This window comes from Caretta caretta, chromosome 2 (assembly GCF_965140235.1).
Source record: "Caretta caretta isolate rCarCar2 chromosome 2, rCarCar1.hap1, whole genome shotgun sequence".
Taxonomy (NCBI): Eukaryota; Metazoa; Chordata; order Testudines; family Cheloniidae; genus Caretta; species Caretta caretta.
This window is the reverse complement of record NC_134207.1, coordinates 142209727-143363159: the sequence shown is the minus strand read 5'-3', so window position 1 is coordinate 143363159 and position 1153433 is coordinate 142209727. Positions and strand designations below refer to the sequence as shown.

The 1153433-nt window shown below is 42.9% G+C and overlaps 1 protein-coding gene, 2 long non-coding RNA genes and 1 other non-coding gene across 4 annotated transcripts; 2 read left to right on the top strand and 2 right to left on the bottom strand.

Annotated features, from left to right (window-relative positions):
• Nucleotides 1-333152: 333152 nt before the first annotated feature.
• On the bottom strand, nt 333153-990256 carry SEMA5A (semaphorin 5A). Its single transcript, XM_048839567.2, has 22 exons — nt 989832-990256; nt 809843-810043; nt 763270-763369; nt 705158-705203; nt 618111-618173; nt 596694-596792; nt 593406-593619; nt 563001-563286; nt 560991-561126; nt 552661-552865; nt 525636-525843; nt 511553-511670; nt 500662-500843; nt 497253-497396; nt 488019-488166; nt 412382-412607; nt 400628-400846; nt 378840-379010; nt 371236-371391; nt 352408-352455; nt 349657-349868; nt 333153-346734 (listed from the first exon to the last, which is right to left on the bottom strand). The coding sequence occupies exons 2-22, from the start codon at nt 809973-809975 to the stop codon at nt 346615-346617; spliced, it is 3234 nt and encodes a 1077-aa protein (XP_048695524.2). The 5' UTR covers nt 809976-810043; nt 989832-990256; the 3' UTR covers nt 333153-346614.
• On the bottom strand, nt 689568-691777 carry LOC142070833 (uncharacterized). The gene is made up of 2 exons (XR_012666756.1): nt 690947-691777; nt 689568-689780 (listed from the first exon to the last, which is right to left on the bottom strand). It is a non-coding gene; the product is annotated as an uncharacterized LOC142070833 (long non-coding RNA).
• A 239-nt stretch (nt 990257-990495) lies between the features above and the next one.
• LOC142071115 (uncharacterized) lies at nt 990496-1083010 on the top strand. The gene is made up of 3 exons (XR_012667095.1): nt 990496-990890; nt 1016110-1016212; nt 1082331-1083010. It is a non-coding gene; the product is annotated as an uncharacterized LOC142071115 (long non-coding RNA).
• LOC125633122 (small nucleolar RNA SNORD123) lies at nt 1015948-1016016 on the top strand. The gene has a single exon (XR_007355509.1). It is a non-coding gene; the product is annotated as a small nucleolar RNA SNORD123 (small nucleolar RNA).
• Nucleotides 1083011-1153433: the final 70423 nt, after the last annotated feature.

The following is a 1153433-nucleotide window of genomic DNA, read 5'->3' as shown; positions in this document are numbered from 1 at the left end:
TCTGTGGTTCTTCATAACTAATTATTTTCATTTATTCACAGACATTACTGTAAAAACCCGCATTGCTGTTTGTGTGGTACTGCTGATTTATTTATCAAGATGTGCTGAGCAAAATCCCTGTATTCACAAATTCACAAGGTGCTTAGTGTTCCTAGTTAATTTGTTAGGGTGACCTTCAAAATCATCAGTGATGTCCTTACAGTTAAACTGTCAGGGGCAGGCAGAGGTCCTTGGGGAACTCTTAATGCAAACCTTTAAGTAAACTTCCTGGAGAACAGAGAAGCCAGATAAATAAATAAATATATAAAAGCAACCCCCACACTCAGTAACTGGCATTTAAAAGGAGATTAGATTTTAGTGCTGTTTGTCGTGTGCACTGGTGCTGACTTTCCAGTGTGCCGGGGGGCGGTACTCGACCTCCAGCTCTGCCCCAGACTCCGCCCCCCACTCCACCCCTTCCCCCAAGGCCCCACCCTGTCTCTTCCCACCCCCCCTCCTGAGCACGCCACACCCTTGATCCTCCCCCCCCCCCCCCCCGCGCCTCCTGCATGCCTCAAAACAGCTGATTGCAGTGGGTGGGAGGTGCGGGGAGGGAGGGGGCTGATAGGTGCTCAGCACCCATCATTTTTTTCCATTAGGGCTGGATTACCCATGGAGTCAGCACCTATGGTCCTGTGTCTCAGTACAGAGATGATCACGTCTTTTCTTCTCCCTTCAGGGCTTGGCTACACTTAAAACACTGCCACTGCACCACTGGAGCACACTGGTGAAGATGCTACCTCTGCTGATGGGAGGGGTTTCTCCCCAAGTGGTGGAAGAATTCTTCTCCCATCAACCCAGTGCTGTCTGTGCTGGGGTTTAGATCAGTTTAACTGCATTGCTTAGGAGATTTTTCACACCCATCACTGATGTAATTATATCAACCTGATTTCCTCATGTAGACCAGGCCCCAATTTCCTTGTGTAGGCCAGGCCTCAGTATCCCTAAAACTAGTTTTTGTTCTGGTAGACTCAGAATTTCTGAATTAGGTCAAAAATTAATTACTGGACTAACTTATCTGACCCATTTCTAAAAATAAATTGTATATACAGAAGAATCAATATTAAATTGTAAAGTACAGACCTTTTGAACCTAACCTTTTAATTATCCAGGTAACATGAATCATTGTTTAATTCCTCTGGAGATATTGATTTTAGACCATTCAGCACCATTTGCATTTCCTGTCAATCCCACTAAGATAAGCTTCTCTAGTCCTTATGGACTGGTCGGATAAATATTTGTTTCACATTTGAAAAACCAGCACTGCACTGCATTAAATAAGCTACTTATGGCTATTATTTTGCACTCTGGATTATAAAGTACCAACAGAATTCCTGTAGTGGACTAAGAGATTTCCAGTAGAGAAAGGAGACAATAAATGTTCAGTTTATTTGCCTTTATGTTTTAAAGATATAGTCCTTCCTATTTATTCTTCTGTAAACCTTCCTCAGCAGAGACAGAAAGCTAATTTATTACAATGTGTCTACTTCCTCCTTTTCAGCATCTTACCTGGCAGCACTTGTGAAAATGCCAGCCTCTTTTAGGCCTCCAGCCACTAAATGGCAGGTCCCAACCTGCAGTACCATCCTTCAGGGAAGTTGCATCTCCAGAGGAAGCACTGCTGGGAATTATATGAGACTTGATGCACAATGCTTTGGATCCAGAATGGCAAATTCACAGTTCATATAGGGGCTTGGCATGCTTTCAATAGCATTCCCACCAGTGTTGCCTCTGAAGATGGTGTTTCTAGGAAGGATGTCACTGTAGATTGAGTCCTGCCATTTATTGGCCAGAAGCATTGCAACTAGTGCAGCCAGATACGATGCTGGAAAGGAGGAAGCAGATCTACTATAATAGCTCCTTTGGAAAGTACTTTGAGACCTACTGAGAAAAGTGCTATATAAGAGTTAGGCATCAGTACAGATGCTGATGTTAGATGAGTTCTGCTGTGTCTCTCCTTGAGTCCCTTCTGTGATGTCCTGTCCCCTTCCACATCACATTCAAACTTCATTGCTCTCCATCATTTCACTTCTGACTACATCTCTGGTCTCATCTCAACTCCTGTCACAGACCATCCTCCTCTGCTAACCGTAATCCTTCATTCATCTACTCACTCTTGCAAATTCATGCCTTTTTTTTATACCATGTTTTGACTTCAAACAGCCTCCCTCCTGTGTAGCTACTGATCTCCACCTTCAGGTCCCTCCTCTGAACTCATTTATTTCATTTAGCATTCCAGCACTAATCTCTGCTTGGACTTTTGTGTGTGTGGTGTGTGTGTGTGTGTGCTACCCTTGTGTTTATCCCTGTTTGTGCTGGAGGGGAAAGTGAGTATTCTGATGTGATGTCAGAAATAGGGTTGCCACTTGGCCAGTTTTTAACTGCCATGGCCAGATCTTTTTACTGCTTTGCTGATTAAAAGATTTAAAGTGATTTTTTTTCCCCACTTGGGACACATTAGATCTCTGTAAAATTCAAACCCCCATATTCCGGACTCTGGTGCCTTGTTAGGATAAGGAAAGAAAAATGATTAAAATAGCATAAAATTCACATATTTGTGTGTATGTGTAAACTGGGTCTCTAAAGTATTTTAGCAATATTATCTATAACTGGCATAGGACCCTCTGTGTTGTTGGTGACGATGGGGTGGCTAGTGGCCAGATTTTCTGTCTCAGAGGTGGCAAGCCTAGACAGCAGGATCTAAAATGACAGGTGATTTACTCAACAGTGAAAACATGGTAACACTAATCCCCAAGGTATAAAACCCAATGTAACATTTATTAATAATGACTAAGGGTACAATTATGTCTCCTGCAAGGTTCCAGCAACAGGCAACAGACTCCTGAGGGGGCCCGCCTCTGTGTTCCAGTGATGGGCGACAGCTTCGTACTGGAGTGTGGGGGAGGAATGCCTCGGGTGAGTGGCTGGGAGTGTCCTGCTTTCTCTTTGGGAAATACGGTCACCCAGCAGCTTCCAGCTGCCACCATGGGCAGAGGGGAAACTAACCCCACAGTTCCCAGCCACCATGGTGGCAAGGGAAACCATGGAGCCACAGCAGCAAAAGTCACAGATAGGTCACAGCTTCCGTGAATTTTTGTTTATTGCCCGTGACCTGTCCGTGACTTTTACTAAAAATAACCATGACAAAATCTTAGCCTTAATTATGACTTAACACTGGTGTTCCTAGAAATCCTTCACTTTGAGCCAGCTGATGGCTCAGTAGTCAGAGCTCTGTGCTACCATGTGGCAGATCCAGCTTTAAGGCTCACCTCAGTCAGTAAGTGTTGTAAGGAACACAGGAATTCCATTTTCTTCCTCTGGAAGCAAGTGACTGCTTTACTGTTGTCTGTCTTATTTATCTGTCTAAGACATTTCTAATTGTATCATAACTATCATATGTAGGTACGATGTCAGTATCCCCTATCTACACGACTGTGTTTAGGATAACATAGTCATGAATGTAGCTGCTAGCCCTCTCAGCCTCACATCCACTGACTGTGGTGCAGTTCCTACTTGTTCCGAGAGGATATTTAAATTGGGAATTGTGGTGCTAATTATATAAAAGTCTTATGCCTCTGCTGGGAGTTGCCCTTCAACCATAAATTCCTGGACTCCCTTGCTTATCTGTCCTGGCTGGGATATAGAATCATAGAAATGTAGGGCTGGAAGTGAGGTCAAAGAGAGATCAAATTCACAAATAAGCTAACAACGAGAAGGAAGACAGTCTTGTCGTAGAAGCACAGATCTGTGAGTTTGAAGAATTTATTCTTATTTGTGGCATACCACAGACTTCCTTGTGTGACCTTGGCCAAGATACTTAGGTTCTGTCTTGATGGGCAAAAAGGGTGTTTTTTAAAACATTGTGTTAGCGCAGTTGAGTTAGTTTAACATGACTGAAAAGCTCCATCAAGACACAGGCTACACATCTAAGCACGTTAGTTGTCTGAGTTTTAGCCTCAGGAGGAATCAAGATATGGCTTTGAGCCAAAATTTTCAAAGGAGGCAAATGAAAATAGGTGCCTACATTCCATTTCAATAAATGTAGGCTCTTTTGAAAACCGCAGTCTTAACTACTCCAGGCCTCAATTTCTCCATTTGTAAAGGGGATATATTTACTTACCTCACAAAGGTGATTTGAGGCTTCATTCACCAGTGTTTATAAAGTGCTTCAAGATCCTCACCTGGAATACAACCTTACTGGAATGAAGAGCAGAGTATATTTTTTACAGTCCTGTGCAACCCTTACTGTTGTTTTTCAAAAAGGAGTCCCATTATCCTCAGCTTTCTTTTCTTTTCCTTTTAAAAAAAATAGGTTCTAGACTCATGGCTGTGAAAAAAAGCATGAAAACATTGCCTTGTTGTCTCTCGCCTCAGACTGTAAGCCCTTAGGGGCAGGTGGTGGGTTTTTTTTAATGGTATATGCACAATTGCATCTGATCCTTGATTACAGTACAACTAAGTTAAGGCAGTAGAGTTCTATCAGTGTAAAGTCATCATGAAAAATGGGGAAATCATGTCTATAGTAGCTAGATTATTTTTATTCTGTTTTTTTAAATGTGAAACACAAGATTGTTTTCACATTTGTGAGCTCTACAATTGTAGTTATTCCCATGAGGTAGTCCATTTCAGTTGATAGTAGAGTTCATCCATGTCACTGTAATGCTGTGGCTATAAAGGTGATGTTAAGTACAAACCAGTGGCAATGCAATTATGTCTCCATGAGATATTAACTGCTGTGTTACTGTTAAGGAAGAGTTGGAGGGAGAGGTGAAGATATCTTTCCCTTTCCCCTATAAGTTGTTGTTAGGAAGAAGAGGTTTTCCTACCTGCTCACTATAGGTACTGCTAAAGGATAAAGCCACATTTGTCTCTGGAGAACACATTAGAACCCCCTCCTGCAAAGGGCTACCAGCGGCAATCTCTTTCCATGAGCATTCAAGAGATAATGGGTGACATGCTAGCTCCCTTTGGGGTCAATGGCAACAGTCCCATTGACTTAAATAGGGCTAGGATTTCGCCCCATGTTTACACTGATATAAATGTTTGCAGAAAGCAAATTCACAGTTGCATGTGAGTGTATTTTTGGAATCTGAATTTTAAATTCAGTATGGAGGGTATTCACACTAGAAACACTTATATGCTCATAAGAACATAAGAATGGCTATACAGGGTCAGACCAATGTCCATCTAGCCAGTATCTGTCTTTTGACAGTGGTCAATGTCAGATACTTCAGAGGGAATGAGCAGAACAGTACAATTATCGAATGATCCATCCCCTGTCCTCCAGTCCCAGCTTCTGGCAATCAGAGATTTAGGGACATCCAGAGGGTGGGGTTGCATCTCTGACTATCTGGGCTAATAGCTATTGATGGACCTATCATTCATGTAATCTTTTTTTGAACCCAGTTATACTTTTGGCACTCAAAACATCGCCTGGCAAAGAATTCCATAGGTTGACTGTGCGTTGTGTGAAGAAGTACTTCCTTTTGTTTATTTTAAACCCATTGCCTATTAATTTCATTGATTGAACCCTGGTTTTTGTGTTATGTGAAAGGGTAATTAACATTTCCCTATCACTCTCTCCACACCATTTATGATTTTATAGCTCTCTACCATATCTCCCCTTAGTCATCTCTTGTCTAAGATCAATGGTCCCAAAGTTTTTTAAAGCCCTTCTCATATGGAAGCTGTTTCACAGCCGTAATCATTTTGTTGCCTTTCTTTGTACCTTTTCCAATTCTAATATGTCCTTTTTGAGGAGACACCAGAACTGCATGCAGTACTCAACTTGTGGGTGTACCATGGATTCTTATTGTAACATTATGATATTTTCCATCTTATTATCTGTTTCTTTCCTCATGGTTCCTAACATTGCTTTTTTGACTGCTATTTCTCACTGAGCAGATGTTTTCAGAGAACTCTCCTCAATGACTTCAAGATCTCTTTTTTATGTGGTTACAGCTAATTTAGACCCATTATTTTCTATGCATCGTTGGGATAATTTTTTCCAATATGCATTAGTTTGCACTCATCAACACTGAATTTCCCATGCCATTTTGTTTCCCAGTCATCCAGTTTTGTGAGATCCCTTTATAGCTTTTCACAATCAGCTCTGAATGTCACTAACTTGACTAATTTTGTATCATCTGCAAACTTTGACACATCACTGTTTACCCCCCTTTTCCAAATCATTTATGAATATGTTGAACAGCAAAGATCCCAGTACAGGTCCTTGGGGCACTCCACTATTTTGATCTTTCCATTTTTCAAACTATTTATTCCTTCATTTTGTTCCCTATCTTTTAACCAGTTACCAATCCATGAGAGGACCTTTCCTCTTATCCCATGACTGCACACTTTGCTTAAGAGCCTTTAGTAAGGGACCTTGTCAAAGGCTTTCTGAAACTCTGTGTACACTATATACTCTGAATCACCCTTGTACATGTCTGTTGACACCCTCACAGAATTCTTATAGATTGACAAAACATGATTTCTCTTTGCAAAAGCTATATTGACTCTTCCCCAACATACTGTGTTTCTCTAGGTGTCTGATAATTCTGTTCTTTACTATAGTTTCAACCAATTTGCCTTTTACTGGAGTTAGGCTTACTGGCCTGTAATTGCCAGGATCGCCTCTGGAGTCTTTAAAAAAAATCAGCATTATATTAGGTATCTGTCCATTATCTACTATAGAAGTTGATGTAAATGACAGGTTACATACCACAATTAGTAGTTCTGCAACTTTATATTTGAGTGCCTGGTGACTTATTAAGGTTAATTTATTAATTTGTTCCCAAACCTCCTCTATTGACTCCGGGACAGTTGCTCATATTTGTCACCTAAAAAAATGTCTCAAGTATGGGAATCTCCTTCATATCCTCTGCAGTGAAGACTGATGCAAATAATTCAGTTAGCTTCTCTGCAACAGCCTTGTCTTCCTTGAATGCTCCTTTAGCACCTCCAGTGGTCCACTGATCGTTTGGCAGACTTCCTGCTTCTGATACACTTTTTAAAAAAATGCTTTTAGTTTTTGTCTTTTGCTAGTTGTTCTTCAAATTCTTTTTTGGTCTGCCTAATTATATTTTTAGACTTAAAGTGCCAGAGTTTATGCTTCTTTCTATTTTCCTAAGGGGGATTTGTCTTCCAATTTTTAAAGGATGCCTTTTTGCCTCAAACCACCTCTTCTACTTTGCTGTTTAGCCATGCTATGGTTACAAGTAAAAACAAAAAACAATGCTTTCTACTGTCTAAAACTTAATTTCAGCAAGATATTATCATTGTCTAAGCAGGTTTCTCACCAGCAGTCATTTTCCAGCTACTCTGGCCTTCCAAATCAAGACAATCCAGTTTTCATAGGCTGAGAGGGTGCTGAACCCTAAGTCACCTCATTAATAGATAACCAAAATGGTTTTTTGCTTGTCTCTATATTCCCCAAAGTTCATTGTCTCTGTTTCAAGAGGTAGGAAGGCTTCCTGAGGTGCAGATTCCATCACTGTTGTTATTGTTAAGTGGTCTTCTACCATGCTTGTTAGCTTGGTGGCTTTGCTTACTTTACATGTAAATGTACTTGCATTGTCCTCTGATGGTGATCAAGGTGGTCAGATAAGTAAAATCTCATTCCTTTTTTTAGGACAGACTGAGCTTATGCACTACCTGCCAAACACATTTTAAAGAATATATTTTCAGCGCACATCTATAACTCTTTCTATATGTTCCATACATGCACCACACAATGATTTTGGGGGCCAGCATATTACTGATTTGCATTTGATACCTTACATGACAACTTTTAGCTACAGTGTGTTGGGGTGATGAGTGTGTCAGGCCTGGGGTGAGTTATACTATGGTGTGCCCTCTGCCAGTTAGTACTGAGGGGCTTCCCAGGTCACACAGGGCTTCCCAGATCACATTGTTTGCAAACTAAATCAGTGGTTTGGGGACTATTTCTAGGGGGTGCAGATGAAACCTTAGTTATGTATTCAGTCTGTAAAAACAATCTGCTAGCAGCTTGATCTTATGAGAAGGGACCTCATCCAAACTGTTTGAAAATGCTGGGGAAAGAACTTGCGGGAAGTTATCTTGTAAGAGATGGGGCAGTGCCTTGTTAGTTCGGCTTAGTGTCTAAAAAGTGTGTTCTGATTTCGGTTGATATGTAATATTCTCTCTCTGTTCCACATGAATCTTTGCTCTTTCATAATAAACTTATTCTTGTTTTCACTATTTATACATGAAGGTAGATGCCCCGGATTCTGAGAGGTAAGGGAGGAATGAGGAGGTCAAGGAGAAAGAAGGATGCACAGAGAAGAGTCACTGAGTGGTGCGTCCCAAGGGACATGTGATGCTTCATTCCTTATGTCTGTAAAATGCCTGGAGCCCTTCAGATGGAAGGTGGTAGGCCAGGGCAGGGTTGGGTCATTAGTCTCTGTTATGACTGTCACCACTGCAGGGCTAGTTCTAGAGGTGGGACAACCTTGGACTTTTCCTATATGGCTTTTCAATTTCCATTAAATCCTTAGTATTAAAATATCTAAGTTACATTTTCTGTGCTTTAGGGAGGTTCTTTTCTTTCCTTCTCCTCGATTAGCTCTCCATTACTGATTTTGAGATTGGCTAATCAGTCAATAAGAAACCTATCCTTACACTATAGCAATTTGTTTGATTAGATCTCAAAAATCTCACACATAATTCTAGTGGCTATTCAAACCTTAGACTCTAAACTCAATTTATTTGAATCAGTGAAGTTAGATCTGGAACAAAGAACTTCAGCTTCTGAAGAAAATGTGAAAGATCTAGGAGAAAAGCTTAATGAAGTACAAGTGCAAAATGAGGCTATAGCAGAATCACAGGTCCAGTCTAGCTGCTGTGCACTGCTAAGAAGCCATGAACTCAGTGTAACTGGCTTGATAAAATGGCTTTACAGTTGCTTTGCATTACCAGAGCAGCGCAAACCAGACAAAACATACCAGCAACCCTTGGTCAAAATATCTAGTGGGGGGGTCTAATACATGGTAACACTTTGTATACTGGAGGATTGAAGGTCATGGAAAAATTTCTAACATCTACCAATATAACAATATTAGGTATTACACAAAGTTTGGAAGGGAAGGAATTATTTGAAAAAAAAATCTGTTTGCTGAATTCCCTTACCAAACTTGACCCTCCACCCACATTAGTTATCTTAAAGTTATTTTTTAAACTGTCCAGAGGAGCTGATTTGTCTAGCTCAATCAGAACAGTTGCAATAATTAGCTTCACTGTGGGCTTAGTAGCACTGGGGTAGGAAAAAAGAAAGGAGTATACGGTTTTTAATTAAAAAAATGCTTGATACCAGCAAAGCTGGCCAAAAATCATCAAAGAAAATTACTGGTATCAGGCTTTGTGTACCTGACATTAGGCTTTCAGACTTCAGTTTGCTTGCTGACATAATTGAAACATACAAGATGTTGTAAAATATCTTTATTTATTTACTAGCAATGTGGATACCATTGACTTTTTAAACACAGTTTAGGTGAAAGGAAAGCACGTTGAAGGGGAAATGATCTGGGGAACCTGATGAGCCTACTTTAGAGAATTCTGTGCTAGCTGACTCTGAACAGCTGATTTATTTGATGGTAGATTATTTACATATCTTGATACATTATGGTGCACCCTGCAATGTGACTATTTTTTGAGCGGTCTTTGAATTGCTGAGAGTTCTTTCTTTTTTTCTGTTATCTCTGTGGTAGTTTAGAGAGCTTCTATGATGGGGAAACTTTTTATTGGTTTTGAGCTTTGTGTACTTAAGAATTCATAACGCATATTTTGCTTTGTTACAATTGCATGATTTTAATTTTACTTAAAGGATGAATAAAAATATACTTGAAAATGTACATATCATCTCCATTGTAGACTGGCAGGATGGAAGAGGTAAGCGGTGTTAAATATCCATGCCCATTACTGTTGTATTTATGTTGTCAGAAGTAAAATAGTGTAATTTTCTAGTGTGTCATGATCATAGTCTTCTTAATCCCTACAAACATACTCTGAGTTTGGCTTCAACATAAAAATGCCAATCCTGGTACCAATAGTACCATATTCCACAAACACCTTTAATGATTGATTGATGCTGGCTAGAATGCATTATACCTCACTATATTGCAGAGCTGAAGCTAAATTTTAGCAGTGCCTGCTCTGCTATAGTGAAGATTGGTCATTGCTTTCTTTTCAAAGATGAACGATTCAAAGTGCTCTAAAATATGCATGCTTACTTGGTGCAAGGAGATGCACCCCTGTATTCAGACCCTGCACACTATTGTAATACTCTTTAAACCTTTATAAAATATGCCTTGTGAGGTGTCATTTGAAAACTAGCAACTCACTGGTCAATAATATCATGATGAAATTTGGGTAGCAACGTTATATGTAAAGTTATAAACATAAGCTAAAATTAGGTCTGAAATGTGTTTACCAGATGTCATAAATATAAAGGGAAGGGTAAACCCCTTTAAAATTCCTCCTGGCCAGAGGAAAAATCCTCTCACCTGTAAAGGGTTAAGAAGCTAAAGGTAACCTCGCTGGCACCTGACCAAAATGACCAATGAGGAGACAAGATACTTTCAAAAGCTGGGAGGAGGGAGAGAAACAAAGGGTCTGTGTCTGTCTATACGCTGCTTTTGCCGGGGATAGACAAGGAATGGAGTCTTAGAACTTTTAGTAAGTAATCTAGCTAGGTATGTGTTAGATTATGATTTCTTTAAATGGCTGAGAAAAGAACTGTGCTCAATAGAATGACTATTTCTGTCTGTGTGTCTTTTTGTAACTTAAAGTTTTGCCGAGAGGGATTCTCTATGTTTTGAATCTAATTACCCTGTAAGGTATCTACCATCCTGATTTTACAGAGGTGATTCTTTTACTTCTATTTCTATTAAAAGTCTTCTTGTAAGAAAACTGAATGCTTTTTAATTGTTCTCAGATCCAAGGGTTTGGGTCTGTGGTCACCTATGCAAATTGGTGAGGATTTTTACCAAACCTTTCCTAGGAAGTGGGGTGCAAGGGTTGGAAGGATTTTGGGGGGAAAGACGTGTCCAAACTACGTTTCCCAGTAAACCCAGTTAGAGTTTGGTGGTGGCAGTGGATATTCCAAGGACAAAGGATAAAATTAATTTGTACCTTGGGGAAGTTTTAACCTAAGCTGGTGAAAGTAAGCTTAGGAGGTTTTCCTGCAGGTCCCCACATCTGTACCCTAGAGTTCAGAGTGGGGGAGGAACCTTGACACCAGACAAGTCTGGGTAAACCAATGTCTCAAAGACAAAGGATAGGCTGACAAAGTTAATGGGCAATCACCTGTCAAGTGGTCATTCTTTGGCAAGGAAGGGGGCAAGAATACACTGATCTATATTTTAGCAAACAACAGCATGAAACCTATTTCATCACTAGACTCCTTCTCTCCGATCTCACAGCAGAAATGTACTTTATCTAGGAGTAACCCTGAGAAAAATGCTTTTCAGCTTTACAATATAGTGAACTATAATAGTGAGGGGCAAACACATTCCACAGTATCTCTCCCTATCCATATCTCTTCCTTTTTCACCAAGAAGACAAAAGAACCAGCCTTTGGACTTTGTGGGGGATCCTGACCTGAAATTTGATCAGACCTGTTGCTGGGAGCATGTGGTAAGAATTTTATCTTGAATCAAGTCTAGTTTAAGTTTTAGCTCCAGAAAGTATTTTATTTTTACTTCTCTTTTAACTATTTCTTCCTTTAATGCCTTGTTCTTGTACTCACTTAAAACCTATCTCTTTGTAGTTAAATAAACTTGTTTTATTCTTTAATTAAACTAATCCAGTGTTGCATTCAAACTCAGTTGTTTGGGTAATGCCATTTAAAGTAGAAAACTGTTGGATTTTGTTTCCTTACAGGGCCAATGGATCTATAATATGTGAATGGCCCAGGAGAGGGCTGAACTCATGTTTTGGGGAAACATTCTGGACTGGAAGTGTGTTGGGGTCACCCTGAAAATAGTAACCCAGGTTGGTGGAAGCCAGAGTGTGCTGTCAAACAGCAGGCTTACACAGATACTCAGGGTATGACCTGCATGTTGTCTGGCTGTTTGTGAGGGACCCACGTTGTGAGTTACAGCAGCAAAACATTGTGAGGCATCCCAGGTTGCAGGTCAAGTGGTGGTCATCCCAGACAACCTCTCATTGGTCGGGATTGTACCCCAGAATGTCATACTTGGATTGTGCCTCATAAGAGTACAGGGTAGGGTTATTGGTCCAAAAAAGGGGTTGTTTGACTAAGGGTTTTCTGAGTGAAGGCTCCCTAAAAGCAGAATTTTACAAAACCACCTGTATATAACATTTTTTGAATACACCAGGGGCCCAAACTGGCTCAGTTGCCCAGCACTTAGCTAGTACACAGCTCACAATGCCCCTTTGGGAAAGCAACAATGAAAAAATTCCAGACTTTACAGATTGGATCTGGAGCTCAGTTTGTATCAACTTGAGGAGACAGACAGAGTGAAGTGCACATGTGCAGCAAGACTAGAGCTCTATTATCAGCCAGAGAGTTTCCAGGCAGTTTAATATCATAGTAATTGGGTGGCTCAAGCAGACATATGGTCCCTGACACTCCAATCCTGGGTTATATATATGCATGGTGAGTTTCAGTCCTAGCTTGGGCAGCTGATAGAGAATACATGTGAAGCATTGTGGAAGGGCACAACGCACTATTGGGTAACCTTAACTCTGCGTTAATGAAGTTTTAGGATATTTAATTACTGATCCATAGCTTCTTCATAAACTATTCTGAACAATATACCCCTACCTGTCCAGTAAAATGTTTCCATCTTCAGATAGCTTCAGTGACTTTTCACATCCAGCCACAAGTGGATCAATGAACTCATAGTAGGATATCCTCACATTCCATGAAAGCCTCCTTTCATGCAGTAAGCCTTGCATAGGCCAAATGTGTTGCTGCTCTGAAAGGTCATTTAAATTTGCTTTCAAAGCTGTCAGTTTGATTTTGCAACTTTATTCAGTATTCTCAGGCTAACAGTGTCATTCCATCAACTGCTATCTCAATAGTTTGAATTATTTCTTGAATTCATGTAATATAATTCCAAAATTTTCATGTTTCTTCCCTATGGAAGCTCTTGTGGCCTCCAGTAGATTGGATCATATTTAATTTTAATAGGTTTGGGGTTACCCTGGATTCTTAGGATACATTTACACTTCAAAACAACCTAGATAGTTGCAGGTTTCAGAGTAACAGCCGTGTTAGTCTGTATTCGCAAAAAGAAAAGGAGTACTTGTGGCACCTTAGAGACTAACCAATTTATTTGAGCATAAGCTTTCATAAGCTACAGTTCACTTCATCGGATGCATACTGTGGAAAGTACAGAAGATCTTTTTATATACACAAACCATGAAAAAATGGGTGTTTACCAAAGAATAAATGGACACAAATCAGATGTCAAGAATTATAACATTCATAAGCCAGTCGGAGAACACTTCAATCTCTCTGGTCACGCGATTACAGACATGAAAGTTGCGATATTGCAACAGAAAAACTTCAAAACCAGACTCCAGCGAGAAACTGTTGAATTGGAATTCATTTGCAAATTGGATACAATTAATTTAGGCTTGAATAGAGACTGGGAGTGGCTAAGTCATTATGCAAGGTAACCTATTTTCCCTTGTTTTTTCCTACCCCCCCCCACCCCCAGACGTTCTTGTTAAACCCTGGATTTGTGCTGGAGATGTCCCACCTTGATTATCATACACATTATAAGGAGGGTGATCACTTTAGATAAGCTATTACCAACAGGAGAGTGGGGTGGGTGGAGAGAAAACCTTTTGTAGTGGTAAATACCCATTTTTTCATGCTTTGTGTGTATAAAAAGATCTTGTGTACTTTCCACAGTATGCATCCGATGAAGTGAGCTGTAGCTCACGAAAGCTTATGCTCAAATAAATTGGTTAGTCTCTAAGGTGCCACAAGTACTCCTTTTCTAGATAGTTGCAGGCAGACATAGGGCCCGGGGCAGAAGCATGACTAGACACTCAGCTCCCTGTGTGGACCTAGTGGATCAAGGGCATTTAAAGAAGTCTTTTTTATGAGATAATTGTCAAATAAAGGAAGGTCTCATTATCTCACCTCTCAATTACTGGAGCAGCCTTTTCTCCAGCAATGACAAATGTATAGTCATCTCCATTCAGAATGCTGCTGCAAAGATCATTTTCCTAGCCCCCTCAAGCTTCCCCTTCTTTGTTGCATCAAACATAAGCTACTTATATTCACTTTCAAGGCCTTTCATGGCTAAACTCCACCCTACCTATCTTCTCTCATTCACTACCAAAATGTTGACTCTTGCCTTCACTCAGCCCATGATGTCAGCCTCTATTGCCCACTTGTTACATTTTCAAACAAGCTTCTTTGTTCTTTCTCCCATTCTGCCTCTCACATTTAGGAGGAGCTCCCCATAAATATTCACAAACCTACCTATTTATTCACCTTCAAATCTCTCCTTAAAACTCTCCTTGGTTGCGATGCCTACAAAATCATGAGTGTGGTTAGATTGCTGGCATGCTGAAACCACTGTCTATCATGGTGACCATTGCTTTCTCATTGTTTCTTTGTACTTCCCTGTCTCTCTATACCCATCTGTTGTCTCTTACACTCTAGGTTATAAGCTCTTGGGACAAGGACCATCTTTTTGTTCTATGCTTGTACAGCTCCTAGCACAATGGGGGTCCATGCCCATGATTGGGGCTCCTAAGCATTATGATAATACTATGAATAGAAGAAAACTTAAGAGAACTAGGATGACATGCAACTAAAAGGCATTCCACATACTAATTCACCTGTGTAGCCCTATACTTTATCCCCTCTTGTGTATGCACACACTACACACTTTTTGAGAGGGATATTGACATAACGCATGACATGGTGATGGAGTGAAAGGCAACTGATTAAATATATTTTAAAATGATTCAAATCAAATGCATTTATGGTAAGACATTATAATGCATGTCTCTGCAGAAAGCTTTGACGTATCAAACAAATCCTAGGACATACCAGGGAATAATTCAAAGAAAGACATAATCATAGTTCAAGTATTTACACATTAAGTGCCTTAATATAGTAGATAATGGAATAGGGAAGAAAAAAAGCAGTATCTAGGCCTTCCATTGCTTCTCAGGTACTGAAATGTTGAGTTTTCCCTCATCTTTTATCTACAGTGTTGAACTATTTAATATCAGGAGCTGAGTTACGATGTATTTTCCTTTTATTCTGTTTGATGATGTGCTCTAGGATTTGTTGGATGTGTCAATGATTTGCTGCAGTATGAGGGTCCATTCGCTCATTCCCTATTTAACTCCTGATAGCAGAAGATAATGAGAATATAATTCTGAGCCTTTTAAATTTTATCTTAATGTTGTGCCTCAGGAGTGGGCACTTGATATTTCTATGTAGGGAACAGTCAGATATAATCAAATTATTTTGTAACATCTCTGGAAATATCAGTGTTCCATAACCATCTCTTGCTGCAGATGATTTTCATGTTCATTTAAACATCAGATAGTTTTGTAGACAATATAACAAAGAGAAGCAGCTTTTAATAGCTGGGAAGTCACTTAGGCCTGGTCTGCACTACACAATTAGGTCGACATAAGGCAACTTGCGTTGAGCTAATTATGTCAGTGTACACACTACAGCCTTGTCCCACCAATGTAAGTGCCCTGCTACATGGACATAATAGCTCCACTTCCATGAGAGGCACAGCACTTATGATGGTGCTGTTACGGGGAGGCAGTGTCTGTGTAGACACTTCATTACTTACCTGGGCTGTTGGCTGTCTTGTCAATTTCATGGTTCCCCAGCTATGAAATTGACAAGCAAGCTGGGTAGCAAGAGCCTGACTGGCCCTGGGGAGCAGGGAGCCAAGAGCCCAGGGAGCAGCAGGGACCTGTGCGGAGCCTCCCCTCCTTACTACCCCCTTCATTTGGTGGAAGTGCTCCTGGTGAGGACATGCATCACTGACAGAAGGAGGGTAGTGTGGATATCAGCCACTGCAGTAATTACTGTGGTGGCTGTAAGTCAACCTAACATACGTCGACTTAGGACTGTAGTGTAGACATGCCCTTAGTCATCAAACAGAGTCACAGAAAGCCACAAAAGAATTAAGCAAATTGGTATGAAGAGATGCACGTAAAACTTTTTCAGAGCGTCAGCGGGAAGCTTGTGGGGGTGCTTCTTCTGTGTTGCCTCCGTTCTGTGGAGAGAAGCCATCATCTTTTCAGAGCACACCTTTCACATGAAACATATTAGAAAACTATTATATTACTTTATTTATCAAGTCAATTCTAGCTATTAGTGTCATCAAAACAGTGCATCAAGATATGAGCTATACCATCAAAGCAGAAGATTTCATTACATCTATATGGTTATGGCTGCCTCTTAAGATAGCTCATCTGACTGTGTATATGTGCCAATGTACTGGGAAATTACTTTGTATTTTCCAGGGCAAATGGAACTGCAGTGTGTTGCACAAAAACTTACCCAACAGTGAAAAAGAGGGGTTAGAAAAGGCCTCTTCAGAGGGCAAGTTATCCCTTAACTGTCTGCTGCAAGGTTTCTTGCATTTTCCTCGAACTAGATGGGCCACTGCTCTAATCCAGCATGAACAGCAGATTGGCTGACTCTGGAGGAGTGCTCCCGACCTTCTCCCTTTCTCTTCCCCCATCACACTTATTTGTGGGAAAGTAATGTAATGTCAGGAATCTGCAGCCACCCACACTGTCAGTGGTTGTAGAAATACTACAGGAAGCTAAAGGCTAATCTCTGGTGTTTCATGGGGCGAGTATGGCGCCTTAAACTCCAACCTGAATAAAAGGGAGATCGCAGTAACCCCAAACCACGGTGAGCTAGGGCCAGAGACAGACTGCTAGGTCCCAAAGAACAGCCAAGCTTGGGATGAAGGTAAATTAGGCTGGGGTTGCATGTAGTAGTCTTTTGGGATGATCTTTGTGTTAATAAATCAGACCAGAAGAAGGGTGAGATGACTGAGAGTGCAGCTTTTCCCTGCAGCAGAGCGAAGACTCCAACAATCTGCACAGGAAAATAAAAATGTTTCCTGACTGATCTTGCATTTGTTTTATGTTCCATGTCTTTTCCTCCTTGATCAGTATCAGATGAACAGGAATAAAATGAATCTAAAACAAACCTGAAGAAAAATGTAAAGCAAGAAAATGGTTTTCTCAGTTACTCAGAAGCTTTGGAGAATAAGAAAGGCAATTTTAAATGCTGTTTTGGGAATTTGAAACTCTGTGGTTTATTTGGATTCCTTTGAATTCTAGACACAAAATGAAACTCATTGTATAGGAACCCACATGATTTGAAAGGGAATAAAATGTGCACAGGAATCACTGAAGTGAAATCACCAACGTTGTACAAAACAATTCTATCTGCACGGGTCCATGTATTGATGCCTCAGCATACTTTTCAGAGTAGTAGCCGTGTTAGTCTGTATTCGCAAAAAGAAAAGGAGTACTTGGGGCACCTCAGAGACTAACCAATTTATTTGCACATAAGCTTTTGTGAGCTACAGCTCACTTCATCGGATGCATTCAGTGGAAAACAACATACTTTGTTCTCCATGTCCCCATGGCAAGTGAGCCTTTCTGGTCGATAGGTCAAAGGTCTTGCTCCTGCATTAGTTCCCGCTAGCACACACCCCTGCCTCTATGCAGACTGTCTCAATAGCCACTCTCCATAGCATTATCAGTACCTCATAAAAATGCCTCTACCACTGTCCTCAAGACCCCTTCCCACTAGACAATGGGCTCCTTTGTCTACATAATCCCTATGCACCTGGAGTGCCTGGCCTATATAGAGCTGGGAAGGCCATCCTCTCTGCTGCTATGCAGTTGGCAGAGTTGTGTATCTCCTTCCTGAAGGATGCTGAGACATCCTGAAAGTCTCACTAACCTTGGAAAATGTTGTGGCAGGTTCCAGCCAGTATAGTTTAGTTATTCTGGGTGGAGAGGGGGCTTGTGATGCCATCTTTCCCCAAAATCCTAGCTCTGTGGGAGAGCAGAGGGGTTCAGCTAAGCCACCTTATGCTACTGCTGTTACTGAAACCTGGTCTACACTATAAACTTAGGTTGACATAAACCGCGTTAAGTTGATCTAATAACGTGTGTGTCTACACTACTGAGTCCCTTCTGCTGACATAAGTGGCCTGAAAAGTTGACTTTTCTGTATTCCACCTCCGTGAGAGGCATAACACTTGATTTAACATCCATGGGTTGACATGGGGATAGTGTAGACACTGCGTAGTGTAATTCGAATGAATTGGCCTCCAGGAGGTGTCCCACAGTGTTCCACTGTGACTGCTCTGGAGAGCACTTTCAACTCTACTGCACATCAGCCAGGTACACAGGAAATAGCTGCTCCTCTGTTAAAGCCCCAGGAACTTTTGAATGTTCATTTCCTGTTTGATCAACATGGACAGCTCAAAATTACAGCTGATCATGGAGACTCAAGGCTGCAAACGTGCTCCAGCATGGAGTACACAGGAGGTGGTGGATCTTATTGCTGTGGGGGGAGAAGAGTCTGTGCAGGGAGAGCTCCAATCCATCTGAAGAAACATTGACATCTATGCCAAGATTGTGCAGGGCATGGGGGAGAAGGGCTACACCAAGGACATGCAGCAGTGCCACATGAAAATAAAGGAGCTTTGGCAAGTGTAATGGAAAACAGGGGAGATGAACAGTTGTTCTGATTCTGAGCCACAGACATGCTGCTTCTATGAGGAGCTGCATGCAACTCTAGGTGGTAACCCCACCACTACCCCAAAACACTCTGTGGATACCTCCCAGGTGCCCCGGGAGACCTCGAGCAACAACGAGGAGGACAATGTTGATGAGGAAGAGGAGGAGGAGAATGTGAGGCAGGCAAGCATTCTCCTTGACAGCCAAGAACTGTTTTTAATCCTGGAGCCCATCCCTTCACAGGACCAGTTCACGGCAGAGTGTGATGCCAGGGAAGGCACCTCTTGTGAGTAGACACTTCCAAACAAACTGTAGGGGTTACAAAAAAGTAGGTGTAGTAGGTATTGGTGGCCACTCCAGAGAGGCAGAGGGTGCTCTCTGAAAAAGACTGTTTATGTGCATGGGGATGGTCCAGTAATCCTCCATGGAAATCTCTAGGAAGTACTCTGCAATCCTTTGCAGGTTTCTGGGGAGGGCAGCCTTATTTCGTCCACCACAGTAGGTCACTTTCCTATGCCACTCCGGTGCTAACTCTGCTGGCATCATTGCAGCACACAGCAGTGCAGCATAAGGACCAGGTCAGTACCCAGACACTTGCAGCATCTGCTCCCTTGCTGCCTCTGTTACCCTCAGGAGAGTGATATTGCATAGGGTCACCTAGGGTAAACGGGGGGTGTTTTCAGTGCTAGCCCTTAAACCACAAACAATTCAACAAGTAATCTGCCCCCCCCCCCCGTTTGGTGAAATTTGGGTCACACAATCACGCTTTCCCAAATATGCCATGGTTGTGGTTGAAAGGGATCACCATGTATTGCAAGCAGCATTGAAAAAAAAGGTGCGGTGGGTTGGCCTTCCTGTTTGTCTCTCTTCCCCACCAACCCAGTGCCACTTTTGAAAAACAAACTATTTGGGGCATGGGGGGCTTTACACTGGTGCCTGTCCTCAAGCGCCAGCCAGGTTGCTAGGGAAAAGGGGGCTTTTCTCAAGTTCCAACCTATGATCCCAAGGATGTCTTCACAAAAAAAAGCAGCAGCACAAGACCTCTCACCCAGGCCTTGTGTCCTTAGTCACCATGGCTGGAGCAGCAAACTGACTCTTGCAATAGCCAGCAGAACTATTGAGGCGTGTTTTTTTTATAAAAATTAACCTTGCACCAGAAACAATATATGCACTGTCAATGCTACCCTTGTACTTTGCATTCCTTGCATTCCTTGCAGCTGAAATCTTGTCTGTCGGCGCATTCTCCACACTGGTATAGAGACTTTCTCAGATTAGAAGGCGGAAAAAGAAGAATCGGGAGGACATGTTCAATGAGTTAATGCATGCCTCTGAGAGTGACATAATGTAGCTCAGAGCATGGAGGATCACACTGTCTGAGAACCTGGACATGGACTGAGAGGACTGGAGAGTATGCAGGGATCAAGAGTTTGCTACACAGGAAGAGATGCTGCAGATTATGAAGGAGCAATCAGACATGTTAAGGCATCTGGTTGAGGGTCAAGAAAGGCAGCTGGATGCTAGAGTCCCTCTGCAGCCTATGCTGAACGTTCTGCCATCATCACCCAGTTATACATCCTCCTCCCGCAAACATCCTATGAGGTGGTGGGCAGGGGAAAGTTCAGTATCCCTTGCACTCAACACCAAAGGAGGGTACAAAGACCAGAAGGCGACCATTCCCACACCTTTGACTATTATTGCAATGCATCTGTAAGCAATCTTTCCTTGTTTCTTCCCACACAGTGTTATCAGCCCTTCTGCCCTAAGTTATCTTACTTTTCTTTGCTGTCTCTGTGTGTTTGTGTGCATAATAAAACTTAACAGAGAGGAGAAAAGGCTCTTTATTCATTCAACACCTGGTGGTTGGTAGGGGTGGAGTTCACAGGGGAGAAAATGCAATGGAGGGGACAGTTTGCTAAGGAACAACACAGATAGGTGTCATATTACTCTGGCTCATTGCTGAAACTGGTTTTCAAAGCCTCAAGGAGATGCAGAACTCCTTGATGTACTCTTCTTATTGCCCTGGTGTTTGACTGCTCAAAATTGGCTGCCAGGTGATCTGCCTCAACCCCCCACCACAGTGAAAACTTTTCTCCCTTTGTTTCACAGATATTATGGAGCATACAGCAGGCAGCAATAACAATGGGAATATTGCTTTCACAGAGGTCTCACCTAGCAAGCAAACAGCACCAGCGACCTTTTAAATGTTTGAAGGCACATTCCACCTCCATTCTGCACTTGCTCAGCCTATGGTTGAACCAGTCCTTACTGCTATTCAGGCTGCCAGTGTACGGCTTCATGAGCCATGGGAACAAGGGATAGGCTGGATCTCCGAGGATCATGACTGACATTTCAACCTCATCAATGGTTATTTTTCAGTCTGAAAAGAAAGTCCCTGCTTGCATCTTTCTGATCAGACCTGTGTTCCTAAAGATGTATGTGTCATGCATCTTTCCCGACCATTCCACACTGATGTCAGTAAAACGGCCCCTGTGATCCACCATGCTTGCAAAACCATTGAGAAGTACGCCTTTCAGTTTATGTACTCTTTGGAAAGGTGGCCTGGTGCCAAGATAGGGATGTGCATGCCGTCTATTGCCCCACCAAAGTTAGGGAACCCCATCGCGGCAAAACCACCCACTATGTCCTGCACGTTTCCCAGAGTCACTACCCTTCCTAGCAGAAGTCTATTGATTGCCCTGGCAACTTGGATCGCAGCAGACTCCACATTAGATTTACCCACTCCAAATTGATTCCTCACTGACCAGTAGCAGTCTGGCATTGCAAGTTCCCACAGAACTATTGCCACTCGCTTCTTCACTGCCAGAGCAGCTCTCATTTTAGTATTGCTGTGCTTTAGGGCTGGAGAAAGCTCTTCACACAGTTCCTGGAAAGTGGCCTTCCTTCCGCATTCGAACGTTCTGCAGTCACTGCTTGTCATCCGATAGCTGCATAACCATGTAGTCCCACCAGTCAGCGCTTGTTTCCTGGGCCCAGAAACTGCACTCAACAGTGTCAAGTGATGCGTGACTGTTGCCAGCAACTGTAAATTGCTCCGCTCTATGTCTTGCGTGGCATCACATTGTTCCGTGTGGCTGCTTCTGTATCGGTTGTGTAAATACAGCAGGATAAGACGCAAGGTGTTTGTAATAATCACAACAACAGTGTACAGCTGAGTGGGGTCCATGCTTATTGTGCTATGGCGTCTGCACAGGTATCCCAGGCTTTTGAAAAAAAGCGCGAAAAAGGCTTGGTTTGTTTGCTGTTGATTTCAGGGAGAAGGCAGGGAGGGAGGTAAGTGTATCATGGGAGGCTAATGCCATGTTCCCATAACCACTCACGCCAGTGTTTTGGTCCCATACAGCACTGCAAGCCCAATGCAAAATTCCACTTGGCTATGTGCATTGTGGGCTATCTATCCACAGTGCAGTCCTCCATGCGTAGATGCAAGTCCTGCTAGTGAGGATGCACTTTGCCGACACAGTGAGCATGGTGTGGACATGCAAGACCGACTTGCTTAAATTGGAGGCTTGATGTCGGCTTACATAAAGTCAACTTAACTCTGTAGTGTAGACATGGCCTGAGAGTCTCTCCTTCCATTGGGAATTATGCCAAACCTGCAGGTACAGTGGACCTGCAGATTACTGAAAGCCCAGCCCATGTAGGGCATGTTGAAATGGCAGCAGGATTCCGACCACCTCTGCTCCAGTGCCACCTGTCATGAGTTATAAGCTGCTTCGCTGCTGAGAACATTGAGAAGATAACTTGAATGTCCTGGCTAAAACATAAACACACAACACGCTGCCTGTAGGCACCTATCCTGACTGTTTTAGGTAGGTAGTGTGGGAAGTCATACAATGAACATTGGCCCTTGCAAGCTGAATGGCTTAGGAAAGAGTCCCACATTTGTATGGACCAGCCATGGAAGTACTGTACTACAAGGAACAGTGTTAAGACCAGTTTTACTTACCATCTTCATTAATAAACTAGGAGAGGGAGTAAACAGCATGTACATTCACGTACAACTCTAAACTGGGAGGAAATGAATAAAAGTGAAATAGATGACAGAGAAATACAAAGAGAACTAGAGAGATTAGAAACATGGGCAGTAAATAACTTCATTATTTTACATATTATTTATGATGCAGCAACACTAACATGCTATGTTGCCTACAGACAGGTTGAAAGACAAAGTCCCTGCTCCCCAAAGAGCTTGCAGTCTAAACAGACAGGACAAAAATTTCCAGAAGTTGGAGGAGTTGAGAGGGGAAGCAGTGTTCTTCAAGTCAAATTAAGCAGCTCTTTGTGAGTTCCATAATGTTTGTCTTATTTTGTTTTGTTTCCTCTGAAGGAGCCCTTCTGCCATCTGATTTGTCAATTCCACAAAAAAAGGAGAACTAGGGGCTGTAGGACTTTACAAGAAGTGGGTTGTAAGGAGTAGCTTGAAGGAAGAAAATATGGAGAAGTGGTGTACTGGTTAAGAAGGGGTTTTTAGGAGTAGTGGGATTCATAGAAGAAGGCCTAGAGACAAGGGCAGGAAAAGGTTTCAATGGGTTATGAGACACAAAAGAGGTTAGTTGTGCAGCTTGAATAGAGTAAATAGAGAGGAATTACAAAGACACAAGAACAGAGAGGTAGGCAAGAACTTGACTAAGGGTCTTGAAGGCAAGGGCAAATGGCCTGAATTTCACTTGGAAGGCAAGGGAAAAACCTCGAGGTGGAGGGATTTGAAGTGGGGTTGGGAGTAGTCAGAGAAGCACTCAAGGTAGGTTGTTTTTGCAGTAGCATTGTGGATAGAATGGAAGAAGCTGTGGATGAGATTCTAGATACACTGGGAATATTCTGAAACATACTTAATAGAGGAGACAAACTTGGGAAACAGTAATGCTGAGACAAATACAGATGATACTGGACAGCCAATTAGTTATGAGTTTGCAATGTAAGATGCTTGCAAAAAGGCCAAAGCAATTTTGGGTTGCATACATAACACAACACAGAGCAAGGGGTTGATAGCCCTTTACAGTACAGGTCTGTTGCAACAGCACCTGAAATGTTATATTCAGTTCTAGGAACAACATTAGCACACATAAATTGACAAATTGGAAGGGACTCCAAAGAAAAGCAACCAAAATTATCATAAGGTTGAAGAGCTGACTTACAATGAATGATTAAGCAAGCTAAATAGCATAGCTTGACTTAGTGAATTCTAAGGGGGTATGTAAACAATCTCAATATTTGTGGAGTATTAACACAAAAGGAGAATATTTAATTAATGTAGTACATGAAGATAGAAGTAGGAATAGTAGGTGGAAACTACGAAAGAGAAACTTCAGGTTGAACATCAGGGAAAACTGATGGTGAGATGTATTCTGGCTGTGGAGTTGTATCTCAAAGGACATGGCGGAAGTCCAATTGACTGGGACTCTGAAATCTAGACTGGACAAGAAACTAGAAAGTGTACCTTATGAAATAATCCTGCAGTTGCAGGCAGATGGGCTAGATGATCTAACAGGCCTGTCCTATCTCCATCATATCTGATTCTATGATACCAGTATAATTTTATAACCCAATTGTAGTCACTTGTCTGTTCAAACATCTTTCATTCTACTACTGCTTCTCCATGACACTCTCTGCAGAGAGTAGCATACTATCCATATTACAGCCAACAGATCACACAGCTCTCAGTTATTCCATTGAAACAAGTTACTGCAGAGAACTATAATGTGTCTGCATACTGGTTCTAAACAGGGCTGTATTTTGTACAAAATAGAATAATAGAATATCAGAGTTGGAAAAGACCTCATCTAGTCCAACCCCCTGCTCAAAGCAGGACCAATCCCCAATTTTTGCCCCAGAACCCTAAATGGCCCCCTCAAGGATTGAACTCACAACCCTGGGTTTAGCAGGCCAATGCTCAAACCACTGACATTGGTACTGATAAAATGCTGAGGCAAATAAATAAGTGAACTGCCACCAACAAATGCTCCCAAAAAGCATTTTGTGCATCTAGTCAATAGGATAAAATGTTATTGTAAAAATATTCCAATAAGCTCTGCTGCTTGAATGCAAACTTTTAACTTGTTATAGGTCTCCTGTTAGTATTCTTTTCTGAAAATGAGATCTCTTTACATTTACTAGCTTTCCAGTAAAGCAACAGCTGTAATTACATATTCACTCTTAAAATCTCATGTTCCTGATTACACGCAATAAAACTGTCAAGAATAGTTCTGTTTCCTTGGACTTTCTACATGCTTTGATATTCTAATAGTGGACCTGGGTAAAATATCCACAGCTGAGCATAGTTAAATAGTTCAGATTTAGTTCTACAGAAGTGCCAAAGAGTTTGCCTTCTGAAATACAATACTCCTTGTATACACTGGCACATAGTTGTAAAGTCCACCTTAGGAAATAAGGACAACTTTTTGACAATCATTATAAACTACCCCAGATATATTGATAGCTTTAGGATGTTGAATTAAAACAGGTCACTGGTTTGTTCTGGAATGACAGCTCCTATTAATTGTGCTTATACTTAGATAATGTCAAGATGAAGTTTAATCACTGGATGTGAAGTTATTATTTATTTTGGAGAGTAATTCGTCCTTCTTATATAATAGTTCTCTTCCTAGACTTCCTAGGACATTTATTAAATCACAAAGATCTAAATGAGTCAGATCTAAGGCCTATTGAAGCCTATCCATTGTCTTGGATGGACTTTACATCAGATTATATGAATAGGATGGATCTATTCGGAACTCTGACAATGTCCTTGTGGTATCCAAAGAAAGCTCCAGTACCTTTCAACTGAATATTGCATAGCTAAATATTTGTTAAAGTTCACATTATAGCAATTTCCTGGAAAGAACCAATATATTTAAATTTATGTGAGGATTTTCATTATAACATGCTGTTTTCACATGATAATAATACACACACACACACCCCAAGGTCTTATTCTAATGCAAAGTAAATCAAATACATACAGTGCATATCAAATTATCAAGTGACAAGTACATTTCTAAAGTATAACAATAAGCTAATCTGCTCCAATTGCGGGGAGACGGAAACTGAAATGGGCAAACTATTATAGAAGCTTTCTTGGAACTCATCTTAGTAAGTTACCCTTCTGATATATTTCATTCTACTTACTGTTGACTGAACCGTATGTATTCTCATAATACTCTTTATTAAAACATTTTTCTCTATCCGATGTTTCTGCTTGAAACTTTCACCATTCATCTTGTAAAATGTTTAACTTTTCATTCTGTTTTACTCAGGAGAGCAGTAACAACATCTGATTTCTGGCCAAAAAGACCAGTTCTGGAATATCCTCAAATAATTTTTGTAATAACTCTTGACGTATATGAAATTGAAATCTCCATGATGGGGATATCTGAAGGCTACCCCATGTCATATGCCATAACATCCCCTTTGCCCGTAGAAGTTTCCAGAACTATTAGGTTTTTCCTCAGAAACATTATGCACTAGTCTGGAAGTTGTACATGATCAGTATAGTATTTTAAAATTAGTACATTTCAGTTACACTGTTCTTATGATTACCAGCTTGCTTTTTCATACAGAGTCTATCTCATTAACACTGATTCCCAGCACTACCCTTACTAAAGAGTGTTCGTAATGTGTTGTTGATAAACTGAGCTCCTGATCTTACTCTTCATTCCACTGGTCTATGATCCAAGATGGACATGACATATCAAAAGATTAATTTATTTTCAGTAAAGATTCTCTTCTATCTACTCATTCTGCTGTATGCTGTTTAAAAAGCTACATCATATTTGCTCTCAATAATAAATAACCTGGCCAAACAGTATTTGTGTCTTATGTCTTCCCAGGACATAACTGAAATAATATCCCCCAGGTACATCTATTTACCACCCAGTGGGCTCCAAGACCCATGGGCTGCCTTCTATAGACCTTGAGGTTCCATATATCTTTTAGCGGCCCCACTACATGAGGTGAAGGAGGGAGGAACAAGGGAACCAGCTGGGCAGACTGAAGGGAGGCCTCTCTCTGAGCCCTGGCCAAGACTATTCCCATCTCTGGATCCTAGAGACAGACACTACAGAAAGTTAAACAGAGTTGAGCAATGACACACTGGGTGAGATCTTCACTCATGTAAATCACTGTAGCTGAGCTGGAGTCAATTGAGCTATGCTGGTTTTCATCAGCTGAGGATCTGACACATAACAGTAGCTAAGCTCTGGAATAGGCTTCCAAGGGAGGTTGTGGAATCCTCATCATTGGAAATTTTTAAAGACAGGTTGGACAAACACAAATGGTCTAGGTTTACTTGGTCCTGCCACAGCACAGGGAGCTGGACTTGATGACTTATCTAAGTCCCTTCCAGACCTACATTTCTATGATGCCGTGATTCTAAAATATAAAAAATTACAAAAGTCAGCACTACTGATACAAAGAATAAGACAAAGCTGCTCGTCTCCTTGAACATCACCATTCAATGAGGGCAAGTGCAGAATCCATCACACTGTTAGAACCACAAAGCTGGGGATTCATCTGTTCAGCTCTGCAGAAGAAGTGGGGAGCGTAACTAACACCACACCTCCCGTATGTTCCTCATTTTGAAGAAGTCATTAATTTTAGACCCACAGTTATCCACACAAATGTGGTGTGGTCTCAGATCAGAAATATAGAAACCTGGAACTGAGGAACAGAAAGCGCTATTTTGACTAAAAGAATAAGTTTCACATTATTTTACATTTCCTGCATGTATAATAATTTTGTGTTCCTCATTCTGGGCCTTTGCCTCATACAGCTTCCTGCATTTGCACCTTGGCAGGCTGAGAAGTGTGCCTGAAGCTCATAGGTTATGAGAGTAAAAAAAGTTTGATGCATTTGGAGCATTTGGCCAAAGGTCTGTGATCCCATGCATTACTTTATATACCCATAACTTTAGTGTTTACTTTCATATATTTACTGTATAAAGGCAGGGAAATGCAGAGATGTTTCTTGGCTTAAAGACTACAGGAAGTAATATAAAAAAGACAGACTTGATGACTTGATAAAAGAGACAAACAGCTCCCCTAAATCTTGAAGGTGTTTTTAATGCTCTAACCTTCAGAAAAATACCAATTGTGGGAATTTAGTAAACCAAAAATCATTAATTAAATGTCTTTGCTCGTTTTCTAGATCTATTGTAAATGCAGAAAGAACAATCTAGTCTTCACTTTATCCTACACTAGAAGCCTTCTCAACATGGGGAAATGGAAGAGTTTCCAAATACAACTGTTTTTTTCACCTCACTCTCCTTCTAATATCCTAACATACTATTATTTTAATCATGCCTAGCTACTAGTAATAATAATAACAGTAACCTAGCTCTTATATGGTGTTTTTCACCAGTACATCTTGAAACAAACGAGGGCACTACCATGATTCTAGTATCATCATCTATTATGGTAGACAATCCAAAATGGCTTGACTGGAAAAAGAGGCACAGATTTGTGTATCGTAAGTTTACTGACACTCCCATAATCCATATATCTGAATGCTCTTCCCAGCAACCTCATATACAGAAGGAACAGCGAAGAAGAAAGAATGGAACTTTATCTCCCACCAGAGGTAGGTGCTCCCAAGACAAAGATAAGCAATTGCCTCTGGGCCTCCTTGTCAAGGAATTTACATAGCCACTTGACAGAAGCCTCACCAAACCCTGCCACAAACCACAGCTTTATCCCCAAACAGCTAATAACCAATAGTATCTAAACTAAAGGGAAAATGTCTAATACTCTGGTCATAAACATTTGCACTCACTTGCAGGAATACTGAAATCTTGCCCTGGGTCAATACATTTAAAAAGTGGAAGTCAAATCCTAGTGAGGTAAATAGAAAGGCCTATAAACACTGCCAAATTAAATGTAAAAATGTAATAAGAAAAGCCAAAAAGGAGTTTGAAGAACAGCTAGCCAAAAACTCAAAAGGTAATAACAAAATGTTTTTAAGTACATCAAAAGCAGGAAGCCTGCTAAAGAACCAGTAGGGCCCCTGGATGATCGACATACAAAAGGAGCACTTACAGATGATAAAGTCATTGCAGAGAAACTAAATGAATTCTTTGCTTCAGTCTTTGCGGCTGAGGATGTTAGGGAGATTCCCAAACCTGAACCATCTTTTGTAGGTGACAAGTCTGAGGAATTGTCACAGATTGAAGTGTCACTAGAGGAGGTTTTGGAATTAATTGAGAAACTTAACAGTAACAAGTCACAGGGACCAGATGGCATTCACCTAAGAGTTCTGAGAGAACTCAAATGTGAACTCAAATTGCAGAACTATTAACTATGGTTTGTAACCTGTCCTTTAAATCAGCTACTTTACCCAATGACTGGAAGATAGCTAATGTAACACCAATATTTAAAAAGGGCTCTAGAGGCAATCCTGGCAATTACAGACCAGTAAGTCTAATGTCAATACTTGGCAAATTAGTTGAAACAATAGTAGGGAATAAAATTGTCAGACACGTAGAAGAACATAAATTGTTGCGCAAAAGTCAACATGGTTTCTGTAAAGGAAAATCATGCCACACCAATCTATTAGAATTCTTTGAGGGGGGTCAACAAGCATGCAGACAAAGGAGATCCAGTGGATATAGTATATTTAGACTTCCAGAAAGCCTTTGACAAGGCCCCTCACCAAAGGCTCTTACGTAAATTAAGTTGCCATGGGATAAGAGGGAAGATCCTTTCATGGATTGAGAACTGGTTAAAAGACAGGAAACAAAGAGTAGGAATAAATGGTAAATTTTCAGAATGGAGAGGGGTAACTAGTGATGTTCCCCAAGGGTCAGTCCTACGACCAATCCTATTCAACCTATTCATAAATGATCTGGAGAAAGGGGTAAACAGTGAGGTGGCAAAGTTTGCAGATGATACTAAACTGCTCAAGATAGTTAAGACCAAAGCAGACTGTGAAGAACTTCAAAAAGATCTCACAGAATTAAGTGATTGGGCAACAAAATGGCAAATGAAATTTAATGTGGATAAATGTAAAGTAATACACACTGGAAAAAATAACCCCAACTATATATACAATATGATGGAGGCCAATTTAGCTACAACTAATCAGGAGAAAAATCTTGGAGTCATCATGGATAGTTCTCTGAAGACATCCACGCAGTGTGCAGCGGCAGTCAAAAAAGCAAACGGGATGTTAGGAATCATTAAAAAAGGGATAGAGAATAAAACAGAGAATATCTTATTGCCCTTATATAAATCCATGGTATGCCCACATCTTGAATACTGCGTACAGATGTGGTCCCCTCATCTCAAAAAAGATATACTGGCATTAGAAAAGGTTCAGAAAAGGGCAAACTAAAATGATTAGGGGTTTGGAATGGGTCCCATATGAGGAGAGATTAAAGAGGTTAGGACTTTTCAGCTTGGAAAAGAGGAGACTAAGGGGGGTTAGGATAAAGGTATATAAAATCATGAGTGGTGTGGAGAAAGTGAATAAGGAAAAGTTATTTACTTGCTCCCATAATATAAGAACTACAGGCCACCAAATTAAATTAATGGGTAGCAGGTTTAAAACAAATAAAAGGAAGTTCTTCTTCACTCAGCGCACAGTCAACCTGTGGAACTCCTTGCCTGAGGAGGTTGTAAAGGCTAGGACTATAACAGGGTTTAAAAGAGAACTGTACAAATTCATGGAGGTTAAGTCCATTAACGGCTATTCGCCAGGATGGGTAAGGAATGGTGTCCCTAGCCTCTGTTTGTCAGAGGGTGGAGATGGATGGCAGGAGAAAGATCACTTCATCATTACCTGTTAGGTTCACTCTCTTTGGGGCACCTGGCATTGGCCTCTGTCGGCAGACAGGATACTGGGCTGGATGGACCTTTGTTCTGACCCAGTATGGCCATTCTTATGTTCTTATGTTTATGTTCTTGTTTCAGTCATTGGATTTATGATGTACCACATTCACTTCCACTTAGAACTTTTGCCCTAAGAAAGATTTTTAAAAATCCATCATAGATTTTGTGACACACAGCAATATTAATCTTGTGAGGTTTGTAATTGGATTAGCAGCCTATTTGTATTTTCCCTGAATGCAGCACCTGAGTCAGCAACCCCTCAAAATATGGAATGGTCTCAAGATTTAAGAGCTGGAAGTAAAGGATGAGAGCTCAGTGGATAAAATGTCCTTCACTCTCAATGCATGGGGAAACCCAGAGACCTCAAAGGGTGACCCCTCTTGGCTGATAATATTGGCCCATACCACTCATTGATGGTCTGATTCATCCTTTCTTGCCTAAGAAGAGTCAAAGAGGAGACCTTCATGTAGTGCAGGGGTGGGCAAACTATGGCCCACGGGTGACATCCGTCCCATGGGACCTTCTGACCCGGCTCCTGAGCTCCTGGCCCGGGAGGCTAGTCCCCGGCCCCTCCCCCGCTGTTCCCCCTCACCTGCAGCCTCAACACTGCCACACCGCCACCGCAAAGCCCTGGGCGTCTGGGCAGCACAGTTGCAGAGCTGCGGCCTGAGCTGGTGCTCTGGGTGGTACGGCCAGCCACCGGTGCTCCAGGCAGCGCGGTAAGGGGGCAGGAGGGGTTGGATAGCAGGCAGGGGAGTTCAGGGGCTGTGGTCACAGGTCAGGGATGTGGATAGGGGTCGGGGCAGCCAGAGGGCGAGGAACAGGGGGGTTGGATGGGGCAGGGATCCTGGGGGGCAGTCAGGAATGAGAGTGGCAGGTTGGATGGGTGGCAGGGGGCAATCATGGGTGGGAGATCCGGGGGTGGTCAGGGGACAGGGAGCAGGGGTGATGGATGGGGCAGGAGTCCCGGGAGAGCAGTCAGGGGGCAAGAAGCAAGGGAGTCGGATAGGAGGCGGGGGCTGGGCCATGCCTGGCTGTTTGGGGAGACACAGCCTCCTCTAATCAGTCCTCCATACAATTTTGGAATTGTGGCCCTCAGGCCAAAAAGTTTGCCCGCCCCTGATGTACTGGGAGAGTATTTGGAGGTGGTGGAAAGGGATAGTTTGATTAATCTACCTACCTCCTGGATTTTATGTCTCATCCAATTCACCATCCATAGGATGACTCAATCTAAGGTGTTTCCTGGGAGTAGAGCCAGACAACAGTTAGTCGGGGAAAAGGTACTGACAATTTTAAAATATGACAATTAATGGGGAGGAGAGACGGCCAAAATTGTGGGGTGGGGTGCGGTGGAGGGGAGAAGGATAGTGAGAAATTTGGAATATATCAGCTTTGCTAATACTTAGAGGGGAGAGAGAGGAAACCCCTTTTTTCTAATATCAGTTTCTTAGGTTATATATTGTAGGCACGGCCTCTGCTGTTGTAAATTGTCAAAACTCCATTGTCTTCATTGAAGCTATGACAGTTTACACTATTTGAGCATCTGCTGCGGTATGCAGAAGTCATAGCCCATCAATAATTAAGTGAATCAAGTGGATTAAGTGAATGTAACAGTAGCAAGCTGCGTAAATAACTTTAAGATGCTTGCTTACTTAAAAAATTGAGTTTGGCATTTTTTCTCCACTGGTGCTTTAATTGAAACTGCTTGCAAAATCAATTAAAACCTCCTACCAAGAAGCTATATTTCAAAGCAATTAACTGAGTTTCCAAAGCAGTGATGTAACCATTTGATGAGATGTTTATACCTTGTAGGGTAACATCTTTATGTATTAGTTTTACTGAGATAATGGTTTTATTGCACTGATGTTATAATTATGATTTATACAACCAGAGAATGCCTTAAATGTTCATAGATTCTAAGGCCAACAGGGATCAATTGTGATCATCTAGTCTGGCCATCTCTAGAGCACAGGCCACTGAACTTCCCCAAAATAATTCCTAGAGCACAGCTTTTAGAAAAACCTCCAATTTTGATTTAAAAATTGTCAGTGATGGAGAATCCACCACTTAGTAAATTGTTCCAAGGGTTAATTACTCTCACCTTGAAAAATTTACATCTTATTTCTAGTCTGAATTTATTTAGCTTCATCTTCTAGCCACTGGATCTTGTTATACATTTCTCTGTACTGTTGACCTTCTTTATTGCCACCAAAGCAGATAAAGCCTCATATGTCTTAAGAATTACTTTTGGTTAAATATTTTAAATAATGGATAAGGAATTATTTTGACCACAAAATTTTAAATAATGAATAAATCTTACTAATACTTCATTAACCTCCATTCTCATTAAATTAAAAAAAAACTTAACTTACATTATTCAAGGAGGAGCAACATCTACAGGAGTATTGTATAGTAAATTTATACAATTAACTTAAACAAGATTTCTTACCATTTTTCTTCATAAAATCTGTTTCCACGGGGGGGCTTATTTGTTATCTTTTCCTGAAGCTTGTATAAAATGGTGTTGTGAGCCTTGGTAACAGTAATTACACATCATGTAAACTTAATAGCACATCATTCCTCCTATCAACTAAATGCTAGTTATTTTTTTTGTCTCTGATTAGAAATGATATATCACAGATGATAAACATTGTCTGTTGGTGAATTAATGATGTAATTTTGTCTTAACTGTACTGTACATGTTTTTTTTTCATATATGTCTTTTTTTGCACTACATTTACTTCAATTACTGGTTGAAGACAGTCTAAGGGATATTCAGAAGGAGCTGGACTTTGCCACTGAATAATCCAACTTTGTAGGTATCTTTCCCCAGCAAACCACAATTTTGTTCATATCCTCTACATCATACTACACTATAACCAAAATGATAGTTTGTTACAGCTGTCCCTTCTTAAATTTATGGCTTGTGAATAATGTAATCAAAGGGGCCAAATTTACAGGCATGGAGACTGAAATCCACTTTTATTCATGGAATAGGTAATGCTAGGGCAGGACCTGTGTAGGCTGACTCATGCTGCCCTACTCGTATATCAGCTCTGTTATGGCAGGACTGGATACCACAGTTTAGTCTTCATCCCAACTGAATTCTTGGCTTCTGTGCTCACTCTTCCAAGTGACTTGTGTTATGGATGCTTCAATAAACTGGCCTGAGACACCAAAAAGATAACTTCAAATAGATAAGATAAAATAGATACCTTTGTAACATTGCTAGGCCTAAAACTGGCCAGATGTCCTCATCTGCAGGATTCCAGGTATGTATTTTTTCATAGAGAAATACAAAAACATTGCGTTTGTTTACTAAGTAGCCAGTCTAGCATCCTATAAAATTCCATATTATTACTTAAGTCTTTTGAAACAAACGATTCCTATATCATCTATATGATAAGATTCCAGGATTGTAACCCTGAAACCTAGAATGTTTGTTGCATCAGTGTGAAGCAATGAAAACAGCTACAAGCAAAAAGTTGAGGACTCTTTTTGTTCAGGATATCATCAGGATGAATCATCACTGGTTTTCACAGTCTCCTATATCCAATTTTTAAATTCTCAGCCATTTTGACTTTAAGAATTATACCTGTGCGATAGCAATAATGTATATTGCCATGCAAAGAATCCTAGGCCATTGTGATATCAGAGGTAACTCAATCCACCACCACTGTCACCATACAGCTAATTTGCATGCAACAATTTCATTGGTTGTATGAGGGAGACTGCACAGATGCTGTATTACTTGGCCCAACTGCCAAAGTTCTTCAGAACCACTCACCCAACAATACAACCGCACAGATATCAATCTCAAACACACATAATCACTCATTGCAGCACATATCCCTCATTCACTACCCACACAAATTCACACAACTTTCCCACCACCACACAACCCACACATAAATCAACACAACCACCCACACAAGAACACAACAAACATATACAAGAATCCCAAACATCCCTCTGAAACCTAGAATGTCTGTTGAGTCAGTGTGAAACAATGTGTGGCTAAAAGCTCTTTTTATTCAGAAAATCACCAGGTTCAATCATCACTGGGATTTATGGTCTGTTACCATCCAGTATTTTTTCATTCTGAGCCATTTTTGACTTTTTGACACACATGACTTTATGAGTTACACCCATGTAACAGCATGGTCTTTCAGCACTAATGTAATGGTAAATAGACAGCTACTGTATTTGAAGCAGAACATTTCAGTGTGAAGTTGAAATATTATGGGTACCTGGTCAATTACTCTTTACCTGCAAAATGTTCATATTGAAAACATGTTGAGATCTGCAGAAATCCTAGTACATTATCAATGTTTAATATTTAATGGGTAGTGATGGCACATTCAATAGCTTTCCTCCCATTTGTTTCACACTTCATATTGTTTTATGTTTTATATTAAAAATTTACATTAAAAGAATGGGGTGGGTACAGATGCTTCTGAAATGGGTGGAGATGGTGTATAGAGATTGGAACACTTAATGAGTGGCTATATATTACACAAAATTACATTAACAGAACTATGTAGGCAATGTGATGCAGTCTTTAACTACAGGATTACATATATTTTCCTCCTTCCCCACAGGACTCTTGCCTCATTCAGTGCCCAGGATGAATGGTGCTCACTAAATCATCAGCTATTCAATACTTGGTGTTATTTTCATTGTTGAACGTGTGGCCACAGACCTAATTCACTTCACATTATCCAAACTCTGCTCTGAAGACAGAATTATTAATTTCTTCACTGACTTTTCTATAGTGCTCATCACTGTGGTATCTGAAGGCTTCACGAGCACTAATCAATTTACTTTCACAAAACCCCTGTGATGTGAGGAGGTATTAGTCCCGTTTTCAAGATGAGGAACCAAGACACAGAAAGTTTAAGGTCCCAAGTGTCTACTAGTTTGGGTGCCTAATTTTATTGTGATCATTTGGGTGTTTTAGCACAGGGACAGAAAAGGCTCATCCCTAACACAAAGGCTACCCCCTGCCAAATTCCAAGTCCTTGCTCCAAAGCATGGAGACACGAGAGCTCCTCAAAATATTTTTAACATGAGCAAACCAACATATTTTCCCTAATCTAGTTATTCAAAAAGACTGAACATTTTTTTCTGAAACTCCCCCCCCCCCCCAACAAAAATAATCATGAGGGAGACACATGACATAGAAAATTCAGCCCAAATGGTTAAAGTTTGGCAAAATTACAAGTAACCATTCTTCTGTGCTCGCAGAAAGACAATCCTGTGATGAAACATTTTACTCCATTGCATGTATGTAACCCAGGTAACACTTTGTAATTACTAAATAAATTAGCAAGAAATTACTGTGAACTTTCTCAGTTTAATAAGCTCATCTACATGAAGTCTGTTGATCTTTACTGAGAAAAGCTATAATCTATCCATGGGGAGATCTTGGAATGCCCCAGTCAGCATACTGTGTCATTGAAAACTAGTTAATGTAACAACCAGATGACTTATCCAGGGCTATGAGTTTATCACTGCTAATTGTAGCCATGTTTTTTATCACATTACTGAGACCAGTAAAATGTTCTGCATGTGTTTTTCTTTCTCTCATTTGCATATTTGAAACAAAAAGAGGGTTAGGAAATATAGCTCTGATCCTTGGAGGTGCTAATAAATTTGAACCCCAATTTGAATTAGTGGAGCAGATTCTATGATCTTTCCAGCTTCAACCTGGATAAAACAAAAAGAAGATCATAGAATCATAGAATCATAGAATATAAGGGTTGGAAGGGACCCCAGAAGGTCATCTAGTCCAACCCCCTGCTCGAAGCAGGACCAATTCCTAGTTAAATCATCCCAGCCAGGGCTTTGTCAAGCCTGACCTTAAAAACGTCTAAGGAAGGAGATTCTACCACCTCCCTAGGTAACGCATTCCAGTGTTTCACCACCCTCTTAGTGAAAAAGTTTTTCCTAATATAGAAAATATAGAAAATATAGAAAGATGTTCTCAGTAAGCTGGTTACAGACCCCTTACACTAGGCCCCACCCCTGGACTCTGTGCAAGCTAGAGCAGCCTATGACTGCTCTAGTTTGCACCAGCTGCCTATGGTCCTAATAGAGACCATAGATAGTTATGGCCCCTACACTAGAAGTTATCAGAAGAGAGGGGTAGGTGGTGGATCTGTAGGTTCTATTGCTTCTAGGGACTCTGATATGCTGATGGAATCTTCAGCAGGGAACATGTGAGCAGTTTCTGTTTCCTTTGTGCAATATGAGTGGTACAAATGGAGCAGATTGGAGCAAAGAGTCTGCCCCAGTGGGATTTGAGAGTATTCTGAATCTTGTAGTGGATGATCAGTGCCTCTGCCTCAAGCATAAAAGCATAAAAATGGCCATACTGGGTAAGACCAATGACCAGTATCCTGTCTCTCGACAGTGGCCAATACCAGGTGCTTTGGAGGGAAGGAACACAACAGATAATCATCAAGTGATCCATCCCCTGTCTTTCAATCTCAGCTTCTGGCAGTCAGAGGCTAGAAACACCCACAGCACAGGATTGCTTCTCTGACCATTTTGGCTAATAGTCATTGATAGACCTATCTTCCAGGAACTTATCTAATGTTTTTTTGAACCCAGCTATAGTTTTGGCCATCACAACATCCCCTGACAATGAGTTCAACAGGTTTACTGTGAGGTTGTCTGAAGAAGTACTTCCTTTTGTTTGTTTTAAACCTGCTGGCTATTAATTTCTTTAGGTAGCCTCTGGTGTTATGTGAAAGAGTAAATAACACTTCCGTATTCACTTTCTCCACACCATTTATGATTTTATAGACCTCTATCATATCCCTTCTTAGTTGTCTCATTTCCAAGCTGAAAAATCCCAGTGTTTTTAATCTCTTCTCATACAGAAGCTGTTCCATATCCTGAATCATTTTCATTGCCCTTCTCTGGACTTTTTCTAATTCTAATATATCTTTTTTGAGATGGGGTGACCAGAACTGCATGCAGTATTCAAGGTGTGGGCATATCATGGATTGATAAAGCAGCATTATGATCTATTCTCTTTTATAATCTATACTTTTTCTAATGATTCCCAACATTCTGTTAGCTTTGTTGACTGCAGCTGCACATCAGAGGTGCAGGATGTTTTCAGAGGACTATGCACAATGATTCCAAGATCTCTTTCTTGAATGGTAACAGCTAATTTATATCCCATCATTTTCTATTTATAGTTGGGATTATGTTTTCCAATGTGCATTATTTTGCATTTATCAACATTGAATTTCAACTGCCATTTTGTTGCCCAATCACCCAGCTTTGTGAGATCCCTTTGTAACTCTTTGCCGTCTGCTTTGGACATAACTATCTTGAATAGTTTTGTATCATCTGCAAATTTTGCCACCTCACTGTTTATCCATTTTTTCAGATTATTTATGAATATGTTGAACAGCACTGGTCCCAATACAGATCCCTGGGGGACCCCACTATCTACCTCTCTCCATTTGGAAAACTGACCATTTATTCTTACCCTTTGTTTCCTGTCTTTTAGCCAGTTATTGACCCATGAGAGGACCTTCCCTCCTATCCCGTGACTATGTAGCTTGCTTGATAGCCTTTGTGAGGAACCTTGTCAATTTCTGAAATTGACTGAAATTCCATGTACACTATATCCACTGGATCACCCTTATCCACATGCTTGTTGACCCACTCAAAGAATTCTAATAGATTGGTGAGGCATGATTTCCCTTTGCAAAAGCTGTGCTGACTCTTCCCCAACAAATCGTGTTCATCTGATAATTCTGTTCTTTGCTACCATTTCAACCAATTTTCCTGGGACTGAAGTTAGGCTTACTGGCCAGTAATAGGCAGGAGTGCCTCTGGAGCTGCATTCCCTGTAAGATGCACTCTTGGGCAGCCACACAGGAGAGATTCAAATGTCATCCAGCTGATTAGAGAGTGCACAGAGCTGGCAGCATGTGTTCAGGTGCCCCTCCCCCCATGTTGCTCTGTCCTGCAGCTGCTCTCGGGACCCTCCTGCTGGCTGTGCAGAGTGGGGGATAGAGGAGTGGGGGGAGGGGGTGCTGATGTCAGAGTGTCCCCCTCCCCCCTCCCCCCACCCCTGTACCCCATCACTGTAGATCATGGCAGAGGGGACAGCCTGGCTCAGGAGGACTGCTGTGGTCTACTGTGGTCTGAGGTCTGAATGGTGAGTGGCTGAGTGCCTTTATTAAAGAGACAATGCACTGTTTCTGAGCCTTTCCCAGCAGCCAGCTCACACAGTCTCTGTCTCTCTGTCCCTATCTCTCTCTCTCACACACACACATACACTCTCTCTCTCTCTCTCTCTCTCCCCCTTCCCCTGCACCCCATCTCCACAGAGCAGGGGAGGGGAGACAAAAGTTCTCATGACATAGCAGGAGAGCTTTCAGTGAGTGTCTTAAAGAGACTGCACACAGCTTTCCCCAGCAGCCAGCACACATACTGTCTCTGCGTCTCACACATACACACTCAGTCTCTCTGTTACTCACACACACACACACACAGAGTCTCTGTGTCACACACTGTGAAGCTTTGTACCTAGGAGGAACACCCAGCACCCCCATGTTCATCCTTATAATATGATTGTGTGGTATGCAATGAAAAGTTTGTCATGTCAGGTGTCTTCAAAAGGCTCATGATGCACTGAACATTATTGTTACAGTGATGTTATAGTAATTTGTGTTACAGTAAGGTTATAGTAATGTTGTAGGTTGTAATTTTATAGTTATGAGGATGAAAATGTATCCTCATGGCTTAAAACAAGCCCAGGCAAAAACTCTCCAAGAGCAGAGGGGCAGTTCACACCTCATCAAGGCATGTATGGGACAAACCCAGCCCAGACTCATGGGAACAAAGGACACTGGCCTAGGCAGCAACAAAGGATCTGTTGGACTCTCAAGTGAGTCACCCCCCTTCCTTTGGTCAGTTTGGGACTGTGATGAGGTAATGCTCACCTGACTCTGAAGTGGGGAAGGGGGGGGCAAAGCCGTGAGGGAAGAAAGAACATGATAAAATGGAGAGACATTTGCATTGCTCTTCTCTCTCTTCCACCTCCATCTACAGATATCACCACCAAGTGACTGAAGCGCTGATCAAAGGGGAGAGCCTGGCTGAAGAGCAACCAGCCAGCCTGTGCTGGGAAGAATCTAAGTTTGTAAGGGCACTGAAAGTGTTAAGATTAGCTTAGAATGCATTTTGCTTTTATTTCATTTGACCAAATCTGACTTGTTGTTCTTTGACTTATAATCACTTAAAATCTATCTTTTGGAGTTAATAAATTTGTTGTATCAGAGGGGTAGCTGTGATGCAGCTGAAGAAGTGGGTATTCACCCATGAAAGCTTATGCTCCAATATGTCTGTTAGTCTATAAGATGCCACAGGACTCTTTGCCTTTTTAAATTTGTTTGTTTATTCTACCTGAAGCAGTGTGAAGCATTGGTTTGAAGCATGTCAGAGGCTCCTCTTGGGATAATAAGCCTGGTACATATAAATTTCTTTGTTAAGTTGACGAACTCATATAAGCTTGCAGCATCCAGTGGGCATAACTGGACACTGCAAGATGGAGGTTCCTAGGGTTTTGTCTGGGACTGGAGATATTGGCTAGTGTCAGTCAGTTGCACAATCTAACCAGCTTACATGCTGGAGGCTGTGCATGAACAGCCCAGGAGTGGGGGTTCTCACAGCAGAGCAGGGTAAGGTTGCCTCCCAGAATCGAGGATTGGAGTGACTGAGCAGATCACCGGTCCAGATAACACCAGGGCAATGTCACACACACACACACACCCTCTCTGTCACACACAGCCTCTCTCTCTCACACACACATTCAGCCTCTGTGTCACACACACACCCCTTCTGTGTCACACAAACACTGTCTATGTCACACAGTCTCTGGGTCTCTCACACACACAAACTCAGTCTGTGTCTCACAGCCATACAGTCTCTGTGTCACACACACACCCTCTGTGTCACAAACAGTCTCTGTGTCTCTCTCTCTCTCACACACACACAGAGTATGTGTCACACAGACACAGTCTTTGTGTCACAAACACACACCTCTGCGTTACACACAGTCTCTGTATCTCACCCACACCCACCCACCCACACGCACACACTCTGTCTCTTTCACACTCACATCCCAACACATACTTGTATTGTTGTTGTTGTTACTTCTTGGTACTTCCTGCAAGGCACATATATTCTCTGTAATTTTATTCTCTCAAAGTGCTGTTATGTTAGTTTTTTGACTGGTCTATGCATTTCATAATTTTTATTTCTCTCTTACACTTTAATTTAATTCTTTGAGTAGTGAGTTCTAAAATGCCTAACCTGTCCTGTGGCTGGAGTAATTATCCCTATTGGTAACTTAAAAATATGTATATACATTATAGTTAGGTTTTTTGTTTTGACTGGTGGCACACATCCTCACATTACCTCAGTGCACGTAACAAAATTTATTCTGCACATGGATGGAAAAAATTAGAGGGAACATTGTTCTGGAGCCTTTTTAAAAAATTGATGTCACATTAGCTATCCTCCAATCATCTGGTACAGAAGCTGGATTAAATGATAGGTTACCTAGCACAGTAGTTCTGCATAACAGTAATTCTGCAAGCCTTAGATATTAGTATCAGAAGATGAATATTAGTAGTATATTGTCCCTAGCTTTTGTCAACATGAGATTGATGGATGAGGAAGATAGATGGTTGAGAGATAAGGATGATGCTGTCACAGTAAATTATATCATTCTGGATGTGATATTATGATCTAAATTCTTTTCCTTATGGGCATAACCCCCTAAACCACAACTAGAAGATCCACCTCACCTAGGAAGGGGAAAAATTGGATTTAGTGTCAGGCCCAGCATCCCTAAACCAATGACTGATAAGTTGTACTGCTCCTAGCAATGATAAAGAAACAGCTAAAAGCATGAAAGCTAAAATGCAAAAAGAGAGAAACTAAAGTGTTTTAGAATATGTGCAAAGAGAACTGTTAAAGAATAATAAATATTTGTCAAAAGAAGGCCTGTTTGAATCTAAGTGTTAGCTGAATCACCACATATGTAGTAATTGGAGGGGAACCTAATCAAGACGTTGCCAGTTCCCCATGATTCTCTTTACCTAGAAAAGGAAGCCAATAGGATTTAGTAGTGGGGAGAGAGAAAGAGAAAGAGAGAGAGAGAGATTTTAAAATACTAGCAAAGAGACCTATTAAAGACTAAGGGATGTTTATAATCCTGAATATTGGCAAAAAACATCTGTTTGTTTTCCTACACGAATAATTAGAGAGAAAATTGTAAGAGACATTGGTATTGTAATGACATTAAAGTAATCTGTGATATGTTATCTGTTTCTTGATACATTTTTTGTTAAAAAGCAACTATTTTCTATTTAAAGAGAAGGATATCAACAATTCTGTTTATGTATATGGCAAAAAGAAGGGAAGTGGATACAGAAGATAAGGGAATAAAGCAGAGATGAGACATGATGGGTTACACATTCCAGTAGTTATTCATCTTGATTTTTATACAGGTTCTGTCAATGAATTTTTAAAAATGATTTAATCCCTATTTGTTCCATCTTTCTTCAAATGGACCTATTTCAGAGCCCATATGCCCAAGTCCCCATTGCCATGGTCCTAGGAATATATCCTGATATGTCTGAAGCTAAATGAAGACAAACATATGTTTAGAATTTTTATGGTGCACTCAGTGAATGTGTTTCACCACTTTAGTTGTAAAATAAATTTTCTACAAAATCAAAAGAAAAGAATTTAAGAACAATGAAGTGAGTTACTGCCTGCATTAGATTAACAACTGACCATGGAGAAGGGCCTAGAAGCATGCCTGGGGAAGCAGCAAGGAGTATTGGGAAACAGACCTTAGCTGCCTGCAGCAGGGTCTCTGGAATGGAACCCAGAGTAGAGGGAGGGGCTGGGTTTTCCTACCAGCCACTGAGGAAGGTGGTGTGAAACCCCTCCTGATATATAGGGATAAGGACTATTGGAAGCCCCAGGAAAGGGTTGTGAGAATGACTGGGCCCAGAATTGGGACCAAAGACCTGGTGTAAAGTCATTGGACAATTGTTTGTGGGACTTCCAGTTGCACTTGAGGGTTGGGACTGAATGTGTCCTGAATGGAGGGCTGAGTTACAAGAAGAAGCAGAACACTGCAGGGCCAAGACAACTGTTGGCAGGGGTTACCAGAGAAGAGAGCCATGCCTTGCCATGAGGGAAACAACAATGGAAGATACCTCTCAAGATCCTGCATATCCAAGGAAATGGAGAGATGTACAGGACACACATGTGGATGGCAGCTCAGCCCAATCTGTAAAAAAATCAAGCTTGCCCACAAAGAGTTTTCCAATGATCCAAGGAAGTCAGACAATCCTTGTTAGGGATTCAGTACTCAGAAAAATCGTAAGAACATTCTGTATGGGACAGGTGGACAAAAGGACAGTGTGCCACCATCCCCGAGCCAAGATGCAAGATGTCTCTCCAAGACTGGATAGGTTTCTGAAGTCAACGGGCAAGGGTATACTGGTGATGGTTTATATTGCCACGAATAACACTGCATCATGGGATGTCTCACAGATAATAGATTACTTCAGGGAACCTGGAAGTGTGCTGAAGAAGAATAATGTTCAAATGATCTTCTCTGAGCTCCTCTCTATCCTATGAGTGAAGAAAAACAAAAGGCAGCAGATTCTGGATGTGAACCACTGGCTAGGGTGGAGGGTTTTAGGTCTTTGGAACATTGGTTCACCTCCTAAGGGGAAGGGGGCTGTATAGTTAGGATGACGTCCACCTCCATACAAGGGGAATCAATCTTCTTAGGGACAAGCTGCCTAGAATAGTTAGCAAGGGGTTAAATTAATAGAAAAGGGGAAGGGTAAATAGAGTGAAGATATATCCACTCATCACTAAATTGACATATTGAGAACAAAATTAATCAAGGAACCAAAGGACACGAAGAGAAGAAATTATTTAATTGTTTCTACACCAATGTAAGCAGCCTGCGTAACAAACAAGAGAAGTTGTAATTGCTCATTTACAAGCATAAATTTGATCTAGTTGATATGATTGAAATCTGGTGGGATGATTTGCACAACTGAAAAGTTATAATCAATGCTATGAATATAATTAGAAAGACCAAAAAAGAATATGAAGAACAGCTAGCCAAAGACTCCAAAAATAATAGCAATTTAAAAAAAAAAATATCAGAAGCAGAAAGCCTGCTAAAGAACCAGGGGGCCACTGGACAATTGAGATGCTAAAGGAGCACTCAAAGATGATAAGGCCATTGCGGAGAAACTAAATGAATTCTTTGCATCGGTCTTCACTGTTGAGGATGTGAGGGAGATTTCCAAACCTGAGCCATTCTTTTGGGGTGACAGATCTGAGGAACTGTCCCAGATTGAGGTGTCATTAGAGGAGGTTTTGGAACAAATTGATAAACTAAACAGTAATAAGTCTCCAGGACCTGATAGTATTCACACAAGAGTTCTGAAGGAATTCAACTGTGAAATTGCAGGACTACTAACTGTCATCTGTAACCTATCATTTAAATCAGCTTCTGTACCAATTGACTGGAGGATAGCTAATGTGATGCCAACTTTTAAAAAGGGCTCCAGAGATGACCCTGGCAACTACAGGCCAGTGAGCCTCACATCAGTACTGGGCAAATTGGTTGAAACTATAGGAAAGAACAAAATTGTCAGACACATAGATTAACATAATTTGTTGGGAAATAGTCAACATGGTTTTTGTAAAGGGAAAACATGCCTCACCAATCTACTAGAATTCTTTGAGGGGGGGGGTCAACAAGCATGCAGACAAAGGAGATCCAGTGGATATATTTCAGAGTAACAGCCGTGTTAGTCTGTATTCGCAAAAAGAAAAGGAGTACTTGTGGCACCTTAGAGACTAACCAATTTACTTGAGCATAAGCTTTCGTGAGCTACAGCTCACTTCATTGGATGCATACTGTGGAAACTGCAGTTTCCAGATTATGCATCCGATGAAGTGAGCTGTAGCTCACGAAAGCTTATGCTCAAATAAATTGGTTAGTCTCTAAGGTGCCACAAGTACTCCTTTTCTTCCAGTGGATATAGTGTATTTAGATTTTCAGAAAGCCTTTGACAAGGTCCCTCACCAAAGGCTCTTAAGCAAAATAAACAGTCATGAGATAAGAGGGATGGTTCTCTCATGGATTGGTAAATGGTTAAAAGATAGGAAACAAAGGGTAGGATTAAATGGTCAGTTTTCAGAATGGAGAGAGGTAAATAGTGGTCTCCCCCAGGGATCTGTACTGGGCCCAGTCCTATTTAACATATTCATAAACAATCTGGAAAAAGGGGTAAACAGTGAGGTGGCAAAATTTGCAGATAATACAAAACTACTCAAGATAGTTAAAACCCAGGCAGACTGCAAAGAGCTACAAAAGGATCTCTCTAAACTCAGTGACTGGGCAACAAAATGGCAGATGAAATTTAATGTTGATAAATGCAAAGTAATGCACATTGGAAAGCATAATCCCAACTATACATATACAATGATGGGGTCTAAATTAGCTGTTACTACTCAAGAAAGAGATCTTGGAGTCATTGTGGATAGTTCTCTGAAATCATCCACTCAGTGTGCAGTGGCAGTCAAAAAAGTGAACAGAATATTGGGAATCATCAAGAAAGGGATAGATAATAAGACAGAAAAGATCATATTGCCTGTATATAAATCCATGGTATGCCAGCACCTTGAATACTGTGTGCACATGAGGTCAACCCATCTCAAAAAAGATACACTGGAATTGGAAAAGGTTCAGAAAAGGGCAACAAAAATGATTAGGGGTATAGAACAGCTTTTGTATGAGGAGAGATTAATAAGACTGGGACTTTTCAGCTTGGAAAAGAGGTGACTAAGGGGGGATATGATAAAGGCCTATAAAATCATGAGTGGTATTGAGAAAGCAAATAAGGAAGTGTTATTTACTCCTTCTCATAATACAAGAACAAGGGGCCACCAAATGAAATTAATAGGTAGCAGGTTTAAAACAAACAAAAGAAAGTATTTTTTCATGCAAAGTACTGTCAATCTCTGGAAATCCTTGCCAGAGGATGTTGTGAAGGCCAATACTATAATCGGGTTCAAAAGGGAGCTAGATTGATTCATGGAAGATAGGTCCATCAATGGCTATTAGCCAGGATGGGCAGGAATAGTTTCCCTAGCCTCTGTTTTCCAGAAGCTGGGATTGAGTGACAGGACATGAATCACTTGACGATAACCTGTCTGTTCATTCCCTTTGGGGCACCTGCCATTGGCCACTGTCAGAGGACAGGATACTGGGCTTGATGGACCTTTGGTCTGACCCAGTATGGACATTTTTATGTTCATAGATTCATAGATACTAAGGTCAGAAGGGACCATTATGATCATCTAGTCTGACCTCCTGCACAACGCAGAGCGCAGAATCTCACCCACCCACTCCTGCGAAAAACCTCTCATCTATGTCTGAGCTATTGAAGTCCTCAAATCATGCTTTAAAGACTTCAAGGAGCAGAGAATCCTCCAGCAAGTGACCCATGCCCCATGCTACAGAGGAAGGCGAAAAACCTCCAGGGCCTCTTCCAATCTGCCCTGGAGGAAAATTCCTTTTCGACCCCAAATATGGCGATCAGCTAAACCCTGAGCATATGGGCAAGATTCACCAGCCAGATACTATGGAAAATTCTTTCCTGGGTACTCAGATCCCACCCCATCTAACATCCCATCACAGGCCATTAGGCCTATTTACCATGAATAGTTAAAGATCAATTAATTACCAAAATCATAGTATTTACCATGAATAGTTAAAGATCAATTAATTACCAAAATCATGTACCACCCAGCCCTCTCCTGGACAGTCCAAATATATTAAGTCCTTTATTTCTTTAAGGGAATTACATTCACACAACTTCATTTTATACACATTGGATTAGATAAAACAATAAAAGAAGTTAACTACAAGTTACTAACAAGTTAGTAACTACAAAGAGACACTGTAGATTTTAAGTGAGTACAAGCAATGATTATTACAATAACGTGAAGGAGTGAATACAGGGGTGAGTTCCATCAGTCCCCCAAACCATTATTTCTCAATTTTATGGCAAACAAGCCTAATTATAGTTTGTGATGTACTAAGAGTAGACACAGCTGAAGGCAGAGCCATCCTCTGTAAACTCAACCTAATTCTAGAAAATTTTATTTAAAAAAAAAATCTTTTACCTTGGAGGATGGAGAAATCTCAATACTAGGGGGGAATTTAAAGAGTTCAGTCATGTGGGTGTTGGCCCTTGCTATAACAGAGTTTAGCATGATAGCTCTGGTAATTCACAGACTCGCTCGCTCATCTGTTTGTTGTTGCATCCACTATCTCTTACACAAAAATTCCCAAATATGAAGCATCCTAAAGGATTATTTTTATACATGGAAAAAATAAGTTTTAATTATGCCCTTGGAAGTTATGAGGGAATATGAAGTTATATTCATTAAGTGTGGCTTTGCCATAATGTAAAGGGTTTCTATTGGAACTTAACTTGACTGTCTCTGATTGTACAATATAGGAGTGTAATTGGGGTACAGTTGTGTAAATAATAATGATAACAGTGCAAGAATATATCTGTGTGTGTGTGTGTAAATATATATTGTGTAAATATGTGAGGTTTTAAGGACCTAAATCAACACTCCTGGTTTGTAAAACTCTTGTTTTGTAGGTTTAAGATGAATTGATTTTGTATTATTTTTAAATAATACCACTAAAACTCCATTTGAATCTTTCATTCACAGTTGCAAAACTGACAGACGCTTTTTGCCAGACACAGGTAACTAGTGTTGTTTGCCTTTGGTATTTAGCATTTAACTCTTAATCATTTAACCCTTAGCATTTAATCCTTAAGGTACCTTTATAAGGTGCTTTATAAAGTTTAATATGTTTTTGGAGGCTAAATTTAGGCTGCTAGGTAAGAGATTGAAGTCCAGGACCTCCATGGTAGCATTCTCTGGGACGCTCCCAGTTCCACTTGTAGGGTTAGTTAGACAGGCAGAACTGCAGAGTCTCAATGCGTAGATGAGACGGTGGTGTAGGGAGGGGGGGTTTAGATTTATTAGGAACTGAGGAACCTTTTGGGAAAGGGGGAGCCTATACAGGAAGGATGGGCTCCACCTAAACCAAAATGGAACCAGATTGTTGACACTTAACATTAAAAAGGTCGTAGAGCAGTTTTAAAAGTAAGGGCTGGGGGAAAGCTGACAGGTGAGGAGGAGCACGTGGTTCGGACATCCTGTGACATTGCACACCATAATGCTTTATAGAAATATGCTTATAAGTGTAAATATGACATAACTGGAATATATTTTATACTAGATATGCCATGTAACATATCTTTGCAAAGGTTATGATCTACTGAACATATTCATCCTGTTTATATACATGTATCATTTTTATATCTGAAGTTATGAGTGTTGGCTCTATGCTTGTATTTAAAGTATTTGCTGTAGGAAGCACATAAGGCAGATTTGGTCAAGATAGTGTGAAGGGGTTATTCAAGTAATTGGGAGTACTTAACTAACAATGGACTTTGGGAGACACCAATCCACATCTGAGCTTTCCTGGGAACATTCAAACCAACATGTAAACAATGGTGTCGGCCTGCAAAAAGCGGAATCATTCATAGATATGTGACATGCCCAGGGGGCTAGAGACCCCATCTTGTGGCTGTGATGTTGCACAAGATAAAGACTATATAAGGCCCTGGAAGCCCCTCAATTTTGTCTTCAGCTGGCTCAGAAAATAGCCTCTCCACCCCAAAGAGATGCCTGAAAGAAACTGGAACAAAGGACAGTAACTACAGGGGTGTGAATCATTGCTGGATCCAGACGAGGTGGAAGTCTAGTCTGTAAAAGGAGCTTATTGGAACATCTCTGAGGGTGAGATTTACCTGAATTTAGTTTCCTACTGTTTTAGGCTTAGACTTGCGTGCTTTATTTTATTTTGCTTGGTAACTTATTTTGTTCTGTCTGTTATTACTTGGAACCACTTAAATCCTACTTTTTATATTTAATAAAATCACTTTTTACTTATTAATTAACCCAGGACAAGTAATTAATTCCTGGGGGAGCAAACAGCTGTGCATATCTCTCTATCAGTGTTATAGAGGGTGAAAAATTTATGAGTTTACCCTGTATAACCTTTATACAGAGTAAAATGGATTTATTTGGGGTTTGGACCCCATTGGGAACTGGGTATCTGGGTGTGGGAGACAGGATCACTTCTTAAGCTGTTTTCAGTTAAGCCTGAAGCTTTGGGGGCACATGGTTCAGACCTGGGTCTACATTTGTAGCACGCTAGCATGTCTGGCTCAAAAAGACAGGATACTGAAGTCCCAAGCTGCCAGGAAAAACAGGCTCGGGATAGTCTCAGCACATCAGGTGGCAGTCCCAAGGCGGTTTCTGTGACCCAACCCATCACACATCCCTTAGGGGAGGATCTACTAATAGAGAATCTCTATGTCCTAGTGAGGACGAGAGGATGAAAAATGACAAAATACAGGCAGGGTCTGATCAGAAACAGAGTCATAAAAAAGAGTCCCATTCAATTAAATCATGTAATGGCAGACAGCTAAAAGGAGACAAGTTTTTAAAGTGCTTATATACCAATGCTAGAAGTCTAAATAATAAAATGAGTGAACCAGAGTGCCTCATATTAAATGAGAATATTGATATAATAGGCATCACAGAAACTTGGTGAATTGAGGATAATCAGTGGGATACAGTAATACCAGGGTACAAAATATATCAGAAGGACAGAACAGGTCGTGCCGGTGTGGGAGTGGCATTATACGTGAAAAAAGTGTAGAATCAAATGAAGTAAAAATTGTAAATGACTCAAACTGTACTATAGAATCTCTGTGGATAGAAATTCCATACTCTAATAATAAGAATATAGCGGTAGGGATATATTACTGACCACCTGACAAGGATGGGGATAGTGATTGTGAAATGCTCAGGGAGATTAGAGAGGCTATTAAAATAAAAAACTCAATAATAATAATTGGAGATTTCAATTATCCCCATATTGACTGGGCACATGTCACCTAAGGACGGAATGCAGAGATAAAGTTTCTTGACACCTTAAATGACTGCTTCTTGGAGCAGCTAGTCCTGGAACCCACCAGAGGAGACACAATTCTCGATTTAGTCCTACGTGGAGCACAGGATCTGGTCCAAGAGGCAAATATAGCTGGACCGCTTAGTAATAGTGACCATAATATAATTAAATTTAATATCCCTGTAGCAGGAAAAACACTACAGTGGACCAACACTGTAGCATTTAATTTCAGAAAAGGGAACTACACAAAAATGAGGAGGTTAGTTAAACAGAATTTAACGAGTACAGCGCCAAAAGTGAAATCTCTGCAAGCTGCATGTAAACTTTTTAAAGACATCATAATAGAGACTCAACTTAAATGTATACCCCAAATTAAAAAAACTTATTAAGAGAACCAAAAAAGAGCCACTGAGGCTAAACAACAAAGTAAAAGAAGCAGTGAGAGGAAAAAAGGCATCCTTTAAAAAGTGGAATTAAATCCTACTGGGGAAAATAGAAAGGACCATAAACACTGGCAAATGAATTGTAAAAATACAATTAGGAAGGCCAAAAAGAATTTGAGGAACAGTTAGTCAAAGACTCAAAAAGTAATAGCAAATTTTTGTTTATGTACATCAGAAGCAGGAAGCCTGCTAAGCAACCAGTGGGGCCACTGGACAATCGAGGTGCTAAAGGAGCACTCAAGGACGATAAGGCCATTGTGGAGAAAATAAATGAATCCTTTGCATTGGTCTTCATGGCTGAGGATGTGAGGGAGATTCCCAAACCTGAGCCATTCCTTTTAGGGGACAGATCTGAGGAACTGTCCCAGATTGAGGTATCACTAGAGGAGATTTTGTAACAAATTGATAAATTAAACAGCAATAAGTCACCAGGACCAGATGGTGTTCACCCAAGAATTCTGAAGGAACTCAAATGTGAAATTGCAGAACTACTAACTGTAGTGTGTAACCTATCATTTAAATCAGCTTCTGTACCACATGACTGGAGGATAGCTAATGTGACACCAATTTTTAAAAAAGGGCTCCAGAGGTGATCCCAGCAATTACAGGCCTGTAAGCCTGACTTCAGTACTGGGCAAACTGGTTGAAACTATAATAAAGAACAATATTGTCAGACATATAGATGAACATAAATGGTTGAGGAAGAGTCAACATGGTTTTAGTAAAGGGAAATCATGCCTCACCAATCTATTAGAATTCTTTGAGGGGGTCAACAAGCACATGAACCAAGGGGATCCAGTGGATATAGTGTATTTAGATTTTCAGAAAGCCTTTGACAAGGTCCCTCACCTCTTATGTAAAGTAAGCTACCACGGGATAAGAGGGAAGGTGCTCTCATGTACTGGTAACTGGTTAAAGATAGGAAACAAAGGGTAGGTCCAAATGGTCAGTTTTCAGAATTGAGAGAGGTAAATAGTGGTGTCCCCAGGGGTCTGTTCTGGGATCAGTCCTATTCAACATATCATAAATGATCTGGAAAAAGGGGTAAACAATGAGGTGGCAAAAATTGCAGATGATACAAAACTACTCGAGATAGCTAAGACCCAGGCAGACTGCAAAGAGCTACAAAAGGATCTCTCTAAACTCAGTGACTGGGCAACAAAATGGCAGATGAAATTTAACGTTGATAAATGCAAAGTAATGCACATTGGAAAGCATAATCCCAACAACACATATACAATGATGGACTCTAAATTAGCTGTTATGACTCAAGAAAGAGATCTTGGAATCACTGTGGATAGTTCTCTGAAAACATCCACTCAATGTGCTGTGGCAGTCAAAAAAGCGAACAGAATGCTGGGAATAATTAAGAAAGGGATAGATAATAGGACAGAAAATATCATGTTGCCGCTATATAAATCCATGGTATGCTCACATCTTGAGTACTGTGGGCAGATGTGATCTCCCCATCTCAAAAAAGATATATGGGAATTGGAAAAGGTTCAGAAAAGGGCAAGAAAATGATTAGGGGGTATGGAATGGCTTCCATATAAGAAGAGATTAATAAGACTGGGACTTTTCAGCTTGGAAAGGAGATGGCTAAGGGGAGATATGATTGAGGTCTATAAAATCATGATTGGTGTAGAGAAATTAGATACGGAAGTGTTGTTTACTACTTCTCATAACACAAGAACGAGGGGTCACCAAATGAAATTAATAGGCAGCAGGTTTAAAACAAATAAAAGGAAGTATTTCTTCATACAACACACAGTTAACCTGTGGAACTCCTTGCCAGAGGATGTTGCAAAGGCCAAGATCATAACAGAGTTCAGAAAAGAACTAGATAAATTAATGGATTATAGGTCCATCAATGGCCATTAGCCAGAGTAGTAAGAATGGTGTCCCTAGCCCCTGTTCGCCAGAAGCTGGGAATGAGTGACAGGGGATGGATCACTTGGTGATTACCTGTTCTTTTAATACCCTCTTGGGCACCTGGCACTGGGCACTGTTGGAAGACAGAATACTGAGCTAGATGGACCTTTAATCTAACCCAGAAGGGCCATTCTTATGTTCTTAAATAAAGACCAAAGTTGTGGCTGTGGAGGGAGATGGCTGGGGTCAGGGAATGGGGGAGACATTCTGCTTCTTTTTTTCTGTGTGCACAGGAAAAAATAGAAGGAAAAGGGGAGCAATGTTGGGAACACTGAGCTTTGGGGTGACTCTGGGTGCTCGGACTGTCACTTTGGTGGGGGTGCATGAGATCTCTGTGGGCAAGAGGGAGGCAGTTGTACCTTGTGTGAAAATTGATGTGGCTAAATAATGTTGTAGAGTTGAACTGTGGAGGGGGTGTGCATTTTCCCAGAACATGTGCATTGTATATTGTAGAAGAGGTAAAAGAAATGTAAACAAAACAATTTGCTTAATTAAAGTCATATTAGGGCTCCAAAAGGAGCCACAATATGTTGTGTTTTCTTTTTCAGATCACTGTGTGTTTTAGAAGCAGCAGTTAAAAGTGAAAAGTAATAAGAACTCTGGTGGTAGTTAATTGTGTCCCTTTTAAGACAGAGTCTCTGAGCTGCTAATAGCTTTGGATCCAAAAGCAAGCCAGAAAGCATCTGTGTGGATGCAAATTACCTAGCTGATAGGGGAAGGAGAGAACTGCCAATAAATGGCAGCACAAAGGAGCTGCAAATAATAAATATGCCTGGTCAGCAAACAAGCTACTTGTAAGCAAGAAGACTCAGATTATGGCCCTCCAGGAAAGGGAGGTAGGACAACAAGTCAAGACAGAAAATAAGAGGAGACAGGTTAACCCTAAGTATTCCTTTTGTGTGTGTGTGTGTGTATCTGCACAATGCTAAAATCTGAAGACAGATACAAAAGGAGTCTGCTTACATGCACAACACCCCTACCTTGTAATTCACTAAAACCCAAAGGATATAATTAAAATAAAGCCTATGCAAAGATTTCCTGACTATAGAACAAAACAAGGATTGTGTGAAGGTAATTCTTCTGTTTTTCCTGCAATTAGCAATGAGATTTGCAAAAGGCAATAATCTGTCCCCACCAAGGGGCTGGGAAATGTTTCTTTTGTTTTTCAGATACTTTACAAGCAAGCTAGTGCCAGCGGAAAAATAACCCAGAGCACCATGAGCCTACTGTCACGATGAAGATTGTATTTGTGTTTGTGTTGTTTGTCTTGTTATTACTGTTATTTTGGTGGATGGTGTACAAAGAGGGTTAACACATATAGCAACAAAGGTCAACGCATGGTATGGCCTGCCTGGGAAGCATGGTCTACCCAAGCTGGGAAATAAAGTGCAAATAAAAAGGCACAAAATGTTGTTTAAGAAGGAGGACGTATAAATCATTACATATATATTACAGGTGGGTCTACAAAGGAGAACCCAAGGATTCCCTGGTCTGGAATGGAACAATTGTTGTTGCTAATCACGATTGTCATTATTATAAACCCTGCCCAGATCCCGCGATGTGAAGTGACAAAAGGAGAGAACACATGGACTGCTACACCCCCAAGTTGTGGTAATAAGACAGATAAGGACCTTAAGGATCTACCCGTAGAAAATTGAACTGCTGATCCCCACATGGGAATTTGGCAGTGTTGGTACGTGGTATACTGATTGGAAGGGGGAGGGGTCCTAACCCAGTGGAGAATATCAAATTTATAAGGAAATATTGCATGGTATTCCTTAGGATATGTCATGATCAAGGATGGTGGGAAAGACAGTCATCTGGACATGTGGTTTGTCACAGAGGGCCCAAAAAACAACAACAACATATAACCCGCTGGTCTCCTGGGGTGTTTGGGTTATGGGGTCCCACAATTAGGGTGTGAAGTTACCATGTGTACTCATAATGGTACCTGCACAGAGGAAAATCCCTGGATGTGCAGTTATTATGTACACATCACACTAGACATGCAGTCTCCCCTGGTATGCTGGGTATGACAATTTAACTGCTTTGCAGAATGTAACCCTACAGGTAATATGGATGCCAAGCTGGAAAAATCCTGATCTAAGCTGGCCACAGCCTGGAGCCGGAAATACTTCCAGACAGGCAAATGTGTAGGAGCCACTGTGAGAGTGGGTGAAACCAGTGCTTTTCACCATGTCTTTCCAGTCCATAACATGGCTGGTATACCCTTAGAAATGGTGGGTGGACCGGGTACACCACAATTGCAATACATATATAGAAGGATTGAAGCAACAATTTAATTGGTGGGTGAGGGGACATACATGGAATCATCGCTGGGAAAGGGATTTGTGGGCAGCAGGAAACACAGGGTTGGGTGTATGAAATCTGGGGGACTATTGGGTAACGAAGTAACTGATAAGTGAGAATGTAAAATTGCAGCAGCAAATCAATGAGCTACTGGCACAGCAACTTTGGGATGGAAAAGAGCATCAAAAGTGAAGCTGTGGCTAACTCAATGGACGAGAAGCCTTGTGACATGGGTGGAGGATGGCTTCAAAAGGCTAACTCGGGAGGGGAAGATGTGTATGGGGATACAAAATGCTCAACTCTGTGTCTAGCACCTGTGTACTAGGTTAATGTGGTACCTGGGAATGGGATGGCTACTAAGGTAGTCCCCATGAGCCCTATGGAAATAATGAGAAAGGGAGGAGCTCGCTGGGAACCACTGTGGGATAGATGGGGAGGATGGAATGGTGTAAAATGGACAATAATTCAGTTAAGTAATTGTTTGTCCAGAGAAAATATTTGAACGTGTCCCTCTTTAATGACCATGGAGGGGCAGAATTAATGGCCTGTTGCAAATGGGGGCCATTAGGAGTGATATACATAGGGTATGAGGTGTTTTCTGGGAATGTACACAACACTTGGGGACACAATTGCACCAGCATCTGGCACAGTTACACAGATCTACACGATGCCATTGGGACTATGGTGCACAAATGGATCTGTGGAACTCATTGCTGTGCACAATTGAACGAGTGCATACTACCCAATTCCATACCAAGTGGTCGAACTGGTTTGGACAACATCCCATTTTTTGTGACTATCCAGTGGACTCATGATATGGACAAAAGCATGTGAAACCTGCAGGGGCAGCTCACTGCAACTGCCAACAACTGGACGCATTTAAAACATAGGTTTCAGAGTAACAGCCATGTTAGTCTGTATTCACAAAAAGAAAAGGAGTACTTGTGGCACCTTAGAGACTAACCAATTTATTTGAGCATAAGCTTTTGTGAGCTACAGCTCATTTTGAGCTGTAGCTCATGAAAGCTTATGCTCAAATAAATTGGTTAGTCTCTAAGGTGCCACAAGTACTCCTTTTTATTTAAAACATACACATCAAGATGGCATTAACGGGGTTTTAACCCTGTCAAAGGAGGAGAAGCAGTGTTTTTGGAGGTGGCCAGGATGTTGGACTATGCTGCAGTGGTGAGGACTCTCGGTGTTGCTGTGGATTATCATGCCGGCTGGTGTATTGTTAAGTATACTTGTATTACATTGCATATGGAAACAGTCAAGAGGGGCACAACCCTCTAAAGAACGGCTACTAATTATAACCTATAAGTAATGTAGTAAGCCCTCCCCCCCAGTGTACTAGACAAACTGGACCCAACCTTCTCAGGCCCACTATAATGGGACATCAGGAACACTAATTGGAAAAGGTGTGGTATGTCCGTTAAAGAGAAGGTGCCAGGCATTGTATTGCACAAGGGGCAGTGGGACAGATGGAGTTTTGGCACATTCCACCTTGATGCCTGGCCCTATCAGGAAATGTGTCGCCATATGTCCTATGCTTTTCCAGGGATACCTGGGCAGGAGGATCCCAAAAGAAAAAGAAATGGGTGGAGTGTTAGGATATAGATATTCAGGCCTGCCTGTAAAGGCCTCTACTTTAAGAATTTAGGTGTATTTTTATCACTTAGCTAGTTATTGACGTATAAAACAAAGAATCAAAATCACAAGTCTGGCTGTGTAAGGGCCTTCTCTCACTAGGATAGTCTGAGGCCTGGTTCTTAGGCTGAGGCTTTTGGCTAAGCAGCAGGGGCAGCCATAAGCTGGGAAGCGTACAGTCAAATCTTCACATCCCAAACAAGTCACATTGAAATAAGGTGGTATTGGGCTGTTAGGAAGACGATCCTGTCCTGATAGTGCCCATCACAACTAGATAAAGAAACAGATCTTAAGATGGTTAAAGAAAACTTAGTTCGATAGCATCCTGTCTGGCAAGAAATCACTTATCAATGGTTGTGGTTGTGAAACCCTCCTTTCTGTACTGTTTTATCTTTATTGACCCCACTTTTCTATTGTTAATCTTTCTGATTCTCTAATTGTTTCTGTCTGCTGTATAATTAATTTTGCTAGGTGTAAGTTAATTAGGGTAGTGAAATATAATTGGTTAGAGAATGATGCTACAATATGTTAGGATTGGTTCGTTAAATTTCGGTAAAATGATTGGTTAAGGTATAGCTGAGAATATTACTCTGTAAACTATGGTCAAACAGGAAGTGGAAGGGAAATTGGAATCATGTTTGCTAAGGCGGGGAACAGGAACAGGGAATAGGAAACGGGAAAGAGGGACACAGGCAAGGCTCTGCGGCGTCAGAGCTGGGAAGGGGACAGGGGGCAAATGCTCAGCGTCAGAGCTGGGAACAGAACACTGGTGAACAGACTCTATTGGCATATAGAGATAAGCCCGACTGGTGTGAAGGGCTTTGGAATATTCTTGCTTGGAAACTAACCCCAATAAACATCACATTGTCTGCACTTTGGACTTCTGGTCTTCTGCTTTCTGTCTACATGACAGGAACCAGGGGAGATGATGAAGGGAAAGCCTTAGAATCATAGAATCATGGAATATCAGGGTTGGAAGGGACCCCAGAAGGTCATCTAGTCCAACCCCCTGCTCGAAGCAGGACCAATTCCCAGTTAAATCATCCCAGCCAGGGCTTTGTCAAGCCTGACCTTAAAAACCTCTAAGGAAGGAGATTCTACCACCTCCCTAGGTAATGCATTCCAGTGTTTCACCACCCTCTTAGTGAAAAAGTTTTTCCTAATATCCAATCTAAACCTTCTAACACCTGGGTTTGGGGCTATGTGGTACAACCCAGGAAACAATTTGTCAGTCAGAGTTACAACCTCCCTCACCATTTCCCCTGCTCTGGGAAGGATGTACCCTGTTCCAGCCCTATGCACAGCTATACACTTCTGCATACTTGCACAGCTGGAACCTAACTCCTGTTAGTCCCCTGTATGCATGTGTAAAATGGTCCACAGTGTATGATGTAAGATGAACATCCTGCCTCATGAATGGCTGAAAAAGAGTCATTGCAGAACAATGTGGCCCCATTCTATTAAACAGAGCAGAAATTATTTTCCACGGAGATTATATAATTGACACCTTCTTATAACATGTCTAGACTTCAGGCAAAAATGGGCACCCACACCATGAAAGTGTGTTTTTATTTTATAAATATACCCTGTTTGCATCGGATTGTGTTTCTACCTCTGTTAATTACACAGACTCAGAGTGTTACCATTAGTTTGTATATGTAATAGAAAAGTAAATCAACTTCCATATATATAATATATTTAACAAAATATGTAATCAACTGCTTTGTATGCCTGAATCCACAATAGGTATTGTATCTGGCAGTGTTATGTATCATCTGAAATAAATCTGTTTAGATGACTTAATACACATTTTTGTTCTACTTTATTTAGAACTTTTTGCAATGCATCATTGTATGATTTTGGAAATGTAGGACATCAAATTGCACAGCATTCTTCATCAGAATTGTACTAATATGTGCATATCATAGAGAGAAATATTTTTGCACCAGAATTCTCAGAATTCTCTAATTCTGTAGAGAATCTGGGCTAAAGTCTCTAATAGTGTAGAATAGCTAGTAAGAAGTAACGTCATAAGATGAACATAAGATTGGCCACACCAGTGCAGACATTAGATGTATATAGTATGGTATCCTGTCTATGGAAGTGAGTAGAAACTGATGGTCTGGAGGAAAGTGAACTCTTGCATAATAAAGCAACCTATTTTGAGATGATGGACCATAGCAAAGGGAATTTCCTTCCTGACCTATACAGTCAATTAACTTTCTCCCTAAAGCATGAAGTTTAATAACCCATGTCATTACATTTCCTTGTATAGCTAGAGTATAACAGTATTAATATTAAATTCAATCACAGTGTTGCATTGAAGAACTGCCCCCAAAGAGTCATGACATATTCAGCTCTAGCAATGACTTCATCCACATTCTGGTTATAGGCTAATGGATAACACCCAATGTCTGTTCCTGCTTGGAAGAGAAACATGAAAGTAATTTCACAAGAGAAAGAATTGTCTGCAGTGGGCCAAGGATCACCGGATTAAAACACTGTGATAGCCTATTCAGAGACATAGTAATATCTAAAGTTTCAGAGCAGTGTGTGAGGATTTATCAATGTAATTCCTACTATGTCAGTAGTATATGGGCCCTACCATCAATCAAACCCTAACCTCGCCCATTGACCCCTTAGCCCCACCCACCGGAAGTACCACCCCATGAATTATTACTTCCGGGATCAAGGCTGCCACATGACCGGAAGCAAGGTGTGTTAGGGTGAGTTCCGGGGGCGGGGTGACCTGTCCGGAAATGATTCGTGTGACCCCTCTAACAACTCCTCCCACCAACCTCTACCAATCAGGCCGGCCCGAGAGCAGATTTGACCAAAATAGGGCAGGTTCTGGGATGGGGTGAACCGCCCAGAAGAGAGGCGTATGACCCCTCTGCCAATCAGAGCACAGCACCATCACCCCATAAGGCCCAGCGTCAGGCAGAAGAGGCTGTCTTTTACCAAGAGCGCGTGTTTTAGAAATCGTGGAAACATGGACTCCTTCACCACCCCCGTGAGAACTTCAGACTTTGTTTTCGCCCCGAAGGCCTTTGGTCTTGTGTGGAGAAAGCGCTACATCAGCGAGAGTTCTGTGGAGGACCCTTTGGCCCAGCCATTGGTGGACACACTGGAAACCGACCCCGAAACCTGGCTGCTTGTGAGGCACCGCGATGAGCATGATGGCCTCTTGTTGTCCACCCCCCGAGAGGTGGAAGGTGATCACGGCTTGGGGGAGTTACGGGCAGACAAGGTGAATGAAAAAGACGTGGCTCAGGTAAATGAATGTTTAAGAAGTGACGGTCGGGGTGGGGGTGTGTAATGGGGGTGGGAGAGCTAGGAACCAGAGATTGTGTAAATCAAAAACCAAGCAGTGGTGTGCTTACCCTGTTTCTTTTTTGAAAAAAATCTCTCAACAGCTCGATGATGCCTTTCTGGAGGCCTTTGAGAACTTACACATCGGTAGCCCTGTGGGAGTAAATGTATCATGCATCAGCTGTTTTTGCTCATGTCTGAGACACAGATCTCAAGAGGAAAAGGACAAAATGGAAGAATGAACCAGCACAGACACCCTCATGTTAGGAGTCATGGTGTCCATTTTCACAGGTGGTTGTAAAAGGTTGTGTTCAACCAGGCGATTAATAAAACTTATTTAAATGTGTTAATATGAATGTTGTCCCCCACCCACACTTATGTTAGTAAAAGATGGTACCAGTAACAGTCATGTCTCCACAGGCGGCTCTGTTAAAGAAAATATATTACACCCCCCGGGGAAGTTGGGAGCTTTGGCGGGGTGAACCCTCTTTTTCAAGTGGCCAAAAAGCACAGTAAAACTTTAAATAGAAGACAAGTAACAGCTTGGCTTTCAGACCAGGATGCTTATACTTTACACAAACCAGCTTGAATACATTTTAAAAGAAACAAGACCATTGTTTCAGGTGTGGATGCGCAATGGCAGGCAGATTTGGTGGATATGCACCAGTTCTCCAAACAGAACAGCAATTTTAAGTACATCTTAACAGTGGTAGACATTCTATCCAAATATGCCTGGGCCTTAGGCCTAAGAGACAAGACGAGTGGTGAGGTATCCAAGGCCTTTAAAGCTATTTTTAGCAAAGGGCGTGTGCCTCAAAAATTACAAACCAATCGGGGGAAAGAATTTTTAAACAAACCCTTAAGCAGATTGTTAAAATGGCATGGCATTCACCATTTTGTTACTAATAATGAAGTCAAAGCAGGGGTTGTGGAGCGGTTTAACAGAACTTTAACAACTAGGATGTGGAGATATTTTACAGCCCATAACACCTTTCGCTACATCGATGCGTTACCTGACTTTATAAAGAGTTACAACCAGAGCTTTCACAGAACTATACATACTAGACCCGCTGATGTTAACCCTTCAAATTCTCTGAAGTATGGAAAATGGTTTATGGAGATGATTTTAAAATAAAACCGGTTGTTGCCCCTTTTCAAAAAGGCGACCACGTGAGACTATCTAAAACCAAAGGAGCTTTTGAAAAAGGTTATGAACAGACATTTACCGATGAGATATTCATAGTGGATGAAGCCTTAACCAGGGGTCAGAGACCTGTATACCGATTAAAAGACTACAAGGGTGAGACAGTTACTGGATCTTTTTACCCTGAAGAATTACAAAAAGTAAACCCCAAACGAGACAGGATTTACAGGGTTGAAAAAGTTCTAGTGGAGAAAGGAAAAGGGAGAAAAAAGCAACTACTGGTAAAATGGTTGGGGTGGCCTGATAAGTTTAACAGCTGGGTGAAAGCTTCTCAACTCTGTGACATTTAGACGCAAACAACAAATGAACAAAAGTTATTCATCCCCGCAAAGTCAGAGAAGATGAGCGACGGCGGGTTTTACATTACTTTGCCCAGCAACGCCATCTCTGCAGTGAACATGGACACCGTGCAGCTCTCACGTGTCTTATCAACGGACCCTTACACGAAAAAGAATTTCTTAGATGTGTTTCCCTGCGATTGGCTCCCTGGCGGCAAGCTGTCTCAGAGACCCCTAGGTTTGGTGGTCAACACGCATCCACACAGCCGACCAGGTGAACACTGGCTTGCCGTGTATCTGGTGGAGCGTAACCTTGGAGAGTTTTTTGACTCATACGGGCATCCCCCGAACAGTGTGTTCTTTCCTAAAAGCATTATGGAATTTTTAAACAAAAATGCCACAGACATTGTGTTTCACAACAGACAATTACAAGACCCCAGCTCCGTTGCCTGCGGCTATCACTGCGTGTTTTTCTTACACCATCGTAGCAAGGGTTTATCTTTTGACCGGATTTTAAAATTGTATTCTAATGACTTAGTGCAAAACGACTGGATGGTGATGAATTTTGTAAAAAATAAATTTAAATACTTGGCCATGCTTAGCCTTGCTCAAAGCATGTTTCAACAAGCCCAGACATGCGTATCTTGCAACGATTTTCATAGTCATGTTACCCAATAAAGCACCCCAGGTGAGGGGTTTAAAGACAATCGATGTTTGGCGTGGTTTTAAAAACAAAACAAAACACAATGACCCAATTCAGAAATGTTTTATTTAAAGCAAAACATTACCAGTTTTAAAAAAAATAGAACGTGAAAAAGATCACAAACTGAGCCATTCAGCTCTTTTAGCCAATTTTCGTTTTTTAGATGGCAAAAAAGGGGTCACTGTTTCTTGGTCCACACCAGTGTCGGCGATCGAGGCCTTGAGGCGTTCCAAAAGATCTCTGTTGGTCGCGTTGCCCATGACGGAAGATGGTATGTTCAGTTCCGCCATGGCATTCATAAACATATCCCATCCTTTAGGTACATGTCTGCTAGGAACAGAGCGCGTCTGGATGACGGCCCTGACTAAGTCGAGCATGTTAGAACCATTAACCACAGAGCCTTTGTACACAAAAGACCCTTTATCGGTCCATGAAGAAATATTTTTATCTTGGCCCAGCTTATTTCGCAATACTGATGCATTTTTCTTATAACGCTTATTCACGTTTTCCAACACCTCCTGAGCAACAGAGTCTGAGGTCTTTGGTGTTTCGGAGGGTTTGGCAGTCACACTCTGTTCCTGTTCTGGTAGAAACAGACTTATTTTTCCTTTGTCCACATCACTCTGCTTCACGTACGTTAGGTACATTTGAAGCACGGTGCTGTAAAGTTTAGCCTTTTCATATTCACCTAAGTCAGTTCTTTGAAGAACAGATTTCATTTCAGCATCCAGTAAGCGTGTTGCGGTCATTCTGATATTTTCCTCTGCTGGAGGGGGAGCACTTAATTGCTCCAACTGCTGGCTGGGCACCAGGTACATTTTTTCTGCATACTCCATTATCGATTAGTTAAAAGCCCCGTTATCAGAGGGATAGCAAAACTTAACAGGGGTCCTATAAACCCCCCAGACTGCTTCACCAGACGCTTCTTTCTTTTAAGTGAAACCCTTTTATTACACAAAGTTTTTATAAGTGTGTGTTTCTTTTTCAGCACACGCACTTGCTTTGGTGTTAAAGGTACGTTTCCTTTTAAGGTGTTGAGTGCTATTTCTGAGATGGCTGCTACTAGATCGTCAGAGGCTGAGCACAGTATAGCCCTCCTTTGCTGCGGGGACAATTTGCTAAGTAATTTTAAAAGGCCCAGGTTTCTTTTCACGCAGCTAGACATGTTTTCAGTCAGCACCCCCGGCTGCTAAAAAGGGGCCTGCCAATAATTCATCTCTTTTTATACCGGGCTGTTGTTCTTTTTAAAGTATAAACTGCCGGCCAGTCTGGAGGGAAAAGACCAGTTCTATAAGCAGTCTGGAGGGAAAAGACCAGTTCTATAAGATTCTGGTGTGGATCTTTTGGTAGCATCCTCAAAAGCTTCTAGAAAGAACTGAGCTTTGCCGGGGTACACTTGCCGAGCGAGTGTAGCAATTTGTAATCTGTCCCTGGGGTTTTTGAACAGAACCATGTATTTTGTGTTTAGGTTAATAGTGCGATTCTTTTTTCCCTGGCAAAATACGTTCTGAACTATATACATAATGCTCAGGTTCCTGTGATGCACGTACTTGGTAAAGGCTTTCTCGATTTCATCGCTTTCACAAGCGGAGTTCATCAGATCGTCTATGATAATCATGTTCACTTTATTGGTAGGAAACAAATGGTCATCGTCAAAAGCATCAGGCAGACCCTCCACAAAATTGATAAAGGGCTATTTACAGAGCAGTTCTTTATACAGAGGTTGCCAACAACTGTAACACCACACAATATTCTCAGGCGTAACAGACAATGTTTGTTTGGCATTATCCAATACATTTTTTATAAAGTAACTTTTCCCGCAGTTGCTAGGCCCCGCGAGAATTGCAGAAAAGGGGTGTTTCCACATCGTATCCATTTTTCAAAAGCCGTAGGGCAGGGTTTTAAACCCTTCTCCTAGGACCCTCTTGTTGTAAATGACTTTCTGCGGTTTTTTTAAGGGTTTTTGTCTCTATTTGCCGCTGATTTTTGTTTCTTACAATAGAGGGTTGCTGCACCTCTATCTTTTTTGAGGGGTTCTCTCGCAGACCCGTGCAATAGTTCAGGACTAGATCTTTCAAACTGTCAAAGTTGATCTTTTCACAGTTAGCTACGTTCAGGGTAATACCTTTGACCTTCATACATGCCTTTCCTCCCGACAGTTTATACCCGTATGTTTTTGGGCCTGCCGACACAAACTCAGTGATGTGTTGATCTGGTGGGATCTCGCTCGTGAGGTCCCCTAAATAATCCCCCAGAGGGGGATTCCAGGCCCCCTCCCTTTTCACAAATATCACCGAGTCAGTGTCGTGGTACAGGCACCGCTCTTGCAATCTGTCTAGGAGGTTGTATAGTTCTAAGCGGGCATAAGTGGTGGTGAAACAGGCTATGAGAACATTGGTATTGCCAGAGACAGAATAACGGTCTTTTGCGTGCTTCCAGGATACTCACGCTGTTTCATCGTCGATAAACTCACAGGATGAAACCTTGTAGTTGGGGGAAAATAGGTACTGAAAGAGTTCGTCGGGGTCTCTCACGATGCTGGTATTAGTTAGGTTGGTTCTTTGGCCGAATTTACCCCACAGAGAATTTAAAAAAAGTTTAGCAATTTGGCGTTTAGCGGGGTTTAGCCTGATCTCGTGTCGGCGTAAAAGTACACCTTCTTTCTGGTAGAAATCGTTAACATACTTATTTTGTTTGTCTTCGTCTGTGCACCAGCTGGGATACCCTGAAGCCTCTTGTTTCTGGCGGAGGTGTAATTTTATGTACTCCAAAAAGAGTTCATCAGATTTTTCATTAAAATGCCAGATTTCATAGATTTTAGCCACCACGTACCCCTTCGCTATGGCTGCGTTCAATTCCACAGTGCACCAAGTCCCCAGGATGGCCCTCTCCTCGTCAGTGTGGGTGCACGTCTCCCGCTGCACGGTTTCCGCTCAGGTTCGGCATAGCGGGAACATAAGCTTGCCGCCCACTCTGACAGGTAACAATGGGAAAAAGAGGCCTCGTGGGGGGTACACTTTAACTTTTGCAATTCCAAAATAATTTGCAAGGGGTCCAGATTTGTCATAAACTATATCGGGGTGCCCGATAGGGTAGTCTTTGGCTTTGTTTACAAAAGGGTACAAGCTGGTAAAATCATAATAGTGGATTTCTTCGCCGGGCTTAGGTTTATAATATAGATGGATGGCATTCGTCCTCCCCCCAAAAAGAGCATCCCTAGGCATGAGAGGCTGGGGTAACTGGGCTCGGTTTAAAAAGCTCGCAAGCTCCCTGTCTGTTTCTTTCATCACCACCCACTCGTGCTCCCAAAGAGTCCTCACTACAAAACCAAGCCGTTTTAGATAGTCAGTCTTGAGCTGCGTCTTGTAATTAAGAAATCCAAAAGTTGTACCCATCATAGGGTTTTGTGCTTTTTCACAATGACAGGCATCAAAGCCGTGAAAAAAACACCCATTAAACTCAAAGGCTGTGTGTACCCCGTCAATATTGGCATAACTGTCTAAAAAGTAGGGGCCTACCTGTAGTTCCCCACCCTGTAAAGCGTGCCGTATTTGTATATTTTCTTTTTGAGAGATATACAACAGCCACTGGATAGATGGGGTCGAATATCTCTTTTTCTGTCTGTGATAGTTGTCTGGAGGGAGAAGAGCTACCGTGTTAGGCTCCAAAAACATAAACCTTTACATAGCCATGCAGACGGATGCCAGCGTTATGTACCGGAACGGATCTATACACAGTTTTATCTCGGTGAATTTACCGGGTTCTCTTTCTACTAGATCGACTTTCTCCGTCATATTCATAATTTCTTTTCTGTATAGGATACAAGCCTGTCTCAAAATTTTTACATCCTGCTGGCAGTAATACGCAAGCTATTTCTGCAGGTCAAAAGTCTCAGAGCTGTGGTCTTGATACCAGTCGAGAAACTCTGCTTTTTCCCTGGGCATCATGCTTTCTACACCGTAGTGCTCCACACCGGGCATAGGCCCCACATAATTTTGATTTTCTAAAGTGTTAAAAAAATGTGGAAAATACCCTTTGCAACCTTCAAACCCCATTGCCTGTGGGAGCTTGCTAAGCTTCATGGGCAAGAAGTTTAAAGAGTCTATAAAACGAATGCCAAGGGCCTTAACTTCCACACACATTAGTTTACTGCCCTGAGTGATCAGTTCTATGCACATCTTTTCCTTCAGTAACTAACGCAGAAATACGCATCATAACCTTTGGAATTGTGTGCTAGGAACGTGTAGTCCCAGAACTCTTTGCCAATAAAGGTCTTAACAAACATAGAAAGACATTCGTCACCCTTAAATTCCCAGGATTTTTCCGGCTTTAGGGACATCGCAAAAATATAATTGGGAGTGTGCAACCCAGTCTCCTGCATGCATTCAAAATCATAAAAAATATACTTTTCTGATGATTTGGGCTTTCTAAGGCTGTCCATAAAACAGAGGTGAACGTCTACATCTCCAACGATCAAACCCTGACACTGCTTACAGCGCCTCCCTTTACACCTGTGCCGCTTGTCCACGTACGCCTGACACTTATCGCACAAAGTTTTAGACAGGCATTCAACTTGGTTTTTTGACGCACAGCTGACATGTCTGTCTAAACCCTCTTTGGACCGACAATACAGTTTACAGCTAGGACACCTCAGCTGCACGCCCATGTTGTCAGAGCATGTTGCGCTCAAGCAGAGACGGCAACGATACCTGCAAGAATGGTCGTGACTGTACACCGTGTGGCAAAACTCACAGTAATTTTTTGCTCCGAACAACATTTTCACATCCAGAACCCCATAGTAATGTTCAATGTGCAACAGGATGAAATAAGTCTTAGGGTACACGGGGCCCCCCGTTTTAAAAAAACCCCAGCCACCTTTCACCACATACAGCACCACCTGTATGTTAACTCCTAAATGCTGTTCAAACTTTGCTACATCACTGAGCAGAACCTTTTTTTGATCTGACCACCCCAGTTTCTCGTGCAACTTTCTCGCCTCTGCTAACAATTCTGCATCCGTAGGTTTATGACCGGCCATGACGGCCAAGAGCCCTCCCGCAAAACATAGATTGGTACAGGTGTAAGTCAGGTCTACTAAACATCGTCTCTTTTTATGAATAATCTGACTACTAAGGATAGAATTTAAAACTCTTCGAGCACCCCCACCCCTATTTTTTACAACTGTCACAATGAGGCGCAACGTCCCATCGAGATGCAATTCTCTATTGCTCTGAAGCAGCTTTGAGGCCTGGTTTAAGAAATCCTCAGCAGACAGCTCATCCTAGTTCTTCTGACTGAAAACAAAGGGTTAGTTAAACGACGGCTCTCTAAACGTAACTGTACGTAATCATCAGGGCCTACCCTACCATTAACGTCATCAAGAACTAGCTGTATCCCTCTGTGTATGGCTTCAACAGCCTGTTGAGCTGAATTTATTTGCACAAGATGGACAAAACGAAACTCCTCACAATACACCGACCCCTCAAATCTGGGTAATTCACGTTGCCAACTTCTCACTCTCTCCATATACACCTCTGCATTTTCAGGGATACTTGGGGGTTCCCCTACGGAACCACCAGTGGCATCTTCTACATCCTATACTAATTGAGAGTCAGACTCTGAGATGTCTCCGTGAGGGTCATTGGGAGTAGATGGGACTCCGTCTAGAGAGCACTCTGGGGAATTTTCTAAACCAGAGTCTGATTTCACCTCCCCATTTTCAGACATACCAGTTTGAGAGCCTCTGGTAGGGGGCATCTCTTTTTGGTTTTTTTCCCTCATTACCTCTTTAGTCCTTTTTAAAATTTTTACAGCGACCCTGGCCTGGAATTTTTTGGCAGCCATCTGTTTATCCCCCAAGCGCCGTCCGCCCTTTTGTTTACACACGAGCTGATGTGCACCCTTGAGGGTACCCCTTTCCACACCTACTCATGCCTGATCAGAGCCACCCTTTCCATCCCCCCTTTCTTTTAGGCCCCCTGAGGATTCAGCGTCCATCAGTTTTCTGAACAAAGAGTCATATTTTTTCCAAATCTTTTTAGAATGCCGTAGTTTTAGACACCCCCCCCCCCCCGAGGATACAGTGTCCATCAGTTTTCTAAATGAAGCATCAAACTCTTCCCAAATACTAGAATATGGGGGATCTTTGTCAGTCCTTAGTTTTTTATTCACAACCCCTAGAGCACCTGCTCTGGGTTTGTGAATGTGCGTGTTTCTGCACACATTCAGAGCCCCTAGAGTGCCTACTCCGCGTTTGTGAATGTGGACGTTTTCGCTCACAGTTTTCTCAGGGCTTGGTGCGGCGGTGGCCACTGAGGAACTGGAGTTGTGTTTGCATGGTTGCAATACCTTGGCATCGCAGGTGTTTTCAATCCTTGTTTTTTTATTCACAACCCCTAGAGCGCCTGCTCCGGGTTTGTGAATGTGGGCGTTTTCGCTCATGGTTTTCTCAGGGCTTGGCGTGGCGGTGGCCGCTGAGGAACTGGAGTTGTGTTTGCATGGATGTTTTTTACCAGAGTGTTTTGTTTTGTCCTTGGGTTTGACGTAAATGAGGTTTGGACTGGGCTGATGCTTCATCTGCACTCTTGTGCTGTTTTGTGTTGTTAAAGGTCTCAAAGCAGATTCCTGGTTCTTTGGTGGTTCTCGGAGAGGGGTCCTTGTAGCTCCCACTACAGCCTTGTCAGAAGGGCTGCATATGCCTGCTTGGGGCAGGTGGGAAAAAAAAGCATTTTACAAAAACGTAACTTTGCCAGCTTTTCTCACCCACACCTATGTATGTACTTAAAATACAAAACCTCATAATTAACCAGACTAATAAGCAAAATATATTTACCCGGCTTCATCCATCCATCTGTCACTGACACTTGTGAATTTTTCTTTTCAGTTGTCTCTTTCCTTTTTCTTTTGAGCATTTTTATCCGCTCATGTTTTGACCGTGCTGTAAAGCAAACAACATTCTAATAAAACACATGAAACAGTCTAGTAAACTTTAAAATAAAATAAAAAAATATCCATTAGGGTGTTTTTTCTATTTAAAAAAGTCATAGCTTTAAAACAAAATAATCCATTTCAGGCTGTACAACAAACACAGGTTTTGAGTTTATTTCTACCACTTTGAAAACAACCCCCACAAATATTTTTTTTAAAAAATACATCTCATTTTGCAAAGTAAAAACCCTGTTAATTGGAAACACACCATCACCATCAGTTTGTAGACATATACTTTTTAAAAACCACCTATGTTTTACACACACACATAGAGTTTAAAACACTGTTTGCAACAAAATATGTTTCAATAAACCCACATGCTTTTAAAAAGACCCCTGGTTGTTCTGGCCCCCGCCCCGCCCCAGCCATGTGTGCTTGGGGTCTTTGGGGTAAAAAAAACAAGCCAAAATGTTAGTTAGTATTAGCTCCCAAATCCCTATTCAACCTATGTAATACCTGAAGTTATTAAGCACAACTACAGTTAAAAATGGTTTTTACCTTGGCCTGGTGATGAACTGCAACTTAAAGTCACTGGCTCCATGCTAAACAGATCACACTGCAATAAAGATATGCACCATTATTTACTAAGATAGGATGGCCACAGAATGGCATTATATAATATATATATATATTTTCAGAGTTAAAAAGAAACAGGGAACATACCTCCACTTGCAGTCCAGCAGCAATTCAAGAGAGTTTCTGTTGAAAGAGACAGTCTCCAAGCTACCTTTTTTTACACCATCCTAACTCTTTTGTTTCAAAATAGTTAGCAGGTTGATTGGATCACCCCTCCCTAGCATTCCCTTTTGTGATCGGGGGTGGGGAATAAGTTTTCTGCACAATTGGGCTGCTTTTCTTTTTTTTCTTTTTTAAGTTCAAATACTCTCCCCCCACCCCCTCCGTAGGGCCTTCTTACAGTAACCATTTAAAGTGAGGGGCCCTTTGCAGATATCAATGAATGTCTTGGGGCTTGTTTTTGTTTCTAAAAACATGTTTCTTTCATGCTTAAAGTTTGGTGGGGCGGGGGGTGATTTCTAGAAAAAAAGTGCCCTGTGGCCTTCAACCAACTCCTGGGCCATATTTAAACTGGCCTATAGCATTCCACCAACTCCAGGGGTTATATTTAAACTGCCCAATAGCATCTGCAAACTCCTGAGGTTTTATTTCATTTCATATTAATCAGAACTCACCATCCTCACCCACCCACCTACCTTACTATGGGTGCACCCCCATCAAAATTAACCCTATGGCAACAAGGGTGAGTAATCACAGTCACCCCTGGCTATTCAGTGCGGGGGGTGATTAAACCCATTCAGTTCAACAGAATAAGTCAGCTCTATTGTACTCAACCACATGTCTGAACCATCCCTGTTTGTTTTATTGTAAACACATTTTTAGGATATTTTTCCCCCTCCTACAACATACATTTCAGCTTTTTTTTTTTTTTTTTGCTGTAAATGGGTCTCTCTTACACAAAAGACACAAGAGCTAGGTTCTCACAAACAATTTTTTTTATTTAAAAGACATACAGCTCCTTGAAAACAAACCAAGATGCTCCATTAAAAAAAGAAAGAAAGAAAAAAAAGACTTTAAGCTCCCTTAAGGGCCAGAGACCTTTTAACAGAAATACAGATAGTCACAAAGCCCTTTTCAATAGATTTTTTTAAAATTTACAGCTACCAAGTTTTATATCGCATGTTTGGCCCCTCACCATTTTCTAACTTAATCCTTTTAGATTTCTTACAAATAGCCTTTTTCTTAAGCAGGGTTCTGTAACTTTTTGTGCAGACCAGACGGTCAATGTAACGCTCTAAGCAGGCATCTTCCGGTTTGGTCATTTTCTTTAAAACGTGGTCAGGGTCTCCACTGAATTGCACAACATTTATCAAGGTCACCCCTTGTGCTAAATGTTCTTGGGTTAGGCACAGACATTGCACAGCATAACCTATGGCAATAACAGTGTTTAATAAGCTTTCCAAACACAGCTCAGCACACAGGCTCCGGAGCTTGCAGTTTATATCCACTGAAGTCCAAGTCACGCAGTCATGGTGCCGCTGGCCTGGTGCATCTATGACACAGCCCTCACAATCTTCAAAAAGCTTTTCCCTAAGACAGTGATTAAGAACAGAATAAACAGCAACATGTACAATAGTCCGCATGACTTTTTTACGCTCACGACGTGGTACTGGGTCAGTCAGTTCCATGCCAAGCCTCCTCCTAAACTCCTCATAGCCGTCATCCTCGGAGTCCTCTTCAACATTTTGTATCGGCGTTGAGCAAAAACAAGGTGGGCCCGGTTCATCTTCGCTGCTTGGTGCAACGCTGTCCAGAGTCTCCGGGTCCTCTAGAAAGGCATCATCGAGCTGTTGAGAGATTTTTTTCAAAAAAGAAACAGCGTAAGCACCCCACTGCTTGGTTTTTGATTTACACAATCCCTGGTTCCTAGCCCCGTTACACCCCCACCCCGACCGTCACTTCTTAAGCATTCATTTACCTGAGCGTTCATCTTGTCCACTAGTGACTTCCCCGAGCTGCAATCACCTTCCTCCTCCAGGGGGGTGGACAACAAGAGGCCATCACGCTCATCGCGGGGCCCCATAAGCGGCTGGGTTTCAGGTTCCGGGGTATCCATCAATGGCTGGGCCAAAGGGCTCCCCTCAATTGCCCCCTCCTCCTCCTCGGAACTGTCGCTAATGTAGCGCTTTCTCCGTGGTTTGTCGAAGGACCTTGGGGCTAAAACAAAGTCTGAAGTTCTCACGGGGGTGGTGAAGGAGTCCATGTTTCCACGATTTCTAAAACACGCGCTCTTGGTAAAAGACAGCCTCTTCTGCCTGACGCTGGGCCTTATGGGGTGATGGTGCTGTGCTCTGATTGGCAGAGGGGTCATACGCCCCTCTTCTGGGCGGTTCACCCCATCCCAGAACCTGCCCTATTTTGGTCAAATCTGCTCTCGGGCCGGCCTGATTGGTAGAGGTTGGTGGGAGGAGTTGTTAGAGGGGTCACACGAATCATTTCTGGACGGGTCACCCCGCCCCCAGAACTCATCCTAATTGGTTAAATCTCTTCTTGGTCCTATCGGAACAAAACCCCTCCTGATTGGTAGCGGGGTGGGGGGAGGAGTTGTTAGAGGGGTCACAAGACCCACTTCCGGAGAGGACACCCCGCCCTGGAACTCACCCTGATTGGTCAAAGCTCCTCTTGGGGGAAGTCCTACAGGGGCAAAACCCACCCTGATTGGTAGAGGGCAGTGGGAGGAGTTGTTATAGGGGGTCACATGACATACCTTGCTTCCGGCCACGTGGCAGCCTTGACCCTGGAAGTAATACCCCATGGGGCGGGACTTCCGGTGGGAGGCAGAGGTCAAGGGGTGGGGTTAAGGGGTCAAGGGGTGGGGTGGGTGTCACATGACACATCTTGCTTCTGGTCACGTGGCAGCCTTGATCCCGGAAGTAATAACTCATGGGGGTGGGACTTCCGGTGGTGGGGCTAAGGGGTGAAGAGGCGGGGCTAAGGCATCAAGGGGCGGGGTTAGGGTTTGATTGATGGTAGGACCCTTATACTACTTGTGTCGACTGAAAAGTCTTGGGAAAAAAATTATATTTCTTTAATGGCAAGTTATATCAAGAAGCAATAATACAATGGAATTCTTAATTAACCTTCTGACTGACTCCAGAATGTATTCCTGCTCTTAGACTAAAAGTAGCATTTTTCCATAAAATGTCAGTTCAAATGAATGAATTTGGTCTGGATATGACTTGATGCATTGGCTGATGTTTTTGGTGCTCTGTTACATAAATAGTAACAACTAGAGCTGTGAGAGACACTGATAATTAAATCAGAAATCAAGCCAAACTCACTCTCCCCCACCCACCCACCCCACCCCTCACTGTCAGGTTTCATTACAAACATGAAGCTTAGGCCAAGTTCACTAAATGATTGTCTGAGGTTTTCAAAACCGAGGGCAAGGTTCCGGCAGGCCTGGACTGAATAATAGTTTCCCACAAAAACCAGAGAGACTGTGAAGGTATGGATGAGTTTGGCTTTGAGATTTGTGATGCAAAGCATACTTGTGATCTGAAAACTAAATATGTTTCAACTCCAAAGAGGTTTGCTTAATTGTTATTAATGATACAATACTTTGTCCTTTTTGGCACGTGATAGATGAAATTCAAGGCCCTGTAAGGTGGCTTCCATTTAGATAAGAAATCAGTGGCATGGATTCAGGGTATTTTCTTAGTATAATGTGTTTATTTACAAGAATCATATATGAATGCTGTTTCAAGAACCGAAGCAGGAACAAACTAATCAGAGATAGCCCTCTTTTGCAGGAACCCCAAATGAAAAATTTCAGCCCCTATCCCAAGAAGGTAAATTTTTGCCTCTACTTTTCTCCAGGGACCCACAGAGACTTCTTCTGCCATCTTCCTCCAATTGCTTAACATATAGCCTTGGTCCAGCTCAGCCCCTGCATTTGGAATATGGAAAACCCCATTCACCACAGGGCCTCCAAAAGTCAGCCTGGGCTACTATATTCCCAATATTTCTTAAAGATTCTCTGGCTGGTTATCTACATTGCGTCTACTCATTCAAGAGAGACTTTCTTTCTCATCTCAATACCCCTTAATGGGCAAGGCATTATTTTACTCTTTCATAAGAATACGATATATAGTATGATGATATAGTATATATCATAGTATAGTATATCATAAGAATATGATATATAGTATGATATATAGTATGATGAGATTACTGGTTCTGTGGATGAAGGGAAAGCAGTGGATGTATTGTATCTTGACTTTAGCAAAGCTTTTGACACGGTCTCCCACAGTATTCTTGTCAGCAAGTTAAAGAAGTATGGGCTGGATGAATGCACTATAAGGTGGGTAGAAAGTTGGCTAGATTGTCGGGCTCAACGGGTAGTGATCAATGGCTCCATGTCTAGTTGGCAGCCGGTGTCAAGTGGAGTGCCCCAGGGGTCGGTCCTGGGGCCGGTTTTGTTCAATATTTTCATAAATGATCCGGAGGGTGGTGTGGATTGCACTCTCAGCAAATTTGCGGATGATACTAAACTGGGAGGAGTGGTAGATACGCTGGAGGGGAGGGATAGGATACAGAGGGACCTAGACAAATTGGAGGATTGGGCCACAAGAAATCTGATGAGGTTCAATAAGGATAAGTGCAGGGTCCTGCACTTAGGACGGAAGAATCCAATGCACAGCTACAGACTAGGGACCAAATGGCTAGGCAGCAGTTCTGCGGAAAAGGACCTAGGGGTGACAGTGGACGAGAAGCTGGATATGAGTCAGCAGTGTGCCCTTGTTGCCAAGAAGGCCAATGGCATTTTGGGATGTATAAGTAGGGGCATAGCGAGCAGATCGAGGGACGTGATCGTTTCCCTCTATTCGACATTAGTGAGGCCTCATCTGGAGTACTGTGTCCAGTTTTGGGCCCCACACTACAAGAAGGATGTCGATAAATTGGAGAGAGTCCAGCGAAGGGCAACAAAAATGATTAGGGGTCTGGAATACATGACTTATGAGGAGAGGCTGAGGGAACTGGGATTGTTTAGTCTGTGGAAGAGAAGAATGAGGGGGGATTTGATAGCTGCTTTCAACTGAGAGGTAGTTCCAGAGAGGATGGTTCTAGACTATTCTCAGTGGTGGAAGAGGACAGGACAAGGAGTAATGGTCTCAAGTTGCAGTGGGGGAGGTTTAGGTTGGATATTAGGAAAAACTTTTTCACTAGGAGGGTGGTGAAACACTGGAATGCCTTGCCCAGGGAGGTGGTGGAATCTCCTTCCTTAGAAGTTTTTAAGGTCAGGCTTGACAAAGCCCTGGCTGGGATGATTTAATTGGGGATGGGTCCTGCTTTTGAGCAGGGGGTTGGACTAGATGACCTCCTGAGGTCCGTTCCAACCCTGATAGTCTATGATTCTATGATTCTATTATATACTTTTTGATACAAAGGCAGAGCATGTACCATAGTGTGCTCATCTTATATCTCTTCCATCTAGTAAGCTGATTAACACATGAAAGATTCCTCCCTGCTGTTTCTTGTGACTCCTTCAGATCAACTGGCTCCCCTTGTCCCTGGGCCTTCTTCACTCAAACACTGCTGGAAAATGAGAGCATTTTTCACAGGCTGAGCACTGCATTATCAAATCAGATTAAAATTGATTGTTTTGGCTATAATTTCCAAAAACCTCACAGCAAAACAGGCATACTAGGTTGACACTGGGTGGTGATGACTCAATGCATTGTCGTGCAAGGATCCAAGTTTGACTCTCATATTGTTTCCTGTCACTGGGTGGCTGGCTCGTTTAATGGGAGATGGGCCCAGCCCCACCTGTGACACAATTGTCTTGCCTCTCCAAGTGTGGAAAATGCAGAAAGTCATGTGACTTGTAGGCAATGTGACCCAGTCAGGCCTTCTGGGGAAGAACTAAGAGCAGAGAGCTGTGGAAGAGCTAGAGGGGGGTCGTACTACAGGAAATGGTGGCTGGATGGAAAGCAGGAAAATAGACACTCATAGAGGAGGGGCTGAACCCAGTCAGAGAGACTGGAGTGGCAATTCTTTGTTTTGGACGAGCAGGGGAGAGACACCATTGAGCTCTCGTTGAAAGAAGATGACTGAAAATAGAGGTAAAATCCATAGATGATAAAAGGTTTTAATTAGAAGGGAGAAAACCCAAAATACAGGAAGGACTGAATTTCAAATATATTAATGTAGTTTATCAAAACCCAGCTTATGTGAGAAATTATTCGTAATTTTAAAAAGTGTCTAGAAACATTGCTTCGTCTTTAATTCATTTAAACATATCTTTTAAGTTGCTTTAGTTATAATCAATACTAATTGTGTTAAGCTTCCCTATGATGCTAAATTTACAGTACAAAGAAGTTATAAATATGAAAAAATAAATCCTATCAAGAATAACAGATCATTTTTCCATTCAAAATAATGGATGAATTACAATTGAAAATGATGTGGCTTCAGTTTCTGCCTTTTCTGGCAACAGCCAATATTTGTTTTCTTATACTACACCCTAAAAGAAGCTGAAGAACCTTCCACAAAGAATGCTTTTGGGCACAGCTTGGAGGAAAACAATGCCAGGTTTGCAAGATATGGAAGTCTGATGTATTTTACCTCCATTACTCAATAGGATTTCCTGTGCACATGATAGCAGACTCAGTGAGTTATCCCCCAGTTCTGTTTCTGTCTCATTAATATTGCTAGTTACAGAAGTCTCAGGGTTATTTATGCTCTTTCCTCAATAGCACCACACACATGCAATCTCAAAGTGGGCTTTCTTTGGCAAGGGCTGGATGATAGCCTGTTTCCTTAATTTTCATCAGGAGGGCCAGATGCATTTGCATAGTAACAGGTGACAGAGAGGAGCCTGACAATCATAGATTTTAGGATCCACTATCCAAGCAATTTAGAATAGATCAAGAGAACCTAAATTTGTGTGCAAACTAGCTTGGGTCGTTGTCATAGTCCTGTATGAAATACACTTAATTACTGGTATTAATTTAGCTGGTGTCTCAAAACAGACTCTCAAAATAATCAAAGAATCAGAGAATATTAGGGTTGGAAGAGACCTCAGGAGGTCATCTAGTCCAATCCCCTGCTCAAAGCAGGACCAACACCAACTAAATCATCCCAGCCAAGGCTTTGTCGAGCCGGGCCTCAACAACCTCTAAGGATGGAGATTCCATCACCTCCCTAGGTAACCCATTCCAGTGTTTCACCACCCTCCTAGTGAAATAGTGTTTCCTAATATCCAACCTAGACCTCCTGCACTGCAACTTGAGACCATTGCTCCTTGTTCTGTCATCTGCCACCACTGAGAACAGCCAAACTCCATCCTCTTTGGAAACCCCCTTCAGGTAGTTGAAGGCTGCTATCAAATCCTCCCTCACTCTTCTCTTCTGTAAATTAAATAACCCCAGCTCCCTCAGCCTCTCCTTGTAAGTCATGTGTCCCAGCCCACTAATCATTTTCGTTGCCCTCCACTGGACTCTCTCCAATTTGTCCACATCCCTTGTGTAATGGAGGGACCAAAACTGGACGCAATACTCCAGGTGTGGCCTCACCAGTGCCAAATAGAGGGGAATAATCACTTCCCTCGATCTCCTGGCAATGCTCCTAGTAATACAGACCAATATGCCATTGACCTTCTTGGCAACGAGGACACACTGCTGACGCATATCCAGCTTCTCATCCACTGTAATCCCCAGGTCCTTTTCTGCAGAACTGCTGCTTAGCCACTCAGTCCCTAGTCTGTAGCGGTGCATGGGATTCTTCCTTCCTAAGTGCAGGACTCTACACTTGTCTTTGTTGAACCTCATCAGATTTCTTTTGGCCCAATCCTCCAATTTTTCTAGGTCACTCTGGACCCTATCCCTACCCTCCAGCATATCTACCACTCCTCCCCGTTTAGTGTCATCTGTGAACTTGCTGAGCGTGCGATTAATCCCATCACCAGATAATTGATAAAGATTTTGAACAAAACCAGCCCCAGCACTGACCCCTGGGGCACTCCGTTTGATACCAGCTGTCAACTGGACTAGACTACCCCTTGAGCCCGACAGTCTAGGCAGCTTTCTATCCACCTTATAGTCCATTCATCCAATCCATACTTTTTTAACTTGCTGACAAGAATACTGTGGGAGACTGTATCAAAAGCTTTGCTAAGGTCAAGATATATCACATCCACCGCTTTCCCCATATCCACAGAGCCAGTTATCTCATCATAGAAGGCAATCATGTTGGTCAGGCATGACTTGCCCTTGGTGAATTCATGTTGACTGTTCCTGATCACCTTCCTCTCCTCCAAGTGCTTCAAAATGGATTCCTTAAGGACCTGCTCCATGATTTTGCTGGGGGGCTGAAGTTAGGCTGACCAGTCTATAGTTCCCCAGGTTCTCCTTCTTCCCTTTTTAAAAGATGGACACTATATTTGCCTTTTTCCAGTCATTCGGGACCTGCCCCGATTGCCATGAATTTTCAAAGATAATGGCGAATGACTCTGTAATCACATCAGCCAACTCCCTCAGCACCCTTGGATGCATTAGATCTGGACCCATTGACTTGTGCGTGTCCAGCTTTTCTAAATAGTCTTTAACCTGTTCTTTCACCATTGAGAGCTGCTCACCTCCTCGTCATACTGTGTTGCCCAGTGCAGCAGTCTGGGAGATGACCTTGCCTGTGAAGACCAGGGCAAAAAAAGCATTGCGTACTTCAGCTTTTTCCACATCATCTGTCACTATGTTGCCTCCCCCATTCAGTAAGGGTCTCACACTTTCCCTGACCTTCTTCTTGTTGCTAACATACCTGTAGACACCCTTCTTGTTACCCTTCACACCCCTTGCTAGCTGCAACTTCAATTATGCCTTGGCCTTCCTGATTACACCCCTGCATGCTCTAGCAATATTTTTATACTCCTCCCTCGTCATCTGTCCAAATTTCCACTTCTTGTAAGCTTCCTTTTTGAGTTTAAGTTCTCCGAAGATTTCACTGTTAAGCCAAGCTGGTCGCGTGCCATATTTGCTATTCTTTCTGCACTTCAGGATGGTTTGTTCCTGCACCCTCAATAAGGCTGCTTTAAAATACAGGCAGCTCTCCTGGATTCCTTGCCCCCTCATATTAGCTTCCCAGGGGATCCTGCCCATCAGTTCCCTAAGAGTCTAAGTCTGCTTTTCTGAAGTCTGGGGGCCATATTTTGCTACTCTCCTTTCTTCCTTTTGTGAGTATCCTGAACTCAACCATCTCATGGTCACTGCTGCCCAGGTTGCCACCCACTTCCATTTCCCCTACCAATTCTTCCCTGTTTGTAAGCAGCAGGTCAAGAGGAGCACGGCCCCTAGTCGGTTGCCCTTGTACCAGAAAGTTGTCCCCAACATTCTCCAGAAACTTCCTGGATTGTCTGTGCATTGCTGTATTGCTCTCCCAGTAGATGTCAGGGTGATTGAAGTCTCCCATTAGTACCAGGACTTGTGATCTGGAAACTTCAGTTAGGTGTCCAAAGAAAGCCTCGTCTACCTCATCCTTCTGATCTGTGGTCTATAGCATACGCCCACCACAACATCACCCTTGTTGCTCTCACCTCTAAACTTAACCCAAAGACTCTCAACAGGCTTTTCTCCTTTTTCTCCCATCTTTTTTCTCTCCTGGTATTTTGTTTTGTTTTTGTGCTTGTTTGTTTGTTTTCACCAACACACTTACAGCCCAATGAAATAAACTTTAAAAAAATATTGTAAAGAAAAATATGATCCCATAGTATGGGAACATTGCAAACACTTCTTTGACATTGTGGTGCTATGGAAGAGAAGATGGAAGATGTGACCTTTATAGAGTCAGTCATTTTTTAAACTTAATTGGAAAAATCTCAGAATAGCTCTAGAGGAGAACTCTTACAGAGAATTTTATGACTAGACTTTTACTATTAGTCTAGGAAACTGATGTATCTCAAGGAGGGCACAAGCGAAGGAGAAATTTGCAGATCCATACTGCTGTAGGCACTATAGACATATTATGCGCTTACATTAATCTTTTCAAGTGACATGAAATTGTATTAAAACTGTTTTGTAATCATAGTTCTATAGTTCAATGATCAGTAAATACTCTGGGAAATGTTCCTTGCAGTACTGAAGTGCTGAATGTGCTTTTGAGAGAATTTCAAGCACTTTCAAAATAACTATAAAGGGCAACACAAACAAACAGAAATGAATCCAGTGCCACTGTAAGGCACCAACGGTATAAAACTGAGAACTCCAGGCACAGGCCTGCTCTCACTGAAGTCAGTGGCAAAACTCACATTGACTTTCCCTGGAGCAGGAGGGAACCATATTAATTGCTGTGACGTAACTTTCAAACTGGTACAGACATACTCTCTCAGTTACAGTAGATTGCCTGGTCTTCTCCTAAGGCAGCACAAGAACATGCTGTTTCTTAGATGGGGTATGTGGCAAAGCCATGATTTAACCTTCCCTAATTATCATTTAGAAAACTTTGTTTATTTCCTTACATCCTTACATTTTCATAATAATAAATACATTTGCCATATGTCATTTGAAATGTATTTCAGGCTTTGGATTTTAAGATGATAAAAAAACCCTAGCACTTATAGTCCTCAAAGTGCTTTACGAAGGAAGTCAGTATTATGATCCCCATTTTACAGATAGGGAAACTGAGCTACAGACAGGTGAAGTGACCAGTAGCATATGATATCAGTGAAATGCTTGATTTTGAGATCTCCAATAATTCTGTACTTCTTACATACATCTTCCTTGTAAATATTTTTCAAATAATTCCTAGCTGAATCCTAATGATCTAAAATAATCAATTACTCCTTCAAGCATTACCATTGCAGGTAAGGGAGAAAGGAAAAGTTTTTCGAAACTTTTGCCATTGAGATTATAGTAGGGTTAAACTTGGCAATCACTTTGTCCAGTTAAAGTGTCATTAGACAAAAAATAATAAGAGCAGAGATTAACTAAAAACTATATTGGCTTTACTGCAGGGCTCTAGATCAGAGAAGGAGAGCTTCCTGCAATAATACAGATTTTTTAAATATACATTATGAAGTGCAACAGTCTGCAGATTTTTGGATTTAAAAGTTTGGGAAATTTAAAAGGGACTAAACTCAAGGGGAAGGGAAAAAGGATCATTATAATTAGAACATATGGTGTTCATAAGATCTGGATTCTATTCCTGACTTTGCCGCAAACCGGGCCGCTAAAAATCTGGTTGGCTGCAGCTCAGCAGGCAGGCTCCATGCCCGGCTCTGGGGATTTACATCTCCATTTATAAGTGGAAAGATACAAGCATGTCCCTCCAGCTCCTAGGCGGAGGGATGGCCAGCGGGGGTTCCATGCGCCGCACCCACCCGCAGGCACCACCTCTGCAGCTCCCATTGGCCATGGTTCCCAGCCTGCGGTGCCTGCGGGCAGGGGTAGCATGTGGAGCTCCCTGGCCACCCCACCGCCTAGGAGATGGAGAAACGTGCTGCTACTTCCTGGGAACTACACTGACTTCCTCCATCCCCAGGAAATGCCAGGGCCACCTGAGGTCAGTGCCAGCAGGAGCCTGCACCCCAAGCCACCACCAGGAGCCTGCACCCCAAACCTGCATCCCAACCCCCTGCCCCAGCTTGGAACCCCCTCCTGCATGCAAACTCCCTCATGGACCTCGCACCCTGTACTCCATCCTGTACCCCAACACCCTGCCCCAGCCCTGAGCCCATACTCCAAACCCCTAGACCCCAGCCCAGACCCCCCTCCTGCATCCCAAACCCCTTATCCCCAGCCCCACCCCAGAGCACACACCCCCAACCAGAGGCCTCACCCCTTTCCAAGGGGTGTTCGGTTTTCTGCAATTAGAAAGTTGGGAACCCTAGAGCCACCTGGCCAGCTACTCTAGCCAGTGGGCTGGGGCCTAGCTAAGGTTCTTCACAGTCCCAGTTCCATCCCCTACTCACTTGCTCAGAGCAAAGAGTACTGGCCAAGTGGTCCTTGATCTCTTCTCCATGGCTTGAATCAAAATCCGAAAAGATTGTGCAGAGAAGTAAATTGGGGAGGCCTTACTCTTTTGCATGGCCAAGTAAGGGCTGTGACAATTAAGCCCTTCATATCTCTATGCTTCAGTTTCTTCATCTATTTTTTCATTTGGAGCCAGACTGAGACATCCTTACTCACATGGAATAGTACCTTTCTGACCAGTGGGTTTACATGGAGACAACAAGGAGTCCCACTGAAGTCAATGGGGTTGCTTTGGGACTAATTTGCTTTTCAACACGCGGAAGGGTATCTCAGTCTCGCCCTTATATTGTGGTAGTGCCTACTGGCCTGAATCAGGAATTGGGGCCCCATTGAGGTAGGCACCGTGTGGACCCACACACACACAACACATGCCCAGGCCAACACTACAATATATTAAAAGTTCTGCTTCTAGTGATTATCATTATAAGAGTCCTGTACTCATATAGTAAATTTAATGTAAAATAAACAATCAGTTTCCTGCCATAAACTGGAAATCCTACACTTGGTACTATTAATGGACACTGAGCAATATAAAAGTATTCTGGGAAATTTCTTTAGCAAGGAAGATCTCCTGGTCTTATACCTTTTAAGTGGTGTAACATGTTGATGGTTTTGTATACATTTTGTTTACATCTGCAGATGTTGACTTCAACAATTTGTTGCACCAATAGAAAATCCATTTGTAATCATCCAGATTTGCCAGTGCATCAAGAAAGCATGTATCAAGAAGTATTTTGAGACAGCTATCAAAGCAAGAATTTGTAATTGGAGAGGAAATTAACTACACATTTAAATTAAAGAGATGACATAGAATGTGATTTTTAAGAAACTGGTGGTGAGCCTGGCTGGAAATATGTCAATAATGAAAGTAGAATAGAGAAAAAAGCTGTTAGGGGAGCTTCAGCTGCCACTAACAGTATGTACACCGTATATTGTACCAAAAATACACCACCTATTGCACTGAAACTCAGACTGAAGAGAGATTTACAGTAACTCAGAGAAGAGTGTTCTGTGAGATGAGTATTCAGGATGAGTGAAACTGCAGTATTTCAGTATCTTTCCACTTATAAATGGAGATGTAAATCCAAAACAGGAGATGGGAAATGAATAACAATGGCATTCTGGTGTATGGTACTGAAAAAAAATTACACTGCATATATTCTCAGGGCCAGATTAAGCTACCATTTGTCACATGAAGTAGTACCTCACTCTACAAGTAGTCACATTGCAAATAATTCCATTGATTTCAGAGGGCACATTACACACACCTGCAGGGGAGAAAAAGGACATTAGGAACCTTCATAATTTCTGCATTGGCTACCCATATTGTAGTTGGCAGGCCAGGGGAGGAAGTCAGTGGTACCCAGCAAAATGTACTCCATGAGCCAGAATGATCCATACCTGCCCAGAAACAGAAAATGAAACAACACAGGTCTGCACAATGCAATAGCAGAAACATCTCCTGGATGGCTGTTAATCTCTGTCCCTGCTCCAGTTAGCTCTTGGCAATCTATGTGGCTTGATTTTCAGAGATGCTGAAAACCTGCAACTCCCACTGAAGTCAGTGGGAGGTCCAGGTGCCCAGTATCCCTGAAAGTTAAGCCATACTATGAGACCATGTCCTGTCAAGCATCCCCTCTCTTCTCTTTCACAATGAGTCTCTGATCCACTATTATTTCTATTACAATAGCATCCAGAGGCCCCAGTCAGAAACACGATCCATTGTGCTGAGCACCATAAAAATACGTAGACAGTTATGGTCCCTGCATCAAAGATGTTTAGCCACAGCTTTTTCAATGGGTATTTGAGGGAGGAGATAAGAAGTGGGGGAAAACACCTGTTACTAGGGGCACTGGAAGGCCACTTGGTTGCCATGAAACAAATTGGGCTAAAACAGATGATGTGTTAAGGTACCCAAGGAATTTGCCTCTGCTAGATTAAAATGGTCATTTTTCATCTAGTCTCTTTAAAGGTTACCTGTAATATGAAGTTACTAGGGAATCAGCTACTTGTTGCCTTCCGGTTCCATTCATCATTCAGGAGATGTGGAGGGTGCACACACAAATATTGTGCAGTCACTCAATAGACACACAATGAAAACTGTCTATACATGAGACAAAGCTCATGAAAGATTGAGACCTGCTCACATGATGAATGTAGCTCAGAAAGAAAGGCATGCAGATGGCAATAGCTGCCGGGTTTAGTGCTCTGAGTAGTCATGCATAGATGTAACTCTTCTGCCAGGTGAAGTCAGCAATTGAACCCAGCAAATCCAAGGGCTGGGTTCAATATCTAGGGGTACATTTTTAACAAAACAACCAGAACTAGCTCAAGCCCCCACCCAGTAACCAGGGAAAATTACACACAATCCCTGGGCGCCTCTAAGAAGCAATACTTCCCCTCTGGCCAGCACAAGGTCTGAGTATGGAAAAGAAATGCAATAAAAAGGAGGAAAGTAACCCAGCACTAACTTGGGGAAACTCTGAGATCAGGATTCATACACATAAAATCATGAGCAAAACCCCCACCCCAGAGTACATTGAGCAGTGTCTTTTGTCTCAGGTTCTTAAGTCCAATAACCAAAAGTTCCTTTAACGTGACCCTTCCTCTTCTCTCCACTGCACCCCACTCATACTTTTTGTCCTTGGTCAGTGAAGACCCAGAGTTCAAAGGTGCAGCTGCATGTGTTCACCTCCCACCCAGGGGAGGGGAAGAAGGCACCTTGCTCACTCCTCTGCCCACTCCACTACACCCTGGGATGTCTTGAGGTCCCACCACTTAGCACAGCTCTCAGTGATTTCAGCTGTTAGTGGGGGAGCCTCACTGCCAGTGCAGGCAGGGCACTCTCTTCCACCAGAGATGCTGTCTCATTACAGGCCTAATGCTTAGACCTGGTTATTAGTGATTTCAGCTCCACTGATGTGCAAAAAAAGACTCACAATTGAGCCTCAATCAGCTCTGTCATTACACAGTGGAGAGAAGGGGGGTCAAATACTGTCTAGACCCCTTAGGCAGAGCCCACAACACCTGTCACCACCCTCTCTCATCTCTACTAGATTTTGGCACCGCTACCCCCTGCTTAGCAAGTGTAGTTCAGCCGAGGGTGAACCTCTCAATCAGGGCATGCCAAGTACAGTTCTACTGTCCTTGATTCATATAACAAGGATAACGGTACTTTATTACCTCTGCACCAATAATAAAGTGACTTGCAATCCAATACCCATCAAAAGTGATCATTTGGGCAAAGAATTGTTTACCTGCTATGTCCGCAGGTTCAGTCGATCACGGCTCCCACTGGCCGCGGTTCGCTGCTCCAGGCCAATGGGGGCTGCAGGAAGGGCGGCCAGCACATCCCTTGGCCCGCATCACTTCCCGCAGCCCCCATTGGCCTGGAGCGGTGAACTGAGACCAGTCAGAGCTGCAATTGGCCGAACCTGCAGACATGGCAGGTAAACAAACTGGGGCTATCCCTGAACAAGCGGTGGCCCTAGTTTGAGAACCACTGCACTAGAGATATTTCATTAGGATGCAAACAGTATAGTGTGTGTGCATTTGAGTTACATAAATGAGACTACTAACTGGTAGATGGAAATATTCAATGTACATAATACTGTATAAAACTCCACATTTCAAATATACAAAATATGAAAACATTACATGGATCAGAATTATTTAAATAACTGTAATGCATAAAATGTACATATGTTTTGTACAGTTATTGAAAATCATGTTTTAATATCTTTTAAATATGTAGCTCATAGAATACATTAGGCTGAGTTGAATCATGTACTATACATGAGGAAAATACTTGAAGCTATCTGTAAACAATGTTAATTTTTTTAATTGAAAGCACTGATTTGCATTTGTGAGCAAATCGCTATATGGTGATATGTATAAAACATCTAATCATAAACAAGACAGGTAATGACAACCAGGTCCCTTCAGAACCATCATACTAGGAGTGAGGTTATCTCAAAATTCAGGTGACCCCCTCTACTGGGTCAGTTTTCTGCCAGCTGTTTTGCAGAATAGACACTCATCACAAATGTAAGAATGTTGTACTGTATCCTGCCCTACATCTGTTACAGGTATTTCAGTAGATCCGGCTGTGGGCTGACTATCTCATTAACACTCAGGCATTTGGTTGTTGACCGAAGGGGTGAGGAAGGCTCTTCTACCTCCTGTATAATGCAATTTACTCAGGTAGATAGGATCTGCCATACTTGAGCAGATCATTGGCTAGCTAGTTCAATATCCTGCCCTCTAAGTGTGGCTGATACCTGCAGCCTCAGAGGAAGTAAAAAAGAAAACTTTCATGTAACTAACCAACTGTGCAGTTTTGTATATAGAGTGGTAGGGTCTGGGAGGCGGAATTTCTTACAAACAATTACTTGTGCCTTAGGTGATGAGATTTGGTTACCTTTATCTTGTTATTTGTGGTCACAAAATTATCTATTTCTTTTAAAAATCCAGCTACAGTATTTAACTTGGTGCTCTCATGCTGCAATTCATTTCACAGCTTCAATATACACGAATTAAATAAACAGTTCCTTTTTTGGTTCTTCATTTCCTTTAATTTCATTGTGTCCGCCATTGTTCTCCTGTGGGGAAATAGTGTTTCCTTATTACAGTAAAAATAGTAAAGAAAGTTTTGTTACTTGTATCATCTTCAGTAGTTTAACTGTTGCATTCCATTTCCAGTAACAATTCTAAACTGCCAGGGGAAAAGATAAACATTTATAAGAGCAGTATGGTCAATGGCCTTTAAGCACCAGTTAGAACTTAATCCAAATATTGGAAAGAATGGTGATACGTGTCACTGTATTGACAAAGGAAAAAGTAACTATATGGAATTGCTGGTCTCTGTTTGGGACAAATTATAATTATTCACAAAATTTTACTATAAAAACAGAAATTGTAAGGCTAAAAAGGGGTGTGAGCGGATGGCAGATGTAGAGAAACCAAAAAATGGATTAGTGAAAGGAAATTGGGAACCTATATTCTGAAAAACAAACACGGATGCCAGTACTCATTTAAATCATTGTTTACCTTGGAACAGCAATTACATCAGAACTATGTTATGACTCTGATCCATTTTTATACATACTCTAAAACTTAATCTTTCCATAATCCACCATGGTTAAAAGGTGCACCAAGATTCACTGCCATAAAAAAGAAAACAAACAAAGCCATAACGTTAAGGATGTCCCAGGTACATCCAAACAGTGGCCAAGAAGTGGAGCTCTTGATGAAGCAAGGTTCCTGCAATATGTGTTAAGGGATTGTTCAAATAATTTTGTAATATGCAGCTGCGGCCAGCCCCTGGGTTGAGGGTCATGGCCCCACTAGGCCAGGATTACTTAATGAATTCATTTAAATTTATATGAAGCATCTTCCTTTGGGCTCAAGGTGTTTTTACAATATTTAAACACAAAAGGAAATAACACACACAAACACAACTTCAAAGTGAACTGCCCATTCAAAACCAAACCTGACTAAACAGAATCAGTCATCCGCAAAAGCACCTGCAACCTGTGGGTGAATGGCTCCCTTCCCCACTATCGGTCCCCTGAAACACTGATTCCCACAACCCTCATCAACATTATTAGGAGTTATGTGTGCCCTTTGTTACTTGAAAAATATACACCTATGAACACTGAATCAACACCTCTCTTGTCTGCCTGTCAGTCATGATAAGGTACTTCAGCTACTAACTCTTCCCCCAGACTAAGTGTCTGATTTTCCACAGGCCAACGACTGGAAATCTAGGGCCAAATTCTGATCACACTAATGTAACACCATTGACTTCAACAGAGTTACACTGCTGTAAGTAGGGTCAGAAACCAACAGGCCTGGATAACTTATATCCAAGAGTCTTAATGGAAGTAGCTGAGGAGCTCTCTGAACCACTAATGTTATTTTTTAACAAATCTTGGAAAATGAGAAATTCCAAGGGATTGGAGGACAGTCAATGTAGTCCCAATATTTAACAAGGGTAAAAGGGATGACTCAGGGAATTATAGACCTATTTGCCTGACTTTGATCCTCGGCAAAATAATGGAATAGATAATTTGAGGTTATCAACAAAGTCTTAGAGACTAAAAATATAATTAATGCCAGAAAGCATAGTTTCATGGATGGAAGGCCTTGTCAAATAAAACTGCATGCTGTCTTGTTTTTTTTTTTTTACACAACATTACAGGTCTTATTGATAAAGGCAACTGTGTTGATATAGTATATCAGGATTTCTTCAAGGCATTTGACTTAGAACCACCAGACATTTTGATTTAAAAAATTGAATTACATGGAACTAACGGGGCACACATTAGATGGATTACAAACTGGCTCACAGACAGACCTCAAAATGTAGTTGTTAATGGGAGGATCAATGAGTGGGACCGTTTCTAGCAGGTCCCTCAAGGATTGGTTCTTGGTCCAACTCTATTCAGTATTTTCATCAATGATCTAGTTGACTATTTAAAATCTTTGCTGGTGAAGTTTTCAAACAACATGAAGATTGGTGAGGTAGTAAATAATGAGGAGAACATGTTGTTGTTGCAGAGTGATCTGAATGACCTGGTTAAATGCCCCCAATCCAATCAAATCAATTTGAACAGAGCCACATGCAAACTAACACCCCTGGAACCAAGAACACAGGTTATACCTACAGGATGGGAGACTGTCTTGGAAAGCACAGAAGGCAGAGAAGGACTTAGGGGTCATTGTAGATAAACACCTCAATATGAACTCTTAGGGCAGCAAAAGGGTTAATGTACGCAATTCTTGGAAGTATAAAAAGGGAATATTAAGTAGAAAATAGGGAAGCAATCTTGCTTCTGGACACAGCATTGATAAAATCAATATTAGAACCCTGTGTCCATTTCTGGTGTCCACACATCAAGTAGAATGGAGAGAGTTCAAAGGAGGGCCATAAAAATGATGCAGGGGCCAGAAAACAAGCCTTATGATGTGAGACTTAAGGAGCTCAATGTATTCAGCTTATTGACAAGAAGGTTGAGAGGTGATGATCACTGTGTACAAGTACTTACACATGGAAAAGGTATTTTATATTGGGCAGAGTGGTGGGCACCTTTAATCTAGCAGAAAAAGCTTGTTATGTTCTAGTGGCTGGAAGTTGAAGTTAGAAATTCAACCTTGAAATGAAAGGCAATTTCCTAACAGTGAGGGTAATTAAGCATTGGAACAGCTTGCGGGGGAGTTGTGGACTCATCAGTGCATGGAGTCTTTAAAATGTGATTAGATAGCTTTCTAGAGATATATGCCTTAATCCAGTTTCTAGGATAAATTATTTGGCCTTTTATGTGGGGGGTTGGGCTGGATGGTCATAGTGGGCCCTCCTGGCTTTAGAGTCTATGAATCCCCCTGTTCGTTCCCTTCCTTCTTGGGCCAAAAAGAGAACAGGATGCTGTGTGTTGTCTTCAAGACATTCAGAACTCTTAGAGCTCTGCAATAAGACAATGACTATAATTACATCTCATGCTTAGGGCTTCACTAGCTCACTTGCAGGGGTTGGGAAGGAGCTTTTTCTCCTGATACACAATTGGCTGTTCTGTGTTCTCCCCACCAACACGCCTTCTTTTGCAGTATAATGGAGTGGTCACAACTGGAGGCAAGACGCTGGATGGAGTGGGCCAGTGTTCTGAGGTGCTGCAGGAAATCCTCTTTCTGGATGCTCAGGGTCAAACTTATCACCAGATTTGAGGCTGTGAAGGAATTTTCCCCATCTCAGTGGCAGGGATCTTTGGATTTTTTTTCACCTTCCTCTGCACCATGGGGCATGATTCAGCTGCTGGGATCATCTGGGCATCTCTCACCATTCAATTCCCTGTTTGTGAGAGGCCTGGTGGCACCTCAGTCTCTCCTGTTCTCTGACTGTGGCACACAACAGCTTAGATTCCTGAGGTCTAACTAAAGTGAATAGACTCAATACAGGAGCAGTGGGACAAAATGTAATGGCTGTGCTATTACAAGTCAAACCAGATGAACTAATGGTCCCTTCTGGCCTTAAACTCTATGAATCTATGAGAATTAGGCCTACACTACCAGATCATGACCTAATTTTATTTAAGCTATTCCTGGAAGTTACTTATGTACACAGAAGGGAGAACAGCAACAGGCCTCTACCCCAACATGGGGTAAGTCCTGTGAGAGCTGGAATAATGTTCTAATGTACAGGAGTGCCAAGAAGAAATGGAAACTTTATTTCTTGGCCCCAGTCATGTGACCTGGGTCAGGGTTTGGAAAGTTAATATGTCACATAGCAGGGTACTAATGTTAGAATAACACTACAGAATACCCTTTGGTTCACAAGTTTGGGAATAAATCAAACTCAGAAGATTTGCTAGATTAAAGTTAATGAAAAGAGCTCCTCTCCACACACCTGTGCTTGTTCTTCCCAACAAGCCCTGGGGCCTCTCTTCCCTTCTTCTCTGTGATGTTTTCAGGGAGCCTTCTATTGCCCTTTGGGGATGGGGGAGCAGGAACAAGGGAGGCAGACAGCTTTCCAGCTGTGCAAAAAACCTCAAGCTACATCTGTCAAACTTTCACAAGCATGTATGGATGGTCACACAGCCATTTTGTTTTAAGGGCTCCATGTGAACAGCTGCACCAACTAGAGTGACCAGATGTCCCGATTTTATAGGGACAGTCCCGATTTTGGGGTCTTTTTCTTATATAGGCTCCTATTTCCCCCCACCCCCGTCCAGATTTTTCACACTTGCTGTCTGCTCACCCTAGCATCAACGGAACCTAAAAATAAGGCTCAGTTTTAGAGGGCTTGAGATTCAGGGGAAATGCAGAATTTTGCACTGTTGTGATGAGTATTAGGGAGATACTATGAATCCAGCCCCATGCAAAAACACAATAGAAAAAAATCATCACCTGTGTTCTACTTTGCAAATTATTCTTGCAATGTCAAGAGCCATCAGCACAAACTTATTTACATTGCTTTGGTTTACCGGAGAGTGTAGCAGTGGATCCTTCAAGATTCATTTATAGCACAGGGAGGTTTTACAAAAGAAAAGTATCTAAAATCTTACAATCAAGTGCAGGCAATATTGGAAAACACATTAGCAGGCTTAAATATAGTAGTTGTTTCCTGTCAGTAAAATGACAAATAGTCTCTTCTTTGAGTGAGTTAATAGCAAGGTTTTTTCATGTTAAGGGAGAAATTTTTATAAAACGAGGGATTTGATGTGGCTTGATACTGCTATAAATAAATCCATGTTAATGTGATGGTGTCAGCAAGACTTCTGTGATCTAGCTAAAAAGGGTCACATTAAATCTACCCTTTGAAAACAGTAATGTGGACAGTCTCACTCCATTACTTTCACTACGACTCTTTTACTCCACTCAATATACTGAGGATAGGAAAATATTTCCACATTTAGCTTATTCTCATAATTAATTAGATCTGGATTGGTATTCATGGTAGATGAGTACCCTGAAGGTATTAAAAATGTCACAATATTACTTTACTAGGTTTCTCAGACTTACTGCATCACATCTCTTGTACAAAACAGATACAAAATAGTAATTCAATAGGTGTGCTGTTTAACTGTTAAATTATAGCTAAAAAATACAGGACAGATAATTTTCAATGAAATTCAAAGCAAATCAGCTTCACTCCTGCCTGCCTTTCGATTCCTTAATTCTTCTAGTATTTTGAACTACATCTTAGGGTTTCATTACAAACATTTATGCTTAAATATGCTAACGACTTCCAAGAAAACAGAAATATAACTTTAAAACCAAAGACGTGTTAAATGAAAGTAGTTCATATAATTTGTGATGCACAGCAAGAAGACTGAGGCTTGATGCTTAGCTGCAAGCATCAGTACTGTAATATTTCATGCCACTTCTACAAAACACAACCAAGGCAAATTGGCTTTTTACAGTAAAGGAGTCTAATCACTTCTGTAACCTGCAATGTCCAGCAAATTTCAAATACTCATGATATAAAGAGGCATAGTAAAGCAAAGGATCTCATGTGAAAATTGTTGCTGGAGAAAAATATACTTATTAGAATGTAAATAATATAAATTAATAGTATTTGTAGTCTAAAGACTGCCTTGGGACTCTCATACTCTTTCCTTCCTCGAACTCAAGCAAGGTGAATGAGACTCTATAGAACATACAGAAAAAGCGATCCCTTCTTCCCAAATAAATGAAAAAGATACACAGATGGCTTGTCATGTTTTCTGAGCCATGCCGTAGGCAATGTCTGGCAGTGTGGGTATTCAGGTTCAGATTCAGAATAAAAGCTGAATAAGTGGAGGGATGCTGCCATATTTCTTTTGCTTCAGCAATACTTTAAAAAAGAATTGATGTTCCTTGCCACGTTGCATTAACCCACAGTCACCAGAAGTTAATACTTCTTTACAGAGATATTTGTTCTATTTATATTTGCCTTCCAAGCCACACACAGCCAGAACCAGTTCTGTCAGATGTTCTTTGCCCTAGCAGTAGAAGCGACCAGACACACATCAGTGTGTGTGAGTGTTCCCAGAAGGACTCCTGAGTTCTTGGTTAGACTGAGTGGGTTGCCATTTACCAATGCTCCAGCCTCTTGCCCAAACACCTTATAGCTCATCAGTAAACCACTGCATTTTGTGAGCATCATGCAATGGCAGCAGATCGGTAGGTGCAATTTGTTAATGGTGGTGGAGAGTGCCTGTTTTCCCCCACCAGCTTATCACAAGAATGGCACTATGTAGAGTGTGTAAAAGTTTCTCCAAACTTCCACTGAAACTGGTCTCTGACCAGTCTTCGGGGCAGCGCATCAGAACAGGTCTGACCCCCCAGTATTTGGTGGTTCACTGCCCACTCATACAAGATGATGGTGCAAGCATAGCAAGAGTGATCATCTAGTCTTGATCTAGAAATCCAATCCTAGTCCCAAAATGAGTCAAGCATATTACCCACCCCTGTGAATGTAATAACTAGAGACAGGTGCATATGAACCATGAACTCAAAGGCCAATGGATGTCAGTTTTTGTCTGCACAGAGATTCAAGTTTTAAGTTAACATTTTCAAAGCTGCCTAAGGGATTTGGATGCCCAGTTCCCATTAAATTATTTAACTTGGTGCATTTCAATCCCTTAGGCAGATTTGAAAATCTCAACCTAACCGCACTTCAGAGCCTCTATTGATACAGGAGATGGTTGCTAGATCACTGTGAGCAATCTAGAGTTGTACTGAGGTGGCTGGTAACATGTCAAGACTCTAAAACAAACCAGTCACACAGTGTCACTCCTGGAGAAAACATCTCTAGCAGAAGGAAAGATCACAGCAATCCCACCATGCCTATCTTTTACTCTGAGCTGATTGAGAGTGGAAAACCTAGCTTGTTAGAGATGTGCCAGCAGTGGCCCTTTAATATCACTGACCCAGGTCTCAGAATAACTGCAAAATTATTGGGTGTGTGTAAACAGCAGAACAAATAATTCATTATAAATAATTTACTCCTTGAATTTAACCTCTTCTGCGAGCAGAATATAATTTCTTCAGAATTAATAGGTGTTTAAATTACCACTATTTTAAAATTTTTAACAAAATGTTCTAATCTGTGGATTGACTGCAAACAGTTTGCTGAATATATTAGAAACCTGATATTGGAAATTCAAGCCATTCTGATTAGTTGTAGCTCATCACATAGGTCACTAGCTATTGTTTCTGTTCCCTCACTGGATGAAAGTAATTGTTATTAAATCAGGTCTCCTGTCAATCATGTTTTTGCATTCCTGATTCACTTTTGGTGAATGCTTAGTTGTGCAAGCTTCACATACAGTCTCTGAACACTTGTGCTACTAAAACTGTACTGCTCAACCGGTCTTGGAAAATGAATGCAAACTGGACTCAGACAAGTACATTCATTTTAACATGAGTCAGTATTTGATTTTTTTTACTACTTTATTCACCCAGCGGTGTGTTTGAATGCATACAGGAATGTATAGCATGTAAAGTATTAGACGACGCTTTAGGTCCCCAGCTATTGCTTGCTATTGATCATAAACCGTATCAGATCCATTAACTGATCTTCTACATATACTTTGTTATTCTGTGCGTTAGAGTGGTCCATCAGTTTCAAGTCAAGTCGCAAAACTGAACCACCCACTTTCCCCTCTCATTTGTCCCTTTTTTTCCTTCTCTATTTAGCATGGAGCAGTAGCATACTCTTGAATGGTGGATCTGAGGCCTTTAAAAGCTGTTGTTTACAAGTTCCATTAGTTTTTTTCTAAATCATTTCCTGTATTCTGCTAGCAGCATCCCTTCCAAAAGCACGGCTTGGCAGCTACTAAATATATTTGGGAAGTAAGGCATCTGATCTAAATTCGTTTTTCAAGATAATTAACTTGTTCAGACATGAGCAAGCACAAGAACAAGATAATTGTGATTATCTGAGAATACTTTGATACAATGGATTCCATATTACTATTATTCAAACATCTTTACTTACTGCTTTGATAACTTATTGTGTAGTAAAAAGCTTTAGCATGGTGAACAAAGTCTTGACCTTTCAGTTTATAACTATAAGAAGGCAAGGGGGATGGAGAGGGAGAAATGGAGTATGATTTTATTAGTACTACAGTGTTAACTTTAATCTTGCAGTGGTTTGCACTTGACAGAACCTTTTTGTTCTCTCTTATTTGTCTGAAATAGAAAAAGCATTCATTTGAAGGGCTATTCCTCTGCACAGTTCCCTCTGCCCCCTCCCACATACCATCCCTTACACATCAAGAGGAAAACAGTTGATGACCACTTTTATATTAGTCGATAAATCAGACCAACATGCCAGCAATGTCACTTTGGGGTCCTCCTGCCATAGAAAACAATAACAATAGAAATTGACATTTGCCTCAAGATACAGAGAGCTACAGTAGCATGAGAAACTTTAAAGAAAATTCTCCCAATTCTCAACTGAAACTCTTTCCCACCCAGAAAAACTGTAGGAATGAAGGGAAAGTAGACTGTCTATAAACAGTGCTCTTACTACTAGTGAAAATGTCAACATTTTCTCACATAAATTGAGACATGTTTAATGACTCACATTTCCTTTGAGAGCTGAATATCTAGCTAAGTTCTATTTGGCCTTTAGACAAACCAACCAGCTGAGAGAAATGGTGAAGTCTTGTTTGATTACTACAAGCCTGCTGAAGCATGGTCTTAATATCTTATATTGCTAGGTATGTTATATGCATCACCAGTAAAGGGCCTGACATTTCAGAAATGAAATCTTTGTGTAGACAGTGGATTTAATAAGTAATAATGCCTCTGTCTCTTGAGAGTGGGAAATCTATACTGGTTCTAATTACTAATATCCTTTCACTTTTTTCTGAATTGAAAAGATTTCTAGCAGATTGGATGAGAACTGGAAATCCAGATGCAACTAAAGTAAACTCTATGACCGGTAGGAATTCATCCTTTGTCTTGTGTTTTGAACTGTTATCAGCTTACATTTTTTTCTTAAACTGTTCTAGTGTTCAGCCAATTGCATTTAATAGTAAAAAGATCTGAAAAACTAATGATGGGTGAACGTTCTTGGTCTATAGCTATGGGGGAAAACTAATAAGAATAGGCTTTCTTGGTAGACTAAAAGTACTTCTGGTCCAGTTAGCAACATTAAAAAGGGAGTAGGCTAGGTTCACAGTGAGTGTAAATTTCCATAGCTCCAATTGAGCTATGCTGACTTGCACAAGCTGAGAATCTGCCCTGCCCTTTTCTCATAGAAAAGCTCAGTTTGCAACCCTTGCCAAGGAAAGAGCACAGAAATCATATGAAAGAAAAAGTTTACCAAACCTGTTCAAACCTCAAGAAATATTCATGTAATAGAATAATAGAATCATAGAATATCAGAGTTGGAAGGGACCTCAGAAGGTCATCTAGTCCAACTCCCTGCTCAAAGCAGGACCAATCCCCAACTAAATCATCCCAGCCAGGGCTTTGTCAAGTCTGACCTTAAAAACCTCTAAGGAAGGAGATTCTACCACCTTCCTAGGTAATGAATTCCAGTGCTTCACCACCCTCCTAGTAAAAAAGTTTTTCCTGATATCCAACCTAAACCTCCCCTACTGCAATTTGAGACCATTACTCCTTGTTCTGTCATCAGCTACCACTGAGAACAGTCTAGATCCATCCTCTTTGGAATCCCCTTACAGGTAGCTGAAAGCAGCTATCAAATCCCCCTTCATTCTTCTCTTCTGCAGACTAAATAATCCCAGTTCCCTCAGCCTCCCCTCATAAGTCATGTGCTCCAGCCCTCTAATAATTTTTGTTAGCCTCCGCTAGACTCTTTCCAATTTTTCCACAACCTTCTTGTACTGTGGGGCCCCAAACTGGACACAGTACTCCAGATGAGGCCTCACCAATGTTGAATAGAGGGGAATGATCACGTCCCTCGATCTGCTGGCAATGCCCCTACTTATACAGTCCAAAATGCCATTAGCCTTCTTGGCAATAAGGGCACACTGTTGACTCATATCCAGCTTCTCGCTCACTGTAATCCCTAGGTCATTTTCTGCAGAACTGCTGCTTAGCCACTCGGTCCCTAGTCTGTAGCAGTGCATGGGATTCTTCCTTCCTAAGTGAAGGAATCTGCACTTGTCCTTGTTGAACCTCATCAGATTTCTTTTGCCCCAATCCTCCAATTTATCTAGGTCCATCTGTACCCTATCCCTACCCTCCAGCATATCTACCACTCCTCCCAGTTTAGTGTCATCTGCAAACTTGCTGAGGGTGCAATCCACGCCATCCTCCAGATCATTAATGAAGATATTGAACAAAACCGGCCCCAGGACCGACCCTTGGGGCACTCCGCTTGATGCCAGCTGCCAGCTAGACATGGAGACATTGATCACTACCTCTTGAGCCTGATGATCTAGCCAGCTTTCTATCCACCTTATAGTCCATTCATCCAGCCCATACTTCTTTAACTTGCTGGCAAGAATACTGTGGGAGACCATATTGAAAGCTTTCCTAAAGCCAAGGAATAACAAGTCCACTGCTTTCCCCTCATCCACAGAGCCAGTTATCTTGTCATAGAAGGCAATTAGGTTAGTCAGACATGACTTGCCCTTGGTGAATCCATGCTGACTGTTCCTGATCACTTTCCTCTCCTCTAAGTGCTTCAAAATTGACTCCTTAAGGACCTGCTCCACGATTTTTCCAGGGACTGAAGTGAGGCTGACTGGCCTGTAGTTCCCCGTATCCTTCTTCTTCCCTTTTTTAAAGATGGTCACTACATTAGCCTTTTTCCAGTCACCCGGGACCTCCCCCGATGGCCATGAGTTTTCAAAGATAATGGCCAATGGCTCTGCAATCACATCCGCCAACTCCTTTAGCACTCTCGGATGCAGCGCATCCGGCCCCATGGACTTGTGCTCGTCCAGCTTTTCTATCTAGTCCTGAACCATTTCTTTCTCCACAGAGGGCTGGTCACCTCCTCCCCATGCTGTGCTGTCCAGTGCAGTAGTCTGGAAGCTGACCTTGTTCGTGAAGACTGAGGCAAAAATTATTGGGTACATTAGCTTTTTCCACATCCTCTGTCACTAGGTTGCCTCACTCATTCAATAAGGGGCCCACACTTTCCTTGACTTTCTTCTTGTTGCTAATGTACCTGAAGAAACCCTTCTTGTTACTCTTAACATCTCTTGCTAGCTGCACCTCCAGGTGTGATGTGGCCTTCCTGATTTCACTCCTGCATGCCCGAGCAACATTTTTATACTCCTCCCTGATCATTTGTCCAATCTTCCACTTCTTCTAAGCTGCTTTTTTGTGTTTAAGATCAGCAAGGATTTCACTGTTAAGCCAAGCTGGTCGCCTGCCATATTTACTATTCTTTCTACACATCTGGATGGTTTGTCCCTGTAACCTCAATAAGGATTCTTTAAAATGCAGTCAGCTCTCCTAGACTGCTCTCCCCCTCATGTTATTCTCCCAGGGGATCCTGCCCATCAGTTCCCTGAGAGAGTCTAAGTCTGCTTTTCTGAAGTCCAGGGTCCATATTCTGCTGCTTTCCTTTCTTCCTTGTGTCAGGATCCTGAACTCGACCATCTCAGGGTCACTGCCTCCCAGGTTCCCATCCACTTTTGCTTCCCCTACTAATTCTTCCCTGTTTGTGAGCAGCAGGTCAAAAGGAGCTCTGCCCCTAGCTGGCTCCTCCAGCACTTGCACTAAAGTTTGGCCCAATTTTTATTTTAACCAAACCAAATCTCTTTGCTCATCCCTATGGTAAATTAAAACTATTAAAACAATAATTCATCAAACACCTAATTAAAGGGTTCTAGCTTCCTCACTATAAATGCTTCTGATATGACAGTTTCCTGTTGCATTGCTTTTTCTAACCAGTTAGATTAGGCCTCTCTTTTCATGAAAGAAACCTTTGTGAATAACTGGGAATTTACAGTAGGAGGATGAAATAGTCAGTAAACCCTAATCGAAAGCAAGGAACAGATTGTTTCAAATGTTTCCTTCACAAATTATTCATTAATACAAATACTTTGTTGAAACATAAAAGGAACCTGCAGCATTTATCTGTTGATCCTAGTCTGCTAATAGACATTATAGAAGACAAACTTGAATTAATTTTTTCTAACTAATTTAAGAGCTAAAAAATTAAAGCTCACATTGTCCAATCTAGGCCCCTAAATTAAGGCATCTAAATCCGTATTTAGGATAAGATCATGGCTCATCCTATGCACCTGTGCAGGGGAATAAGGGAGCACAAGGCAGCCACTTACTCTCTGTGTAGGCTACCCACATCACAAGTCTCAACGTGGAGGGAGAACAGTCTGTGTTGGGCTGCCACTGCCCTTCCTGCACATGGGGACAAGAAGTGAATGTTCAGGAACTGGGAAGACATGGAACCTAGACTCTGTGCCACACGGTGTCCCACTCAGTGCATCTGAGCTAGTGGGGCAGAAGGAGTAATCTAGTGCTCTATCCCAGGATCAGACTATGTCCCACATGAGCAAATAAGGGTCATTCCCTGGTCTGCTCCAGGAGCAATGCTGCCCCTTGCTATGGGGTGAGAGTAAACTCTCAATCTAGCCCTCACTCCGTTAAATAAAAGCAACATGATTAACAAGGTTTTGAGTGCACACAGCTTCAACTGAAGTCACGGGGCAGGGGGTAGGGCAGGTTCTTCTACACTGCAGTAAACCACCTGTGGCTGGCCCATGTCAGCTGACTCACACTCATGGGGCTTGGACTGCAGGGTTATGAAAATGCAGTGTAGACATTTCAGCTCAGACGGGGACCCTGCCCCCTCAAGATTGTCTCTCTCCCCAACAGAAATTGATCCCTCACTCACTTTTTCTCTCTAATATTTCAGTACAGAATGTGGTATTTATTTAATAATCATAAAATCAATTACATACATTCTTCAAGTTTTAATTTGAAGATGCCATAAAATGTATATATCTCCTAACATGCACATTCTAAATATTCACACTTTGTATGCTGAATAAACATTGCATTTCCTTTATAATTTTCAATAAAGGAAATAATTCTTCTTTGGATAACTGTCTGCTATATAGTAAAGAACATACAAAAATCATAATGAAATTAAATGAACCACGAATGCAGTGTGTATTTTAGCATCTCTTTAGCCTACATTTCTCAGGTATTAATTCTTTCAGTTCTGTTAAAAAAAAATCTGAATGCCTTTCCTGCCTATGAAAGTTGCTATATTAACAATGTAGAAAAATATTTTTTTCTTTTTATCCAGAAGCCTTGCAACATAATTACAATTGTACTGTAATTCCAGCCAGAGTCCTGATTCAGGAACGCATCCCTATTAAGGAAAGAAATTAACTATGTGCTAATGTATTTTCCTAAATTTAACCCTTAGTCACTTCTAATAAGGGTGAGAGTTTTGTTTAACATTGTGTATGTCTGCTCAGGCTGTGATCTAGCAAAGCACGTAGGTAGTCCTGATGATTTCAATGAGAGGTGCCAAGCATGCGCTTAATGGCTTTCTTGGATCAGTCTTTGTGTGATAATGACTTTTAGGCCCCAATCCTGAAAATACTTATGCATGTGCTTAATTTTACTACCATAAGTAGTTCCATTATGGCGTACATGTATTATAAGTGTTTGTCCAATTGGAGCCTTAGTTATTTGAAGTTGGCTGCATGTGAACTGGTGAATAAAGGCAAAGGTTCTATATCTCATTATTAATCTCCTATTGAGCCATCCAGACCAAATATTTTAAGGGAAAATTTTCTATAAATGTATTAAAACATTTTACAATTTTATTGGACCTATTTCCAATTTATTTGTTGGACCTATTTCTCATTCCCCATGCACCTGTAAAGTCTACTGTATTAGCATGCTTCCAAATGTCTAGTTCCCAGAGGAAAAGAAAAGCAGACAAACTAATTTAATTCACTTCTAAAATTTACCTAAAATAGTTTTTCTGTGCATAAGAATGTCACAACTTTAAAGTCTGATATTATGGGATTCACAATGGCTAGGCACTAGTACTCTGTGTCCCCTTTGGAAGCAGGGGATCTCCACTTTCCAATGGCATAAAGCTCCCATTTCTACCTCTGCAGAGCCATGAGATAGCAGACCTATTATTATTGCAAGACTCAAAAAGAAAAGGAGTACTTGTGGCACCTTAGAGACTAACCAATTTATTTGAGCATGAGCTTTCATGAGCTACAGCTCACTTCATCGGATGCATACTGTGGAAAATACAGAAGATGTTTATATACATACAAACCATGAAAAAATAGGTGTTTACCACTACAAAAGGTTTTCTCTCTCCCTACCCCACTCTCCTGCTGGTAATAGCTCATCTAAAGTGATCACTCTCCTTACAATGTGTACGATAATCAAGGTGGGCCATTTCCAGCACAAATCCAGGTTTTCTCTCCCCCCACCCGCCCTTTTTTCACACACACAAACCCACTCTCCTGTTGGTAATAGCTTATCTAAAGTGATCACTCTCCTTACAATGTGTATGATAATCAAGGTGGGTCATTTCCAGCACAAATCCAGGGTTTAACAAGAACATCTGAGGAAGGGGGGGTGGGGTGGAGTAGGAAAAAACAAGGGGAAATAGGTTACCTTGCATAATGACTTAGCCACTCCCAGTCTCTATTCAAGCCTAAGTTAATTGTATCCAGTTTGCAAATGAATTTCAATTCAACAGTCTCTCGCTGGAGTCTGGTTTTTAAGTTTTTCTGTTGTAATATCGTAACTTTCATGTCTGTAATCGCGTGACCAGAGAGATTGAAGTGTTCTCCAACTGGTTTATGAATGTTATAATTCTTGACATCTGATTTGTGTCCATTTATTCTTTTACGTAGAGACTGTCCAGTTTGACCAATGTAAATGGCAGAAGGGCATTGCTGGCACATGATGGCATATATCACATTGGTAGATGTGCAGGTGAACGAGCCTCTGATAGTGTGGCTGATGTTATTAGGCCCTGTGATGGTGTCCCCTGAATAGATATGTGGACAAGTTGGCAACGGGCTTTGATGCAAGGATAGGTTCCTGGGTTAGTGGTTTTGTTGTGTGGTATGTGGTTGCTGGTGAGTATTTGCTTCAGGTTGCGGGGCTGTCTGTAGGCAAGGACTGGCCTGTCTCCCAAGATTTGTGAGAGTGTTGGGTCATCCTTCAGGATAGGTTGTAGATCCTTAATAATGCATTGGAGGGGTTTTAGTTGGGGGCTGAAGGTGACGGCTAGTGGCGTTCTGTTATTTTCTTTGTTAGGCATGTCCTGTAGTAGGTGACTTCTGGGAACTCTTCTGGCTCTATCAGTCTGTTTCTTCACTTCCGCAGGTGGGTATTGTAGTTGTAAGAATGCTTGATAGAGATCTTGTAGGTGTTTGTCTCTGTCTGAGGGGTTGGAGCAAATGCGGTTGTATCGCAGAGCTTGGCTGCAGACAATGGATCATGTGGTGTGGTCACGGTGAAAGCTGGAGGCATGTAGGTAGGAATAGCGGTCAGTAGGTTTCCGGTATAGGGTGGTGTTTATGTTACCATCATTTATTAGCACTGTAGTGTCCAGGAAGGGGATCTCTTGTGTGGACTGGACCAGGCTGAGGTTGATGGTGGGATGGAAATTGTTGAAATCATGGTGGAATTCCTCAAGGGCTTCTTTTCCATGGGTCCAGATGATGAAGATGTCATCAATATAGCGCAAGTAGAGTAGGGGCTTTAGGGGACGAGAGCTGAGGAAGCATTGTTCTAAGTCAGCCATAAAAATGTTGGCAGACTGTGGGGCCATGCGGGTACCCATAGCAGTGCCGCTGATTTGAAGGTATACATTGTCCCCAAATGTAAAATAGTTATGGGTAAGGACAAAGTCACAAAGTTCAGCCACCAGGTTAGCCGTGACATTATCGGGGATAGAGTTCTTGACGGCTTGTAATCCATCTTTGTGTGGAATGTTGGTGTAGAGGGCTTCTACATCCATAGTGGCCAGGATGGTGTTATCAGGAAGATCACCGATGGACTGTAGTTTCCTCTGGAAGTCAATGGTGTGTCGAAGGTAGCTGGGAGTGCTGGTAGCGTAGGGCCTGAGGAGGGAGTCTATATAGCCAGACAATCCTGCTGTCAGGGTGCCAATGCCTGAGATGATTGGGCGCCCAGGATTTCCAGGTTTATGGATCTTAGATAGTCGACAGAATATCCCAGGTCAAGGTTCCAGGGGTGTGTCTGTGCGGATTTGTTCTTTTGCTTTTTCAGGGAGTTTCTTGAGCAAATGCTGTAGTTTCTTTTGGTAACTCTCAGTGGGATCAGAGGGGTAATGGCTTGTAGAAAGTGGTGTTGGAGAGCTGCCGAGCAGCCTCTTGTTCATATTCCGACCTATTCATGATGACAACAGCACCTCCTTTGTCAGCCTTTTTGATTATGATGTCAGAGTTGTTTCTGAGGCTATGGATGGCATTGTGTTCTGCACGGCTGAGGTTGTGGGGCAAGTGATGCTGCTTTTCCACAATTTCAGCCCCATGAATGTTGGCGGAAGCACTGTATGTAGAAGTCCAGTCTGCTGTTTCGACCTTCAGGAGGAGTCCACCTAGAATCCTTCTTTTTGTAGTGTTGGTAGGGAGGTCTCTGTGGATTAGTATGTTGTTCAGAGGTGTGTTGGAAATATTCCTTGAGTCGGAGACGTCAAAAATAGGATTCTAGGTCACCACAGAACTGTATCATGTTCGTGGGGGTGGAGGAGCAGAAGGAGAGGCATTGTAAGGAGAGTGATCACTTTAGATAAGCTATTACCAACAGGAGAGTGGGTTTGTGTTTGTGAAAAAAAGGGCGGGGGAGGGGAGAAAACCTGGATTTGTGCTGGAAATGGCCCACCTTGATTATCATACACATTGTAAGGAGAGTGATCACTTTAGATGAGCTATTACCAGCAGGAGAGTGGAGTAGGGGGAGAGAAAACCTTTTGTAGTGGTAAACACCCATTTTTTCATGGTTTGTATGTATACAAACATCTTCTGTATTTTCCACAGTATGCATCCGATGAAGTGAGCTGTAGCTCACGAAAGCTTATGCTCAGATAAATTGGTTACTCTCTAAGGTGCCACAAGTACTCCCTTTCTTTTTGAGAATACAGACTAACATGGCTGTTACTCTGAAACCTGTCATTATTGCAAGACTGAACACTGCCTGTCCTGGGCTTAAAGCAATTGTAATTCTCAGAGGGACATGGCACATTTGGAGAAATGAAGGAAAATTTTCATGGCTGGTTGATTTTTATTTTTTTTAACAGGTTTCAGAGTAACAGCCGTGTTAGTCTGTCTTTGCAAAAAGAAAAGGAGTACTTGTGGCACCTTAGAGACTAACCAATTTATTTGAGCATGAGCTTTCGTGAGCTACAGCTCACTTCATCGGATGCATACCGTGGAAACTGCAGTAGACATTATATACACACAGAGACCATGAAACAATACCCCCTTCCACCCCACTGTCCTGCTGGTAATAGCTTATCTAAAGTGGTCATCAAGTTGGGCCATTTCCAGCACAAATCCAGGTTTTCTCATCCTCCACCCCCACCCCCACACAAACTCACTCTCCTGCTGGTAATAGCCCATCCAAAGTGACCACTCTCTTCACAATGTGTATGATAATCAAGGTGGGTCATTTCCAGCACAAATCCAGGTTCTCTCACTCCCTCACCCCCCTCCAAAAAACCACACACACAAACTCACTCTCCTGCTGGTAATAGCTCGGCAGCTCTCCAACACCACTTTCTACAAGCCATTACCCTATGATCCCACTGAGAGTTACCAAAAGCAACTACAGCATTTGCTCAAGAAACTTCCTGAAAAAGCACAAGATCAAATCCACACAGACACACCCCTGGAACCCTGACCTGGGATATTCTATCTAGTACCCAAGATCCATAAACCTGGAAATCCTGGGCGCCCCATCATCTCAGGCATTGGCAACCTGACAGCAGGATTGTCTGGCTATGTAGACTCCCTCCTCAGGCCCTACGCTACCAGCACTCCCAGCTACCTTCGAGACACCACTTCGAGACACTGACTTCCTGAGGAAACTTCAATCCATCGGTGATCTTCCTGATAACACCATCCTGGCCACTATGGATGTAGAAGCCCTCTACACCAACATTCCACACAAAGATGGATTACAAGCCGTCAAGAACAGTATCCCCGATAATGTCACGGCTAACCTGGTGGCTGAACTTTGTGACTTTGTCCTTACCCATAACTATTTTACATTTGGGGACAATGTATACCTTCAAATCAGCGGCACTGCTATGGGTACCCACATGGCCCCACAGTATGCCAACATTTTTATGGCTGATTTAGAACAACGCTTCCTCAGCTCTCGTCCCCTAAAGCCCCTACTCTACTTGCACTATATTGATGACATCTTCATCATCTGGACCCATGGAAAAGAAGCCCTTGAGGAATTCCACCATGATTTCAACAATTTCCATCCCACCATCAACCTCAGCCTGGTCCAGTCCACACAAGAGATCCCCTTCCTGGACACTACAGTGCTAATAAATGATGGTAACATAAACACCACCCTATACCGGAAACCTACTGACCGCTATTCCTACCTACATGCCTCCAGCTTTCACCGTGACCACACCACATGATCCATTGTCTACAGCCAAGCTCTGCGATACAACCGCATTTGCTTCAACCTCTCAGACAGAGACAAACACCTACAAGATCTCTATCAAGCATTCTTACAACTACAATACCCACCTGCGGAAGTGAAGAAACAGACTGATAGAGCCAGAAGAGTTCCCAGAAGTCACCTACTGCAGGACAGGCCTAATAAAGAAAATAACAGAACGCCACTAGCCATCACCTTCAGCCCCCAACTAAAACCCCTCCAACGCATTATTAAGGATCTACAACCTATCCTGAAGGATGACCCAACACTCTCACAAATCTTGGGAGACAGGCCAGTCCTTGCCTACAGACAGCCCCGCAACCTGAAGCAAATACTCACCAACAACCACATACCACACAACAGAACCACTAGCCCAGGAACCTATCCTTGCAACAAAGCCCATTGCCAACTGTGCCCACATATCTATTCAGGGGACACCATCACAGGGCCTAATAACATCAGCCACACTATCAGAGGCTCGTTCACCTGCACATCCACCAATGTGATATATGCCATCATGTGTCAGCAATGCCCCTCTGCCATTTACATTGGTCAAACTGGACAGTCTCTACGTAAAAGAATAAATGGACACAAATCAGATGTCAAGAATTATAACAGTCATAAACCGGTCGGAGAACACTTCAATCTCTCTGGTCACGCAATCACCGACATGAAGGTCACTATCTTACAACAAAAAAATTTCAAATCCAGACTCCAGCGAGAAACTGCTGAATTGGAATTCATTTGCAAATTGGATACTATTAATTTAGGCTTAAATAGAGACTGGGAGTGGCTAAGTCATTATGCAAGGTAGCCTATTTCCCCTTGCTTTTTCCTACCCCCCCACCACCCAGACGTTCTGGTTAAACTTGGATTTAAACTTGGAGAGTGGTCAGTTTGGATGAGCTATTGCCAGCAGGAGAGTGAGTTTATGCGTGTGTGTGTGTGTGTGTGTTCCCGTGGGGCCGGGGGGGGGGGGGTGAGAAAGCCTGGATCTGTGCTGGAAATGACCCACCTTGATTACCATGCACATTATAGGGAGAGTGGTCACTTTGGATGAGCTATTACCAGCAGGAGAGTGAGTTTGTGTGTGTATGGGGGTGGGGGAGTGAGAAAACCTGGATTTATGCTGGAAATGGCCCACCTTGATTATCATGCACATTGTAGGGAGAGTGGTCACTTTGGATAAGCTATTACCAGCAGGAGATTGAGTTTGTGTGTGTGGTTTTTGGAGGGGGGTGAGGGGGTGAGAGAACCTGGATTTGTGCAGGAAATGGCCCACCTTGATTATCATACACATTCGGAAGAGAGTGGTCACTTTGGATGGGCTATTACCAGCAGGAGAGTGAGTTTGTGTGGGCGGGGGCAGAGGGTGAGAAAACCTGGATTTGTGCTGGAAATGGCCCAACTTAATGATCACTTCAGATAAGCTATTACCAGCAGGAGAGTGAGTTTGTGTGTGTATGGGGGTGGGGGGCCGAGAAAACCTGGATTTGTGCTGGAAATGACCCACCTTGATTATCATACACATTGTCAAGAGAGTGGTCACTTTGGATAGGCTATTACCAGCAGGAGAGTGAGTTTGTGTGGGGAGGGGCGGAGGATGAGAAAACCTGGATTTGTGCTGGAAATAGCCCAACTTGATGATCACTTTAGATAAGCTATTACCAGCAGGACAGTGGGGTGGGAGGGGGTATTGTTTCATGGTCTCTGTGTGTATATAATGTCTACTGTAGTTTCCACGGTATGCATCCGATGAAGTGAGCTGTAGCTCACGAAAGCTCATGCTCAAATAAATTGGTTAGTCTCTAAGGTGCCACAAGTACTCCTTTTCATTTTTTTAAAGATATTCAAATGTTTTGAATATTAGAATAAGTTTCACTGTAAAATGGATTTGTGTGCAGAATGCAGGCAAGGTGGTCAAATAGCATTATCAATTAAACTTATCACATGGATATATTATCACTGTATACGTATATATATATATATATATATATATATATATATATATGTATACAGGTATGCCATTACATGAGTGAGAGAGAGAGACACACACAGTTCATATCTTTCTATATATTGTATCTGTATAGTACCTATAATATCAATTATGGTCAGATTTTTTTTATTTTTATTATACCCACTGAATACTGTAGTCACCCTATTTATAGATTAGAAGTTGATTGACAGTTTCTAGCTGTCTAGAATTGTCTTCACACCTGTCATTATCCTCAGCCTGCATGAATTCTGAGTACCATTAACTAAAAATCCTATCTTTCCTGCTAGGTAGCAATTATACTTACAGCAAAGAGATTTTACACCCTCATATGTTGTTGCACATTTTGCTCTTCATAATAAGCTTAGACACTAAATGCTCACCTCCTACACTGTATTCATATTACATTTAGACAAAATGCGTTTAAAAGTACATAAAAACCACCAGTTAATAAGATAGTAGTGAATTTTCACAATAAATATTTATGATTTACAGTAGTATTATAATTTAATTGCAGCAAACCTACAGTACATAAGTTTTTCAATCATGCAGTTTTTAAATGTAGTTCATGATGGTAAATATAAGGTCTATATTTATAGCCTCTGGCAATAGCTGGGCCAGATAGAATTGCTGATTACAAGACAGGATTATTTCAAGTATAATGGGAATAGAAATGTCAGCTTGCCAACCTAATAATTATTTAGCAGTGAATGGGAGTAGGAAGCAACACGAGTTCAGTAGGGACAACATGTAAAGGAGTGGAGATGAACACATTTACTCAATGAATTTGGCCTCATCTTCTATTCACTAGATGTCTGGAAGTAGATCATAATTTCTTTGTATTCTTTTGTCATTCAGATTCACTCAATGAACTTACTTTTTTTTAACTCTGTGACTTGATTGCAAACATTCCAGCATCATATGCCCAGTTTGCTCAGGTGTAAATGACCACACAAGGTTCAAGGCAGAGTAAAACCAGGTTCAAAGTCTGTGGATAATTGTCAGACAGAAGAAAGAAGTAATTTCATTAGATGAATTGTTCACTATGACTAGTGTTCCCAGCTCTACTAATGAGGCAAGAAATTAAATTCTATAAATATCCAAGCTAGCTCGCTATCATTAACATGAACTTATCTTATGAAAAAAAGACTCTTTGTTTTCTTCTCCCCAGGTACTATGAATATTTAGTGATTCTGCAATTTTGTGCGTCTTGAAAGCAATATTTCTAATGTTTTGTGACCAAATTCAGAATTGCTCTATACAACGAGCAAAATTTTACAGCTTTTTCATAGAATAGTGTTATTCCATGAGCCAGGCACTGTACAGACATCAAAAGCAGACTCCTCTTCCTCTTGTTAAGAAGAGATTTTTTCTGTCTTCTTTCCAATTACTTCATCAGTTGCAGAGGACACAACTTTCTTTTTCAAAGGAGCCCTTTTACCATTTCTGTACTTGTGTTATTTAAGTCCTTCCTGTTTTGGATTGTTCCCTACAAATGACTGGTACTGAAGATAGTGAGGTTGTTTTCATTACTAAATTAATTAAAGTTTAATTCAATTTAGAATCTCTTCCTTTAAAAATTTCATTCTTAGCGTGATATATGCTATATATAATAATGCTAGAAGAATAATTACTTTTTCTTGCTATAGATGAATGCACCTGGAATGAAGAATATTTTTGTTCTTTTCACCAGATGTCTTTTTCTCTAACTATGGATATAGAAATACTTTATGTCCCATCTGTTCCATTAATGATGGAGATACAAAAGGGGTCCTTCAACAATACTTTTATTGTTGGGGCTGTCCAGTATTAATAGGAACTCCATATATCCTAAATAGAAATGTTAATGGTAGAATTGGGCTTTATAAATAATTAGAGGATTAGCTAGCAGTTCCTAAAACAGTTTATGTGTTTAAAACTCTTCTCTAACTGGAATCAGCGGGGACAGATCTCTGCCAGGTGATTGGGTAGAACATTTGTGACCTTGGCCCTTGTCATGACAGAGGGCAGGAAATAAAGATCAGTCTCTTCTGAACACTCCCCTGTGCTGCACTTTTATTACATAGTCTCAGGAGGAAAATTAAATCTTTGGAAAAAATAAAGTACATGAAGACATAGAATCATAGAATCATAGAATATCAGGGTTGGAAGGGACCCCTGAAGGTCATCTAGTCCAACCCCCTGCTCAAAGCAGGACCAATTCCCAGTTAAATCATCCCAGCCAGGGCTTTGTCAAGCCTGACCTTAAAAACCTCTAAGGAAGGAGATTCTACCACCTCCCTAGGTAACGCATTCCAGTGTTTCACCACCCTCTTAGTGAAAAAGTTTTTCCTAATATCCAATCTAAACCTCCCCCACTGCAACTTGAGACCATTACTCCTCGTTCTGTCATCTGCTACCATTGAGAACAGTCTAGAGCCATCCTCTTTGGAACCCCCTTTCAGGTAGTTGAAAGCAGCTATCAAATCCCCCCTCATTCTTCTCTTCTGCAGGCTAAACAATCCCAGCTCCCTCAGCCTCTCCTCATAACTCATGTGTTCCAGTCCCCTAATCATTTTTGTTGCCCTTCGCTGGACTCTCTCCAATTTATCCACATCCTTCTTGAAGTGTGGGGCCCAAAACTGGACACAGTACTCCAGATGAGGCCTCACCAATGTCGAATAGAGGGGAACGATCACGTCCCTCGATCTGCTCGCTATGCCCCTACTTATACATCCCAAAATGCCATTGGCCTTCTTGGCAACAAGGGCACACTGCTGACTCATATCCAGCTTCTCGTCCACTGTCACCCCTAGGTCCTTTTCCGCAGAACTGCTGCCTAGCCATTCGGTCCCTAGTCTGTAGCTGTGCATTGGGTTCTTCCGTCCTAAGTGCAGGACCCTGCACTTATCCTTATTGAGTGCCTTGGGTTGGACGGAACCTGGCCAAGAATGAGAGGCTGGCTTGCAGTGTTCCCACACTTTCCTGGAAGCAACTGATATTGTAGAGAAATCAGAGAGAGAGTGAAATCCCCCATACTGCTCCATGTGAATGGGACTTCTAGACAAAGTCATTCAGAAATTTCAAAAGTATTGTCCCCCCTTCTTCTGATACCAGTGCCCCACTGCCCTGTGGAGAAGGGCTACCCCATTGACGTAGGTCACGAGACCTTACAGGCCTGCAGATCAGGATGATTACATGACTCTGGCCATTGGGCCTTACAGCCCTGCAGATCAGGGCAACTTTATGGACTTTAGCCCTTAGGTCTCACTGCCTAGAGACAGAGGGCAGCTCGAAGGATGGGTGAACTCACCTTGAAGTAGACAGCGTCTCCTCACCCAATCACACCCTTCTTCAAGGAATCTCAGCCCAACGCCAATGCCTAGCTCCTCAAGACCAACTCTGTCTCAGAAATAGGCTCTAATTAGAGATCGAGGCAGAGACCAAACTCCTACTGCTTCCTCAGCTCCCTCTGTCCCAAAGCTGTCTCTACACGCACCCTTGCATTATAACATAAACACAGAATATCTTCCCAAGAGTCAAAACTTGCTCACTAGCTAAGAAAAATAATTGTGTGCAACAGCACCACCTAGAGATGCCTGCCATAAAAATACACTGCTCTACACAAGAATGTCCTTCATAAAAATTACTTTTTCTTTACAAGAAACGAGCAGCCAGGTGAGACAATTGAGTATTACATTACATAGCTACATAATAAAGCTTAGACATGTGCCTTGGAAGAGCTTACACACCAATTGTCAACCTACAGGTCACAATCCCCTACCCTCAGGGATCACTAACAGGTTTCAGGGGCTATTTTTTAATCCTAATTGGGAGGGAGAACCTGACATTTATTTTTGTTATGATATGGGGTCAACCTATGGAGAACATTGAGAATCACTGATAACAGATGGACTAATTAGAGACTGAATTATTTGTTTTATAGCTGATAAGCCATTCAAAGCACGGTTATTGTGAGCAATTGACATTGCAAAGGAGAGTAGATATTTTCAGAGTTACAGAAAACTGTGACCCCAAAAGGGGTGAAAAAACTAACGTTCATATCAAGGCATAAAAACAGAGTACTAGATTAAACAAAGAGCTGAGAGCCGAGATTTCCCCCAATAAATTTGGAGACAACCACAGCACAATGCAAAGGTATACAAAGGGTACAGTGTAATACATGCAATTAAAGCAACCACTTTGCAAGGATATGTCACTCTCAGCACAAATTTCAAAGGAAACAGAGCATACAGCAGGAGGAACAGCTCATGTAAACAAACTGAGGAGGACACTGGCTCTTTGTTTCTTGAGGACAGCCAGAATACTACTGTTATTACTCTGCCAATGACGATGAAAAACACCAGGAGCAATAAAGGGTAGCAGAGATAACTGAAGAGTCCACAATATGGCCAGTGGAACTTCAATTATTATTAGTTGAGTAAAGTAGTTTTGATAAGCTACAGATTGACTCGAACAATTGCCCCAACCTCAAACTTTATGCATTTTTGATACATTTAACTTTTAATAAAAATATTTTTCATTTGTTTGTTTCTACACTTCCTGGTTCTGACCAGGATCAGGAGCAAAGGTGCCTGTAACAGGATGCTGGCCAGGAGGCCCTGAGCCAGGCCCCTCATGACTTAGATTGTAAGCTCTTCGAGGCAGGGGCTGCTGTTTTGTTATGTGTTCATACAGTGCATAGTATACTGGGATCCTGATCTGTGATTGTGGACCCTAAATGCTGCCACAATACAAATATCATTTTAATAATAATAAATAATAATAATAAAATAAATAAAAATGCAATATTTATATCAGGATAGGAGTAAAAATTACCATCTGATATATCTCCAACAATGATAATATCCTGTGTGCACCAAGTCTGTCAAAAGAATAATTTTTTTGGAGAGCTTGACATTTTGATTATACCCAATGGAGGACACAAAGCTGGTTTGCACGTGGAATTTTGTTTTCTTTTCTAGGTATCTCACAGCAGTTGTTGTAACTTACAGTAGACGATAAATTGGAAAAAGAAAAGGAGTACTTGTGGCACCTTAGAGACTAACCAATTTATTTGAGCATGAGCTTTCGTGAGCTACAGCTCACTTCATCAGATGTATACCGTGGAAACTGCAGCAGACTTTATATACACACAGAGAATATGAAACAATACCTCCTCCCACCCCACTGTCCTGCTGGTAATAGCTTATCTAAAGTGATCAACAGGTGGGCCATTTCCAGCACAAATCCAGGTTTTCTCACCCTCCACCCCCCCACACAAATTCACTCTCCTGCTGGTGCTAGCCCATCCAAAGTGACAACTCTTTACATAATCAAGTCGGGCTATTTCCTGCATAGATCCAGGTTTTCTCACATCCCCCCCACCCCCATACACACACAAACTCACTCTCCTGCTGGTAATAGCTCATCTAAACTGACCACTCTCCAAGTTTAAATCCAAGTTAAACCAGAACATCTGGGGGGGGGGGGGTAGGGAAAAACCAAGAGGAAACAGGCTACCTTGCATAATGACTTAGCCACTCCCAGTCTCTATTTAAGCCTAAATTAATAGTATCCAATTTGCAAATGAATTCTAATTCAGCAGTTTCTCGCTGGAGTCTGGATTTGAAGTTTTTTTGTTTTAAGATAGCGACCTTCATGTCTGTGATTGCGTGACCAGAGAGATTGAAGTGTTCTCCGACTGGTTTATGAATGTTATAATTCTTGACATCTGATTTGTGTCCATTTATTCTTTTACGTAGAGACTGTCCAGTTTGACCAATGTACATGGCAGAGGGGCATTGCTGGCACATGATGGCATATATCACATTGGTGGATGTGCAGGTGAACGAGCCTCTGATAGTGTGGCTGATGTTATTAGGCCCTGTGATGGTGTCCCCTGAATAGATATGTGGGCACAATTGGCAACGGGCTTTGTTGCAAGGATAAGTTCCTGGGTTAGTGGTTCTGTTGTGTGGTATGTGGTTGTTGGTGAGTATTTGCTTCAGGTTGCGGGGCTGTCTGTAGGCAAGGACTGGCCTGTCTCCCAAGACTTGTGAGAGTGTTGGGTCATCCTTTAGGATAGGTTGTAGATCCTTAATAATGCGTTGGAGGGGTTTTAGTTGGGGGCTGAAGGTGACCGCTAGTGGCGTTCTGTTATTTTCTTTGTTAGGCCTGTCCTGTAGTAGGTAACTTCTGGGAACTCTTCTGGCTCTATCAGTCTGTTTCTTTACTTCTGCAGGTGGGTATTGTAGTTGTAAGAAAGCTTGACAGAGATCTTGTAGGTGTTTGTCTCTGTCTGAGGGGTTGGAGGAAGAGACACAATGGGTAAAGAGTAAGGGCTAGGCTGTGTGCTATACCTATATGGATACACATGGTGGAGACCAAAACAGGGCTGAATTAAGTCATAAATAGGCATATGCCTAAGGCCCTGGCTCCTGGATTCATGTTATAATATTAGAATGTATGTTTTAATTAAAAAAAATGTTTCTGGGACCTGGTCCAAGATCACTGAGGTCAATAAAGAAATTCTCATTGACTTCAGTGGCCTTTGGTTCAGGCTCCTCACCACCCTGGTTGCAACAAATTATAGTTGGGGGTCTACCTCAGATCTGACAATTCAAAATATTTGAAATCTTGTAAATCAGTTGTTCCTGAAAGACTCATGGTTCCAGAAGGGAAGGAGGCCAGTGTACCTCAGTATCCTTGGGAGTTTGGAAGGTTGGTTGGCCATGCAGTCTGACTACTTCATGCCTATTAACAACCGTCCCAGGTAAGGGCCAATATTTTAGAAAAACTATTAAGTCAAACACATGAGACTTTCTGCCCCTCTCTTGCAGATGATAGCAGACAACTTGCTTAAAACAATCAGTAGATTTAGAAATGCTGATAAATGTTTAAACCTCTTTATCACAAATACATATCACATTTCATAAACAATGGGAAGTTTTTGTTCCCATGAATTCAAGCCCTTCAAACTGGAGAGCTGAGCAAAGTGTGGTGTGTCCAGTTTAAAGATTTTCAGTAAGTAAATCAAACCTCTCTCTTTTCAGTAAAAGTCTGTTTTTATTACAGGAAGGGTAATTTAATTTGAGAGTCACTATCTAGAGTCTGTTTCTTACATTATTTTAATGGATGGTTCAATGAGCTTTAATGAGTTAATAATGCATTTGTGCCTACAAACCTGCATAGAAAAATGCTCTAATAACTTACAAGTAGTTATCAGTGTTGTTACAGAACACAACTACAGCAACTGCATTCATTTGAAATGTTGCATATTTCACTCTACTATAAATAGCCAACTAACTGCTTTATACCATAAGCCATTTACACTGCAATAGCCAACCCTGAAAATTAAGCTAATTCATTTGAAGAGACTGCTGATGAGCTATAATGATCTGATAAACAGATTGTAATATCCATGGCTTCTATTGTGCCTTTAAGCCACAGCGGGAGGAGAGGCCGCACAGGGAGGCTCCATGTTGATATCCAGAAAATTGCAAACACATACCCAAAAGGGTTTGAGTAAATTTGATCTAGTACTTTTGGCAGTTTCTAGTCATAAAATGATGGAAGGTGTCAGGGTTGCAAGCTTAGTTACACCTCTGTCTCCTTTCGGGTCTCAGGGTATATTTACACTGAGATAAAAAACCTGCAGCACTGAGCATTAGAACCCAGGCCAACTCACCTGGGCTCTGAGACTCGGTGCCATGTGTCTTTTATCACAGTGTACACATAACCTCTTAGTTCATCCCCTCAGGGGTGAGGCCGGGGGCCTTCTTCTATTCTGGAGTGGAATTCTGCAAGCCTCCCACTCCCAGATTGGGCCCCGGGATACAGTACCTTGTGTATCATTTGTTCTTATCCTGCAGATCTGACTGAGTTCAGGCACCTGCAGTTCTTCCCTTTGGGATTTGATGACCAGAGGCATACAATGATCAGACAGCCTTTTTAAACCAACATATTGTATATTTTGCAGCACGGTCAAAAATGTTTTAAAGAAAAAGGCTTTTAAGAGAACAAAGTTTACATGCATCTTACTGTCTTAAGTTTACATGCATTTTACTGTCTTAAGACTGTCTTACCTAAAGTCTTGTCTTCTCCTGATGGTAATGTAGGCAGGCCTACCTTCTCCACAAACTCCCAAGAGATCCCTGTGTGTCACTCTGGTTCCCCTGAACAACTATCCCCTTCTCTTGAAAGAGTCTTCCTTTTTAACCTGCCAGGGTACTTTTGTTCTCATATGTTCTCAGGCCTTTTACTGTCCTGATTCAAACCAGTTTATAAGTTAACTGGAGAGGAGGCAAAATGTTCAAAGTTACCAATTCTGACCATGTCCCAAGCCTCAAGTGTTTGCTGAGGAGTGGTTTATTTTGTGCCATTCTTTCCCTTCCTGCTTATTTTTCCTGATGGTCCCCTATTAAATTAAATCAATTTACACTGTAACCATTTCAATAACCAGGTCAACATATAACATTCATAAATTATTTCAGAGCAGCTCCAAATCCATCTCAGAGGGATATACAAAGAATTTTCTTTTCAGCGTGTGATGTATTTGTGGGTGGACGGAGGCGTGAGAGCCTGACAGCCTTGAACATGTTGGGATCTGCTTTCAGTCTCTCATCTGAGCAGAAGTCCGGTGTATGTCATTTCACACTGTTTGAGTCACATTTTTCTGGGTTGAGTTTTATGTTCTTATCCCTGAATTGCTGTAGAAAAGCTTGTAGTTTTCTGTCATGCTTTTGTCCAGCTTCTGTCTCATTGTTCCCTTCAACTACAATAAGAATATTATCTGCAATTATTTTCACTCTGGAGCAGTCCTTCCCATACTTGGGTGAGCCTTCTCTGAGGTGTTGGACTTATGCCCATCAGCACCCGTAGCGGTATGCATGTTGGGCACAGTGCATGCCATTGGAGGTGGTGAGGAGTAGCAGCACTGGACACCCACCTGTCCACTCGGGTTTGGGCCTGTTGCTCCAGTCTCATGACAGAGGGGCTGTGGGGCCAAAACTGAGTGGTGCTGTGACCCATCCCCCCACAATTTACATCAGGTCATAATGCCACTCACTCAGTTTTAGTCCCACTGCTTACTCCCATCACGGTATAGGGGCCACGAGGGTCAAACCTGAATGGGCATGCTGGGCAGTGCGGAAACCAGTTCTCCTCCTTGCACTGCTGTAGGGCCAGCTTCTGCGCCGGGGCGTGGGCTTGCCTGGTCTCTCTGTGCGCAACCATCTGTAGTGGACAAATAGTGTTGCAAAGATTGTATATATAACTATAGTAAAGAACAAAATTGTCAGACACATAGATGAATATAGTTTGTTGGGGAAGAGTCAACATGCTTTTTGTAAAGGGAAATCATGCCTCAACAATCTACTAGAATTCTTTGAGGGGGTCAACAACCATGTAGACAAGGGGCATCCAGTGGATATAATATACTTACATTTTCAGAAAACCTTTGATATGGTCCCTTACCAAAGGCTCTTAAGCAAAATAAGCTGTCATGGGATAACAGGGAAGGTCCTCTCATGGATCAGGAACTGGTTAAAAGATAGGGAAAAAGGGGTAGGAATAAATGGTCAGTTTTCAGAATGGAGAGAGGTAAATAGTGGTCTCCCCCATGGTCTGTACTGGGACCAGTCCTATTCAACATATTCATAAATGATCCGGAAAAAGGGGTAAACAGTGAAGTGGCAAAATTTGCAAATGATACAAAATTATTCAAGATAGTTCAGTCCCAGGCAGACTGTGAAGAGCTATAAAAGGATCTCTCAATACTGGGTGACTGGGCCACAAAATGGCAGATGAAATTCAGTGTTGATAAATGCAAAGTAATGCACATTGGAAAACATAATCCCAACTATATATATAAAATGATGGGGTCTAAATTAACTGTTACCACTCAAAAAAGAGATCTTGGAGTCATCGTGGATAGTTCTCTGAAAACATCCACTCAATGTGCAGCAGCAGTGAAAAAAGCAAACAGAATGTTGGGAATCATTAAGCAAGGGATAGATAATAAGACAGAAAATATCATATTACCTCTATATAAATCCATGGTACACCAACATCTTGAATACTGCATGTATATGTGGTCGCCCCATCCCAAAAAAGATATATGGGAATTGGAAAAGGTTCAGAAAAGGGCAACAAAAATCATTAGAGGTATGGAACGGCTGCCATATGAGGAGAGATTAATAAGACTGGGACTTTTCAGCTTGGAAAAGAGACGTCTAAGGGGGGATATGATAGAGGTCTATAAAATCATGACTGGTGTGGAGAAAGTAAATAAGGAAATGTTATTTACTCCTTCTCATAACACAAGAACTAGGGATTACCAAATGAAATTAATAGGCAGCAGGTTTAAAACAAATGAAAGAAAGTATTTTTTTACTAAGGCTGTCAAGCAATTAAAAAAATTAATTGTGCGATTAATTGCACTGTTAAACAATAATAGAATAGCATTTATTTAAATATTTGTGGATGTTCTATACATTTTCAAATATATTTATTTCAATTACAACACAGAATACAAAGTGTACAGTGCTCACTTTATATTTATTTTGGATTACAAATATTTGCACTGTAAAAAACAAAAGAAATAGTATATTTCAATTCACCTAATACTAGAACCATATTGCAATCTCTTTATAATGAAAGGTGAACTTACAAATGTAGAATTATATACAAAAAATGACTGCGTTCAAAAATAAAACAATGTAAACTTTAGAACCTACAAGTCCACTCAGTCCTACTTCAGCCAATCGCTCAGACAGACAAGTCTGGTTACAGCTTGCAGGAGATAATGCTGCCCACTTCTTGTTTACAATGTCACCTGAAAGTGAGAACAGGTATTCACATGGCACTGTTGTAGCCGGCATCGCAAGATATTTATGTGCCAGATGCGCTAAAGATTCATATGTCCCTTCATGCTTCAACTACCATTCCAGAAGACAGGTGTCCATTCTGATGACAGGTTCTGCTCTATAATGCTCCAAAGCAGAGCAGACCGAAGCATGTTCATTTTCACCATCTGAGTCAGATGCCACCAGCAGAAGGTTGATTTTTTTTTGTGGTTCAGGTTCTGTATATTCCACATCAGAGTGTTGCTCTTTTAAGATATCTGAAAGCATATCAGATTTTGGAAGGCACTTCAGATTCTTAAACCTTGGGTTGAGTGCTGTATCTAGCCTTAAAAATCTAACATTGGTATCTTCTTTGCATTCTGTCAAATCTGCTGTGAAAGTGTTCTTAAAACAAACATGTGCTGGGTCATCATCTGAGACTGCTATAACATGAAATATATGGCAGAATATGTGTAGAACAGAACAGGAGACATACAATTTTCCCCTAAGATCAGTCACAAATTTAATTAAAGCATTATTTTTTAATGAGCATCATCAGCATGGAAGCATGTCCTCTGGAATGGTGGCCGAAGCATGAAGGGGCATATGAATGTTTAGCATATCTGGCACGTAATTACCTTGCAATGCTGGCTATAAAAGTGCCATGTGAATGCCTGTTCTCACTTTCAGGTGACATTGTAAATAAGAAGCAATCAACAGCATCTGAAACACTGGAATGCGTTACCTAGGGAGGTGGTGGAATCCCCTTCCTTAGAAGTTTTTAAGGTCAGGCTTGACAAAACCCTGCCTGGGATGATTTAGTTGGGATTGGTCCTGCTCTGGGCAGGGGGTTGGACTAGATGGCCTCCAGAGGTCCCTTCCAACTCTGTTATTCTATGATTCTATGATCTCTTGTAAATGTAAACAAACTTGCTTGTCTTAGCAACTGGCTGAACAAGAAGTAGGACTGAGTGGACTTGTAGGCTCTAAAGTTTTACATTGATTTGTTTTTGAGTGCAGTTATGTAACAAAAAAAATCTATGTTTGTAAGTTACACTTTCACAATAAAGAGACTGCACTACAGTACTTGTCTGAGGTGAACTGAAAAATTCCATTTCTTTTGTTTTTCATTTTTACAGTGCAAATATTTGTAATAAAAATAATAATATAAAGTGAGCACTGTACACTTTGTATTCTGTGTTGTAATAGAAATCAATATATTTGAAAATGTAGAAAAATATCCAAAAATATTTAATACATTTCAATTGGCATTCTATTGTTTAACAGTGTGATTAATCGCAATTAATTTTTTTAATCGCAGTTAATTTTTTTGAGTTAATCGCCTGAGTTAACTGTGATTCATCAACAGCCCTATTTTTTACACAACACATAGTCAACCTGTGGAACTTCTTGCCAGAGGATGTAGTGAAGGCCAAGTCTATACCAGGGCTCTTGCCTCTGTTTGCCAGAAGCTGGGAATGGGCGACAGGATGGATCACTTTATGATTACCCTCTGGGGCACCTGGCATTGGCCACTGTCGGAAGACAGGATATTGGGCTAGATGGACCTTTGGTCTGACCCAGTATGGCTGTTCTTATGTTCTTATGTCAGCATGCTGCATTCTGTACCCAGATTTAGATGCCAAAACCCATTCCTCACATCATAGACAATAAAGATTCTGGCTTTGGAGAGTTCTGACAACATTTCTTCAATTATGGGCAGTGGATGGTTGTATCTTTTCAATGCCTAGTTCAGTGGCTTTTGGTCTATGCAGATGTGCAATTTGCCTGATGGCTCCTTTACCATTACCATGTGGCGTATCCAGGCTGCATTGGTCTCTACAGGTGCTATGTTCTATTCTGCAGACTTTCAAGCTCCTTGCATACTGGACTACATAATGCAACTGAAATTTTCTTTCAAGGTAAGAACATAGATTCCACTATATGGTCTACTTCCAGTTGCAACTTTCCTTTGAGGTACCTGCACCTTTGAAAACATCCCCATGTGCTTTTAAAATGTTAATAACGTTCTCCATTTTGCTTCTTGCAGTTCTGGTGATGCACCCTGCTCAGATCCATAGCTTGTATGGCTGTATTCCCCAAGAGGGGTCTGTGGTGCTTACCATCCACTGCTGCAAACTTCAGTTGGTTCCATCTGTTATTTTTCAAGTCCTTTATTATGAGGTCACATTTTCCTACAGAGTGCATTATGCTGTCGTGGTACATTATTAGAGTGTGTCTGCACTGTAGTGGGTATGTGCGAGACCAGTGCACCCAAAGGAATCACATTGCAGGAGGCTCCACTATCCAGCTGAATTTGCACAGGATGTTTCCTGTCTAACAGCTTGAACTGATATGCTCTTAGACTCAAGGAGAGAGTCATGTAGTCCTCACTAATGTCTGATACACCCTTTCCCTCAAGTCTGAATGAATCTTTCTGAGACCTTCCCCCGCTCTCATTCACACTGTTAAAATGGTTGAACTTGCCACCTTCCTTGCAATGATGTTCTAGGGCAAGGCACTTCTACTTTACCTGCTCATGCTGTACCACATAGTAAATGCACCTCACTCTGGGTATGAAACCCTGGCCACTGCTCTTCTTTGCTATCATCTCACTGCATATGCTTCTTGGGGTGTTATGTCCCCTAGAGCTTTCATCCTGTCTCTTGAGGCTTCCGCTGCATGCCCCATGTCTAAGCATCAGTCTCATGTTAGATCATCTTCCCACTCTCCCAAGTGCCACAGACTATCCTGTCCCAAGTCAGGAATCCAGTCAAGTCCACAAAATTGCATGTAGCAGACAAAATGTACATAAGCCAGTAACATATGGGTCTATTCTCTCCCCTTTAACTTGGTCTCTAGTGAAAAACTTTTGTTGCTCCACACTTTTGTTCTGCTGTGAGGCTTGAGGCAGTGGTGAGCTTCGGACCAGTGCAGACCTCAAGGTAAAATAACAGTTTTACTTTCCTGCTATTGTCATACTCCCGCATGGCCAGGTCTTTGTGCAGCTCAAACTACTCCTTCCACCAGGTCTGTCACTGGCTAAGTTTGTGTCTGCAAAATCCAGGGCTCCAGTGGCTTCAGACTGAGTTCCATGGCTCATGCTGCCAGCTGCTGCACTACAGAGAACTCACAACTCAGACACTGCCACCAGGTTTCATTAGCAAAGGATGAAGCTGAATGAAGGTTATGTTGAGCAAGTGGAATTTTATTACAGCCTGTAGACTACTCAGTTCATATGGCTTTGGTGCCCCCATCCCAACTCCCCATGTTCCCTGTTTTCCTGGTGTCCCATCAATAACAGTCCTTCCAGGGAATATGGACCCACTGACTCTAGTTCCACTGATCATGGTACACTTAGGATTCTGTTCTGCTTTGATTTACTCCTGGGTAGAACTGAGCTATTGGAGCTTTTCATCTCACAAAGAGTTCATCTTTCAAATATTGTATGATTTTGCCACTGGGTGCAAATGCCTTCTACACATAATGTCAATGGAAGTCAATACAATATGTAGGGTGGAGTATGTCAGTATTTTTCAAAGTGAAGGAATAACCTGCTACACACAGCATGAAATAATGCTGCACAAGCTTTATCACACAGACATGCCAATATATCTTTGTCTCAGTTTTGATTTTCCATCTCTCCTATTCCAGTTCAAATCTGATCATCATTATTAGAATTGCAGCCTTCAAGAGGGAAGATAGAATGGACAGCTCAAGTGAAGTATCTTGGTAGGAAATAGAGTTTGTCATCTCTCTGACACTCAAATTCAGCTGACATTTCTACCAAGTGACTAAAAGTCATTGTTAACTGAAAGCTCTTTGGCATCCCTCTGAAATGAGTTGGTGGTCTTGGATGACTTGTTAGAAGAGAGATATCCAACTCATGAAAATTTGGCTGTGACTGACTCCCCTTTGGGAAGACTTAACAGAGAGGACAGGGATTGACTAAGCAGAGAGTACTTCTTATCAGCAAGTTAAAGAAGTATGGGCTAGATGAATGCACTATAAGGTGGGTAGAAAGTTGGCTAGATTGTCGGGCTCAACGGGTAGTGATCAATGGCTCCATGTCTAGTTGGCAGCCGGTGTCAAGTGGAGTGCCCCAGGGGTCGGTCCTGGGGCCGGTTTTGTTCAATATCTTCCTAAATGATCTGGAGGATGGTGTGGATTGCACTCTCAGCAAATTTGCGGATGATACTAAACTGGGAGGAGTGGTAGATACGCTGGAGGGCAGGGATAGGATACAGAGGGACCTAGACAAATTGGATGATTGGGCCAAAAGAAATCTGATGAGGTTCAATAAGGATACGTTCAGGGTCCTGCACTTAGGACGGAAGAACCCAATGCACAGCTACAGACTAGGGACCGAATGGCTAGGCAGCAGTTCTGCGGAAAAGGACCTAGGGGTGACAGTGGACGAGAAGCTGGATTTGAGTCACCAGTGTGCCCTTGTTGCCAAGAAGGCCAATGGCATTTTGGGATGTATAAGTAGGGGCATAGCGAGCAGATCGAGGGACGTGATCGTTCCCCTCTATTCGACATTGGTGAGGCCTCATCTGGAGTACTGTGTCCAGTTTGGGGCCCCACACTACAAGAAGGATGTGGATAAATTGGAGAGAGTGCAGCAAAGGGCTACAAAAATGATTAGGGGTCTGGAACACATGACTTATGAGGAGAGGCTGAGGGAACTGGGATTGTTTAGTCTGCAGAAGAGAAGAATGAGGGGGGATTTGATAGCTGCTTTCAACTACCTGAGAGGTGGTTCCAGAAAGGATGGTTCTAGACTATTCTCAGTGGTAGAAGAGGACAGAACGAGGAGTAATGGTCTCAAGTTGCAGTGGGGGAGGTTTAGGTTGGATATTAGGAAAAACTTTTTCACTAGGAGGGTGGTGAAACACTGGAATGCGTTACCTAGGGAGGTGGTAGAATCTCCTTCCTTAGAGGTTTTTAAGGTCAGACTTGACAAAGCCCTGGCTGGGATGATTTAGTTGGGGATTGGTCCTGCTTTGAGCAGGGAGTTAGACTAGATGACCTTCTGAGGTCCCTTCCAACCCTGATATTCTATGATTCTATTATTCTATTACATGAATATTTCTTGAGGTTTGAACAGGTTTGGTAAACTTTTTCTTTCATATGATTTCTGTGCTCTTTCCTTGGCAAGGGTTGCAAACTGAGCTTTTCTATGAGAAAAGGGCAGGGCAGATTCTCAGCTTGTGCAAGTCAGCATAGCTCAATTGGAGCTATGGAAATTTACACTCACTGTGAACCTAGCCTACTCCCTTTTTAATGTTGCTAACTGGACCAGAAGTACTTTTAGTCTACCAAGAAAGCCTATTCTTATTAGTTTTCCCCCATAGCTATAGACCAAGAACATTCACCCATCATTAGTTTTTCAGATCTTTTTACTATTAAATGCAATTGGCTGAACACTAGAACAGTTTAAGAAAAAAATGTAAGTTTTTTTTACATGTAAGTTTTTTTTTTTTTAGAAGTTTTTAAGGTCAGGCTTGACAAAGCCCTGGCTGGGATGATTTAATTGGGGATTGGTCCTGCTTTGAGCAGGGGGTTGGACTAGATGACCTCCTGAGGTCCCTTCCAACCCTGATATTCTATGATTCTATGATTCTATGAGTAGACTGCAACTCATTCCTAGAGTTGCTCCAACCATACCAGGTCCATAGAAGGGTTGGACACCTTGGTAGAACAATATTGGGAAGTTTACACCACTGCTACACAAGCTGTATCTGTTCTGTGGATAAACTGAGAATTTCAGTCTTCAGGACTGTCAATCTTTTATTGTCCTTTTTTCAAATAATACATTAAATTACTATATGTAAGCATTTATTATACACATGGCTGTTAGTACCACCTGTTATTAAGATTGCATGATACTTGCTCTCTTTACAATTGCTCAAAAATTTGCCAGACTTTGGGCTGAAATTTTCCAACCCTTTGGCTGAAGTATTTTGGAAAGTTTCAGACAAAATAGTTAAGCTGTTTCTGAGAATAATATTAGAGGACAATATGTTGTTTTGAAATGTTAAAACATTCTGGTAAGCTTCTTCAAGAAGCTCTAGTACCTCCATGCTTTGGAGCAAGGACTTAAAAAATTTGGCAGGGAGGCAGCTTTTGTGTCAGAGATGTGTGGTTTGCCATCCCCATGAAAATTCATCCAACTTCAGCCTAGTTATAACCTTTGAGAAATCTCAGTTCGCACATGCTCAGTAGACACTTCTCAGAGTTGAGCAGCTAAAATTGTTGAAAATTCATCCTTACTGAGCATATTTCATCCCCTCACAGCTCTTACTGCTGAACAGACTGCATGTGAGCCATCCCCACAGAACAACAGAGCATGCTCCAGCCCGGAGCTGAAGGGGCACAGCCAAAATTTCTTTGTAATTGCTGCTCATGGACCTGGCTGCTGTGGGCAACAGAACTGAGAATAGGGAACCTGTCTCTCCTGTGCTCTTACTGACTTACCTCCCTGCTGGATCGAAAGCAGAATGGAGGAGGAAGCCACCTGATTCAAATGCAGAGGAAACAAAAGCTGCACAAGGATGGGCAGAAGGAAAAGGAGCAGATTGCAACAAAAAAAGGAGCAGATTGCAACAAAAGCAGATTGCAAACCTAGTGAGACTGGAACTTAGTGAATGGGATTCTGGGGAGAGAAACTATGACTCGGAGTTGTGGGGGACTGGGCCTTGATAGATAAGGAGACTAGTATTAAGACAGGGGTGGAGATTGGGTCTAGGTAGACAAGGAGACTAGGACTAGGAGCAAGGGGTCTCTAAGGGAGGTTGGTACTGACCGGGCAACGAGTTTGGGATTGAGAGCTGGGGAGAGACTAGGACTTGGAGCTGATGGGGGTCTTGGGTCTTGGGTCATGTCACCTCTGGTTTCTGCCCAGCAGGGATGGGGGTCTTGGGTCTTTAGCCCCATGGGGTACACCTTCCGGGGCTCAGGTCTTTAACCCTGTGGGGCATGCCTGCCGAGGCACAAAGTTTCAGTGGGATCAGGGCTGAAGCCCCGATCCCTGGCAGGTGCCTCCCATAGGGTGAAGCCTCGCGACCCTCCTCCCTGCAGGGCTGAAGACCCAAGCCTCACCACCCTGCCACGAGGCTGAAGCCCCGCACCCTGGCAGGCACCTTCTGCACGGCTGAAGCTCCAAGCCCCGGCAGGCACACGGGGCTGAAGCTGTGAACTCTGGTAGGCAAACCCTCACTCTTGAACTTCTGAAGATTGTCATATACAGCTCATAGGATCAGTAAGTTTGACCACCCCTGATCTAGATAATACTTAGTCCTGCCAGGAGTGCAGGGGACTGAACTAGATGACCTATCAAAGTGCCTTCCAGATCTACACTTCTATGATATCTATGAAATACTGCCTCCTGCGGCTCACCCCAGGATGACAACAGGGGGATTTCCCCAGGAAGTACAGACAAAAGAGACAGTCCAGACCCCCTGATTAAAACCTCTCCAAGAGGCAACACCTCCATGGCAGGCTCAACAGAACTAATGGACCCATCTCCCTGGGGGCTTGATGCTGTGGACTGGTGCCACCTCAACAGGTCTGGTGCCTGTCAACCCAGCACTGGCAATCCCCCACCAGCAGGCTTATGATATCCAAGCCCTGAATCATAAATGGACTCCGGGCTGAAGCACTCCTCTTCAGTAGGAGGACACCCCAGAAGGCCTGGCAGCCAACCACTTACTGCCAGTCAATGTCGCTGCCAAAATGGGCTGACAGGTGACTGGGAAACAAAATGGCAGATTAACTTCAATGTTGATAAATACAAAGTAATGAGCATTGCAAAACATAATCTCAACTATACATACAAAATGGTAGGTTCTAAATTAGTTGTTACCACTCCAGAAAGAGATCTGGGAATCTCTGTGGATAGTTCTCTGAAAACATCTGCTCAATGTACAGCAGTAGTCAAAAAAGCAAACACAATGTTAGGAACCATTAGGAAAGGGATAGAAAATAAGACAGAATATATTATGATGCCACTATATAAATTCATGGTTTGCCCACATCTTGAATACTGAGTGCAGTTTTGGTCACTCTATCTGAAAAAAAAAAAGATTTGCTAGAACTGGAAAAAGTACAGACAAGGGCAACAAAAATTATTAGGGGTATGGAACAGTTTCCAAACAAGGAGAGATTAAAAAGACTGGGACCATTTATCTTGGGAAGAAGACAAGAAGGGATATGAAAGAGCGTGGGCGGTGGTTATAATAGGCCAGGGGAGGCTATGCCTCCCCTGGCATTGCCGCAGCCACTGGACCCCCAGTTGCGGGGTTTTGGGGGGGAGTTTTTGATTTATTATGCCCCATGCAGGTTCCAGGGCAGCTGAGGAGGCACATACCACCTCCTCAGTCACACCGGAACCTGCATGGGGTATGTCATAAATATAAAGGGAAGGGTAAACACCTTTAAAATCCCTCCTGGCCAGAGGAAAAACCCTTTCACCTGTAAAGGGTTAAGAAGCTAGGATAACCTCGCTGGCACCTGACCAAAATGACCAATGAGGAGACAAGATACTTTCAGAAGCTGGGGGGAGGGAGAAAACAAAGCTCTCTCCGTCTGTCTGGGTGATGCTTTTGTTGGGGAAAGAACAGGAATGGAGTCTTAGAACTTAGTAAGTAATCCAGCTAGATATGCATTAGATTCTGTTTGGTTTAAATGGCTGATAAAATAAGCTGTGCTGAATGGAAGGGATATTCCTGTTTTTGTGTCTTTTTGTGACTTAAGGTTTTGCCTAGAGAGACTCTCTATGTTTTGAATCTGATTACCCTGTAAGGTATTTACCATCCTGATTTTACAGAGGTGATTCTTTTACTTTTTCTTCTATTAAAATTCTTCTTTTAAGAACCTGATTGATTTTTCATTGTTCTTAAGATCCAAGGGTTTGGGTCTGTGGTCACCTATGCAAATTGGTGAGGATTTTTCCCAAACCTTCCCCAGGAAGTGGGGTGCAAGGGTTGGGAGGACTTTGGGGGGAAAGACGTTTCCAAACAGGCTCTTTCCTAACAAAATAAACCCAGATAAAATGTTTGGTGGTGGCAGTGGAAGTCCAAGGGCAAAGGGTAAAATAGTTTGTACCTTGGGGAAGTTTTAACCTAAGCTGGTAAAAGTAAGCTTAGGAGGTTTTCATGCAGGTCCCCACATCTGTACCCTAGAGTTCAGAGTAGGGAAGGAACCTTGACACGGTTCAGAGTGGGGAAGGAACCTTGAACCCATTCCTAAGACTCCATTCCTGTTCTGTCCCCGGCAAAAGCATCACCCAGACAGACAGAGAGTGCTTTGTTTTCTCCCTCCCTCCTCATTGGTCATTTTGGTCAGGTGGTAGCAAAGTTATCCTAGCTTCTTAACCCTTTACAGATGAAAGGATTTTTTCCTTTGGCCAAGAGGGATTTTAAAGGTGTTTACCCTTCCCTTTATATTTATGACAGGGCATATCAAAAGCTTCTTCTGGACCTGAGAGATACTTTTCCCTGGGCATCTTGGGGTCTGGTGAGGGGAGGTATGGTGCAGCGGCAGCTGGCCCAGGGCTCCTCCAAGCTGGGGTGGGGCTTAAGGCTCCAGCCATCGGGGGGAGGGGATGGATGGCTCCTCCAGGTGTGAGGGGATCTTGGAGTTCTGGCCATGGGGGGGAGGGGCCATGGGTGGAGCTGGGGCTAGCCTCCCCAAAGGGGGGCCTCCACCCACTGCCCATGTGAAAGAGGTCTATAAAATCATGAGTGGTGTGGAGAAAGTAAATAAGAAAGTGTTATTTACTCCTCATAACACAAGAACTGTGAGTCCTCAATGAAATTAATAGGCAGCAGGTTTAAAACAAAGATAAGGAAGTACTTCTTCACACAATTCATGGTCAACCTGTGGAATTTGTTGCCTGGGAATTTTGTGAAGGCCAAAACTATAACTGGGTTCAAAAATAATTAGATAAGTTCCTGGAGGATAGGGCCATCAATGGCTGTCAGCCAAGATGGTCGGGACACAACCCCATGTTCTGGGTGTCCCTAAATCTCTGACTACCAGAAGCTGGGACTGGACGACCTGGGATGGATCACTTGAAGAATTGCCTGTTCTGTTCATTCCCTCTGCATCATCTGGCACTGGCCACTGTTGGAAGATAGAAACACGGTCTGACCCATTATGACCATTCTTGTGTTCTTATAATACAGGATTCCAAAATTACTACTTTGGAGACTGACCATAATAACAAGGTTTTCCCAAGTGGTCTGAGTTTAACATGTTACACTGATATTTTTTTCTACTTGGGGAGAAACATATAAAGAATTTTCTTTCCTTCTATATCCATTTGCATATTTCCCTTTCTCTCTGTCCAGTTTCCTCCTGTTCCCATTCCCTTTTGCTTTGTTTAGATTTTGTCACTTTCTCAACACTGCCTTCTTCTTTTCTGTCTCTGTCTCTCTCTCTTTTCCCCTCACTTCAACTTATCCAGTGCTGGTTTTATTCTGTTTTTATCTTTTTTCCCCCCCTTTCATGGGTAGCACTGCTGAGGTCTGCTATCAGGCGCTAAAGCAAGGCATACTTTATGAAGTATCAATTTAAAACATGTCAACTCATGAGCTAGAAAATTGTGGGGCACACTTTAAACCTGCAGAATCCACAATTTTGGGTCTATTGCAATATTACACAGTACCTGCTCATGTCCCATATATTTCTCTACCATTGCATAAGAACATTGCTGAACACTTTATAAAAGAAGAAGCTTTCCAACTTTACAGAAAAACTGACAGTATGATCATGGATGCTTCAAGGAAAACATTAGCACATTTGAGACTTCAGTCTGGGGACCAGTAACAATGTCTAGAAGTGCTGGGTGACAGTGTGAGATAAGCATGAAATGCTTTGTCAGCATCTGCACCAAGGAACACTGTGTGAAGTATTTCCTTCATATTATTGTTAATACATAGTGTCTAACCCCTGCTTACGGGCTGAGAGATTGTACCTTTTTTTCATGGGTTTTCTTTGTTTGTTTTTTTAAAATGTGCTCTCTTACATTATTACCAACCTACAATTTCCACTGCTTTCCCCTGGTATATTTTAGAAATAGAACAAAAAAACTGAACTCTGTTTCAATAATTTAGTTGCGTATCACAGTCACCACACACATTTTAGATTTCAGATCACATTCATTTCCAGCAATAAATGTGGATATGTTAAGTTTTATCCAAATATATAGCCTCTAGTTTACAAAGAACTTGCTCTCCTTTAGTTTCTAGAGGTCACACTGCACTACAGTTCTCCAGCCATTACGTGGCTTCACACTAGCAGATTGATATTAGTTTCTCTTACAGTACATAGAGCAGTCGGAAAGGCTCATTTATTTTACAAGAATATTTTTTTCAGAATTACACACATGCATCCTGTGGGTAAATAGATAACTCCATTGGTACAACTTTTTAATGCTTCCTCAAGTCTACTTTAGGAATAATATGGCAGTTGCATTAATATGCACCTGCTTCCTTTCAATGTTCATTGTATTGTGCCACACAGATTAAGCCCTGTGTTGGTCGTTTGGAGGAAAAAGTACCTTGATTTCATTTCAGCATAGCTATTTATATTGGAATAAATAATAAATATCATAATATATTTCCATAGACGTTTATAGAATACATGTGTTCCTTCCAGAACTGCTGGCAATGATCTGTCTTCTATATTTTGAGAATGGCTTTTGGTAATTATAGTTGAGAACACATACTGTACAGAGCTATTCATTATGTAGTATCTTCTCTTAGCACAGGTCTGTGTGTTTAGATTCTGCGTCATTAATGTGATGTGGTGGTTACACACTAGTCACCGTCTTGACCAACAGCAGGGCATCTTTAGAGCAAAAAAGCAGAAGTCTTTACAATTTGAGCTATATTCTGTGGCTAGGTCTTGTAACAAACTCACATCCTCAGTGGAGTAAGCACAGAGTGGGACATATAATACACTGATCAGTGGACGTAAGTTACAAGAGGCATTCTCCTGAGCCATGAAGTCTGGTCCAGCCAAACCGTACTAGGTACATGATCAGAAGGGAAGGGGGACAAAGGTGGCTTAAAGACACCTTTGTATTTCCCAAATTTGGGGGCTGTTCAGTCCCCAGCATAAGTTACAGCAACTCCCTTATATTTTCCACATGCCCCTATGACAGAGGCAGGAATGGAAGGGGTCCGTGTGGAATTGTGCCAGCCAGGAATTCCTTATGCAAGGGGAGTTTCAACCTGTCCTGCTGAGGCAAGTTTTTGTCCCCTTTGTTTTCTGAGAGTGGCTGAAGCTCCAGTCCCCAGTACCACACCAAGTAAGGTAAAAAGTAAAGCACTGTAACTTGGACACTTATTAACATACTCCTCAGGCACTTACAAACAGTCTACGTTACAAAATACAGCTGTCATTGCACCTCAGACCCACTGAAATGAAACCTCTCTTGAAGGTTTGGTGTGTTTGTTCCTTAGCTCACGGTCACAGAAGTTCAGTGTACGTGGGCTGAGGTGGTTTGCATGGTTGGGAAGCCAGTGAACCATGCCTCTTTTTGACAACCTCCCTTACGGTTCCCTTCCCCCCAACAATCCCTATATCCACTTCCTAACATTAGATATGCCCAGGGGAACCCTGTAATCTTTTCTCCCTCTCTCCCATACCTTCTTTATGTGACCAGGCAGCTAATCCACCATGTCCCTGGGTCGTCAGTGTTCTGCTGTCCCCCAGCAGATTCTTCAGATAGCTACTCCCTGCTGCCCGCAATCCTAAAAGATTTTCTTCCAAAGCATAGTGCTCTATGAAGGCAACAGGAGCAGGGAAAACCCAGCCAATAACACTGCTGTCAACTCTCTGATGTCTTCAGAGGAGTATCTTATTCAATGAAGTCCCATAATCATTAGTGCTGGTTTTAGGTAAACACTGCTAAGAGAAGATATCCTGTCCTCTACCCCAACAGTGGAAGTGTGAACAGGAAACAGAAATTAGGGAGGGTCATTAATGGGATTGCAGAGTTGTCAGGGGAACTGATGTACTTGGGGGAAACTGATGGATATTAGGGAGGGAAAACTGATGGCTTTATGGGAGTAAGCTGTGCAGTGAGGGTGCTTTGCTGTATTATTTAAGATGCAGGTATGTAAATTATATGTAATGTTTCATGGAAATTTTATCAAGCATTTTAATTAGCCAGTATGAGCAGAAGGAATTATATTACTTATTTATACTTGTAGTGCTAATTAATCACAGAGATGTTACAAAAAAATAATTAGTTACAATTTGTAAAATACCATCTAAATGGAACTGTAGGTGTTACACAGAAAGTGTGTTTTGCACAGTGTTGTATTTTAGTACAGTTCCTAAAGAGTCTGTTGCCTCCCAATGTATGCACATGGGCTAAGCTGGAGTCCAAGTGAGCTGTTTTGATTCTGTTGGAAGGGCCCAGAAACATCAAAACATAATATTGTTTTACCTCATTCTAAACTGCAATTGTGCCTAAGTAGTCTGGGGAGAAAGCTGGATAAAAGAACAGCTTGAAAGCTTCTAGTGAGAAGCATGCAGGACTGCCATTTAGATTGCATTCTCTGGAATTTCTTTTCAGTTGAATAACATTTACGTATTAGTTTAGTCTGATCTTGGTCCATCATCAGCCAGTGAGACCAGTGGAGGCTCCATGTTATAGCTAGGCTGAAAGCCCAGCTGACAGGAGCCAAGAAACCTGGAAATAGGATGATGCCAAAGTTACCACTTTACCAATTTTTGATAACCTTCTCCAAAAAATGGCACTGTTTTGCAAGAAAGTCAACATCAAGAGATGGCTTCCACAGCAACATACAAAGATCACTAATTTGCAGGAAGCTGGCACCTTGCACTCTTAGTCATTAGTGATCATTAACATTAACAGAAGCAATACCTCCTTAATTTATTTTATTGACCCAGAGATGCAGAGTAGTAGCCCTAAGCTTTCTCAACACATAGAGAACTGTAGGGAGTGAAATTGATGAAAACTTACCTGGATGAGACAAGGTCATGTCATGTCTAAGTACCAGTTGGCATCTATGTAAAGGGCCTTTGCACACCAAATCCAGTCAATATGGTCTTCAAAGAATGATAGAAAATCAATGAGAAGATTTAACTCTCTTTCCAGATGATGGCAGCCCAGATTCTCCAAACTGACAATCACCTGGTACAGTAATGCTGCGTGAGATTTTAAAGAAGGGAATTTTCTTCCACAACAATGACTGCACAGGATTTAAGAAAATGTTCTATGAATCAGCAAACAACTGAGGAATACAATTTCACCTTCTCAAACCCCTGTTCTGCGCACTTTATCTGTCACCTGTCATCTGCCACGGTTAACTGTGACATAAAAGAGGAAGTAATCAACAAAGACAGATAAAAAGGCAATGACTGGGAGAAAAATCGAGGGACAGGGCTCCAGATGCATCTGGCAGCACAGCTGAAAGAGCAACTCCTAAATGTGGAGGGTCAGAAAGAAGGAACAGAGGAAGTGAAGCAAAGATTGCAAAATAAGAGTCACTTGGTAAGAGAATAGGTGGATGTAAAACCAGAATTAGGATGGATCAAGCCCATGGAGAATTTTCAAATGCAAAAGAAAATTATGAATTGGACTCATAGAGAGATAGGAATTTAGAGGAGATGATATAGGATGGAGCAGTATACATTATGCTGTTTATTTTATGTGGATCTGTTAGAAACAGAATAACACAATTAAGAAGCACATTCTATACTGCTGCTATAATTTTAACCTTTTTCTTAATCTTGTGGAGTTTTTCCTTTTTTCCATCATACCAGTTGTACTGGATGCTAAGAAGACAAAGGTGCTGGCACTATTTAGTAAAGTCTTAAAATGATTGTTTTGTGGGCAGTTCCTTCAAAACAAAACAAAATTCTGTGACAGAAAGCCAGTCAGTGTAGTTTTTTCCTGGTCATTTCTTTGTTCATTGAAAAGTCAGTGCATACTCTTTGGGATACAATGTTAATTGATGGCTAGACTACACCTCTAACAAAGAAACTTGCAGAAAGGGACATAGAGGTAGGAAAACTCCAGAGGGTTGAACTTTCAGAGTTTCCTGTGAAGTGTCCCCTGAAGGAAGGGACATGGAGAGGGCTGCAGAGTTTGGATAAGGAGAAACCTCCCAACCCTGTGGATCTTGGTGTTGTGCAGGAAAGGGCTCTCCAGGTTGATGGAGGGAAGAGCATTCCACGTGGATGGCTCCTCCTCCTCATGGCTCCATTGAGTCAAGGCAGCACTCCTCCTGCAGGAGCAATTCTGTTGATACTGGAGAAATTCTCCAGACTCCATTTTGTAGTCTTATCCTCCATTTTGTGTCCCTGGCTTCTTTCTTGAATAAGCAGGAGTCACTTCACCGACTGAAAGCTGCAGATCACTTACCAGTTTATGTTGTAGGTCACATGACCAGAGCTATTGGTAAAATGTTATCTCTGAGCTGAACATGCCCACTAGTGAGAGTTACATAAAATGAAGTATGGCCATGAAGTAGGCTAGATCTGGAGCCTAGGCTGCAAAGTCAGATGAAGTAATCACTGCTGTGAGGCAAAAACAATGCAAGTGAGCATGTGCAGTAGGAGGATAAGGAAAGGTCAAGCAGTTCCAGCCTGGGCTGATTTGAGGCCGCTTCTCCTGGTAGCTAAGAATGAGGTAATGGTTAATAGAGAGCATGCTCAGTGTTAGAGGGATTTCCCTCAAACCTCCCACTTCCCTGGCTCTTCTCACACAGACAGCGAGCAGCAAAAGACCAGAAGTCCAAAGTGCAGACAATGTGATATTTATTGGGGTTAGTTTCCAAGCAAACATATTCCGAAGCCCTTCACACCAGTCGGGCTTATCTCTATATGCCAACAGAGTCTGTTCACCAGTGTTCTGTTCCCAGCTCTGACGCTGCAGAGCCTTGCCTGTGTCCCTGTTTCCCGTTTCCTATTCCCTGTTTCTGTCCCCCCCACTTAACAAATGTGATTCCAATTTTGCTTCCACTTCCTCTATGACCATAGCTTATAGAGTAATATTCTCAGCTATATCTTAACCAATCATTTTACTGAAAGTTAATGAACCAATCCTAACATATTGTAACATAATTCTCTTACCAATTAAATCCCACTACCCTAATTAAATTACATCTAGCAAAATTAGTTATACAGCAGACAGAAACAATTAGAGAATCAGACAGATTAACAATAGAAAAGTGGGGGCCATTGAGATAAAACAGTACAGAAATGAGGGTTTCACAACCACATCCATTGATAAGTGATTTCTTGCCAGACAGGATGCTATCGAACTAAGTTTTCTTTAACCATTTTAAGATCTGTTTCTTTATCTGGTGGTGATGGGCACTATCAGGACATGATTGTCTTCCTAACAGCCCAATAGCACCTTATTTCAATGTGACTGGTTTGGAATGTGAGGATGTGACCGGTTGCTTCCCAGCTTATGGCTGCTTCTGCTGCTTAGCCCAAAGCCTTAGCCTAAGAACAGGGCCTCAGACGATCCTAGTGAGAGAAGGCCCATCCACAGCCAGACCTGTGATTTTGATTCTTTGTTTTATACCTCGATAACTAGCTAAGTGATAAAAATACACCTAAGTTCTTAAAGAACGGGCCTTTACAGGCAGGCCCGCATATCTATATCCTAACATTCAGTAAAGGTTAAAAATAGATAGTATAAAATCAAGTTCAGATAGAGCATATAAAAGGCAGTGTGCTGACAGTCAGAGCCAGTGAGAAGAGCTGCTGGAAGAAGAGAGAATTTCAAAGGAACGTCCCACACTGACAGTTAACTGGAGCTGACCAGAGCAGCAGCAGCAGCAACAGCGCGCGTCATTTAGAATAATTTAGACTGTCTACTACGGCAGTTTAAATGCTCTTTAGCTTGCAATAAGGGATTTGTGTCTGATTTTTATTCTTAGAATACATTGTAGTCAGGATTATTAGTCACATTAATAAAAGATACTTTGTTTTTGGAAAAATAACACTGCCTGTGTCAATCATTTTATCAGAAGGTTACTACCCTTCCCTTTAGTGTTTCCTTACCTGCCCTGGAGACCTATGCTTCATGAGGGACAGATTAAGGGGGCGATAGGCAGGTTATTCTAGGGGCACCCCTATCCAGTTTTTGGGGTGACACTGTCATTCCCTCGATCATCCTGTGGATTCAGTACTCAGTAACAGCTGGAGAGGAGACCCCGGGTAAATTAAGACAGCTTCAAGTTGTTAGGGGAATCCACCTGATCATAATGGAAAAGGGATCCCTGTAGGTCCTCCAATCCAGTAATCCCAGCAGAGGGGATTCAGTGGGATCCTGTGGCAAGGAAGAACAGGGCCCCAAAAGGCTGTACTCCCTCCCTCCATTTTCATGTGAGCACAGGGAAATCAGACTATGGGTTACCTGGTTACTCATGGGTATTTCAGTGGTACTGGTAGATATTCAGGTTACATGGACTCTTCAATCCTTGTTTCTCATGTGTATATGACATTTGTCACATTGCATTAATTCTCTGACAAACAGTGGACTACTCCTGCTAGCCACAATGTGCTAGAAACTAGTAAGTGGGTAGTTCACATGCTGTACATCTCAGAAAGCTGGCCCCTTCTCTGCACTAGATCTTAATGGGGTCTGGCAAATCTTAGAGAGCAGGCGGCAGCACACCAGAAGATAGGACACCTTGTGCCCTCCCTTTGTACACCACAAATTGATTGTTCCCCAAGTTTCCTGTGTCTCAGAATCACTCTTAATGCAGGGCTATACCTAACAGCACAATTTAGTTCCCTGGAGCCACAAAAAGAATAACTGGACAGAGTCAGGATGAGAATGCAGGAATTCTTGGCTCTCAAGACTGTGCTTGAATCTCTAGGCTATAGAGTAACAGCCGTGTTAGTCTGTATTCGCAAAAAGAAAAGGAGTACTTGTGGCACCTCAGAGACTAACCAATTTATTTGAGCATAAGCTTTCATGAGCTACAGCTCACTTCATCGGATGAAGTGAGCTGTAGCTCACAAAAGCTTATGCTCAAATAAATTGGTTAGTCTCTAAGGTGCCATAAGTACTCCTTTTCTTTTTTCTCTAGGCTATGTCATTTCTACCCAAAAGTATGCATTTCCCCTAATTCCCCACCACCAGTTTTCCTATTAAAAAAATAGACTCCAGATTGTGTCCATAATCACTTTACTTAATAAGCTGTTAGCCACTAGGTGTTGCTGTTGTTCACTCATAGTCACACATTCACTTGCTTTACTGTCTGGCTTCCTCACCCTCAGGATTATTCATTCACGCTTCCTTACAGTTCTGTATTTTCACAAAATCCTGGCTTCCTGCATATAAAGAAATTTCAGCAAGAGAAAAATGGAAACATCTCTTAAAAATAAAACCTTGCAAGAACAAATTGTCAAAAACCTCTTTACACATTATGAGGAACTGTTTTATACAGAACCCTTGGTATAAATGGTATAAATTGATTTAAAACTTATTTCTCATGGGTGCAATAACTGTTAATTTATATCATGCCAATTTTCATTCAATAGAAAATAAAATCCCATTATAATCCCTGAATATGTTTGTCCTTGACTTTTTAAATAGCTTAACAATAACCAAGGAAACCACTTCGGCGAGCATTTTGACTCTTGAAAGTGGATAATTAGAAGAGACATGTCACAAGTATTAAAAACAGTAGCATTTTTTTTTTCTGGTCAGATCTCTGGGCTTTCCGAATTTCTTCACCCACCCCCTGGCCTTTAATCTCCACTACCAAGGTTACACATCATAGCAATCAGCTTCTCCATTAGATCAGGACTGGAAACAGCTTCAGTACCAGCCAGAGATCCACATCAGAAAGGATTTAACAGGAGGAGTTTTCTCTCTGGAAAACTGTAGTTACCTAATAATTCTACATTCACCTTTCCCTTCCATCTCGTCTACATACAACGTTGAAATATTTTCAAAAAGTTATCACATATAAGAATATAGTGTACATAGGGTATCCAAGTTATATAATTATTATATTGTTATTTCTCAGCATTCATAGTACACTGGCTAGTGATGTCTGTTAGCCAATCAGAGTGAAGGCATTTCAATAACTGTCTGGTTATTTCTCGACTGTATGGTAAATATGCATATTTTTTCTTATGACTTTTGCTGTTTTCCAGTTTGAAAATTCTGAGGTACATGATCAATTGGTCATTTCAGGGTCATTGCTGGTTCAATGCAAACAATCCTTTCTTACTATTAACTGTCCTGTTAAATGGGGCTTCTTCTTCTTTCTGTGTTATCAGTTACCTGCCAGGTCCAGCTTCTCCAGTAAAGCCATATTATTTTAAGGCCTTCCCATGACTGCTAACCAAACCTCCACTTTACACACAAACTGTAAAGCCTGGGTTTTTTCATTAAATTAAGCTAACTAAACCCTTTTCTATCCTACAACCTGTTTATATTATATCTGAATTTGAACGAACTGCATACTATTGTGTTGTAGGGAGGCAGTACTGCCTCGTGGTCACAACACTAGACTGGGACTCAGTTTCCCTATCTGCAAAATGGGGATAATGATACTGATCTTCTTTGTAAAGCTCTTTGACATCTACTGATGGAAAGCAACTATATAAGATCTACATATTATTATTGTTCTGACATCATTACCTTTCATTTAATTAATGACATGGTGCTTATTCTGAATTTTGACTTTTCTTCTTTGGGTTCCTTTGGAATCCTTTTCAATGTCAAGTTCCAGTGGTTCATCACAGAGATTGAAGAGCTCTAACACTATGCTTCACAAGTGGTGGCAATAAAGAGCACTCCTCCAAACATTCAGGGGACTGGTTCATGTAAACAGTCCGCCCAAAAAAAGATGACACGTGTGTCCAAATCTTGACTGAATCTATCCAAATCTATTTTGGGGGTGAAGGGTGAGGGGTGAGGAAAATGTTGGAAATCTCTTGAATAAGCTTTTTTTAAAAGATTGACAGTACGTTGGGTTTTCAAGTGGATCAGAAATATTACAATAATAGTTTAGTGTTTCTGCTTTCCAAATGAGATTAAGCCTGAAACTGCAGTGTGTGCAAAAAATATCACACAAACACAGATATTAAGATTTCTGCAACCTCAGTAAAGCTGTGGGTTTGGCTCCAGGCATAAATAAAGGCCCAGAGGTATCATTCTGAAGGTACTCCTTGCAAAAAAACTTATATTGAAATCAATGGGAGTTGCACAACAACAGAATCTTGCCCAATATTAATTCTTACTTTACACAGATAAATTCACTCATCCCTAGAAATATTGAAATTATATACAGAATTGTTTATTTTATTCTATTTGCTTCTTTCTTCATATAGACAACAAGGAGTCTGGTGGCACCTTAAAGACTAACAGATTTATCTGGGCATAAGCTTTTGTGGGTAAAAAACCCCACATCTTCAGATGCACGGAGTGAAAATTACAGGTACAGGAATAAATATGCTGGCACATGAAGAGAAGGGAGTTACCTTACAAGTGGAGAACCAGTGCTGACAAGGCCAATTCAGTCAGGGTGGATGTGGTCCACTCCCAATAACTGAGGAGGAGGTGGTGTCAATACCCAGAGAGGGAAAATTGCTTTTGTAGTGAGCCAGCCACTCCCAGTTCCTATTCAAGCCCATATTGATGGTGTTCAGTTTGCAAATGAATTGTAGCTCTGCAGTTTCTCTTTGAAGTCTGTTTTTGAAGTTTTTTATTTTTTTGTTGAAGGATGGCTACTTTTAAATTTGTTACTGAATGTCCAGGGACATTGAAGTGTTCTCCGACTGGGTTTTGCATGTTACCATTTCTGATGTCTGATTTGTGTCCATTTATTCTTTTATGAAGAGACTGTCTGGTCTGGCCAATGTACATGGCAGAGGGGCATTGCTGGCACATGATGGCATATATTACATTAGTAGATATGCAGGTGAATGAGCCCCTGATGGTGTGGCTGATGTGGTTGGGTCCCCTGATGGTGTCACTAGAGTAGATATGGGGACAGAGCAGGCAACAGGGTTTGTTACAGTAATCGTTCCTAAGTTAGTGTTTCTGTGGTGTGGTGTGTAGTTGCTGGTATTTGCTTCAGGTTATGGGGCTGTCTGTAAGCGAGGACTGGCCTGCTCCCAAAGTCTGTGAGAGTCAGGGATCGTTTTCCAGGATAAATTGTAGATCATTGATGATGTGCTGGAGAGGTTTTAGCTCGGGATGGCCAGTGATGTTCTGGGAATGGCCAGCTGGGTATGGCCAGTGATGTTTAGCTGGTGATGGCCAGTGGTGTTCTGTTATTTTCCTTGTTGAGCCTGTCCTATAGTAGGTGACTTCTGGGTACCTGTCTCACTCTGTCAGTCTGTTTCCTCAGTTCCCCAGGTGGGTATTGTAGTTTTAAGATTGCTTGATAAAGAACTTGTAGGTGTTTGTCTCTGTCTGAGGGATTGGAGCAAATGCGGTTGTATCTTAGGCCTTGGCTGTAGACAATGGATCATGTGATGTGTCCTGGATGGAAGCTGGAGGCATGTAGGTAAGTATAGCGGTCAGTAGGTTTCTAGTATAGGGTGGTGTTTATGTGACCATCACTTATTTGCACTGTAGTGTCCAGGAAGTGGATCTCTTGTGTGGACTGGTCCAGGCTGAGGTTGATGGTGGGGTGGAAATTGTTGAAATCCAGGTGGAATTCCTCAAGGGCCTCCTTCCCTTGGGTCCATACAATGAAGATGTCATCAATGTAGCTCAAGTAGAGGAGGGGCGCTAGGGGACGACAGCTAAGGAAGAGTTGTTCTAAGTCATCCATAAAAATGTCGGCATACTGTGGGGCCATGCAGGTACCCATAGCAGTGCCGCTGACTTGAAGGTATAAGGTGTCCCCAAATCTGAAATGGTTGTGGGTGAGGACAAAGTCACAAAGCTCAGCCACCAGGTGTGCCCTGGCCTCATCAGGGATACTGTTCCTGACAGCTTTCTTCATATAGGTTGAGCATAACATAGGGATGCATATTGTTTACCCTCATTTGGCAGAGGGAGGAATAAGACAGACCCAAAAGATAAAGTGTATAATTTAGTTAAAGCAGATCAGTTTTCCTATAGTATGCTTTACAGCTCACTAAGGCAATATAATAAGGTGTATCATTCAGGTTAGATAGAGTTATAAAATAAGGTTTATTGTGGTTGACTGCACTAAGTGAATAATAATTACAAAAGCAAATACATCTAAGTAATTACTATCCATTAGCTCTCACAAATTACCAGGAAAAAAGCATTTGGTATCAATATGAATTATGTAAACATAAACTGATAAATAGTAGATAACTCAGAATAGTGAGTATTTCAAAGTATCTTTGCAAAAGGAGATCACCATGCATGAGGATGTATAAGAAGGCAAATGAATTTTCAACTGGGAAAATCTTTCTAATAAGGAGATATGATACTTCCTGATCTAGTCAGTACAACATTTAAACACATGCAGTAGTTTGGTAAATACAACAAGAGATATATTAGGGTGAATTGAGAGAAAGACGCCTTCATTTGAGATTTGCTGATGCATCTCAAATTCTCTATATTAAATTCCTTGCATTAACTAAAGAAGACCTGGAGTCATTGAAGTAGCTGATCACAAAGTATGAGAGAATAATATTAAACAAAGATCAAAGATGCATTCTGTACAGCAGAAGCCATATGAAAATGTTATGCATCAAGAAAGAACTACACTTTTTGAAAGTGATATCATTGAGAAGGTTAAACACCTTTAAAATCCCTCCTGGCCAGAGGAAAAACCCTTTCACCTGTAAAGGGTTAAGAAGCTAGGATGACCTCCCTGGCACCTGACCAAAATAACCAATGAGGAGACAAGATACTTTCAAAGCTGGAGCGGGGAAGAAACAAAGTCTCTCTGTCTGTGTGATGCTTTTGCTGGGAACAGAAAAGAAATGGAGTCTTAGAACTTAGTAAGTAATCCAGCTAGATATGCATTAGATTCTGTTTGGTTTAAATGGCTGATAAAATAAGCTGTGCTGAATGGAAGGGATATTCCTGTTTTTGTGTCTTTTTGTGACTTAAGGTTTTGCCTAGAGAGACTCTCTGTGTTTTGAATCTGATTACCCTGTAAGGTATTTACCATCCTGATTTTACAGAGGTGATTCTTTTACTTTTTCTTCTATTAAAATTCTTCTTTTAAGAACCTGATTGATTTTTCATTGTTCTTAAGATCCAAGGGTTTGGGTCTGTGTTCACCTATGCAAATTGGTGAGGATTTTTATCAAGCCTTCCCCAGGAAAGGGGGTGTAGGGTTTGGGGAGGATTTTGGGGGGAAAGACGTTTCCAAGCGGGCTCTTTCCCTGTTAGACGCTTGTTGGTGTCAGCAATAAAGTCCAAGGGCAAAAGGCAAAATAGTTTGTACCTTGGGGAAGTTTTAACCTAAGCTGGTAAAAATAAGCTTAGGGGGTTTTCATGCAGGTCCCCACATCTGTACCCTAGAGTTCAGAGTGGGGAAGGAACCTTGACAGAGGCTTTTTACGGTATGTATCAAGACTGAAGTTGTCTCAACCTACTTAAAAAGAGCCCAGTTAAAAGGCGTGTATTGTATCTAGCCATACACCAGACTGTGGACTGTGTTCTCCAGAGGGAGGAGAGCGGTTAGATCCAACTTGTGGTATGGGGACAACAACACTAGAGTATCCCTGTGGAGTGAGGTAAAGTGCTTCAGCTGCCTGAGTACTCCTATCAGTAGCTATGAAAGAGAGGAAGAGGACCATAGCTGAGTGATGTTTGTGTCAGAAAAGGAGGATTGATGTCCGATTGGAAGGGGCATTTAGGAGGCGAATGAGAAAGAGGGAGGCTGTTAAAAAGGGTGAGCACAACAGGTCCCAATGGTGGCTTCTTATCTTCTGCCATCCCTCCATGCCTTCTATACAATTCAGGGCCTTCAGCTCAAAAAGAAGAGAAGCCACAAACTTTAACCTCCTTTGGGTGCCTTTTAAATAAGTCCAAAGAGGTACAGCGTGACCATAAAGCTCTGTAGATTGCATCCTTTCTCTGTTCTCACTGAGGAATTGTTCTTTGACAGTGGGGTGGGGGGAGGGATAGCTCAGTGGTTTCAGCATTGGCCTGCTAAACCCAAATCCTTGAGGGGGCCATTTAGGGATCTGGGGCAAAAATTAGGGCTAGCTCCTGCGTTGAGCAGGGATTTAGACTAGATCATCTCCTGAGGTCCCTTCCAACCCTGATATTCTATGATTTATCTATGACAGAACAAGAAGCAATTGTCCCAAGTTGCAGTGGGGGAGGTCTAGGTTGGATATTAGGAAAAACTATTTCACTAGGAGGGTGGTGAAGCACTGGTATGGGTTACCCAGGGAGGTGGTGGAATCTCCATCCTGAGAGGTTTTTAAGGCCCAGCTTGACAAAGCCCTGGCTGGGATTATTTAGTTGGTGTTGGTCCTGCTTTGAGCAGGGGATTGGACTAGATGACCTCCGGAGGTCTCTTCCAACCCTAATCTTCTATGATTCTGTGAATTCTCTCACAATTAAATTGAGACAGTGTGAACAGAAGGGCAATGCAGGGAAGATATGCTCTGCCGTCTTCAAATTTTGACCATTGTTCGACATTGTCAAACAACATTTGACATTGTCCTAGACAAATTAGAGGATTGGGCCAAAAGAAATCTGATGAGGTTTAACAAAGACAAGTGCAGAGTCCTGCACTTAGGACGGAAGAATCCCATGCACTGCTACAGACTAGGGACCAAGTGGCTATGCAGCAGTTCTGCAGAAAAAGACCTAGGGGATACAGTGGACGAGAAGGTAGATATGAGTCAACAGTGTGCCCTTCTTGCCAAGAAGGTCCCCAGCATTTTGGGCTGTATAAGTAGGGGCATTGCCAGCAGATCAAGGGATGTGATTGTTCCCCTCTATTCGACATTGGTGAAGCCTCATTTGGAGTACTGTATCCAGTTTTGGGCCCCACACTACAAGAAGGATGTGGAAAAATTGGAAGGCATCCATCGGAGGGCAACAATAATCATTAGGGGAGTGGAATATATGAGTTATGAGGAGAGGCTGAGGGAACTGGGATTGTTTCGTCTGCAGAAGAGAAGAATGAGGGGGAATTTGATAGCTGCTTTCAATTACCTGAAAGGGGGTTCCAAAGAGGATGAATCTAGACTGTTCTCAGTGGTAGCAGATGACAGAACAAGAAGTAATGGTCTCAAGTTGCAGTGGGGGAGGTTTAGGTTGGATATTAGGAAAAACTTTTTCACTAGGAGGGTGGTGAAACACTGGAATGTGTTACCTAGGGAGGTGGTGGAATCTCCTTCCTTTTTTGTTTTTAAGGTCAGGCTTGACAAAGTCCTGGCTGGGATGATTTAGTTGGGGATTGGTCCTGCTTTGAGCGGGGGTTGGACTAGACCTCCTGAGGTTCCTTCCAACCCTGATATTCTATGATTCTATGATTGTAAACCCAGGTGAGAAAGAGGAGCTTTTTCTGGTAGGCTCTATCTTATCCAAGATTAATAAGGCATGTGGAGAGAAGCTGAGCCAGCAGCTACGTATCCCATCCTCACACTAAGAAATCAACCTATTTTCCTGCTCTTGGTCATTATCTTCCACTGGGCACTTCTCATCAGCACAGCCCTTTTGCTCCTCCTTCATCTCTTTAGCTGTCAGGGGCTTTATGGCAGCATCTACAACAGCAACAACATGACTTATCCTTAGATAAACCCTTTTTTCCAGAAGCTGTAACATCCCCTCCTCCGTTGTGTGGACAAACTTACCCCCACATCTGACTCCAAGTGTCACCCTACCCCTGACTGCCGCTCCTGCGAGTTAAATTTGGCAAACAGAGCATAAAATTCTCTCCAGCAGCTCTATGGCATCTGCAAGCAGAGCTGCCAGGTTGGAAGATACACAATGATGAGGTAGCTATACTGCAGCTCCTATGTCTGGGCTTTACCCTTCACTTGTGGCCCCTCGACATGGTGCCCCTTTTAGCTGCACGTCTCTCTCTATTCCACATACGCAAGGACCAGTGCTGCTCTGCTGCTGGTGGTGCTTGGACCTCGTCCTTATGTGTAGAAATGCTGTGATGCTTCAGCTGAGCAGGGGAGACCTCTGATCTTTCTCAGGATGCTGTGTTGCAATTATAAAACTGTAAACTAAATGTGAGGCTTAATTATAATGTCAAGCAGATTAAAATCCAATCAGTTCCCTGGATATATAGTTAGGGAGGATTTAATAGGGCAGTGACCTAAATTTAAGAGCGCAAATCTCAGTGGGACAGATTGAAAACCAGTTAATTCACTGACCATATAGTGATAGGAGGATTAAAAAGCAGTGGCCTGAGCTTATTTATGAGTCAGGTTTCAGTCACAGTACAGACACTGGGGAACAAATTCATCCCCTGGTGTAACTGTGGTGAAGTAAATGCAATTGCTGGATTTGGCCTTAGCCCTTTAATGAGGCACAACTACAGCAGAATAAATTCTCATAGGGCTGGTGCCTTTTAGACACAACATCTGACTACTGAAATATGAAGAAATATAAAGTAGTTTCAAATAAAGTAAAATATAATCAAATCTCAAGCTGTTATATCATGAGATTAATTGAAGTTTGGCTGCACCCAATTTATTTTTCTTCACACTGTCACTTCTCAAAAGTGGGAGTCAGACAGGGTAAAGGGCCAGATCTGCCCTTATATACACATGCATTTGCGCGCACACACACTCATGTACTATGTTAAAAGAACATTATTTAGTTTGTAAAGTGAAGCACTCAAAAGAAATGCCAGAATTAAAGGAACTAGAGGCACCAGATCAAAGTGCTAAATTGTGCTAAGTGCTGTATCGCTATTCAGCAAAAACACATTATGATTCAGTCTTTAATTACTGGCTAATTTGAGTGATGTTTTTATATCCTGTTCCCAGGTCTGCCCAGTTCTCTATGGTGAGTGCGAAGGTGCTGGCCTGCATTCACTCCTCAATCCCCCCAGTTTGAATATAGCCTAAAAGCTGAAAATCCAAACATTTAATATTGTTCTTGGATAGGGTTGCCAACTTGCCACAAAACCAAACACCTTTGCTCTGCCCCCTGCCTGCCACTCCTCTGAGGCCCTGCTCCTACCCCGCCCCTTCTCCAAGGCCCCGCCCCCACTCAGTCCATCCCCCCTCCCTCTGTAGCTTGCTCTTGCCATCCTCACACACTCATTTTCACTGGGCTCGCTCAGGGGATTGGGGTGTGGGAGGGGGTGAGAGCTCCGGCTGGGGATGTAAGCTCCCAGGGTGAGGACAGAAATGAGGAGTTCAGGGTGAGGGAGGGTGCTCCAGGCTGAGGCAGGGGGTTGGGATGCAATAGGGGGTGAGGTCTCCAGTTGGGGGTGTGGGATCTGGTGTGGGGTCAGGGATTTGGGGTGCAGAGGAGGCTCTGGACTGGGGCTGAGGGGTTTGGAGTCTGGGACAGGGCTCCAAGCTGGGGCAGGTGGTTGGGATGTGGGGGGGGGGGTGAGGGCTCCAGCTGGGAGTGCAAACTCTGGGGTGGGGCTGGGGATGAGGGGTTTGGGGTGTAGGAGGGTGCTCCATGCTGGGACCAAGGGGTTCAGAGGGAGGGAGGGGGATCAGAGTTGGGGCAGGGGGGTGGGGCATGGTAGGGAGGCAGGCGTGTAGGCTCGTGGGAAGGGGTCAGGGGTATGGGCGGTGCTTACCTCAAGCAGCTCCGGGAAGCAGCAGCATGTCTCCTCTCCAGCTCCTACACGGAGGCATGGTCAGGAGGCCCTGCGAGCTGCCCCATCCACAGGCACTGCCCCCTCAGCTCCCATTGCTCATGGTTCCTAGCCAATGGGAGCTGCAGAGCAGGCACTTGGGGCAGGGTCAGCGTGCAGAGCCCCTGGCTGCCCCTACACATAGGAGCCATAGGGGGACATGCCGCTGCTTCCAGGAGCCACATGGAGCCATGGCAGGAAGGCAGCCTGTTTTAGCCCCATTGCACTGCTGACCGCATTTTTAACGGCCTGGTCAGTGGTGCTGATTGGAGCCACCAGGGTCCCTTTTCGACTGGGCATTCTGGTCGAAAACTGGACACCTGGCAACCCTATTTTTTGAATCTCATGATTTTTAAGCCACTCATAAATTTAGGGGGCCTGTCTCATGATTTTTGAACACTTGGGATTAGCAATATTGACACAGTGACATGACCCCTCCTGTTTTTATGGCTGGTCTCTTTGAATCAGCAACCCCAGCTAGCCATGACCCCTACAAAATACACAGGTGGGCCTTCTATCTACAAACAGTAAGACAAGGGAGAGGGCAATTGTGGTTCCCTAAACATTGTTTTAAATTCTTTATTGTAGACCAAGTTTCACCATTTTATCACCCTGTCCTGGAGTTTTATGGAAAGTAAAGGCAAGGATAGGAAATGCATCTTAAGGCAAAACAGCTCAAATGAAGTCAGGTTTCTGATTCTTCTTAGAACCTGAGCTGCCTGTTTGTAAGAAATCACACTCAGCGGGAGATTTGACTAATTGTTTCTAGATCATCTTCTCCTCCACCTTGTACTAATGCTAATAATCAGGTCTCCAGCTGCTTATTATATTGATTGTAAATTTATGGATAAAAGCACTTACACAGTATTTTTCTCATTATCTTGCAGACAGTAGCTTAAAAATAGTTCCTCCCTCATTGTATGTCTACACTGCAATCAGAGGTGTGATTGCAGCACATGCAGACATACCCAAGTTAGCTTTAAATATGCAGCATATGATTCATGTTCATGGCATTGCAGATACTGAAAATAAATTCTTAACTTTGACTGTTTGCTTTCATTGTAAAATCCACACACACACTGCTTAATTTTCACAAACAAAATCTGAAATTGAAAAGTGCAAATTGTGAGTGTTTTCACTTTTTCAGAGTATTTTTCAGAGCCCTGTTTTCCCTTTCAGAATAGGGTTCTGAGCAGGAAGTGAGGGTGTTTGTTGTTTTAATGTAGCAATGGAGTACTACCAGAGATAGTCAAACTCCCTGATTCATGTGGGAATTTTTTGTGCATGCCACATTTGTAGAAAATCAATTTAGAATTTACTATATAAGGGGAAACCAATAACAGATTTTATGTTTTTTTGGTACACAAAGTACATTTTCTGGGGAATAGCCTTTAAATAAGGACCAATCACTTGGGGTGTTTTTTTTTTCAAGCCAAACAAGTAATTTGCTTCAAAAACTGTGTTCCTCAATATTAATGACAATGTTTAATGAGTAAAGCCTTAAATATGAATTTTCTAGCTTTTGTCATCCTGTGCTCCAACTTTCATATTAATTCCAGCCACCCAATTAGAAATTTTGGCTGCATATATTATACTGGCAAGCCTTATATACACTGTTTGTATTGACACATTGTTACTGTCTTTTGCAGAATAAATCCATATATTTTTGCTTACCCATAAAAACAGAGTCCTGGATTTTTGTTTGGAGTGCACCAAAAGGCAAGTCACGTCAAACAGACACAGAGGCAAAATGGGTTCAAATTGCATTTGGAAGTGCAATTACCTGATTTGTGTAAACAAATGACTGTTTTCAAAATAAAAGTGTATGGACTGGAAAAGTACACTGATTGCATGTGCATTTTGTGGGTGTAAATATTGCACTCACTGTTTAAAATTTGCCACAAAACATTCAAAAACTAATTTGCAGCACTCAAAAATTGTTAAATGATAAAACTCAGTGTTGCACAACAGCAATGACAATGGCACCAACAACAGGCATCTCTTTAACAGCACTGAGATCTGGAAAATGCTCCATAATCTCACTGATATACTCCTCACACCACTGGACTCTTCACTAGGGTGACCAGACAGCAAATGTGAAAAATCAGGACGGGGGTGGGGAGTAATAGGAGCCTATATAAGAAAAAGACCCAAAAATCAGGACTGTTCCTATAAAATCGGGACATCTGGTCACCCTACTCTCACAAGGTACATTGAAACAGAAAGGAATGTGCTAAATCAGGAAGCATTACTGCCTTAAACTACCATCTTAGTAGTCTGATAGAAAATAGATTGGGCTAACTGATCAGGAAAGAAATCAGGGAGATCTGTCCACAACTGCGGGTACCTATCAAGTAAAAAGGCTTGAATAGAGACTGGGAATGGTTGATTCATTATAAAAAGTAATCTATTTCCCCTTGTTTATTCCTTCCCCCCCCCCCCCGCCTCCCCCACTGTTCCTCAGACGTTCTTGTTAAACCCTGGATTTGTGCTGGAAATGGCCCACCTTGATTATCATACACATTGTAAGGAGAGTGATCACTTTAGATAAGCTATTACCAACAGGAGAGTGGTTTGGGTTTTTTTGGAGGGGTGGGGGGGAGAAAACCTTTTGTAGTGATAAACACCCATTTTTTCATGGTCTGTGTGTATAAAAACATCTTCTGTATTTTCCACAGTATGCATCCGATGAAGTGAGCTGTAGCTCATGAAAGCTTATGCTCAAATAAATTGGTTAGTCTCTAAGGCCACAAGTACTCCTTTTCTTTTTATCAAGTAAAAAGACTATCATAGACTGTTCTGGCTTCAGAAAACTGCTTACAAAGCCCTGAGAAGGCAAGAATACCAGCAGCAAGGTGTAAGGGGAAGGACTGCTTTCATATCCATAATGATCACACATCCCAAATATATAGATAATACTCATATAATATGTTTAAACACTTGATTTTCTTTACAGGTTTTCTTTTATCCAACAAAGATGGTTGTTTGGATAATGCCAAGGATACACAAGGATTTTCAAGGGGAAAATCGTCAGCTTTGAATTTTGCATTTAAAAATACCCTAAATGAATATGTACAATGTATATTTGTAGCTTACTAGACCATTCATTCATTTTGGTCTCTAAAATAAAAAAATTGCTTCACATGTTTTAAAACTGTGATCTTTTAGGCTCTTAATCCATAATGTTGTGCACAGACTGGGGGATAGCTCAGTGGTTTGAGCATTGGCCTACTAAACCCAGGGTTGTGAGTTCAATCCTTGAGGGGGCCATTTAGGGATCTGGGGCAAAAATTGGGGATTGGTCCTGCTTTGCAGGGGTTGGACTAAAAGACCTCCTGAGGTCCCTTCCAACCTTGATATTCTATGATTCTATGACTTCTTTGGGTAGGATTTATGTAAAACTGTGGAGTTAAAATTAGAAAATCAGCCAGTTCACATTTGAAACAGTGCTTTTTCCTGGATGGAATGGAGAGAGGAGGGGATTGATAATGAGATGTGAAACATTTAAATTTGGGGGTAGGGATAGCTCAGTGGTTTGAGCCATTGGCCTGCTAAACCAAGGGTTGTGAATTCAATCCCTGAGGGGCCATTTAGGGATCTGGGCCAAAAATTGGGAATTGGTCCTGCTCTGAGCAGGGGGTTGGACTAGATGACCTCCTGAGGTATCTTCCAACCCTGATATTCTATGATTCTAGGCAAGCAACCTGAATCCAAACCAGGTTTATATTACTATTTATTTGTATTTCAATAGCAGCTAGAGGCGTCAGCCTCTATGTGCTAGATATTGTACAAACATAACGAAAAGACAGTCCTTGGCCTAAATCATTGTAAACAATTGTTGATTTGTTCATGTTGTGGTACAAGTAGAAGCAGGAAGCAGAAAGAGCCTTATGTGTTTGCAAGAGCTTTGTTAATACTGACCTAGAAGTAACACAGAAGTGTCAGCCCTACTTCCAGATGTGGGGAGAGTTATATCATTAACTCTTAAAGAACCTTCCAGCACATTCTTCTAGTTACATAAATGCCATTCCTGAATCATGATCATTTATTCTATTTTGGACTTTTTGTCCTTTCAAAAAGAAACTTAGGAAATTCCATTTAAAATAAATAAATAAAAGTATTTAAAATAAGAGCAAATATTAATGGCCAGTCACAATCTAGTGCAAAGCACTGACAGGATGTACTTCAGTACATTTTAACTTGTCCCTACCTGGGTTGTGGGGTGGAGGCGGGCGGAGAGAGAGGCAGGGGTGTATGCATATGAGTATCTTATTTCTGAGGGAAACCTCTATGCAAGGGTATATGAAACCTGACAAAATATCAAATACAAAGTATCCCCCTACACACACACACACACACACACACACACACACACACACACATTAATTTAAATTATGGCAATGTGAAGGCTAAGCCTGGAAAAGGACCACCAACCTACAGCTAAGGTTTTGAACTCTCTCTCTTTAAAAGTGATTTTACTGCAAGAAAATAGCTGACTTATTTGAGCATCAGTGAGGTGTGGGACTCTCCCGCATAGACAACGGTGGCTGACCCTCATTAAACAGGACAATTTTAGAGACTGAAGTAAAGTGTTTATTCAGCGAAAAGGTACATCACAGGCAGCATAAGCAACAGCAGTAGCAGCACACACGAACCCAGGAGTTTATAGATAGGGGTTACTCAGTCGGTGCCATTCTATCTTTGGCTAAGAATGCCATCAACAATGTCCGCTGATGCCAACACTAGGGATGTCTGTGCAATAGACACCTATCAGTGAGTGAGGCAAAAATAAATAAAGGTTCCGTACATATACCCCTAACCACTTTATGAAAGGTTGGGGGAGCTATGTTTGGGTTCAGGAACAATAACTCTGCATATAAAAAGTCAGTTGTGGATACACCAAGAGTTTCAGAGCCCTATCAACATCCAAAGAGTGATCCATACTCAAGGCTCAAATTAGGGGCTAGGTTTTAAAATATGTTATAATAGTGTAAATACAGAAATCAGATAATTTAATCTGGATTTACACCAGTATAAATATTAGAATCTGGTACTTAGAGTTTAAAATGCTTTGCTCAGCCAAGATTGGTGTCTGATGTCTGCACCGATATTCAGTACAGTATTTAATTTCATTTTGTCTTTTAAATCATCAGTCCATTAATCTACTTGATATTCCATCCAACCAAAGTATCCCAATTAAAAAAGGCTTCTGCTGTCTCATCAAATGTTCTATATCTTCTGTAAAGCATCTTTAGATATCTTAGCATGAGAAGGTAAGGTATCAATTAAACTTGCTGTACAAATATATTTGCAAAATTTGTTCATCGGTATCATTAATTAATTTTCATGATTTCCAAAATGCTTAACAATAATTATTACATTCTTATTTAATGTATTATTTTTAGTCAGATAGTAATATTTAATTGTTTAAGATTTAAATATTCTCTGGATTTCCTTTTCAAAAATTTTAATAAGTATTTATTATAAAAAGAGAACCATTTCAATCCCTGTTTAAACTAAACTTTGTTCTGTAGTGGCTTATCACCCTACAAATAATACAAAGCAATGTATAATGTTTGAGATTAAACAATGGAGAACATGAGGCAATTACTGGGAGAAAATATGAGATCAAGAATTACTGTGCATGTGATATAGATCACATTTTCTGTATTATTAATCACCCTTGTGGTATCAATTGTGTGGGAGAGGCCTTAAGATCATTGAAGACATGCATTATTAACCTTAAAAGTGCTATTAGGCAGGAAATAAGAATTCCCAAATTGCTAAGCATTACCTGCAATATTCCCATCCTATATCACGCCTCAGATTTAGGAGAACTGAGTGTTTTAAGGCCTCTGTGGAGGGAGGTGACAAAAAGACTTTATGACGAAGATGTAAAAATTTTCAAAATATTTATATCAGAGTCATTGGCCTCTGAAAGACTGAATGGAAAACTATGCATATACCCCTCTTAATAACCCCCCTTTTCTCCCAAGTGTTTTTCTTAGAGTCCAAAACTATTCAAATTCCTTAAAATTTTTGCCAATATCACTATAACCAGGTTTCCATGCATTTTGCAGCACAATAGACCTACATTCTGTAGCTAGGCCCCCTGATTTCTGCAGCATAATAAGCAGCACACTGCTGCAGGCTGATGAAATTTTTCTTTCATGTAGGCAGGGAGACCAAAGTACATCTATGGGATTCTCTGTTTCCCATGGGATGTCCTTTTGCACAGCTCCCATCTCCGCTGAGATCAGCGTTCCCCTCCCACAGTCTGGGCCCTAGCTGTGTGACCTGAAATAATGTAGCTGTCCACTGTTCAGTAAAGAAAATGAAGAATATATGTAGTCCCCTAAGGCTACATGAGGGCAAGTTTTACTTTTTTCTTACTTGAAACCACCAATGATTCATAAATGTAATATGCTAAACAAAAAACATTTTTTCTATTAAAAATGCCTCATTGAAGTAATTACCCAGCATTCAGATTTACTCTTGCCATGGCCACAGTCCTTCCGCATGATGGGGAGCTAGTAACATACTAGCTCTGATAAACGTGAGCTGCCAAACTTCATGTCAGAAGGAATGCAGGGACAATTCCAATCTCACCTCATCATGTTTTCCTCTGCCATTGTCTGTCTCCACTCCCATCCCCATCCAGTCACCAGTTGATTTAGGATCTGGCTTTAAGAGTCCAGTTTTGAACACATTGGCTTTAGACTTTGTATGTAGAGTCTTAAGTATCAGGGGGTAGACTTGTTAGTCTGTATCTGTATTTGTATGTAGAGTGTTTGCATGCTATCTGTTTCCCTAGCAAAGAATTTTCTTTTAGAATAAGATGCATAGTAATTGTTTATTGTGAACCCATGTGTGGCGGTTATAAGAGGCCAGGGAAGGCTTAGCCTTTCTGAACAGGATGTGGTGCACCTCCCTCTGGAGGTGTGCCGCCAGCCTGCTGCCTTTGGAGTGCACTACCGAAAGGGCACCCAAGCCGTGGCTCTGCCCATGCTCCACCCCAACGCACCACTCCTGTGTCCTGCTCTTCTCCCGTGGCCCTGCCCGTGCTGTTCCTATTCCCCTGAGGATCCCCCCTCCTGCTGCTCGTGCTTCTCTGCCCCTTTTCCCCATGTTTCCCCTTCACCCCCTCCCCTGCAGCTCCCCCCACCCACAGCTCATGCTTCTCTGCCACTTCCCCCACAGCCCCCCGCCTGCCGCTCACACCTCTTGGAGAGGATGGAGAGTGGCATGAGCAGCAGGGGGCCTCTTGGGGAAAGGGACAGAGAGGCACAGGCGGAGAAGCCCCTGGGGGGGGTGAAGAGGCAGGAGCGGCAGATTGGGGCTTTGGGGGAGGGGGCTGAATGACTCGGGGCCTGGGGCAGAGCAGGGATAGAGTGTGGGCAGGGCCTTGGGGGGAGGAGGCCAAGTGGGGGCCGGGCTCGGGGCAGAGCAGTGGGTGGGGCCAAGGTCCGGGCGCCAGTGCCCCCCTACTCTTCTAGGGAGCTTCCAGTGCTCAGGCACAGCTCCCTAAATGTGGGAGTCACGTGCTGCTCATGTGTGAACCTTTCAAGAATTAGAGCATTAAGGAATTAAAGTTTAGAGCACTTACACCATTTGCCTAGAAGATCATGATATAGAGCACGCTATCAAATATCAAAAAGAATTTGGTTATCACAACACTCATGAACAATCTGAAGGAGAGGTCAGTTACAAAAAAGAAATGTTCCCATTTTTCCATAAAGTCTTTAAATTGCCTCTTGGCTTAGGCCTTAAACCCCCTCAGTTCCCATAAAACTGAGCCTTGGTGTGGGCTGGGGTCTGACTCTTCAATAAACTTACCTGTTTGAGAATTGTTAACTTCTGCCTAACAATACTTGTTTAATGATCTTGAGGTCTCACACACACAATTGATATCCCATGAGCAATTAATAATGCAGATCTCATGTTCTGTATTACATGTGTATTTATTTAATTCCTGAACTCATATTTTCTCTCAATATTTGTTTCACAGTCTCCGTTGTTTAAACTCAGTCATTGTACATTACCTTGGATCTATTCTTAGTCTGATAGTCTTAACATGTAGGCAGAGGTTCCATTAAATCAAGTGTTTTTTTACTGGAAATCTTTATATTTTAAATGACAATTTAGAATACATTTTAAAATTGTTAAAACTACTGAGCTATCATCATCTACCTAACAACACAATAAAATTAAAATCTGATTATTTGCATTTTGAGAGTTATGAAAGTGAATTAATTATATTGGTGAACAAATATTGGCAACATATTTGTACATAAAGTATAATTTATAAAGTACCAAATACACCATACAATACTACGCTAAGACACCTGAAGATGCTTTACAGAAGGTGTAGAATCCTCTTAACTGGGGACACCTTGGTGAACAGCTTATCTGAATGAAATGAAATGAGAGAGTGTGCTAAATCAAAATAAATGCATAAGAATGACTTTCACTGGATGTATTCCATTCTTCTTCCTTTTCATTTTTAATTAGCAGTTTCTGTAATAAAAGATCAGACCTTAGAATTTCATCCCTATTTAACACCTGATTAAACATTTCTCAACCCTTTAGTACTGGCTGAAAATGTCCCTCACTGAAAGGAATTCTTGCTAAAATGATCTGAGTTAAATTGGTTCTCTGGGAGATATCTCAATAAAGTGTCTATTATAATGAAATAGGTCTTGATTAAATGAGTGTTCTTAGTATTACATACTCCAGAATGTCAACTGATCAAATGAAAATAGACTTTATCATAATCACTATAAATAAAACAACTGAAAATATATTTATAGCCTTTGTAGCAATTATGAATTAAAAATAGAAATAAATCCATGGCCAAATATCCCCATTCTGGAGCTCAGTTAGGCAGAATAAGGAAAAAGGGCCATTGAGTCCAAATTATTTTTTCCTCTTTAACCAAAATTAGATGATCAGGAGTGTGGGGCTAGGGAAGGGAAGAGAAGAGGTAATCCCCAGCAATAGAAATTGCACGATAAAGGGTCTGGCAGTCATGCAGCTGTCAGGCAATCATGAGTGGTTAGAAGGAGAGAAGAGTACCTGTAGCTAGGCCTCCTGATTTCTGCAGCATAATAAGCAGCACACTGCTGCAGGCTGATGAAATTTTTCTTTCACGTAGGCAGGGAGACCAAAGTACATCTGTGGGATTCTCTGTTTCCCATGGGATGTCCTTTTGCACAGCTCCCATCTCCACTGAGATCAGCATTCCTCTCCCACAGTCTGGGCCCTAGTTATGTGACCTGAAATAATGTAGCTGTTCACTGTTCAGTAAAGAAAATGAAGAATATATGTAGTCCCCTATCTGGTCCTTGGAAGGGACCCAGAGTTGCTGGAGGAAGGTTTTCTTCCCCTCTCCTGCCAGCTGCTCCCTTTCCCAGACCTTTTCCTCACACACACCAGTGCTACTAACAATTGTGATATTGGGTCAATTTGGGGAATTCTTGTGATCTCACAAGAAAACTCAGGCAGCTCATGAAAGTTTTCTGAGCTGCCTGCAATTTCCCCCATCATCTGCCAGAGGCCCTGGAGCAGGCATAGCACTGTGGAGACATGCCTCAAAATGGAAAGGGCTGTGCACGGGGGGAAGGAGTCAGAGAGCAGGGACAGAGGGGAGCTGGGGTTAGGGTGACCAGATGTCCTGATTTTATAGGGACAGTCCTGATATTCAGGGCTTGGTCTTACATAGGTGCCTATTACCATGGGTGCCAGGTCTGTATAATTTTTGGTGGTGCCCAGAACGGGTCCAAGCAGAGCCATCCTGTACATAGGACCGACCGGAGCAATCGCCCAGGCCCCGCATTTTGGGGGCCTCACGCTTTAGGGAGATGCAGGGTTCAGGGTGGCCTGGGTGATTAGCAGGGGGCCTGGCGGTGGCAGCAGCAAGCAACCCGGCCCCAGCCCACTCCACCCCGCCAGCTCCTGGGGTTGCTCAGGGGAGGGGACAGAAGCCAGAAAGAGGTGGGGAGGGGCCTTGTGGGAAGGGTGGGATGGGAGTGGGGAGGGGACAGAGCAGGGGCAGGAAGGGAGGGGCAGGGGTTTTGGGGGAAGGGGTGGAGTGGGGCAGGGCGGAGCAGGGACAGGAAGAGGAGGAGCGGAGCTGACTGGGTTACTCGCTGCTGCCGGCGCCAGGCCCACTGCTAACTCCCCAGGCTGCCCTGGACCCTGTATCCTCCTGAAGTGCAGGGCCCCCCAAAGCACGGGTCCTGGGCCTGTTGTCTCCGCCTGTCCTATGGACAGGACAGCTCTGAAAATATAAGCCCAAACATTGATGAAGTGGGGCCCACCTTCCTGAATATTGGTGGAACACAGGCACCACGGTCCCATATAACTCGCCGCCTATGCCTATTACCCACCCCCAGCCCAATTTTTCACACTTACTATCTGGTCACCCTAGCTGGAGCCTTCAATTTTGCACATATTTAAGCTTGAATTCTCAACTTGTAATTGGCCCACACATAGCTGGGGGGGTTCTGGGGGCGGTCCAGAAACCAGAAGACAAAAAAGCAGGAATATTTTTCAACTCATGATTTTGGTCATTCTGGGGTCAGTCACATTGGGATGTTCTGTGTAATGTAGTGCACTTGAGAGCTCTAACGTTATGTCTAACCAGAAGCCAGAAGCTGGGAATGGGCGACAGGGGATGGATCACTTGATGATTACCTGTTCTGTTCATTCCCTCTGGGGCACCTGGCACTGGCCACTGTCGGAAGACAGGATATTGGGCTAGATGGACCTTTGGGTTGTTTGTTGGCTAGTTTTTGGCTTGTAGCTTGTTGCTTGTTTGGCTTGTAGCTTGTTGCTTCTTTTTTTTTTTTGATTGGCTCCCGGCAAGGGTGGGCAAGCAGGGGCACGGGGCATGTAGGAGCAAGGGGGGGAAGAGAGTCAGGTGTGCACAGCAGGCCCACCACAGTCCTAGACTTCACGCTGGGGGGATCTAGTCACATAGAGTGTTGGGGTTCTTAGGGATTGGCTTGTTTTGGCCTTGTTTTGAAATGAGATTAGCTTGATTTTTGGTTTATTGTGAAAGTTGGGGGGCTTATTTGCCATGTGAAAGTTGGCAACTGTGCTGTTTTGGCTTCATCTGAGGGTTAACAAAATGCAGTGATTATTTTCTCATTATAAAAAGGTTGCATAACTTTTTTTTCTTGCAGGGACAACTCAAAAGATCAAAGCTGATATATAAATAGGCCCTGATGAATATGCTTCACTAACTTTGGGAATTCTTGATTTTAAAATATAAAGTTATGAGTGCTTAAAAAGGCCAGACTGAGCATGACTAGTGCAAAATAACAATTACACACTTTACATAATGCACAATAATTTTGTTATAGGATTGTATAAACTCAATTGGCAAAGCACAACGAGAGTATAAAATGAGAGGATTAACAGATTCAGAACAAGTAATTTTAGAACTTTTAAGTATGGCAAGCTTCTTAGCTACAGACAAGAACATTTACAGCAACTATGTAACTGCAGGACTATTCACTCCAGAACTAGAAGCTGACTGTGACAGATATTGCAACCACAAGCAGCATCTTTGGGGACCATATAGTATGCTTGTGATGCTGTATGATTGAATATGACCATCTAAATGATTGATATTACCACTATTATACAATTGCAACAAATCTTGTAAACAGTATGTCATGTAAGGTATCAATGGAAAAATTATGATTGCAAAGTATGATTATCCTGTTTATATGCATGCATCTCCTTTGTATCTAAAGTTATGAATATTGGCCATGAATTTGTCTTTATACATGTTTTGTATTCCTGGATAACACCCACCAGATAAGATTTACTTCAAGGCCAAAAACAGCATGGGCCGAGGAATGTGCTGGCCGCCACTTCCCACAGCTCCCATTGGCCTGGAGCAGTGAACCGCGGCCAGTGGGAACTGCAATCGGCCAAACCTGCAGACGCTGCAGGTAAACAAACCGTCCCATCTTGCCAGAGGATTTCCCTGACAGGCCGCATGCCAAAGGTTGCCGATCCCTGACATAGTTAATGTTGAAAGTGAAACCTTGCATTAAGTAGAGTTATATGAACACAAAATATATTAGACAGTAACATTCTTAATCAGTCTCACAGTCATCTTCTTATAGAAGTGCATCACTAGAATCCTTTCAACTTTTCACCTAGGAAATTAAGATGTCATTTCTACAAAGGAATAAATGCCACTGCCGTTGTATCGGAGTGATGTATCTCAGCACTTCATTATTTTGTAGGAAGTAGGGTGATTATGTGTTTTACAAATGCAAAGCTAAGTAAGATTACTCCAGAAACTTAATTATAGCAGAATATAATATATATTGGAAGCCCAGTTTGTTCAGTATGTGAAACCATTTAGTTACCTCCATGTTTAGGATTGCATAAATGGATTTATTATGTTCATATTTTTATGAAATCTCACATTTTTACAGTTTTAAAACCTGTTTTTAGTGCAAACTGCATATAGTTCAAGTTAGTGGTACCAGCTTAATAACAAAAGGCAATGCTTTCTTATCAGTAGAATTTATCTCGGAGGGTAGTAGATTAAATTACTATGTAGTACGCAATGTTTACAATGAAGAATAAACATCTAACTTTTAGAGTTAGTTCTCCACTCTTTAGCTATGTTAACCAAATTACTCTTGTGCACGCAATCTGACAAGGGATGAAACTACCAGCTACAAATATCACAGCCAACTAGTTTTTGGCCAAATATACTGTACAGAAAGGCTGAGTCAGAGACCTCTGTTTTTGAGCATAATGTGATCTTATCCCTTATTAAATTCTGTCAGTATTTTGTTTAAGACCACTAGTACTAAATATGCATGCAAAAATAGGTTGACAGGATCATGAAAGTGCTTCAATTTATTTTGTCATATTATGGCTAATATTCTTTTTCACATTCAGTCATATTGCACGTTTCAGTTTTGAATATATTAGATAATTTTAATAATTCATGATAGTCATTCAGATACTCATTTGTAGACATGAAACTCATTGCTGCTAGCAAGGGACACTACATAAAATTATTGTTGTTGTCAAGGTTCATTGTGCTACACATTCTTTTCTTAGCCTCTGCAATGTGATGTGTGATTTTTTATTTATTTTATTTTTTAAGCAGCAAAGCAGGATAGATTGATCTACAAAGCAGCTCAATAATTCATTTTTTCCTAGTTTGGTTTGTGATTGTTTATGCCATGTCTTTCTTATCTATATTTTACTTCTATTATCCTTGTATCTGTGAGCAACAGAGGGTTTTTTTTTAACTTTATGTTCTTCCCACTCTAATTAACTTGCTCTGTCTTGACGACAATTCTACTTGCAGTAGAGAGGAACATTTTCATAAAATAATTGGACTTGCTCTCTCGCTACCATCAACCAGTCAGTGAAGAGGCTGAATGTCCAACAAGAAGTGATTTCTTCTGTGAAACACAAAAGTTTGAAATAGAATGACTTTTGGAAGAACAATATGGACAAATTTTCAAGCATGGACATAGTCCACAGACATGCACAAAGTTATTATGCCTGCAAAAACCCATATTTGTGTGTGCAAATATGTATTTGAATATGCAGAACAGATACTTCAATATATAAATCTGGTACTTCAGTACTCATCTGTCCACTTTTGTGCACAGTTATGTGATTTGTTATTCTGAACTCTTTTCAGAACCTGCACCTACTTTTACACTGGCCAGTTCCTGAGTTAGAGTGTTCCTGTGTGTGAAGAGAGCACCTAGCACATTGCAGATACTACCGTAATAATTTAAAGTAATAGATTAATGCAAATATTTTTTAAAATCACTAAAGGAATACTGTACTAAGAATTATTACCAATGACCACCATGACAGTCCAGGGAATCCCCCTTGTGGTCCAGCAATGGCATACTGTCTTAGATTTCCAGTTCCCTATAAATCATCTCTCTTTGGTGAAGACACATGTTTCTTTCCCTCCTAACTAGGGTATTTCCAAGCTGCACAGCTCCCTGCCTATGCTGTGAATTCCTCAGCAAGTCGGACTGCCTAAGCAGGCCTGCTGTGCTTTTCTCCTCTGAAGCTGTAAACAGGGTAACTCCTCACAGTTATAAGGTATCACACAGCTATTCTAAGCAAGCATATTTATTCTGAAGATAAAAGCATTACAGAGAACATTAAAACAATAAAAGAACGTACGCACGATAATAAGCTCACTAGAGACCATGCTAACTCCAACAAGGGTTCTGGCTGATAAACACTCCTTCAAACCCCACCAAAGAGCAGGAATCACTAGCCAGAAATCAGAGCCTAGGGTCAGAGTCAGAGGTCAGATGCTAGAGTCAAGGGTCAGAACTATAGTCAGGAATCAGGGCTAAGGGTCAGGACCTAGTGACCTGGAGTAGAGCAAAGCAAGGCAAAAGCAGGGCTCGGGCTAAGGCAGGAGCTCTCACAGCTATAGGCAAATGCTTTGAGTAGCCATTGGGTTTAAGAACTGGTCTGCTGACTCTTCCAACCACTCTGGTATTGTAGCTAGTCAGGCAGCCTACTACAAACTCATTAGTTTGCCTGGAAGCTGGCTTTGTTGCAGGCCCTTCTTCCAGACTAGCTCTGCTGCAGGCCCTGACACCAAGGGGTTTTCCTTTGGTCACAAGTTCATAACTGTCTTGGTTCAGAACAAGCACTCCCATGGATCTGAGAGTCATTTTTTATACACAAATAGCCCTTTGAAACTCATATCATTTCCCAGATATCACATTAGTTATATACAGTGCCATAATAATACATAAACATTTGTATTTCTAACACAATGAGCTCCTAAGATACTTAAACTTAATTCAGTTAGGTTCATCCAGAATGCTGCAGTGATTACTACTACTGTCTTTCTATATTACTAGGAGGAATGTGTTGGGGTTTTAGGATATGATAAGTTAATATTGCTGCAACATTAATGGTAATTTTAGTTTAGGATTATGTTGGCAAGATCTTGATTTGGCTGATCTGAAAATTCTAAGAACAAAAATGTCTTTGCACATTAATTAAAAAGTAATAAAAAGGAAACAAAATAAAAATATTAAAATCTTTAAAAAATTGGGTAAACATTTATTGTTGCTGTGATGTAAGTGGTGTAAGCCTTGCTGGATCCCTAGGCATAAGTAACAGTGTAAACATAAGAATGGCCATACTGGGTCAGACCAAAGGTCCATCCAGCCCAGTATCCTGTGTACTGACAGGTGTGACCCAAAGGCTGTGAACCAGAGTAGGCCAGGCCATGGCAAAATAGCAACACACCAGGTATTCGCTAACAGCAAGTAAGCACATTCCCAACCTGAGAGGATGCTACAGGGGCACCCAGAGTTCTCAAATAACAACGTAAACACATCCCTAGGAGATGGTACAGGAACATACCAACCCCTTGTAAGATAAGGATGGGATAACAGGATAATGGATAAAGATGTTTTGTTCAAACTAGCAGGTACAAGGATAAGGGTGGTAACTAACCACGTCTGGAGTGTAATACGTAACTTCTTTGTATCAATGTGTCATAGGAGAGACAACTTTGTATTCTCCTCTCCTATGACATCCTGGTGCCCTGATTGAGCAGGTACCTTGTAGCAGGCATACATATATTAGTGCGCATGTAACCACGTAGCCAGGGTGCTAGAACTGAGCTTCGTTGACAATAAACCTGGCCGAGCACCTTTGCTACTGAACTGAGCCTGTGGCCTTTCTTTGTGAGTAACATCAAAGTTTGCTGAATCAGCAAGCTGCACTGTCTGCTAATGCAGCTGACACCAGAGCACCAAAAACAGTAGCACTGGCAGCAGTAACAGCGCTGCAGCCTTAACAACTCTCTGCAGCACTAACAATTCCTGGAGGCCTCAAGCCAGATTAGCACTTCAAGTATTTGAAAGAGAAAAAAACCCTTGTTTGTCAGTCTCTCGGATGGCATCAGATATCCTTGTTGGAATAATGACAGAGTCAGCATTAAGTAATAGCTCTCAGATTTTCTTATTTAAAGTTTTTAATCCTGTTTCATCTTAAAACACACATATGGAGTGGGGAGGGAAAGAGAGAAAACAGGAAAAGACAAGAAAATGCAGCTTTGGTAGCAACCTGCATGTGACTCAGGACAGGAGGGGGCATCAAGAATGCAGTCCGTATGCACATGGATAGAATGCTAGCTGCTATTGCAGCACCTCTGTAAACAGTTCTTGTAATAAACAGTCAGTTTAGTTTTAGAAACATGGAGTCCTTTCCTATTATAACCCAGCATGTTGCACATGAAGCGTGGGGGGTTGCTAGTGAGACCCACAGCAGGGAAGAGTGTTATTAAAAGTAAAACAAAGCAACATCTAGAAACAGAGTAAACAGGCAGCAAGGAGGGAGTCAGATCACTAGGAATGCTGGATTTCTAGACAAAAAACCTTGCACAAGCATTCAGGCAAGAACTGAGTCTACACTGAGCTGACCATGGTGTGGGTGCGGGTGCGGGGCTGGGGGAAGCTTTTTTACTATCTCATTGGGAAAAAAGGATGACAAGTGAGTGGGATGCTGTTGCCAGGAATAATGCCCAAAATACTGGAACAGCTGATAAAAGTGTTTGATGAGTTCTGTGACCCCAGACACAAAGAGACTGTAGAGAGAAATTGTTTTATTTTTACCAGAAATCAATCAATAAAAGAGGGAAAAGATACTTACGTTACAGAGCTGGGATCGCTGGCATCTACATTATAACTCTGGAGACACAAAATATTCCCTATTTACAGACAAAACTTTTGTGGGACATGTGATTCCAGTTTTTAGGAGAAATTGTTGAGAGAACCAGATCTAACCCTAGAGAAATGCCTCCAAATAGCAAGGGCCACTGACAGCTACTAGTGCAGAATAAGTACACAATCCCAGGCTGAAAGAACCAAGGAAGCAGAGACAGACTGACCAAGAATGCAGGCATCATGATCCAGTGTACGCATTGTGGAAATCAACACAAAAGGCAGAAGGAAAAATGTTCAGCCAGTCTGGTGCAGGGGATGTAGGAAACAAAACTTTGAAGCCCAGTGCCACACTGTAAAGAAAATCATAAGCAACGCACCAGTCCTAAAGTGCTACAACCCTACGGAACAGCTACAATGGGATGCTCAAAAGGAAGTCTAGAAGCAGCACTGTTGCAAAGCCAGCAGCCCATAGCATTTGCTAGCGGAGCTCTGACAGACACAGAAAGGGGCTTCACTCAGGTAGAAAAGGAACTACAAGCTGTGGTCTTTGGAATGGAACGATTCCAGTTCACTGTTGAGCACAACATGGATGTGCAGTCTGATTACATGCCATTAGAAAGCATCATGAAAAATCCACTGCTGAGTGCACCCAAGTGACTACAGCACGTGTTACTGAGAATCCAGCACTACAATGTTATGGCAAGTTCCTGCCCAGAAGAGTCACAACTGGTGGCAGATACAGTGAGCAGGGCGTAGCTTCCAGACTAGAACACAGATGGCTCTGGAACAGGAAACAGACTCTATCAACATGCTACAATCTCTTCACATCTTTGATGGGAGGCTCCAGGCAATCTAACAAAAAAGTGGGGAGGAGGGCATGTCTACACTACAGACTTAAGTCAACCTATGTTAGTTATGTAACAAGTTAATTAGGTTATGTAAGTCGAGTTACAACCACTGCAGTAATTAGTGAGGTGGTTCATGTACACACTGTCCCACTGCTCTCAGCTCCCCACTCCCCACTGCTGGGAGCCCGGCTACCCTCCGCCTCCTCCAGGGTCCCAGCAGAGAGCTCTGCACCCACAGTTCAGGTGGCTTCCAGGCTCCCAGCGAGGAGCCGGGAGCCTCTGGGCAGCAGCCAGACTTTCTTCCTGAAACTAATTTTAAATTAGATATAACTCTACCTCCTTTCTCACATGCTTACTGAAAAACATCTTACTCATTGTTTCCTGTGTTTATTTTTTTCATAGGGCTAATCAGTAAAAGCAATGAAGGGATGGAAAATTGATTCCCCACTAATTTACTTATGCCAGCTACATGCATAGTTTGTATAGGCAGAAGGGACCACTGTGATCATCTAGTCTGACCTCCTGCATAACACAGGTCATAGACTTCCCCTGAATTAATTCCTATTTGAACTAGACTATATCTTATAAAAAAAAATCCAATCTTGATTTAAAAATTTCCAGTGAGGGCCAATCACCACAGTGTTTGGTAAATTGTCCCAATGACTTGTTAAAAAATGTATGTCTTATTTCTAGTCTGAATTTGTCTAGTTTCAACTTCCAGGCACTGGATTGTGTTATACCTTTGTCTGCTAGATTGAAGAGCCCCGTTCCCCATATGGGTATTTATGAACTGATCAAATCACCCCTTAACCTTCTCTCTGATAAGCTGACTATATTGAGCTCTTTGAGTCTATCACTATAAGGCATGTTTTCCAATCCTTTAATCATTCTCAGGGCTCTTCTCGGCACTCTCTCCAATTTATGATCATCCTTCTTGAATTATGGATATCAAAACTGGACATAGTATTGCACTAGCAGTCTCACCAATGACAAATAGAGGTAAAACAACAACATTATTCTGACTCAATATTTCCCTGTTTATACATTGGAGGATCATATTTGTAGGCCTTGCTGGAGCCCTAGGCATAAATAACAGTGTGTACCAAAGGCTGTGAACCAGAGGAGGCCTGGCCTTGCAGAATAGTAATACACTAGGTGTCAGCTAGCCAAGTAAGCACTTTCCTGACTGGAAAGGATGGTACAAAAACACACACATCTCTCAAGTAACTAAGTAAATGCATTCCTAAGAGATGGTACAAGAACACACTAACCCCTTGTAAGGATAAGGAGGAGATGACAGGATAAGGATGTTTTGTTCGAACTATCAGGTATGAAGATTAGGGTGGTAACTAAGAACATCTATAGTGTAATACCTAACTTGTTTGTATCATTGTATAAAAGAAGAAATCATAGGAGGGGCATCTTTGTGCTGCTCTAGGGGAATGTGTCATGTTATGCTGATTGAACCAGTACCATTGCAGTGGGCATACCTGTGTTAGTGTACCTGTAGCCTCTACAGGGCACTAGGACCATGTTTTGTTGACAATAAAGCTGGCCAAGCCCCTCTGCCATGGAATCGAGCCTGTGGTCTTTCTTTATGTATAATATCGAGGTCTGCTGAATCAGAATGCTGCACTCTCGCCTCATGCAGCTTATGCCAGCATTCCAAGAACAGCAGTACTAGCAGCATTAACAGCTGTGCAGCATTAACAAACTCCATAGCACTAACAACAGTATTAGCCCTTTGGCCACAGCACCACACTGGGATTTTATGGTCAGCTGATTATTCACCATGACCCCCAACATTTTTTCCAGTCAGTGCTTCCCAGGGTAGAGTCTCCCATCCTGAAACTATGGCCTACATTCTGTGTTTCTAGATGTATGTGGAATGCGATCCCCGGGGTGCAACCTGGAAATAGGGTACCCCTGTGCCCTCTTAACTCTCCAGCCTGGGCTGTCTCTCACAATGCCTTGCTAGTGACAAGCAGCAAACCCCTCCAAGCACTGTTATCACTTAGAACAACAGCATGTGGAGCCCCACACCCAGCTAGATTGCATGAATACTCCCAGAGCCACTCACAAGGCACCAGCCAATTCCTACCAGCCTTACACCCCAGAACTGTACCATCTTGCCCAGGTCAGAAGCCTGACCAGAATAAGTTTATTACCCAGTCCACCCCTCCCTCAATGTGGAGAGGACATGCACTAGACTTTGTCACCTGAGCTGAGGTTTCCCAAGCACTTCAAGCAAAACACACTGTTTTAGGTAAACTATCAAACAGATTTATTAACTAGAAAAACATAGATTTTAAGTGATTATAAGTGGTAGGCATAAAAAGTCAGAGATAGTTACCAAAGAAAATAAAATATAAGCACATAATCTAAATCTTAAACCTTATTACACTAGGTAGTATTTAGATCAAGCAATTTTCTCACCCCACTGGATGTTACAGTTCTTAATACACAGGCTTCTCTCTTTATCGTCAACATAAGCCTGAACCAGTCTCCTCAGTTGAAGTCTTCTGTATTTCCAGCATTCTTGTTGCTTCCAGCATAGGTGGGGGAGGAGAAAGTCAAAAGCATGATACCCCTGTCCCCTATTTTATGTCCTTAATCCATGTGGCTAGAAGACACTGACCCAGGCATGTCCTGGTGGGCTTTGCTGAGCCACATGGTTGAGCAATCCCCCTGGTGTGGTCTTGTGCAACTTAGTCATAGAGTTGAGCAGTCCCCATTGTGTGGTGCTTGTGCAGCTGTCATTGAATTGTAAATCCCTTGATTACAACTCCCCTGCTGATTAATGGTTGATGAACACCCTCCTGGGGGTGATTCATCACCTAGCAGTAGAGATTCTCAGACTTATAACATATTTCAGTAACAACCATACAAAAAATATCATAACTTTGTACACATTACTGATATACATATTTGGACAGAATAATGGGTTTCAGCAGATCATGACCTTTCATGTGATGTCTTATATGGTATGCTTTGTATAATTATCACAACAATATATGAATAGTGATATGGGGATTACAAGGTGCTATTTTGAGGTACCGTGTGTCTCAATATCACTTTACATTTAGTACTTTGGCATAGTTGGATTTTACATAACTAGATGTATCCTTACAGTTTGTTGGAAGAAAATTGAAACTCCTGGTATTTCAATATGGTTTAATCAAGTGTGGATTACATTAGTCATGGAAAAAATGACAGTGATGAGAAAACCTCCAAGGTGTAATTACTGTGAGACATTTTATCCTTATTAACAGATACAGAGAAAATAGACACTCAGACAGCTAAACCAAGATCTTTTCTTCATGGTATATTAAATAATCAAATACTAATACTGTATACAATTGCTTGATATTTATTGCATTTAAGTCTGTTAGGATGTATTTAAAAGCAAATAAGAGGACAAGACAGTTACAGTGCTGAATGAAATGAATAATTGTACAATACATGTGAGTTTGCAGGATAAACAAAATATCCATTTAACAATATTTTTTCTACAAATTACCAAAGATCTGATTTTTCCACTCTTACTCATATGGAGCAGTAACCACTCCATGATGAGTTTCATTGTTTGGGTTTTAAAAAGCCATTTTTCAAGTTTTGTAGTTTTTAGAATCATATTTATGTGGTCTTGTGATCATGTGAATAAACTGCCTAACTAAAACTGGCAATAACAGAAAACCAGAAATCAAAAACTGACAATCAAAGAATCCAAGTAAAAACAATGAACAAATTAATTTTCCCCCTCAAATGTTACTGTACAACCCCCCCAATATAGTTTAAAAAAATCTATTTTGAAAAAAGAAAAATTTTCCTGATTTTTTTCATTTGAAAAATTGTGACCTGCTCTCACTAGACCACAATATTTCTCAGAAAAATTGCTTCCGCTTCATGCTTAGCTATGCTGTCTGTAAAATGGGGTTATTTATGGTTAACAACTTTGGCAAGCACATTGAGAATTATGGACCAAAAAGTACTATGACTGTACTAAATATTATTATTAGATTCATTCTCCTAGGAAACCTGAGATGCAGAAGATTGAATGACATGTCTGAGTAATATAGAGGAGTACTAGGATGGGCCTTGATCTGTAAGCCAAAGTTCTTTGTTCACATCCTGGATCAAGCACCTATTTGATATTTTAACTACCCCAAGCCACTTAAGCACAATGTTTTCCCATTGTGGAATGTTAAGACTTAGGGCATGGCTACACTTGCAGATGTAGAGCGCGTTGAGTTAAACCTGCCTTTGGAGAGCACAGTAGGGAAAGCACTGCAGTCTGTCCACTCTGACAGCTGCAAGCACTGGCATGGCGACATTTGCAGCACTTGCAGCGGCATCAGGAGCGGTGCATTACAGGCAGCTATCCCACAGAGCATCTCTTCCCATTCTGGCGCTGTGGCTTGTGGGAAGGGGCCGAAGGTGCGGAGCATTCTGGGTCCTTCCCAACGCTCCGTGATGCATCGGTTCACATTCCAGCAATCCCTGTGTTTCTGTCCACATTTGGCACCATCTTTCAATGTTTTTTGTACTGCGCACTCTCTTCCCTTTCAGTCTGTGGGAATGGAGCCCAAACTGCTGAGGAGTATGCTGACGAGTCTCGCCAGCATGTCACGTTTGGCAGTCGAGTTATTCCTTATGATCCAAAGTGACAGTGAGGGCTCTGACCATGATATCGACTTGAGTAATGCATATGACACGAGTTTGCTTGTGGCATTCACGGACATGCTCACCACTGTGGAACGCCGCTTTTGGGCTCGGGAAACAAGCACTGAGTGGTGGGATCACATCGTCATGCAAGTCTGGGATGATGAGCAGTGGCTTCAGAACTTTCGGATGAAAAAAGCCACTTTCATGGGACTGTGTGAGGAGTTCACTCCCACCCTGCAGTGCAAGAACACGAGATTGAGAACTGCCCTGATGGTGGAGAAGCAGATGGCTATTGCAGTCTGGAAGCTGGCCACTCCAGACAGCTACCGATCAGTCACTAACCGGTTTGGAGTGGGAAAGTTGACCATTGGAATCGTGTTGATGCAAGTTTGCAGGGCCATTAATTGCATCCCGTGACTCTGGGTAATGTGAATGACATTGTGGATGGCTTTGCACAAATGGGTTTCCCTAACTGTGGAGGGGCAATAGATGGCACATACATTCCAGTTCTGGCACCAGCCCACCTAGCCTCTGAGTATGTTAATTGGAAGGGGTATTTCTCTATGGTTCTCCAGGCGCTTGTGGATCACTGTGGGCGTTTAACATTAACGCAAGCTGGCCCGGAAAGGTGCATGACGCACGCATCTTTCAGAACACTGGCCTGTTCAGGAAGCTGCAAACTGGGACTTTTTTCCCAGACCAGAAGATCACCATAGGGGAAGTCAAAATGCCCATTGTGATCCTTGGAGACCCCGCTTACCCTTTAATGCCATGGCTCATGAAACCCTACACAGGGAGCCTTGACAGCAGCAAGGAGCGGTTCAACAATATGCTGAGCCAGTGCAGAATGACTGTGGAGTGTGCTTTTGGCCGTTTAAAGGACCGCTGGTGCTCTCGTTATGGGAAGCTGGACCTGGCCAATGATAGCATCCCCGCGGTTATATCCGCATGCTGTACCCTCCATAACATTTGTGAAGGGAAGGGTGAACAATTCATTCAGGCATGGAACTCGGAGGTTCAACACCTGGAGGCTGAATTTGAACAGCCAGAGAGCAGGGCTATTAGAGGGGCCCAGCTTGGGGCTGCAAGGATTAGGGATGGCTTGAGGGAGCAATTTGAGGCTGAACGCCACCAGTAATGTCTGGTGCCCTGCACGGGAGTGAAGCACAGTGGTTCCAATGTTAGTAGGAATCTGTGTTTGCTGCACTAACTTGCAGTGCCTGTTTCTTTCCTGGGCTAAGGTATCTTTTACTTTATGCAATAATAAAGAATGTTTTCAAAGACAAAAAAATCCATTTATTGAAAAGAAAATTCATTTATTGAAAAGAAACACAACTGCTTGGGAAACAGAAAGGGCAAGGGGGTGGGGTGGGGAACAGTACAATCACAGATTTGCGTATGTCCTGTTATCATACTCAGCCTTCCTGTCTGGAGTGCTGTGCAATGAATGCTGCACTTCAGGATGGCTATACTGCATGGTGATGGGGGTTGAGTGCAGTGGGTAAGGGTCGTAGTTTTCAGGGCCGGGTGGTGAAGCTACAGGTGTTGGAGGCAGCTGGGTTGCGGTAAGAACCCGGATGTTGGGGAAAGTAGGTTGGAGGTGACATGGGGGCGCAAGGGAAAGAGTTTTGGGACAAGGGCTGCAGGGGGGGTCGGGCACGGTAGTGCTCTGCCTGCATGGCTATGAATGCCTGGATCAAGTCCGCTTGGCGCTCCATTATGCTTATCAGCTGATCCATGCTTTGCTGTTGGAGCACCGTGCTTTTGTGCCGGCGCTCCTCATTCTGCTGGCGGATCCTCCTTTCACTGTCCCGCCACTCCTGCACTTTTTGATTTTCATTACTTGAATGCTGCCTTACTTCATGCAATATGTTTTCGTTGCTTCTACATGGCCTCTTTCTGATTCTTTGGAGTCTTTCAGCCGGTGATAACATGGACGGCTGAGATCTCAAGGTTGCATCTGTAAAGGAAAAATGCAACACTTAACAGAGGCAGCATTGTTCACACCAGACAGAACAATGATTTCCCCATACTTAAGGGCAAGCACAGTCTACACAATAGCATAATTTGCCCATCCCAAAGTGAGCACACATAACCCACAGGAGCCCTAAAATGGTGAGCAAGCACAGGGTCAAGCATGACTGATTGTTTCACGGCTGTACTGTCCTCTGGGTTTCTGTGCCTTGGGGAGAGCCCACACGGAGAAGTAGGAAGGGGTAATGGTCCGAGGGCTAGATCAGTCTCGACAGCCACTCCGTCACATCCTAAATTCTAGCTCCAGGCAAGCAGCAAGTTTCCTGGTCTGGATGGCACATGGATGACTCTGTCCCCCTTAGTTCAAATCCTTATTTGAACTGGAGTTCTCCAGATTAGGAAAATAGGTAATGATTTAAGCGAGTTAGACAACACATTTTAATTAATATGTTTTTAAACATCACTTAGCACCTACTCTATGTACTGGGTTTATACTAGTTTAAAAATGTGCTAGGAATAGTGTCTATACTAGATGCTTAGCGGTATTTAAAAGTGTTTTAGTAGTTAAACGGTGCTAGCTCACGTTTCAAACATTTTTACATTACCTATTCTAAGCAGCACCATTGGTGAGCAATTTCTCCCTTGAGTAGCCCCATCATGTGAATGACTCACCACTGTGAATAAGGACAGTGCAATTAGGCCCTTGACAAACTGCTATGTCAGCTCTTGCAAAACTAGCTGGTGCTTACTTTAATTCCCAGTCACCTGTTCAAAACAAAGCTCCTCTGCATCTGATACACACAGAAAAGAACATGCTTATTTCCCTCCCCTACATTGAATGCCTCACCTTTTAAAGGACAAATTAGGATCATTTCCTATATTGCCTCCCTCTAATTTACAGCTCTCTCTTGTTAGGTCCCTCTAATTTACAGGTTTTGGAGCACAATAAAGGCAGTGAACTATGTACAATGAGTGAAGTACTTTTTCCTCACTTTCTGTAAAACAGCTGTGCAGGATTGCCTTCACATCCCCAAAAGAAAATAATCTTGTTTCTGACTGAATAGCAAGCAGATACGTGCTGGAACAGCTGTTTGCCAGATCAGCACAGTTGTAGTGATGCCTCTGCTGATCTATATGCCAGTTGTCTGACTTCAAGGAGCTGGCAGGAGGATTTTGGAGAGAAAAAGAGAGTCCATTTAGGATTAAGAAACATTTTTCCCCTTCTGCTTTCTTTGTATTGCCTCATTTTTTCATATATAGTTTATGGATTTTTTTTCCTCATGGTATGTTAGCGGGATAAAATGGAGATTACTCTTGATCTAACCGAGCCAAGCACTTTTGGGGTAATTCCTTTGGATAATGAGCACCTGCAAAACGTAATTTACCCAGTATACAGTGGGCTGCTTGCAATTTGAGCATGTCAGTTCTGCTCCTTCTGGCACCTGAAGCCTTGCTGTGTCATTGCCATGTGCAGAGAGCGTACCTCAGTCTGTCATCACATACTATGTTTTAGTTTGTTTTTCCACTTGCAGGAGCTAACGCTATTTTTACCTAAAAATCTGATCTACATGTAGATGATTCAGTATATCTATTTGTGTGTATGTCAGAGCAACACAGGAGGAACTAACAAAAAACAGTTCTTTAAGCTATACTTCCCTATTGACACTTTAGCATAGGCATGTTTACTGATATTTGCCATTAATGCTGTTGAAAGGGAGAGAGAGGAAAGGGGGACAGCACGTGCTGAGAAGGGAACAGAAGCAAAAACATGGTGAGAGAAGAGATGAAATGAGGAGCAAAAGGAGAATGGCAAATATTTTCTAAAGAGCACAAACATTGAAAATTGTTTTGCATTTTAATATTTGTGAACACATTAACTATACTTGTGAAAATTGCTGAGATAAAACTTGCTGGGGATTGCATTTAATTTAATCATACACTTTCAAAGCAAAGTGCTTTAGGAAAAAAAATGTTAAAATACCATTCTGGAGCTGCTGATTACTTTTACTTAACCTCTTAAATGGGAGGGAGAAGCAGCTCCACTTGTAATTACTTCTCTTTTGGGACTCCACATGCTGCAGCTGCAACTTATTCGTGATTCTACAAGTCTGGAAACCTTAGCCAAAATCCCAAGGACAATAAACCAAGTGAGCCACCAGCCATTATTGACTGTGCTGAAATGTACCTTCAACTGTGGAAGAAAAAAAGAGGGACAAAGAGATGGAGGATTCTTAGTATGACAACTACATGGAACATCAAATGGACTGACTTCTTTCTTGAGCCTCATCTTTTACGCATCATCTGCTATGCATGAGGTGTTTGCCAAGGGATGTCTCAAAGCAACAAATTTGCAGTGACAGTTGGAGATCAAACACTCTGATGTAAAAGTGAAGCCTGTCATTTTTAACTGAGCTTTGTGGCAAAAAAGGAGTATGCCGTCACTGTCCACTCTGAACTCATCTTATCTTGTGAGTCTTCACATTGCAAAGGCAGGAAAACCTCATCATATTAGGAAAGTGTTTTTTCTTACAGCAGCAAAGTAGAAAAACTTCATGATGGTTGGTGAGAAGATAAGCAGCTGGATGCCATGCCACTGTGAGAAATACAGCATCAAGAAGAATCTCGGATGTGACAGAAAATGTGAAAGAGCAACTCCTTTCTGGAATTCAGAGTAACAATTTATTTGCAATTCAGCTTAAAGAAGCAACTGATGCAGCTTCCATTGCAAACCTTTTCACTATGTAAAATATGACATGTATGTAAAAGGATCGAGTTATGGTCATGTAGAATCGTAATTTTAGGTTTAGTGAATTTTATACTCTGTAAAATCTCACCCATTAAATTGTATTAATGTAGCTTTTTGCATTTTAATAGAGAATTGTGTGTAGTGTTTCCCTAAAATCACCAAACCCAACCACTGTTATTTTTATGAGCTGCTTTAGATGGAAAAAACTGAACATAACAAAAGAAGAAGAAAAAATTCCTCAAGCTGAAACACGCTTATTGGACTTTTCTGTATTTTCTCTTTAACATTCTTTAGATGGAATGAAAGCTTTATTGAGTAAGAGACAGACAACTAGTTGAAATATCCAAGATTACACTGAACTGTTACCAGAAATGACTTGTTTTCCCATTGTAAACAATTCCCATATTATATAGTATCCTTCAGCATGCAGAAAACAATTTCTGGCTGGGTACTCATAGCTCCAATGGGTTTTTTAATTTGCTTTGTTTTTAGTTCCAGAGTAAGTTTATTTTTATATTAACGCTGAGCTGAAGAAACATTTCTAGCAGTTACTGTAATTCATTTTTAACTATTCAATCTGATTTTTTCTAATGTACAGACAATTAGAAATTTATGAAGTGGGACTTGGAGACATTAAAGAGCAGTGCTGATCTCCAGTTTACTAATTTATGAGGCTTTAAACATTTAGCCCACTGGCCTTTTTATTGATAAACATCATGCTGCTTACTAATAATACTGAACAAGCACAGATCACAAATTGTTCATTACCAAATGCAGCTGGGCACTAAAACCGAAAAAAAATATTGAGACTATACCCTTGCTGACACAAAGAATCCCATTGCTTTGGAAATAATAGAACATTAAGCCCTGATTCTGATGGTTTATTTTAGGGAGGATGAAATGATAGAATGATAAACAGCTATGTTATTGTTAATTATTGTACTAGCACCTACAGGCTTCAACCGGGTTGGGCTCCACTGTGCTAAGTACTGTAAAAACATGTAATCAATGACAGTCCTTGCCCCAAAAGACAATCTAAAAGACAAGATGGAAGAGGTGGATGAGACAAACAAGAAGGTCAGGGTGAGCTGAAGGCGATGGGGTAACAATACAGTAGGATATGCACAATTCTTAGCAATTCTAGAGGTTATTGCAACTCGCCTCCTGCCCAGTTGTTATCAGATTGCTGATTGTCCATTTGTAGTGGTAGTGTATTACATTGCAGTAGAATGCAGAGACTACAACTGGGTTTGGGGACCCATTCTTCTGGGTACTGTACACACATAAAATAAGAGAAAGTACTTACCCTAAAGAGTGTTTCTTCTTTTAAATCATTAATCTCTACTTTTTTTTCTTCAGTGAACCTAATCATTCAGTCCTTACATGGCAAAATTCCCTTGAGGATTATCATTGACTTCAATGGAAGCTTTGCCCATGAATGAGCCATTGGATCAGAAATTTTATGTGGCTTGCAGGAGATACTGTAAAACTTACTAATAGGCCTCTAGGGAAGAAAGATATAATAAACAAACTTGTCTGTTACAATGATTGGAGAATAATTTTAGGCACCAACACATGCCATCTTTTTTTCACAGATTGGACAGCTACCATCACCACCATCAAAACTGATGCGTATATTGTGCAGCAGTGCAATACCATTTTGTTAGTTGATCTACTGTTAGTAGAAGATGATAAAGCCATTAAAGAATATATCCTTGTGCCAGGGTGCCTGTAGGGGTGGACGGCTTAGTGGTTGGCATGCCTGACCTCTGGCCCCTTGCTTTCCTGGTTGAGGTGCCTCAGTCTTTTTGGCAGTGGGGTAAAAAGACCCAGGCCCTCCCTCTTCACCAGGTCCCAGCCCAGATTCCTGTGTGAGTCAACCCCTGAACAGTGGGAGCCCTCCCAGCCAGGAGTCTAAATCCACTGTGCTGGGCTACTTCCTACCACTATCCCTTCTGTATGGGGTATGGCCCCTATAGTCCAGTTCAGTTTGGTGGCTTGCCTCCTGAAGGGCCTTCTTGTGGGTCTTGGGTGGCGCCCTGCAACTGGTGGTTCCAAGCTCCCTTGGGCAGGGCAGCCGTAAGTTTGGTGAAGTTGAACCCTACAATGTCTCTGGGCTTCAGTCACCCAGTTACCTCGGTTGTTGGAGGCTCCTAGGCCTCCTCTACACTCCCCCTTGGCCAAAAGTCTCTCTTTAACCCCTGCCATGCTGGTGGGAAGTTTATCCACTGTATCACATATCCTCCCTCACAACCTCTTCGGGGGTCCAACCTCCCCTCTCCCCCATCCATCTGCTCTCCTCCATCTCATGAAAAGAAGTCAGCATTCAGGTGGGCTCTTCCAGATATGTGGTGGATGCAAAAAGAAAAGGGCTGGAGGGAGAGGTACCACCTCATAATTCAGGGGTTAGGATCTTTCATGGCATGTAGCCATTGTAGGGGGGCATGGTCAGTGACTAATGTGAAGTGAGTGCCCAGAAGGTAGTAGTGGAACGAGTTCATAGCCTATTTTACTGCCAATGCAGTTGGGGCCAGGCCAATCATCAGGGGTTTTGTATGCTCCCCCAGTGTTAGAGTCTCTTGAATGCAAGGATACAACTTCACGTCCCCATGCACACACTGTAACAAGATGCTTCCCCAGATTGACCCCGGACTGGAAATCACAGAAATTTGCCAAAGGGCCTGGGCACACCCTGAGTCCACAAGTCCCAGAACTTCTATCCTGTTCTATCCACCCATTACAGGGGTGGTCAACTTTGCCAGGTTTCCATGTGGCGCTTGTGCCCCTGGGGCCCAGATCTTCCCAAAGGTGCACTCCATGTAAGGGCAATCTCTGGATCAGAGCCCAGGATGGCCACTTGTGAAACATCCATCTTGGTCTTGGCTGGTATGACTGACCCAAGCCCTGGGCATTCAGGTGGCCTATTTTCCATGGGATCCCCTGAGTTCAGGCTCCAGTGATGTTTCCTTCTTAAACACTGGGGCCACACTGATTTATCAGACTGGGGTATGAGTCAATGGCTCCAGACTTCTGTGCTGGAGGATCCTTGCGCCTCTCTATCATCGGGCCCTCTGGAATCCAGATGGGGGGGGGAGTGGGTTTAAGCCCCTCAGGATGCTGGCTTCTGCAGAGTTCTACCTCCTATGGGCTTCTAAATCCGTTGCCCTGGGCTACTTCCTACCAGAATCCTTTCAGTCTGGGGAGTGGCCCCTAGAGTCCAGTTCATTGCATGGCTTGCCTCCTGAAAGGTCCTCTGTTGCCTTCGCTGGCAGGCTAGCAACTGTTCTTCTCAGGTAGGGAGGCAGCTGACTGCTGCCTCTTCACAAGTCAGTCCCAAAATGAGCCAGGCTCTCTCCTTTTCTCCCGCCTCCACGCCTGGAATTGGCTGCAGGTATAATGAGGCAGGGCTAGCTGGGCCCAAAGACCCTCTTTAGCCCCTGCTGTACTGGCAGGCAGTTTCTCTGCTTCATCACAATCTAAAATTCTTAGTGTGAAATCTTCATCCCTGCTTCTGTCTCTTTATGCACATGCAAGGGTAAAGGACAGCAGTGTCATAAAAGTCTTTCCCCCTGGAATTCTCCGGCCTTAAGGCTGCCAAACCCCCTCAAGCCCTGCCATAGGGGGCAAACCAGGTGCCAGACTGGAACAGGAGAGGCATGTCAGAGACAAAGTCATACAAGCAGCACTGCAGAGATTCTGGGCACTGCTGCAGCTCATAGTACAGCTCAGGGTAGGCGCTCTATTTTAGATGGGTCCCTGTGGCTGTCTAAATTACTGCTCCAGACCCCAGGGCAGCCCAGGACTGGGAGGGTACAAAGGTGGTTTAACGTCTCTGTAGTCCCGTTCCCAATGGTCTGTGAGAATCTTGCCCCCAGCTCACCATTGCATTCATTACTTTTTCTATAAAGGGCTTCACATGCCACTTCATCTTTCAATTAATTTATTTCCTCTGTACCTTGAACAAATAGTTAATATTTTTTCTGATTATCAACCATGACTTAAATAGCTTTATCTTTTCTAAGAAGCTTTCTCTCTTGCCAGTCCCCTGAATGGCACTCACTTTATAAATCAATAGAAGGGTCATTTCCTGTACTTGATGAATGTTTTGGATGACTGATCACAACAAAGTTGTGGAGACTAACCTAAACATTCTACATTTCAAGATTGCTGTGGCTAAATTTCATCCTAATAAAGCTCTCTCATTTTAAGCTCCAATCTTCTGTGCTTATCCAAAAGTTGCAACTTAAAAAAAAAAATCATTTTGCGAGAATATATCTTGAAGAATTTCCCCCATATTGGATATAATAAAGAGCCAGCCTTTATATTTGCTCAAAATTTGAACTGATACATTCTGCACATACATATGAGAACATTCCATAGACTTGCATAGTGTATCATATACATCGTTCATTATAGTTTAGCATAACTTGCTCTTTGTATTCAAAGGAGATCCAGTTTGTAGTAACAGGACCTTTGCATAGAATTTTCCACAGCATATTTTATTCTAATCAGTGCTTTCAGCTCTTACTTTCATAATCACTGAAAGTCATGAACATTAATTAACAGTGAACTTTATTTTTCCAAATGCACTCAGATGGATAATCCACAAGGGGCAGGAAGGCATTTTCAACCTCTTGCTTTATTTAATAGGAAAAAAGACCATGTTCAGTGGAAGGATGAACTGTTACCTGTGTGGTATACTGATGGTTGGAAAAATAGGACAGAAAATAAGAGTTAATTAAGTACCAAGCAGAGATCTTGAAAGGTAACAGCTCCCTGGTATAAAGTTAAACAACTGAACTCTTTAGCAAAGAAATAGAATCTACTCTAGCCAACTGCTGAGGTTATATTGTTCTCCACTTGAAAAAATAAAACACTTGTTCCTTTTAAGTTTATTATCCTTTATAATCTACAGAATGTAAATCTTCCCCAGAAAAAATACCAAAGAGTATGATCCCACTGAAGGACCTGAAAATGCCCTGACTCTTATATGTCAGTGTGTAGTAATAGCAAGCATACTATGAATCAATCTCTCTTTTCCACCTTCTGCTACCTCTGTTTTGTTATCATGGCAGTTCAGCAACTTACGGTATGTCTACACTTAAACATTACAGTGGTGCAGCTCTGCCGCTGTAGCACTTCAGGGTAGACACTACCTATGCCAACGTGAGGGGATTCCCAACAGCATAAGTAATCCACCTCCCCAAATATGGTGAGCTAGGCTGATGGAAGAATTCTTCGATTGACCTAGTTCTGTCTGTACTGGAGGTTAGGTCGGTATAGCTACGTATCTCAGGGGGGATGGATTTTTCACTCTACTATGAAGCTCCTAGCGAAGATCAGGCCTTAAAATCACAACCAAAATCCACCACAAGAAATAAATCCACTCCAAAGACTAGTTAAAAAAGAAAAACCCATCATTTTAAAACATATTAGAAGGTCATAGTTTATGCATAGATGATCCAAAAGCCTAACGAATCACAGTTATATTTTGAATTGGTGAAAAAAATGAAAAGAAATTCTCTACATATATTCATATAATTCTGTGGACATATAGCCATGAATGCTGAAAAATGGCAAACCCCAACTATATATTTCAATGAAAAAACATAAGAAACTCAGTCCATGCAAATAGTAGATTTTTTTATTTCTCTCATCGCCCATTAGCTTTCGTTTCCCAACAATCTTAGCCAGCCAAAGTTTCAGCTAGACTCTTTTTGAAGGGCATGGGGAGAGAAGCACCTACATTAGGAGGTGGTAACAGAGCTGGTTTTAAACCAGGTAACAATGGTAAGACTAAGAAATAGCTCTGTAGATTCACATGATGCAGCCAATATGGTAGAGGCCATTTGTAATGACAGTTTTACACCCATCGCCCGCATTGCTGATTGCCTTATGATTTGTGTATAGCATTCTGATTCTAAATGTGTCGGCACAAAACTTGCTGGCTTCTGCAAAAAAAAAAAAATTACTCACTTCAGCCTCCACTGGGTCACTCTTGGTGCACAACTGATCAGACATATCAATAGCTAATTCAAGACTGCCCAAGCAGATGAAATAGTTCTAATTTTTCTATGCTACACTGCCTCTTGAACTCTTTCATTCTAATACAGTCCCTGGCTAATGCTGTTAGAAGCATGTACTGGACAAGAAGGGATTAATTCTACCCTGCTCTTTTCTTTTTTCTTTCTTTCTTTTTTTAGTCTGCTGAGAAGCTATTTGCACAATGCCTAACCCTTCTGAAGTAGCCATTAGAAATATGTCTTCAGATCTGGCACCTTAGTGTCTGGCCATTGCCGCATTAAGCTGTTCTGGCACCACTTAGATTTGATAAAGCTTCATGATGAGAAATGAATGACATTTAGTCTACATTTCCAGACTGAAAGAAGGAATAACAGTCTATCATTTCAGTCAAGGGGCTTCATAATTACAAACATATTGGCCAGGAGTTTTCTACATTTTGGAGGCTATAGAGAGCTTGGGGTTTATTTTCCAGAGTGCCAGGGAGCATCTCCTAATGTGCTTCATGACAAAGTCGCACAAGTAGATCTAGTGAGCTGCCGTAATGTGAAAATTAATGTAGATAGGTCTAACTCAATCTAAAACAAAACAGCCAAAGCTAGAAAATATAAAAATAGCCTTGTTATTTACAGGCCTCGGAGTGTCTTAATCCCCCACTCCTTTCCATGTCAGACACACAATTCATATCAATAGGCTACAACTTTGTAGTCTGCAGCTTCTGCCTATAATGAATCACATGCAGATAACTTGTATTAAGATGCATTGGGCCAGATTCCCTATCAGGGAGGGTGGTCAGAGGGGCTGAGGGGGAGTGGAAAGAGAACTGAGCTGTTGCAGGGGTAGGTGAAAGAGTTGAGCAGGGTAGTAGAATGAGCTGCCAGCAAGAGAGAAGCGTATGCCTAATTGATGTCAGCTAGAGAGCATGACGATGAGCCTGAGTTTGACTGTGTTGTTTGTTAGTGCTCTGATCAGTGCTGTGTTGTGACTGAGGAGGAGAATGAATGGGTCTGGGATTTTCAGTTACCATCAGGTAGTTCAAAGACAATTATTTTCACTAAAAAGGGAAGCATATCTTTAATTTTCCAACCAAGCCAGAATAGCCTGTGTAGCAACTTTTGAAGACTTCCCAACTAAGCAGAAACAGGTACTGCTACTACCCTGATATGGGCAGCCTATGCAGGAAAGAAATTAAGTGAACTACTTCCCTGTGTGGTAGGGCAAACCACAATCTCACCCTAAGTCAACATGCTGCTGTAAGTTTAACAAGAGATAGCTGCTGCAAAAGGACAAAGGTTTGGAGTCAAGGTCAAAGAATAAAAGATTTTTCTCATGAGACGCAATCCTGGGACAGGTATTTAATTTCAGGTCCACAGGATATTCAGTCAGGTCAGAATTGAAAACCTGCTAGTGCTATGACCATAAACAGTACAACCTGTATTGGTCAACTCCGAGTGCTGGGTGGCGGTTCATTAACCCAGAAACCTCAGGAAGCGCCAACAGGTTCAGGCTGATGAGCACCTGAGAAGGGTAGTGGAACCCTTGATGGAGAAAATGCCATCAAAAGGCGGATGAGCAAATTCACTCAGTGTTTTTGCTAATGACATCCACACAGGACAGATTGAGCCCTTCAGCTGTGGCTGATAACCAATTTAGGAGTGGAGCCCCAAAAGGCAGGCCGATGGAAGATCTCCCCTGCACTGGCAACTCCTGCAGCATAGCTGGTTCCAAATGTATCGACGCCCATCCTTCCTTTGGTCCAAACCAGTGAAGTGAAGAGAAGGACACTGACACATGGGCAAAGCAGCGCTTCCATATCAACCAGCGAGGCTATTGCAGCCCTATCACATGGAGAGTACATTCCATCCTTACTGGTAGCATGGACACAACACAGAAGGTGGCAGTTACGGGTTATAAGCTCTCACTTGATTGGTGTAGATGAGAGCGCCACGGGTCACCTTCAATGATGGGAGGAATCACTGCATTCCATTGGTTAGCCATCACCCACCACTAGACCAGGCAGCCCCCACACAGTTAGGTGCTGACCCGTCATGGTCTTTCTGCCTCATGGGATGCATGGGGCTAGACAAAAAATTGAAAAGCAGATGGAAACCTGGCACCTGGCAAAAAATAAGAAACCAAGAACTTTCCGGCTTGGAAGCTGGAATGTCAAGACCCTGTGTCCGGGATTAACAGACAATGATGACCTACCATACACAAGCAGCCTATGGAAGCCAGCTTTGATAGACTGTGAGCTGTACAAACTCAATGTTGACATTGCAGCACTCCAGGAAACAAGACTTGTAGGTGCTGGTTCTGTCCAAGAGGCCAATTACACCTTCTTTTGGCAAGGTAAAATCAGCGAAGAAAATCGTCCTCACGGTGTCGGTTTTGCTGTGAGAAACAAGTGGGTAAAGCTCCTAGTAACACCCATTGGGAAGGCAGAACATATCATCTCACTTAAACTTCAGATGACTATTGGCTCTGTAAACATCATTAGTGCTTATGCACAAACACTCAAATCTAGCTCCAAGGAGAAGGATACATTTTATGACTCTTTATATCAAGTCGTCAAAAGAATACCATCAACTGAGCAACTTTTCCTCCCCAGTGACTTTAATGCAAGAGTTGGTGCAGACAACAACTCATAGCCAGATTGCCTAGGACATTATGGCATTGTCAAGATGAATGAGAATGGCCACCGACTCCTTGAATTCTGAGCCCAAAACAAAATCTGTATTAGCAATTCATATTTTACAAGAAAAGATCACCACAGAATGTCATGGTGGCATCCACGATCAGGCCACTGGCACCAGTTAGACCTTGTTATCGTCAGGAGGAAAGATCTACCCTTAGTGCAGAACACTCGCATGTTCCACAGTGCTGATTGTGTCACTGACCACTCCTTGATTATTAGCAAAGTGAAGATTACAGCCAAGAAACTACACAGAGCAAAACCTAGGAGCAAGCCCAAAATCAGTGCTATGAACCACACAAAAACAGAGAAAATGCCAAGAGTTTGTGAAGACTTTTGAACTTAGCATGCATGGGAAGTCATTACCAGAGAAGGCAGAGGAATTTTTGGGAAGATTTAAGAATAACAATCCATGAAACAGCTTTAGCTACATTCAGGAGAAAGAGACCATCAAAAAAGGACTAGTTTGAAGAAAATGAAGTAGAACTATTACCTCTCACCAACGTTAAGAACACAGCCAATCTGGAACACAACAAGAAGCCAACAGAGAGCACTGAAGTGAGACTTTGAAATGCAAAACCCAAGGTACAGTGAGCAAGCAGGTGGCTGTGCAAATCATTACTGGACCAAGCTCTGTGAAGAGATACAGATTGCCTCAGACACAGGAAACCTCAAAGTCATGTATGATGGCCTGAAGAAAACTCTAGGCCCCACTGTCAACAAGGTTGCCCCTCTCAAATCACACAGTGGTAAAATCATTACAGACAAAAACAAGCAGTTGTCTCATTGCGTTGAACACTATTCAGAGCTATACGCACAAGAAAGAAACATCACCAATGAATCACAGGACCAAATAGAAACTCTACAGGTCATGCCAGAGCTAGATGTGGAGCCCACGGTAGAAGAGCTAAGCAAGGCTATTGATTTACTATCAAATGGCATGGCCCCCGGAAAAGATGGCATCCCAGCGGAAATCCTCAAATGCGGGAAAGAGCCTATTACCATATCTTCCTCAGCTGCTACTTAAATGCCGGAAAGAGAGTAAGGTACCACAAGAGATGCGTGACACAAACCTCATCACTCTGTATAAAAATAAAGGTGAAAAGGGTGCCTGCAACAAGTACAGGGGTATTTCGCTACTAAATGTAGCAGGAAAAGTTTCTGCAAAAGTCATCTTAGTGCACCTACAACAGCTGGCAAATCATGTTTACCCTGAACCACAGTGTGAATTCAAGGCTGGAAGATCAATTATAGACATGATATTTTCTCTGCGTCAACTCAAAAAAAAGTGCAGAGAGCAAAACCGACCATTGTACATCACCTTTGTGGACCTAACCAAAGCATTCGACACAGTCAGCAGAGCAGATCTATTTTCAATACTAGAAAAGATAGGATGCCCACCAACCTTGTTAAGTCTTATATATTCATTACACAACAACATGAGAGAAACTGTCCCATTTGATGGGTCCACCTTGGGCAGCTTTGAGATGAAAAGCAGAGTGAAGCAAGGATATATTCTTGACCCTACACTCTTTGGAATCTTCTTCTCAGTATTCTTGAACTGTGCATTTAAAGGCGAGAAATATGGAGTGTATCAGATGGGAAACTCTTCAACCTTTCCTGACTTAAGTCAAAGACCAAAGTCAAAAAGGTGATAATTAGGGAACTTCTATTTGCTGATGATGCTGCCCTCATAGCCCACAATGAAAATCCACTACAAGAACTCATGGACTGCCTTTCAAGTGCTTATCAGGCATTTGCTCTCACCATCAGCATTAAGAAAACAGTTGTATTAGGAGAGGAGATCCTCTTAAATGCAAACCAGCTAGAAGTAACCCAAAAGTTCAGCTATTTAGATTCTACAGTAACCACCAACCTCTCACTGGACGAAGAACTAAATGTTCACATTGGAAAGTTTATCACCTTTAGCAGAGTAACTAAAAGAGCATGGAACAACTCAAAGCTCACCATCAAGACCAAAATGCTAGCATACCAAGCTTGTGTCCTCAGCATTCTCATGTATGGTGGGGAAACATGGACACCTTATGCCTATCAGGAGAAAAGGTTAAACAGTTTCCATCTATGCTGTTTATGCTGCATACTCAACACCAAATGGCAAGATAAAGTCACCAATGCAGAGTTTCTTCAAAGGGCAAATTTACCAAGTGTGACAGCCCTGCTCAAGCAAAGATGTCTGCGCTGGCTGGGCCATCTTAGTAGGTTGGAAAATGGACGCATACCCAAGGACATGCTATATGGGGAGCTATCAGAGGAAACAAGAACAACAGGACATCCCAAGCTTCACCATAAAGACACATGCAAGCGAGACAGGAAGGAATTTGGAATTGATCCTGACCAATGGGAAATCTTGGCAAGTGATCATAACAAGTGGCGCCATCATCTCCATCAGGGTATCAAAGTTCATGACAGAAGCTGGCTCCTACTGCTTGAAGAAAAAAGAGACTGAAGGAAGCAAGCAGCTCCCAACCAAGACACATACATTTGCATTAACTGCCAAAGATCATGCAAATCTCGGATTGCAGTCACATGAGACACTGCAAACCATTTACATCATAGGCTGCAATTCCCATCGTCTCTCATAGACGAAAGGATGCCAACATAGGATATAGCTATATTGGCAGTTTCCAGCTGAGACATTTACCTTGGAAAGTTCTTATCTAACTTACCCACAAACTGCTTCATATATTTGAACAGTCAGATTTGAAATCAGTACTGAAGAGAGGGAATTATTCTAGTCATAAAGTCTGCATTGGTGTGACAGAGTGCTGGGCAACAGCACCTACTGAATTTCCAGGAATGGGTGGGCTTCTGAAGGCCTCTCCCCCAGCCTCAGGGGGGAGCCACTGAACCCAGGACTCAAGTAAAGTTGTGGGGAAAACAAATGATAATACAGGGACGGAAGTGAGGGTTACAGGGTTAAAAGCAGGAAGACAGAGGGGGACACCAAGCAGAGAACCCCAGACAGAGCCCACTGCTCCTCAGAGGCCTCTAGGGAGCCAGTGGATATGACCCAGATGACCTCTGCCCAGATACGTGACCTAAGGCAAGAGCAGAAATAGCCTCACAGTTGCACAGCACCTCCTTGTCCAGCTTCCTCTGATGGTATGGTGGACAACCACCTTCACCAGCACCAGGAGGAGGTTGACAAGGAGGTCTTGTGACTTTGTGGGACCACAGACGGGATGAGTGTAGATCTGGAGGTGCAGAGGAAAGTACAGCCAGACACTAAGGAGAAGGCTCTGGAGGAGCTGGAATAGGGGCTACAGCTGGGTACACACGATGTAAATGTGCTCCAGGGTCTCCCTCATCCTGCAAAAGAATCAAATGTTGGGGAGGGGTGTGAACCGGTCCAAGTACACACCTGTGTCCATGAAGGAGCCACCAACTAATATATATGGCAGGCTGGGGAACAAAGGTGGAACACAAACTGGCCCACCAGGGTGCCTCACACTCCATAGCTGGTAGAAGGTCTCACCACTTAGTGCTGAGGCAGGACATGGGGGTGAGGAAGTGAAGGGTATGGAGCACGAGCTTGTACTACTGGTTCCCACGCACAGCTCAGAAATGGAACCAGCTTGGGTAGTGCAGAGGGGGCAGCCAGGGAGGCTTGCAGGGCAGGGGGCTGATGGTGACGTCCAGAGGGACAGAGGTAAGGATCAGGCAGGGAACACCCTCCCACAGAACACACTTGAGGAAAGCCCAAGAGGCAGGCAGTGAGATCTCAACTTCTGCAGTTTGCATTGGTGGACACCAGGGGGGAGAGCCCCATGTCCTGGCTGAGCATCGGGGTCCATCCAGTCACCCGCAGTTGTAGTCCAGGAGATCTCCAATCCTGGGGGTATCTGCCGGGACCAAGCTCAGGTGCACCAAGGAGACTCTGCAACCTGCAGACCATGCTGGAGGTTGTGTACCAGGGGCTCTGCCAGGAAGTCCCATCCCCTGCAGCTGCTCAGCCACCTTTCCCTCCAAATCATGCCAGTTCTCCAGCTGAACAGTGTCTTTTGCACAATAGAGTCCTTAAAGTGTGCAGTATGGTCAAGGTTTTGAGTGAATAATAAGGTAAAATAACTAAAATAATAATCAATTATATTCTATTTCAATTATTTTCATCACCCTGTGCTATAAAATAAGGGCACAAATGATTACAGTGGAGTGAATGGGATGCAAGACTGGGCCAAATTTGTCTCAGTGGACTTTATAAGACAAGGAATGATCATGAATGGGTAATGAGGCCTCTAAAAATCAGCTTCCTTACTAATAATTATGAATTATTTAATTTCTACAACACTTCCAGTATTGCCAGCTGTCATTATTTGATCGCAAGTCCTGCAATATTTGGTCTTTTTTCTTAGAGCCTTTGAGCCTTGAATCATGTGAATATAGCAGAATCTCAGCTTTTTAAAAAACAGGTAAGTTTCTAGCGCTCATGGTTGTGGAGGTAAGCTTGAAAACATGACCCCTAAAAGATTCAAAAATCAGAAAACAAAGAACCCCACATGTATTATTTTTAAATCTCTTGATTTTTAAGCCATCTGTATGATTTTGAGGGTCCTGACTCCTGGCTTTTGAACACTTGCTGTTGGCAATACAGCACTTTTCTTTTCACACTGTCCATTGATTGTAAAGCTACAGTAGTACAGCTGCCAACAGTCCCTACCAAGTCACTCTGTGGTCAACAATCCTTGAAGAGAGGAGGAAAATGGGAGGTCAAAAGATGGTAAAGAGAAAGGAAGAGGAAAAGCTTCTGAACTATGATCTCATTGAACTACATTCCAAAAGATACGTGATCCCCTGATTTAACCCAACTATCCTTTTGCCCTATAGAATATTGTAATGAACCTACTGGATTACTACTGGGTACCTTCCTCCTAACCCTGAATGAGATGGAGGCAAAAGACCTAGCCAAAAAAGGAAGCTGTTTTACCCCATTCAACATACAGTTAATAAAAGGCTCCAAAATCCCTTGAGTACAGGAAAAGGCAGTAATATCCAGTGTTTGGATGGCGTCAGGCTTGGCTAAGGACAAGCAGGAGCAGTAGGCCAAAGGCAACAGGCTGTGAAGGGAAGGATGCGTAGCAGGCATCCAAAGAGCTGGGCAGAGGAGTAACCCGTCAGTAGCAGGGAGCCTAAGTAGCCACAGTAGGATGATGCTGTCCGGTGGCCTATAAGAAGGAAGTGCAAGTCAACATCAGTTGGAGAGGGAAGCAGGTAGACAGTGAGGACAAGCCCCACCAAGTCCATGGGCAAAGGCACTAAATTTTGGCTAGTATGATCTGCAGACAAGTGTGTGATTGCTGACCTGGAGGGAGTATCCCTTCGCCGGGAAGGAGTATCCCAAGCATCAGGCCTGAACCCCCAGCTGCTTTCTTCTCACACACACCTACTCCTATCCCCTAGCATGCTTACCTTTATAACCTGTAGTGGACTGACCTTAGGAGTTGAGTAAAAATGTGTTGGATTGATCTTTGACACTGTTGAAGTCATTGTATGCAGCATATTTATTTCCTCACCCCCACCCCAAGTATAATTATCCCCTGTGTCATAAATATAAAGGGAAAAGTAAACCCCTTTGAAATCCCTCCTGGCCAGGGGAAAGCTCCTCTCACCTGTAAAGGGTTAAGAAGCTAAAGGTAACCTCGCTGGCACCTGACCAAAATGACCAATGAGGAGACAAGATACTTTCAAAAGCTGGGAGGAGGGAGAGAAACAAAGGGTCTGTGTGTCTGTCTATATGCTGGTCTTTACCGGGGATAGACCAGGAATGGAGTCTTAGAACTTTTAGTAAGTAATCTAGCTAGGTACGTGTTAGATTATGATTTCTTGAAATGGCTGAGAAAAGAACTGTGCTGAATAGAATAACTATTTCTGTCTGTGTATCTTTTTTGTAACTTAAGGTTTTGCCTAGAGGGGTTCTCTATGTTTTGAATCTAATTACCCTGTAAGATATCTACCATCCTGATTTTACAGGGGGGATTTCTTTATTTCTATTTACTTCTATTTTTATTAAAAGTCTTCTTGTAAGAAAACTGAATGCTTTTTCATTGTTCTCAGATCCAAGGGTTTGGGTCTGTGGTCACCTATGCAAATTGGTGAGGCTTTTTATCCAACATTTCCCAGGAGAGGGGGGGTGCAAGTGTTGGGAGGATTGTTCATTGTTCTTAAGATCCAAGGGTCTGGGTCTGTAGTCACCTAGGCAAATTGGTGAGGCTTTTTACCAAACCTTGTCCAGGAAGTGGGGTGCAAGGTTTTGGGAAGTATTTTGGGGGGAAGAACGCGTCCAAACAGCTCTTCCCCAGTAACCAGTATTAGTTTGGTGGTGGTAGCGGCCAATCCAAGGACAAAGGGTGGAATATTTTGTACCTTGGGGAAGTTTTGACCTAAGCTGGTAAAGATACGCTTAGGAGGTTTTTCATGCAGGTCCCCACATCTGTACCCTAGAGTTCAGAGTGGGGGAGGAACCTTGACATGTGTTTCTTTCCCTCCTCCCAGTTTTTGAAAGTATCTTGTCTCCTCATTGGTCATTTTGGTCAGGTGCCAGTGAGGTTACCTTTAGCTTCTTAACCCTTTACAGGTGAGAGGAGCTTTCCCCTGGCCAGGAGGGATTTCAAAGGGGTTTACCCTTCCCTTTATATTTATGACACCCTATTACACTTGGACTCCTTGAGCATTTATGAGGATCCACTGACGGCTACAGCCTGTAGACCCTAGTGCATGGAGTGCCTATCGCACATGCCTCCTTGCTCAAGGTACACAAAACATGTTACCAGAGGTCTAGAGGACACTGTACCATGGCATTTGCAGAGATGCCCTACACTGGGGTTGCTTACAATATCCTCTGGCAATGAGATCCACAGACTAATTATATTTTGTGTTTAAAGATATTTCCTTTTATCAGTTTTAAATTAGTTGCCTTTCAATTCTAATCAAATCACCTTCATTCCTTTATTATGAAAGAGGGGAAATAGGAACATCCCTTCTCTATGCTAGTCATTATTTTGTATGCTCTACCTGACCAATTAGACTGCAACAAACTGAGGTGTGACTCTACTCTGCACTAGCCTTATATGCACTGATATGTGGAGCCTGCTGATGAGCATTAAGAGTTTGTTAAGAGTGCTTTGAGTTTATCTACTTTAAAGGGTTTGTCTACACTACAGAATTAAGTCAACTTAAGTCAGCCCCTGAAGCTGTAGCCCCTGAAGTAATTAAAGCAGTAGTTCATGTCCACACTTGCTCCCTGTGATGGTGATGTGCGTCGTAACCAGGAATGCTTCCACTGACTGAAGTGGGGCATTATGGGACACTGACAGCTGAAGCCCAGCAGCCCTGGGGCTGACAGCCTCAGCTTTAGGCACGGGGCTCACAGCTGTCGTCCCCCAGCAGTCAGGCGGGCTCCGGGCTCACAGCTGTGAGCCACCCCATTCCCCCCAGTGCTATTATTTCACATTTCAGCTGAGGCTCCGGCTGTCAGCCCACAGGGGGCTCACAGCTGGAATCCCAGGCTTCCAGGGTTGACAGCCAGAGCTCGAGAGGAAATGTAAAATAATAGCAGCTGTGAAACTGTCAAGAATGTCAATGTCACTGCTGGTAGGCTGTGACACTCTGTACCTCGGGGGAACAGCCAGGACCCCCATGTTCATCCATGTAAAATGATTGTGTGGTATCCAATGCAAAGTTTATCATGTCAGGTGTCTTCAGAAGGCTTCTGATGCACTGAGCATTGTTGTTATAGTAATGTTATAAGTTATAATTTCATGTATGTAGTTATGAGGCTGAAAATGTATCCTCGTGGCTTAAAATAAGCCCAGGCAAAAACTCTCCAAGAGCAGAGATGCAGTTCACACCTCATCAGGACAGATATGGGACAAACCCAGCCCAGCCTCATAGAAACAAAGAATGCTGGCCTTGGCAGCAACAGAAGAATCTGTTAGACTCTTGAGGGAGTCACCTCCCTTCCTTTGGTCAGTTTGGGTCTGCGATGAGGTAATGCTCACCTGACTCTGAAGGGAGGGGGGCAAAGCCAGGAGGGAAGAAAGGATATTATAAAAGGGAGAGATGTTTGCCATGCTCTTCCTCTCTTTTCCAGTTACATCTATAGACACCACACCAAGCGACTGAAGTGCTGATCAAAGGGGAGAGCCTGGCTGAAGAGCAACTGGCCAGCCTGTGGTGAGAAGCATCTAAGTTTGTAAGGGCATTGACAGTGTTAAGATCAGCTGAGAATGTGTTTTGCTTTTATTTCATTTGACCAAATCTGACTTGTTATGTTTTGACTTACAATCATTTTAAATCTATCTTTATAGTTAATAAATCTGTTTGTTTATTCTACCTGAAGCAGTGTGTTTGGTTTGAAGTGTGTCAGATATTCCCCTTGGGATAACAAGCCTGGTACATATCAATTTCTTTGTTAAATTGATGAACTCATATGAGCTTGCAGGGTCCAGTGGACATAACTGGACACTGCAAGACGGAGGTTCCTAGGGTTTTCTTGGACTGGAAGTATCGGCTAGCATCATTCAGTTACACAGTCCAAGGAGCAGCTTACATGCTAAAGGCTGTGCGTGAACAGCCCAGGAGTGGGGGTTTTCACAGCAGAGCAGAGTAAGGCTGGCTTCCAGAGTCAAGGACTGGAGTGACCTAGCAGATCACGAGTCCAGATAACACCAGACGGGAATGTCACATAGGCTTCCTGCTGTGAAAGCTTGTTGCAGTCCAATTATTCATGTGGACAAGCCCTATGCCTCTAGTCATTTTCATCACCATCTCTGGACCCCTTGAAAAAGGGCAACCAGAATTAAGTACAGTAGGCTAGATACTCAGCTGGTATAAATTGGCATAGCTCCACTGAAGTTTATGAAGCTGCACCAGTTTACACCCGCTGAGGATTTGGTCCAGCATTCCAGGTGAGGGCATACCATCAGTTTATATAATAGTGAAATATTTCTGTAATATTTTATATTTAACTTTTGCTTGCTCTTTTAACTACTACTACATGTTGATTAGAGGTTTTCATTGAGGTACCCAGAATAATCCCCTGGATTTTTTCCTGAGTGTTAACATTTAATTTAGAACGCAGAAAAATATTGTTAGGCTACAATTTATGATTGTATATCAGAGAGCAAGACAGCAATAAGGTATATATCCTGTACCTGCCTGTAAGCTCATGGAGCTCTCTGCTAGAAAAGTAAACTAGAATAGTTGTATTGCACAAGTAAAGGCAGGATTTTGGAGCATGCCTATAAACCTTTATCCTGCCACCAGTGTGGGACACCTGCAATCAAAATGTGTGATGAATTATGGAGCATGTTGCACTTTAACTTGCAGAATATAACACCTGTTTTCAAGGAAGTTGTCTCACTACACAAACTAAAAGCCTTTTATTAAATGAGAACTGGAAAAACAAGTTCTATTTCCCCACTCCGCTCATCAGCCAAGTTTGAGCACTGGCCCTTCCAATCCTGAGAGCCTGTTAGTACCATCTGTGCTACAGGAGTATTTATTGTTCTTGCTGTGACCCAACTGCTCGAGAGTGACTCACCACACTTTGCCAGTGAGTTACACACAGCCAGTTAATACTGGAGATTAGGAGCTCTGGCTTTCAGAGGAGATTGTGGTTCTGGTTAGAGCTAGAGTGATCGAAGTGCATGTATTTGACACTCTTAGCCTGAAAGGCAATATGGCTAAAAGCTTGTGTATGATATATTAATGATATGGGTTTGATTCACAGCTCTGACTGAAATGATCTTGTATGCTCACTGTCTTAATTTATTTGTGAAATGTGGCTTAATACTTGAATGCCCTTTTGTACATGGCGGCTTGGCCAGTAATGAGGGCTGTGAAGTTCATGGACGTATAAGGAGAAGTTAATAGATGTGATATATGAACTCAGTTTCTTGATTCCTAGCTCAATGAACATTCTCCTAGCCTATAGGGAAGTGTGGGGTGTGGGATGGGGCCCGGGGTGTGGCAGGGGTGTGGCAGGGCCCAGGCCAGGCTCCCTGGGGGGGCAGGAAGGGAGCACAGCCCAGACCCGCTCTGCCACCAGCCCCGCTCCCAGCCTCGGCCCCAGATCCCGGCCCCAGCTCTAGTCCCACCCCCAGCCTCGGCCCCTACTGCATTTCCTCTCCAGCCCCAGACCCACTTCCAGCCTCAGCCCCCTTGCCTGCCCCTCCCCCCACCCTGGAGCTACAGCCCCAGCCCCACTCCTGGCCACTGCTCCAAGGGGGGGGCACAGACAGGGGTAAGGGGCGGCACGAAATGAAAAGTTTGGGGACCACTGCTATAGGTCATGTAGTTGTGTGTGCTTGTGTCTACAGAATATCGCCTGCCTTTGCAGTGCAACAAAACAGGCAGCCTCATTCAGCTGAAGTGCAAAACATCTGGTATGCTTGAGAGTTCTGTTTTAAAGAGGCCATGCAGGGAGTGCTGACCCTGAGCAGCACTGAGCTGAGCTCCCTGAGGACAAGTCGGATGGGGGCCAAAGGGCAAAACAGGTCATCCTGATGTTTCTTCCTCCACCAGCAGATGTGGCACTTTAATGTAGCACAAAGGTAGGAACAGAACACACATTGCTTGAGTCCTATTCCGATGCCTAGGCCACAAGACCCTCCTTATCTTTATGTCAAGCCCCACAGGTTCCAAACCCAGATATATGAAAGTTGTCACACTCCAATACTCCACCTGGCAGCTCACAGACAGCAGCTGGGACCAGGGTCCATGAAGCCCAACTGGGGCACAAGCCCCCAAACCTACACTCTGATTGGGAGAGCTCCAAGGCTCCCGATTGGACCACAGCCCCTATTTAAACCAGAGGAGGAAACAAGGAGTTGTTTACAAGTAGGGTTCATCCTGCTGGCCTGGTGTTTGCCTGGTCCTGCCTTCTGATAGTTTGACTTGTCTGAGCCTTGGTAACTGGATTCCTGCCCTCTTGTTTGTCTCTTGGTTCTGCTCTCCTGGTATTCCAACCTGGCCTGATTCCTGGTTATTGACTCCTAGCCCAGGCTGCTCATATCCTGGCCCTGACACCTTGAAAAGTATACTTAACTACACTGCCTAGCACTTTATGAATTGGAATTAATTGCAGCAAACTTATATGTTTCTGCTATGTTACATAATTTAAATTGTGCTTGAGTTTTTTTCACACAATTTTAGCATTTTCCTGAGGCTGGCTTTATAGTGTAAGCGCAATAAACACATGCAGTTTTTATATATAAATAAGAAAAAAGAACTTGATAAATTCATGGAGGATAGGTCCATCAATGGCTGTCAGGGTTCCCTCCCCACTCTGAACTCTAGGGTACAGATGTGGGGACCCGCATGAAAGACCCCCTAAGCTTATTTCTACCAGCTTAGGTTAAAACTTCCCCAAGGAACAAATCCTTTCCTTGTCCTTAGATGGTATTTCTGCCACCACCAAGTGATTTAGCCAGAGATTCAGGAAAAGGGCCACTTGGAATCCCTGTTTCCCCAAAATATTCCCCCAAACCCCTTCACTCCCTTTTCTGGGGAGGCTTGAGAATAATATACTAACCGATTAGTTACAATGTGAGCACAGAACAAATCCCTTGGTTTTTAGGACATTGAAAATCAATCAGGTTCTTAAAAGAAGAATTTTATTTGTTTTTAAAGTAAAAGAATCACACCTGAAAAATCAGGATGGAAGGTAACTTTGTGTTTTAAATCCTTGTATTTACCCTGTAGAGGATTCCCCTCTGACTCTTCTTTCCAGTTACAAAACAGTAATGAAATTACCGCTCAGCATAGGGAAAATTCACAAGCTAAAACAAAAGATAAACTCATTTCCTTGCCTTACTTTTACAATTTTTGTAATCTTAGATGATCATTTCAGGTATGTTTTCAGGAGATGTTTTTCTTGCCTGGTCCCTGTCTCCGTCCAGATAGAGAATAAGCAAAGAGAGCACAAAAAAACCCTCCCCTTCCACCCCCTGATTCAAAAGTATCTTCTTTCCCCATTGGTTCTTCTGGTCAGGTGCCAAGTAGGTTAATTGAACTGATTAACCCCTTACTGTTAAGGCAATTCAGTACAGCTGCCCTGTGTATATTTGTGACATGCCCCTCCAAATCATAGACGGTGTGGGACAGCCTGTTCCACACTGGCTGTGATTTCTTCCTGGAGCTCTAGGAGAAAACAGAGTTTATAAGACACATACACCTCTAGACATACTACTGATTATATAAAAACTAACAATATTTTTCACATTTCAAGGATGATTTTAATCAGCTGATTCTGGGAACTTTCATGGGAGAGTGCATCAGCCACTTTATTACAGGCCCCTGAAATGTGTTGTATTTCAAAGTCAAAATCTTGGAGAGCTAAATTCCACCAAATAAGTTTTTTGTTATTTTCCTTTACAGTATGAAGCCACTTCAGCACAGCATGGTCAGTTTGCAGGTACAAACACCATCCCCAAACGTATGGGCATAGCTTTTCCAGAGTGTACACAATGGTGTAACATTCCTTTTCGGTTACTGACCACTAGCTTTCCCTCTGACAGTTTTTTTTGCTGAGAAACACGACAGGATGGAATTCTTGATCTGGTCCTTCCTGCATTAAGACTGTTCCCACACCACGCTTCATTACTAGGAAAGGTTTGTGAAAATCTGGGGCCCTTAGCACAGGGTCAGACATGAGTGACTCTTTAAGCTGGTTAAAGGCCTTCTGAAACTCTTCAGTCCACTGAACTGCATTCGGCTGTTTCTTTTTGGTCAGGTCTGTCAGTGGGGCAGCGATTTGGCTGTAGTGCAGAACAAATCACCTGTAATATCCGGCCAAGCCTAAGAAAGCCTCAGTCCCTGGAAAAATCATGAAGCATGTCCTCAAGGAATCAATTCTGAAGCACTTAGGGGAAAGGAAAGTGATCAGGAACAGTCAGCATGGATTCACCAAGGGCAAGTCATGCCTGACTAATCTAATTGCCTTCTGTGATGAGATAACTGGCTCTGTGGATGAGGTGAAAGCAGTGGACATGTTGTTCCTTGACTTTAGCGAAGCTTTTGACACTGTCTCCCACAGTATTCTTGTCAGCAAGTTAAAGACGTATGCGCTGGATGAATGGACTATAAGGTGGATAGAAAGCTGGCTAGATTGCTGGGCTCAACGGGTAGTGATTAATGGCTCTGTGTCTAGTTGGCAGCCGGTATCAAGTGGAGTGCCCCAAGGGTTGGTTCTGGGGCAGGTTTTGTTCAATATCTTCATTAATTATCTGGAGGATGGCGTGGATTGCACCCTCAGCAAGTTTGCAGATGACACTAAACTGGGAGGAGAGGTAAATATGCTGGAGGGTAGGGATAGGATACAGAGGGCCCTAGACAAATTGGAGGATTGGGCCAAAAGAAATCTGATGAGGTTCAACAAGGACAAGTGCAGAGTCCTGCACTTAGGATGGAAGAATCCCATGTACTGCTACAGACTAGGGACCAAGTGGCTCGGCAGCAGTTGTGCAGAAAAGGACCTAGGGGTTACAGTGGAAGAGAAGGTAGATATGAGTCAACAGCATGCCATTGTTGCCAAGAAGACCAATGGCATTTTGGGGTTTATAAGTAGGGGCATTGCCAGCAGAATGAGGGACGTGATCATTCCCCTCTATTTGACATTGGTGAGGCCTCATCTGGAGTACTGTGTCCAGTTTTGGTCCCCACACTACAGGAAGGATGTGGAAAAATTGGAACACATCCAGCAGAGGGCAACAAAAATGATTAGGGGACTGGAACACATGACTTATGAGGAGAGGCTGAGGGAACTGGGGTTGTTTAGTATGTGGAAGAGAAGAATGAGGGGAGATTTGATAGCTGCTTTCAACTACCTGAAAGGGGGTTCCAAAGAGGATGGCTCTAGACTGTTCTCAGTGGTAGCAGATGACAGAACAAGGAGTAATGGTCTCAAGTTGCAGTGGGGGAGGTTTAGGTTGGATATTAGGAAAATCTTTTTCACTAGGAGGGTGTGTTACCTAGGGAGGTGGTGGAATCTCCTTCCCTATTGGTTTTTAAGGTCAGGCTTGACAAAGTCCTGGCTGGGATGATTTAGTTGGGGATTGGTCCTGCTTTGAGCAGGGGGTTGGACTAGATGACCTCCTGAGGTCCCTTCCAACTCTGATATTCTATGAATCCCAGTAGGAAACTATCTACAAGTTTCTGGAAGGTGGTACGTGCATTTTGCAGCCCGAAAGGTAGTCCACACAAAAGTGTATTTCCCAACCTGGTTTGCAAACTGGTACGCAAAACCAGTTTGCACCTGGTTTGTATCTGGTATGCAAAACTTCTCTTTCCCTCCCCCCACTAGTTAGAAATTGCACAAACTGGGTTTAATAATAAACAAAAACAAGTTTATTAACTATAAAAGGCAGATTTTAAGTGATTATAAGGGATAGCAAACAGAACAAAGCAGATTACCAAGCAAACAAAACAAAGCACGCATACTAAGTTTAAGATCTTAAAGAGACTGGTTTCAAGAAGTAATTTCTCACCCTAAACGTTTTTTCAGGCAAGTGCAGAGTTTCTGCAGCTTAAAGTTCGTTATTGCTCTTTACAGACTTGTCTCCTGTCTTAGTCTGAACATAGCCCTTGCCTTTCCCTCAGTTCAGTTCCTTTTTCTCTTCAGGTATTTTCAGCAGTCTTTCTTCTTGGGCAGGAAGGCAATGGAGAAGAATCCTGTTTGCCTTACTCCCCAGCCTTAAATAAGATTTACATAAGGCAGGAATCTTTTGTTTCCCAAACTTGACCTCCCCCTCCTGTTAGTGGAAAATTACTAGAAGTCCAAGATAATGTTTAGTACCAGGTGACAGGACCACCCAACCTAGTAATGTCACAGCTACATCCCAGGATGCCTCTCAGGAAGGAGAGAGATGAAAATCTTCAAAGTCTTATTGTTTCTTCCTAATGGCCCATCAAAGCTGATTGCCTGTTGTCTGGTGGGTGTCTCCCAAATACATACACAGTTGTAATTGTTACATAGTCAGTATTCCTAACTTTAGATACAGAAATGGTACATGCATACAAATTGGATAATCACATTCAGTAAATCATAACCTTTCCAATGATACCTTACAAGACCTATCTTGCATAAAATGTATCTCAGTTATACCATATCTATATCATAAGCTTATTTCCATAAAGAATATGGGGTGTAACGTCACACTGACTCAGTCATATCTCCCTCCCTATTTGGCTCTTATTATGGCCTGAGGATAAAATCATTCAATATAAATAAAAAACCCCAAAGAAACAAAAAGCTTAAAACCACTGAAGCTTAAAAACAATAGAACTGACTCTGTCATGACAGTAGAACTCCCTCAGCCATATCATTGGTTGCTGTTGTGTTTTTCTTTTAAAAAAATGAATTTGAATGAGTCTCCTAATGTACATGGGTTTAGACTGGGAAGAGATGTAGTTGAGGGGAAAGCCGCATTGGAGAAGAGAGGGGAGAAAGACAAATGGGGGTGCCAAATGGGGAAACTGGATGGGGCTGTGCTGAATGAATTGGTTCATTAAGCATAAGTTATGTCTTAGAGAAGCTGACCATGATTTATAGGGTGATCCTGAATTGCTTGTGTGGTAGAGAATAATTTTTCCACTATAAAGAGTTCAGCCTAGTTCACTGCTCCTTTCTGACAAGGAGAGAGAAAGGATTTTTGAACACCTCTGTAGAATCCTGTTAGAGCTGCAGGCTTCCACTTTATTTTTATTTTTTATTTTTTGAGGTATGATGAGAATGGATTATCTCCATCCAGACTGTAGACAGATTTCAACTGAAGGAGTAATGGGAACCCTGATATTTCATAAATGTCCATCTAGCATCAAAGATATCTCTTCACTGGGCAATGAAAGGGCTGAAATAAGTCAGGATTATGTTCATATCTCCAGCAGTCAATAGAATCTGCTGATTTGGCTGAATGTATCCAGGCAGGGTCCAAGAGAATTAGTTTAGAATTTTATTGTGAGTTAAGTGCAAGGAAGTGGAGGAGGAGAGTTAATAAATACCTATCTACAAAAAAGGGAATAAGAACAACCCAGGGAATAATAGACCAGTCAGCTTAACTTTGGTACCCAAAAAGATAATGGAGCAAACAATCGAACAGTCAGTTTGTAAGCATCTAGGAGATAAGGTGATATGTAACAGTCAACATGGATTTTAAGAAGAAATCATGTCAAACCAACCTGATATCCTTCTCTGAGAGAGTAACTAACCTTGAGCGGGGAGGGGAAGCAATACGTGTGATGTATCTTAATTTTAGTAATGCTTTTGATAGTTCACATGACCTTCTTATAAGCAAACTAAGGAAATATAACCTAGAAAAACCTGGTTGGAAAACTGTACTCGGAGTAATTATCAATAGTTCACAATCAAACTGGAATGGCATATCAAGTGAGGTCCTGCAGGGATCTGTCCTGGTCCTGTTCTAATGAATATCTTCATAAATAATTTGGATAATGTCATAAAGAGTACACTTGTAAAGTTTGTGGATGATACCAAGCCTAGAAGAGGTTGCTAGCACTTTGGAGGACAGGATTAGAATTCAAACTGATCTTGACAAACAGGAGAAATGGCCTGAAACAAATAGGATGAAATTCAATAAGAACAGATGCAAAGTACTACATGTAGGAAGAATAATCAATTGCACGAATGGGAAATGACTACCTATGAAGAGAAGCACTGCAGAAAAGGATTTAGGGTTATAGTGGATCACAAACTAAGTATGAGTCAATAATGTAATACTGTTGCCAAAAAACAAAAGTTTTTCTGGGATGTATTAGCAGGAGCTTTGTAAGCAAGACTCAAGAAGTAATTCTTCCACTCTGCTCAGCACTGATAAGGCCTCAACTGGAGTACTGTGTCCAGTTCTGGGCACCACACATCAGGAATTGGAGGAAGTCCAGAGGAGAGCAACAAAAATGATTAAAGGCCTGGAAAACATGACCTATGAGGAAAGATTGAAAAAAACAAACAAACCTGTTTTGTTTCTTCTGGAGAAGAGAAGACTGGGGCGGGGGGGGAGATAAGTCTTAAAGTAATGTAAAAGGTTGTTGTAAAGAGGAGCATGATAAATTGTTTTGACAATTGAAGATAGGACAAGTAGTAATGGGCTTAAAATGCTGCAAGGGAGATTTAGGTTAGACATCAGGAAAAACTTCCTAACCAGTCGTTAAGGACTGGAACAAATTACTTCGGAAGGTAGTGGAATCTCTGTCATCGTAGGTTTTTAAGAACAGGTTTGACAAATGATGGTCTGGATAATATTTAGTCCTATCTCAGTGCAGAGGACTGGACTACATGATCTAGTGAGGTTCCTTCCAGTCATACATTTCTATGATTCTATGGAATGAGTGTTACTCCTTTTCAGTTTCCATTCAGAAAGTTATCCTCAAATTTTTGTTTTTTAACCAGTAAATTTTGTACAGCAATTAGAAAGGCACAAGGAACATGTTAACACAAAATCTAGAAATATGCCAGAAGGAGGCTTTCAGTTTCAATCTCACGGGGAATGATGAGGGGCAAACAGGAATGAGGTTAGTATTTCATTTTTATCAGTCTGAAAGATAGGCTTCTTAATGGGAAGCTGATCTGATTGCAGGACAGGTGAACTCAGAGAGTAAAAAGAAAATCTTTTTTTTTTGTAACTAGAAGACAGTGGGGATACTCAAATGAGTAGAGCTGGCTAAACAATGCACACTAATTTCCACAAACATTCATCTGAATTGCTGAATGAATTTGTTTTGACCATACTTCCCTTTTGTGTTTGCTTTCTGTGAGTACTTGAGTGAAACAGGTGACTGATAGCAATGTTCACTGAAATAGCCAGTTTTAAGCTAATATTGCAAAATATATGTAGAAATTGAATTTTGCAATAATTGCAAGGCCTCTCAAAAGAAACCAAATTCTAAGGCTCTGTCTCGACTAGAGAACTGATCTGGTTGCTGCTTGTACTTGCTGGGGCAGGAACTGATAAGCATTTCCACACTAGCCATTCTGAATCATGCTAAGAACACTTGTGGTTCTGCCCTGCTCCACACTAGTGCTCTGTGACTCTGATTCAGCTTCAGTGTCCTCTGGGTACTGACCTCACGGGTTCCAGAAGCAGTGCATGAAAGTGGGATTCTTAAAAGGCATTTGGAATTCTTATGGGAGTCTAGGAGAATTGTGGGAGAAGAGTTCAAACTCCTACTATCCCCTGGAGAACTCAGATAACTCTCAAGGGGTATCCCATAGTTCCCTGGAGCTAGGGCCAGTTCAAAGCTGTCTTCCAGCATGGAAGTCATTTGACATACTATACCTTTGGGGAGCATCTTGTAACCCCTATATCCCTCATTTTTATATAATTGTTATCTTGCATATAAAGCAGGCCATGTGAGGTATCAGGGGAAAGGTGATCATAGAATCATAGAATATCAGGGTTGGAAGGGACCTTAGGAGGTCATCTAGTCCAACCCCCTGATCAAAGCAGGACCAATCCCCAACTAAATCATCCCACCCAGGGCTTTGTCAAGCCTGACCTTAAAAACTTCTAAGAAAGGAGATTCCACCACCTCCCTAGGTAACGCATTCCAGTGTTTCACCACCCTCCTAGTGAAAAAGTTTTTCCTAATATCCAACCTAAACCTCCCCCACTGCAACTTGAGACCATTACTCCTTGTTCTGTCATCTGCTACCACTGAGAACAGTCTAGATCCATCCTCTTTGGAACCCCCTTTCAGGTAATTGAAAGCAGCTATCAAATCTCCCCTCATTCTTCTCTTCCACAGACTAAACAATCCCAGTTCCCTCAGCCTCTCCTCATAAGTCATGTGTTCCAGTCCCCTAATCATTTTTGTTGCCCTCTGCTGGATGTTTTCCAATTTTTCCACATCCTTCTTGTAGTGTGGGGACCAAAACTGGACACAGTACTCCAGATGAGGCCTCACCAATGTCAAATAGAGGGGAACGATCACGTCCCTCGATCTGCTGGCAATGCCCCTACTTATACACCCCAAAATGCCATTGGCCTTCTTGGCAACAATGGCATGCTGTTGACTCATATCTACCTTCTCTTCCACTGTAACCCCTAGGTCCTTTTCTGCAGAACTGCTGCCGAGCCATTTGGTCCCTAGTCGGTAGCGGTGCATGGGATTCTTCCGTCCTAAGTGCAGGACTGTGCACTTGTCCTTGTTGAACCTCATCAGATTTCTTTTGGCCCAAACCTCTAATTTGTTGAGGGCCCTCTGTATCCTATCCCTACGCTCCAGCGTATCTACCTCTCCTCCTAGTTTAGTGTCATCTGCAAACTTGCTGAGGGTGCAATCCACACCATCCTCCAGATCATTTATGAAGATATTGAACAAAACCGGCCCCAGGACTGACCCTTGGGGCACTCTGCTAGATACCGGCCATTGATCACTACCCGTTGAGCCCAACAATCTAGCCAGCTTTCTATCCACCTTATAGTCCATTCATCCAGCCCATATTTCTTTAACTTACTGGCAAGAATACTGTGGGAGACCGTGTCAAAAGCTTTGCTAAAGTCAAGGAACAACATGTCCAGTGCTTTCCCCTCATCCACAGAGCCAGTTATCTCGTCATAGAAGGCAATTAGATTAGTCAGGCATGACTTGCCCTTGGTGAATCCATGCTGACTGTTCCTGATCACTTTCCTTTCCCCTAAGTGCTTCAGAATTGATTCCTGGAGGACCTGCTCCATGATTTTTCCAGGGACTGAGGTGAGGCTGATGACCTGTAGTTCCCTGGATCCTCCTTCTTCCCTTTTTTAAAGATGGGCACTACATTAGCCTTTTTCCAGTCGTCCGGGACCTCCCCCGATGGCCATGAGTTTTCAAAGATAATGGCCAATGGCTCTGCAATCACATCCGCCAACTCCTTTAGCACTCTCGGATGCAGCGCATCCGGCCCCATGGACTTGTGCTCGTCCAGCTTTTCTAAATAGTCCTGAACCACTTCTTTCTTCACAGAGAGCTGGTCACCTCCTCCCCATGCTGTGCTGCCCAGTACAGCAGTCTGGGAGCTGACCTTGTTCGTGAAGACAGAGGCAAAAAAAGCATTGACTACATTAGCTTTTTCCACATCCTCTGTCACTAGGTTGCCTCACTCATTCAATAAGGGGCCCACACTTTCCTTGACTTTCTTCTTGTTGCTAATGTACCTGAAGAAACCCTTCTTGTTACTCTTAACATCTCTTGCTAGCTGCACTTCCAGGTGTGATGTGGCCTTCCTGATTTCACTCCTGCATGCCCAAGAAATATTTTTATACTCTTCCCTGGTCATTTGTCCAATCTTCCACTTCTTCTAAGCTGCTTTTTCGTGTTTAAGATCAGCAAGGATTTCACTGTTAAGCCAAGCTGGTCGCCTGCGATATTTACTATTCTTTCTACACATCAGGATGGTTTGTCCCTGTAACCTCCGTAAGGATTCTTTAGAATACAGCCAGCTCTCCTGGACTCCTTTCCCCCTCATGTTATTCTCCCAGGGGATCCTGCCCATCAGTTCCCTGAGGTTGTCAAAATCTGCTTTTTGGAAGTCCAGGGTCCGTATTCTGCTGCTCTCCTTTCTTCCCTGTGTCAGGATCCTGAACTTGACCATCTCATGGTCACTGCCTCCCAGGTTCCCATCCACTTTAGCTTCCCCTACTAATTCTTCCTGGTTTGTGAGCAGTAGGTCAAGAAGATCTCTGCCCCTAGTTGGTTCCTCCAGCACTTGCACCAGGAAATTGTTCCCTACACTTTCCAAATACTTCTTGAATTGTCTATGCACTGCTGTATTGCTCTCCCAGCAGATATCAGGGTGATTGAAGTCTCCCATGAGGGCCTACAATCTAGTAACTTCCGTTAGTTGCTGGAAGAAAGCCTCGTCCACCTCATCCCCCTGGTCCGATGGTCTGCAGCAGACTCCCACCACGACATTACCCTTGTTGCTCACGCTTCTAAACTTAATCCAGAGACACTCAGGTTTTTCTGCAGTTTCATACCGGAGCTCTGAGCAGTCATACTGCTCTCTTACATACAATGCAACTCCCCCACCTTTTCTGCCCTGTCTGTCCTTCCTGAACAGTTTATATCCATCCATGACAGTACTCCAGTCATGTGAGTAAACTGCTGAAAGTCATTTTTCTACCCATATATGTACATCATTAATGCATATGAAGTTATAAGGATTGTGTTGTATGGTTGTCACTAAAACATGCTGTAAATTGGGGCATCAGCCAGATATTAGGCCCCAGAGACAACAGCAAGGAAAGTAACCAATGCCCAGGTGGGGTGTCAAACAGCTCATTGTCCAGCAAGGGAGCTACAATTCAATGACTCATCTGCATAAGGCCACACCAGGGGAATTGTTCAACCTTGCCTGGGGACTCAGCAATGCTCACCAGACATGTCTGGACTTGTGTTCTCCAAGCACATGGACTAAGGGTATAAAACAGAACACAGTGGCCACATGCTTGGCCTTTCTCCTGTCCCCTTTCTCCTGTCCTATGCTTCAAGCAACAAGGACACTGGGAAGACTTAAGACTCCAACAGAGGAGACTGGCCCAGGTTTCAAGGGTGAAATCTGTGCGCTATGAAGCTCAATATCCAGTGGGCTGAGAAAAACTGATTAAACTAGATGTTGCTCAGTCTAATAGGGTTGAGAGTTCAGACTGTGTGCTTATATTTTATTTTGGTAACTAACTCTGACTTTTTTCCTAACTCTTATAATCACTTAAAATCTATCTTTTGTAGTCAATACATTTGTTTAACTGTTTATCTTTACCAGTGAGTTTGCCTGAAATGTTTGGTAATCTGCTCAGTTTGCAAAGGCTAGTGTATGTCCACTTTCTGCTGATGAAGTGGTGAACCAATTAATAAATCTGCACTGCTTGTCTTGAGCAGTGCAAGACAGTGTATTCCTGAGGTACAAGGCTGGGAGCTGGGGGAATTCACCTGGTGCCTTTCTCTGTGTGATTCATGAGTGACTCTGGGAGCATTCATGCAATCTAGCTGGGTGTGGGGCTCCACATGCGGTTGTGCTGAGTGATAACAGAGCCTGGAGGGATTTGCTGCTGGACACTAGCAAGGCATTGTGAGAGACAGCCCAGTATCTAATACTGGAGATAGTTAAGGGTGCACAGTGGTCCCACAGGGGCATAAGTAGGGGCATAAGTAGGGGCATAGCGAGCAGATCGAGGGACGTGATCGTTCCCCTCTATTCGACATTGGTGAGGCCTCATCTGGAGTACTGTGTCCAGTTTTGGGCCCCACACTTCAAGAAGGATGTGGATAAATTGGAGAGAGTCCAGCGAAGGGCAACAAAAATGATTAGGGGTCTGGAACACATGACTTATGAGGAGAGGCTGAGGGAACTGGGATTGTTTAGCCTGCAGAAGAGAAGAATGAGGGGGGATTTGATAGCTGCTTTCAACTACCTGAAAGGGGGTTCCAAAGAGGATGGCTCTAGACTGTTCTCAGTGGTAGCAGATGACAGAACGAGGAGTAATGGTCTCAAGTTGCAGTGGGGGAGGTTTAGATTTGATATTAGGAAAAACTTTTTCACTAGGAGGGTGGTGAAACACTGGAATGCGTTACCTAGGGAGGTGGTAGAATCTCCTTCCTTAGAGGTTTTTAAGGTCAGGCTTGACAAAGCCCTGGCTGGGATGATTTAACTGGGAATTGGTCCTGCTTCGAGCAGGGGGTTGGACTAGATGACCTTCTGGGGTCCCTTCCAACCCTTATATTCTATGATTCTATGACTGCACCCTGGGTATCCCATCACAGTCTGTAGGCTTGCATTCCTTGCTTAGCAAGAAAGGCTGCTGCTTGCATTTTTGTGAAGCTACCTTGAAGGTGTCAGACACCTGCAGAGGCAGTGGAGGTGTCCTGGGGTTACCTTCAGAAAGACCAGGACCAAAACAAGCTGTTCATAGATCTCATTAGGGAGTGCTCCAGCAACTGGTACCTGTAGAGTCCATGGTTGCATGTTATATGTGAGGATGCAGTTTACACAGTGGAATGGCACCTGTGAATCTGGACCTCAACCACAAACTGAAGACACCAGCTCTCTTGTAAAGCTTTCACTGGCAGGGCTCCACAACTGGAATGTAAAGCTGCCCTCCCCACTGGCAAATGTCATGCAGAAGAGTGGTGGTGGATATTTCCTCTGCTGATGCATGTTTTCAAATACAAGTATAGTTATTCTTCAGGAATTACAGTAGAAAAGAGAAATACAGAAATATCTGATACGTAAGCTGAATTATTTCCTGTTTCCTTGTGCCTGTAAGAATAGCCTTCTAACCTTATACAACCACTACTTCCCCAAATGCTGAGTTAGGTTAACGTGAGCTTGGTTGCTTTATTTACATTACCAATCAAAAATGGATCCTTAACGTCTCAGACAAAGTTTCATATTTACACATGTCTGAGAGGCAACATGGTCTAGTGTGTAGGACACTAGACTGACTCAGGACGGCTCTGCCACTGACTTGTTGCGTAACCTTAGGCAAGTCGTTTCACCTCTCCATGCCTCTGTTTTCAAATATTTATATATCATCTATTTAGACTTTAAGCAGTTTGGGGAAGGGTCTGCTTCTTACTACGAGTTTGTACAGTGCCTAGCAGAAGTCCTCTATCAGAGTTGGGATGTTTAGGTGCTACCTGGGGCAGCATTAGCAGGGTTCCTGGGTTCATTTGCACCCACAGAAATCATAAAACCAGGGTTGCAAAAAGAGACAAACATACACTTCTCCTGGCCCAGTGTGGAGAGGACATCCCATGGGGAGTTGGAGAATGAGCCCACCCCACACTCATTCTTCTTGTTCATCTGCATGTGTGCTGAGTGAGGACATGGCTTCTTACCTTTTCTCCCAACCCAGTGCACCCAGGCAGTGGCAGCCATACTTTAGTTCACAATGTCAGCTGATCCATCTGAAAGCTTAGACAGGGTGAGCATATTTTTCCTATCTGGAAAAAAAAGACAAAGCTGTTTGGTTCACTGAAAACATCAGTGCCTCAAATTCAAGTAAGAGTTGCCTTTAGTCCATATCCATGCCCACTGAATCAGGGAGGCATCTGTCCTGGAAGCTAGAGGGTAAGTGTCAGATCTAGCACCCAGTAAGATCAAAAAAGTCTTTCCAATGACTTTAAGATTGGGCCCTACAAGTATATAGTCTCTGCTCTTTTCCCTGACTGTTATTCATCAGTAGAACAGCAAACAAGCAAACTATACAGAAATGAGTGTGGCTTGTGATCCGGACCTGCCTTCTTTAGTCCTAGGTTTGCCCGTTTTTTCAACGGGCAAGTGAGTAGCATAATTTGGCTAAACTTGTTTGGATAAAACATTAATACTGACTTGAGAAAAAATCATAAATGATTTCAATTCTGGTAGGGAAATTTCCAAAATCTTACAAGAATAGTTGTTCTTGTAAGATTTTGACTCCCAATGGTGGAAATCTCTGATCTTGATCCATTCACTAGTGTAAATTGGTGCAGTTCCACTGACTTCGGCAGCATACACTTCAGCATCCTCTGTGGAACTATGCGGATTACATCAGTCAGTGAGGTAGCCCAATATATTCATCTGATACATTCAGTCAGATAGCAGGCTGAATTCCATCTGGTTTGTCCATTTTGAATGAGCTGCTCAGATGAAAGAACTTGGATTCAGAAAAGAGATGAGCTATCATCACATGATTAAAATTGATAAAAAATAAATCTTGTGTATCATCCTTAACATAATCATCACTTGGAGAAAGAAAAGGAGTACTTGTAGCACCTTAGAGACTAACCAATTTATTTGAGCATGAAAGCTCATGCTCAAATAAATTGGTTAGTCTCTAAGGTGCTACAAGTACTCCTTTTCTTTTTGCGAATACAGACTAACACGGCTGTTACTCTGAAACCTATCACTTGGAGAGTCAGTCCGAAATGAAGGCAATGGGTGAAGCTATGGATGGGAATGAGACCAGAATCCTTGGGTATTTTTGTTATATTGTTACCTTTGTCCTCAATGAACTAGGCACACACGGGTGCTATGAGGTGACCCAAACATTAGTTAGATATCTTGGGGTATGTCTACATTGCAATTAAACACCCAACCCATGGCTGGCCCAGTCAGCTAACAGGGCTTGGGTTTCAGGGCTGGTTAATTGCAGAGTAGATGCTCAGGCTGGAGCCTGGGCTCTAGGACCCTGCAAAGGGGGAGGGTCCCAGAGCACAGTCTCCAGCCCAAGCCCAAACATCTACACTGCAATTAAACAACCCATGAGCTCAAGTCAGCTGGTACAGGCCAGCTGAGGGTGTTTAATTGCAATGTAGATATACCCCCAGCTGCTTTTGAATGTTCTCAGATATTGCATTGGAGGGAAATGTGCAACTTGTATGATTCATAGATGTTTAGGTCAGAAGGGACCATTATGATCATCTAGTCTGACCTTCTGCACAACGCAGGCCACAGAATTTCACCCACCACTCCTGCAAAAAAACCTCTCACCTATGTCTGAGCTACTGAAGTCCTCAAATCATGGTTTAAAGACTTCAAGGAGCAGAGAATCCTCCAGCAAGTGACCCGTGCCCCATGCTCCTGGTACCTCTGCTTACTGTTCATAGAGGTTATGTTGGTAGTAGGGGTGACAATGCTAATGTCAGACCCAGAAATAGATGAAGGCTCATTCAATTAGCCTTACTGCATGAATAAAATTACATTGATATAAGGTATTACTCAGTAAGAGCGTCCTCACAAGCATGTTGCATCAGTTTAGCAAAACTCATTTCTAAGCTGTTTTAATTAGTTCAGTTTTCACATGTAGAGAAAGTTTGAGTTATTCTGGAATGATACCAGTTTAACTGAAATTAATATCTGACCCAAGCTCTAAGTGAAGATTGTATGGAGTTTTGGTTTGACCCTAAGTTATCACACACATATATTTAAGAATTGTGGGACAGAAAACTATAAATACTAGCAAGGTATCAAAACTTTTCTGCAATTTGTACAATCTTTTAGATTTTCTCACTGTGGCACAAAGCAAATGTAGTGACTACTAATTTCTTAAAGAGGTTTCTAAGAAGCTTGGCATCATTTCCAATTATGATGTGGTGCTATAAGACAGCCATGATATTTACAGACCTAACAACCCTGCACTTCTTGCTCAAGTCCTGATTACCTCTTGGTACATACCCAGTCTGAAGGTATGGAGCAGTGTACAGAGTTTGTGACATAAGAACTGCCGGTTTGTGATATGCAAAACTCCGAGGAGCTCTCAGAACACTACAGATGCCCAGGCAAGATATCATGGATGAGGAGGACCAAGGCACATTAAGGGTTATAACTCATGAAGTTGCTGCAAGGGCCCCTGCCTCAGACCCTCTCTGCCCCACAGTTATATGGGAAATTATATGAAAAATATCATGTTTTGTCACCAGCAATGTTACTTCACTTTTCCCTTGATAGGATGATGTGTAGATAGAGGCCAAAATCAGACTTACATGTGACTGTACTTGGGCCTAGGCCCTGTGGCAGAGCTCCAAACTTGTCCCCATGGGTCCCATGCTTCCAGGTGGTTTATGCTAGCTTCAGAGGCTCACAACAACCCTCCACATAGCCCTTCTTTCTCTAGGGCCAGGAATACAGTCTACTGAGCCCTTTTCATCATAAGTCAGCAATGGAGGTTGGTGAGAGAATTCCCAGTCTCTGTTGCTCCTACAACCTCAAGCCAAAACAGCTTAGCCTCCTGTCCTGACAGGGGCCTGTTTTTCCCTCCCAGGAGATGTTTCTGTAGTGGTGGGTTGGGGGGAACCCAGGCCCGTCCTCTACTCTGGATTCCAGCCAAGGGACCCTAATGGTAGCAGCTGTTGACAGCCAACATTTTACTGCCAGAGTTGCTACATTTCCCTGGGCCCCTTCCCCATGGCTCTCCTGTTTCTCCCTTCTTCATCCTTACTTTAAGGCTCCCTTACTAATAACTTGAGGGTGTCTTCATTAACCAACCCTTCAGCCACACTTCTGCTCCTCTCTGCCTGAGAGAAGTGAGCCCTTTTATACTATCAGAGGGGCCTTAATTAGAGTCAGGTGGTCACATTAGTTTAATGGCCTCACCTGACTCTTTGTAGTTAATTGGAGTCAGGTGTTCTTATTAGCCTGGAGCAGCCCCTGCTCTAGTCAGTCAGGGAACAGAACCCTGTTCATCCAGAAGTCCCGCCTTTTGCTTCTCTGCTGAACCCATCTGGCCAGGAGGGAGACTGCAGCTGCCAGGCCTTGGGCTCTTGCTGCTGCCACTGCTCCAGCTGCTCCCCTGGCTGGGCTGGACACCCCCCACCCCCCTTCTCTGCTACCTGGTTGCTGGCTAGCTGCTGGACTCCCCTACTTTTGGGTGCTGCTACTGCTGCTCCAGCTACAGCTCCTGGGGGGACGGGGGCTGCTGGCCCACCCCCAGAGGGGGGGAGTGAAGGACCCCTACCCCAGCCATTGCTACTGCTGCTGTGGACACCACCACCACCTGTGAGGGGTCCTCTCTGCCTACCTGGCCACTGGGCTGCTGCCTGGGGCTGCTGGACCCCGAAGGAGGAGGGGATGAGGCCATCTGCTGCTGGGGGAGTGCACCGGGACTCTGCAGACCACTGTGGAGGGGGCCTGAAGGCTGAGTAACTTTTGGACTGTGCTCTTGTGGTGAGGGTTCTGACTGTGTTTGTGGGGACACGGGGTGTGGCGTGGAGCCTGCCCCCCAATCCATCTGTGCCCCCCCTCAATCCCCACCACCACCGTCGGCACTGCCCCCTCCACCACCCCCAGTGGACACTTACCATCTGCCTCAAACTCCTGCCTCTGGGACTTCGCTGCTTGCTTGGCCTGCCGCCCCCTTTCACCACCTTTTGGGCCTGAAGTAGCAGCCAGCCCGCACTGACTCTTCGCAAGCGCATGTGGGTGTACGTGTCCCGCCCCATCCTGGACTGACCCCCCCTTTAGCAAGCTCCCAGCTTTGTACCTTGCTACCTGCCCCATTTTGCCCCTTGCAGCTTTTTTGCCCTCCCCTTTACCCCAGCACCTCACTGACTTCAGTTTGTTTGCCTGCCCCGCCCTTTTCCCTCTGCAGCCTTTGTTTGTTTGCCCTGCCACTGAAGCTAGCCCCTTGGTTCCCTGTCCTGCCTACAGCCTGGTTCTCCCCCCTCCCCACGTGGTACCCCTGTCCTGATTAGCCCCTTACTCAGTGCGTCCATACCCTCTTCCATGCACTTGTGCCCTTCCCCTGTTTGAGTTTGCCCCATCTCACTGCACTCCCCTAACGTTGTTATGATCCCCCTCCCCTAGTGCAGCTAGAGGAGCCGGATTCCTACCCTGAGTTGGTGACTGTCCCCCACAAGCCCTTGATACCCCCCTGTCCAGCACACCCCCTTTGGCGCCCTCCTCCCCTGCCTGCAGCCTAGTGGGGAGGAGTGGTCGACCTGCTTCCCCTTTCCCCTCCTTTCTCTGGTGTTTTCCCCTCCCTCCCTGCTCATTATGGCGGGGCCCCTCCAACAGTCCCAGATACCCCTCCCCCACCTGCCCCTCCATCACCCCCCGCCCCAAGCCTCTACCTCAACCGCCACTGCCAAACCACCTGCCATGGGCACCGGGGTGACCTCCACTGCTGCCACGTCCCTTGCCCCCTCAGATTCTGGGGGAGCCCCCCCAGCCGGCGGGAAGGGCCAGGGTAAGAAGAAGGGGAAGGGCCCCGCCAAAAAGACCAGGCCCTCCATGGCAACCCCCACTGCCACAGCCCTGCCACCGGCCACGGCGTCCCTCCCTGCTGCTCCCTCCACCAGCTCTGCAGGTGTCCCTCCCCCAGCCCCCAGGGTGTACACTCACATGGCGGTAGCCCCCCCGTCTGCTGCTGCGTCATCTCTCCCGCCCACCACCTCCGCTATCAGCTATAGCGGCCAGGGCCCCTTTCCCACCATGACTAGGAAGCATGGCGTCCGTTGCCTCCTGGTGCCCACCTTGCCCCACGTAGAGACCTATGTGCGGGCGTTGGCGAAGGCAGTGGGGCCCACGGCCATTGTGGCAGCCTCCAAAATGTATGGGAAGGTCGTCTTCTTCCTGGCAATGGAGGCCGCCACACAGGAGGCGGTGGAGAAGGGCCTGGCAGTGGGGGGCGTGTTCGTCCCCTGGAGCCGCTGGACGACCTGGGCATCCGCCTGGTCCTGACTTCTGTCCCTCCCTTCCTTCCCAATGCTGCCCTATTACCCACCCTTTCGACCCTGAGGAAGCCCATCTCTGTCCTGAGTCCTCTCTCCCTGGGCTGCAAGGACCCCACCCTCCGTCAAGTCCTCTCGTTCTGCCGGCAAGTGCAGCTGCAACTTGGATGGAGAGGCACTCAAGGGATCATTTTTGATCCCCTACCAGGGGGCCCATTACCGGGTGCACTATTCCATGGGGGAGGCCCAGTGCTACCTCTACCAGGCGATGGGGCATGTCTGGAGGGACTGCCCCTTGGCCCGGCAAGGAGAGGCATCCGGGACCCCCGAGTCCTGGTGGGCCTCTGGACCCGTCATCGCCGGCGCCCCTGGCTGCCAGATGCCCGAAGCCGCCCCTCCTCCTGCTCAGTCCATCACTGCTCCCGCTCGGGCCCAAGGGGCGCCCCCCTCAGCAGGCCCAGATGAGCAGCAGAGCCCCGCCTTTGCAGCCTGCAATCCGGCGGGGCCCCTAGAGGAGAGTGCGGCAGGGATACCGCTGAGCATGGGAGAGGGCCCGCCCCAGGGGGAATTTTCCCTCTCTCATGCCGCCCCACCACTGCCTCCCATGGTCCCTGAGCAATAGTCCCCGACCCCTGTTAGCTGGTCCCCGGATGATGCCATGGAGGGCTGGGCCCTAGTCCAGGGGAAGCGGGGCAAGCAGAAGGCTCGAGCTCCGCTCCTTTCCACCGATGCAGAAGCCCCCCGGAAGACCAGAAAGGGGGTCACTGATGTCGAGCACTCTGCCTTGCCTGCGGGCGCGTGCCATCCCCTGGTGCCAGCTGGGGAAAATGTGGCAACACGGGAGCATAGTACCGTCCCTCCATTGGAGTCCCTTCCCTCCAAGACCCCCTATGGAGCCCCACCTGCCCCAGTACCATCCGGAGCCCCTGTGAGCCCCGGGGCAAGCATTGCTTCGGGCACTGGTGAGGAGACCTCTGGGGTAGTGGAAGGAGAGCTCCCCTCCATTTACGAGGAGTTGGAGGCCCTGGGTCTGACCCCAGTCACCCAGGGGGAGGACGACACTCAGCCAACAGGCCTTGATCTGAGCGACCGTACCCCAGCCCCACCTTCTCCATGCTCCCTCCCCCAACCGCTGCTTCTGCTCCCACCTCCGAGGGTTCCCTGGGCTCCTCCATCTACCCGGCTGTGGGTGGCACCCTGCTGTTGGCTGCCAAGCTGACCGAGGCAACCACTGGTGCCGTGCGGCTGGGACCCGAGCCCACGGGCTGTCCCTTGTGGGCGTGGGGCGACCGACCTCCTTTCCAGGTGGGGACCCCACTGAAGATGCCGTGGCTACTACGCCGGCCGTGATGCTGGAGCCCAGCGTCACGGAGGGCCCCCTGCCCCGCCCCCAGCTCCCTGAGCCCGATCGAGAGGGGCCATTTCCAAAGGCCTGGCTACTGGGGCCCAGGATCCTGCCTTTGCCCCTCTCCCTGACTCTGCACCTGACCCCTGCCTTGCCCCTACTTTGGATCCCTCCCCTGCCCACGATGTCAACCTCATCCCTGCCCCCTCCATCTCCCGTGATATCATTGCCACCCCTGGGGCTGTCATCTCCTCGCTCCTAGAGGATAGCACCCAGGGAGCGGCCTCTGTATTTCACAGTCCCGACTCACCAGGGGCTGCTATCTTCCCTCCGCTGCCCCCAATCGAGCCGGGGTTTGAAGGGCATTGCGTGGCGCCAGCCCATCGGGCGCCACGTCAGGGGTCCACCCCTTGTGTGCCCATTTCGGCGGGCCACTGGACTGTCTCAGTGGTCCCTCCGGAGGAAAGCCGGGGGCTAGTGACCCCGGCCCCCCATATGCTGCAAGAGGAGCTGCAGGAGTTCCTTGAGGATGTCCGGAGCTCCCATAACAAGGTGCAGCTCGCTCTCCAGCGATGGGGGGACTTCCATCAAATCCTCCGGGCCGCGAGGGCCCTCATGGGGGAGCGTAAAAGGACAGGGAAGCAGGCCACCGCGGCCTACCAGCGGGTCTGCCTCTTCCCTGACTCCCTACTCACTTACGGGGTAGGTCACGGATTGTTGAGCAGCCCATTGGGAAATGCGAGCGTCCCTGCTGGCCACGATCCCCCCCAGCCCTCCTCCTGGCACCTCTCACCACCACAGCATTGAACACCCAGGGCTGTAGGATGGGTCTCCGCAGGTGCCAGGTACTCCCCTTCTTTTGGAATGGGGGGTACTCTGTGGTTTTCCTGCAGGAGACCCATACGGATCCAGCCGCCGAAGACAGCTGGCAGCTGGACTCGGGGGACAGGGTCTATTTTAGCCATCTCACAGTTCGTACGGCTGGAGTGGCGACCCTTTTCTTCCCCGACCTACGGCCTGAGGTGCTGGGGGTCGCCGAGGCTGTGCCAGGCCGCCTGTTGCACCTCCGGGTCTGTATGGAGGGGCTCGTGGTCAATCTTGTCAACGTCTATGCCCCGACATTGGGCCCGGCTTGGCTACGTTTCTTTCAGCAGGCGTCCACCTTCCTCAGCACCTTGGATCCTTGCGAGTGCCTGGTCCTGGGCAGGGACTTTAATACTACCCTCGAGGAGCGGGACCACTCGGGGACCGAGCAGTGCCCGGCCGTCGCGGACGTCCTCCGGGAGATAGTCGACCATCACTCCCTAGTGGACATCTGGCACGACCACCACCCGGACGACGTCTCAACGTTCACTTTTGTCCGGGTGGAGGCCCATTGGTCACGCAACTCCCAGTTGGACCGCATCTACTTATCACGTTTCCACCTTTCATGGGCCCACTCCTCCAGCATCCGGCCGGCCCCATTCTCCGATCATCATTTAGCCACTGTGATGGTCTCTCTCTGCGCAGAGAGGCCGGGGCCGGGCTATTGGCGTTTTAACAACAGCTTGTTGGAGGATGTGGGCTTTGTGGCGTCCTTCCAGGAGTTCTGGCTGGCCTGGCGAGGGCAGCGGCGTGCCTTTCCCTCGGCATGGCAGTGGTGGGTCTTAGAGCTGGAGAGGCATCTGGCCGCCAGCCCCGAGGATCCATCCCTCTGCGGGGTGTGCCGGGAGAAGCAGGAGGAGCTCCGGGCCCTCAAGGACCATCAGGCCCAGGGTGCCTTTGTTCGATCCCACATCCACCTCCTTCAGGAGATGGATAGCGGCTCCCGCTTCTTCTACACCCTGGAGAAAGAGGGGGGCCAAGAAGCACATCACATGCCTCCTCGCAGAGGACAGCACCCCCTTCACAGATCCGGCGGAGATGTGCGGAAGGGCCAGGGCCTTCTACACAGGCCTTTTCTCCCCGGATCCGACCAATCCTAACGCTTGCAGAGTGCTCTGGGACGAACTCCCGACGGTCAGCGCGGGTGACCGAGACCGGCTAGAACTGCCTTTCACTCTGGCTGAGTTCTCAGAAGCCCTCCGCCGCATGCCCACCAATAAATCTCCGGGCATGGACGGGCTGACCGTGGAGTTCTACCGCGTGTTCTGGGACGTCCTCGGCCCAGACCTAGTCACCGTCTGGGCCGAGTCTTTGCAGAGCGGGGTCCTCCCTCTTTCGTGCAGGCAAGCTGTGCTCGCCTTATTGCCAAAGAAGGGGGACCTCCGCGATTTACGAAATTGGCGGCCCGTCTCACTCCTCAGCATGGACTACAAGGTAGTAGCGAAAGCCATCTCGCTGCAGCTAGGGTCCGTGCTGGCGGACGTGATCCACCCAGACCAGGCCTACACCGTCCTGGGCCGCACCATATTCGACAATCTGTATTTGGTCCGGGACCTCTTGGAACTTGGGTGTAGGGACGGTCTGTCATTCGCTCTCCTGTCCCTGGATTAGGAGAAGGTGGTCAACAGGGTGGATCACGGGTATCTCCTGAGCACTCTGTGAGCGTTTGGCTTCGGACCCCAGATTGTGGGTTTTCTCCAGGAACTGTACGCCTCTGCAGAGTGTTTGGTCAGGCTCAACTGGACCCTGACCGAACCGGTCAGCTTTGGGCGAGGAGTATGGCAGGGGTGCCCCCTCTCAGGCCAGCTGTATGCTCTGGCGATCGAGCCCTTCCTTTGTCTCCTCCGCAGCAGGTTGACGGGGTTGGCACTGCGGGAGCCGGAGCTGCGGCTGGTCCTGTTGGCATACGCCGATGACTTGCTCCTCGTGGTCCAGGACCTGGGTGACTTGGTGCGGGTGGAGACTTACCAGGCCGTTTACTTGGCAGCCTCCTCCGCCTGGGTCAACTGGGTCAAGAGCTCTGGCTTGGCGGTGGGGGACTGGCGGCAGGCGAGCTCCCTCCCACCCGCGCTTCAGACCATCCGGTGGAGCGCGGGTCCGCTGCTCTATCTCGGCATTTACCTTTCTGCCACGCATCCATCTCTGCCGGAGAACTGGCACAGTTTAGAGGGCAGGGTAGTAGAGCACCTCCGGAGATGGACAGTACTACTCTGGTGTCTCTCCTTTCGAGGGCGGGCACTGGTGCTTAATCAACTAGTCCTGTCCATGCTCTGCTACCGGCTCAACACCCTCGTCCTGGCCCCGGATTTCCTGGCCAACCTCCGGACGTTGATTCTGGAGTTCTTCTGGTCAGGACTGCACTGGGTCTCTGCAGGGGTTCTCCATCTACCCGTGGAGGAGAGAGGGCAGAGCCTGAAGTGTCTCCGTACTCAGGTCCATGTCTTCCGCCTCCAGGCCCTGCAGAGGCTCCTTTTTGGTGCAGGTAGTCCAGCATGGAGCGTACTGGTGCACGCCTTCCTGCACTGCTTCTGAGGGCTCCGATATGACCGGCAGCTCCTTTATCTCCATCCGAGAGGTCTTCCAGGCTGCCGGTCTTCTACCAGGACCTCCTCCAGACCTGGAAATTGTTCACAGCCACCAGGTCCGTGGTGGCCTCCGTGGGGGCAGATCTCCTCGCGGAGCCCGTGGCGGAGTCCCCCTCGCTGCGCCAGAGGTTGGTCCTGGCAGAAGTTACCAGAGTCGGAGAACTCCTGGACTACGACCAGGGAGACTGGCTGGATCCCCTGACGCTCGCTCAGCGCATAGGGCTCTCCAGACCTCGTACTCCCCTGCGCGTACTTCAGGAGGTGAGGGATGCTTTGCCGCCCGCTGCTCGGGTCTACCTCAACCGGGTCCTAAGGGAGGGCGTACCCAGGCCCTCCGTACCTTTTCATCGAGCCCCTGCCCCATGGACCTAACCAACCCCCCCACCCCTTCACCGTGAGCCGGCTACACGAGCTGCAGCTGGTTCGTTTCCAGACCGCACCAAGGAAACATCTATACCCGCTCGTGCTTCACACCCTTCACGTCCTCACCCTCGCGCCCCACCCTGACATAAAGTGGCGGGACCTCCTGCCACCTTTAGAGGGTGAGGAGCCCCAGTGGGCTGGCCTATATTCCACCCTGGTTCCAAGGCCCACTGGGGATATCAGTTGGCGGCTCCTTCACGGGGCCGTGAGCACGGGCGTGTACTTGGTGGGGTTCACCATGACCAGGAGGCACAGCGTCTGTTGCCTCCTGGTGCCTTCCTCGCCCCATGTGGAGACCTATGTGTGGGCGTTGGTGAAGTTGGTGGGTCCCATGGCCATTGTGGCAGCCTCCAAAATGTATGGCAAGGTCGTCTTCTTCTTAGCATCGGAGGCCACCTCCCAGGAGGTGGTGGAGAAGGGCCTGGCAGTGTGGGGGGTGTTCGTCCCCCTGGAGCCGCTAGAAGACCTGGGCGTCCATCTGGTCCTCACCTCTGTCCCTCCCTTTCTTCCCAATGCCGCCCTGTTACCCACCTTCTCTACCCTGGGGAAGCCCATTTCTATCGTGAGCCCTCTCTCACTGGGCTGCAAAGACACCACCCTCCGTCACGTCCTCTCGTTCCACCGGCAAGTGCAGCTTCAACTGCCGCCAGCTGCACATGACGGAGAGGCATTTGAGGGGTTATTCTTGGTCCCCTACCAGGGGTCCCATTACCAGGTGCATTATTCCATGGGGGAGGCCCAGTGCTACCTCTGCCGGGCGATGGGGCACATCCGGAGGGACTGCCCCTTGGCCCGGCAAGGAGGGGCATCCGGGGCCCCCGAGCCCTGGCGGGGTGCCGGCCCCGTCATCACCAGTGCCCCTGGCTGCCTGGTGCCCAGAGCCTCCCCTCCTCCTACTCAGTCCACCAGTGCTCCCGGTCGGGCCCAAGGGGTGCTTTCCCCAGTGCACTCAGATGAATGGGAGAGCCCCGCCACTGCTGCCTGCAATCCAGCGGGGCCCTTAGAGGAGGGTGCAGCAGGGATACTGCCAAGCATGGGAGAGGGCCCACCCCAGGGGGAATTTTCCCTCCCTCATGCCGCCCCACTGCTGCCTCCCACAGTCCCTGAGCCATCGCCCCTGCCCCCCGACCCAACCCCTGTTAGCCGGCCCCCAGATGATGCCATAGAGGGCTGGGCCTTAGTCCAGGGGAAGAGGGGCAAGTGGAAGGCTCGAGCTCTGCTCCTTTCTGCCGATGTGGAAGCCCCCCGGAAGACCAGAAAAGGGGTCACCGATGCTGAGCCTTCTGCCTTGCCCGCGGGCACGTTCCATCCACCGGTACTGGCTGGGGAAGATGTGGCAGCACGGCAGGACAGTACCACCCCTCCATTGGAGTCCCTCCCCTCCGAGGCCCCCGCTGGAGCCCCTCCTGCCCCTGTATCCTCTGAAGCCCTTGTGAGCCCCCAGCCTTTTGAGCCCCGAGGCGACCATCGCTTTGGGCACTGGCGGGGAGAACCCCGAGGTGGTGGAAGGCAATCTCCCCTCCATATATGAGGAGATCGAGGCCCTGGGTCTGACCCCAGTCACCCAGGGGGGAGGACGACCCTTTGCCAGCAGGCCTTGATCTGGGCGACCTCACTCCAGCCCCCCTTTCCCCATGCTTCCTCCCCCTAACTGTTGCTTCCGCTCCCGCCCCTGGACTCCTCCATCAACCCGGCTGCAGAAGGCACCCCGCTGGTGGCCGCCAAGCCTGTTGAGGCGACGGCCATTGCCACACAGCCAGGACCTGAACCACCAGGACACCCCTCGTTGGTATGGAGCAATTGACCTCCCTCCCGGGCAGGGACCCTACAGAAAATAGTCCACCTCTTGATGCCGTGGCTGCCAAACCCACCATAGAGCCTGCGCCCGGCATCGGTGAGAACCCCCTCCCCACCCCCCGAACCCTTGAACCTGACCAGGAAGTGCCACTGCCCAGTTGCTTGGCTTCTGGAGCCTGGAATCTCACCTCTGCCCCTGTCCCTGTCCCTGTCCCTGATCCTGGCCCTGCCCCTGATGCCGATTCTGTCCCTATCCCCTCCACCTCCCGTGATGTTATTGCCGCCCCGGGGCTGTCTCCTTTCCCTTTCCTGCAGATGACCCTCAGGGAGCAGCCTTTGTGTTTCCCTGTCCTGACCCACTAGGGGCTGCTATCTTCCGTCCGCTGCCCCCTATTTATCCAGGGTTTGGGGCGGGCCGCATGGCACCAGCCCATCGGGCGCCACATTGGGGGTCCGTCCCTTGCCTGCCCATCTTGGTGGACCGTGGGACTGCGTCACGGGCCCCACCAGAGGATGGTCAGGAGCCAGTAATCCCACCCACCCCCCAATGAGCTGCGAGAGGAGCTGCAGGACTTTCTTGAAGACGTCCGCAGCTCCTGCAACAAGGTACAACTTGCTCTCCAGCGATGGGGGGACTTTCACCAAATTCTCTGGGCTGCAAGGGCCCTTATGGGAGAGGGTAAAAGGACAGGGAAGCAGACCGCTGCAGCCTTCCAGTGAGTCCGCAGCTTCTGAGACTCATTGCTCACCTACGGGCTAGGTCACGGTTTGCTGCGTGGCCCAATGGGGGCCGCGAGTGTCCCTGCCGGCAAGGATCCCCCCCAGCCCTCCTCATGGCACCAATCATCATCGCAACATTGAACACTCGGGGGTGTAGGATGGGCCTCCGCAGGTCCCAGGTGCTCTCCTTCCTTCGGGGGGGGGGGGGTGGTACTCTGTGGTTTTCCTGCAGGAGACCCATACGGATCCAGCTGCCGAAGACAGCTGGCAGCTGGATTGGGGGGACAGGGTCTACTTTAGCCATCTCACAGTTCATACAGCTGGAGTGGTGACCCTATTCTCCCCAGACCTATGGCCTGAGGTGCTGGGCGTCGCCAAGGTTGTGCCGGGCCACCTGCTGCACCTCCGGGTCCATATGGAGGGGCTCGTGGTCAATCTCATTAACATCTATACCCCGACATTGGGCCCGGAGTGGCTACAATTCTATCAGCAGACATCCGCCTTCCTCAGCACCTTGGATCCTCACGAGTGCCTGGTCCTGGGCGGGGACTTTAATACCACCCTCGAGGAGCGGGACCACTCGGGACCGAGCGGTGCCTGGCCGCCACAGATGTCCTCCGGGAGATAGTCGAACACCACTCCCTGGTGGACATCTGGCACGACCACCACCTGGATGACATTTCGACATTCACCTTTGTCCAGGTGGAGGCCCATCAGTCGTGCCACTCCTGGTTGGACCACATCTATTTATCATGTTTCCACCTTTGCCCACTCCTCCAGCATCCGGCCAGCCTCATTCTCTGATCATCATTTAGCCACTGTGACGGCCTCTCTCTGCGCGGAGAGGCCGGGGCCAGCCTATTGGCATTTCAACAACAGCTTGTTGGAGGATGTGGGCTTCGTGGTGTCCTTCCGGGAGTTCTGGCTTGCCAGCAGCGTGCCTTTCCTTCGGCACGGCAGTGGTGGGACCTGGGCAAGGTGCGTGCCCGGCTCTTCTGCCGTGACTACACCCGGGGTGCCAGCTGGTGGAGGGATGCAGTGATAGAGCAGTTGGAACAGGAGGTCTTAGAGCTGGAAAGGCATCTGGCTACCAGCCCCGCGGATCCGCCCCTCTGCGGAGCATGCCGGGAGAAGTGGGAGGAGCTCTGGCCCCCGAACATCATCGGGCCTAGGGCGCCTTTGTTCGATCCCGCATCCGTCTCCTTCGGGAGATGGATTGCGGCTCCTGCTTCTTCTACGCCCTGGAGAAAAGGAGGGGGGCCAAGAATCACAACACCTGCCTCCTGGCAGAGGACAGCACCCCACTCACGGGTCCAGTGGAGATGTGCGGGGGGGTGAGAACCTTCTACGCAAGCCTTTTCTCCCAGGATCCGACTGATCCTAATGCTTGCAGAGTGCTCTGGGAGGAGCTTCCTACGGTCAGTGCGGGTGACCGAGACCAGCTAGAGCTGCCTCTCACTCTGGCCTTGTTCTCAGAAGCCCTCCGTCACATGCCCTCCAATAAATCTCCTGGCATGGACGGGCTGACAGTGGAGTTCCACCACGTGTTCTGGGACATCCTTGGCCCAGACCTAGTCACCATCTGGGCCGAGTCTTTGCAGAGCGGGGTCCTCCCTCTTTCGTGCAGGCGAGCTTTGCTCGCCTTATTGCCAAAGAAGGGGGACCGCCGCGATTTACGAAATTGGCATCCCGTCTCGCTCCTCAGCATGGACTACAAAGTCATAGCAAAAGCAATCTCGCTGCGGCTAGGGTCCATGCTGGCGGACGTGGTCCACGCAGACCAGACTTACACTGTCCCGGGCTGCAGCATCCTTGACAACCTGTGTCCGGGACCTCTTGGAACTTGGATGTAGGGATGGTCAGTCGTTCGCCCTCCTGTCCTTGGAGCAGGAGAAGGCGTTCGGCAGGGTGGACCACGGGTATCTCCTGAGCACTCTGTGAGCGTTTGGCTTCGGACTTCAGTTTGTGGGCTTTCTCCGGGTGCTGTATGCCTCCGCAGAGTGTCTAGTCAGGCTCAACTGGACCCTGACCGAACCGGTCAGCTTCGGGCAAGGAGTACGGCAGGGGTGCCCCCTCTTGGGCCAGCTGTACGCTCTGACGACTGAGTCCTTCCCCTGTCTCATTCCTAGGAGGTTGACGGGGTTGGTGCTGCAGGAGCCGGAGCTGGGGCTGGTCCTGTTGGCCTACTCCAACGACATGCTCCTCGTGGTCCAGGACCCAGGCGACTTGGCGCGGGTGGAGGCTTACCAGGCCATCTGTTCGGCAGCCTCCTCTGCCTGGTTCAACTGGGTCAAGAGCTCTGGCCTGGTCGTAGGGGACGGCTGGCAGGCAAGCTGCCTCCCACCCGCGCTTCAGGCCATCCGGTGGAGTGCAGGTCTGCTGCTCTATCTCGGCATTTACCTTTCTGCCACGCATCCCTCTCCACCAGAGAGCTGGCACAATTTGGAGGGCAGGGTGATAGAGCAGCTCCAGAAATGGACAGGACTACTCTGGTGCCTCTCCCTTCGAAGGAGAGCGCTGGTGCTTAATCAACTAGTCCTGTCCATGCTCTGGTAATGGCTCAATACCCTGGTCCCAGCCCCGGGTTTCTTGGCCAGCCTCCGGACATCGATTCTGGAGTTCTTTTGGTCAGGACTGCACTGGGTCCCTGCAGGGGTTCTCCATCTACCCCTGGAGGAGGGAGGGCAGGGCCTGAAGTGTCTGCACAGTCAGGTCCATGTCTTCCGCCTCCAGGCCCTGCAGAGGCTCCTCTATGGTGCAGGTAGTCCGGAGTGGAGCATACTGGCGCACGCCTTCCTGCACCGCTTCCAAGGGCTCCAATATGACTGGCAGCTCCTTTATCTCCATCCGAGAGGTCTTCTGCGAGACCTCTCCATGCTGCCAGTCTTCTACTAGGATCTCCTCCAGACCTGGAAACTGCTTTCAATGACCAGGTCCATGGCGGCCACTGAGGGGGCAGATCTCCTCGCGGAGCCCCTGCTACACAACCCCCAGCTCCGCATGCAGGTGGCGGAATCCCCCTCGATGCGCCAGAAGTTGGTCCTGGCAGAAGTCACAAGAGTTGGAGACCTCCTGGACTATGACTGGGGAGACTGGCTGGATCCCCTGATGCTCGCTCAGTGCATGGGGCTCTCCAGACATCGTACTCCCCGGCACGTACTTCAGGAGGCGCGGGCCGCTTTGCCGCCCACTGCTCGGGTTTGCCTCAATGAGGTCCTGCATGAGGGCGCACCCCACCCACCCTCCACCCCAGGCCCACCAGACCTTTTCATTGGGCTCCTGCGCTGTGGACCCAACCGACTCCCCGCCCCTTCATCGTGAGCCGGCTGCATGAGCTGCAGCTGGTCTGCTTCCAGACCGCGCCAAGGAAACATCTATACATGCTCATGCTCCACATCTTTCACGTCCTCACCCTTGCGTCCCAAACTGATACAAAATGGCAGGACCTCCTGTCACCTTTGGAGGGTGAGGAGCCCTGGTGGGCCAGCCTATACTCTACCTTGGTCCCAAGGCCCACCAGGGATATCAGTTGGCAGCTCCTTAATGGAGCCGTGAGCACGGGCGTGTACTTGGCGTGGTTCACCCCTATCCCGGACACTTGCCCCTTTTGCGGTGTGAGGGAAACCCTGGCACACACATACTTGGAGTGTGCCAGGCTGAAGCCCCTATTCCGGCTCCTCACGACTATTTTGTTGCGCTTTTGGTTACACTTTTCCCCTCACCTTTTTATTTATGCACTCCCTATCCACAATTTATGAGCCTGAGAGCACTCCCTGAGTGTGTGTAATGTACAACTTTCCCTGGATCCAGCCAAGAGGCTGCAAAGCTGGCAGATTGGTTTGTGTAACTAGATATGGAAGGGTTGAAAAGCATGGAAGAAGGAGAGTACAGGGTAATAAGGGCTGTGATAGACCCAGGCCAGTTGGGTACAGCAGAGTGGCCCTATTGGGATCCGGGAAGTGCTAAAGGCAGGGGGCCCCACAAAGTCACGGGACCTCCTGGTCAACCTCCTCCTGGCCCTGGCTAAAATGGCCATCTATAAAACCAGAGTGAGGAGGTTGGCCGATGGAGTCTCCTGTGACTGTGGGGCCTATTTCCGATCCTCCATCCGTTCACGTATCCGGGCAGAGTTCCTCTGGGCGGTGTCCACTGCCTCCCTTGACGCCTTTGAGGAGCAGTGGATGCTGTCTGGGGTTCTCTGCTCAGTGTCCCCGTCTGGTTCCCTTCGTTTGACCCTTTGACCACACTCCTGTCCCTGTTATTTCATTAGTTGTCCCCCAAATCATTTGGTGTCCAGGTCCTGTGGATCCCCTTCTTAGGCTGCGGGGGATCCTTTAGCACTTCCCGGATCCCAATAGGGCCACTCTGCTGTACCCAACTGGCCTGGGTCTATCACAGCCCTTATTACCCTGTACTCTCCTTCTTCCATGCTTTTCAACCCTTCCATATCTAGTTACACAAACCAATCTGCCAGCTTTGCAGCCTCTTGGCTGGATCCAGGGAAAGTTGTACATTACACACACTCAGGGAGTGCTCTCAGGCTCATAAATTTCTTGATTTCCCTATGATCTCAGGGTGCTCCCTTCCCCTCCAATTTGCCCAACCATTCACTGATGGTTTCTGTAGCACAGGGCAGCTCTCACCATCCCTGTTCATGAAAGGCCTAATAATGACCTTTGAACTCTGACTGCAAACTCCATGAAAATATGTTTGTGTCACAGAGAACCAGCAACTACAGATAAAACACAACTCATTTGATAATCTTTCCAAATGAATTTTGTCCAACCAGACTCCTCATGATAAAATCCAAATCAGCCAATTCTCCTGTAAAATGTGGAGTCTGCAGGAGACTAAACTGTTTTTAGGCACAGATAGAAACAGAACCATCTGTGGGCCCTGCAATGCCAGCAACTGGCTACTTCAGTTCACCTTAGATGATCCCAGCAGATGAATCCTGCTCAATGCTCCCCTGTCAAGTGAAAATCATGGGGATATGGGGTTCTTGGGACTCCCAGTGCCTGAGGCGTCTGGTCTAGGCCAATCTAAACCACAGGAAAATTCATTCCTGACCTCAAATCCGGCCATCAGCTTAACCTTGAGCATATGAGTGAGAATGATACAGCTAAGCACTTAGGACCATACGATTTCTTTGCTACATCAGGCCATTGGTCCTTTTAGTCTGCAGTCCTCCCTCCAAATCTGGCCAATATGCTTCAAAGGAAGGCTGGAAAATCCCATAAGCTATCTGGCCAGTTATGAACAGAGGAGGAAAAGTCCTTCCTGACTCCTGTGCAGGAGACCGGCTGAAACCCTGAAGCATGGATTTTGCTAATCTCTCTCCCAGTACATTATTTGGGTTCATTTGCTTGCCCAAGTTCCACTCAAATCACATCCTTGACCTTTCTCTCATACCTAGGTGCGTCTGATTTCCTTTAGGGGCATTGCTTTATTAGAATCAGACCTCCTAGGTCTGTATTTGATTATTTACAGAATCAATTTTAAAAAGTTTTAACCAAATAATTTTTCAAGTGCTAAAAGGGCAAAAATGGGTCATGAAGAACCATGAAGCAAAACTAGATGAGAGAAACAGGAAGGAAGGAGGCAAATTGGAGAAAAAGTGTGTGAAAATGAGATAAAAACAATAAATACCAGCTGGGAAAGGAGACTAAATGAGTTATGATAAAGATTCCTGGGAAACAAGGATCTTTCATGCTATAGAGTTACCTGCTTCTTTATAAATTGGACTTACCTATGAGGTGATTATGTATTTTGCTGATGGTCTCCTTTCCTCTGTACATTTGTTTTAAATATATTATCAATTAGAGATGGATGCAAACCAAAAACCGGCACCTCTAATGACACTAGATATGAGGCTAAATCCAGGCCTCAATCTGAATTCTCTTGTTCAGCTACCTCTTTAATATAGATCCTGGATGGCAAAGCCCTTGCAGAGTTGGGGAAGCAGGCTATTTGTTCCCCATTTCCCTGACTCTCTCTCACACATGGACACAGAGATTGATTCGGACAGAACATGCTGGAGAGGTGAGATCACTGGCACTGAGACATCCCATTGACAACTCCATCATCCTTGAAATGTTGCTGGCCAATGAAATCACTGTAATTCAACTGACATCACAAACACGATGCCAACCCCTCTCCCTGTACCCCCTCTTGTTTTCATGGCAATGGAGCTTGATCATCCCCTTTAGCTCCAGTTCTCCTGCTTTCTTTACAGGGAATTTAGATGCTTTCTCTGGAATAGCAACCTGTTAAATTTAGGGCTTGCTTCCTGACAGCTCCATTGGCTCAGAATAAATCCAATTCATTGCTGTCTGGGCCATTATCTGACAATCAGTAGGGAAGATGCTGGAGCTAAAGGATTTATATCCATCAAAATGGCATTTCTGCTCATTTTGGACAGCACTTTGTGCATGGTGTGATACTCCACTGGCAAATATACTTCCTGCTCCTGATTTGGGGATATGGGGCTCTCGGGGCTTCCAGTGCCTGAGGAGGTGCCCTGGCTGTCACTTTTGAGGATGACTTTTTTTCTTTTCTCCCTGCTCCATGAGGGTTGAGCAGTGGCAAGGCCTAAGTAACTGCATGGGTATATCAGCTCCCATACATGGTCACAGCTAGGTGAGGCCTCCATCCAGAAGCACTGATGTGAATGATCCAATAGGGGCTTCTCACATGAGTGAGGGTTGCAGGACCTGTACTTTAAATAAATAATCATTTTATCCCTCTGACCAGTCCCCAGTAGTGGTCTAGAGATGGGCTGGGCTGTGGCCACACTGACATATAATTTTGCCTGTGTCTAGACCTGCCCTGTGATTCTTGTAGTGCCCCTTCCCCGTTTGGTTGTTCCAAACTCTCATAACCTTTGGGGAGGCAAGAATTCAATCAGAAATCACTCCAACATACACTTCTATTCCATTGACTTTGTGAGGCTGAACAGAGCTCCAATGCCAGTGATAGGGACAGTCAGTCAGTAGGAGTGTGACATAAATCCATAATGCTTCAGAGGAACTCGGCCTCCATCAGTCACAACCAGACTTGACCATTCCTCCAGCTGTGGCACCTTAGTCCTGAATGAAGCCACCTCCGTCCCCTTTGGGAAGTGACTGATGCTTCAGTGCAGTGAAGGCGTATAGGGACCACGCTGCTCAGGCCAGGCCTGGGCCTGTCCCCGAGCTCTGAGCTCAGACCCATTTGGGCTATCTGTGCCCCCACAGCACCAGCATCTGCCCCCTCCTGCAGCCCAAACAGTCCCCTCTCAAAGGGCGTCTCCATCCTCTAATGAGAGGAGAATTGGAAGCAGGAAGTCAGAGTGGGACTTCCTGCCAGCTCTCTAGCAAACGAAGGCTCTGCAGTGAAGTGTGAGGAGATTGGGAGGGGAGAGACCAGTTTCTGCTCTCTGCCCATCCCCAGCCAATCTGGGCTATGGGCGCAGGGCCAGTCATGAAACACTGCTCTGATATCTGGAGTGAGGGTTCCACATTTCTTCTGTCCCCTTCAACTCTTCAGTGTCTCATGGATACAAACCAGTCTGCCAGCTTGGCTATCGCTTGGTTGGATTCAGACTCAGTTCTCTATGAGACATGCTTCTGAAGTGCTTTAAGGCTCAGAAATGGGCTGATTTCCCTGTGATTTCAGGCTGCACCATACCCTCCCATTTGTCCAGCTGCCCTGATTGTGAACAACAACTGAAAGGACAAAGGACATTTAAACTCTGGCTGCAAACTCTGTATCACAGAGAGATGGTGACTCCAGGTAAACACAACTGACTTTATCATCTTTCCAAGTGAATTTTATTGAACCAGGCTCACCATTATAAAATCTAAATCAGACCAATTATCCTGTAAAATGTGGAGTTTCCAGAAGACTAAACTGTCTATTGCAACAGACAGAAACAGGAAGGACCAAGGTGTCCATGGTGCCTGAGACTCCTGCAATGGTAGGAAATGGCAGTGTGAGAGGGGCGCCAGTGATCTCAGCAGATGAACCCTACTTGACGGTGCTGAGGAAGGGGAGAAAAAAACCAAGACCCCATGATCTTGGCCAATCTGATCTGTAGAAACATTCATTCCTGACCCCTAAACTCACAATCAGTTTAACCCTGAGCATATGAGCAAGACTTATTCAGTGAAGCACCTAAAACCACAGCATTTGTTGCACCACGTCAGGCCATTACTCCATCTAGCCTGCTGTCATGTCTTTAGTTGTGGCCAATGTCTAATGTTTCAAAGGAAGGAGGGAAAACTCCATAATCCAGCTGGCCAGTTCTGAATGGAGGAGGAATTAGTCCTTCCTGGCTCAGAGGCAGGTGACCAGCTGAAACCCTAAAGCAAGAGATTCCTTGTTATCTCATATACACGATACAGATGCTAAGTTGTGGCAGCAAAGCACGAATATGTTTTCTTTGCAAGGGCAAGAAGTGAAGGGTGAGGGACATTGAGGGGAGGTGTCAAGGTTCCTTCCCCACTCTGAACTCTAGGACCCCCTAAGCTTATTCTTACCATCTTAGGTTAAAACTTTCCCAAGGTACAAACTTTGCCTTGTCCTTGAACCCTATGCTGCCACCACCAAGCGTCTTAAACAAAGAACAGGGAACAAGCCCACTTGGAGACGTCTTCCCCCTAAAATATCCCCCCAAGCCCTAAACCCCCTTTCCTGGGGAAGGCTTGATAAAAAGCCTCACCAATTTGCATAGGTGACCACAGACCCAAACCCTTGGATCTTAAGAACAATGAAAAAGCAATCAGGTTCTTAAAAGAAGAATTGTAATTAAAGAAAAAGTAAAAGAATCACCTCTGTAAAATCAGGATGGTAAATACCTTAAGGGTAATCAGATTCAAAACATAGAGACTCCCTCTAGGCAAAACCTTAAGCTGCAAAAAGACACAAAAACAGGAATATACATTCCATTCAGCACAACCTGTTTTACCAGCCATTTAACAAAAGGAAATCTAACTCCTTTCTAGCCAGATTACTTACTAACTTAACCGAAGTTCTGAAGAGCATTCCTGACCTGGTCCCAGCAAAAGCATCACAAAGACAGACAGACCTTTTGTCCACCCCCCCCCCCCCCGCAGCTTTGAAAGTATCTTGGTTCCTCATTGGTCATTTTGGTCAGGTGCCAGCAAGGTTATCTTAGCTTCTTAACCCTTTACAGATGAAAGGCTTTTGCCTCTGGACAGGAGGGATTTTATAGCACTGTGGACAGAAAGGTGGTTACCCTTCCTTTATATTCATGACAGGAGGTATTAGAAATAGCGCCACATTTTGCCTCACCTTGAGTAGTACCTTACTCTGCAAGCAGCCCTATTCATTCCAATGGCCCCTCTAGCAGAGTAAGGGACTCCTCAGACTGAGTGAGGACAACAAAATCTGTCCCTGATGTGGCACCATAAATATCCACATCATTTTACAGAGCATATGGATGATAACACGTCCCTGCCACAAAGAACTGACGAAGGGACAGATGGTGGAGCCCTTACTCCCCTCACTGAGCACTCACTGAGTTAGTAGCCCTGCAGTCAATGGGACCATTCATGAGTAACCGCTCCCCTGTGTGAGTGAGGGGGTCACAGCCTGGCCCTAAATGTGGCAGATAAACATAAAATCTCTGCTGCTCTAGGAGGTGTGGGTTGAGGCAGAGTCTAAATTGCCTCTGGGGACTCCTGGGTTTCACTGATGGTCACTGATCTCTGGCTGTCGCACTTATTCTCTCTCTCTCTGGGGTTTGGTGCTTCAGCACTGTTAGACCTGTGGGGGGAAAAATGCCTTTTTATAGCAAAAATGCCTCCTCGTGTGCCTGTGACTATGCCTCTCCCTGTCCCTGCCTGAGCCCCAGAGACAGGGACAGTAGAGGCTGTGACAGAAAGATGGGATGGAAGATCCCTATTTTGACACTCCACTGAGGCCACCACCACATTGACAGCGACTGTTAACTGCAACTGAGCAGTGAAGTGGCTGGATTTTGATTGATGTCTCTCCCCAGTACATTATTTGTAGGGCCCGACCAAATTCACGGCCATGAAAAACGTGTCACAGACCGTGAAATCTGGTCTCCTCCATGAAATCTGGTCTTTTGTGTACTCTTACCCTCTACTATACAGATTTCACCAGAGTTTCTCAAACTGGGGGCCCTGACCCAAAAGGGTCACAAGGTTATTGTAGGGGGGTTGCGATATTGCCACCCTTACTTCTGCACTGCTTTCCGAGCGGGGTGGCCAGAGAGTGGCAGTTGCTGGCCAGGCGCCCAGCTCTGAAGGCAGCAACCTGCCAGCAGCAGCACAGAAGTCAGGGTGGCAATAGCATACCATGCCACCCCTTACATCGGCGCTGCTGCTGGTGATGGCAGCACTGCCTTCAGAGCTGGGCGCCTGGCCAGCAGCCACCACTCTCTGGCCACCCAGCTCTGAAGGCAGCGCCGCCGCCAGCAGTAGCTCAGGAGTAAGGGTGGCAGTACTGTGAACCCCATATAACAACCTTGTAACTCCCCCGCAGTGCCCTTTTGGGTCAGGACCCCTACAGTTACAACACCATGAAATGTCAGACTTAAATATCTGAAATCATGAAATTTACAATATTTTAAATCCTATGACTGTGAAATTGACCAAAATGGACATGAATTTGGTAGGGCCCTAACTATTTGGCTCCATTCACCGAGCCAACCTTCACCAAAATTAAGTGCTTGAGCTTCCTCTAACAACCACAAGGCTGCTGATTTTCTTTAAGGTAAATAATGTAATAGGATTAGATCCTGTGGGTCCAGGAAACAATTTTTGGGCCTGTATTTGATTATTAACAGAATAAGTATAAAAAATTTAATCAAATAATTTTTCAAATGCTGAAGGCCAAAAATGGATTATGAAGCTCCCTAAAGCAAAAATAGACACCCAGGAAAGAAGCAGGCAGATTGGAGAGTTTGTAAAGAGGAGATAGAACCTGCCCCTTTCTAAATATAGTCAAGACAATCATTGGGGAGATCATGTGCTTTGCTAATGGTCTGTGTCATGCTCTCTGGAATGACTCATGACTATGCGTGCCAGCCTTTGGGCAGACACCCCAAATTGGTGCTGTGTTCTATAATTAGATTTCACCACACCAGAAACTAATGTGAACTCCTGGATCACTATACCAGTCTCACCATGGAGTCACAGATAGTCCCCCTCAGACTCTTCCATCTATCTTGTCAGGCAGCCAAATTGGACTTAGTGATAAATGGTCACACCAAAAATCACATCATATTCAGGTTGCTCCCAGTTCCAAGAGACCAATCACTTACCCCAGATCTATTGGTACCCTAGATCTTACACCAAAGACAATGCCTGTAGCCAATCCTGTAACAAACTATCTAAAGATTTGTTAATTAGGACAAAGAAATTAAAGTTATTTTCAGGTTTAAGTAAGCAAACATATACACACACGTGAGTTATTACATGTATCCTAAGAGTGGCAGAGTTGTAGTGATCTGTCAATTCAAAGTGTCTTTCAGGGCAGACCCAAGGGTAACCTCGAGTGATCTCTGCCTCAATTTAGAGTCTATGGCAATGTCAGAGTTCAAACAACAAAGAGAGAGATGGAAAATTTTCCTGTGAGTGTATTTCCTTCATCTTCCAAATCCACAGCACAAGCTTCCTTATATGTAGTGTTTTCAAGATGTGATAGGGCCACCATTAACCAATCCTGTGTATTGTGATGTCCCTTGAGGGCACATCTGATTTTGATAGTCCTTCTGGATGGGTGGAGAGTAGGGGGTGGGGCAATTTCCATACCTGGGTTCACAAGTTCAGAAACAAACATTTTCAAAGTTATAAACCAAAACTTACATATTTCCTTATAACATGGAATACTGACACTACAAGTGAAATTAATACATACAGCAATTTACAAGCATTTCATAGAGTCTAAACACTAGGTATGTTCTTTTAAGACTAATACCTACTTTGAGCAAAACTAACATACAGGAGAACTGGTCTGGTCTCCAGATATGAGTTTGTCAGTTCTTAGCTCATGCCTGCAGCCTGGGCAAGAGCTGGCACCTCAGTCCCTCCTATTCATTGCCCATGGCTCATCATGGTCTAGTCCCCTGAGAGCTGTAATATGTTGGTCTCATTTTGGTTGTTGGGTTTCATGTGTAGGTGCTGGGTGGTCTGTGATATACAGGAGGTCTGTGATATACATCTACAGGATGTGTATACATCTGTGTATACCATCTACAGGATGGTCTGTGATATACAGGAGGTCAGACTGGATGATCTAGTGGTCCCTTCTGGCCAGGAACTCTATGACTTTATGACTCTACCATAGCAGCCTATTCATTTCAGGATCTGCACCCTCTCAGCTCCATTGTCTCAGAATAAATCAGACTCACTGCTGGCTGGCCCATTATCCAATAAGCAACAGGGAAACCTAAAGGATTTATACCCATCAAAATGTAATTTCTCCTTTATGTTTCAGATACAGCCCTTTGGCAATCACACTTCCTGCCCTCGCTCCTTAGTGCAGCCACTAAAAACAGTTTTAACTCCAGTGCTATGCAGTGATCTAAAACTCTGTCCATTTGTACAGTACAATCCGGCACCATTGAAATCACTGGGAATTTTCCAATTTGACTTCAGTGGGTGTCAGATCATGCCTCAAATCAACTCAGTCACTTAACCGGTTTGGTTCTGTAAGCAATCATTAGAAAAAAGGATAATGAAAACCCTTAAGGATCAAAAATATAAATAAAGAATATATGTTATTTAGGTGTTTGCTTGGTGTACATCGATTTTCTGGGCCTGGCTCTCTTCATGGGTGAGGTGTGTCTGTTTTGCTTTTATTTGTGCATGGATGGGCACTTTCCTTCCAGCCAAAGCATTCTGAAGAAGTGAATTCTTATGGAGATACGATACTTCTCCTTTGTTTGTTTATTAGTCCAAGAGTATGTCATTTTTGTTCTGGCAGGCATTTTTAAGGCTCAGCGTTGAAGGTACCACTTTGTGGTACTTTCTGGGTTAGCAGTAATAAAGTAAAAAGAAAAGGAGTACTTGTGGCACCTTAGAGACTAACCAATTTATTTGAGCATAAGCTTTCGTGAGCTACAGCTCACTTCATCGGATGCAGTGAGCTGTAGCACAAGAAAGCTTATGCTCAAATAAATTGGTTAGTCTCTAAGGTGCCACAAGTATTCCTTTTCTTTTTGCGATACAGACTAACATGGCTGCTACTCTGAAACCAGTAATAAAGTACTCATCAGACTTGAAACCACATGTCTCTTCATGTTCTTTCCTCCTGCCTGCACCACAACATGACATGATATCAGAACTGACCGAATCTCAGTACTAGAGGGAAAGGAGAAAACATGAGAATGGAAAAAATAAGAGAGAGTAAGTGAAACTTCTCTGCATGGTAAGATTGGAGGGTTAGGTTTCCTCCCCTCCAGGCTGGTGCTGATCTGAGAGAGAGAAACTAATGCTCTGAGAAGGCATGAGAGTGCAGGAAAAGTTCTAGCTCAAAGAAACCAAGCTGACAGAGCAGAGAAAAATTAAAAAAAGCTCATTAAAAAGGATTCTCAATGGCATTAAAAGCCGCATGTACATTTTTGCACACATGATGTCATTTGCAATGCCCACCAAACAGAAGTTTTATTATTCTACTGTCAAGTTGTCATAGAATCATAGAATCATAGAATATAAGGGTTGGAAGGGACCCCAGAAGGTCATCTAGTCCAACCCCCTGCTCAAAGCAGGACCAATTCCCAGTTAAATCATCCCAGCCAGGACTTTGTCAAGCCTGACCTTAAAAACCTGTAAGGAAGGAGATTCTACCACCTCCCTAGGTAACGCATTCCAGTGTTTCACCACCCTCATAGTGAAAAAGTTTTTCCTAATATCCAATCTAAACCTCCCCCACTGTAACTTGAGACCATTACTCCTCGTTCTGTCATCTGCTACCATTGAGAACAGTCTAGAGCCATCCTCTTTGGAACCCCCTTTCAGGTAGTTGAAAACAGCTATCAAATCCCCCCTCATTCTTCTCTTCTGCAGGCTAAACAATCCCAGCTCCCTCAGCCTCTCCTCATAACTCATATGTTCCAGACCCCTAATCATTTTTGTTGCCCTTCGCTGGACTCTCTCCAATTTATCCACATCCTTCTTGCAGTGGGGGGCCCAAAACTGGACACAGTACTCCAGATGAGGCCACAGTGGCTCAAGAGCATAACTGTTAATAGGTGGGGCACAAACCCCAGATTGGTTGTGGGCTCTATACTTAGATTTCTCAAACCAATTATCAGGCATAAACTCCTCGGGAATTATAACAGCCTTAACATGGAGTCATACACAGTCCCCTAGGGTATTCTGTTTTACCACCCAAATAAGCCTACCTCTGCCACAGACGGTCCTTTACACCAAAGATCACAGAAATATTCAAGTTACTTCCAGTCCCAAAGGACCAATCACTTATTCCAGGTCAATTTCACTTTAGATCTCACACCAAAGACACTGCTTGTAGCCAGTCTTATAATAATCTGTCTAAAGATTTATTAAATAGGAAATGGAAACAATAGAGTTATTTACAGGGTTAAAGCAGGTGAACATACACACACAAATGAGTTACAATCTGAAGTTTCCAAAGGTAATAACAACTTCTATAATAAGTAAGCTCTATATGTCCTTTAGGGATAACCCAGGCTAAGCCTAGAAAACCTTGTCCCTCAAAGTCCAAGCAGCATAGAGAAACAGTTCCTTCTTGTTGGGGGTTTTTATTCCCTTCCCTTGGCCCCTTGCCCTCTGAGCTGCAAACTCAGCTGATGGCAGAAGTTCACTTGCATGACTAATCTTCATGGGAGGTGGGGAAGTAAACAACAAAGTCTGATGCTGATGGGCCTTTCTTGACAAATAAGACATAGCTCCTTCTGCTGCAGACGAGCATTTCACACTAGTTAATATCTCTTTCCTGTCTGGTGTTACAGAGGCTTACAATGAAAACACTCAGATATTACCTTATAATATGGGATACAAAAGTTATAGGAGAGATTAATGCATGAAGCAACTTACACGCATTCCATAAAGTCTAAACGATAAACACATTCCTATCATTCTACTATCAGTTTTCACTATACTAACACACAGGTGAGCCAGACTGATTCCAGCGATGTATCAGTCAGTATTCAATTGAGGCATGGGGACATTGGGATGAGCTGCCACCTAGTCTTCCAGCATCACACTCCCAATCCAAAAATGGTGTAGGAAGGGATGTCACCAATGCTTCTGAATATGCTCAGGGTCCCCCTATTCTTCAAAGCATCTGCCATTACATTTTCTTTTCCATTCATATGGACTATTTCCATGTCATACTCCTGTAGAGCTAGGCTCCAGAGCAGGGGTGGGCAAACTTTTTGGCCAGAGGCCCACATCTGGATAAGGAAATTGTATGGCAGGCCATGAATGCTCACAAAATTGATGGTTGGGGTTGAGGTGTGGGAGGGGGTGAGGGCTCCGGGTGGAGGTGCAGGCTCTGGGGTGGGGCCAGAAATGAGGAGTTCAGGGTGCAGGAGGGGGCTCCTGGTTGGGGCAGGGGGTTGGGGTACGGGATGGGGTGAGGACTCTGGCTGGTGGTGCAGACTCTGGGGTGCAGGAGGTGGGACTGAGAGGTTCGGAGGGCAGGAGGGGGTTGGGGCACTGAAGGGAGTCAGCAGTGTAGGCTCCGGGCAGCGCTTACCTCAAGAAGCTCCCAGAAGCAGCAGCATGTCCCCCCTCTGTCTCCTATGTGGAGGCATAGGTAGGTGGCTCTGCATGCTGCCTTGTCCACAGGTGCTATCCCTGCAGCTCCCATTGGTCGTGGTTGCTGGACAATGGGAGCTGCAGGGGTGGCACTTGGGGCGGGGGCAGCGTTCGGGGCCCCCTGGCTTCCCCTACGCATAGGAGCTAGAGGGGGGACATGCTGCTGCTTCTGGGAGCTGCACAGAGCCTTGGCATGAGTGGAGTGGGTCAAGCCCCAGAATCTGCCCCCCGGCAGGAGCTTGAGGGCTGGATTAAAATGTCTGAAGGGCTGGATGCGGCCCCCGGGCTGTAGTTTGCCCACCTCTGCTCCAGAGTAATAATCTCAAATTGGTCATTTTGGCCTGGTGTCACCATATTAGTGGGGAGTAATCCATTAGAACCTTAAATTTTCTGTCAGATCGATAAGGCTTAAGTTGCTTAACAGCCCAAACTATGGCAGAACATTCCCTCATAATTCTGTTCAGTGAGGGTCAGTTTTTTTTTCTCAAGAAGGCAATGGGGTACCTCTTGTTCCCCGCCCCAGCCTGCATTAGCACTGCACCTAACCCAACATTAGAAGCATCAGTGCACAGCACAAAGGGTTTAGTGACATCAGGGGTGACTAAAAATGGCTCTTTAATCAAAGCCTCTTTTAGTACTTGAAGTCCTTTTCACAGGTATGTATCACCGGGTCTGGCTTCCCCTTTCTTGTAAGGTCTGTTATGGGGGGGCACAATATCACTAAATCCTTTACAAAACTCCGGTAACAATTGGCCAGATGGATAAAAAATTGGACCTGCTTCTTGGTTTGCAGGGCAGGCCAACTCTGAATGGCTTCTATTTTTAAAAGGGTAGGGCAAACAAATCCACGGCACTCCAAGTATCTTAAATAAGGTACCTCTACAGCCCCCAAATTTGTGTGGAAAAATGGATAAGCAATTTTGTGCAGTTGTGTGTTGCATCATGACGTCTGCTCAATAATGGGGATGAGTGCCAGGCAAATTTCCTCATGTGTACCAGCCATTGAAGATAAGGAAGATGACATTCTGATCTGAGGCCTAATACCAGATCTTAAGAACGTGTATCAATCGTGAAGAATATATGTTTTACTGGTGACATTAAAAAAGCAGGCCAAAATTGGGGCCTCCAATCCTTGACAGTGTCCTCATATGTTAAGTTGAAAAGAAAAGAAAAATAGAGACCTCTTTGCTGCTCAATTAATAAAAAAAATAAGAATAAAAATAAACAAAGAGAGATTTATTTTTAGCTCTATTTAAGTTGATGTAAGAATTTCTTTTTTTGTTGCTGGTGTCTCCCTCCCTGTGTTTCCACTGACTCCATATTCATGCAGAGTACTCATTTTTAATCTCTCCATGTCCTGAATCAACTGACTGGATTTTAAGGCTGTGGCACATTACTGTATCTCTCCCTAGCCTCCGCAAAATCGCTGTTTTTAAAGCAGTCTTTTCTGGCCTTATGCACAAAGAATATCTCTTCTATCTCAATATGTGTTGCATGAGCTGCTTTCATGGAGACAGTTCCAATGCTTAACCTGGGGTGGTTATGTCATGTCCACATTTCTCATCCTGCTGATTGCAAGAATGGGGGGGGGGGTGTACAGACCATTACTTCCCCACACCATATCCTCACTCCTGCCAATTCAGGCACTGAATAATTCACCCGCAGGAATGCAAGACACTATCCTCTGAAATCATATACTATATATGATTAAACTTATATGCTAATTATTGAAGAAACGTACATAATACAATGACCTATTGCATGCAGAATGCGTAACATGCACACCATCACCCCAGTCATGCTTCCATTGAAATTAAACTGTCATTGAAAGAGGTCTGATGCCAATATTGTGAAATATGTATGTTGTATACAAACTGAAACAGTAAAACATAAAGGGCCAGATCCAAAGCCTACTGAAATCAATCTGACTCCCTACACTGATTTCAATGTGCTTTGGATTAGGCCCGTAAAGTACTTGATTGAGCAAAATAAAATCGTCACGTTCACATTACCAATGTTTTATGGTGAAACCAGAGATTTTTGCAACAATGTGTGATTTATTTGCACAAGATTAAATTTCACCAAAGAAAGTGATGTCATCACCTGTGGAAAGGGAAATACAGAAGCCTAAACTTGTGGAGGCGATTATTTTCAACTATTTTATTTTACTTTAAATGGTTTTTACTTGTGAATTTTAAGTACACACATTTTGGGCCAAATTGTCTTTTGGGGTAAACAGTGCAAACTCTATTGTAGCCCGCTGATGTCTACCCCTGTACACCTGCAGAAAATTTGGCACCTGTTCTGTGAATTTGGGATTTTAAGATACCACTCCTTCAAATCTATCTCAAAACTCACTCCTTTCTGCCAGTTTTACATCGCTGACCTCCACAGTGGAAATTGGATTATTTTTTTAATCCAAAGTGGAACAAGATGTGCATGAAACAGTAAGCAGCTTTCATAATCTTTCTCTGTTATAAACTAAGTGCCAATCACATACCTAGATTGTAACCCTTTTTTCTCCATAACCACTGTCCTTCATACCCACACTTGCTCTTTTATAGCATGGTAGACCAATAGTGTTGTTACACTGGGATGTAATAAGCTACTGTAGAAATACTGGCTGGTTCAAGAACTGCTAAAGACTTTTGCAATGTTTGTTCTTCATGTATGTATTTCCAGGCTACTGTATTTAAAAAATGCCTATTTTAAAAGGGACAAAATACGTTTTTTAATTCAAGCTACCGTTGAATCTCGGAGACTGCAGAATCACAGTTATTTGTTACCTGAAATACTTAATCAGGTAAACAACATAAAAAAAATGAAGTGAAAGCATTGTCCAGGTAAAAGAAAAAGTTGCAAACTAGACAACCCATAGGTAAGTGGACAGATCCAACTGTCCAATCTCAGCTTCTCAAAAAGGTTGACAAAGGAGGTGCTGTTGTCATCATGAATAGGTTGGAATATGAACAAGAGGCTGCTCGGCAGCTCTCCAACACCACTTTCTACAAGCCATTACCTTCTGATCCCACTGAGAGTTACCAAAAGCAACTACAGCATTTGCTCAAGAAACTCCCTGAAAAAGCACAAGATCAAATCCGCACAGACACACCCCTGGAACCCTGACCTGGGATATTCTATCTACTACCCAAGATCCATAAACCTGGAAATCCTGGGCGCCGCATTATCTCAGGCATTGGCACCCTGACAGCAGGATTGTCTGGCTATGTAGACTCCCTCCTCAGGCCCTACGCTACCAGCACTCCCAGCTACCTTCGAGATACCACTGACTTCCTGAGGAAACTACAATCCATTGGTGATCTTCCTGATAACACCATCCTGGCCACTATGGATGTAGAAGCCCTCTACACCAACATTCCACACAAAGATGGACTACAAGCCGTCAAGAACACTATCCCCGATAATGTCATGGCTAACCTGGTGGCTGAACTTTGTGACTTTGTCCTTACCCATAACTATTTTACATTTGGGGACAATGTATACCTTCAGATCAGCGGCACTGCTATGGGTGCCCGCATGGCCCCACAGTATGCCAACATTTTTATGGCTGATTTAGAACAACGCTTCCTCAGCTCTCGTCCCCTAACGCTCCTACTCTACTTGCGCTATATTGATGACATCTTCATCATCTGGACCCATGGAAAAGAAGCCCTTGACGAATTCCACCATGATTTCAACAATTTCCATCCCACCATCAACCTCAGCCTGGTCCAGTCCACACAAGAGATCCACTTCCTGGACACTACAGTGCTAATAAACGATGGTCACATAAACACCACCCTATACCGGAAACCTACTGACCGCTGTTCCTACCTACATGCCTCCAGCTTTCACCCTGACCACACCACACGATCCATCGTCTACAGCCAAGCTCTACGATACAACCGCATTTGCTCCAACCCCTCAGACAGAGACAAACACCTACAAGATCTCTATCAAGCATTCTTACAACTACAATACCCACCTGCGGAAGTGAAGAAACAGACTAATAGAGCCAGAAGAGTTCCCAGAAGTCACCTACTACAGGACAGGCCTAACAAAGAAAATAACAGAACGCCACTAGCTGTCACCTTCAGCCCCCAACTAAAACCCCTCCAACGCATTATTAAGGATCTACAACCTATCCTGAAGGATGACCCAACACTCTCACAAATCTTGGGAGACAGGCCAGTCCTTGCCTACAGACAGCCCCCCCAACCTGAAGCAAATACTCACCAGCAACCACACACCACACAACAGAACCGCTAACCCAGGAACCTATCCTTGCAACAAAGCCCGTTGCCAACTGTGCCCACATATCTATTCAGGGGACACCATCACAGGGCCTAATAACATCAGCCACACTATCAGAGGCTCGTTCACCTGCACATCCACCAATGTGATATATGCCATCATGTGCCAGCAATGCCCCTCTGCCATGTACATTGGTCAAACTGGACAGTCTCTACGTAAAAGAGTAAATGGACACAAATCCGATGTCAAGAATTATAACATTCATAAACCAGTCGGAGAACACTTCAATCTCTCTGGTCACGTGATTACAGACATGAAAGTCGCTATTTTACAACAAAAAAATTTCAAATCCAGACTCCAGTGAGAAACTGCTGAATTGGAATTCATTTGCAAATTGGATACAATTAACTTAGGCTTGAATAGAGACTGGGAGTGGCTTAGTCATTATGCAGGTAGCCTATTTCCCCTTGTTTTTTCCTACCCCCCCCCCCACGTTCTTGTTAAACCCTGGATTTGTGCTGGAAATGGCCCACCTTGATTATCATACACAATGTAAGGAGAGTGGTCACTTTGGATAACCTATTACCAGCAGGAGAGTGAGTTTGTGGGTGGGGGGGAGTGAGAAAACCTGGATTTGTGTTGGAAATGGCCTTGATTATCATACACATTGTAAGGAGAGTGGTCACTTTAGATAAGCTATTACCAGCAGGAGAGTGAGTTTGTGTGTGGGGGGGGGGGGTGAGAAAACCTGGATTTGTGCTGGAAATGGCCCAACTTGATTATCATACACATTGTAAGGAGCGTGATCACTTTAGATAAGCTATTACCAGCAGGAGTGGGGTGGGAGGAGGTATTTTTTTCATGCTTTGTGTGTATATAATAAGATCTTCTAAACTTTCCACAGTATGCATCCGATGAAGTGAGCTGTAACTCACGAAAGCTTATGCTCAAATAAATTGGTTAGTCTCTAAGATGCCACAAGTACTCCTTTTCTTTTAGCTTTATGTGTAACTCTCTTCCTGTCTTCCTTACTGGTAGATGGCAGCTCATGGTATAATTTCTTACTGGTAGATGGCTGTTTATATTCTCATCAGGAAACCCTTGACTCCAAAAATTCCAGTTTAAAAGCTGTGTTGGATTCATTGCTCTGAGGCATAAGCAATCAAAACAACAAGTCAACAATAAACAAAAAAAGGAAAAGGGTGGGAATACTTTTGCTATATAGAACCCATGGAACATAGAATCTAAGGGTATGTCTTCCCTGCAGCATAAATCAAGGGTTTGAACTCAGGCTCAAGCCTAATCCCACTTCCATCTACAAACAAATTGTGCTAACCCAGGTCTGGGCCCGGGGTGCCAGGACCCCATGGGGGTGGAGAGTCCAAGCCTGAGTCAAGTCAGAAGCCAGGGATCAAGCTCTATTGCTTTTCAGTATAGATGCAGCCCCCCTGAACTCGTGTTCTAGGAGTCCACCAAAAGTACCCCACAATCCCATGGGCCAACTTTCTTTGTCCTCTGGATAGTCAAATTTGGTGGACAGTTAAAGTTTTCCCACACTGCATCATGAACAAAGAGCGAGAGCAACTTTGGGTGTGTGCTAGGAAGTGTGAGATATGAGTGGTAGGATTCAGGCCTACATCATGCAGTGTAAATGCTGGCACCCCAGGCTGTGACCCAGGGTTCACCAATTCCTAACCTGGGGTTACAAATGAGTGTAGATGATACTCAAGCCCTAGGTTAACAAACCAGGGTCTGCTAACTTGAGTTCTACCAACCCTGGGCTTACATTGCAGTGTAGACATACCCTAAAAGCCCTTATAGCCACACAGGCATTGTTGCTGCTTCACTATGAATCATGGTTGATACTGTGTAGTGGAAAACATTCTCATTTTTTCTATATTGGAGTGTCCAGTAAGAGATAATGAAACTCAGTCTAAGGATATTTCTCACAATGCTCTATATGCTGAACCTTTGTTTCCCAAGGAACTGGGAGAGCAAAATATTATTATGGTAATCTACAGCGTTCCTGTCAAATTGATTCTTTTTCATGGCAAACTCGTTCCAGAATACGCTTCATAGAGACTAAAACGCAGAAAAGCAAAGTAGGGAAGTTATGTATTTTCTGTAGCTAATATAAAATGAGAGTGTAAATTCAACTTCACTCTAGAAAAAACTACAATGAATGTAGTTGGAATACACACAGCCAATTATTTTTGTATTGGGAAGAACCAAAAAAAGGGGACAGAAAAGACCAAAAAAAAAAAAAATCCCACTCTGACCTGGGTTCGTGTTGTTACATTTTTGAATAAATTTTATTATGCATTAAAATATTAATTTAAATGTGTAGAGCAAACAGTAAGATGGAAGCAGTGAGGGCCAGGAGGCAGTTTGTTACTGTTGTTGCATTCTTATTTATCCTGAAGAACACAACCCAGATGCAGCATCTGGGCAGTGAGATTCTGCTTTTTGGTTTTATCCATTTTCAGCTGGGTGGTCTGAGTAATTAAGAGTTCTTAGTGATTTGGGGTCTGAGCCAAAACCCACTGAAGCCTGTGGAAAGACTCCTGTTACAGTCCATAGGCTTTGGATCAGACCATTACACACGATCTCTCAAGGTCAAATTCTGAACCTCTTACTTCTATTCCTGAGCAGTTCCTCACATGAGTAGTCACAGTGGTGCCAACTCACATGAATAAATACATACTAGTGGGAGTAAGGGGTTCACACACTGACTTAGGAGAACATTCAGGGCAATGGATGTTTATTGATTGCAAACTCGTCAGGGCAAGGCACCTTACCTGTCTGTACAATGCCTACCACATTATTCACTTCATAAAAATAGTTACCACTATTAATATTAAAGACAATCTACCAAAAACATAGAATTAGACAAATGAAATAAATTATGCTATGGGGGGGCATATATTTTTTTCACATAAAGTCATTGAGTGTATTTGTCTGTGAGCTGGCTGGTGTTATTTATTAGGGTCAGTTAAGAATTGCACAGTTGCAAGAAAGTTTTTTTCCTGAACTGACTGGACAATGAGTTAAACATCACTAGCTAAATGTCTTTACCTCAAGATAATATTCCCTTTTAGCTAGTAATTGCTTGATTGGACTCCCTAATTTCTACTATTTTATGTCACCTGTACATGTGGGTATTAGTGATGAAGATCTGGAAGATATCAACGCTTGCTGAAATGGAAGGCAGCATAGATTGTCATAAAAAATAAATACATTTAGAAGGACCAAAATAGAATATCTATTTCTGCTATTTGTTTAGCACTGACAGTGTGTACAGTGATGCACAGTACACACAAATACTGACTCTGCCCTGAAGGACAAACAGCTTAAAGGACCTTATCTGTCAAAGATGTTATTGCCCCATCCTGAATGGGATTGTGTTTTTCTCTCCTATTTTCTGTCTATTTCATTTTGCAACATCAAGTTCTCCCTTGATGTTTTTAATGTCACTGCTTCCAGGAGAGTGCTGTGGAATGAGCTCCATTCAGCTTGTCAAATATGGTCAATATTAAATTTATAAGCAGTGTTAATTACACCAGAGGTGAGCAATTAATTTTTTACGGTACAATTATAATGTTAGTAGACATGTGCAATGACTCAGAATACTGGGCTCAGACACTTACTAAATTACATGTCCTCTGTAAATGCACAACAGCCTATTGGTGCTGCTAATGCTACAAATACAGCTCCGGGGCCAATTCCTGGCAGTGCATTGGTCAGTGACACCCACCAGAAACCCAGTGAACAGCAAAGGGGAGAGCAGGGCGGAAGTTTTATTGCAGTACTTTTTAGTGTGATCATCACTATGGCACCTGAGCGCCTCAGTTTTCCACACCAAGTCTGGCACGACCCAAAACCTGCACAGAAATTCTTCAGGCTTTCCGTGACAAAGGCCATGTCCTCTAGAGCGGGATCTATGGGTCAAGGAGTACTGTGTGAATGTTTATACATGTACTTTAAGCCCCATGATCCAGTTGTGTCGATTATTCTGTGAATCTGCATGAATGGTTTTTATTAGGGTTGCTGCTAATGAACAGAATATGGGAGTACATTAATGCTGTTCTTAGAGCAAGTACTGCATATGGACCTGATCCAACCCCTACTGAAGTCAGTGGGTGTCTTTTCATTCATTTCCGTGGGCTTTAGATCAGGTCCCATTAGTCCATTTTGGTGTGTGGGGGGGTACACATTGTTGAATTTGACCTATGGTGGTGATATATATATTCAATGTTTGGGTTCAGATAATTAGTAAGGGCCTGATTGTGGTGCAATTTACTATTCAACATACCAGTGGCACTGTTGGGCTAAAAGTTAGTTTCCTATATCAATTCACAACACTTGTTCTATTCTACTAATATATAATATTGCAAAGCTGATACCTTAAGGTTCCTTATTTTCAGGACTTTGCAATGGATGCTACTGACTTCTACCAAAAATGATGCACAGATCTCAATATATTTTTGATTACTCCAGAGACAACATAGAACTGTTTTCCCCCTTACCATATCAATGTATGCTGAGGAAGGTATAAAGCAATCAATGAAAGTTGGCTTCATAGCTTAATTCAGATAGTAAGCTGCCTTTCCATAAAATGTGCATAGATTTATTTTGTGTGTTTTATAATCTATATGTTTGTTTGTTTGTTTGTTTGTTTAACCATCCTGCTGTTCACTTTATACACATTTTCTTTTAGGGATTCCTAATCCAGTTTTATGCTGTGTCTATGAATCATTCAACCTGTGTTTTCCCATAGGTGCTAAGAAAAAGGGTTCCACTCTATTTACATTTATTATACAGGGTACACTCCTACCTGTACCAGAGGGATCCCTATAGTAAAACAAGAGATAGCAATATTTTCCCAATATTCTGTACATTTTTTCACAGCAGCTATAATATGTTCAAATTACATGGAAGTTTCTAACACCACCATATACAGTGCTTCATTTCATATATAAATATTGGCTTAAATGTGTGCTGGAAACGCATGCTTTTTATGATAGACTAAAATGCAGTGTTAAGAATTCGAAATTGTAAATAACTGTATGTGCATCACCCTAGCAACAGCTGTGACTCTAAGGACTCTATAATCTTCTGTTTCAAGTGAGAGAGCTGAAGAAGCAATAATTAATAAGGGATAAACATAAAAAAATCCATTTGCATTACACTCTCTCTGTCTTTCTCTGTCTCTCCCACTCCAGAGCTCTTCAACATGCACTGAAGTACCTTATGGTCTGTGTAATCTAAATTAGCTGTAAAATCATGCTGCACAGCCTAATTACTCACTGTGAAGAATATGGTACCGCTCAGGAACAGATTTACCTGGGTTTCTAAAGGGAAATATTTATTAACAGAGCTGCAACAAACTGTGGTGAGTTTTGGCAAAGGAGCCTTCCAGCTCATGAGCTTTTGCTAAAATATGCCCATTGGCTCTTTAACAAGAGCCTACAAGCATCTGTCAGGAATGGGACAGGTAGTAAACCAACAACAAATACAGAGAGTTGTGCCACCTTGTCAGCAGAAAAATCAAATGGCTCTTATTGTGAATGCCAAACAACCTGCGGAAATGCAATGCAAAATCCACGTTATGACCACTGCGTTATATTTTCTTGAAGTGCATGTTGCCGAAGTGGCTGAACAAGACATACTTTAAGATAGGGCCTACCAAATTCACAGTTCATTTTGGCCAATCTCACAGTCAGAGGATTTTAAAAATTGTAAATTTAATGGTTTCAGATGGTTGCCTCTGAAATATCATGGTGTTGTAACTATGGGGGCCCCAAACCAAAAGGAGGTTGTGCGGGGGGTCACAAGGCTAATGTAGGGGAGGGATCATGATAGTAACACCCTTACTTTGGTGCTTAGCCTTCAGAACTGGGTCACCAGAGGGCAGATGCTGGCCAGGCCCCCCAACTCTGAAGGCCGTACTGCCACCAGCAGCAGCGCAGAAGAAAGGGTGACAATACCATACCACGCTTTGCTACTGCTGGAGATGGCACTGCCTTCAGAGCTGGGCTCCCAGCCAGCAGCCATGGAGCTTCCTGCCGCTGTGGGAGGTTCCTGGAGATGGGGCTGACCCAGTACCAGGAGCAGGCCATGCAGAGAAAGAGGATGTCCTGTCCCTCCGCAGACAATCCTGGACTAGCAGCTGGAGCCTGGCGAATGATAGGAGCCCCTGTCTGGGTCACCCCAGCCCTGCCCCTCCCTGGCTCCAGGCCCAGCGCTCAGGAGTTAAAGGGGTCTTTGCCTGGCTGTGTTTGTGGGGGGGGAGGGGACCACGGCACTTCCCTGACCCTGGGGCTCTTGGCAGCCGCCCACCTGTAAGGCCAGCTCTGCCACCCCAAAAGTAATGACTAGGGTTGCCAACTTTCTAATTGCACAAAACCAAACACCTCTGCTCCGCCCCTTCTCTGAGACCCTGCTCCACCCCTTCTAAGAGTCCCCACCTCCACTCACTCCATTTCCCCACCATCGTCGCTTGCTCTCCCCCACCCTCCCTCACTTTCACTGGGTTGGGGCAAGGGGTTTGGGTGCGGGAGGGGGTGAGGGCTCTGGCTGGGAATGGTGGCTCTGGGTTGAGGCCAGAAATTAGGGGTTCAGGGTGAAGGAGGGGGCTCTGGGCTGGAGCAAGGAGTTGGGGTGCAGGAGGGGGTGAGGTCTCCAGCTGGGGGTGCAGGCTCTGGGGTGGGGCCTAGGATGAGCCTCCTCCTGGTCTGGGGCCAAGGGGTTCAGAGTGAGAAGCTGGCTCAGGGCTGGGGCAGGGGTTTGGGGTGTGGGACAGGGTGGCACTTACCTGAGGCAGCTCCCAGTCGGTGATGCAGCGGGGCTCAGGCAGGCTCCCTGCCTGCCCTGGCTCTGCACAGCTCCTGGAAGTGGCTGGAGTGTCCCTGCAGCCCCTAGGCAGAAAGGCGATCAAGGAAGCTCCGCGCGCTGCCCCTGCCCCAAGCACCAGCTCCACAGCTCCCAGTGGCTGATAACCACGGACTTCAGCAGTGCTGACCGGAGCCACCAGGAACCCTTTTCAACCAGGCATTCTGGTCGAAAATTGGACATTTCGCAACCCTAGGAACAACCCCCCCATACAATGCCACCTTCACTTCTGTGCTCCTGCTGGTGGCAGTGCTGCCTTCAAAGCTGGGCCTCAGCCAGCAGCCGCCACTCTCTGGCCACCCAGCTCTGTGAAATCTGGTCTCCCCTAAAATAGCAATATTTCATGCGGTAGATCAGATTTCACAGGGCACACCAGATTTCACAGTCCATGACACATTTTTCTCAGCCATGAATTTGATAAGGCCCTATTTAAAGACAATCAGAAGAAAAAGAGGGAGCATGAACTAAGCCCTAAATAAAACATTATGTATTTATGTGAGGAATCCAATAGACTTTGGAGTTTGCAAGAAGAGTGGGGCAGGGTTGAGAGCACTTGAACTGAGGCCTCCTGGCTTTGACGCTCATTTCCTCTGTTACTTTGAGCAAGTCACTTAGGGTTTGATTGTGGCTTTTAGAATTATTTTAGTGAGAGAGTAAGTTCTCTGCCTGGGAAGTGGTGGCTGAGACTATTATGGCTGAGTGTGATGCTCTGTATCTCAGGAGAACAACTTGCACCCCCATGCTCATTTTTATAAAATGATTGCATGGTATCCAATGCAAAGTTTGTCATGTTGGGTGTCTTTGGAAGGCTCATGATACACTGAGCATGGTTGTTATAGTGATGTTATAATAATTGTTATAGGAAGGTTATAGGTTATAATTTCATGTATATAGGTATGAGGCTGAATATGTATCCTTATGGCTTAAAATAAGCCCAGGCAAAAACTCCCCAAGAGCAGAGAGGCAGTTCACACCTCATCAGGGCAAGTATGAGACAAACCCAGGCCAGACTCACAGGAACAAAGGGCGCTGGCCTAGGCAGCAACAAAAGAATCTGTTAGACTCTTGAGGGAGTCACCCTCCTTCCTTTAGTCAGTTTGGGACTGCAATGAGGTAATGCTCACCTGACTCTGAAGGGGGGGAGCAAAGCCAAGAGGGAAGAAAGAACATGATAAAAGGGAGAGACATTTTCCATACTCTTCCTCTCTCTTCCACCTCCATCTACAGACACCACACCAAGCGACTAAAGTGCTGATCAAAGGGGAGATCCTGGCTGAAGAGCAACCAGCCAGCCTGTGGTGAGAAGCATCTAAGTTTGTAAGAAGAAAAGGAGTACCTGTGGCACCTTACAGACTAACCAATTTATTTGAGCATAAGCTTTCGTGAGCTACAGCTCACTTCATCGGATGTAGCTCACGAAAGCTTATGCTCAAATAAATTGGTTAGTCTCTAAGGTGCCACAAGTACTCCTTTTCTTTTTGCGAATACAGACTAACACAGCTGTTACTCTGAAACCTAAGTTTGTAAGGGCATTGAAAGTGTTAAGATCAGCTTAGAATGAATTTTATTTCATTTGACGAAATCTGACTTGTTATGTTTTGACTTATAATCACTTAAAATCTATCTTTACAGTTAAAATAAATTTGTTTATTCTACCTGAAGCAGTGTGTTTGGTTTGAACTGTGTCAGAGACTCCCCTTGGAATAACAAGCCTGATACACATCCATTTCTTTGTTAAATTGAGGAATTCATATAAGCTTGCAGCGTCCAGCGGGCATTACTGGACACTGCAAGACGGAGGTTCCTGGGGTTGTGTCTGTGGCCTGAGATATTGGCTAGTATCATTAGGTTGTACAATCCAAGGAGCAGCTTACATGCCAGCGGCTGTGCGTGAACAGCCCAGGAGTGTGGGTTCTCACAGCAGACCAGGGTAAGACTAGACTTCCAGAGTCAAGGATTGGAGTGACCCAGCAGATCACCAGTCCAGATAAAACCAGAGGGGAAAGTCATACTGAGATCTTCCCATTAATTGGACTTGGGTATCCAAATCCTTTAGAGGCTTTGAAAAGTCTCCATCTATACCTGCATAGGGCAGGAACAGCCAGACAGACACTAGAGGCCCTGGAATGAATTTGCTCACTGGTGGTCTTACTGAACCACGTAGCATGCACTTTGTCCAGCTCAGCCCTACAACCACTTGCCAATGCAAAAGGATGGAGCAGTGTTATCTACTTGTCCAGACACTGTGCTATTACTAGTCTGTCCCTCCTTGCACTCAAGCAGTGCTGCCTTCTTCATGAAGCATTGTGAGTGGCCTGGGTCTTCTTCCAAACAATGCACCCAATCTGGGCAACCATATTGTGGCCCTTGGCTTCCATGCCTCAACTTCCCCATCTGTGATATGGGAACAATAATACATACTTACCTGTAGTGAGGATTCATTAGTTGATGCCTACAAAGTGTTTTGAAAATAAGAAGCAGTAGCTGTCATTTATACTAGAACACCACGTTATGAAACTTGGAAAAAAAGTAAAATAGAATGAAAAATATAAAGTGAGCTTCAAAACAGCACTTACTTCCTAAAGGGTTGGCACTTACTATCAAACACCATGTGTCCATTATGTTTATGTTTTAGGGACAAATTTTGATATCCTTACTGACACTAATACTTTACTTCCTGAATAATCTCATTGATTTCAATTGGACTATCTATATAATAAAATTCTGTATGTCAATTTGAAGCTTAAAATGTCTGTTGACTCAGTGTGAAGCAATGGAAGCAGCTATAGGTATGGGTGAGAGCTCTTTTTATTCCAAATATCACTAGGTTGAATCATCTGCTACCGTCCAATTTTTTAGTCCTCCACCATTTTGACTTTCCAAAGTACATCCTTGCAGTGTGCAGCTACAGTATTTCATGTAAATATGCCATGCCCAGAGTTCTAGACCATTGTGATTAGAGGAAAGTCAACCAGCTAATTTGCAACAATTTCATTGGTTGTATGAGGGAAACTTCACAGATGTCACACTCATTTGTCCAACTGCTGCCCATACAAATTAACACAGCTCTCCCAGCATAACCGACCTAGACACATATCAACACAACCACTCCACAGCAACACAGGCAATATACACAATAGCCCCAAACATCATTCTGAAACCTACAATATCTGTTGGGTCACCACAAAGTAGTGAAAACCTCTACAAACCTGGCTGATAGCTGCTTTTGTTCAGAATATCACCAGGATCAGTCACCACTGGTATTTGCAGCCTGTTGCCATCCAATGTTTAAATTCTCAGCCATTCTGACTTTATGAATTACACCTGTGAGATAACCAGGCCTGTCTCTATGCCATGCCAAGAGTCCCAGACCATCATGATATCAGAGATAATTCAATCAGTCATCACCCTTACTCTCCACCTAATTTGAATGCAAGAATTTCGTTGGTTGTATGAGGGAGACTGCACAGATAGTGGATTACTTGTTCCAACTGCAAAATGCATGTGACTGCATGGGCTTTCAGCTAACAGTGAGACAATAAATTACTACTCCAGTCAGTAACGGTATCAGAGTCTGTCCCTTAGACTGTATGATGCCCTGCACATTTTCCAGAATCCCCTCCCTGATAAGATGCTCTTTCACCTCCAAAACTCAACATAATATGATGTTCACTCACCAAGATTCACAGTGCAAGTTGTTAAGTATCAAAGCCATAAGACTTTGAATGATAGTGTGGGAATAAGTAAGCCAAATGTACTTAGCACTGGAAAAATTTGAAATGAGTGGAGAAAGTTTGACCAACCCTGACCTTTCAGAACTACTTTTCATCTCTCTAGTCAATAAAAGCAAAGTTACTTGCAATAATACCTCAAGTTTCCACTCTTCTACTTGGTGTCAAGCCAGTAAATGTTCATTCATCTTCCTTTCAAACCTTTGCTGTTGTTCTGTGCCCAATGTATCTCAATTTTGGTCGTAAGAGTATCAATCATTAGCTTGTATTAGAGAGAATATATCTTCCTGAACTTATATTTTTCAAAGGAACCTTATTAATCAAAGATCCACTTTCAAATTTCTTATCTAAATGGTATTTTTATAGTCTATTGAATATTACAAGCAGAGAAACCTTAGCAGCTCTAAAAGAAATATTACACAGGGCCACTAAGTCTACCTCTTCCTAGTTTGACTGCATCAAAATGTTTTCTGTCAATGTTACCATCATAATTGAAGCAAAGTATAAAATGTAGTTTAATTTCTTCTTTTGGAATTTTTCAATCATTCACTGATGATATGTAAATAAATGTACCAAGCAGCTGCAGTTAAAATTGCATTTGAGTGTCCCTCATGATTTGTTTGCTTTCCTGCAAGTAATTTGAAAGCATATAGAGTAGCTATTCTTCTTAAACTAACAGATATAATAAAGTAAGCCTTTTGTCACACTATGTTCTTCCCATAGCTCTGTCTGTCATAGTCAGTTTCATTTCCCAAGATACAGTCTGTTATCTTACATTATTATTTCCTTAACAAAATCTATATTATTCCCAGACCTTGATGACCTAGGGATAAACTGTATTGTGAGCAAGCATGCTTTAAAAGGCAAAAAAAAATTCTACATCTGTGAGCCTACAGGGAAACCTGAATCCAAGTCAACAGAGAAAAACAAATAATGCACTTACATAGACACTGACTACTAGATTTACGTCTACATTTTATATTTTATATAAAATTGCTTTAAAAAGCATGTATTTATGAATGTTTGCAAGAAAAATGTACACTTGTGTGTGTATGTAATGATATATGAGGAGACATTAGTCACATGATAAACTGCATAGTCTTGTGATAAGTGGATGAGTCATGCACTTTTGACAACCTTGCTAACTATGTATCCAATGGTCCATCTCCACCATTGGCAATTATTCAAAAATTATTCAGTTGTCTTTTTTAATAATAATTGACCTCCCTTCCTTTCCCCGTGCATATTTTCCAGAGAGAATGTGACTAGGCTGGGGACTGGATGCATCCCTTATGAAGTGGGGTGTTCCTCCATGCATAATGCTAATTTTGTGGTTGGCAATATTGCTCCTTTTTTGACACGTGCAAGTTACCAGGGTTAGCATCTCAGTCCTACCACAATAATATATTTATTAGCTTTGGTTTTTTGGGTTTTTTTGTTTTTTATATAGTGCCCCCTTTTTAAAATATTTTACTGGAGCTCACAAAATCAGATTAATTGCAAAAAGGAAATGTATTTATTATAATTTTTGGTTTCTTTTGTGGAAATCGATATGCTGTCTGGAGTGGCTCATGACCATGAGTGCCTACCTCAGGGCAGACTGGAAAAAGCAGGGCAGACACACCAAACTGGTGGTAAGTTCTATAATTATATTTCACCAACCCAGTACCAAATGTCAACTCCCAAAGTACTACAATAGTGTTATAATTGAGGCACAGGCAGTCCCCTAGACACTCCAGTCTATCTTGCCACCCAGGCAAGCAGGACCATGTAATAAATGGTCACTTACACCAAAAATCAAAAATATTCCAAGCAGGGTTGTCAATTAATCGCAGTTAACTCAAGCGATTAACTCAGAAAAATTAATCACGATTAAAAAAATTAATTGTGATTAATCTCACTGTTAAACAATAGAATACCAATTGAAATGTATTAAATATCTTGGATATTTTTCTAAATTTTCAAATATATAGATTTCTATTACAACACAGAATACAAAGTGTACACTGCTCACTCTATATTACTATTTTAATATTACAAATATTTGCACTGTAAAAATCATAAACAAAAGAAACAGTATTTTAATTAACCTCATACAAGTACTGTAGTGTAATCTCTTTATCCTGAAAGTGTAATTTACAAATGCAGATTTTTTTTGTTACATAACTGTTCTCAAAAATAAAACTATGTAAAGCTTTAGAGCCTACAAGTCCACTTAGTCCTACTTCTTGTTCAGCCAATCACTAAGACAAACAAGTTTGTTTACATTTACAGGAGATGTTGCTGCCTGCTTCTTATTTACAATGTCAGCTGAAAGTGAGAACAGGCATTCGCATGGCACTTTTATAGCCAGCATTGCAAGGTAATTACGTGCTAGATATGCTAAACATTTGCAAGCCCCTTCATGCTTCGGGCACCATTCCAGAGGACATGCTTCCATGCTGATGACGCTCGTTAAAAAAATAATGCATTAATTACATGTGTGACTGAACTCCTTGGGGGAGAATTGTATGTCTTCTACTCTGTTTTACCTGCATTCTGCCATATATTTCATGTTATAGCAGTCTCAGATGATGACCCAGCACATGCTGTTCATTTTAAGAATACTTTCACTGCAGATTCAACAAAATGCAAAGAAGGTACCGATGTGAGATTTCTAAAAATAGCTACAGCACTCAACCCAAGGTTTAAGAATCTGAAGTGGCTTCCAAAATCTGAGTGGGATGAGGTATGGAGCATGCTTTCAGAAGTCTTAAAAGAGCAACACTCAGATGTGGAAATTCTGGAATCCAAACCACCAAAAAAGAAAATCAACCTAATGATTGGACCACCCAAGAGTGACATATAATTCACACAAGACCACAAATCATAGGATTGGATTTACCATCTTTCCTCACTTCCTCTAGTAATTTAAATTCTGCACTAATCCCTAATTATTTGCCTTGTGAGACCTTTTTACCTGTCCTGCTGTGCACCTCTCACTTTCCAATGTCACATTAAGGGCTCCTGTTCTCTGCCACTGTGCTTTATCATCTCAATATTATCACCATTTACCATCTGCTCTGCTTTGCCACCAATGGCCATAATCACTGTTACCAACTGCCATTAAGCAACTGCTATCTCTTCTCAGAGTAGCAGCTGTGTTAGTCTGTATCTGCAAAAAGAAAAGGAGTACTTGTGGCACCTTAGAGACTAACAAATGTATTTGAGCATAAGCCTTCATGAGCTACAGCTCACTTCATCAGATGCATGCAGTAGAAAATACAGTAGGGAGATTTTATATACATAGAGAACATGAAACAATGGGTGTTACCATACACACTGTAACAAGTGTGATCAGGTAAGGTGGGCTATTACCAGCAGGAGAGAAAAAAAAACCCTTGTGTCGTGATAATCAAGGTGTGCCATTTCCAGCAGTTGACAAGAAAGTGTGAGGAACAGTGGGGGAGGGGGGGGGAAATAAACATGGGGAAATAGTTTTACTTTGTGTAATGACACAACCACTCCCAGTCTTTATTCAAGCCTAATTTAATGGTGTCCAGTTTGCAAATTAATTCCAATTCAGCAGTCTCTCGTTGGAGTCTGTTTTTAAGTTTTTTTGTTGTAATATTGTGACTTTTAGGTCTGTAATCAAGTGACCAGAGAGATTGAAGTGTTCTACACCATCTGCTCAAGAAACTCTCTGAAAAAGCACAAAACCAAATCAGCACAGACACACCCCTAGAACCCCGAGCAGGGGTATTCTGCTATCCAAGATCCATAAATCTGGAAACCCTGGACGCCCTATCATCTCAGGCATTGGCACCTTGACAGAAGAATTGCCTGGCTATGTAGACTCCCTTCTCAGGCCCTACGTTACCAGCACTCCCAGCTACCTTCGAGACACCACTAACTTCCTGAGGAAACTACAATCCATCGTTGATCTTCCTGAAAACACCATCCTAGCCACTATGGATGTAGAAGCCATCTACACCAACATTCCACACAAAGATGGACTACAAGCCATCAGGAACAGTATCCCCGATAATGTCATGGCAAACCTGGTGGCTGAACTTTGTGACTTTGTCCTTACCCATAACTATTTCACATTTGGGGACAATGTATACCTTCAAATCAGCGGCACTGCTATGGGTACCCACATGGCCCCAGTATGCCAACATTTTTATGGCTGACTTAGAACAACGCTTCCTCAGCTCTCGTCCCCTAATGCCCCTTCTCTACTTGTGCTACATTGATGACATCTTCATCATCTGGATCCATGGAAAAGAAGCCCTTGAGGAATTCCACCATGATTTCAACAATTTCCATCCCACCATCAACCTCAGCCTGGACCAGTCCACACAAGAGATCCACTTCCTGGACACTACAGTGCTAATAAATGATGGTCACATAAACACCACCCTATACCGGAAACCTACTGACCGCTATTCCTACCTACATGCCTCCAGCTTTCATCCAGACCACACCACACGATCCATTGTCTACAGCCAAGCTCTATGATACAACCGCATTTGCTCCAACCCCTCAGACAGAGACAAACACCTACAAGAGCTCGATCAAGCATTCTTACAACTACAGTACCCACCTACTGAAGTGAAGAAACAGATTGACAGAGCCAGAAGAGTACCCAGAAGTTACCTACTACAGGACAGGCCCAACAAAGAAAATAACAGAACACCACTAGCCGTCACCTTCAGCCCCCAACTAAAACCTCCCCAACGCATTATTAAGGATCTACAACCTATCCTGAAGGACTACCCATCACTCTCAAAGATCTTGGGAGACAGGCCAGTCCTTGCTTACTGACAGCCCCCAACCTGAAGCAAATACTCACCAGCAACCACACACCACACAACAAAACCACTAACCCAGGAACATATCCTTGCAACAAAGCCCGTTGCCAACTGTGTCCACCTATCTATTCAGAGGACACCATCATAGGGCCTAATCACATCAGCCACACTATCAGAGGCTCGTTCACCTGCACGTCTACCAATGTGATATATGCCATCATGTGCCAGCAATGCCCCTCTGCCATGTACATTGACCAAACTGGACAGTCTCTACGTAAAAGAATAAATGGACACAAATCAGACGTCAAGAATTATAACATTCAAAAACCAGTCGGAGAACACTTCAATCTCTCTGGTCACTCGATTACAGACCTAAAAGTCACAATATTACAACAAAAAAACTTCAAAAAAACAGACTCCAAAGAGAGACTGCTGAATTGGAATTAATTTGCAAACTGGACACCATTAAATTAGTCTTAAATAAAGACTGGGAGTGGATGCGTCATTACACAAAGTAAAACTATTTCCCCATGTTTATTTTCCACCCCCTACTGTTCCTCACATGTTCTTGTCAACTGCTGGAAATGGTCCACCTTGATTATCACTACAAAAGGTTTTTTTTTCTCTCCTGCTGGTAATAGCTCACCTTACCTGATCACTCTCGTTACAGTGTGTATGGTAACACCCATTGTTTCATGTTCTCTGTGTATATAAAATCCCCCTACTGTATTTTCCACTGCATGCATCCGATGAAGTGAGCTGTAGCTCACGAAAGCTTATGCTCAAATACATTTGTTAGTCTCTAAGGTGCCACAAATACTCCTGTTCTTTTTACAGTGAATATGTTACCATGAATCACTAATAACTACCCTCATTCCAGAATATCTGCCTTCTTCTGCTCAGCCTCCCAATTCTTCCTGCTTGCATGTGCACTGGATTTTTCTCCTTTTGTGCCTCTCTGCTACCCAACCACACTTTTACTTTCTCTATCCTTAAACTCCATTTCTCTCCTCACTTCCCTTCTACTTCACCACTTTGTCATCTTCTCTTGCACCATCTGCCCCCATTATTTCATGTCTTCACCCTCTCCCAATTTTCTTAAATATTCATCTCACTGTTGCCTCTTTCTCTGCTGTCTCCACCAGTCCACCTGCTCAGTTCTAACAATTTTTTCCAGATGTTGGCCCTCCCTACAGTACACTCCTTCTCTCTCTCCCCCATCACAGTTTCCTTCCCCTCCTCTGAGGCTCTAAACTCTGTCCCACCGATTGTAATTACCCATTTTGCTTATTCCCACTCATATCCATTGCCTCCCTCTTAAACGCCTCTCCTCATTTGTTCTGAAACTTCTGCTCTTATGCCATCTAGTTTACCTCTGTCCAAGATCTTTGAATCTCTTCCAACCTCCATTCATTGCCCTCACTGACCACTGGCTATCTCTTTAGCCCTCTTTTGTGATGCCCCTGATCCCTAAAGGTGGCGGAGTCCCTGGTTCTTCCCTCCTTGGATACTCTTTAATTCCACTTTGTGGCCAATGAGGCTCTGGATTTCTGATACCTACTGGCTGGGAGTACAGATGGAAAACACCCCTATAATGTCTAGGAATAAATCAACTAATATAGTAAATCATACCCACATATGAACAACAATTAGTTAGTTGGACCACTAACAGGAAGCAGAGGGAAACAGGAGAAAAACCAGGATGGCAATTAAAGGGCTCCCTGGCCTGCATTACAGCAACATATTAGACCTCACAACAACAGAGATAGAACAAGGGGAAATCACAGCCCTTCCCAAAGTGCCCACAGGCTGGTTTGAGCAGTGTGCTGGAGCATGAAGACAGGCTGGTGTTGTTGTCTGTGCTGTGTGCAACTTCCCAGAGAGTGGGTTAGTGTACCAAAGGAATTGAGCTGTGGCCTAGCCCTGGCCTCAAGTGCAAGGGGGACTACAAGCTCTGCTGTCTTCTAGCCAGTGGCGCCAGAACAGGGGGGCCAGAGGGCCATGGATCTTGCACTTTTTGAAAGCGGATGGGCCTGACCCATCCACTTTTCACCAGGGTGGACCCTGCCCCCTTCCCCTCATCTTCCCATGGAGGTGGGGACATGGGCGGATTCCCCAGCCCTGCTTTGGCTTCCGGGGGAAGAGGAGGGGTGGGGGTGGAGTCTTGGGGGGGAAAGGAGGGGTCTTGGGGGGAATGGGCAGGGTGGGGGCAGGCTTTGGGGGGAAGAAGAAGGTCAAGGGTAGGGCCTCGGGGGGGACAAGGGGCCCTGCCCCCCCACTTTTAGGAAGGCTCTGCCGCCCTTGCTTCCAGCTCCTCAGCTTTGCCTCAGTTTCTGAGTGATCAGACTCCCTGGAGCAGAGACACTTCCAGATCAGCTCCTAGCCTCTGACCTGGAGAGTCAGAGAATGAACAACTTCCTTTCCATGCAGCTGAGGAAGAGAATACTAGCCTCCCCTTTCCCTTTCCCACAGGCTCATGCTTTCTCCAGTCACATTTCTACCGAGTCTCACAAGAGGCCAGCCCAGCATGTCAATCAAGGTTCTAGGTGTGATCTGACTCCAGCACAGACCAGCCGGCAGGCAGTGTCAGTCTCTGTGCTGTTCCCTGTGTACAATGCTAGGAATTTTGTCTCTGCGGCCCCAGGCTGGCAGGGGCTACATCTCCTTTTGATTCTACACCCGTGATCAGCCCCTCTTTTCTTGACTCACCTTCTTGCCTTGGCTCAGAAGGTGAAAGGAGTTGGGACCACTCATGCCTCTTCCAGCCCCTCCCTTTTCCTTCCCTGCCCTCCTGCTCTACTTGCAAACTAAAAACTCTGGAGCTGGCCATCGTATCTCCTGCCTCTGCCTTCATCTCTGATCTTGATGCCTAGCTACTCTCTTTTCAATCCAGGGCCCTCGTCCTGAGCCAATTCAAACTCCACATCGGTGACCAGTCTGACAGCTACTGATCACTTCCTTTCCTGTACGACCTCTTGTCTGTAGATAACTGCAATAAGCTCCATCATTTTTTGACCTAGTTCTAAATCATCATTTTCTATCTGTCTTCTTCATGTGAGTTCTCTCTCCAGCAACTATCATATCCTATTATATCATTCACTGCTGGTGAAACTCATCAGTATAGCACCTCTCAAGATTCTTTGCCACACTCCTACCCCCAGTCCTTACCTGAGTGTCGGCCCTACTGAGAGCAACCCCTACCTCGCCCAGGGCAGGTGGAGGGTCTTTGTGACTCCACACCAGCTCCCCACAGCTGCCTGCGTGGCTATACTCAACCCGGCTCCAGCTCAGAGCTGCATCCCAACCATGGCAAGAGTCATGCCACAGGCAGCTGTGTGGAACCGTGGACCCTCCACCTGCCCTGGGCGGGGGGCCCCGTGACGGTGACATGGGCCAGGGGCTGTTCTCAGCAAGCCCCCATTCACTCAGGGCAGCAGGAAGTCCCACTGCAGCTCCCCACAGCAGTCTGTGTGGCTCTGTTAAGGTTCCTTCCCCACTCTGAACTCTAGGGTACAGATGTGGGGACCTGCATGAAAGACCCCCTAAGCTTATTCTTACCAGCTGAGGTTAAAAACTTCCCCAAGGTACAAACTTTGCCTTGTCTTTGAACCCTATGCTGCCACCACCAAGCATGTTAAACAAAGAACAGGGAAAGAGCCCACTTGGAGATGTCTTCCCCCCAAAATATCCCCCCCCCCAAGCCCTACACCCCCTTTCCTGGGGAAGGCTTGATAAAAAGCCTCACCAATTTGTACAGGTGAACACAGACCCAAACCCTTGGATCTTAAGAACAATGAAAAAGCAATCAGGTTTTTAAAAGAAGAATTTTAATAAAGGTAAGAGAATCACCTCTGTAAAATCAGGATGGTAAATACCTTACAGGGTAATCAGATTCAAAACATAGAGACTCCCTGTAGGCAAAACCTTAAGTTACAAAAAGACACAAAAACAGGAATATACATTCCATTCAGCACGGCTTATTTTATCAGCCATTTAACAAAAGGAAATCTAACGCATTTCTAGCTAGATTATTTACTAACTTAAGGAGTTATGAAGCTGCATTCCTGATCTGTTCCCGGCAAAAGCATCACATAGACAGACAGACCCTTCCCCCACCCGCTTCCTGATTTGAAAGTATCTTGTCTCCTCATTGGTCATTTTGGTCAAGTGCCAGCGAGGTTATCTTAGTTTCTTAATCCTTTACAGGTGAAAGGGTTTTGCCTCTGGCCAGGAGGGATTTTATAGCACTGTATACAGAAAGGTGGTTACCCTTCCCTTTATTTTTATGACAGACTCTTATCATGTCCAGGCTGCGGCTCTGCCCCTCCCTCCCCCACCAGAGCCGGGTCGAGGAGAGCAGTGCAAGCACCTGTGGGGAGCTGGATCCCTCCAGATACCGTGGGTGGGGAGCCCAGGAGGTGGGGACATGGGTAGGGGGCTGTTTTTGGTCCACCACACCCCACTCTGGCTTCTGGCTTGGCTGGGGGCGGGGTATCCAGGGGGAGTGGAGGGTCAGGGCCATGGGTGGCGGGTAGCATAGGCAGGGGAAGGCTGTGACTCCCCAAACAGCCTGGTGTGGTCCCACCCACGCTCCATCCCCAGGCCCCCTCCTGCCTATTTCCAGTTTCCTTCTCGCTCTTCTGTGGCCCAGAGGCTGGGGCAGGCAGGCTGGGTCCAGTGCACACAAGACGCCGGAGCTGTGGTCACTCTGGGGCTGGGGGAGCTCCAGCCATGCCACCCGCCCACCCAATGCTGGGTTAGGGAGAACGTTGGGGGGGGTTGCTGCCACAGGGTGGGGGGTGCTCCAGGCTCCGGCAGGGGACAGGGGGAAGAAGGGGGGGGTAGGACCTCAAGAATAGTGGGACGGGCCAAGGGCTAGCCTCCCCCAAGGGTGCGTTCACCCACCGCCCATGGGTGTGGGGAGGGGGCACTTTTGGGAAGGCTCCAGTGCCCCTGCTTGGTGGCATTTAATTGCAACAAAGGTTGAGTTTAAAAGCTAGCCTTGACATTAAGTATGTCTTCAGAAGCCTTTTTTTCTGATACTTAATTCCCCATTGACCCTGGACAGAGCATACAGCAGATATGATAATCGTATTTCCCTCTGATTTGGGCTTGTGATGAACAAGAAGAACGAACTGAACCTGTAAAGAGGAGCTAGCTGTGGCCAATTTTCTCACTTGGGATGTAAACTCATTATGTTTGACATTTTCAGATTGAGCTTTGTCACTAGATAACAGCTTATGGCAGTGAGCTGGAGAAATGAGGTTTGGCTGAGATACTGAATACAGTGAGAGAAAATGTGGTAAAAATTGAAATGACAGGATAGAATTGGTAATAGTTATAGTGCTGTAATGAAACTGAAATGCAATACAGAAAAATCATTGTATCTGCTTGAAGTGTACAAAATATCAATAGAATGTTAAATAAGAAAGCAATTCCACTGATCTTTTTACACATACATGGAGAGCCTCAACTGACCACTGACAGAGCTGTAGCAAAACAAAATTATTCTTGTATGGTAAAATTCCATGTGTAGTGTTGGCAGACCAGGTGCCAGCTCATACCAAGGCCTCTAGGTCTCAACTGAACACTGATGAATATGTAACTGGAACCAGCCTAGCCCATCTGTGTATTAGTTTTGTTAAAATAGGTATTCAAGTTATAAGCATGTGTTTAGTGTTTAGACTTCATGAAATGCTTGTAAGTTGCTGCACGCATTAAATCTCACTTATATCTATATCCATGTTATATAGTAAAATGTGTTTGCTCTGTAACTGTAAATCACCGGACAGGAGAGAAGCATTAATGAGTGTGAAATACTAGTTGCCAACAGGAGGTGTTACCTCCTGCCCAAAAGGCCTATCACCAGCCTATCACCTCTAATATTTCCCACTCATGTGCAGAATGAATTTTGTTATGTGCATATTGGTGCACATGACAAAATTCATGTGGTGGGGGTGGGGCCGAGGGGTTAGGAGTCTGGGAGGGGGCTCAAGGCTAGAGCAGAGGGCTGGAGTGCAGGGGGGTGATGGCTCTGGCTGGGGTGAGAACTCTAAGGTGGGGCTGAAGATGAGGGGTTTGGGGTGCAGACCGCCCCTGGACTACAGTGGGGAGAGAGGACTCCCCCACAGCCCTCTCTTCCCGCAGCAGCACCTGGGCTGCAGGGGAACAGCGCCTCTCCCCCAGCCATGGCAGGTCCGGGTTAGGGCTGGGCTGGGGCCGACAAGGGGAGGCGCCTCTCCCCACCACAACAGGTCCGGGGCTGCAGGAGAGGCATCTCTCTCTGCCACAGCCCTGAGCACCTGCACAGCACTTAATAGGCTGCTGCGTGGTTATGCAGCTTAGAGGGAATTTAGCCATCAGCACCAAACAATTTATTGTGGAACATCAGAGGATAAAAGACTTTGCTGATTGTTCCCCACCACCCTCCATGAAGAGGAGACGTGCAAGTGAATTTCTTCCAACAGCTAAATTTTCAACTCAAAGCTGAAGGGCAAAGGAATAAAAAGCCCTAACAAGGAGGAATTGTCTTTTATGCTACTTGGACTCTGAGGTGCAAGGATTACTAATCATAAGCAAAAGATCCAAAGTGCTTGGCCTGGGCTAGCCATAAAGGTCACATAGAGCTTGCTTATTAAAGAAGCTTCTGTTACTTTTTGCAACTTAAGATTGGAACTCATTTGTGTGTAGATATGTTTACCTGCCTTGACCTTGTAAATGACTAATTTCCTTTTCCTAGTTAATAAATCCTTAGATAGTTTATTGTAGGACTGGCTACAAGTGTAATATCTGGAGTAAGATGTAAGTTGCAATTGACCTGGGGTAAGTGATTAGTCCTTTGGGACTGAAAGTAACCTGAATATTGCTGTGATCTTTGGTGTAAGGGACAATCTGTCACTACAGTAAGCTTACGTGGGTGGTAAGATAGATAGGAGTACCCAAGGGACTGTCTGTAACTCCATTTTAAGGCTGCTATATTGCTTGAGAATTTTACACTAGATAATTGGTTGGTGAAATCTAAGTATAGCCCCAGCTCCTAACAGTCTGCCCTGAGGTTGGTACTCACACTCTTGAGCCACTGCAGGACAGCTTGGTATCATATTCATAATTAAGTATGTTTTAAACCCTTGTAACTCAGCCTAATTAAATCCAATTTCCCAGGCCAAAGGCAAATCTGCATTTTAAGGACTATCTCATTGTTCAATTTTAAATTTCTACACCCAAATTACTGAAGAAGAAAAGCTATTCAATAAATTATTTCAAAATATTTTTAATGGCAAAGGTATGTCTCCTCCATTCTTTTCATACTGAAAACATTTGCAGTATTTACCCTCAAATTTTCAAAAAACCTTTTTTTTCTTGAGAAATTCTGTCCTAAAAAGTGAAAGGTTGACAAAGTTATAAGCAAACTGAAAAAGTCCCTTTAGGATAGAAATTCTTATATAGCCTTAACTATTAGTGTTGCTACACACCCCTGGTATACTACACACACACCACCTATTCAACGGTGAGATCCATGTAAAATTTCAGAATCATGTGGTAAATTGCATATATAAATCACTTTTTAACTGTTTTATCAGCACTCTGCCTGCTAATCCATTTTTGTCAGGATTATTTCTAACATTTCTAAACTCTCAGCAGCTTCAAAAGGTTGTAAGATCACCTCTCACAAACATTTCCCTCCTGCTTACCCCCCTCAAAATAAATTAATTAATCACAGAAGTCTGAGATGGAGGACTGCAGTGTTCAATCCTGGTCCAGTGACATCTTTAATGGTCAATGTTTTCCAAATCAATCAAGTCTAGAGCGAATGGATGATTTTTACCCAGTGAAGATTAGAAATGCTTTTCTGCCCATCCTTTGCAATCCCTCCAGCCCTTGCTTTCAAACCTGGACTATCACGTAATATTGGAACTTGAAATTTCAACATTTCTCATTTATAACAAAGTTATTTTACATCATGTTTAGAGGTTGCTATAAACATTATTTTCTCCTTCCTCTAATGAGTGTACCGCTGAAGTCTTGGTACAAAGACAGTCTTGGGTTGACAGTAGAAGTGGGCAAATAATGGAAAACATTTTCTGACAATGAGTTTGAGGCTTTAAAATGAATTAGCTGTAGCCCTTCTCCCAGGTGGCTAGTGAACGAGGTGGACTGGTTTCAAGAAGAGGTCTAGGGTTACTGCGAAACATTTAGGTCAAGCGCCCACCTAGCACTCTTATCAGAATTGATCTTCTAGGAAAATAAAACAACGCCCCTGCTCACCGTTAATGATATTTAAGCCCAAAACTCTAGTTATTTAGCCTAGTTATTTTAATATGTGCCTTCCCCCATCCCTTGTTTCACTCTCTCTCTCCTTCCCTCTTCCACCAGCCAAAAAGAAACAAGAACCTTTGTAATTGATTTTCTTTCCCACAAAACCCCAAAAATAAACCTACATGACTTTCTAAGAACTTTTAAAAACATCAGATAAATAATGGTTTTACCAAATGTTTAATACATGCTTGATTTATTCTGTTTTCATTTAGTGCCAGAGATAATATTGTCTGTCTCAAAGATGAGAAAAAGTAAAAGCCTGATCTCAAATACAATTTAGAGTGACACTACAGTTCCAGCATTAGTATTCAAGAATAAAATGAGAGGATCACAATACCATGGCTCCCCCTTGACAGGTGTTCATTTCCTAGCTGAGCTGCATATTTAGGCATGCACATGTCTGATTGACATTAGTTATTTGCAAAGGGAGGGGGAGAGGGGAAACCTTTCAAATGCAATTTAGAAAGGCCACCTATATGTCAAGCTTCTTATGTTTTCAATCCTACTCAATGTCTGAGATATTCTGGGTCCGATCATGCAAGTCTTCTGTATGTTAGTGCTCCTACTGACTTAAATGGCAGCTGCAGGTTCAAAAGATTTGCAAGCCCCTTTATCCACTGCTAAAGACAAACTTTTGAAAGCAAGAAATCTTGTGAAAGCGACAAATGTCTGGAGGACACACACAAAGATTTCAAGGGGTGGAGGGCTTGATCCTCTAGCTGCTCCATTCTCCAAACTCCCAATGAAGTGAAAGAAATTATGTGAAAGTCTAGGGGAGTTCTGTATGTGGACCCATAACTTCAGCTTGACCTGAGTTCTGTTTGTGGCAGAGCAGGGAGGAAGGTGGCTCTATAACACTTTTCCATTGCCCTATTGCTACAATTGGTCTGCGGCCAATTTGGCCTTCAAGTGAAATTTAGAGCAGCCCAAAGACTCTGGGCTTAGAATGGTGCTCTAAGGCCATCAGCAGGAAAAAACCCTACGCAGTGCTTCCTTAGCCATTGATTGGGGTTCCGGGATGCGTGGTGCAGTGTTGCCATCTCTAGTGATTTTTTTTTTTGGTGAGCAATGGGATTGCAGCTGGGGCTGGAGCACAGTCTGCAGATGATGTGAGAATTTCAGCCTTGCCTGGAGGGAAAAACGCACTCTGAATGGCTGTTTTTCCCACCGTAGGAGGAGAGGTGGGAGCAGAAAGAGAAAGACCCAAGCAGCTCAGGGCAGCTGCACTTCCCTGGTGAGCAGAGGGACAGCTCCTCTACTGCTCTCCCTAAGGGGCTCCATTTCAGATTTTGGGGGTGGGGGGGTCAAATTCAACTGTGATTCCAAGTGCTCCTTAGGCACCTGAAAACTCCAGGGTTTTTTTTTTCAGATAACTTACAAATTAGCTCATACGTCACTGTATCTAATTCCTATATAAAAAAGAGGATTTAATATATATTAGACCCACTCGGCTCTAATACTAACATGTTCTCACATCTTGTGTCAAGTCACTTAAGGGACACTGGTTAGGTTTAAAATGTTAATGTATATTCTTTGTTACTAACTCTTGAATACAACAATTGAAACAACTGTAAAAAATCTAGATCACTTTCCAGGTTTTTTTTTTTTTCAGATAACTTACAAATTAGCTCATACGTCACTGTATCTAATTCCCATATAAAAAAGAGGATTTAATAAATATTAGACCCACTCGGCTCTAATACTAACATGTTCTAGGCAGCAGTTCTACGGAAAAGGACCTAGGGGTGACAGTGGACGAGAAGCTGGATATGAGTCAGCAGTGTGCCCTTGTTGCCAAGAAGGCCAATGGCATTTTGGGATGTATAAGTAGGGGCATAGCGAGCAGATCGAGGGACGTGATCGTTCCCCTCTATTCGACATTGGTGAGGCCTCATCTGGAGTACTGTGTCCAGTTTTGGGCCCCACACTTCAAGAAGGATGTGGATAAATTGGAGAGAGTCCAGCGAAGGGCAACAAAAATGATTAGGGGACTGGAACACATGAGTTATGAGGAGAGGCTGAGGGAGCTGGGATTGTTTACCCTGCAGAAGAGAAGAATGAGGGGGGATTTGATAGCTGCTTTCAACTACCTGAAAGGGGGTTCCAAAGAGGATGGCTCTAGACTGTTCTCAATGGTAGCAGATGACAGAACGAGGAGTAATGGTCTCAAGTTGCAGTGGGGGAGGTTTAGATTGGATATTAGGAAAAACTTTTTCACTAAGAGGGTGGTGAAACACTGGAATGCATTACCTAGGGAGGTGGTAGAATCTCCTTCCTTTTAAGGTCAGGCTTGACAAAGCCCTGGCTGGGATGATTTAACTGGGAATTGGTCCTGCTTTGAGCAGGGGGTTGGACTAGATGACCTTCTGGGGTCCCTTCCAACCCTGATATTCTATGATTCTATGATTCTATGATTCTCACATCTTGTGTCAAGTCACTTAAGGGACACTGGTTAGGTTTAAAATGTTAATGTATATTCTTTGTTACTAACTCTTGAATACAACAATTGAAACAACTGTAAAAAATCTAGATCACTTTTTTGCAGTTCACCAAGCTTGGAATAGATCATTTAACTTTGGAAACATCCTACTAGGGGAAGGCCCCATGAATTTGGGGGAAGGATAGCTCAGTGGTTTGAGCATTGGCCTGCTAAACCCAGGGTTGTGAGTTCAATCCTTGAGGGGGCCATTTAGGGATCTGGGACAAAAAAAAATTGGGGACTGTGCCTGCTTTGAGCAGGGGGTTGGACTAGATGATCTCCTGAGGTCCCTTCCAACTCTGCTATTCTATGATTTATCCTGCACTGGTCTGGGGCTCTAGACTCACTACAAATAATAGACTAGAAACTAACCTTAAACAGGAATGGAACTGACACTTTCAAGTCACTTTCACAGTATTGCCAATCCCAAATGTTCAAAAATCATGAATCAGGCTCACCAAAAATCATGAGATTATGTAAAAATAACAGATTTGGGGTTCTTTTTATTTGCCTTCTGCTTTTTGTACCTTTAGGGTGCACTGGGGTCACATTTTGATGCTTTCTCACAAGGGTCATCTAGTGTCACAAGAGGCAATATTTGTTGTGTCTAAAACAAATGGTGTTTTGCCATTGATTGATAGGCTGAAGTGCTACATTTCTCATGGTGAAATGAAATGAAAATTCTTGCTATCAGGTCAGTGAGTATTGAAAGTTAACACCTGAAATTAAAGATAACTTCCAGAAAAATGGGAATATGAAATATGGCTTTGTTCTGAACAGAATTTGTTTTTGTGGGTAGGAGAAGGAGGGAGAGAGAACAAGAACAGAACCGTTTCTGATAAAGGGCTATATGAAACTGGAAGAAATAGAGTAGAGGAGAATGTGGAATTTGATATCCTTTGAAACTCTATTACATGGGTCTTTTAAAAATCTTCCCAAGACCAAATGAGAAGAGAGAAGAGAGTTGTGGAAAACGAAAAGAACATATTTTTAGTGTTTCAGTCCCTGGAGATTTAGTTTATTATATGATCTGGCTGAGAACTATATAACAAAAGTTAAAATTGTCCTTTAATGTATCTTGTTTTCCATAGAGATTTAGTTTGAGTTTTTAAAACTATATCTGAGACCAACAAAGAAGAGAAAGAGGGAGGAAAAGGGGAGGGGAGGAAGAGGGACTAACTTCAGCGATGGAACAAAGATCAGTTTCTGATCTGGAACGCAAAAATATTAAAAAGCAGAAACTGTATATTAGAGAACAGTACCCACTGTCATTCTTCCCAAGCTCTGTAGGTTCATCTGGCTTGGTAAGTAAGCCTGGATTACAATGATAAGTTCCCACCATTTCTGCTCTTCATTCTATTGGTCTTCTCTTCCATGTCACTGAGACCCTAAGGGTCTCTCTGGAAGGAGGATCACTGCTGGCTGTCAGTCCGCAGGAGCCAGTTGGACCACCGAGGAATCCCACTGAACCTTACCTATTTTCTGCTTCCTCCCATCCTTGTAATGTTTGGAATCAACCATGGATAGGCACACAGAAGAGAAAACAGGAACCAACAGTGTCTGATATACACAATGACAGTAGAGACTCAGACAGCACTGGAGAGATATAAAGCAGTTCACCTCTTCACTGAGATGTGAAAAAGAGCTAAGAGTACATTAGGTCTTCAACCCTCCTTTCCTCTAGCCCCTCCCAAATAATGAATGGAAGGAGGAAGAATTTCTGTAGCATTCTCCCCTTCTCCCAAACTCCTACAGCTCCACAGGGAATTGACCTTCAGCTTGGTGTGTCAGTAGGCATGTCCAGGAAGTAGATACTGTGGTACCCAATTTCCTTTGAAAACTGTTATAGAAGTGAGCCCTGTGACTTAAAGCACTAGACTCAGTCTAGAGAATAGGGAGCTCACTATTGACACCTGTTGGTGGACGGGAAAAAGAGCAGCCCAGAGCTGCTTGAGAGCACCAGGAGGACAGAGGCTCTACAGGGGAGAGAGCTCTTTGCCAGCGTCTGTTGGTGAACAAGGGGAAATGACTGAGTGGGCCTGGCCTCATTTGTATTTCAGTTATGTGACAGTTTTGGGCATTTTGGTTAAAACACAGTTAAGTTTTGAGTTATAGATTCACAGAGTTTATAGCAGAAGGAATCATTAGGTCATCCAGTCTGACTTTCTGTGTACCACAGGCCACCATCACCACCCAGCACCCTCACACTAACCCCAACAACCAAAATTAGACCAAGGTTTCACAAACAAATAAACTATTGTGTGCCACACGCAGAGAACAGGAGGGACTGAGACACACCAGTGTCTGATGCCCCAACAATGGCGGGGAATTAAGTGAGATATACTCAGATGATGCCAAGTGACTTACACTCCATACTGCAGAGGAAGGCAAACCCCTTTCCCCTCACCCCTGAGTCTGCCCCGGGGGAAAATTCCTTCCTGAACCCAAATATGGCAATCAGACCCTGAGCATGTGAGCAAGAATCAGCCAGCCAAGCATCTGAGATTGACAATGCTCAGTGCCACCTCAGAGCTCTGGCCGGCCCTGTCCAGTGTGCCATCTCCAGTCGCAGCCCTCTCTGATGCTTCAGAGGAAAGAGACCCATAATTCCAGCATTTGGGGACAATAAAATGCTGTTGACCCCAACTGGGAAATTAAGGAACAAGAGACTGACACCAAAAAGGTGCTTGGAGTCACCCTGGCCAAGACTGAAGTCAGGCACAGTTGAGAAGAGGAGCCTAGACTGGAGAAAAGAGAGACACAGAGAGAAAGGGAGAGAGGGGAAAGGACTCCTATCTTCTTCAGAGAGTGCATCTCTGGTGAAAAAGACTCTGTTAAGGTCCTGTGTATCACTGATCTCTCAGTCAGCTTAGCACAGAGGTAACAGACTGAGCTGAGCTGAGGCAGCTTTGAGGTGGTACTGAGGGGGCTTGGGTTGAAGCTGCAGAAAACAGCACCGTCATAAATATAAAGGGAAGGGTAAACACGTTTAAAATCCCTCCTGGCCAGAGGAAAAACCCTTTCACCTGTAAAGGATTAAGAAGCTAGGATAACCTCGCTGGCACCTGACCAAAATGACCAATGAGCATTGTCAAAAGCTGGAGGGGGGGAGAAACAAATGCTCTCTCTGTCTGTGTGATGCTTTTGTCGGGAACAGAAAGGAATGGAGTCTTAGAACTTAGCAAGTAATCTAGCTAGATATGCGTTAGATTCTGTTTGTTTAAATGGCTGAGAAAATAAGCTGTGCTGAATAGAATGGATATTCCTGTTTTTGTGTCTTTTTGTAACTTAAGGTTTTGCCTAGAGGGATTCTCTATGTTTTGAATCTGATTACCCTGTAAGGTATTTACCATCCTGATTTTACAGAGGTGATTCTTTTTTACTTTTTCTTCTATTAAAATTCTTCTTTTAAGAACCTGATTGCTTTTTCATGGTTCTTAAAATCCAAGGGTTTGGGTCTGTGGTCACCTATGCAAATTGGTGAGGATTTTTATCAGGCCTTCCCCAGGAAAGGGGGTGTAGGGTTTGGGGAGGATTTTTGGGGGAAAGACGTTTCCAAGCGGGCTCTTTCCCGGTTATATATCTGTTAGACACTTGGTGGTGGCACCAATAAAGTCCGAGGGGAAAAGGAAAATAGTTTGAACCTTGGGGAAGTTTTAACCTAAGCTGGTAAAAATAAGCTTAGGAGGTTTTCATGCAGGTCCCCACATCTGTACCCTAGAGTTCAGAGTGGGGAAGGAACCTTGACAACCTGCCTGAATTCTTAGACTCTGCCAGCCCAGGACAACAAACTGAGCAGGGAGCTGTGGAGGAGAGACAGGGATAGAACACATCAGCCACTCAGCATTGCCAGGAGGAATGAGGCTGGGACTATTGTTAAGGCATCTGGGGGCAGGTGGGGAAGGAGTCTTAGCTAGTAGATATTTATTAATTGCTGTATTGCTGGCTTTCCCAAGTTTATTCTGTTGTCCTCCCTTACTGACCCCAATAAAGTTCTTTGATTTAACCCCCTGGGGTTAATGCTTGTGAGTGGGGAAGTTTTGCCCATCAAGGGCACCCACGGAGGTATTTGTAGTTCCCAGGTTTTGGAGAGGAGTGGAATCTTGACTAGTGTTGTTTAAGTTTTCAGAAACAACCTCTAGAAAATTGAATCCGGTCCTTTGGGCTCCCAACAAAATCTGCAAAAAGTGTTACATGGATTTCCCAGTTCCTCTGTTCCCCTCCTGCCAGGTTCACAGAACAAGGGTAGAAGATGGCCTATACTATTCAAAATCCCCACCTGTAGAGCACATTAAAATAATAGGTTCTCTCCATATTCATCACAGCATTGCTGAAGCCACAGCAACCCCTGAGGTTCAGAATTGCACATATTCTTGCACAGCCAGCTAACTGCTGTGGTCACATGAAAAAACAAAGTGAACCCTGGAAGGATTTACTATATTCAGTGGTTAGGTTTTGCAGTATTCAGTGATTATGCACTAAGTGATTATGTGACTAAGAATAAGAAAGCACTGGAGATGAGAGAGTGAATTGTAGGTCCCTGCAATCCATACACTTGGCCTGATCCTGCTGGGGCCTAAGCATCCCACGGAAGCCAGTGGGAGTTGAGGGTATTCAGCCCCTTGCTAGAAGAGCTCAGCATGTCAGAAGATGGAGCCCCTCTAGAGTATAATTTAGGAAAATGTATGCATTGCATGTGTGCCAGGAAGTCCTTTGCTTTTCTGATGGTTTAACAAAATAAATTGCCATAATGTTCTTTTTGCCTCTGCAATGCAAAACTGGCTCAGATATCGTAAAACCCAAAAAAGAAATGCATCAATAATGCTGTATCTGGCCAAGGGCAGCTTTGAGGATAAAGGCCCCATTGGCAAAGGTATTGCCTGGTATGGAGGCTGGGAGGACTGACCCTCAGAAAATATAGGTCATTAGAAGTCTCTCTTCACCCTTCACCAGGTGATGTGCCCAGAGGAGCCAATGCAGAGGAGGCTGGCCAATCTTGCTGACCACCAGAGCAGCATTTGTGGCTCTTTTATCAAGTTCTTCAGGTGTTCATTTTAGCAGTCAGTGGGTTTAATGAAAGCTATATAGAAATGTGTTGCTTTCTGATTCATTTTGGCCAAAACCTGCATTTTGATTACATTTTGTGTGAAATAAAAAGTAATAACTGTATCTCGGCCATACAATCACATTTTTTTCGCTGCAAATTTCTCATTTTATTCAAATAGTGTAATGCTACCAGTAGATGGGCTAAGAAAACCTTGAAAACACAAGCTACCTATTGCAATGGCAGGGCTGTATTAACCTTTTGTGGGCCCTGGCGCCCGGACAGTGGCCCCGCCCACATGCTGCGCCCCGAGGCCCTTCCCCCACTTGGTCTCTTCCCCTGAGGCCACACCAACTGTTTTCATGGAGGGGAGGGGGCAGAGAGGAGTGAGCCGGGGACGAGACGGGGAGGGGGCAGAGAGGAATGAGGGGCAGGGACTCAGGGCAGAGCGCATGCAGAGGAGGGGGCAGGGCCATGGTCCGGGTGCTGGTGCCCCTTCTGAGTGTGGACCCGGTGCCACAGCGCCATTGGCATCATCGTCAACCCAGTGCTGCGTGGGACCAAGGTTAAGTAAACTAGGACTGCCATTACAGTCAGAATATTTTCACTGATGATAATATACAGTAAATGGCTGTTCTTCCTCCATTAAGAAAACAGACTATTAATTTGCCTTATGCAAGTTTTTTAATAACACTAAGTGCCTGTGGAGTTAGATGAATTCCTATAGCTGGCCAAGAGTGTTTCTGACAGAAAGAGCACATCAAGAAGACATTGGCAATTCATTTAACTTTTCAATAATTCTGTTTGCAGTATCAAACACAGTATCAGTCTTCTTGATGCTAAAGCCTTGATCTGTGCATCCAGGTAAATAAATGTGATAAAAGTCTGTAATGATGTTCCAAGCCTATAATATAAAACAGCATGAGGAGACCCTTTCTTGCATTATTTCCAGCTGTGCGTACGAAACAAATTCCCACAAACATCCATCAGTGTTAAGCCTCTAGAAACTATCCACAATCCACAGGGAGTGTACTTCCTCTCTCCCCCCTCCCTTCACCACCTTTTAAACAGAAAGCTCAGTGACAATTTCTTGCAGGAAAATCATTGTATCAAACTGCTTCTTCCCGCACAAAGAGCCAAAAGATTTAATTGCTAATTGCAAGAGTAAAAAATGTGAACCTCATTTTTTCTTCTGCATGAGACAACGAATGGCTCCCATTTGCTGGAAAAAATGACAAGGCCGTAGGCCAAATGTACTCCATAATGATATTGATTAGCACTATTATAGTTCATCAAGGGATAAATGTGACTGCACTTGCAAAAATATTTTAGTATTTTACATGGTGGAAAGAAAAGGACAATTTCCATGAAATGGAAGTAGCAGAGATAATAGACAGATGCAGAAGATGAAAATTACATTCAGGAAAAAGGAAAGAAATGATGACAGAAAACTATGGAAAAAGGTATATACATAGTATTAAATGGTGTCAGTTAATTCTGATGTAAGTAAATAGATTCATGCATTTTAAAACTCTTTTTATGAACTTTAAATGTTCAAAATCAAACATATGTTTAGTGTTTCTGCCTATCTGGCTGGAATATCCCCAAGTTCACTGGAAGTTAGAGCTGTGCAAAATTTTAATTATAACCCTTAAAATAATGCAAAACTTTCCTAGATTATACCTTGTCCTTATGTACCTGCAACACCACAAGGAGAACATAATACTCCTCAGAGACAGAAAGTTTCCTGGTTTCTTGAGCATGCATAAGGGCTAAGAATATAGATGCTGAGAGACCTGTCTTTGTTTGGTAGCAGCCTGGGTTCTAGCTTGCATTGCTGAGCTCCTGACATAACACCCAGCTAGATCCCTCTGACCCTCTTTCTCTAGACCCTCCCATCATACTACAGAGCAGGGGCTGAGTAATTTGCTACACACATTTAAAATAAGTAAAATATTCCACCTTCAAATGTACCTTTCCCTTAAGCAGGCTCCATAAGGAGAGGGACAGGGCAAGGAACAGTCCTATGCATTATGCTTCCTCAGTGGCAATGGGCCAACATATCATCACTTATTCTATGTCCTATGCTTTGTGTGAATGTGCTCTACATGAAAACTACCATCTAGCTCTTCAAACTAACAGCTGAACATGTACTTAGGTGCAGAGGTGAAAGTAAGCCAGTATGGTACGCTGGAGCCCTGGGCCCTTTAAATCGCTGCCCGAGCCCGGCTGCCGGAGCCCCGGGGTAGCAGCGGCAGGGCTCTGGAGGTGACTTAAAGGGCCAGGGGCTCTGGCCACTGCGGGGACCCCTGGGCCCTTTAAATCGCCACCCAAGCCCTGCTGCCGGAGCCCCGAGGTAGCAGCGGCTGGGCTCCATTGGCGATTTAAAGGGCTCAGAGCTCCGCTGCGGTAGTGGCAGCTGGAGTCCCAGGCCCTTTAAATCGCTCCAGGGCTCTGAGCCGCCTCTGCAGCTGGTAGCTCTGGGGGTGATTTAAAGGCCCTGAGGCTCCCAACCACAGCCGGAGCCCTGGGGCCTTTAAATCTTGATTTAAAGGCCCCACCTCTTCTGGTTGAGGCCACGCCTCTTCTGGTTGAGGCTACTGTCCGGTTCAGGACTCCAGAGTACCGGTAAGTCCTTTAAGTTACTTTCACCTCTGCTTAGGTGTCTAACAAAAATTGCTGCTTGAGAATTTTAAATTTATCCTGAAAAGTATTGAAAGTTAATGTATGCCTCACTTAAAGTTAATTTTTCATAAACAATTTAAAAAAAAGATATGCTGGACGTGTGTTTGCTATAAGTTATCACTGACTCTTAATGTGTTCTGGAAATAAACAGGAGGTTTATTTATCAGTTTTAATACTTAGATGGACAATTCAAAGTATTAGAGAGACAAGGTGGGTGAGGTAATATCTTATATTGGACCAACTTCTGTCAGTGAAAGAGACAAGCTTTTGAATTACAGAGCTCTTCTTCGGCTTGTCTCTCTCACCAACAGAAGTTGGTCCAATAAAAATATTACCTCACCCACCTTGTCTCTCTAATACTTTGTATTGTCCATCTAAGTCTCCCTTTTCTCTAAGATCCTGGAGCCAACATGGCTACAAGAACCTTGCAATACACAGTATGACAGGTATTGCCAACCCATGCAGTATCTTTGGGTAGCATTGTATGACATTTATGAAAGGTTTTTGTATAATTGTGTTCTACCTCATGTGGGAGGATTACCACAGCTCCTCCAGGAACTAAAAGCAGTAGGGGGTGATTAGGGTAATTTGCTGACTGTAAACAACTCCAGACAGGTACCACCCCTGGGGTGGTTTGCATATACTGGTCCAAAATGGGTTTTCCAGAGACCAAGGAAAAAAGAAATAACCTGGGATATAAAGGCTGAGTTTGAACAGACTCAGGGTCTTCTTTTGATTCAGCAAATGACAGGACCCCTGCGTCCTAAGGAGACCCTAACCCTTGCTGAAGAGTTGGCCTATCAAAAATTTCATGTGGAAGATGGATTATTTCTGCTATATTTAGTAAGTGTGTAGAAGAACTTCTATTGTTTTTATATGCTTTCTCTGGGACATTTTTATCCTAAGAATAAATGTATTGTGCTGAGAAGGACCTATGTGGCACTCTTGGCACACACTGGTCATAGCCCTCAGCGAGAAACAATGCACGGGGGCTGGCTGCTGGAATTATTATTATTTATGCAGGATATTATCCCCACACTAATGTAACCATACATTCCTTTATTCATCCACAGGCCAAATGATATTTATACAATTGTTCTAAATATTCCTAGAAAGCCTAAATAATAAGCAATTCACTGTATCCAAACAGTAAAAAAACATTTATAAGCATTTGATCAAGATACTAACAAATGGGCTAAACCCAGGGTGCTTAGCCTCCCATTGGTTGGCTCCAACTTGGTGAAGCAGGTATTAGCAATGAATGCTTTAAGAATTTACCTTTTTATATCCTTAATGTCATTGCCAATTATTAAACCTTAGCTAACACCAGATAAAGCAGTTTTTTTATAATACATGAAACAAACATATAGACAATTATTTATTGCACCTGGTACCCAGTTAACTTGGTTTTATTTCAACTAATTCAGCCCAAACTTTAAATAAAATAACACTGGTATTTCAAAGGATCACTATAAATTACTTACACTGACTCTTCTTTCTCATTATCTCATTCTTTTTGGTCACATGCTTTGGACCTATTGTTCATGCCAATATCCCAGCTCACCCAAAAAACATAGCTTACCCAAATCTAATATATGCCTATATTCCTACATTGGCCGCCAGGCAGTCTGGCTTGCTGGGAATATCACAGTGTATGGCAGGGGGCTGTGCAGCCTTAAAACCCCTGGTCAGAAGGGAGTGGGGCATGGGTGCCAGCCCAGAGACAGATAACAGCTGGAAGCCTGACACTGGGCACTCCTGGAGTGGACCATGAAACAGATGCCGTTTCCCTGAAACTGTGACACAAAGTATTCAGCAATTTTTTATTCTTTGGTGCTTCCAGCTATATTTTGGGCTAATGCATCTGAGCTATATATCATGAACTATAAGAGATAATGTCACATACCATATCTGATCCTTCCAAATGCTTGGAAAAATCTCATAGACGTGATATTCCTATATTACGAAGACAATGGGAAAGGTGAACTTGAATAATCAGACAGAATATTTCCTCCTCCTCCTGATATAAGCACACTATGATTCCACACAAAAAACTTAAATCAGATTTCCAAAACAATTCTTAAGAAAATGCAAGCAAAAAAATCACATCTGCTGAGGAGAGCATGGCAATCACAATATGATTTTAACAGTTCGAAAATGCACTGTGCTTTTTTAGAAAAGAACTGGGAAAGCCCCTGAAATCTTGGTTAATTTTCCCTTCTTTCAGTAAAATAAATGATGAAGTCTAAGGCTCTGATCCTACAGTGTGATGTGTTCAGGCTGACTGCAATATCTGCATCGAACTCATTGGGGTTCCACATAGACACAGCAGTCCACCCACATGGACAGCACCACGGAATTGGGGCCCCAGGCACTCCCCAGGTGTCCATTGTCTTAGGTAATATCCAGCCTTACTTCTATACTCCTCCTACTGAAGACAGCAAATATTTTCCATCAAAATTGATGGCAGAATATGGCACAGTGCAATGATCTGCAGGATACTTCAAGTATAAAGAGAGCTATGTAACAAATTCTAGTCTATGCTTAGTGATCCTTTTATCTGGTAGGATGCTAGCTGTTGGAGGGACTTCTGTCTTTAGAGACGTTTGGTATGTTAGTTATTATAGTTGCATGCAAGCATTTTGTAATGGACACATTTTATAAATTAGCCCAAGGATCCGGATCTGCGCTGCTCTGGATCCCTGTGGAAAACCCATTTTGTGCTCCTCACTTCTAACCTGCTTCCAAGGATCCTTGCAGGCTCCTACCAGGCAGATATCAAGAGGCCTTCACCTTGCCGCAAAATCAACAGCTGTGTTTATTATTTTGGAAAGAAAAATAAAATAAACATTTGTCTACTTGCATCATTGAATAATACGCAAAAAGAAAAGGAGTACTTGTGGCACCTTAGAGACTAAGTTCCACCAGTCCTCCTTTTCTTTTTGCAAATACAGACTAACACAGCTGCTACTCTGAAACCTGCCATTGAATAATACGATTTTCATGGCATCTGGACAGTTGTTCTAGCTCACTCCAAACCTCTGGTGCTCCTAACTCTCATTTCTATCTCTCACCTCATCGGAGTACTGGAAATGCCCTTTCGTGGCCTGGAAATGTCTGTTATGTAACCAAAGAAAATGTACTGTGTTCATTGTGGATTTAGTAGTTTCACAAACCTGTTTTTATCCATTAAGAGTTTAGTGTGTCTGAGTAACCATCAACCCCTGCCCCCTTCATTAAGAAAAGTCTAACTGTAAATTTCTAAAGAATACTGCAGTGCAAAATAGTACAGTTCATCATTTCAACAGAGCTCAGCTTGGCTCAGTGTTCCACATGAAACAAGTAAATCATTCTGTTAATTTGCAGACCCATGATTTGTTTTCGTCTTTAAGAGAGTAAAAGTTCAAGATAAGTATTTTTTCTGATCTAAAAACAAGGGCTGCTGTTAGCTTTATTCCCTCTAAATCATATAATCAGGTAAGAGCTTAAGCAACAAACCAAGAGGTGGTGGACTTCATTCTTTTTTAGATAGTGGGTACAAATCAATAGAGTTTGCAAGCACAAAAGCAACTAAGTTTTAAGAAAAGCAAATACTACAAAGAACAAAAAGGGATGTTATGTAAGAACAATTATAAAGGTGGTTCAGATATCCTTATGTAATTGGGTAGTTAGACAATCAAGACAGTATTTACTGCTAATAACTAATCAATAAGCCTACCAAAGTGTTTATCAAGTAAATACGTTACAGTCACAAACACGTTAATAATAGTGCTGCTGTCACACTCAGTAGTTTGTATGGCAAATACTTGGAAACATTTTCGTTTAAGCTAACCAGTTACTAGTAGTTCTATCTGAGACCTGTAAGGAAAGGCTTGGCTAAATCCGAGCCTGGAGTAATTTATATGGAAGCATGAAGTCTTAGCAGAGCCACCCACAGGGCATATAAATAAACAGAGAGCAGAGGGATTCGAGAACAATGCAATCAGAAGTATGGGAAAAGGTTTAACAATGGATTAAAGGGCAACTGCAGACTGACACAGACAATCCACTCTTGTTCCAGTGATACCTTCTTACCACACACAGAGGATCCATTAGAGGGGCCGGGCTCATTGCTAAGGTGGAGTGCCAGGTGAAATCATTGATGAGCTGAGTTAATGAGGCTACCCCACCACAATTTCTCATCCTGGGTGGACATTTGGATGCCTGTGGATGGAGGATAAGGACAAGTAAATGGACCACCTGGAGCAGAACCAGTATATTCGTTTTCTCTGGGTGGGGCAGAGCATGTTGAGAGGAAGTCGGAAAACCTGGTTGGAGGGGGTAGCTAGGGAGTTCAGGCAGTTTTGGGTTTTATGCAGAGCACCATATAATTAGGGGAAGATGGCAAGCAGGGATTTCCAGTTCACAAAACCCATTACTCTAAGTGCACATAAACTTCCTGTAGGATAATGGGTTACTTGGGACATCATACAGAATCTTAGATTGTTTTCAGCACGTGATTTCTTCTCTGACGGCCATTTCAAACCCCCAGTGTATAGGAAAGAAACAGTAATAAATCAGTATTACTGAACTATGATCAAGTGCAGTGGCTCTAGCTGGTCACAGGCACACCAGGGATTAACTGCAGCTGGGCACCCCTCCCCTTGTACAGGTGCCCTGGGCATGATAAGACACAGTGTTGCACTTTCTGATGTCCACTATAACGTTTCTCTCTTGAAAGTGTTCTGCAGCTGTTTTCCCACCATCAACACTGAAGTGCCAGAGGATGAAAACAACTGACTTCCAAATGGTATTTTTGAAAAGCTATTTGGCTTTCACAAACACTAATGATCTGTACAGTAGTTACTGTGGCAGAATGTGGCTTATGGCACTATATAGCTCTCCATCCTGTGGCAGCATCTTATTCTCAGGTGGCTGTCCATTTTAATGTGGTAGAGCCAAATTCTATGCTCTGTTACAGGTATGCAGCTGCCATTGATATCAAATGGACTCAGTGTTCAAACTGGCAGTGCAGGAAGTGATTATACGCTCCCCATTTTAGCCACTATTTTATTCCCTCTTCTATCCATTGGTAGTAAGAATCATATACAGCATATGATCACCTATGCCCCACTTTCAATTTGATCACTGATTGGGGATTTGTACATGGAATTATTTGATGGGTTTTGTTCTTGGTCATTATTCACTGCTAGCCCCCGGGATGCACTGTGGTAGTGTGGCATAAATTGCAACTTCCTCTGATTTTCCTGTTTAAGTAAATGGGTTTGTCTTTGACACCGAATGGAATACTTAATGAATTGTAGAATCATTTCACTCCCCATGTGAACCAATCTTTATTTGTTTTTGTTGAATCTCATTTTATTTACTTTACTCATTTTTATCTTCCCAAGTATTTATGATCTCTCCCAGCTTTGTATTCTCTCCAGATAGTTTTAGTGTATTCTACCCCTAAAGTGACTATAAAATGCAAATCTCGAATAGCACTGGACTCAGAATAGGCTTTTGTGGAATCTCCTCTTCCCCCCCAGCATCAGTACTTTCTTCCAATTTTAAACTGAATCATTAGTAATTCTCTCTGTGTTTGATTGTCTTCACCAATTGGATATACATCTAACCCTTACACCTGTAGTTTCAATATGAGGGTGTTTTGTGGAACTCTATCAAGTTACTAATCTTACTAAAGTTAAAATTCACCCTTCACTACTCCATTTCCTTAAACGTGTTAATCTATCAAGGAAAGAAATTAAGTCCATCTAAAAACAGATTCTTTCATGTTAAAGACTAGGTATTACTAAGCAATAAGTTATTCCAGTGAAGCCTCACTTTGCTTATGGAATACACTTGAACACAGTATGGTTACTTTCACTTTTAAAAAAAAGTATTTGAATTTATACAGTAAGTAGTTCAACTGTTTTCCTCTGTGCAATGATTGCAAAATCTCTGCTTTGTTACTTAAGTACGATTGGCAGATAAGCCTCATGGTGTTGTTCTGTTTGCTGGGTATGAACCCCGAAGCATTTCTGCCACGGAAATTTGTATGTGTGAATTTAAAATTTGATTTCTGCAAATACTCTCTCACAACCAATGCAACCCAAACCTCTCAACAATTCTTCTGTATCTCCACACCATATTATCTTTCCTTCTCTCTATTTCCCCCCTCTATTTTTCCCTCAGTTGCTCCCCTGTATATTTCCTTCCCCTGTCCCCTTACTTTTCTCTCTCTGATACCGCATTATGTCTTTTTCCTTTTATCCTGTAATGTCACTTCACCTCTCTTTCACTGTGGGTCCATGGTGGTAGAGGATCTTCAGATCAGCACTGGGACAAGCTACCTCAATTGGCTAACCATCTTACTACAGCACTTTGGGATGGGTTACTTTGGTAAAAAGTCTTGTTAAGGACCCTGGAAACCCACTCTCCCTTTTCTCTAGATCATAGCTTTCTATTGTTTATTTTTATTGTTATTTTTGCTGTTTTTGGGGCCGTCACTTCACTTTGGCTAACTGAAAACTATGTTGAGAACAGGGGTGGCCCAGATACCTGCAAAGAACAAAATACATGCTAGGTCTGGTATGTTGGCAGGAGAGTGCAAGCATATCCCCACAGAACATACTGCCTCATTCAAACCTGCTTACTACTAGAACAAAATGAACAGAAACAAGAATCACACCAAGTAAAGCACATTATTGGTGCTTGTTCTTTAGAGCCCTTTCAATATGGATTCCATCTGTTTTTCTCTTTAGTATCACATAGTTTGGCTACATTCTCTTATTCGTGTCTTCACTTTTATGTTCTTTGCCAATATGAAGAGTTTATTTGGACTAATTTACAAAACAAATGCAGTTAGATGAACATGAAGTTTTTCTGTTCCCATGAGAAAGACCATAACTTTCTCAGCCTTTTCTCACAAACTGACGTCTCCTTTGAGACTTGACTCTGGACAACAATGTACAGATTTACAATCTAGCACCACAGGAAGCTACACGTAGCTTTTCCAAAATATTATTTGGAAGAAAATAGGCTATTTTGGGAAGAAAATAACTTTATTCTAGTATTGTTTCACTGATGATGGGCGGAAGTGCTGGTGGAATGGTGAACATACAGGCTACCCCCACCATCCATGCAGTGGTAATGATTAATTGGGAATGGGAGAGGAATGGCCCAAATAATACTCAGATAAATATATATATACATTAATTTATTATAAAATAAGGAGATGAAGGATTAAAATTACACTTATTCTCCAATACTTATTATGTGGCTAGGAAACTGCTGTCAAGAACAGCCTGTGCTAAGACAGCAGCAATGGTGAAGGAATAAATTCAGCATGTGTGTTTGTCTATATATCTATGGTACTTATATGACCCTTATTACTGTAATATTTGAGAACCTCAAGTCCTCAGTGTATTTATCAGGACAGGCAGGGCAGAAAAGGTGGGGGAGTAGCACTGTATGTAAGGGAGCAGTATGACTGCTCAGAGCTCCGGTACGAAACTGCAGAAAAACCTGAGTGTCTCTGGATTAAGTTTAGAAGTGTGTGCAACAAGAGTGATGTAGTGGTGGGAGTCTGCTATAGACCACCGGACCAGGGGGATGAGGTAGATGAGGCTTTCTTCCGGCAGCTCACGGAAGCTACTGGATCGCATGCCCTGATTCTCATGGGTGACTTTAATTTTCCTGATATCTGCTGGGAGAGCAATACAGCGGTGCATAGACAATCCAGGAAGTTTTTGGAAAGCGTAGGGGACAATTTCCTGGCGCAAGTGCTCGAGGAGCCAACTAGGGGGGGCGCTTTTCTTGACCTGCTGCTCACAAACCGGGTAGAATTAGTGGGGGAAGCAAAAGTGGATGGGAATCTGGGAGGCAGTGACCATGAGTTGGTTGAGTTCAGGATCCTGACACAGGGAAGAAAGGTAAGCAGCACGATACGGACCCTGGACTTCAGGAAAGCAGACTTCGACTCCCTCAGGGAACGGATGGCCAGGATCCCCTGGGGGACTAACTTGAAGGGGAAAGGAGTCCAGGAGAGCTGGCTGTATTTCAAGGAATCCCTGTTGAGGTTACAGGGACAAACCATCCCGATGAGTCGAAAGAATAGTAAATATGGCAGGCGACCAGCTTGGCTTAATGGTGAAATCTTAGCGGATCTTAAACATAAAAAAGAAGCTTACAAGAAGTGGAAGGTTGGACATATGACCAGGGAAGAGTATAAAAATATTGCTAGGGCATGTAGGAATGTTATCAGGAGGGCCAAATCGCACCTGGAGCTGCAGCTAGCCAGAGATGTCAAGAGTAACAAGAAGGGTTTCTTCAGGTATGTTGGCAACAAGAAGAAAGCCAAGGAATGTGTGGGCCCCTTACTGAATGAGGGAGGCAAACTAGTGACAGAGGATGTGGAAAAAGCTAATGTACTCAATGCTTTTTTTGCCTCTGTCTTCACTAATAAGGTCAGCTCCCAGACTGCTACGCTGGGCATCACAAAATGGGGAAGAGATGGCCAGCCCTCTGTGGAGATAGAGGTGGTTAGGGACTTTTTAGAAAAGCTGGACGTGCACAAGTCCATGGGGCCGGACGAGTTGCATCCGAGAGTGCTGAAGGAACTGGCGGCTGTGATTGCAGAGCCATTGGCCATTATCTTTGAAAACTCGTGGCGAACGGGGGAAGTCCCGGATGACTGGAAAAAGGCTAATGTAGTGCCAATCTTTAAAAAAGGGAAGAAGGAGGATCCTGGGAACTACAGGCCAGTCAGCCTCACTTCAGTCCCTGGAAAAATCATGGAGCAGGTCCTCAAAGAATCAATCCTGAAGCACTTGCATGAGAGGAAAGTGATCAGGAACAGCCAGCATGGATTCACCAAGGGAAGGTCATGCCTGACTAATCTAATCGCCTTCTATGATGAGATTACTGGTTCTGTGGATGAAGGGAAAGCAGTGGATGTATTGTTTCTTGACTTTAGCAAAGCTTTTGACACGGTCTCCCACAGTATTCTTGTCAGCAAGTTAAGGAAGTATGGGCTGGATGAATGCACTACAAGGTGGGTAGAAAGCTGGCTAGATTGTCGGGCTCAACGGGTAGTGATCAATGGCTCCATGTCTAGTTGGCAGCCGGTATCAAGTGGAGTGCCCCAAGGGTCGGTCCTGGGGCCGGTTTTGTTCAATATCTTCATAAATGATCTGGAGGATGGTGTGGATTGCACTCTCAGCAAATTTGCGGATGATACTAAACTGGGAGGAGTGGTAGATACGCTGGAGGGGAGGGATAGGATACAGAAGGACCTAGACAAATTGGAGGATTGGGCCAAAAGAAATCTGATGAGGTTCAATAAGGATAAGTGCAGGGTCCTGCACTTAGGACGGAAGAACCCAATGCACAGCTACAGACTAGGGACCGAATGGCTAGGCAGCAGTTCTGCGGAAAAGGACCTAGGGGTGACAGTGGACGAGAAGCTGGATATGAGCCAGCAGTGTGCCCTTGTTGCCAAGAAGGCCAATGGCATTTTGGGATGTATAAGTAGGGGCATAGCGAGCAGATCGAGGGACGTGATCGTTCCCCTCTATTCGACATTGGTGAGGCCTCATCTGGAGTACTGTGTCCAGTTTTGGGCCCCACACTTCAAGAAGGATGTGGATAAATTGGAGAGAGTCCAGCGAAGGGCAACAAAAATGATTAGGGGTCTGGAACACATGAGTTATGAGGAGAGGCTGAGGGAGCTGGGATTGTTTAGCCTGCAGAAGAGAAGAATGAGGGGGGATTTGATAGCTGTTTTCAACTACCTGAAAGGGGGTTCCAAAGAGGATGGCTCTAGACTGTTCTCAATGGTATCAGATGACAGAACGAGGAGTAATGGTCTCAAGCTGCAGTGGGGGAGGTTTAGATTGGATATTAGGAAAAACTTTTTCACTATGAGGGTGGTGAAACACTGGAATGCGTTACCTAGGGAGGTGGTAGAATCTCCTTCCTTAGAGGTTTTTAAGGTCAGGCTTGACAAAGCCCTGGCTGGGATGATTTAACTGGGAATTGGTCCTGCTTTGAGCAGGGGGTTGGACTAGATGACCTTCTGGGGTCCCTTCCAACCCTTATATTCTATGATTCTATGATCCTCTAACATCCCTGGAGGTAAGGAAGTGCTATTACTACATTAACACAGTACTACTCCCACGTTATAGAGCGGGATCTGAGGCACAGAGAAAGTAAGTGCTTTGTTCAAGGTTATATAGTAAGCCTGCAGCAAAGCAGGGACCCATCCTGACCGTTAAGAAATTTTTCCTGTCTAATTTAAAATCTCTCTTGCTGTAATTTAAGCCCATTGCTTCTTGTCCCGTCCTCAGTGGATAAAGAGAACAATTTATCACCCTCCTCTTTATAACAAACTTTTATGTACTTGAAGACTGTTATCATGTCCCCCCTCAATCGTCTCTTTCCTTGTATTTCATGTTTTGTAGACCATTAATCATTTTTTTGCTCTCCTTTGGACTTTCTCCAGTTTATCCCCATCTTTTCTGAAGTGCTGTACCTAGAACTGGAAACATTATTCCAGCTGAGGCCTTATCAGTGCTGAGTAGAGTGGAAGAACTATTTCTCGTGTCTTCCTTACAACACTCCTGCTAATACTTCCCAGAATGACGTTTCCTTTTTTTTTTTTTTTTTTTTTAAGAATATTATATTGGTGACTCATTTAGTTTGTGATCCACTATAACCCCCTCTAGTCTCACATTCTGGTCTGGGAGAAAGAGTGGGCCTTCCCATATACCTCACTTATTTACTGTTTTGTGGTATGCCCCAAGGCTTTTTGAAATAATAGCAATATGTTAGCTATTCACTACTTTTCAGTCCATGGTGGTTTCTCATGGACTAAGTGAACTTCTGAATATCTGCAAAACTTTCTCTAATTTCTCTCTCCGCTTCACAGAATACTTCTGGAATGCACCATATGTTCTCTGGAAACAAGTTGCTCATCAGTTTAAAGAGCCCTAATCTTGTATACTGAGTCTCTTTATAGTTTACTCATGACCTAATTCCTCAGACCCCTTCCTTAAAATCTTGAGTCTTGATTTAAGAAATACTCCACCCTTGCCTTTTGAGAAACATAGAATGAATGTTTACTATTGCTGCTTTTTCTTCATCTCCTGTTTCTAATTCTGTGCTATAATAATAGTGAATGTCATAATTTATCTGCTGCATACATATTAATCTCAAATGATACATATTTCATCTATTCTGTGCTCCTTGGTACAGTTGTCATTATTGCTTTTAAAATCACCTTTTTATGTGTGTATTAAACTTCTGTCACATATGCTAATGACAGACCGATTTAATACATAGGTCTGCCCCTGAATAAATACATGAGCTATCTGTCATAAGATTTTCCTTAGCTTCCATCACTGAAATATCCATGAAGTGTCACATTATTGCTGTGCTTCCTTGCAAGTGGAAGGGCACAGAGAGCCTCCTTCCCCTTCATAGCAAACAGTCCAGGCAGCTGTGCATCCTGAGAGTAAATGAAGGTTGGTTGGCCCTGTTAGCAGTGCTGCCCAGCCCAGAGGGTTCATATCCACCAAGCAGTGCCAAGAAGCTAGCAGTTAAATGAGTGCACATTCCAACTGTATTTAAAGACATAACAAATGTTGCAGCTCAGTGTTCCCATAGCATCTGCAGAGGCACTATGGGTGCAGTGGAAAAACTGGCTGAATGGTCTGAAAAAATGCTTAATTCACATGGACCGAAGTTAGAAATGTATAAACAATTTTAGAGATAGCTGAAGACAACGTTCAGTTACAAAGGAGAATGAATATTTCTGAGAATTGCTTGAAATATAACAAGTGTTCAGGTTCCTAAATCAATAAATAAGATTTTCTGATTTTGTTTTTAAAAAAGTATCTGCAGGAATTACTGGGATTCACAGAGTACTTCCACAGTAAAAGCTGATTTTTAAAAATAGCTGTCGGAAAACTTAGATTCATAGATATTTAGGTCAGAAGGGACCATTATGATAGTCTAGTCTGACCTTCTGCACAACGCACGCCATAGAATCTCACTCACCTTCTCCTGTAACAAACCTCTGACCTATGCCTGAGCTATTGAAGTCCTCAAATCGTGGTTTAAAGACTTCAAGGAGCAGAGAATCCTCCAGCAAGTGACCCATGCCCCATGCTACAGAGGAAGGTGAAAAACCTCCAGGGCCTCTTCCAATTTGCCCTGGAGGAAAATTCCTTCCCGACCCCAAATATGGCGATCAGCTAAAACCGAGCATATGGGCAAGATTCACCAGTTCTTGCATACTCCCTTTCTACAAAAACAAAACAAAAATCCCCACCACAACACCTCAGGTCTGCAAGAACTTTCACTCCTGATATATTTTTTAGAGCACATACCTAAAGGAATTTGTTAAATAGTTTTACATTTTCTTTTGACAGAGGCGGAGTTGTGGTTATTTTGGCAACTTCACATTGTATTATGATGAAAATGATTTCGGGGCAAGATAAGCCCGTAGACATTAGATTTAGTTGTAAGAGCAAGATATCCAGCTGCAGGATTGACCGCCATATGCCCGTGTACTATTTGTTCTGTAATAGCATATTAAAGCAACATGTAAGGCATTTATTATTCGGCATAATTGGTATCATTTATTGCCAGAAAACAGCAAATGCAATTTGCAAAATCATCTTTACCCACTGGAGAGGAAACTGATTCAGTCAATCAAAAAACTTGTGTGACCAAATGGATAATTAATGAGAGCTGCAACTCTGCATGCCTTCGTTTTATAACTAATCTGATGGGATCATTTATTCTTATACAGCATTTGGACGTCAGTAAGAGGGATTCTGCAGTGTCTGTGCTAAGCTGTGATTGCGACCGGGTACTCGACGACACCACTGGACAGGCTACACTAAAGGTCCCCACTCTGCCAGTGCTACAGCAGCTCAGAAGCTTTTAAAAAGACATCCAGTGCAGACACAGCTTTCACCTGCTTCTCCTCACCTTTTAATAACATCATGTTGGTTACCTTTTATGTTATTTCCTTTCATCTCACCAGCCTTTGAGAGTTTGCACTGAAAGTGGATTTTGTAATTTGTGTGAAAAAGGGGGGAAAGAGTTTTTCTTGGTTTACATTTTTATAACAGTTCCTGAACCAATGATTCATCCCTTGTGTGCAAGATAAAAATTTCCGTAGAAATGAACAAGAAGCGGTTAATGTTGCATCATAAGGGATTGTTCCACGGTCAGGCATTTAAAATAAACTCTTTTTAATAAGGAAATAGGATGAAACTAAACAAGAATACACACCTAGGCAGTTAAGGCTTGTAGGGAAAAGCTAATTGCAACAATAAAGCAGCCCCCTCCCCACCTCTGAGTCTAAACATGCAAGAGTATAGATGCATACACACACACACTTTAGAGAAGATGGGTGCTGAATGGGTGGACTCTTCACTCCACGTGCTCCCCCAGTACACCAGGTGCCACAGATGGTGTAGGCCTGCAGCTTTACTAACAAGTAACTCTTCCCATCAATGGTAGGGGGGAAGTAGCAGAGTAGCACTGTGGCCAGCAGAATGTCTCTGAAGCACAAACCCGGCAGGTAGTATTTCTGAGATGGTGCACCAACACATGGTCAGAGCACAGCCTAACACAAACATAGTTTAAGACACTTCAGACTACACCAAAAAAAAAAAAAAGGCTAGTTGAAAAATCATTTACCTACCTTATTAAACCTTTAGAAGGGAATGGAAAATACCTAACAATTAAAATTCCTTTATGTAGGAAGTCTTCATAAATACAGAATCTTGTTCCTCACTCTCAGAACGGATTATCTTGGTCATGCAGAATTGGTAATTTAGAGGACAAAGATTTTTGAATCATGAAAGGTATCTCTTACCTCATAAATTAACATGCAGTTTAGGCAGAAAGCAAAATGTTACTTCACTACCTAATTTTGTGAAGTTATCTTTCAAGGGGTTAAATCTCTTCTCCTTGCTAATATCTCTCTAACTACACTAGGGAACATGATTATACCTTTCCCTTGACATAATGCTTTATTAAATATTTGCTAACATTTGATTTTTGCCACCAGTTTGACCAAAAATAATTAAAAGAGTATGACCAAGCTCCTTTTCCTGTAATCACTAAAACTTGAGAGGATAGAAAACTGAATGCCTTCTCAACATATTTAGTATCAAATTTCTTTTCCAAAAGGTTTAGCAAATAAACAGCATTAATACTCTCTAATTCCTCTTTCAGTCTACACACTCACTGATTGACTACTGAAGATTTTCTACAATTTCTGCTTTGTGTTGACTAAACAATGTTTAGTTGAATTAAAATGATTGATAATTTCTTAAAATTACTTCATTCCGTTTCAACTTATTTTTTACAAAGTTGTGATGTTAATTTGCATATAATCATCTGATTCCTTGTGTTTTGTAACTTTAGGGATAACAACATCAAATTTATTATCTATCTTTCTGATCAGATTATATAAAGTTGTTAGAGTAATTTCCCAATTTGCTTCATAAAAATATCACAGCCCAGCATGAAGAGCAAGCTTGCATCTCAGTTAATCGCCTATTCCTTAACTCTCCTCAGATCTGGCAGTCTCAATCTTAGAAATTGGTCAAATGGGTTTTGCAAGAATGACTTCTCTGGTGAATTTCATTTCCTGGGAGCTGTGGCAAAAAAGCAAAGTTAGCATTAGGAAAGTTGGGTCAGAAACTTTGAAAATAGCCAATGAATTACTCTACAAACAAAAACTAAAGCCCACTGTTTTTTCTTTAAGTGAACATCTCAGATAATCATAGGTTTCAGAGGAACAGCCGTGTTAGTCTGTATTCGCAAAAAGAAAAGGAGTACTTGTGGCACCTTAGAGACTAACCAATTTATTTGAGCATGAGCTTTCGTGAGCCACAGCTCACTTCATCAGATACATCTGATGAAGTGAGCTGTGGCTCACGAAAGCTCATGCTCAAATAAATTGGTTAGTCTCTAAGGTGCCACAAGTACTCCTTTTCTTTTTTCAGATAATCATGTGATACATTCCAACTCATAATAAGCCATGCTTTTAATCAAACATTGAAAACACACACAGTGCTTTTGATTAAAAAAAAACTAAAAAACAAAGTGAGTGAGTGAGTCTTAGAGTGAGTCTTTCCTTTCTATAGCTCTGGTAGTTGGACATTCTCAAAGGGGCAAGTCATAGAATCAAAAGCAGAAGCTGCAAAGTGGCATGGGATTATAAAGAGTAAATTTTTCCAGACACATTTGACTGCTTTTTGGGGGAAAATTAATGGATGAAGTGGAAATGGTTTATGTTATGTATTTAGATTTTAATAAAATATTTGACTGCATGTCTCAAAACTAATTCAAATCAGCTTGGATATGATCACCGTGACATAACTAAATGGTGGTTGAAAGACAATAAGAGAAGGGCCATGATAAACAGTGAAGTTTAGAGCAGTGAGGACATATGGCCTACTGCAAAGATCAGTGTCAGGTCTGATCTTATTTAATATCATCATTCATGACTGAGAAGACAGAGTAAATGACATACATATGAAATTCAAAGTTGCTATTATTTGTAGGATAATATCTCAGAAAAATAATAGAAAGGTAAGAATGGGAAATAAAAAATAACAAAAGGAGATTAAACAGGAAAAATGCAAATTAATACAGTGGAAAACAGTTGGAAACACGGATATTCAATCAATGGGAGAGGAACCTGGAAACAGTAATGCCATGAAACTTAGATTTAGAAATGATAATGGACAGAAAATTAAGCCTTTGTTTCTGCAGAGTGCTGATCCCATTGACCACAATTAAGCAAAGCACCTAAGCATATGGGTAACTTTAAACTAAAGCACACACCTAAGTGTTTTGCTAGATGGGGGCAAGAATGCGCAGCACCTTACAGGATCAAACCCTCATATCAACATAACATCAAAAAGTAAATTATATACTACTATGTACATGTCAACTTCACTCACTATGAGTGGCATGGCAAAAGTGGGCCTTTACATATGCCAGCCACACCTCGACTATTTTATACAGTTCTTATCTTGTTAAACAGATATTGACCAAGGAAAGCAGTTCAGAGAGAACAATGAAAAGGATTAGAGGGCAAGAGGGATTGATTTGTGGAAATATTAAGAGCTAAACAGCCTGAATGGTGATTAAAGGAGGAGGTTTAAAAGTCAATAATTGAAGGGTATAAACACAAAAGTAGGGCATTAATTATTTAAGATAAATGGTGAAGTGATAAAATTAGGTAGAATACACTAGTATGGATATAACGGAAAACAATTCTGCAAAATCATGGAGATGAACTAGACATCTGTGTGTGTCTTTTTGGTATCTCCATATTCAAGAATTGTATGAACTAAATGTCAACAATCTAAGTTATCCAGAGCAAATTTATATGGCTAACTTATGTTATTCAGCTACTATCCAAAGCTACATTTCTATTACAATTATTTAGACCAAAATCCCTCCCTACTTCCCTGATTTCTCTGACTTTTGTAGATTAAATTTCTCCACTTTAGCTGTCAAGGATGCACTCTTCTACTCAATAACACAAGATACAGGAGACATCAGAGGGTACATTTTTTAGCGCAGTGCTAAAATAATTATTCCTAGGGGTTTTGTTACGGTCATTTTTAAACTGTATCATAATTTTCAGGAAACAGTGAAACAAAAATCAGCTAGAACAAAACACCTAGGGGTACATTATTCCAGGGTGATATGCAAGAGTGACAGACACACGGCTGCCATTATTGTTATTGGGACCTGAGCACTTAATTCCCCATTCAATGTAATTAAATGCTACACTGATATCCACTACTGAGGATCCTACTTTGACTAATTTCTTTGTTAGCATCAGTTTAAAAAGAAATATACATCATTCTTCCTTAGTAATCCCATTAATGATCTCTGAGGAAATATCAGAATAATTAAATTCCTCAGTGATCATTATTCTGACTTTTTGTCAGGTCTTTTGTGTACCTATAGCTTTGATATGCATTACCATTCTCTTATGGAATTCTAAAGCAAGGTCAATTCCTAAGACCAAAGTTTTGTTGGAATGAATGGTGATTTTTGCCCTCCCCCCAAAATAGAGTAGATTAATTGACTCTGTAAATGAAACATTTTTTGTGACTAAAGAAAAGTCATTTGCTTGAAAGTATTTGATAACAATTAGCTCATCCAGGCAGGAATAGAAACAATACCAGTCAACAATCAACCAATGAATTCTGAAAGTTAAATGAATAACTGACTAATTGCTATTGATAATGTGCAAACAATGCATTGTTGCAATAAGCATGGGAAAGTTATTTATTAAACAATTTCAAGTGATATATTGTGGAAAAGTCACAGAGTAAAAGTTAAATTTGTCAAAATCGCAAGACAGACTTTTATCACTCTGATCTCTTTGGCAGATATTGGATAATCTTCCTAATGATGAGTAGCACCTTAATCCACGTTTTCTCATTTGTGGTACTTCAGTGGAGCTACTCATTGGATAAAATGCTACTCAGTATGTGTAAGGGCACCAGAATCTGGCCCTTTGATGGATTTCATCAAGTTATATTGACCAAGTCCTGACTGCTTTCGGATACATAAAGTAGGTAGCTACCTACCCTATGACTTGGCAGTAACACTATATTCTGCAGCAGCTTTGGAATCCTTTGCTCCCTGGGCCAGAACAAGAGCTCAGGTGTGATATAGAATGCACTTGGGCTCCAGGAGGAAGACAATAACAGATCCACCCTGTCATTCTCCATCTGAAGTGCAGAACAGCATTGACAGCTGCTTTAGAAGAGAACAGTAACCCTAAGAATTACCTCCACTTTCATAGCCACATCCAGCTGGGAAAACATGGAGATGCCCAGAACACAGGGTTCAAAATTCACAAGACTTCATCTGCAGAGGCCTTCTGTCACACAGTGACAACGGTCACATGCTTTGTGGGGAGAATCATAGATTAGGGTTGGAAGAGACCTCAGGAGGTCATCTAGTCCAACCCCCTGTTTAAAGCAGGAACAACCCCAACTGAATCATCCCAGCCAGGCCTTTGTCAAGCCGGGCCTTAAAAACTTCTAAGGATTGAGATTCCAGCACTTCCCTAGGTAACCAATTTCAGTGCGTCACCACCCTCCTAGTGAAATAGTTTTCCTCCCCCACTGCAACTTAAGGCCATTGCTTCTTGTTCTGTCATCTGCCACCACTGAGAACAGCCTAGCTCCATCCTCTTTGGAACCCTGCTACAGGTCATTGAAGGCTGCTATCATACCCCCCCTCACTCTTCTCTTCTGCAGACTAAATAAGCCTAGTTCCCCCAGCCTCTCCTTGTAAGTCATGTGCCCCAGCCCCCAAATCATTCTCGTTGCTCTCCACTGGACTCTCTCCAGTTTGTCCACATCCTTTCTGTAGTGGGGGGCCCAAAACTGGACACAGTACTCCCGATGTGGCCTCACCAGTGCCGAATAGAGGGGAATAATCACTTCCCTCGATCTGCTGAGATCGCTCCTACTAATGCAGCCCAATATGCCGTTGGCCTTCTTGGCAACAAGGGCACACTGTTGACTCATATCCAGCTTCCCGTCCACTGTAAACCCTAGGTCCTTTTCTGCAGAACTGCTGCTTAGCAAGACAGTCTCCTGCCTGTAGCAGTGCATGGGATTCTTCCGTCCTAAGTGCAGGACTCTGCACTTGTCCTTGTTGAACCTCATCAGATTTCTTTCGTCCCAATCCTCCAATTTGTCTCGGTCCCTCTGTACCCTATCCCTACCCTCCAGCATATCTACCTCTCCCCCCCAGCTTAGTGTCATCCATAAACTTGATGAGGGTGCAATCCATCCCATCATCCAGATCATTAATGGAGATTTTGAACAAAGCCAACCCCAGGACTGACCCCTGGGGCACTCCATTTAATACCGGCTGCTAACTAGACATCGAGCTGTTGATCACTACCCATGAGCCCAACACGCTAGCCAGCTTTCTATCCACCTTATAGTCCAATCCATACTTCTTTAACTTGCTGGCAAGAATACTGTGGGAGATCGTATCAAAAGCTTTACTAAAGTCAAGATATATCACATCCACCACTTTCCCCATATCCACAAAGCCAGTTATCTCATCATAGAAGAGACCTCAAATACATCAGACATCCTATGGGATTTAGGTGCAATGTCTCTTTATTTTAAACACTCTTGGTTCTCTCTAGTATTCCAAACTGACTTCTACACACTGAAGCTGAGCTAATGAAACCAAGTCAGAATGGAGAAGACTGATGGATTGATATAACTAGTTAATTCAGCCAAAAGATTTAGCCTGACTGCAGGGTACAGGTGTGAGAATGAAGACACTGCATTTCTGCCAGTCAGCTGGCTCCCTGTGATTAATGGCTCCTGCATTTTGTGCAGCTTTTCAAAACTCCTAGTAGCTCATCAGAGACCTGAGGGAAAGCAAGTGGAGGCCTGATCTGGGACTGCCTCCCTCACAATACAAATTCCCTGGCTTATTATTCTGATATTAATAACAAGTTAAAATAAGCATAAACATCTACACTTACGGTTCAGTACAGATTTATTGCATGGCAATAAAATACCCACTATGGTCTTGTAAATAAATAAAAATGTACACAAAGATTTCCAGTGAGAAAGGCAGAAAGGCCCCAGCTTTTTCTGATTAAGGAGCATCGTGATGGTAGCTAATGATCATATTACTGTGAGAGAATACAAAGCAGAACATGTCAACAATATTTCTATTTTTCTCAAGGTTTAATAGGGACCAAAGTCTGAAGTTCTAACTCTGAAAAAAAATCCCTAGTGAAGTAAACAAAATTCTACAAGGGCTCATTTTTAACAGATACTTTGCAGACTTGGTTTTTGATCAAGAATTTCGGTGGGGAGTGAGAAAAGAGGCTTTCTGTTCTAATCAATAGTATTGCTCTGAACAGTGAAGAAAAATCACTGTGTAATGGAAACCAGGAAATAACAGACAAGCCTGATGGCATGATTTCTCAAGTGAAACTCACAAGAACTTTTACTGTTCCATGTAGATATATATATATTTTTTTGTGAAAGCTGAAAAGTCAAAAGTTTATCCATGTTTTAAATTTCACAGACGTAAAATATTTGCTCCTCCAGGTTGGACTCTAGTGTTCTATGGCTAATGCTGATGCTTCTCTCAGTATTAGCCAGTATCAACTTCCCACTATGTGTCACCAGCAGAAAAGTACCAAGTCCGATTCTCCACTGCTTTGCTTCCTGTGTGGTCATTTACTCCTGTGAAAAGTGAGTACGAAACACTACTATTCTGACTCTGCAGCTTTTTATACCCACATTGCCCAGGTGCAAATGACCATGCCAAGTTCCAGGCAGCCAAGAATCAAGCCTACCATCTCTACCAAAAATCTGAGGTCAGGGAGCTGAAATCTGTGTAGCGTACTAAGACTTTTCTATTGCTTAATGGGTTTGGAGGGTTTTAAGCAAAAGATTAAAGATTATTTACTTTCCTAATATGAATAATGTCTGCAGTTTCCTCATGTAAGGACCAAGAGGAAATGATATTCACTCCAGTCAGGTGGACTTGTCAGCAGTCTGTGATCTCCAGTCAGATACAATGTATGAGAGGAACACAGACTGACTGATGCAGGTTTAGAAGTTTCAAGGATTACTTTCATTTTAACAGAGTGGTTTTACCTCCGCTGAAAACACTGGAGCTGATTCTGAGGAAATTATTCCTTATTATTTATAGTCAGTTTGAGCTTTGTCTTCAGTCCAGTTCAGTAAAAAGGTTTTGTGGTTGTGGTGGGCCAACTTTATGATAAGTATTGTTGGGCTGGTTAAATGGCGTTCTAAATGAACAGATTTACAGTGAGATTGCATGCATCTGAGAAATTGATGTAATAGCTTTGTGCTTCACAGTTTGTATACAGTGATTTTAGTGGTTGTTTGTTTTCATTCTTTATTGCATATTTAGGCCGGGACATGGAAAAGTGCACTGGCCTGCACAACAAATTGCCTGTATTATGAATTGATCATTATCATCGTTCAGTTATTTAGACAGCTCCAAGCTGAACAATTAGGCCATTTACAAACTTATTAATAACTTTTGGCAGTTTGGGGTTTAGCTAGTTTCATGAGTTACGTACAATGATCAAATGAGATCACATAGACACATCTTGCAATGACTTTGAGGTAGGGGCAGCGATAGTAATAATACAAATATTTTTTTCCTGATGGAATCATGACTTCAGATTACTATAAACCAGCATATCTTGCTTTCCAGTGCAAACCATCTTACATTGAGAACCCAAAACCTACACCATTGTGTATGAAAAGGGGGGAGGGCAAGGGAAGGTGGTTTAACGTGACTTCTTTTTATTACTATTTTGGTCATTATGATTTCCTTCTAACTATTTTGAGGAGATATTTATATAACTTCCCACTGTTTAAACAGGAGCTAGCAATACAGAGGAGCTATGCAAGTATCTCCTCTGATCATGGAATGGCAGCAATTACTCCATAGTTAAGGATGCAACCCCATTTCTATTAGAAGGTCTAAATCAAAGCCCATTGAAGTCAATGCTAAAAGCTCCCATTGATTTCAGTGAGCTTGGAATCAAGCCCTATACTTTTACCCCCTCTAAATCTGTACATCATTACTGGAATTCTGTTGACATTTCTCCTACACAATTGTTGATGTAAAGAATGTACAGGATGAAACCCTGCTTCTCCTTGACCCCCCTCTAACTCCCCCCAAAACAAACTGAATAGAGAAACCGACCAATACATGCCAATTACCACCTTCCTTCAGCCCTCCTTTTACCAGGCAGATCTTAGTATCTGGTAAAGGAAATTATGTAAGCCACAGCCAAAATGTAACTAGATATAAGTGCAAGCTGGAAAATTCAGAGATCCAACAAACAAAGTTTGAGAGAGCTCAGGTCTTTGGATTCAGTCAGGCCACTCTGCAGAATTTGGATCCTGATTTTTATACCCCCAAACTTCAGGAGCATTAAACCCTGGGTTCAGGCCCATCTCCAAAGTTGTGTTCACACTACACTTTTTCTTTAAAATTCTACTGTTGCTACCACCAATGTTATCAATGGTGACATCCACAGGGTAGAGAAAACCACCATCACTTTAACCATTGTGTTCTAACCCTGCTTGTAGCAGGTTAAAATGCTGGCAGCTGCCATTGACCTGCCTGCACTAATATTCCACCTTTGCTATCACCATTAGAGCTGAAACATTAATTGCAATGGTGAGAAACTTTTGACAAAACAGCCTAGTCCAGAAATCTAAAAGTGACTGGAAAAAAAAGCCAAATCCATTAAATTCCATTGCAATTATAGGGGTTATGTGGGCATAACAGAGCTCCATTTGGGCCATTAAGTGCAAGAATCTATCACCTCCCACAGGTAAAAGGAAATCTTGCAGAGTAGACATTTCTCAGTAGATGGGCTGTGTGTTATCACTGAGGTCTATCAGTGAAGCCAGAAGAGCAAACATATTTGTTGTTATGGAGTGTAATGTTTACAATAATGATTTTGCTAATAATGCATCTATTTTTTCTCCATAAGATTTTGAACCCCAGGGGGCATTTTCAAATCAAATCAAATCCCAGTATTTCAGTGCTAATTACTAACAGCACAGGAGAAATGCACTTTTGCTTTCTTGGGCCATCTGGCAGATTTCTGAGCTTTCTAACCCTTTTGGTCTATAAGGTTTGTCTGCAAATTAGAAAAAAAACATTTCCCCCTTTTCTCTCAGTTTTTGGTATTGACATTATTAGTTAACTCTCTTTGAAAAAAAATGGAGTAGAATTGTAGAGGTTCTACTAACAAAGGTTGAGGTTTTACTTTGAAACCACAATAACTGGGAACTGGGAACACCTGTGAGAGATTACAGGTCTCTAATCTGGAACTGTAGGTCTCCAAGCAGTGCCCACAATGCAACCACTGACCAACAGCTCTCTGAAGCAGTGAAGGGGGCGAGCAGAACTCTGGCCTGCTGGAAGCTCCACTCATAAAGCTCTTGATTGGAACAGGTGTCTGGCCACAGTGATTGATTCATATGCATTACCAAAGGCCAAAGGAGGCACAGGTAGTTGCCCGGGCAACTGAGTGACCCCCTGATCTGCTGCTGTACTGGACCCTGATTCCAGCTTGACCCTGGCATTGTTCCCTAACTCCATACCTCATCTCAACCCAGGGCATGGCTGTCTGACTCACACTCCATTCCTGACCCTCAGCATGACTCCTGATCCTGATTTTGGCTCAACCTTTGGTGTGACGTCTGACCCCAGCTCCAGCATGGAGTTATGACTGCCCATGTATAATCCTGACAGCCCATGCCCCACTTTCTGAATCTACACTTTCTGAAGAAAAAGAATGGTATTTCTGATAGAAAAGAAATAAACATGGGGAAATAGTTTTACTTTGTCATTACACACTGTTCCTCACACTTTCTTGTCAACTGCTGGAAATGACCCACCTTGATTATCACTACAAAAGGTTTTTTTCCTCCTGCTCTCCTGCTGGTAATAGCTCACCTTACCTGATCGCTCTTGTTACAGTGTGTATGGTAACACCCATTGTTTCATGTTCTCTGTGTATATAAATCTCCCCACTGTATTTTCCATTGCATGTATCCAATGAAGTGAGCTGTAGCTCAGGAAAGCTTATGCTCAAATAAATTTGTTAGTCTCTAAGGTGCCACAAGTACTCCTTTTCTTTTTTCATAGATTCATAGATTCCGAGGCCAGAAAGGAGCAGTGTGATCATCTAATCTGACCAACTGTATAGCACAGTCCATAGAATAATTCCTAGAGCATAGCTTTTAGAAATCCAATCTTGAATTAAAAATGGTCAGTGATGGAGAACCCACCAAGACTCTTGGTAAGTTGTTCCAATGGTTAATTACTCTGTTAAAAATTTATACCTTATTTCCAGTCTCAATTTGTCTAGCTTCATCTTCCAGCCATTGGATAATGTTCTACCTTTCTCTTCTAGACTGAAAAGCCCATTATTAAATATTTGCTCCCCATGTAGGTACTTATAGGATACGTCAACACTTGCATGCATACTCATGCAGTTGACCATGCAGGTTCTCCACACCGATGCCAAGTGTCCACGTATGCTATGCTGGAGATGAGTATAATGCTGCGAACATGGGGTACCTGCATCCATATTGCCATTTTTGTTATGCAGTGTTAGTGCTATCATTTCAGGAGTGGTATCCCAGGTTTCTGTTTATCACAAGAGACACTCTAGGAACCACCTTGCTGGGCGTTCTCGGTACTGTCCGCCACTTCACACATTTGCTGATGGCACTTCCTTCTCATGTTGCTCTCCTGCCAAATGGGGTGAAAGACACACAGCAAGCGAATGATGATGTGGCTCTGCTCCTTACTGAGGGACAAATATTCATGCATTGCAATAGGCCAGGGGTAGGCAACCTATGGCACGCATGCCAAAGGCGGCACGCGAGCTGATATTCAGTGACACTCACACTGCCCGGGTCCTGGCCACCAGTCCCAGGGGGCTCTGCATTTTAATTTAATTTTAAATGAAGTTTCTTAAACATTTTTAAAACATTATTTACTTTACATATAACAATAGTTTAGTTAGATATGATAGACTTATAGAAAGAGACCTTCTAAAAATGTTAAAATGTATTACTGGCATGCAAAACCTTAAATTAGAGTGAATAAATGAAGACTCCGCACATCACTTCTGAAAGGTTGCCAACCCCTGCAATAGGAGATCGAATCAGTGCAGAACTTTCTGAACATGCCAAAGATGGCTGACCACAAGGGTGAATGACAAACCACACTGGTTCCATGGAGCAGATATGGTGACTAGTATTGCCACAGTGTGCCCATGGGTGGACTGTCACTTCTGGTGCATGAGAACCAGCACAGTGTAGTGGGATCACATCTTTTTGGAAACTTGGGATGACCAGCAGTGGCTTCAGAACTTCTGAATGAGGAAACAGACCTTCATGAATCCGTGTCAGGAGCCTGAACCACATCTCCAGCACAGAACACTCGATTCAGGAAAGTCATGCCAGTGCAGAAGTGTGTGGCTATTGGCTTGTGGCAATACCAGACAGCAATTGGTCAGTTGCAAACCACCCCGGGGTTGGAAGGTCTACTGTTGGGGTTGTGTTTGCACAGGTTTGTGAGTCATTTAACACTAGATCTACCCACAGATGGTTGCCATAAGCAACGTACCAGAAATTATGGCTGGGTAGAGGCTGATGATGGCACCCACATCCCAATACTTTGCCCACCAAAAGTGGAAGTGAGTATGTGAACTGAAACGGTTACTATTACTTGTTCGCCAAGGCTTAGTGGGCCACAGAGGCACGTTCATGAAGACCAGCATTGAAAACAATGGAATGCATCATGACACTGGAGTGCTGAGATCAGGATTGTACCTGAGGGGACTTTATTCCCCAGAAACAGTGTGGTTCTCTATGGTGCATCTGTGCCAACAGTTATTTTGGCATTCCCTCTCCTAACTAAGCTCATGAAATCATACCTCCTATTTCCTGTTGGAATGCTCCCATTCTGTGTGTGGCATGCATCCAGCTTCAGCAACCAGTTCATCACTGCCTCTTCCTACTGAAAAGCTTGATCCTCCCATGGCTTGGAAACTCAAACTGCTCTTGATTCCTCTTGTCCATGCCAATGAGCATGTCCTCCAGGATCCTTCTCCTTCAGTCTCTGCTGTCTCTGGGGTAATATATTAACTTGGAAGAAGCTAAGAAATCCCCCAACATAACACAACTTTGCTGTAGAATGCCACAATAATGATACTTCTAAACATTTCTGGAAAGCAATTGTTACATGAGCCTTGGTTCTTGGACAATGATTCCAAGATCTCTCTCTTGAGTGGTAACAGCTAATTTAGACCCCCATCATTTTATATGTATAGTTGGGATCATGTTTTCTATTGTGCATTACTTTGCATTTATAAACATTTAATTTCATCTTCCATTTTGTTGCCCAGTCATCTAGTTTTGTGAGATCCTTTTGTAGCTCTTTGCAGTCTGCTTTGGACTTAACTATCTTGAATAGTTTTGTATAATCTGCAAATTTTGCCACCTCACTGTTTACCCCTTTTTCCAGATCATTTATGAATATGTTGAATAGGACTGGGCCTAGTACAGACCCCTGGGGGACACCACTATTTACCTCTCTCCATTCTGAAAACTGACCATTTATTCCTACTGTTTGTTTCCTGTCTTTTAACCAGTTACCAATCCATGAGAGGACCTTCCCTCTTAGCCCATGACTGTTTACTTTACTTAAGAGTCTTTGTTGAGGGACCTTGTTAAAGGCTTTCTGAAAATCTAAGTACACCATATCCAATGGATCCCCCTGGTCCATATGCTTGTTGACCCCCTCAACGAATTTTAGTAGGTTGGTGAGGCATGATTTCCCTGTACAAGAACCATGTTGACTCTTCCCCAACAAATCATGTTCATCTATATGTCTCAGAATTCTGTTCTTTAATAAATTTCAACCAATTTGCCTGGTACTCAAGTCAGGCTTACTGGCCTTTAATTGCTGGGATCGCCTCTGGCTAGCCTCCAGTCATTTGGTACAGAAGCTGATTTAAATGATAGGTTACATACCACAGTTAGTAGTTCTATAATTTCCCATTTGAGTTCCTTCAGAACTCTTGGGTGAATACCATCTGGTCCTAGTGACTTATTACTGTTTAATTTATCAATTTGTTCCAAAACCTCCTCTTATGAAAACTGGAACATTTCCTCAGCTTTGTCACCTTAAAAGAATGGCTCAGGTTTGGGAATCTCCCTCACATCCTCAGTCGTGAAGACCAATACAAAGAATTCACAAAGAATTCACTTAGTTTCTCCTTAATAGCCTTATCTTTGTTGAATGCTCCTTTTGCATCTCGATCATCCAGTGGCCTAACTGGTTGTTTAACAGGCTTCCTGCTTCTGATGTACTTAAAAAAATTTTGCTGTTACTTTTTGAGTCTTTGGCTAGCTGCTCTTCAAATTCTTTTTTTGGCCTTCCTAATTACATTTTTACACTTCACTTGCCAGACTTTGTGCTCCTTTGTATTTTCCTCAGTAGGATTTAACTTCCACTTTTTAAAAGATCCGTTTTGCCTCTGACTGCTTCTTTTACTCTGTTGTTTAGCCACAATGTCACTTTTTTGGTTCTCTTTCTATGTTTTTTTAATTTGGGGTTGTCAAGGTTCCTCCCCCACTCTGAACTCTAGGGTACAGATGTGGGGACCTGCATGAAAAGCTCCTAAGCTTACTTTCACCAGCTTAGGTTAAAACTTCCCCAAGGTACAAATTATTTTTATCCTTTGTCCCTGGATCTCCACTGCCACCACCAAACTCTAACTGGGTTTACTGGGAAACGTAGTTTGGGCACGTCTTTCCCCCCAAAATCCTGCCAACCCTTGCACCCCACTTCCTGGGAACGGTTTGGTAAAAATCCTCACCAATTTGCATAGGTGACCACAGACCCAAACCCTTGGATCTGAGAACAATTAAAAAGCATTCAGTTTTCTTACAAGAAGACTTTTAATAGAAGTAAAGAAATCCCCTCTGTAAAATCAGGATGGTAGATACCTTACAGGGTAATTAGATTCAAAACATAGAGAATCCCTCTAGGCAAAACCTTAAGTTACAAAAAAGACACACAGACAGGAATAGTCATTCTATTCAGCACAGTTCTTTTCTCAGCCATTTAAAGAAATCATAATCTAACACATACCTAGCCAGATTACTTACTAAAAGTTCTAAGACTCCATTCCTGTTCTATCCCCAGCAAAAGCAGCATACAGACAGACACAGACCCTTTGTTCCTCTCCCTCCTCCCAGCTTTTGAAAGTATCTTGTCTCCTCATTGGTCATTTTGGTCAGGTGCCAGCGAGGTTACCTTTAGCTTCTTAACCCTTTACAGGTGAGAGGATTTTTCCTCTGGCCAGGAGGGATTTTAAAGGGGTTTACCCTTCCCTTTATATTTATGACAGGGGTATACATTTAAATTGAGCCTCTATTATGGTGTCTTTAAAAAGTTTCCATACAGCTTGCATGGATTTCACTTTTGGCACTGTACCTTTTAATTTCTATTTTACTAACTGACACCCTGACACCCCAATATTCACCACTGTCATGTACTTAGGATATATTTTGTACAAAGTATGTCTTGTGAGGTATCATTCTAAAAGTCTTGATCTGCTAGACATTAATATCTCATTAGTTTGTATGTGTTATCGTCCATATGGGAAGTTATGACGTTTGGCTATGTATGTGTTACTAAAACGTGTTGTGAGGTTGAAAACACCCACAAGCAGCCTTTCAGGTACGACATTAAAAACACCAAACAATGTTAATGGCTTATTGACAAAATGCACACACCCATGAGGATTAACCCAGGAACTGTGTACAACAGAAACCTCTCAGAGATAGCACCATACAATGGGAACTGTTTGACCCAGGTCACAGCAAAAGAGTTTTCCAGCAAGTGGGAAGAAGATATAAAAGGGGGACAATGACATCTTGGGAGGTCGTCACTTTCCTTGCAACAACACACCTAGAAACACCTGAGGGGCAAGGGCTGAACTGTGGGAAGTGATGGTCCTAGGCTAGAAGAATCTTTAGCCTGTGTATGAAAACCTGGGACACCCAAGGCAACGTGTGCCTTAAGAGTCTCCCAGCCTGCTTATCACTCAGGGTGAGAATTTGTTAATTTATATCCTACCTATCTAGTAGGTTAAGCGCAGTTTGCATTTTTTGTTTATTTACTAAAATAATCTGCTTCAATCTGTTGGCTATCCCTTGTTATCACTTAAGATCTACTTCTTCTTCTTAATAAACTTGTTTTTGTTTCAAACCCACTTTGTGTAATTCATAACTGGGGGGAGAAGGGCAAAACGCTGTGCATATCTCTTTCCAAATTAATGGAGAGGGCGAATTTCACTTAGCTTACGCTGTCCACTTCTCTTTGCAGCGTAAGACAATACAATGTTGGGCTTATTCTCACAGGGGGAGTGCTGGGCAATTCCTTAGCTGAAAGCCTTCCCATGCAGTACTTTCATTGTCTGTGTCTTTCTGTAGCTGGGTGTGTCCCTATTTGTGTGTGCCCTAGAGAGGCTTGAGGTCCTGGCTTAGCAGGACAGAGTGAGGGAGCCCAGCCTGGCGGATCAGGTGGGCTCAGTGGTACCCCAGTACATCAGGTGGCATCCTGGAAGGGGGGGCAACCTATCACACTAACTTCCTCATTTTTGTGTAGTTCCCCTTTCTGACATTAAATGCTACTGCGGTGGGCTGCTTTGGTGTTTTCTCCACCATAGGGATGTTACATTTTATTATGTTATGGTCATTATTACAAAGCGGTTCCACTATATTTACCTTTTGGACCAGATCCTGTGCTCCACTTAGGACTAAATCAAGAATTGCCTCTCCTCTTGTGGGTTCCAGGACTAGCTGTTCCAAGAAGCAGTCATTTAAGGTATCAAGAAACGTTATCTCTGCATCCTGTCCTGAGGAGACATGTACCCAGTCAATATGAGGATAGTTGAAATCCCCCATTATTATTAAGATTTTTTTAAAAAATGTATAACCCCTCTAATCTTCCTGAGCATTTCACAGTCATCATCCTGGTCAGGTGGTCAGTAGTATTTCCCTACTGTTATATTCTTTTTATTCAAGCATGGAATTACTATCCATAGAGATTCTATGATTCAGTTTGGTTCATTTAAGATTTTTACTCTAGAGTCTATGCTTTTGCTCACATATCTTGCCACTCCCTCACCAGTACAACCTATTCTGTCCTTCTGATATATTTTGTACACTGGTATTACTGTGTCCCATTGATTATCCTCATTCCACCAAGTTTCTGTGATGCCTGTTATATCAATAGCCTCATTTAATATAAGGCACTCAAGTTCACCCATATTAATATTTAGCCTTCTAGCATTTGTATATAAGTACTTAAAGTGTCACTTTTTAGCTGTCTTCCATTATGGGACTCTTTCATTTGGCTGTTTCTCATCGGATCCTACCCATATTTTATCATCTTCCATCCTCTCTTCCTTACTAGGACATAGAGAATCTCCATTAATAGAGCATCCCCTAAGAAATGTCTCTGTCCGAAACATGTGCTCCTCCGCACCTGTCGACTTTCCCCCAGCCCTTAGTTAAAAAACTGCTCAATAACCTTTTTCAGCAATCCGGTTCCATTTTGGTTTAGGTGGAACCCATCCTTCCTGTGTAGGCTTCCCCTTTCCCAAAAGATTCTCCAGTTCTTAATAAATCTAACCCCCTTCTCCTTACACCATTGTCTCATCCACCCATTGAGACCCTGGAGTTCTGCCTGTCTAACTGGCCCTGCACATGGAACTGGAAGCATTTCAGAGAATGCTACCACAGAGGTCCTGGACTTCAATCTCTTACCTACCAGCCTACATTTGGTCTCCAGAACCACTCTTGTACCCTTCCCTATATCATTGGTACCTACATGTACCATGACCACTGGCTCCTCCCCAGCACTACACATAAGTCTGTCTAGATGTCTCGAGGAATCCACAACCTTTGCACCTGGCAGGCAAGTCACCATGCAGATCGCCCGGTCATCACAAACCCAGCTATGTTTCTAATGATTGAATCTCCCATTATTATTATCTGTCTCTTCCTAATAACTGAGTCCATCCCTCCCTCCAGAGAGGTATCCTCAGTGTGAGAGGATACTATGTCATCATCTGGAAGGAGGTCCCAACTATGGGATAATTTCCCTTTGCTCCAGTTTGATGTTCTCCTTCCCTGAGACTTTCATCCTCCTGAACAGCACCAGAGGCTGTCAGACCGGGAGGGAGGGTGTCCTGGAAAGTCTCATCTATGTACCTGTCTCCCTTAACTCTTCCAGCTCAGCCACTCTGGTCTCCAAAGCCCATATGTGGTTTCTGAGGGACAGGAGCTCCTTGCAACTAATGTGTACATACACCACTGGCCCAAAAGGCAGATAATCATACATGCTGCTTTGAGTGCAATAAACTGGATAGCCCCCACTCTGTTGCGGACTTCTGCCTGCATTCTTCTTACTCCTGCAGCTTGTTCCTTTGTTGTTGTTTTGTTTTTATCAGGGGGTGTTTTTTGCCTTAAGTTTAAAGCATGTTAATGAAGTGTCTCTAGCCCGCCATCCCTCACTTTCCCGCTCTAAACTTCCCCCTGGTCACTCACTCCTCTGGTCACTTAGGAGTGGACTTTTTAAACCACTGTTCTCCTGAAGTAGCCCCAACCCCTGGTTAAAGGTTGATGGGTGCTAAAGGGCTTAGGGATCAAAGCCTCATTAACAAACTCTCAACCTTGCCTAGCACACTGCTAGGCTCAACACATGGTCCCCCAAACAAATAGACTACATAGTATACTTCAGTCAAGTAGCAAGCACACCACAATCACAAACATATACACGCTAAAGATAACAAACTCACCCCCAGGGTCATGTAGTCGCTCCTCCCTTACCTGGAGAATGCCTTTGCAACACTTCCCTGCTCGCTGCTCCTGTTTGCTATCAAGAATGATTCTGGGGAAATTCTATGGGCTGTGTTATGCAGGTGATCAGACTAGTTGGTCATAGAGATCCTTTCTGGCCTTGAAATCTATGAATCTCTTTTTCATTCAGCTCATGCCTTGAATCTATGAATTCCTGATCCCCGCAGCTCCTCTTCGTCCCATACTCTAGAATCACTATTTTAATTAATTTGCTTCTTTTATTTATTTATATTTCAGTTTTCAAAACTGTGCCCTGACCACATGACCCTGGGCACATGGACACATTCAAATACTGCACAGTGAGTAAAAACTCACCCAAATAGCTGCCATACCTAACAAAGCAAAATGTAAAACAACATGCCCCACTCTAGCCCTCTGACCCATGCCCATGACCCATGTCAACAGAAGAGTTTTATGTCCTCTGACTTGAAATGAAAAGAAACTCCGTTGATGACTAAGGCTAGTTTCTGGAGAATCCTCCTTAAGTCCTTTTTCTCAGGGATGCTGTGTTTCTTTCACCGGCTAGTGGAGGGCACCGCTGGGTCGCTGTGTACCGATGCTGCAGTGCTTGGTGCTGACTCAGAGCGGCATAGCGGTGTTGGGCTCAGGGCTGACTCCATCAATATGGCTCAGAGTCGTATGTCCCGTTCCTTCTTGGTCCAAGACTTAAATGATATGCAAATTTTGCAGCAGTCGCTGAGGTGGGTTTCCCCAAGATAGCGTAAACAGCTAGTGTGCTGATCACTTATGGGCATAGGCTGTTTACAAGTGTGGCACAACTTAAGGACCGGGGCACGGGGCATGCCCCAACCCCGGTGCACTTCTCTACTCTATCTATATAACTTTTTCTTCTTCTTCTCTTTTTTTTATATTTTTTTACAGGTACTATCTACAAACTAAATGACAGTTCAAATAGGGAAGGCTACAGCAGAGAGCTTGAGCACAGCAGTTCCGAAGCACCTTCACAGGCGGCAAGAAGGAACTGGGGGGGAAGGGGGGGCGTGCAGCACCTCTTATACCATGCCATAGTGGCACCACTCAAGGGGTCGCTGGGGTGCTCCCCTAGGGGTAATGCTAGGCGAAAAACTTCTGGCACCGGTGCACATGGCGAGCACACACACCTATTGTGGAATGCACATGAGCAATCACTCGAAGAAGAACTAGTTTTCGCCTCCCCCTTCCCGCCGTGTCCTGGGCATCAGAGTCCTAGGTCCTTTGTAGTACATTGTGGCTGCTCCCCACCTGCTTGCTCTGAGTGACTACGCACTGCAGTCTATCCCCCATAAGAGGGTATGTTCTCTTTCCTCCTTACAGTCAATCTGTTGGTACAGATTGGACAGTCGCCAGAGGGAGAACCATGCTATCTAGATTTAACACAACAACCAATATCATTTGAAATGACTCTACCTCTTACACTCATGGGGATGTGAAGGCATTTTACCTCACTAAACTCAGCCCTTACCTATTGGCCTTATTTCTAGTGTTTTATAGATGAAAATATATGGATCATGAGGGAATTCAATGCAGTTTATAGTGACTGACTCCAATAAGAATTGTGTTGATTTTTTCCCCAGGTCTTGCTAATTTGTTGGAATTTCCATAGAATTGTTTTACTCAATATCTCCCCCCTTCACTCAGGCTAGGCGTCCATTGACAACTTTGTGTGGGTGGAATACCAGTCTCTTCAGACTGGAACATGCCCTAATTTAATTGCAGTCTCAAATGGAAAAGGAGAATTGTCCAATGTGACTGTGAGCTGCAGAGCCTCAGCACCACACTAGCAGATTCAGTTGTGTGTGTGCACGCACGTGTGTGTGTGTGAGAGAGAGAGAGAGAGAGAAATCGATCCATGTAATAAATTACAGAACCATGTGATAAATTGCATTTATCTTGCAACTTTGCCCACCTAAGTAATACTTCTGTCCTTGGACTATTCATAAATTTTATAAACTGCAAATGGGACTCTAAACTTCAGAAAGGAGAATGATTTTTTTAAATGACAAAAGGCTCTTAAATTGAAGGAAAATAAATTAAAATTCTTAGACACAGCATTGAGGTTAGTTAAAACATCTCATAACAGAGTCATAGAATCATAGAATCATAAATTTTAAGGTCAGAAGGGCCCATTATGATCATCTAGTCTGACCTCCTGCACAACGCAGGCCACAGAATCTCACCCACCAACTCCTATAACAAACCCCTAACTTATGTCTGAGCTATTGAAGTCCTCAAATCGTGGTTTAAGGACTTCAAGATGCAGAGAATCCTCCAGCAAGAGACCCATGCCCCACGCTGCAGAGGAAGGCGAAAAACCCCTATGGCCTCTGCCAATCTGCCCTGGAGGACAATTCCTTCCTGACCCCAAATATGGCAGAGAGCTAAACCCTGAGCACATGGGCAAGACTCACCAACCAGACACCCAGGAAAGAATTCTCTGTAGTAACTCAGATCCCACCACATCTAACATCCCATCACAGGCTATTGGGCATATCTACCTCTAATAGTTGAAGATCAATTAATTGCCAAAATTAGGCTATCCCATCATAAACTTATCGAGCTTAGTCTTGAAGCCAGATATGTCTTTTGCCTCCAGTCCTTCCCTTGGAAGGCTGTTCCAGAACTTCACTCCTCTGATGGTTAGAATCCTTCATCTAATTTCAAGTCTAAACTTCCTGATAGCCAGTGTATATCCATTTGTTCTTGTGTCCACATTGGTACTGAGCTTAAATAATTCTTCTCCCTCCATGATATTTATCCCTCTGATATATTTATAGAGAGCAATCATATCTCCTCTTCTTTTGGTTAGGCTAAACAAGCCTTCTTTTGGTTAGGCTAAACAAGCCAAGCTCTTTGAGTCTCCTTTCATAAGACAGGTTTTCCATTCCTCGGATCATCCTCGTAGCCCTTCTCTGTACTTGTTCCAGTTTGAATTCATCCTTCTTAAACATGGGAGACCAGCACTGCACACAAGATTCCAGATGAGATCTCAGCAGTGCCTTGTATAATGGTACTAACACCTCCTTATCTCTACTGGAAATACCTCACCTGATGCATCCCAAGACCGCATTAGCTTTTTTCACAGGCATATCACATTGGCGGCTCATAGTCATCCTGTGATCAACCAATACTCCAAGGTCCTTCTCCTCCTCTGTTAATTCCAAGTGATGAGTACCCAGTTTATAACAGAAATTCTTGTTATTAATCCCTAAATGCATGCCCTTGAACTTTTCACTATTAAATTTCATCCTATTACTCTAGTTTACAAGGTCATCCAGATCTTCCTGTATGAGATCCTGGTCCTTCTCTGTGTTGGCAATACCTCCCAGCTTTGTGTCATCCACAAATTTTATTAGCACATTCCCTCTTTTTGTGCCAAGGTCAGTAATAAAAAGATTAAATAAGATTGATCCCAAAACCAATCCTTGAGGAGCTCCACTAGTAACTGCTTCCAGCGCTACAATTCACCTTTCAGTGTGAAGCGCTGTAGTCTCCCCTTTAACCAGTTCCTTATCCACCTTTCAATTTTCATATTGATCCCCATCTTTTCCAATTTAGCTAATAATTCCCCATGTGGAACCGTATCAAATGCCTTACTGAAATCGAGGTTGTCAAGGTTCCTTCCCCACTCTGAACTCTAAGATACAGATGTGGGGACCTGCATGAAAAAACCCCTAAGCTTACTTTTACCAGCTTAGGTTAAAACTTCCCCAAGGTGCAAACTATTTTGCCTTTTGTCCCTGGACTTTTTTGCTGCCACCACCAAGCGTCTAACAAATATAACAAGGAAAGAGCCCACTTGGAATTGTCTTTCGCCCCAAAATCCCCCCCCAAGCCCTACACCCCCTTTCCTGGGGAAGGCTTGATAAAAATCCTCACCAATTTGCATAGGTGAACACAGACCCAAACCCTTGGATCTTAAGAACAATGAAAAAGCAATCAGGTTCTTACAAGAAGAATTTTAATTTAAGAAAAAGTAAAAGAATCACCTCTGTAAAATCAGGATGGTAAATACCTTACAGAATAATCAGATTCAAAACATAGAGAATCCCTCTAGGCAAAACCTTAAGTTACAAAAAGACACAAAAACAGGAATATACATTCCATTCAGCACGGCTTATTTTATCAGCCATTTAAACAAAACAGAATCTAACACATATCTAACTAGATTGCTTACTGACTTTTTACAGGAGTTCTGACCTGCATTCCTGCTCTGGTCCCGGCAAAAGCAACACACAGACCGAGAGAACCCTTTGTTTCCTCCCCTCTCTAGTTTTGAAAGTATCTTGTCTCCTCATTGGTCATTTTGGTCAGGTGCCAGCGAGGTTGTCTTAGCTTCTTAACCCTTTACAGGTGAAAGGGTTTTTCCTCTGGCCAGGAGGGATTTAAAGGTGTTTACCCTTCCCTTTATATTTATGACAGAGGTAAATTAGATCCATTGCTTTCCCTTTGTCTAAAAAATGTTACCTTCTCAAAGAAGGAGATCAAGTTGGTTTGACACAACCTATCTTTTGTAAAGCCATGTTGTATTTTGTCACAATTACCATTGACCACAATGCTCTTAACTACTTTCTCCTTCAAAATTTTTTCCAAGACCTTGCATACTACAGATGTCAAACTAACAGGCCTATAGTTACCGGATCGCTTTTTTGACCTTTCTTAAAAATAGGAACTATGTTAGCAATTCTCCAATCATACGGTACAACCCCTGAGTTTACAGATTGATTAAAAATTCTTGCTAATGGGCTTGCAATTTCCATGTGCCAGTTCCTTTTATATTCTTGGATGAAGATTATCTGGGCCCCCCAATTTAGTCCCATTAAATTGTTCGAGTTTGGTTTCTACCTCAGATGTGGTAATATCCACCTCCATATCCTCATTCCCATTTGTCGTCCTACCATTATCCCTAAGCTCCTCATTAGTCTCATTAGAGACTGAGGCAAAGTATTTGTTTAGATCATAAAAGGCATGCATCCCTAGACACGAAGGGAAGTAGGAAAGCAAGAAAATAAGGTTAAAAAGTGAGATTCAAGAGATTGTTCAAGAGTAGAGATGGCTTCCAAAGAAGCCAAACAGGTATCTTTCAGAAAATGGAAATCCAACCATAAGAAAGCCAATAAAATGAAGCATAAACTATGGAAGATCTGGTGCGGGTGCACTGGGATATCAGGGAGCAATTAAGAAGGATAAGAACATTGCAGAGAACCTCAGGGCCAGATTCTGTCACTCTTAGTAAGGCCTTATTCTGTGAGTAAGCTCAGTTCAATGGATTGATATTGTGAGTAAGTGCTCATCAACACAAGGGATGCCCACTTAGGCCCAAGGAAGTCTAGGGAGAAACCCATCTTCTCTTTTGAGGTAATAAAATGAGGTTCTCTCACCAAAGCAAATGTCAAAAGAGGCGATGATGGAACAAACTGCTAAATTAAAGAGTGGCAAAAAAGGAACCAGCCCCAGATGGTATTTGTCCACGTCTTCTGACAGTGAAGTGGCTCAGCTGCTAACAAATATATGCAACGTCTCATTAAAATCAGCCACTGTACTGGAGGAATGGAGAATAGTGAGTGCTGTGCCTATATTGTAAAAAGTGCTAGGGCCTGATCCTGGGAATTACAGACCAGGAAATCTGATTTACCAGGTAAATTGGTTGAAACAATAATAAAACCAGAATAACAACACTTCCAAATGAACATGATCTTTTACCAACAAGCCATTACTATTTGTGTAAAGGAAAATTGTGTTTCTCTGGCCTATTAGGATTCTTTAAGCATGTCAGCAAAACAGGGCTAAAGAAGAACCAGCTTCCATAATTCATTAGGACTTACAAAAAGACTTTAACAAAGTGTCTCACAAGAGGCTATTAAGGATACTAAGAAGTAATAGAATGAGAAGTAAAGAATTGTCATGGATCAGAAACTGGCTAAGAAAGAGAAAACAAAGAGTAGGTATAACTGATCAATTATCAATATGGCAAAAATGCTACACCATGGTTTTGTATTAGGGCCCTGCTTAATATGTTTATTAATAGGGTGACCAGATGTCCTGTTTTTAAAGGGAGAGTCCTGTAGTTCAGCCGTCCTGCAGGTGTCCCGACTTTTTCTTAAAAACAGGCAAATTTTTCCATATTTTCTGTCTCCCCCACCTCAGTACTGGCGGGTCCTGCTGCTGGCCAGATTCCTGCTCGCCAGCCGCCCACCCACCAGTGGTGAGTGGCGGACTCCAGGGACCGATGATGGGGGTGGGTGTGCAAGGCTGGTTGTAGGACAAAGGTGCAGCCCACGGGGCTGGTGACTCCTCCTGCTTGTCCATCAGCGTAACCCCCGCTGTGTGCCAGTTCTTGCCTCCCGTCCCGTTTCCAGCTGGCGCTGGCTGCATCCTACGAGCTGCAATGGCTGGTGAGTTCAGGTGCCAGGAGAAGGCCAGTTACGTGGTGCCTCTGCTGCCCACCCTTCAGCCCTTTATGTGCTCCCCTCCCACTGTCCTCTCCCTGCTTTGCCCCCTCACCTGCCTCAGCCCCGCTGCTCCTCCATATCCCCCTGCCCGCCACCAGTGGGGCACGTCCCACTCCCAGTGTGGAGAACCAGCCCCTGGTCAGAGCGCTCAGCTTACCAACAGCCTGGCCGGCAGGCTCCTTCCTTCCCCCACTGCCCGTCTGGGCCGGGGCCCGGGAAAGCCCAAGACCCTCTGGCCCAGGGCGCTGGCCAGGAGGAGCTGAGCCCTGCATGTGCCAAAGCCCCCCACAGCACTAGCAGGAGGAAACCTCTCTGCCCCTCAGCTAAACTCTGGAGTGGTGCGGAGGATGGGGAGGGTAGCGATTTCCAGCCTGTTGACACCCTGACCCTGCAGGCTCCACAGCAGCACCCCAGTCAGGGGCTTAGCATCCTCTTCACTTGCTCCCAGGAAGCGCAGGGCTGCTCTGTCCCCAAGGCACCATCCCCTGCTGAGTGACCTCTCTGGCCAGGTTCACTGAAGCCCCTGCAGTCCCTGGGCCCTGGTGCACAATGCGTCCTTAGGGCTTAACCTCTTCCTGCCCACACTGTACTCAAGGACAGGTGGTGGAGGTGTTCGCTGCCTTTCGACACTGTGCAGGCAGGAAGGGACAAGCTGCTTCCAGCGACAGGAGAGCACGGGGGTGAGGGTGGGGAAGAGATGAATTCTGCAAAGACATTCCGGTCATCCCCACCGCCACCCCATGGCTGAAAGCAGCTCCTGTCCCTTCCTTCCCGCACAGTGCTGAAAGGCTGTTGCTGGCCAAATTCTGATGCGAACCCTCGCATCAATTGGGGGCGGGGGCTCATTACCGAAATTTCAGGCTCATGTGACCCTGTGTGCTCCCCCTTCCCCACGTATTGCCTTGGGAAGATGTGGTGCCAGGTACCAGGAGAGGGAGGTCTCTCCTGGAGGCCCAGCCAGGCATGGAGGGCAGAAAGCCCCATGTGAGAGAGGTGTATGGGAGTGTGTGTGTGTGTGTGTGTGTGTGTCACCTCTCCCCATGTGAATTGTAAAGTCTTAAAGATAAGATTGTAAATAAAAAGACTCTAAGTACACAGTGTTTCTTTTTAACAGAGGCTCAGTCAACTTGATGTTAATTTGAATGTTTGTACTGCATTGTTCTGACTGATTGCCATTGAACTCGCTTGAATATGAGTAATTTTACCAGGTGTCCCGTATTCAGCACAGGGAAATACAGTCACCCTGATTAGTAATTCCGTGACTTTCTGTGATTTCTGCAGCAGCCATGCGGTTTGCCTAGGAGTCGCCTGAGTAGCTCGGGCAGCTGCTGCGACAGTCACACCTGCTGCTGCTGGGGCAGTCTTGGGTCCCCTGCCCCCCTCATTAGCAGGAGTTTGGGTGTCGGGGGGCCTCAGGGCTGGGGATTGGGGTCTGGGGCGGTGCTTACCTGGGAAGTCTCCCCAGAAGCACAACAGCAACTCTCCTCCCTCAGCTTGTAGCTCCACATGCTACCTCCACCCCCCGGCACCGCCCCCACAGTTCCCATTGGCCATTGTTCCCAGCCAATGGAAGCTGCAGAACTGGGGCTTGGGGTGGAGCGGAGGCAGCACATGGAGCTAGGAGCTTGAGGTCACTGCTTCCCAGGAGCCAGGTAGGGAACCTGCCCCAGCCCTGCCAACCTCCCTCCCCCAGCACCCGTGGCATCCTCCCAGGCTGCAATCCTCCCTCCCCCCCAATTACCTGTGGCATCTCCTGGGCCGCCACCCCCCCTCCCAGCACCCACAGCACTGCCAGCGCTGCCCTCCCGAGCCACTCCCCCACCAAGTTTTAGTCAGGGATATATAGTAAAAGTCATGGACAGGTCCCGGGCTGTGAATTTTTGTTTACTGCCCATGACTTTTACGAAAAATACCCATGGCTAAAACATAACCTTATTAATGATGTAGGCATGGAGTGGAACAGTAAGATGGTAGAATTTGCTGATGTCACCAAATGATTTGGTTTAGTCAAGACTAGAAGAGACTGGGACGGACTTCAATGAAACCTGCCAAATGAAGATTCAAAGGAAAGCAATTTTTGTTAATTTTGAGAGGTTTCTAAAGGTACCGGTTCTCTTTCTTTCTCTCTCTCTGAGGACTGTATACTTGGACTTGTAATAATATGGCTTTCTGGTTATAATGCCAGAGGGATATGTATGATACTAATATCAATAATACCTTACAGAATTCTCTAAAACATTTCTGAAGCAGTTTTCTGTAAAATATAAGGCAAAACAAAATATATGACGATGTAATGAGGCTATAAAGAATTTATTGTTGCTCATTTAGGATGATCTGCAAAACCCACTCATGGGTTCTTAATGAGTAAATTAAGCATGTCTGATCAAGATCATGTTAGTAAAACCTTATTACCATGCACCATCGTCATGTATTCTCTTTCTGTATCATTCATATCATCTGTGTGAATTCAGGTATCATTGTATCCCATAGTTCTTTTCATTCATTATGATGAGGTGAGATACCAGAAAGACTGGTCAGCTGCTATTTCTCCAGTATCTGCTAGTGATGATAATTAGAAGTGTATAAAGTTCCTCAGTCTTTCTAACCAGCGTTACTAACCATGTGTCCTGTGGCATTACCAATAACTCCCCACTATATCCTTGCTAGCACTATAGCTGGACAGGAAACTGCACATTATAACTAATTAGACAGCACTGAAAAAAACTGGAGGAGCAATAATTATAAGAGTATGCAAAATCCATTTAAGGATTTTGAGGAAAAACGCTCACATGAGGGATTCAAGTTTCAAGGCTAGCTTTGACTCTAAGCTGATTCAGGTGTATGACCTAAAAACAAGTGGAACCAAACACATTATGATGGGAGTGATGATTAGCTTGTTGTATTTCGGGCATAGGGTTTTTGTTACTAGTTTGAGCAATCCAATTTGAGCAAAAATTATCTGTTGGTCCCAGAGTATTAGAGAGACAAGGTGGATGAGATAATATCCTTTATTGGAGCAACTTCTGTTTGTGGGAGAGCTTGAAAGCTTGTCTCTCTCACCAACAGAAGTTGGTCTAATAAAAAATATTACTTCACCCACCTTATCTCTCAGGTAATTATGTAGTTATGCATCTCCTTCATAAAACAGACCATGTGTCAGCAAGATGCACGATAGGATGATGAAGAGGGCATGGCATGCTAACCATGAATAAATGCATAATCTGGGAAATCTAGAAGTAGATTAGGATCCTTCTTCTCCTAGACCCCTGGCACCCTCTGGGTAGGTATCTACCTCAAATCTCCATTAAATCTTAGGGGTTTCAAACTCTTCAGCTTTAGCAACTTTATTTATAGGCACTAAAATGTTATTTTCACTAACTGGGTCCGAATTATCCTGTTGTATAATATCTTGTCCCCTTGGGCTCAAGCAATCCAGGAATTAGTAGTAGTATAATGGCTATTGCCCATATTTTGCTTTTATGGCTACAGCTGTGGTGAGCTTTCCTTCCCAACTTCAGGAAAGTTCATGGATTTACCTAATTTCAGCAGAGATATTTATTTCTTAAATCTTTTGGCATGGTGTGTGGCTGCTGGTTTTAAATATTTTGTCCAGAAATGATTATATTCAATAAGGTTACAATTTGAGACTTTTAGTTCCTCTATTTTGTGTGAGAAAAGGCCAGTTACAGATTGGCTCCACAGAAAGAAAACTGATTTTTTATTATGATGAAATCCTATGACTTACGGTGGGTACAATTTCCAGGTGTATCACTCCCCCCTCCCGGCTACATGTCCAGCTGGAAAAGAAAAAAACTTCTTTGAATTGCTCAGCTGCAGTTCTTAGTAGTCTATTCGGTTCCAGGAAGTGGGTGGACGCAAGCCCGCCCATTACTAAAGGACCCTCCCCCAGCCTTAGGGGAGGTGCAGGTACTCAAATAATTACGGGGGATAACCAAAAAATGTAACAGGGGTAGGTGTGAAGGACAAAGGGTCAAACAAAGGGAAATATCTCTGCTGAAATTAGGTAAATCCATGAACTTTCCTGAAGTTGGGAAGGAAAGCTCACCACAGCTGTAGCCATAAAAGCAAAATATGGGTAATACCCATTATACTCCTAACTCCTGGATTGTTTGAGCCCAAAGGGGCAAGATATTATACATCCAGCTATACAGCAGGATAATTAGGACCCAGTTAGTGAAAATAACATTTTAATGCCTGTAAATAAAGTTGCTAAAGCTGAAGAGTTTGAACCCCTAAGATTTAATGGATATTTGAGGTACATTCAGCAAATATCCCAGCCATGGGACTTATTAAAGTGGTTGAATTGGGACGCAGTACCTCATTGTGCCAAAAGAAAACTCATTTTTACTCTGATCAAGAAACATTGTCAATGACATGCCGCTTAGTGATGCTTCACACTCCTTTCTGTCCATTGATTTCCTCATCATTTATCTTCCCACAGAAGCTGAGAACTGTTGCAATTAGGTAGAAAGCCCTTTTGGCCTCCCTTCAGTCTTAAAGCAGCTTATTGTTTCCTTTTACAGTCTCAGTTTATAGCCTCAAGAAACCAATGCTTATTAAATCTAAAAGACTGGATGAGTCTTTAAGGACTAAATTACTTTCCCTTAAACTTTTCTTTTTTCTTTTCTTCACTTCAATTCCTCCCCTCTACACCCTCGGCCAGCCATCAACAACTTCTTTCTGTCCAGAAGAGTAGAATAAAGCACAAATCTTCACTGTCAGAGCAAATGTCATGTCCATCTGCCTTGAACAAGCAAAAATTTACAGTATACATTCTGCCACATTTCTTTATAATTGTGAACTGTATCATGTGTAATGTATTGACATATTCCCATTAGTCCTTCCAGAGTTCTCATAAGCCATAGAAATTCCCCATGTTCCTTAGGGAATATAGAACTATTTATTAACTGTTATTGTTAATTATTATTTGAAAATTGAAGCTTTGCATTTGTGTTCACTTCAATTCCTACTGTAACCAAACCCATTGTAGTGTACAGTATATCAAGGTAAGTTACACATGCACCACTCAGATAAGAGCTACAAAGGGGAAGATCTGAATATTGCCTTCAAGTGACTTCTGGGAGGATGTGTCTCTGCGTAATAGGAAGTAATAGGAGGCTTGTCTCTATTACTTGTAAAAGTAAAGGTTATTGATTCTCCACTTGTGTATGCTTTTACTACTAATTCTTCTGCTGAAATAAAAGAGTCGGGTTTTGCTCACAAAAGGCAGTGATCCTTTTTTATTTTTTTAAAGAGATTTTGTTTATTATAACTTTAAAACTGTTAAGGCAAGAGACTCCATAATTATTTTCACTTTGAAATGGAAATTCAGAGGGACAGGGTTTAACGGTCAACTTGCAATTTCTTGAAAATGTAAGATTAATAGTTCTGACTATTTTGAAAGATCCCCACCAGCAGAGTTAAGCAATTGTTGTTTTAATTCCTTTTAAACTGATTTTCTATATTTAACATCAGCATCACATGTAAGAATTAATTCCGTCCCCTCCTCTTCCTGCCACTGTGTTCTCTCTCTCGCTCTCTCGCTCTCTCGCTCTCTCGCTCACACACACATACACCCCCACAAACACACAAGGAATGAAATTAACCAAACTAATCATCACAGGTCCTGATTTTCAAATCAAGTGCCCTATAGACGATGCTGCTTCCCATGTCACAACTTGAGCACAGGGTTTTCTTCCCTCCCTTATAAACACCTGTTTTCAAGAGCTTACCGTATGGTCATGCTGCAGCCCACAAGTAAAGTTCCAGACCTAGGCAGACTTTATTATTATTTATTATATTTTAAAACACAGTTTTCAAAATAGCCTTTGTTCCTGTTAAACTATCTGGGTGACACAGCAGAAGTTGTATGATTGCGCTAAATGTGCACTGGTTAAAGACTTTAAAGAAAGGGTCAAGATTTTAAAAGATGGGAGCCTAAGTCAGGCTTCTTAGTCCATATTTAAGTAGTCTAATATTCAAAAATACTGACCATGCAGCAGCTCCAATTGACTTCTGTAGGAGCTGCTGTGTGCTCAGCATTTTTGAAAAATTAGACTTTTATTTAGGAGTCTAAATATGGACTTAGGGGCATATATTTAGATGTCTAATTTTTAATTAAATGTTGGCCCCAGTAAATAATGGAACCCACTGCAATGCATTTGGGGCTTTTTTAATAAGAAAATACATTTTAAATGAACAATGAAAACAAATAACTGAGTGGAAAAGTACAACCCACCCAGCAATATTGTTAATCTATCCAACCATACTCTTAACCCAGCAGAAGAATCTGTCCTATCTCGGGGCCTCTCCTTCTGCCCCTCCACCCCCACGAACATGATACAGTTCTGTGGTGACCTAGAATCCTATTTTTGACATCTCTGACTCAAGGAAAATTTCCAACACACCTCTGAACAACATTAATCCACAGAGATCTTCCTACCAACACTACAAAAAGAAGGATTCTAGGTGGACTCCTCCTGAAGGTCGAAACAGCAGACTGGACTTCTACATAGAGTGCTTCCGCCAACGTGCACGGGCTGAAATTGTGGAAAAGCAGCATCATTTGCCCCATAACCTCAGCCGTGTAGAACACAATGCCATCCACAACGTCAGAAACAACTCTGACATCATAATCAAAAAGGCTGACAAAGGAGGTGCTGTCGTCATCATGAATAGGTCGGAATATGAACAAGAGGCTGCTCAGCAGCTCTCCAACACCACTTTCTACAAGCCATTACCCTCTGATCCCACTGAGGGTTAACAAAAGAAACTACAGCATTTGCTCAAGAAACTTCCTGAAAAAGCACAAGAACAAATCCGCACAGACACACCCCTGGAACCCCGACCTGGGGTATTCTATCTGCTACCCAAGATCCATAAACCTGGAAATCCTGGGCGCCCCATCATCTCAGGCATTGGCACCCTGACAGCAGGATTGTCTGACTATGTAGACTCCCTCCTCAGGCCCTACGCTACCAGCACTCCCAGCTACCTTCGAGACACCACTGACTTCCTGAGGAAACTTCAATCCATCGGTGATCTTCCTGAAAACACCATCCTGGCCACTATGGATGTGGAAGCCCTCTACACCAACATTCCACACAAAGATGGACTACAAGCCATCAGGAACACTATCCCCAATAATGTCATGGCAAACCTGGTGGCTGAACTTTGTGACTTTGTCCTCACCCATAACTATTTCACATTTGGGGACAATGTATACCTTCAAATCAGCGGCACTGCTATGGGTACCCGCATGGCCCCACAGTATGCCAACACTTTCATGGCTGACTTAGAACAACGCTTCCTCAGCTCTTGTCCCCTAATGCCCCTACTCTACTTGCGCTATATTGATGACATCTTCATCATCTGGACCCATGGAAAAGAAGCCCTTGAGGAATTCCATCATGATTTCAACAATTTCCATCCCACCATCAACCTCAGCCTGGTCCAGTCCACACAAGAGATCCACTTCCTGGACACTACAGTGCTAATAAGCGATGGTCACATAAACACCACCCTATATCGGAAACCTACTGACCGCTATTCCTACCTACATGTCTCCAGCTTTCACCCAGACCACACTACACGATCCATTGTCTACAGCCAAGCTCTACGATACAACCGCATTTGCTCCAACCCCTCAGACAGAAATAAACACCTACAAGATCTCTATCAAGCATTCTTACAACTACAATACCCACCTGCTGAAGTGAAGAAACAGATTGACAGAGCCAGAAGAGTACCCAGAAGTCACCTACTACAGGACAGGCCCAACAAAGAAAAGAACAGAACGCCACTAGCTGTCACCTTCAGCCCCCAACTAAAACCTCTCCAACGCATTATCAAGGATCTACAACCTATCCTGAAGGACGACCCATCATTCTCACAAATCTTGGGAGACAGGCCAGTCCTTGCCTACAGACAGACCCCCAACCTGAAGCAAATACTCACCAGCAACCACACACCACACAGAACCACTAACCCAGGAACATATCCTTGCAACAAAGCCTGTTGCCAACTGTGTCCACATATCTATTCAGGGGACACCATCATAGGGCCTAATCACATCAGCCACACTATCAGAGGCTCGTTCACCTGCACATCTACCAATGTGATATATGCCATCATGTGCCAGCAATGCCCCTCTGCCATGTACATTGGTCAAACTGGACAGTCTCTACGTAAAAGAATAAATGGACACAAATCAGATGTCAAGAATTATAACATTCATAAACCAGTCGGAGAACACTTCAATCTCTCTGGTCACGCAATCACCGACATGAAAGTTGCGATATTACAAGAAAAAAACTTCAAATCCAGACTCCAGCGAGAGACTGTTGAATTGGAATTCATTTGCAAATTGGATACAATTAACTTAGGTTTGAATAGAGACTGGGAGTGGCTAAGTCATTATGCAAGGTAACCTATTTCCCCTTGTTTTTTCCTACCCCACCCCCCTCCTCAGACGTTCTTGTTAAACCCTGGATTTGTGCTGGAAATGGCCCAACTTGATTATCATACACATTGTAAGGAGAGTGATCACTTTAGATAAGCTATTACCAGCAGGAGAGTGGGATGGGGGGAGGTATTTTTTCATGCTTTGTGAGTATAAAAAGATCTTCTACACTTTCCACAGTATGCATCCGATGAAGTGAGCTGTAGCTCACAAAAGCTTATGCTCAAATAAATTTGTTAGTCTCTAAGGTGCCACAAGTACTCCTTTTCTTTTTGTGAATACAGACTAACATTGCTGTTACTCTGAATCCTACATTTAGTTCTTTAAGGTAGTGCAATTTGTCTGTAACAACTTAGCCACCAAGTACAATTATTGCCACACAGCTGCCTTAACCTGTGCTGTCTTTACCTTGAGACTGTTCAAAGAGGCAGTAAAACATTTGTCTTCATGGATGCCCATGGATCTTTTATTCCAAAAAATTCCAGTGGAATACAGCAGATCTCTGTCATACTTTGTCCAAAATAACAAAAAATATTTCACATAAGTATCCAAAGTACCCTCCATTAAAACTTCAGAAAAACAAGAGTGTGGAAAGGCAGGGGGAAAGAGGTGGAAAGAAACCAATTAAGCCTGTCAGATCAGTTTAAATTATAGGCTACCAGCAGGAAATTAAGTAAACTGGGAAAAGAAGAAGGAAAAGAAGAAAAGGATATAGTTAGCTCTGAGCCAAGAGTAGGCTCCTTCCCCTTCTTTCTCTCCACTCCCCCAGGACCAAGTCCCAGCCCCAGTCTCTAAAGGTAGTCTGTTAACTCTGCTTTTGACTTTAAACCCTGTTGCGCCAAATCATCTTTAATTACCCCTAACTAATTTACAACCCTTCAGCAGCCTTTGCTGAAGCAGCACCAAACTTGAAAGATTACTGGCAGCTTCCCATAATGCTGCCCTTACTACAAACCTCTCACAAGCAGATTGAAAGCAGACCTTCTTCCACTACCCATATACCAAAGGAGGGTGGGCTCCTCAGCCACCCCCCATCCCTCTGGGTCCCCTAACACTTCCTCCATTTCCTTTTTAATCTCATCCCAGGTTGATCCCTGCACCTCGTATGGGCCCGGGTTCTTCCTTATCCATTTATCCAAAAAATCCTTTACCCTGGCTTGCCAGAACCCACAACTACCCTCATGAGAGTTCGCGATACCCCCTCCAAGCAGCTACGTGGACTGTTCAGGAGGGGGACTTACAGGCTGCCACTCACCCATCAGATGCGAAGTATCCAAGTCACCAGCACCAAGATGTTAGGGGGCTTATTCCTTCACCCACTTACTTCCCTGGTCCTTCTCGCATGAACAGAGAGCAACAATACCCAAAGTCCACAGGTGCAAACAATTCGATGTTTATTGGGGTGAACTTCCAGCAAGCATGATTCCAGTTTCCTTCCTTAGTGTCCCCCTTCCCAGCTCTGACACCACAGAGCCTTACACCTGTGTCCCTCTTCCCATTCCTGCCCTTAGCCAAACATGATTCCAATTTCCTTACCCCCATTCCCTGTTCCCATTTCCCCCCCACACACACACACATTTCCTGATTGGCTGCAGACTATATAGTAAAACTTGAGTTCTGCTTAGCTATACCTTAACCAATCATTTTCCTGAAATTTAACTAACCAATCCTAACATATTGCAACATGATTATGTAACCAATTATATCAGTAGCCCCAGTAGTTTGGGAACCCCATGTTTGCAAAGCCATCAATAATCTCCTGAGCCTTACCTGGTGCAACTGTACTTTATGCATGGGAACACACACCTGCATGACAGTGGCCCCAACTCTCCATCTTCCAAAGCTGAATTGGTTGCTATGGTCCGGTAACATTTGGGGTGGACAGCTTCCAGAAGGCAATGATGACCTGCTTCTGGACAGCATACGTTCGCTGCAGCTCTGGGGCTAGTTCAAAACAGATCTCCAAAAAGGTTTCCTTCACCATCCTGAAATTCTGTAGCCATTGCTGGTCACCCAGGCCAATAGAACAATCATTTCCCACCGATCCCCTCTAGCTTCCCAAGCCCAGAAATGATTCTGCACTGTGTGAAGCTGCTTCAGAAAGAGCTTGACTAGTAGCAGTTGCTCGCTGTCAGCTTATCTTCCTGTTCCTCATCCTCCTTTCTCCACTGCTGCTGAAGTTGCTGGTGCCACTGGAGGAGGTGCTGCAGTAGCCACAAAATCTACTTGGTGGTGCAGCAGGTTAAGTCCAAGCTGTATTTGCAGTTACCAGCTGTCAAGGTTCCTCCCCCACTCTGAACTCTAGGGTACAGATGTGGCGACCTGCAGGAAAACCTCCTAAACTTACTTTTACCAGCTTAGGTTAAAACTTCCCCAAGGTACAAATTATTTTTATCCTTTGTCCTTGGAATATCTACTGCCACCACCAAACTCTAACTGGGTTTGCTGGGAAATGCAGTTTGGACACATCTTTCCCCCCACAAAATCCTCCCAACCCTTGCACCCCACTTCCTGGGAAAGGTTTGGTAAAAATCCTCACCAATTTGCATAGGTGACCACAGACCCAAACCCTTGGATCTGAGAACAATTAAAAAGCATTCAGTTTTCTTACAAGAAGACTTTTAATAGAAATAAAGAAATCCCCCCTGTAAAATCAGGATGGTAGATACCTTACAGGGTAATTAGATTCAAAACATAGAGAATCCCTCTAGGCAAAACCTTAAGTTACAAAAAAGACACACAGACAGGAATAGTCATTCTATTCAGCACAGTTCTTTTCTCAGCCATTTAAAGAAATCATAATCTAACACATACCTAGCCAGATTACTTACTAAAAGTTCTAAGACTCCATTCCTGTTCTATCCCCAGCAAAAGCAGCATACAGACAGACACAGACCCTTTGTTCCTCTCCCTCCTCCCAGCTTTTGAAAGTATCTTGTCTCCTCATTGGTCATTTTGGTCAGGTGCCAGCGAGGTTACCTTTAGCTTCTTAACCCTTTACAGGTGAGAGGATTTTTCCTCTGGTCAGGAGGGATTTTAAAGGGGTTTACCCTTCCCTTTATATTTATGACACCAGCACAGTTGCACAGAGCATTGTTGGGGCCATGCAATTCAAAATGGTGCTAGCCATTGATAAATTAAACAATAGGTATAAAAGAAAGAATCAAAATCCCTGTCTGCTGGTGTAAGGTCCTTCTCTTACTGTGACAGTCTGAGGCCCTGTTCTTAGGCTAAGGCCTTTGGCTAAGCAGCAGGGGCAGCCATAAGCTCGGAAGTGACCGGTCACTTCCTCACATTCCAAACTAGTCACATTGAAATAAGGTGCTATTGGGCTGTTAGGAATACAATCCTGTTCTGATAATGCCTATCGCCTCCAGAGAAAGGGAAGTGCCTAGAAAATGTAAAAGGAAACTTATAGCATCCTGTCTGGCAAGAACTCACTTATCAATAGCTGGGATGTGAAATCCTCACTTCTGTATTGTTTTGTCATTATAGTTCCCACTTTGCTATTGTTTGTCTGTATAATCTCTCTCTGGTTCTGTGATTGTTCCTGTCTACTGAATAAATAATTTTGCTGGGTATAAACTAATTAAGGTGGTGGGATAGAATTGGTTACATAATCATGTTACAATATGTTAGGATTGGTTAGTTAAATTTCAGGAAAATGATTGGTTAAGGTATAGCTAAGCAGAACTCAGGTTTTACTATATAGTCTGCAGTCAATCAGGAAGTGAGTGGGTGGGTGTGTGTGGTGAAATTGGGAACAGGGAATGGGGGTGGGGAAATTGGAATCACGTTTTGCTAAAGGGGGAAATGGGAACAGGGAATGGGGGTAAGGAAATTGGAATCATGTTTGGCTAAGGGCAGGAATGGGAAGAGGGACACAGGTGTAAGGCTCTGTGGTGTCAGAGCTGGGAAGAGGGACACTAAGGAAGGAAACTGGAATCATGCTTGCTGGAAGTTCACCCCAATAAACATCGAATTGTTTGCACCTTTGGACTTCGGGTATTGTTGCTCTCTGTTCATGCGAGAAGGACGAGGGAAGTAAGTGGGTGAAGGAATAAGCCCCTAACAGAGGGTAGCTAATGTAACACTGATTTTTAAAAAGGGCTCCAAAGGTGAGCAAGGCTTTTACAGGCTGATAAGCCTAACTTCAGTGCCAGGCCTATTGGTTGGAACTATAATAAAGAACAGAATTATCAGACACATATACACAATATGTTGGGGAAGAGTCAACATGACTCCTGTAAAGGGAAATCATGCTTCACCAGTCTATTAGAATTTTTGAGGGGGTCAACAAACATGTGGACAAGGGGGATCCAGTGGATGCAGTGTACTCGGACTTTCAGAAAGTCCCATACCAAAGGCTCTTAAGCCAAGTAAGCTGTCATGGGATAAGAGGGAAGGTCCTCTCATGGATCAGCAACTGGTTAAGTGTTAGGAATGGTAGGCATAAATGGTCAGTTTTTACAATGGAGAGAGATAAATTGTGAGGACCCCGAAGGATGTGTACTGGGACCAGTACTGCTAAACATACACGTAAATTATCTATGCTGCATCTGTAACTTACAGTCCTCATCCGGCTGCTTTGCTTGGTTGGAATGTGCCACTTTTCTCTCTCTTTCTGTTGGGTTCTTCCTCCTCAAGTTTGTGGTGTTACGAGTCAGCTCATGCCCCATAAGCCATACAGTGGTACCCAGCCCAACGAGGAAAATGATAGCAAAGATGGCACATCTGGGCCTAATAAAGGAACATCTGCACCTGGCGTCAGTGGGAAATGAGGTGAGCTTCAGGGCTGCTTCTAGCGACACTGGATTTGTGTTACTTTGTGCTCCAAGAGTCTTGCAAAGTCCAGCCCAGGCTCCTGTGATTTCAAACAGGGCTTCATCCACAAAAACAGGTCTGGCTGGTGATTTTTGGGGTACATTTTTAGATTTTGTAATCTATTATTTAACTTGCTTTTGCTCATTGTAAAATCCCCGCCACATTTCATACAAAGAGGCTGTTTTTATACACTTCTGTTTTGAACCAATTTTAGAGGCACTGGGTGGGCCTGGTACTGCAGGCCTCGCGCAGATACTCTGTTTGTTCTGACTGGCTGAATTCCACAATAAAATGCAATCTCAAAAATATTCAGAGAACAGAGATATGTGGCAACAATAATTGGCTGGAAATGAGACCTTATCTCAGTCATTCAGACTGAGAAAAAATAATCAGTGCTGGGGGATGTGCAATTTCACCTAGTTGGTCAATAGCCACAATACACTGATAACAAATATTGTGGCATTCAGCTTTAAATTCCTTTTCCATGTTTGATAAAATTACAATGTCTTATTCAAATTGTACAAAGGTAGGTACCTCTGCCTGTAAATAGGAGCACACGAACTGTTGTAATCATAACAAACCAACGGTCCATCTGTAATGTCATATTTATATTACAGTACTGCCCAGGGGGCCAGTCAGGAGCAAAGCACCATTGTGTACAAACCAAAGACCAGCCAAATATATTTTCCCTGATAGGGGCATATACCAGATTCTTCAGAGGGAGATAGGGGAAAAAAGCCATAATGCACCTCCCTATCTGAGCAGTGTTATAACATGGGATGGAGGGAGGATGCTTCTTTCTGCGCTGACCACAGCGGGCAATCAGCTTATTTCCTGATGGCTAAGTTGTTAGCCTATGACTATCATCCTTGTACTTTTTAGCCTATGACTGTTAAAGATGACTTGTCACAAAACAAGAAATGTGGAACTGAGGCTGAAAAATGCAATCATAATAATCTGTCCCAGGGCACGTACACCTCCAAGTATGGAGGACACTCCTTTTCATATTTTTGCCAAACAATTCAATAAACAGCACAGCCAGATTAAAAACCAGAATTGTGAATTCAGTAGAAGGCCAAAGGTATCATCCACCAATGCCAACAATGTTACACCAGGAATGAATTTGGCTCAGTCTTTGGTGGGCTTGATTTTTTGAGTTACAGTGAAAGAGATTCACAATCAGTCTAGCGTTAAGGTGATTAATTCAGGCATTTTAAAGTCAGGGACCTCTCACATACACAAACTTTACTTCAATGAAAGGTTGCTGACATCAGAAGCATTACTCCTGATTGACACTGGTGTAAGTGAGAGGAGAATCAGGTGCAGTTTCTTCATTTGATTTTTTGAATAGTCCTATATCAGTTTCCTTGCAGCAGTCACCATAAAGCAGCTTGGCATACATCAGGTGCCGTTGGAGGGTGCCTAGGCCTGATGCCTGCCAGGGTGGCTGTGTGCTGGGCAGTTATTTAGAAGGGCTATGGGCTCAGTATCCAACCTCAGAGAATCATAGAATATCAGGGTTGGAAGGAACCTCAGGAGGTCATCTAGTCCAACCCCCTGCTCAAAGCAGGACCAATCCACAACTAAATCATCCCAACCAGGGCTTTGTTAAGCCTGACCTTGAAAACCTCTAAGGAAGGAGATTCCATCACCTCCCTAGGTAACCCATTCCAGTGCTTCACCACCCTCCTAGTGAAAAAGTTTTTCCTAATATCCAACCTAAACCTCCCCCACTGCAACTTGAGACCATTACTCCTTGTCCTGTCCTCTTCCACCACTGAGAATAGTCTAGAACCATCCTCTTTGGAACCCCCTTTCAGGTAGTTGACAGCAGCTATCAAATCCCCCCTCATTCTTCTCTTCTGCAGAGTAAACAATCCCAGTTCACTCAGCCTCTCCTCATAAGTCATGTGCCCCAACCCCCTAATCATTTTTGTTGCCCTCCGCTGGACTCTTTCAAGTTCTTCCACATCCTTCTTGTAGTGTGAGGCCCAAAACTGGACACAATACCCCAGATGAGCCCTCACCAATGCCAAATAGTGTCCCTCAAATAGTGTCCCTCAATCTGCTGGCAATGCCACTACTTATACAGCCCAAAATGCCGTTAGCCTTCTTGGCAACAAGGGCACACTGTTGACTCATATCCAGCTTCTCGTCCACTGTAATCCTTAGGTCCTTTTCTGCAGAACTGCTGCCTAGCCACTCGGTCCCAGGTCTGTAGCAGTGCATGGGATTCTTCCTTCGTAAGTGCAGGACTCTGCACTTGTCCTTGTTGAACCTTATCAGATTTCTTTTGGCCCAATCCTTTAATTTGTCTAGGGCCCTCTGTATCCTATCCGTACCCTCCAGCGTATCTGCCACTCCTCCCAGTTTAGGGTCATCTGTGAACAAACATCTGAGGGTGCAATCCACGCCATCCTCCAGATCATTAATAAAGATATTAAACAAAACCAGCCCCAGGACTGACCATTGGGGCACTCCACTTGATACCAGCTGTCAACGAGACATTGATCACTACCCATTGAGCCCGACGATCTAGCCAGCTTTCTATCCACCTTATAGTCCATTCATCCAGCCCATACTTCTTTAACTTGCTGGCAAGAATATTGTGGGAGTATCAGAAGCTTTGCTAAAGTCAAGGAATAACACATCCACTGCTTTCCCCTCATCCACAGAGCCAGTTATCTCATCATAGAAGGCAATTAGATTAGTCAGGCATGACTTGCCCTTGGTGAATCCATGCTGACTGTTCCTGATCACTTTCCTCTCCTCTAAGTGCTTCAAAATTGATTCCTTGAGGACCTGCTCCATGATTTTTCCAGGGACTGAGGGGAGGCTGACTGGCCTGGAGTTCCCCGGATCCTTCTTCTTCTCTTTTTTAAAGATGGGCACTACATTAGCCTATTTCCAGACATCCGGGACCTTGCCCAATCACCATGAGTTTTCAAAGATAATGGCCAATGGCTCTGCAATCACATCCGCCAACTCCTTTAGCACCCTTGGGTGCAGTGCATCCGGCCCCATGGACTTGTGCTCGTCCAGCTTTTCTAAATAGTCCTGAACAACTTTTTTCTCCACAGAGGTCTGGTCACCTCCTCCCCATGCTGTGCTGCCCAGTGCAGTAGTCTGGGAGCTGACCTTGTTCGTGAAGACAGAGGCAAAAAAACCATTGAGTACATTAGTTTTTTCCACATCCTAGGTTGCCTCCCCTATTCAGTAAGGGGCCCACACTTTCCCTGACATTCTTCTTATTGCTAACATACCTGTAGAAAGCCTTGTTACTCATAACATCCCTTGCTAGCTGCAACTCCAAGTGTGATTTGGCCTTCCTGATTTCACTCCTGCATGCCTGAGCAATATATTTTTATACTCCTCCCTGGTCATTTGTCCAATCTGCCACTTCTTGTAAGCGTCTTTTTTGTGTTTAAGATCAGCAAGGATTTCACTGTTAAGCCAGGCTGGTTGCCTGCCATATTTGCTATTCTTTCTATGCAACAGGATGGTTTGTTCCTGCAACCTCAATAAGGATTCTGGACTCCTTTCCCCCTTTCCCTCTCATTTTATTCTCCCAGGGGATCCTGCCCATCATTTCCCTGAGGGAGTCAAAGTCTGCTTTTCTGAAGTCCAGGGTCCGTATTCTGCTGCTCTCCTTTCTTCCTTGTGTCAGGATCCTGAACTCAATCATCTCATGGTCACTGCCTCCCAGGTTCCCATCCACTTTTGCTTCCCCTACTAATTCTTCCCGGTTTGTGAGCAGCAGGTCAAGAAAAGCTCCCCCCCCAGTTGGCTCCTCTAGCACTTGCACCAGGAAATTGTCCCCTACACTTTCCCAAAACTTCCTGGATTGTCTGTGCACCACTGTATTGTTCTCCCAGCACATATCAGGGTGATTGACGTCCCCCATGAGAACCAGGGCCTGTGATCTAGTTCTCCTCACGTTCTGTCCCTTCCTGCCATTTCCTGTTACTTCTGCCACTGCAGCCACCTGCCCCTCCCAGGCTTTGATCCAGCAAGATAGAGGGGGCAAGGAGAGGAGAGAGAGAGAGGGGCCTTGCGGCTGCTTGTAGAGAAAACAAGATAGCAGCCCCTGGCAGCCAAGAACAACACTACAGCACTCCACTACAGCCCAGCTAGATGCCTCCAGCTGGGGTGCAGAAACGCATGACAGAGCTGTCAGATATGTGAGTGTCACAGCAGACGTGACATCGGGCAGCTCTAAAACCAGATTGCACAAGCCAGTTCATGTCAGCCAGTGGGGAAGGGATTTTGTACGCTGTCTACTGTTATAACATACATCCGAAGCTCTTTAGCACTAGACACTGCATCAGTTTTTATCGTATGTCTGATACAGCTAAATAGCAAGCTGCATGGAACACAATGCATCAACGTTGAAACTGAAAGCCTGGGACATCCCTCCCCAGATTTGAACCTGTAGCTCTAGGGACACTAAACCTTTATAGCCAGATGTTGGGAGCATAAGGCCACTGCTTCCAGCTGAGCATGAAACCTCCATCACTACGCTGAGCACCTTCTCTCATTTTCTTTTTAAATCTGTTTCTGCCTGGAGAAAATAATGAGTCCAGTGATCTCCCCTGACCTCACTCCCTCCCACCCGGTGATTTCCTGTACAGCTCTATAGAGTGAGTATAAAACACTGCCACCTCAGAATGGCAGTATTACACACCCAACTGATAGTCACTTTGAATAGGTGTAAATGACTGCACAAGAGGCAAGCCAGAGGGGAATCTGGCCCACCAGTAGTAGGCATTCTGGAGCTGGTGGACGTTCCCTAGATTTGCAGAACATTGGGAATCTCAAACTGTAGCTTATTGGGAGCAATTTTGAGGTTTGCTATGAAGAGTTGTACGGCTCTATATAATTTACTGTTGGAAACTATTTTGCTTGGGGATATGTTTCTTCCACTGTTGTCCCTTCAGAACTCTTTGATGAATACCATTCTGTCAGGCATATACAGAGTATCACTTTTGGACCATTCCATTTTGTTTACACTCAAGCCATTTCAACATTTCCAGTTTATAAACAGTATAACATTCTCAGTTCACACCCTTGAATGTCCTTCACACTCTCTCTAACACTGTTATTAAGATTCTAATGTAGAACTTTACAGCTCATTCATAAAAGAACACCTGTATTCCAAACTGACATCATGTCACTCTGGGCATCCAAAAAAACAGTGTATTTTACAGCCTTGCTCTTAAGGTTGATTGCATCTGCAGTAAAGAAGAATGCTACTGGGAAAGAATTAAAGCACCGACTTCTCAATTTCTGATTCAAGGATATCAGCTTCACATTACACAGAGGCATATTAAAGATATATGCTATACCATTAGAAAATATGCATTAAATACACTTAAATTTGAAGCTAAAATTATATTCTGTCTGTGGCTGCTTTTCATGCAATGCCATCCAGCTCTCAGTGAGCTCTCAAATAGAGCTACTCATTCCAATTTTGAATTACATCAGAATGTAATTCTTAAACCTCTATTTTTATCTTCCTCACAAACCATGCTAATCTCTCTAATTTATATTATTGTTATTATAAAAGAGAAGGCTCAAAGGGAAATGATTTTAGTTTATAAATAGCTCCAATGGTATAATAGTCTTTATGGAATAGAATTATTCACACTCAGAAAATGGGTGGACAAGAATAATACAGAAGGAATTGCTAAACTAAGGCATCAGGGAACCAGTGCCATGTGGGGTTCCATGTTTATGTTTCTGCTTTTCTGATCAAATATGGTCAGTCTATGAGTAAAAATTATGTGTTTTCTAATGGGTAGCCCCCAAAACTCATCCTGGTCTCTCAGTTAAAGCTGGGCCCCATGTGTTACCATCATAATAAAACCTCTACTAATAGCCAAATAATACTAACCACACTAGGTTCTGAGTTACACTTGTCTAACTCAATTATCTTAACTTTATAAATTCATAATATCATAGATTATAAAGTTAGAAGAGACCATTGTGATAATCAGTTCTGACCTCCCATATAACACAGGCCACAGCATTGCCCTGAATTCATCCCCTGTTTGAACCAGGGCAAATCTTTTAGAAAAACAGCCAAACTTGATTTTAAATTTTTCTGGAGTGGAGATTCCACCAAAACCCTCAGTACATTGTCTTCTTCATCTTTCTTGTTTTTCCTTTATGTTACTTTTCCTGGTGAAAGAATGGAGAGTAGGGAGGACCAGACCTCCCTTTCCTCTGCAACAGGTTCCAGCTCCTCCTGGGGGATTCCCCAGCATTCCCAGGCCAGCTGGGAGATACAATCCCTCCAGTGTGTCCTGGGTCAGCCTCGGAGCCTCTGCCCAGTGGGGCATGCCCAGTAGAGCTCCAAAGGAAGCCTCCCGGGGGCATCCTTATCAGGTGCCTGAACCACCTCTGCTGGCTCTTACCATCATTCATGATCAAGAACCGTAGATACTTGAACACTTCCACTAAGGGCAGTCTGATTTCTTCTGGGAGAGCACCATGATCTCTGAATTGGAGGTGCTGATTCTCATCCCAGCTGCTTCACACTCAGCAGCGAAACGTTCAAGTGCACGTCGGAGATCGCTGTTTGTAGAAGCAAGAGAGACATCATTTGCAAACAGCAGAGATGTCACCTCTGAGTACCCCTACTGGATGCACTTCACATTTCAGCTGTGCCTGGATATCCTGTCCATGAAAATCACAAACAGGAGTGGGCACAAGACACATCCTTGGTGGGGTCCAACCTCCATCTTGAACAAACTCAACGTAATGCCAAGAATACGAATGCAATTCTCACTCCGAGAATAGAGGGACCAGATAGCATGCAGAAGCAGCACCGGCACCTCATACTCCCACAGCACTTCCCACAGGACATCTTGGGAAATGCAGTCATGTGTCTTCTCCAGGTCTACAAAACAAAGGTAGGCCGGATTAGCAAGTTCCCATGACCCCTCGAGTATCTGCAAGAGAGCAAAGAGCCGATCCATTGTTCCATGACCAGGACAGAATCTCCATTGTTCCTCCTGAATCCGGGGTTCAACTAATTGGCGTAACCTCCTCTCTAGCACCCTGGCATAGGCTTTGCCAGGGAGGCTGAGGAGTGTGGTCCCCTTATAGTTATAACACACCCTCTGGTCTCCTTTCTTAAAGATTGGGACCACCACCCTGGTTCGCCAGTCCAGAGGTTTGCCAATGTTCCATGCAACATGTTAACCACGACACCCCAACATTGTCCAGTGCTTTCAACATCTCCGGGCAAATCTCCTCTACCCCTGTTACCGAACTACTACAAAGGCACTTTACCGCCATATCAACCTCAGCATCAGAAATAGATCCAATCTTACTGGAGGTTTCCGGCACTGCCTCCTGAAAGGGGGGCATGTCCATTGGGTTAAGGAGTTCCTCAAAGTGCTCCTTCCATCTCTCAGTGATCTCCTCAGTCGGGGCCAGCATTTCACCAGCCTTGCTGAATACAGCCTGGGCAACGTCCTGCTGACCCTCTTAAGGCGACGCATGGTTTGCCAGAACACCTTTGAGGCCATCCAGCAGTCATTCTCGGTACATGTTCCAATCATTAATTACTCTCACTGTTAAAAATTTGCACCTTATTTCCCCTTTGGATTTGTCTAGTTTCAATTCCCAGCCATTGACTTTGGTTATACCTTTGTCTGCTAGATCAAAGAGCCCTCGATTTTCAAATTTCTGTTTCCCATGTAGATACTTATAAACTATGATCAAGTCACCCCTTAGCCTTCTCATTATTAAGCTAAATTGAAACATTCCCTATCAGGCATGTTTTCTAATCCTTAATCATTCTCCTGTGTCTATTTGGACTGTTTCTTACACCTGTATAGTGCAGAGCACCAATTTTGGCTGGGGCCTCTAGGTAATAAATAAAAAAACTGAGCACATCCATTTTCATCTCAATGTGTGTAACAAACGACCTATACATAGAAAAGTCAGATTAAAGGAAGAGCTAGTGTGCACTGGCTGCTCCTTCCCACTCCAGCAATGCAAAATAGTTTTAAATCTCATGTAGCGAGGTGGTGTGGCTCCCTGCAGCCCCGGAGAGGGCCGAGCCCCTCCAGACACCTGAGTGGGTGGAGCCAGGAAGCTCTGAGCCCGCCCCTCAGAGGGACAGGCGGCGACCCAGAAGTAGAAAGGCACGACCCGGAAGTATAAAGACGGGCCCTCAGAGCTCACTAGAGGACCAGCCGTTGGAGAGACCAGACACAGCCAGCCTGGACTGTGACTGGGAAAACCCTCTGGCCCCAGGTCCACGCCAAGACTGGCCTGCCCTGCGCCCGCTACACAGAGAGTTACCAGACCCGCCCTGCGCCAGCTATCCAAGGGAGTTACCAGGCCGGCCGCTTGCCCGCTACCCCAAGGAGCCCATGGTGCTGGACCCCCCGGAGAACACCGCCGGGACCCAGGTACCGGAAGGAGGGGAGTTAGGAAGCAGCCCAGGGGCAGCCGGCCCTCGTCTGGCTGTAACGCTGCCAGAGCCCACGTCAGTGTGCTGCTAGGACCCCGGGCTGGGATGCAGTGGAGTGGGAGGGCCTGCGTCCCCCCTGCAACCCAACTCGTGGGTGGCAGTCTCCCCCTCTTCCAGGTGCTTGGAGGCCTGGGCTAATTCACAGATACTGTGTTGCTCAGGCCCTGCTTGAGGGCCTGAGCTATTGACTATTTGGTGCCCCACCCTGACTCAGGGCCCGGGCCTACGGTGCTCGTTTGTCACCGCAAGGGCTGCCGAGGGAGACTCCGGTGGCCGGACAAATTCCCCAAAGTCAACTGTGTATAGCGAGCCGGTGTGGCTCCCTGCTGCCCCGGAGAAGGTCGAGTCCTGGCCTAGTCCCTTTACACCCCACTTAACCCAGCAATTTCAGATGACTTTGGGGTGCTTTGCAGTACTGGAGAGGCACATGGCTGCCAGTGTGTAGTGAGGAATATTGCCTCCAATACTGTCAATATTAGCTTGTTATAAAATAAAATTATGGTGCTATCTTGCATCAGGTATAGTGAAGGAAATGCTGTTCCAGCTCTGACAAACCCCATGGCTTTCTTGGGCAGAGACTGCTTCTCCTGACAATGTAATGGGTTTATGAGTTGGATGTGACCCAACCCAAGAATTAATTTCAGACTCCCAGCAATGAAAGGGAGGAGACAATTACTCACCTCACCACCTACAGTCTCTGTGAGGTATACACAGGTTTCCCAGTATATCACCTTGTATTAGTCGCTTGATAAGCGAGTGTTTAGCAAGCAGTCTGTTTTGTCCTCATTTCTCAATCACATCTGATACACTGTCACATCTGCTGTCCCATGTACTGCATCATAGAGCAAATAGCTTCAGCAAAAATGATGCTTTTGGAGGCTACATGTACATTGCACACAGTGGGGAAAGTCCCCAGCAGCAGAACACTCCACTGCTAAAAATAGCGGTGTAGACATAGGATGCATTGCGAGGGCATGTAGAGAGCTGTGGAGGACACATACCGTAGAGATTCAGGTGTGTCTTTACTCTACTCATGTCAATGTTTACATTGCTCTTTATACCCATGCTGGGCGGCGGGGTGTGCAGTGTCTGTACTCTACATGCTGCCATAACATGTGCAGATTTACCCCTCGAGTAACTTTCAGATCCATTTTATTCCCAGTTGAGAATATTTGTAGTTGTAGTTTATTTATATTTAAACAATCAACAGTCATTTGAGTTAACAGTTTAAATGGAAATAAGAAAACATGCTTGAAACATAATTTAAGATAGACTTTATACAAAAAGGATAAAAACAATAAAGCAAATGGGATAGCAGTACTACTGAACAAAACTTTTAGGTTTCTGACCGCCACTTTAAATGTGTTAAAATAACATTTTAAAAGTTACTCTAAACCCACAGCTGGTTGGAATAGATCATCTTAATCTACTAATTCTCCTAGGTATCTTATTCAGTCTAATATTCAGACAAAAATTTATGTTATTAGTGGATTGATAAACTACCCCAAGTGGGTACATCCTTTTCAAACATACAGAAACTTTGCAGAGCATTTAGTCTGGTGTCTGACCAGTTGAAACTAGGCATCAAGATTATAATTTATTTTGTTGGTTGTGATATTGAACATTGTATTTAGCTCTCTTGAACACATTCGCTCTCACACCCTTGGCTGTTGTCCATTTCTGAATGATAGATTTGACATAACATGAAGGGTTTATTGTATTATGCATACACTTGTGAGATTTGTGGATATAGCTTAGCTCAGGGATTCTGTGCTACTAATGGTCCACATGTTTTCCCCTGGTTAAACACCAGGGCAACTCTGCTTTAGCATGAAGCATAAGGAAATCCTGAGTCCCAATGACAATGAGTTTATTTGAGAAGAAAAACTATTTTTCATTTTCCCAATGCAAAAAGAATGGGAAAACAAGCATGGAGAATGGATGACACCCAGGCCCCCGAAAGAACTGTGTACAGAAAAAACACCACTACTAGGATCTCCTAAAGGTTAAGGATTTATTTTCAATGCTCACATACAACTAAATGATAAATTATTTACACAAAGCATAAGTACAAAAAATATAATACAATTTTATACTGTACATGACATAAAGATTTGGCAGATATGATATGGGGAAGACACTGCACCCAACTGCCAGTCTAGCGGGAGCTCCATGTGTAAACAGGGTCATTAGAAGGTAGGCAGTTTATTGGTTTTCAGTGTGTTTAGTCTCTAAATGAAGCTTTGTGAAGCATGTCTTGGGGTAGGAAATTGGCAAGTGGACCAGCAGTGAACCTGACTTCTCTCTCTGAATGATCACTGATTGCTCCTTTCAGAAATGTTGATACTTTCTTCATTGATGATGCCACAAGGATATTAAAATCAATTTTATTGACTAGTTGAGTAGCTCATTGGCAGTTTCTCTTAAGTGATAATAATAGATTTCTCTAGCCCAAAGGGGGTCAGCACCATTACTTGCCAACCAATAAATTCCTGGGGAACTCATTTACAACTGATACTACAAAACTGTTTTTTGTATTATTATATATCAGATCTCAGTCACTATACACACTGTCAATGACAGTACTGAGCGCTACAGGGAACACAAACGTCAAAGTAATTACAAAAAAAGGCTAAAAGAAGTCAAATTGAGACCTTTCCTGTGAAGGTTTCTGCATCTGTGGAGGTGCATGCATATTCATGAAGTGCATGTGGGATTTCTCATAAACATCTGACAAACAAGGATTAAAATACACAAAGAGATTATGGAGTATTTTTGCTCTATAAACTTGGTTCTGCTTCCATTGACATCAATGATGGTTGATTTTAATGGGAACAGGATTCGGCCCAACAGTTCATGAGTATCAATATGAACACTGAACAATAGGGACCAACCCCTCAGCTGGTATAAATCGTCACCATTCCATTGACTCCTATGGTGATACATAGATTTACACCAGCTGTGGATCTGGTCTCAGATTTTCTCTAATGAATGATGTATAAAAGAAATGTATTTCTGGGCAATCTCACACAATTTTTCAGGAAGTACCATGTGCATTTTTATTTTATTTCTACATCAATGGTCTGAGCTAGTTCTTCTCAGAAGTGTGTTACAACATGCAGGGATACATGAAGTGATGAGTTGGCTTTTGTATAAGAGGAATAGAGGGGAATTAGTCCTACTTACTTCCCTCCACCTAAATAAGTGCATGATACAGAGATGAATAGTTGCACACAAGCAACTTGATGAACCCAGTTTTTATATGGATCCTAAAAAAATAACAGTTACTCTATTGCCAATATTAATGTAGTAGAGCATTGCAAAACACTGAAGAGACACTGGATTATCAGAAATGTGATGATGGAGGTGGAGGCAGCGGTCGCCTTTGGGCATTTATGTGGACATTTGAGTACAGTACAAAAGCTCAGCAATCCATCTATGTCACACAACGCGCAGGGAGTTGTTTCTTTGGCAGGCCAACTCTCAAATACAGAGGAGGTCGGGGGAATTCTTTTAATGAAAAAAACAGGTTTCCACTGATTTCAACAGACATTGGGTCAGACTTTTGTACATGCTCTTCAAGTGCTTTGAAATGAGCATTTTAAACTTATTTTTTTTAATTTATGAGAGTTTACCATTAAAACCATTCCCAATGCCCTACACACACACACACAGACGCACAAATTAGCAATCTCTTTTGTGTTCATTTTCTATGTAAGTGCTAATACGGAACAATAAAAAAATGCCCAAGTTCTTTAAACCATGATAACTATCTTTCTAGCTCCGTACAGGAAGCTCACTGATCTTTCGAGCCAATTAAAAAGAGAAATATGAAGAGCATTGCGGCTTTCTTTCATTTTCTGTACTGAGCAGAGGGAGACCCACATATAAACAATTATTTTAAAAAACATCTCCATTCATATCTGCTTCTTATTGTGAAAAACAATGTGAGGTGCAATACATGAAATACTGACCTTAAAAAAGGCACAAGTCATTTTTTTTAAAGAAAGTTAAGGCCCTCAGTTTTCAAATATTATCTAAAACAGGCACCTAAAGCTGTACTTAGGCCTCTAGCTATGGGGATCTGATGTTCAGAGTTGCTGAGCACTTGCCCTTCCCACTAACATCAGTGGGTGCTGTGGGAACTCAGCAGGTCTGAAAATCAGGCCACTTTTAGTTAAGGATTTAAAGATGGATTTAGGAACCTGACTTCTGGTGACCAGGTTTGAATATGTTGACTTTTCTTTCTATTAAAGGGAAGATGACCTGTAGCCTTATTACGTTTGGCAAAGTTGAAGGATGGTAAGCTTTGGACTGTAGGCACTATTTTACTGTCATTTTTGAGTCTTTAGCTGACCTTCATGTGAATTTCAGTCTCAAGTGTCATATACATTTCAGATCCTTACAGAAGAGATTACTGATCTTAGAATGGTCACCCCCAGTTGCTGACGGGAGATAGAAAAGTGATCTAATTATTTTGTGTCACATTCATTTTTGGCTTTGTAAGTGTGTCTTTCCTGCTCTTAAAGATGTGTGAATACGCTAACATTTTCCTCTCTCCAGACTGAAAACTATACACTGGGAGCAGAACACAGTTTAGTCACAAACAGGACAGGAAATAACAAACCAAAATACTATTGCGTTATTCAAGGTCTAACTTTAGGAGTCAAGCCTGATCCCTTAAAAGCCTTAAAATTACTGGGGAATTATCTTTCTTCAGATGCAGTCCACCCAAACCCAATCTGATTTGACAAGAGGCTACCTCAAATATCAGGATTTTAAAAAAACAACACTCCTGTAACTAAGTAGAAAAGAGGGAAGGAATGATATAAATATATGTGGTCAGTAAAACTTCGAGGAAAAAGTTAAGAGCAACAAGACAGAAAAATGGGTTAATGCTACCAAAGGGTTGGAGGAGAATAAGAAAGGTTTTACAGAAACTGCAGGGCAAAAAGTAGTGCTAGGTAGGATGACGTTCCATTAACAAATAAGGACTGGGATGTAATTCATAATGACTTAAAATGCCTGAGATGAGAAACTCCTTTTCAAAATCTTTAATAAGAAAAAAAATTAGGAAAGTTTGAACAATTAGCAAGGAGGCATGTCCTGTAAAAATAACAAGAGGTACAGAGGAGTAAATGGGATGTTTGAACATAAACATAGAAAGCAGACCAGATTATTTATTTTGGGGGATTTTAAGGGAATTAGCTAACAAACACACCACTGATAAGGATCTTGAAGTCGTACATAACTGGGAGCATATCAAATAACTGTTGAAAAGCAAATGTGGTTCCAAGTTTTCAAAAAAGGAAAGAGCAATCTTTACTAGTACCATCCTATAAGATTGATAGTCCTAGTAAAATATTGGAACACACATGAGAAGAAAAATATAATCACATTTGGGGTCAAATCTTGAGAGATGCTGAGCACCTGGAGCTCCTAGTCACCTCAACGGGGCTTGCCACTGATCAGCTCTGTAGGCACTCAACAGCTTTTCAGATTTGTCACTTTGGCCTGGATTCAGGAAAGCACATAAGCACATGTAGGACTTTAAGCATGTCCTTAACTGAAGGGGAAGACTTTCCTGCACTGTGGGCAGAGACTTACTGAACTATGAGCAAGACATTGCATCAGTTTATAGAAAATTAATCCAGCCAAACTTAAATGACTTTTTCCTTGTATACAGAATTACACAATTCATAACAAAGGACTTGTCATTTAGGTGGGTTTAGTAAAGTATTTGATCCTGGTTTTTTTAGAAAAAAATTATTTGAAAAAATTGGCTTGGGTAGGAAGCCTATTCTTTCGATAATTGCTATACAATGTAAGGGAAATGATAAATGTCCTGATTGAGAGGAAGTGTGCAGTGGGGTGCTGCAAAGTTGTGTGAGGATCAATTTATTTAACATTGTCATGAAAGACTTGGCAGAGGGAGTAAAAAGCATGTTAATGAAACTGACAAATGACACTAAATGTGGAGGAATTCTGAACACTATTCAGGCAAAGTAGTAATAAAAATAAGAGAGAGATTAGAAAGGTGGGCAGAAAACAAACATCAACTTGGAAAAATGCAAACTAATGCACTTGGGGGGACCCCCCCCAAAAAAACCCAATGAAAGAGCCCCATGGAATTAGTGGGTATCAAGTTATATATATAGTTGCAATGTAATATTTCTGTTAAAAGGGACAAGGCAGTTTGGGTTCCAAAACCAAGGCACCATGATCTAGATCCTCAGAGTTATTTAGATTTCCAACTCCCATGGGAGTCTCAAAGGTAACAGTCCTTTTCTATATAGCTCTTGGTCATATATACCTGGAATATGATGTTCATTGTGGGACACCACATTTCCAGGGGAAAAAATTAAATTGGAGTTAATAACAAAAATGATTTGTAAACTGGAAAGATCAACTTAAAGAAAAAATAAAGAAATATATATATATATATATATATATATATATATATATATATATATATATGACTAGGCTATTTGTTTTAATGATTTAACATTTGTCTGTGGTACCAGAGTTAAGTCTGTTTACAAGATGACTGAGTACATGATATCATTCTATGAATATCTGAAGGGTGTGAACACCAAGGACAGAGAGGAGTTATCTCATGTAGTTTGTGGGGTATGACTATAAGTAATGCGTTGACATTTAAAAGGAGAAAATTTAAGCTGAATATCAGGAAAAACTTGCTGGGAATGAAATGTATTCTGGCTGAGGAATAGTTTCCCAAAGGATATGCTAAAAGCCCCATCACTTGGGACTTTTACAATTAGGCTGGACAAAATAGCAGAAACTGTATTCTAAGGATCAATCCTGCATTGGCTGGGGGCTGGACTGGACCTAAGAAGTCTTTTCATCTCTAATTTTTATAATTCTAGACAATAAAAGAACCCATTCATTCCCTCCTCTTTTTCCTATCTCCCAGAGTCCACCTGCTCTGGTTTAATATTCCACTCTGAAGGTGGAGAACCTTGCTCACTTTCTCCTGTGGAAATCATGCTGATCAACTGACTCTTGCTAGTAGCGCATGTAATTAATTTCTTAATAATACTTTGTAGCTCTCTCATGACTTCTTTCCAAGGAGTTCAATAAAGTCTGCAAGCAATCACAAATTAAGGCGCTGACAAACCCTATGCCGATGAGAAGCAATATCTACATTCATCTCCTAACACTTGTTTAGAGCTGAGGAAGCTGAGGCAACAGGAGATGAAGTGACTTGTCAAAAGTCATAAAGCAAGACAGTGGCAGAGCCAGGAATAGAACTCAGGATCCAAATTATGCTCTTAGTTCTAAACATTGTAAATCCAAAATATCTGTAAAGTCTTTAAAGGGATTACTCTGGATTTACACGGGGTAGAACTGAGAGCAGAATTCAGCTGAGATCTCTGCACTCTCAGTCCTCTGCTTTAGCCATTATATCATGCTTTTGAGAATGGAAAATATCTTGCACTGCAATCCTGGCAGCTTTTCCAAGGGCATCTGGCTCTTTAGGCGTTCAGTGTGACCGTCATCCCTGTAAGGGTCTGTGCAGGGTTCATTTACCCTCTTTTTACATGAAGCAGTGGCATTTATTTCCAGCAATCTTTATTGGTGACAATCTCACAGCTATATTTCTATGACTTGCCTCCTAGGTATGCTACTTTCAAAAATAACCTTTTAGAGATACAAGACTACTTAATAGGTTCCCTAAAAAGAAAATGCTTTTCAGGATGTAGGCGTAAAAGCAATTAGATTTCCAGCTTCCAATTTTTACTTCAAAGGTGAAACCTTAAACCCAGTGAACTGATTTGCTTGGAAATTTTATTATTTCACTTTTAAGTTATGCCCATTCCTGTAGCTAAGAGAGAGGAAAATTATTTGAAATTCATATGCTTAGGAATCAGCAAACATGGCTGGCGGGTATTGAAGCAACTACGATCTGGCTGCTAATTCTGTAACTTCCAAGCAATTCAATTTTTATAAAGCTGAGAATTCCACTGGTTCAGATTTTCAGATGAAGCTTTCCAGAGAGAAACAGAAAACACAAGTAACAGCCACCAGCTGCATTCTTAGCCCCTGGATTGGGTGTCCACCCCCTAAACTGGTTTAAAATAGCATGTTTAGCTAAATCGATGCAATTTTCTCATGTAGGCAAACCTTCAGTGAAGGAGAGCTGTTTCAATTCTCTGCTGAGTCAGACAGGAGAATTCAGAGAACAATGCCAGTCCAGGAAGATGTTAGGTGAAAAAAAGGCAAAATTAAGGGATCGTAAAGAAAACAACAAAATGGCATCTATCTCAAAGGAATATATTGTACCCCCCTCACCACTTCTGAGAGAGTCTGATTCCCTTCCATTTAACTTGCTATGGAGAATGACTCTTTCTATTCAGTTCCTCACTGCTGCTGAGTCATGAACACATCTTTGCCTAAACTTTCAGCAGAACATCCATTGAAATAAATGGACTATTAGGACAGAGACGTATGTCTGATGGGCAATCTGGTATGTCTAACTATTCAAGAGATAAGGGCTGAATATGTCTGCTTTTGCCAATTTGGAAAAGCTTATTCAAGCAAAGGACTAAAGATTATGTGCAATTTAAATAATGAATTTGCCAAGCCATCAATTGACATTTCCATATAATTCCAGTCCCACTTCCTTTGACTATTACTATTGGTGTTGAAATACCTGCCAAATCTTCCCTCTGAAAAATCTTTAACTTTAAATTGAGAGTTTAATGAATTCCCTTGTCATATCCCCTCAGTCACAGAATCACCAACCTCCCCCCCAAAAAACAAACAAACAAAAAACACACAACCCCACAAACTGGCAAAAACTTATTTGATCATTCTCATAGATACTAGATACTAAGGTCAGAAGGGACCATTATGATCATCTAGTCCGACCTCCTGCACAACGCAGGCCACAGAATCTCATCCACCCACTCCTGCGAAAAACCTCTCACCTATGTCTGAGCTATTGAAGTCCTCAAATCGTGGTTTAAAGACTTCAAGGAGCAGAGAATCCTCCAGCAAGTGACCTGTGCCCCATGCTACAGAAGAAGGCGAAAAACCTCCAGGGCCTCTTCCAATCTGCTCTGGAGGAAAATTCCTTCCCAACCCCAAATGTGGTGATCAGCTAAATCCTGAGCATGTGGGCAAGATTCACCAGCCAGATACCCAGGAAAGAATTTTCTGTAGTAACGCAGATCCCACCCCATCTAACATCCCATCACAGGCCATTGGGCCTATTTACCATGAATAGTTAAAGATCAATTACCAAAGTCATGTTATCCCATCATACCATCTCCTCCATAAACTTATCGAGTTTAATCTTAAAGCCAGATAGGTCTTTTGCCCCCACTGCTTCCCTTGGAAGGCTATTCCAAAACTTCACTCCTCTGATGGTTAGAAACCTTCATCTAATTTCAAGTCTAAACTTCCCAATGACCAGTTTATATCCATTTGTTCTTGTGTCCACATTGGTACTGAGCTTAAATAATTCCTCTCCCTCTCCGGTATTTATCCCTCTGATATATTTATAGAGAGCAATCCTATCTCCCCTCAACCTTCTTTTAGTCAGGCTAAACAAGCCAAGCTCCTTGAGTCTCCTTTCATAAGACAAGTTTTCCATTCCTCGGATCATCCAAGTAGCCCTTCTCTGTACCTGTTCCAGTTTGAATTCATCCTTCTTAAACATGGGAGACCAGAACTGCACACAGTATTCCAGGTGAGGTCTCACCAATGCCTTGTATAACGGTACTAAAACCTCCTTATCCCTACTGGATAATACCTCGCCTGATGCATCCCAAGACCGCATTAGCTTTTTTCACGGCCATATCACCTTGGCGGCTCATAGTCATCCTATGATCAACCAATACTCCGAGGTCCGTCTCCTCCTCCATTACTTCTAATTGATGCGTCCCCAGCTTATAACTAAAATTCTTGTTATTAATCCCTAAATGCATAACCTTACACTTCTCACAATTAAATTTCATTCTATTACTATTACTCCAGTTTACAAGGTCATCCAAATCTTCCTGTATGATTTCCCGGTCCTTCTCTAAATTGGCAATACCTCCCAGCTTTGTATCATCCGCAAACTTTATTAGCACACTCCCACTTTTTGTGCCGAGGTTAGTAATAAAAAGATTAAATAAGATTGGTCCCAAAACTGATCCCTGAGGAACTCCACTGGTAACATCCCTCCAGCCTGACAGTTCACCTTTTAGTAGGACCCGCTGTTGTCTCCCTGTTAACCAATTCCTTGATCATTCAATCTATTCTCTACCAGTGCTGGATTATTCCATGCAGTACACTTTCTAGTATTCTGTCCATTGTAATTGAAGAAGTCTGCAGACATGGGACTTTCACCACTTCCCCTGGGAGACTATCCTATAGAGTGTGAGCCCAAGAGCATTTCTGCAAAAACAAAGAGGGGAAAAAAAGGGAATTTTATCTATAACTAAGAAGAGCAAAGACCATTAGAGACAAATTAAAATACTTGTGTATTGCTGGAGGCAATGTGATCAGTAAGAATTTCTAGGTGCAAAACAGAGGAATCCATCTACCAAGCAAGCTGATATTCTTGGGTGACTTGAATGCTAGTTCCCTTTAAAAAAATGAAAACAAACAAAACATGATGGATCCCAGATCACTACTTAATTTGGGAGATTATGTCTTTTAAATCAAGACAAGCAAAATATCCTGTTTATAATTAATTTTATTTAGCAAGAAAAAAATGAATTCAAATATCCCACTCAATGAACACATATCAATTCCCTGATAATCAAGATCCGGATATGAAATTAACTTTTAGTAAATTCATTTCTGATTTTCACTACCACCACAATTTTCCTTGTACTGTTTCTGGGCTCTTGGAGAAAGAAATAGGACACTTTGGGCTGTAAACACTTTAGCATGTGATTAACTTTTCTCATAAGTAGTACGATTCACTTCAGTGGCATTACTTAAATGGCAGTAAAGTTATACATGTGCTCAAAGTGTTTGCAGGATTTGGGTGTTAGGCCTTGATCCAGTAAAACAGTAAACTTTAATCATGTGTTTAAATTCCATCTATTTCAATGGGGCTACTCATGTGCTTAGAGATAAGCAAATGCATGTATGCTTTACTGAATTGGGGCCTTAATTATTCTATAATTATAAAAAAAATAAATAATTTCTTTTCATTAACATTTCTTACATCTTAAATCTCACTATCTTTTCTGTTTTGTATGGCCACATGGTCCAATACGCTGAGCACTTTTTTCTTTAATGAATTGCCTCATCACTGTTTATTTTATATTGATTTGAAACTTCCCCCAGGTTTCTGTGTGATTCTGATACTGTTAACAACTATTTCCCTGTACTTTACATAGTATCCTACACCTTTCCAGGATTTTAATTAGTATTATTTCATATCCTAGAAAATCAAAGCCAATTCAGTGCCCCTCTATCTTCTGCTCTGTTATGAAAACTCAAACCCCAACCAAAACTCCCTTATTTTTATCTGAACCACACTGCTGCAGCAGCAGGCAATTTCAGATATCTGGAAAAAACGCTTCCACTAAAAGTAAGATTAGATGAAAGTAAAGGTCTTCAGATTCAAATTGAAGTACAAGATACAATCTGCAAGCACAGTAGTGGATTTTCCAAGCAACTGAGCAATATATTCCCATGTATCTCATATTGAATCAAGCCCCAAATGTCTACACACACGCACAAAGCTCTACTTTGAACTATCAAATGAAAACATATACTTTACAGCACCAGGAGTTGCAATCTTCCCTTTTTTTTTTTTTTGTACTGGCATTACATGAGAAAAAAACCAAACAGATTTAAGATGAAATATTTTGGCCAGTTCTGGAGAAATTTTTATTTTAAACTTCAGTCTAGGTTTCATTTAAACATAAGTGCAAAATGAAAGTTTTAAAATGAATGTATTGAGCAAGCACCAGTATTTTAGAAATGGCCAATCCTGGCATTAGAAATAATGTAATATTTTATCCAGAACAGAGAACTATATCTGAGCCAAAAATCTGTGAGAGAACTGGAGGGAATTAGAGGGTCAGGAACTTGAATTCCTCTCTCAAGAAAAGAACAGTCTAGGGCCAAATTTCCCCCTCATACAAGTGCAATCTAGTCCCACTGGCTTACATGAGAATTGCATGCAAGTGTCCACAGGATTTCAAAAATTCAAACTTTTATGGTCTAAAGAAAAACATTTTCATGTGCATTTAGATGCCAGAAATTCACTTCACACCAAAATTTGTGTCCTACCAATTTTACAGCAAAAACATTTAAAGAAATGGTTAAAAAATTAAAAAGAAAATCTGATTGGGGGACTACTTTTGTATCCCTCTGCCTTCAAGGCCAGTCTCCATTTATGCCATATGTGCAACTGTGAGGCTCTCAGAGGCAGAACAAACAGACACAATTAATACATTTTAAATACCGCTACATTAACCAAAATACTTTTCAACACACAAAAATGTCACAGCTTTAAAGGCTGATGTCTCAGGATCTTCCAAGACTAGTCCTACTGGGAAACTTGGGATCTCCCCTTTCCAGTGATATGAAGATGCCATTTCTTACCCTGAAGGAACATGAGATAGCAGACATAAAACCTTTTTGTGGTATAGGACAAATTATTGCCCCAGCTTGGGCCGCAGGATAGAGTAATTTGGGGAAATACATTCCACATTTGAAAGAAAAGAAGAAAACATTTCTCTGGCAGGTGGATTTTTTTTAAAAAAATGTCACGTTGAAGCTGCTCAGAGATTTTGAATGTTTGAAATAGTTCTGTGGGAGATGGATTAGAGGGCAGCGTGCAGAGAAGGCTAAATGCAGTTAGTCATATGGCTTCACAATTTATCCCACGGGTATTACCATCACAGATCTAATACAGTGAATATACATGGAATGGCCAATATAGCTAAATAGTTAGATATATACCCCTCAAAAATATTGTAGAGTAAAACATGGACTCATTTCAGATAATTTCAATAAAAAGATTAAAATTAAAAAGATCAATACTTTAAATATTTTAAAAAAACTATGGGCCTAATAGCTAATATGCTAAATTTAAAATACAGAAACCAAACTAACACTGCTGTTAGTAGAGAAGCAAGGAAGAAGAGTGGGGTTTCTAGTTTCGTTTTTTGTTTGGTTGGTTTTGTTTGGTTTATTTTTCAGGCAGCGATTTTATTTTCTTTATACTATTTAAATGAAGCGTTTTATTTTGCAGCAGCAGCAGAGTGATGCTAATACCAAACTGGTTCTGATTTGGAAAGTTCCCCCTCCCCATTCCACTGAATTTTCTTGAAAGGGTAATTTCATCTTTCCAAAGGGAAATAAATGTGTTTGTTAGGCAATTTATTAGGAGGAAACGCATCAAAAGTACAATATTACAATGGTAGACAAAAGAGGATTAGTGCCACCACATTTTTTGGTGTGAACCTGTCTGAGGGTGGAGGATTTATTTTGAATTGACAGTTAAAATGAACACTGAAAATAGTCCAGTGGAAACACAGGAAACCAATCTTAATTATTTTCACTGAACCTAAGTACGGTATGGTATTTGAACCTATTCCAATCCACAGGTACTGCTCACTACAACATGTTATGAGGAATTAACCCCATCATCAGTCTAGAATCTTGATGTGTAAGTTACAGGGCCACTAAAGTCATGCACACATACACACCCTCGCACAAAATTCTATGTTCCTTGGCATTTTTTAATAGATTTGCTTTGCAGAATTTTGAACCATTATATTCTAACATTTGCCTTTGCAAACCGTTTCCCTTTGTGTCTATCTATACTTTAATCTAAAGACAACAGGCTCTCCCATGTTGAAATATCTCCACTTTGCATTTTCTCCCCCCAACCCCCCCCCCCCACTTTGGAAATTTCTGATGTGATAATCTTGGTATGGTATATAGTTTAAAAACAGGCAATGATTTAAACCTTCTTATTCGCTCTTTCATTTTGTTTAGGAAGTCTTGGAGAATAGCATTTAGAAACCTTTGAAATGTCCTTTTATGACACACACAGTTCAGCACTCTGGGCTGAACAAATGTCCCACAACCCTGCCATTTTCACTTCAATGGTACACCAGGAATTTCTCTTCCAAAAATACAAATGTTACAGATGTGGTGGGTGAAGAGGAGACCAAGAAAAGTGGTGCCAACTGCCACTGTTTCCTCACCTGCCATTGCACAAGAATTTAAAAGTGACAACTTAAAAAGCAGCTAGTATGTTAAATATCACATCAATAGAGCCTCAAAGGAAGCCCACTTTAAACAACACTATTAATGGTGCCTGGCACAGGTTGATTAGCATGGATCAGACACGTCTAGAAGATGAAAACAATGCTTTTCATAACACATCTGGCACTTTTTTTTTCTTTTGTTGTTGTCGTTGTTTTCAAACAGGCATGTGTAAATAATGACTTGTGAAAAGAAAAGCAATTCTATTATGAGGCATATGTTCCCGGGGTGTCAAAGAAAGAGCGTGGTGGATAAATCTCCATGGTAAGGTTGTTTCTGCCACTCACTGGCATATTTTTGGATACTACAGCAGACTAGTCAAATGGGTTTCATATGCACACTCTGAGAAGAAGAGGTCTTTGGAATGCCATGAGTCATGCAAGTCCGTACACTACAATAACATTAGGTTACTAACAACATGCAGAAAATGTTCAAACGTAACCTCCCAAAAAATAAAATAAACAAGATGAAGGCTTAAATTATCTCACAACTTCGAGCCATCTACTCTGCAAATTTCCCTTTTTGTCACAAGAAGCATATCTCTTGTTATATCCTGTTTTGCTTCAAGATCTAAACAGATGGAAAACTTCCAAGAGTTCCAGCTGAAACACTTCACAGTCTAGGCAGATTAACTCTGGAGTATTGGAGTTACTACAAAATAACACCGTGCTGTCAAATTTCTCCTCATCATTTACTCAATGTTCTATGAGCTTTTTTGGCAGTATAATGTCAGGAAGATTCCTCAGAGGGCTCCACTGCTAGATGCAGAGTTTTCTCCTCAAACCTAATGGAAACAAGCAGACAATGTCCAAAAGGAAACAAAAGTCATATTCCTGGCACCCTCTTCAAGGGGGGTTACAGTCTTTTAAAAAGCGCAAAAAATTAGTTTGCAACATGTTAGAGAAATCTGACTGAATATTTATAAACACGAACAAAGTGATTATACTCTTCAGGACTCATTCCACTATGTCCAGCTACTAAATCTGCACTCCCTACTGCAGGCCAACCTTTCACTCTTGCAAAAGGGAACATCATGTCACATACAGGTGTTTTTGTTTTTTTGGTAGCAATGGGACACTGATGGCTTGGAGTGTGCTTGAAATGTCTCCGAACTTCATCTCTGAAGCCTCAAACACATGAGCGGTCATGTAGCACAGGCTCTGGGGGATTGGGGAGTTACCATAGGCCAGAAAATACACAAGTCCATTAGTACTCATCATAATTATTGAGATCTGTAAAATAGGCATTAGAATAGGTCTTTGCAGTAAGATGTGGATTGAAGTATTTGTTTCTCTCCTCCAAGATCAGGTTGTTTTTATTAAATGCCTAGAAAAAGAATAACAAAATGTTTTTAGTGGGCAAACGTCCAGGATCACTGATGCAAACAACAATGCAATGAGAGTGCTCTGAAATACACATGTTTACTACAAAACTCTGCATTTGTATGTGCATATGTGTTACAATGAAGTCCTTAACTACACGATCCCATAAAATATTGTTCCAATACAACAATATAACCTTATAGGGTTTTTTTCCCCAATCTTAGATAATCACATGTAGGTTTTTATACTGTGTATTCTTATTTCTTATACTACTTTCATTGTCAAAACGGTTCTGTACATCTTCGTTGACTTAGACTTTTTATATAATTTTCCTCTAGATTATGCATTCCTTGATTTTGAGTGTAAAATTTTAGAGCATGTAAGAGATTTAGGAGTATAAATTCCATTTTCAAAAGATATTTAGGCATTTTAAGGTCAGATTTTCAAAGGTATTTGGGCACTTAAACATGCAGATAGGTACCTAGTGGGATTTTCAAAAATACCTAAATAGGTTACCCCATTGATTGCAAAGCATAATCTCTCTTTCCTAATTTCCTAGATTCATTTATTTAAGAAACAAATGGAAAAAGAAAAAAAGAAAAAGATTCACTATCCAGGACTTCACAAACACTTCAGAAAATTTTGCTATAGCACATAAATTCTATAATCTGAATGTATTTGGCTAGATAGCATACAAATGCCCAATCTTGCATACTTTAGGAATTTTGCAATAGGAAGCTGTTCTAAAAGGTTATAAGTAGACTTGTCATGATTAGATTTGTTATAGGTAGATGTTGGTAAATGTCAATTTCATCATACACATAGAGACAAACAATATTTTCATTGATGATCATCAAAATTTCAGACAGGCAAAGTAAGAATATGTTGTTTCAGAATTTATTAGACATTGATTTAAGGATATTTACTTTATGCGTTTTAACATGTGATGTTGACAATTGATGTTTTAATAGTTATAAAGCTTTAACTTTTTGAATCTTGAAGTCTAATGTCATTGTCTGTCCCGCCCCCTTTCCCAGATCTCCCCCCATAATTTCCTCAAACTGTGAAAATTTAAATTGATAAAAATAAAAAATACTTAAAACTCACAATTTTGCACATCTGTGAAAATTTAAATAGATAAAAATCTAAAAAATGATTACAAATAAACATTGGCATTATCCATTGAAACTATATAAAATAAATTGAATTCTGCAAAGCTAGATGTAAGAGGTGAAACAATACAGAGGAATTTATAATCTATGGCAATGTAGTGTAGATATCGTTTTAGATTCTCAGCTGGTATAAATTTATGCAGCTTGATTCACGCTGTGCTATGTAGATCAACACCAGTTGAAGATCTGACCCATCACAGATTTGGTTAAAAGATTATAAGGCAGAAGGGATCACTGTGATCATTTAGTCTGACCTCTTGCATAACACAAGCCACAGAACTTCCCTGAATTAATTCCTGTTTGAACTAGAGCATATCTTGTCGAAAAACATCGAATCTTCATTTAAAAATTGCCAGTGATGGAGAATCCACCACAAGCCTTGGGTAAATTGTTCCAAAGATTAATTACCGTCACTGTTAAAAATATGCAACTTATTTCCATCTGAATTTGTCTAGCTCCAACTTCAAGCCATTGGATCTTATTAAAGCTTTGTCTGTTGAACTGAAAAGTCCATTATCAAATTTTTGTTCCCCATGTATGTACATATAGACTGTGATCAAGTCACTCCTTAACCTTCTCTTTGTGGCTCTTCTCTTAAACTTTCAAATTTATCCACACCTTATCTGAACTGTGGACATCAGTGCCAAATACAGAGGTAATATAGCCTCCTTACTCCAACTCTATATTCTCTATTTATATATCCAATGAACATATTAACCCTTTTGGCCACAGCGTCGCACTGGGAGCTCATGTTCAGCTGATTACCCAGCATGAATGTCAAGTCCTTTTTAGAGTCATTGCTTCCCAGGATTCAGTCCCTCATTCTGTAAGTAAGAGCTACACTCTTTGTATTAAGATGTATAACTTCACATTTGGCCATATTACAGCACATATTTGTTTGCCTGAGCCTAACTTACAAAGCAATCCAGATCACTCTGTATCTCTGCTCTTTCATCATTTACATTTCCCTCAACCTTTGTCATCTGCAAACTTTGTCTGTGATAATTTTATGTTTTCTTGAAAGTCACTGATAAAAAATTATGTTCACCAGCTAAATCACAGACCTAGCATGGGAAAGAGGACAGAAGCTTTTGCTTCCTGCTATTTGAACTAAAGGAAAATCTCCATTAGGTATCACTATGATTTTTAAGTCCAAATCTACTTTTTAAACCAGATACTAGAGGACAGGAGTACTTGTGGCACCTTAGAGACTAACAAATTTATTAGAGCATAAGCTTTCGTGAGCTACAGCTCACCTCATTGGATGCATACAGTGGATATAGTATGCATCTGATAAAGTGAGCTGTAGCTCACGAAAGCTTATGCTCTAATAAATTTATTAGTTTCTAAGGTGCCACAAGTACTCCTTTTCTTTTCACGGATACAGACTAACACGGCTGCTACTCTGAAACCTGATACTAGAGGACGATACTTTCAAAGACAACAATTGAGCAATAGTCTGATTTCTTTGAACAAAGGCCAGTGGTGCATAAATTGTACATCCCAGCCAACACATGATAATGTCTTCAGTGTAATATAGGCTGGCGTGATAAGAAATCTAAAATTATTACACTACAAATATGAATCTAATTTAGTTATTCAAACATCTGATATTTGTATATTAAATATTTGTATGATCTTGAGTCCACCTTTCACTGTAAAAAATGTATCATTAGAATTCCTTTGGTACATTGTAATTACTGTAAACAGTTATACATAGCTAAGCATTACAGACAATGCTATCCATTGCTTACCTTGATGGCTTCTACAGAATCATATTTGTCCAGTTTGTTGATATGGTTAGTGATACTGGTATTAAGAGGAGCTGGCGACACTGGATGGATAACAGTTGCATCATGGGATTGCTGCTGATATCGTTGGCAGTAAGTGTAAACAAGCAGTGTAAGGAGGCAGCCAAGTATAGAACTGCTCAAGCCCACTGCAATCATGTGGAACATGTTAAACTCTGAAGAACGGATAGCAAAAGATAGCATTACCTTTAAGGCAGTCACAATAAGAGTTTTGAAACATTAGAAAAAACACAAACAGGTGCTTTGATTCAGAAGGGAATAAAGTATCTCATGGTGTTATGCATTTCTTGGAAATGTCAATCGCCAAGATTTTTATTTGTACTTAAAATACATTGCATATCTCTAGAGATCACTATAAGCATCTTATATCACCACATCTGTAATATTGATTTGGCTGGATTTTCAAAAGGAGTTAGGGGCTCAACTCCGATTGAAATTAATTGCATTTCCTTAAGTATCTTGAAAATCTCTGCCTAAATTTGGTTCTGTAAATTGTACTGCAAATTATCCAACATCACCATTTCCATGTTGTATTATAAAAAGATATATTATCTACACTAATTCATTTTGATTGAATCAAATCATCTCCTTGTATGTTGTTCTTCTAATTCTTTCTGTTATACTCAGTGACTAGTTGGGACAATTTAGAACAAAAGAACTAAGGTGAAACCCAAGTAAGTTTAATCAAAACCAATAAAAGACACCTGAACCCTGCTCTCCCTAAAAGGCTCTGGAAGACTCCTTTACCTGGTGCTTTCTTCCAGGGGCAATGGCCTGGTGCTTTTCCAATACCCCATTCACCTCTGGTGGACCCCCCTCACTCTTCCTATATCTTCAATGGGTGGCCAAGTTGCTCACTTCCCCATCCTGCATAATTATTTTTGTAAGTGGGAGTGGAAGTATTAGCACTGTAGGGAGAACAGGGGAACAAGGATTTCCCAATGTCCAATACACGCTGGAACATCTCAGTCTGAGAGTTCAAGGGAAGTGTAATGTACAGCAGTATAAGCAGGAATCTTTCCACTTGCTCCACCCCTAGATGATATTGTGGGGTCTGTAGAGTAGGTAGCCCCCATAAAGAAGTAAAATTGGGAAGCAAGCCCATGGGCTGCCCTTTTGAGCCAGATGCTCATTCCCTGATGGCATTGAGAGGTGAGAGACAGCAGGCAACACACAGACACACATACACCAAAAGTTGGCACCAGCTATTGATGAATTAGAGGTAAGTGAATTACATTGCCTTGTGCCACTTTTTCAAAGGTAGAGCTGCTTTTTTTGGTGTGGTGAATGAAGGGATAACAACAAGTAGTTCAAATTTTTATCCTGAGTACCCAGTTTAGTTTTGTACAAACTAACATTTGATTGACTAAAAGTGCCCAAATGAGGGATTATAGGCCTCAAAAGTATTTAGGTGCCTAACTCTCATTGATTATAATTAAGGCTAAGATTTTGTCAGGGATATTTTTAGTAAAACTCAGGGACAGGTCACGGTCAATAAACAAAAATTCACAGAAGCCTGTGACCTGTCCCTGACTTTTACTAAAAATATCCCTGACAAATTGGAGAGGGAGAAGGATCCAGCACCCACAGCTGATGGGGCCAGACTCTGGAAGTCATGGATTCCGTGACTTCTGTGACATAATTGTAGCCTTAATTATAATGCCTCAGGATCCGGGCCATAGTGTCTCTGCTGAAAACTGGGTAGTGGCACTGGAATATAGAAAGGGATGTTCATAGGGGCCCTATTTTCAGCAGGCACATAAATCAGTACTTATATGCCTCAAATAGGTTTTAGGCGCCTAAATGTGGATTGAGGTGGCTAACTTGGGTACTAATATATGTAAGTGGCCCATGAATCACTTTCCATCTTTTTGCAAAAGTTTTCCTCAGACACAGAATTTGGTAAAAATGTGAGGAAGCAGAAAACAATCAATTCAGAGTGAAATCTCAGAGTAGAACCCATTGTGCATGCTGATGACTTCACTTTTCCCCACTGAACTCACTCCCCTTTCCTTTAATGAAAAAGTGCTTCCACTGTACATAAGAATGCTAGAACCAGCCAGAGCTTTGACTGTGGCTAAATACTTAATAAGTGCAATTGTTAAAAACTAAAATAAAGTATTTTTATTTTTAAACAATTTCTCTTCCTGCTCAGGATCTGTTTTGCTAACATTGTGGTTGTTTTGTAGGAGATATTTTATTTTGTTTGTTTTGTTTTTGGCAGTTGGTCTGATAATGAGCTAGAGATACAGTCTGAGACATTAAATGGGTGACTAAGCTGACTCATAGCTGTTCATTTGACTCCCAAGGGGGGATGATGAAATTATCATCCTGGATTGGTCCAGTGAGTTTCCAGATTTTTGATCTGCAAGTAACTTGTTTATAATAGGGCTTTCTCCTGTGGAGAGAAGAGTGATTGCCCTTGGGGGAGGCGGGAAGGAGAGAGTAAGAACTTCAGGTAACATGCTGTTGACTCAAAGGTAGGCAGTGGCAGTCAGATATTTAATAAGGCAGCTTCTGGTAACTACAGTCTGTTTTTTCTCAGAAAATGTAAGTAATGAGAATATGGCATTTAGAAGGTAGAGTAAAAGAGAAGGGAGCAAGAGGTGGAACAAATAGAGGAAAAGTAGGAATCAATTATACAATTTAAAAAAAAAAGGTAAAGATCCTGCTACAGAGAAATGAAAAACTTACCACCACACAGTTTTTCTTCTATGCTGCTAGATCTTGCTACTGATATTTCTAGAAAAACAAACAATATAATTAAAATGTGTAGATAAAACATAGCAGAGATATACTAAGCTGATGAATAGAGAATAAGATTTTTTAAAAATTTATTTCACTATATTCATTCCAGAGCTCTGAGAAAAGATTTTCACCCCTGTTGAAACTGGCCAAAACCACCAAACAAATCTTCACTCTTAACTCCATGAAAAATAACACAAACTTTATTCATTCTTGTCTCAAAAGTCTCAAGAATTAAACAAATGGCAGATATTGTAGGTGGGAAACTTCTTTAATTGGCAAGCCACTTCTCCCCCACAAAATAGTGAGTTTCTTAATGGGGAAAATAGAAAAAAGTTCACAGGCTAGCTCGGGGGTACAGTAGTGGTGTTTTAGCATGAAGACCCATGTCTACTCGTGGAAAATGTCAAACTTTCATCTCAGATCAGTGTGACCTATGAGACCTTCATTGCCCACTGACAAAGGGTTTACTGTCATGTAACAGCACTGCAATTAAGCCTGAAAAACTTACTATACCTAACACATTGCGGTCATGGTATGTATCTATAAAGAATGTCAGGTAAGGTATCAAATGAAAACTTATATCATACTGGTCATGATCATCACTGTGTGATGTAACAATTAAAAAGTTGTAGGTATGTACTAAAAATATGCTCAAACTATGAAACCAGGCAGGGTTTGGTAAGCAAGTTTGTTCCAGACAAAGGAATGCTGATCTGCCTGTCTGTCTGGGTCTCAAATGTAAATGGATCAGGGTAGGTCAAAGACAATGGGAATCAAATTTGTATCTGACGTCAACCAGAAAATCAAATTATCAAGAGGACAATCCCTTCCAAAGGCATCATCCATGAAGCATCATGGCTGTCAGATGGAGGGCCTGCAGGCTGTGACTGAGGAGGCAGATGTGGTCCTGAGTGATCACATCTCCCTCTAGCTGGAGTAGCAGTCTGACTGATAGCTCTACTACCAGCCGAGAACCGGTGTTGTCGGGACCATGCTGGGGCGATAAGTACAAGGCATGAATTTTGTTAACATGTGAGGAGCTATTGACAGGCCAAAGGGTAGCACTGAAAATGGAAGTGGGATCCATTTACCATGAACTTGAGGAAATTTTGATGGTTCTGACGAATTGCTATGTGAAAATATGCATCCTTTAAGTCAAGAGCAGCATACCAGTCCCCACGTAAGGGAATAATGGAGGCCAGAGTGACCATCCAGAAGTTTGTTTTCTTCAAGAACTACTTCTGCTCTCTTAGATCTAAAATAGGCCTGAGACCCCCTTTTGCTTTCCAGATTAGGAAGTAGCAGGAAACAGGGGAACTTATTCTATATCTCTCACAAGTAGGAGGGATTGCACCTCCTGCAGTAGCATGACCTCATGGTCCCTGATGACAGACAGGGAAGGGCGATGGGAGTGAGAACAGAAACAAACTGAAAGGTATATCCCTCTTCCACTGTGCTTAAGACCCAATGATCCATGTGATGTAGGACCAAGCATTTAGGAAATGGGACAGATGATGGGCAAATAGAGGGTGGGAAAAGATGGCACCGTTGGGACTGGTAGTATGACCTCGACCAATGTGTTAAAATGCTTGTTTGGAGGACCCATCTTATCTAGATGAGCTGGCAGTTGCAGAGGAGGAGAGAGGTACTGGACACCTCTGCGGACACCTTTTCTGCGGAAAAGGACCTAGGGGTGACAGTGGACGAGAAGCTGGATATGAGTCAGCAGTGTGCCCTTGTTGCCAAGAAGGCCAATGGCATTTTGGGATGTATAAGTAGGGGCATAGCGAGCAGATCGAGGGACGTGATCATTCCCCTCTATTTGACATTGGTGAGGCCTCATCTGGAGTACTGTGTCCAGTTTTGGGCCCCACACTTCAAGAAGGATGTGGATAAATTGGAGAGAGTCCAGCGAAGGGCAACAAAAATGATTAGGGGTCTGGAACACATGAGTTATGAGGAGAGGCTGAGGGAGCTGGGATTGTTTAGCCTGCAGAAGAGAAGAATGAGGGGGGATTTGATAGCTGCTTTCAACTACCTGAAAGGGGGTTCCAAAGAGGATGGCTCTAGACTGTTCTCAATGGTAGCAGATGACAGAACGAGGAGTAATGGTCTCAAGTTGCAGTGGGGGAAGTTTAGATTGGATATTAGGAAAAACTTTTTCACTAAGAGGGTGGTGAAACACTGGAATGCGTTACCTAGGGAGGTGGTAGAATCTCCTTCCTTAGAGGTTTTTAAGGTCAGGCTTGACAAAGCCCTGGCTGGGATGATTTAACTGGGAATTGGTCCTGCTTCGAGCAGGGGGTTGGACTAGATGACCTTCTCGGGTCCCTTCCAACCCTTATATTCTATGATTCTATGATTCTATGATTCTTGTAACCTCTGGCCTTCTTTCTGGACAGGTCCTGGGTACAAAGCATGAAAACTGGATACAGGGGGGCGGGGGACTGCTGTGGGCAAAACAGCTTTATTTTTGCCATCAGTGTATAAATACCCAGCGACTCAAAGGTTGCCCTTGAATCCTTGGGACTATGCAGCCTCTCATCAATTTTCTCAGAAAAGAGTAAAGGATCCTCAAATGGGAGGTCTTGAAAAGTCTGTTGAACCTCTGGGGAAAACCAGAAAACTGCAGCCATGAACACTGCTGAATAGTAATGGCCAAAGCCATGGCTGAGCAGCAGAGTCAGCCGCATCTAAACTGGCCACTAATTTGCCTTCCTCTACCACCGTGGAGAATTCTTGTCTTTAAAATATTATCCCACAGGTTAACATTGTAATGATCCAGTTATGTCTTCTGGTCTGCAATTCTGAATTGGAGACCTCAGGTAGAACAAAGCTTCCTACCAAAGTGGTCTAGATTTTTTTGCCTCTTTTCCTTTTGGCATTGAAACCTACATATCTAGTGTGTTAAGCTCAGTTTGCAGTTTTTGTTTATTTACTAAGGTAATCTGCTTTGATCTATTGGCTATCCCTTATAATCACTTAAAATATACCTCTTGTACTTAATAAACTTGTTTTTGTTTTTAACCCAGTTTGTGTAATGTATAACTGGGGGGAGGGTGTGGCGGGCAAAAAGCTGTGTATATCTCTCTCCATGGTGGGGAAGAGGGCGAATTTCAATTAGCTTACGCTGTACAGTTCTGGGTGCAGCACAAGGCAATACAATTTTGGGTTCACTCTCCAGACGGGGAGTGCACTTGAGTGCTGGGCAATTCCTCAGCTGAAAGCCTTCCCACGCAGTAGTGATTGCAGTGTCTTTGTCTTTCTGCAGATGCGTGTGTCCCTATCTGTGTGTATGCTAGAGGAAGCTTGGGGGCCTGGCTTAGCAGGACAGGGTGAGGGAGCCTAGCCTGGTGGGATGGGCAGGCTCAGTGGTACCCCAGTACATCAGGAGGCACACTGGAAAGCAACCCATCACAGTGGACAGTGAGCAGGGTAATGTGCACCACTTATTGCTCTGAGACACCGGTGGTGATTTTAAATGAGTTTTAAGTGTGTTGCCTAGAGAACAGACAAAGTGGCTACAAAGTGGTTTGTTGTTTTCTGTTTGCTTATTTCGGGCAAAGGAAGTAGAGGCAGAAAAATAAGAAAATTAGTGAAAGTGAAGCTACCAAAAAGTTGGAGTTTTACAGATTACAGGTCTAAGAAAACGAAAAGATGCACAAGAGACAGCTGGAATTAAGACAACTACACATAAAAGAACAGGAAACGGAAGAAGTCCAACAAAAAGCAGCCCATGAAAGGGCCATGGAAGCCCAGAAGCAAGCCATGGAACTGCAAGCCAAAGAAGCAGCCAGCCAAAAAGCTGCCCTGGAACTGAAACACAAAGAAATCAAATCCCAGAAGCAAGCCATGGAACTGAGGCAGCTAGAGGCAGTTAAAGCCCTGGAACTGAGAGACAAAGAAATGCAGGAGAGGGGAAAAAATGAGAGAAAGCATGAACTGGCCTTGATGGAGTGGAGGAAACAACCCCACATCGGGGGGGCACCGCTCCAAAAATCCACAAATGGCAGTGGTTGTGTCCTGCATCAGTAAGACTGGGGACATTGCTGAATACTTCATCACCTTTGAGAGGCTGTGTGTGCTCTATGAGATTCTTGATAGTCAAAAGATGACCACTTTGGTTGCAAAGTTGTCTGGGAGAGCTATGAATATATTCAATAAGATGCCAATGGGTGATACTTCCAATTATGGTAAATTCAAGGAAATAGTTTTAAAACAGTTTCAGATTACCCCTTTTACTTACCGAGTAAAATTTAGAAGCCTTAAGAGAGGGGCTGGAATAAGTAATGTGGCATATGTAAACCAAATGAGAGATTTACTCGATAAGTGGGTAAGGGGAAAAGGTATTTCAAGATTTGAAGAAATGTGTGATCTGGTTGCTCAGGTTCCTGAATATGTGTCACAATGATGTAAAACAGTGTTTATGGGATAAGAGGGTAAAAACTGTTGAACTTCCTATTTTTGCGGATAAATATGAACAGTCCCAAGCAGCTATTAGAAATAAATCACAGGCAGAGGGATTTAAGTTTGGTGGGAAGCAAGGTCACCACTTTACCCATGGAGAGAGGGAGGGTGGCCAGGAGGTGGGCACTCACCCTCCCAGAATCTTACCTCCCATACCCATCTCAAACTGCCCTTAAAAACAGGAGATCCTAGAAGGTGCTTCCACTGTAATTCTAGAGCACCTGAGACATAATTGCCCCAAACTGAAGGAAAATAAACCTCCCCTGACCCATATTGGCTCAGTTGTCCTCAGCCCCGAGGCCCCAGAGGGTACCCCCACAACTTACCACACCTGCTTGGTGGACATAGGACCTGGTGAACCAGACAGCGAACACATTAAGGTTGTCAAGATTGATGGTACAGAGTGCCTGGGGTGGAGGAATACTGAGGCTCAGCTCTCTCTGGTTCAACCAAGTGTTGTCCCAGAGGCTAATACTTTACCGTGCCAAACGGCCAGCATTAAGGGGATGGGGCCAGACAGGTTCCCCATGTCACTAGTGTAAGTTTGTATGGAATGGGAAGGTTTGGAAGGCGATTTACTTGTGGGGATGCTAGAGGACATCGGGGTGGACATGTTGGTAGGGAACATTACTTCCATAAGGCCAGGACTGTTGGTGTGGTAACTCGCAGAAAGAAGTAGTATTGTGTAGGGTCCTTGTAAGGGGAGGAGAGTGTATTGCCTGTCAGTGAGAAGGCTGTTCCAACTGGTGGCTGCAAGTCTGATGCAGCTAAACCAGGGATATATCCTGCTCTAGAGAGCATGGAGGTGTGTGTCTCAGAGAGAAGCCCGGGGAAGGGCACTGGAACCTTAGAATCCACAGAGGAGGTGGGTGAGGGTTCCATTGGCACTGCAGTGCAGGGTGGCAGTGTGCTTCCGAGTGAGGGAGAAGCAGAGTCAGGCCTCTGTTCAACTGAAAGCAGCATGTCGCCAGGGCTGGAGAGCTGTTGTCAGTGTCTGAGGAAATTATCCCAAGTATTAGCTGTCAGGAATTGCAGGAAACCAAAAGTCAGCCCCCTCTCTAGAGAGTGTAAGGAAGTGTGTCCTAGAGGGAACTCCAGCAAGGAGGGTGGAGGAGAAGTTTATTGAAGAGGATGCAAAACTGTATAGAGAGGCTTCTGTGGGAAGGAACACAGGCCCCGGGCAACTCTATAAGCAATTGGTTGTACCCAGCCAGCACCGGGGGGAATTAATGCTGGTAGCGCATGATGGTCCCTTTGCTGGTCACTTGGGGGTACAGAGGACTTATGACAGGCTAAGGAGAATTTCTACTGGACAGGAATACAGAACGATGTGAGAGATTATTGCAGGTCTTGTGTAGTGTGTCAGGGAAGGAAAAGACCTGCAGGACCCCAGAAAGCTCCCCTGTGTCCCTTACCTGTGATACAAGAGGCATTCCTGAGGGTGGCAATGGTCATTGTGGGTCCTATGCCACGCCCCACTCAGAAGGGGAACAAGTATATCTTAGTGGTGGTGGATTTTACCACTAGATATCCTGAGGCGGCCGCTCTGTCTAATATAGAAGCCGAGACAGTGGTAAGAGCTTTTCTCACTATATTCAGCAGAGTGGGTTTCCCTAAGAAGATTTTGTCTGACTAGGGGGGAAACTTTGTCACGGATATTCAACAAGCTATAGAAGGTGTGTGAAGTGAGACAACTTAAAACTGTCCCCTATCGTCCCCAGGCCAATAGTTTGGTGGAGAGGTTCAACAGGACTCTATAATCCATGCTGGGAATGTATGCCAAGAAAAGGGGCCAAAGTTGGGACAAGTTATTGCCATTTCTATTGTATACTTACAGGAAGATACCCCAAGAGTCGACAGGGTTTTCTCCATTTGACTTTTTATATGGGAGAAAAGTAAGGGGACCCTCTCGCTCTCATTAAAGACTCATGGGAAGGGTGCAATGAGGTGAGGGAAGAACCAGTGACTGAGTATGTTCAGAGGTTCAGAAAGGAGTTAAAGGACACAATAGCAGTTGTCCAAAACAACCTCCAAGACAGTCAGGCAAAACAAAAGGCATGGTATGATGATAATACTTGTAAACACACTTTTGACATAGGAGACTTTGGTGATGGTACTCAACCCTGCAAAAAGGTTTAAAATGCAAAACTCCTGGGAGAGGCCCGTTGAGGTGGTAGAAGTGGCAAATGAAGACACGTATCAAGTTAAAAAGCCCCATGATGATACTGTTCCGCAACTAGTACATGTGAACCAGCTCAAAGCCTATCCTAGTAGGGAGGCTGAAGTAAACATGATCTGTTGTGTGGAAGGGGAAACTGAGGCCCACCCACTCTGATTTGATGGCTGAATGCAAAGATGGAGCAACTCTGGAAAGCACTAAAATATGTAGAGAATTAACATTAGTCGAAAGGGATGAAGGGGGGGAGGTGTTGTCAGTGCTGCAAGAATACAGCAACGTGTTATCCAACAAGCCAGGGAGACTTGCTGTCCCATAAAATCTTCACAAAAGGGGCACAGCCTAAGTTCCCTGTAAGCTGCATGGCCATGCAGCAGCCTATTTAGCGCCGCACAGGTGCTCAGGCAATCTGCCTGGGGACATGCCGAGGGAGGGGCGCCCCTCCCCCAGCGCCCACTTAGCCAGTCCCCAACCTGCTGCGGCTGGGGCGTCCCTCTCCCAGCCCCAACTCAGCCTGCAGCCTGGACCTGCCGCATCTGGGGCACCTGGACTTGCCAGGGGACGCGGCTGGAGCAGCCCGGCCCCAGGCATGGCTGGGGCGGCGCCTCAGGTGCGGCTGGCAGTGCAGCCCGGGCTGGCCCCAAGGCACGGCCCAGCCCTGGAGCAGCCCAGCCATGGCCTGGGCGGCCTGGCCTGACCTCAGGCACAGCCCTCCCCTGGACCAGACCTGCTGTGGCTGGGGGAGGGGCATTTATCCTGCAGCCGCAGCACTCCCAGGTGCTGCTGTGGGGAGAGAGTGCTGGGGGGAGTCCACACTCCCCGCCGTAGCCCCAGAGCCCTCTCCTGCATCCCAAACACATCATATCTGGCCCCACCCCAAAGCCTGCACCCCCAGCCAGAGCCCTCACTGCCTGCACCCAACCCTCTGCCCCAGCCCTAAGCCCCTCATTGCCAGCCTCACCCCAGAGCCCACACCCCCAGCCAGAGCCCCGCCACATGACTTGTTATGTGACACATCACCTTCATATTGGTGCACATAACAAAATTCATTCTGCACATGGGTGGGAAAAATTAGAGGGAACACTGGGCATGACCCCCTGCCCTCTTCTAGGCCATACCGGGCCATTGGCAAGGTGAAAAAGCAAATTCGTACAGAGATACAGAACATGTTGGACCTGGGAAGAATTAAGGAATTGGACAGCTCGTGGGCATCCCCTGTGGTCTTGGTCCCCAAAAGGGATGGAACTGTAAGATTTTGTGTGAACTAAAGAAAACTTAATGCTGTTACTGTAACAGATGTGTACCAAGAACTGATGATAAACTGGATGTGCAAAGGCAAGCCAAATACCTCAGTACTTTCGATTTAACTAGAGGTTACTGGCAGATGCCTCTGGAGGAGGAGGCACAGCAGAAGTCTGCTTTTATCACTGATATAGGGCTCTATGAATTCAGTGTTACCTTTTGGTTTGGTAAATACTGGTTCAACCTTCCAGAAATTGTTCAACACGGTATTAAAGGTTTTACAGAGCTTCGCAACGGCATACATAGATGACATAGCTGTATTCAGCAACACGGGATGACCACAACAAGCTCAAAGAGGCTGGTCAACCATAAAACCCTTGAAGTGCAAGATAGGAGTAGCCAAAGTCCCTTATCTAGGACACTGGATTGGAGGGCGACAAATATCCTCTGACCCTCCTAAGGTAGAAACCACTGTAAATTGGCCTGTGCCCCAAACTAAAAGGCGGGTCCAATCCGTCATAGGCTTGGCAAACTATTACAGGAGGGTTTTTTTGAGGGGGTGGGGTGGGAGGAGGTGTTCAGCAACATTGTATCCCCAATCACAGACTTACATAAAAAGCACCAACCTACTAAGGTGATTTGGTCAGAGGCATGTCAGAAAGGTTTTGATAAGGCACTCTTTTCTGCAAAGCCCATGCTAGCCAGCCCTGACTTTGATAAGACTTTTGAATTATGTACTGATGCATCTGACACTGGCTTGAGTGCTGTACTGATGCAAACAGGGGAGGACAAGAAGAAGCACTCATTGCCTTCCTAAGCAAAAAGTTGTCCCCTACTGTACAGAATTACTCTGTCATAGAAAAGGAGTGCTATGCCATAGTGTGGACTGTTAAACAACTGAGGCCTTACCTTTTTAATAGAAAATTCAAGATTCTAACGGACCATTCATCCTTAATATGGCTACAAATTAGCCATACAGAACCAAGGGTACAAATTCCAAATTGCTACACTGGAGCCTAATCCTGAAAGAATTTAATATGGAGATTGTGCACATTAACGAAAACGAGAACATGATAGCACATGCACTGTCTAGGAAAGAGGAAATTGGGCCCACTGCCATTCACGTTAGTCCGTGATAACCCTCTGGCAGTAATCTAAGGGGGGAGGTGTAACACCTTGACACCCCCATATTCACCACGACCTGACACCCCAATATTCACCACTGTCATGCAATTAGGATATGTTTTGTACAAAATATGTCTTTTGAGGTATCATTCTAAATGTCTTGATCTGCTAGACATTAATATCTCATTGGATTGTATTTGTTTTTGTTGTATGTGAAGTTATGAAATTTGGCTACAAATGGGATAGGATACAGAGGGACCGAGACAAATTAGAGGATTGGGCCAAAAGAAATCTGATGAGGTTCAACAAGGAAAAGTGCAGATTCCTGCACCTAGGAAGGAAGAATCCCATGCACAGCTACAGACTAGGGACCAAGTGGCTAGGCAGCAGTTCTGCAGAAAAGGACCTAGGGGTTACAGTGGACAAGAAGCTGGATATGAGTCAACAGTGTGCCCTTGTTGCCAAGAAGGCTAACAACATTTTGGGCAGTATAAGTAGGAGCATTGCCAGCAGATTAAGGGATGTTATCATTCTCCTCTATTCAGCATTGGTGAGGCCTCATCTGGAATACTGTGTCCAGTTTTGGACCCCACACTACAAGAACGGTGTGGAAAAATTGGAAAGAGTCCAGCGGAGGGCAACAAAAATGAATAGGGGGGTGGAGCACATGATTTATGAGGAGAGGCTGAGAGAAATGGGATTATTTAGTCTGCAGAAGAGATGAATGAGGGGGGATTTGATAGCTGCTTTCAACTACCTGAAAGAGGGTTCCAAAGAGGATGGCTCTAGGCTGTTCTCAGTGGTAGCAGATGACAGAACAAGGAGTAATGGTCTCAAGTTGCAGCAGGGGAGGTTTAGGTTGGATATCAGGAAAAACTTTTTCACTAGGAGGGTGGTGAAGCACTGGAATGCATTACCTAGGGAGGTGGTGGAATCTCCTTCCTTAGAGGTTTTTAAAGCCTGGCTTGACAAAGCCCTGGTTGGGACGATTTAGTTGGGGATTGGTCCTACTTTGAGCAGGGGTTTGGACTAGATGACCTCCTGAGGTCCCCTCCAACCCTGATATTCTATGTATTACTGAAACATGTTGTGAGGTTGAAAGCACCCACAAGCAGCCTTTCAGGTACAAGAGTAAAAAGGCCAAACAATGTCAATGGCTTATTGAGGAAATGCACACAAGCACAAGGATTACCCCAGGAACTGTGTACAATAGAAACCTATCAGAGATAGCACCATACAATGGGAAATGTTTGATCCAGGTCACAATAAAAGAGCTTTCCAGCAAGTGGGAAGAAGATAAAAGGGGGACAATGACATCAGAGGGACCTCACTCTCTCTGCAACAACGCATGTGGAAACACCTGAGGGGAAAGGACTGAACTGTGGGAAGTGATGGCCCCAGGCCAAAAGGATCTTTAGCCTGTGTATGAAAACCTGGAAAAGCCAAGGCACCTTGTGCCTTAAGTGTCTGCCAGCCAGTTTATCACTCAGGGTGAGAATTTGCTAGTTTATATCCTACCTATCTAGTGTGTTAAGCTCAGTTTGCAGTTTTTGTTTATTTACTAAGGTAATCTGTTTTGATATGTTGGCTATCCCTTATAATCACTTAAAATCTACCTCTTGTACTTAATAAATTGTTTTTGTTTTTAACTTAGTTTGTGTAATTCACAACTGTGGGGTGGGGGAGCAGAAAGCTGTGCGTATCTCTCTCCACAGTGAGGGATAGGGCGAATTTCAATTAGCTTATGTTGTACAGTTCTGGGTGCAGCACAAGACAATACAATTTGGGATTTACTCTCCAGAGGGAGAGTGCACTTGAGTGCTGGGCAATTCCTTAGCTGAAAGCCTTCCCATGCAGTACTGATTTCAGTGTCCTGTGTCTTTCTGCAGCTGGGTGCGTCGCCTCGCTTAGCAGGACAGGGTGAGGGAGCCCAACCTGGTGGAACAGTTGGGCTCAGTAGTACTCCGTCACAGTCCACAAGTCTGGCTGGATATCCAGTGCTTTCTCTGGCTGGATATCCAGAGTTGCATCCATCCTCCTTAGTAAGTGTTGATGGGCTTTGTAATCATCAGGTGGAGGAGAAGTGGTCTCCAATACAACCGTCTCATCTGGTGATGAGAAAGAGGAATCCAAAGTGTGCTGAGGTAGAGCTTCCTCTAATTCCTTAACGGGCAGATCTGCTGAGGGGACTTCCTTATGTTTGGTACCAGACCCAGTACTAGGAGAGGACACTGGCTATTTCTAATGTGGTTGCTCCTGATGCCTGTTCAAAGCAGTAGAATGAGGGGAATGGGGAGACCTAAAGGCCAGCTGGAAACCCCAAATGTTCCAGAATGGCCATGGATATGGGCCTGGGGCCCAATTATGTCCGGACCATTAGTCTTTGTGAGGTTCCAGTGGATACCAGGTTTGACAGGTACCCAAAGATGCATGCTGTATGCAACCAGGTAGTCACAAAAACCAACCTCAGAATCTGATGACGAATCTGTTTCCTCTGACAAAGGGAGGGGGGTGTCAAATCTGTTGGTACTGGGGAGAGATGGAGAAGGTGGTCCAGCAAAATCATGCCTCTAGTCTGTAGTATCTTCAGAGACACTTTGGTTGGAGGTAGCTTTGGTACCGTATATTGTTCTGGTGCTAGAAGAGGAACATTAGATGCTGGTATATTAGATACTGGTACGATAAGACATGGATCAACAGGGAAACTGGTGTCAAGAGGCTAAGCAGCTTCCAAGCCACTGCATAATCCTCCAGAATAGATGGTAGCAAGATTGACTCCTGACTCTAACGTACTGTGAGTGATGAAGCAGAAGCAGTCACTTCAGGGGTCAGTCTTGATGGGCCTGGCCTAGGCTCTGGAGTTGATGAACCCTCTTGATCGGAGGACTGTCTTAGGAAGAGCCTCTTCTTCAAGTGCACTCCACTGCCTTTGTCTCCACTGGACTTCAGTGCCAACGTTCTTGAACTCTCAGGTACCGAATCCCTGGCTGACTTGCGGTGTCTCTTTGTAGGTACTGGAGACAGAGATAGGTCTCTTGGCTCAGCCAATGGAGGGGGAGAGCTCCCAACAGATGTGGAAGTGGTTCGTCCCCACTCTGAATGGGCAGGCTCTGAGGGCAAATGTAGCACTGCTTCCATTAGTAGAAACTTGAGCCGGGCCACTCTGTCTTTTTTGGACAGAAGCTTAAAAACCCTACAAAAACAGAGCACTAATGTGTGATTCTCCAAGGCACTTCAGACAACTAGGGTGTGGGTCACTCTGTGTCATCGACTTATTACAGAGGTGACAGGGCTTGAACACGCATGTTCCATCAACCATTATGAGTGGTAAGAAGTTAACTGAGGGGGCCCTTTATAACACTGTGCAGCAGTGTGAGGTAGTAAAAGATGCATATGCCAACCTGACAGGTATCGCTGAGGGGAAAATTTCCAAGTGTGCATTGATGTGCACACACCTACAGTGGAATGGACATGTGCCAACTCTTGAAGAATTTCTACAAGAACAGAGACAAAATATACACTTTTGTGGTTTTAGAGAGCCAATTAAGCAGACCCCAGACCCCAATATTGTTTTGGTAGGTATTTAGAGTTATTTGAGGTGTGTGTGGGGGGGTTATATTAACAACAAGAAAAGATTGCTGGAGATAGAGAAAAGAATCACGGGCAACACTCCTAGAATTCAGAGTAACAGTCGTGTTAGTCTGTATTCGCAAAAAGAAAAGGAGTACTTGTGGCACCTTAGAGACTAGCCAATTTATTTGAGCATGAGCTTTCGTGAGCTACAACTCACTTCATCAGATGCAACTCCTAGAATTGGCTTTAAAACTGATTCTATGTCCAGTTCCATTTTATGCTGAAGTACATACTTTACTAGTAGATGTGGAACAGAGATCTTGAACTTTGCATATCTTACATGCCTCAGACCATTTCTGCATTATCTTCATTCAGCTGTGAAATGAACCTTGGCACATTTCAAAGACGAAATTACCAGTCCAGACAAAATATTATTTTTGTTGGTTATGTGCTGACAGTGCAATTTGCCTGGATAAGGCAAAGATAATCCCTGCCCCAAAGCAGTTTACAAACCAAAAGACAGGAAGATAAAAACAGGCTGGGATGGCAATAGTGTGATGCTGATATGGATTAGCCTTTGTGGGCATCACAGAAGCAGCTTTTCAGGAGGGAGCTGAATGATAAGGGGGAGGGAACCTCACACACTGGAAGAGAGACCTCAATCCAGGCACATGGGATGGTGTGAAAGAAGGTCTAAACTAAGGCATGAGAGGAGGGAAAAAAGGGATGGGGGGAGACTGGCATAACTGAGTAAAGGGGAGAGGTGGTTTGAATAGAGAGGATATGCAGTTGTTGGGGGTAGATCTTTGAAAGCAAGGACAGGAATCAAACTTGATTTAGTGGGTGACAGGGAGGGAACTGGAGCATTCAAAAACAGAGAATTATGTGGTCTAAGGCAGTGGTTCTCAACCGGGGGGGCCACGGGCAGGTTTCACGGGGTTGGCCAAGCATGGTTGGCATTAGACTCATTAGGGCCCTGGGCAGAAAGCCAAAGTCCTGCCACACAGAACTGCAAGGAATATTGCAGGGCCCCGAGCCCTACCACCCAGGGCTGAAGTTAGCTTTGTGGGGCCCTGGGCAATTGCCCTGCTTCTACCTCTTAACACCAGCCCTGGCTATACATGCACAGGTGGGCTGTGTAGTTTTTTTTATAGTTAAATATAGTTTTTTTATAGTTTTTTTATAGCACGCTGTGGGTGGTCTTCAGAAAGAAAAAGGTTGAGAACCTCCGGTCTAAGGGATGGGGCAGGAAGATGAGGTTAGCTGCTGCATTCTGGATGGACTGAAGGGGTGGGGGATGGGAATTGGGAAGGCCAGAGAGGAGGTGGTTTCAATACTGTAATAAAATATTTTATTATTAATCAAACATTCCTCATTCCATATTTTTTTAAAAAATGAGTGGTCCAAAATGCCATGTGCATTTTCAATTCTAGTAACTGGGATACTAATAGTATTTCAGTCTTACTAAATCTTGTTTTAAAGCCATGAGGAAGATGAACAAATACGATGTGGGAGTTCCCAGAATCCTCCTTTTTTCACACTGAGATTTTTTCATTTGTTTTGGATGAGAAATAAAAATGTTACTGGCTTCAAATGTATTCCTATTCACTGCACAACAGTTACACAAAACCAACATCATTTAAATGTATTGATCTCATCGTGCTTCTGCACTGCATGTATTTTCAGTCACAGGGAAAAAGGTTGCTGTTCTGAGCAAACATAACTCTATTTCACGTTACAGAGGAAGGTGCCATTATTTTGTCTGTGGGCAGACTACTGTTTTTTTATGTGCACAGAGGGAAAGATGATTTTTAATAGCAATACAGTGTTGCCACCCACACTGTTTTGGGGATTTAAGAGACAGCAGTGATAAGAAACATAATACAGTTGCAAATCTGAAGAAATGTTGAAGAATGACACATGATATTATTGTCTTATCAGGTATTTAGCAGTCATGTGGGAGTTAAAGACCTGAGGCACAGCTAAACACATTTAATGTTGTGACCAGTTATTAACCTAATAGTAATGCATGGCATGAAATGATTTCCATAGCAACTGCTATAGTATATGGTTGTCTGTTTTACACATGAGGGTCATTCAAATTAGATGAATATCTCCAAAGTTCTGAAAAATAAAAAAACAAATCAGATCTCTCAGGCAATGAATACAGAAAGCAATGCAGATGTTCAGCTAAGGAGAATGAAAAGAATATGTAGAATGTTATACTGAATAGCCAAATCCCCAGCTGGTGTAAATCAGCACATCTCCATTAAAATCAATGGAATTATGCATATTTACAGCATCAGAAGATCTGGCCCTATGTGTCCAGATATAAAGGCGGGGAAGCCTCCAGTGCCTGTGAAGTACAAGACTATTTGGTTAAAAAGCCTGGCAAAATTCTACTCGATCCTTTTCTTGAGATGAGTTATTTTCTGACTAATAAAGTATCATTAATTTGTCATCATCATCAAATCACCACAGTAAAGGAGACGTGAGTAAATTTTATGCTCAAACTCATAAATTTTCATGACAGTTTTTCAAGACTGGGTTAATGGCATATTGTCTTATTAAACCATATAACATCCACAAAGCTGTCAAAAACAAAAGGGATGGACAGGGAAGGGACTTGGGGAAATCTGATACATGTGTGAAATGCCCCATTTTTATACATCATTCTCAATTGCGTAGTTTATTAGCTGATGAGGTGTAAGGTGAATAGGTGAGTAGACACCTCACCCCTAATTCTGGAGGAGGAATACGTTAATGTTTAGGAAGTTAAGTAATATGATTTTTTTATTTAAAGACTGCTGTTCACCAATTTCCCTTACAGCATAGGACTTGTCCATACTTAGTGCACCGCTGTAGTACTTAGTGAAGACACTACCTACACCGATGGGAGAGATTATCCTGTCAGCATAGGTATTCCACCTCCCCGAGGGGCGGTAGCTATATCAACGGGAGAAACTCTCCCATTGACGCAGAACTGTCCACACTGGGAGTATGTTGGTATAACTATGTCAATCAGAGGTGTGGAAAAGCCACGCCCCTGAGCGACGCAGTTATACAGACATAAGTTGGTAATGTAGACCAAGCCATAGTGCTCATAGAATTTACCAGAGAACAATAACATTCTGAAACTTAAAGCAGTCCTATAGCTCAGAATTTGGAAGGGGTAAAGATGGCTTAAAACCAACCCTGTCACCTATTCTTTCCTGCACCTGAGGTCTGATCCTGCTCCATTATAGTCAACTGGAGTTTTCTCATTAACTTAAATGAGAGCAGGAGCAGGTCTCTAGTGAATCTCACCCTAAAGCTTATTTTAAGAATTTTAAGACCTAGCTTCCTATTAAATTCTCTCGGGTTTGCAGAATAATATGTATAGACTTATATTTAATTTCTACAGAATCCCATTGATTTCACCCTTATTAAATACCACAGGAATTTTACATAAGAGTTTAAGAAGGCCAGGATGTCCATCAAGGCAACATCCACCCTCCTTGAATATGCTCCTTTTTCATATTAGTCTGGTAGGAGCAATACCAGGGAGGTGTGAACACGTGGTGAACAAACCTGTGTAAAATTTGGTAACATTGTTCACTGAGTATATAAGGAAGCTTTATCATCTGGTGAAGGTTGTCAGGGTTGTTGACCAGGATGGTTCAGAAGGTTTTCTTCAGTTTGTGACACTATTGTTACTTACTATGTTAAGCATGCACAGGGACATGGTACATTTCTGCTATTTGTAGAGTTTCATAGATTCATAGATTTTAAGGCCAGAAGGGATCACTGGGATCATCTAAGCTGACCTCCTGCATAACACATAGAAATTCCCTGAATTAATTCCCGTTTGAACTAGAGAAGCAATTTTAGAAAAAACATCCAATCTTGATTTTAAAATTCCCATCAAATGGAGAATCCATCACAGCCCACAGTAAATTGTTCTAATGGATAATTACCTTCCCTGTTAAAAAATTACTTCCTGTCTGAATTTATCTGGTTTCAATTTCCAGCTGTTGGAACTTGTCATAACTTTTTCTGCTAGATTGAAAAGCTATGATTTTTTTTTGTTCCACTTGCAGGTATGTATAGATTGGATCAAGTCACCCTTATCTTCTCCTTGTTAAGCTATACACACTGAGCTCTTTGAGGCATATTTTCCTATCTTTAATCATTCTTGTGGTTATTCTCCAAACCCTCTCCAGTTCATCAACAACCTTCTTGAATTGTGGACACCAGAACTGGACACGGTATTCCAGCAGTGGTTTGCGCCCATGCCAAATACAGGGGTAATATAACCTTCCTACTCCTACCTGAGATTCCCCTGTTTAGGCATTTTATGACCACAACGTCGCACTGGGAGCTCATGTTCAGCTAATTATTCACTACAACCCCCAAATCTTTTTCAGAGTCACTGCTTACCAGGATAGTATCCCAAATCTTATATAAATGACCTATGTTCTTTGTTCCTACATGTATAATTTTACATTTGCCTATTTTACCAAGCAATCCAGGTCACTTTGTATCAGTGACCTATCCTCTTCATTATTTACCTCTCCCTTAATCTTTTTGTCATCTGCAAACTTTATCAGTGATGATTTTATGTTTTCTTCCAGATCACCTGATAAATTTAATTTATGCAATATTAATTTTGGATTGTTCTAGTTTTTTAATCAAACGGTGCAGTACTAAGTCAAATATCATACAGAAGTCTAAGTGTATTACATCAACACTATTACCTTTTGTCATAAATATAAAGGGAAGGGTAAACACCTTTAAAATCCCTCCTGGCCAGAGAAAAAACCCTTTCACCTGTAAAGCGTTAAGAAGCTAAAATAACCTCGCTGGCACCTGACCAAAATGACCAATGAGGAGACAAGATACTTTCAAAAGCTGGGGGGAGGGAGAAGCAAAGCCTCTCTCTCTCTGTCTGTGTGATACTTTTGCCGGGGTCAGAACAGGAATGGAGTCTTAGAACTTAGTAAGTAATTTAGCTAGAGATGCATTAGATTCTGATTTCTTTAAATGGCTGAGAAAATAAGCTGTGCTGAATGGAATGCAGATTCCTGGTTTTGTGTCTTTTTGTGACTTAAGGTTTTGCCTAGAGGGATTCTCTATGTTTTGAATCTAATTACCCTGTAAGGTATTTACCATCCTGATTTTACAGAGATAATTCTTTTTACTTTTTCTTCTATTAAAATTCTTCTTTTAAGAATCTGATTGCTTTTTCATTGTTCTTAAGATCCAAGGGTTTGGGTCTGTGGTCACCTATGCAAATTGGTGAGGAAATTGCAAATTGCTATCAAGCCTTCCCCAGGAAAGGGGGTGTAAGCGTTGGGAGAATTTGGGGGGGAAAGATGTTTCCAAATGGGCTCTTTCCCAGTTATATACCTGTTAGACATTTGGTGGTGGCAGCGATAAAGTCCAAGGGCAAAAGGTAAAATAGTTTTTACCTTGGGGAAGTTTTAACCTAAGCTGGTAAAAGTAAGCTTAGGAGGTTTTCATGCAGGTCCCCACATCTGTACGCTAGAGTTCAGAGTGGTGAAGGAATCTTGACACCTTTATCAACCAAATTTGTAATTTCATTAAAAATATCAATTAAGTTTGACAGGATCTATTTTCCATAAACCCACGTTGTTTGGCATTAATTATATTACTCTCCTTTAATTCTTGATCATCAAGTTCTGTATCAACTGCTCCATTATCTTGTCTGGGATTGATGTGAGGCTGATAGCCCTATAATTTGGTCCATCACAATCCATCTTTCAAGTTAGAAGGTGCCAGGCGTGCATTCTGGGAAACAATTTCCAAAAAAGGGCAGCATAAAAGCAAGAGGCATTGTCTGGTGGGACACTTTGCATATGCCTGGGGCTGGCCATGCCTATTGTGCTCCAAGAACAGCAGTATTCTTGTAAAATCTGAAACCACTTTGAAAGGGACATGATCAGGTCAGTAACACACGAATGGGAACACAGTATAGTGAAGTTTACTGAAATGAGTTTGGAACGGCTACATTACTCTCAAATATAGTAAAGAAGTGGTGGAATGAGAAGCATCCTGCACAGCTGTCTTTTGCATCTGGACAGCTCCTCCAAGGCAGTTTCCATAGCTTCTGTGATTTGGCTCCCTTCTGCACTGTGCAGCAGAGTTGTTGTGAGTGATTTCACTTATTCTTTAAAAGTAAATGATCTTACCTGGTATGAAGTTAGAATCGAAAATACAAGCTTGACTCTCAGTGGTGTTCCCAGAACACTGGTTGCCCACCGGAAATAAAATGATACACTGACGAACACGGAACTGGACTCCAGATGAATCACAATCAGACCACTCAGACCAGTCGGACCAGTTGTCTGTATTAGTTATAAGGAGAAGGAAATATTGGAAATAAGTTGTGCAAATGAACCACATCAGAATGAAAAATTAAATGTCTTCCTATAAATAAGTACAGGATACATGCCAGATCTTCAGCTCATGTAAACTGGCATAGTTCCATTGACTTCAGTGAAACTATGTCAATTCACATCAGCTGATCATTTGTCCCATATATGGCGAAGACCACAAAAAATGCAACCTTCCCTCTGAAATTGACAGTTCAGTATTGTAAATGTTCTACAGGATGTCACGTTCATCACAGCAATATTGCATTTCCCCCCACTGTACTTGTGTGCATGAGTGTGCAATAAAAAGTCTAACTATGTTGCCTTAAGTTTATCACAGGCCTTCAAGGCAGACAATGCCAGTTTGTTAATTTAGGTAACTGACCAGTAGCAACGTAGACCTATAGAAATGTTTTCCAGGCAGGGCCGTCCCTAGACATTGTGGTGCCCTAGGCAGCCCCCCTGAGAGGGGGGAGGGGCTGACCCTAGGCCTCCACCAGGGACTGCGCCCAAGATCTGTGGGGGGGGCAGGAGCAGGCTTGGCGGGCAGGAGGGAAACCATCCCACAGCATGAGCCAGTGGAGTGGAGCGGGTTGGGGATGGGTTGTTCCACTTCCTAGCGCCCAGTGATTGCAGGGCACGCCCGACCCTGCACTCACAGTGCGGTGGGAAGTGGAGTGACATGACCCCAACCCGCTCCACTCTGCTCTCCTGGTGCCCAGACTTGGGGGTAGGGGGAACCGCCTCCCAGAACCCACCGGCGACGCAGCTGGAAGCTGGCACAGCAGAGCAAGCTGGGGCTGGGTTGCTCCACTTCCCGCCGCCTGGTGAGTGCGGCGTGCGCCCGACCCCTGCTGCAGCCCCCAGGACGTAGCTTAGGGGAAGGGGCAGAGCAGGGGTGGGAAGAGTTGGGGCGGAGGCTTTGGGGAAGAGGCGAGGCGGAGCGGGGCAGCTTTCCTGGCCAGCTCAGCCGGACGGGGGATTGGGCTGGCCATTGGAGCAGCACGCAAATTTCCTGGTGCCCTATGCAGCTGCGTAGTTTGCATATGGATAAGGACGGCCCTGGTTCCAGGTTTGATGCAAGATGTTAGTTTAAATTAAAAAAAACCCAGCCACCTTCTTGTTACTCTGGCCTTGTTCTTCACTTCTGAAATCGTAAGGCACTCTTCTATATCTCAGATCAGATCTCCAGGTTCCTTCTCTGTATCAGGTTTGGATCATTGTCAGCCTCTGTTTCTTTTTTAGCTTTGTTCTTCTGTCTATCTAATTTTATTTAATGGATTTTTATTTTCACACCATGCTATCTCTGTGTGATCTCAGGATATTGCTCTTAAATGAAGTGAATTTATCTGATCCATATTAGATACTGTGTGTTTACTCATCTAACGTCTTTCTTACAGTACATGAGTAAGTCCTGTCTTCTTAGGACTTCTTACTTCTTCTTAGTAAGGCACTTTTCTAGGGTTGGTGTACAGTAGTAGATAGAGGGCTGTAAAAATCATTTGTTTCACTTTCCAGGAGTTCGTGGAAACAGATACACTTATTCAACAACTAAGTTATGCTTGTGTTTCTGGTTTGAGTTAAATCAATCCAATAACCCAAAGCAAAACTTAGATCTCACTATCAAATTTCACCTAGTTTTGTGTCAAAACCAGGCAGATTCAAAAATGTCACATGATTTCAAATGCAAAACTATAAAGCAGCCTCATTCTACTGCAAAGTGGACCCAAGTTCATTCAAAATAAATTTAGGGTAATTTGAAAGGGTTGTGAATCTTTTGGAGGAAGCAGTCTGATTTTTAAATGAAAAACCTGAAACCAGAAGAGTCTCACATGGTTTCAGCTTTTACTGTGAATATTCTGCATAACTCTAGCATATAGTACTCATATTTACAAATTACCATTCTACTATCTCAAACAATAAAATAAAGTCCTAAATCACTTTAAAAAAGTATGCTATAATATCTAATAGTGAATGTTTTCAGACTGCATTTTTGTAAAGCTTAGTTCAGGGTGCTGTGTATAACATAGCATTGTTGCTTATCTGCTCCCTAATTAAAATTATGTTTTAAATAAATGGGGTGGGGGAGATGGAAATAATTTTAGGGTATTAAGTAAAATTCAAAAGAAATGTAAGGCTGTGCTCACACTGCTGCAAGTTTAAAGTCATTCTGTAAGGTTAAAAATTTTAGCCCAGATCCTTGACCTTAGCTGAGAAGCATATAGATCTCTGAAACAGAAGCCTATGCACATCCCCAATCCTGAGCTGGCTATGTTATATCAAAAAAACATGGGTAAATCTGGTGGAAGCATACTAATTTTGATTACTCCCTCTAGAATAAAACCCACCAAATTCCCTTGGTCATATATGGCTAAAAGCTCTATATTGGAGGCTAGGCCAATGATCAACAAAATGTATTCACCTTGTTTATCTGAATGTGAAATTATTCATGTATATTCAGGTATGTGTATATGGATGAGGACACTCTCACCTGTGCTGAATGACAGCTCTTTCCGCTACAGGCACATACAGTTATTTGGCATGAATGCTTGGAAAGAAGCACCAGTGCAAATAATACATGTGTATTACTTTGAGCATACAGCATCAAACTTTGACTTTTACTTCCTGTTTTGAAAGTAGGCACTCTACATGGAGTTACCTCACTGCTGTTCATCGCAAGTAAACTTAAAACCTGGCCATCTGGGGTTGCTTTGAGTCCAGACCTGCCTATACTGGGCCATTGAAACGGGTAAGAAACAGGTCTTATGGCCAAATAATCAAGATATTTTTTATCCTTATTTTACGGAGTGGCTTTAGTATGGTGTTTCTTGTCACATTCATTCACTGCCTCCACAATCAGGGAGTTGGATGCAGGATGGGTGGGAAAAAAATTCAGAGTCCTTAGCTGGGACATATTTTTATTGGTTCTTTTATATGTTGGTGGTATCATTGCTGGGCTCTGCCACATGGTCTTGTCAGGATCCAGTAGTGCCTCATTGATGGGCAGGGCAACATAGGCAGAAGGAGTCCATTGAAGGATATCCAGGAGTTTATGCAGCAATTCTTTGACTTCCTTCAAGGGGATCTGTAAAGAGTCTACATAATGTTTAATTAACCCCCGGAAATCTCATAAATCATCAGCTATAGAAGGTGGGGGAGGCATAACCATCTCATCTGGGGAAGAAAAAGAAATATTTGTCTGTGAGGTAGCCTTCTTATCTGCTCTGGCCTCCTGCTTCTCGAAGGATACTTGAACCTGAGGAAGGTGAGGAGGGATAGACAGAGTAGAAGAATTTCTTCTTCTGTAGCCCTCCACAAGACATTAGAGGCGCCCCCCCCAAAACTGTTGGCGATATGGCAACTGAAGGGGTCCATAGGACATGAGGTGTGGCATCACTGTGCTTGAACCAGATTGTGGGGGCATGTGCTTGTCTTTGATGTAACTCTTCTTTTTCCTCAAAGGTAGGAGAAAGGAACTCAGCCAAGAGTACATCTTTATCAAGCGGGGGAGCTCCACCACTCTCCAAAGATGTCAGAGAGTCAAACGGTACTGGGGAAAGGTCCAATCTTGATGAGCATGCTTGTGTTAGTACAGATAATCTTTCGGTACCCACTAGCAGGGGATACTCCGGTTTAGCTGAAAAAATTACATCTCTGGAATATCTGAATTCCTGTAGTACTGGGTAAGTTTGAAGTATGGGGCTATGTTCCACTGTCAGTACCAAGGACATAAGCTGCTCCATCTGCACTCTTTTGGTAGATATAGTTGGTATCAAGGAGGATGTCTTAGGAAATGTCAGGATCATAGGAGAGGCATGGCTACTGGTACTAAGGATGTCTTGGAAGTCAATATAGGTACAGATAGTACCAAGGGCATTGTAGGCACTACCTTCTTAGAAGAGGAGTCTTAGATTCCTGTGCTGCTAAGTTCTGCTTCTTCAGCACAGATGGTCTCGGAACTCAAGCATGTTTGGTGCCCTGTTCTTAGAAGAGCCCGGAGCCCTGGGCATGAGGTTGGTACTGACAGTGCCTGAAGCCTCAGTAGTATCCAGCGTGGGTCTCCAAAACGGACTGACTTGGAGGACACTGAGACTTTTTTGAAGTAGACCCCTTCTGAGGAGAATGAGCTATATTTTCATGGGGCTTCTCAAAGGCTTTACCTTGGGCAGATTCAGGTGAATGTGCTGAAATTGAAGAGGCACCATACTCACTCTGATGCTAATGTCCAGGGGGCATCCTGGCTTGGATCTGAGGCTGGATGGAGAGAGACTTCCATCATCAAGACAATGAGCCTTATCTCTCAATTCTTCCTAGCCCTGCCTTTAAAAGCACAGCAAATGGAGCACTTTGGGGGAACAATGAAACTCCCTCAGGCAGCAGATACAAAGGGGAGTGCTTGTCAGTAACTGGGATAGCTTCCTGGAAAGAGAGGCACCATTTGAAGCCCAGTGAGCCACGGAATACCCCAGCACAATGGTGATCTGAGGAGAAAGTTCCCAGTCCCCAGTGGGGAAGGAATTTAGACTGACCCCTCTAAAACAAACAGAAAAAGAAAGAAAGAACAATTAATTAGAGTCGTTCATGGTTCTGAGTAGAAAGGCACACTAATGCGCCATCTCAGGTGAAGGTGATTGAGAAGGAACTTAGGGCGGTTCAATCTCATAGCCCTATCTAGCCTCAGTGCGGGGCATGAGGACATGTAGGGCACATGCACAGGTCCAACAGGCACTACTACCAAAAATCTGTGATCAAAAACATGTAGTGTAAGTGCACCTGAAGTTGAGCACCTATCTGTACACTAAGTGAAGAAGAATCAATGTTTATCCACATTCTTCTCCAACAGAACTGTGCATTTCTTTCTAAAAATTCAATTTTTCTTTTCCATTATTTGTGTGTGTGAGTGACTGGTCCAAGGACAGCATGTTGTTTCTCTCTTCATGCTGCCACAAATACATTATTCTAAGTACCCAATATTATTGTGTGCAATACTACAAATTATAGACACCATTGCTCCAGATAACATTCAGTGATATGCCGTACATAGAGAATTACTGATCAATGGTATAGACATTCCATTCATTGAAGTAAGATTTTGTTTAGTTAAAATTAAAAGATAGGAATATAAAGTTGAAAAGACAGTTTGAGAAACAGCTATTGTGCATAAACCATTCTGTAATTGTTTTTCAAGTGTAAATGTCTTGGTCACTTCCAGTTGTAACTGACATTTAAAAAACAAAACAAAACCTCAACACCTCCTGAGGATCAGCAGCATGTAAAATTTAATTTTCTGTTAAATTTTGGCAAAATAAAACTGTTTGAAATTGCAAGAGCCTTTTTTTTTCTTGTTCACCACTTGAACAATTATCATCATTATTCTCTTGTATTAAAAATTCCACCTGGGTTTGTAATTTCCAGATGCCAAGTTTCAACCAAAGATCTGTTTGAAATGACTATATTCCTTTCCCTCTTAAATCTGAGATTTGTACACTTGTTTTAAAAATACAGGCTCTCTGTCCTGCAAACTGATTAGTATAGGTATACCCCTGTGCCTGTGGGTGTTCCCCTCAAAGTCAATATGGCCCTGCACGCATGCAGCGGTCTGTGCACATGGAGCAGTTTACAGCAGCCAGATCAGTTTTGGCCCATAATGTGTAATAAGAACAGTAAAAGAGAGCTCTGAAAAAGCAGCTACTGCATATGGCAATGGCTACTTTTCAAACTAAATCACAGCTAGTTAGAAGACATATTTGTTTGTGAGGGGGAGACAGAAGAAAACAAACTGCAAATTTTCATCTAAAATAAGGTTGGTTTTTAGTTAGATTTGAATATTAGACAAAGCAAGAGGTATGTGAGACTTGTGTCACTCTGATGATTAAAAAGGCTGTAATGTAGATGATATATGATTTTTGTTGGAAAAAATAGATTAACAATCAAGTCATAATAAGCTAAAGAGCACAAGTTATAATTGCCTGAAAACCGGGGTTGCTAATGGAAATGCTAACAGACCATTAACAATAGCTGCACTGTAAGAGAAACCACTATAATAATACTGGAAACAGCACAAGAAACATGACAGTTCTGACCTTTTAAAAATGCCTTAAGGATCTGAGGCTGCTGTGATAATTTTAAGTACATATATGAGCCATCCCTCTTGAGGAATCCAATCAATTACAGAGTTCTATTTTCACTTTTTAAAACCCAAGGTGGAGAGTAAAGTTTGCTGTAATTTTGACAGAGTAGGTGCTATTTTATTCCACGGCAAGTCATGAAGTACTTAGAAAGGGAAATTACTTGTAATTGTAGTTTGGGTAATAGCATCTATAAATTCACACTCTTGGGTCTTGCATGCTCATGTGCATGACCTCATCACATGAGAAATAAGTTTATGCCATAAAGTTTATAAACCCCTCAATCAAGCAGGTAATGCAACAGAACATTATTGCTGCTAGCAGACATTACTTTTTTCCAATAATCAAGAACAGAAGGTGTTAACAATAACCTATAAACCAGCAAGACATAAAAGCTTTCCCAGTGGTTCCTGTGCCTTGACTTATCTTTTTATGTTACTTTTTACTTTCTACTTCTTTTATTAGTCCTTTTATTTTCCTTGTTTTGCAAAGATTTAATATTTCACAAGACCACTTGGCAAGGGTCAAGACAATCAAAATGACAGAAAATATCATGGTCCACTTCCATGATGATTACATATAGATATTACAGTAATGCCCAGAGGCCCCAAAGTGATGTACAAGTATGTACAAAGATGCAGTTCCTGCCCCAAAGGTCTTACAATCTAGGAAAGCATTTTAAAGGATTAACATTTTTGTAAATGTGAAAATAGATTGCACTAAACTTTGTTCCCATATCTTACTTTAGAAGAGCTCAGATATAATTTTTAAATCAAAACGTCTTTTTTTTCAGATCAGGAGCTAGGTAGGTCCTCAGGTGGTGAGAACTGATACAACTCCATTGAAGTCTTCAGCATTACATTGAGTTACATCAGCTGAGGATCTAGAGCCTCCAAACTTCTGCTTGCCCTACAACACCCAGTACTACAACTGAAGTGTTTGTTGTGCTGTTATAGCTAAAAATCTCTCAAGGCATCAATCTTTTGTGTACAGAACTACACCATTTTAAATTGCATTGACCTGAAACCTGCAAACTAAACTGATAGCCTCTTAAAAATTCATTTAACATGACATTAGGGCTATCTCCTGTGGGCCAAATTCTGCCCTTAGATGTACAATCACAGCAAATTCATTGTAAGCTGATGTGCATGTATCAGAGGACAGAAAGAATTTGCTCCTAGATGTTTAATAGGTTGATAAAAGCAAAATGTACTTTACTGAACAGGTTGAGCGATAGCAGCCCTATTTTATGGTATATTCAAAGCAAAGCAGTACTGTATGGATTTGCTGTACCTGGACAGGGTTGTGTGTTGCAAAGTGCCTCTTCAGTGTGAAGTCCAAGGCAGATGTCCCCTCCATAGGCTGGGGCTGGGTTTGTGCATGAGCGGGTCCTCATGTAATGTCCACCTCCACAAGTTGCTGAGCACTTTGACCATGATGACCAACAAGACCAACTTCCATCAACTGGAAAGAAATAACAACTCATTGTTCTAAGGGTACGTCTACACTATCCGCCAGATCAGCGGGTAGAGATCGATCTATCGGGGATCGATTTACCGCGTCTAGTGTAGACGCGATAAATCGATCCCCAATTGCTCTGCTGTCGATTCCTGTACTCCACTGCAACGAGAGGCGGAAGCAGAGTTGCTATTCTCGTAGCTGAAGTTGCGTATCTTAGGTCAATCCCCCAGTGTAGACCAGGCCTAAATCTCTGCATGGCTGAACCACTTAAATCAAGCTATCCTGTTTGTGTTCCAAGGGCATGAGTCAAAGTCTACTACAGTCAATGGAAGATTTTTACGCCCCACCTGGCAAATGGGATCAGGCTACGAAGCTTACTTTGCATTCTGAGATTTACAAAAGTATTGTCCAATGGAAGGAAGAGAAAGGAACTAGAGCCCTGTGTGGATACAAAATTTATGTTCGCGGATGCAGATATCCGTGGCTAAAAATAGGTATCTGCGAAGCTGCAGCGCTCTACCTGCGAAAGCAGCAGCATGTCGGGCCTCTACTCCCAGGAGCCAGTGCCCTGCACTGGTAGCTCCACCGGCGTGCCCGTTCCACTCACAGCCCCACCCCTAGCCCTGCCCATTGGAGCGGGCACCCACTCACCGGCAGCTGTCCCTAGTCGTGCTCATGTGTGCAAGCGGTTAGCTCAGCACCCAGGAGCCAGAGTTTGAGTGTGGAATGTGATGAGTTCTGTGCTGCTAACAGCTTCTGCCCTTGGGGCAGTGAGTTTGTTTATAAACAGAGGCAGGGTGATTACGATAACAAAAGGCTTGTCACGAAATTAAATGAAGGATCATTCGATGATCCTGAAAGCATTCCCAGGCAGTCCAGTTAAAAGAGAGAAAACAAAGGGTAGGTTGCACCATTTCAAAAAAGACACTAAAATGGGGGAGGGAAGGCGGGGGAGAGAGAGACAGAGTATAGAGAATGGCAATAAAAATGATTGGGGGTATGAAACAGCTTCATATGAGGAAAGATTAAAAGGACTGGGACAGAACGAGGAGTAATGGTCTCAAGCTGCAGTGGGGAAGGTTTAGATTGGATATTAGGAAAAACTTTTTCACTAAGAGGGTGGTGAAACACTGGAATGCGTTACCTAGGGAGGTGGTAGAATCTCCTTCCTTAGAGGTTTTTAAGGTCAGGCTTGACAAAGCCCTGGCTGGGATGATTTAACTGGGAATTGGTCCTGCTTCGAGCAGGGGGTTGGACTAGATGACCTTCTGGGGTCCCTTCCAACCCTGATATTCTATGATTCTATGATTCTATGTTCAGCTTGGGAAAGAGACGACTAAGGGGGGATATGATAGAGGTCTATAAAATTATGAATGATGTGGAGAAAGTGAATAAGGACACAGCTTGGCTGCCGTGGGTACTAAGCACCTGCTAATTTTTTCCCCATGGGTCCGCCAGCCTTGGAGCACCCACAGAGTCAGCACCTGAACTCTGAACAAGGAAGTGTTATTTACCCAAGAATCAGCGGTCACTCAAGGCTATTAATAGGTAACAGCTTTAATACAAATATAAGGAAGTACTTCACACAATGCACAGTCAACTGGTGGAACTTGGGTTTTAAAAAAGAACTGGATAAGTTCATGGACGATAGGTCCATCAATGACTATTAGCCAAGATGATCAGGGATGCAACTCAGTGCTCTGTGTGTCCCTTAATGTCTGACTGCCAGAAGCTGGGACTGGATCACAAGGGATGGATCACGCAATAAATTGCCCTGTTCTGTTCATTCCCTCTGAAACAACCAGCTCCAGCTACTGTTGGAAGACAGGATACTTAGTTAGATGGACCACTGGTCTGACCACTGGGGGAGGGAAAGCTCAGTGGTTTGAGCATTGGCCTGCTAAACCCAGGGTTGTGAGTTCAATCCTTGAGGGGGCCATTTAGGGATCTGGGGCAAAAATTGGGATTGGTCCTGCTTTGAACAGGGGGTTGGACTAGATGACCTCCTGAGGTCCCTTCCAACCCTGATATTCTATGATTCTATGACCCAGTATGGCCTTTATGTTCTTTATAGCACAACTGCAAAAGAATGTCTGAAGTTGAGGTTTCATAGAGATGGGCTGAGAGTGTGGGTTTTCGGTTTCAAAAACCAAAGCAGGTTTGGTCTGGATCTGGATTCCATTATATCCAAACCATGGAAATTGGAGGTGGCATGGATATTTAGCCCATCTCTGTTTTAAGCAGAAATATGCATATAGATACATTTAGGTTTCTGGTTTTAAGTTTAAAATGATATCACCCTCTCTTTTAATATTTACCTAAGAAAATAATTTGTATTGCCAACACGTCTGCTTATCTTTATAAAAATGCATAATAAAATACACACCGCTAATAGGTTAAGCCTATAATAAACAAAGCAGATTTGCCAGTTAATGATTTTACTGGGGTATTCCCTTTGTGACTCTGAAAATTGTTTACACAGTTTTAGTTTTCCCTGCCTACCAGTCTCATGCAGTCCCCAGACAGCTTTACAGCAGGGATTCTTGTTGGGCTGACAGATTGTACATGCATAACAAGAGCATGGTTCAAAAGATGCATAAAAGAGATTTACAAATACTTCTTGAAATATGTCCCCATTTTTCTGAAAAACAAATGTTACATAGCTGTAGCTTTAAATACATTTTCAGAACATAAGAACTGCTACATCGAAATACACTAATGATACATACCTAGTAAATACATATTGAATGTATATGTGCACAGCAGGTATTTATGCCTGCACATAACTTGACATAACTTTGTGTAAATACATGACTTATATCCATAAACTAGGCACATACAAATCTAAGTGTATGTAACCCACACACCTTCCGGGTGTGGTGCTCTGTCCCATCTAGTGGCACCAAGATTGCTTAGAAAGAGATTAATGAGTCTGCTCTACAGCCTTAGCTAACAACCATGTGGCTTTTAGCTCATGCAGTAGAGGCTCATGCATTTAGCTCCAGAGGTTCCCAGGTTTGATCCCACCTGCCGAGGACCAGGGTTTATTGGTGTTACGTGTACAACTGCACACACCTAACTTTGAAAATCAGGCGCCAACTGAATTTCCTTTTATAGGTATCCTTAAAAAGTGGATGTTTACCATCCACAGTAGTTAAATTTACCATAGCATTTGCAATATTTCCCACTCTAAGCATAGGGAATATCACACTTTATTAGAGGTAAATACTCCCATTGCCTTACACAATTTATTTTAATGGTTCATTCATTTTAATGCACTCTTTGGCAAACCTTAATTTATGGTTCATTGACATCACTGAATATAAAAATCTATGTACCTCTCAAACAATACTCCTTAATGAGTCCTTTTGAAGCTTTCTGTTCTAAGAAGTCAAAGAGTATTTAAAGGTGTAAAATCCTTTTCTTCAGTTTATTGATATGGCTCCGCATTAAAAAAAATACATATGTACTGTAATGCACTTATCAAAAAATATTCATATTTAAATCTTCCAGGTAGTGACATTGAAGAATACTTTAAATATATTGAGGACAGGTCATTTTGCTTGGAAAGCAAGTTACAGCACATACATATTTGCCAAGTCAAACAGAACTCATTGATATGGAAAAACTGTAGAGGCAGGAAAATGAGTTTAGAGGATCTTTTTATTTGGGTATCAATATCTGCCTGTGCAGCTACGCAGACAATCTTACATATAATGAATATTCAGCATCTCATGCTATTCAAGCAGGCAGTTTAGTAGTTTATACCTGCAGCTACTAGTCAAATGGGCCGTTAATAGAAGTAATTAGCATATGTAAAATTTCCTTTCTATAATGTTTTACAATGTGCACTTATTGTACTGAGTTACCTTGAAAAGCAACAAACCATACAGCCAACAAAGCACTATATAAAAAACAGTAATTGAGATATTTACGGTACTACGTAAGCCATTTCTGCAAAACGTTACTAGCTTGCCTGTTTTCCAGTAGCTCCTCAAAAAGAGACTATTCTGACTGATTGATCAGTCATCATTACTTCACCCACCTTGTCTCTCTAATATCCTGGGACCAACATGGCTACAACAACACTGCATACAGATTTCTGTTTTGTAACTAGAATTATTATAGGTATGTTATAAGCCTAGGAGAGGAGGCGGGAGATTGGACACAATATAACAGAATATGTGACAGAGGCTTAATTGTAGTTGTGCTAAAGGGCACCATTATAATATGTGCTGTCTTTTTTACCTATTTAGTCTGCCATCATAAATCTCTAGTCCCCAAAATAGCTGATGAGTCCCCTTTTCATATGTCTGGCTAAACTTTTTCTTCTTAACAATAGGGGATGATAAAGGAATCATCATGGTTAAATAAGATCAAAGGAGTGGGTGTTTACTGTATGAGATTTTACAGGACCTAAATAGAAATCTGTGGTTGCTTTCATCTTTCTATAATGTTGCTTAGCAACCTAGGACCATCTGTTTTCTCTTCCTTTGTTGTCCATGATGTAGAATCCTTAATGCTGATTCAGCCTTATTGACAAAAAATAAAGAATTATGAAGAAAGCTCCACACATCACATAATTTCTTTACATAACAGTACAGCAGAGCTATCGGATAAAAAAGGTAGTTAAAATAATTAATTACCTAATAATGGAAAATTGCTTTAAAATACTTCACAAGTATTCAGGTTGGTATGTTGTGTAACAAAGCCTTTTCAACAAGCCAGGGTGCTCTCAAAACAATGTTTTCTTTTATAGGGGTTGTATTTAGTTTTCCTGAGCAATCAGGCAACTCTCTGCTTAATAGCTGTTGTCTTGGTTAATAAATATTGCTCCACAAAGACAAGAAAAAAAAATCCTGGGGAAGAGGATGTTCCAGGGAAAAATAGTCTATAGAAATAGGACCTCCTGCGGCTCCAATAAAACATCCACACCACTTGCAATTTCCAAAAGACTATTAAGTAAATTGGCCATCCTTCCATGCACTTTGGGTTTTACAAAAGAGAGGAAGGAACAATGAGTAGAGAGGGTGATCCTCTTCATTCACAAAAATGTAGATAAAATTGTGAAAGTCGGGGTTTTGCACAGATTGGGCAGTGTCCTTCAGAACTGAAGCTTTCATATAAGTTATTTCTAGCCCTTCTGGGTACGAAGATAAATAAAAAGTTACTCATCTAAACGTTATCTTGTTGAGCACATAGCAAAAGAGAATGAATAACAGCAAGAAAGATTGGAGTCTTCTCTGTTCCTCTGAAAGAGAGTGAACTGATAGAGATTCACAGAAATGTAAATGGCATCACATGGCTAAGTGGAATTAGAATTTCGCACTAGCACAAATGTGGGATTTTGGGGTGTCTGGGAAAGTGGTGGATTGGAGACCTGACTTTCTGCTGTGCCCTTGTGGACTCCCAGATACAACCTGATTCCCAGTCCCTTCTTTCCAAGTCCCAATGGATATCACTGCATTTCCCCTGACCTGGGGAAAGAGCAAAAACAAAAAAAAAGTTTTTCACTCCCAGTTCACTGCTGCGTCAGTCAACATTCATAAAGGAAGTGTTGCATGCAGCAGACAGCTGACTCAGAGCAATGCAGCAGCAAGAAAGGCAAAGTAATGCCTGTAGGGGCAGTACAACAGTAAGAACTAAGGCCAAAGCCTTTAGGAAGGACTCTGATTGACTTAATGGTCTTTGGATCAGGTGAGAATAGCACAAAGCCCATTTTTTTCCTGGTGTATGAAGTTTCCCCAAGGATGAATTTGGTCCATTACTTTTAAATATCCTCTCCTTTTCTACAGGCCACAGTATGTCTGCAGAGAAAAAGGTGGCAGAAGTGAAAAAAGCAACAGGAGATTAACAGGTTTTTCAAAGTTGCATACACTCTCCATAATGTCCTTACAGGAATTTTTGTAGTATCTGAACTTCTCTGTATTTTTATCTTCGTGTTTATTGGTATATGACAATTTGTGCTGAATATATTAGATTTTTCACAGTTTACAAAAAAAGTGGTAATAAAAATAGTGTGACACAATCCCAAATATAGAAATAAGGTAATAAAATTTCAAATATTGAAAACAGAATTAATCCATTTCTTTCCATACACATTAGTATAACTATGTATTTCCTATATTTCAATATTCCATATTTCAACCACAGGTTAATATCGTAAACAAAACAAAACAAGAAATGAATGGGGATGGATGGACGGAGATGGATGTCAACATACATTTACAAATATTTTTCTTCATACTCAGGATGTTTAGTACTTTTAAACCCAGCATGATTCAGTATATCTCTGTACGAACAGAAAAAGCATATTATTCAGAGTTCTAACATGTTATTTTCCATGTTGTTGGACAATAATCTGAGTACAATTAACTCATTTTAACATGAATTATTTCAGATGACCATTCTTTCCAATGAAAACAGTGATTATATCCTATTAATGTGAACTGGAGTGTCACATGATATGCACAATTCTAAGCCACATTGGACCAGCAGAGGAAATAAAGTATGCTATTCCAGTAAAGGCTAGAATATAAACACATCAGAGAGAAGACTCACCAAAGATTCCCTATTTGAAGATTTCTTACCCATATTTTAGAGGTCTGGGAAATCATGTGAAAGGCATTTCATTGCTTTCCTTCTGCATGTCTAGATTGTCTAGTTATGATTATCAAAGCTTCCAAACAAAACAGGCATGCAAATATTATATATATTAATATGTTAACCCTTAATGTTAAGGGCAGCTGTGGTTTGGATTGAGCATGGAGCTGAGAATCAGGAAATCAGGGTTTTATTTTCAACTCTACCACTGATTCTGCATGACCTTAGCATATCAGTTAACTTCACTGTGCCTCAATTTTTCCACCAGTAAAAAGGGGGATAATAGTATGTATTGAACTTTGTAGAGATCTTTGAGTTCTGTGGATAAAAAACACTACACAGCAGACCCTCACTAATCCACACTTGGCTTAGCCACACACTTCATCTTAATCTTCAAAAAGAATTAATTATCTCTCCATCTCACAACAAAGACTTAATAGCAGATGTTAAAGTCCGGTCTCAGATGTTTTCATTATTTGTAAAAGATACACAACACATTTACTACTATACTATAGAGTATTAATATGAATAATTAAAACTGAACTACGATTGACCAAATAAATGAACCAAGTACACATTGTGATTTGTTATCCTTGCTTTTCCATTGTGTTTGTTCATTTGGGCCTCAAACCTGCAAAGCACTCAGCAGCTCCTGAGATGTCAGTGCACAATTTTTTCAAAAGTGATTTAGGACCCTATGTGCCATTGCCTTTCTGTGGGACTTTGGCACTTTTGAAAAATTTACCCACTCTCACTAATTCCCAAATATCAGTAATTCACAATGGGTGTTCCAATTAGTGAGAATCTAGTGTTAGTGCCGATTCTTTTTATTGAACTTTCAGATTATTTTCATATGGTTAAGTAAAATATTTTTTAAGCATGAAAGGCTTGATGGTCAAAAGAATATTAATTTATGCAGAAGTCCCTGTGAGGGTGGGGACAGAAGAATAAGAAGGGAAGTGAGGGTAGCCCAATCCTGGGCCCTGCAGTGGACGCTTCAGTCCCTCTGGGTCCTGCTCTCGCTCCCTCCACCCCAGGTGTGCATGACTTTGTATGGAGGTGGAGCCACCGCGATATTTCCTGGTGAGAGAACTAGGCCTCACTGCCTACCCCCCCTCCGTTCCACCAGCCCATTGCACAGCAGAAGCATGCAGTATTGCATATATAAATACAAATTAAATAGTGATAAGCAGGACAAGGAGCAGAGTAGAACCTGATCCTGCATTAATGAGAACAAAGTTGCCTAGCTGCCAATTTATGCCTGTTTACTAGCCGCAGAAAGGACTAAGAGCTAGATTATACTCTAATGATGAGCTCTGTGTAAGGGCTAGTATGAAAGAGCCCAGGAAAGGGGTTTTGCCTCAGAGAGGATCAATTCCTTCTTTGCTCTTCCTTTCTTCCCAGACATTTATAATCTGCTACTGACCCTGACCAGTAGAAGATTATTTCCTCCTACACAATGGCTCAGCGGCAGTGGCCAGTACTTTGGGGGACTAGGGCAGAACCAAAACATCATCCATTCTTTGCCCTTCTCAGTTCACTCCCTGCCCACTTGTGTGAGGGGATACTGCCCATCGCTCTCTCCCTGATTTCCCCTCCATACCTGAAGTGGAGATGAAGGGAAGTGTGCATATGAGGGTGTAGCATGTTATATTATGCTTAATGCACATAGAATCATAGAATCATAGAATATCAGGGTTGGAAGGGACCCCAGAAGGTCATCTAGTCCAACCCCCTGCTCGAAGCAGGACCAATTCCCAGTTAAATCATCCCAGCCAGGGCTTTGTCAAGCCTGACCTTAAAAACCTCTAAGGAAGGAGATTCTACCACCTCCCTAGGTAACGCATTCCAGTGTTTCACCACCCTCCTAATGAAAAAGTTTTTCCTAATATCCAATCTAAACCTCCCCCACTGCAACTTGAGACCATTACTCATCGTTCTGTCATCTGCTACTATTGAGAACAGTCTAGAGCCATCCTCTTTGGAACCCCCTTTCAGGTAGTTGAAAGCAGCTATCAAATCCCCCCTCATTCTTCTCTTCTGCAGACTAAACAATCCCAGCTCCCTCAGCCTCTCCTCATAAGTCATGTGTTCTAGACCCCTAATCATTTTTGTTGCCCTTCGCTGGACTCTCTCCAATTTATCCACATCCTTCTTGTAGTGTGGGGCCCAAAACTGGACACAGTACTCCAGATGAGGCCTCACCAATGTCGAATAGAGGGGAACAATCACGTCCCTCGATCTGCTCGCTATGCCCCTACTTATACATCCCAAAATGCCATTGGCCTTCTTGGCAACAAGGGCACACTGCTGACTCATATCCAGCTTCTCGTCCACTGTCACCCCTAGGTCCTTTTCCGCAGAACTGCTGCCTAGCCATTCGGTCCCTAGTCTGTAGCTGTGCATTGGGTTCTTCCGTCCTAAGTGCAGGACCCTGCACTTATCCTTATTGAACCTCATCAGATTTCTTTTGGCCCAATCCTCCCATTTGTCTAGGTCCTTCTGTATCCTATCCCTCCCCTCCAGCGTATCTACCACTCCTCCCAGTTTAGTATCATCCGCAAATTTGCTGAGAGTGCAATCCACACCATCCTCCAGATCATTTATGAAGATATTGAACAAAACCGGCCCCAGGACCGACCCTTGGGGCACTCCACTTGATACCGGCTGCCAACTAGACATGGAGCCATTGATCACTACCCGTTGAGCCCGACAATCTAGCCAACTTTCTATCCACCTTATAGTCCATTCATCCAGCCCATACTTCCTTAACTTGCTGACAAGAATACTGTGGGAGACCGTGTCAAAAGCTTTGCTAAAGTCAAGAAACAATACATCCACTGCTTTCCCTTCATCCACAGAACCAGTAATCTCATCATAAAAGGCGATTAGATTAGTCAGGCATGACCTTCCCTTGGTGAATCCATGCTGGCTGTTCCTGATCACTTTCCTCTCATGCAAGTGCTTCAGGATTGATTCTTTGAGGACCTGCTCCATGATTTTTCCAGGGACTGAGGTGAGGCTGACTGGCCTGTAGTTCCCAGGATCCTCCTTCTTCCCTTTTTTAAAGATTGGCACTACATTAGCCTTTTTCCAGTCATCCGGGACTTCCCCGGTTCGCCACGAGTTTTCAAAGATAATGGCCAATGGCTCTGCAATCACAGCCGCCAATTCCTTCAGCACTCTCGGATGCAACTCGTCCGGCCCCATGGACTTGTGCACGTCCAGCTTTTCTAAATAGTCCCTAACCACCTCTATCTCCACAGAGGGCTGGCCATCTCTTCCCCATTTTGTGATGCCCAGCGCAGCAGTCTGGGAGCTGACCTTGTTAGTGAAAACAGAGGCAAAAAAAGCATTGAGTACATTAGCTTTTTCCACATCCTCTGTCACTAGGTTGCCTCCCTCATTCAGTAAGGGGCCCACACTTTCCTTGGCTTTCTTCTTGTTGCCAACATACCTGAAGAAACCCTTCTTGTTACTCTTGACATCTCTTGCTAGCTGCAGCTGCAGGTGCGATTTGGCCCTCTTGATATCATTCCTACATGCCCGAGCAATATTTTTATACTCTTCCCTGGTCATATGTCCAACCTTCCACTTCTTGTAAGCTTCTTTTTTATGTTTAAGATCCGCTAGGATTTCACCATTAAGCCAAGCTGGTCGCCTGCCATATTTACTATTCTTTCGACTCATCGGGATGGTTTGTCCCTGTAACCTCAACAGGGATTCCTTGAAATACAGCCAGCTCTCCTGGACTCCTTTCCCCTTCAAGTTAGTCCCCCAGGGGATCCTGGCCATCCGTTCCCTGAGGGAGTCGAAGTCTGCTTTCCTGAAGTCCAGGGTCCGTATCCTGCTGCTTGCCTTTCTTCCCTGCGTCAGGATCCTGAACTCAACCAACTCATGGTCAGTGCCTCCCAGATTCCCATCCACTTTTGCTTCCCCCACTAATTCTACCCCGTTTGTGAGCAGCAGGTCAAGAAAAGCGCCCCCCCTAGTTGGCTCCTCTAGCACTTGCGCCAAGAAATTGTCCCCTACGCTTTCCAAAAACTTCCTGGATTGTCTATGCACCGCTGTATTGCTCTCCCAGCAGATATCAGGAAAATTAAAGTCACCCATGAGAATCAGGGCATGCGATCTAGTAGCTTCCGTGAGCTGCTGGAAGAAAGCCTCATCTACCTCATCCCCCTGGTCCGGTGGTCTATAGCAGACTCCCACCACTACATCACTCTTGTTGCACACACTTCTAAACTTAATCCAGAGACACTCAGGTTTTTCTACAGTTTCGTACCGGAGCTCTGAGCAGTCATACTGCTCCCTTACATACAGTGCTACTCCCCCACCTTTTCTGCCCTGCCTGTCCTTCCTGAACAGTTTATAACCATCCATGACAGTACTCCAGTCATGTGAGTTATCCCACCAAGTCTCTGTTATTCCAATCACGTCATAGTTCCTTGACATCACCAGGACCTCCAGTTCTCCCTGCTTGTTTCCAAGGCTTTGTGCATTCGTATATAAGCACTTGAGATAACCTGTTGATCGCCCCTCATTCCCAGTATGAGGCAGGAGCCCTCCCCTCACAGACATTCCTGCCTGTGCTTCCTTCCGGTATCCCGCTATCCCACTTACCTCAGGGCTTTGGTCTCCTTCCCCCGGAGCTATGTGGACACCAAAGGGTATGCCTACACAATGTTTGGGTGACAGACTCAGGCTAGTGAGACTCACACTAACGCTCTAAAAATATCTGTATAGACAGCACAAGTTGCAGCTCTGGCTGGAGCTTAGGCTCTGAAGCCCACCATCCTCCCTAGACACTTGATCCCCGATGTCCCTGCTATACATCGCCTCTGCTTCCAGCCCTAAGTGAGGAAGGTGCACCTAAGCATCCTATTAGCATGATGAAAATTGCACTTAGACCGACTTCTCCTCATGAATGATTATTTTTCACCCAGACCCTGTCCCCTTAGAAGGAAAGAAGTGAGAATGCAGGCAGCTTGAAATTTAAAATGGAACTCAAAACTTAAAATTAAAAAGGTAGTAGAGCAGTTTTTAAACTATGGGCTGGGGGAAAACCAACAGGTGTGGAGGAGCATGTGGTTCGGACAGGGACATTCCTTAGGAGAGGATCTACTAATCAAGATTCCCTATGTTCTAGTAAGGAGGAGAGGATGGAAGATAATAAAATACGGGTAGGATCTGATGAGAAACAGTCAAATGAAAAAAGTCTCATTCAATTACATCATGTAATGGGACACAGCTAAAAAGTGCCAAGTTCTTAAAGTGCTTATATACCAGTCCTAGAAGTCTAAATAAGAAAATGGGTGAACCAGAGTCCTTCGTATTAAATGAGGATATTGATATAACAGGCATCACAGAAACTTGGGTGGAATGAGGATAATCAATGGGACACAGTAATACCAGGGTACAAAATATATAGGAAGGACAGAACAAGCTGTGCTGGTGGGGAAGTGGCACTATATGTGAAAGAAAGCATAGAATCAAATGAAGTAAAAATCTTAAATGAACCAAACTGTACCTCAGAATCTCTATGGATAGTAATTTCATGCTCGAATAATAAGAATAAAGCAGTAGGGATATTCTACTGACCACCTGACCAGGATGGGAAGAATTAGTAGGGGAAGCAAAAGTGGATGGGAACCTGGGAGGCAGTGACCATGAGATGGTTGAGTTCAGGATCCTGACACAAGGAAGAAAAGAGAGCAGAAGAATACGGACCCTGGACTTCAGAAAAGCAGACTTTGATTCCCTCAGGGAACTGATGGGCAGAATCCCCTGGGAGAATAACATGAGGGGCAAAGGAGTACAGGAGAGCTGGCTGTATTTTAAAGAATCCTTATTGAGATTGCAGGAACAAACCATCCTGATCTGTAGAAAGAATAGTAAATATAGCAGGTGACCAGCTTGGTTTAACAGTGAAATCCTTGCTGATCTTAAACACAAAAAAGAAGCTCAATGCTTTTTTCGCCTCTGTCTTCACAAACAAGGCCAGCTCCCAGACTACTTCACTGGGCAGCACAGCATGGGGAGGAAGTGACCAGCCCTCTGTGGAGAAAGAAGTGGTTCGGGACTATTTAGAAAAGCTGGATGAGCACAAGTCCATAGGGTCGGATGCTCTGCATCCAAGAGTTCTAAAGGAGTTGGCGGATGTGGTTGCAGAGCCATTGGCCATTATCTTTGAAAACTCATGGCGATCGGTGGAGGTCCCAGACGACTGGAAAAAGGCTAATGTAGTGCCCATCATTAAAAAAGGAAAGAAGGATGATCTGGGAAACTACAGGGTGGTCAGCCTCCCCTCAGTCTCTGGAAAAATCATGGAGCGGATCCTCAAGGAATCAATTTTGAAGCACTTCAAAGAGAGGAAAGTAATCAGGAACAGTCAACATGGATTCACCAAGGGCAAGTCATGCCTGACTAATCTAATTGCCTTCTATGACGAGATAACTGGCTGTGTGGATGAGGGGAAAGCAGTGGACATGTTATTCCTTGACTTTAGCAAAGCTTTTGATACTCCCACGGTATTCTTGCCAGCAAGTTAAAGAAGTATGGGCTGGATGAATGGACTATAAGGTGGATAGAAAGCTGGCTAGATTGTCGGGCTCAATGGATAGTGATCAATGGCTCCATGTCTAGCTGGCAGCCGGTATGAAGCAGTGTGCCCCAAGGGTCGGTCCTGTGGCCAGTTTTGTTCAGTATCTTCATTAATGATCTGGAGGATGGCATGGACTGCACCCTCAGCAAGTTTGCAGATGACACTAAATTGAGAGGAGTGGCAGATACGCTGGAGGGTAGGGATATGATACAGAGGGCCCTAGACAAATTAGAGGATTGGGCCAAAAGAAATCTGATGAGGTTCAACAAGGACCAGTGCAGAGTCCTGCACTTGAGACGGAAGAATCCCATGCGCCGCTACAGACTAGGGACCGAATGGCTAGGCAGCAGTTCTGCGGAAAAGGACCTAGGGGTGACAGTGGACGAGAAGCTGGATATGAGTCAGCAGTGTGCCCTTGTTGCCAAGAAGGCCAATGGCATTTTGGGATGTATAAGTAGGGGCATAGCGAGCAGATCGAGGGACGTGATTGTTCCCCTCTATTCGACATTGGTGAGGCCTCATCTGGAGTACTGTGTCCAGTTTTGGGCCCCACACTACAAGAAGGATGTGGATAAATTGGAGAGAGTCCAGCGAAGGGCAACAAAAATGATTAGGGGTCTAGAACACATGACTTATGAGGAGAGGCTGAGGGAGCTGGGATTGTTTAGTCTGCAGAAGAGAAGAATGAGGGGGGATTTGATAGCTGCTTTCAACTACCTGAAAGGGGGTTCCAAAGAGGATGGCTCTAGGCTGTTCTCAGTGGTAGCAGATGACAGAACAAGGAGTAATGGTCTCAAGTTGCAGTGGGGGAAGTTTAGGTTGGATATTAGGAAAAAAAATTTCATTAGGAGGGTGGTGAAGCACTGGAATGTGTTTATAGAATCATAGAGTATCAGAGTTGGAAGGGACCTCAGGAGGTCATCTAGTCCAATCCCTGCTCAAAGCAGGACCAATCCCCAACTAAATCATCCCAGCCAGGGCTTTGTCAAGCCTGACCTTAAAAATATCTAAGGAAGGAGATTCCACCGCCTCCCTAGGTAACGCATTCCAGTGTTTCACCACCCTCCTAGTGAAAAGTTGCAGGGGGTTGGACTAGATGACCTCCTGAGATCCCTTCCGACCCTGATATTTTATGATTCTATGATGGTGACAGTGACTGTGAAATGCTCATGGAGATTAGAGAGGCTATAAAAATAAAGAACTCAATAATAATGGGGAATTTCAACTGTCCCCATATTGACTGGGTACATATCACCTCAGACCAGGATGCAGAGATAAAGTTTCTTGACACCTTAAATGGCTGCTTCTTGGAGCAGCTAGTCCTGGAACCCACAATAGGAGAGGCAATTCTTCATTTAGTTCTAAGTGGAGCACAGGATCAGGTCCAAGAGGTGAATATAGCTGGACCGCTTGGTAATAGCGATCATAATATAATTACATTTAATGTCCCTGTGGTGCGGAAAACACCACAGTGACCCAAACTGTAGCATTTAATTTCAGAAGGGGGTGGGGATACACAAAAATGAGGAAGTTAGTTAAACAGAAATTAAAAGGTACAGCACCACAAGTAAAATCCCTGCAAGCTGCATGGAAACTTTTTAAAGACACCATAATAGAGGCTCAATTTAAATGTATACCCCAAATTAATAAACATAGTAAGAGAACCGAAAAAGAGCCACTGTGGCTAAATAACAAAGTAAGAGAAGCAGTGAGAGGCAAAAAGGCATCCTTTAAAAAGTGGAAGTTAAATCCTAGTGAGGAAAATAGAAAGGAGCATAAACTCTGGCAAATGAAGTGTAAAAATATAGGTAGGAAGGCCAAAAAAGAATTTGAAGAATAGCTAGCCAAAGAGTCAAAAAGCAATAGTAAACATTTTTTTAAGTACATCAGAAGCAAGAAGCCTTCTAAGCAACCAGTGTGGCCACTGGGCAATCGAGATGCTAAAAGAGCACTCAAGGACGATAAGGCCATTGCAGAGAAACTAAATGAATTCTTTGCATCTGTCTTCACAGTTGAGGATGTGAGGGAGATTCCCAAACCTGAGCCATTCTTTTTTGCTGACAAATCTGAGGAACTGTCCCAGATTGAGGTGTCATAAGAGAAGGTTTTGGAACAAACTGATATACTAAACAGTAATAAGTCACCAGGACTGGATGGTATTTAGTCAATAGTTCTGAAGGAATTCAAATGTGAAGCTGCAGGACTACTAACTGTAGTCTGTAACCTATCATTTCAATCAGCTTCTGTACCTAATGACTGGAGGATAGCTAATGTGACACCAATCTTTAAAAAGGGCTTCAGAGGTGACCCCGGCAATTACAGGCCAATAAGCCTGACTTCAGTACCAGGCAAACTGGTTGAAACTATAGTAAAGAAGCACTTTTCATGGAGCAGGTCCTCAAAGAATCAATCCTGAAGCACTTGCATGAGAGGAAAGTGATCAGGAACAGCCAGCATGGATTCACCAAGGGAAGGTCATGCCTGACTAATCTAATCGCCTTTTATGATGAGATTACTGGTTCTGTGGATGAAGGGAAAGCAGTGGATGTATTGTTTCTTGACTTTAGCAAAGCTTTTGACACGGTCTCCCACAGTATTCTTGTCAGCAAGTTAAGGAAGTATGGGCTGGATGAATGCACTACAAGGTGGGTAGAAAGCTGGCTAGATTGTCGGGCTCAATGGGTAGTGATCAATGGCTCCATATCTAGTTGGCAGCCGGTATCAAGTGGAGTACCCCAAGGGTCGGTCCTGGGGCCGGTTTTGTTCAATATCTTCATAAATGATCTGGAGGATGGTGTGGATTGCACTCTCAGCAAATTTGCGGATGATACTAAACTGGGAGGAGTGGTAGATACGCTGGAGGGGAGGGATAGGATACAGAAAGACCTAGACAAATTGGAGGATTGGGCCAAAAGAAATCTGATGAGGTTCAATAAGGATAAGTGCAGGGTCCTGCACTTAGGACGGAAGAACCCAATGCACAGCTACAGACTAGGGACCGAATGGCTAGGCAGCAGTTCTGCGGAAAAGGACCTAGGGGTGACAGTGGACGAGAAGCTGGTTATGAGTCAGCAGTGTGCCCTTGTTGCCAAGAAGGCCAATGGCATTTTGGGATGTATAAGTAGGGGCATAGCGAGCAGATCGAGGGACGTGATCGTTCCCCTCTATTCGACATTGGTGAGGCCTCATCTGGAGTACTGTGTCCAGTTTTGGGCCCCACACTTCAAGAAGGATGTGGATAAATTGGAGAGAGTCCAGCGAAGGGCAACAAAAATGATTAGGGGACTGGAACACATGAGTTATGAGGAGAGGCTGAGGGAGCTGGGATTGTTTAGCCTGCAGAAGAGAAGAATGAGGGGGGATTTGATAGCTGCTTTCAACTACCTGAAAGGGGGTTCCAAAGAGGATGGCTCTAGACTGTTCTCAATGGTAGCAGATGACAGAACGAGGAGTAATGGTCTCAAGTTGCAGTGGGGGAGGTTTAGATTGGATATTAGGAAAAACTTTTTCATTTGGAGGGTGGTGAAACACTGGAATGCGTTACCTAGGGAGGTGGTAGAATCTCCTTCCTTAGGGGTTTTTAAGGTCAGGCTTGACAAAGCCCTGGCTGGGATGATTTAACTGGGAATTGGTCCTGCTTCGAGCAGGGGGTTGGACTAGATGACCTTCTGGGGTCCCTTCCAACCCTGATATTCTATGATTCTATGATTCTATGATTAAAGAACAAAATTGTCAGACACATAGATGAACATAAATTGTTGGGGAAGAGTCAACATGGTTTTTGTAAAGGGAAATCATGCCTCATCAATCTACTAGAATTCTTTGAGGGGGTCAAGAGGCATGTGGAAAAGGGGCATCCAGTGGATAGAATGTATTTAGATTTTCAGAAAGCCTTTGACAAGGTACCTCACCAAAGGCTCTTAAGCAAAGAAAGCAGTCATGAGATAAGAGGGAAGGTCCTCTCATGGATTGGTAACTGGTTAAAAGATAGGAAACAAAGGGTAGAAATAAATGGTCAGTTTTAGAATGGAGAGAGGTAAATAGTGGTGTCACCACGGGTCTGTACTGGAACCAATCCCATTCAACATATTCATAAATGGTCTGGAAAAAGGCGAAAACGATGAGGTGGCAAAATTTGCATGATACAGAACTACTCAAGATAGTTAAGACCGAATCAGACTGCAAAGAGCTACAAAAGGATCTCTCATAACTGGGTGACTGGGCAACAAAATGGCAGATGAAATTCAATGTTGATAAATGCAAAGTAATGCACATTGGAAAACATAATCCCAACTATACATATAAAATGATGGGGTCTAAATTAGCTGTTACCACTCAGGAAAGAGATCTTGAAGTGACTGTGAAGTGATTCTCTGCAAACATCCACTCAATGTGCAGCAGTAGTCAAAAAAGCAAATAGAATGTTGGGAATCATTAAGAAAGGGATAAATAATAAGACAGAAAATATTGCCTCTATATAAATCCATGGTACGCCAACATCTTGTATACTATGTGCAGATGTGGTCGCCCCATCTGAAAAAAGATATATTGGAATTGGAAAAGGTTCAGAAAAGGACAACAAAAATGATTAGGGGTATGGAACGGCTGCAATATGACGAGAGATTAATGAAACTGGGACTCTTGAGCTCGGAAAAGAGATGAGTAAGGGGGGATGTGATTGAGATCTATAAAATCATGACTGCCGTGGAGAAAGTAAATAAGGAAATGTTATTTACTCCTCATAATACAAAAACTAGGGGTCACCAAATTAATTAATAGGCAGCAGGTTTAAAACAAACAAAAGGAAGTATTTTTTCACACAACGCACAGTCAACCTGTGTAACTCCTTCCCAGTGGATGTTGTGAAGGCCAAGACTGTATCAGGGTTCAGAAAAGAACTAGATAAATTCATGGAGGATAGGTCCATCAATGGCTATTACTCAGGATGGGCAGGGATGGTATCCCTAGCCTCTGTTTGCCAGAAGCTGGAAATGAATGACAGGGGATGGATCACATGATGATTACCTGTTCGTTTCATCCCCTCTGGGCCATTTGGCATTGGCCACTATCGGAAGACAGGATACGGGGCTGGATGGACCTTTGGTCTGACCCAGTATGGCCGTTCTTATGTTCTTGGACAATCCTAGATACAAAGCTCCCTCCTCTGGCCTGCACCTGCCATATCGGTCACTTCTTCACCTGCTTATCCTGGAGTCAGCATGAAACTTACCTCCTCGCACTCACGGCTATCATTTCAGATATTCTGCAAAACAGTGACTTTCACTCCAACATATGCATTTGTTATCTACAAACTAGCTTTCTGTGACTTTCATTAAAAAACCTCAATTACTTTTTATACTTCTATTAAATACTCCTGTCTCTCTCTCTCTCTCTCTCTGAAAGTACAATCAGGCCCAACTTCTGGATGAGCTGTATCTTATTACCATTACTCACCCTACCACACGTGTTCAAAAAAAAGAGCAACTATATATACCTGTTTCTCTTTTTCCCCCTTCAGACTGATCTGATTTGGACCCTTAAATTTAATTTTAATTATTGATAAAGACAAGCTGCTGTGAATCAGCTGTAACGGAGAACCGGAAGGATTTCTTTGAGTCCCATCAGAATGACATCATTCACTATCTGCTCCCAAATCACCACACACTTGGATGTTTCATTCAAGCTGTGCAGACTTATTCAAATTTAATTTGTGGCCAAGAAGGAAACAAATCACTGAGAAAAGATATCAGACATATTAGGACATCAGATTCCTACTTTAGCAGGGCCCACTACTCCCTTTCTTCTGTCAGTTCTTGAAAATCATTTTCAAAAGCAGAAACAATGGGGATGCAACAATGGGGATTGATTTGTAACCAAAATGTCAGTTTCAAGTTCTACTAGTTGTTCCTTATAACTTCATCACTTTCTGCTTTCTGATTTGCTTAGCTGTGTATGCTGGCTCAGTCTTAGATACTAGTACCACTATCATGCTCTTCATATTAATACTACGGAAAACTTGCATTTTCTGCTGATTGTACCAATTTCTACCAAAAATAATTGCAAAATTACTAAGTTAAAAAGGTCCCATTTCTGGAAACCTTATATAATATTTCACTTTAAAAAAGCCACCATTTCAAAAAAATCCAACCCAAAATTCAGTTTTAAGAACCAACAGTGAAGGGGAAACAACAAACCTGGTCTAATTTTACAGGAATATTTTCTCCTGTTATTACTGTATGGTAATGAAACTATGAATCTGGATTGATTTTTGAAATGCCTATTTAGATTTTGCTTACTTAAATTACTTAAAGAATGAGGGGGGATTTGATAGCTGCTTTCAACTACCTGAAAGGGGGTTCCAAAGAGGATGGCTCTAGACTGTTCTCAATGGTAGCAGATGACAGAACGAGGAGTAATGGTCTCAAGTTGCAGTGGGGGAGGTTTAGATTGGATATTAGGAAAAACTTTTTCACTAAGAGGGTGGTGAAACACTGGAATGCGTTACCTAGGGAGGTGGTAGAATCTCCTTCCTTAGAGGTTTTTAAGGTCAGGCTTGACAAAGCCCTGGCTGGGATGATTTAACTGGGAATTGGTCCTGCTTTGAGCAGGGGGTTGGACTAGATGACCTTCTGGGGTCCCTTCCAACCCTGATATTCTATGATTCTATGATTCTATGAAATTTAAAACTATAAATAAGCCTGGAACAAGTCTCTACACCCACTGAGGGCAGGTCCTCCGTTAGTATAAATTCCCATAGCTCTGTTGACTTCAGTTGAGCCTGACCATTTATACCAGCTGAGGCTCTGTCTCATGGTGTCCAACCATTTCAATTTAAGGGCCAAATCTTATTTCAAGAAGATTAAGGTGCCACAATCAATATTCTGCCCTGTCAGCTATCTTTACACTGCTCATGTAGTGCAAAGCGATCGGAAACCAGCACCACCAGAAAACAGGTCCCCTGCTGGGGATTCCCTTGGCCTGGTGGAGTCCTGAGTAGGAGCAGCTCAGAGTGGGTGTACAACCTGTGGGGAGGAGAAGTGAATGGGATGCTCCACATTCTGGCTATCCCCACCTAGTGTATGGGTCCCTAGAGAACTATTGCCAGTTAGCACATAGTAAACATGCCCTAGACTGCTAAAATCTTCACTGGACCTGGTCCACTGAATCTGTCAGCTATAACCATTTGTTGGCTCTCGGCTCTCTTGGGCGTCCCTGTGTAGAGATTCAGATTTGCCCTCTCTCCAATCTCCTTCAGCCCCAATTCTTCCCCCAACCTGAGGCTCGGGGTTGGAGAGCCTGAGAGACTATTTACTGGGTCAACATTATTCACACATGGAATTTCTTTAGGGTTAAAAGGGGAATAATGCCACAGCCATATCAGATGTGAACGAAGAAGGAAAGCATGCTGAGCAGCCAGCACTCCCCCTCTTCTCTACATATCCTCCTGATGTGGGGCCCCTCTGTTTGAGAAAGAGAAAGAGAAGATCAGGGAACAAATAATCTTGCCAAATACAGAAGATACAATAATGATGCACATCTGTATCCACTGTCTGAAAAAATATTCATTTAGGTTTTAATATCTTTTTAGTGAACCATAAAATAATTGTCAATGAAAAAGCTGCTTAAGATTCTTCTGACGAACTCTCACTATTTACAGTGAACCTGAGATACCATCTCTTCCTGTTATCTGTCCAGGACCTCACAAGACTTCCTGGGGCCTTGCATTCAAAATCTGTCACAAATTCACTCAACAGGTTCATAAACCCTACTTTGATAAAACTAAGCTTTGAGTTTGAAAGACAATTCTGAACCAGGCCAGTTTCACATGATTATCCTTTCCTTTCTCATGAACATTTCTCAAAGCAGTAGGGCCAAAGTCTCAGCTAGTGTAAATAAAGTATAGCTACACTATACTGAAATCAATAAAGATACACTGATTTGCACTAGCTGAGGATCTGGTCTCTAGTCTATATCCATTATAAATCTAATTGGCTGCTTCGCTAAAGAAATTCTCTCTTTCTGGCAGCAAAACAACTTGGTCTGTTGAAACAGCTCAGAAATCACATTTCCATATGGTACCTTATATATTAAAGCACTCATATCTGACACTGGGGCTGATTGAATGTCGAAGGGTCTTTTTGCAATATAAATTAGTTTTAGTTGCTATGGGCAGTTACCATGAATGCATGTCTTCTGTACCCTTTATATAGCACTGGTTTCAAATCATTGCTGAAATTTACAGAGCAAAAGTTATTTTGTTAAGTTCACTTTGGTTGGGCTAACTGGTTTGCCTGGAAAGGAGCTGAGGAGGAAATGATTTGAACTAGTTTATAATTTTTACTACTGTAAAGTATGGACTTGAAAGTGAACTATATCATTTCCATACGCCTTATTGATATCTCTCGACTCTTACCTGGACAAGGCAAGATGTTGCATTCCTGGTACTCCAGAGATGGGCCCAGACATGGAAGACCCCCGTATTTGGGCTCAGGATTGTTGCAGACACGTTTGCGGTTGCGAATACCTCTGCTGCAGTCTCGACTGCACTGAGACCATGGAGTCCATGGTGACCAGGCTCCATTAATTGTATGAGCGGAGTATCGTCCAGAACGCAAGAAATCCCCTGACAGTCCTAAAGAATTAAGATTGAAAGCAGATCATGGGATTAAAGACTATCACCCTGAAAACAAACATTTTGTCTTTATATTTAATCTTAATCTTTTAATAAACATTTTTGGTACTCGTTTGGCTGTACAACCCCATAATTCTATTTCACTACCTTACCTGACAGAAATCCCATAAATCCTCCTATGGTGTCTGCAGCTGCCATTACATCACAGTAGAAATGAACCAATACTGATAACCCTGCTCAAATTTTAGAATCAAATAATAATGTAATGAATTTCCATGAAAAAGTCATTTCGTGAGGAAAAGTATTTTCCCCATTTAAAATTGCACTTTTCAGACTCTTCTTCACTCAGCTGAAGTGCTAAGACACACCTGACTACGGCAAGTGAACCATTCTCATATGCAATGAGAACAGTGTGCTTCTTGGTTAAATCAGCCAGCAGGAAAATGAAAACACGTTTCAAACCTTTTCTAAACTTTTTTCCTTGTCTGTTATCTTTTAAAGTGAATTTAGTGCTGAGAAATGGTGCCAGATTAAACACTCAAAAGGTACAGTGTAGGCAATGGGTGTGGAAGCTTGCTAACAGCAACATTGCAAAATATGCCTCAATCCCCACCTGGATGAACCACTTCTAAAGGTCATTTCAATCCACTTTAGGGCTTGATCCTGCCTGGGAAGGAACTCCCTCAAAAGTTCTTAGCATAGAACTTAACTTCTGAGCCTATGAGCTGCAGAGAACTGCTCAGTGACTGTGTACATCTGCAATGTATGGCAGTGATATCAGCCTCTGACTGTATTAGGGTAATTCTTCTGAAGTTTCCCAGCATTACTAACATGGTTCACCTCTATTAATATTAGCATCATTGGGAGCCCTACTGTAGATGGATCATTGGCTGCTGCCACCATTTTAAGTACTGGTTTGATTAGAACTACTCTGAGCAGGCTAGATGACACGGTGCTTAAAACAGCTGTCGGAGCTAGGACTTGTCTACACTAGGACTCCCAATACTGCTAACATAAGTGAAGGTGCACCATGTCATCAATACTGGGAAATTTTTGAAAAATGTTCCTAGAGTAGAATGGGCTCTAGACTCACATTCAGGCTGTAAGCTCACTCTCTTTGGGTGAGTTAAATAGTGTTAAAGTAGTAACAAGTACGTTTAATCAACTAATAAAAATATATTATGAGTCACAACTGAGATTGAAGAGATGTTGCCCTCTAGTAATCTTAAACTCAAACCATACTAATACAAGTACCCTAAGCAAATGGACTGTAGCAAGCACTACATTCACTGCGTCCAGCGGGCTTCACTCCAAGCTAGGGCATGAGATCTTTGGCTGCAGTATGAAACCCTGTTCACAATGAACTGTTTGTTAACTGAAACAGTTGTTTTGTACCAATGGAAGCACAAACAGTTCAATGCATCCACAGTATCCATGCTGAATTAGGTTAAAGACACTTGCAATTACCACTACACTTGCAATTTTGCCTTGTGTCTACACAAATTGCTCTGCTATACCAGTTGTGCTGCAATGAACTCCTGGACATGATTAGCTGAAAGAGTATTAAAAATACTTATGTCCCACCTCCACCACAGCTTCAAACATTAGTAACACTGTTATACCTGCACTTGTGATGCACCCTATTGAATACAATTACAATATTCCTGGTATAGATGGGGCCTTAGAGACTTTTATTCAGTACACAATAACAGTGGTCAATATTGAAATAAATGATGCATTGACAGACAAATAGGTTTGGTTTTATCTTCATTTTGTGATGAGAAACTGTTCAACTCAGCTGGTTAGAGAGTATTAGTAAATCCCCAAAGCTGTTGATAAAATCCTTCCACTGGGCAATTGCTGAGAACTATTATTTCTTTCCCTGAACCAGCTCCTATTGTGCAAAGATATTATCAACAGATTTTATGAAACCTGATGCAGATTTGAATCCAGAATGGTAGAGAGCATAGGGAAACAGTGTGGAAGTTAAGAATGTTGCTTCAATTCCTAGCTCCATCAGTGACTTTCTTTATGAGGTTGCCCAGCTCAGAAATGCCAGGTTTATACACATGATGAATGGCGCTTAGAAGAGGGTACCACAACTTCCCACCCCCACACACACTTCAACCCCTGAATTCCAAATGGTACCACTTCAACCAAAGGGCTAACAGAGGCATAAATCATGGCAGAGCTATTCTCATTTAGATTACATTGGTCAGCATTTCTCTAGATAAAATGTTGCAGCACTGTATCATTTTACAATAGCATTAGAACGAACTGGAGATCACTCTGAGGCGGGGGAATTTTCAGTCTTAAGGGAAATGAGTGACCTTATTTCACATTTTTGCATTAACACGTCAGATTTCTTGGAGTAATGCCAGAAAAATTCTTTAAGTGAATCCTCAGAGGGACCTTAGTGCCCAAACATAATAATGTACAAAACAACTGTTTTAGTGGGAAGTTCTAGCAACAGCTAACATTGCCATGTGTCTCATTCTTTTCAGGGTGTTAAAAGAATATGTTACAGTTAGCACTCTGTCTACAGCTTTACAACAACTTATATGGCGGTGGGATTCACAAAGGTATTTAGGTGCCCAACTCATTGATTCCAATAGGAATCGGGTGCCTAAATCCCTTTGTGAATCCCATCCATTCACAGTCTTGTTGAGCTTTCCCTTTAGACAAAGGCTACAAATTACAACGACTGACCATGTTCATTTGAATTCCAGACATACAGTATAACACAGAAATATAAGAAAATGAAATTAACTAGAGTGCAACTATTGGCCACTGCTGTATATTTTAATTCAGTTTCCTGCAAACAGTAGGCATTATCTGTCTCCTTGTAAATGTGAAGATACTATTTCACAATGACATTATTAAGGGAGTGACATTTTTCCACAATTCCAGCATATTCCTACTTTTTACACTGTGCATCTATGCAAGATGCATTACATTCTGGGCACCCCTGGCTCACATTTTTCATAGATTTCAAGGCCAGAAGGGACCATTGTGGTCAGCTAGTCTGACCTCATATATAACACAGACCAAAGAATGTCTCTGAATGAATTTGTATTTGGACTAAAGCATATCTTTTAGAAAAAACATCTCATTTTGATTTTAAAATTTCCAGTAATGGAGAATCCACCACTACACTTGGTAAATTGTTCCAATGGTTAATGACCCTCACTATTCAAATTTATACCTTATTTCCAGTTTGAATTTGTCTAGATTCAGCTTACAGCCATTGTATCTTGTTATACCTCGTCCGCTAGCCTGAAGAGTCTGTTATCAAGTATTTGTTACCCATATAGGTAATTATAGACGTCTTAACCTTCCCTTTGTTAAGATAAATAAATTGAGTTCCTTACTAAAAGGGATGTTTTCTAGTCCTTTAAACATGCTCATGGCTCTTTTCTGAACCTTCTCCAGTTTATCAACACCCTTCCTGAATTGTGGACATCAGAACCGGACACAGCATTCCAGCAGCAGTTGCACAACTGCCAAATACAGAGGTAACATAACCTCTCTACTCCTACCCAAGACTCCCCTTTTTATGCATCCAAGAATCACATGATCCCTTTAGACCACATAATTGCACGGGGAACTCATGATCAATTGATTATCCATCACAATCCCCAAATCTTTTTCAGAGTCACTGCTCTCCAGGATAGATTCCTTGTTCCTTGATGTACACATTTACATTTAGCCATATAAAAATGTATATCATTTGCTTGTGCCCAGTTTACCAAATGATCCAGATTGCTCTGAACCAGGGACCTGTCCTCTGAATTATTTACCACTTCCCCAGTCCTTGTGCCATCTCCAAACTTTATTAGTGATGATGTTATGCTCTCTTCCACATCATTAATAAAAATGTTAAAATAGCAGAGGGCCAAGAACTGATTCCTGCAGGACTAACTAGAAACACACCCGCTCAATGATCCCTCTCCATTGACAATTACATTTTTAGACCTATCAGTTAGCTTGTTTTTAATCCATTTAAATGTGTGCCATGTTAATTTTATATCATTTGTTAATTTTATATCATTCTAGTTTTTAAATAAAAATGTCATGTAGTACCAAGACAAATGCATTACAGAAGTCTAAGTCTATGGCATCAGCACTATTACCTTTATTAATCAAACTTTTAATCTCATAAAAAAAGATATCAAGTTAGTTTGACAGGATCTATTTTCCAAAAGCCATGCTGATTGGCTTTAATTATATTACCCTCCTTTAATTTTTTATCAATGGCATCTGTATCAGCTATTCCATTATCTTGCCCAGGATCTATGTCAGGTTGAGAGGCCTATAATTACCCAGGCCATCCCACTGACCCTTTTTAAAAGTGGCACAACATTAACTTTCTTCCAGTCTTCTGGAACTTCCCCAGTGTTCCAAGATTTATTGAAAATAAACATTAATTGTTTAGCCAGCTCTTTTAAAACTCCTGGATGCAAGTTATCTGGACCTGCTGATTAAAAATGTCTAACTGTAGCTACTGTTCAACATCATCATGAGTAACTATGGGAACGGAAAGAGTGTCTCATCATAATATGATATGACTACATCATGTTTTTTCCCCAAACATAGCCAGAAATATTTATTAAACATTTCTGCCTTTTCTGCATTATTACTGATAATTCTACCATTTCCATCTGGTAATGGACGAATACTGTTGTTAGGATTCTTTTTGTTCTTAACATACTTTTAAAAACTTCTTATTGTCCTTAACTCTGCTGACTGTAAATTTCTTCTTGTGTCCCTACACTTCTCTTATCAATTTTCTACAATTCCTAAGATATTACAGGGGCAGTGGCAGAGCTGGGAACAGAAGGGTTCCAGTCCTACTGCATAGGTTACTTTAAAGACCTTTCCTGGTATATGAAATACTTGCTAACTTCCTCATGATGAAGAATGGACAAGTGGGCAACCAGCCATCGCAGGAGGGAAGAGTGAGCCAGCTGACAAACTCCTGAAGATGGAACAGGATAGGATGGTGACCATAGTTCCTCTGAAAAGACAACTCTATGTAAAAACGGACATGGGCATTTTGAGATGGTGGTGGTGCTATTCACTTTGGGGAACTATTACCCTTCAATGCATTCTTTGAAATTATACAAGAAATGTAAATCACTACCTTCTGAACATTACAAGAAATGTGATCTACAGAAAATGTTTGGGTGAGAAATATAACTCCTAGCAGAAGCTCAAAAATAATAATAGGTTTCAGAGTAACAGCCGTGTTAGTCTGTATTCGCAAAAAGAAAAGGAGTACTTGTGGCACCTTAGAGACTAACCAATTTATTTGAGCATAAGCTTTCGTGAGCTACAGCTCACTTCATCGGATGCATACTGTGGAAACTGCAGAAGACATTATATACACAGAGACCATGAAACAATCCCTCCTCCCACCCCACTCTCCTGCTGGTAATAGCTTATCTAAAGTGATCACTCTCCTTACAATGTGTATGATAATCAAGTTGGGCCATTTCCAGCACAAATCCAGGTTTTCTCACCCTCCGCTCCCCCACACACAAACTCACTCTCCTGCTAGTAATAGCCCATCCAAAGTGACCACTCTCTTTACAATGTGTATGATAATCAAGGTGGGCCATTTCCAGCACAAATCCAGGTTTTCTCACCACCCCCCTTTTTTCCAAAAACCACACACACAAACTAATTTTCACTTGTACAGAACCTTCCATTTAAGGATCTGCTTGTGCATTACAAACATTAATTTAGCCTTACAACACCTCTGTGAAATAGGCAAGTATTATCTCCATTTCACTGTCAGAAAAACTGAGGCACAGAGAGGTTGTGTGACTCACCTAGGTCACCCAAGATGTTTACAACAAAATCAGCAACAGAATCCAGGACCCCTGTCTCCCTATCCTGTACCTTTCAAGACCTTCCTTCTTCCTATATGTATTGGTTACTGTCTCCATGACAAAACTATGAGAATACATAAGAACAAACCCAATAACATAGATCAATGCACAATTCTTAACAGTATAAAGTTACAGTAGTTATAAAAGTACAGTCCCAGCCCGCCCACCCCAGTATTGGGAATTGAAACTGTTATTTCTTTGATCTTTTTTGTCCCTGGAAGGGAATGATTTGATGATGATGAAAGGAGGATACTAGTTCTTCTGGTAGGAGATATGACAGAAGTAACTGCTTCTACTTATACTTTAAAAGTTTTTATGTTTTTGGATAAACAAACTTGAAAAGTCTTTTCAAATGAATGTAATGAGAAACCACTGCAAATGGGTGCAATAAATTCATTGAATCAAACAACTTTTATTCATTGCAATGAGAAACGATGAGCTGGAGCTGAAACTCCAGTATTCTGCACCATTTCTAAATTACAGTAATGCAATGATTTTAAACCACAGTAGGAAACAATAACAAAAAAGGCAAAACCTATGTTTCAGTTCTACCATTCTCTGCAGATATCTCCAAAGTGTTTTTGATGAAGATACTGTTGAAGCATAAAAATGAAGAAATGAAGAAAGACTGAAAATAAACATACTTGATTCTCCACACAGTCATTATTTTCTAACCTACTGTCAAGAAAATCCTTCAAAGTGCAACAGTGTATGTCTTTTTTCTGTGGTTAATTTCTGCTTGGATGTAAGTAAACAAAATTCATTAAGAACATCATCAAACTCACCCTTTTCCACCTATAGTCACCTGAGCAAGTTGAACACGCTACTCCCCAGGAACATGTTAATCAGTTAGGTGTGAACTTCACAGCCTAAGTAGGCTAATTTAAACAATAATATGCAAGGCATATATTAAAGCAATTTTAAGATTACATATGTAATGACAAATCAGGTAATGTGCAATGAGAAAAAGTTAACATTATTATGAAAACCTTGTTTTTTTAATTTCTCTGTCTTTTTTCTATTTTTAAAAAAATAACCATAAAGTTCCACTAATATTTTGGGCAGGGGGTATTTATTATATTAAAGTCAAACATTCACAGCTTTAAAAAGTAATTTTCTTCTTATCATGATGCAACGTAGCTTAGCTTTGATAAGACAGCCAAAGATATAACATTTCATCTTTTATTCCTCCTGGAGGTAGGACATTCTCACATTCAGACTTTAGTTAAAAATAAAAAAGGTGTTGATATCCTCTGGCACTCTTCCATGGCTAATACTATTATTTAATCAGTCTCTCCTCATGAGAGACAAGTCTAAATTAGTATTAAGGCTAAATTACATCTTTCCTTTAGAAATAATTATTTTTTTGAGGTTACGGTTAAAGCAAGCAGTAGCAGGCTTCCAGGGATGTTTGTTCCTGTAACTTTAGAAATATTAACAGATTTGGGGGATATACAGAAATTAAATGTTTCCCAGAGACTCTCTTACTGAAATGACTGACGTGTTTGTTTCCGATAATTTTCGCCCTAATTTTATGCAATGATTAAAAGTAGTGAGCAAGCTTCCACATAACAGGTGGTGCTAAGAAGCATTATATAATCATAAGAGAGCAATATCAACAATTCTCCCTTCATTAGTACACACAAATTAAAGGAAGAGACAAAGGTGACGTAATTTCCAGGCACTGACACAGTGATTGACTGTACTGCCAGAAGTTGCATGAAATAACTGTACATCTATCTACAGATCTCTCTTTGTTTCCTTATAGTGCATAGCTCTGTGGTAAATTAAAGAGCCCAAGGTGGGGAATAAAAAGGTGTTTTTCTCTTAGACCCATCAGTACAGAAAAGCTTGTAGGATGTGAGTGGGATTTTTGTTTGGGTGGTTAACAACATTGATACTGGGGGAAGGTTTTATGGAAAAGGTGTGTTTTACCCTGGTTGCTTAATATTAAGATTGGGTTTAGTCTGGTCTCTTCTGGCAAAATGTTCCATAGCTGGGGTCATGGTCATGGTGATTACAGGTGGTGGTAAGAGAGTCTCTGATGTAACTCTATCTTGATCCATTAGGTACCTTTTGAGTTATGGCCAGGACTTTGAACTCTCCTCTGAAGTGAATGGAAAACTAGACAAGCTAATAAAAGCAGGTGAAATGTGTTTGTAGCAGCCATTGTTGCTTACGAGGCATGCCAAGCATGCTGTACCAGCATCTATCCTTTTGTAGTGCTTATGTCCAAAGCAGGTAGATTTCAGTCGGGAGGTGATCAAAAGCATGGATCACAGTGGCTAAGTTCCCATCAACATCTCCTGGTCAGGTGAAGGTGAAATATGTGTTTTTTGCCATTAGTCCAGATGTTGTGAGGGGACTAGCGGAAACCTCAAGGTTCCTCACCACCCTGACAGTGGTTTGATGCTCTTCATAGGTCCAAATACACTGGTAAATTCTTCAAAGTGCTCCTCCGCATCTTAACTAACACTTCCATCTTCCCTGAACTGTGCTCAAAACATATGCTTTTCATTCACCTGATGATTTCTTCCAATTGTTGGGAAATACTGGGAATCGCTTTAAAAGGAGATGTACAGCTAAGTGCCCTCCTCATACCAGTCCCCTTAGTCAGTGGTGTATCACAGTCTGTCAAGATGATCTCATGCAGACAATGAAGAAGAACAGAGAGTATTGGGCGTGGAGGACAATGCAGCATAGGACTTGGATGACAAGGACCAAGTTATGCTCTCTGTGTTATGTCTAGTATGAATAAGCAGATCCAACATAGTACTATTTGATTTAACCTCGTGAGATTTCACATGTGGCATCAACAATGGATGATCAACAGTGTTGAAGGCTGCAGAGTTATCTAGCAGTTTCAGCACAAAGACATGTATATTTGTCTAGGGCCTGGAAAAGGTGATGGCTGCATAAGCACCAGCAGAGCCATTTCTCTGCTGTATGCTGGTCTGAAACCTGTGATGAAAACTGCATGATGGCAGAGGACAGATGCTGAGAGAGCTTGGATGCAAGAGAGAGCTGGAGACCAGATGATAACTGATGGTGGCATTAAGGACATTATTCAGGGTCAACTGGACTTCTATAGTCTATAGGGTTTTTTTTAGGTAATCTGACATCTTGCCTTCTTTCAAGGAGGCAAAGATGATCTGAGTTATCAAGGAAGCCACGTGTTCTTAGTTAGGCTTCACCTGAGGTTTCAAAGATCTACCATTGGTTTAGCTGTCTGAGCAAAGGATTGGGAACCAGGAACTCCAGACCCAAGTACGCATCTCAGCACAGACCCTTACTCTTTTGTGACATTGCATGAGTCATCAAACTTCACGATGCCTAAACTGTTCAAAAGAGACAAGGTGGGTGAGGTAATATCTTTTATTGGACCATCTTCTGCTGGTGGAACGGACAAGCTTTTGAGGTTCAGAGAGCTCTTCCTCAGGCCTGGAGAAGGTACACAGAGTGTCCAAGCTAAATAAAAGGTGAGGCAAATTGTTAAGCATAAGGGGTTTATGCATGCTGTAGAGGATCATTTAAAATGAAGCAGACAATGAGGGGTTAGAAGACAGTAGGGTGTGTCACAAATTGTTGTAATGAGCTCCTAGAACCTCGAACCTTCTACCAACAGAAGTTGATTCAAAAAAAGATATTACCTCACCTGCATTGTCTGTCTCATATCCTGGGACCAAGGGTTATAACAATACTGCAATCAACTATTCAATGCAGATAATACTTTTTTACTCACTGTAGTTATTAATGCTTATTTATCTTACAAGGGTGTTGTAGTAATCAAATCATTAAAAGATTTTAAAGATGTAAAAGGCTATGTAAGTAGAAAGTATTCTTATAAGTACTAATAAATAATAATGAAATTAAGAATCTCATAACTAATCATTTAAAATTAGGGTTCACTGAATACCAGTGAACAATAAATATATTTTGGTACATTGTTTATTCATAACTAAGTGCTACTGGTAAGCAAAAAAATAATTTAGTATGAATTAATTCTGTATGTAAAATGCATCTATAGCTAAAATAGCATTGGAGGAGGTCATTTTTCCTTTGTAGTAGGAAACAGAACTTTAAATACTGGTGATAGCTCAATGCTATAAAACATTAATAACAGAAGTTATCCACTTCATAAATTATCTATTTAGTTAATTGTCATAATCATGCAGACAACTATTGCTCTTTAATTATTCAGTAAAAAGCTCCATTCATCATCAGTGTTATAGTCTAGCCAAATATTTATAAAATAAAAGCAGAATTTGTCAGAATCTCTCCCAAAAAAAGATAGCAGAAGGAAAGAGATGACAGAGCAATCTCAAAAATTATTCTACAGTTTCATGGCTATCACTGTGATGGGTTAATTATTAGAAAGAACATCCGACAAACACCAACAAGTCCTACAGCCAGCCAGAGGGGAAAAATACTGGGTTACCCTAAGAGATTAAGTCCAGTCCTGAAAAAACAGAAACTAATTTACCTGTTGTGATCAATTACCTTCTTTTCATTAACATTTCTGAAATGAGCTGGACAAATTTATGAGTGAGACTGTATGATGGTGTTGTTTGTGAGGCTAAATGAAGGGCTCAACCGCATGGGGCCCTCTTCTGGTTTATGTCCTATGTTCCTAAAACCTCATGCTTCAGGGCTTTGGCCAACTACCTACAGGTGTCAGGAAGGGATCACCCGCAAAATGTTTTCTGGGCTTTTTTTTTTTAATCTCCTTCCTCTGAAGCATCAGTATGGTCACAGCTGGAGATGGGACATTGGGTGGGGTGGACTGGAACTCTGAGGTGACACTGAGCATTCTCTCTCACAAGTGTTTGGCTGTCTGGTTTTTGCCCAGGTGATCAGGATCTATCTTATTGTCCTATGTGGGGTTAGCAAGGAATTTCCCCCCAGGTAAGATTCACAGTGACCGGGGGAGAGGTGGAGGGGAAAGGGGGCATTGAACTTCTTCAGCAGCATATGGGTGTGGGTCACTTGCCATGAATATCTGGGTATATCTCACTTAAACATATTCCTGCCTTTGTGGGGGTTCCAGGCACGGGGCGGGGACATCTTGGTCCTACTATTCTCTGCCTGTGGCACATAATAGTCTAGCCTCCAGTGGGCTGTAATACTTTGGTCTAATTTCAGTTGTTGGGTTTAGTGTGTAGATACTGGGTAGTGCTGGTGACCTCTGATATACAGGAGGTCAGATTAGATGATCCAGTGGTCCCTTCTGGCCTTAAACTCTGTAACATTATGAAAAACACCAGCAAGATAAAAAGCTTCAATCTGTCATGAAAATGGAACTACAGCCGTCTCTCTAGCAGGTTCATAGATTCCAAGACCAGAAATGACCAGTGTGATCATCTTGTCTGACCTCCTATAAAACACAACCCATAGGATTACTCTGAATTAATTCCTGTTTGAACTAAAGCATATCTATAAACAATCCTGTGTAATCTTGATTGAAAAATTAACAGTGATGGAAAATTCACCACAACACTTGGTAAATTGTTCCAATTCCTGATTAATCTCACTGTTAAAAACATACACCTTAATTCCAGCCTGAATTCAACTTCCAGCCACTTGATTGTGTTATACCATTGTCTGCTAGGTGCTATTATTCACTTGTACTATCTCTGCTTACCATCTGTTGAGCAACCGCTGGTACCATCACTGGAACAGTAACGCATTTCAATCCTTTGTCTTCCCACCTCTAGCAAATTTGGATCAGGTAAGCGTGCCTTGCAAGTGTATCGGAATCGTTGTTCATAGTGGCCACCATTGTCTGAGATATTGACCGGAGTCCAAGGAGTCCAGGGGGTGGTCTTTTTCAGCTCTGGACAGGGATTGGTGTTACAAGGTTGATACTCCTGGAAGTAAATGATCAATTGTTTATATTTACAGTATGGTACAGAATAAACAACCTGACAAGAATTTTGATCCCATCTCCTTCTCCTCCAATCTTTATCCCCGCCAGTGGATTTTGAATTCTAATAACCCAAAGGTTTTTTCTACTTGGAGGAATATATATAGAATGGGCTAGAATCACAAAGGAATTTAGGAGTGGTGACCTGAGTGTTGCCATGCCTAACTTGTGTTACCTAGAAAAATTACCGGGATTCACAAAGCTTGAGTTCAGCACCTTGACTCTGTATACAACGAATAGGGAGAGACAGGCACCTTTCAATGGGGTTTACAAAAGCCAGCACATTAGGCAAGTCCTCACCTAAGCTAGCCAATAGGAGGTGCCAAGCCAAGGAGTGTATTCAAAGACCCATCCCTCTCTTGGAGGTAAGTGTGGGCTTCAGGAAGACATCACCCTCTGCTTGGAAATTTCTCTCTTTGTGGGGGGAGGGTGGATAGGGAGAGGAGGAGCTCCAGATAACTTTCAGTCCAGTGGTTAGGGCACTCACCTGGGATGTAAAAGATTCCCACAGTTCAAGTCCCTTCTCCACATGATGGGGAAAAGGGATTGGAGCTGGGATCTACCACCTTTCAGATGAGTCCCCTACCACTTGGTTATGGGATATTTTAACATGGGGCTCCATCAGGCCTGTCCTACACCTAAAAGTTAGGTCAACTTAGCTATTTCACCATAGGCGCTGACTCCGTGGGTGCTCCGGAGCTGGAGAACCCATGAGAAAAAATTATGGGTGTAGTGGCCTCACCAATCAGCTTCTCTCCCTCCCTCCCAGTGCCACCCGCCCACCACAGATCAGCTGTTCAGTAGCCTGCAGGAGGCCCTGGGGGAGGGGGATGGAGCAAAGGTGGGATGAGCTTGGGGAAGGGGGCAGAATGAGGTGGGAAGAACAGGGGCAGGGATGGAGAAGGGGCAGGAAGAGGCAGGGTGGGGTGAGGCCTTGGGGGAAGGAGTGGAGTGGGGGCAGGGCCTGGGGCGGAGTGTGGGTCCAGCACCCCAAGAGAAATTAGAAAGATGTGGTGTTTTCACACCCCTGAGTGTAGTTAAGCTGACTTAAGCCTCAGTGTAGACACCCCTTGGTCGATGGAAGAATTCTTCCCTCAACATAACTATCACCTCTAGTGGGGATGCATTTACTACAGTGACAGAAAAACCTCTTCTGCTGCTGTAGCAAGTGTCTAAACTACAGTGGCATAGCTGCAGCATTGCAACTGTGCTGCTATAGCACCTGTAATATAGACATACCCTTGGTCTCTCCTGTTAAAGCTGTTCCACTGTGGATAATGCATAAAATAAATGGAGCAGGAGAACTGGATCTTGGGTCTCCCAGCTGAGTGCTCTAACCATCAGGCGACATAGTCATTCTCTCTCTCAATAATTCTTGCATTATTTAGTCACAGTGGAACAGCTTTAACAGTAGATAGACTCAAGCAGCCCAACACCAGAATATCTCATAGCCCAAGTGGTTAGGGCACTCACCTTAGGGGCAGCAGACATAGTTCAGATCCTTTCTCCCCCTCAGGTGGAGGGGAGACTTGAACTGGGGGTTTCTAACTTCCCAGGTGGGTACCCTAACCACTGGGCTAAAGTTTATGAGGGAGGTCCTCTTCCTGTGCCCCTGATGTTTTGTGTAAGCTCACCTATATGGGGCCAGTCAGGTAGGTGACACTTCAGGCTAGATAGGCAGAAGAAAATATTTCTTGCCCCAGATTGTACACTACTCTGGAGCTTAGGTAATAAAGCTCAACTTTAAGGGTATTAGCTAGGTCTATAATTAAACAGTAGTTAAGACATTTATACATTTTCAGATTATAAAGCATTTGAATAAACTGTAAATAAAACATACAAACAAACTATTAATTCCCTTAATCACATTTGCCAGTATGCAGAAAGACAACTTACTACTCCATATGGATTTATCTATGTATATGGGACAAGGGACTCACACATACAACCCTAAAGACTTCAGTAGTGTTACATGAGTGTAACTGAGAGCAGACTTTATCTCAGAGAGTCATATCCATAACTGGCTGTTTCAAAAATGATAATTTGATGACTTTCTCTCAGCTCTGAGATACAGTATTTAATTTGCTTATTTATGTTGAGTGTAAATATCATTTATCAAAATGTCAGAGGAGGAAGTACAATAAATTTAGATGTCCACTGCTGCATAATTGGCCTATGTCTTTTCAGTCATCATTTTCAGTTCTCTTTCCTTCAAAAATATATTGTAGTTCATGTTTAGTATCCAGGTCCTATGGTGCTGTACTAGAGTGAGTCTATCTCCCAGTTTGAGCGTCACTGAAATAGAAAGAGACCTTAAATACAATGGGTTGAATTCTACTCTCTGTTTCACATATCCCACCCCACTGAAGTAAAAACCTGGATGGGTTTCCAGAAAGGCTGTATGGACATACAGGATGGGCTTTTTTCTCCACTGTCTTGTACATGTGTAGTCATTACACCAGTGCTAAATCAGAATAGTAAGTAGAATTTTACACCCACTTTGCATGGCTGTAAATGACTACACATATTACAATGCAGTGGAGAATCAGATCCCACATGCTAGGCCCCAGTGCTCTATGGCAAGGTGGAATTTAATTCTGTGGCAACGTCTCTGGTTTCTGTGGCAGTTTCCTATAAACTAAAAAATATAATTGTTTTGCTGAATTAAATACAAAAATGAATATTACAAGCAGCATAGAGACCTCTTTGTTATTTACTTTGATAACAAAAAGTTTATTTTACACTGTCCTCACTCACACTTTCAGTCTTCAATATACTGCAGATTTTTGTATTGATATTGCCCAACTGCATGACAGAAGATGTCAGGGTGAAATGGCAGGTTTTGGCAGCCAGGTATGGGACAGGTATGAGACAAGGTAACATTGTAAATGTCAACATTATTCACAACCTACTGAGATGAGTGGGGCAATTCACACCTTTTAGAACTATTGTTTCAGGCTGTCTGCATATTCAGAAAAACTCGATTGCAACAGTGTACCCTCAGGTGTGGTCTACACTTAGGGCTTGTCTACACTTGAAACGCTACAGAGACACAGCTGCAGCTGCACAACTATAGTACATCAGTACTGTAGACATTACCTATGTCGACGAGATGCGTTCTCCTCTGTTGGCACAGATAATCAGCCTCCCCAACAGGCAATAGCTAGGTCTTTGGAAGAATTCTTCTGTTGACCTACAGCTGTCTACACCAGGGGTTAGGTCAATGTAACCGCATTGCTCAAGGGTGTGGATTTTTCACACACTGAGTGATGTAGCAGAGTTGACCTAACTTTTTAGTATAGACCAGGCTTTATAAGTTATATCAGCATAGCTACATTGATCAGGCATGTGAACAAAACATAACCCTGACCAACATGGCTACACCGGCAAAAACCCCAGAGTAGACTTAGCTGTGTTGACCCAAGAGTACTTCTACTGATGTAGATAATGTTGTTCAGAAAAGTGGTGTATCTACACCAACACAAAAATGCCTTCTGTTGATAAAGGCTCCGTCTACCTTAGAGGCACTATTAGCACTAGCTATGCCAACATAAGCTATGTAGTGCAGACACATTTTCAAGGCTTTCTTTGCAATCCAGAAGGCTAAAAACATATGTCCTGATTCACCACTGTGTTACCCCAGCTTTACTTCACTGAAATCTGTGGAGTTAAACCAGTGTTAAAACTGAAGTAATGCAGTGGTGCGACAGGACCACCATTTTTTGTTTAAACGAAAGGTTAGGCCTCATCTAGATTTAAAATTTAGTTTGACGTAGGTATCGTGCTCAGGGGTATGAAAAATCTACACCGCTGAGCACTGTAGCTATGCTGGTTTAACCCCTGGTGTAGACACAGCTCCAAAAATCCTTCAATCCACCTAGCTACCATCGCTTGGGTAGGTGGTGTTCCAACAGAAAAATCCCTTCTATTGCTGTAGGCTGCGTCTATGCTATGGGGTTATGCCATCATAGCTACAGCACTGTTGTTATGATGCTATAATCCCTGTAGTATGGACACGGCCATAGATTTTGAAGCGCAGTTTTGCAGCAAATTGCATGGCAAATTCTTGGGTTGCAGAATCACAAGGACCCTGCCCATGTGTCTGCGAAGGAGGCTAAAAATTCATAGAATACAAGTTTTTCACTCTTTACATTGACTGACACCTAAAGTAAAACAATGTGAATTAAAAATAGTGATAGTTGTTGCATCTGTAATAAAATTAAATATTAAATGTGATATTGGCAATATATTTTGGTCCTATCTATACATAAAAACATAATGAAATAATATTATTTAATAGAACAGGATATGCATCTATTATTGTAATGCCAAGATTGCCCACAGTTTTTGCGTTGTGTGATTTCAGTAATATATCAAAGGTAAGCATCCATCAGCAAAAATGGAAAGCAACAACATTATGTGCAAAAGATATTCTTCTTTAAATTGCAGATGGAATTTGAACTCATGGGGTTTGAACTAAGGGTCTGTTTAATTGCGGTGTAAATGTTTGTATTCGGGCCCCTACAGGACCCGAGAGCCTGGGCTCCAGCCCAAGCATCTACACAGCAATTAAACAGCCCCTTAGCCTGAGCCCTACAAACCAGAGCCAGCTGCCACAGGCAGCTGCCAACATGGAAATAAGTTTGACGGAATATTGCCTCTGAAAGAGACGGTGCACAGAATAAATGATAGAATATATAGCAGACTGAATACATCCATTATTTTCTGATTCAACTATAGATTCAAGACTAAAGATGACTAAAAGTACACTGTAGCATATTTTAAAAAAACACACAACTCTATTTGTTAGCTGCTACAGTTACAAGTAATAGAACCAGTTTTCTATAGAATATTCTGTTTCCTATTTATCTTTTTTCTGTTTTCAATTTCTTTATTGTTTCTTTTATGCATACAGTATCTCCTTGTTGCGTGCACTTCTTTTGTTCTCTTTTCTGTTCTTTTTCTTTGTGATCTACGGAGGTAATCTCTCAACATACACAAGACAGCCAAGTCAGCATTAATAACCCATTAAAATTCACTCATGACACGGATTGTCTTTTAGGATTTACTCTTAATGTACTGCATCGGCGGGGAGATTATTACTAGAATATTCTCTCGGAACTGTAGAATTGTATATCGATTCCAAATACTTCTGTGTTTCAAGTTACTCTTGTTGTTTGTTTCATTGTGCACTAATTATATCATTTTACAAAATTCAATAGCTGTAGTTTTGATGTGGTAGCTGAAACCTTCTCACATAAAGGACCAGAGTCTCATCTGGTATAAACGAGCAAAGTTCCACTGGGTTCTGGCCCAAAATATTTGTTTCATGTTGTCATAAATATAAAGGGAAGGGTAAACACCTTTAAAATCCCTCCTGGCCAGAGGAAAAACCCTTTCACATGTAAAGGGTTAAGAAGCTAGGATAACCTCACTGGCACCTGACCAAAATGACCGATGAGGAGACAAGATACTTTCAAAGCTGGAGGGGGGGAGAAACAAAAGTTTTTCTCATCTGTATGATGCTTTTGCCAGGAACAAAAAAGGAATGGAGTCTTAGAACTTAGTAAGTAATCTAGCTAGAGATGCTTTAGATTCTGATTCCTTTAAATGGCTGAGAAAATAAGCTGTGCTGAATGGAATGTAGATTCCTGTTTTTGTGTCTTTTTGTAACTTAAGGTTTTCTAACTTAAGATTTTGTAACTTAAGGGATTCTCTATGTTTTGAATCTGATTACCCTGTAAGGTATTTACCATCCTGATTTTACAGAGGTGATTCTTTTACTTTTTCTTCTATTAAAATTCTTCTTTTAAGAACCTGATTGCTTTTTCATTGTTCTTAATATCCAAGGGTTTGGGTCTGTGTTCACCTATGCAAATTGGTGAGGATTTTTATCAAGCCTTCCCCAGGGTGTAGGGTTTGGGAGGATTTTGGGGGGAAAGATGTTTCCAAGCGGGCTCTTTCCCTGTTATATATTTGTTAGACGCTCAGTGGTGGCAGCAATATGAGTCCAAGGGCAAAAGGTAAAATAGTTTGTACCTTGGGGAAGTTTTAACCTAAGCTGGTAAAAATAAGCTTAGGGGGTTTTTCATGCAGGTCCCCACATCTGTACCCTAGAGTTCAGACTGGGGAAGGAACTTTGACACACGTGGAAAGAAGTAAAGAATCCAGCAGAAAAAATCATTAAGCAGATGCAAACGGAATGGACCAGTAAGCTGCCTGAGGGTATGTCTACACTACAATTAAAAACCCATGGCTGGCCAGTGCCAGCTGGCTCGAGCTCATGGGTTTTAACTAAGGGGCTGTTTAATTGCGGTGTAAATGTTTGTGTTCGGGCTCCTACAGGGTCCTAGAGCCTGGGCTCCAGCCCAAGCATCTACAGAGCAATTAAACAGCCCCTTAGCCTGAGCCCTACAAGCCAGAGCCAGCTGCCACAGGCTGGCCACAGGTTTTTAATTGCAGCGTAAACATACCCTGAGAAAAGATAGGGATAGAAAATTCAGCAGCCACAGAGCCTGTCAGACATCTTCTGTGTTTTACCCCAGCATCAGCCTCATATGTTTCCTGCACTTGTCAAGATAAACGCACTATAAATTGAAGCTCTTCTTCTGTTGGGTATTATGATGCCATTATATGCAATTTTTTACCTTTGTTTGTCTGTCAAATCCAAAGTTCTTGAGTAGGCTGAAATAGCCTTTTTCTTCAAGAACCAAAAGTCTTGGATGCATTCAGAAACATGTTCAATTGAACTTAAAATGAATGTGCTTTTTATATTTAAAAAAAAATCTAAATTGCTCTATATGAACACAATTTTAGACAAGCAGAAACTCTTCTCAACTTCTTTTAAAAGAAAAATTGATTACAATACTATATATTCCTACAGCTAAAAACAAATCACAAGTACTGTATACCAGGAAACCAGCAAAATATCATTATATAAAGCTAACTTAGTCTATTGCCATTTTCTTCATATTTTTCACACTATAATACAGCTTCAAAAACTTGATCTGAATGAACACCTGGGACCCACTGCGCACAGACCCTGAAACAAAGAGTCTTTTGCACTGCAAATTTCACAGCTATCCTGTGTTTGTGGTGTGCTTACTGCTTGACTGAAATATACCCTGTGGTCTGTTTGTTTGGGGGATCGTATGCTGAGCCTAGCAGCCTGCTAGGCAAGGCTGAGAGCTTCTTAAAAAGGCTTTGATCCGTAAGACCTTTAGCACCCATCAACCCTTAACCAGGGGGTGGGGCTACTCAGCAAGACTGTGGTTTTAAAAAGCCTGCTCCTACGTGACCAGAGGAAATAGTGACCAGGAGTAACTAACAGGAGTTCTGCGAGAGAGTTTAGAGGGCGAGTGGGGGGCTAGATACACTTAACATTTTTTAAATTTAAGACCAAAAACACCTCCTGATAAAAACCAAAACAACAACAACAAAGGAACAAGCTGCAGGAGTAAAAATAGAATGCACGCAGAAGTCCAGCAACAGAGTGGGGGCTACCCAGTTTATTGCACTCAATGCAGAATGTATGATTATCGGCCCTATGGGCAGGTGGCATATGTGTGCATTCGGTGCAAGGAGCTTCTGGGCCCCAGAGACCGTGTACAGGCTTTGGAGACCAGAGTGGCTGAACTGGAGGAGCTAAGGGAGACAGACAGGTACATAGATGAGACTTTCCTGGACCGAGTAGAATGACCCCCACTTCGGTCTGACAGTATATGTGCTGTTGAGGAGGATGAAAGTTTCAGGGAAGGAGAACCTCCAGCTGGAGCTAAGGAAAACGATCCCATAGTTGGGATCCTCCTTTCAGATGATGTTGTGGTATCCTCTTGCACTGCGGATACCTCTCTAAGGGAGGGAACTCCAGTTATTAGGAAGAGACAGGTATTAATAATGGGTGGTTTGATCATTAGAAACAGATAGCTGCGTTTTCGATGACCAGGAAAACTGCATGGTGAGTTGCCTGCCTGGTGCGAAGGTTATGGATTTCTCGAGACATCTAGATAGAGTTCTGTGTAGTGCTGGGGAGGAGCCGGTGGTCATGGTATATGTATGTACCAATGACATAGGGAAGGATAGGAGCGAGGTCCTGGAGGCCAAATGTAGGCTTCAAGATATGATATTGAAGTCTAGGACCTTCATGGTAGCTGTGAGGGATTCCCCCAGGGTGCCACCTGGAACTGGGGTACCACTGAGCCTGCCTGACCCACCAGCCTGGGCTCCCTTTACACTCTACTGCTCTGACCAGCCTGCCAAGCCCTCTCCCAGGCTCCGGTCTGCACCTTCACCAGCACACATAACAGATAGGGACACACCCAGCTGCAGAAACATACAGATGCTGTGATCAGCTCTGCATGGGAAAGCTTCAGCTGAGGAACTTCCCAGCCACTTAGGTGGAGTGTAAACCCAAAATTATACCATCTTGCACTGCACAGGGAACTGTACAGTGTAAACGGAAATGCACCCCTCCCTCAATACGGAGAGGAATATACACAGCTTTCTGCCCCCAAGTTATAGCTCCCACACACTGGCTTGTGATAAAGCAAAAACAAATGTACTAACTACAAAAGATAGATTTTAAGTGATTATAAGGGATAGCAATCAAAGCAGATTACCTAGCAAATAAACAAAAATGTAATCTAAGCTTAATATACTAAAGAGGTTGGCTATGAGCAGCAACTTCTTACCCTAAATGATGATTTAAGCCAGTTGCAGAGATTCTTAAGGGCCAACTGCCCTTGCTTGCTGTTTAAAAATGCCAGGTATTCCTCTTGCAGGCTAGAAATCCCTCTCCTACATGGCTAGCTTCTGGGCGTCCATCTCTTTGTCTTGCAGTTCTAGGGCCCTTTGCTGTGCACCTTCTTGTCTGGCATTTTCTGCTTCCAATTCTTTTATTTGTAATTGTTTTAATTCCACCTGTCTTGTGTTCCTTCTCCCTCTCTTCTGCTTAAAAGCTGCCAAGCTCCAGCTTATTGCTAGTTTCGTTTTCACTCATTTTCCTGCTTTTCTATCCCTACTTTCCTTGCCCGAAACAAGCAAACAGAAAATAACAAACTGGTAACCACTTTGACTGATTTCTAGCAACCACACTTAAAACTCACTTAAAATCACTACCAGTGTCTCAGAGCAACGAACTGTGCATATAATCCTGCCTTCTACGTCACTGTGATGGGTTCACCCTGGGGTGTCACCTGGAACTGGGGTACTACTCAACACTCTGACCCATCAGCCTGGACTCCCTCTCACACTGTACTACTGTGGCAAGCTGCAAAGCCTTCCACCTTGCACTGTCACCAGTATTCATACAGGAAGGGAAACACTCAACTGCAGTTACACGCAGGCTCTCTGACCACCAGCTTCCCAGCCTGGGACCCCAGAGCAGTACCATCCTGCCATGGTCAAATCTGTCCAGTATATGGGTTTAATACCCGGTCCGCCTCCCCTCAACATGAAGAGACCAATGCATATTTGTGGTAACCAAGAATATATTTTCCCCAAGCACTCCCGTTAAAGCTCACTGGTTTAGATAAAAATATAAAATAAGTTTATTAATTTCAAAAGGCTAGATTTTACATGATTATAAGTGATAAACAGATCAAAGCAGATTACCTAGTAAATAAACAAAATCGGAAATGGAGCTTAACACGCTAGATAAGCAGGATATAAATTAGGAAATTCTCACCCTGAGTGATAAACAGGCTGGCAGATTCTTAAAGCACAAGCTGCCTTGGCTCTGCAGCTTGGGTTTTCCAGGTTTTCATACACAGGCTAGAAATCCCTCTAGCCTGGGACCATCACTTCCCACAGTTCAGTCCGTATTCCTCAAGTGTGTTTTTGTAGGGAGAGTGAGGTCTCATCGTAATGGCATTATCCCTGTTTTATATCTTCTTCCCACTTGCTAGAAAGCTCTTTTGCTGTGACCTGGGTCAAACAGTTCCCATTGTATGGTGCTATCTCTGAGAGGTTTCTGTTGAACACACTTCCTGTGGTAATCCTTGTGCTTGTGTGCATTCCTTCAATAAGCCATTAACATTGTTTGTCCTTTTCACTGTTGTACCTGAAAGGCCGCTTGTTGGTATTTTCAACCTCACAACATCTTTCAGTAACACATACGTAGCCAAACTTCATAACTTCACATACAACAATAGAACATGCAAACTAATGAGATATTAATGTCTAGAAGACCAAGACTTTTAGAATGATACCTCACAAGGTGCACTTTGTACAAAATATATCCTAAGTACATGACAGTGGTGAATACTGGGGTGCCAGGATGTCACTGTAGCATTCTTAGAAATGATTCCAGTTCCACAAGCAGGGCCAGTTAGACAGGCAGAACTGCAGGGTCCCACTGTGTGGATGAGACGATGGTGTAGGGAGGAGGGGTTTAGATTTATAAGGAGCTGGGGAAACTTTTGGGAAAGGGGGAGCCTATACAGAAAGGATGGGCTCCACCTAAATTAAATGGAACCAGATTGCTGGCACTTAAAATTAAAAAGGTCGTAGAGCAGTTTTTAAACTAAGGGCTGGGGGAAAACCAGATGTGAAGGAGCAGAGACAGCCCTTTGGGGAGGATCTATTAATGGAGATTCTCTATGTTCAGTAAGGAGGAGAGGATGGAAGATGATAAAATATTGGTAGGATCTAACAAAAAACAGTCAAATGAAAAAAAGAGTACCATTCAATTACATAATGAAATGGGAGATAGCTAAAAGGTGACACGTTCTTAAACTGCTTATATACAAATGATAGAAATCTAAATAATAAGACGGTTGAAATAGAGTGTCTCGTATTAAATGAGGATATTGATATAATAGGCATCACAGAAACTTGGTGGAATGAGGATAATCAATGAGACACAGTAATTCCAGGGCATTATATGTGAAAGAAAACAGAATCAAATGAAGTAAAAATCTTAGATGAACCAAACTGTACCATAGAATCTAACTGGATAGTAATTCCATGCTCGAATAATAAGACTATAGTAGCAGGGAAATACTGCCTATCACCTGACCAGGATAAAAAGAAAAGGAGTACTTGTGGCACCTTAGAGACTAACAAATTTATTAGAGCATAAGCTTTCGTGAGCTACAGCTCACTTCATCGGATGCATACAGTGGAAAATATAGTGGGGAGATTTTATATACACAGAGAACATGAAACAGTGGGTGTTACCATACAGACTGTAACAAGAGTGACCAGGAAAGGTGAGCTATTACCAGCAGGAGAGTGCGGGGTGGGAACTTTTGCAGTGATAATCAAGGTGGGCCATTCCAGCACTTTACAAGAACAGTAGGAGGGGAAATAAACAAGGGGAAATAGTTTTACTTTGTGTAATGACACATCCACTCCCAGTCTCTATTCAAGCTTAAGTTAATTCTATCCAGTTTGCAAATTAATTCCAATTCAGCAGTCTCTCATTGGAGTGTGTTTCTGAAGTTTTTTTGTTGAAGAATGGCCACTTTTAAGTCTGGTTTCAGAGTAACAGCCGTGATAGTCTGTATTTGCAAAAAGAAAAGGAGTACTTGTGGCACCTTAGAGACTAACCAATTTATTTGAGCATAAGCTTTTAAGTCTGTAATCGAGTGACCAAAGAGATTGAATTGTTCTCCGACTGGTTGTTGAATGTTACAATTCTTGACGTCTGATTTGTGTCCATTTATTCTTTTATGTAGAGACTGTCCAGTTTGGCCAATGTACATGGCAGAGGGGCATTGCTGGCACATGATGGCATATATCACACTGGTAGATGTGAAGGTGAACGAGCCTCTGATAGTGTGGCTGATGTGATTAGGCCCTATGATGGTGTCCCCTGAATAGATATGTGGACACAGTTGGCAACGGGCTTTGTTGCAATGATAGGTTCCTGGGTTAGTGTTTTTGTTGTGTGGTGTGTGGTTGCTGGTGAGTATTTGCTTCAGGTTGGGGGGCTGTCTGTAAGCAAGGACTGGCCTGTCTCCCAAGATCTGTGAGAGTGATGGGTCATCCTTCAGGATAGGTTGTAGATCCTTGCTGACGTGTTGGAGAGGTTTTAGTTGGGGGTTGAAGGTGATGGCTAGTGGAGTTCTGTTATTTTCTTTGTTGGGCCTGTCCTTGAAGGGTTCATGTAGCGTTCATGCACCTGGAAACAGTCAGGGCACACCCTGACTGTTGTGTAGGAGCAATGCACACATTGCTCTGTTCTGTCCAAGGACATGGACCATGAAAACATGGACCATCTGGGAAGTCAAAATAAGGACATCAGCCGTGGGAAGCTTCCTCGGCCGAAGCTCAAGGCCTGAGAATAAAGATTGTAGTAGATAGAGGCTAGTAAATAGGAATATTAATCAAAGTCATATTATTTCCTTTGTTGATGCCTTTTGCGGTCGGTTGGGGTATGTGATGCGCAGGGGGGAGAGAAATAAAAGAGGTGGAAAAGCTGACAGGGGCAATCCCATCAGCAGACCAGCCTGCTTGCTTGCCTAAAGCCGTGTCCTGTCTTGTATTGAACCGCCACATGTCCTGTAGTAGGTAACTTCTGGGTACTCTTCTGGCTCTGTCAATCTGTTTCTTTACTTCATCAGGTGGGTATTGTAGTTCTTACAAGCGTTCCCATCCCCTGCTCTCCTGCTGGTAATAGCTCACCTTTCCTGGTCACTCTTGTTACAGTCTGTATGGTAACATCCAATGTTTCATGTTCTCTGTGTATATAAAATCTCCCCACTATATTTTCCACTGTATGCATCCAATGAAGTGAGCTGTAGCTCACGAAAGCTTATGCTCTAATAAATTTGTTAGTCTCTAAGGTGCCACAAGTACTCCTTTTCTTTTTATCCTGGTCAGGTGATAGGCAGTATTTCCCTGCTACTATAGTCTTATTATTCGAGCATGGAATTACTATCCAGTTAGATTCTATGGTACAGTTTGGTTCATCTAAGATTTTTACTTCATTTGATTCTGTTTTCTTTCACATATAATGCCCTGGAATTACTGTGTCTCATTGATTATCCTTTTCTTTTTACAGATACAGACTAACACGGCTGCTACTCTCAAACCTGTCATTATGACCAGGATAGTGATAGTAACTGTGAAATGCTCAGGAAGATTAGAGAGGCTATACAAATAAAAAAACTCAATAATAATAATGGGGAATTTCAACTATCCCCATATTGACTGGGTACATTTCACCTCAGTATGGGATGCAGAGACAAAATTTCTTTACACCTTAAATGTCTGGTTCTTGGAGTAGCTAATCCTAGAACCCACAATAGGAGAGGCAATTCTTAATTTAGTCCTAAGTGAAGCACAGGTTCTGGTCCAATAAGTGAATATAGCTTGACTGCTTGGTAATAGTAACCATAACATAATTAAATTAAACATCCCTGTGGTGGGGAAAAACACCACAGCAGCCCAGCATGGTAGCATTTTATTTTATAAAGGGGAACTACACAAAAATGAGGAAGTTAGTTAAACAGAAATTAAAAGGTACAGTGCTAAAAGTTTCAGAGTAACAGCCGTGTTAGTCTGTATTCGCAAAAAGAAAAGGAGTACTTGTGGCACCTTAGAGACTAACCAATTTATTTGAGCATGAGCTTTCGTGAGCTACAGCTCACTTCATCGGATGCATACTGTGGAAACTGCAGAAGACATTATATACACAGAGACCATGAAACAATACCTCCTCCCACCCCACTCTCCTGCTGGTAATAGCTTATCTAAAGTGATCATCAAGTTGGGCCATTTCCAGCACAAATCCAGGTTTTCTCACCCTCCGCCCCCCCATACACAAACTCACTCTCCTGCTGGTAATAGCCCATCCAAAGTGACCACTCTCTTTACAATGTGTATGATAATCAAGGTGGGCCATTTCCAGCACAAATCCAGGTTTTCTCACCCCCCCTCTCCCCTCCAAAAACCACACAAACGAACTCACTCTCCTGCTGGTAATAGCTTATCCAAAGTGACCACTCTCCTCACAATGTGTATGAAAATCAAAGTGGGCCATTTCCAGCACAAATACCAGCAGGAGAGTGAGTTTGTGTGTGTGGGGGAGGGCGGGGGGGGGGCGGAGGGTGAGAAAACCTGGATTTGTGCTGGAAATGGCCCAACTTGATGATCACTTTAGATAAGCTATTACCAGCAGGAGAGTGGGGTGGGAGGAGGTATTGTTTCATGGTCTCTGTGTATATAATGTCTTCTGCAGTTTCCACAGTATGCATCCGATGAAGTGAGCTGTAGCTCACGAAAGCTCATGCTCAAATAAATTGGTTAGTCTCTAAGGTGCCACAAGTACTCCTTTTCTTAGTGCTAAAAGTGAAATCCCTACAAGCTGCATGGAAACTTTTTAAAGACACCATAATAGAGGCTCAATGTAAATGTATACCCCAAACTAAGAAACATAGTAATAGAACCAAAAAAATGTCCACTGAGCCTAAACAACAAAATAAAAGAAGCAACGAGAAGCAAAAAGACATCCTTTAAAAAGTGGAAGTTAAATCCTAGTGAGAAAAATAGAAAGGAGCATAAACTCTGGCAAGTGAAGTGTAAAAATATAATTAGGAAGGCCAAAAAAGAATTTGAAGAACAGCTAGCCAAAGAGTCAAAAAGTAATAGCAATTTTTTTTTAAGTACATCAGAAACAGGAAGCATGCTAAGAGCCAGTGGGGCCACTGGACAACTGAGATCCTAAAGGAGCATTCAAGGACAATAAGGCCATTGCAGAGAAACTAAATGAACGATTTGAATTGGTCTTCATGGCTGAGGATGTGAGGGAGATTCCCAACCTGAACCGTGCTTTTTAGCTGACAAATCTGAGGCACTGTCTCAGATTGAGGTGTCATTAGAGGAGGTTTTTGAACAAATTGATAAATTAAACAGCAATAAGTCACCAAGACCAGATAGTATTCAACCAAGAGTTTGAAGGAACTCAAATGTGAAATTGCAGAACTACTAACTGTGGTTTGTATACTATCATTTAAATCAGCATCTGTAACAAATGACTAGAGGATAGCTAATGTGATGCCAACTTTTAAAAAGGGCTCCAGAGGCGATCCCGGCAATTACAGGCCAGTAAGTCTGACTTCAGAACCAGGCAAATTGGTTGAAACTATAGTAAAGAACAGACTTGTCAGACACATAGATGAACATAATTTGTTGGGGGAAGAGTCAACATGTTTTTTGTAAAGGGAAATTGTGCCTTACAAATCTACTAGAATTCTTTGAGAGGGTCAACAAGCATGTGGACAAGGGGGATCCACTGGATATAGTGTATTTAGATTTTCAGAAAGCCTTTGACAAGCTCCCTCACCAAAGGCTCTTAAGCAAAGTAGGCTGTCATGGGATAAGAGGGAAGGTCCTCTCATAGATTGGAAACTAGTTAAAAGATAGGAAACAACGGTTAAGAATAAATGATCAGTTTTCAGAATGGAGCGAGGTAAATAGTGGTGTCCCCCAGGGGTCTGTACTGGGACCAGTACTATTCAACATATTCATAAATGATCTGGAAGAAGGGGTAGACAGTGAGGTGGCAAAATTTGCACATGATACAAAACTACTCAAGATAGTTAAGTCCAAATCAGACTGCAAAGAGCTACAAAGAGATGTCACAAAACTGCCTGACTGGGCAACAAAATGGCAGATGAAATTCAATGTTGATAAATGCAAAGTAATGCACGTTGGAAAACATAATCCCAACTATACATATAAAATGATGGGATCTAAATTAGCTGTTACCACTCAAGAAAGAGAGCTTGGTGTCATTGTGGAAAGTTCTCTGAGAAAATCCATTCAATGTGCAGCGGCAGTCAAAAAAGCAAACAGAATGTTGGGAATCATTAAGAAAGGGATATATTGTAAGACAGAAAATATCATATTGTCTCTATATAAATCCATGGTATGCCCACATCTTGAATACTGCGTGCAGATGTGGTCGCTCCATCTCAAAAAAGATATATTGGAATTGGAAAAGGTTCAGAAAAGGACAACAAAAATGATTAGGGGTATGGAACAGCTTCCATATGAGGAGAGATTAATAAGATTGGGACTTTTGAACTTGGAAAAGAGACGACTAAGGGGGGATATAATAGAGGTCTATAAAATGATGGCTGGTGTGGAGAAAGTAAAGAAGGAAGTGTAATTTACTCCTCATAACACAAAAATTAGGGGTTACCAAAGGAAATTAATAGGCAGCAGGTTTAAAACAAACAAAAGGAAGTATTTCTTCAAACAACGCACAATCAACCTGTGGAACTCGTTGCCAGAGGATGTTGTGAAGGCTAAGACTATAACAGGTTTCAAAAAAGAACAAGATGAATTCATGGAGGATAGGTCCATCAATGGCTATTAGTCAGGATGGGCAGGGACGGTGTCCCTAGCCTCTGTTTGCCATGAGCTGGGAATGGGTGACAGGGGATGGATCACTTGATGATTACCTGTTCTGTTCATTCTCTCTGGGGCACCTGGCATTGGCCACTATTGGAAGACAGGATACTTGGCTAGATGAACCTTTGCTCTGACACAGTCTGGCCGTTCTTATGTTCTTATATTCTTATGAGGGAGCTGATAGAATTATAGCTGTCTGTTCCGGCAGCCAAACTAGAACCAACATGAAAATGAGGCTTTGCACTGGGGAGAGGGGAGTGCTCAAACATTTAAAGGGACAGGATATCACAGAGAAGTTCCATACTAGCAGTTGGCAGGGCTGCTACCATAGAATGACCATGAAAATAGAGACAGTCTTGACAATTTGAAATGAAAAAAATAAGATTATAGACCATTTGAAATCCAGTGTATTTCTTCACTCTGTTTCTTAGTCACTGCCTACCTAATAAAAGAATAACCTTTTAATCTCACTTTTCCAGAAACAAAAATTGAACAAAAGAGCTGTCTCTCTCTCTCCTCCTATTTCTCCTTAAATAGAGGTCATCTAATGTACATGGAATGTAGCTCATGTCTAGGACCTAAATACACAAAGACTGTTATTGCAAGATTGAAGATGTTATGTGTCTGACCTTTTTGGTCATGTCATGTTTGCCAGCATATTGCTACATAGACAGTGGGGATTGTCTGAAAAAACCTCAAAGCCTTTTTGGTCTGGGTACCTGTGGGAAAAAGGTAAACAATACTGGGGCTTTAAGAAGTTAAGATTTGCTGGCCTATAAATTATTAATATATCAAGTACATTCTTAATAATAAAAGTTTTTCTTCCTCACTCCATGTATTAATAGAATTTGCAACCAGTGGGTCAACATACATAATTAGTTAGAATGAAGGTTCTTTCAAATAAATGGATATGATTTTTGCCTTCTCTGGCATCTACATACTATTTGCACATCCAGTAGATATTCACTACAAGATGTCCCAAGAATGCTTATGTAACGCTGACAGACCCCGGTCATCAGGATCAAACCTGGGACCTCTGGAGCTAAATACATGAGCCTCTGCTGCATGAGATAAAAGCCATATGGCTCTTAGCGAACGCTGTAGAGCAGACTCATTAACACTCTGTCTCTCTCTAAGTGGTCCCGGTGCCACTAGATGGTACAGAACACCACACCCAGAAGGTGTGTGGGTTACACTTACAGTTGTAGGTTTGCAATGCTTCCCAGGGGTACACAGGATTGTGAGGCACCTCACTACCACCTGTCCATAGCATTAGGAGGCCTTGTCTGTGCCTGCCAGGGGTCAGTTTCCTGACTCCACTGGACTCAAGCAACACCTGCACTCCCCTCTCAATCTGCACAGGCTGCACTGTCCCCCTGCAGGCTAATGATAGAATCATAGAATATCAGGGTTGGAAGGGACCTCAGGAGGTCATCTAGTCTAACCCCCTGCTCAAAGCAGGACCAATCCCCAATTAAATCATCCCAGCCAGAGCTTTGTCAAGCCTGACCGTAAAAACCTCTAAGGTAGGAGATTCCACCACCTTCCTCGATAACCCATTCCAGTGTTTCACCACCCTCCTAGTGAAAAAGTTTTTCCTAAACCTCCCCCACTGCAACTTGAGGCCATTACTCCTTGTTCTGTCATCAGCTACCACCGAGAACTGTCTAGATCCATCCTCTTTGGAACCCCCTTTCAGGTAGTTGAAAGCAGCTATCAAATCCCCCCTCATTCTTCTCTTCCGCAGACTAAACAATCCCACTGTCCTCAGCCTCTCCTCATAAGTCATGTGTTCCAGACCCCTAATCATTTTTGTTGCCCTCTGCTGGATGCTTTCCAATTTTTCCACATCCTTCTTGTAGTGTGGGGCCCAGAACTGGACACAGTACTCCAGATGAGGCCTCACCAATGTCCAATAGAGGGGAATGATTATGTCCCTCGATCTGCTGGCAATGCCCCTACATATACATCCCAAAATGCCATTGGCCTTCTTGGCAACAAGGGCACACTGCTGACTCATATCCAGCTTCTCGTCCATTGTAACCCCTAGGTCCTTTTCTGCAGAACTGCTGCTGAGCCATTCGGTCCCTAGTCTGTAGCGGTGCATGGGATTCTTCTGTCCTAAGTGCAGGACTCTGCACTGGTCCTTGTTGAATCTCATCAGATTTCTTTTGGCCCAATCCTCTAATTTGTCTAGGGCCCTCTGTATCCTATCCCTACCCTCCAGCGTATCTACTTCTCCTCCCAGTTTAGTGTCATCTGCAAACTTGCTGAGGGTGCAATCCACACCATCCTCCAGATCATTTATGAAGATATTGAACAAAACCGGCCCTAGGACCGACCCTTGGGGCACCTCACTTGATACCAACTGCCAACTAGACTTGGAGCCATTGATCACTACCCGTTGAGCCCGACAATCTAGCCAACTTTCTATCCACCTTATAGTCCATTCATCCAGCCCATACTTCTTTAACTTGCTGGCAAGAATACTGTGGGAGACCGTGTCAAAAGCTTTGCTAAAGTCAAGGAACAACAAGTCCACTGCTTTCCCCTCATGCACAGAGCCAGTTATCTCGTCATAGAAGGCAATTAGATTAGTCAGGCATGACTTGCCCTTGGTGAATCCATGCTGACTGTTCCTGATCACTTTCCTCTCCTCTAAGTGCTTCAGAATTGATTCCTTGAGGACCTGCTCCATGATTTTTCCAGGGACTGAGGTGAGGCTGACTGGCCTGTAGTTCCCTGGATCCTCCTTCTTCCCTTTTTTAAAGATGGCCACTACATTAGCCTTTTTCCAGTCATCCGGGACTTCCCCGGTTCGCCACGAGTTTTCAAAGATAATGGCCAATGGCTCTGCAATCACATCCGCCAACTCCTTTAGCACTCTCGGATGCAACACATCCGGCCCCATGGACTTGTGCTCATCCAGCTTTTCTAAATAGTCCTGAACCACTTCTTTCTCCACAGAGGGCTGGTCACCTCCTCCCCATTCTGTGCTGCCCAGTGCAGTAGTCTGGGAACTGACCTTGTTCGTGAAGACAGAGGCAAAAAGCATTGAGTACATTAGCTTTTTCCACATCCTCTGTCACTAGGTTGCCTCCCTCATTCAGTAAGGGGCCCACACTTTCCTTGACTTTCTTCTTGTTGCTAACGTACCTGAAGAAACCCTTCTTGTTTCTCTTAACATCTCTTGCTAGCTGCACCTCCAGGTGTGATTTGGCCTTCCTGATTTCACTCCTGCATGCCGAGCGATATTTTTATACTCTTCCCTGGTCATTTGTCCAATCTTACACTTCTTCTAAGCTGCTTTTCTGTGTTTAAGATCAGCAAGGATTTCACTGTTAAGCCAAGCTGGTCGCCTGCGATATTTACTATTCTTTCTACACACAGGGATGGTTTGTCCCTGTAACCTCAATAAGGATTCTTTAAAATACAGCCAGCTCTCCTGGACTCCTTTCCCCCTCATGTTATTCTCCCAGGGGATCCTGCCCATCAGTTCCCTGAGGTAGTCAAAGTCTGCTTTTCTGAAGTCCAGGGACCGTATTCTGCTGCTCTCCTTTCTTCCCTGTGTCAGGATCCTGAACTCAACCATCTCATGGTCACTGCCTCCCAGGTTCCCATCCATTTTTGCTTCCCCTACTAATTCTTCCCTGATTATGAGCAGCAGGTTAAGGAGAGCTCTGCCCCTATTTGGGTCCTCCAGCACTTGCACCAGGAAATTGTCCCCTACACTTTCCCAAAACTTCCTGGATTGTCTGTGCACCACTGTATTGCTCTCCCAGCAGATATCAGGGTGATTGAATCTCCTATGAGAACCAGGGCCTGTGATCTAGTAACTTCCGTGAGTTGTCGGAAAAAAGCCTCATCTACCTCATCCCCCTGGTCCGGCGGTCTGTAGCAGACTCCCACCATGACATCACCCTTGTTGCTCATGCTTCTAAACGTAATCCAGAGATTCTCAGGTTTTTCTGCAGTTCCATACTTGAGCTCTGAGCAGTCATACTGCTCCCTTACATACAGTGCAACTCCCTCACCTTTTCTGCCCGGCCTGTCCTTCCTGAACAGTTTATATCCATTCATGACAGTACTCCAGTCATGTGAGTTACCCCACCAAGTCTCTGTTGTTCCAATCACATCATAATTCCTTGACTGTGCCAGGACTTCCAGTTCTCCCTGCTTGTTTTCCAGGCTTCTTGCATTTGTGTATAGGCACTTGAGGTAACTCGCTGATCATCCCTCTTTCTCAGTATGAGGCAGAAACCCTGCCCTCTCACATGCTCCTGTTCGTGCTTCCTCCTTCCTTCCTTCCACTTCCCCACTTACCTCAGGGCTTTGGTCTCCTTCCCCCGGTGAAACTAGTTTAAAGCCCTCCTCACTAGAAGATAATAACAGAGTGAATCCATGGTCCATTTTACCACCAGGGCTTCTTTCTCGATTACAGAATAGGTCTTCTCTCGCGGGAACAGCTCCCATCTAATATACAGGATGGGGTGTTCACTGCCCCCTACTACCTGTGATAGAACTGCTCCTAGGCCCACGTCTGAAGTGTCTGTTTGTAACAAAAACTCCTTGGTGAAGTCTGGGCTGTACAAGACAGGTTCCTGAGGGAGCCGGGCCTTCAGATTTTAAACGCCTTCTCTGTGGTCCCCCGGATCCTTTTAGGACCCTCGTTTTTGAGGAGATCGGAAAGGGGGGATGCAATGGAGAAGAACCCTGGGATAAAGCAGCAGTAATATCCGGCTAGTCCTAGGAATTGGTGTACATGCTTCTTTGAGGATACGTGGGGCACAGCTGGAGGGCCATAATCAAGGGTCAGATTATGCCCTTTCCCAATGTGTACCCGAGGTACATGGTCTCATTCTTCCCAAGGTGACATTTGGTGGGGTTCATCATCAGGCTAGCCTCCTTGAGGGAATGCAAGACCATGGTCACATGTTTCATATGGTGTTGCCGTGATGACTATAAATCACCACTTTATCTAGGTACACGGCTGCATATTTGCTATGGGGATGGAGAATCTGGTTCATCAGCAGCTGAAATGGGGCCAGGGTCCCATGCAAACTGAAGGGCATGGTCTGGAACTGGAAAAGCCCAAAGCAGGTGGAGAAAGCATTTTTTTCCCCTGGACTCAAGTGTGAGGGGGATCTGCCAATAGCCCTTTGTTAAGTCTAAAGTGGTGATGTATTCCACCTTTCCCAGATGGCCAAGCAGTTCATCCACCTAAGGCAACAGGTAGGCATCGAACTTTGATACTGCATTGATCTTGCGGAAGTCGATGCAAAAGTGGGTGCTTCCATCGGGCTTAGGGACCAGTACCACAGGACTTTTCCAGTTGCTAACTGACTCCTCAATCACCCCCAATGCTAACACTGAGCAGAGTTCCTCTTTCATGGTCTCTCTAAGCTTCTGGGGGAGGGGCTGGATTTTTTTTCTGAACTTAATGCCTGGGTCCATCTGAATATGGTGAGTTATCAGGTGAGTCCACCCCGGTCGGGTCAAGAAAATGGAAGAGAACATGGTGATCAGTTTTTGTACCTGCCCTCTCTTGTCTGGGGTAAGATTGTCCCCAGTCTTGACCATTCCTGGAGTCGAGGCCTCCGTGGCCTGTGGGCCTAGTTCAGGCACTGGTGGGTAGGGCGCTGTTAGTAAGCCTTCCGGGGCTTTCTACAGTTTTAACAGGTTCACGTGGTAGATTTCTCATACATTACGTTTATCCGGTTGCTTGATTTCATAGTTCACCTGCCCCACAAGCCAAATCATGTCATAAAGTCCTTGCCAGCGGGTCAGGAGATTCGACTCTGAACTGGGGAACAAAAGCAGCACCCGGTCACCGGGCTGAAACTCCCGGAGATGTGCCTGTTTATTGTAAACCGCTTGGGTATCCTGGGTATGTAGGAGGTTCTCCCTAGCAAACGAGCCTAGGGCCTCAAGCCTCTCCCACAGATTTAACACATACTGTACCACGTTGTTGGCTTGGGATGGTTGCTCTTCCCACATTTCTCGCACAAGGTCTAAAATCCCCCGGGGTTGCCTCCCATATAAAAGCTCAAATGGTGAGAAGCCAGTGGAAGACTGGGGTACTTACCGGACTGCGAACGAGAGGCGAGAGCAGCTGATCCCAATGCCGGACATCCATCAGGATGAACCTTCGGAGCATTGTTTTTAGGGTTTGGTTAAAGTGCTCTACCAGGCCGTCCGTTTGGGAGTTGTATACAGATGTTCTTAAGGTCTTGATTTTGAATAACTGGCAGAGCTGCTTGGTCATCTGGGAAATGAAGTTTGTCCCTTGATCTGTCAGGATTTCCTGGGGCACCCCAACTTGGGTGAAGATGTTCCTAAAGTTCCATAGACACCTCCTTGGCATTCATGGAGTGCAGCAGCACTGCTTCGGGGTACCGAGTCGCATAGTCCACTACAACAAGAATGAACTGGTATCCAGAAGCACTCTTCTCCAGTGGGCCAACTATTTTGACTCCAATTTGCTCAAAAGGTACACTTACAAGAGGGAGGGGGATCAACGGGGCTCTCTCAGCTGGCCGAGGTGCGGTGAGCTGACACTCTGGGAATGAGGCACAGAAGTCTGCCACGATCAGTAGACCCCTGGCCAAAAGAACCAGGCTAAAATCCAGGCTAGTGTCTTTTCCCTTTCAAGGTGCCCAGCCACGGGTATGGCATCAGCGAGTTGCATAACTTTCCTCCGGTCCGGCGGGGCACCGAGAGCTGATGTCAGACCTCTTCCGTCAGTTGGTCTCTCTCTTTGCGGTACAGACAGTCACCTTGAATCTCAAAGTGTGGGAACCGTCCCGCTTCATGGGGTTTGACAGTCTCCCCATTCACCGCTGCCATCTGGGTGTATGCCCCACTCTGGGTGTTGTCAGCCCATTGCTCCTCCACAAAATCAGAGAGATGAGTCAGAATCTCCAATTCGGATATTGGGAAAGCTCCCCTCCTGGCTAGGAAGGGGCCTGGTTGGGTTGGGTTGACGCTGAGGACTGGGAAGTCCCTTCACCAAGGTCAGCAAGCTCCCCCACCCCTGTAAGGGTCGCATCTTCAGGCCGTCCAGAGGCCGGAGGTAGGGGCCCTTGGCTGTCGGAGAGGGGTCCCATCAGTTCTGCTAACAATTCCCCAAAATAGTTCCAGTCCCTACCTAAAATAACGGGGTAGGCCAGAGTCGGGGCCAGACCGACCATCAGGGGCCCCTCGCGTGTCCCCACCATTAAAGTCACTTCTGTGTGGGGGAAGGCCCTCACATCCCCATGCACTCATTGTAACATAATGGTGCCCTGGGTTGGGCCAGAATTAGGCACCACTGTCCTTCATACCAGGGTCTGGGCACACCCTGAATCAATTAGTCCCGTCACTTCTATCCCATTTACTTGCAACGGGATGGTCAGTTTTGCTGGGTCACCCAGACGTGCCCGTGCTCGCCGAGTCCTGTGTCCAGAACAGTGTCCAGAACAGTGTCCAGAACAGCTGTGTCCAGAACAGCTACCACCAGTGTCCAGATCCACCAGTGTCCACTATCACCAGTGTCCAGAACAGCAACAAGTAAAACACAAGTCCTGATCTTGAACCTCCTGCTTGGGTACCCAGGCAGTCTGGTCACGACGGGTCTCCCCAAATTCTGGGCTGAGTACAGGCCCGGGCTGGGCCTCCGGTGGACCTGTGGTAACGGCTCTGGATCTCTGGGTCGGGGGGCTCTGGCACCCCTGGATCCTCTGGATCCTTGAGCCCTCTGAAGCTCTGGTAGGGAGGGATGATGCCGACATTCCTCATGATCCTGGGGTCTGTAGGTCGTTCTCTCCTTTAGGGGCACGGGGCTCTTGGTTCAAGCCAACCCCGAAGGGGGCCTCATCACGGGGGACTGGCCAGCTAGGTAGTTCTCCATGAGCTGGATGGCATCCGTCATGGTGTCAGGGTGATGTCACAACATCCACTCTCTTCCACCAGGGGGCAGGATCCGGACAAACTGCTCTAGCAGGACCTGCACCCCTGTCTTTGCTTCTGGTTTGAGCAGCTTCTGGACTACCAGGGAAGTGTTGCTGGAATGTTTCCTCCAAGATATCTAGGGTGTCGAGGATTGCTGCCTTAACTTGGACATAGTCCTGGGTGGCGGCAGGGTCTAAAGCACGGTATGTGGTCTATGCTATCCTAGTTAAGTACGGGCCAGCACTGCATCTACCTGGTCTACCCGCTACTGTGGCCACCCGCTTGAAAGTCTTTAAGGAGACTTCAGGATCATCGTCAGGCCCCATTTTGGCAAGCTGGATGGGGCGGGGTTAGGTAGCTTTGCTGGATGCCACCTATTGGACCAGCTGCTGCTGGTGCTGTTGGGCGGCCAATTCATGAATTAGCTGCTGCTGCTGCATGGCCACCTGCTGCAGGAGTTGTTGTTGTTGTTGATGGTGGGTGTTTTGCTCGTTCATCCATTTCAGCAGCTGTTCCATCTCCATTCAAGGGTTTGTCCTCGGGACTTTCTCTCTCTCCTTTTTTTTTTCTTTCTTTCTTTTTCATTCCCTTAAGCAGGGACTAGGGCGATGCCTGCATTCTACACCATTTGTGATAGGGCCCTCAGTGGCCAGGAAGTCTAGTGGCTAGATCATTGGTTAGGGAAGCTGTAAGGGGACCTGACCCCTCCTTCTCCCTTAGGACCTGGCCAAGGGTCCTATGTTGCTTAACCCCTAAACAGGGGAGATGGATCTTCCTCCCAGTCGTGAGCGGGGGTTCAAGGCCTGCTTTCCTGGCCTGCTCCCTATGCAAGTCCTTTTAGTTTGGGGGGTGGCTTTGCTAGTCCAGTTGCCCCAGAGTTGGGGCTTCTCTGTAGGATCCTCTTGGACGGGGAAGATTTGCTTGCCTCCAGTGGCTGCGTAGGCAGGCAGGTTGGTGGTCTGTGCCTTCGGCCAGATATACAGAGAGCTCCTGCCTCTTCGCCAGTCAGCCCTTGACTGACCCAGGCTCCCTTCTTTTCTCCCCGCTCCAGGCCTGGCACTGGAAGCAGGTATAACTGGGCGGGGCTAGCTGAACCCACAGGTGTTCTTTAACCCCTGCTGTGCCCAGTTGCAGTCTCTTTGCTCCTTCACAAGAATATTATGGCCACCTTACTTTTTCCTACACAGACTCTCTCCTGGAGACTTTGCAATCTCTTGATTAGCATTTTGCTCACCTGATTAGCATTTTGCTCAGACTGTAAATAGGTGTTCATTGTGAAGTATACAATACTCAATTTACTTAAAGCCAGACAGGTAGATCAGAGTCTCCTGCCTCAAAGAAACTTATATATCACCTTCTGGTGACCAGCCCCAACTCACAGACCTTAACAGCATTATTTTCAGAATATATATATGTAACTCTTACACATTATCTTTACGTACATGTTATCCGTACATACATTTCACAATGATTATGATAATCAGTGTGACACGCTCTTTCAATAGAGACCTTACAAGCCACGCTTTGATTAACAATTATGTAGAGATCAAACCCAGGGGATACCTATAATCATTTGCACCACTTTGCCCTCTGCCAGTGGTCACAAGGTTGCAAGACAAAGCTTGGCTTTAGAGGACTGTGATGGAGTGCACAAACCCCACACAGGGGAAAGGACGGTTAACAAGCAGCTTTGGGCCCAGAAGGCTTCTCCCAGCTGCATCTGTTGGGCATGCTCATAATGGAGGTGGAGCTTAAAAGGGCACAGCACAGCTCAGTCAGGGTGGACAGTGCAAGACAGCAGACCTGCATTGGTAGCTCCTGCAGGGATACAGCTGGAGTCCTATGCTGTGTGGAGCTGACCTCTATAGAGAGCTGCAGGCCACCACTAAAGAGACAGCAGAGCACCTAAGGGGAAAGAACCTCAGGAACCTTTCATTTGAGTATGCGTTGCAAATCAATGGGCCTCTGGAAAGACAGGGGGTGTAGTAAGAAGTAATCCAGGGAGCAGGTTTGGTGATACCTTTGCCCCGGCTGCACACCTGACCTGCCAGCTGGAACCCGGTGGAGTGGAAGGATGCCTACCCACAGATTCTAAATCACTAAGCGCTATTGCCTACCCACAGGCTTTAAGGCACTACGACCAAACCACTGGCTTGTGACTGGAGCCACAAGGGGATATAGGGAACAAGTGCTCTGACCACTAGCCCTACCCCTTTTCCTCTCCCAAGAATCTATACATCAGTTTCAGGGGTTTGTTCACTGCTTGCTACTACTGGGTTACCAGCCTATCCAATTGCCTTCCACCTTTTAAAAGGTGGATTAACCTTATCAAGTACGTTGTTCCTTTCACACTTATGGCACCAAAGTCTACTGAATACATTACAACCAGTTTATTATATGTGCAATGCCTTCTAAAATGTATTGGCTACAAACAAAATTCTCTTACTCTCTCCTTCTTGCCTACTCTACTGCATCACCTGGGAAATGCCTAAGAAAATAGGTGAGCTTTGCAATTTGCCTCGAAGGCCAGAGGACCAAGCCTCAACTGGACAAAGAGGGGAATGGAGGTGAGGTGTGCGGGGAGTCAGTAGTCAGTTCCATATTGAAGGACCCTTCAGAAAGAATGAACTGCTACCAGCTCTTCTTATTTAAGTGAGAGTGAGGGAGATAACTAGGCCTAGAGAATTTTACATATTGAATCTTTTCCTGCCTCCTTTAACATAAAAAAGAGCATTATATTAGCATATAAACATGGATCAAGATTTAAAAATACCTGAGTTACTTTCTAACTGAAAGGGAATTTATTGACAGCTTAATATACTTTACATTCAATTTTCTCAATGCATTCACAAAGTACTAGAGTTCATGTATATGTGTGCAGTGCTAGGTGCTAATGGTACAATCGCCTATTCTTGTTGCTCTCATTTGATTAATTGCCTGAATGCCAGCACTCTGCCTAGGATGGATTTGGGAGCCATATCCACACTATTGCCAACCCCATATGTTCAAAATGTCTCCTGGAGCTGAAGCTGTACGAAAAACACCAAATATTGTACGACTCACTATAAAATTGCAGGAATTGGCAATATTGTCTACAACGCACTGGGCTCAATTCAAAGGTGGTACGTAAGGTGGTAATATGTTAGTCTTTCTTACATTCAGACATTTTTTCTTACATTCAGACAACCACTTCCTGATATGTTAAGTGAGTCTAAGGGTATGTCTGTACAGTAAATGAAGGTGTGATTATAGCACAGGTCAGTATAATTTATGCATTAAAGAGAAGTGTAATCTAAGATTGTGATTCTTAGGCTTCCTCATGCTCAGTTAAACTGAACAAGATGAATTAAAATATATTACCTCACCTCTAAATTTGTCCCAATAAGTCAGACCCTCTCTCTTCCTTATGCTGACGTAGACTCATGGGAATGGGTCTGAGTAGGTCTAGGGCAGGGGTTCTCAAATTTCATTGTACCGCAACCCCCTTCTGACAACAAAAATTACTACACGACCCCAAGAGGGTGGACTAAAGCCTGAGCCCTGCCTCAGTGGGACAGGATGGGATGGGGGGGGGTCAAAGCCAAACCCCAAGGGCTTCAGCCCCATGCAAGGGGCCTGTAACTTGAGCCCTACCACCCAGAGCTGAAGCCCTCAGGCTTCAGCTTTGGCCCTGAGGCTTGAGCTTCGGCTTCAGCCCCAGGCCCCAGTAAGTCTAACAGCAGCCCTGGCAGCTCCATTAAAAAGGGGTCGGGACCCACTTTGGGGTCCCGACCCACAGTTTGAGAACCACTGGTCATGGAGAATCTAAATTATACAAAGGAGCCTGATTATCTGTTGGCTTGCATGTTGTGTAATCATTTACACCAGTGCAGAATGAATGCAAAGTGAATATAAGATACTACCAATCAGATGATGATAGAATGTTCAAGGCAATGGAAAATTAGGCCAGGGGGCTTAAGGGCTTGTCTACACAAGGAAGATGTACTGGTTTAACTAAATTGGTTAAAAACTGATTTAAGTTAAACTGGTGCAATTTCTGTGTGTGGACAAGGCTTCAGTTATACCACATTGCACATCAGCTCTAAATTTGGGCCATGGTGTGTAATACATTTGGGGACATATAAATTTACAGTAAGTGTAAGTTACATGTTAAGCATGCATGGCTTGAATGAGTCTAAGGCGAAAATTTGCAAACTAGGGTTTCTAAAGTCAGGTTCCTAAAAATGTATTTAGACTCTAAATATAGGATTAAGAACTTAACTTTAGCTTGAAAATATTGGCCAGAATCTAAGGAAGTCTAAATTGGTGTGCGCAGGTTGGTTGAATCCATTAATTTTATGATCACTCATTACCTAAAAATCATTTTTTAAAACCTTGTTTTTTACTTAGGAAGCCTGTACTGTATTACGTGGGTCCTGTCGTTTTAAAATATCTTTACTGCATATTCCCTAACCAAAAATACTGGAGTTAAGACTGGAATACTTATCAATAACTTAAAAGGGTTTAACACACACACAAAAAATAAAAAACAAAAGAACAAAAATGAATAAAAAACAACATAAAACAGTGCATCTACCAAAATCCAAACATTTATCAATTCAGTGAAAAGGCTAAAACATTTGAAACCATACATATGCTCGGAATAAGGCACCTAAATCCTGTTAACTCTTCAACCAGAGCAATGCCCTGGAAAAAAACAGAATTGGTTTGCATTTGACTCTGTAAATCAAGTTAAACTTCCTCCCTCAGGTTCCCTACCTTGATTCTTGCTCTACCTCATAGTTTTGCCTCTCTGTAGCCCCCCTTCCAAGGTTCACAGCATCTATTGCAGACCTTGGTAGGCCAGCTAAAAACATGTGCCTATTAGAGAATGAGGTCCAGAGTAGCTCCTGACATTTTTTAAAAATCTGAGGAGTACCAAATATGGGACTTTGAGCAGAATTAAAATTTGGAAATGGGCAGGAGAGAGGAGAGGAGAGCAGGGAGCTTGGGAATAGAAGGCAGAGGTCTTGCGGGAGATGGCTGTGGACTTGGAGCCGAGAAGGCTGCAGGACCTGCCCTGGTCCAGGGAGCTTGGATGCTCAGTAAATGCTATGAAATGGGGTAGTTGGGAAGCCCTGGAAATTCACTTTTGCTTTTGTAGGTTTGTAAATTTGGCTTTAGCTTTCATAAGCAATAATGCATTTATTACTTGCTACTTAGTCGCCAGATAGAAAAGAATTAGAGGTTTAACTCCTGAAAGGGAAATTTTTATTTCTGGTTCTGATTTTGCCCAGAATACGTTCCCTATAAATCCTGTCATATAATTTATTGGTTGAAAAGTATAAATTAAAATCAACATGCCTTTCATTGAATTTAGTTGTGGGGAAGTCTGCAGATGACTTTTAGTCTTGTTTGTCTGCTGTTGTATATTATTAGCTCTGAGGAATGTTACCACAGGGTATAATTCAGAAAGTAAAAAAAAAATCACAGCCTGTAATCATAGTGTTTGAGGAGAGTAGTTCTAGTGACAATCCTATGGACAGAAATGGCTCCATTTCTTGGCTGGGTAGTCTGAAATTAAAGCAACATGATATAGTAGTTAGGGATACTTAAGTCATGAGGATGTAAGTTAAAACCATGCTATTTTGGTCTGGAAAACAGTTTAATGAAAAAAACCCCAAACAAAACAACAAATATAGACCACAACAACAAAAGAACACCCCAAAATAATATAGAAAAGTAGCCCATCATTAATATTTTAGTTCCAAACACTGATTATCTCAGATTCATATTTGCTTGCCTATGGTTTATCATACAGTTAATGGTGCTTTGACTTATAGTCTTTCCTTAGAAAAGCCTTTAATAAACACAAAGGCCCCATATCTACCTTTAGTTATACTCTGCAGCTTCCTTTAGATTTGGCTGGATTTACACCTGTGAATCTGAGGGCAGAACTGGAACCTACCAATCATTTGTTTACTAAGAGACGTACTGGCACAGAGCTGGAAAAATAGAAAGATGTCATACATACAGATTGGTTATCAGTACACTTGTTATGACCTGTTAATTGCTTGTGAAAGGATTTAGACAGCAACCACCTGATTTCAAATAAAAATACCAAGAAGGAGTGAAAACTGTAAACTGTATTTTATACAAAAAGGAAAACAAAATAGAAAATCAGTAAACAGTGAGAGGTGGAAAGATTACAAGCAAAGATTAGAAGTTTAGAGTCCTGAAGTTTAACATCCCAAATGTATAGTGTCTTTCATCCCAAAGGGTTTTACAAATGACAGAGGAATAGCTGCACATATTGCAGTAATGCAACATCCTCTGAGGTAAAATTAAGCAGTTGCTTAACTAAACTGCTAACAAGTGGACCAGAGATGGAAACCAGACCAAAAAAAAGCTACGTGTGGTGCTGGGGACTTTGAATCAAACTTGCAAGTCCAGAGCTGAAGCCCACACTTAGGAGTGTATCTGCTTGCCTAATTTGCCAAAATGTTTAAATCCCTAGACTCATTAATTTTTTATTTAGCCACCTAAATAGGTGGCCAGATTTTCAAAAGTACTGAGCTTCCATTTCCTACACTGAAATAAATGGGAAGCACTAAACACTCAGCAATTCTGAAAAAAAGAGCACTTATTCACTCACTTAAAGATGGACTTAGAAGCCCAAATCTAGGCTACCATTTTGAATAACTTGGCCACCGATTGTCCTGGACTTGATGTTGATAAGCAACTCTTACTATTAGGGCAAAATGTTCCATATCCAAATAAGGAAGGATAGTTGTTCACTTAGGAGAAGTGAAGAATAATAAGTTGCTTCCATATATGGATCTCCACTTCCTCCTACCTTACAGTCCAAACTGAACCCCTACAAATGAGGGAAAGGAAAAAAGCCACTCCCAAGAAAAGCACTTTTACTACCAGCCTCTGAAAGAAACTGCAGGACCTGAGAGCAGCAACATTTTTTGGCAGGTAAGATACCGTACACTTTTATGCTACAAACTTCCTTTTTAGCTATGATCTTTAACAAACACCAACAACATAAGCAGATCAAATAATGGAGAACTTAAAGATCTTACAGGTCACATTTTAAAAAACAAGACACCATGCAGACACGTGTAGAAACACACAGGTAGTTTTGAGTACAAAAAGATAGTTGAACCTACCCATCTAATCACATTCACAAGCTACTATTATGTGCATGTAATCACAGAAATTGAATGTTCAAATATAGACATATAATTGCCTGTGCATTTTTATATGAGTGGACATCTACTTTTAAAAAACTGAACACTAAATGTTCATAAATGTAGAATGAATAATAAAACATCCACACAAACAGTTACTTTTAATCAAACTGTTCTAGGTAAAATAACAGTTTGAAAAACTGGGATGTTACTGAACTAATACAGCAATATATCCCTGCTGTGCATTATTATGTGTCTGTTTGGAAATGTATATAGAATTTACTCCAAAGTCAGCTTTCCTAAAAACTAAACAGTGATGTAATGACTAAAGCAGTGGTTCTCAACCCACAACCCGTGGGCTGCTTGTGGCCCAATCAGCACATAGCTGCAGCCCATGTGATGTCCTCAGGGCCATTCAGGAAGTATATATGTTGTGTGGATGCAGTCCACAACACATAGAGACCTGCATATCCGGTTCACAATGGTAAATAGGTTGAGAGCCGCTGGACTAAAGGACAAATAGGCAGGCATTTTTTAGAATCATATCAATACCAAATGAATCTACTGATTCACAAGACTATTCCGCATTTTCCATTTAAGCTATAAGCTATAAATCAGTTCCCACCTCACAAAACCCATCCTGTTTATTTATACAATTTTTGAATATTATTGGTATTTTAATAGTGTTTATTTAGTCTTTTTTTTTTGTTTTGTATTTTTTGAACTCTTTGGTTGCAAATAAAGCATTTTGTGTTCTCAATCCAATTTCCAGTGCACAGATCATAGAATCATAGAAGATTAGGGTTGGAAGAGACCTCAGGAGGTCATCTAGTCCAACCCCCTGCTGAAAGCAGGACTAACACCAACTAAATCATCCCAGCCAGGGCTTTGTCAACCCGGGCCTTAAAAACCTCTAAGGATGGAGATTCCATCACCTCCCTAGGTAACCCATTCAAGTGTTTCACCACCCTCCTAGTGAAATGAAGATGTTGAACAAAACTGGCCCCAGGACCAACCCCTGGGGCACTCTGCTTGATACCGGCTTCAACTAGACATTGAACCATTGATCACTACCCACTGAGCCTGACAATCTAGCCAGCTTTCTATCCACCTTATAGTACATTCATTCAATCCATACTTCAACTTGCTGACAAGAATACTGTGGGAGACCATATCAAAACCGTTGCTAAAGTCAAGGTATACCACGTCCACCACTTTCCCCATATCCACAGAGCCAGTTATCTCATCATAGAAGACAATCAGGTTGGTGAGGCATGAGTTGCCCTTGGTGAATCCATGTTGACTGTTCCTGATCACCTTCCTCTTCTCCAAGTGCTTCAAAATGGATTCCTTCAGGACCTGCTCCATGATTTTTCCAGGGACTGAGGTGAGGCTGACCAAGACTCTCCTTCTTCCCTTTTTTAAAAATGGGCACTATATTTGCCTTTTTTCAATCATCTCAGACCTCCCCCGATCACCATGAGCTTTCAAAGATACTCCACAAAGGAGAATGGCTCCACAATCACATCAGCCAATTCCCTCAGCACTCTTAGATGCATTGCATCTGGCCGCCTGGCCTTGTGTACGTCCAGCTTTTCTAAATAGTCCTTAACCTGTTCTTTCACCACTGAGGTCTGCTAACATCCTCCCCATATTGTGCAGCAATGTGGGAGCTGACCTTGTCCTGTGAAGACAGAGCCAAAAAAGGCATTGAGTACTTCAGCTTTTTCCACATCGTCCGTCACTATGTTTCCTCCCCCATTCAGTAAGCGTCCCTCACGTTCCCTAACCACCTTCTTGTTGCAGACACGTGCATACCTGTAGAAACCCTTCTTGTTTCCCTTCACATCCCTTGCTAGCTGCAACTCCAATTGTGCTTTGGCCTTCCTGATTATACCCCTGCATGCTCGAGCAATATTCTTATACTCCTCTCTAGTCATCTGTCCAAGTTTCCACTTCTTATAAGCTTTCTTTTTGTGTTTAAGCTCGCCGAAGATTTATCTGTTGAGCCAAGCTGGTCGCCTGCCATATTTGCTATTCTGTCTGCACATCAGGATGGTTTGTTCCTGCTCCCTCAATAAGGCTTCTTTAAAATACAGCCAGCTCTCCTGGACTCCTTTCCCCCTCATACTAGCCTCCCAGGGGATCCTGCCCCTCAGTTCCCTGGGGTCAAAGGTCAAAGCCACCTCACAAAACCCATCCTGTTTATTTATACAATTTTTGAATATTATTGGTATTTTAATAGTGTTTATTTAGTCTTTTTTTTTTGTTTTGTATTTTTTGAACTCTTTGGTTGCAAATAAAGCATTTTGTGTTCTCAATCCAATTTCCAGTGCACAGATCATAGAATCATAGAACATTAGGGTTGGAAGAGACTTTTCTGAAGTCCAGGGTCTTTATTCTGCTGCTCTCCTTTCTTCCTTTTGTCAGGATCCTGAACTCAACCATCTCATGGTCACTGCTGCCCAGGTTGCCAGCCACTTCTACTTCCCCTAACAATTCTTCCCTGTTTGTAAGCAGCAGGTCAAGAGGAGCATGCCCCCTAGTTGGTTCCTCCAGCACTTGCACCAGGACGTTGTCCCTAACACTCTCCGAAAACTTCCTTGATTGTCTGTGTACTGTTGTATTGCTCTCCCAGCAGATGTCAGGGTGATTGAAGTCCCCCATGAGAACCAGGGCCTGTGATCTGGAAACTTCTCTTAGTTGTCCGAATATGAATCTATGAAAGCCTCACTGATGGTCTACAGCAGACTCCCACCACGACATTACCCTTGTTGCTCTTGCCTCTAAACTTAACCCAAAGACATTCAACAGGCTTTTCTCCAGTTTCATACTGGAGCTCTAAGCAATCATACCACTCTCTTACATACAGTGCAACTCCTCCACCTTTTCTTCCCCGACTGTCCTTCCTGAACAGTTTATACCCAGCCATGACAGTGCACCAAGTCTCTGTTATTCCAATCACATCGTAGTTCGTTGACTGTGCCAGGACTTCCAATTCTTCCTGCTTGTTTTCCAGGCTTCTTGTGTTCGTGTACAAGCACCTAAGATAACTAGCCGATTGCCCTACTTTCTCAGTATGAATCAGGAAGCTTGATGTCTATGAATGAATTGCATGAACTAGCACCCTTGAGGTTCATTATGTATTACACCTCTCACATAGTCCCAGGTGATGGGAGAAAGAGTAAGGAAGGCCTCATGTCTCTTTTGCATCTCTCTAATGGGCTGTCCTGGGAGCTGCCACGGCCTCCAGCACAAATTAGACCATGATCTAACTTACAGGAGTCTTGAAGGTTGCTTCAGGATTGCTCTCCAGAAGTATCAGAGCCCTACACTGCGACTACCCTGGAGGAATTCCTCAGGAGGGCATTCAACAGCCCTTTTGTGCTGCCTCTTATTGGAAGTCTCAGCAGAAGGGTTAAGGACTGAATAGGGGGAAGGACTGGCATCATTCAAGATACTCAGGCCAGAAGGTTCATGAAGCAAAGGGTGGGAAAAAGTGGTTACAGACATGCATAGAACTAACAAGGGGAAAGAAATCCTGGTAATGAAAATAAACTGACCAGGAAAGGGAAGCAGGGTCCTCAATGTAATTAAATAAGAGCACATGTCAAATGATGCATTTTCTGAGTTTCAACAAGTTTAGCGTTGAACAGCAATATCCTTTTTCAAGGAGAGTGCAGCTAAAGGAAACTAAAGGGCCTTTGTAACTTTCCTGTCACAGTGTTTGAGTGTGCATGGCCATGAAATGAGATTGCTTCATTAGAAAAGTTTCTCTGTGTGCTGATATAAACACTATGAGGCAGTGGTCCGCAACCTTTCTGTGGGAATAGCATATTGCTTTTCCCAGAAGACTGTGGAGGGCGCCCGACACCTTGCCGCCGAAATGCTGCCGATGAGCGCAGCCACCAAAATGCTGCCAAGCAGCGGCAAGAAGCGTCGCCACCAAGAAACGGCAACACTTCTCTGCGGGATTTCGTCGGGCGGTTCTCCGGTGGCCGTGTTTGTCAGCGGCATTTCGTCGTCGGGGTATCCTGCGGGTGCACAAAAGTGCCCCGGCGGGCACTGTGGCACCTGCAGGCACCACGTTGGGGACCACTGCTATAAAGAATAGGTGAACTGGACATTTTTATCCACTGGTAACTGAGGGAAAACCCTTCAGTGATATTCTGCTCATTCACCTTTCTTAGCCCTTATCTTCTATAACTCACAAAGAAAAGATCCATAACAGACAAAAATCTTTATGGACTCATCTATTTTATAACAAGCTTCTTCCCTCAGCATATCCATAAAGCAGAGACACAGGGTTCTTACAAAATGCTCAGAAGAGCTCTAGGAGAAGAGCTTGGCTACTTACTGCATGCATTGGTGTACCACAGCCTCAACAACATATGGTGTGCAGAATACTCTAGCTGTGTGGTGTCCTTTCTGTAGCCAGGTTTTTTCTTTGAATTATCTTTCCCTAGACCTGCATTGCTCTATTCCTCCTCACCTCAATTCCCACCTGGCCACAACTGGTAAGGGAATTATTTTACCATTAGTGAGGAACTGCCATGCCCTGCAATGACATGCAACCTCTACCTAACATAAAACAGCAGCAGCAGTCTTGAACATCATCTAAAGAGGCTCTGTTGTGATAATGCATTTTTTTAAAGAGACTTTTATTCTGTACCAGAAGGAGTGCTATTGACCAAATCCTGCAGCGTATACCCAGGTCTTAAGCAGCAGCAACTCCCACTGAAAGACAATAAAAGTTTTCCTTGAGTAAGAGCTATGGGATAGGCCATTTTATATAAGTGGGTGTCACAGTTACATAAACACAGGGAAGGAGAAATAAAAAGAGAGAAAAAGGAAGAAAGGGAACAAAAGAAGATGCAAGTGACATCATCAAAACTGGGAAGCAGACTAGAATTAAGCATGTGACAGTTCATGCATTATGCTGTCTAACATACAGTTTTCCTTCCAGTGATCCAGAAAAGGGACCCAGATTGTTTCAAAGTATGAGAGTTTTGGTTATGTTCAGAAGGTTGGCAAGTCACATAGGTCAAAGATCCATATCTCCTTGGATGTTGGAGCTGTAGACCTCCACTGGATTATATTGTTTCATTTGTCAAAGAAATGTTTATGTAACATTATCTAAGCCCCTTGGGGCATGAAAATTTTTTTTATTCTATTTTTGTAAAGAGCCTAGCACAATGATCTATGAGTAGAGCCCCTATGAGCAATTCTAATAATAACAATAATCATCATCACAATCACCACCATCACCAGGTGGTATTATGACCACTGAATTGAAAACACTCTACAAAATAAAGAGGGTAAGATTTTACAGGATCTAGCAATTGTCACAGACTGAACAGTGCAGGCACACAGGCAGGATATAGTTGTCGAAAAGACAAAGAAGACCACATTAATTGATATTGCCATATCATCATCAGCAACAACAACAAAAAGAAACAAGAAGAAAAGATGGTGAAGTGTGAAGAACTATGCCATGAAGTGGAACGATTATGGAAAACTAGAACAAAGATGATCCCATTGATTATTGGAGCTCCTGGACTGATCCCTAAGGATATAAATAAGCAGCTCAAGAACAAGTCAGGAGTCCAGGACATCATGATCGGTGATCTCCAGAATACAGCACTATTAGACACTGCACAAATTTTAAGGAAAGTCAAAGGAGAATGAGCACATCTGAGCACCTAAAATGCAGGAATTCTGTGGAGGGTTTTTAAAAAAACCTCCTGACCACCTGAATCTCCAGAGTCAGTTTGTGGTCTAGATTTCTTGGTGACTCATAGGCAGTAGCTTTGCCATTTTTATGCTTAAAGATTTTGAACGTTCTGAAGGCTCTTTATTTTTGTTTTTTAATCCCTATGATGTAAAACTGAGGGATAATAATAGTATTGGTAAAGTAATGGAAAATGCAAATATTAGTAAAAGTTAGAATGTCTGTTATAGTGATTTCAGACAGAATGGAGAGAACTCATTAACAGTAACTGTGTACTTCTGGGTTGGACCAAATGAGCCAAAGTGCCAAAATCACTCTTAGATTGAGGTCAGGAAGGGAAGAATTGCATATAAAGGTAGATTTGTGAACAGGTGTTGCCAAATGCAAAGCTATTTGTAACATATTCAGAATTTTGAAAGCTAAATGAATCATGAAGCCAAACTGTCAGCATCTTCAAGCCAATAATATAGTAACTGGAACAGGAGAGAGTTATTTACAGCCTGTAGGTTAATATTTACAGCCTGCACGGCAGTTTTCATACGTACAACAAAAATACTTTGTATTTACACAGCACCTTTCAGTGGAAACCTCAATCCACTTTTAGAGAGAGATGGTTGACAAAGCCAGACCTGGAGGGCAGTTTGCTGTGCAGCAAAATTCAAGATTTTTTACTTCTTTTGATTTTTTGGGAGTTGAAGATGAGGGAGGTTTATATAAGAAATGTATTAGGTGAAGGAAGACATTGGTTACCTAGGGAGGTGGTGGAATCTCCATCCTTAGAGGTTTTTAAGGCCCGGGTTGACAAAGCTCTGGCTGGGATGATTTAGTTGGTGTTGGTCCTGCTTTGAGCAGGGGGTTGGACTAGATGACCTCCTGAGGTCTCTTCCAACCCTAATCTTCTATGATTCTATGATTCGGGCACATATGGACATAAAGGGTCATTAGACAGGTACATTTTGAAAGCAAATGTTATAGCAAGAGAGGTTTTACTACTTTTACTACAAACTCTGCCAGTTATGGATGTGGTAGTTATGTATGTCCTTCCAACCGTCTGGCTATGAGAATTTATAAAGTGCTTGTCACAATAGTAGCTAAGTCCTGGAAAAAATGGTTACTTAACTGTATTTTTACTGGTTTCAGAGTAACAGCCGTGTTAGTCTGTATTCGCAAAAAGAAAAGGAGTACTTGTGGCACCTTAGAGACTAACCAATTTATTTGAGCATGAGCTTTCGTGAGCTACAGCACGTTGGAGACAGAGAACTTTTGCTTAGCACTACCGGTCAGGGTGGCGCTCAGATCCCCTAGCCCTCAAAGCCCCTCACTGCTTTGGCTATTTAAGGGCAGCTGCAGTTTACTTCAGTTCCTCTGCACTGAAAGTCAAACCTGGAGACTCTGATGCAGAGGGATGAAGGGTGGGTTGCGGAATATATGCCTGCATCTACATCTTGAAGAATAATAATCCCAGAATAGGTAAGTAACTGTTTTTAATTCTGTGAGTGGTTGGAGATGTGTATTCCACTCAGGTGACTCAGAAGCGGGAACAGAAGGAGCTGGGGCTCAGAGTCTACTTAAACAATGACTGCAGAACTGCCCTTCCAAAGTTTGCATCTGACCTAGATGCAGTCATAATAGCATAACATCTGCTAAAAGGATGCACAGAAGACCAGGTCGTGGCCCTCCAAATATCCAGTGCAGAAACATCATTGAGCAATGTGATGGAAACTGCTGGGGCCCTTGTCGAATGACCCCCCAGTCTCTGTGGAGATGTTGTCTGAAATACCCCATATGCCACCATAATGCAGGAAGTGATCCATCAGGAAATCATCTGTGTGGAGACAATCTGACCCTTCATCTGATCCGCATGGAAGACAGAAAGTCGAGGCAATGAACAAAGTGGTTTTGTTCTTTCTAGATAGAATGCCAAGCATAGTCTCACATAGAATATGTGATGATGCTGTTTCTCTGCATTTTAGTGAAGTTCAGCAAAGAATACAGGTAAGTATATTATTGGATTAAGGGAAAACTCTGAAACCACTTTAGACAACAATTTTGGGTGAGATGTTAGGGCCACTTTGAAAAGTATAGGGGCTCTGCCATTAGGACCCTGCAGTTTACTGATTCATCTTGTGGCTGTTAAGGCAATAAGGAAGGCTGACTCTTGGGGAAGAAGGGATAGAGAACAAGTTTCCAGGGGCTCAAACAGTGGTCCCGAGGGCAGCCAGCACAATGTTGGCCCCACAAAGGAAGCACCCCTTTTACAGATGGAAAGAGATGGACAACTCCTTTACTCTTGGGGGAATTCTGCACCATTGCACAAGTGAAGAATTAATGTCCTCTGCGGATTTTACTCTTTCCCTGCAGAAAAATTGATTCACTTGCCCCTCCTGGGCAGCAGTTGAGGGTGTGTGCATCTGATTTGGGAGTCAGGAGCATCTGGGGAAGACATAAATCACTGCCTTGGGGTGGGGGGCAGGGTAGGGCTCTCTCTGTCCCTCTTGCTCACTATCGTGGTGTGCCTGGAGACAGGAAGATGCAGGGCTAGGGATGCCTTGGCTGGTGGCCCCTACTGCATGCCGGGCTCCAGCTGCTAGTCCCAGCTGGGCTGAGAGGAGTGGGACTTCCATTTCCCCTGCATGGGCTGCTCCCAGGGCTGGGTCACACCAATCTCTGGGAACCTCCCCCCATTGCAGGAAGTTCTGCACCTGCCCCCGCCTCCCTACTTCCTGCCCCTATCGCTCCCCAGTGGCAGGGGTGTGTGGGTGAGGGGTCACTGTACAGGGAGCTGCCCCCCATCTGCCCAACCCCTGTGCATCCGGATTCCCACCAACCAGACTCCCCCCACTCATCCCCAATGTCACCACCCCTGCACCCAGACTCCTCCACCGAGCCCCAACCCCAGACTTCCCTGCTGAGCCCCACTCCCCCAACACCTACACACCCCTGGTGAGCCCCAAACATCTTCACCTGACCCCCTACAAAGTCCCATTCCCCCTGCACCTGGAACTCCCCAATGAGCCTCTGTGCGTTAAGATCCTCTCACACCTGCACCTCCCACCAAGTCCCACACAGAATCCTCTCACCCCACAACTGGATACCCCCACAGTAAGCCCCTACACACTTGGATCCTGCTGGGCTGAGCCTGCTTACCCCAGACCTGGATCAGGGTGGCAGGGCTGGGCACGCGTACTAGACTCTGTTCCTCTTGCTCACTGTGGAACCATATAGATGTGCTAATGTGCCCAGTAAAGGATCTATTTGTCAAAAAACATTTCCTGAATCTTTTTTGCCGCCTGTATTATTACAGAGATACTTACTGACAGGTATTTTGAAATAAACTACTAAAATTATTAAAAATAGTGTGATTATATTGTGTTATTTTGACAAATAAAATATGCAGAATTTTAAAATATTGTGCTCATAATTTTTAATTTTTTTTGGTGCAGAATTCCCTCAGGAGTAACTCCTTGTAGAGATCTCACTACCATGGAATTCAAGAAACTGACTTCCCTTGGATAGGAGGATGGAATGCTGAGATCGCCACCAAGCAGACCCTCAGTCAGCTGAGAGACAAGTAACAAGTAATCCAAAATGTCCTGAATGTGGGCTAGCATCAGTTGAATTCCCCTAGATAGAGATCAAACTGAAAAACACTTCCACTTGGCTAAATTGGTAGTCCAGGTAGATGGTTTTCCACTATTAAGTAGGACTTGCTGAAGTGCTGGTGAACATTGTCCTTCCTCCTTATCTAATAATGGAACATCCACATCATAAGGTGCAGACTGCTCAGTGTCAGCTGCCCAATCTGACCATGGTATGGTATTAGTAGGATGGGCAGAAGGGAAAGAGATTTGGGAGGCTGAACACACAGACTGAAAAGGCTGGAGAACCAATATTGTCTTGGGCAAGCTATTGCAATGTGTAACAGTTTGGCATGATCCAACTTCAGTTTAAGAATAACCTGAGGGATGAGTGAGGTTTTGGGAAAGACATACAACAGGGCTGATCCCCAATTCAGATGGAAGGCATCGGTTAAAGATCATGGACTGAGACCCACTCGAGAGCAAAACTGATTGCACTTCTTGTTTTTTGTTGCAAACAGGTTGACAGAGGGAATGCCCCATTCTCTGAAGCTGGACCTCAGAACACTGCTCTTCAGAGACCACTCATGATTCTGGGAGAAATTCTTGCTTGGCCAACTAGTTCCGAGCACCAGTAAGCATCCAGCTGTGGGAATAATTTCTTCCTTGATACAAAAGTGCTAAAACTTTATTGCTTTGTGGCAGAGCTGGTTGGAGTGGGTTCCTCCCTGCTCGTTCACAAATATATTGTGGTGGTATTGTTAGTAAGTATGTAAACCACCATGCCCTTGAGCTGAGCCTGAAAGGCGCGGTACGCACTGTAAATGGCTCAACACTCCCAGGACACTGATATAAAGGAAAGCTTCCTCTTCTGTGCACAACCCCTGAATTTTCAATGTCCCTAGATGAGCTCCCCAACCTACGGGATTCATTAGTACAAACTTCTGTGTCATGCAGAGTCCATGGACTGATTCAATTAAATGTTTTTTTCAACATCAAGCGTAAGAATTAGTTCACAAGTACATACTCTGGTGGATAAAAATATTCACATGAAACAAGTAAAAGGTTTTTTATGTCTCTAATTTCCATAATTCAAACAATTGGTACAGTGGAGCACCTAGGCATGAAGATACATGGGTCACAGGCCAATACTTTTTAGGATTATAGCATTCAAGCCAAATGCAAGGATTTTAGCAAGTACTGTATCATCGGTGATGACAAATCTGACTAAATGATAACAGCTGCATACTGTGGGGTTCTTTTCTGGTTGGTAAAATTAAATGATCAGTCCATGGACTCTGCATGACATAGAAGTCTGTACTATTAATCCCAAGGTAGGACTCAGGCCTAAGGGATTCAGATAAAATGCATGACTGAAAGAGCAGAAAGACTGGACATACATATCTACATTAATCCCACTAGGAATGCCTTCTTCTTATAGGTTTTCTATCCATTCATCTAGATTGATATGAGGTCACCTATCACCATGGTATCTGAGTGCCCAGTGTTCACAGCACTGATTATATTAGTTATCTCATTACAGATTATTTTGGCATGTTGACCAATTCTTTTTGCACTGGGCCAGTTTTTAAGTGACAACTCACTTCCTTCTGACTAGAAGTGTTTTTGGAGACATATAAGTTGGCACAGAACCCCCTGAATCAGATGTTTATTTCAGTGGCCTTATTACACCGAGGAGTTTAATTTGCTTCATGTAATGAGAAGCTTTATCCCATTCCCAATGCTCCATCCATGCCAAAAGGCAGCTATTTTTTCTACCCAAACTCAAAACACTGCTTTTCAGACTAGAAAAAAAATTCTTCAGATGCCTTTGCTATCCATCACATCAATATCTTGCTGTATTGGCTTGGTTTGTGCTAGGACATCAGGGTTATGATTTTGAAGATACTGTTCCTTGAGCTCCAGTTGATGCTGGTCAGGCATTTTTATGTTACAGATGTGTTTTTTCTTGATACTGGATTTATAAGCAGTAAGACCATTGTGCAAGGTAACTTTGAAACTATCCCATTGAATTAAATAGGAAAGCTCTCTAACTTTTACCTCAGAAAAAAATCTGTACTGGCTTCATATAGGTAGTTTTTTATATTGGGATTCTGGAAAAGAAGGATTTTGATATGACATAGTTTATGAGCAAAAGGGAGCAGATATTTCATTTTATTTAGGGGAATGATTAGAATAGCTTTTCACTAAATGCTTAGAGTCAGACTGTAAGTGTCCTCTTGTAGGTTTTCACTTGGTTCTAAGAGGGAGAATATATGTTCTGAGTCAAAAAGAGAATTGTGTTGTGTAGGGTTATTATTATACATCAAAGCTCCGTCAATCCTAAATCACCAAATGTTGTAAGAAAAGTACCAAGAGCATCTGTGTAAAAATCATACCTTATATTTCCAATCATCCCTTCTACCTGTGGATCTCAAAGCACTTTGCAAACATTAGTGAATTTAGCCTCACAACACCCCTTTTCCAGAGCAGGGAAACTGAGGCAGGGCCCCCCCCCCTGCACCAGGCACACAAGATGTGGGCAGACAAGCTCAGCCCAGCAGGATTGAAGTGTGAAGGGGCTTAGTGTGGGGCATCCAGGTGTGGGGTGAGAGGATTCTGTGTGGGGCAATCTGGGTGCAGGCGGCTCAGTGGGAGATCTGGATGCACAGGGGCTCGCTGGGGGGTTCCGGGTGCAGGGGCAATGGGCTCTGCAGGGGATCCAGGTGAAGGTGGTTGGGGATCAGCAGGGAGCTCTGGGTGTAGGACGATGGGTTTCAGCATGGGGGGGTCTAGGTGTGGGAGGTTTAGCGGGGGGTCCGGGTATTTGGGAATAGGGCTTAGTGGGGTGGGGGGGTCTAGTGCAGACATCCAGGTGCGGAGGTTGGGGGAGCTTGTCAGGGTGGGAGTTCGATGGGCCTGCTTAGTGGGGGAGCCTCAGCTGCTGCCGAAAGGACATCGCATGCCAGGCAACCCAAGTGGGTGAAAGCAGACTATTACGACACTCTCAAATGAACTCACATAGAAAAATGATAAAAAGACCGAAAAACCCCCCAAACCCCCCACCATCCTTCCACCCACGAATAAATACTTTTCACAAAGTGACGACTCCTTATCTGACCTCTCAGTCCTTGTCCTCAAAGGAAACTTGCAGAACACCTTCCAAAGATGAGCCTGGGAACTTAAATTCATAACTCTGCTAGACACTGAAGACCATAGACTTAACAAAGACACTGGTTTTATGGCTCATTACAACAATTTGTAACACACCTCAGTGCATGCTAACCCTCATTTCAAGTGGTCACTCACAACAGGTGTTAACCTCTTAGGCTTAATAAACTGTCCCAATTTGTATTTAGTTCAGACACTCTGGTTTCCTTCACCAGACCTAAGGAGACAGGTTGCTCTTTTTGTCAGCAACAACAGTCACTTTCAACCATTCTAATTGGAAATTTAATATTAGAATCCTCAAAATCAGTAATGAATGAAAACTGATGAAGCATGCAAGAAAAAGTATAAAGAAACAAACCAAATCTTAAATTAGAAATAACAAGCAACTAATATGAGTCATTGTGTGTGTGCACATCTAAAGGAAGCCTACCATTCTGTGACATTCCCCAGGTGTTATTTGGACCGGTGATCTGGTAGGTCACTCCAATCCTTGACTCTGGGAGCCTGCTCTGCTGTGAGAACCCACACTCCTGGGTTGTTCACACACAGCCTCTGGCATGTAAGCTGCTCCTTGGATTGTACAACTGAATGACACTAGACAATATCTCTGGTCCCAGACACAACCCTAGGAACCTATGTCTTCCAGCGTCCAGTTATGCTCGCTGGACACTGCAAGCTTATATGAGTTCGTCAATTTAACAAAGAAATTGATATGTACTAGGCTTGTTATCGCAAGGGGAGTTTCTGACATGCTTCAAACGAAACACACTGCTTCGCGTAGAACAAACAAACAAATTCATTAACTACAGATAGACTTTAAGTGATTATAAGTCAAAGCATAACAAGTCAGATTTGGTCAAATGAAGTTAAAGCAAAACACATTCTAAGCTGATTTTAACACTTTCAGTGCCCTTACAAACTTAGATTCTTCTCACCACAGGCTGGCTGGTTGCCCTTCAGCCAGGCTCTCCCCTTTGATCAACGCTTCAGTCGCTTGGTGGTGATGTCTGTAGATGGAGGTGGAAGAAAGAGGAAGAGCAATGCAAACTTCTCTCCCTTTTATCATGTTCTTTCTTCCCTCTTGGCTTTGCGCCCCCACCCCACTTCAGGGTTACATGAGCATCACCTCATTGTATTCCCTAACTTACCAAGGGAAGGGGGGTGACTCACTCGAGAGTTCAACAGATCCTTTGTTGCTGCCTAGGCCAGTGTCCCTGGTTCCTGTAAGGCTGGGCTGGGTTTGTCCCATACATGCCCTGATGAGGTGTGAACTGCTCCTCTGTTCCAGGAGAGTTTTGTCTGGGCTTGTTTTAAGCCATGAGGACACATTTTCAGCCTCAGAACTATATGCATTAAATTACAACCTATAACATTACTATAAGAACAATGCTCAGTGCATCATGAGCCTTCCAAAGACACCCATGAGGAACTTTGCATTGGATACCACATAATCATATTATAAGGATGAATATGGGGGTGCAGGGTGTTCCCTCGAGGTACAGAACTTCACACACTCCCAATGTATTCTTTGGCACACAGCTCTTGGGAGAATTAACATGAGCATTAACCCACCTTGTCTCACAGACCAATTGAGTGGAGTTAGTGAACTGTAAGCACTCTGGCCACTGTCACCACATTAATTGGGACACACTGTGACATTTCATATAGCACAGTATTATCCTTCCCTTCAAGCTCCTAATTTGAACAGGACTAGCTAATGTGCAAACCTCTCTATCTTCATTACAGAATGAGAGAATTCATGATAGTTTACTTACTTGACATAGCATGATATGATATTTATCTCTGTCAAAGATGAGATAATGTCCAAGCAATTTTCTCTTCATTTGTAAAGACACAAAGTTGCTATTGTTCTGGCTATGGCACAATTTCCATTTCAAGCATTTGTTTTCTGTTGCTGTAAACTTTGTCAAATAACACCTTTGGGTTGAAATATCTCATGTTTCGTCTTATAATAATTTAGGACAAATTCAGATAATGATGGCAAAAATATTCTGTCTATTTGTCCATGTATATATATTTTGACCCAAGGAAAGATAAATAAACCTATATATTTCTTGAAAATATCCCAGTAAGCGATGGAATATGAATTTATTTACAAAATACAAATTAGGCTCAAGAATATATGAATGCAAATACAAATGAGTATTAAGTAATAAACAATAGAAACCACTAAAAAAACACAAAAATGGATAGAGAATCTGATCTCTGCAGATGCATCTCTGGTGGTGATGCCATACCAGTGACAACCCATCAGAGAATATGGAGTGACTGAGAACACAGAATGAAGAAATGGAAAACAAACATTCTTGTCAGCCTGCAAAAGGAAAAGATCTATGGCTGGTTTAACCTATTTATGATTGAAAAAAGGCTTTACAGATTATTTTGGCTTTGAAAATAAATCTCCTAAAAACAGTGTACAAAAGCATATAAATCCCTAGAAAAAATGCAACACATTACTGTTTCTGTGACACGTTAGCAGCCAGGCATATGTAACGCATGCAGGTAACCAAGATTTGGAAGGAACATTAACAATTTTTGTTCCTGGTCTTTTGGAGGCAAGATCATGACAGACAAGACAGCCTTCCATCTAAGCACTTCCTGCAGACCAGTTTACACAGTGGTATTGGCCTGGCAGGGATTAGTGAGCATGCTGAAAAGCACAGAGACTGTGGTAATTTATTAGTGTGTGTGGAGGGGGGAGGTAAAGGAATATAAGGGGAAATCACTTTAGGCTGCAGGGTTCAGGGAAGAAGGGTGAGAGCTACTCTAATGGATCAGATTTCACTTAGCATTTGCATATTAAATCTGATGACCTCATGAAGGCTGTGAATGTATATAAGTCAGGTTTATGAAAACCTAATTAGCCTCACCAACATTTCATGTTTTTATTAGCTTTGTCACAGACATTCCAGCCTCCATTTTCATACCTTTTCAAAAACAAAGTTAAAGCTAGACCCACCATTCCTCAAATATCATTACAGTGACTCCAGATTAAGAGATGCTATAGAGGAGAACTCTGATTACCCAAAAGTCTTGAAGAATATTAGAAACATTAAAATAGTCAGGGGGAGCCGATCCTGATCCCAGACTTCAAACCCAGCTGGAATAGCTCCCTCAATTGCAGACTGGACCCATCATCCCCAAGACTGGTTGGCACAGGATGAAGTGGTAGCAATTGTGTTCCAGGACTCCTCACTGAGTATTATTTATATGAAGAGCTGGGAAGGGGTCTTTCCATCTGATTTAGACTTATTAGTGAGCAGAAAAATGTTTTGGGTCTGGGTCTCCCACCCAAAGAAAAATCTGCTGAAGGGATTTTCCTCAATATTTTCCAAAATAACAACTCTCTTTGTGGAGACCAAGCAATGTTTCAACCCCTAGGAAATTTGTTCAGGAAGTTAAGAGCTTTTGATAATGGAGATTAAAGGATTATAATAGAAGTCTCAACACTAACTCTAGTTTTCATGATTTCAAAAGTTGCACTGTGATGATAATACCCATGTGGTACATTGTGAAGTTATGATAAACTGCAGAGAGTTAAATTGCATTCATCATGTCCCTCTGACTGTCTCACCTGTATTCTTCCCACAAATCCATGTTCCCCTGACTCATTCCAAACCTCTGAGTAGCTTCAGACAGCCATTGTTTTAAAAAATGGAGTTTAAAATGTCCTTCTTTTCTCCAAATCTGGAATCCCCCCCCCCAATGATTACATTAACATGAAGCCTAGTCCTGGATCAGTAGCAGTTTAAGGTGTTAACACTCAAGGAGCACTCAGGGTTAGAAAATGGGAGCTCTATAACTTTACAAGGTCAGAAATACCTGCTTACAATGTAACAAGGGTTTTGCTTCTAGCTCGAGTGGATCATAAGATATCTGACCTTAACACAACAACATTGTTACATATATATTGTAAAAGCTTTTGTGATAGTCTTTCAAGTTTCCTAAAGGAAATTTCCTCTAACTCTGAAACCTGTACAGGCAGCCTGGTGTATTACAAATAGTACCAATAAAGTGTAAGAATGTTCTCTACAATACAGTAGCTTTCTGAAACATATGTGAGCAGGTACAGAAAATATGCTGGTGTAGGATATAAGTTTAATTGGCACCACTTTACACTGATCTACACAACTCATTCAAGGCTTTGCCATTTGTGATTAATGAAGCCATCCCAAATTGTTGTATTTATTTCTATTTAAGAGATGTAAAATTTGGTACCTGAAGGTACATTTAAAAATAATACAAAAAACCTCACCACAATAAACTAAATCTTCGCTAAAGCAACCAAAGAAATTGGTAATGAATCATCTCCCCCTATCAAAATAATCCTCAGAAAAGAGCCAAGAAACTTGAGTTCATTTAGACTAGGGGTTCTCAAACTTCATTCGTGGCTTGTTCAGGGTAAGCCTGGCGGGCCGCAGCTTCCAGTGGTCACGGGAAGTGGTGACCTGGCCTGTGCCACTTCCTGCAGCTCTCATGGGCTGGGAATGGCAAACTGCGGGTACCGGGAGCTGTGAGCAGCAGTATCTGCGGACGCTCAAGTAAATAAATTGTCTTGCGACCCGCCAGGGGCTTATCCTGAACAAGTCACGAACCAAGTTTGGGAACCCCAGATTTAGACCTAAGGAAAAAATGAATTCAGAGTGAATTCTCTCCAGAGAACCCAAGGCCTCCACCCATACAAGTTTAGGGATTCAATCTGGCTTTCTGGCTGAATAGCTCAAACTGCTCTCTTTTTATAATTCAATATTCTTCCTTTTCATCCTTGACCTCAAGGCAGCCATTCAAAACTTGGACTAATCCAGGGGTTCTCAAACTTCATTGTACCATGACCCCCTTCTGACAACAAAAATGACTACATGACCCCAGGAGGGGGGGACTGAAGTCTGAGCCCTCTCGAGCCCTGCCACCCCAGGTTGGGGGGGACAAAGCCTGAGCCCCACAGCCCTGAGCTAGGGGGACAAAGCTGAAGGCCTTCAGCCCCAGGCAGAGGGCCTGTAACATGAGCCCCGCCACCCAGGACTGAAGCCTGAGGGCTTCAGCTTCAACCCCAACCCCAGGCGGTGAGGCTGGGGCTTCAGCCCCGGGTGGTGGGGCTCGGGCTCCAGCTTTCAGCCCCAGGAAGTCTAAGCCAGTCCTGGCAACCCCATTAAAATGGGGTCCAGATCCACTTTGGGGTCCCAACCCACAGCTTGAGAACTGCCAGACTAATCTATTCTCTGAACACCGCCTTCACAGAAAGACACACGTTTATGGTTAATTTCTGATATGGTTCTGCTCCTGCTTCTCAACAAAAGCATTATGCCATACTAAACTATCATATACATTCCATCCAGTACATTATATATTGCTGATATACATATATATACACACAATTTCCTCACCCTCTAGATATTAGATATATTAACACAAAACCTGTAAATAGTACTCCAACATTAAAGTGTAATTTTTAATTGTAAATTATTATACAGGCACCTATCTGGAGAGGATTTTGACAGATGACAACTATTCAGTGAAGAAATTTTAAAGAACTTTCTGTCAGAGCAACTAGCCCCACCCCCCCACTCAGCCCCCAACCCACACTCAAAAGACATGAAAACCCTATCTTCATTTAAAAACACGTGGTTTACCAATTTGAATTAAGGGAACAATGTAGGCCTGCGTTCACTCACTAGGAAGCCTTTACTTAGAAGCTTACCGTCCACTTAAAAAAATACAATAAAACCACAAAGCACTTAAAAAAAATTCTAAGGAGAATGCAGGGAGTGATTCAATCAGATAAGCTTTGTATTCAAAGTCATCTGTGAAGCATCAAAGTTCTGTTTGTTGGCATCTGTGCTCCAGATGGGTTTTTTTTTAAACACATTGTGTTTCTTATTGTCTCCAATGATCAAAATTTCGACTGCATGCAGTTCCATATTTGGAGAATGCATTAATTAATTACAGGTTTTTCCCCAGCCTCATACTTTGTTTCTCTACATAACAAGCTGACATTAAAACTGTTCAGGACACCTATTTTCCTGGAACTCAGTACGTGACAATTTCATGGGATTAGGATAGACATACATAAATATTTTAGTTACATTCCCACAAACTGTGTGAGTTTTTTCCCATCCACAAAAACAGTTCTTAATGTGCTAGGCATCATCAAATCCTTACATCTATTAAAGCAGTGGTCCTTAACCAGGAGTACACATATCCCTGGGGGTACACAGAGGTCTTCCAGGGAGTACATCAACTCATCTAGATATTTGCCTCGTTTAACAGGCTACATAAAAAGCACTAGACAAATTAAATTTTCATACAATGACTTGTTTATACTGCTCTATATATTAAACACTGAAATGTAAGTACAATATTTATATTCCAGTTGATTTACTTTATAATTATATGCTAAAAATGAGAAAGTAAGAAATTTTTCAGTAATAGTTTGCTGTAACACTTTTGTATTTTTACTTCTGATTTTGTAAGCAAGTAGTTCTTAAATGAGGTGGAACTTGGGAGTATGCAAGACAAATCAGACTCCTGAAAGGGATACAGTAGTCTGAAAAGGTTGAGGGCCACTGTATTAAAGAACAGTCAGAATTATAGAGTCCAAGCCTACCCCAGAGCCCACTGAAATCAATCGATTTAAATTAAATGTGGATACTGGCCTGTCTGAGTGGCAACAATTAAGGATATCTTATAGTTAGATCATGTTGTTTAATAAATTGGAGGTATTATACAAATCAAACAAGGGGCACATTTCTGCAGTATGTTATAATCAATATTAAGGGATTTGAATGCTCACTGATGACTGGATAGCCAGCTACTGTGAAGAAGATCTTCATAGTGTAGATATCCTTTCTTTATTCTAAGGTGCACATAAAGCTCTTAAGCAGACCCCAGGTTTCAAAATGTCCTACATTTTGGCCTGCTAATGATTTAAGGGGAAAATAAATAATTCTATAGCAGAGCCAGAAAGTCTTCAAAGCAAATGAATTTGCAGGAATTGTGATGACAATTTGGGACTAAATTTTACTTTTATATAACTCTCTTTCACTTTAGGGTCAACCTAGAGAATGAACTGTAACTCAGAGTCACAATTTGTCTCCTTATACTATTGCACAGAGGGAGAAATATATTTTTATGATGCAGCCATGTGTTCAGCCAATCATTATGGTCTGCAAGTAAGGTAGATGGAGTCAGTGCTCTTTTCACTCCCTGCCCATTTTTGATACCTACCTGCCAGCACTTACTCAAGGGCAGAGGATTGAGAGGCTAGCCCCTGACCTCCTCTCTGGGGCCAGACACAAAATGAGCAATGTTGAGCAGCGGATTAAATGCCTCACTCCTTCTCACCCACTCTGCGTGGCTGTGCAAGGGCTGTAATAATCTAGCCTGCAGTATTTTAACAGTTTGAGCTTTTCAGCAGCTATTACTCCTTTTAAATAAATACAATGCAAGATTATTTTAAAATGATAGTTGCATGCTTATCTTAACAGGAAAGAAGTACAGAGTTACCAATGGTGCAATCAGAATAATATCAGGACGGATGGAAGAATCTGTCAAAGCCTGAAGCTTACTTAGTCATCTTTAATGGATGTGATGAAGTTGATTATTACCTTTAATGAAGTAACAATTTTAAAGGACTTTAGGTGCTGGGGCTATGAACATATCATTTATACTGTCATACCATTTATACTGTCATACAGAAGATTACAATGGAGTCAAATCAGTTCAAACTAATCTTGGCTAAGTAGCCCTTCTGGAGGCAATATTATTACTGAACATGAGGCGGACTGCCATCGCTCTCAAAAGTATCACTTTTACGGGTGGTACTTCTGGGAGTAAAATATTCACAAAATGTGGCTGTGGAAAGCCAACCCTCTGGGGTAGATAGAGCCTCATTCTGCAGTCTATACTGGAAAAATCAAACACCAAGATTGGACATATCTGTGCATAGAGTACTAAAGCAGGAATAAGTAGTAAGCTGTATGTCGGGACTGAGGCAGACTGAAAGTTTTGTAGGAAAAGCTTGCATAGCATCTGCCCCATGATCAAATTGAAAGAATGTACAATAGGTGATTTTGTCATACACCCAATTCTCACTGCTGTGACGTAAAAAAGGGAACAATAAGAAAAAGCTGGAGCATATCTGCCTCCGTTATGCCTTACTCACAACATTTTTCTTTGTCTCTCATTTGAATGTGCTATACATTTCCTAACGATTTAACTAACGACAAAAAGGAACAAACACTATTCTTGAGATTTTGTAACTATATACACATTTATCTGTTTAATAACACATGTATGCTATATTTGTCAATAAATGTATCTCAGAAAGATATAAATGAGTTTTTGTTGCAATATTTCATTAAAACAATTGGAAAGTGAAAGCAACGTTTTCCTTGTCTTAATAAATAATTTGCAGAAACAAGTTATAACAAATTATTTTTTTGGAAAAGATGAGCTTTGTAATCAGATATAAGAAAAGAGAGTGTGTGTGTGTGTAAGTAATATTAGTGAGTTAAACTCATATTCTAACCTCAGCTAAAAACCTTCATTAAGCTGCAGTTACAAATATAAACACCTATCAATTGTTAACTTGGACACCCTCAACTTGAAAAAAATCACACTTCTCTTCAAAAACTTTGTACCAAATATATAGTTACAAGTAACTCCTAAAATGACCAGAACTGGAAGAAATTAAGCACATTTAAAAAAAAAAAAAACTCTCTATTTTTTCCTGTTACTTTACTTTGTGCATTTGACACCATGGTCTCATTCTATATTAAGGGTTCATTTAAAGGGTTAATATACAATCATTTGATGTTTTAATAAATGGCTAATCAATTGTTATAGCTTGTTAGAGAAACCAATAGGTCAATAGGTTGTTTATAACTATAGTTTATAACATATACCTCATGCCTCTAACACGCTTATAACATCTATCAATCAATCATTAACACAAACTATTTATAAGTAACCAACAGCACTTCGTATATAGTCAGTTTTACCTATAGTCAATGAGGAAGGGAGAAGGTGACTAGACTGAAAAGGTCTTTTCAAACATAAATGGAGAAACTGAATTAAAAAACCCAACCTTAAATTTTGTTTTAAGGGTTTTTGTTTCTTTGTTTTTAATCAGGACATAATGTTTAAAAGAGGCTCTACTAAGAACGGATTTTTTTAAAGTTGTTTTTTGAGTTTTATTTTAATCAAGTTGACAACAACAACAAAAGAAAAAAAGAAAGAAGAAAACCTTATGAGAACACAATTTTCTAAAAACAACACAGGCATTAGAAATTCATATTTAAGGTTGCATTTAAAAACCTAGCAAATATCAGAAAGTCCAGAATAGCAGTTATATCCACCCAAACGAGCTTAAGTCTGTCTCTATCCCCTGCTGACTTTCCACTCAATATGTACATAATGCTGAGTGTGTATAAAATTGAGACACTTTGGTGAAGAACTTTAGATGAACTACATTTTGACAAAGACTTTAAGAGATTTACAGCCTCTGGTTGCAGACATCTTAAAACTACTTTATTTGTACAGTTTGCCTGTGGAGTCAAAGAACTGTGGAGTCTATGGGCGTGGTTTTTACACATATGTCAACATCTGCAACATGTGCTTCTGCACAATAGAGAGCAAGCCACTACTACAATGTTTCATCTGATACTCAAGAGTTTTCTCATAAACCTAAAAGAAAAGGAGTACTTGTGGCACCTTAGAGACTAACCAATTTATTTGAGCATGAGCTTTCGTGAGCTACAGCTCACTTCATCGGATGCATACCGTGGAAACTGCAGCAGACTTTATATATACACAGAGAATATGAAACAATACCTCCTCCCACCCCACTGTCCTGCTGGTAATAGCTTATCTAAAGTGATCATCAGGTGGGCCATTTCCAGCACAAATCCAGGTTTTCTCACCCTCCACCCCCCCACACAAATTCACTCTCCTGCTGGTGATAGCCCATCCAAAGTGACAACTCTTTACACAATTTGCATGATAATCAAGTCGGGCTATTTCCTGCACAAATCCAGGTTTTCTCACATCCCCCCACCCCCCTACACACACAAACTCACTCTCACTGCTACAAGGGGCCACAGCAATGGTTCCCTCAACCCACCTAGCAATATTGTTAACCTATCCAACTATACTCTCAGCCCAGCAGAAGCAGCTGTTCTATCTCGGGGCCTCTCCTTCTGCCCCTCCACCCCCACGAACATGATACAGTTCTGTGGTGACCTAGAATCCTATTTTCGACGTCTCCGACTCAAGGAATATTTCCAAAATACCTCTGAACAACATACTAATCCACAGAGACCTCCCCACCAACACTACAAAAAGAAGGATTCTAGGTGGACTCCTCCTGAAGGTCGAAACAGCAGACTGGACTTCTACATAGAGTGCTTCCGCCGACGTGCACGGGCTGAAATTGTGGAAAAGCAGCATCACTTGCTCCATAACCTCAGCCATGCGGAACGCAATGCCATCCACAGCCTCAGAAACAACTCTGACATCATAATCAAAAAGGCTGACAAAGGAGGTGCTGTTGTCATCATGAATAGGTCGGAATATGAACAAGAGGCTGCTCGGCAGCTCTCCAACACCACTTTCTACAAGCCATTACCCTATGATCCCACTGAGAGTTACCAAAAGCAACTACAGCATTTGCTCAAGAAACTTCCTGAAAAAGCACAAGATCAAATCCACACAGACACACCCCTGGAACCCCGACCTGGGATATTCTATCTACTACCCAAGATCCATAAACCTGGAAATCCTGGGCGCCCCATCATCTCAGGCATTGGCACCCTGACAGCAGGATTGTCTGGCTATGTAGACTCCCTCCTCAGGCCCTACGCTACCAGCACTCCCAGCTACCTTCGAGACACCACTGACTTCCTGAGGAAACTTCAATCCATCGGTGATCTTCCTGATAACACCATCCTGGCTACTATGGATGTAGAAGCCCTCTACACCAACATTCCACACAAAGATGGACTATAAGCCGTCAAGAACACTATCCCCGATAATGTCACGGCTAACCTGGTGGCTGAACTTTGTGACTTTGTCCTTACCCATAACTATTTCACATTTGGGGACAATGTATACCTTCAGATCAGCGGCACTGCTATGGGTACCCGCATGGCCCCACAGTATGCCAACATTTTTATGGCTGATTTAGAACAACGCTTCCTCAGCTCTCGTCCCCTAAAGCCCCTACTCTACTTGCGCTATATTGATGACATCTTCATCATCTGGACCCATGGAAAAGAAGCCCTTGAGGAATTCCACCATGATTTCAACAATTTCCATCCCACCACCAACCTCAGCCTGGTCCAGTCCACACAAGAGATCCACTTCCTGGACACTACAGTGCTAATAAACAATGGCCACATAAACACCACCCTATACCGGAAACCTACCGACCGCTATTCCTACCTGCATGCCTCCAGCTTTCACCCTGACCACACCACACGATCCATCGTCTACAGCCAAGCTCTGCGATACAACCGCATTTGCTCCAACCCCTCAGACAGAGACAAACACCTACAAGATCTCTGTCAAGCTTTCTTACAACTACAATACCCACCTGCAGAAGTAAAGAAACAGATTGATAGAGCCAGAAGAGTTCCCAGAAGTTACCTACTACAGGACAGGCCTAACGAAGAAAATAACAGAACGCCACTAGCTGTCACCTTCAGCCCCCAACTAAAACCCCTCCAACGCATTATTAAGGATCTACAACCTATCCTAAAGGATGACCCAACACTCTCACAAGTCTTGGGAGACAGGCCAGTCCTTGCCTACAGACAGCCCCGCAATCTGAAGCAAATACTCACCAACAACCACATACCACACAACAGAACCACTAACCCAGGAACTTATCCTTGCAACAAAGCCCGTTGCCAATTGTGCCCACATATCTATTCAGGGGACACCATCACAGGGCCTAATAACATCAGCCACACTATCAGAGGCTCGTTCACCTGCACATCCACCAATGTGATATATGCCATCATGTGCCAGCAATGTCCCTCTGCCATGTACATTGGTCAAACTGGACAGTCTCTACGTAAAAGAATAAATTGACACAAATCAGATGTCAAGAATTATAACGTTCATAAACCAGTCGGAGAACACTTCAATCTCTCTGGTCACGCAATCACAGACATGAAGGTCGCTATCTTAAAACAAAAAAACTTCAAATCCAGACTCCAGCGAGAAACTGCTGAATTGGAATTCATTTGCAAATTGGATACTATTAATTTAGGCTTAAATAGAGACTGGGAGTGGCTAAGTCATTATGCAAGGTAGCCTGTTTCCTCTTGTTTTTTCCTACCCCCCCCCCAGATGTTCTGGTTTAACTTGGATTTAAACTTGGAGAGTGGTCAGTTTGGATGAGCTATTACCAGCAGGAGAGTGAGTTTGTGTGTGTATGGGGGTGGGGGGGGATGTGAGAAAACCTGGATTTGTGCAGGAAATAGCCCGACTTGATTATCATGCACATTGTGTAAAGAGTTGTCACTTTGGATGGGCTATCACCAGCAGGAGAGTGAATTTGTGTGGGGGGGTGGAGGGTGAGAAAACCTGGATTTGTGCTGGAAATGGCCCACCTGATGATCACTTTAGATAAGCTATTACCAGCAGGACAGTGGGGTGGGAGGAGGTATTGTTTCATATTCTCTGTGTATATATAAAGTCTGCTGCAGTTTCCACGGTATGCATCCGATGAAGTGAGCTGTAGCTCATGAAAGCTCATGCTCAAATAAATTGGTTAGTCTCTAAGGTGCCACAAGTACTCCTTTTCTTTTTGCGAATACAGACTAACACGGCTGTTACTCTGAAACTCATAAACCTAGATTTCTCAACTCTGTTTCCCTACTAAGTCTCAACGTCTGAGAACATTTTAAAGTTAGGAACCCCATATATTTTCAGAAAATTGTTCCAAATGATTTTCCTGTCTGTGGTCATTTCTGATAAAACAAAGTACAAGTCTGTTTCTTTCAGCAACTGTGTATAGTCTACATGGTCTTAAAGAAGCCTGGGGTAATTTCCATATTCACAACTCTTTACTTACTTTTTTTTTAAAGTTTAATGCTTATTCAGTGATAAGAATCACTACAGAGTTTGTAAATTGCTTAGAGCATTTAGCACATTGGCAGGGGTTTGGGGTGAGCTTGCAAACTGTGCTGGGATGGAGACTTTTACTCTCTAATCTGCCTCCCTGTCTTCCTAGTGAGTCTCTGTGTTCTGTTTCCTTTCTCACTGACTCCTTCTCCATCCCAAATGTGAATCCTACCTGCCTCTTTCTCCACTGCCATAGATACAAGGTCAAATGTAGAGTTTACATACTCTTTATCAGGCCAACACTATATGTAGAAACCAATTCTAAGAACGAAACAATTCTTCTAAAACTAGTGAAAGGCACCTATCAGAGATCAGAGAGTAACAAATCTTTTGTTTTTTGTTTGTTTGTTTTGTTACTTTATGCTAATCCATTCTAGAATGATGGCAAATCAAAAAAGTTAACAGAACTTTCTAAACATTGTACTTTCTCACTAGTTCGACCTTCCTATCTCCAAAGCATCTTGTCCCATTTGCCTTCAACTTTTCAGGTAATTCTGCCCTTGCAGAACATCCTGCCTGTGAAATTTCAAGACAAATTGGTTTAGTTTTGTTGGAGTTATGGGTGAGTAAAAATGGGGCCGATAGTGGACAGCTGTTTTCAGTTTTGTAAATAAAAAGACTAGCATCTCTTCATAATAAAGCACCTCACATCAAAACACTTTGCATTAGTTGCTGATAAAACTTTGTAAACTGAATGGTAAAACAGTAAACTGCGAAGACTCTTTGCTATACATCAGAAATTGCCTGTAAAAACCCTAAGCCAACTTTCCTATCCAAATACTCAAAAAAGACTACAGACTCCATTTTCTACAAGAATTACATTTATGTGACCTACAGCTAGTCTTTTGATGGATTAATCCCTGTAATCCATCACGTGCTTTTTTTTTCCTGTGGGTCATGCATCATTTTTATACTTCATATGAAAACTGCTGATGTTAAATTCCAGTATATGCCTAATATTCCTTTTAGCCTGGCATTGCACAAGCAATGCACAGATAGTAATCCTTTTTCTAAGTACTCTAAAGCCTCTTTAACAAATACCCAAGCTGCCAAGATACCATACACAAGCTCTTCACACACCAACATTCAGTATGTGAATGTGTATATTATATTTCTATTCTTGTGAAGACCAAACCGTTTGAAAGAGAAAAGCATGAAACTTTCCCTATCCTTATTTCCAAGCAGAGCTCTTTATTTGCCAAAAAATGTAGGTTTGGTTCAACTGAAACCATCAGCAAATTTGTGTCAAATTTGCTGAATAATTTTGGACAAAAAATAATGTAGGGGGCTAGATTCTGAAAGGGATTTAGACACCAGTCACAAAACAACCAAAAGAGGAGGTGATGCTTCCCTTACATCCAGAAGCCCAGTGGCTTGGGCACTCACCTGGGATGTGAGAGACAAAGTGGAACAGCTGCGATGCAGTCACAATTTGGTCCTTTCTTCCCCCAGCTCAATGGGGGAAGTAAATAGGACAAGCCCTTTTCCTGACATATTTCACCTTCTTCCAGGCTGGCTCAGCTATTCTGGACAGCACATTGTGGGCAGAGGAGCCTTGAGCTAGGGCTCTGCTTGCTCCTCACCTCTGCCTGTCCTCTCCCCCCACCTCAGGAGTGGGAGCTGCAGCTCTGCTCTCCCCCCTGGCAAAGTTGGGTAATGAGGTTAGCCTGAGGAGGGGAGTATGAAGGTTTTTTATGCTCCATTACTCCCCTATGTAGTTGTGCAACAAGGTTCACGAGTGATTAAAGATACTAAACTGTAATGAGTCTATTTCTGTTTGTTAGATTCTAATATGCTTGTTAGGCTAGGTCCACAGAAGACATCAATAGAACTACATCGGTATATTTATTTTGGATCCCAATAAGCTGCTAAAAGAACAAGTGTGTAAACTATCACTTGTCATCTTCATTCTTCTAGGAAGTTTATACTGCATTTGGGGCCTGATCCAAAGCCCATTAAATCAATAGCAATCTTTCCATTGTGTGAACTTTCTATCAGAAATTGAAGAGGTATAACCCACAGCTGCTTTTTTTTTTTTCCCCCAGTGACAGCTGAAAATCTCTCTGGACAGATCAAGGTAAGGAGCATATTGTGGGTGTGACTCACTACTGCATTACTGCAGTTTTACACCAGTGACTCCACTGATTTACCATGGAAAGGTGAATGAAATGAAAGACTTTGTCTGCAAAGTCTGGATTGTAACCTAATGCTTTTCTGCTTTCTCATGTTAAAAATATTTCAGTAGTTGAATCAGAAGCCCTGATTATGCAAACTTAAAGGTCTGAAATTAGAGATTTTAATGTATTTGTGATGTTTTAGATGTAACAACAGGTGATGCTGAATATGTCAAATTCTGCCCTCAGTGTAACTGGTATCTGCAGTGCTAATATTGTTGTTACGCTGTAATTACTGAGTACTTCTGAGGGCATCATTTACCTTTAACCCAGTAGGAGCTAAAATAGCTTATATTACCATATGTTCACACATATTTGGTCTCTGTAGTTTCATTATCTGAAACTACCTAATGCCACAAAGAAACAAAAATTAATGAATTTCTGGACAGCAGCTAGCTAATCAAAGGAAGGTCCCTTACAGCTGACATTTAGATTCCATAATCTTTTCTGTTGATATGACAAATGTTAATAGCTTAACACTTAGAAAGCTGCACTTCCCAGACGTGCAAAAAAATACAGATATGCTGTTTTCTATAGTGTAATGTTTCTCAAATTTGGAAGTGTAGAATTTGACTTGCCCTCCAAAATATGGATGTGCATCACTGTGGACACTGAAAAGTACGTGCCAGTGCATGTGTGCCCAATGGTATTTCAAGACATAGAAACATATATTCCCACCTGTCAGAGAGTTAGGGTTCGAGTCCTTACTATTTTTCCATCTGATGTGGCTTGTAAACATGCACAGGGCTCAGAGAGCACTATATACCAAATACATTAAGAAGTCGGCCACACTCAAAGGACTTAATATTTAACACAATCCAAGTGCACATTTGCCTTTTCTAAAGACTTGTGATCAGAGCTGCCCTAAACAAATGTTGTAGGCCTTGAACAACCAACTTCCTTTGGCACAGAGGACATGATATTATTGCAGAAATGTTTAATACTGGATGTTGACAGAGGAAGAGATGAGATTTAATCAATCCAGGAGGAAGGAAAATAAGCTCTTATAATAACTACATAAATAAATGACCCCAAAACTATTTAAAATGTGCTCTGAACCTGGCACAGTGAAGGGAAGGAAATGGCTGAGTGATATTATTTTCAATGAAGAGAAAAATCCTATCACAGCCCAATAAATTAAAAATCACTATGATGCTCTGAGAATGAATGAAAGCAAGAGACAGGCCAGAAGATAAATTTCATAAATTTGGACAGAGTTCTGTGTAATTGCACTCTGATGGCTAAGGACTGCTGCCAATTAGCCTGGCTAACAAATCAATCTTGCACACTTGGACAGCTCCTGCAATAGTGCAGTTATAACTGTAACAGCACATATTACTGATGCAAGCCTAACCCATCACTCAACCCAGTAATGTCCTACTGAAGGACACAGGGCCTTTTAAATGACCAAAATGTGAAACAAAACCATTGCTTTGTGTTACTCTTCATGTTCACATATGCGATTTGGAATAATTTTCTGGTAGGGAAATTTGTTTACACAATGGGATTTTAACCATATTATGGTAAATCTAATAGGAATCAAAGCAATCATAAGAGGAATAAGGTGTTAAAGAGTTGATTCAAGCAATCTGATTAGTTAATGTAAAATGGCTCATCAGAATTTCTATACTGGATCAGCCCAGTGATCCATCTAGTCCAGCATCCTGTCTCCAACAGTGGTCAGAACCATGCTTCTGAGAATGGCATGAGAACACTACAATAGGAATAATCTGCTCTACATAGGTCTCATTCTGATCTCCAGTAGTCAGAGACTGGTTTAAGCGCTGAAGCATGAGTTATAATATCCCTTTCAATCTTTTCATTGTCATTAATTATGATATCTCTGTATATTCTTAATATCCATACAAATGTTCAATTCCTTTTTAATTCTTAATCTTTCTATCTACCCAACGCAACTCAGAACTCAGTCTAGAAGAAACTATATCTTCGGCATTTTTGTGACTTTCCTTTTGCCACTATGATAAAATAATTTCAAGAAATAATAATGGGGGGCATTCTCTTAGATCAGACCAATCACTATACAATATGATGCCCAAACAAGGTACAAACAGCATCTAAGAGCTTAATTCTTTTTTTCCTGGAATTTATGCTTACATTTGTACATAACTGTCACTAACCTACATATTTCAGATGGGCAGATGATTTAGGAACTACATACCTACATCTCAGTTGAATGATCTTGAAATTACAAACACACACACACACACAATCAAAAGCAGAAAACCTAGTCCTCTTAATTATTAAGACAAATTGGTTGGACACTCTCCAAAAGATTTAATTAACATGTATCTAAGATTTGGTCATTCTTCCAAACAACTTTATGCTGTGCAGTGATATGGACAAGTCACACCACTGCTGTTTAAATTAAGGCCAGCGCATACCAACAAGAAACCCTTGGTGAACATCAAAAGAGAGTTCTAGAGACAGTGAATTGTTGCTCTACAGTACTTTGGAATCCCCAGAAATGAGCACTGTCTATTCACATGCAATGTTTAAATTAAATGCTGCTTAAAGAGGAGAAAAACTCTTGGATGAGAGTATATCTGTAATGAAATGGAATGGGATCTGTTTTCATAGTTTGCTCATGTTCTTATGACACTATTAGGATTTGAATTTAAAAATTGGAATGGCCATTTAAGAGAATTCTTCTACCTGCCTTTGCCTGGAAGAGTTCAAACCAATGTCAAATTAGAGTCCACGAAAGAAAGGATCACAAAGCAGCTGGAAGTCACTGACACAGTTCAATATGGGCACCCTGCAGCAGATCCTGAGCTGGTGTAAACTGCCATAGCTCCATTAACTTAGAATCATAGAAGATCATAGAAGGGTTGGAAGAGACTTCAGGAGGTCATCTAGTCCAACCTCCTGCTCAAAGCAGGACCAATCCCCAACTAAATCATCACAGCCAGGTATTTTTCTTCAGAACTGTTGCTTAGCCAGCCTGTAGCAGGGCATGGGATTCTTCCGTCCTAAGTGCAGGACTCTGCACTTGTCCTTGTTGAACCTCATCAGATTTCTTTTGGCCCAATCCTCCAATTTGTCTAGGTCACTCTTGACCCTTTCCCTACCCTCCAGTGTATCTATCTCTCCCCCCAGCTTAGTGTCACCCGCAAACTTGCTGAGGGTGCAATATATCCCATCATCCAGATCGTTAATAAAGATGTTGAACAATACCAGCCCCACGACAAAGCCCTGGGGCACTCCGCTTGATGCTGGCTGCCAACTAGACATCGAACTGTTGATCACTACCCATTGAGCCCGACAATCCAGCCAGCTTCTATTCACCTTCTAGTCCATTCATCCAATCCATACTTTTTTAACTTGCTGGCAAGAATACTGTGGGAGACCATATCAAAAATGTTGCTAAAGTCAAGATATATCACATCCACTGCTTTCCCCACATCCACAGAGCTAGTTATTTCATCATAGAAGGCAATCAGGTTGGTCAGGCATGACTTGCACTTGGTGAATCCATGTTGACTGTTCCTGATCACCTTACTCTCCTCCAAGTGCTTCAAAATGGTTTCCTTGAGGACCTGCTCCACGATTTTTCCAGGGACTGAGGTGAGGCTGAAAGGTCCGTAGTTCCCCAGGTTCTCCTTCTTCCCTTTTTAAAAGATGGGCACTCTATTTGCCTTTTTCCAATTGTTCGGGACCTCCCCCAATCACCCTGAGTTTTCAAAGATAATGGCCAATGGTGCTGCAATCACATCAGCCAATTCCCTCAGCACCCTCAGATGCATTGCATCTGGACCCATGGACTTGTGCATGTCCAGCTTTTCTAAATAGTCCTTAACCTATTCTTTCACGAGTGAGGGCTGCTCACCTCCTCCCCATACTGTGTTGCCCAGGACAGTAGTGTGGGAGCCGACCTTGTCTGTGAAGACTGAGGCAAAAAAAGCATTGATTACTTCAGCTTTTTCCACATCATCTGTCACTAGGTTGCCTCCCCCATTCTTTAAGGGTCCCACACTTTTCCTGACCTTTTTTCTTGTTGCTAACATACCTGTAGCAACCCTTCTTGTTAGCCTTCACATCCCTTGCTAGCTGCAACTCCAGTTGTATTTCGGCCTTCCTGATTATACCACTTCAGGTGACCTATGACAATTTACACCAGCCGAGAGTCTATTCCGATTTTAAACATTTTTTTAAATGACTTGACTCCTAAAGATGATGTCTAGCACAATGTTTGTTTCAAAAAGAAAACAAACATTTTAAAAAACATTTCAAAAAAATAAAATAAATCACTCAGTAATTTGATTGCTAGGAACTGAAAAACCAAGCACTATGAACAGGGCCCCATCTTCACATGCATACAGCAGTGTGCTCAATTTAAATGTCACATTCAGCATAACTGTGCAAGCAAAGTCGGTAACTGCATGGGCAAAAGTCCAGACAGGTTTCTAACTGGACTTCTGAACATGACGTTAGCCAGGGGTGGGCAAATGTTTTGGCCCGAGGGCCGCATCTGGTGGGGGAAATTGCATGCAGGGCCATGAATGCAGGGCTGGGGAAGGGGGTTGGGGTGCAGGACGGAGTGCGGGGTGTGGGAGGGGGTGCAGTGTGCAGGAAGGGGATAAGGGCAATGGGCTGGGGCAGAGGAGGGGTCTGAGGTGTATGAGGGGGATCAGGAAATGGGGTTGGGGTGCAGAAGGGGGTGCACAGTGTGGCAGGGGGCTCAGGGCAGTGGTGCAGGGAGAGGTGCGTAGTCCGGGAGGGGGCTCAGGGCAGGGAGTTGGGGTGCCGGAGGGGTGCGGGGTGCAGGCAGGGGGCTCAAGGCAGGGATTTGGGATGTGGGGTGCAGGATGTGGGCTCCGGCCTGACGCTGCTTACCTGGAGCGCCTCTGGAGTGGCAGCAGCGCACACCGGTGCCAGGGCAGGCTCCCTGCCTGCCTTCATAGAATCATAGAATATCAGGGTTGGAAGGGACCCCAGAAGGTCATCTAGTCCAACCCCCTGCTCGAAGCAGGACCAATTCCCAGTTAAATCATCCCAGCCAGGGCTTTGTCAAGCCTGACCTTAAAAACCTCTAAGGAAGGAGATTCTACCACCTCCCTAGGTAACGCATTCCAGTGTTTCACCACCCTCCTAGTGAAAAAGTTTTTCCTAATATCCAATCTAAACCTCCCCCACTGCAACTTGAGACCATTACTCCTCGTTCTGTCATCTGCTACCATTGAGAACAGTCTAGAGCCATCCTCTTTGGAACCCCTTTCAGGTAGTTGAAAGCAGCTATCAAATCCCCCCTCATTCTTCTCTTCTGCAGACTAAACAATCCCAGCTCCCTCAGCCTCTCCTCATAAGTCATGTGTTCTAGACCCCTAATCATTTTTGTTGCCCTTCGCTGGACTCTCTCCAATTTATCCACATCATTCTTGTAGTGTGGGGCCCAAAACTGGACACAGTACTCCAGATGAGGCCTCACCAATGTCGAATAGAGGGGAACAATCACGTCCCTCGATCTGCTCGCTATGCCCCTACTTATACATCCCAAAATGCCATTAGTCTTCTTGGCAACAAGGGCACACTGCTGACTCATATCCAGCTTCTCGTCCACTGTCACCCCTAGGTCCTTTTCCGCAGAACTGCTGCCTAGCCATTCGGCCCCTAGTCTGTAGCGGTGCATTAGATTCTTCCGTCCTAAGTGCAGGACCCTGCACTTATCCTTATTGAACCTCATCAGATTTCTTTTGGCCCAATCCTCCAATTTGTCTAGGTCCTTCTGTATCCTATCCCTCCCCTCCAGCGTATCTACCACTCCTCCCAGTTTAGTATCATCCGCAAATTTGCTGAGAGTGCAATTTACACCATCCTCCAGATCATTTATGAAGATATTGAACAAAACCGGCCCCAGGACCGACCCCTGGGGCACTCCACTTGACACCGGCTGCCAACTAGACAATGGAGCCATTGATCACTACCCGTTGAGCCCGACAATCTAGCCAGCTTTCTACCCACCTTATAGTGCATTCATCCAGCCCATACTTCCTTAACTTGCTGACAAGAATACTGTGGGAGACCGTGTCAAAAGCTTTGCTAAAGTCAAGAAACAATACATCCACTGCTTTCCCTTCATCCACAGAACCAGTAATCTCATCATAAAAGGCGATTAGATTAGTCAGGCATGACCTTCCCTTGGTGAACCCATGCTGGCTGTTCCTGATCACTTTCCTCTCCTCTAAGTGCTTCAGAATTGATTCCTTGAGGACCTGCTCCATGATTTTTCCAGGGACTGAGGTGAGGCTGACTGGCCTGTAGTTCCCAGAATCCTCCTTCTTCCCTTTTTTAAAGATTGGCACTACATTAGCCTTTTTCCAGTCATCCGGGACTTCCCCCGTTCGCCACGAGTTTTCAAAGATAATGGCCAATGGCTCTGCAATCACAGCCGCCAATTCCTTCAGCACTCTTGGATGCAACTCGTCCGGCCCCATGGACTTGTGCACGTCCAGCTTTTCTAAATAGTCCCTAACCACCTCTATCTCCACAGAGGGCTGGCCATCTCTTCCCCATTTTGTGATGCCCAGCACAGCAGTCTGGGAGCTGACCTTGTTAGTGAAGACAGAGGCAAAAAAAGCATTGAGTACATTAGCTTTTTCCACATCCTCTGTCACTAGGTTGCCTCCCTCATTCAGTAAGGGGCCCACACTTTCCTTGGCTTTCTTCTTGTTGCCAACATACCTGAAGAAACCCTTCTTGTTACTCTTGACATCTTTTGCTAGCTGCAGCTCCAGGTGCGATTTGGCCCTCCTGATATCATTCCTACATGCCCGAGCAATATTTTTATACTCTTCCCTGGTCATATGTCCAACCTTCCACTTCTTGTAAGCTTCTTTTTTATGTTTAAGATCCGCTAGGATTTCACCATTAAGCCAAGCTGGTCGCCTGCCATATTTACTATTCTTTCGACTCATCGGGATGGTTTGTCCCTGTAACCTCAACAGGGATTCCTTGAAATACAGCCAGCTCTCCTGGACTCCTTTCCCCTTCATGTTAGTCCCCCAGGGGACCCTGGCCATCCGTTCCCTGAGGGAGTCGAAGTCTGCTTTCCTGAAGTCCAGGGTCCGTATCCTGCTGCTTATCTTTCTTCCCTGCGTCAGGATCCTGAACTCAACCAACTCATGGTCACTGCCTCCCAGATTCCCATCCACTTTTGCTTCCCCCACTAATTCTACCCGGTTTGTGAGCAGCAGGTCAAGAAAAGCGCCCCCCCTAGTTGGCTCCTCTAGCACTTGCGCCAGGAAATTGTCCCCTACGCTTTCCAAAAACTTCCTGGATTGTCTATGTACTGCTGTATTGCTCTCCCAGCAGATATCAGGAAAATTAAAGTCACCCATGAGAATCAGGGCATGCGATCTAGTAGCTTCCGTGAGCTGCCGGAAGAAAGCCTCATCTACCTCATCCCCCTGGTCCGGTGGTCTATAGCAGACTCCCACCACTACATCACTCTTGTTGCACACACTTCTAAACTTAATCCAGAGACACTCAGGTTTTTCTACAGTTTCGTACCGGAGCTCTGAGCAGTCATACTGCTCCCTTACATACAGTGCTACTCTCCCACCTTTTCTGCCCTGCCTGTCCTTCCTGAACAGTTTATAACCATCCATGACAGTACTCCAGTCATGTGAGTTATCCCACCAAGTCTCTGTTATTCCAATCACGTCATAGTTCCTTGACATCACCAGGACCTCCAGTTCTCCCTGCTTGTTTCCAAGGCTTTGTGCATTCGTATATAAGCACTTGAGATAACTTGTTGATCGCCCCTCATTCCCAGTATGAGGCAGGAGCCCTCCCCTCACAGACATTCCTGCCTGTGCTTCCTCCCGGTATCCCGCTATCCCACTTACCTCAGGGCTTTGGTCTCCTTCCCCCGGTGAACCTAGTTTAAAGCCCTCCTCACTAGGTTAGCCAGCCTGCTGGCAAAGATGCTCTTCCCTCTCTTTGTAAGATGGAGCCCGTCTCTGCCCAGCACTCCTCCTTCGTGGAACACCATCCCATGGTCAAAGAATCCAAAGCCTTCTCTCCGACACCACCTGCGTAGCCATTCGTTGACTTCGACGATTCGACGGTCCCTACCCAGGCCTTTTCCTTCCCCGGGAAGGATGGACGAGAACACCACTTGCGCCTCCAACTCCTTTATCCTTCTTCCCAGAGCCACATAGTCCGCAGTGATCCGCTCAAGGTCATTCTTGGCAGTATCATTGGTCCTTGGCCCGGCACAGCTCCGGGAAGCAGCCAGCACCATATCCCTGCGGCCCGTGGGGGTGGGGGGCGCAAAGGGCTCCACACACTGCTTTTGCCTGTGGAGATCTCCCCTGAAGCTCCCATTGGCGGTTCCCAGTTCCTGGCCAATGGGAGCTTTGGGGGAGGTATCCACAGGCAAGGGAAATGCGTGGAGCCCTCTGCCCCACCCCTCCCCTAGGGGCCGCAGGGACGTGGTGCCGGCCGCTTCCCAGAGCGGCACGGGGCCCAGGGTCCCACAGGGGTGGCAGTCCCGTGGGCCAGATCCAAAGACCTTAGGGACCAGATCTGGCCCACAAGCTGTAGTTTGCCCACTCCTGCATTAGTCAATGTGCACATGCTAGATGTGATTTTCTGAAAATAATTCTTCTGTGTTATTTTATTTTTGTAATGTTTTTACCATTGTCTAATTTATTATTTATTATTAGATTTACAGCAGTGCCTATAGGTTCAACTTATATCAGGTCTCCATTGTGCCAGACACTTTAAAAACACACAGGAAACAGTTATACTTTGAACAGACAGGACAAAGGATGGGAGAAAAAGGTAGTATAAAAAGCAAAGTGATGAGGTTGGCAAATGTGTGAGAACCTGGATTATTTTGTATCTTATTTTTGTGTGCGCTTTCTATTTTTTTTTTTACACACAGTTTGTGTGGCGTGTGTGTTGTGGGGTATGGGAGAGCAAGGGGGGGTTATTTCCCCTTCCCCTTAGCTTAAATTTAAAAAAATACACCACAACAAAGAATAATAACAATTTTCATTTCTGTTCTCATCTCCCCAGACCAAACATCACGAATTTATATTTGAAACTAAGCACATATTGTGAGGCAGGCTGTGCCTCCTCTAATGGACAATGTCCTTTTCAAAGACCCCATCTCCAAATTCCTTTTTAAAGTCATAATAAAAGAATGAAAGAGAACATTTCTGACATTAGTCTTCTCAAGTATGATTATTTTCCACCTTGATTCATAATAGAAACTTTGGGATGTAAATATTTTTCATTATCAGAATTTCTTGAAGATGAAACAAGATACAAGTGCTACAGTCGATTATTTTTAGACAAGCAAATATAATTCCTTTGCTTTATTCAGCAACAGAATGCTGACTAACTTAGTTTTGGCACCAAAAGCACATTCAGTTTTGCAGATTCTCTCCCATAGATATAAAAAGGATTTATACTATTAGTATGATGAGAAATGAGACTATGGACAAGTGTATAATAATACAATATGTCAGCCTAGTTGAGACTCAGCCTAGAGTTCTTATTCTAGAAAAGAGTGTCTAAAAATTAGTTATTAGTTGCATTATTAGCCAGAAGCAAATTCAACTGAGATTATGTTTCTCAGGGGGAAAGAAGGAAGTTCTGAAGCAAATGTACAATGTATATGAGTATGATGTACCAGTTCTATCCACAGACTTTCACAATGCCCTCTGTTTCTCATGTATTTCCTGTCTACCTTACAGTAACATGTGATTTGTGATCTACTTAAGATTTCTATTGCCAGACTTTAAACTGCTGCTAAATTTGACCGCAATAGTCCTATCAGGCATTAGACAACTCCAAGCATACTATATTAACTTTGATTAACCTTCAGAGGGTCCCTTTGTCTCAGCATATTGATTTCAAAGTTTTTCTTGTTGACCTTTAAGATTCTCTATGGTATAGTTCTCTTACATCATGAAGATTTACAGTTATCTTATACTCCATACTCCATGTTCATGTCTTTGTTATTGGCCTTTGGTCATCTATTTTCATGTTTTGTGTGAAATTTCAGTAAGTGATACAGCTTTGAAATACCATATTTCTAGTATGGTATTTCTAGTTTTTGGCATATTTTTAATGTATTTCCCTTTATATTTTTAAAAAAAGATACTAGCATGTAATGGACAACTTTAAAAATACTGTCTTCAGAAACAATTCTGGGCACATACATTGTAACATTACTATGAGTTTCTGTGGAGAAAATTATGGTGTCAGACGCAAAGAAGAATAACATGAGGTGAGGAATAAGCAGCCAGAAGAGTTGAATTATTAAGGAACAACCATTCTGTTTTTATGTAAATAAATTTTTTACAATAATTAACAGTAGGAGAGAAAAAGACATTTTTTACCACAAGTAAGAACAATTGTTTTAATTAACAAGTTTTCAAAAGATTGCCCTCAGACATCGGTTGCACTTATGGGCCTACTTTATTTCTCATCTTTACCTTTCTGAGAGGAAGTTCACTTTACTGAAATTTAAGTCATAGTCTGTCTCCCAGGCAAGTCAATTCAACAATTATCTCATTTTATACGGAAAATTATAAAAACACACCAAGTATTTGTTGTGCATATGAAACTCTTTCCTAGTTCTAATGATGTTTTATGCTTCTTTTTTTGAGCATAAGGCTTCATTTACACTACAAGCACTATGGTGTCACAGCTGCAGCTATGGTGATTTAGCTGTAAATACTTGCTACAGAAGTGGAAGGTGGTTTCCCATTGCTAATCAACTCCATCGAGAGGCAGTAGCTAGTTTAATGGAAGAACTGTTCCATCAACCAGGCAGTGTCTAAACTGGGGTTTAGATCAGCTCAACTACATCTCTCACGGGTGTGAATTTTTCACATCCCTGAGTGACATAGCGAGGTTGACCTAGGTTAAAGATGTAGACCAGGAGTGACAATTATCCCAACTCCAGCAAGACTGATTTAAAGATTCTCACTCTTTACAGCTTGATCACTTCTTAGACAGGCAGGCTGGGAATTTATTTAAACAAAATTCTGTATACAATATTCTTCTCCTCTTCCTCAACACGCAAATAAAACAAAAAATTCCTCTGACTCTCAACTGTATCTAACAGAATTCAGGATGCAAGAAAACTATCAGGTTTTAGCCTTATATAAAGACTGCTTTCCCCTACTTTCTACAGACATTTCCACAAGCAGAAGTGGGTGGGAAGTAGAAGAGGAAAAGCCTGCCAACAAAACCAGATTACCAGTTTCTTTCCTTGTGATATGGTCTCTCCTCTTCCTCATCCTACTAAAAAGCACAGTTGCATCATGCTGACATAGCTTCAAGCGTGTACAAAAGAGGGGGCTTACTTTAGTCAGATGCTGAAACCACACTTTTGGTTAAAGACAAAAAGGGATCAAGTTGGGGAGAAAAAGTGGCAATGTTCTTCTAAATTCCATCCATAAAATGAGACACCACTCACAAGAGAGCGTGCAGATTGTTCAAAATATGGTCATACATGCTCTCTCATCTCAGCTTGTCCTCAGTGGAGTCTGAATACGCCCACTGTCTCTGCTGAGCTCCTTGTGATTGGTTTCCTCTCAGTGAAGTTGGCATTCCCTCATGATGCATCCCCACCAGCGGGGCTCAAACACCTAATGGGGATCATCTAGGCTCCTTAGGCTTGGCGGTTTCTGGCCTCTGAGTTAACACCCATTGAGATGAATTGGACAGTTCATATCTCAGAGCTGTCATTTCAGGTTCTAAAATGCAGCCTGATGTCACTGCGTCAGTTAGCCTCAAAAATGTGAACCAAGTGTATGTACCACAACATCCCAAATAGCTAGAGACTTCATTTTGAAAAAGTAAATCTTATATTCTGAAGAGATCATAACAAAAGTGCTGATACTCCTTGCTGCCGTATACTGGCCCAATCTGAGCCCTGAAGATGACTGAGCAAGCAGATCCCACTTGCATGCTTGTGAGGGACAACCAGATAGCAAATCTGCCCACCATATGTCAACCACTGAGCAGAGTTCTTTTTGCTTAAGAAACTGTACTTAGTGGGGACGAGCCTGGCCTAAAATGGTTTACCTACTTTCAAACTTGTTTCTTTTCACAGCTTCATAACCATTCAGAAAACAAACTTGGCAGCCTTTTTGCTGTGCTCTGGGCCACTAGGCAAAACAAAATGATCTTCAGCTGAAGGTCTCTGGATAAGCTACATAAGGTTGATTAGTATGAAATAAAGAGTTAAGCAAGGTCAGGAAGTCTGAAAGTAAATGAAAATTGAGCCGTAAAGAGAGAAATAAAGGGGCAGAGATTCTGTATATTATCTTTAACTCATAAACCTTCCTTGAGTAGGACTCATCTCTGAGGCCTGATCTCAAGTTATGGAGTTAAATCAAAACCAAAACACTTTTAGTTCATGCCAGCAGGGTCTACCAGGCCAGTTAGTATATGACAAGCTGGTATGCAGTAGAATTTACATCCAGTTGGTGCACACTAATGCACTATATAGACAAGTGGGATATAGTGGGATCCCTCAGTGGGATACACTGCATTCTGTTCTGGATAGGATTACCCTTTTTCATCAGAATATTTTATGAACATAAATGTTGGAGCCAATCAACAACGAAAACAAGTCATAAAAATATTTTAATTGGTCTTTTCCTATTAGGGCAACGATCTTTTAGCAAGAAATATGCAAATAAAGTAGTTCTGGTATGTGTCTGGGTATCCCTTAGAACTCTGTTATGGTAAAGAAACTGTTGATTCAATACTAAATTTTCGTTCCAGACTCACTGAGGCTTAGTAAACAACACTTAGTCATTGCACTTAAATTCTTTGTCTTCCAAGTACATGGAAATTTACAGAGCGTACATTATAATTTTGTTGGTAGCAGCAGCACCAGTAGAGTTTATTTCTTATGGGTGCTCTGCACATAAGCAACTCATGGGAGGAACACAAGGGGGGTGGAGGGGTGCCAGCTAAAGGGAAGGCATGTAACCCTCCCATGTGACTCAGCCCCACCCCACCCAAGTAGTGATACTATTTTAGGCCATACTCAAAGAGTAACAAGATCATACTTAGAGTAGTTATAAGTGGTTTGCTATCACACTGGGGTCCCACAGGGGTCTATTTTGGGTCTGATACTGTTGAGCATTTTCATTAATGACTTTGATAATGGAGTGGAAAGTATGCTTATAAAATACACAGATGACACTGTGTAGGGTAGGAGAGTTGGTTTTCTTTGGACGACAGGATAAGAATTCAAAATGTCCTCGACAAGTGGGAGAAGACCCTCACCGTGTATCAAGTAGTGGGGCCCTTTGCCGGGATGGATGGAGAAGGTGAGTTTTTTCCGCTTTAACTGCAGGGATAGGTTTTGTCCCGCAGGCTGGTAGGAAGATGGTTGTTGACTCTTTAAGTCCCCCTTCCCCATTTCAGGTAAAGAAGCAGGAAGCAGTACAGCTGGACCAGATCAGCGAATGGGGGATGCTGCCCCCAGCCCCAGCTGACTGGAAGAGAGGGGGGATATTTATACTGAAGGTAGTGCCGGAAAAGCCTTCTTTAATCCAGACCAGGATAGCAGAACTCACCCTCCAACCTATGGAAATAGTTAAAATATCAGGTCTCATAATTATCCATTGTGGACATTACACCAGTTGTCCCGTTTCTTGAGGGGCTAGGAAAGAATTTTCCCTGACTGCCAGATTGGCTGAGGCAAGGTGGATTTTTCGCCTCCCCACAGCTGGTTACGGACCTGCTGGGATAGGGAAGGGGCAGGGCTGAAAATTGGGTTATAATGTCACAACTCATTATGTAAGCTTGTGGCAGATGTCCAGTGCAGGTACTCCATAGGGAATGGATATGGTGATCAGATAAAATTGGATGGTAAAGGTTTTAAAGGAGGAATCCTTTAAAGAAGCAGAGAAAGGGGATTTAGGGCTCCTATGACTGGTACGGTGGGGAGTCAACTTCCCCTTTATTGTAGCCCCCACCATAACCTTTATACGAGGGGAGCAGGGTCCAAGCTGCAGGATGGATGGGGCCAGGATTGGAAATAGGAAGAGATGATGGCAGCCCCTGAATATATGGAATTGTATATGGAACTCTGTACAATTTTATCTGCCAGGTACTTCCAAATATGTAAGAATAAAGTTGCAGCCTAATTAAAATCACCTCCAGTGTCTCCTGTCCTTCTACCATAGCAGGACAAATGAAATCAACAAGACACATTACAATAAAGATAAGTGCAAAGCACTGTACTTAGGAAGGAAAAAAATAAATACACAAATATGAAATGGGGAATAAATAACTGGTTAAGCAGTAGTACTGCTGAAAAGGATCAGGGGTTTATAGTGGATCACAAATTGAATAGGAGTCAACCATGTGATGCAGCTGCAAAAAAGGCGAATATCATTCTGGGGTGTATTAACAGGAGTGTCGTATGTAAGGCATGGGAGGTAACTGTCCCTCTCTACTTAGCACTGGTGAGGCCTCAGTTGCAATACAGTATCCAATTCTAGGTGTCACACTTTAAGAAATATATGGACATATTGGAAGGAGCCTAGAAGAGAGCAACAAAAATGATTTTAAAAGGTTTAGGAAACATGACTTACGAGGAAGGTTAAAAAACTGGACATGTTTAATCCTGAGAAAAGAAGACTGAGTGTGGCCCTGATCATAGTCTTCAAATACGTTAAGGGCTGTTATAAAGAGGACAGTGCTCAGTTGTTCTCCATGGTAGAAAAAGAAGAAATGGGCTTAATGTGCAGCAAGGGAGATTTAGGTTTGATATTAGGAAAAACTTTCTAATTACAAAGATAGTGAAACTCTGAAATAAGCTTCCAAGGGAGGCTGGAGGTTTTTTTAAGAACAGGTCAGACAAACACCTGTTAGGGATGGTCTACATATACTTTGTCCTGCCTTAGTGCAGAGGTCTGGACTAAATGACCTCTCAAGGTCCCTTGCAGCCCTACATGTATGTGATTCTATATTTAATTGTTTGGGGGTCTCTTAGAGATAAAACTACTAGTTTTACTGAAACAGTTAAACCAAAGAGCTGTCTAACGTAAGCATGCAGTAGCTGAACTGGGTAGGAACTGTTTGAATATACTAGACTATGCTATCGTTTTACAACACTTTAAGAATGACACTGGTGAGGGGAATCAGATTGCAAATCCCAGTAACATAATCTTATTGGGTCAATTCTAAGATCTGACAAAGCACCTCATAACATTCTTCCTAACTCATGTAATTTCCCAAGGCTATCTGGGGTATGCAATTTTTATTTGAGACCATGAACAAATTATTTTAAATCCAAAATACTGCTCAGCCTTATGAATCATATAATGTTAGTACACGATTATCAAGAAAGATCTATATGGAAAAATTACAGATTACATTCTAACTTCTCTGCACCAGTCACAGAAGTTTAAACACCGATCTGTGTCATACATTTTCCTTTGTGCCTGTCACCACTGGAAGAAAAATATTCTGAAAGACTTTGCAGAATTTAAGACTGCTTGGTTAATTCGTAAAGATGAGTCAAGGAAAGAGAAGAAACCCTTTGAAAGTGTTCAATCTGCTTGCAAAAGTGAAATTTCACTTGTGGCATAAATGTCAAAAGTAACAGAGTAAGGACATATGAAAAAAACAAAACAAAAATATTATAAATTACCTTTTATTATGTTTTGAACAGGCCTTCTGGTGGTCTAACAAAAAGGTAACGGTCAATGAATGACAAACTTCACAATTATCAAGTTTATCCTCTGAACTTAGGAAACTTAAAAATTGGTCCAATATGCGAGGACCCATATTCCTCTTCTACTTTTACAGAATTCTGACTAGAACAAAGTGAGCATATTTTTCTCCTAGTTTGCAACAAACAAAATAAATATGCCTATGACAAATCCCCATCTGTAACAACTTTCCTTTAGGAGGTCTCTCATCTAGCTCATGTTGTATAACAGCATCCTCTAACTTGCAAACATGAATTTCTCTCAGTAAAATAAAAACAATACAGCTATAAATACACACTCATGAATCAAAATGTTTGCAAAACATGCAAGTATTTGTTGATGGGAAGGCATAGAAGCGACTCACCACATTACAGCCAGGGCAGTCAGGGCCATTCTCACACATCCTGCGACGAGCCTGAATCCCTCCCCCACATTGGGTAGTGCAACGTTCCCACGGACCCCAGCCTGTCCAAAACATATGTGGAGGGCACAGCAAGTGCTCATTGCAGTATCTGTGACAAGGGAAAGCAAGAGGGAAAAGAAACTATTTAGTACAACAAAAGGTCTCCAACTTCTACATTTTCCATTATTTAGAAAGATGTTTGCATATGGAAATGTTTTACACTGATGGCCTTATATTTATTTGTTGAACCCTTTTTTAAAAAAAAAAAAAAGTCACAAGTATATATAGTATATAACCATTAATGGAATTGTATTTTATAATACTGTGGGTGTAGCATTTTCTTCATTGTCTAATCTCTTTCTACAATCTATTTAATGTACCTACTCTATTGTACTGGTAGCATATTATTTACCATAGTAGTTAGATCAATCACTACTTTTGTAGAAGTAACATACACAGATATCTGAGGGTAGAATTTGGTTCATGGATTAGGTAAGTAGACGTCTATGCTGGCATTACTTTTCTAGAAGAAGCAAGCTTTCTTTTTCCAATTCAAATATAGCTGAGTTTGCTTTTCAACTGTCCCAGTGTAGTTAATGTTATAGATAAAATAAGAGATAAAACATGATTCTAAGCATAGGAATACTATGGTGTTTTGATTATGTTATTGCTTTTACCTCTAAAGTGTGTTTCTAATCATTGTAACCTAGTTAGGTTTTCCCAGTGGGCTACAAACAACCCGAATCAGAAGACCAGATAGCTATCTAAAGGGAGAAGCCAAATTCTACTCCATGGATTTTGTCCGGCCTGAACAAAATCATACAGGACACAATTTCCTTCCTCACTTCCTTCCTACTGTTGATGTACTGGTTATCTACTATCTATTTTCCCTTTACCCACTCAACAAGTTTCTATCCATTTATACTGTCCTGCCATGAAAATTAACATTAATATTTCGATCTCATTTTTTTTATACTTGAATACAAATAGTGATGTTACAAATCTACTGTTGTCTTCAATAGCATCAGTGGCAGTGACCTTTCTTTCACAAATCCCTAAACACCTCAACCTATAATTCTTTATTACTAAAATATTGGGGATTGTCAAGATGAATAGTTAGTGCATGGCAAGCTGGGGTGTAAATCTACGGTGCACTAGTTTGGCCACACAGACTAGCTGTCTGTGTAGACCTTGCTACTGTGCACTAATAGTTCCCTAGTTCGCAATGGCCTACTCTCATTTCAAAGTGGAACAGATCAAAAAGCACTAGGTACCTTTTAGTGCACAGTTGCAGGATCCACACAGGAAGTTAGTAAGTGGCAAGCTAGTATACTGTAGGTTTACACCCCAGCGTGCTGCGCACTAATTGTTTACCTAGACAAGCCCTCTGAATGTTTAGAACCAATTGCTCTGTGTATGTATGTATGTATGTATGTGTTTGTACTGCACATGTAGATGTAGGTTTATCTTAAATGTGGGATTCTGCTTCAGAGAGTAAAGTTTGCTTTCTGGCCAGTGCAACACCACTGAAACTAACAAGGTTGCATGCGAAAAATGAGACCAAAATCTGGTTTTATGTGTACGTAGAGCAGGGCAAACTATTCACAGCACATAATGCATTTGATTAATTGAGACTTCTTCCCCCCCCCCCCCGCTTCTCTGAGAATTATCTGAGAAAAACTCCTATTTGTATGTATTTGCTAAATCAAATTATCAAGAAATGGGTTGTCCAAACATATTTCAGCCTGTGTACTGTTTATAAACTATTCACCTATTTCTTTGAATATTCACTATTAGTAATTTACTGTTCACACTGTAATTGGTCACCTAAGTCACATCATGGGGTTCTGCTCTGATAGCTTCCAAACCTTCAGAATGTTCACAATGGATTTACAAACATTCTCTGTGCGAAAACAGTCACACACGCACATTTGCATGCATGTTTGTGACACTCTTCTCTGTGATCAATTGTTGAACAAAAGTTTGCTAATATGAATGTTCATGAGAATAGAGTAAAAGGGATCACATATGATGACAGAAGAAATTTCATACTTTTATTATTCAAAGCAACGTGCACGCATTTTTTGCAGTATTCCACCTGCTCTTAGTAGAGTGATTGTAATGAAGTTTGAGACACAGACATACAATAAAATGAATCTTTGACATGAAGCCAAGAAGTTATAGGTTCATGTCACATAAAATGTGTTATAAATGAAGTGCCTTTTTTTTTTTAATACCAAGTCCCATTTTCAAATGTCAACTTGTCATGTTTCTTGCTCTCTCTCAAGTAAGCACAGGGGAGAAACAAGACTTTACCAAATTAACTTTGTAGCTGATACTCGAAGTATTTGAAAGGTTAGGAATGCTGGAATTCTGCTAGTCAAGTCCAGTTAAAGATATATCTGAAGCTACAAAAATCACAAAGTACTTATACAATCTGCTTAACTTTTAATAAAGCAAAATCAGCCACAGAGCTGGGTTTGCATTTTTCTCCCCTTCTGAAAATATCAGAGCACACAAGTCTTAGATTCACCTCAGCCAGCCAAGCTCCAAAATCATCAGATATGTTTTTATATTTAAAGATCAATTACAGGGGCAAATCTGGGAACTGTGTTGTAGCAAGAGGTTTTGAGCCACGTTTTATTAAGCCTCTTTCCGGCTGCATTTCAAGTTAGCCAGTAACTTCTTATTGCCTTTTGCACACACTCTCTCTCCCTTTTAATTTTTTTCCCAGGACCCAGAGGGCTTACACTATACAGTAATTCAGCAAAACAAGCAATGTAAGAAACTAAGATCTGTGTAACTGCTGCCCTCAGCACAGACTGTCTACAGCAGTGACGAGGGCAGAAGGGAGAATGGCACACATACACATACACACAAAGGAAAATTCCTTCCCGACCCCAAATATGGCAATCAGCTAAACCCTGAGCATATGGTCAAGACTCACCAGCCAGACACCCAGGAAAGAATTCTCTGTAGTAACTCAGATCCCCCTCTCTAGAGTCCCATCAGAGGTGACTCGGCATATTTACCGCTAATAGTGAAAGCTCGATTAATTGCCAAAATTAGGCTATCCCATCATACCATCCCCTCCATAAACTTATCAAGCTTAGTCTTGAAGCCAGATATGTCTCTTAACTCCACTGCTCCCCTTGGAAGGCTATTCCAGAACTTAACTCCTCTGATGGTTAGAAATCTTCATCTAATTTCAAGTCTAAACTTTCTGATGGCCAGTTTCTATCCATTTGTTCTTGTGTCCACACTGGTACAGAGCTTAAATAATTCCTCTCCCTCCCTGATATTTATCACTCTGATATATGTATAGAGAGCAATCATATCTCCCCTCAGCCTTCTTTTGGTTAGACTAAACAAGCCAAGCTCTTTGAGACTCCTTTCATAAGACAGGTTTTCCATTCCTCGGATCATCCTAGTAGACCTTCTCTGTCCCAGTTTGAATTCATCCTTCTTAAACATGGGAGACCAGAACTGCACACAATATTCCAGGTGAGGTCTCACCAGTGCCTTGTATAACGGTACTAACACCTCCTTATTTCTACTGGAAATACCTTGCCTGATGTATCCCAAGACTGCATTAGCTTTTTTGACGGCCATATCACATTGGCGGCTCATAGTGATCCTGTGATCAACCAATACTCTGAGGTCCTTCTCCTCCTCTGTTACTTCCAACTGATGTGTTCCCAATTTATAACAAAAATTCTTGTTATTAATCCCTAAATGCATGACCTTGCACTTTCATTATTAAATTTCATCCTTTAGTATTACTCCAGTTTACAAGGTCATCCAGATCTTCCTGTATGATATCCCGGTCCCTCTCTGTATTGGCAATACCTCCCAGCTTCATGTCATCCGCAAACTTTATTTGCACATTCCCACTTTTTGTGCCAAGGTCAGAAATAAAAAGATTAAATAAGATTGGTCCCAAAACCGATCCCTGAGGAACTCCACTAGTAACCTCCTTCCAGCCTGACAGTTCACCTTTCAGTATGACCCGTTGCAGTCTCCCCTTTAACCAGTTCCTTATCCACCTTTCAAATTTCATATTGATCCCCTTCTTTTCCAATTTACCTAATAAATCAGAATCTCCTTGCTGTTGTTCTGGAAGCCGGAAAAAAAGTTACTCTTTCTTTGTAAATTGTTAGTTGTGAATTATTGGCTCAGCACTCCTAAACATCTGGGCCTAATTTAACAATGCATTATTCCAGTTTTATGCAGGTGTAACTCAGTTGGTACTGGAGTTAAGTGGTAAATCCAGCCCATTATATCCACTGGTTCTCCTGTGTTCACTCTTTTGCCAGCTCAACAAATTCTAAGATACAAGGAAAGCAGTTTTATTTTTACAAAATCTAACGCTGGTTTGTCCTTAGTATACTTTGCTCTTTAAGATGCATTATAGCTCTAAAATGATTTCCTCAATTACTTTTCCTGGTACCAAGGTGGTCCTGGGGAATGAAGTGAGGTTGTACTTCAGTCGTCTGGAAAAGTAGCTCTACAAATGATTTTGTTATACTTTTTCTTAAGGTTTCAGAGTGGTAGCCGTGTTAATCTGTATCAGCAAAAACAACAAGGAGTCCTTGTGGTACCTTAGAGACTAAGAAATTTATTTGAGCATAAGCCCACGAAAGCTTATGTCCAAATAAATTTGTTAGTCTCTAGGGTGCCACAAGGACTCCTTGTTGTTTTTACTTTTTTTTAAAGTAACTCAACTACTTCAATCTTTTGAACCTTCAGAGCACTTCAATACCACCATCTGGACCTTGTAATTTAATATTATTTATTTTCTGAAGTATTCCATATATCATTGCCCTTTTTACAATGTGCTTTTCTAGAGTACCCACTGTCTCAATAGTGAGCATTTAATTTCTGATTCACTGAAATAATTTCTTATTTTCTATACTGTGACAGGGTTTATTGACCACTCACTGGGCCAGTGGGGCTGACCAATCATTGTGGGCTCAGGAGACCACGCCCCCTCTCCCTCGCTGTGTGTGCTCCAGGTGGAAGGGACAGATAAAAGGAGTCAACTCAGCTCAGTAGCAACTGGCTGAGGAGGAGAAAGGACGTGTGCTGCAAGTTCCTGCAGAGGAACCATCGAATCTTCAGACTACTGAGGCCATGGACCTGGACAACGCTGTGGAGGAACAGCCAGCTGCAGAAACTGATGGGAACGCCAAGCCACTGCCAGCCAAGGAGATGCCCAAGATGGGCTTTATGGTAGGAAGAGGCAATGTGTTGAGGGTGCATGCAGGGTCAAGTGCCCTTCCCCGCCCCCAGCAGCCTTCCCAGGTGGGGAATGGAAGGGGCGGGGCCAGAACCTCTTCCAGCCACGCTGGGATGCTGCCCGGTACAGCGCAGCAGCTGCCTGGAAGAGCAACTGGCGGCGGCAGCAGTGGGCTATCCCCCGTTCAGGGCTTGGCTTCCAGGGACAGCAGCCAAGCGAGCTGGTGCCTCCTCCCCACAGCATGCTCGGCCACTGTCCCTGGAAGTCAAGCCTGCGCAGGGAGTGGGCTGCCACTGCCGCCCCTCCCCAGCCAGGCTCTCTCTGAGGTAGCTGGCTACGCTGCACAGATTAGCAACCAGGAGCGGCTCCATCCCACTGCCCGCCCGGGCCTGGTTTCCAGGGAAAGCAGCTGAACATGCTGCAAGGGGAGGGTCACAAGTTGGTGCAGCGGGAGGATAGAACCCCTCTCCCCCATGTGGGTAATGTGGGGTGGGGAGGGGATATGGAGAGCGAGGGGGGAGGAGACACGTGGGGAGGTGACTTGTCCTCCCCTTTAGGGAGGCACGTCATCTACTAGGGAACATGTTATGAGCAAATGCCTCTATCCTTAATAGGGAGTTTACCAGCTTCACAGGGCCCTGGGTCAGAACCCGGTGCAGTAGGGTGGGTCTGGGTTCCCCTACCACTGCCCTGCACTTGCCACTATATGTGACTACCAGGGACTCTTGATATAGACTGTTTGCTGTCACGCCCCAGGGGTTACAGACTATTTGTTTACTCCTCCCCGCCCAGGGGATTAGGGCCCCCAAACTGCTATTGATTGTCCCAGCCAGGAGTCCCAGAGGCCATAGACTGATTGTTTTCTCTGCCCTGCCCATGGGTCCAGAGTTCCTGATTGTGATAGCTTGACTGAGCAGAGATTCTCGATGACTCTGTGATGAGGTGTATCAACCCTGAACTGCGTAAATGAGGGCGGCCCATGCTGGACATGCCGAGCCCCCATGATATATACCTATTACTATTTGTTCTTTAAAATGTCTATTTATCCTTTAATCCATGTGACAATTAGAATACAAAAAATGACACAATACTTAACCAAAACTCACCCTGTGGATTTTACTCAAATCTCAACTCCTTTTTAGTATAAACTCACTCAGATTTTCTTTTGCGCTGTACTGACCAGTCATCTCAACAAAACTGATAACTGGTGTTCAGGCTGGCAGAGAGCTATGAGATTTTAGTTAAAGTTCCATATTTGCTGGGGGCAGCTTTTTATTTGGATAACCTATCTGCCGAGAGTATATTACAGCATATAAAAATCTTGGCCTTTTGACCAAAGAATGGTAAATATGCATTGCTCTGAAATAGCCAGAAGTGTGCACATTTTCTAGGACACTCGCCCTCTTAATTTTGTGTTACATGGGCAGATTCCTAGAATTTCTATGAAAAAAGCAGTGTGGTGTGCAACATTGGTCCACTGGAATGACTTGCTAACCTAATTTTTCTCATTATCTACATCACTGGAAAGATGCAGATTCAGTGAAAAAAATTCAGTTTTCCCTTGCTTCTGTGAGTGTACCTTACAGGAACACTAATGCAAATTTTAAGTGTGCATCCAAGAAAAAATAGATCCTTATACATTTTTTGGAACTGATGGCTCATGCACTCAGAATTTTAAACACTATTACATGATTGTATCGCAGCTTGCTATTTCTTCTGAAGCTGACAGGATGCCCCTGGAAACAAGATAATACATGTCAATGCAGTAGTCTGTCTAAATATATATACAAAATGAATGTTTCATTTCTTTGTTGGGATTCATGGAAGGTAATAATAAATTGGAGTCTCTTAGATGTGTGAATGATGGAATCAAAAGACCAAACTACATTTTGAGGTAGTATGACAAAACATCTAGTACTGGGGGAAGCAACGAACTGTGAAATAAAAGACCAAGTTAAAAGCTGACTTGAAGTGTTTAACCCAGGAACCTATCCTTGCAACAAAGCCTGTTGCCAACTGTGTCCACATATCTATTCAGGGGACATCATCATAGGGCCTAATCACATCAGCCACACTATCAGAGGCTCGTTCACCTGCACATCCACCAATATGATATATGCAATCATGTGCCAGCAATGCCCCTCTGCCATGTACATTGGTCAAACTGGACAGTCTCTATGTAAAAGAATAAATGGACACAAATCATATGTCAAGAATTATAACATTCATAAACCAGTCGGAGAACACTTTAATCTCTCTGAAAAAAGAAAAGGAGTTCTTGTGGCACCTTAGAGACTAACCAATTTATTTGAGCATGAGCTTTCGTGAGCTACAGCTCACTTCATCAGATGTATACCGTGGAAACTGCAGCAGACTTTATATACACACAGAGAATATGAAACAATACCTCCTCCCACCCCACTGTCCTGCTGGTAATAGCTTATCTAAAGTGATCAACAGGTGGGCCATTTCCAGCACAAATCCAGGTTTTCTCACCCTCCACCCCCCCACACAAATTCACTCTCCTGCTGGTGCTAGCCCATCCAAAGTGACAACTCTTTACATAATCAAGTCGGGCTATTTCCTGCATAGATCCAGGTTTTCTCACATCCCCCCCACCCCCATACACACACAAACTCACTCTCCTGCTGGTAATAGCTCATCTAAACTGACCACTCTCCAAGTTTAAATCCAAGTTAAACCAGAACATCTGGGGGGGGGGCTCGATTTCTGACCCAAAATTGGCAATTCTTCAACAAAAAGACTTCAAAAACAGACTCCAACGAGAGACTGCTGAATTAGAATTCATTTGCAAATTGGATACAATTAACTTAAGCTTGAATAGAGACTGGGAGTGGTTGAGTCATTACACAAAGTAAAACTATTTCCCCTTGTTTATTCCCACTCCCCCCACACACACTTTTCCTCAGACATTCTTGTTAACTGCTGGAAATGGCCCACCTTGATTATCACTACAAAGGGTTTTCTCCCCCCCACACTCTCCTGCTGGTAATAGCTCATCTTAAGTGATCACTCTCCTTACAGTGTGCATGATAAACATCCATTTTTTCATGTTCTGTGTGTATATAAATCTCCTCACTGTATTTTCCACTGAATGCATCCGATGAAGTGAGCTGTAGCTCACGAAAGCTTATGCTCAAATAAATTGGTTAGTCTCTAAGGTGCCACTAGTACTCCTTTTCTTTTTGTGAATACAGACTAACATGGCTGCTACTCTGAAACCTGTTTAGAGGTTAATATACACACAAAAAGAAAAAGAGTACTTGTGGCACCTTAGAGACTAACCAATTTATTTGAGCATAAGCTTTCGTGAGCTACAGCTCACTTCATTGGATGCTCAAATAAATTGGTTAGTCTCTAAGGTGCCACAAGTACTCCTTTTCTTTTTGCGAATACAGACTAACACGGCAGTTACTCTGAAACCTATACACACAAACAATTTCAGCTTTACTTACTAAAGAACATATTTGATTCCAGTATGGTGTATATTTATTAGATACAAACAAAACCATTAAAACTTTCCCACTTGCTGTATTGATGCTTAATTTTATTTAAGATATAAAAATTGAACTTAGTCCACCAGTAATGCAGTGCTGTGATCTAACAACACTTTACTGCAGATTTTGAGTCTGGTCAACTTGCAATTCAATCACATTACAATCAATTTTCAGAGTCTGAAGGGATAGTAGAGAGGAGTGCCTCAACACAATCAGCTGAGTAGTACTGCTGGGAGCTCAGTCAGTTCGGGAAGGACTCAGATAAGTGAAAACTGAATGCACTGCTGAAGTCCATGTCCTTGTTAATAGTAATTGTAGTAAGAGATTGTACTGGGAATTTTTTTAAAAAAGGAAGAGAAAGCAGGTAAAAGAGAAAAATGTAACATGAAAACCTGAATGGAAAAAATTAAAACAGGCAGTGGAGAAAAGTTAACTCACCTCTCCTCACGGTTCTGTCCCACACACACGCGGCCCCCGTGCCGAGGAGTTGGATTGCTGCATGAACGCTGGCGGACTTGAAAACCAATTCCACAGGTGGTACTGCAGGGTGACCAGGAAGTCCATGGAGTCCAGCCCCCATTTCTAGTAGAATAATAAGCCTTGGCTCTGTCATCTGTTATAATATACAGTGAGCAGCTACATGGGTGTAACTGAGAACAGAATTTGGCCCATTAATATTTGCAGAGATAGTTAATTCTGTATGGAGTTAAACTTCCAGAAGAACACTTGGTGGAAAAAAGAAGTTCCTCTGATACTTGTTTTTCCCATTGTTTCTACCTGGTCTATATGATATGTTGCTGCTAAAATAGGCCCAATGACCAAACAAATATAAAACCCACAAAGTCCTATGGGCAATCTGACATTCTCCTACATTATTTCAGAATCCAAAACACAAACAACAGAAATTGGAATTCAATTTTCCTCAGTTAATTTATTCTGGATACATTTAATATTTAAATGCCCACATTAACTTTTTGGAGATAATTTTGAATTACATATTGCTCAAGTAGGTTAAAGCAGCAGTTCTCAAGCTGTGGGTCAGGACCCCAAAGTGGGCAGCAACCCTATTTTAATGGGGTTTCCAGGGTTAACCTTAGACTTGCTGGGGCCAGGGGCTGAAGCCAAAGGCGGAGCCCCACCGCCCGGGGCCAAAGCCCAGGGGTTTCAGCCTTGGGCGACAGGACTCAGTTTACAGGCATTGCATCTGGGGCTGAAGCCCTTGATCTTTGGCTTTACTTCCCCCCCCAACCTGCCCGAGGAAATGTGGCTCAGGTGGTGGGGCTGGGGCAGGCTCAGGCTTCGGTCCCCTTTCCTGGGGTCATGTAGTAATTTTCGTTGTCAGAAGGGGGCTGCGGTGCAATGAAGTTTGAGAACTGCTCAGTTAGACAGTCCACATTATTTATAGCATGTCTTTTAAGGAAGATTTAAAACTTCAAGTTCATGCCCTTCCTCTGCTGTTTAAAAAATAAGAGAAAAAGATAATTTTAAACAACAAAAAGAAAAAAAATCAAGTTCCAGAAGAAGTAAGATTTCAAGAAGAGACAATTACATGAGCTCACAATTCCACAAAATCCTCAAAGAAGATAACAATACCTTATGGGTAAGAGTACCAAAAGGTGCTGATAGAGCTAACAGAATCAATACGGATTTCTAATACTTGTAAACCCCTAGAAGGCACAGTCATGTTCCCATTAAAGTCAGTGGCTAACTCCTATGACTTCAATATGAACAGTATCATGACAAATGTCTGGAAAGAAATTTTAAACCCTAAAGAAATCAATGCATTATAGTATCCCACTGGGTTTTTTCACACCTGAAAATTGCTGTAAAGATAAGAAATTCAACAAAAATCAAACTCAACAATGTTATGATCTTGAGATTTCATTATAAACATTTAAAAAGAATACTAAGGTTAATATAATACAAATTGTTTTACTCTATTGGGAAATGATTCAAAAATTAAAAAGCTCAACTGGTTCAATTCTACAACAGGATAAAAATGTTGAACTTGTCAGATCATTTCAATAGTTGGCCAAAAAAGTGCAGTTTTAACTTTTACTAATGGTTTATTGCTATGTGAGCACTGCATGAATCTTCCCTTGTTTTAATGGACCCAGAATTTTAACACTACAGAAAATGACTGCCTGAAAAATATCATAGTTAACAACTACTGACTTTGAACAGCAAAACAGGGTTGATTACTGTAAGGATTAGTATGAATGGCATGATTTTCAGATGTATTAAAATCAATAGGAGCTTTGGGTGCCCAGTACAGTACCTCTGAAAATCAATTATTAGTATGAGTGGTTATGCAAATGAGATGATGTAATGTTAGCAGGAGTGACTATGATAATATCTCTGGTGAGCCTCCGAGTATTTCTCTATTCCCATCTAAGCCTTCAGGCCCAGATTTTTAGAGGTGTTTAGGCATTGCTGCACTCAGTGCTGCAATGCCCATTTGATTTAGGAGCCTGTCACATTTTAGAAAGGATTTAGGCATTGAGAAGTCCAAATCCCATCGACTATCTAAGTGCCTAAATCCCTTTAAAAATTTAGGCTTCTCAATCAGTGAGACGTTGCAGAAGTGAGTGCAGCAATGCCTAAACACCTCTAAATAAATACCTCTAAAATTCTAGCCCTCCAAGTCCACACTTCAGCAACAACAGATACCTAATAACTCTTGTTCAACTGTTTAGCTTCATATAGTATCCTTATCCTCTCTCCTTCTCACAATTCTCTACTCTACAGTCAATTGTAAGCACCGTATTGATTTTTCTTAACTATTTACACTCATTCATTATTGCATCTTGTATCAGCTGGAATCATTTTGTCTACCGTTACATGCCGGATAACATCTGTTGTGATTCATGCAAAAATATCATGATTCGGAAGTTAAAGTATTTGCTACTGGCGTAGCATAAGTAATGGACTAGAGAAAGTAATAAAAGAAGGAACTGCTGGAAATGAACAGAACAGACCACTGAACAAGTTTTAACTTGGGAGTTAGGTGTAAAAAAAGTTTGAAACATGAGCTCCAGATCAAATTAGACCCACTTCCTTCACTATCACCAGTTGTCAGCACAAGTCTGCTAATCCTACACCCTCTAACTTGGCCAAGACTGTTGAGAACAAACACTTTGTTTCTAAGCTTAGATTGAAAAATGATCTGCTCTAGTATTCTGTGTATGGGGTCAGGTGAGTGGTGTGGGATGGAAAAGTGGGTGCAAGACCAGACTTGGTTGGCCATAGACCAGGATATTATGCTATCAGCACAGGCTACGGTGGACCTGCCTCCTCTCCAGTGCAGAGAGACAAGGACCCTTCTTTTGCTCCCCATCCCTAGTGCATGTATTCACAAACCCTGAGAGCTGGTCCAACGGAGGTGGTGCTAAAGGGTTGTGACTCCCGGGACTTGGCACTCAAAATGTGTTCTTTCTGATCACTGGGCCAGAACTAATGTTTAAAAAAAGCTGGTCCTGCCAAAGTATCTCTGGCCCCAATAAATTACTAAACTCTGGGGCTTTAAATTGTCGGTGTCAGCAAATGCATTGCTTTTTTCCCCCTACATTTCTGTTGTTAATATTAATTGTGGTCAACTTAATTAGTTTCACAAAACTTGAAGTTAATTTTTCCCACTTGGCCAGTTCTTTCTCCCAGCAAAGTCTGAGAGGCTACTTATGTCCTATGGTGCTGTGGCTATCATCATAAGCAGTTTCATATTCAAGAAGCAATAGGAAGGCTGTGGACAAGGTTTAAAAGAAATATTACTTAAAATGTGCTTTATTTTTAATATTTTAAAAAAGATATCCTATAGGATCTCTTTGGGTCTTGCGATTGTCTGACGTACCTGGAGCAGTTGGCAATTTCCATACTTGGTCCTTCGCACTGCCAGCCTCCACACTGAGGAGCTGGACTGTCACACAAGCGAGTTCTGCAGAGGCAGGAGCCAACACTAGTACCATCAGTGTGGGTGCAGGGTTTCCACTGAGACCACATTCCAAAATTCCCATCCACAGTCAAATTCCTGGTCTAGAAGATATAAAAGCAGAAAGTCAAGGCTTACGGTAAGACAGCAGAGAACTGATCAGAGGTCCCTTCTGATGTAACTTTTTAATTGCACAACATAGTGAAGTCTGAACTTCAGCTATTCAAAATTTAGAGCCACCACAGGAATCATTCTCAAAAGGATCACACCCTTTTAGACCATAAATCCTTTAGAGCAGGAATTCTCTTTTTTGTGTTTGTACCGTGCCCGGAAAAATGGAGCCTTTGGACACTATAAATAATAATCAATCATCATCACCCCTAAATACAACCAATATCACTGGCTCCTCTGGAAAGAATTCCTACAGAAATTCAACAGGAATTAGAGCTCCATTCTCTTAATCATCTTCTGCCTGAAATTATTTCCCATTTTTCCCAAACTCTGCTGTCATCTGGTCTAAGACACTATTGCAAAATAGAATATGCAAGAATGTTTGCAGAAATATGACTTTAGATTGAAAGGAGGAAGCAGTAGAAGATAACGGTCAAGGGATAGATTCTAGTTAAGTCTATGCTAAATCTTAATGATTAGTAGTTTTCTTTGTTATTTATAAAAACACATTTTAATAAAAGAACCATCACTAAAATTCCACTCCCTGGGGAAGCAGAATGTGATTTTAAATATATACATTATCTATGAGGGAAACTGCATAGACTGTCGGTCCTTCATCAGTTGGGACTGAGCCAATCACAACACATCTTCCAATCTTCTCTCGCTCTGGCCATCCTTCGCCATGCTTGTCCATATCTCCTTGTTAGGAAATCATCCCACCTCTTTGGAGGCTGATCGCATGGCTGTTTCTGTTCTCGCGGACACCACTCGGCTATAGCTGTGGTCCATCTGTTGTCGCTGAGTCGGGCCACATGTCCAGCCCACCACATTTGCTGAGCCTGCTTTCAACAACGTCTCACACTCCAGACTGCTGCCTAATTATTTCGTTGAGGATATGATCGTGGAGCGAAATGCCCAAAAATGTTCGTTCCATCGCCCTCTGTGTGACAGACCGTTGATGTTCTTCAATCTTTGTCAGAGACCATGTTTCGCTGCCATATAACGTCACTGGAAGTACAGTCGAGTTAAAAAGATTTGCACAAGTTGTTTTGCTGATCTTTCCTTGGAGGATGTCCTTGATGTCACTGAATGCGCACCATCCAGCTTTTTTTTCTGCACAACAGTTCACCTTTCTGATCATGGTGCATGCTGACTTCCTGGCCCAAATAAACGCTGAAGGAAGACTTTGAGAAATTTCGAACTGAAAAGCTCCTAAAGGCTGCTGAAGATCGTAAAAGTCTCAAAAAATGCAAACGGGAACTGGCGTTGTACAGGTCATTATTATCAGCTTTGAAGAACAGGGACGGAGAATCAGTAACCAATCGAACAGAGATGGAGGCAATCAGCAGGGATTTCTATACCCAGCTGTTTGCATCCCATATAGACGTCCCAATGCCATCACTTCAACAAACCGATGAACACATACTCCCGGTTCTCATCAGCGAAGTCCATCACGTAGTCCATCAAATGAAAGAGGGGAAGGCTCCAGGCAAGGATGGTCTGACAGCAGAAGTGCTTAAGGCGGGAGGTCAGGAACTTTGGAAAGCTCTTGCCCAAAGGTTCAGCCGCTACCTGGAAATCCAGAAGATACCATCCAGTTGGAAAGAGTCCAATACCATCTTGCTGCATAAGGAAGGTGATTGAGAAAATCTAAAGAACTATCACCTGATCTGCCTGCTTTCGTATATCTATAAGTTGTTCACTAAAATACTAACAAATAGACTGTCGCAAAACCTGGATGAACAGCAACCGGCTTTCGAAGGAATTACAGCACGATAGACCACATCTTCACTCTAAACCAACTACTAGAGTGTTCAAGGGAATAGAAGTTCCCTTTGTGCACTGCCTTCGTAGACTACAAGAAGGCGTTCAACAGCACAGAGACTAACACCGTTCTTGAAGCTCTTTCAGAACAGGGCACCGGCACAAAATATATCACATTACTAAAGGAAGCGAACTCTGGCTGCAGCACGGACATATCGTTGTTCGATACTCCCCTCCAAATCCCCATCTAGAAAGGTGTGAAACAAGGAGATACAGTTTCATCAAAATTATTCACAGCCTGTCTTGAATTGTTTTTTTGACAAGCAGACTTGAAAGGCAGGATTAATATAAACGGCAAGCGGCTAAACCATCTCAGGTTCACAGATGATATAGTGCTGATAGCCGAAAATACAGGCCAGCTTGAGAGAATGCTTAAAGAACTGAAAGCGAAAAGTAGTCAAGTTGGATTAAAAATGAACCGGTCGAAAATGAAATACATTAGATCAGATGTTCTGGCAAGAACACAAATAATTCTTGGAGGAGAGCAGATCCAAAAGGCTGATAAATGGGGAAAACACAGCTGTAAAAAACAATAAAAATGAAAAAGCATAAAACTTTATTTTTAGGACCTTTGCCTGTTCCCTTAAAGTTTATTCCCGCTGTCTCCACCTGGAGGAGGATCAGGCTCTTTTATGGTGTTGAATAATTCTTCCAAAACGCAGTTTAAAAGCTATGTGAATAAGATATGTATAATTATATATTCACCCAGGAATTGTCTAATTAAAAGAAACAGTGCTAACTCTAGATTTCAGACTGCATTGCTACTGGACCCTTTCATGAAATTGGTGATGGATATCAGGAATTTAGCTCTCTAGATGAAGTCACTCTTTAGTAGAGAATGATTAAACGATTAGAAAACTTGCATTATAGATTCAAGAAACCAACTTTTTGTTCTGTTTGTACAACACCTAGCATACTGGGATCCTGGGCTAGGAGTAGGGCCCCATACGGCTACAGCAATACAAATAAATAATAAGGATATAGCTAAATAGTACATAGATCTTCCCCCACCCAACAAATGTCGGGGGGGATAGCCTGAAGCAGTTAGGCATGTTTTAAGTGGGGAAACAGGGAGGGAAAGTACCAGTACCTAACATCTGTTTCTACACTGAACTAAAAACAAAACTGGCAGAACTGCTATGAATCACAGAGAAAGGTGACTCTCTTGGCTACCTGGCTCAAACAATGGACATCACTTACTTCTAAATGAGGTGGGGAAGGGAGATAAAGGAGGTATAAATTTCACAGATAATTAGAAGATATAAGAGATTTAATTACAGCAGGCAGCATGTTTTCACTGCTGATTTCCAGCCACTCTGCTAAAAGGTTCCATAATTTAACTATTAATAACACTTTTCAAGATCAATCATTCACATACAGTGCTACCCCATAGAACAGACAAGTTTATTTTCTGGCAGCTGTGACTGATATAGCTACAATCTATCAACTCAGCATACTGCTGACACATGTTTACTGAAAATAACACACTATAATACAGTGTGTATGCTGTTATTTTTCACAAACAGGAAATAATTATTTCTTGTTAAATGTCAGTTGTGCTCATTCTCTTACACTGAGGGTTGGAAGAGTCTGTATTCTATAAACACAGATAACATGTCCCCAGTCCAATTAGTGTCAGAGCTATGAAACCATCTCTACTGCTTACTTTTCCATGATGTATCAGAACACCCTCACTGCTGTCTCACCTATACTTTTCACAAGACAACACATATGATCAGCTAGATCCCCAGGTGTCTATATAGAAAACAAGGCAAATGTGGGACTTTGAGTACTTTAAATGAAAGTTTACTAACCTGAGGGCCAAATTCAGCTCTCACCAGCACCAGTGCAATGCCCTTTGCCCATAAAGTTGTGTTGCATTCAACCTTCTCACCTACCTCAGAGTGCAGGCCAGCACAAAAGAAGGAGATATTTACTTTTTCTCTGATTTGGTTATATTTCCTCTCCCACCCTTCTTTTATCCGGTGCCTTACTTTCCTTCTCTCGTTCCCACCCAAAGTTTCTTCTTTTCTCTGCTATCTATATGTCTCTTGATGCTCTCTGCAACCCTCCAAATGGCTCTTTTGCCTATTTTGTGCTAGCCTGCACTCTGAGGAACTCTATATCTTCAGTCAGCCAGCAACTTCTTGTGTTGCCTATTCTCTGGGGTGGGAATCACCGAGTTTGAGTTTGCATGCTACACCTATGCCAACATCTCATCAAGGTGAAAATGCTTCTGGTGGGTTTCCACCAGTTTATACAAAAATTCAGAGACTACACCCTTATGGACTGCCCATATAAAGAATAAACCCACCCTTCCCAATAATAATAAATAACCCACCAACAATCCCATCAGCACAATCTGAATATTAGCTATTTATTCGGAGGACCTGTTGTAAAATGATATGATGCACTTCATATATCAGGAATTGAATACACTATACTGTACTCTTAGTTCCCGCTGACCAAGAAGCAAGGAGCTGGGCTTAGGAATTGAAAACAGCTTTCCTGTGTGACAACAATGGGCTCTTCCTCTACAGCAGTGGTTTTCAAACTTTCTTTCTGGTGACCCAGTTGAAGAAAATTGTTGATGCCCACGACCCAATGGAGCTGGGGATGAGGGGTTTGAGGTGAGGGAGAGGACTCAGGGCTGGAGCAGAGGGTTGAGTTGCAGGGGTGAAGGCTGCGGGGTGGGGCCTGGAATGGGTCCCTAGGTGCTGAGCAAGGTGATCCAATGCCTTGCATTCTGTGACCCACTACTCGGTTATGACCTGAACTTTGAAAAGCACAGCACTAGGGTATGAGGTTCAACTGTAGTTGTAAAGCTTCATGCAAAACGTTTTTTTTTAAAAGAAATTTAATAATGCATAAAAAGTCAGAACACAAAAGGGTTGATTCTCCAAAGCCTTGCATTTTGTATAGTGATTTATTCTGGTACTAAGTAAGTTCAAAATGGTGTAAATGACCACCAGTGTGATCTGGCCATTTTGCACAGGTGTAAATCTCTACACAAGGTGCAGGGCAATGGAGAATAAATCTAGGGCTCTGTGACCAAATGCACCCTGTATTCACACCCTACATACTGTTGTGCTAATCTTTATACAAAGTATGCCTTGTGAGATTTCATTTAAAAACTAATAACTAATTGGCCAATAATATCACAATGAAATGTACATGGCAACATTATATATAAGTTATGAATTCTCCCCGTACAATATTTATAGAACATGTTTAAACCCACATAGTCCTGATTAACTACTCCTGCCTAAACAGGTCTATCTTAAACAAAGGATTGTGTGTGTGCCTCACTGTATATACAGTAGTAAACGAGGTCCTTGAGACAGCAAGAGCGAGACAAGGAAAATTTGTATTTCAGCATACACAGGAGAGAAGAAAGAGCATGGGGCACCTTCACACCCAGACTACGCTTTGCCTTCTTCACTACTGGAACAAACTTTGCTTTGAGGGATAATTCTCAGAAGAATCCATTTCAAAGAGTGACTAGACTATAGAAGTGAGGGGCAAGAACACCTCAAAGTATTAACTGAGAGAGACATCACTCTTTTTCACCTAAGAAGACAAAGGAAACTGCTTGACTTCGGGAGGGATCCTGACCCGAAGTTTGGTCAGCCCTGTTGTTGGGAACATGTGTTAAGGATTTTACCTTGAACCAAGTCTAGCTTGTTAAGTTTTAGCACTGGAAAGCATTTAATCTTCATTCCTCTTGTGACCATTTCTAATTTTAATGCCTTCTACTTGTACTCACTTAAAATCTCTCTTTGTAGGTAAATACACTTGTTGTAGTCTTTAATCAAAACTAATCCAGTGTTGTGGTTAAACTGGGCTCTGTGGTAGCTCAATTTAAAATAGCAAAACTGTTCAATATCGTTCCCTTACAGAGGCAACAGACCCAAAATATCTGAACTGTCCAGGAGAGGGCTGGATAGTGGAGAACACATTTTTGAGGAGGAAAATTTGGGACTGGAAGTGTGTTGTGGTCACCCTGCAAGTAGTAGCCACGGCTGCTGGCAGCCAGAGTGTGGCTTATGTTTCCTGACAGGCTGCTGTGGTCAGAGTTGCAGGACAGGGCTGCAGCTATACACAGACACACAGGACGTGAGCTGCATGCGGTTTGGCTGTTTGTGAGAGGCCCAGGTGGAAGGTACAGCAGCAAAGCATTGCAAGGTACCCCAGGTTGCAGGACAGGTGGTGACCTAGCCTTCACTGGCATGGATTGTATTCCGGAATGTGAGAGGCTCCTGCTAGGATGTGCTTATAGCACACACAGATGTCACATGGGCATAAATCCATCCCCTCCTGCTCTCTCCTCAACAGCTTCCCAGCATTCAGGGACTCACAAGTTCAGGAGCCTTCCAGGAGCCCTTGCTGTTAAAAGTAGAGGAACTGTGCTGTAAGGGCTGCCCCTTCTCTTCATCTCAACTGGCTTGAAGAGGGGAAGGGGCAGAGGAAAAGCATCAGGTGGGCTTCAGAAGGAACAACTGAAGCTCAGCAGAGGTGAGGAAATCACTTTTGGTCCTGCACCAGGAAAGTGCCCTTTCCGCTAGGAAGCGGGAAGAGAATCTGGAATTTCCTTTGATACCTCTCCCCCACCAATTCATCAGCCTATTGCCACCAACTCCCACAATGACCCCCAAAGCAGCCTCTTTTGTATAAGCATGAATAGACATTGCGGGAGAGGGGCACTAAGGAAAGGAGTAGAGTAATCTTGGCCAGAGACATACAACTCAGATACATTTCAAGAAAACAATGAGGAGTCTGGTGGCTCCTTAAAGACTAACCAATTTATTTGGGCATAAGCTTTCGTAGGTAAAAAAAACCCACTTCTTCAGATGCATAGAGTGAAAATTACAGATGCAGGCATTATTATACTGGCACATGAAGAGAGGGGAGTTACCTTACAAGTAGAGAACCAGTGTTAACAAGATCAGTTTGGTCAGGGCATATGTGGTCCACTGCCAATAACTGAGGAGGAGGTGTCAATACCAAGAGAGGGTAAATTGCTTTTGTAGTGAGCCAGCCACTCCCAGACCCTGTTCAAGCCCAAACTGATGGTGTTAAGTTTGCAATTAAATTGTAGCTCTGCAGTTTCTCTTTGAAGTCTGTTTTTGAAGTTTTTTGGCTGAAGGATGGCTACTTTTAAATCTGTTATTGAATGTCCAGGAAGACTGAAGTGTTCTCCTACTGGCTTTTGTACATTACCATTCCTGATGTCTGACAGAGACAAACACCTACAAGATCCTTATCAAGCATTCTTAAAACTACAATAGCCACCTGGGGAAGGGAGGAAACAGATGGACAGAGTGAAATGGGTACCGGGAAGTCACCCACTACAGGACAGGCCCAACAAGGAAAAAAACAGAACACCACTGGCCATCACATACAGCCCCCAGCTAAAACCTCTCCAGTGCATCATCAACGATCTACAACCTATCCTGGAAAACAATCTTGCTTACAGACAGCCCCTCAATCTAAAGAGCAGAATGAGGGGGGATTTGATAGCTGCTTTCAACTACCCGAAAGGGGGTTCCAAAGAGGATGGATCTAGACTGTTCTCAGTGGTAGCTGATGACAGAACAAGGAGTAATGGTCTCAAGTTGCAGTGGGGGAGGTTTAGGTTGGATATTAGGAAAAACTTTTTCAGTAGGAGGGTGGTGAAGCACTGGAATGCGTTATCTAGGGAGGTGGTGGAATCTCCTTCCTTAGAAGTTTTTAAGGTCAGGCTTGACAAAGCTCTGGCTGGGATGATTTAGTTGGGGATTGGTCCTGTTTTGAGCAGGGTGTTGGACTAGATGACCCCCTGAGGTCCCTTTCAACCCTGATATTCTATGATTCTTTAACACAATGAGCATGATAAGGAAAAGCCTAAAAGACTTGAAAGGGGATTTAGCTTCAAAATGCATTTGAGAGTAGTGTTTAGAATACACATTTCGATTTGTACACCAAAGATGATCTCAAATATTCCGAAAGGGGTGGTGGTGGGGGAATCTCTTTCCTTTAGTATGTATTTAATACAAAAATACTGAGAGGGATTTGTGAACTTGATGCTAAAGCACTAACTGTTGGTTACCAGAAAAGTGTAAGCATCCAAGCAGTTTTTCATTATAAAACAGCACGTCTCCAAGTGGATTTTACCCCCAATTAGTGTTCACTGTCAGTTTTGGAAGGCAGACAGTGGTATGCTCAATACTAGCTTAACTTTTTCTACTGAAGTTAGCCATTGACTTCAGTGGGAGCAGTGTCAGGTCAAAACTGAGTGCTTTAGAGAAGCCCCCTCGCAGAGCACTCAAAACACATTTGGGCAGCACCGGGAGGTAGTCAGGTTGGGGGAGACAGTTCAGACAGGTATTTTTTATCTAAACTCAAGGATGACACTTTATTCCTATATTCATCACCTATCCTTCAAGTCACTCTCCTCTCCTCAACCTTTTCAATGATAACTGAATTATATTCCCTGATACCCAGGCTTGTGCCCTGTTTGAATCTCTCAGCATCCAGGATCTTGAAAAAATCCTGCCATTCTTCCTTTGTAACATGTCTAAAATCTGACTTCTCTATACCCTGACTGCTAACCCCCTGCCCCATGCACCAGCTATTTTTAATCTCGACTATCATAACCTCCCTTTCTTTCTGGCTTCCTTTCTTCTCCCCCTTCTAGTCTATCCAAAACACTGCAGTTAAAAATCATCTTCTCTCACTGCCCCACCCTCCACTGACTCCTTGACTACACATCAAGCTCTGTCTCATCTTTCAGAGTAACAGCCGTGTTAGTCTGTATTTGCAAAAAGAAAAGGAGTACCTGTGGCACCTTAGAGACTAACCAATTTATTTGAGCATGGAGCTTTCGTGAGCTACAGGTCACTTCATCGGATGCATACTGTGGAAACTGCAGAAGACATTATATACACAGAGACCATGAAACAATACCTCCTCCCACCCCACTCTCCTGCTGGTAATAGCTTATCTAAAGTGATCATCAAGTTGGGCCATTTCCAGCACAAATCCAGGTTTTCTCACCCTCCGCCCCCCCCCCCCCCCAAACTCACTCTCCTGCTGGTATTTGTGCTGGAAATGGCCCACTTTGATTTTCATACACATTGTGAGGAGAGTGGTCACTTTGGATAAGCTATTACCAGCAGGAGAGTGAGTTTGTGTGTGTGGTTTTTGGAGGGGAGTGTGGGGGGGTGAGAAAACCTGGATTTGTGCTGGAAATGGCCCACCTTGATTATCATACACATTGTAAAGAGAGTGGTCACTTTGGATGGGCTATTACCAGCAGGAGAGTGAGTTTGTGTGGGGGGGGCGGACATGGCCCAACTTGATGATCACTTTAGATAAGCTATTACCAGCAGGAGAGTGGGGTGGGAGGAGGTATTGTTTCATGGTCTCTGTGTATATAATGTCTTCTGCAGTTTCCACAGTATGCATCCGATGAAGTGAGCTGTAGCTCACGAAAGCTCCATGCTCAAATAAATTGGTTAGTCTCTAAGGTGCCACAAGTACTCCTTTTCTTTTTGTCTCATCTTTCTCACCTTCAGGCATTCATATAGCTCTTTCCTTGCTTATATCTTAGTTCTCATTTCCTTCTACTCCTTCTCTTGTTCGATATGGTCTGTACAATCATCTTGCTTCACTGTTCCTTTTATTTTCTTCTCCCTACGCAAGAATCAGTACCAGTTGTAGCCACTTCTGTGCCTTAAACAACCTCCCTCTTCTTCAGTGCAAGGTGTCTCCACATTCTTCTAATCTGTCTTTTGCTTGATTTCCTTTCCTGTTCTCACCTCCATATTGTCTACTCTTGCTCTTTGTAAATCATACTCTGCAAAGAGCAGTGTTCCCTTTTCCTGAGGATTCTGTTTTCTACCATCCTTCCCTTCCACTTTGGATGGGTGTCTGCTCCAATTATGCTATCAATCTAATTTGCAGATACATTCTACCACCCTGATGCTGAGTAGTACCTTACTTCTAGAATAATCCCACTGAATGCAATGGGACTATTTCAGGAGCAAGGTACTATTCAACATGAACAGGGGAAGCAGAATCTGGCCATTGGTTTGCAAACTCCCTGGGGAAGGGAATTTTCTTCTTTGTTTATAAAAGACTATCTGTACCGATACATAATACAATAATAATAAATATTTTATTATTTAAATAGTTTATTTCGTTACCTATTTTGAGCACGATATTAAAATATTGAGGCCAGACTAAACAGGAGAGACCATATGAAATTTAAAAAAAAACCAAAAAACAAAAACCCTTGAGTAGTCATAAATATTATACTTGCTATAATTAGTGTTCATATGTCATTATGTGTGTGGGTTTTCTGCATCCAAAAAATCCACTTTCTGTCTCTGGAAAGATAGCACCTTTTCAATTAGTGAACTTTGTGAACTGTTATGTGACTTTTTAAATTAGCAATAACAACCTCAGGGGGCAAGATTCCATCTCTAGCAATTAAAATCTGGTTTTACAGTACAAAGTAGGGGGAACATTCTCGAAGGAAAACCACTTTGCTGTAATTTGTGAATATTCATCTTCAAAGTGGGAATGTTACACTGGGGGAAGAAAGCTGACTGCTCCATATAAAACTGCAAACAATTTCTTATACATACTGCAAATTAGTTGGCTATGAACTGAAAAACAAATAAGTTTACAGTCCACATCTGAGCAGAAAGGCCTGAAGCAATGTGCTTTGTGTATAATTACGTTCTCAGCCTGAGAAATCTTACAGTGACGAGTTTACATGAGATCCACATGAACTCAAGAACTTTAAGAGGTCAATGAATTTTCTTGGACTTACTGGACACACAGTGATGCTTTGCTCCCACTGACTCATGCTCAGACTTTCTTCCAGTGTTGTGCATTTCTTCATCACCATGTCCCAGCCACAGTAAGGATCCTGGGATCCAATACATGCACTGCAAATATAAACCCGAAAAATTAGATAATATGAACACTTATATTTGCCTATACATGCCAAGGCTCCCTGAGATGCTACTTAACATTTCCTCATATTAGATAGATCAATAAAGTAAAACAGACACAATTATTGTAATGGAGTTCAGGTGACACATCAAGGTGACTGAACTATGGAAAGTTAATGGGAATTAATAAACATCTGGGATACAGACCTAGAATCTATTATAGGTAGTCTGGTAAATTTTCTAGTTGTGTGCATAGTATGTAGTCAAGTTGTAATAATACTTAATCACTGCAGTATAGCAGAAGTGATTAAAAAACAAATTGTCTCCTCTCAGATGATTTCAGAAGGCATGTTTTTGACTATTTTGAAACTACAGTTATCACCTTTTGAGAGGAAGAAGATAATAGCTGCTCCTTTGAAACAGAACACAACAAAACTTCATTAACGGCAGCTATTTCTTTTACAGTGTGGTATAGAACCCTCTGAAATAAGTACCAAAAAAGTGGCTTATTCTGCCCTTACTACGTGGTATGAAATAGGGTAGTCCATGCAAATTAAGTAAATAATATTTATGCTTAAAGGAATAACCCCACATTATTTTCATGTTTTGGTTACCCGTCTCTTTAAATCCATCATCGGGGGCTGGCCATTAGATCCTCGCATCAAAATACTCATACTTTCCTAGTACGTGTGTATTAAAGGGGAAGCTTGTAGTAATCCCAATTTTCAGGCTGCATAACATTTTCAGTTGTAAAAGATTCTTGCAGCCTTTTTTAAAGAAGTTCCTACACCTCCATAGTTTGCAGGAAGCCTTTGAAATTTGGCAAGGGAGAGAGCCCTCAGGCTAGAGAAGTGTTTATTCTTTATCCCATAAAATGTGTTTAGGTTAAGCTGAGTTCTAAATTGCTAAAAATTCCCATTTCCCTTATCTGACTTGCATTGATCAGCAATGTCTTGGAGCATACAAAAATAATTACTAAATGGAACATTCTGAAGAGCTGGGCCCATACTGCTGCCAAAGCGGCAGCAGAGCAGTAGCAGCAGCAGACCCTGCACCAGGGATGCCTGGGAACTGTCAGAGCAGCTGTAGCAGGGTAGGAGCAGGGACAGAACTAAAGTATGGCAGGATGAGCTAACCCTTCCATCCCACCCCTCACCATACCCCTCAGAATCAGCACATGGTCCTAGCAATCCCATTCACCTCTCTTGGGGAACCACATGAGATAGGAAAAGGGGAAGTGAGAAAGCACCAGGTCAAACTTCCACAAACACTCTGAGCCCCAGTACATAAAGCTAGCAGTTCATCCCCTTTCTCAGATAACAGCTTTCTTTTGCTGATAGCTATTCCTGTAAATCAAGTGGTAGAGCGTGTTCTGTCGTGATAAAAGTTCATCAGTCAAATACCATTAATGATACATGACAGGGTGGGGATGTTCTTACCACATGGAGCATAACACAAGGGCATCTCTCTTGTTCTGCTCTTCTCCACACAGCTCAGGGAGACACTGTGTCTAAGATACAGTATGGCTTTTTACATCTTATTCTTTCTGCCATTGATTTGCAAGTTTCTGGGAAATTTATATTTTTTTATACTGCTCCCAAATTGGGAATGGAAGAGAGGTATCTTCTAAGTTTATATTTATTTTTGTGGTGCCTGTTTTTGATTAACTGTCCCAGGTTCTAAAGCCCCATTTCTTCTCTTCTCCCGTTTTTCTCTGGGGATAATAAAGTTCCATTTATGTTCTCCAGGTATCTCATTATTTTGTGTTGCTACTCCCAACTGAAAATCACTTAGCCACACAAGATAAATACTTTATACAGAGTGAAAGGGGAGCAAACTTTTAGGCTAGAAGATTACAGAGCTTTTGTCTGATGCTAAAATGAAAGACGCAAGTGATAACACACAATAATGTGTCATTATTTTCCTCAATGAAACAGAATTACCTGTTCTTAAATTCAGAGGTATTGTGTGTTTCTTTTTCATTTCACATGAATAGTATAATCCTTAAGAGGGAATTTCATGCATAGAAGTGGATAAACAGACACAAGAGGTCTGTTAAATTCTCCTTATGGATGTGTCTGAAATGCTTGTTGGTGAACATCTGCCACCGTTGTTGTAACAGCATTGCTACTCCACCAGTGCTAGTGACAATGGGTAGTGCTATCTGCTAATGGTGTAGACAGGACTACGTGATACCGTGGTAAAAATGCCAGCAACTAGACGACACTGACCACGCTGGTGAAGCTACACTGGTCCTAAAGAAAAGGTGGGAAGATTTTTCAAAAGAACCTCAATATAGTCCCAGCCTGAGTACATATCATTCCCATTGATTGGGTATGAATGGAGGGGGAGATTTTCAAAAGTGCCTACAAAATTTAGGAGCACAAGTCCCACTGAAAGTCAATGGGAGCTAAATCTTCCCCAAAATTTGTAACACAGATATCAATGACAACTGTTCACAAAGGGAGAGGCGAAGAGACCCCGGAAGTCCACACTCTCTCTTCTGTTGTGAGTATATAACTCCCACTGACATTAATGGGAGAGGCATACAGACACTGAAGGGCAGAATTTGGCGCTGTTGGAGGAAGTAGGAAGAACTGTGGCTGAAATAATGCAAAAATATGAGAAATTTGCCAAAATGACTGAATTACTTTTATTCTTCCCACTGATTGGCCAGTTATATTATTCACCCCTGCCCTCCAAATATACGTTAAACTTTACAAGGTCATCTTTAGCTTGCACTTCAGCCTTGGGTTCCCTTTCAAGCTTCCTTTTTCCCTTTATTCTTCAGTCACTATTATACCACTTCTAAGGGCAGGTCTTCACTACCCGCTGGATCTGGAGATCTGATTGATCTATCAGGGATCGCTTTATCGCGTCTCGTCTAGATGCGATAAATCGATCCCCGAACACACTCCCCGTCAACTCGGGAACTTCAGCTCGCGAGAGGTGGAAGCAGAGTCGATGGGGGAATGGCAGCAGTCAACTCGCTGCCATCCTTGCAGCCAGGTAAGTGGACCTAAGATACGCCGACTTCAGCTATGCTATTCACGTAGCTTAAGTTGCGTATTTAGGTCGACCCCCTCTCCCACAAGTGTAGACCAGGGCTAAGTTATTTTGTGTGATACTTCTATCAGCTGACTGAACTGGCTAGTATCTACTTAAGATGGAATAATGTTCAAAGGGGCATGGTCAATCTGAGAACTGGTTCTTTTCAAATGTGTTAAAAGTAGTTTCAGGTATTATACCTGCATCTAAGTCTTCTCACCAATTTGTTGTTGTTTTATAATCACATTTTCCTTTCCCTCCATCTTTTAATGCTTCTTACTCTCATGTCACTGTGTCTCACACACGCACAACCAATGGAGAAACTGACATTGTACAGAGGAAACAATAAAACTAACTAGACACGAAGGGCTGTCAAATACATATGGTGTGAGCAAACTGGAAACTAATATAGAGTTTCCCCCTCTAACCTCTTTCAGTTAAATTTATCTTAGGTACTGCTGGAGGAATATTTTTGTCTGGAAAAAAATACTGTGTATGATTTGTAAGTTGACAGCGCCCTTTTAAACAGAACAGACTAACTGGCAGAATTGGATAATACATTAGCCTCCTTCTACCTCTGGAAACTTGGGTTACATTTAAATTTTGCCAGAAGTGAAAATAAGTTACTTCAACCTAATCCCCAATGGATATCTGTCCACATCTCAAAGACATTACACAATTTGGCCTACGTCTGCTACTATCGGGAAACGGGCCCAGGAATAAAAGTGAAATGGTCAGGAACATAGGTCAAAATTGAGGTGCACTAGCAGAAATGAGCGAGGAAACATATATAGCACCTGTTCACATTATGCCTGACCCAAATAAGTCCCTTCCTTACAGAAGCACTAAAAATGACCTAAGTCAGCCAACTAATACGAGAACAAACATAAAATATATGTTTCAATTAATATGTAAAAACAAATGGATCACTTGAATTAATAAAAAAGGGAAGGAAAGCCCCTGGGCAGATTCTTCTCAGATACAGTGGAGGGAATCTAATAGAACACAGTGTATTTCAATGGAGTTATGCTGCATTTACACTGGCGTAGCCATCATCAGACTCTGGACCTATGCTTCCAGTATTAGCCCTATAAGTGTTATACTTCTAATACTTACTCTGATGGCTTCCCTTGCTGTTTCTTTTCTTTGACTCCTCAGAGAGACAAAATTCACGAAAAGAAAAGGAGTACTTGTGGCACCTTAGAGACTAACCAATTTATTTGAGCATGAGCTTTCGTGAGCTACAGCTCACTTCATCAGATGTTTACCGTGGAAACTGCAGCAGACTTTATATACACACAGAGAATATGAAACAATACCTCCTCCCACCCCACTGTCCTGCTGGTAATAGCTTATCTAAAGTGATCAACAGGTGGGCCATTTCCAGCACAAATTCAGGTTTTCTCACCCTCCACCCCCCACACAAATTCACTCTCCTGCTGGTGCTAGCCCATCCAAAGTGACAACTCTTTACATAATCAAGTAGGGCTATTTCCTGCATAGATCAAGGTTTTCTCACATCCCCCCCACCCCCATACACACCTAAAAATTCACGAAGGAAGCCAAGAACAACAGAACAACTGATCATGAATCAGTTCATTACAAATCACTATTCCTAGTCTAACATGACTATAACTAAACTATGGCTTTAGCATCTCTGCAAAATGTACTGTAATGCTGGACTTCTAGTGCTTGCTTCAAATTTCCCTAACTACTTCCTTGCTTTTCCATTTCATTAGGAAAAGTAAATGATGGCTGGTTGAGTATCCCTCTTGTAAGTCATTCAGCTAGCTGTGATGCCCAGTTTGTCTACTGATGACCACTCAAAGTTTAAACACTGATTTGTTATTGATAAGTAAAAACAACAAACTAATCAATTTTAAAGTGGTTTAATTTCCCTGGCTGTTTTATAATTAGCTCTGAACAGCCCAACAAAACTGCTCTACTTCAACAATACCTGAGGTCTGTGATTTATTCAGAAAGAAAGGCAGAACTGAACAGTGCTCCAGAGCAAAATGCATATGGAAACATTCAATTTTAGCCTTAAAAAAGAATACATTACACATATACACACAGAGCTATGGAGTGGGTGCTTCTTGTTTTTATTTTAACATTAAAGACCAAATCCTGTCCCACTGACTTAAGAGACTTTTACAATTCATTTCAATGAGGCCAGGATTCGGCCCTGAATGAATTTACTGTTTGTGATAGCTGCCAAACGTATAACCTTTTGAACTGTAGTTCTTCATCCAAAGAGCAGATACAGCCGTGCACATTTCCCCATATTGATCTGTTATTATGCCTCTGCCCTGATCCATAAGGACCTTCTGGGCAACACAGTGTTTTGTAATGTAACACAAAGTCTTTTATCTCTGGCAGACTGGTTCAGTTTTGCCCTAATTTGGTGGTAAGGGGTATTTGGTCTCTGAAATAAGTTGATGATCTCAGTCCTGTTCCTATTGGACAAGTTAACATCATAATGGTCAGATACTGTAATCATATATGTATGGTTAAGTCAGCAGAAAGAGTTAAATGGTCAAGATCACCAGTGGTCAAGAAGACCTTGTCTTTCAGTCTTCTTGACCATCCCATTTTGTGTGGAAATGTATCATATTGATTAAATTTTCCCCAGCTTCAGGATGAAATTTCTAGTCACAGTGAAAAAGACCCAACACAGGATAGCCAATAGCCCGGTGGTTAGAGTATTCACTTGGGATATCAAAGACCTGAGTTCAAGCCTATGCTCCAAATCAAACAGAGCAGAGATGTGAACCTGGGTCTCCCACATAGGAGAATGCTCTAATCACCAGACAGACACTTTGTGAAAATTTTGAAAGTCCTGGGTTCATTCTGATGCAGAATGAAAACAAAATGCAAACCTTTTAAATTTTTTCACAAAATTGAATTATTGTTTTTCGGCCAGCCCTTCTTGAGACACTGCTGGTTTGGTTTTCAAAGACCAGCACCCAAAAGATAACCCATCTAAAGTTAGGGGATACTTTTAAAAGTTCATCTCTACATGTCTTTAGGAGAAAACATCACCCCAGAATGGCTACCATTTTGCTCAGGTCACATTTCTGAATGAGAAAAGTGTCAAGGCACAGAACTGACCATATCTAAACCATACAGTATAATCATCTTACTTTTCTTAGTGTTTAATTTTTATAAATACATATTCATCTCTCCTCCAAACTGAACTTTTAAATATGATATCATGAGGGACAGAACAACTGTCTGCCAAAGTTCCCTTGGTTCTCTCCTTGATTGTCATGGGTGAAAACGATCACAAATTCATCTCCATTAGATCCCATTGTGATTGGGATTCATTAATTAACTGACTGAATCAATTCATTGTACTTCACTGTTACTACTAACAAAATTGCCAAATAAAATCTACATCCAAATTATACATGTTAAGCATGAAACCAGGTCAGACACATCATACAAGTGGTTGTGAAACAGAATCATAGACTTTAAGGTCAGAAGGGACCATTATGATCGTCTAGTCTGACCTCCTGCACAGCGCAGGCCACAGAATCTCACCCACCCACTCCTGTAACAAACCTCTAACCTATGTCTGAGCTACTGAAGTCCTCAAATCATGGTTTAAAGACTTTGCCACTAGGCATTAGGAGAAAATGACCTAGAATGAACTGTGTGTTACTCAGTGAGAACATCAGAACCTGTCAGATGCCACAGGCCTGATAATGAAACAAAATATGCTAGTTTTATAATTTCTTCTTTTCTAGGAACAAACACTGGCACCCAGTCATCACACTGGGTGCGCATAATGTGCTTGTCAAATATGTAGATGTTGACTGACAGTTCTCCTGTATAGATCTACAAATAAACAGATAAGGAGAGGTCCACAAAGAGAAATACTGATAGCAAGTGTGGACTGGAGGCTTGATGTTTTCTTGCTGAGAGAGCCAGACTACATAAAACTGAAATTTAACAAAGAGACATAGGACTTAATTACATTTGTTTTAAACAATTTTGTGACACTGGATAAATGAATACTGCAATTAATTTGAACTAGTTCTATTTTGTAAATACAAATTAAATTACTTCAGGAAATGCTTCATTTCCTTATGCAACAACTTTGTCACTGTTTCATTTCAAAGACATAAAGCAGGCCACATGTGATCAGTGGACATGCATATCTTTAGCAGATGCTAACATGAAAGCGGATATATTACTAAACATTCATCATCCTTCAGCAAGCTGTGATTTTAATTTTTGTTGCAACAATATTTTCAAGTTAATTTAGAATCACTATATATTTTGAATGCAAGACATTTACTTATAAAGATCACAGATCATAGAATATTAGGGTTGGAAGAGACCTCAGGAGGTCATCTAGTCTAATACCCTGCTCAAAGCAGGACCAAAACCAACTAAATTATCCCTGCCAAGGCTTTGTCAAGCTGGGCCTTAAAAACCTCTAAGGATGGAGATTCCATCACCTCCCTAGGTAACCCATTCCAGTTACCTTCACCACCCAAACAGTGAAATAGTGTTTCCTAATATCCAAACTACACCTCCCCCACTGCAACTTGAGACCATTGCTTCTTGTTCTTTCATCTGCCACCACTGAGAACAGCCTAGCTCCATCCTCTTTGGAACCCTCCTTCCAGTAGTTGAAGGCTGCTATCAAATCCGCCCTCACTCTTCTCTTTTGCAGACTAAATAACCCCAGTTCCCTCAGCCTCTCCTCATAAGTCATGTTCCCCAGCCCCCTAATAGTTTCCATTGCCCTACGCTGGACTCTCTCCAATTTGTCCACATCCCTTCTGTAGTGGGGGGCCCAAAACTGAATGCAATACTCCAGGTGTGGCCTCACCAGTGCTGAATAGAGAGGAAATTAGGTCCCTCGATCTGCTGGAAGTGTTCCTACTAATGTAGCCCAATATGCCATTGGCCTTCTTGGCAACAAGGGCACACTGCTGACTCATCTCCAGTTTCTTGTCCACTGTAATCCCCAGGTCCTTTTCTGTAGAACTGCTTCTTAGCCAGTTGGTCCCCAGCCTGTAGCGGTGCTTGGGATTCTTCCTTCCTAAGTGCAGGATTCTGCACTTGTCCTTGTTGAACCTCATCAGATTTCTTTTGGCCCAATCCTCCAATTTGTCTAGGTCACTCTGGACCCTATCCCTACCCTCCATCATATCTACCTCTCCCCCTATCTTAGTGTCATCTGCAAACTTGCTGAGGGTGCAATTAATCCCATCATCCAGATCATTAATAAAGCTATTGAACAAAACCAGCCCCAGGACCAACCCCTGGAGCACTCTGCTTGATACCAGCTGCCAACTAGACATCGAGCCATTGATCATTACTTGTTGATCCCGACAATCTAGCCATCTTTCTATTCACCTTATAGTCCAACATCAAGGGCCAATATTTTCAAAAGTGATGAGTGATTTTGGGTATCATTGGAAACCCTTTGAGCTGTTAGGATGTTTCAAGTTGGGCACCCAAAATTAGAGCATCTACAACCACTTTTGAGAATATTAGCCATAGTTAGAACCAAGACTACCATAACTCTCATCCATTTAGATCTACAGTAGATTCTAGACATGCTTTGTCAGCTGCATGCTCAAAATTATTTTGCTGCAAGACTTTCAGAAAATAAGTTTTTCCAAAAGAAGACCACAGAAGTTCAAACCTTTTGTAAATAATTTTGATGACAATACAGGCATTTTCCACAAAGCAAGGGAAACTGAGAAGCATTCACTCTACACCTTCTGGGCTGCTTAAATCAGCATTGGTGTATGGAATGTAAAACACTTTAAAACTTGGGGAACAAGGTTAAAAAGAGTGTCCTTCCAAATTTTTTTCCTCCGTACAGTCTTTTTAACCTCTGATTTCAGATGATTCCCAAAACTTTAATTTAGAAAACATAATTGCCAAACATCAAATGATTGGTGAAAGGATCTGGCGGAAAATGGGCTGATCTAAAGATGTTTTAGCTGTATTTCAAACTCTACAATTTAGGAGGAACCTCACAGCACTTAAAAAAAAATCCCATTTCCTTGTACAACTTAAAGGAAATAAGCTAACCACATCATAGATCTGAATTTATGAAAACCACATGGCTATTTTATTTTCTTCTTTTTCAAATCACTTTTTGTTTAAAATAATACACTACCATAGTACCCTGAACCAAACATATGTAGTTGAGATCATTTGTTTCACATAACATTTTGCCATGCTAAGGGGAAAAAAACATATTTCTGTCCCCAAAAGGCTATTGCAATAAATATCTTCTGAGCAGCCCTTAAAATTCTATCAGTTTATCAGAATTCTTCTTTGTTTACCACAGCCATTTGTTTAGAGCTGAATACATACATGTCTATTTCATACAACAATCTAGATATATGGAAGAGCTATGATAGAATATTTTGGGCCGAGCAGAAGATAATTGCAGCTTGCCTCTGCCTGACAGTTTGGGTCTGGTAGGAAGGGAGTCTGAGGAGAACACTCACAGCTGGGCAGAGGAGCAGAAGAGTTCATGACTGAGACTGCTGGGATCAGGTAGGACAATAAATCTTTTGGGAAGGACCTCAAAACTTTAGGACGGGATCCAAAATATAGGTGAATTCAGTCCCCCCCTCCCCTAGTTTTAGTTAATTCCATCCTCTGTAAAATCAATCTAAGACTAATAACATTCTTCCCTTTAATAGTACAGATCTTCAGCTAGTGTAAATTGTCATAGCTCCACTGAAGTCAATACTGTCCCCAGTATATCTAGCAGCTATCTTACAATGGTATAGTATAACATTGGAAAACAGTGTTCAACATCCAGTCTTCCTACCAGTCTTAGGGCTTCTCTAGTTGGAAATTTATCAAAATACGTATTTAGTTATTTTAGTATAAGTCCCTGGACACTCTTGCTCTAAAATAAGAATGTCTGCATGAGATTTCATACCAAGATTACTGTTCTGGAATAATTATCTTGGTAAATTTCCAAGTGAAGACAAGCCCTTATAAAAATACAAGAATAGCGTCTAGTAATATCTTAAAGCACATTACAGATTATATCATATAATGGCAAGTAGTAACTATTCTAAACTGTAATGTTTTGGACATTTACTACAGAACGACGTAGTTTATTTTATAAGAAAAAAGAATACTGTTGAATACACGAGTACAATATAAAGCTATTTGCAATGAACAGCTCTAGTAGAGAGAAAAATAGGAGAAAAGGGAGAGTGAGGTAATGCGATGGTATTTGAGGTACCAAATCCAAGAATTTTGCTGTAAGTCATGGAGTCCAGTACCACAGCCAAATCGGTGACATCTGTTTTGTTTTGTGATTTAATCCATACACCTCTATAAATCTCTGCTCAGAATAAACATAGCACTGTATTCATATTGCAATTTTCATGCATGCAGACTGCTTGGTCAATAAAGGATCTGGAAAAAGGAGGAAACAGCGAGGTGGCAAAATTTGCAGATGATACAAAAGTATTCAAGATAGTTAAGTCCAAAGCAGACTGCAAAGAGGGATCTCACAAAACTGGGCAACAAAATGGCAGATGAAATTCACTGTTGATAAATGCAAAGTAATGCACATTAGAAAACATAATCCCATCCATACATATAAATTGATGGAGTTTAAATTAGCTGTTACCATTCAAGAAAGAGATCTTGGAGTCATTGTGGATAGTTCTCTGAAAACATCCACTCAATGTGCAGCAGCAGTCAACAAAGCTAACAGAATGTTGGGAATCGTTAAGAAAGGGACAGATAAGACAGAAAATATCATATTCCTCTATATAAATTCACGGTACACCCATATCTTGAATACTATATGCATATGTGGTTGCCCCAACTCAAAAACAGATACATTGGAATTGGAAAAGGTTCAGAAAAGGGCAACCAAAATTAGTAGGGGTATGGAACGACTTCCACATGAGGAGAAATTAATAAGATTGGGACTTTTCAGCTTGGGAAAGAGATGACTGAGGGGGGATATGATAGAGATCTATAAAATCATGACAGGTTGGGAGAAAGTAAATAAGGAAATGTTATTTACTCCTTCTCATAACAAAAAAACGAGGGGGTCAACAAATGAAAAATAATAGGCAACAGGTTTAAAAGAAACAAAAAGGAAGTATTTTTTCACACAGTCAACCTGTGGAACTCATTGCCAGAAGATGTTGTGAAGGCCAAGAGTATAACCAGGTTCAAAAAAGAACTAGATAAATTTGTGGAGGACAGGTCCACCAATGGCTATTAGCCAGGATGGGCAGGGATGGTATCCCTAGCCTCTGTTTGCCAGAAGCTGGGAATGGGCGACAGGGGACGGATCACTTGATGATTACCTGTTCTGTTCATTCCCTCCAGGGTACCTAGCATTGGCCACTGCTGGAAGACAGGATACTGGACTAGATGGCCCTTTGGTCTGACCCAGTATGGTCGTTCTTATGTTCTAATGCTTAAACATAACAGTTAAAGAGGGCATGGGTTGGTGTGATGGAGAATAAAAGCAGGGGGTTACACATGGCCTCTGACACAAGTCAAGGTGTCAGTCACTCCATAACAACACTTCTCTCTCTTTCTAAAATAAACAGGGATCTTGAAGAATATATTTTCAAATTTCTTTAATAGAGGGAGAATGCTGTGATGATGGTTCAGCAGTCAAGTGAACAGAAGAAGCATGAGGCTATATTAATGGACATTTTCCTTTTCCAGATGTGCGGATTCTTCATTCAAGCAACAGCAGAATACACAATAAAAATAACTACTATAACAATAAGATTCTAGCTTCAACTGGCTAAATCAAGAAGTTGTTTCTCCATCCTCAGCTGAGGTAAATCAGCAATGCTCTATTGAAGTAAATGGCTCTATGCCAGAGTGGATACAAATCACTGATTTAAAAAAAAAAAGAATTTTTGTTTAAATAGGATTTTTTTGATAAAATGCTTTTTGCTTTTTTCCTCAATCTAAAGATAGTTTTAGTTAAGATGCATTATAGCTCAAAAATATCTCATAATAGAATAGGGATTATAAATTCTAATTCTATAGTATGAGACAATATATTCATGTAATGTTTAAGAAAAGTTTTGTAAATGATTTCCAATAGTTCATGGATTAGGGACCCAATTTTATGGGGTTCCAGTGGCTTCCGTATAGATTATTTAGGTTAATCTTTCTATCTACCCAATGAGACTCAGTACTGTCTAGACGATACCATCAGAAATGTTTAGTTTTTCAATTCTCAAACTGTGGATTTTTGTCTCCCGAGGTAACCTGCTTGTTAACAGCAAAAATGTTTTAAAGTAAATAAATAAATAAATAAATAAATATAAGTGAGAAATAACAGACCTCAACTCTATTGTCCCTTTGCAAATTTGTGTGTACACAGTCAATCCCTTACCTCTATTTAAAAGTGCAAAGTTTCAAAAAGTTCAATGAATAGAAGATTTTTGGGGGTCGAATAGATCTGGTCAAGGAGAAGTCTGGAGATAAATATGAGAAGCAAGGAACATATGCTCTTTTGTTAAAATATTATGTGTTTGCTGTTGAAGAAAAAATATCCAGAATACTTAATATTGTTGTTTTAGTTAAACAAAACAATTTAAATGTCTGTCTGGTGATGTTCGCCTCCTAATACAGCATGGCAAGAAAATTCTCCAAATACTAAATGATTAACCTGTTGAACTGGAGATAGTTCACCTCCCAATGACTTCATAAATATCTGCTTCAATTATATTTGGTAAATGAAATAACCAAACAATCATTCTTTTCTGATATAGCTGTAAAACTAATCTGAAAAGTTTTCAAAATATATCACTCTTTAAAAATGTATAGCGTGTATCTTCTAAAACTGAAACCTACTTCTACCTCTGAGTTGTGAAGAATATGTATTAAGGTTATAACAAACAACTTTTATGTAGAAAACCATGATTTAAATCAAATCAACCCTGCTCTAAGCTGACTTACATCAGCTGAAGATCTGTCCCACTGCATCCAGCTATGGTCTAGTTCCCATGCCAAAGCATTTCTGTCAACAGCACGTGTGCCATGAGAGAGAAGAACCATGGGTTGAAACATGGAAAGAGTTGCACATTGAAATCTGAATTTCTTTGTTATAAGATTTTGTCTGAATTTAGGTGGCAAATTTTAGATATTTAATTTCCTTTTTGTAACAAGAATAGTACTCAGCTATTCAGTCATTGTCACACAGTTGTAGTTAACGTTATTATGTTTTTCCAACCCCGCAAAGTACCTAAACAACAATTTCCCCAGCTAGGTTTTCCTTAACTCTTTGTTCTTCTCAAACTTTCTTTCTGAATCCCCAGAGACATTCAATTTGATGCATTACAGTGAAGTTTAAAAGGAAGAAAAAGATCTACCAGTATTTTAAAGTTGTCCCTGAATTTATGAATTAAAAACATAAAATCAAATGCCAACCAAACCACCATGTGAATGTGAAGCATATTTACCAAACTACATTTTGGCAACATAATTTTATAATATATTTTTTTTGGGGGGGAAGGAGAGACTCCTTTTCAGACAGTGAAGAAACATAAGTAATGCATTATTGTGTTCAGATACATTTGGCTTCCATCCCAGGGTGGCTACATCTGCTAGATCTTCAAATACCATTTTCTATGCCACATGATATTGGAGACTTATTTGTATTACAAGTAATTACTTATTGATTAATTCCTACAGATCAAATCATATACCTTAACATTAAAATATCATCATAATCTCTTGGGAGTTTCTTCTAATCGTAACAAATTAGTTAATATCAAAAAGTCCCTGGACAGTACTCTCTTAAGCAATGTAAACAAGAGGTTTAGATCCATTGTTATAAACATACATTAATTTGGATTCCTACAAATATCCCTTTTCCTTCCATGAAACCCTTTCATTATGTGCTTCTCTGATCTTTCGTACCTGTGTGTTTTGTAAAACAGACACCTCTTCAGGGGAATCTTTACTACATGTTCTTGCAGCCCCACAAACAGAACACTCTGGCTATGCAGAATCTGCAGGCTCCTGATAGGTTCCTTCTGTCTCCTTGGAAAGAGCTCAATTTCTTCAAGTAAGCAGCTGCTTGAAGTCTGATTCATTGGAGCAAGTACTTTCTTAATAGTGCCATAGTCTGTAAAGGCAAAGGGGAAAATTACAAACTGGAAATCATACAGGGAACACTACCTACTCAATGCCTCTCAGCAGTCTCAGAAACTATTCTTCTCCCACATTGGGAGGTTTTGTAAGAGGCCCTATAATTTGGAGGATTCAGCTGGGTTTTTCTATTAGTGTAAACTGGCCACTATACAAGTGAAAGAAAACTGAACAACTATAAATATTTTATAAAACAAACAATGGCAAAGCAGTTTAGGAGCATCAGACAAACACTTTAAAATAGTAGATACTGGATCTACATTCAAAGCTCAGCTATTATGGGCACACATCTACAGAATCCATTTATAACGAGAACGATAATCAGAGAGTGTATAGACATTCCCATCATTTCTAATTTACAAGGCTACAGTATACCTGACTATTTCTAAAGGACTCAATAAATGATAAAGTACATTGTTGCCTCACTTGATCTGCTTTTGTAAATGAATGAATTTAACTACAGACTATGAACAAATAGTATAGCTTTTATTAGACAAAGTAATCTCTTTAAGGGAGTGCACAAAGTTTATTCAGTAAGGATGCATAACACTATAAAGTACAAGTGCTTCACACAGATTGTCTAATCATTTTGGTCCTTACTAGAGAAAGTAATCACCTTTCTGCTGACTGAGAAATACAGCGATTCACTCTGCATGCTACCTTTCATTTGGTCACTTCTGAGCAAAAACTGTTAATCACGCCAACTTGATGCCAGATCATTTATGAGATTTCTGAATACAATTAAGTATTCTCAACATTTAAAAATATTTAATATGAAAACAAAGGACCAAATTCTCATCTGGTGTAAACACCAGACAAGGGTCTGGCTGAAAGAGAGTACTATGTGATTCTCCATGTGCTGCAAATGGTGAGCATTAAGGGCCCAGTCATGCCCAGTCTTACTTACACAAATAATCCTTATCCATACAAGCTGCCCTTTTCAGGCAAATGGGGCAACCTATGTGAATGAGGAATGCTAATGGGAGTAAAAGCTTGTGTAACCTTTCGTTGGGCTAGAGTTCACCTCGTTTCCCGTCTACAGTGCCTTAAAAAAACCCCCAAAAAACAAAGAACAACTCCCACAGAAAGTAGTTGGAGACCCAGAGTTCAGTCTCTAAGGATTTTCAGCAAGGATAGCACAGGGTCAGCCTCCACACATTGGAGTCCCAAAAGAAACTAAAGAAATAAATTTAATTAAATAACTTTATAAAATCTTATGATAAAGAAACACATAATAATCTAATTTTTACAACATGACATGACTATTTTATAATCCACAGACATTACCTTCACAGTTATACATAAACACAAATAAAGAAAACAAATAAAAATCTCAACAGTTCAGTCCCCACAGAAATACAGTGAGAAGAAATTGAAAGTCCCCAAAAGCTTAGGTTTTGTTCACCTAAGTCTCAGTTAGAGTCTTTGAACACCAAATCTATACAGTCGGCTAAGTCTAAAACAGGGGTGGGCAAACTTTTTGGACTGAGGGCCACGTAGGTCAGTGGGTAGTTTTAAACAAATATTCTTTTCTTCAGTAAATCCTTCCAAATATGTTTATCCCAAGAGAGGAGAGAGATATAGAGAATGGTATTAAATGATTTTATTTTCTGTGAAATGCAAGTGTAATCTGAAGGCCTAAACAAGATGTATTCAGAGGTCATGATTCTGACCATTCAAGTGTAACCCATGTGCCTAATAGGGAGATATCTCTTTAAGAGACCCACTGTGGGGGAGGTAGGAGTGAGTTGTGTCTCGGTCATTGTTGCTAGGCAGATTAAGCACTCCACATCCAGAAGCTTCTGGAATTGGGTGTGATAGTTTGGGGTCTGCTCCAGTAGGTTCCCTGTTGCTGGGGTCAGACTCCATGAGGGCAAGCAGCCAGGGCAGCTGCTTTGCAGAAGGCCAGGTGCCCGGTGTGCGCTGGGAGAAGCTGAGCCCAGGAGCAGGAAGCAGGCTGTTGGCCCTAACTCTGAAGCATTTTGCATCAGGTTAGCGGTGGTGTTAACCCTCTGACAGGGAAGCCTGGGCAATGCTAATTATAGCAAGGGGAAATCGGGACGGAAAAAGAGCTTCTATTTTAATTGTGTGCTTTGAGTGTTCGAGTTACATTGTCTCAACTACTCTCCTTTAGGTTAGTGTAATCCAGAAGTAACTCCACTAAAATTACTGGTCAGTATGGAAACTGGCAATTAAAGTAATCTAAAAAATTTAACTCTGCCCTGTATAATCAGCTGCAGAACAACCACAAACCAAGATCTAATTCTATACTCAAAAACCACATCACTGTGTGAATTACTCTGAAAATTAATGAGACCTATCTGAACTATCTCACAGCCACTGATGGGATGATTGCCTAATACCGATGCATTTAGAACTTTAGTGCACCTGACTTCACATTCTCACCATAAACTACACTTGATTATGTATGGTTGACAAGAAAATGCTAACCTTTACTTCTCTTTACCAAAAGAGATCACTTACAGGACACATATTTGGTGGATCTTCCCGAAAATATATACTTTGGTATGTACAAACACTTAGCAGGTCACTTAGCTGTGAACCTCATAAAAGCTGTACCAAAATGTAGATACTTTACATGCCAGGGTTGCATGATGGTCAGAGATCAAGTATTATAGAAATGTACTTTCAAAGCCAAAGCCAGTGACTGCATGCCAGTGTTCTGTGGTCCTATACAATTTAGTATATTTGACATTTGCTACGGGTTGCATATTCCTTCAAGATCTTATAAAAGCTTCCTTCCTCAGTCTTTCCTCAAAAAGTTTTATCTTACACACAGTGTGCATGGGATAGAAGAGGGTGGAGGAACTGTTAATGTTGTTTGGGTAACCTTAACTGTGCATTTTATTAATTTTTGCATGCACTCATCCCCATGTAAGCACAATTATCTAAATTGTCAGTGCAAATGTAAAAACAAGCATTTATCAACTCCAATTAGGGCCCACATTTTGAAAAACTGGCCCTAAAGTAATTGAAAATATGTAATTACATTCAAATGTGCCACTGAAAAAGTGAATGCCCTACCAAACAGTATTTCTTTGAAGTGTACATATGTTTCAGTAATTTTTTTTTAAACAGTGTTGTATGGGGTCATAGTTGTGTGACTTTGGGATTTTAAAGTGACTCGCAGCTAAAATCCTGCATGACAACTGGAAAATTTACTCTTGATAAAAAACTACTTTATGTGATTTCAGTGATAAATAACAGTCCTGTAGGCAGATTTTTAGTACAACACACAATTATTGTTATAACTATTTATTACATAATTTGGTTACAGAATGTAAGTGAGAATGTATAGAAGTAATCATTGAGACAATAAACTACATTATATATAAAGGAAATATATCCACAAAGAAAAAATATTTTAAAGTGCCCCAAAGTAAAGACAGCTCTGCTCTGATGAGCTTACAGTAAAAAGGCTTTGCAAACCCCATAGCACCAAGCCTCAATCTCTCCAGCAAGAGCTCACACTGCTTGCCACCAGGGCAAAAATTGTGTAAATAGGGTTTCAGTCTGTTCCCTCTGTTTAAAGTTAGAAACCTGTTAATGTATCCTACAGAGACAGGGCCTAACACAACAAACAGTTCCTGGTACAGGTGCGGAGCAGCACTGTGCATTTAACCCAAATAAGACAAATGGAAATTCAAAATGTGTAAGTTATAGAATGGGGAAGACAGATAGCAAGTATCTGGACAGCATCAACCATGCATCCTGGTCCACTCTAAAATTAAAAAGAAAGGCAGTGTGTGGGCGTGGGGGCAGGGGAGAAGAACAAAACTAGAATATTGCTCAAAGTTCTCTGGGGCAAGAAACATTTTGGGCCACTTTATCACAATTCCCCACATAAATATTTACTTCAGAACCATAGTGACACAGGAAATAGCCATAATGAATGTACTATGATGAATGTATACTTTCCTAACGGATATAACTTTCCCTTCCATGGATACAATAAAAGTTCTAGCATCAACACAAATATTGACAACATCTCCCACAGTTATTTCAGAATATTAATGAATAGCATGTTCACATTCTGGGATTATGCAAGACAAGCAGGAATGGATCCAGACAACTGACAGTTTTGTTTTCCGGTGAGAATGACTGGATATGTGGGAGAGGAGGAAAAAAACCCAATATTGGCAAGATGGAACCAACTCACTGAAGTGCTATGTAAGTAGTACAGCAACGTTTGCATAAAGAGACTTGCTAAATGAGCAATTGTATAGTGGATATCTAATGTACTGTGAATGAGGATGATGAAAAATCAAAGAAGGCTTCTGGCTGAAATAGCATATGGTGGGTCCAGTAAGTCTATAATGTCTCTCTCTCTCTCTCTCTCTCTCTATATATATATATATATATATAAGGTCTCTATAAAACCAGCAGGACAGTGGAGTGGGAGGGGGTATTGTTTCATGGTCTCTTGTGTGTATATAATGTCTACTGCAGTTTCCACGGTATGCATCCGATGAAGTGAGCTGTAGCTCACGAAAGCTCATGCTCAAATAAATTGGTTAGTCTCTAAGGTGCCACAAGTACTCCTTTTCTTTTTGCAAAGACAGACTAACACGGCTGTTACTCTGAAACCTATAATGACACATGACATTTAATTAATAACTGAATGGAAAATTTGAGGCAAGGTTGCAGAGAGCAAATTTGGAGACAGCCTGGTCTACAGTGAACAAAAAATGAATGATAAAGAAAGAAAAGGACAATCACTAAAAATGAGAAACAAAGCTCGAGATGAAAGTGGTTTAATAGAGTCAAAACACAACAACAGCAATAGAAAATGCCACAGAAATTAGACGGCTTGCAGAGGAAGAACTATTTAAATAACTACCAAGCGTGGGCTGAAACTTGTAAAAGACAACAAGAAATAAGCCTACAAGCAAACTAACAGAACTCCTACTTCTGGAAAGTTTTCAGCCAGGAATAGGGGCACACAATGAAGCATTTACAAATTCTTGAAGAGAAAAAGAAGACAAACATTTATAAATACAGCTCATATTTGTGAAAGCTTACTGAATCCTTGGAGAAAAAATGTTCCTCACAAGCCATAAAAAAGTAGTTGTAAGGCTGTATTTATTCATTTATTTATTTAAAGAAGAAAAAACTCTACCTCTCTGTTTGGGGAAAAACACTTAAAATCTCAGAAGGACCAAACGAAAAAACAAGAAGAGAAGCAGACAGTACAAGACAGAGAGAATGACTTGAAGTTATCAATGCAGCACCTAGAGCGATAGTGGAATTAAGTTTGCATATATGTACAAGAAGTAAATTGTCAAGTATATCTTAAACCATAGGAGTACAGTTTATGGTTAAACACTACAACATTCATCAGCACAAAGATCAGATATGTTGTAAACAAATCTTTTAAATTAGCAAATGTCTATTTAGATTCAAAATGTAAAAATAATAGCCACAGATTATATTTTTTTCCCCACAGGGTATAATCTGAATGCTTTCCAAAATGCAATATTTCCTAACTAATTTGACCTTGCAGTTCATTATAATCTATTTTTCATAGTGCACTAGTAGCAATATTCCAGATGTACTTGTAAAAGGTGTAAAATGACAAAGGAAATGATTCAACATGAAAAATTCTCTCTTGAAAGGAAAAACTGCATGAATGTCGAATTTGCTTAAAAGCATCTATACTTTTTCCAAAAAAATTCAGTGTTGACTTGTGTCAGAAGTAATATTTACATTAATTTTACAATATAACCATATTACAATTAATATGTAATTAAATCAAAATATGACAGTATTATGGTCTTCAAGATTTTAAGGTAGAGTGTTTCTTTTTATATATCTGAGGACATGTACAGATCTTGTCCAAAGTGGTTGATTAACATCCTGTTCCTGAGCAAGAATATAAACACAGATATCTTCCCTCACTGCAGGGATTGATAGGAAACCCAGCCATTGGGGAGAACATGACTTTGGTTAGCAGGAGAAAATTATTCTGTTCAGAGAGAATATTAGGAATAAATTGCCTAGGGAGGTTGCGGAATTTCCGTCATTGGAGATTTTTAAGAGCAGGTTAGACAAACACCTGTTAGGGATGGTCTAGATAATACTTAGTCCTGCCTTGAGTGCAGGGGACTGGACTAGAAAACCTCTCAAGGTTCCTTCCAGTCCTACAATTCTATGATTCTATTATTAGACTTTGGGAGGCTCACATATGTTTGTAAAGACCTTTGGTCAATTCCTGGCCCCACTGAAATCAATGGCAAAATTTCCATTAATTTCACACAGGCCACGATTATGTTCCTGGAGATTAAACATACCCTATAAAGAGAAAAAGATCAGTTGTAAGAAGGCCCAGTACTCATTTATCAAATTTTAGATTTATGATTGGAATAGTGCTTTGAGAAAAATATTTGCTTTTGAATTTGATCTAGCCCTCTGAATGAATTCTGAAAAAAGTATTATTGTGGTAGTACTTAAGATCCTTTGTCATGGACCAGAACCTCACTGCAGCAGACACTGTAAAAACACAGAACAAGATGGTCTCTCCCCCCAAAGATCTTATAATCTTCTGGAATAAGACAATGAGAGTATTAGGCTATTTTGTTCTTTTTTCTTATTTTTAAAACAACTCTTGGCATAAGATAATAAACAGTGAGTTTTATTTTCTTTACACTCTTCAGTTTATCATAAATCCAGATTGAAAATCTGAACATGTTCTAGTTGGCAGACTTAGTAAAGAATAAAAAATGTGATAAACACAGGAAGCATTTCAGCCATTCAGCTGCCTTGCTTCTACAACTCATTATCATGATAAAGACAGATACAAGACCAGCCAATGGCAAAATTAACAACAGTACAGACAAAACAAATATATTGTTATTAAGGCAAACATAACCATAAAACAAAGGTCCCTACCAAATGGACTATATAGAAAAACAGCAGGTAGCAGACTTTTGCTGTGATTTTCTTAAAAGAGTTACAAGCTGTGGATCCTACTTTACTAATAGAAAAGACTAACTTTTAAACACTAGATAGTACAAATAAAATGGCTTTGCTAAAAAAATTTCTTTGCAAAATCATATTACTCAAGGGAAATAGCTATAAAAACTTAAGATCTGGCTTTTTCCAGATTCTAACATTAGTTTTCTAACAGTTTTCTGTAACACACTGCAGAAGAATATTTTCTGTCAAAAAAAATGTATAAGTAGTTTGTCATAGTTGTTTAATTAGATTTTGAAAAATACCTGTGTGATCCAGAGCGACAGAGTTGGTGCTCTCAACATGAGTACAGATACTGCCAAAAATCTCTTGGTTTAAAAATAAAGAGTAAGCATCTTCTCTATTATACAGAAAAAAAACAAAAAATCATCTTTCCCTAACTCTCATTAGTGGGTGAGTCACTAGTACATTCTAGTTGCTTTGCATTGGTTTAGCAACGATAAGCAGTCATAAACCTACCAGTTAAATTGTGTTTATGGCTGCTATGTGTCACTGGAGCATCATAAAAAGCCAGTGCATATCAAAGAACAGGGCTCAGTATGTTTGATATAGATGGGACATGCAGGTGATACTCAGGTGTGATGCAAAAGAAGTTTGAGTGGGATTTGGAGGGTCTTGAAAACTTGTGAGTTGTTCACATGGCCTTTAGGCTGGAATGTTAGAAGTCTGGCAAGAACTGCTTTTGGCCACAAATGACAAACAGGGAAATAGGCTCTTTCTACTTCAGGATCTTCTCCAGAAACCAAAATATTACTAAAAAAACAGGACTACTTGTGGCATCTTAGAGACTAACACATTTATTAGAGCATAAGCTTTCGTGGGCTACAGCCCACTTCATCGGATGCATAGAATGGAACATATAGTAAGATATATATATACAGACACACACATACAGATAAGTTGGAAGTTACCATACAAACTGTGAGAGGCTAATTAGTTAAGATGAACTATTATTAGCAGGAGAAAAAAACTTTTGTAGTGATAATCAAGATGACCCATTTAGACAGTTGACAAGAAGGTGTGAAGCTTCAGAGGGGTAGCCGTGTTAGTCTGGATCTGTAAAAGCGGCAAAGAGTTCTGTGGCACCTTATAGACTAACAGACGTATTGGAGCATGAGCTTTTGTGGGTGAATACCCACTTCGCTGGATGCATGTAGTGGAAATTTCCAGAGGCAGGTATAAATATGCAAGCAAGAATCAGGCTAGGGATAACAAGGTTAGTTCAATAAGGGAGGATGAGGCCCTCTTCTAGCAGTTGAGGTGTGAACACCAAGGGAGAAGAAACTGCTTTTGTAGTTGGCTAGCCATTCAGAGTCTTTGTTTAATCCTGATGGCGTCAAATTTGCAAATGAACTGAAGCTCAGCAGTTTCTCTCTGAAGTCTGGTCCTGAAGTTTTTTTGCTGCAGGATGGCTACCTTTAAATCTGCTATTGTGTGTCCAGGGAGATTGAAGTGTTCTCCTACAGGTTTTTGTATATTGCCATTCCTAATATCTGATTTGTGTCCATTTATCCTTTTATGTAGGGACTGTCTAGTTTGGCCGATGTACATAGCAGAGGGGCACTGCTGGCACATGATGGCGTATATTACATTGGTGGACGTGCAGGTGAATGAACTGGTGATGGTGTGGCTGATCTGGTTAGGTCCTGTCATGGTGTCGCTGGTTTAGATATGTGGGCAGAGTTGGCATCGAGGTTTGTTGCATGGATTGGTTCCTGAGTTAGAGTTACTAAGGTGCGGTGTGTAGTTGCTGGTGAGAATATACTTCAGGTTGGCAGGTTGTCTGTGGGCGAGGACTGGCCTGCCTCCCAAGGCCTCTGGAAGTGAGGGATTGTTGCCCAGGATGGGTTGTAGATCAGTGATGATGCATTGGAGAGGTTTTAGCTGAGGACTGTATGTGATACAGTCACATCACAGACTGCATGTAAAAAGAGGTTCTATTCTATGCATCCGATGAAGTGGGCTGGAGCCCACGAATGCTTATGCTCTAATAAATTTGTTAGTCTCTAAGGTGCCACGAGTCCTCCTGTTCTTTTTGCGGGTACAGACTAACACGGCTGCTACTCTGAAACCTGTCAAAATATTACTGATATTTCAAGCTCCTGGGTTTAAATTCAACTCTGCTCTCACATTCAGAGGTATTTGGATGTGAGAGGCTGGCTTATGAATCTCTAATATTTGTAGAGAGGACTGGAACCCAACTTTCCATACCTTAAAGACTTTTGGGAAAAGTCCAGGCAAAAATAAAGTCACCCCCATTGTAAGAGAAAGAGAAATGTTACCAGAAAGAAAAAGAGCAAAGATGACTCACTTCTCCAATTATTCCATCAGGTGAACTATGAGTGTCTTCTGCTCACCACTAACTCATCTACTCTCACAATGCTGCATTTCATAGCATCTTTATATTTAAAGAATGTTTTCTGGCAATTGAAAAAAAAAAGTACAGTCTGTTCTTGGTTTTGATAACAGCGGCTATGGTTTTTAGTAACTACTGTTTAGTAAGAGGTATGAGATAAGTTATGTCTACATAGTTATATAGTGCCCTGCTAAGTGTACAATGATCTAAACACCAGAGAGTATTTAGTTTCAACATTATCAACATTACCAGAAACATGAAAAAATGAGCTGTTTCTTTTGCAGAGAATGTTGAAAGCAGCCCATAAGGAATGAAGACAATTTCTGCTTTTAATTATTATGTACTCGGTTTAAAAGTGTCAGTATTTCTGTGATCCCATTTTTTTAAAAAACCCTCTGGATTATAGTAAAAGTAGTTTTGAAAGATAAACCCTAAAAAGCCAGGATACTATTGTAAAATGTTAGAGTTATCTTTATTATTTTTGGCTCCAGCCCCTTTTTACTGTCTCCTTGCCTTTTATATTCCAAGTAAATGTTAGTGCTTCTACTTGAGTGAACGCAGTACTGAAAATTAAACTTCTGAAAGAAATGAGCTACATTGTTGATAATGGTTATCAACAAGAAGGCATGATGGTTCCTTATAGGCACCTGGGCTGCTAAATTGGCGAGATAATTGAATTCATTTGCAAACTGTTCAGAATCTGAAAGGGCATACTTTTAGTGATAATCCATTTGAATATCCTCTGCAATTATTACAGAGAGTAGAATTTTAACACCCTTTCAGCAATCCCAAGAGAAATGAGCCTGCTATGAGGCTGCTTTTGATAAGACTGCCAATAGATACAATATATTTTAAATGTCTCCCATATCTGATCCATTGTATATATTTTCCCTTCAGAACAGAAATCTTATTGTGGTGCACAAGTGGATGATGTTTGGGTTTGTTTTGCCTCAAGTCGCATCTGAGGTTAAAGGCTGGCATTTTCTGCTGAAACGTAAGGACCACCATTTGAATGGGAAGGCACTGAGTGCACTGGGGGGGGGGGGGAAGTTGTAGCAGCATACTTATGTACCTGTTTGTTTGCACAATCACCCATCTTGCACCCACATGGGCAAATAAGCACACTCTTTGTGCCAGCATTTGAAAATTAGGCTCTGAGGTTCAGAATCGGCGTTTCACTCCAGTGCCTGAGAAATATTGTTTTCAGTTAGCTTCCCACCCAAACATGAAAAGTTTTATTCCGTAAAGCTAGTCAGATGATGACTAAGCAGATTCAGTATCAAGATCTGTGTGAGAATCACATATACTCCCATGAATGCTTGTTTGACATTTTACTGTAATTACATGTAGACTTGTTGGCAACATCCAACCTTTATTGTAGTTTAAAAAAATCCCCAGGGTAAAGAAGACAGACGTTTTATGAATTTTAATGGAGCTGAACGGGAAGTATTACAGCTGTCAAGGGATGTGGAATTTTGATTTCCAGGGTCCTGAAAGGAAAAAAATGGAACCATAAAGATTGCTACCATCAGTACTGAAATTTACAGAGACCACAGTCTCTAGTAAAACAACTAGAAGACTTGGAGAATCCGCTTACTATAGACTCAAATATCAAAGTCTTCAGCAGCCCTGAGGACAGCAGAAATAAAACATGCTTCCTTTCAGCAGAGACTCACTAAAAAGTTTGTTCAGTAAACCTGGCCTGGATTTCAGAGAGGGAAAATGAGCAAGCCTACAGAAATGTGCAACTTAAGTCTAAAAGAGAACATTAAGTAATAAATGATAGATTATTGAATTGCAGGATATATAGAGCCTTTGTGATTTAGGGCTTAGCATGGGACAAAGACCAGCAATGAACAACACACAACATAAAAGTAGCTTTGGAAATGATAAAATTATTATGATGTGCAGACCCTGGATCATTGCTAGTCTCCCAAAGGTGAGATATATTATCCCTGATTAGCTATGCCTGGACAGGGAGTGCTTACCTTTGCTATAACTGTTTTTCAGCTCCTGCCACTACAGTGATAGCTATATTGTCCTACCCACTGTGAGTCATGTTATGGTGATGCTCTCTCAGTGGCTAAGCTATTTAAGGTAACTCTCATGCACAATATTTGGAGTAATACAGCTTTAAAATGTGATGACTCTTCCAAGTCATATTTTGGCACAGCAGTTTAAACAGAGCATACATTTTATTGAAGTGTTCTGTCATAACAAGGTCTTTATTTCCTTTGAAGATCTATTGTATACTATCACTAAAGGTGGGCAAATACAGCAAAAAATTATTCACAAATATTGTTGTGAATAAACCCCACTGACTCATTTGGCTGGCATTCACGACTTTTATTTACTTATTCCTGAACATTTGGGTAGAGCGAGATTTTATTAGGAAGAACATTTGCAAAAAGCAAAAGCATCATGATACTAGCACAAATAAATATTCACAGGAGTATTCTGTCTGTATTTTATAGTTCTGCCCAACATTATAATACCTGAGCACCTTCCAGGTAAAATCAAGAGCAACAGTGACATCCCTTTCAAATTTTATGGAGTGTCTAGCACTTTCCTCTTTTGGGGGTCAAAACTCTGCTTGGGCTATGTATTTTAGTTTTTTCAATTTTATTAATTCCCCCTTTCCCCTTTTTCGTTTTGTGGATGGTAGGGGTTATTGGATAGAAGGGAGTGTCAGTGTGTTGGGTATCATTCTTATGGTGGAAAGGTTTTTTCAAAGTGTAAGGTTTTGCAGCCTTTCCTAATGGCAGGAGGTCAGGTTCTGGATTCACCTGATCTCTTCTGAAAGTTTTCTCCATAGACAGATCTCCTCAACACAGAATACTTTTTCCCCAGGTCTCTCATGCTTTGTCCTGGGCTCTGTGATCTGCATTGTCCTAGAAAAGCACACAGCTGTTGCAGTGATTCTCACTATAATTTGGGCTTTGATATAGCAGGGGCTTGATCCTTGTATTACTTTGAAAGTCAGGATCATAAAAGGGTTTCCGCTTCCAGAGCACACCCTCATTGCATTAGGTGACCCTGCAGCATCCCTCTCTGAGTTTCCTCTCAGTGATTTAGCCCACCAGCTAAGACATTAACAGAAAGCCTACCCCTTCTGGGATGTAAAAGTCCAAAAAACAAACACAAAAGAGTCTTCACACCAGTTTCAAACTGGGCTCAGACCTTCCTTTCTCAGAATCATAGAATCATAGAATATGAGGGTTGGAAGGGACCTCAGGAGGTCATCTAGTCCAACCCCCTGCTCAAAAGCAGGACCCATACCCAATTAAATCATCCCAGCCAGGGCTTTGTCAAGCCTGACCTTAAAATCTTCTAAGGAAGGAGATTCAACCACCTCCCTAGGCAACGCATTCCAGTGTTTCACCACCCTCCTAGTGAAAAAGTTTTTCCTAATATCCAACCTGAACCTCCCCCACTGCAACGTGAGACCATTACTCCTTGTCCTGTCCTCTTCCACCACTGAGAATAGTCTAGAACCATCTCTCTGGAACTACCTCTCAGGTAGTTGAAAGCAGCTATCAAATCCCCCCTCATTCTTCTCTTCTGCAGACTAAACAATCCCAGTTCCCTCAGCCTCTCCTCATAACTCATGTGTTCCAGACCCCTAATCATTTTTGTTAACCTTCGCTGGACTCTCTCCAATTTATCCACATCCTTCTTGTAGTGTGGGGCCCAAAACTGGACACAGTACTCCAGATGAGGCCTCACCAATGTCGAACAGAGGGGGACGATCACGTCCCTCGATCTGCTGGCTATGCCCCTACTTATACATCCCAAAATGCCATTAGCCTTCTTGGCAACAAGGGCACACTGCTGACTCATATCCAGCTTCTCGTCCACTGTCACCCCTAGGTCCTTTTCCGCAGAACTGCTGCCTAGCCATTCGGTCCCTAGTCTGTAGTTGTGCATTGGGTTCTTCCGTCCTAAGTGCAGGACCCTGCACTTATCCTTATTGAACCTCATCAGATTTCTTTTGGCCCAATCCTCCAATTTGTCTAGGTCCCTCTGAATCCTATCCCTGCCCTCCAGCGTATCTACCACTCCTCCCAGTTTAGTATCATCTGCAAATTTGCTGAGAGTGCAATCCACACCATCTTCCAGATCATTTATGAAGATATTGAACAAAACCGGCCCCAGGACCGACCCCTGGGGCACTCCACTTGACACCGGCTGCCAACTAGACATGGAGCCATTGATCACTACCCGTTGAGCCCGACAATCTAGCCAACTTTCTACCCACCTTATAGTGCATTCATCCAGCCCATACTTCTTTAACTTGCTGACAAGAATACTGTGGGAGATCGTGTCAAAAGCTTTGCTAAAGTCAAGATACAATACATCCACTGCTTTCCCTTCATCCACAGAACCAGTAATCTCATCATAGAAGGCGATTAGATTAGTCAGGCATGACCTTCCCTTGGTGAATCCATGCTGACTGTTCCTGATCACTTTCCTCTCATGTAAGTGCTTCAGGATTGATTCTTTGAGGACCTGCTTCATGATTTTTCCGGGGACTGAAGTGAGGCTTACTGGCCTATAGTTCCCAGGATCCTCCTTCTTCCCTTTTTTAAAGATTGGCACTACATTAGCCTTTTTCCAGTCATCCGGGACTTCCCCCGTTCGCCACGAGTTTTCAAAGATAATGGCCAATGGCTCTGCAATCACAGCCGCCAGGATCTGGTCTCTCTCAGAACTCTTCTGCCTGCTCTCTGGGCTCAGGTTTCACTCTTTTGGTGTGCTTCCTTCTCCTTCTGGAGCAGCCACTCCCAAGCCTTCTTGCCTTCCATCTTTCCCTGCTTTGGCAGGCCACTCCCAGCCTTACCTGGCTGGAACATTTTCTCCCCTAGACAGTGGCGGATTAGTCACTGTGCCCAGGGGCCCCGACCAATTGGGGGGCCCCAGAGAAATGGGCACCCCTGCACTCCAACCCCTCTCCGGCAGGAACGCTGGGTGGGTGGGCAGGGTGAAGTAGGGGAAGCCCCTGAACCCCGACCCCTCCCCAGCAGGGTGGCAGGGGAAGTCCCAGTGCCTGGACCCCAGCTGCGGCCCTGGGTCTGGAGGGGCTCTAGCTCCATGCCACAGTCTCAGGGCTGGGGGAAGTCTCACTCTCCATCGCTGCCCCAGGACCATGGTGAGGGGGGAAGCAGGGGACAGAGCTTCTCTGGTCTTGGGGTGTGAGGGGGGTGGAACTGCAGGCAGAAGGGGTGGGGAGGGACACCTCCCCAACTTGCTCTGGTCCAGGGCCCCACGAAACCTTAATCCACCTCTGCCCCTAGTATCTCAGAGTCTCCTGCAGGAGCCTTCCTGTTCTCTGCAGCTCACAGCAGCCTTCTGCAGGCCTCTGCTGAAGCCTCTCCTCTCTTCCCACCCAGGCCTCTGCCTTATCTATCCCAGAGGCCTGACAGTCATGTAACTCAATCTTCCCTACCTGGGAAGGTGAATTGTCTGTCATAGGTGAGACTGAGCACATATCCCTTTAAAGGGACCCTGTGACAAGGGCCAAGACCTTAAACTGGCATTGGAGAATGAGTGGGAGCCAGGAGGACTTGAACTCAGTCTGATTTGCCCTTGGGGGCCTAAGCCATTGAGAAGGCAGGCAATTGTTGTGCTCCATCTCCATCATCTTTGGATTCAGCTTCAGGTACAAGGATAATGAATTCGAGTAATCCAGCCAGATGACGACAAATGCAGGGATTAGTGTGGCCAAGTCCTCATCTATGAGAAAGGGACAATGTTTCCAAGCAAGCTGGAGGTGAAAAGATATTTTTGGAAACTGATGCTGGTCATCCAAGCTTAGTGAGGGGTCAAAAACCCTGAGGCTTTGCACCATATTAAAGAATAGCGGCTGGGATGGAGACGTTTTGGCTAGATTCATTTCCCCTGTCCAATTTACATCACTTGGTCTTGCCTGAGTTTAGGTTGAGCCAGCTGCTGTTCAGCCACAAGCTGATATCTTTGAGGTATTCTGATATTTTAATGCTGGCAGTGGTTGCATCAGTATTCACTAGGGTTGCTTCCTCTGAGTACAAAAACTGGGACACATCTGGGATGAGACTAAGCCCATAAAACAGTACACACTGCCAGCTATCTAGAGCACCCTTACAGGTTTTCCATGACAGCTACCTCAAAAAAAGGATGACCCTGGGAAAACCTGGGTTGGTGGCAACCCCACTATTCACACTGTAAATGCTCCCATGACTATTTGTAAAGTTCTTTTTATTATCTACCCAATATATTTCTACAATTATGAAGACTTATGGATACTTTCTGAACAGAAAAAAATTACTTCTCTTGTTTATAAAATGTAGGTTAATCCAATCTGAGTATAGAAATAACTGCATGTGACATGAAATGGCAAATACTCAAAGTGACCAGTTCATTAACAACAGGCTAAAATTTGTCGACATAAACTACCTCAATCACTATCAGTAACAAATTAGTATAACTCATGAACCCTTTGTGGATAATTTTCAGAAAGAAAAATGACTCCAGGTAAATTTCAGATAATTCATGCACAGAATAAAGGGCTACACTTATCAGTTAAAATGATTGCAAATGAATAATTTGACCAGTTCTAGTTATTGCTGACATTTGGAAAGTACCATGTTTAGCTTGTAGTTAACAGAATGGCAGATCTCCACATAAGTGATTAAAGACAAGAAATCACTATTACTGGAGCTTTTTCATTCTAGATCTTATTCTCCAGTGACTTATGGAGTCATTTATGACTGTGCAAAGTGAACTTTAAATATTATTATTCTCAATTCGTATAATTTTATACCCACTTTACACAGGTTGAAATGATGACACAAGATAAAAGGCAGTGAAGAATCAAGACTTTGTGTTCAAATTACCCAGTCCAACAGCCATGGGTTTATATTATTCCCCCCCCCCGCCCCCTGTTTTTAAAATTATTTCAAATAGAAGATCATTTGGATGTTCTGACATGGATATGTGACAAGATCTAGAAATGCAATTATATCTGAAGCACTTGAAATATTTGGCAGAACATTTAAAGATATTCTATAGAATAAACAACATTGGTGAGAAAAATAGAACATAGCTTACATTGGGCACTGAGGTTTATAATAGCAGCAGGTAAGGAGCAGCATTCAATTTCTGGAGGTATTACACTTCTGAAAGGCTTGGTAGCTCCTAGTTCCTAGGCCTGAGGTGAGTGTGGGCAGTACCCCTTTCTATACCAGGGATAGTCATTGCTCTCTCCAGTGTAGGAACCTCAGTTTGTGAGGGGAACATATCCAGGCCTCCCATCCCCACCAGTCCCATCCAGAAACACTCCAACTGGGCATGCTATATGAACACTGCCTGCAATGCTGGCCAGGCATCCTGCCCCCACATTTGTGTTTTCCAGAGCTGGGAACCAGATTATGTCTGAATCATGTATGGTTGTACCAAGGCATAAAGAATTCCCTGTATCCCAGCCCACTTCTATCACATCTGAACAATGAGTGGTATAAATCAACCCTATATGTTTAAAGTTAATGTTTTAACCAATGAGTGTTTACTTTCTTTACAATGCATTGAACATGGAAAGTGCTATGTATATATTCTTTGAAATGCTATCTTAATGATAATAGGGAGAAAATATTAGCTGTCCAAATATCAAATATATTATAATTCCAATATTTACCCTTTTGATTTCTGAATATTAAAGGGAAATAATCTCAATAAAGCAGAAATTTAAGAGAGGGGTATCATTAATATATTTAGTAGGAGTATTAGTACAGTCACAGAGTAAATGCTATCCACTATTTAGCCAAAAGAATGGAATATTTATTTAAGCCCTGCAAAATAATGTATTATGGCAAGTGCAATAATACAATGTATTCAGATTTCCTAAAGCTACATTTCCCTACAACAGTGGAAATAGTCACTGGGAAAGGAGCAGAGATTAAGGACACTACCTTCTGATGGTTTCAATCTCAATTTCTGAAAAAAATGCAAACTCTTGGAACTACTTTTAGGATGACATTATTTCAGTATGCACTGTATCTGAGAGACTAACACAGAGTCATACAGATGGCAGAATATTCAATGATAATACTTTTTACATGCCTGTTTAAAAAGACACTATCAAGGCTGGAAAGCCAACAAGGCACAGGGGGCACCTTTAAAATATTTCCATTTTGCTGCTGCATCTGGATAACAGTCCCATAATATACCTTGTAGTTCCCTATACTTAGTACAGGAAATACATAGGGAATACTGCAGTAACATTATTTAGTTATAAAGCAGATAAGATGGTTACTTACCTGTATCATAAGTGCTGTTTTTTGAGACGTGGGTGCAGACATGTATTCCATTCAGGTATGCACGTGCCCAGCACACTGAAGCCAGAGAACTTTGCCTAGCAGTATCTGTAGGGGCAGTGTTTGCACCCTGTGGTTCTAGCCCTCTCTTGGCTAGTTAAGGGTAGTGCCACCCCAACTCTCCTCAGTTCCTTTACACTGAACATCAAGAGTAGAGATGCTGATGCAGAGGGGATAGAGGGTGGGCCATGGAATATATGTTGTAGGGCTTGCTGGAGCCCTAGGCATAGCTAAAAATATGAACCAAAGTAGGCCGTGTTAGAATAGTAGCATTAGGTAGCAACTAACCATGTGAATAAATTACCATCCTCTTAGGAATGTATCAGCAAACTGCATAAATACATTCCTAAGAGGATGGTACAGGAACACACAGACCCCTTGTAAGATAAGGATGGAATGACAGGATAATGGACGAGGCGGGTTTGTTGAACAATCAGGTACAAGGTTGGTAATTAACATCTGGAATGTAGTAAGTAACTTTTTTGTATTAATGTATAAAAGGAGAGTAATAGGAAAGGCAGCCTTGTATTATCCGAGGAGACAGTACAATGTTGATGGAGCTGATACCTTGTCACTGACAAACATGTGTTATTGTACTCGTAATCCTCTACACGGGCACTGAGACTGTGCTTTGCTGACAATAAACCTGGCCAAGGCTTCACCACCGAGCCAAGCCTGTGGTCTTTCTTTATGATTAACACTGAGGTCTGCTGAATCACCAATCTACAATCTACCCTGGTGCGGAAACACCAGAGCTCCAGAAACAACATGGGAGCAACACATGTTTTTCCAGATGTGGGTGCAAACAGCAGTTACAATACAGGTAAGTGACCATATTTACTTCTTTGAGCGATTTCAGAAGTGAGGCATCTGAGTGGAATACACAAGCAGTACTTATAGGAAGTGGGGCTTGCAGTCTACTTAAACAATGATTGCAGGACCACCTTCGCAAAAATTTGCATCTGACCTAGATCCAGTGATAATCACATAGTGACTGGTAAATGTAAAGAAGACCAGGTAGCAGCCCTGCAAATATCCAATACTGAAACATCACTGAGGAATGCTATCGACATCACTTGGGCCCTGATTAAATGAAAGTATTGTCTGAGCTACTTCCTATGCAAATGTAATGCAGGAAGTTATCCATCTGGAAATCATTTGCACCAAGACTGCCTGACCCTTCATTCAGTCTGTATAAGAGACAAAACAGACAGACAATGTGATGCCCAAAAAGGCTTAGTTCTGTCCAGGTAGAATGCTAAGCATCACCTCCCCCCCACAACATATAAAGTTGTTGTTCATCCATGTTGGAGTGCAGTTTAGGAAAGAAAACCAGTAAATACATCGTTTGTTTAATGTGAAACCACTTTCAACAAAAATTTGGTTGCTGCTGTAGGGCCTCTTTTTCCTTGAAAACCTGTGTGTACCGGGGCTGAGCGCTGGATGCAAAACTCAACCATGGTGCTGAATCAATAGGTAAGGAGAAAGAGGAAGAGATACAGCAGTCTTAACTGATACTGAGAAAGTCAGAGAACCAACATTGCCTCAGACAAGCTGGAGCAATAAGAATCAGTTTGGTATGATCCAACTTCAGTTTGAGAATGACTTGTACAATGAGGCAGAATTAGAGGGAAGGCATCCATCAGAATCAATCTCCAATTGAGTTGGAAGGCATCCATTAAGGAGCACAGACAAAAATGCCAAATCATCTGGAATCATTCAAGTCATAAAAAGACTCTTGAAATCGTATAGTAGGGACCCAGTGAACTCATTTTTTAAAATTGAATTCAAAGTGCCTGCTGATTTGCAGTGCGTATTTTCAAGAATGAGGTCAAATAATTTTTTCTCCCCATGAGATCCAGCCTTTTAGCCTTTGTCCTTGAGAATGGATTTAAATCTTCCTTTTTGCAACCTCTCATTAGCCGCTGTTACAACTGTAGAGTTAGGGGCAGGATGAGAATAAAAACATTCAAACCCTTGTATAGGAACATAACAATGTGTGTCAATATGTTTTGTTGTAGGCAGCAAGAAAGATGGAGTATTCCAAAGTCTTGGCCAGATCTAACAATGCTTCATTTACAGGGAGAGAGGTACTTTCTCTGGAGCCAAGGACTGAAGAATGTCTATCAACTTTTGTATATTTTTTTTCACAAACTCAGCCTGAACACCCAAGGCTGAAGCCATCTGCTGTCTGAGAAGCTCCTGATGTGCCTTGAAATCTTAAGGAACTGGGGAAGACTCCAGTGTGGTGGAATCATCTGGTGATGAAGATGATGATGAAAGAGGAGCCATTGGAATCTCCTGCTGCAGTACAGGTTCCTGTAGAAGTGGATAGCTCTGGTGACTTGCCATGTGAAAATAAGCATCTGTTAAGTTTGAGAGCAGCAAACCAGTCCAGGATCTAGGGAAGGGATAAGAGAAACTAAAGGGACCATCCAGAATGTTATTTTCTTTAGTAACTTGTTTAGCTGCCTTAGATCTAAAATAGGCTCAAGACACTCCCCATCCTACCCCTCCCCTCCACACACACACACATACATACACACCTCCTTTGCTTTTGGCATTAGGAAGCATTGGGAATAAAATTCCTTCCCTCTGAGCAACATGGGAATGACCTATATGGTCCCCAGAAAGAGAGACTGGACCTCCTGAAGTAGCAAGTTTTTATTAGAATGGTCCCTGAAGAAGGATGCGGAAGGGGTGTCAGAAGGAGGGATAGAAATAAATTGAAGGGTGTATCCCAATTCTACTGTTTTTAGGATCCACTGATCTGTGGTGATGCAGGACCAAGAACCTAGGAAGTGAGATAGCCAGTTGGCAAATATTAGGAGAAAGATGGCACTCTGGGAAGTGGAAGACTACTCTCAATCCACAGTGTTTGCTCAGAGGATCCCATTTACCTAGATTAAGGGGCAGCTGCAGAAGAGGAGGGAGGAAGCCTCTTGTAACTTTTGCCCTCTTCCTCTCATTAGCCGCTGTTACAACTGTAGAGTTAGGGGCAGGATGAGAATAAAAACATTCAAACCCTTGTATAGGAACATAACAATGTGTGTCATAAGTCCTCAGTATGTGACATGTGTGACAGGTCCTCAGTATGTGGCATGAAAGGCTGAAACAATTGAGATTGTTGCAGGTGAAATGGCTTTCTTTTTGTCTCTGCTGCGTAAATACCCAGAGACTTAAGGATTTCCCTTGGATCCTGAAGGCTATGGAGCCTCTTGTCAGTCTTTTTGGAAAAGAGTGAGGGTCTGTCAAATGGGAGGTCTTGGATGGTTTGTTGCACCTCTGAAGGAAGACCTGACAACTGCAGCCAAGAGGAGTGCTGCACAGTGATGGAGAAAGCCATAGCTTGAGCCAGAGTCTGTTGCATCATGAGCCAGAGTCTGCTGAACTGAGGAGGTGAGGGTCTGCATCACGCTTTATACCAGGGGTGGGCAAACTACAACTCGGAGGCCACATCTGGCTCTCCAGATGTTTTAATCCGGCCCTCGAGCTCCTGCTGGGGAGCAGGGTCCGCGGCTTGCCCCGCTCTGTGCGGCTCCCAGAAGCAGCGGCATGTCCCCCCTCCAGCTCCTACATGAAGGTGCAGCCAAGGGGCTCTGCACGCTGCCCCCGCCCCAAGTGCTGCCCCTGCGGACAGGGCAGCGTGCAGAGCCACCTGGCCGCATCTCCACGTAGGAGCTGGAGAACAGACATGCCACTGCTTCTGGGAGCTGCTTGAAGTAAGAGCCAACTGGAGTCTGTATCCCTGACCCCCTCCTGCACCCCAACCCCCTGCCCCAGCCCTGATCCCCCTCCCACCTCCAAACCCCTCTGTCCCAGCCCAGAGCAACCTCCTGCACCCTCAACCCCTCATCCCCAGTCCCACCCCAACACCCACACCTCCAGCCAGAGCCCTTCCCCCTGCACCCCAACCCCCAATTTCGTGAGCATTCATGGCCTGCCATACAATTTCCATACCCACATGTGGCCCTTGGGTCAAAAAGTTTGCCCACTCCTGCTTTATACCCACCATGTAGTGGCATGAGGCAACATAGAGCACTCACGTCGCCCCAAAGGGTACTGCTGAGGGAAAAATCCCCAACAACTGTGCATGAGGTGCACACACACCTATAGTGGAATGGACAGGTGCAATCACTTGAATCGGAATGTTCATTTCCAGACACTTAGTGGTATCTAGGTCAACGGTGCCTAATGATTGGAACAAGCAGCCAAGGGAGCAGTGGATACCTTACTGGAAGATATGCTTTAGTCAGACACAAGTTCTTAAGCTCAATACAGGGGCAACTGTGAGAAATTCTATGACCTGGCTTATATGGAAGGTCAGACTAGGTGAGTTAATAGTCAATTCTGGCTTTAAAATCTGTTAATCTGTTATACGAGAGGGTCCCAAAACCCAGGCATCTGGACTGAAACAGAACATGAGAAATAGAATATTAACATTCTCAGGAGAATGAAAGATAGAACTTATACGATTTAGTTGCGGATTGGTCCTGCTTTGAGCAGGGGGTTGGACTAGATGACCTCCTAAGGTCCGTTCCAACCCTGATATTCTATGATTCTATGATAAGCAGTCAAACTATTAAGAAAATACTTAGACTGATCCAGGACATTTCACATGAAAAAATTAACCAAGTTATAAAATGAATGATTGTTAGAAAAGTTTCAGCAATTTGTTTAGCTAGGTCCTCTGGGTCTAAATTGGTCCAACCACTCCAATTCAGAGCTCTCATGTGCATGCTTATGAACCCCAGGAATGAGAAACCAAGTTAGCTCTAATTGTGGTGCGAGCTAATTAATCTATTATCTCACTGACAGAAAAAAGTTAATAAAAGCATCACTTTCACAGGACTTGAGCTCCTGACCTTTGAAATACAAAGCAGATACTTATGTCCCATTGACAACAACCTTTCCTTAAACCATGGGGATTTACAGGTATTAAATTAGCTACTGGAAGCCTCCTGTATATTTTCACGAATGCCACAGAACATTTATAAAGACACCAAGTATAAGGGAAACAGGATTCAAACAACTGTTCTATATTTCAGGAATTCACAAGATTTACGAGTATGAAAAAATTCAAGAAAATAATCCCAAAGGCTCCAACCCGGCTGACACGCATATGTGTAACTTCAGGTGAGTAATCTCATTGAAGCCAATGGGATTCTTCATGTGAGTAAAGTTATACAAGTACTTGCAGAATTGGGGCTTACACCTAGAATGATTGTTAAATATTTTAATTAATGGGCAAATCCCCCACCCCATTCTCGAGTTAGGTAAAGCAAAATATAATATATTGAAATGGAATTACTGAGACAATAAGAATGCAGGGACACTCTACAGTTACTAATACCTCACTGTCCAGTTTGACTCCTAAACTCAGAATTTCCAGGCTGTTTGTCAGTGAAAAAGATGTTCCATCTCAGCTTCTCATCTCCTTTAAAAGAAGCAAAACAATTCCAAAACACACAGGAAAGAAAAGGAAAAACACTCAAAAAATATGGACGCAAAACTTTAGAAAGGGAATATATATATATATATATATATATATACATATAAACCCCACTATTTTCTAACCCTTTGACTTGTTTTCCACCTTCTTCCTGTCCTGTCCTAGAGCTTGCCTCTGTTTCATTCCTCCCTATAGGTCAATTTTGTCCCCAGAATATAACTATAGTACATTTGTTTTTTCAGTACATTACATTGAGAGAACCCTCCCGAAGCCCTCCCCTCCGAATTGATTTTTGAAACATTAAGTAATTATAAAGGACATCATGCCACGGTATGGGGTAAAAGAGTCACAAAGCACCAGTTTGATACAGCCTCGTATGCCATGAATTCTGAAGTCATGAGTGAGCGAATTATAGAATCATAGGATTAGAAAAGATTGCAAGGGTCATCTCGTCTAAGCCCCTGCCCAGATGCAGAATTTGCTCTGTCTAAACCATCCAAGACCGGTGGCGATCCAGCTTCCTTTTGAAAACCTCCAGTGAAGAAGATTCCACAACCTTTCTCGGCAGTCTGTTCCATTGTCCTGCTGTTCTTACAATTAGGATGTTTTTCCTGAAATTAATCTAAATCAGTTATGCTGTAGTTTGAACCCATTGCCTCTTGTCCTGCTCTCTATGGCAAAAGAGAACAACTTTTCTCCATCTTTTTATGGCAGCCTTTCAAGTATCTGAAGACTGCTATCATAACCCCCCTTGATATCCTTTTTTCCAAACTAAACATACCCAGCTCCTTCAGCTTTGATCATAGCTTTAATCAGGCTTCCCTTCCATCCCTTTGATCATCTTTGTTGCTCGCCTCTGGATCCTTTCCAGAGTCAAGGTCATCCCAGACAAGTGTCAACAAAACTGTAACTACCCCACCGCACCATCATGTGTATACAAGAGACAGAAAACAATATTTAGAAATGTTTTAGAGTTTTTAAAACTGTCTGTGGTATTTCTATCCACCCCCTGTTAAGTCAGGCTCTCATGACTCAAACTGTATAGCATGTGGAGGGCTGGTTTCTGGTATTTTTGCAGTGTAATATATAAAACTGTTTGCATAGCTCTGAATGAAGGTGGGGAAAGATTCCATGGTCCTTCTCATGAGTGCGATTGTTTTCCTTTGTTGACACATACAAACAGGACAGTCCAAAACTTAGAATGGAAAACCTAAGAATTAGTTTTACAACACAAAGCACTTGCTACAGGCAAAATGTCAAGACAAGAAATCACTGGCCTGTCCAGTATTTGGGTGGACACAACATCCCAAACTGTTCTGTCATTTCAAATGCATGCTGTACAATCTGCAGAAATGTTTGTGCCATCAAAGCTAATGTTATCAGGCTCAGTAAGGGAAAAGGCTGCTGTGAACTACACTTTGGAATGTAGTCTTGAAGTAGGAGAGTCTCTACACACAAACAAATCCCTAATTGTGAAATGTGGCAATCCCTTACTATAGTTAATACCATACTTTTTTCATGACATTCTGAAATAAATAAATAAATAAATAAATAAATAAAGCCTTTCTGGCCTATCATGTAAATGATAGTTTAAAAAAATCCCAAAGAAATTAAATGCAACTATTAGGTTTAAACCAAGGTTTTGGCTCACAGTTCATATTGACAAACTTAGTAACATTAAAATTAAAGCTGAACCTCCATCCTTAGCTCTAATTATGTGCATGTTCTCCCACTCTCTTTCTCTCTCAATGTCACAACTACAAGGTGCCAAGTGGCTCCTATGAGAGGCTAAGTGCCCTCAATAGCTTTTGAATTCAAGAAATGGTTTTGCCTGAATAAGGACCGGAGGACATAGACCTAATTTATCAGCATGAAAGGTGCATAAAAAGAGCATATACCTTTTAATGAATAGGGCTGTTTGTTAGCCAGCCTCAGAGGCTTAAAACTTGGGGGCCTACATTTATCAAATCAGTTATAACAGAAAGCACAGTAAACAAAATTAAAAACCTGGAGACAATCAGGAACTGTGAGAACTTACATAATTCTAGATACTCTCATTATGATGGGATCAAATCTCTCTCAATGCAGCAATAGCAACCCAGTACAAAAACAATTCAAAACGTATTTTGGTGATCCAATTTCTATCATGGGGGTTGCACAGGATAAACAATATTTTGTATGGCTATGATTTCACTAAAGATACTATAATTTATTAAATTGCTTTGACTATACTTGTCCAAATCCTTGGGGTGCTATAGCCCATTAAAGTCTTTTATTGCACAGCATATGTTTGCAGTACAACAATGAGTAAGGTTGATATTCCATGATAGTGCACGAGGAAGCACTGTCTCAACTGAAAACACCAAATAATAATATAATGTCATAATAATAGTCCAAAAAGAAGCAGGGTCCTAATAAAAGATCGATTTATTGATTGGATTCAGAAGTATCTAGAGAAAGTCACATTGTAGATTGAACCACAATGCTCCAAAGAACAAGATGTTTTCATTAAGGGTTTTCATTAAGAAGCTGTAATTTTGGAGATTTATAACAAGAAATATGGATCCTGCTCTCTCTGGAATCAATGGGAGTTTTGCCATTGACTTCAATGAGAGCAGATTCAAGCAAATAGCTGTTGTTATTTTAATAAAGAGCTCTTTCCCTAAAATCTCCATACTTGTTACTATACTAACTATAAACCAATCCTGAAAACCATTGTTGACCTGAGTAGTCCCCCACTGATGTCTATAGGACTAGTTCTGTGAGGACTAATTATATGAAGAAGAGTTTACAGGAGCAGCCTATATACCGCTATTACTCAATTCAATTGTTTTGTATCTGAATTTCAATCAGTGGAATAATGTAGTCAGTGACTCACTCTGTAAAGCAGTGTGCATTAGAAACAGTTCTCACATTCTCAAATACCTTATAAAAGGTTAGGACAAAAATTCATTCTCTACTAAAGTCCTTATAGACAAGAAGACAGTGACATTCTCAACGGAATAATATTTTCTTTCATTTCTGAACTTCAGGGCAAAAGGCTAAGTAGGAAAGCTTTTCTAAGGATAAATTATTTAGGGGTGACCTGAAAAGGGATTTATCATCCAATTCTTGCTGGCTGAAGCAGTAGGGGAATGAGGGACAAAAATAAATATAAAAAATACCAATAGTAATAATAATATGTGGCATTTGTGTAACATCTTCCATACGAAAATATCCCAAAACACTTTACAAACTATGGGCAAGATCATAGTCTATGCTGCAAAAACCAAGAAAGAGGCAATGAAACTCAGCAAGACACCACTCATGGAATCTCTAGCATATTGTCGCACCAGGGGAAGTGGGGTTTTCCCCTTTAACCTTGTGGAACAGGCATGGGGGAGGAAACCTCCATTTGAAAAGTTAGCCCCTTTTCATGGAGAGGAGACAGAGCCTTGATTTTTCACATTTTGTACAAAAGAACCACACACACACAAAATGCATGGTGTTTAGCTTAGCTACTTTGGATAGGTGAAGGGCACAGTTAATGCTGTCAGATTACAAACCCAGTTCTCCAGCATGGTTTAGGCATTTCAGACCTGATGCACAGACCATTGAAAAGGATCTCCGACTTTCTACAGTTTTCTCAGCACCATTAAGTCGTACCTGTGGCCAGATAGATGATATGGAAAAGCATGTCCTTGCCCTGCACCACATCCACTGCCACATGGGAAAATCGGCTGTTGTCCTCCATGAAGTAAGGAATTGGAATAACTGGCTGAACCACCTCATGCATTAGAATAAATTTTTGGGCATCCTGAAGATTCCTCTCAGTCAGATTCATGTACAGACCCTGGTCCATTGTACCACACTGTAAATAAATAAAAGTATATATATATATATATATATATATTGTAAAATAAATCTTAACACCCATATGAAATCTTAGAACCATGTTGTGTGGCGACATCATCAGAAGACCCAACCACATCAGCCACACCATCAGAGACTCATTCACCTGCACGTCTACTAATGTTATATATGCCATCATGTGCCAGCAGTGCCCTTCTGCCATGTACATTGGCCAAACTGGACAGTCCCTACGTGAAAGAATAAATGGACACAAATCGGACATCAGGAATGGTAACATACAAAAGCCAGTAGGAGAACACTTCAATCTCCCTGTGCATTCTATAACAGATTTAAAAGTAGCTATACTTGAACAAAAAAAAAAAATCAGAAACAGACTTCAAAGAGAAACAGCAGAACTAAAATTCATTTGCAAATTTAACACCATTAATTTGGGCCTGAATAGGGACTCGGAGTGGCTGGCTCATTACAAAAGCAGCTTTGCCTCCTCTGGAATTGACACCTCCTCATCTATTATTGGGAGTGGACTACATCCACCTTGATCGAATTGGCCCTGTTAACAGTGGTTCGCCACTTGTGAGGTAACTCCCTTCTCTTCATGTGTCAATATAATAATGCCTGCATCTGTAATTTTCACTCCATGCATCCGATGAAGTGGGCTCTAGCCCACGAAAGCTTTTGCCCAAATAAATCTGTTAGTCTTTAAGGTACCACCGGACTCCTTGTTGATTAAGTTGTAGCATAACTTCAGAAAAAGGTAAGTTATGAAGAATAATTCTTTCCATCCCCTGTCATCCAGTCCCAGCATCCTGCAGTCAGAGGCTTAGGGACACCCAGAGCATGGGGTTGCATTCCTGAAAATCTTGGCTAATAGCCTTTGATTGACCTATCCTCTGGGATCTTATCTAATTCTTTTTTAACCCAGTTATACTTTTGGCATTTACAACATCCCCTGGCTGTGAGTTTCACAGGTTGACTGTGCGCTGTGTGAAGAAGTATTTCCTTTTGTTTGTTGTAAACCAGCTGCCATTAATTTAATTGGGTGAGCCCTGATTTTTGTGTTTTGTGAAGAGGTAAATAACACTTCCTTATTCACTTTATCTGCAGCATTCATGATTTTATAGACATCTATCATATCTTCCCAGTCTTTTTAATCTCTCCTCATATAGAAGCTGCTCCATACCCTTCTCTGTACCTTTTCCAGCTCTAATATATCTTATCTAATATGTATCTATATATCTAATAAAAAGAAAAGGAGTACTTGTGGCACCTTAGAGACTAACCAATTTATTTGAGCATGAGCTTTGAGCTGTAGCTCACGAAAGCTCATGCTCAAATAAATTGGTTAGTCTCTAAGGTGCCACAAGTACTCCTTTTCTTTTTGCGAATACAGACTAACACGGCTGTTACTCTGAAACCTGTCGATATATATCTAATATATCTCATTTAAGCAATAGGTTACATACCACAGTTAGTAGTTCTGCAATTTCATATTTTAGTTCCTTCAGAACTCTTTGGTAAATACCATCTGGTCCTGGTGACTTAGTACTTTTTAATTTATCTATTTGATCCAAAACCTCCTTTATTGACTCCTCCATCTGGGACTGTTCCTCAGATTTCTGACCTAAAAAAATGGCTCATGTGTGGGAAACTTCCTCACATCTTCTGCAGTGAAGACTGATGCGAAGAGTTCATTTAGCTCCTCTGCAATAACCTTATGTTCCTTGAGTGCACCTTTAACACCTCAGTTATCCAGTGGCCCCACTGACTGTTTGGCAGCCTTTGATGTACTTACAAAGAACATTGCTATTAGTTTTTGTGTCTTTTTCTAGTTGCTCTTCAAATTCCTTTTTGGCCTCCCTAATTATACTTATACTTATTCTGCTCCATGTGAAATCTTCACACTCAAAATACCAATAACTCAAAAGCTCTCCATATAAATATAGACTGATTCTGCAGTTAGCTAACCCAACTGGTGCCCAGTCTTTTCAGCCTTAGAGTCAACCATATTACTACAAAAAGGGCCTGGGGCTCTAATCAATAATTTGGGGCAGATTCTCTGCCCTGTTCTGCTTCATTTGCATCACTCAGGCAGCACAAAGGAAGTGGAAACCACCCGCAAGTCCCCTGCTGGAGATTCTACTTCAATGATGTAAAGATCTTTTGACTCCTAAAAGGCATCCATGTGGTCTTCTTTCAACACCTTCATTAAATTCTACAAGTCAGACATTCAAACATCAGCATTAGGTGAAAGGTGCTGCACACAATAGTATCTCAGTAAAAACAGGTTAACTTTGTAAACTACTGATATTATATAGTTTCCCTTTCTATTTCTCCCACTGGAGCCGCATTGCTGATAAAAGAAAAGGAGTACTTGTGGCACCTTAGAGACTAACCAATTTATTTGAGCATAAGCTTTCGTGAGCTACAGCTCACTTCATCGGATGCATCCGATGATGTGAGCTGTAGCTCACGAAAGCTGATGCTCAAATAAATTGGTTAGTCTCTAAGGTGCCACAAGTACTCCTTTTCTTTTTGCGAATACAGATTAACACGGCTGTTACTCTGAAACCTGTCATTGCTGATAAAATCGTATTGTTCGGATCTGTGGAACTTTCTGGGCAGAAAAATAGGAAAATTTATCTGTACTTATCTAAATTTTTTTCTTTTTTTAGAAAGTTTCACAGATTTCCCTACCTTTGGACTAATTAGTTTTACAATATGGAATCAGGGGATGTATAGTGTTTTAGCTACACTACAGCTAACAAGTTTAAATGAAGGGGCACAAAGCTTCACAAACTATTTTTATTCCCTGTTACACTGAAGCACCTATTGCTTTTGCTACAGTAAAATAGTGAGCACTTTAGGGAGGCACTCCTTATACCTTTCAATGGCAAGCGTGGTTGTACCTACGGTTGCCAACATTGTAAATCGGACACCTGGTCATCCTAGTTATGCCCTCAAAGCTGTAAAAGGGCTGAAGACTTTGTTAATATCTGTGGATTTTCTTGCACAGAAAGATACATTATATTCTGACCAGGGATTAGGAAAAACATTTCTGCCCTTTTCTGTAAAACAATGCTCCCTCTTCACATTGTTCTGGCACAGGTGAAGTGGACAAGAGTATTGCAGCATGGTTACCCTTGGGCTAGATGCTAATTTTAGCCTCACACTTGAATACATTGTTCCTCTTTCATAGATTTGTGAATATCAGGGGATCAAAACTGAGCCCTTATACTGCTACCCTTCAAGATACATCAGCTTTTCAAACCACATCATGCTTTGGGGTGAGCATAAACATAGTGTATGTGGTGTTAGCTGTGACCACTTAGAGTGACCAGTAGGGGACATAGAGCAAGGGGGTAAGAGTCTATGTGAACAGGAAACAAAGTCAGTTTTGCATTCATCCCAACCACAGTGTGCTGGGTCTCTGTAATCTCTGCATGGTATCAGAGTGGGATTGAATAAAGACCCAACAGATCAGAGAACATCCCTGAAGAAAGGAGAAAGTACAGGAAGGTAGACAAGCAGGCCCTCTAGCCCAGCCAGAATAGTGCACAGAGCTAGCAGTACAACAAGCAGAGAAAAGGCTTGAAAACACAGAGAATCCAGAGAGAACTGCTTTGATGAGTAAGGGATACTAAAAATAAGGCTATGTGGTCCACAGCAATACCAGCTTGCTTCCTTAAAGGCCACACCACCTTACTCCATACAGAGGCAAATAAACAAACAAACAAAAAGCGGGGGGAGGGCAAAAAGTGGAAAAACAGCAGAGATGCCTACATCTGATCCCATCTTTTCCCAAATACCCCCCTCCCCACAACAGAATTTGATGTCCAGCACCCTGAGGGATGGCCATTCTGGGTAAGCAGATTCCAGAGGTTCCGTCTGGTTTCTGGCTTATACTAGCAACCAGAGAGGAGACAATACCCTGCTCTGTACAGTGGGACTAGCAGCAGACAACATTATCCTTCCAAGAAAGCTCATAGCTGCTCAGGTGAAACAGCTCAATAAAATTAAAGAAGTACTGGAGAAGCATTTCATGTCACAGCACAATATGATTTTTGAGCAAGCACAATTTCACTAAGCAAGAGAAGGGCGAGTCAGTGAATGATTTCATAGCAGCCCTGCACACCCTAATCCAGAACTACAGAGAGTAGTTGGCTACAAAGAGATGTACAGAGATGTGGCTACAGAGAGATGAGCAAAGAATTAATCAGAGACAGGCTTGTTTTAGGGCTGAGGGACAGACCAACTATTAGAAAGACTCCAAAATTATCCTAACCTAACATTAGAGACAGCCAAGAACATAGTCCTCCAAAATCAGTTGATAAAGAAGCAACAGACTCTTCTCAGGAATAACTTTGAGTAGGAACCCAATATAGAAGCCACAGACATGGGGAGGAAAATATCTCAGGAGTCCCAGGAACAATACCTACCCAGTTCAATATAAGTACAAAGGAATACAGAGGGGGTTATGCTAACATGGAGTAAAGAAAAAGAATACAACAAGAGCAGGAAAGAATACTCATAGTGTGGCAAACTACCTCCCAGCCAACGGCTTTGTCCAGCAGGAGATACCACATGCAGGAAATGTCTAAAAGGCAAACATTATGCAGCAGTCTGCTGGTCTCAATGCATGGTAACACCTGTCTTTCAAGACAATGACCTAAAAGACATTGAGATAGCCCACTTGGAGCAATCGGATATGACCACAAAACCCCCCATCGAGCACAACAATCACCTTGGGAAACCTATAAAATAAACTTCAAAATAGACAAATGTGCTGATGTAACACTGATTCTAGAATCACTTCATAGGAGGATGAAAACATCAACTCTTCAAGAGCAAAAAAAAAAGGCTATTGAAAGGCCCAGTACAGTCCCTATTAAATGTGAAAAGGAATTTTTTGGCCCTCTAAAACTTGGAGAGAAGACCACATCTCACGAAGTTTATGTTTATGTTTAGATGGTCTACACATTGCTATGTTTGGCCTCCCAGCAACCACAACCCCCAGGCATGGTTATATGTCACCACTGGCCTCAAAGCTTAGATCAAGAAGAGGTTCTCGATATTCTTCCAAGTACTAGAAATATTAGTGGGACAATACCACATTAAACTTACACCAAAAGCAAAGCCATTTACTCTGTGACACCTAGAAGAGTCTCCCTCCCTGTATTGCCCAGGGTGAAGGCATATCTTAGCTGCATGGAGCAGATGGATGTCATTTCCAAAATAGACACCCAAGGTGAATGGAGTGCAGGCAGGGCAGTGGTCCCACAACCAAATGACAAAGTTTTGATGTGTGTAGATTTTACCAAGCTCAATGAGAATGTCTGCAGACAGTGACATGTACACCCATGTATTGAACATCTCCCTGGACATCTTAGTGAAACGAAAGTCTTCCCAAAATTGGATTTCCAGTGTAGGTTTTGGCACGTACCACTAGCGGCAGAATCTGCACTGCTAAAAAACTTCATCAACCTTTTGGGACTTTTTGTTTCAGTAGGCTACCATTTGGCATATTTTGGTCCTATATAAGCCAAATAAAACCAGGACAGCTTCATCTGACAGGGGCAGTCCTCCTTCAGGAACAATCACCTTCTCTGTGGCACCTAGCAGCACATGAATCATTAGCACTCACCAATACAGAGCAGCACTACACACAAATTAAAAAAAAGATGTCCTAGCCACTACACATAGCCTTGTGAATATTTCAGAGACTTTCTAGTGGGCACAACATTTCATGTGGAAACTGACCATGAATGCCCGCAAGAACTGAAAAAGAAGCAAGATGAATTACTGAGTCAAGTCATGACTCACTGCAAAGAAGGCTGGACAAAAGAGATAGTCTGAAACCTCTGTGAAACCATGTTGGGTGGTTTCTGGGGATCTTATCCTAAACCAGCTGGTTATCCCTACATCAGTGCAACAGGAAATCCTTGACAGACTGCATGGGAGACCCCAAGGTATTACAAAATGCAGGGAGAGAGTTAAATAGTCTGTTTGGCAGTCTGTACTGAGCAAACAACTACAACAGAGAGTTGAGAAATAGGATATTTGTGCTCACATGAGAACCAATCCGTTGGAAGTATTACTACCATCTGCTCTACCAGAAAGGCCATGGCAGAAAGTTGGGATTGATCTTTTCTATCTGGACAATGCAATCTGTCTTTTGATGACTGATTATTTCTCAAAATTCACTGAAATTGCCTGATTGCTTAACACCATATTGTGATCATGCTCTTCAGGGTCCAAAGACAACTACAGGGCAGACTCGAGTAGGGTGCAAAAGTCCACTGGGTTTTCTGAGGCAGTTCCCCACACACCATGGGAAGAGCTTCCCTGCAACCATCTTGTTAGGCCCTTCAGACCTTTCTCAGGAAGCCCAGTAGTCTTTTTATAAAGCAAATATTCCCATGAAGATAATAAACTTACTAGTCCTGTGCCAGGCCTCCCTTTTTCTGGAGGGGTTATGAAAATCAGCAGTCTCTGCAGAGATTCTGGGCTGCTCCTTTCCCCAGGAAGCAAAGGATAGGTCTCTCCTCTTCCCTGGTCAGCCAGCTAATGAGATATCCTCTTCCAATTTTAACTGCCCTTCATTACCTGACAGTGAGTGCAGCTATAGCAGGGTGGGGCTGAGTAGGCTCACGAAGCTTATAACCCTTGCAGGCTCAATGTGGGGTTGGCATACCTGATCACACACATCAAGTGCAGTTATGGGGAGGATAAAACCCATATTTCAGGATTCCAGAGCAAGTAACCTCTGACAATGGTCCTCATTCTTCCTCTGAGACCTTTAGGAGGTTTCAGGTACTTATGCTTTCACTCATGTCAATCCAGCCCACAGTCTCCTCAGAGTAATGGTGAAGCAGAACGCACAGTAAAAACAAAATAAAACAACTTCTTTCTTAAATCCTCAGAGTCTCATCTTGCCCTGTTCATATATGGCTCAAAACCTGTAGCAAATTGATGTCCACTATCCCAACCATCTCTTCCCAACTAGATTCTGTACAATACAGCCTCATCACCATCTGTGTCTTCCAGATCTTACTGCAAGGAGATATCCAGCTAGGGAAAGATGACCTTATGTAATCCTCCAGGAAGACAGGAGATCTTGAGAAATCAAGAAAGTCAGAGGATGAGTAGCCAAATATCTTAAAAGGGCAGAATAAATCTCTGCCAAAAGGCTGAAGATTCAGGCAGTCTACCCTGTCCTTCAGAGGGATGTCAATTCTTGTTTAGTTTTGATATTTTATTCCTATTAAATGTTGTTTAATATAAAGGTTTTATCATTCTTCTGTTTTCAGAAAGGGGGATGTGGTATTAGCTGTGAATATTTAAAGTGAAACCTGTCACTAGGGAGCAGTGAGCAAGGAGATGAGAATCTGTGTCAACGGAATATAAAATTAGCCTTGCGTTCATCCCAGCCAGTGTGCTTGATCTCTAATCTCTCTCTACTGTGTACATAAAGTTTGATGAGGCAGATGGAACTTTAGTTTTTCATGTATCAAGAAGCACAGCTTTAATACAGGTTTCAGAGTAGCAGCCGTGTTAGTCTGTATCCGCAAAAAGAAAAGGAGTACTTGTGGCACCTTAGAGACTAACAAATTTATTTGAGCATCAGCTTTCGTGAGCTACAGCTCACATCATCGGATGCATCCGATGAAGTGAGCTGTAGCTCACAAAAATCAAATTTCAGGGGATGTAAAATTAGTCAAGCTATATTGAGAAAAACTGTCCCAGTAAATACCGTTTTTAAAAGCTCACCAGTTTTATGCAATATTGTTCTTAAGTTGTCTTTTCTTCCTTTGGCTAATTTGGGCAAAAGGTAACAGAAGGATATATTGTGCCAATTATCAATGACACTGTTTCGTAATGTGAACCAATCTCTATATAGTGCAGTTCATTTCACATATAGTGCAGTAATGTGAACCAAACACGATATAGTGCAGCTCATTTCACGGATATCTATCTAAATAGATTTGTTTACCCGGTAACTGGACTGGCTCCAGATACAAAACTCCAATGACTTGTCTCACAGTCTATACTTTGATACCTTTAAACTGTGCTACATTTTAAAGAAGACTGTTGTGGACTAGTGCCCTCCCCTTCTGTGTAAGTACCTGGAAATTAGGGTTGGGATTGGGGTAAGGCAGCCAGGCAGAGCGGGAGTTCTCCTGATATTTAAATGGTCCGCTGAAAGCCTGAGTTATGGCACTCAAGTTGAAAACACAAACTGCTGAGGCAGCTATGCTGTTCCTGAAAAACAAAATAAAAACATGAGATAAATGAAGACATCAAGGAATCAATTAACTGCCCACAAAAAGCAACATTTCCCCTCATTAACTCTGCAACTCTATTAGTACTTCACAACATGGGTGGGCCCAGCCAGAAAGTGGTCAGGGACAGGATTCAAATGCTCACAGCAGCACACCACCGGCATCCTGGTTGGACTTAAAAGCTGTTCTGGCCTAGCAGTCAAGGGTGGGAGAGTAAATCCTTGAAAATTTGCAGCAGCCCCAATGAATATAAGAGGTGGCAACTTGCTCACTACTGCAATCAAGCTCTTCATCTTCAAAGCACTTTATAAACATTAACTAGCCATTCTTACTACACCCCCATATGACACATACTGAAAGTATCATCATCCCCACTTTTTAGATGTGAAATCTAAAAATGGGTAAAAAGAAAAGGAGTACTTGTGGCACCTTAGAGACTAACAAATTTATTTGAGCATAAGCTTTCGTGAGCTACAGCTCACTTCATTGGATGGGTAATAATAATGGGTAAAGTGGCTTGTCCAGAATATTGACGGAGCTTGGACTGAAACTAAGAAATTCCTGCCTCCCAATCCTGTTCTTTTACATACTTCATTTCACAAATCAAAGCCACCATTATTCCAAATAAGAAGGGCATCTCACTATCCATCAATATTTCTCCTTTTCTAATCAGCCAGTCGTATTGTGACAGGGGCTAAGTCTGTTCCCTTTGAAATACTCCCAAGTTCTTGCAGGATCAGAAACCAAGAGATCTGCACTCAGGCCCACATCTTCCACACCACACTATCACTATCCCAACAAAGTGCCCACTGGCTGGCAAAATAAGCCCATAAGGAGGTAACTTGAACTGAACACTCTATAAACTCACTGACTCAAAGAGTTAAACCCTGGCCAACCCAGTTATACCATTCTCCTATTTTCATGTTGAAAATGAGACATAAAGTACAACAGTGTGCTAATTCTGCATAGTGTAAACAATATAGATCTGTATACAGTAACTACGAGAACCTAAAATGGGACTCAGCTGCAAATTACAACTTTGTGTTGGCATAAAAACGTAAATAAAACTATCTCCAAAAAGAACTGCAGTATTTGGGAGTTTTAAAATATTTATAAAAATGCTTTTAGCAGAAGCAAAATAAATTGAATGCCCAACAGCTAACAGTGAATTAAGGTTTGGAATTACTCTTTTAACAATACACATAACTCATGGAATTAAACTCCTGATTTGTCCTTTTTTCACAATGTTAGATAAATGGATAGATAATGAAGCAGGCAGACAGTTACACAAACTTCCACTGTGGGGAAAAGTGCTGACAAGTGGTCCACATAGAATTTATTTCTTCTAACTTACTCTGTTGTTCAAACAAGGCTTTAGAAAGCAAATCTACTGTTTAAGCTTCAAATTGTTATTGTTCAGATGTATCGGGAAGAGAAAATAATCCTTGGGGATCAGACCTGCCAACGACTGAACAAGCAGTGTAGCAGTTTGGATTTACAACTATGACTAAAAAGCACTTTGACTCCTTATGCTTGTCAGGCTTATTGCAAAAAACAAAAACTAGTAGATGAAAGAAAGTAAGTTTCATATTATCCATTTGTACACAGTCAATTAGCATCAAGTATGCTAAAACGTCATCTGAATTACTGTAACAGGCCACCTGCTCATCATTTCTGCATCTCCTGGAGCCCATTAAGGACCTAACTCATTGTAGATTCTGATTGTCTGAAAGACAGCCTGCTCATGTTTATACAATATCCCTTCCACATGTAGAACCTGAGGGGATCTTGAGAGCCTTAGACGTTACTCTGAATATAACAGAAAAATTAACAAATATTATGTAAGGTACATACACATTAGTCGTAAAGATCCCATAGATTAAGTCCAATTCTGGCAGGAAGAAAGTGCTTTGTAATTCATTGTAGTAAAATGGAATTTCTCCAGGGCGAGAGCAGTTCAAACGAGCCTTCATAAAGGTTGTCCAGGTGTCCTCTAGCAAAAATCTGCCCCCAATATCATTTTTACAGACCCGAGCAGCCCGCGAAAAGACTGTTTTCCCACAGTCATGCTCTACTGCATTCTCTCGGAAGAAGAAGTAGGTGAAGTTTCCAATGTCATAGGATGACACAAAATTTGGCTCTGAAAAGAGTCGGAGAAAAAAATATGTCATGTATAGTTGATACATATTCTGATATTTGCTTGAAATTGCTAGAATTTCCTCTATGCATCATTCAGAGAAAGTATATTTTTTTCAAAATTCAAAATTATTGTTATTTTTTCAATGTTGAAATAAGGCAAATTATATTGATATTCATGCAGACATGAATTAGAATTCTGCACTTCTGCGCATCATGAGGAGACTGTAAAGACAGCAGTTACTGAACACACAATTTGTGTTTTGGTTATAAAAAACAGCAATTTCTAATCTGAGTGTGATATAGTAAATTAGGCCCCGAGAAGCACATACATCAGTCTATTCCTATTCAGCAAGGGATTGATCTTGTGGCCACTTAAATCAATGGTAAAGCTCCCATTGACTTAAAAGCACAGGATCAGATACCAAAGTAGTTAAGTATGTGCTTAATTGCTGTGATGAAAAGAAAGGGACTGCTGAAGGGGGAGCCTTTGAGAGCAAGATAACTTTGGTTTTAACAATACATCAAATAAAACTTTCAATACACTTTAAAATATTTTGTTTTCCTCTTTACAAAAAATAAAACCAAATAAAAAATTGATACAACACATTTATTCTGGCAAGGAAGAAAAACATTTAGGAGAAATTAGAGAATAAAAATGACTGATCTAAGAAATAAGGAACAAAATTAAAAAAAAAAATCTGGATATCAGAAAAAATAAAAATATGGTACTTTTCTGGTAAGGATTACAGAAGCTAACGAGAATCCATGAGCTTGACAGTGATTGAGAACTTGATGATTTCTTAAAGGCAAAGCACGTTAGATATATTGCCCTGTGGAGCAGGAGAAAAGTAATTGTAAAAGACTGCTGCCCCTTAAGAGAGATGTAAGATTTTTTATATTCATTTCCAGAATTCATTCTAAAAATATTTAAAATAAATAAATAAAAAACACACCACGCTGGATGAAAAACACTATTTCTGATACACATAATTAGATAACTTTAGTAATAGAGCTGGTCAAAACATTTCCAACTGAACAGTTTTCCATTAGAAAATGCTGATTTGATGGACTTGAAATATTCTGCAGGACCCTTGAAACTTTTGATGGAAACTAGGCACACAGGCAGGCTGGCTGGCTGGCTTCCTACCATCTCACCCAGCTCCTGAGGCTCCCTGGCAGTCACACTGGAAGGCTGGCTTTCCCTGGATCCCTGGCGCCTCAGTCACCCAGCTTCCCTGGGAAAGGCTGGCTGCCTTTCCATGCTGGCTGGCTTCCCAACTAACTAGCTCTCTGGGCTACCTGGCTTCCTGGTGGGCTTCCTGGCTCCCCAGGCAGACGGGTCCCCAGCTGGCCGGCTCCTCAGCTTCCCACATGGCAGTCAGGTGGGTGGGCTGCCCATTTCCCTGGATGGTTGGCTTGCTGGGCTAGCTGGCTTTCCAGACTGCAAAGCTGGCCATCTGCCTGACTGGCTGGTTGAGTCCATGGAGCATAGAAAACTTGGCATTCAAACAGCCTGCCAGGCTGGCTGCTGTGGAACAAGGGATTCTGAGGATCATATTTTATTTTGGGTGTTTATGAAACAAAATATTTCAGAATTTCAGTCCCATGAAAAATTTTGACTTTTTCATTTGATTCATATTTTTTTTTTCTGAAATACTGAAATTTTTCAAGGATCAAAAATTTTGTTTCCCAGCTAATTCTATTTATTAGTAGTTATATGTGGAAAGTGCTAATAACCTAAGGAATGTTGGATCAGGCCGTTATGTTTGCACAGCAGCTAGTACACTGTGGGTGCTACCAGCAAAAAAGTCATACATAATAGTAATTTTCTGTTTCAAATAGCACCCACAATATGCTAGCACTATGCAAACAGAAAAGTCCCTGCCTCAAAAAGCTTAAAACTATACTATTAGTTCCTATAATTGCAGAAGTTACTAATATTTTTATATGAACTCTCTCTCTCTCGGGCTGTCAAACTATTAAAAATAATCGCAAGATTAAAAAAAATTGCTGTGATTAATTACAGTTTTAATCACACTGATAAACAATAACAGAATACCAATTTAAATTTATTATAAATATTTTGGATGTTTTTCTTCATTTTCAAATATATTGATTTCAATTACAACACAGAATACAAAGTGTCTAGTGATCACTTTATATTATTATTATATTTGATTACGCATATTTGCACTGTAAAAAAGCTAAACAAATGCAATAGTCTTTTTCAATTCACCTCATACAAGTACTGTTGAGCAAGCTCTTTATTGTGAAAATACAATTTACAAATGTAGAATTATTTTTTGTTCATAACTGCACTAAAAACAAAACAATGCAAAAACTTTAAAGCCTATATATTGAAGCATGAAGGACATACAAATATTTAGCATATCTGGCATGTAAATATCCGGCAATACCGGCTACAATAGCGCCATGCGAATGCCTGTTCTCACTTTTAGGTGGCATTGTAAATAAGAAGCAGGCAGCATTATCTCCTGTAAATGTAAACAAACTTGTTTGTCTTAGCGAGTAGCTGAACAAGAAGTAGGACTGAGTGGACTTGTCTGAAGTGAATTGAAAAATACTATTTCTTTTATCTTTTTTACAGTACAAATATTTGTAATAAAAATAATATAAAGTGAACACTGTACACTTTGTATTCTGTATTGTAATTGAAATCAATATATTTGAGAATGTAGAAAAACATCCAAAATATTTATAAGAAGTTTAAATTGGTGTTCTATTATTGTTTAACAGTGCAATTAAAACTGTGATTAATCATGACTATTTTTAATCTAGTTAATTTTTTTTGCGTTAATTGCATCCGTTAACTGTGATTAATTGACAGCCCTAATATACATATACATCCACACTCACACCTGGCATTACAGATGGAACAAGATGAATAAAAGTACCAATAATAATTTTAAAAACTCAAATATTTCTAAATTTGTTTTTCTGTAAAATGTAAGAGCATATACTGAATAGTTAATGATCTAGTGATATAAATGTTTTACTGGCACTCATTTGGGATGACCTGTATAGGCCACTTGTAATACAGAAATCACTAACTTATGTTGGTGAAACCTTTACAACATACCATACCATCATATATGAGACAGTTCACGCAGACAGTTCACGCAGACTTGTGATACATATACACAAGTATCAGGGTTTTTTTAATGATAAACCCGTCATATTTCATCTGTTCCTAAAAGACACCACAATGTTCAGTTCTATGGAATAAACGTTGTATTGTTCCTTTAGCTAAATTAACAGTTTTTTAGGTACATTTAGGAATGACAAGCTAATAGGAGTGAAAACAGTGCTCCCCATCGACAGTTTTCAATTTATATCTGCAGCATATCTCTTCAATGTTTCTATTTACCTGTAATGGATGTAAAAGATAACCTTGGACCTCCATTACCATATAATAGATGAGGTTAGTCCCCCTACGCCATATTATCCCTACAAAATGTTCTAATACTCAGGAGAAAAACTACTGGCTGGGGGGAGGGGTAGATTCAGCAACCTGGATATAACTTGAGCTACTTGTATAGTGTAGAAGGTTTAGTCCTCAATATTCACTAATGGTGTGCAGAAAGGAACCAACCTCACAAGACAGATTTACAGTATGAAAAAGGAGGAATTTCAAACTATCTGTTGTACTTCTACAGTCTAATAGCCCACTTGTTCTTTTAACCCTTCTCAGTAGTACAATGTCTGATCTAAAACAGTTTCTACTTGCACAAACACTGAACTCCCTAGAGTCCCTCATTTTTCCTGAAAGTATACTGTAGAAAAAATAACGACTAAAGCTGGGTCCCGGCAATCGGATCTGCTGATACTTCCATCTCTGTTGAAGCCCACTGTCTTCAACGGGACTCCACAGGAGCATAAGGTTCACACACAGAAATCTGATTGCAGGGTCAGTGCCAAAAGCAGTATTAACATTGCTGACAGTATGCTTAGATGTTCAAATGCTTTAGGAATAAAAAATGTTACGAAATCCAGTCTGAGTGTTTTTATTGACCTTTGATAAATCCATGTAAATCTCTTACTGGCCAATATCTTTAAAATGTATATATAATATATATAATACACAAACTTGTACATATAGTTCACTGACTCAAACTTGAAAAATAATATACCTATCCACAAACACCTGTATGGATACTTCACTGATTACGATTTGATAAAAAGGAGCCCAGCTGGTGAAAGCTGTGAAAGCTGTTCCCATTTGCATGAAATGTATTAATGCTAGCACCACCTCAGGGGATTCTGTGGATTTGCTCAGATTATCCTGTCAGCTTTTATTTCATTTTTTCATTTGGAGAAAATTTATTGAGTCATTTTGGAGTTTCAGAAAAAGGGTGATTCTTGTCCAAGAAAAAATAGTTTATATATGCCCAGATATTGCATGGAGACCTGAAATTTATCAGTATGGAGGACTCTTTCCAACAGAACTTTGTAATATAGAAGATGAAATTGACCAAATTTTGCTCTACGATAAGCCAGTGGGAGTTGCTCATGAACATTTGAGGACAGAATTTAACCCTATTGTAGGACTTTTTCTGTATTAAGTACCTTTAAAATAGTATAGTGTTAATAGCTACAGTATATTCATCCCCCCAAACTTTGTACCTTTCATATTATTATATTCATTATTTTCTTTTTCACACTGAACTGAAGACTTTACGGGTATAGACGAGAAGGTGTATGTTTTCCCTATCAGTGGATGTTTTCTGGAAGAGAAGCCCTCTCAAGATTGTTCACATGGGAGGATGGCAGGCCTATTCTAATAATGAGATCTTAATGGGAAAATGTCATGCCTCTTTCTTCTTCTCCAACATCTACATTTCTCGGGAGGGGGAAGACAAAGTCTTTTCTTCTCTCCGGGGGCCTTCCCCTGAAAACACATGGGGCTTTTCTCCTTTCTTGCCCCCTCTCAGAAAGTACATGGGGATTGTCCTACCGAAAGCATCATTTTTTCTTCTCCCAATGAGATCTTCTATTTTTCTCTCCTGCTGTTAAGATCCTATTCTCTCTCCAATATTTAGGTCTTTCTTCCTTTCTTCTGTGACTGTTATTTTTCTGTCGGTGATCCTCACAATACTGTGCCTTTTTCGATCAAACTCAGTTTTGCCCCCTTTCAGTCTCTCTCTCTCACTCCCTCTTTTTCTGAAGTATTAAGGAGGCTCATGCTCCAACTGTGCTGGCTGGAGGTATTCTACTGGAGAGCTGGCATTGGTCAGAGCATGCAGACAGGTGACAGGAATCAGGGCCTGTGGCAGAGCGGTGTCTGGCCAACCTCACAAGCACAGATATACTGTAGTAGGCTGCCTGATTGGCTACACTGTCTAATTGGTGGGAAAAGTCAGCAGACCAGCTCTTAAACCCAGCAGCAGCTTGGTGTCTGCTCAAAGCATTCATCCATGGCTGTGACAACTCCTAGCCTGCAGTTCCCAGCCTTGCCCCCAACTTGTTCCAGCCCTGCGCCTGCCTTGGTTCATGCCAGGTAACCCGACTCTGACCTTTGGCTCTGATTCATGACTTCTGATTTCAGCTCTGTCCTTCAGCTCTGACATCTAGCCTCTGACTTTAGCTCTGAGCCTGGGCACCTGTTCCTGGCTACAGGCTCCTGCTCCAACCACTAGGCAACATCACCCACGGTCTGGACTCTGATAGTTTGAGCAGCCCAAAAGACACCAACAATAAGGAAACTAGAGCTGATATGGGGAGCATGGATCCTACAAAGGTCAATATCTCTGATGGGGATAGTGGAAGCCACACAGACCTTGCAAGCCCAGGTTGCCATCCTGGAGGTGTAGAATACAATCTTGCAAGCTCAAGCCATGCTGCCTTCAGCTCCAATCCCTGCTTCCTGCGAGCCCAACCTCCCTCTGCCTGACAAGTTCAGTGGCAATCACCACAAATTTTGTGGGTTCCTAAATCAGCGTCAGACCCTATTTCTCCGACACCCATAGTCATACTCCACTGACCAAGCCCAGGTGGGAATGATATCAGCCTGCTTATGGGGGAGGCCTGATGTGGATGTCTCTGCTCCTGGAAAGATCAAGCCTACTTCTAGCACAATTTGAGACTTTGTTAGAGCTATATATATATTTCTCAGACTCCCTGGCATTGAATACCTCACCTCATCTGCCTATTACCCACAAGCTAATGTGTGAACAGAGAGTGTCAATCTGCTGTCTAAGTAATTACCAGAATGATTGGCTTCCCAGCCTGTGCTACACAGAATTTGCATATCACAAATGCAATCCATGCCTCAACCCAACATAGCCCATTCTTTGGGAATGATGGCTTTCACCACCACTTCGACCCAGCCTTAGCCTTAAGTTACCCCCTCATGGCCACTGCAGATTTAGCCTCCCACTTACACAAGGTGCACCAGGAGCTCAGACAACACTTGCAGTCTACCAAAGAAGCCTATAAACACCATGTAGTACTAGACTGTCAGGCTGCCTCCAATATGGCCATGGGAGAAGGTGTGATTCTCTGCCCAGCACCTTAAATCAAGGCACCCATCTACCAAACCAGACTATAACAAACTGGACCCCTTCAAGATTATAGAGCAGGTAAACGCAGTGGCCTTCAGATTACAGTTGTTCATATCCTGGAAGATCCACCCCCTCATTCACATCTCACTTTTAAATCCCTTCATCAAGAATCTGTACCCAAACCACTCCAACCTGCCACCTGTAACAGACTGCAGACAGGAGGAATACTTGGTCCAGTGAGTCCTCGACTCTCATTGAGTTAGGGGAAAGCTCCAATACCTGGTAGACTGGGAAGGTGATGGTCCATAGGAGCAGCATTGGGAACTGGTAGAGACGATCTATTGTTTGGGTTTCATCAGAAGTACTGTGAGAAACTGGGCCCTAAGTTCCCTAGGAGGTGCCCTCAAGGGGGTGGGTACTGCCAGGAATCAGGGTCTGCAGCAGAGTCAGTCTCTGGGCAACCTAACGAGCACAGCTGGCCTGTACGTGCCTCTATCGTTACTGCCATGAGGAGGGATGCCTGTCTCTGTCACTCCAGGGGAGTGCTAGGCCATAAGGATGGAACAAGAAGAGCGCCTGGTATTAACGCAATTTGGTCCTGGATGCAGAAAGCCACAGGAAGCTTCACTCAGCTTGCTGCCTTCCTACTCTGTACATTGCCGTCTAGTGGCATGTACATAACTTTAAAAAACCAACACCTCCTCGAGAGCTGATTTGGGCAGCACTGAAGAGTCCCTGGGACTGAGTTCAAAACCACAGAGCAGGGACTGCCAAAGCCAAACTTGGGCAGTTGGACAATATGTTAATGGTACACAAGAAGAAACAGAACCTAGTGCAATCTTTATTACCTGTGGAGCTGTGCTATACTATAATAAGACTATAAAAGAGGTAAAAATGTATGTGTCACTCAAGTCAGTACGTATGACTCTAAATGCACAGAAGCAAAAGACCTGTTCAGCCAGAAGTTGTCACTTATACAGTCTCTTTTCAGAATAAAACCACACTTTAAATTTTCAAACAATTATTTCAAGCAGGGTGAAAGGTCACTGTTAACACATTATTATTCAGATAAGTGACCACCTTAATGAACCATATTGCAGTTTACATTTTCAAGCATCATTATCTACCCAGCAACTGATAGAATATTATATAGTTTCCTTTATAAACTATCTTTTATAGTAAATGTAATTTCTTTCTCCAATGGGTTTAAATCAAAGGCAGCTACAAAAGAAAGTGGGATCTATTGAATAGGATTATTTTCCCCAGAAGCTTGAGAGGTAAATGTGCATGGTAAAGGTGCAACTACTAAACAAGGGCAGCTTATATTAAAAACTACATGGTTACAAAACAAGGGAGGGGGATGCTAATCAAAAGAGCCTTCTATACAAAGATAAATGGTATTGTAAAGACAATCTTAATATATGTACATTTAATATAATAGAACATGAATCAAAAAAAAAATTGAAGTACGTGTAATACCGCTGATGGTAATTGAGGTAAATCCTAATTGAGCTAATTAGTGCAAACCCTGACTTCCTCCTTATATACCCTTAGGGGTCAGCTGGTCAGCTCCCACCAATGGCTAAATTGTGGCTATGCCTGAGTTAGGACAAAGAAAATTTTCTAAGATACTGGGTATCCAATAGTGCCTGAAATTCCACTTTTGCTCAAAAGTTGAAAGGAACACAATTTGAGCAATCCCTGCTGTCAGTGCTTTCATATTATTTGGTGCAACAAAAAGAGACATTGCCTGAATTATGCAGAAAAGAGACATTTCAGGAGGTGTGGGATTATCAAAAGTTGGATGGACGTGTTTTTGGCACAAACTGAAATAGAAAATCTGTCCTTTATTTTGCACAACTCTAATTACAATTTACCCCAAAAGGATTCACATTTGCTTGATTTGTAAAATCTGTTGTACTTCAGTTAGGAAATAATATTTTTAAACAAAGAATATGTCCATGTGTGTTGTTGTGTCAATAAAACAAATGGTATCATTTTTAAAACACTTTTCATTCTTACAGGCTAGTAAAAAAAAAGGGGGGGGGGAATAAACAAAAGGGAAAAAAAAACACATTTGGGGCCTGATACAGAAGTCAATAGATGCCTTCTGCAACGGATCAGGTCTTTACAGACTACTAAACTAAGAGACAATAAGACTTAAACTGCTTTTCTGTTGTTATTGTCCTATTCAGTCGTGTTTGCACCAGCTATATTTTTAGCCAATAAACTACATTTTAGTTCACCAATGGAAACATAACTATTGAATTAAATTGTATTTAGAAATATACCATATGTCTTCCAGCACTTAGGCATTCAGGAATTAAGAGCAGATTTCTAACCATATGACCTGCTGCAAACTGTAAAGCTCTATTTCTTGGAAAGCACGATCCTGTTGGAAATATGCCAATATCCCTCCTTCTAGCCCAAGAAAGGAAGAATCCTGTACATGATCTTTAATCTTGCCACTGTCCTTTAGGGGAAAAAATATGTAATCCATTCTCTATATATAGGAAAACTATTTTTCTAAAACTTAGCATAAAATTAAATGTCCTACAAATTCCACCTCTAGACTAAGAGGGAATACTTCATAATCACATCTGTCTCTTCTGGGAATTTTTAAAACAAAGTAATAATAGCTGATATCATTTCCTCATTCCAGTGAATAATGCTGATAGTTACTGTGTATTCTGTAACCATGGTTATTACCTGAACCTGCCATGGACTTTCACATGAAAAACAATGTCTCTTTAAGATAGGGTGCAGATTCTCTTTAAGCCAGGATGCAGAGAGAAGGTGTCGGTGACATGCAAATAGACCTGGTCAGCAAAGGATAGGGGAGCTTCCCCTGGGCTGGTAAGCAGCTAAGAGAATGCCGCTGGAGACAAAAACATCTGGTCAAAGAGCAAAAAGAAAAGGAGTACTTGTGGCACCTTAGAGACTAACCAATTTATTTGAGCATGAGCTTTCGTGAGCTACACGAAAGCTCATGCTCAAATAAATTGGTTAGTCTCTAAGGTGCCACAAGTACTCCTTTTCTTTTTGCGAATACAGACTAACACGGCTGTTACTCTGAAACCAGTCAAAGAGCAGACACTCTTAACCCAGAGATCACAAATCGCAACCTTCTAGGGAAGGATGCAGTCCTGGGAGTAAGGCTTACAGTTTAACTCCATGAGGGGAAATGGGCTTTTTGCATGTGCATAACCCTGGGGTTGGGAGACAGCTCCACAAAGGGCCAGCCAATAGGCAGGATCCCCCAGAACCCTTCTCACCAGACTATGATGTACCAAAATCCCAGAAAGATGATTAGATTAAAAAACCCATGCAGAAGGGAACACTGTAGGGAAAGGAAAGCCAGTAACTGATTACAGGAAAAGGTTCAGGAAGGAGGTAAATGACACAATGGGTATTGAACCAACCAACCTCAGAACCAGACTGTCTAGACAGAAGGTGTGATATGACAAAGATACTTATAAACACCCCTCTGTGATAAGGAATTTGACACCAATGTTAGAGAGAGAGGCTTTCTAGCAACCCAGAGAAAACACACTTGCTAACTTTTGAGGTCATTAGACTGGTACACAAAGTGTTAAAAGATGCACAAAACTTTGCAAAAGCCTATGTGGGTAAAAATACGTTTGACAACACTTGGGAGTTATGTTGTTAAAAGTCAAGAGGACCCTAATACACACTGCCTTTGAGTTAGTCAGTGACTAATACTCTTGCAGTAAAGTAAGGGGGGAGCTGTGACATATTGTACCTCAAAATAGCACCCTGTAGCCCCCACATTCACCACTTGTTTATGGTTATGATATTTTGAACAAAGAACGCCTTGTAAGGTATCCTGTGACAAGGCATGATTTGCTGAAACTCATCGTTCTATCAAAATATGTATATCATCATTGGTTTCAGAGGGGTAGCCAGGTTAGTCTTTATCAGCAAAAACAATGGGGAGTCCTTGTAGCACCTTAAAGACTAACAAATGAATTTGGGCATAAGCTTTTATGGGCTAAAATCCACTTCATCAGATGCATGGAGTGAAAAATACAGTAGGCAGGTGTGTGTGTATATATATATATATATATATATATATATATATTACAGAACATGAAAAGATGGGAGTTGCCTTACCAAGTGGGGGTCAGTGCTAACAAGGCCAATTCAATCAAGGTGGAAATGGCCTATTCCGAAGAGTTGACAAGAAGGGGTGAATATCAACAGAGGAAAAATTACTTTTTGTAGTGCTAATGAGGCCAATTCAATCATGGTGGAGGTGGCCCATTCCCAACAGTTGACAAGAAGGTGTGAGTATCAACAGAGGGAAAATTACTTTTTGTAGTGACCCAGCCACTCCCAGTCTTTATTCAGGCCTAATTTGATCGTGTCCAGTTTGCAAATTAATTCCAGTTCTGCAGTTTCTCGTTGAAGTCTGTTTTTGAAGTTTTTTGGTTGAAGAACTTTTAAGTCTGTTATTGAGTGTCCAGGGAGATTGAAGTGCTCTCCTACTGGTTTTTAAATGTTACAATTCTTGATGTCTGATTTGTGTCCATTTATTCTTTTGTATAGAAACTGTCCACTTTGGCCAATGTACATGGCAGAGGGGCATTGCTGGCAACTGAACAGCATATATCACATTGGTAGATGTGCAGGTGAACGAGTCCCTGATGGTGTGGCTGATGTGTGTCCTATGTTGGTGTCCCTTGAATGGATATGCGGACAGAGTTGGCAATGGGGTTGTTGCAGGGATTGGTTCCTGGGCTACTGTTTTTGTTTTGTGGTCTGTAGTTGCTGGTGAGTATTTGCTTCAGGTTGGGGGGCTGTCTGTAAGCGAGGACTGGCCTGCCTCCCAAAGTCTGTGAGAGTGAGGAATCATCCTTCAGGATAGGTTGTAGATCCTTGATGATGCACTGGAGAAGTTTTAGCTGGGAGCTGTAGGCGACAGCTAGTCATGTTCTGTTACTTTCTTTGTTGGGCCTGTCCTATAGTAGGTGACTTCTGGGTACCCTTCTGGCTCTGTCAATCTGTTTATTCACTTCCCCAGGTGGGTAGAAAGCTTATGCCCAAATAAATTTGTTAGTCTCTAAGGTGCCAACAGGACTCCTCGTTTTTATATCATCATTGTATATGGAGTTATGAGATTTTGCTCCATGTTGTTATTGAAATATATTGTGAGTCTGGGAGATGCCTACAGCTAGCTCTCCAGTGGCAACAAAGGCACTGACCCACACCTAGCCATTGACCAGAAAGAGAACTGTAAACAGTAGATCTACAATTCAATAAGAGACAGTTGCTCAAGCTCTAACAATGGGGATTACTTAACTCCGTAACTCAGCAACGTATCAGGACATGTGATGCTTGACTCCATATTGGATTCAGTATTTTTCCAGGCACATGAACTGAGAGTATAAAATAAGGGGCAGTGGCATCATGAATCCATCTCTCTCCTCCCCCACCTATTCTTAAGGCAATAAGACCATTTGGAAGAAAAGACTTTGAACTGGGGAGATTGGTCCCAGCCTGAGCAGGGAATTCAGCCTGTGTATTAAGAACTGTGAACTGCTCACAATGCCTAGTGGTGTGAGAAAAACTGCTTGATTCAAATCTTGCTTAGTTTGATAAAATTTAGGATTTAGACTGTGATTTTACCTTTTATTTCTCATATAATCAACTCTGACCTCTATGCCTAACACTTATAATCACTTAAAATCTACCTTTTTATAGTTAAACTTATTTTAATGTTTTATCTTTACCAATGAATTTGTCTTAAGTCCTTAGGGAATTTGCTCAGATTACAAAGGTTGGTGCATGTCCACTATACTTTGACAAAGTGGCAAACATATTAATGAGCTTGCATTGTTCAAGGGAAGGTCTTGAGCAGTATAAGATGGTACGTTTCTGGGGTGCAAGGCTGGGGCTGGGGGGATTTCTCTATGTATAGTTCATGAAAGCCGTGAGAGCCTTCATGCAACTTTGGGTGTGCCTTCACATACTAATGGATGTCTAAGAGTGAAGTCTGAGGGGGCTGATTGTCACTAGCAGAGCAATATGAGAGGTACTATGATCCAGAGTCCCATAGTCCAGACTTTACCCCAGGGGGTCAGGGTGTCACACCTCCCTCCACTTAACTTGTAGGTACTCTACAAGGAAGAACCTGCAATGAGAAGAAAATGGTATTTTGCCACCATCTCTGCTAGGTCCCCCTCTGCCCCCTCCTCTGTGTGGGCCTTGGCTGGACAGGCGTCTACCAGGTCCTGGTCTTGACTTGCTGGGAATGCAGCCTGAATGTCCCTGGCCAAAGGAAACCCTGCAGGGGGGAACCACCCAGTATGAAAAGTGTCTGTGGGACGGAGGATGCCGGCCAACTACAGGTGAGTACAGCAGCGCTGGGTCTGTGGGGAGGAGACTCACTGCTGGCCACCACAGGCGGTAGATGGCGCTCCACTCTCCACCCAGGTTCCCTGTCCAAGGTCAAGAACTGACATGCTGTACTGGCTACAGGAGGTGAGGAGCAGGCACCACTTGCCCCCAACCAACAAGGTTAGGACACTCACAGCCACCATGCCCAATAGAAGATATGTAGAATGGTAGTAGTCAGGAAATCCCTTCTGAGGGGGACGGAGGCATGCCAACCTCATGTGATGTGCTGGGAGGCATGCTGCCTGCCAGGAGCCCACATCCAATATGTTACAGAAAGGTAGCTGAGGCTTATCATCCCTCTGACCACTACCACATGCTGCTCATCCAGGTGGGCACTAACGATACTGCCAGGTATGGCCCTGGACAGATCAGCAGTGACTATAGGGCTCTGGGAGAAAGGTGCAGGGTGCAGGGGTTGCAGGAGGTGTTCTCCTCCATCCTCCCATTGAGGGTAAGGGCCCAGGTAGGGACACGCACATCCTGCAGATGAATGCACGGCTGTGAAGATAGTGTCCACAGGAGGGCTTTGGCTTCCTCAACCATGGAGTGCTATTCTGGGAAGGAGGACTGCTGAGAATAGATGGAATCCACCTAACCAAGAGCATCTTAGCATACTTTGACCCAAGAACCCCTAATGCCAACTGACAAGGGGGCTACAGGAATGTTGTGATTCTGGTATGTACCCTCTGGTTCCCAAGATAACGTTATGTGAGGTCTTAAATGAAAGCAAGGTCACACTGGACAGTAATATCATAGTGAAATGTACATACAGATACTATGTAAGGAGATATGTGTGTTTATATATATATATATATATATATATACTGAAAATGTTTTAAAGTCAATGCAGAGTTGACAAACTTTTTCTGTCAAGATGTAAATTAAGCATTGCATGCAAATAGATATTCATTGTGCTAGCTTACAAAGCCAAGAGAAAGATGTGAACTCAACAGAGAAGCAGCACATAGGAAAATAAGCCAGAGGTCATCATCTTGACTGAGTACAGACAATGAATTTTGGAGATATAAGTGAAAGGCAAAGAAGGCACCCTGTATCCTGCACTTAGGAAGTAAACTAACAGTGTGTTTACATTTAGGAAAACAAGATCTCAGCTGACCTTGGTTGAAGATACTGTAAAAGGCTTTGGGTGAGAGAAACTTCATTAGACAGGAGGTTAACCTGATAGTTAAGTTTAGTCTCTCGAAAGCGTATGATGATTTTCTTTTATATTAATGTTTTGATTCCAATATCCTTACTCACTCACTTGAACCTTGCATCTTTGGTAATACACTTATCCTTTTAATCGCTATAAATATATTTAAACGCTGTGATATTAAGCAAGTTGCTGATCCTGTGTTGAATCATACAAGGTGCTGCATACACTCTTCTGCTGGGAACAGCAGGCCTGGTATTTGTGATTGCACAATGCATAAGGGGCTGAACACTACAGAACAACACTTCAGAGGGCCTTGGGATCTACCTAGTGTTAACCTGTAAAGCAAAGTAAGGTCTGGCAGAACCCAGGAGAGAGTGTCTGGGTAGGTAACAGGCTGGTGGCGTCAAAGAGCTGACAGTCAGTTAAGCACAAGAAAGTCTTCCTCATGAGGGAGGCAGGGGGGTAACAAGGTGACTCACAATTCTAGGTATGCTGAGAACCATCTCTCTTTCTCTCTCTCAACCTAACAATAATGCTTTAAACTGGGTTCAAATGGCGCAGATCACAAAAGCCAAAGGTAGGTGACCTTAACAGAGAGCTAAATGTTGAGGGGGGTGAAGGGAATGGAAAATTAGAATAGGGTCACAGGAGCAACAAGAGGGATAATCTCAATATTGTAGATGTCTAAACACAAATGCAAGGAGTATGGGGAATAAACAGGAAAAATTAGTCCTGTTTAGTCCACAAACTATATTATAACTTCATTGGCACTACAGAAATGTAGTGGGATAAATCTCATGACTGGAATATTACATAAAGGGTTATAGCTTCTTCAGGAAGGACGGAGTGTGGGGGGGAAGGAGATGTTGTATTAGAGCAGGAATATATACACTTGTTATGAAATCCAGATAGATGTGAGAGTCAGACCATTAGAAAATCTCTGGATAAGGAAAAAAGCAGTTAAGGGGGCGGGGGCTGACATCATGGTAGGGGGGGTCTACTATAGACCACCAAATCAGGAAGAGGGAGTAGATGAGGCATTTCTACGACAAATAATAAAAATATCCAAAACACAAGACCTGGTAGCACTGGGGGACTTTAGCTACCCAGATATCTGTTGGAGAAGTAATATGGCAAAATACAACATCTCCAATAAGTTCTTGGAATGTATTGAGGACAACTTTTTGTTTCAGAAAGTGGAGGAAGTAATCAGAGGGACAGACATTTTAGACTTGATTCTGACCAACAGAAAGGAATTGGTTACTAATCTGATAGCAATTTGGATAAAAATGATCATGAAATTATAGATTTCATGATTCTAAGGAAAGAAAGGAGTGAGAGCAGCAGAAAAAAGGGAAAGCAGACTTATAAAATAGCAGAAATTAACAAACTCACAGAACTGGTAGGTAAAGTCCCATGGGAAGAAAATCTAAGGGAGAAAGGAGTACAGGAGAGCTGGCAGTTTCTTCAGGAAATAGAATTAAAGGCACAACTGCAAACTAACCTAATGTGAAGGCAAGATAGGAAGAATAGTAAGTGGTCAGCATGGCTCCATCAGGAGCTATTTAATGACCTGAAAATAAAAAAGGAATCCTATAAAAAGTGGAAACATGGACATGTTGCTAAGGAGGAAGACAAAAGAATTGCATAAACGTGCAGGGACAAAATCAGAAAGGCTAAGACACAAAATGAGTTACATCTAGCAATTGACATAAAAGACAATAAGAAGTTCTTTAAATACATTGGGAGATAGCAAAAGATGAAGGAAAATGTAGGTCCTCTGCTTACCAAGGAAGGAGAGCTAAAAACTGATGACATCAACAAAGCTGAGGTGTTTAATGCCTATTTTGCTTCCATCTTCACTAAAAAGATACTTAATGCAATATTAACAAGGGGAAAGGAACATAAGCCAAAATGGGGGTGGGGGGAGGAGTTAAAGAATATTTAGATAAATTAGCTGTATTAAAGTGAGCAGGGCCTGAAAAATAAGGAACTAGCTGAAGCAATCTCGGAACCATGAGCAATTATCTTCGAGAACTCATGGAGGATAGGCAAGGTCCCAGAGGACTGGAGAAGGTCAAACTTAGTACCTATATTTAAAAGGGGAAAAAGAGTATCCGAGGAATTATAGACTAGTCAGCCTAACTTTATACCTGGAAAGATAATGAAACAAATTATTAAGCAATACATTTGTAAGCACCTAGAGTATAATGAGGTTATACATAACAGCCAAAATGGATTTGTAAGGAACAAATCATTCCAAACCAACCTAATTTCCTTCTTTGACAGGATTATAGGCCTAGTGGATGGGGGAAATGAGTAGACATGATATATCTAGATTTTAGTAAGGCTTTTCGAAAAGTCCCACATCATTCTCATAAGCAAACTAGCGAAGTGTGATCAAGATGAATTTACAATATGGCGGGTGCACAGCTGGTTGAAAGACTACATAAACAACAGTTATCAATGGTTTGATGTCAGACTGGGAGGACATATTAGAATCACAGAATCATAGAATATTAGGGTTGGAAGAGACCTCAGGAGGTCATCTAGTCCAATCCCCTGCTCAAAGCAGGACCAACTCCAACTAAATCATCCCAGCCAGGGCTTTGTCAAGCTGGGCCTTAAAAACTTCTAAGGATGGAGATTCCACCACCTCCCTAGGTAACCCACTCCAGTGTTTCACCACCCTCCCAATGAAATAGTGTTTCCATCCAACCTCGACCTCCCCCACTGCAACTTGAGACCTCTGCTCCTTTTTCTTTCATCTGCTACCACTGAAAACAGCCTACAGGTAGTTGAAGGCTGCTATCAAATCTCCCCTCACTCTTCTCTTCTGTAGACTAAATAACCCCAGTTCCCTCAGCCTCTCCTCGTAGGTCATGTGCCCCAGCCCCCTAATCATTTTTGTTGTCCTCCGCTGGACTCTCTCCAATTTGTCCACATCCCTTCTGTAGTGGAGGGACCAAAACTGGACACAATATTCCAGATGTGGCCTCACCAATGCCGAATAGAGGGGAATAATCACTTCCCTCGATCTGCTGGCAATGCTCCTACTAATACAGCCCTACTACTGGCAATGCTCCTACTAATACATATTAATACTAATATGCTGTTGGTCTTCTTGGCAACAAGGGCACACTGTTGACTCATATCCAGCTTTTCGTCCACTGTAATCCCCAGGTCCTTTTCTGCAGAACTGATGCTTAACCAGTCGGTCCCCAGCCTGTAGCAGTGCATGGGATTCTTCCTTCCTAAGTGCAGGACTCTGCACTTGTCCTTGTTGAACCTCATCAGATTTCTTTTGGCCCAATCCTCCAATTTGTCTAGGTCACTCTGGACCCTATCCCTATCCTCCAGCGTATCTATTTCTCCCCCAGCTTAGTGTCATCTGCGAACTTGCTGATCCAGATCATTAATAAAGATGTTGAAAAAACTTGGCCCCAGGAGCGACCCCTGGGAGTACTCTGCTTGATACCAGCTGCTAACTAGATATCAAGCCGTTGATCACTACCCATTTGAGCCTGACAATCTAGCCAGCTTTCTACCCACCTTATAATCCATTCATCCAATCCATACTTTTTTAACTTGTTGGCAAGAATACTGTGGGAGACTGTATCAAAAGCTTTGCTAAAGTCAAGATATATCACATCCGCTGCTTTCCCCATATCCACAGTGCTAGTTACCTCACTGTGAGGTAACACAGTGCTAGTTACCTCAGGTTGGTCAGGCATGACTTGCCCTTGGTGAATCCATGTTGACTATTCCTGATTACGTTCCTCTCCTCAAAGTACTTCAAAATGGATTCCTAGAGGACCTGCTCCATGATTTTGCCAGGGACTGCAGTGAGGCTGACCGGTCTGTAGTTCCCCGGGTTCTCTTTCTTCCCTTTTCTAAATATGGGCACTATATTGAGTACAGTCATGCAGGGGATCAATCCTGGGTCTGTACTATTCAATATTTCCATTAATGACTTGGATAATGGAGTGGAAAGTCCTTATAAAATCTGTGGATGTCATCAAGCTAGCACTTTGGGGGCATGATTAGGATTTACAAAACTTTGGCAAATTGGAGAATTGATCTGAAATCAACAAGATTAAACTTAATAAAGACAAGTGCAAAATACTGTACTTAGGAGGATAAAATCAAATGTACAAATACATACAAAAATCAGAATACTTGGCTAGGTGGTAGTACTGCTGAAAAGGATCCCAGGGGACATAGTGGATCACAAATTGAATATGAGCCAACAATGTGATGCAGTTGCTAAAAAGGCTAATATTATTCTGGGTTGTAAAACATGGGAGGTAATTGTCCCCCCTGCACTGCACTGGTGAGGCCTCAGCTGCAGTAGCATGTCTAATTCCGGGCGCTACACTTTAGGAAGGATCTGAATACAGTGGAGAGAGTCCAAAGGACAGCAACAAAAATGATAAAAGGTTTACAAAACCTGACCTATGAGAAAAGGTAAAAAAATAACTGGGCATGGTTAGTCTTGAGAAAAGAAGACTGAGGTGGGGACCTGATAACAGTCTTCAAACATGTTATGGGTTATTCTAAAGAGGAAAGAGATCAATTGTTCTCCATGCCCACTGAAAGTAGGACAAGAAGCAATGGGCTTAATCTGCAGCAGGGAAGATTTAGGTTAGATATTAGGAAAAACTTCCTAACTATTAGGATAGTTAGCACTGGAATAGGCTTCCAAGGGAGGCTGCGGGATCCCCATTATTGGAGATTAGACAAACACCGGTCAGAGATGGTGTATGTAGGCTCACTTGGTCCTGCCTCAGCACCAGAGGGCTGACCTAGATGACCTCTCAAGGTCCCATCCAGCCCTATATTTCTATGATTCTACAATTTTGATGATTAAAATGCAATCTCAAAGTTAACTTCTGAAGTTTAAATGTTGCTAATCATCTGCTATGGTGAGCTAAGTGTACAGTATTAATTGGCTGGTTTTCTGTAGTGCTGAGCAACCCCAGCTCACATTTAAGCTAGTGGGCAATGAAGGTGCACTGCACCTTTGAAAAATCAGACCACAAATGACTGCCAGAGACCCAGAACAAAATTGTAAAATATGGAATTTCTAAAGCTAGGCTCTGAAATCCATAGTTCAGTACCTTAATAACTGACCTGACTTTCAAAAGTGCTTAGTATCCAGCAGCTCCCATTGAAGTCAATGGGAACTACTGGATGCTTAACACATGTGTGCAAATAAATAAATAAATAAATAAATAAATAAATCCACTTATTTAGATTCATGACAGCCCCCAGGTGGTTGATGCAATTACTCAGATGGAACCCTACTCCAGTGCAGCTAATAACCACAAGAGGAAAGTGGTTTCTCTTCTAAGAATCTTACAGCACATAGGAGAAATGAAGTTTCCCTCCTGCAGACCTCTAGCAGTGGGGTTGGAAATATGCCCTATTGAACAGAATAAAGGTCTGGGAGCCAGGATACTTGAGTTTACTGACCTTCTGTGTGACCTTGGGCAAATCACTTGACCTCTCTATACCTCTGTTTCCCTCCCAATCTTTGTCCCCTTTGTATAGTTAGATCAGAAGGTCTTCAGGAAAAGCATTGTCTCTCACTATGAGTTTGTACAGTGCCTAGCACATTGGGGGTCTAACCTGAAGACTCTAGGTGCTATTGTCATGCAAATACTAAAAATGAAATTAACACTGCATGTATTGTAAATTAATCCCATCAGTAATAAAGTATGGAGTAATGGATAGGATATATTCCCTAATCTGTGATCTTTTTAACAATTTTGTCTTCAAGTGGTGAATTTTGGTGCTCATGAAAATAAACAAATAGAAAAACCCCCTTGGATGTATCACTAGGCATCACACAGCCAAGCTTCCCCATTAATGGACCTTAAACATGGCTCCAGACCATGCACAAAGACCTTTGTCCAGAAGTACCCATAGTTTAGAAAATGGTGAACCTGATCCCAGTCACATTCAAGTCATGGGAGATTTGCCACTGACATAATGACATCAAGATTTGGGGCCATTAGCTCATCTCTGCTATTTGTGTTTTCCCAAACGGCAGCACTGAAAGTGTGCTACTGATGGACCATATAGTAAGTAGGATTATAAGTTTCTATTTTTAAAATACATTTTATTTCAACTTTTGAAAACAGGTAATAAATCCAGAAGAAGTTAGCCTTGGAAATCTACAATATTATAATATACTGAGTAGTCTGTTGACCCTAAACTGCACAGAATCAAAAATGCTTAAGTCTGTATAATAAGCTCTCTACTGCTCAAGTGATTATCCTTTTATCTCTTTTGTAGCTGGGATCTTACAAGTGACAAGATGTGAACAAAGAAATAACTGTGGGGATTTTTGATAGCCATGCATGTTTTACAATATGGGTAGAATGCCATTTGCATTTTCTTTTACAGTTTTCTGCCAAATTCTAAAAGAAAAAAAATGCACATTGCCAGTAGTAAAAACTACATTTTACTTACCAAAACAAAAAAAAAAAGATGATATAACCAAACAGAAATAATTAGTCTTTTTGCAAAACCAGTGACAACTGGCAGTATATGCAGGATGCTTTGTATATTTGTCCTCAGATCTGAGATTTGTAAGCAAGAGTAAAAATTGCAATAACCCCAAGAATACTGTGTTCCTGAATTATATAGACTACTTCTTGGTAAGAAAATATTTGTTTAGGTAACATTGTCCTTTTTATTAAAAACTGAAGGATGATCTTGAATTATTATAACCATATACATTAATATTTATCAGCATGAATGAAAGGATTAATCTTTGCTCTTAGCTCATATTTTCTCCCCACATGTCCAAATTGCAATACCAGTTATTTCCAGAATGTAGAGAACACTGCCAAACAATAATTATAGCAGGTTAAGACCTGTACTATATATTGTACACCTCTCCTCAGTACACCACTGGGGAATTTTTACCAACAGCAGCTTAGAAACATTGAAGGTATTTATTCTAGTTAGAAAAGCTTCTCATGTTAGATATGCCAAAAAGGACCTCAAAATAACTATTTTAAGAGTCTTGCACAAGTCTCCCAAACCAAATACGTATATATATTTAATGCAGCAAATGTACATAGTGGTATGGAAATGCCACGATATTTTGTCTGCCAACAGAGCAGAACAAGCCAAACCCTCCTGTACTTTTCACAGCTGGAAGTCTCTCCAATGTGCATTATGGTTTTGTGCCTTTTGGGAGCTGCACAGTATATCAGATCACTTATTAACTGTCATTTGTCTGTCTACTGACAATGTAGCTAGACACTTGGAATAGATTTGTTTACTTATTTAAAACATTGAAATGGCACCTATCATGTCTCAGTGAAATAAAAACAAGTACAATGTATTTTGAACTAGTCAAAGAGAACCAAGCAACCCAAATACATAATCACAAAAGGCAAAGGAGCCTGGCACAGGAGAAACCGATTGTTGCCAAAGGTGAACCACTTAACCAAAATAAGGGCTCAGTTCCCAATGTTACACAAAATGATAGAGTGGAAAAGGAGAGTTAGCAGGCATTTAAAACATGACTTATCTTTGACCTTTTTGCCCCCTTCTTTGCCAAATGTACAGGCAGACGTTACAGCATGATAATGAGGTATATGTGCAGAACCTGTCTGTGAGGAAAACTGAAAGAGAAATGTCCCTACTGACTGTAGATGTTGGGCAGGAGAGGAATTCCATAGGTATGTAAGACCTAGATAATGGAGTTTATATATTAATATTAAAATTCTGCCTGAAATCCTTTGTCATATTTCAGTAGTTCTCAAACTTTTGTACTAATGACCCCTTTCACATAGCAACCCTCTGAGTGCGACCCCCACCTTGTAAATTAAAAACACTTTTTAATATATATAACACCATTATAAATGCTGGAGACAAAGCGGGGTTTGGGGTGGAGGCTGACAGCTCGTGACCTCGCGACCCCCTAAAGGGTCCCGACCCCCAGTTTGAGAACCCCTGTCATATTGGAACCCAGTGCAGTCTGTGGAGGGCAACCATAACCAGCTCTTTTGCTTCTATTCTAAAAGGCAAGCAAGCATAAGTTCTACTTCTATTGCACCTGGGCTGGTCTACACTACCGTGGTAAATCGGTCTAACTTATGCAACTTCAGTTATGTGAAAAATGTAACTGAAGTTGACGTAGTTAGATCCACTTAGTGCAGTGGCTACACTGTGCTTGTCGATGGGAGAGCATCTCCTGTCGACTTCCCTTATGCTTCTTGGGGAGCTGGAGTACACAAATCGATGGGAGAGCGTTTTCCCATTGATTTAGCGTGTCTTCATCAGATCCACTAAACCGGCACTTGCTGCATCCATTGCAGCAGTGCCAATCTACCAGTAAGTGTAGACATGCCCTGTGATCAGTTTCAAGGCAAGCCCATTAGGAGCACATTATTGTAGGCCAGCCTGAATGTGATAAGGCTTTGTGTTATATTTAAGCAGCACACCAGCTGCAGATTAGCAACACACTCTTTATTACATTGCTTTTTTTCGAAAGGAAAGACTGGTGGTATTGTTTTCACTTTGAGCTGGGGGTGTAATTCCCACTGCCGCTGAGACAATGATTGAAGAGACATACTATGAACAACTCACCTGGGTCTGGAAACCACAAGGGTTACGAAGTATTATATTATACCATTTGCTGAATTTCTTAAAGTTTTTGTAAAGTTCTCTACCAGTCTACAAGCTCCCTAAAAGGCACGAGTATCAAGGTTATTACCAACTTTATGTTCTGGAGAGGAAGCCTAATAAATGAAGAACTGAATGACTGGGTATTTAAAAAAAACGTTTTGTGGATGTTTATTTTAAATTAAACAAAGTGTCTATAACTTAGGCTAGATGTGTGATAAACAAAATGTCAATGTTTCTATTATTTTATTTCATAACAGTATCAAAGAAAAGTTACTGTGCCACACATTCATCTGCTGATGTCACCTAGACTCAACATAGCCATGTCATTATACCAAGTGTAGCTCTAAATTAAATCAGAAGATTTCTTTTCCTTCCACCGACATAGAAGGACTGTGAATAATGATGCTTTGTAAACATGATAGAAAATTTGCATACCTGGGTGTTCCCTCTAGCTGGGTTATTTTGAAACCCATCAAATCTCCTATGCAAGGAGACTGGTAACAAATATACACATCTGTAGCAATACTCTAATGAATGGGAAGACAGATGTAGAGATGGACACTCCTCTTATACTTATTCCCTTTCTTGGTATTTGGAATTCCAATAGACGTAATCTCATCATAGAATATAGGATCCAGTCTGCCACATCCTCAACATAGGAGAAACTATATTTTCCCTTCTCACTGTACTTTCAGCAGCCCCATTGCCAGCGGGACCTTTGAAATTGAAAATTAGGTGAAGGATTTTTTCCATGGTGGAACTACAGATCTTCCAATGTCAAGAACCTCCACAGTAAGTAAGAGGGAGTGGTAAAGGTATGCTGCTCAAATATGTGACATGCCAATGCAGGCAGCTCTCTTCAGCCTGACTGGAGGCTTCTCAAACCTCTGAATTTGTTCAGAAAGAAGCCCACTAACCATTAAAAGGAATGAGGTCCACCCCTCTACAGTTATCTTATTTCCTGTTTAGGAAAGACAGAAATAAAGGCAAAGGTGGTGGAGTAGCATTGTATATCAATGATGAGGTAGACTGTAAAGAAATAAGAAGTAATGGAATGGATAAGACAGAGTCTGTCTGGGCAAAAATCACATTAGGGAAGAAAGGTATGAGAGCCTCCCCTGGGATAGTGCTTGTGGTGTGCTGTAGACGGCCAGGATCCGATCTGGATATGGATAGAGACCTCTCTAATGTTTTTAATGAAGTAAATACTAATGGGAATTGTGTGATCATGGGAGACTTTAACTTCCCAGATATAGACTGGAGGACAAGTGCTAGTAATAATAATAGGGGTCAGATTTTCCTGGATGCGATAGCTGATGGATTCCTTCACCAACTAGTTGCTGAACCAACAAGCGGGGATGCCATTTTAGATTTGGTTTTGGTGAGTAGTGAGTATCTCATAGAAGAAATAGTTGTAGGGGACAACCTTGGTTCAAGTGATCATGAGCTAATTCAGTTCAAACTAAATGGAAGGATAAACAAATATAGATCTGTGACTAGAGTTTTTGATTTCAAAAGAGCTAACTTTAAAAAATTAAGGAAATTAGTTAGGGAAGTGGATTGGACTGAAGAACTTGTGGATCTAAAGGCAGAGGAGACCTGGAATTACTTCAAGTCAAAGTTGCAGAAACTATCAGAAGCCTGCATCCCAAGAAAGGAGAAAAAATTCATAGGCAGGAGTTGTAGACAAGCTGGATGAGCAAGCATCTCAGAGTTGGAAAAAAAATTTGAAGGAGAAAGTAGTTAAGGACATTGAGGTCAATGGTAATTGGAACAAAATATAACAGCGTTTTACAAAAGGTAGATCGTGTCAAACCAACCTGATCTCCTTCTTTGAGAAGGTAACAGATTTTTTAGACAAAGCAAATGCAGTGGATCTAATTTACCTTGATTTCAGTAATGCATTTGATACGGTTTCACATGGGGAATTATTAGCTAAATTGGAAAAGACGGGGATCAATATGAAAATTGAAAGGTGGATAAGGAACTGGTTAAAGGGGAGACTACAGCGCTTCACACTGAAAGGTGAATTGTCGGGCTGGAAGCAGTTACTAGTGGAGTTCCTCAAGGATCGGTTTTGGGACCAATCTTATTTAATCTTTTTATTACTGACCTTGGCACAAAAAGTGGGAATGTGCTAATAAAGTTTGCGGATGACACAAAGCTGGGAGGTATTGCCAATACAGAGAAGGACCGGGATATCATACAGGAAGATCTGGATGACCTTGTAAACTAGAGTAATAGGATGTAATTTAATAGTGAAAAGTTCAAGGTCATGCATTTAGGGATTAATAACAAAAATTTCTGTTATAAACTGGGTACGCATCACTGGGAAGTAACAGAGGAGGAGAAGGACCTCGGAGTATTGGTTGATCACAGGATGACTATGAGCCGCTAATGTGATATGGCCGTCAAAAAACCTAATGAGGTCTTGGGATGCATCAGGTGAGGTATTTCCAGTAGAGATAAGGAGGTGTTAGTACCATTATACAAGGCATTGGTGAGACCTCATATGGAATATTGTGTGCAGTTCTGGTCTGCCATGAGGATGAATTCAAACTGGAACAGGTACAGAGAAGGGCTATTAGAATGATCCGAGGAATGGAAAACCTGTCTTATGAAAGGAAATTCAAAGAGCTTGGCTTGTTTAGCCTAACCAAAAGAAGGCTGAGGGGAGATATGATTACTCTCTGTAAATATATCAGAGGGATAAATACCACGGAGGGAGAAGAATTATTTAAGCTCAGTACCAATGTGGACACAAGAAAAAATGGATATAAACTGACCATCAGGAAGTTTAGACTTGAAATTAGATGAAGGTTTCTAACCATCAGAGGAGTAAAGTTCTGGAACAGCCTTCCAAGGGAAGCAGTGGAGGCAAAAGACATAACTGGCTTCAAGACTAAGCTTGATACGTTTATGGAAGGGATGATATGATGGGATAGCCTAATTTTGGCAATTAATTGATCTTCAACTATTAGCGGTAGGTATGCCCAGTGGCCTGTGGTGGGATGTTAGATGGGGTGGGATCTGAGTTACTACAGAGAATTCTTTCCTGGGTGTCTGGCTGGTGAGTCTTGCCCACATGCTCAGGGTTTAGCTCTCCACCATATTTGAGGTTGGGAAGGAATTTTCCTCCAGGGCAGATTGGCAGAGGCCCGGGGGGGGTTTCGCCTTCCTTTGCAGCGTGGGGCACCGGTCACTTGCTGGAGGATTCTCTACATCTTGAAGTCTTTAAACCACGATTTGAGGACTTCAGTAGCTCAGACATAGGTTAGAGGTTTGTTACAGGAGTGGGTGGGTGAGATTCTGTGGCCTGCATTGTGCAGGAGGTCGGACTAGACGATCATAATGGTCCCTTCTTACCTTAAAGTCTATGATTCTATGATTCTAGCCCAGCCAACTGAATTTTAGGATATTGGCAAGATCTCACAGCAAAGACCCATCATGATCTGCAGAGCAGCAAATCCACCATGTTAGATAAAAGAATCTCGTCCATGTCTGAACCATCAGGCACCAGAGAAATCTTTTCCTACTGCAATGCTGCTGGTTCACACATATGTGAACGTGCATGCACACACAATAAAAGTGTAGTAACTCTATACAACTGTTGCATAACTAATATTTGATAGGAAGCCTCCTTTCCAATTAGTCAGACTGCCATAGTTTTCTTGCTGTAGATACATTCCACTCTCTCATTGTAGGAACTGAAAGTCTCCACTGTACTCCAGTGATGCAAAGCTAGTGTGATTTACTGGCTGAGTTATGTGTGAGCAGGCAGATAGACATAACACAAGATGAATTTACCAGTACCTTGACACTTGATGCTCCCTAAGGTGCTCCCACCTCCCTCCCCTCACCTCAGTTAGGTAAAACTTTGCTTCCAACTTTTTATTAGATTTGCTTTCAACAAACCCTAATTATAATTCTTATATTTTTTCTTAAAGCTAAAATCTGTGTTCTGATGATAAGACTTAAATCCAAACAGATAAAAGCTTTGATGCTGAAGTGTGGGCCTCAACAGGGGTTAATAGGTAGAGTTGAAGCTAGTTAGTAGAGAAAATGTTAATAAAGTCAATCTGATTAACTGGTATAATTTTAGGGAACAGATTTTATTTTGTCCTTTGGATACAATACAGACTGTATACGGTTAACATGAAAACCTGGTAATAAGGATATTTTTTCTGCCACAGTGGCGTCCTAGTTAAGTGAGTAGTTGTAACACCTTAGGTATGTAGATAAATACTGAGTAAATGAGAGTATCACACACACACAGAGGGCCTGTCTCTCCTCTCATGCCAATTTTGCACTGCTATAACTATGAATGTCAATGGAGTTGCTTTATTTACACTGATGTAAAATGAGATCAGAATCATACCATGCATATCTTTCACACTTTATATTCTGAAACCTGCTGACAATGAGGGCATATTGCAAAGCTCATTAATTTTCCCAGGCTTTCTCTAAAGGCTTGTCTGCTCTGGGAAAATTCATTGATCTATATGTGCTAACACACATGGTAATACACAATGTTCAACACAACTTAGCACTCATTTTATACAAGTGCTGTCATATTTAAAATCATGTCAACTAGTCATGGTTAACCCTAGGTTCCTGAACCTGTAAAAACTTATGCATGTGCTTAACTTTACACTTGAGAAAATTCGCAGGGGAACACACACATTTCGAGACTTAAACAAGTGCACCTGATTGCAGAATTGTGGTCAGTGTTGTGTTACTTGACACAAGTTATAACAAGATGCATCTTCCTAGCATAGACAAGCCCCAAGGAGGGTTTCGTAGATATTTGCAATTATATTACATTACAGGGGACTTTTTTTTTAGAAACACTTGAAACTTTTTTTTTTAAATAAATGAATAGATTGTGAAAGCCTCGTGAAAGCAACCATTTAACTGATTCTCCCAGCAGGAAGTCCTTATCAGCTGATTATCATTTGTGACAAAGTAAAATTTCCTAGGAAAGTGAATTTATTAGCTGCAGTAGTTGGCCATATTGTAGTCTAGTCTTCCTCTTTAAGCTATAAACAGCTTCAAATTTGTTAGTCTGTAGCTTAATGAGATTTTCCATCAATCCTGTTAAACTAAATTAAGCAAACATAATTGAAAAACACACCCTTTTTGCCTGTCAAGACAAGGCCATACCAAGACAGCCAGAAGCATTCAATTTATTCTAATTGTTTACTTTTTGCTTCTGCTTTTCCAACTATTCAAGAGAAGAACATCAAGACAGGCTACTACAGTTGGCAGACTGAGCATTCCTATGTAAGCACACCTGAGAAACACTACACAGTTTATCTCTATGTCTGCCAGTACAGACATGTATATGTTGTTTATGATCAAGTTTCTACATTTCTGCAAACTGCTGCTATATTTATGTTTCATCTCACAATAATTTAAACATTAAACACATACACAGAAGTATAGTGCTGTCAGAAAGTCCCTAGACTTAAAGGTCTTCTCTATATCTATTTTCATGTATTTGTAACTGCTGTAAACATTCACTCTAGACTAAAATTTGGCATTCAAACTGTTGGACTGCTCACACAGTGGAAAGTTTGCCAGGTCTATGCATGAGAAATGTTTAATGGTTCAAATAAGGTCTACTTGGCTGTTTCATATCTGCATAAGCACAGAAAATAGTTCTTAGGCATTTTCACCCTTCCCTGATTCCTTCTGTGTATTACTTGCTACAAGAGTAAAATTGTACGAGTCTTTGGTCAGTTCATTATAGATGCCTCTATGATAATTTAACAGATACATTTTTAAACTATTGTAAAAATCACACAGAGCAATGGAAAAACATTTAAGTATTTAATAACCAAAACAAATATTTACTGAAATATAATTTTTAGGCCAGTATGCTGAATGGCAGACCGAGACTCCGGTTATTTTCAGAACTAATCTTTGTAAAAAGCATCAGTACAGAGATGTTAAAAGTGGCATACAGAGACTCAGAGGCAGTAACAATACTTTTCATAAATATTTTCATCAAGCAAGTTTCATATAAATTTATTACAGAAAACATGCATACTTTGCTACTGCCTCATTTACCTGGTATACTGAGAATATCATACATCCAGTGCTCCTACATCTAGATTTCGAGACCAAAGTGGTTTGGATAAGCACCCAGAACTCATACATCATGACTTAAAGAGTGGAAAGTATGAAAAGTGAACCAACAGTTAAACAAAGCATTCTCCCATTTATATAATTTGTTCAGTTTTACTTTTCAAGGATCAGTTAATTAAAAGAACAATGTCAACTCTTTAAAGTAAGAATTATTTTTACCCTGATGCACAATGTCCCTTTGGGGCTGAAATTTCAAAATATGGCATTTATATTTTCTCTTATACATCTTGCACATATAGGCCTTGAAGCTAATGGGACTACTCACATACTTAAAGTTAATCATGTGCCTAAGTAGGCAGGCCATTTGTCCGGTTTTAAGTTGGACAGTTCTGCTTTTCTAAGGTTTGTCTCCTATCCAGTACTGAGACAAAAACCGGCCATGATTTTGTCCAGCTCCAGATGTGGAGGTGCCATTTTGAAGAGTGCATTGCCCTGCCCCTGCTGGTGCACTCTTCTAAAGGGCAGCTCCCATGTGGAGTGACGTCACACTGGTGTGGATGGAGTCACACAGGTGAGGGTAGGCTCATGCCATTCCCAGAAGTACTGGAATGTCCGATATTCTGGGGATGAATGAGTGGCCATCCTCTGCCTAAGTGTTTTGCTGGAATGGAAGCATAATCATTTGTGTGCATACTGATGGCATATCATAGAATCTCAGGGTTGGAAGGGACCTCAGGGAGTCATCTAGTCCAACACCCTGCTCAAAGAAGGACCAATTCCCAACTAAACCATCCCAGCCAGGGCTTTATCAAGCCTGACCTTAAAAACCTCAAAGGAAGGAGATTCCACCACCTCCCTAGGTAACCCATTCCAGTGCTTCACCATCTTTCTAGTGAAAAAGTTTTTCCTAATATCCAACCTAAACCTCCCCCACTGCAACTTGAGACCATTACTCCCTGTTCTGTCAACCATTACTCCTTGTTCTGTCACTATATGCAAGTAGGTCACAAATATTGTACACACTGGTGTATGTGCATAAATCAGAGACAGGTTGACCCCTTTAAAATTATGACCCACAAAGTCCTGCATCAAGGTACAGTTATCTACATTATGTATGGACTTTGCTTTGTGTCACATTCCAAAGACTGGAAAGCTTTGAAACAATTTTTAAAGTAAAAAGCATTTCAAAACCTTGCATACTCAAAGGACAGGCTTTGAAGAATGTAGATAAGGGGAAAATGGGGTACAACAAAAACAAAAGCACTGAGGCTTGTCAATACTTACCATTGAGCCACTTGGAATTGTATTGTGCAGTGCGGAGAGGAGGAAGAGCCCCCAGACTGCGATAAATGGCAGGATCCCTTCCTGGGAAATCCATGGCTGTAGCAGCATATAACTCCCCACTGGAAGTGAGAAGAGCTGTGGAATTGTGTTGGGGACTGTAAGGACAGCGAGCCATGCCACTGATCTGATCATGTATCTCTGTCAGGTTGCTTAACTGGAAAAGACAAAAAAAATTACATAAGCATTACAAGATGAGACAAACCACACCATCAGTGAAGAAAAATACCATAAGCTCAGAAAATGTCTCATGTTACCATAACACAGTGCCAAGCACACTTCTTTAACACCTTTTTTCCAGGCCCATGTTAGAAATATAATGCCCTTCTGGTCTTTTTATCTTCCAGATTCAAAGAAACACAGTGAGGAAAACATTTACATTAATTAATTAAGAATTATACTTAAACAAACAAAACAAAACACCAATAAAAGGTCACCATATTCCAGCCAGTGCTATTTTGATAGGTTTCAGAGTAGAAACCGTGTTAGTCTGTATTCGCAAAAAGAAAAGGAGTACTTGTGGCACTTTAGAGACTAACAAATTTATTTGAGCATAAGCTTTCGTGAGCTACAGCTCACTTCATCGGATACATTCAGTGAGTGCAGTGAAGTGAGTTGTAGCTCACGAAAGCTTATGCTCAGATAAATTTGTTAGTCTCTAAGGTGCCACGTACTCCTTTTCTTTTTGCTATTTTGATGTTTATTCTAATTTTAATTAATCCTTGATGCATTCTCTCTCTATCTCTCCCTTTGATATATCCTTAATCAATAATTTTCTTGTTAACATCTTTTAAATCCATACATTGTGTCTGTGTTAAAAATAGCAGAATAACATTTCCAAAAATTTGGAGGTTTGTTGCTGACACCAATCAGAAATCAGCGTCATATATATTATCATCTTAGCTAAATCTATCTGTACATAGCTGCATCAGCCTTTCTTTACTTTTTTTGGCCCACAATGACATTCATTAGATATCCAAATTTTACACAATGGGATGCACACACCAAGTTTTTGTGACCCTCCATTTTATGTACTTAAATCCTGATTTATGCACGCAAAGGTGGATTTTGGACACCCTGTTAAACGTAATACATTTGAAATTTGGCTGTGTATCTCATCTCTTGTGTATTGCTATATTGTGAAATATATTGAGGCGTAAAATTCCAAGAAAACATTCAACAAAATCACTTAAATAAAAAGGGGATGTCAGTTTCATGGTTTTATCATAACCACACTTTGAAATCATGCTAAAATCTCTTTTCTCTCTACGAAGATATTTAAATGTCTGTATCTTATCATATCTGTTTCGTAGGCACCCTTTACTAGAGGGGCCTCTGAACTTTATTTGGAGTGTTCCAGGGGAAAAACCTGTGTGCAGCAATCTAGCCTTAGAGAGAGAGAGAGAGAGAGAGAAAGAGAGACTTCCTCCGGCAGGGAGAGCAGGTGGTAGACTCCAGTTTGGGAAGAGGCGTGAGGTGGCTGCTGTGGAGCTCTGTCCATACCAGGAGCTGCTGCTGAGAGTCTGCAGGGGCTTTGATCAGAGGCTGTTGGTGGCTTCACTACAGCCAGGGCAGAGGCTGTTGCTGTGCCTAGAGCTGACTGAGCTGGGCCTGCAGTGAAGGACTGTGAGTAACCCCCACTGTTAATGGAGAAAGTACTTGCCCGGGAAGGGGCACTGCAGAGAGACTGAGTCTGAGGAGAGGCAGAGTGATCTTCCCATTGAACCAGGACCCAGAGCTGCTGTCATTTGGTGGAGCCAGCCCCAGCCTTCTTTGGGGTTGTGCAGCTTGTTGCCGTGGCTGGACTGATACACAGAACCCACAGAGCGCTGTCTCCAGCTTCAGATCTTCAGTGCGTCCACGCAAGTGTCTCGGACTCTGAAATCCAGAGGAGTGTACGCTCCAGGGTGGGGTAAATGGTACTGTATACTATATTTGTTAATTGATTTTATTCAACTTCCCCCCCTGTGGATTTAAATCAGTAGTGACATTTAATCTTAGCCTGTTATACCCTGTTTCTTTAAGTTGTTAAGTAAATGAGTGTTAGCTCTAATTTAAGTATATTGGATGTATACTTAATATAATTTATAATTGGTATTTGAGTTAGACCCATGCCATGAGTTATTATTATTACTATTTGAAGGGGTTTATTCCTGGAGGTTCCCAAGGCACACCATTGAGTGTGTACAGGTCAGGAGCCAGCCAGGTGGAGGCACCACCAATTTTAACTTCCTTTAGGAGTAAAGGGACCACAGCAGAGGGTGGATAGAGGATTCCCACTTATCCAACATCACCACTGGGATACTCAGAATCTCCTATAATGTCAGCAACATCAGGCACACAGGTGAGTGTTGCCTGATCCCAAGTAACCCAGGGAAGAAAGGAGGGTTACATGTTTGTTCCCAAAACCCAAAGATGAATTTGGAAAGGTTCAGTACACATCACAGTCATGCTTGTGAACGTGCTCTGGAATACAAAAAACTACATTTGCTCAGTATTTTCTTGCTGAAAAAAATTACTAAACCCTTTTGATCTTCTGCAAACATGGCAGTTACAACACCTTTTAAAAATTGATTTTATTTTTAAAGACATGCTGCATGTATCTGAAATTGTTCTGGCAAGTTTGAAAAGCATATGAAAAAAGCGAATAAAAGGTATTTAGATTTTAGGCCAAGGCTCTGAAGTCTAGTTTTTTAATTGACCAATCTTTATTTGATTTGCATATTGCAGTTACAGCTGTCTCATTTCTTGTAATTTTGAATGTATGCACATTTATTGCTTATATTGAATGTTGTTAGATTGACAACCCTACAGTGTGAACTACTCTGATTACGCACAGCGCAGGCAGCAGCAGCAGGGCAAATTTCCCTATGCAAATCTGCCTCATCCTTAACTTGAAAGGTACCTCTATACAGATAAGAGGCGTTGAAAGCTGGCCTTGAAAGCTGATTCAGTCTCTTTCTGCCAACAAGAGGACTAAATAAAGTCAAATACGGTGGTGATTTTTGTGATGTGGAAGCTTGTTCACTGTGGAGATCTCAACATCTTACACAGGCAACTGATCAGAGAGATGATTACTTTCAGTTACTGACTAGTGCTGTATTTGAGCTAACAGTCTAGAAGTGAAATATCCCATTACCAATCTGCACAGCCCCATAGCAGCGGTTTTGTTTCACAGTGGCAATAGTCATCATTTCTGTGAACATGTGGGATCAATTTGTTTACTCATACCGTCCGATTGGTGCAAACAGGAGTGAAAGCATTGGTTCCGCAGGTGAAGAGCCGGTCACCGCCAACGAGGAGCACACGGATATAGTTCTGGCATTCTTCCTGTGATGCAGAAAAGAAACAATGTATTCAGCAATGCTGCAAAAGAGAGGGAAGCCATTTAAAACTTGAACTATTCATCAGGGCTATGTCACTGTATGTGAAAACTCTGATAAGCAATGCTTGAACTTACCTGATAAGTGAGAAATCAATAAGTACTTAGATTGAATTCCTAACTATAGTATAAGAATCCATTCTGTCCTTAAGAAAAGCCCCTAATAGAGTCAAATAAACCTGTCCAGTACTGAATGCATCTGCCAAATTGATATTTTAAAAGTCCAGTTAAACTTTGTATGTGATATACACCACCCTGAATAAAAATATCGGTCCCAAAAGATCAAATGCTATATCTCACGACAGGCCAGGCCACAGGGTGAGGGTGGTCAGTGGGTCACTAGCTTGGGTTTGTTGAAGCTACCATAGATATACCTCATGAGCTAGATCTCCAGGTGAGGATTTGGCCCTATTACTTTAAAGCATGACATTAGAAGCATATTAAATTACTCACAGGACATACATTTCTCCAATCACTAAGGTTCCTCAAGATGGCCTCCAAAATTTCATCTCTTCAAATAACATGTAAACTCACCCTGGAGGAATTATGTTACTTTTTTTTTAACTCCATTACAGTGTGTGACATTTTTCTGATGATTAGACTCTGATATTGGAGAAATTAAGACAGAACAAAAACTTTCATGGCTGGTTCAGGTATGTATCACCTGGCAGAAGGCTTTTTGTTGCAATACTAAAAATCTGTTAGAATTGTAAATCAAGAAGATACAAACACTCCTGCTGCAGCTTAAATTCACTAAAACTCAAGCAAAAAAAATAGCTTGTAAGAAAATAGTTTACAGACACCTCTGGCTTAAATGAATGGCTAAGCAGCTTTCCATTTTGCTTCTAATTCTCAAGGTCTTTGGGTAACGTTTTAAAGCACATTGGGACTTAGCGATGTAACTCCTGATATTAACTGAGGTCATGCAGCTAAATCCACACCCTTTGAAAAGGTACCTTGTTATCCTGCAGAAAGCACCATTTTCTGGGCTTCCGCTACAGTGACATCAAATGCAGTTGTGCATATGTTTTGAAAACAGGTCGCTATCTGGACCCACTGGAGTATACTATAGAATTTGTGGCACTGCCTTGCATTGTGTGTATGGTTGTACATCCAGCAGTCATGGTTTTGAATTCAAAAAGGGACAAATTAAGACATATGGTGTCTGAGCTACACTGAGAGGTAAGGAAGGATTTGTACCACATGAGTGGTGATGGCTGGAGCCAATGGGCCAAATTCAGGCCTGACATAAGACCCTGCAATTGCAGTGACTTTACCAGGGCTATGTTTTGCTTATTAAGCAGGCAAAAGCCAGGAAGCTATATTACCATGAAGTGAGCTGCAGGCAGAATGCTCACCATTGACCTTTACTACATCTATAAAAGTGTAACACATTTTCCGCAGTGCAGTCCCCCTGCCCCCAATACGTGCTTGCACACAGGATGGAAAGTGTCCCATTGATTTCAATGAGAGCAGGTGGAGGCCATTAGAGCTCAGTGGCAAAGTGCACTTCAGAGGTCTGATGAAGTGAGCTGTAGCTCACGAAAGCTTATGCTCAAATAAATTGGTTAGTCTCTAAGGTGCCACAAGTACTCCTTTTCTTTTTGCGAATACAGATTAACACGGCTGTTACTCTGAAACCTGTCAGAGGTCACCATAACAGCCCGCACCACGGAATCCTGCCCTTACAGGATTACAAAAGAAGAGGCACTGGCCAGCGTCCCATGTCCCCTCACCTTGTTGGTGAGGGCACTATTTATTTGGCTCAAATCATGAAAATGAGCCTTTGTAAATTGAAGAGACTCTAAACAGATTAAAAAACAAAAGGAACAGAACAATTTAGACCCATGACACAAAGAGTTTTAAGCAAAGAGTTTTAAGCGTATTCCTTTAGGACTCTTTTCTTCAACACCAAGTACAAAAAAACCACAAAAACCCAGTGCATGAGTCTCTCAGGTAACCTACTGTTCAATTAAAATTAAATTTTTAAAATCCTCTAATTCTTAAATTTAAGGTTTTCTAACACTTTCAGATTCAGACAGGGGAGGTTGCATGGTACTCATGAGGAAGATGGTTGTCTAGTCCCAGACCACCTCACTCACCACATATCAATTCTTCTCTAATAATTACTTTCCTAGCAAATTGGCAATACATTTCTGCCATAAAATTTTACATTGATCCTCTGGATAAACTTCAAACTGTTGAATATGGATTCCAATGAAAAAATGAGGGGCAACAAAAGACCCAAGCCTGAATCACCTAAGCAGATGAAGGGGGGAGATCCTCAAGGCCATAGCAGAACCTAGCCTAGGACATTGTGACACTGAAAGATTTCCTCACAGACTGACTGGATTTCAATCTCAAAGGATATGCATGGCCTCTCTAAAGATGTATGTGATGTAAAATCCCCAATTGCTCACTTGGAAAATCAGCTACAAAAGATTGCCATTGAAAGCAGTGAAATTAAAGTAGAAACTGCCCCCTTAAAGCTTAGACTAGACAAACTGGAAGAAAAACAGGATGGCTTAGAAAACAGATCTTAGAGAAACAATCTTCACCACTTGGGCACTGCTGAGGGTCTGGAGGGGATGGATAGTATCACCTTTCTTCAGAAACTTCTCCCTGACATACTTGAATTGGACCCTCAGCCACCCCCATTTGATATTGAAAGGGCTCATTGAATGCCTGGTACTAGAAGACAGGTGTCTGATAAGCCCAGACCCATCATCTTCAAGCTGCTGAAGTTCAATGATAAAGTAATGTTAATGAATGCTGCCATAAAAGGGGAAACCCTTATGTACAGAGGTCACAAAATTTCTTTTTCCTGAGTTAGCCAAGCTTATCAAAAAGAGGACTGCACTCAATGGCATAAGTAAATCCTGAGGGAGAGCAACATCAGCTACAGCATCAAGTACCCATCCACCTTCACTATGGCTTTAACAGGCTCCACAAGATTTTGCAAAACCCCCTCTGAAGCTTGGCAGACACTTCAAAGATTGAGACCAAATTTGACCAAAAATAGCATAATGTTTTATCACCATAAAAGGCATACTTGTTTTCCTATGTATTCTTGTAGATATGGTAATCTTCAATTACACCATCTTCCCACTCCTAGCAGATAACCAGCAAGACTGAACTTTGTAACTGAGCAATCACAACTGTATAGCACTGCAATGCATAGAGTAATAATTTAACCCTAAACTGGGGTTTATAGCACCATCTACTGACTAAAGTATTATCTGCACTACTCATAATATAGGGAGGGGAGGAGCAGTTGGAACTGAAGCCTTCAGGGATCTGAACATGCCCCCACTGGCTTGTTTTAAATCTGTTAATTTTTTTTGTTTGTTTTCCATGACAAATATATTTTGGAAGACATATGATATTTAACTATAGATCTTTTTCTATACCTGACTCTTAGAGGGTCAACTGAAGATATACATTAACTCAAAACTAACTAGTATCTAATATGTATAAATACAGACCATATCCTAGAGATGTGGTTTTACAATAGCACAGAGAAATAGCTATCTTTAGAATAAGGTTATATGTCTTAATACATCATTTAAAGCTTCGCCATGAATTTTCATAGAGTGTAGACCTGGAATGTGAGGGGACTTAAAAAACCTTCCAAAAGAATTAAAATCCTGACACACCTCAGATCAAGTAGCTTTATTGCAGGAAACTCCTCTAGCAGAAATAAATGCCGATCAAATCAAGAAGATGTGGGTAGGTGCTGAGTATCATTAATTATTGAATTCTAAGAACAGAGGCACATCCACTTTAATTCATAAAAGTATAACTTTTCAATATATACAGTCCCAAAGGAAGATACATTCTTCTTGAAGGCTGTTTCAACTCAAAAAAGTTAATTCTTGGAATCATTTACATTCCAAGTGGAGGTAATTCTGAATTTTTCAAATATATTGCAGACATCCTTTCTAATAAAAGAGACATTCCTGTAATACTGGGAGGCAATTGGAATACTACATTAGATAGATATCTGCACAGCTCTCAAAGCCCAATAAGCTAACCTTTATTGTTGATGTATGAAGCTGATACAAACAATATATGGAGACTGACACACCCCAAGGAACAAGACTATACATATTTCTCTTCCGTACATTCACCTTAGTCTAGAATTGACTTTTTTCTTGCATCTTCAGAACTGATTCCAGCATGGCTAGAAGTAGCTACTGATAATATATTAATTTCAGATCATGCTCCAATTATACTTACCATAGACGCTGGTTACACATAATTAAAATCTTCTAGGTGTAAGCTGAACACTCTGCTACTAAAAGATGCAAAGTTTTGCTCTACAGTTGATTCAGTGATCTCTAACTTCATAGAAGAAAATAAGCACTCAGGTATCTCAAATACCATCTTTTGGGAACCTCTGAAAGCTATTGTGAGGGGAGAATGCATGAAGCATGCTTCCCAAAAGAAGAGTGAAAAAATCAAGTTACTAGGCTCTCTGGACAAGGAAATAGATGAGTTGCAGAGAATGCACAAGAATGCCCAAAAGAATGAAAACCTCTTATGTTCTCTAATCAATGCCAAATAAATAAAACAAATGCTTATCCAGCCAAGTAAAATTTGAATTCCACAGGATCAAACAAAGATATGAATGGGGAGAAAAAGTAGGTAAACTACTTGCCAGAAGACTTAAGATGGAACTAGGCAACAGTAATATCTCTTCCTTATTCTCCATCCTTGACCCAAAAGATATAGTACATTTAAACAATTCTATCAAGCTTTATATAAATCAATCAATTTGACTCTGATAAGTTTTATCATTTCATTGAAGGCCTGCCTTTTAATACCTGAACTTCAGAACAAGTGTTGTTTATGAACAAAGCTAACACAAGAGATCAAACAGACTATAAAAAAAATGAATTCCGGCAAGACCCCGGAGATGGATGGCTTTCTGGCAAATTTCTACAACAAATTTTGTAATCGGCTATCTTCTATTCTTTCAAAGGTCTTCAATGAAACATTCCAAAATGGAACCATATCTTGTGACATGAGAACTGATTTTATTACTTTACTATTAAAGAAGAACAAAGGTGGTTGCAACTGTGATGACTTCCACCTCATATCTGTATTGAACACAGATTGCAAAATAATTGCAAACATTTTAGTGACACCACTGAACACCATCATCCCATTAATCATACACATAGATCAGGCTGGTTTCATTAAAAGAAAATTGGGGGCTGATAATAGAAGAAAAAAAATCCCTCACTTGATCCAGCAAGCTCAGATGTCAGATATTGCCTCTACAGACTTACTTCTAATGCAGAGAAAGCCTTTGATAAGTTGAATGGATTTATCTAATGGCTGTCCTAAAAAACCCTTTGGATTTGGACAAATATTCCTGAATTGGGTCAGTGTATTATACAGCTCTTCTCTCACTTCACTATCAACCAATGAAATTATTTCTCCCACATTTCAACTAGAAAGAGGGACATGACAGGGATGTCCCCTCTTTGTCCCTCCTTTTTAATGTCTCTCTTGAACCACTGGCAATGTACATACGTCAACACTCAGGCATTGAAGGGTGTGACTATAAACAGAAAAGAATACAAAATCAGTTTGTATGCTGATGACTTTTTTGTACTATTGAAGAATCCACACTCATCAATCCTATCATTGTTAAGGCTACGTTTTAGTCATGGCTATTTTTGGTAAAAGTCATGGACAGGTCATGGGCAGTAAACAAAAATTTACAGCCCGTGACCTGTGCATGACTTGTACTATATATCCCTGACTAAATCTTGGGTGCTAAGGGTGGTGGCGCATGGCTCGGGACCCCCCACGGGTGCTGGGGAAGGGGGGGGGGGGCTGGGTGGCAGTGCAGAGCCCGGAACCCCTGCCGCTGCTGGGGAGGCAGGGCCAGGCAGCGGCGCGTGGCCTGGGACCCCTGCCAGTGCTGCTCGGGGGCAGGGGAGGTGGTGGCCCGGGATCCCTGCTGCTGCGGTGAAGGGAAGTACGGTGGCCTGAGACTGGCCCAACAGCAACTGGTGAGGTTGGCCCAGGGGCCAGAGCCAGCTGCACCAGCTGCTGCAGAAGTCATGGAGGTCCCGGAAAGTCATAAAATCCGTGACTTCCGTGACAGACTTGCAGCCTTAAATATAGTTGATGTTCTTGGAAAGATCTCTTGTTTTCGCATTGACTGGAATAAATCACAGGCAATGGATATATACAAAAAGACCACATTCTTCTCAGTTTCAGCATTTTCCATTTTAAATATGCAAGGAAATAATGTATGTGCATATTAAAATTTGTCCTAATAGTCCCAATTTTTTTCTATAAATATGGGCTATACATTTAAAGAAATTTCCATGGATATAGCGAACTGGCATCTCCTCCGTCTATCCTTACTAGGGAGATGAGAAATAGCCAACATGAATATCTGCTCAAGATTGACTTATATCATTAGCCTATTGCCTTTCATTGCCTCTCCCTTGCTCTTTGCTTGAATAAATAGGCCTATCATGCAATTTCTATGGGATATAAAACAGCCTTGTTTGTCACACAAGACCCTTAAAAAATCCCGGGGAACTGGAAGCATGGGGTTGCCAGAATTGTATCTATATTATCTAGCATTCCAAATGTGTCCTATTGTAAGATGGTTTCCCTCCAACTGCTCTGTATATGTACCGGCCTGGTTTGATATTGGAAACAAAACAAACAACCTTAGCTATGCCATTCTTTTATATATCTTAAGAGGCTACCCACACTCTTAAGGAAAACTCCAGTCTTTGCATCTACATGGGGCATTCTGCAATGCATTAAGATAACTACAGCATCCAATATTACCAACTCTCTTCCTGTACTACTATGAGATAACCCATGATCAAGGCCAACTCCAGGCTTAAGTTTGGATAGAAAAAGGACTAACAAAAATTAGAGATATAATACAAGATGATAGATTGGCCTTCATTTATGAGTCTAAAATATCAGCTACCGCTGTCTCACAGTTCCTTCATGCAGCGGAAAAGTTCAAGGATTCATGCAAGGATAGGGCACAATTGATGTGTTGCAACTCTCTCACTTCTAGAAAAACATGTAAAGAAATATGGAATCAGAAGTCTCCTTGTAAAAATTACTTATAGGTTGCTTAATGGTTCAGAATACCATCTCAACCTCAGTCTCAAAGAAAAATGGGGAAAATAACTTCGCCTTACTACCACAACAGAAACCTGGGAGGATATCTGGCTTAACGTGAAAGATACTTCAAGTTTTTATCCCTGTGATTCTTTCAAGATATTAAACAGACACTGTTGGACTCCAGAATGTTTGTTTAAGGCAAGATTGCATCTCCAACATTCACTGTGTGTTGCCAAAGAGCCACTTGCCAACCTTTCACAAATCCTCTATACTCGTCCAATGATGCATGTGTTCTGGAACACCATATTCAGTGCTCTCTCAGAAACTTTAAGTGTTGCTATCTTTCCCTTCTCCAAGCTTGTGTATTTTAAGGGTTCTGGATGAGTTGGTATTACCAATTAACATTAAGAAATTGATTGCAGGAACTATTTTAGTGGCCAAAAGAGTTATTTTGAGAAATGGAAATCTGCAATTCTTTCCTGATACACTAACTGGTTTCCTGAGCTCTCTACTTCTGCATTTATGGAAAATATGACTCTGTCTAATAGAAACACTTGGAAAAATATGAGGATATCTGCTCACACATGAAACTATTGCATACATTTGCAGTTTAGTATATATTAGTCCCCGATACTCATAGGCTATGACTCATAGGTTATGTTCTCACTTATTTATCTATTTAGTCACTTCAATAACTGACGCCCTGCATGACCTATACAGGTCCAGAGGTTTTGTTTGTTTGTTTGTTTGTTTTCCAGGTTTTACAAATCATGAACATTGAATTTTTTAATTTATATTGTGATAGACCCAGGCCAGTTGGGTACAGCAGAGTAGCAGAAGGCACTGGATTAACAGTTTTCTGTCTGTTTTTGACTGACCAGAGCAGGGGCTGCTCCAGGCTAATAAGAACACCTGACTCCAATTAACCTGCAAAGAGTCAGGTGAGGCCATTAAGCTAATGTGACCACCTGACTCTAATTAAGGCCCCTGTGATAATATAAAAGGGCTCACTCCAGTCAGGCAGAGAGGAGCTGGGGAGCCAGAGAAGAGGAAGTGTGGCTGAAGGGCTGGTTAATGAAGACATCCTCAAGTCATTAGTAAGGGAGCCCTAAGATCAGGGTGAAGAAGGGAGAAGCAGGAGAGCTGTGGGGAAGTGGCCCAGGGAAATGTAGCAACTGTAGCAGTAAAATGTTGGCTGCCAACAGCTGCTACCATTAGGGTCCCTGGGCCGGAACCCGGAATAGAGGGCGGGCCCGGGTTCCCTCCAACCCACCACTACAGAAACACCTCCTGGGAGGGGAAAACAGGCCCCTGTCAGGACAGGAGGCTAAACTGTTTTGGCATGAGGCCGGAGGAGCAACAGAAGCTGTGGGAATTCTCTCACCAACCTCCATTGCTGGCTTGATGAAAAGGGCTCAGTAGACAGTATCCCTCATCCTAGAGAGAGAAGGGCTACGTGGAGGGTTGCAGTGAGCCTCTGAAGCTAGCATAAACCGCCTGGAAGCGCAGGACCCACAGGGACAAGGTCAGAGGAAATATGCTATTTCCATCTTGTGCATGTATTTATATGTTTTGTTTTGTTATGTGTGCTTTTTATATACAAACAATAAAAATAAAGTTTTAAAAAAATTCAGACTGAGTTCCAAAACCTCACACAATACCTTTACCTTAAATTCACCAAAACTTTTTTTAAAAAAATATTCTTTGAACCAAACAGAAGTCAGGAATATTAATAAACTACAGAGCAGTTTGGCAGTACTATTGGTCCTTTTCAGCTCTTAGAAGTGATGGTTAAAGCTTTCGATACTTCCCTTAATGCCATCTTTGTTTCTTTTGATAAAGTATGTTAGCAAGAGTGGTATGTACAGAAACAATAGGAGATTTTTCATCTTTTGCTATCCCAGCAAGCCTTGGAATGTAAGTGTAGGAAAAGCAAGTGGACTATGATATTACAGCCCATTAGACTTATTCACCTCTCCTCTTCATACTCCACAGCCTGCTGAAATAGCTCTGAGATAAAATTAGTTGTACACTGAGCACCCACTCTGTGTTCAAGAAGAATAATGTTCATTTTCAACACTGACATTCTTAACATTTGCAAGATTCTTTCCTTCTATGCTCTCAATCCTTGTGCCAACTTTTCAATGATTCATATAATACAACATGGTAAGCAAAAGATCTTGGGTCACATCCATCCCTTGTATAAACCCACTCTGCAATCAAAGTAGATTTGACACTGGCCCAAATTCATCCTGGTGCTATTTTTATAAGGAATCACATTTAAATTAACCAATATTTAAAAGAAAAAAAATCACACTTTGGGAGAGAATTAAAAAACACATTCTCTTTTGATGAACCAAGGGACACTTTCTTTACAATTAGCTATTTTACCCATATTTTTAAAAATAGCAACAGCTAAAAAAATTGGAAAAAGTATTATGTTATAGAGTCATGTGAACCTTCCAGAGTCAGTTTGCTGGGTTCAGAGACAAACTTAACTATACGGGATCACTTAGATGTTCAAATTCAGGAGTTTTGGATGTCTTTAAGGGATTACAATGGCTTGCTGTGTGAAATAGCAGTGTTTGGTATAAGGTTGGCCTTTGAATTCATCAGACTTCAAGAGCAGTTTTGTTTGAACGGGTTTATTTCACATAGGTCTATTCTGCAACTGATGTTTTACCCACTATTTCGGTTTCCTGCTCCCTTATAAAAAATCTTCGGGAAAAAAACAATTTATTTACCAAGCATTCTCTGATTTTACAAAAATATAAAGTAGACTAACAAAATTTATGCCAAGGTTTCAACTATTATCTGGCCAGGTTTTTTACTTCATTTTCATACCAATTTGACAACATAAGGGCAATCTGGTTGCAGATATTTATCTCTTTGTAGCAAATTCATTGTTTTAGGTTACCATTTCAGCTATGTCTATATTTGATTTTTATGTTTTTAAATACTCTTGTGAAGAGCCCAGACACTCATGCATTGGGCCCTTAGAGCCTTAAATAATTAAATGAAAAATGAATCCATTGCAGGTTATTTTTAATCTTTTGCTCTATTTTCTCCCTTTATCTCTCATATTTATTTCCTTGCTTTACAACAATCCCTGCTGCAAGTGCCAACCTGAATGGCCAGATTTAGTACCTTTTAACCATGTGGACTTCTGTGGAGCTTATAAAATGTGAACACATGCTGGCCATAATGACATTTTATTTGGCTCACTCCTTGATCCACTAGTTATTTTAAGCACCGTTTAAGGTCGATAACTCTATGAAGTTTAAGTAACTACTATCAGCTTTCTGAAGCCAAGTGTGCATTAAACTGTCATATGTGATCATGTCCTTATATATTTTCCCCTCCAACTCTCTTCCTTCCTTGGCTTCTAACAAAGCTCAGCATGATTATCTATTATCAATAAAGTCTGTTGGCAAAATTCGATGCAGGTTCCTTTTCTGCAAATAAGGTAGCATCTCAGTAGCCATAATCCAGTAACCAACAGAATTCCTCAATAGAGTGTAAATTCATTCTTCAGTGGCATACCAGAGGGTGGCCCGTCCTCTGGGCAAAATATTTTTGGGTCTCACTCTTCCCTATGAGGGAACAACCTACATAAGAGAGGAAATGCCACGATTTTCAATCGTGAAGTCTTCCCACTTATTCTTCCATTGTGGCAGGAGGAAAAATATGGTTTTCCCTGAGCCCCCTCTTAACGTGCACATTCTGTTTTACTACCTCAACCCACTGGCTCCCTGCTGCCAGCTGGACTGCAGAGCTCCAACAGAAACCATGACTCAAACGAGTCCTTCTGCCCTGTTGTTCCTGGTAATCCTTATCCCCCTACTCCGGTAAAACAGGTTCCACAGCAACGAAGAGGGAAGCAGTCTCAGGTAGAAGTAATTAATTTGTTTTCTCCACTGGATTTCAGAGTGTGGGAGAAGAAGGGAAGTTATAGGAGTGAAGCCAGCTCCCTGGCCTCATTCTCTGTTGTCCAACTGCATAGAGGTGGAAACTCACAGCTGTCCTACAGAAGGGCTTCTGTGGTGTGAATGGAAAGAAAGAGCATGCCACACAGGAAGAGCTCCCTGCTCCACCAGCACAGCCTCCTTTTGCACATAGAGCATAGGCCCTGTAAGTAAAGACCAAATTTTCCCACTGTAACCAGATCCTGTGGTTGGTCAAAAAAAAATGAAAAAGGGCTCCCCACTTTATGGGCTTAGTCTGTTAGCAGAATACACCAAAAAAAAAAAAAGAAAAGAAAAGAAAAAAAAAAAGAATCCCCATCAAGCCCCTTCTTCCCCGGTCCCAGACTCATTGTTTTGTTTTTATTTTTAACACAACAGCAATTATAACAAAAGAAATTAACAGTTTTAAGAACAGTCAACTTTCTCAGCCATCTCTGCTCAAGTATTTGCTTGTTGATTGCCTAGATAATCTGAACTCCCCAACCACACCCAGGCAAGACCAATAGGTTATATAGTACCTAATAAGACCTATCGGCCAAACAAAACTATGTGTTTAACTCCTGATGGTCTTGGAGAAGCCCCTGTAGCAGAGACAAGGGAAAGGGGTGTTTCCTCCTGGGAACCATTTTGGAATTTGGTGCTGTTGACCCTGAATCCTAATGGGTCATATTGTGTTTCCTTTTCCCTTTTAGACTGTGAATGGTGAATATGACTGCGGTTTGAAATCAAAAGCCCTTCTGGCTTGCTAAACAACAGAAAAAATGGTTAATGACCTATCATAATTGTTGTTCTTCAAAATGTGTTGCACATGTCCATTCCACTCTTGGTGTGCGTGGGCCCTGCACACAGTTATCAGAATTTTTTCCCTCAGTGATACCCATCAGAGTGGCTCGAGCACCCTCTCCTGCTGCACACCACTGGCCACCACTGTAAAGGGCCAGGTGACACTAGGGTTGCCAGGAGACCTGTTTTCGACTGGAACACCCAGTCGAAAAGGGACCCTGGCGGCTCTGGTCAGCACTGCTAACCAGACCGTTAAAATTTATTTACCAGATTTATTTGGGCATAAGCTTTCATGGGTAAAAACCCACAAAAGCCAGCAGGAGAACACTTCAATCTTCCTGGACATTCTATAACAGATTTAAAAGTAGCCATCCTGGAACAAAAAAACTTCAGAAACAGACTTCAAAGAGAAACTGCAGAACTAAAATTAATTTGCAAATTTAACACCATTAATTTGGGCTTGAATAGGGACTGCGAGTGGCTGGCTCACTACAAAAGCAATTTTGCCTCTCCTGGAATTTATACCTCCTCATCAATTATTGGGAGTGGCCACCCTGATTGTATTGGCCCTGTCAACACTGGTTCTCCACTTGTGAGGTAACTCCCTTCTCTTCTTGTGTCAGTATAATAATGCCTGCATCTGTAATTTTCACTCCATACATCTGAAGAAGTGAGTTTTTTACCCACAAAAGCTTATGCCCAAATAAATCTGTTAGTCTTTAAGGTACCACCGGACTCTTGGTTGTTTTTACACAAATAACCATATTATTGTACTGTAATGACATACATATTGCAGTAACAGTTTTGGATCACTGCTACAGAGCACTTTACTCTTTCTTTCAGAAGGGTATGATGGGAGTGAATGAAAATTGGTGCTTGTGTACCCACGCTCCTGAGGTCCATTCCTAACAGTCTTTTTAAAAAAACATACTTAGTACTACTCCAAGCAAAAGTATTTAATATCAGCATATGCTTTCGTATTGTGCAGTTAAATTTGGATACTATGTTTCTACTTTGTGACTTTTAGTGTTGTCAAGCTAAAATTCAAAGTACGCTAGTGTAGGCTGAGAGTTACCTTTCTTTTCATCCATCATGTTAGATCACAATCACAGTGCTGCAACTCTCAGACATGGGCTGACGTTCTCATAGTTTTAATCGTCAAAAGCAACTGCTACTAAAACAGAGGCCTATGCTTTTATTTACAGGACACATTCCAACCATATTTTCTACTATATGTCCCTTTAATAAATACAATTTGTCATATTCCATTGCCAATTAGGCTTTTTTTTTTTTAACTCCAAGATGCTGATGTCTGTGAGCTGGCTTGCTGATAAAGCTGGATTAATGTTTGAGGGCTATATTACATTAAGAATCATAAATATTTTAGGGAAAAACAACTTAGAAAGTGAATCCCCTTAAGTATTATGCATAATTTAATACAAGCCTACTTAAGAGGTCCCTGAGGGTCTTTGTTACTTTTTTAGATACAGACTAGTTTTATTGTTTTATTTCCTTGTAATCTATTCTATCATTAAATTCCTTACATATACGATGAAGCATCTCAGAAAATTTCCTTGGGTTAAAAACTTTAAATAAAATATTAATTATCATTTTTTACCTCTTTATTGTTGTTAGTGCCATACATTTCCATAGCAAAGGCTGCATTTTAATGACTATAGGAGAATAGTTCCTAAACTGAAAAGTGGGCTCCACTGGGACAAAGGAGAGGGGCAACGAGAGGAAACAACCCCAAATCCACCTTCCCCCCGCACTGCAAGTATGCTTCTGCAGCCAAAGATGGCCCTTTGAAAGCCACTCATCCTCCCTCCTTTCTTCCCTCCTCCTGTTTAATATATTTAATGCAAAAGGAACCTGGGGTGGGGGATGACAGAGAGGTGGAAGGCAGAAGGGATTTTTGAGGGGAGCCAAAAGTGAGACTTGGGGAGTAAAGAGGCTATCAGTCATGTGAAGGCAGACTACCAACTTGCTTTTGCAGACAGGAACTGTATCAGTTTTCTGGCACAGAAAAGCCCCTCATACCTAGCAGCACCAATTCTCCTATATCCCCCTGAGCTTTCTTGATGCATGATCTACAAAACAGTAAACAAACAAACCCTGTCATAAGAGTGGCCATACTAAGTCAGACTAATGGTCCATTTAGCCCAATATCCTGTCTGAGCTAGATACTTCCAGGGAAATGAACAAAACAGGGCAATTTTGAATGATCCGTACCCTGTCATCCAGTCCCAGCTTCCGGCAGTCAGAGGTTTAGCGACCTGGAGCATGGGGTTGCATCCCTGACCATCATGGCTAATAGCTATTGATGGACCTGTCCTCCATGAACTTATCTAATTATTTTTTTAACCTAGTTATACTTCTGGTCTTCACAACATCTCTTAGGAACAAGTTCCACAGGAAGACTATGCATTGATAGATACAAATTCCAGCCTTTTTCAACTGCAAAGGATTGTGGGACATAGTAGGTTGTGCGTGACTTTTGACCGTTTGGAGGAAAAGTGAAGAGAGGAAGAAGAGAAAACAAAGAAAAAGAAAAAAGAAGAGGCAAGATAGACAGAATGAACATCAAAAAGGAGTGAAGCTGATAACTGTGCTAGGGTAATAGTATGAAGGAATATGGAGAAGGAAAATGTCAATCCACCAAACCACTACAAGAGGAACTACTGTTTTAAGCCATAAACTGGAGAAAATTGAAATTTATAACATTAGCTCACAAGTACAGATTTGTATCACAATTTACGTTTCACTTCCACCACAGCCCTTAGGAGAAATCCTGCACTAATTGAAGTCAATGGGAATTTTGCCACTGACTTCAATGGATACAGGATTTTACCCCTTATTTCTTTCAAATAATTTTTTCAGGGCTCAATTCTACATTGCTTACACATCCAAATCTCCCAATTTAAGACCTGATCGTTCTGCCCTTGAAGACAGTGATAGATTTGGCATTGATTTCAAAGGAAGCAGGACTAGACCTTTAAAGAATACATAAGAATATTGTATTTCAGTTTTCAGAATCAGCTATATTTAAGATTTCATCTATTTTGTTAAGCATTGACACACATATTTTCTAACCAAGAAAAACAAACTGTATTTTCGTAAATCTATTTTTCCAGACTTTATAAATTATCAGGAAGATTGGGTTGCTCAGTGGCAGTGGTTTTAGGGTTTTTTAAATGGTTTTGTATTATTTCTTTCCAGAATGAGGGGGAAATAAGTAAAAACAGGGATTTCCCAGAAAGAACCAAGGTTATCTTCTGCAGTCTGAGACAATGTTAAGTAAAATAGCTATAGAAGGAGCAGCATAATTCACAAAAGAAATTTTCAAAATCATACACTGTATTCAGCAATATCCAATGAATTATTTGAACTGATATTGTTCAGCAATTAACTGCTGGTAACAAATTTAGGCACAGGGTTTTAGAGAGGCTGAGATAATTAAACAGATTTCTCATGAAGTCAAAGAAGTCTACTTCTGTGCATCCCAAGTTTTTACAAAATACAATGTGAGAAATGGAGTATAGTATCTCACGAAGTATGTATCTATGCTTATGACATAAATTGTATATTTTTTAAAAAAAATCACGGATACTGACCGTGCTTCCATAGGTATGAGAAGGACATAGAAACAACATGGAAACTTAATACAAGGAGGTGATTTTTTTAACATTTCATTTGACACATTTTCTTTCTTTATCTTTCACTCTCTTCTGAAGTGAGCTATCTGCCAGTAGCATTTATGACAATTAATTTTAAAATTATGAAAGTTGGTTATATGGTAACTGAGTTTGCAAAAGTTACTAAAGCACCCGTGCCTCTTTGGGAAACTCATTTAAAATTCATCATACTATAAATGCCTATGAAAACACGTTATAATTGCATGGGTGGCAATGACCTATTAAAACCTAATGCAGTGGTTAAATTTATTCCCCTCCCATCCCTAATCATTTTGGTGTTTTCTAAATAAATGGTTCATTAGTTTTGCACAAATATAACAGTTATAAACACAAATTATTAACGTCAAACTAAATAACAAAAAAACAACACTACAATATTGTTTTGTACATCAGAGACATGTAATTCTTCAGAATCACAAACACAAAGTTCAAAATCATTAAAGAGATATTTCAAAGTCTATTTAAATATAGTAAGTTGGAAAGTCCTCAGCTATTATTTTACTAATGGTTTTTCTATTGGGTTTGTACAAAAGATCCAGGACTGAAGTTGTCTACTGAGCTCAAAGTCCAACCAGTCAATGTATGGCATCCGGCAGCTCTCATACTTCATTTCTCCTTTGCATTACTCAATCTGCTATATTTTACATATATGATTCTTAATAGATTATATATTCAGTAAAGTTTTTCCAAATAAATTATAATTCTGCCTCTTTACTGTCCACAACATCTTTGCCATGGGTGTGAGTTTATCAGTATTTTAATCAATCCCAAATAGAATAGGGTAGGCCATCCCTACAAAGCAAAGTTATTTTCCTGAATTTAGCAAGGAAAACGGTGATGTGAATGAACTTTCTTTCTATTTAAATCATTGACAAGTGGAAGTGGTGAATATGTTTAAGACTATGTTTAAGGCAGTGAGAGCATTTGTACGAGATGCCTGGATCCAGATGTTTTGGCACCTGGATATAAGTAACTGCATTTACTTGTGTCCTGCTGAATTAAGTTCCTGAAGCCTATTAAGTAATTTTGTAATTACTGCTTTTGATTTATTTTTATGTTTTTTCTTTACCTTTTTAATTCAATTCATTTTAATTCATGAAACAGCAAAGGTCATTGTAGTAAATTGCATGTACAGCCTAACTGATGTACTTCTATACAGCATAATCCTACAGAACATACTACAGTAACTTTTAAATATATATATATATATATAAAGTCTCATTTTAATCTGAATGTTTAAATAGACTAGAACTTCTAGGTTACTAGAGTTAAAGGTCATGTTATGTCACAGAATAGGTAATATTTTCTAGCTTTGAAAATGCATTTCCATTAACTTGACTTCATAAGGATTTAATCATATTTAATGACTCAAACAGATACAATGTATGATTTTTTGTAGATGTGCTTTTTGAAAAAAATTTACAAGAACAGATTCTGTGAGAAAAATAGAGTATGTAGGAACAGAGATCTTCTGCACATTTTAATAATTTTTATTTTTGTTTTATTTTATTAATGTTTTATCTTGAGAAGTTTTAAGGTATCTCTTCTTTATCAAGATGCAACCTTACAAAGATAAGCTGTTTGATTTTTGTCCTAGTTTCTAAATATGAAGATTACTGTAAATTGTCTTGTTTATAAGAAGAATGGTGACATCTGGCCCATCTTCTCTTCTTTCTTCTTTCTCCTTTATGCCACTTTTCCTGTTGAGGGTCGCAGTGGCAGCATGGAGAGTAGGGAGGACCAGACCTCCCTTTCCTCTGCAACAGCTTCCAGCTCCTCCTAGGGGATTCCCCAGCGTTCTCAGTCCAGCCAGGAGATACAATCCCTCCAGTGCGTCCTGGGTCAGCCTCGGGGCCTCCACCCAGTGGGACGTGCCTGGTAGAGTTCCAACGGAAGCCTCCTAGGGGGTATCCTTATCAGTTGCCTGAACCACCACAGCTGGCTCCTCTTGATCCAGAGGAGTACCGGCTCTACTCCAAGGGTCTCCTAAATAGCTGAGCCCCTCACCCTGTCTCAGAGAGCAAGCCCAGCCACCCTGCAGAGAAACCTCATTTCCACCGCTTGTATCTGCAATCTCATCGTTTTGGTCATTACCCAAAGTTCAGGACCATAAGTGAGGATGGGGACACAGAGCAACCTGTAAACAGAAAGCTTTGTCAGAGAACTCAGCTCCCGCTTCACTACCAAGTATAGGTACAGCGCCCGCATCACTGTCACCAGTGCACCAATCTGCCGGTCAATCTCACGCTCCCACTTACTATCACTTGTGAACTAGACCCCTAGATATTTGAACTCTTCCACTAAGGGCAACTGTTCCCCATTTACCTAGAGAGAGCAGCCCAATTCCTTCCAGGAAAGGACCAGGACCTTCAATTTTGAGGTGCTGATTCTCATCCCAGCCACTTGAAACTTGGCAGCGAAACGTTGAGTGAGTTTCAGAGATCACATCTGGTCCTAAACTGTTTACATTTATTTTATCTTGCTGATGGATGAATGCTGAGAGGCTGGTAGTTGCTAGGGTCTTTTCAATCCATTATCTTGATAGGATTTGGGGTCAATTTTCCATAAACTGGTTACATATTTTCATGTCAAGACTTTTTCACATGGACATGGCCTTGTCCAGTTCAACAAGAGTGGCTTCTGTTCTGTTTTTTCTATTTTATTTATTTATTTTTTGGATGGTGGGTGTCATGGACCTAGTCTCTGTGGTACGCAAAGCAATGTTTTTTTTAAAAAAAATTGGTGGCTTAAGCAGGACTTTCCCAAAATCAAAGCTCACTAACAATGACCTAATTTAAACAATAACTGACCAACTTGTGTGGCTCCATATTGATTTGCTCAGAGACTTTCAAGGGAGGCACTGCAAGGTGGAGTAAGCAAAGATTAAAAACTATAAGAAATAAATGGAAGGCCAAGAAGCCTTGTTTTTTTGGGTCAGCAAACCACCTGAGGGATGACTGACATTCCTGAAATCCTAAGGTCAACCACCTTAAAGAAAGGAAGCCAGTTCATCTACAAAAAGGCTACACCAGCCTTTGACCCGTCTCCCTGCACATGAAGGATGCCACTAAATGCTGTGCCAGCAACATCACCATCTAGCTGCTGGACTGCAATTACAGCTCCTGTTCTGTGACAATCCAGAAGGCCACGAAAACTGAAGTGTTAGCAATCCCCCTGTTATTTTACGTATCTTATTTTTCCTTTTTCTATTATTGTCTTTTGCTTCTATTAAAGCTGGGAGGCAGTCCAGCCTTTTTATTCTCTCATTTTAGGGTGTGGAAGGGTGGTTGTGTGAATGCATGTGTCTATGAGCACCCATCAAGGTCATAAAGGGAAGGCACCAAAAAAAGTTCCCCAGTTTAAACAGCCCTAACCAAAGTCTCAAAGTTATTCATTAAAGTATGTTCCATATTCTGTGTTTAAAAGTCCTAAGGAACTTTATAATGAGACAGAGTGTCCTCCCACTGAGCTGGAGAGGGAGGAGTCACTCTGTAATCCCAGGTGGACAGAGCCAGATCAGGCTTACTCCTCCTGCCGGAAGCCAAGGGGCAGGGCAGGAAGTATAAAAGACAGAGCCACCAACCCAGGTGAGTCTGAGTCAGGGAAGGGAGCAGACTTATTCAGGCCACTTGTAGAGCCCTGGAGCTGAACCCGCGCTAAGTCACGCCTTGCCCCCAGAGGAGATTGACCCAGGTGAAGAGCTGCCAGGTCTGTTGCTCGCCGCATATCCTGAGGAGACCTGTGACACCTAGGACGCCTGTGGAATGCAGGTACCCAGCAAGGGGATCGTAAGAAGTGGCCAGGGAAAGCAGACTTTAGTCCAGTTGGGTTGTTGCTCGAGTCTATGTCACCATGTTTCGGTTGGATCCTCGCTGACCCAGTGATGGAACACTCTGCTACTGGTAGGTCCCTGGGCTGATACCAGGTGAAGTAGGGTGGGCCCTGGTTCCCCTACTCCTTGCTGCCAACTCCACTCCTGGGGTGGCAGCCTCCCCACCTTAGGCCAAGAGGCCTGCGTCTGCCTGCCATCTGCCAGACCTGGGTCGTCAGACTGTTTATTTGCTCTGCCCTGCTGAAGGGCCTGAGCTATAAAACTGTTCCTTTGCTCTGCTCCGCCTAAGGGCCTGAGCTTTAAGACTGCTTGGTTGCTCTGCCCTGCCTAGGGCCCAAGAGCCTACACTGTTTGCTGGCTCCGCCCTGCCTAAAAGCCAAAGCTCTAGTCCTTCCTTGGGGTGGCACCCCAGAGATGTAGTGAGGCAGAGTGGCCTCCCACTGAGCTGGAGTGGGAGGGACAGTCGCTAACCCTCTGCAAACTAAAACAATCATACATAATATTTGGTACATAAGATTTCTCAAACTTCTGCTTATCCAAGAGTTTTGTTAGAGTCTGTACAATGCAATCTGGGGAGAGGAGACTGGGGAAGGGTTAACCACCACACTGAAACTGAAATCTAAAGAAGAAGCTTTATAATTGGCTCTGAGGTTGTGGTTTTAGTATTAGAGAATAATTTGTTTTCAGTATAAAAATATTTAACCAGATCCAAGTTAGACTTGACTGACTTGGGTGAATTTTTTTTAGTTGGGGTTTCTAACCAAGGAGAGAGCCTCCTTTTGAGATCCCTCTTATAAGGATTGATTATTTGCTATATTAATCTGATGATCTGATTAATTTGATTCCCTTCCAATACCGAGACTAACTTCTTGACTTGATGTGATAGCTGTATTATTTTATTCTTAGTTTAGTTTAGTATTACTAACAGTAGCTTAACTTTGGTGATAGGTTTTCTTGATTTTGTTTTTGTTTGTTTAAAAGTTTGAATACAAGTTATAAAACTGATACTGTTTCATTTCTTTCAATGAGCAATGTAGGTTCATAACGTTAGCATTTCTAAAATGTAACTTATTTACAGTGAACACATAGGGTTGTGATACAAGTGCCTTCACAACTGGCAAACATAAGCAGCAACAGATAAAAAAATGCTCAAGTTGTGAAGTAGATTCTGCACAATGTCACACAAATAAATTTGGTTAGTTAATGCACCTCTAAAAACTCACAAACAATTGTTCTTTTTATATGCCCATAGGACCGGTCCTTTCTTGGCACTGCATTCAACTATGCTGTGTACATAAAAAAACATGTAGCTGGTTAAACTGGAATCTGGCTCTGGATAGCAGAAACATAGCAGGTCTTATGTCTACAGAGGTAGTGAATTTCAGACCTTTATTTTGAAAAGGTCAATAAATCCTGGGGCAATTCATGTGGCACAGAAAGAGAAAAGTTTATAAAATTGTGCCTGATACCCAAAGAGATAAATGGTGTATTATGGAAGGGTTTCTGCGGAGTTAATCTAGATTTACACCAATGAGATCAGAATCTAATCCACTGAATTTCACATATTGTAGGACTAAGAAAGTAAAGTGACACAAACTAAGTAACTGGAGTATTGTTACTCTAGGGCCTTTGATGGGTTCTGGAAGGAAGCAGCTGAAATATTGTTTCCTGAAATATTATTGTTTATATTCTTTGCCGACACTCCAGGAAATGCCATATTGCCACCCTAAAGAATCTTGCATTACTTTTAGAAGGAGAACAAGAACTTTATAGAGAAGAGGTTTGTACACTGACTAGTCCCATACAGGGCTCTACTGGATATCTTGTCAACCAAATATAAGTTTTGATTAAGCAGCACAGCTGTCATGTACTTACCTTTGATTTGCCCTTACTGTAACAGGCTCTTTTAGTAGCTTCATCACACTGCCACTCCACTGCCTGAAATACATACCAATGAAAATATTTATAGACAAAGATAAGTAAAGTACAAAACACATACGAGTGTCAGATAGAGACAGCTGACACAGTCATGTTCATGGTACATAGTTCTTTCACATTAACAACTGATATTGGGGAGAATCCATATAATATTGTTATAATTTTTTTTCCTCAGAAACATATATCATTCTTATTGATGGCTGCTTAGTGACATAGTTAAAGTGTGATTGGTGTTTTCAATCCAGACCAAGCACACACTTACTTACATCAGAAAAATCACAGTCAGCACTAATTAGCATTATTCCTGGCAGTCCTAGCAAAGCAAAGTGATTGAATAAGTATGGAGAGGAAAAGATGCTCTATCCCCAGATCTGTCTGTCTAGGTAGTTAAATGGCCTGCATCGCCATAGCATTTGAGGTCAACTTTGTTGAGAGACATAGTCATCATGTTGTGGGAAAGCATGCACTGTTGCTGTCCTTCCTGTCAGTATAAATTCAAGAGGCTACCAATCCAGCACTAATCACAAGCACGAAAACTTACATTTTGGCTTGAGAGAAAAAAGAAACATACAAAACAACAGCACTAAAATTGTCTACTATGGAACTAAGGTGATTTAGCTTAATTTCTGTGTTGTCTCTTTGCTTCAACATATTTATACCACAGCTGTAACACTGTAGTGTTAGTGTATGAATTAAACCTTATTATTGCCTGATCTAATATTCAAAAGCTATGACTTAGGAAGTATATTCTTTTATGAAGTAGAGTGTATATTTCAGTGTGTACATACTGATACATGTGCATATTTGCATATATATATATACTGTATAATCAAGAGTGCCTTTGATATCAGATGGTACCTTTCACATCTAGGGTGTGTATTCATATCTGTTATTTAGATTAAAAGTGTCATTGACTGCATTTGCTTTTTACCAGAAAGAACTTGTGATTTCTTTACTAACTGTTGCAGTTTAACAATTTAAACCACAGTTTGCCCCATTTTCATTTTAAATAACCAAAGCCAACTCATGCTGATTTAATGTAGCTAATTTTTTGCAGCTGACCTTTCATGGAGATTGTATTAATAGTAAAAAGACTCTGTGATTAGTAAAAATAATAGGCTAAAAGCCTATTTAAATGAGGGGAAGGAAAAGCCTCCAGACAATACTACACAGTACTCTTTGATTTGCCTTTTCAACTAGCCCAAGAATGAGTTTGTTTATTTTCAGAAAAATAACAACCTTATAACCAGTCCCCCTCATTCCCCAGACTCCTTTCCATTTAAAACAATTTCTATTGCAGATGAATTTCTACATCAGTGGTGATTCACTGAAAACTTCTAAAACAGTCTGGAAGAATCCTTTAGTGAATGACCAGAGCATTTGTAACAAATTGTATCTAGCAGCATGAAACACCCTCATAAGGTATTATTTAAAAAGGGAACAATGCCTTAACTCTTTTGTACAAAAAGCAGTTTTGTCTCACAAATGTACTCTATAAAAGACTGTTCTTAGCATACCAGTGTATCCTGGGTTTGTAGAGTATTATAAAGATTGCTTTAGAACAGAGAACTAAAGCAAATACCACCAGGACACAATAAGTCTAAATGTTGTATAGCAGTATGTGCCAGTGTCTGATTTTGGAAATTTTAACCCATAAAAGCATTGAAGCTTAAACTCTACTATGGTTCCAATGTAGAAGGAGTTACTGGAAGGTCATCAGTGTAGGATGGGGAGTGGAGAGAAAGAAGACATGTTAAGCATGTAGCATATCCTACAGCATGAGTAAACCCCTTATGCTTAACAATCTGTCACACCTTGTATTTTGCTCACTATGGTTGTCTTCTCCGGGCCTGAGGAAGATCTCTTTGTAGCTTGAAAGCTTGTCCCTTCCACCAACAGAAGTTAGTCCAATAAAAGTTATTACCTCACCTATAGTGTCTCTCTCATCCTGGGACCACCACAGCTACAACAAAGCTACACACACTGTATTTCACAACACCTGTACCAAGCTGGTATATATCATTTTCAATATGAAGAAACTGAGACAGACATTAAGTGACTTGCCCAATGTCAGACTGTAGAGTAGGGACAGGAAAAAGATTAGAATCCAAGTCCCGTTTCGTAGGCTCATGAATAATCCATTCTACTGCAATGCCCCCAAAACACAATACTTATGGGAAAATTTTCAAAAGAAGCTTTGTTTTGGGTGCCCATCTTTAACATCCAACACATGGTTTGGCAGAGGTACTCCTCTCACAGATCAGCTTACCACTGCCACAAGTCCACTACCTATAATAGAGAGCCAACGGTATTTATCACAGGTGAAAATGTACTGCACAAGATTTAAAATACCTGCTGCCACAGACCAAAAAAAATATTATTTCCCCAATTTTAAAGATTTGGAATCCTAAACTGAGAAAGATTAAGTAGATTTCCTTGCAGTTTCATTTATTTTCTAATCTATTGGAATGAACATTGGCTTTGAGAGTCAAGATCACTGAATTCTATTTTTGTCTGATTCTAACACTGACTTGCTGTATGACCTTAGTTCATTTCACTCAGTCTTTGTTTCTGCAAAATGGGAGCAATCATATTTCCCTCCTTTACAAAGTTGCACGGCATAATTAAGCAATGCATGCAAAATGCTACAAAAATGCAAAGAATGATTACGATTTGTCGGTAGCAGAGATGGGAACAAAATTCAGAAACTAATTATTCTTAGCCCTGTGATTAATACACTAGATTATATGACTTTTGGGGGGGAATCCTCTTTCCTCTTCCAAAACAAATTCATATACAAGTGGTCACTTTGAGTTTCCACATACATCTCTACAAATATTTCAGACTCAACAAGTTCCTTTGAGATTCCTATATATTGACTAAACCTCCCAAATTATAAGTTATTGCTAAGTGAGAACTGCCCAGATATCTAGATTTTTTCAGGAGAGAAAAGTCAAAGGCCTGAGAGAGTAGAAACTCAAAAGCCAATGGCACAGTTTTTGCAGTCTTTCACCAGAGTATGTAATGGAACTCAGTGCAGGCAAGCCTATTAACCAAACCTGTGGTGTAGCTGAAAAGAAGCTTCCCTTTTTTCCTTTCTCAAATATACTTTGAATGAATGAATTGAAATATACATTTAATATTAAGACACTATATGATATTGTCAGATACTGTATTGGGGTAAATATAAGGAAATAAACTGAATAAACTATTTTTATGAATTAAGCTATATGCAAGACATTGTACAATTAATGGCAGGGTTTACTTTAGGAGCATCCTGCTAAGAAAAGAAGGGGGCTGTGTTCATAGTGATATATTTTAAATTAGTGATGAAGTTAGCAAAGTAAGGATAATATTTGCAATCAAGTATGCTTATGTTACTTCAAGTTGCAGTGGGGGAGGTTTAGATTGGATATTAGGAAAAACTTTTTCACTAAGAGGGTGGTGAAACACTGGAATGCGTTACCTAGGGAGGTGGTAGAATCTCCTTCCTTAGAGGTTTTTAAGGTCAGGCTTGACAAAGCCCTGGCTGGGATGATTTAACTGGGAATTGGTCCTGCTTCAGGCAGGGGGTTGGACTGGATGACCTTCTGGGGTCCCTTCCAACCCTTATATTCTATGATTCTATGATTCTAAGTCAGTGAAATATACCAATGCTGCAAATGGATAAATAGATAGAATCAAATAATGTGTTCTAAGGACGGCTGAACACAGAGTTGAATAATGAGAAATGCAACTGTTTGACCATGGGCATAGTTTTAGGGGGAGGGGCAGAAGGGGTGCTGCCCCCCTCCCCAAACTGCAAAACTCAGTTAGGCATGGAATTCGCCCCCCACTCATGGCAGCCCCATTGGCCTGACTGGAACTGCCCCCACAAAAAAAATATAGAAGTCAAAGTACACCTATATGTTTGACCACTAATGCACAGACACAGGTCAGCCATATATACAGAGTTCCTAACATTATTGTTAAAATAAGGAGAGCAGAAATGAAAAACCTATACAGCTGTTTTGGCCTGCTGAAGAACAGCAATTTTAAAATGACATTGTGTTACTGCATGTTGGACAGTTAAAACAAATTAAAGATCATAAAAGCAGTGGCGAGGCTTTTATTCAGACTGTGAACTTTAAGCTAGACATTTCAACAGTCAGCAAAGTGCTGAGGAGAAAATACGACTTGAGCAAGTACACTGTGTGAAGTTGGCCAGAGGATGCACTTCAAGAGGGAGCCATGGAAAGCAACTTGCTAAAGTAGGCTGCTAACTGGGGATGAGCCAGCAGGTGTTCAATGTATGTATCACCATGGCCATACAAACAGCTATGACCTAACTAGTCTTACGTAAACCGGTAAGGCATAAGATGTTTTGCACAAATATACTGGAATGTAAGACCCAGTTGCAAGACTTCAAAAGTGATGCCTCATCTTCTGATTGGATGGTGAAAGGGGACACAACTTTAATTTTGGCTGGACATTTTAAGTCTTTGTCACACGCATGAGTTGCCATTTGATTAACCCACACCAGTTTCTCAAAGAAGAGTAACCCAGTTGTACCACCCAGAAAAAATAGGATAAATTGGTCTGTCTCTGTAAGCACATTGCTTCCTGAAAGCTAAAGACACCATGGAAGGAAGACCTGCGCCAGCAACTTAGGAACCCTCCTGGTGATCCCAAGTACTCATATCAGATAGGCACCTTTATTTGTCTCTTTCTCTTTTCCAGTAGTTTGGGTTGTCCACCATCGGACTGGGAAAAGACTATAATGCTGTACCTAAATCTGTTCCACCTAGGTTTACAGTGTCAACTTTGCTATTGAGCTGAAAGCTGAAGGCTGAGCAGAGTTCTGGTGATAACTAACGGACTTTGAGAACCCTTTCAACATCAAAGAACTATAGGGGATAATTGCATACTTTGCAGCAATAAAATATTTCAATAATTTTGTCTAAAGATTGGGTGGGCAGTAGAATCTTGTTCAAAAGTTAAATAGTGATATCTTTAGGAAGCAAACTAGATGTATGAAGATGGGTTGGCTCCAAGGGAAACGGAAAGGAATGCCAAATGCCATCCAATTTGTTCAGATACCTTTGCAGAAGGCAAATAGTAAAAAATCTGAAAAGTGCAAAGAATGCTTAGCTGTCCCTTTCATTTATTGGATAAACAATAGTCAAGAAGGACAAAAATCCTTGCTATCTTCACTGGAAAGAGCTTGTGTGTGTGCGTGTGCACATGCGCACAATCCAATGCAGCAGATAGTAAGTCCTGACATGAATTTTCCAGAGATGCTACAAACTGCAAACAAGAAAAAAAATCTATATACAGTATATTTCAGTATAGCCAGAATGTGCAATCATAACCTTAATCAATAAGAAAGTGTCAGTCGTGTTCAGGATCTGAAAAAGTCATAAAAAGACTTGTTGGTTAGGGTTTCTATTCTTAGATGTGATACAGGAGAATAAAAACACCTGGCTTCCATTAACATCAATGGGAGCTGCAGTCATGTAACTGAGAGCATAATTGCACCCTGTATAATACCTGTATTGCTGTAGGTAGACAGACAGACACTCATAATGGATGTATTAATACAAATACACATATATTATGTATACACTTCTCTGAAGTGTAAAAACAAAATGTACTATTACATTTCATAGAGAAATAAGTTAATTAGTCAGGAAACAGGAAAATATGAACAGATCAACATTCCAGACAGATGGTCCAGCACTCCTTAGGCAGATGGCTCTGCTAATTAGACACTAGCAAAAAAAATAACATTAAAAAGGTGGTTTAATTACATGATGCCAAAAATTAACAACTCCATGAGCTTTTCTTTTTTTATGATCTGGTTGCTTTCACATCTTACATTATGTATTTCATCAGTACGTTCGGGATTTTTAGATATAATGGCAATGAGCATTACAACTAAGTGACAGTGAACATACAGTCATCCCACCCTGTTGTTCACACCAGTTCAAAAATGAAATGGCTTGGCCAAAACTCTGTTTGGCTAAAGAGGTTTTCAGCCAATGTAATTACCTCTCGGTAAACACATATGCTGGAGTCCAAGAGCTGGGTCTAAAGAGGCCATTGAGAAGGGTGTGAGAATAGTCAGTGCAGGGAGATAATGAAGGATCTGATGAGGATTTCAGCAGAAGTAGAGTTTAGCAGCATGGTTGTGCTATTGGTTGTTGCCAGGATTTTTATGGAATTGTTTCGATGTTACGAGGTCATTACCTCCAGTTTACATATAAATTCAATGTAGAAAGATTTACAACTCTCCTTTCACAGAGAAAAATTTCTCCATATTTCAAACATAGTAATGATTCCTCTTGACTTCCACATACCTGCCATTTTGTCTCCTGGCAGCTACTTTGTTAGAACCATACATTAGCTTTCCAACAGCCTTTGAGAAGTAGCTGAGGCCTGGGGAGGCCCGGGGAACATCTTTTCTTCATTGAAAAGCTAGATGATGATACATGAAGAATGACTTTCGGATGAGATGAGCTTCCTTCAGAGATGAGAAGGGTTCCCTTTTGTCTCATCCAGAAAAGGACCCTGGTTTGAGTTTCAGCTATAGTAATATGCCAGAAGCCTCTACAGGGAATCCAACCACCAGATGGGGAACTCTGCTAATTGGTTAAGTCTATTCTCATATCTGGCCACTAGTTGGCAGACATAACAGCCAGTTTTTCTAGGGGGAAACACTATATGTGTTTTCATCTATTTAGAGTCAGTTTTAAATATCTGGTTCCAATGTGGAAATGTTTTTATATCAATTGCAACCTTTATTCAAGTTTATAGTGTGTTTTATTCAGTGAGCTGTGTGAAATATTTTAAATTAATCCTCAAATCATGCTTATGCTCATCTGGTTTTGAAGTTGACTACGAAGTGAGTGAGCCTGACATGATTTAATGCTGTGAACTATGTAAAATTTGAAGTTTCACATGGTTTTGATGGGAAGCCAGGTTACAACTGAGTTTCAATTTAAACATTTTGATTTAAAACACAGCAAAACTCAAGAGGTGAGAACCTGTATCTGTCAAAATCTGGAGAAAATCTTCACAGAAAGCCATGTGGAATGAAGAGTCCAAGATTTACACACTTTGATTATATCTAACATGCAAAGATACAATTTAGCTTTTGAAACATCTCAAAAGGTCAGAATCTAGCACTACATCAGTAGACATAATTGGAATAGAGTTCTTATATTAGACATATCAAGATAATTTTCAAAAGTGCTCAACATTGAGCCACTTCATTGACTTTAGTGGGAACAAATTTAGCCCAATGCTGAGCAATTTTGAAAATTCTACCCACAGTCCTTTATTTCTCCTCTTTTACACTAATGGAATTCTATTGAATTAAGGGGAGGAAAGAAAAGGGCCTATATATGGCTTGTATGTTTTAAACAATACAAAATACTTGATTTATATTTAATAGAGACAGGTTCACTACAAAATTAATGTAAGCAGAGTCTGAATGAGCTCTCCCCTGACATCCAGTGGTGAGCTGTGAAAAGGACTTCAGAAGCTGATCTCGTTTGCATGGGCACCCTGCCTAGGTGCTCAACATGATGGGATTGCTTGCCCAAATGGTCACTTTTGGCTGGTGTGGGATTCCCAGTCTCCTTGTTATTGGGGCAGGAGTAATAAACGGTTGTTATCCTTGTTGTGCGAATCAAGAGCAGCAGAACTGCACTTGGCATTTCCCAGTTGAGGGACTCACCCTCAACTGAATGGCACTCTAGGCAGGGGACATAGGTTCCAAAGCCTACTGAATTGGGGTAGGAGGATCAGGATTGGTACTTGCACTTGGTGGTGTGAGCCTTGCTCAAGAGCCCCAGACACCATCTGACCCTACCCCTCTCCACTGTGTAATAACAGAGCTAATTTACACTCAATTGAGAGTCTTGTTATATGCTGCAGAGCTGAAATCACTGATACCTAGGTCTAAGCATTAGACCTGCTTTGGGACAGTGTCTCTGATGCAAGATGACAGGTTTCAGAGTAGCAGCCGTGTTAGTCTGTATTTGCAGAAAGAAAAGGAGTACTTGTGGCACCTTAGAGACTAACCGATTTATTTGAGCTTATGCTCAAATAAATTGGTTAGTCTCTAAGGTGCCACAAGTACTCCTTTTCTTTTTGCGAATACAGACTAACACGGCTGCTACTCTGAAACCTATCCTTAATTGGTGTTATCTTTTGATGTTAACATTCCAAAACACCTTTGAGAGGGTTATCCTGTCCTGGTTTCGATTTAATCAATTGTCTTGTCTTTAGGGGTGCCATCCTCCAGCTCAGGGTCGTCAGTCTGCCCTTCCTCACTTATGGATGTGCAGGATCCTGACAAAAGAATATAGACCCTGGATTTCAAAAAGCAGACTTTGACTCCCTCAGGGAACTGATGGGCAGGATCCTCCAGGAGGCTAGTGTGAGGGGGAAAGGAGTTCAGGAGAGCTGGCTGTATTTTAAAGAAGCTTTATTGAGGGAGCAGGAACAAACTACCCCGATGTGCAGAAAAAATAGCAGATATGACAGGCGATCAGCTTGGCTTAAGAGAGACATTTTCGGGGTGCTTAAACACAAAAAGGAAGCTTACAAGCTTACAAGAAACTTGGACAGATAACTAGGGAGGAGTACAAAGATATTGCTTAAGCATGCAGGGGAGCAATCAGGAAGGCCAAAGCACAACTGGAGTTGCAGCTAGCAAGGGATGTGAAGGGTAACAAGAAGAAGGTCAAGGAAAGTGTGGGGCCCTTACTGAATGGGGGAGGCAACCTAGTGGCAGATGATGTGGAAAAAGATGAAGTACTCAATGCTTTTTTTGCCTCAGTCTTCACAGACAAGGTCAGCTCCCAGACTGCTGCACTGGGCAGCTCAGTATGGGGAAGAGGTGAGCATCCCTCAGTGGTGAAAGAACAGGTTAAGGACTATTTAGAAAAGCTGGACATGCACAAGTCTATGTGGCTGGATCTAATGCATCTGAGGGTGCCGAGGGAGTTGGCTGATGTGATTGCAGAGACACTCACCATTATCTTTGAAAACTCGTAGCGATCAGGGGAGGTCCCGGACAACTGGAAAAAGGCAAACCTAGTGCCCATCTTTAAAAAAGAGAAGAAGGAGAACCCAGGGAACTACAGGCTGGTCAGCCTCACCTCAGTCCCTGGAAAAATCATGGAGCAGGTCCTCAAGGAATCCATTTTGTAGCACTTGGAGGAGAGGAAGGTGATCAGGAACAGTCAACATGGATTCACCAAGGGCAAGTCATGTCTGACCAAACTGATTGCCTTCTATGTTGAGATAACTGGCTCTGTGAATATGGGGAAAGCGATGGATGTGATATATCTTTACTTTAGGAAAGCTTTTGATATGGTCTCCCACAGTATTCTTGCCAGCAAGTTAAAAAAAGTATGGATTGGATGAATGGACTATAAGGTGGATAGAAAGCTGGCTAGATCATTGGGCTCAACGGGTAGTTGAGATCAACGGCTCAATGTCTAGTTGGCAACCGGTGTCAAGCAGAGGGCCCCAAGGGTCTGTCCTGGGGCCGGTTTTGTTCAACGTCTTCATTAATGATCTGGATGATGGGATGGATTGCACCTTCAGGAATTTTGTGGATGACACTAAGATGGGGGGTGGGAGGGAGATATGCTGGAGGGTAGGGATAGGATCCAGAGTGACATAGACAAATTGGAGGATTGGGCTAAAAAAAATCTGATGAGATTCAACAAGGAAAAGTGCAGAGTCCTGCACTTAGGACGGAAGAATCCCATGCACTGCTATAGGCTGGGGACCGACTGGCTAAGCGGCAGTTCTGCAGAAAAGGACCTGGAGATTATAGTGGATGAGAAGCTGGATATGCGTCAGCAGTGTGCCCCTGTTGCCAAGAAGGCCAATGGCATATTGGGCTGTATTAGTAGGGGCATTGCCAGAAGATCTAGGGAAGTGATTATTCCCCTCTTCGGCACTGATGAGGCCACACCTGGAGTACTGTGTCCAGTTTTGTTCCCCACACTACAGAAGGGATGTGGACAAATTGGAGAGAGTCCAGCGGACAGCAACGAGAATAATTAGGGGGCTGGGGCACATGACCTATGAGGAGAGGCTGGGGGAACTAGGCTTATTTAGTCTGCAGAAGAGAAGAGTGAGGGGGGATTTGATAGCAGTCTTCAACTACCAGAAAGGGGGGGGGGGTTCCAAAGAAGATGGAGCTCGGCTGTTCTCAGTCGTGGCAGATGACAGAACAAGGAGCAATGGTCTCAAGTTGCGGTGGCGGAGGTCGAGGTTGGATATTAGGAAACACTATTTCACTAGGAGGGTGGTTAAGCACTGGAATGGGTTACCTAGGGAGGTGGTGGAATCTCCATCCTTAGAAGTTTTTAAGACCCAGCTTGACAAAGCCCTGGCTGGGATGATTTAGTTGGAGTTGGTCCTGCTTTAAGCAGGGGGTTGGACTAGATGACCTCCTGAGGTCTCTTCCAACCCTAATCTTTTATGATTCTATGTTGTAAGTGACCTTTTAACATTTTTAAATAAGTAGAGTCATAAACTGTATTGCAGAATCCAGCGAAGCATATATATGTTTTTTGCTTTATTCTATTTCTTTAGCTAGTAACACAGTCAATTTCACCATTGCTCTTGCTTATTCCTTACTTCACTAATATCTATTTAGAGTATATTCACATTATATTTATTAAGCAGATTTGCCCTTTGGACTTTATTGAGGGAGTTTGGATTCCTTTATATAGTAGCACTGATTCAAAATTCTGGGGGAAAAGATAACAGTAGGACATAGCAATAATAAAAAAACGAATTAATAATAATAAATACTATTCAAAAATGATAATTGGTCAATAACTGGAGTCTTATTAGACAATGAAGAGACAGAAAATAGTTCAAAGAAAATTTTAAAAAATGAATAGAAAAATGAGGAAAGAGAGGAAGAAAATTACCATTAATATTGTCAATAGACAAATGAATGGCATTAAGAAGAACGAAAGCGGGATGTCAGGGAATAATAAAAGAAATATAGGAATGACCAATTTGTGCAATGAAAAGCCAGTGAAGAAATAGGAATGTCAGTAGCAAAGGGAAGCAAAAATGAGACATACAATTTCCTTTTGAACTGAATGAAGTGGTCAGTGAGAGGATTTAAGTCCAATATACATTTCATTGCAAAAACAAGTACATGGACCATGATTTTGCTCTTTAAAATAACTTGCTGATATATGAGATGTTTAGAAGGTGAACTAGGCAAGACTGAACAACAATATGGGTGGCAAAACTAAACTGCTGATTAAAGATAACAAAGTTTCCAGTGCAAACAACAATAATTATGAGAGTGATATTGACAGTGGGAGAAGTGGAAAGAGAAAGAAGAAAGAAAATAATTTCTGTCTTGGTTATATTTAATTTAAGATAACTTGCCTGAAGATGAGAAAAATTAAGATAACCTGCTAGAAACAAATTTATGAGTAAGAGGGGGAAAGGATGGAAAAGAGGAATACAACTGAATGTAATCAGCATTGCAACCTCTGAGACAAGACAATGTTACCAAAAAAGAAATTTTAAAGCAAAAAGAATAGGGGATAGAGGAAAGTGTCCTGGGGGACACCCATCAAAACAGGATGAGAGAAAGCTATTTACTGTAACAGGATACTTTGAAAGATCAGTCATAAAAGTATGAAGAAAATAACTGCAGTGCAACTTTAATTTGTGGTATACCTGCTCTCTGAATAAATTGTACAAATACAAAAGGAACCACAGAGAAGAAAAGAAACAGTAAGGAAGACAGATAAATAGAAGATTGAGGAGGATTAGGATTAATATTCCCTGACAAAATGAGAAAAAGGGCTCGAACAGGAGTGTAACATTAACTACCTATTCAATACAAGTAACGGAAGGGGAGAAGCCAATAATGCAAACTGAAATCCCCAATTACAATTTCCTGATGGAGATTTGGGATTATGGTGATGTTCGTATAAAGACTGAAAGTAATTCCTTTTCATTTATTATGATTCAGGGGGACAGAAAGGTTCAGAACACTGGCAAAAGATATGGTAGCTTTCACCTTTACATCACATATTCAAAATTGCTCCAGGCTGGCAATTACTGGAAGTCGGTGTTGTCTAATAGCCTTTTAGACAGTTACTTATGTGAAATGAGTTGGCCATCTCTGTCCAATTTCTAACTGGCAGTTTTATCAGCATCAAGGGAGTCCTACAGGACTCCTTCCTTCAAGTCTAGATTGACCTACAGTGACCGGTAATTCTAGGACAGCAGGGTTTGCTACTGTCTATTCTTTATCTGTTCTGTGGTTAAAGAGGATTTCAATCCTTTGGACTTTCAACCTGTGACCTTTTATCAACATTTTAGTTCATTTTAAATGTATTGTACATACATATCAGAATAATGGTAGAGACAATGACAATGAAGTTGGAAGTTTCTTATTCCTGAAAAAGCCTTACAACAGCCACATACACCTTCATAACACGTAAGTGTCACCATTACAGAGAATGGGTGCCATTTTCTACAGTGCCTATGTGACTTAGATGCCTAAGTCACATTTTCAAAAGTGACTTAAGACCAGATTTTCAAAGGTATTTAGGCACATACAATGTGGCTAGAGAGATGCCTAGTGAGATTTTCAAAGTGCTTAGGTGTCTAACTCTGACTGGCATCTAGACATTTTTGAAATCCCAGTAGGTGTTATCTGCATCTTTAAATGCCTAAATACCTTTGAAAATCTGGCCCCAGGTACCCAACTCCCATAAGAGCAATTGGGCTTCCAGGCACTTTTGAAAAGTCCACTACATGCTTCTTTAGCATCTTCTGACAGGTTTCAGGGTAACAGCCGTGTTAGTCTGTATTCACAAAAAAACAAAAGGAGTACTTGTGGCACCTTAGAGACTAACCAATTTATTTGAGCATAAGCTTTTGTGATGCATCCGATGAAGTGAGCTGTAGCTCACGAAAGCTTATGCTCAAATAAATTGGTTAGTCTCTAAGGTGCCACAAGTACTCCTTTTCTTTTTTTAGCACCTTAGAAGACCTTTAAAAATCAGGCCCTCAGCCACTTAGGCACCTATGTCCCATTGAAAGTTGGAATCTTGATTTTGAATTTCTCTCTTTAAAATGATCACTTTTTGTTCTAACTACAATGTTTTAGCAATGTTTTGAGTTAAATACATAACTATGTACAACCTAAACTTTAAGATAGTTTGTTTTTCTTTGGAGAGGGAGGGGAGATAAAAAGACAAAGATTGATAGCATTCCAGCTTTTTGCAACATCTATTTTTTGAGGAGTGTCAGTAAATAACATACTACTGACAGTTAAAGAGTCGTTCCTCATAAATTCAAATGGGAATTTTTCAATCTTTATATGGATGAAAAAGCTGCTGAATTTTTCACTTCCACCTAAATGGCTTTATGATATTCAGTACTCTAATTATGCAAACTTGGTCATGTTGGCCTCAGTTCTGCAAAACACTTGAGCACAAGCTTAATCTTAAACAAATTGGTAATCCCATCCTTTTGAAACAAGGTACATAAGTATGTTATTAAAGTTAACTACTGATTGAATTTCCAAGGTACTTTCTATCATGTAACTAATCTGTGGTTCCTTAAAAAGTTTGCTAGAGTTAATCCAATCTCAACAGCAAATAAATTATTTTGCCAGATTTCCAAAATATCTTAACAGTCGAGGACAACCAATTTCATATAGAATAAACCCTGACAATTAGACTATTTTCTTATCACCATTACAGTGCTGGAAACTAATATGACTTCCCACAATCATTTTATTATAATTTGTGCAATGGATAATTGCTCTTTCATTTAGTAGTGATTTCTCTTTATAAAATAATTAGTCTGATTAAACAAACAAGAGCAATTAAGGAGCAATCTGTTTGTCAACCATGTTATAACCATTCTGCTTGTCATCTACTTCATAATAGCAAGCACTCAAAGCCAGACTAATTCCTTTCACAAACCGCAACCCTTCCCATAAACAGGGAGATTATGAACCCCTTTTATCTGTCATTTTGTGACGTGGTGATGCCTGCACAAAAAGAACTATATCTGATTTTTGTATTTGCTTGTCTATAGAAGGATTTTTAAATGTTTAACTCATTTAAAAGAAAAAGAAAACTTTGATCCTAGTGTGAACAGATGCTCAGTTTTCACAAGGACTGCTTGGGGCCCACACTGGGTTCAGTGGTGTTCAGCAGGACTTTGCGGGGGCACCAAGAAACATATAAATACCATGACAATCCTGACTGCTCCCTTACCTTGTGATTATTAACTGGCTAATTTCTTGTAGGCTTCACAACACAAAAAGGACTTGAGGAGAGATTTGAATAAGAAAGGGTATTATTAAGTTTGGGAAGGAAGTTCCATAGGAAGAGTTCTGTACGGAAGAAAGTGCAGAGATAATCACAGTGAACAGGGCTATAGGGCTGGCATCACAAGCAGAGCCGGGGTGAGGAGCAATGTGAAAAAAGGGAAGTTGGGATAAATACGATTAAAGTTATGCTGGGCCTCAAAGGCAGTGGCAAAAATCTTGAACTTCATGTGGTGGAGGCAGAGCCAAGTGGATGGAATAATTCAAGAAGGAATTTTGTAAAACACTCCCTAAATCTATATGATTCACATAATCCTTTGTGAAAATCCTATGTGGTAAACCAAATTAAATAAAACTTATTTTGGAATCATCTGTATTATCTTTTCCTCATCCTGTCTCTTCTCTCTGCCTCTCTATTTTTAGTTCTGGTTCACAATAGTTCCTGCACTGGAAGAAAAGTGGTGCATTCCTGCACTTTTCTCACAGAAGATGGCAGCTCAGAGGAATTACTGATCCTGCTGTTCTAGTCTTTTCTCACTCAGTAACAGGCACTGCTGGCAATGAAACACTTGTGCAGCAGGGTGGCCATGCTTAATCTCCCTGGTCAAATTATAACCTGGATGTTAAATTAGTCATTTTTTCCTAGATGAGAATGTAGCCATTCTTTATCTTCTAATACTTGTATACATAGTATATTGGTTTGATCATTATAAACACAAGGTAACAAACCCTTTCTCTAGCATAGGAATGAATAAAGTTTTATTTCTTGAGAGACCTGTTGGACTTCCCTTACTCAGGCAAGAGTCTCTTTGAAATCTGTGGTTCAAATCCTGCAGTTTTTATGCAGACAAAAACCCACTGAAATCGAAGGTTGTTCTGTCTAAGTAGGAAGTGCTGATCAGAACCTACACATTTTAAATGTACCACAAATCAGTAGTTTTACTAGGGGCGGGGGACCGAAAACCTCTGTACATCTGGCAAAAGTGAAAAATTGAATTGCTTTAAAATTAGATCTAAAATTTCTTTGCACTCAAATTGATCAGAAACTGAGATCATTCTAAGTATACCTATAAAAGGCTACAAAAGAGAAAGCTCCAGCAACTCAGAATGATAGTTTGCTGTTATATTTCTAATGTGTAATATGGAAAGATAAATATTTGTCAATTCTCTTTTTGGGGCAAAAGTGTGAATAATGTCTATTTGTAATTAATGAGATCTTTTTTAAAAAAAAATGATTTAACTAGTAACAGCAAAATTTTGCAGAAAAAGTGAAAATACACCTTTATTTCTTACAACAGTCTGATGGCTCAAGTATTATATGTAGCAGCATTCCAAAATATGCACTCTGATGTATTTGTCAAGATCTCCAGATGTTTAACAATGGCAGTGTCTAAATTCATTAATGGAGCTTGATCAATTTTTAAAAATATTTTTAGGATTTGAAGAACTGTGAGTAATTCTGATACATGTTATTCATATTCAGAATGGAGCAATAGTCCCCAAGTAGTGATTTTGATTAGGGCTGTTAGGGCTGATTTGATTAGGGCTGTTGATTAATCATGGTTAACTCACGCAATTAGCTCAAAAAATTAATTGCAATTAAAAAATTAATTGTGATTAAACGCAGTTTTAATCGCAGTGTTAAACAATAGAATACCAAATGAAATGTATTAAATATTTTTGGATGTTTTGCTACATTTTCAAATATACTGATTTCAGTTACAACACAGAATACAAAGTGTACACTGCTCATTTTATATTATTATTTTTATTACAAATATTTCCACTGTAAAAATGATAGATAAAAGAAACAGTATTTTTCAATTCACCTCATACAAGTACTGTAGTGCAATCTCTTTATCAGAAAAGTGCAACTTACAAATGTAGATTTTTTTTGTTACAAAACTGCACTCAAAAACAAAACAATGCAAAGCTTTAGAGTCTACAAGTCCACGCTGTTCTACTTCTCGTTTAGCCATTCGCTAAGACAAACACGTTTGTTTACATTTACAGGAGATAATGCTGCCCACTTCTTATTTACAATGTCATCAGAAAGTGTGAACAGGCGTTCACATGGGACTTTTGTAGCCGGCATTGCAAGGTATTTACGTACAAGATATGCTAAACATTCATATGCCCCTTCATGCTTCAGCCACCATTCCACAGGACATGCTTCCATGCTGATGACGCTCATTAAAAAAAAAATGCATTAATTACATTTATGACTGAACTCCTTGGGGGAGAATTCTATGTCTCCGGCTCTGTTTTACCCACATTCTGCCATATATTTCATTTTATAGTAGTCTTGGATGATGACTCAGCACATGTTCATTTTAAGAACATTTTCGCTGCAGATTTGAAAAAAACACAAAGACGGTACCAGTGTGAGATTTCTAAAGATAGCTACAGCATTCAACCCAAGGTTTAAGAATCTGAAGTGCCTTCCAAAATCTGAGAGGGATGAGGTGAGGAGCATGCTTTCAGAAGTCTTAAAAGAGCAACACTCCAATGTGGAAACTACAGAGCCTGAACCACCAAAAAAGAAAATCAACCTTCTGCTGGTGGCATCTGACTCAAATGATGAAAATGAACATGCATCAGTCTGCTCTGCTTTGGGTTGTTATTGAGCAGAACCTGTCATCAGCATGGACACATGTCCTTGGAACGGTGGCTGAAGCATGAAGGGACATATGAATCTTTAGCGCATCTGGCATGTAAATATCTTACAATGCCGGCTACAACAGTGTCATACGAACACCAGTTCTCACTTTCAGGTGACATTGTAAACAAGAAGCAAGCAGTATTATCTTCTGCAAATGTAAACAAACTTGTTTGTCTGAGCGATTGTCCAAACAAGAAATAGGACTGAGTGGACTTGTAGGCTCTAAAGTTTTATAGTGTTTTATTTTTGAATGCAGTTATTTTTCATACATAATTCTACATTTGTAAGTTCAATTTCCATGATAAAGAGATTGCACTACAGTACTTGCATTAGGTGAATTAAAAATACTATTTTGTTTGGTTTTTACAGTGAAAATATTTGTAATAAAAATAAATACAAAGTGATCACTGTACACTTAGTATTCCGTCTTATACTTGAAATCAGTATATTTGAAAATGTAGAAAACATCCAAAAATATTTAAATACATGGTATACTATTAGTGTTTAACAGTGCGATTAATCACATGATTAATTGCGATTAAATTTTTTAATCATAGAATCATAGAATCATAGAATATCAGGGTTGGAAGGGACCCCAGAAGGTCATCTAGTCCAACCCCCTGCTCAAAGCAGGACCAATTCCCAGTTAAATCATCCCAGCCAGGGCTTTGTCAAGCCTGACCTTAAAAACCTCTAAGGAAGGAGATTCTATCACCTCCCTAGGTAACGCATTCCAGTGTTTCACCACCCTCTTAGTGAAAAAGTTTTTCCTAATATCCAATCTAAACCTCCCCCACTGCAACTTGAGACCATTACTCATCGTTCTGTCATCTGCTACCATTGAGAACAGTCTAGAGCCATCCTCTTTGGAACCCCCTTTCAGGTAGTTGAAAGCAGCTATCAAATCCCCCCTCATTCTTCTCTTCTGCAGGCTAAACAATCCCAGCTCCCTCAGCCTCTCCTCATAAGTCATGTGTTCTAGACCCCTAATCATTTTTGTTGCCCTTCGCTGGACTCTCTCCAATTTATCCACATCCTTCTTGAAGTGTGGGGCCCAAAACTGGACACAGTACTCCAGATGAGGCCTCACCAATGTCGAATAGAGGGGAACGATCACGTCCCTCGATCTGCTCGCTATGCCCCTACTTATACATCCCAAAATGCCATTGGCCTTCTTGGCAACAAGGGCACACTGCTGACTCATATCCAGCTTCTCGTCCACTGTCACCCCTAGGTCCTTTTCCGCAGAACTGCTGCCTAGCCATTCGGTCCCTAGTCTGTAGCTGTGCATTGGGTTCTTCCGTCCTAAGTGCAGGACCCTGCACTTATCCTTATTGAACCTCATCAGATTTCTTTTGGCCCAATCCTCCAATTTGTCTAGGTCTTTCTGTATCCTATCCCTCCCCTCCAGCGTATCTACCACTCCTCCCAGTTTAGTATCATCCGCAAATTTGCTGAGAGTGCAATCCACACCATCCTCCAGATCATTTATGAAGATATTGAACAAAACCGGCCCCAGGACCGACCCTTGGGGTACTCCACTTGATACCGGCTGCCAACTAGATATGGAGCCATTGATCACTACCCGTTGAGCCCGACAATCTAGCCAGCTTTCTACCCACCTTGTAGTGCATTCATCCAGCCCATACTTCCTTAACTTGCTGACAAGAATACTGTGGGAGACCGTGTCAAAAGCTTTGCTAAAGTCAAGAAACAATACATCCACTGCTTTCCCTTCATCCACAGAACCAGTAATCTCATCATAAAAGGCGATTAGATTAGTCAGGCATGACCTTCCCTTGGTGAATCCATGCTGGCTGTTCCTGATCACTTTCCTCTCATGCAAGTGCTTCAGGATTGATTCTTTGAGGACCTGCTCCATGATTTTTCCAGGGACTGAAGTGAGGCTGACTGGCCTATAGTTCCCAGGATCCTCCTTCTTCCCTTTTTTAAAGATTGGCACTACATTAGCCTTTTTCCAGTCATCCGGGACTTCCCCGGTTCGCCACGAGTTTTCAAAGATAATGGCCAATGGCTCTGCAATCACAGCCGCCAATTCCTTCAGCACTCTCGGATGCAACTCGTCCGGCCCCATGGACTTGTGCACGTCCAGCTTTTCTAAATAGTCCCTAACCACCTCTATCTCCACAGAGGGCTGGCCATCTCTTCCCCATTTTGTGATGCCCAGCGTAGCAGTCTGGGAGCTGACCTTGTTCGTGAAAACAGAGGCAAAAAAAGCATTGAGTACATTAGCTTTTTCCACATCCTCTGTCACTAGTTTGCCTCCCTCATTCAGTAAGGGGCCCACACATTCCTTGGTTTTCTTCTTGTTGCCAACATACCTGAAGAAACCCTTCTTGTTACTCTTGACATCTCTGGCTAGCTGCAGCTCCAGGTGCGATTTGGCCCTCCTGATAACATTCCTACATGCCCGAGCAATATTTTTATACTCTTCCCTGGTCATATGTCCAACCTTCCACTTCTTGTAAGCTTCTTTTTTATGTTTAAGATCCGCTAAGATTTCACCATTAAGCCAAGCTGGTCGCCTGCCATATTTACTATTCTTTCGACTCATCGGGATGGTTTGTCCCTGTAACCTCAACAGGGATTCTTTGAAATACAGCCAGCTCTCCTGGACTCCTTTCCCCTTCAAGTTAGTCCCCCAGGGGATCCTGGCCATCCGTTCCCTGAGGGAGTCGAAGTCTGCTTTCCTGAAGTCCAGGGTCCGTATCGTGCTGCTTACCTTTCTCCCCTGTGTCAGGATCCTGAACTCAACCAACTCATGGTCACTGCCTCCCAGATTCCCATCCACTTTTGCTTCCCCCACTAATTCTACCCGGTTTGTGAGCAGCAGGTCAAGAAAAGCGCCCCCCCTAATCGCTTGACAGCCCTAATTTTGATACTAATGAATTCAACTGTGAAGCAGAGGAGAATCCAGCTAAAGTTCAGAGTGGCAGGTTTTTCGAAGTCTTAAAAAATCTGAAGCCTGCTGAAAGCCTAGCAGGTGTATGGTTGTTTCTTTTTATCCACAAGTGTAAGGCAGCAAAGGTTGTGGAGGACACAGGCCTCATGAAAATGTTTGCATCAACAGTCAAGTTTACTTCACTCTGAAACTAAGATGAACAAACAGCTGGAAGATTTAAAGGAATAAGTCCCAAATACAATCTGACTGCTTCTTTAAAAACTCTGTAGAGTGGAATAAAAAGAATTGACTTTGAATTGCAAATTTACAGGGCTGGCCTTACCATGAGGCGAACTGAGGTGGCCGCCTCAGGTGCCAGATTGTAGGGGGGTGCCACTAGGACCCAGAGTGTAGAAAATTGTGTCTGCTGCTGGTGCATATGTATTCTCTCTGCTCTAGATGCACAGAGATGGTGGAGTGCTGTGCTGGAGGAAGGAGGGCACAAGAGACATAAAAGGCAGGCAGGAGAAAAGGTGAGAGGGAATAACAGAAAGCAGCAGGAGCTGCAGAGAGAGAGAGGAGAAGAAGCTTCTTATGTACCTCTCTAGCACCCGCCAGGAGCCTTGACTGATTAAGGGAGCTTCTCAGGGAGCTTCCTGTTTCCTGCTGCTTCTCTGAACCCACTTGAGGAGAACAGACAGTCAACTGAAGTAGTAGGAGCCAGTTAGGCCCTTAATACGCTGATATCTTCCCTCATTCAGGCCCTGCTACCAGCCTGCTTATTTGTCCCCTTCAATTGAGTGTTGAGATCCACTATAGCTGGCACAGAACAGCAGTCATGAGTGAAAGAAGAAAACGCCCCTCTGGGGCAGCATTCAGAAAAAGAAAGAAAGCAAAAGAAGCTTTTCTATCTAAGCAGGAAGGAGCTCTCCTAAGATACATAGACACAAATGTTCACGGTGAGCCTTCTGGCCTCAGTGAGGATGTGAGTGGTGAGGAGATGCCTGATCTTCCAGTTAGTCAGAGTGCAGGTGACCTGGCAGCTACTGCAGCATCCATATCTCCATCTCAAATGAATGTAACCATGCACGTTCCTGAAGAAAAGTGTAGATCAGAGAAGAGTGTGGTGGAGGTGCAAGAAACAGCTGCTGCTGAGTTTAGTTCCTTAAGTCTAGATGATCCAGGACTGTGGACCCACTTGAGCAGTAGCCTGAGGGACTTCCTTGTTCTGCATGGCCACAGCAAGTGAGAAACTTCATGTTCCCCAAACACAGTGAAAATAAAAGTTTCCATCCAACACATTACTGGTGTGAAATCCCCAACGGTGACAAAGTGGAGAGGCCATGGCTTATGTACTCAAAAACACAGAATGATGCATACTGTTTTTGTTGCAAACTCTTCCAGTCTAATGTTCCAGCCACATTGGGTTCTACAGGAACAAAGAACTGGAAGAATCTGGCTAGAAATCTGGCATGCCATGAGAAGGCAGCAAATCACCAGAGAACATTCCATAGGTGGAAAGATCTTGAGATGAGACTAAGGTTAAAGGCCACCATAGATGATCAGCATCAAGAGAAGATTGCATCAGAGTCTCTTTACTGGCAAAATGTTCTGAAAATGTTCATTGCCATTGTGAGAATGCTTGCTACCCAAAACCTAGCACTGCGTGGCACTTCAGATCAGCTGTATGTGCCAAACAATGGAAACTTCCTTAAAATTATGGAGCTGATGGCTGAGTTTGATGCTGTACTCCAGGAGCATCTGAGAAGAGTCACCACCCAAGAAATGTACACACACCACTACCTTGGAAAAACAATTCAAAATGAGATCATACAGTTACTGGCAACAAAAGTCAAACAGAAGATTATGGCAGATCTGAAGTCAGCAAGATATTACCCTGTTATTCTGGACTGTACAACTGACATCAGCCATACGGAACAAATGACTTCAATGGTGCGTTTTGCAACAACAGCAGAACCTAGTGAAAATGTCCCTGCAATGGTGACCATCAGAGAGCATTTTCTAGAATGTATTGCCACTGATAATACTACAGGAGCTGGTATGACAAATGTGCTTCTTAAAAAGCTGGAAGATATGGGAATTGCGATAGCTGATATGAGAGGTCAGGGCTACGATAATGGTGCCAACGTGAGAGGAAAGAACAGAAGAGTGCAGACACTGATCTGAGACTTAAACCATTGAGCTTTTCTTGTCCCATGCAGTTCTCATTCATTGAACTTGGTGGTCAGTGATGCAGCATCAGCTTCTAGTGAGGCTGCTGAATTTTTTTATGTAATTCAAAGCATCTATGTATTTTTCTCTGCATCAACTCATCAATGGCAAATTTTGGAGCAACATCTGGGAACATCCTCTCTGACACTGAAACCACGGAGTGCCACACGATGGAGAAGTCGAGTGAAGGCGATAAAGCCTATCAAACACCAAATTGGGATGATAGATGATGCCATCGTTGCCATTATGGAGGATAATGCTATGACAGGAACTGTTCCTGGGAGAACAGTGGCAGAGGAAAATGGAATCACCAGAAACATACATAACTTCAAATTTCTGTGTGGCTTAATGTTGTGGCATGACATACTGTTTGAAATAAATGTTGTAAGCAAGAGACTCCAAGGTGTTGACCTTGATATATCTGGTCAATGGAACAACTGGACAAAGCAAAGTCATACCTACAGTCTTACCAGTCAGATGAGGGATTTCAAAACGTTCTGAAGAGTGCACAGAAGTTGGCAGAGGAACTTCACACTGAAGCTATTTTCCCACCCATTCAAGAATACAAGAGTCACCGAAGAAGAAGACATTTTGATTACGAGGCATGGGATAATCGCGTAAGAGACCCCAAACAACAATTCAAAGTTGAATTCTTTAACCAGGTGCTAGATTGTGCAATACAGTCAGTTAAAGAACATTTCATGCAGCTCAAGGAACACAGCAGTATATTTGGGATGTAGTATGATATTCCCAAACTCCTTACGATACCTAAAGAAGACCTACTATTTCCCCATGTTTATTCTCCCCCTCCACCCCCCACTGTTCCTCAGACGTTCTTGTCAACTGCTGGAAATGGCCCACCTTGATTATCACTACAAAAGGTCCCCCCCCCCCGCTCTCCTGCTGGTAGTAGCTCGCCTTGAGTGATCACTCTCCTTACAGTGTGTATGGTAACACCCATTGTTTCATGTTCTCTATGTATATAAATCTCCCCACTGTATTTTCTACTGATTGCATCCGATGAAGTGAACTGTAGCTCACGAAAGCTTATGCTCAAATAAATTGGTTAGTCTCTAAGGTGCCAGAAGTACTCCTTTTCTTTTTGCAAATACAAACTAACACGGCTGCTACTCTGAAACTAGAGATAGTGTTGAAACATGATGACATGCGTGATATTGATGCGAGTGATTTAGGTGATGAACTGAAAACCCTTTCAAGATACATTTCAGCAGGATCAACTCCAAAGGCTGTTCTGGAATATATGTGCACAAATAAGATGACCACCCTCTTTCCAAATGCTTTTGTTGCTCTGCGCATACTTCTAACACTTCCTGTAACAGCTGCCAGTGGAGAACGCAGCTTCTCCAAGTTGAAGTTAATAAAAACACATCTACGCTCCCCAATGACACAGGAGAGGCTGGTCGGCCTTGCAACCATCTCAACAGAGCTGGCCCAGACTGTGGACCTTCAATAGGAAGCAGTTCAAATCCTTGCAGCCAAGAAGGCATGAAAAGCACCACTTTGATTATTCAAACAGATAAAAATGGCAGTGTTTATTATGCACACAAGAAAAGTTACATTTGCTGTTCAGGCATTTGAAATTTAAGTGTTACTTAAAATTTTTGAACAAGGCATTTTAAGTTGTTAGTTCTCCTTTATTAGGTTGCAGAGCAGTACAGGAAGAAGGCAGAATTGAGATCTTTTAAAGTTTTGGCCCAAGCGAGGGGGCATGGGGGTGTCATTTGAGCTCCCCACCTCAGCTGCCAAAATGTTGTGGGCCAGCCCTGCAAATTGAAAACCAGTTACCCATCCTGAACAGTACAAAATGCATATTCAGTAGCCCACTGCTGAATAAGGTGATCCAAATCACTTATAAGAGTATACTATCTACACTCCAACTGGAAGTGTAAAACCACTAAAAATCTAAAAACTGAATAACATTGGCAATCCCAGTATCAAAAATGTATGTTGTCTAATTTTTAAAATGGCCATCTTTACTTGACCTAAAATAAAGTTTGCAAGACCTATTTGTGAATTCATAGTTAACAGTAAACATGAATACATGAATAGGAGAAATGTGAATAGGAGAAAAATCAAGGGACAATAACCAAAAAATATCCTGAAGTAAAACAAATAATGGCTATAACCTGGAACAAGTAAGAAATATACGAAAAACAGTCTCCTCCGTCACATATAAAGAACATGATACAGACATCTGCAGAGTCAAATGATGCACAAACATATTTGTGGCAATATCCCTGAGAAGAATTCTCCATTGGAGAATCACCCATCCTCTTTGCAATTGGAAGCTTGTATATAGTTTGCCAGGCTGGCTGGTTTAAGTCTATCACCAGCAGCTGTCTTCTCCATACCATATCGCGAAAACCAACAAACATTCAAAAATGACAGATCTTTGCCACAAGCACAGACAAGGACTTATGGCCTAAGCTATTAATTCAGAAGACCACTAATGGCAAGCAAGCTTCCAGGCTTGTCAATATCCCAATCCACAGCATGAACAACAGGCAAAAGACCAGAAATGTGAGTATAATCAGGAATGGCTCACTCAAAAAGGCAACTGTCCAGATTGGCAATACTGACCCAAGGACGCGTTGATTCCATCTCTGATAAAAACTGAGAAACCCAGCCAATGAAATGAAAACCAACCTTGACAGCCAAGATCTCTGCTAAGACCCATGTAAAATTAGTTAAATCAATTAAATGAATCAGGTTTTTACACCTGCTGCAATAAGGGAAGAAACAAGACTCCTAGACACAAGACCAGGAATCCGCATGGCAGGGTTATAAACAAGAGGCTCAGCAAGCAGGCTGGGAACTCATTTCACCTATTCCCCAGCCCCTCGCTCCAGGGACTGACTCCCCAACCCCACTGTGCCCCGATTTCCCCTCCCAACCCCTCACTCTGGGGATGACCCCCCTCCGTCCCACTGTGCTCTGATTTTCCCACCCCATCCCACTGTGCCCCGATTTCCCCACCCCAGCCCCTTGCTCCAGGGACCAATCTCCCCTCCGTCCCCCTGTGCTCCAATTTCCCCACCCCAGGCCCCCTCTCCACATCAACTCCTCCCAGTATGGCTCTGCAGATGGCAGGTGAATCCCAGGGAATCGGGGAGCGAGCGATGGGGGCATGGGGGGAGAGCGAGCGATGGGGGGGGGGGATATGTGGGGCAGGGGCTCAGAGGAAGAGGCGGGGTATGGGCGTGGCCTCGGGGAAAGGACAGGGCAGAGGTGTTCGGTTTTCAGGGGTTAGAAAGTTGGCAACCCTATCCTAGGCACAGGGTCACCATTCCCAGGGGCAGCCTGCCTCTTCTTAGGGCACTGATTAACCAGATGTGTCAGACTCCCACAACACAAACAAGCCATGTCCTCAGTGGCAACAAACACAATGTAGTCACAGTCCCCAGTCCTATACTTCAGGGAAACTTTTAGAACTTCGGAAGCAGTGTTTAATATCAGATAAACCTGCCTATGAAAGGGCAAGACATGCTGAACTTGTGGGGCTTTACAGCCCAAAGGAATCCTTCTAAGAGGGCTCGTGATCTTACTGCAACTCACCAAGTCTCTAGCCAGCTGCTCATTTCCTAAGCAAAGAGGAACATGCGAGACGGTGACTTTAACAGCAAGTGTTGAGAGGGGCACGACAGGGACAAAAAACACTTCCCCCAACAATTCCCTCCACAACCACCTGCTCAACAAGGCTAAGCGTGGGAACAAACACAATAGCCTGACTCATGCAAGAAGCACCCAATCATCTACCCCACAGCTAGAACACACACTCCACAGAGGCAGTGCCTGGGGGCAAAATCCTCAACCCATAGGCCACAGGTTAAACTCTCAGAATCTACAACAAACTGAGGTTTCTGCCTCTAGATGGCTGGCAAAAGTCTGCTAAAATGGAACAAATCCTGAAATTAAATGCACAACAACCACAAAACTAAACACACACAAAATTATCTCAACAGAAAAAGACAGAACAGCAAAGCACACCCACTCTCATCCTCACTCCCAAACACTCCCACAATCCTCAAAGAGAGGGTGAGAGGTACTTTTATCTTTTAAAACACACCTACAATGTGTGAGAGACTACTGCAATCCAAAAGAGGACACCTGAGTCTTAAAATCAGACAGGACCTCCACAAAACCTTCTTGATTTATTTCCTCTTAAGATATATTTAGACCTTAATCCTGCAGCTTTCTCCAAGCAGGTATACACCTGTGCATGCATGGAGCCCCAGCAAAGTCAATGGGACTCCATGCAGAGCCAGTTGCATGATTGAGACCTTAGTGCTCATGAAAGACAATAGATAGCCTAAAATTGACTTACCACCACCACCACCGCCCCCATCCTCAAAAAGCATTTAAGTTGCCCTAAAAGGACTAATAGACACCACTGAATTCATGCTTACTGCCTACGGCAGTCAGGGAAACAGAATAGCAACTGAAGATGCACTTCACTGTATACCTCAGGGGGAACTGTGGAGACATCCTGAAGTGTGTGATAGAGAGCAAGGTGCATCCTCATTCACATTGGGCACTGCTAACTATACAGCTCCATGTTTTCACAGACACAATAATTGATATACAGGCAATCCTCAAAGTAGAATGGAAGTCCTCTATCAACAGAATGAGACAGCATGGGCAATTTTTCCCCATACTGTCTCACCTGTTAGTCTCAACTCTGAATTAAAAGACCCAATTCTACAGTTAGGACAATGATTCAACCTCCAAATCCACTCAAGGTAAACCTTTCTGCTGAGGCTGCCAACAAGGAATGATGCTGATGTCAACACTCATGCACTAGGAACTGTAATGATAGCACCCACTCATTTCACAAAGTCATACAACAGCCAACCGACAAATGTTGTTAACTACCAACCTGGGTTGGATTTAAACTGATGAACTAGAGGTGCAAAAGATACACAGTTATTCAGATTTATAGAAAGCTAAAAAGATTCCACACAGTCTCTAGATGCCCTTGACATAAATGAAAAATATGTCTTAAGGGTACATTTTAAGATAATTCACCATCAGTATATCTGGCAGCAGAACAACTCAAATCCTCTTTCTCCCCAAAGAATTCCCCACCCTTTCTATTTCCACCCCCGTTTTCAAATGCCTGGAAAAAATATGAGCTTTGCATGGCCCTTTATGAACATCCATAGCCATCCAGTCCAGCACCTAACATTTTAACCTACTCTAAACCAACTCATTATCCTTCTAAAACTAAAAGCAAATACAAGATAATAAAGGACCAAAAACGCTTCTAAGTGGACAAAAACGGGGAGTTGGTGTTCTGTTATTTAATTTGTCTGTATTATGAATATTATTTTTGTGTTACATTTCTACTAAACCTTTAACCAAGAAAAAAACAACACACAACCTTTGCATTATACCTATGGTTAAAACTGGCAGAGTCATAGATAAGAATAAACGTCTCATTTATTAGTAAATGGAAGAAAGACAGATATGCCTATAGAAAAACAAATACCATGTGAGATACACACGGGATACGTGATTTAATTGTAACTTGAGCCACAGATATTCAGAAGCTAATGAAATAGTGATATGGACTCTAACTGAACATTATACAGTCTTCTTGTCTGTAGTAGGACCCTGGTGAGAGCAACCACTTGGTTACTGGTTACAGATAAACAATTAGACTAACCCAAAGGAGCAGACAAGTGCCTGAAAACAACAGACTTTGTCATATGTACAAAAATGCCAATTTATTTAGATAAATTCAGTTGTACGAGTGAAGTTCCTCATGAGTGTGTGTATATATGTAAGTTTTCCAAGCATGAAAAATGAATTGACTTTCAATGGATGTAGTAAAAGGATTAGAAAACATGTCTCATAGTAACAGATTCAAGGAGTTTAAGCTATTTAGCTTAACAAAAAGAAGATTAAGGGATGCCTTGATTATGGTTTATAAGCTTCTATATGGGGAACCAATATTTGATAACAGGCTGTTCACTCTAGCAGGCAAAAGCATAAGAAGATCCAATGGCTAGAAACTGAAGCAAGACAAATTCAGACTGCAAATAAGGTGTACATTTTTACATTTAGTAAAGGGTAACTAATCACTGGAACAGTTTACCAAGGGTTGTGGTGGAGTCTCCATCACTGGCAATTTATAAACCAAGATAGGAAGTTTGTTTTTGTTTTTAAAGATATGCTCTAGTTCAAAAGGAATTATTTTGGGGAAGTCCTATGGCCTGTGTTATACAAGAGGTCAGTCTAGATAATCACAATGGTCCCTTCTGGCCTTGGAATTCTGAGTCTATAATTTTTTGTAGGTACATCTAATAATTTCCAAAGTTTTGGTTTTTGTTTGCTAAAAGTTTTACCACAACTTACAATATCCTAGGTTTTTGTAATTTGTTTTTCTAAACCTTGAACATTCTTTAAGGTTTGTTTGTTGTTGTTGTTTTGCTTTATTTTTTTATTTCCCCCCTTAAGCTATTGCTGTATATTTGCAATCCAGTTTAAAGTTTTTTGTGGGAATTAATTTTAACAAAATAGAGAAAAATACTGATACACCTGACACACAGAACTAGTCTCCACAGTGTATGTTAATTATGTTACATCCCAGATAACTATGTTAATTAGCATATCTTGGTCTCCAACTGACTAAAAATAAATTCCTTCTCTTTGAGTACTTCTTCAAGACCTTCATAAGAGATAGTTTGGCTTTGAACTTTATTAATAAATAAAAAGTCAGCATCATCAATATAGGGAGGTACAGTTTGTAGTCTCATTATAGTTCTTTAATCCAATCAGTACTGCTATGCACTAGAAAGAAGGAAGTGCTCTGCAGGGAACCAACTCCATATAAAATGTAAATTATTTACGGCACAGACCACATGTTCATAAGCACCTGTACCACATCTAGCATAATGAGTATCCAAACGTGAGTGGGACACCTGGACACTACTGCAATATAAATATTAAGTTACACACAGACACACCTATGTTAAAAGAACATTGAAATCATACAGTCAAGCACTTAAGTGAGGAAATGCCAGAATGAAGGTTGCCTGTTCAACCTAATACAGCCCCCTTGCATGTATGCATTATGACACAGTCTTTAACTTATTATGATCACATACACTTTTACTATTTTTTCCGCATGACCCCTACCTCATTCAGTGCACAGGATGAATGGTGCTGTATTTCATTTTACACTCATTGTTCACTATGAGGCCAAAGTCCTTATTTTACCCACACTATTCAAACCCTGCTGCAAAGACAGAATTATTAAGTTAATAGAATCACAGAATATCAGGGTTGGAAGGGACCTCAGGAGGTCATCTAGTCCAACCCCTACTCAAAGCAGGACCAATCCCCATTTTTTGCCTCAGATCAACTAAATGGGCCCCTCAAGGATTGAACTCACACCCCTGGGTTTAGCAGGCCAATGCTCAAACCACTGAGCTATCCCACCCCCCAAGTTCCTCATGGGCTTTTCTATGGCACTGTGAAGGTGACCCTCACCAGCAGCACTGCCTAGGATTCAGGCACCGGTGGGGCAGGTGGTCCCTCTTTCTGATATCTGCCTTTTCCTCTACAACCCTGTCCACTGGGATCAGACCCTTCTTTTGTGGTTCAGCCCTCCTGCCAGGTCCTGTGTTCCAGTCCACCCCTTCTGGGTTATACAAAAAGAAAAGTCCAATAACGGAAAAGTTTTTCAGCACCCACAAGGGCTTCAGGGCGTTCTCCTTAGCTTTGGGGTTAAGGTCTGGACCCTTGCTGATTCAGGGCTTTCCCCAGCTGGATTCCCCCTGAGGGAGAGATGCTTTTTGTTACCCCACTGTAGTTGTGCAGGTGGCCCACTCCAGCAGAGGGGTGGGGCAGAAGCAGCCAGGGAGGCTGTGGAAACCTGCAGCTAATTAGGGAGAGGCTTGTTAGGAGCCAGACAGGAGGCAGCTGCTGGGGCAGCCCAGATATAAGGAGATGCCCAGCAGAGCCAAGGGGAGTCTCTCCCTGACAATGAAGGGAGGAGGACTGGCTCCCAGGGATAGCACCTGAGATAGAGCAGTGCTGGGCAGGCTCAGGGGAGCAGAGGGCAAGCTCTGGCCTGTTACCTGCTAGGCTGCAGGCCCCTGCCAGAATGGACCAAGAAGGTGTAAGGGCCAAGTGGAAGTCACTCAGGGATGATAGGCAGACAGGCTGCCGCTAGAGGGTCCCTGAGTCAGGTCCCAGAGTAGCATGCGGACTTGGTCCCCCCCACCCCCACCCCCACCCCCTTGCACTGCGCCTGGCTGCAGAGGAGCATGGCCAATATAGACTGCAACTTGCTGCTGAAGTGAGGGGCTAGACTTTGGGTTGTCGTTGGCCCCTGCGGCAGGTGCAAGCCAAAGGGCTGCCGTGATCTCGGGAAGGGGTGAGAAAGAAGTAAGTGGGCACTGCCGGAGGCAGTGTCCTGAAGAAGACACCACCAAGCAGCAGAGCAACACGGGTCTGAAACAGCGGAGTTAAGCAGACAACGGGCAAGACACCACCCGCAGAGGGTGCTCTGGAGCTGAACTGAGCTAATTCCCAGAGCAACCAGCAGGAGGCACCTTTAAGAGTTGGTAGGGGAGCCTGGGTCCACTGTCTTCACCAGGGTGCGACCCAGAGCCATGCATGTGCTTCTTGTTATGTCTGTACTCCCATTAAAAGCAATGGGTCCATTCACAAGCATCAGTTTAAGCACAGGTGTGTGTCTTTGCTCGATTGGGGTGAAAGTGATCAAAATGATAATAGACACACAATTTGTTAGCTTCTGATAATCTCTCTGTGTACTTGTTTGTTTCCTTTTTAATTTATCTCTGTCCTCAAATGTTTACATTTTTTTAAAACTACATTTACTGCTCAATTTTTAATTTTTTAAAAGTTTGTTAATATTTTAAACATTCTGAATAAAAGAGCGTCACACAGCAAGTATGTATGCCTATATTACCTGCATAGTGAGTAAATGGAGTGATTTGTGTTTTGGAGGAGGAAGTTAAGTGTGCACTCTTTGAAGGAACCAAGAGCTCTCCAAGAAGTTTTCAGCACGAAAAACTCAGAAAGCAGCACTGTTGACAGCAGCTTTTCAGTGCTAATTATATAACATTTTCAGTGTGATGGTACAATACAAAATGTCAGTGTCATCTAGGGAAATTGAATAAAAAAGCCATATGGGCTTAATGGTTTTGTTAATATCTTACAACAAGTTCCATGAAGGATGCTGAAACAAATGTAAAGCTAAGTAAAATCATCATACAAAGGAAGAATCAAAAGTGAGATACAAAATGTAACATAGGCTTTGGCCTTTGCATTTTGTCTTTCTAAATCTTTTCCTTTCTCCTTCTCTTACTAAGTCATCATTAACTGTACTGCTCTTATGTTGGCTTAAAAATCAGCAAACATGTTGCTGCACTGGGTGAACTATTCCTGCACTCACCAGTTTAACCCCTCACTTCCAGACAGGTCTCTGTACTGGAAAAAAGCATTCTGTTAGAAAACATGCTAACTAACAAGATGTTAAACACAACTAAGCCACATAGTGCAGACATGGACAAATTGTTTTGAACACAATTTGTCCCTATCTAAACTAGGTGCTAAATAATGTTTAATATTGTGTTAATTAAACCATGTTACTTAACACATTTTCAAACCCAATACTCTTGCTCAGCGTAGACATGGCTTGCCAAGAGTTACAGTAGAAAGAATGCCAACTTTCCAAGTGTCAAGAACTAAATAGGAATCTCAATCATTTGACTGTTGTCTCTTGTTTTCACATGGAGGGATTGGCATCTAGAGAATCCCGGGAGGAGAATGGAGATCTGATGCAAGGGGAGTCAGGACAAGCATTCCTAGTTGGCAACTGTCTAAATACTTTTAAATATGTGCTTCCAAATTCCTCCCACCAGCACCACCACAAAAACATTTTACTTTGCAAAACTTGAGATGTTTTAGGATTTGGAGCCTTTTGGATTTGATTCTAAAACTGAGATTTCCATCTGCATAATAACCCTAGAGAGTGGAACAGCTCATGAATTTAAAGAGGTCAACCCACAGTGTGCTCGTAAGGAGGAAACTCTGCAAGGATACACAGTGTCCTCTACATCCTTGCAGTAGCCAAGCACAATTTCAGCGTGGGTTACCTGTGTCATCAGGATACTTGGTGAGCAAAACACCTCAGAGGGGAGCAGGAAAATGTGGGATGGCGCTATCAACACCCCTCAAGCACTAACCAGTGCTGACTGGGTATACAGACTGGGAACTAGGCTATATCCACTGCGAGGTTACAGCAGCAGGTAAACTCTTGATGCAGAGTTGTGATAAATTATAAATAATCCCAAAGGTAGCCGCTGTAGGACATTTCTCTACACTTAAAGGAATACTAGGACTGCTGTATGTCTCATGCACTTGTGCTAGAATGGTGGAAGTCCCAAAAAGTGGGAGATTTCAGCCCCACACACCAAATAGTCACATACTCCCATCAAAACAGGCATAGCTGTTTCACATTTCATAAGCACAGGCATTTCACATACTTGCTAGAATAAGCAACATACAGGTGCCTTTTCAGACATATAGTCAATAGGGAGTCTCTGTCTACTTGTAATTTACATCATCCAGCTAACTCAGAGATCTGTGTCACTGAGTGCTCAGGGACATTTACAGTATTTCTGACCTCTCCCACCCATGCATTCTTTTCATTTACAACAGATATAAAGTTCATATTAAACTTCATTTAATAACTCATCCAAATAAAATGCAAGCTATTGATATTTTAGAAATAGTCTTTATTTTATTTAATGGTTTCATAAGTAGGGCCCTACCAAATTCACGGTCCATTTTGGTCAATTTCACGGTCAGAGGATCTAAAAAATCATTAATTTCATGATTTTAGCTATTTAAATCTGAAATTTCACAGTGTTGTAATTGTAGGGATCTAGACCCACAGAGAGTTGTGGAAGGGTTGCAAGGTTAGGGTGGTGTGTGTGTGGGGGGGAGGTTGTGGTACTGCTACCATTACTTCTGTGCTGCTGCTGGTGCCAGTTTTCATGGGGGGAGACCAGATTTCACGGTATGTGACGTATTTTTCATGGCTATGAATTTGGTAGGGTCATATTCATAAGAGCAAATATGAGAAAACACTTTGAAAGGTAATTACTTATTATGGAGGCACAGAGCACAATTCAGGTTGTTTTTGAAAATGCAACTAATGGGGGAATTTATTCCAGTGGGGGGGGGGGGAAGTGTGTGTTTTGATAACAAAAGAATAATAAATGTTACATATGAACATCTCATAAACATGGTCAAACATAAAGTTGTTTGTTAGTTTTATTAAACTAAAAGTCAGTGAATTTGTTATTTTATGAAAGATTAAATACTTTTTAAACATTGAGAAAAATAATTTTGGAATTCCTGTATTTTTAGCAATTGTTGCGTTTTGTAAATGAAGTTCAGAAGCCATATTTCCATGGCAACACAGTATGGCTTTGAATAAAAGTATATGAGGAGTCTACAGCAAGCAACAAGTCCGCCAGTGAAGTGAGATCACACAATTGTTTGACCACAGTTTGGATGGCATAGAATCACTGAAGTCAGCTTGTGACATTATTATTAATTATTATTATTATTTGCATTCTGGTAGTTCTCAAAACCCTCAGCCATGGTCAAGGCCCCATTGGGTTAGTGCTTGAACAAACTTAGAATAAAAGATTGCCCATGACCTGGAGAGCTCATGATTTAAAAGACAACAGAGAGACTGGGGGAAGAGACACAAAATTCTTCCCAGTTTCCTCTTCACATAACAACCGCCTTCATAAATGCGTACTAGTGGGGTATGAATTCTAAATCACACCAGCGTATCACACACTAAATGGTCCCAGCTGGCCTGGAATGCGCAAAATGTTCTCTAGCATGCACTAATGTACTCCTGCTTCAAACAGCACTATGTTAACGTGCGTTAGGGAATTTTTAGTACAAGGAAGCAGGGTCTACATGGGCCAGATAGTGTATAACATATTGGTAAGCTTTAGAAGTCACACCCCACTGGTTTGCATTATTACATTGTGTAGACAAGCCTTCAGTTTCATTCTGGGAGACCGTGATGGGGTATAAAACCCCCACAATCGGCAACAAGGAGTTAAGGAGCTGCTGTGGGCTCAGCCAGCCCTGGCCCACCATACCCACAAGAGGTGCACAGACTGGGGAGGAATTCAGAGGGGTCAGAACAGCTCACTTAGGGGCAGGACAGGGAAGAGAAAGGACCTTTTCCTTGTAGCTCCTGAGGAAAGGGCTGAGGGAAGGCAGGATCTTTCCAATCCACAACTGCCTGAAGGTCTCTTCTTGACGGAAGGCAGCACCTGCTTCTCTTATACCTGGAGAGAGAGGCATTTTCCCCTCTCACCTACTAACCCAGTTTATTTGTGTTGATTGTCTGTGCTTTATTATGGATTATACCTGAAGGGGAGAGACTTGGAACTGACTTGCCCGGAGGCCCAAGGCACGAGAGGAGGCAGCTGCCATCCCTAGAGAGAGAGAGAGCTGTCATGCTTCAGAAGGAGAAGAGGTGCCAAGTGGCGAGCTGACCTCCTTCACACCTTACTGTTACAGACTGAAAACTTTGGGCAAGAGAAGGTGATAAGAAATGGCCGAGGGAGGGCAGTCTTAAGGCACTCTTTGGTGTCAGACCTTTGATAGCCCACACAGGGCCCTGGGCTGGAGTGGGAGGGCCCAGGCTCCCCTACCAAAACCCCTCTCTACACGTTGAAAGGCCTAAGCCCTGACCACTAGGCAGTGCTCCCCATGAGCAAAAACCATCATAGAGACACAAAGAAAACCAAAAACAAATTGCCAAAATTGTCTGAAGATAGCTCTCTGCCACTCGTATAACTGAATTTATGCTAGAGCAAGGGTTCTCACACTGGGGGTTGGGACCCCTCAGGGAGTTGCGAGGTTGCTACATGGGGGGTCACGAGCGGTCAACCTCTACCCCAAACCCCGCTTGCGTCCAGCATTTATAATGGTGTTAAATGCATAAAAAAAGTGTGTTTAATTTATTAGCGGGGTCGCACTCAGAGGCTTGCTGTGTGAAAGGGGTTGCCAGTAAAAAAGTTTGAGACACATTGCGCTAGAGGTTGTACCAGCATAATTATTTCAGTTAAAAACAAATCACACCACTAACCAAAATAGTCATATTGATACAAAAATGTGTGGATAGACCAGGCCTTACATTCCTACATAAACTGACTAATTTTCAGAAGCGCTAAATGCCCAGCAGCAACTATTGACTTTACAATTATTTACCTTTAACATATCAAAAAATAACATATCAAGTTGCAAATAACTAATTAGCACTGACTCTTTGATTTGTACAGCAACTGCTTAGCAATATGTTTAGCAAAAGCTCTCCCTGTTCCAGGGCTAAATTCTGCAGTTCTTCCTCGAGGAAAACTCCTAGAAAAGACAATGGGAGTTTTGCTCAGATAACACCTGCAGAATATTGCCTCAATTTTTCTTGTTATTTTTATAGATGCGTAGGTTTTAAGGGCAGAAAGGACCATTATGATCATCTAATACAACTTCCTGCATAACACAAGCCATATGAAAGGGGTCTGTTGGTCCCTTATTGAAACTTTTTGGTTGGCCCTCTCCCAATACTAGGAGAAGGAGGAAGCCCAAAGAGGAGTCAGCTTCCTGCGACTGACAGATCCCAAGAGCCAATGGGGAGAGGCCAACACTCCAAGTCAGCCAGATTAAAAGGGTGGAGAAGCCAATGAGAGAATTGAAAATCCATGGCCTGTCTTCTGTGTGAGCTGTGGCTGCATGGGCAGAGTAAGGCACAAGAGGGAGAATGGATCAACCAGAGCGGAGCTGAGGAGAGTGGAACAGCCCAAGGAGCAGCCTAGAGTGAGGGAGTTGGAACAGCGGAGACCAGTGATGGCGAACCAGGACCAACCAGAGCCGGGATAGCAAAAGGCCTGCTGTGCCAGAAGTAAGCTGGAGCCAAGACCAGGGAGTGGCTGGGGAGAACAAGGTGGAGACCCTGGGCAGAGATGGCTCTGTGTAGAGAGATGTCACCAGATGAGAGGGCCTTGAAGCCCAGACTCTGATGGGGGATGTGAACCGGATCGGAGGGCCAATACTGGAGAGAAGGGTCCTGCCACCTAGAGCCTGGGGACATGTAGCCACCACCAGAGAAGGTGTTTTACCTGTGGTATCACTGCACCACAGCCAGGTCCTTGGAAGGAGGCCTGGGATGTGTAAGGAATAAGCTGAATTTTCTGGAGTTCCAGAACCTCTTGTTTACGGGGTACCTTTACTGTCCTCAATTTTTTTCCTTATTTGTTTGCAGTTGATGTTTAATAGATTGGGTGTGGTTTAAACTCAATGTGCTGATCACTATGTCAGGGAAGGGGCCAGTGAGGAGAAAGTACCATGGAGTGGGGACACCATAGACCCATGACAAGGCTGGGGATTAAGCTTCCCAAGGATCCTGGGCCCAGCCCTATCAGGGTTATAAGGACTCCTCTTTCTCGCTCTCATATGGCGGGGTCCTCGAGTTCAGGCAGACTTCCAGGTAAAGGCACTTGGCGTGGGGACTCAGATCTTTTCACCATCCGATTCCACTGGGGTGGCAGAGAAGCCAGGAAAATTCCCCACAATTGCAGGATCATTCCCCCATTTACACATAGAACCTCCCCCAGTAATTTCTACAGCAAGCCCATTTTAAATATACTGGTTATGAAAGAACATGATTAATTTAAAAACGCAGACCCCCAAAAAGAAAAGAATGTAGACATCCTGTCGTTGTAAATGCAAAATAAACAAAATAATCATAATACACTGTTCTTGTATAGTGCTTTCATCAATAAATGTCTATCTAGTTAATGAAGGAGGTCAAGCATCACAATCCCTATTTTACACATGGAGAAACTGTGACAGAAAAGTAGAGTAATTGGCTGCAAGTCATACAGCATGGCAGAGCTGAGAATAGTTCAGCGGTCTCCTGACACCCAACGCACTATTCTATCCACTGGACCATACCAAGTAGCGCTGTAGGCTGCAATTTTCAAAGGGGTCTAAAAGAGTTGGATGTCCAACTCCCATAAATTTTTTCGACAGGACTTGGTCCCTCAGTTCCTTTAGGTTCCTTTGAAAATCCCAGCTATAATGTACATCTTGATTAATGACCTTTAGGTTCATCTAAAGGTGATTTTAGGAATGAGCATCCTCTCTCTCTCTCTCTCTCTCTCGCTCTCTCTCTCTCTTTATTAATATATATATATATATACACAGAGAGAGCGAGAGATCTTATAGTTGTTCACTTGTAATTTTACTGTTTTGTTTTTTGTATGCATGTTTGTATTTTGTAGACAAATAAATGGTCAGTGGGAATGAATCTGTAAACGTTCTGTATTGTTTCATATGCTAAAAGATCTAGGAAAAATAACAAAATTAGAAAGATGTCACTTAATGATTCATGAGGCTCTTAAAGTCTGATATTTTATGAACCACAAACTATTTTTGAATTCACAGAATTAATTTGTGTTCATTTCCTATAATATAGACACTTTTTTAAAAAAAGGAATATATAAACTGGAGCAATTGAGCACAAAAATGCAGCATCAATTAGAGAGAACTTTATATTTTACTTACAGAAAAGAATTAACCAAAATATGAAAGTTCCAAGAACAGTGTTTTTCATTAAAAAGACGGTTACTTACCTCTCGTAACTGTTGTTCTTTGAGATGTGTCGTTCATGTTCATTACAATTAGGTGTGCACACGCTGCGTGCATGGATGTCGGAAACTTTTTCCCTTAATGGCTCCAGTCGGGACAGCAGGGGAGCCCGCTAGAGTGGCGCCCTTATAGCAGTGTATATAGTACCCTGCCGGCCCAACCCCCCTTCGGTTCCTTCTTGCCTTTGACTCCGACAGAGGGGAAGAGGGTGGGTATTGTAATGGACATGAACAACACATCTCGAAGAACTACAGTTTTGAGAGGTAAGTAACCACCTTTTCTTCTTTGAGTGATTGTTCACATCCATTCCAATTAGGTAACTTCCAAGATTACCATTGCAGGAGGGTAGGAGTCATGGAATGATTGAAGAACAGCTCTGCCAACCACTGCATCATCTCTGGCCTGTTGGTTGACAGCATAGTGGGCTGTAAACATGAGCACTGAAGACCAGGTGGCTGCTTTGCAGATCTCCTGGATGGGGACCTGAGCCAGGAAGGCAGTTGAAGATGCCTGCGCCCTGGTTGAATGGGCCGTAATTGCAGGGGCTGGGACCTTGGTCAGCTCGTAGCACATGCAAATTCAGTCTGTGATCCAGGATGATATGGGTTGCACAGAGACTGGGAGGCCCTTCATTCTATCAGCTATGGCAACAAACAATTGGGTTGATTTGCGGAAAGGTTTTGTGCGCTCTGTGTAGAACACCAAGGCTCTTTGGACATTCAGCATTTGTAGACTGCGGTGTCTCGGGCTCGTGTTCGGTTTTGGAAAGAACACCAGCAAGCAAATGTCCTGTCCTATGTGGAATTGGGAGACCACCTTGGGGAAAAATCTGGGGTGCAGTGTAAGGGGGTTTGGAGGTGAAAACTCTCAGCTCGGACACCCTCCTTGCCTATGTAATGGCCACCAGGAACACCACCTTCTAAGAAAGCCAGAGGAGGGAACAAGTGGCCAGGGGCTCAGACGGTGGGCTCATGAGCCTGGAGAGGACCAGGTTTGGGTTTCAGGTTGGGACTGGCGGGTGAGAATACGGGAACACCCTCTCCAGCCCTTTGAGGAATCGCCCTACGATGGAATTTGAAAACACCGAGCGCCCAGACTCTCCTGGATGGAAAGCTGAAATGGCCGCCAGGTGCACTCTGATGGAGGAAAGGGACAGACCCTGTTGCTTAAGGTGTAGGAGGTAGTCCAAAATAAGAGGGATAGGAACGTGGAGAAGTTGAAGGCGCTTGGGTTCACACAAGCACGAAAACCTTTTCCACTTTGCCAGGTAGGTAGCCCTAGTGGAAGGTTTCCTGCTATCGAGGAGAATCTGTCTCACTGACTGAGAGCACGGGCTCTCCATGGGATTTAGCCATGGAGATTCCAAGCCATGAGATGCAGAGAGTGCAGGTTTGGGTGGAGGAGGCACCTGTGGTCCTGCGTGATCAGATCCGGGTAGAGGGGCAGGGCTATCAGGGCGTCTACGGACAGCTCCAGGAGGGTCATGTACCAATGCTACAATGGCCAAGACGGGGCGATCCCTGTGAATTTTGAGAAGGACCTGGTCACCCTGTTCCTGCGAATTTTGAGAAGGACCGAGTGGATCAGATGGATAGGAGGGAAGGCATACTTCAAGCCTCTTACCCCATGGTATTAGGAACACATCGGCAATGAAGCCCAGACTGTGGTTTTGGAATGTGCAGAACTGAGGGCACTGCCTGTTGCTCTTGGTGGCAAAGAGGTCTACTTGGAAATAACCCCACTTTTGGAAGACTGACTGTATGATGGCCGATCTGATTGACCACTCGTGTACGTGGTATGACCTGCTGAGGCAATCCGCCAGCTCATTCTGTACCCCTGGAAGGTAGGATGCTTCCAGCTGAATGGATCAGGTTATACAGAAGTCCCAGAGAAGAAGAGCCTCATTGCAGAGAGGAGAGGAGCAGGCTCTGCCTTGTTCGTTTATGTAGAACATGGCGGTGGTGTTGTCTGTCAGGACTGTCATGCTATGACCTTGCAAAGTGGCATGAAAGGTCTGGCAGGCTAGACGAACCACCCTGAGCTCCTTCAAGTTGATATGGAGAGGTCTCTCGTCCCTTGACCACAAGCTTTGTGTCCTCAGATCCCCTAAGTGTGCACCCCAACCCAGATCTGACACATCTGTTACTAACGTCAGAGAAAGTTGGGGCTTGGCGAAAGGGACCCCTGCACAGACCACTGGTCAGTCCAGCCACCAACGCAGGGATTCTAGTACCTGCCCCGGGATCATCACCACAAGGTCCAGGGAGTCTTGGGACAGATGGTGTGAGCCACACTTGTATGGGTCTGAGTCTCAGTCGGGCATGCTTGCCACATACGTGCATGCTGCCATATGCCCTATTAGCTGCAGGCAACACCTGACTGTTGTGGTGGGATACTGAAGCATTGTTTTGACATTCTGCTCTATGGCTTGGAACCTGGGCTCTGGAAAGCTCTCTTTCACCTGTACTGAGTCCAGGACTGCCCCTATAAACTCTATCCTTTGGGTAGGTATGAGTGATGATTTGGGTACATTGAGGAGGAGTCTCAGTCTGTGAAAGGTGTCCATGACCATTGTCATGTGGGACTGGACCTCGTCCTTGGAACAACCTGTCAGTAGCCAGTCATCGAAGTACGAGTACACTCAAACTTCCCTTTTCCACAGGAAGGCTGCCATCACCGCCATGCATTTCGTGAATGCTCAGGGTGCTGTGGACTGGCCAAACAGGAGAACCATGAACCATTAGTGATGCTGGTTTATGACAAACCGGAGGAAGCGTCGGTGTGCTGGATGAATGGCAATATGGAAGTAGGCATTTTTCATGTCAAGGGCAGCGTACCAATCTCCCGAATCCAGCGATGGGATGATAGTGCTTAGGGAGATCATGCGGAACCGGAGTTTACCATAAATTTGTGGAGTCCGCAAAGGTCTAAAATGGGTCGAAGACTCCCTTTTGCCTTGGGGATTAGGGAGTAACGGGAGTAACTTCCTTTCCCCATAGCTTCTGTGGAACCTCCTCCACCACTCCTATCTCGAGGAGCGAACAAACCTCCTGCATAAGAAGTTGCTTGTGAGAGGGGTCCCTGAAGAGGGACGGAGAAGGTGGATGGGAGGGAGGGAAGAAGGAGAACCGGAGGGAGTATCCCACCTGTACTGTGCATAGGACCCATCGGTCCAATGTTATACGGGACCACACACGGTAGAAGTGGGATAGCTGGTTTAAAAACCAAGGGGATGGATCTGGGTACTGGGTTGGTACACTGTCCTCAAGCGCGCCTTTGAAACCCGTGATTGTTTCCAGGCTGGGGTTTATTCTGGCCTTGGTTAGGTGCGTTATTCTGCTGTCTATGCCTGTTATTTCTGCCCCGCCTGTGATACAGCTCCTGTCCGGGATAGGGGTGATACTGTCTCTGCTGTAGAGGCTGAAGGCTGAAGGGCGTTGTCTGGGTTGCCGGCGTGTGCATCCCTAGTGACTTCAGGGTGGCCCCAGAATCCTTAAGGTCATGCAGCCTGGACTGTGTTTGCTCTTTGAAAAGGCCTGAGCCCTCAAAGGGGACATCTTGGAGGGTGTTTTGGACTTCTGGACGGAGGCCCGATGCCTGGAGCCATAGAGCGCCGCATGGTTCTGGCCACAGAGTTGGCTGAATCAAGGGAGGCCTGTCGCGAGGTCTTAGCCACCGCCTTTCCTACCTCAATTAATGCAGCAAACTCAGAGTGCGAGTCCTTGGGCAGGCAATCCTTAAATTTGGACACAGCCATCCAAGAGTTGAAGTTATGTCTATTAAGAATTTCCTGCTGGTTGGCTATGCGTAGCTGGAGGCCCCCGGAGGAGTAGACCTTCCTACCTAAGAGGTCCAAACACTTGGCCTCCTTTGCCTTTGGGGACGAGGCTTGTTGGCCCTGCTGTTCCTTCTCATTGGCTGCTGAAATGACTAGGGAACAGGGAGTTTGATGGCAGAACAGGAACTTGTAGCCCTTGGAAGGGGCGAAGTATTTCTCTTCTACCCCCTGGCCATTGGCATGATGGAGGCCCGGGTTTGCCATATAGTGTTGTAATTTGTCTGTATGGTCTGTTTCTTCCACCTGGAGGTGGCGATCCTGCGGAGTAGTTCCTGATGAGCCCTGTGGTTGATTGGTGGCAGTCCTGAGACTTATGTACCTGCCACCGCCTTGTCTAGGGAAGACGAGGAAGTGAGTTGTTGCTGGTTGCCCTCATCTAGACCCTCCTGTGTGTTCCCATATGCTGGGTCACTTCAGGGCCCAACAGGGCTGACACCTCTTGGGCATTGGGCCTGGCATCACCAGTTGGTCTTGGGGGTCCAGGGGCGGCCTGGAGAGAGTGGCCTCCCTTGCCATTGAAGCATGTCTGTGTGGCTACCTAGAATGGTGTTGCATGGAGTGCCTGGACCTGGAGGCTCTGGAGATGGTGCCCTGTTGCTGATGGTAGGCCCATGGGGTCCAGAAGGGCCACTGAACCAGAGGAGGCCACTGTGGCTGCCATGCTGAGTGGAATTTTCTGCTGGCCACAGTCTAATGCCTGCTATAGCTGGAGCGACCGAAGTCGACCTCGGAGACGGAGGATGCCAACGGAGAGGACCAGGGCAGTGCTGAATGTTGAGCGACCATAGAGTGCCGCAAGGTGCAGGCCGGGGAGTGGTACCTGGCTGACTGGGACCGCAAATGGAACTAGGAGTCTTGGGACGGTGCCTCTCACTCGATGACGGTGAGGCTGTTGGTGCCAAGCTCCGATGCCGGGCAACCAATGACGTCGTGGACCAGCATGTAGTTACCACAGGTACTGGTGATAGGTTCACCTTCGGTGCCGTAACCTCACGCTGGGTTGCGGGCGCCAGGGAGTAGCGGGACACCAAGCTCGAACGGGAACAGTGCCATGTGCATTGCTGGGACGGTGACCTCGAGCAGTGCACCATTGCTGGCTTCCGTCTGGACGGCACCCTTTTATGCAGTGCCAGAGGCTACTCCCTGCAAGGGAGGGGGTTTGGCGCTGACAGCTCAATGAGCTCTTTCGCTGCCTTGAAAGTATCAGGCGTGGAGGAGTATTCAAGGACCTCCTCCAGACATTCATCAGCACTAAATTTGCTGGGTACCGGACTCACAAGGCCTGTGGCGCCAGAGTCAATGGTGCCAGTTCTTGGCTTGGGCCCGCAATCTGCCTTTGCGTGATGGGAGCTTCTCTGAGTGGCTTAGCAGCTCTTTGGGGAGAGCACCCTCTTTCTCCTTCCTTGTGATGCTTAGTCGGCGCCAGAGAGGTCGACCGGTGCCGATGTTGGCCATCCCGTCTCGGTGCCGGCAATTTATGCTGCCTGGGTGGTGCCGGATCGCAAACGGATGCCGGGGCACTTCGCACCGAGAAAGCTGGGGCCAGTGCCAGTTGGTCTGGGGCCAGTGGTTGTAACGCAGCCTCCATGAGCAACTGCTTCAGGTGCAAGTCTCTTTCTTTCTTAGTGCACAGCTTGAAGGCCTTACAGATTTTGCAGCGCTCTCCCTGATGAGCCTTTCCCAGACACCGGAGACAGGAGTAGTAGGGGTCACTGTTAGGCATAGACTTGCGGCACATGGCGAAAGCTTAGAAACCCTGGGCTTGTGGCATGCCCCACAGCCCAAGGCTGATGCTGGAACTAGCTTCCAGACACCTGAATACAATGGTATTTACCTAACTGATAACTGTCTAAGAACTACTCTAACTAGAAGACTGAAAGGCTAAGGGATCAGTTGCAAGTAAGAGAGAGAGAACGTTCCAACACTGCCAGGGACGGGAAGAAGGAACTGAAGGGGGGTCAAGCCAGCAGGATACTATATTCACCACCATAAGGGCACCGCTCTAGGGGGTCCCCTGCCGTCCTGATGGGAGCTGCAAAGGGAAGAAGTTTCCGACATCCGTGCATGCGGCGCACGCACACCTAATTGGAATGGACCTGAACAATCACTCGAAGAACCACCTATATTCCTCCTGGTTTTGAGGTAGACACTTTTCTGGCTCTTTCATGGAGCACATGGCAAGACAAGTTCACCCATTCCTTAGAGTTCGTAAAGTTTTCCAATATGTCATCATATAATAACAGTATTGCCTGCTCACATTAATGGTGATACTGATTTGACACACTATCTAATTAAAATGAGACAAAACTGGATGATTACTTTCACATGTTTTAAAATAAATATTAAAAAAAAAACGTGACTTGAGCTGTGTATTATAACATCACCATTGGAGACCCTGTAGTTGATGAGCTCTGCCCACATGAGTAGGTATAATTATAGAAAAAGCCTATCTACGTGTATTCATCAGGCAGTACTGCACATCTGACATGGTGATGCATTATTCAAGTGCTCCTGCTGGAATCCTCCATGAGCACTCTGACTCCAAATCCAACAGCTGAAGAATTCCAAAAGGAGTACCGAGATGGCAGAAACCATGAGGAACAGACAAATTATTAGATTTAACTTAGACACAAAATGTGCATGGCCTATGGCATCAGTATATATATTCTTTTCAAAATGATATTTGGCATCAAATGTTCTTTTGAACCAATATATCATTTGCTTTCCAACTAAGATGTCATCAGACTGAAAGCCAAGATGAAGATGTAAAAAGAGAAAACCCAGTTCTGTGCTATCCAATTCCTCTCATAGGATTTGTACTGGACTGGATTCATCAGTAGATAAAATTCTGCCAGCTCCTTGGAATAAAAGTAGGTTGAAACTGAACTGAGTTCAAGAGGCCAGTGGGAGTCAGAACACCATTCAGCTGCTTACCCGCAGGACAGAGACACAGGCAACTCTAAGAGCTGCCAACATAAATGACAGAGGAGTTTGCCAAGGACCAGCTGCAACTGTTTTTAATCACAAAAATATCTTCCCAGGTGGCTACCCAGCCTCTGTGAGAGTCAGCTAAAGTAAAGGATGAGATGTGGTATAATCTCAAACAAAAAATGGTGTTTTAACTTGTAGTTAATGTATGACAATAGGATTTTATATTTTGAGAAAGAAGTTTAAAACACATTTTAGAATTTTTTTGGTAGACACCAGAGGAAAAAAATGTTTTATTTCTTCTCTTCTAAAACATATGGAAGAAGTACATGTGTGTGCTTTGTTTGTTTCCTATGTTATTTATATACATTGGTTTGAAAGCACTCTATTCATTTTCCTGTTGAAACTTTCAAGAGATATACTCTAGCTCAGTGGTTCCCAAACTTGTTCCGCCGCTTGTGCAGGGAAAGCCCCTGGCGGGTCAGGCCGTTTGTTTACCTGCCGCGTCCTCAGGTTTGGCCGATCGTGGCTCCCAGTGGCCGCGGTTCACTGCTCCAGGCCAATGGGAGCTTCTAGAAAAGCAATTCTGGGAGCCCACATCCCAAGTCTATGTCCCAGTCATGTGGTAGCCTTTCATGCTGCCCATCGTGGCTGGTGGGAGGGGCCCTGGGGAGAGGGTAATGTAAGGCCCTGTGGGTTTAGCACCCAGGCCTGCAGAGCTGCCAGGCAGCTGACCTCTCCAGTAGGCAGAACTTCTCTTAGTCTTTGTCCACAGTGGGCCATGGGCAATGGCATGCAAGCTGGTTACAGCTGCTGTCGGGTGGCCTACTAGAGAGGTCCTGATTGGCTTCCTACCCTATATAAACACAAGGGATGTTTCAAGAAGTGTCCAGACAACAGTGAGAATTTCCTGTGGCTGCTATGACTATTCTAACTCTTGAACTCCTGACTTCAACCTTGGCTTGATTTGGACTTTGACTCCTGACCCTGAAACCTGCCTTGGACTCTGCCCCTTGGTATCTACCCTAGCCTGGAACCAGACTATGAACTTTTTTGATACTCCCAGCCTCAGGTTTGACCCTACTCTGACCCTTGATTCTGACTGTCCTTGCCAGGATCCTGACAAAAAGGTTTTTCATTCCTGTTACTTCCAGGGATGTGGATTTCCTGGGTGGCAGGCAGGGAAGGCCTTCAAGGAAGTAAAGATTGAGTGAGACATAGAGGTGTGTCTCCTTCATCACACAAAAATGACAGAGGTTATAGGGGGCTCAGTGGCCATAACAGTAAGGAGGCAGCAATGGTCTCTTCTTCTCCTCCTCCTTCATCTCAAGCTCTGCCTTGTCTGGATCACTAACCATCTCAGACTCTGCTGCTGTCTACTGATATCAGCACTGCACTTGGAATGGACAGGTAAATATTCTTCAGCGGAACATTGCCCAAACAGCATTCCAAAAATGTTCAGCTGCTGAATAGCATAGATGTGTCGTATAGCAATTTCCTTATTTGATTCTACCTACGAGTGACTGCTCATACACTCACTGAGATTTACTCTACACATTTTTAATTGCAATAAATATTAAGTCTGCAGTAAGATCCTTTAACAGAAAAAATACGTCTAAGAATTTTTATGTATAATTATTTACCATCAATAAACATGTTCCGTGCCCAATAAAGTCCTAAACTCACCACAAAAAAGGAAAAAGGCAGTTATCACAAAACCAAAAACCCAAAAGAGACAAAAACAAACTGCTTTCGCTTTTTTTTTTTAAGAGGATGGAGTATTGTCAATTAGCGAGTGGGTGATTTGCAACCAGGGCTCCAGGGTTCTATTCCCAGTTCTGCCCTGAAATCACTGAGCAAGTAGATCATTTACTCTCTCTGGGTTTGTAAAATAGGTATTATACTAATACTTACCGCCCTGCAGGAGTTTTATGAGTTTTAATTATTGTTTGTAAATCCTTTAGAAATCTTTTAATGAAATGTGATAACCACAACTAATCCATTAGGTCAAGATTTTCAAAATTAGGAGCCTAAGGCTCCTACATCCATATTTAAGCACCTAAAGACTAATTTTTAAAGGTCTTGAGCACCCACCAGCTCCCACTGCAGGCAGTAGTGAAGTACTGGGTGCTAAGCACTCAGACCACTTATTTAAGGGCCTGATTTTTGGTTCCTGCTTTTGAAAAACTTGTCTTAATCAATTAACAGGTTGTTGTTGCTGTTAATTTGCCTCTGTTGTGGCAGGCCACTGGCCAAAGCCCTTTATGGAATGGATCCTACACCCCCATTGACATAAATATGTTTAGCCCAAGTAAGAATTGCATATTCAGACACTACGTATATTATTTACTGTTGTGGAATTTCTGTAAATTAACAGGAGTATCTGGCCCTTATAAGCCCATAGGCTAAGATGTTCACATGTTACAAATTATTTTAATGAGGCAGGGAAAAGAGGAGGAGGCAGCAACAGGAGGTAAACTACAAGCTTCTGCAGCTGTCAGGTAGAAAAGTGAAACGTTCAGGGCCCTCATCATCATCCCTCTATTCTCTAGCCTCCCCAGTATCAAAGTATCATAGGTTTCAAATTGGAGAACTGAGAATTTACCTTTGGCCTTTAACTTATGAAGGAAAGGTCCTAAATTCCCCTATTTATCAAGCTTAAAAGGGTGTATGGGTTATAACATTTTGTGATTAGAGACTTAAGAGTTTAAACTTGAAAGCTACACAGTCTGAATACTATACAGTAAGGAGCTTGTTATCAAGGTAAAGTTGATAATGGAACTCAATGTATTTGTGAGCCATGATTTTATAAAATAAAAGACCTAGAACCTGAGCAGGAGGAATTCAAAAGCAACCTTGAAATAATGATGAATTCCCCTCTACAAATGTCCAGATGCTGTGGAAAGTAGTGGAATAAGTGCAGAGGACAGATACATAGTGTGGATAAAATGATGATATATAAGTCTATGGAAGCTATGGAAGGTTTGCTGATATTAGACACTGCAGCACTCTCACTGCACTAATTCCAATAAATCTTGCTAAGCCTTGAACTTGGTGTTCTGCTTCTGAATTCTCCATTTCACACATGGTTTTGAATCCCCATGTCAAACAATGGTAGTTAGAATGTAAAATGTGAAATCTTCAGGTAGATTTGTAAAGGCATAGGATAATCTTACACCACAAAGAGGACTTCCCTGAAGAGAAACCTAATTTTGTAAGATTTGATTATTTATGTAATATTTCAACCTTGAACTTCAGCAGGTATAATATAAAAACAGAGGAGGACAAGTATTAGATCATTGTATTTGTCTTACTGATGATGAACATATGCAATCACAGTTAAAATGCCCTGTGAGATCACCTATTTCCTTGCATGGGCCCTTGTTTGTACAGGAAAGCATGTGGCTTTCAAGTTTCATATTGTTTAATAAGTTATTTTAACACTGAATATTTATTAACATTTACTAATATGAAATACAAAAGCCCAACCCCACTGCAATAGGTGTTCCACTCTTTTCCTATGAAAATCTGGTAACCGTACAGATGGAAAGTAGATGACCTTTGGGAGGAGATTGGGTCAGGGTAACTAGTCAACACTGACCTCTATCTTAAAGTAGTTCTAGATAAGAAGTAAATCATATATTACATGCTTAAATGCTCAAAATGATGCTTATTGAAGTGTAACAGGCTGAAATGGAAGAAGATTAAATAATAAGAATGTTAGGTTTTGCTATAAGAGAAAGACCTATTGTTTTAATGTGAGACTTAGTGTGACAGGCATGACAGGCTTGGGATTCAGTTATCCAAAGCGGGCCTAAGGATATAACCTTAGGTCATATAATTGTCTTCTCATGCCGGGTCACAAACGAGTGACACACAATTAAGTGGTGTACCTGGTCTTTTGTGAGGTAATTTTGTGATTTTAGGAATTTCAGGGGGCTTTTGTAATATAGTAACTATGCAGATAACTGCATTAATGCACATAATTTATTAACACAAATGGCTTGTGGCTTGTGCGATCAAAAGTTTAACCATAGTTAGCCAGAATACCACACATGGACAGGGTCTGAAACCTCATCAGATATGGTCCTTGAAATGTATGTGTGTGCAGGGGGGAGGAGGGCGGGGGATGAGGAGGAGAAATAGAAAAAGGTGTATAACTATGTGGTTCCCCTGTGGTTCCCCTGTTGTTGGGACGTAGGACAACAATCTGGGATAACTGTGCTGGAAGCCTGGCCCAACGCCTTCCTATTGGGGTGATCTCCACTTACTGTTCCTTCCATCTTTGTTACTAATGGTTTCCCTAAGGTTGTAGGTATGCACAATGTAAGACTGTGTGCATGACCAATGCAGGAAACCACTTTACTGTACTTATTTTATTCTTATACTTACGTACATTTTTCCTATGATTTCAAATATATTTGTCTGTATTAATTAAAGCTCTAAGTTTGTGTGCTTTACCAATTTATCATCTTTAACTCTAAGTAGCCACCTAAATAAAGAATCTGTTTTTGTGACAGCTGGACTTTGCACCGGAGATTAACCCTAGCCATAGGTTTGAGGGTCTCTAGCAAACAACCATGCAAAGGTGGCAGGTGCCTAAAATAAGAGGTGGAGCTGTAGGTGCTAGAGACACTCAAACCTATGGCGTAGGTTAATCTTGGGTGCAAAGTCCTTGTTGTATCGATCACCTTTTTCTTTAATGGTTTGCATAGCATCTCATCAGCACAATGACTTGCAAGTTAACTTTGACTTCCCATCATTGCCTTACTTGCCTTTTTGTAGTCAGAGTGCCAGGAAACCTCACTCTGTCACTAACACAACAAATGTTTTTTCAGTGTAAAAAAAACCCAAACCCACTGTCTTGTTTAAATAATATTTTAGAGAAAGTTCAGTGAACTTATTTCTACAAGTTTAATTTTGATATAATCAGAAAATCTTTGATATTAATTATGATCCTCTTTGGCCCATTTCTTCAAGTGGGAAGATCAGCGTCTGTTTAGATATATTGTATTTAAGTATTTATCTTGTGTAATGATTAAAAAAAATATTTTTTTTAATTCAGATCTGCATGCTAAAAACAGTTGCTGCTCTGCTCTGGTGCACATTATGACATCCATTCATAATAACATGACTTCACCACTGCAAGAAACAAATCCCATGATGCACTTAGGTCTAGAATGAATGCTCTTCATCTCTGTATTACATTTTCCACAATATCTATAGGAACTCAAATACCAACACTGCTGCTTGTCCCCTAGACATACACAATAAATATACTACACTTTCATTCTAACTACTGGCTAATGGTGTTGGGCTTACCTGAGAGGAGCTGGACCAGTGGCTCAATGGTTAGCCAAATACAAGGACACATGGGAGACTTAAGGTTCAGAGAGACTTTCAAAGATAAATAAAGTAAAAGAACACTCTACATAATGCTTTCACTTTTTAATTATGCCTGGCTATAGAACAACATTGCTTTGTTGAACTATTATGCCTTTCATCCCAGTGACTCTATATCAAAGACTAATGGTACATAACATAGGATTAAACTGACTGGAATGAGAGGCATGTCAGAAAAAAGACACAGGTGGCAGTCTCACATATTCCATCTGGATCAGCTAACCAATCTGCTCTGACCAATGGTCCATCTAGCCCAGTATCCTGTCTTCCGACAGTGGACGATGCCAGATGTTTCAAAGGGAATTAACAGAACAGGGCAACTATCAAGTGATCCATCCCCCATCACCCAGTCCCAGCATCTGGCAATCAGAGGCTTAAGAACACACAAGAGCATGGGGTTCCATCCCTGATAATCTTGACTAATAGCCATTGATGGATCTATCCTCCATGAAATTATCTAATTCTTTTTTGACACCAGTTATACTTTTGGCCTTCACAACATCCCTTGGCAATGAGTTCCACAGGTTGATTGTGTTATATGAAGAAGATCTTCCTTTTGCTATTTTTAAGCCTGCTGCCTCTTAATTTCATGGGGTGACCTCTGGTTCTTGTGTTGTGTAAAGGGGTAAATAACACTTCCTTATTCACTTTCTCCATACCAGTCAAATTTTTTTAGATCTCATTCTTTGTAAATAAACAAGATTGCATAAAAAAAACCCCACATTTAACTCCATCAGCAATTTCTCCTCCTGATAGAAACAATCCTCAACCACCCCCACGCCAAACTGGCTAACCACTCAGGTCAAAAGGGGTAACAATATTTTATGTATCAAAAAGCTATTTTGAGGTTTTGGTGACTCCCTCTGCACCTCTTATAGCTTGGACACGTGGAGATCAATTGTGTTCCCAAAGAAGTTAATGGCAGTACAGCCATTGCCTCTCTATTTTAACATAGTTTTTCATATATATATATATGAAATAGAGGGATAGAAAGAGTTCTGATAGAGCTATGTGACCAAGGATTCTCTTGGCAGACAGTCCTTCTAAAACCTCATCCCTCAAAAGGCATTTTCCACAGCATGGAAAGGGGATAAACACCTCCATGTATGCTGCCATATGTGTGAATTCTATTGTATCTGAAAGAACTGCAAGCGAACAAGAGAATCCAGTCATTGTAGTGATCTGATAGTATTTTTGACTGTTGTCACAAAAATAAACAGTGGATATAAGATTGTAAATTATATGTATTATTTTATTTATATCAATCTTTTTAGAAGTAAATCATTCCCTTTTACAAAACTCTATTGCCCTTCTGGTTCTCTGCCGATTAATCTGTTCTTTACACTAAAAGCTGATAAGAGTTTTGTTAAATCCGCTGGGTCACAGTGTCATGCTTGCTCATAGAAATAGTCAAATAGAATGCAATTTACTAGAATTTAACCCTTTACTCCTGGGCATATTCCAATAATATGAGATAATTGTTTCTTCAAATTAAGTAATCAAACAAGCCATTGGTCTCTTAGGGAAAGTAAGTTAATATGGAAATGTTAGCTGCATCTGATATTATGGAAAACAATCCATTTACCACATTTGACTGTGTCAGATTAAGAATATTTAAATACAGGCTATTCGGGACTAGAAGTAGCAAGGCAGCAATGATTTGGACTCCTCCTGTAAAATCCACAAAGAGGAAGTCTTCAGGGAGCGGTATGAAGAAGGAGAAGGGAATGAGTGTTAGATAGAGAGGCTGGGGAGAGCAGGTAGCTTGGGGGAGTCAGTAGAAAAGGGGGCATGAAGGGAGCCAAGAGACTGGAAGAAGAGGGACAGAAGAGCAAGGGGAGGTAAAGAAGTGGGGAAATCACAACGATGGCAGAGTTAAGGTAGTTTGGATATCTTACATATGAATTTCCATACTTTTAAAATATACACTTTTTTGTAATATATTTGCTTGTGAGAAAGCTAGAATTGTAAATATTATTAATTTTTGTTTCATTTTCAGTGGTGATATGGCTTGCATAGACTTTTTTTTTCACTTTATTTCCACAGTAACCTGGTTTCAACAGACTTATTTGTGTTGCTTTGCCATTATAATTTCATCTGTGGTGCATAGAGTAACTTCCAACTGCGGAAATCTAGCACCATTGCAATAGGCTTGGTCAGCTAGACGTTCATTCCTCATCACCCCACCTGGTAACTAGGGAATGGTTTATAACCATCCTGAAATTGACCAACTGTGCTGGGAATATATGACCACCTAGTTAGCGGGACGTTAACAAAAAAATGACTACCCGATAGCTATATATATGATGGCCATGTCATAAAGGAAACTGCCTAAATACATGTTAGCATGTGAAATTCTCCACCCAGATCCCATTTTGTGAACACATATGCAACAATCTGGGGGTACAGCTTATTCCACCACCCTTATTCACATTGAGTAAAGCCATATTCTCCAACTAGTGCTATTGAAATTAATGTGAGTAAGGGTTGTAGAATCAGGCCTAACGTATTCGACATAAATATGTAATGACACAGTTTTTTGCTGTTCTAATAAAATACAGCAATGTTGTTTCTTTAGATTTGCACAGACATTTTAGTAAAGCTGCAGTAATAAAGCTAGGTCCCATTCCAGTGAATGGGTAAAAAATTACATTACAGAAAACTTTATGATATGATATGTACTCATCAGTGCCAGAAGTTTTCAGACATAGTATCTTGGTCATTCCTTTTTATTTTTTTTCTTTTTATTTTTTCTAAAAACAAGGTATTCTGATGAAAGAGCATGCTAAATTATGCAACAATAATTCAAATCAACATGTTTCTGTAGACATTCTATGAGCTACAACTGCAGTGACGTTGCAGACGAAAGCTGCATCAATGGAAACATTCTGACTGCAGAGCACATGAGCAACCTGAGTGCCTGCCTCCAGGACAGAGGTTTTCAAATTATGGGGCACACAGCCCTAGCGGGAATGGAGGAATGTTTGGGGGATGTGATGCACAAAGCATGTTTTACTTTAAAAAAATATTATTACTAAAACCCTACTTAATTTGCGATATTGCAGAAATTGCAGATCCCACAATATTAGGCTTCCACCGCAATTTTGTCAGCTGCCTAGTGTCCTGCTGTCAGCCTTGGGCAGCTGACACTCCTGCTATCAGTCAATGCATGGCGGGGTTCCCACTGTCAGCACCCCACTGACATAATTGCGGTGGAAACCTAATATTGTGAGATCCACAATTTCTGCAATATTGCGAATTAAGTAGGGCCTTCAGTAGGAGTAAACATTTTACAACTGATTTAATCAGATGTACTAGTTTGGCCGATATAACACTGCTCACGCAGTACACAGGAGTGTGGTACAATGTATTTAATTATAAGCCAATGATCATTTCTACAGCAACAACTACCTTTCCTGTCTTCCAGTTTAGTGTATCCTGTCATTACAACAAGCAGTTGTGCAGTGTTTATTCTGCTGATGGACATAACAAGTGGGGTCCCGTGGAGATCAGTTCTGGGTCAGGTTCTGTTTAATATCTTAATCAGTGATTTAGATAGTGGCACAGAGAGTACACTTATAAAGTTTGCAGACGATATCAAGCTGAGAGGGGTTGTAAATGCTTTGGAGGATAGGATTAAAATTCAAAATGATCTGGATAAATTGGAGAAATGGTCTGAAGTCAATAGGATGAAATTCAATAAGGACAAATGCAAAGTATTCCATTTAGGAAGGATCAATCAGTTGGACACATATAAAATGGGAAATGACTGCCTGGGAAAGAGTACCGTAGAAGGGATCTGGGAGTCAGCAGTAAAACACTGTTCCTTAAAAAGCGAACATCATTCTGGGATGTATTAGCAGGAGTGTTGTAAGCAAGACATGAGAAATAATTCTTCTGCTCTACTCTGTGCTGATTAGACCTCAACTCGAGTATTGTGTTCAGTTCTGGGAGCCACCTTTCAGGAAAGATGTGGACAAATTGGAGAGAGTCCAGAGAAGAGCAACAAAAATTATTAAAGGTCTAGAAAACATGACCTATGAGGGAAGACTGAAAAAACTGGGTTTGTTTAGTCTAGAAAAGAGAAGAGCGAGAGGGGACATGATAAGTTTTCAAGTACGTAAAAGATTGTTTCAAGGAGGAGTGAGAAAAATGGTTTTTTCTTAACTGCTGAGGATAGGACAAGAAGCAATGGGCTTAAATTGCAGCAAGGGAAGTTTAGGCTGGACATTAGGAAAAGCTTCCTAACTGTCAGGCTGGTTAAGCAGGGGAATAAATTACCCCGGGAGGTTGTGAAATCTCCATCATTGGAGATTTCTAAGAGCAGGTTAGACAAACATCTCTCAGGGACGGTCTAGATAACACTTAGTTCTGCCATGAGTGCAGAGGACTGGACTAGATGACCTCTCAAGGTCCCTTCCAGTCCTCTGATTCTATGATATTTTTTTCATATCATTATGTGGTTAAAAATGGATCAGTACTTGTTGCCAAAAGATTGTATGTTCTCACACAAAAGGCAGAAGCTGAAATGGCTAAAGTCAATACAGAAAAAAATATCTGCAAAACCAAGAAAATATGATGAAGCATAGTTGGATTTTGGTTTCACTTCCATTGCAGTTAATGGAGAAATTAGGCGTCAATGCAGTGAGTGCAGCAACTTTAGCATACGATAGACTGAAGCCAACAAAATTAAGACACCATTTAGAAGCAAAGCATGGTGATCTCGTAGGAAAGAACAGAGATTTTTTTTTCAAATGAAAGCTATAAGAAATTAACAAACCAAAAAACACAATGAAAAATGTGCATGTGCTTAAAAAACATCATATCAAGTTGCGTACCACATTACTAAGAAGAAAAAGCCATGCACAACTGGGGAAAAATGGATTCTTCCAGAAACAATTGACATTTGCAGGACAATGTTTGGTGACGGTGTGTCAAAGAAATCAAAAAAATGATCCGGCTGTCAAACAACATGGTCAACAACCAAACTTCTGAAGGCATGGGTGATCTCTCAATTGCCATCCAGTTTATTTGCAATCCAGTTGGATGAAGCAATGGATACATCAAAAGAAGCTCATTTAATTGCTTATGTTCGGTACTCTCACAAAACATTGGAAGATTTTTTGTTCTGCAAGCCAATTAAGATGCGTGCAACTAGATCTGAACTGTTTAACATTTTAAACGACTTCCTAACTTCTCACAAGTTGAAGTGGGAAGCTTGCATCTGAAAGCCAAATTGCTCCATGTATATCGTGGACTCATTGTATGATGCACCGGGCAATGTCCCCTCTAATTTTTGCCATCCATGTGCAGAATAAATTTTGTTATGTGCACTGAGGTATGTGCGCCACAAGTAGAAACAAAAACCTAGATATAATATATATTTTTTAAAAGTTACCATAGGGAGAATTACTCCAGTCAGGACAGGTTAGGCATTTTAGAACTCACTCTTCTAAAAGAATTAAATTTAAGTGTAAGAGAACAAAAATATGAAATGCATAGACCAGTCAAAACACTAAAATAACACACTTGGAAAGAATAAAATGATAGAGAATATATGTGCATTGCAGGAAGTACCAAGAAGTAACATCAACAACAATACAAGTATGTGTTGGGAGATCTGTGTGAAAGAGGCAGAGTGTGTGTGTGTGTGTGACACTGTATGTGTGTGACACTGTCACACACACAGTGACACATACAGTGTGTGTGTTTGCAACAGATTGTGTGTGTGATAGTGTGTGTGTGACACAGAGACTCTGTGTGTGTGTGTGCGCGTGCATGCGTTGGCTGCTGGGGAAGTTTCTGAGAGATGCCATGCGCTGTCTCTTTAAGACACTCATTGAAAGCTCTCCTGCTCTGTCCCGAGTCCTGTTGTCTCCTCTCCCCCATCTGCAGAGATTGGATACACAGGCCGGGGGGGGGGAGAGAGAGAGAAAGAGAGAGAATGACACAGAGTTGTGTGAGCTGGCTCTGGAGAAATCTCAGGGTATGTCTACACTACAAAATTAGGTCAATTTTATACAGTCGATTGTGTATGTCCCCACTAAGCGCATTCAGTCGGTGGAGTGTGTCCTCAATACCGTGGCTAGCATCGACTTATGGAGTGATGCACTGTGGGTAGCTATCCCACAGTTCCTGCAGTCTCCGCTGCCCATTGCAATTCTGGGTTAAGCTCCCAATGCCTGATGGGGCAAAAACATTGTCGAGGGTGGTTTTGGGTACATGATGTCAGTCAGCAACGTCAGACAATCATTTCACGCCTTTTTTACTGAGTTACCCGTGCAGATGCCATACCATGGCAAGCATGGAGCCCGCTCAACACATCGCTGCTGTTGTGAGCATTGTGAACATCTCACACATTATCCTGGAGTATGTGCAGAACCTGGCTAAGAGACACTAGCACAAGGACGATTGTGATGATGACATGGACATAGACGTTCCTGAAAGCACGGGCTGTAGCAATTGGGACATCATGGTGGCAGTGGGGCTGGTTGATACAGTGGAACGCCGATTCTGGGCCCGGCAAACAAGCACAGACTGGTGGGAATGCATAGCGTTGCAAGTATTGGATGATTCACAGGGGCTGTGAAACTTTCGCATGCGTAAGGCCACTTTCCTTGAACTTTGTGAGTTCCCTTCCCCCGTCCTGAAGCGCAGGAATACCAAGATGAGAGCTGACCTGACAACTGAGAAGCGAGTGGCGATAGCCCTGTGGAAGCTTGCAACTCCTGATTGCTACCGGTCAGTCTGGAATCAATTTGGAGTGGGGACTACTGTGATCCAAGTCTACTGTGGGGACTGCTGTGATCCAAGTAGCCAATGCAATCACTGCCGTTCTCCTATCAAGAGTAGCGGCTCTGGGAAATGTGCAGGTCATAGTGGATAGCTTTGCTGCAATGGGGTTCCCTAACTGTGGTGGGGCGATAGATGGAACACATATCCCTATCTTGGCACCGGACCACCTTGCCAACCAGTATATAAATCGCAAGGGGTACTTCTCAATGGTGCTGCAAGCACTGGTGGATCACAAAGGACGTTTCACCGACATCAACGTGGGACGGCCAGGAAAAGTGCATGACGCTCGCATCTTTAGGAACTTAGGGCTGTTGGAGCAGTTGCAAGAAGGGACTTACTTCCCAGACCAGAAAATAACTGTTGGGAATGTTGAAATGCCTATAGTTATCCTTGGGGATCCAGCCTACACCTTGCTCCCATTGCTCATGAAGCCGTACACAGGCAGCCTGGACAGTAGTAAGGAGCAGTTGAACTATAGGCTGAGCAAGTGCAGAATGGTGGTAGAATGTGCCTTTGGATGTTTAAAAGCTCGCTGGCGCTGTTTGCTGACTAGGTTAGACCTTGACAAAGCCCTGGCTGGGATGATTTAACTGGGAATTGGTCCTGCTTTGAGCAGGGGGTTGGACTAGATGACCTTCTGGGGTCCCTTCCAACCCTTATATTCTATGATTCTATGATTCTATGACCTCAGCACAACCAACATTCCCATTGTTATTGCTGCTTGCTGTGTGTTCCATAATATCTGTGTGAGTAAGGGGGAGACGTTTATGGCAGGGTGGAAGGTTGAGGCAAATCACCTGGCAGCCGATGCTGAGCAGCCAGACACCAAGGCGATTAGAAGAGCACAGCTAGGCACGCTGCGCATCAGAGAGGCTTTGAAAACCAGTTTCATGACTGGCCAGGCTACTGGTGTGACAGCTGTGTGTGTTTCTCCTTGCTGCAAACCCGCCCCCTTTGTTGATTTTAATTCCCTGTAAGCCAAACACCCTCCCACCTTCGATCACAGCTGGCAAAGGAAATAAAGAAACTATTGTTTTGAAACCATGCATTCTTTCTTTATTAATTTAAAAAAAAAAGTGAGATAACTGACAAGTTAGCCCAGGTGGGGTGGAGTGCGGGAGGAGGGAAGAACAAGGCCACATTGCTTATTGTAGCCACAATACAAATCAAAACTGTTTGAATGACAGCCTTCTGTTGCTTGGGCCATCCTCTGGAGTGGAGTGCCTAGGTGCCCGGAGCTTCCCCCCCCGCGTTCTTGGGCATCTGGGTGAGGAGGATATGGAACTTGGGGAGGAGGGTAGGCAGTTATACAATGGATGCAGCGACGGTCTGTGCTCTTGGAACATAGAAACATTTGCACCTGGGGGGAGATAAAAAGGGAGAGTAAAATTTAAGATGATACATTTCTGAGAACAAAAGGGTTCACAGCGAATCAAGCAATTCAGAGCACACGTTCTTTAGGTACAAGGTCACATTTTGCCTTTTATATTGAGCGCCTGCCGGTATGGTAACACAGCACACACGGCTGGGCAACAGAATTCAGTTTCCAGGCAGCCATGGTAAGCCTTTTGGTACGTGGGGTTGGCTTCTTCCGTCTTCATAACATGTGGGAATGGTTGCTAACTGCAGCGCCATCCTTTCCCATAGCAAGCAATGCCGGTTGGGTTTCACATTTAAAAGGAGGGGCTGTGGTTTTCGGGTGGATGTGAAGCACACATCTCCCCCCACCCCACCGCATGGCTATTCTCTGGGATGATCCCTTCACCCCTCCCCCTGCCACGTGGCTATTCTCCAAGATGATCCCTTTTAGCCAAGTGCAAACAACCCAGCATGAACGGGGTCCTTTTACTGTTCCCTTACAAAAATTCCCCTATTTCAACCAGGTGACCATGAATGGTATCACTCTCCTGAACCTAACACAGAAAGATAAAGACCGAATATTGCTTGAATGCGACAAAAACCCAGGACCATTTGCTGCCATGTTTTGTGCTGCAATAATTCCAAACTACTTGCTACTGGCCTGGCGTGGTAAAGTGTCCTACCGTGGAGGATGAAATAAGGCAGCCCTCCCCAGAAACCTTCTGCAAAGGCTTTCAGAGTACCTCCAGGAGAGCTTCATAGAGATGTCCCTGGAGGATTCCTGCTCCATCCCCAGACACGTTAACAGACTTTTCCAGTAGCTGTACTGGCCGTGAATGCATCCCAATTCTTCAGGACAAATCGAACATTAAACACTATTGCTTTTAAACCCTGTACTGTAGTTACAAATGTACACTCACCAGAGGTGCCTTCTCCGACTTCAGGGTCGGGGATCCCGCCTTGGGAGGGTATTGGCTCCAGGGTGATGAAAAGGTCCTGACTGCCGGGGAGAACGGATTCACCGCTTGCCTGCTGTGCATTCTCCTCCTCCTCCTCCTCCTCCTCCTCCTCCTCTTCCTCATCCACAAAATCCTCCTCCCTGTTGAGTGAAACTCCCCCCTTGCAGGTATCCACGGACAGTGGTGGGGTAGTGGCAGGGTCGCCCGCTAAAATGCCATGCAGCTAATCATAGAAGCGGCATGTATGGGGCTCTGACCCAGAGTGACCGTTTGCCTCCTTTGTCTTTTGGTAGGCTTGCCTGAGCTCCTTAACTTTCACGCAGCACTGCTGTGTGTCCCAGTTGTAGCCTCTCTCCACCATGCCCTGTGCGATTTTGGCATATATATTAGCATTTCTTCTTTTTGATCAGAGTTTGGCCTGCACAGATTCTTCTCCCCATACTGCAATCAGATCCAGTGTCTCCCTTTCGGTCCATGTTGGAGCTTGTTTGCGATTCTGGGGGGACTGCATGGTCACCTGTGCTGCTGAGCTCACAACGCTGACCAAACAGGAAAATGAAATTCAAAATTTCCTGGGGCTTTTACTGTGTACCTGGCTAGTGCATCGGAGTTCAAAGTGCTGTCCAGAGCGGTCACATTGGAGCACTCTGGGAAAGCTCCCAGAGGCCAATACCGTCAAATTGTGTCTGCACTACCCCAAATTCGACCCAGCAAGGTTGATTTTAGTGCTACTCCCCTCGCCGGGGAGGAGTACAGAAGTAGATTTTAAGAGCCCTTTAGGTCGATGGAACAGGGTTGGTTGTGTAGGTGCATTCATTTTAAAATCGATCTAATGTGGCTAAATTCAACCTAACTCCATAGTGTAGATCAGGGCTCAGAAACAGTGCATTATCTCTTTAAGAAAGGCACTCAGTCACTCACCGTTCCAGCAGCTCCAAGCCCTGAGTCCTGAGCCAGGCTGTGTTCCCTCTCCCCTGCTCTGCAGAGATGGGCTACAGGGGTCGGGGGACACCCTGACGTCAGCACACACATACACTCTGCATAGCCAGCAGGAGGGTCCCAGGAGCAGCTGAAGGATGGAGCAATGTGGGGGGAGGGGCACCTGAACACATGCCACTCTGCTAATCATCTGGGCGGCATTTGAATATCTCCTGGATGACCACCAAAGCACACAGCTTACAGGGAACACAGACTCCAGGAAGCCATTGCAACTCGAAACATGGATTGAGAACTTATGCAGGTTCTGTGTTCTGCTATTAAAATTGTGAACTTTCTCAAGACACAGTCCACCAAGGCACATCTCTTTGCAATGCTTTGTGCAGAAATGGAAGCGGAGCATGATGCTTTGTTGTTTCACATGGAAGTCAGTTGGCTATCCAGTGGTAAAATGTTCCAACTTGTTTATGAGCTGAGAAACAAAGTTCACCTTTTTCTAGTGGATTTGAATTTCAGCAACACAGAGAAATGGTGTGATCTTCACTGGCTTGTGCTTTTGGCTAACCTTGCTGATATTTTTGACAAACTGAATTCTCTAAACATCTCATTGCAAGGAACGGAAAATACTATTTTTGACCTGCACAAGAAGATACTGATATTCAAAAAAAAGATCAAAACTAGTTTAAGCATTCCATTCCCATTGTTAACTGACGCTATCAATGAAAGAGAATCTGAACTATTGAATGTTGTGGACCCAATCAAGAATCACTTGATTTGTCTCAGAGTCAGTCTGGATAAATATTTTCCCGATGGAAATGCACCTATGAATGACTGGATTATCCAACCTTTTGTAGTTGAGGCAGTGACCTTGTTCCATCTCTCAAATGACATTGAGGAGAAGCTGATTGAACTTCAAAGTGATGGGACACTGGACATGCAATTTAAAAAGCAGTCTTTGGCGGACTGTTGGTTGAAATTTGGCTCAGAATATCCAGCTTTGCCAAAGTGTGCAATCAAAGCTCTTTTACCACTTGGCTTATCTTATTTGGGTGAGATCGGATTCTCTGTGCTGGCTGTGCTAAAGACAAAGCACCATTCGAGACTGGAAGTAGAGGACAACCTCACAGTGTCAGTTTCAAAAATCTCCCCATAAATTCATAAACTGTGCACAGAGAAACAGGCACACCTTTCACATTAGTGTATCTGTATATTTGAAACTTATAGGGGTAGGTAATATAATTAAAGATGTGTTAAGGTCTCTTATAGGTTTATGAATAGGCTATCACACATACTTTTGCACATGTCTATTTTTGTCTGGGTTGGGGGGGGCAACCAAAAAATTGTAACTCAAAGGGGGGAGAGGCTCAACGAAAAAAGTTTGAAAACCACTGCTCTAGAGATGCTAGAAGGATACCTGCACTGAAGGATACATCTAGTTTTTGGAGGTGAAGTGTGTGAATGCCATTCCATAAAAACACAAGCAGTAGCTGCAGTCCTCCAGCTGGTGCAGAAGAGGGCATTCCTTGCATTCTCTGTCCTTACATACATAGAACACAAAGGTAACAATAGTGGCTGCTCCCTGTGGAGGTGTAAGCTCTTTGCATCCTAATCCTCCTTTTTATATCTGGACAAGACCTGACAAAATTGGCATATACAGTATAGTGGACTCCAAGTGTGCAAAAATCATGAGTAACCCCGTTCCCCGCAAACAAAACAAAAGAGATTAGCTGAAAAATCATAAGATGTTTAAGAAAAGTAATAAATTTTGAATAGGGCTCTCGATTAATCGCAGTTAACTCACGCGATTAACTCAAAAAAATTAATTGTGATTAAAAAATTAATTGTGATTAATCGCACTGTTAAACAATAGAATACCAATTGAAATTTATTACATATTTTGGATGTTTTTGACATTTTCATGTATATCGTATTTTGTGTGTGATACAGCATGGCCAGAAGGCAGCAGGAGAGTGATATAGGAGAGATATGTAAGTCCCAGGATGAGGAGAAGCCTTATTCCCTGTAGAGGGAAGAAAGGTTTCTATAGATTAATTAAAAGCACCTGAAGCCAATTAGAGCACCTGAAGCCAGTCACCTGATAAAAAACCCCAGCTTCAGTCAGCCAGGAGCAGGAGCAGGAGCAGAGAGCAGTCTGAAGGAGTTGGAGCAGAGTGTAGTTTGGAGGAGTTCAAGTAGAGGAGAGTTTGGAGAAGTGCCATGGCCGGCTAGAAGACCAAGACCCTAGGTAAAGAGACACCCGGCTTGAGCAGAGAGGGAAGGCAGGAAGCCCCATAAGCTGAAGAGCAGGAGAGGGAAGTAGTCCAGGGGAAGGAAGCACTAGTTCAAGTGGTTTACCACTATCCCTAGGGCCCGGATCCTGCCCTCTCCACTACCCTTCTCTGGGTTACCAGTGGGACGATAGATACCCTAGTTCAGGTGCAGAAAACACAAGAAGAGGAAGCACAGGACCCATCATAATCATACTGGCAATTTGCCGCATGGTTGTAATTTAAATCAGTTTATATTATTTTTTATTACAAATGTTTGCACTGTAAAAATGATAAACAAAAGAAATAGTATTTTTCAGTTCACCTCATACAAGTACTGTAGTGCAATCTCTTTGTCATGAAAGTGCAACTTACAAATGTAGATTTTTTTTTGTTACATAACTGCACTCAAAAACAAAACAATGTAAAACTTCAGAGCCTACAAGTCCACTCACTCCTACTTCTTGTTCAGCCAATCCCTCAGACAAACAAGTCTGTTTACATTTACAGTAGATATTGCTGCTCTCTTCTTACTCACAACGCAACCAGAAAGTGAGAACAGGCATTTGCAGGGCACTTTTGTAGCCAGCATCGCAAGATATTTATGAGCCAGATATGCTAAAGATTCATATACCCCTTCATGCTTCAGCCACCATTCCAGAGGACATACTTCCATGATTACATATGTGACTGAACTCCTTGGGGGAGAATTGTATGTCTCCTGCTCTGCTTTACCCACATTCTGCCATGTATGTCATATTATAGGAGTCTTGGATGATGACCCAGCACATGTTGTTCATTTTAAGAACACTTTCACTGCAGACTTGACAAAACACAAAGAAGGTACCAATGTGAGATTTCTAAAGATAGCTACACCAATGTACATGGCAGAGGGGCATTGCTGGCACATGATGGCATATATCACATTGGTGGATGTGCAGGTGAACGAGCCTCTGATAGTGTGGCTGATGTTATTAGGCCCTGTGATGGTGTCCCCTGAATAGATATGTGGACAAGTTGGCAACGGGCTTTGATGCAAGGATAGGTTCCAGGGTTAGTGGTTCTGTTGTGTGGTATGTGGTTGCTGGTGAGTATTTGCTTCAGGTTGGGGGTCTGTCTGTAGGCAAGGACTGGCCTGTCTCCCAAGATTTGTGAGAGTGTTGGGTCATCCTTCAGGATAGGTTGTAGATCCTTAATAATGCGTTGGAGGGGTTTTATTTGGGGACTGAAGGTGACGGCTAGTGGCGTTCTGTTATTTTCCTTGTTCGGCCTGTCCTGTAGTAGGTGACTACTGGGTACTCTTCTGGCTCTGTCAATCTGTTTCTTCACTTCCGCAGGTGGGTATTGTAGTTGTAAGAATGCTTGATAGAGATCTTGTAGGTGTCTGTCTCTGTCTGAGGGGTTGGAGCAAATGCGGTTGTATCGCAGAGCTTGGCTGTAGATGATGGATCGTGTGGTGTGGTCAGGGTGAAAGCTGGAGGCATGTAGATAGGAATAGCGGTCAGTAGGTTTCCGGTATAGGGTGGTGTTTATGTGACCATCGTTTATTAGCACTGTAGTGTCCAGGAAGTGGATCTATTGTGTGGACTGGACCAGGCTGAGGTTGATGGTGGGATGGAAATTGTTGAAATCATGGTGGAATTCCTCAAGGGCTTCTTTTCCATGGGTCCAGATGATGAAGATGTAATCAATATAGCGCAAGTAGAGTAGGGGCGTTAGGGGACAAGAGCTGAGGAAGCGTTGTTCTAAATCAGCCATAAAAAATGTTGGCATACTGTGGGGCCATGCGGGTACCCATAGCAGTGCCACTGATCTGAAGGTATACATTGTCCCCAAATGTAAAATAGTTATGGGTAAGGACAAAGTCACAAAGTTCAGCCACCAGGTTAGCAGTGACATTATCGGGGATAGTGTTCTTGACGGCTCGTAGTCCATCTTTGTGTGGAATGTTGGTGTAGAGGGCTTCTACATCCATAGTGGCCAGGATGGTGTTATCAGGAAGATCACCGATGGATTGTAGTTTCCTCAGGAAGTCAGTGGTGCCTCGAAGGTAGCTGGGAGTGCTGGTAGTGTAGGGCCTGAGGAGGGAGTCTACATAGCCAGACAATCCTGCTGTCAGGGTGCCAATGCCTGAGATGATGGAGCGCCCAGGATTTCCAGGTTTATGGATCTTGGGTAGTAGATAGAATATCCCAGGTTGGGGTTCCAGGGGTGTGTCTTTGATCCAGGGGTGTGTCTTTGATTTGATCTTGTGCTTTTTCAGGGAGTTTCTTGAGCAAATGCTGTAGTTGCTTTTGGTAACTCTCAGTGGGATCAGAGGGTAATGGCTTGTAGAAAGTGGTGTTGGAGAGCTGCCGAGCAGCCTCTTGTTCATATTCCGACCTATTCATGATGACAACAGCACCTCCTTTGTCAGCCTTTTTTATTATGATGTCAGAATTGTTTCTGAGGCTGTGGATGGCATTGTGTTCTGCACGGCTGAGGTTATGGGGCAAGTGATGCTGCTTTTCCACAATTTCAGCCCGTGCACGTCGGCGGAAGCACTCTATGTAGAAGTCCAGTCTGCTGTCTCGACCTTCAGGAGGAGTCCACCTAGAATCCTTCTTTTTGTAGTGTTGGTGGGGAGGTCTCTGTGGATTAGTATGTTGTTCAGAGGTATGTTGGAAATACTCCTTGAGTTGGAGACGTCGAAAATAGGATTCCAGGTCACCACAGAACTGTATCATGTCCGTGGGTGTGGAGGGGCAGAAGGAGAGGCCCCGAGATAGGACAGCTGCTTCTGCTGGGCTGAGAGTATAGTTGGATAGGTTAACAATATTGCTGGGTGAGTTGAGGGAACCATTGCTGAACGCCACTAGCCGTCACCTTCAGTCCCCAAATAAAACCCCTCCAACGCATTATTAAGGATCTACAACCTATCCTGAAGGATGACCCAACACTCTCACAAATCTTGGGAGACAGGCCAGTCCTTGCCTACAGACAGACCCCCAACCTGAAGCAAATACTCACCAGCAACCACATACCACACAACAGAACCACTAACCCAGGAACCTATCCTTGCATCAAAGCCCGTTGCCAACTTGTCCACATATCTATTCAGGGGACACCATCACAGGGCCTAATAACATCAGCCACACTATCAGAGGCTCGTTCACCTGCACATCCACCAATGTGATATATGCCGTCATGTGCCAGCAATGCCCCTCTGCCATGTACATTGGTCAAACTGGACAGTCTCTATGTAAAAGAGTAAATGGACACAAATCAGACGTCAAGAATTATAACATTCATAAACCAGTCGGAGAACACTTCAATCTCTCTGGTCACGCGATTACAGACATGAAAGTCGCTATTTTACAACAAAAAAACTTCAAAACTTCAAAAACTTCAGACTCCAGCGAGAAACTGCTGAATTGGAATTCATTTGCAAATTGGATACAATTAATTTAGGCTTGAATAGAGACTGGGAGTGGCTTAGTCATTATGCAAGGTAGCCTATTTCCCCTTGTTTTTTCCTACCCCCACCCCCCCCTCAGACGTTCTTGTTAAACCCTGGATTTGTGCTGGAAATGGCCCACCTTGATTATCATACACAATGTAAGGAGAGTGGTCACTTTGGATAACCTATTACCAGCAGGAGAGTGAGTTTGTGTGTGGCGGGGAGGGGGGTGAGAAAACCTGGATTTGTGCTGGAAATGGCCCAACTTGATTATCATACACATTGTAAGGAGAGTGATCACTTTAGATAAGCTATTACCAGCAGGACAGTGGGGTGGGAGGAGGTATTTTTTTCATGCTTTGTGTGTATATAATAAGATCTTCTAAACTTTCCACAGTATGCATCCGATGAAGTGAGCTGTAGCTCACGAAAGCTTATGCTCAAATAAATTGGTTAGTCTCTAAGGTGCCACAGGTACTCCTTTTCTTTTTGCAAATACAGACTAACATGGCTGTTACTCTGAAACCTTCCAAAATCTGAGAGGGACAAGGTGTGGAGCACACTTTCAGAAGTCTTAAAAGACAACACTCTGATGCAGAAACTACAGAACCCGAACCACCAAAAAAGAAAATCAACCTTCTGCTGGTGGCATCAGACCCAGGTAATGAAAATGAACATGTGTCGGACCACACTTGATTGTTATCAAGCAGGAGTCATCATCAGAATAGAAGCATGTCCCCTGGAATGGTGGTTGAAACATGAAAGGACGTATGGATCCTTAGCGCATCTGGCACATAAATAGCTTGCAATGCCAGTTTCAAAAGTGCCATATGAATGCCTGTTCTCACTTTCAGGTGACATTGTAAACAGGAAGAGAGCAGCATTATCTTCTGCAAATGTAAAGAAACTTGTTTGTCTGAGAAATTGGCTGAACAAGAAGTAGGACTGAGTGGAGTTGCAGGCTCTAATATTTTACATTATTTTATTTTTGAATGAAGGTTTTTTGGTACATTTGTAAGTTCAACTTTCATGATAAAGAGATTGCACTATAGTACTTGTACACCTCTACCCCAATATAACGTGGTCCTCGGGAGACAAAAAATCTCACCACGTTATAGGTGAGACCACGTTATATCGAACTTGCTTTGGCCCCCCGCTGTTCCTTGTTCCCTGACCGCCCCCTCCAGAGACCCCCGTTCCTAATCACCCCCAGTACCCCACCCCCTACCCAACCCCCCTGCTCCCTGTCCCCTGTCTGCTCTGACACCTATCCACACCCCCTACCCCCTAACAGGAACTCACCAGCAGCGGTGGAAAGCGGAGCGCCGCGGCTGGGAGCTGGAGGAGTGGAGCGGGCTGGGGCTGAGCTGCTCTGCTTCCGCCGCTGCCGGTGAGTGCGGTGGGGATCCCTTCCCCCAAGCTCCCTCCCCCGACCAACACGGCTGAGGCTGGGGCGACGGAAGTGGAGTGGGCTGCTCCCAGCCCTCCCCCCTGCTAATCCCCTGGGCCACTCTGGAACTGGGGGGCCCCCAAAAGTGCCCCCCCACAGCTCCTGCCTCCCAGAACCAGGGAGTGGGGGGGGCTCCTGACCGCCCCGGAGACCCTCTGCCCCTTATCCAACCCCTCAGCCCTGGCCCAGCCCCTTAACACGCTGCTCAGAGCAGCGTGTTGGAGCTTTACCGTGTTGTATGTGAACCCGCCTTATATTGGGTCGCATTATATCGAGGTAGAGGTGTATTAGGTGAGTTGAAAAATACTATTTCTTTTGGTTTTTTTACAGTGCAAATACTTTCAATCAAAAATAAATATAAAGTGAGCACTGTACACTTTGTATTTTGGGTTGTAATTGAAATCAATATATTTGAAAATGTAGAAAACATCAAAAATATTTAAATAAATGGTATTCTATTATTGTTTAATAGTGTGATTAATTGCGATTAATTTTTTTAATTGCTTGACAGCCCTAATTTTGGTTTCTTTTTTATTTTCTTTCTGGTTTTTGAGCCTTTAGGGGTACAACTGGGGCATCTCTTCTTGATTTTGTCTGCAACCATTAGGCTAGAAAGTCTTTTAAATAATAAAAAATGGAAGCGGGGATTCTCGGGTTATCCCATGACACTAGGACTAGATGTGGTTGGGGTTGGACTAGATGGGGGTGGGGGTTGGACTAGATGACCTTCTGAGGTCTCTTCCAACCCTAATCTTCTATGTTTCTTCTATGATTCTAGGAGCTGGGGCTTTAAGAAAAAACATGAGAGTTGATGAGACTGAATATATATATGAGAGAGAGAGAGAAAGACAAGGAGAGTGTGGCCATTTTTGCTGATTAGATTGCAAACATTACCGAGCATAGGCTGCATTCATTTTATACAACACTGAGCACATTTTTGGTCTTTACGAATAATAAATAATTATTGAACACTAGTAGTATGCTCAGTGCTGTATGAAGAAAGGAAGGTACCATCACTGCTGCAGGCACAGGAGTATATCCTATTGAGTACAATGGAGAAGATGGCACAACGGAAAAGTGTCTCTTTGAGGTTTTTGCCCTCTTCTTGATCTCTTTCACAATGTGGCTGCAGGACTAATGCATTCTCACATAGTCCTCCTCTTATTTTTTTTTTCTTTTTAAATGTGGATTCACCACTGACCTTAATAAATCTCAAGCAATAAAATTCAGTCACAAAAGAGAGACAGGCTGAAGTTGCAATTTCAAAGGGGTGCAGTTAGCTTTAACAGAATCATTATTCAAAGGCATTACAGAGGAATTGAACACAATGAATGTATAATTACATTCAATTAAGCAGAATCTGTTTGAAAAATAAAGTTTGCACTTTTCTCAGTGAAAAACATTTATTAACAAATCAACATCTCTTTAACATGATTTAAAAATCCTGAAAAAAGTTATCTTGGGCCTCCAATTTAATTTATAATGTAAAATATTGCATGTAACATTTACAGTATGAAAATACTCATTGCAACAGCTACATTATTTTCATTAGTAATTAACTGATTTCTTTTCACTCTGCCCCACTTACACAACATTACTGGAATTAATTCGCCTAATGCTGCTTATCCTGGGATATATTATATAAGTACTGAATCCTTAAATTTTGCCAATTCAGTTGATTAAAAAAAAAAACCTCTTTCATATGCAGATCCTTTATATGTCCTTGAATATAGAGACCTTAGTATCTAAGCCACTCAATTATTTTAAATAAGTGCTGAACTGATGGTGCTTCTACTTATTTCCAAGGTAATTGTGATCTCCAAGAAAGAAATTACAGTTACAAGACCAAGAAGTGCTTTCATTACTTTTTTTTCCTCATGATCATCATAATAAAATTATACACAAATTCAGGTGTAAATATCCACATTTTACCAATCCTAGATAAAATTGCTAAACCTTTCCCTCTCCAAAGAGGGCATGCCTCTTTAGCCTTGTCTACACGACAAAATTACTCCAATTTTACAGAAGTCAATTTTTGGGAACAGATTGTATAAAGTCAAGTGCATGTGTCCATACTAAGCACATTAATTCGGCGGTGTGCATCCACAGTACAGTGGCAAGCGTCGACATTCCAAGCGGTGCACTGTGGGTAGCTATCCCACAGTTCCCGCAGTCCCCGCTGCCCATTGGAATTCTGGGCTGAGCTCCCAATGCCTGATGGGGCCAAAAATTTGTCGTGGGTGGTTATGGATAAATATCGTCAGTCAACCATCCCTCCGTGAAAGCAATGGCAGACAATCATTTCACACCCTTTTCCCTGGATTGCCCGAACAGATGCCATAGACAGCAAGCATGGAGCCCATTCAGCTCACTGCAGCAGTTATGACCATAGTAAACAGCTCGCGCATTATCGTGCAGTTTATGCAGAACCAGAACCTGAAAAAACAGGCAAGGAGGCGATGGTAGCACGGTGAAGAGAGTGATGAGGACATGGACACAGATTTCTCTAAAACCGCGGTCCCTGGCAATTTGGAGATCATGGTGTTAATGGGGCAGGCTCATGCCGTGGAACGCCGATTCTGGGCCCGGGAAACAAGCACAGACTGGTGGGACCGCATAGTGTTGCATGTTTGGGATGATTCCCAGTGGCTCTGAAACTTTCTCATGAGTAAGGGCACTTTTCATGGAATTTTGTGACTTGCTTTCCCCTGCCCTGAAACACAAGAATACCAAGATGAGAGCAGCCCTCACAGTTGAGAAGCGAGTGGCAATAGCCCTGTGGAAGCTTGCAACGTCAGACAGCTACCCGTCAGTCGGTAATCAATTTGGAGTGAGCAAATCTACTGTGGGGGTTGGTGTGATGCAAGTAGTCAATGCAATCATTGAGCTGCTGCTGCTATCAAAGGTAGTGACTCTGGGAAATGTGCAGGTCATACTAGATGGCTTTGCTGCAATGGGATTCCCTAACTGTGGTGGGGCTGTAGAAGGAACGCATATCCCTATCTTGGGACCGGACCACCAGGGCAGCCAGTACATAAACAGCAAGGGGTACTTTTCAATGGTGCTGCAAACAGTGGTGGATCACAAGGGACATTTCACCAATATCAACGTGGGATGGCCGGGAAGGGTTCATGACGCTCGCGTCTTCAGGAACTCTGGTCTGTTTAAACGGCTGCAGGAAGGGATTTACTTCCCAGACCAGAAAATAACTGTTGGGGATGTTGAAATGCCTATAGTTATCCTTGGGGACCCAGCCTACCCTTAATGCCCTGGCTCATAAAGCCGTACACAGGCACCCTGGACAGTAGTAAGGAGCTGTTCAACTATAGGCTGAGCAAGGGCAGAATGGTGGTAGAATGTGCATTTGGATGTTTAAAGGGTCGCTGGCACAGTTTACTGACTCACTCAGACCTCAGTGAAACCAATATTCCCATTGTTATTGCTGCTTGCTCTGTGCTCCACAATCTCTGTGAGAGTAAGGGGGAGACATTTATGGCAGGGTGGGAAGTCGAGGCAAATCACCTGGCTGCTGAATACGCGCAGCCAGACACCAGGGTGATTGGAAGAGCACAGAAGGAAGCGCTGCGCATCAGAGAAGCTTTGAAAACGAGTTTCATGACTGGCCAGGGTACCATGTGACACTTCTGTTTGTTTCTCCTTGATGAAAACCCGCCCCCTTGGTTGACTCTAATTCCCTGTAAACCACCTGTCCTCCCCCCTTCGATCACAGCTTGCTTGCAAAGGAAATAAAGTCACTATCGTTTAAAAACAATGTATTCTTTATTAATTGATTATAAAAATAGGGAGATAACTCACAAGGTAGCCCAGGTGGCATGCGGGAGGAGAGAAGGAGGGAAGGAAAAGGTCACTTCAAAACTTGTTGAATGACAGCCTTCTGTTGATTGGGCTGTTCACTGGGGTGGAGTGGTTGGGTGTCCGGAATCTCCCCCCCACCCCCGCCCCGCATTCTTGGGCATCTGGGTGAGGAGGCTATGGAACTTGGGGAGGAATGAGGGCAGTTAAACAGGGGCTGAAGCGGCAGTCTGTGATCCTGCTGCCATTCATGAACCTCCACCAGACGCCGGAGCATGTACATTTCATCCCACAGTAGCCCCAGCGTTGCATCCTGCCTCCTCTGATCTTCCTGCCGCCACCTCTCATCTCGATTGTCCTTCCTGTCCTCAAGTTCATTGGCCGCTTTCCTGTACTGTGCTACTGTGTCCCTCCACACATTCTGCTGAGCTCTGTCAGTGCCGGACAACTGCATGAGCTCAAAGAACATTTAACCGCACTTGTGTTTTTTCGCTGCCTTATCTGAGATAGCCTTTGGGACGGAGGAAGGAGGCTTGAAACATTTGCAGCTGCAGGAGGAAAAAAAGGGGAGTGAAGTATTGAAAAAGATACACTTTACAGATCAATGGCTATACTCTTTCATGGTGAACACTATTCACATTACATAGCACATGTGATTTTGGTACAAGATCACATTTTGCATCTTATATTGAGTGCCTGCGGCTTTGGTGTTAGAGATCACACATGCAGTGCCAAGCAACAGAATTTGGCTTGCAGGCGGCCACGGTAAGCCATAGTCTTTCGGCTTCTGCAACCTTCATAAGAGCAGCGGCCTCCTTTCCCATACCAAGCAAAGCCCATTGAGTTGGCCATTTAGTGCTGCGGTTTTCATGTTAACGTGCAGCAGCAGAATCTAAACTAACCGCCCCCACCCATCCAATTCTTTGGGATGATCGCTTTACCCCTTCTCTGCACTTTGAAGTCTTTAAACCATGATTTGAGGACTTCAATGGCTCAGACATAGGTGGGAGGTTTATCGCAGGACTGGGTGGGTGAGATTCTGTGGCCTGCATTGTGCAGGAGGTCAGACTAGATGATCATACTGGTCCCTTCCGACCTTAGTATCTATGAATCTATGAATCCCCCCACCGTGTGGCTGGTATCAGAGAAGATCACTGTTAGCCAAATGCGAATAGCTCAGCACCAATGACCCCCCTGCCCCCTCCGCAACCGCTTCGCTAACTGCAGGGAGGATTTCTTTTCAGCCACAGGCAAACAGCCCAGTAGGAACAGCCACCTCTGAATGTCCCCTTGATTAAACTCCCATATTTCAACCAGGTTACCATGAATGATATCACTCTCCTGATGATAACACAGAGAGATAAAGAACGGATGTTGCTTGAATGCCAGCAAACACCGGGACCATATGCTGCTAGGCTTGGTCATGCAGTGATACCAGATTACTTGCTACTAGCATGGCATGATAAAGTGTCCTACCATGGAGGACAGAATAAGGCTGCTCTCCCCAGAAACCTTCTGCAAAGGCTTTTAGAGTACCTCCAGGAGAGCTTCAAGGAGATGTCCCTGGAGGATTTCCGCTCCATCCCCAGACACGTTAACAGACTTTTCCAGTAGCTGTATTGGCCACGAATGCATCCCAAGTCCTCAGGGCAAATTAATCATTAAAAAACGCTTGCTTTTAAAACATGTATTATATTTAAAAAGGTACACTCACCAGAGGTCCCTTCTCCAGCTTGGTTGGGTTGGGAGGCTATTTCAGTCAGGGTGATAAAAAGATCCTGGCTGTCGGGGAGAATGGTGTGCTGTGTGCTCTCCTCAAGCTCGTCCTCCTCCTCCTCATCTTCCCTGTTCGCAAAATCCTCAGGCATGGTGGAGAGTACCACATCATCGGAGTCCCCAGACAGGGGTGGGGTAGTGGTGGCGGCCCCCTTAGAATTGCATGCAGCTCAGCGTAGAAGCGGCATGTCTGGGTCTCTGTCCTAGAGCATCCATTTGATTCTTTGGTTTTCTGGTATGCTTGTCTGAGCTCCTTAAGTGTCATGCGGCACTGTGTTGCATCCCTGCTGAAGCCTCTGTCCATCATGGCTTTGCAGATTTTTTGAAATGTTTTGGCATTTCCTCTTTTGGAACGTAGTTCTGATAGCACGGATTCATCTCCCCATACAGCGATCACATCCAGTACCTCCTGTTCGGTCCATGCTGGAGCTCTTTTTTCAATTCTGGGACTGCATGGTTACCTGTGCTGATGAGCTCTGCATGATCTCCTATGCTGATGAGCTCGCCTGGCCAAATAGGAAATGAGATTCAAAAGTTCCCAGGGCTTTTCCTGTACACCTGCCCAGTGAATCCAAGTTCAGAGTGCTGTCCAGAGCGGTCACAATGATGCACTGTGGGATAGCTCCTGGAGGCCAATACCGTCAAATTGCTTCAACACTAATCTTAATTCAAAACAGCGATGTTGATTTCAGCACTAATCCCCTCGTCGGTGAGGAGTACAGAAATCAATTTTAAGAGCCCTTTTTGTCGACAAAAATGGCTTCGTTGTGTGGACAGGAGCAGGATTAATTTGATTTAACGCTGCTAAATTCGACATAAACTCGTAGTGTAGACCAGGCCTTTGTTTGGAAAGATTACTTCTATGGTTAATTTCAAGCTGAATTACCCTAAATATCTTTGTTGTCGAAGGATGAGAACAGATCACGTTATAGACACTGTACATTTGAGAGTTCCAGGGTTTCCATAATGACCTAGGATTTCTAATTTTTGTGTTTTATTCCTTATTTTAACTCATAGAACAACATAGCTGACAGGCAATAAAGTATTAGAATGATTCTTTAGATTTATAGCACACAATAAATCATTTCCCAGGACCAAAAGGAAGCATCTCATGATGATCCAGAATTGTGGAATCAGGAAGCTTGTGCTGAAACCAGCAAATCTCATGTACAGCAAATAAATGTAGGTCTAGAATTAATCCTGTGATGGACCACAATCAACATACGGTGAGTCAACTGAGAAGCCTTGTATTAGAATGCATACTAGTGGCTACATAGCCTTCAGTCTCTTTATGTCTCAGTATGGTGGCTCTTCTATAAACAACTAAATACAAATGTTAAACTCATTCTTGTCACTATAAAAGTCTGCAGCATGTTATGCTTTATGTTGCTCAAATATTAGCAAAATACAATGGCAAAAATTAATACGGTTTAACTTTTTTTTTAAAATCCCATATATTTCCAATTTCTTGAATTTGAGAAATTACATAGGTTTATTCTCCATGACAAGTGCATGTATTACTCCTGGGGGAATTCTGCACCACTGCACAATGCAGAATTTGTGCAGCATTACTGTTCTGCGCAGAATTTAATTTCCCCTGAAGAATTGGTGCTGCAGAGTTTCTGGCCACCACTAGGGGCAGCTGGACCCAGCAGAGCCCAGCTCTCAAGCACAGGACACTGCCACGGGGAGAGGGAGGGTGAACTGGAGGGTTCTTAGCAGGTGTGGTTCCCAGCAAGTCCTGAAGGAAGGAGGTGGCATGCAGGAAACTTCATAAAAGCCCAGGACCCAACATCAGGCTGTTTCTCTCTCTGGATGCCTTGGCTCTGGGGGATAGGAGATGCAGGTGTCTGGGCTGGGCGGAGTGCCCCACAGCTGGGCTCCTGTGGGTAGGAGGTATGGGTGTCTCAGATGGAGAGGTAGAGTTTTACCCCAAGATATGTCCAGCTGGCACATGTGACACACCCAGACTGAGACGCCGCACAAAAGCATAGCAGAGAAACAGGAACTGGGTTGTCCTATGGTATTCTCTACTTCTGAGGGAATTTTTTGTTGTTGTCTGTATTGTTACAGACACATTTGCTGACGGTATTTTGAAATAAATTACCAAAATAATTGAAACTGGTGTGATTATGTTATGTTATTTTGACAAATAAAAATGCAGAATTTTAAAATTTTTCGCACAGAATTCCTCCAACAGTAACATACAAATCAGTGGAATTTTAACTCTGAAGGGAAAGCATACACCATATGACCTAAATAAATGCAATTTTAGAAGACAATAATAGTTGAAAAATGAGTATGGAAGATATACGTGTATGTACATGCATGTTTTCACATGCACAGTATTTCTTGTGTTTTTCAAACATTATTAGCTTTCACGTTTAGCCATGCATTCTCAGGTATTAATCATGTCAGTTCCTGAGTAGAAATTATTAATATATTTATACATTTATAAAATGGCTGTACTCTAGTATCTGGGTGCTATGCAATACTTAAAGAAAAAAAAATAGATAAATTTTGGAATCCACCTAACACATGACTCAAAAATAATCCACACCCTGATCTTTTAATGGGACATTCTTGCTCTGATAGTGACTGGTGACATTTCTAAACTAGTTAAAAACCTGATTAAATAAAAATGCCTTCCACTGTGCCCTGAACATTACCAAAGTCCATTTTAGGCAGACTGTCACATGGGGCAGGTTTGAAAGTGAGGGCACAAAACTAAGAATGCTTGGCCACAGGTACTATAAAGCAGGAACTCAGGCATGGGCAACAAGAGCAACACAGCAGATCTCAGCTACAACGAAACACACAAGGAGGGCCCTACAGCATTATGAAGATCATAATTAATATTCTGATTGTACCCAGACACAAACAGGTATGCAGAGCACTGGTGTTATCTGTTCATAGTAAGCCACCCCATCTGAGAGGAATGCAACATTTTGCACTATCTGCTTTTCAAGGGCAGCTATTTATCTAATATTATGCAGTATTTATTCACTATATTGAATCCCTGTGTAACTCAAATAATCCCAGATATGAAGCAGAACTCAACAAGAAATAATGTAGATGCTTTTGATACATTGTGACCTCTCCTTTCATTATTTAAATAAAATGTTTTCACCTTGTCTGCCTACAAATAATTCCTAAAACATTGTTGTTGTTGAATGATTTATTATAGGAAACTCATTCATACATTCAATATATGACATTTTAAATCACATATAGGTTTTCAATTTTAAGAAACAAAATGAGTTTCACATTTTGACATGATTTAGAGCACCTGACAGTATCTCATCATATTGTATTACCATTACGGATGGGTAAAATGATTTGCTCCAAAAGCTGATGTCAACACTGGAAGAGAGGCAGAAGCCTCCTCAAAACAAGAAGGAGTGGTGGGGGAAAAGTGGAGGAAGAATGTCCTCAAAAGATCTGGATAAGGATATCTGAATTAAACTCTGAAGAACTTTGGCTCACCATCACTAGTATAGATCAAGGTCTGGCTTCCTATCTCTAAGGGTGCTGGAACATGTTTATTGTGGGGATGCTGAGAGCCACGGAACCAAACTGTAAACTTGTATATAATGGAAAGCACTTCAAGTCAGGAGGTGCTGCAGCACCCCCCGCAGCCCGAGTTCCAGCACTTATGCCCAACTCTGGTCAAAACTACAGTTCTGGACAGGGCTTGTCCAATACCTGTAGAAGCATCTGTTGAATTAATCTTCTATGATTGGAAGCATCTGAAAGTGTAAATATTAATTCATCTACTAGAGTTGTTGAATGAATCTGTACAAGATTGGAAAATAAAGGCCTTTGTGATCCCTGCGATGATCTTTTTTAGAAATGGTCAGCAGGATGTATGGAATAGGATCAGTGCCTGGAAAAAAATCGCAAGCAAGCATGTACAGTATAGCTCCATGTCAGTGTCTGTAAAAGGTTCCTTAATAGTCACACGTTGGGGGCATAAGCACTGAGCGGCACAAGCGCATAAGCTACTGCTGTAGTAACCACTCCACACATGCATATTGTGTTAAGTGAGCAGGGGACCTGCTTTCCGCCTAGACGTTAATATTTTCTGCTCTTTTCTCACTATCTTCCCTATTACACTTTTTGAACAAAGAGCCCACTTCTCAAAGGATGGCCCAAGTGCCCGAACAAGTACTGCCTTGCTCACAAACAATGTGGCTCTGTTGCAGAAGCAGGGAAAATAAGCTATTTGTTATTTTTTTTTTTTAAAAAAAGTCTTCTGGGTAATTGGAGAAGAACAGCGCTCTTGCCAAAACTTATTTAAAAAAAACAATTAATGTCTGCTGATCATTGCTGCTATACCACAGCCACATCAGTATCACACAACTCAGTGAAGATGTAAGCATTAGTGCTACGTTCTTTAAAAAAAAAAAAAAAAAAAAAAAAAAGATACAGGCGGTTTGAAAATTGGCCTCAGACACATTTATTTATATTGTATGCAATAGTATGCGGCTGGATGACCCTCATTTACACAAGTGTAAATCAAAAATAAATCCAGTGAAGTCAATTGAGTTACATCTCTGTAAAATCAATCAGGCCCTTTTTGTGTGTATACTGTAAAATGTATGCGCATACTGATTTTGCTTTCTTCTAAGTTTGTCACAAAACTAAACCTGGTATGTCCAGGTGACCTTGACGTCCACTTTATCTTGGACCATAAGTACGAGTACTTTACATTAAAAAAAAAAAAAAAGAAAAACTAAACTTTACTGTAGGTGAAATGAAAAATTTCAGAACCTATTTTACCTTCTGCATTGCCAGAACAAGAATGGAAAATTTATGTACACCAACAGCAAATACAAGTTGACAATGTGAGACAGGAATTAAAAAAGCTAAACTTCTCTTGGATAAATGGATGTGTTCAGACTCATTTGTTTAGAAATCTACTTGTGTTTATATTTCAGTACTGGCACAAATCTATGACAGATTGAGTGAATAAATGACGAACAATGCCCTGCTTTCTTTTTCTTCTTACCTCCCTCACAAAATGCTGACACCAACAGATAAACCAAGGTAGCAGCAGAGCCCTGCCAGTTTATCAATATTCTTTGGTTTCACAGTTACTCTCTTTTCAATTTTAAGTGATGAATTTCAGCTTCCAGATTACCTAGAAGCCAAGTGTAAATGAATAACAAGTGGGGGAAAATCCATCAATAAAACTGTCCTTCTAGTCTGTAGACTGTACAGAGTAATATTTCACAAGGGGGGCTGCACATCAACTCAGACATTCACACTGAAAATACTCTCCAGTACCATGTGTCAAAATATTTTTGTACAAGGTATAACTTTCACTTTGGGCACCCATAGGATGCACTGAGCCAAAATGCAGGCCATAAGCCAAATGTGACGAATAGTGTTTTACAGTAATAGCCACTCTCTATATCAATATGTGGGTGCAGTCTGTGGAGACTACAGGTCTCAGCATACAACACTTCATCTTCAGTAGACAAGGAGCATTGCATGGTGGGATTTAGTTTCCACAGGCCATACTTGTAAATAAATACTAGGATAGCTTCAAGATAGTATATTTTATGTAAATTAGGTGTATCCTGTGGGCTAATGTGGCCATTTGGATAAGGTTTAGCTAGCCCTGAGCTACATTCACTTATGATCAGATTCATTCATGGTGAAACTCCACTGGCTTCAATGAAATTATGAATTTTGCTCACAAGTTTTGTTTGATGAACAAATATTTTTGTTATAACAAGCAAAACAAAACCTTTTGAATTCATCTCTAACATTCCAGTTACCTCCAGTTTAATTAGTTTTTCACCTCATGTACAAGCAAACATTACATCTGTAAAGAGAAATTCTACATACAGAACTGACAAACAGGCACTGTGATTACAGATATTATATAGAGGGTTTTGCTTTGTTTTAACCTCTCTTCAGACCCACCCCGTGGAAGAAGCAAGGGGGTTAACCTTAAGATTTACCGCTCTTCATTAAAGGAGCAGAGATCCCATGTCTTTGCTCCCGCTCTATCATCCATTGCTCAGTACCCAAACCCTTCTCCTTGGGAATGCAGCTGTAGTGTACCTATGCTGCCAGAGCTTTCCTTGCTCCATCTCCCCCGGGACTCCCAAAAAGGGGATGGTGGTGATTACTTTGTGAAGGGGGCACAGATAGCTTAGGGCAGCCACAAACATCATTACCAGATTTGAGGATTCACTAGTGTTTGGGGAAGATCTTGTGAAGCCCACCTATCCCAGCCCTCCTCCTGCTTATCTCCTCCTCATTCATAGATTCCTGACCTCATGAAGGGAGCAGTGTGGGGTACAATGCAGAGGTGAATGTAACTGCATAGGTGGCTGACATTCCCTTCTGCAAAGGAAAGCACAGAGAGGTACTCTCCTTGAGTAGATTTCAGAGATAAGACGACCATAACATTTGTCCCAGTTGGACTGGAGTTTAAATTGGGGACCCTAAAGTAGTTTTCAAACCCAAAGTCTTGAGATGGGATGTCAAGAATCATGCTGTGACTAGGTAAGCCCTCAGGCAGAATGATAAATCAGCAGATTCCTTGCATGTATTTTATCTGTGATCACAGACACCCATAAGTACAGTCGCCAACTAAGTAACACACACAAGAAAAAATAATTGAGTGACAAAGAATCATCATCAAGGTGTTTTATTTAGTTGGCAACTTGACAAATCAAGGAGATGAAATTATTAAAGAGCAATTTCCCTATTTTTATCTCTGAATTCCTACTGAAATTAGTTGGTACATATAGTAACTGAAAAATGTTTAAAATGTAAAAGGTTAAATTCAGTATAACATCAGTAGAAATGAAGGTTTTTGTGATCCCCAGAATAGAAGTAAAACTGATTTTGAAATTTCTGGATAGAATAATTGCTTTAGGATTGTATTTCTTAGTTTATATGTAATACATTGTTGAGGCAACAACAATTTGGAAGTCAAATCCTATTGAGGAAAATAGAAAAGAGTAGAAACTCTGGAAAGTCAAGGATAAAAATATAATCAGGAAGGCCAAAAAAGAATTTGAAGACCAACCAGCAAAAGACACAAAAACGAAAGCAAACATTTTTTTTTAATACATGAGAAGCAGGAAGCCTGCCAAACAATCAGTGGGGCCACTGGATGATTGAGGTGTTAAAAGAGCACTCAAGGAAGACGAGGCTGTTGCAGAAAAGCTAAATTAATTCTTTGCATCAAAAAAGATATATTAGAATTGGAAAAAGTACAGAGAAGGGCAACAAAAATGATTAGGGGTATGGAACAGCCTCCATATGAAAAGAGATTAAAAAGACTGGGAATGTTCATCTTAGAAAAGAGACAACTATGGTGACATGATAGAGGGCTATAAAATCATGAATGATGTGCAGAAAGTAAATAAGGAAGTGTTATTTACCCCTTCAAACAACACAAGAACCAGGGGTTATTCAATGAAATTAGTAGGCAGAAGGTTTTAAACAAACATAAGGAAGTACTTCTTCACACAGTGCACAGTCAACCTGTGGAACTCACTGTCAAGGGATGTTATGAAGGCCAAAAGTGTAACTAAATTAAAAAAAATTAGATAAGTTCATGGAGAACAGGTCTATCAATGGCTATTAGCTAAAGTCAGGGACGCAAGCTCATTCTCTGGATGTCCTTAAACCTTCAACTGCAAGAAGCTGTGACTGGACGACAGGAGACTGGTTACTCGATGATTGCCCTGTTCTGTTTATTCATTCATTCCCTCAGAAACATCTGGCACAAGCTGCTGTCAGAAGACAGGATACTGGGCTAGATGGACCATTGATCTGAGGCAGTATGGCCATCCTTATGTTCATAACAGGAAGATAGTTACAAACTCTGACTCTAAGGGTTCAAAAAGGGGTGGGAGGAAAAGGAACAGTGTCTGTGGAAAGCTATACAGAAGGAAGGCTCAGGGAGACAAACAATCTCCAAGGTCTCATCACAGAGTTCTCCCCATATTCTTTCATCATACTGATCAGGGTTGCCAACTTTCTACTGGCACAAAACCGAACACCTTTGCTCTACCCCTCCTCTGAGGCCCTGCCCCACCCCTTCTCCGAGGCCCCACCCCACTCACTCCATTCCCCCCGCCCCCCGTCACTCGCTCTCCCCACCCTCACTCACTCACTCATTTTCACCAGGCTGGCTCAGGTGTTGGGGTACAGGAGGAAGTGAGGGCTCCAGGTGGGGCTGTGGGCTCCAGGGTAGGGCCAGAAATGAGGAGTTCAGGGTGCAGGAGGGGGCTGCGGGCAGAGGCAGTGGGTTGGGATGCAAAAGGGGGTGAGGGCTGTGGCTAGGGATGCAGGCTCTGGGGTGGGGCCAGGGATGAGGAATTTGGGGTGCAGGAGGGGACTCCAGGCTGAGGCAGGGGCTTGGGGTGTGGAAGGATGTACGGGCTGTGGGCTGGGAGTACGGGTTCCAGGGTGAGGCCAGAAATGAGGGGTTCAGGGTGTGGGAGGGGGCTCCAGGCTGGGGAACAGGGTTGGGGTGCAGGGATTGGGGGGTGAGGGCTCTGGCTAGCGATGAGTGGTTTGGGGTGCAGGAGGGTACTCTGGACTGGGATCGAGGGGTTCGAGGGAGGGAGGGGGATCAGAGCTGGGGCAGGGGTTTGGGGCACGAGAGGGGAGCAGGGGTGCTGGCTCCGAGAGGCGCTTACCTCAAGCAGCGGCATGCCCCCCCTCTGACTCCTATGCAGAGATGCGGCCAAGGCGCTGCCCCCGCAGCTCCCATTGGCCCCATTTCCTGGCCAATGGGAGCTGCAGAGCTGGCACTTGGGGTGGGGGCAAAGTGCAGAGCCCCCTGGATGCCCCTACGTGTAGGAGCCAGGGAGGGACATGCCACTGCTTCCAGGAGCCGTGCAGAGCCACAGCAGGCAGGTAGCTTGCCTTGGCCCTGCTGCACAATCAACCAGCCTTTTAGCGGCCTGGTCAGCAGTGCTGATATGCTGGAAAATAGTGATATGCTGGAAAGGGCCCTTGGGAAGCCTTTGCTAAAATTCTGTCACAAAACTGAAAGGAGGGCTGGAGTTAGTTCTTGGTGTTTAATGGATTCCCACCCTCTCTGGTTTATGCCAAATCACCCGTACCAGTGATAAACACCCTCAGGTTCATAAAAATATGTCTAAAGAGCAAATACTATGTCTTCAGAGTGCAACAAGTAGCAGGTATTTTCCAAAACTTTTCTCATGGAGGGTACTTTCTCCTGCATCAGGTCTCTGGCATCTTTCATAAACATTTAATTCCATTTAAAGAAAACACTATACTCTTAAAGAATGACATTCTCTATAAGAAGTTTTCCAAAAGGCATATCTTCTATTTGTCAATTATTTCAAGCTATACAGGCACACATTTACTTGCAAAAATGAAGGCTCCAGTCCTGAAGACCTTAATTTCAATGGGATTTCTGCCTGGGTTAATACTGTGTAAAAGCTTCAGGTGTACACCCCAAAAATACTTATATCCAATAAACTTCACTATTTAATCTAAGCTGTAAGCATTAATTACTATTTTTATTATCAACCCATTCAAAAAAGAACTTTTCCTATGTTCTAAGAGCTTCTGCCAAAGTTTAAAAATACAGTCAGTCAAAACAAAACCCAGCAGCAGTCCACAACAATAACAGTCAGCCTCTAAAGCAGTTCCTCTCCCACACAACATCCTTTCCCACAGATATTGGCCCAGTCTGGTCTCTGCCTCTCAAAATGCCAGCATCATCAATCCAAGCATTCTAAAATCTTGATTCAGGCCTCCAAAATCATGACATTGTTTTTAACCCAATGAGGTTTAAAAAAGAAATAGTACTTTTTATTTGCCTTGCTTTTGAGGGTACACTTTAGGGTACACTTGGGTCATGTTTCCAAACCATCATGAGGGTTAAAACCTTACTTTTAAAAAAATGAACACTGAGCTATTCAGCGCACATAACTCTAGGAGGTGTGACCTTAATAAAAATATCATGACACTCATGATAAAATAGTGAGAACTGGCAACCCTGAATAGACAGGCCTTGTGGTCAGCAAATCTGGGGTATTTCAGATTAGGGGGAGTGGATTCCAAAACTGAGGGTCGTTCAAGGATAACACCCTGCCATAAGGCCAGTACCAAATGGATGAGAAAGGCAATTTCTCAGGTAGGTAGATCTTGAGCCATTTAGGGCTTTATAGGTCATATATTTTTAAATACATCTACATGTCACAAACATCGTAAAATTTTACAAGCCATTTACTGTATTTCACTTTCAATAGATCCAACAGAAATGTTGATAATGGCTACAAATGTTTGTGCCCTCTGTTCAGTCTCACAACTGCTTAAAGGAGAACATCTTTATGACTTCACCATCAAATTACTCTGTGTTCATTTGCAGAACACCCACAGATCTATGAGCTCAAGAGAGGCACCATATTCATTTATTTTTAAAATGAACTCTCTTGAAAAAAAATGTTATATAGTCAAGACATTTCTTACTAACATCCCCTCTTGACTTCTGACACCTATTATTACTTGCACAGTTATGTGGATTTACAACTTTTCAACACTATGTGAAAAATACCCATTAGACTGACTTAGTGCTGCCTAGATAGCTATATATACAGTCAGTATATATACACAGGAGAGAGAGAGAGATGATGTCCAGTAGATTTCTTTTGCCAAAAGTTTTTACCTTTAAGGACAAAATTCCACAAGGGTTAAAAAATTGTTTTTAAAAGGGTACAGTATAAGTAACCTTTGTAATAATGAGGCCTATAAATGTTATGTCCTGTTCTGAGGAGTGAAATACCATCCTACAACTAGTGCCTTGTAAGGCTTTCTTTCCTAATCCATAATCACCATACAGTCATTGTTCCAAGAGTCAGCTTTGAACTTATTTTACTTATATGCTTCCCTGGCAGGAGATTAAAGGGCTTTCAGCCTTTTTAACTCCTCTTTATCCCCTTCACAAAGAGAACTGCTGAGACATGTCAAATGCTAGGTTTCAGAGTAGCAGCCGTGTTAGTCTGTATCCACAAAAAGAAAAGGAGTACTTGTGGCACCTTAGAGACTAACAAATCTATTTGAACATAAGCTTTCTGGTTCACTATAGACATTTTCATAGTAAAGTTGCTAACCCAAACAATAGGACTTTCCTCTAAAGGAGAGCACAGAACCCTGACATTAGATGGCAGTTTCAATGTGTCAGCAATCTAATTCTAACGATCACTTTTACAAGATGTTAGGGCTCTCTGCTCTAATGGAAGTGCTACCTTTTTGATAAATGTTAACCTGCTTTTCATTTCCTCGGTGGAGATTTACATTTCAAATGGAGTTTTTAATGAAGGATAATAAATAGAATGCACCCCATATAAAGATTTCCTCTCTAATCAATACATAATATTTCTTTTTAACCAATAAATGTGAATGTATCCTTTGCAAATTTATTAGGCAATTGCATGAAACAGGGTGTAGTTATTTTATTGTATTAATGATTTTAAAAATAATTATTGTTATTATAAAATGGCACTTTGTAATGATAAAATTTCTATTTTATAAGTTTAAAGACAAATTTAAATCCAAGAATTCCAGCTGTTATCTTGCTGTTGCTAAATGGCTATTATCATTTCTTTAAACTTAGGCCAGGTCTACACTACAAACTTACGTTGGTATAATTACATTGCTCAGGGGTGTGAAAAATCCACATCCTCGAGCAACACAGTTGTCCAAACTAACCCCTGGTATACACAGAGCTATGTCAATGGGAGGGCTTCTCCTGCTGATGTAGCTACTGCCTCTCACAGAGGTAGATTAACTACCCCGATGGAAGAAGCTCTCCCATCAGCATAGTAGCATCTTCACTGAAGTGCCGTTGTAGGGTTTTAAGTGTAGACCTGCCCTTAGTCTGAAACTCTGGACATTTGTGATAACAATGTGTGGCCCTACCTAAGGGCCCAGTCCTGCAAAGCAAAGTACATGTGTAGTCCCACTGAAGCTTTTGGGAGTACTCAGGCATGTGCACAAAGTTATTCATGTGCATTAGCCTTAAGGATCAAGATCTAAATCTCAGCACTCTCTACTCTTTACCAGATTCTTAGATAAACACTTCCAATTAGTAGGTCAAAATAAATTGACAAGTTAGTTTAGGCTGAAAAACAAACAAAAACTTTGAGCCAATTCTCACAAAATAAACAAAGCTATAACAATCTGTTCAGAAACTGATGAAACAGGTGGTGAATTGGAATATTCATCTCTGTTCTGATGCCTGATCTCCTGTGAGTGAGGAAGATTCAGCTATTTTCCTCTTCCCTCAGAAAAGAGACAACATAAAGATAGATCTTGAGAAATTTTCCAAAATAATTAACAATAGATCTCTGAGCTGGATCGTCTCCATCCCCTTTGTGTTCTTATTGTGCTACACTGCAGACTTCTTACTGCTAGATATTACTGAACATACCCTCTTCCAGATGTGAAAATGTAGATTATTAGCTGTAAACCAGATGCATGTTCTTACGAAGGCTGGTTCTTGTAAAGTAACCAAAGTGATCAAAGCAGGAAAGAAAATTAGATTGAAGTTTTTGTGTCATTATTATAACAACAACTGTGTGAAAGCAAAGATGTAAAATTGACAGGTTAGGAGAAAAAAAAATTCTGCCATTATGTAAAGTTTCAAAATGTTCAGTCACTTAGAGTTTCATTCTTTCATTTTGATTTTTGTGGGCTCCCCCTGCCTGCCACCCAGGAGCTCTCTGGAACTATTAAGAAGATTCTAGGAACTGCTCAGTCTGTTGGCTGCAATATTGATGTCAGACATCCTCATGATGTCATTGATGACATCAACAGTGGCACAACATAGTGCCCAGCTAGCTAAGACAGAAGCCAAGAAGAACTCTCAACATGAAAGCTGATGAAGATTTTTGTGACAATTATGAAACCTCAATAAAACCATAAGAGAACTGCACTGAGTTTCAGTATGATTGATTAATTAGTGTTGCCAAGTCTTGTGATTTTATCACAAATCTTGTGATATTTGGCATTTTTCTTTAACCCCCTGTTCCTGTACTCATTTGATTATGTGAGTCTCAGGGTTCTTTTTTAAGTTTCTAGCTCTCATGATTGTGGAGAGAAGCTTGAAAATATGAAGCATAAAAACCAGAAATTATATATATATATATTATTTTTAAGACAGATAATCTCATGATTTTTTAACTATTGGGATTTACAAAAATGTGATTTCAAAGTGAAAACATAAAGTAGCCCAGATATGCTTGAAACTGGGTCCAGGATCACTCGAAAAGCTTATGAACATCAGGCACACATTTTGTATTTCCGTATCGTAACACATCAGCCAATTTAAATCAAATTCAGTAAAACAATTTTTAGAGCCAAGAACTCAAAAAGGATGACAAATACTTTTGCTTTGGCAGTGTGTGCATGGAAAGAATACTGCAGTACTGCTGTAAAAACTAAAGAGATTCAGAGGCCAGTGTGAATATAAGGCTCAGATACATGACAAATTCTGAATGTGGACACTTCCTATGTCCTTACAAAGTTCAGGGGGGAAATTAATTACTCTGAGTTTTTTTCTAATCTTTTCTTGAAGCCTGAAGACTTGGATTTCAAGCTCTAATAACTTTGAAAAGCAATTAGCTGTATTAAATAAGGCAAGCAGATTAGTTTGTATTTGTTTATCACAACCCTTGTTTTTCCCTTGCTGTTTGCTGTTCCTTAGCAAATGTGAGTACACTCCTTCATTTACAATTACAAAGAAAGGACAGATGCTTTTCAAACAGGGATAATGGATTCTTAAGAGAGTTTCACAACAAAACCATAGCAGGGTGCTCAGTTGCAAGTCAGACCACTTCTGCAGTACAGCAACCATTTCTCTCCCCATCCTCCATTTTGTAAATATTAACTCTCACTAAAATCACAGTAGATAGTGAGATAACAGCAGGACTGTATGGCCCAGGACAAAGGCTAATCTGGATTAAAATGAGTAATGTGATTTACATAATGAGGGGCAACAAAGATGACAAAAATAGCCATTCAGTCTGCTGTACCTGTGAAGCATCTGAATACCTTGATTAACAGCTTTGAAACATCTTTTTAATCAAATCAAAACCAGGAACTAATTGAGACAGACAGAAAAATATATTGCACATACCTGGATTAGAGATAGATCCTCAAGATGTAACCTGAAGAGGTAATTTCTAGGGTGAAAAAGAAAAAGAAAGAAATTTTTTACTAGTGCTTTAAATAGCAGTAAAGCAATAATTTACTAAAAAGGTATGTGGTTAGAACAGGGCCTGGCATTCAAGGTTCTTGGCTTCTATTCTGAGCTCTGCCACTGACTCAGAGAGAGTCTTTAGGCTAAATATTAAGGACATTTCAAAATTTACTTCTAATTTTGGGCACCTATAGCCTGTTTTTTCAAAGCTGCTGAGTATTCACAAATCCAGGTGAATTGAAGTCCTATGACAAACAGACATCACATTTTTGAAGTCAGTGCAGTTGTGACCACCTATATCAGGACTGAAATTTTCATTTAAAAAAATATTTTCACACTATGCTTTTAACCTACAATAATGTTTATAATGAAAACATTATAAACTCAGTCAACTCCTTATGAAATTAAACAAGAGCAAATATGTGTGCCTCAGGGCTACCCTTTTATTTTATTTACTGAGTTGCTAAAGCACTTCCCATTTATCTATTGTTTAGTAAAAGCTAACAGCTTTACCTTGCCATGTGTTACCACCTAAAGCTCCTACTGAATTTGATGGGAATCGGGAATGGAACAAGATAAAGACATGGCTATAAGTCACTGTGTGTGAAATCACTAGAAAATATGAGATAGAGTTCTCAAGCAGATGAATTTGTATGACTGAATACAGAGCTTGAAAATTTCCAGCATGTGCTTGTACAAAGACTACGTTTTATAGCATAAATGAAATACAGGCAGTCCTCAGACTTATGGCACAATTAGTTCCTGAAAATTGCATCGTAAGTTGAAACGTCGTAACTCCCGAACCGCAAGCCACTCCATTCTATTACCCACACCCTAATATCTTAATTCTACAACTCCTAGTTAGAAAGATGCAGAATTAAATAATTCCCCATCCCTGAACAAACCAAATAATGCTACACTCTACACGTATATCTAGCTCAGTAGTTCCCATCCCTTTGGGTGGGTAATAACAAATTCCCCTATTTGTGACAGTTCTGCACCAGGACTCTGCCATTTCCCATTGCTGCATTTCCCTGTTTCTGATTGTTTTTTGCCTAATCCTTCTCTGTCTCCCTCCTTTTTCATCTACTTTTGCTTTACATTTTCACCCCCTATCCTCTACTTCTTTCCTCTCTTTCTCTACCTTTATGTGAAGTCTCTAGTTCTCAGTCTCTCTGCTTTCTCCCCCTTCTCCCTCTCTCGGTCATTCCCATCACCTTCTCTTTTCCTCTATCTCTTCCAGTTCCCTCCCTATTTTCTTCTCTTTCTTTCCTTTTCCCCCTCTCTCTCAATATAGCTCCCCTGTTTTGGTCTACTTTTTCTCTATTCCCTAGTGCAAAAGTTGGTACCAGGTGAAAAGTTTCTCCACGGACTATTCTCCAAAAGAAGCAAGTCTGCAGGCCCTTAGTTAAGGCTCTTCTCACGGCCATTAAGTGGCTAAAGGGCTAGATTTTCAAAAGGTATTTAGATACCTAAAGATACAGATAGACGCTAGTGGGATTTTAAAAGGTGCCTAAGCAGGTTAGGTGCCTAACTCCTATTGAAATCAATAAGAATTAGGTGCATAACCTACTTAGGTGCTTTTGAAAATCGTCATCATCGTCAGCTATCCCTCAATACAAGGATGACGTCTGACGGGATGAGAGGTTTCAGAGGAACAGCCGTGTTAGTCTGTATTCTGATGAATATCTGATGAAGTGAGCTGTAGCTCACGAAAGCTCATGCTCAAATAAATTGGTTAGTCTCTAAGGTGCCACAAGTACTCCTTTTCTTTTGACGGGATGAGAGTAACTCATGAGTCACTGATGAGAGTCACTGATGAGAGTAAAAATGGCTGAGAATTCAATCCGGGCTCTACAGGTTTTTCCACCTATATGAGAGGTGGTTGCTTGGAGAGAGCACAACTGCTGGCTGGGACGCTATATGCTTTCCCTTCCTCCTCTGCCATTTCTCAGCTTCTTGAGCAAGGACATTCTCTTCAAAACGGGCTGAGGCTTGATGTATGATGCAACGCCATTGCAGTCTATTGCCAGCCAGCTCTTCCCAATTCATGGCCTCCATTCTTAAGATACTTTCAGGGTGTCCTCTAGCATTTCCTCTGTCCCCCGCAAGTCCTCTTACCATGACTAAGTTGAGAAGAGATGACTTGCTTCAGAAGACGAGTATCAGTCATCCGCACACAATGACCAGCCCCGCAAAGTTGTTGTTTCATAATCTTCGCCTCAACACTGATGGTATTAGCTGAAGAGAGAATGGTGGCATTGGTGCGATGGTCTTCCCATCTGATATGGAGAATCTTCCTGCGGCAGTGTTGTTGGTATCACTCCGGACACTTAAAATGGCTTCAGTATGTCACCCATGTCTTGCACACACAAAGAAGAGTGGGGATGACTACTGCATTATAGACCGGGATCTTAGTTTACATCCGCAGATCTCCGTCAATGAAGACGTGATGAAGCAACTTTCTGAAGGATGAGCTGGCACAATGGATCCTATGTTTGATCTCCACATCTAGATTGGCTATCTGGGAGAGGTGGCTACCAACGTTTTCACCACTGATGACAATTTGTGAGAGAAGGGGGGAAACTTGTGCTGGGGCAGGCTGGTGGACCACTTTAGTCTTCCCAATGTTGAGGGAAAGTTCGAGGCTATGATAGTCACCTGAGAAAAGATCTAGGGTGGATTGCAAGTCAGCCTTGGTGTGCACGAGGATAGCACAGTCATCAGCATACTGAAGGTGGGTAATAACAGTCCTGGTGACCTTAATTTTAGAATGAAGATATCACAGGTTGAAGAGCTAGTCGTCCATGTGATACTCAATCCCTATTCCAGAAGAAAGGAAGTCATGAATAAGAAACAAGATCATGGGAAGACAGAAAAAAGGGTTGGGGCAGTAACACAGCACTACTTAACACCAGTACAGATGGTAAACTGGATGGTGGCAGTCATCCCATTATGAAGTAGCCTGAGAATGCAAATGAACTTCAATGAACAACCGAGCCTAGACAGCAACTTCCATAAGACTTCATGATTGATGGAATCAAAGGACTTAGTTAGGTCAATAAATGCCATAAACAATGGCTGGTGTTGTTCTCTACATTTCTCTTGGATCTGTTGAGAAACAAAAATCATGTCAGTGGATGTCCCAACATGGTCTGAAATCACATTGGGATTCCGGAAGGATGTCTTCTGCAAGATGGAGGAGACAGTTCAAAAGGATGCGAGTGAGGATCTTCCTAGCAATGGAGAGGAGGACAATGCCTCGGTAATTTCCACACATTGACTTGTCCGCTTTCTTTAAAATTGTCACATTATCATTCTTTAGGTCAGGTGGTCGTCTCCTTGAACTGTTACCTTGTTGTGGTGGAGAGGCTTGTGTATCCCAATGACCCTCAGAACTATGTTGTTCGGAGTCTTATAGTCCTGGGAGGGTCACTCTTGGCAAACAGTTCTGAAGTGAGGTTCCAAATGAAGTGCGGTCCAAACTTCAAGACCCCAACAGTGGAACAGGTGTGTTTGAGGACCTGTCAGTTCTCTGCAGCTGTGAAGGCAGGTGAGGGCAACAGTACGGAGACCTCCGTTTGTCATGGACGTCCCTGCCACCAAGTCCAGGGCTTCTTCCTTTCAAGTTTTGAGAGGTTGCTGCCAGTGCACCGCCTCCCCATGTTAAAATATTTCACACATGGACCTCTGCCAAGGGTGTTAACATCTCCTACTAACAAAGTCCTGAGGTGATGGATGAGTGGTGTGGGGAACAGGAGCAGTGATATCTGGAGTCCCTAGTCACAAATCTGCATGCAGGCAGCGGCCATGTGTTGGTCGTCTTGCATTTGGAATTTTGAGACAGAAATCGCAAAAGCGCAATTCCGTAGCTGCGCCCATGACTGAGCAGTCCTTTTCAGGATTACCTCTGCTCACCCTGAATGGGGGAGGGGCTAGAAAAGATGCCTTAAACATAGGCTTTCTCTTGCACACCCCGGCCTGATGGCCATGTCCAGGGGGATCACTCTACCTACAGTCGGAACATACAAAGCAAAGAAATGAAGTTCGCCAGTTGGAATATTTGCACTCTCATGGATTCCCCAAGCAATAACTGTCCTGAAAGAAGAACTGCCATAACAGCTAGCGAATTTGCAAGATATTATACTAATATTGCTGCCCTAAATGAGACCAGTCAGGCAGATGAAGGCCAAGTGAAAGAAGATGGAGGTGGCTATACCATATTTTGGAAAGGAAAGTCATCGAAGAGAGGCGTTAGTGTTAGTTTTGCCATCAAGAACAAGATTGCTAGCCAGTATTTAGAACTTCCTATGGGTATTAATGAATGTCTCATGACTTTTTGTCTTATGTTTGTTAACAATGAGTATGCAACGGTCATCAGTGTGTATGCTCCCACACTTGATGATGATGGAAGACAAAAAGGAGCAGTTTTACTGTGCTCTTGATGCAGTCCTGACTACCACAGAAAAGCAAGTAAAGTTTATCCTCATGGGTGACTTCAATGCAAGAGTTGGGTGACACACCGAACTCTGAAGGGGCACCACTGGAAAAGAAGGGGCAGGAAATGTCACGTCTAATGGCATTCTCCTCCTCAGCAAATGTGTGGAGCATGATTTGCCTATCACAAATGCCATCTTTAGACAGAGGGAGAAATATAAGACCACTTGGAACCACCCAAGTTCCGGACACAGGTATCTTGACTATGTCATCGTCAGAGCCTGTGATCGTACTGATGTCCATATATACAAGTTACAAGAGATATGGATGACTGCTAAACAGATCATCGTCTGGTCAGATCAATCATGAACATGTGGCTTGCACCACAACACAGTAAACAACTAAAAGGAATGCGGAAGAGATTTAACATCAGGGTACTTCAAAATCACACTAGTCATGAGACCTTTCAGCAACGCACTATCGAGAGGCTCTCTGACCTATCTGACAACATCAGTGATATCCAAACACACTGGGAGGTGATCAAGACCATTATTCACAAGGCATGTGCTGAAATCCACTGGATATTCCACTAACTACCATCAGCATATGTTTGATGAGAACAACAAGGAAATCCTAGCACTTGTTTATCAGAAGAGAAGCGCATTTTGCGCTTGGCAAAATAAAGCCTCTAGTCAGCAAAAACGAGAGACTTATCATTGGCTAAAAGCTGTAGTTCAAAAGAGGTTGTGTGACATCAAGAATCAGTGGTGGCAAGCAAAGGCCATGGAAATCCCGAGCTTCGCTGATCAACATAACATGAGCTTTTTTCAAGTAACAAAAGCCATCTATGAGCCAAGTTCATGAGGCACAGCCCCTCTGTGATCTCAGGACAGCTCCCCCCTTCTTAAGTACAATGTAGTTCTTAAGCAACATTGGAAGAAAACAAACAAGAAATTCCCTCATGTGGAATTAGATTGATGCCCTCCCCCCCCCCCCCCCCCGGGTCATCATTTAAATTCATAGCACAGAACACGACAGGAAAGAGATCAGGAACAGTCAGCATGGATTCACCAAGGGAAGGTCATGCCTGACTAATCTAATCGCCTTCTATGATGAGATTACTGGTTCTGTGGATGAAGGGAAAGCAGTGGATGTATTGTTTCTTGACTTTAGCAAAGCTTTCGACACGGTCTCCCACAGTATTCTTGTCAGCAAGTTAAAGAAGTATGGGCTGGATGAATGCACTATAAGGTGGGTAGAAAGTTGGCTAGATTGTCGGGCTCAACGGGTAGTGATCAATGGCTCCATGTCTAGTTGGCAGCCGGTATCAAGTGGAGTGCCCCAAGGATCGGTCCTGGGGCCGGTTTTGTTCAATATCTTCATAAATGATCTGGAGGATGGTGTAGATTGCACTCTCAGCAAATTTGCGGATGATACTAAACTAGGAGGAGTGGTAGATATGGTGGCAGGTAGGGATAGGATACAGAGGGACCTAGATAAATTAGAGGATTGGGCCAAAAGAAATCTGATGAGGTTCAACAAGGACAAGTGCAGAGTCCTGCACTTAGGACGGAAGAATCCCATGCACTGCTACAGACTAGGGACCGAATGGCTAGGCAGCAGTTCTGCGGAAAAGGACCTAGGGGTGACAGTGGATGAGAAGCTGGATATGAGTCAACAGTGTGCCCTTGTTGCCACGAAGGCCAATGGCATTTTGGAATGTATAAGTAGGGGCATAGCCAGCAGATCGAGGGACGTGATCGTTCCCCTCTATTCGACATTGGTGAGGCCTCATCTGGAGTACTGTGTCTAGTTTTGGGCCCCACACTACAAGAAGGATGTGGATAAATTGGAGAGAGTCCAGCGAAGGGCAACAAAAATGATTAGGGGTCTGGAATACATGACTTATGAGGAGAGGCTGAGGGAACTGGGATTGTTTAGTCTGCAGAAGAGAAGAATGAGGGGGGGATTTGATAGCTGCTTTCAACTATCTGAGAGGTGGTTCCAAAGAGGATGGTTCTAGACTATTCTCAGTGGTAGAAGATGACAGGACAAGGAGTAATGGTCTCAAGTTGCAGTGGGGGAGGTTTAGGTTGGATATTAGGAAAAACTTTTTCACTAGGAGGGTGGTGAAACACTGGAATGCGTTACCTAGGGAGGTGGTAGAATCTCCTTCCTTAGAAGTTTTTAAGGTCAGGCTTGACAAAGCTCTGGCTGGGATGATTTAATTGGGGATTGGTCCTGCTTTGAGCAGGGGGTTGGACTAGATGACCTCCTGAGGTCCCTTCCAACCCTGATATTCTATGATTCTATGAACACTTGAACTAATAAAATGACTGGTAGCAGTAGAAGGCTGTTATCCTTCATGTGGACCTTCCAATAGAGAGGGAGGGGGATACACACTTTGCCAGTGGATTTCATAGATATTTGGTAACAGGAGAAGAATGTTCAGATTCAGGACTCCTGAGTTCAAGTCCAGGTTTTGATAAACATAAACCCTTCTACCACTGTGCCCCCAGCCAGTCTGTCCCTTTCTGCTTCTATGTAGCTCTCTCATCTTCCAGCTCTTTCTCCCCACCCCCAATCGGTTGGATTGATATCAGATTGGAGGGAGGTCTCAACTGTGGATACATGGGAATGTGTTCTGGATCCAATGTTGTTTAACATCCGTATTAATGACCTGGATGTAGGTATAAAGAGCATGCTGATCAAGTCCGCAGATGACACAAAGCTAGGTGGGAACCTACACTTTGGAGGATAGAGCTAAAATTCAGAGGGATCTTGATAAGTTAGAGAACTGAGCTATAGACAACAAAATGAAACTCAACAAAAACAAATATAAGGTGCTATGCTTAGGGAAGGAAAACCAAATGCACAAATACGGAACAAGGAAAAACTGGCTTGGCAGCAGCACTGCTGAGAAGAATCTGGGAGTTGTGATGGATCACAACCTCAACATGAGTCAGCAATGCAATGGAATTACAAAAAAAAGCAAATGCAATTTTAGGTTGCATTAACAGAGGCATAGAAGGCAAGTCACAGGAGGTTACAGTATCGCTCTTCTCAGTGATTAGGCTTCAGATGGAGTACTGTATCCAATTTTGGTCATCAATGAATAGAAAGGATGCAGAGAAACTGCAAAAGATCCAGAGGTGAGTGACAAAGATGATGAAAGGGATGGAATGCAAGCCATATGAGCAAAGACTGAAGGAACTAGATATGTTTACTTTGGAAAAGAGGAGTTTAAGGGAGGATATAATGGCAGTCTTCAGATACTTGAAAGGCTACTATGAAAAAAATGGAAAAAAGTTGTCCTGCCCTCTCCAGCAAAAGAGAACAAGAGGCAATGGGTTCAAACTACAGCATAGGAGATTTAGATCAAATCTCAGGAAAAAAATTCTAACTCTAAGAACAGCAGGACAACAGAACACACTGCCTAGGGAAGTCGTGGAAGCTCTTTCCATGGAGGTTTTCAAAAGGAGGCTGGATAGCCACGTGTCTTGGATGGTTTAGATACAACAAATCTTGCATCTTGGCAGGGGTTGGACTAGATGACCCTTGCAGTTCCTTCTAACCCTATGATTCTACGCCTTTCTATGCCTTTCACTCTGCTTCTATCCACCTGCCCCATCCCTTAGCTCTTGGTCCTCCCCCAACTCGGGTCATCCACACCCTCTGCTCTGATCCACCATCATCTGGCTTTGCTTCCTCAGCCCCAACTCTGGTTCCTGGTCTGCTCTCCTAACTGCTTCCCTACCTCTCCCTTGCTTCTGATCTCAGCTCTTGGGCCTGGTACACCAGTGTTCAGGAAAGTCCTGCTCAGCGCCTGAAGCCTTTGGCTGGAGCATTCCCAGCATATAAGGACTCTTGGAGATTTTAGCTGCCAAACTGCAAACAAGTCTCTACTGAGTACATTCAAATTAGATTTTTCAGAGGCTTGGCCAAGTATGGGCAGTTTTCAGTTCTCAGAAACTAGGAGAAACTTAAACAAAAAACAAAAAAAAAAGACAAAGACAAAGAAAAAATCAGCCTGGCACAGACACCTGGCATTAGGGTGACCAGACAGCAAGTGTGAAAACCAGGGACAGGGGTAGGGGATAACAGGTGCCTATATAAGAAAAAGCCACAAAGATTGGGACTGTCTCTATAAAATCAGGACATCTAGTCACCCTACCTGGCATGGAAAACATATCTCAGCCTGAAAACTTAAAAGTCTGGCAAATTAAAACCGGCAACCGTAACTGTATGTGATGCTACAAACTAGGTGGTACTAAAAACTCTGCCCATAATTAAATAGCTAGAAGTGTGGCTGTATGAATAACAGAAAAAAACATTTTTGTTTGTAAACAGTACCTTTGAAAGATTCATAAAGAAACATACATGGAAGTCACCAGTACCATTTTTGTAGTCAATTTTCAGAGCAAGCTTGGACAGAAGTATTCCAGTTCTTTATCCAGTTAGATGAATTTATCAAATATGTCATGAAAGTGAGACTGTCTCCACTTTTTACTCTGAGGCATCCAGCACACATATTCATTTTACTGTCAAAATAAATTTTGTAGTGGGGCATGTGTAACAGCTTAAGGATTTCAGCATATTATGGTCTGAAGAACACAGTACTATGTTTTGCATCTTTCTACTACTCACTTTTTCTTCATTTGGAAACTAATGTATAGACTTGTCTGAGATTGATTAAGAGATGATTTCTGGGTACAATCAGCTCTGCATTGTCCATTTCACTCATACAACCCATAACCAGTGCACACTGAATGAACAACATTTGGCTTGAATCTCACAAGTTATATCCAGTAGAAATCCAGCAAGAGTTAAGAGATCCTGGACTAGAACTTCTGACTTTATCATCTGTGCAAGTTAAATTATAGCTAAATAAAAATACAAAATTAATCTAAAACTAATTTCCACCCAAGTCTGAAATAGCCCAGATCCACTGACCTTCGGAATATGCTGCAAGACACATCTATTTACATGTGCTACTGTGAAAAGCAAGCCTTTGAGAGAAATCAGATGTGTGGGGGAAAGGGGAGTTTGATGTTCTGTGGGCAATCTAATTGTGTTCTCATAACTTTGGCAAGGGCGTCTAGAGCCTTGGATAGATGCCCTTTTTATTTTTTTGTATAAATCTAACAGTAATATTCCTTACAGAAACAACATAATCATACATTTAAATGTGAACTCACGGTTCCTACTGGAGTCAAACAAGAGACTTGTTACACACATACAGACACACAGACTGAACATCTACTTAACAGCACACAGCACAGATGCATAGCACAAAAAATACCACATCCAGTTGAAACTGGGTGCACATATGCATTGGTTAAATTTAAGCACATGAGTAAGTCCTACTGGCTTCAGTGCAACTACTCACATTCTTAAAAATTAAGCAGATACTGAGAACTGGTCTACACTACACAGTTAGGCAGCTTACATCAACCTAATTACATCAGAGTACACACTACAGCCTTGTCCCACTGATATAAGTGTTCTACTACACTGACATAACTCCACCTTCCATGCGAAGTGTAGGGCTTATGTCAGTGTAGTTAGGGTGATGCAGTGTCTGTGTAGATACTGCGTTACTTACCTTGGCTGTCTTGTCAATTTCAGGGCTCCATGCTCGAGAGAAAGTCAAGAAACCCTGGCTCCCTGCTCCCAGCCAGGCTGCTCCCCTGGACAGCTGCTCCCCTCCACCCCCCACAGTGGGAAGGTGAGACACCCAGGCGGCTGGGGAGCCAAGAGCCTGGGGAGCAGCTGAGTTTCCTTAAGGGAGCTGCACAGGGCTGGGAGCACTGGCTTTCAGCCCCCCACACCAGCCCTGCGTAGCCCTGCTGGCTGTAAGCTGACCTAACATTGGTCAACTTAAGTCTGTTGTGCAGACGTGCCCCAAGTGTTTGTAATATGGGACCATACAACAGAAAGAAGGTATAATCCATATTGAAACTTGGCCAGGATATTGGTGCTAGCACCCTAATTCTTTCAAATGTGTCATGGATCTTTAATGACCACAAGTGGTCAGGACCTCAATTTTATATCTCAGTCAAAAGCTGAAATACATATACTGCACAGGATTGGGCTGTGTCTGACAAATGAAAGCATTTCTGTCCTCCTGGCTGAATAAAATATTCCAGAAGAGAACCACCACCATGCCCAGCTTTCTTCATAAAACATGCCTTTTGTACATATGTAATTTTTTAATGTGAATAATTATAGGAAAGATTCATGACATATTTAATAAGAGGTGAAGTGCTAAGGTGAGTTTGTTTCTGACCTGTTCAAACTGCATGCAGAAAGCAGACTTTCAAAGGCAAGAGCTCAGGAGAAGGCAAAAGGAAAAACAAGTATTTGTGACTGGTACATAGGAGCTAATGCAAGTAAATCATTGGAGAGATCCAGCAAAGATAGATTTAAAAAAATTGTACACTGCTGCATGACAGTGTTTACACAAAGTTTCAGCAATATATGAAGTGCAAACTAAACTGAAAGAGTCACAAAACATTGCATGAAGTCTTTTCAATCTACTATATATATATTGTCTTTTTAAAGACTAAAAATACATGTGTAAGCAGGGGAATGGTAAGCAGGGGAATGGTACCACTATTGTGGCGAACTTTCCTGGCTTATACACTACCCCAGTGAAATGGGCTAACAAAAGGATTTGAGTTCTCACTCCCACTCCCTTTACCCAGAGGCCTGCCTGACCTCAAGGGCTCCCCTTCCACTCTCCTGTGTGGCAGAATCCTCGTAACCCCAACAAGGCTGGGCCCAGGACTCCTGGGGGCTCGACCCCCAACCTTGCCATGATCACGTAGTGTAGTGGCTAGGGTGTCCCCACTAAGGGGTGCTCTCTCTGCACTGGATGCTTCCCTGACCCACTTATCATTACATACAGTTCAAAGCAAATACAATTGATTAAACAGCAATCAATTTTTAAAAATAAGGAAAAAATGGGAGAGGTTAAAGGAAAACATGTCACCCCACTCTGTGGCACGGGGACATCACAGCCAGCATCTCTGGAATGTAAGGGAAGTTCAGTCTGTTCCTCACACGTCCCAGGCCCCTTCTCAGGCCCTGGCTGTGCTGCAGGGATGCTACAGGTCGGACACTTGCTCTGGCGGTGGCCACACACCCTCGGGCTCTAGGTAGCAAGACCCTTCTTCCCAGCGTCGCCCCCGCCCCATTGGGGTTACGATCCCCATCCAAGTCTGGCCAGCCAGGCGTCTTGGCTGGAGGCGTCTCCCAGTGCTGGGCCCATGCCCAGGGTCCCCCTCACTCTCCCCATCTGCTCACCACACATGGCACTGGACTGCTTCAGCCCCAGCTCCACTCTGCCTCAGCACTGCTGCTGCTCTGCCTCCAGCAGCCTGGGCTGCTTCTCTGGCCCCTCGGGCTCTGGTTCTACAGCTCTCCTCCTAGCATAGGTCTATGGGCTGCTTCTGTAACTCTACTCAGGGTATGTCTACACTACGAAATTAGGTCGAATTTATAGAAATCATTTTTTTTAGAAATCGGTTTTATATATTCGAGTGTGTGTGTCCCCACAGAAAATGCTCTAAGTGCATTAAGTGCATTAACTCGGCGGAGTGCTTCCAACGTACCGAGGCTAGAGTCAACTTCCGGAGCGTTGCACTGTGGGTAGCTATTCCACAGTTCCCGCAGTCTCCGCTGCCCATTGGAATTCTGGGTTGAGATCTCAATGCCTGATGGGGCTAAAACATTGTCACGGGTGGTTCTGGGTACATATCGTCAGGCCCCCGTTCCCTCCCTCCCTCCGTGAAAGCAAGGGCAGACAATCATTTTGTGCCTTTTTTCCTGAGTTACCTGTGCAGACGCCATACCACGGCAAGCATGGAGCCCGCTCAGGTAACCATCACCATATGTCTCCTGCGTGCTGGCAGACGTGGTACTGCATTGCTACACAGCAGCATCAACCCAATGCCTTGTGGCAGCAGACGGTACAGTACAACTGGTAGCCGTCATCGTCATGTCCGAGGTGCTCCTGGCCACGTCGGCCAGGAGCGCCTGGGCAGACATGGGCACAGGGACTAAATTTGGAGTGACTTGACCAGGTCATTCTCTTTAGTCCTGCAGTCAGTCCTATTGGACCATCTTATGGTGAGCAGGCAGGCAAGAGATGAGGATGGCTAGCAGTCCTACTGCACCGTCTTCTGCTGAGCAGCCATGAGATGTGGATGGCTTGCAGTCTTTCTGCACTGTCTGCTGCCAGCCAAAGATGTAAAAGATAGATGGAGTGGATCAAAACAAGAAACAGACCAGATTTGTTTTGTACTCATTTGCTTCCCCTCTCCCCTGTCTAGGGGATTCATTCCTCTAGGTCACACTGCAGTCACTCACAGAGAAGGTGCAGCGAGGTAAATCTAGCCATGTATCAATCAGAGGCCAGACTAACCTCCTTGTTCCAATAAGAACAATTACTTAGGTGCACCATTTCTTATTGGAACCCTCCGTGAAATCCTGCCTGAAATACTCATTGATGTAAAGCCACCCCCTTTGTTGATTTTAATTCCCTGTAAGCCAACCCTGTAAGCCATGTCGTCAGTCGCCCCTCCCTCCGTCAGAGCAACGGCAGACAATCATTCCGCGCCTTTTTTCTGTGCGGACGCCATCCCAAAGCAAGCATGGAGGCCGCTCAGCTCACTTTGGCAATTAGGAGCACATTAAACACCACACGCATTATCCAGCAGTATATGCAGCACCAGAACCTGGCAGAGCGATACCGGGCAAGTAGGCGACGTCAGCGCGGTCACGTGAGTGATCAGGACACAGATTTCTCTGAAAGCATGGGACTTGCCAATGCATGCATCATGGTGCTAATGGGGAATGGTTCATGCTGTGGAATGCCGATTCTGGGCTCGGGAAACAAGCACAGACTAGTGGGACCGCATAGTGTTGCAGGTCTGGGACGATTCCCAGTGGCTGCGAAACTTTCGCATGCGTAAGGGCACTTTCATGGAACTTTGTGACTTGCTTTCCCCTGCCCTGAAGCGCATGAATACCAAGATGAGAGCAGCCCTCACAGTTGAGAAGCGAGTGGCGATAGCCCTGTGGAAGCTTGCAATGCCAGACAGCTACCGGTCAGCTGGGAATCAATTTGGAGTGCGCAAATCTACTGTGGGGGCTGCTGTGATGCAAGTAGCCCACGCAATCAAAGATCTGCTGATATCAAGGGTAGTGACTCTAGGAAATGTGCAAGTCATAGTAGATGGCTTTGTTGCAATGGGATTCCCTAACTGTGGTGGGGCCATAGACGGAACCCATATCCCTATCTTGGCACCGGAGCACCAAGCTGGCGAGTACATAAACCACAAGGGGTACTTTTCGATAGTGCTGCAAGCTCTGGTGGATCACAAGGGACATTTCACCAACATCAATGTGGCATCGCCGGGAAAGGTACATGACGCTCACATCTTCAGGAACTCTGGTATGTTTCAAAAGCTGCAGGAAGGGACTTTATTCCCAGACCAGAAAATAACTGTTCGGGATGTTGAAATGCCTATAGTGATCCTTGGGGACCCAGCCTACCCCTTAATGCCATGGCTCATGAAGCCATACACAGGCAGCCTGGACAGTAGTCAGGAGCTGTTCAACTACAGGCTGAGCAAGTGCAGAATAGTGGTAGAATGTGCATTTGGACGTTTAAAGGCGCGCTGGCGCAGTTTACTGACTCGCTTAGACCTCAGCGAAACCAATATTCCCACTGTTATTACTGCTTGCTGTGTGCTCCATAATATCTGTGAGAGTAAGGGGGAGACGTTTATGGTGGGGTGGGAGGTTGAGGCAAATCGCCCGGCTGCTGGTTTCGCGCAGCCAGACACCAGGGCAGTTAGAAGAGCACAGGAGGGCGCGGTACGCATCAGAGAAGCTTTGAAAACCAGTTTCATGACTGGCCAGGCTACGGTGTGAAAGTTCTGTTTGTTTCTCCTTGAAACCCCCTGTCCCTTGGTTCACTCCACTTCCCTGTAAGCTAACCACCCTCCCCTCCTCCCTTCGATCACTGCTTGCAGAGGCAATAAAGTCATTGTTACTTCACATTCATGCATTCTTTATTCATTCATCACACAAATAGGGGGATGACTACCAAGGTAGCCCAGGAGGGGTGGTGGAGGAGGGAAGAAAAATGCGACACAGCACTTTAAAAGTTTACAACTTTAAAATTTATTGAATGCTAGCCTTCTGTTTTTTGGGCAATCCTCTGTGGTGGAGTGGCTGGTTGGCCGGAGGCCGCTCCACCGCGTTCTTGGGCGTCTGGGTGTGGAGGCTATGGAACTTGGGGAGGAGGGCGGTTGGTTACACAGGGGCTGTAGTGGCAGTCTGTGCTCCAGCTGCCTTTGCTGCAGCTCAACCATACACTGGAGCATACTGGTTTTATCCTCCAGCAGCCTCAGCATTGAATCCTGCCTCCTCTCATCACGCTGCCACCACATTTGAGCTTCAGCCCTGGCTTCAGCCCACCACTTAGTCTCTTCAGCCCGCCTCCTCTCCTCCCAGTCATTTTGTGCTTTCCTGCACTCTGACATTATTTGCCTCCACGCATTCGTCTGTGCTCTGTCAGTGTGGGAGGACAGCATGAGCTCAGAGAACATTTCATCATGAGTGCGTTTTTTTTTCTTTCTAATCTTCACTAGCCTCTGGGAAGGAGAAGATCCTGTGATCATTGAAACACATGCAGCTGGTGGAGAAAAAAAGAGACAGCGGTATTTAAAAAGACACATTTTATAAAACAGTGGCTATACTCTTTCAGGGTAAACCTTGCTGTTAACATTACATACATAGCACATGTGCTTTTGTTACAAGGTCACATTTTCCCTCCCCCCACTGCATGGCTACCCCCTCAACCCTCTCCCCTCCCCGTGGCTAACAGCGGGGAACATTTCTGTTCAGCCACAGGCAAACAGCCCAGCAGGAACGGGCACCTCTGAGTGTCCCCTGAAGAAAAGCACCCTATTTCAACCAGGTGACCATGAATGATATCTCACTCTCCTGAGGATAACACAGAGAGATAAAGAGCGGATGTTGTTTGAATGCCAGCAAACATACACTGCAATGTTTTGTTGTACAATGATTCCCGAGTACGTGTTACTGGCCTGGAGTGGTAAAGTGTCCTACCATGGAGGACGCAATAAGGCTGCCCTCCCCAGAAACCTTTTGCAAAGGCTTTGGGAGTACATCCAGGAGAGCTGCAAATGCCAGGGCAAATTAATCATTAAACATGCTTGCTTTTAAACCATGTATACTATTTTAAAAGGTACACTCACCAGAGGTCCCTTCTCCACCTGCCAGGTCCAGGAGGCAGCCTTGGGTGGGTTCGGGGGGTACTGGCTCCAGGTCCAGGCTGAGAAACAGTTCCTGGCTGTCGGGAAAACTGGTTTCTCCGCTTGCTTGCTGTGAGCTACCTACAACCTCATCATCATCTTCTTTGTCCCCAAAACCTGCTTCCGTGTTGCCTCCATCTCCATTGAAGGAGTCAAACAACACGGCTCGGGTAGTGGTAGCCGAACCCCCTAAAATGGCATGCAGCTCATCATAGAAGCGGCATGTTTGGGGCTCTGACCCGGAGCGGCCGTTTGCCTCTCTGGTTTTCTGGTAGGCTTGCCTCAGCTCCTTAAGTTTCAAGCAGCACTGCTTCGGGTCCCTCTTATGGCCTCTGTCCTTCATGCCCTGGGAGATTTTGACAAAGGTTTTGGCATTTTGAAAACTGGAACGGAGTTCTGATAGCACGGATTCCTCTCCCCATACAGCGATCAGATCCCGTACCTCCCGTTCAGTCCATGCTGGAGCTCTTTTGCGATTCTGGGACTCCATCATGGTCACCTCTGCTGATGAGCTCTGCATGGTCACCTGCAGCTTGCCACGCTGGCCAAACAGGAAATGAGATTCAAAAGTTCGCAGTTCTTTTCCTGTCTACCTGGCCAGTGCATCTGAGTTGAGAGTGCTGTCCCGAGCGGTCACAATGGAGCATTCTGGGATAGCTCCCGGAGGCCAATACCATCGAATTGTGTCCACAGTACCCCAAATTCGACCCGGCAAGGCCGATTTAAGCGCTAATCCACTTGTCAGGGGTGGAGTAAGGAAATCGATTTTAAGAGCCCTTTAAGTCGAAATAAAGGGCTTCATCGTGTGGACGGGTGCAGGTTTACATCGATTTAACGCTGCTAAATTCGACCTAAAGTCCTAGTGTAGACCAGGGCTCAGTCCCACTCTGTCTGATCCAGGCAATTCCAGCTCACACAGAAGACAGGACACACCCTAGCCTCCTGACTACCTGATGAGCCTGCTTGCCCTGTCAATCAGGCTGACCTGGAGCATTGGTCTCTCCCCATTGCCCCTGGGGACTGTCAGCCTCAGGGTCCTGATTTTGCTTTGGCCCTTCCCCTTACTTTTAGTACTGGGAGCTAGCTAACCAAAATACCCCCAGAATTTTAGTAAGGGGACAACAATCCCCTTACACATGCATGTAAGCTTAAAATATATCTTGCTCAAAAATATTCACCAGTGAATTTACAGATACTAACACTCCATTTTCATCAGATTTATTTCTCCTTTCATTGTACATACCCTCCACCTATCAGTATCACTTGTTCTTCCTTCAAACAAGAAATTAAGATATTAAGCTAAGTTGCAAATTCACTGTCCACGCTGGATGCCTGCTTTCTTCCCCCCCTTTCAGAGATATACTGAGCCACAATTCACAGCACATGTAAGGAGGTGCCACAGACTGAACTTGGAGGGTTTTACATAGTGTACTCTATTCCTCTCTACATGAATCAAGTTTGTATTGCTGAATTGCTTAGCAGACAGCTATCTGAGCTCACATTGGTAATTTTCAGGTCAGTGATTTGCAGAATGTCATGTTATTTCCTTGAGGATATTTCATTTTTGCACAATTTGTTATGAATGTTGTGGTGGAATTTCAACACAGGACATCTCATTATTGATTAATATGTTTTATAAATCATCATGACATCAATTTCAATCTTCATTATGAGAAACACAACTCAATTTTAAGTTTCTGTGTCTGAACTACACATAAATTCATAATTATGCAGCAGGACTATCTCCAAGAAAAACAAAACATAGACATTTTTGTGCTATGAAGTTACTTGGTCACACAGTAAAACACAAATTTCTTCTCTATTAATATGTGCAGCATGGAATTAGAAATATTGAGTTAACAAGTATTAATGAGGCTAACACGTCCATGACTATATAAATATGATTACTGCAGGCTTTGTAGAGCACAAATTTATTGTTAGAATTCACCAGAAAGGGAGATACTTGGGAAAGACCTAAGAAGAGCATTAGAGTGATAGCAAGAGCAAACTGAATGTAATAGCAATTAATATGGTACTGAAAAGAAATGATCAGTGCAATTTTGAGCTGCATAGGTAGTCATTGTGCCACAGACCAGATAGGTGACAATCATTCTTTCAGTACACTATTGAGATTATACCTAAGGTTGCCACTTTTGCAGTTTGTGCTGCAGGACAAACTTGTTGTTTCATGTCACATCACCAAGAGGTACGAAAAAATACTCCCAGGGCATTTTTAAAAGTAGTTTCTTCAGACCTAAGGTGAGATCTCTTACCAAGCATATATGCCTCTTGTCCAAATACAGTGATGATAAAAGCAGTGATGTAAGCTATATGTTAGGACATAAGACCTAGGATTGGAAGGGACCTACTGGGACATCAAGTCCAGTGCTCCTGTTATTGCATGCAACCCTGTCATATAATTAGATCTTTAACAGGGAGTGGTAAATCCCTTTCCCACACATCCTGGGCAATAAGGAGATAAGTAAGTTGATTAGAAAGTGTCTGAAATTAGTAAAGCAGGATAACTTACATTCAGTCGATGAGCAAACCAAATGTGACACACACACCTATGAACAGAATATTTGTTCTGCATTCGGAAAGAAGCAGGATGATATACTTATCATAAGAGGATGATGAATTACTTTTCCATCTATTAGTAATTAAGAAGGATGTTGAATAGCATCTACTAGAGATAAACATTTTTAAATGAGGAGGCCCAGATACTCTTGCACCCAAGAGTCCTAAAAGTGTAGGTCGAAGAGATCACAAATGGGATGACTTGGGTAACTGAAGGCCAGTTAGACTGATGTCAGTCCTGGGCAAAATAATGGAAAAGTTGATAGAGGATTCAATTAATAAAGAATTAAAAGATGGTAATATAACTAATTCCAGTCAACACGGTTTTAGGGAAAACAGACTGTCAAAAAAAAATCCCACATTTAATTTTTGGAGGTAATTATATATTTGGTTCATAAAGGTTACTCAGAAGATATAATGAACGTAGACTTCTGTAAAGTGTTTGTCTTAGTACTGCATGACATTCTCATTAAAAAATTAACACTCTACCACATAAATAAAGCACACATCAAATGGACTAAGGACTGGCTAACTGACAGATCTCAAATAATAGTTGTCAGTGGGGAATCATCATTGAAATGGGGTTGTTTCTAGTAAAGTTCCACAGGGATCAGTTCATGGCTTGATGCTATTTAACATTTTTATCAATGATCTGGAAGTAAATAAAAAAATTCACTGCTGGTAAAATTTGTGGATGACACAAAAAGATTGGTGGAGTGATAAAAGACATTTTGCAGACATTGACCATCCGCGGGCACGGCCCCCTGCAGCTCCCAGTGGCTGTGGTTCACTGTTCCTGGCCAATAGGAGCTGCAGGAAATGGTGGCGAGCACATCCCTGCGGCCCGCAATGTCACGCAGCCCACAATCAGCTTACCCTGGTGGGCCACATGCGGCCCGCTTGTTGCCCACCACTGATGTATGTCATATGTACAAGATGGAGGACAGTATCCTGGAAAGCAGTGACTCTGAAAAGCATTTAGAGGTCATACTGGACAAGCAGTGCAACATGAACTCTCAGTGTGATGCTACAGCAAAAAGGGCCCATACAAAAATGATTTGAGAGCTGGAGAAAATGCCCTAGGGTGAGAGACTTAAAAGACCTCAATTTGTGTAGTTTATCAAAAAGAAGACTGAGAGGTGACTTGATTACAATGTATAAGCACTTCCCCTGAGAGAAAATACCAGGAATGAAAGGGCTCTTTAATGTAGCAGAGAAAGACATAACAAGACCATCAATTCTCCATCAATTGCTGTCTTCAGCTCAAGCCTGGATGGCTTTCTGAAAGATATATATTTAGCCAGATAAGTTATTGGGATGACTGGGTGAAATGTAATGGTCTGTGTTATACAGGAGGTCAGACTAAATGATGGTCCCTTCTGGCTTCCAAATCTATGAATACTCGTAAAAATGCCCTGTACTGAGACCAGAAGAAGCCGTAGCTGTTTTGTCAGCCAGGGCAGTTCCTCCGCTTCCGAAGGGCAGAGAAAAAAATAGTGATGTGGCTCCCTCTGAAAGTTGGCTTTCGGGGCAACTGCCCTGCTTGCCCACTCCTCAAGCCAGCCTTGCCCCAGGGCCATATTTTCAGAGGTTCAGTAAATTGAAAATTAAGTGGATGTAAGGCTAAATTGGTCTAATTCACAATCAAGTTGGTGTAACTTTCAGAACAAGGGGCAGGAAGAGAGGAGTATAGCAGGAAAAGCAAATAAAAGAAGGATGTATAAATTTTATGTTAAATTAGTCCCCACTCACACTTACACTTTTTTTACCACTGCTTCCAGCACTTCAACATGTAAGTTACATCTGTCTAAACTTCCTTAGATCCATTCACTTTCACTCATTGTAGTGGGCTGGTAAGGGTATGTCACTTATGAATTTGCCTTCCTGAGTTCCAGTCTGAGACTGTTAGCAAGAACTTAACAGCTAATTTCATATGTTGGGAAGAAGCATAAGGAGAAAAGCAGTCTGTAAATCTTTGTTTTAACTGAAAAAAATAACACAGTGTTCTTACATTGAGATAGACAACTTAATATAAAATCCTAGTGGAAACAAAGCATAGGAAGTTTTTACCCAGGAGTCAGCAACCTTCGGCACGCGGCCCATCAGGGTAATCCACTGGAGGGTCGCGAGACATTTTGTTTATGTTGACCGTCCACAGGCACAGCCCCCTGCAGCTCCCAGTGGCCACAGCCCCAAGGGCTTCTCAGCTAACAGGGACTTTCCCCATGCCCACTGTTCAGCCTTTCTGGGAGCCTGAACCCCAAATAAATCTGTTTTACTCTGTATAAAGCTTATACAGGGTAAACTCATACATTGTCCGCCTTCTATAACAGTGATAGAGAGATATGCACAGTTGTTTGCTCCCCCAAGTATCAATCACTTACTCTGGGTTTATTAACAAACAAAAATGATTTTATTAAGTATAAAAAGTAGGATTTAAGTGGTTTCAAGTAATAACAGACAGAACAAAGTAAGTCACCAAGCAAAATAAAGCAAAAACACGCAAATCTAAGCCTAATACATTAAGAAACTGATTACAGGTAATATTTCACCCTCAGAGATGTTCCAATAAGCTTCTTTCACAGACTAGACTCCCTCCTAGTCTGGGCCCAATCCTTTCCCCTGGTACAGTCTTTGTTAGATCCAGCAGCTATCTCAGGTGGTAAGCAGAGGTTTTCTCATGACTAGCAGCCCCCTTTGTCCTGTTCCACCCCCTTTTATAGCTTTGGCACAAGCCAGGGATCTTTTGTCTGTTCTTGGCCCCCACCCCTCTTTCCAAATGGAAAAGTACAAGATTTAAGATGGATTTCAGTATCAGGTGACATGGTCATATGTCCCTGTGAGACCTCATTCTTCATTACCCACAGGCTGGCCCACAGTACACAGGAAGGCTTGCAGGTAAATAAACCCATTCACAGTTCATTGATTCTGAAGCACCCTTAATGGCTTCCACTTAATATTTAGCGTAAAGCATATTCCAGTTATGTCATATTCATAAGCATATTTCTATAAACCATATGGAGTGCAACATCATAACTAGTGCACTTTTTTGATATACTGTATTTCAAACAGCTATAGATCAAAGCGCATTATGGAACTTCTAGTGCATGCTAGCAGGGTCCACATGGCCAGTTAGCACACAGCAAGCTAGTGTACTGTAGATTTGCACCCTGGCTTGCAGCGCTGCAGTAAATTGCCAAGTAGACAAGCCTGGGACCACACTTAGGGTATGCTTCATTGCAAAGTTAACTCAGGTGATCAGCATCCAGGAACGAGCACCCAGGTGGGCCTAGCTCAGGCATGCGTGGCTGCACTGCAAAGCCACACTCAAGCATGGATTAAGTCCACGTTGGTGCTGCACTTGCTTGTGTCTGTGTGTGGCACATCCAATGATTCTTAGCACTGCATTAAATTGCATCACCCCATGGGTTTGTCTTCACTATGGGGGTAAATCAACCTAAGTTATGTGAATAACGTAACTGGAGTAGACATAGCTTAGGTCAACTTACCCTGGTGTCTTCATTGCTCTACATCAATGGGATATGCTCTCCAGTCAACTTCCCATACTCTTCACGGAGAGCTGGAGTACCAGGGTTTACCGGAAAACACTCTGCTGTCAACTTAGCGGTTCTTCACTGGTGAACTAATGGCTGGGCCATCTGAGTAGCTTGGAAGATGGATGCCAGGGCCATCCCTAAGGGGTTGCAGGGCCCAGGACAATCAACCCCCCCTTCACCCCCGCCCCAGGCCCCGTCCCCACTCCCACCCCTTCCCCCAAGCCCACCGCCCCTTCCCACCCCTGCTCCGCCCCTTCCCACTTCACCCCTTCCCCAAGCCCCCGCCCCGCCTCTTCCTGCCCCTGCTCTGCCCCCTCCCTGCCCCCTTCCACCCCTTTCCCCAAGCCCCCGCCCTGCCTCTTTCTGGCTTCCGTCCCCGACACCAGGAGCCAGCAGGGCAGAGCAGGGCAGAGCAGGGCGCGCTGGGGCCACGTGGCTTGCTGCTGCCAGCGCCAGGCCCCCACTAACTCCACAGGCCACCCTGGACCCCGTGTCCTGAAGCGTGGGGTCCCCCAAAGTGCAGGGCCCAGGGCGGTTGCCCTGGTTCTTCCTATGGAGGGGATGGTTCTGACAGACACATACCCAAGGACATGCTATTCAGGAAGCTATCAGAGGGAACAAGACTTCCCAAGTTTCGCTATAAAGACACATGCAAGTGAGATATGAAGCAATTTAGAATTGATCCTGACCAATGGGAAGTCTTGGAAAGTGATCATAATAAGTGGTGCCATTGTCTCCATCAGGGTATCAAAGTCCATGACAGAAGCTGGCTCCTGCAGCTTGAAGAGAATAGAGCCCGCAGGAAGCAAGCAGCTCCCAACCAAGATACAAATATTTGCAATAACTGCCAAAAATCATGCAAATCTCGGATTGTACTATTCAGTCACGAGACATTGCAAACCATATGTACATCATAGGCTGCAATTCCCACCATCTCTCACAGACAAAAGGATGCCAAAAAAATTAGTGTGAAGAGAGGTACATGTTTCCAAAATAAATGTTTAATTAGCAAAATAAATAAATAAATATATGTTCAAAGTATTTCTTTTTACAGGTAAATTCTTGGTACCTGTCTTTCCTCTCAATCAGTAGCCTCAGGACAGCTCATGAAGAGAAGCACTAAGATTCTCCAGCTGAGAGTAGGCAGAAGCAAGACACGAACTTGTAAAGTTGTCTATTCATTTTTAAAGAGGTTCTTAACCAGCTGTTAGTGAATCCTTTAATTTGCTTTTCCTTATTCTGACAAAAAATGGTAATGGTTCCAGCTAAGGTTCCCACATACATATTTAAGTAAGTGAGAAGGTGTATTAGTGCAGTTCTTCATCAGTCTGATAAGGATTGACTGGGCAATGAGCTACCTGTGAAGAAGTTATGCTTCTTGAAGTAAGACCAAGTAACTTGTGAGAAAGACCACAAAACTGCTGATATAAAAATCCTGTGTTTAAAATATGCAAAATATGTCCTAAATAGTCATTTTTTAACAGAACTGCATAAACCATAGCATTGAGGCCACTTCTGATAAGCAAGCATATGTTTAAGAGTATCTGAACTATCCAAACTTGAATCCACCAGCCACCTGAATGACAAATCAGCTATTCTCAAGGTTTCTTCCCCACTCTGAACTCTAGGGTACAGATGTGGGGACCTGCATGAAAACCTCCTAAGCTTACTTTTACCAGCTTAGGTTAAAACTTCCCCAAGGTACAAACTATTTTACCCTGTGCCCTTGGACTTCCACTGCCACCACCAAAAGTTTATCTGGGTTTATTTATTAGGAAAGCGTTGTTTGGAAACGTCTTCCCCCCCAAAATCCTCCCAACCCTTGCACCCCACTTCCTGGGGAAGGTTTGGTAAAAATCTTCACCAATTTGCATAGGTGACCACAGACCCAAACCCTTGGATCTTAAGAACAATGAAAAAGCATTCAGTTTCTGAAAAGAAGGATTTTAATAGAAGCAAAAAGTAAAAAAGAATCACCTCTGTAAAATCAGGATGGTAGGTACCTTACAGGGTAATCAGATTCAAAACATAGAGAATCCCTCTAGGCAAAACCTTAAGTTACAAAAAGACTCACAGACAGGAATATCCGTTCTATTCAGCACAGCTTAACTTCTCCGCCATTTAAAGAAATCATAATCTAACGCATACCTAGCTAGATTACTTACTAAGTTCTAAGACTCCATTCCTGTTCTGTCCCCGGCACAAGCATCACCCAGACAGACACAGACCCTTTTTTTTTCTCCCTCCTCCCAGCTTTTGAAAGTATCTTGTCTCCTCATTGGTCATTTTGGTCAGGTGCCAGCGAGGTTATCCTAGCTTCTTAACCCTTTACAGGTGAAAGGGCTTTTCCTCTGGCCAGGAGGGATTTTAAAAGTGTTTACCCTTCCCTTTATATTTATGACACACCTGAATGACAAATCGACTATTCACTCAACCAAAGTTGCAAACCTTAGTGACTAGGATAGTAGAGTTGTCAACATGTGACAGAGAAAGGAGTGAAATGAAAGTGTTCAGGAAAGAAGATAGGGAGTTCTGCTTTTGTCATGTTGAGTTTTAGGCACAGGCTGAACACTCAGGAAAGTATGTCAGAAACAACTGCTGCTGTGGGACCAAACACAGCAGGAAAAGTCAAAAAATGAGGGCAGAGATGAGAGTCAGTGCAGATATGGCACGGTGCAATAGGGTTGGGCTGTGCAGGGAGAAGATGAGATGAGCAAGGATACAGGACAAGTAGCCCAAACAAGAAATTAAAAGAGTGATCAGAGAGGTAGCAGGCCAGGCACTGCACACACAATCATTGGTAGCCCAATAAGAAGAAGGAGTTAAGCAGGTGGGGTATAGAATTACTTTTTTATTGGACTGTGAATAAGAAAGTGATTAGAGCAACCTGAGAATGAAATTAGCACAGTGCAAAAATACATAGACATGAAAACAAACCTATACTAACAAAATGGGAAGTGACTACGTATAGTTCCCTCCCAGGAGCCCAAAGATTCAAATTCTGACAGTGAATTCAAAACTTAACAAACTAACCATTAATTTCATATGTTCAGCTGATCAGAAGGATTGGATCGGATGCAACTAATGCTACCACATGCTTATCTCAAACATATTGAACAAAACAAACTTACCCAAAATGAACCTCACTCTTCAGACATGAATCTGATTGTTTCTCTTTGCTGTGAGTACAATGGTTAGATTCCAAAAATATGCCAAACCAGCTCAGATTCGGATGCAAAGTACGGATTCCCTTCCATTCTCACACAAAGGGCATTAACTGCTATTCAGCTTACATCCCTTAACTGTCCCTCATTAGGAGACAAGCCCCTCTATTTTAGATTCTACATGTGTTCCAATTATCACCCTTTATTATTTTAAATAATCTATATCAAAATGATGAGTCATGAAACAAATTACTGAAAATGTTGAAAATTAATCTCAAATAATGTAAATTTCCTGCACTAATATATTTTTGATATCACTCATTTTGGGTCATTTTTGTCCCTGAATGGAAAAAAGAAAGTGCATTAGGGATCCACCACTGTTTAGACAAAATGTCAAACCATTTTTGTGTGTTACATGGCAATTTATTTGGGAAGGAGGTGAAAGCAATCTTTTACGTGCTATCTAATCTTTAAAACGTTTGTTCTTCAAACTAGAAATGTTGCACTGTAGAGTGGATGACTAAGTAACTGTGAAGAGTTCATATTGTTATGGTTCATATATTCCTATCCACCGCATTCCTCTAAGCGAAGCCAGCAGGCATGACTTATATGCAAAAATGTGGTAGGAAACACTGTGTACATGAAATAGCTACTTAACAGTGAAAATGTAAAACTGCCACAGTGGGCATGATTTAAATGTCTGTTGCAGAAGGGTGAACCAGATGTGTGGTCAGCGAATAACGGAATGAGCCATGTTCCCCTCCCCTCCTCCCTCCCAATACTTATACCATATAAACGTGCCTCCTGAAAACTGGAGATCAAGGATCATAAATTATTGCTGCTCTGAAAATCATTAGCTTGTACTACACATCTTTATTGACCCATCAAAGGAACATTAGTGGAGAACAATGGCAGATAATCAACAAAACCAAGCTGTGTTGCCAATACTGAAAGTGGTGGTTCTCAAGGAGTGCTGCAGAAGCATGGTAGAGATGTACCTTTTTGGCCTTAACCCTGCAGTGTTTCTTCAGTGAATCACAAGGACCCTGCATGGATTTAAAGCCATATCTAATTCCCATTTCTTTCAGCCTTCAAACCTGCAACAGTGTGACACAAGCCATCCAAATGTGTGACATGGGCAAAATGTGGAACACCTGAGTTTTGTTGGGTGTTGTGCTCTAATTTTCAAATTAGGATTTTTAATTATGAAATTTTTTGATGGCTGTTTCCTCACTCTGTGAATAAAAGAAACCAGTTCTGTCCTCAATTACTGGAGGGAATGGGGGACAGGTCCCAATGCAACTAACTTATACCTCCAAATTCATATGCAATTCAGCCTGTACTGACCTTTCTCTGGCACCAATACAATTAATTCAACCACCCCACTCCCCCAGATAATTCAGACCCAGCATTCCCTTTCTGCAGGGCTCCATTGCTGTTGCCCTCAAGGAGATCCCTACTTCTCTCCTGTTCCTGTCTTCTAAGGAGCAGAGAGCAACAGCATAACTGCCCAGGAGCAGACATTGTTTTCCATGAGGAGAGCTAGAGGGAGCCGGCTGGGCCAGTGTACTTTTCAGAAAAGGGAGTGGAGAATGAGTCAGTCTGTGAAGAGCACAGCAGCACAAGGCAATGTTGTTAACTCCATATAGCAGGAAGTCACCAGACAAACCCTGAAAAGTCGCTAGATGTAGCTGTCTAAGCGCTCAAAAAGAGTAAAAAATGTCACTGAACAAAATTTTCAGAGAATTCAACAGAGAATTTTATATATATATATATATATATATATATATATATATATATATATATATATATATATAATGTGTATATTATATATATATTATATGTGTATGTATATATAATTATATATATACATACACACAGACACAGAGGTGAGTATAGTCACAAAATCATTCACAAACAGCTCAATAGTGTTAGTAAAATCCATTCCATGCTCTTCTTACTACATTCTGTTGCACACCAGAAGCAACTACAAGAATAAGCTGTCATCATCAGGAGGGCACCCTCTGCTCATTGGGAAGGAAACTGCAGTCCTCTGCTTATTGGGAAGGGCGCTCTGTACACTGCTGCCCAGGTTGGCTGGGGTTGCTTAATTTCAGCTCAGCCTCTCTTTCTTGCCAGCCTGGAATTGAGCTGACAGGTTAGTGAAAGGGAGAGCCCAGAGCCAGGGCATTCGCTTGACCTGAGCTCGGAGCTGCAGGGAGCCAAGAAAGTAGACTTTCCAGCCCCAGAGCACCCATGGAGTCGGCACCTATGGTTGGCAACACTGGCTCAGGGCCTGCTCCTCTTTCTGCTCTTGCTCCCACTTCCCTCTGTGAATAACATAGCTTCCAAACCTTTTTGTACTCTCCTCCCCCTTCCTCTACCCAAAAAACTTGCTGGTTCCTATACTCCCTTCCTTGAAAACTCTCTACTCCTTGAAGTGGAGGGGGTTCCCAAGCTGCTCAAGGAAGATCACCTTCTGTACCCCTACCAGCTGTGTCTGCCACTGTCTGTTCCTGTCCTGGAGGCATTGCCTTAGTTTGTGTGCAGTTGGACAGGGAAGAAGCATCATCTGCAATGCTGAATATACCACAAAACTGTGAATTTAAGAGTTCTTTTCCCTCCACCAGGCCACCTTCTGCTCCTAATGCAAGAAGGCAGGCAGCAGAAGTCATCTCCCTCTGATGCCTCTTAATATTAAAAATATCTTCTTTTCTTCCTCTTCTCTTTCTGTGGGAAGGGTTTCAGATGACAAGAGAACACATTTCTCATATCTGCACAGTAGCATTTGATGTTAAAAGTAATGGTTAAGGTGTTTTTCATTGTAGAGGTTGTTTCTGAATGTTTTCCAGACTATTCAGTTTGCTGTGGTTCATGGATGGCAACTGCTTTGGAACCTGTGAGTCAAAAAAGAGTTGATCTCTTTGTACATATGAACAACCATTTTATTTATTTGTGGATTCTAAGGCCAGAAGGGACAATTGTAATAATTTAGTCTGACCTCCTGTGTAGCACAGGCCATAAAACATCCCCAAAATAATTCCTGGAGCATATATTTAGAAAAATATCCAATCTTAATTAAAAACTGTCAGTGATGGAGAATCCAGCACAAACCTTGGTAAATTGTTCCAATGGCTAATTACTATTGAAAAATTATGTCTTATTTCCCGTCTGGATTTGTCTAGCTTCAACTTCCATTCATTGGATCATGTTTCTCTGTGAGACTGAAGAGTCCATTATTAAATATTTCCTCCCCATATAAGTACTCATAGACTATAATGAAGTCAACCCTCAACATTTTCTTTGTTAAGCTAAAGAGATTGAGCTCCTTGAGCCTATCACTATAAAAACCTGTTCCTAACCTTTCATAACTATTGTTCTTTGAGATCTATTCCATACTAGATGTGAGTGTGCCACATGCACCATTTCCAGAGATTTTTCCCTCAGTGGTATCCACTGCCCTCTGGAGATGCATGCATATGCATCAATATAATGGGTGTCACCAGCCCCGCATCCTCTCAGTTCCTTCTTGCTAGTAATTCCCACAAAAGGAGTAGGAGGATGGGCCACAGAACAGACATGAGCAACACATCTCAAAGAACTACAGTTAGTAACCATTTTTTCTTCTTCAAGTGCTTGCTCATTTCCATTCCATGCTTGGTAACTCACAGTCAGCACCCCCGGAGGCGGTCTCGGAGTTCACGGAAATGCTGACTGCAACACTTCTCTCCCAAAACTGGCATCCTCAGGGGCCTATTGGGTGATGCCATAGTGGCATGCAGAGGTATGAAGAGATGACCAGGTTCCGGCTTTGCAGATATCCTGGATTGGTACCAGCACGAGAAACGCTCCTGAAGAACCCTGGGCTCTTGTGGAATGAGTGGTCACAATGGCCGGAGGCAGAACTTTCGCCAGCTTGTAGCAAGCTCAGATGCAAGCAGTTATCCAGGACAAAATCCTTTCAGCTATTGCTACAAAGAGTTGTGTGGACTTATGGAAGGGTTTGGTAGTCCTTTCAATATAAAAGGCGAGGGCCCGCTAACATCCAACATATGGAATCGACGTTTCTCAGAGTCAGACGTTTTTTTAAGGCTTTGGAAAGAAGACTGGTAGAATTGTGACACCACTTTTGATAGGAAGGCCAGTTGGGGGGTGCATTTGAACCTTGTCCTTGAAAAACGTCAAGTAAGGTGGTTCTGATGTAAGGGCCTTGATCTCAGAGACCCTTCTGGCTGAAGTGATCACCACCAGAAAAGCGACATTCCAGTAGAGAAGCAGTAGGAAGCACAAAGCTAAAAGCTTGAATGGGGGCCTCATGAGCCTTGATGGGACCAGGTTTAAGTCCCATGGGGGGATCGGTTCGCAAACCTGAGGATAGTCTTTCCAACCCTTCGAGAAACCGGACTGTCATCTCATGGGAAAATACTTACCTGCTATTCACTGGAGGGTGGAAGGCTGAATTGGCTGCCAAATGAACCTTAACAGATGAAAGTACCAAACCCTGCTTCTTAGGTGGAGCAGATAGTCCAAGATAGATTGAAGAGAAGAATAAGATGGAGAGAGATGCAGTTCAGAGGCTCAGCAAGTGAAACATTTCCACTTGGCCAAGTAGGTCACCCTGGTGGATGGCTTCCTACTGCCTAGCAAGATCTGTAAAATCTGTTTTGAGCAGGCCTAGTCTTCAGGATTCAGTCACGCTGCATCCATGAACTTACATGGAGGGGAACATGGTCTGCGTGGAACAGCCAGCCGTGGTCTTGAGAAATCAAGTCCAGGCGGAATGGGAGCAAAAGCAGGGTTGCCACTGAGAGGTCTAGGAGAGTGCTGAACCAATGCTGGCACAGCCATGTTGCGGCTCTCAAATAACCCTCACCTTGTCACATTTGATTTTTAGGAGGACCTTGTGAACCAAGAGAACTGGGGGAAAGGCGTAGAGGAGCCGGTCTGTCCACGAGAACAGGAAAGCATCGGAGAGTGAGCCTGGGCTGTGTCCGTGCAGTGATCAAAACTGATGGCACTTCCTTTTCTGCTTGGTAGCGAACAGGTCCACCTGGACAGATCACCACCTCTGGAAGACTGATCTGGTGACCTCTGAGTGAAGGGACCACACATAGTGAGAGGAAAAGGATCTTCTGAGGTGATCTGCCAGTATGTTCTGGGCTCCGGAGAGATGTTTCACCTCGAGATGAGTAGGGTGCATCACACAGAAATCGCACAGGAAGGCCTCCTGGCACAATGCCGAAGATCGGCCCCCTCCCTGCTTGTTGATATAAAGGATGGTCCAGGTGTTGTCTGTCAGGACCTGCATCGTTTCACCTGAGATCTGCGTAAAGAACACAAGGCAAGCTAAGGCAAGCTAAGCATACAGCCCTGAATTCCATGATTTTTATATGCAAGGAGAGTTTTTCTTGGGACCAAAGGCCCTGGGTCCTGAGGTTGTTGAGGTGTCTGACACATCCAAGACCAAGGTTACTGATAGTTAAGGGGCAACAAAGGGTACTCTCTTCATTACCAATCTTGGGTCTCTCCACCAGACCAGAGAAGCAAGGAGTGGAGGCAGGACTGTTAGCAGAGAGTTTCCACGAAAATGGCCTTCAGCCGAATGTCCCTGTCCTTCTTGGTGCAAGGTCTGAAGTCCCTGCAGATTTGGCACTTACCTTTAATGTGAGTTTCCCTCAGACACTTTAAAAAGCTAGAGTGTGGGTTACACACTGGCATAGGTTTGATGCAAGAGGCACACGGTATGAAGCCTGGGGACCAGGGCATGCCCAGTCTCTGGGGCAAAGAGTCCCGGGAAAGAAGCCTTGCCGCAGCAAGAAGGAGCATTCTAGCAACCATCATGGACAGCAAGAAGGACCTGAGGGGGTGCGGGGCTGGTGGAACCCCTTACACAGGTGCATATGCGCACAAATCCGGAGGGTGCTAGAGCTGAGCCAACAGTTACCACTGAGGAAAAAATCTTCGCAACAGCGTACGCAGTACGCACACACCTAGCATGGAATGCACATAAACAAACACTCAAAGAAGAAGGCCCGTTTTCTAATCCTTGAAATCATTCTTCTAGCTCTTCTCTGAACCCTCTCCAACTTATTAACATCCTTCTTGAATTATGGACAACAGAACTGGACACAATAGTCCAGCAGTGCCAAATACTGAGATAAAATAACCTCTCTGCTCCTACTAAAGATTCCTGTTATGCATCCAATGATCACAATAGATCTTTTGGCCACAGTGTCACACTGGGAGCTCATGTTCAGCAGTTTATCCACCACAACCCCAAAATCTTTTTCAGAGTCACTGCTGTTCTGAATTTTTTCTAGAATGTTTCCCAATTGATTCTATCATTCTTCTGTTTAAATCAGTTGTGATAGGGTTGGGCCAGATGGCTACAGGAGAGTAATTTTTTTTTGAAGCAAAAAAGGTATTTTTTTATTTGCATAACACACTTACAAAACAAAACAACAGCATATACAATGTGTAACACAGCAACCAATCACAATTGTTTTCTCATTAGCTTCAGGGGAGGGAAGTGTTCAAGCTTGCCTGGGCCCAGAGCGGGGGGGCTTCCTCGACTCTCGTGGTCTTCCACCCTTCCAAGTTACCTAATAATCCAGAGCGAGGGGGCTTCATCGATTCTCAAGGTCTGCCACCCCCTCGAGTTACCTGGCGCCACGCCCGAGTATCACCAACAATTCCCTCCTCTGAAAGCACCCAACAAAAGGGGCAGGCTGTGGGATGGACAACCCGGGGGGGGGGCATGTGCACCCACATGTGAAAGGACCCCTCTAAGGTGGTGGTGTCCGCAGCAGCAATGGCTGGGCCTGGGGTCCCTTACTCTCTCCCCCAGTCAAAGGGTCAAAACAAAGGGAGCTGGACGGGGACACCGAGCAGAGAGCCTCGGACAGTGCCCACCGCTCCTCAAAAGCATCAAGGGAGTCGGTGGACACCGCCCAGAGGAACTTTGCCCGGATATGTGAACGGACCAAAGATCGGAAAACAGCCCCACAGTCACAGGAAACTCCATCGGCCAACCTCCTCTCTCTGGTTTTATAGATGGCCGTTTTAGCCAGGGCCAGGAGGAGGTTAACTAGGAGATCCTGCGACTTTGTGAGGCCACGGATGGGGAGTGCATAAAAAAAAGGTGAGGGGAAAAATGCAACCAAAAACGTAATAAAAGATTTGTGAGGAGCCGGAACAGGGGCTGCAGCCTGGCACACTCCAAATATACATGCGCCAGCGTTTCCCTCATACCGCAAAAGGGACAAATATCTGGGATGGGGTTGAACCGCGCCAAGTACATGCCCGTGCTCACAGCTCCGTGAAGGAGCCGCCAACTGATGTCCCCAACGGGCCTCGGAACCAAGGTGGAATATAGGCTGGCCCCCCAGGGCTGCTCACCTTCCAAAGGTGGCAGAAGGTCTCGCCACTTTGTATCGGGGTGGGACACTAGAGTGAGGGCGTGAAGGGTGTGGAGCACGAGCGTGTATAGATGTTTCCTTGGCGCGGTTTGGAAGCATGCCGGCTGCAGTTCATGCAGCCGGCTCACTGTAAAGGGGTAAGGGGGTCGATTGGGTCTACAGGGCAGGGGTCCAATTAAAAGGTCTGGCGGGCCTGGGGTAGAGGGTGGGCGGGGTGTGCCCTCAAGCAGGACCCGGTCGAGGTAAGCTCGAGCAGCGGGCTGCAAAACGGCCTTCACCTCCTGAAGTACGCGCCGGAGGTACGAGGTCTGAACAGCCCCATGCGCCGAGCGAGCGTCAGGGGATCCAGCCAGTCTCCCTGGTCGTAGTCCAGGAGGTCTCCGACTCTCGTGACTTCTGTCAGGATCAAGCTCTGGCGCACCGAGCAGGACTCCGCCACCTGCACACGGAGCTGGGGGTTATGTAGCAGGGGCTCCGTAAAGAGATCTGCCCCCTCGGTGGCCGCCACGGACCTGGTCGTTAAAAACCATTTCCAAGTCCGGAGGAGGTCCTGGTAGAAGACCGGCAGCCTGGAGAGGTCTCGCGGAAGACCTCCCGGACAGAGATAAAAGAACCGCCGCTCATATCGGAGCCCTCGGATGTGGCGCAGGATGGCGTGCGCCAGTATGCTCCACGCCGAACTGCCTGCACTATAAAGGAGCCTCTGTAGGGCCTGGAGGCAGAAGACGCAGACCTGAGTGTGCAGACACTTCAGGCCCTGTCCTCCTTCCTTCAGGGGTAGATGAAGAACCCCTACAGAGCTCCAGTGCATTCCTGACCAAAAGAACCCCAGAATCGATGTCCGGAGGTTGGTCAGGAAACCCAGGGCCGGGACCAGGGTGTTGAGCCGGTACCAGAGCTTGGACAGGACTAGTTGATTAAGCACCAGCGCTCTCCCACGAAGGGAGAGACATCGAAGTAGTCCCATCCATTTCCGGAGCCGCTCTATCACCGCGCCCTCTAAATTTTGCCAGTTCTCCGGCGGAGAGGGATGCGTGGCAGAAAGGTAAACGCCGAGGTAGAGTAGTGGACCCGCGCTCCACCGGACGGTCTGAAGCGCGGGTGGGAGGGAGCTCGCCTGCCACCAGTCTCCTACTGCCAAGACAGAGCTCTTGACCCAGTTGACCTGGGCGGAGGAGGCTGCAGAATAGATGACCTGGCAAGCCTCCACCCGTGCCAAGTCGCCCGAGTCCTGGACCACGAGGAGCACGTCATCGGCGTACGCCGACAGAACCAGCCGCAGCTCCGGCTCCCGAAGCACCAACCCTATCAACCTCCTGCAGAGAAGGCAAAGGAAGGGCTCGATCGCCAAAGCGTACAGCTGGACTGAGAGGGGGTACCCCTGCCACACTTCTCACCTGAAGCTGACAGGTTTGGTCAGGGTCCAGTGGAGCTTAACCAAACACTCTGCGGAAGCGTACAGCACCCGGAGAAAACCCACAAACTGGGGTCCGAAGCCGAACGCTCGCAGAGTGTTCCGGAGGTACCCATGGTCCACCCTATCCAACGCCTTTTCCTGATCTAGGGACAGGAGAGCGAACGACAGACCGTCTCTACACCCGAGTTCCAAAAGGTCCCAAACCAGAAATAGGTTATCAAAGATACTGCGATCCGGGACAGTGTAGGTCTGGTCTGGGTGGATCACATCTGCCAGCACAGACCCTAGCCGCAGCAAGATTGCTTTTGCTACGATTTTGTAGTCCATGCTGAGGAGTGAGACGGGATGCCAATTTCGTAAATCACGGAGGTCCCCCTTCTTCGGCAGTAAGGCGAGCACCGATCGCCTGCACGAAAGAGGGAGGACCCCGCTCTGCAGAGACTCGGCCCAGACAGTGACTAGGTCTGGGCCAAGGACGTCCCAAAACATGTGGTAGAATTCCACGGTCAGCCCGTCCATGCCTGGAGACTTATTAGTGGGCATACGATGGAGGGCTTCCGAGAACTTGGCCAGAGTGAGAGGCAACTCTAGCCAGTCTTGGTCGCTCACGCTGACCATAGGGAGCTCCTCCCAGAGCACTCTGCAAGCGCCAGAGTCGTTCGGATCTGGGGAGAAAAGACTTGCATAGAAGGCTCAGGCCCTCCCGCACATATCCACTGGTTCCGTGAGGGGGGTGCTGTCTTCTGCCAGGAGACAGGTGACGTGTTTCTTGGCCCCCCTCGTTTTCTCCAGGATATAGAAGAAGCGTGAGCCACGATCCATATCCCAAAGGAGGTGGATGCGGGATCGAACAAAGGCGCCCTGGTCCCGATGGACCTCGAGGGCCCGGAGCTCCTCCCGCTTCTCCCGGCACACTCCGCAGAGGAGCGGGTCCTCGGGACTGGCGGCCAGACACCTCTCCAGCTCTAAGACCTCCCGTTCCAACTGCTCTATCACCGCATTTCTCCGTCGGCTGGTGCCCCGGGTGTAGTCGCAGCAGAAAGTTCTGGCGTGCACCTTCCCCAGGTCCCACTATCGCCGCGCCGAGGGAAAGGCACACCGCTGCCCTCGCCAGGCCAGCCAGAATTCCCGGAAGGACGTCACAAAGCCCTCATCCTCCAACAGGCTGTTGTTAAAATGCCAGTAGGCCGGCCCCGGCCTCTCCGCACAGAGGGAGGCTGTCACGGTGGCTAGATGATGGTCAGAAAATAGGGCCAGCCGAATGCTGGAAGAGTGGGCTCGTGAGAGATGGAAGCGTGATAAATAAATGCGATCCAACCGGGTGTGACTCGACCGATGGGCTTCCACCCGGACAAAGGTGAATGTGGAAGTGTCATCCGGGTGGTGGTCGCGCCAGATGTCCACTAGGGAGTGGTGTTCAACTGTCTCACAGAGGGTGTCCGCAGCGGCCGGGCTCTGCTCGGTTCCCGAGCAGTCCTGTTTCTCGAGGGTGGTATTAAAGTCCCCTCCCAGGACCAGGCACTCATGAGAATCTAAGGTGCCGAGGAAGGCAGACGCCCGCTGGTAGAATTGCAGCCGCTCCGGGCCCGATGTCAGGGCATAGACGTTAACGAGTTTAACCACGAGCTCCTCCATACGGACCTGGAGATGCAGCAGGCAATCTGGCACGGCCTCGGCGACCCTTAGCACCTCGGGCCGTAGGTCGGGGGAGAACAGGGTCGCCACTCCAGCCTGTCGAACCATGGCATGGCTAAAGTAGACCCTGTCCCCCCCACTCCAGTCGTCAACTGTCTTCGGTGGTCAGGTCCGTATGGGTCTCCTGCAGGAAAACCACAGAGTACCCTCCCTCCCGAAGGAAGGAGAGCACCTGGGACCTGCGGAGAGCCATCCTACAACCCCGGTGTTCAACGTTGCGATGGTGAGAGGTGTCATGGGGAGGGTCGGGGGGGTCCTCACTGGCAGGGATGCTCGCATTTCAAAGCTGGCCGCGCACTATCCTGTAGGTGAGTAATTGTTCACGGAAGACGCGGACCCACCAGTAGGCCGCGGCATCCTGCTTCCCAGTCCCTTTACCTTCCCCCATGAGGGCCCTTGTGGCCCGGAGGATTTGAGAAAAGTCCCCCCATCGCTGGAGAGCAAGTTTTACCTTGTTGCGGGAGCCACGGACATCCTCTAAAAACTTCTGCAGCTCTCCTCGCAGCTCATGGGGGGGTGGGGTTACGGTTTCCCGGTTGTTCCCCGGCGGGGCCCTTGGTGCAGCCCTGTGGTCCCCTAAAACGGACAAGCAGGGTGTGGACCCCCGACAGCGTGCCTGATGGGCTGGAGCTTCTAGGCCCGCCTCAAGCTCTGGGGCGATAGGGGGTGGTGGAGGGAAAATAGCAGCTCCTAATGGGTCGGGGCAAGAGAACACAAAGGTCGCTCCCTGGGGGTCATCAGTTGGGAAAGGGAAGAAGACAGCCCCGGGGGCAGCAATGACATTGCAGGAGGTAAATTGGATAGGGGTAGGGGCAGGGATAGGGACAGAGACGAGGTTCTGGGTTTCGGGAGGCAAGCAGCTGGATGGTGGCGCCTCCCGATCAGGCTCAAGGGTTAAGGGGGTGGGGAGGGAGCTCTCAGTGACACTGGGCGCGCGCTCTGTGGTGGATTTAGCAGCCGCAGCACCAGGAGATGAATTATCTTCTGTAGGGCCCCCGCCCTGGAAGGAAGTCGATTGCTCCGCACCAACGGGGGGTGCCCCTGGCGACTCGTGCCTCAGCCGCGTGGCGCCAGCTGTCAGCTGAGCAGGCTTGGTGGTTGTCAGCGGGGTGCCAACAGCGGCTGGGTCGGAGGAGGAGTCAAGGGGCTCCTCGGAGGTGGGAGAGGAAGCAGCAGTTAAGGGGAGGGAGCATGGGGAAAAGAGGGGTGGAGTGAGGTCGCCCAGATCGAGATTTGCTGGCAAAAGGTCGTCTTCCCCCTGGGCAACCGGGGTCAGATCTAAGGCCTTGATCTCCTTGAACATGGAGGAGAGGACACTTTCCGCCACCCCGGGGTTCTCCCCGCCGGCACCCGCCACGATGGTTGTCTCGGGGTTCACGGGGGCTTCGGGTTGCGTCAGGACAGAAGGGGCTTCCTTGAGGGTCTCAGAGGGGAGGGTCTCCCGTGGAGGGGAGACACTACCCTCCGGTGCTGCCACGTCTTTCCCAGTTGACACCAGTGGATGGGACGCACTTGTGGGCAAAGCGGAAGGTTCGGCATTGGTGCCCCCCTTCCTGGTCTTCCGGGGGGCCTCCGCCTCAGGTAGATGAGGCGGAGCTCGAGCCTTCCGCTTGCCTCGCTTCCCCTGGGCTAGGGCGCAGCCCTCCATTGCATCATCTGGGGGCTGGTTAGCAGGGGTCATGTCAGGGGGTAAAGGCGATGGCTCAGGGACTTGGGCGGAGAACGGTGCGGCAGTATAAGGGAGGGAGGATTCTCCCTGGGGCACGCTCTCTCCCATGCCTGGTGGTATCTCTGCCACACCCTCCTCCATAGGCCCCGCTAGATTGTCAGCAGTGAGGGCGGGGCTCTCCTGCTCGTCTGGGCGTTGTAGGGGAGGTGCCCCTTGGGCCTGAGCGGGAGTAGCGGTGGTCCGAAGAGGAGGGGGGGCGGGTTCGGGTACCGGGCGGCCAGGGACGTCAGCAATGACGGGGCTGATGTCCTGCCGGGTCTCGGGGATCCCAGGTGCCCCTCCTTGCCAGGCTAAGGGACAGTCCCTCCGGACATGCCCCGATGCCTGGCAGAGATAGCACCGGGCTTCCCCCGTGGAAAAGTACACCCGGTAACGGGCCCCCTGGTGGGGCACTAGGAAGGACACTTCGAGCGCCACTCCGTCATGCGTCGCCGATGGCAGTAAAAGTTGCACTTGCCAGCAGAACGAAAAAATGTGACAGAGGATGGGGTCCTTGCAGCCCAACAGGAGAGGGCTGATGACAGAAACAGGTTTCCCCAGGGTGGAAAGGGCAGGTAGCAGGGCAGCATTGGGGAGAAAAGGAGGAACAGAGGTCAGGACCAGGCGGATGCCCAGGTCTTCTAGCGGCTCTAGGGGGACAAACAGCCCCCCCCCCCACCGCCAGGCCCCTCTCCACCGCTTCCTGGGCAGCAGCCTCCGATGCTAAGAAGAAAACAACCTTCCCGTACATTTTGGAGGCCGCCACAATGGCTGAGGGCCCCACCACTCTCGCCAACACCCGCACGTAGGTCTCCACGTGGGGCGAGGCGGGCACCAGGAGGCATCGGACACCGTGCTTCCTTGTCATGGTGGGAAAGGGGCCCTGGCAGTTATTGATGGTGGCAGAGGCGGTGGGCGGGAGAGATGACGAGGCGGCAGTCAGGGGGGCTGCTGCCACCCGGGCATACGTCCTGGGGGTTGAGGGAGGGACATCTGCCGAGCTGGTGGAGGGGGTAGCGGGGGAGGACGCCGTGGTCGGTGGTGGGGCTGCAGCAGTGGAGGTGGCCCCTGCCATGGAGGGTCCGGTGGTTTTAGTGGGGCCCTTCCCCTTCTTCTTGCCCTGGCCTTTCCTGCCAGCTGGGGGGGCTTCCCTAGAGTCTGGGGAGGCGATGGGCATGGCAGCGGCGGAGGTCACCCCAGTGCCCTCCATTGCCGATGCCCCAGCGGGGGCAGTGGCAGGTGGTTAACAGGAGTTGGGGTCAGGTAGAAAGGCACAAGCTGTGGGGTGGACAATTCGGGGGGGCGCACATGAATCACCGTACGCTTGTCCAGAGAGTCCTGTTTGGTTGGCTGGTGCTTCTGGCCCATGCAGTGGAATCAGGGCAAGCAGCTGAGTCCAGAGGCAGATGTTAGACAGCCAGCAAAGATGGTAGAGTGCGGGGATGAAGATCGTAGTGTGGGGGTTGGGAGGACACAGATGGATTGGGGGGCAGCTCCGTGCCACACCCCCTGTGTCCCTACAAACACAGTTAAGACACAGTCAAGGCCTCCCCCCACACGAAAGCACAGTTCGAAAGTTACTCAGTCTTAGGCCCCCTCCATGGCAATTTGTAGATTCCTCGGGCAGTGTTCCTCTGGTGGACTGCTTTTTCCCTGTCCGTTCCAGGTTTTCTTTTTTGCATTCCAGAAATGCCGGAGCAAGTGATAAGAGTCCTCTCGATCGATCCGAGACGGGTCCGCAGACAAACAGCAAGTGGCTGGGTTTGGGGGCTGGGTCCTTCCACTCCCCCGCTCTGGGGAAGCGGGCCAGCAGCCCCCCCCCCACCCCCCCGACGGAGGGAGCGGTTTCAGCTGGAGTGGCAGCAGCGTCCGAGGGCGGGCTGGGGGCGGGGGGCTAACAGCCGGCTGGCAGCCAGCCAGCACTCTAGCAACAGCAGAGAAAGAAAAAAAAAAAACAAAAAGAAAAGAAAGGGGGGAGAGCGTCTGGCCCGGTTGGGGGGGAAGACGAAAGCAGGAGCAAAAAGCAAGGAAAGCCTAGGCCAGAGGGCAGCAGCAGGAGAGCAGGCTAAGTAGGTCCCTTTTCCCTGGGTAAGGTAACAGGGAAGGTTTTTTTTTTTTTTTTTGAAACAAAAAAAAGTTTATTTGGAACACGTACAAGATTTACCAAAGGAAACAAAACAAAGTATGCAACAAAACAACGCAAACAGAAGGTATAACACAGCAGCTTTTAGGAGGGAGAAGTGTTCAGGCTAGCCTGGGCCCAGAGCGGGGGGGCTTCCTCGACACTCGTGGTCTTCCACCCTCCTGAGTTACCTGATGGCCTAGAGCGGGGGGGCTTCCTCCACACTCGTGGTCTTCCACCCCCTCGAGTTACCTAGTGCCGCGCCCAGTGTCACCGATCATCCCTCTCCTGAGAGTGCCCGGCAAGATGGGCACGGCTGCGGGGTGGGCGGTTTAGGGGTGGGGGGGGTAGACACCCATGTATTATAGGACCCCTCCTAGATGACAGTAATGATGGTATCCACAGCGGCAACGGCTGGGGCTGGCGTCTCTCGCTCTTCCCCTCAATCAAAGGGTCATACGGAGGGAACCGGACGGGGTCACTGAGCAGAGAACCCCGGACAGTGCCCACCGCTCCTCGAAGGCGTCAAGGGAGTCGGCGGACACCGCCCAGAGGAACTCCGCCTGGATACGTGAATGTACTGAGGATCGGAAAAAGGCCCCACAATCGCAGGACGTTTCATGGGCCAACCTCCTCTCTCTGCTTTAGCCAAGGCTAAGAGGAGGTTAACCAGGAGATCCCGCGACTTTGTGGGGCCACGGATGGGAAGTGTATAGATAAAAAGGTGAGGGGAGAAATGAAGCCAGAAGCGCAATAGAATATTTGTGAGGAGCCGGAAAAGGGGCTGCAATCTGGCACACTCTAAATATACGTGCGCCAGGGTTTCCCTCACATTACAAAAAGGGCAAGTATCCGGGATGGGGGTAAACTGTGTCAGAAACACGCCCGTTCTCACAGCTCCGTGAAGGAGCCGCCAACTGATGTCCCCGACGGGCCTCGGGACCAAGGTGGAATACAGGCTGGCCCAACGAGGTTGCTCACCCTCCAAAGGTGGCAGGAGGTCCCGCCACTTTGTGTCAGGGTGGGACGCCAGGGTGTGGGCGTGAAGGGTGTGAAGCGTGAGCGTGTATAAATATTTCCGTGGTGCAATTTGAAAACTGACTGGCTGCAGTTCATGCAGCCGGCTTGCAGTGAAAGGGTGAGGGGTTTGTTGGGATCGGCACGGTAGGGGCCCAATGGAAAGGTTCGGCGGGCCTGGGGTAGAGGATGGGCGGTGTGTGCCCTCTCGCAAGGCTCGGTTGACATAAGCCAGAGCAGCGGGGGTCAAGGCGGCCTTCACCTCCTGAAGTACGTGCCGCGGGGTACGAGGGCTGGAGAGCCCCATGCGCCGAGCGAGCATCAGGGGATCCAGCCAGTCTCTCCGGTCGTAGTCCAGGAGGTCTCCGACCCTCGTGACTTCCGCCAGGACCAACCTCTGGCGCACCGAGCGGGACTCCGCCACCTGCACACGGAGTTGGGGATTGTGCAGCAGGGGCTCCGTGAGGAGATCTGCTCTCACGGTGGCCGCCACGGACCTGGTTGTTAGAAACAGTTTCCAGGTCCGGAGGAGGTCCTGGTAGAAGACCGGCAGCCCGGAGAGGTCTCGCGGAAAACCCCTCAGACAAAGATAAAAGAGCTGCCGGTCGTATCGGAGCCCTTGGAAGCGGCGCAGGAAGGCGTGTGCCAGTATGCTCCACGCCGAACTACTTGCACTATAAAAGAGCCTCTGCAGGGCCTGGAGGCGGAAAACGCGGACCTGAGTGTACAGACACTTCAGGCCCTGCCCTCCTTCCTCCAGGGGTAGATGAAGAACTCCAACAGGGGCCCAGTGCATTCCTGACCAGAAGAACTCTAGAATCAATCTCCGGAGGTGGGTCAGGAAACCCAGGGACGGGGCCAGGGTGTTGAGCCGGTACCAGAGCGTGGACAGGACTAGTTGGTTAAGAACCAATGCTCTCCCTCGGAGGGAGAGACATCGGAGTAGCCTCGTCCATCTCCGGATCCGCTCTATCACCCCGCCCTCTAAATTTTGCCAGTTCTCCGGCGGTGAAGGGTGCGTGGCGGAAAGGTAAACGCCGAGATAGAGCAGTGGACCCGCACTCCACCGGATGGTCTGAAGTGCGGGTGGGAGGGAGCCTACCTGCCGCCAGTCCCCCACCGCCAAGCCAGAGCTCTTGACCCAGTTGACTCGGGCGGAGGAGGCTGCCAAATAGATGGCCTGGCATGCCTCCACTCGCGCCAAGTCGCCCGGGTCCTGGACCACGAGGAGTACGTCATCGGCGTACGCCGACAGGACCAGCCGCAGCTCCGGCTCCGGCTCCCGCAGCACCAACCCTGTCATCCTCCTGCGAAGGAGACAGAGGAAAGGCTCGATCGCCAGAGCGTACAACTGGCCTGAGAGGGGGCACCCCTGCCGCACTCCTCGCCCGAAGCTGACCGGTTCAGTCAGGGTCCAGTTGAGCCTAACCAAACACTCCGCGGAGGCATACAGCACCCGGAGAAAACTCACAAACTGAGGTCCGAATCCAAACGCCTGCAGAGTGCTCAGGAGGTACCCATGGTCTACTCTGTCGAATGCCTTCTCCTGATCAAGAGACAGGAGGGCGAACGACAGACCATCTCTCCGCCTGAGTTCCAAAAGGTCTCGGACTAGAAAGAGGCTGTCAAAAATGCTGCGACCCGGGACAGTATAGGTCTGGTCTGGGTGGATCACGTCCGCCATCACGGACCCTAGCCGCAGCGAGATTGCTTTCGCTACGATTTTGTAATCCGTGCTAAGGAGTGAGACGGGACGCCAGTTTCGTAGGTCGCGGAGGTCCCCCTTCTTCGGCAGCAAAGCGAGCACCGCTCGCCTGCACGACAGAGGGAGGACCCCGCTCTGCAAGGACTCAGCCCAGACGGTGACTAGGTCTGGGCCGAGGATGTCCCAGAACGTGCGGTAAAACTCCACGGTCAGCCCGTCCATGCCTGGAGATTTATTGGTGGGCATGCGACGGAGGGCTTCCGAGAACTCGGCCAGGGTGAGAGGCAACTCTAGTCGGTCTCAGTCGCCCACGCTGACCGTGGGGAGTTCCTCCCAGAGCACCCTGCAAGCGCCAGGATCGGTCGGATCCAGGGAGAAAAGGCTTGTGTAGAAGTCACGGGCCCTCCCTCACATCCCCTTCGGATCCGTGAGGGGGGTGCCGTCTTCCGCAAGAAGGCAGGTGACGTGTTTCTTGGCCCCCCTCGTTTTCTCCAGGGCATAGAAGAAGCGGGAGCCGCGGTCCCTCTCCCGAAGGAGGAGGATGTGGGACCGAACGAAGGCACCTCGGGCCCGGTGGTCCTCGAGGGCCCGGAGCTCCTCCCGCTTCTCCCAGCACGCTCCGCAGAGGGACGGGTCCTCGGGGTTGGCGGCCAGGCGCCTCTCCATCTCTAAGACCTCCCGTTCCAACAGCTTTATCGCCGCATTTCACCGTCGGCTGGTGCCCCGAGTGTAGTCACAGCAGAAGAGCTTGGCGCGCACCTTCCCGAGATCCCACCATCGCCGCACCGAGGGAAAGGCACACCACTGCTTTCGCCAGGCCAGCCAAAACTCCCGGAAGGACGTCATGAAGCTCTCGTCCTCCAACAGGCTGTTGTTAAAGTGCCAATAGGCCGGCCCCGGCCTCTCTGCACGGAGGGAGACCATTATGGTGACTAAATGATGGTCGGAGAATGGGGCCGGCCGAATGGCGGAGGAGTGGGCCTGTGAAAGATGGAAACGGGATAAGTAAATACGGTCCAACCGAGAGTGGTGTGACCGACGGGCCTCCACCCGGACAAAAGTGAACGTGGAAGTGTCATCTGGGTGATGGTCACGCCAGACGTCCACTAGGGAGTGATGTTCAACTATCCCTCGGAGAATATTCGCGGCGGCCGGGCTCGGCTCGGCCCCTGAACGGTCCCGTTCCTCGAGGGTGGTGTTAAAGTCCCCTCCCAGGACCAGGCACTCGTGCGAATCTAGGGTGCCGAGAAAGTCGGACACCTGCTGATAGAATTGTGGCCGCCTTGAGCTCATTTGCGGGGCATAGATGTTAACAAGATTGACCATGAGCCCCTCCATACGGACTCGAAGGTGCAGGTGGCCCGGCACGGCCTCAGTGACCCTTAGCACCTCGGGCCATTGGTTGGGGGAGAACAGGGTCGCCACTCCAGCTTGCCAAGTCGTGAAGTGGCTAAAGTATACCCCGTCCCCCCACTCCAGCCGCCACCTGTCCTCGGCGGTCGGGTCCGTATGGGTCTCCTGCAGGAAAACTACAGAGTACCCCCCTTCCCGAAGGTAAGAGAGCACCTGGGACCTGCGGAGAGCCATCCTACAGCCCCTGATATTCAGGGTCGCATTAATAAGAGGCGTCATGCGGAGGGCTGGGGGGGTGGGGGTTTCTTGTTGGTGGGGGTGTTCAGGGCCCCCGGCGGGTTGCACAGCAACCCGTGACCCATCCCGTGGATGAGTAGATCGTGTCGGAAGCCGCGGGCTCGCTCGTAGGCCACAGCAGCGCACCTTCCTTGCCCCCTGCCCTCCTGTATAAGGGCCCTTGTGGCATGGAGGATTTGGTCAAAGTCCCCCCATAGCTGAAGAGCCAGCTGTACCCTATCGCGGGCGCCACGGGTGTGTTCTAGGAACTTCCGTAGTGCATGCCGCAGCTCATGGGGTGGGGTGGGGTTACAATTTCCGAGGTATTCCCTGGTGGGGCTCTTAATACAGCCTCATGGTCCGCTAAGGCGGGTAGACAGGGTGTGGACCACCGACGGGGTGTCTGACAGGCTGGGGTTATTAAATTCATTTTACGCCTTGGGGTGGAGGGGGATGGCAGGGAAAAAATTGCAACTCCTAATGGGTCGCGACTAGAAAGTGCAAAGACTGCTCCCTGGGGGGAATCTGCGAAAGGCGGGAAGGAAATAACCCCAGGGGCGGCATTAGCATTGCAGGAGGAGGGGACTTGGGCAAGGACATGGGTGGGGGCAGGGGCAAGGGTAAGGCTCTGGGGTTCAGGAGGCAAGCAGCTAAAGGAAAGTACCTCCTGAGCAGAGTTAAGGGTTAAGGGGTAAGGGAGGGGGCTCCCAGTAATGCTAGGCGCTGGCTCTGTGGTGGTCTTGGCGGCCATGGCATCAGGTGGTGGACCACCTTCTGCAGGGTGCTCGCCTGGGAAGGCAATTAGGGGGAGGGAGCATGGGGAAAGGGGGGCTGGGGTAAGGTTGCCCAGCTCGAGGCCAGCCGGCAGTAGATCATCCTCTCCCTGGGTGACCGGGGTCAAATCTAGGGCCTCAATCTCCGCGTACATGGAGGAGAGGCCAGCTCCTGCTACCCCGGGGGCCTCTCCTCTAGGGCCCGCCTCAACGGTCGCCTCTGGGTCCGCGGGGGGTTCGGGTGGTATCCAGGCAGAAGGGGTGTCCTCAGGAGTCTCGGAGGGGAGGGTCTCCCGTGGAGGGGGGATTCTGCCCTCCAATGCCAGTCCGTCTTCCCCTCCCGACACCAGCAGATGGATCTCACTCGTGGCCGTAGCGGGAGGCTCAATATCAGTGCCTCCTTTTGTGGTCTTCCGGGGGGCTTCCGTGTCGGATGGATGCAGCGGAGCTCGAGCCTTCCGCTTGCCTCGCTTCCCCTGGACTAGGGTCCAGCCCTCCATAGCGTCGTCTGGGAGTTGGTTAGCAGGGGTCATGTCGGGGGGCGGAGGTGATGGTTCACGGGTTCGGGGGGGTAGCGGTGAGGCAGCATAGGGGGCGGGGGGTTCTCCTTGGGGCGGGCCCTCTCCTGTACCTGGTAATATCTTTGCCACACCCTCCTCCATAGGCTCTACTGGATTGGTACTAGCAAGGTGGAACTCCCTTGCTCGCCCGGGCATTGTAGGGAAGGTATCTCTTGGGCCCGGATGGGAGCAGCGATGGGTCAAGTAGGAGGAGGGTTGGTTTCAGGTGCCGGGCAGCCAGGGGCGTCGGCAACGACGGGGCCGATGTCCTGCCGGGTCTCGGGGGTCTCGGGTGCCCCTCCCCCCCGGGCCAAAGGGCAGTCTCTGCGGACATGCCCCGCTGAGCGGCAGAGGTAGCACCGGGCCTCTCCGGTGGAGTAAAAGACCCGATAGCGGGCTCCCTGGTAGGGGACTAGGAAAGACCCCTCGAGCGCCTCTCCGTCACACGCCCCCGCCGGCGGTAGAAGCTGCACTTGCCGGCAGAACGAAAGGATGTGACGGAGGGTGGGGTCCTTGCAGCCCAATGGGAGAGGGCTGATGACAGAGACAAGTTTCCCTAGGATGGAGAGAGCGGGTAACAGGGCAGCATTGGGTAAGAAGGGAGGAACGGAGGTGAGGACGAGGCGAATGCCCAGGTCTTCTAGCATCTCTAGGGGGACAAACACCCCCCCCCACCGCCAGGCCCCTCTCCACCGCCTCCTGGGCGGCAGCCTCCGAAGCTAAGAAAAAAACGACCTTCCCATACATCTTCGAGGCCGCCACAATAGCCGTGGGTCCTACCACCTTCGCCAACGCCTCCACGTATGTCTCCACATGGGGCGAGGTGGGCACCAGGAGGCAACGGACACCGTGCCTCCTGGTCAAGGCAGGGAAAGGGCCCCGGCCGCTGGTGATGGTAGCGGAGGCGGGGGGGGGCGAGATGACGAGGCGGCAGGCAGGGGGGAGCCCGTCACCGCCCGGGCATACGTCCTGGGGGCCGGGGGAGGGACAATCGCAGAGCTGGTGGAGGGAAACGCGGGGGGGGGGGCGCCACAGTCGATGATGAGGCCACAGCGGTGGGGGCAGCCCCTGCCATGGAGGGCTTAGTGGTTTTAGCGGGGCCCTTTCCTTTCTTCCCAACCTGGCCTTTCCGGCCAGCTGCGGGGGGTTTCCTAGAATCTGGGGGGGCGGTGGGTGCAGCAGCAGCAGTAATCACTCCGGTGCCTCCTGCTGCCGGTGCCCCAGCGGAGGAGGGTGGCAAGTATTTTGACAATAGTGGGGGGGGACCTTGGGGGTCGGGCAGGGGGGGAGGTGGGGGAGGAACAGCTGATTTTGTTAGAGGGGCCTCGCCCTTCTCATTCCCCGCCATTGGGAGCAGGGAGAGACGGGGAGACACCGGAAGGGGGAGAAGGGAGGGGGAAGCAGAGTAACCGCTCCTCCCTGCTGGGCTGCAGGCAGGAGGAGGGGAACGCCGAAGGGGTTGGACTGGGGGTGGGGGGAGGAAACAAAATCGGGGTCCGGTAATAGGGGCAAGCTGTGGGATAAGCAATCCGGAGGGGGGGTGTGCAGACCCACGCACGTTTGTCCAAAGAGTCTAGGTTGGTCGGCTGTTATGTCCGGTCCGAAAGGCAAAGTTCAAAGCGAACAACTGGATCCGAAGGTAGATGGCAGGTTGCCAGCAGGGACGGGCAGCAGGGGGGGCCGTGACAGTTGTAGTAATGGGGGGGGGTTAGGGGCACCGATGGATCGGGGGGAAGCTCCGTGCCACACCCCCTGTGCTGCCACAAACGCAAGTAAACCACAGTCAAACTCCCCCCCACGAGAGTATAATTCAGAAAATTACTCAGTCTTACGGCCCCCTTCACAATGATTTGTAGCTTCCCTGGGTTATTTCTCCTGTCTTCTGAAATCTTCTTCTCCAGCTGTGTTGGCTGTGTTCCAAGGCTTCCTGCATGCTAAGAATGTTGTAGAGATAAGAAGTAAAATCCGAGCTGCCAGCAAAACGGCTGGGTCTGGGGGTTTCCACTCCCCCCTTTGGATAGCAAAATCGGCAATCTTCCCCCCGCTCCTCCAGGGGGTTCAGCTGAGGCAAATAGCTGCACCCGAAAGCAGGCGTGGGGGGGGGCGGGTGCTGGCGGCAAGCTGGAAGCTGACCAGCACGTAAACGGCAAAAAGAAAAAAAATAACAAAAAATCAAAACAAAGCAAAAAAAGCGTCTGGCCCGGTCAGAGGGGGGAACTAAGGCAGGTTCAAAAAGTAAGAAAATCCAGGCCAGGGGGCTTAAGGAAAGAATAGAAAGCAGATAGCTGGGGAGCAAGCAAAGGACGTTCCGTTTCCCAACAGGGAAGGTTCCAGAAAAATCAGGAACCTTCTGGAGACAATTAAGACAGACAGGCTGATTAGAACACCTGCAGCCAATCAAGAAGCTGCTAGAATCAATGAAGGCAGGCTAATCAGGGCACCTGGGTTTAAAAAAGAGCTCACTTGAGTTTGTGGTGCACATCTAAGAAGCTGGGATCAAGAGGTGCTAGGAGCTGAGAGTGAGAACGCATACTTTTGGAGGACTGAGGTGTACAAGCATTATCAGACACCAGGAGGAAGATCCTATGGTGAGAATAAAGAAGGTGTTGGGAGGAGGCCATGGGGAAGTAGCCCAGGGAGTTGTAGCTGTCACACAGCTGTTCCAGGAGGCACTCTGGCCAGCTGCATTCCACAGGGCCCTGGGCTGGAACCTGGAGCAGAGGGCGGGCCCGGGTTCCCCCCAAATCCTCCCAACTCCTGGTCAGACACAGGAGGAGTTGACCTGGACTGTGGGTTCACGAAAACGGCCAAACTGAGGGCTGCCGTGATGCTCCAAGGCGAGCAAATCCGCCAATAAGCGCAAGACCCACCAACGTAGAGGAGGAACTTTGTCACACAGCACATAAAACAAAACAGTACAGTCTCACACAGAAAACAAAATGTAAGACTCATTATTAATGTTTTCTGTAAGTCAGTGTTTATTTGAAAGTCTTGCTTGAGTTCAGTCTAGAAACAACTGATATAATAGCACATCCTCTGCTATTTCTTACCTGAGCAAATTTCAAAACTTAGGAGTCATAAAGAACTGACCTTCCCTTTCTGGTTCAGTTTCAGAAATTGTATTGAAATCTTCACTTTTCTTTGAAATTGCTCTTTGGGATATTTTATCAAAACTGAGAATGATAAAGTTCCCCCCATATTTTTCTGAATGAATTTTGCTATGCAGGCAGTTTGTGGAGAATTGTCCCAGGCAGGTAGTTAATTACATTTTGTCACTAAGAACCAAGCTAAGGCATCAGTCATTCCAGGAGTTGCTCCCTTGTTTCGGAAGTCCCTTTCCACTAACACATATATATATCTTATTTTGCACAACAGGCTGACAGAAGGAGAACTGTTACTTTAAAAAAAAAAAAAAAGCCAGTGTCCCTACAGCTGTGCTTCAGTTTCAATGTGGACTATAAAACAATCTGTTGTTATACTGGAAGTTGTTAATGGCTGCCATCAAGTGAGTCTTTGATCCAAAGAAAATCATAGAGCTAATTAAAGCTGATAAGGCAATTGACCACATAGCAAGGCCTGATCAGAAGCTAAATACTGTGGGCTGAGGGGGTTCCCTGATTCCGGATGCAGGACCTTAGGGGATCTTTGGCAAGGTGTGTGTGTAGGAAGCAGAAAGACAGAAGAAAGGCACTTGAAAGCAAGACAAGCAGTTGCAAGCTTGGCTCTGAGAAGGAACAGAGAGACAGAGCTCCTAGGGACTGACTGGAAATTATGAGCAAGAAAACTGCCTGCTGTTGTGTGTTCCTATTGTGTTCAGGGAAATAGAACTTTATGTACATTCTTTATAAATAAAGAAGACTGCACTAAACCAATACCTGATTTGAATAACCAATTTCTTCTCTGAACAGAAATAAGCCTGCAGGGCGACAAATATTAGCTAGCTGCTCAGGCCGAAAGGGGCAATATTGAGATAGAGTTTCCAGTGAGAGAAATTGTGAGGTATTATTCCTGTTGAAAGAAGATGGAACAAATAATGGAAGAGCTCACAGAACAAAAAGATGGCCAGAAGAAATTAAAACAAGATCTAAAAAAAAGAGCTAGAGACGTCACAAAAAATAATAAAGCAATACCTGGACAAGGACAGAGAGATGACCTCTGTTTAGAGATTCAATCTGTGTTGGGGTAGCAGCTATCAAGTATCAAGGCAGATTTGAAAGTCCAAAACAAAAATTTCCAGTCTGGTCTGGCAAGACAGAGAGAGGTGACGAGCAACCTGACTGCAATGGACCAAAATATTTTCCAGATTATAGGGAAGACCAGGAAAACTTTGGCTCACTTGGAACTTGCCAGTACAAGTCCACAAGAGCAAGGATTTAAGGAGCTATCATTTCAGCTCCAGACAGAAGGAATTCAAAGGGTCCTAGATCACAGTGCAAGTCAGCCATCTGAATAAGGAATCAGACCATCCAGGTGATTTGGGGAAGACAGAGACAAGATGGATCAATAAAAGATACTACCACACCCACCTTGTCCCTCTAATATCCTGGGACCAAGATGGCTACAACAACACTGCATACAACAACTGGGGAAGACAGGACATTTCCAAAACTTTTCTAACCTGTTTCTAATCTTCAGGGGGGACAGGTCAGATTGTTCTAGCTCAAGTAACACAAAAGCCCATTATTTTACAGGAATAAAACTCCCTGGGTAGATTATTTGGCTCAGTTTAACATCATAGGCCAAATGAACAGGTATGGGAAAGAACAGAGAAGGAGGTTTCTAGCAGCCAACTTGAATGGCCTGGCTCTGATGGTCCTGCAGAGCTTACTCCAGAAAAAAGAGTCAGTTATCCAGACCTGCTACAAGCTCTTGATAGGCAGCCTGGAGCCAGCCATTACTCTTTGCGGGTCAGGGCGCACCTAAGAAATGGTAAGAGAGGAAAAAAGAAATCTCACCTGAACAGGCACAGGACCTTGGGAGATTTGTGTTTCTGGTGAACTCAGATACCAGCAAGGACTTCCAGGATGAATTAGCAACGGACCAATTTATAGATGCTCAACTGGATTTGGGCTTCCAGATCAAGATCAGCGAAAGGAGGCAAAGGACACTACAGGAAGCTCTGAAATTTGCCACAGAACTTAAATCTTTCCTTGAAGCGACCAATCAGAAAAGGAAGCAGCTGCTAGTGATGAAGGTGGAAGCTGATTACCATGAGCCCTGTAATACAGCTCTATGTCTAATATGATCATGAGATGGTTGAATTCAGGATCCTGACAAAAAGAAGAAAGGAGAGCAGCAGAATACAGACACCTGGACTTCAGAAAAGCAGACTTTGACTCCCGCAGGGAACTGATGGGCAGGATCCCCTGGAGGCTAATATGAGGGGGAAAGGAGTCCAGGAGAGCTGGCTGTATTTTAAAGAAGCCTTATTGAGGGTGCAGGAACAAACCATCCTGATGTGCAGAAAGAATAGGAGATATGGCAGGCGACCAGGTTGGCTTAACAGAGAAAACTTTGGGGAGCTTAAACACAAAAAGGAAGCTTACAAGAAGTGGAAACTTGGACAGATGACTAGGGAGGAGTATAAAGATATTGCTCAAGCATGCAGGGCTGTAATCAGGAAGGCCAACGCACAATTGGAGTTGCAGCTAGCAAGGGATGTGAAGGGTAACAAGAAGGATTTCTACAGGTATGTTAGCAACAAGAAGGAGGACAGGAAAAGTGTGGGACCCCTTACTGAATGGGGAAGGCAACCTAGTGACAGATGATGAGGAAAAAGATGAATTTCTCAGTGCTTTTTTTGCCTCGGTCTTCACAAACAAGGTCAGCTCCCAGATTTCAATTGTGAAAGAACAGGTTAAGGACTACTTAGAAAAGCTGGACATGCACAAGTCCATAGGGCTGGATACAATGCATTTGAGGGTGCTGAAGGAGTTGGCTGATGTGATTACAGAGCCATTATATCACAATATGACAATTATTAGGCTACACGTACTAACAGTCCTAGAGAATAGGGGATTCTAAACTGAACCATCCAATTGATCTCAAATGGAGACAGTGAATCAGGCAAGGACACCCATCCTAAGATTGAGAACATTGAGTTTGAAAATTGGACTAATGGAATTCAAGAAAGAAGGCTGAATAGCCGATATAGTGAATGAGCTAACAATTGGTTTGGATTTCAGTATGGCTGATAACTGTGTAGGAATTTCAACTGACAAAAAGAAAACTGAGGTTGTACAGGACTGGTGAACTCCCCAGATGCTGACAGATGCACAGAGTTTTGTACGGTTCTGCTCTTATTATAGAAGGTTTATTTGTGATATTGCCACTACTGCAGAACCATTGTGTAGGGTGGGTGAAAAAGGGAAACAACGTCAGTGGTCAGCAAAGTGTGATTTAGCATTTTCAGACTTGAAAAGGGTTCTTGTAACTCCTATCTTAGCCTACCTGTGTCTCAAACCCCTTTTCATATTGGACACAAATGCTGGTACTTACAGATCAGGGGCAATATTGACAAAGGACACTGAGGATTTGAGAGGGTGCTGGCTTATTACAGCAAAAATCTAGTTTTGCCAGAGAGAAATTATCGAACTACCCGAAAGGCTCTCCTGGTGATATAATCTATATAATGTATTAATATACAGAAGAATGTAAAAGCTTTCAGCGTCACATTGGGAAAGTTTGGAATTTAAAGATGAAATATTGACTAGAAAATGTGAAAACCAGTAGGTGATGTGCACAGGTGGCAGCTGATTGTGCCAAAAAAATGAAAAAAGGAGTTCTGTGATTATCATAATTTTAAAACCTCTGGACATTCTGCAAGTTACAAACCCCTTAGCCAAGCTAAGAGAGAATTTCTACTGGGAAAAAGCAGGCAGGATGTAGAAAATAGGTGCAGGAAATGTGATGCTGTGTTGCAAAGAAGAGTCCCCATAAATCAGAGAACCCCAATGCAGCAGTATTTCATGGGGATGCTCAAGGAGCACATTGATGTTGATGACTTTGGGCCTTTGAGACAGAGGTTGGTAATTAATAATTACTGGTAGCTATGGACTACTTTATAAAATGGCCTGAAGTTTACCCCATAAGAAACCAAGAGGTTGTGACAGTGGCAAGAGGTTCTAATGAATGAATTCTTCATCAGATTTGGGGTCCTAGGTGAGATACACACTGATCAAGAAAAGGAGTACTTGTGGCATCTTAGAGACTAACCAATTTATTTAAGCATAAGCTTTTGTGAGCTACAGCAAACTGTAAATCCAAGGTGTTTCAGCAAGTTTGTGAGATTCAAGTGTTCCACAAAATTCAGACTATTTCAGTGCACCCACAGTCTGATGGGATGATGGAAAGATTCAGCAGGCTATATTTCTGGAATACCAGTGGGACTGAGAACAGCAAAGCCCATTCTTCTTGATGGCTTATAGAACAGCAATCAATGAGAGTATAATGTGTAACCTAGCACGCCTCTTGTTTGGGCATGAGCAAAGGACCCCAGAAAACCTCTTGTATGGAAAAGGAGGAGGAATAAAGTAATTTGGGCCATATGGACTAAACAGAAACCCTACAATCCAAAACTGAAAAAGTTCAAATTTTTGCTAGTAAAAATATGAGTATAGCCTCATATAAAATTAAAAGACTCTATTATGTAAGGTCATATCAGGAAACTTTGAAAAGAGGGGACCTGGTCTGGTTCCACAATCCTAGGAGAAGGAAAAGTAAGTGATGTGGTGTACAGGCTATAGTTCGTCCCCAGGACTAAACCAAAAGTTATGCATAAGGAACATCTCAGAAAGCATCAATGCTGTCCTCAGAAACTGATAATGTAACAGTGGAAGCTGAGCAGAGGCATCACTTGCTATGAGGCAAAGGGAAATCACACCTCCCACCCCCTCCAAGACTTTGTTTGCCCCGAACCAGACTTTTCTGTATGCACCATTACATCTTTCACTCCCTGCTGCCCCTAAGACTTTGCAAGTCATTATATAATTACATATTATGTTCTACATGTTGATACTTCTTTGTCCTCCTCCCCCACCACTGAATTTTTCTGAAATGATGCCCCTGAAACTGAGGCTGTAAGAACATAAGAATTGCCATACTGGGACAGACCAATGGTCTATCCAGCCCAGTATCCTGTCTTCTAATAGTGGCCAGGGTCAGCTGATTCAGAGGGAATGAGCAGAACAGGGCAATTATTGAGTGATCCATTCCCTATTGTCCAGTCTCAGCTACTAACAGTTGGACATTTAGGGACACCCAGAGCATGGGGTTGAGTCCCTGACCATCTTGGTTAATAGCCATGGACCTGGCTTCCATAAACTTATCTAATTTTTTGTTGAACCCTGTTATATTTTTGGCATTCACAACATCCCATGACAACTATGCATTGTGTGAAGAAGTATTTCTTTTTGTTTGTTTTAAACCTATCTATTAATTTATTTGGGTGACCCCCTAGTTTTTTTGTTATGTGAAGGGGTCAATAAAACTTCCCTATTCACATTCTCAACACCATTTGTGATTGTGTAGTCCTCTAACATATCCCCCCCTTAGTCATCTCTTTTCTAAATGGAACAGTCCAACTCTTCTTAATCTCTCTTAATTCGGAAGCTGTTCCATGCCCCTAATCATTTTTGTTGCCCTTCTCTGTACCTTTTCCAATCCTAATATATCTTTTTGGAGATGGGGCAACCAGAACTGTACGCAGTATTCAAGGTGTGGGTGTACTATGGATTTATATATTGGCATTACAGTATTTTCTGTTTTATTATATCCCTTTCCTAATGGTTCCTAATATTCTGTTAGCTCTTTTGACTGCTGGTACACGTTACGGGGATGTTTTCTGAGAGGTGTCCATGATGACTCCAAGATGTCTTTCCTGAGTGGTAACAGCTAATTTAGACCTCATCATTTTGTATATATAGTTAGGATTATGTTTTCCAATGTCCTTACTTTGTATTTACCAATATTGAAATTCATCTGCCATTTTGCTGCCCAGTCACCTAGTTTTGTGAGAGACCTTTGTAACTTCACAGTCAGTTTTGGACTTAACTATGTTGAGTAATTTTGTACCATCTGTAAATTTTGCCTCCTCACTCCCTTTTCCAGATCATTTATGCACATGAACAGATCCCAGTACATATCCTGGCTAGGGAGGATGAGGTGGCCAGTATTTACCTCTCTCCATTGTGAAAACCGACCATTTATTCCTACCCTTTGTTTCCTATCTTTTAATCAATTACTGTTCCATGAGAGGACCTTCCCTCTTATCCCATGACTTCTTGTGAGCTTTTGGTGTGAGACCTTGTCAAAGGCTTTCTGAAAGTCCAAGTACACTACCTCAAGCTGGATCCCCCCATGTCCTCATGCTTGTTGACACACTTAAAGAATTCTAATAGATTGTTGAGGCATGATTTCTCTTTACAAAAGCCTTTACAAAAACTCTTTCCCAACAAATCGTGTTTATTCTTGTGTCTGATCATTCTGTTTTTTACTATAATTTCAACCAATTTGCCTGTCACTGACATTAGGCTTACCAACCTGTAACTGCTAGGATCACCTCTGGAGCCTTTTTTTAAAAATCAGTGTTACAGTAGCTACCCTCCCGTCATCTGGTACAGAGACTGATTTGAAAAAATAGGTTACATACCACAGGAAGTACAGCTGCAATTTTATATCTGAGTTCCTTCAGAACTCTTGGGTGAATACTATCCGCTCCGAGTGACGTATTGCTCTTTAATTCATCAATTTGTCCAAAACCTTCTCTATTGATACCTCAATCTGGGACAGTTCCTCAGATATGTCACTTAAAAGAGTTGAGACAATCATAAATTCCCATTTAGAATTCTGTCTCAGCTAACACCTCCGTAGAAACAACAGACACTCATCAGGAGCCTGTTGTACACGGGTTCTCAAACTGAGGGTCGTGACCCTTCAGAGGGTCGTGAGGTTATTACATGGGGCGTCATGAGCTGTCAGCCTCCAACCCAAACCCTGCTTCATCTCCAGCATTTATAATAGTATTAAATATAAAAAAGTGTTTTTAATTTATAAGAGGCGGTCACACTCAGAGGCTCACTGTGTGCGAAAGGGGTCACCAGTACAAAAGTTTGAGAACCACTGCTGTTGGAGGTAGTCCCTCCTGATTTGGCTGAAAAGAGATAAAGGAGAGAAAGGAAAACTCCAAGGAGGATTAGGTCAGAGCCAACTTGATTTGGGTTGATGTAAAAATGCCCTCACAGCAAAACACTAAGTAAATACATAAATTGTTAAGCTTGTATTTTTTTAAAAAGTTAATTTATTTTCTTTCTGTCTGGGATATTTCATTCAAGGTGCCAACATTTTAAACTCCATCAGGATGATGGGCAGATCAGAGCATGGGGGTGCTGGTCTGCTGGAAAGTGTTAATGGCTGCCATTAAGTCAGCCTTTGATCTACAGATATTGTACAGCTCATTGAAGCTGATAGGTGTGCTAAGCATCTTTCTTTCAGGCTGAATGGAAGTAACAATTAAATGTCCCTTTGTGCAGTAATAGCTGAAACAATAGGAAGCTGCCACCCAAGGCAATTCGCCAGACTGATCAGAAATAAAGTTAAGATTCTGTCACAGGTATTGTTAGTAAAAGTCAGTTTTGGGCAATAAACAAAAATTCCTGGAAGCCTATGACGTGTCCCTGACTTTTAACTTAAAATACCTTCGGGGAGGGGGGCAATATTTAGACTGCTGCTGGGGGCTTGCAGCTGCTCCAACCGCACCACTGCTCCTGTGACAGAAGCGGACTGCCACTGCTTCAGCCCCAGGGAGGCTGACCCAATCCCAGCTGCTGCTCCAACCCCGCCCCAGAAGAAGTCACGGAGGTCCTGGAAAGTCAAGGAAACCCTTGGACTCTATGACAGGATCCGTAATCAGACGGTAAGGTGTGTGGACAGAGGGGTTTCCCTGTGACTAGTTGCAAACACAGGGGCAAGGCGGTTGATTGGCTGCAGCTGTGTGTGCCTGTTTGTTTTGAAGGCTGACCTCTCAGTCCTCATCCTCAAAGGAAGCCTGAACAATACCTTCAAAGACAAGCATGGGAACTTAAATTCATAATTCTGCTAGACACTAAAAACCATGGACTTAAGAGAGAGACTGGTTGTATGGGTCATTACAAATTTGTAACACACTCCACTGCCTGATAACCCTTATTTGTCCACTTTATTTTAAGTGGTCTCCTACAGCAAACGTGAACCCTTTATGATTAACAATCTATCCCAACTTGTATTTAGCTTAGACATCCTGGTTACCTTCCCCAGACTTGAAGAAGAGCTCAGTGTAGTTTGAAAGCAAGTCCCTCCCACCAACAGTAGTTGGCAAAATAAAACATATTACCTCACCTGCCTTGTCTTTCTAGAAATAAAAGTGATCATTATTTGAAAAAAAAATTTAAAAAATTGGAAACTGTTCAAACTACTAAGAACTTGATTTAGTTTAACAACAGTCTTCATTCTACCCTCAGATACATAATACAACTTCTTATTATTGTATTATTATTTATTTATTTGTATTGCAGAAGCACCTAGGAGCCCCAGTCATGGGCCAGGACCCAACAGTATTAGGCTCGGTACAAACACAGAACAAAAAGGCAGTCCCTGCTCCAAAGACCTTACAATCTAACACAAGAAACAACAGGTTGAGAGACTGACAGGTCGATGAGGGAGAACAAGAAATAAATGAAACAATATCAGTTTGCATCACCAGCAGTGATCTCAGCACATCAGCAGCCTAACCATTGTGAACTCTTGTAGACATCATGGCAAAGGCGATTTTAAGGAGGGATTCTGAAGCTTGATTTTAAAGTTGCCAAGCAGAAAATAAAAAGTCTTCAAATTTTATTTTGTTTGTTTTTAAACACAAATCTCCGCAGTTTTAAAATAAGATTTTTAAAAATGACCATGCTAAAACTTTTCTCTTGAAAAAACTTTTTTTCATCAGGCTTTTCCTGATTTTGAAAGCTGCCATTAAAACTATTTTACAATCAGTTTGAGCTCCAGGGCCAAATTTTGCCGGAAACAAACCACACACACCATTCCATTGACACCAATGGAAATTGTTCAGGTATGATGGCAGAATTTGAGCCCTAATGCAGTTCTCAAGCTTCTTTATTTTGTGGACTACTTCTTGAGCTTCCAAAGAAAAATGTGAAGCAGCAACACGCTGCTGGTGTTAGAGGGAACCTAGATATTATGTTGATTGGTGCTTTGTAAATGAAAAAAATAGATATAGTCAAAAATATTTTGTTAAAAGTTAAGTTTAGTTGGTTAAAGTCTTGGGAAACCAAAGAATTCTACTGCGCTACAGCTACTAGGACAAATCAGTGTCTGCGGACCGACAAATGTTTCACCACTACAACAGAAGAAGCTCTACAGAGCATGCAAGAGTACTTCACTATGGACCACAGTTTGAAAACTACTGCCTTAATATATATCCCATTCAAGAAAAAGGCAGCAAGACTGGACCATGAATAGGATCATAGAAGGGGAAAAAAAAGTGCTGTAAAACCATATTTGGAGTTGCTATAAAATGTATCCTGAACTAAACTCTTCCCACATGGGCTTAAAGCAACTTTACCTCTTACTACTGTAGGGTCATGTTCTGTGTTGATCTCTCACTGACATTAATAAGAGTTCTGAGTTTGCAATGACTACAGGACAAGGCTCCTAAAAGTGAGAATACAGAGCAACTTCTTATGCACCCTGAACCAACCTAGCACTTTAAATCTTCTGTCAGTTATAACAGATGAAACTCTAGTTACATCCAGTTCAGTATGTCTTCATGACTTGATGTAAATGGAGTTGCATAGATACAACTGAAGGCAGAATTTGGCTCACTAGCACTTAACTTCACACAAGAATAATCAACAAAAGCTCATAAATTTCTCACCTTGCTCCAGCAATAAGTTCTTTTTGTCCTGGGTCAAATGTTAATTGTGAGAAGTCCACAGCATTCTCTGCTCTGAACACACATAACCAGGGGACAATTTCTAAAAGAATAAAAAGAGAATATACTTGTTACTGCAAGAAGCATAGTTACATTGTATCAGGTAGAAAATATTACATATCAGAGATACTGTGGGGGCGTGGAGGCTTCCCAGTGTGATTCTTTAAGGGGCCATATGAGATTTTCACCACTGTGTAGATAATCTGCACTATAGACCTATATAACATAGAGAGCAGTCACTAAATAAACAGCTGAATGAGGTATCGATGTTTAGTTCTGATTTACAGGCCAGATGTGCTTTTCTTCCCCAAGCACAGAACAAGGCAGACAACAACACAGTGCAGTTACCATGATTCATTAGAGGATAACCAAATGCGAACAAAATTATTTCCTGTACAAGTAAACCACAAATAGCTGAAGACTTTAAAAACCACAATAAAGTCCTGTTGAGCTAAGCATATTAAGTAAAAAGAACTTTATTTTTTACCGTTTCCACCAAAAAAAAAAAAAAAAGGAGGGGGGGAGAGAAACATCCATTCATCTGCTGCATTTTTGTCATTTTTAACATAAACTTTTCTTCGAGAAAAAAATGATGTAGCACTGTGAAATACAGAGGCAGAAGACCAAAGGGCAAACTTCACAATTTGAGAAACATCAACACACCATTCACACTCAAATTACAGGCAGTCCTCGGACTTAGCGACACAAGTGGTTCCTGAAAATTGTGTCGTAAGTCGAAACTTCGTAACACAGAACCACAATCCACTCCGTTGCGGGTCCGAGCATTGTAGAGTCAAAACCAATTGTCGTAAGTCGAACATCATAAAGTCAAGGATTACCTGTACACATATAGATCCCGATTTTTGAAATGAAGCGCAGATAAGCAATTGTGCATGCCTAACTAGTGGTTGATGTACAGGTGCAAATCAACTATTTCTGCACATATATGACTAGTTGGGTGCCACATTAAATATATGCATGTGGACATGGATGATTTGAGCACACAGCGTGAGTATTCACATACATTAGGCACACACAATTGTTATTTATAAACATTTAATGTTGTAAAACTGACCCTTTTTTAAAAATAGCAACAGCACAAAATTCCTGATTTCCTCCAATCTAGAGCTCCGTGAAGCATTTAAAAAAAAATACTTTGTATGTAGCCACCAGGCACTGCTAGCTGAATATACATGAAGGACCTTGGTTTGTAGGTTTGCATGGTCTGTGCCGCTGTCTGTTTAAAGGCAGGTGGATCTGGGGTAATCAATCACTGGTGTCAAAGTGGTGCCTCCAGGTGCTGTGAGAATATGTACACAATGGGAACAGTTATAGTGTTGTAGGTGGAACTGGTAGTTACTATATTATGGCCCAGCCTATTGTTAAAGCTCCCAACACTTCCCATTATAAGCCTCTGTTTTCACTTGCTGATAACATTGTCCAACTTTAACTATTTGGGTTGACATTATCCATGTCGGGTTTCTGCCTCAGGCTGAGTATGTTTTGGAAAATTTCATCAAAAATAGTCCAGCCATTTCTGCAAATGAGATTAGGGAAAAAATGTTGTTAAAGCCATCATACAACCTTTTGTTTGAGAAGTTCTAGCATCCCCATGCTTGGAGCAACAGCTTGATATTTGGCTAGAAGGGGGGACCCTAGTATCAGGGTGTCCCCATGAAAATCTGGCCATTTATAAGCCTCTGAAAAAAATGACAAGTTGCACATGTTCAGCAGAGACTTGTAAGATTTTGGCAGCTAATTTCACCATAAAATCCATCTGAACTGAGCATGCTCCAGCCTAAGGCTCCAGGGGCTGAGCAGGACTGTCCCTCCAATGTTGAAGTGGCTGTGTTATTCCTTGACTTTAGCAAAGCTTTTGATACTGTCTCCCACTGTATTCTTGCCAGCAAGTTAAAGAAGTATGGTCTGGATGAATGGACTATAAGGTGGATAGAAAGCTGGCTAGATCGTCGGGCTCCACGGGTAGTGATCAATGGCTCCTTGTCTAGTTGGCAGCCGGTATCAAGTGGAGTGCCCCAAGGGTTGGTCCTGGGGCTGGTTTTGTTCAATATCTTTATTAATGATCTGGAGGATGATGTGGATTGCACCCTCAGCAAGTTTGCAGATGATACTAAACTGGGAGGAGTGGCAGATACGCTGGAGGGTAGAGATAGGATATGGAGGGACCTAGACAAATTAGAGGATTGGGCTAAAAGAAATCTAATGAGGTTCAACAAGGACAAGTGCAGAGTCCTGCACTTAGGATGGAAGAATCCCATGCACCGCTCCAGACTAGGGACCGAATGGCTTGGCAGCAGTTCTGCAGAAAAGAACCTAGGGATTACTGTGTATGAGAAGCTGGATATGAGTCAACAGTGTGCCCTTGTTGCCAAGAAGGCTAATGGCATTTTGGGCTGTTTAAGTAGGGGCATTGCCAGCAGATTGAAGGGCGTGATCATTCCCCTCTATTCAACATTGGTGAGGCCTCATCTGGAGTACTGTGTCCAGTTTTGGGCCCCACAGTACAAGAAGGATGTGGAAAAATTGGAAAACGTCCAGCGGAGGGCAACAAAAATGGTTAGAGTGCTGGAGTTTATGACTTATGAGGAGAGGCTGAGGGAACTGGGATTGTTTAATCTGCAGAAGAGAAGAATGAGGGGGGATTTGATAGCTGCTTTCAACTACCTGAAAGGGGGTTCCAAAGGGGATGGATCTAGACTGTTCTCAGTGGTAGCAGATGACAGAACAAGGAGTAATGGTCTCAAGTTGCAGTGGGGGAGGTTTAGGTTGGATGTTAGGGAAAACTTTTTCACTAGGAGGGTGGTGAAGCACTGGAATGGGTTACCTAGGGAGGTGGTGGAATCTCCTTCCTTAGAGGTTTTCAAGATCAGGCTTGACAAAGTCCTGGCTGGGATGATATAGTTGGGGATTGGTCCTGCTTTGAGCAGGGGGTTGGACTAGATGACCTCCTGAGGTCCCTTCCAACCCTGATATTCTATGATGTTGCTCCTGGTTGTTACGAGTAACTTGGTGCCAGACTCAGTAACTGAGGGCAGGGAGATGGTTTCTTCTCTGTTCTCACTTTTCCTGCTGCTGCTGCTGCTGCCCAGGCTGTGTGTAGGAGAAAGCCACCTGACTCCAATGCAGAGGAGATAATAGCTGGACTGGGACAAGGAGCTGCAGCATGGGAAGACTCAGAGTCTGGCAGGAAATACTGGAATTGGCTGGGCAACGAAGGGAAGACTGAGACTCAGATTGGCAGCTCAAAGTGGGAGACTGCACCCGACTGTGAAGGGACACTGGGAGTGGAACAAAGAGCCCTTGGGGATGGAGACTGGGACTGGAATGAGGAGCCAGTAGATGGATGGTCCTGAAGGAATTAATCAGGGTTGTCTAGTGAATGAGCTGTTGTTTGCAGGACCCCATCTCATATGTTGCAGAAGTTGGAAGCTCTGTAGTGAATAAGACTGGAGATTGCAGGAAAAGAAAGGAGTCTCTGAGGGTCTCATGGTTAAACTAATTGAAAACCATGCAGGTGTACTGGAGTCTATCCTTGCCTCTGCTGTAGAGTTCTTGCATGATGCTAGACAAGTCACTTAAACCATTTTTTTCCACAGGCGGTCATTAAGCGTGTCACTTATTTTCTGGGTACCCAACCTAAGACTTGTTTGCATAATTGCTGAGATCTCACAGCTGCAACTGAAGTCACTGGGAGCTGTGCTCTGAACATATAAACTGCTATATGATATGAATTGCTCTGAAAAATCAGGTCCTAAGTGTCTCAAATTGGGCACCCAAAGTAAATGGAAACTTTTGACAGTCTCTCTGTGGCTTGCTTATCCATCTGTAAAATGGAAATAATATCACCTCCTCATCTCACAAGGGTGTTCTGAAAATAAAATCATTGATGTTTGTGACTTAATCAAATATGACAGTGATCAGCATCATAGAAAACGTATGGAGAAATGAGTAACTCTGTCTTCAGAACAAGGTTTGAGTAGTGTACAGTAAATAAGGCCTGGAGCCACACATTTTACAACAAGAATACTTGAAATATTGAGTAGCAGCTCATTCAGTGACCATCATCCTTCCTGTGCACTGAATCAGGCAGGAGTCCTGCAAAAAATAGTATGTGATCATGTAATAGCATGTGATCATGTAAGACTGTATCATAATACATATGCACAAGGGGACAAATTAAGGTTGTACACAAAACCTTAAATCTTTCATTTCCTAACTTTTGAGCGTTTGACTTTGCAATGTTAATAATATTCTTTTAATGTCATAAAAACAATATAGAATCTCGGTGTTCTAAGAAGTCAAGGAACCAGCCAGAATACAAACGGTGAGAACGTCTGTTGAAAGGCATTAAAAGTGATATATTTTGTGTGGGAAGGGATAACGGAGAGAAAAGGTAAAAAAAATCAAACAGCAAATACCTCAGTTTACCAATCAACACCTCCAACTCCCCAGCTAGCCAGTCCCTAAGGTCTTGATAGCCTAAGGATATGACCCTAGTGGTCTTAAAGAACATGTAAGCATATCTCACAGTTCTGAGCACTCTCCTTGCCTTTGGGCCCAGTGTCGGCCAATGGTGGTGGCTGGAAGATTCACCAGATGAAATGAAACAATTTTAAACAATCACAGGAATCCAAACAAAATAGAAACACAACAAGCTGAGTAATTATGGTAAACATATAATGTAACACAATGATCCTCTGGTGAAGATCAGGGTCTTTGAGTCCTGAACAAATCTAAGTCCAGCACTCTGACTGTACTTTCCCTGAGGTTTCTCTGAACCTAACTAACCAAATAGATTATGTTTGCAGTGACTTCCCCTGTGGTACTCACAAAAGCAGGCATCATACAGAGGCAGTTCAACAGGGCATCTTGGCAACAGAAATACACTGGTCAGATTTCAGACTAGCAGCCATGTTAGTCTGTATCCACAAAAAGAAAAGGAGGACTTGTGGCACCTTGGAGACTAACAAATTTATCTGAGCATAAGCTTTCGTGAGATACATCCGATGAAGTGAGCTGTAGCTCACGAAAGCTTATGCTCAAATAAATTTGATAGTCTCTAAGGTGCCACAAGTACTCCTTTTCTTTTTCCACTGGGCAGTGAGGAAGGTTAGCCTGATGGTTATGCCACTAGCCTGGGACTCAGGAGCCCTAAGTTCAGCTCCCTGATCAGCCACAGACTTTCTGCATGACCCCTGGGCAAGATTCTAAGAATATGTCTTCACTACAAGTGAAGGGGTGACTGCAGCACAGGTAGGTAAACAATAGTAGTGTAGATATGGTTCCGCGGGCTTCAGCACAGGCTACCCAACCAAATACAAGCCTCCCAGGGAGCCCTGATATACGCTTGGGTTGCTACCCCATGCCATCACATCTGTACTATTGTTACCCCTGCTAGCTGGATGAGTTCCTATTTGTGCCACAAACTCACCATCACTTGCAGAGTACACATATAATCTCTCTGTGCCCTGGTTCCCAGCTGTAAAATTAAGCTAAAAATAAGTACTTTCTTACCTCATACGGGTGTTGTGAAGGTAAATAAATAAGGCACAGCAGGCAATTGGGATCATTCATAGGGTTTGCCTTCTCTTTTTTACCTTAGCAGGGCAGGGAAGAGAAAGCATGGACTGGAAGGTCAAAGCAAGCATGAGAGCTGTTGAGAGCTCCCTTTGAACTTTGCTTTTCTCTGCTCCCCCCAAACAAAAATTATTCTCCTCCTGTATCATTCAACATTACTTCATCTGGGGGAAAAAGGGAAGAGGAACAGGCTGCAACAACAAATGTTTTAACTTCTAGGGAACAATTTCAAACACTGATCATGCAATGTCTCTCACAGGAGTAGTTACAGCCCCATAGGGGCTACTGTTATAACTTTTACAACACTTCTGTAAAGGAGAACTAATATCAGATCATCAAACGAAAGCCCCACTGAAATATGCCAGTAAAAATCTTTAAACTATGGGTGAAATTCTGCTCTTAGTTACACGGTAGAAATCCCAAATAAATTCATCATCTGAGTAACTAAGGGTATGTCTTCACTACCCGCTGAACTGGCGGGCAGCGATCGATCCAGAGGGGATCGATTTATCGCGTCTAGTCTAGACGCGATAAGTCGACCCCTGAGCACTCTCCCATCGACTCCTGTACTCCAGCGCCATGAGAGGCGCAGGCAGAGTCGACAGGGGAGCAGCAGCAGTCGACTCACCGCGGTGAAGACACCACAGTAAGTGGATCTAAGTACGTCAACTTAAGCTACGTTATTTGCGTAGCTGAAGTTGTGTAATTTAGATTGATCCCCACCCATCCCCCCAGTATAGACTAGGGCTGAGTCAACGGAGTTAGTCCAGAATTGCACCTCATTAGCATCTAAATAGTAAGAATACACAAGGGTTTGGTACTATGCAATGTACATTACTACACATACATGATAACTTTCTTAAAGCGATACAAGATGTTTGAATTCTATGAGGGATAAAAGATTTGAGCATCTAGTTCCTTAGAGTCAGAGGTGCACAAGGTACTGTCAGCGTCTACCAATACATTTATTTCAGATGAGAACCCCATGTAAAACTAATCAATGTAATTAATAATTAACTTCACTTTATTAATGGTCGCCATACCAATGTTACATAACACACTTTACAAAATAATACACTTACAGAATTATATATTGGAATAGTTACATATTTAAATATGTAATTCAATTACATTGTCTACTGCTATGTAACTTAAGTATACTGCCTACTGATCATAGTGAGACAGTTAACAAACTACGACTGTCCCTTCCTTTTCCTACTCACTTACTTTCACTAATTCCTGGATTCCTGCCATTTCTCTCATCCTATCTCTACTCCAACTTAAAGCAATAAAGCAAAACTCAGCAAAACATGTAACAAGCAAAACTGTGCCAGTCATTACCTTGTTCATACCCAAACCCTCATTTTGTTTGTGTTTTTAGGCCCTGATCCTGAAAACATTTATCCACAATTGACTTCAATGGTACTACTTGCATGTTTAAAGTTAAGCATATGGATAAGTGTGTGTAAGATTGGGACCTTATACTGTTAGCTCTCCAGGGCAGGAGCTTTTTGTGTGTTCGGGCAGCATTCAGCAAAATAGGGTCCAATCCCCCTTGGGAAAGACACAGAGCAGACAAGTGCAAGTCAAGTGGCACTAGCAGGGGCCATTTTTTTGGCATGAACTGAGGAGTTCCTGACTTCTGATATACTTGACTTATATTTCTTTCCTAATACAGAAAAATACAATTTCCTTTTTCACCATATTAATAAATGTACACACTTTAAATGAGGTTCAGGTTTTTAACACAAAAGCTATATAAGTACTGTACTTTCTTGTTTGCAGTGAACCAAAGTGTGATTTTTTTTAAAATTGGAAAACAAGAAGTTTACCAGAGCTAAAAAGCCTGTAGCAAAACAAATATGCTAAAGTCCTCTCTCAATTTTTTCATAAATTTATTAATGTTACTACATACATTTCACCATGATATTATTGACCAGTGAGTTATTAGTTTTCAAATGATACTGCACAAGGCACATTTTGTACAAAGATCATTATAGTAGTGAGTAGAGTGTGAATACAGGGGTGCAATCAGTCACAGGATGGTAAAATTTTAAAACTATCATGTGTCATCCCATGGCTTCTCTTGTTATGTTGTCCTATCTGTCACTCTATAGGGGTAACTGCAAAGTGACCATATTACTAAAGTTAAATCAAGATACATTTGCAACACAGTTTTCTTCAGCAAACGATGCTTTAGAAAAATAGCAGTTATTTTTCTCAATCACTGTTTAAAACTACTGAATTTGCAATATTAACAGAAATCTCCGGGTGGCACCGGTACAATAGATTCACTAATCTCACCAAATACAATTAAAATGTACTTTAGAATATAAAAGTTATTTTCTAACAACATTAAATTAATTTAGACTAAAACTGGTAAAATACCACCCTCAAAATACTGGATAATGGCCTAAAGATAACTTCTATAGTTAATTCCTGTGACAGTTATGATAAATTAGTATCTTCTTCAAAGGCAACAAGAGAAGGTAGAAATATTGGCTGTGATCTTCCACTTTTCATTCACATATCACCCCTGCTGCCAAGGTGCCAGTCTCATTAGCCCCAAAAGAATATATTAAGAGATATACGTTTGGGGAAATCTTTGCAGCACCTCTTTCTTTATGGTCCTAATTAGGTGTACCTACAGACTCTCTAGTCTGACATTTTAGGATTTCATATTCCTAAACTATGAACCAGAGAGATTAGGTTTCTGAGTGATTTTTCTAAAACTAGGGTATCCATTTCAGTGGGATTTTTTACTTAATTTTAAGCTTCACTTCATTAAACAAACATTTCCATAAATAACAACTATACCAAAAAACAGTTTTATGAACACAAATACTAACCTGTGTGCAAAAGAGATAAGAAGAAAGAAAAATGACATTTGCAAATCTGTTTTATTTTACTTTATTGTCTTTGGACTACTCATTTTTTCTCTTTACATTTGCCTTCCCTCTTCCGCTCCTCCTCCCACCTCCTACTGAGTTCTTTCTTTTCCATTTCTACTCACCAATGAATTAAACACACTCCTATTCATAAGTCACTGATTCTCATTGGGAAAAAAATCACCTTCTCTGGAGTGCAGCCGGGGAATATGAGCATATACTCTTCAATATCTTCCAACAGAGAAAATGATGATGATTGTATCTCAGAACCCTGCTATACTTTATCTGACAACTTAAGCACATTTCTCTTCTATCTATCTCAGTGGGGCTGAGGCAAGGTATGCCAATAGGCATGCCAGCTTTTTTATGCTTTATTTTGGGTAATATGTGCTGTTTGTTGGCAATAGGTATAATTAGCCCATTTATGGTATGATTTTAATCTCTGTGGGGAAAAAATTGAATAACTAGGAAAATTAGATATATCTTTGTGTACCATGTAACGTAAACAACATAACCTACGTGTAAGCGGAGGAATGGTCCCGCTATTGCGGGGAACTTTCCTGGCTTATACACTATCCCGGTGAAATGGGCTAACAAAAGGATCTGAGTCCTCGCTTCCTTTACCCAGAGGCCTGCCTGACCTCAAGGGCTCCCCTTCCACTCTCCTGTCTGCCAGAGTCCTCGTAACCCCAACAAGGCTGGGCCCAGGATTCCTTGGGGACTTCACTTGCCGTGGTCACTCTGGGGTGCTCTCTGTGCACTGGAGGCTTCTGTGACCCACTGATCATTACAGACAGTTCAAAGCAAATACAATTGATTAAACAGCAATCAATTTTTAAAAAGAAGGAAAAAATGGGAAAGGTTAAAGGAAAACATGTCACCCCACTCTGTGGCACGGGGACATCACAACCAGCATCTCTGGAATGTAAGGGAAGTTCAGTCTGTTCCTCACACGTCCCAGGCCCCTTCTCAGGCCCTGGCTGTGCTGCAGGGATGCTACAGGTCGGACACTTGCTCTGGCGGTGGCCACACACCCTCAGGCTCTAGGTAGCAGGACCCTTCTTCCCAGAGTCACCCCCGCCCCATTGGGGTTACGATCCCCATCCAAGTCTGGCCAGTCAGGCGTCTTGGCTGGAGGTGTCTCCCAGTGCTGGGCCCGCTGCCCAGGGTCCCCCTCACTCTCCCCATCTGCTCACCACACATGGCACTGGACTGCTCCAGCCCCAGCTGCTCTCTGCCTCAGCACTGCTGCTGCTCTGCCTCCTGCTCCCTGGGCTGCTTCTCTGGCTCAGAGCTCTTACACAAGTTTTAACTTCTTGTTTCCCAGACCTGAAGAAGAGCTCTGTGTAAGCTCAAAAGTTTGTCTCTCTCACCAACCGAAGTTGGTCCAATAAAAGATTTTATCTCACCCACCTAAGATCCTGGGACCAACACAGCTACAACAACACTGCATACAATAATGGAAACTATACAGAGATGTTTGTTTTGGTAGCTCCAGTTTTTAATATCTATTGGTGCACAGAATTTTAGGTCAATGGTTCTGCCACAGTCACTATTTAACTCTATTATAATGGAAGTCCTCTAGCTGTTTGTTTGTTTTTTTTCTACTAGGGGTCAAATTCTTCCCATATTTATACCAACCCAATACCTCTGAAATACATGACAGAATGAGATTTCTTGCTGGGTATTAACTGTTATGAACATAATGACAAACCTCCCATTGCCTTCACTGAAAGTATAATCAGGCAATTTTTTAAAATTAACATTAGAAGGAAAAAAAAACATCCAACATATAAATAAAACATAAGAAATCAAATATAATATATATAGAACATGTCTCATACACTGATGATCATCCCTGCAGTCACAAATAGCTCAGCAAAAATAATGTGCCAACTCTGAATGTTTGAACAGTTGAACATGAACCCCACCTAGACTATTAGCAGTTGAAGGTGCTACCTTATATCATTAGGAAGATAATTACCCTTAGATCCCTAGGGGTCCAAAGATTACGTCTAAGATTTCCAAAGGAGTCCACACCTCCATTCGAATTTTTTTAGGGGTCTGCAAATGAAAAAACGTTGAAAACTACTGCCTTAAATCTATGAACTTCAGTATTAGACTGCAACTTCTAGACTGGCAGTACACAATGTGTAATCTCTGGAATCTAATAAGGCAGACTGAGCCAAATTCCAATTCACTAAACTTTTGATAAGGGATGCAGGACACAGAAACTAATGATTCAAAGAGGGAAGAGCCCAAATGTTCTCGCTTCTCTAATGGGTTGGTGAATCGCCTGATGTTTGATTGATTGACTTTTTTTTTTAATAACAACTTCAGGGCACAATATTTTCCTGTTTTATAAAATACATACATATCTCAGCTTTCCTTATAATTACTCAGGGATAGCAAAATAGATTAACTGCATGTTTTCATACATACTGAAAACAGCCAACAAGAAATTTCTGTTCATCTTTCAAGGAAGACTGACTTTTGATTTTAAAACTTAGGTAAATATATATGCAAATTACATGCAGCCCTTCTGGAAAATTTTAAATGCAGTTCTCGACATAATGCTTAAACATCCTGTCAGACTAACAGAAATTGAAAGTCATGCCATATATCATTGGAAATATAATTTATAGTGGATGAGAAATAAGGATTTTAATTTGACCCACAAAGCTTCAGATTTGACTTTTGACCTCAAACAATCACATTCAACATTTTAGATTCTCAGGAGTTTGAAAGTCATACTGCGCCATGGTAAAGATCATTTTCTCCAAGTCTACTCTGTCTATATTGTCAATGACATGCCCTTCAAAAGCACCTGTTCTATTGATACAGTCCTGGGTTTCACAATCTTATCAGGCAAATTAGTAAACGTTCTGGCTTCCCAGTACCACCTATTGACTTTCTATAGCTCCTCTTGAGAGGACTCATGTACTAGAAATGTTAAAGCTTAACTGCTTTAACCGCTTACCGATAAGCTTGATTTTTATCGGTTTCTGTTAACAATTAAACTCCGCCCAGCGTCCCAGCTGCCACCCACAACCAGCATCCCAATGTGCCCATGGTCCCAGCTGCCACCGTGCGCCCGGGGCTCTAAGTCTGGGAATTGATTTTAGCTATGTCATGTTTTTTTCTTTTTCTTTCCCAGGCAATGAGGAGGAGGAACCAACCCCACCCCATTCAGCTTCTTTCCTTTATCTTTAAGCGCTGATGATAATGTACCCAGGGCTGCATGAGAATGAGTCCAAATGAGAGTGATCCAGGGGCTCAACACAATGAACCTGACCAACCATGTCAGGTTAACGGCATTAATAGGAACCAATACTCCAAGGAACCAATGCGGTTAATTAACCATATTAATGGGAACCAATATTCCAAGGAAGCATTAGGTGCCTCATCAGGCTTATTTTGAGCATGGAGCTGATGGTCTTGGAACCGGGGTAGATGTGGATTCATAATATGGCCATGGCCCTCAATACCACGCATTGCTGTGGCTCTGACTTCTGAGCTTGCCATGCTGAGGGAACACTTTTGCCCTTCAGCGTGCAGAGCCAGAAGTATATTCGTGAGGATGGGCTCCTTCAGCAGAGGCCAACACGTGTGAGGTTAAACATTTGTGCTCAGTTGGATCTATAGACTTATAATGATAGGCACCGTAGGTTTGGCTCGAATCAAGAAAGCCAGCACCTGCCAGGCTTTTCAACTCCCTGGGGATTCAGGGTTGAGGGTAGTCTCACAAGCGCTGTTCCCCACATTTCAGAGTCATAAAATTCAGCTGCTAATGTTTCCTACAATAGTATAGCTTGGAGGCAATTCTGACATTCCTTTCCAGCACAGGGCATGATGGTGATGTATATGGAGCAATGAGAAGGAGAATGACCTTCCCCCTAGCAGGCCAAACATGCATCTAAACCAGGAAAAATGGCAGAGCAAGAGGCACACCTCTAGAATTCTGGTTTCTTTGTCTTCAGTTCCAGCATATTGGAACGAAGGACAGCAGCTGGGTACGATCCTTAGTCAAAAGAATGAGAAAATTAAAAAAAAAAAAAAGAAAAGAAAAACTAACTAACTAAAACCTAATTAAAGTAAGAAGAAGGCAGCACTGGGAATGATCTGTTCTGACAAATCCAGGTCCAGGGACCCAGTCAGATTCTTGATCCATCAGCAATGATGGTTGGAAGGAACGGAGGTGGTCTGAACATTATGCCCCCTTTTTATAGCCTCATCCTCTGGGCCACAAGTGAAGGTGTGGGAGGTGCAAGAGTGCGCCAGTGGGCACTATTACTAAAAGGTTACACTTGTCCAATTTGCACTGTCAGCACATCCCAGGACTGGAATGTGTTGATGCCACTTGAAGAAGAACACAACTTTTTGCTGTTAATATTACAGCAAGTTATGATGTGGCATTCTTCTTAGTAAAGTGACAGGAGCACCATACACTGGATTTTTGCTTTGGGTATGCCACACACTACGCAGAATTTCTCATTGGAAAAAAAAATAAAAGCATATATCTGTCACTAGATTGACAGGTATGCCGAATACAAAATACTGTAGTCCTCTCATTTTTTGTTTTAACAATTTCATTCAGCTCACACATGATACTCTAAAACAGTTAAATAAAACTAAGAGTTTTAAATGTATTCTCTACTGCTTTATACTTGGATTATCCATAAAGAAAAAATATGTTGCAAAATGTATTGATTACAGATGAAAAAATCTATATGCACTATCTATAGAGAGAACTGTAATCCACTGGATTATGGAGCCAAAATCCCACAGAGAGGGTCATAGAGATACTCTGTCTTCACCCTAAACACACACAAAGTTCTATACTCTCACAACAGTTTCCAGAAGCTCAGTAGTGCCTTGATTCTTCTCACACTGAACCTGATTGCAAAACTCCCACTGACTTCACTAGTGCAAGATCAGCCCACAGTGCTCAGTACTTCTCTGGATTAAACTTGTCAATTGTCTCTCTTCCTAACATAGGCAAAAAATGGTTTTCTAGTAGGGCTGTCAAGTGATTTAAAAAATTAATCATGATCAATCGTGCAATTGCGCTGTTAATAATAGAATACCATTTATTTCAATATTTTGGGATGTTTTCTACATTTTCAAATATATTGATTTCAATTACAACACAGAATACGAAGTGTACACTGCTCACTTTATTTTTTTTATTACACATATTTTCAGTTTAAAAAGGAAACAAAATAAATAGTATTTCAATTCACATAATACAAGTACTGTAGTGCAATCTCTTTAACATGAAAGTTGAACTTACACAAACAAAACAAGCCAGTTGCAACACACGCTTTCCTTCTCTACTGAGGAAAAAGGACAGTATACTATCTACACTCCTACATGACACAGAGGGCTACAACAGTGGTACCCTTAACTCACCCAACATATTGCTAATCTATCCAACCACACACTTAGCCTTTCAGAAGAGTCTGTCCTATTTTGGGGACTCTCTTTCTGCCCCACCACCCCCAGCACATGATACAGTTCTGCAGTGATCTGGAAGCCTACTTTCGCCATCTCCAACTCAAGGAATATTTTCAACACAGCACTGAACAGTGCACTGACCTACAGGAACCCTCCTACCAACACTACAAAAAGAAGAATCCTGCGTGGACTCCTCCTGATGGTCAAAATGACAGACTTGACTTCTACATAGAGTGCTTCCACAGACGTACACTGGCTGAAATTGAGAACAAACAGCATCACTTGCCCCATAACCTCAGCTGTACAGAACTCAACTCCATCCACAGCCTCAGAAACAACTCTGACATTATAATCAAAGGGGCTGACAAAGGAGGTGCTGTAGTCATCATGAACAGGTCAGATTATAAACAGGAGGCTGCCAGACAACTCTCCAACACCACATTCTACGGGCCACTATCCTCCAATCCCACTGAGGAGTGCTGTAGCTATCTTTAGAAATCTCACATTCCTTGCATTTTGTCAAATATGCAGTGAAAATGTTCTTAAAATGAACATGTAATGGGTCATCATCCGAGACTGCTATAACTTGAAATAGATGGCAGAATGTGGGTAAAACACAGAGCAGGAGACATACAATTCTCCCCCGAGGAGTTCAGTCACAAATTTAATTAACACATTGTTTTTTAAATGAGCGTCATCAGCAAGAAGCATGTCCTCTGGAATGGTGGTTGAAGCATGAAGGGGCATACTAATGTTTAGCATATGTGGCATGTAAATACCTTGCAACAAAAGTGCCATGTGAACACCTGTTCTCACTTTCAGGTGACATAACTAAGAAGTGGGCAGCACTATATCCCGTAAATGTAAACACATTTGTTTGTCTGAGCAATCTGAGGAATGTCTGTGAGGGGAGGGCTCCTGCCTCATACTGGGAATGAGGGGCGATCAACAGGTTATCTCAAGTGCTTATATACAAATGCACAAAGCCTTGGAAACAAGCAGGGAGAACTGGAGGTCCTGGTGATGTCAAGGAACTATGACGTGATTGGAATAACAGAGACTTGGTGGGATAACTCACATGACTGGAGTACTGTCATGGATGGTTATAAACTGTTCAGGAAGGACAGGCAGGGCAGAAAAGGTGGGGGAGTAGCACTGTATGTAAGGGAGCAGTATGACTGCTCAGAGCTCCGGTACGAAACTGCAGAAAAACCTGAGTGTCTCTGGATTAAGTTTAGAAGTGTGTGCAACAAGAGTGATGTAGTGGTGGGAGTCTGCTATAGACCACCGGACCAGGGGGATGAGGTAGATGAGGCTTTCTTCCGGCAGCTCACGGAAGCTACTGGATCGCATGCCCTGATTCTCATGGGTGACTTTAATTTTCCTGATATCTGCTGGGAGAGCAATACAGCGGTGCATAGACAATCCAGGAAGTTTTTGGAAAGCGTAGGGGACAACTTCCTGGCGCAAGTGCTCGAGGAGCCAACTAGGGGGGGCGCTTTTCTTGACCTGCTGCTCACAAACCGGGTAGAATTAGTGGGGGAAGCAAAAGTGGATGGGAATCTGGGGGGCAGTGACCATGAGTTGGTTGAGTTCAGGATCCTGACACAGGGAAGAAAGGTAAGCAGCACGATACGGACCCTGGACTTCAGGAAAGCAGACTTCGACTCCCTCAGGGAACGGATGGCCAGGATCCCCTGGGGGACTAACTTGAAGGGGAAAGGAGTCCAGGAGAGCTGGCTGTATTTCAAGGAATCCCTGTTGAGGTTACAGGGACAAACCATCCCGATGAGTCGAAAGAATAGTAAATATGGCAGGCGACCAGCTTGGCTTAATGGTGAAATCTTAGCGGATCTTAAACATAAAAAAGAAGCTTACAAGAAGTGGAAGGTTGGACATATGACCAGGGAAGAGTATAAAAATATTGCTAGGGCATGTAGGAATGTTATCAGGAGGGCCAAATCGCACCTGGAGCTGCAGCTAGCCAGAGATGTCAAGAGTAACAAGAAGGGTTTCTTCAGGTATGTTGGCAACAAGAAGAAAGCCAAGGAATGTGTGGGCCCCTTACTGAATGAGGGAGGCAAACTAGTGACAGAGGATGTGGAAAAAGCTAATGTACTCAATGCTTTTTTTGCCTCTGTTTTCACTAACAAGGTCAGCTCCCAGACTGCTACGCTGGGCATCACAAAATGGGGAAGAGATGGCCAGCCCTCTGTGGAGATAGAGGTGGTTAGGGACTTTTTAGAAAAGCTGGACGTGCACAAGTCCATGGGGCCGGACGAGTTGCATCCGAGAGTGCTGAAGGAACTGGCGGCTGTGATTGCAGAGCCATTGGCCATTATCTTTGAAAACTCGTGGCGAACCGGGGAAGTCCCGGATGACTGGAAAAAGGCTAATGTAGTGCCAATCTTTAAAAAAGGGAAGAAGGAGGATCCTGGGAACTACAGGCCAGTCAGCCTCACTTCAGTCCCTGGAAAAATCATGGAGCAGGTCCTCAAAGAATCAATCCTGAAGCACTTGCATGAGAGGAAAGTGATCAGGAACAGCCAGCATGGATTCACCAAGGGAAGGTCATGCCTGACTAATCTAATCGCCTTCTATGATGAGATTACTGGTTCTGTGGATGAAGGGAAAGCAATGGATGTATTGTTTCTTGACTTTAGCAAAGCTTTTGACACAGTCTCCCACAGTATTCTTGTCAGCAAGTTGAGGAAGTATGGGCTGGATGAATGCACTACAAGGTGGGTAGAAAGCTGGCTAGATTGTCGGGCTCAACGGGTAGTGATCAATGGCTCCATGTCTAGTTGGCAGCCGGTATCAAGTGGAGTGCCCCAAGGGTCGGTCCTGGGGCCGGTTTTGTTCAATATCTTCATAAATGATCTGGAGGATGGTGTGGATTGCACTCTCAGCAAATTTGCGGATGATACTAAACTGGGAGGAGTGGTAGATACACTGGAGGGGAGGGATAGGATACAGAAGGACCTAGACAAATTGGAGGATTGGGCCAAAAGAAATCTGATGAGGTTCAATAAGGATAAGTGCAGGGTCCTGCACTTAGGACGGAAGAACCCAATGCACAGCTACAGACTAGGGACCGAATGGCTAGGCAGCAGTTCTGCGGAAAAGGACCTAGGGGTGACAGTGGACGAGAAGCTGGATATGAGTCAGCAGTGTGCCCTTGTTGCCAAGAAGGCCAATGGCATTTTGGGATGTATAAGTAGGGGCATAGCGAGCAGATCGAGGGACGTGATCGTTCCCCTCTATTCGACATTGGTGAGGCCTCATCTGGAGTACTGTGTCCAGTTTTGGGCCCCACACTTCAAGAAGGATGTGGATAATTTGGAGAGAGTCCAGCGAAGGGCAACAAAAATGATTAGGGGTCTGGAACATATGAGTTATGAGGAGAGGCTGAGGGAGCTGGGATTGTTTAGCCTGCAGAAGAGAAGAATGAGGGGGGATTTGATAGCTGTTTTCAACTACCTGAAAGGGGGTTCCAAAGAGGATGGATCTAGACTGTTCTCAATGGTATCAGATGACAGAACGAGGAGTAATGGTCTCAAGTTACAGTGGGGGAGGTTTAGATTGGATATTAGGAAAAACTTTTTCACTATGAGGGTGGTGAAACACTGGAATGCGTTACCTAGGGAGGTGGTAGAATCTCCTTCCTTAGAGGTTTTTAAGGTCAGGCTTGACAAAGCCCTGGCTGGGATGATTTAACTGGGAATTGGTCCTGCTTTGAGCAGGGGGTTGGACTAGATGACCTTCTGGGGTCCCTTCCAACCCTTATATTCTATGATTCTATGATTCTAATTGGCTGAACAATAAGTAGGACTGAGTAGATTAGTAGGCTCTAAAGTTTTACACTGTTTTGTTTCTGAATGCAGTCATGTAACAAAAAAATCTAAATTTGTAAATTGCACTTTCATGATAAAGAGATTGCACTACAGTACTTCTATGAGGTGAATTGAAAACTACTATTTCTTTTATTTATCATTTTTACAGTACAAATATTTGTAATAAAAATAAACATGTAAGTTGAGAACTGTACAGGTGAAAACTGTGAGAACTGTATAGGTGAGAACTGTGAGAACTGAACTGGGTTCTGTGTTGTAACTGAAATTGATATATTTGAAAATGTAGAAAAAATCCAAAAATATTTAATAAATTTCAGTTGGCATTCTGTTATTGTTTAACAGTGCAATTACAACTGTGATTAATCATGATTAATTTTTTCAATGGTGATTAATTTTTTTGAGTTAATCACATGAGTTAACTGTGTTTAACTGACAGGCCTAATTTCTAGTGTTTGCCCAAGAAAAGAACACCACCTTAGAAATATATGGTATCTACATTAGTCTTGTAGAATAACTTTGCCTGATCCATTAAGTACTTTCAAAATCTTAAAGTCTAGGAACCAGACGATATTCCTGCTCCATTCCCTTTGTCCTGTCACAGCTCCACCATCCAAGAACTATATTTCTGCATGCTTATATGTGTGCATATGTCTATTACTGCGATAATTAAAGGGAATTTAGGCCCTGACTGTCTGAGCCCTTAGGACTCAGTCAGGACTGTAACAGATGTTACAATTACTTATTTTTGTACTTTTCAGAACTAGGGATTTGAATTATTTAGGTTTCACTGGCCAAACACGTACTTTGCATACAGCTACAAGAAAGTGTAAGAGTAAAGAGAAAAAAATTCCACTTAGATGAAAGGGATTTCAGTTTTTCAGACAAAATAGTTTTTACAGCCTTGGAGTGAAGGGAAATTATGCAGTAGCATGGTATTAGTCATTACAACCAATGAGGGGTTTTGGCAATATTTTCCTCTCTCAGTTTGCATCTTAACTTTGTTAAAATTTCACAATGACAAGCAGAGATGGAAAGGGGCCAAAACCAACCAAAGTACACAACAGGGAATATTATTTCTTATTTTGGAAAAGGCTCCACCTAACACATTTATTTAGTGAAAAGTGAAAGTAAATAAAAGTGGCCTGATTGTCAGAGATGTTGAGTTCTCACCAACTTGGGCCACTGTGAGGCTTAACTCATTCATTTTTGTGAAATATATTAATAGCCTCGGATGAAAAGTGTTATAGAAGTGTAAACAATTATTACATTAGATATTCCACACTAGAGTATGAAGAAGTCAACTTTTGACATCTCTAGTGTGGAGTACATGCTGTTATCATACTTTACACTTACATAGCACCTTCATGTGAGGATATCAACATGCTTCACAAGTAATAATGAATTAAGGCTCACAAAGGCCAGAGTGCGTGAGAACTCAAATGTCTGACAATCAAGCCACTTATATTTATTTTTGTTTTTTACTAAATATGAATTTAGATATCTAACCTTAGGCACCCGGTTTAAAAATTATTGGACAAAAATGACTTGCTCAGGGTCACATATTCCTAAACACATAGGAAGTCTGTATGCAGCCAGGTTTCAGAGTAACAGCCGTGTTAGTCTGTATTCGCAAAAAGAAAAGGAGTACTCGTGGCACCTTAGAGACTAACCAATTTATTTGAGCATGAGCTTTCGTGTGCTACAGCTCACTTCATCAGATGCATACTGTGGAAAGTGCAGAAGATCTTTTTATACACACAAAGCATGAAAAAATGGGTGTTTACCACTACAAAAGGTTTTCTCTCCCCCCCACCCCACTCTCCTGCTGGTAATAGCTTATCTAAAGTGATCACTCTCCTTACAATGTGTACGATAATCAAGTTGGGCCATTTCCAGCACAGGGAGAAAACCTGGATTTGTGCTGGAAATGGCCCAACTTGATTATCATACACATTGTAAGGAAAGTGATCACTTTAGATAAGTTATTACCAGCAGGAGAGTGGGGTGGGGGGAGAGAAAACTTTTTGTAGTGGTAAACACCCATTTTTTCATGCTTTGTGTGTATAAAAAGATCTTCTGCACTTTCCACAGTATGCATCCGATGAAGTGAGCTGTAGCTCACGAACGCTTATGCTCAAATAAATTGGTTAGTCTCTAAGGTGCCACAAGTACTCCTTTTCTGTATGCAGCCAGAAATTAAATATATATTTCTCAGCTCCTAGTCCATGCCTTTACCACAGGCCTGTCTACCCTCTCCCATGACCCAGACAAGTAGTCACCACAAAATCACACAAGCAGAACACCACTAAGAAACCACGTAAAAATAGTAGTGGAGAGGGAAGGAGGAGAGGGAGAATAAAACAAGATGTGTGCTTTTTGAAGATTTCTCCCATTATTCACTTACTATCCCCTTTGACTGCCATCTGTTTTTCTACTTGTAGGTCATACATGATCATAATCTCTCCTCCACCAGATCCACTGTACACGCTGTGACGTTGCACCACATAATGCTTTATAGAAATATGCTTATGAGTGTAAATATGACATAACTGGAATATGTTTTATGCTAGATATGCCATGTAACATATCTTTGCAAAGGTTATGATCTACTGAATATATTCATCCTATTTGTATGCATGTGTCAGTTTTATATCTGAAGTTATGAGTTTATGCTTGTATTCAGTGTTTGCTGTAGGAAGCACATAAGGCAGATTTGGTCAACACAGTGTGAAGGGTTTCAGAGGAACAGCCGTGTTAGTCTGTATTCGCAAAAAGAAAAGGAGTACTTGTGGCACCTTAGAGACTAACCAATTTATTTGAGCATGAGCTTTCGTGAGCTACAGCTCACTTCATCAGATGTTTACCGTGTGAAGGGGTTATTCAAGTAATTGGGAGCACTTAACTAACAATGGACTTTGGGAGACACCAATCTACAACTGAGCTTTCCTGGGAACATTCAAACTAACATGTAAACAATGGTGTTGGCCTGCAAAAAGCTGAATCATTCATAGACATGTGACTTTCCCAGGTGGCTAGACACTCCACCTTGTGGCTGTGATGTTGCACAGGAGAACAAAGGGGTTTCCACCCACAAAAGTGAGAATATAAAAGGCCCTGGAAATCCCTCCATTCTGTCTTCAGCTGGCTCAGAAGATAGCCTCTCCATCTCAAAGAGATGCTTGAAAAAAACTGAAACAAAGGACAGTAACTATGGGGGTGTGAGTGATTGCTGGACCCAGACTAGGAAGGTGTCTAGTCTGTGAAAGAAGCTTATTGGAACATCTCTGAGGGTGAGATTTACCTGCATTTAGTTTCCTACTGTATTAGGCCTAGACTTGTGTGTTTTTGTTTTATTTTGCTTGGTAATTCACTTTGTTCTGTCTGTTATTACTTGGAACCACTTAAATCCTACTTTTTATATTTAATAAAATCACTTTTTGCTTATTAAATAACCCAGAGCAAGTACCCCTGGCTCAACAAGACAGAGGTATTGAAGTCCCAAGCTTCCAGGGAAAACGGGCTCAGAGGTAGTCTCAGCACATCAAGTGCTAGTCCCAAGGGGGTCTCTGTGACCTAACCCGTCACACACACCCATTCTTGTCAATCTACAATGAAGTACTGAAGACAAGTATACTAGCCCTCAACAGGTATCATTACCAACTAGCCCAACACAAGCCTAAACCCACTGCTATGGGGGTGCAGTAAGGGGTGCCACTTACTCACTATTCAGATTCTTCCGAAGCTGAGCTGTTAGAAATTCCAGCATTTCTGTTCTCCTGGCATTGTGAAGCTGCTTCCCTTTCATGAAGCAGACAGAAGCAGGCCCTTGCTGGTTATCTCCTTCTCCGGCTCTCTGTGTACACATCGAGGAAGCACAACAGACTGGGGCACAGAGGCCACTCTTGGTTGAATAAATATCACAGGAAGAATCCTCCTTGGGAGATTTGGAGGATAGCAAGAAGGGCTTCACAGGAACAGGGGAAGTGGCTGCAGGTGTATGGGGACAAGGGGTAATTTCAAGGGTAGAGAGTGCCTGAAGGGCGTGTGAAGGGACAATGAAGGGGATATTGCTGGCTTGAGGGGCATGGAATACAGTGGTGCAGAAAGTTCAGCAGTGGTAGATGGTGCTGGACATAAGAGTTCTTGGGTTTTCTAGAAAAATGTTGTGGTACAAGAATACAATAGTGAGAGATTCCTGTAGGCAACAAGGGATGAGAGCACATGTTAGAGAGTGTAAGAAGAGAATGCAGAAAGATACTCTCTAATATGACATGTGTGTGAGACCTTGGATAAGGGATGCAGAAAGACAGAGACCAGAGGAATGATCATTGACCTTAGGGGAACAGAATCCAGGGGAATAGACACTAGGATGGGAAGGGGAGGCTCCGGAGAAAGAGAGGAATTTCCATACTACATTTGCTCCATGGTCCTTCTGTTCCAGTATCCTGTCTGTGAAAGTGGCCAGCACCAGAAATGCCAGAGGAAGATGCAGGAACCCTGCAGTAGACAAATATGGTATAATCTGCCCCAAATGTCAGGTTTTATCCTGATCTCCAATTCATAGATTCTAAGGCCTGAAGGGACTATTGTGACCATCTAATCTGTCCTCCTGTATAACACAGGCCATAGAAATCCCCAAAATAACTCATAGAGCATATCTTGTAGAAAAACATCAAAAAACATCAAAATCAAATTAAATCTTGATTTAAAAATTGTTAATGATGGACCATGTTCCCTGTTAAACTGTTCCAATGGTTAATTACCCTAACTGGCAAAAATGTATGCCTTATTTCCCATCTGAATTTGTCTAGCTTCAACTTCCAGCTGTTCAACACTGTTATACCTTTCTCTGCTAGATTGAAACCAGGTCTTTTTTTTTTTTTAAACAAACACAGCTTTCTTCCTCAATTGTGGCTTTTTGGGCTTCCCTAATAGATAGAAAGAAAAGGAGGACTTGTGGCACCTTAGAGACTAACCAATTTATTTGAGCATGAGCTTTCGTGAGCTACAGTAGCATGAGGTTCCACATGCTTCTGGGTTTAAACCACAAAATAATTGCAGAAGGCTAGGAGAGATCCAATAGAAAGAAAGTAAGAAGGATGAGAATGGGGCAGAAACTAGTGTGGAATCCAAGGGAAAGGAAAAGAAAGTAAGAATCTGGACAAACGGAGAGATTTTAAGTTCCACTGACACTATAAACTCTGTTGTGAGATTAAATTATATCATGGTAGGTCCCTGCTGACAGTTACATCCAGCAGCGTAGATAGGAGTAACCCAAGTTCCCAAACCCAGCTGCATTCTTGGACTTCTGAAGAGCTGTAGCAGAGGGTGAAAACACATTTCAGCCCTAATTACACTGCAAGGCTGAAGCATGTTTTAACTGCATTGGGACACCACTGTGCTGTGGCTGGGTCCCCCAACACTGGAGAAGGGCTTTTCTCTTCAGGGGAGACAGAGCCAATCAGGACTTAAGGCAGGCAAAAGTGCCAACTTGACCGCATATGCCATCTCCCCCCCCCCTCCCCCCACACACACTTCCTCCAATGCATTTCCTAGCAGCCTAGGAAAACCCTATGACACCCATGTGGAGATTAGCTAGCTTCCTAAAGGTTATATACTTTTGAGGTTAAGACATAAAAATCTCTGTTTATATCCCTGGCCACTCTTTGAACTGGCTCCTTCCTTCCTGATTTTAGTAGCATTGAAGTTGTACATGTGAGAATTGGCCTCAGAATTTATTTTGAAAGCAATTCTATTGTACAATTAAAATGAAGTATTCTACCCCATCTGGTCTCATAAGAAAACCTGTTTCCATTTTAAATATATGGAAGAGGAGAAATATAAAGTTAATTGCATATGGCCAGTTATAATAATATTATATTACACTTCTGGGAAAGTTCTCTGGCTTTAATTAGTAAGATCTGTTTCTAAAACTAACTCTATACTATAGTGATCTGATGCTTACTTTTTATGCTACAATTTCTGAAAGCATTAAACAGTTTTAGGGTGCCCAAAGTTCCTTATGCTGAATACGGGACACCTGGTAAAATTACTCTTATTTAAGCGAGTTCAACGGCAATCAATCAGAACTATGCAGTTCAAATTAACATCAAGTTGACTGAGCTCTTGTTTAAAAGAAATACTGCATAGTTGGAGTCTTTTTATTTACCTTCTTATCTTTAAAGTTTGTATGGAGAAAGGACACACAAACACTCCCGCACACTTCTCTCACATCGGGGGGGGGGGGGGGAGGGACGGTAACGGGGGTGGTGACCGACCAACCTGATCTGACCCTACCTGCCCGACACTCTCCACCCTCCATGCCTGGCTGGGCCCCCGGGACAGAACCGCCTCTCCTGGTACCTGGCACTACGTCTTCCAGAGGCAACATGTGGGAGGCCACGCAGGGGCACATGCCCCCCTCCCCATATTTCTGCCAGGGTTCATACCAGAATGTAGCCAGCAGTAGCCTTTCAACTCTGTGTGGGAGGGAAGGGACAGGAGCTGCTTCCAGCCGCAGGGGGAAGGGATGACCTGGCCCATGTCTTTGCAGAGCTCATCTTCTCCCTTGCCCCCACTCCGCTGTGGCTGGAAGCAACTTGTCCCTTCCTGCCCACACAATATCGAAAGAAAGCTAACACCTCCAGGCTTCTGCTGGCCACCGACATAACCCAGCCACCTCTGGCTATAGCGCGGGCAGGAAGGGGTTAAGCCCTAAGGATGCACTGTGCACCAGGGCCCAGGGAACCTGACTGCAGGAGCTTCAGCAAATGTGGCCAGAGATGTGGCTCAGCAGGGGAGGGTGCCTAGGGGATGGAGCAGCCCCATGCTCGCTGGGGGCAGGACCTGGGGTGCGGGAGAAAATGGGAGCTAAGAATATGCCCAGGAGGACTGCTGTGGAGCCTGAAAGATCGGGGTCCAAACAGGCTGGAAAGCAGCAAGCAGACAGTGCCAGCCGGTAACGGGATGGAGGGTAGGGCCCTGCTGGCCGAGAGCCAGCATGCAGCAGGGACTGCGCTGATGGACCAGCAGGGAGAGTGGCCAGCTCCGCATGCTGCAGCTTTGCCCTACCACCAGCCTTGCACACCCACCTCCATTGTCAGCCGCTGGACCCCCCCCACACACACACACAGACACTCACTGCTGGAGGGCAGGTCAGCTGGCGAGCAGGGATCCGGCCAGCAGCAGGACCCGCCACTACTGATGGGGTGGGAGGCAAAAAATATGGAACAATTTGCCCGTTTTTAAGAAAAAGTCAGGATTCCTGCAGGAGGGCTTAAACACAGGACTGTCCCTTTAAAAACGAGATGTCTGGTTACCCTAACTAAACATCTCTATTTATACTGAATCAGTGATATAAACAGTACTGAATTAAATATATCCAAATCCAGAACTCTTGAAAAATATCATTGTAAAGTCTGAATATGGAGAATGGATACACACAAAACTGAGTCATGCTGTAACATAGAGGAGAAACCCTGCTGCTGGGAAAGGTTTTGGAGAAACAACTTGAGCTGGAGCATACCCAAGATTACAGCACGATTTTCTTTTTAACAGGGTTTTTCATACTCAAGAAAACTTTAAACATCAGGCATTTTCTAGTATTGTTGGTTTGTCTGTGAATGTGCTATAATTACAGAGATGTTGGACTGAAAGCCCTCAGAATGAAGACAAGAATCCCTTCATATGTCCACTGAACATATGCAGCAAGGGTATGAAAGTTTATTTGAACTGCTGTAAACTCCAATCTGAACTGACCATCATTAGGGACAAGAGGTTAGTTTATGCCCAGTCAATCCACAGTCACTCCTGAAAATGATAAATAGCCACACTACACAATAAACTTCCTGAATATAGGAAGCTCTCCAAATAGAGATTAACAATAGCAGATGAGATTCAGCATTCTGCACCCATCCATGCCTGATATTGCATGTAAGAGTAGCTGTGGGCGTCAGAAGACCATGTGCAAGAGCAACAGAGCTGGAGAAGCACTGATCATGCTTTTCTACTGCTGCCCAGGTTATCAGCTGTTTGCCGTGTTGTTAGGTTGACCAGACAGCAAGTATGAAAAATCGGGACAAGGGGTGGGAGTAATAGGCTGTAAAATCGGGACATCTGGTCACCTTATGTTGTTGCCATGTTGGCTCAGGATATGAGAGAAACAAGATGGGTGAGGTAATATCTTTTATTAGACCAACTTCCTTTGGTGAAAGAGACAAGCTTTCGAGGGACATAGAGCTCTTAAAGCTTGTCTCTTTCACCATCTGAAGTTGGTCCAACAAAAGATATTACTGCATCCACTTTCTCTCTTTCAGTTTATCAGTGATATTCAAACATAAGAATCAGACCAAAAGTCCATCAAGCCCAGTAACCTGTCCTCTGACAGTGGCCAATGGCAGGTTCCCCAAAGCGAATGAACAGACAGGTTATCATCAAGTGATCCATGCCCTGTCACCCAACCCCAGCTTCTGGCAAACAGAGGCTAGGGACACCATTCCTGCCCATCCTGGCTAATAGCCATTGATGGATCTATCTTCCATTAATCTATCTAGCTCCCTTTTGAACCTTGTTATCGGATTGGCCTTCACAACACCCTCTGGCAAGGAGTTCCAGAGGTTCACAGTGTGTTGCGTGAAAAAATACTTTCTTGTGTTTGTTTTAAACCTGCTACCTATTAATTTCATTTGGTGGCCCCTTGTTCTTGTATTATGAGAAGGAGTAAATAGCACTTCCTTATTTACTTTCTCAATACCACTCATGATTTTATAGGCCTTTATCATATCCCCCCTTAGTCGCCGCTTTTCCAAGCTGAAAGTCCCAGTCTTATTAATCTCTCCTCATACGGAAGCTGTTCTATACCCCTAATCATTTTTTGTTGCCCTTTTCTGAACCTTTTCCAATTCCAATATATTTTTTTGAGATGGGGCGACCACATCTGCACACAGTATTGAAAGTGTGGGCGTACCATGGATTTATATAGAGGCAATATGATATTGTCTGTCTTATTATCTCCCTTTCTTGATGATTCCCAACATTCTGTTCACTTAGTTGACTGCCACTGCACATTGAGTGAATGATTTCAGAGAACCATCCACAATGACTCCAAGATCTCTTTCTTAAGTGGTAACAGCTAATTTAGACCCCATCATTGTATATGTATAGTTAGGGTTATGTTTTCCAATGTACATTACTTTGCATTTATCAACATAAAATTTCATCTGCCATTTTGCCCAGTCACCCAGTTTTGTGAGATCCTTTTGTAGCTCTTCGCAGTCTGCCTGGGATTTAACTATTTTGAGTAGTTTTGTATCATCTGCAAATTTTGCCACCTCACTGTTTACCCCTTTTTCCAAATTGTTTATGAATATGTTAAATAGGACTGGGTCCAGTACAGATCCCTGGGAGACACCACTATTTACCTGGTCATTTATTCCTACCCTTTGTTTCCTATCTTTTAACCAGTTACCAAGCCATGAGAGAACCTTCCCTCTTATCCCATGACAGCTTATTTTGCTTAAGAGCCTTTGGTGAGGAACCTTGTCAAAGGCTTTCTGAAAATCTAAATACACTTTACCCACTGGATCTCCTTTGTCCACATGTTTGTTGACCCCTTCAAAGAATTCTATTTCTTAGCCTCTTTCTGCACACAAAAAGATATGAAAACCTTGATGGTGATCCCTTAACTCTGGGAGGGGTGAGGAAGTCAAGACACCATAGCTGATGACAAAGCTGATTGATCCTGACTGTCCCTCAGTTCCTTCACCATTAAAGAACCCCAAAGCAGCAAGACTCCAAATTAGCAAGGAAGGAGGACAAGGCATGGAATCTGTGTGAACAACACATCTTGAAGAACCACAACTACTGTAAGGTATGTAACTGTTCTTTTTTCTCTTAGTGATTGTCCACTGTGATTGTGATTGCAGGACAGCACTACCAAAATTAGCATCCAATCTGGAAACTTATACTGAGGAATAGTGAGTGGTAAACGTATGAACTGAGCTCCATGTTGCTGCTCTACATGACTCTGACAAGGGAAATATTACAACAAAAATAAGGAATGCAGGCTAGAAACTTGCTGCTTAATTTAACTGCATCACAACAGAGTTGGGAGGAACTCTGACTGACTAAAACAGGAAGTAAATGCAGGGGGGAGCCTGACTCCATCCCATATGACTTAGATAGACAGTAGATAGGTGAACAAGGGATTATCTTTGTTGAAGGGACATGAATCTGAGTTCTGTGATGAACAAACAAATATCTGAAACAATAGCAGAAAGACTATAGAAAATGACTGGCCAAGGAAAATGGCGTTTGGTATGAAAATAATCTTTGCTCATATTTGCTGTGATGTGGCAGTCCCTTTTACTAAATGAATTTAAATTTTTCTTTTACGCACACAGGAAATGGATGGTATAATTTTAAGGCAGAAAATACAGCAAAGATTAGCTTTAGAGGGAAAAATGTAAGCCCAATGCCTTGTTGAGATGTTGTCCCTGTAGACCTGATGAAGAGTCAAACCTATATGCACCAAAGTGGGGCTCATGGCCTGATAATTTGAACTCCTTGAAAATGGCACTCACATTCTCTTCGGTGTTCTACAACTTCTTTCAAAATCGTTGATATGTTTCAATTATACCTTCAACAATGAGGTGAAAATTAAAGAGAAGGATAATTATCAGTTGGGTGCTGTGCTCCTCATAAGACGGCTATGCATGCAAAGCATCTGCTGAATGCTGAGCATCTTGTGAAAAAGGAGCAGTGCACTTCAGCAGTGAAAAAGCAGAGCACCTAAGCATTCCCTCTAGTCTTTAACAAAGTGCAGCTTCTAAAGGATGACATAGGAAGTCCTGAGCCGCTTGTGAGTTTAATTTTAAGCAACTGCTATTTTTGTTTCTTTAAAAACCCTAGTTTGCGGTCTGTCACCCTTGGCAACCTTTCATCAAAAATAACCATTTTTATTTTAAAAGGTAAAAAATTATCAGCTTTGAAATTCTAGTTGCCTGATTTGTTTGACAGTGAATGTACATGTAATATAACAGTGGCCTTCCCCTCCCTTTGCTTCTTCTGTTTTTGTGAACCCTTAGGAGACTGAAATTGCCAAAAATCCTATTCTCAGAAAAACTTCCATCTAAACAGGGCACCAGGGGATGGAATCAGCAGTGTGACGGATAATGTGATATGCTTGTGCATCCTGATATCACAAACACATGGGTGCCCACGACAGATTTGTTGATCTTCAGTTACATCAGGGGATGGGATTTTAGATTGTTGCAGCCCTCCCTTTGGAGGGCTATGGGTTTTATAGGGAAGAAAGGTGTCGTGTGCAGGTCCTTTTTGTTTGTTTTTAAATGATTAAGTGGGCGTGTTGTTTTTCAGGGAAGTCAACATTTGGGCCTGTCAACCTTGTCTTTGTTTCTTTGCGCAAGTGCATTGTAAAGCGACTAGATGAGTCAAGGGGCAGGTAGTAAGATACCAACCTTTAATCGTCAAAGTTTTTTGTTTAAATTAATCTAGGTCTGATAAATAAGTAACTGGAAGCTGCTTCCACCTAATGGGTGCTCCATGTCCTATATGAAAGGAACCGGTGGTCTGAGTCCACATAAAAAAAACCACAGCTGTGGTGAAGAATGAATTTTCTTCTGACCCTAAGAGATGATCCCCCTAGGTGAGCAATGAGAAATACTGGCAGGACAGGGTGAAGAAGCCTACATGCTTTCTGTCTGCTGTTTGGATAAACCAAGGGTTTGGTATCTAATCCTTTCAATCAACACTTTTCACAAATGCTGAATTCACCTTTATTTTTTAAAGGAGTCCAAAAGGCATTCTTAGATCTTGCCCCTGAAGTTAAGAAAAGATATTTAAAGTAATTTTTGCATATCAAAGAAAAGAGATGCATATCTAGATCTATAACTATATAGAAAGATATATAGCCTAATAGGTCTCTCTATAGCTGTGTTTAGAACTGATTTTTTGGTTCACTGGATAAACTTAAAAAGTTTAAAAAAAAATCAGGTCAAACTTTCATTCTAGCTGAAATGAAATTATTCATTTTTGAGCTTAACCTTTTCTTTTTAATAAAATTGAAGTAAAATTTGAAGTAAAATGTCCTTTCAAATAAAAAATGAAATGTTAATTCTGATGTCAAAATTAAATATTTTAATTTTTCTGATTTTTTCACAGTTTTTCCAGTTGAAAAAATTCTGACACGAATTCATGACTCAAATTTGCATTTCTGGGTGAAAAAATTAACTCTCATGAAAAATTTCACTGAGTTCTAGTTAAATAGTGATTTGCTACGAGAGGAAGGGAGAGATAGAGAGAAAGAAACCCAATGGGTGTAAAGTTTATGCAATGTTCATGCTTTCTCATTCAGCCCACAAAAGTCATTTCCTCCATGGTGAACTCTAAATGTGTGCTATAAATATATAAACCACAGAATAAAACTAGAGGAGTGATTGTACTGACTCCATGCTCCCTAGACAAACACCAAATTAGGGAATTCTACAGTGGTTAGATAATGAGGTCAAGAAAAGACATTTTTGTGGGTTTCTAAACCAAATCTAAAATGTAGATTCTATTTTTCTTTTCTGGAAAACCTCAAAGAAGCAATGAAGGCTTTGCTTTTGTTTCTTCTATGGGTTAGGTTTTCATCTTATTTTTGAGCATTTGTTTATTTTCCATAAAATATGACCTTTTTGCAAGACAGTGTGTATTTTAAAACATTGCTAACCATGTTTTCTAGAATTATGTCAGCTGTCTCTATCACTGAGACAGCTCTCAATTTCTCTCTAAAAATCTGGTATCAACTCCACGGGATTTTGAGATAAAACAGTGACAATGAAATTCCCAAACCCAATAATGGAGATCTGTGCAAGGCTCCACACAGCATTTAAACCCCAGTTAAGATAAAAAAATAAGTGTGCAAAATTGCTTCACCTCTGTTAAAAAAAAGCCTGAGAAATTAGGCTTTGTGCAGGTGAAATGCAGGGAAGATTAAATGGATAACTTCATGCGTTAATTGCAGAGTCTAAAGGCATAATCTACCCGTAAAAGTTTTACTAGTGTAGATATACCAGCAAACCCACCTAATGTAGATGCACCTTATACCCGGGAAAAAATCCTTTGCCAGTATAACTTTACCAGTTCAGCAAGTGAAATACATTATATCATGAAAATAATTTTATGCTGGTATGACTGCATCTACACTAGGGCTTTTGATGGCAAAAAAAAAAAAAAAAAAAATCACAGTCCTTAACCAAGATTGCTGCGTTGGAAAAAGTTTCCAGTGCAGACCTGGCCTAAGCTTCTGTTGATGACTGACAAGAGCTGTTTCAAGCAGTCAGGGCTCATAGAAGGAGTAATGTGCTGTTTTGATCTAACGTGTGTTAGACCAGAAAGCAGCTAATGAGATTTAAATGTTGTGAGATCAAAAACTGACTAATCCAGACCATTTGATATGCAGTACTTAAAACTAAAACGCACTGAACATATTGTCCAAAAGCCTTGTAGAACATAGACTTCCACCCTGAGGAGACTAACTGCTTTGAAATGCCAGAAGCTTCAAACAGGAGTTAGCCTTCTTCAGCTTTATGCCTTGTTCCTGAATATGAAAAGTTCAACTCTGATTTCTTATATTTATGTAATGTCTCTTGTCTCCAGGCTTCTCTGCCCATCGTCTGCTCCTCACAGTTCCTGATCACAGGACCTTAGAGTTCCAGACCTTTTCATAATGAGTTACATTAAAAAAAAAAAAACCCACTTGGTAACAGGATGCAGTATTAAGTAGATTTGTTTTTCCAATAAATCAAGTTAGTCTGAGGGAGCCCTAGAACACATAAAAAAATAGCATTAGCATTCCCATACCTATTTCTGCGCAACAGTTTTATCTGCACATACAAGCAAAATAGAATAAAGAAAAAATAAATAAAAAATGTTATATATTTTGTTCTCTTTATTGAACAGTTCTTTTCACAGCTCTTCCATGACCTGGCTCTTTAAGTTAATTATATTTATTCATACTAGGGCTGTCAAGTGATTAAAAAAATTGCAATTAATAATGTGATTTAAAAAATTAATCTCGACTAATCATGCTGTTAAACAATAACAGAATACTATTTATTTATTTAAATACTTGTGGATGTTTTCTACATTTTCAAATATATTGATTTCAGTTACAACACAGAATACAAAGTGTACCATGCTCACTTTATATTTATTTCTGATTACAAATATTTGCACTGTAAAAAACAAAATAAATTATATTTTTCAATTCACCTAATATAAGTACTGTAGTGCAAACTTTATCATGAAAGTTGAACATACAAATGTAGAATTATGTACAAAAAATAACTACATTTAAAAACAAAACAATGTAAAACTTTAGAGCATACACATCCACTCAGTCCTACTTCAGCCAATCACTCAGACAAACAAGTTTGGTTACAATTTGCAGGTGATAGTGCTGCTCCCTTCTTGTTTACAATGTCACCTAAAAGTGAGAACAGGCATTCACATGGCACTGTTGTAGCCAGCATCACAAGATATTTACGTGCCAGATGTGCTAAAGATTCATATGCCCCTTCATGCTTCAACCACCATTCCAGAGGATGTGTCCATACTGATGATGGGTTCTGCTCAATAAGGATCCAAAGCAGAGCAGACCGACATATGTTCATTTTCACCATCTGAGTCAGATGCCACCATCAGAAGGTTGATTTTCTTTTTTGATGATTCGGGTTCTGTAGTTTCCGCATCTGAGTGTTGCTCGTTTAAGACATCTAAAAGCATTCTCCACATCTCGTCCCTCTCAGATTTTGGACAGCACTTCAGATTCTTAAACCTCGGGTCGAGTGCTGTAGCTATTTTTAGAAATCTCACATGGGTACCTTCTTTGCATTTTGTCAAATCTGCTGTGAAAGTGTTCTGAAAATGCATGTGTGTGGGGTCATCATCTGAGACTGCTATAATATGAAATATGCAGGTAAAACACAGAGCAGGAGACATACAATTCTTCCCCATCATCAACATGGAAGCATGTCCTGTAGAATGGTGGCTGAAGCATGAAGGGGCATACGAATGTTTAGCATATGTGGCATTTAAATACCTTGCAATGCCAGCTACAGAAGTCCCATGTGTATGCCTGTTCTCACTTTCAGGTGACATTCTAAATAAGAAGCAGGCAGCAATATCTCCCATAAATGTAAACAAATGTGTTTGTCTTAGCAATTGGCTGAACTAGAAATAGGACTTGTAGGTCTGACATTACGCCCCATATTCTTTATAGAAATATGCTTATGATATGACTATGGCAGAACTAATATGTATCTGATGCAAGATGGGTCTTGTCAGATATCATTGAAAAGGCTATGATTTACTGAATGTGATTATCCAATTTGTATGCATGTATCATTTATGTACCTGAAGTTATAAATATGGACTATGAAACAGTTACAACTGTGTGTGTACTTGGGGATCACCCACCAGACAGAATACAGTCAGCATGGATGGGCCATTAGGAAAGACAATGGGTCTTTGAAGATACTGATCTCCGATCTTTCTGGAGTTCCTTCCTGGTGACATTATAAATAAACCTTCTCTCATGGTTGCTTTGACACTGCAACATTATGTGATCATGTCACCTGGTACAAGACACCATCATGAGCTGGTACTTTTCCACTGAAGAGGGGTGGGGATCAAACAGGGAAACAAAATATTCCTGCCATATGTAAATCCTATTTAAGGCTGGAGAGAGAATTAATCAAGGTCACTGGTTCTTCACTGAATCCCCACCCACGATGACTGCTGTAAACACCTAAGACTGATCTAGGGAGAAAGGACTGGGATCCAGGCTGAGACAGGGGTCTAGCCTGTGAAGAGAAATACCTGGAACTCTAAGCTGTAGAAATGCTGCGACCTGCCTTAAACAACAATTAGGGTGAGAAATTACTATTTGTAGCCAGTTTCTTTAGTGAATTAATCTTAGGTTGCATATTTGTTTATTTTGCTCAGTAATCTGCTTTGTTCTGTTTGCTATCCCTTTTAATCACTTAAAATTCATCCTCTGTAGTTAATAAACTTGTTTTGTTTTCTAAAACCTAGTTTCTGAAATTCATAATTGGGGGCACAAAGAGCTGTGCATATCTTCCTCCACATTGAGGGAAGGGGCGATTTTCATGAGTCTATGCTATATAAATCTCTATACAGTGCAAGATAATTTTGGGTTTCCACTGTGTGTGCACAGGAGAGCTGGGCAATCCCCTAGCTGAGTCTTTGATTGCAGACTCTGTGTGATTCTACAGTTGGGTGTGTCTCAACTTGTGTGTGTGCTGGAAAGAGGTTTGAGAGCCTGTTACAGCAGCACAGAGTAAGGGGAACCCACGCTGGTGGGACAGGCAGGCTAAGTGGGACCCCAGCAAATCCGGTGGCACCCCGAAAGGGGAGTCCAACCCATCACAGTAGGCTCTAAAGTTTTATGTTGTTTTGTTTTTGAGTGCAGTTATGCAACAAAAAAAAAATCTACATTTGTAAATTACACCTTCACGACAAAGAGATTGCACTACATTCTTGTATGAGGTGAATTGAAAAATACTATTTCTTTTGTTTATCATTCTTACAGTGCAAATATTTGTAATCAAATATAAAGTGAGCATTGTACACTTTGTATTCTGTGTTGTAATAGAAATCAATATATTTGAACATGTAGAAAAACATCCAAAATATTTAATAAATTTCAACTGGTATTCTATTGTTTAATAGTGTGATTAATCGTGAATCATTTTTTTAATTGTGATTAATTTTTTTTAGTTAATCGCATGAATTAACTGATTAATCAACAGCCCTAATGCATACACATACACATGCACACTGGCCAAGATTTATCACATGCTTTTCCATTTTGTCACCTGAATATCATCTCCACAAATGTATGGCCTCATTCTCCTATCATACTGAATTTATACTCACTTGACTCCAGTGACCTCAGTTACTCTTGATTTACACCAGTATAGGTAATCAAGCCATGGTACACATGTGTAATATATAGCTCAAAGATTTTTTCAAAATTGCTGCCTAAAGTCAAGCTGTTAAATACATACTTGGGCACCTGAATTAGTAGTCTGGTTTTCAAAATGCTGAGATCCCAACAGCTCCCACTGACTTCAAACAATTGGTAGGGGAGATTTCCAGCTTCTCAGTGGGACACACTGAACTCACTGATGGCTCTGGAAGGGCCTAAGATAAAGCATTTTAAAGTTGTGACATTTTCATGAGTAGTGCAGGCTCTTTTAGGTTATTTGTATAGTTCCTAGGGAGATAGAATAGTAGGCAGAGTGCAGATAAGGCAGAAAAAGGGCATGATAGATTAATCAATCACATGGTTCAGCAATTTATCTCATGGCTATTGGCACTGCATATGTAAGAAATAGATACAGAAGATGTATTTTAAAATCACAAAGATAATCCTTTGAATATTGTGGCAAATTGCCAGTATGATTATGATGGCTCCAGCACTTCCTCTTCTTGGAGGGGGTTCAGGGCACAGTTTCCTGCCCCTGAACTAGGGTATCTACTGTCCCACTAGTAACCCAGAGAAGGGTAGTGGAGAGGGAGGGACCCAGGCCCGCCCTCTACTCCAGGTCCCAGCCCAGGGGCTAGGGGTTGTGGTAAACCACTTGAACTAGTGCTTCCTTCCCCTGGGCTACTTCCCTCTCCTGCTCTTCAGCTTTTGGGACTTCCTGCCCTCTCTCTCTCTGCACAAGCCGGGTGTCTCTTTACCTAGGGTCTTGGTCTTCGAGCCAGCCACGGCACTTCTCCAAACTCTCCTCTGCTCCAACTTGTTCAAACTGCTCTCTGCTCCAACTCCTTTCCCTGGCTGATTGAAGCAGGGGGCTTTATCAGGTGACTAGCTTCAGGTGCTCTAATTGGCTTCAGGTGTTTTTAATTGATCTATAGAAACCTTTCTTCACTCTACAAGGAATAAGGCTTCTCCTCATCCTGGGACTTACATATCTCTCCTATATCACTCTCCTGCTGCCTTCTGGCCATGTTGTATCACAATATATTTTTGTCTTCTCAGCATCTCATGGACTCTCTCTCCTTTCTTTTTAACTGCCAGATTAGAAAGTGAGTGGGGATTCTCTACTGAATGTGGACATGGGGGCACTTATGCAGTTGGCACTTAGATGATATGCCACAATCCTCCAGTTAGAAATATTAAGATGAAAGAATAATCAGTGAAAAAATTATGTGCCTTTCTGTGAGCTATTCAACAGGATCATCACCTAAAATATCCTGCAAGCTGAAAGCAATCAAGTTTCACAGGGGAATGGAAAGGGAAGTTTGAGCTCTGCAAAGAACCAAGTTCCCTTCCCATATGTCACTATGACAACTCCAGGGTACTTTTTAAAGTTGTTTTTTTGTTTGCACCTGTTCAGCCTTACACTACAGAAGATTCTCACTCAATTAATTTTATTTAGTAGCAGTTTGTACTTCATCTATCATGCTTCCTATAGGCCTCTCAGGGAGCACATGGTCAAATAAACTCACTACTACTTTGGTAAGGCAAAAGCTAGAAAACAAATCTTGTTCAGTTTATAAATGACTAAAAGAGTTTAAAAAGTTTTCTTAAAAGATTTCTGTAAACTTAGGGCTGGCTTTTGCATGTTTTAAAGTGGCTTCCGCATGATTCTGAGTGCTCTCAGCCCTGGCTGGTATTCGTCACCTCTCAGGATCAGACCCTGACAGTAAATTTGATAACAATGTAAGATGTTTTTTACAAAATTAGAAATTAACCTAGAGTTCAAAGAAAGGCTATTTGGCTGCAAGGCCTGACTTCAGAGCTCTTTATTCCTCCTGAAGCACTGATAACATCCCTGGAAACTACTGTACACAGAGCAGGAAGGTGCCTTCCTATAGAAATTAATAAAACCAGCAACTGTGCAGGAGGATACAGAGTGCAGAACTGAGGTCTAGGGTTGGGCAAACGCTACAAAGTTCAGGTCATGACAACAACATGAACCTCATCCTGCAGGTTCCATGCACAAGGGTTATATGTTTGGATGTTCAGGTTGTAAAATCCACATAATCATAGAATCATAAAAGTGTTGGACTGGAAGCGATATTGACAGGTCATCTAGTCCAATCCTTGCACCGAGACAAGACTAAGTATTATCTAGACCATCCCTGACAGGTGTTAAACTGTTCTTTAAAATCTCCAATGACAGAAATTCCACAACCTCCCCAGGTAATCTCCAAGGCTTCCATGCAATTCTGGCCTCTTCCAACCAGTCTTGGGGAAAAAAAAAACATCTCTTTTGGCTTATCTTTTGATGCCTGCTCTGGAGACACAGTACCTTGCAGTAGCTAGGGAACCCCAGGAGCTGTCTAGCAGCCATATATTACAGATTATGAAGCTCTGCTTCCCTACTGTGCATTTCCTGGGTTCTCTCAGGGATCCCAAGAGATGGTGTTTAGTGATTATGACTAGAGCTAGTCGAAACATTTTTGACAAAATGAAATTTCATTGAAATATGCCGTTTCGCTGAAGTTGCACTGTTTTGTGGAGATGTACCGGTTTCTTCAGGAAAATCAAGAGAGAGACCCAAATTGAAAGCCTCAGGTTGTTGAACCAAAACCAGACATTATGAAACAATTCCATCTCATGAACATGTTCTTAAGGTTTTGATTACTTTCCAGTGTGGAATGGAAACAATTTTTGAAACCTCAAACGTTATGTAACAGAATTATCATCTTCCAGACAGCTCTGAATAGTACGCTATCTGTTGTTGTATCAGTAGAGCCAATGGCAGCAGCAGGAAAGGGAAGGTGTCCCTATCCCACCTCCCCAAAAAACTTTCATTTGGAGGAGGACACTGAATTTTACCTATTAACCATCAGAAACCCTACAGGGATGAGTGACCAACCACTCTCAGTATAGGGAAGCAGGTCACTGGGATTGGGAAGCCCACCCCTGTTTCAGAGTAACAGCCGTGTTAGTCTGTATTAGCAAAAAGAAAAGGAGTACTTGTGGCACCTTAGAGACTAACCAATTTATTTGAGCATAAGCTTTTGTGAGCTACAGCTCACTTCATCGGATGCATACTGTGGAAACTGCAGAAGACATTATATACACAGAGACCATGAAACAATACCTCCTCCCACCCCACTCTCCTGCTGGTAATAGCTTATCTAAAGTGATCGCTCTCCTTACAATGTGTATGATAATCAAGTTGGGCCATTTCCAGCACAAACCCAGATTTTCTCACCCTCCCCCCCCCCCCCCCCACACACACACACAAACTCACTCTCCTGCTGGTAATAGCTCATCCAAACTGACCACTCTCCTTACAATGTGTATGATAATCAAGGTGGGCCATTTCCAGCATAAATCCAAGTTTAACCAGAACGTCTGGGGGGGGGGGGGAGGAAAAAACAAGGGGAAATAGGCTACCTTGCATAATGACTTAGCCACTCCCAGTCTCTATTTAAGCCTAAAATAATAATATCCAATTTGCAAATGAATTCCAATTCAGCAGTTTCTTGCTGGAGTCTGGATTTGAAGTTTTTTTGTTTTAAGATAGCGACCTTCATGTCTGTAATTGCGTGACCAGAGAGATTGAAGTGTTCTCCGACTGGTTTATGAATGTTATAATTCTTGACATCTGATTTGTGTCCATTTATTCTTTTACGTAGAGACTGTCCAGTTTGACCAACGTACATGGCAGAGGGGCATTGCTGGCACATGATAGCATATATCACATTGGTGGATGTGCAGGTGAACAAGCCTCTGATAGTGTGGCTGTTGTTATTAGGCCCTGTGATGATGTCCCCTGAATAGATATGTGGGCACAGTTGGCAACGGGCTTTGTTGCAAGGATAGGTTCCTGGGTTAGTGGTTCTGTTGTGTGGTATGTGGTTGTTGGTGAGTATTTGCTTCAGGTTGGGGGGCTGTCTGTAGGCAAGGACTGGCCTGTCTCCCAAGATTTGTGAGAGTGTTGGGTCATCCTTCAGGATAGGTTGTAGACCCTTAATGCATTGGAGGGGTTTTAGTTGGGGGCTGAAGGTGACGGCTAGTGGCGTTCTGTTATTTTCTTTGTTAGGCCTGTCCTGTAGTAGGTGACTTCTGGGAACTCTTCTGGCTCTATCAATCTGTTTCTTCACTTCCGCAGGTGGGTATTGTAGTTGTAAGAATGCTTGATAGAGCTCTTGTAGGTGTTTGTCTCTGTCTGAGGGGTTGGAGCAAATGCGGTTGTATTGCAGAGCTTGGCTGTAGATGATGGATCGTGTGGTGTGGTCAGGGTGAAAGCTGGAGGCATGTAGGTAGGAATAGCGGTAAGTAGGTTTCCGGTATAGGGTGGTGTTTATGTGACCATTGTTTATTAGCACTGTGGTGCCCAGGAAGTGGATCTCTTGTGTAGACTGGACCAGGCTGAGGTTGATGGTGGGATGGAAATTGTTGAAATCATGGTGGAATTCCTCAAGGGCTTCTTTTCCATGGGTCCAGATGATGAAGATGTCATCAATATAGCGCAAGTAGAGTAGGGGCGTTAGGGGACGAGAGCTGAGGAAGTGTTGTTCTAAATCAGCCATAAAAATGTTGGCATACTGTGGGCCATGCGGGTACCCATAGCCCTGTTTGTTAATAAGACAAGTAGACATGCTACATGTGGAATAAGGAGGATCATGGAAAAGAACAAGGGCTAAATTGTGCAAACAACAGCAGGCCAGGTTCAGGGCATATTCCCAAACCTGGGCTGAAATACATGGATAGCAACAGAGCCCTGACTCAACTCTTCATTTTTATGATAATTTTTCACCTTTAATTATCAGATTTCACCAAGTGAATATGGAAATGATTCTCAATTATTTTGTATTAAAATGTATAGAACTTTTCAATTATATATATATTTTACGAACAACAACACCCCCCACAAAAAACCCCTCACACTTAAATAGCGTCAAGGTTGCAAAGTCAAGCGCTCAATAGTAAGGTAAAGTGAGAATTAAGGTGGCCTGTTCAACCTTAATCCAGCCCCTTTCTGCATCTGCATTATGATCCGATCTGTAATTACATTATAACACTATTTTTTTCCACAGGACCCCAGCCTCACTCAGTACACAGTGAAGGACACTGTTGTCTGTAGGACCTCTGTTTTATTTGTTGAAGAAGTTGGAAGGTGGGTAGTAAATGATGCAGGGAATTGAAGTAAGCTAAAAGTCTTGTGGTTAAGGCATTTCACAGCTACAATTAAGGTCAATGGGAGCTGTGCTTTGAACAAGTAAATATTACAAAATTCTAAATTCTCTGAAAAATCAGCCCTGGCATCTGAAATTGGGTACCCAACATTAGTGTACATTGTTGACATTTTCTACCCCCTCACCTCACAGGGTGCTGTGAAAATAAATTAATGTCTGCCCCTCACCATCTCCGCTTCTTTCCACCCCCGCATCCCCCTGGCTTCTTTCCCTCTCCATTTCCTCCCCTCCTTTCTCCTATTGACCCCACAGGCCCGAGCTACTGACTGTGTCCCCATCTGAATCTATCCACCCCACCACCCCTGGTTTCTCTACACTCCTCCCCACCCTCTGACTTCTCCAACTCCTTCTCTCCCTTCTTCTAATTCCTCACTCCTCTGCATTTCAGTCAGGATGCTGCCACCTTATCCTTCATGATCCCTGGGCTCCAGCAGGTGGAGAACTGTAAAAGCCAGTCCCTCTGCTCTCTATTTCTATGTCTGGTGCCATAGCAGCCCCTGACAGCCAGGAGAAGCAATTTCAAAGCAAGTCCTACTCAGCCCCTGCACTCCTAGAATGGACCATGCTACGCGCTGATGGAATTTTAAGAGAATTTAGCTTTCAAACTCCAAGAAGTTGCTACTGAGCATATGGAAACTGATATGGAAAAGGTCATCCTGAATGGTTAAAGTTTGGCAACTGAAAACAAAGTCATATAATGGCAGAATTGCCAACCTAACGTGTTCAAAAATCATGAGCCAGACCCGAAAAATAATGAGACTGCTCTGCCTTTTGATTTTTGAACTCCCTCCCTCCATCCCCAGATTCTGTGTAGCAATTTAACAGTGTTACCAACTCTCCCAAATTTAAACAGTAACATGATTTTGGCCGCTTTTGGGAGCTCTGGGTGGGGGACCCGAATCATAGACTATTAGAGTTGGAAGAGACCTCAGGAGGTCATCTAGTCCAATCCCCTGCTCAAAGCAGGACCAACACCAACTAAATCATCCCAGACGGGGCTTTGTGAAGTCGGGCCTTAAAAAACTCTAAGAATGGAGATTCCACCACCTACTAGGTAACCCATTCCACTGCTTCACCACCCTCCAATGGAAATAGTGTTTCCTAATATCCAACCTAGACCTCCCCCACTGCAACTTGAGACCATTGCTTCTTGTTCTGTCATCTGCCACCACTGAGAACAGCCTAGCTCCAATCTCTTTGGAACCCCGCTTCAGGTAGTTGAAGGCTGCTATTAAATCCCCCCCACACACACACACCTCTCTTCTGCAAACTAAATAACCCCAGTTCCCTCAGCCTCTCCTCATAAGTCATGGCCTTCTTGGCAACAAGGGCACACTGCTGACTCATATCCAGCTTCTCATCCACTGTAATCCCCAGGTCCTTTTCTGCAGAAATGCTGCTGAGCCAGTCGGTCCCCAGCCTGTAGCAGTACATGGGATTCTTCCTTCCAAAGTGCAGAACTCTGCTCTTGTCCTTGTTGAACCTCATCAGATTTCTTTTGGCACAATCCTCCAATTTGTCTAGGTCACTCTGTACACTATTCCTCCCCTCCAGTGTATCTACCTCTCCCCCCAGCTTAGTGTCATCTGCAAACTTGCTGAGGGTGCAATTAATCCCATCATCCAGATCACTAATAAAGATGTTAAAAAAAACCATCCCCAGGACTGACCCCTAGGGCACTCCGCTTCATATCGGCTGCCAACTAGACATCAAGCCGTTGATCACTACTCATCGAGCCAGACAATTTAGCCAGCTTTCTATCCACATTATAGACCATTCATCCAATCCATAATTTTTTAACTTGCTGGCAAGAATACTGTGGGAGACCATATCAAAAGCTTTGCTAAAGTCAAGATATATCACGTCCACCACTTTCCCCATATCCACAGAGCCAGTTATCTCATCATAGAAGACAATCAGGTTGGTCAGGCCTGACTTGCCCTTGGTGAATCCATGCTGACTGTTCCTGATCACCTTCCACTCCTCCAAGTGCTTCAAAATGGAGTCTTTGAGGACTTGCTCCATGATTTTGCCAGGGACTGAAGTGATGCTTACTGGTCTGTAGTTCCCTGGGTTCTCTTTTTTTCCTTTTTTAAATATGGGCACTATATTTGCCTTTTTCCAGTAGTCCTCCCTCAACCACCATGAATTTTCAAAAATAATAACCAGTGGCTCTGCAATCACATCAGCCAACTCCCTCAGCACCCTTGGATGTATTAGATCTGGACCCATGGACTTGTGCATATCCAACTTTTCTAAATAGTCCTTAACCTGTTATTTCACACTGAGAGCTGCTCACCTCCTCCCCATGCTGTGCTGCCCAGTGCAGCAACCTGGGAGCTGACCTTGTCTGTGAAGACCGAGGCAAAAAAAGCATTGAGTACTTCAGCATTTTCCACATCTTCTGTCACTAGGTTGCCTCTCCCATTCAGTAAGGGTCCCACACTTTCCCTGACCTTCTTCTTGTTGCTAACATACCTGTAGAAACCCTTCTTTTTACCCTTCCCATTTCTCGCTAGCTGCAACTCCAGTTGTGCCTTGGCCTTCCTGATTACACCCCTGCATGCTCTAGCAATATTTTTATACTCCTCCCTAGTCATCTGTCCAAATTTCCACTTCTTGTGGAATGAGATCAAATTATAAAGATGTATATAAAATGCTGCCTGATAGAAGCTTGCAGCTTATCCTCAAGCACAAAATATCTAAATAATTAATTCTGTTCCTTCCCCCACAATTGTCTGTCCCTCAGCCCAGCAATGAATTATGAACCCCCCAACTCCCACCTCAATATTAACCTGCCAATCCCACATCTGTCCATTGTCTCTCATAAAATCATAGAAGTGTAAGACTGGAAAGGACCTCAAGAGATATAGCCCAGTCCCCTGCTCTGAGGCAGGATTAAGTATTATCTAGACCAGTGTTTCTCAATCTTTTTGATACCAGGGACCTGCTTGTTGCCTTCCTAAACTGTGTCTGGGAGATCTCAGGCACCAGCACCAGTCCATGGATTGGTTGTTGAGAAACACTGATCAAGGCCATCTCTGACAGCAGTTTGTCTAACCTGTTCTTTAAAACTTCCAGTGATGGAGATTCCACAACTACCCTAGGTAATTTGTTCCAGTGCTTTATTACATTTACAGTTAGGGAGTTTTTCCTAATATCTAACCTAAAGCTTCTTTGCTGCAATTTAAGCCCATTGTTTCTTGTCCTGTCCTCAGTAGATAAGGAGAACAACAGTATCTAAGGAACACTCCTCCTGGTGCATGATGTGTTTGCTTTTAGACAAGGTGGGCCCCAAACCAAAATGAAGTCACATATGCACATATGCTAACTTTTCCTTAACATTCCTCTGCACCCTTCCCCCCCACCCCCCGGTTACTTGCTGTGGCCCTTCCTGCACACCCCCTCCGCCTCAGCTCACCTCTGCTCCGCCTCCGCCTCCTCCCCTGAGCGCGCCACCGCCGAAATGCTCCCCTCCCCCCAAGGCTTGCCGTGAATCAGCTGTTTGGTGTGGCAAGCCTGGGAGGGAGGTGGAAAAGCAGAGCAGCGGTGCGCTCGTGGGACGAGGCGGAGAGGAGGTGAGCTGGGGCAGGAGGGCTGCAGCAAGTAAGGGGGGGGCGCAGAGGAACCGCTGCGGTAACACGAATTTGGACATAACGAGGTAAAGCAGCCCCGCTCCCCTCGGACCACATTATATCGGGGTAGAAGTATATTACATTGTGAAGACATATTTCATTTGTGATCCACTATCACCCCCAGATCCTCTTCTGCAGTACTCATTTCTAGGAAGTCATTTCCCACTTTGTATTTATGAGACTGATTATTACTTCCTATGTGTAGTGATTTGCATTTGGCCACATTTGAATTCCATCCTATTTATTTCAGATCATTTCTCAAGTTTGTCAAGATCATTTCGGATTCAAATCCTGTCCCAAAAAATACTCAACAACTCCCAATTTGGTATCAACTGCAAACATTGTAAGTGTACTCTCTATGCCATTATCCAAACAATTTATGAAGATATTGAATGGAACCAGATCCAGGACAGACCCCTAAGGGATCCCACTCAATATGCCCTTCCAGCTCCACTGTGAACTATTGATAATTACTATCTGAGAATGGTTTTCCAACTAGTTATGCACCAACCTCATAATAGGTTCATCTAGGCTATATTTCTCTAATTTGCTAATGAGACGGTCATGTGAGACAGTATCAAAAGCTTTCTAAAGTTGAGACATATCACATTTACTGCTTCTCCCCTATTCACAAAGCTTATTACCCCATGAAAAAAGCATATTAGGTTGGTTTGACATGATTTGTTCATGACAAATCCATCTTGTCTGTTAGTTATTATCTTTTTATCTTCTAGGTACTCACAAATTGATTGTGTGATTATTTGCTACATTATCTTTCCGGGTACCAACATTGGGCTAACTGGTCTAGAATTCCCTGGGTTGTCTTGATTCTCCTTTTTATGGATAGGTACCATATTTTCCCTTTTCCACTACTCTGGGATCTCTCCCGTCTCCATGAGTTCTCAAAGATAATCACTAGTGGATCAGAGATCTCACCAGCTAGTTCCTTAAGTATTCTAGGGGTTATTTCATCAGGCTCTGCTGACTTGAAGACATTTAACTTGTCTAAATTATTCTTAACTTGTTCTTTCCCCACTTTAGCCTCAGATCCTACCCAATTTACACCGATGTTCACTATGTCAGTTTTCCAATTACTGCTATCCTTTTTGATGAAAACTGAAACGAAAAAAGGCATTTAACTCCTCAGCCATCCGCATTTTCTGTTATTGTCTTTCCCTTCTCATTGAGTAGAATTGACAGAGCCTACTCTGTCTTTGGTATTTCTTCCAATGTATTTGCAAAATGTTTTCTTGTTACCCTTTATGTCCCTAGCTAGTTTAAGCACATTTAGTGCTAGTGAAGCACCAAATTTGTCCCTACATGTTTGTGGGTTTTTTCATATTCATCTTTCATAATTTGACCTAGTTCTTACTTTTTGCATGACTTTTTTGGAGTTTGAAGTCACAGAAGATCTCCTTGTTAAGCCAGGATGGTCTCATACCATACTTTCCTATGCACTGGGATAATTTGCTCTTGTGCCCTAAATGATGTCTCTTTAAAAAACTGCCAGCTCTACTGAACTCTTTTTTCCCTTAGCCTTGCTCAGTGCACTTCTGTTCTTTAGACAGACTTTAGACAACAAATATTTAAAATTAAATTCAGATGGTGATGAAAGTCAATAAGCTAATTGTAAACTTGTTGTCCTGAAGGGCTGCTATTTTTTTCCTGGTGCAGTCATTTTGTTAAGAATTACAATAAAGGCTGAGGTAAGTCGTAAGCCTAATGAGCAGGAGGTTTTAATAGCTTTTACCTCATGAATCCAGAAAGTAAGTAATCAAGAAAACAATTCTTCAAACAAAGCAGGGGCTCAACCCAGTGGATCATGTTGAGTGCTGACAACTCTGCTAGCTCGGATCCTGTCATGGCAAATACTACTTCTATACTGAAAAGGCAATGCAACCAGCATCCTCCCTATTGCAGGGTGAAAGGGAGAGTACGACCTGGTTAACATGTATTCTGATTTATCCATATGTCACTCTCAGCACTGTAATGATTGCAGTGGCAACCAAAAGGACAGAAAGTGCAGTATTTACAGAAGGTATGCTCATCCATTTTGTGTTTTAATTACAAATGAAAATGAGAGATCTAATGCTGTTAGCACCTTCAATTACACATTCAGAAGAGAACTGTGAGCAAAGTTTGTACACTCATTTGTATTAGCCTGTCTGAGATGTATTTCATCTCGTTTCTTCTCCCTGCCTCTGTCTATTTAATTCAGAATTAGAGCTGTCCTATAAGATCTCCCAGACAGCATGGCAGAAACCACCTGCACCATACATGGCAGATTTTAAGAACAGCAGAGGTATTCTGGAGACCTGACACTGACTGATGGGAATGCAGCAGTGTTCACCTTGCAGCTGAGGATGGTCAGATACATGTTCTGCTGGTTTAATAGTTTGTGGCATCACTAAGTGCCCATGCAGAATAGCAGTGGAAAGCTTTTATTTTATTATATTTTTAAACTGTGTGAGTCAGTTCAGAGCTCATGAAAGAGAGCGACTAACTGCACTAAAAAGAGTATAGTATAGTGAGGTCAGACACTGGGCAAGTTTCAACACAGAGCTCCGCCAATACACTTTAATCCTTCTCAACCTTTAATATTGCTATTGTTCCAGACCTGGGACTCTTTGGAGCTGAAGTTGTACAATCAATCAAATTGTCTGTTGATTTCTGGACAAATATTGATAGGCAACTAGGCAGAGGGCACTAAATTCATTTTCACTTGGTGCCAATGTGTGATATAAACAAAAACTTCCAGAGGTAAAGGGCTTGTGTGGTATTTTTTCCCTTTTTTGGAAAATTTGTTTGGAAGAGGAGGGGAAATGCTCCTTACCTTTATACATTATAACAGGGTGCTCAGCTCGCTGGCACTGGGAATCTTCTGTAGCTGCTGACACTAAAATTCCTATGACTCCCAAACCTGCAACCAGCAATGCAACCAGACCGTTTCCCTTCATGGTGGTCATGTCGTCCTCTGCACTGGTCACTTTTCCTTTAACTGGCAACTCTCCTTGTATTCATGTGTGAAAAGGACCTGAAGAATGCAAAGAAAAGAATTCAATGACTCCGAGGACAGCTAATAGAAAACAAAACAATTGGTTAGGTTTGCAATGGAAAATAATCCTTTGTTTTCCTTCCCCGTGGGGTTTGACTTCTCAAAAGTGAATGACAGCCTTTTGTAATTTTACATCATAAAATTGTCAATTACATTTCCATGAATTTGGGAATTAATGAAAAAGACATGTTTTTATCTTCCATTGGCATGCACAAAAATTTTGTTTTCTTATATTTTAGATTTATATTTTCCCACTTTGTGACATGTGTGGGAGGAGAGATGTACACATATAACATTTTCTTTTAGAAGCAGCTTACAAAACAACAGTATTTTCTTAAATTAGAATATGCCATAATTATTAAATCACCTTTAGAAACTATAACCCAAGTAGTCTTTGAAAACAACTCATGTAATCTACTCAAATTACTTATGTGCCCTGGGCTAAACCATTCCATAGCAAGGCTATTTCCACATAAGACAATAAAAATCAACTTTGCACTCACACAAGGCTCAATTCTGCACCACTCAAGTCAATGGGAATCTTGCCAGCAACTTCAATGGAACTAGACCCACAGTTTCCATCTGATTGCTTCCATGTGACAGTCAGATTTGCTATCCTGCAGAACCCAAAGAAGTGTCAAACCCCCTCCTCCTGACCCCACCAAAAATACTTTCCTGAGATTTGCAGAAATCTCAAGGGCTGTACCAAAGTACCTCTATGTTACCTCTTACCCACTGAATTCCATGGCATCCAGCTCCAAAAGAAATCATACTCCCATGAGCTTAGCACACTGGCCATTGCCCTCCAAAGCTCTCTGAAAGGGGGTTTTGGCTGTTGCTCAGTGAAGGGAAACGTAGTATAAGTTAATACTGATGAGGTCAGTAGCTACACAAGGTATCCCCGTAGGGCTGAGGGGAGGCATGAGATGCCACATTGTAGCCATTTTCTCCTCCATCAGCACCATATCCCAGCAACCTCCCAGCCCCCAAACCTTGTGGTGACTATGGCATGGAGCTGCTACTGCCTCATCCTCACTTAGATCCACTGCTGCTTGGTCCACTCTTCTCACTAAAGCAAAGAGGAGCATTTGCTCCATACTAAGCATATCAAAGAAAAGACATTCTACCTTCATTTTACTCAATATATTGCTTGTGAAATATGCCAGACTGACAACCCTGGCAGGATGTATTTTCTGCCTGTGCACAGAATTCTATATCACAGGCACTAGCAGGGCAAGGTTCACGAAAGTGCCCTGGCACTGTGCCTCAGCCTACAGGTGTAACTCTAGGCATGTGAGATTTGTTCAGTCTCCATGTTTAGTTAATCCCAGACTGCTTTGATGAGACTGCCTACAAGATTGCCTATGGTGATGATGTTCTAACAGCGAGAGCACCTTTCTAATAAGATCTGGACAGAGATCAACAACTTGTTTTACACAGACCACAAAACAGTGATGACTTTCAGTCAGTACCCACTTGGGTCAAATTCAAGCTAGTGACCTACAGATGAGAAGCCCCATATTACAGTAATTAATAATCCCTTGAAACATCCACTAACCACAGATTGTATTTTGTAACTGGCAGAATACTCACAACACTAAATGTATTCAAGATCAAATCCAATTCTATTAGATCTACCATATGTAAATATTACAAGCGCTAACAACTTAACACAATAACTCAAAGATCTTGTGCCACAGGCAGCTTAACTGAGCATTCACCAAAATTAATCATTAGTGACAATGCTAAGAACTGGCATATAGCATGTCTGATTTCATTGAGCTGTTCTGCACAGTTTAATAAAGATAAAGCGTAAACTTTTCTGATTTATATGATACAAATCATATCAAACAAATGAATGTTTATGAAAATATTCTTCCTGTAATGTGCACACATACGTAACTCCCTTTATCACTAATAAGAGTTATGCACACATATCAAGAGAAGCATCTATCTCTTTGTGTGCAGTAAACTAACTGTACTGTAGTAGGATTTGGCTCTTGCTTTATTTTTAATATGACTAGTGGATGAACAGCAATAGGTAAAATTAGGAAAAGTTTGAGCTAAGACTTTGGGGGGAAAAAAGCAAAGAATGAGATCAGACTTCAAAGAAGCACTCTTGCTGGTTTTAAAGGAAATTAAATAAGGGGGGAAATGTCGGTTAGGGAGATACAGTATGGTTAAGAATAAATTTCTTTAGCATTGTGCGAAGTTAAAGATCACAAATCATTAACAGAATATCTAGGTATAATTTATTTTATAAAAGTCTACCTATCACATGTCTTAGACATTATTTAATCATGGACTATTGATACTATTAACATTTGTCACCACTGCATTGTAAGCATATTATATTCCTATATGAGTACATTTGTTTCTTTTAAAAAGGAATTAAATTCACTCTATTATACCGAATACAAAGGCTTCCTACAATAAAACTATATCAGATTATCCCATTACATTTGTGCAGCATTTAGCAGAAATTATTTTTAAAAGGACAAACCATATAATTTTAAAAAACTTTGCAACATTTTAGAAAGAAATGAAGATCATGTTAAAAGATGCCTTTAAATTCATGCAAGAAAAATCATTCCAATCAAACTTTTCACTTAGTTAAAACGCTTGAGGTAAATGGAAGTAAAAACACTGATTATGTTCAAAATCATACTTTGTTCGAAATAAAATTCTAACACAGGCCGGATTCTATGAGGTGCAGAGTGTCTTCAGTTCCTCTGATTTCAGTGGCAGTTGAAGGCATTCAGGACCTTTCAAGAAGCACTACGCATCTGCACAGGACAGGACCCTAGTGTGTTCCTCTCAAAGACATAAATCACTGTTTTGACCTGGGCTGTATTCCCCAAACCTTTGTCTCAACAGGATTTTTTCTGAGGAAAGAATCCATAGCATTTTTTTAAACCCCAGCACGCAGGTTTCGCTATAACCACCATCCCAGTGCATCTGCTAGTGGATCATGGCTGGTGATACCATACAGGCAGTGGTGAGCTGGAGCCGGTTCCAACCAGTTCACTAGAACCGGTTGTTAAATTTAGAAGCCCTTTTAGAACCAGTTGTCCCTTGCGGGACAACTGGTTCTAAAAGGGCTTCTAAATTTAACAACCAGCCAAAAGTGGCACCTTAGGTGCCGACTCCATGGGTGCTCCGGGGCTGGAGCACCCACAGGGAAAATTTGATGGGTGCAGAGCACCCACCGGCAGCTCCCTGCCCCGCCCTGTGTCTGGCCCCAGCTCACCTCCGCTCCATATCCTCCCCTGAATGCGCCGCCCCGCTCTGCTTCTTGGCCCCCTCCCCCCCTGCTTCCCACGAATCAGCTGTTCGCGCGGGAAGCCTGGGAGGGCTGAGATGCAGGCGGTGGCTTCGCGCTCAGGCCCAGGGAGGCAGAGCGGAGATGAGCTGAGACGGGGGGGGGGGGCGCGAGGAGGGCCGTCCGCGCCACAGCAGGTAACCCGGGGGTGGGGGGGAGGGGAGCCCCAGCTCACCTCTGCCTCCCTGGTCTGAGCGCGAAGCTGCCGCCTGTTTCTCAGCCCTCCCAGGCTTCCCACACGGACAGCTGATTCGCGGGAAGCCGGGAGCGCAAAAGCAGAGCAGGGTGGCGCGTTCATGAGAGAAGACAGAGCGGAGGTGAAGTGAGCTGGGGCCAGGCGTGGGGCCGGGAGCTGCCGGTGGGGGCTCTGCACCCACCAAATTTTCCCCGTGGGTGCTCCAGTCCTGGAGCACCCACAGAGTCGGCGCCTAAGGCACCACTTTTGATGTGATCAGTGGGGGGAGTGGCTGCTTCCCCTGCTTCCCCCGAGCTACGCTCCCCCGCCCCTGCTGGATACTTCCTGGGAACTGCCCCAGGTAAGCAATGCCAGGACTCCCCACCTGGCCCCCTGGCAGGTCCCTGTGACTCTTAGGGACTGGGTGGGCACCCACTACGGTGGCCACAAGACCCTCCTGCCCAGTTTTGGTGGCAGACAGGGGAGGGGGATGGATGGAGCAAGGATCCAGGGTGGGGGGGGGCATCAAGGAACGCGGAGGGTTGGAAGGGGCAGGAGTCATGGGGTGAGGAGGGAACCGGTTGTTAAGATTTTGGCAGCTCATCATTGCATACAGGAACATGGCAACACTCCAGTCTAGCCAAGGAAGTGAAGACTTATGTGGAAAGCAGACCTAAAACTTCTGCATTTGCCAAATGTGCCATGAGATCTTTCGTGAACGGAAATACTGTAGTCAGGCCAAAAGTTTTAGAGCCTTATCTGAAAGATGGTTTGACTGGCAACACACTGTCCGCTACCAATACACATTATCATTAGTTGAGTACACATTCATGGGGAAGAACATCCTAACTGAATCACCCACACTATTTCCTGAAGGATTCTAGTGTACTTAAAGAAAAGGAGTACTTGTGGCACCTTAGAGACTAACAAATTTATTTGAGCATAAGCTTTCGTGAGCTACAGCTCACTTCATTGGATGCATTCAGTGGAAAATACAGTGGGGAGATTTATATACATAGACAACATGAAACAATGGGTGTTACCATACACACTGCAACGAGAGTGATCACTTAAGGTGAGCTCTAGTGTACTTAAGAAGCTTGCTCTCTATGTGCTGACAAAGTCTAACCCTGATTAATTTAGATTGCAACTGGAGATAATACAGCTACAGACATGACTGAACTGAACTAGTTTTGAACAGTCAAATTTAGACTCTTTGTCTAATTCCTTGCTTCACAAGGAAAATGTAAAACCTGTAGTTTGAACTAAACTTCACTCATTTCTGGTTTGATTGCCCTGTGGTGCCATGTTTTGATGCAGCTATGTACTCACAGATATGCCTGTTGCTCACTGTCAGCAATATTGAATTACACTTGTTTCAGCATGCCTTTCCAGAGAGAACATAATCATAATACACAAATCTAGGGAGTATGGGGAACACATAGGATGAACTGGAAGTATTAGTACATAAGCTAAATTATGACTTAATTGGGTCACAGAGACTTGGTGGCATAAATCTCATGACTGGAATATTGGCATGGAGGGCTATAGCTTGTTCAGGAAAGGTAGGCAGGGGAAAAAGGAAGGTGTTGCATTATACATCAAAAGTATATAAAATTGTTCAGCGATCCTAAAGAAGGCAAGAGGCAGACCAGTTGAAAGTTTCTAGACAAAGATAAAAGGGGAAAAAATAGGAGTAATGTGATAGTGGGAGTCCTTCATAGACCACTGAATCAGGAAGAGGGAGTGGGTGAGGCATTTCTCGAACAAATTACAGAAATATCCAAAATACAAGACCTGGTAGTAATGGGGGCTTTAACTAGAAATCTGTTGGGAAAGTAAAACAACAAAACACAAAATTTCCAATAAAATTTTGGAATGCATTGGAGACAACTTTTTGTTTCAGAAAGTGGAGGAAGTAATCAGAGGGACAGACATTTTAGACTTGATTCAGACCAACAGAGAGGAATTGTTGTGAATCTGAAGGTGGTAGGCAATTTGGGTGAAACTGATCATAAAACAGTAGATTTCATGAATCTGAGGAAAGGAAGGAGTGAGTACAGCAGAATAAGGACAATGGACTTCAAAAAAGCAGACTTTAACAAACTCAGAGAACTGGTAGGTAAGGTCCCTATGTGAAGAAAATGTAAGGGAGAAAGGAGTTCAGGAGAACTGGCAGTTTCTCAGGAGCGGTTTAATGATCTGAAAATCAAAAGGGAATCCTACAAAAGTGGAACCCTGGACAAATTGCTAAGGAGAAGTATTAAAGAATAGCACAAACATGTAGGGGCAAAATTGAAAAGGCTAAGGCACAAAATGAGTTATACCTAGTAAGGGACATAAAAGGCAATAAGAAGTTCTTTATGTACATTAGGAGATAGCGAAAGATGCAAGAAAGTGTAGGTCCTCTACATAGTGGGAAAGGAGAGCTACTAACTGATTACATCAAGAAGGCTGCAGTGTTAAATATCTATTTTGCTTCAGTCTTCACTAAAAGGTTAATGGTGATCAGATACTTAACATAGTATTAACATCAAGGGGAAAGGAACACAATTCAAAATAGGGAAATAGGCTAAAGAATATTTAGATAAGTTAAATGTATTAAAGTGGCAGGGTCTGATGATATTCATCCTATGATATTTAAGGATCTAACTGAAGCAATCTTGGAACCATTAGCAACTATCTTTGAGAACTCATAGAGACTGGTGAGGTTCCAGGGACAAGAGAAGGTCACATAATTCTTATTTTTACAAGGGGGAACAAAGAGGACCCACGGAATTATAGACGAGTCGGCCTAACTTTGATACCTGGAAAGATACTGGAACAAATTATTAAACAATCTATTTGTAAGCATCTAGAGGATAGGAGAGTTATAAGGCCAGTATGGATTTGTCAAGAACAAATCATGTCAGACCAACCTAATTTCCTTCTTTGACAGGTTTACTGGCCTAATGGATAGAGGAGACGCAGCATACATGATCACTCTTGATTTTAGTAAGACTTTTGACAAAGTCCCACATGACATCCAAGGGGAGTGTGGTCTAGACCAGTGCTACTCAAAGTTGTGGTTCGCGGAGTGGTGCTGGGCTGCAAGCCATCAGCTGCCGATCTGCACGCACATTGGAAAAAAAAATTGCCTGTCGCCCACATCAGATAGCTTGAGAAGTACTGGTCTAGATGAAATTACTGTAAGATTGGTCCACAACTGGTTGAAAGACCATCCTCAAAGAATAGTTATCAATGTTTTGCTGTCAAACTGGGAGGACATATCTAGTGTAATCCTGCAAGCTTAGTCCTGGGTCCAGTACTATTCTCTATTTTAATTAATGAACTGGATAATGGAGTGGAGAGTAAGCTTATAAAATTTGCAGATGACACCAAGATGCAAGGGATTGCAAGCCCTTCAAAGGACAGCATTAGAATTCAAAATGACCTTGACAAATTAGAGAATTAGTCTGAAATCAACAAGATGAAATTCAGTAAGGACAAATGCAAAGTACTACACATAGGAAGGAAAAATCAAATACATAGCCATAAAACAGGGAATAACTGACTAGGTGGTAGTACTGCTGAAATGGATCTGGGGGATATAGTGGATCACAAATTGAGTATAAGTCAACAATGTGATGCAGTTCCAAATAAGGCTAATATTCTACAATGCATTAACAGGAGTGTTGTTTGTAAGACATGGGACATAATTGTCCTGCTCTACACAGCACTTGTGAGGCCTCAACTGGAGTGCCATGTCCAATCCTGGGTGCCACACTGTAGGGAAATTGTGGACAAACTGGAGGGAGTCCGGAGGAGAGAAACAAAACTGATAAAGGTTTAGAAAACCTGATCTATGGGGAATGGTAAAAAAAAATGGACATGTTTAGTCTTCAGAAAAGAAGACTGAGGAGGAGAACCTAATAACACACTTCTAATATGTTAAGAACTGTTCTAAATAGGACTGTGACCTATTGTTCTCCATATCCACTGAAGGTAGGACAAGAAGCAATGGGCTTAATCTGCAGCAAGGGAGATTTAGGTTAGATATTAGGCTAAAAAAAATCTAACTATAAGGGTAGTTAAGCACTGGAATAGACTTCCAAGGGAGGCTGTCAAATCCCCATCAATGAAGGTTTTTAAAACAGGCTGGACTATGTATAATGGGACCAATCTTGTACATACTTATGGATGCAATGTGTACCACTATGAGAAGATTATTGACTTTAATGTATTTATTTATGGTAGTAAGTGTACTGTCCATTCAGACTGCTCACAGAAATGGAGATCCATACAAGATAGGATAAACTAAACAGACTTTTATTAACAAGGCTTTCAAATACACATTCTGGTCTCAACAGCCCAGATGAGCACACACACACTCAGAGAAAGCCAGTCTCAGACTCACTTCCTGTGCCTCTCTTAAAGGAACCATGCACCAGTTCTCTAACTATGCATGAATATAATACATCTCCCTTTAAACAAAAGTAAGATTGGGATGCCATTCCTAACATTCCTGCTTAATAACAGCATTAGGACACTCCACTCTTTGGGTTTCAATATTTTCCAACAGCTGGAGTGAGTGTTACTTCTTGTATTCCAAGTCACTGATAATTTGCAAGAAAATGATTTTGAATCCTTATGAATCAATGTCAATAAAGCACAAGATGGGGTACAAGTTGGTGTCCACTGTAGACCATCAAATCACACCAGGGAACAGAATGACCACCTCCTTACACACCTATCTATAATGTGTAGGGGGCAAAAATCTATGTGATCATGGGAGACTTCAATTTGACTGACATATGCTGGGGCCTCATGCTGCCAATACTAAAATACTCCTGGTAGTTCGAAATATTATACATGACAATTTTCTAACTCAAGAAGTGTTGCATTCAACACAAGGGAATTCTGTATTAGACCTTCTCATGATGGATAAAAAGGGGGAGTGTTAAAGAATGAACAGCATTGATCACAGAACTAAAAATTAATGGAAACTTAGGTACAGTGGATCATGGGTGGATCACATTTATAATGTGCAAACAGAATAAAGTCCAGACTAATGATATATATACTTGGTGCTTTAAAAGGGCCAATTTCACAAAGATGAAAACCATTATAAGCCAAATCAGCTAGGAGGAAGAATTTAATCATAAAAATGTGAATGATAACAGGGAACTGCATAAGAACACTTTATTAGATGCCCAAAAAGACACAAGTGAGGAAAAAGGCCACCTTGGTTAAAAAACTGACTTGTTTTAGAGGGCAAGTGAAGGTGGCTATAAAAATTATATAAACAAATGGGAGAAAGGGGAAGTCAGTAGTTATGAATATAAATCAGAAGCTAGGAATTGTACAAAATTGACAAGGGAAGCAAAGGCAAAATCTATGGCTAGCTCAGTTAAAGACAATAACAAGGATTTTTTAAAGTATGTTAGGAACAAAAAGAATGCTAACAATGGTATTTGTCCATTACTAGATGGAAATGTAGAATTATCAATAATAATGCCTAATATAAATATGTTCTGTTCTGTATTTGGGAAAAACAGATAACACTTTTTCCATTCCACTAGTATCTCCGGATGCTGTTAAACAGCAGCAACTAAAGGTAGACATCTTTAAATCAGCAGGTCTTGTAGTTAAGAATTTTAAAAGAGCTGGCTGATGATCTCAGTGGATCATGAATGCTGATTTTCAATAAGTCTTGGAACACCTGGGAAGTTCTAGAAGACTGGAAGAAAGCTAATATTGTGTCAATATTTTAAAAAGGTAGATTCATAGATATTTAGGTCAGAAGGGACCATTATGATCATCTAGTCTGACCTCCTGCACAACGCAGGCCACAGAATTTCACCCACCACTCCTACAAAAAAAAAACCTCACACCTATATCTGTGCTATTGAAGTCCTCAAATTGTAGTTTAAAGACTTCAAGGAGCAGAGAATCCTCCAGCAGGTGACCCGTGCCCCATGCTACAGAGGAAGGCAAAAAACCTCCAGGGCCTCTTCCAATCTGTCCTGGAGGAAAATTCCTTCCCGACCCCAAATATGGCGATCAGCTAAACCCTGAGCATATGGGCAAGATTCATCAGCCAGATACTACAGAAAATTGATTAACGAATCGGTCTCACATGCAACTGTAATGGGGAATCATCATAGAATTTTTAGTGGGGGGGGTCTCAGGAGGATCGGCTCTTGGGCCGACACTACTTAAAATGTTTATTAATGACCTAGAAAAAAACATAAAATTAGCACTAATAAGTTTGCAGATGACATACATACAACCTGTTTTGGGTGTCTGCCCTGCTTTTTGACAGTCTGCCCTGAGGTTGGCACTCATGGTCATGAGCCATTCCAGACAGCATGAAACCCTGTTTGGATACTTTTCAGCAGCAATGACTCTGTGATGGACTAGGGTCTAAAGGAAAAACAGATAAGCTAATTCTTAATTTTGTTAGTGATATTCTGCCCTTGTTTGCTGAAGAGAGTGGCTTTCACACTTTCTTAATGGAATTATTCCCAAGGCCAATGTTAAGTGTACAGAAATGTTACAAAATAAACTAGTGGGGCAGGACAACTTGGTTCTTGAAAGAATTAAAAATAAACTCACATCCGTTCTTTCTGTTTTCACAACTGTAGGAGTGTGGAGGCTCCTCAAGAGAGAGGCTACACAGGTGTCACCTGTCGCTGGATTGACTCTGATAACCTAACAAGAGAGTCAGCAGTCTTAGTCTTCTGACACTTTGTTACAACACATTCGTACAACAAGATCGCTTCTCTGTTGACTGAGATCCACTCACAGTTTGATCTGGACTCAACAAAAATAACACATGGTTACAGACAATAGTAGCAATTTTGTTAAAGCCTTCAAGCTGTTTTCAGGACCTGGAGAGCTTTAGGATGATTAATGTTGGAAATCAAGTGGAGAATGATGCTCATAAGGAAGCAGATGCCCCAGATTCTAATATATGTAACCATGTGAGTATTTTAAGTGATACTACTGAGTGTTCATGTATATTTTACTTGCCACCACATATGACCAATTTTTCATAGAATCATAGAATATCAGGGTTGGAAGGGACCTCAGGAGATCATCTAGTCCAACCTCTTGCTCAAAGCAGGACCAATCCCTAACTAAATCATCCCAGCCAGGGCTTTGTCAAACCTGACCTTGCAAACCTCTAAGGAAGGAGATTCCACCACCTCCCTAGGTAACCCATTCCAGTGCTTCACCACCCTCCTTGTGAAAAAGTTTTCCCTAACATCCAACCTAAACCTCCCCCACTGCAACTTGAGACCATTACTCCTTGTTCTGTCATCTGGTACCACTGAGAACAATCTAGGTCCATCCTCTTTGGAACCCCCTTTCAGGTAGTTGAAAGCAGCTAACAAATCCCCCCTCATTCTTCTCTTCTGCAGACTAAACAATCCCAGTTCCCTCAGCCTCTCCTCATAAGTCATAAACTCCAGCTCCCTAATCATTTGTGTTGCCCTCCACTGCACTCTTTCCAATTTTTCCACATCCTTCTTGTAGTGTGGGGCCCAAAACTGAACACAGTACTCCAGATGAGGCCTCACCAATGTCGAATAGAGGGGAATGATCATGTCCCTTGATCTGCTGGCAATGCTCCTACTTATACAGCCCAAAATGCTGTTAGCCTTCTCGGCAGCAAGGGCACATTGTTGACTCATATCCAGCTTCTTGTCCACTGTAACCCCTAGGTCCTTTTCTGCAGAACTGCTGCCGAGCCATTCGGTCCCTCGTCTGTAGCGGTGCATGGGATTCTTCTGTCCTAAGTGCAGGACTTGCACCTCTCCTTGTTTAACCTCATCAGATTTCTTTTGGCCCAATCCTCCAATTTGTCTAGGTCCCTCTGTATCCTATCCCTACCCTCCAGCGTATCTACCACTCCTCTCAGTTTAGTGTCATCTGCAAACTTGCTGAGGGTGCAGTCCATGCCATCCTCCACATCATTAATGAAGATATTGAACAAAACCGGCTCCAGGACCGACCCTTGGGGCACTCCACTTGATACCAGCTGCCAACTAGACGTGGAGCCATTGATCACTAACCGTGGAGCCCGATGATCTAGCTAGCTTTCTATCCACCTTATAGTCCATTCATCCAGCCCATACTTCTTTAACTTGCTGGCAAGTTTTTCACACACACTGAACTTGGTGGCAACTACTGGGCTGTTGCCAAAAACTCTCAATACAAGTGTATTTTCAGAAGTGTGATGGGTAAGTGCTCTACATTAAGCAATGGTGCACACCTAAGCTCAGAGTGCTGATGTGAATGACACCCAGGGAAAAACAATCCCCAAACCTACCTCTATCAAATGGAATTCAAAGTTACACTGCTTTCACCACATTGATGACATGTGTGATAGGATTAATATTGTGATGGAGCTGCCAAAATTCTCCAACCCAGAGTTGGAATTTCTAGGTGAGTGGTAGGAGGTGATGTCTCCAGTTGCCAATGCATTTGATAAGCTTCCGGGGGAGGAGAACATAAGAATCTTTCTATGGTGCAGTTCTGCCTCCTGTAATCCAAATTTGACTCGTTTTCTCCAAAATACAGTTCTTGCTTGGTAGATAATTTGAAGGATACACTTAGAAAACGGTTCAGGCATATTTTTACCTTTGATGTACCTGTGAGTAACAACAGTATAAAGACATTCATTGTTGCTTCTGTGTCATACCCATTTTTAAGCTCTATTGGCTGCACAATCAGGATCAGAGAAAAATTGCAGAGGAACATTTTTGTAATAAGATCTGGTTTATTGTAACACCCTTCCAAAGCTATATCTCAATCTACAACATCTGATTTAAGAATTGTTGGGATACAATTCCTCAATGATCCACTTCATGACGTGGATCAACTGAAAAGCAGTTGCTAAGGCTCTTATCAAATTTAATACCACACTGCCAAGCTCTGCTCCTCGTGGAGAGACTATTCAGTAGTGCTGGACAAATCCTCTTTCTAAGAAGAGACCATCGTCAGGATGATATAGTCAAGATCATGCTATTATTATAGAAAAATGCCCATTTCATTGAATTATATGCTCTCTGTACATAATATCATTATATATAAATAAATGGAAAGAAATGTTATACATTTATTTACATTTATAAATATTTTTTCATTGTTATTCCATACTTATTTGTGTATTTGATTAACATTTCATTATTGCTCTTTTTTCTCTCTTTCACTATGTGCTTATATTATTTAGGAATTGTCGTTCTATGGCCCAGACAGTTATCGGGAATATGGGATTTGAAAGTATCTGTGCTTATACTTGTATTTTTACTTACAAATACCTATGTGCTATTTTCACAGCATACTTATACTTGTATTTATAAGTACTTTGGTAAAGGGTGTACTTGGCACTTATACTTAAGTCCTTTTAATCAGTATTTATGACAACTCTGCTTTTTGCTCAATGTGTACTAGAAAATGAGCAGCTTTCTGGACTGCAGGCCACTTTCTGTCTCAGTTCCTGCATAAAGCAGATCTATTAACTCCTTTTACCTAATCCAATCATGTGCCATATTTCTTGTTTCAAAGTCCATAGGTGGAATATTTCTGGCATTATTCTACATGAAAGCCATAGTTCGTTTGTTGTTGTTGTTATTGTTTGTTTTGTTTTGTTTTTTACTTCGGACACCACATATTGTCTTTGTTCAGACTCCTCACAGGAATGGAGGTCCCTACAGGACAGGATGCACTAAGCTGGCTTTTATTAACAAGACTTTCAGACACACACTCTTGTCTCAACAGCCTACCTCAGCAGGAGAGCCAGTCTCAAAGTCACTTTCCATGCCTCTCTTAAAGGGTCAGTGCACCAGTTATCTAACTGTGCATGCATACAATACATTTACAGCATTTACAGAATTGAACTCTTATCTTATACATTGCATTACAAATGTTTCTCACATACTGTATAGGGGAACTCAATCCAATATATAGCCACTCAAGCAGTAAACCTGTTCATAACAATATCTTTTCTCAGTAGTAAACTACAAATACAAGCAGCTTTCCTTGGAATCTTTCTTCATAGAACATTTAGGGGCTAGGTTGTTCTTTTGGCACATCCTTGAGCAACATGCGCCACACATGGTACATCCCCCGATAAGAGTTATTGTGCATTGGAGATAACCATCTGAGGCACAATCCCCTCTCTGCTTCCCAGTTGCTCCAGGGAAGGTGGGAAGAGGGATTAGTAATTTGCAGCTGTTTCATAACAACTGCAGATTACTACTAAACCCCCTCACCAGTTTAGATGTTCTTCCCCAACAACCTACTTTACTTATTCCTGTGTGCTCAGACCCAAGGTAGCCCACACACAAGTATCAGGAAAGTCCTCTTACTCCATCTTACTCTCTGCATGGGCATGTAGTCCAAACTTCAGTCTAATTCTTAGAACACAATGGGCATCTAATTCTAACAGAGACACAAAGATGTTCCACTGAAGTTCATATGACCTTTCTGCAGTCACTAGGATAATTATCTGCCATTAAAGTTACCACAGAAGAAATTTCAATTCACTGATATAGAAGAAACATTTTACTGTTATAATAAAAGAAAAAAATAAAATAAAGGTATATAATGGAGACAAATGACCTCTCTATACCATTTCATTCTTATTGCTTGGTTCAGTGTAGTTTTACAGAATGCAATGATCTCTATGGGTCATTCCACTGTCATTCTTGCCAAAGTTTTACCTGAAGTATTCTAAGTTACATTAATCCATTTTAGTCCTTGCTTCATTTATATTTGTCCCTAAATTGAATATCAAATAAGAAAATGTGAACAGCTTCGATAACATAGCTCATGTTAGATTTCAGAGCACATATATTGCTTGCTAGGGCCACGGACTACAGTTGCCAACTCTCCAGGATTGTCCTGGAGTCTCCACGAAGTAAACATTAGGTGGGTAAAGTTGGCTAGATTGTCGGGCTCAATGTGTAGTGATCAATGGCTCCATGTCTAATTGGCAGCCGGTATCTAGCGGAGTGCCCCAAGGGTCGGTCCTGGGGCCGGTTTTGTTCAATATCTTCATTAATGATCTGGAGGATGGTGTGCATTGCACCCTCAGCAAGTTTGCGGATGACACTAAACTGGCAGGAGTGGTAGATACGCTGGAGGGTAGGGATAGGATACAGAGGGACCTAGACAAATTGGAGGATTGGGCCAAAAGAAATCTGATGAGGTTCAACAAGGACAAGTGCAGAGTCCTGCACTTAGGATGGAAGAATCCAATGCACCGCTACAGACTAGGGACCGAATGGCTAGGCAGCAGTTCTGCAGAGAAGGACCTAGGGGTTACAGTGGACGAGAAGCTGGATATGAGTCGACAGTGTGCCCTTGTTGCCAAGAAGGCCAATGGCATTTTGGGGTGTATAAGTAGGGGCATTGCCAGCAGATCGAGGGATGTGATCGTTCCCCTCTATTCGACATTGGTGAGGCCTCATCTGGAGTACTGTGTCCAGTTTTGGGCCCCCACACTACAAGAAGGATGAGGAAAAATTGGAGAGAGTCCAGCGAAGGGCAACAAAAATGATTAGGGGACTGGAACACATGAGTTATGAGGAGAGGCTGAGGGAACTGGGATTGTTTAGTCTACGGAAGAGAAGAATGAGGGGGGATTTGATAGTTGCTTTTAACTACCTGAAAGGTGGATCCAAAGAGGATGGATCTAGACTATTCTCAGTGATAGCAGATGACAGGACAAGGAGTAATGGTCTCAAGTTGCAGTGGGGGAGGTTTAGGTTGGATATTAGGAAAAACTTTTTCACTAGGAGGGTGGTGAAACACTGGAATGCGTTACTTAGGGAGGTGGTGGAATCCCCTGCCTTAAAGTTTTTAAGGTCAGGCTTGACAAAGCCCTGGCTGGGATGATTTAGTTGGGATTGGTCCTGCTCTGGGCAGGGGATTGGACTAGATGGCCTCCAGAGGTCCCTTCCAACTCTGTTATTCTATGATTCTATGATTAACCTTTAATTAAAGATAGGTTTTAGAGTAGCAGCTGTGTTAGTCTGTATTCGCAAAAAGAAAAGGAGTACTTGTGGCACCTTAAAGACTAACCATTTATTTGATTATTTCACGTGATGAGACCGCTAGGAATACATCCAACCAAAATTGGCAATCCTAGGTCCACCACTGTTGCTTTTGTATACACAAAGCAACCAGTGACACCTGTGAAAGTTACAAACACACAAGCTTACACATGTGGTCTTCGGGATTGCAAATCCATAGAAATTAAATACTTTTAACATTTAAGGGTCTATTTTCCTTTCAACCTCCAGGTTTTTTCTTCACTTGACAATTTGGTTTCCTTCTGTTTGGACTGAAATTAATTTCGGAAGTATCAGTCTCAGTATCCATGCAGCCCTGAAGCTGTGAAAGTGAAATTCAAGAGTCTTAATCAGCCAGAAACCTGCCCTGACCTAGCCCTGTCCTCCTTATTGACAAATCAGTTGATGTGGCCACTATCTCTGGAAGCCATATTGAGCCTGGGACCTAACACACAGAAGCCAAAGGAGCCCAGAAGTTTCAGTTTGGCTTTTTGACTCTCACACACCTCTACTATCCCAAGTTTCAGTCTAAAAGGAATTTTAATAGCCAACTCAAACTCTTGAAAAACAGTTTGACAATGGAAACACTGACAACCTTTTAACTACTGCAGTGCTGCTGGATCCACTGTTCTACAAATAGAATCTGCAAAGGGATTTTCTACCCAAGATTTTGTTTATATCACAGTTATGACAAGTTACATTTTACAGCTTTATAAAATGACCTAATGGTGCAAAATGAAAAAAAAAATACATTAAACTATTTTAGATATTTCAATAACGTTTCACTCCAGTGACCTTATTTTATATCTATCTTCTAAGGGGCTTGTTTTTTATGGGTTTTTTTCTCATTCTCTTGTTTAGGTTCAGTTTGCCATGGGGAACTGTAAAAATAAATGAGGTCCATTAAATAAAATATTATTTGCATAAAGGCAATATTTCATGTTATCTGTCAGCAGCTTTTAAAAAGGAGCAATAGCTTATTTAATCTACTTCTATTTTAGCTGAGCCAACAAAGATGGCTATTGCTATGTAAAAAGTTAAAAAATTAAGTAGCTGAGTCTTCAAGGTAGAGTAAGTGTATTGGCAAGTCCTAGAGGATTTATCTTGAGATAATTCCCACAAGACACCAAAGTCATATAGTCAAAATGAAATCAAGTTATTAGTTATTCCAGCTGATTTAAAAATAACAGTGCTTAAATTATAGTCCACCTCTGAATTACAAAATATATTGGCTTTGTTTTATTAAAATAAGCTGTTCTATAAAAGGTTTCCTTTCTATAAAAGGAAGTTGCCATATGCATTGCACTAGTTTATCAGTAACTATTGTGTACCACTGCACAAATACTGATAATCCAAAATCATGCTGAAGTAGCATGCTGTGGGTGCCAAATTAGCCTTTGATCTGCCTTTGGAATTGCAAGCTGTCATACAAGTAAGTCATATACTGGCAGCATGAATACTCAGATATTAATCAATATGGTAAATTCTTTTTTCTAAGACTACACATATCAAGTTTTAGAGCACCTCTTTCAGATTCAGGCTTTAAAACACTTTCATTCTGTTCTGTTTTTCTTCTCTTTTTCACTTAGAGATAGAAATGTACCTATCAAAAAATTTCCTTCCACTGATAATATAAAAAAAAATCCAACTTCTAATCTCCCATTATTTGCCCAAATGAGTTCTGGTTTAATAGTCACTATCTGAATTGATACTGAAGATAGAGAGCCAAATTTTCAGAGAGACCTCAGCCCAATCTCCATTTTTGAATGCACATCTGTACGAATCATATCATTCCCTTTGCTATTCCTAAGGCAGTTAACACCTTGGTGTCCAGAGAATAAATGCAGCTCAAGCTTAGTAAAAGACCATCTACAATAAGTGACTTTTTTTTTATTGTTTCCTTAAATGATTTTTTTAAGACGTAGTTCACTGAATTTATCTGAGTGGACAAATGTCAAAAATGACAATTCAATTGAAGTAGTTCACTGTAGTTGGAAGTGTGAATCTCAGGGCTCCACAGGCAAAGATAGTAGCCACCCATCCTTCTCTCAAATATATGTCAATTTCCTTCTTTAGTAAGTAGTTGGCTGCAGGAGGATCCTTGCTTGTTTCCATTTGCACTCATCTCCATATATCAATAACTTACTGTAGGTATAAACAGATTAATTCTAGTTAGTTCTCCTCTACAAGCTACTTAGCACTGAGACAGGAAACTGACTAATTTGCTAGCCACTTTCCTTTGCAATTGGTTGCTGCCTAGCACTTCCTTTGATTATTATTTATTGTTTCTGTATTCCTTCAAATTTTAAAAATCCAGCAATAGGCCCTCCAGAGCTCTTGGTATCTGTCCCATCAATTGGTGAATCTTGAAATGGAATGGCTGCAGTCAAGTGGTTATGGAACTTGAGCTTACACAGTATAAACACTTCAGTGACTTGGCTCATCAGCTTTTTAGATGCAATCCAAAATTCTGTTAATGTGACAGCTGAATCCAGACTTCTCATATAGGTAAAAATCTAATGAAAGCAGAGCTCATATAGACTCTCCATAACATAGGCATCCTCACTACAGTCACCTCTTCATTAATAGGTAACTTTCAACAGGGGCACCATGACCAGGAGAGCCTAAAACCTGAACTTTCAAGCAAGTTCATTGTCTGGAGAATGGATAATAAAGGAGGAAGAAAAAAATAGTTAGGATAAACATTTAGAGTGTGCTGCTCAAATCAACAACTAATATATCTAAATATACAATAAAACCACTGTTATCCAAGGCCACCATTTTCAAATTTAATTTCCTAAAGTGAGGATTCTAAACCCATATTTTCACACCTCAGTAAAAGTGGCCCGCTTTTCAAAACCACCCACAATCCCCACTGAAGACAGCCCATGGGCCCCGGCGAATTGGGGGGCCCCGTAAAAATGGGCACACCCGCACCCCTACCTGCTCCACTCGCCCAGTGCTCCTGTCAGGGAGCAGGGGAAGCCTCCACGCCCTGACCCAGCTCCCCAGCAGGAGTGCCAGGGCGGACTCCAGGTGGAAGGGGTGGGGAGGGGCCCCAAAAAACCCTAATCTGGAAATCACTGTTTGGTTCTTGCAGGCCATGTCAATCTTGAACAAAGCACTCTGCTCTCCTACTCAAACATCTTGGAATGCTGGGTAACAATATCAATACATTTATATTTCACTTTTTCACAGGAGTTTTTTAATTATCTGTACCTCTCAAGGAATACTTATCCAGCGAGATAAATAGTAACAGTCATTTATTTTTTTTACAAAAATCATATCAATGTTGTTTTTACCACAGTGAATAATACCAAATTCCTGTTGAGTGCACTAATGAAAAGTGTGTTCCTTTTATAAAACAATTACTTTGAAGATACACTCTATATTTAATATAGCTTTTCTAGGAACAATGCATACATCTCTCTCATATCTGATTAAAGAAATACCACATTAAACATTAAAAGGAAGCTGTAGGCTGTGGAGCTTCTATTTAAAAAAATCTGCATTGCCTCATCACTGGGACTCAGATGTTTCCTGTGCATCAGACTAGCCTTCCTAATTTGTCTTCCTGTAATATGGAGGAAGCATCCTTGATTAACAAACCAATCACTGAGTTCCTTAAACTGGATTTTGATATCACCTCTCATTTCTGCAGATATATCACACCACAGAGTTGTAAGAGGCAGCTATCCATTAGTTATCATGGAAGACTATCAGTGAGAAAGCAACCAAGTGATTTACCCCTATATCGCTTCCAGAGGGACCAAGCCTAGGTCCACAATCCAATGAGGAACTGATGTCTCCAGCATCAAGGGAACAGTTCCAGACTGAACAGGAAGCAGATGAAAGCCTCCAGAGAGCTTGGACGGCGGCACGGAGCAACCCACCGCCTCTCAGCTCTTCTAATCGATCCAGGTTTGTTGTAGAAAGAGGACTTTTATACAAGGAAACTCTTTCTGGGGGACACCAGGAAGACTGGCATCCTCAGAGACAGTTGGTAGTTCCAACTAAATACCGGGCCAAGCTCTTGAGCTTAGCCCATGATCACCCTAGTGGCTATGCTGGGGTGAACAGGACCAAAGACCGTTTGGGGGGGTCATTCCACTGGGAGGGAATGGGCAAGGATGTTTCTACCTATGTCCAGTCTTGTGAGGTGTGCCAAAGAGTGGGAAAACCCCAAGACCAGGTCAAAGCCCCTCTCCAGCCACTCCCCATCATTGAAGTTCCATTTCAGCGAGTAGCTGTGGATATTCTGGGTCCTTTTCCAAAAAAGACACCCAGAGGAAAGCAGTACATACTGACTTTCATGGATTTTGCCACCCGATGGCCGGAAGCAGTAGCTCTAAGCAACACCAGGGCTAAAAGTGTATGCTAGGCACTAGCAGACATTTTTGCCAGGGTAGGTTGGCCCTCCGACATCCTCACAGATGCAGGGACTAATTTCCTGGCAGGAACTATGAAAAACCTTTGGGAAGCTCATGGGGTAAATCACTTGGTTGCCACTCCTTACCACCATCAAACAAATGGCATGGTGGAGAAGTTTAATGGAACTTTGGGGGCCATGATACGTAAATTCGTAAATGAGCACTCCAATGATTGGGACCTAGTGTTGCAGCAGTTGCTCTTTGCCTACAGAGCTGTACCACACCCCAGTTTAGGGATTTCCCCATTTGAACTTGTATATGGCCTTGAGGTTAAGGGGCCATTGCAGTTGGTAAAGCAGCAATGGGAGGGATTTACACCGTCTCCAGGAACTAACATTCTGGACTTTGTAACCAACCTACAAAACACCCTCCGAACCTCTTTAGCCCTTGCTAGAGAAAACTTACAGGATGCTCAAAAAGAGCAAAAAGCCTGGTATGATAAACATGCCAGAGAGCGTTCCTTCAAAGTAGGAGACCAGGTCATGGTCTTAAAGGTGCTCCAGGCCCATAAAATGGAAGCATCGTGGAAAGGGCCATTCACGGTCCAGGAGCACCTGGGAGCTGTTAATTATCTCATAGCATTCCCCACCTCCAACCGAAAGCCTAAGGTGTACCATATTAATTCTCTAAAGCCCCTTTATTCCAGAGAATTAAAGGTTTGTCAGTTTACAGCCCAGGGAGGAGACGACGCTGAGTGGCCCGAAGGTGTCTACTACGAAGGGAAATGTGGTGGTGGTGTGGAAGAGGTGAACCTCTCCATGACCCTTGGGCGTATGCAGCGACAGCAGATGCAGGAGCTGTGCACTAGCTACGCGCCAACGTTCTCAGCCACCCCAGGACTGACTGAACGGGCATACCACTCCATTGACACAGGTAATGCTCACCCAATTAGGGTCCAACCTTACCAGGTGTCTCCTCAAGCTAAAACTGCTATAGAACGGGAGATCCAGGATATGTTACAGATGGGTGTAATCCGCCCCTCTGAAAGTGCATGGGCATCTCCAGTGGTTCTAGTTCCCAAACCAGATGGGGAAATACGTTTTTGCGTGAACTACCGTAAGCTAAATGCTGTAACTCGCCCAGACAACTATCCAATGCCACGCACAGATGAACTATTAAAGAAACTGGGACGGGCCCAGTTCATCTCTACCTTGGACTTAACCAAGGGGTACTGGCAGGTACCACTAGATGAATCTGCCAAGGAAAGGTCAGCCTTCATCACACATCTCGGGCTGTATGAATTTAATGTACTCCCTTTCGGGCTGCGAAATGCACCCGCCACTTTCCAAAGACTTGTAGATGGTCTCCTAGCGGGATTAGGAGAATATGCAGTCGCCTACCTTGACGATGTGGCCATATTTTCGGATTCCTGGGCAGACCACCTGGAACACCTACACAAAGTCCTTGAGCGCATAAGGGAGGCAGGACTAACTGTTAAGGCTAAGAAGTGTCAAATAGGCCTAAACAGAGTGACTTACCTTGGACACCATGTGGGTCAAGGAACTATCAGCCCCCTACAGGCCAAAGTGGATGCTATCCAAAAGTGGCCTGTCCCAAAGTCAAAGAAACAGGTTCAATCCTTCTTAGGCTTGGCCGGTTATTACAGACGATTTGTACCGCACTACAGCCAAATCGCTGCCCCACTGACAGACCTAACCAAAAAGAAACAGCCAAATGCTGTTCAGTGGACCTAAAAGTGTCAGAAGGCCTTTAACAAGCTTAAAGCAACACTCATGTCTGACCCTGTACTAAGGGCCCCAGACTTTGACAAACTGTTCCTAGTAACCACAGATGCGTCCGACCGTGGTGTGGGAGCAGTTTTAATGCAGAAAGGACCTGATCAAGAATTCCACCCTGTAGTGTTTCTCAGCAAAAATCTGTCTGAGAGGGAAAGCAACTGGTCAGTCACTGAAAAAGAATGTTACGCCATTGTCTACGCTCTGGAAAAGCTACGCCCATATGTTTGGGGACGGCGTTTCCACCTGCAAACTGACCATGCTGCACTGAAGTGGCTTCACACCGTCAAGGAAACTAACAAAAAACTTCTTCGGTGGAGTTTAGCTCTCCAAGATTTTGATTTCGACATCCAACACATCTCAGGAGCTTCTAACAAAGTGGCTCATGCACTCTCCCGTGAAAGTTTCCCAGAATCAACTGGTTAAAATCGTCCTTGAGATGTGGAAAATATTGTTAGTCTTTATGTACTTGGTAGTATATTTAGAGATGCATGTGTCTTATTAACTCTGTTTTTCCTAGAGCTCCAGGAAGAAATCCCAGCTAGTGTTTCACCCTAGCTGAGATTTGGGGGGCGTGTCATAAATATAAAGGGAAGGGTAAACCCCTTTGAAATCCTTCCTGGCCAGGGGAAAGCTCCTCTCACCTGTAAAGGGTTAAGAAGCTAAAGGTAACCTCGCTGGCACCTGACCAAAATGACCAATGAGACAAGATACTTTCAAAAGCTGGGAGGAGGGAGAGAAACAAAGGGTCTGTGTGTCTGTCTATATGCTGGTCTTTACCGGGGATAGACCAGGAATGGAGTCTTAGAACTTTTAGTAAGTAATCTAGCTAGGTATGTGTTAGATTATGATTTCTTTAAATGGCTGAGAAAAGAATTGTGCTGAATAGAATAACTATTTCTGTCTGTGTATCTTTTTTGTAACTTAAGGTTTTGCCTAGAGGGGTTCTCTATGTTTTTGAATCTAATTACCCTGTAAGATATCTACCATCCTGATTTTACAGGGGGGATTTCTTTATTTCTATTTACTTCTATTTTTATTAAAAGTCTTCTTGTAAGAAAACTGAATGCTTTTTCATTGTTCTCAGATCCAAGGGTTTGGGTCGGTGGTCACCTATGCAAATTGGTGAGGCTTTTTATCCAACATTTCCCAGGAAAGGGGGGGTGCAAGTGTTGGGAGGATTGTTCATTGTTCTTAAGATCCAAGGGTCTGGGTCTGTAGTCACCTAGGCAAATTGGTGAGGCTTTTTACCAAACCTTGTCCAGGAAGTGGGGTGCAAGGTTTTGGAAAGTATTTTGGGGGGAAGGACGTGTCCAAACAGCTCTTCCCCAGTAACCAGTATTAGTTTGGTGGTGGTAGCGGCCAGTCCAAGGACAACGGGTGGAATATTTTGTACCTTGGGGAAGTTTTGACCTAAGCTGGTAAAGATAAGCTTAGGAGGTTTTTCATGCAGGTCCCCAAGTGAGCTGTAGCTCACGAAAGCTCATGCTCAAATAAATTGGTTAGTCTCTAAGGTGCCACAAGTACTCCTTTTCTTTTTGTAAATCTGCAGTGACATATTTCTGATAACTTGCCAACATCTGCAAATTGTTGGTAACAGATACAAAGAATAGTTTGTCATTAAAGTTGGCTCGCTGCTGCGGCTTGTTGTATCAACCAGGCAAAGTACTAACAAGCTTCAAAAGGACTTTGTTTTCAAAGTGGAAACCTCTTTACCAAACTGCTGCTGCACCCTCTGTAACTTTCTCTCAGCCTCTCAACTCCTCCCCCCTCCTTCCTGTTTCCTGTCCTTTCAGACTCCCAACAGCCAATGCTCCCACTTCTAATAATTACAAGCAACATCTAAACACCACATTCCCTCCTCTCTTAAGAAACTCTCCCAATTAAAATAAACGTTGTTCTAACCACAGGAACAAATATGAAACAAGACACTATACTGTTGGCAGAAATATTACACTGAAAACACTGTAGATACTGCAAAACATACTCTCTAGTCCAGACAGGTGGTCATCTGAGTCTGACAGGCAGTCTTTCAAGCCCTGGTTCCAGTGCAATGTCTGCTGTGTTCGTACTACGGTGAAGTCATCTAATGCAGACTGGGTGTTGGCATAATCTCCTCTCGGTGCATAGGCAGGTGCAAGATAAGAAGCATTCCATATCCACCCATCAGAAAGTCAGTAGGTGTAAGGTCCCTTCTTCTCTATGATTTTAAGAGGAGCTGTGAATTTATGGTCCCCTTTGTGTAAAATTCCAGGTTTTCGTATTCTAACGAAGGAACCACATTCAAACGTTGGTTCCTTAGCACCCCGCCGCTTGTCTGAGAAAGCCTTAGACTTTGCTTGGTTCTGTTCAACTGTTTTTCTCACATCATCCTCGGTTGGGGCCTCAGGTCATGCCTTTAACAATCCAGCAATGTTCAGTTTAGTATTCATCTGTTTCCCATGCAGTAACTCTGCGGGTGATCTTTGCATTGTGGCATGTCATGTAGATCTTGCAAGAAATCAGTAGTGAAGGGTATCCACAATCACCTTCCAGTTTAGCCATTTGCAAACTCTCTTTCAATCTTCTGTTAAACCGTTCAATTTCCCCATTGACTTGAGGGTAATATAGGGATGACCTTCTGTGTAAAATGTTCCTCTGTGCTAGAAAAGTTTCAAACTCCAGGAAAGTAAATTGACTACCATTATCTGAAACCAGTTCTTTGGGGTTACCTTCCCTGTTAAACTGAAGAGAGGAACTTAATTACTGTAGCAGAAGAGATTTGCGATGTAAACGCTACCTCAAGCCATTTACTGAAATAGTCTATTAAAGTGATGGCATAACGGCAGTCAATTGGAGCAGTATCAAAGGGTCCTACAATGTCAATCACCACTTTTTCCCATGCAGATTCAGGAAGAGGAACAGGCTGTAATGGAGGGGTACATGTCACTGCTGTCTTATCATGCATTTGGCAAGTGACACAGGATTTTATGAGTGCTTCAGTTTGAGAGTCCATCCCTGGCCACCAATACAGATCCTGTAGACGTTGTTTGGTTCTGACAATTCCTTGATGAGTATCGTGTGCCAGGTGTATGAGTTTTGACTGTAATTCTTCTGGCACAAGGAGCCAGCGTGTACCTCATAGCACACAGCCATCAAACAAAGAAAGTTCCTCCTGAACTCTAAAATAAGGCAGCAAAACCAGGTCAAGGTTTTCAGGGTGACTGGGCCATCTGTTTGTCAGAAATTCCCATAGTTTTTGTTGAATTGGACACGCTGAACAAGCAGCTTGAAATTGTTCTCTTGTAACTGCAGTGAGAGTGCTTGTAATAAGCGCAACCACTACATCCTCATTCTCCGGTGGACCATCTGGTGAAAGCAAAGGCAGGTGAGTAAGGAAATCAGCGATCACATTTTGGTTTCCAGGCTTATATTCCAGTTCATAATTGAAAGAGAGTAGTCTTGCAGACCATCTAGCAATATGATATCCTGCTCTTCCCAGTCCTTTTGTGGTGAGCAACATTGTCAAAGGGCTGTGGTCCGTGCGCAACTTGAATGTGCGGCCCCACAGGCAAGTTCTCCATTTTTCAGTAGCCCAGACACAAGCAAGTGCTTCTTTTTTGACTGTAGAATATTTTCTCTCAGCATTACTTAGTGTCCTTGAAGAAAATGCAACAGTCCTCTCTGCGTTGTCCTCATGAAGTTGTGTGAGAAAAGCCCCAAGTCCATAAACAGAAGCATCAGTAGTTACAATTGTGGGCAATGCAGGACTGAATAATGCAAATTCTGGACTATGTACAACCAAGTCTTTCACCGTTTCGAAACTAGCTTGTGCATCCGTTGTCCACACTAAGGTTGGACTTCTCCGTAGTAATTCCCATAATGGTTCAATGACAGAAGCTTCACTGGGAATGAATTTTGCATACCAGGAGATAAGACCCAAGAAGGAACGTAAGGTTTGCAAATCTGTTGGAGGAGGAGCATTTGAAATTGCCAGGATATGATCTGGATCAGGTTTGAGTCCAGCCTGTGAAACTGTATGCCCCAGAAAGGAGAGTTCGGTTTGTCTAAATTTGCATTTGGACCTATTGAGCTGGAGGCCTGCTGTGCTGATGCAGTTTAGTACAGACTGCAGGTTATTGTCATGCTCCTCAGAAGCATTTTCAAACATGATAATATCATCCAGATAGCACTGAACTCCATGTGGATTCTTCAGAATCAATGACATCATTTTTGAAAGGCACTTGGGGCAGATGCGAGACGTATGGAACACGTTTAAAACTAAATAGTCCCTCATGTGTAATAAATGCTGTGAGGTCTCTGCTATCTTCATGCAACATAACCTGGTGGTATGCACTCTGCAAATCAAGAGTAGAAAACATCTTGGCTCCACGGAATTCTGCAAATACTACTTCTATGTGAGGAAGAGGATGGTGTCAATCAAAATAGCTTTATTTGGCTCCCTTAAGTCCACACAAAGGCGAATGCCTCCACCCTTCTTCTGCGTCACTACTATAAGTGAAACCCATTCCGAGGAGTCGCTCTCTTCAATAATGTCCTTTTGAACAAGTTTTCTAAGTTCCTCTAAAACAGCGTCCCTGACTGAAAATGGTAAGCGTCGTAATTTCTGTGGTACAGGCATCACATATTCCGCATTTTACCTTTATGCAGAAACCCATAAGCATAGCCGAGTTTCTCCTCAACCTGGTGTTGGGTCCCACCTGAAACTGGTGTGTGTACCACAAGAGTGCTTTGCTGAGGAAGATCAATTAACTACCCTGAGATTTAAAGCAGCCAATAAATCTCTGCCAAGGATAGGAGTGCTTTTGTGGACAATGTAGAACTCTGCAGTTACACAGCAACCACCAAAAGTAACAATTACCGGCAGGCAGCCATGTACTGGAATATGTTTTTTCAAATAGCACACCAAGTGAAGTTTGGGTTCAGTAAGAGGCACATCTTTAAAGTAATTCAGATAGATGGAATCAAGTAGTATAGATACTGCTGAGCCAGTGTCCAACATTAGCTGAATAGAGTGTGGTTTGCCTGAGGGTATGGCCAAAATGTTTACAGTGCACTGTATCTGTTCTGGAATATGTGCAGTAGTGATTTTGTCCATGCTCAGTACAGTGACATCTGGTATTGTAACTGCATGCACCTGTTGATTGAACTGGCTACTAAGACATACTTTAGCAAAATGTCCAATCTTTTTGCAATGATTGCACTGAGCTACTTTTGCCGGACATCCTGTGTAGCTTGCAAGGTGTTGTGGGGATCCACAGTGAAAGCACGCTTTTACTGTATTTTGAATTTGCTGATTCAGTGATTTTTCATTAGTTTTCCTCTTGCAATTGTGTGTCTGCAGTTGTAGTGAACTTTTCTGCAAAGAAGTCACAGCCTGGACTGTGCCTCCTGTATCCATACTCATTATTTTGGCTTCAGCTGTAGCTGACTCAATCTGAGTAGCAATGATTATTGCTTTTTCTAGTGTAAGTTGTGGTTCTAGAAGTAAGCGTTCTCTTACATGAAGCATGGTTGTTTTCTCAATGAGCTGGTCTCTAATCATCTCATCTGCCATATTCCCAAAGTCACAAATTACAATCAGACTCATCAGGGAAGCAGTATACTGCATTATAGTTTCCCCTGTTTTCTGCTCACGCTGGCGAAGTCTGTAGCGATTAGCTACTACATTCACTTTTGGCACAAAAAAGTTCTTTAATGCAGTGAGTCCAGTCTCATATTTATCATTTGCCAGGGGAAAAGTGTAAAATATGCGCTGCCCTTCTGCTCCAAGGCAGTGGAGTAGCAGAGCAAGCTTTCTTATTTCAGAAATCTCTGTAGCACTGATTGCAAGCAGATAAGTCTCAAACATATGGATCCAGGTAGTAAAAGGAATTGGAGGCTCACCTGGGCTTTGCAGAAAGGGTGCAGGTGGATTCAGAGGCACAAGATCCATCCTCGTCGCCAAAATGTTGTATCAACCGGGCAAGGTACTAACAAGTTTCAACAGGACTTTATTTTCAAAGTGGAAACGTCTTTACCAAGCTGCTGCTGCACCCTCTGTAGCTCTCCCTCAGCCTCTTCAACTCCACCCCCTTCCTTCCTTTTTCCTGTCCTTTCAGACTCCCAACAGCCAGTGCTCCCAATTCTAATAATTACAAGCAACATCTAAACACCACACAGCTCAAAGAGATGCTCTGCCTGTGATCACTTTGAGTGAAACACTACTTTTAAGAGCACTTCCACAGATAAACTTGGAAATTTTTAACAGAATAACACTTGCAGATCTCCCATCTATGTCACACTGTCAATGAATTAACATGCCACCAGTAAAAAACAATATACAGGGAAAATGGCTGATATGTAAGCACGTTTCAGAAATTAAAGCGTTTTGATCCTCTCAAAGCAAAAGGAAAACCTCTCATCAAGAACCTTGGGTCTTGTTCTAAGTCTTTTGTACGTAAAGTTTCCATATATTTTTACTCAAAAATTTATAAACTCACATAATATTACACTTATTCCCACATTTTTGCTACTCAAACAAATCCCCGCTCACAAAAAGTACCCAAGGTAGATGAATAATAAGTGGGCCTTAGAACAAGATAGCCCTTTACTACACAAATTACTAGGTATTATAAATGGAGTCACTATAGGTAGGTAGCATAGTCCTAGTAATTTGACAACACAACTGAGAGCCAGGAAATCCATCTTTTTAATCCTGGGGTCTGCCAATCATTTGCTCCATGATCTTGAGCAAGTAAACACTATCATAGTTTGTCTACTTTTCTGTTTAGAAGACTGGGCCTTACCACATTAATATGCCTATCACTTAGAAACTGTGAATGCTGCAAACAATGCCTCTGCAAGCCTGGAGGATTGACAAGATGAGCATAGAAATAGATGTCTATAAACAAGGAATTAATACAAAGTCTGAGGTAAAAGAATGCACATGCTCACCCCAATAAATATATTTTAATATATATTATACACAAAATACTCCAGTAAAAATAGGATTATTACAATTGCAACATCAAGCAAGAAAAAGTTAGGAAATGCCAGAATTAAGGTTGACTTTTTTTCTGTTCTTAAAATAGGAGTGATATTTATAGGTGAATGTACATACATGTTACATAGATACAGATAAGCAATAAGGAAAATCAGTGGCTAATCTGTTGCTCAGTCTGGCTTCTATGAAACAGTGAATCCTAGGATGTGGTTTGAGGTCATGCAGGCAGAGAAAGAATATTTGAGAGCAGTCAGTCTACTACACTTCTATATGGATATTCTACTCACTCCATTTACGAAGAAGTTCTGTGGTTTAGAAAGAAATCCCACAGTTACAGCCTCATCAGCAAAGGCTTCCACCAACGTATCCTATCACAATGATGAAACAGCAGACCAGAGGTGAAAGTAAGCCAGTCTGGTCCGGTATGGCATACCGGCAAGAGCCAGTATGCCATCCTGGACCGGACCAGCTTCCCCAGGTTGGTGATTTAAAGGGCCCGGGGCTCCCTGCTGTGGCCGGAGCCCCAGGCCCTTTAAATCGCCTCCCGAGCCCCACTGCCGGAGCCCTGGGGTAGCGGCGGCAGAGTTCCGGCAGTGATTTAAAGGGCCAAGGGCTCTGGCTGCTGCAGGGAGCCCTGGGCCCTTTAAAGCGCTGCCTGAGCCTGCTGCCGGAGCCCGGGGGTAGCGGCGGCAGGGCTGCGGCAGTGATTTAAAGGGCCTGGAGCTCCGCCGCGGTAGCAGCGGCCAGAGCCCCGAGCCCTTTAAATTGCCCCAGGGTTCCCAGCCGCCTGCTTCATGCTCTAATAAATTTGTTAGTCTCTAAGATGCCACAAGTATTCCTGTTCTTTTTGCGGATACAGACTAACATGGCTGCTACTCTGAAACCTGAATACTATGAGCTCTAATTACGAGTACATCTGTTACTATTATTTGTTTATCACCAATGATGTACTTAGCACTTTATAAAACAAAAAACATTATTGCATCAAAAAATGCACAGACTAAAAGATGGACATACAGGAGACAACGGACATTGGGATATTGAGGATAATATAGTCCTGTTTAAAGAGGACTATGTTATGTGAACTAGGAGTCTTTAGTTCACGCCTGCAGCATTCATCTGAGGGAGTTACAGTGCAGCACTTTGGCGTGCACTGCTATTCCCATCCACTTAGCCTAAGCTCATTGGCAGTGTAGACATAGACATAGGCTACAACTGATGCAAACAAGGCAAGCGCATTCTCCCTCCCAACACCTGCAAGCTAAGCTGGTTCTTCCACTGAGCAGACAATATGGCCTCTGGCTACAAGGAAGTGTAGCTCAGTAGCTTGAGTGGCAGCAGGGTTTAGTAGATTAATTACATAGATGAAAGCAGGGATTCTAGTTCTCATTCCGGCTCTGATACTGATTCCATTTTTTATCTATCTATTTATGTACTGTATTTCCCCATCACTGTATTGTCTGAGAAACTGAGGGCCTGAATTTCAGAAGAGTTGAGAATATGGCACTCCTACTGACTTCAGTTAGAGTCCTGGACAATCAGCACTTCTGAAAATCAGACTTGAATCTCTCTGCCTCAGTATCCCTATCAGTAAAATGGGAAGAATACTTATCTACCTACTCCACATTAGGCTGAGACAACCGCTTAATTAGTATTTGTAATGTGCTACTTATTCAACTACAATAATTCACCAAAATGTACACAACATTCTCCAGTGACTGGGGACGTAGGAGCCTCCAGTCCTCCATCTGATTTGGAAATTGTAAATTGAGACACATTTCTGAATATGGCAAGTATGCATAGATTCCAGCACCAGCAACAGCACAATGCTCTTTGTGCATCAGGAGGTTAGTGATGACATAAAAAGTAATTCCTTGTCCTTTTTACATAAAACTAGTGAATTACAACTGGGGATTCCCCAGAGAATAATTTTGTTGATCTCTCCAAAATCCTAGATCTGTCACTGTGTATAGCATGGTGATGACAGAACAGGAGTCACTGATGTTTGATAGGAAGGAAGTGAAATAATTGTATTGCAGTTCCACCCAGAAATGCTAAGGCTGGCTCTGTATTTATTTATCCACAGAACAGGTACTGCACAGGCATTAGCAAGTGAGATGACCCCTTGCCTCACCAACATGCCTCAGCTTTGCCCTGAGAGACCAAAGTCCAGATTTTAAAAAAAATAAGCACCTAAAATAAGGTTCCTACATAAGTGGATTAATTTTCAAAAGATCTGAGCCTCCCAGCAGTCTTGACTTAAGTTGCCTGAACAGCTCTTAGCCCTTATGATCATTCAGTATCAGCCCGTCAAATGAAACCATCAACAAGGGTGCAAATAAGTTTCAAACACGGTGGTGTTTTTCTTGACGGTGACACTTGATCATTAGGAAGTGACCTGAAACCAGCAATAAATTTCACATGATCCACATCTTTTCAAAACCACTGGCCATCCAACAGAGAAAACAGAAATGATAAAACTAATAAAGACTTAACACTGACAAGAGTACACATTAAGAATCAAAAGGAATAACTGAAACAGCTTTACTAAATCTTGCATCATCAGCTGTTTTAAAAAGTAGATATCAGTACAGAACAACAGGAAAAAGGATACATGAGTGTCCTCTCTCTAGAGGAAAACACTCTGTTAGGGTAAAATTTTGCTGTTTTAAAGAGTCATATGTTTAATTTCCATAGTTTATTAAATCTCTCTGCATATGACCACAGGCCAGATGAATTTTTTTTTTTAAATCTGACTTTTGATTTTACCTGTGTATTGATCTGGCTGCATGTAAGTATTAATGGATAGAAATTAAACATTTTAAAATAATAAATTATGAACTACTCTAAAAAGTGTAAAAAATTGTAGTTTATTTCAGCAGTCATATCTACTGAATTTATGACAAAAATATGTTTTACTCCTTTACATTCCTGTTGTCCTTGCAGAACTGGAACAGCAGAAAGAGAGTGAAATGGAATACTGGACTAGATGATCTCCTGAGGTCCCTTCCAACCCTGATATTCTATGATTCTATGATATTACACTTTGTGCATCAGCAACAGAATTGGCTGCTAAGTTTCATTTACATGTGTGCAAATTCAGGCAACATTTGCCCTGCACAACCTTGTTTACGGGTGATAAGAAGAAAAGACCCTAGTTTGGCTCTCAGAACCCAGACTGAGTGCGCAGGGCTGCCATTTGTAAACGGAGCACTTGTGACAATGGAAATCACCGAGAAACAATATAAGCCTGGAACCCCATATTACCATTTTTTCAGTCACTTTTCAGAGGTGACCTGCACTTAAATATGTAAATCTTTCTTTTCACTGTTGATCCAGTATTATAACAGATACATACTTTTTAAACCAGTCTTTTTGTATAAGACTCCCACGCTGCTATCATCGTTTGCCTTTATTTAATTAGGATCATTGCCATCTAGGCTTAGAAATGGCAACTATAAATTAAACACATTGTACCAAACTTCCCCCAGTTGCCCTCACTCATTGCCATTGAAGCCAATGGTACTGCATTGTTCTAACTGGAGTAAGAATTTGGCTCTTTATTTTAAAATATATTTTATATTTCATTTACATAAGAAGAGCTTCTTAACTGTTAGTCTGCTCAAGTGAGTGAAACAGCTAATTTCAAAGCTAACAGCTTTCAGCCACACAAAACATGTATGGATCTGGTCTCAAATGAAAATACTGCTGTATACTCTTTCTAATCCAGTACTGACTTAGAGATCCACAGTCCTCAAATGGGGGTTTGAACTCATGGTATTTAGGTAGAAAAGATAAATAAATAGTTTCTTTCCCTTTTGAAGGTGAGGTTTTTGGTTAGGAACATAGACCAAACAGTGTACCAACAGTGTACCTTCTTTCTTCTGTCCTCCCCCATGCTGGACACAGGTGGTAGATGTGCTAAAGTAATGAGCCTGCACCTATTCCTCTCTGGGTTGGCCATTTGCCCTTTTGCTTATGTGGGTCTGGAAACTCGTGACACAAAACCCAATTACACACAGAGGAGTTTTGTAACCATTTATATCAAAGAATGTTATGCAAAGGGGTGGGACACATCAATGGGCCAGAACGGGGCTGGGAAACTGAAGGGACTTCAACAGCAACAATGAAACAACTGCACAATCCCTTCCTCCACCTAGTAGGTGCCACAAACCTTCACCCCACACCTGCTGCTTCTCATCCTACCCATGGTACACACTAGTGAGATGTGCTAGGCTGGGGAGGTAGCTGCTCCTCTGGTGGCTGCTCAATTTGGGCTTCCAGCCTGGCAGGGTATGTTGCTTCTCGGCCTTCTCCACCCCTTGGACACACACAAGTCTGAGCCTAAAGTGCTCTCCACTCACCCTATCTAGCCATGTTCATCACAGTCCTTTCCACAGGCTCATGCACTCCTCACCCAGGGCGACGCAGGCCTTCCTCCTCCCACACAGCTCCCGCACACACATACAACACACTACAACAAGCAAGATGGTGCCCTCCCTCCAGCTCCTCCCAATTTTCCTGGAATCCTCCAGATTCTTGAGACTCCACCACTTGGCTACTCGCACGAAGGTGCGACCTGCTGGCTTATTACAACAGTTTGTATAAGGTTATTTTAATTGTAATGAATGTGGTGCCAAAATGGGCCAAACCCCATTCATCATGACAGAAATATCTTTGAATGCAGCACAGAATCTCAAATTACATTATTGTTGAAGAGGTTTTTAAACAACATTCCTGCCAACAGAATGAGCTCTTACAGTCCTCTTCAGTAGGAGACACTTGTGAATATGAATAAGGATTGCAGAGACAGACTTCTCAGTCCAAATGGCCACACATCTAATCAGAGATATGGTTACAAAGTTTACCTATATTATAGTTTTTCAGACGCTGGCATTCAATAATTTATTGGGGGAGGGGTTGAGATAAAAAAAAAAAAACAAAAAATCCAACAGCTACGGAGTATATAAATACAAGTTTTTTGACCTAGCTAACATAATGGTGCATTCCTATATATTAGCTAAACAAGCATGAACCTCCCCAAAATGTTGATTTGGTAAACAAAACATGACGGTGTACTTTGTGTAATGAATCTTTTAGTCACTAAAAGACATAAGGAAAGTGTAGTGAAGTGGTGATCAGGGGATTTATGGGATTACTCAGAGTATTATGGGCTGGTGCCAGGCTCCTCCCCTCCCTTTCTTCATGTTTAGTTAGTAATTGTTTTCCCCCACTCTATATATAGTTGAATAAAGCAGCCCATTCCCAGCCTGCTGTGCTGTAAGTAAAGAGTGTTTCTTCTGCAGTGAGGATCCCTTTACAAAACTGGTGATGAGAGCATAAGAATGGGAATTTATGGGAAAATTGAGCAATTTAATGCAGAAAATGAGGATTGGCAGCCGTGTATTGAGAGATTGGGCCACTATTTGCTTACAAAAGCGATTATAGTTACAGACAAACAATGCAATTTTCCTCTGTGTCTATGGCAGTAAAACCCACTCCCTCTTAAGGAGTTTGTTACAACCACAGAAATCAGGAGATAAATGTTTAGAAGATCTGTAAAAGATCTTAACAGAGGGCTTCAGAACAAACACAAACGACATTATTGTAGAATATTTCCAGTTTCATCCTAGAATGAGGAGGTCAAGTGACACTGTAGCTGTGTATATGACAGAGCTAAACAGACTAACAGAATATTGCTCATTCAGAAGTGGCTTAGAGGATATACTGCAGGACAGATTTGTTTGTGGTATTTCTAATGAGAGAATTCAAAGACAGTTGCTAGTGGAGGGGAATTTAATCTGGCCTAAAGCAGTAAAATTAGCAACAGTAATGCAAACAGCACTGAAAAACCTACAAGATTTGCACTTAGAATGCTGGGCAAATCATAGAATCATAGAATATAAGGGTTGGAAGGGACCCCAGAAGGTCATCTAGTCCAACCCCCTGCTCGAAGCAGGACCAATTCCCAGATCAAACTGACTCAACAAATAAAATGCAAAAGGGTTTTGCAAGAGACTCAGGGCAGGTCTGTAGTAGAAACTTGCATAGCACTTCTGGTGAAGACACTGTAAGCCAACGGGAGAGAGGTCTCCCGCTGGCCTAATAACTCCACCTCTGTGAGAGGTGGTAGCTATGTTGATGGGAGAAGCTCTCCGCCAACTTAGCGCTGTCTACATGGGGGGTGAAGGTCGGTATAACTACGTTGCTCAGGGGAGTGGACTTTGCAAACTCCTGACTGACATAGTTCTACTGAAGTAAATGTGTAGTGTAGACATGGCCTCAGATGCCTTAGGGATGTTTCAGCTGTGGAGGAGCTCATTTTACATCAGTTTGTAAATGTAAAATGGCCCTGAGTCATAAATGACTGAACACTTAGCCAGAAAATGCAAAGGTGACTATCCAACAGCACCTCCAGCCCAGAGAGGTAGACCCCCAAAAGACATAGTGGATGAGGTACACATTATGTACTGTCTAAAAAGGAAGAAAGCAGGAGACCTTACAACAAACTAATGTTAGAATTAAACAAGCATCATACAAATGGAAATTGATACAGGGATTTCATCTATAGTGATGAGATCATTGTTCACTCTCCTGTGCCTATTAAACATGTTCACATTGTTCACTCTCCTGTGCCTATTAAAGGGGCAGCTTTGTATATTTGCAATTCTTTGTTTTTAAAGATGTATATGATTTTTAATTTAATGACTTAAAGATTTTTACTTATGTTTATACTGATGGCCAAATTATCCCTGTTTGAAGAAAGGCAGATTTTGTATTGAACAAGCATTATAGAAGTTACTGGGAGAAATCCGGCAGTTGAATCTATTGCATAGGGATAGATGGAAGTGGCATGGGAGGTGTTGTTCAATTTCGGTATCCAGGAGGTAGTTGAACCTTTCGGTACTGAGGAGGTGATGTGTCTCCTTTTCCCTTCTCACCTTTTCCAAAAGGGCAGAGAAGAGGCAGGCTTTAAATATGGGGCAGGAAAGCTCTGACCTCTCTTTCCTCACTTCAGTAACCTTTGAAGCATTTACATGCCCCATTTTACAATGCCCCACTATCTGCCACTCCATCCATTGCTAGTGAAGCACTGTAATCATTCCTCAGAAAAAGCTAACCTAATAGTTGAACACAGACATTTACAGCCATCAGAACCTCTAAACAAACGTAATTCCAATGCTAGTGATGGGGGGGGTGTGTAATCAATAGGTAAGAATAATGAGAGAGTGAAGTTTCATGCTTAGATATTATATATACAATAGTGTTGCCAACTTTTATCACAAAACTTGCAATATTTGGTGTTTTCCTGAAAGCCAGCATTCCTGGAGCCAAGTTATCACATGGGTATTCCAGCTTTCATTTCAACAAAAAAATAAGTTTCTATCCTTAGTGATTGCAGAGAAAAGCTTGAAAATTAGATTTGAGTTCACCCTAAAAGTTCAAAAACCAGAAGACAAATAAAAAGAATGAGACTAGACTCTGAGGCCCAGATACTCAAAGATATTTAGGCATTTAACTCCCACTGAAATCAGTGAGAATTAGGCAAATAACTTCCTTTGAGGACCTGAGCCCGAGTGCCTAAGTCACTGTCATAGTTCTCAGGCTGCTGATGGGCATCTCCTATTGGACAGGCACTGAAAAGTTCTTAGGGTGCTCCCATCTGTCTGAGTCCCTATGACACAAATAGGTTTAGATAGCTTTTTGGGGTTGATGGGAATGGGGCTCTTGGCTCCCACTCCCCTAGTCCCTTTTATCTGTTTGCAGATTCTCTAACCCCAAAAGAGGTAGAGGCATCAATTGCCTAATCTGCTTATCTTGGAGCATGTTGGACCTATCTTACCCAGCCAGTGTACCAGGATTGTTGTGTCCTTGTAATTACATGGAGGAGGAGGGGACTGGTAAATGACCTTCCTGAGGGCAGTGCCCCTGACAGCTTCCAGGAGTCTCCTGTAGGTGCAGTATCTGGTCTCTCGCAGAGCAGCCGAGCAACTGCTGGAAATTTCTTATTTTTAAGCCCTTACTCTACCCTTGAAACCACTGTCAGAGCCGGAGGGTCTTCATCACTGTTCTTCATACATCTCGTCACAGTCATTTTTCAAAAGTGTTACAATTTATCTTCTATATTACACACACATATGATATAATATAGTATAATTTAGTTCTTTTTCATTTTCCAAAGAAGACAAGTTGAGCTAAGAAAGGTAGAACCAGTTAAAGGAAAGAACTGGATCTCAGAAAGGAAATAAATGCTACATCAAAGAAGTACATCGGGCCATAAACCAAAGTCATAAACACACAATGTTGTGATGCATAAGTAATCTCTAGGAGCTTGAAACTTTTGTTAAATTTTGCAAAAATGTTCATCAGTTCTGACTGAAGATAAGCTATCTCTCAAAGACAAAAATACCTATCATATGCAACAAAATACCATATTTAGGGCCCTATGAAATCCACATTAATGAGAACATGGATGGAATTGCAGAATCAAAACAATAACACGGAATCCACGCTCTCCCTGGCACTAGGATTCCAGCAGCAGGTGGGCAGGGCGAGCTGCACAGCTGAGCTATGTGTAGCCTCTGCAGGTAAGAGTCCACCCAGCGCAGGGAGAGTGATGAAGGGAGCTAGGGCCACAAGGGAGTTCAGGGCCAGCCTCTGGAATTTAAGAGACCATGCAGCACAGGGAGGAGGGCCAGCATCTGGAATTTAAGGGCAGATTCTGAGAACTCAGTTCCTTGCTATGTCAGTTTCATGTCGGGAGTTGCGGCTCCCAGGCAGATTCCAGCCATGCAACAAAACATTGATCAGTACAGCAAACCACCACCTCTCACTCATCCCTCACCAGAACTGTGTGAACAATGGCTGGTGTTTCTGTGCAGCACGCAGAATGAACCCATCCCAGATCCACTGGATCTTTGCTGTTACTGGAAGGTTATGAAGGGATGAGTGCCTAAAGCAGCAGAGCTTGCCCTACCTTGCATCTTCTTCCCGGTCAGCTCTGTAGACACAGAGAGAAGCTTTAGTAAATATAAAAATCTACTTTCAGATGAGGGTGAATCACTTTCTGAGGAAAACACTACAAGGCTAGCCATAATGTACCACAATGGAGATGTCTGCCAGAAATGGCAAAAATAATAACATTTAAGTTTGTCAATTTGTAATGCTACTCATCAATAAACCAATGATTTGATAGTTTAAAATTATTTAATCAAATTTGAAATGAATTGAAGCATTCCTTCAGACTATAGGAAGCTTGAAAATACAGAGCTTAATTTAAAATGGCAACAAGGACTGCTGCAAGGATGGATTATTTTGTTTAGTGCGTTATTTTTATTTTTTAAATTATTCAAATATGAATGCAGTTAAATTGACACTGTAAGAGGCTCTTACTTCTGTGGATTTCTTGTGTTACTGTTCAGTAATGTCATTTTGATCATATTACTGAGTGCTACTTTAAAAAGTGATTTTAAATGTGTTACTTTTACCATGCATTTTTGTTTAAATTGTAGGATTTTTTTAAATCAGTTTTTCCCACTGCAATCCAATTCTGATAATTTTAATGCATTAATAGTAAGACTACTTAATTGTTGCCAATGTATCAAACAATTTTGATTAAAAAAACATAAAAATGGAATTATTTTTTTTAAATGGGGAAAAAAAACCCAAAAATAACAAATCCTAAAATCCACAATAATAAAATAGATTTCATACGGCCCTATATATTCCTATATCAGTTAATTTACCGTTTTGAAATAAATATTTGGTATTTTTGTACTGCAAAATACCAGTTGGGCTATTGCTGTTAAATTATCTGTAGCACGCTTAATTACGGGACAACTCTTGACAAGTAGACTGAGGAGACCTGGATAATATTCCAAGTTATGCTGCTGATTTGTAGTGTGATCTTGAGCATTTCTCTTACCTTGTTGTACCTCTGGACAATAACATTCACACAACTTTAAGTACTCTAAAATCTACAGATACAAAGCACTATTGGTGCATGTTGTTGTTATTAAGTTAGAAGACTAGAATGTGACATTAAAATACCACCTGGATGACAACCCTAGGTATATGTGTTTTGAAATGCCTGGTGAAGACCAGTGCTGACAGCCCAAAAGTGAATAGCATTTATTATTTGAATTGTATTACTGCCCAAAGGTCCCAATTAGGACTGGGACCCATTGTGCTGGCACTATACAAACATAGGAAGACACGGTCCCAGCCCTGAGGAGCTTAAAATCAAATACATGCGTACAAATGAGTGATAGAATGTCAGAACTGAAGCTTTCAGATACAGTGGAATCTGCTTAATGTGAACTTGGATATAGTTAAACTCCAGTTATAATTACCGTAAATAGAATCAAGTTCCAAATTGTTTCAATGCACTGCAATGCGTAAACCACAATTCAAATTAGAGTGAATCTCTGTTAAAATAATAATATAGTGAAATTTTTCCAAGAAAATTGACTTCACAGTGACAATATCTCAGTCAGAGTCCAGACTTCTGGAAAACAAGACCGAACATTTTCATGCAGGTACTGCAGATTACAAATAATAATGAAGGGACTAACTCTGAAAATTGCAGCTGCTGATAAAGCTCATTGTCTAGCAATGCAGAAAGCATCACAACTACTGCCTCCAGTATGCACTGCTGGGGGAAAAATGATATATTGTCTGGCAGAATCTTAGAGGATAATCTGAACAAGGAAAAAAACAGAGTATATATAGCTTGAGGTTATGAAGAAAGCGTCTGCTCATATGCAGTAGACTCCCATAATTGTACGGCTGAGGTAATAATGCGCAAACAAAAAGCCTTTAAAAATGTTCAGTGTTTAACATCTGAACCAGTTTTCATGTGAGTCAGTTTGTTCCACAAGCTGGCTTATCCACTTTGTTAGTTTAAATGCTGCAAAAATATTTAAAACAATGGAGTGTATGCACTTCATTTAAAAGATAGAAGGCCAAATTCATCACTGGTGTAGCTTCACTGGCTTGAGTGGACTTACACCAGAGATGCATTTGGTCCAGGATCCAATTTTGGAAGGGGAGGGGATTAATCTTGCTTTTTGAGAATGCACCAGTGAGCCTTTAAATATTTTATAGTAATCTTTCCCTAAACATGCTGGAACCCTTTTTGATGGCAAAATAAAGATGGCAAAATAAAGAACATGTAACTTTACAACACATAATGCCTTCAAATAAAAATTCAGGATGAAAAGTGACTGTGAAATCCTCAACAAACATCACATTCAGCACAACCTCTCCATCTGAGAGGACAGTGATAAAGTCCCTGAAATCCAACCAACAGATAGTGATCAAACCAGCAGACAAAGGGCAACTATTGTGGTCCTCAACTATGATGACCAGGTCAACGAGGCCATCCAAAGAACTTTTCAACACCATCTACTATAATGAACTCAAAGAAGGCCCCACACCAAAGTTCGCCCCGGAATTAAAGGATAATATAAAATGCTTTCCCAAACAATTCCAAGGGAAACTCTACAACCTTATTCCCCACAAACCCACCCGTGGGACTTCTACATGCTTCTCAAGATACACAGACAAGAGAACCAAGGCAGACCCATCATTTCTGGCCACAGCACTCTAACTGAAGGAATATCGGGATTCACAGAAACCATTCTCAAACTACTCACCACACAAAGGGCCAGATTCCTCCAGGACAAATATGACTTCTTCCAAAACTCTGCAACATTAACATCCTGCCTCAGAACACCGTCCTTGCCACATGTATGTCATCACCCTATACACCAAAATCCCACAACATGATGACATCGCTGCCTGCCTCAGATATCTACAAGACAAAGGACAACACTCAGATATTGACTCCAAACGCATTGCCAAACTCATCTATTTCATCCTCACCTATAACACTTTTACATTCAACAACAAACATGTTATCCAAACCATGGGAACAGCCATAAGTACTAGGAAGGCTCCTCAACATGTCAACATCTTTATTGGCCACCTTGAGGAAGAATTTCTGAACAAATGCACCATGAAACCAATGATATACCTGAGATATATCAATGATATTTTCAGCCCCTGGACAGATGACCTAATCTCCACATAGATTTCCATCACAACTTCAGCAATCATCACCTATCCATAAAGCTCTCCAGAAGACTCTCACACCAGCATCAACTTCCTGGATACCACCATCAGTTTCTACAATCAAACTCTGCAGACAATTGTATACAAGAAACCCACTGATCACCACACTTTCCTTCACAGATCCAGTAACCACCCCAAACATACCAAAAAATCTGTTATCTACAGCCAGGCACTCAGATACCACAGAATATGATCTGGGAAAAGACTGGGATACACACTTTAACCCACTTTAAACTGCCTTCACCAAACAAGAAGTAGATTACATCTTGGAATGGGCAACCCATATACCCCAAGAGGACCTGACTCAATACAGGGGAGAAAAAAACAATTCCAACTGCATACCCCTAGTTGTCACCTATCACACAACACTGGAATCCTACAGGGTATCTTTAAACAATTAAAACCCATGCTGTATGGTGACCACATCCTGATAGAAATCTTTCCCAGCCACCCTCTTCTGGTCTTCCTTGCTGAGCTCATCGTCAGAAGCAAGCTCCCCACAGACCACAATCTACCAACTCAAAGCAGCATCAGACCTTGCCACAACAACAGACACAAAACCTGCAGACATGTCTACTGCTATGATGTTCAATCTCCTCCCTCCCCACACAATACACCTTTCAAGATCCATGATGCAACACTAAGCATCCCTCTACAAGAAATTATGGATACTCATTGATATTAGGCTTTCCAGTCCGTTACTGAACAAAGGGAGAGACAGGCTCTCCCTCCAACAGGAGAGAAGACAGCGATTTATCTATCTCTTAACAGGAGTTTTGACATCTAAGTTGGGGAAAGTTTGAGTTTTTGGCACCCAGGTAGATATGCAGCAATTTATGCCACCATGTAATCGCATTATAACTGAGGTCCTCTTTATAATGGACATGTTATCTTGTGTTTCTGTTGGTATTAGTTCTCATTACCCTTGACAATTCATTCAACAAAGCTCATGATATAAATGGCAACTCACAACTGAGTAGTACAATCAATTCTATTTAAACCTAATTGCAGTAAATTGCCCAACAGAAAGCATGTCTTATTGGGAATGGGAATGCCTTTAAATACATTAGAGACATGAACTGAAAGAAAAAAAAAAGAAAGTACTGAAACTGCAGATTTGGTTTACTAAGGCAGGATGGGAAGAGACATGTCTTTTGCTCAAGCACTTCTGGAATTCTGGTATTTCTAAAAGCTCACAGTAATTATGTAGGAAGGAAAGAAATGTCTGTGACTCAGCAGATCTAATCCACAAGGCAATAAGCTCTCCAGAACCACCAGAAGTAGAAAAAATGGCTGAGGGAATCAAGTTGTAGAGGAGAGTGATAGAAATGTCTATCAACACTATGGAAATCCTAACTAAATATTATGGAGAATATTACCTTAAGAAAATATAGATAAACTGCTGAAAAAAATCACTCTGCTCTTAGAACTTAGTACTTTAAGAGAAGAAGATGAATTTGGTATTACATGACAGGGAGAAAACAAATGTGTTTATCCCAAAGCACAGCATTATTACAACTAAATCTGACTGTCTGTGCCATGCAGAAACTGGCTCTGGCCGTCCCCTCAGGTTCCAGAAAAGTGCACAAGCTGCAAGAATGCACACAGAAATGGACAATTATCCACTTGCTGTGAATTTCCCACTCCTTTCCTCTTTGTACATTTTAATATGTCCGACTGAACAATGGTTCTCAAGTTTTTTACCCTCACGACCCACTTCTATCAAAACAAATGAGCTTGTCACCCACCTTGCAATGCGCTAGAGGCAACATTCATATATACCAACTATTCATGAAATGCTGGAAAAGATACAGGAGCAGATTAAATTATTCCAAAGACAAAAACTATGTTAAAATGGAGGTGATGAAATCTGATGATGATGGAATCTCCCGTTGCTTTAATGGATGAGTGTTCAGCTAGTATTGACGTCAGTTCTGGGTTTATTCATTTTTGTGGCTTCTCACAGTCATCAGCAAACAGGAGCTCTCTTGTATTTGTCAGACTGCAAAAATCAGGTCCACGGTGCCACGGCCAGTATGAAACCCACACTGTGACTCTGAATACACTGAGTCCACTAGGTGAGAAACGAGCCTGTTGATGACAACCCATGAAAGGAGTTTTCCTGCTGTAGACAGTAATAATATTCCACAATGATTGTCCCAGCTAGATATGCTTCCCTTCCTTTTGTATAGATGAAATATGAAAGCATCCTTATATTCCTGGGGCATGGTATCCTGTTTCCATATAGTCTTGGAAAGGCAGGTGAGTCTCCTGGCCAGGTGGACACCTCCACATTTGTATGCTTCAGGTGGAATGCCATCAGGCCTGGAGACTTGCCCATTGACAGCTGCTTGATGGCCTTAGTAACCTTATCTAAAAAAAGGTCCACACACAGCTCCTACAGGATAGGACACTGAAGTAGCAAGTCAATGGCTTTGTCAGACATAGTGACAGTTCAGGAGACTATCAAAGTGCTCTGTCCAATGAGAAAGAATATCGCCTTTGTCTGTGAGCAGCCAGTTACTATCTGCTGTGAGGACAAGGTCTGTACCACTGGATTTTGTGCCATAATCAGCATGGAGACCTTCATAGAAGCCTTCATGTCATGCTTTTCAGAGGCTTCCTGCAGTTCTGAAGCCTTCTGCCCACACCAGTGGTACTTCATTAGCCTTAAATGGGTTTGTAGTATATGTTTAGCCTGATGGTACCTGTCCTTCTTCATTGCTGATTTCTTGTCCAAGATGTAAGACTTGTGCATGGTCGCCAGTAGCAGATCTATGCCAGGATCATTCTCATGGAACCAGTTTTGGTGTTTCCACCTTACAAAGCCAAGAATTGTGGATGCCATATTATATGTGACATCTCTGAGCTTCTGACAAGTTGCCTCAATGTCTGAGGAGTTCTCTGGGGGCACCTCAGCTAATGCAGTCTCCAGTGTCTGTTCCATCTTTGCTTGTTTCCTGTGGTCTTTTTCCATGACCACCACATTGATCTGCTTTAGTGGTCTGAGGCATCTTCTGGAGCGCTTTGGTGAGAAGTGTAGCAAAAGGAGGCTTCTCACAAGCCAATGGTCTGACACCAGCATTTGAAACCTCTCAAAGTGAGGTTGACATGTACATTCTTAAAGAGTCTAGACCGTACAATTACATAGTCCAGCATGTGTCACTGTTCTGACCTGGGATGCATTCATGTTGTCTTATATTTGTTGTCCTGTTGAAAGACTGTGTTGGTAATAGTGAGACTGAACTCGATACACTTTGCAGAGTAGTAGTTGTCTATTGGTTTGACCTTCCAATGCCATGAAGGCCTAACATCCTGCTCCAGATGTCAGAGTCAGCTCTAAGGACAATGAGTTTGTCCTGAAGTGGAACATCTCTGATGACCCTGATGATATCTTCATGCAACACCCCCTTGACCTCATCTGTATGAGTCACTGTCAGCATGTAGGCACCGATAATGGTGGCGTACTCTGGAAAAGTTTATCCGGAGAACCATACATTGGGCATCGACTCCCTTGGAGAATGAGTCAAGTCTGCAGGCAATATCAGACCTTATGGCAACTCCTACCCCCGACTTTCTTGGCTCGTCCTTGGCCTTGCCAACCCAGGAGTAGGTGTAGCCTGCTCCCTCCTTCTTAAAGTGGGACTCATCAGTGAGTCTAGTTTCACTGTGAGCGTGATGTTTACGTTATATCTCTTCAGTGTTTTGGCAATAATGGTTGTTCTTTATTCCAGTCTTTGGTCATTGTCAAGAAGAGTTCTGACACTCCATGATCCAAATGTCAGTCTGTGAATCTGTTTTATTTCAACTGCTCATTTGGATGATCAGCCAGGAGCGGTAGCCTGACAGGCACGGAATGGGGAAGCTGTGTTCAGGGTTCCTTTCCAGTCCCCTTTTCCTGGGCTGAGGACAGCAGCACTATGCCTAAAAAGGTCTGCTCTGTCACCTCAGGAGCATACAAGCTCCATATCTTCCCTGGTCTGTGGAGAATGACCATCACCCTAAGGCTGAAGGGTTGTGACTAAGGCCTGCCAGCAGCATCCTCTGCCTGTCCCTGTCGCCACAGGACTCTGGTAAACTGATTGGGTTAAATGTGTTAAATGAGTTGAATGAGGCTGAACAACCTGCACTATGAATGGATTTAAGTGAGAGAGGTTTGTGCAGAGCCTTTCTCACCCTCTCACCGAAGCAGCTGTTGCTGCGCTGATGCGCCGCTGCTAACATGGGTGCAGGATTTGTATTCACAGTTGTCCTTCTCCTAGATGAGTTGCCAATCAGAGCTAACAAGCTTCATCTGTCCCTGGGTGAAGTGATTGGCCAATGACTGTGTATACTGTGAAGGTTGCCCTTATATGCCATCACAAGGCATCTGCTTCATCACCATCCTCTCCATTGATACTAATATGTTCTTCCACATTGTCTGCCAATGAATACTTCACTGTGACCCTAGTAGGGAAGTTTAGGGGTTACTCATACTTACCCAAGGTGTGACCCCAAGACTAGCGGAGGGCAGGAACATCTCACTCCTCCTGTACAGAGCTGTCAGGTCTATCCACTGGAGGTAAGGTTGCACATTCGTGACAGTAATTTAGTGTAAAAATTGTTACAAGGATGTTGTAATTATCACCAAAACAAGCTCTATGAACTTAATTATGGTGAAACTTAACAGAAATTCAAACATGTCAAGACATGGAATTGCACAGTTATGGCACCTAAACAACCTTAAATCTGCCTTTTGCTGATGCCATGCAATAACAATATAGTTATGACTGATGCAAATTAGTACTTGTAGTCCCAGATTAGATTAAAATGATTTTTAAAGGCACATTAAAAAAATGTTCTCCTCGTGGCGATATTACACGTAAAATGGAGACCTCATGGTCATGGCCCTCTTTTGGCTAACATTAGTCAATTTTGATGCACAACTGACATACTATATATCTGCCAGCTGAGGAGATGATAAAACCCATTGTGTTCTGAAATGGAAAACAAAGTATAGGGATATATTTCCCAACTCCCTAAGAGCTTTCCCTCATAAAAGTTTTATTCCACTGTCAAAAATTTCATCACCTATGAAGGCAGACAGTAGGGAGGTCATCATCCATTCTAAAACAATAGATATTACCAGAAACATCTTACTGCTGGTACCATAGTTGTGGGGTTAGCTGCACCTCTGTGCTTCTCTGGTCTGAGTTCTCCCGCTCAGGTGTCAGGTCTCATTCCTTTACCTATCATGGGGCAGAATCCCGCAATTCTCCTTCTTAATCTAGGCCTTGGGCTACTGTATCCTATGTATCAATTGTGTTTATCCAGCAGGTCCGACTGGGTTTGGCACCTGTAGTTCTTCCCTGTGGTGAATTTAGACAGTCTTCTTAAAATCAGAGTACTGTTTAATTTTGACAGTAGGAACAAAACATTTAGAGAAGAAGGATTTAAAAAAAAAACAGTTTACATGCACATCTAGCTAACCTAATGCCCTGCCATCCTGAATTGGTGGCCTAGACAATATGCCAGGAGGTTTTGGGTGTCAGTCTGTTCCCCTGAACAGCTCCCCAACAACTTCCTCCTCTTTGGAAAGGCTGTCTTTTTAACCCAGCCACCATTCTTTTGTTCTTGTCAGTTCCCAGGGTTTTTCCTCTTTTGGACCAGAACAATCTAGTAAAATCAGCATGAGATCGACCCAGAAACTCTCCCATTATCCTGTAACAACCCCCAAGTATTTACTGGGAAGAGACTTATCTTAAGCCATTGTTTCCTTCCTGCTTTTTCCTCATAGTCCACTGTTAAACAAAACCAATATATTTATACAATAACCATCCCAATAACCAGGTCAGCACACAGTATTCATAAATGGTTAAAGAAAAGATCCAAATCCATCACATCTACCACAAGTGAACATTGTGTTATCTACATGGCCCAAAAAAAATCTGGCACTGATACTGCATTGCTTGTAAACCCAAACTACATTGATTTCAAATGGAAATTTTGGGGGGCCCAAAGAAAGAAATTTATTTAGTTTGAACATGCAAATACAGCACAGTCTAAGCAGCTCACCTCTCTGCTGGAGATTTTGAGTCAGAAAAGCACACTGTGCTCTTAAAAGCAACTCAGCCAGAGCTGGTAAAAAAAAAGTATTCAAAAAAGTTTTGATGAAAAATGTCAGTTTTTCAAAAACAAAGATTTATATGTAAAATATTTGGCTTTTTTCAAAATTTTGCAATTCTTGTTTTAAAAAAACAAAAGTTGAAAAACCTAAAATATTCATTCAGTTTTCCAAAAACCACAATTTTTCAGGTTTTTTATCTCCTCCCATTCTCTTCCGTTCCCCCCCCCCCATTTTTCAGTGGCAAAATGAAAATAGAAAACAATCTACAAATCTCTGCTATCACATGTTTCTAATCAAAATGAAGCCAGATCCAGATGGAAACACCAAACTGAACCAAAAGTCTCACTTTTCCCTTCTATTTTCTATTATGTTATATATATGACATAGCAATATAAAGAATTATTAATCAGATGATTACTGAGAGGTGCATCCTGTTTATGGTATTAGCTATATCACATACAAAGGACAAGTTGTTTGTCATCCCAGATATAGAATCATAGAAATGTAGGTCTGGAAGTGACCTCAAAAGGTAATCTAGACCAGCCCCAGTGCTGAGGCAGGACCAAATAAGTCTAGACTTCCTAGACAGGTGTCTTTCCAACCTGTTCTTAAAAACCTCCAATGATGGGGATTCCATTAGCCTTCCTTGGTAATCTATTCCAGAGCTTAATTATTCTTATAGTTAGAGAGTTTTTCCTAATATCTAAATGTCCCTTGCTTCACATTAAACCTATTACTTCTTGTCCTGCCTTCAGTGGACAGGGAGAACAATTGATCACCATCCTTTTTATAATAACCTTTTACATATTAAAAGACCTTTATTATGTCCCCCTGCAGCCTTCTTTTTTCTAAACTAAACATGCCCAGTTCTTTCAACTTCTCCTCATAGATCATGTTTTCTAAACTCAGCACTTTTTTTGCTCTCTGTGATGTGATGTCCACCTCATACAGATGTAGAAGGGATTAACTATGTGCTACCCCAGAGTGGTAGGGATTAACCATGTGCTACCCCAGAGTGGAGCAGTGGAGGTCAGTCCAAGCAGTCAGTCCGGGCCCAGCGGGCTCCCTTAAAAGGAGCTGCAGGGCCAGAGACAGCCAGTGGCTTCTTGGGTTCGGGGAGGACTCTATCTCTGAGGGGCTGAGAGAACTGTAAGTTTCTTGGACAGGGCAGCTGCTGGCAGGGACCAGTGGAGCAAGAAGGAACTCCCCTGGCTGGCTGCTGAGACTGGACAGCTGAAGGCCCTGAGGTGAGGGAAAAGAAGGTGCTGGGGTCATGGGAAGTGGCCCAGGGAATTGTAGCTGCACATAGAGAAAGTAAAGAGGTGCAGCAGGAAGCTGCTACCTACAGGGTCCCTAGGTTGGGACCCAGAGTAGTGGGCAGGCTCGGGTCCCCCACACTCACCACTGGGGAAGTGGCTGGACTATGGACAGTGATACCCACCCTGGGAAATGGGAAACACAGATGGTGACACGGCTGGAAGGCCAAGTCACCATGAGAATGCTGTGGGTCCTGGAGTGATGCAGGTCTGCAGACAGAGATTACAACAGGAGGGGCACCATTGGGAAGAGGGCACATCCACTGGCAGAGTTAATCCCCAGGACAGCCAGCAGGAGGTGCCACGATGGTGAGTGGACTCTGTCACACCCTCCTCTGGACTCTCTCCAATTTATTCACATCTTCCTTAAAATTTAGTGCCCAAAACTGGACACAGCGCTCCAGCTAAGGCCTCACCAGTGACCAGTAGAACAGGACACTTACCTCCCATGTCTTACATATAACATTTCTGTTAATACACCCCAGAATTATATTAACCATTTCCACAACTGCAGCATGCTGTTGACTGATGTTCAATTTGTGATCCACTATAACATTCCCCTGATCCTTTTCTGCAGTACTACTGCCTAGCCAGTTATTTCCTGTTTTGTATTTCTGCGTTCGATTTTTTCATCCTTTGAAGTTGTTATTATTGTATTATTGATTTCTGACCAATTTTCCAATTTAATAAGATCATTTTGAATTATAATGTTGTCCTCCAAAGCGCTTACAATCCCTCCCAGCAAGGTGTCATCCACAAATTTTCTAAGCATACTCTTCACTCCATTATCCAAGTTGTTAATCAAAACACTGAATCATACTGGACCCAGGAGAGACCCAAGGGACAGTACTTGATATGTCCTCCCCATTTGACAGTGCACTATTGGTAAGTACTCTCTAATCAGGGTCTTTCAATCAGTTAGGCATATACTTTATAGTAATTTCATCTAGGCCATATTTCCCTAGTTTGCTTACAAGAATGTCCTATGGTGCTGTGGTTATTACAAAGTGAACACAGAACTTGTAATTATTATACTGAAGCACATTTTCCCTCCCATGATTTTGTCCTTTCTCATTGCCCTTCCCCATACCCTGAAATCCCCCAAGGGAAGCTGACTCAGGCTCAGTGATTCTTGGGTGACATCCTCAGATTTAGAGAGCTGCACACCATCTGCATTTCCAGGTGGTCAACCCCTTATAAGAATCTGTGGGACTAGACACTGGGTCTGTGGAGCTTGGGACCACTGATTTCTCGCATCATCACCAGGAGGCCATTCAGAGAGCTACATCCATGAAGAAATACTGCCCAAAGGGTCCAGAACTATAGCACCCGGAGGCCTTCTGATTTAACCCTGGAGGCTGCCCCAGGAAGTTCTCTGGGCAGCTGTACAAACTTCTGGCTTGCTGTGACTCCAGATCTCACCTTGCTTTCTGATCTCCAGTCTACGACCCTAGCCTGACTCTGGTGCTGATTCTTTCCTCCTAATTCCAGCCTGGTTACCTCTGGTCTCTGACCCTGGCTCTTGCCTATTGATCCTGGCTGTAGTGATTACTGTGATTCTTGCCTGCTGACTACACCCATGTGGCTGTCCTTGACCTGTGGACACCAGCTCAGCTGTGACGGCTAACCCAGACTGCCTATGCCCTGGTCCCTTACATCCCTGAACCTCCATCCCAGATGCAACAATTCAGATGAAATTGTGAGTTAAATCTCTGCCAATGTGGGTTTTCTGCAGAACAGTGTTGGACTTTGCCTTTTATTATATTTAATATCTGGGACATATGGGGAGAGGAGTTGAGGAGAAAGGTAAGAAGTTGAGGCAGCCATGTTGGTTGTGGGCAGAGGGCTGGGCAGTTCTGAGAGTAGTGGCCAATCAGAGCAGAGGGATTTGTCTGAGTACTCTGTTTTCTGATAAATTGAGCACACAGTGAATATTCAAATATTTGTTCTCCAAGTGGCTGATAGCAACCTTCAAGCTTGTCTCTCTCAACAACAGACGTTGGTTCAATCAAAGATATTACCACACCCACCTTGTCTCTCTAATATCCTGGGACCAGTGTGGCTACAACAACACTGCATGCAGCAACCTTCAAGTCAGTCAGAATGCAAGAGTTTGCACAATAAAAAAATACCATAATTTGTGGGTCAGTACCTAACTACCACCATTGCACTCTGAGTGGCTGAATGTTTCACTTCAGTATAATATTCATTCGGTTTCAGGTGGAAGGCAGGGGGGAGATAAATGATGCACAGGTTCCTTCTCTTTTCACATAGTGTAAGCTAGGTTACTTGTCATACCCTTTGTGTTGTGTGGGTGAAAATCTATCTGACTTTTGGCCAGGAAGCCTTGTGCATCTTACAAACATGAAAGCAATCTCAGCATGCGTAGGCAGGAGTTTGTAAAGGCAATGTAGGAGGGAAAAAATCTTGATTCATGGGCTATATTGAATACACCAATAAAGCACAAATATTGGGGAAACTGAAAGAAACAAAAAACAGTGTTGAAATGGAAGACACAAAGCAAGAGGGAGAGTGACTGGTTATTATGCTTGGAACGCAAGTGTCTTGTTCTTGTTTATTGCTTTCTTCATGTGCCTCAAATTGGATTGGGAAGGATGGACACTGCTATTCATCACTTACCGACAATTTCCCAGTTCATGCCTCATTTCAAATATTGTAGAGCAGCTGTAAATAAGAAAAGTGGCATGAAATTCCAAAGACAGCTGGTTGCTTCAAAGATTCAATGAATAAACCACGCTTTTATTTATTATTATGATTTCTTCATAGAGATATAATCTCTGGGATTAAGTTGATCTGATACCTTCTTGGGTGCAGGTATTTAAAGCAGCCACACCGTCATTCAAGATTTATCAATATTAACAAAAGCTATAAAAGTAAGTGAAAGCAAAAGAGGAAAATCAGGCTCAACGTGAGTTTTTCTCTATGGATCCGATAGCCTATCAGATGACACCTTTAGAGGTATGAAATTCCTCCCTTTTGCCAGCAGCAGTTGGCTGTAGATGGCAAAATGACAAGTCCCTTTTGCAGACATGTCATATCTGTCCAGTGAGGGGTAGGTTGCCAATAAAAGTAACCTCCTGCCTCTCCCCCAAAAAATCATTTTCAGGGAAACCTGTATAATCAACCCAGTTTAGCCAGCCACCTAATGCAACTAACTGCACATTATGAAGTCTGTAGCAAGGTATGGTCTATTTCTTTTGGCACCTTCTCCCATTCTACATTACTTTTTTTTTCTGCCAAGCAGATTGTGCCAACAGCCTTCTTAGTACTGCTTTGCTCGACTCTGACTCCTGCTGTTGTGACAGAGCTTTAAAGAATAGAGAGAGGGGGAAAGTTAGAATGGCAGCATAAGCTCTGTTCCCCTCAGGAATGTGCTGTATGGAAACTGTCACTGCACAAACATGTTCACTTGCACCAAGATCACCAAAGGGAGCCCCTCTGTTCACTTTCAATTTATTTCAACAGGCATAGTGCTTCTGATGTGTGGTCCACTCTCTTACAGCAGAAAATTGTATAAGGATGCCAGAACTGTCCCCTTTGTATCAACAAAGGGAAAGAAAAGTTGCAGCCCTGGTAAGAATTGCATTCAAATCACAGCAAGCATTCCCACCAGCCTCCGCAAAAACAAACAAGAAAAAAGACTGGAATTCATTCAGCACCAGCTTCAGTTTCACAATACCTATAATTGCTCCCAATGGACTAATGAGGAAGCCAGCTCTCAGTCTCATAGGAAATGCTAACAGCCGCTCGGAAATAAAAGACACTTGGTGTTGTACAGCAGATGAAGCCAGCTCCTAAAAACACAGGGTGTGGGTGTGGGTGTGGGGGTGCTATTATGAATGTAAGGCTTTCAATTATTCCATCATCAACTTTGTCTTTCTTTTGTGGCACTGACTATTTTAAACTGAACCGTTGCACACAGGATGGCTATATTTATAAGTCTAACAAAATATGGTGAGAATCACCCAAAATAAATGGCCAATGTGGGAAAAATCAATTATTGCTCGGAAACAGCTTTAGGTGGGTGTTCCCAAGCTGCTCCATTCAGACAAGTTGCATTATTCTAACTGCTTATTTAATCATCAGTTTAGGTTTCCAGGCTTAGATCAAATCTAATTACTACCTTGTGAATGGTAGATTACTAATATTTTCACATAAGACTATCTGCATTAAAATTCACTATGTCAATGACTCATCTTGTTTGCTCTTCCCCTGGACTAAGAATCAGATTGCACAATCTTTATACTTAAATTCAAGGATTCATAATGGAAATGATTAATTCTCATTTCAATGCACTTGACATTCTTGGACCTTTTAGGCTTACAGTACATACAGTGGAAATGGTGGAAAGCAGCATCTATAAAATCTTGTAAAACACAATTCACAATAACCAGTTCTCTACACAGGGACTAACCTAGTCAAAACTGGGATTCATGCCTTACTACTAGCAGGGTGCTCAAATTTTTATTGCACTTTTTTAATGTTCTAATGTTATAATATAAACCAGATTTTGATTCTCTATGTTGCATGAGAACTAACCTTCTTGATATAATGAATGATTAAGAGCAAGGGACAGCTTCTCATTACACTTGTCATAATATTTTCCGGAACAGTAAAGCTGTTAAGATTAAACTTTCAAATACCATAGCAACTCATCTGTAGCTCCTCTCAACATATTTTTAATGCATCATGTATTGTTTGGGAAAGCGTTCTCCTGTACAAATGTTCAAAGTGAAAATTAATGTTAAATGCTAATATGTAACCTTGCACAATGCACGTTTTTGGTTCTCTCGCCTGATTTTGGCACCAATAAAACTTGTTCTTGCAATGCATTTCAAAGAACTACTTTTATGTCTTAGGCTACTGAAATAAAACAAAAGGATGAATTTATTTTTAACAGGAAAAAGGGATCAAGTCATAATATTAATACCTAAAAGGCCACAAGTCAAAAAAGATTATTTTAAATGATTGCAGCACATTTTGCACTGCCCCTCATTAGGGGCCTCAGGAAACACTGTCCTTTCCATCCACAAAAGGGACTACAAGCCATATCCACTTTCACAAATTAATGATACACTGAGATTTCTAACACCCCTTCTTCCTCTTACTACCATTTAGTATGTCACTTTCAGTATTAATGAAAAATTGAGCAGGAATAAAAATACTCCTGAACACAGTATATTATGAATTTGTTTTATTTGACAAAATACACTGAAAGAGATGTATCTCATTTGATTAACCTCTATTTTCATTTAACACCAGGTGAATCACTATGACCCTCAAAACTGAAATATCCTAACATAGACTGACACATTAACTGATCAAAATTGTTCGGATCACTACATAAAATTGAAGATATTTCATCCTAACAAAAAGATTAATTTGGAAAGCTTGCAGCGTTCATGAGATAATTGCACTCTAGGGATTAGTAACATAAAACTGCTTCATCTCTCCTCATAAGCCAAGGATATCATTATTTCAAACTAACCACACCCTTATCAAGCTTTCTTCCTTAATTAACATGCTAACAGCTTTTTATTCAAAACAACTAACACCTGCCTACTGTATTTTTCACTCCATGCATCTGATGAAGTGGGTTTTAGCCCATGAAAGCTTATGCCCAAATAAATGTGTTAGTCTCTAAGGTGCCACAAGAACTCCTTATTGTTTTCACTCTTTTCTGCAACTCTTTTCTATTACCTTTAAGGATGGTGCACGAGTTATCCCTTTCCCTGCTGCTATGTAGTGCTATGAAGTGTGCATCAGAAAAGCTAAGCAGTGATCAAAACCAGTGAATATCTAGGTGTGGCAGAAGAGGTTGTTCACTTCTGGCTGACCTAAAGTTACATTACATGCACACAGTCAAATATTCTAATTAAACCTAGATGTATCCTGTTGTATTATTTACCAGTTCCAGCTTTCAATATTGCTTTGCTTACTCCTAGACAAGTTGTACAAGGGGCTGTTCTGTTCCAAACATGGCCAGTGCCTCACCCTTTCAGTTTGGTTTTTAAGAAGTTTAATCTCTTTTTAGCAACTGGGTAGGAATGATTGTTTCTGTGCAGTTTTAAAGCCTTCTCCAAACAACAGGCTATTGGTACTGGTGATAATCCAGCACTTGGCTAGGTGAGGGAGGAGTAGCAAAAAAGCCAAAACAAAATTTCCTTCCTCTTGGGAACTAAAAGGAAAAAGTGGAGAGAGAAAAATATTAAGGCAAAAAGGAAGTGCTTCTCTCCTTCTTGTGGCACCTTAGAGACTAACCAATTTATTTGAGAGTAAGCTTTCATGAGCTACAGTATGCATCCGATGAAGTGAGCTGTAGCTCACAAAAGCATATGCTCAAATAAATTGGTTAGTCTCTAAGGTGCCACAAGTACTCCTTTTCTTTTTGCGAATACAGAGTAACACGGCTGCTAGTCTGAAACTTCTCTCCTTCTAAGTGTATTGAGATCAACTGAGTACAGCTGTGACATCTAGCAATAACACAAAGCACATGTCAAAACACTACTGGCATCCTTGTCCTTTATCCCAGACCTAACATGGGCTGATTGGACTCCAAACCACAAACCGGCTTGAGGGAAAGAAGGGGGAGCCAAGAGCCAGAAGCAAAGCTAAATTGACCCAGCTGTAATAACAAAGACACAAGGCTCATACCACAAGAGCTTTTTAAAAGAAAACACCGCAATTTAAAAGTTCTGTCATATAGATTAGGAGAAGGGAAATTCAGAGAATTTCTGGGTTTCACAAAGCTTTGTGAAAGCTGTCATGGAATGTATGTTTAAAGCAGTGTGAAAGGGATCTACCCATGTAACTCCTATTAAATTCCATACAAACCTTTGAAAACTTACCCAAAGATGTTTTATGAAACAGTTAGAACTTTTCATTTCTCCAGGAAATCATTCCAAGATGTAAATATAATGCAAACCTAATGTTACACACAGTTTCTAAAAGGTCTATAGTTCCAGAATGCATAAATATCTAAATAAAGTACTAGAACTATCTCTATTTTAGAGGCCTTTTGGCCAAGTATACCCTTTTTATTTTTAATGGAAAGAACCCTTCCTCTCTCTCAGGACCCAGTTGTTAACCAGTGCTTATTTTTTTCTCAGCAGCCACTTGTCCTCTCCAGTCTTCTTATGATACCCACCTTCCCTTTGTACTAAAAAGTCATTGTAACATATTGCTTTCAGCAAACAGGGGCTGCCATCAGTATTGCTTTCTAGATTAGTTTGCAAGGCATTCTTGAAGAGCAGTACAGCTCACACTTGAAGATTGAGTCACACCATCATCTTCGCTTTAAGGGGATGAATAAAGTGGAATTTTGGACTAGGTGTGGGTGAGGCACTGGAAGCATGGTTCTAGATGGAGCCCTGATACTAAGAGTAGATAGAGGTTAAGGAAGTGGCAGAGGGGATCAGATCTCCCAACGCTTCCATATATTTCCCTGAGATTTCCCTGGGCAACTGCAGGGTTGGCATAGTGTGTGGCTCTCCAACACTGCAGAGAGATAAATCCCCGCCCCTTATTACTGCAGGACAGTTCAGAGCATCTTCAAGTAGAAACTCTTGAGTCCCAATCTGGTAGATACTAGAGGCATGGTCCTGAAAGACAGGTGAACATTCCTGCAAAGATGTTGAGTGCCCTCAACTCTGACTGACAGGTCTCATCACCTCACGGGAGTGCTTAGCAAATTTGCAGAACTGAACCATGGGTGCTATGTAAAATGTATGGATCTTAAGCAAGATCATGTCCTCTTTCTTGGGAAAAACTAATAATAGAAGGGCTGAAGTTATTTAGAAAACTGCTTTTTCTTATGTTGTCACAATCATAAAATATGTATAGCTTTTGTCAAAACCGCCTTTTACTTGACAAAGTTCCATTGGGCAGAAAACAGTAGAATAACCTAATAGAGCAAACTCAGATTGAAGGTTTCAGAGTAGCAGCCGTGTTAAGTCTGTATTCGCAAAAAGAAAAGGAGTCTTGTGGCACCTTAGACTCTAAGGTGCCACAAGTACTCCTTTTCTTTTTCAGATTGAAGGACTAGTCATTTCTTCCCACAAGTCTGTCTGCTTTTTGATAAACTGGAGAAAATATGTACTTTGGCATTTTGAAAGGTGATAACTCCTTTCACTCCTCTCCAAATTTGCTGCATAACCCTCTTATTATCTCCTGAGTAAGCAAAAACAAAATGAGTGGAGATGAATAATGAATGCACTGTTGGCACAGATTTCCCAACAGTTTTATTAGGCACTCTACGTAATACCTCAGATATCCAGAGGAAAGGATCAATGCATACACAAAGTTTTTAAAAGTGGAAAAGAAATTAGAAATGTATTCTTCCTTTCTGGATATCTCACGAAAAGCCAGATTCTTACGATTATTTGACTTTGTATGACTTTGAAGTCTTATCTGAGGGATACATCAAAATATAAACAAAATAGAGGGGACCATGGAATGAAGAAAGTCAAACAGGTATTCCAGAGGTCCTCACTAGGAAATTTTTAAAGGCGGAGATGCCATTTCCTAAGTTGTTAAAATACTTCATTTGATTATTTTATGCACTAGAATTCTGATTTTTTTATATGAAATTCTCTACATGTACAATGCACCCACTGTGTGGGGGGACAGCATAAAGTCCCCTGCACCACGGATGATTGGCAAAGAGGCTGGGTAGGGAGAACGCAGGGATTTAGCCATGCAAGAGTACCTCACTGCTTCACAAAGAGTATTTGTGCCAGCCTCATTTAAGCCAGCACATCCCCTATGTAATCCTTCTGCATACCACCTAATTACTCAGGATTCATGTGGGTGAAGTTGATTTTTCCCTACTTAAATAATTTGACATTGTTAGACTTCAAAGCTGGAACTTTTGGGGTAGGGGGGTCTTCTATGATAGATGGTACTGGTAGTACTGCCTGTTATAAGTACTGCCTGACACTTCCCATTATAATACCCTCTTTTCACTTGCTTTGCCAAACTTTAACTATTTGGGTTTAGCCTGAAATTTTCCATGCCAGGTATTTGCCTCAACCTTTTTTTTTTTTTTTTTAATTTCAGCCAAAACAATTCAATCATTTCTGAGAATGATATCAGGTGAAAATATGCCGTTTTGCCAATGTTAAACAATTCTGGTGATCTTTTCTATGAAAGGTTGTAGTAGTCACACACGTTGGAGCAGGGACATGAAATTTGGCCTTTATGGCAGAGAGGTATCTTTTGCTGCCTTGTGAAAATCTACCTAGATTTGCCCAAGTTATAGGCCTTTGAAAAATCACAGTTTGCACATGCTAAGTACAGATTTACTAGCTTTGTAGCAGCTAAGTTCCCCAGAAATCCTGTCTACACTAGTTTCAGAGTAACAGCCGTGTTAGTCTGTATTCGCAAAAAGAAAAGGAGTACTTGTGGCACCTTAGAGACTAACCAATTTATTTGAGCATGAGCTTTCGTGAGCTACAGCTCACTTCATCGGATGCATACCGTGGAAACTGCAGCAGACTTTATATACACACAGAGAATATGAAACAATACCTCCTCCCACCCCACTGTCCAGGAGGACAGTGTCCAGTGTCCAGCAGGACAGTGGGGTGGGAGGAGGTATTGTTTCATATTCTCTGTGTGTATATAAAGTCTGCTGCAGTTTCCACGGTATGCATCCGATGAAGTGAGCTGTAGCTCACGAAAGCTCATGCTCAAATAAATTGGTTAGTCTCTAAGGTGCCACAAGTACTCCTTTTCTTTTTGTCTACACTAGCATGCTTCAGCGCAGGGCTGAACAGGACTTACCATAAAAATTGCATTTCTGGGTCACTACAGGCCATGCTGGACCCAGGCCTAGATAGCTGAACAGACAGCAGGAGCTGTGTCTTTCCTGTGTGCTCAGTGTCCCTCAGGGTGGGCTTCTGATAGACAGTGTAGAGAAGGAAGATTCCTGATTCAAATACAGAAGGGAGAAGAGCTGAAACTGTATAGGGGACAAGGGGGTGAGGGGAGGGACACAGGGACTGGAGGGGCACGGGTAGTTGGGGGAAGACGGGCTGGAAAGGAGATTAGCACTGTAGGTAGCCCTTATCAAGTTTTATTGTATAATTATAATTATGAATACTTAAATGAACACAGAAGATTTTTTTTTTAATTGCAGGCTGACTAATACAACATACGTATTGGATGCACAACTACAGTGTGCAAACAAATTATTTCATTTTAGGATATGAGTCCTGTCATGAATTCATGCTTGAAGAGCTGTATATTAGCCCATATAAATTTATTCTCTCAGACATAAGAGTATTCAGGTATTCCTGCATCTAGTTCATTTTTTTTCCTGAGAATCTTCAAAGCAAGCAATCTTAAATTGTGTGCCCACTCAGCTCACAGTTTTATTATCCTTGTGTGGAATTCATTAGCATCTCTCAACTCATTTTCTATAATGTTTTACAAGTGCTCATGTAATATGTAATATGTAAGCACTCATTTTAAAACATTATAGAAAATGAGTTGAGTGCTAAGGAAATTCAAATAAGGACAATGAAACTATATCCTGAGAGGATAAACAATGTACACACACAATGTACAAGATACACAAACACACACACAGAGTAATGTGTGTGCACTCATTGTAAAACATGTATTCTAGAAACATTTACATATACAGAGAGAAAAATACCCACATGCTCATATGGCTATCTATCACAGACGTGTATATATGCACACACAAATATATAATACATTAAAAAGTACAAGAAATATATGTTTGAGATATTTTATATTACTTCAAACATGATTAAAAACATACTTTTAGCTAGACTACCTTGAGATATCCCAAAATCAATGCAAATGATCTACATTTATATTAGATGAATGATTATGGAACTATTGCTTATGACATTTCTAATCACATCTTAATTTTATTTTTAAGGAAAGAAATTATTTTTATATCTTGTAATGCTTATTTTTTTTTAAGGCTGAGCCATATATTTGTGTAAACCCACTTTATAGCTCTTAGGACTGAAAGAATATTATGTCTTGTGAAAATCATGCATGGTTTGTTATTACAATTGTATATCCAAAGAAAACAAATATTATAGCGAGAATGGTTCACCATTTATTATCCATGAGTTGATGACGTGTTCAGTTTCAAATCCTAACCTAAGGATTTGAACAGGGGTCTCCTAATTTTCAAGAGGAAGCTCTCACCACTGTACTATGGGATATTCTGATAGGGAACAACCTCTATCTCTCCTGCTGAAGATGTTCCACTGTGGATAAATAATAAGTCACTGGAGCAGGGGGACTGGACCCAGGGTCTCCCATGTGGGTATTCCAACCACTGGACTACAGAGTCATTCTCTCTCTAGCCCAATGACTATTTAAGTATTTATCCACAGTGGACCAGTCATTGGCCCAGAAAGAGAGAGAGAGAGCACACCCTGGCTTTTGTGGATCACATTCTAAAAGGTCTGTTTCTCCCCACACCTTGTACAGAGAGCTTAGGCACCTAACATGGTTTTGTGGATCACAGTGTTACTCCTTTGATTTTTCTAGGGGCTGTTCAGCATTGCAATGACTCAATTCCTTCATGGATTCACCTTAAGTAACTTGCTCAAGGTCACATATGAGGTCTGTGACAGAGCAGGGAACTTAACTTGTGTCTCCTAAGTTGTAGGTGAGTGCCCTAACCACTGGGCCATCAACTCTGCTAAATAAAATCCTATCTCAAGGGTTTGATTTCAATTACATTTACATCACATTATCACAGAAAACCCCACCTTTTAAAAGACTAACTGTGCAGCATGAATAAAAGAAGTATGAATGAGGAGGAAACGGGCCAAAGGGAGTTCTGACTAGAGTTCATCATGATTTTTTTTGACAAAATGCTTTTTTGTCAGAAAATGTCTATTTATCAAAACTGAAAGAGTCAATTTCAACTAATTTCCTGTTTCAAATCTTTTGAAAAAAAAGTTTCAAAATGATCAGAATATCCCATTTTGACATTTTCAAAATAAAGTTCAATATTTTCATTTGAAACAACTTTTTGTTTCAATATTTAAATTAATTTATAGTAAAATACAAACAAAAAATCAAAATGAAATGTTTCAAAATTATCAAAACAAAAAGTTTCAATTGGCTCAATCAAAAAAAAAATTGCAGAGGGAGGGAGTTCATGAAAGTTTTTTTTCAGATTTCAACTTTTGTCTTAACTTGAGGTAGATAGGAAAAAAAAATTCTGCCCAGCTTCATTTCTGAACTGTCAGAGCCCATCCATTTTCTAGATTGTTTCTATTTCTTCTGGATATATATATCTAAAATATTCCAACTTTAATATCTTGATTTTTCTGTATCTATATCATACCTATAGCATCACATTCCCATTCACCCAGCAACTTATAAGTCTAGAGAGCTCACCATGACCCCTGAGTTACATTTTCTCCATCTCTATGTGTTCAACAGCTACCAATGCTTTAGAGATCTAATGGCCTTCAGTTTGTTCTGATGAAGTGTGACTCCTCAGAGCCATATACCTTTAACCTTCTTCTGCACTTCTCCACTGTATGTTGTTTTATCTCCAAAATTCAGAGCAGACTTCAAATGACAGGGGATCACCCTTTAACTTTCCCAGCTGGTGAGGTCACAGCATTTAAATTGCTTTCCTTGTGGATCTTGCAGAGATGATACAGAGAAGAAATACTCTTTCAGACAAAGTCACATACATTCTGCTCCCTCCCCCTTGAGAGATACAAGAGCTTGGTATAGAGTAGGCATGGACAATTCAGTCTGAATTACTCAAAAAGTTACTATGGCATCAGAAACTAAAATGTATTCCTCTAAATGGATGTTAAATAGCAAAACATAAAAAGCAGAAGACAACACATTGCATAATTGTTTTGGCTCATTTACACTTCACTTTCCATAATTCTTCATTAAAGTTTAATTTCTCATGATAATCAGAGTTGCCAACCTAAGCTCTAAAGTATTATTCTTTTTGCAATGAATATTCGACTGCTTTGAAGTCAATGTGTAATTAGCTTAAAATACAAAGGTTACAAGTCTCTCTTATTAAAGCCCATATCTCTGTTCTCCTTGGCAAGAATAAACAAGTCTCTTCCAAACAGAAATTTCAAGAAAATATTAAAGGGAGTGGAAAATCCATTATACATCACTGAAGAACAGAAAACTACAAACCAAAAACATGCTTATACAGCATCAACCACATGCTGTTGAAGCTGGAAAGTAAAAAGCCAGGACATCTGTGATAACACACTACTTCCGTCTGCCTCATGTTTCCCCAGCTGATAAATCTAGGAAAGTGTCAAACTGTTAAGGATGTACTAGAATATACTGTGTTTCAAGCATTTCATTAAGCCTCTGTATGCTTAACTGAGAGCTCTTACCTGATTGAGGTCATTCTCAAAATAACAGGTTTCAGAGTAGCAGCCGTGTTAGTCTGTATTCGCAAAAAGAAAAGGAGCACTTGTGGCACCTTAGAGACTAACCAATTTATTTCAGCGATGAAGTGAGCTGTAGCTCACGAAAGCTTATGCTCAAATAAATTGGTTAGTCTCTAAGGTGCCACAAGTACTCCTATTCTCAAAATACTTCACCAATGAAGCAGGCTGCTCTTTTCACTTGAGATAATAAGGTTAAAAACACCACTTTCAAGGCACCATCTGTACTTTTAAGAACTTTTTCAGTGTTTAACATTTGTTAACAATGAAATTGTGATTGCTGGAATTTGAAAAATCCAGTTCACCACTCATCTATTTATTATTTAATATAAATTTCACCTTTTAGAAATAAGAATGAATCCTTTTTTTTAGGATCAATCATCTGGAAAACATAATAATACGTACACACATTTGTCATTCATACAAATGTGATTGAATAAATCCATCCTAACAGCTCTGTTCGCCAGTAGAAAAAAATAAGCTGGAAAAGTAACTATGGACACATATATATAACCTTTTACAAGTTATCAAATTAAAAGAGACAGCCTCTTATCTCAACTCACACATACACACACATACGAACTATATATTTTGTTCTATGTTAGCCCCCTGAACTTGAAACACTGGAGCAACTTGAAGCAATGGAAGAATCTTAATGCTAAAATATACCATTTGTTAGAAAGTATCATAGTTCAAGTAGGTGCTATATACTGTAAGAACCTCTGCCAATGCTAATTTTGATCTTAAGTATAATTTCTTTTCCAGTTTTGGCCGGAGTACAAACTGCCAATTAGGCAAGATTACAGAATTACAGAGAGAATTCCTAATATGTTTAATATCCAATAAGCAATATGTTAAGGCCACCAAAGTTGAGGCCATCATTTGTAATCTAAAATTAGATTTTAACTCTAATTTGCAGACACTTGCACCACCTCCGGCTTCCCTTTGATGTCCTTATTTATGCTACTCCCCACTTAAAATTAAACAAACAAAAGTGTGTGTGCTGTGGCTGCATGTTCCAAAGATGTAGGTAACTGAGCAAATTAACCTGTTTGATACCCAATATACCGGAAACAAAACTATCCACAAAATGACAGTCTTGCTCTGGACTGAGTATTGTTTTTATCAGCATTAAACAACATGGCCCTTATCTAGAGAAAAACAAAGAATAAATGCAAGAAGCAGAAGAAAAGGAGCTTAGCAATTAGATCTCGCTAAACTGTACTTTACACTTTCCCTCTGAGTGAGCCCCTACTTTTCTTTTTCTTTTTAATGGATCCCTTTAATGTGCTTGAGGTAAAGAAATGACATGTGGTATATTCTTCTGCAGAAGGATCTGCAGTAGCGCAGCTTGCACCAGTCTATTGCACAGGTGTTTTAGTTTATATTTGCTACTTAGCTAGGTAGAAAATGAGGGAAAGAATTCCTTACAGTTATTCACAGAGAAGACATGCAGACAGAGCATTTCTATGGCACTGGTAATGATGCCCAGGTCAAAGCCCTCAAAAAAAGTTCCTTTTTCTCTTCACTAACACCAAACTATTACCTGAGAATATATACAGCCTACTCCACTGATATGGAGTCACTAAGGAGATGGATGAAGTAATGTATATCCACACACAGAATATATCTGTGAACACAAAGGCCATGGCACAAATGTAAGCAATACACTCCCTTTAGTGTTAAATAACAGATGGTGCAAGTCACTTGAGAATCTCTGTGTAATAGTCCAACAGAATGGAGGTGATTTGTTGTTAACTGAGAGGAGGAAGCAGAATTTTATTCCATTACTATCAGTGAAATGAAAAGAACATCACACACTAGGCTTTCATACTTGGGAAGTGCCCAGCCACAAGCCACCAGGAACAAAGCTAGTTTTACATGTTATAGCTGAAAAACAACTGTGTAATAGACCAGTCACATTAATAGTCATAAAGTGTTGAAATCTCTGTTTGAGTTTGTAACCTAACTTCTTACAAAGGAGAGAAAAGGTGGGTGAGGCTGCCGAGGCAATATCTTGTATTGGACCAACTTCTCCTGGTGAGAGGGACAAACTTTCAAGCCACACAGAATTCTTCTTCAGGTCTGGGAAAGGTACTCCAAGGGCCACAGGTAAATGCAACATGGAATTGATTGTTTAGCATAAGTGGGTAGCACATATTCTAAGGGACCATTCAAGGTAGAGTGTCCCATTAACACCTTTGCAGTCCTAGGACAAAAAGAGGGGTAGTGGGTTACAGATTGTTGTAATAAGCCATAACAGAACTTTCTGGAGGGCTTTGACATGGACATGAACCAGTGAAAGAGTGATTGGAGCAGTGGGACTGGACCTATGGTCTCCCACGGGATTGTTCTAACTATTGGACTACAGAGTCATTCTCTCTCCATCTCTCTGGCCTCATGACTGATTTTGAAATGGAGGGGACAAGGGGCAAGAAGCTGCCTGACTCCTGGCAGTTGGTTCCTATTGCTTGGTTGGATCTCTAGCGGAGATAGGTGCCTCTCTGCAACTTGGACTTAGGCACCTATCTCTGATGGAGAGCGGGGCTTAGCATACCTGTTTTTGACATCTCCCATTAGCTAGTTTAGGCAAGTCCCTGCTTAGCATGCTGGCTTTTGTGGATCATATTCTTAGGCGCCTATCTCTCCCCATTCATTGTATAGAAGCCTAATTGCCTAACTCAGGCTTTGTGGATCACTGTGTTTTCCCTGTGATTTTCTCGGCACCTAAAAGTTAGGCACTGTGATATTCAGTGTTCCAATTCCTAAGTCAGTTTGTGGTTCCCACTCGGAGTCCTGTGGGAAGTGCTTTCTGAAGCAAATTGAAATATAACATCAATATCAGTTAGAGAATAAAGGAACTGTTTACCCATGAGCCACTCCAGTTAAACCTCATGCAGATTGGGTGCAAGTTTAGGATGATATCTGAGCCACAAAGCTTCTAAACTCTACTGAACACAGATAAACATGGTAAAACAATGAACTAACATTTAGTAACACTTTGATATATATATAGCGCTTTTCATCTGGGGATCTCAATGCACACCTCAGTCATTAACCTTCCCAATAGCCCTATGAAGTTGAACTAAGTAGGTGTACAGAAGGGTACTGCGAGGCACAAAGAGTGCTAGATAACTTGCCCAGTATTACATAGAAAATCTGTGACAGAAACAGGACTCACGTCTCATTGTACAGACTCTTAATCTGCTTCTCAAACCATTAAGCCACATTTCACTTTATTCCGAGAGACTTGCAGTCCATTCCAAAGTACACTGCATCATTTCTTTGTGCACCCAACATTCAGACATGGGAATTTTACTCATTCCTGTGAAAACATATAGTGTTCCAGTTCCATACAGTGTTTTAAGGAGTTTGCGGGGGAGGGGCTTAGGGGGAAATGTATGATGCTTATTTGCATTTTAATCTTAACTGTCCTAAGCAATTCTAGTAACATGAGTTTTCCCATTTGAAAAAAATTTCATAACTATTATTAAATGAACAGTTAACCAAAGACCTTCACTAGGAAAAAAATTAAAATAATAAAACCAACAAAAAAAAATTGTAGCTGGAAACTATTTTTCATGACAGACTTATAATCAATGCCATTTTACAAACTGAGCTGATCATATAAGATCTAAGTTAGCAAAATAAATCATCACTGCAATTTACAACTGATCGGAAAATATTAACAGCCTCAGGCAAATCAGTCATTAACTGCTACTGATTTGGAGGGTAACATAGCATTAATAATTCAATTAAAAAAGGCTTTGAGCAATAAAAGCTTAGGGTTATTTATTTAACCAATTAGATTCTTTCTGGCAGCATCCCTGCTTTTGTAAATATGAGTAAACCATGCATGTTCTTCAATTAATCATGAGAATTGTAAACTACAAATCTGCAGTCCCTGCCTTTCAGTTGGAGAGATGCACTGAATGAGAAGCCCTCAAGATTGAGAGGAAAAATACAATTTCTGCTACTTTTGTAGGCATAATTTATAGTCTCTCTCTGTGGATTAGAGAGTTGGCACTTAGACGATGGGCTAATTAGAAAAGCTTGGCCACTAGTGCCTAACGATCCACTCCTTGTGCACCATTTTCCTAATCCTCTGAGAGACGGGTACAAACTGCACCTATAAAAAGTTATAATCCATTAACATGCATATGAGGTGCACCTTCTTACCACTAATGTTTAACAATCATCCCTGATCTATTAAAGAGACTGGTACAGACTAATCTCTAATCTCTAAAATGTTATACTGAATCATCCGATATGTCATTTATTAATAGTTTTATTTTGTTTTAAAAGCAGCGTGATATGTCATTACTATGATATTTGTAGGCTTGATTACTGCATTTTTAATGTATGGAATGCTTCAGCTCTCCCTCTCTTGGAGAATTGATCTCTGACTCCCACAATACATATAAACCAACTGGGCAAAATTCTCTTCTGTAAAGAGTAAGTAAGTAAGTTCTTGCTTCAGGTCTCTTGCTCAGTGAACCAAACTAGCTGAAATCTCTGAAGTGCACTGGCCTTATGTGTTGGATATTCAATCTTCTGTCTTAGCCCTGCAACGGCAAACCATTTTTATTTTATTTTATTTTTGGCTCTGCTTATTTTGGATAATAGCCAGAATTAGTCATAAGTCTTTCACGGAGGTCACAGAAGTCATGGATTTCAGGACTCCCTGACTTCCACAGCTGCAGCCGCTACTCCAGAGGCACCCTGGGACCTGCCACACTGGCTGTAGCCCCAGTGGCCCCAGGCAGCTGGTCCCGGGTGCTGCCCCTGAGCAGAGGTTGGGGAGCAGCAGCGGTGCCCTGGGCCACACACACACACACACATACCCCCTGAAGGAGCAGCGGCGGGACCATGGGCCACCCCCACCCAGAGAAGCAGCGGCGGGACCCTGGGACACCTGCCCCCAAGAGCAGTGGTGGGGCCCCAGGACACCCTCCCTAGGAGTAAAAGCGACTGCCAGAGCACACCCCTACCCCCAGAGCAGCAGCATCCGCAGGAGCATTCCCCTCCCCCAGCACCTAAGATTTAGTTAGGGGTATTTTTAATAAAGTCATGGTCAGGTCACTGGCCGTGACTTTCTATTTATTGCCCCTGACCTATCCATGACTTTTACTAGAAATACCTGTGACTAAATCATAGCCTTAGTTATGACACATCATACAATCTGCTTCTAGCTGATGATAGAACCAGCTTAGACTAATGAAAGAATTGGAAATATATTGTTGCTTTTTACACAGAGGTGAGGGGCTTAGGGCCCAATTGGCCCCCACTTAAACAGGTGAAAACTCCCACTTAAATCAAGTGTATTCAGAATTCATAGAATCATAGATAATCAGGGTTGGAAGGGGCGTCAGGAGGTCATCTAGTCCAATCCCCTGCTTAAAGCAGGACCAATCCCCAACTAAATCATCCCAGCCAGGGCTTTGTCAAGCCTGACCTTAAAAACCTTTAACGAAGAATATTCCACCACCTCCCTAGGTAACCCATTCCAGTGCTTCACCACCCTCCTAATGAAAAAGTTTTTCCTAATATCTGATTTAAACCTCCCCCAATGCAACTTGAGACCATTACTCCTTGTTCTGTCATCTGGTACCACTGAGAACAGTCTAGAGCCATCCTCTTCGCTACCCCCTTTCAGATAGTTGGAAACAGCTATCAAATCCCCCCTCATTCTTCTCTTCTGCAGACTAAATAATCCCAGTTCTCTCATTCTCGTCTCATAAGTCATGTGCTCCAGTCCCCTAATCATTTTTGTTGCCCTCCTCTGCACTCTTTCCAATTTTTCCACATCCTTCTTGTAGTGTGGGGCCCAAAACTGGACACAGTACTTGACACAGATGAGGCCTCACCAATACCAAATAGAGAGGAATGATCACATCCCTCGATCTGCTGGCAATGCTCCTACTTATACAGCCCAAAATGCCATTAGCCTTCTTGGCAACAAGGGCACACTATTGACTCATATCCAGCTTCTCGTCCACTGTAACCCCTAGGTCCTTTTCTGCAAAACTGCTGCCTAGCCACTCAGTTCCTAGTCTGTAGCAGTGCATGAGATTCTTCCATGCTAAGGGCAGGACTCTGCACTTGTCCTTGTTGAACCTCATCAGATTTCTTTTGGCCCAATCCTCCAATTTGTCTAGGCCCCTCTCTATCCTATCCCTACCCTCCAGCGTACCTACCACTCCTCCCAGTTTAGTGTCACCTGCAAACTTGCTGAGGGTGTAATCCACGCCATCCTCCAGATCATTAATAAAGATATTGAACAAAACCGGCCCCAGGACTGACCCTTGGGGCACTCCGCTTGATAGCAGCTAGACATGGAGCCATTGATCAATACCCATTGAGCCCAACGATCTAGCCAGCCTTCTATCCACCTTACAGTTCAGTCATCCAGCCCATACTTCTTTAACTTGCTGGCAAGAATACTGAGGGAGACCGTATCAAAAGCTTTGCTAAAGTCAAGGAATAACACGTCCACTGCTTTCTCCTCATCCACAGAGCCAGTTATCTTGTCATAGAAGGCAATTAGGTTAGTCAGGCATGACTTGCGTTGGTGAATCAATGCTGACTGTTCTTCATCACTTTCCTCTCCTCTAAGTGCTTCAAAATTGATTCCTTGAGGACCTGCTCCATGATTTTTCCAGGGACTGAGCTGAGGCTGACTGGCCTGTAGTTCCTCGGATCCTCCTTCTTCCCTTTTTTAAAGATGGGCACTACATTAGCCTTTTTCCAGTCATCCGGGACCTCCCCGGATCACCATAAGTTTTCAAAGATAATGGCCAATGGCTCTGCAATCACATCCGCCAACTCCTTTAGCACTCTCGGATGCAGTGCATCCGGCCCCATAGACTTGTGCTTGTCCACTTTTTCTAAATATTCGTGAACCACTTTTCTCCACAGAGATCTGGTCACCTCCTCCCCATACTGTGCTGCCCAGTGCAGTAGTCTGGGAGCTGACCTTGTTCGTGAAGACAGAGGCAAAAGAAGTATTGAGTACATTAGCTTTTTCCACATCCTCTGTCACGAGGTTGCCTCCCTCATTCAGTAAGGGGCCCACACTTTCCTTGACCACCTTCTTGTTGCTAACATACCTAAAGAAACCCTTCGTGTTACTCTTAACATCCCTTGCTAGCTGCAACTCCAAGAGTGATTTGGCCTTCCTGATTTCACTCCTGCGTGCCTGAGCAATATTTTTATACTCCTCCCTGGTCATTTGTCCAATCTTCCACTTCTTGTAAGCTGCTTTTTTGTGTTTAAGATCAGCAAGGATTTCACTGTTAAGCCAAGCTGGTCACCTGCCATTTGCTATTCTTTCTACACATCGGGATTGTTTGTTCCTGCAACCTCAATAAGGATTCTTTAAAATACAGCCAGCTCTCCTGGACTCCTTTCCCCTTCATGTTATTCTCCCAGGGGATCCTGCCCATCATTTCCCTGAGGGAGTCAAAGTCTGCTTTTCTGAAGTCCAGGATCCATATTCTGCTGCTCTACTTTCTTCCTGGTGTCAGGATCCTGAACTCGACCATCTCACGGTCACTGCCTCCCAGGTTCCCATCCACTTTTGCTTCCCCTACTAATTCTTCCCTGTTTGTGAGTAGCAGGTCAAGAGGAGCACGGCCCCTACCTGGTTCCTCCAGCATTTGCACCAGGAAATTGTCCCCTACACTTTCCAAAAACTTCCTGGATTGTCTGTGCACTGCTGTATTTCTCTCCCAGCAGATATCGGGGTGACTGAAGTCTCCCATGAGCATCAGGGCCTGTGATCTAGTAACGTCTGTTAGTTGCCTGAAGAAAGCCTTGTCCACTTCATCACCTGGGTCTGGTGGTCTATAGCATCAACCTTGTTGCTCACATTTCTAAACTTAACCCAGAGACTCTCAGGTTTTTCTGCAGTTTCGTACTAGAGCTCTGAGCATTCATACCGTTCTCTTACATACAATGCAACTCCCCCACCTTTTCTGTCCTGCCTGTCCTTCCTGATATTGGAGCCTTAATGTTTGGGGGCCTCCTTGGTATATGTAATTATTCCCAGGGAGACAATCAGGGGAATCAAGTGAGTATTGACAGAGCATGTTTGCTTTTATAATTGGTTTACATTAAAAATAATAATAATAATAATAAATAATAATAAGCAACAGAAAACAACCTTCCTGATTAAATAAATAATAAACTACATGTCAACTTCCCCACACAGATTAGGATTTCTCAAGATCACCTCTGGGAGAAACAATGAAAACAATAACCACAGGGCGTTTTATATGTATTTGAAATTAAACCAATATCTCTAGAAAATTTATGAGATGCTGGTTCTCAGTGTAAATTCAGCCACAAAACATCATGTTTTAATTGACTTTCTTTCATTCTCCAGTTGTTGTTTTTTAACACAAATGGGGCATCACTGACCAAGCTAGTATTTTCAGGAAATGATCCCAAAAATTAGGCACTCAAGTTTATATTTGGCACCTAAACAGAAGGCCTGGGTTTCAGAAGGGATATGCACTTGGCAAGAACCACTGAAATAAAGGGGCGCTATGAGTCTCAGTATCTCTAAAAATCAGGCCATCTATTCAGATACATAATACGGATTTAGGACTAGATCCACAAAGGGTCTTGGGTGCTACAATGCTCAGTTTTGCACCACCTAACTTTTAGATGCTTTGCTACCCAGTGGAATCCACAGCCATGGGCAGCACGTGAAACCCCCATTCAGGGAGGATAGCCCCTGCTCTGCCCCTTCTGCCCAAGGCCCCACCCCCTTCTGCCCAAGGCCCTTACCCCCACTCCGCCCCCCTACTCTTGCCTGCCAGGGCCAGAGGAGCCCTGAGCCCCCCACCACAGCCAGAGGAGCCCTGGCCCACCCGCCTGCCTGAGCCACCCCAATCCCTGGCTGGCCAGAGAAGCCCCAAGCCCACGGCCTCAAATGACATGCCTAGACTCCCCGTACAGTGCACAGGGAAAGTTAGTTGCCTAAATATGGAATCCATAAAAGCCAGCATGCTGAGCAGGGAGCCACCTAAGCTAACAAATGCTGAGAAAAGGGGCGTTGCCTAAGTCCAGCTCTTCTCAGAAAGCTAAGTGCCTAAGTCTGGCCTGAATGAAGGCTCCTATCTCTCCTTGGAATTCACAGCTGTGAACTCTTTCCTGGAGACAGGTACCTACAGTTTTTTTTTTTTTTTTTTTGTTTCCAAGAAATATGGGGCGGGAGGCTTAACAGTGAAATCTTTGGTGAGCTTAAACTCAAAAAGGAAGCTTACAAGAAGTGGAAATTTGGACAGATCACGAGGAAGGAGTATACAAATATTGCTAGAGCATACAGGGGTGTAATCAGGAAGGCCAAGGCACAATTGGAGTTGCAGCTAGCAAGGGATGTGAAGGATAACAAGAAGGTTTCTACGGGTATGTTAGAAACAAGGAAAAGGTCAGGGAAAGTGTAGGACCCTTAATTAATGGGGGAGGCAACCTAGTGACAGATGATGTGGAAAAAGCTGAAGTACTCAATGCTTTTTTTGCCTCGGTCTTCACAGACAAGGGCAGTTCCCAGACTGCTGCACTGCGTAAAACAGCATGAGGAGGAGGTGAACAGCCCTCAGTGATGAAAGAACAGCTGAAAGACTATTTAGAAAAGCTGGACATGCACAGGTCCATGGATCCAGATCTAATGCGTCCGAGGGTGCAGAGGGAGTTGGCTGATGTGGTTGCAGATCCATTGGCCATTATCTTTGAAAAATTGTGGTGATCGAGGGAGATCCAGAATGATTGGAAAAAGGCAAATATAGTGCCCATATTTTAAAAAGAGAAAAAAGAGAACCCGGGGAACCACAGACCGGTCAGCCTCACTTCAGTCTCTCGCAAGATCATGGAACAGGTCCACAAGGAATCCATTTTGAAGCACTTGGAGGAGAGGAAGGTGATCAGGAACAGTCAACATGGATTTACCAAGGGCAAGTCATGCCTGACCAACCTGATTGCCTTCTATGATGAGATAACTGGCTCTGTGGATATGGGGAAGTGGTGGACATGATATATCTTGACTTTAGCAAAGCTTTTGATATGGTCTCCCACAGTATTCTTGCCAACAAGTTAAAAAAGTATGGATTGGATGAATGGACTATAAGGTGGATAGAAAGCTGGATAGATCATTGGGCTCAACGGGTAGCGATCAATGGCTTGATGTCTAATTGGTAGCTGGTATCAAACAGAGAACCCCAGGGGTCAGTCCTGGGGCCGGTTTTGTTCAACGTCTTCATTAATGATCTGGATGATGGGATTAATTGCACCCTCAGCAAGTTTGCAGATGACACTAAGATGAGGGGAGAGGTAGATATGATGGAGGGTAGGGATAGGGTCCAGAGTGACCTAGACAAATTGGAGGATTGAGCCAAAAGAAATCTGATGAGGCTCAACAAGGACAAGTGCAGAGTTCTGCACTTAGGAAGGAAGAATCCCATGCACCGCTACAGGCTGGGGACCAACTGGCTAAGAAGCAGTTCTACACAAAAGGACCTGGGGATTACAGTGGACAAGAAGCTGGATATGAGTCAGCAGTGTGCCCTTGTTGCCAAGAAGGCCAATGACATATTGGGCTGTATTAGTAGGAACATTGCCAGAAGATCAAGGGACGTGATTTCCCCTCTATTCGGGACTGGTGAGGCCACACCTGGAGTATTGCATCCAGTTTTGGGCCCCCCACTACAGAAGGGATGTGGACAAATTGGAGAGAGTCCAGCGAGGGCAACGAAAATTATCAGGGGGCTGGGGCACATGATTTATGAGGAAAGGCTGAGGGAACTGGGCTTGTTTAGTCAGCAGAAGAGAAGAGTGAGGGGGGATTTGATAGCAGCCTTCAACTACCTGAAGGGGAGTTGCAAAGAGGATGGAGCTAGGCTATTCTCAGTGGTGGCAGATAACAGAACAAGAAGCAATGGTCTCAAGTTGCAGTGGGGGAGATTTAGGTTGGATATTAGGAAACACTATTTCACTAGGAGGGGGTGAAGCACTGGAATGTGCTAGGGAGGTGGTGGAATCTCCATCCTTAGAGATTTTTAAGGCCCGGCTTGACAAAGCCTTGGCTGGGTTGATTTAGTTGGTGTTGGTCCTGCTTTGAGCAGGGGGGTGGACTACATGACCTCCTGAGGTCTCTTCCAATCCTAATATTCTATGATTCTAAGATGCTTAAATTTTTGTCCACGTTGTTATCTATAAAGTAATGAATACTGATATCTATTTTGTACTAATCCTTTCCCACCTACTCTGCATTTATTAACTTCATTAACTGCTCGGCATTCATAGAATAAGAACTGTAGGTTAATCCAAACTAATTCCAGCTCTCTCTCCTTTACTTTGCCTCTCTTCTTTTTTCTTGTGAATTCACTGTGCTACTGAAGTGAAGAAATGGTTCAAACACCAAATGTTTGAAAAGGACTAGCAACCCTGTGAAACCATACAGCAATTTCCAACTGTCTTTAAGAACATAATTCACATGTGTTAGAGCCGGAGGCAGTGAAGTAACTGAACCCATTCAAACTTGTTAGTACAAGAAAGGCACATACACTGTAGACTTTAAAACAGCTGTACTCTCATAAAGGAAGTAGAATATAGTTTACACCAATGTGAACTCTGTGTTAAATGATTATATTCTTTCTTTTAAATAGTATAATCCATCTCAATTGATCCCAAAGGGACTTTACATATTTATCAGAGAGCTATAGAATTTCTGCCAATGCTGTTATGTCATCTCAAGGGTGAAATTCAGCAGATATTTAACAGAGCATAGCTACACTTTTATTCCTCTTATTAATTATTCTTCAAACACATAAAAATGTGCTAGGTGACTCACGGAAACAAATACAAATGATTGACAAATGATTGTCCTAATTTTAATGAAAAAAATTAAATCCATTCAAAATAGCTTTCAGCCAAAAATAAATCTGCACCAAAGACCTGTATCATTTTGAAAGTAAATGTGATTACTTTCTATAGAATTGGAATCCCGTACTCACACTGAATAATACCTTACTCCACAAGTATTCCTACTCACATCAATGGGACTACTTCTGCTAGAAAATGGCCAATTCATAAAAAGCCCATGAAAAATTACATCTCTGGGACATGGAAGGGTTTTCAGCAAAATCACAACAGTTTTCATATTAAATTTCAATTTTTTGGTCATCTTTCCATAGCTCTTCTAAGCAATTTAAAGGAAAAAACATGATTGTTCGTTGATTTTGTTTTAGATTTCAGAATCATCTCAGCATGTACCCAAAATAATGGCTTGGGGCACTTTTTTCTTTTTGTAGTTAACATAAAAATCGCTAAAACTTAACTAACACCATTGCCACTGCTACCTTGATAGACAGAGAGCAAGGTGGGCTGTTTACCTAATTTGCTGCCCTTTGCCCTGTTCTGGTACACCTCTATTCCATACAGTTCATAGCTGCAGCCCCTCCACTACCCAATCTGAAATCTCTCTTCTGCTGCTTAAACTTAAATCCCTGCTGACTTCATGTCTAGATTCTAATAATGTCCACCCACATTCTTAACTACTCAAGCTTCCTACCATGCACACACATAACACACTAGTTACAAAACCACATATGTGAGGGGAGACAGGGCTTGCCAGTCTCAGGCTTAATTGTTTTGTGCTTTATTATTTTGTCCATGTATATGGCAGAAAGAAAATTCAAAGGAGCCCAGGCAGCTCCCTCACACGAGGTCCAGGGGAAGAGGGAGCATGCTGGAAGAGGAAGAACTGTGCCATTCTATAGCTGTGGTTTCTTCTCTGCACAGAGGCGTAACAGGGATTATAGAGCCCTAAATGATAACATTCTCTGTCTGAAATCCTACTCACAACTTTATGCTTAAACCTGGTCACTATATTATTAAAAATAAATAAATGAATAAATAAAAATGCTATAACATTTTAAAAAGTGCAGAGCAACAAAGCTTATCCAAGAACTCAAAAGTACAGGACAAGTTAAGGCTGCAGTCTATTTAAATCTGTCTAGCCAGAAAGCAAAACAGTTGAAGGGATTAATAAGAATAGAGAGATAATGTCAAATTGGATTACTTCTCTCTGTTCTATATCATGCAACAGGATTGGGCACAAAACATAATACATTTAACGCTGACATCAGAAAGCAATATCTTTCTGCACAAAGAACCCCATCTGTGAAAAGTGCCTTTCCAAACAAGTATGTCACATTAAAAATCTTAGCTCATTCAAGAATCAACATACCATCATGGGAAGGAGAAGGGAAGAAGGGGGGGTGGGAGTGCTAAGGAAATACATGAGCTTTGATAAGCCAGATATTCTTCATTTACAATATGTTACTGAAGTGAGGCTTTTTCCAAGTTGTTGTAACTTCTTAACCTTTGACAGTTCACTATTGAATTCATTAGGACAATTTTGGTCTGCTAGTCTGACGTGCAAAACTTCCACTAACTTGAGTAGGAGTGTTAGATGAATAAAATGAGCAGGATTTGGCCTTTAACTAATACTACCAATAAAAGAAAGGATCATAATGATTGTTAAGTAACTGAACAAATATGTCAAAAGCATTGTTTCATACTCCCATAACATTCTCTGGTTCCAGTATTCCTTATTCAGGGCAGTGTCAAAAGTTTGCATATAGTATTTTCATTTTAACTTACTCAAGCTAATTTAGTGTGTCATTTTATATAGACTTCAGCCAAATAAAGAATTTGCACACTAAACACCTTTGAAGCTGCTTAATAGGAACACTAAAGGAAACGTGAATAAAGACCATATCTAAATAATTGATTCTGCTAATGTATTTCTTCGTCCAACATACTCTTTCTAAATGTATTGACAGTGATGGTGTAATTCAAAGAAAAACACTGAAGTAATGCTTTTAGTATTTAGCTTCAGTATCTCAGACTGTTAAATATGATTTTGATTCTGTGTTATGTTTCTGTAATGAATAAGGCCATTAAATTTGCTTAACATTGGGCTACCTTCAGGGGATACCAAGTTGTTCTTCCTCCCTTCTAGCCACATGGTTTCCACCATAGAGCTACTGGCCTCCAATCCAAAGGTCTGTAGGCCTCTAGCTGACACGATTTTCTTGAGAGCACTAATGCTCACTGCCAACACTCCACAAATATTTCAGTAGTGGCAATGAGAATTATCTAGTGCCCCACATCCACAATGTGGGAGAGGACAAATGCATAGTTTCCCACAAAAGACTGGGTATTGGGTGATTGGACTCCAGAAGGATAGGGATAGAAAAGCAAACATGGGGATGATGAGGGCCTAGGGATGATGAGAAGGAAGAGTGCATGAAGAGTGCCTCTCACGTATTTTCCCATTAGTGTATCCAACTGCAGGAGTCAGAAAATGTATGCCACAAAGCTGCGGAGAATTTAGAGAAGAATTATATTGAATCATAAAATTCTCTCTCTGCATTCCATTTAAAGGAAAATGCATTCGTTGCACTAGAAAAATGAGGACATCAGAAACACTAGCAATAAAGTTTGTAGGTAAGTACAACAAATTGTCATAGGAACTAGATAAAGTTATTTTTATGAATAAGAGTATATAAGATATACCATATGTTCTCAATGTGAATGTTTGCTTTAACTTCCCATTGACATACTGTATAACTTCAGACTAAGAAGTGTTGTTATCTGTCCTTTTCCTTTCATGACTTTTTTCTTAGCCCTGCACCATATCTTCTTTTCAATCCTTCCATGATGCCTACACCATGTACTGCTTTGCACTCACAGGAAAAACGTACATTTCAATGAAGTCAGGACCTGGCATCACTGTGATTTTTATCAAAATGTCTGTTCATCCATATTTTTTTCATACAGCACATGGAAAGCACTGTAATCACTTTAAATTGTTATCGTGTACAGCATAAATCATCTGATCAAAAACATATGGCCTACTTGTGACACGTTCGGTCACAGAGACCCCCTTGGGACTGTCACATGGCTGAATTTACCTCTGAGCTCATTTTCCCTGCCAGCTTGGGACTCCAGAACCCTGCCTTCTTGAGCCAGACATGCTAGCCTGCTGCAACACAGACCCAGGTCTGATCCATGCCCCCAGAGCTGCAGGCTTAACTGAAAACAGTTTAGTAGGGTTCTGGAGTCCGAAGCTGGCAGGGAAAATGGGCTCAGAGGTAAATTTAGCACGTCAGGTGCAAGTCCCGGGGGGACGCTGTGACCGAACCTGTCACAGTGGCATAGTCGAACAGGATCTATGCACAGCTGATTGCTTTGAGACACCGGTAGTGATTTTAAGTGAGTTTTAAGTGTGGTGGCTGGAAAACAGACAAAGTGGCTACTGGTTTGTTATTTTCTGTTTGCTTATTTCGGGTAAGGGAAATAGAAACAGGAAATTAGCAAACTGGGTGAGAGTAAAGCTCAGAAGACACTAGAACTGCACAGGTTTCAAATTGCTGAGAAGGAAAATGAACATAAAAGGCAGATGGAATTAAAACAAATGGAGACTGATGCACAATGTCCCAGGGAAAAAGCTACTCACGAAAGAGCCATGGAAGCCCAGAGGTTAGCCCAACAAGCTGCTAAAGAAGAGAGGCAGCAAGCCCCGGAACTCAGGCACTGGAGGCTCATGAAAAAAGGCCGGAGAAGACTAGCTAGCCCTGGAGTTAAAAGACAAAGCAATTGAGGCCCAAATTGAGACCCAGAAGCATCAACTAGCTATAATGGAGCGGAAAAGAAAGAATCCTTCAGCAGCTGGCTCCACTTCCCCCAAAATCCACAAATGGCAACAGTTATGCCCGCAATATGATGAATCCAGTGATCTTGCCGAGTATTTCATCACCTTTGAGAGACTATGCACTCTCCATGAGATTCTTGAGGATCAAAAAATGACCACTTTGGTTGCAAAATTGACTGAGAGAGCTCTGGACATATTCAATAAGATACCTGTTGCTGATGCTTCAAACTATGGTAAATTTAAGGAACTGGTTTTGAAACAGTTCCAGATTACACCTGAAACCTACAGGGTAAAATTCAGGAGTCTTAAGAGGGGATCTTGATTGAGTAATGTGGCTTATGTAAATAAAATGAGGGATTTGTTAGACAAGTGGGTGAGGGGAAAACGCATTACAAGCTTGGAAAAAATGTGTGATTTGGTTACTCAGGAACAGTTCCTGAATGTGTGCAGTGATGATGTAAAACAGTATTTGTGAGACAAAAAGGTGAATGCAGTGGGTGAATTAGCTGGGTTTGCAGACTCTGACGAGCAGTCACAAGCTGCAAGCAAACATAAACCACCGGCAGAGGGGTACAGGGTTGGTGGAAAGCAAAATCACCGTTTTACCCCTGGGAAAAAGGAGACTGGGCGTTCACCTCCCCATTCCCCTGTTACTCGTCCCAAGTCTCCTGTACAAGCAGAGGTGCCCAGAAGGTGCTATCACTGTAAGTCCACTGAGCACCTGAGGAATAAATGTCCTTGGCTGAGTGGGAACAGGCACCGGGTAACACATGAAGCTGCTGCTTCTCAGAGCACAGAGGTATCCCAGGCTACTGCCTCTTACCACACAGGATTTGTAAAGGTTGCTTCTACACAACCAAGCAGTGAGCATATGCATGCTGTTAAGCTTAATGGCAAAGTGCTCCAAGGTTGGAGAGATACTGGTGCAGAAATGTCTGTCGTCAGGAGGGACCTGATCCAGGAGAAGGATTTGTTACCAGGAAAAATGGCAGAATTAGAACTGGTGGGAGGTTACAAAGTCCTTGCACCTTTAGCTAAGGTACACGTGGAAACTAGTAATTTGCAGACTGAACTAACTGAGGCAGCGGTGGGACACAATTTTGCACAGTTTCTACTGGGAAATGGGGGTTGGGGTTTTTTTTGATGTGGCAGAATCTATCCCAGGGTTTGTTAACAGCAAGAAGGAATCTTGTGCTGAAAGCCCCAGAGGGAAGGGTGACATCCAATGTGCTGCTGGGGAAATAGGAGAGTGTCTCTTTAATTCCTCTGTAGCAGTAAACAATGGGCCATTGGGGGCAGGGATGGCCATAACCAGTTCCTGTAGCCCCGGGGCTCAAGGCAGGTCCCTGTGGGAAGGGCTGGATAGAATCTGCTCTTGTCCTGTGATCATCTCCTGCGGGGAGGGAGATGGTCCACCTTGTAACAGGGAGGCCTTCCCAGCTGCTGACTGCCAGGAAGTTGTAGTTCAGCAGGGGACAGGACCGGCCCTAGGGTGCGCAGAGACATGTATCCCGGAGATGGAAGTTGGGGTCCTGATGACTGCTGCAGTGGGAACAGACCCCAAGGGCTCTGTAGCTGGAAGCAAGCCCAATCTGAGTGAAAAGGGGGGGATTTTGCTGGCCAGTGAAGGGTCTGTCATACCTGGTAGCTGTGAGCCCACAGCTGAATCAGGGTCACCTTCCCTTTTGGGGGACACAGGAGTGTCTGCCTCAGAGGGGAGCCCAGAGAGGGAAGTCCAGACGGAAGTTGAGGGGGGACAGGAGGGTCTTCCCACCTTTTGTAGGAAGGCTTTTCCCCAGAAGGAGGCTGAAGGATCTGCATCTGAAATGCCAGACCCCTCACCTGTGGATCAGGTTTTAAGGGAAGACTGGGGTTCAAATCTCCTAGAGGGGAGAGTCCACCCAGCTGACCTTTTAGGAATAGAGAGTGGGGTGACTGAGGGGATCTTACCAATCCAAAGCACTCCATTGAAAGATGTTGTTCCTGCTATGATTGTAAAAGAGAAAACTGTCTCTTTGAGCAGGAGGAAGAAAAACTTTGCATTTGGGAAACTTTACAAGCAGGTGGGGTCCAACATAAAGAGATTCCAGAGGGAGGAGCCAAGGGCAGACATGGTCCCAGTGCACCTTTTCGTTGCCAAATCCTCAAACACAGGCCTGAATTGAAAGCCTTCTCCAAAGAGGCAGGAGAATCTGTGTCTGAGCACCTACCATGATACACAAAGGGACTGGGAAATGCAGTAGACAAAATGCTGTGTGAACAAAGTCTGTCCGTCATAAGCTGGCTATTAATCCTGTGTCTGTTGCTACTTCATCTATGGGTTGATCAAAGGGAGTTGATGCTAATAACAAACCCTTTGAAGATGTGTGACCTGATTTTTGGAAAAACTTTTGTACATGCTAGGGTTGGTGACAAGACAGTCCCACAAGCATGTTGCTTTTCAGTTTATACCTGTAGATAGGCTGGAAGCTTGGCACAGCCCAAAAAGCATAACAGGCCTACGCTGCTGTGTGGATGGGGAAACTGAGGCACACTACCTCATGGCATTGGTGGCTAAATGCCAAGACACCTGCACTTTAACAGATATTGCTATCTGCATTCTGTTAGCACTACTACACCACAACATGTTTTCAGGCACGTGGGGACCAGGAACCCCGAACCTTGCTCGGACACCGATGAATGACATCATAGTGTTTAAAGGTATTGGAAGAGGGTGTGTAACCAGAGACAAACAGGTATTTTACATGTACTGCCTCCACCATGGACAGTGTCCAAGATTCCAGCAGTAAATTCAGGAGGAGGATGTGACGTTGCTCTCCATAATGTTTTATGGAAATATGCTTATGAGTGTAAATATGATGTAACTGGAATATGCTTCGTGCAAAAGGTCTCTTGTAAGGTATCATTAAAAAGCTTATGATCTACTCTGTGTGGGCATCCTATTTGTTTGCGTGTATTGTTTCTATGTCTGGAGTTAGAAAATAAGATATAAACTTGTATTACTGATGTAAACATATAAAGCAGAAGCCATTAAGGGTGCTTCAGAATCAATGAACTGTGAATGGGTTTATTTACTTGCAAGCGTTCCTGTGTACCTGTCGGCCAGCTCCTAGGTAATGAAGAAGGAGGTCTTACTGGACCTGGAACTGGAATCCATCTGATGCTTTTCCATTTAGGAGGGGTGGGGACCCAGAGAGACAAAAGATTCCCGCCTTGTGCCAAAGCTATAAAAGGGGATGGAACAGAACAAAGGGGGTCCCAGTCATGAGAAAGCCCCTGCTTTTCCCCTAAGTTACCACCTGAGCTGGAACTATCAAGGACTGTACCGGGGAAAGGATTGGGCCCAGACTAGGAAGGAGTCTAGTCTGTGAAAGAAGGCAGGGTTCTGGAGTCCCAAGCTGGCAGGGAAAATGGGCTGAGAGGTAAATTCAGCACATTGGGTGACAGTCCCAAGGGGGTCTCTGTGACTGAACCCGTCACACCACTGAAATTAATTTGGCCCCCCTCTCCTGCCTTAGGATTCATAGAGCATGACAGCTCAGAACTTGGGAATGGGAGCCAAATATTTTTATTATTATTTGTATTACCATAGCACCTAGAAGCCTCAGTCATGGATCAGGAACCTGTTGTGCTAGGTACTGTACAAATTCAGAACTAAAGACAGTTCCTGACCTAAAGATCTTACAATTTAAGCAATCATCTGTAATTGTGTCTTAACTTAAACGTTTCAATTCTAAACTTTTCTGACATGGCTCTTTGCACAGAAGTTGAACAATTCTGTTTTCTGATTTGGCCATGTTGTCACGTGATAAGTTTTGGATCAATTTTTCCCCACTTTAGATTAGCAATAATTGTTGTATATAAGAATGTCAAAGTACCCCAATGGTGTTCTTGAATAAAACAGTTACATTTTAATAAACATAGAAAGACATGTTCTAAAGAGTGAGAGATCAGAAAGCAGTTTAACCAGAAGACATTCTCTTGCAATACCTCCAACTCTGTACTTAACTGATGACAAGAGCAAGTTAAATCATTAATTACAATACTGTAACATCTTTTGTCTTTTTCAGACTGTGTCTACACTTAAAATGCTATAGTGGCACAGCTGTAGTGCTTCAGTGTAGATACTACCTACACTGATGGAAGGGATTCTCCCATTGGCATATGGAATCCACTTCCCCTAGAGGTGGTAGCTAGGTTGACAGAAGAATTTTTCCATTGATATACCACTGTCTATATGAGGTCTTAGATTGGTTTAACTACGCTGCTCAGTGGTATAGATTTTTCATATCCCTGGGTGACGCAGTTATGCCAATTTAATTGTCTAATGTTGACCAGGCCTTACTGAAGTGATGGGATGTGTTCTTCTATAAGTGTAGGTAATCCACCTCCCTGAGAGGGGGTAGCTAGGTCCATGGAAGAATTCTTCCATTGACCTACCACTGTCTTCACCAGAGGTTAGGTCGACTTGGCTATGGCTCTCAGGGCTATGGATATTTCACATCCCTGAGAGACGTAGCTGTGCCGATGTATCTTTTCAGAGTAGACCAGCCCTAAAGGACTCAAAGTCAGTAGGGACACACTGAACACTATTTAAGCCAAGTGCAAAGAGACTAAGAAATAAACCACATGGGTTGCCAGAATAAACTGTTGTGCACATTATCACAGTTCAGGGCAAATTCTCCTGTATTTTCCCTTCATGGTCCAGCAAAGGCACCCACTCTAGGCTCCCAACTCCTCAGCTGCCACATCTCTTGTTTGAAGACCCACATTTTTCTTACTCCTGGACAGGAGTTTTTCCAGGCTGCACAGATCGCCCCGGCCTTACACTGTGAGTTCTCCAGCAAGACAGACTGCCTCAGCAGGCCTGCTGTGTTTTCTCCTCAGAGGCTATAAACAGCATAATTGCCCACAATTATAAGGTACCACACAGCTTTTCTAAACAAACATATACATTTTTAAGATGAAAGCATTACAGATAAAACATATTAAAACATATTAAAACAATAAAAGAACCTACACTCATGCTAATAAGCTTATCAGAAACCATTCCTGTTCTAACAAGGACTCTGGTAGGAGTCAGTCTTGCAAACCCCACAGAGGGGTTTTTCTGTGGTTACAAGTTCATAAAACCTTTTGCTCAGAATCAGAACCTTTTGCTCAGCTTTGCGAACAGGGGCCGCTAACAGGGAGTTTTGAGAGGGAGTTTGGAAGGGGAGTGGGAAGAGGGCGAGGTATGGTGACTTGCCTGCCTGGTGCAAAGGTTGCGGATCTCTTGAGGCATCTAGATAGACTTATGTGTAGTACTGGGGGGGGGGGGGGGGGGAGCCGGTGGTCGTGGTACATGTAGGTACCAATGACATAGGGAAGGGTAGAAGAAATGTCCTGGAGGCCAAATTTAGGCTGCTAGGAAAGAGACTGAAATGCAGGACCTCGATGGTGGCATTCTCAGAAATGCTTCCAGTTCCATGTGCAGGGCCAGGCAGGCAGGCAGAGCTTCAGAGTCTCAATGCATGGATGAGACGATGGTGTAGGGAGGAGGAGTTTAGATTTATTAGGAACTGGGGAAACTTTTGGGATGGGGGAGCCTATACAGGAAGGATGGGGCCCACCTAAACCAAAGTGGATCCAGACTGCTGGCACTTAACAGAGCAGTTTTTGAACTAAGAGATAGGGGAAAACCGATTGCTGCAGAGGAGCACGTGGATCTCACAGAGACATCTCTTAGAGGAGAGTCTATTGATACAGATTCTCTAGGTTTTAGTCAGGAGGAGAGGATGGAAGAGGATAAAGTATAGGCCAGATCAGACGAGAAACATTCACATAAAAAAGAATCTGACACATCAGAAAAGGGCAGACAAATAAACAGTGAGAAGTTTTTAAAGTGCTTGTACACAAATGCTAGAAGTCTAAATAATAAGATGTGTGAACTAGAGTGCTTCATGTTAAAGGAGGATATTGATATAATAGGCATCACAGAAACCTGGTGGAGTGAGGACAATCAATGGGACACAATCATTCTGGAGTACAAAATATATCAGAAGGACAAAACAGGTCATGCGGGGGCAGGGGAGTGGCACTATATGTGAAAGAAAATGTAGAATCAAATTACGTAAAAATCTTAAATGAATCCACATGTTCCCTAGAATCTCTATGGATAGTAATTCCATGCTCTAATAAGAATACAACAGTAGGGATCTATTATCGATCACCTGAGCAGAACAGTGATAGTGACTATGAAATGCTATGGGAAATTAGAGAGGCTACCAAAATAAAGAACTCAATAATAGTGGGGGATTTCAATTATCCCCATATTGACTGGGTACATGTCACCTCAGGACAAAATGCAGAGACAAAATTTCTCCATTCTTTAAATGACCACTTCTTGGAGCAGCTGGTACAGGAAACTACAAGGGGAGAGGCAACTCTCGATCTAGTCCTGAGTGGATCTGGTCCAAGAGGTAACTATAACAGGATCGCTTGGAAATAGTGACCATAATATAATAACATTTCACATTCCTGTGGTGGGAAGAACACCTCAGCAGCCCAACACTGTGGCATTTAATTTCAGAAAGGGGAACTATGCAAAAATGAGGAGGTTAGTTAAACAGAAATTAAAAGGTACAGTGACTAAAGTGAAATCCCTGCAAGCTGCATAGACACTTTTCAAAGACACCATAATAGAGGCCCAATTTAAATGTATACCCAAATTAAATGTATCCACAAATTAAAAAACACAGTAAAAGAACTAAGAAAGAGCCACTGTGGCTTAACAACCATGTAAAAGAAGCAGTGAGAGATAAAAAGGCATCTTTTAAAAAGTGGAAGTCAAATCCTAGTGAGGTAAATAGAAAGGAGCATAAACACTGCCAAATTAAGTGTAAAAATGTAATAAGAAAAGCCAAAAAGGAGTTTGAAGAACAGCTAGCCAAAAACTCAAAAGGTAATAACAAAATGTTTTTTTAAGTACATCAGAAGCAGGAAGTCTACTAAACAACCAGTGGAGCCCCTGGACGATCGAGATACAAATGGAGCACTTAAAGACGATAAAGTCATCGCAGAGAAACTAAATGAATTCTTTGCTTCAGCCTTCATGGCTGAGGATGTTAGGGAGATTCCCAAATCTGAGCTGTCCTTTGTAGGTGACAAAGTGTGTGTTGTTAGAGTTGTTAGAGGAGGTTTTGGAATTAATTGAGAAACTTAACAGTAACAAGTCACCGGGACCAGATGGCATTCACCCAAGAGTTCTGAAAGAATTCAAATGTGAAATTGTGGAACTATTAACTATGGTTTATAACCTGTCCTTTAAATCAGCTTCTGTACCCAATGACTGGAAGATAGCTAATGTAATGCCAATATTTAAAAAGGACTCTAGAGGTGATCCCGGCAATTACAGACTGGTAAGTCTAACGTCAGTACCGGGCAAATTAGTTGAAACAATAGTAAAGAATAAAATTGTCAGACACATAGAAGAACATAAATTGTTGTGCAAAAGTCAACATGGTTTCTGTAAAGGGAAATCATGTCTTACTAATCTATTGGAGTTCTTTGAAGAGGTCAACAAACCTGTGGACAAGGGGGATCCAGTGGACATAGTGTATTTAGATTTCCAGAAAGCCTCTGACAAGGTCCCTCACCAAAGGCTCTTATGTAAATTAAGTTGTCATGGGATAAGAGGGAAGATCCTTTCATGGACTGAGCACTGGTTAAAAGACAGGGAACAAAGGATAGGAATAAATGGTAAATTTTCAGAATGGAGAGGGGTAACTAGTGGTGTTCATCAAGGGTCACTAGGACCAATCCTATTCAACTTATTCATAAATGATCTGGAGAAAGGGGTAAACAGTGAGGTGGCAAAGTTTGCAGATGATACTAAATTCCTCAAGATAGTTAAAACCAAAGCAGACTGTGAAGAACTTCAAAAAGATCTCACAAAACTAAGTGATTGGGCAACAAAATGGCAAATGAAATTTAATGTGGATAAATGTAAAGTAATGCACATTGGAAAATATAACCCCAACTATACATACAATATGATGGGGGCTAATTTAGCTACAACTAATCAGGAAAGAGATCTTGGAGTCATCGTGGATAGTTCTCTGAAGACGTCCACACAGTGCGCAGCGGCAGTCAAAAAAGTGAACAGGGTGTTAGGAATCATTAAAAAAGGGATAGAGAATAAGATGGAGAATATTTAATTGCCCTTATATAAATCCATGGTACACCCACATCTTGAATACTGTGTACAGAAGTGGTCTCCTCATATCAAAAAAGTTATAGTGGCATTAGAAAAGGTTCAGGGAAGGGCAACTAAAATTATTAGGGGTTTGGAACGGGTCCCATATGAGGAGATTAAAAAGGCTAGGACTTTTCAGCTTGGAAAAAAGGAGACAAAGGGGGGATACGATAGAGATATATAAAATCATGAGTGGTGTGGAGAAAGTGAATAAGGAAAAGTTATTTACTTGTTCCTATAATATAAGAACTAGGGGTCACCAAATGAAATTAATGGGCAGCAGGTTTAAAACAAACAAAAGTATTGTATTCACACAACGCACAGTCAACCTGTGGAACTCCTTGCCAGCGGAGGTTGTGAAGGCCAAGACTATAACAGGGTTCAAAAATGAAGTAGATAAATTCATGGAGGTTAAGTCCATTAATGGCTATTGGCAAGGATGGGTAAGGAATGGTGTCCCTAGCCTCTGTTTGTCAGAGGGTAGAGATGGATGGCAGGAGAGGGATCACTTGATCGTTACCTGTTAGGTTCACTGCCTCTGGGGCACCTGGCACTGGCCACTGTCGGCAGACAGGACACTGGGCTGGACGGACGTTTGGTTTGACCCAGTATGACCCTTCTTATGTTCTTATGTAGAACACCACATAAAAATGTGAGTCACTCCTTCATACCTTTGGGGCATTTGATCTTCAGACCCTGGGAACAGGTAATCAGCAGACAATGGGGTTCTCCTCAGGGTGTAGTTTTAAAAGGTTGTGTCTGAAGGTAAGAACTTGCATTCACCACCTCCCAAGTATTTCCTTGGAAACCCTCTCAACTAGAAGTTCATTCTTGTCTGGTACATTGTTTAAGAAAGTCCTTTTAAACTCAGGTTACCTGAAAAAGAGTTCATATCTCTCTTGCCCACAGAAGCTGGTCCAATAAAAGATATTACCTCACCCACCTTGTCTCTCTAATATCCTGGGACCAACACGGCGACAACAATATTGCATAAACATATATTTAACAGTGATAAAAATCAGCTGTTAATAAATTGTTGAGTTATTAAAAAATACAACTGACAGCAGAAATTTTGAACTCAGTGTTCCTGAAAAATGAAACAGAGGGACAGATCCTCAACAGAGCTGTGCCTGCTTACTCTAGCTGAGGCTCTGGTCCAGCAGCTATATCCTCCACATTATGGACATTATGTTTTAACGTAAGTGGAAATTTAGATATATTATTTTGGCCAGCACAGGGCTTTCATATCATTCCACTGATGTAACAGAAACATACTGAATGACAAGATAACTTAAAATTCAATATTGAGGCTACAAAGTTCAAACAAAGTGCATCCCTTAGTTCCACAAAGACCAATTCAAAATGTCACGATGATAAAAATTTAATTTACTGCTATTCAACAAAAATGAGAGAACATTTTCCCATGATTTTTTTTTATATATAGAACACCTATTCAAATGAATCGGTGTGGGTGATTTCTATGAAAACACTGAAACAATAATGTTTTGATGCTCCACATTGTCAAGACAATACCTCACTTCCACATCAAGTTTGATCCTGCATAAATAGTGAGGGTAACGTTATAATTCTAACCTGGTTTCAAGCCACAATTGAGAGCCATACAGAGATGTAAGGGACAAAATTCTCATGGACCTATCTGAGGAGAGGATGGAAAGGGGAGTGTCACTGCTGCTGCATTGGTCTCCCATTTCCATAACCCCACAGAAGCTCCTACATGGGTAGAGGTGAGGCTGTGGTTAAAGGCTTTCGTTGGGGGAAGAAAGAGTTCCCATGGCTTGGCACCCTCTCCTACAAAAAAAGCCACAGGATGTTGAAGGTAAACTGACCCTGTAAGGTGTCAATGCAGATGTGCAGGTCCAGTGCAGAAGCTGGTAAAGAGGGTCTTCTAGATTTGGAAGCAACAACACCACACTTACTGTCAGAAAAAAGGGCCTGGAACAAAGCTGGTCTCCAGGCAACCTAACAAGCACTGCTGGCCTGGAGCAGACTGCCTAATTAGCTACACCACCTGGTTGGTTGGAGGAGTCAGCAGTCTGGCTCTTAAGCCCACCAGCAGCAGCAGCTCAGTGGCTGCTCAAAGCATTAACCCATGGTCGTGATAGCTCCTGTGCCTGTTTGTTCCCTGCCTTGCCCCAGGTATCCCAGTCCTGATCCTCAGCTCCAATTCCTGATTTTGGCTCTGACCCTTTGTTCTGGCATCCAGGCGTCTGACTCCTGCTCTAACTACTGGGCATGATCACCCACATCCTGATCATCAACACCATCAAAGAATTCCTCAGAATCACTGAATTACACAGAATCCAGTTATATTTACACTGCAGTTAGAAGGTTTGATCACCAGCACATCTAGACATACCTGAACTATAGAGCATAGTCATGGCAGTCCAAGTGGTGGGAGGGGTTAGCCATCTGGAGTATGATCCCATCCAAGACCTTAGGTAGGAACTCAGGGTGGCTAGCCCCACTCACACCTCTGAGGCTACACTCTATTTTTAGTGCACTAGTTTGATCAGCACTAGCTTGGGTATGTCTCCTTGAGCTGGGAAGTGCAGATAATACCCTGTATCAAAGCTAGCTCAAGCACCAGCAGTGAAGCCGCAGCAGCAATGTCCCCAGGGTCCTGGGCAGGCAGAGGTACTCTGTGCAGCTGCCTATGCTGCTGCAGCTTCACTGCTGTTGTTAATCAAGCTAGCTTTGATCTATGTGTAGCTGTGCTGCAATCACACCTCCTGATGGCAATGCTTCCAGTTCCCTATATGTAAATAGCCTGTGCAAGGGATGATTCAGGTGGTATTCAGAAAATGGTATTCCTACTTTACCATATGTTACAAATCCTCATACATTACAAACCAGCTATGGTAACTGTAATAACGGTGTGATACACAATATTGCCAACCCCAAATTTTCATAAATCATGAGTTAGTCCCCACTCCAAAATTATGAGACTGACTTAAAAATAATATTTAAAAAATATTTTCTTTTGCCTTGTCGGTTTTGATCCCTAAGATGTCATACATTCAAGATTTTCTCCACATTCCCATGGGCTAGAAACTTTCTATTTAAAATGAAAAGTGAGAGTCACACATAACATTACTTCAGAGTAACAGCCGTGTTAGTCTGTATTCGCAAAAAGAAAAGGAGTACTTGTGGCACCTTAGAGACTAACCAATTTATTTGAGCATAAGCTTTCGTGAGCTCAAGCTTATGCTCAAATAAATTGGTTAGTCTCTAAGGTGCCACAAGTACTCCTTTTCTTTTTGCAACATTACTTCAGTACTTGTAGCTTTAAGAAAATAACCACAAAATATTATAAAACTGATGATAAAATCATAATAATTGGCAACACTGGAAGTGTTCTTTTCCTGGCTCCTGTCAAATGACATATGTCAGCATTGCAAAATGTTATACCTCTGTCATATGAGTTTAATACATGCTTTCAATGCAAAAAGCAGGTGAAATTCATAGTGACTGAATTTTGCTTTGAGATATTGAGGTTTGTCTCCAGAAGGGTGAAGCCCAGACTCCATTTTTAGGGACAAAATTTGTACTCACAAAATTTGAGACCAAAACAATTAAGTGCAAACACAAAACTACACCTGTAACTACCAAATAGCTCCTACAAGAAAACAGATACATTAATCAGATTCGTTTCCCTATGTAAACTGCACGTGCAAAATGCACCCACATAAAAGGAAGCAGCCCTTTAAAAAGATGACTGTTTAGATTACAACGAGAAATTGAAAGCAAAATTCAGGAGTTGCAAATCCACATAGATTAAAATCCAAAAAAGGATTTGCATGTCTCCTTGTAAAGTGTAATGGCCATTTTTTGCACTATTTTATAAATAATTATGTGCTTGTCAATACAGTGTTACAACCAATTAAAACTGGTAATTTTTTAGAGAATCAAAAGTTCATATGCAGGAAGAGGTTATATTTACATACATTTTAATGGTAATGGGTATTATTTTAGAGCCCAATCCTGCACTTTTTTTCACAAGAAAAACATAATCAAGTATTTAATTGTGATGCTGGTGTCTAGGTCTTTGACAATGCATGTTTAGAAGTTCAGAATGTAGGGATCTGAAGGGTGAGAGTTTGAAATGCAGTGTGCAGTGCTTAAAATAGCAGCTCTGCACAAACATGCAAGATAATTACCTTCTGAAATAATAGTCATCATTGGCAATTCAGATACAACTCTGCTTGATGCTATTCTGTGCGTCACTTGGACAACGGGTCATCAAATTAATGTATTGTTAGTGCACAAATGAGACACTGAAATAAAATCAGTTATACAAATCAGCTTCTTCTTGCCCAGGATTTACAAATCTAATCCTTTGCTGGACCAAGAAACTTCACTTAGTATTGTTGAATGCAGCCATATGTCAGTGAGTTAGTCATGTTTCCTTATTCATAGTTAATGTTAAGCCGGAAATGCTAAAGGAGAGTGCCAAACAGTTACATTAATTAAATCAATAAATAAATAAATCAGAGAAATCTGAAATTCAACCTTTCAGATGTTTGGCACATGGTGTTTATGGCAATAATAATCATAATAATCATAATATTTTTTAAAAAATGCTTTCTCTTAAAAGGAGACTTCCAACCAAAAACTTAAACTTCTGTCTAAATTTGTTTTACCTATTTTTTTTTTTTACAGGTAAATCCTATTACTATAACTGAAAGAGGACACAGGAAAATAATATCTCTATTTTTTCCAGTTTACTTATTTGTGCATTTTTTACCAATACTTTCTGCATAGTTTGACAATTTTCCATGTAGAGTCATTAATGACTTTATTCCGCAAACATTTATACACGTTTAATTTTACACAGGTGAGTAGTCCTATTAAATTTGATGGGACTAACTCACATGATGCATAAAGTTAAGCATGTGTGTTTGCAGGAACAGGGTTCTGGTCATTTCCCACTGTTTGTGTGGGTCTTTTACACAGCAGTGGGAAAGAGACAGATGTTTAAAAATAGGAAAGCATGGATAAAAGAACGTAAGAACAACCACACTGGGTCAGACCAGTGATCCATCTAGCCCAGTGTCCTGTCTTTTGACAGTGGCCAGTATCAGATGCTTCAGAGGGAATAAACAGAACTGGGAAATTACTGAGTGATCCATCCCCAGCTTCTGGTAGTCAGAGGTTCAGGGATACCCAGAGCATGGGATTGAATCCTTGACCAATTTAGCTAATAGCCATTGGTAGACGTATCATCCATGAAGTTATCTAATTATTTTTTAACCCAGGTATACTTTTGGCCTTCACAACATCCCCTGGCAACGAGTTCCACAGGTTGACTGTGTGTTGTATAAGAAGGTTTTCCTCATGTTTATTTTAAACCTGCTGCCTCTTATTTTCCTTGGTGACCCCTACTTCTTATGTTATGTGAAGGGGTAAATGAGCACTTCCCTATTCACTTTCTCAACACCAGTCACAATTTTATAGACCTCTATCATATCCTCCATTAGTTGTCTCTTTTCCAAGCTAAGCAGTCTCAATCTTTTTAATCTCTTCTCTTATGAAGTTGTTCCACACTCCTAATCATTTTTGCTCTACATAGTATCCAAGGTGTAGGCATACCATGTATTTATATAGTGACATTATGAAGTTGTTTATCTTATTATCTGTCCCATTCCTAATGATATCCTAACATTCCGTTAGCTTTTTTGCCTGCTGCTGCACATTGAGTGGATGATTTCAGAGAACTATCCACAATGACTCCAAGATCTCTTTCTTGAATAGTAACAGTTAATTTAGATCCCATTATTGTATATGTATAGTTGGGATTTTGTTTTCCAATGTGCATTACTTTGCATTTATCAACATTGAATTTCATCTGCCATTTTGTTGCCCAGTCAGGCAGTTTTGTGACATCTCTTTGTAGCTCTTTGCAGTCTGATTTGGACTTAACTATCTTGAGTAGTTTTGTATCATCTGCAAATTTTGCCACCTCACTGTTTACCCCTTTTTCCAGATCATTTATGAATATGTGGCATAGGACTAGTCCCAGTACAGACCTTTGGGGGACACAACTATTTACCTCTCTCCATTCTGAAAACTGACCATTTATTCCTACCCTTTGTTTCTATCTTTGAAACAACTACTGGTCCATGAGAGGACCTGCCCTGTTATCCCATGACCACTTACTTTGCTTAAGAGCCTTTTGTGAGGAAACTTAACAAAGGCTTTCTGAAAGTCCAAATACGCTGTATCAATTGGATCACCTTTGTCCACATGCTTGTTGACACCCTCAAATTATCCTAATAGATTGGTGAGGCATGATTTTTCCTTTTCAAAAGCCTTGTTGACTCTTCCCCAATGTACTGTATTCATCTATGTGCCTGATGACTGTGTTCTTTACTATAGTTTCAACAAATGTCCCTGGTTCTGAATTTAGGTTTACCATCTGCAATTGCCAGGATCACCTCTGGAGCCTTTTTAAAAAATTGGCATTCCATTAGCTACCCTCCATTATCTGATACAGAGGTGGAGTTAAGTGATAGCTTACATACCACTATTAGTAGTTCTCCAATTTCAGATTTGAATTCCTTTAGAACTCTTAAGTGAATATCTTTTGTTCCTGGTGACTTAGTACAGTTTTATTTATCCATTTCTTCTAAAACCTCCACTATCTACATCTTAATAAGGGATAGTTCCTCAGATTTGTCACCTAAACAGAATGGTTCAGGTCTCCCACTTCCTAAGCAGTAAGGACCAATTCAAAGAATTCATTTAGGTTCTCCGCAACAGCTTTGTTTTCCTTGAATGCTCCTTTAACACCCTGATCATCCAGAGGCCCCACTGGTTGTGTGGCAGGCTTCCTCCTTCTGATGTACTTTAAAAAAAATGCTGTTAGTTTTTGTGTCTTTTGCTAGTTGCTCTTCAAATTCTTTTTTTGGCCTGCCTAATTATTCTTTTACACTAGACTTGCCAAAATTTATGTTCCTTTCTATTTTACTCACTTCAATTTGACTCCCAAGTTTTAAGAATGTCATTTTGCCTCTAACCACCCCTTTTACTCTGTTGTTTTAGACTTGATGGCATTTTTGGTCCCCTTACTATTTTTTTTATTGGGGTGTTGTCAAGGTTCCTCCCCCACTCTGAACTGTAGGGTACAGATGTGGGGACCTGCATGAAAACCTCCTAAGCTTACTTTTACCAGCTTAGGTTAAAACTTCCCCAAGGTACAAATTAATTTTATCCTTTGTCCTTGGAATATCCACTGCCACCACCAAACTCTAACTGGGTTTACTGGGAAACGTAGTTTGGACACGTCTTTCCCCCCAAAATCCTCCCAACCCTTGCACCCCACTTCCTGGGAAAGGTTTGGTAAAAATCCTCACCAATTTGCATAGGTGACCACAGACCCAAACCCTTGGATCTGAGAACAATGAAAAAGCATTCAGTTTTCTTACAAGAAGACTTTTTAATAGAAATAGAAGTAAATAGGAGTAAAGGAATCACCCCTGTAAAATCAGGATGGTAGGTACCTTACAGGGTAATTAGATTCAAGACATAGAGAATCCCTCTAGGCAAAACCTTAAGTTACAAAAAAGACACACAGACAGAAATAGTCATTCTATTCAGCACAATTCTTTTCTCAGCCATTTAAAGAAATCATAATCTAACGCATACCTAGCTAAATTACTTACTAAAAGTTCTAAGACTCCATTCCTGTTCTATCCTCGGCAAAACAGCATACCAACAGACACAGACCCTTTGTTTCTCTCCCTCCTCCCAGCTTTTGAAAGTATCTTGTCTCCTCATTGGTCATTTTGGTCAGGTGCCAGTGAGGTTACCTTTAGCTTCTTAACCCTTTACAGGTGAGAGGATTTTTCCTCTGGCCAGGAGGGATTTTAAAGGGGTTTACCCTTCCCTTTACATTTATGACAGGTGTACATATAGTTTGAGCCTCTATTGTGGTGTCTTTAAATAATTTCTATGCAGCTTGCGGGCATTTCACTCTTGTGACTGTTCCTTTTAATTTCTGTTTAACTAGCTTCCTCATTTTTCTGTAGCTCCCCTGTGATGGATTTCTTTGATATTTCCTCCCCCCACATACACACACCACACAAATTTAATTACACTGTAGTCACATTACTGAGCAGTTCAGCTATACTGACCAGTTGGACCAGATGCCTATGCGCCCCTTAGGACTAAATCCAGAACTGCCTCTTCCCTTGTGGGTTCCAGGACCAGCTGCTCCAAGAAGCAGTCATTAATGGTGTGTAGAAAGTTTATAAGAGCAATAAAACTAGCAGGACAGACTCAAGGGTAGATGAAGCACCTGAAACTGCTTTTAACTCATTTTATTTTGAACTGACTAGATTTCAAATCAATGTCTCTCCCTTGTTTCCCCACCCCCTTGTGTTTTTGAAGAAATCTGAAAAAAATCCATTTATAAACAATTTTATTTATTGTTCATATTTTCTTTTTTCTCTCGCTCTCTTTCTTAGTTCTTTACTATTTGTTTTTAAAGAATGGATTTCCTCCTGCTGTGTATAACCCAAGTCACTGAAGTTGAAACCAGATACTGGAGGTTGGTATCATGTTGCTGGATACCCTCATCCCAAGAATACCTGCCACTAAAGTTTGGAGGGGAAGAGGTGTTGGGACCTGCCTACTACTTTCCTCATAAGCAAGTAGAAGGCTCTCCTTGAGAAAAAAATTCCTATATTTAAAATAAAGGTCATGATTCATTCTGTTTGAAGGTCAGGTCATGATTCAGGGGAATTCTTATTTTAAACAAACTGGTTCAACTACACCTTATTATAATCCTTTGTGAGATCATAATAATTTCTTACGCAACCAACTGTTATGTCATAAACAGGATATTATAACTTCAGGAATAAGCAATATGCTCTTCTGATGAATTGGGATTATGTCTGTACAATTTCTAAATTCTGTGTGAGACTAGTAACCCTATGTGTCTGTCTAAGGCAGCAAATTCCCTGCTGAACGTGTTGCCTTTTGCATTCTCCATGGCCTATTTGCTTCCATTTTGGGTTCAGATTCCAAAGGCTGGGGACAAAAGAAAAACACTAGAGGGTAGATGACTTAAGAACACAATCATTCGAAATCTGTTCGCTATAGACAAAAAACTGGTCCCTGCCCAGAAGAACTGATTAGTAGCCCAAGGGAGGTCACTTTGGCAACAAAGTCACTTGGCAGAGGTTTGTGTTCATGTGGGGAAGCTGGGAAGAGTGTCACCTAACACAAAAGGGGCTGAATATTTTAAAAGTGCAGAAACTGGTCTGCTTAGGGGTTCATTTTCTCCAGTCCATGAAAGAGAGTGACCACTGACCATGTAAAAACCTGAATGAGGCAGAGGACATCCTGTGTGCCTTCCTAGACACGGATGGTCCCCAAGGATTCCCAAGGGAAGGGTAGGAGAGAAAGTGAGGGCATTGCAGTTTCAGATGTTTCTTGTTTTATATGATCTGTTCTCTCCTGTGCTTTACATGATTAAGTATTAAAGAACATAAATGTGTTAGACTATGCAAAGTGTATAGAACTCCATTAAAGTGCACTTTGGAACTTTTAATTTGTGCCAACAGGGTCTACACAGATCAGTTAGTGTGCAACATCTTAGTACATGGTAGAAATCACCCCTCCTCCTTCCCCCTGCCCACCCCATCCATACTGTTCATTGCTGTTCCATGTAGATAATCCCTTAGATACTGTGGTGCCACAATAAAAATACTTATTAATAGAAAATATGTTCACACTTTGTGCTTTCCAAATAAGCCTTCATTTGGGTCTATAAAATCAAAAAAGTTCTGCTTGCTCTCATGTGAGCATTCACAGTTAACATATACATCAACCTCCACTGCTAAAAGGATACAGTCAAGGTATTTTTAATTGTTTTCATTTTTTAAAATTAAACTTAAAACTCAACTTTTCTCTCTTACCAGTATTTTCCTTGCTCCCATATCCCATATGGTGTTTTTTTTATGATACGGTTGTGCATTAATACTATCTTCCTCACCCAATAATAATAATTTAAATATATGTATTAATATGTATATATACTTAGTCAAAAGATATAGAACAATATACACTATGTTATTAACAGCCTTAACAATGCCCTGCTAATGTAGGCTTCACAGTTCTATTAGCCTCGTTTTTCTTCTAAAAACTCAAAGGAAATTCAACATCTACCAGCCCTAGTGCAATTTCTAGTAGAATCCTTTGGAATAGTTCATGTGATCTCTTTAAAAATGAAATTGGTCAACTGGAGTTTCTGTTAGAAAAGAGATTCTCCTTTTTAAAATATCTACTGTATCCTTCCAAGAAAATATTCTCAGGATGTCATTTTGTAATTTAATGAATATCTACAGACAATAAAAAACAATATACAAACAAGGTATTACAAACAATTAACATTATTGTCAATGTCCTTCTAAATTCCAGAATGTTTTAACAACAAATGATTTGACAACCATGTCAGCAGCAGCAGATAAGTTTCCTGTGTGCAGGGATACAAATTAAAAAGCAAGTTGATATGACATTTAAATCATAGATTTCATATTACCCTAATATGTCCTCACTCTAACTTCACTACCTTTCATGTTATAAAAGAAATTATGGATTTCAGAGAAGTCTCAAGCTTTAGTGCCAATTACACTAAAGAGAAATATGACCATTATTATACAGTGATAAGTAGCAGATGGTTTGCTCATTTTGAGCAATGAAGAGTCAATTAGTTCAATAGGCTTCAGATCAGGCACTTACTTTTGTTCTTTCTCCAAGAAGATAAATTGGAGAAGATTCAGAGAAGTGCCACAAGAATGATTAAAGGATTAGAGAACCTTCCTTATAGTGATAGACTCAAAAAGCTCAATCTGTTTATTTTAAGAAAGAAAAGATTAAAGGGTGACTTGATTACAATCTTCAAGTACCTACATGGAGACCATATATTTAATAATGGCTTCTTCAGTCTACCAGAGAAAACTGTAACATGATCCAATGGCTGGAAGTTGAAGCTAGACAAATTCAGATGGGAAATAAGGCATATATTTTTAACAGGGAGGGTAGTTAACCACTGGAACAATTTACCAAGGTCAGACTAGATGAGCCATTTGGCTTTTGAATCCTTTTGGCCTTGCAATCTATGAATCTATTAATATCTCACAGGTGACCCCCATCTCTATAAGAGATTGGACCAACCCCCTGGATTTAAACACCCCTTGATCTGAGCAAGAGACAAACAAAATCAGGAGTCAAATATTGCCGTTTGATTGGGGCCAGATGGCCTAATAAACTTATAAGTGAAATCACAGAACAAAGATGAACCCATAATCCAAATATGTCTATTTTATATTGCAGCAGAAATCTCTTTAAACAAAAGATTGTTTAATACTTTTATTTTAAGAAAAAAAATCATATATTCCAAAACGGTTGAAAATGAAAGTCAAATGAGATTATAAGTATACCTAATATATACAAAAATATTGATACTAGGTCACGTACATTAAATCATGAAATCCAAATGTAAAATTCTCTTACAGAAAATTACATGCTATGCACCTATTTGTCCTACTCACATCAGCACAATGTCTTGTTCTGTAGATAGGTTTCCATAATTCTCAGATTGATTCACACATTTAGCTTTGTGCATCTGTGTGGAACCCACTAGTTGTGTTCTGATGAAAACTCATAGGTTTAATATTCCATCTTCCTGATTAAAAATGTCCTAAGTATACACTGAATATACAACCCCAACAAGATATTAAATATATTTTAAAAGATATATTAAAATAAACTACCAATACAACAATAGCTGTTGGATATTTAAGAGCATCTTTTATTAAGAAATATTTCTCTTGCTGTCAGTTCATAGAATCATAGAATCATAGAATATAAGGGTTGGAAGGGACCCCAGAAGGTCATCTAGTCCAACCCCCTGCTCGAAGCAGGACCAATTCCCAGTTAAATCATCCCAGCCAGGGCTTTATATATATATATATATATAGTTATATATAGAGAAAATAAAAATGCCTTTGCAATTCATGCTACGAGCTTGCAATGTCTGTTGTATAGTTGTTCACATAAGTATGGTTCATTGGTTAAGGTCAGGCATTTTGGCATTGATGAATTAATATTCCAAGTCAGAAGATGAGAATAACCAGAGCCTGGAATCTCTTAAGAATAAGTATAGCAAAGCTCGGAGGGACGGGGGGAGGATTGGGAGGATGTTGGGGAGATGATGCTTCTAGCTCATGAGGTGGTTAGTTTAACCACCAATGAAGCAAGTGATCTCTCATTAGGACAGTGGTCCCCAACCTTTCTTGTGGGAACAGCATATTGGTATTCCCAGAAGACTGTGGCAGGCGCCTGACACCCCGCCGCCAAAATGCTGCCGCCGAGAAGCGACAGCGGAAAAAAGCATCACCGCCGAAATGTCGCAGAGAAATGGCAACACTTTTCAGCGGCATTTCGGCGGTGGGGTGTCCTGTGGGCACACAAAAATGCCCCGTGGGTGCCATAGCACCTGAGGGCACCGCGTTGCGGACCCCTGCATTAAGATGCAGCTGAGTAGCAGTACCTTGGGGCAGTGGTTCTCACTGGGGTACTCAGACGTGTTCCAGGGGATACATCAACTCATCTAGATACTTGCCTAGTTTTGAAACAGATTACACAAAAAAAAACTAGCGCAATCAGTACAAACTAAAATTTCACACAGGCAATGATTTGCTTATATTGCTCTATATACTGAAATGTAAGTACAATATTTATATTCCAATTACATTATTTTATAATCATATGGTAAAAATGAGAAAGTAAGCAATTTTTCAGTGATAGTGGCTGTGATGTTTTTGTGTTTTAATGTCTGATTTTGTAAGCAACTAGTTTTTAAGTGAGGTGGATCTTGGGGGTACGCAAGACAAATCAGACTCCTGCAAGGGGTACAGTAACCTGGAAAGGTTGAGAGCCACTGTGTTGCGGGATACAAGAACAGATAGCCAGTGATTTTAAAAAATGGTACTGTATATCGCTGCCCTCAACAAGAGTTACCAGAAAGCAGAAAAACTCTTGGTTGTTTGGTGTCAATCATTAAACTGAGTCAAAAAGGGAATATAAGTGTTCATGCATATGTATTTATACCACATCCATGGTGGAAATATCCATACAGATGATTCCTTTGTTTCTGAAATCATGTGACAAGCTTTATATAATAACTTGGATCTCCTCACCTGAAATCCAATAAGACCACAGTCCATACAAAAACAACCAACCATAAAGGACATATTTTGGCTCTTTTCAACCAAACTTTTGGAAATTTCTTTCACAACATAGTGGTGGGGCATGAAGTTTGGCCAGTACTCATTGCTGGAACAGGTACAGGTTCATGGTCCACCATCCAATCATTCTGCCAACAGGAAGAGAACATATGACTACTTTATTCCATGGGAGAGGCAAAGGAATCCTCCCTTTCCAACTAGACAAAACACTTTTCTAGCCCTGATAGATCAAAAGTTGGGAACTTAATAGTTAAGTTCATTTTTAAAGCTTTGTATTATTTCATAGTTATGATGTTTCCTTTCCTTTGACTCCTGTACAGTTAGATAAATGGTAACTCAGGTTCTCATCCAGCAAAGCCAATGTTAAACTTAATCACATGCTTATGTGGTTTGCTGAATTGGAGCTAAGGCATGTGGTTTTACAGGTAGAGGAAAACAGTACCAATAAATAAGTTTAGAACTATAAAATAGAATATATATACAAGATATATGTGGTATATGCTGGATATGTGGTGGTGTGGTAAGGTGTGTCATGAAGATTGCATGGGCACTTGTTTGGCAAGGATGGCTCATGGGTAAAGGTCAGGCATTTTGGTACTGATGAATTAATATTCCAAATCAGAAGATTAGAATAACCAGAGCCTGGAATCTCTGAAGAATAAGGATAGTAAAGCTCAGTGGGGGGGGGGAACACATCTAGCTTGTTTAGTAAGACCTTCATCACTCATTCATGGTTTCACCAAGCATGAGTAATGAGGTCCTTCTAAGCTCATGGCAACAAAATCTTTCCTGTCTTCTTACATGTCATATTAAGGAGCAGCAGGAGCTTCGGCTGAGTTTGAATTATAAACTGAATTTTGCCATCCCACATACTCTAAAATCCACAAACTAACTTGTAATTTAGATCTGGGACTGATGTAGAATTTTTCTACTATATTTGCATTAAATTGGACAAAGGGATCCTGTTTTATGACATCCTTAAACTAAAGGTGCTGACTAGAATCTTCCTAGAGATGAAGCAAGGGACATTGGCCCTCTCCCTTTCTGCCAGGGGCTCTTCCATATCTCTAGAGATATTGGTGAAATTCTGGCCCCAGTAAAGGGCAAGTGAAATTTATCAGCATAATTATACAGTTCTACTTATACCGGTATAACTCCCCATGTGGACACACTTATTCCAGAATAAGGGTGCCTTTAGTTTATGTTGCTTGGAAGTGGTAATCAGTGGGAAAATTCCCATCATCTTCAGAGAGGCAGCATTTCACCCATTGTCCCTTTCAAAGGGCATGGCTACACTGCCCTACAGTTCAGATAATGAGAGCTGTGAATAGCAGTGCACGCCAAAATGCTGCACTGTCACTCCTCTGTGTGGATGCTGTGAGCAAACATAAAGGTCCCTGAGTTCTCACAAATTCAGTCCTCTTCAAACAGAATTGGATGACTGCAAATTAGGAACCTTTAAGTTTACAGCCGCAGTGTTCATGCCGGGGAGCGACAGAACAGCACTTTGCTGCACACTGCTCTTTACACCTCTCATAGTCTGTACAGAGGGCAGTGAAGCCGTTGTATCCAAAGACAGAGTTCTTCCAGCACTAGAGCTCCAGCAGTGCACCCTCTGCTCAGCATGACTCAGCCTTGTAAGATCCATTACTGAGCCCTTGATGTTGCAATCTATTTTGATTTTATTAAACTATGCATATCCGTGGATTCTTAGATATTAGAATTATGGCAGCCTTATAAATGAGGCAGATAGTCATAGGCCCACAGTCAGCAGTAGTACAATTGGAACTGAATTTGGTTACTCCGCTCTTCTTTAAATATTTGCTTTACTTCTCTCCCATGCTTTAATTTTCCTGATATCTGCTGGGAGAGCAGTACAGCGGTGCATAGACAATCCAGGAAGTTTTTGGAAAGCGTAGGGGACAATTTCCTGGTGCAAGTGCTAGAGGAGCCAACTGAGGGGGGAGCTTTTCTTGACCTGCTGCTCACAAACCGGGAAGAATTAGTAGGGGAAGCAAAAGTGGATGGGAATCTGGGAGGCAGTGACCATGAGTTGGTTGAGTTCAGGATCCTGACGCAGGGAAGAAAGGTAAGCAGCAGGATACGGACCCTGGACTTCAGGAAAGCAGACTTCGACTCCCTCAGGGAACGGATGGGTAGGATCCCCTGGGGGACTAACATGAAGGGGAAAGGAGTCCAGGAGAGCTGGCTGTATTTCAAGGAATCCCTGTTGAGGTTACAGGGACAAACCATTCCGATGTGTCGAAAGAATAGTAAATATGGCAGGCGACCAGCTTGGCTTAACGGTGAAATCCTAGCGGATCTTAAGCATAAAAAAGAAGCTTACAAGAAGTGGAAGGTTGGACATATGACCAGGGAAGAGTATAAAAATATTGCTCAGGCATGTAGGAATGAAATTAGGAGGGCCAAATCGCACCTGGAGCTGCAGCTAGCGAGAGATGTTAAGAGTAACAAGAAGGGTTTCTTCAGGTATGTTGGCAACAAGAAGAAAGCCAAGGAAAGTGTGGGCCCCTTACTGAATGAGGGAGGCAATCTAGTGACGGAGGATGTGGAAAAAGCTAATGTACTCAATGCTTTTTTTGCCTCTGTCTTCACGAACAAGGTCAGCTCCCAGACTGCTGTGCTGGGCATCACAACATGGGGAATAGATGGCCAGCCCTCTGTGGAGAAAGAGGTGGTTAGGGACTATTTAGAAAAACTGGACGTGCACAAGTCCATGGGGCCGGATGAGTTGCATCCAAGAGTGCTAAAGGAACTGGCGGCTGTGATTGCAGAGCCATTGGCCATTATCTTTGAAAACTCGTGGCGAACGGGGGAAGTCCCGGATGACTGGAAAAAGGCTAATGTAGTGCCAATCTTTAAAAAAGGGAAGAAGGAGGATCCTGGGAACTACAGGCCAGTCAGCCTCACTTCAGTCCCCGGAAAAATCATGGAGCAGGTCCTCAAAGAATCAATCCTTACATGAGAGGAAAGTGATCAGGAACAGTCAGCATGGATTCACCAAGGGAAGGTCATGCCTGACTAATCTAATCGCCTTCTATGATGAGATTACTGGTTCTGTGGATGAAGGGAAAGCAGTGGATGTATTGTATCTTGACTTTAGCAAAGCTTTTGACACGGTCTCCCACAGTATTCTTGTCAGCAAGTTAAGGAAGTATAGGCTGGATGAATGCACCATAAGGTGGGTAGAAAGTTGGCTAGATTGTTGGGCTCAACGGGTAGTGATCAATGGCTCCATGTCTAGTTGGCAGCCGGTGTCAAGTGGAGTGCCCCAGGGGTCGGTCCTGGGGCCGGTTTTGTTCAATATCTTCATAAATGATCTGGAGGATGGTGTGGATTGCACTCTCAGCAAATTTGCGGATGATACTAAACTGGGAGGAGTGGTAGATACGCTGGAGGGCAGGGATAGGATACAGAGGGACCTAGACAAATTGGAGGATTGGGCCAAAAGAAATCTGATGAGGTTCAATAAGGATAAGTGCAGGGTCCTGCACTTAGGACGGAAGAACCCAATGCACAGCTACAGACTAGGGACCAAATGGCTAAGAAGCAGTTCTGCAGAAAAGGACCTAGGGGTTACAGTGGAAGAGAAGCTGGATATGAGCCAGCAGTGTGCCCTTGTTGCCAAGAAGGCCAATGGCATTTTGGGATGTATAAGTAGGGGCATAGCGAGCAGATCGAGGGACGTGATCGTCCCCCTCTATTCGACATTGGTGAGGCCTCATCTGGAGTACTGTGTCCAGTTTTGGGCCCCACACTACAAGAAGGATGTGGAGAAATTGGAGAGAGTCCAGCGAAGGGCAACAAAAATGATTAGGGGTCTGGAACACATGACTTATGAGGAGAGGCTGAGGGAACTGGGATTGTTTAGCCTGCAGAAGAGAAGAATGAGGGGGGATTTGATAGCTGCTTTCAACTACGTGAAAGGTAGTTCCAGAGAGGATGGTTCTAGACTATTCTCAGTGGTGGAAGAGGACAGGACAAGGAGTAATGGTCTCAAGTTGCAGTGGGGGAGGTTCAGGTTGGATATTAGGAAAAACTTTTTCACTAGGAGGGTGGTGAAACACTGGAATGTGTTGCCTAGGGAGGTGGTGGAATCTCCTTCCTTAGAAGTTTTTAAGATCAGGCTTGACAAAACCCTGGCTGGGATGATTTAATTGGGTATGGGTCCTGCTTTTGAGCAGGGGGTTGGACTAGATGACCTCCTGAGGTCCCTTCCAACCCTGATATTCTATGATTCTATGATTCTTTACCTCCTATTATTATACTATATTATTATACCTACAATATTATTCATTCACAACCCTAAATGTGCATTCTGAAAATGCTAGCCGATATTTCTTCAACTCGGAAATGGATTATATGAATAACTAGTATGCATGAAGAAGAATACTGTATGGGAAGTATCCTGCCAATGCTCAGTTTTCTATTTTGTCTACCTTACTGAACTCTCATTAAAAGTATCATGATCTCAGATTAAACTATCCCACTTTATTAGTTGTGTTTCACACATCCATTCCACGTGGTAAATCAGAAGGAACCTAGGGCTTATTATATTTCATGATAATAAATTAAAAATGATCATTCTTCAATTTTGGCATCTAAGAAATGCTGTATTTTGGGATTTAAAATACTGTCACTATTGAACAACATTGAAAAAAGGAACTAGATATGTATTTATTGGGATAAGGATGTTTCCCTATCCGAAGAAATACATATCTCAGATATCCCAGATTCCTGTTTAATCTTTATTCAAATATTTCTTTATCTTACTCATCCCTAGATGGCAATGTAAGAAACATAATATTACACTCTGGTACATCTGTGATAGGCATTTACACCCTGCCTCCCTCCCCCACCCCCCAATACACACACTGCATATTCTAGAAGATATTTTGTTATTGTGAGTAAGTTTCTCCATCAAATATTATAGAAGGAGATTAATTTTCTATCAAGGGGCTATTTTTGATTGGGCAACAGCATGACAATTGGTTTGAGTGAGAAAATAGAGTGCATCATACAAGGTGAATAAATAGATTTAGAAACTTTAAAATTCCCCTTCCTTTCTTTCCCCAAATGAATGGCTCCAATAACTTCAATAGGTATTGTGACAAAGTTCTCCTCTACCTTGGTGGATCTTGCGCTTATTGGCGGATTTGCTTGCCTTGGAGCTTCACAGCAGCCCTCAGTTTGGCCGTTTTCATGAACTCACAGTCCAGATCAACTCCTCCTGTGTCTGACCAGGAGTTGGGGGTTTGGGGGGAAACCGGGCCTGCCCTCTACTCCGGGTTCCAGCTCAGGGCCCTGTGGAATGCAGCTGTCTAGAGTGCCTCTTGGAACAGCTGTGTGACAGCTACAACTCCCTCGGCTACTTCCCCCTGGCCTCCTCCCAACACCTTCTTTATCCTCATCATAGGACCTTCCTCCTGGTGTCTGATAATGCTTCTACTCCTCAGTCCTCCAACAGTATGCATTCTCAGCTCCTAGCGCCTCTTGCTCCCAGCTCCTTACACACACACCACAAACTGAAGTGAGCTCCTATTTAAACCCAGGTGCCCCGATTAGCCTGCCTTAATTGATTCTAGCAGCTTCTTGATTGGCTGCAGGTGTTCTAAACAGCCTGTCTGTCTTAATTGTCTCCAGAAGGTTCCTGATTGTTCTAGAACCTTCCCTGTTACCTTACCCAGGGAAAAGGGACCTACTTTACCTGGGGCTAATATATCTGCCTTCTATTACTCTCCTGTAGCCATCCAGCCCGACCCTGTCACGGTATATTTGGTTTAGAAAGCAGTCTGAACTCATGAACCATTAGAAAATACATACACTTTTCTCTGAAGAGACCTGAACCAGTCCCATCTTTGACTAATCATTCACATGCAGTTGTTATGGCTACCTAATTAGTCTGTGTCTTTGCTTTTTTTGTGCAAGTACATTTGGAAATAGTGAAATTCATTAGGATTACATTATAGGAGGAAATCAAAGATACTGTATATGCAATATGCTACAATATTAATAATTAAAATAGCTATAGAATTATTCCAATAACAAGGCATTTCATTTCTAAGAACTTTCTTGCATTAACTTTTTAAAATTAGCTTAGTTAATTTTATTAATATTTGGTTAAAATTATTAGGATGTACACCATGTACTTTATTGCTTATGTAAATGAGAGCTCAGTCTGGATGAATACTTCAGAAAAATTTTTAATCTTGTCTGTAAAACCCAAGAATTTTCAATAATTGGAACTGAACATGAATCACAGAATCACAGAAATGTAGGGCTGGATAGAGAGCTCTTTTTTCCATTAGGAAATATATTCTCAGACAATTAGCAATTTCTGAATATTTTTGAAAGTATATATTAAGAGAGAACAAAATGTGTTTGTTATTTGCCTGTGGATGCATGTTACAATTATATAATACTTTAAAATATTAAGCAACCCAGTTGTCCAGGGCTGGTGTTCCACAAGTTATGGTGACACACAGTTACAAACCCCCACCCTCACCCCAAAAAAAAACAACCTGGACTTTTATATAAGAAAGCAGACACTAGGCTGACCAGACAGCAAGTGTGAAAAATTGTGACAGGGGTTGGGGGGTAATAGGAGCCTATATAAGAAAAAGACCCCAAAATCGGGACTGTCCCTATAAAATCATGACATCTGGTCATCCTAGCAGACACATGCATAGAATCGTAGAATTGTAGGACTGGAAGGGACCTCGAGAGGTCTTCTAATCCAATCCCCTGCACTCAAGGCAGTCCAATCCGCTGCACTAAAGGGAGGACTAAGTATTATCTAGAATCTAGACCATGCCTGACAGGTGTCTGTGTAACCTGCTCTTAAAAATCCCCAATGATGAAGATTCCACAACCTCCCTAGGCAATTTATTCCAGGGCTTAACTACCCTGACAGTTAGGAAGTTTTTCCTAATGTCCAACCTAAACCGCCCATGCAACAATTTAAGCCCATTGCTGCTTCTCTTTTCTTCAGAGGTTAAGGAGAATAATTTTTCTTCCTCCTCATTGTAACAACCTTTTATGTACTTGAAAACTGTTATCATGTCCCCCCTCAGTCTTCTCTTTTCCAGACTAAACAAACCCACTTTTTTAATCTCCCCTCATAGGTCATATTTTCTAGACCTTTAAACATTTTTGTTGCTCTTCTCTGGACTCTCTCCAGTTCATCCACATCTTTCCCAAAATGTGGCATCCAGAACTAGACACAATACTTCAGTTAAGGCCTAATCAATGCAGAGTATAGTGGAGAATTACTTCTTGTGACTTGCTTACAATATTCCTGCTAATACATCCCAGAATGATGTTTGCTTTTTTTGTAACAGTGTTACACATTTGACTCATATTTATCTTGTAATATGACCCCCAGATCCCTTTCTGCAAAACAACTTCCTAGACAGTCATTTCCCATTTTTTATGTGTGGAACTGATTGTTCCTTCCTAAATGGAGTACTTTGCATTTGACCTTACTGAATTTCATCCTATTTACTTCAGACCATTTCTCCAGTTTATCTAGATCATTTGAATTTTAATCCTACCCTCTAAAGCACTTGCAAGCCCTCCTAGCTTGGTATTGTCGCAAACTTTATTAGTGTACTCTCTATGCCATTATTTAAAACACTGATGAAGACATTAAACAGAATCGTACCCAGAACTCAGGCCAAAAAGTTTGCCCACCCCGATCTAAATTGTATTTCCCTAATTTGTTTATGAGAAGGTCATGCGAGACAGTGTCAAAAGCAAAAAGAAAAGGAGTACTTGTGGCACCTTAGAGACTAACCAATTTATTTGAGCATGAGCTCACGAAAGCTCATGCTCAAATAAATTGGTTAGTCTCTAAGGTGCCACAAGTACTCCTTTTCTTTTTGCGAATACAGACTAACACGGCTGTTACTCTGAAAAGTATCAAAAGCCTTACTAAAGTCACGATATACCACATCTACTGCTTCCCCCCATCCACTAGGCATGTTACCCTGTCAAAGAAAGCTATTAGGTTGGTTTGACATGTTTTGTTCTTGACAAATCTCATGCTGACTGTTACTTATCACTTTATTATCTTCTAGATGTTGCAAATTGATTGCTTGATTATTTGCTGCATTATCTTTCTGGGTGTTGAAGTTAAGCGGACTGCTCTGTAATGCCCTGGGTTGTCCTTATTTCTCTTTTTACAGATTGGCACTATATTTGTCCTTTTTCCAGTCCTCTGGACTCTCTCTTGTCTTCCATGAATTTTCAGACAATCACTAATGGCTCAGATATCTCTTCAGTCAGCTCCTTGAGTATTCTATGATATATTTCATCAGGCCCTGGTGAGTTGAACATATCTAACTTGTCTAAGTAATTTTTAACTTGTTCTTTACCTATTTTAGCCTCTGATTCCACCTCATTTTCACTGGCATTCATTAAGTTAGCTGTCCAATTGCTACTAAACTTTTTGGTGAAAACTGGAACAAAAATGTCATTTAGCACTTCTGCCACTTCCACATTTTATGTTATTGTTCCCGCCCCTAGCCCTCCATTGAGTAACAGGCTTACCCTGTCCTTGATCTTCTTCTTGCTTCTAATGTAGTTGTAGAATGTTTTCTTGTTACCCTTTATGTCTCTATCTAGTTTAATCTTGTTTTGTGCCTTGGCCTTTCTAATTTTGTCTCTACATACTTGTGTTATTTGTTTATATTCATCCTTCATAATTTGTCCTAGTTTCCACTTTTTGTAGAGTTCTTTTATGAGTTTCAGATAACTGAAGATCTCCTCGTTAAGCCAGGATGGTCTCTTGCCGTACTTTCTGTGCATATTTTGCACAGCACAGAAGAAGAGAGATTAATTTTAGAAACAAAATGACGAGCAGTTTCATCAAGGAGAAAACAGTCTTGGAAATGACTGTGGTCATGTTCTTTCCCGCTTGTCTTCCCCTCCACTCCCACACCCCAAGTAGTTTATGAGTCTTACATAAAATGTTGGGGTTTGGCTGGATCCTGGATTAGAATGTTAGGGAAGACGGACAGAAGAAGCATTGTATTGCTCATCATTATTTTTCCCAACAGCACTGTAAGCAGTCAATTATAAAGGACAGTGAAACATGAAACATTCAAGAGTCATCCATACCTCAACAGAGTACCGTGTAGGAGGCTTATGAGGGAAGCATCTGTGCTGCTGATGACACTCTATATTTAGCACTGGTGAGACCCCTGTGGGAATACTGTGTCCTGTTCTGATGTCCACAATTCAAGAAGGATGTTGATAAATTGGAGAGGGTTCAGAGAAAAGCTATGAGAATAATTATAAAACATGCTTTATACTGATAGAGCTCAAGGAGTTCAATCTATGCTTAACAAAGACAAGCTTAAGGGGTGACTTGATTACAGTCTTTGAGTACCTTCCAAGGGGAGCAAATATTTAATAATCAGCTCTTCAATCTAGCACAGAAAAGGTAAACGTGATCCAATGCCTGGATATGGAAGCTAGAAAATTTAGATTGGAAATAAGGCATACATTTTTAACAGTGAGGATAATTAACAATTGGAATCTTTACCAAGATTCATGGTAGATTCTCCACCAATGACAATTTTTCAGTCAAGACTGGATGCTCTTCTAAAATATATGCAAGATTTGCTCTAGGAATTATTTTGGGGAAGTTCTATCGCCTGTGCTATACAGGAGGTCAGACTAGATGATCACAATGATCCCTTCTGGCTTTAAATATTATGAATCTATGAAAGCTGGATGTACCTTAAAGAAGCCTTATTGAGGGCGCACGAACAAACCATCCCGCTGTGCAGAAAGAATAGAAAATATGGCAGGCGACCAGCTTGGGTTAACAGTGAAATCTTCGGTGAGCTTAAACACAAAAAGGAAGCTTACAAGAAGTGGAAACTTGATCAGATGAGTAGGGAGGAGTATAAAGATATTGCTCAAGCTGCAGGGGTGTAATAAGGAAGGCCAAAACACAACTGGAGTTGCAGCTAGCAAGGGATGTGAAGGGTAACAAGAAGGGTTTCTACGGGTATGTTAGCAACAAGAAAAAGGTCAGGGAAAGTGTGGGACCCTTAATTAATGGGGGAGGCAATCTTGTGACAGATGTTGTGGAAAAAGCTGAAGTACTCAATGCTTTTTTTGCTTCGGTCTTCACAGACAAGGGCAGCTCTCACACTGCTGTCCTGGGCAACACAGTATGGCGATGAGGTGAGCAGCCCTCAGTGGTGAAAGAACAGGTTAAGGACTATTTAGAAAAGCTGGACATGCACAAGTCCATGGGTCCAGATGTAATGCATCCGAGGGTGCTGAGGGAATTGGCTGATGTGATTGCAGAGCCATTGGCCATTGTCTCTGAAAACCTCTGGCAATCGGAGGAGGTCCTGGACAATTGGAAAAAGACAAATATAGTGCCCATCTTTAAAAAAGGGAAGAAAGAGAGAGAGAGAGGAAAAAAAGGGAAAAAAAAACAAAAACCCACAGACTTTCCAGTCTGGGACAGCAGTGGTTGGGCTGGACTGGGGCATAGGAAGTGGATAGGGGGCTACACGCCATTCCCTGTTTCAGTGAAGGAAAGAGAAGAGCCAGTAGCTGGTAAGCAGTCTCAGCATGGCTCCAGAGGGACACAAAAAGGGGAAAGGAAGGGGTGCACAAAAGGGAAGGCTTAATTCTCCTTTTCCTCTGGCACCAGTGGAACAGGGTAGAATCAGGAGAACAGATTCACAAAGCGAGGTAGAGTTGATTAGATGGGGTATAGGTACAAGAAGGAAAAGGAAGGGGGGAGCGGGCCCCTCCCATAGCAGTTGCAGTGTACAAGGATGTTTAAGGAATCATGGTGCAGTTTTTTTCTGCTGTAGCCAGAACACAATGGGATGGGGGGAATTTGCATCCCCCCTCCCCCCCCGTTAGTTTCATTACCACAGGAACCCAGAAAGTAATCAAATCACACACAGGGCAGACCCAGTGCAGTTGGTTGGCTCCAGGGCAAGCCAGGGGCAGAGTCCGTACAGGAAGGGCATCGGAGTATTAAAGTCAGTCTATCAGGCTTGGGGAAGTGGGGGCACCAGGTGCAGCATTTGCTCACCCGAGTGCACTGGATTGTCACAGACGGCCTATCGGGCTTGGGGAAGTGGGGGCTCCGGTTGCAGCTCTTGCTCACCCAACTGAGCTAGCAGCGTCTGATGGGGGGCCAGTTAGCATGGAGCTGATACGATTAATTAAACGGATTGCGTATAAGGTTGTTTCCACAGCACTACAGGCTGTACAAAGTGGAACAGGTCACACAGATCCAGAACATCCCACTCAGGTGATTTCAGGAGCAATGTAGAGGCACAGGGCAGGGATCGCCATCCACGAACCCAGACAAATACTGTTCACGGAGCAGGAAGGCCAGTTGGCAATGTGGCTCATTACAGAGGAACAGGTGCTGCGGTACATGGTGCATTGGCAACCCATCAACTGGCGTCCTCCACAATCTCGAATCGCCTTTCAGCCATTACATTTGTCAGTAGGCTGAAAGGCTACCCAGATCCCTGAGGGGGTTTCTTAGTTCGAAAGTTTTTGGTGAGATGGTCACATAGCGGTGGACCCAGGGAAGATTCCCGTCATCCCATCAGGGTTTCCATGCTCAGAGACCTCCTTCACATACTCGGTGTCATATTTCATAGTGCACAGGAGGTGTCCCTATTCAGGACAGCATTCCTGAAAGAATTTTTTGGTGCTTTCAGGATCAGTAAGCTAGTGCCTGGGTCCATGAGGGATTCTATGGGAAAGGCTTTGGAATTTCGTGACATAAGCTGGCACAAGCATGCAGTGATATTACACTTGCGAAGGTCAAAGACTGATCAAGTCGGCCAGGGTGCATTTGTTACCCTATGGGAGGGTAGCGAGATTGGGGTCTTCCCCGTTTGGGCATTGAGGGCCTACATGGTAATACGGTGGAAGGGGGAAGTCCCTCTTTTTGTACATGGAGACAGGAGTCCCCTCACGGCACATCAATTGATTACCATGGTGAGAGGGGGGATAATGCAGTTGGGGCTGCCAGCCCATGAATTTGGTTCCCATTCATTCAGAATAGGGGCAGCTATGGCAGCAGCGCAGATAGGTATGGAAGCAGAGACTGTTCAGGCAATCGGGTGCTGGCAGTCTAATGCATACCAAATGTATGCAAGACTGCAGGTGGAAAATCAACATTAATCGGTTGTGTTCTCATTTCAGATACGGGACAGCCGGCTATGCACATGAGGGTGTGGATCTGTGGGCACAGTATTGTGTTTTGGGTGCACAGGCCTGCATCCAGATTGCCTGAGGGCTACCAGCTGACATTTGGTGGTGAAGCATTACTCAGTTGGCACACACAGAGGGGCATGTTATGGGATCAACTGATACCACTGTTGTATGCTGTGCGGGCACGTCAGTGGCCACCAAATATATTGGTGATACACCTGGGAGAAAATGATCTGGGAACACTTAAAGGGAGTTAATGCTTCAACCTAGGAGGAACCTGAAGCAGATCCTGGCAATTTTTCCAGGTGTTAACATTGTCTGGTCAGATATGCTTCAGCGCAGGGTCTGCCAAGGTGAACAAAACCAGGAAGTTTGTGAACAGGGAAGTGGCCAAATTCTTGTTGCCCTTGGGGGTGGGGGACAGTAATTTCACATCCTGGGATATTCTATGGGGCACCGAAGTTATTTCGAAAGCATGGGATGCACCTGTCAGACTCAGGTGCCACCATATTTTTGGCTGATATATAAAAAAGGCCTTGGAAGATGTCTGGGAACCAGGCTGGGTGTGCGGAGGAGGCAGCTAATGGCTGGTGCCTCCTTGTGGCGGATGTTCAATGCAGGTACTCCATAAATTAAGGCACAAAAGAATGGATAAATGGCTTGGAAAAGGAATTAAGGAGATGTGGTTGGTAACTGAGCGAGCTGGGGGCAGTTGGTGACTCCTCTGCTTGGTACAGCGAGGAGCCAACCCCCCATCATTATAGTGCACCTTAACCCTTCCTATGAGTGGTAAGGAAGGGACCTGGATGAAAAGGGGGGGAGCTAGTGGAAGTCCCGTCCCCCCCCGGAATTGGCTGGAATTGGACTTTCCTGGCAGTGGATCTGCTGGAGGGACATGGAGCAGGTCCTCCAGGAAACCATTTTGAAGCACTTGGAGGAGAGAAAGGTGATCAGGAACAGTCAACATGGATTTACCAAGGGCAAGTCATGCCTGACCAACCTGATTGCCTTCTATGATAAGATAATTGGCTCGTGGAAATGGGGAAAGTGGTGGACGTGATAGATCTTGACTTTAGCAAAGCTTTTGATGTGGTCTCCCATAGTATTCTTGCCAGCAAGTTAAAAAAGTATGGATTGGATGAATGGACTATAAAGGTGAATAGAAACCTGGCTAGGTCATTGGGCTCAATGGGTGGTGATCAATGGCTCGATGTCTAGCTGGCACCCGGTATCAAGCGGAGTGCCCCAAGGGTCAGTCCTGGGGCCGGGTTTGTTCAACATCTTCATTAATGATCTGGATGATGGGATTAATTGCACCCTCAGCAAGTTCGCAGATGACACTAAGCTGCGGGGAGAGGTAGATAAGCTGGAGGGGAAGGATAGTGTCCAGAGTGACCTAGAGAAATTGAAGGATTGGGCCAAAAGAAATCTGATGAGGTTCAAAAGGACAAGAGCAGAGTTCTGCACTTAGGAAGGAAGAATTCCATGTACCGTTACAGGCTGGGGACCGACTGGCTAAGCAGCATTTCTGCAGAAAAGGACTTGCGGATTACAGTGGACAAGAAGCTGGATATGAGTCAGCAATGTGCCCTTGTTGCCAAGAAGACTAACGGCATATTGGACTGCAGATCGAGGGAAGTGATTATTGCCCTCTATTTGGCACTGGTGAGGCCACACCTGGAGTACTGCATGCAGTTTTGGGATCTCCACTACAGAAAGGAGGCGGACAACTTGGAGAGAGTCTAGCGGAGGGCAATGAAAATGATCAGGGGGCTGGGGCACATGACTTACGAGGAGAGAATGAGGGAACTGGGCTTGTTTAGTCTGCAGAAGACTGAGGGGGAGATTTGATAGCAGCCTTCAATTACCTGAAGGGGGATTCCTTGTTCCTTGACTTTAGCAAAGCTTTTGACACGGTCTGTTCCTTGACTTTAGCAAAGCTTTTGACATGGTCTCCCACAGTATTCTTGCCAGCAAGTTAAAGAAGTATGGGCTGGATGAATGGACTATAAGGTGGATAGAAAGTTGGCTAGATTGTTGGGCTCAACGGATAGTGATCAATGGCTCCATGTCTAGTTGGCAGCCGGTATCAAGTGGAGTGCCCCAAGGGTCGGTCCTCGGGACAGTTTTGTTCAGTATCTTCATAAATGATCTGGAGGATGGTGTGGTTTGCATCCTCAGCAAGTTTTCAGATGACACTAAACTGGGAGGAGAGGTAGATAAGCTGGAGGGTAGGAATACAATACAGAGGGACCTAGACAAATTAGAGGATTGGGCCAAAAGAAATCTGATGAGGTTCAACAAGGACAAGTGCAGAGTCCTGCACTTAGGATGGAAGAATCCCATGCACCGCTACAGACTAGGGACCAAATGGCTAGGCAGCAGTTCTGCAGAAAAGGACCTAGGGGTTACAGTGGAAGAGAAGCTGGATATGAGTCAGCAGTGTGCCCTTGTTGCCAAGAAGGCCAATGGCATTTTGGGATGTATACGTAGAGGCATTGCCAGCAGATCGAGGGACGTGATCGCTCTCCTCTATTCGACATTGGTGAGGACTCATCTGGAGTACTGTGTCCAGTTTTTAGCCCCACACTACAAGAAAGATGTGGAAAAATTGGAAAGAGTCCAGCAGAGGGCAACAAAAATGATTAGGGGACTGGAACACATGAGTTATGAGGAGAAGCTGAGGGAACTGGGATTGTTTAGTCTGCGGAAGAGAAGAATGAGGGGGGATTTGATAGCTGCTTTCAACTATCTGAAAGGGGGTTCCAAAGAGGATGGGTCTAGACTGTTCTCAGTGGTAGCAGATGACAGAACAAGGAGTAACGGTCTCAAATTGCAGTGGGGGAGATTTAGGTTGGATATTAGGAAAAACTTTTTCACTAGGAGGGTGGAGAAACACTGGAATGCGTTACCTAGGGAGGTGGTGGAATCTCCTTTCTTAGATATTTTTAAGGTCAGGCTTGACAAAGCCCTGGCTGGGATGATTTAGTTGGGGATTGGTCCTGCTTTGAGCAGGGGGTTAGACTAGATGACCTCCTGAGTCCCCTTCCAACCCTGATATTCTATGATTCTATGATTCTACGATTCCAAAGAGGTTGGAGCTAGGCTGTTCTCAGTGGTGGCAGATGATAGAACAAGAAGCAATGGTCTCAAGTTGCAGTGGGGGAGGTCTAGGTTGGATATTAGGAAACCCTATTTCACTAGGAGGGTGGATAAGCAGTGGAATGGGTTACCTAGAGAGGTGGTGGAATCTCCATTCTTAGAGGTTTTTAAGGCCCGGCTTGACAAAGACCTCCTGAGGTCTCTTCCAAACCTAATCTTCTACGATTCTATGATTCTATGATATTTTGCTTCTGCAATACAGTCAGACCTTAAAACAGAGTGTAACTACTGCTCACATATTTTTATTCTTATCTTAATATTCTTCAAAAGAAGTACCAGCTAGAGGAGCCTACGATCATCATTGCTTTTACTTAGAAAGATTATTCCAAAGATGAAACACGGTGACACTTCATTTTAACAGTGTTACCACCACTCACTTACTTAGCCCTATCATAGTGCTTAGAATGTTATTAAAGAGCAGTTCATTTATAAAATTATCTCTGAGTAATTAACTTCTTAAACAGCTATTTTCATGCTGTGTTATTTTGGTGCAGATGTACATATTTCAACAACAAAAAAACCTTAATACTAAACATGAGAGTCATTAAAATACAAGGTTATCACACTCATTTTTATGTGAGAATATAATTATATATTATAGGAGCTTCTGGTTTTTGTGATAAATGGAATAAGCCTGGTAATACCTGCCAGCAATTCCCTTTTATGTGCACATTAATTACTTTTGATAGTGGGAAAAATTAAAGCTGTGCCTCACTTATAAGAATCAGAGGGGTAGCCATGTTAGTCTGTATCCACGAAAACAACAAGGAGTCCGGTGGCACCTTAAAGACTAACAGATTTATTTGGGCATAAACTTTCGTGGGTAAAACAGCCCAGTTCTTCAGCTGCATGAAGTGAAAATTACAGAAACAGGCATAAATATATATTGGCACATGCAGAGAAGGGAGTTACCTTAAAAGTGGAGAACCAATGTTGAAGGCCAATTTAGTCAGGATGGATGTGGTCCACTCCCAATAATTGATGATACAGTTCTGCGGTGATATGGAAACCTACTTTCACTTTCTTCAACTCAAGGAATATTTTCAACACACCACTGAACAGAGCACTGACGCACAGGAATCCTCCTACCAACACTACAAAAAGAAGAATTCTGAGTGGACTCCTCCTGATGGTCAAAAGGACAGGCTGGACTTCTACATAGAGTGCTTCCGCAGATGTGCACAGGCTGAAAATGTGAACAAACAGTATCACTTGCACCATAACCTCAGCTGTACAGAACGCAACACCATCCACAGCCTCAGAAACAACTCTGACATAATCAAAGGGACTGACAAAGGAGGTGCTGTAGTCATCATGAACAGGTCAGATTATGAACAAGAGGCTGCCAGACAACTCTCCAACACCACATTCTACAGGCCACTATCCTCTGATCCCACTGAGGAGTACCAAAAGAAACTACATCATCTCCTCAAGGAACTCCCTGCTACAGTACGGGAACAAATCTACACAAACACACCCCTAGAGCCCTGACCAGGGGTATTCTATCTGCTACCCAAGATCCATAAGCCTAGAAATACTGGATGCCCCATCATCTCAGGCATTGGCACTCTTACAGCAGGATTATCTGGCTATTTGGACTCTCTCCTCAGACCCTACGCTACCAGCACTCCTAGCTATCTTCAAGACACCATTGACTTCCTGAGGAAACTACAATGCATTGGTGATCTCCTGACACCATCCTGGCCACCATGGATGTAGAAGTTCTTTACACCAATTTTCCATGGGGATGGACTACAAGCTGTCAGGAACACTATCCCTGATGAGGCCACAGTACACCTGGTGGCTTAGTTTTGTGACTTTGTCCTCACCCACAACCATTTCAGATTTGGGGAAAACTTATATACCTTCAAGTCAGCAGCACTGCTATGGGTACCTGCATGGCCCCACAGTATGCCAACATTTTTATGGCTGACTTAGAACAATGCTTCCTCAGCTCTCGTCCCCTAGTGCCCCTCCTCTACTTACACTACATTGATGACATCTTCATCATATGGACCCACAGGAAGGAGGCCCTTGAAGAATTCCACCTGGATTTCAACAATTTCCACCCCACCATCGACCTCAGCCTGGACCAGTCCACACAAGAGATCCCCTTTCTGGACACTACAGTGCAAATAAGTGATGGTCACATAAATACCACAGGAAACCTAGTGACTGCTATAGTTACTTACATGCCTCCAGCTTCCACCCAGGACACATCACACAATCCATTGTCCACAAACGCATTTGCTCCAATCCCTCAGACAGAGACAAAAACCTTCAAGATCTCTATCAAGCATTCTTAAAACTACAATACCCACTGGGGAAGCGAGGAAACAAATTGACAGAGCGAGACAGGTACCCAGAAGTCACCTGCTACAGGATAGGCCCAACAAGGAAAATAACAGAACACCACTGGCCGTCACATACAGCCCCCAGCTAAAACCTCTCCAGAGGATCATCAACAATCTACAGCCTATCCTGAAAAACGATCCCCCACTCTCACAGGCCTTGGGAGGCAGGCCAATCCTCACTTACAGACAGCCCCCCAACCTGAACCAAATACTCACCAGCAACTACACACCAGACCACAGAAACACTAACCCAGGAACCAATCCCTGTAGGAAACCCCGTTGCCTTCTCTGTCCCCATATCTACTCTAGTGACACAATCAGAGGACCCACCGCACCAGCCAGACCATCAGAGGCTCATTCACCTGCACATCTACTAATGTAATATATGCCATCATGTGCCAGCAATGCCCTTCTGCCATGTGCATTGGCCAAACCAGACAGTCTCTACATAAAAGGATAAATGGACACAAATCAGACATCAGGAATGCTAACATACAGAAGCCAGTAGAACACTTCAATCTCCCTGGACACTCAATAACAGATTTAAAAGTAGCCATTCTTTGACAAAAAAAACTTCAAAAAGAGACTTCAAAGAGAAACTGCAGAGCTACAATTCATTTGTAAACTTAACATCATCAATTTGGGCTTGAATAGGGACTGGGAGTGGTTGGCTCACTACAAAAGCAATTTTCCCTCTCTTGGTATTGACAAGCTTATGCCCAAATAAATCTTTAGTCTTTAAGGTGCCACTGGACTCCTCATTGTTTTTGTCTCACTTCTAGTTTCTTTTTTTTTTCTAATTTTTAAGTCCCGGAAATTCTATTTAATCAACAGCTCAGGTAAAGTATAGGTAACAGCAGTGCAAGCTTCTCCACATTATCGTTTCCAGGTGCTTAACCCAAAATTGGAGAGATCATTTCTAGGAGTGAGACAGTTTTTCACTATTCTGGCCAAAGCCAGTCCTGTTGTATGCATGTGTAACACACTGACAATGGTCTAACTCCAGTGTACACTAATATTATTGTGTAAAATTGAGGCAATTTGCAGCAAATGTTTTTTGCAGCAAATTATTTTTATATGAATGTACAAGCAGTTAGATCTCGAAGAAATGTTTGTCATCTATGCTGGACTATATTTAAATGCTGAAAATATCACCAATAAAGTCTATTATGTCTGAATCTCTCTAAATATAACATTTTTCATTGTAACTGCTGCCTACAGGTTCTAGCCTACGGTGCACAAGCATACAAAAACATTACATGGTGTCCAAAGATTTCACACACCATATTTGAATTTGGCCTTCAGTACTCATTCAGCCTGTTGCCTCTCTGTTGAGACTTTTAGCAAAGATGCCAATTGGTATCAATTGTGTATTAGTATTGACCACCAGGTACTGCCCACCAGCTCATTTCACTTAGGCCACTAAGCAGCCACGAGTGGCACTTTCAGCCACAACCAATGTGGGATGCAACACTCATTATCAATTGAGCTGTGAACCAGTGGCCTAGTGGTGAGAGGTGTGATGTCCCATAAAAAAATTCTGTGTCATCTTGTCCTCTACTTGCTTCTTAATGTATTGCCCAGGTTCTCCACAATTTCACAGCGGCATAGTGCAAGAGGGAAAAGAGCTTCTGATAATCAAATCTATGTAGCTACCTGCTGGAGTTCCTTGAAAACTATTTCAACAATTATGAAAAGTTTGCACCTTGCTTTGAAGAGAGTATATACATATACTGTATACCGTCCAAATCTTCCTTAGATTTTGCTTTAGGGGTACTGAAATAACAAAAACACAACACAAAACTTAGCCTAAAATTTCTCCCTTTGTTTGACTATTCCTAGGTTTTCTCTGTGAGAATTCCTCTTCCCAAGAGAGACATTCCAAACCCTCCTAAAACATGTTCAAGTTACCAATCTGCACCTGCCACTATGACTCAGCAGTTATTCCAATGCGGTTATCTGCATATGACTCAACAGTTATCTTTATGCAGAGTTCAAGCACCTGACATCTTGAGCACTCAAAAGAGGAGCTCTACATCTCTAAGTAGAATCTTAGAGCAGTGCTACTCAAAGTGGTGGTCCAGTGGGCCAGTCGGCGAGCCATCGGCTGATGGTCCGCGGCACCTGGGACCTGAGGCAGCGTGTTTTGCTCACACCGGCTCCCCTCCACTCCCCGCATGCTGCCCCGGCTCATGCTGGCTCGACCCAGGCCACCACAGCAGCAGCTACCAGTGACTCTGCCATGGCCACTGCCATTGGCCGGGTCACCCCCCCACACCCTTATGCCATGGGGAGGGAGAGGTGCTGCCCGAGCTGCAGTGTGTGTAATGTATGTGTGTGTTTCCTGCACATTGTGCCATCCATTCACACTGCCCCCCGCCCAGCCCTGAGCAGACAAAGCCCACGGACACACTAATAAGGAGAAGACTCATGAATCTCTGGCAATTTCTTGGGCTTGGTTGCCACCCCCTCTTTTTTCTTCACCCTTCCACCCCACTCCAAAAAAAAAAAAAAAAAGTAGCCCCTTGATGCTGGAAGACAGTTTAGCACAGCTTTAGGGAGAGGAGGATTAATTATTATTGTTGGTGTTGTTGCTCTATGAAATTTGACAGTATCCGCACTGATCAGCGGAACTGGTGGAGGAAAAAGATACTGCAGCAAGTTGTCGGGTGGGAGCAGATAAGCCCCCTAAAAAATGCCTGCCAACTTTTATTATATTCATTATATTGTTTCCGATATAAATTAATATTACTAAGAATGTTTTCTTGGATCGTAAAAGAATAATAGTCATTTTATACTATCCACACAGACGCACAGCCTTTCAGTCAGTCTTCAATGTATTTAAATGGGAACATCTCCGTGAGTACGCCAAACTCCCATTCCAATTAATTCAGTGAAGAATGTTAGTTTTTCTGATCTGATGTGCTATGTGCCTATGCGAATATGATAATAATATGTCACAAATATGGTACCGGTCCCTGGCAAATATGGTACCGGTCCCTGGCACATTGGAAAAAAAATTGCTGGTCTGCCACATCAGATAGTTTGAGAAGCACTGTCCTAGAATATATCACCCTACCACCTCAGCCTCCCCAGCCCCATGCGGCTCCAATTCTCCAGACAGGGCTGGAGAATTGGAGCTGCATGCAAGGAGCCATGGTAAGCAAGGGGCGGGGCCACGCCTGGCTGTTTGGGGAGGCATAGCCTCCCCCAGCCAATGCAACCTGCCACCCATGCCCTACCACACACTATTATACTGCAAATACACAGCATATTTGTTCAAGGCTGCTTATTTGACATGGACAGATAGCCTGGTGGGTGTGGTGGTGAGGCTGTAGGAGACCCAGGTTTGTTTCCTGGGTCCACTGTGGGCTTTCTATGTGACCTTGGTTAAGTTACTTAGCCTCTCTGTGCCTTAGTTCTCCATCTGTATAATGGGGATAACAATACTTCCCTACCTTACAGGGATCCTGGAGAGGACCTGGCCATTGCCCATTGGGATGTCATGACACCAAAGAGTCAGTCATGGAGTACGTAGAGCTGGCTGTTTATTTTCATTTGAAAATATATTTACAGATGGGTACACAAGTAAATTTAATTAGGTACACAAGGCAATGAGCCTATGCAAATAGAAATAAATATACATAGTAAATATTATAAGAGGGTAGATATATTGTTTCTTTTACTAATACTAATACCTAGCTCTTATATAGTGCTTTTCATCCATAGATCTCAAAGCCCTTTATAAAGGAGGTCATCATCCTTATCCCCGTTTTACAGATGGGGAACTGTGGTACACAACTAGGGAAATGACTTATCCAGAGTCACCCAGAAGACCAGCAACAGAGCTAGGAATAGAATCCAGTTCTCCTAAGGGCCAGTCCAGTGCTCTATCCACTAGCCTGCACTGCCTTTTAGGAAAGCATTGCTACATACAGTTTGGTACACAAGCAATTGGTGCAATATAGTTATATCCAGGTAGGAAAGTATTATTTTAATAGAGCATAATTATAAAATGTAAGTAGTAACATTATAGCTTTGTCCCACAGGTATACAGAGAAAAAAGGTGGGAGAGGTAACATCTTTTATTGGACCAACTTCTGTTGGTGAGAGATATGCTTGTCTTTCTCAACAACAGAAGTTGGTCCAGTAAAAGATATTACCTCACCCATTTTATCTCTCTAATATCCTGGGATTTACATGGCTACAGCTACAACTACACTGAATACACAGGTATGTAAACAATTCTTCCTGAAATTATGTTTGTTGCTACTAGATGTGTTGATAACTGTCAGCATCCTGTTTGGAGCAGTGTTGTTCAGTTTAACTCATGGATGTTGATAATGATACTTATTTTTTACATACTGTTAAAAGAATATTTAACTAGAGGCCAATAACCTTCAAACTGACTTTGAGTATGTCAGATACGAGCAATGATATATTTCATGTTTCATACTTTGTATTGTAATCATCCACATCACAAATGTAGGCTTTTCTTCCCCAAACCATAATCTGCTGTTGCATCCAATTGTATCATAATAGGTTGTCTTTTTATCGAAGTGTATGCCATAAGTCTCCTGTAAATGTTTGTGTGTGTGTGTGTGTGTGTGTGTGACTAGAATGTTTAGATCTGTGGAGAGACAGATGATGTTTGTGAGTGGTGACTGATATGCCCACATCCTATCCATCTCAGGAAGCACTGTTTTGAGTGTATTTTCTTGGAGAATATTGGGATGTACAAATAGTATGTGGTTATTTACCATGTGAAGAGTAGTAGTGTAGACATTTTGGAGGATGGTTGTCTAGATATCATTTTGTATAGTGCCATTATTCTTCTACATGTTACAATGTATCTATTGCAGCTTCATTTAATGTAATGTGTATTATATGATGTCATAAAGAAACCTTAAGATTTTGCCAGAAAATTGATGTATTTTGACAAATTAAGTAGAAAAGTTAAGTTTGGAAGGAAATAAATCAGAAAACTGGAGGTGTATTCAAAAATTGATAGGAATAAAATAGAGTGACTCCAAAACAGAAATCCTGTAATCCACAGTGCTTCATTGTAAAGATAGAAGACCCAAGAGCCCCACAACAGAATGCTATTGAAACAAAGGGAAGCCATCAAAATTAGTGTGTTGATCAAAATCTATCAAAATTGTGTGGATTCTTGTGTCATGTGCAGGGATAGATTTATACCTTATGCACCCCTCGGCACAGCATGTTCAGTGCCCCCTCCTCGCCCCCGCTACAGCTGACCTTCATATTTTCCATAAAAAATGAAACTTTTAACCCACTTTTAACTTTTAGGCACCCCTAGAAAGCCAGCGCCCCTAGGCTGTGCCTAATTGTGCCTAACTGGAAATCCAGCCCTGGTCATGTGCTCACATATGGGAAGGAAAGGGACTATTTTTTCAGTTTGTGACAGAACTGAGTGAATTAACTTCTTGCAGATGGAATAACTCAAGGTAGAGTTATAGATGGGATTATGAGTGACAAAAGAGATTATTACATGAGCACAAGTGAAGTGCTTTAAAGGGTATTATCACATCATGGCAGCAACGTTAAAGATAAGATTCAGATGACACTTCTATTTCTAGTAGACCTCCGTTTTCACTTCCTTTTAGGCTTTTAGATAAACATTACTTTGGGGTTGATGTTTCTTATGCTTTGTCTGATCAAATAAATGGATCAAATAAATTTTCTGGAAAACAAGAATCTGAGAAGAATAAAAGAAGTTTTCAGTTAAGAATATTTTCAGATTTTTTCCCCTCCCTTCTTTCAACTAACTTGAAAAGGTTTTTATTTTGAAACCTCAAACTTGGCATGCACTTAGTGCTGAATAAAGAATGTGTGTTTATTCTTAACAATAATTTAATTTACCAATGGCACAGGCAACTGCTAACTGTGCACAGAACTTTTCCTCATCACTGGCCTCGGGTGGTAGTGACTAAAAGCCATGACAACACGTGGCCTATGTGAAATACACTGGTGGGCTCACTGCAGTTCTTGTAGGAGAGATATTAGATCACAGAAATCATCATACCGACTGGCATTAGTTGGCACCCTTATTATACCACAGTGGCCAAGAACTGAAGCAGCATGACAGCATAACTAACTTCCTGTCTCAAAAAGTGATTCCTGCAGTCCAGGCTTGAAGCCCTGGCAGAGCACTGTGGGGGGACACACACGGCTCCTTTTTTTGCTGTACCTCTACTGTGAGTCTCAAGTGCCTTCACCTTCTTTCATGAGCAAGAAAGTTTCATTAGACATTTTAAGAATACAATACCCCCTTAAAAAGAATAATAATTTGACCAATTAGCTGGCAGGTAGCCTACCCTAGGGGCTGAATTCTGCCTGGCCCTCACATAGGGACAAGGGAAGTGGTTGCGGGAATGTGCACAATACTTCCCCTACTTAAACCCTGCACACAAATGCCAGGCACAATCTCAGTGTCTGTACTTGGTGGAACACAGGATCTACTCTCTCGAAGTGCCGTGCCACTCTGGGGCATAAAACAGATGCAAAGGGTATGAGGAACAGTGGCAAGGAGGCAGGATCACAAGTGTACGTGGTCAAGAGAGGGGAGCATACTACCACATCCTAAGGGCTGATGAAACATGCACACACTTGCATGACTGGGAACTCTAGAGGGTTTGGACTTCTGGAAGCAGAGTCCCTCCTGAAGCTCCTCCCCCTGGGTTGGGGGCAGCTTCACTCTGCCACAACAGAGGCCGGTGCCTTAATGGCACAATCTGGCCATAAAAGATATGATCCAAAGCCCGTTGAAGTCAATGCAAAGACATCCATTAACTTCAGTGAGCTTTGGATAAGGCTCATAATGCAGACAGCATGGCACATCTAAAATGCTAATGGCCAGATTGTCATATAACAACGTTACAATAATAGCAATAATACATTATGGTATATATATTGCACTACACACGGCTACTCTTCAGTCACTAATTCATGAGGCAGAAAAGATCTGTAGAGCCTCCTGGAAAAAAAATATGAGAAAATTTTCACAGAAAGAAGCGGATTTTCTTTTTTTACAGGACATAGGCTTCATTTACAACAAGCAAACAAACAAATAAATAACAGTATGAGAAAATATATGGGCTGTGATGCTCCATTAGTAAACATCACATCTGTTACTCATATTTTACTGTCTTCAGTGTCACCCTGCAGCATAACATGGGGAATTAAGAGGAAATTGCAAGGTAATTTTTCTATAAGTTATTGTCAACAAGCATATAGCACTGAGGCAAATGCAAATCACTAAATCAATTTAGTCCCAATTTTAAAAGTTTTGATTAATCCTCAACTCATTCCTATGCTATTAAAATGCATTATTAAACACAACCCTTAGTTTTAGGCTCACTGTTATTATTTCATTTGTAAATATACTAAATATTGATTATGAGGAGGGACTAGAGGCAGCTTGAGAATGTGTGACCATGCTCCCTGGAGGCTCTAGGCTAGTGGCAATATTCTGTTCTTGTGACAAGTACCATCTCTGTGACAGACTCAGAATGACTATATAAAAATTTACCTAATTAATTCCCTGGTTCCAAATGCATACCTGCTCTGATTTACTTCAATTAGCATAGCAATTTGACACAGCATACATTTTTTTCCAAACACATTCATCAATTTTATCTTTAGAGTAAAGCACCTCCTAAATTGCTGGCCAACAGTCCAACAGCTCCAAAGAAGTTTTAAAAGTAAATAAATGTTTCTTTGCATAACTAACAATATTTCTCTTCAATTCATTAATCTGGGTTTTTTCAACAGTTCTTCAAGTGAGCTGGTATGTGCAGGAATAGCAGGCCATCATTTTTGTATTCTGTAAAACCAGATGGGGGAGTGGGCCACTGGGCCTAGAACTAATAGAAAGAAATGGGTCACCAAACCATTCCTCCCACTACTTACTCTGACTGGCAAGGGGAGGAAGGCACAACTTGCTCCCCCCTCCTCCACATCTTTCTCTCAGAGCTTTCTTTCCCCATGAAGTCTACTCTCCTGATGGCAAGGAAAAAACTTAGAGCCTACCCCAAGCATACTCTTGTGGAGAGATGAAGGTATCAAGGCCTCCATGTATTCCTTCCCCGGCTGTTAAGGAGATGGTCTCTGAGTTTCTCCACTTCCAAATCTATTAGAACCAATCTCTTCACTAATGACAGGTTTCTGAGTAACAGCCGTGTTAGTCTGTATTCGCAAAAAGAAAAGGAGTACTTGTGGCACCTTAGAGACTAACCAATTTATTTGAGCATGAGCTTTCGTGAGCTACAGCTGTAGCTCTCTAAGGTGCCACAAGTCCTCCTTTTCTTCTTGCGAACCCCTTCACTGCTCTTGCTGGGTCAGGGAGTATACAACTTTTTTCATCCCCTAAATTTCTTTTCCTGTAGCCAGTTAAGACTTTCATTTTTCAGATTTGAGCACGGTTTCTTTTATAGACATGTGGACTTCAATTGGGAATTCCCATGAAAATAATCTAAATTATAATTATTAACAGGACTGGGCTAAAAAGTCTTTTGAAGCATAATGTTTTGTTCTCAAAGTAACTTCTCTAAGTGAATGCAGTACACTATTGGGTTGATAAACAAGATGTGAATCTATACAGGCCAATCCAAATATACTAACAAATATACCCAACACCTACAGTGAGAAGGTAAACATGGGACTGAATTAATTGATCTCTGAGTAGCATGTTTTATACTTTTTTAAATGTAGGCACAAAACTGGGATGACTGTGCAATGACAAGCTTTGGCATTCAATCCACAGCAAAGAATTCTGTTTTTTCTAATACTTCTTTGTTATAATCAAATAAAGATGATGGATCCTTGTGTGTATGTCATTAGAATAGAGCGTATCTCCCACCCTAAAATGCCATTAGGCATCTGGAATGCCATGTAATAATGAAATAAAGAGGCTTCCAACAATGGTATTTGCCAAGCAACATTCTAAATGGGGCCTCAAAGATTCCAACATGTTTTGAATTGTCTGTAAACAGTATGAAAATATTGTTAGTGTTACTTAATCTGTAACCTGTCATCTTTGTTGCAATCTGCTCTGTCATAAGAAAATAAATAGATGTTTCCTGTAAAATACTACAGGCTGGAGAGTAATGCGAAAAACTACTTATTTGCAAATTATCTTTTTATTACACCCTAACGAATAAAAATATTCCTATTGAGTTTTTTCTCCCTCTTTTTGTGCCATTCTGCTTTTGCTCCTTCTTCAGATTTGCTAGATTCAAAACCAAAATGCATACACATATATCCACTACAGCTGACATTAGTTCCCAAAATATATATTAAATACTCCGTCAACAGATTTAACATGGCAGCACCATAAATTAATTAGGGCTGTTGATTAATTGCAGTTAACTCATGCAATTAAATTAAAATAATTAATCGTGATTTAAAAAATTAATTGCGATTAATCGCATTGTTAAACAATAGAATACCAATTGACATTTATTAAATATTTTTGGATGTTTTTCTACATATTCAAATATGTTGATTTCTATTGCAACACAGAATTCAAAGTGTACAGTGCTCACTTTACATTATTATTTTTATTACAAATATTTCCACTCTAAAAATGATACACAAAATAAATAGTGTTTTTTCAATTCACTTCACACAAGTACTGTAGTGCAATCTCTTTATCATGAAAGTGTAACTTACCAATGTAGATTTTTTTTATTATATAATCGCACTCAAAAACAAAACAATGTAAAACTTTAGAGCCTACAAGTCCACTCAGTCCTACTTCTTGTTCAGCCAATTGCTAAGACAAACAAGTTTGTCTACATTTACAGGAGATACTGCTGCCTGCTTCTTATCTATGTCACCTGAAAGTGAGAACAGGCATTTGCATGGCACTTTTGTAATCGGTGTTACAAGGTATTAATGTGCCAGATATGCTAAATATTCATATGCCCCTTCATGCTTTGGCCACCATTTCAGAGGACATGCTTCCATGCTGATGATGCCCATTAAAAAAAAATGCATTAATTAAATTTGTGACTGAACTCCTTGGGGAGAATTGTATGTCTCCTGTTCTGTTTTACCCATATTCTGCCATATGTTATAGCAGTATCAGATGATGACCCAGCACACGTTCATTTTAAGAATACTTGCACAGCAGATTTGACAAAATGCTAAGAAGATACCAATGTGAGATTTCTAAAAATAGCTACAGCACTCAACCCAAGGTTTAGGAACCTGAAGTGCCATCCAAAATCTGAGAAGGATGAGGTGTGGAGCATGCTTTCAGAAGTCTTAAAAGAGCAGCACTCTGATGCAGAAACTACAGAACCCAAACCACCAATAAAGAAACTCAACATTCTGCTGGTGGTATCTGACTCAGATGATGAAAATGAACATGTGTCAGTCCTCTCTGCTTTGGACCATTATCGAGCAGAACTTGTCATCAGCATGTAAGCAGTGGACTTGTAGGCTCCAAAGTTTGAACTTGTTTTATTTTTGAATGCAGGGTTTTTTTGTACATCATTTTACATTTGTAAGTTCAACTTTCATGATAAACAGATTGAACTATAGTACTTGCATTAGGTGAATTGAAAAATACTATTTCTTTTTTTCTTTACAGTGCAAATATTTAATAAAAAATAAATATAAAGTGAGCACTGTACACTTTGTATTCTGTAATGTAATTGAAATCAATATATTTGAAAATGTAGAAAACACCCAAAAGTATTTAAATAAATGGTATTCTATTGTTTAACAGCTAATCGTGATTCATTTTTTTAATTGTGTGATTAATTGCAATTCATTTTTTTAATTGCTTGACAGCCCTAAAATTAATGCAATATGCTACATGCAACTAGAAAAAAGAAGAGGAGCCACTAACACACAGATTTATCTAGGAGCCCACATAAAGCAGTCAGATTTTTCAAAAGTTTTCAGCACCCTGCTTTTCCTAGAAGCTGCTTGGTGCAGGGAACTTGTAAAATCTGGCCTTAACAATCCTGGTGTTCCCCAAGTAGAATGGACATGTGCAGTTACTCGAAGAATTTCAGCATTCATACACAGCTGTACTTGAAGTTAGGTAAGGTAGACAGGGGGGATGGAGATAAGACAGAAAGTTTAGATCCAGCTGTGAACTTCCTCAAAATTCAGGCGTTCTGGTTCATGCTCATCTCTAGTAACAATTGCATTTCATTTTGAATATCATACATATTTTAGTTTTCCCCTTAAACAGCTGAAAAAATCCTGGCTTTTTATTTCGCCAGAGGTGCCAGCCATGATGTTCAAATCCAGATCTCGATTCAAACTCTCCCAAGTCTGAGGGTACTTTGATCTGGAGTTTTGGTTTAGGCCCATCTCTACACACGATCCAACATAAGCTGTTTTTCCATGAACTGCTGAATGGCTTTGTCATAAATATAAAGGGAAATCTAACCACCTTTAAATCCCTCCTGGCCAGAGGAAAAACCCTTTCACCTGTAAAGGGTTAAGAAGCTAAGATAACCTCGCTGGCACCTGACCAAAATGAGCAATGAGGAGACAAGATACTTTCAAAGCTGGGGGGGGACAAAGGGTCCTCTCTGTGTGTGTGATGCTTTTGCCGGGACCAGAGCAGGAATGCAGGTCAGAACTCCTGTAAAGAGTTAGTTAGCAATCTAGTTAGATATGCATTAGATTCTGTTTTGTTGAAATGGCTGATAAAATAAGTTGTGCTGAATGGGATGTATATTCCTGTTTTTGTGTCTTTTTGTAACTTAAGGTTTTGCCTAGAGGGATTCTCTATGTTTTGAATCTGACTACTCTGTAAGGTATTTCCCTTCCTGATTTTACAGAGGTTTTGCTTTTACTTTTTCTTTAATTAAAATTCTCTTTTAAGAACCTGATTGCTTTTCATTGTTCTTAAGATCCAAGGGTTTGGGTCTGTGTTCACCAATGCAAATTGGTGAGGATTTTTATCAAGCCTTCCCCAGGAAAGGGGGTATAGTGCTTGGGGGGATATTTTGGGGGGGAGACATTTCCAAGTGGGCACTTCCCCTGTTATTTTTGTTAGACACTTTGGTGGTGGCAGCATAAAGGTTCAAGAACAAAAGGGAAAAGTTTGTACCTTGGGGAAGTTTTAACCTAAGCTGATAAAAATAAGCTGAGGGGTCTTTCATGCAGGTTCCCAAATCTGTACCCTAGAGATCAGAGTGGGGAAGAAACCTTGACAGGCTTTCATGAAACAAATCGCTAAAATGGCTACTCGTGGGAGCTGCTGTGAAGATGCTAAAATATTTTTAATAAGGCAGAGGTGACAAGTACTATTTAAACATCCTTGTGATGTCATCTCTGCAATCCATATCCATGAAATTTCCAGTGTAGTTTTACCGCTAATGAAGCTGATGAATAAAAGGTGAATAATAAATATTAATGACAGGTTTCAGAGTAACAGCCGTGTTAGTCTGTATTCGCAAAAAGAAAAGGAGTGCTTCTAAACTTTCCACAGTATGCATCCGATGAAGTGAGCTGTAGCTCACGAAAGCTCATGCTCAAATAAATTGGTTAGTCTCTAAGGTGCCACAAGTACTCCTTTTCTTTTTTTAATAAATATTAAAAGACTTTCACCAGAAATTTATACCAGGAATAGTAGAGGTCTGAGCTGGCACCATTTTTGGCTGAACATTTGCTTAAAATATATTTTCCAGAGCCCTTATAACATTTCCCAGTGCACTGTGTCTCGCCTACAGGTCTCACAAGTGTCAGTCTAGGCCTGCGTTTGCACAAACAGCAAATAAGTACACCGAAGGTTTGCCAACTAGCCTGCATTAGAGAGGATGTGTTACACAACAGGGCATTGGAGGCTTCGTGGCATTCCACGTCAGACCTTGCATACAAGAAGCATCTGGGATCCATGAAAATAAACTAGTCAATGAGGAATTACAAAGACCATTCTTGAAACCAAAAAAAAGTCTTCCTGATAAGGGCAAGATTTCCCCCAAAACAAGGTTGATAGCACAAGAAAGACGGAGAGAAGGCTAAAAGAATGAGGTTTTCCCCCACACGTTACTGTATTTTTATATAGTAATTAGAATAATTTGTCAACAACCAAGCAGAAATTGTTACAATAGATTGCAAAATATTTAGGGCTAAATTCTAGCTTCACAGCTGTGTGTGTAGATCCCACTGATTTACATGGAAGAAACTCATATGGCACCAAAGCCAGAATCTGTCCCATAAATAACTGCATAATTACATCTTCTCAGCAGCCCTGCCCGCCAAACTAATGTAGCTGTGACAGCAACTACAGAGTTTGGGATGAGTGCCAGTGACACTGGTGCTGATTCAGCTAGTCCAACAGCAGCTACTACACCTCCATTACATCAGGGAGGAAGAACCATCCTGTGGCTAGGGCAACTCTGACCTTTCGCTTAGTACTTGACAATGTCTTTGGTTTTGATCCTTGTTTCCAACCACTAGGCCTGACTCTGGCTCTGACCATATTAGGTCCGACCATCCAGGCCTTGGTCGCTGCATGCTTTTTCTCCATTCCTCATCTGTAAATGGGGGATAAAAGTTGTCTCTACTTCACAGGAGTATTGAAAGGATACATTCATTAATGATTGTGAGGTGTTCAGATACCCTACTGTGATGGGGGCCAAATAAGTACCCAGATTGGAAGATTGATTTTATGCCTCTTTTTTTTTTTTAACCAGATTATTGTACTTCAGCAGCCTAAAGATGGACAGCCTATAGGCTACAAGTAACGCTCACTGAAGTCAGTAGCAGTTATTCATATTCTTGGATAGGAAGAGTTACCACTCAGGTTTAGACTATTCATTAAAGCCTCCTCCCCTCACATGAACACAGATTTTATTCTATTTTTAAAATATTTTTATTTAAAAATGCAAACAATTCTGAATGTCACACACAGCATATCAATGTCAGGAGCTGTGCATATGTTGTTACTCCTCAAATGTAGATGAGCATAATCGTTGTAGGTCCCATACAGACTGGGGGGGAGGAGTAAACATTCATTTCTCAGAACAGATTGGTGTCACTTTAACAAGAATATAAAGCTATTTAACATTCCAAAGGACAAGCCCCACCAGTTTACAACTCTTTTAAGGCAGCTCAGATTCTGAGCCTCAGAATTACTTTGCTCAGTAACTGTAACAATGAACCCAGACCTGAGTCTTGTATATGTTTGCAAAAGAAATAAAGTGCCTGCTTAGGCCTAAAGTGCTCTCTTTCACTCCACACCCTCATCATTATTTTCCAGACATTTTTCTTACTGTGCTCTGAACAATTCACAAAAAAGAAACTCTTACTTCTGGGAGGGTGAGGGGTGTATATTATATAAACCTTAGAATTTCAAAAAGGAACAATTCCTTCCTTCCCACTCATATTCATGTTCTTCTGTGTTCACTGCATTTTCCATCCAGTTGTCTCAAACTCTGAAATCAGCCAGAGCCAAATTGTGTCTGGGAGAGGAAGGGTACAAGGGGAAAGGTACAAGGACCTTTCCTCTCCATACTGTCCCTACACAGGCCAGGCACAATAGCAAGGGATTATGTGGGACTCAGGGAAGTGCAGGGAGTTATCCTTCCTAGGGCTAGAGAGGATGCAAATCAACCCAAAGTGCGAGGAAAAGTGGCAGACCCACAGTTCTGCCCACCCTCCTCACTGTCCCACAGAACTGGCAGGCCACACAGGGAAGCAAGTAGTAACATCTAAATTGTTGGTGCAGCATACATAGTCTTCCTTCACACTTTGGAGCAGGAGAAGTGATTATGCACAATCTCTATACTACTCCCAAAATGGGCCAGGGGTGGAAATGCACAGTCTGCCCCTCAAAGTGAAGCAAAATAAGAGTGTAAATGACCAAAATGTGTAACACCATTTTTGATAAATATGCAGTAATAATGCAACCCTTACCTTAGAATCATAGAATACCAGGGTTAGAAGGGACCTCAGGAGGTCATCTAGTCCAACCCCCTGCTCAAAGCAGGACTAATCCCCAATTTTTGCCCCAGATCCCAAACAGCCCCCTCAAGGATTGAACTCACAACCCTGGGTTTAGCAGGCCAACACTCAAACAACTGAGCTATCCTCCCCCCCAACCAACCTTCCCACAGGATGTTCTCAGGCACTGGGTGGGAAGGCTATCAGCTGCAAAGAGAGTTCTAAAAGAATTTGTTTAATCTGTTAATTTCAGTGTTTGGATGTGGTACTTCACTGGCATGTGTTAATTACTGTACTGCCTTTATAATAACATTAAATAAAACATAAAAATACATATGGCTTTCTCCTTCCTTTCTCTTTTTCTTTCCCTTTTGTCTCACTTCCCTCCCCATTTCTCTTCTGTTCTTTCCCTTTGTCCTTTTCTCTTTTTCCCCTCTTTCACCCCTTCTTCTTTGCACTTCACTTTCTCTATCTACTTTTCCCTATCTTGTGTAGTGAATGAAGCTGTTGTCTGTGGGACCACTGCCTCTCTGGTTGCAGAAGTTGAAAGATATGTAGTGAATGAGGCAGTGGATTGTTGCAGGAAGAGAAAGTCTTATGTATCACACTTTTATTACATACTGTGTCCCAACATACTATATCCTCAAAAAACATGTACCACTTGAGGACCATTTTAGATGCAGGAATAATCCTTGCAAATTCTTAGTCAGTTGAGGAATACAAATTAAAGACAATTAATTCTCTCTCCTCTATCCTCTTTTTTAGAACTGAAACAGTCCAAGGTATCCTAAATCACTGAAAATCTATTTCCCGTAGGGATGATATCCCAGCCTTAATTATGCTTGCAAACGTACACAGCCAGTGGAGTATTAATCCAGAAATCTCCAGCTGATAATATGTAAGAGTACTTGGCGTTGATGGTTATCAGAGAAAATTTCTACTGTTGTACCTCACTGTGCAATATCATCAGCCATCCCTAATGCAAACCAGATGGTGACAACAAAGTGCTATCTCACATAGCAAAGATAAAACAATCAATTATGCCCTTCAACTATCTATACCACCTTACCAAACAACCAAGGGCCAGAGGCCCATTATTTACAGTTTTAATTTGTTAGTCTGAAATAGCAGTTGTCCAGTTTAGTTTCACCTTCCAATTACTGCAGATTCTACACATGGTTTATAGTCCTCTAAATACTGATGTTTGTTTTGAAAGACACTCTCTGAGTCAGGAAACTGGAGTCTGTATTGACCCCAAGAATAAACTGTTTTATTCTGTTTCCTGGTCACTGTATTTTTGGATTTTGGCAGTAATAGGATGCCACTGAAACCTAGGACTGCCCTGTAAACATTGTGTTCCATGAACAAAGCTTTCTAACTCCTCCTAGTAGGGGGTGAAATGAAGTTTAAAAGCATATTTCTTAAACTGGAATTGTTCTATAATGGAACGCATGATGCCCCTGTAGAAAGATCACATTTTAGTTTCAGGTTTCAGAGGAACAGCCGTGTTAGTCTGTATTCGCAAAAAGAAAAGGAGTACTTGTGGCACCTTAGAGACTAACCAATTTATTTGAGCATGAGCTTTCGTGAGCCACAGCTCACTTCATCAGATGAAGTGAGCTGTGGCTCACGAAAGCTCATGCTCAAATAAATTGGTTAGTCTCTAAGGTGCCACAAGTACTCCTTTTCATTTTAGTTTCAGGAGCTATATCAGATTAGATGATTATCTTATTGTGATATTGTTTCCCCAATTTTTAAGTGAAGTTTATTTATTTTATAGTGGCATTAGTCAGAAATTGTGGTACTATTTCCTCTAGTGACTGGATGTATTTCATTGTGCAGATCATACATATCAAAAAGTATCTGGTCCTGAACCACAGTTTATTTTGATGCCAAATGAAACGATCAGCTTATTTGACAAGGCATATGAGCTCAGACCTTCTGGCTACTGCACAGGAGCTGGTGGATTGAACCATGTGTAGAATCATAGAATCATTGAATATTAGGGCTGGAAGGGACCTCAGAAGGTCATCTAGTCCAACCCCCGCTCAAAGCAGGACCAATCCCCAACTAAATCATCCTAGCCAGGACTTTGTCAAGCCTGATCTTAAAAACTTCTAGGGAAGGAGATTCCACCACCTTCCTAGGTAACCCATGCCAGTGTTTCACCACCCTCCCAGTGAAAAAGTTTTTCCTAATATCCAACCTAAACCTCCCCCACTGCAACTTGAGACCATTACTCCTTGTTCTGTCATCTGCTGCCACTGAGAGCAGTCTAGATTCATCCTCTTTGGAACCTCCTTTCAGGTAGTTGAAAGCAGCTATCAAATCCCCCCTCATTCTTCTCTTCCGCAGACTAAACAATCCCAGTTCCCTCAGCCTCTCCTCATAAGTCATGTGTTCCAATCCCCTAATCATTTTTGTTGCCCTCCGCTGGACGTTTTCCAATTTCTCCACATCCTTCTTGTAGTGTGGGGCCCAAAACTGGACACAGTACTCCAGATGAGGCCTCACCAATGTCGAATAGAGGGGAACAATCACGTCCCTCGATCTGCTGGCAATGCCCCTACTTATACATCCCAAAATGCCATTGGCCTTCTTGGCAACAAGGGCACACTATTGACTCATATCCAGCTTCTCATCCACTGTAACCCCTAGGTCCTTTTCTCCAGAACTGCTGCCGAGCCATTCGGTCCCTAGTCGGTAGCGGTGCATTGGATTCTTCCGTCCTAAGTGCAGGAATCTGCACTTGTCCTTGTTGAACCTCATCAGATTTCTTTTGGCCCAATCCTCTAATTTGTCTAGATCCCTCTGTATCCTATCCCTACCCTCCAGCGTATCTACCTCTCCTCCCAGTTTAGTGTCATCTGAAAACTTGCTGAGGGTGCAATCCACACCATCCTCCAGATCATTTATGAAGATATTGAACAAAACTGGCCCGAGGACTGACCCTTGGGGCACTCCACTTGATACCGACTGCCAACTAGACATGGAGCCATTGATCACTATCCGTTGAGCCCGACAATCTAGCCAACTTTCTATCCACCTTATAGTCCATTCATCCAGCCCGTACTTCTTTAACTTGCTGGCAAGAATACTGTGGAAGACCGTGTCAAAAGCTTTGCTAAAGTCAAGGAACAATACGTCCACCGCTTTCCCCTCATCCACAGAGCCAGTTATCTCGTCATAGAAGGCAATTAGATTAGTCAGGCATGACTTGCCCTTGGTGAATCCATGCTGACTGTTCCTGATCACTTTCCTCTCCTCTAAGTGCTTCAGAATTGATTCCTTGAGGACCTGCTCCATGATTTTTCCAGGGACTGAGCTGAGGCTGACTGGCCTGTAGTTCCCAGGATCCTCCTTCTTCCCTTTTTTAAAGATGGGCACTACATTAGCCTTTTTCCAGTCATCCGGGACCTCCCCCGATCACCATGAGTTTTCAAAGATAATGACCAATGGCTCTGCAATTACAACCGCCAACTCCTTTATCACTCTCGGATGCAGTGCATCTGGCCCCATGGACTTGTGCTCATCCAGCTTTTCTAAATAGTCCCGAACCACTTCTTTCTTCACAGAGGGCTGGTCACCTCCTCCCCATGCTGTGCTGACCAGTGCTGCAGTCTGGGAGTTGATCTTGTTCAAGGACAGTATGCTACATACCTGATAGGTCATAAACATCTATTTTAGCTTATTCTCCTCTTTATTACATATTGAATTAATAGACTTAAGACTCACAGAGTCCTTTATCTGTTTTATCCTAGTGCAGATCTCATTAGCTAACACATACCTTTCATCTTAGTTATTCTATAAATTTTGACCTCTTCATGAAATAGATTGAGATGGCCCATACCCCAAGCTAGTGAACAAGAGCAGCAAATGGGAGTTTTGTGAAGGAGTTCTCCTAGTGAAGGAGGACACAATATATGATCCTTGGGATGAGTTCATCTGTTAATTTTTGCCGTGTGCTTGCTTGACTGAAGAATATAATATGGTCTCTTTTGAGGAGAAGCAAATAGGGGAGTTTACACATGAAGTGTGAGAGGCAGATACACCTATTAAATATACTCTAAACTTAGGTCAATAACTCATCCAACCACTCTCCCAACAAACCTACAAGTGTAAAAATAATGCATGCAGAAGTCCAGCAGCAGAATAGGGGCTATCCAATTTATTACACTGAATCAGGAAGTATGATTACCTGACTTGTGGGCAGACAGCATATGCGTGAATATAGTGCAAGCAGCTCATGGCCCTCAGAGACACAGAGGTACATATGTGAAACTTCCAGGGACACTATGGAGTGTTCCCAGCCCAGTCTGACAGCCTTTGTCTGTTAAGGATGATGAAAGTCTCAGGTAAGGAGAACATCAAGCTGGAGCAGAGGGAAACAATCCCATAGAATCATAGAATATCAGGGTTGGAAGGGACCTCAGGAGATCATCTAGTCCAAACCCCTGCTCAAAAGCAGGACCAATCCCCAATTAAATCATCCCAGCCAGGGCTTTGTCAAGCCTGACCTTAAAAACTTCTAAGGAAGGAGATTCCACCACCTCCCTAGGCAACGCATTCCAGTGTTTCACCACCCTCCTAGTGAAAAAGTTTTTCCTAATATCCAACCTAAACCTCCCCCACTGCAACTTGAGACCATTACTCCTTGTCCTGTCCTCTTCCACCACTGAGAATAGTCTAGAACCATCGTCTCTGGAACCACCTTTCAGGTAGTTGAAAGCAGCTATCAAATCCCCCCTCGTTCTTCTCTTCTGCAGACTAAACAATCCCAGTTCCCTCAGCCTCTCCTCATAAGTCATGTGTTCCAGACCCCTAATCATTTTTGTTGCCCTTCGCCGGACTCTTTCCAATTTATCCACATCCTTCTTGTAGTGTGTCCCATAGTTGGGACTCTCCTTCCAGATGATGTTGTGGCATCTTCTCACACTGAGGATACCTCTTCTGGGGAACAGGAAGAGCCAGGTAATGATATTGGGGGATTTGATTATTAGAAATATACATAGTTGGGTTTGTGATGACTGGGAGAACTGCATGGTATATTGCCTGTCAGGTGCAAAGCTTGTAAATCTCACAAGACATCTAGGCAGACATGTGTAGTGCTGGGAAGAAGCCAGTAGTCTTGGTACATGTTAAGTACCAATGACATAGGAAAAGGTATGAGAGAGGTCTTGGATGCCAAATGTAGGCTGCTGGGTAAGACCTTAAAGCAGGGGTGGGCAAACTTTTTGGCCCGAGGGCCGCATCAGGTTTTGGAAATTGTATGGAGGGCCGTTTAGGGGAGGCTGTGCCTCCTCAAACAGCCAGGCATGGCCCGGCCCAAGCCCCCTATCCCCCCCACTGCTTCTCGCCCACTGACACACACCCCAGGACTCCTGCCCCATCCAACTCCCCCTGTTTCCTGATGGTGCCCCCAGGACCCCTACCCCATCCACACACACACACACACACACCCCGCTCCCTGTCCCCTGACTGCTCCCGGAACCCCCACTCCTGACTGCTCCCTGCCGCCCCATCCAACCCCTCCTCTCATTCCTGACTGCCCCCCGCCCGGGACCCCTGCCCCATCCAACCACCCCTTTTCCCTGACCGCCCCTGGAACTCCTGCTCCTGACTGCTCCACGCCACTCCATCCAACCCCCGCTCCTTCCTGACTGCCCCCCGGGACCGCTGCCCCCATTCAACTCCCCCTGTTCCCCACCCTCTGACGGCCCCGACCCCTATCCACACCTCCACCCCCTGACCACCACCCCGAACTCCCCTGCCCTCTATCCAACCCCCCCTGCTCCCTGCCCCCTTACCGCGCTGCCTGGAGCACCGCTACAGCCGCGCCGCCTGGCTGGAGCCAGCCACGCCACCGCGCAGCTCAGAGCACAGGGTTGGGTCAGGCCAGGCTCTGCAGCTGCGCTGCCCCAGGAGCTCACAGCCCCCCTGCCCAGAGCATTGCGCCAGCAGCACAGTGAGCTGAGGCCGCATGTGAGGGGGAACAATGGTGGAGGGGCTGGGGGCAAGCCTCCTGGGCCAGGAGCTCAAGCGTTGGGCAGGAGGGTCCCGCAGGCCGGATGTGGCCCGCGGGCCATAGTTTGCTCACCTCTGCATTAAAGGCTAGGATATCCATGGTAGTATTCTATGAAATGTTTCCAGTTCCACACACAGGGGCAGAAAGGCAGGCAGAACTGCAGGGTCTCAATGTGTGGATGAAATAATAGTGTGGGGAGAAGGCATTTAGGTTTATTAGGAACTGAGGAACCTTTTGGGAAAGGAGGAGCCTATTCTGAAAGGATGGCCTCCACCTAAGTCAAAACAGAACCAGATTGCTGGCATGTAAAATTAAAAAGGCATAGGATTTAAACTAAGGGCTGAGGTAAAGCCAACAGGTGTGGAGAAGCACAGGGCTCGGGCAGAGACATCCCATAGGGATGAATTTATTGTAGGTGGAATTCTATATCCTCATAAAGAGGATAGGAAAGAAGCTAGTAAAGAACATGTAGGAGTTAGTGAGGAACACTCAAATGTAAGAGAGACCCACTGAGATATAATACATGAAGACAAGCAATTGAAACTGAGAAAATATACAGGTGCTTACATACAAACACTAGAAGTACAAATACTAAGATGGGTGAACTAGAATGCCTGGAATTAAATAACGATATTGATGTAATAGTCATTGTGAAAACTTGGTGGAATGAGGATAATCAGTGGGACAGGGTAATACCAGAAAATAAAGTATATAGGAATAACAAAGTAGGTCACACTGGTGGGTGATTGGCACTATATGTGACAGAAAGCTTAGAGTCAAATAAAGTAAAAATCTTAAATGAATAAAACTGTACCATAGAATCTCTATGGGTAAAAATTTCGTGCTTGAATAATAAGAATATAGTAATAGGAAATATACTATCGACCACCTGACTAGGATGATGACAGGACTGTAAAATGTTCAGGAGATTAGAAAAAAGAAAAGGAGTACTTGTGGCACCTTAGAGACTAACCAATTTATTTGAGCATGAGCTTTCGTGAGCTACAGCTCACTTCATCGGATGCATACTGTGGAAACTGCAGAAGACATTATATACACAGAGACCATGAAACAATACCTCCTCCCACCCCACTCTCCTGCTGGTAATAGCTTATCTAAAGTGATCATCAAGTTGGGCCATCTCCAGCACAAATCCAGGTTTTCTCACCCTCCACCCCCCCACATACAAACTCACTCTCCTGCTGGTAGTAGCCCATCCAAAGTGACCACTCTCTTTAAAATGCGTATGATAATCAAGGTGGGCCATTTCCAGCACAAATCCAGGTTTTCTTACTCCCCCCACCCCCCTCCAAAAACCACACACACAAACTCACTCTCCTGCTGGTAATAGCTCATCCAAAGTGACCACTCTCCCTACAATGTGCATGATAATCAAGGTGGGCCATTTCCAGCACAAATACAGGTTTTCTCACTCCCCCCCCCCCCCACACACACACACACAAACTCACTCTCCTGATTAGAAAGGCCACAAGCAGAAAACATACTAATAATGGGGGATTTCAACTATCTTCATATTGACTAGATAGATGTCACCTCACGAAGGGATGCAAAGATAAAATTTCTATATGCCATAAATGACTGCTTCTTGGAGCAGCTTGTCCTGGAACCTACAAGGGGAAAGACAATTCTTGCTTTAGTACTAAGTGAAGCACAGGATCTGGTCCAAGACGTGAATACAACTAAACTGCTCAGTAATAGCGACCAGTAATTTAACATTCTTGTAGGGAGAAAAATGCCAAAGAAACCCACCACAGCAGCATTTGACTTCAAAAAGGGGAACTACACAACGAGGAAGCTAGTTACATCGAAATTAAAAAGAAAGTCACAAGGGTGAAATCTCTGCACGCTGTATGGAAACGATTTTAAAAAGTCATAATAGAGGCTCAAACTAAATGTATACCACCACCCCCAAAACAGTAAGAGGACCAAAAAAAAAAAAAATGCCACCATGATTACAAAGAAAAGTAAAAAAGGCAGTTAGAGGCAAAAAGGCATCATTTGAAAAATGGAAGTCAAAGCCTAATGAGGAAAATAGAAAGGAGCATAAATTCCAGCAAGTCAAGGATAAAAATATAATTACCCAGGCCAAAAAATAATTTGAAGAACAACCAGCAAAAGATAAAAACTCACAATAAAAAATTTTCAGTACATTACAAGCAAGAAGCCTGCCAAGCAGTCAGTGGGGACACTGGATGATCAAAGTTCTAAAGGAACATTCAAGGAAGATAAGGGCATTGTGGCAAAATTAAATGAATTCTGTGCATCAGTCTTCATTGCAGAAGATATGGGGGAGATGCCCAGATCTTAGCCATTTTTTTTTAGGTGACAAATCTGAGAAACTGTCCCAGATTGAGGTGTCATTAGAGGAGGTTTTGGAACAAACTGACAAATTAAACAGTAATAAGTCACCAGGACCAGATGGTATTCACTCAAGACTTCTGAAGGAACGCAAATACAAAATTGCACAACTACTAACTGTGGTCTGTAACCTCTCACTTAAATTAGCCTCTGTACCAGATGACTGGAGGGCAGCTACTGTAACACCAGTTTTTAAAAAAAAGGTTCCAGAGGCAATCCTGACTATGACAGACTGGTATACCTAACTTAAGAACCAGGCAAATTGGTTAAAACTATAATAAAGAACACAATTATCAGACACATAGGCTCATCTACACTACAGCCGGGATCGACGCTCTGAGATCGATCCACCAGCAGTCGATTTAGCAGGTCTAGTGAAGACCCGCCAAATCGACAGCAGATGGATCTCCAGTCGACCCCTGTACTCCACCCCCGATGAGAAGAGTAAGGTAAATCAAAGGGAGAGTTTCTCCCATCGAACCCCTGTAGTGTGGACCCCACAATAACTGGACCTAAGGTACGTCGACTCCAGCTATGTAATTCATGTAGCTGGAGTTGCATAGCATAAGTCAACTTCCTGCAGTAGTTTAGCCATAGCCATAGATGAACACAATATGTTGGGGAAGAGTGGACACTGATTTTGTAAAGGAAAATCATGCATCACCAATCTATTAAACTTATTTGAGGGAGTCAACAATCATGTGGACAAGGGTGATCCAGTGAATATACTGTACTTGGACTTGCAGAAAACTTTTGACAAGGTCCCTCATCAAAGATTCTTAAGCAAAGTAAGCAGTCATGGAACAAGAGGTAAGGTCCTCTCATGGATCATTAGCTGGTCAAAAGACAGGAAACAAAGGTCAGTTTTCACAGTGGAGAGAAGTAAATAGTGGGGACTCCTCAGGATCCATACTGGGATCTATGCTGTTCAACATTTTCATAAATGAAATTGAAAAGGGGGTGAACAGTGAAGTAGCAAAGTTTGCAGATGATACAAAATTATTCAAGAGAGTTAAGTCCAAAGCTGACTGCAAAGAGTTATGAAGGGAAATGATAAAACTGAGTGACCAGGGAACAAAATGGCAGATGAAATTCAATGCTGATAAATGCAAAGTAATGCACATTGGAAAACAATCCCAACTATGCAAACAAAATGATGATTCTAAATTAGCTGTTACTACTCAAGAAAGAGATCTTGGAGTCATTGTGGATAGTTCTCTGAAAACATCTGATGAATGAGCATCAGCTGTCAAAAAAGCTAACAGAATATTAGGAATTATTAGGAAAGGGATAGATAATAAAACAGAAAAGATTAGGGCCTTCAAGTGATTAAAAAAATAATCATGATTAATTGCGTGATTAATTGTGCAATTAATCACACTGTTAATAACAGAATACCATTTATTTAAATATTTTTGGATGTTTTCTACATTTTCAAATATATTGATTTCAATTACAACACAGAATACAAAGGATACAGTGCTTACTTGATATTTATTTTTATTACAAATATTTGCAGTGTAAAAAAAAAGAAATTGCATTTTTCAATTCACCTAATACAAGAACTGTTGTGCAATGTCTTTATCATGAAAGTTGAACTTACAAATGTAGAATTATATACAAAAAAAGCCTGCATTCAAAAACAAAACAATGTAAAACTTTAGAGCCTACAAGTCCACTCAGTCCTACTTCTTGTTCAGCCAATCGCTCAGACAAACAAGTTTGTTTACATTTGCAGGAGATAATGCTGCCTGCTTCTTGTTTATAGTGTCACCTGAAAGTGAGAACAGCGCATGGCACTGTTGTAATCAGCGTTGCAACATATTTAGATGCCAGATGCGCTAAAGATTCATATGTCCCTCCATGCTTCAACAACCATTCCAGGGGACATTTGTCCATGATGATAACACTCGTTACAAAAATAATGTCACAATTTAAAGTGTGACTGAACTCCTTGCCTGTTCTCACTTTCAGGTGACATTGTAAATAAGAAGTGGGCAGCATTATCTCCTGTAAATGTAAAGAAACTTGTTTGTCTTAATGATTGGCTGAACAAGAAGTAGGACTGAGTGGACTTGTAGGCTCTAAAGTTTTACATTATTTTGTTTTTGAGTGCAGTTAAGTAGCCAAAAAATCTACATTTGTAAGTTGTACTTTCACGATAAAGAGATTGCACTACAATACTTATATGAGCACAGTTCTTGTATATTCAATTATTTTCAATAGGTATTCTATTGTTTAACAGTGCAATTAAAACTGAAATTAATCGCAATTAATTTTTTTAACGCGATTAATTCGTTTTAGTTAATCATGTGAGTTAACTGTGATTAATTGACAGCCTGAGAAAATATCATAAGAACATAAGAACAGCCATACTGGGTCAGACCAAAGGTCCGTCTAGTCCAGTATCCTGTCTTCCAACAGTAGCCAATGCCAGATGCCCCAGAGGGAATGAACAGAACAGGTAATCGTCAAGTGATCCATTCCCTGTCGCTCATTCCCAGCTTCTAGCAAACAGAGGCTAGGGACACAATCCCTGCCCATCCTGGCTAATAGCCATTGATGGACCTATCCTCCATGAATTTATCTAGTTCTTTTTTGAACCCTGTTATAGTCTTGGCCTTCACAACATCCTCTGGCAAAGAGTTCCACAGGTTGACAGTGCGTTGTGTGAATAAATACTTCTTTTTGTTTGTTTTAAACCTGCTGCATATTAATTTCATTAATTTTCATGACCCCATACCGGTTATTGACCTCAATCATGTCCCCCCTTAGTCATCTTTTTTCCAAGCTAAAAAGTCCCAGTCTTATTAATCTCTCCTCATACGGAAGCCATTCCATACCCCTAATCATTATTGTTGCCCTTTTCTGAACCTTTTCCAATTCCAGTAGATATTTTTTGAGATGTAGCAACCACATCTGCACGCAGAATTCAAGATGTGGGTGTACCATGCATTTATATAGAGGCAATATGGTATTTTCTTTCTTATAATCTATCCCTTTCTTAATGATGCCAAGCATTCTGTTAGCTTTTTTGACTGCCGCTGCACATTGAGTGGATGTTTCCAGAGAACTATCCACAATGACTCCAAGATTTCTTTCTTGAGTGGTAACAGCTAATTTAAACCCCATCATTTTATATGTATAGCTGGGATTATGTTTTCCAATGTACAGTACTTTGCATTTATTAACACAGAATTTCATCTGCCATTTTGTTGCCCAGTCACCTAGTTCTGAGAGATCCTTTTGTAGCTCTTCACAGTCTTCCCGGGACTTAACTCTCTTGAGTAGTTTTGTATCATCTGCAAATTTTGCCACTTCACTGTTTACCCTTTTTTCCAGATCATTTATGAATATGTTGAATAGGACTAGTCCCAATACAGACTCCGGGGGACACCACTATTTACCTCTCTCCATTCTGAAAACTGACTATTTATTCCTAACCTTTGTTTCCTATCTTTTAACTAGTTTCCAATCCATGAGAGGATCTTCCCTCTTATCCCGTGGCAGCTTACTTTGCTTAAGAGCCTTTGGTGAGAGACATTGTCAAAGACTTTCTGATAGTCTAAGTACACTATATCCACTGGATCCCCCTTGTCCACATACTTGTTGACCCCCCTCAAAGAATTCTAGTAGGTTGGTGAGGCATGATTTCCCTTTACAAAAAACCAGCTGACTCTTCCCCAACAAATTATGTTCATCTATGTGTCTGACAATTTTGTTCTTTACTATCATTTCAACCAGTTTTCCCAGTATTAAAGTCAGGCTTATCGGCCTGTAATTGCCAGGATCACCTCTGGAGCCCTTTTTAAAAATTGGCGTCACATTAGCTATCCTCCAGTCATTTGGTACTGAAGCTGATTTAAATGATAGGTTACATACCAGAGTTAGTAGTTCTGCAATTTCACATTTGATTCCTTCAGAACTCTTGGGTGAATACTGTCTGGTCCTGGTGACTTATTACTGTTTAGTTTATCAATGTGTTCCAAAACCTCCTCTAACAACACCTGAATCTGGGATAGTTCCTCACATCTGTCACTTAAAAAGAATGGCTCAGGTTTGGGAATCTCCCTCACATCCTTGGCCATGAAGACCGATGCAAAGAATTCATTTAGTTTCTCCGAAATGGCCTTATCGTCCTTGAGTGCTCGTTTAGCAACTCGATCATCCAGTGGTTATTTAGCAGGCTGGTTGTTTAGCAGGTTGTTTAGCAGGCTTCCTGTTTCTGATGTACTTTAAAAAAATTTTGCTAATACTTTGAGTGTTTGCTAGTGTTCTTCAAATTCTTTTTTGGCCCTCTGTAGCGGGGTGGTCACCCGCTCCAACCTTAACGGGCTTAAAACAGCCCAGGAGAGGGCTGTGGCTGGGAGCAAGCACTTCCCAGGCTGATTGAGGAAGTAGGCTCAGCTGTGGCCACACCCCAATCAGGGCTCAGGTGGCCCTTATAAGAGGGCAGTGGGCCAGGAGCAAAAAGAGTCTCCTCTAACTGTGGGGGGAGATGAGCCTGGCTGCTGGGGAGTGTACCTGGGTACCTAAGGTGGAACAGGGCTGGGGAAGGCCAGGGGAGCTGGGAGGCTCCAGACTGGAAAAGCCCCAGGCTGCAGGCCTGGGAGACAGCCTAAGACAGAGTACTGGGGTTGCAACAGGGCAGCCCACGGGTAGGCCGAGGCAGCAGGTCCAAACCCCCCTTGCCTGTGATGAGTGGCTTATACACTGCAGTCCGCCTCAGTGTGCGGGGGCTCAATGGTGACTGGCAGTAGCCAAAGACTGAGGCGAGGTGGGGATAGTGGATGGCGGTTCCCCAGGGAGGGGAGACCCAGAGAATGTGGCGGTACTGCCAGGGAGCAGCACCCCAGGGAAATGGGCACCAGGGTCCGGGAGGGACACGGGGGCCAGCAGCATTGAGACAACAGCCTGCAGAGGACGCTCTGGAGGCTAGAAGAGCTAATTCCCTAAGAGACCAGCAGGAGGTGTCACAGGGCTGAGTCCCGCCCCATGACACCTTCCTAATTATATTTTTACACTTCATCTGCCAGAGTTTATGCTTCTTTCTATTTTCCTCAGTAGGATTTAACTTCCACTTTTTAAAGGATGCCTTTTTGCTTCTTGCTGATTCTTTTACTTTGTTGTTTAGCCACCATGGCACTTTTTTGGTTCTCTTATTATGTTTTTTAATTTGGGGTATACATTTAAGCTGAGTCTCTATTATGGTGACTTTAAAAAGTTTTCATGAAGCTTGCAGGGATTTCACTTTTTGCACTGTACCTTTTAATTTCTATTTCACTGATTTCCTCATTTTTGCATAGTCCCCCTTTCTGAAATTAAATGCTACAGTGTTGGGCTGCTGTGGTGTTTTCCCCACCACAGAGATGTTAAATTTAATTATGTTATGGTCACTATTACCAAAAGGTCCAGCTATATTCACCTCTTGGACCTGATCCTGTGCTCCACTTAGGACTAAATCAAGAACTGCCTCTCCTCTTGTGGGTTGCAGGACTAGCTGCTCCAAGAAGCAATGATTTAAAGTGTCAAATGCCATTAAATATATCCATGGTATGCCCACACTTTGAATACTGCACATAATTCTGGTCATCCCATTTCAAAAAAGATATATTAGAATTGGAAATGGTGCAGAGAAAGACAAGAAAAATAATTAGGGTATGGAACAGCTTCTATATGATGAGCAATTAAAAGACTGTGACTGTTCAACTTAGAAAAGAGATGACTAAGGGGGGATATAATAGAGGTCTATAAAATCATGAATGATTGGAGAAAGTGTCAATGGAAGCTATTTACCCCTTCTCAGAACACAAGAACCAGGGGTCACCCAAAAAAATTAATAGGCAGCAGGTTTAAAACAAACTTAAGGAAGTACTTCTTCACACAATGCCCAGTCAACCTTTGGAACTCCTTGCCAGGGGACATTGTGAAGGCCACAAGTATAACTGGTTCAAAAAAGAATTAGATAAGTTCATGGAGGACAGGTCCATCAATGGCTATTAGCCATGATGATCAAGGACACAACCCCATGCTCTGGGTGTCCCTAAAACTCCAACTGCCAGAAGCTGGTTCTGGATGAAAGGGATGGATCTCTCTCCAGCAGATATCTGGCACTGGCCACTATCAAAAAGCAGGATACTAGGCTAGATGGATCACTGGTCTGACCCAGTATGGTCCAGTTCTGACATATAGACAGGAGTATGGCAGTCTTAATCTATTTATGTTCACGGCAGAATCAATTATCCTTAAGTGATGAGAGCAACATTCATTTTTCCTTTTATTCCTGCAGTATCCTGGACTGGAGTTTATTCACTTTGGGGACATGTTTGTGGCATAAATATTTCAGCTTTGGGTTCATAAAATATTAGTCTTTGGTGAATTCCCAGGTGCTCTTCAGGTCAAGTATTACAAACCCCTACATAGCACAAAACTTCTAAATTCTGATTTACTACAAAAGGGGATAGAGAGAATAGTTTGAAAAAATTAATAAAAACAAAAAAGACACACTAACCAGCCAAAGGATACTGGAGAACACTGAGAAACAAATGTTACATTGTTACCAATGACAAACAACAAACTGTTACAAAAGATAACGTCTGATAAAAATTGCCCCTTCAAAAGTTTGAATGGTTGCTGAAGGGTAATTCAGTTGGAGCAGGGTGGTCTGGAAAAACAACTTTCCTTCCCACATATCTGTTTTATGTTCTTTTTAGGCTGGTGAGGGGTTTTTTTTGTTTTTGTTTTTTTGAAAGGAGGTGAAACTGTCAACATTAAACAAAGGATGTGCTGAATCATTTTTATGCCAAAAGCTGACTATTTACTTTCTGACTATTTAAACACACTATTGAAAGGGGAACATGACCAGGTTGTTCGGCAAGCTGAATCAGTTGTCTTTCTCTGTTTCGGTTTTAAATGTCAAAAAGATGCCAGGCTTAAAAAACAATCAATGGCAACACCAAGAATTTAAAAATCTAAAGATAAATCAAGGAGAAGACATTAATAGTATTCAGAATAATACACCAAAAGCAAGAAATGGATTTGTTTACATGTTTATAACTACTCTTTTTTCAAAAAAGAACTGTTTATTATAACTACTCTTTTTTCAAAAAAGTAGGGTTGAGGGTTGTTTGGTTGGGAAACGTAAATGTTTTTTTTTTTTTAAAAACCCACATATGTTTCTGATTGTGCACTGACATCCTGCTGTGAATTCACAAGTGGTGCAACGAGATAAATTATTCAATTATCTTGAAGTCACTTTTCCATGCTGTTGACTTCAATGAAGAAAATGATTAATGGAGTCCAGCACTAACACAGATTGCCCCCCACACATGCAAGCTCTTTCATTTTGATGCAATTAAACTATTGTTGAAATAAATTATTCTGGTGCACAACTAACTCCTTGCCTCGTTTTAAATTGTTTTCCTATGTTATCGTTTAGAGGATATTTTTAACAAATAAGTATTTTGCATATGTCCCCTCAACTAAATGTGGCTTTCTGTAACCAAAGCAACAGTTAAATTTGCACAGTTTAGATCCCAATAGGTGGTAGAAGATAAGCAAAATACTGGATTTGTGTGTTTGTTGTGTGTGCATGGTATTTTGTATCACCATGGTACAATGAAAAGCTTTCCTATACATTCCAAAGGGGCAAGTAGTAACTATAGCCACCAGGGAAAAATCTCAGGAAGTATTTGCAAATCTGATGTTACAAACAAATTCACCGTTCTGTTTTTCCTCTGAGAACTGGATAAGTTCAATTTCAACAAAATGTTTCCCCAGAATCCTTTTCAAATGAACAGTAGAGTCTGACTCAAGCTTTATGTAGGGGCAAATCCTTCTTGCATTACTCATGCGACTAAGATGATCATGTTTTTAAGTTGAGATGAATTTTGACAACAGTTGTCAGATATTTCCATACAATTTCAGTATTTGCTGCCATAATTTGGATTTTTATACCAGAACCCAGAATGAATATGTTTTTTAAACATTCTTATGCACTAATCTTCATATTGCCTTTTGTTACTGTAATGTTACATGGAATCACAGTTTTTCTTAAACAGGAAGCTTTCACTACATAAGACATTTACAATTATAGACACAGACAAAAAAGCTTCCACGCATCCCAAATTTCTGTGCAGTCTGACTTTACTACTCTGCCTGGATCTCTTTAACAGCACACACAGACAGTTAGTGGCTGAATTATATACTGCAGTAAAGATATTACAGTTACATTGTCCATAATAACAACAAGGATCCGGTGGCACCTTAAAGACTAACAGATTTATTTGAGCATAAGCTTTCGTGGGTAAAAACCTCACTTCTTCAGATGCATAATTGGCCCTGTTAACACTGGTTCTCCACTTGTGAGGTAACTCCCTTCTCTTCATCGTGTCAGTATATTTATGTCTGCATCTGTAACTTTCACTCCATGCATCTGAAGAAGTGATGTTTTTACCCAGGAAAACTTATGCTCAAATAAATCTGTTAGTCTTTAAGGTGCCACCGGACTCCTTGTTGTTTTTGTGGATACAGACTAACATGGCTACCCACTGATATTGTCCATAATGTAAGAACAGTCAGGTGAACAGACAACAAACACAATTACTATATAAATCTTACCCAAGTGGAACCCTGGTCCTTCAAATCCACGAACACAGGCTTTTTTGTCCCACTATGGCCACCACCTGCCTCTATCTTGCCTTCACCAGAGCCTCTTTAAGAACTCACTCAGTTTCCAGACACCTTCTCAACACAAAATCTTTTAATTCACTCTCCACCTGGCTGGCAACAGAGTTTGTTAAAAACAGAACTCAAAAGTCCATAAACAAACACAAAGTCTGTCATCATTCCAGCTCCACACAGTTTCCTCTTTTCTGGGTTTCCCTAGTTTACTGCCAGGCCTATGGCAGTCCCTGCTATTTCTCCCAACCACACATTTAGGCTGATTTCAGAGTAGCAGCCGTGTTAGTCTGTATCCACAAAAAGAAAAGGAGTACTTGTGGCACCTTAGAGACAAACAAATAAATTTGTTAGTCTCTAAGGTGCCACAAGTACTCCTTTTCTTGTCACATTTAGGCTGGCCATTCGGCCTGTTGTAGGCCAGACAGTCCTGTTTTTGTATGGCATGTCCCTTGTCTGGTACAAATATAAAACCAGACATAGTTTTGTCTAGTATCATGCAGGGAGAATGACATTTTGCAGAATATGTCATTCTGCCCCCTCCGGCAAAACATCGCAAGTACCGTGCATGTGAGGTCACAGAGGTGGCGTAGGGGCAGCATGCATTTTAAAATAGCTTCCTCCCATGCAGCATGAGCCCACACTCACTATGTGTGCAAGTTCACAGCAGTAGGGGTGGGATCACAAAGGGGGATGGGGGGGGGACAACCAAGTGGATATTGTCTTGTATTCTGGGGATATATCAGTGGCCACCCTGCACCTTCCTGCTGCCTTTATTGGAAAGGAATCACCTGTTTCCTCTCAGCCCTGTAATCAGGGCTAGCTTAGCCCCAGGCTCTCCAGCCATGGGTAAACCACCCTGTAACACTTCTACAAAGCTTGGAGCACTAGTGAGTCCCATAACTGTGTGAGTCAAACACTAGAGGGCAATACTGTGAAACACTTCCTGAAGGATTTACAGAAAAGCACAAATATCAGTCACTCATTCAAACAAAGTCCTGAATGCTATGAAAGGCAAAGTTGGGACCCAGTGCATGCAGATCCCATTGCAGGGTCAGTACATCACAATGAAAGGGGAAAATAAAGTCACGCTTCTCATGCCCTAGCACAAGGGTAGTCAATAGGCGGAACGCAGGCCAAATATGGACTGCCAGACAGTTTAGAGTGGACTGCAAAGGTCAAGTGGACTGAAGCCAAGCCAGGGCAGGAGCCATGCGCAGCCAAGCCCATTCCTCAGCGCAGGGCCCCACAGCAGGGGGCAGGCGAGTGGGCTGAGCTGCAGGGTGCAGTGTGTCCCCAGGGTGGCTGCTTGTGGAGCCGCAGCCCCACCAGTTCTGTCCTCTGCCAGGTAGCAGCAGTGCAGGGATGGGACAAGTGGGCCATGTATGCGAACCAGCAGGCGCTGGCATCTGGGTTCAGTGAGTGGGGCAGTGGGAGCCTCTCCTGGTGGGGCAGGTGGGGAGCTGGTGGGTGATAGGGAGAGTGGGGGGAGCTGGGCCACGCTGCCCACCAAGTAAGCAGAGCTGCCCAGCACATCTCAGCCAGCTGCCTGTCCTACCACAGGGCTTCATAGCCTGGGTGGGAGGAGTGACAGAGCCAGGCCCCACCTCCCCATCCTGGGGAGGGCAAGAGGCCTGCAGGAAGTGCTGACTGATGAGTTGGTGCTGCATCCTAGACCTGCACAAGCCACCCTGCCACCATGACAGGGAGCAAAACTGCCCCCCACCTTGAGAGTGAGGCTATAGGTACTTCCTCCAGCACCCTCCAAATACCCCCTCCCAGTACACACACATCCCTCCCACACTCCCAAATGCCCCCTCCAGCATCCCCCAAATACCCCGTCCCATTACACGCACATCCCTCCCACACCCCAAATGCCCCCTCCAGCATTCCCCAAATACCTCCTCCCAGTACACACACATCACTCCCACACCCCAAATGCCGCCTCCAGCACTCCCCAAATACCCCTCCAGCACGCCCCAACTGAACCTCCCCTTCAGTTTGACCTCCCCCCCCCCCTTCCCCAGCAGTATCCTCTTTTTGAGAACTTGAAATATGGTAACCCTAAGCTAAGTGGGGGGCAATTGGGGGGTTAGGGGACGGGAGCTGGGTGGCAGGTAATCAAGTGGTTATATGCTTACAATAATGTTATTTGACAAAACCAAAGTTAATACTCCTTGTAAACTCAAAACAATTTCAGAATTTAAAACAGTTGTCTGAAAGTGTTTTAATGCTAATATTTGCATCTCTTTGACATTTTATCTACGTACTTTCTAAAAGTCTCAGATGTAATTTATTACTTCTTTCTTAGAGGTTATTTTTAGATTACACAGTGGTGTGATTTTATTTTTCATTTAACACGCTAAAAATATAAGAAATAGGCCCTGGGTATATTACAAAGCATTGTATGTGTTTGTTGAACAGGGGCACTTGCAAGTCTGGACCTTGACTATACCTTGACCAAGAAATTTGGATGTTGAGAAAAAAAATAATTGACTACCTCTGCCCTAGCAGAAACAAGTATGTCATCCTCAGCTTTTGACATTTTCTTTGGGTACTAGTCCATTACAAAATCCATTACAAAATCTCCTTTCAGGTCTTCAAGATACTTCCTCGATTGACCACCTCACTTCCATGCCAATTATCTGAACTCATTTCTCCTTGTTCTTCACCTCATTTCCTATGCCAAATTAATATTAGACTTTTATATAGGATGTAAGACCTAAGACTGGAAAGTATCTCCTGGATCATAAAGTTCAGTCTTCTGTTATCACAGGCAGCCAGGTCATATAATCAAATCTTTAACAGGGAGTAGTAAATCCCTTTCCCACGCATCCTGGACAGCCTCTCAGTGCCCCTGACTGATTCACTTGAAATCCATCTCACAACTCATTTCTACTTCCTGACCACTGACCTTGACCTTCTCTTTATATACCACTAAGATAATATGGTATTTTAACAAGTACTCTGCATGTTTTTCAATACTATAAACTAATCAGCTTTAAAGCATTTTATAATTTTTTGTATGAAAAATCCTATCCCTAAGTAAATTACATTTTACAGCATTGTATGGTGCTACATGTATTGTATGAGATGCAAAACAGTGCTGAAAGGGGTACTTTTTTAGCAAGCTATGTGGGCAATTGCATGCTCAGCACCTGTTGTTAGCATTAAACTGTTGCAGACTGTGCTGAACATTTCCTCTCAGGAGAACTAAAAATAGTTGAGGGACCACAGAGTTTTGTCTAGGTCTACCAAGACAAACTGAAGATATCACCTACATAAGCTCTGTTTAAATTCAGCAAACCATAATTTACAAACATGTTGGTGATAGGGTGACCAGACAGCAAGTGTGAATAATTGGGACAGGAGGTGGGGTCCCCATATAAAACAAAGCCCCAAATATCAGGATTGTCCCTATAAAATCAGGACATCTGGTCACCCTAGTTGGTGAAAGTGTTCTCCCTTTGGATGACCATTATGCCATAAATGTATGCCAACAATTATGGCTTTTGTAATAATAATGGATAATGGTTTGCAACTATAATTTCCGATTTAAATGTTTTCCCTTCTGACACTTTATGGCATATGGATTCTAGAAAGCTATATGTTTTACAGTTTTTTAAATTTATAGTGAAGAAATATCCTATGAAAATGAAAGACTCTGGAGGTAACAAAATAAACCAGAGTAAGCTAAGCTTATCAAATATAGGTGTGATTATTTAAATAAAAGACTAACTTTTTTTTTAAATAATGAACTATGGCTTCTTATTTCTCATTTAAAAAAATCTAAATGAGGGCTTCCAGGTCACCCTTCCTGAGCATGGATTCCATCAGTAACAAGTCTATTAAAGTGGCTAGAGGTCTGTTCCATAGAACACTGTTAAGTGTTATTAAAAGCTAACTTCTGTCAGCACTCCGAGCTTTCACATTGTTCAGCTGTGTGCTGCGAAGTGTGGTGGAAGCACCCATCATCCCCAAACTGCAAAATCAATATGAAATAGCTAAAATCATCCAAGTCCCCTTTTAATTTGCCATTAACTCTCTAATTTGCTAATATCCATCCCTCCTTAATTAATCCTGAAAGCAGCCTTTTCCAGCAGTTTAATGAGATGCTGTCTTTAAAAAGAAGAAGAAATTAATCACATGCTTCCAGCAAATACCTCCTGCTCTGGAGCCACAGCTACATATTCAAAGACAAAACACACACACATACACATTGACTCACTAATGCACTACAAACAAATCTATATAGACTAGAGCTTCTAAGTTTTATGTCCTACTTCCTGTTCTACTAAAGGTTTCAGAGTAGCAGCCCTGTTAGTCTGTATTTACAAAAAGAAAAGGAGTACTTGTGGCACCTTAGAGACTAACCAATTTATTTGAGCATAAGCTGTCGTGAGCTACAGCTCACTTCATCGGATGCATTCAGTGGAAAATACAGTGAGGAGGTTCTGTGTGTATATAATCTCCTCACTGTATTTTCCACTGAATGCATCCGATGAAGTGAGCTGTAGCTCACGAAAGCTTATGCTCAAATAAATTGGTTAGTCTCAAATAAATTGCCACAAGTACTCATTTTCTTTTTGTTCTACTAAAGAAATTCTGGGGTTTTTTTGGAGGGGGATTGTATTTTAATTACTGTATCTTCTATCTGTTGCTCTCATTTCATTGTTTAGGCTGACTGGATTTTTTTTTTTTTAATTCCTTCTGGGAAACACTCTTTGATAAATAGTAAAGGCCAAATACACTTCTTTACAACTGCATTTTAATTTGCCCTGTTCACTCGTTCTCCCTGAAGGAGTTTGCCACAGAACAAACTTAAGGTTTTGAAGAACAGTTTGATACAGAAATAGAATTTCAAGAAACAGCCAATAACAGATTATTATCTGCTGTTGTATTAACTAACCCCAATTTTTATTACAGACTGGATTACCAAAATCTGACATCTGAAGACAATTTTTAAGGTATATTTGTTTTGTTTGTTTTTTGGTTTACTGCCATTACAGTTTTCTTATGTGACCTGTCCAAAATTCCCCTAACCAAATTCACAGGACTTCAACGGAAACAGGCACACAATCATGCTGAATAGCTTTCCATGATAAAGCTGTTCTAAGGCTGGCACAGACAGGTACCTGTAACGTTGTTTGAACTACAGCTCTCCTAAATACAAATCTCCTCCAGTCTGTTACACATATACAAAAGTTGGAAGAGTCCATTGTTTTGAAGTACAATTTCAGGGGGGAAGGCAAGGCTTTTAATGATAAGGGTGATGTGACATTGCTGCGATAACAGAAGGGTGTTAAAAAGCCAATCGGTGTTGCTAATGATCGCGATCTCTACTAGTTACACTTGGAATTTTAACTTCCTGACTAAGCCAAAGATACATAGATATGGCATCAGATAAACAAAAAGCATTTTACTATTGTCCTGAAATTATAAAACCAGATACACGTACATAGTTTTCTGAAAACAGCCCAGATATTAGACTTACAAGACAATCGTGTTGAAAGTCCTGCTTGCTTTTCCCCTCCCCCACTTTTGGAAAGCCTTGCCTTTTTCCAGCAGTGTTTACATTTAGCAAGGTTGGCGAGTTCTTAAGCCATCCTACATTTTCAAATGTCATTCAAGCTGTTTGTTTCCAGTCTGTCCTAAAATGTTATACCGTATGTAACTGGTCATGTTCTCAACGTGTCATGCAGTGCGGCAGTTGTCAACGGAAGAAAAAACAAATATATACAGGATTTTTTTTATATGGAGCACAAAACCCTATATTACACCAGCGTTAAAACCAGTAGGGGAATGGGGAGAATTGTTCTGCTCCTGGAGAAGTTCAAATCCTCCTCTAGACACAAAAGGCATATATTATTTTAAAAATTCTTGAGAGAACATAGGAAAGTTTTTCTGTGCCTGGACATCACTAAGCACCTAAATGTTGTGAAGTGTCTATATTTTTGTTAAAAAAGGGGTTGGGTGGGGGGGGGAGAAGAAGAGGGTTAGCACTTTTGTGAGCTTTGCACAGTGAAGTCCACTCACAGTGAACTTGGATATAATGGAATATAATTTAAAATATTCTGCACCAATATGGCACAAGGCTCTTACAGTGTATTACAAACATTTAACAAATAAACCATACTCTGAGTGATATTCACCCCAGTGCAGAAGGTCACTACAGCATCTTCAAAATAGGGTTTCAAATGGAAGTAGAGAATAAACCTGGGGATAAATATGCATTAGCCCCAAACTCATCCTTCCTCCCTTCCTCCAATGATGAATCAGAATGAAAGAGATTCTACTTGCTTTCAAAGCATTCCATTTTGCAAATTCTGGTTCCACAACAGCTAATTTTAAACACAAACCCAAAACTCACTGAAAAGAATGCATTTGAGAGATCCAGAGTTGTAGGTTTCTTTTTTAAGAATAGATGTACTGTTGAGAAGGCAGTAAAAATATTAATTTTATCTCCCAAAAGGCATATGTGGAAGACTGACCCATTAAAATGTCTCTGTTTTGGTGTCATGATTTATTAATTCACTGGTCCTACCTGCTGAGTGGTCTGGCCTAGCAGGTAGGACCAGGAGTCAGATCTAGTGGTCAGAGCAACACTCCTAGTGGTTGGAGCAGGAGTCAGAGCTGAAGTCAAAAACCAGGAGTCAGACTTAAGGTCGAAGCCAGAGTCAGGAGTGTAACCAGGGATCAGCACCAGACAAAGGGATCAGGAATAAAGCCTAGGCAGGATCAGAGTCAGGAGTCAAGCCAAGGAATGAGAGCTGGATCTTGTACCAACAGGGAAGGTACTGCCAGGTTCCTGGACCACCCTGCATGCTTAAATAATGCGTCTGGACCAATTAGAGGTCATGGGGCGTGCTGCCAATCAGGTCTTGTGTGTGCAGCACTTCCTGTGGTGCTTAGTCCATTATTGTTTACAGTTACGGCTATGTTTTAGTCATGGGTATTTTTAGTAGAAGTCATAGACAGGTCATGGACAGTAAACAACAATCCATGGCCCGTGACCTGTCCATGACTTGTCCCCTGACTAAATCTTGGGGAAGGAGAGGAGGCCCAGGGATGCTGCGGTTGCTTGTGGGGGGATGGCCCGGGGGCACTGCGGGTGCTCTTGTGGGGACAACCCGGGGGGGCACCAGAGGTGCTCATGGGGGGCAGCCCGGGGGGCGCCATGGGTGCTTGTGGGGGAGCAGCCCGGAACCCCCACTGGGGATGGGGGATTAGTGGGGCTGGCAGGCTCCCTACCCGGTTCCTCGCAGCTTCCCGGAAGTGGGGACATGTATGCCCCCCCCTCAGCTCCTAGCTCCACACACAGTCCCCTACCCCAAGCACCAGCTCCGCAGCACCCATTGGCCGGGAACCATGGCCAATAGGAGCTGCGGGGGCAGTGCCTGAGGGTGGAGGCAGCGCGCGGAGCTAGGAGCTGAGGGAGGGACATGTCACTACTTCTGGGGAGATCCCCAAGGTAAGTGCTGCCCACAGCCCTCACCCCCTCCCATGTCCCAACCCACAACCCTGAGCCCCCTCCCATGCCCAAACTCCTCCTGCTGCTGTGGGGGAGAGGGGCGGTGGCCCGAGACTGCCTCAGCAGCGGCAGGTACTGCTGGCCCAGGGGCCACCTGAGCAGCTCAGGCAGCCCCTGGGCCAGCCGCATCGGCCACTGCGGAAGTCATGGAGTTCCCGGAAAGTCAGGGAATCCGTGACCTCCATGACAAACTCGCAGCCTTATTTATGGTGCATGTAGCTCTGCCATATCTGCTGGGGGGCAACATGGAAGCAATAATTATTCAGATCCCTGCAGACCCAACTTCTAGTGCTACGGATCCTTCCAACCAGAGCTGACTTCTGTTTCAAAACTAGTGGGCTGAATTATTCTCCCCCTAATATTCCATTCACCTCCATGGATGTAGCCCTGATTTACAATGGTGAGAGATCTTTATGGCATTGCTTCATTACAGCATTTCATAGGTGAAGCAAACCAAAGAAAAGCTCTACATTCTGTGAACCCATCTCTTGAGCCACAAGGAGGAGGAGAGGGCTGGCTGCTTCTCCATAGCTGTATTGTCATCTTTTCTCTTTTCATAAGGGCAACTCTAAAAACGTACAGGCAGGCAAAAGGGCATCCCATCAGGAATACAGTATGTTCTAAGGACCCACATTCTGAAAATGATACTGTCCTAGGGGAAGGATGACTGGCGTTACAGCAGGGAAATCTGGCAATTCTAGCTTCAAAGTAATTCTATTTTCCTTTTGTGGGTCAGTGTCACATGACACATTTTTTTCTCTCTGTCCCCCACCCTCCACACATTCATGTACTCTACAATACACCCCTCCTAATGCCACACACATTGGCACCAAAATCTGCTACTGATTCTGTTTGGCAAGACAGCAAGAGGGGCCTATGCAACAGAACAGCTGGCTGAACTATCCCTCCACTTCAAATGCTTTTCCTATCACTACTTTGATATTAATATGTTTCTTTTTGCTGTACCAATGAATTGTAAATGTAAAATCCAAGCTCTTTATGCTAGTAATATTTTAGGTTTTATAAGTAAGTGATGCTAATGGAAAGTATTAAACATCACTTAAACTATGGCTAGAAATTATACTATTAAAAATCCCCAAATGTAATAGTTAATAAAATTCTTGCAAGCATTAAATATGAAAAAGAACTTTATTAACCTAGTCTTTCACTACTTAGCTCAGACACTCTTTTTACAACTCTGCAGACAGATCTGAAAACATATGGGACTGAAATGTTCCACCTTATTAAAAACCATAAATTTTTAAACCAGAAGTCTTACCCTGAAGAGTTACTTAGTTTTTATATTTACTCTAACAAAGAATGCTAAAACATAATTGTTAAGATCTTCACTTTTAATGCTAAAAATAATGGTACAAAAACAATGTTACAGTATAGCATACGAGAGTGGTAGACTTCTGTTTGTTACTGGATGCTCTTCTCATGTGTGTAGTCTAAATATGTGCATACGGATATCACACATATGCCCAGGTGGTTTTCATGTCCCTTTCTGAGACACATCTTAAAAACATCATCTAGAGCCAATCACCAAATTTTAACAGAATCTCTTCTTATTTCCCTAGTTGAAGGGTCATGCTGATGAATTTTAAAACAACCTCCTGCCCTGGAGTCCCAAAGCAGCTGACCTCCCCTGTTTCATGAAAACAGGAGAGAGAGAAGGTAAAAAAAACAGAACTCCCCTGTTTAACCAGTCATGAAATTCAAACCATTTAAAGCCTGGTTTAAGTAATTCATTCAGTTCTTCTTTCCCTAAATTCAGGGAATGCGAGATTTTTCTCTGTCCAGTTTGGAACTCACTATCGGGAGTAAAAAATATGTAAAATGCTATAAAGTACAAAAAATTGCCCACACCTTGAACATCATTGTAATCGACTGGTGAAGAACACACATATTTTGTGCCTCTACATTAATTATTATTATCATCATCAAACTAGGATCCACTCCTACTCCCACTGAAGCCAACTGGAATGTTGCCATTGACTTCAAGGGGTGCACAACTGGGCTATATGATTTGAAATGCCTCAGAACGAGAGTGTTGTTTGATTGTTATGCCAGTAACACACATTTCACACCTATGATGCAATATAAATAACAAAAAATGGTAATAATCATTGTAATGTGTTTTTGCATAAACCTATAATGTACTTAAAGTAAACGTGAGTTTTGGCTTGCCTTGAACAGCAGAGGTCTTGATTCTATTTAGTACTTATGAACCACTAGCAGTATCATATCCAGGATATGATGATAATTTTAGACTGTTGGATGTACTCCACTACAGGGTGTGTTAGAACTTCCTAAAAATAGCATATCTGGCCAATGGCACATCTCAACTTTTAAAGTGGTACTGTCAGGTTACCGGATCAGTGTTTCTAATTATTAGCTGACTTAAATACGCAAGCTACTACAAAGCCCTTCTGCAGGACTTTTTGTGTTATTGTTATCCTTATACAGTAGAAGCCTAGTAGTACAGAGAACATATATTCTTTCCAGATCTTTATTTCCATAGGAGGTATTTATTTTGGAGAGTTCTGTGGCTGTGGTGCATATTATTATTTTTTAAATATTCTAATGGAATAGAATATTTAAAAAATAATAATATTTCAATATTTCATATTTAATATTTCAAACTGACACACAAACAACAATATTCTAAAATATTTTATTGTAACCTAAAATTTAGTACACACAGAATTTATTTAAAAAGTGTTTTTCCCTTTAAATATACTGTTTTCATTGGTCCATGTTGTACTAACTGAAGTACACTGAAGTGGATAAGTCAATGCAAAGAAAATGTATCAATACTTCTTATTAGAAGTGTTGTATATTGGGCATTACTATTTGAGTTCCAACCTGAACATATAATTTGCTATGTCCAATGGATAATCATATTTTATTTGAAGAAAAGGAGTACTTGTGGCACCTTAGCGACTAACCAATTTATTTGAGCATAAGCTTTCGTGAGCTACAGCTCACTTCATCGGATGCTGTAGCTCACGAAAGCTTATGCTCAAATAAATTGGTTAGTCTCTAAGGTGCCACAAGTACTCCTTTTCTTTTTGCGAATACAGACTAACACGGCTGTTACTCTGAAACCCGTCATATTTTATTTAGGAGTTCATGCTAAGGAAACACCCAGTAGCCCAAAATCAGTTTGGCTGATCAAACATGTGGGTTTGGGAGTTTTTCTAAGAAAGTCTGGAGCCAGCAGCAGTGTTTTGGAACTTTAGTGATAAGTGCTTTAGATGTATACATCTTTGCCCATGAGCACTTCTTGCCATGCATACTAGACACTCAGTCAAAGGGTGGGTTAAGACTCTATTGGTGGTGTCTTTTGTTCTGATTTTTTTTCAAATGTGTTTTGATTCAGGGGGGTTTAAATTTGAACACATTAATGTCATTCCAGGAACAGACTGAGGGAGCCAAAAAGGCACATATCCTGCCAAAAGCCACAGTGACAGACAATCCCGATGGTGATGTTTAGAAAAACTTAAGTAGAAACAGTTACCTGAGGAGTGAAAAGATAAATCTGATAAGAAGGAAAAAGTCCCCACTTCTTGAGAAAACTGCTTTAAATTGCTTTTTAGTGTTTTTATCTGTTTCATATATGCTTATTTAAATCCAGTCACACACCATCTTCATTCAAAAGATTAGTGAGTACAGCACAAAGGCATCTTAGCCCTGGAGGGGTCTCTGACATTAGTCTTCACTAGGAATGATTCATTAATTGCTCGCTTTATCCTAAACCTCTTAACAATATTTTTGACTCAACAACACAAATCACTGTGACTTTTTCTTCACAGTCAGAGACATTTGCTCTAAATTAAAGTCAAGGAAGTTATGTATTAAAAGTCTGCAAGTAGATACTTCAGAGAAACATACTTCTATAAAACACTCTTAGGTGTGGCAGTCAACTAAATACAAAAACTACATTAATGTCCCCATGAATGTCACCAATATTAATTGACATATAATTAAGTGAAGACTACTTTGGATTACAGATAATCTAGGTGAATTTGTAACTGTTCTTTACTGGCTATGATGATGGATGCAACTCACACAGGAAGTCCAGCCAGCTGTTCCAGTCTATTTGAACTGTGTTCCTGTACCAAATTGAATCGTAACACTTCACAGCTCTTCTTCAGATAACAGGCTCTCTGATGACTGGAAGGATTGGCTCTGTGATTGCTTTCACAAAAATGATTGCTTTCTCAGAGGTGGAAAAAAAATAGTCTGGCTCTGGTTTACCTAACCTGAACTGAAGATCTCTCCAGGATTTACACAGGGATCCTTATCATTTTCTCCCACCTTCTCACACCCAAAATACAGATAGCCAAAACTAATCCGTAAATGATTACATGAATTTTCAGGGAGAAAAATAATGCCCCCTCTTTGATGACTTCATTTTATAATCGTGAAACCTATGAAACAAAAAATCACTTTTTATCTCCCCACTTGTATCCCAAACGCCAAGTGGTTTACACATACACTGATGAGTTCTACTGCACAAGACTCTACAGCTCAAAGGAGAAACACAAATTAAGAGATTGATGACTCCACGGCAAGTTGGTAACTGTGATAACAGTTCAAAGTTTAGTAGATCCATAGACCCAAATGAATGTATATCCAAATGAAAAAGTCTTCCTCCCTCCCCCACCCCGAAAAAGAATAATAAATCATATCCCTCTGCTCCAGATTAAAAGTCTAAGATTTAGTTTCTGTAATTCACATTATGAGATCTTTCTTACTGTCAGTTATGTACATTAAACATGACTGCCAATGTCTTGCATAGATCCATGTGTTGCATTTTATGCGAAGTATCTAATTAGCTAATTTGTATATTTACAAATAAATTTGCACAGGATCATAAACATCAGTTTTAAAAATACTACGTGGATTAAAGTTCTGGTGAAAAGCACTGGATTGAGACTAAATTTCCCTTAGAGGGATCCCCTGAGCAGTGGCAGCAGATGTGGCAAAGCAGGAGCTTACTCCTTGCACCCCTCAAAAACAGGGGTCAGGACTTGTGAGGAGCTAAAGGTGGCTTAAGGTGAGCTACAGGTAATGAGGGCAACCTGAAGGGGATGCACTGGCTGGGCAGGAGAAAACCAGGGGAGGGGGTTGCTACTGTTTGGCCCATGTCCCCTCTATCACCTTCTGTCACCTCCATTCTGTTCCCAGACAATAAGCAGGCTCCACTCCCTTCAGAAGCTCTTCTTCCACTAGTATTCCTTATCCCCAACAGCTCTTGTCACCCCCAACAGTTCTCCCTGCTTCTCGCCCAATAGTCCCTGTCCCCTGCATCCCACTGTCTTGCCTCCAATAGCTCCTCTTTGCTCCCAATTACTGCCATACTTCCCCTGTTGGGGCACAGACGCTGACACTGCAGCTGTCTTACTCTGCTGGGCTCCAGATGGCTGGGAACAGCAGGAGTAGACAGCCAGAGAGACCACCTGCAGCTGCCCCGGTAATGGGCAGGCTGACTACAGCCCTAACCGTCTTGCCTACCCAGACAGAGTCCAGCTAAATGCTGGACATTTAGCCAGGTCTCTGAGAACGCATGGAGTGACCTCCATGTGTGAGATACATGATACTTGGCAGGTCTTCCAGTTGCTAACGTAAGGCCACTTCTGCATATGAATAACATTTTTTTGATAGGTTTCAGAGTAGCAGCCGTGTTAGTCTGCTACTAATCCGCAAAAAGAAAAGGAGTACTTGTGGCACCTTAGAGATTAACAAATTTATTTGAGCATAAGCTTTCATGAGCTACAGCTCACTTCATCGGATGCCTTCAGTGGAAAATACAGTGGAGAGATTTATATACACAGAGAACATGAAAAATGGGTGTTATCATACACACTGTAACGAGAGTTTCAGAGTAACAGCCGTGTTAGGCTGTATTCGCAAAAAGAAAAGAAGTACTTGTGGCACCTTAGAGACTAACCAATTTATCTGAGCATAAGCTTTCGTGAGCTACAGCTGATGAAGTGAGCTGTAGCTCACGAAAGCTTATGCTCAAATAAATTGGTTAGTCTCTAAGGTGCCACAAGTACTCCTTTTCTTCTTACTGTAAGGGGAGTAATCATGTAAGGTGAGCTATTACCCGGGGGGGAGGGGAGGGAGAATCTTTTGTAATGATAATCAAGGTGGGCCATTTCCAGCAGTTAACAAGAACGTCTGAGGAACAGTGGTGGGGGGGGGGAATAGTTTTACTTTGTGTAATGACCCATCCACTCCCAGTCTTTATTCAAGCCTAAGTTAATTGTATCCAGTTTGCAAATTAATTCCAATTTGATAGTTGCCATCTTGGCTGGCATACTGGGGATTGCAAGCTAAAATGCATGAGTCTCTACAGCTTGAACTAAAGCATCAAGGACATCTACGTGGGACTGCAATAGCAACTGACTCACGTCCTCTGTGCCTCACCAGTGAGTTACCTTTACACATGTGCGAGGTGCCACAAAGGTCACTGAGATTATTCATGTACATCAAATTTTCAGAATGAAGGTCAGAAAGTATGCTTATCACCAAGCTGTAAACATTAGTCTTCCTACTGCCACATGCCAAAATATTAACAGTCTGTCTCCCACTTCAACAAATAATTGTTTTAGACAATGCTTAAGACCATTTAACATAGTGTAGGACTGTCCTGACCTTCCTTATTTCGGGAATCATGCTGCACCTTGCACCTTTAAAGGAACTAAGTCTAATCATTATATAACAAAACAGAGAAAATCTGATTTTTTTCTTCAGGATTTATATACAGTGTATATTTATGCTCAATGGAGTTTTATCTGGTTTTATTGCTACATTACATTGCCACATTAAAATATAGGCAACAAATCATAGAATCATAGAATATCAGGGTTGGAAGGGACCCCTGAAGGTCATCTAGTCCAACCCCCTGCTCGAAGCAGGACCAATTCCCAGTTAAATCATCCCAGCCAGGGCTTTGTCAAGCCTGACCTTAAAAACCTCTAAGGAAGGAGATTCTACCACCTCCCTGTAACGCATTCCAGTGTTTCACCACCCTCCTAGTGAAAAAGTTTTTCCTAATATCCAATCTAAACCTCCCCCACTGCAACTTGAGACCATTACTCCTCGTTCTGTCATCTGCTACCATTGAGAACAGTCTAGAGCCATCCTCTTTGGAACCCCCTTTCAGGTAGTTGAAAGCAGCTATCAAATCCCCCCTCTTTCTTCTCTTCTGCAGGCTAAACAATCCCAGCTCCCTCAGCCTCTCCTCATAAGTCACGTGTTCTAGACCCCTAATCATTTTTGTTGCCCTTCGCTGGACTCTCTCCAATTTATCCACATCCTTCTTGTAGTGTGGGGCCCAAAACTGGACACAGTACTCCAGATGAGGCCTCACCAATGTCGAATAGAGGGGGAACGATCACGTCCCTCGATCTGTTCGCTATGCCCCTACTTATACATCCCAAAATGCCATTGGCCTTCTTGGCAACAAGGGCACACTGCTGACTCATATCCAGCTTCTCGTCCACTGTCACCCCTAGGTCCTTTTCCGCAGAACTGCTGCCTAGCCATTCGGTCCCTAGTCTGTAGCGGTGCATTGGATTCTTCCATCCTAAGTGCAGGACCCTGCATTTATCCTTATTATCTAATCCTGTAGAATATTTTCCCTTTCTATACAATTTAACTGAAAAATTCCTGCAATGTACAAAAATTTAAACTTTTAACTGAATAAATCTTTTTAATTCCAGCCAACCACACTACAGCTTGCAAATTAATTATTTCTTTTCACACACTGGTTACCGCATGTAAGATTTTCATCAGTGCTGGCAACCCAAAATCAGTTTGGCCCTATTCCTAAATCCAGAGTCAGTTTAGAAAACTCTATGAGCCGGAAATGTGCTGCATGTGCTTTTATTGTTCAACACTATGCAGTAATGTCATTACATAATTACAGAAGGGATAGCATTGTAACATCATGAAATCTGAGACACAACTTTTAAAAAAAAAAAATTGTGCCTATAAAGTTAATACAAGACTAAGTCTGCTGATTAAAATAAAATATAGAATGTGGGGAAGCCTCAACCACTTTTTGGTATTTTTCTTATATTAATTTAATTCAATTAGTTAATCTATGCTATGCTATATTTCCTATATTTCCATAACATACTAGACCCTGCTTTTGCTCTAGATGCAGATTCCTTCTTTGCAGACTTGTACCATACATGTTGCCTTTTAAAGCGACTTATAAGACCAGTGAAAGGAGTTGATTTAAATTGTATTTACTTTATTCATTTTCCTCAGCTCCAAGGTACACCTACTCCATCCTTCCCCACAACCCAGCTCACCAGAATAAGGTTAATAACTTTATAAATTTTAGATACTATACATAATCAATATTTGATGCTAACATTTCTTTGTTCTTCAGAAAGATGAACTTTTTAGAACACAAAATGAAACCATCAAAAACAATAGTTATCTCCATTTCAATTCACTTTTGGAGGTTGCTTTGTGCTTCAGCTGCTGGACTGAGACTGATTTCTCCTTCCCTTTAAACTGACTTGTCTATCCTTCCCCAACCAGTGTCAGTTACCAGAAAGGGGTCATGCCAGCAGTGTAGCCAAAAACAAAAAGGGTCAACAGATCAGCCAATATTATTACAATTACCATTATTTAGTGAACTGGAGAAATTGTGGAAAAAATATTTGTGAATATTCATTGGAATTTGAAAGTGAAATTAAATTTGTATTTGTAATTAGCACTGGGTAAATAATGAAAGAAATGTTCATCAATATCTCACTTAAGTTTTGGAAGTTTTTATAAAAATTAGTGACTGTATTTTTCAATGAATATGTTCATGAATTATTTTATAGATTAACAGATTTTAAGGCCAGAGGGGACCATTACGATCACCTAGCACAGGCCATACAACCCTCACCCAGTAATTTCTGCTTCAAGCCTGAATTTCTGTTTGAGCTATAAAACATCTTTGTCCCTCTCCAGTTATTATAATTTTACACACATTTCTAAAGCATGTACCACCCTAATAAGTTCCACATCTTAATATTAATTAATATAATTATCCATCTAACCCCATACCCCAAAACTGAAAGTTTTATCCTTGGGATGCATTCAGTTTCCATTTGCTAGAAACCTTCAAATCTGAGGAAATTAGTTGGTGTTCCTCACTTTAGATCACAATATATTATATATAACACGAGGGGTCTTACTGTTTAAGCCCTGATCCTACACAAATATGTGCACATGCTTAACTTTATGCATTGATTAGTTGCATTGGGGAATCACTCTTCTTCATACAGAGACCCATATTCATTTATGAAAATGGACATGTATGTGTAAACAAGAGCATTCACTGTTTATTAATCATTTTTTATAAATTGTGCTGAGGTTTCAAAAGTTTTAGCTAGGAAATAAGAGAGCAGAAACAATACAATATGACTTAGATGACCGATCACATAATCAAAATGAACTATTCACAAACATTCCGTGAGGCAATGTCTTCCAAAGCGTGGAGGAACGGGAGGGGAAGGACAAAGGATTAGTTGGGAAGAAGAGGGTGATATACATATTTCTCAACTGTCCAGAGAAATATGAGTCTTCAGGCTCATATTTCATTTTCTAAAAAGTAAGTCTCCAACAACTATAGTGTTTATGAAAACCTTCAAATTGTCTGCCAGTGTTTGCAGAGAGCCTGAAACAAAAACTCGGAGGGGTGAACTGCCCTATTCATTTCAAATGGTGATAATTCAGATGCCAATTATAATACTTTCAACTTCAACATTATTAACTCTTGCACTGCTCATCAAAACTTATAGGAATGAAAAGCAGGGGTGCCATTGGGGGTGGGAAAGGAGCACGGATGGGGCCAAGCCCCCCTGCTCCCGACAAAGTTGCTAAAATTTTGTCCCCTGGCTGATAATGCTGCAGCAGCCTCAGAGGCAGCGCAGTGCCTAGCCGGCAAGTCTCCCCTGCCACCCATAGAGAATGGCAATGTGGAGGAGTTCGGGCTGCTACTGAAAATAGCTGATGGGGATGGCATTGCCTCTCTGGGATCCCCCATATGTTGCCTGTGGAAGAAGGGGGACGCCAAGGACTCAGAGTGGCGCTGGGGCACCATGGGAGAGGGGGGTACTGAGGTGCTGGCTCTGGGGCTCTGTGTGGAAGGGGGTACCAGGAATCTGGCTCTAGGGGTGCCATAGAGGGGTGCCGAGGAGCTGGTCTGGGTGCACCGTGGGGAAGGTGGTGCTGAGGAGCTGGCTCTGGGGCACCATGGGAGAGGGGGGTGTGGAGGTGCTGGCTCTATGGGGGAGGGGGTGCCAGGAATCTGGCTCTAGGGGCACCATGCGGGGGTGCTGCGGAGCTGGTTTGGGCTGTACTGTGGGGGAGGAGGCTGCAGAGGAGCTGGCTCTGGGTGCGCCGTGGAGAGGATGGTGCCAAGGAGCTAGCTCTGAGGCACCATGGGAGAGGGGGGTGCTGAGGTGCTGGCTCTGGGGCTCTATGCGGGGGAAGGAGTGCCAGGAATCTGGCTCTAGGGGTGCCATAGGGGGGTGCGAAGGAGCTGGTTCTGGGTGCACCGTGGGGAGGAGGGTGCTGAGGAGCTGGCTCTGGGGGTGATGGTTAGGGGAGGGAGCAGTGGTGGCCTGGGGAAGAGCATTGCTACTACCAGGTCTTTTTTACTGCATAGTCTGCACAGGTCCCACCCAGGAGCCCAAACTCTGCCACCATCTCCTAGTAATGCCTGAGGTGTCTCAGGGCAGGACTGGGCTGGCTCAGTCCCAGGCATCTGGCCCAAATGAAGGGCCCAGCCCAGCTGCTAGGGGGTGTTAGCAAGGAGTGGGGGGGAGGAGGGTGGTGCAGAAAAGCTTTCAGTTGTTTGGGGGACACTTATGGTGACCACCTTTTCAAAATGCAAAAACAGGACACATGCAGGTGCCCTCTCCCCTGCCCACCACTCCGTGGCCCTGCCCCTTCTCCTCCTCTTACCCCTGAGGGCCCACCCCTGGCCAAGCCAGAAGCTGCAACTGGGTAGTGGTCAGAGCCACTCAGGAAGCCCAGGCAGCTGTGGGGAGCCCCAGACCCTCCACCTGCCCTGGGCAGGGTGCTCAAGAGCAGCCCCCGGCCTGTAGGAGGGACTCCCCACAGTGGTCCGGGCTCTCTGGGTGGCTCTTACTAATGCCCAGCTCCAGCTTCTGGCCAGGGGCGGGGCTTCAGGGGGAAGAGAAGGAGAAGGGGGGCCAGACTAAGGCCCACTTTAGCCCCCCAAAGAGGAAGAGGCTGGTGTCGCTCCTGAGCCTTGGGCAGGCATGGAGCGGCACTGCAGGGAATCCAGAACAAATGCTGTCCCAGAGTCTGTCAGCCCGGGACTAGGACTTGAAATATATATTTTGGGACTGTCCTGTCTAATTTAGGGTGGGTGGTCACCTTAGGGACACTGCGGTAGGGTGAAATCAATTTGTGTAAATTATCTAGCAATACTAACAAATACATTTATAGAAATTAGAAACAGTTCACAAATGAATCACAACAATGGGCTAAATTAATCAGATAATTTACTTTCAAAGGATAATTTAATCAGCTCTCTGTGAGGTCATGGGATTCTCATATTTCCAGGTATTGTATAAAATACAATATCCCATGTCTACACAAAAAGCTAGAAACTTGTTTTAACTGTCTGAAGGGACAGTTGTGATATATAACCTCTACCACTTGACCTAAAGGAAGAAACTTATCAGCAGTCAGCTATAAAAAGACCCTTATGTGTCTACCATGCAAACAGCCTATATAACAGGCAACATACTCACACATGCATTTAGTGCACAATCATGCTCCTGCTAAAGTCATTCTAAAAACCTCCCATATCAAGATTGGAAGACAAAGAAACAGTAGACACAAATCAACTGTCAAATCGGAGTAAGTTTTTAATTGCCTGTAGCTTAATAACAATTAGATTACTTTTCTTCAAACTCTAATGTACAATCTCCTTTGCCTTCATATGAAATTTGGAAATTTTCAAGATGAAGAATTTTCCAAGCCAAAGTTATAAATAGAAGAGCAAAAATGGGACTTTATAAAGGAAGCTAGTTGCAACCTTAACTGTAGACAGGTTGCTGCCTCTCCATAATTTTGAGCAAAGAAAGTTCATCTGTATCCAATATTATCAGACATATAGATGAACATAATCTGTTGAGAAAGAGTCAATATGGTTTTAGTAAAGGGAAATCATGCCTCACCAATCTACTAGAATTCTTTGGGGGGGGGTCAACAAGTATGTGGACAAAGGTGATCCAGTGGATATAGTGTATTAGATTTTCAGAAAGCCTTTGACAAGGTCCCTCACCACAGGCTCTTAAGCAGAGTAAACTGTCAGAGGATAAAGAGGGAAGGTGCTCTCATGGATTGGTAACTGGTTAAAAGATAGGAAACAAAGGGTAGGTAAAAATGGTCAGTTTTCAGAATGGAGAGAGGCAAACAGTGGTGTCCCCCAGGGGTCTGTTCTGGGACCAGTCCTATTCAACATATTCATAAATGATCTGGAAAAAGGGGTAAACAGTGAAGTAGCAAAATTTGCAGATGATACAAAATTACTCAAGATAGTTAAGACCCAGGTAGACTGCAAAGAGCTACAAAAGGATCTCTCAGAACTGGGTGACGGGGAAACAAAATGTCAGACGAAATTCAATGTTAATAAATGCAAAGTAATGTACATTGGAAACCATAATCCCAACTATACATATAAAATGATGGGGTCTCAATTAGCTGTTACCACTCAAGAAAGAGATCTTGGAGTCATTGTGGATAGTTCTCTGAAAACATCCACTCAATGTGCAGCGCCAGTCAAAAAAGCAAACAGAATGCTGGGAATAATTAAGAAAGAGATAGATAATAGGGCAGAAAATCTATGGTACGCCCACATCTTGAATACTGCATTCAGATGTGGTTGCCCCATCTCAAAAAAGATATATTGGAGTTGGAAAAGGTTCAGAAAAGGGCAACAATAATGATTAGGGGGTATGGAATGGCTTCCATATGAGGAGAGATTAATAAGACTGGGACTTTTCAGCTTGGAAAAAAGACTCATAGACTCATAGATATTAAGGTCAGAAGGAACCACTATGATCATCTAGTCTGATCTCCTGCACAATGCAGGCCACAGAATCTCACCCACCCACTCCTGCAATAAACCTCTCACCTATGTCTGAGCTATTGAAGTCCTCAAATCATGGTTTAAAGACTTCAAGGTGCAGAGAATCCTTCAGCAAGTGACGCATGCCCCAAGACGACTAAGGGGGGATATGATTGAGGTCAATAAAATCAAGACTGGTGTAGGGAAAGTAGATAAGGAAGTGTTGTTTACTACCTCTCATAACACAAGATCTAGGGGGTTACCAAATGAAATTAATAGGCAGCAGTTTTAAAAGAAATAAAAGGAAGTATTTCTTCACACAACGCACAGTCAACCTGGGGAACTCCTTGCCAGAGGATGTTGTGAAGGCCAAGACCATAACAGGGTTCAATAAAGAACTAGATAAATTCATGGAGGATAGGTCTATCAATGGCTATTAGCCAGGATGGGCAGGAATGATTTCCCTAGCCTCTGTTTGCCAGAAGCTGGGAATGAGTGACAGGGGATGGATCACTTGATGATTACCTGTTCTGTTCATTCCCTCTGGGGCACCTGGCACTGGCCACTGTCGGAAGAAAGGTTTCAGAGTGGTAGCCATGTTAGTCTAACAGCAAAAACAACAAGGAGTTATTGTGGCACCTTACAGACTAACACATTTATTTGAGCATAAGCTCTAGCCCACAAAAGCTTATGCCCAAATAAATTTGTCAGTCACTAAGGTGCCACAAGGACTTCTTGTTGTTTTTGTCAGCAGACAGGATATTGGTCTAGATGGACCTTTGGTCTGACCCAGTAAGGCCATTCTTATGTTCTTATCCATCCAGAGATTTTTATAAATTCAAAGTTAAAAAACAGACAAACCCACACAAAAACCCATTACTCCAAACTTAAAGGCTTGATATCTCTTCTCTTCCAGTTATTGACCACATTTATCCTGCAGCTGATAAAAACATAAAATGGGGAAAGCATGAGATCCAGACTGTACAGGTTGGTGTTCACAGAATTAAAAGCACTTCTAAACCTCAGAACAAGAAGTGTGGGCCCGAGCCAAGGAGAAAAACAATGAGACCAATAAACCAGAAAACATGGTGAATCTATTAGGAAATCCAGGCAAAACTGCATGGATTCTGGCCTAGTTCTGTGAGGGCTTAACTCCTTCATGCAGACCTCTGGGTTTACTGCACATTGGCAGTGTGGCTCTGGCCCTGGCATCTACATCATAATCCCTCTTTCAAAAGAGGCTGTAAACTGCACTCTGCAGATGGGAGCAGATCGTCCAGTGGCTGCTTCCCAGCTCCTTGGTCTTCCCACCTAAGAACATACCTATAACTAAACTCTAAATCCCATGGATCTTGAGTGGAAGGCATTTCACAGTGTCAGGAGGCAGAAAACAGCCTTCTTCATTTACAATCTTCTTCATTCATCCTCATAATTCTTCCAGAACAATCCACATCATGATTTCAGTTACTCAGAACATATAAACTAGAAAACTAAAGAACTGTCAAAGGAAACCATTAGTTTATTGACTGTGTAGAACAATGCAACTGCCATTTCACCCTGTAGAATACTGACCACAACCTTCAACCATTATATTTTTCTTCATCCACTTGTTATTATTAACCTCTTTTCTAGAAATGTACCCCCTAAATCAGGAGCATCCAAATTTTGTCAACCCAAAAGTCATATGGACAACTTCCCATGAGCCACCTTTCTTTATCCTCTGCGCTTGGGATTTTAAAAAGTGCTCATCACTGGCCTATTGAAGTATATGAGTGACTTCAACAAGAACAGCATTATGCCAACACTGAGTGCTTTTGAAAATGGCAACACAAATATACATGATTCTTATTGAAAAATAAATGTATACAACTTTAATATTCACTTATACTTATGTCATCCTGTGTAGAATTCACCAGCAATAGAAAATATCAAATATTTCAGAGTCATTAGTGTGGGCCAGAAGTCTGAGTCTCTAACATATTAGAAAAATTTAATTCCACACTGTATCTCCTTACCCAAGGCTGTTTACATAGGCCTTACAGTCAAGTACAATATGCTAATAAATAATAATGTATTTGATTGGGGGTGAACCTGGTTCTAATTAGAGACCAAGTTCCAGCTTAGCTCTCACTCTCCATTTAGTGAGAATTGACACAATTTGTTTTGTAAACACACTTTTTAAACTGTGTTTTTTTAAACACGGGTTACAATATGACCCTGTCTCTTCTGGCTGATCAAAACATTTTAGAACCCAGTTCACTCACAATCAGGTAAAGCTTCAGAAAGGGCCTTAGATATAATGAAATGGAGGGCAGCAATTTTAGCACTCTTTAGATCACAATTTGTGTACCAATTCAAACAAAAGCTGACGTAACGACAATATGCAATAGTTACCTATTTAACACACAGTAAAGATTTCAAACACTGTAAACCAGAGATCGGCAACCTTTGGCACATGGCCCGCCAGGGTAAGCCCCCTGGCGGGCCAGGCCCATTTGTTTACCTACTGCGTCTGCAGGTTTGACCGATCGCGGCTCCCAATGGCCGCAGTTTGTCGCTCCCGACCAATAGGGGCTGCAGAAAGCAGCGCAAGTCGAGGGATGTTCCAGCTGCTGCTTTCCGCAGCCTCCATTGGCCTGGAGCGGCAAACTGAAGCCAGTGGGAGCCGCGATCAGCCAAACCTGTGGATGAGGCAGGTAAACAAACTGGCCCAGCCCACCAGGGGGCTTACTTTGGCGGGTCGTGTGCCAAAGGTTGCTGATCCCTGCTGTCAACTATATTCTGAGGACACAGCTACTTCATGAATGCCTTTCAAGTGATTTATTCACTACACTTATTTTATTACTTTATTTAATAACTATGCAAACCGTGATAGTTCTTCTTCCAACTGTTAATGGAATTCTAAATCCTTAGGTTCCTGTATACATTGTTTGTAAATTAGTGATTTTAGAAATAGGAAGTGGGAAACAGCAATATGTAAAGGACTTGTCTCTATTCTGTTTTACAAAAGTTGTGTAGTAGTTAATAGATAGTTTGAAAATGGGAGTGCATCTCATACTTTACAGCAAAATTGAAACTTTATGAGATAAATCATTTTCATATTTTTTCCTTCAAAACTATTTAAGTTAATTTACATTGTGATTAGAAAGAGTTTGGACTGTACTCTCCAGCAACCACACACCACACAACAAAAACACTAACCCAGGAACCTATCCTTGCAACAAAGCCCAATACCAACTCTGTCCACATATTATTCAAGTGACACCATCATAGGACCTAATCAGATTAGCCATGCCATCAGGGGCTCGTTCACCTGCACATCTACCAATGTGATTTATGCCATCATGTGCCACCAATGCCCCTCTGCCAGGTACATTGGCCAAACCGGACAGTCTCTATGCAAAAGAATAAATGGACACAAATCTGACATCAGGAATCATAACAATCAAAAACCGGTAGGAGAACACTTCAACCTCTCTGGCCTCTCAGTAAAAGATTTAACGGTGGCAATTTTGCAACAGAAAAGCTTCAAAAACAGATTCCAATGAGACACTGCTGAGCTTGAATTAATATGCAAACTAGATACCATTAACTTGGGTTTGAATAGAGACTGGGAGTGGCTGGGTCATTACACATATTGAATCTATGTCCTCATGTTAAGTATCCTCACACCTTCTTGTCAACTGTCTAAATGGGCCATCTTGATTACCACTACACAAGTTTTTTTCTCCTGCTGATAATAGCTCATCTTAATTAATTAACCTCTTACAGTTTGTATGGCAACTTCCACCTTCTCTGTATGTGTATATATATATATCTTTTTACTATATGTTCCATTCTATGCATCCGATGAAGTGGGCTGTAGCCCACGAAAGCTGATGCTCTAATACATTTGTTAGTCTCTAAGGTGCCACAAGTACTCCTGTTCCTTTAACAAGAGCTTGTTTTCCAAGAGTTTTCAGTGCTTTCCCAACAGAAGGTTAATTCCATTTCCAACATTTTACCACTAAACATAACTTCTCCTTTGAAGTTCCTTGGCTTTCTAATACACTGTGGAATGCAAGTGTAGATTTCTTACCACTAGAACTCTTTAGATAACCAAGATTAATTGTGTAACTACAACTAGCTACTATATTAGAGTATTCAATTTCTTTTCCTTATACTGCAATTGACTGTTTTTTATAAATGGTAAAACTCCCTAGATGTTAGATGATGGGTGGCAATACAAATTAGAAAATAAATATTACAATAAAGCCTATACTGGAAGAAAAATTTGCATTTTTTTCAAATGTTGAACAACAACAAAAAGAGGTGCTCTATCAAAACTGCAGATTGCTAGCAACAAAGTCTTAAAGATTTCAAACCTGCATTCCAATTACGTTTATAGTTGTTATTTCTGCCACATGCAATAGTTAGCCTCTACCTGGCTAATTCCCCCATAAAAACAAAGGGATGCGTTTAATTAGCAAGTTGCATTTCTTAAAAGGCTGTGTCTTATTTTCTGCATAAGACCCAACTTTACCTGCATAGTACAGTTCAAGCTGCAAGATTCATAAGATTTCTGGAGGGATTCAAAATAGCAGACTGCCACCTGTCTTTTGCAGGTTATTTATGCAATGCTGCAGGCTAGAAATTAAAACTAGCCTACCATGAACAGCTGACAAAAGGTGTATGTCACAGAGGGCTCAGTCTGAAATATGTTTGGATATGGTTGATAAAACACTCATTCTTTTAAGTCAGTTATAGTTTACAAAGACAAATTAGAAAGATAAAATGTATATGTACTGTATTTTACAACTTGGTTTCAAGAAGGAATGTGAAGTATAAGCCAGAGAAGGAGAAGAGGGAGAAAGGGACTGATTAAGCCAAATTAGACAATAATTTGGTGAAACAGCACTGACAGAGACTCAAATTATATATTTTTACAAATATTTTACGGAAAAAATATAAGAACTTCCTCAGTGATTCTTATTTTTAATTATCATACCAATTTATCTCAGTAACTATGGCAACAGTTTCAGAAAAAATGGTCAAAATATAACAATTGAGATGATATATCATAATTTTACAAGTTTCAGAGTAACAGCCGTGTTAGTCTGTATTCGCAAAAAGAAAAGGAGTACTTGTGGCACCTTAGAGACTAACCAATTTATTTGAGCATGAGCTTTCGTGAGCTACAGCTCACTTCATCGGATGCATACTGTGGAAACTGCAGAAGACATTATATACACAGAGACCATGAAACAATACCTCCTCCCACCCCACTCTCCTGCTGGTAATAGCTTATCTAAAGTGATCACTCTCCTTACAATGTGTATGATAATCAAGGTGGGACATTTCCAGCACAAATTCAGGTTTTCTCACCCTCTGCCCCCCCACACACAAACTCACTCTCCTGCTGGTAATGGCCCATCCAAAGTGACCACACTCCTTACAATGTGTATGAAAATCAAGGTGGGCCATTTCCAGCATAAATCCAGGTTTTCTCACTCCCCTCCCCGCCCCCCCCCCCCCCCCCAAAACACACACACACAAACTCACTCTCCTGCTGGTAATTTTACATAATTTTACAGTTCATATGTTATAATCAAGCTTCTTTTAAAAAATAGTAATAATATTATATTATACTACATTATATCATATTATACTATATAATAAATATGTACATATTTGGTACACTGAAACTCTTATCACAAAGTATTGAATAGTAGATATTGCTTCAGTTTAATTCATGTGATCGTAGACCACACACATATACTATGAGTGTAAATTAATGATACTCAGACCTCAGTGGTTCAGGAGCCAAATTAACGATCAACATTACCGAAAAGAGCCACAGTAGTGTGAATTCAGTGTTTCATTTACAATAGTACTATATATTCATATTTAAACAGTATGACGGGAAATGTGTATTAGTGTGTGTGTGTATACATATAGATAAAAAAAATTCTCACAGCAAAATGACTGACCAAGTATAATTATTTTATCAATTTCAACTGATTAATAACATAGAAAAAACATCCTAGTTGGTTAATAACTTAGATTGGTTAATAATTAAATCACACAGTGTTTTAATATCATGTGATGCAAAGAGCCACGCATTAAAGAACCACTTGCGGCTCGCGAGCCTCATTCTGACTATCACTGGTGTAATTCATCCAGTGGAAATCAGCATAGCTCCTCTGATGTTAGCTTTAAACATCACCATCAATGGAACTGTTCTCCCAGGTTTAAAATTGACCATGTATGTAGTATGAGGGACAATCTTCTTTCATTGAAATATTTTGCTTTCCACAATCAACTCTCTGTACAACTTTTTATGAGTGATGTACCCAAGTACTTGGATGCTAATATCTAAACTGTATTGTTAAATTTATTCACCTAAATTTGGGTTATTGCTGACTAGGTACTATATGTATCTTATGACTTTTAAAACAAACTTTGTATTTGTGGATAATCTAAGCACTATACCCATATGTACAAAAAGAAAAGGAGTACTTGTGGCACCTTAGAAACTAACCAATTTATTTGAGCATAAGCTTTCGTGAGCTACAGCTCACTTCATCAGATGCATACTGTGGAAAATACAGAAGATGTTTGTTTTTATACACACAAATCATGAAAAAATGGGTGTTTATCACTACAAAAGGTTTTCTCTCCCCCACCCTACTCTCCTGCTGGTAACAGCTTGATCACTTTACATAAGCTATTACCAGCAGGAGAGTGGGGTGGGGGGAGAGAAAACCTTTTGTAGTGATAAACATCTATTTTTTCATGATTTGTGTGTATAAAAACAAACATCTTCTGTATTTTCCACAGTATGCATCCGATGAAGTGAGCTGTAGCTCACGAAACCTTATGCTCAAATAAATTGGTTAGTCTCTAACGTGCCACAAGTACTCCTTTTCTTTTTGCGAATACAGACTAACACGGCTGTTACTCTGAAACCCATATGTACAGACACTCTTTTCTTAACCTGTGTATTATATAATTTTTTTAACATTAGCTTTAATAATATTTGAAGGATTAGAATCCAGTTGAAGATCTGACCTTGTATATCCAAGTAATTCTCCAATTCCATCTGTTGAATCCCTTACTGTAATTACAGGTTTCAGAGTAACAGCCGTGTTAGTCTGTATTCGCAAAAAGAAAAGGAGTACTTGTGGCACCTTAGAGACTAACCAATTTATTTGAGCATGAGCTTTCGTGAGCTAGAGCTCACTAAGTGAGCTCTAGCTCACGAAAGCTCATGCTCAAATAAATTGGTTAGTCTCTAAGGTGCCACAAGTACTCCTTTTCTTTTTACTGTAATTAGTTTCTAACGGATGAAGTGGAGTTGCTAAGATGTTTTTGTTGTATTCTTACTTATATTTTGTATATTTTATTTATTAAGAAGCAATGGTTTCTTTTACATTATTACTTAATTGCAACATCCTGATAACACAAAACACAATAATAATATAATTCTATATGACAGTAATAACAACAGACATAAAACTCTGTTACTACCCCATTTGGTTAAATATCTGATTAAACAAGCTTAAAACTATAGCTGTTATTCAACTACAGTGGTACATATTTGTGACAGTACAGGTCTATATGACTGCAAATTAGCTCAATGAACTTGACATATCCAAGGTTTTTGACTTTACAAGGTACACAGAAAACTGCTACTTGCACATATTTTACCAAACTGACAATGGGAGAAGATTTAAAACATGGTGTAGACTGTTGATATTAATACATTCAGCTTCTTCAAAACACTACGTGAAAACTTCCTAAAGGAAAAGTATAATTTAATGGCAAGAGTTTACATTTTCTAGTTCTGAACTATCTCTTGAACAGAAAAGTAAACTGCCACCTGTAAGAGCAAAGTCTTTGCTCTCTGTGGGAGTTTACGCAGCTATTCACCACTAACATGAGAAATGAGGTGATGCCATTAGAAAAAGTAATAAAAATATATTATCATCACCTACCCTAAAGAACACAGAAATTTGTCAAAATCTTTCATTTTACCCATGCAAGGACTGAGGAATACTCCAGCTGCTAGAGTTAAAATTGAAGTCCCATTTCCCTTATAAATCATGGAGCTTTTAACTGGGCTGAAAATTTTTGCTTAAGGCTGGAGTCTGGCATACAAGAACTCAGTCCAAGAATGTTTAGTGTTTGCTTTCCTTTACAAAATGTTGTTTATTTTAAAAAAATCTGTTCAACTATTTTTAACTATGTAAGTGTGCTCCTACAATCCTAAAAATAGCTACTGCTGCTTTTTTTCAGTTGTAATCTTTCAGGCTCCATACTCCATGCTGCCTTTGAATATCTATCTATCCATCCATCCATCCCTGAGCTGTTTACTGAATGAGCATGAACATTGCTTTTTTTTTCAATGAAAAATGTCATAAGGATTTTTAATATGTGAACTTGGTGTGCATGCTTGGCATCCGGATTAATATGAGAAACCATGACGGCTACCATCTCTCAGGGTAATAATCCATGCAAGAAGGATTTACACAACAGACCATGATGTCTCATTCAGTGTATTATTGACCATTAACTCAAAATGTACTCTTTAAAAGGTGTCAAAATACAGGTTTATACAACAGACTACTGTCATTTATCAAATTAAATAATAGATGCAGTACAAGTATATTAAAATTCATATACAGCAGCAACTAGTATTATTTGTAAATATCCAAGTATACATTTGTATAATATCCATTTGTATAATATCCAATAACTTTCCATGCTAGCTTCCCTTGCCCTCCACCCATTTCTTTTTGACTGTCATAAGAAGAAGATATACAATACATTGAAATAACAATAAAGAGGTGACAAAAAAATCCCCAGACATTTTTCTATATGTATATATATTCTATTCCAACCTGAGGCAGATGAAGGTGTTTACTTCAGGATCATTTACCTTAATCAGTTAAATTATAACTAAAATGTAAAATGGAGCAGAAGGTTGGGGTGGGACCTTTTGAATGTACTTGGAGAGGTTGAGGAGGGAAATATGATTAGCTTCTATCAGTTTTAAAGACATGGAGTTTTGCTGTTTGTTTTCATTGTCTTGGCTAAAGAGAAAATGAGTACTTGTGGCACCTTGGAGACTAACAAATTTATTTCGTTATGCTCAAATAAATTTGTTAGTCGCTAAGGTGCCACAAGTCCTCCTTTTCTTTTTGCGGATACAAACTAACAGGGCTGCTACTCTGAAACTTGGCTAAAGAGTTAACTCCTGTTTTGTAACAGCATTAAATGGACTCTCTGTTTGCCATCTCTTGTTTCTCTCCCTCTGAGGTATCTGTGCTAGATACTAAACAAGGTAGGTTCTGCTTAATGGGAACCAGTTGCGAGTTTTGCCCTCTGTCCCCCGTGATGGTGACCCCAAACTGCTCGCTGATTTCTCTAAAAAGTGGCTGGAGCATCCAGCCACCTCGAGCGGAGCCCTCCAGCGCCCCCTACCGGTACCAGACCACTATGGCAAAGAGTAAAGTCAGGCTCCCCACTCCAGAAACAAAATCACCAACACAACCTGGAGCCCGTAAAGCAAAGAGCAAAGGTGCACAGCCATAGGAAACACATTGGCAGGAGCTGCATCACACCTCAGCAAAGAGCCCTGTTTGCACTGGAACAGAGTATGTGCTCAGAACATGGAACGATGGGGGAGGGGGAACTCCGGAGCGTTACTGGGCATTGATGCAACATCCACCAACAGTTTTTCTGCCACTCTCCCCCTACTAGCCCTCTCTGGAGACCCTACAGCCCCCCTTTCCTCTGATCAGCACACGGTGCTCCCTTCACCCTAAATGCTGGATCGAGACTCACAACGAACAGAAATACAACAAGAAGGGGGGTGCGGTAGAGGTTCCCTGGGTTTAGGTGTTGAGCAAATTGCAGGTGCACCCTGTGACCCAATCATCCCCCCAAATAGGAACTCCCATCCCTTCCTAGCCCCCAGGACAGCTGCAGCCTATACCACAGAAAAAACATCACATCCCTTTAAAAACAGCCCCTCACTATGCTTGGTCACTTAGTCAAACCAAGTTTGATACACAGCTGCTGTGCAATCAAGTCTGTCCCCACAGCCCCTTCTCTGGCTCTTCAAATGGCAGAAGCTGGTGTCCTGCAGAGGGGAAGAACAACTCGAGAGAATTGGGGGGGCTGGGTAAGGGGGCTGGGGAGGTGACTTTTATCTTGAACGATGTTTAAGTTGCCAGCCCACCACAGTGATGTTCAGATCCCGCACGGGGGAGGGAAGCCAAGTCACAGAAATGTTTAGTGCTCCTCTCTCCCATCTCCCCCACCCCAGCACACTGTGGGCCACCAAGAAGTTGCAACTGGTTGAGCAGCTTTCAATGTTTACTCACCGCAGCAGAGAATTCATACCCTGAGGCTGCTTCTCGGAATCGGCTCGGATCAGAGCGAGCCGACAGACCCCAAACTAAAGCACAACAAATCCCAGCACGCAGCAGAGGCAGAGTGAGGAGCGGCTCCGCAGGTGATGCGCCAGCCCGGCCCCCTAGCGCTTCAGGGCTCAGGGGGGCTCCAGGTCCGTCTGGGCGCCCCCGGAAGGGGATGGCAAGAGCCAGAGGCACACAGCTGGGTCAGGCAGGGGAGAGGCGGCCCTCCGCCGGGCAGTCCCTGGGAGGAGGGGGGTGAATACGCAGGGGGAAGCTGCCTATAAATCCAGAGCCGGGGGGGGCAGCATGTAAAGCGAGGAGAGGAATCCCCGAGGAGGCGCCTGGTGATCCCGCAGGAGGAGAAGGAGACCCGGACACCGGCCGCTGCTCTCCTCTCCTCTCGCTCGGCGGCGGCAGCAGCAGCCGCGATGCCTGTCTCCCGGGCTTCCCGGCGGCTTGGCAGCCCGCGGGCGGGCGGGGAGCTGTGCGAGAGCGCCCCGGCCACGGGGAGTCCGCGCGGGCGGGCGGAGAGCCGTGTGCCTGTGCCAGCGTCTCTCGCCGACTCCCCCTGCAGGCCTGGCTGGGAGCGGGGCTCCACTCTGCGCGGAGCCTCCCCCCGCGTGCACACGCCGCTTCTCGGGGCCAGGCAGGGGGTGAAACCAGAGCCCCGGCCGCCCGCTTCTCCCCCCGCCCCCGAGGCCCCCGGGCGGCGCACTCCCCTCCCTGCCCCAGCCGGTCCCGGGCCCGCCGCGCGCAGCCAGCCCCGCAGACACTGCCCCCCTGCAGGCGGCGGTAGAGCGCGCTCCCCTCGCTCTGCCCTTCCCCAAAGCCCGCGTGTGACAGGTCGCTCACCTCCCCGAGCCCGAGCGGGGCCTCCGCCCCCTTGTGGGCAGCGGCGGGCTGCTGAAAGGCTATTTTTAGGCCTCGGGCTAGAGCACTATAAAGGTCCCAGGGAGAGTGAGTGGGACAGTGAGACGTGGCACTGACTCTCCTGCGGGATAGACTCGCAGGCATCCTACTGCTCAGGTACGTGTGCGCTAGCGGAGTCTGCACGCTTGTTACGGTTTCGGTGCATGCCCTTTTTGTTACATGTATAAAACTAGTGCGCCCTGGTGTTTTTCTCTCACTCCGCATATTTTCTTGTTTTAACGTAAGGCCATCGAAGTTCACTCATCGCTTTTCCAGAAGCGTTGGCATGTTTCTATAAACCACAGTGCAAAGTAAACCACTTCTACCGTCTGCAAGACTGCCTCGGTTTAAAAGTGTAAAATGTGATTAAAGTTTCATATATAAAACAAAAGCATGGAACGGATCCAGCGAACAAGAGCCCTACAATATTAGACTCAATTAAAACAACTGTAATCAAAAGCTGCTTGCAATCCAAAATGGTAGGAATTCAAATCGCCTGAAACTCCGCAAGTTGAAACACCACTTTGCCTTACTTATATAAGAAACTCGCTCACGGGAAAGATTAATGAATATCAAAGTTCATGTTGATCAGAAATAATGTAAGTTCCCAAGCTTCAGCATTTTTACTGGCTGCTTATTGATATGAAACCCAATATAAAGATAAAAATGTTAAGGGCCAAACTCTGATTTCAGTTACATCTCTATAACCTGGACAGTTTCCTTTAACTACAATGAGGTTTGATTTAAGAGGCATCAGCTAAGATGTTTCATAGAGTGTGGCATTTTCCTCATAATTCCTTAATCTCAGGCAATGATATATTTAATATAAAAAAATTATCAAATTTTAAACTTGTCACGGAAACACTCACCCAATCAGATGTCATTTTTTTAAAAATAAAGCTTAATCATTTGGATGTATATTAAATTATAGATATATAAATATCCTGTATTCTGGTGCTTTCTGTAGATCTTCACCTCTTACATCAGCTTTAACTTTTAAACTCTGGAATATAGACTATTTTTTTTTGAATCTTTAAGAACAAAATCACAGGTATATTAACTTAGAAAAGTAGCCACTGTACATGCAAGTACTTCATCCAATAAAAATACCAATAGGATTGTTAATACTTAGAGTTTTATTAAGTTCCCAGAGCAGGGGTTTTCAACTTTTTTATTTCAGAACCACCCCTCTCTACCCCACCCCCATGCTATAAAAACTCTAGGGCCCATGGTGGGGGAGGGCTCTGGGCTGGGCAGGGTGGGGTCCCTCGGGCAGAAGTGTAGTATGACTTCTGTTGGGGGGCAGGGCAGGGGACAGTGGAGCTTGGGCCAGCTCCACATGGTAGGGTCTGGGGAGGGAGTGCCACCTCCACCCCTGACTCAGCTCAGCAGGCCACCCAGCCTGTCTGGGTTGGGGGGGAGGGGGAAACAAAAAATTATAACTCAAAGGTGGGGGGCTTAGCTCAGACAGTTTGAAAATCACTCAGGGTGCAAGCAGGAGGTAGCTAATGGGACAGGGTAGCTGGGACAGTGTGCAGGCAGGGGTAGTAGCTTAGGGTGCAGGGAGTGGGTGGCTAAGGGCTGTGTGCTAGGAGTCCCATCCCGCCCCCACTGTCACTGCTCCCTGAGGGCTCTGCAGGCCCCCAAGCCAGGTTCCCCCCCACCAGCTGTATGAGCAGTCAAAGGGGCTGGGAGCTGACGCGCAATTACAACCCCGGGCACCAGCAGGAGATGGGGAAACACCGCAGCTGCCTGCTCCATGGCACCAGTCAGAGCAGCACCTGCCCTGCACTGCCCGGCTCCAGCTTCCCACCCCCGACCTGGCCGGGGCAGGGCCTCAGGGGTGTGGGGAGAGGAGGAGATAGGGGAGTGTGAAGCTGCCCGTGGGAATGCCGAGTTCTCGGTAAGACACTGCAGTTTGGGGGGGCAATGCCTCCCCACCCCAACTCCACCCATGGGCTCAGGGCTTCTGCCCCACAGGGAGCACCAACGCCCGGGGCTCTGAGATTCAGCCCCACAGCTCCCAGATTTAGCCCCACAGAGGGCACCGGGGCCCTAGGATTCTGTTCCACGGCTCCTGGCTTCAGCCCCCTGGGTAGCGCCAGTGCTTGGGCTTCAGCTATGCAGCTCCCAGCTTCAGGTCTCAGGGCTCCAGGTTTCAGCTTCAGGGCCCCATAGCCCCCCTGAAAGGGCTCGCAGAAACCCAGGGGGCCACAGACCCCCAGTTGAGAACTGCTGCTATACACTATCCCATCTTTCTGACACTGTGTGTATTAAAGAATCTGTAAATACATGATGAAATGATAAAGAGTGACTTTCACAGCTGTTATAATCTTTTGTGTCAATGATTCTTAATAGAATGTTGCAATAGGAGATTCATAATGATTCCTCTGAAACAGAGATGATGCATGGGAGATAGGGTTGCCAGGTGTACAGATTTTGACCAGAACATCTGTGTAGGAGCAGGAGTGGGGACATGCTGCTGCTTCCCGGAGCTGCGCGGAGGCAGGGCAGGCAGGAAGCCTGCCTTAGCTGCTATGCGCCACCGACCAGACTTTTCACTGCCTGGTCAGCGGTGCTGACCAGAGCTGCCAGGTTTCCTTTTTGACCAGGCGTTCTGGTAGAAAACCGGACACCTGGCAACCCTAGTGCGGTGCCAGGACAGGCAGGGAGCCTGCCTTAGCCCTGCTGCACCGCTGACCGGAAGCTGCCCGAGGGAACCCCTGCCCCAGCCTTGAGCCCCCGCAAACCTGAAGCCCCCTCCTGCACCTAAAACCCCTCATCCCAGGCCCCACCCCAGAGCCTGCACCCCCAACCCAGAGCCCATACCCACTCCTGCACCCCAACCCGCAGCCCCCTCCCGCACTCCAAATCCCTCAGCCCCACCGCTCAGGCTGGAGCCCCCTCCTGCATCCTAAACCCCTCATCCCCAGCCCCACCCCACAGCCTGTACCCCCAGCCGGAGCCCTCACTCCCTCCTGCACCGCAACTCCCTGCCCCAGTCTGGAGCCCCCTCCTGCACCCTGAATCCTCATTTCTGGTCACACCCCAGAGCCTGCATCCCCAGTTAGATCCCCCACACATGCTGCAGCCCAGTGAAATTGAGTGAGGGTGGGGAAGAGCGAGCCACCAAGGTATGGGGAATGTAGTGAGCGGGGGGCAGGGTCTTGGGGAAGGGGTGGGGCTAGGGTGTTCAGTTTTATGTGATTAGAAAGTTGGCAACCCTAATGGGGGAGCATACGGGGTCATGTGCCCCTCCAGTTTTTGCTGCATGGCTTGTTCTGAGCATGCTCACGCGGACTGAGCATGCTCAGAAACACGGCTGAAGCTGGCTGCACACACTGTGCCCCCCCCCCCACTATTGGCAGGCAAATAATCCATTAGAGTTTTATCTCAGGTGTTTCATACCCATTCACTAAGGTGCCGATATAAGCCCACGGGAGAACAGTTCTAATAGTGACCAATTATTTTTCATTTTATTTTGTTTTAAGAAACCCACAATAAAAGACTCAATTAAAAAGCTACATGAAAGTGGCCATTATATTACTGTCTTAAAAGAGAACTACGAAATGTAAAGTTATTCTAGTCACTACATGTAATAACAGTTGAGTAAATCATTACAAAAAAATTCATGATTGGACAGGGTGATTTCCATATATATATATATATATATATTGCAATAAGCTCTTGAAAGGAGAGACTGTCTTTTCTATTCTTTGTGTGTACAATACCTAGTACAATGGGGCTGTAATCTCTGACTGGGGCCTCTAGGCGCTATCCAGTACAAAAAGTTGGGACTAGGAGGTGTTAGGGACTGGAACTGAGGAAGTCGATCTTCTGCCTGACTAGGGATGGTAGAGAGACAGACAAAGAAAGGACAGAAAGTGGATTTACCTAAGTCTGCCTGTGAGGAGTTCTATGCATGAGTAAATCTGTCTGTAGTGCTTTAAGGTTTAAAGAGATACTAGCACACTGTCAGAAAATGTAGGCCCAAGATTTAGATTCTCTAAGCAACAGAGGACAAGGGAGGAGGAGGATTTAACAAACATATTCAAACCTTTTTTTTTACTAATTGTTTACTTTGTGTTTTATTAAAACTTTATTAATATAGCACCCATTGGTATTGTGACCCAGGGATCCCTGGATGCTAATTGGTAGAGGGGGTCCATAGGGCTGTACAGGGATCCCCTGGATTGGATATCTGCATAATAATTCACCAAAGTGCCACATGTGAGGTCTCTACTGAGAGCAAGTAGCTTACAGTAGCTATTACTGTAGATAATATCTAAGGAGTTATGTCTCTTATAAGAAACTTAGCGGTGCCATAGGAGTTAGCAAAGAGAGCTGAAAACAGGGGAGTTTGAGTGGGAGTTTGTAAGCGGAGTATGGTGGAGGGTGTGTGTGGTTTTTTTGTTGGTTGTTTTTGGGTTTTCCTTCTTGACAGGAGCTTAGGGGGGAAGACTCTGACAGCTACAGAGGCAGCAGTGGTAGAGACCTGAAAAATGTAAGAGACAATGAAGATGACTGGATGTGGAAGCTGCGGGACATATATTATTTTGGAGTGCATACCCAAAAGGTGCTTCATTTGGATGAAGTGTCACCTGACAGATCTGATGGAAGAGAAGATCAAAGGTTTGGAGATGCAGCTAGAAACTGTGGTTGAGTTTAGAAGGGGTTTGAGCAGATGACGGAGGGAAGGAGAGAAGAGGCTGAAGGGAAACTTTAAGATTTGCAGATGCATGCCGGACCAGTGAACTGTGAGGATAGACTGCTGGATGAGGAAAGTGGCCAGTGGAAGCATGTGAGTACAAGAACAAGGCAGAGAAAAAGACCAACTAGCAAAGGAGAAATAGAGCTCAGGAAGAGGTTTGCTGAGCTGAAAAATGAAGGGGAGAGGCAGGCAGTAACAGAAGATGGGAGAGCAAGGAAGAAGAGAAAAGTGGTACTCCACAAGAAAAGGAGAAGAGACTTTGGAGATAGCCAGAGCTCGGAGCCCCAGGAGGATAGAGAATAGAGGATGATTCACAGAAGATTGCAAGTGAGAACAAAAGAGAAGAGGACTTGCAACCAGAAAGAACAGAAAGGGGAAGGCTGGAGAAGGGCACCAACAACAGGAAAAGACAGGTGTATGTGATGTGGGGACTTCCTAATAAGAAAAACAGACTGGTCTGTCACCAGAGATGATCTGGAGAACAGAATGGTGTGTAGTCTGCTGGGAGTTAAGATTACAGGATGTGGAACAGAGGCTGAAGAGGACCCTAATGGGAACAGGAAAGAATCCACTGATTGTCTTTCAAGTGGGAACAAATGATACTGCTAGATTTTCAGTGGGATGCATCAAGAAAGAATATGCCTGGGTGGAGAAGATGCTCAAAGAAATGGAGGCTCAGGTGATTTTCCATGAGATTCTACCAGTCCCTAGAGGAGAGCAGCAAAGGCAAAACAAGACTACGATGATCAACAGATGGCTCAATGGTGCTAATAAGGAGGGTTTGGGGTGTTCGACTACTGGGAGGCATTCACAGACAGAGAACTGTTCTCATGGGATGCACTCCTCCTTATAGTGGGGGACATAGTCTTCTGGGATGGAAGCTGGCATGACTGATTAAAAGAACTTTAAACTAGGAATTTGGGGGAGATGCTCAAATAATTTTCACGCCTGATTCTGGTATTGAGTAGGAAAAAAATCAAGTAAAAGAGGATACAGCAATGGAGAGAGGAACAATGGAGGATAGGAAAATGGAGAACAAGAGGAAAGATACTGCCAGTACCAATTACAGTAACAGGTAGGCAATGCTGGCAGTAAAATGACTGTACCTAATCAGGCGAGGAATCTAAGTGAAGCCAAGCAGAAACTACTAAAATGTCTGTACACCAATACAAGGAGACTGGGTTACAAAATAGAGAACTAGAACTATCAGTGCAGGAAGTTAAACCAGATATGATAGGGATAATGGAAACATGGTAGAGTAGTAGTCATGACTGGAATACAGGTATTGAAAGGTATGTGCTGTTCAAAAGAAGACAGAAATAAAGGTAGAGGTGGTGGAGTAGCCTTGTTTATTGATGACAAGGTAGATTTTAAAGAAATTAAAAGTGATGGAATGGATAAAATGGATTCTGTTTGAGTCAAAATCACTTTAGGGAAGAAATGTAACAGAAGCTCTACTGATATAGTGTTTGGGGTCTGTAGCAGACCCTCAAGATCCAATTTGGAATGGACAGAGACCGCTTTAATATTTTTAAATGAAAGAAATACTACTTGGAACTATGTGATTATCTGAGACTTCAATTTCTCAGCTACAGATGGAGGAAAGGGGCTACTAATAAAAGTAGGGCCCAGATATTCTTGAATATGATAGATGACAGATTTCTTCACCAAATAGCGACCCAACAAGAGGTTTAGATTTAGTACTGGTAAGTAGCAAGGACCTCACAGAAGAACCGATTGTAGAGGACAACCTTGGTGCAAGTGATCATGAGTTAATTCAGTTTAAACTAAATTAAATGGAAGGATAAACAAAAAATATAGATCTGCAACTAGGGTCCTTGATTTTAAAATGGCAAACCTTAAAAAATTAAAGGAATTAGTTAGGGAATTACACTGGGCTGAAGAACTAGAGGATCCGAAGTTGGAGGAGGCCTGGAATTAATTTAAGTCAAATTTTCAGAAACTATCTGAAGCCTGCATCCCAAGCAAGAGGAAAAAATTCATAGACAAAGGTTGCAGACCAAAATGGATGAACAAATATCTCAAAAAGGTATGCCTAAGTGGGTTACAACTGAAAATACCAGATTCAGGACAAACTGTTGAGAAATAAGGCAGACCCACCCGAAAACTGGTGGTTATTTTTTCATAAGATATACCAAACCAGCAACAAAAGTAAACTTCTGTCTCATCACATTGGCTAACAAGAAGTCAGAAATGCAGTCTCCTTTGGTATCTCAGACCTTGTTCCAACACCCAGACACTAGATTTAATAATGAATGATTATTTAAAACCAATTTAATCAAACAAAAGGTTCTTCTGATCCCAAAGGACCAGCCACATATTCAGGTCAACATATAACTTAGATCTTACCCAATAGTCACGCTGTTGCCATTGCCAATCCTTTAGTATATAATATCTAAAGGTTTATTTATAAGAGAAAAGAAAGATGTGAGTTAAAATTGGTTAAAGGAATCAAATACATACAAAAATTGCAAAGTTACTTGAAGCAGTGATGGAATAAACTGTTGTGATGGAATAAACTACATAATGTCTCTGGTTGCTTCCAAAAGACTGGAAGGTCCTTAGTCCCTTGGTTAGAATGCTCCCATTAGTATAAGTCCAAGTCCAGAGATCAGAGCAGGAAAGAGGCAAAATGGAGATGTTTCCAGGGCCTTTTATAGCTTCTGCCATGTGGAGGGAAACTCATTGTTCCAAGCAAAGCCCTTAGCACAGTTTGTGGAAAAGTACAGGTACACGATGGAGTCCTGTGTCACATGCCTTTGCATGCTTTGATGAATCATCGCAGGAGCCATTGCCCATATTCTGGCTGGAACATCTACAGGAAAATTCATCAGATGCGGATAAGCTTCTTCCATGGCCCATTGTGTTCACTGATGGGCTATCAACTTGAATACTCCATTCAAAATGTGTTGGCTAGACTGGATGTAAATTACCACAGGAGCAAACACATTTTAAATATAGGTACATAGTCAATATTCATAACTTCAGATACAAAAATGATACATGCATATAAACAGGATAATCATATTCAGCAACCCGTAACTTTTTCATTGACACCTTACATGACATACTTTGTACATGGTTTGTTGCAATTATATAACAGTGGTAGCAATAATAATCTACATAGTCATATTTTAGATTGCAGACCAAAATGGATGAATAAGTATCTCAAACAGATTATTACAAAAAAGTAGAAAGCCTATAAGGACTGGAAGAAGGGGTGGATCAGCAAGGAAGTCTACCTCTTGAAGGTCAGAAAGTGTAGAGGAAAAGTGAGAACTGCCAAAAGCCAAGCAGAGTTGGGTCTTCCAATGGAAACTAAAACCAATAGTAAAAGATTCTTTAGCCACATAAATAAAAAGAAAACAAGGAAAGAAAAAGTGGGACACCTAACCACTTAGGACAGTTGGAGGAGGGTGGAGATTAAAGATAAGGGTAGCTAATGGGAAGGAAGACATGGAAATAGAAAATATCACATCCAAGGTGGAAGCCTGTAACGGGGCGCACTCACCTCTTGTGAGTGCCCCCCTCTTGACAGAGTGCATATGCCTTGCACTCTCTCTCTCTCTCTCTCTTTGTGGTGTGCCTTTAGTGACTCAGCCCTCCAGCCGAGTCACACACACTCTGTGTGATGAAAGCAAAGCAAAACTTCTTCCAGAGTACAAGTCCAACATGGGTCTCTGTCAGTGCCCCTGTAATGTCTCCCACAAGTTGTCCCTGCTCCAGGACAGAGCAGTGCCCCAAGGCTCCCTTTCCAGCCACAAGTCTCCAGATGGGCCCCTGCAGTTCAGTTCCCCCCTCTGGGGTGCCTCAATATCCAGGCCACTTCCCCCAGTGGCTAATGGGGTTTGCGGGGGGACCCAGGCCTGCCCACTACTCCGGGTCCCAGCCCAGGGACCCTGTAGATAGCAGCCATCTGCTGTGTCCCTTTAACTGTCACATGGCTTCTCTAATTCCCTGGGCCACTTCCGCGCAGCGTCTTTACCCTTACTTCAGGGCCTTGTCCTAATGGAGTCCCAGCAACCAGCTCAGGGCTCCTTCTTGCTGTCCCGGGCTCCTGGCAGCACTACCCTGTACGGGGTTCAGCCAGCCACACCTCATCCACACTCCTTCAGCCCTAGCAAGGAACTGCTGTCAGTCTAGCCCTGCCGCTCTTCTCATACTAGCCTGCAAGTCCTTGATTGATTGTTTCCCACACAGCTGATCTAGGCAGCTTGGAGGACCTCTCTATTGCCCTTTTCTGGGGCGTGGGTGGCAGGGCCACAAGGCCTCCAGCAGGGGGCCTCAGGGCCTAGTCCATCCCATCACAAAGCCAGACTCAGGTATCTTCATGGGACTAAATGGGGGGAGTGGGGTGGAAAGCAGATAATTTCCATCCAAGAATATTAACGGAACTGGCACATGAAATTCCAAAACTAAGAGCAAGAACTTTTAATGAATTCGTAAACTCAGGGGTCATTGCAAACATAGTACCTCTATTTAAGAAAGGGGAAAAAATGATTCAAGAAACTACAGGTCTGTTAGTTTGACCTCAGTTGTATGCAAGGTCATTTGGAAGAGAGGATATAAAGAGTAACGGATATAAAGGTAAATGGTAATTCGGATAAAATACAACATGGTTTTACAAATGGTAGATTGTACCAGACCAATCTGATCTCTTTCTTTGAAAAGATAACCAATTTAGTAGACAGAGGAAATGCAGTAGGTCTTATCTACCTGGATTTCAGGATAGCATTTGATACAGTTCCACATGGAAAATTATTAGTTAAACCGAAGAAGATGGGGTTTAACACACGAATTGAAAGGTGGGTAAGGAATGGTCATGCTGAAAGTGAACGGTCAGGCTGGAGGGAGGTTACTATTGGAGTTCCTTAGGGATTGGTGTAGGACCAATCTTATTTAACATTTTCGTTAACGACCTTGGCCCCAAAGTGGGAGTATGCTGATAAAATTTGAAGATGACAAAAGTTGCCAATATGGAGGAGGACTGGAAAATCATACAAGATTTGGATGACCTTGAAAATGGGAGTTATAGAAATTGGATGAAATTTAATAGTACCAACTGCAAGGTCATGAATTTTGGGACTTACAACAAGAATTTTTGCTGTAAGCTGGGGACGCATTAGTTTGAAGTGACAGTGGAGGAGAAAGACCCCGCTGTATTGGTCAAGCACAGTATGACTATGAGCCACCAATGTGATATGGTTGTGAAAAAGGCTAATACAATCCTTGGATGCATCAGGTGGGGTATTTCCAGTAGAGATAGGGAAGTGCTGATTACCATTATACAAGGCACTAGTGAGACCTCATCTGGAATACTGTGTGCAGTTTGGGTCTCCCATGTTTAAGAAAGATGAATTCAAACTGAAACAGGTGCAGAGAAGTGCTACCAGGATGATCCGAGGAATGAAAAACCTTCTTTATGAGAGGAGACTTAAGGAGCTTGGTTTGTTTAGCCTCACAAAATGAAGGTTGAGGGGAGATATGATTGCTTTCTATAAATATCTCAGAGGGATAAATACCAGAGAAGGAGAAGAGTTATTTAAGTTAAGTGCCAATGGTGGCACAAGAAGAAATGGATATAAACTGGCAATCAACAAGTTTGGGCTTGAAATTAGATGAGGGTTTCTAACCATCAGAGCAGTGAAGTTCTGGAACAACCTTGCAAGGGGAGCAGTGGGGGCAAAAAACCTAACTGGCTTCAAGACTGAGCTCAATAAGTGTATGGAGGGTTTGATGTCATGAGATTGCCTACAAAGGCATATGTCCCATCTGTGACTGCTATATGCAAATATTACCAACAGTCAGAGATGGGACACTAGATGGGGAGGGCTCTGAGTTACTACAGATAATTCTTTCCTAGGCATCTGGCTGGTGGGTCTTGCCCACAAGCTTAGGATCTAATTGATCACCATATTTGGGGTCAGGAAAGAATTTTCTCCATGGTCATATTGGCAGAGACCCTGGGGGATTTTCACCTTCCTCTGTAATGTGGGGCATGGATCACTTGCTTGTTTGAACTAGAGTAAATGGTGGATTCTCTGTAACTTGAAGTCTTTAATTCAAGATTTGAGGACTTTGGCAACTCAGCCAGAGGTAATGGTACTATTACAGGAATTGGGGGTGAGGTTATGTGGCATACGATGAGCAGGAGGTCAGACTAGATGATCATAATGGTCCCTCCTGGCCTTAAAGTCTATGAGTCTAATCCTTCCTAAAGATCACCCATCTAAGAAGCATAGAATCTCAGGGTTGGAAGGGACCTTAGGAGGTCATCTAGTCCAACCCTCTACTCAAAGCAAGACCAATCCCCAATTTTTGCCCCAGCTCCCTAAATGGCCCCCTCAAGGATTGAACTCACAACCCTGGGTTTAGCAGGCCAATACTCAAACCACTGAGCTATCCCTCCCCCAGCAAACTGTGCCTGAGTTCCATGGGGACAGACTGCATTAAAGAATATTTGACCACCTTCAAAAGGATAAAGAAGAGAGAATTCCCCAAACTAACTGGTCAAGCTTTATACATGTTTAATAATATGGATGTAAGTGATGTTATGTTGTATAAACTGCTTAAGGGCCTGTGTTAAAAAGGTCTCAAATTACTCCAGAGGCATATCACCTAAAGGTTAAAAACATCAAAAGAGTTGATATGATATGTCACTGGGATTATGTTAATAAAATGGGGGATTTATTTGAGAAAATGGAAAAAAGTAAAGGAGCAGAAAATTATGACCAATTATTCTGCTCTGATGAAATGAGGGCAGCAGTGTGGGAAAAGTCCCCAGCAGCTGTAGAAGGGACAGCTGACTTATACATGTAAGTGAGACCATTCCTAGACTGCAGGTCCCAAAGGATCGGGCCGAAACCTGGCATAAAAGGGGGTGCCCAGTGTGTTCATGGGAAAAGGAGAGAAGGAACAGAACTAAGCACATACCACTCCAGTACTGATCCCCTCCTGATAACTCAATTATCAGACCCCAGCCCAAGGGGTGGTCCAAAAAAGTGTTTCTTACATGAGTCCCTTGAACATATAAACAAACAATTCCCTAGGTATGGGGAGTCCAAATACAATGCCCAATCCACCCATGTTAATGGAGCTGCCCTTAATTTGGAGATTTCAGTGGTGGCAGAGGGGGTTTTAGTTAATTTTGTCCTGCCTGTCCTCCTGGAGGTGGACATAAAGTTTATTAAAGAAGTCAAGCTAAATGGTAATTTGGAGAAACACTAATGCCCAGATCTGTTTAGTCAGGAGGAAGGTAATTAAGGAGATTGTTATGTTCCATGGGGACGAGGTAAAACTCCTTGTCATGGGGCATTTTAGAAGCAGAGTGCCTTTAGTCTGCATTGAATTAGAGTGAGAAGGTTTAAGGGATACTTTGAATGTGGGGGTTCCAGAGAATTTACCAGATGGTATATTAGTGGGAAATGACATAATAACACTCCTCAAAACTGTTAATATTGTGACTAATGGCAAGAGGGAATATGTCCCTAAGTTCCCATAGGTAAACCCTGAGGAGGGAGAGGCAGCTAAGTGGGGAGAGGAATCAACTGCACCCTTATCAGGAGAAAGTAGCAATATATCTCCAAGGGAGGGGGGATGAGGCATTGCCCATCCCCACGTTGCCTGAAACAGCTCACAGTGCAAGCAAAAGCCAAATGGAATTTGCTATGGAATGAAGTGCAGACAAGTCACTGGAGAGCATAAGGGAGGCCGTCCTCAGTAATGCCCCTAATAGAGAGAACAGGGGGATGTTTTTTATTAAAAGGATTTATAGGGAAGCCCTGGTTGGGAAAAATAGAGCCCTACAAAAAATTGATCATACCCACAAAGCTGTGTGCAGAGATAATGCTAGTAGCCCACAACTGCCCTTTTGCTGGTCACTTGGGAACAGAGAGGACACATGAGAGGCTTAAGAAAATCTTCTGTTGGCCCCATATTCAAAATAAAGTAAAGGAATACTGCAAGACTTGCGACTTATGTCAAAAGCAGAAAAGGCCTGTAGGTCTCAGCAAGGCTCCCCAAGCATTTTTCAGGGTTGCCATGGATATCATAGAGCCCTTACCCAGGCTAACTCAGAGAGGAAAAAGATTTATATTAGTGGAGTTGGATTTTGACACCAAGTATCCCGAGGCAAGTATGAGGAACATGGGAATAGTTGAAGAATCAAATAGTCCCTGGGCTTCTCCAGTTATGGCGCCCAAAGGGATGGGACAATAAGGCTTTGTGTTGATTGCATAAATCTTAATTCAGTCATGGTTCTGGATATATACCCTATGCCCAAAATTTATGATATGCAAAACCAAAGATATTAAAAAAACAAAGTAAAATTCCTGAGCACCCCGGATTTTACTAAGGAGTATTGGTAAATCTCCCTCAACAATGAAGCACAGAAAAAGTCTGTCTTTATTCCTGGTTCAGGACTTTTTGAGTTCAAAATGTTGCTATTTGGGTTAATTAATGCAGGAGGCACATTTCAGAGGCTCATTAACCAGAACTTTGCTGGGTCACAGGATATTGCCAGTCCCCACATAGATGCTATCTTTAGTAATTCCTGGTCAGATCACAAAAATCACTTGGGAATTATGCTGAAGAAACTCAAATATGCAGGTCTCACTGTAAAAGTGTCAAAGTATAAGATATGGGAGGCCAAAGTCCCCGATCTAGGCCATTGAGTAGGAGGGGACCAGATTTTCCCTGATTCCTTAAAAGTGGAATCCATTGTTAATTGTACCCCAAGCCAAAAAACAAATTTAGTCTTATTTAGGCTTGGCAAATTACTACAGCAGCTTTGTGGAAGGCTTCAGCAACATGGTATCTGCAGTTACAGACCTCTGCAGAAAGACGCAGCCTGACAAAATGGTCTGGACTGCAGTCTGTCAGGAAGGCTTTGATAAAGTGAAAAGAAGTGCTAAAGTGAGAAGAAGAGCTCTGTGCAGCTCGAAAGCTTGTCTCTCTCACCAACAGAAGTTGGTCCAATAAAAGATATTACCTTTCCCAACTTGTCTCTTTGAAAAGAAATCTGTCAGAAATAAAAATTTGGATGGGCTAGAACCGTTCTAAGATATTTGAGCTCTGTACAGATGCATCCAATTAGGCCTGCGGCCTGTACTGATCAAGAGTCTAGAGTGCATATTATGATTTTATTTTTTATGTAACCATTTGGTTCCAATACTTCTGTTTGCTACAACTTGAATCTCTATGCTTGTTAAATAAAGTTATACTTGATTTCACTGTAAATGAAACAAAGTGCTGTGAATTAAGTGAAGCAGTGATCTGAGGTGAAACTGGTAAGATGGGGTGTAATGTTTCTTTGGTAGCAGTAGATCGGTGGATACCTCACATGTCCAGTGGACCAGGGGTTGGACACTCTAGGGAGATGCTTGAAGGACTCAAGTGTTGGAGTGTGCCTATCCCTAACCTGCAGAGTGACAACAGGGCCAGAGAGGCCTAGAGGGGAGTGTTTGTGTTGCCCGTGGCCAGGGGAGTTGGGGAGCGAACCCACAGCAAGCACAGACAAGGCTTCCTCACACGAATGCAGCTGGTAGTTGTGATAGTGCCCCCCCATAAGGTTTTATGGAAATATGCTTATGAATATGTATATACAATATATATATTTTGTGACAGGGTCACTGGCTACAGGAGAGTGATTTTTTTTAAAGCAAAAAAGATATTTTTTTATTTGCATAACACACTTACAAAACAAAATAGCATATGTAATGTGTAACACAGCAACCAATCACAATTGTTTTCTCATTAGCTTCAGGGGAGGGAAGTGTTCAAGCTTGCCTGGGCCCAGAGCGGGGGGCTTCCTCGACTCTCGTGGTCTTCCACCCTTCCGAGTTACCTGGTGGTCCAGAGCAAGGGGGCTACATCGACTCTCAAGGTCTGCCACCCCCTCGAGTTACCTGGCACCATGCCCGAGTGTCACCAACAATTCCCTCCTCTGAAAGCACCCAACAAAAGGGGCAGGCTGTGGGGTGGACAACCCGGGGGGAGATGTGCACCCATGTGTGAAAGGACCCCTCTAAGGTGGTGGTGTCCGCACCAGCAATGGCTGGGGCTGGGGTCCCTTACTTTCTCCCCTAATCAAAGGGTCAAAACAAAGGGAGCGGGACGGGGACACTGAGCAGAGGGCCTCGGACAGCGCCCACCGCTCCTCAAAAGCATCAAGGGAGTCGGTGGACGCCGCCCAGAGGAACTCCACCCGGATACGTGAACGAACCGAGGATCGGAAAACGGCCCCACAGCCACAGGAAACTCCATCGGCCAACCTCCTCTCTCTGGTTTTATAGATGGCCTTTTTAGCCAGGGCCAGAAGGAGGTTAACTAGGAGATCCTGCGACTTTGTGAGGCCACGGATGGGGAGTGCATAAATAAAAAGGTGAGGGGAAAAATGCAACCAAAAACGTAATAAAAGATTTGTGAGGAGCCGGAACAGGGGATGCAGCCTGGCGCACTCCAAATATACATGCTCCAGGGTTTCCCTCACACCACAAAAGGGCCAAGTATCTGGGATGGGGTGCCTGTGCTCACAGCTCCGTGAAGGAGCCGCCAACTGATGTCCCTGACGGGCCTCGGAACCAAGGTGGAATATAGGCTGGCCCACCGGGGCTGCTCACCCTCCAAAGGTGGCAGAAGGTCTCGCCACTTTGTCTCGGGGCGGGACACTAGGGTGAGGGCGTGAAGGGTGTGGAGCATGAGTGTGTATAGATGTTTCCTTGGCACGGTTTGGAAGCAGTTCATGCAGCCGGCTCGCTGTAAAGGGGTGAGGGGGTCAACTGGGCCTACGGGGCAGGGGTCCAATTAAAAAGTCCGGCAGGCCTGGGGTAGAGGGTGGGCAGGGCGTGCCCTCGAGCAGGACCCGATCGAGGTAAGCTCTAGCAGCGGACGGCAAAGCGGCCTTCACCTCCTGAAGTACGCGCCGGGGCGTACAAGATCTGGAGAGCCCCATGCATCGAGCGAGCGTCAGGGGATCCAGCCAGTCTCCCCGGTCGTAGTCCAGGAGGTCTCCGACTCTCGTGACTTCTGCCAGGATCAAGCTTTGGTGCATCGAGCGGGACTCTGCCACCTGCACACAGAGCTGGGGGTTGTATAGCAGGGGCTCTGCGAGGACATCTGCCCCCTCGGTGGCCGCCACAGACCTGGTTGTTAAAAACAGTTTCCAAGTCTGGAGGAGGTCCAAGTAGAAGACCGGCAGCCCAGAGAGGTCTCGCGGAAGACCTCCTGGACAGAGATAAAAGAGCTGCTGGTCATATCGGAGCCCTCAGATGCAGCACTGGATGGCATGCGCCAGTATGCTCCACGCCGAACTGCCTGCACCATAAAGAAGCCTCTGTGAGGCCTGGAGGCGGAAGACGCGGACCTGAGTGTGCAGACACTTCAGGCCCTGTCCTCCTTCCTTCAGGGGTAGATGAAGAACCCCTACAGGGGCCCAGTGCATTCCTGACCAAAAGAACCCCAGAATCGATGTCTGGAGGTTGGTCAGGAAATCCGGGGCCAGGACCAGGGTGTTGAGCCGGTACCAGAGCATGGACAGGACTAGTTGATTAAGCACCAGCGCTCTCCCTCAGAGGGAGAGACATCGGAGTAGTCCCATCCATTTCCGGAGCCGCTCTATCACCCCGCCCTCTAAATTTTCCCAGTTCTCCGGCGGAGAGGGATACGTGGCAGAAAGGTAAACGCCGAGGTAGAGCAGCGGACAGTCTGAACCGCGGACCCGCGCTCCACCGGACGGTCTGAAGCACGGGTGGGAGGGAGCTCGCCTGCCGCCAGTCTCCTACCGCCAAGCCAGAGCTCTTGACCCAGTTGACCTGGGCGGAGGAGGCTGCCCAATAGATGGCCTGGCAAGCCTCCACCCACGCCAAGTCACCCGGGTCCTGGACCACGAGGAGCACGTCATCAGCGTACGCCGACAGGACCAGCCGCAGCTCCGGCTCCCATAGCACCAAACCTGTCAACTTCCTGCGGAGGAGACAGAGGAAGGGCTCAATCGCCAGAGCGTACAGCTGGCCTGAGAGGGGGCATACCTGCCATACTCCTTGCCCGAAGTTGACCGGTTCGGTCAGGGTCCAGTTGAGCTTAACCAGATACTCTGCAGAAGCGTACAGCACCCGGAGAAAACCCACAAACTGGGGTCCGAAGCCAAACGCCCACAGAGTGCTCAAGAGGTACCCGTGGTTCACCCTATCGAAAGCCTTCTCCTGATCTAGGGACAGGAGGGCGAACGGCAGACCATCTCTAAGCCCGAGGTCCAAAAGGTCCCGAACCAGAAATAGGTTATCAAAGATACTGCGGTCCGGGACGGTGTAAGTCTGGTCTGGGTTGATCATGTCCGCCAGCACAGACCCTAGCCGCAGCAAGATTGCTTTCGCTACTGTTTTGTAGTCCATGCTGAGAAGCGAGACGGGACGCCAATTTCATAAACTGCGGAGGTCCCCCTTCTTCGGCAGTAAGGCGACCACAGCTCGCCTGCACGAAAGAGGGAGGACCCCGCTCTGCAGAGACTTGGCCCAGAGGGTGACTAGGTCTGGGCCGAGGACATCCCAAAACACACGGTAGAACTCCATGGTCAGCCCGTCCATACCTGGAGACTTATTAGTGGGCATATGACGGAGGGCTTCCGAGAACTCGGCCAGAGTGAGAAGCAACTCTAGCCGGTCTCGGTCGCTCACGCTGACCGTAGGAAGCTCCTCCCAGAGCACTCTGCAAGTGCCAGGGTTGGTCAGATCCGGGGAGAAAAGACTTGCATAGAAGGCTCAGGCCCTCCCGCACATCTCCACCAGTTCCGTGAGGGGGGTGCCATCTTCTGCCAGGAGGCAGGTGATGTGTTTCTTGGCCCCCCTCATTTTCTCCAGGACATAGAAGAAGCAGGAGCCACGATCCATCTCCCGAAGAAAGCGGATGTGGGATCAAACAAAGGCGCCCCGGGCCCGATGGTCCTCGAGGGCCCAGAGCTCCTCCCGCTTCTCCCGGCACGCTCCACAGAGGAGCGGGTCCTCGGGGCTGGTGGCCAGACGCCTCTCCAGCTCTAAGACCTCCCGTTCCAACTGCTCTATCACCGCATTTCTCCGTCGGCTGGTACCCTGGGCGTAGTCGCGGCAGAAAATTCTGGCGTGCACCTTCCCCAGGTCCCACCATCACCGCGCCGAGGGAAAGGCACACCGCTGCCCTCGCCAGGCCAGCCAGAATTCCCGGAAGGACGTCACAAAGCCCTCATCCTCCAACAGGCTGTTGTTAAAATGCCAGTAGGCCGGCCCCGGCCTCTCCGCACAGAGGGAGGCTGTCACGGTGGCTAGATTATGGTCAGAAAATCTGGCCAGCCGAATGCTGGAAGAGTGGGCTCTTGAGAGATGGAAGCGTGAAAAATAAATGCGGTCCAACCGGGAGTGGCTCGACCGACGGGCTTCCACCCAGACAAAGGTGAACGTGGAAGTGTCATCCGGGTGGTGGTCGCGCCAGATGTCCACTAGGGAGTGATGTTCAACTATCTCCCAGAGGGTGTCCGCGGCTGCCGGGCTCTGCTCGGTCCCCGAGCGGTCCTGTTCCTCGAGGGTAGTATTAAAGTCCCCTCCCAGAACCAGGCACTCATGAGAATCTAAGATGCCGAGGAAGGCAGACGCCCACTGGTAGAATTGCAGCCGCTCCGGGCCTGATGTCGGGGTATAGACGTTAACGAGGTTAACCACGAGCCCCTCCATCCGGACCAGAGATGCAGCAGGCAATCTGGCACGGCCTCAGCGACCCCTAGCACCTCGGTTGCCACTCCTGCCTGTCGAACCGTGGCATGGCTAAAGTAGACCCTGTCCCCCCACTCCAGTCGTCAACTGTCTTCAGCGGTTGGGTCCGTATGGGTCTGCTGCAGGAAAACCACAGAGTACCCTCCCTCCCGAAGGAAGGAGAGCACCTGGGACCTGCGGAGAGCCATCCTACAACCCCGGGTGTTCAATGTTGCGATGGTGAGAGGTGTCACGGGGGGGGGGGTCCTCACTGGCAGGGACGCTCGCATCTCCCAACGGGCCGTGCAGCAGTCCGTGACCCATCCTGTAGGCGAGTAATTGTTCACGGAAGACACGGACCTACCAGTAGGCCGCGGCATCTTGCTTCCCCGTCCCTTTACCTTACCCCATGAGGGCCCTTGTGGCCCGGAGGATTTGAGAAAAGTCCCCCCATCGCTGGAGAGCAAGTTGTACCTTGTTGCGCGAGCCATGGACATCCTCTAAAAACTTCCGCAGCTCTCCTTGCAGCTCAGGGGGGGTGGGGTTACAGTTTCCCGGTTGTTCCCCGGCGGGGCCCTTGGTGCAGCCCTGTGGTCTACTAAAACGGACAAGCAGGGTGCGGACCCCCGACGAGGTGCCTTATGGGCTGGAGCTTCTAGGCCCGCCTCAAGCTCTGGGGCGATAGGGGGCGGTGGAGGGAAAATAGCAGCTCCTAATGGGTCAGGGCAGGAGAACACAAAGGTCACTCCCTGGGGGTCATCAGTTGGGAAAGGGAAGGAGACAGCCCCAGAGGTGGCAATGACATTGCAGGAGGTAAATTGGATAGGGGCAGGGACAGAGGCAGAGGCGAGGTTCTGGGTTTCGGGAGGCAAGCAGCTGGATGGTGGCACCTCCCGATCAGGCTCAAGGTTAAGGGGGTGGGGAGGGAGCTCTCAGTGACACTGGGTGCGCGCTCTGTGGTGGATTTAGCAGCCACAGCATCAGGAGGTGGATTATCTTCTGTAGGGCCCCCTCCCGAGAAGGAAGTCGATTGCTCCGCACCAACGCGGGGTGCCCCTGGCGAGTCGTGTCCCGGCCGCGTGGCGCCGGCTGTCACCTGAGCAGGCTCGGTGGTCGTCAGCGGGGTGCCATCAGCGGCTGGGTTGGTGGAGGAGTCAAGGGGCTCCTCGGAGGTGGGAGCGGAAGCAGCAGTTAAGTGGAGGTAGCATGGGGAAAAGAGGGGTGGAGTGAGGTCACCCAGATCGAGATTTGCTGGCAAAAGGTCGTCCTCTCCCTGGGCGACCAGGGTCAGATCTAAGGCCTCAATCTCCTCGAACATGGAGGAGAGGACACTTTCCGCCGCCCCGGGGTACTCGCCGCCGGCACCCGCCACGACGGTTGCCTCGGGGTTCACGGGGGCTTCGGGTAGTGTCAGGACAGTAGGGGCTTCCTCGAGGGTCTCGGAGGGGAGGGTCTCCCGTGGAGGGGAGACACTACCCTCCGGTGCTGCCGCGTCTTTCCCGGCTGGCACCGGTGGATGGGACACACTCGTGGGCAAAGCGGAAGGTTTGGCATTGGTGCCCCCCTTCCTGGTCTTCCGGGGGGCCTCGGCCTTGGGTAGATGAGACAGAGCTCGAGCCTTCCGCTTGCCTCGCTTCCCCTGGACTAGGGCGCAGCCCTCCATGGCATCATCTGGGGGCTGGTTAGCAGGGGTCGTGTCAGGGGATAAAGGCGATGGCTCAGGGACTTGGGGTGGAACGGTGGGGCAGCATAGGGGAGGGAGGATTCTCCCTGGGGCAGGCTCTCTCCCATGCCTGATGGTATCTCCGCCACAGCCTCCTCCATAGGCCCTGCTAGATTGTCAGCAGCGAGGGCGGGGCTCTCCCGCTCGTCTGGGCATTGTAGGGGAGGTGCCCCTTGGGCCTGAGCGGGAGTAGCGGTGGTCCGAAGAAGGGGGGGGGCGGGTTCGAGTACTGAGCGGCTAGGGGCATCAGCAATGACGGGGCCGATGTCCTGCCGGGTCTCGGGGATTCTAGGTGCCCCTTCTTGCCAGGCTAAGGGGCAGTCCCTCCGAACATGCCCCGACGCCCAGCAGAGGTAGCACCAGGCCTCCCCCGTGGAAAAGTACACCCAGTAGTGGGCCCCCTGGTGGGGGACTAGGAAGGACCCTTCAAGCACCACTCCGTCACACGCCACCGACAGCAGTAAAAGTTGCACTTGCTGGCGGAAGGAAAAGATGTGACGGAGGGTGGGGTCCTTGCAGCCCAACAGGAGAGGGCTGATGACAGAAACAGGTTTCCCCAGAGTGGAAAGGGCAGGTAGCAGGGCAGCACTGGGGAGAAAACAAGGGACAGAGGTCATGACCAGGCAGACGCCCAGGTCCACCAGCGGCTCTAGGGGGACAAACACCCTCACACCGCCAGGCCCCTCTCCACCACTTTCTGGGCGGCAGCCTCTAATGCTAAGAAGAAGACGACCTTCCCGTCCATTTTGGAGGTCGCCACTATGGCCGAGTGCCCCACCACCCTCACCAACGCCCGCACGTAGGTCTCCGTGTAGGACGAGGCGGGCACCAGGAGGCATCGGACACTGTGCTTCCTTGTCATGGTGAGAAAGGGGGCCCGGCCGCTATTGATGGTGGCGGAGGCGGTGGGCGGGAGAGATGACGAGGCGGCTGGCGGGGGGGCTGCTGCCACCCAGGCATACGTCCTGGGGGCTGAGGGAGGGACACCCGCAGAGCTGGTGGAGGAGGCAGCGGGGAAGGACGCCGTGGTCAGTGGTGGGGCCACAGCAGTGGGGGTGGCCCCTGCCATGGAGGGCCCGGTGGTTTTAGCGAGGCCCTTCCCCTTCTTCTTGCCCTGGCCTTTCCCGCCGGCTGGGGGGGCTTCCCTAGAGTCTGGGTAGGCGATGGGCATGGCAGCGGCGGAGTGCCCTCCATTGCCGATGCCCCAGCGGGGGCAGTGGCAGGTGGTTAACAGGAGTTGGGGTCAGGTAGAAAGGGACAAGCTGTGGGTTGGACAGTTCAGGGTGGGGTGGGGGGGTACATGAACCACCGTATGCTTGTCCAGAGAGTCCTCTTTGGTTGGCTGGTGCTTCTGGCCCATCCGGTGGAATCAGGGTGAGCAGCTGAGTCCAGAGGCAGATGTTAGACAGCCAGCAAAGTTGGTGGTGTGCAGGGGGTGAAGATCGTAGTGTGGGGTTGGGAGGACACAGATGGATCAGGGGGCAGCTCCATGCCACACCCCCTGTGTCCCTACAAACACAGTTAAGACACAGTCAAGGCCTCCCCCCACTCGAGAGCACAGTTTGAAAGTTACTCAGTCTTAGGCCCCCTCCATGGCGATTTGTAGATTCCCCGGGCGGTGTTCCTCCAGTAGACTGCTTTTTCCTCCTCTGTTCCCGGCTTTCTTTTTTGCAGCTACAACATTCCAGGGATGCCGGAGCAGATGATAAAAGTCCTCTCGGCCAAATATGGGTCCACAAACAAATGGCAAGCTACTGGGTCTGGGGGCTGGGTCCTTCCACTCCCGCCCTCCGAGAAGCAGGCCGGCAGGCCCCCCTTCTCTCGGGGGGTTGTTTCAGCTGGAGCGGCAGCAGCGTCTGAGGGCGGGCGGGGCGGGGGGCTAACAGCCAGCCGGCAGCTGGCCAGCACTCTAGCAACAGCAGAGAAGAAAAAAAAAAACAACAAAAAGAAAAGAAAGGGGGCAGAGCATCTGGCCCAGTCGGGGGAGAAGCAGAAAGCAGGGGCAAAAAGCAAGGAAAGTCTAGGCCAGAGGGCAGCAGCAGGAGAGCAGGCTAAGTAGGTCCCTTTTCCCTGTGTAAGGTAATAGGGAAGATTCCAAAACAATCTGGAACTTTCTGGAAACAATTAAGGCAGACAGGCTGATTAGAACATCCGCAGCCAATCCAGAAGCTGCCAGAATCTATTAAAACAGGCAGGCTGATCAGGGCACCTGGGTTTAAAAAGGAGCTCACTTCAGTTTGTGGTGTGCATGCGAGGAGCTGGGAGCAAGAGGCGCAAAAAGCTGAGAGTGAGAAGGCATACTACTGGAAGACTGAGAAGTTCAAGCATTATCAGTCATCAGGAGGAAGATCTTGTGGTGAGAATAAAGAAGGTGTTGGGAGGAGGCCATGGGAAATAGCCCAGGGAGTTGTAGTTGTCACGCAGCTGTTACAGGAGCCACTGTAGACAGCTGCAATCCACAGGGCCCTGGGCGGGAACCCGGAGTAGAGGGCAGGCCCAGGTTCCCCCATCCCTCCATTCCCCCCACAACTCCCTACTTGATACCGGAGGAGGTGACCTGGACTGTGGGTTCACGAAAACAGCCAAACTGCGGGCTGCCGTCAATCTCCGAGGCGAGCAAATCCTCCAATAAGCGCAAGACCCACCAAGGTAGAGGAGGAACTTTGTCACAATATATATATATATATATGACATAACTGGAATATGTTTTAGGCTACATACGCCATGTAACATCTATGTAAAGGTTATGATCTACTGAATCTATTAATGCTATTTGTATTCGAAGTTATGAATATTGCCTGTGTACTGCTTGATTTTTAAGGCCTTTGTAAAGCATTTGGTCAGCTGCTTGAGAAAGGAATGTGCGAATTAAATGCCCAATCAAGAAGCACTTAAGGGACAATGGATCTTGGGAGGCTCCAATCCACATAAGAAGTCTACATGAGGACGTTCAAGCTAGCATGTGAGCATAGCTGCTACCTCTAAGTTCTGAGTCATGCATGGACATGTGACTTGCCCATGTGTCTCCAAAACTCCATCTTGTAGCTGGACTTTGCATAGGAGAGAGGAGGGGGTCTCCATCCCAAAGAGAAAGTCTATTTAAGCCTGTGAGAGACCCCTCCATTTTGTCTTCAGCTGGCTAAAGAGAGAGCCTCTCCACCCCCAAGGATACCGGAAAGAAACTGGAACAAAGGACAGTAACTGCAGGGAGTGAGAGTGATTGCTGGACCCAGACTAGAAGGAGACTAGTCTGTAAAAGGAAGCTTACTGGAATTCCTCTAGGGATGAGGTTTTATGTGTATTGAGTTTTCTTAGACATAGACTTGCATGTTCTATTTTATTTTGCTTGGTAATTGAGTTTGTTCTGTCTGTTACTACTTGGAACCACTTAAATCCTACTTTCTGTATTTAATAAAATCACTTTTTACTTATTAATTAACCCAGAATATGTATTAATAGCTGGGGGGGCAAACAGCTCTGCATATCTCTCTATTAGTGTTATAGAGGGTGAACAATTTATGAGTTTACCCTGTATAAGCTTTATACAGGCTAAAATGGATTTATTTGGGGTTTGGTTACCATTGGGAGTTGGGCATCTGAGTGTCAAAGACAGGAACATTTCTTAAGTTGCTTTCAGTTAAGTCTGCAGCTTTGGGGCACATGGTTCAGACCCTGGGTCTGTGTTGGAGCTGACTGGCATGTCTGGCTCAGCAAGATAGGGTGCTGGAGTCCCAAGCTGGCAGGGAAAGCAGGGGCAGAAGTAGTCTTGGCACATTAGATGGCAACCCCAAGGGGATTTCTCTGATCCAACCCATCACAGTAGTAAGGTGCCTTATAGCCCAAACAGCCACTAGTTCAGGGGTGGGCAAACTTTTTGGCCTGAGGGCCACATCGGGGAATAGAAATTGTATGGCGGGCCATGAATGCTCACAAAATTGGGGTTGGGGTGAGGGCTCTGTTTGGGGATGCAGGCTCTGGAGTGAGGCTGGGAATGAGGAGTTTGGTGTGTAGGAAGGTGCTCTGGGCTAGGACCGCGTGGTTCAGAGGGTGAGAGGGGGATCAGGGGTGCGGGAAGGGGTGCAGGTTCCAGATGGGGGTGTGGGCTCTGTGGTGGGGATGGAGATGAGAGGTTTGGAGTGCAGAAGAGTGCTCTGGGCTGGGATCAAGGGGTTTGGAGAGAAGGAGGGGGATCACAACTGGGGCAGGGGGTTGGGCGTGGGGAGAGGCTCAGGGGTGCAGGTTCCGAACAGTGCTTACCTCAAGAAGCTCCCAGAAGTAGTGGCATGTCCCTTCTCCGGCTCCTATGTATGGAGCGGCCCCCAACCCTCGGAGAGGGGCCATGCGGCTGCTTCTGGGAGCCACATGGTGTAGCCCTCAACCCAGCACCCCAGCTAGAGTGCCAGAGCAGGGCCGAGCCAGGTGGTATAGCCCCCGACTGCACCCCGGCTGGAGCACCAGAGTGGAGCAAGCTCCATACCCTGCTCCCCAGCGGAAGCCTGTGGACCGGATCTGGCCTGTGGGCTGTAGTTTTCCCACCCCTGCACTAGGCCTTGCTGCCTCTCATACTATTGAGCTGCTCTACACCATAGGTGAAAGGTCAGATTGCTGCACAATATTGCTGGTTGAACATTTTCAAAAATTTGACAAAAATATTTGACTAAATGTTTGTTTTTGCTGTTTTTCAACCAATTTATAGGATGGTAATTGTTTTCTGAAAAATCTGAAAGTTTGACCAAAATGATAAATTGTCTGAATTTTTTTAAACCAGCTCTACCGCACATGGTGGGTTCTTCATAAATAAGGTTCTTCATAAATAATTTTGTATTACATCTTTGTGAATCCTGACACATACCATTAAGCTGGCATTTTCAACACAACTACATGAAATGGATATTAATATGTTCTTGAAATTCACTTTAATAATTACTTCTTATTTTTCATTTTAAAACATCTATGATAGCTAGGATAGTTAATACATTTTTATATAACTGTTAAAAGAAATCTGGTGAAAATGATGAATCCTGGGGTACTGATTCATGTGACTTGAAAAGACCATCCATTTCCTGATTCACCTTCATATTTTCTAGGGAAAAAGCAATATTTTGGAATTTGTCTCTTCAATCAAATGATTTGTGTTTGTGTGTGTTTGTTTCTCTTTCATTTCAGCCACTTTCCTGAACTGACATCTTAGAGATGAAGAACAAAGTTGGGGTGAGAATAAACAGTGACTTGAAGAAACACAGCTACTGAACTTCTATTATGAATCGCAGTAAGAGAAACTGATTATATCTGTGCTCTCTAAAAAGAAGTGAGAAGATTTTGTTTAAATTAAAAAAGTTAGAGACCTAAGGCATGGTCTTATTACATTTATTCATAGATTTTAAGGCCAGAAAGGACTGCTGTGATCATCTAGTCTGACCTGCTGTATAGCACCAGCCACAGAACTTCCTCAAAATAATTCCTTGAGCATAGCTTTTAGAAAAACTTCCAATCTTTATTGAAAAATTGTCATGGATTTAAATTAGGGCTGTCAATTAATCTCAGTTAATGCATTCAATTCACTAAAAACAAATTAATGTTTTTTGGTTTTTTAACAAGCATAAATCCCACACCTCTGGAGACAGGACTCGGTGGCTCCCCACCCCCATGGAGCCGCCCCAGGCCAAACTGCCCCACTCCCCAGCCTGATGTCAGCCTGATGTCAAGGTGTCGCCCTCTCCTGGCCTGTATACCCTGTTGCCACTGAGCTGCGGTCAGGGAACAGGGGGAGCTGGCCAGCTGCTGCTGCTCACTCAGGAGTGAGTGCTGCCGATAGCAGTTACTGCTGGCTGAAAAAGCACCCAGGCTTCTGAGTGCTCTGCTTAAAGAGACATCACGTCCCCAACACACAGACATGTTCTCTCACACCAAACCAAAATCTGAAATGGTTCTTCTGGTGATCCAGGAGTGACCAGAGAGCTGCAGAATGGCCATGGGCTTCAGCAAGACGCAGCCCCCATGTGAGAGCCTACCTTGAGCCGCAGGCCGAGTGCCAGGCACTGTGAGTTGCAGCAGCACAGAAGTAAGAGTGGCAATACACTATATACCATGCCACCCTTACTTCTGTGCTGCTGCTGATAGCGGCATTGCCTTCAGAGCTGAATTTGTGTGGGGGCTGAGCCCCAGCACCTCTCTCAATACAAATTAAGCGCTGGGGCAGGGGGGCAATGAGGCCGGAGGTCATGGAGGGTTGGGGAGCCAGTGGGGCCCAGAGGCAATGGACTGCTGGGGATCCCATGGGAGCAGGGCACTGAGGGAGGGGTGCCTATAGGGGCCAGGGACTGCACTACAGTATTTGTATGAGGTGAATTGAAAAATACTATTTCTTTTGTTTGTTTTTTACAGTGCAAATATTTGTAATAAATAATATAAAGTGAGCACTGTACACTTGGTATTCTGCGTTGTAATTGAAATCAATGTGTTTGAAAATGTAGACAACACCAAAATATTTAAATATATGCTATTCTATTCTTAACAGTGCAATTAAAATTGTGACTAATCAAGACTTTTTAAATCTTGTAATTAATAATGATTGATTTTTTTAATCATTTGACAGCCCTAATTTAAATCTATTATTTAGATTTAAATATAAAATAAATATTTTATTTAAAAATAAAAGATTTGGAATGCATTTTTTGGGTGCCTCTGCACTATCCCTTTCTATCTTGCAGAGTTGCCCACCTATTTTAATCTTAAAAAAAAAAAAAAAGCCTACCTACGTAGGGCTAGATTCTGTCACACATGTCCACATGTGAAAAGTTACACCAATTTAAGTTAACTGGACACTCTTATTTTGATTTCAAAGTGTCTTTGTTCAGTTTAGTTTAAATGTATGACAAATTGATTTCAAGTAAACAAAAAACAAAACAAAGTAGGGCTGTCAAGCAATTACAAAAAATTAATCACGATTAAAAAAATTAATCGCACTGTTAATAATTGCAAACTATTTTCAAAAATGCATGTTAGCTAATTAAATAATTTGCATAGAATATCACATATGGTTGAGGATTGAGAAGAGTCTAGTTAGAAGCTCTAGTAGCAGAGAGTAACACGCAGGTGCTTTAGGGATAATGCTATTTTCTTGATTATAATAATATTCTTTGTTCAGTTAGAAGAAAGTGACTAATTCTCTGACTCTACAATTGTCACATAACAGAAAAAATCTGTCACCCCAAAAATCTGTCAACACAAAAGAAAGTCAACAAAAACATAATATAAAAAAACCCTCAACTCCAGCATAAACCCCCAAATACCTGCTTTCTTCCTTAAAAGTTGGTGCAAAGAGATAGGCCATGCAGCATTCCCTGAAGGTAAAAAGCTAGCACTGTTTTGAACCAAAGGTGATTATGAATTCCAAAGTTGAGGACCCTGGGGAGAAAAGCCTTCCAACAATCTCCCACTCTTTTAACCTGAGCACCTCCACTGCTTGTAACTGTAGTTGTATGGCACAAGGAGAGACACAGTCTCTCAAGTACACTGAAACCAGGGCTCCACCGTTCAAAACAAATGCTTTAAACTCCCCCAGCAGGCCAGCAAGCAGCCAGTACAGATCATGGACCACTGGAGTCACGTGCTGGTTAGCAGTGGGATAACCCGCTTAACATGAATTCTGCCACATTTTGCACTGGTTTCAATTTCCAACTGGATTTTAGGCTTTACCCATGTGGAACACACTACACTGCCCCAGTCTCAAAGTGATAACATCATGGATTTTGGCAGTGAGATCAGCATCAAATAGAAAAGGTCACAACCACCTGACCAGACACACATGGAAAAATTGAGTCCTGATCATACTATGAGGTAGGTAAATATTAATATCCCCATTTTACAGACAGTAAAAGGGAGGTGGGGAAAGAGAAAAAAACGCAATGGCCTTCAGAGCAATTAACAGATTAAACCTATTAAATGGGTGAACCTAATTTGCAAAAATTCCAGTGAAACTACTAAGTAAGAAGGCAAAACTGTCAAAGGAAAAGGTTTTCCATAGATCAAGCTTATGCTTTCAGGCAATATGAAAAATGCTAGCACCAGTAGTGATTGTTATATAGAGAGCTCGCTATTATTTCATCAAAATTTGTTACAATACAAATCTCATAAATAAAATAGATAGTATAAAAATTTTAAACCGAAAACTTTTTTAATTGGACTTTTGAGACATTTTAATTTTATTGAATTTACTAGTATAAAGCAAGTGTAAGCTGGTGTGGCTGTCCCCCACATCTGCCTCTCAGGGATGCCACACCTCCTCGCAGTCTGATCTGCAGGGTTAATCTCAAAAGAGGGGGGAATTAGCGGCAGTCTATAGGCCCCAGCCCTCAAGCAGGGCAGGGCAACAGTCAGGGCTCTGCCCTGCAGTCAAGGCCAAGCTGTAGCAGTCTATAAGCCCAGGCCCTCAAGAAGGGCAGGGTGGCAAATAGTTAGGGCTCCGGCCTGTAAACAAGGCAGAGCCGTGGCAGCCTATAAACCCCAAAGCAGTCTAGAGACTCAGGCTGAGGTGAGCGCCCGAAGCAGTCTAGGGCCTCTGGTGGGGGTGGGCAATGAAAGCCGGCTTCTCAGCCTAAGGAGTGGGAGAACTGCCACCTCTGGGAAGGGGTGACAGGTGTAGGGGGACATGGGCCCACCCAACTCCATCAGGTCCCAGCCCAGGGTCTTAACAGTGGCAGAATGGTCTGCCACTGGGTCAGAGGGGATTCCAGCTGCAACATGCTGACTGTGTTTCAAGCAGCCAGACAGTCATCTGGCTCCCCAGGGCTACTTCCTACTCTCCCCTTGGCAGATACCTCAGTGTGGTGGTTGTCCGATGTCTCCCCAGGGTAGATGGCCAGTGCATTGGCAGCTCCAGCAGCTCCTCAGCGTGATGGTCAACTGGCAGCTCCAACCACTTGGATGTGTCCTCAGAATGGCTGGGGTCGGGGTCGGGGTCGGGCTCAAGCAGCTAGCAGGATGTGTCTGTCTCTTTCAGTGGCTCCCTGCTAAGTAAGCTCCAGAGCCTGGGTTTTATACTTCCCCATTCTGTCCCACCCCTCTGCTTCCAGCGGGTGAGGCAATGGCTACCTGGTTCCACCCACCAGGTGGTATGCTGTGGCCATCCCTCCACATCTGCCTCTGAGGGAGGCCACACCTCCTCACTACAGCAAGTTTATACTCAATGAATATTCAGAATTCAATACATCTAATGACAATAGCACAGAGCAATGATTTGTCAACATTACCAAAATGCAGTGGAAAAGCAGGGGGGGAAATTAAAAAAAATGCTTATCAACTTATTTTCTCTGAAGATGTGACCATTTGGGTGCTTCTCCCGATTTCACTTTTTTTCAGATTTGTGAAGCACGGGAGTGAAGGGCCAGGTAGTTTTCACACAAGTTCCTAAAGTTAGACAAAAAGAAAAGGTACTTGTGGCACCTTAGAAGACTAACCAATTTATTTGAGCATGAGCTTTCGTGAGCTACAGCTCACTTCATCGGATGCGTATCGTGGAAACTGCAGCAGACTTTATGTACACACAGAGATCATAAAACAATACCTCCTCCCACCCCACTGTCCTGCTGGTAATAGCTTATCTAAAGTGATCATCAAGTTGGGCCATATCCAGCACAAATCCAAGTTTTCTCACCCTCCACCCCCCCCACACACAAACTCACTCTCCTGCTGGTAATAGCCCATCCAAAGTGACAACTCTCTACACAATGTGCATGATAATCAAGGCAGGCATGATAATCAAGGTTAGTCTGCGAATACAGACTAACACGGCTGTTACTCTGAAACTTATCAAAAGTGATCACTCTCTTTACAATGTGTATGAAAATCAAGCTGGGCCATTTCCAGAACAAATCCAGGTTTTCTCCCCACCATCCCCAACAAACCCTCTCTCCTGTTGGTAATAGCTTATCTAGAGTGATCACTCTCCTTACAATGTGTGTGATAATCAAGGTGAGCCATTTCCAGCACAAATTCAGGGTTTAACAAGAACGTCTGAGGAATGGGGAGGGGGGGGGGGTTAGGAAAAAACAAGGGAAAATAGGTTACCTTGCATAATGACTTAGCCACTCCCAGTCTCTATTCAAGCTTAAGTTAATTGTATCCAATTTGCAAACGAATTCCAATTCAGCAATCTCTCGCTGGAATCTGGTTTTGAAGTTTTTCTGTTGTAATATCGCAACTTTCATGTCTGTAATCGCGTGACCAGAGAGATTGAAGTGTTCTCCGACTGGTTTATGAATGTTATCATTCTTGACATCTGATTTGTGTCCATTTATTCTTTTACGTAGAGACTGTCCAGTTTGACCAATGTACATGGCAGAGGGGCATTGCTGGCACATGATGGCATATATCACATTGGTAGATGTGCAGGTGAACGAGCCTCTGATAGTGTGGCTGATGTTATTAGGCCCTGTGATGGTGTCCCCTGAATAGATATGTGGGCACAGTTGGCAACGGGCTTTGTTGCAAGGATAGGTTCCTGGATTAGTGGTTCTGTTGTGTGGTATGTGGTTGCTGGTGAGTATTTGCTTCAGGTTGGGGGGCTGTCTGTAGGCAAGGACTGGCCTGTCTCCCAAGATTTGTGAGAGTGATGGGTCGTCCTTCAGGATAGGTTGTAGGTCCTTGATAATGCATTGGAGGGGTTTTAGTTGGGGGCTGAAGGTGACGGCTAGTGGCGTTCTGTTATTTTCTTTGTTAGGCCTGTCCTGTAGTAGGTGACTTCTGGGAACTTTTCTGGCTCTATCAGTCTGTTTCTTCACTTCCGCAGGTGGGTATTGTAGTTGTAAGAATGCTTGATAGAGATCTTGTAGGTGTTTGTCTCTGTCTGAGGGGTTGGAGCAAATGTGGTTGTATCGCAGAGCTTGGCTGTAGACAATGGATCGTGTGGTGTGGTCAGGGTGAAAGCTGGAGGCATGTAGGTAGGAATAGTGGTCAGTAGGTTTCCGGTATAGGGTGGTGTTTATGTGACCATCGTTTATTAGCACTGTAGCGTCCAGCAAGTGGATCTCTTGTGTGGACTGGACCAGGCTGAGGTTGATGGTGGGATGGAAAAATTGTTGAAATCATGGTGGAATTCCTCAAGGGCTTCTTTTCCATGGGTCCAGATGATGAAGATGTCATCAATATAGCGCAAGTAGAGTAGGGGCGTTAGGGGACGAGAACTGAGGAAGCGTTGTTCTATGTCAGCCATAAAAATGTTGGCATACTGTGGGGCCATGCGGGTACCCATAGCAGTGCCGCTGATTTGAAGGTATACATTGTTCCCAAATGTAAAATAGTTATGGGTAAGGATGAAGTCACAAAGTTCAGCCACCAGGTTAGCCGTGATATTATCGGGGATAGTGTTCTTGACGGCTTGTAGTCAATCTTTGTGTGGAATATTGGTGTAGAGGGCTTCTACATCCATAGTGGCCAGGATGGTGTTATCAGGAAGATCACCGATGGACTGTAGTTTCCTCAGGAACTCAGTGGTGTCTCGAAGGTAGCTGGGAGTGTTGGTAGCGTAGGGCCTGAGGAGAGAGTCTACATAGCCAGACAATCCTGCTGTCAGGGTGCCAATGCCTGAGATGATGGGGCGCCCAGGATTTCCAGGTTTATGGATCTTGGGTAGTAGATAGAATATCCCAGGTGAGGGTTCCAGGGATGTGTCTGTGCGGATTTGATCTTGTGCTTTTTCAGGGAGTTTCTTGAGCAAATGCTGTAGTTGCTTTTGGTAACTCTCAGTGGGATCATAGGGTAATGGCTTGTAGAAAGTGGTGTTGGAGAGCTGCCGAGCAGCCTCTTGTTCATATTCCGACCTATTCATGACGACAACAGCACCTCCTTTGTCAGCCTTTTTTATTATGATGTCAGAGTTGTTTCTGAGGCTGTGGATGGCATTGTGTTCTGCACGGCTGAGGTTGTGGGGCAAGTGATGCTGCTTTTCCACAATTTCAGCCTGTGCATGTCGGCGGAAGCACTCTATGTAGAAGTCCAGTCTGCTGTCTCGACCTTCAGGAGGAGTCCACCTAGAATCCTTCTTTTTGTAGTGTTGGTAGGGAGGTCTCTGTGGATTAGTATGTTGTTCAGAGGTGTGTTGGAAATATTCCTTGAGTCGGAGATGTCGAAAATAGGATTCTAGGTTACCACAGAACTGTATCATGTTCGTGGGGATGGAGGGGCAGAAGGAGAGGCCCCGAGATAGGACAGCTGCTTCTGCTGGGCTAAGAGTATAGTTGGATAGGTTAACGATATTGCTGGGTGGGTTGAGGGAACCATTGCTGTGGCCCCTTGTGGCATGTAGTAGTTTAGAAAGTTTAGTGTCCTTTCTCTTTTGTAGAGAAGCAAAGTGTGTGTTGTAAATGGCTTGTCTAGTTTTAGTAAAGTCCAGCCACGAGGAAGTTTGTGTGGAAGGTTGGTTTTTTATGAGAGTATCCATTTTTGAGAGCTCATTCTTTATCTTTCCCTGTTTGCTGTAGAGGATGTTGATCAGGTGGTTCCACAGTTTCTTTGAGAGCATGTGGCACAAGCTGTCAGCATAGTCTGTGTGGTATGTAGATTGCAATGGATTTTTTACCTTCAGTCCTTTTGGTACGATGTCCATCTGTTTGCATTTGGAAAGGAAGATGATGTCTGTCTGTATCTGTACAAGTTTTTTCATGCAGTTGATAGATTTCCACTCCATACGGCTAAATGCAGTTAGACAGACAACCACATCTAGGAACCTAAATAAGTGGCCAGGATTCAGAGATACTGAGCACACGCAGCTCTGTTCCCCTGTGAATGGGAGCTGCTTAGGGCTCAGCACCTCTGAAAATCAGGCAGTCCATTTATGTACCTAATTGTGGATTCAGGTACCTAACACTATGCACTCATGTTTAAAAATTCTGGCACATATGTGTTAACCATTGTTTTCTAAGCTATTCACACTAATAGTTCTTTGGAAAGAAAAAAATTGATTCTGTTATTTGAGGCTGTCATAAATATAAAGGGAAGGGTAAACCCCTTTAAAATCCCTCCTGGCCAGAGGAAAAATGCTCACCTGTAAAGGGTTAAGAAGCTAAAGGTAACCTCGCTGGCACCTGACCAAAATAACCAATGAGGAGACAAGATACTTTCAAAAGCTGGGAGGAGGGAGAGAAACAAAGGGTCTGTGTCTGTTGGTATGCTGCTTTTGCCGGGGATAGAACAGGAATGGAGTCTTAGAATTTTTAGTAAGTAATCTAGCTAGGTATGCGTTAGATTATGATTTCTTTAAATGGCTGAGAAAAGAATTGTGCTGAATAGAATGACTATTTCTGTCTGTGTGTCTTTTTTGTAACATAAGGTTTTGCCTAGAGGGATTCTCTATGTTTTGAATCTAATTACCCTGTAAGGTATCTACCATCCTGAGTTTACAGGGGTGATTCCTTTACTTCTATTTCTATTAAAAGTCTTCTTGTAAGAAAACTGAATGCTTTTTCATTGTTCTCAGATCCAAGGGTTTGGGTCTGTGGTCACCTATGCAAATTGGAGAGGATTTTTACCAAACCTTTCCCAGGAAGTGGGGTGCAAGGGTTGGGAGGATTTTGGGGGGAAAGACGTGTCCAAACTACGTTTCCCAGTAAACCCAGTTAGAGTTTGGTGGTGGCAGTGGATGTTCCAAGGACAAAGGATAAAATTAATTTGTACCTTGGGGAAGTTTTAACCTAAGCTGGTAAAAGTAAGCTTAGGAGGTTTTAATGCAGGTCCCCACATCTGTACCCTAGAGTTCAGAGTGGGGGAGGAACCTTGACAGAGGCAGAAATAAGTGCAAACTGGAAGAGGAACGTTCCGTGTTTTTAATGTTTACTTTAGTGCATTATTGGGTCCAAATGTTTGTCTGACCTGACAAAATGCTGTTGACAGTTTAATTTTTTTCATAGCAGTTGAGCAAATGAGAAGATTAATATAACTCCCAAACATTTTTACTGAAAATGTAATGACTGACACTTCCAGGGTCAGCAGGCAGATGGAGTTGTAGCAGAGAATACATACAAGCTGATTACCAGAGATACCTGCACAATTTGCTAATTCCATAAGATCTTTTTTAAATGGATGGCAACACTCCGATTGACTTTAGTGGGAGCAGGAACAGGTCATATGTATTTTGTTTCTAGTTTGAGATTATCAGAGGATTTTAAGGAGTTAGCTGCCTAAATCTCATTGAACTTCAATGGGATTTGGACACCAACACTCTTAGGCTCCTTTGACAATGCCAGCCTTAATCTGTGTAGGAAGGCTACCTATCTGCCATATATGCAGTGCAGTTGTAGCTCTGGCGGTCCCAGGATATTAGAGAGACAAGGTGGCTGAGGTATTATCTTTTATTTGGCCCCTTCTGTTGGTGAGAGAGCTTTCGAGCCACACAGAGCTCTTCTTCAGGTCTGGGAAAGGTATTCAGAGTGTCACAACTAAATGAAAGGTAGAACAGATTGTTTAGCATAAGTAGGTAGCACATATTCTAAGGGACCATTCAAGGTAGGGTGGCCCGTTAACAGCTTTGCAGTCATAGGACAAAAAAGGAGGTTAGTGGGTCACAGATTGTTGTAATGAGCCATAAATCCAGTGTCTCTGTTCAGTTCATGATTTTCAGTGTTTAGTTATATATTTAATCTCCAGGCATGTCTTTCAAAAGTGTTGCGTAGGTTTCTTTTGAGAATGAGGACTGATAGGTCAGGTATAGAGTGATCGCTGTGTGGAAAGTGTTCACCCACAGGTGATAGGATGTTTTTGTCTTTTATCATTTTCCTGTGTGTTCTTTCAAGAGTATAGTGATTGTTTTCACCCACATTACTGTTATTGGGGCATTTAGTGCATGAGATACACCACATGTTGTGATAGGCATGTGTAGGGCCCATGGATTTTGAAAGGTATGTTGTGGAAAGTATTGATCATCACAGCAGTGGAGACATGTCTGCAGGTTTTGCATCTATTGTTCTGGGGCCACTTTGAGTTGGTGTGTCCTGGTCTGTGGGGAGTTTGCTTCTGATGATGAGCTTGGAGAGTTTAGGGGGTTGTTTGAAGGCCAGGAGTGGGAATTCAGGAAAGATTTCTTTGAGATTGGGTCCCCATCGAGTATGGATGGTTGTTGTCTGATGATACCTCAGATGGGTTACAGTGTGGGGTGATAGGTAACAACTGTGCAGTCAGAGGGGATTTTATTTCTGCTTTGAAGCAGGATCTCTTGGGATATTTGGGTGGCCCATTCTATGATGTGATCTACTTCTCCGGTGGAGTGTCCTTGTGTGGTGGAGGCAGTTTTGAGTGCGTTAAGGTGGATAGCCTCGACTTTCTCCTTGGAGCATATTCTGTGGTATCTGAGGGCCTGGTTGTAGATAACAGATTTCTTGGTGTGTTTGGAGTGGTAACTAGATCTGTGAAGGTAAGTCTAGTGATCTATGAGTTTCTTGTACATAGTTGTCTGTAAGGATCCACTGTTGAAGCTGATCGTGGGGTCCAGGAAGTTTATGTTAGTGGGGGAGTGTTCCAGAGAGAGTTTAATGGACAGGTGGTGGTTATTGAAGTTGTGATGGAAAGTTATGAGAGAATTTAAGCCATCTGTCCAGAGGAGGAAAATATCTTTGATGTATCTCAGGTACATTGCCATATATGCATTTATTTACATAAAGACAAGGCTTGAAAATCTGGCCCCATTGAAATCAAGAACAAAGCTGCCGTTAATTTCAATAGGGCCAGGATTTCACCTCAGATCTTTAACACATAGATCTAGGCTGTCTGAAGGGCAGTAAGGAATCATGCCTAGCAACTATCTGCATTATGCCTGCCTGAAGTTTGTAGCCTTTGCACTCATTTTCATAAGCACTAAATTCACTCACAAGCTCTGAGAAAATACACTTGAAAAAGAAATTATCTGCTGGATACAGTTTGCTAATGCTGCTTAGAAGCTATCTTGTAAAACAGGGTCAATGATAATTGACCTCCTTTGTAAAGCAGTTTGAGATCGACCAATGAAATGTTCTATATTAATATTAATAATAACAACAAAGATCTTATAATTGGAAGAAAAATAATGTATATGTAAATAACCATAGCATTTACTGATTTTCTGCAGTACACTTTAACTGTTAAAGAGACACAGTGTGAACATGCACCAATTTACGATTGCGTTAATCACAGGTTAAATAGCCCTTTGGGATCTCTTTAAGAATGGGTTTAAGAAAGAAATAATAAACACAAATAGATTGGGGAATTCAGTGAGGAAAAATTTACACAGTGGTCAAATACTGCTTTGGGTTTGTCAGTGAAATGATAAAGACAAAACTTGGAATTATCTCTTCTAGTTCTACAATTAAAGTCTTCTCTCAGATCTGCAACACAGATCACTCATTCAAAAGCACAGGTCACTACTGTATATTTTTTGCCTGATCACTTTGCAACAGTGGGAATTCAGTCTCTCAGGTCTGAAGAATATAACAATATTTAAAGCTTATATTGTGTTTTTATCTATAGACCTCGTAGGCAGCAGGTGGAGCCCACCTTCAGAAAGGCTAGCCCCTCTGGCCCCACCTCTTCCACCCAAGACCCACCCCACCGTGCCCAGAGCTCTGAGGCACCCCACCCAGAGAAGCTCCTCCCCCCTGTGGCCAGAGAGCCCCCAGGCCAACTGGAGCCCCAAGTCCCTCCACCACCAGAGGAGCCCTAGTCTGGCTGGAGCACCCCCTCCTGAGACCCTCAGGGCTCTGGCCATGGTTGGGGGGGGGGCTCGGGTGGAAGGGGTGGGGCCGGGGAGCTAGCCTCCCCAAAGGGGGGCTCCACCTGCCACCTATGAGGTCTACAGATAAAACACAATGGAAGCTTTAAATACTGTTATATTCTTCACCGGACCCTAGGGACTGAATTCTCACTGTTGCAAAGTGATCAAGTGAAGAATATATAGTAGTGACCTGTGCTTTTGACTAAGTGGAATCCAGGGAGATGACTGATGAACCCAGGAAGCTGAGCAGCACATACCACCTCCTCAGCCACCCCGGAACCCGCATGGGGCATAATAATAATCAAAACTTCCCTGCAAACCATGCAACCAGTGGCCATGCAACCACCCTTGCCTATTATACCCACTGCCTATGGTAGACGTCATATCTTAGAAGTAATTAACTGTACCTTTGTATGTGTCTGTACAATGGCTAGCACAGTGGGGCTCTACTGCTTCTGTGTCTGACTGCTGCCTTTAGGTGCCATGGGAATCTAAATAAAATTGCAATGGTATTCTATGATTTTCTGGGACTGCCATTAAAAAAAAAAAAGAGACCTCCACAAACACGATGCTGAAAATATTCAAAAGGTGCTCAGATACTATGGAGAAAGAACATCCAGTAGTTAAGGTTGGAGTGCCTCACCATATCTAATTAAAATGCCATTAAGGATACATTCTATTTCCCAGAAATTAATTACCTAACATATGCCATGTTCTTTATTTTCTCCCTCTTTTCTTTCTTCCCCTCTCCCTTCTCTATTTTCTCCCTCCCTTGTAACCAAAATTAAAGCATTAGAGAAATCAACAAGTCTTAGTGATTTTTTTCAATAGGATTATAAATGAAAGCAAAATTCTGTGGAAAGCATAATCTGTTGTGTTACAGCAATCATTCAGCCTCTTTGCAACTGGGTTTGACGATACCAAGCGTTACTTGTTATAAAATCAATACTGCTGGTCTCCAGGAAGGGTAAATGAAGGAAGACTGATGGGTTGTGAGCTCAAGCCAATTTCAGTCATCAGAAGCCAGTTGAAAACATTTTGACTTGCCAGCTGCATTAACATTTTGATGCCAAAACATAGACATAGAAGCCAGACAACTGTCCCTCATTTCATTCTAAAAACACCTCCAGTCTTTTGCCTCCAACTCTTAATTATTTAAGTACAGCAGAAAAAGAGAATCTTGCTATGTAAATGTTTCATTTTAAATGTTTTCTAAGAGAAAAGTAATAGGGACATATCTGTTATTAGACACAATGGGTGGGATTTTCAAATGTGCTCAGCATAGGCCTAACTTTGCTCCAATTGACTTTAACTAAGCTAGTGCTGAACACCTCTGAAAACCCGACCTGTTATCTATTTTATTCAAGTTAGTCCAATTCAGGATGGGCCCATAGCAAAGCAGTATCCTGGGAATAGCCAAATTCTGTGCTCCCACTGTTAGCCTTTGTAGCCTATATTCCTCTAAATATTCACTATTATTTAATACTAACAGTGTACCTGATACTTTACAGTCATGTAGGACAAAAAGGTACATGTCTCAAAGGTCTCAGTCTCAACCACGCATCTGCTATTGACAATGTACCAGAAAGTTTGGCAGTGCATTTACTTTAGAGCCACTTTTTGAAATAAATCTATATATCTGTAATGTCAGCAGACAGACCACAGACCCCACATTCTTAAGCAGAGAACTAGAATCGTAGAACCATAGGGTTAGAAGGGACTGCAACATTCACCTAGTCTAACCCATTGCCCAGACACAGGATTTGTTGTGTCTAAACCATCCAGGACAGGTGGCTATCCAGCCTCCTTTTGAAAACCTCCAATAAAAAAAAACTTCCACAACCTCCTAAGGCAGTCTGTTCCATCATCCTACTGTTCTTACAGTTAGAAAGTTTTTCCTGAGATTTAATCTAAATCAGATATGTTGTAGTTTGAACCCATTGCCTCTTGTCCTGCCCTCTGTAGTAAAAGAGAAAAAAATGTCTCCATCTTTTTTTATGGCAGCCTTTCAAGTATCTGAAGTCAAGGAGTTTAGTGTGACTGCTATGAGACCACACTGGTGCACAATATTCAGCTGCAGAATATACCAAGGCAATTGTTGTGGTTTATAAGGTCTGTGGACTGGAGCCCCATTGTTGTATCAACCAGGCAAGGCACTAACAAGCTTCAAAAGGACTTTGAAAACAAAGTGGAAACCTCTTTACCAAGCTGCTGCTGCTGTACCCTCTGTAGCTTTCTCCCAGCCTCTCAACTCCTCCCCCCTCCTTCCTGTTTCCTGTCCTTTCAGACTCCCAACAGCCAGTGCTCCCAATTCTAATAATTACAAGCAACATCTAAACACCACATTCCCTCCTCTCTTAAGAAACTCTCCCAATTAAAATAAACATTATTGTTCTAACCACAGGAACAAATATGAAACAAGACACTATATTGTTGGCAGAAATATTACACTGAAAACACTAGATACTACATAACATAGTCTCTAATCCAGAGACTGGGTCTGACAGGCCATCTCTCAAGCCCCGATTCCAGTGCAATGTCTGTTGTATTTGTAGTATGGTGAAGTCATCCAATGCAGACTGGGTGTTGGCATAATCTCCTCTTGGTGCATAGGCAGGTGCAAGATAAGAAGCATTCCATACCCACCCATCGGAAAGTCAGTAGGTGTAAGGTCCCTTCTTCTCTATGATTTTAAGAGGAGCTGTGAATTTATGTTCCCCTTTGCATAAAAGTCCAGGTTTTCATATTCTAACAAAGGAACCACACTCAAACTTTGGTTCCTTAGCACCCCGCCACTTGTCTGTGAAAGCCTTAGACTTTGCTTGGTTCTGTTCAACTGTTTTTCTATCATCCTCATTTGGGGCATCAGGTCATGCCTTTAACAATCCAGCAATGTTCAGTTTAGTATTCATCTGTTTCCCATGCAGCAACTCTGCGGGTGATCTTTGCATTGTGGCATGTCATGTAGCCTGGTATGCTTGCAAGAAATCAGTAGTGAAGGGTATCTACAATCGCCCTTCTAGTTTAGCCGTTTGCAAACTCTTTCAAACTTCTGTTAAACCATTCGATTTCGCCATTGGCTGGAGGGTAAGATAGGGATGACCTTCTGTGTAAAATGTTCCTCTGTGCTAGAAAAGTTTCAAACTCCAGGGAAGTAAATTGACTACCATTATCTGAAATCAGTTCTTTGGGGTTACCTTCCCTGCTAAAAACTGAAGAGAGGAACTTAATTACTGTAGCAGAAGAGATTTGTGATGTAAACGCTACCTCAGGCCATTTACTGAAATAGTCTATTAAAGTAATGGCATAACGGCAGTCAATTGGAGCAGTATCAAAGGGTCCTACAAATGTCAATCACCACTTTTTCCCATGCAGATTCAGGAAGAGGAACAAGCTGTAATGCAGTGGTACATGTCACTGTTGTCTTATCATGCATTTGGCAAGTGACACAGGATTTTATGAGTGCTTCAGTTTGAGAGTCCATCCCTGGCCACCAATACAGATCCCGTAGTCATTGTTTGGTTCTGACAATTCCTTGATGAGTATCATGTGCCAGGTGTAATTCTTCTGGCACAAGGAGCCAGTGTGTACCTTGTAGCACACAGCCATTAAACAAAGAAAGTTCATCCCAAACTCTAAAATAAGGCAGCAAACCTGGGTCAAGGTTTTTAGGGTGAGTAGGCCATCTGTTTGTCAGAAATTCCCATAGTTTTTGTTGAATTGGACATGCTGAACAAGCAGTTTGAAATTGTTCTCTTGTAACTGCAGTGAGAGTGCTTGTAATAAGTGCAACCACTACATCCTCATCCTCCAGTGCACCATCTGGTGAAGGCAAAGGTAGGCAAGAAAGGCAATCAGCAAACACATTTTGGTTTCCAGGCTTATATTCCAGTTCATGATTGAAAGAAAGTAGTCTTGTGGACGATTGAGCAATACGGTATCCTGCTCTTCCCAATCCTTTCGTGGTGAGCAACGTCGTCAAAGGGCTGTGGTCTGTGCGCAACTTGAACATGCGGCCCCACAGGTAAGTTCTCCATTTTTCAGTAGCCCAGACACAAGCAAGTGCTTCTTTTTCGACTGTAGAATATTTTCTCTCAGCATTAGCGTCCTTGAAGCAAATGCAACAGTCCTCTCTGCGTTGTCCTCACGCAGTTGTGTGAGAACAGCCCCAAGTCCATAATCAGAAGCATCAGTAGTTACAATTGTGGGCAATGCAGGACTGAATAATGCAAATACTGGACTATGTACAATCAAGTCTTTCACCATTTCAAAACTAGTTTGTGCATCCGTTGTCCACGCTAAGGTTGAACTTCTCCATAGTAATTCCCGTAATGGTTCAATGACAGAATCATCATTGGGAATGAATTTTGCATACCAGGAGATAAGACCCAAGAAGGAACGTAAGGTTTGCAAATCTGTTGGAGGAGGAGCATTTGAAATTGCCAGGATATGATCTGGATCAGGTTTGAGTCCAGCCCGTGAAATTGTATGCCCCAGAAAGGAGAGTTCAGTTTGTCTAAATTTGCATTTGGACCTATTGAGCTGGAGGCCTGCTGTGCTGATGCAGTTTACTACAGACTGCAGGTTATTGTCATGCTCCTCGGAAGTATTTCCAAACATGATAATATCATCCAGATAGCACTGAACTCCATGTGGATTCTTCAGAATCAATGACATCATTTTTTGAAAGGCATTTGGGGCAGATGCGAGAACATATGGAACACGTTTAAAACGAAATAGTCCCTCATGCGTAATAAATGCTGTGAGGTCTCTGCTATCTTCATGCAACATAACCTGGTGGTATGCACTCTGCAAATCAAGAGTAGAAAACGTCTTTGCTCCACAAAGTTCTGCAAATACTTCTTCTATGTGAGGAAAAGGATGGCTGTCAATCACAAAAGCTTTATTTGGCTCTCTTAAGTCCACACAAAGGCGAATGCCTCCACCCTTCTTCTGCGTCACTACTATAAGTGAAACCCATTCCGAAGAGTCACTCTCTTCAATAATGTCCTTTTGAACAAGTTTTCTAAGTTCCTCTAAAACAGCTTCCCTGACTGAAAATGGTAAGTGCTGTAACTTCTGTTGTACAGGCATCACATTATTCCACATTTTAACTTTGTGCAGAAACCCATAAGCACAGCCAAGTTTCTCCTCAACATGGTGTTGGATCCCACCTGAAACTGGTGTACCACTAGAGTGCTTTGCTGAGGAAGATCAATTTGTCCATTAACTACCCTGAGATTTAAAGCAGCCAATAATCTCTGCCAAGGATAGGAGTGCCTTTGTGGACAATGTAGAACTCTGCAGTTACACAGCAATCACCAAAAGTAACAATTACTGGCAGGCAGCCATGTACTGGAATATGGTTTTTCAAATAGCACACCAAGTGAAGCTTGGGTTCAGTAAGAGGCACATCTTTAAAGTAATTCAGATAGATGGAATCAGGTAGTATAGATACTGCTGAGCCAGTGTCCAACATTAGCTGAATAGAGTGTGGTTTGCCTGAGGGTATGGCCAAAACATTTACAGTGCACTTTATCTCTTCTGGAATATGTGCAGTAGTGATTTTGTCCACGCTCAGCACAGTGACATCTGGTATTGTAACTGCATGCTCCTGTTGATTGAACTGGCTACTGCGACATACTTTAGCAAAATGTCCAATCTTTTTACAATGATTGCACTGAGCTACTTTTGCCGGACATCCTGTGTAGCTTGCAAGGTGTTGTGGAGATCCACAGTGAAAACATGCTTTTACTTTATTTTGAATTTGCTGATTCAGTGGTTTTTCATTAGTTTTCCTCTTGCAATTGTGTGTCTGCAGTGGTAGTGAACTTTTCTGCAAAGGAATCACAGCCTGACTGTGCCTCCTGTATCCATGCTCATTATTTTGGCTTCAGCTGTAGCTGACTCAATCTGAGTAGCAATGATTATTGCTTTTTCTAGTGTAAGTTGTGGTTCTAGAAGTAAGCGTTCTCTTACATGAAGCATGGTTGTTTTCTCAATGAGCTGGTCTCTAATCATCTCATCTGTCATATTCCCAAAGTCACAAATTACAATCAGACTCCTCAGGGAAGTAATACACTGCATTATAGTTTCCCCCGTTTTCTGCTCACACTGGTGAAATCTGTAACAATTAGCTACTACATTCACTTTTGGCACAAAAAAGTTCTTTAATGCAGTGAGTGCTGTCTCATATTTATCATCTGCAAAGGGAAAAGTGTAAAATATATGCTGCCCTTCTGCTCCAAGGCAGTAGATTAGCAGACCATGCTTTCTTACTTCAGAGATCTCTGTAGCACTGATTGAGATAAGTCTCAAACATATGGATCCAGGTAGTAAAAGGAATTGGAGGCTCACCTGGGCTTTGCAGAAAGGGTGCAGGTGGGTTCAGAGGCAGAAGATCCATCCTCGTCGCCAAAATGTTGTATCAACCGGGCAAGGTACTAACAAGCTTCAACAGGACTTTATTTTCAAAGTGGAAACCTCTTTACCAAGCTGCTGCTGCACCGTCGGTAGCTTTCTCCCAGCCTCTCAACTCCTCCCCCCTCCTTCCTGTTTCCTGTCCTTTCAGACTCCCAACAGCCAGTGCTCCCAATTCTAATAATTGCAAGCAACATCTAAACACCACACCCCATGATGTTCCGGCCAATTTTCTGCTGAGCGCAACACGAGACCTGACCTTATCATGGATGTTCTCGAGATGTTGTCGAAAGGTCAAACTCTGGTCCAGTTAATGCCAAGATACTTTGGATTAGCGTCATGGCTGATGCTCTCACCACAGAACTGCACATCAAGTTTGGTATTAGCCATTTTATTGTTCAGATGGAAAGCAGGTACCACGGTTTTCTTTGGATTAAGCCTAAATATCCATCATTGGAAATAATAAGCCATTGTGCTAAGATCTCGGGTTAGGGTGCAGCTGATGGTATGGAGGCTTGTATGCTGAACTGCTAGGACAATATCGTCCGCATACATGAATTTCCTTGACTCCGTCGCTGGTATATCCACGGTGTATAGATTAAACAGTATTGGGGCCAGGAAAGAGACCTGAGGAATTCCCAAGTTAAGAGTTCTTGGTCTATTGATCTAGCCATTAAGGTGTACCTTAAGCGGAAGTCCCCAGTCATTGCTGCCAACAGGCAGATCGTTTGCCAGCAGTCAATGAGGTGGGAGACCTTGAGAAGGAGGCCCTATCTCCAGACAGTGTCATATGCTGAGGACAAATCAACCAGGGTAATTCCTGTCTTCAGCTTACACTGGAATCCTGCCTCAGTGTGGATGGTAAGTGAAGCTACTTGGTCACAGCAGTTCCTCTTCAGGCAAAATCCTGCCTGCTCCACTGGGAGGATGTCTTCAATAATATCAGACGGTGGAGCAGCACCCATTCCATGAGCTTGCCTGTGGTTGAGAGGAGAGAGATAAGGCGGTAGCTGGCTGCATCCTCTGGGGATTTCCCAGGCTTCAGTAGAGCAACCACTGTTGCCTGTCACCAGCTTGTTGGCACTTCTCCGGTTCTATGCAAGGCAGTAAAAAGCACCACCAGCCATTCCCATCCCCATCTCCCCAGATTCTTGAGAAACTCTGGAGGAATGCCATCAACCCCTGCAGCTTTCTGGCTTCCAGCACTCAACTTAATAATGCTATGCACATAGTGTCGCTCAAATCTATTCCAGTTGACTGGCTTCCGGTCCTATCACACATCCAGCCTCCACAGATTAGAAGAGCTGCTCAGACATTTCGCTTTCTTAATCATGTCAATTTAACTACGAAGATTCCACTGCACTATGACCTGCAGAAACCGCCAAAGACAAGGTTAAAATCCCGCAACGCTCTATGGAACTGCATCAAGATCTCAGAATCAAAGAACCCAACTTTGATTCTGAGACTCAATGGACAGTCACATGGAACACTTTGACCACTCAAAACAAACAGCTCATCATTGATCCTGTTGAGGAACCACCGAGTTTTGATTTATGTCAGAAAGACTGGTGCAGATTGAATTGCATCAGGACATCTCATGGGAGATGTGGACAAACCCTCTTTAAATGGAAAATGAGGCAAACACCTGTGTGCAACTGTAATCAATAGGCACAAAAGGTAGAGCACATCATATCTAAATTCCCCTTTGTTTCTTTGTCGGGGGCCTGAAGGACATTCACCAGCTCACTGCTGGCTATCAAACTTAGATATAAATTTGTAGCTATTCCTACCTACCCAAGCCATATGAATGAAGAAGAAGTAGTAGTAGTAGTATTTGAAGACCGCTATCATATCCCAAACTTAATCTCCTCTTTTCCAAATTAAACATACCCACTTCCATCAGCTTTGCTCATATGGCTTGCATTCCATCCCTTTGATCATCTTTGTCACTTGCCTCTGGATCGTTTCCAGTTTCTCCACATCCTTTTTATACATTGGTGACCAAAATTGGACACAGCACTCCAGCTGAGGCTTAACCAGTGCCAAGTAGAGCGGTACTATCACCTCCTGTGATTTGCATGCTGTGCCTCTTTAATGCAATCTAAAATTGCATTTGCCTTTTTTTGAAATAGCATCACATTGCTGACTCATGTTGAGGTTGCAATCCACCACAGCTCCCAGATCCTTCTCAGCAGTGCTGCTGCCAAGCCACTTTTCCTCCATTCTGTATTTGTGCATTTGGTTTTTCTTCCCTAAGTGTAGCACCTTACATTTGTCTTTGTTGAATTTCATTATGTTGTCTATAGCCCAGTTCTCCAATTTATCAAGATCCCTCTGAATTTTAGCACTATCTTCCAAAATGTTGGTATCCTCCCTAGCTTTGTGTCATCTGCAAATTTCATCATTTTGGTCTCTATTCCTACATCTAGGTCATTAATGAAGATCTTAAACAACACTGGACCCAGAACAGATCCCTTTGGAACCCCACTTGTGACCTTCCTCTAATCCAACATCAATCCATGAATACTTACTCTTTGTTTGCAGTTGTTTAACCAATTATGTATCCACTTAACTGTAGTTCTGCCAAGCCCACATTTCTCCATCTTACTTATTAGAATGTCATGTGGGACTGTGTCAAAAGCCTTGCTGAAGTCCAGGTATATTATGTCCAACGGATTCTACCTATCCACCAAACCAATTACCCTGTCAAAGAAGGAAATCAAGCTGGTTTGGAGTGATTTGTTCTTGGTAAATCCATGCTGACTGCTAATGATTATCCCTTCATCCTCCACGTATTTGCAAATTGAATGTTTTATACATTGTTCTCATAGCTTCAAAGTCAGGCTGACTGGTCTTTAGTTTTCCCACTCCTACTGTTTCTTCTTTAAAAAAAATGGACACTATGTTAGCCCTTCTCCAGTCTTCTGGGACCTGTTCAGTCATCCATGAGTCTCCAAAAAAACCCCAAAAACCTGGGTAGGAGGCTGTTCTCTAGAAGTCCCTCATTTTATTAAGTTCCTCCTACAATATATCCTGGATCTCTCTGGGAACTGGAGGATCAAGAACTCTATGAATTCAACTCTACTCCACAATATAAACTTGAGAGCAAAAGTAAGAATGCTGAAGACTTTTTACAGCAAGGGACCCTATTTTGCATTTTACATGAAAATGTTTAGATCTCATTGTCCAACCGTTTTCGTCCATGTTTCACAGTCTTCACATCGCCTTGAGAACCAGCCAGTGATTGCTGGCCAATGACTCATGAGTTGTGTTTACTGTTCATTGTGATATGACTCTGTGATGCTTTGCACTATGAGAGAATGTATGTATGTTCACATCTACTCTAGGATTACACTACCTTCATCAATGTGGTAGTTAATGTCTGTTAAATTATTAGAATATGGTAAATATGTGGAAAAGAATAACAAAGGAATGAAAGATCAGCAATGACTAAAAAATGCAGATGAGGAAAAATAACAATAGATGATGTGAGGACAGTTGAAGGGGAAATAGACTCTTCCTGGCCTCTGCAATAACATTCTAAAGATGAATCCCCTCTCTCAGTACGTAGGATGGAGTCAACCTCCCTTCTCTTGCCCTGATCAACACCAAAAGCATTCCCAACATCCTCCAAGAAAAGTTGAAATTAATTCCGTATTTGTCCGTAAAAATGCCAACTGTCATTAACAAGCATGTGGGTATGATCTTTTGTTGGATTAATTAAAAATATTACATTATAAGCTAAACTTATGTCAGTGTATCACTTAAGAGCCATTAATTCCCACAGTTATTTTAAGGTATATAATACATAAAATAATAAATAATAATAAAATGATTAATAATAATATCAGTGACATTTTAAGAACCTCAAAGTAATAACACAATAAAAACACGGTAAATTTATAGTTAAAATTAAAATGTTGTAGATAATCTTCAAATACTATGAACAGTGGGGCATCCTTCCAGTTACTATCTAGGTCCCCAATCCTCCAAAGATTTACATATGTGCTTAGCTTTGCACACTGTGTGTAGAATCCATTGAAGTGAGTTAGACTACTCATAGACCAGTGTGTAAGCCCTTGTCTACACTACACTGTTTTGTTGAAAAAAGGCAGCTTTTATTGACAAAACAATGGAGGTTTACACAGTACAATGCTCTGTTTGCCGATAAAAGAAAACCACCTCAATTAGAGGCATAGAGCTTTTTGCAGCAAAGTTATATCGATAAAGTGTCAGTGTAGATACTTGTTTATTTTGCTACAGTTGGCCTCCAGGAGGTGTTCCACAATGCCCATCCTGACCGTTCTGGTCAGCAGTTCAAACATCGCTGCCCTGCACCCAGGCATCTGCCCTTCCCCCTTTAATGACGGAGGAATTTTTGAAATTCCACTTCCTTTTTGCTAGGCATGGACATCGCATCTTCCCAGCTGACCATAGCAGCTCCATACAGCAAATGCTCTCCTTCTTGGAGCACACTGGAGCTGTTGGATCTGCTGAATATATGGGGAGAGGAGGCAGTGCAGTCCCAGCTTAGCTACAGCCACAGGAACTTCTATACCTATAGGCAGATTTCTTATGACTTGCTGGAAAAGGGCTACAAACAGTACATGCAACAGTGCTGTGCGCAAATAAAGGAACTGAGGAAGGCGTATCAGAAGACAAGGGAGGCAAACCATCACTCTGGTGCTGCACTGAAGACCTGCCGCTTCTTTAAGGAGCTGAACGCAATCCTTGGCAGCGACCCCACCATCCTGCCAAGAGCCCCGTGGACACTTTGGCAGGGCTGGAGGCAATGTACAGTGGACCTAACCCTGAGGATGAAGTTGTGGAGGACGTCGAGTTGAAGGACAATGTGGAACATGTGGCAGGGTTGTCTGGTGACACGGTGAGTCAGGAACTCTTTTCCACTCCAGAGGGGTTTAGCTAGTCCCAGATGGTCAAGGGCCAAAATTGGGATACGTGTGCCATCTATTGCTCCTCCACAGTTAGGGAATCCCATTACCACAAAGCCATCCACTATTTCATGCACATTGCCAAGAGTCAGAGTCCTTCTTAGCAGGATGCGATTAATGGCCTTGCACACTTGTGTTACTGCAGCCCCACTGGTGGACTTCTAGACTCCAAACTGATTCATGACTGGCCGGTAGCAGTCTGGAGTTGCCAGTTTCCACACAGCAATTGCCATGTGCTTCTCCACCGAGAGGACAGCTATCATTTTGGTGTTCTTGTGCTGCAGGGCTGGGGCAAGCTCTGCACACAGTTCCAGGAAGGTGGCTTTCCACATCCAGAAGTTCTGCAGCCACTGCTCGTCATCCCAGACCTGCATAACAATGCAATCCCTCCACTCGCAGTGCACTGCTCACTGTCGACGCTAGAGAATCAAGTGTGGGCACGCTTTGCCAACAGAAGGAGCTTAGTGTGAACATGCACAAGCAATATAATTATACCGGGTTTTGATTGTCAGCATAACTTCTGACATCAAAACTCTGTAGTGTAGGCAAGGCCTAAATCTTTGCAGGACTGAGGCCTAAGATCTTGTCTGCACTAGGGCTTTTAGAAGACACTGGTGTATCTACACTGATGGAGCTGCAGCAATATGAACCCCAAGTTGTAGGTACACCACACCAGAGTAATTTACGACTTGGATAAGTGCAGCTTATCCCAGTTTTTAACCATAGTTATTACTAGGTGAATGTTTAAATAACTCTGAAGGAGAGAACTTAATGCTTTAAGTCCATGTCTGCAAAACAGATGCAAATTCTGGACAAGAAGATCTGACAGCTACAAGATAACATGGGGGCCAGGCATTTTTCTCCACATATTTTTATTTCTTATGTCAACCCAGTAAAGAATATCATAAAAATAAGTCACATTTTTTCCAAAAATACGAATTCCAAAAAAATACTAAAAAAAAAAAAAAAAAAAAGTCGGCTGTATGGGGCTTATTATAGAGCCAACAAGAGGGAGTTATATAAGAACTGCAAAGAAGAAATACCACTTTCATGGGAAGATTGCTGAATACATCAATCAATTTATGGTTTATATAATACACAAAGAAAATTTCAGAAAGGAAAGGCTCATAGTAAGTTATAAAAATGAGAGGGAAGTAAAATATTGGAAAAAGATAAAGAATCAGAAATCAGACAAGAAAATGTCCTTCTTCATGAAATTCTCCTTCACTAACTCTGACACTACCCTCTTTCAGATTTCATAGATTTTTAATGCCAGAAGGTGGCCATTATAGTCTTCTAGTCTGAACTCTTCCATAAAACAGGCCATAGAACTTCACCCCTTAATTACTGCTTTGAGCCCAAAAACTTGTGCTTGAACTAAAGCCTCTCTCTTATAAAGGTATGACAGGTCTCAGGGGAACTTACTGGGTCTCAGGGAACATGAGGCGCACACCAGCTCACCTTTCCATTCCCCTTACACAGGTGCTTCAGAAAAGGATTGAAAAAGAATAGCTGCTTGGGAGACTGAAGAGGAGGGAATATTTTCAGTCAAAAGTCAGGCTTCATAAATAAGGTGACAGGACTGGACTGAGCCCCTCGGAGGATAGTTTGCTTATAATAACTGAATGTACTGTGTTGTAAGCACTGCTCCTTGAGGGAAAGGCCTGGATGACTACAACTTCTTTCTCCTGCTCAGTTACTCCACCAATGTACAAAAGTTGTCATTTTAGAGTATAGAAATATTTCTGCATCAAAGACACCCATGACTGTAGGTCACACTTTAACATTTAAACAACTTCTGTTTCTCTTCTTTGAAAATGAAGTGTTAAAGATGGCAGAGATGATGCGTGAGAGGGCATGCAGGCTCATGTACCCGCCCTCCAATTTGCTGCTTGGCTTGTACTGCCTGCCCTCACTCTGCCCCCCACTATCGGCAGGCATGGGTCATCTCTGAAAGATGGTGAAAGAGTGTTCTGTTAATTTTAATGAAATTTAACAAATAAAGCAATTATAATGTGTTTAAAAGATAAGTATCAATTCCTTATATAAAAAGACTAATAATTAAGCTGGAACAAAAGTAGTTAATATGCATATTAAGATGCCAGAAGTTCAACTCTCTGACCCAGAGTTTCAAAACCTGCAAGGTAAGTTTCTCATTTTGCTCTTCTTTCCTTATGTCTTCATTTGCCCCAGTGACACTATCCAATTCCTTCCTATCTCCTGATTTCTCTTGTGGCCAGTCTCATCTCCTTCCCTTTCTCTTTTCCTTATCCTCACTCTCCTCTGGCTCTTTCTCCTCACAATGCTCTAGCCTCTCCTATCTAAAAAAAATTCCACCCTTGTTCCTACTTGCCTCTTCAACTAACACCCCATCTCCTTTCTCTCTTTCCTCTCTAAACTCATAGAATGTGCGGCTCTAACTCTCTACTCCAAATCTGTCTCCCTCTGTCCAAATTAAAATCTTGGCCTGCCTTTCCGACATCTCCTTGAGGATGTCTAGCCATCAGCTCAACCTCAACATGGCTCAGTCTTCCTCACCATGCTCTCTCTGCTACCTCTTTTCTTGATCACTGTGGACAACGCCACCATCCTGCCTGTCACTCAGGCCTGTAAGCTAGGAATCATCTTTGACTGGGAACTCTCTCGGGTCCTCATATACAGGCTATGTCTAAAACTTGCTGATGAAGGGCCTTTAAAGTGAAGACAAGTAGCAACTGGGCAATGGGAGCTGTGGAGCCAGCATTCGGGGCGGGGGCAGCACGTGGAGCCAACCTGGCTGCCCATGCACCGAGGGTCTGCAAGGACCTGGCGGCCGCTGCAGGGACCCTACCTTAGCTCTGGGCCCCTACTGCCCCACTGACTGGAATTTTAATGGCCTGGTCAGTGGTGCCTACCCGAGCCGCCAGGGTCCCTTTTCGACCAGACATTCCAGTTGAAAACCGGATGCCTGGCAACCCTAACTCATATGCTGGATAGTAATCTTTCAATCCTCTTTCTGCTCTGCTTATTTCACCTTGAATTGTGTTGAAAATGCTCTCATTAATTCGCAAAAAGAAAAGGAGTACTTGTGGCACCTTAGAGACTAACCAATTTATTTGAACATAAGCTTTCTTGAGCTACAGCTCACTTCATCGGATGCATACAGTGGAAAATACAGAGGATGTTTGTTTTTATACACACAAATCATGAAAAAATGGGTGTTCATCACTACAAAAGGTTTTCTCTCCCCCCACCCCACTCTCCTGCTGGTAATAGCTTATGTAAAGTGATCACTCTCCTTACAATGTGTAGGAGACTCTGCTAATTTAATATTTTTGGTGTATATATATTTTCAGGCTTTTCTCTCTCTCGCAATCTGTGTTTAAAAGTTTTTGTAATTTAAATGTAACCAAATTAATGAGAGATTTCAGAGGAACAGCCGTGTTAGTCTGTATTCGCAAAAAGAAAAGGAGTACTTGTGGCACCTTAGACTAACCAATTTATTTGAGCATATGTATGATACACATTGTAAGGAGAGTGATCACTTTACATAAGCTATTACCAGCAGGAGAGTGGGGTGGGGGGAGAGAAAACCTTTTGTAGTGATGAACACCCATTTTTTCATGATTTGTGTGTATAAAAACAAACATCCTCTGTATTTTCCACTGTATGCATCCGATGAAGTGAGCTGTAGCTCACGAAAGCTTATGTTCAAATAAATTGGTTAGTCTTTAAGGTGCCACAAGTACTCCTTTTCTTTTTGCGAATACAGACTAACACGGCTGTTACTCTGAAACCTCTCATTAATTTGGTTACATTTAAATTACAAAAACTTTTAAACACAGATTGCGAGAGAGAGAAAAGCCTGAAAATATATATACACCAAAAATATTAAATTAGCAGAGAGTCTCCTAAAGCTGTTCTAGCATTACCAAAAGTTGCTTTTTCACTAATCCAATTTTAAATTACTCTGCAGTGCTGCCTAGCAGTGTGAAGAGGTTCACATTCAAACGGAGCCTCCCAAGATAACAGCACAACTGTTACATGAGAATTTCACTAACTAGGAGTTGAACCTTACAGCATATATAAACCTTAATATTTCTGAGATATCATTAAAACCAATTCATAAGAAATGTAATGCAGATAACATAAGTCTAATAAATACAGACATAATGGAGATACTTCTTTGTGACAAAGGCCTATGTGTGCTGATCAGGTTCTAACACCCAATGCCACAGGTATGAATTTTAGCAAGGGCTGTAGCCTCTTTATATATGCAGCTCTGGATTCATTACACCTTATTCAAGGAGACAGGCAATCAGACTCCTGCAAGGTTGCTATCAAAGCCTCTCCATGTATTTTCACGGGGGTTGCTGAACAAACAAAAAACTGGTTACTTACCTTAGAGTAATTGTGGTTCTCTGAGATGTATTGTCCATGTGGGTCCCACTCTAGGAGCACATGTTCCCCATGCATGCAAGATGGGCATATCTGAACAGCAATGTCCACTAGGACATGCCTGTCCCCGGCATGTCCTCCACCTCCTAAACCAAAGGCACAAAGGCAGGGCAGCTTCAACTTTCCCTCAGTGATATAGAATCTCAGCTTAAGGAAGACTCAGAAAAGCAGGGAAGGACTATGGGTTATGGGATCTATATGGGCTCTCCTGCTGGTAATAGCTCACCTTAAGTGATCACTCTGGTTACAGTGTGTATGGCAACACCCATTGTTTCATGTTCTCTATGTATATAAATCTCCCCACTGTATTTTCCACTGAATGCATCCGATGAAGTGAGCTGTAGCTCACAAAAGCTTATGCTCAGATAAATTTGTTAGTCTCTAAGGTGCCACAAGTACTTCTTTTCTTATTGCAAGGCAAGTAACTGTTCTTTCTTCAAGTATTTGTCCGTGTGGATCCCACCATAGGTGACTGACAAGCAGTGTGCTATCTGGAAGGTGGCATTCAAAGAGAGGGTCTATGAGACAATGTTCAGATCCCATGCAGGAGGGGGCTCACTAATCAGTGGATAAATATGTAGCAACCCTTTTAAAAATCAGGATACTTCAGGGTTAGAAAAAACTGAGCATGACTGGATGGGCAGGTGACCTGATTAAATCACTGCAAGGTGGACTTTAATGGAACTGAATAAGGGTCCAGAGAGTGTTAGCTGCAGGATGTAATTAAAGATCTTGGGAATACAAGCCTCCCATAGATCAAGGCTGCCCAAATTGTAAATCTTTTCCACTTTGAGGAGTACGTTTTTTCTTCTGGAGGGCCTACTGCTTTGCTATAGGTCTTCTCGTACCTGTATTGAGCAGTCTTTGTCAATGGCATTAATTAGCCAACTACCAGGCTGTCAGATGTAATGATTTTGGGTGAGTGTCATAAATTTGACCTTGTTTCTGTTATTTTGTGTCTGGACAGCCGAGAAATGCTGTCAAAGGTTAAGCTGACATTTGGAGGAGATCCATTAGCCAGAATGGCCTTGGCCAATTAGGAACCATCAGGATGAGTGTAGCTGCATCCTGTCTGATTTTCCATATCACCATGGCTATTACAGAGATGAGAGGACATGCATACAGGAGACTTTACTTCAACAGTATGAGAGAGGTATTTTGCATGGATCGCAGGCACAGGCCGCTTCTGGAGCAAACAACTAGGCACTTTGGTGTGAGTAAGTGCTTGTCTACATAGAAGTTAGTGCAGCGTAAGCTAGGGTGTGAATTTAAAGCACACTAACAATTCCACACTAATTCCCCATGTGAACACTCTTACTCTGCATTAAAAGTGCTTCTCTGCATTTTGCCCAGAGAGGAGTGACTTCTGTCAACAATAAGGCATTCAGAACTGTTAGTGCCTTGATTGCTGGTGCCTCCTCCGGTGTGAGTATCATGAGGAATTGGTACCAGACTAACTTTGAGGCTCTTTTGTGCCAAGGTGGAAGTTGAACCAGCAGTTTGCTCCTCTAGTATTAAAGAGATTTATACTCAGTTCTTGGGAGAAGAATGAAGGTGAATAGCTCTTCTTAGTTTCAGCTTTTCCTTTCTTAGGAGAGGAAGATTGGTGTTGGGAACTGTACTTGCTCCAGTACTTTCATCTACCGTGTCTCAGTGAGAAAAAGGTGGTATTAGTCTTCAGTGCTGGAGCAGCCATTGGTGCTGAGTGGGTCTTTGAAGGCTGTGGCTTTTGACCTGTTCGTTGCCAGGTCAGACTTCTTACTGGTACTGGCCTTGGGAGTAACATCCCAGCTGACAAGGAGACTGATAGAGTTGGAAGGTACGATCTTGGCACTCAGCACCCATTCTCATAGACTGCTCTAGAAGATATCACGTTAGAGAGGCGTCTCTAGATTTCCTTGTACTTGAGGAGAATGACCTGCTGACAAAGCAATGGTCAGCCCCATCATTCTCCCTGAACGATGGCTGTCTGAAAGGGCAGTACCGGGTTTACAATGGTGCTGGACCCACACTGGGAAGGGGCCCATTACAGACCCAGTCCAGTGCCCAGGCCTTACTGTGTGAGTGGCTCCCAGCTAGCAGGTACTGCTCACCAGTAGGGAGCTCACCTCAGCAGCTGGGCTCCGCCATACAGACTAGCCAGGGCTCCTGGCCATGGGGCCAGTGGGGGCAGCCAGACTAGGTGGGCTCTATGGGGTCACATCCCAGGGGTCTGCCTGCTCCCCGGTGCAGCTTTGGTTCTGAGCAGTCTCTGCTGCCTGCCACCCATGGGGCCCTGCCCACCTCCCCAGGGCCGAGCCACCTAGGACCTGTACAGAGAGGGCATTGGGGGGTCTTGAGGGAGTCCGGCCAGGGCAGGTCCTGCTCCTGCTCTGGTCTGGCTGATTGTACCGCTCCTGAGGGGCCAGTGTAATCCCCCATCCCCCAGGACTGGCCCAGGCCATACTGCTGGCTCAAGCTGGTGGACATGGTCACCTCCTATTAGGATGGGTGAGTGCAGCTGGGGGGCAGAGCATGGGGGAATGAGTTTCCTGGGGTCTGCGGGAGGTGCTGGGCAGTGGGGCAGGTTTGTGTGTTTTGGGGTGCTAGGGAGTAGGGGGGTCTGTGTGGGGTGCTATGTAGTTGTGGTGGGGAGCTGTGGAAGGTTCTCTGGGGGGGCACTTGACATAGGTTCAGGAGGTGCTGGGCATAGAGGTCTGTGGGAGGCCTCAGCGGGTGGGAATTGGGCATAGGGAGTCAAAGGGGTGCTGGGTGGGTGGGCAATGCGGTGTGGCACACGGCACAGGCTTGACCCCGAGGGGAAGAAGCAGGCTAGCAGTGCAGGGACAGGTGGGCATTGGGCAGCTGCTGGTGTGTAAACAGTGCCCTCCCACTGGGCTGGACAGAGCAGCACTGCCCCCACCATGCCTTGTTCTTTTTTGTTATATTTCTTTTGTTCTTGACTAGACTTGCACATATTTTATCTTGTAATCTGGACACATTGTTGCTTGAAACTAAGAAGATTCACGTACCTGTGTTAAATGCATCTGAGACGTGAACATGCCTTTCATTTTAACAGAATTATATATAAAAGACAGTAAAGACAGGCTGATTCCTGATGTCTAGGTTGCATGGCATGCTCAATAGAGAGGTGGGGGAAATCCTTTTCTTTTGTATGACCCCATATAACATTTCCATTAGCTATTAAAACAGATAAATATAATACACCCATGATCTGGAGCCTCATAGTAATCATTGGGGTCCGTGTTTGTCACAGAGGTTGTGGAAGTCATGGATTCCGTGACTTTCCGCAACTGCCATGACTTCTGTGTCAGTCAATGTAGCCAATCCTAGGGCCGCCCAAGCAGATGGCTCCGGGGCTCGCTGCTCGGGCAGTCCCTAGGGCCAGCCGCACTGGCTGCTATTTGGTGTGGTCCCCAGGGCCAGCTGCCAGGAGCTGTGAGCAGTGGCCAGTGCAGTTGACCCGAGGGACCCTCCATCAGCAGCTGGTGCAGCTGGTTGCAGGGCGGCTCCCGGCTGCGGTCCTGGGGTAACCAGAGCAGTGGCTGTCGGTGGCATCCAGCAGCGGACCCTGGGAGCAGCTGCTGCTCAGCAGCCCCCGGCAGCAGTCCCAATGCGGTGTGACTTCCCACAGGGTGATTTACCCCAGTAACTTTGGATCCATTGTCCTTTGACAATGTCCCTCACCAAAGGTTGTTTAGCAAAGCAAGCTGTCTTGGGATAAGAGGGAAGGTCTTTCTCAGGGATCAGTAACTGGTTAAAAGACAAGAAACAAAAAGTAGGAATAAATGGTCAGTTTTCAGAATGGAGAGAAGTAAGTAGTGGTGTCACCCAGGGTCTGTACTGGGACTAGTCCTATTCAACATATTAATAAATGATCTGGAAAAAAGGGTAAACAGTGAGGTGGCAAAATTTGCCGATGATACAAAACTACTCAAGAGAGTTAAGTCCCAGGCAGACTGCGAAGAGCTACAAAAGGATCTCTCAAAACTAGGTGACTGGGCAACAAAATGGCAGATGAAATTCAATGTTAATAAATGCAAAGTAATGCACATTGGAAAACATAATCCCAACTATACATATAAAACGATGAGTTTAAATTACCTGTTACCACTCAAGAAAGAGATCTTGGAGTCATTGTTGATAGTTCTCTGAAAACATCCACTCAATGTGCAGCGGCAGTCAAAAAAACTAACAATGTTGGGAATCATTAAAAAAGGGATAGATTATAAAACAGATAATATCATATTGCCTCTATATAAATCCATGGTACACCCACATCTCGAATACTGTGTGCAGATGTGGTCGCCCCATCTCAAAAAAGATATACTGGAATTGGAAAAGGTTCAGAAAAGGGAAACAAAAATGATGAGGGGTATGGAATGGCTGCCATATGAGGAGAAATTAAAAAGACTGGGACTTTTCAACTTGGAAAAGAGACGACTGAGGGAGGAAATAATAGAGGTCATAAAATCATGACTGATATGGAGAAAGTACATAAGGAAATATTATTTACTCCTTCTCATAATACAAGAACTAGGGGTCACCAAATGAAATTAATAGGCAACAGGTTTAAAACAAACAAAAGGAAGTATTTCTTCACACAATGCACATTCAATCTGTGGAACTCCTTGCCAGAGGATATTGTGAAGACTTGTAACAGGGTTCAAAAAACAACCAGATAAATTCATGGACGGTAGGTCCATCAGTGGCTATTAGGCAGGATGGGCATGGATCGTGTGCCTAAGCTCTGTTTGCCACAAACTGGGAATAGATCACTTGATGATGACCTGTTCTGTTCATTCCCTCTGAAGAACCTGGCATTGGCCACTGTCAGAAGACAGGATACTAGGCTTGATGGACCTTTGGTCTGATCCAGTATGGCTGTTCTTATGTTCTGTACAAGCCCAGTCTTACACCGGAGCAGTGCACCGGAGGTATGCACAAGAGTAGCTACAACCGTTTAATGAACAGCAACAATACACACAAGGTCTTTGTGCGTATGTCTACACTGCAGCTTGGAGTGAGCTTCTGAATCTGAGCATACAGACTTGTGCTAGCAGGACTCAAGCTAGTGTGCTAAAAAGGGAAGTGTGACTGTTGCGACTTGGGCTAGAGCTTGGGCTCTCAAGCCCACCTGACACCCCTTGGCTTAAGAACCCGAGCTCCAGCATGAGCCTCAATGTTCACACAGATATTCTTAGCATGCTAGCTTGAATCCCACTAACATGAGTCTATCAACCTGGGTTCAGAGGCTCTTGCCCATCTGTAGCAAAGACATACACAGAGGGTCACAATTCTCTTCCTGCTCCCTTCCCCCCTTACTCCTGGAACAGGGATCAGGTAGCTTAGGTCTCTTCTACAAGGGAAAGTTTTACCAGTTTTGTACTGATATAGTTTCAAAAGTCAAATTATTCTGGCGTAAGAATGTTCACACAGGGACTTTAGCCATACAATTACATAGGTATAAATTCACACCTTAGCCTATATTGTACTGAAGAAAGCTTTCCAAGTAGGCGAGATCTTACACTGGCCCTGAAAAGAATACAGCTAACTTACCCACCCTCTGCCTGTCATGCCAGCTCATCTCCATTGGCTGGAATGAACAGAGCCTGAACTCCACCCATCTCCTGACCTTCTCCACCACCTGCCACCTGACATGCTTGGGGCAGGGGATTCAGTATCTATCATGCAGTCCTTGCTCTCCTGTCCTGTTCCATACCTAAGTCATGATGCAGAGATTTAACAAGCCACACATGAGTGACTAGACAGGATCTTAGGGCAAGTCACAATCTTTCTCTATATAAACAAGCAAACTAAATATTTTAGAGCCCCAAACTCTGAAATCAGAGCTAAGTTTTTTTTGTGAAAGATTCTTTAAATGATCCAGAATGTATTTTCAATTACTCAGGCAAGAAAAATATCACATAATAATGGCAAACTATACATACAATACTAGAATTAATATTTTGACCTTCTTGTATCAATTATTAATCATAAGCCCCCATATATTATTTTAAAATATTTGTAGCTTATGTTGAGTTCTAAATTTTGTTGCTATAACTCTTGCACAAATGTCATTGTTTAATTAGGAAGTTATGTTTCATGGGCTGAAAACTATAGGACTTTCCCTCCACAAATATTTCATTCTGAACAATATTTTATGTGAGCAATACTATACAACAAGGCTTATGCTTATACTCCACACAGGAAAAAATACATTTCGCTGCAGTTTTCAAAGCAAGTATTTGAAACTTTCTGCCTGATCTTTATGTACAGTGGAATCTGCTTACCATTAATTCATACATACTGAATCTTCTCTTGTAAATTTGGTATACACTACAATATATACGCAAGGCTGACCATTGGCATCAGCAAAGGAGGTAGCAGAACCAACACTGGATGTAGTTTAGCTGTAAACACAGGCACCTTGTCAGTTTCCCCTGGTCTGAAGACAGCCGCAGTTAAACAGTTGTTTAGCACCAGTTCAGCTGCAGGTTGTTGACCCCTATTCTCAGCAACAAGTACTTTTTGTTATGTAGACAAATGCTTATGAAGTGAAGGTCCCAAACGGCCATTTTAATGGATTCTCATTCCATGGGGGAGTGAGCTCTACTGTGCTAATCCCTTTGTTATGTAGCCGTTCCCACAATCCAGACAGGTGTTAATTGCCAAATTCCAAGGGGATCATCACAGATTCCCCTCTTCTGTTCTGTCTGAACAAGATAGGAGAATGGATTTGCCCTTAGCTCAGGGGTCAAAAACAATCTATCTCAATCTGGTTGCAGCTGTTCCCAGGGGGACTGGTCTTGCTACAGCTGCTGGGAGGCTCTCAAACTTTTCATAGGATGGACCACATCTTAACAGAGAGACTGCCTTGTCTCCCCTCCCACTCATGACCACATGAAGCAGTCACAACTGCAGCAGTTATTTATTTTGAAGAAAATGATGTAAGGAAATTGTTTAGCATATTGAATGTAATTTAATGTGGTACAAATAAGAGTTTTGCATTTTTTGAAAAAAGTTAAATCACATTGTCTGCTTTTGCTTTTCATTTAATCTGTTCTCCCACGTGTTCTCTGTCTCTTGGCTAGAAATGGAGAAGCAAATAACTAGCACAGCTCTCCACAGACCATTAACATTATGTAAGAATCTCTGTATTAGAGAATAAAGTGGAGTTGGTCTTGCTGACTTGTGGGAGTGGAGATATGGCCTAGCAGATGTCCTCTCCCTAGTGTCCTCTGCAACTGCATACAAAAAGGGGGCACCTGCTACCATTACTGAGATGCAGAGGAGTGGATATTTCACCAAGGTATTTGGATATCGTGGATATTTCCTGTTCTAGTGAACCTCTTCTTATACAAGTGTGAGTATGTGTATGAAAAAAGCCACATCACTAGACTATAAATACTGTACCTCTCAAATACTACAGAGTGATGGGATATTTTGTAGCCCACATTTGTTATGTAAATGCTCTTTGGTAAACTGCATTGATTTTATTTGATAGCACTTTATAATAGGCATATGATTAGTACTGCCCTTTGATGCACCAGGGTGGCTCAAATCAGTTTTGACAGGAGCTGCCCTGTGCACCCAAGATAAGGTCACATCTTGCATAAGTCTCATCTGTGGGATGGTATATATGAGCATTAAACACTCTGCCATTAACAATATAGTGCTCTGGAACCACATGAATAACTCCCCATTGACCTGAAGGCCTGCAGTACTATGATCATACCCCACTTCCTATATCTATTTCCCCCTTTCTCAGCTCTCCAAAAGGTCTAGAGAAAAATAAATACGAAGAAATGTCAGCTAGAAAAAGGCAACTGATCCAACAGAATTTACAAAAACAAAAGGTAAATGTTCTCTTTCAGGCATTAAATCAAAAAGGGCAAGCAGGGTGATCTGGGTAACTAGGCTGGTTATAATCCCCAGAAAAATAACAGATAATCTGATATGGGATTCAATTGATAAAGAATTAAAGTATAGGTTTTATTGTTTCTGGAAAATAGGTCTTGTCAAACAAACCTGATTTCATTTGTTGATGAGATTTCAAGTTTGACTGATAAAGGTAACTGCATAGATGTAATTGACTTTTGTAAGGTGTTTGACTTTGTACTGCATGACATTCTGATTAAAAAATTATTACCAAACATTATCAATCGAACAGATGTTAACACTATAAAGCCAAGTGGTTGAAAGCAGGAACGGGATGGCAGTGCTGGTGGCTGGGCCTGAGCCAGGGCCAGCTGCTCCCTGAGCTGGCTGTGTAGCCTAGAAGGGGCTGAAAGCAGAGGCTTGGACTGATAGCTGGACATACAGGCTGAGAGGGGAAAGGGAAAGTTATGTTGAAAAATAGGGTGGAGGGGAGGGGAGTAAGGGGTGAAGAATGGCTTCAGATTAGGAAGAAAAAATAACGGAACTATCTGTATCTGGAGCAGAAAGGGATGGAAGAAAGTAAGGAAAAGGATTGGTTTGTTATCATTGTCAAATCACGAGCTGAAGATGTAAAGACAGGAGATGTTAATTCCTTGGAAACAGCAGAATGGATTAGGTGTTGGATATATATTTAGAGCAAAAAGAATGTAGGGTGGAGTTTTATTGGTAGAATGTACACAGAAGGAACAGGCTGAGAAACTTCTTAACTTTTTTAAGTTATAAGTATTGGCTCTAATATGTCTGTAGTTCAAACTTGTGCCATGCTTCTGGGTGACACCCCAGAAAAGTTGGTGTCAGCTCTGCCTAGCCTGCTTGAGGGCCCATTAAGGACCATCAACTATACAATTGACCCCTTGAGAGAAGGCAGACACGCCTTGTGACCCTGCAAGGTATGCAGGGACATGCCTCTGGACAGAACTCTGAGGCTTTTCCAGGCCATGTGATGGACAGCTTGTCTTTGGAACAAAGAAAGAAAGACCACATGGCAAGAGACTATAAAAAGCTGGTTTCAGAGTAACAGCTGTGTTAGTCTGTATTCGCAGTCTGTATTTATGTATTTATGTATGTAGTCTGTATTTTTATAAAAAGCTGCTGCAGCTCCTCCATGTGGTCTTCAATCCTGCTTCGTACCTCTGGAGGGACTTTGCTACACTGAAGCTTTGAACCAAGGACTGAATGACCCATCCCAGCTGTGGATGTACTCCAGAGACTTGATTTGAACCTGCCGTTTATTCTATTGCTGCTGCAAGCCTGAACCAAGAACTTTGCCATTACTGTATGTAATTGATTCTGTTTGACCAATTCTAGCTCTCATCTATATCTTTTTCCTTTTATGAATAAACCTTTAGATTTTAGATTCTAAAGGATTGGCAGCTGCGTGATTTGTGGGTAAGATCTGATTGGTATATTGGTCTGGGTCTTGGTCCTTTAGGATCGAGAGAACCTTTTTTCTTTTACTGGGGTATTGGTTTTCATAACCATTTGTCCCCATAACGAGTGGCACTGGTGGTGATCCTGGGAAACTGGAGTGTCTAAGGGAATTGCTTGTGTGACTTGTGGTTAGCCAGTGAGGTAAAACCAAAGTCTTCTCTGTTTGGCTGGTTTGATTTGCCTTGTTGTGCATAGAAATCCCAGCCTTGGGCTGTAACTGCCCTGCTTTAGGCAATTTGTCCTGAATTGGCACTCTCAGTTGGGTCCTGCCAGAACCAGCATCATTACACCCCCTAAAACTGTAGTTTTATTTGCCAGCTATTTAAAGCAAGAGGGGTTATGTATGGGGATCCACTAGCCATGATTGAGGATGAAATTTAAAGGGGTACAGCCACTGTTTGTTGAGCACCTAATTTGCAGGAAGGGGGGGAGAGAATACAAATCCTCCACATCTGTCTGAGTAACATCTAATGGTGCAACATTACTCCAATAGGGTAGCAGCTCTTCTAGGCTCAACTATGTATTCCCAGCCCATGTAAGACGTTAGAAATGTCAAAGGTTTGGGCATGTGGCAACTGTCTTCAATAGGAAACGGAGGTGTGGTAAACGAGGAGAGCACTCTCATGAGAACTACGTGGCAGGTCCAGAACTAGAAGGCTGCAGTTTGTGAGGATAAGCCCAGTGCAGCACACACAGGGTGTATGGCAGTGGAGTTAGAGTGAGTTAGAGCAGTTATGAGTTAGAACAGTGGTTTTCAAACTCTTTTTCTGGTGACCCAGTTGAAGAAAATTGTTGATGCCTGTGACCCAACAAAGCTAGGGATGAGGGGTTTGGGAGGGGCTGAGGGTTGGGGTGCAGGGGTGAGGGCTGTGGTGTGGGACTGGGAATGAGTGGTTCAGGGTGTGGGAGGGGGCTCTGTGCTGAAGTTGGGATGTGGGAGGGGGTCTGGGCTGGGGGTGCAGGCTCTGGGGTGGGGCTGGGGATGAGGGGTTTGGGGTGCCGGAAGGGGCTCTGGGTTTGGTGGCGGCTTAGGGCACGGGATTGGAACATGCGGTTGGGGGCTTACCATAGGTGGCTCCCAGTCAGCGGCACAGCAGGGTGCTAAGGCAGGCTTCCTGCCTGTCCTGGCACCGCAGAGTGCTCCAGAAGCAGCCAGCAGCAGGTCCAGCTCCTAGGCGGAGGTACACAAGCGGCTCTGCACGGCTCTTGCCTGCAGGCACTGTCCCCCCAGCTCCCATTGGCTGCCCCCCCGCCCCTGGCACCTAAGAACTGGACCTGCTGCTGGCCACTTCCGGGCACAGCACGGTGTCCCAATAGGTAGGAACTAGCCTGCCTTATCCAGGCAGCACTGCTGAGGGGATTTTTAATGGTCCAGTCGGTGGTGCTGACCAGAGCTGCTGCAACCCAATGCCGTTCATTCTGTGACCCAGTACTGAATCGCAACCCACGGTTTGAAAACCACTAAGCTAGAGAGAGACAGAAAATTAAAACTATCCATAAAATATCTAAACTATCATAAAAAAACTATTAGAAGATATTCACAATAGAATATGGAGAAGGAAAATATCAGTGAGGAAAAAGCTTCTGGTACAATATGCAGTTCAGGGCAGAAAAGATAATATAAGGGACTAGAGGAAGATACTATAAATCTCTTTGCCTATGAGCACTGTATTTGATAGAAGTGATTGGTTGTCTATATGCAAATACTTTGCTGCTGCTTTTGTTATAATTTTTATTCTGTCTTTTGTGACTGTGGATTGCAATCTCTTGCCAGATTGCTTTCATGCAATTTTAAATGAAGGTCATCGTTTACCTTAAACTCCATGGTTCTAACAGTATTTTGCTGGAACACACAGTTTAATAACACATGTTCAAGAATTAAAGAAAACTGTTTTATAGAGACACATGCGTACAAGAAACATGATTAGCAGGAAATTATGTTTAGACTACCAGGATATGGAGTAATCAGACATGACAGAGAACCAAACAAAAGGAAGAGGGGCCTGTATATTTATAAAGGAAGGTCTCGGGTACATTGACATAGCTGTCTAGAACTTACATTTTGATCGCAATACTGTTCAGATTCCTCTGTAGAATAATAGCACCTTTATACAAATCTGATTTTTAAAAACCACAAACAAACTAGAAAATATAGAATGGGCATAATTAGTTGGTTAAGGGTGTCAAAGGCCTGTATATTATTTGTGGGGACTATAGTAGTCATAATGCATTATGGAGAAGCAAATGTAACTTTAGCACCCTCGTGGCCAAGATGGAGTCTGTTCTGCAGGCAGCTCTGGCCAAGAGATGGCACGCACAGGAATGCAGCAGGAAAAATCCCTTCCACCCCAGAGTGAACATCTCCCCACCCCCCACAGGAAAAGTCCAAGGAGAATAACAAAGGGAGATATTTATTTACAGAGGGATGAGGAGGAAAAACAACAAGGGGAAGTATAGGGGGAGCACTAGAACAGGGTTGCATCCAAACCAAGGCCCCCCAGGCCCAGTGGTAGCACAGTCTGAAAGGGCTGACACCGAGCAATTTGTTTGCATACAGAGTTCAGGAGTCCTGAGCAAAGTTCCAGTCTGGTGCTGAGTCTTGGGTGCTCCTGGTAGTCTTCGCTGCCCGTGAACTTTCCCCCACAAACCCCTCCAATGCCCTCTTCTGCCGCTCTCTGCAAAGCCACACAGAGCAACATGCAACAACCTCCCCACTTAACTAGCTAGTAGTCTTCCTCCTACTTCCCAATGCAGTCACAAGCCCCAGTACTCACAGCCCCATGCAGCTCTGGGAGGCAGTGATACTGGGTCCAGCTCCAGCCTGTCTTTCTGGGGCGATTCCTCCCTGGCACAGTGCTCTCCTCCTGGCGCTCCTGTCCTGGGGTGTCCCCGATCAGCCGCCCTGTTCTTCCCAGGCTTCAGGCAGGTTCTCTCTCCTTCACTTTGTCCAGGACCTCCCTGCTGCAGCTCTTCTCTCCCCAGGCTCCAGAGCCACACCACCAAATTTCCCTCCTTTCTCTCACTGCTCCCCCTCCCCAATAGGAAAAAGATGTAAAGGGGCCATGCTCTCTAAACCCCAAGGGGTTACACAAGAAAATTGATAATACCAAATACCATGAACAGGTCCTTGAGAGGCACAATCTAGTATTGCTCAGTAACTGAGTACCTACTAGGTTTAATTTTTGGTGTATAGAACCTTTTCATGCCTCAATTCCCAGATCGGAACAAGAAATATAGAAAGTAAATGCATCTGGGAAATTGTATAAAGCATATGGAAGGGGAAATGATCATGTCCTTATGCTAATTACACATCAAGACCTTGGTAATATTGAAAACACTGAAGGAAATTTCTACCTGGGGCCTTAGAAAAGCAAATTGGGGACTCTTGAAGAGTAAGGGTGCTGAGAATCTGAGTAAGAATTGTATAAATGGTAATCTAGAGGAATTTTGTGAAAATATAATGAAGGAAGTAGTAACAATAGCCAGTCTAGCTATATGTATTATCACAAACTCAGAAATCCAGTTCCCTGGTGGAATGAAGGTTGTAAAACAGCAATTAAAGAAATGAGACTTACAAACAAGCAAAAAGTACAATAGCAAGGACTTAATGAACTATAAAACAGTACAGCAGTGAAACAAATAATTATTAAGAAGGCAAAGAAATAGAGGTGGAGGAAAATATTGTGGGAAAATGAACAAAGAGCACTAGGTTTCAAAAATATATATAAACAAGTTAAAAGAATGAATGTGGTATGGAGTAAAATAAATTTATGTTTGGTTTTATAGTAAATGGTAAAATTGAAAGATCTAACTTAAGAAAAGCAGACATTTTAGCAAAAGAGTTCCAAAGAGTTATTAGTGGGGAGGAAAAAAAAGAAGAAAACTGATCTCTTATGTGGAGGGATAGTGTGACGGGTTCCCCCGGGGTGCTACTTGGCATTGGGGTACCACTGAGCCCCCTGACCTACCCAGCCTGGGCTCCCTCTCACACTGTAGTGCTGTGACAAGCTCTACAGCCCTCCAGCCTACACTTTCATCAGCATACATACAGGTAGGGGCATACTCAGCTGCAGTTACAAGCAGGCTCTCTAACCAGCCCCTGCATGGGAAGACTACTCCCAGCTCCTCAGGCACATACCCCCTCTGGAGTATAAACCCAAAATTACACCATCTTGCACTGCACAGGGAACTGTACAGAGTAAGCTCATAAAATTCATCCCCTTCCTCAATGTGGAGAGGAATATGCAACAGCCTTTTACCCCTGAGTTATGATTCCCACACACTTCACTCCAACTGACTGGTTTAGATAAAGCAAAAACAAGTTTATTAACCACTTAAAATCTATCTTTTGTAGTAATAAGGGATAGCAACAGATCAAAACAGATTACCTAGCAAATAAAAAACCCCTCAAACTAAGCTTAATATACTAAATAGATAGGGTGAGAATCTGCTATTTATATCCAAAGAGGTGATACAAGCAGGCTGCAGATTCTTAAAGGGCAAGCTGCACTTGCCGTACAGCTTGGAATCCCCAGGCATTTCAGTCACAGGCTAGAAATCCCTTTAGCCTGGGTCCAGCACTTTTCCCAATTCAGTCTTCGTCCCTCAGGTGTTCCCAGGAGTCTTCTTGGGTGTGGAGTGAAGAACCCCAGATGATTCACTCCCTCCCTTATATAGCTTTTGCATATGGCAGGAACCCTTTGTTCCAAAGCCTGGGTCCCAGACCAGTCTATGGGGAAAACACTGACATTCCAAGGAGTCTAGAGACATGTGGTCTCATCACATGTCCTTGTAGAGTCATAGCAGCCATTACTAGGAGGCTGTCTGCAGCATTCTCAGGAAGGATCCCTAGGTGGGACACAAGTCTCTCCTAAGGCCTATTGTTTTTTCCTAATAGCCCATTGCCCTGGATAGGACCTTCCCTACCCAGCTATCTAGACTGAAAGCATCTTGTCTAGTGGGTGTTACCCAGGTGTAACTACATTTGAAATACAGATACATAGTCAATGTTCATAACTTGATACAAAAACGATACATGCATACAAATAGGATAATCATATTCAGCAAACCATAACCTCTCCAATGACACCTTACATTACTTTTTTGCATAAAATACATTATAATTATTCAATCACATCATATCATAATATCACTGCAAAGAATATGGGGTGCAGTGTCACTGTTAGAATAAAAAGATGATGTACTGAATGAAAATTTCAGCTTATAGGAGCTCAAAAATGCTATAGAGAAAAATAAAATAGAGCCCCAGGTAACAATAGCTTATTTAATGCAATGCTTAAGCACCTATTGGAGTTTGAGTTTTATTAAAATTATATAACATATGGTGAAAAGGAATACTACCAGCATAATGGAAGCAAGTGGTGGTTATACGAACAGGAAAACCTTGCAAATTATTTACAACACTACTGTGTATAGACCTATTGCCTTCAAATTGTGCATAAGCAAAATTATGGAAAGAATGATAAATGAAAGATAAGTAGCATACTTGGGGGAAATAAAATTATAAACTATATACAAAGTGATTTCAGGAAAAGATGCACAGTGATCTTATTGTAAGATTAGAAACAGAAATACAAAAAAATTAACAGTTCATGATAACAGATTTTTTGGACATTGAAGAAGGTGTATTACATACTATGGAGGGAAACTAGCCTCATTTGGAACAAGGTGAAGAATCAGAGGGGTAGCCATATTAGTCTGTATCAAAAAAACAATGAGGAGTCCGGTGGCACCTTAAAGACTAACAGATTTATTTGGGCATAAGCTTTTGTGGGTAAAAAACCCACTTCTTCAGATGCATGGAGTGAAAATTACAGATGCAGGCATAAATATACTAGCACATGAAGAGAAGGGAGTTACCTTACAAGTAGAGAACGAGTGTTGACAAGGCCAATGCAGTCAGGATGGATGTGGTCCACTCCCAATAATTGATGAGGAGGTGTCAATACCCAGAGAGTGAAAATCGCTTTTGTAGTGAGCCAGCCAGTCCCAGTCCCTATTTAAGCCCAAATTAATTGTGTTAAGTTTGCAAATTAATTGTAGCTCTGCAGTTTCTCTTTGAAGTCTGTTTTTGAAGGGGAAGAATGTTGTAGTGGATAAGAGACTTCAAGTGATAGAACCATACATGTCAGGGTGGGAGGAGTTTTGTCTAATATTTATAAATTTACTAATAGAAATCCACAAGGGGAGAGTTATCAGCCCAACCCTGTTTAACATTATGATTAATGATCTCCTGGAACATATACAGGCAGGAATAGGTATTATTTTATTTATAGACAACTATGCTATATGGACCAAACATAGAGGACTTAAATTCTCTGTGGAAAGAACCAACAAGGCACTCAGGGATTTCAGAATGGGGCAGTATTTGAAGATTTAAGCTCTCCCTCACAAAAACAAAGGGAATGATCTTCACAAAAAGGAAGATTGGGGAAGAATCGAACCTATATCTCTATACAGAAAAAAACAGAGGGAGTTCAAAATTTTATATTCTTAGGAGTAATCAGAACTGGAAGGAACCTCGAGAGGTCATCTAGTCCAGTCCCCTGCACTCATGGCAGGACTATTTATCTAGACCATTCCTGACAGGTGTTTGTCTAACCTGCACTTAAAAATTTCCAGTGATGGAGATTCCACAACCTCCCTAGGCAATTTATTCCAGTGCTTAACCACTCTGACAGTTAGAAAGTTTTTCCTAATGTCCAACCTAAACCTTCCTTGTTGTAATGTAAGCCCATTGCTTCTTGTTCTATCCTCAGAGAAACAATTTTTTCTTCCTCCTCCTGGTAACAGTCTTTACATACTTGGAAACTGTTATCATGTCCCCCACAATCTTTTCTTTTCCAGACTAAACAAACCAAATTTTTCAATCTTCCCTCATAGGTCATGTTTTCTAGACCTTTAATCATTTTTTTGTCACTCTTCTCTGGACTCTCTCCAATTTGTCAACATCCTTCCTGAAATGTGGCGCCCAGAACTGAATACAATACTCCAGTTGAGGCCTAATCAGCGCAGAGTTGCGGAAGAATTACTTCTCATGTCTTGCTTATAACACTCCTGCTAATACATCTCAGAATGATGTTTGCTTTTTTTGTAACAGTGTTACACTGACTCATATTTAGTTTGTGGTCCACTATGACCCCCAGATCCCTTTCCACAGTACTCCTTCCTAGGCAGTCATTTCCCATTTTGTATGTGTGCAACTGATTGTTCCTTCTTAATGTTTGATAACCTAACTTGGAAGGGTCTCAGATATTATCAAGACTAAATGTAAAGATAGGATGAACCTGCTTAAAACAATTGCAGGGTACAATTGGGGTGCAATAAGAACACATTGTTGATGCTGTATAGGGCAATAAGAAGATTATATAGGTCATAGATTATGGATACCAAACCTCCAGTTTAGCTTCTAAATCAACACTAAAAAAATTAGAGCTGATCCAATCCCAAGCTTGGCAAATTGCATGCAATTTAAGTATTACAGTTCTGTGTGTGCAGTGCAGGTAGCAAATGGAGAAATTCCTATACATTTAAGGATGAAATTGTTAGATTTAACCCTTTGGGCTAAGGATAATAGAAATAGCAGAGACAAGAGCACTAAATGAATATACAAGTACTGTTAGGAATTAAGTAGACAAGATTTAACTGGGCACCACAACCATCCACGTGGTAACATGGTCAAAAGATGGGTAAAACACTTGGGTGAAAAGGAAGGTCTGGCAGAAACTAGACTCTGTACTCATGGGAAATCAAAGTCTAGCTAGATGGTTCTCTCTCCATTTGTGGATTTGGAATTATAAAATAATTGGAAGAGCAGGACCTTCAAATAAGATGACTAAAATGTAAGAGATTATACATAGCAAAGAGGTTCAACATTGCCAAATCTATAGTGACTGCTCTACAGATAACACAGGAAGAATGGGAATGGCCTTTTGATCCTTGAATTTGAAATTAAGAGATTTGAGACTGATTTTGTGCCATTATGACAGCTGAATTAATGGGCATACTGTTGCCATTGACCTGGGTAAGGGATGTACACCCAGCTATGACTGCTATCCTATCTGACTCTTTATCGGGTATTAGGGTTATTAGGAAGGGAGCCTCAGAAAGCAGGAATGACTTAATCAATGGAAATATTCTTAATTATGGAGATAGCACAATTAGGTATACATATAGTAATAGCATGGATTCTGGCACATGTAGGGATAATGGGCAGTGAAATGACAGATAAAGAAGCTTGCCTTTAAAAATAAGGAGGTTAATATAAAGATCCCTCGGAGTAAACAGGACTCCAAAAGTTTGGTTAAGAGAGAACTTAAGAAGGAATAGCAAGAACTATGGACCAAAGAAAAAAAGGACAAAGGTTCTTGAAATATGTCCTAAACTTGAGGATAATGGTACACTTAATAGCTATGACAGAAGATGCAAAGTAACTATATTTAAAGACCTGACAGGTCGCTGTGACATAAATAATTTATATTTACTAAACAAGTACAAAGATGGGATGTGCAATGCATGCAAAGTCCAAGAAACAAATGAGCATCTGCTGTGGCAATGCAGGGAGAGTTGCACAGAAGATTCTTTAAAAAGAACTGAGATGCCTCAAGGTGAAAGACTATAGTCTGAAGGGATTGGTTAGAGTACTGGGAAAGTAGAATTAAAAAAGCATTACTTTGCTTTTTAAGGATCCAGAGCTGGATAAGAGGATATAGATTTTTGCTTTTGAAAAAACTGCAGTAGGTGGCAGTCATAACCTCACAAGCTGAGGCTGCTTTGCTATAAAATGACAGAGGAAGGAAACAAGAAAGAGAGTGCCTGCCTGCCCGCCTTCGTGGGAAGGTGCCTGCAGTCATGCCCTGGAAAAATGGATGCCTCCAGAGACAAGGAGGAAGCCCAGGGGAAGAGAAAGGATCGGGATCCTGCCTGGTGCAAGGAGTCTAGTAAGAACCTTGGGGCACGTGAAGTAGCTACAGTGAGTAAAATAGGCTCCGGTGGTAAAGCCAGAAGTAGGCAAGTGAAGATAGAAAGGCTGGGTAAGAAGTAGTTCAAGGAAACATCAACAGAGACTGAGCAGACTGGAGCAGGAAATAGGGTCCCTGGGCTGGAAATTAGTGTAGTAGGAGAACCCAGATTCCCCTGCCAACCACTGGTATAGCAGCACAGAGCCCAAAGAGAGGCCAAACACCATCTGGCACCAGCTTTTGTACAGTTGTCCTCTTTGACTTGGTAAACCCAGAAGGGATGGACTAAATGGTGACCTGGCTGGGGGGCCAATTTATCACAAGAGATTACTGCAGCGTGATCAATGAGTGGCAAGGGGGCACCTGACAGAGCAACATTCCCTGACCTAGAAACAAGGAAGTGCACTAATAAAAGAATCATAGAGGATTAAGGTTGGAAGAGACCGCCGGTGGTCATCTAGTCCAACCCCCTCCTCAAAGCAGGACCAGCCCCAACTAAATCATCCTAGCCAGGGCTTTGTCAAGCTGGGCCTTACAAACCTCTCAGGATGGAGATTCCACCACCTCCCTAGGTAACCCATTCCACTGCTTCCCCGTCTCCGAGTGAAACAGTTTTTCCTAATATTCAAAGTAGACCTCCTCCACTGCAATTTGAGACCATTGCTCCTTGTTCTGTCATCTGTCACCACTGAGAACATCTAGATCCATCCTCTTTGGAACCCCCTTTCAGGTAGTTGAAAGCAGCTATCAAATCCCCCCTCCCCCCTCATTCTTCTCTTCTGCAGAGTAAACAATCCCAGTTCCCTCAGCCCATCCTCATAAATCATTGTCAAGCCGGGCCTTAAAAAACTGTAAGGATGGAGATTCCACCACCTCCCTAGGTAACCCATTCCAGCGCTTCGCCACTCTCCTAGTGAAATAGAGTTTCCTAATATCCAGCCTAGACCTCTCCACTATACGTCAGACCTCTTCGTTACAGGCTCACTTTTCATTTCTCTTTCTAGTTGGCATTATTTGACTAATCAGTGGAGCTCAAACCCACTTTATTAAAACAATTGTACATTTAAAACATAAAAAGCTTCATTTCACATGTAAGAGTTTCTTTCAGTGGAAAAGCTGAAATGAATAGATCAGATGCCTACATAGAATTCTAATGAGTTATACAGGTGCTTTTATACACATGCATCAATAGATTCGATATCAAATGTAGTAACGCCAATTTATATCCAGATGGATAACAGCTGGAAAGATTTCCTTGCAGTCATAAGTGCAGGCACATATATATATATATATATATATATCTGCATCTGGTGTGGCCCTGCCACTTCTTGACTGCTCCAGAAATCAATAAAAGGTAGACACACAGACAGCAGGGTTTCTGTGTATTTCATTTAGCTGCTTTCTGCTCACTAGTATTGTATATGCAGGCAGTGCAGCATGAGGATATGACTATAGGTCACAGCCAAATGCCCTCTCATCCCACCACCCTACTCTCCAACCACCTACCTCACCCCAGCCCACAGTCAGCTGGGCGATGCTTTAAATGTTATGAGTTGGGGCATGTGAAGGCCAACTTCCCCAAGAGCACCAGCCGACTGCAACTCATCACCCTGGAGTCCCACCGAGAGCCTTCAAGCCCGGATGTCTCGACTGCATGGAGAGATCTTTGTCCCTCTCACCTGCACTCTGTCCAATGATCCATTTTCAGAGGTACTGCTTCCAGCATTTCAAACAGCCCCCTTTTAGTTATTTAATCCAGTTTCCCATATAAATGTTTCCATCTTTCTGTTCAAATACGGAATTCCTACCTCCAGTATTAAATCAATATGAGGACCAGAACAAGCCATAGTCAGTCCTCAAACAGTGGCAGTTTTTGGGTCCAAGGTCTCATGAGCCACCAGAACTATGAACAGGAACGTTGTACATTTGGGAAGAGGAGGCTCCCAGCTCTTCAATGGGTCTCACAGCATTTGCTTCTAGCTATGGCAGATCCAGAGATATTGGACTTTAGGGCATTTTTGAGGTTTCTAAAGTTAGTTATAATTCTTCTGAGGGCTGGAACATAGAAATCCTAAAACAATGACATATCATTTGATAAGGATGTTAGCTATAGGTTCCCTGCAGTTCATCTTCAATTGGGGTTGAAAATAGTTTAACTATGTTCAGTGCCACTGCGGACAGCGAGCTAGAGACCTGGTGGAACACATGAAAGTAATGGAGCTTGGTTTTCTGCGTTAGATGGAGAGATGCAACACAGATTTAAATTTCTCTAAAATATTGCTTTAAACCCCCCAATTAAATACATGGCAAATACAGACTACATGGTATAAAGCTCCTTTCAGCAGGGGATTGAAAAGATTGCACTACTCACAATCGGCACAGCCACGAGTGAGTTTTGCAGGAATGTTGAAATGTCAGTACAACAGTACACCTGCCTATATGCAGTAACCGGATGATTGTATTGCAGTTCTTCACCCCATCCCTTCCCGCTCTTTGTTATCCCACAGTAGTCGTGTTAATCTCTTCTGGGAAGAGACGATGACACATTTTGTTTTGCAACATACGTAGCACGCTTCTGCAAGCTGTAAAAATAATACAATCTAATTGAGATAATATGCAATGGATAAAATCAACTTCTACAAAGATGTCCCATTTTCAAAAGTCACTTAGGGCCAGATTTTCAAAGGTATTTCGATGCTTAAGGATGCAGATAGATGCTTTTGAAAGTTCCACTAGATGCCTAAGCAGGTTAGGTGCCTAACTCTCATTGAACTGAATGGGAGTTAAATGCCTACTTGGGGGAGTTTTTGAAAATTCCATTAGGTACTTTTCTGCATCTTCAGGTGCCTATATACCTTTGAAATGTAGCCCTTAGGAGCCTAAATCCCATTGATCTGCAATGAGACAGGTTCCTAAGTACCCAGTCACTTTTGAAAATTGGACATAGTCACTTAGATAATCTTGGAAATTTTGCCCAGATTCTCCAAATCAAATTACAACTGAAAAACAGACCATTTAACAGAATGTCAACAGTTTTATCCCAAGCGAGTTAGTCTTATTCTCAGAAAATGATAAACTTGACCAGTGAGACTCTTTTGCCATCCACATAAGATAAATTACATTTAATTATTCTCCCTTAAACATCAAAACATGAATGTCTCTTTACTTTTACCCTTCTCTCTTCTGTGAAAAGTAAAGTAATGCAATGTTACACAGGGACCTTATTATTTTATCTCTGGTTGCTTCAGCTAATGAACACCAGGCATAAACAAAATAGAATGTTAAACCTAAACATAGTGACAGTTCTTACTAGGGTCACTTCAGAATGCTACAAGCAATGCTGGGGGAATTTTAAAAAAAACATAACCATGTGCATGTGAAATAACTCTTAAGCACTACATAGACACTCAGCAGAAGGCCTTGTGGAAGGCATATGGGTATCTTCTGGATCTTTTTGGCTAAAATAATATGATATGGGAAAGCAACCAATATCCTAAAATCACTTTCACAATCTCAGTACTACAGTAGAATAATCTGGAAGGGAGGAATGAAATAAAAGCTCACACATTCCTCTTCTGAGACATGAACAAAACATATCTTCAGAGCTGCTGTTCATCCTGCTGACTCTTATCAAAGAGAACAACTTAGGCTTTGAATAAGGGTCTTCTTGATTTATTAAAAGCTACATAGGAAAAGTCAGGTACATGTTTCCAAATCCCAGATTCCTGTGTTCTGATTTATTGACCTTGCCATCAGACCAGAAAATTCATATGTAACATGGCCTCTATTCACTGGTCTAGTTGCTCTAAGTTAGGTCCATATCTAGCAATAATGGCTGTCCCAACATTATTATAAATACCAATTTTTAATCAGAACTTTCTATTGATGTGAGTGAGGATTTCTCATTCAAAGTTGATGGCCTGATATGGCTTATTATCATTATTAGATCTCCACATTTGTAAGAGGGTGGTCATAGTTCACATTTGAAATTTTAAGTAGAAAGATATTTTTTTCAAATCGTACAAGCCATAATACTGAGCCCATTCGCTTCTCAATAGCTGTATCTACTTAGCCTCCCTAGAGCCACTTTCCTTGCTATCATCCTTTGCCTTTTGTCTCCTCCGTTTTTCCTCTGAGCCACACACAAATTGCGGCTGCCTCAAAACTTTTTCATACTCTATGCCTGGTGGAATAAAGACAGACAGAATGTTATGTTACAGTGGGTGCATTCATTCCCTTTTCTCAACTCAACTGTATAAAAATTAGGCGTGTGTGTGGATTGGGGCCTATACTGGGTTGTCCGTGACCTAAAAACTAACAGTGTACCCCCAGCACCAGCACTGAAGCTCATACTTCCCCTAGGATGTTACTGAGGTAAAGTTGTTGCACCCAAATAAATAAATAAAATTGCATTTTTTATCTTTGTTCATTTTATTGACACTTCCCCCAACAATGTGCCTGAAATCCCAAGATAGGTGCATATAATTGGAAGCAACTTCAGTGGAATCCAACTTTGACTGAGATGCTCAGATCAAAGGAGTTACATAGGTATAAATATGGGCCCCGAATCTTCAGGAAGGGGATTAAGTTATTTTAATTACAAGATTGACCCCTTAAACTCCTTTCCGATATGGTACTAACTAACCCCTTTCCCAGAGAACACTAGACTGCAGAAGTGTAGATTGCTTCTGTACTATGTAAAGTGGGCCTTCACCTTTGGGCTGAGCCGTTCAGCAGCTGGCACTCCTAAGGGAGGATTGCAGATATTGTGCACTCATGTCTAAATGCTGTTTGGAAGATCTTGGGGTTCTATTCTAAAATAACTTGTTAGAGAATATTATTTTGCTGAAATAAAATGACAAAGGAAAGCTGCCCTTCATATCTGTAAGTGGGCCTGAGATCAAGTGGAGATTTTCTGCCACATTTGAAATTAATTAGACAAGGCATTCCTGAACTAAACCAGCCTGAAAATAGAGGTGATGTTCACCAGAGTTCAAAATGTCTTTTAATGTTCCTTGCCGCTTTTGGCAAAAAGTAGAAAGGAGGAAGATTCTGCACGCTAAGGGCTGGTGCATAACACCAAAGATTAGCTGATCCAATACCAACTTGTAACAGTTTTTAATTTTTTAAATAGGAGCACCATCATAGCACATCTATGCTAATGGTCTTAAAACAGGGATTCCAAATGAATTCTAGAGCCTTGTGCCTGTGCAGAAGGTACTCCACGTGTAAACTGATCACTAGAAAGACGAGTCAATTGGAAAAGAACAATTTTTCCACCAAAAATTTAGTTAATTGATTAAACTGTTTGTAAATTGAGAAACATTTTCAAAAAACTGTTCACCAGTCTATTCTGTGTCAAAGCTGTTGTAAAACGAGCACTTGAACATATTTTTGAAAACTCAGTTTTGGAGACCAGATTGGTCATAAAGATTGTTGTTATTAATGATATGATTGTAAGTAGGCTCTCCCTTCCTTCTGCACTAACCTTGAAAAATCACTCCTACATCCATTCTCTGGTCAGATACTGGATCTCTGTCTAAGGCACAGATTGCTTACTGTTACTATTGTAACAGTCTTATAGCTGACTGTCCACCAGGGCTTTGGAGCTGTTGAGACTATTTTGTTTATGAGCCCAAAAGCCAGCCAATAAATGAGTGTGATGGGGCAGCTAGGAAGAAGGGTTAAAGCAGGCCGGAGGGAGCCTGCGCGGAACCCTGCAATTAGAGGAGGGTTCACTACGTGAGCCAATCGGGAGGTGACTTGTTGCAGCGGCCAATCAGGGCCAGCAGGGGCCATATATAAAGGACTGCACAACAGACTGGCGGAGAGTCTCTCCTGGGCTTTCTAGGGAGAAGGACTGACTGCCTAGGAGCACTGTGGGCGGGGCGGGGCGGGGCGGGGCGGGGCAAAGAAAAGAAAAGAAAAGAAAAGAAAAGAAGGAGCTTCTGGCTGACCACTGCCAGACTGAGGCCCTGGAGGGAGGGCAGATATGGTGCTAGGGCTGCCTCCACTTGTCCTGAAGGAAGTGGCCAACACAGAATGCAGTCTGCCCCTGGAGCAAGGGACTAGACTGGTGACTGCAGCAGGCCACTGAGGTGAGTGGCTGGACTATAGACTGCCGGTTCCCCTGAAGGGGGGGGAGACAGCAGAGCAGGGCACAGCTGGAGGACTGTACCCAGAAGAGGATGCTGTGGTCCAGGAAGCAATGTGGGTCACAGAGTGGTGGAGACAGCAAAGCAGGAGCAATGCTGAGCAAGTCACCACCAGAGTAGGGTGCACTGTGGAAGGACTTGAGCTAATTCCAGAATGGCCAGCAAGAGGCACCATGGTGTTGAGTCTTTCCCTGTCACAATGAGCATTATAAAGAAAATATGCTTGTCCTTTAGTTACCAAGCCTACCAAAAGTATACAGTACCATACATTTATCAGGAAACTGAACTGGCTATTAAATCATTAAAACACTCTCCCACTGATTTTTCTGGGTTAAAAAGTCCAGTGTATTACTTCACAACCAACCAACCAAAGATCTATTCCATCTAAGCAATAAGGAAAAATATTGCCCCCCCTCCTCCCATTTCCCACATGCATTAACATAAAAGGCCTTGTGTGGTGTAGTGATAGTGTTCTCCACTGATATCAGTACATCTTGTCCCAACTGTCCTGCCACCTATCCACCTTCCTAGGAGCATAATGTGGGAAGAGCCCTCCATGTAATTTTCCAGTGGGACTGGCCCTTTAAGAAAGGCATAGTAGTAGCACCCCAAGAAAGGAGAGACTGGGCAGCAGCAGGTGCTACTGGTATCCCCACAGGGTTGGGCAGCGATGAGAGGAGCTGAACTGACCTTTTGCAGACCCTGGACTTCAGGGAGCAAATCATCCCGGCAGCACCAGAGACAAGCTTGCAACAGTTGCTGGTTAGTCTGTCAGTAAATGGCAACATGGCAAGGCCAGGTCTGTAGACTATTGGCAAATGTCATTATTACCCTTGTAGTCTCCCTTCTTTCTGTGAAGAGGTGACTTACACACATTGCTATCATAGCTTTGCTTTCTGAATAGGCTAGTAGATCTGGTCTCATTTCTAATATGGCCAGTCTTCATCACTTGTGTAAGGCTGAGGGAAAAGGGAGACTTCACCTACTCTTATCTGGTTGAAGCCTCAACAAATGCAAATTTCTAAGATCTGGGCCTAAACATTTTAATAACCTTATTTTATTTCAGCAAATATACTGATTTCTAATACTTTCCATAGAATGCAAGAAAGGAAGTCATTGGCTGGATGGATAGCTTGGAGAGTGTTCTTTTTTTTTTTTTTTGCAGTTTGTTTCTATGTCTTTTAAACAGATTTTATCATTTCCCCACATTAGCTGCCTTTAAACTCCATTTAAAGAATCCATGTATCAAGCAACTACCACGCAGAAAATAGACTGTACCTACTTTTAGCATCCTGCTGTGTGCAAGTTAATTTGGTAACTGGAGAAAGAATTTATCTTTAACTCCACATTGTATCTTTAGTTTAATTGGCTTAATTTTGTTTGTTTGCATCTTGTAGAAATCATTCCACCATACCCTGTTTCCTTTTACAGCTCCCTTAAATAATCTGATATAATTTGTTGACTCCACTATTTTTCCTCTTGTTTTTCCTCCTACACTAGCTTTTTTTTTAGGGGATGTTTCAATTTATAGCATTTATCATGAGTGATGCAGGCATTTTTCTAATGTTTGTTTAAGAACTTAAGGAGTTTACAGGAAGGTTTTTAAAATACCCATATCTTCCAGCAAGCATGTCAGATGTTCTTGCAGCAGCATCTGCTGGTGTAATGTCATAAAATTCTTTCCTGTCAGATTTTGCGATTGGTTGCAAAAGGGAGCATTCCTACCTATGTATTTTGCTACCGAAAGGGAACCATATAAATTATGTTTACTGCTGATAGCAAATTCTGTCACTTTAATTTCAGAATGACTATTTTCTTCAGCTATACATCTAGTAACAAGTACTGCCAGAAAACCAAAACCTGCCAGAATTTGCTACCTGGGGGGGCGAAGCTTAAAAAAAAAAGGTTTCAGAGGAACAGCCGTGTTAGTCTGTATTTGCAAAAAGAAAAGGAGTACTTGTGGCACCTTAGAGACTAACCAATTTATTTGAGCATGAGCTTTCGTGAGCTACAGCTCACTTCATCAGATGTGTACCGACGGTACACATCTGATGAAGTGAGCTGTAGCTCACGAAAGCTCATGCTCAAATAAATTGGTTAGTCCCTAAGGTGCCACAAGTACTCCTTTTCTTTTTTTAAAAAAAAGTGTCTTCTCTTCCTCCTCATCCTTCCACCATGCACTGGAAGTGATCAACATGGAAATGAATGATGGAATATAGGATGGAGGGAGTGAGGGGACTACTTGGATTTGAGTAATTTAAGAGTTTCAACCACCATTGCACACTGACAAACATCAGACAGTGTCTGGGGACAGTGAGGTATTATTCTATCACTTTCTTGTTAGAATCCCCTTAATATTGAAATTAACAGGAGGGCAAGGAAATTTCTGAGGATAATTTTAGGATGAAAACACAACATTAGTTCTCAGGTGATCTTGGCTCTAGTCCTGGCTTTATACCACATTTATTCAGGACTCTAACCTCTTGGTGCCTCAGTTTCCTCATCTGTAAAAAGGGCCTAATAAAACTTCCATGATTCTCAGGGGTATTCTGAGGGGTAAGAAAACAGATTCCACCTTGAGTGCCAACCTTTAGTTGAGAATGGACTCTGTTATTAATATCTGAAGTAATTCTCAAACGGAAGGTGCATTTTGTGGGCCTAGGACCAAACACATTTGTGGGCCCTCGCAAGGAACGATTGTAAAATACAGGAGATTAACACAGAAGTTGTCTTTGACACAGCCTCCTGCCTAGCATGGTCAGGACCCCCGTGCTCCCTAGCCTCCGCATTTGAATAACAGTGGGGCTGCGGCAGGCACACAAGACGGGGGAATTGCATGCACAGCGCCCTCCCACTAGCGCTACCCCAGGCCCAGCGGGGGGCCTGAGAGACTGGGGACGAGGTGGGGGCTGCACAATCTGCATGTGGACGCCAAGAGGGAACCCAGCCATCCGCACAGCAGCCAGAAAACCCCTACTGGGGCCTGCCAAGCCCGATCTGCCAAGCTGCCTCCTGCTCATTGCCTCTGCATGGCCCAGGTCTGGAGTGGTGGGGCTGGTGCATTCCCCTGAGCCCTTCAGCCAGCAGGAGGCACTGACATGCTGTGCCTTCAGCTGAGGGATGGACAGACATCCCCTGCTGCACGCCCCACACACCTGACCTAACCTTCCCATCATATCCCACAACCCCAGGGAGAGCCTCCCCTAGTAAGTAGAGGGATTATGGGCCGCTTCCTGAGTTTGGGCCCTGTGCCATTGACACCACTGTAACCCCAGTACTAGGAAGGTGCCATAGAAATGCAAATTATTGTATTTACGAGCTTGCATGTAAAAGATTCTGGTGAGGAGCAAATCTGAATGGAACTCTGGGGTGGTTCCTCAAGCCAGCTTCTCTGTAGAATCCGATGGCATTTTCCTTTTTATAAGCCCCCCCACCCCCACCCTTCTTCTTCTTCTCTTCCCCCCACCCCCACAATAGTTGTTTTTACAAAATAAACTTGCCTTTGAGAGCTTCATATCAGAAAGAATGAAGATTCAGAACTTTGAAAAACTCAGTTTCTGCATAGGGCAATCTAAGGTCCAGGCTCATTGGCTACAATGTACACTGCCATCTTGGTTCCTGGTGCATACTCAGGCAACAGGGATTTTGCAAGGGTTATCTTTTATTTTTATTGTACAGTACCTCAAATGCTTTGGTCTGTGTGAAATGGGGTATAAAAATTACTTATTATATTGTAATAAAGCAACCATGTACAAAACTCATTTGTCACAAGAAAGGTTACTATCTTGATTGGACAAGGGTAACATCAATCACATTCATTTAAAAAACATTTTAATTAGTCAGTAATGTAAGTTAATGGCACCAAGTGAATATAATAAAGAGGGCCTCCTGTTTCATTGGCTGTGGCAAAAATGTTGAGATGATAAGGCCTCCTGCGAGACCATTTGAAAGTTTGGGCTAAACTTGTCCCCTTCAGAAAAGAGGTGTTCTTTCCCTCAAAAGGTAATGATCAAACTTTGGGTTTCTGCCTGTCAAGGTTCCTCCCCCATTCTGAACTCTAGAGTACAGATGTGGGGACCTGCATGAAAACCTCCTAAGTTTACTTTTACCAGCTTAGGTTAAAACTTCCCCAAGGTACAAATTAATTTTATCCTTTGTCCTTGGAATATCCACTGCCACCACCAAACTCTAGCTGGGTTTACTGGGAAATGTAGTTTGGACACGTCTTTCCCCCCAAAATCCTCCCAACCCTTGCACCCCACTTCCTGGGAAAGGTTTGGTAAAAATCCTCACCAATTTGCATACGTGACCACAGACCCAAACCCTTGGATCTGAGAACAATGAAAAAGCATTCAGTTTTCGTACAAGAAGACTTTTAATAGAAATAGAAGTAAAGGAATCACCTCTGTAAAATCAGGATGGTAGATACCTTACAGGGTAATTAGATTCAAAACATAGAGAATCCCTCTAGGCAAAACCTTAAGTTACAAAAAAGACACACAGACAGAAATAGTCATTCTATTCAGCACAGTTCTTTTCTCAGCCATTTAAAGAAATCATAATCTAACACATACCTAGCTAGATTACTTACTAAAAGTTCTAAGACTCCATTCCTGTTCTATCCCTGGTAAAAGCAGCATACCAACAGACACAGACCCTTTGTTTCTCTCCCTCCTCCCAGCTTTTGAAAGTGTCTTGTCTCCTCATTGGTCATTTTGGTCAGGTGCCAGCGAGGTTACCTTTAGCTTCTTAACCCTTTACAGGTGAGAGCATTTTTCCTCTGGCTAGGAGGAATTTTAAAGGGGTTTACCCTTCCCTTTATATCTATGACATGCCTACAGAAAAACTGAGCCATTCTCACTTGAGAAGGGGGATATGTGCTGGTAAAAGAGAAAAAGGGTTTTGGTTTTGTTTAACAGTGCTGACTGCTAGGATCCGTGAGAAATCCAAGCATAATGGATCTCAGGGCACCTGCCCTGCATGTGTTATCCTGGACCCCTATTCCTCCTTGTAACACAACTGCCTCAGTAACTGCTATTGCTTTCCATTCCATGGCTACACCATGCTGGCCACATGACAAAAGGAGGAGGAAGTGTGGTTTCAAAGTTTATGCTTCTCTGAGTAACTTAATTGCCATGAAGTTTTGTTCTGAAAATAACACCTAGTCACAAGGGAAGTGACTGAGTATAGCAGCTGTTCCCTGGCTCCTTCCAACCCCACATCCACCCAGTCACAGCAGAGCCCAAATGCATGATGGGAAGGACAAAGTGTGCTGCATGGCCTCAGCTTCCCTCCTTCCATGACTGTCAGCCCTCTTTCCATGTGATTATTGTGCTTGTGCCTTTATTCTGTCCTGCACAGCAGCAGCAGTCACTAGCTAATCTTGGGACAGGAAAACACGAGGATTCTTAAACGAGCACATTTGCTCTGCTGCAATGTTATGGCAGGTTTTGTTATGGCAGTTTTTAGGAAGAGTCACAGGACGGTCATAGCAAAAAGGGCAATTATAGTGGAAAAACAGAAAAGATATCCAAAGTTTTATAGAAATAAATTTTTCAACCAAAGCAATGCTGACTTTTCTGTAGCTCATGAAGGCTTATGCTCAAATAAATTTGTTAGTCTCTAAGGTGCCACAAGTCCCCCTTTTCTTTTTTCTGTCAGTGTACAGCTACAATGGCAATAAACACCGGCATTGATGTTTCAATTAAGATCACTAGTGCATCTAAACTGAAGCTTCAAAGGAAAGCAACAAACTTTCCCTCTCACCCCCTCCTCCCTCCCCCGCATCACGCCCCCTCGCCTTTGTAATGCAGCTGTGGTAGTTAGTTACTTGAGCTGGATGTTTCCCAACCTAAATTTGGGGCACAGTCATAGATGAATCCTGGTCAAATGGCATAATAGAGATGTATTCATTTTTTGTAGTCATTAAACTGTCTAAATCTAACCTGTCCAAGTGTCTGTCTGTCTGTACAACTCAGTCTATTTTAGCCAGGAAGGAACCCTGTGAATTAAAGATGTCACTTGAGACGTAGTCCTCTGTTTCTGCAGAGTTTTTTTTATCAAGCCTTTGTTCTTCAGCAATCAAGGGTTTCAATTAAATTTGTTCAGCTATTTCCAATCTCATGCACTTATTCCTTCCAACCACTGACTTACAAAAACTCCAAATGCCAAGTCATGGATATTGAATATGCCTCGCCCCCCCAAAAAAATCAACAGCTATGATAAAATCCAGTCCTAGCAATGGAAATGTTTTACCCGTGTTTCCTAAAAGCCGTCCTGATCTCAATAAAGTCAATGGCCAAATTTCCCATTGAGTTCAAAGGAAACAGTACTTAGCCCTAGACATGTAAAACATTCTCTGGAAGGAGTGTGTAATGCTGTGTAATAAGCTACAGTAGCAGAGAAAACTTGCTTGACATGGAATTTTCTTAGGGATAGGAAATAATTACAATCCTCTGACTCAATTGAGATCACACATCTTTTCAGCTAGATGAAATGTATTACATTCCTTTGCTTTTCTTTCAGTCACCACAGACCTGATTCTCAGTTCTGTCATTCCAGTACTTGGAGTACTTTGAACTTCCCATATTCTTGAGGCAGCTGGCAGCCTTCCTGGTTTATATCCTAAATTACAGCAACTTAAGGGCTGCTCTAACTTGTACTCAGTCTTCACACGGTCCCTTTGGAGCTATGAACAGCCAAAGATAGCTGTTATACAGTATGTTTTGACCATATCTGCCCAACATAGCATAACCCCCTATGCCAGTGGCCAGGAGGTAGCTGACCTGCACTGCTAGCAGCCAATATCTCCAATGGCCAGTGATGGGATGGTTTTGGCCTGAACTCAACAGATATTTTGTTTTGAAAGTCTGAGTAACACTTCTTGATCAATTTGAATTTACAGAATGATAAAAAGTGTATATTCTCACTGGAAAAAAAAAGGACAGTTTAAAAAATGTGGTTGCAAAAGGCAATGATTCTTAACATTTAAATATTGTGCAGTGCGTATGTCATACAGAACAGAACTTTTCAGCAGCAATCGTAAAAGTCAAAAACTGTTCAAGTCTGAAGAAAATTGGTCTAGTATTTATAACGTTAGCAGTATTGAAATTTAAAGGGCATAGAGTCTGAGAAAATCGAAGTTTGAGAAAGCCAAGAGATCAAAATGGGCCACCTTTCTAAATCATGCTAGCCTTGAATCTAAAAAAGTAAATGAAAGAAGATGAAACTTTCTGATTGTAAATATTCTTTTCTTTAAAATAACTGATGCAGTTTTCTTCAAAGTTGGTTTATCTTTAACTATGACAACTAAAGTGAAGCAAAGTGCTTGGTGCAGTTTTGCAAATCAAATGTAGCATTCCCCCCTGGTTCCCCCCCCCCCCCAGCCAATCAGTCAACTATGATAATTGCTGGATGTAGCTGATATTCTGAATTTTAAATCCGAGGTATTCAGTTGGTCATGAAGTCATGTTTCTTTTTTTTTTTCTTGTTCCCTGATTGGGAGACTGTTATAAATAGAATGGTTTGAATAAAACACTGGGCCTTTGATTTGCTCAGGGTGAGAAGAGGCAGAAAAAGAAGGATTAGGAAGTTGTAGGATATTCAAAACCTTTTCCTATTTGGCCCACACAGATCCTGCCCAAAGCAGAATTTTTAGAAAGATTACACTTAATTCTCTTACATCGCATTCACACACACATATGGCCTGAGCTGGGAATAAATGATGTAGACAGAATGCAGTGATGGGTCTTGGTTAGGGCTCTGTCCAAGAATGAGGGACAAGTGGTTTCTACTCTTGCTGCATTTAATATTTAAGCAGCATCCAACTACTAACTACTTTAGTGAGACAGCATGGTCCAGTAGACAGGGCACTGGATTGGGCATCAAAATACCTATGCTCTCTTCTCAGCTCTGCTACTGATTCAGTGTGTAACCTTGGACAAGTCACTGACACTGGTTGTGCTTTAGTTGCCTCATCTATAAAATGGGGATAATAATACTTAACCAACTTTGTAAAGCACCTTGTGTTTTGTTTACTGGTCAGCCCATACAATGATCATGACAGACCTCATACAGATGCATGTGTTGACTCATTTCAGGACCCTGGCAGAGGTTAATAGGACTATATTAGAATTATTCTAATCTGATCTTTTACAGAGGTCACAGGAGAGGGTGTGGGGCAATTTAGTTGGAGTTGGTCCTGCTTTGAGCAGGGGGTTGGACTGAGGTTCCTGACAACCCTATGATTCTATGATTCTATGAATTGCTCATCTAGCCTGATAGCTCTGTTGTACGAGATTCCACAGGATTTTTGTGTTCCTCAGTTTCACTCTTTCCCCCTTGCCATTCAACGTGTGTATATAAGGTTGCTTGGGAGATTGTGAGGATGTTTGGGCTTCAATGGTCTCTGTCTGAATGACACTCAGCTCTATATCTCATTTGCATGAGACTCCTGGTTGGGTGCCCATATTTTCTTAGGGTGTGGATGAGACAGGAGCTGTGATGCAGGCAACCTGGCTGAGGCTAATTCTAGATAAGACAGAGGTAATATTAGCTGGCAGGGGAAGTAACAAGAAGGTGTTAGGGTTGCTATCTGACCCCTATCAATGGTGTGTGTTTGCCCTTTGTCAAAGAAGCTTACAATCCAGGAGAAGCTCTGGATCCCTGCTTGCTTGTGGAATTTTGGGTGAGTTACTGGCCAGAAGAGCTTTTTCTCCATCTGTACCTGGCACTACAGTTATGACGGTTTCTCTCTGATGAGGGCCTGGCCTGTGTCACATCCAGACTGGATTACTCCAGTGAGCTCTAACTGAGGCTACACTTTTAAGACTATTAGTGCTGAAAGCAGTGGCCTGTTTGCCCAAGTCCCTGCCAGCTGTCAGTTCCCTTCTATGTGTAATTCAGAGGGTTGATATTGCTCTATATAAAAAGAAAAGGAGTACTTGTGGCACCTTAGAGACTAACCAATTTATTTGAGCATAAGCTTTCGTGAGCTACAGCTCACTTCACTGGATGCGTAATTAAAGTGGAAAATGCAGTCAGGATGTTTTTATACACACAGACCATGAAAAAATGGGTGTTTATCACTACAAAAGGTTTTCTCCCCCCACCCCACTCTCCTGCTGGTAATAGCTTATCTAAAGTGATCACCCTCCTTACAATGTGTATGATAATCAAGTTGGGCCATTTCCAGCACAAATCCAGGGTTTAACAAGAACGTCTGAGGAACGGGGGCTGGGGGGGGTAAGAAAAAACAAGGGGAAATTGGTTACCTTGCATAATGACTTAGCCACTCCCAGTCTCTATTCAAGCCTAAGTTAATTGTATCTAATTTGCAAATGAATTCCAATTCAGCAGTCTCTCGCTGGACTCTGGTTTTGAAGTTTTTCTGTTGTAATATCGCAACTTTCATGTCTGTAATCGCGTGACCAGAGATATTGAAGTGTTCTCCGGCTGGTTTATGAATGTTCTGCTCTGGCTGTTCAATGATGGTCACATAAACACCACCCTATACCGGAAACCTACTGATCGCTATTCCTACCTACATGCCTCCAGCTTTCACCAAGACCACACCACACGATCCATTGTCTACAGCCAAGCTCTACGATACAACCACATTTGCTCCAACCCTCAGACAGAGACAAACATCTACAAGATCTCTATCAAGCATTCTTACAACTACAATACCCACCTGCTGAAGTGAAGAAACAGATTGACAGAGCCAGAAGAGTACCCAGAAGTCACCTACTACAGGACAGGCCTAACAAAGAAAAGAACAGAACGCCACTAGCCGTCACCTTCAGCCCCCAACTAAAACCTCTCCAACGCATTATCAAGGATCTACAACCTATCCTGAAGGACGACCCATCACTCTCACAAATCTTGGGAGACAGGCCAGTCCTTGCCTATAGACAGCCCCCCAACTTGAAGCAAATACTCACCAGCAACTACATACCACACAACAGAACCACTAACCCAGGAACCTATCCTTGCAACAAAGCCCGTTGCCAACTGTGCCCACATATCTATTCAGGGGACACCATCACAGGGCCTAATAACATCAGCCACACTATCAGAGGCTCGTTCACCTGCACATCTACCAATGTGATATATGCCATCATGTGCCAGCAATGCCCCTCTGCCATGTACATTGGTCAAACTGGACAGTCTCTACGTAGAAGAATAAATGGACACAAATCAGATGTCAAGAATTATAACATTCATAAACCAGTCGGAGAACACTTCAATCTCTCTGGTCACGCAATTACAGACATGAAAGTTGCGATATTACAACAGAAAAATGTCAAAACCAGAGTCCAGCGAGAGATTGCTGAATTGGAATTCATTTGCAAATTAGATACAATTAACTTAGGCTTGAATAGAGACTGGGAGTGGCTAAATCATTATGCAAGGTAACCAATTTCCCCTTGTTTTTTCTACCCCTTCCTCCCCCTCCCCGTTCCTCAGACGTTCTTGTTAAACCCTGGATTTGTGCTGGAAATGGCCCACCTTGATTATCATACACATTGTAAGGAGGGTGATCACTTTAGATAAGCTATTACCAGCAGGAGAGTGGGGTGGGGGGATCACTTTTGTAGTGATAAACACCCATTTTTTCATGGTCTGTGTGTATAAAAACATCCTGACTGCATTTTCCACTTTAATTACGCATCCAGTGAAGTGAGCTGTAGCTCACGAAAGCTTATGGTCAAATAAATTTGTTAGTCTCTAAGGTGCCACAAGTACTCCTTTTCTTTTTGCGAATATGGACTAACACGGCTGCTACTCTGAAACATCGCTCTATATGTTCCTATATATACCTCTACCCCGATATAACACAATCTGACATAACACGAATTCAGATATAATGCGGTAAAGCAAAAATGGTTTTCTGTCTCGTCTACAACATTGGTTCTCAAACTGGGGGAGCGACCCCTCGGAGGGTCACATCCCAGTTATGTGGGGGGGTTGCAAGCCTGACCCCAGCGCGCTGCTGCAAGTTGCGAGCCCCGACCGTGATGCATGGCTGCGAGCCCCCTATCCCTGTGTGGAGCTGCAGGACTGCGAGCCCCACCCCTGACGCTGGATGCGCAGCTGTGAGCCCCGACCCCAGGCTTGATGTGAAGGACAACATCAGATGCACCCTTTCTAAAACAACACCAAGAATAAAACTTCTTGTGTCAAATACTGTATTAATAATGGAAATGCTCGAGGCCAAAGCAAGTTCAATATAACGCGGTTTCACCTATAACGTGGTAAGATTGTTTTGGCTCTCAAGGACCGCGTTATATTGGGGTACAGATGTAGTTCAAACCTTAGCTTCCTGAGAGACTGCCTCTCCCCCTGCTCTGCCATGACATATGAAATTAGCTGAGTCACCCAATCTAAATGTATGGGGGCCTGTTGCAGGGCATTCCCAGTGGAGGTGCTGAATTCAGAATTTGCCTTCCCCATTGATTCTACAGAGTTTGAATATTTTTGATCTTCAAGGCATGGTAGGAAGCTCATCTCTTTACAAAGACCTTTCCCTAATAAAGTAATGGACATACAGTAGAACTTCACAGTTACGAACACCAGACTTATGAACTGACCAGTCAACCACACCCCTCATTTCTGACCTGGAAGCACATAATCAGGCAGCAGCAGGCACCCCCCCAAAAAAGAAAGCAAATACAGTACAGTACGGTGTTAAACATAAACTAGTAAAAAAAAAAAGGGAAAGCAGCATTTTTCCTCTGTATCATAAAGTTTCAAAGCTGTATTAAGTCAATGCTCAGTTGTAAACTTTTGAAAGGACAACAATAACGTTTTGTTCAGAGTTATGAACATTTCAGAGTTATGAACAACCTCCATTCCTGCGGTGTCTGTAACAGTAGAACCTCAGAGCATTTTGAAAGAGAATCATGGAGAAGTATTTTTATTATTCGCTTGGTTTTTATAAATTGAAAAATAAAAATGTTAAGTGATCTATAGTCCTAAACTACAGCATGATATCTAAAATATTTCATGTACCCTTAGATTTAATAGAAAATATAACCCATTCAGTCCCCTTGTCAATGGATTTCTCATGCTTATCATTCTTTAGAAATGGACTACTTGTAATTTAAACATAACTAATGAAAGTGCACAAGTCAACCCATCATCAAATTTTACATATGATTGTAACAAATGTATGTGAAAAATGCATCATTCTATAATTCTTCATCTGTCTTATTTGGAATGTAATGTAAATTGTTAACACACTGCATTAAGACTGCTTATTGCTGTGTGTAGTCAACAATGCTGGTGAATTTTTATGCCTGAAAGGTTAATTTGTTCACTGACTCAGACACAAATTTCTATCTCTCAGTTTTAACAGGTATTAAACTGATGAGACATCCCATCAACTGGATGAATAGAATAAACATTCCAGATGGCTCACATAAAGGGGTTCTGGTAAACAAAAAAATACCAGAAACCTGGGTGCTGAAACTCTCTGGGGATTTAAATGCATCTAAAAGAAAAGCAATAGGTTTGCCTTAGAATGAATCATAGGCTGAGCATCTGCATTAAAGACCTTGCCCAGTCAAGCGAAGGTAGAGGTGAGTCAAAGAGGCAATATCCACAGATGGATTAAGTTTAGTCTAAAAGATTCAGAGTAGTGCAGGTTTGAGACCAAATCATTGCAACAGTTTTTGCTGTAATTTAACAGCATTAAAATCACATGAGCTCTCTCTGAGAGATTTCAGCCCCAAAATGTCAGTGGATCTCATGAGACTTTGGGCTGAAATTTCACAAGATGATACTGGAACATAGATTAAAAACCTGAAGGGATGAACTTTAAGCCCTGGTCTACACTAGGAGTTGAGGTCAAATTTAGCAGCGTTAAATCTATTTAACCCTGCACCCGTCCACACGATGAAGCCCTTTTTTTCGACTTAAAGGGTTCTTAAAATCGATTTCCTTACTCCATCCCCGCCAAGGGGATTAGCACTTAAATTGGCCTTGCTGGGTCGAATTTGGGGTACTGTGGATGCAATTAGACGGTATTGGCCTCTGGGAGCTATCCCAGAGTGCTCCATTGTGACCGCTCTGGACAGCACTCTCAACTCAGATGCACTGGCCAGGTAGACAGGAAAAGGCCTGCGAACTTTTGAATTTCAATTTGCTGTTTGGCCAGCGTGGCAAGCTGCAGGTGAGTGCAGATCTCATCAGGAGAGGGGACCATGATGGAGTCCTAGAATCGCAAAAGAACTCCAGCATGGACCGAACAGGAGATACAGGATCTGATCATTGTATGGGGAGAGGAATCCATGCTATCAGAAGTCCGTTCCAGTTTTCGAAATGCGAAAACATTTGTCAAAATCTCCCAGGGCATGAAGGACAGAGGCCATAACAGGGACCCGAAGCAGTGCCACGTGAAACTTAAGGAGCTGAGGCAAGCCTACCAGAAAACCAGAGAGGCAAACAGCTGCTCCGGGTCAGAGCCCCAAACATGCCGCTTCTATGATGAGCTGCATGCCATTTTAGGGGGTTCAGCCACCACTACCCCAGCCGTGTTGTTTTACTCCTTCAATGGAGATGGAGGCAACACAGAAGCAGGTTTTGGGGACAAGGAAGATGATGATGATGAAGTTGTAGATAGCTCACAGCAAGCAAGCGGAGAAACTGATTTTCCTGACAGCCAGGAACTGTTTCTCACCCTGGACCTGGAGCCAGTACCCCCCGAACCCACCCAAGGCTGCCTCCCAGGCCCACCAGGCGAAGAAGGGACCTCTGGTGAATGTACCTTTTAAAATAGTATACATGGTTTAAAAGCAAGCATGTTTAATGATTAATTTGCCCTGGCATTCGTGGCTCTCCTGGATGTACTCCCAAAGCCTTTGCAAAAGGTTTCTGGGGAGGGCAGCCTTATTGCGTCCTCCATGGTAGGACACTTTACCACTCCAGGCCAGTAGCACGTACTCGGGAATCATTGTAGAACAAAGCATTGCAGTGTATGTTTGCTGGCATTCAAACAACATCCCTTTTTTTCTCTCTGTGTTATCCTCAGGAGAGTGATATCATTCATGGTCACCTGGTTGAAATAGGGTGCTTTTCTTCAGGGGATGCTCAGAGGTGCCCCTTCCTGCTGGGCTGTTTGCCTGTGGCTGAACAGAAATGTTTGTTGCTGTTAGCCACGGGGAGGAGGGAAGGGCTAGCCACATGGTGGGGGGAGGCAAAATGTGACCTTGGAACGAAAGCACATGTGCTATGTATGTAATGTTAACAGCAAGGTTTACCGTGAAAGAGTGTACCCATTGTTCTATAAAATGTGTCTTTTTAAATACCACTGTCCCTTTTTTTTCTCCACCAGCTGCATGTGTTTCAAGAATCACAGGATCTTCTACTTCCCAGAGGCTAGTGAAGATTAGAAGGTGAAAAAAACGCACTTGCGATGAAATGTTCTCTGAGCTCATGCTGTCCTCCCACACTGACAGAGCACAGATGAATGCATGGAGGCAGACAATGTCAGAGTGCAGGAAAGCACAAAATGACCAGGAGGAAAGGTGGCAGGCTGAGGAGAGTAAGTGGCGGGCTGAAGAGAGGGCTGAAGCTGAAAGGTGGCGGCAGCGTGATGAGAGGAGGCAGGATTCAATGCTGAGGCTACTGGAGGATCAAACTAATATGCTCCAGCATATGGTTGAGTTGCAGGAAAGGCAGCTGGAGCACAGACCACCGCTACAGCCCCTGTGTAACCAACCGCCCTCCTCCCCAAGTTCCATAGCCTCCTCACCCAGACACCCAAGAACGTGGTGGGGGGGCCTCCGGCCACCTGGCCACTCCACCCCAGAGGATTGCCCAAGCAACAGAAGGCTGGCATTCAATAAGTTTTAAAGTTTTAAACTTTTAAAGTGCTGTGTGGCCTTGTCCTTCCCTCCTCCACCCCCCCCCCCCGGTGCTTCTCTCCTCCACCACCCCTCCTGAGCTATCTTGGCAGTTATCCCCCTATTTGTGTGATGAATTAATAAAGAATGAATGAATGTGAAGCAACAATGACTTTATTGCCTCTGCAAGTGGTGATTGAAGGGAGGAGGGGAGGGTGGTTAGCTTACAGGGAAGTAGAGTGAACCAAGGGGCAGGGGGTTTCATCAAGGAGAAACAAACAGAACTTTCACACCGTAGCCTGGCCAGTCATGAAACTGGTTTTCAAAGCTTCTCTGATGCGCATCGCGCCCTCCTGTGCTCTTCTAACCACCCTGGTCTCTGGCTGCGCGTAACCAGCAGCCAGGTGATTTGCCTCAACCTCCCACCCCGCCATAAACGTCTCCCCCCTACTCTCACAGATATTGTGGAGCGCACTGCAAGCAGTAATAACAGTGGGAATATTGGTTTCGCTGAGGTCTAACCAAGTCAGTAAACTGTGCCAGCGTGCTTTTAAACGTCCAAATGCACATTCTATCACCATTCTGCACTTGCTCAGCCTGTACACAGTTCCTGACTACTGTCCAGGCTGCCTGTGTACGGCTTCATGAGCCATGGCATTAAGGGGTAGGCTGGGTCCCCAAGGATAACTATAGACATTTCAACATCTCCAACGGTTATTTTCTGGTCTGGGAAGAAAGTCCCTTCCTGCAGCTTTTGAAACAGATCAGAGTTCCTGAAGATGCGAGCGTCATGTACCTTTCCCAGCCATCCCACGTTGATGTTGGTGAAACATCCCTTGTGATCCACCAGAGCTTGCAGCACTATAGAAAAGTACCGCTTGCGGTTTATGGACTCGCTGGCTTGGTGCTCCGGTGCCAAGATAGGGATATGGGTTCCATGTATGGCCCCACCACAGTTAGGGAATCCCATTGCAGCAAAGCCATCCACTATGACCTGCACATTTCCCAGGGTCACTACCCTTGATATCAGCAGATCTTTGATTGTGTTGGCTACTTGCATCATAGCAGCCCCCACAGTAGATTTGCCCACTCCAAATTGATTCCCGACTGACCGGTAGCTGTCTGGCGTCATAAGCTTCCACAGGGCTATCGCCACTCGCTTCTCAACTGTGAGGGCTGCTCTCATCTTGGTGTCTTTGCGCTTCAGGGCAGGGGACAGCAAGTCACAATGTTCCATGAAAGTGGCCCTATGCATACGAAAGTTTTTCAGCCACTGGGAGTCATCCCAGACCTGCAACACTATGAAGTCCCACCAGTCTGTGCTTGTTTCCCAGGCCCAGAATCGGCATTCCACCACATGAACCTGCCCCATTAGTACCATGATGCCCACATTGCCAGGGCCCGTGCTTTGAGAGAAGTCTGTGTCCATGTCCTCATCACTCTCGTCACCGCGCTGAAGTCGCCTACTCACCCGGTTTTGCTTTGCCAGGTTCTGGTGCTGCATATACTGCTGGATAATGCGCATGGTGTTTAATGTGCTCCTAATTGCCAAAGTGATCTGAGCGGGCTCCATGCTTGCAGTGATATGGCGTCTGCACAGAAAAAAGGTGCGGAACGATTGTCTGCCGTTGCTCTGACGGAGGGAGGGGCGACTGACGACATGCTTACAGGGTTGACTTACAGGGAATTAAAATCAACAAAGGGCGTGGTTTTATATCAAGGAGAAACAAAAAGAACTGTTTTACAGAATGGCCCCCTCAAGGATTGAACTCAAAACCCTGGGTTTAGTAGGCCAATGCTCAACCCAGTAAGCTATCCCTCCCTCTGCTATTTCAGGCAGGACTGAATCTCCACTAAAGTTTTCAAGGTGCCCCTGACAGACCTCACCAGAACGATTGTCGGCCATTAATTTCACAGAGAGAAGGGGGAGCAAATGAATACAAAACAAATCTGGTCTATTTCTTGTCTTGATCCACTCCATCTGTCTTTTACATCTTTGGCTGGCAGCAGCCGGTGCAGTAGGACTGCAAGCCATCCTCATCTCCTGCCTGCTCACCATAAGATGGTACAATAGGACTGCCTGCAGGACTAAAGAGAATGACCTGGTCGAGTCACCCCTCATTAAGTCCCTGTGCCAATGTCTGCCCAGGCGCTCCTGACCGACCTTACCGAGGCAGCCAGGAGCACCTCGGACACAATGACAATGGTTTTCAGGCCTACTGCACCGTCTGCTGTCACAAGGCAATGGGTTGCTGCTGCTGTGTAGCAATGCAGTACCGTGTCTGCCAGCACCCAGGAGACATATGGTGACAGTGAGCTGAGCGGGCGCCATGCTTGCTGTGGTATGGTGTCTGCACAGGTAACTCAGGAAAAAAGGCACGAAACGATTGTCTGCTGTTGCTTTCACGGGGGGGGGGCCTGACGACATGTACCCAGACAATGTTTTTTGCCCCATCAGGCATTGGGATCTCAACGCAGAATTCCAATGGACAGCGGAGACTGCGGGAACAATGGGATAGCTACCCACAGTGCAACACTCCGGAAGTCGACGCTAGCCTCGGTACTGTGGAAGCACTCTGCCGAGTTAATGTACTTAATGCACTTAGAGCATTTTGTGTGGGGACACACACACTCGAATATATCAAAACGATTTCTAAAAAAAGACTTCTATAAATTCGACCTAATTTCATAGCGTAGACATACCCTGTAGCAAGTCTGTGGGCATAGGTACCATTCCATAGATTCAAATCCAAATATTCACACCAAAATTCAAAGGAGCTGAATTTGAATTTCCAGTTGTGGCCTACCTCTACAGGTAAGAAATGACATTGCAGAAGCTACAGCAGCTATTCGTCTTTGATAATTATGAAACACAATTATTTTCTGGCTATCTCCACTTTATTTTGAGAATAATAGTATAACACAGACAAACGCCACTGTGACTCAGCCTGAAATATCTTTATGCTGCTGACCTGAATAGAATGATATGAGAGGGTAATAACTGGTTTCCCAACCTGATTTCTCCATTTCTTGTTGTTTTACATGGATGTGACCTGGAAAATGATATCCCTTTCTCTTATAGGTGCTTTCAAAACTGAAAGATAAATTTTGGAGTGAAAAGAGAAGGGGCAAGAAAGCCATGTCTTGTGAAGGTAGTCAGACCTTTAAGAAACAGAAGTGAAGAGGGCTTTTAGCTAAACTTGGGGTCTGCTTTTTCTATTTTTAAATTGAAGAGCTGTATCAGTAGATTTTAAAAGTGAACTTTTACCCATGTTGATCACAATAATCTTCTGTTCTTACTAAAAGGAAATATTGTGATAATTTACACACCATGGTGTGGTCACTGTTGCTGAATGTTGACTTTTTAAATGCTAATCTTTGTGTAGTTCATGTAAGTTCTTTCTGACTGCTCATTAAGAGTGAGAATCATATGTTTTTAAAGGATGCATTCCAAAATCTAATGTATTTCTTCATTTTATCAAGCTTGCTTGGGAGACAACAGTGAATGCTAAACTTCTGGTCTGTCTATTTTAATTTTTAGTGTCCCTTTTACTATTCCTCTGGATATAGCCATACAAATGTACATTTCAGAAAATAGCATAATAAAGATGAAAAGTGAAAACAACTTTGAGAATGGGATGGCTCAGCTTTGAGTGTACAGCTGGGGCTTTATACAACCTATGGCAAGGCTAGCATGTGCAAGTGACATGGCAGTGATCATAGATGGACTTAAATGAAGAGGTGACGGTAACAGTATTGTCACCCCCAAATGTTCAAAAATCATGAGATTGGCTTTAAAGTAATGGGATTATGTAAAAATAATAGATTTGGGGTTCTTTTTATTTGCCTCCTGCTAAGTACTAGAATTAATTTTTTACTATTTCAGGAGTCAGCATTTGGGAGGAAAATACCAGGCAGTCCTCAGATGGACTGGGGAGCAAGAGGGCAATGCTACGTTATCTGCCATTGCCTCCTATTGCTCCTGTTGGAATTCTGAAGGGATAATAGTTGTTAGGCCATGTCTACACTAGCACTTATGCTGGCAAAACTTATGTCACTCAGGGTGTGAAAAAAATACTCCTCCCCCCCAAGTGACATAAGCTTCCCTGGCACAAGTGGTAGTGTGCACAGCACTATGTTGGTGGGAGACCCAGTCCTAAATGTTGACAGTAGAGACTCTGGGTGTATTGAGAGCCCAGTGAGGGGGTGCCAAGCCCAATGAGCCAGGAGACGATACATGAACACATTTTGAATATCTGCACAGTCCATTGCAAGTGGCATCTTGGTGGGTGAAGTTTGTGAATTTTGTGGGCAGAGCTTAGAAGAGTACCACCATGACATTCCCCTGGTGTTATCTGGCCTGGTGATATGCTAGGTGATATGCTAGGTCACCTCAATCTTTGACTCTGGGAGCCAGCCTTACCCTGCTCTGCTTTGAGAACCCCCACTCCTGGGCTATTCACACACAGCCTCCGGCACGTAAACTGCTTGGATTATGCAACAGAATGACACTAGCCAATATCTCCAGTCCCAGACACGACCCTAGGAACCTCCGTCTTGCAGTGTCCAGTTATGCCTGCTGGACGCTGCAAGCTTATATGAATTAGTCAATTTAACAAAGAAAGTGACATGTACCAGGCTTGTTATCCCAAGGGGAGTCTCTGACATGTTTCAAACCAAATGCACTGCTTCAGGTAGAATAAACAAACAAATTTATTAACTACAAAGATAGATTTTAAGTGATTATAAGTCAAAGCACAAGAAGTCAGATTTGGTCAAATGAAATAAAAGCAAAATGCATTCTCAGTTGATCTTATCACTTAGATGCTTCTCACTACAGGCTGGCTGGTTGCCCTTCAGCCAGGCTCTCCCCTTTGATGAGCACTTCAGTCGCCTGGTGGTGATGTCTGTAGATAGAGGTGGAAGAGAGAGAGAAAAGCATGGCAAATGTCTCTCCCTTTTATCATGTTCCTTCTTCCCTCTTGTCTTTGCCCCCCACTTCAGGGTCATATGAGCATTACCTCATCATAGTCCCAAACTGACCAAAGGAAGGGGTGTGTGTGACTCACTCGAGAGACCAACAGATCCTTTGTTGCTGCCTAGGCCAGTGTCCTTTGTTCCTGTGAGACTGGTCTGGGTTTGTCCCATACATGCCCTGATGAGGTGTGAACTGCCCCTCTGTTCTTGGAGAGTTTTTTCCTGGGCTTGTTTTAAGCCACGAGGACACATTTTCAGCCTCATAACTATATACATGAAATTACAGCCTATAACATCACTATAACAAAAATGTTCAGTGCATCATGAGCTTTCTGAAGACACCTGACATGACAAACTTTGCATTGGATACCACACACAATCATATTATAAGGATGAACATAGGTTCATCAAGTTATTGTCTATAACCCCCACAGGGAACAACCCTGTCTGATTCCCCTATGGAATGGAAAGGGGTGCTCAAAACACCTTAAGTAGACTATATTTAATTATACGGTAACTGAATGCAGGAGACAAGCCTGGGCCCAAGTCCAAAAGCACAGAGTGTGAAACAAATATCCATGATCTACGTGATCATAAACCTTCTCTTGATCAAGGGAAATCAATCCAATGTACAAATTAAACATTTTTCAGTTCAAAATTGCATCCTGCAATAGGAAAAGGTTATCAAGAATGGACCTATTGGGAATGCAGTAGGCTTGATTAGGGTGCATGACTGAACCAATCACAGTTTTCAGTCTATTTGCCAAGGCCTTTGAAAAAAGTTTATAGTCGTAGCAAAGCAGGGACACAGGTTTCCAAGCCCCCCTTTCTTAGGCAACAGGGTAAGAACTGCCTGATGACAACTGAGTGGCAATATTTTGTCTCTGATGCTTTCCTGAGAAACCTGGAGCAAGTCAGGCCCCAAAAGGGTCAAAAAGGTCTTATAAAACTCAATAGGCAAATCATCAATACCAAGTGCCTTCCGTGGAGCAAAGCCATTTAGGGCAGAAGCTGGGAGGTATTGCCAATTTAGAGAAGGACCGGGATATCATACAGGAAGATCTGGATGACCTTGTAAACTGGAGTAATAGTAATAGGATGAAATTTAATAATGAGAAGTGTAAAGTCATGCATTTAGGGATTAATAACAAGAATTTTAGTTATAAGCTGGGGATGCATCAATTAGAAGTAATGGAGGAGGAGAAGGACCTTGGAGTATTGGTTGACCACAGGATGACTATGAGCCACCGATGTGCTATGGCCATGAAAAAAGCTAATGAGGTCTTGGGATGCATCAGGTGAGGTATTTCCAGTAGAGATAAGGAGGTGTTAGTACCGTTCTAGAAGGCACTGGTGAGACCTCATCTGGAATACTGTGTGCAGTTCTGATCTCCCATGTTTAAGAAGGATGAATTCAAACTGGAACAGGTACAGAGAAGGTCTACTAGGATGATCCGAGGAAGAAGATTCAAGTTGCTTGGCTTGTTTAGCCTAATCAAAAGAAGGTTGAGGGGAGATATGATTGCTCTCTATAACTATATCAGAGGGATAAATACCGGAGAGGGAGAGGAATTAATTAAGTTCAGTACCACTGTGGACACAAGGACAAATGGTTATAAACTGGCCATTGGGAAGTTTAGACTTGAAATTAGATGAAGATTTTTAACCATCAGAGGCGTGAAGTTCTGGAATAGCCTTCCAAGGGAAGCAGTGGGGGCAAAAGACCTATCTGGCTTCAACATTAAACTCGATAAGTTTATGGAGGAGATGGTATGATGGGATAACATGATTTTGACAATTAATTGATCTTTAACTATTCATGGTAAATAGGCCCAATGGCCTGTGATGGAATGTTCGATGGGGTGGAATCTGAGTTACTACAGAGAATTCTTTCCTGGGTATCTGGCTGGTGAATCTTGCCCACATCCTCAGGGTTCAGCTGATTGCCATATTTGGGGTTGGGAAGGAATTTTCCTCCAGGGCAGATTGGAAGAGGCCCTGGGGTTTTTTTGCTTTCCTCTGTAGCATGGGGCATGGGTCACTTGCTGGAGGATTCTCTGCACCTTGAAGTCTTTAAACCATGGTTTGAGGACTTCAATAGCTCAGACATAGGTGAGAGGTTTATTGCAGGAGTGGGTGGGTGAGATTCTGTGGCCTGCATTTGTAGGAGGTCAGACTAGATGATCATAATGGTCATTTCTGACCTTAATATCTATGAGTCTATCTATCTATCAGGTCCTGTTCAGGTCTGTCCACATCCAATATTGAGATCCTAGGAACATCCTCAAGGAGCTGCCAAATCTCAGATGGGCTACATAAGCTCTGTGGCATACAGGTCTGAGAAAACACTCACAGCGAACTTCCTAACTTTACCCATCCTGTGAGGCAACCCAGGCTCTCCCAAAATAATTGAGAGTCTCAAAAGTAGATATCTTGTCAAAGGTGAATGTTAAAATGCCAGTATGGAAGACAGTCTTGGATAGAAACAGAAATAAACCCAAACTATGATCTGAAATCCCAGTAGGGAAAACCCAACTAGACAGGTAATGAGGTAAATGATCATTAAAAACACAAAAATGTTTCAAATGAGCCACAGAGAAAGAGCTCACCCTAGCACCCAACGAGGTGTGAAATAAGGGTGAACACTAATAAGGGTGAAAATGTCGCCATACATCAGTTAGGTCTGAAGCCTGTAAAAAAGTTGCAAATTGATGAGCAGATAGTGTATGTAGTTCCAAATGATTGTTATCCAAGCTCTCATTAAATTAAATTAAAATCACCCCCCAAAATTAAAATATCACTTGTCAAGCAATTTGTCTAAAGAGCACCCAAGTTCACAAAATCACACCCTGTCTTTCCCTATAGTAGGAGCATAGACATAAATTTTAAAAAAGGTGATATTGTTCAAAAGTATCTTGAGCCATCAATAAATGGCCTGGAACAACTTCCTGCACAGCTACTGAATCAGGCTTCACCCTGTGCGCAAAGAGAATGGCAACCCTTGCACTTGCAGAGGACCCAGGACTCAAAAGAACCTCCCCTCTCCAATGAGCAAGCCAGTTAGTTTGGTTGCCTGCATCTGTGTGAGTTTCTTGCAAAAATTAAATGTCCACCCTTTTCTGGGACAAGTGCTCAAAGAGCCATATATTTTTTTCATGTTCCAGCACCCACTCGCATTCAGACAGCAACACACAAAATTATCCATCAGATCAGAACTCATCAGAAAAAAATAAGAAAAAAACAAAGAGAGAACCCCCCCCACACACACACACACAAAACCCTCATGCAAAAGTACCACTTCTCCTTTTCCATTAATCCCCAACATTTCCACTGGTCAAAGAGACACACACATTGATCATCAGTTTTTTCTACCCATACCCCTTCTTTTTGACAAACTCAGATACAGAGATACTTCTCATAGTATACTGAGCAGAAAACAAAAACAGATTAAGGTCAGGAAACCAGTCTGTCACCTCTACTCCACGTTTCCCCTTTGTCTCACCCAGAAACCTATCACTAGTGTCCAAGATATATGCCCACTCAGGGAATTCAGGACCCAAAGAATTTGTGAGTTCATCATCCCCCACTCTCTGACTGTGCATCACTACCAAGCTTGATGCACCCTCTGAAACTGGAGCCCCCTTTGCCTTCAACAGCTGCCTTTTGCTTTGGGACTTTGCCAGCATATCAGAATCCTCAGCCAGGGCCGCCAATTCCATAGCAACAGGCTCAGTCTCAATTTGCAATCAGGCTCAGGCCGAGAGGCCACTGAGTCAGGAGCCAGAGAACCAGCAATACCATCTCCCCCAGGTTGCTAAGGGGGCACTAACACCCCAGAACCAACATCTCAGAGACATCTGGAGCCTGCTGGTACCCAGACTCAGCCACAGCCACCCCACCCAGTGCTTTACTCTCAGAAACCCCTCACTCCCAGGACAGGGTCACCATTCCCAGGGGAAGCCTGCCTCTTCTCAAGGAACTGATTAACCAGATGTGTCAGACTCCCACAACAAAAACAGGCCATGTCCTCGGTGGCAACAAGCACAATATAGTCATAGTCCCCAGTCCTATACTTCAGGGAAACTTTTAGAACTTCAGAAGCAGTGTTTAATATCAGATAAAACTGCCTATGAAAGGACAAGGCATGCCGAACCTGTGGGGCTTTACAGGTGGTCTGGGGAGCTTACCAGAACTCACCAGGTGTCTAGCCTGCTGCTCATTTCCTATGCAAGGAGGAACATTAGAGATGATGACTTTAACAGCAGGTGTTGAGAGGGGCACAACCGAGACAAAAACACCCCACACAACAATCTTCTCCACAACTGCCTGCTCACAAGGCTAAGTGTGCTCACAAACACTATACCATATGAGAGGCAGACCTCACATTTTTTAACCCAGTCACCTTCCCCACAGCTTGAACACACATTACACAGAGACAGTGTCTGGAGGCAAAATCGGCAACCCATGGCCGCAGTTTAATCCCTCAGAATCCATAACAAAGTGAGGTCTCTGTCCCTCTGGGCTGGCCATGCCACCCATAGGGCAAACCAAAGCTTTCTAAAGTAAGAGAAGGAAATTAAACCCACAACAACCACCAAACTAAAACATACACACAACCCCCCCATCTTATTTCCCCAACAGAAAGAAAAACAGAGGGAATTGCAAAGCACACTAGGTTTGCCAGCTTTGATTGGACCTATTCCTGGAGGTTCATCATATGACATAACCTTTAATGCCTGGAGACTCCAGGACAATCCTGGAGGGTTGGCAGCCCTAAAGCATGCCTACTCTTGGGTTCATTCCCAAACATTCCCATAATCCTCTGGGGGACATTCAAAGAGACACAGAGAGAGAAAGTCTGACATTTGAGGTAATGTTCCGGATTCAGCCACGGGAGCTGGCAGTATAATCTGGGTCCTTCTCTCTGGTCTGATCTGGTTAGGACATTTCTTGGGATCAAGATGAAGAAAGTTCAGAATCCCAGGAGACAATTGTGTGTGGCAGCCATTATGGTGCAGCTTGCTCCAGTACCCAGGTGTTTCCCCCAAAGTCTCTTTATTTAAGGACCGCAAATGGAATGAGGGGAAGAATAATCCATCTCCTCATTCATTTGTCCAACAATTAGGCCTAGTTCCTGACACACAAATTTTGGTTCACTGATTTCTGGTGCCACACTTTTCCTGTTTACCAGGCACGATCTTAACACAGTCCTTGAGTTATGTCAGTACACCTTTTTGTTTAGACTAATTCAGTGTTTCTGTCTCCATTGCATACCTTTTCCCATCAGTATTTGTCATTACAGGTTATTGCGAGATTTTATGAACTTTCACATACTTTTACAATTGAGCTCACAATTAGGATAAATTTGTAGGCCCAATTATTACAACAGAGTTTACCATCTAAACTTAAAACAAGAGACAACTGATTAATACCAAGAGACAGATGGGGAAGTATAAGGAAACAATGGTCTAGTCTACACTGGGGGGTGGGGTGAGCTGAGTTGGGTGAAACTATACAACTTCAGCTACGAAAGTAGCGTAACTGAAGTCGACGTACTTAGAGCTACTTACCGCAGTGTCTTCACTGCGGTAGATCGACTGCTGATGCTCCCCCATTGACTCACCTACGCTTCTCGCTCCGGTGGAGTACTGAAGTCGACAGAAGAGTGCTTGGCGGTCGATTTATCGTGTCTTCACTAGACATGATAAATTGACCCCTGCTGGATCGATCACCCGGAGGTAAGTGTAGACATGCCCAATGAGACAATATTTGTCACTATCTCTCCCCAACACACACTCCTCTCTCTCTCTTTCTCCTTACCTTACTTTTTTACCTTCCAATATGCATTTCTCTCAATACCTCTTGCTTCTCCCTTTGCATCCCATGAACAGAAAAAGCCATTCCATTTTCTTATGTATTCCTGGCTTTTCTTGCAAAAGTGCCAGAATACCCCTTTCCCTTGGCAAGCTGGTTATCTGCTACTGCCTTCCTGGCTCCTCATAGCCGGAAATACTCCTTTCTCTCTTGTGTAGCATCCCCTCAGTGGCTTCTCTGGACTCTAGGAAGCTAGATCACACCAGGGAACTACGTACCTGGAAATTAGGCAATTACTCAAGAGTTAAGGCTAGCTTGTAAAGGGGGAAGTAACTCTACATCTTGGACAGAGAGTTGTTTATTACTTAGGTAACTTTATTGTTGAATATGAGATTTGTGGATGATACAATAGTGTGTCTTTCTTGTTTGCTGAGAAAGAGTTTATAAAGCAGCATAGCAGTTGGGGCTTGTGTCCCAAAATTCATCTTCCTATCATTATTTTTTACCATGCATTTTGTCATACAGAAAAAGACAGTTAATACAATAGCACAGGATCAATATACAAAAGGCAATTGAATCAAATGCATGCAATGTAATTCAGAGCTAATTGAGAGATGTTCTATATTATAAAATCCTTATTCGCACCTACATCACTGCGTAGGTGTTTTGTACAAGTACGTCCTTTTCTATTCACAATTCTATGTGCTTGCCTTTTTTTCATTTTCATTACTCTGGGTTAACACTTAAATTGTTCCATTGAGAACAGGAGAACAGGATTTATTTGCTGAAGTATGACAAGGAGAAATAAGGCTAAGAGAAATACAGTTCAGGCAGCTCCAATTGCTAGCACAGCTGTATATTTTGTAATTTGTTTTAGTTCTTTTGTTCCATTCCTTTAGTAATTTAATAACAGAAAAACAAAGCTCATGAAAGCTAGGAATGTATTGGGGGGTCAGAGAGGGAAATTTGTGCAGTGTAACTTGGAGCAAGAAGGAGGTTAAGATAATATCAGAAGCATAATCAACTGCAGTATTCTCAGGGCCTGACTTATACCTATAGTGTGTACTGTATAATGTATGGAGTTTTGAGAATAGCATTTTATCTGTATAGCACAACTTGCCCCCTTCATCATAATACACATTACACAGGGCACTTTGGGGTTATTAATCCAGTTCAGCTAGGCAAAATGAAATCTATTTCAGCCAAGCATAGCAGCTCATCTGTCAATTAGAAATTAATAGAACTATTGTATTTAGTTTCTCGGGGCCCCAAGGGAAATTTGAACTTGCTGCTCCAACTATTTCGCTAATAATAATAATAAAAAAACCAGTATTACTTTTTATGCCATGAAACCCTGCTGTAAATAAACTGTCTCCCTCTGTGTAATTAAAATATAATTAAGGATGTAATACAGTTTTGGGTACTGTTTATGGTTGAGTAGCATTTTCCTGTCATTCAGCATGTCACATTTACTCATTGACAAGGAGCAGTGTTTGTCACCAGGATACAGAGTTACTGAGAGAGCACTGTGCATTTTACATGCCAGTTATTGTTTCAACCAGCTAGGGGACAGAACCATTTTAGCCTTCTTTGACAGCTCCCTGATTGAGATCTGGGAGGTAGGCAGGCATAAGCCCACCCAGGTCTGAAGGCCCCTCCCCCATCCTAAGGGGAGGAGTGCCAGGGGATCCCCTCAGTTTCCCCAATCGTAGTCCAGGAGGTCTCAGATTCTGGTGGTTCCTTCCAGGACCAACCTCTGGTGCACCGAGGGGGGCTCCACCACCTGCATACCAAGCTAGAAGATATGCACCCTTGGTGGCCGCCATGGACCTGGTTGCCAAAACCAGCTTTCAGGTCAGGCCTAAACCCGCACCAGGTTGCCTGGGTCCTGGACCACGAGGAGCTGACAGGACCACCTGGAACTCTGGCTCACAGAACACCAATCCCATCAACCTCATATCGAGGAGAGGGAGGAATGACTCAATGGTCAGAGTATACATCTGGCCTGACAGCGGACAACCTTGGCACACTCCTCGCCCGAAGATGACAGGTTCAGTCAGGGTCCAGTTGAGCTTGACCAAACACTCCACAGAAGTGGACAGCACCTGGAGAAAGGCCACAAACTGGGGCATAAAGCTGAATGCCTGCAGAGTGCCCAGGAGATACCCATGGTCCTCCCTGTCGAACACCTTCTCCTGGTTCAGGGGCAGGAGGGTGAATGACAGACCATCCCTACACCTGAGTTTGAGGAGGTCTGGGACCAAATAAAGGTTGTCAAAGAGGTTATGGGACGGAATGGTGTAGGTCTGGTTGGGGTGGACCACATCCGCCAGCATGGACCCCAGCTACAGCAAGATGACCTTTGCTATTACCTTATAATCTGTGCTGAGGAGTGAGATTGGACAGCAATTCCTAAGGTCGCGGAAGTCCCCATTCTTTGGTAGCAAGGTAAGCACAGCTTGCCTGCACGACAGGGGGAGGACCCCGCTCCCCAAGGATTTGGCCAGACAGCGACAAGGTCCAGGCTGAGGACCACCCATTCGCCTAGGTCCTCCAAGGGCTCCAGGGGGACTGTGATGGGGTGTACCAGCCCCATACTGGGCTGCCAGGGGCAGACCAATCATTGTGGGCCCAGGAGGCCACACCACCTCTTCCCTGCTGCATATGCTCCAAGTGGAGAAATCAGATAAAAAGAGGCAGCCCAGGCCAGTCAGGGGGGTGGGGACGGATGAAGGAGGAAGGGAGCACACTGCTGGCTCCTGCAAGGATACCTGTAGCACCCCTGGCTGTAAAGCCTGGGGACACGGACTACCTGCCAGATGACCCGCCTGCCATGGAGACCGCTATGGAAGCTGAGCTGCCACCCATTGAGGAAGCTGCCTAAACTATGCCCCAGTCACAAGAGAGGTGAGGTCTATAGACTAATTGTTTGCTTCCCTTGCCCTGCCCCAGGGTTGCAGCCTGCTTGCTGCTTTGCCCTGGCCAGGGGGCTAATTCACCAGATGGTTTGATTGTTTGCTGCCCCAGCCATGAGGCTGCCAGGCTATAGAGATTACTTACTTACTTTGCCCTGCCCAGGGGCTGCAGCCTGCTTGCTGCTTCACCCTGACCAGGGGGGCTAATCCCACAGACTGTTTGATTGTTTTTCTGCTCAGAATCCATGGACCACCTGTTTAGGTGACCCCATCTGGGGGCTGGGTCACACTTGGCAGAGATCACCCGCTTAATGGGGAAGCCCATGACTCAGCAGTGGAGTGGGCCACCCCCATACTGGACTGGCAGGGGTGCCCCAGCTTGACCAGAAAGGCCCCGCTTGTCACAGAGACATACATGCCTCCCACTACCAGGCCCTTCTCCACCGCCTCCTGGGCGGCGGCCTCCAATGCCAGGAAGAAGACAACCTTCCTGTACAACTTAGAGGCTGCCACCATGGCCGTGGGCCCCACCATCTGCACCAACACACACACACGTGGGACTCTATATGGGGCGAGGCGGGCACCAGGAGGCACCGAGCAGGGTGGGAAAGGAGGGCCCTGGTTGCCAGGGCTGGAAGTAGAGGCAGTGGTTGGGGCAGGTGACACAGCAGCGAGTGAAGGGCTGCAGGCACCTGGGCGTATGCTCTAGGGGCCCAGGGAGGTGTGCCCCCAGAGCTGGTGGAAGGAACAGCAGAGGAAGGGGTATAGGTGGCTGCAGCTGATCACGGGGCCACGGCCAGGGAAACAGCCACTACCACAGGAGGCTTTGCCTTCCGGGCTGGGCTCTTGCCCTTTTCCTTACCCTGGCCCTTTTTACCAGCTGAGGGGGCTCCCCCCAAATTGGAGGAGAGGGAGCCATGGCAGCACCGGAGTCTGTACCTGTGCCATCACCACCGGCACCCCAGGGGAGGCTGTAGCAGATGAACTGGTGGTGATGGTGGTCCAAAGGGTAGCCGCAGGGATAGATGGGGAGTAGGCAGAGAGGGTGCAGCAGGTCAACCCGAGGAGTCCCACCCACGGTCTCCCCCACCTTTCTTGGAAGGGATAGGAACTAGCAGGGAGGGAGGGGGAGAAGGAAGTGGCAGGGGGAAGGGAAAAAGCCAACCACCCCTCCCTGCTAGGTTGCAGGTAGGGGAGGAGGGTGCCAATAAGGGGGGGGCATAGGAATGTCAATCAAGACAGGGAAGTGGGGTGGCTGCGATCACCAGCGTGTGGTGAAAATACCAGCTCCTCTGGCTGCACTGGGGAGAGGATGGACTACAATATCATAGGGGGGTGCAGTGAACAAAGGGGGGCAACATAAAAGGGGAAGGGTGACAAGTGCTTAGGGAGGGGACATGGGCACATGAAACAAGTGGGCTGGGCGAGGGGGGAGCAGAGGAAGGTAAGGGGAAAAACGGAACGGGCTGGAAGCAGGCTGGGAGTGGGGCAGGAAAAGCACAGGGATGAACTGCAAGGGCTAGGGTGGGCAGGCAACCTAAAAAACATTCGGGGGTGGGACAGGCAAATTAACAGAAACCCCTAAGGGGCCAAGGCAGAAGTTGGGGGAAGGAAAACAAAATGGCAACAAGGAGCAGACAGGGCAGGCAGCAAGGGAAGGGGGGCAAACTGCAGGAAGGCCAGTGGGCAAAGCAGAGGGTGGGGGGAGCCACTCATCAAATGCAGCAGTGGAAGGGAGGGCAAGTCCAAGGAGAGAGGAAGGCACATGCACCCACGAGAGCTTGCATTACACAGTCTTTGCTTGCTGCTCCAGCAGTCCCAGATGGTGAAGAAGGGCAAGGCAAGCGGCTGAGGTGAGGGGTGAAGAGTGGAGTCATGTAGTAGGTGGGGTTAGTGGAGGGAGTGGCAGTGGTGGTGGGGGGCAGATGGACTAGGGGAGGGCTCCATGCTGCTCCCCCTGCTTCCCACAACAGCAGTAACTACCATAGGTGCCGACTCTATGGGTGCTCCAGGGCTGGAGCACCCACGGGGAAAAATTAGTGGATGCTCTGCACCCACAGGCAGCCAAGCTCCCCTCCCCTCCCCGCCCCACCTCACCTCCCCCTTTGCCTCCTCCCCTGAGCGCGCCGCATCCCCGCTCCTCCGCCTACCTGCCAGCGCTTGCCGCTACCCAACAGCTGTAGCAAGCTCTGGGAGGGAGGGGGGAGGAGCGGGATACCGGGAGGAAGCACAGGCAGGAACGCCTGTGAGGGGAGGGCTCCTGCCTCATACTGAGAATGAGGGGCGATCAGCAGGTTATCTCAAGTGCTTATATACGAATGCACAAAGCCTTGGAAACAAGCAGGGAGAACTGGAGGTCCTGGTGATGTCAAGGAATTATGACGTGATTGGAATAACAGAGACTTGGTGGGATAACTCACATGACTGGAGTACTGTCATGGATGGTTATAAACTGTTCAGGAAGGACAGGCAGGGCAGAAAAGGTGGGGGAGTAGCACTGTATGTAAGGGAGCAGTATGACTGCTCAGAGCTCCGGTACGAAACCGGAGGGGTTTCGGTTTGGGGGGGGAGGGGTAGCTCAGTGGTTTGAGCGTTGGCCTGCTAAACCCAGGGTTGTGAGTTCAATCCTTGAGGGGGCCATTTAGGGATCTGGGGCAAAAATTGGGGATTGGTCCTGCTTTGAGCAGGGGGTTGGACTAGATGATCTCCTGAGGTCCCTCCCAACCCTGATATTCTATGATTCTATGATTCTATGAAACTGCAGAAAAACCTGAGTGTCTCTGGATTAAGTTTAGAAGTATGAGCAACAAGAGTGATGTAGTGGTGGGAGTCTGCTATAGACCACCGGACCAGGGGGATGAGGTGGATGAGGCTTTCTTCCGGCAGCTCGCGGAAGCTACTAGATCGCATGCCCTGGTTCTCATGGGTGACTTTAATTTTCCTGATATCTGCTGGGAGAGCAATACAGCGGTGCATAGATAATCCAGGAAGTTTTTGGAAAGCGTAGGGGACAATTTCCTGGTGCAAGTGCTAGAGGAGCCAACTGTGGGGGGGAGCTTTTCTTGACCTGCTGCTCACAAACCGGGAAGAATTAGTAGGGGAAGCAAAAGTGGATGGGAATCTGGGAGGCAGTGACCATGAGTTGGTTGAGTTCAGGATCCTGACACAGGGAAGAAAGGTAAGCAGCAGGATACAGACCCTGGACTTCAGGAAAGCAGACTTTGACTCCCTCAGGGAACAGATGGGTATGATCCCTTGGGGAACTAACATGAAGGGGAAAGGAGTCCAGGAGAGCTGGCTGTATTTCAAGGAATCCCTGTTGAGGTTACAGGGACAAACTATCCCGATGTGTCGAAAGAATAGTAAGTATGGCAGGCGACCAGCTTGGCTTAACGGTGAAATCCTAGCAGATCTTAAGCATAAAAAAGAAGCTTACAAGAAGTGGAAGGTTGGACATATGACCAGGGAAGAGTATAAAAATATTGCTCGGGCATGTAGGAATGAAATTAGGAGGGCCAAATCGCACCTGGAGCTGCAGCTAGCGAGAGATGTTAAGAGTAACAAGAAGGGTTTCTTCAGGTATGTTGGCAACAAGAAAAAAGCCAAGGAAAGTGTGGGCCCCTTAATGAATGAGGGAGGCAACCTAGTGACGGAGGATGTGGAAAAAGCTAATGTACTCAATGCTTTTTTTGCCTCTGTCTTCACGAACAAGGTCAGCTCCCAGACTGCTACGCTGGGCATCACAAAATGGGGAAGAGATGGACAGCCCTCTGTGGAGAAAGAGGTGGTTAGGGACTATTTAGAAAAACTGGACGTGCACAAGTCCATGGGGCCGGATGAGTTGCATCCGAGAGTGCTAAAGGAACTGGCGGCTGTGATTGCAGAGCCATTGGCCATTATCTTTGAAAACTCGTGGCGAACCGGGGAAGTCCCGGATGACTGGAAAAAGGCTAATGTAGTGCCAATCTTTAAAAAAGGGAAGAAGGAGGATCCTGGGAACTACAGGCCAGTAAGCCTCACTTCAGTCCCTGGAAAAATCATGGAGCAGGTCCTCAAAGAATCAATCCTGAAGCACTTACATGAGAGGAAAGTGATCAGGAACAGCCAGCATGGATTCACCAAGGGAAGGTCATGCCTGACTAATCTAATCGCCTTCTATGATGAGATTACTGGTTCTGTGGATGAAGGGAAAGCAGTGGATGTATTGTTTCTTGACTTTAGCAAAGCTTTTGACACGGTCTCCCACAGTATTCTTGTCAGCAAGTTAAGGAAGTATGGGCTGGATGAATGCACTATAAGGTGGGTAGAAAGTTGGCTAGATTGTCGGGCTCAACGGGTAGTGATTAATGGCTCCATGTCTAGTTGGAAGCCGGTGTCAAGTGGAGTGCCCCAGGGGTCGGTCCTGGGGCCGGTTTTGTTCAATATCTTCATAAATAATCTGGAGGATGGTGTGGATTGCACTCTCAGCAAATTTGCGGATGATACTAAACTGGGAGGAGTGGTAGATACGCTGGAGGGCAGGGATAGGATACAGAAGGACCTAGACAAATTGGAGGATTGGGCCAAAAGAAATCTGATGAGGTTCAATAAGGATAAGTGCAGGGTCCTGCACTTAGGACGGAAGAACCCAATGCACAGCTACAGACTAGGGACTGAATGGCTAGGCAGCAGTTCTGCGGAAAAGGACCTAGGGGTGACAGTGGACGAGAAGCTGGATATGAGTCAGCAGTGTGCCCTTGTTGCCAAGAAGGCCAATGGCATTTTGGGATGTATAAGTAGGGGCATAGCGAGCAGATCGAGGGACGTGATCGTTCCCCTCTATTCGACATTGGTGAGGCCTCATCTGGAGTACTGTGTCCAGTTTTGGGCCCCACACTACAAGAAGGTTGTGGATAAATTGGAGAGAGTCCAGCGAAGGGCAACAAAAATGATTAGGGGTCTAGAACACATGACTTATGAGGAGAGGCTGAGGGAGCTGGGATTGTTTAGTCTGCAGAAGAAAAGAATGAGGGGGGATGTGATAGCTGCTTTCAACTACCTGAAAGGGGGTTCCAAAGAGGATGGCTCTAGACTGTTCTCAATGGTAGCAGATGACAGAACGAGGAGTAATGGTCTCAAGTTGCAGTGGGGGAGGTTTAGATTGGATATTAGGAAAAACTTTTCCACTATGAGGGTGGTGAAACACTGGAATGCGTTACCTAGGGAGGTGGTAGAATCTCCTTCCTTAGAGGTTTTTAAGGTCAGGCTTGACAAAGCCCTGGCTGGGATGATTTACCTGGGAATTGGTCCTGCTTCGAGCAGGGGGTTGGACTAGATGACCTCCTGAGGTCCCTTCCAACCCTGATATTCTATGATTCTATGATTCTATGAACGTGGTGCGCTCACGGGGGGAGGCGGAGAAGAGGCGGCGCTGGGGCGGGGATTTGGGGAAGGAGTTGGAATAGGGGCAGGGAGGGGGAAGAGTTGGGGCAGGAACTTTGGGGAAGGTGTTGGAATGGGGGCGGGAGGGGGCAGGGCAGGGGTGGAGTCGGTGTGCGGCCAGGAGCAGAGTGGGGTCGAGCACTCACCAGCGCCAGTAGAAGTCAGCGCCTATGGTAACTACCACCGCCACAGGACCAAGGACGAAAGAGTCACTCAGTCCAGCAACAAACCGCCTCCACAGTGTCCTGCAGCAGCCCTACATGCTCCCCCAGCAGGGGTCCTCCTCTTCCTCCTCCTCAAGGGCAGCAGCAGGCACCCAGGCAGCAGCAGCAGCAGCAACCAGAGAGACGACACAGAAGATGGCAGCAGTGGGGTCACTCGCTCCCCTCCAGAGGGCAGGCCAGCAGGGCCCCCCAGGCAGAAGCAGCAGCCAGGGAGACAACCAGCCAGTAGGACAGCAAAAGGGGACTGGCCAGGGGGAAGCTGGGTAACAACACTGAGCCAGCACTGTGGTCATAAGCACATAAGAATGGCCATACTGGTCCATCTAGCCCAGTATCCTGTCTTCTGACAATGGACAGTGCTAGATGCTTTAGTGGGACTGAACAGAATAGGGCAATTTATCAAGTGAACCTTCCCTTGTCATCCAGCCCCAGCATCTGGCAGTCAGAGGCTAGGGACACCCAGAGCATGGGGTTCCATCCCTGACGATCTTGGCTAATAGACACTGATGGACCTATCCTCCATGAACTTATCTAATTCTTTTTTGAACCCAGTTATCCTTTGAGCCTTCACAACATCCCCTGGCTATGAGTTCAATAGGTTGACTGTGTGTTGTGAGATGTATTTCCTTTTGTTTTAAATCTGCTGCCTATTAATTTCATTGGGTGACTCCCAGTTCTTGTGTTATGTGAAGAGGTAAATAACAGGATTTTATAGCTCTCTATCATATCCTCCCTAAATCATCTCCTTTCCAAGCTGAATAGTCCCAGTCTTTTCAATCTCTCATCATATGGAAATTGTTCCATACCCTTAGTAATTTTTGTTGCCCTTCTCTGTACCTTTTCATTTCCAATATGCCTTTTCTGACAGGGGGCAACCAGAACTGCATGCAATATTCAAGGTGTGGGCATACCATGGATTTATATAGTATGATTATAATGTTTCTGTCTTATTATCTATCCCTTTCCTAATAGTTCTTCACATTCTGTTCGCTTTATTGACTTCCACTGCATATTGAGCGGATATTTTCAGATAACTATATACAATGACTCCAAGATCACTTTCTTGAGTGGTAACAGCTAATGTAGACCCCATCATATTGTATGTATAGTTGGGATTATGTTTTCCAATGTGCATTACTTTGCATTTATCAATTGAATTTTATCTGCCATTTGGTTGCCCAATCATCCAGTTTTGTGAGATGCCTTTGTAACTCTTTGCAGTCTGCTTTGGACTTAACTATCTTGAGTAATTTTGTATCATCTGCAAACTTTAACACCTCACTGTTTGCCCCTTTTTCCAGATCATTTATGAAAATGTTGAACAGCACTGGTTCCTGTACAGATCCATGGGGAATGTTGTTATTTACCTCTCTCCATTCTTAAAACAAACTATTTATTCCTACCCTTTGTTTCCTGTCTTTTTTAACTAGTTACTTGAACCATGATAGGACCTTCCTTTTTATCCCATGTCTGCTTAACTTGCTTAAAAGGCTTTGGTGAGGGATATTGTCAAACACTTTCTGAAAGTCCAAGTACACTATATGCAGTGGATCATCCTTGTCCACATGTGTATTGACCCCCTTCAAAGAATTCTAATAGATTAGTGAGGCATGATTTCCCTTTACAACAGCTTTGTTGACTCTTCCCCAACAAATCGTGTTTATCTATGTGTCTGATTTCCAATTTTTAAAGGAAGCCTTTTTGCTTCCAATCATCTCTTACTCTGTTGCTTAGCCACGGTGGCATTATTTGGGCCTCTTACTAGTTTTTTAATTTGGTGGTATACATTCAATTTGAGCCTCTATTATAGGTATTTTTTAAAAAGCTTTTATGCAGCTTGCAGGCATTTCAGTCTTGTGACGATTCCATTTAATTTCTACTTAACTAGCTTCCTCATTTTTGTGTAATTCACCTTTCTGAAGTTAAATGCTACGGTAGTGGGCTTCTTTGGCATTTCCCCTCCCCCCCAACAAGGATGTTAAATTTAATTATGTTATGGTTGCTATGACTGAGCAGTTCAGCTATATTCACCTCTTGGACCAGATCCTGTGTTCCACTCAGGACTAAAACTAGAATTGCCTCTCCCCTTGTGAGTTCCAGAACTAGGTGCTCCACAAGCAGTGAACCCTAATGAATAACTCTAGAGTAGCTCTCATGAACAAGAGCTGTGTTTAATTGATGGGCTGAGGTATAGGCACTGACTTTTATTTTTTCCTGTGGGCGCTCCACCCCCACTCTGCCCAAAGGCTCTGCCCCACTCAACCCCCTCCCTCGAGGCCCCGCCCTCACTCCACCTCTTTCTGTCCCTGCTCTGCCCTCACCCCCAAGGCCCCGTGCCAGCTGCTGAACAGCTGAACGGCAGCCCAGCTGAGCAGCTGTGGCTGTTGTGTGTTGACCACCCCCACTATTTTTTTTCAGGAGTGCTTGAGTGCTGGAGCACCCACAGAGTTGGTGCCTATGCCTGATTCTCTCCTCACTTGTAGCAGTGTAAATCAGGAGCAACCCCAATGAAATCAGTGGAGTTACACTAGTATACAATTAATGAACCACAGGTGGTTCACCAGCCTGGGAGGCAGTCTAATGAGTGGCTCTGTGGTTCACCAGCAGATATAAACCCAATCTGACAAGCTATAGAAGGCACCTCAGACTGGCAGTGCCAGCAAGAATCTGAAACACACTTCTTGAGTTGTAGAGGGTACTAAGCAGGGTTGAGTCTAGCTGGCATAGCTATACTAGCAAAGGCACTGTGGTGTAAACAAGACCTGCACTAACCATGTTTTTGGGCAGTTAATTTCCCTTGTTTCTTGAGGAAGAGGTGTTAGTGAGGGGGCATGATTGGAGGGAACCCGTGGGAGGGGAATGATCTGCCACTTTAGCTACTAGCTCTGCCCTCCTCCTGACCCCACCATTCCCAGTAGGGCTGGAAGGGCCATGGGAAGAAAGGAGGATGGTAACTGATGGGCTGTGAGGAGCACATCTACCAGCTGGAGGCAACAAGAGGAATAGCAGGGAGCTCCAGACTTTGTATCTACTTCAGGGAGCTAGTGTAAAGGAAGGGGCTCTGCACAGCCCTCTGCAGTACAGAAGTGCCGCCAGCTAATTAAACAAAAATCTTAAAACACAAAAATCCAATTCTGTTCTTAAAAAAGGTAAATTTTATTAATAAAAAAAAGAAAGAAAATACATCTGGGAACTCAGGCTTTCGCTAGATTTCAAAAAAAAAAAAAGCAACTGCAAGGATTAAGCATCAAGAATAGGTTTCTTGAGGTCCAGCTTCAAGGTTACAAGCAAAACAAAAGCACCAGGGTTAGCACAGGGGAATCCACAAGCCATAATGAAATACAAGGAATAAACCTCATCTCGTCTTCCTAGACATTTCCTGATCTACTTAGATATCTAGGGTTTTAAATAAGTAGTTTCTGGGTATGATACTGATGATTTTTTCATAGCTGGCCCAAGCTCTTACAGCATAGCTCTGTCCTGTCTGCCTCTCCCTGGGAGAAAAACAACTCACAGACCAAAGGGGAATCTTTGTTTAAATTTTTAAAAGTTCTAGTCTTCCCATTAGCTTTTTTGGCCAGGTGCCCACTCACTTCCTTTTACCTATGCATAGCAGGGAGACTTTTTAACCCTTTATAGGTAGAGCAATTAGAGAATAGCTACTAAGAGGGATTTTATAGCTACTGGCTGGCTGGGTGTCCATAAAAGGGAGCTCTTCCCCCCCCCTCCCGCTTTTCATTTATCACACAAGCAATTGGCAATCAATTACAACAGAGGGATAAATTGTAGTCCAGACAAAGCCTTTGATAACAGGAAAACTAGTGAAATGATAACATCACAAGTCAAGAGACAGAGAATTGAGCAATGGAGAGGGGAAAGCATTTTAAATCACATTTTGAAAAAACTCTGTTTTGTCTGTGTGACGGGATCCCTGGGGTGCAGCCTGGGACTGTGGGACCACTGTACCCCCCTGAACTCTCTCCAGCCTGGGCTGTCTCTCACAATGCCTTGCTAGTGACAAGCAGCAAACCCCTCCAGGCGCTGTTATCGTTCAGCACAACCGCCTTTGGAGACCCAATACCCAGCTAGATTGCATGAATGTTCCCAGAGCCACTCATGAATCACACAGACATAGGCATCAGCCGAATCCCCCCAGCTCCCAGCACTGTACCTGAGGAATATGCCATCTCTCATTCATAGAATCATAGAATATAAGGGTTGGAAGGGACCCCAGAAGGTCATCTAGTCCAACCCCCTGCTCAAAGCAGGACCAATTCCCAGTTAAATCATCCCAGCCAGGGCTTTGTCAAGCCTGACCTTAAAAACCTCCAAGGAAGGAGATTCTACCACCTCCCTAGGTAACGCATTCCAGTGTTTCACCACCCTATTAGTGAAAAAGTTTTTCCTAATATCCAATCTAAACCTCCCCCACTGCAGCTTGAGACCATTACTCCTCGTTCTGTCATCTGCTACCATTGAGAACAGTCTAGAGCCATCCTCTTTGGAACCCCCTTTCAGGTAGTTGAAAACAGCTATCAAATCCCCCCTCATTCTTCTCTTCTGCAGGCTAAACAATCCCAGCTCCCTCAGCCTCTCCTCATAAGTCATGTGTTCCAGACCCCTAATCATTTTTGTTGCCCTTCGCTGGACTCTCTCCAATTTATCCACATCCTTCTTGAAGTGTGGGGCCCAAAACTGGACACAGTACTCCAGATGAGGCCTCACCAATGTCGAATAGAGGGGAACGATCACGTCCCTCGATCTGCTCGCTATGCCCCTACTTATACATCCCAAAATGACATTGGCCTTCTTGGCAACAAGGGCACACTGCTGACTCATATCCAGCTTCTCGTCCACTGTCACCCCTAGGTCCTTTTCCGCAGAACTGCTGCCTAGCCATTCGGTCCCTAGTCTGTAGCTGTGCATTGGGTTCTTCCGTCCTAAGTGCAGGACCCTGCACTTATCCTTATTGAACCTCATCAGATTTCTTTTGGCCCAATCCTCCAATTTGTCTAGGTCCTTCTGTATCCTATCCCTCCCCTCCAGCGTATCTACCACTCCTCCCAGTTTAGTATCATCCGCAAATTTGCTGAGAGTGCAATCCACACCATCCTCCAGATCATTTATGAAGATATTGAACAAAACCGGCCCCAGGACCGACCCTTGGGGCACTCCACTTGATACCGGCTGCCAACTAGACATGGAGCCATTGATCACTACCCGTTGAGCCCGACAATCTAGCCAGCTTTCTACCCACCTTGTAGTGCATTCATCCAGCCCATACTTCCTTAACTTGCTGACAAGAATACTGTGGGAGACCGTGTCAAAAGCTTTGCTAAAGTCAAGAAACAATACATCCACTGCTTTCCCTTCATCCACAGAACCAGTAATCTCATCATAGAAGGCGATTAGATTAGTCAGGCATGACCTTCCCTTGGTGAATCCATGCTGGCTGTTCCTGATCACTTTCCTCTCATGCAAGTGCTTCAGGATTGATTCTTTGAGGACCTGCTCCATGATTTTTCCAGGGACTGAAGTGAGGCTGACTGGCCTGTAGTTCCCAGGATCCTCCTTCTTCCCTTTTTTAAAGATTGGCACTACATTAGCCTTTTTCCAGTCATCCGGGACTTCCCCGGTTCGCCACGAGTTTTCAAAGATAATGGCCAATGGCTCTGCAATCACAGCCGCCAGTTCCTTCAGCACTCTCGGATGCAACTCGTCCGGCCCCATGGACTTGTGCACGTCCAGCTTTTCTAAAAAGTCCCTAACCACCTCTATCTCCACAGAGGGCTGGCCATCTCTTCCCCATTTTGTGATGCCCAGCGTAGCAGTCTGGGAGCTGACCTTATTAGTGAAGACAGAGGCAAAAAAAGCATTGAGTACATTAGCTTTTTCCACATCCTCTGTCACTAGTTTGCCTCCCTCATTCAGTAAGGGGCCCACACATTCCTTGGCTTTCTTCTTGTTGCCAACATACCTGAAGAAACCCTTCTTGTTACTCTTGACATCTCTGGCTAGCTGCAGCTCCAGGTGCGATTTGGCCCTCCTGATAACATTCCTACATGCCCTAGCAATATTTTTATACTCTTCCCTGGTCATTGCTCAAGACGAGCTGGTTACTTTCCTTGCTGTTGCCTCTGGGGAGCTAATACCTGGCTGATTCCCCAACTCACAGCATGCTTTAGTGACCACCACACAACACAATTCTCATAACTTCGTATGTATGAATGATACACATAATATGGATAGAGAAATGGCTTTCAGCAGATCATCACTTTTCCCCTGATACCTCACACGGCCTGCTTTATATGCAAGATCACAGTCTGATTTTGTTAACACATATTTAACTTCAGTGCCAAATGAGTATTTTGGATAAAGAATGCATGGGTGCAAGGGAGGGATGAGAGAGAGAAATTTGCCCCCAGCTTTTTACTATCCTAAGGGGCCAGGACAGCGGCCCACCCCATTCCTCCCCTGAATGGCACCCCTGAGGACAGACCCTTCCCCACCTAGACAGAGCAGAGCAGCTCGGCACTGACAGAAATGGGGGAAGGCAGTGGCGGTGACTCTGCATGCTCCCCAACCTCCAAACTGTGCCCATGGTGGACTCTCCTCCCCCTCTCCTGAGACTACAGCACCTCCCCGCCCCCTCCAGCCGGGCTTCCTGTGCCTGAAACAGGATTCACCTAGTGCTGCCTGCAGTTGGAGCTGGCTGGGAGCTGGAGCTTGCCCAGGAGATCAAGGCAGGAGGTGAGGCGACCCAGGTGAGCAGGGTCCCAACACTGCTGATCAGGCTGGGCTTCTGCTGAGTAGAGGAAGCCCTGTGCTCTCCCCTCACCCACCCCTAACCCTGGCTGGAGCAGTGGAGCAGCAAGCCCAGGGGCTACAAAAGTTGAACAGCTCATAGACAATTAATGCAGCCGTCTACTAGCTGATCGGTGGGAGTGGGGCTGCCCAGGAACTACTGATCCCTGGCAGGGGCTGCAGCTCTATTGCTTTAGCACCCGCTAATTTTTTTAACCTGGGTGCTCCAGCCCTGGAGTACCCAGAGAGTCGGCGCCTATGGGCTGAGGAGAACCAAGAAGCTAATCAGGCCATGAAGCAGATGGTACAAAAGGCACAGGAAGGAAGTGAGAAGGTGGGAAGCAGAGTGTGTAACCCATCCCCCTGCCTGCTGATGGCTCTCTAAGACTGGAGGCGTAAGGCTGTTTAGTGTATAAGGGTGGTGGAAAAGAATATTGTAAACAAAACAGTTTTAAATTACAGTGTAGACATACCCTAAAGGCCTAATCCAAAATCTTTCCATTGATTAAAATGGGCTTTAATCTTGGTGTCTTAGTTTTTCATTTTAATTCACTTCTGTTCTTACAGTAACTTACTATTTGTTTTTCTGTTTGGAGAAAGAGCAGGAATTTGGCAAAAAAGCAGAAAAAAATAGAGTTCAAGGTTTAATATTTATAAGTCGTATTAGCTATTCATTAAATTTTAATGGAAAAACAGGATATCTGCAACCTTGGAAGTGAATTTCATTACTCTGCAAAAAAGTGTACCTTTAGTTTCACATCGTGCATTTCCTCTGTGTACGCCAGAGAAGATGATGGGCTCAACTTCCACCCCCCCCCCGACTCACCAAAAAACTCCTCCCAAGAAAACAAAAAAAATCACAACCAAAAACAACAACAAAACCACCGCAAGTATAAAATAGAATTTTGTACACATTCCTTCTGAAACACAGCTTGGAAATATTAGATTGGTCTCAGTAGATGAGGCCTGTGTTTCTGGATCACTATTATCTTAAGCATTTATCAGAGTAGTCCTATTGGGAGCAGCATCTTTAGTATTTAAGTTATTATAAAATGCTTATTACATTTTAACTGGTCAGAGAAATGACTGGAGCTTAGTATACGTGGAAAGATCTGATATAGGCCCCAAGTCAGGGGCTCCCCTTTAAATCTATTTTATTATTTATATTATAGTAGCATTTAGAGACCTGAGAATAGGACTGTACTGTGACAGACAGTCTGTGCCCTGAACAGTTTACAGTCGAAACAGAGAAGAGGTAAAAGGAGTTGGGAGGAGAACCAGAGGCACAGAAAGATGAAGTGGTATGCCCAAGGTCACACAGCAGGTCAGTGGCTGAGGGTGGGAATCAAAGCCAAGCCTCATGACTCCCAATCCAAGGCTCTGTCCATGAGATCATGCTGCTTTCCAAAGTTGAAGCGCCTTGCTGAATCAGGGCCCCAGTTCCATCAAAATAAAATTTAAAACTCCCTTAGATGTCAGTGCTGATGGACAGCCCACCTGGGCGCTGGTTGCTTTTCATCTATGACTATAGCACTTTTCATCTATGACTTTAAAAAAGTGGGTGATGACCAATCTGAATTTTAAATCTGATGTTCAGAAGTACCAAGCAGTCAATTGGACTATGGATGAAAATCCATATGGACTAGCCTCTGAAAATCAGGCTACTTACTAACTAAAAAGTAATTTAGGTGCCTGACTTTAGGCACTCACATTTAAAAATTTTGGCCCAAGTGACTTGCCCAGGGACATAGTCCATGATAGAACTTCAAATAGGACCCAAGTCTCCTGACTCCCTGTTCATAGAATCATAGAATCATAGAATATCAGGGTTGGAAGGGACCCCAGAAGGTCATCTAGTTCAACCCCCTGCTCGAAGCAGGACCAATTCCCAGTTAAATCATCCCAGCCAGGGCTTTGTCAAGCCTGACCTTAAAAACCTCTAAGGAAGGAGATTCTACCACCTCCCTAGGTAATGCATTCCAGTGTTTCACCACCCTCATAGTGAAAAAGTTTTTCCTAATATCCAATCTAAACCTCCCCCACTGCAACTTGAGACCATTACTCCTCGTTCTGTCATCTGCTACCATTGAGAACAGTCTAGAGCCATCCTCTTTGGAACCCCCTTTCAGGTAGTTGAAAGCAGCTATCAAATCCCCCCTCATTCTTCTCTTCTGCAGGCTAAACAATCCCAGCTCCCTCAGCCTCTCCTCATAAGTCATGTGTTCTAGACCCCTAATCATTTTTGTTGCCCTTCGCTGGACTCTCTCCAATTTATCCACAACCTTCTTGTAGTGTGGGGCCCAAAACTGGACACAGTACTCCAGATGAGGCCTCACCAATGTCGAATAGAGGGGAACGATCACGTCCCTCGATCTGCTCGCTATGCCCCTACTTATACATCCCAAAATGCCATTGGCCTTCTTGGCAACAAGGGCACACTGCTGACTCATATCCAGCTTCTCATCCACTGTCACCCCTAGGTCCTTTTCCGCAGAACTACTGCCTAGCCATTCGGCCCCTAGTCTGTAGCGGTGCATTGGATTCTTCCGTCCTAAGTGCAGGACCCTGCACTTATCCTTATTGAACCTCATCAGATTTCTTTTGGCCCAATCCTCCAATTTGTCTAGGTCCTTCTGTATCCTATCCCTCCCCTCCAGCGTATCTACCACTCCTCCCAGTTTAGTATCATCCGCAAATTTGCTGAGAGTGCAATCCACACCATCCTCCAGATCATTTATGAAGATATTGTTCTCATCACCAGACAGTAAAGTCACTATTCTGCAGAAAATTCAGTTCACTGTAATCAATACATCCCCCAAGCATAATCTTTAACAGTCTCCAAGGCTGCAGAGATTGTTTAACAAGCATTTATTTTAGACCTTGGAGGCTTAGCAAATGGAAAGTATCTCTTTGCACAGATGACCTTAGGAGGACTCAATTGATCATACTCATAGAACACACTCAAGCCCAAAATCTCTTGATGGGGATGGATCTCTCACAAGCTCACAGTCTATATAATTCCAGCTGTAACCTTAGAAAAAAGACTCCAGGTTCTGGTTTGCGTGAGCATGGAATTTGCATCCTCTTGTCTACATACCCTGACTATGAAGTAGAGGCTGCCTGACACACCCTAAAACAAGAAGAATCTAACCAATTTATGAATGGGCAAGATGCCCTCCAAACAGATGGGTATAAATATTAACAGCATGGATAGCAGGTTTGTACATAAAATATTTTTATTGAAGGCAGTAATCTCATCTGGGATCACTGCTCCATCTGTTTAGTCAGAATTTCTGAGCCTGGTAATCCAACTCTGAGCTGGATTATTTTGTTTTAATTTAAAAAAAAAAAGATTTCCAGAGCCATATAAAGACATTGCTTCTGGCCCACAGGAATCAGGCAAACATTGCTTTGGGGCAGAGACACTCATTCTAATTATATCAGTATCATGTTTTACTCTTTTTGAAAAGGAACTGAAGAAAAATCTTGTTAAACAATTCACAGTTACAGTCTAAGTAACAAATTCAGAGGTTAGTTTAAGGGCTGACCCACAAGTGTGCAGAAGCTGTGTTTAGTGCTCTTGAGGGTGAGTAGACAATGGTAGAAAACCTTCAGATATACCTAAGAAAGCTAGGTTAATGGGCAACACAATGACAGATGAAATTCAGTGGTGACAAATGCAAGGTAAAGCACACTGGAATGAATAATTTGATCTATATACACCAATTATGTGAATTAGTAGTATGCCCTCACCTGAAATACTGTATTCACTTCTCATCACGCTATCCAAAAATACATATTGAAGAAATAGATGGGGGACAAGAGGGGGGCAACAAGAATGATTAGAAATAAAGAAAAAACTTCTGTATGAAGGAGATCAAAAAGATGGAGACTGTTTGGTTTCTAAAAGATATGAATAAGAGGAATGTGATTAAAGGTAGGTAAAATAATGATTGGCATAGAGAATGTAGATCAAGAGCTAGTATTCATAAAAAGTTATTACCTCACCCACCTTGTCACTGGCCATTATCAGAAAAGGGATACAGGACTAGACAGACCAATGATCTGATCCAATATATCATCTGCTATAGACTACTGAAGCCTATGGCAGAAAAATCTGTGGCACTGAGTAAAGAAATTGGGTTTTGTGTGGAATTGGGTAACTGTTGTGTTTGATTTATGTGGTTCCTCTTACCAGTGGTAGGTTTTCCATCAGAACAACAAGGGTCCCAAAGAGTGCATCAGTGTGCATCCTTTAGCAGTGTCTTGGGAGGAAAATGCATTTGTAAGGACAATGATCTTCACAAATGTTCCCTCTAATTTTTTCCATCCATGTGTGAATGAATGTTGTTATGTGCAGCACCAATATTGAGGTGATGGGCGCCACCACTACAAACAAAAACCCCAAATTGCTGGTCATACTTAAGCAGCTTTCTGTATCCTTCTACTAAAGCTGCATCTGAAGTTGACCTTGCTATGTATTCATTCTCACTAATCTATATATTAGTATATAAATATATATTATATTATAATACAGGGCTTGTATTATTTTCTAGTACAAGAGCTATGCAAATAGCTGCCATTTAGCATGTGAATTGTAATAGCCAGAGTTTTCTAATTTGCCAGATTATATTAAAACACTTTCTGCTAGGGAATCAGATAATGGCTTTGTCAGTGATTGAATGGACAACACTGGATCTTTTCCCTATGCATCTAGATATATTGAACACATCAAGGCACCAAATCCTGTTAGTCTTCTGTATAACCCAGCCAAGCCAGTGTGGTTCCAGTGCAGAAAGAGTGGACAGGCAGCAGAGGGGAGAGGCTTCTCTTCCCGCCACAGCCCTGCATGCCCCAAGCTCCCCACCTCACTCCACTGCCCACACCCATGCCCTATTCCCCCACACCTCACCTTACACATCCTCTCCAGGGTCCAGGCCCACTTGTGGCTATATGCTTGTGCGGCTCCACTAATTAGGTGCTCTTGATGCCCCCTTGTGTGGCTGCACAGGCGCTCACCTTAGAGGGAACATAGGTCTTCACCACAGGGTTTCCTACTTTGGGTTTACGTTTTGATGTACAATCCTTTGCAGAACTTGCTGAACAGATGGTAGCCATGTTCTCAGTGATACAAACACAGGCCATTATTTGTATGCATGCATTACTGATCTCCATTAGGAAATATGATCCAAAGACCTAAAATCTGTGATATGAAGTGACAACACCAGATCCATTCCACCCACTACAGAGGCTTGCTGCTGCAGCTGTTCTGTATATCAAAATTCCATTTTACCAAGTGGTATTTTCTACTGCAGGACTAGGTGAGAGTTCCAGATAAAAATGTGCAAATGGTAAGGTAGATTTATGCTGCTATACATAGCATGAATGTCAAGACATCCAAACACAAATAATTCATCTAGAGGGTAGGTTTTCTGCTGTATCTCGACTCAAAAAATGTTGAAAGTGCCACTGATAAGCAACTCTGCCCTCTCTCGCCAGTGGGGAGATGTTGCCCCAACTTCTCTCCCTCCGCCCCGCACCAGGTAGCTGTAGCAGGCACAAAGTAACTGAACTTCTTATGTAAGTCAGCAGCAGTGAATTCTTGGAAATAGTTTGTGATATTGTGCCATTCCAATTTAAAAAGATCCAGAGTTAATAGCCTAGGACACTATTCTGCAACTTGTTCCAATAAGTTTTCAGCTCCAAATCAATAGGTCCAGCTGAGGTCTATTAATGATGGTGACCATTTCTATTAACATTCAAGTGAAAATTTGCACAGTACTTGAAAAGAGAGAAGAAAAGAAATCACGTAATGTGATATATTGCAAACTAATTATCATCATCAAGGGCACATCCCAAAGGGGTATAGCCTCCTTGCAGATTTAGTGCCACCTGGATGGATCTTTCGCTAGATCATTAAGATGGTCAGGCTGGATGTTCAGTATGTGTCCATCACTGACAATCCTATTGTGCCACTGAAGCATCTGGTGACCACATGATCTCTGGCCAAATAGCAGCATTCCTTGGTAAACAAGCTTCATAATACTTTCGTCTTCCATCCTTATATGTCTGTACCAAGAAAACCACTGAAAATGAACCAATGCTAATGGAAGCAGTTGCTGGGTTCACCTATGAATAGCCTCATTTCTGATCTTGTCCTGATATTTAATGTGAAGCAGGTGATGAAGATGATGAGACTCAGAAACACCAATCCACCATTCTTCACTCTTCCTCAGCACTGATGTTTCATTGCCATGCAACAGAGTTGATATAACCATGGTTCTATAGACCTGCAGCTTTGTAACAAGCTTGATGCCAAGACTTCTTCACACAGAATACAAGCATCCTTCAGCATGGTCTATGATGGTTCCTAAGTATTTGACTGTTGTTACTGCTCGATATCCCATCTAGACAGGTAAATACTGATCTGGTTGTAATCTGGAACAGAAGGATGCTTGATGGTAATGTCCAGGGGCTTAGTTTTATTTGGATTAATATGCAGACCAATGTGTGCTGCTTCTCCCGGTTTGGCATGGTCTCATCATGAGCATGTTTGTACTGAAGCTGATAACCTGAGATAATCTGGTCAGTTGTCCTTGTAGCCCAAACAGCCAAGAGTTTCTCTGCACTGAGGAGAAAATGTCGAATAGAACCTGGAAAAGGGGCCATTCCAGTAACCTGTGTATTGGCAGCAAATGTAACATTGGTGAAGGAATGTTCAAACATTGTCCAAAACGGCTAAAACTATCCTCTTCATCAAGCAGTTGAAAAGCCTAAACATCGATATCTACACTTTATCTGAAGTACACCAGACAGGAAGCCGTGAAAAGAAAGTTGCAGATCATACATTTTTGTTCTCAGGCTGCTCCAATGGTTTGCTCCAGTCAGCACTGGCTGTTGTACTTTCACCCAATACCCAACAGGCATTGCAGAGTTGGCGGATGATTAATGAGTGATTTATCAGCATTTGATTCTGTACCCAGCTGTGGGTATCTTCTCATCGCTGTTTACAGTCCCACCAAAACCAAGTGCAACGATACAGCTACCAATATTTTTTACCAGCAACTGCACACAATCCTTAATAAAACAGAAAATGTGTCAATACAACTCAAGTATCATCAATAATAGGTCACCTGAATTAAACCAGATAGAATCAGTTGTAGTCAGGTGATCAGTTTCTCTAATCTCATTTATGGCAACAATGTTAAGTTAGAGGTAGCAATGCGTGATCAATGCTACTCTAGTGCTCACTGGCTGGGCTGCAGATGCCTCACTACTGGTCAGGCACTCCTCCTCTTCCTAAGGAAAGAACAATGAGGCAATCACGCTTCCTGACTTAAGCTAGAACCCCTCTCCCCTGGCATCTTTGTGCGGGAGGAGGATAGTAGAAAAACATCCCTGGACTCCATGACTCCTGAGAAAGCCGTAGGCAAGAAGACAACAGCTGGTGCTGGCCTTCCCAATCAGTGGAGGAGCCAGGGATATGGGGCAATCAGGACCCTAAGGGTACCTCTACAGTACAAAATTATTTTGAAATTATTCTATTCGAATTTTCAGAAGCGATTTTATACATTCGATCTTCTATGTCCCCACTAAAGCTTGTGAATTCGGTGGAGTGCATCCACAGTACCAAGGCTAGCATTGAATGTCGGAGCGGTCCACTGTGGGTAGCTATCCCACTGTTCCCACGCCTTTTTGCTTTCAGCAGATGGTGCACCGCTGCTCTCCTGCCACTATGAATCCACCTCTCATTTCCTCTCATCTTCCTATGTAATCTCTACTATCTACTCTTTCTCTTCCTCATCGATTGCTTCCGCTGCCAACTCTGCTTGGCCATCGTGAACCGAGCAGCACAGCTTCCGCCTCTAACTCTGCTCTCCCGCTATTGCCGTGCTTCCGAGCTTCTCTATGTTGTCTGTCCTGGGCTCCTGCCTCCGTGAAAGCTACAGAAGACAACCATTTCCCGCCTTCTTTCGGCTATCGTAAACCAAACAGCACAGCTTCCGCTGCTACTCTGCTCTTCTACGTTTTGCACCGTTTTTCCAGGATTACCCCTGCAGGCACCATAGCCATGGAGCCTGCTCAGATCTCTGCCGCAGTTTTGACCATTGTAAATACCTTGCGCATTATCCAGCAGCATGTGCAGTACCTGCAAAACTGGGCGAGGAAGCGACGACAGCACAATTACGATAGTGGTGAAGACATGGTCACAGACGTTCCTAGAAGCAGGGCATGTGGCGATTGGGAGATCATGATGGGGTTGGGCCAGGTTCATGCCGTGGAATGCCGTTTCTGAGCCTGGGAGACAAGGACAGACTGGTGGGACCGCATAGTGTTGCAGGTCTGGGATGATTCCCAGTGGCTGAGAAACTTTCGTATGCATAGGGCCACTTTCATGGAACTTTGTGACTTGCTGTCCCCTACCCTGAAGCGCAAAGACACCAAAATGAGAGCAGCCCTCACAGTTGAGAAGCGAGTGGCCATAGCCCTGTGGAAGCTTTCAATGCCCGACAGCTACCCATCAGTCGGGAATCAGTTTGGAGTGGGCAAATCTACTGTGGGGGCTCACCACGTGGCTCTGATCAAGCTCTCACTCACCAGAAGTGCCTTCTCCAGGGTCATGGTCCGGGAGCATGCCTTGGGAGTGTGGGGAGGCTATTGGGTCCAGCGTTAAGAATAGTTCCTGGCTATGGGGGAAAATGGATTCCCCACTTGCTGCCTGTGCACTGTCCTCCTCGTCCTCCAAAAACTCATCCTCCTTGCTCCTTGCTACTACCCCTTGCAGGTGTCCATGGACAGTGGTGTAGTAGTGGTGGTGTCACCCCCCATAATTGCATGCAGCTCATGGTAGAAGCGGCATGTATGGGGCTGTGACCCAGACCACTCATTTGCCTCCCTGGCTTTTTGGTAAGCTTGTGTGAGCTCCTTGATTTTTGTACAACACTGCTCTGTGTCCCTGGAGTACACTCTTTCCATCATGGCCCTGGAGACTTTAGCGTACGTATTTGCATTTCTTTTTTTGGAACATAGTTCTGCCATGACAGATTCGTCTCCCCAACATGCGATGAGATCCAGTACCTCCCATTCGGACCATGCTGGATCTCGGCTGCGAATCTGGGACTGCGTGGTCTCTTGTGATGGTGGACTCTGCATGGTTGCCTGTGATGGTGGACTGTGCTGATGGTCACCTGTGCTGATGGTGACCAAACAGGAAATTCAAAAGTTCCCGGGGCTTTTACTGCCTACCTGGCTAGTGCATTGGAGTTGAGAGTGTTGTCCAGAGCAGTCACAATGGAGCATTCTGGGATAGCTCCTGGAGGCCAATAATGTCGAATTGCATCCACAGTACCTGTAACCCGGAACTGCGATCTTGATTTTAGTGCTACTCCACTTGCTGAGGTGGAGTACAGAAATCGGATTAAAGAGCCCTTTAAATTGAAAAAACTGGTTTGGTCGTGTGGACGGAATCAGTTTTATTTCGAAGTAACTCGGCTAATTCTGAAATAACCGCGTCCTGTAGACCAGGCCTAAATGCATCCACTTTGTTCTGGTTGTTTTTTTTAAAATCAGCCTACTGTTTGATCTCTGTCCCCTAAAATTAGTCTTTTGGTTGAGTGACGAGAAGGGAAGGGGGAAGATGGAGATGAAATAGTTCTTGTAATAGCTGCTCCCGTTGCTGCCTGTGGCCCATGCCAGTTGTTGCTATTGTTGCCTTTGCTATCACTGCAGTTGAACAAGGACTGCTGCTGACCATGTCTCACATGGAAAAACTCACTGTAACAGGGTTGGCACCTGCCTCTCGCAAGCACTCCCTCTGGTTGGGTGTGTATGTGATCTTTAAACCAGTCCAGCCCTTGTATAGAGCCATATCCCCTGGGTTTCCTCCCTGGAGACATTATTTTCCTGCAGCTCTCCCCAGGCTCAGTCCCTACTCAGTCCCCACAGCCAGCCAGGAGCTCCCTCAAAGCTCCACTGGTCCCTGCTAGCAAACTGTTTTAGGCTTAGTCCTAGCAGCCAGCCAGGAGCCTCTTGCTCCCCAGGTCCTTGCCCTCACTTAGCTGTCTGTGATCCAGCTGCTTTTCTAGCCATGCATGCAGTCCTTCATTCTCCAGCTCCAAGCAGCTACTAACTGCTGCTCTGCTCTGCAGCTCCTTCTCCACTTTCACTTCCAAGTTCCTTGAGCAGGGTGTTTAAAATTGCTGCATTAATTTCCTCTACTCTACTCTCACTCAGTTCCCAGTCACCTCCGATCTGAATTATGTTCTCTCCACTCCACCAAAACTGCTCTCAACAAGGTTTTCAATGACCTTTTCCTGGCTAAGATTCATGACCTTTTCTCAGTCCTCATCCTTTCCTCATCTTTGATACTGTTGCTCATGCTTTCCTCCTTGACAGCCAGTCCTTCTTTATGTTCAAGGACATTGTCTTTTCTTGGCTCTTCTCCTACCTCTTTGGCTGTTCTTTCAGTGGTTCCTTCACCCCATCCACTTTTTTTTCAAGGAGCCCCGTATCTCAGGTACTGTTTGCTGCCCCACCTTGCACTCACTAACTCTTATCCCTCTATGCCTTATTCTTGACTGATCTCATTCACTCTGTTTCCACTCTCACTTTCATGTAAATGATTTACAAATCAGCATATTGTGACACACTTCCCCGGGGAGCAACCTGGAACTGAGGTACTGCTGAGTTCTCTGTCATACCAGCCTGGGCTCCCTCTCACTCTGTGAGGCTGTGACAAGCTGCAATCCTCTCCAGGATTGCACTGTCATACACGAGCAGAGACATCTCCAGCTGCAGTTACATGAATGCTTCTCCTAGCCACTCATTAACCAACAATAGAGAGGCTCAAGCTATCCCCCCCTCCCCACTCCACAGCCTAGGACCCCAGGACTGTACCATCTTGCCCTGGTCAAAAGCCTGACCAGTGTAAGTTTATTTCCCAGTCCGCCCCTCCCTCAGTGTGGGGAGGGCAATGCACCAGCCTCTGTTCCTGAGCAAATTTCCATTTGCACTTCAAACAACACACTGTATTAAGTAAAAAAAAAAAAATAAAGCAAATTTATTAACTACAGAAAGATAGATTTTAAGTGATTATAAGTAATAGCATACAGCTCAAAACTGGTTACCCAAGAAATAAACAAAATCACAATCTAAGTCCTACACACTAGGCATGATTTGAATTAAGCAGTGTCTCACCCTGATGGTACAAACAATCCACCAATATTCCGTACACAGGCAGGGCTTCCTTCTTTTCTGCCTGAGACCCCCCGACCCCTTTCCCAGTTCAGTCTTTGTTTCTAAGGTGTTTTCAGGTGTTGTCTTGTAGATGGAGTGAGGCCAAGTGATGATGTCGTTTCCCCCTTTTATAGCTTCTTCCAGCTTGCTGGAAAGCTCTTTTGCTGTGACATGTGTCAAACAGTTCCCTTGTGTACTGCGATCTCTGAGAGGTTTTCATTGTACACAGTTCCTGGGGTAATCCTTGTGAGTATTTGTAGTCTCCTCAATGGGCCATCAATGTTGTTTGGCCTTTTTATTGTTGTATCTGAAAGGCTGCTTGTGGTTGTTCCCAACCTCACAACACGTTTCAGTGGCACATACATAGCAAAACTTCATAACTTCATATACAATGATAGCACATACAATTTAACAGGATATTACTATTCAATGGATTAAGACTTTTTAAAATGATCTCTCACAAGGCATACTTAGTACAAAAGATATCATGATTATATCATGATGGTGAATATGGCGTACAGAGTGCCACTTTGGGGCACGTAGTGTCACACTTATACATTGTGTTTTTCCCCCTTGCCCAGTCCTGACCTATGTCTCTCGGACATATCATCCTGATCCTCACCATCAGCCCTGACTTAACATGACTAAAACTAAGATTTTTCCCTCATAAGCCTCCTCCCTCCTTTTCCAATGCTGCTGACATGATCACCATTCACCCTACCCTTTCTTAGGCAATCTCAGTCATCTTTGATGCCTCCTTTTCCTATCCAGACTATCATCAACTCTTGCCGCTTCTTTCTCTGTTACTTTTCAGAGATCCAACCCTTTCTTCACTTCCCAATGGTAAAAATACTTATCTATTTTCTTGTCATAACTTGCCCATTGTATTGAACCTCTTCTTCTCTGGCTACTTAAATCCCAAACGGATCCCTTTCAATCTGTCTAACATCCAACAGCCTAAATTATCTTTTTCTTCTGTCAATCATACCATGTCTCTCTCCTCTTTGAGTTGTTCCATTGGCTTTCCCTTGACCAGCATGTCAAGTTTAAACTTCTCCTCCTCACCTTCAAGGGGCTATACAACTGTATCATCCCACAGCTCAGACCTCACCACATATCACTTTCTTCCTTGTTCCTACTGCTCTGCCAACAATTATTATTATTTTTTGTATGATGGTATTGCCTACAGACCCATTGTGCTTGGCACTGCAGAGTAAGAGTCAGATTTCTAACCTGAAAATTTACAATCGAATGCCATCCTGGACGTTATTTCAGTTAAATTGGCCCCATCTCAACTTTGAATTTTTTTTTCAACATCCTGTATGCATAAAACTTCCACCGAGTTTCCACACCTCGGCCCCCCTCACCCTTTCTTCATTCAATTTATTTTCACCACTTCTTCAAGAAGGCACACAAACAAGTGAAAAAGTAGCAAATTAAAACAACATTCTACCACCCTTATTTACATTGCATAGTAAACGACTCCAGGAACAGTCCCATTACAATCAATGGAATTACTCACAATGTAAAATGTGTGTGTGGGGGGAGGGTTATCTTTTTTTAAATGACCCCGCCTCTCAATCTTCCAATGTGTCCTACCTCTCTCTGTCTGTCTTCCAGACTGAAGCTCCCCAGGGCAGGGACTGTCTTTATATATGTGTTAGTGACATCAGAAAACATCTCTATGGTGCTTGTAAAATAATCATCAGTAATCGTTAGAGCTGTGTACAGGGCAGAAATTCCCTTTTCTCAGTTCTGAGATTTCAAAATTTGGTTTCATTCTGAATCCAAACAACCCCCCAGAATGTCTAAATTTTTTCAAGGAAAATTCTGGAAAAAAATATTTTGGTCAATCAAAATGTTTTATTTTGACAAAATTGTTTTGGTTTGATTTTGTCCTTTTTATTTAGTAATATTATTATATAATACAAACATATAAAAATTGAAACAAAAACTCATTCCAAAACAAACAAAAAATTGAAATGTCTCAATGGGACTTTTCCGCATTGTCAGAACTTTGTGCTCGGTTTTCTTCCAAATCAAAATCTGCAGAATCAACCCAATTTTGCAGAACACTTTTATTTCAAAGAACTGCATATTCTGATGACATATGGCTCAGCTGATGTTTCTGGTTTCCAACCGGCTGGAGTAGTAAAAATAATAATTAATAATAATGACAGGACTTAATTTTTCATCCTATATTTATCAAGTTTCCTTAATGGTCTGTTGTGAAGAACTTTACCATAAGTTTTTTACTAATCTAAATAAATTATATCCACTGTTTTTTCTTTGGGTTACATTGCCAGAGGAATAATTAACATTTTGAAAAATCTTTGTCACTTATTGGAATACGGCCAGATTCTGCCACGCTTGCACTCACTGAGTAGTAACTTACTCCATGAACTGACATTAATTTCAATGGGACTATTCAAGAAGTGAGATACTACCCAGCATGAGTAAGGGTATCAAAATCTGGTTCATATTAAATCATGACAAATTCTATAAAAGGGCTAAGGATTAATTACATTCAAAGTGCTTTACAAACATTGAACTAACTGACCCAATCCCCAGAGAGGTAGGTATGGGATTTTGTATGATTCATGAAGCTCTCTTGGGCTATCTTTCTTGTCTGAATTTAGGTAATTTTTTTGATCACCATCAAATTTATGAAAGATTCACTCTAATGTAAAAAGACAGTCTGGCACAAAGCCAGAGAAGTTTAGCCAAAGCCTATACTAGGCAATACAAAGGAGGTTTGTACTGTAATTATTCTTGTTATGTTTGAAAGAGTGATGGTTTGCTCTGCAGGCTGAGAAAGACATCAGCAGGGCTGCCATACTATGACATGAAACCAGCTTCTTAAATTTTTTAGCAGCTGGCATGGAAATGAGCTCATTACAATTTGCTGGCTCCCATTGATTCCTGAAACACAATTGGAAAGATGCTTCATGAATTACTTCAAAAATAACTTCCCTCCCCCAGGATATCAGGCATCTCTATCTTCCTTTGATGAACCTGTCATGTTGTGACCACACACACAGAAAGCACTGTACTAATTTTGGAAAATTGGATATAAATGTAATTTTCTTTTCACTTGTATCCAGACACCTAGTTCTGCTCACTCCATCATTTAACTAATCACGTACAAATTGCACTGTTGAAAGAGGAGGCATTTTCAGGGTTTTTTTTTTATTTCTATTTTCAAACAAATCCACAGATTTTCCTTTAAATTAACATTCACAAGTATGTCTACAGCATTCGCTCAGCTCCACTGCTAATCATGGTTGAGGAAAAGGAAAACATTGCATTTGGCATCATGGCTCAGGTACCAAGAAGAATGTCTCCCAGACCAATTCTGTCATGTCAGTATCATCATCAGGCTGAGATAGTCTATACTCTATATTGAAATCAATGGTTGGGAAACATGCTGTCTCCAGAGCTCTTTAATCTGGCCCATCCCTTTCCACAGTTTATCTACCTCTTGGTTGCAATGACATACCACTGCCTTTGGCATAGACCAGTTAATACTTGTCACCTGACTATTGTTTGCTAGGGTATTATTTTAATTCGGTGCTCTATGTCCTACCTTGCACATGGACAAGCTTTTAATAAACAAAGATTAGGTTCATATTAAATAGGCTCATAAAGCTCCAGCCTATGGCAGCAAGTTGTGGGAGTGCTTGTAAGCCTAGGGCTTTCCAAAACTTCTCTACAAATATAATCCATGCCCTATACGGAGTCCACACCACCCCCTTGTAGAAGTTTAGCTTTGTTTACAAATAAACAGCAACAAAATAGCATAAAATCCTGCTTCAATTTACTCCCTCTCCTTGTGTTCCTCCCTCAGTGTCAGGGGCAGGCTGTTGGCAGCCAGTGTGCATTGGTCAGCCACTAAGTTGCAGTCAGGAGATGAGTAGCAGGGTCAGGAGTGCACCGGATCAGAATGCCAGGAAGTCAGGCTCAGCCACCAACCTGCAGATAGCAGGGTTGGGGTCAAGCTGGATCAGGATACCAGGAATTCAGGATCAAACACCATGTTGCGGGTGGTAGGCAAATAGAATCAGGGTCATGCCCAGTCAGGATGTCAGGGTCATTGCCAGATTATAGATAGCAATCAAATAGCAAAGTTGAGGACAAACCAGGATCAGAGGCCAAAGTCTAGGGTCTACAGCAAGCAAGGTCTGAAGCACAAGAAAGCAGTCTGCATTGCTGCGCTCAGACAGCTCCCCGTGATGGCCTCCTGGTTTAAAATATTAGCGTCAGCCACTTAGTGGGCTGTGAGTGGCCCCCACTCAGACCGTGCTGGGCGGTGCTTCCTGCTGAACTTAGCTTCACAGGGTCCTCCAGCAGAAACCCAACCTAAAGCTTCCAGTGATGAAGTGGAAGCATCAGCTGCCCTGTGGTCCTAGATGCTAGTCCTGCAGGTTCTTAAACTGAGCACTGCTCAGTTTATACCCTAGATCCTCTCTACGTAGAGAGCCACTCCCTTTTATTCAGCTGGAGTAATGGGTCACCTGTTTTAAGAAGGGCAAACCCAATTAATAGTTTAACAATAGGATCAACACCTGCTAACAGGAAGGGACGTTTCAAGCAAACACTTTGGCCCCAATCCACAAAAGTGGTTTTTAGGTGCCTCTGTGATCCACAAAACCCCCATGTGACTACTGCCTAACCCTGTAGGTGCCTAAACTTACTTGGCACCCAAGTACATTTTCCAGTAAATGTTCCCTAAGTGCCTATGCTTCTGTCTCTGGGCTGGGTCATGGCTGTCTAGGCATCCAGACATGTATCTCATGTCTAAGCCCCAGAGTGATCCATGAACTGGAATCAGAGGAAGACAGGCATTTCCCCACCTATCTTGCTTGCAGGGCCCTAGCCAGTCAGCATGCTCAGAGGCTGCCTAGCTCCACCCAAAACAGCTAAGTCGGGAAGGAATGGAGAATGAGTTCTTGTAGCCCAAGGGTGGGCAGACTTTTTAGTCCAAGGGTCACATCTGGGAATTGAAACTATATGGTGGGCCATGAATGCTCGCAAAATTGGGGTTGGGGTATGGGAGGTGGTGAGGGCTCTGGTTGGGGGTAAGGGCTCCAGGGTGGGGCCAGAGATGAGGAGTTCAGGGTGCAGGAGGGGGATCTGGGCTGGGGTGGGGGAGTTGGGTGCAGAGGAATGAGGGCTCCGACTGGGCATGCGGGCTCTGGGGATGAGGTGTTTGGGGTGCAGGAGGGTACTCTGGACTGGGACTGGGGGGGTTTGGAGGGTAGGAGGGGGATCAGGGCTGGGGCAGGGGGTTTGGGTGCAGGCAGAGTCTCAGGGGTGCAGGCTTCAGGCAGCACTTACCTCAGGTGGATCCCGGAAACAGCGGCATGTCCCTTCCCTGGCTTCTACACGGAGGCGCAGCCAGGCAGCTCTGCATGCTGCCCCATTTGCAGGCACCACCCCAGCAGCTCCCATTGGCTGCAGTTCCTGGCCAATGGGAGCTGTGGGGGCAGCACTTAGGCAGTGTGCAGAGCGGAGCCCCCTGGCTGCCCGTATGTAGGAGACAGAGGTGGGCCATGCTGCTACTTCTGGGAGCCTTGTGGAGCAGCCCCCGACCCTGCTCCCCGGCTGGAGCGGGGCAAGCCCAAGACCCTGCTCCCCAGCGGGAACTCAAGGGCTGGAATAAAACAGCTGGCGGGCCAGATCTGGCCCGAGGGCCATAGTTTGCCCAACTCTGCTGTAGCCCCATTGTTGGGATACTCACCCAGAATATAGAGTCCCCCCTTTCAAGTCCTGCTCTCCTTCTGCCTCATGAGGAGAAGGGATTTGAATAACAATCTGTTACCTCTCAGGTGAGTACCCTAACCACCGTTTCATCAGCTAAGAGAGATGCTGAATGCAGGTGAAGTGGAACTTTATTAAACCCATTGATATGGCTGAGTTGATTCCAGCCTAACTCCATCAGTTCCCTGGTGTCTCCTCAATGGCTGCCTCTAAAGGGAACCTGGGGCCCTGTGGGTAGGGAAGCTTGGTCACCTGCTCTCCTTTGCTGTTGTCTTACTGCATGTACTTCTGAGGCCCCCTAGGGCTTTTCTCCTTTCTCTTGAGGCTTCTGCTGCATGCCCCAAGTCTAGGCCTTACAAAGTTCTAGGAGACTTTGCTCCACAAAGGAAGAGGCTTGCGGCAGTGGTGAGCTTCAGAGTGGTGGAAACCTCTCTGCCTTGTTCACAATGAGGTAAAATAACAGTTTGACTTTCCTGCTTTTGTCCCTCCTGCATGGCCAGGTTTATGTACAGCTCAAACTCCTTCCACCAGGGCTGTTGCTGGGCTGGTTTGTATCTGCAAAATCAAGGTCTCCAGGGGGATTCAGACAGAGTTTCATGGCTCACACTGCCAGCTTCTGCACTGCAGAGAACTCACAGCTCAAGACACTGTGACCATGTTTATTTAGCAAGGAGTAAAATGAAAGCAGGGTAAATTGAACAAGTGGAACTTTATTAAAGCCTCTGGACTGCTCTGTCTATGTGGCTCCCCCATCAATGCACCAGCTACAAAAGCTGAAAAGGTGTGGGGTGGAAAGTAATCTTTACTTGGTGACGGGCTTCTACATATTACATCCCCCAAAGCATGTGGGAGTGCAGGAAATAACTGAGAATTCCTTTCCAGTGTGCCTCCTGGGACAACATAGCTATGGACATTGAGCAAAGGCTTTATATTCAGTGCCTGAAATCAGCTGTTGACTGGAACTGTTTGTACTTGGGAGGATAGAAAAGGAAAGTATAGTTAGGGTGAAGCTAGCTCTATAAGCAACAGGATACTTAGTCCTGGTGAATTTTATATAATAAGCAGGACCCTGTCTCCAGTGCATTCTATAATTGTGTGGTCACAGGTCTGGTCACAGAAGCCACACCTTGTTGCAGATGAGAATTGTAATCCAGCATCCATATTTTCATTCGAAAATAATTATGTTTCCGGTCCCGGTGGCTAGAGCAAAACTTTCCAAATGTCAACCCAGTTTAAACCAAGACAGTGTCATCCACCTGCATTTTGCAGACAACCTGAAACAGTAGCTCCAAGACAAATAGGCACTGCCCCCATTCACTTCAATGGGCTATTAACAATATTGACATTGTTCGGTTTCAGTTAACTCCTTTACTGCTGAGCATTTTAGTAGTAACATTCTGCTCATGCTTAGAGCACAATCCCAGCCTAATCGCCTCCCACATTTTTCCAGGTGAGAAGTCCCAGCTGAATCCTGAGCAGCTCCCAGACACTGCATCTTCCTTCCTGACAATTTCCATGGGGAAGTTATATGCTTTAAATACTGTAATCTGCAGCACATTGAAAATGGTAAAATAAAGGGATTGTCACAGCAAACACACACGGGCAGTGGGAATATTGTACTGCTTACTGTGATATTTAAAATCAATCAAAATGAATGTACATGAAGCTGCTGCTGAATTCCCAGTGTGCTGCACCAGGGGGCCAAAGAGCTCAGGCACCTTGCTGTAGACATTTGGCTCTGCTTGCCCTGCCCTACTCAGGGCCTTTATAGAGAAGAGGAATTAACCAGAATTCCAAACAACATTGTGGCTAGTATGGTTCATAAGCCCCTAATCATAACTGATGCATAGCAAGACATTGTGAAGCAATGAGGCGATACGGGAAAACATTTGCACTTGGATTTTATAGACATCGTTTTTCTTTTTCCCTCCAGTAAAACAACAAGAAGATACTTCTGTACCTACCAAAAGCTTCAAATTAGGTTTTGTTAGTTCGTAAAATATTGTATCAATTAGCACTAAAGGAACCAAAGTATTTTTAATTCTGCTCAGGATGACCTTGCTGCTAATGAACCACAGCGTTTTATGTCTCTGATATTCTCAGATAGCCAACATTATGTTTTTAATGGGGAAAAAATACTAAATGTATGTCTTTACCAATGAAAACAGTATTTGAATGCATGACTATGCAACCTTTATTCATGTTGGTGAATTCACACCAAGAATCATAGACTCATAGAAGATTAGGGTTGAAAGAGACCTCCAGAGGTCATCTAGTCCGACTCCCTGCTCAAAGCAGGACTAACCCCAACTGAATCATCCCAGCCAGGGCTTTGTCAAGCTGGGCCTTAAAAACGGCTAAGGATGGTGTTTCCCCCTGCCCCTCCCCCCCCAGGTAACCCATTCCAGTCTCACCATCCTCCTAGTGAAATAGTTTTTCCTAATATCCAACCTAGTCCTCCCCCACTGCAATTTGAGACCATTGCTCCTTGTTCTGTCATCTGCCACCACTGAGAACAACCCCCCTTCATCCTCTTTGGAACCCCCCTTATAGAAGGCTGCTATCAAACCCCCCCCCCCGGTCACATTTTTCTTCTGCAGACTAAATAAGCCCAGTTCCCTCAGCCTCTTCTCATAAGTCATGTGCCCCATCCCCCTAATAATTTTCGTTGCCCTCCGCTGGGCTCTCTCCAATTTGTCCACATTCTTTCTGTAGTGGGGGGCCCAAAACTGGAGACAATACTCCAGATGTGGCCTCACCAGTGCTGAATAGAGGGGAATAACCACATCCCTCGATCTGCTGGCAATGCTCTTACTAATGCAGCCCAATATGCCATTAGCCTTCTTGGCAATAAGGGCACACTGTTGACTCATATGCAGCTTCTCATCCAACTATAATCCCCAGGTCCTTTTCTGCAGAACTGCCGCTTAGCTGGTCAGTCCCCAGCCTGTAGCAGTGCATGGGATTCTTCCTTCCTAAGTGCAGGGCTCTGCACTTGTCCTTGTTGAACCTCATCAAATATCTTTTGGCACAATCCTCCAATTTGTCTAGGTCACTCTGGACCCTATGCCTACCCTCCAGCTTATTTATCTCTCCCCCAGGCTTCGTGTCATCTGCGAACTTGCTGAAGGTTCAATCCATCCCATTATCCAGATCATTAATCAAGATGTTGAACAAAACCGGCTCCAGGACTGACCCCTGGGGCACTCTGCTTGATACTGGCTGCTAACTAGACATCGTGCCGTTGATCACTACCCATCGAGCCCGACGATCTAGCCAGCTTTCTATCCACCTTATAGTTCATTCATCCAATCCATACTTTTTTAACTTGTTGGCAAGAATACTATGGGATACAGTATCAAAAGCTTTCCTAAAGTCAAGATATATCACGTCCACTGCTTTCCCCATATCTACCACTTATCTCATCATAGAAGGCAATCAGGTTGGTCAGACATTACTTGCCCTTGGTGATTCCCAGTGAAGTCAATAAGACTACTCATGGGAGCTCACCAACATGAGAAAAGGTTGTCCCATGGGCACTAAGGGCTCATATCACTGGTGACAGTGTAAAGTGGCTGCAAAGCTGTCATTAGATCCATCCTCGGGAAATAGCCCTGGTATTGGGATCCTCCCTGGCAGCTGCAGAGACAGCTCCACCAGTACTATCATCCACCAGAAAGATCCTACAGTGCAGGGGGCTTACCAGGGACATGTTGGGGGTGGGACATGTACAGGAAAAAGTGTGGCAAGGGCATTCCTATGCCGCAGCTATGTAACAGCTGCCACAATGCCTACAGGGGGCTTGGCAGCCTGGATACAAATTAGTTTTTCCCCCAGCAATTGTAGGATAGGAAGAACCCAGGGGTCAGGCCAGGGAAGAATTTGGCTCTATATGTATTGCTGTTGGCATAATTATATTAACTGTATCTCTGTTCCAAGAGCTTAATATAATATGAGCAAATTACAGAAATAAATTAGCATGAATCATACAGCACAAAACTGCATACAAATGAGTATTTGTGCCCTATCTACACCACAGACTATGAATGATGGGAGTATGGCAGTTGTTTCCAACTAGAAAAATTAATAGAATCTTTCCCTTACATATGTAATCTTTCCCTTAATCTACCCCGGGAAGACTCTTGTGAGGGAGGGAATTTGGATTTTTTTAAAAGTAATAACATATTTGTGAAGTTTGTGATATTTATGTATGTTTTGTATGATACAGCTCCTCAAAAGCTCTCTGCATTTCAGCCCAATTTGCATTTGTCTTTTTGTCTCCTAATAGATAAGTTGAAATAGGCTTTTTTCTGTCATGAACGTTCTTTTTTAAAAAAGATAATACTGAAATGCCAAGTGCAGGAGGAAAAACAACTAAAAAAGCTTTTACAGAAAGAGCAACATTGCTAAAACATAGCAGCAGGCTGATAAGAAAACATCTGAGATCATAAAACTACACTCATTATCCAAAAAGAAAAGGAGGACTTGTGGCACCTTAGAGACTAACCAATTTATTTGAGCATAAGCTTTCGTGAGCTACAGCTCACTTCATCGGATGCCTTAATCCGATGAAGTGAGCTGTAGCTCACGAAAGCTCATGCTCAAATAAATTGGTTAGTCTCTAAGGTGCCACAAGTACTCCTTTTCTTTTTGCGGATACAGACTAACACGGCTGCTACTCTGAAACCACTCATTATCCAGTTACAACAAATAGCAATAAATGAGCTGCGGTAGTTTTAAGAGTTATAGTAGCAGCTTTACCAACTTTAGAAATCTTTACAAAAAGAATACTACCAATTGCTGCATTTTACTATCCATAGTGGACAGGACTGCGCTCCAAATTTAAAACATTAGCTGTGCTCTGCCATTGCACTTGTGAACTTTCAGATAATCCTTTCAAAGTAGGTGTGACCCTGGGAATGCTAACTGGCAGAGACCCCACCATACTGAAACTCACATTGATTACCCCCAACACTCAGTTGTTATAATAAGTATTTAAAAGGTATCAAGTGAGGTATCATATGTAAACCAGGGATACAATGGTCCTAAAAATCATCGTGTAATGTATGCACGGGTTGTGTACAAAGAGTTATACATGTGTGCTGGAAATGTGTTCTTAAAACAAATTTGGGAGGCAGTGCATAAACCCAGCCTGCCCTGGATAAAGGAATGTGTCTGACCAGCTTCATTACTGGCAGAGGACAATGGAAGTGCATCTGCATATCAGTAAACAAAGAAAACAAGCCATAGCTTAGTAAACACACCAGGGGGACAAAGTCTGCAACCCAGGAATCCTTCCTGGGTCTTGAGGAAAAGACAATGGATCTTACAGTAATGTTAGGGGAGCAGAAAGACATTGTAGTTATGCATCACTTACAGAATAAAGGGAACAGCACACTCTGATTCTTCAAACGTTGGGTCCCACAGCTAGAGATGCTGGTAACTTGATTGTGAATAAGCAAACTGCTTATGCAAAGACTGTAACTTGCTGAGATTAAGTTTTAGTCACTAGAAAGTGTGGTTTATTTTGGTTTGTTTGTACCTATACCTGTCTCTTTTTTCCCTTGCTTAGTATCACTTAAATCTCTCTTCTTTGTGAATATACTTCTTGTTTTATAACAAAAGCATTCTCAGTGCTGTGTATTAAAAGAAAGTGTAAGTCTTCAGCTAACCTAACAGTCTGGAGTGTGCTCTGTCTCTTTGGAGGCAAAAAGAAAAGGAGGACTTGTGGCACCTTAGAGACTAAGAAATTTATTTGAGCATAAGCTTTCGTGAGCTACAGCTCATATCCGATGAGGTGCCACAAGTCCTTGTCAAGGTTCCTTCCCCACTCTGAACTCTAGGGTACAGATGTGGGGACCTGCATGAAAACACCCTGAGCTTATTTTTACCAGCGTAGGTTAAAACTTCCCCAAGGTACAAACTATTTTACCTTTTGCCCTTGGACTTTATTGCTGCCACCACCAAATATATAACAGGGAAAGAGCCCACTTGGAAATGTCTCCCAGCCCCCCCACCCCCAAAATCCTCCCAAACCTTATACACCCTTTCCTGGGGAAGGCTTGATAAAAATCCTCACCAATTTGCATAGGTGAACACAGACCCAAACCTTGGATCTTAAGAACAATGAAGAAGCAATCAGGTTCTTAAAAGAAGAATTTTAATTGAAGAAAAAGTAAAAGAATCACCTCTGTAAAATCAGGATGGTAAATACCTTACAGGGTAATCAGATTCAAAACATAGAGAATCCCTCTAGGCAAAACCTTAAGTTACAAAAAGACACAAAAACAGGAATATGCATTCCATTCAGCACAGCTTATTTTATCAGCCATTTCAACAAAACAGAATCTAACGCATATCTAGCTAGATTACTTATTAAGTTCTAAAGCTCCATTCCTTTTCTGTTCCCAGCAAAAGCATCACACAGACAGAGAGAACCTTTGTTTCTCCCCCCCGCCAGCTTTGAAAGTATCTTGTCTCCTCATTGGTCATTTTGGTCAGGTGCCAGTGAGGTTATCCTAGCTTCTTAACCCTTTACAGGTGAAAGGGTTTTTCCTCTGGCCAGGAGGGATTTTAAAGGTGTTTACCCTTCCGCAAAAAAGATTTATCTATCAGGGATCTCTCATTCAGAGAAATGCGAGCTCTGACAATAAATATCCCCTCACACTACACTTTTAGATGAAGTTGTTGTTCCACCTCAGTTGATATGACATTGGAAGCCCTATTCTTTATTGCCTTTTATTCTTCTGTGTTCTGGATATATACAGCTTTTATTAATTTATTATTCAAAGTGCCCAATGAATACAGTTTAGTTGTGACTATGGATTTGTTACAGTAACAACAGTAAGGTTCTGAGAACTTAGCTCTTGATTGCATTGCTACCAGATGTGACCTGTACATTTTTTTAAAATTCTGACATGTGCTGACCCAAACTCATCCTACCTGGTCTCTCTCTTGTGTGAGGGATACTTTGCTTGAATTCTAATGTCTACATTTTTGTTTGTGCCTTTCCAGTGAATAATATCATTTATTCCTTTATTTCAACAGCAAAGAAAAACTCAGGGAGTTTTCTTTAGTTGATAAGTCTGTCACCAAGGAAGCATACATGAATCTTTTTAATGGAGTTTAATTTGTACTTTTCAGTTTCATTAGACCTTTCATGCCATGAAATGAAAACTGCACGTCCTGAAAGTATAATGACTCACTTTCTAATTCAGCCAGTGAATGAACTAGCCAGAAGGCTATGTTGAAGGGAGGCAAATCAAGAGAAAAACACTCATTTTCTGATTTTCTGAATCAAAAGTTGCTTATCTGCATACATTCTCAATTAGTAATCCAATTAATTTTCCCAAAGATTAAGGACACCATGATGTAGCTATACTGAACTCAGAACTAGAACAGCTGACAACTGCATACTGGCTTTCACTGCAAAGTGCAGAACTGCTTTCTTTGCCAGTCCCTCATGTTCTGCAGAGATCCGCACACTGTACTTTAATAGAGATATCCAAGAGCAATGTGTAGATTCTGCACAATGAGAGGGGCTTATTGGAAGTAATTCTGCACTTTTCAATACTAGGCAGACTGTACCTTGGTTGGAGAAGATCAGGTACTTACAGAAGACCAGTTAGGCTCATTGAGAAAGAGGGGCTGAGAGCTGTCCTCTCCCTGCTGTGAATAATGCTGGGTTTGTCTCCTACGCTATGTTGACACTGCATACTTCTTTCGGCGAAGTGTAGACTATATACTCAGGTAGCCCCCCTAGCAGGGGTTTAAGTAGTGGTGTAGACAGTGAGGCACGGCTTAGGTAAATAGAGTACAGACACGTCCGAAGAGTGTGGGTATTACCCGAGTACATACCCTACACCACGGATAGCCAATTATTTTTTGTCAAGGTCTAAATTTCTTGGTCAATGTATAGGCAAGGTCCAGACTTCAGAGAAAATAATAAAAAACCCAATAATGATAGTAAGTAAATAAAAAGATTTCAGGGTCCGTTCAACAGCATCTGGAGGTCCAGATTTGGCCCACGGTCCGCCTATTGACTACTCCTGCCCTACACAGCTCTCTGTTCACCCAAGCCATGCCTGCCCATCTACGCTGCTATTTTTAGCCATGTAGTGTCCTGTGGCCATCCAGCTGCTAGAGCCTTTCCCCACTGCAGGAAAAGATTCTTGTAGCTGGGAGAGGTCAGTGAGTGCCACACTGTAAATGAAAGGCTCTAGCAACAAGGGGCTGCTGAAGCATCGCCCAGCTGCCTCCCCACGGTCAGTTCCGTTCACTGACATGCATAGCTCCACACTGCAGCATGGACACAACCTGCTTTTACCTGTAGTGCGTAGCTAAACATACACTATATGCCATGAAAAATGGTGTGTAGTGTAGACATAACCCCAGAGGTGTAGTTTGACTTCTATATTTGGGGGAGGATGGTGCAGGTCTAGCCAGGCCAATGGGGTCATACACGGGGGACAAATTCCACAGCTCCCTGAGGCTTGCAGTTTGGGGGGCAATACTCCCCCCTCGCCCCCGGTCCCCTCAAACTATCCCTAGAAAGAAAGGGATTCGGGGGATTGAAGGTGGAAGAATGGTACCAAGAGGTTTTACCAGAGAAGCAGGACGCAGTGTCTTACAAACAGCATACGTTGCATGGAACCAACCAATCCCTTCAGTAGCTTGTAGCAAGGCTGTACAGTGTCTCTGCCTGGACTGGAGCAGTTTTAACACGGATTAGCCGTAGTTGTGCTGGCCAGTCACATCATATTAGAGTAAGTTTCGGCAACCACTGAGTTTAATTTAAACCACATGTAAGTGCAGAAACTAAGCTCGGTCATAAAACCAAGACTTTGTGAACTCCAAACTAGAAAACTGCAACACATTCTACGTAGGAGCACTCATGAAGACCCTTGGGAGCTTCATCTAATGCAGAATATGGCTGCCAGCCTTTTAAACAGGCAAACCCATGTGAGCACATAACTGCGCTCCATGCTGTACATTTTCTCCCACTATCTGGTCACTGTACTCACACAGTACTGTTTCTGTTCCCTGAATAAAGAAAGTGGGGAAGGCACGGTCAAGTCACTCGGCTTCAGTGAAATCTGAGAGCAGTTTGTGAAGGAAGGAGGATTTAAGCCATCAGAATTAGGCATTTTTAGGACATCTTAAGCCTTTTGTTTTATTGTCTCACCACTCCTAGAAAAATTAGGCTGTTTTAATATTAGAAACTGATATCAGATTATCTGTAAATTCTCAGAGGCCCATATAAGGCAGTGAATAATGGATGGCACTTGACTTGGAAGATGAAAAAGCAAAACACCTCTGAACCCTGGTAGACGCAGCGATAGAAGATGCATGTTGCTAAGTGATGGCATTGCAACTTTTAACTCTAGTCATGGAAGAGATGAAAGTGTGGCATTTGGAGCTATGTGTAAGCCAGGCTTCGAGTGAGCGTTGTCCTGCCATCTATTGATGAGCTGGGGGAAAAGGCCTCTGGAGCAGTTTGCGTTTGCATAGACACTCCTACCTTGCCTAGGTGATCAGCAGACAAACCCGCTTAGCTGTTTCGGGTTAAAATTCATTTTCGTCTTGAATGCAGGGGTAATGAAATGTAGCCAAATCCAAGTGAAAGTCAGAGGGTGTGAGGCAGGTGGTCCTAACTGGTGGTGTGGACTTTGTTTAAAGAGTCCTGGCTATGATTTGACCCTCATCCTCCAGTGTTTAAAGACAGAGCTGATCAGACTCAGTTTAGAGTCTTTGTTTTTGCTCAGTGGTTACTACAGCTGAAATCACTAGTAAGCTGGTCTAGGGAGCTAAACCTTAGACCTGGTATGAGGACCGCGCTGTAGGGAAAGGCAACGCAGCGGATTCCCCAGTCCCCAGCGAGTTCACTAAGGGCTGGACTAAGTGATGGAGCCTCAGAAAGTGACATCACAGCTAGCGGCAGAGGTGGCAGTCAGCGGCAAGCAACAGTAGTGAGCAGCAGCAAAGGCAGCAGCCACAGTGACAAGCAACAGCAGGGATGACTGAGAGCCACAGCCGTGAGCAGCATCAGCAGCGTTACTTGCCTGCCCCACCTTTCAGGGGTGGGAAGTGAACCCATGTGGATGCATCCCTGAATTCAGGGACTTCGCTGACTTTGGACCACCAGCGGTGAGTGGGGTGCAGCAGAGGGAAAAGGGGAGTGGCAGGTTTAAGGGGACATTTGTCTGTTGGATTTTCACATGGCAGGGTGGGAAAGTGAGGCCGAGTACAATGCCCAAGATACTGGGGGGCAGGTGGTTACTTATTGTTTGCACACTTCTGAATCATTGGTGCTGCATTTTCCCAAATTAACATGGAGTTCCATTCCCCTTTAATACAAGTTTTCCTTTCTTATACACAGACTCAGTGCTTGTGAGTGGGGAAATATTGCTCTTAGAGTGGTGGTATTTAGTTTTCCCCGATTTCTGGGTGGGGCTCAATCTCATTCTATTTTGTAATGTTAAGAGGAACCCTCAGATCCCAACCCTTGTGCTGCTGACACCACCTGGCAAACGGGGTACATATGTAAATGTTATACTGTTTTCTGGAGGCTAAACCAATACATTCCTAGGAGTCTGCTATTTGCTGGAGGCAGGGACATTTTGTGCTTACTTCAGATGCAGAAACATGAGGCTTTTGTTCACTTATTCTCTTGTGTTCCCTTAACCCAAGAAAAAAGTAAATTCAGATTTAAGAATATGGCTGCTCACAAAGGAAATCATCAACAGAAACACCATTTGCTTTCGCATCATGTTTCAATGTTTCAGCAGGGCCAGTCTTTGCACTTGGACACAGAAGTCCTGATGACAAACTGAAGGTTCTCTTTCAACACTGTGACATGGTCTTCAGCTATAAGAGGCAGACCTTCCCAGGACAGTAAAAACTTCATTTTTAGTGTGGCTCATGGAGAACAGCGTTCAGAACTGTTTGATTGCAAGAATATTGTTAATATTAATCTCACATACTGTTAAAATGCATCCTAATATTCTCAACGGGAGGATCCTTAATCAGAATGCAGAATGATGACCTACAGTGCAAAATCATACTGTAAACTAGGTTACAACATGAAAAGGAGTACTTGTGGCACCTTAGAGACTAACCAATTTATTTGAGCATAAGCTTTCGTGAGCTACAGCTCACTTCATCGGATGCATACTGTGGAAAGTTTAGAAGCACTCCTTTTCTTTTTGCGAATACAGACTAACACGGCTGTTACTCTGAAACCTAGGTTACAACATGATCTTTAAAAGTTCTTGATTACGATTGGTTAAACCAGTCACAATGATTGAGCAGGTTATTTAGCTCCCCATTCTCATAATGAAATAAGCTACAAATGCATAGCAAACAACATCTGAAAAGAGCAACTGCTTAAAAATCACAAGCCCATTTTAAACTATGTCCTTTATTTCTCCTTCCCATTTTCAATGCCTTCCTCCTCCTTCTATATCTCCTCGCTTTCTCATGGCACAGGTTCCTCTTCCCCTCTGCAGTCCTCCTCAGAAGTTCACTTTTATTTTCTAATGGAAAAACCCAGTCAGCAGCATTAAGCAACTCCTGTTTGTATTCAATAGAACATGAAAGCAAATAGCTGTTCAGGTCACTTTTGGAACAGAGGCAAGGGTCTTCCCCGTGACCACAGATCCCCCTTCTTCTCTCTCAGCTCAACTGACTGGCTTGCATTTCTCATGAAACATGCAAGCTGCGGCTGCTGCTTAGCTCCAAATTAGGTTTTCCAACAGAAATTTAAAACAAACCAACAGCTGATCCAGCTTCATGTACAGCAAGGGGGTTGGGAAACTATGACCATGGAACTGGCATGCTTTGAAATTCGAAAGCCTTTTAACTCCTTCTCTAAAGTGTTGCCACCACTACAGTTTCTTCCCATCACTCCTTGTATGGTTACATCAACTGCTTTGGTTACATTCTGTTGGAAAACCCACCTGATAACTGCTTAAGGCTCTTGATTGTATTTTTTAGTGCAAAAAGAATATGAACTGCTGGAGGGAGTCATGAAAAGAGGTGAAAACCCTGGTTATTTCTTAGGTGAAGAAGGGTCCTGGTGAGCACACAGTGAGAGAAGGGGAGAGGAATGTCAAATGTCAAACAGCCACTGGAAAAGGTTAAAAAAATAGCAGCGAATTATGGATGGTGTTTACTGTAACAGGCCAACATTTTTAAAATATATGCTTGCATCTACCAACTACTTACACTTTCCAGCACCAATTGATTTGTATTGGTGAAACAGGTGTAACCCTTCTGCCTGTCAAAGTTGGCAGCAACAAGGGCCGGGTTCAATATCTAGGGCATCCATTCCAATAGCACAATGCAAACAGGCAGTGACCTGGGACAAATATATACCACCCCCGCTGGGCGCCTCCAAGAGGCAATACTTCCCCTCTCGCAAGCACATAGTCTGAATGTAGCAAAAAGCCTTTTAATAACAGAGAGAAACAATGTGGCATTATGTTGGGGAAACACAACCAACAAGATTCATAACACAACCCATGAGCAAAAAATCCACTCCAAGCAAATTGGGGCATGCCCTTTCCCCTTGGTTCTTGAGTCCAGCAACCCCAAATCACCCAAAGTCCCAAAAGTGCAATGACCCAAAAGTCTCTGTCCCTGGTCAGGGCTGTCCCAAAGTTCAAAAGTTTATCTACAGAGCTTTACCTCCCAACCTGGGTGGAGATGGGGGCAGAGGTAAAAGGCACCTTACATGATCTGAAGCTGACCGCCCCACAGCTCCATAGGCCTTCGCTCCGCCAGCCGCCCCACGAACTGCTTCGCTCAGCTCTGCTCTGCGGCCCACACGCAGCTCCCGCCATCCCATGAACTGCTCTGCGTCCCACCAGCCGCTCCCACCATCCTATGGACTGCTCTTCCAGCCTGTCCACAAGGCACTCCAGCCGTCTCACAAACTGCTCTACAATATATCTTCAGGCTCCCCTACTACTTAACACAACGCTCAGTGATTTCAGCTCTTAGTCATTTCAGCTCTTTGATGACTTCAGCTTGTAGTAGGGGAGCCTCAGTGCTGGTGCACTATTAGCCCAAAGTGAGCTCAGCAGCCTGTAACTAGATTTCTAATGAAATCAAAATTAGCTCTGATATTCTACAGTGGGGACAGGAAGAAATGCAATTAGCATATAAGGCCCTCACCCAGGGGCCCATACCACCAAGTATTAATACTTGTCCCCAGCCTCTCTCAATTCACAGAGTTTTAAAACCCATGACCCTTGCCTAGTGAGTGCTACTTAGTTGGTGGTGAGTCCCTCCTTCATAACAAAAGGCCAAGTACAGTTCCAAGCACAGTTCCCATAATCAGGGTAATAACAATTTATTCTTCCTGCCCCAATAACAGAGACACTGGGGATCCCACAGCAGCTAAAGTGACCATTTGGGCAGCTATGGCCTCTTTCTAGGCGGGGTGGGTGTGCCTATGCAAATGAGATCGGCCCCTGAAGTTCTTTTCCACAACTTGCCACACCTCACCACCAGATGTCAGGGTAGAGCTCATCCTGACACTGCTTACATCCTCTCCCCAGCCGAGAATTTGTCGTCCCGACAAATCACACTCCCTTTATACCAACTCATTGGTTTCCTCCAAAGGGCCTCAGGAAGCCCAATTTAGCTTCCACAAGCCTGTGTGCTAAATGTATTGGCTCCTCACTAGTCACCCCAGGTGCATCATAAGTTAACCGTTTTACTGGTCTTATCACCCTGTCTCGTCTATTGAGAATCTCTGTTGCCGAGGTAGGGGGAACATCCTCTTGAGTGATGGATGGAGAGGCTTCCTTTGAGGGTCCCTTGGCTACTGGCATAGGCCCCTGCACTCCTAGTTCTAACGCTGGAGGGTCCAAGGTGCCCAGGACATCCTCTACCTGTGTGTCTCCACTGTCCAATAACCTGTGTGTGTCATCACATGGGGGTCTCATCAGCAGCACAGGGGTGTCAGAAATGGGCCTAAATAATTCCACCATGGGGTTTAGGGCGGAAGAGGGAAAACTCTCGGTTGGTTCAGCTGATCAAGATTGAAATCTTGTCTCCATCCCAGGATACACCAGGGTTGTGTCTTCCTACTCAGACTCACTCTCAGATGTGCAGAACAGGGGTAAGTTAGCTGCACGGGGCCCGCTGTCTGTGTTGGATGGCAGCTTTGGTCTAGCACCTCTGTTCTGCCCGGCTGCCCTGTCGTGGCCCATCTCATAAGGTGTGCTTACCAATTCCCCCACAGGGAGCAAAAGGTTTCTATTCACCGTCTTTATTTGCCCTGGACCGTCTTCAGGTTTGATCTTGTAGACTGGCAGACCTCCTCCCAGCTTTTCCATCACCAGGTAAGGTATTGCCTTCCATCTGTCAGCTATCTTGTGTTTGCCAGCAATACCCAAATTTCACAGCAGGACTCTGTCCCCCGGCTGGAGCTCCTGCGAATGCACTCTAGCTCATATCGATGTTTGTTGCGGTCTGCGTTCTTCCGCGCCGCAGCGGTAGCTAAGTGATAAGCATCCCGCAGCTTTTCTCTTAGTCAGGATACATATTGCTGATGAGTTTCATAGCTATCTCCATCCTCTGATACACCAAAGCACAAGTCTATGGGTAATCTTGGTTCTCGCCCAAACATCAAGAGATATGGGGTGACTCCCATAGCATCGTTCTTTGTGGCATTGTAGGCATGCACCAGCAATGCGATATGCTGGCTCCAGGTTGCCTTCCGCTCTGGTCTCAAAGTTCCCAACATATCTAATAGGGTTCGGTTGAACCTCTCTGGCTGAGGATCACCTTGGGAGTGATAAGGCGTTGTCCTAGACTTTTTAATTCCTGCTATCTTCAGCACCTCCTTCAGAAGATGACGCTCAAAATCCCGCCCCTGATCAGAGTGTATCCGAGCCGGGAATCCATAGACTGAGAAATATTTGTCCCACAATACTCGAGCGACGGTGGTGGCCCTCTGATTACGTGTGGGATATGCCTGTGCATACCATGTAAAATGGTCAGTCACTACTAGAATGTTCCCAACATTCCTCTTGTCTACCTCTACAGACAAGAAATCAATGCATACCAATTCCACAGGTTTGTTGCTGGTGATGTTCTTGAGATATGCAGCCCTCGTGGGCAGAGTTTTCCTTTGAACACATCGAGCGCAAGTCTCACTTTTCCTGCGAACATCTTCAGCCATTTGGGGCCGACAGAACCTACTACGAATAAGTTCCAGGGTCCTCTCCATCCCTAAATGCCCAAAGTCATCATGAAGGGCCCTCATGGCCAGGGCTCTGTACTTTTTTGGCAGTACTAATTGTGCTTGTTGTTTTTGTAAAGGGTCGGTGGTCATTCGATGTAGCACTCCCTGAATCAGTTTTAGTTTGGTCCATTCTCTCAATAGTAGTTTACCCTACGGGTTAGGTGGGACCGCAGCTGGGCTTCGCCCCTCCCTTTTGGCAAGTAGTGTATCATGAATGTCAATATCTTGCCGCTGGGCTTCTTGCCAGTCAGCCGCATTGAGCATGGGCAAAGGAGATTGGTCCAATGCAATATAGTTCACTGAAGCAGAAGGCATGCATTCAGGGGACAGGCCCAAAGCTTCTGCAACACATCCCTGAAGGCTCTCATGTGCCTCTGGCTCTCGGCGACTCACACTGCAAATAGCTCTCACTCCATCTGTGGGTATCACAGCAACTTCTGGAGCCTGCGGAGGCCTGGACAATGCATCTGCATCTACATTGCTTCTCCCTGATCGGTACTGAATGCTGAACTCATAGCTAGCCAAGGCAGCCACCCATCTCTGCCCTGTAGCATCCAGCTTAGCACTTGTTAACACATATGTCAGTGGATTGTTGTCTGTCCACACCTGGAACTGAGCACCATACAAGTAGTCTTGAAATTTCTCAGTGATGGCCCATTTCAAGGCCAAGAATTCCAGCTTGTAGGTGGGATAGCGAGTTTCACTATCAGACAATCCTCAGCTGGCAAAGGCTACAGGTTTACGTTTGCCTTCCACTTCCTGGTACAGGACTGCTCCCAGACCCTCCAAACTGGCATCAGTATGCAGGATAAATGGTTTGCTTGGGTCAGCAAAAACTAGGGCTGGAGCATGAGTTAGGCAAGTAATGATTTCTCGAAAAGCCCTTTCACATCTCTCATCCCACCATGGCCCAAATGGTTCAAAGGGGCCATAGTGTCTCTGCACAGGAGGCTTTGGGGACCTCCCCTTATTCTTGGTCTTAGATTTGTTCTTGCTGGACTGATGTCCCCTGGTAAGATTGTTCAGAGGCTTTACAATCGTAGCATAGTTTTTCACAAATCTGCGGTAGTAGCCACTAAATCCAAGAAAGATCTTGAGTTCTCTGTAGTTACTTGGACATGGCCATGTAGTGAGTGCTTCTATTTTATCAAGATCAGTACTCACACCCTCTTGAGACATAATGTGACCATATACTTCACTGAGGTTCTGCAGAACTGGCATTTGTCAATTGAAAGCTTCAGACCATAATCCTCCAACCTATCAAGCACTTTAAGAAGTCTTTCTTCATGCTCCTCTAAGGTTCTTCCAAACACAATCAGGTCATCCAAATAAACTAACACTTGCAGTAAATTCATGTCTCCCACAACTTTCTCCATGAGATGTTGAAAGGTGGCAGGTGCTCCAGAAATCCCTTGAGGCATGCGTTCGAACTGATAAAACCCTAATGGGCAGATGAAGGCTGTCTTCTCCTTATCTTCTTCTCCCAGAGGGATCTGGTAGTATCCACTTCGAAGATCCAACAAAGAGAACCACTGGCTTCCCAGCAAACAGTCTAAGGCATCTTGCACTCAAGGCATAGTGTACTGGTTGACCACAGTACAGCTGTTTAGGGTGCGGTAGTCAATACACGTCCAGATTTTCCCATTCTTTTTACAGACTACCACAATGGGTGAGGCGTATGGGCTGCAGGACTCTGTAATGATGCCATTCATAGCCAGCTCCTGAAGATGATGTTGCACATCTTCCATCTCAGAGAGAGCAATCTTCCTAGATCTCTCCCTGAAAGGCCGAGAGTCATGTAGTTTGATATTGTGCTCTACTCCTTTTGCACATCCCACATCCCATTCATGCAGTGAGAACACCTTGGATCTTTCACAAAGTTTCTTCCTCAGGCGATCTTTCCAGTCCTCGGACACTGGTGAATCTCCAAAGTCAAACTTTGCTGGGTCTATTGTCGGAACTTGAGTTTCACACTGGGGTTTTACAATCGACTCAGGCTCAAAGAGGTCTGCTATCTTTTGTCTTTGCTTCACAACAACATCACAACTCGTTTCATTAGCAATCAGTATAGTCACCCTTTCCTGGGCTTCAGCAGGTAGGGTTATGACTCCACTGGGGATCAGCACTCCTTCAGGGAGCTCTCCTCCCATCGGCTGCTCTATCATTGCTAACGTCCGTTTACTGCCCTTCAGTCAGGTACTCATGACAAGCACTTCTTGCTCCATCCTTGCAGGCACTACTAAGGGGGTCGTGCCCGCGTACTTCAGTGCCCCAAGCGGTAGCTCAGATGTGTCCCTTTTAGCGCTCTCAATTTTCCTATAGGCTTCAGCACAAAGCGTATGGATCATCAGGGTATTCAGGTACTGGTCCCCAGCCCGCCTTCTGCAGTAATCCGCGAGTACCTTGAAGAGACTGGAGTTGGTCCCTATCAGCACAGACACATCAGAAGTCCCTTTAGAGTCAGGGCATATTAAGGCAGCTGTGTCTACCTCTTCTCTTACCCCAGCAACCTCCCCTGGGAATTCCAGGTGCACTATGACATACCCTTGGTAGGGGTATTCATCCATGCTGAGGCCACACAGGCCAAGGCCAGTCAGTGGCTGTATAGGCAGGTGCCTAAGCATCTGTTGGTAGAATGACTGAAATATAATAGTCACTTGAGATCCAGTGTCAAGCACTGCTTTACACTCCACCCCTTCAATCCTCACCATGACCTCTACTCGAGGCCCTATCAGTCCTGCGGGGATCCCAGCTGGACAGTCTTTTCTGGGGGAATCTTCAAATCCTGCAGACCCGGGGGGTCCCCGTCCCCAGACCCTCTGGCAGCTACCAGATCTCTCCCAACTGATCCTCAGCTTTCCATACACTAAGGAGGGGTTTTCTTCATTACGGCACTTGGCAGCACTGTGTCTATCCTTACCACATCGGTAGCAGAAGAATTGACCTTTCCCCCTTCGCCTCGGTGGGATGGTGGCTCTAAGTGTGGGCTTCTCAATTGCCACAGTTTGAGGCTTCTTATTCCTGGAAGTCTTAACTCGGTCAACGGTACTTTGCAGCTCAGCTATCCGTTCCGTCAGGACCTGCATTTGTTGGGCAAGTTCCCCTCTGGTGCTCACCATCAGTACACTGGCCGTTTGCAGTGGTGTTGTGCTCGCTGGATCCAATGTTTGGGCTTCCCAAAACTCACTGGCAGCCTGCCTTTCTTCCTCCTCTCTGACCTCTTTTATCCGCTGGGAGTAACTTGGGGGATGTTCCTGTCGTTCTCTTAGCTGGAGATGAAGTAGAATCAGGTTCTGATACTGAGTTCCTCTTACAATTTGAGCCAGTCTGGTCTGATCCATCTGCTTAGCAGTCACTGCTCCCCTCATGACAGCTCTCTGAAGCAGTCTCTCCAGTCTCTGTATGTAGGCTGAAGCCTTCTCACCCTTTTGCTGAATTAAGGAACTTACAGTAGCTGTCTTCAGGGCCCTCTACGCTCCCAAAGGTGTGTTCAAAGGCCTCTAGGCAGTCCTTCAAACTGACCCCGGGGTCAATGAGCTTCAGGGTTCGAATCACATCTAATGCTGGGCCTCCAAGGCTCTCTATGAGGCATCTTAACTTTTCTGCATCTGGAACGGCCCACTCTTGCAGCATTTCAGTGGTATGCTCTAACCAGGGTCCTCCCCAGCAAATAATCTTAACTTACAACAAGAGTTTGACACAGCATGGGACAGCACAACCTTTTCCAATGTTTGCCCCAGAGCTTTTGTCCTATCATCAGTCGAGGCTGCAGCCTCTGAACTAGAAGCTGCTGAGCCAGGGCCCAACAAACCTGACATATTAGCCATTATACAAACAGTAATTTCCTCAAAATATAAGCACAAACAAACAAAATATAAATTGTTTCCCAATGTAGTGGATCACTCAACAGGTGCTTGTGAGGGGTACTGACCCAGGGATCCCGGACGAGCCCCCAAAAATGTAACCCTTCAGCCCGTCAGAGTTGGCAGCAACAAGGGCCGGGTTCAATATCTAGGGTATCCATTCCAATAGCACAATGCAAACCACCTCGAGCCCCCACCCAGTGACCTGGGACAAATATATACCACCCCCGCTGGGCGTCTCCAAGAGGCAATACTTCCCCTCTCGCAAGCACATAGTCTGAGTGTAGCAAAAAGCCTTTTAATAACAGAGAGAAACAATGTGGCATTATGTTGGGGAAACACCACCAACAGGATTCATAACACAACCCATGAGCAAAAAACCCACCCCAAGCAAATTGGGGCATGCCCTTTCCCCTTGGTTCTTGAGTCCAGCAACCCCAAATCACCCAAAGTCCCAAAAGTCCAATGACCCAAAAGTCTCTGTCTCTGGTCAGGGCAGCCTCAGAGTTCAAAAGTTTATCTACAGAGCTTTACCTCCCAACCTGGGTGGAGATGGGGGCAGAGGTAAAAGGCACCTTACATGATCTGAAGCTGACCACCCCACAACTCCATAGGCCTTCGCTCCGCCAGCCGCCCCACAAACTGCTTCGCTCAGCTCTGCTCTGCGGCCCACACACAGCTCCCGCCGTCCCACGAACTGCTCCGCGTCCCACCAGCCGCTCCCACCATCCTATGAACTGCTCCACCAGCCTGTCCACAAGGCGCTCCAGCCGTCCCGCAAACTGCTCCACAATATATCTTCAGGCTTCCCCACTACTTAACACAACACTCAGTGATTTCAGCTTTTAGTCAGTTCAGCTTTTTGGTGAATTCAGCTTGTAGTAGGGGAGCCTCAGTGCTGGTGCACTATTAGCCCAAAGTGAGCTCAGCAGCCTATAACTAGATTTCTAATGAAATCAAAATTAGCTCTGATATTCTACAGTGGGGACAGGAAGAAATGCAATTAGCATGTAAGGCCCTCACCCAGGGGCCCATACCACCAAGTATTAATACTTGTCCCCAGCCTCTCTCAATTCACAGAGTTTTGGAACCCATGACCCTTGCCTAGCGAGTGCTACTTAGTTGGTGGTGAGTCCCTCCATCATAACAAAAGGCCAAGTACAGTTCCAAGCACAGTTCCCATAATCAGGGTAATAATAGTTTATTCTTCCTGCCCCAATAACAGAGACACTGGGGATCCCACAGCAGCTAAAGTGACCATTTGGGCAGCTATGGCCTCTTTCTAGGCAGGGTGGGTGTGCCTATGCAAATGAGATCGGCCCCTGAAGTTCTTTTCCACAACTTGCCACACCTCACCACCAGATGTCAGGGTGGAGCTCATCCTGACACTGCTTACACAGGTAATCACTACTCAGACTTCATCTGAGTAGGGAAGGAAATAGACTTCTAGGATGGAGGCTGGCACAACTGATTAAGAGATCTTTAAACTAGGAATTTGGGGGAGATGGTTGGGAGATGTCCAGGTAATCTCCACGCCGGATTTTAGCATTGAGAGGGAAGAAAACGAAGTAAGAAAGGATACAGCCGTGGGTAGGAGAATGGACATAAGGAGGAAGGGTAGTGTAGATACCAGTCTAATAGGTTATATTGGCTGTAGAATGATCATACCTAATAGGGTACAGAATGTGAGCGAGGCCAAACAGCAAAAATTAAGATGTTTGTACACCAATGCGAGGAGCCTAGGTAACAAAATGGAGGAACTAGAGCTACTGGTGCAGGAAGTGAAACCAGATATCATAGGGATAACAGAAACATGGTGGAATAGTAGTCATGACTGGACTACAGGTATTGAAGGGTATGTGCTGTTGAGAAAAGACCGAAATAAAGGTAAAGGTGGTGGAGTAGCATTGTATATCAATGATGAGGTAGAATGTAAAGAAATAAGAAGCGATGGAATGGATAAGACAGAGTCCTTCTGGGCAAAAATTACATTGGGGAAGAAAACTATTATAGCCTTCCCTGGGAAAGTGCTTGGGGTGTGCTATAGACCGCTGGGATCTAATTTGGATATGGATAGAGCCCTTTTAAATGTTTTTAATAAAGTAAATACTAATGGAAACTGTGTGATCATGGGAGACTTTAACTTCCCAGATATAGACTGGAGGACGAGTGCTAATAATAATAATAGGGCTCAGATTTTCCTAGATGCGATAGCTGATGGATTCCTTCATCAAGTAGTTGCTGAACCGACTAGAGGGGATGCTATTTTAGATTTGGTTTTGGTGATTAGTGAGGACCTCATAGAAGAAATGATTGTAGGGGATAATCTTGGTTCAAGTCATCATGAGCTAATTCAGTTCAAACTGAATGGAAGGATTAACAAAAATAAATCTGCGACAAGGGTTTTTGATTTCAAAAGGGCTGACTTTCAAAAATTAAGGAAATTAGTTAGGGAAGTGGATTGGACTGAAGAATTTATGGATCTAAAGGTAGAGAAGGCCTGGGATTACTTTAAATCAAAGCTGCAGAAGCTATCAGAAGCCTGCATCCCAAGAAAGGGGAAAAAATTCATAGGCAGGAGTTGTAGACCAAGCTGGCTGAGCATGCGTCTCAGGGAGGTGATTAAGAAAAAGCAGAAAGCATACAGGGAGTGGAAGATGGGAGGGATCAGCAAGGAAAGCTACCTTATTGAGGTCAGAACATGTAGGGATAAAGTGAGACAGGCTAAAAGTCAAGTAGAGTTGGACCTTGCAAAGGGAATTAAAACCAATAGTAAAAGGTTCTATAGCCATATAAATAAGAAAAAAACAAAGAAAGAAGAAGTGGGACCACTAAACACTGAGGATGGAGTGGAGGTCAAGGATAATCTAGGCATGGCCCAATATCTAAATAAATACTTTGCCTCAATCTTTAATAAGGCTAAAGAGGATCTTAGGAATAATGGTAGCATGACAAATGGGAATGAGGATATGGAGGTAGATATTACCATATCTGAGGTAGAAGCGAAACTCAAACAGCTTAATGGGACTAAATCGAGGGGCCCAGATAATCTTCATCCAAGAATATTAAAGGAATTGGCACCCGAAATTGTAAGCCCATTAGCAAGAATTTTTAATGAATCTGTAAACTCAGGGGTTGTACCGTATGATTGGAGAATTGCTAACATAGTTCCTATTTTTAAGAAAGGGAAAGATCCGGGTAACTATAGGCCTGTTAGTTTGATATCTGTAGTATGCAAGGTCTTGGAAAAATGTTTGAAGGAGAAAGTAGTTAAGGACATTGAAGTCAATGGTAAATGGGACAAAATACAACATGGTTTGACAAAAGGTAGATCGTGCCAAACCAACCTGATCTCCTTCTTTGAGAATGTAACAGATTTTTTAGACAAAGTAAACGCAGTGGATCTAATTTACCTAGATTTCAGTAAGGCGTTTGATACTGTGCCACATGGGGAATTATTAGTTAAATTGGAAAAGATGGGGATCAATATAAAAATGGAAAGGTGGATAAGGAATTGGTTAAAGGGGAGACTACAACGGGTCCTACTGAAAGGTGAACTGTCAGGCTGGAGGGATGTTACCAGTGGAGTTCCTCAAGGATCAGTTTTGGGACCAATCTTATTTAATCTTTTTATTACTGACCTCAGCACAAAAAGTGGGAGTGTGCTAATAAAGTTTGCGGATGATACAAAGCTGGGATGTATTGCCAATTTAGAGAAGGACAGGGATATCATACAGGAGGATCTGGATGACCTTGTAAACTGGAGTAATAGTAATAGGATGAAATTTAATAGTGAGAAGTGTAAGGTTATGCATTTAGGGATTAATAACAAGAATTTTAGTTATAAGCTGGGGATGCATCAATTAGAAGTAATGGCGGAAGAGAAGGACCTTGGAGTATTGGTTGATCATAGGATGTCTGTGAGCCGCCAATGTGATATCGCTGTGAAAAAAGCTAATGCGGTCTTGGGATGCATCAGGCGAGGTATTTCCAGTAGGGATAAGGAGGTTTTAGTACTGTTATACAAGGCATTGGTGAGACCTCACCTGGAATACTGTGTGCAGTTCTGGTCTCCCATGTTTAAGAAGGATGAATTCAAACTGGAACAGTACAGAGAAGGTCTACTAGGATGATCCGAGGAATGGAAAACTTGTCTTATGAAAGGAGACTCAAGGAGCTTGGCTTGTTTAGCCTAATTAAACGAAGGCTGAGGGGAGATATGATTGCTCTCTATAACTATATCAGAGGGTTAAATACCGGAGAGGGAGAGGAATTATTTAAGCTCAGTAACAATGTGGACATAAGAACAAATGGATTTAAACTGGCCATTGGAAAGTTTAGACTTGAAATTAGACGAAGGTTTCTAACCATCAGAGGAGTGAAGTTTTGGAATAGCCTTCCAAGGGAAGCAGTGGGGGCAAAAGACCTATCTGGCTTTAAGATTAAACTCGATAAGTTTATGGAGGAGATGGTATGATGGGATAACATGATTTTGGTAATTAAATATTCATGGTAAATTGGCCTAATGGCCTGTGATGGGATGTTAGATGGGGAGGGATCTGAATTACCCAGGAAAGAATTTTCTGTAGTGTCTGGCTGGTGAATCTTGCCCATATGCTCAGGGTTTAGCTGATCGCCATATTTGGGGTCGGGAAGGAATTTTCCTCCAGGGCAGATTCGAAAAGGCCCTGGAGGTTTTTCGCCTTCTTCTGTAGCATGGGGCACAGGTCACTTGCTGGAGGATTCTCTGCTCCTTGAAGTCTTTAAACCATGATTTGAGGACTTCAGTAGCTCAGACATAGGTGAGAGGTTTTTCACAGGAGTGGGTGGGTGAAATTCTGTGGCCTGCGTTGTGCAACAGGTCAGACTAGATGATCATAATGGTCCCTTCTGACCTTAGTATCTATGAATCTATGAATCTATGTGCAAGTGGTATGGCGCTTGCATGCACAAATACGTGTTTGCACACATCTAGGTATTGCACAAGCAAATGTGTTTGCAATTATCAGTTTGCTCTCATAGGCACGTATTTATAGATGCAGCTTAGGCACCTGTGTTTGAAGATTTGGCTGAATATATTTTAAATAGCTATACCTTTAAAACTATATGTCAAGGAATGATTTTACCAAGGAATATTTTACTGTACTTTAAATATTATGAGACAGATTTTCTCGGGCCCAACTTCTACACCCATAAATTCAATGTACATATACAAATTACGATTCACATGTGCACGTTCCTATGTGTATGCAGAGACCCCAGCTTGCAGAGATGGAATGGGATTTGGACACATGCAAAAGGGTATATGTACTTTTGTACGTGTGGTTTTGAAAAACTGATCCTAAGATACGTTATAAAAATAAAATACACCAATTTTAAAGGCACAGTAAGGCCTGGTTCTCTTCTCAGGGTGCCAGGGCTGCCGTACATGGCTGTGTAGTTGTGGCACCAGCACTGGGAAGAGAGCTCTCCCAGAGCTGTAAAAAAGCACCCCCACGAGGGCAGTAGCTACTAGCGCTGATGCACTGTCTACACTGCCATGTTACAGCGCTGAAACTTGCAGCGCTCGGGGGGGGGGGGGGGTTCACACACCTGAGCGAGAAAGTTGCAGCGCTGTAAAGTGGCAGTGTAGACAAGGCTTGAGGCTTATACTACTGTAACTCTATCACTCTCAGTGGAGTTACTACTGATTTACAAAGGTGAGAGAAGTAAGTAAGTCCTTCAGTGATTAATGTACTACTCGGCTGAGTTGGACACATTCGGCTAGGTTGTCCGATTGCTTAATTAGCCATACTTTCGGTTAATCCCTTTATTCTAATTGGCTAATCTGATTAACTGTATTCTATACAGAATATTAAACACTAGACAGGAAATAGCCCAACACTTTCATTATCTCAGTAAGACCACATGAAAAACAAAACTGAGTGTTAAAATGAAAAATCAACAAAACTGATTCAGAATCAAATTTTTCAGAAAGAAACCTGAACTGGAAGAGGCTGTTCTCATTTTAGATCACCTCGTCCGGTCTCCTGCCTGTGTGGAATTATCCCCTACAGTACAATCTTAAATAATCTGTCCCATCAAATTTAAAATAATTCTATAGAATGGATTTATGCCTCTTCCCTAAGAAGATTTTTTCAATCTAACACAGCTCACTTTTAGTAAAGGTTTCCTGATTCTCAGCAAATAGCACTTCTAAAGCTTGTAATGGCAATCACTGTAAACTGGTTGAAATTTTACAACCATAAAGTTTTCTTGCCCAAAGTGAAATTATGTCAAAATCAGTTTTTGTCATGAGAAAATATTGAATTTTACAACAGGAAATTTAGACACAAAAAATATCCTGTCAGTGGCAGACCTTCTTTCTAGCCTCCCTCCCATCTCTGTTTGGAACCTGAAAATTTAAAATTTTTATTAAAGCTAATGTTAAAAAAAGATTATATCGTACACAGGTTAAGAAAAGAGTGTCTGTACATCTGGGCATAGTGCTTAGATTATCCACAAATACAAAGTTTTTTTTAAAAGTCATAAAATACATATAGTGCATAATCAGCAATAACCCAAAGTTAGGTGAATAAATTTAAGGATACAGTTTAGATATTAGCATCCAAGTATTCGGGTACATCACTCATTAAAAATTATGCAGAGAGTTGTTGCAGAAAGCAATTACAATAATGAGTGAAGACTGTCTCTCAGTAATTGAGCATCCACTTTCAGGCCAAAAACTGTTCCTGGTTAAACTTTAGATTTAAACAAAGGCTACTAGGAGGAAAGGAGAAATAACCAGGGGATCTCCAAAATTTCCACTTTCCTTCCATCACCAAGATCATAAGAAAATAATTGTTTCCCTGAAGTTCATGTGAACTCCCAGCACTGACCTTCAGAGATACAGCTGGGAATGAGTTACTTGCTAGCAACTGCGAGAAGTAAACACACTGTGCCCTATGATGAATGAAAGTGTAGTTAATGCTTAAGATTGAGAGTAGAAAATAAAGAGCAGGGCTCAAAGCTATTCTGTGTGTGTGTGTGTGTGCATGGAAGGTATGATGTTATATAGCACTGGTCATTCCTTCTTCTTCCACAAGCAGAGGGGCCTGCGATCTCACTTAGGGACGAGACAAAAGTGGGGGAAGGTCTACTCCTCTAGTGTCCTCCACCTCCTTACATCCCATGGAAGTTTCCTAACTGGAGCTCTGCAGGATCAGGAGACTGTGTGGGTGCAGACATGGTGGGAAGGGGTGGAGCAGGAGACCAATTGCTTTCTACAGCACTGACTCCTGCTCACTCTGTGATTTTTCAGTTGTAAATCTGATCAGAGTTACTTACTGCTACTGCAAGAAAAGTGCTATCAAGGGAAAGGGAAGGAAAGCAGAACAGTGCAGAAGAGACAACCCAGCGTGGACACCCTGGCATCTCTGGGATTGGGGCATGCTTTGCTCATGAATCCCAAAGTTCCATATGCCAAGCCTCTCCCATCTGAAAATTGATTACTTGAAAACTCTTGAGATTAAACTTGCTGTTTCCTGGCCAGTCTGTTCCCCTCCTGCAGATCTGTCCACAGGAAAGGACACTCCAGCCCACAGTTACTGTTCTGACTGGGTTTATTTTACTCTTAGAGTGTAGCTCTACTCATGTGTGTCATTTAATGTCAGGGTTGCTGTGGTGATTGCTACTTTTCTATGGAAAAGCTCAGTAATCACTGTAATAAATCCTTATATAGACGTCCAGAACACGGCTTAGAGCTGGCTCCAGGCAACCTCTATTTACGTATCTGAATTTATTTTTGTAGAGCTAAAGTAAACTGTTTACCAGACAAGTCAGCCTCTCAAAGCTACCATGTTCTTTGCCCTTTGTCTATAAGTCTTGCTACTCATAAAGAGGGTGGAATCTACTGCTAAATTTAGTCAATCTAAGGTATAATTCTTTTTCTCTGGGGTTAAATGTACTATCTCCATAACTCTTCCTGCCTCAACCCTCTTCTCAGTCTATAGAGCAAGAGGCCATTATAAGACTGAGCTCAGATCGATTTGGACACTCATGTAAAGGAAGAGGCATGGACTCCTGGTCCAAGCACAGGACTAGATGTTAAGAACTTCTGGATCTCAACTCTGCTACTGAATTACTCTCTGGCTTTAGGTAAATCATGTAACTTCAATCTCATTTAACTTGTCTGAAAAAGAGGAAATAATTATATTTACAGCAGGAGCATGCACAAGGAGGGGCAAGCAGGAGCACGCCCCTCTCCCCTCAATAAGTGGGGGCACAGAACTCCTGCAGGACCACTTGGGGAGACCGAGCTCCTCCTGCCCTGGACCAGGGCAGG

Bases quoted from the DNA above. Each gene is read 5' to 3' on its own strand.
- SEMA5A (XM_048839567.2), bottom strand. From the start codon at position 809,975: ATGACCACCATGAAGGGAAACGGTCTGGTTGCATTGCTGGTTGCAGGT. The intron at 511,671-525,635 runs GTACGAAAGATC...TTATATTTGCAG, and splicing joins CTGTTTTACAAAACACACAG to TGCATGTATTGGATCCCAGG. The intron at 488,167-497,252 runs GTGAGTTAACTT...CCCTTGTCACAG, and splicing joins GGACAGAACCGTGAGGAGAG to ATACTGCAATGAGCACTTGC.